The sequence below is a fragment of the Schistocerca americana genome, chromosome 4 (assembly GCF_021461395.2).
Source record: "Schistocerca americana isolate TAMUIC-IGC-003095 chromosome 4, iqSchAmer2.1, whole genome shotgun sequence".
Classification (NCBI taxonomy): domain Eukaryota; kingdom Metazoa; phylum Arthropoda; class Insecta; order Orthoptera; family Acrididae; genus Schistocerca; species Schistocerca americana.
This window is the reverse complement of record NC_060122.1, coordinates 552,768,549-553,786,165: the sequence shown is the minus strand read 5'-3', so window position 1 is coordinate 553,786,165 and position 1,017,617 is coordinate 552,768,549. Positions and strand designations below refer to the sequence as shown.

General features: G+C 42.3%; 2 protein-coding genes and 1 non-coding gene across 3 annotated transcripts; all 3 read right to left on the bottom strand.

The window, feature by feature from the left end:
• Positions 1-19,669: 19,669 nt before the first annotated feature.
• On the bottom strand, positions 19,670-144,342 carry LOC124613849 (UDP-glycosyltransferase UGT5-like). Its single transcript, XM_047142573.1, has 5 exons — positions 144,270-144,342; positions 88,268-89,086; positions 72,641-72,863; positions 34,095-34,314; positions 19,670-24,223 (listed from the first exon to the last, which is right to left on the bottom strand). The coding sequence occupies exons 2-5, from the start codon at positions 89,084-89,086 to the stop codon at positions 23,911-23,913; spliced, it is 1,575 nt and encodes a 524-aa protein (XP_046998529.1). The 5' UTR covers positions 144,270-144,342; the 3' UTR covers positions 19,670-23,910.
• Positions 144,343-302,318: 157,976 nt separating this feature from the next.
• LOC124612927 (UDP-glucosyltransferase 2-like) lies at positions 302,319-994,868 on the bottom strand. The gene is made up of 7 exons (XM_047141425.1): positions 994,809-994,868; positions 926,786-926,906; positions 755,907-756,006; positions 372,211-373,035; positions 339,721-339,943; positions 332,641-332,860; positions 302,319-304,413 (listed from the first exon to the last, which is right to left on the bottom strand). The coding sequence occupies exons 3-7, from the start codon at positions 755,910-755,912 to the stop codon at positions 304,134-304,136; spliced, it is 1,554 nt and encodes a 517-aa protein (XP_046997381.1). The 5' UTR covers positions 755,913-756,006; positions 926,786-926,906; positions 994,809-994,868; the 3' UTR covers positions 302,319-304,133.
• On the bottom strand, positions 677,531-677,605 carry Trnap-ugg. The gene has a single exon. It is a non-coding gene; the product is annotated as a tRNA-Pro (tRNA).
• Positions 994,869-1,017,617: the final 22,749 nt, after the last annotated feature.

Below are 1,017,617 nucleotides of genomic sequence, written 5' to 3'. Positions count from 1 at the left end.
GGCTCAAATGGAAGGAGGAAAAATAGCTCGGCATAGATAAGTTCCACGTGTTCTAGTTGCAGTTAGCTTACTGAAAATAAGTGCTTTATGTGTCGAAAAATATCGAGGCATAAAGTAACATGTAACTTCATGGCCGTACGGTTATGACGCAACAGTTGATAGATTCGGTGGTGTGGGAGTCAATCCGTTGAATATATACACGTTTCGAGCAGTTTTTACCCTCAGGCTTCTTCATGAAGGGTATGTAGGAGGAAGCACTATAGCGGCCGACTCTTGTAGTAACATGCGCTCTCGGAGCTTTTAACAGTAAACCATACCGTGGTACAGAACGCCTCTCTTGCAGCGTTCGCCAGTGGAGTTGGCTGAGCATCTGCGTGATGCTTTCGTGCTTACTAAATGAACCTGCAACGAAATGCTCTGTTCTGGATTTTCTCTATTTTCTCTGTCAATTCTACATAGTACGGATCCCATACTGACGAGCAATATTCAAGTATCTGTCGACAAAGAGTTTTGTACGATGCCTCCTTTTTTGACGGAGTGCATTTTCTGAGGATTCTTCCAATGAAAATCTATCACCTGTCTTACTTGCAATTAATTTAATTGCCGTGCCACTTGTTAAATCATTCCGTGCGCAACTCCTAGATACTTTATGGATGTGACTGCTTCCAGTGATCGTTGTGCTATCGTGTAATCATACAATAATAGATCTTTTTGTCTACGTGTGCGCTGTACGCTACCTTTGTTTATGTAGAGGGTCAATTGCCACTCCCTGCACCTGGCGTAGATTCTCTGCAGGTCTTCCTGCATTTCGCAAGCGTTGCAGCTTCTCTGTACAGAACAGCATCACCCACGATACTTCCGAAGTTGTCTGTTAGGTCATTTATATATACTGTGAAAAGTAAGGGTCTTATTACACTCCCTTGGGGTACGCCCAAAGTTACTCTTACGTCTGAAGATCTCTCCCCTCTGGGAATGACATGGTGTGTTCGGTTTTCTAGAAACTCCTAAATAGAATCACACAGCCGATGTGATATTCCGTAAGCTCCTATTTGGTTCATTGTGTGGCAGTGTGATTCTTTAAGCGTGTAAGACAAGGAAAACTACATTACTCTGAGAGGTGCTATCTGTTAGTTTTTTGGATCTTGTGGACGAACAGAGCGAGATGGGTTTCAAACGTTGTATCTGGAACTCATATTGAGTCTCACAGAGGAGATTTCACAATACACGAGCATGAAACACGTTCCAAAATTCGAGATCGGCCCGGAGTCAGTGACATATACTGATGAGCCAAAACATCATAACTACCTGCTCAATAGCTTGTACGTCCGTCTTTTGAACGAAATACATTTCTGAGTCTGCGTATCAGGGATCTGACAGTTAGTTGGTAGGTTTGTGGAGGTATGTGGCATTAGATGTTTACGCATAGGTCATGTAATTCGCTTAAACAACGCGCCGGTGATTTGCGTTCATGGTAATGGCGCCCAGTAGCAATCTAGATGGGTTCCATAGGATTTACCTAAGGTGAATTTGTTTGCCGAGACATCAACGTGAGTTCTCCATGATGCTCCTCAATGCTAGTCACTGTTATGGCTCCGAGACGCCGACAACCTTATACTGCTGAAACATGACATTGCCATCGGGGAAGACATAAAGCAGGAAGGTGGTTCGCAGCTGTCAGCGTGTCTTCGATTACTACCACAGGTTCCAAACAAGCGCAGGAGAATGTCTCCCATAGCGTAATACTGCTCCCACCAGCCTGCGGCCGTGGCCCGTTGCACGTTTCGAGCCGCCGTTCACCTCGATGACGGCGTTTATGGAGACGACCATCGACCTAGAGTAGCAAAGATGTGATTCACCCGATGAGCCGACACGTTTCCATTGACCAACAGTCGAACCCCAATGGCCCACTGCTAACTGCACTCGTAACTTACAATGTCGTTGGGTCAACAATTGAAAGCGCAGGGATGGTCTGCTGCGGCGCTCCATGTTCAACAATGTATGATGAACGGTGTGCTCCGAAACGCTTGTGCGAGCACCGGCATTGTGCTCTTTCCTCAAAGATGCCACAGATCACCATCTATCCCACTTTGCAAAGCAGACTAGCCTCAGGACTCCACGTCCTGTGACGACTCGTGCATGTCCAACCATTTAGCGCCTGGTGGTAGTTTCATTGTCCCTATAACTCTTTCCGCAGACTCTCACGACAGTAGCACGTGAAAGTTCGACCACCTTCGCCGTTCCCGAGTTACTCGTTCGCGGGTTCTGTGTAACAATAATCTGCCCTTTGTCAAAGTCGTTTATCTCAATCGATTTCCCCAGCTGCAGCCCATAATCTTCCCTAGTGTGGTTCCCCATCCGTGTCTGCTCCGCTTACATACTTTTCTTACAGTGTCATGTGCCCGCAACGCCACAAGATGGCATCCACCGTCGGTGTGGGCAGTGGTCATAATGTTTTGGCAGATCAGTGTAGATCTGCAGTTTTGCGCGACTGTTCTTGCAAACGAGAATGGCGTGCACTTTTTACCAAACAATAGGAGCGCTTAGCTCCTCCAGAGACCTACAGTAGACTGCTACTAGAAGAGCACCACGTACTTTTGTGTAATCTATCCAGAATCGTAATGGTATCCCGTCATGCCCAGTGACACTTCCTAAGTTTAGCAATTGCAGTTGCTTATCTATCCAATGGTCACTTACTTCGTCCATAAAAGTATTTCAGTGAGTGGTAAATCGCTACGTTGCTGCGTGTCATAAATCCAACTTTGTTGTCTTTCGCTTTGGTGCACTAGCTGCCCATTCCACGACGCCTCCGCAGAAAAATGTATTAAAACAGGGACACGGCAATGCTGTTAAGTGCACTACTAAAACTTAAAAATTCGCGGTCTACACCTCTTCCTTTTCTATAACCAAGAAAAGCCACATGTGAATTGTGGCACCGCTCCTCAAAGAAAAAAAGTCTTTATTGCTCAAAAACGTGGTGTAAGAATGTGTGATGGTCACCGGCGATAATCTTGTAGAGATCTGATTAAGGGGTTAGACGATTTAACTGCTGCTTTGCAGTATATTTATTCCTTCATGAAGTTTGTTGTGAGTACTCCACTGTAGTTCAAAAGGAACAACGGTGTACATAATTGAATTGCTTATTTCAGAACAGCACTAAGTCCACTTTTGTGACATTTTGTGCTATGTACACTTTTGTGTTCTTTAGGGGTCGATTCATGGTTGAGTGTGGAAAGCAACCCCGCGTTTTATCAGATAGCCCAAATATACAGCGGTGAAATTCTCGTCTATTTCAGAAGAGCCCAATGTCCAAACCAGAAGAAAAAAATTACATGCATTACGCTACACTGAGATTGTATTACCACAAAAAGCGCTGCACAATGCTGGAGCCAAAATTTTTGACCACTTACCCAGTGATATTAAACGCATGGCAGGCAGCAATATAAAATTGTAAACTTTCACCAAGTAGGCATACTTACAAAATAAGTGTTGATGTGAATACCAAATATAAAATGACTTTGTAAGAGGTCCATGACCAAGGAATTTGTTGCTAGCGCACTCGAGCAGATGTAATTTCGATGGACTACTCACGCGCTGCCTGCGATATGTAAGCTATAAGAGAACCTCAGTCCAAAGAGCAGTGTTGTCAGCAGTACGAACTGTGTAGCAGTAGGAGTAAGTAGTAGCTAGTAGTCTGGTGTATCGAGTTGGCTGGGCCGTTCATGGGGAGAGATGGCGGTGCCTGAGCGATGTAGTATAAGGTAAAAGCAGCCTCGCGCATATGTGCTGTTGTTATATCAAGTCCCATGTAAACGTTTTTAAAAAATCTCTTAATAATAACCTTTCTTATGAAAAATTAACTTTTGACAATCATTCATCTCAATTTAAAGAATTTACTAATTTCTCCAATCCATGGTCATCCCGATTATTGTAGAGAAACATCAGGTGTTTCTTTCATACATGACAAATCTATTGGCCAGCATTGCAGTGGGCTGTGCCAGAAAAATTTCTTATAGGAGCAGATATATATGCGTTATCCGGCGACCTTATTGAGGTAAGAATTTTCAATTTATTCAGTATGATCTTTCAGGGCCATGACGCAGCACTGCTGACGCCCAAAATTTACCAATTTAAGTTCACGGTCAATTATTGAAAGGTTATAAGTGAGCCACAATTTTATTGAGAGATTAGTCACACGTTATTATTGCGAGGTTACGGAATAACAAACTGTTGGGAAGTTAACATTGAATGTGAATGCCATATACATTTTTTTGTTGGGTAGTTACACTGAATGTGAATTATATAAGTATATTTTTTACTGATGGGAGCAATATTGGGGTTAATCTGTTTTTCATTGCTACAGTACTTCCTTAAACATTCTCATAGCCGCGCTCATTAGTACGCAGCTTCCGGGATTCGAGGAGGGGCGCCAGGCCCGGATAGAATCTACCCAATTGATTAACGATGAGCGCAGGTGTGCCTGCCAGCCTAGCTGTAGTTTTTAGGCCGTTTCTCTCGTCCGACTAGGCGAATGCCGGGCTGGTGCCCACGTCCCTCCTTAGGTACACGATTCGCAAACATTTAGAACATGTTCTCACAGTTTCACAGGTGATACCACGAAACTGAAGCAAATGGGGCAACACGGATTGAGTAGCGAGGGAGAAGGGATGGCGACAGGAAGAGCATCCGGGAATTCTCTACCACTAACGCTGTCAAACACAGAAAAACATCTAACACTTTGAAGACACGGGATAAACCAATGAAAAGAAGAACATTCATAGTATCTGCTAAGTACAGCGACTCCAGTCAACGAAGGAAAATCAAGAAAAATATTCGTGTAGTCGCATATTATTCTATAGTGCTAGCCAGGAGTACGAGGCACAACATACTAAAAGTCCTGATTTGCGGGCTGTGAACGTGTGTGTGTGTGAGGAGGGGGGGGGGGGGGAGGGAAGGGGGGAAGGGTCGGGAGCGTTTAAAGGTTATTTTTTATGTTCTTCTTAAATAACTCGAAAACTGCAGCCTCAAGCGAAAACGATTCCCAGCAAAAAAATTAACTTACATTAACTTACATACAAAAAAGGCCCTAGAACGAGGTACTGGCGGAATTAAAGCTGTGAGCTTGGCCCTAGAACGAGGTACTGGTGGAATTAAACCTGTGAGCTTGGGTAGCTCAGTTGGTAGAGCACTTGCCGGCGAAAGGCAAAGGTCCCGAGTTCGAGTCTCGGTCCGACACATAGCTTTAACCTGCCAGGAAGTTTCATAAAAAATGCCCTATTAATATTTTCTCTAGCAGTTCTGGTTTCGGCATTTCAGGAGATCGAAAAGTCACAGGTTATCAAAAATAATGTTTTAATCGTATAAAGTTAATGTTTATTAGTTAACAAAGAGGGTTAAGAACAAGTATTAAATGTCTGTAGCACATGTAAGTGCAGTAGAACAGTGTTAAGGGATAAATTGAGTTCTAGGGAGACTATGTGTATTAAATACACAATAGGTTCCGGTGTACTCAACATGAAGCACTTGTATGTGGTGTACTCGTAAGCTAGCAGATAGCTAATGGAAAAGCTGTGTGCTGTTGTAAGTAGGCTGTTTAGGTTTTTTTATTGGTAACGCCACCTCTGTATGAAAATCACTGGCTGTGCTGTGTGCAGTTTGTGGCTGCTTTGCATTGTTGTAATACTCGCCATTGTAGTGTTAGGCAGCTGGCTGTGAACAGCGCGTAGCGTTGCGCAGTTGGAGGTGAGCCGCCAGCAGTGGTGGATGTGGGGAGAGAGATGGCGGAGTTTTGAAATTTGTCATGAACTGCTATATTTATATATGATGATATCAAGGTAAATACATTGTTTGTTCTCTATTAATATCTTTCATTTGCTAACTATCCCTATCAGTAGTTAGTGCCTTCCATAGTTTGAATCTTTTATTTAGCTGGCAGTAGTGGCGCTCGCTGTATTGCAGTAACTTGAGTAGCGAAGATTTTTGTGAGGTAAGTGATTTGTGAAAGGTATAGTTTAATGTTAGTCAGGGCCCATTCTTTTGTAGGGACTATTGAAAGTCAGATTGCGTTGCGCTAACAAAATATTGTGTGTCAGTTTAAGCACAGTCACTTGTATAAATTTTTCTAAAGGGGACGTTTCACTGTGTTGTGTTTAACACTGCCCTGAAACCTGTCTACTGGAACGATAAGATACCACATGGTTGATTGATGGACAAGGAAACCTTCCAGACAACCAAGACCAAGAAACGATTATGAACTATGTTCTCTCTGCCTATAGGTTTAGTTGTGTACCTGTAAACTATAAAGAAATTGTTAACACTGACTCCAACAAAGACGACGTAAGTATTACATACGTTATATTAAAATTGGAGAAATATGTTTCTCTCACCCCAAGTCATTATTTTCCGTAAGTCTTTGCCAGAAGAAATGCTTCCAAATGTCGCGGTTTTTCTAACACCACCACGCATATGCTAACCCAAGACCTTTTCACCAGGAGACTGGGGAATTCGGCAAAAACAGTTGACACAAAGAAAGAGTATAAACTGTTGTTCTAAAAAGAGCAAACCATTGTAGATGTGCAAGCAAGACTTACAGATTACTTTAAACACATTACATGAAAAAATCTGGAATTGACTTCGCTTACAGAATGCAAGTGATTTTGGGATCGAATGAAAATGAAATTTTATTGATGATCGATGAAGTCATTTTCATTTAAACGGGACCGTCAATAAGCAAAACCTACGTTACTGGGCTCCAGAGCATCCACACCTTATCTACCAGTCTGGTGTGCTCTTGGCTCTGTTGGCATTATTGGACCTTATTTTTTTTAAGAGAACGGGGCCACAGTTACTGTTAATTCGGTTCGTTACATTCGCATGCTTGAAACTAAGAAGAACTAAGAAGACGACGAATCCCTTTAAAACGCGTTTGGTTCCAGCAGGATGGGGTAACATCGCACACCGCAAACACTTCAATGACAATTCTTAGACGCATGCTTCCTGGCCACATTATCTCACGTTTTGGCAATGTTCCCTGGCCTCCCAGGTTTCCCGACTTGTCAGTATGTGACTTTTTTCTGTGGGAGTACCTTAAGAACTGTGTCTATAACCATAAACCACGAAATTTGGACGAGTTGAAGAATGCAGTCATTCAAGAAATTGCTGCCATCCCTGCAGAAATTTTAGTCCATGTGGTGGAGGATTTTGAGAAGAGACTTGAGTCCTGCATTCTAAATGATGGATATCACCTTCACGACATTATTTTTCACAAATAACTTTGTTAACTAAAATGGCAAATAATGAGCTTTGATTTTGTGTAAATAAACATGCATTAATTTTAAAGTTGGCTGAGTATTATTTCGTTAAAAATCGTCCGTCTCCCGTGTGTCACACTGTACAACGAGAGTTACGGGACATGCGAAGTAATATGTGTTACTATATGAAGACAAGACCTTGTTTAACATGCCGCGCCGGCTTAGCCGAGCGCTCTGAGGCGCTGCAGTCACAGACTGTGCGGCTGGTCCCGGCAGAGATTCGAGTCCTGCCTCGGGCATGGGTGTGTGTGTTTGTCCTTAGGATAATTTAGGTTAAGTAGTGTGTAAGCTTAGGGACTGATGACCTTAGCAGTTAAGTCCCATAAGATTTTACACACATTCTGTTGTTTAACATGATTATCAAAATTCTCGTAAACTTCTTGACCGATTTCTTTTAAAATTTTACATATATACGATAAAAGTGGTAATGAATATTAATTTGGGTTTAGTAAAAGTAAACCTTGTTGCGATTAGAGCGCTTAATCGACGCGGTACGATGAACAATCAGACGTTCTGACTTCAAACAGTGTGTGCTCAATTTCCTGATAACTCTGCTGGAACACATGAAATGATCAGAATAAAATTAATATCGTAATGATTGCAGGTTTCTATAAGAATGCAGACACTAGCATTTATGAATAAAACGATTATTATCCAATAAATCAGCTATTAAACACATACATCCAAATGCCTCTGAGTCCGAAACAGGAGTAAGTAGCCAGAAAATGAAGTTCTCGCTTCCTAAGCCAAAGTTTGTTTAAAAAATATATAGAGGTTGCTTATTATGTCGTATCCATATTGTCATGAGTTCTAATTGATGTCCATTACTGAATCATAAATGTAACTTAGAGGATGATGTTTTGTTCGTAAAAATAACAGGCAAAGCTGATACCAGACAGAAATTTGTAAAAAGAATCTTAAGGAAATCTAATTCATCCACTAAAGCAGTGACTTACAAGGCGATTTTTCGACAAATACTTGAGTATTATTGAACAGTCTGGGACTCTTACCAGGTAGGACTGAGAGAAGAGATAGAGAAGATCCAACGAAGAGTGGCGCGTTTCGTCAGGGATAGTTTAGTCGGCGCGGTATCATCGCAAAGATGGCAACACACAAGCGGCAGACGCTATTAGAGAGGCGTTGTGCATCAGTGAGAGGTTTACTACTGAAATTTCGAGAGAGTAAGTTCTGGGAAGAGCCGGACAACATATTACGTCCTCCCATCTATACCTCGTGAAATGACCGCAACAAGAAAATTCGAGAAATTAGAGCCAATACAAAGGCTTACCGGCAATTCATTCTTTCCAGGAGACATTTGCGAATGAAACAAGGAAAAGGACATCAGTTAATGTTGACATAAGTATCCTCCGCCACACACCGTTGGATGGCTTGCGGAGTATTGATGCAGATGTATTGATCAGCCTTATCAATTTTCGGAAGAATTCCTTTTACAGTGCATTTGAAATCGTGTTTCAAATTTGTGGATGAGGTCTGAACACAGGATCAGTTCGGAAGGTAACGTTTAGAAAGCTTTTCGCTCACCTAAACTGCAAGTATCCTTTTACGATGTATTCGAAACCGTGTTTCGATTTTCTGGATGATGTATGTACTCTTCATCAGTTCGTATGCTAACGCTTAGGAAGCAGTTCGCTTAAACTGTACGCATCCTGAAAACTCTATTTCTCTTTTCCTTGCTAACTTTTTCTTCGAGGAATGCGAATCCAGCAGAGCCGCATTCACATTCAGTTGCTCGTTTTTGCCATTTTAGCGGCCATATTGTGGCCCACGTAAACTCTTCTGGCCCGAAAATTTATGGCTATAAACGTCGTTGGGGAACAGCGCCCGACATTTTGCTTAATAGGTGCTTGCAGGTCGTGTGGCTGGCAATGTTGCAGTGCTATATTATCGGCAATATGCAGTTTCTGTGCCCATGTAAACATACCTTAAGACTCACTATTCATGTAACTACTTTTTTCAACGGTCTACTCACCATTACTTCGTACTTACATCAAGAAAGCAGCTCAGCCATCAACCAGAAAATTGATTACAAACTTAGTGTTTCAGGCAAAGGCACATCGAAGGTCAAAGTCATCATCTCCCTTTCGCATGTCAACTAGCTCTGCTATAGAGGTCTGTCGCAGTTGTTAAGATCCTGGACTTCCATTCGAGAAGATTCAGGTTCAAATTCCCGTCGGACAGTCACGCTGTAGCATTCCGTAGTTTCGCTAAATTGCTTAAGGCAAAAGGCCTCGATGTTTCCTTTGAAAAGTACACTGTCGATCTGGCTCACAAAGCCGCGCATGTGCTCCGTCTATAATAGCTTCGCCCTCGCCGGGAAGCTGATCCCTAATTTACCTTTCTTCCTGGTTTTCATTTGATGTTTGACGTGGAAGCCATGTTTGGTGCTAGATAGTGGGAGTGCTAGATTACCTCAGCCGCCCTTATCGGGCACGTTGCTTGCCTAAACGCACGATATACTGGCGCTGCTAAGCTGTTATCGAACGTGGTACATTGGTGACCGCATGTCTGCAGCGATACCGCGCTGTTTGGAAAGTGTTCGCACTGCTGAACAATTCACGTGGCTGGTGATACAGCACCTCGTCTATCTAAACTTCAACCTCTTGGCAGTAAAGGTGATTTGTCAAAAGTGCGTACGCCATTAGTCTCAGTTTGGCTATGCGCGTGTGCGTTTGGAGATTAAGGGCGTTCAACGGCGTGGGTTGTCAGTGCCCTTACAAATATTAGAAGAAACGAATGTAAACCATATCACTTGTTTTCTACTTTTCACAAATGAATTCTTATTTAATGAAACATGTTCCTCTTGATAACAGAAATGGAGAACTGAATGAGACATTACGCTGTCATATAGAACTTTTTTTCTTTATTATGGATTTATTTCATTTTTTATTTTTATATTTCTCTTAGTTATAACATGATGAACAGTGATAACGCAATGAATTATGCACCTTCTTTTTAAACAATTTGATTTTCTTTTACGTCCTTGCTTCGGCAGAGTTAATTACACCAGTAAGATATTAGGAAATTTTACATGTTGTGTCAATGTAAACTGTAATATCTTTAGTACTATATAATTACCTTCGAGTTTACTTTAAATAGCCTCCCCAATACAATCACAGCAGCAGCTGTCACTGGTGCATCATTATCGCAAAGTTGTTTGAGAAACATAATGTTGGTTAATGTTCATCAGCAAAATCTTATCCATTCTGTCGATATTCCGTCTCTTTTCAGGGGCAGTAAACGCGAGGACAGGAGAACAAAATGGTCAGGTGCGAGTAGAACACGCGTTCTGAGGTGTTTCGTGAAAACCTAAGTAAGTACATATTTACAAATCATCCACCCTGGGAATCGACAATTTCAACGATTTTTGCCTGTTTTCCATAGATACTGGCAAGACATGGGTCCCGGGAATTCCAAGACCGTATCAAATCTCAACAGTACTACAGTAGTTCCGCGGACTAGCCCGGTCGTAAAAAAAAGGGGGGAGGGTCAGGGGACTCCAGCTTATATATGTAGGTATATAATATTTAAATAAACTATTTTTATTTACTTACTAAAACATGACTGCAACTTACACTTTATGTTTGCACTCTATAATCATTCTCTGTTATGCTTATGACGGAAAAGATATTTCATATGGGATATAATTACAATTTAACAATTTTGAGAGTTTTTTATTTTACTTGTACTGTGAAATTTTGCTTCTTGCCAAATTTCACGATACTACGTCAACGGAATGTGCACTTTACTCCGGTCAAATGGTGATCAAAAAGGCCAAATAGCGGAAACTTTTGCAGTAATTTTCTGAGAAGCTTGTTGTATGTTTTCGAGGGTTCTGAAGCCGAATTTTCAAAGTCCCACCAAAATTTCGGCTCGGTAATGGGTCAAAAATGGAAAAGATCTCGAAAAACTGGACGTCATTTGATTTCTCACATTTCTGAAACGACACAATTTTCGGCAAAGGTGACTATTTATGAAAATAGAGAGGATCAAATTTCCCATAAAATATACGTCGGTACTTTTTTTGTCTGACCTACATCATGGTGTGTAGCGCATGTTGAAGATGGCGTGATTTCAAAGCTGAGAAGACGGGCCATCTAATACCTCACACGCCCCCTCCCCACCCCCTTTTCACACGCAACCCCATGCTCTACCGTTATTTGTTGCACACTCACTGCCGATTTCCGTCCTCCAGTAATATGACGATGTTACTGGAGTAGTTGGTAGTTGGTACTTGCCTCGGTGGACGCGTAAGATGTTTGCGAGGTGCCAATGACCTACCCCTCTTGACAGGGGGATGACTGGTCCTTGTGCGCCGGCAGTTGTTCAGGAGCTCGTCCTCTAGCAGCTCGCCTCTGAATTGCTTCAATGACTTCTTTCAGTTCGACCTGGTGCGGATCCCAAATACTCGAGTAGTACTCAAGAGTAGGTGGCACTAGCGTCCTATATGCGGTCTCCTTTACAGTTAATCACACTTTCCTAAAACTTTCCCAATAAACCGAAGTCGACCAATCGCCTACCCTACTACAATCCTCACACGCTCATTCCATTTCATAACGCACCACAGCGTTACCCCAAATGTTTAAACGACGTGACTGTGTCAAGCAGGACACTGCTAACGCTGTAGCCGAACATTACGGGTTTGTTTTCCCTACTCATCAGCATTAACTTATATTTTTCTATATTGAGAGACAACTGCCATTCGTCACACTAACTACAAACTTTGTTTTGGGGCACTTTGTATCAACCTACAGTCACTTATCTTCGACACCTTCCTGTACATCACAGCGTCATCAGCGATCAACCGCAGATTACTGCATACCAAGCCTGCCAGATCATTTATGTATATGTAAAATAGCAACGGTCCTGTCACACTTCCCTGGGGCTCTCCTGATGTTACCCCTGTCTGCGACGAACACTGGCCGTCGAGGACAACATCCTGGGTTCTGTTACTTAAGAACTCTTCATACCAGTCACATATCTGGGAGCGTATTCCCTATGCACGTACCATCGTTAACAGTCTGCAGTGTGGTACCGTGTCGAAAGTTTTTCGGAAATAAGGAATCGGCCTGGTGCCCTTCACCCATTGTTCGCAGCATATAATATGAGAAAACAACAAATTTTTGGACAACGTAGTTGTGTGGAGAAAATAGCGATTAATTCAGTTATAATCATTTATTCTAAATGACAGACACAATACGCACTGATTATTTTGCCGCCAACCGGTTTCAACCCGCGATGGGGTCATCTTCAGGGCAGTTTACACCATTTGGTCGCTCGCTGGAGTCGTCACCCTGCCTGTGCACAGTCATCTATAATCATGCAGTGTTAGTCACTTACGTATTTTACCTAGACAAATGTATTTCCTGAATCATCCACCGGGTCTTCGATCATACCTGCGGCATCCTGTTCTGCTTTAATTATTTCCTTCCATGTCTTCTGAAATGCTCTCTACGCTTTCACTTACATCTCTCCGTCAGAGAACTTCAACTTAGTCTCGTTTTGTCCCACGTTTTCGTATACCATTTCTTCGTACACTCTTTATTCTCTTCAATCTCAGCCTCTTGTTCATCACTACTGGGTTATGGTTTGAGTCTATTCCCGCAGCCAGGTATACTTTTTAGTCCATCGTTGGATTTCTAGATCTATGTCCGACCATGATACTCTAGTATCTCGTAGACTTTATCAAATACAACTTCTTGTCTTATGATTCTGAAAGAGGGTGTTCGCTACAAAGCCCAGATTCTTCAGTATCTCTACCTTCACTTCCCTCTCCAGTAGTAGCGTTCCGGTTTCCTAAGACCGTTAAATTTTCATATCCCTTCAAGTATTGTATCACTTTTTCTATTTCCTCATACATTCTCTCTAGTTAATCATCATCAACCTCTGAAATGGGCATGTAAACCAATACAATGGTGGTTTATACTGACCTTTACTCATGGTCAGAAGAATAATTGCGTTACTGTTTTATAACGCACCCTGTTAGCCACCTTTCTGTTTCATAATGATGCCAACGTCTGTTACGTCATTCACTGATGTTGTTCTTATTACCCTCTAACCATCTGGCCAGCAATGTGTCATATCCATTTCAATTTACATATCCCCACCAATTTTATCTTTATCATGCTTATCTCTCTTTCTCATTCTCCTGTTTCCGTAAAAAGTTCCGATACTAGCCTCATTCATTCTCCTCCTGATAACAATCTTCACGGCAGCCTCCGTCTTTACAGAAGGAATGATCATCATGAGATTATTTGTGGAAGACAGCATGTCATGCGGATACACTTTATGTGTCTTTATTACTGTGCCTTCCGTTGCCTTCTGCATGCTTATCCGTTTATCACAGCTGATTCTTCCACCTACAGATGTAATTTCTCACTCAAATGGCAAAAAAGGCGTCATGAAGTAACATTTCTACGCTCCCTTAAGACAAGGCCTTTAGCACAATAAAGAGTCTCCTTATGGCGGAATGCTTCGAACGCAACGATAGTAATGTCTTCGACAAATTTTATTATCGAAACCCTTTACTCCGAATGTTAATCTCACTTCCCATACCTTTCTTTTATTTCTTTCACTGGTTCTTCAATATGCAGTTTGAAAGCAGAGGAGAAAGACTACATCCCTGCCTTACACGCATTTCAATCCGAGCACATCCCTCTTCGCCTTTCGGTCTTACTGTTTTCTCTTTGTTTCCCCATAGCACTTACACATGTTCCTGGGGTTTGTTGAACAATTTACTAAATCCTTCTGTCGTCGATGGGTTGAAATATTTTATCACTTATCTACGCTTACCTCTATGTTACCAACTATTGTCTGTCCAGAGTCTGTGATTATCCATGGTAGGTATGTCCATTCCTGCTCTAGTAAACTACCTATTGTAATATTCATCACCGCAGCATCTACAACGCCAGAGAACTTCAAACACACATCATCATTCCCCAGTGCTGAAGCACTGTTCCTTTGTCTTCCCTTAAATTTCAACCTACTCTCTAACATTACTGAATCACGTTCTGAGTTTTTATCTGCGTCAAGTTACACCGTGCAATCCAATAAGTACTTTCTGAATTTCTGTTTCATCGTGGTGTAAACCAGGAGGTATCTTCTTAGAGAAAACATCTGTGATTGACAGAAAATTTGAAAGTGTTTATTTACTTGGCACAATCATGCTTTCTGGAAGCTCCTTCCACGCCTTTATCTTGTTCCTACAACAAAAATCCACTGCGTAAAATATTGGCTCTGTCAAAGAACAGCAAGGAGACCCACAACGACCATGCAGTTCTGATGTTTTTGTCCAGAAGATCGTTTATTTTATACTGTTTTATCACGTATTTTATAAACAATAGCTTGCAGACACTGGTAGTGGAAACTGATATGAGGTTTTATTAATTTAACTAACTTGTGATCTTTATTTACAGTAGCTTAGGAGTTAATAGTGCTAAGTTAACATGAAAAATTCCAAATATCCTCCATACGAATTTTGTTAAGCGGTTTTCATAAATATTGTTAGATAAACACATATGATTATGCAGGTAGTACGAAGGGAATTCAGAGATACGCATTTCCTAGACTTAAAAACTGCATAATCTTCTTTCGGTAATTTATTAAAAATGAAGAACACATTTTAAGTTCCTCCTGTAGGCGTTTCCTGTCAAGAAATTAGAGCCACATTACCCTCAAACGAGAAAGCCTTAAACTTTTTCTTCACCATTTTAATAGTCGTAAAGCGTACAACAAAGGAAAGAACAGGATTAATATTTTTTTAAAAAAAAACGGCATTTTTTGGTAAATTCGCAGTAATTTGTGCTAGAAGAACTGACAACGGCTTTGATAATTCATTCCAGCTCTACAGTGACTGGAAAAGTTTACAGAACTATTTCATTAAAATTACAAAGTATACACACGATTTTATGGAAATTATGGACTATGTCTTTGATATAACTCGTGAAGATGCTTTGAAACTGTGAACAGAGATAAAGATAAGAATATTAATGATTCAATGCCAAAAAGAATGACCGATCTCCATGTTTGGTGTAACACAAAGTGGAACAACGATTTGCCACTCGTCAGCTGGGTGCATCAAAAACAAGTGATTCTACATCAACCACCGAAAGTAGTGTAGCTTGGGTTACCAGAAACATACGTCTGTCATCTTTCACCAAAGATCATCAACGACAATAACTGTAGCAACAGAATGAAGGCCTTTGTGACTGGATGAAGCTGTTACTAGTAAACCTCTCGGGGTATAAGGTCGCGGTTCACGAAACTCTTCTGTTCCTAGCGTTTCGTCTAGAACTACGGTGGACATCTTCAGAGGCGTTGCTCCATTGAGTCTTGGCGACTTTTGGCAAGCGTCAACGGAGGAGCAGCGCCTCTGAAGATGTCCAGCGCAGCTCTGGACGAAACGTCAGGAATAGAAGAGTTTCGTTGACTACGGGCTTGTACCCGAAAAGGTTTACCAGCAGCAAGTGCAGCAACAGTTTACGCAAGTCACTGTATTTGCACAACTGTCTCTTTCAGATTGACGGGTGCATGATCTGTGATAGAAATGGGGTTTAAATATTCGTGACCACTGTAGTTGCTATCAACAAAAGTTGTGCGTAAAAAGGTGTTTGTTCCTATAAGTTTCGAATGCATTATAAAAAAAAAAATAGTTTTCTTAATTTTTTTAATTTTCAAGAAATTTTAGATAGTACCTTATGGCACATTTGATTCAGAATGCCTTATAAGTGCTGCTGTGGCTTTAAAGTACACTGTAAATTCTTTTCAGATTAATAAAAGAAGTGTTGGAGTAGATCAACAATACCTCTTTTGTCCGGAATTAATGGATGTGTGTACTACTTTGCAACTTAACGGTCTTTAATTGTCATTTAACAGTTGTTTGACTGTATAGAAATTTTACACAGGCATTTTTTGTTGTTGATTGGAAGAGCATTAGCGGTGAAGGGAAAGCAAAATTTTACCCGTCGTAAAATTACCAGTGATTATGCCAGTAAACAAACTTTTCCACACTCCTCGAGTGGTTTTTATTTTTTATTTTTTTTCAATTTTACTCGGCGGGCATTTTCTAGAAAGACCTGTACGAAACACTGACCTATCTTTTCATCGTTGAACTGGTAGTCAAGTTTCATCATAAGTTGTGGTAATAAATACTGATGAGCTGTCAGGATAGAAGTTTTCTAGCTGTTACTGGCAGCGTTTAACATGGAAAACGTTTTGCCTGGGAACTTGAAGGCTCCAGCTATTTTTAAGCAAATATTGCCACGTATAAACCGTTGCCGATCCGTTCGCAAGTGTACATCTGAATCATTGATAGACGTACTGGGCATCAACTAACATCTTCTTCTGGACTCTAATCTTGTTTCCTCTCCATCATCTACGGACGCCTTTCCTCTTCAAAAAGTTTCGCTCGCACCTGAATCAATTAGTGTACTGACCATATTTAACCAAAATATTGGTGGATTAACGAAAAAAGTAGATTCTCAGAAAAGTAAAGTAAAAAACAATGTTACCATTTTCCACCAAAATATTCCGGGATTGAAGAATAAAGTAGATGAATTCCTGGTTTGTTTAGATGACATTGAATCTAATAATGTAATAGATATACTATGCCTGTCTGAGCATCACATTGTGTGTGATATGGAAAAGGTAAATATCAGTGGTTATAAACTAGCTGCACATATGAGTAGAGAGAATAAGGTGGGAGGAGGAGTTGCCACATATGTCGAAAGTTATCACTGTGTAGAAAGCTTAGATACAAAAAAGTTTTGTCTAGAGAAACCTATAGAAGCATGTGCCTGCCAACTTAAACTGAAGGAGGGCTCTTTTATAATTATAACAGTATATAGGTCCCCTTCAGGAAATTTTCATTTATTCCTGGAAAACTTGGATGCCTTGTTGTGCTATCTGTCAGATAGGGGAAAGCAATTATTATTTGTGGGGACTTCAATGATGATTCATTGAAATAGTGTAATAGGAAGAATGACCTGGAAGTCTTGCTCGGTTCTTTCAATTTCACCTCTGTCATTAATTTTCCTACTTGGGTAGTAAAGGACAGCAGCACATTGATAGATAACACTTTTATAGACCAAGATAGGTTTAAAAACATAAATTCTTGTCCTGTTGAGAATGGGCATTCTGATCATGATGCTCAGCTAGTTACAGTATATGACATAGCTCCATTCAGTAATTCAAAACTACCCTCCGAAAACTACCTCCCAAAGTTGTGTGTCCAATTAATGACTCAATAATTAGAAATTTCAGAGAAAATCTTCAGCAGTTAGATTGGGATGAGGTGTACAAGAAATCCGATGCTAATTTAAAATATAACTTATTTCATGATACACTTGTAAGAGAATTTGAAAACTGTTTCCCCAAGAAAGTAGTTAAATCTAATTATAAGAAACTATGCAAAAAACCTTGGCTTACTAAAGGAATAAAAATATCTTGTAACCACAAAAGCGAACTGTATCTAACAACAAGAAAGAGTAATGACCCAGAAACAGCCAAATATTATAAAAACTACTGTTCTACATTAAGAAAGGTTACTAAAAAGTCCAGAAGCATGTGCATCATGTCTGAGATTAATACCTCTGATTAAAAAAATCAAAACAATTTGGAATATTATTACACGGGAGACAGGACAACCAAGAGTACAGGATGACGGCATCACCATCAAAGCAAATGGACACTTGATAAACAACAAGCCGGAAGTCGAAAACATTTTGAATAATCATTTTTTAAATGTAGAGAAAACAGGATCTACATGTTCATTGGAAGAAGCAAGGCAGTTAATGGAAGAGGCCTTACCCACATCATTTGATACAATTGAAATTTCACCCACCTCTCCATCTGAAATTAGGAAGATAATAAACTCTCTCAAGAATAAAAGCTCACATGGGATTCATGGCATTTCCAGCAGAATAATAAAAGCTTGTTCCCAAGAAATAAGTGGGATTCTTAGCCACATATGTAATAGCTCTCTGAAGCAGGGTATTTTTCCAGATAGACTGAAGTATTCCATTGTTATACCACTGCATAAAAAAGGGGATACGTCTGATGGCAACAACTACCGCCCAATCTCTCTTCTGACTGCCTTATCCAAAATTCTTGAAAAAGTAATGTATTGTAGAGTAGCTTCACACCTTTGTAAAAATAAAGTTTTCACAAAATGTCAGTTTGGTTTCGAGAAGGGTTTTTCAATGGAAAATGCTCTATGTACTTTCACTAATGAAGTATTAAATGCTCTGAGTAACCAGAAGTCACCCGTTGGGATTTTTTGTGATCTATCAAAGGCTTTTGATTGTGTAAATCATGGAATACTTCTAGATAAGCTAAAGTACTGTGGTATGAATGGGACAGTGCATTTTTAAATTCTGGTGTGCATTGCGCTCTCAAAACGTTCTGAATATATTCCCAACTGAGGTACAGTAAAGTTGTTCACCTCTGTTCTTCCAGCTTATTTCCATCAATACGCGTCACATTAGCACACGTAATGTTATATGGGAAAATTACGCTACCGGAAGATTCACTGTACAAATAGAGCCTTATATACTAAATTCAAGTATGAAACATTATGTTGCTTTAATAATGAAAAATACTTTTAAGAAAATAGATGAAATTAAAATCATTGCTTGCTAATATATGAAGAAATCAACACATACATTCAAGAAAATTTCAGACGTACCTTGAATGTTTCTGACAGGCTACTTATTGAAAGTATAGCCTGTAATTAATTTATTATTTACCTTTACAGCAATTTTTTTATTCGTCTGACCTGTTTAACCAATTTCATGTTTAACTATGTTCCTGTAATTGCAAGTCGTGTTAGATAAACTTGTTCTCTCTTCTTTTTTTTAAAAAAAAAAAAAAAAAAGAACTATACACTTCCATGTTTTCTGATGAGTTGACTCACAGCTCCACAATAGGGTTGTGACAGTCAGTGATCCTTGCTGTAAGATACAATACTCCCTTCGTTTAGCACAAAAAATACGGTATTTCTGGAGTTTGTCGAGAACAAGTGTGCTTTAATGTGTGTGTGTCTTTTGTGCTAAAGGTGCATTTTTATGTATTTCAAATATGCAGTAATTGTGTTGAGTACGTACAGATATGAAAAACATAGCTTCTGGATTCTGTAAATCCAGATAATTAGTGCACTCAGTAAGTCACAAAGTGCTGAAGAACGATGAGATCCCCAGGTTAACATTTCACAAAGTCAACAACTGTCAAGCATGAGGAATAGGAAGTAGGCACAAACAGTAGCTGTCGGTACACATCATTGTTATACAAATACGTAATCACTTTGAGATACTGATAAATTTTAATTGTTTATAAATACAACACTTGACAACAATAATTCAGTCACTCTAATAAAAGTTACAGAGAGATGGGATACACACCACACAAATACTGATAATGTTTTTGAAGTAATTGCTTAACATTAGAAATATCTGTGTCTAATCTACCATTCTTTTGAACGATATACTTTTTTATAAGTTACTTACTGTTTTCCAACATGTAATAAACGGAACTCTGCATTTGTTCGAGAGTATAATAGGTTTACTTTGTTTCTCGAAATGTTACATCATTTTCATATGAATTGCAAAGTGTAAAATGTACTATGCACTTCAGTGTGTGCAGACTAGGGCTATTGATATTTTTAAAAATATTGGGAATCCGATACATCGATATTCGAATATCTCATCTGCTTCGAGGTCTCGATATACACGTCGGAAAAGATATCGTTATATAGAAGGAAAAGGTATCGATGTACTTGCCTAAAAAATAGGGCTGTATATTTAAGTATTGATTTACTATTGTATAAGCTGTACATCAATATGCTAGCAGCCTACCTTGCCCAATTAGAGGAAGAACTGAAAGTAAAACGATGCACGTTCAAACTTGATGATAACCTCTTTGCTAACAATGGTAACTGCATGTCAGTGGCACAATAAAAGGTGTCCGATTGATCCGTCGTTCGGTTTCGTCTCATATCGGATTTGGTCGGAACACTTCATGTCGACTTCCCTTTTTTTTCACTTCTGCCAAAGCTAGCGACCTAGCAGTTGTAGTATCAAAATTGCGTGGTAAAGCTAAACGTTGCTGTTTCTGCTGGTAACGTCGAGCGCCGATTACATCAGCACCATCACACGTCTCCGCCCACCGTAAAGACCAATCTTGTCACTTAGATTTTTGTTCGTCATTTCCAGTAACTGTTTTTCAAGAATGCCGATGTGAAGAAACAACACACTAGTAGCGTTAAAAATTGTTTTTTTAACGCAACTGGTGTGCTGTTTCTTCATATCGGAAACCACCATCCCCTATGCAACTGGACTTCTCCTTTTGTGGCACACATACTTGCTTCATACAGTCGGGGGGAAAGTTTCGACGTGATGAATACTCAAAAAGTAGAAAGACCCCTTCACACAGTGAAGTAAAATTATGTTCTGCTACAATTTCAAAAGAACAACTTCAAATATTTACCTAAAATTGTGAAAAAAACATAATATAAAATAAAAATGTCGACACTCGACATTGCCATTTTGATGTCTATATATTGAGCTATCAGCGGAAAGTGCTGCCGATGTATATCGATATTTGTTGGAAATATATCGAAATTATCAACAGCAATAGTACTTATATGCCATTTGGTTTGCATGATGTCTTTGAAATACGTGTGGACTTTGCGAGTGAGCATTCGATTGTACTTTGTTTCCTTGATCGACAATATATCTTCCAGTACAGCAACTGTACATGTCCAAAAGCAGTATGTCAAGTGCAGGCAGAAGGGCATTTTGCTATTCAGATTTAATTTGTTTTCCACCTATTCAAGAGTGCATAAAATCCTCAGATGGCAGTATTATTATTATTATTGTGTGGGTGCTATCAGATACTCAAATACAGGCTAGTCGTATTGTAATTAGTGACAAAGCTATATCCACTATGAAATAGAGAGTATTATATGTGCGTTGCCGAAAGCAGTAACTTCCAGTACCTCTCAACTTTGTGACATGTAAGGTAGCTTAATTACTGATGTCGCGCCATCTTACGTATTTTATTCATACTTTATGCTCTAATTAGTACAACAAGGTCTGATCACTTAATGAATGAGTAACAAAGATGTTTTCGTCGTAATTCATACGGAATCCACAATGTCAAGCAAGGAAATGGATTTAGCCGTTCGCTTCAGATTGTGAGATGCAGTATATTTCTGTTTCGGCTCATCAGACTAGCAGAGAGCTTGAAGACGGATGGCCACAAGCCCACAGCCTTAGGCACGGTCATAAATCTGTTGCATTAAGTGTGCGGGACTGAGGACACCCCACCCCCACATTCTTCCCCATGCCTGGCTTGCCATATAATATACCAGCCGATAACGCGACAGGGAGCTTAAGAGCACTTGTGCCAAGGCGAGATGCCCTGGAGGATTCTTCAAGAAATCGGCAGTTAGAAATGCTCCATGGCAACTGCAGAGCACAGCGCCTTAAAAGTTGCTCAGGAATACAGTGTGAAAGTCAGTTTCGCTTCTGCCCATGTGTCCGCCCACAAAATAAATAAAAAGTCTCACTTGTGCTGATGCTCTGCCGAAATATGAAAATTTCATTGGAGCATTAGTCGAGATCTGGGGTAAACTTGGCCAGAGATTGGACAGCGCTCAGAATATTTACTAGCATTGTTGGATGACTTGGAGCAATTCCAAAACTTGTGAGAAGAGCTAAGGGAGTAGGAAAAGGGGACTCTGCCTTCTGGCTCCTTGAGCAACAGTCTTGCTGCGCTTCTCAGCCGCACACATGCAGGTGGGGCCAGTACATTGTTAACAGTCACTTTCAGCCGGCGCGCACAATGCCGAGGAAGGAGGAGATCAGTGTTTAAAGTCCCGTCGACAACGAAGACATCAGAGCTGGAGCACAACCTCGGGTTAAGAAAGGATGGGGAAAGAAACCGGCCGTGCCCTTTCAAAGGAACCATAGCGGCATTTGCCTGAAGCTATTTAGGGAAATCATTGAAAACTTAAATCAGGATGGCCGTATGCGTGCCTGAAACGTCATCCTCGCGAATGCGAGCCAGTGTGTTAATCACTGCGCCACCTTACTCGGTCACACTGCCAAGTTCTGGAAGTTTATTTGGCGAGCCTCGGCCAGCAATGCTTCTACGTGAAGTGGTTCAATGGGCGCCAGACTTTCCTCAATTAACGACAACAGCTAGCTGATTTATTCGCTAGATGCATTTTGCATTTTTAAGGTGTTTGTCCTTCTCAGTTATATTTTCAGCAGCACTTTCCGATGTACTGTTCGCTTGACCATTAGCAACTTTCCTAAGGCGATCCCAAACTGGTATCAGAATCACAATTAGACATAATTGTCTCTTACCTTGCATTCAGTGTTAGCCTATTAGAGTTTTGCTAAGTAAATCGCGTTAAGGGAAATAAACAGCATCTTGTATATGCTTGAATTTTCATTTAATAGTTAAGTGTCTAAAATGCTGTGTCATGGATGGCCTTTATTAATTTCAGCATAAATACGATGTTATCCATTGCGAAAGTAGTTTCATTATCCCTTCAAAGTAAATTCATATCATTGCATAGGGGGCTTCGGTCCGCTTTCCGACTATGAGGACTCTAATCTTGCATTCAGGGGTATGCACATTCAGAACCGCAACCACCTCACCTCACAACACCCATTTGGAGTATTACAGGATTCTGCAACCTAACCTAACGCCACTTGCCTCTAGAGAGACCTCGTAGTATTCCATTCATGACACTGATTAAAGACATAATTATTTGATGGAGACAGCAACGACAATCGTGACAGTCCTAGTAGAAAAGTGTCACAGTGAAGTTATAACATAATAGACATCACTGAATCCGAGGCTGCGTCTGTTCTCGATTAAGTGGCTTCCCATCACAGATCTGAGAAGTTATCGAATATAGGAACACGATGCTGATGATTCGGCACAGTCCACCTGTTTGGACACTATAATGTAGGATACGATGTAATCTTGTCACTCTAGTTCTGACATTATACAAGCGTTTTGCTATCCATCCCAGTTAGGCATGATGTTACATCCGTCTCCTACTAACGTTATAGATGACATTTATTTTCCTTCTCCCAGATTACGGTACAGTTCTTATTTCGGAATATGGTTAGTCCGTTGCAGGAGGTTCAGCATAAAACACTGAATGTATTTCATCCAGTGTCCTGTGATTTTTGATAATTTTGACGACTCGTGCTATTGTGTTTACGAAAGTAACTTGTGCATATTTAAAAAAAATGTTCAGATGTGTGTGAAATCTTATAGGACTTAACTGCTAAGGTCATCAGTCCCTAAGCTTACATACTACTTAACCTAAATTATCGTAAGGACAAACACACACACCCATGCCCGAGGGAGGATTCGAACCTCCGCCGGCACCAGCGCACATTTTATTTACTTGACTATTGTTAAAGATAACAGTTCTGGCTTTTGACGTACTGCGTTGTCATTTTCTGTGTCAACAAGTCGCTTTCAGTTACTGAATTCCAAAAGCATGGCAGAGCAGCCAGTTTTCCAACGCAGAGCATCCTTTTCGTAGTAACAACTATTAGCGTCGCTACTGCTCCTTTTTCTTGGTCTTCAGAGATGGCTGTTCCGCTGGTGACGCCTTTCTCAGCAGACCAATCTTTAGCAAGAATAGCCGCAGAAGAACAACCACCATGGCAACGACTGCAGCGATGCCAACGAGTACGACGGCCAGGACGTCCAGTAGCAGCAGTTGGTACCACTGCAGATCGACGGCGGCAGAGCGCAGGTGCCTGGCTCCCTTGTGCCTGATGACGTATTCCGACCAGTAGACGACGGCTTCCTGGGGACTCATGGGCCTGTCCTTGAACGCCTCTGACACCTCCACAATCCTCTGCTTGTACCTGTCAATGTTAAACACATTTCCGTTGTAAGTTATTTAGTCAAGATCGTTACTGTTTGGGGCCTCAAAAGAAGCAGCAGATTTCAAAATTACATTGTAACGCTTTTAATACTTGAGATAGGCATAAACTGAGTATGAAATGTCGAAAAATTACTTCATTTTTTTTACTAATATGTGGGCTCAATGTAAATGCATGACTACACCGTCGAAACTCCGCATCAGATGACAGCACTGGTAAGTGACAGGCACTGGATTATTCGACAAGCCTTAGCAATGAACGGTTGTGCTTTTACAATGTTGGTCTAAATGGAACGCTGTGCAGATTATCGGTCAATGCCATTTAAGCAAGGTGCTGTCACTGAACGCTTGGCAGCAGAAGGTGTCAACCCAAAGGAATCTCATCAGCGAATGCACCCCGATTACGGTGATTGCGTTGATGTGAGCATTTTCTGTCGTTAGTCAAGTACATTTAAAGATAGTGAGTCCAGAACATCTGACTTGAGCGACAAGACAAGAATTAGCCGTCCTGTGAGAGGATCTGCTGAGCTGAAATGCAAAACGGCGACAAACTGATCAGGTTGATCGTCATGTCACTCAGAGAGAAACTGCGGCGTCATCAATATGACGACCCCAAGTTCCGAAGGTGGAGGTATTACTTTTCATTCTACCTTTGTAAGCTCTACACGAGCACCAAGAGTAACGCGATTTGATAGTCAGATCTCTATTTCGTTACACCAGGCTTAACATACAGATCCTGTACAACTGTGTTTCCGTGAATATTGGCCTGATGATGTAGGAAATGAAAAACAATTGGCGTGATCTTGACATTCACAGTATCGGAATGGAAGACAGGAAGGAAAGAAATTTGGAGTATAGACTTTCGTCTATGTCGAATCAACAGTGACAGAGCACAAGCGTTATCAGAGAAAGAAATATTAGTGGTCTCCTTAAAGTACCAACATAGTATTAGCCTAAAGTTATTAAGGGAATGAATGGAAAATGTGATTTCTGAGAGCTCAATGAAGATACTAACTTCACTCCCCTCTGTTCCATCAAAATAGCCCCAAGCTACTAGATGGAAATATAGCGCAGCGCATTCGTTTATTAAAATTAAGTTAAAGTTAAATTATAGGCTGAAATACATTTCACAACCCAAAAGCACTAGAATTGATGCGTTTCGAAGCAGCAAGCCTTCATGATCAGAAATAAGCTTATAAAAGCAATAAAATATAAATAAAAATATTAAAAATTCGCGGTCACTTCCCTTGTAGCCGTTGCTTCCTTTGACATAATTCAACATCATTCTGACAGAAGGTAAAATAAAATAACTCTGCGTATGTAGTCCGCGAACATAGGCACTTTCATAGCGATACCTATTCGGGTGCACGGTCCTCATCTTTCAGAAGAAACGCAGACGAACACAAACATGAAGTATGAGTACTTCGACTGCGTACTTTGTGTGCACAATCAAGCAACCAGACACACTCTCCTCAATGATCAAAGATAATACATATCCCTACAGAGATGCACAGGAGATCAAATCTTGTCACGCACTGAATGGCAATAATATGACTATAAATTATATTGGTAATGCTCGATCCTTCGAAACGCGCCAGTTCCAATGATTCTGCATTGTGGAAAGGGTTGAGTCTAGATTTTTAACATCGAATTTAACATATTTGACTTTGTATCCATTGTTGATAAATTCAAGCTACTATACAATAGTCATACTGTAGACATATCTTCAATGCTTGACAAGATTTGAGCCCTCCGGCGTCTCCATAAGGGTGTTGTTGTTTCTGATCATTGGTGAGAGTATCTTTGACTTTGTGTTTACGCACACAAAGTAGGTTGTTTCTCATTAAAGTGCAGCTACTCACGGAGGTCCAGTGTGGCATGTAATTACTTCAAGGCAGTGAATCTTGGTGGGTATGGTGGTGCATTAATGTAGAACCGATTTATGATGGAAAAAAGTTAACTCCAATTTTGGCCACCAGGTGCAAGTCTGGCGCAATGAATAAAAGAAATCTGTATAATATTATTTCCATATATAATGGATTACGAACGTGACGTGAGCAGACAAGGCCAAATAAAGGAGAAAGGCATAGTGTTGATTTCATTGTTAATCATCCCTTGCACAATTTGTTCAATATGGGCACTGGGAAGATCAGCGAGATGCTGTATCCGCAAAACGACGTGATCAACAGTTGCTCGCAGAAGTTCTGGCGGAAATGAAATGAGCTTATGGCATCGTTGGGCGGGAGTCCCCGTCTGGGGAAGTTCGGCCGCAAAGTGCAAGAGTTATTTCAGTCGACGCCACATTGGGCGACTTGCGCGCCGATGAAGAGGATGAAATGATGATGAGGACAACACAATACCCAGTCCACGAGCGGAGAAAATCTCCAACCCGACCGGGAATCTAACCCAGGCCCGCTGCACGGGAAACAATCACATTACCGCCCAGCTAAGCAGGCGGACAGTTCTGGTGGAATCTGAGCAAAATGTTCAGATCAGGTAGAGACCGAATATATCCCTAGTGAACGGAGTTATCTTAAATATCTCCAGAGCCAAAAGTCACATGGATTGAGATCAGGTGATCTGACAGTCCAATCATCTGGAAACCCTTTGGAGGTAAGATGTTCGTGGAAGTTTGCATTAAGCAGATCTTTTACTTTGTGAGAGACATGAGATGTTGCCCCATCTTACATGAAAATAATGGTTTCTACACAACGCCACTCTTCGAAAGCAGGACTTAACATACTGTACAAGTAGGTCTCGATAACGTACAGAGGTCACATTATGCCTGACAGGCCTTCTGCATCCATTCTCTTCAGAGAAGAACAGACAGAGAATAAAGGTGAACATCACATAGTCACACATGGCAGGTGCAATGGCTCTTAGAGCACAACAAGCAACCTAACAGTACCACAAAAATTCGGCAGTTGTATGTATTCTCCGCACCCTATAGCGTAAAACGTGCCTCGTCACTCCACAGAACATTGCCTGGTCACATGTCAATTTCGATCCGTACCAGAAACCGAACAGCAAATTCAGGACGTTGCTGCGGATCATGAGGTTTCAGTTGCTGCACCGTCCGAATCTAGTACGGGTATCAGCGTAAAATAAAATTTTCCCTGCTGTTGACCTTACGACGGATAATTCTCGTAACCCTGTAGGAACACTAGTACTGAATGGGCAAGTGTTGCGTGGTCAGTTACAGCAACAGAAATCTCGTCAATAACTTCGTTGATGTCGTTAATTTCATTAATTTCATTATGATTTTCTTTAAACCATTTAATTACATCGGGCCTGTCCTCCAATCTTTCAGCCAGCGAAACTCTCTCAATGCAGCACTGCAATTGCTGCTTTTCACTTTCACTAATAGCATACGGTCGCACTTCTCGACAGCCACATTGATCTCTGAAGTTATAGCTCGTCAAATCACAGCCTGGAGAACATAACCACCCGGCACTTAGACAGGCTACGCATTTGTTTGTATTCGTATGTCTTTCCTGGAGGAATACTGACTGCGGAAGCAAATAGCTGTTGCCGTGGTCTTCCCATGTTTATGGACTGGTCACGCCGATTTAATTTTTTTATTTTTTTCTAGTTGGACGAATGACCTTAAAGCACATTTTAGAAGATACGGTTACAAGAAAAGTGACTACGAATTTTTAATACTCTTATTTATACAGTATTTATATTTTTATCAATTTTATTAGATTCTTGTGGGGTAATTCTGATGATGGAAGCTTGTTCCTTTGATGTAGGTGGTTGTTCCTACATTTTAACATTGAGTTTAACAACCACAACCTCGCATTCATTATGGGTAAATTCAAAATAAAATTATATTGTCTTATATGAAAAAATAACCAGATAGGGCGCTAGTCATAGATTGTCACTCTTGTCGCAGACTGCTCCATGAAGCAGAAAAGGCTCTGAACACTGCTAACTTTGCTAGCACCAATGCCACAATACACTGATGACACAAAATAGGTGCAGTTATGGTTTTTACTTCTCTTGCTTGATATATGTTACTCGATATATGTTAGGGTGCTTCATACAAGCGACTGTAAAAACATTGATCGTCTGGTTGTGAATGAATTGCAGAACTGAAGTCCTGCTGTGCATTATAGTCTCCAGGAAGGAGCATTTGCAGCAGCTGCAGTTTGTGGCGTTTCACACGTAGTCGCAGCAGAACGCGTCATTACGTTTTCTTGAGAAATTCACTCTAGGCTTCTGCGTACAGTGGATTTATGATGGCTTTATGAGCAAAAAATTTCTGCATTCCTTGGACGTTGACATGAAACGTTAAATGGCAATCAGTGTTCGTGTAGTTACAAATAAAACTTTCAAGAGAGTTGTGGGACTCATAAATTTTTTTGCGACGAGCAAGTTCGTCCTTGAAGTGGCGATGGAAAATTACATTCATTTTTTTGCAAATTTCAGCAAACAAATCTATTTCCTTGGTATAAACGGGAGTGGTAGTTATTGGAACTTCGAATTTACAATTGACAAACATCAAATATATTTGTACGCCACACAAACTTTCTTCAAAATATTCCAATCTACTGTTTTTTCTCATTCTTCACTATCTCATTATTTACCTACATATTTAATAGTTTAAAAATGTGCAGCGCAGCATGTTGATGAAGAGAATCTGAAATTGTTGCATTATTATTATACTAAAGTATTTTAACTGATCAGATATTTTTAAATAAATCGAATGGCTGACTGCACCCTTACGTTCCGAAAATAAAGTGCTGTTGTTTTTCAGTTTTATATTACATAAGTGGTTCAAGAAGAAGGTATCCGATAGATTATATAATGATAAGACAGAGATTTAGGAACCGGGTTTTAAATTGTAAGACATTTGCAGGGGCAGATGTGGACTCTGACCACAATCTATTGGTTATGAACTGTAGATTGAAACTGAAGAAACTGCAAAAAAGGTGGGAATTTCAGGAGATGGGACCTGGATAAACTGACTAAACCAGAGGTTGTACAGAGTTTCAGGGAGAGCATACGAGAACAATTGACAGGAACGGGGGAAACAAATGCAGTAGAAGAAGAATGGGTAGCTCTGAGGGATGAAGTAGTGAAGGCAGCAGAGGATCAAGTAGGTAAACAGACGAGGGCTAGTAGAAATCCTTGGGTAACATAAGAGATATTGAATATAATTAATGAAAGGAGAAAATATAAAAATGCAGTAAATGAAGCAGGCAAAAAGGAATACAAACGTCTCAAAAATGAGATCGACAGGAAGTGCAAAATGGCTAAGCAGGGAAGGCTAGAGGACAAATGTAAGGATGTAGAGGTTTATCTCACTAGGGGCGAGATAGATACTGCCTAAAGGAAAATTAAAGAGACCTTTGGAGAAAAGAGAGCCACTTGTATGAATATCAAGAGCTCAGATGGAAACCCAGTTCTAAGCAAAGAAGGGAAAGCAGAAAGGTGGAAGGAGTATATAGAGGGTCTATACAAGGGCGATTTACTTGAGGACAATATTATGGAGATGGAAGAGGATGTAGATGAAGATGAAATGGGAGATACGATACTGCGTGAAGAGTGTGACAGAGCACTGAAAGACCTGAGTCGAAACAAGGCCCCGGGAGTAGACAACATTCCATTAGAACTACTGACGGCCTTGGGAGAGTCAGTCCTGACAAAACTCTACCGTCTGGTGAGCAAGATGTATGAGACAGGCGAAATACCCTCAGACTTCAAGAAGAATATAATAATTCCAATCCCAAAGGAAGCAGGTGTAGACAGATGTGAAAATTACCGAACTATCAGTTTAATAAGTCACAGCTGCAAAATACTAACGCGAATTCTTTACAGACGAATGGAAAAACTGGTAGAAGCCGACCTCAGGGGAGATCAGTTTGGATTCCGTAGAAATGTTGGAAGATGTGAGGCAATACTGACCTTACGACTTATCTTAGAAGAAAGATTAAGGAAAGGCAAACCTACGTTTCTAGCACTTGTAGACTTAGAGAAAAAGCTTTTGAAAATGGTGACTGGAATACTCTCTTTCAAGTTCTAAAGGTGTCAGGGGTAAAATACAGGAAGCGAAAGGCTACTTACGATTTGTACAGAAACCAGATGGCAGTTATAAGAGTTGAGGGACACGAAAGGGAAGCAGTGGTTGGGAAGAGAGTGACACGGGATTGTAGCCTCTCCCCGATGTTATTCAATCTGTATATTGAGGAAGCAGTAAAGGAAACGAAAGAAAAATTTGGAGTAGGAATTAAAATCCACGGAGAAGAAATAAAAACGTTGAGGTTCACCGATGACATTGTAATTCTGTCAGAGACAGCAAAGAACTTAGAAAAGCAGTTGAACGGAATGGATAGTGTCTTGAAAGGAGGATATAAGATGAACATCAACAAAAGCAAAACAAGGATAATGGAATGTAGTCGAATTAAATCGGGTGATGCCGAGGGAATCAGATTAGGAAATGAGATGCTTAAAGTAGTAAAGGAGTTTTGCTATTTGGGGAGCAGAATAATTGATGATGGTCGAAGTAGACAGGATATAAAATGTAGACTGGCAATGGCAAGGAAAGCGTGTCTGAAGAAGAGAAATTTGTTAACATCGAGTATAGATTTAAGTGTCAGGAAGTCGTTCCTGAAAGTATTTGTATGGAGTGTAGCCATGTATGGAAGTGAAATATGGACGATAAATAGTTTGGACAAGAAGAGAATAGAAGCTTTCGAAATGTGGTGCTACAGAAGAAGGCTGAAGATTAGATGGGTAGATCACATAACTAATGGAGGTATTGAAAAGGATTGGGGAGAAGAACAGTTTGTGGCACAACTTGACAAGAAGAACGGACCGGTTGGTAGGACATGTTCTGAGGCATCAGGGGATCACAAATTGAGCATTGGAGGGCGGCGTGGAGGGTAAAAATCGTAGAGGGAGACCAAGAGATGAATACACTAAGCAGATTCAGAAGGATGTAGGTTGCAGTAAGTACTAGGACATGAAGAAGCTTGCACAGGATAGAGTAGCATGGAGAGCTGCATCAAACCAGTCTCAGGACTGAAGACCACAACAAGTGGTTCAACCAATCATATTCAGAACAAACCATTTTCAGCAGTTTTTAGCTAACAGTTGTGACATAAATAGTATCAAAATGTTCATAGCCTTAAGCTTTCATTGCCAAGAGTCTTAGTTCCGCATTTAAAAACAGTTCCATCTGATGCAACTGTAGAAATTTCTATTTCTGAAACACAAGCTGTAGTGAAACAGTCAGAGTTTGGATGTTTACACTCGGAAATTTTGTGGTTCTCTACCTATAATATGTTTATCGACAACTCTACTGTTTTTACTTTCTTAATTCTGTGTTCTCAGTACCATCGTTGCCACATTCATATGTCGCAAGATGAATTCACACGTGATAGTCGACTCACCGTTCTTTACGAAAAAAGGCTTCAAAAATTGTTGTGTGCCGTCAGTTTATTTACGAGAAAAACTTGTGTCTTACATAGCTTGTCGTCATCTGTAAGCATGCCAGTTCAACCGATAATACCACGTGCTACCATTATTATAAAGTCGAATTTGGTTTGAGAATGCTTCTCACAAGACATACTGTTTCTGGCAATCAGTGACATAATTATAATGTGCAATAGTGTAATGTCAATCAACAGCTCCGCCATTACACCAGTGATGCGAGTGAAGCAACAAGATTACGAAAATGCTGTGATATACATAGTCAACCACAAAGAAGAAAACCAGCAGAAGACATCACTGATTTCGATTTCTAGCCATACACTGCCCCCCTCCTTCCACCCAAATGCGACACCAGCAGCTACAGTAAAAAACAATGGACAAAGTGTTCTAGATTATTCTAATTTAAGACTGTTTATTTTAAGTAACATTTCTCTATGTATGTATGTATGTATAAACGCCTGAAGATGAACAAAACATGTTCGAAACGCATTGCATCATTTTAGATTAAGCATAATATAAAAAGTGACTTGTAACGGAAACTTGAAATAAATAGTAATACTGTTTCTGGTTTGTACCGCTACCCTCTACTTCGCTGTCTAAAGCTTCCTGTGGCTCAACCAAATTTTGCTTTTAATTATTTCTCCTTTCATTCGTAAGCAAAAACCAGAAATATTTCTCAAGTACCTGTCTTTCTAAGTCCAACTGCTCACCCACCTTACCTATTTAATAATCAGAGTACATAGAAAATGATTCTTATCAGATCAAACAAAGACGAAAATAATGAGAAGTAGCAGAAATGAGAATAGAGAGAAAATTATCATCAGGACTGGGGATCACGAAATAGATGAAGTTAAGCAATTCTGCTACCTACGTAGCAAAATAACCCACGACGGACGGAACAAGGAGGACATCAAAAGATGACTAGTACTGCAAAAAGGGCGTTCCTGGCTAAGAGAAGTCTGCTAATATCAAACATAGGCCGTAATTTGAGGAAAAAGTTTCTGAGAATGTACATTTTGAGTATAGCATTGTACGGTAGTGTAACATGAACTGTGGAAAAAATGAACAGAAGAGAATCGAAGAATTTGGGATGTGGTGCTGCAGAACTTCTGTAGTACCACATGTGAAATGCTTCGATTCTCTTCTGTTCCGGTTTTAACAGAAGAATGTTGCTATAGAAGAATGTTGAAAATTATATGGACTAATAAGATATGCAGTGAGGAGGTTCTCCGCAGAATCGACGAGGAGAGAGAAATTTAGAAAGCACTGATAGGACATCTGTCAAGACATCAGGGAATAACTTCAAGGGTGCTAGAGGTAGCTGTAGAAGGTAAGTACTGTAGACGAAGACAGAGGATGGATACATCCAGCAAATAATTGAGAATGCACGGCTGCACGGAGATAATGAAGCGGTTGGCACAGGAGAGGAATGCGTAGCGGACCGCATCGAACCAGTCAGAAGACTGATGATCAAGGAAAAAAAGAACAGTAATTTATTAGCCTCAGATGTAAGACTAATCGATCTACGATTACCCACAATTATCCAGTAGTCCATCCTCGGGAAGTATGATTTCTTTGTGGAAATCTTACTACATGTCATCTCCCTCAGAGTTTTTGGACACCATTTCTGTTAACATTGTATTACTGATACATCTGTCTTTGACTTAGGTAGCTCTGACGGTATCTCATTCGCTTCCTGCAAATGTTTTTATACCTCTGTTCACTTGATACGCTATTCAACTTTGAGTGCACTACTGGATTACCAATTTGTTTTAAATAAAATGTCTTACTTTTTTCGTCAAAGTGCATGAAAACTATTTATTGTAGTAGAGCCTCTCATTCTAGCTGCTTGACTACCCCTACTTCAGAGATCCGACCTCTTAAGCTTCAAGAATGAAGAGAAATGCTTAAAGAAGGTGTCTTTACCAACTGTCTTACTACGAAGAAGATAAGTAACAACGTTTCACTTAGGTAGCAGAAAGCTCTTTAATCTGTTCGCTTTTGCGCAGTTAATACTGTATTTCCTCAGTGCTATTGACCTAAAAGGTGATTCAAAAAGATCACAGGGATTAAAAGCATAAAAAATAAGCTATCGTACTGTAGTTTAATAAAATTAGAGATACTCCAAAAGAGCTGAAATCCGCGTCTTAATTACCTTAGGTAGTTCTTGACTCCATTTTAACTGATTATCAAGCTGTACCTCCAGGAACAACGTATTTTATCTTGAACGTGACGGTTAATGTCTGAATATAATCATGTATGACTGAATTGTGGTGGCATAGAGCACATCCTGAATGGGAAATTAAACGTTTATTTTATTTTGTTTTATTTATTTATTTTTTGATTCGGTGGTTGTTCACTCGGTGCAATAATAAATGTTGAAGTTTACAGAGATACACCATGTGGATGTTACTTACCCGGAGTCGTTTATCATCTCTCGTATGTTCTGCAACAGTAGTTCCTTAGATATTTCCGGAAAGGGGAGCATTCGTGCGATGCCCCTTCTTACACACATCATTACGTTACTAGGCTGATCCCCAAACAGTGGGATGGCTAACATAGGTACACCGCTGTAAACAGCTTCCATTGTTCCCAGCAAACCTCCGTGAGTGATAAACAACCGCGTTTTGGGGTGACCTGTTAAAGGAGAAAAATTCGATATTAATTGTCAAAGTTTGCAATCCTCATTCCTTCATAGACGAACCAAGAAAAATATACTAATAATAGCTGACAAGTGTTGTATCTGTGAGGACTTTGGCCCACTTTGCTAACGTTTGTGACGTTACCCTTATCTGTGACGTCATCATGATGGTGTCACAGGACACGCATCTGTTTTCAGTGACATCGCATTTACGGTAATTTTTTAAAAAAAGAAAAAAATGCAATATAAGGTCGGCAGGAAAATTTTTAATTAAATTAGAATTATATATTAATACCTTCAGCTGCTGACGAGATTTAATATATATCAACGGGGAGTATATATATACATACACAGGGTGTTACAAAAAGGTACGGCCAAACTTTCAGGAAACATTCCTCACACACAAATAAAGAAAAGATGTTATGTGGACATGTGTCCGGAAACGCTTAATTTCCATGTTAGAGCACATTTTAGTTTGTTCTTCCACCTACGCTCAATGGAGCACGTTATCATGATTTCATACGGGATACTCTACCTGTGCTGCTAGAACATGTGCCTTTACAAGTACGACACAACATGTGGTTCATGCACGATGGAGCTCCTGCACATTTCAGTCGATGTGTTCGTACGCTTCTCAACAACAGATTCGGTGACCGATGGATTGGTAGAGGCGGACCAATTCCATGGCCTTCACGCTCTCCTGACCTCAACCCTCTTGACTTTCATTTATGAGGGCATTTGAAAGCTCTTGTCTACGCAACCCAGGTACCAAATGTAGAGACTCTTCGTGCTCGTATTGAGGACGGCTGTGATACAATACGCCATTCTCTAGGGCTGCATCAGCGCATCAGGGATTCCATGCGACGGAGGGTGGATGCATGTATCCTCGCTAACGGAGGACATTTTGAACATTTCCTGTAACAAAGTGTTTGAAGTCACGCTGGTACGTTCTGTTGCTGTGTGTTTCCATTCCATGATTAATGTGATTTGAAGAGAAGTAATAAAATGAGCTCTAACATGGAAAGTAAGCGTTTCCGGACACATGTCCACATAACATATTTTCTCTCTTTGTGTGTGAGGAATGTTTCCTGAAAGTTTGGCCGTACCTTTTTGTAACACCGTGTATATAAATTTTTAACTAACTTGAAACAGCCAGTGACAGCAGAGTGTACGTGGCCAGAGCCGCCATTTTCAAAAGTATAGAATTATAATCAGTATTTTCATAATCTTCTCCACCTGTATTTGGCGCCATGTTCGATGGTATTAGAATATCTACAAAACGAATTCGAAAAACACACACATATACACACGAGTTTTGTGAAATGTGCAAAAGTATATTCATTAGTAAATGGCTATCCAGGTTCATAGCTCATAGTTCTCACACAGTTACTGGTTGCAGCCGGCTGAGGTGGCCGAGCGGTTCTAGGCGCTATAGTCTGGAACCGCGCGACCGCTACGGTCGCATGTTCGAATCCTGCCTCGGGCATGGATGTGTGTGATGTCCTTAGGTTAGTTAGGTTTAAGTAGTTCTAAGTTCTAGGGGACTGATGACCCTAGAAGTTAAGTCCCATAGTGCTCAGAGCCATTTGAACCATTTGAACAGGTTGCCTATCCAGCTGCTTTCAGGAGCTACAAAAATTTGATTTTCAATATTTGGTATAATTATAATATGAATTTAAACGTTTAAAACGCTGTCATAAGCCCTTCATCAAGAGGTATAATCTTATGTTAAAGGTTTAACACAATAAGACAAGTATTGCAGTTACGGACAGTGTGTATATATTGGGACAGTGTAATCACTGGGCACAAATACCGAGAGTAGATTCAGCCAGAGAACGAGAACACTTCATGACTTTTTCTCGTGACATCTACCACAAAATGGTGAAAGGAAAATAATTATCGTTTACTGCATTTTCGCTGCTTATGCAGAGAAGCTGCCGACCCAGGCATGACGTTGTCATTTATTACTGCTTTACTACTAACTTTGTTCACAACACAGTTTGGAAACAGAATCCACATATACCACCGAATGTTCCTCGAAACCGACACATGGTTCAGGAGATATGACGTTATAAACACTAAGAAGCGAGAAAAACTAGCTTCCGCTTAAAACGAAACGTAAATTATCCAGACTATACTCACCAAGATTTTGATAGTGAGAGTACTTAACGACTTTTAACAAATTTTAAACGTGATTTCAGACGTTTACAGAACTCTATCTCGCACACATGCTTAACACAAAAAATGTAACACATTAACTCATTTGTAAAGTAATCAGAAGTTTGAAGCTATTATAACATGAGAGTTCGATTCTTTAGAGAATCAGGGTTTACTGGTTCTCTCTAACAGTATTTCCAAAGAGAAAATACGTAAGCACCCAACATTCTGCCCCACCGCTAAATTTCATCTCTCTCTCTCTCTCTCTCTCTCTCTCTCTCTCTCTCTCTGTTTCATACAGCACTAAAAGAACGCTTTTGTCAAATACTACACCAGTCAGTTATTTATTCTCTCTCACACACAGCTGTATTTTTTTTTTAGCAAAAACTACGTTTGTACATAAAGTTCAGCCTCATCAGTGTGTATCGTCACACTCAGTAAAAGCAAAAAAGGTCACATTGCGGTGTAATTTACAGTACATTAATCATCAAAAATACGTAAGCACCAAAAATTTTGCTTCATCAGTTGTTTCATCACTGTATTATATTTTATTTCTCTTTCTGTAATGGTGGCTTGAAAGAGTCATCTGCATTATAATATACAGAGGGATGGGAAGAAAAATACAAAGAAATATAATCTAGATACCAATTCCCTTGTAACAATTTTTTTAGTAAAAGACAGCTTCTATACACCATGAGCTGCACTAGAAACATTTTATTTGCCAAAACCAGTTTTCGGGTTTATAGTCCATCTTCAGTGGCATCTCATGCAGAGCGGGGCTCTGCCAAGTGGACTTTAATTTCCCTAGGTACTCGTGGGACGAGCATGGATCCATAGAAATCTTCTCTTCCTCCTCCCAGTGGATAGGGTGGGCGGCTGGTAGCTATCAACGCCCAATCAAACAATAGGGCTCGTGTAGCCAATCCTCACCTGGGATTTACACAGACTCTGTCAGTATTGAGTAACAGAACACATGATGGTGGCCAGAATATTTTTCTTACAATTAAATGGAAAGAAGGGAGCTCTGAAATAGTTTCACCTTTTTACACACAAAACGGGTTAGAGAGAATCGCTGGAAGCTTAAAATCTGTCAAGCAATTGCGAAACGAGACCCTGTTGGTAGAAACATCCATTCCCAACAAGTGGTGAACATCCAGAAAGCTCAGGGACTATGCAATAGAAAATGAACTGCACAACACCTTAAACTGTAGCAAAGGTGTTGTGACATGCAGAGATCTGAATGACATTCTCGGAGAAGAACTGAAAGCTGAGTGGTCCCAGGAAGCCATCGTTGATGTACAGAACATAATGAAACGGCTTGATGGTGATGTCGTGACATCTGCCTCATTTATACTGACTTTCAGCAGCCAAAAGCTTCCAGAGCGCGTTAAGGCTGGTTTCCTCCTCCTCAGCAAGCGGCCTTACTTTCCTAACCCGCTGCGCTTTGGGCACATTACCTCGTGTTGCCGCCCATGAAGTTGTTGGTTGTGCATCTCCTCCAAAGTGTGTTAACTGCTCTAGTAATCACTCTGTCTGGAGTAGGAATTGCCGTGTCTCCCTTGAAGAAAGGAAGATACAGGAGTCCGCAGCTCGTGGTCGTGCGGTAGCGTTCTCGCTTCCCGCGCCCGGGTTCGATTGCCGGCGGGGTCAGGATTTTCTCTGCCTCGTGATGACTGGGTGTTGTGTGATGTCCTTAGGTTAGTTAGGTTTAAGTAGTTGTAGGGGACTGATGACCATAGATGTTAAGTCCCATAGTGCTCAGAGCCATTTTTGAAGATACAGGAAATCAAAACAACTACACGTATTTCATATGGAGAGACCAGAAAGATCTATAAAGCCATGCAGAACCCCACGTTTGCTACCTCCTTCGCGTCTGCTCTTAAACAACCAGTTCAGAAGATCGATGCTGCTACCCAAACACAGGCTGCTAGTGTCAGCAATACCACCTGTATTTGCCGGTACACTTTTGGTGCTGCAATTCCTTCTAAGCCTACTCCCAAAACATCAGACAAGTCTGTTGTCGTTAACGTTGCGAAACTCCCTGCGTCTGGTCCACCGACCAGCGATGGCACAACGACTGCCGCGACTTTCGCTCCGAAACCTACTCAGAGAAAAACATTAAACGCCAAGCGTTTAACTGGAAGTGAACAGTCCGACGATATCGACGTCCTGCTAGCTGACTCTTTTCGTAGAGCTAATGGAGCTTGATGTCGGACTGGGGCAATCATCTCTGTCGTGAATCACAGTAGAGCAGCGATTAGCAGTCTAGCAACACTTTATTTCATAGTCACAGAACATACAATACAACATGTCAAAGATACATTGTCCTAAGAGTAAACAAACAGTCTCTCACTTGCCCGAAGTACATCACTCTGTGAAAATCTCGCCTCAAGAGTGAGCCTTCGCCCATGACAGGCTCCCCTCCCCAGCGTAAAGACAGAATGGAAGTGCACCAACTGACAGACGGCTCCCTTATTACAGCGGAACAAAAAATGGTTCAAATGGCTCTGAGCACTATGGGACTTAACATCTGTGGTCATCAGTCCCCTAGAACTTAGAACTATTTAAACCTAACTAACCTAAGGAGATCACACACATCCATGCCCGAGGCAGGATTCGAACCTGCGACCGTAACGGTCACGCAGTTCCAGACTGAAGCGCCTAGAACCGCACGGCCACACAGACCGGCCACAGAAGTTATACAGCGGAACATTAATGGGTTCATGACACATGTGAAGGAACTGAAACTGCTAGAAGAGGAATGCCGTCTGTGCCTGTGTTTACGAGAAACACATTTTAAAGCCACTGACGCCCATGTGCTATGTGGCTATACCCTTCACCGAAAGGATGACCTGACTGGGGACAGAGCCAAGGGCGAGTGTTTCTGTGTTTGTCAATAATATCCATTGCTCCTCTGCTCTCCCCCTGGCTACTGACCTACAAGCAGTTCCTGTCGAAATTCATGGGTGTCGGAGCATCGCTGTTTGTTTGATGTATCTCCCTCTACAAGATGTGATCGACTCTGAAGCTCCCATTGATTGTGAAACAGCTCCTTCGACCCTTTTTCCTACTGGGAGACTTGAACGTCCATCATGTTTTGTCAGGCTCAACCTCTACGAGCCCTCGTGGTCAGGTTTTGGAGAGACTCATGACCTCTCACAATCTGTGCATCCTAAACACAGGTACTCCCACGCATTTCTATACTGCTACCGGTTCATTCTCAGCCATCAAGCTCTCTTCCTGTTCTCCAGCAGTCGTAGGCTCTGTTCACTGGGAGGTCATTGACCGCCTCCTTTCTAGTGACCACATCCGACTCCACATTCACTGACCTCATGGAGCACTACATGAAGAGAAGCCACCAGCTAGCTGTGTTTTAACATTGCAACAGCGTCCAAGTGATACGTCATGCCGCTGACTTATCCATCCCAAAGTCCTCAGGTCATCTTCGGAGACTACCCGTGGACGTCTGAGTGCCGTTCAGCCATCGGACTCGGCGCGCGGCTCTTCGAGGATTTAAAAGCCACCCGACGGCAGAAAACCTCTTAGCCTTTCGAGTCGCAAGAGCAAAACCGGACGTGTGATTAAGGAGAGCAGGAAAGGGTCATGGCAAGCGTTCCTGGACTCCACCAACCGTTCCACTCGTTCTACCAAAGTACGGGATGCCACCAGGAAGATTTCTGGTATACGCAGTCGTTCACAATAGCGATGTCTCCAGACAAAATTATGAACAAACTACTGCAAATGCCATCCAGGATATGGCGTTTCCTCGTTACTGTGCGTCTGTAGAGAGAGCAAAAAATCAAAAACTGGCTCTAAGCACTTTGGGACGTAACATCTGAGGTCATCAGTCCCCCTAGACTTAGAACCACTTAGACCTAACTAACCAAAGCACATCACACCCATCCATGCCCGAGGCAGGATTCGAACCTGCGAACGTAGTAGCCGCGTGGTTCCGGACTGAAGCGCCTAGAACCGCTATGCCAGTAGAGAAGACAAAATCGGACTTTAGATCCAACGATTCCGAAACTTAAAACTACCCTTTCTCCATGTGGAAGCCTTAACAGTCCTGTCTCATACTGGTGATACTGCACCTGGTCACGACCAGATCCGGTACTGCATGCTTAGACATATACCAGCAGCGTCGAAAGGCATCCTCCTTGAATGTTTTAATCTTATATGGCAGCTAGTTAACTTGCCCAACTCATGGAGAGACCTCAATCCAGGAAAGGACCATAAGTTATCAGAGTATCGCCTTAACGAGATGTGTAGGAAAGACCTTGGAGCGAATGGTTAACCGTCTGGTTTGACTGTTAGAGAGCAGGCCTCTCTTAAGCTCTCAGTATGTGAGGCGCCTTTCCTACGTAGACGGCACTGTATTGATATGTTCTTCGATATCAGTGAGGCACACGATACTTATTGGCGACACTGTATTCTCGTTCAACTGCATCAATGGGGGTTTCTCGGCTACCTCCCTATCTTCATCCGATCTTGCCTGTCTCAGCGGTATTTTAGGACCAGAGTTGGTGACTCGCTGTCAGATTGTTTCGAACAGGAGAATGGTGTCCCTCAGGGCAGTGTTCTAAGTGTTAGCCTCTTTGCCATGGCCATCTACAGTATCGTATCTACGGTAAGGAGAACTGTACAGTGATCCTTATTTGTGGACGGTTTTCCTTCTCCAGCGTTGCAACAACGAGCCGTCAGTTGAAACTTACAGTGTGGAGGATAGAGGAGTGGACTGCAAGGACGGGTTTTCTGTTTTCTGCTGAGAAGTGTGTGTGTGTTCATTTTAATCATTGTCGTCGTATTTTTAATTTACCTACCTTACATATGAAGGACAACACACTAAATTTTAGAGACTCAGTACGTTTCCTGGTCTCATTTTTGACTACAAATTGTCGTGGTTGCCACACCTGAGAGACCTGAAAGCCGAAACCCTAAGGGCACTGAATATCCTAAAGTGCCTCAGCATAGGTCTTGGGGAGTGGACAGGGCGCGTCTCCTTCAGTTTTATAGTGCTTTCGTGCGTTCATGGCTGGATTACGGCTGGACGGTATATGGATCGCCGAGGCCTTATTTGAAGATCATTGTTGCTGTCTACCATGAGGGCTCCGGTTGGCCCAGGTGCTTACAGGACCAGCCCATACACAGCCTCTGTGCCAAGGCCGGGGAACCGCCACATACCATAGGGCGGCATCTCCTCGTACTTTAGGTGTATTAAGTTACCTGCAGCTCTGACTTCACCCGCACATCATGCTGTTGCTCTCCCGCCTCTGGAATGCTTTTTTTTTTAAACCGTCCACGAGCCACAATGCCATTCGGGATCGGAATGCAACGTGTGCTGGAGTCCCTGGGTGTAGAGTCAGTGCGATCCAAATCCTGGGTTTTAACCGTCTGTTGCCCTGGTTACTGGAGATTTTAGATTTGGTGTGGTAGAAGAAAAATTGCACTACTGCTTCCGTTTTTAGTGCGGTATTTTCTGATATATTATCTGAGCGCCACAACTATGTAGCTGTTTTCAAGGATGTGCCCAACAGGGTGATTCTGTTGGTTGCTCTGTTGTTTTCCCGGATTATGTGCTCAATGCCAGACTGCCTCAACTGTCTTTGATGCAGAATTGTATGGATCTTGCGGGCATCCGAGCACATGAGACGTTCTTCCAGTGCTAAATTTCTTGTCTGTTCCGATTCTCTAAGAGCCCTTCACTGGTTGAAACGTTTGTACCCAGCAGATAAAGAAGTCCAGATTATCCAGGATGCCCTCCTCCAACTACAACGACTGAGGAAGGCAGTGTATCTCTGCTGGGTACCAGGGCACATGGGAATTGCGGGGAACGAAAGGGCAGATCTAACAGCCAAGGAGGCGTGTCTCTGTCCTTACGTATTTTAGTGTGCCATCCCCCGGCATGCCTCGCTGTTGAGCTCAAAAGTCTTGCGTCAGTGAGGGGATGAGTGGCTGAAAGTTACCAACAATAAGCTCTGTTTAGTAAAGCTCAAAACGCGGCTGTGGTGTACTTTCTTCCAGCCACGTAGATGTGACGAGGTTCTCTTCACTCGTCTTCGCACAGTCCACAGCCCTACGACGCATGGCTTCTTGCTCTGGCCAGAGGACCCTCCAATGTGTGGTGACTGGCTCGCCCATATTTTACGTAAGTGGCCAGCCAGAGATATTTTCCCGTGGCTTCCTTTCAGTTCCTGTCTCGCTTTACTTATGTTTTAGTTTCTTGTATAGTATCTTTGATCCTTCTCCGTTGTCTTAGCTTGTATGCTATTTTACTATTTTTTCCACACTCGTTTCTTTTAATGTATGTAAGGGCGCAGATAACGTCGTCATTGAGCGCCCGCAAGCACCGAACACACACACACACACACACACACACACACACACACACACACACACACATACACAGATTATCATCCCTTAGTAAGCAAAGCCGTAATAAAGATTATTATCTTGCTCATCATCGTGAAAGGCGTCTACTGGGGCACACTTGTATGTTGCGCCAGAATAAGATAAGAATATTAATGAACGGGGCTTAAAAGTTTTGCGCGGCATCGTAAATCACATACAGGGTGCAAATCCACAGACAAAATTTCAACACTAAGCTCAATGAAAAAAAAAGGCGGAGCATAAGAATGCCGATGAACTGTGGAAAAATTTTATACAAGTCACTAAACTGCGTTGCGCCAAAAAAAAAAAAAAAAAAAAACTACTATTACTGCTACAGAGTGGTGGCGAGAACAGAATATATTTATCTATTTTAATATCAAAGAATTCACAAAACGAACGACTGGCAAAGCTGTCGCCAAGTGTAACGTTTCTTAAAAAATATTTTAAAAAACTTTACGATTATGTTGAATGATGTCTATGACCTTTGGAATGGATACTAAGCTGGAATTATCGTGTAGCGTGTTGTAACTGCAAGTGGTGTGCTTAGTATGTGTTATTGTTATCAAAACTTTACAGGAATCGATTGGGCAATGCAACTCTCAATACCAACAAATAAATACAGTCACCGCAGAATACATTCAGCCCCTTAGGCACTGAATCATCTGGCCCTGTTCAAAACTGATAACTTTGGTCCCTGTGCACATAACAAATACATTAATTGTCTTACCACTAAATTGTGGTAAGATCTTACGGGACCAAACTGCTTAGGTCATCGGTCCCAAAGCTTACACACTACTTAATCTGACTTAAACTAACTTACCCATGCCCGAAGGAGGACTCGAACCTGAGACGGGAGGAGCAGCGCGGACCGTGACAAGACGCCCAAGACCGCGCGGCTACCCCACGCGGCTTACCTCTAAAGCAGCAATGGTGGAACGCGATGTATTCTGGTCTCTCACAAAAAATATGAATGCTAGTTACAGGCTCCGCAGCGTCCAATGCTGGCCATAATACTTGAAATGGCACATGAAGTTCTTTTGGCTGATGAACGAGGATATTTAAGAAAATTAAACTTGTTTAAAAAATATAGAACCTGGACTGGGAGGCGGTACTGATTATGGCGAGTTACTAACACTCAGTTTTTAGCAAAATTAAATTTCAAGTTAAGTTTGGATTTCAAAAACATCAGACAATTGAAGCTACATTACTCACAACTAATTCACAAACAATGAGACTTAAACAGCAAGTATTATCCAACTTCGTAACTCCAATATAAATGCAAATCATCAAATTACACACAGCTGTGTTAACAAATTTTAAAAGCATTACAAAAACGAAATATCTTACTAGTATTTTTCTCAAAACAGTTCACGTACATTCTGGGGCTACTCAAAAATTACAAATTATTAGCCAACTCATATAAACTAACGCGATGGCAAAAACAGAAATCACAATTATTGAATATCTTTACCTTATTTGTCTGAAGATTTCTGCTTCCATGTCCAACAATATTGACATACCTACATTAATCTAACTCTTGGTGGCTTCACACAGCACACCCCAACAACTGCCTACTCCATCGTCTTTCCCTCACAGACAGCTCTCTCTTCTACTCCAACAAAGCAGTATCTTTGGCTCTGCGGTCGCGCGCAGTCAGCGACGCACATTATAGACGCTATCAGAGACATTCATAGTTTATAGTATACTAGTTTCATTTTAATTTGTTAATATTCTTATCTTACTCTGGTGCCACATACAAGTGTGCCCCTGTAGACGCCTTTCAATCGAAACAAAAACTGTCAAGCTGGCTGGCACTAAGCCTCTTCAATTTAGAAGGCTGCTGGGCTCAACTTAACCATCGCGAAAGGTGGTTGGTGGCTACCATTACCCTCCGTGCCCTTGGATGGGACAATCACGTTCAGTTAACAAGGTGACAGTTATTACCTCTATCATGGTGACTAACATTACCCTAAAGGCATGGTGGATGCTGTTGGGGTAAAGAGAGTCAGTTGAAACGGTGACTGCCATTACGATCATAGTGATTCTGATACTAGTTGGTGAGGCACTGGTGGTCAATCAACAAGGTGATGCAATGACGCGTCGTATCTGAAAGACAGTAGATCGTACTGGTCATTCTGTATATATGACATACATTTAGAAGTAGAAGCGTTTTTCGCCCCTGTGTCGTAGTGAATCCTCCATTGAGTATCCTAAAGTAACAAATTCAATCACTACCCGGTCACTGTTGTATTAAAACTGTTTTGTGCTTGAAAATGTGAGCCGGCCGTTGTGGCCGAACGGTTCTCGGCGCTTCAGTCTGGAACCGAGCGACCGCTACGGTCGCAGGTTCGAATCCTGCCTCGGGCATGGATGTGTGTGATGTCCTTAGGTTAGTTAGGTTTAAGTAGTTCTAAGTTCTAGGGGACTGATGACCTCAGATGTTAAGTCCCATAATGCTCAGAGCCATTTTTTTGAAAATCTGAATCAGAGGTGAATATGCACAGCTTAACGTATGCGTCTGTGCATTCAAATAATTGCAGGACAAAGGCTGTCTAAATAATTTGGAAGCCAATTTGAATGCATACACATTTTCAGTAGTAGGTAAGATTTATACATGAGATTCCGACTCATCCCTTCTGAGTAGTTCGGCTGCTTAACTGAGTGGTAACATGCTTGCCTACTATGCAGCGGGCCCAGGTTCGATTCCCGGCCGTGTTGGTGATGTTCTCCGAACGTGGATTGCGTGTTGTGTTGTCGCCATCATCTCACCATCAGCGACGTGCAAGTCACCCACTTTGCGTCACCTGAAATAAGACTTGCAACTCAGCGGCCGAACTTCCCCGGATGGAGCTTCCAGGCCAACTCTGCCACACGATCGTTTCTTTTTTTTTTTTTTTTTTTTTTTCGTTTGAGCATACAAATCTCTAAGAACGTGTTTAAAACTAGTTACAGTTGGAAACTGTACTACTAGTACATACGAATGGAGAGCGACTACGTGCAAATAGTATTTTATTTAGCAGATGAACGAAGATTAAAAAGATTGTGTCAGAAAGTAAAAAGTGAAATATTTCATCCCTGAAAAAATAATTCACAGCGTGATTTATCACAAATTTTATGAATGTCATTGTTCCAAATTTACTTTCGAGGACACTTTCATTTTGGCGTGCTAGGAAGCCTTTTCACAATGCCACTGGATAAAAATTTATTGATGTAGACACTCGGCAGTGCGGTAAAGTGCAGCACAACAACCAAAACATTCTCTTTTTCTTATGCTATACAATAAAACATATGTTACATTTACTTACGTTCGGGGTCCAATGCATTAATTTTCGCTACAATTTTGTGTTCTCCCTACCTTCTTACAGATAATAGTTGCAGAACGTGGAGAAAGACATCATCAAAAGATTAATGTATCTCACTTGAGATACGTCATCTTGATATCACAGACAGAATCGTCAGTGTGCATACTATGTGGTGTGAGGAAATGTAAGGCCTCCGTATCTTTTATGTGAAAACACTAAAAGTATTTTAGACAAAACGAATATTACTAACACGCTAGAACTTTATTCTTCATGCCTACGTACTTGCAGCCCTCTGCCGCTAGAGGGCTCCGAATTGTAGAGTGTAACAAGTTGGCAATGGGAAGGAAAGCGTTTCTGAAGAAGAGAAATCTTTTAACATCGAGTATAGATTTAAATGTCAGGAAGTCGTTTCTGAAAGTATTTGTATGGAGTGTAGCCATGTATGGAAGTGAAACATGGACGATAAATAGTTTAGACAAGAAGAGAATAGAAGCTTTCGAAATGTGGTGCTACAGAAGAATGCTGAAGATTAGATGGGTAGATCACATAACTAATGAGGAGGTACTGAATAGGATTGAGAAGGAGTTTGTGGCACAACTTGACTAGAAGAAGGGATCGGTTGGTAGGACATGTTATGAGGCATCAAGGGATCACCAATTTAGCATTAGAGGGCAGTGTGGAGGGTAAAAATTGTAGAGGGAGACCAAGAGATGAATACATCAAGCAGATTCAGAAGGATGTAGGTTGCAGTAGGTACTGGGAGATGAAGAAGCTTGCACAGGATAGAGTAGCATGGAGGGCTGCATCAAACCTGTCTCAGAACTGAAGACCACAACAACAACAACAACAGGTTGGTGTACTAAGTAACTATGAGGGGTGTTCAGTAAGTAATGCAACGCATCTATTTCTGAAAACAGGTTGGTTTTATTCAGAATTCCAATACACCATATTATTTCCCAGTCGTTTGGCTGCAAAACCCCGTTTTTCAACGTAATCTCCGTTCAATGCGACGGCTTTACATCATCTTACTGGGAGGGCCTGGTGATTCATGGCTCTGAGTACTAAGAGACTTAACATCTGAGGTCATCAGTCCCCTAGAACTCAGAACTACTTAAACTTAACAAACCTAAGGACATCACACACTTCCATGCTCGAGGCAGGATTCGAACCTGCGACTGTAGCGGTCGCGCGGTTCCAGACTGAAGCGCCTAGAACCGCTCGGCCACAGCGGCCGGCGAGAGGGCCTGTATCCCCGCATGTTACCACTGTACTGGTTGATGTCGGAGACATCATCTTGCTGCATCAATAACCTCCCCATCATCCACATACTGCTTCCCATGGAGTGCATCCTTCTTTGCTGTTTGTGGTCTTCTGTTAGGCGGCGAGGAACCCCGTGGGCACAGATCCATTGAGTACCTCAACAGGTGGACGAGTTTGTTGGCAGAGACATCTAACTGTACAGCGAGGTATTTGATTGTTATCTGTCGCCCACCTCTAATGAGAGTGTCCGCACGTTCCATCACTGCAGGATTCACAGCTGTGTGAGGCTGGCGGGCATTCGTGTGATCGGACAGCTTTACGCGACTTTGGTGCAATGATGACAGACGACACGCTCAACGAATCCCGTGCTTTTATTCACTGCCAGGTTTCCGTAGACATTCCGCAAGTGAATATGAACATGTGTGATGCTTTGGTTTTCTGCCAAAAGAAACTCAATGACAATTCTCTGCTTGGAATGCACTTCCGTTACAGGCGGCATTCTGAAGCTTACATATTGCGTCGCCACGTATTGGACCGTCATGAAACTACAGGAGCCGAAACGAGACATGACGTCCCACAACAAATTCCGCATTTTTAAAGTGAAATTGACCGGAAAAAAGTGTTACGTTACTTACTGAGCGAGCCTCGTATGTCGGTGCTTGAGAAACAGAGTGCTGTAATCCAGTTTCGAATTGAAACAGTTCGTCTACACGTGGAGCAACCTCTCCTCCAGCGTCACAATGCAAGCTAACAGCCGCGCCGAGTAGCCGCGCGGTCTCAGGAGCCTTGCCATAATTCGCGCGGTTCCCCCCATCAGAGGTTCGAGTCCTCCCTCGGGCATGTGTGTGTGTGTGTGTGTGTGTGTGTGTGTGTGTGTGTGTGTGTGTGTGTGTGTGTGTGTTGTCCTTATGTCCTTAGCGTAAATTAGTTTAAGTTAGATTAAGTAGTGCGTAAGCTTAGGGACCGATGACCTCAGCAGTTTGGTAGCATAGGAACTTACCACACAAATTTCCAAGCTAACACACGAGCACTGCGACATTGCAACAATCGGGTGCCTCGTGTTCAATGTCATCGATCATCCTCTTTACTGTCCCGACCTGGCTCGATCTGATTTCAACCTGTTTTCTAAAGTTAAAGAACACCTTCGAAGACTTCACTTTGAGAATGATGAAACGGTGCTGGCAGAGATGAGGTGTGACTATGTCAATAAAGTCAAGCTTTCTACAGTGACAATATCAACAAACTGGTCTCTCATTGTAACAAACACTTTCGTTGCCAGGCGACCATGTTGAGAAATAAACATATAGACATGAACAATAAACTTGTAGAATGTTAATAAACTGTGTTTCATTTAGAAAGCTTTAAGAGTTTTCACATAAACAATTTGGAGGCATTGCTTTTCAGCGAGTCCTCGTCCAGTTTTTTATGTAACCACGTTTTGTAAACAGTGTTTAGAGTTCACATTTAAATAGTGAGTGTCATAACCAATAAACAAAAAAAATGGCTCTGAGCACTATGGGACCTAGCTGCTAAGCTCATCAGTCATCTAGAACTTAGAACTACTTAAACCTAATAACCTAAGGACATTACACACATCCATGCCCCAGGCAGGATTCAAACCTGCGACCGTAGTGGTCGCGCGGTTGCAGACTGTAGCGCTCAGAACCGCTGGGTCACCCCGACCGGCAATTAATAAACAAAAATCGTTTCCAGTAACATCGATCTGTAAAACAAGCAATTTGCAAGAAGACTGTGAATGCGTGGTTAGGAGCCGACGCCAACTTAAGACTGTACAACACACGCGCCGGTGGCAGTTTTCTTTCCAAATTGGATCTCAACAGACAGACACACCTCAGATTAGGTGTGGTAACACACTGCGAGATGCAGCTGACTGCCACTGTGCCACCGCACACGAGCTGGAAAGCAATAGCGCAGCCTCCTATGTTCAAAGGTTTCTGAATTTTGTGTAAATTGGTGCTGTATTCAAACCTGTTCATACGATTTGTTGATGTTTTAATAATGTTTCATTATTTTTCATACTACCTGTGCTACGTATGCAGATTAATGATATATCTGAGTCTTGACGATATAATTGTTGCAGCTTCTATAAACCAATCTGGAATATACTGAAAATTCTATTTCATGGCCCATTATTTTCACCAACGCATTTGACTCTCAGCTTTGCGTGATACGGCGCACATGTCAATTTCTTGGCTGGCAGGCAGACATTGACAAGTGTGAAGTCATTGAGTGAGGATTTTGTTTGTTCTGACAAGACTTGTGTTGGTGACATCGGCAACTCTGAGAAAGCACACGTACATTTTTATCGAGTTTGCAAAATATGATATGCTTGCAAACTGTGAAAGTATTGACTCGCTTACTAAGCAAAAAGACGGATAATAAAGCAAGGTAGTGACTTGGAGGAAACTACTGATGTTGAACTGTCTTAACAGTTGTTTAGTGCTTTCTTCGGACACACACATAACTCTCCAAAAAAATGTTCATCTGACACAGATTATTGTTAAGTGTTATACACTTCACCTGTTCATTACTTGCTGTAACTGAGAGTTGGCTTTTCCTCATTCAGTGTTACAGAATCTTAAGCAACTTGAGCATGACGTATATGCAGCGCCAGCCGCCTCCGAAAAACACGTGATGAAATTTAGAATTGTGGTGGTCATCATTGTCGTCTGTCTGAAGCAGTGCAATGGCCTGAGACCGACTTGAGTTTTTGGACAAGTCGTGATAGTCCGATAGAAATGATCACTGAGAATATTCGAGATCTATCTCTAAAATGTAAACTATGTCAGAATCATCTCGTACAATTTTTTACATTACCACCTCTGATGCCTCGCTCAACAAAATACATTTGCTCTGTGTCCATAATAATTTGCAATTTTACATTAGTAGTTTTCATCGATGCATCCCATGCCAAGCTATATGAGATCACATAGTGCGCTGGATCTAGTTCATGTGTATTAAGACAGAGTATGTAGAAATTTTCAAGCACATTGGCCAAAAACAAGACATCGGTCTTCAGATACAAGTCAGTGTAAGCTCCTATTGCCATGCATTCAAATAAACTCCACACTTTCCATGCTATTTCGTAATGCATATGTGTTGTTTCTAGTTGTTCTGGAGATCCAGTTGTTTCAGTGGACAGAAAGCTTTTGAACGCCTCAGCTGACGGGAACGGTTTTTACAACAAAATGGAGCCGTTAGTTACATGATCATGTTTCTTTTTGTCAAATTAAATTGCTCGCTGACGAAGGAAATACTTTCTTGTTGTTTTAAACTCATCAGGTTTTAAATATGAGACCCATTATTCTAGAGAGCATGCCAGAAAGTTTTAAACAAACTATAGACCGAAATTTTATGTCGCTATGATAGCCCACTGCAATACCTTTAGTGAATGTTCCATATTTTTCAATCAAAAAAACATGTCTTCGATTTATTTTAGTCGTTTCTTAACCGTGGAGCTGTTCTTAATCGTAAAATGTGCATCTTAATTCGTTAGACTGTGAAACAAAACAGTCATCGCAGAATTAGGTGTTTAATTTAAATTACTCCTGTCACGAATAGCTCCACAAAATGTGCCTGTAAAATGGCAGCAATCTCTGTGTTGCACACCAGTACACTTGAAGCGGTCCTTAGAGATACGGCCAGCTTCTTCCTTTTCGGACAAATAATCATTTGCTTGTTCCGCAACAAGTAATTTTTTGTGCACTATGTCATAACATACGGCTGCTTACTGCATCTCTGTGCAGTTGAAACTGTGAATATTCGCCACCGTAACTACAGTGCATATATAAGCAATAGTGCCCATAAATTGCGTTAGTACCTGGTAGCAGCAAGCAGTCGAAGTGTGCGTGAATGAAAAGTGGTAGCTTTAATTGTTTGTTATACAAGTCGAACTTTATACGTTGTTTCTCTAACAGATACAGCATTCCATTTGTAAATACACTCCTGGAAATGGAAAAAAGAACACATTGACACCGGTGTGTCAGACCCACCATACTTGCTCCGGACACTGCGAGAGGGCTGTACAAGCAATGATCACACGCACGGCACAACGGACACACCAGGAACCGCGGTGTTGGCCGTCGAATGGCGCTAGCTGCGCAGCATTTGTGCACCGCCGCCGTCAGTGTCAGCCAGTTTGCCGTGGCATACGGAGCTCCATCGCAGTCTTTAACACTGGTAGCATGCCGCGACAGCGTGGACGTGAACCGTATGTGCAGTTGACGGACTTTGAGCGAGGGCGTATAGTGGGCATGCGGGAGGCCGGGTGGACGTACCGCCGAATTGCTCAACACGTGGGGCGTGAGGTCTCCACAGTACATCGATGTTGTCGCCAGTGGTCGGCGGAAGGTGCACGTGCCCGTCGACCAGGGACCGGACCGCAGCGACGCACGGATGCACGCCAAGACCGTAGGATCCTACGCAGTGCCGTAGGGGACCGCACCGCCACTTCCCAGCAAATTAGGGACACTGTTGCTCCTGGGGTATCGGCGAGGACCATTCGCAACCGTCTCCATGAAGCTGGGCTACGGTCCCGCACACCGTTAGGCCGTCTTCCGCTCACGCCCCAACATCGTGCAGCCCGCCTCCAGTGGTGTCGCGACAGGCGTGAATGGAGGGACGAATGGAGACGTGTCGTCTTCGGCGATGAGAGTCGCTTCTTCCTTGGTGCCAATGATGGTCATATGCGTGTTTGGCGCCGTGCAGGTGAGCGCCACAATCAGGACTGCATACGACCGAAGCACACAGGGCCAACACCCGGCATCATGGTGTGGGGAGCGATCTCCTACACTGGCCGTACACCACTGGTGATCGTCGAGGGGACACTGAATAGTGCACGGTACATCCAAACCGTCATCGAACCCATCGTTCTACCATTCTAGACCGGCAAGGGAACTTGCTGTTCCAACAGGACAATGCACGTCCGCATGTATCCCGTGCCACCCAACGTGCTCTAGAAGGTGTAAGTCAACTACCCTGGTCAGCAAGATCTCCGGATCTGTCCCCCATTGAGCATGTTTGGGACTGGATGAAGCGTCGTCTCACGCGGTCTGCACGTCCAGCACGAACGCTGGTCCAACTGAGGCGCCAGATGGAAATGGCATGGCAAGCCGTTCCACAGGACTACATCCAGCATCTCTACGATCGTCTCCATGGGAGAATAGCAGCCTGCATTGCTGCGAAAGGTGGATATACACTGTACTAGTGCCGACATTGTGCATGCTCTGTTGCCTGTGTCTATGTGCCTGTGGTTCTGTCAGTGTGATCATGTGATGTATCTGATCCCAGGAATGTGTCAATAAAGTTTCCCCTTCCTGGGACAATGAATTCACGGTGTTCTTATTTCAATTTCCAGGAGTGTAGAAACATAGCTCGCTCTCTTCATGTACGAGACGTACGAGCCTTAGAACTTAAATAGAGGCAACTATTTAGTCACAACCGATACGAAAGAGTCACAGGTTTTCACCTGTTACTGTCCTTCAAAGTATTCACCAGCGTTGTGTAGAACCCGTTGCCAGCGATGTGGAAGGCGTAGTATACCGTTAGCAAGCCTGTTCTGTTGATGGTGCGAATGGAGCGGTCTATTGCCTGTCGAATCTATGTAACAGTTCTGAAGGGAATGCCACCGTCAATGCACAGTATTACTGTTCGTTTTTGGAGCATCGCCTGCAACCAGCGTTGCGAAAGAAGCGGCGACACTTTCTGCGCAACCCACCCATCATTTGTACGACAGTTCGCGGGAGCTTACAGCGCAAGCTGTGGCTGCTCTGTTCGGTCGATGGGGCTGGCAAGTACTGTACCATCCACGATACTCCCCGGACTTGTTCTTGTGACTTTGGTTTGATTCCGAAGATGAAGGAACTACTTCGTGGCATTCGCTTCAGAACTGTTCCAGAGATTCGACAGGCAATTGACCGTTACATTCGCACCATCAACAGAACAGGCTCTGCTAACGGTATACTACGCCTTCCACATCGCTTCCAACGGTTTCTACTCAACGCTGGTGACTACTTAGAAGAACAGTAACAGGTGCAAACATGTAACTCTTTTGTATCGGTTGTGAATAAATAGTTGTCACTATTGGAGTTCCAACCCTCGTATATGCAAGATGAAGACGGGCTTTTGACGGAAATGACAACGATAGTTGACTTCTCACCTTGATTCTAAAACCTGCAGTGGAATCACGAGGTGTGCGAGTGTGGGTAAATGAATTAACAATCTACGATAAGAAGTAGATAGTAGTGTTACATACGGAAGTCTGAGTCAGTTTGGGGGGCGTGCTTGGATAGCCTATGCGTGAGGTGACTCTTCTCTATAAGCGGTAAATCAGAGTTGGAGTCCTGGTCTGTCGCTTTAAGTAATACATCTATATCATTTCAGTTAAGCTGGGATGCAGGAATAAATTTTATTAAAAAACGTACATTCTCGGTAAAACAGAAATACCCCGATCGTGCAATATTAGTTGGAGGGGACAATAACCACCAGACATCTGGGACATCTATGGATTAATTGCAGTTGGTACGGAAAGACAGGCTTGTGAAGCATGAGTTCCAAAAACTATCTCTGGCAATTAGTTTGCCGGCCGGAGTGGCCGTGCGGTTCTAGGCGCTACAGTCTGGAGCTGAGCGACCACTACGGTCGCAGGTTCGAATCCTACCTCGGGCATGGATGTGTGTGATGTCCTTAGGTTAGTTAGGTTTCATTAGTTCTAAGTTCTAGGCGACTGATGACCTCAGAAGTTAAGTCGCATAGTGCTCAGAGCCATTTGCACCCATTTTTTTGCAATTAGTTTGACAACCTACACGCAATGGAAATGTTTTAGACCTTGGACATAAAATCTGGCCTGACCTTATCAACAGAGTCAGTACAGGGACAGGAATTAGTGATCATGTTGTCACCGTAGCACTGATGATTATTAAAGTTAATAAATACATCAAGGAGGGTAGGAGAGTATTTATGCCGAAAAGATGAGATAAAAAGCACTATACTCTGGCACATTCAATCTTGATCCAGCTCCGTTGACCCTGTTTCGAGAACATACTGATACCGTTACATTAGACGGCTCGCTCACAAGTGACTGTGTTTCCCTCGATTGTGCGCGCGCCAGTGACGTGGGACAGGCGAGTCCATTTACTCGGAGGTAAGGTAGGTATGTCAACAACGTGTACTATCGGCGACAATAGTAGATTCCATTGCATAGTATCTCCACAGCAGTGTCGCAACTATTTAAGTTCCAACCTACGTACATTTATATTTGATGAAAACTACAGTTCCAAATATTGAAATCTATTCTTGAAATTCAAATTATCTGTAACGGTTTTACATGTGGTCACTTAACGATTCTACAACTGCTTCGTAGGAATCGGGAGGACGGTAAAAACATCCGATAATTAACTTCGGTTCACCTAGATCTGTTACACGCGTCCAGATAACTTCACATTCAGGCACAATTTCGACCTTGATAGAGACAATATTTTTGTCGACTGCAACGAAGACTCTCCTCCAATGTCGTCAGAGTTGTCTTTTAGGTATTCGTTCCATACATCGTTAAATATTTTGGAGTATTGTATTTCGGGTATCATTTAGATCTCGGTTCCGAGAAAAATTTGAGTTCGGCAGCTTTTCTGGAGGGCAGTAAATTTAGAACTTTGCTACGAATGCTTTGGCAGTTTACTGTTAAAATTTTGACAGTTGAAGTGTCTTTATTCTGTACATGATCTGATTTCATTACTTGCGTAATGACTCGCAAGGGTTCATCAGAGGACGTAAAATTATCATCTAGCCAAAAAAAAAATCATTTGCACTGCGCAAGTACTCTGCTATCGAGTAGCTGCTTCCTATGTAGTGCCCCCGCGACCTATCAAAGTGAGTCCTACAGTTTTCCACCCAATTACACAGGTCTGGACCGTCAGAGAATCGATTAAAACTTCGGCTGAAAACCTCTACTCGGCTGCAAAGCAAAGGACTCCGATCACTTCTGGGTATGATACTGCAAATGGTCATACCTGCTTGCACCCTGCGAGCGAGACCAGCAACATCCATCACTTCTATGAGCCGCCTTTACAAACCGAAGTAGGCTTCAAAATCCAAGCGACTGGCGACATTGGTGCCAACATGAGCGTCAACTCATAGATAACTGCACCTTACACCCTTGACAGTCACAGACGGGGCCTGCACCATCTCGAATGAGGGCCTCCAGTACATACACCAGGCAGAGACTGGATTTCTATCCAGCCATAGTCGCTATTTTTCCAAGGAGCTGCATAACGCGACTAACACCGAAGCCTCAGATATCTAGAAAACTCCTCTCCCTGTGTGCCTGCTTGGACCCTACTGAAGGAATGGCCATTCTCCCTCATGCTGTGGATGGATGAGGCCAGACAGCCAGTCCTCTCACTTACTCTGCCTTGAACGATGGTGAACGTTGATTTCCTGTGTTGGGTACACTGTAAGGTGCCTCGGTAGGAGAACCCATGGGCGAAACAAGCGGGAAATACCGGATTCTTCGTAGCCGCTGTACTGGTAGGCAGTAACCTGTTGGAGACTGACCATGGCCAACAGTTCACGAACTGCTACTCCTGCGCACAAACCCTATCCTTATCTGTGGTGTCACCGCCAGACACCACACTTGCTAGGTGGTAGCCTTTAATTTGGCCGCGGTCCGTTAGTATACGTCGGACCCGCGTGTCGCCACTATCAGTGATTGCTGACCGAGCGCCGCCACATGGCAGGTCTAGAGAGACTCCCTAGCACTCGCCCCAATTGTACAACCGACTTTGCTAGCGATGGTTCACTGACAAAATACGCTCCCATTTGCCGAGACGATAGTCTAGCATAGCCTTCAGCTACGTCATTTGCTATGACCTAGCAAGGCGCCAGATTCAGTTACTATTGATATTGTGAATCATGTACCGTCAAGAGCGACGTTCATCATTAATGGATTAAAGTTAAGTATTCCACCAGCTACGTCCGTTTTTCTAAATTCTAATTTCCTTGTCCTGTTCCAGACCTCACGCCAGCCTTTTGGCCTCCTCTAGTAACACGGTGTTGGCTCTCCTGCCAACCACAACATTGGCGACGAGGCAAAACCACGTTCTTCTCTAAACTACACTGATTTACTTGTGTAATGGCTTGGCCACAATCTCCAGACGTACTGTCCGAATTTTATCGCTTACAGAATCAGCAGACGCAGGCCTTACTGGATGCCCTTGGACAGCTTGTCCAGGGTCAACGTGCGATGCAAAACGATGCGGCAGCAGCCGCTCCACCGCTAACGCAGCCACAACACGAAGTTGCACAAACTTTTCGACCTTTTGATGCTGCACTGGAAAGCTGGACGGAGTGGTCACGCCAATTTGGATTCCATTTCGTCGCCTGCAGAATTCAAGTTAACGAGCGGCAGCCTTATCTCTTATCATCGGTCGGCGTACAAACGTACCGTGTGATAGTCAAATTCTTTCCCCGACGTGACGTAGCAACTCTGTCCTACGAAGAAATATTGTCTGCATTAGATGCATATTTCAAAGAATCAGTCAATGTAGTTGCGAAAAGGTATACCTTCTTTCGTACAAAACGTACGGCAGGTCAGACTAATCGGGAGTGGGTTGCAACCTTGCAAGGCGTTACTAGGGATTGTGCTTTTGAGTGTCAATGTGGACTCCCTTATTTAGATACTATGGTACGTGATGCAATTGCACAGAACGTTTCTGATGTTCGTATAAGGGAACAGATTTTCAAACTAGTCAATCCCTCCCTTCAACAAGTGATGGACATATTGGATTGGCAGGACACATTTGACTTTGCTCAGGAATCATTTGAAACTTCACCAGCCGTGTGTCAGGTTAACCGGCCCACCAGGCGAGCTGCACGGAGCAGTATACAGCCCTCGCACCTGGCTGTGCCGCTGCCGTCAGACTCTCAGCCACATATGCCGCTCCGGCAAGCAAATGCAGTGCTCAAATCCTGCCCGCGGTGCGCTACCAGACATTTGCGTGAGAATTGCCCGTCATGCCAAACTATTTGCTTTTTCTGTAATAAAAAAGGACATGTTCAGAGTGTTTGCCAGAAAAAGCTCAGATCAGAAACTCACAACCATTCCAGGCCCTTTGCTTCGCGCCGGATTCGAACCAAGGATACTCAGGCTCGTGAAACTTCGCTCATGGAAATTCATGTAATTCATTCCACTTCACTCAGTGTCACTCTCTCTAACAGTGACTGTATTTGTCCCACAAATAGTGTGCATTGACATCACCGGAAATCCCGTCAAGTCACAAGTGATTATGTACCAGTGTCAGTTCACGTTGCACGAGACAGTCGCTCTTGTCGTCAGCAGGACAATAAACTTTTTGTAGACTTGGACATTAACGGCAAAGTGATACCATTCCAGCTCGATACCGGAGCTGCAGTTTCACTGATCAATCAAGACACGTACAGACAGCTGGGCACACCTCCGTTGCGTGCCGCAAATGTTAAGTTAACTAGTTATTCAGGTCAAGATATCCCTGTGTTAGGACAGTGCAGCCTTCTTGCAACATACAAAGGACAAACAAAACTTGTGTCATTTTACGTCCTTCATTCTTCTTCTGCAGTGAACTTGTTTGGTTTCGATTTATTTCAGTTGTTTAACTTGTCTATAGTAAATCAGGTCCTATCAGTGAACCAGACTGTGCCTTCCGACAGTGTTTCTCATCTATGTGAAGAATTTGCAGACATTTTTGCACCGGGCCTCGGTTGTGCTAAGAACTATAAAGCACATTTGGAACTGAAGGTAAACGCACAGCCGAAATTTTTCAGAGCGCGCAATGTTCCCCACACATTGCGCGATGAGGTCGCAAGAACATTACACGATTTGGAATCGCAAAGTGTAATTGAACGTTTGCAGGCTTCTCTCTGGGTATCACCCTTAGTAATTTTGCCAAAACCTTCGGGAAAATTGAGACTTTGTGTGGACTTCAAGGCAACAGTGAATCCACAACTAGTGATTGCAACTTTTCCTTTACCCCGCCTGGAAGATCTTTTTGACAAACTGTGCCCAGGTAAATATTTTTTGAAGTTGGACCTAGCAGATGCGTACTTGCAAATACAGGTGGACGAAGAATCCCAGCGCGTTTTGGTGGTTAACACGCATCTTGGTTTGTATCAATTCAAACGACTGCCATTCGGGTGTGCATCCGCCCTGCATTGTTTCAGCAATATCTACAAACTGTTTGTGCGTCAGTCCCTACTGCAGCAAACTATCTGGACGATATTGTGATCTCTGGAAAGACGGAAGAAGAACATTTAGCCAATCTCAGAACATTTTTTCAGGTCTTGCGACAAAATGGTCTTCGCTTGCGGAAGGACGAATGTGTGTTTTTTGCTCGTGATTTGGCATACCTGGGACTTGTACTCAATGCCCAAGGCATACATCCCAGTCCCACGCACCTTCGTGCCATACAAGACTTGCCTTCGCCGCAGAATTTGAAGCAGCTACAGAGTGTGCTGGGAAAAATAAATTACTATAACAGATATGTGCCACATGCCTCTTCCATTTCAGCTCCGCTTCATCGCTTGCGCCGTAAAGGTGTTCCGTTCGTCTGGACGACAGAATGCGAACGCGCCTTTCGCCAGTTGAAATTGGCGTTGCTTTCGAATAATTGCCTTACGCTATTCGATCCCCAGAAGCCCCTTTTGTTGATGGTGGATGCATCGGATTTCGGGATCGGTGCTGTGCTTGCGCACAAAGATGGATCGCACGATCGCCCTATTGCCTTTGCGTCCAAATTGCTTTCGTCTGCGCAAAGAAATTATTCACAGATCGAGAAAGACTCATTGGCTCTTGTATTTGGTGTTACAAAGTTTCATGATTTCTTGTATGGTCGTCACTGTACCATCATCACAGACCACAAACCTTTGACATCGCTTTTTCATCCGAACAAGCCTGTACCTCCACGTACAGCGCAGAAATTCATTCGGTGGTCTATTTTCCTCTCGCAGTACCGCTACGATATCGTGTATCAGTCCACTGCTAAGCACGAAAACGCCGATGCGTTGTCCCGTTTGCCTGTTGCTGAGGACAGAGCATTCGATTCCTCTGAACTTGCTTGCATGTTCATTGATTCGGAAACCGATGACGTGGTCGAATCGTTTCCGATTGATTTTCGTCGTGTAGCTACAGCCACAGCTGCCGACCCTGTCCTTGCTACCATTCTGCGTTTTGTTGCTACGCAATGGCCCTTGTCAAAGTCATGGATCGGGGACCCGTTTGTTAGCCGATTTTTTGCTCACAAGGAGAGACTTTTTGTTCGACATGGTGTTTTGCTGTTGCGTTCTGATACTGATCAATCCAGGGTCGTGGTACCACGTTCGTTACAGTCCTTTGTCTTACAGCTTCTCTACCAAGGACATTGGGGTATAGTGAGAACGAAACAACTTGCTCGTCAGCACTGTACTTGGTTCGGAATCGATGCCGCGATTACGAATATGTGCTCTTCTTGCATGGCGTGTGCCGAACAACAATCTGCACCACCGCGGAAATTCTTTGCATGGCCAAAAGTCACTTCCCCTTGGCAACGCTTACACATCGATTTTGCTGGTCCATTCTGGAATGCTCGATGGTTGGTTGTGGTAGATTCATTCAGTAACTTTCCTTTTGTTGTCCGGATGTCTTCCACGACGTCTCTGCCACCATCCAAGCGTTATCTGCTATCTTTTGCATTGAAGGTCTTCCACAGACTATTGTTTCCGACAATGGCCCACAATTCATGTCCGCAGAATTTCAGTCATTCTGCAAGGCCAATGGTATTCAACATCTGACGTCCGCACCGTTTTCGCCACAGTCAAACGGTGCCGCTGAACGATTGGTCAGGACTTTCAAGTCACAGATGTTGAAGTTAAAAGAGTCGCATTCTCTGGAGGACGCGTTATTGCTCTTTTTGTCCTCGTATCGCTCTCAGCCCCGAGATGGTCGCTCGCTGACTGAGTTGCTCCACGGTCGCCCTCATCGAACCTTGATGTCTTTGCTACATCCGCCGCATCGGGTTCCTGTGCAGCGGCAGACACCTGCTTTTGCCCCAGGCGACGCTGTCTACTACCGCCACTACCGAGGTTCAAGGCGTTGGCACGAAGGGCGCATTCTTCGCTGCCTCAGACGCGCTATGTATCTGGTTTTGGGGACCTCTGGTGAGGTGCGCCGGCATCTCAACCAGCTGCGCCTCTGTCGTCGCTCGCGATCTGCCGCTCGCCGCCTGCTTTCAGCGACGGTGCCGTCCGGTCAGCGCCCTGGGGACCCATCTACTGGCTCGCCTCAGCCCCAGGTGTTACCGACGCTGCTTTCCATTTTGCCCCATGGCGACGCGCCGCCGCCACCGCCGCCGCCGCCTGTTCTCCCGCCGGCGACGCCCGCAGTGGACGCGTCGCTGCAACCGCCGGGCGCCTCCCTGGTTCACGCGCCGCCGATCGTTTCCCGTGACCAGTTGTCCTCCGACATGGAACTCTTGCCCGCTCCGGACCATATGTCGTCTTCGCCCGTCGGGTGCCCCGGCCCGATGGAGGTCGACCCTTCGGCTCCTCCTGTCTCTCTGCGGGCGCATACACCGCATGTTGGCGTGCACCCTGGAGCAGGTTTTCAGGCGTTTCCAAGCTCCCCGCGGTCCGAATGGCAGGGTGTGGGTGGCACAGCCTCGCCTTTTGTTAGGCTCCCCACCTCGTTGCATACGTCAACATGGGGTCCTCCCCACGGCGGGCGGAAGCCTTATGGCACAACCGTACGCCGATTTGCGGGGGAGGAATGTGGTGTCACCGCCAGACACCACACTTGCTAGGTGGTAGCCTTTAAATCGGCCGCGGTCCGTTAGTATACGTCGGACCCGCGTGTCGCCACTATCAGTGAGAGACTTCCTAGCACTCGCCCCAGTTGTACAACCGACTTTGCTAGCGATGGTTCACTGACAAAATACGCTCTCATTTGCCGAGACGATAGTTTAGCATAGCCTTCAGCTACGTCATTTGCTACGACCTAGCAAGGCGCCATATTCAGTTACTACTGATATTGTGAATCATGTACCGTCAAGAGCGACGTTCATCATTAATGGATTAAAGTTAAGTATTCCACCAGCCACGTCCATTTTTCTAAATTCTAATTTCCTTGTCCTGTTCCAGACCTCACGCCAGCCTGCGTGAGCTAAAACGCGCGCCTTTCAGCCTCCTCTAGTAACACGGTGTTGGCTCTCCTGCCAACCACAACATTATCACTACTACTGTATTAATTTAAGAATTAAACTATAAGAGCATACAGAAAAAGCTGAATACAGTACTCTCCTGGTGCGCCGCAAACGGAGGCTAGCACCTGATCGATTATTTGTCCCACATCACTCTTGTTCTGTTCTCTCATAAGGTTGGATGACGATGTGATCTGAGACTAGCGCATCTGAAGACTCAACTTTGCTCAGTGTACTTGTCGCTGGAGACAGTCTTTTCTGTAGACCTGAGAGCCTTGCCTTTGGCAGCACTAACTTTCCTAGACTATGCTATCGCTTTTTGGTTCGGATATCATTGCATCTAATTTCCTATTTCAGAGTTACACTAACTTCATATAAATCTCACCTCAAATGTTAATATTCTTCCCATCTCTTGTTATCGAAATAACCAAGTATCTGCCTCTTTCTTAGGTTTTCTGATTCTGTAAGGATTCCACTGTTTTCAAGGTTTGGCAAATTTGTTTTATTTTAGCTCTTTGGGCAGTTGCCATTGCTGGCATCACAGTCATCAACCAATGTAAGGGAGTGAGGTGATATGTGCTATCTGACATGAATGGCATAAACTTTGTCCCGCGCTTTATCATTGTTTTGCTGTTTGATCATCGTATTTTCTGCGTTGGAGACTGGGAACCAGTTCAGCATTAACCTAAACGAGCATGCAAAACGGCCTACAAATTACATTCAGTCTATCTGGAATACCAGATCAATGGTAACAAATCTGCCACACATATATGATCCAGGTCTTGCCCACATCCCTGTCGCACGAGTTATTACCTTCGTGTTAATCTACATGAGCTGGTCTGCGTACCTTCTTTTTAGAAGATGATATGCATTCAGATTTTTAGTTTATGTTTCCACAAATATTCCTTCAGCATTAATGAAGTTTGCTGTATTTCTGATTTTTATGTTGTACATCAGCATTAAACCTGATTACAGTTGTAGTCCAACATACATATTTCAAGAATTCATCTGCTTTGTTAAATCAGAATACTATAACTGAAATGTTTCAGTGTGGTGTAATAACATTGCACACGCTCAAGTTGATAATCAAACGAATTAAACACTTAAGCATAATAATTAAGAAGAGTAATTAGCTGGAAAATGTGCTAATTGATGCAGTATTTTATTACAATAGGAATGGTGAAAACAGAGTAACGATCTGAGTATATTTAGGTGAGATATTTTAGTTATAATTTTGCGAGTCTATCAGAATTTACGTGGCGGCGGATGAAGTGCGAGGGGGTAAAATAGCGCGTTCGGGGTTTGGTGCGGCAGACGGCACTGGATATTGCCATGTCAGCGTGGTGAGCTAGGTCAGTGTGGCCTGGAAAGTGGAGCAGCAGTTGCAGGGATACTGAAGAAGGATGTGAAGTGATAGTTAAGATGACGCACCTAGGGGTATTTTGATCAAAAAGCTGACCAAAAGTCCACGTTTCAGAAGCAAGTAATTCCAAAATGCATAAATCCTTGTGATAGCCTGATACATGGGGCATTACTGCAGCAGTGCGTTATTGGCTTACTGCGCACCTACATGCGGTAGAGCTAGTCTATACTTACATCTCGCTTACATTACCTCTGAAACCTCTCTACTGGCTTAAAATCACTTTGCGTTTGTGAATGTGTTGAAGTGTGTTTTAATTTGAAGTGTAGCGAAAAGCAATATGGACTCCGAAAATCCGGATATCTACCATTATATATAATTATTTTCATTCATATTATTTACTAATTTTATTAGTATTCATTCTTTTTTATAATTCATGGTGTGTCCTTGGGTATTTGTTAACAGAGTGTGATAGAAAAATCATTCCTCTACTGGAAATTTTGAAAAGTAGCCTCTGAGTACTGCAGTTTGATTTTGTACAGTTGGTTTACATTAATGAATACTCAGCTATGAAAAATGTCATCTCCAAAAATAAAACTGAAAGCTGTTTGTTTTTATCCTAGGACCTTCGAAGGTCAACATTATGATAAGAAAAGATCTCTATGAGCTTATGAAGGGATGTTCTGAATAATAGTTTGTAATAAGATTGGCCTTTATGGAAAATTATATCTTATCAAATTGTGCCTTCCCTGATAAAGGATGGAAAGGTTTTAGACATAAACAGTCTTATATAAAGTCACAATTAAAGGAATGATGGACTGCTTCACACGAAGTTGAAAGTACCTTCTTAGAACTAACCATAACTGGCTGCAAAGTACCATTAAAATTCTATGTGGCAAAATGCGAGTTGGCAGGCCATCAAAGTCGTTCGTAGAGTTAAACAAACGTAGTGAAAGGCGTACGACACAGCTATTGAGAAACAATTAGCCACAGAATGAAAAAAATGCCAGTCAATGAAGTTCCGAGAATCTGGAAAAGTAGAGCGCTCTAAAGTGGTTAACGATATTAATTCATTTCGCACACGAGGATCTAAATACAGACAAGGAAACAAAAATGAATCATCCAAACATCTGATAAGAATGTCTATCCCCGTTTCAGCATCCTTCAAGAGCCTAAAAAGCAGTGTTACCCTGTGACTGAATCCTGTCAGGTGACTGCCACAAGTACGGAGATCCAACTTCAAGCCTTGCTTAATTACACAAGTGACCGATTAAAATTTATTTGGGAGCGATTTTAAATGATCCTCCAAATGATGACATAAATGCATTGGAACTTATATATAAATGGGATTGTGATGCTTCACAAAATTTTAAACAAAATTGGAAAACAACAATTATTCCGATGCGAAAAGATTTCTCATCTTTAGCACCTCTCCAACTTATTAGTCGCACGAATAGACCTAATTGTTTGGAAAAATCCTACGCCATCATAATCTCGCTATTACAGACTAATCAGAACTATATTTACCCACGAAACACGTAATCTTACTAATGAGGAAATTGTTTATATTAACAGGTAAACTGAACTAGAAGATTAGTATTTTAAACATAGCTGCACAACAGCAACGGTTCCACGTAATAAAATTATAAACAGCCGACCAGTTGCAATGGATAAAGAATTCTTTACCTAGGTTTCAACAAATATAAATTTATCTTCTTCAGAAGGTGGCCTAAGGACAATGAAGATCATAGCTTACATTAGAAAAGTATGAAACTTAAGTCAAGAATAAATTTTAACACAAATTAGAGAGCTCTTGCATTACAGAAATATGAGAACGACGACTGGTACTTACAATTTTACATTAGTAAGGACTAATGTACCATCGCCGGTTTTACAAATGTCGGTTTGTCACGTAAATATAAATTAGTACATGGATCTTGCAGAGCTCACAACCGACTGAGTGTAATCGGCGAGCGTAGTTACTCTGATACCAGGGCAGGTGGCGCTCATGGCGAGAACCACGTGCCAATTGGCGTACAAAGGCAACATGTAAATTATCAGTATTAATAACGTCCTTAGATAAAGTAACAATAAAAAAGAAGGAAGGCGTTTAACACTCCCGTTATAACAATATGGGAGCATTGGTACAAATAATGTAGTTATACATAAAAAAAGCAGGTGGCGCTTGCGCCGAGAGTATTACGCCCAGTGGCATATACAGCCAAAATATAAAAATTACATTACTGTATTAGTGAGGCCCACAAACGGTATATATGTCAGAACTTTAAAATTAACAATAATGGCTCTTGTCAAGACAGAGTTACGTACACTGGTAAGTTTCATACTTTTCTAATGTAAGCTATGATGTTCATTGTCCTTACGCCACCTTCTTAAGAAGACAAATTTACATTTGTCGAAACCTAGGTAAAGAATTCTTTATCCATTGCAACTGGTCGGCTGTTTATAATTTTATTATATGAACTAGAAGAAACAAAAGTTGCTAGAGCAGACAATGCTGATGACTATGGCAGATGCAAAGGTCTGCAATGCAGCGACAGAGGTAGCCTCGACAGTGAGATGCTGCATGTGAAAAAGACTTCAAAAACAAAAGAGTAAATACTGAATCTCTTCAGTTCAGTCCATCTGTACTCCATTCCCGATTTTTTTTGAGCACTTGTGGCCTTTGTCCTGTAAAATAAACGTAAAAAGGTGGCAAATTCGTTCAAAAGAAAAAAAGAAAATTGTTCAAGAGAGTAAAAAATACACAAAAGAAATGTTTGGAAATCGATTGGTATTAATTGTAGATGTTCCCAAAAAGGCTGTGGAAATAGCAATGATGGAAATACTAGTCGCAGATTTTTTGCAGACCCTGAAACGCTGGCAGAAATAACAGGTGCAAATCTGCAAATCATCTAGCGATTCAGGGCTATTCTAGAAGCTATTTCCAGTGGATATAAGTTAGACACAGACAAATTTTCTGCTTATACTGTGAAAACAGCAAGATTGTATGTTGTTTTATATTAATGGCATTCTATGTCTGCGACTGATTTTTTTGATAGTTTTAATGCATGGACCAACTGTCATTGCACATGCCCTCTTATCCACAGCCAGTTTGCCAGAAGAAGAGCCCAAGGCCCGTAAGATGCGTTTTCGTCTGTACAGACACCCATTTGCCAGGAAGTTCTCGGGACAAGAATGCAGTCTGGATATAACAAACAGGCTGCTAACCATTAATAAACGGTATGAGACCGAAGCGAAAGAAAACCAGCAAATATTTCTTAAAAGAAACATTACATTTACTGGTCTCAAGCGATGGATGGATTAGGCAGGTCCATCAGCCTGAAAATTTTGATGAAGAAGAGTCAGCAACTGAAACGGACTGCTCACAAGAGAAACTGCCATCGCCGCCCCCCCCCCCCCCACCCCACCCTCCGGATTTAGTGGTAAGAGGGCTCAGTTTGGACAGCACGTCAAAACCTGAACCAGATCAGTCATGAAAACAGGATGAACATATACTGAACTGTGAAAAAAAGCAAAATGGTAACAGTGTGCGGTCCACGTACAAGAAGTGCAACATAGAGTTGTGTGGAAAAGCCACGTCATCGTGGTTTAGCCAGCACGATATTTCAGCGTATTCGGTCAGAGGATTATTAGCCATCAGTAAGCAAAAAACTGAGTAAATGGATGAGGGTGTCATGGGATGTCCGCCCCGAAAACCGAAAATATAAAGAACAAAATGAGATTTAAAAAAAAAAAAAAAAAAAAAAAAAGAAAAGTGGTCATAGTGTTAGACTACAAGGTGGGAGAGCAGAGTTCAAAGCCCCTCGTGCCTTTTTTCTCCGCTGTTCGCTGTATTCAAATTTGTGTCTGATTGGTGGTGTAACGTCCGTTTGCAACAGCGGGGTGTAAGGAAGGGACCTATAATGACAGTTAATTCTGCACAACTACTCTATTGGCAGCCGAAAGGAAGTGGCTTTCGAACGGGAACCGCAAAAGTTTGATGACAAGGCGACAAGCCAACCAAATATTTCACCTTAGAACACGTCCGGTGTGTCATACACGGCATTAGTGACTGTACGTGTGTCATATGATAGGAATCTCTTACCGACACACCTAATTTGTACGCCTGGTAAGTGAATGAGATATGCATCCTTGCCCGATTTAGGTGTTCGTGTCAATGTGAATGTGATCACTCCCAGGGAAATGATGAACACTTAATAGTTTGTCACATAAACTGGCCGGCCGGTGTCGCCGAGCGGTTCTAGGCGCTTCAATCTGGAACCGCGCGGCCGCTACGGTCGGAGGTTCGAATCCTGTCACGGGCATGGATGTGTGTGATGTCCTTAGGTTAGTTAGGTTTAAGTAGTTTTAAGTTCTAGGGGACTGATGACCTCAGATGTTAAATCCCATAGTGCTCAGAGCCATCACATAAGCTGCAACAAATGAACGCAACAGTTTTACTATCACATAGATTCTCTGTACTCTGTCGAAACATGTTTTTACTGTTTTTGAAGTTGCGTTCCGTTTTGGAAGTTTTGAGTCTTGAATTCCTTTGTTGTAACGCAGTTCACACCCGTTTTCATTTCTGTGAGACATCTATGTGGTATCTCGCCTGCTGTCATTAATCAGCACATTTACTTGCGAGGGCAACGTATTCTTACTATATGGCTCATATTCTTCTGTAACCAGTGGACAGTATGACAACCGCCAAGACTACAGAAAGAGAATAACCATTTCAATGACAGGACGTACAGTTTATAATGCCGTGGAAAACAGAAAAAAAACTGACACAAGGGAGTTCTGAACATATCTCGTCCGCTTTGCAGCCCATCACCGGGCCCATTTTTTTTTTTTTTAATATCATTTTGTTCGTAGTTGTTCCCTGCATTTGTTCGGGGCGGACCGAACACGCTGAGCTCCGTGCCAGCTAAGCCACGACACCGTGTCTGCAACATTCCTGTATACAGCACTTCTTGTTCTTGAACCGTTTGCTGTTTCTATTTTGCTTTATTTTCACAGTTCAGTACACTTTCTTCCCGTTTTCATGCTTGATCTGTGTTCAGGTTTCGACGGGCTATCCACTGGGCTATCTCACCACTAAATCTGAGAGGGGTGCGATGGGCAGTTCCCCTTGTCGGATGAAGGATACTGGGAGGCACCATTTGAATAACACAGTACCGTAGCTAAAAAATAAAGAACCTCATAAAAATTCCACAATTTTCTTTTCTTTCATGTCATAAAGTATGTAAAGTCATTAGGCAGTCTCACAGTATAGAAAATACCAAACACTACTTTTTGTCAACTTGTAGCAAGAAATACTACCCCCCCCCCCCCCCCCCCCGCCCTTCCCTTATGTACAACGTTTCCAGGAGCACAAATCCCTTTGTTTTCGATCTTGGGGACGAGTCCATTAGCGGACGCAGCTCAAAGGAAAAATTTGCAGTATTTATTTAACTAACGCTTAGAGTTTGTCTTCTTGTCAATCAAATACAGAGAATGATATAATTACAAGCAGAGTTAATATTTGGTAAAGTGTACTGTGTGACGTCACAGCTACCAAGAATTGTCAGTAATTGAGCGACACGCCATTGCGAAGGGAGTCGCGACACGAAGGTTAAACTGTTAAGATGTGCGCCGAGGGTCGCTCCGTCTTGATTGCACAGTAGGCTTTGCTAATGCTCAAACTGGACTAATAACGCTGTCTAAGTAAAGTTGCGCATGCAATGGACTTTATGAATGTGTGTCAAGAGTATTTTGACTGGTGATAAAATGCTGACACTTGTAGATAGTGAAGCTTATGTCGCGTGTGGCGCATAACTCCCGAGTATGAAGGTGGGCTGGGGACGGCATACCATCAAGCTGTTACAAATTCAGGTGTTGTAATATTGTCGCCGCTCATGCCTTTTGAAGCGATTTGCAATTTAATTGAATTTAGTCGTCTAGGAGAATATCTAATTAGTTATTTCTGGCTTTTCCAAACTACCATGGTGAGAGTTACACATGGCAGAGAGCACTAATTGAATCTTCCCAACATAGTTTAGCTGTGTTGTAGCATTTATACCACATACACTCTTGAGGGACTGAAGTTTTCGTGTTTGGCTTTTGAGCCATTGGTATCAGCACACTCGCATTTGTGCAAGCTCTGTGAATTCTGATAAGCGCCAGCTTTCATTCGGTTTCGATGTAATTAGGAAGGTACATCAAGATATTTTTGAGACAGCGCACCTTCACAATACAAATAACTTTTACCAGAATTAATTTCTATTTATTTGTTGACGTACTAAAATTTGTCAAGTGTGGTTGTGTTGGAAACTTAGTTAGGCTGAACTCACGAGAAGGGTTAGGGCAAAAAGACCAGGTAAGTCACTTTGTTTCGAAGTTGAATTATGCTACGGCTCGATTCAGACGGATCATATGCGTCTGTTGAGAAAAAAAAACCTAAACAAAACTAAAAAAAACCAAGCGAATCCAGATATATTAGTACTCAAGGTTTGCTGTAAGGGGAAAGAACCTTGTAAGTCAATTTTCCAGGGAAAAAAAGTGAATCCAGATATCGAATTCAGATATATTAGCACTCAAGGTTTGCTGTAAGGGGGAAGGGCAAGGTAAGTCAATTTTTCACGGGAAAGAAGCAGGCAAGTCAGTGGTAGCTCATCCGGCCCCGAGAGGACAGAGCCAACGTAATTATTGCGCAGTCTCTCATCTCACCAAATAGGTGGTAATGAAAAACAAGAAGAAGGTGCCTATCTGCATAGACTTTGCCAAAAATATATGCCTCCTGAATATAACAACCAGTGACATTTGCTTTAAACGGCAAGTTTCGATGTATTCATTTAAATCCCATGTTCTTGCAACAGGCGAATCCTTTTCTTATGTTTATCATGAGTGCACTGCGATAAAGGGCACAAATGAAGTGACGTCATTCCATTTTCACTTCATCACTCATGCCCTGGTTGACGACACTGAAGAGCTCTAAGCGGGGTGTCCTAAAAGGAATGGTCAGCATTTAGGAATATGGCAAGAATGACGATTCATAGCAAAAAGTCCAGTACACATGGGCTCTAAATAATCATCTTGAAGTTGAAGCTCTTCTGCCAGTCTTTGCTTACGAAGCACGTTGAAGGTTTCATTTGGAGCACCATAAGAATCATACAATAGAAATAAAAAAAAAGATAAAATTGTGTTTTGCTCAAGGCGGACCCACTCGAAAACAAATCTATGGGCTTTAAAATGCATACCTTATGAACTATAAGCACTTCTTCATCTTCAGTATTGTGAAGCAACTTTCTTCTACTTCAAGCCCATTGCTTTCCATGTTTTGGGAAGAAATTATATGAACCAAAACAAGGAAAAATTGTCTAGTAAACATGGGTTCTAAAATATCTGCCGGTAGCGTGTGAGCTGTGAGTACTTGTTCAGTAGAAGAGATGTGTTTCACAGTAGCGAAGATGAACAAGTGCTTATAGTGCTTAAAAATGCATTTTAGAGCCCATGTTTGCTAGACGTTTTCTTACTTCGGGTGACCGTTTCTATCATAGCCCTCAATACTGACAATTCCTCCTGGGACACCATGCACATTTTGTGATTCTGCTGGTGCTCCAAATAAAAACTTCACCGCCTAGCCCTTCAATCGTGATGTAACTCTTAATCAAATTAGTGAACTGAAGAAGATAAAAACTATATTCCCTCTGGGTGCCTATAGAAACACGTGAAGATTTCAAGGAAATGACAGAAGGATCCAGATGTAAGCTTCTCCGTTGACTTTGGTCATTGTTAATCAAGAAATAGAAAACCCAGCTAGACTCAAAGTACGCTGCAAATTGGCCTATCAAAACTCTCATCTGAATCTAGCTACTGCCGTATGCTAAAACAGCAAACGATTTATAGCGGAGGAACGCAAACTGGCGTCATAAGAAAACCATGACTTTGTCAACCAATGGGTGCACTTTCCGAACTGCCCACAGCTGCTTCTAGCAGTATGTTTAACTTCAGAATTCCTTACTTTTCTAGTGAACAGTAGCGTTGTTCTAAGCCGCTGCAGTCATGGAATGTGCGACTGGCCGCGTGACTGCTACGGTCGCAGGTTCGAATCCTGCCTCGGGCATGGATGTGTGTGATGTCCTTAGGTTAGTTAGGTTTAAATAGTTCTTAGTTCTAGGGGACTGATGACCACAGATGTTAAGTCCCATAGTGCTCAGAGCCATTTTTTTGTGCGACTGGTCCCGGCGGAGGTTCGAGTCCTCCTTCGGGCATGGGTGTGTGTGTTTGTCCTTAGGATAATTTAGGTTAAGTAGTGTGTAAGCTTATGGACTGGTGACCTTAGCAGTTAAGTACCATAAGATTTCACACACATTTTAACATTTGAGTATCGTTGTAGTTACGGTATCTCCTGTTTGCTGTAATCTAACTCGAACAATTCCGTTCTTTATTCAAGATCTCCTTCCAATTTCCATGCTAAAATATAACAATTTGCAAAGCCTCATTAGTCTTTCCCATCCTGGTGCTGTGATGTTCTTCAGCCAGCAGCACCACAACTAAATAAATGTGATATGAATACTGTCGCTATATTATAACAAGACACCTTCGTTTCCCCTTATAGAGTGACGTGTGACTGCGTTTTGGGAAATTACTTCACTATTAGGACATTCTGCTTGCCAGTAACACTGTTTCCACATTCGATGCATCCAAGATATTTAATTTATGAAATAAAACGTGTTGTATGTTCTTATATATTAATGTACTAATAGTTAAAAAATTAAAATTTGCCTTTTCTGAAGTTTCATAATAATTGACTTACCTGGTTCTTTGCCTGTCCCTTCATGTTGGAGTGAAGCGTATTGATAACTGAACTGGTGGTAAGGTCCCGTCAGTTTGACAGGTGAAGGAAGTACGCTTAGCCTTCAAGCACGTAGCACTGGCAGCTAGGCCAGTGTCAATATACAGAATGACGTACCACTGTAAACTATCGCTTACGGCAACAGCCTGTTATGTCCAACAATACGTTGCCGATTAGGGTTTCACGTTCTAGTTTCTCTCATAGTCGGCCGATGTTTGTTTTGTTTTTTCTGTAGCACTATTGTTAAATTCGGACTGAGTGTTAATCTAACACAAGAGGATGTTAGAAATTTTTCATACTGCTCCCAATGACACTACTCTGGAAAATAAGTTTTTAACTGTGGAACTGTCATTGTCAGAACGCAGACGGAGATCTGCAGGTGTTTACTCTTATGCATTGTCTACATGCTACTTTTTCATATACAATATGTAGTCCTTGGAGGTGACCTGTGCACTCAGTTGAATCAGATCTGTTCAAGAGACAACCGAACGAGACGCTGCAGTCGTAAGACACTAAACTCGCTACTGGAGGAGGAGGGAGGAGATTATTGTTTAACGTTCGCAACTGAAAACACGACGGATCAAATTCCCGGCATATGAATTTCCTAAATTTTTTAAAGAAAATGCCGGAGTCGTTCATTTGAAACGACACACCCATTTCCGTTCCCTCTCCTTGCGCTTCCTCGTTAATGACCACGGCGTCGTCGGGAGGTTATCCACCATTTTCATTCATCTTCGTTTATTTCATGACTTCAAAAATGCCCCCCTCAGTTTGAGGACTATGTGTGCGCTGTTTACTTACTCAGAACGTCAAACTGGGGCAGCCACTTGCGCGCCATCACGTTGGGTGGTTTTCCTGGCAGTTCGTCAGTCTCCCACTTCCACAGCACTCGTTGGGGCAGTTCTGCAAAGGCTTCCAGTATGGCCTTCCGCTTATTTTCACTCAAATCCTTTGCAGTGACTGTCGAACCAAATGTGAAGAAAATCACTCCATGTTCTGCCCCGTCTATGAACTCCTGGATGTCCTGCGAAAAACGAACGTTTCAGTAAACAACACAGTTACAACTGATAAGCGAAAACTTATCGAATGCTAAAAATGATTTAAGATTTTAATAGCACTTCTGTCTTTGGCACCGTTCTTCATCCAAGGAATTTCGTCAAAAACAGTTCATCCTTTCTTTTAATTCTATACCCAGGTTATCTGTCCTAACAAGCATCAGGCGCATTTTCTATGGTGTTTGGAGATATTTGCAAACATCGTTTTTGCAATGTGTAGCTGGACTCAGGCCAAACAATTACTACTCATCAGGTCTTTCATGCGACGCCCAATGTCGACGGAAAGCGTGGGTTTGTTTCCCGTTACAAACAAAATGATTTTTGAAGGGGAGTTTTACGTGCCCATTAGATAGAGCGGTCCCAAATTAGTCTAATGTGAGAATCATTTTGTCGACATATATTGAAGGGGGGCCGGCCGGAGTGGCCGTGCGGTTCTAGGCGCTACAGTCTGGAGCCGCGAGACCGTTACAGTCGCAGGTTCGAATCCTGCCTCGGGCATGGATGTGTGTGATGTCCCTAGGTTAATTAGGTTTAAGTAGTTGTAAGTTCTAGGGGACTAATGACCTCAGAAGTTGAGTCGCATAGTGCTCAGAGCCATTTATTGAAGAGGGGAATCGAGGGGCAGTAAAACACGAAGAATAACCAGTACTCCAACAGCCACAGAGCAGCGCGTTGACTAAGGCTTCTATTAATTCTTCCCTTCTTTTGATGGAATAATGGTTGTCTCATACAGGATGCTGGTGATCTTTCTGAAGTACCCAGAAACAGACCTATTGTCCTTCTTGGAGCTAGTGACCAGAGACAAGCTTGATATTTGTTTTAATGAAACATACATGTCGCTATCTTAGCGACAAACCGGGTTACTATACAATGATCAGCCAGAACATTACGACCACTAATCCACTATCGCTATAAACACTCCAGGCGATAGCAGCGTTACATGGCGAGGAATGACTACTAGTCAGACACACCCACGGTGCATGTAGTATTAGTGAGCATGCTGTAGAATGGGGAAGGGGCTCGATCTATCTGGCGGATTGTGATGACCTGAAGGCGCAGCACGAGCATTTCGGAAACTGCACGATTTGTCGGGTGTTCGAGTAGTGCTTTGGTGAGTGGCATCAACACGTGGCGAAACCAAGGTGAAGCCACGTCCCGACGTCGTGGGGTTGGGCGCCCACCTCTCATTACAGATGTCGTACGTCGTAGACTGGGAAGACTGGAAAAACAGGACAGCGGCGAACTGTGGCGGAACTAACATCAGGCTTCAATGCCGATGGGAGGGCGCGCATCCGTCGTCTTCCAGGGGGCTCCATTATGCTCCGGGGAACATACACTTAGGCATCCATGGGTCCAGAAGCGCTCGTGCAAGGCACCATGACGACCACGGAGAATCGTACACAGGTTGCAGAGCACGTACACCTCTTCATGACGATCATGTTTCCCGACGGCAGTGGAATTTTTCAACAAGATAATGCGCCATGTCACAAGGCCAGGAATTTGACGGGATGGTTCGAGGAACACAGTTTCGAGTTCCAATTGATATGCTGGCTTCCTAAATCGCCAGATCTCAACCTGATGGAACACAACTGGGATGTGATTGAACGTGGCGTCAGAGCTCCAGGAATTTATGGGAATTAGGTGACTTCAGTGCTGCTGTGATGTCCATTGACGGGTTGTTGCTACATAAGATTCGGAACGAAATTGAGTCCCACTTTGACGTGTGTTGTGTGACCCGAGGAGCACTAATATAATACTTATAGAGTGGAAAATGCAAACTTGGTCTGTTTGCGGTTCTATTCATGCATCCTTCATAGTTGTACACGTAAAAGTTAGGAAAAATAAATCTTTGAAAACGTCTGATTCATTTAGACTGATCAGCCAGAATACTATGACCACCTACCCTTAACCAGTATGTCCACCTTTGGCACAGATAAAGGTGGCGATGCGTCACGCCATGGAGGAAATGAGTCGTGGTTAGTCGCTGGAGGGAGTTGGCACTACATCTGCACACACAGGACACCTAATTCCCATAATTCCGGAGAGAGGAACATTGAGCTCTGACGCCACATTCAATCACATCCCTGATGAGTTCGATCGTGAACGGATCTGGCGAGTTAGGGAGGCGAACACATCAATTGGAACTCGTCACTGTGTTTCTCGAACTACTCCGTCACAAGGCATTAGGCTAGGTGACCTCTGGGGGGGGGGGGGGGGGGGCAAGAGAACAGAGCCACATCATCTTCACCTCTATGCCCGTAGTCAGCAACTAAGCAAGGTTCGGTTTACCTGGAAAGTTTAATCGCCACAATTTGAGAGTGTGTGGCACTGAAAATCTTCATGAAATTTAATAATTTTTTTGAGCGATGTCACAGACGAGTCTGTGTGGGCCTTTTATCTTCTGTGCGAAGTCTGTGACGGGTACGTGTAAACTTAATATGTTGCAGCATCGATGTTTGTTCCTACTTACACGACCAATTTCCGCATCACTAGATTGGGGGTAGCAATGAAGATGATATGGTCCTGTTCCTTTGGCCTCCCTGGTCACCTGACTTTTTCCTTTGGACGTACATTAAGGGCTGTGTTTATTATCCCCATTGCCAGTAATACTGGAACAGCTCAGGGAATCCATCAATGCTGCTGTGATGGCCGTTGACAGAATGTTGCTACATAAGGAAAGGTACAAACTTGAATGTCGACTGGATGTGTGTAGCGTGACCGGAGGGGTACTAATAGAACATCTGTAGAGTGCAAAATCTAAACTTATTTAATGCATCAGTCACAACTATACACGTAATACCTCGGAAATAATAGAGCTTTCAAAACAAAACAAAAATATTATTCGAAGGCCAGTTACATTAATGTGACCACCACCTGTGCTCGATGTCAAATGCAAGAACCACTGAGAGACTGCAGGTAGCAACACTAGCAGTGGGGGGCGGGGGGAGGAGGATGTACACTCTTTGACATAAAACTCGACCGGCGGCCGGCCGCTTCAGAGGCTGGGTAAGTCCGCGCCGATCGCGACATGGGACAATAAAACTGGCCAACTCGCTAATTCTCTAAGTCCGGTTATCTGCACAATCTGGCAACACTGCAGACTGCGGCACTTCCTGGAGGAAAACTTGTCCCATGATAGAGAAGCACTAGGCTGATTACGCCTGTGGTCTAGCGGTAGCGTGCGTTGTTCCTGTTCGTAATGTCAGTGGATCGAGAGCAGCTGGCATAAAATATTTTTATAGCCTCTTCTGTCTGAATGCTGAAGACGTGAATGTAATGGTAGCGCAGATTCAATCTATTTCGCTTTCTGACACACCGATATCAAAATTTTATCCAGTAACGATTTTGCGGCAGATTTTGCTGGCTACCGGCAGCGGCCGTGGCGACAGCAGCGGCGCTGCACTCCCCCGTTGTTTATCGAAAGCGCCTGCTCCCGCTCATCGCTTTTGATGATTTAAAACGCTTTATTATTAAATGTTGCTCCACAGAAAATTTCTACGATTTCCATTCACGCCCAAAAGCAACGGAGACAAACGCCCTGATTAGTAGGCGGGTATTATATTACATTAATCGGCAAGAGCTGAGTATGGCCCGAAATTAATTTTATAGACTGGGACGAAATTAAACCACCTCGCTACATTCGATGAATTTATAAATGCTTCATACCTCGTTTCTTTTCCTTTCAAACTCAATTATTTGTGCAACTTTTGGTCAATGTTCGGATGTTTTCGTCAAGCCGGGGTGGGCGTCTGTGGTGTAAAGTATATTACAGTTCTTGTTTCATTCCTTATGGTAACTCTATGCGATAAACTGTGTGAATACCTTGCAATGCATGCTCTGTAGCAGTGCAGGAACACTGCACATTTGGAGTTCCATGTATGGGTTCATGAAGTATTTAATGTTGATCGGAAGTGATAGTTAAGGTCATCAGATTTAGACCAGAAAAATTTGTCGTTTTGGAGGTTTCAGAGAACGGAAAGGAATTGCTAACGCCGGTGTTAGAAAACGTCTACAGTTAAATGCTATTGCAAAAATTTAGAAGAGGGGAACTATATTAATCAACATGTGCACTTCAAAAACAACCTTCTGACATGTTAGACTTATTTGACGAACAAAACTCAAATTTATATCGTTGACAGTCGCTTTGAATCTTTTCAGGATCTATTTTACAGTGAAGCACCTTGGCATTTGCAAAGCACACATCCATGCTTTTTTTCTTTTGCTTGTTTTGACGATTACCCCTTTTTTCTCTCTCATTTTAAAGCCCCTTAGGAAAATGGCAATAAAAAAAGAAACTAAGTGCCACCGCCACTTTTCATTCTATAACAAAAAAAAAAAAAAAATCTGGTCCACTTCCGGCGTTGGCTCCTGACTAAACCTACCCCAAGAGCTGCCTATATACCAGGGGAAATATGGGAATTCAAGGTTAGGGCTATCATTATAAACAAAACAAAAACTTCCTTTTTCTGAATTTTATATTTATTTTGATTTTTGTTTTGTTTATTTTTGTTGTGTAATTGATCAGACGCCTTCTGCGCCCCGCTGGTAATATGTTGAGTCACGTCTTCTCGAAATTGGTGTGTTCCGTTCAGTAGTTCAGAAATGTTCATTGGTTCAAACTGGAAACCTTCTTCACTCTTGGCTTAACACATTCCAGCTGCGAGGCGGGTCGTGGAAAGCACTCCCAAGGAAGTTCGAGAAAAATTGTCTGTATTTTGGGTGGCGGACAACGACATAATGACGGTCGTTGAGGTATGTCCAAAAATCGAGTACAGAGTCTACAGTTTGTCCAACTAGGTAGTGAATGGCATGTCCGCGAATCCAATTGTCCGAGGAAAATAGTCACGTCCCGGAACTAATAATGAAAGGGGAGTATTCCGATTCAGAATGTCCCGCGTTAGAAAAGCCACAATATGACGAATAACCTCTGAGCTAACGACACACTGGCGACCACAGACGGACTATAGTCACTGCGATGTTGCCTGAGCCTCAAAACGCAACCTTAAAACACACAAACAGGTGTTACTTATGTGAAGAACGCTGTTCTTGGAGTCCAGAAATTAATTATACTTTCTAAGTGTCTCATCTTACAGTGGATTCTATCGTACGAGTCTTCGATGTGGAAAACGAATGTCAAGTGAATTTAGCGAGGTAACGCCGGCCTACACCCGGAAGTAAATGCACTATCAGAGTGTTGACAAATACTTGCTACGACGCTGCCATTTCTCGGTTCTCTTACGAGGCAGCTCTTCAGCGAAATGCTTGCCGTGATTCTCCGATACGGTCCTTCAGAGTGGAGACGCGCGCGCACGTTTTGTTTTTATGCGGCGTTCTCCCCTGATGGTTTCTGACGTCACCTTGTGGGCTATGTCTACATTTGAGACATTCAATTATCATTAATCCAGAATGATACAAGTTTCAGCTTCCGGCGTGGAAGAAGGCTGTTGACGCCGACATTATATCATTTCAACGTAGGGAAAGCGAAACGGGTCATTCAATGTTTCTCATTCAACATAAAGCATGTGAGATAATTTTCCGTAACGTTCATAATCATCTAAAAATACAAACGAAGTAAAAATACATCTGAAGCTTATTCGAATTGAATATAATATAAGATACCAAACGCTTTGCACCTCGATGTCGAATTTATCCGCGTGCAATCTTTTGCAGCATACAAAAAGAATGAAGAAATATGTTGGTACGGATGGAAGCAAGGAGAGACGTAGTCAACAAATATTCGATTCCTCATGGCATTCATTTCATTTGAGACGTAAGAAGAGTTAAAGCGGGATATTATTTTCGTTAACACGAAAGATATGCCACACATATTGATAACGAGGAAGTCTACGTCTTCATACGTTTCCTCCTTGAAATCTGTATGCTCTCTATTATACTAAGTAGCCTGATCATTGTTTCAGTAATGTTACCCTCTTGTTTGACCCCGTAACAATGAACAGATTCCAAATGCATGTCTCTGCATGAAAGTAGCTGTTCGAACCCTTCCTGGGTTGCTTTTTGTGTTTTATTGCTTGGAATTCCTGAAGCAGACCACTGTGCCTTCTCCCCTTGTGGGTTAGGTCTCAAAACTAAACCGCTTTTTATCCAATGGCATAATTTATTCAGACAGCATCAGCACAAGACTGTCAAACAAAGCCTTCCATTTACAGTTGCAACACTCTAACCAGCACTGACTGAAGTGTAATCCACGGTCATGGTCCGAAATTAGCAGCTGTCTGCTACTGTGGCAAAGTCCGTAATACACTTTCGATTCCGCAGCACCATTTTGGTTCAAATGGCTCTGAGCACTATGGGACTCAACTGCTGGGGTCATAAGTCCCCTAGAACTTAGAGCTACTTAAACCTAACTAACCTAAGGACAGCACACAACACCCAGCCATCACGAGGCAGAGAAAATCCCTGACCCCGCCGGGAATCGAACCCGGGAACCCGGGCGTGGGAAGCGAGAACGCTACCGCACGACCACGAGATGCGGGCAGCACCATTTTATCTGGTAACACTGTGTAGTTGCAGAGTTGTGCCAGCATGTCTGTCCTCACACTGTCAACTTTATGTATCTCACTTCTCCTGCAGCGTTGATCACGAGGAGCAGAAGTAAATGAGTGTATTCTGCATGACGTAACATTCAGTATTCCCTTCTTTCATAGTCACTCTTCATGTGCATCGATACCAAATTGGAATGTGAAAACTCTTGCGAGTGAGAGAATGACAATAACAATCGTAACAAGAACACTCAAATAATGAATGATGTTTATTCCAACGCAGAACGAGAATGGCTTTAAATATAAAAATTTATATCTATATCCATATCTATTGATCTTTGAGTTGGCACAATGCAAATATATTTTAGCATTTAGTTACTGAATTTAGTTCGGGATGTTTGCAGAGAAAAGGAAAAGTCGGTACTTCTCGCTAGTGTAATATAATGTGAACCAGCAACTACCCTTTCCTTAGAACACGACTCAAGCAGGTCCCCAAGTAGATACCAAGGCACTGCTGCATTCTGTTCCCTGACGTTGCTCTGATGACGGTTAATGCAGATAGTTCCGATTATGAAATACAAAACGTATTGCAGGTTAGTTCCTAGGATAGTAACATTAAATTTGCGTTGTAGACGGCACATGAACGTGACGACTATCCATATTACTCATCAATATAAAAAGACAATATTATGGGAATTTAGCAGGATTACTCAACATGAATTCTGAAATTGGTTGACTGACCGCTCAGGTGCTAAACGTCGTCAAGTGTATACGATGTCCTAATCGCATTAGGAATATGAAGATCGTCTTCGACAGCTCGCAACTTTCACATTGCTATATCCACCCTACTCCAGACAGCCCTCGGTGGAGTTGCACTAAGTTGTCGATGCAATGTAAGGCCTTCAAACCGACAACAGACCACGTATTGAAAATTACAAGCGAGTTCTCTTGCAGCGTAAGCTTATTGTAACTAATCTAAAAATTATTGGACAGGAACATTATCCTATTCAAAAAAAGCTGTCCAGCAGGTCCTCTAATCGCTCCTTGGTACAGTCGTTTGACTATTGAAAATGGTTCCAACAAGTCACCACTAGAAAACACTGCTCTGTACCGCAATAACTCAAGATGTAAAGTAATACCACGACACTACAAATATCAGGGAACACCTTATCACAGATAAGACTGTCCTTAAGGCTTGTAAGCTCACATTTATTACAATAAATGACATACCTGAAATGTTACCACTCTCATTATTACGTCTGATTGGTAATGTACGTAGTAAGTTCGTCGTATCCATGATTTCCTCTTCAAAGTAACATACCGTACTTATTATTTAACACAAATTGACATTAAAAATTTAAGTTATTCACGAGCAGCTAGTTGAGAATATGTATGAACTTCAAATGACACGACGAACCGTCTTGTTCCGCATATGGATTCAAACCCAGCTCATGAAGACTAAGCAAAGATTTCGTTACTGACGGAAACTAACAGTCATTCCTGATTAAGCATACAGAGAGTGATATACCTCGATTTTAGACAGTATCAGTTAGCAAATATCAACTTTAAATTGCATAACGCAAACATGTTTAACAGACGCGAATTCCTACCCATCATCTATTGTCCCTGTTAACGAACTACGAGAGATGTTAAATATTGCTTCTTCACAAGTAACTTACTTGAAATGCCGTGAGGTAAAGCTTTGTGTTGGACAGGGATTCGAACCCAGAACCTAATCGGATTGCTATCGAAGCACTGTCAAATGTGACATATCGGATTTTCGCGGCAGTAGCTAGATGTTTTAACTGAAATGACAAGACGAAACATTAATTTTTTCCTTCCCAGGACTCCTACCCGGCACCTATCGCTGTTATATTCTAGAGAAAACGAACGTTAAATATGGGTTTGTTGCGCCAGCAGTGATATGTGAGCATGTTTGAACTAGAAATAATATGACGAAGAGTTCAGCGCTCACTGGGAATAGAGCCCCACATATATCGTTGTTGACTACACACAAAGAGACGTCAGCTACCGAATTTTTCTCCACCAGCTGCTCAGAATAACATCTTGAACTTACAGTCATCTCGCAAATAGTTCTGTGTCTCACTGGGAGTTAAAAACGTCAGATATCGTTAGTGTTGACAACGAATGAAAATACATTAAAAATCAAAATTCTTATCCACCAGCAGATAGGTGTTCTCATGCTAGAGCTTGATAATACATAATTAAATCTTTAGTGCCGGGCCAGGATTCGATCCCATTCACGCGTAATATGTGGAGATGTTGAGGAATCGGCAGTTTTGAACAAACAACAAATTTCGAAAATTTTGTACTTGGTCAGCTTAGAACGAAAATACTTCTGTTTATTTCAAAGGGAAATTATAGATTTTCTAAAACATTGTCTGTCATACACAACTTGAAACAGGTCATGTCGACCAAATCATGTGGAAGAACTGACAGCGACGTATATCGGAAGGCATTTGGAATCTGTTCATTGTTACGGGGTCAAACAAGAGGGTAACATTACTGAAACAATGATCAGGCTACTTAGTATAATAGAGAGCATACAGATTTCAAGGAGGAAACGTATGAAGACGTAGACTTCCTCGTTATCAATATGTGTGGCATATCTTTCGTGTTAACGAAAGTAATATCCCGCTTTAACTCTTCTTACGTCTCAAATGAAATGAATGCCATGAGGAATCGAATATTTGTTGACTACGTCTCTCCTTGCTTCCATCCGTACCAACATATTTCTTCATTCTTTTTGTATGCTGCAAAAGATTGCACGCGGATAAATTCGACATCGAGGTGCAAAGCGTTTGGTATCTTATATTATATTCAATTCGAATAAGCTTCAGATGTATTTTTACTTCGTTTGTATTTTTAGATGATTATGAACGTTACGGAAAATTATCTCACATGCTTTATGTTGAATGAGAAACATTGAATGACCCGTTTCGCTTTCCCTACGTTGAAATGATATAATGTCGGCGTCAACAGCCTTCTTCCACGCCGGAAGCTGAAACTTGTATCATTCTGGATTAATGATAATTGAATGTCTCAAATGTAGACATAGCCCACAAGGTGACGTCAGAAACCATCAGGGGAGAACGCCGCATAAAAACAAAACGTGCGCGCGCTTCTCCACTCTGAAGGACCGTATCGGAGAATCACAGCAAGCATTTCGCTGAAGAGCTGCCTCGTAAGAGAACCGAGAAATGGCAGCGTCGTAGCAAGTATTTGTCAACACTCTGATAGTGCATTTACTTCTGGGTGTAGGCCGGCGTTACCTCGCTAAATTCACTTGACAGTCGTTTTCCACATCGAAGACTCGTACGATAGAATCCACTGTAAGATGAGACACTTAGAAAGTATAATTAATTTCTGGACTCCAAGAACAGCGTTCTTCACATAAGTAACACCTGTTTGTGTGTTTTAAGGTTGCGTTTTGAGGCTCAGGCAACATCGCAGTGACTATAGTCCGTCTGTGGTCGCCAGTGTGTCGTTAGCTCAGAGGTTATTCGTCACATTGTGGCTTTTCTAACGCGGGACATTCTGAATCGGAATACTCCCGTTTCATTATTAGTTCCGGGACGTGACTATTTTCCTCGGACAATTGGATTCGCGGACATGCCATTCACTACCTAGTTGGACAAACTGTAGACTCTGTACTCGATTTTTGGACATACCTCAACGACCGTCATTATGTCGTTGTCCGCCACCCAAAATACAGACAATTTTTCTCGAACTTCCTTGGGAGTGCTTTCCACGACCCGCCTCGCAGCTGGAATGTGCTAAGCCAAGAGTGAAGAAGGTTTCCAGTTTGAACCAATGAACATTTCTGAACTACTGAACGGAACACACCAATTTCGAGAAGACGTGACTCAACATATTACCAGCGGGGCGCAGAAGGCGTCTGATCAATTACACAACAAAAATAAACAAAACAAAAATCAAAATAAATATAAAATTCAGAAAAAGGAAGTTTTTGTTTTGTTTATAATGATAGCCCTAACCTTGAATTCCCATATTTCCCCTGGTATATAGGCAGCTCTTGGGGTAGGTTTAGTCAGGAGCCAACGCCGGAAGTGGACCAGATTTTTTTTTTTTTTTGTTATAGAATGAAAAGTGGCGGTGGCACTTAGTTTCTTTTTTTATTGCCATTTTCCTAAGGGGCTTTAAAATGAGAGAGAAAAAAGGGGTAATCGTCAAAACAAGCAAAAGAAAAAAAGCATGGATGTGTGCTTTGCAAATGCCAAGGTGCTTCACTGTAAAATAGATCCTGAAAAGATTCAAAGCGACTGTCAACGATATAAATTTGAGTTTTGTTCGTCAAATAAGTCTAACATGTCAGAAGGTTGTTTTTGAAGTGCACATGTTGATTAATATAGTTCCCCTCTTCTAAATTTTTGCAATAGCATTTAACTGTAGACGTTTTCTAACACCGGCGTTAACTATTCCTTTCCGTTCTCTGAAACCTCCAAAACGACAAATTTTTCTGGTCTGAATCTGATGACCTTAACTATCACTTCCGATCAACATTAAATACTTCATGAACCCATACATGGAACTCCAAATGTGCAGTGTTCCTGCACTGCTACAGAGCATGCATTGCAAGGTATTCACACAGTTTATCGCATAGAGTTACCATAAGGAATGAAACAAGAACTGTAATATACTTTACACCACAGACGCTCACCCCGGCTTGACGAAAACATCCGAACATTGACCAAAAGTTGCACAAATAATTGAGTTTGAAAGGAAAAGAAACGAGGTATGAAGCATTTATAAATTCATCGAATGTAGCGAGGTGGTTTAATTTCGTCCCAGTCTATAAAATTAATTTCGGGCCATACTCAGCTCTTGCCGATTAATGTAATATAATACCCGCCTGCTAATCAGGGCGTCTGTCTCCGTTGCTTTTGAGGGTGAATGGAAATCGTAGAAATTTTCTGTGGAGCAACATTTAATAATAAAGCGTTTTAAATCATCAAAAGCGATGAGCGGGAGCAGGCGCTTTCGATAAACAACGGGGGAGTGCAGCGCCGCTGCTGTCGCCACGGCCGCTGCCGGTAGCCAGCAAAATCTGCCGCAAAATCGTTACTGGATAAAATTTTGATATCGGTGTGTCAGAAAGCGAAATAGATTGAATCTGCGCTACCATTACATTCACGTCTTCAGCATTCAGACAGAAGAGGCTATAAAAATATTTTATGCCAGCTGCTCTCGATCCACTGACATTACGAACAGGAACAACGCACGCTACCGCTAGACCACAGGCGTAATCAGCCTAGTGTTTCTCTATCATGGGACAAGTTTTCCTCCAGGAAGTGCCGCAGTCTGCAGTGTTGCCAGATTGTGCAGATAACCGGACTTAGAGAATTAGCGAGTTGGCCAGTTTTATTGTCCCATGTCGCGATCGGCGCGGACTTACCCAGCCTCTGAAGCGGCCGGCGCCGGTCGAGTTTTATGTCTAAGAGTGTACATAGACCATTTCGGAGGGGCCCGGAAAACAGCGCAGTCATTGCCGAAATGCGGAAACGGGACAACTTATCTGACGTCCGGTCATTAGCTTTCGGGCCCTGAAACAGTTGTTTGTAAGCTGTGTCGTGCCGCAATGGTTAAAGTATACCATGCATGGCAAAACGGTGCTAACTTGAGGACACCATGCGCCATAGATGACATGGGTGAACGACGCTGCAGATATATGTTCGGTCTAATAGACATGCAACTATTGAACAACTCACTGGCCAGATGAACCAAGAGGCTACCTACAGTCCCTCCTCAACGGCTGTTTAGCGAACGCTGCTGCTTACTGGCCTCTGCAGCAGGCACCTCGTTCATGCACCTACGCTGACTGTTGTTCTTCAGCGACGAAAGTCTCGAATTTGCATACCAAAAAAGCAACTGGACGTTCACTGACTGACGACAGGTGGCCTTTCAGATGAAACTCGTTTTATGCTACATCGGAGATATGGCCGGTCGCGAATAGGGTGTAAAACGTCAGTTAGTGTCACGCACAAACTGACTAGCAAGTCACAAATGGCACAAACGACAGTCAGTGTGGGAAATTTTCAAAATGCAATATCTCGTAAACGAATCGCACTATAATCATGCAATAAACACCACTGATATTTTAATTTACTCTACTTTTAATCTGTTAATGATAGTAGGCATTGTTCCATTTAAAAAATTGCATAGAAATGCACTTTTTAGGTGTTATTGCAATCTGTTTGTTGGCTAACAATACAAGCCCTGAATACCAACCCATTGTGTGAAAACTGCACATCAACAGCACTTTCCATTTCTGCAATATTTGCGGTGTAAGTTTTAGGTGATTCACAATGAATATTATAAAAATGTACCAAGTATATCATCTCCTCCTAACCACTGGATCGAATTCTCTCAAACTCGGAACAGAAACCGCCTACTGTCGAGAAAGAATGCTGTGGAGTTAAGAGCAGCCTCCCAGGGAATGTGGGTGGGAGTTGCAATTGGGTGATGTAAGAGATGGACAAAGGCAGGGGGAGAAGGAGATTGACAGAGAGATGGAAGGAGGAGGAGATGGAAGGAGAGAGGGGAGTAGAGGAGATAGACAAAAATAGAGGGACGAAGAGACAGAGAAAGGGTGAAGGAGGGAATGGGGAGCAAGGCAGAGAGAGGTTGAAGGAGAGGAGAATGAGGCGATAGACTGAGAGGAGCAAAGGAGGAGATGGACAGAGAGAGGAGGGACAAGATAGATAGAGAGGAAGGGGGAGGAGATGTTGGATAGAGAATAGGGGAATCAGATGGTCAGAGGGAAACAGGAGATGGAAAAGGAGAGGCAGGTTGATGATGTGGACAGAGATACAAGAAGTAACTGGACAGAGCGAGTAGAGGAGAAGATGGACCGAGAGAGGGAGAGGGGGAACAGGTTACAAAGTGGGGGACAGGGGGGATGGAGCTTGAGTAGGAGATGGACACAGAGAGTGGTGACAACGAGATTGACAGAGAGAGGCCTGAGGAGGATATACACAGAGGTATTGAGGAGCTGCCGATGCACAGAGAGAATGGGGAAGAGAAGATCGACAGATTGGGGAGAAAGTGATGGAGAGAGTTTGGGATGGGAAAATGGAAAGAGCGAGGGGAAAATATGGACACGGAGAGAAAAAAAAAGATGGACAGAGAGAGAGGGAAGAACAAATAGAAAGAGAGAGGGAGAGGAGGAGATAGACACTGAGGGTTGATGAGGAGATGCACAGGTAGAGGAAGAGAAGGTGGACGGAGAGAGGCGGCGGCAGTGGTGGTAAATTCCTATGGGACCAAACTGCTGTCATCGGTCCCTAGGTTTATACACTGCTTAATCTAACTTACTCACTTAAAATAACTTACGCTAAGGACAACTCACACACCCATGCCCGAGGGGGGACTTGAACCTCTGATGGGGGTAGCTGCGCGAACTGTGGCAAGGTGTCTCAGAGTGTGTGGCTACACCATATGGCTCAGTGAGAGGTGGATGAGGAGTTCCACAGAGGGAGAATAGGAGATTCTGAGAGAGAGTGGGAGCAGGAGATGGACAGGTAGGGGTAAGAGGACATGGTCAGAAGGAGGTGGAACTGGTGGTCAATTGAGAAAGGGGGAAAGAGAAAGTGGACAGAGAGGGGGAGGTGGAGATGAACGGAGAGGGAGATGAAGAGGTGGGTAGATGGAGGGGAGGAGTAGATGAACATATAGGGAGGAAGAGATGGACAGAAGAGAGCAGGAGACTGGCAAGGAGGGGAGATGGAGAGACTGGCAGGGGAAGGTGGAGTTGGTCAGAGACAGAGAGAAAGAGAGAGAGATGGAGGAAGAGATCGACAGAGGGAGAGGAAGGAGGTGATGGACAGGAAGATGAGCAGGAGCAGATGGTCAGAGATAGGGGAGGGGAGATGGTCATAGGGAGAAGGGAGAAGGAGATGTGAGAGAGAGGTGCGAGGAGTTGATGGACACAGAAAGACTGGAGAGGAGAGAAGAGACAGGGGGAGAGGGAGGAACTGATGGGCAGATGATAAGATAGATAGAAAGAGCGTGAGGAGGATATAGACGGCAGGAGCAGATGGGGTGACGACATGGAGAGAGAGGGGGAGAGGAGTTCAACAGAGAGAGAGTGGAGGAGGAGATGGACAGAAAGAGGAGGAGATGGACAGACACAAGGAGTGGCAGAGATGGACTAACAGACGAGGAGGGTAAGGCAGACTGAGAGAGAGAAGAGGAGGAGATGGAAAGAAAGATGGGAAGAGGGTCATCAACAGAGAGAGAGAGAGAGAGAGGCAGACGGGCAGAGAGAGGGGCAATGGTAGATGTGCAGAGGGGAGAGGGGAGGAGGAGATGTGTGCAGTATTCGTGACATGCACATAAACAGGCGAAGCCACATATAAGTAGTACATATTTTACCGTCTATTTCGGTCACAAGCTGTACTTACTAGCTAATCAACGGTGAAAAACCGTCACTTTTGCTTGCAAGTGTAAGTAATTCAAGGGTTGGCGAAAATCTGCAACAGTTTTTAACTTACCCTTCCACTAGTGAAAACATAAATTAAAGCATTCTGGCCCCTTGGTCAATTTGACTCTATAGACACCCGAACTAGTTAGTGGTTCTAAAGTTTTATTCCACAATGGACATATATAATTCCTAAGGCATATTAGCTCTTAAATTAGTTAAATAAAATTTGATTAGTTGTTGCCTCCCCATTTTAAGCGGGAATCAGACAAAACGTTTAAAAAAATATGAGTACATAATGGTGAAGTGTTAGATAGTTCATCAAATGTATCGGTAGTGTCAGACTTTTTCAAAATACGTGAAACAGTTTTTTCTTGTTCTGTTTGCGTTACTAGCAAATTCTAGTGCTTACCTTTGGAAGCTTCTTCGCTGGTTTGATATGAATCCCTCCTACCTCCACAACAGCAGGTACAAGTGGTCGCGGAGGATTCAGTGCTGGATGCGTATTGATGAAAAGCATACTAGTATTTTTAGCGATTTCTTGTAGAGGAGGGAGTGAATCACCGAAGTATTTCTTGACTACCGTATTCGCTGGTTTGTCCATGTATTCAATAAAAAACCATTTGCTGTAAATCGTATACCACAAATTTCTGAGACGCTCAAAGAAGCTCATGTGGTCACTAACCCGTAAAAACTGAATTGGTATATAGGATGGATTATCTGGTAAACCAAAGCGATCTGGAGTCCAAGGCATAACTACAGACGACAGAAGTGCAATGTTGGGCGCCTGAAACTTGTACACAAATGGTAACAGGCAGTCAGTGGTAAAGGGTTCAGTAAAGATGAGATCGTATTTTTCATGTGTTTTCATAAGCTTCTGCATTGCGGGAAACTGAAGTAGTTTTTCACATGCCTGTTCAGACAAACCTCTGAGTAATCCAAATGTGACTGAGGGATCGTCTCTACCAAACACTTCGTCCATAGGAATTGCATTCACTACAGGAGGCAGGGAACCGACTAGGCTCACGTCTGTGTAGTTTGGCAAGGGCTTAGCTTGAGGGAAGTGGCTGTAGACAAACACCTCGTGGCCCCTGGCAGCGAGCGCCTTCATCACCTCCTCGAACATTAGAAAGTGACTCTTTCCTGGATAATTGAACAGACCCAGAATGCGGGCTGCATCTGATTCTCCAGCCAGCACTGCCACTGTAACCATCAGGAAAATATACCGCATCTGCAAAAGAAGAAAGAAATGAATTACTATTTTAAAATTTAATGTTAAACTGAACAATCAAATGTTTGAAATTCTCTTCTAAAATTAACATAATGAAACCTCGATTATATGAAGATCCAGACAAAACAAATTAGATGAATCGATTATAAAAATTTCAACGTAGTCTGCTATTTGGGGGCACTGGGACTCTGGGAAAATGTCATCACGTGAGGAATCCTTCACTCTGGTTAGGTGGTGCCCGTGGAGAGAGCCGTCGTTCTCAGTAGGTGACATGGTGGCGGACTTTAGGCGTCATTGTGACCAAAGTTATCAGGCAGTAGCCACGAGACACTGGCAATCTCTTCAGACAGACAGCATTATATTGTCAAGTTAATCGAAGAACTTTCCCTCCTTTGCCACCCTATGTGAGGAAAGCATACGTAACAGACTTGCGCGCCCGCATCTCGTGGTCGTGCGGTAGCGTTCTCGCTTCCCACGCCCGGGTTCCCGGGTTCGATTCCCGGCGGGGTCAGGGATTTTCTCTGCCTCGTGATGGCTGGGTGTTGTGTGCTGTCCTTAGGTTAGTTAGGTTTAAGTAGTTCTAAGTTCTAGGGGACTTATGACCACAGCAGTTGAGTCCCATAGTGCTCAGAGCCAAGACACTTGCGGAGAGTCATTCGGCTCAGTTCCTGGTTTGTACCCGAACAGACATAGGCTCCTTGGTCTCAACAAAACCAAAGTTTTTTGTGGAAAATGTTGAGGATGTATTTGGCGAACTCTCTTCCCTTAGCAAACGGCGAAGGGTTTCAGCAAATGCATCCAAACCTGGACGTTAGTGACTTGTAAGCAACTTGATGATATTCCTGTTACCATCAGGATTTTTGTGACTGTGACAATTTCCCAGTGATACTGTCATTTTCTTGCCACTGGCCGACGAAACAATTACCATGTTGGGTACTTTGAAAGGCCTACTGGTAGTTGTCTCCCTCAGCTGTCACCTTCGCCCTCTCACTGTCGGAGTGCATCGACGAGGCTGTGCAAGACGCCTCCGACTTGATCATCTGAGCTGCAAGAACCGCCATTGCCCTTTCTAAAGGCGCAAGGCACCTTCCATTGCCGTCCAGTGCCATCGTAGGCTATACACAATGCAACAGCTGTTCATTATCGCCGCAAAGACTTGCAACGTATCAAGTGACATCCTTTACGGACCATCCTTCTAACTTTTAAGCGACTTTGTGTTAAGGCCAACTATCCAATTGAACACCGAATGAAGGAGGGTGGGTACGTTACGTTTCCTCCAATGAAACGTATCGCTTTTTATCTCAGGTGTGGTCCAACCTGCTTGGCCAATTGGACCACCAAAGATCAACAATAGTACAGCGTCTTTCCCTTCATGGTGCCCCTAATCCTGACTCATCATCTGTTTCTGACTCACTTTGCGACAGCGTCGGCATTCTCTTGTTATGCGGCTCCCTTCGAGAGCTTAGGCGACATACGGAACACATCTCAGTCTCCTTCACCTCTCGTCATTCCGATTTATATAATGAAACATTCACTGACTGGGAACTGCTTCAGGCTCTTGTCTCACGATACAATGCCTGGCCCTGATTTCATTCACAATCACATGATCCAACATCTGACTACCACCAAAGGCTCCATCTCTTCGCAACCCTCAATTATATTTTGCCCAACAGTACCTGCCTTTAGCAAAGATTAAATAGTATCATCATGCCAATCATTAAGCCAGGCAACAGCCCACCAACCATCGACAGTTACCAGCCGATTTGTGTCACCAACGTGTTCTGCAAACTGACTGAAAGGATGGTTTGTCCAACCATTATGCTGGGTTCTCGAATATCAGGTCTTTTGTCCCTCCCTTTTGTGAGGTTCTGGAAGGGACGATCCACAATCTACCATTTGATTAGTTTGGAAACGGAAATCCGACGGCTTTTTCAACACGTCCTCACCTCATAGCAGTTTTTTTTAGACCACTTGGCGACATCATATGACTGAAGATTGCGAGGCCTCCTAACAATTTTTATCCGCCCCCCCCAGTTGTTTTAGTTAGAGTTGGTACTTCACTCATCTCACCACTGGTCCACGAGAATGGCGTTCTGCAGGGCTCCATACAAGGTATCATACCCTTTATCATTGCCACTAATGGGCTACTGACATCTATCGAGCCGCTGGTCACCCCTGCACTGTATGTCAACAACTTTTGCGTTTGATACAACTCTGTAGCCCTGACTGAATGCCAGTTCCAAGGCGCCATATAAAAGTCTCAGCTTGGACCCTTTCCTATGGTTTCCAGTTCTCTTTTGACAAAACAGGGATCGTGTATTTACGTCGTTGTATCAAGAATCATCCTGACCCACAACTCTACTTGGGTAACAGCGCTTTGACCTTGTACCACAGTTTAGATTTCTGGTATTGCTCTTTGACAAAAGAGCAATACCCATATTCGGTAACTAAGGACTAGATCCATGTGGAAGCTTAACACACTCTGCTTCCTTGCCCACACATCTTGGAGTGTGGAGTGTGCTACTGTTATCTATAGCTGCCATGCCCTGGTCTCATTCCACTGAGCTACAGTTTCCTGGTTTATGGCACAGTGGCACCTTCAGCTTCGAAATCGTTAGACCCAGTCAATTACAGTTAATTTCGACTGACCGTGCCACCTTTTCGACTAGTCCTGCAGACAGTTTCTTTGCCTAAGTCGTGATCTTCCCTTTTAAGTTCCAACAGTACCAACTGTTACTCGTCTGTGCTATCACCAATCGACAGTTTCCTAATCGTTCAGATAATCCTATTATTTTAGCATGTGAGGGATGTAAAACCACTGATAAAGGCCCTTGGGTAGGATTGCCAGTTAGAATGCACCTCACACTCCTGCCAGGACCTCTTTAGACTGTACTCCCCATGTTTTGCCACACAACGTGCCTTGTTTGGTACCCACGCCAGTCTATTTCAGGGTCCTAAAATTTCAATCACCACATGACCTTTTGGCATCTGTTTTCTGTTTTTTTAAGTTCTTCAAGAGTATCAGAGTACTACTATCTTTCACACTAATGGCTCTAAAACCATGTATAGGGCAGGATATGCTTTTATATCTCGGGAACACCAGTCGTTGCTGGAGATACGTAGATTTTTTATGGTGGAGCTGGTAGCCTTTAGCGGAGCCCTTCATTTTATAAGGGCCTTCCTTAACACCGTCTTAATATGTAGTTACACAATAAGCAGTCTTTAAGCCACTGACTGATGTTCTCTTGACACACATACCTGCTGTTCAGAAACTTAGTCATGCTGCCTATTCGATTGTCTTAGTCTGGATCCCCAGTGATGTGGTTGTCTCAGGGAATGAACTGGACGACTGTTTGGCTTTAGAAGTGATTATTCACCTCCCATTCACTCTGAAGATCGTAGATGCGGATTTGTGGGTGTAAATAAGGCCTCTGCTCGCTAAGATATGGAACTACATCTGACAGGCTATTTTTTTTTAGTCGTAAGTCTTGTGACTGGCTTGATGTGGCCCACTGCGAATTCCTCTCCTTTATCAGCCTCGTCATCTCAGAGTAGCACTTGCAACCTAAGTCCTCAATTATTTGCTGAATGTATTCCAATACCTGTCATCGTCTGCAGTTTTTACTCTCTACAACGCCCTCTAGCATTTTTATACTCGGCAACTCCCTCTAGTACCATGAAAGTCGTTCAGTGATATCTTAATAGATGTCCTACCAGTCTGTCCCTCCTTCTTGTCCTTTTTTTCCACCTCGTATTCCTTTCCTCGCCGATTCTCTGGAGAACCTCCTCATTCCTTGCCTTATCACTCCACCTAATTTTCAACTTTCTTCTGTAGCACCACTTGTCAAATTCTTCTTTTCTTCCAAAAAAGAAATGATTGTCTGATGGACTGATTCACCATATAGTAAAGTCAATTAAAGCTTCTATGAAGGGGAAGGCTTGTCAGATAACGTGACGAGAAAGGAACAGGAGTCGGTGCAGGGAAGTTAGGGGATCCATTACTATTAGATCAGAATTTGAAAGAGCTTTCGAAAACTTAGGAACAAATAAGTCAGGAGGGATTGATAACATTCCATCAGAACTTCTAAAATCATTGGTTGATGTGGCAGCAAAACGAATATCACATTGGTGTGTAGATGCAACAACGTATGGTGTACAATAAGGTGCTGATGTATAGGAAAAATTATTGATAATAGCGTGATTTTACATTTACCCTATGTGGGAAGTTATTCAATAATTCTCGGGTCTTTAGCTGGGTGCCATCGTCCAGATGTGGCAATGTTTCAGCAATCCGAGTTGTTGCCATCTTCAGGCGTTCCTGGCTACAGTTAACAAATTAACTTCTGACTTATGTGTAGCAAGGCACACACACATTTGCAGTTTAAGTATACACTGCTACTGTTCGTCTCTGTTTGAGTCTGAATTATAATTTACACCACCGCTGCATGCAAGTAATTTGTACAGAGCAAGACGAGCACATTGTAAAAAAAAACCGTTGTTGTTGGCATTTAGACAAACATAGTTAGTTAGATTGCAGCAATCGAAATAGACGATCTTGCCTATATCTCCTGCATAGCATTAAACACACACGAGCTGAATTTGTGGGATATAGGATAGAATGTAATTTTCTTTTCCAACGCTTTGATGGGTGGTGTTGTGGAGGGGGAGGGGGAGGGGGGGGGGAATACATCCCACCAGTTTTAAACCAACAGGGAGGAAGCGGTGTATTTGGTCTGCTGCTGCATAAGGTATAGTTGTAGCCAGTTATCCGACCATAAATTACATCAGTCTTCGTCTGAGTGCCGATTGCAGTATCAGTGTTCAACTGTCAAAAGTAGAGTCATGTAGAACGTGTTCTTTCATTGCCACTGATTTTGTCCGACAGCCTCGAATTCCCGCAAAGGAGCTAGCATTTCAGATGCTGGATGGTACTCGATGTAGTGTGACTGCTTCTCTTGGTTTTATTCAGGGGATGGGAGCGCCCCGCTATGAGTTGAATGAAAGTTATGCGAAATGGCTAATTATGGATCACCACTGGCACAATATGGACTCACTTGGTAGGCCATGGGAGATGATTTTGAGTTGTATATGCTCAGGTCCAGCCGAGTCTTATGTCTTCATGAAGGGCTGGGAGGAAGTGAAGTGGGTTACTGAAATACACTAAAGAGCCAAAGAAATTGGTACACCTGTCTAATATCGCGTAGGGCCAACGCGAGCACTCTGAAGTACCGCAACACAACATGTCATGGAATCGACTAATGTCTGAAGTAGTGCTGGAGGGAATTGACACCATGAATCCTGCAGAGCTGTCCATAAATACGTAAGAGTACGAGGGGTTTGAGATCTCTTCTGAACAGCACGTTGCAAGGCATCCCAGATGTCATCGATAATGTTCATACCTGGGGCATTTGGTGGCCAGCGAAAGTGTTAAACTCAGAAGAGTGTTCCTGGAGCTAACCTGTAGCATTTCTGGTCGTGTGGGGTGTCGCATTGTCCTAATAGAATTTCCACAGTCCGTTGGAATGCCCAGTGGACATGAATGGACGCAGTTGATCAGATAGGATGCTTACCTACGTGTCACCTGTCAGAGACGTATCTCGACGTATCAGGGGTCCCATATCACTTCAACGGCATACGCCCCACACCATTACGCCGGCCGAAGTGGCCGTGCGGTTACAGGCGCTGCAGTCTGGAACCGCAAGACCGCTACGGTCGCAGGTCCGAATCCTGCCTCGGGCATGGATGTTTGTGATGTCCTTAGGTTAGTTAGGTTTCACTAGTTCTAAGTTCTAGGGGACTAATGACCTCAGCAGTTGAGTCCCATAGTGCTCAGAGCCATTTGAACCACACCATTACAGAGGCTCCACTAGCTTGAACAATCCATAGATTCATGAGGCTGTCTCCATACCCGTACACGTCCATCCATTCGATAAAATTTGAAACGAGACTCGACCGTCCAGGCAGCATGTTTCCAGTCATCAAAAGTCCAATGTCGATGTTGACGGGCCCAGACGAGGCGTGAAGCTTTGTGTCGTGCGGTCATCAAGAGTACACGAGTGAGCCTTCGGCTCCGAAAGCCCATATCAATGGTGTTTCATTGAATGGTTCACACGCTGACACTTGTGGATGTTCCAGCATTGAAATATGCAGCAATTTGCGGTCTATAACACCGCGTTAAAACTCATTTAAATGTTGATAATCTGCCACTGTAGGAGCAGTAACCGATCTAACAACTGCGCCAGACACTTGTCTTATACAGGCGTTGCCGACCGCAGCGCCGTATTCTGCCTGTTTACATATATCTGTATTTGAATACACATGTCCATATGAGTTCTTTTGGCACTTGAGTGTATGATGTCTATAATATTGAGGGCGAGGGGTGTCTGTCACTCCCTGTGGTCCGACTGAAGATGTGTGGTGACAAAAATGAACCAGTGATTGCTGAGTTAAATGTGAAATAGTTGTAACATTGGTGGTGTGAGAGTCGTTAGTGAGATTTCTCATGTGATAGACATGTAATCTATCTTTATGTTAAAAATAAATCTTTTTGTCGAATAGTAAAATGCTATGTTTCATTTTTATGTGAAAATTACATCTGTTATGAGTATTACTGTGGAACACTGCAACAAGCACAGACACACTAATGAAAATAATCTACGGAAAGTCCTACCAGAGCTCTGCCTGTTAGCTTCTAGTGGTTAAAACCCCAAAGAGGTGGAATTGTTGCAGCATGTTCCAATAACAACTACTTTTAAAACAACGTGGGGTGACCTCTGCATGAGCCTGGTTGGCACTGCTACTCAGCATGTCTCCGTGCTTTAGCTTCCTGGCTCAGTATGTACACATACACTCACAGATGTCGCAACCGCCGCTAAACAGTCGACCATCTATCCACAATTTAGCAATATGCAAGGCACTCCACCGCCTAAAATTTCGCTAATGTCAAGTTATTTTACATGGATATAATTATTTTCAGTTACTGTGTGAAAGGCAGTGTCCATATGAAGTAACTGTGTACAATCCCGAGGAATGCGATATGTCTGGATATGCGGCATATAATCTTTACGGCATAACACCTGAGAACAAGAAGGTTATTGGCCTGGTGAAAGATGAGACAAATGGCTTGTAGCTGGGTAGTTTGTAGGGCTCATATCGAAGATGTATGCATATCAAATAGTTGTTACCCAGAGATAGGACAGGTGTGTGCATCATACAACCTCATAGACTCTCGCTATCAAAGATTATAAAGAGTGTCTGTTACGTGATGATAAAACTACTCATATGGCGCAGCAAGTAGTCTTTCCGCCGTAGGAAGCTTATAGCTGGGAGCAGGATGGATAATGTTTCTCGACCCTGTGTAATACTAGATTCGTGAAGTGTATTAATCATCATCAAACAGTATTTACGATGTACTCCGCTCTGCTTAGTGTTAGTTGCTTCCATGAGGTGTTCTTTAACGATAATTTAAGGAACATCCGCTGTGTGATGTTTAACAATGTTTCTGCTGTTTGTTTACTGGCGTACAGGACGACGATCAACTGTATCCTATTTGCATACAGCTTTAATAAGCAACTCTGATTCCAACATATACGACATAGGTGCTACATTAAAACAATGAGGAACATTGTTCTCCAAAACACCGCCAGCGGAATAGTCTTTTCTTCGGGATTTGACGCTATGTCACACACAGATCGCCGAATTTACCATTAAATTATTTCATTACGTTACTATTCGCAGCCATTTTGCGGAATAAGCTATGACGTTATTAATTTATACACACCACAACTGTGTTTACACCCTTTATGCCTCACGAAACTTGTAAGTAGGCTGTTTAGGTTTTTATGTTGGCAACACCACGTAGCGCTCTGTATGAAAATCACTGACTGTGCTGTGTGCAGTCTGTGGCTGGTTGGCATTGTTGTAATATTCTTTATTGTAGTGTTGGGTAGTTGGATGTTAACTGCGCGTAGCGTTGCGCAGTTGGAGGTGAGCCGCCAGCAGTGGTGGATGTGGGGAGAGAGATGGCAGAATTTTAAGAGCGGACGATCTGGGCGTGTGTCCGCTAGAAAGAGTAAATTTGTAATACTGGATATCATGAACTGATATATATATAATGATTTTTGAACACTATTAAGGTAAATACATTGTTTGTTCTGTATCAAAATCTTTCATTTGCTTAGTATGCCTATCAGTAGTTAGTGCCTTCAGTAGTTAGAATCTTTCATTTAGCTGGCAGTACTGGCGCTCGCTGTTTTGCAGTAGTTCGAGTAACGAAGATTTTTGTGAGGTAAGTGATTCATGAAAGGTATAGGCTATTATTAGTCAGGGCCATTCATTTGTAGGGATTTTTGAAAGTCAGATTGCGTTGCGCTCAAAATATTGTGTGTCAGTTTAGTGTTGATCAGAATAAGTAAAGAGCGACATGTCTGAGTACGTTCAGTTCTGCTCAGCTGTTTAAAAATCAAATAACGTAAGGGGTTCATCAGCACAGTAATTTATAAACTTTTCTAAGGTGGCGTTTCAAACTGTACTGTGGATCTGCATCAACGAATCTGAGATGCTACGGTACTTCACTGCCACACAGCAGTCGTAGAAACCACCCTGCTTCATTATTCTGTAAAGTTTCATTGGTTGGACGTAAAAAACAACACCTATGATTAAGCTGGGTGGCTATAATTAAAGTGCACCTAGTCACAGAGGTAAAATGCGAGCTGACATTAACGTGTGGCAGCGACACTTGGTAGTTATGCTAATGCGTTAATGCAGAACTCATTTACACCAAAAAAATATTAGTTCCATTTGGGGCTACCAAGAACAAATCTGGCGCTCTGAAAACAAAGAAGAAATATAGAAATGTTTCCATATGCAATGGACTAGAGGCGGGAAGTGGGCAGGTAAGGTCAAACGAGTGGGGAAGGCGTAATATTGATTTCATTATTAACTGCTTCTTACACAGTTTTTTCAGTATGAGCACCGAAGACGTCGACGAGATGTTGTACAGCGCCAGATTTTCAGCTGGTGGCCAAAACTGAAACTGATTTTTTCTATTGTAAATCTGTTCCACACTAATTCATTAGCACATCTACTAAGTTTCGCTGCCGTACGATAATTAAAGCCCACACTAGGTATCCTTGAGTAGCTGCACTTTAATTATAACCGCCCAGTACTATACGGCAGGCCAACTGGCGTGGACTGTTTAACGTGGATGATCTCCAATTGCAGAGTAAAACTTATGTAATATATTTACGTGTCAAATCACAATCCCAGGAGTGAGCAACGTTATTGATAACCACACATTTTTAAAAATATCCACACATGTGACGTCTTCTCTGGAAACATAACATGGTATTACAGGCTGGAGACTACTACAGAATGGATTGTATGTTTGATCCCTCTGCAAGACTGTTTACGCACGAACACGATGACTTGCATCTTTCTTTTCAACTATTCTATTATGGAATATAATTCGTTAATTTGATAATTCTGGTATTTCTCGACCACTATCGCTGCTGTAATCACATTATTTCATCTCTGTTTTCTGTGTATTATGACGCCGACACCATCTGTGCAAGCTGGCCATGTCATGCTGTAACACTGCCATTTTGAAGTGTCATACCTCATAATATTTATAATCATTTTGTTTATGCTTTACTTATTGAAGGTCCGAAAGTGAACAGTGTGGTTGAGGGCTTGATACTAAGCATATTTTTCAGCTGTAGCAGCATTAAAGGTTGGTAGAATCTCTCACTTCGTTTCCAGTTGCAACCCCCTAAGTTTTGGCATACAACTAATTCCACATCTATATCTACATGTCTGTTCGTTATAAACAATAATGTCACTTTAATATGTGTTGCGGCATTTGTTTAGCACATGTACAAATGGAGGGTGGTCATACAATAGAGTGCTTACAGCGAATGCCTTGCATTAGGAGTTAGGTGTATTTGGTGCCTCGTTGTGTTTGCAAGATTTACAGAATATTGTGTATAATAAAAATTTATTACTGCTCGAATTTTCGTAGAGTTCTTCCTTATTTTACGATAGTCACGCATTTTAATGGTTTATATAGAGAATTTAGATGGGGCAGCATTTAATTTTTACAACGTTTCATTGTCTTTGCAAGGTATGAGATGTCTCCTAATAAATGGTAAGTAATGTTATTTACTTCTGAGATGTGTACTCTGGCATTGTCTTTGGAAATATCACGTCTCTCACTGTTATCATCGTTGGTTGACTGTGTTGTGTGTATGTCTTTATAAACAGCCCCTGTCTCCTGGTGGAGGAAAAAATGTTCGCTGCCAGTATTTGGCCAACAAGGGGAGGAGAGGTGGTGGCGTGAAGTTCTTGATGGTCAGACATTGCACCAACGTTCTAGTTTCAATGCCAAATGTCTCCGCAGTGTCTCGTGAAGTGAGGGCATGTGTCACTGTTGATGGCGATCCGTCTGTCGGTTGGGGACGTTAAGCTTGGTGGTCGCATCTACATCTACATGGATACTCTGCAAATCACATTTAAGTGCCTGGCAGAGGCACCTTGGTGCTATTTGCGAGAAGTGGGCTATGTGCTGCCACATGGTTTCACCCTCTCCCTTCAGTTATCATTCTCGTCATACTGCACAAACATTACACTACACACGCACAAAATACATACATGTAGTTGTAAACAAACAGCCCTTGTTGTTCTGCAGTTTAAGTGATCTATCACAATAAAGCACCATGTTCCTTCCTGTCCTAATAAGAGAATTGTGTGTGTGTGTGTGTTTGGGGGAGGGGTACTTTAATTAGTCGTTGGTGTAGTTGGTTAAAGGTTTTATTTGTTTGATGAAGCATAGTTTCCCAAAATGCAGCTGTGCAAGGTGACTACACGGTTTATGTATTTAGATATTGCTGCAACAAAAGCATTACGTTTTCCGATGCATTTTTAGAATATTGTGACATCATAGATGAGGTAAGGTAGTTAGTTTGCGTCTTAGAGCATTTTTCCTTGTGCTTAATCTCAATTCGGTCCTCGATAATCGATGTAAACATCACACATTTCACATTTCCGATGTATTTTCCACACATTTCTGAATATTGTGACATACAGTCTACAAAGCTTTTAAGGAGACTTGACCTCATAGTTCTGACTGCAAACTTTGTCGGAAGTTGTTACTGCATATAGCTTCAAGTAGGCCTGTGTCATTTATCATAAAAGTAATAAGGGGCAATCAGCATCATCGACTACTTTCTTTTAGGAAATATCACGATGAATTACCTTTGACCCTCCGGAAATGATATTTGAGAACAATTTACATGTGTAAATGTAATATGAGAGTTAATTGTGACACATCAAGAGTAGGCCTAATACTTACATTCACACTGTCAGTTAGCTTGCTTGATTGTCTACTTAGCACAGTATTTTAGCTAGGACAACTTTTGCTGCAGTTACATGTCTTGTCAGATTACTTTTATTACGTCAGTTACGTTTGCCTAATTTCTAAAATGTCAACTCTTGTTAGGCATGGAAAACTAGCATTGTAGTACATACTTGAAAAGTTGGGCACTAATCTGGCCACTACGTGTGCGTGTGGAAATTAACATTATGACACTTGCGCCTTCTTTATATTGCAGAAGCAGTTTTGCAGACGTTTTAGAATACTGTGAAACTTGAGAAGCATCATTGACGTGAAGAATGGTTGAAAAGAATACAGTGGTATTTCAGAAGCATCAGGATGTGGAATTTTCGACCCTGCTGCATCTTAAATCAAGCATTGTACTTAGAAAGGAACAATTATCATTTTTACCAGTACAGACATTGTTTCCTGCAGTGCAGTCATTTCTTGGCAACAATATCAACTCTTTGTGCAACAAATGAACAAACTATATTTTCTACAGTGAAAACATCTTTTGGTGACAGTAAGAAATTGTCGTACAAATATGGAACTAGTCTCGTTTTCTAGAGTGCAGCTATCTGCTAGAGGCAGTAAGATAATGGATTGTGAAACACGATTTGATTTTATTTCATATTTTCAGGGTTTGCAGGAGAACGTTAAAGGTAAATCTCATGTTCAGCAAGTAGGAATTCCTAATTTGTTACATATATTTGTAAAGAACTGTTGGCTTTTAATTATTTATAGAGAAATATGCGGCCTACTCATTCCAGTATTCTGTGGCGAATGAAATATAGCTTCAAATGAGTGTTTCCAATGTGGCTTGCTGGTCAGTCCTTAAATGAACTTTTGGAAGGCAATAATGCAATTATAGTTGACCAAATTTTCAGTATTTTAGGCAGTTCGGGTACTTCATCGTATTTGACGCTAACGTTGTTGTGTCATCAGATCATAACTACTGTATTGCACTGCATGCATTTTGCTGCCTAGCAGTGTCGTGGGAGAGCTGAGTACTTCTCTTCGTCCCCCTCCCCGTCCCTTCCCCCACCACACCACCCTGCATGATTTTGGCATATGGCTGGATGCAGTGATGCTGATGTCATGATTTCTGGAATGGCCTTGAAAATAAGAATGTGCTGACATTGATTTTAGTGAAATATAATGAGCACCTTCCTGCGAACTGCCGTTGATGTTAGAGAAATATAACAAGCACCTCAAGGTTATCTAGCATGCCCAGTGATCCACTACTCACGTCGATTTGTTTCTCCTTGAACATAACTGGAATTTTAATTGCACATTTGATAAATAAGCTGAAATTAATATAGCACAATATTCGGTTTAACAATATGTTTCCGACTTGCACCGCTGCCATTTATTTGGTTGTATTACTGAATAAATGATTTTTTATTAGAACGGAACAAATACTTCTCTCAATGAGAACATTTTCACATTTTGCTTATAATTTGTTTTATTATGCCCGTTATTGCAAATTGGGCTTTTCAAGTACAACAGATCATCCCTCTTTACATTTCACACAGAAATCTGCATTTACCTGTCCTCATCAAACATACTCCATTTGATATGTTTCCATGATGTCCGTTCTATTGCTGCAGTATGCACCAACATGTCAGTGTGCTCCGCCTAGAGCATTCAAAGTCAATAAGTAAGTGGAACTTAAACCAACTCGAAGGGTAGTTTGACACCACAGTGCTTTACTACTCATGGTCCTGTTGGATGTAGAATGCCATTGACTCCTTCCGACCCTTGAGCTGACTCATGGGTGGACCTACAGTTAAATGTGGACTTAGGCCACAGTGCAGTATGGCATTTTTGAAATTAGCCAAACTTTCCAGAGATGAAAGGAAAAAGTAACATATAAAAATCCTGAGACTGACCAGGTATCGAACGTGACACCTTTAGGTCCATAGTCTGGAAGCTAAACACATCGTTTTTACTTTTCTTTCTTTACACCACAGTTCCACGCCAAATCAGTTAGTAAAGAAAAGATATTGATACTGCGGGTATTAATGTGACTGTATCGTCACGAGTGTGTTGGCCATTAAAGAGATAGCACTTAAGTGCCTTCAGATCTTAATTAATTTTACATGTCCATTGTGTAAAGTACGAACTAAGGAAAAAATAATTAGTACAAAATGTTCAAAATTATTAAGCGACCAATACGTCGGTATGCAATGATTCTTACAGTGTCGTTACCTGCTGCAACACAAGGTTCAAATACCGAGTGTAGCATTGGCAGAAGACACATCTCTTTAGCGCTTTACCTGCAGTCTGTTTGCATAGGCCTTTTAGCTCTGTTGGCGAAGTGTGTCCTCAAAGAGTTACCGTCGGCCTGTCTGTTTCATCGGCGCTTCACTTCCAGCACGCAAGGCGCTTAGCGCCTGTTTCTTTCTTAACGCTGCTGCTATTCAAACGTAGATTGGCATTAGTTTTTTTTTTTTTTTGTTTTTGCATGCTACGTCCTCAATTATTTGCTGGAAGTATCCCAATTTCTGTCTTTCTCTACAGTTTTTACCATCTACAACTTCCTCTAGTAATATAGAAGTTATTCCTTGATGTCTTAACAGATGTAGTATCATCCTGTCCATTCTTCTTGTCAGTATTTTCCTGTTTTCCTTACATCACTCAGGAGAGGAACTCGTGGCTGGCTGCATCAGACCAGTCAGAAGACTGTTGACTTAAAAAAATTACTGGATGTCATCTGAGTAACAAATCCATCATAGGCATTTCAACCGTTCCAATGCTACCCAAGTCGACTAATGGTGAAGTGACTGTGAAGTGAAATCACGAAGGAACAATCATGGCTAAAGTAAGGCGAGACAGAACTCATCCACTGTCTGACAGGGACAGTCGAGCACTGGGCAGGATGGTAGTGAAAATTGCTTGAAATCACTGGAAGAAATCACTCGTGATTTCCAAAGTGCTACAAGTCCAGCAAGCAGTCCAGCTAGCACAATGACTGCAAGTACCATTAAAATGGCTCTAATCACTATGGGACTTAACATCTGTGGTCATCAGTCCCCTAGAACTTAGAACAACATAAACCTAACTAACCTAAGAACATCACACACATCCATGCCCGAGGCAGGATTCGAACCTGCGACCGTAGCGGTCACGCGGTTCCAGACTGAAGCGCCTAGAACCGCACGGCCACACCCGCCGGCGACTGTAAGTACCGTACGTGTGGAGCTCAAAAGTACAAGCTACAGTGGTCGAGCAGCTCCTCATAAGCCTCTCTCGCTCTTTTTTTTAGTGCTAAACGAAGCTTGAGGTGGTATGAAGAGTGAATGATTGGAAACGAGTGATTTGGGTTTATCAATCCCGCTAAACCCTGTACCTGCAGAATGTCACCCGTTGTCATGTAGAGTGCCAACAGTGAAGGACGGCGGAGGTGGTGTTACGGTGTGAGGGTGTTTTTCATGGTTAGAATATGGTTCCATTATTACGCTTAAGAAAATGCAAAATGCGGAAGTATATGAAAACATTTTACGGTGTTATGTACTGCGTACATAACACAATTCGGAGGTGATGATTGTATCAGCAATACAATGCACCCTGTCATATATCAGCAGTTGTGAGGCACTGGTTCATGAACAAAAGCATTCCTGCAATGTACTGGACCACCCAGAGTCCCCAATCTGAGCCCAATGGAGCACTTTAGGATGATTTAGGAAGTCAGCTTCGCTTCCCCCCCGCCCCCCCCCCTCCCCCAGCGTATGACCCTTTTTCTCGTTTTACCAACCAGCGCCAAATTAAAATATGAGTACAGGCATTAATTACCGGTGACTGAACTTTATCTCTCTGACAATAAAATAATATGAACAACCTTTAGTTTTATTTTGTACCTCGTTTCCTCCGTACCTCATTCTTCAACGAAACTAGTTCAAGCCCTAGTCCCCTTCTACTCCCTCTCTCCCCCTCCCCCTCCCCCTCCCCCTTTCTTAGCTCGCACCCTGGATACACTCTTTGTAGACACACTCCAGGGAATACCTGTGGCCGGCCGCTGTGGAAGATCGGTTCTGGGCGCTTCAGTCCGGAACCGCGTTGCTGCTACAGTCGCAGGTTCGAATCCTGCCCCAGGGATGGATGTGTGTGATGTCCTTAGGTTACTTAGGTTTAAGTAGTTCTAAGTCTAGGGGACTGATGACCTCAGATGTTAAGTCCCATAGTGATTAGAGCCATTTGAACCATTTCAATACCTGTGCTATTTCATTAAGAAATGTGTAGCAGGCAAGTTGATTAGCGTCAGCATTCTTCCTCTAAATCGTTCAGATTATGAGAAAAGTGGACGTAGGAATACGGGCAACACTGCAGCCACACACCATGGTCAAACGGGAGACTCCCCGAAGATTCATGTGTTTTGCTCCGTATACCGAAGAAAGATTTATGTCCCATCCCTTTTTTGTGGAAAGGATAGTTACAGAATTCACCTACCTGAATACTTGTCGAGCTTGCTTTTTCCATCTTTGTGAGAGTATGCTGAAATTCCATTATTCATCAGAATGGAGTGCAGCCTATCTGCCACCTTCATGTAAAGGCATTTCCTCACAACGAGCTGCCTCAGAGAATGATCAGCCGTGAGTTGTGTACGGATATCGAAGTATACCATTGGCCTCCAAGGTCGCCTACCCCACAGTATATGTAATTTTTTACGGGGTTTGAGAAAGACTCCTTTTATGTGCCTCCCCTCCCACCACCTATGGGAGTTCTGTGACGCCACATAGCAGCAGCAGTGAATGCGGGGACTTCGGCCATGCTCGCAGAAGTATGGGGCTAGTTTCTCGATCACCTGGATCTCTGTCGCGCATCCGGTAGAGGGCACAACGAACTTTTGTGAAGAATATACGAAAACTTTGATCCTGAATGTAAGTGTAAGAAGTACCATAAGGTTGTATGTACATGCATGTAACAGTTATACCCTCGTCAAACAAACGGTTCTGTTGAAAATAAAATCTTGGCAGACCTAAGCTAAAATTTACCCAAATTTTCCGTCTTTGTTCATGAACTAGATCTACTCTTGTGAAATGAGCTGCATCTTTTGGAAACGCCCTGTATTCCGGTGAATTACATTCATTTCAATTATGGAAACGTCGCAAAAACTTATTTATAAGACTATACAGAGAATCAATGACTATACAGAGAAACAACGTTCGCCTTCACTTCACGTATACATAGATGAGTCCAAATTAAAGGATGTAAATAACTTGTAACATCTATTTTCGGCCTATTTTGTATCTATATCGATATTTGTACGTCAATTTATAGTGTTGCTTATGTAGAGTGTTGTATCTATCATGAAAATTCTTTGACTGTGTATACAGGTTTCAACTACATGAAACTTTTGAACGATGTTGTTCAAACTGTGCTTGTAAATTTTAATAACTACTGGAATAATTGTTATGTAATGTTATGTAATGTACTCTAAATGACTTTGTACATAGTTAGGGAAGATAGGGTTCAATGTGAAAGGTGTGGGAAGCACCGCGGCTACGGAAGTAGCCTGGCGGAGTGGAAAAGGTGTCGTTGGCGCTCAAGTGGCAACTCGTCCTTTGTGACCGGTAAGGAGTGTGAGCTGAGCAGTGCTGTGGTTAACATCTCGTTAGCATTATCGGATAATTGTGGCTCATGTTCCTGGAGTTTTGAGGCCAGAAGGGCTTAAAGGCAGTATTTCTGGGCCTCGGATGCTGCATTTGATGATACCATTATCATGGCATGGTTTTGAGCCCTATAAAAACATAATTCCGACGCCAAGAAGATATGTAACAGGGCAAGGTCAACAGTATTCCTATGACTCCATCGCCGCCAGGTTAATAGCCACTGAAAATTATGCCACCAGTACCACCAGCCTTCCACTAAATTGCTTATATTTGGCTCTCTGTAAATGGACCAAGTATTTGTTAAGTTTGGTTGATTTTATGATAATAATTGTGGTGTTGCTAAGAACTCTATCTTTCACCCTTGATTATCCCAAATCACAAACCTGCACAGGAATCCTATTCTAGTGAATTTAATTCCGAGTGTCCTCATTTATTATGAGACAGTGGTTAAACTTGAATTTAATGTTGTGTTGTCCTTTGCACAGCCAATTATACTTCTGAGTAGGTCAAAATACTGCTTATGAAAGCAGATATGTTATTTAAAGAGTTCTAGTTTGTTGTGCTTAATTAATAATTAATGATAAGGATAATTACCATTTCTCATGCATAGTGGAGTAGTTTTGCTAGTGAGCATGGTTCTTCATATCATGGAAGTTTAAGGGTCCTCATGTACCATACTACATCTACATCTACATGATTACTCTGCAATTCACATTTGAGTGCTTGGCAGAGGGTTCATCTAACCACAATCATACTATCTCCCTACCATTCCAATCCCGAACAGCGCGCGGGAAAAACGAACACCTAAACCTTTCTGTTCGAGCTCTGATTTCTCTTATTTTATTTTGATGAGCATTCCTACCTATGTAGGTTGGGCTCAACAAAATATTTTCGCATTCGGAAGAGAAAGTTGGTGACTGAAATTTCGTAAATAGATCTCGCCGCGACGAAAAACGTCTTTGCTTTAATGACTTCCACCCCAATTCGCGTATCATATCTGTCACACTCTCTCCTCTATTACGTGATAATACAAAACGAGCTGCCCTTTTTTTTGCACCCTTTCGATGTCCTCCGTCAATCCCACCTGTTAAGGATCCCACACCGCGCAGCAATGTTCTAACAGAGGACGAACGAGTTTAGTGTAAACTGTCTCTTTAGTGGACTAGTTAGTTAACGAAGGAACGCAAAGGCTCCTTCAGAGCCAGTGTAGTTAGATTTGTAGTTGCGTCAAACAGAGTTTAAGAAAGAGCTATTTACTGTGTTATCTATTCTCATGCAAGCTGGTTAAGGCACTGGTATAGACCCCCTGTGCTAACCAATGAAGTAACAGAGTATGATCATTAGCACACCCCCTGATTTAAATTCGGAATCATTTCAAGCTTTCCCCTATCCAGTATTGCTACTAGTTTTATGAGTGTCGGTAGCTGGTTTTATAAACTACTGTACCTAGTTCATTTAAGATACGTGTTGCTGAGAGTCATATGATACTGTTCACTATCTCACTAGCCTTTTGTTTGTTAGTAGCACATTTATCTGCAAGGTCAGGTCAGTGTGTTGTAACAGAAACAGATGTAAGGACAGAGTTTAGTGTGTGTGTGTGCGTGTGACAAAGAAGGTTAGCCTTAGCATTGCCTTCTGCCTTATCGTCTAGCTTGACACAAGAATACGTCTTTAGGCTGGCGACCGATTTTAATATGTAATGTTACAACTTGCTTTTGTGCTGGGAGAACGTCACTTCCTGACCCACTTGTTTACTATTAGTTATTCTCTGCTGGGGTGTTTCAGAAACGAACGCCAGTTTTATGTTCTTTTCCTGTTAGGTTATCTCACGGTGACAACTTTCAAAAATGCCTCGCAGAGGTACAACAATTGCTGTTTAAGGTGGTCGGTGGTACCGTTACAAACTCAGGACGCGCCAATTTCTGCCCAGAGTTGCGGACTAATCGATTATTCCGTCTGCGAGTAAGAGCATATGATTACCTTGTTATCTAGGAGGCCATTAATTACTGAACCAGTTTTGCCACTGGTTCGGTTGGGAAGGGTCATAAAATCGTTGTATCCTCTCCTGAGGCAAGCTTCCCCACGACTGTTGTTACTGGTCTTTGATATCCTGGGTACTGCCAGCACGACGGAATTAATGTCCGAATGGGTCCCTTACACGTTCCGCTGGTGACAAATCTGGAGATTTACTGGCCACAGGAGTACTTCAGCAACACGTAGACTGCTCATAAAGACATACCTCGTGCGAAGGAGCACTGTCACATGAGAGCTAACACATGAAGACACAGGATGCCCGTGATGCACCGTTGTGCCCTCAGAGTTCCCTCAATCATTGCCAGACGTGACCCGAAACTACACCAGATGGCTTCCCACACCACGATACCAGGAGGAACATCGCTGCGCCTCTCCAAAGTATTCTAAAAATAGGATCTCTCCCCGGGTCGCCACCATACAAATGTCACTTGGGCTACTGCAGTACCGCGGTTCATCGCTGAATACAATTCGACGCGATTCACCAGCAGTCCATAATTCCTGGTCACGGCACCAGCCAAACCCAGCCGTTTCTTGCTGTGCTGTTAATGGCAGCCTACACATTGGACGGTGATTCCCTAGTCCGGTTACCGCTATTCTCCCACCAATGGTGCAGAATGGAGCAGAATGTTGCTGAGAGCCCATTACTTGTTCTCAGACGCCTGGCTTAGATATGAAGTCATTACGATGTGCTTGGTGCACGTAACGGCGATCTTCTCTTGCGGTGGTCAGACATTGCCAACCAGGACCTTCAAGACGAGTATGCTGTCTAACATCGGGCCACTGCCGCATCTGAATGCTCCACAAATCTGGCTATTGCACCATTCGAGCATATGGTCAAACGGAGACGCACAAAAAGGCCCATTTCAAACTCTGTTGGGTGCTGATAACGCTGTCTCACACGTGTACTCGGCATTTACATGTCCTTCGCAGTGATCATTCAACATCTGACGTTGTTCATGCCTCCTATATAGCCTACTAGCTCTGGTAACAACTCTAGCAACGAGCGAGGTGGCGCAGTGGATAGCACACTGGAGTCGCATTCGGGAGGACGACGGTTCAATCTCGCGTCTGGCCATACTGATTTAGGTTTTCCGTGATTTCCCTAAATCACTCCAGGAAAATGCCAGGATGGTTCCTTTGAAAGGGCACGTCCGATTTCCTTCCCTGTCATTCCCTAATCGATTGAGACCGATAACCCCAGTGTCCAGTCTATTCCCCCAAAGAACCCAACCCAACAATTCTAAACACGAGCAGCACTAAAGCACTCCTGTGGCTTTTCTACCTGTTATTCTAATAATTTACGCATCCGCCGATGATACGAAGTTACACTGACATCCGACTTCACTAAAAGTGAACCATTTCTGGGTGCTTCACTTTTTTTGGCAGACAATGTATTTTTTGTGCACTTTCACGTGACTATACTTCCCCACTTTTTCTGCAGCTGCTGTTTTTCGTGACGCTGATCGAATGGTATTGTTAACTGAAAGCTGATTTCATTAAGGGAAGGTGGGGTAAAGTGACTAGGACAGTAAAAGTGGCCATTGTATATTTTTTGACCATGAGTAGTGCTGCTGCCTTCCGAGGAGTTGTCAAACCAGTTCTAGTATGCACCATCACTATTACCAGTGAGTTTGACACGGGTAGCTTCTATCGATAACCATAGTTTGGTGAAAATTCAATTTCTCATATAGTGTCTACTTTATCCCACTTTCCTCTAACACCTCGTTAATATCGTATGTCATAAGAAGTCTGTGTTACTTAACTAGTTCCGCTGAATCCCTGAGTAATCTTACATTTTTTACTTTGAAAACCTCATCAAACGAGGACAGAAGTGACGGAGTTTCTTGAACCTCAGGGCTTAGCAGCTTATCGCCCTCTTCAGCATGATTGGTTTGATTATCAACGAACAGATAAGATATTTAAGTGACATTTCAGTGTCACGATTGACTTATGCAGTTAAAACATCAAAGCATGGCGGAAACAGGGGAATTCCATACCCCCCACCAAGATAGTCAGTAAAATATTTTAAGAATCAGTTGCCTTTTTTTATAATTCCACTGCTGTTGCGGAAAGTAATTTTGCGCTATGACTCCTGCTTGATTTTAAGTTAACGTAATAATCGCAAAAACTGTTGTAGCTCATGTTCCAGGTGATTTTTCTCAGCCTATGCAACTATATCATTAGCTCTTATTTAATTAGTTTCTAAGGACCTCATTTCTTTTCGGTATGTTGAATCTGCTCTGTCAGATCCATTTCAGGTCTAGGCAGGACAGAAGGGATGTAAAGTTGGGTTAGCTGTGGGGAATGGTCCCTGTCTGTGCAGTTGCCCTCTCCCCAGTTTTAAGCGAGTGCTCTAGACACAGCACGTTGACCATCTTTCTATCAAGAGGACTAAGTAAGAAAAGCTACTTTTGGTAGGCGCTCAGTAACGTTACGGCGAAAGGTGTGAGTTATCATTCCGTTTAACAATTTCATTTTCAGTGTGCGTGAATAATTGGAATTTCTGTGGGAATCACTTTGTGTGCAGATTGAATTGCTACCACGTGCAGTTGTAGTACAAATACGGCATGTCTTTGGGTAATGATTCATAAGATAATTTCACTGCCAGTGCATCGAGTAACTCAAGAAAAGTATTTGCATTTAATCCGGTATTGAATTTCACAATGTTTCGCGCTTTGTGGCAACTTGAAGTCTGAATCTTCGTTCAGTCTCATGCGCACATGGGCAGCACTTGACACCATGCTTTGTATTCTTAGATCAGTAATAAATACTTGTGTCTTTCACGCCTGATCATTAAACGAGTGTATTTCCGATTTGAAGTAACTTTGTGGTGAAACAAAAGGGTCTTTCTAGTCAATGTTATCACATGTCCAACACATGCTTCTCAGGTTGTATATAGATTCATGTCCCACTGATAAATGAGCAGTACACAATTCCCGATTCCGAATGAGTACATTTACGTTTGGACAATTTTTATTCATTCTTGCAGTTCTCATTTCAATGTATTCTGAACGGTCTGCCACCTTCCCACAGTATATACTTGCAAGGCTTCATGTCTCACTGGTAAAGAAACGCTATTTAATCAAAATATCCACGGGTGTGCTGCCGGTCTATAGTGTCCAACGGGCACAATATTTCGGCGATCATACATGTCGCCATCATCAGGTGAACTGACGGACTGAGCTCCTGTGAACGTGCCGGCACGGAGATCCGTACGCTATGGCTGCTCAGAGGGAACTGGGTTCGGTCGCGGCGGCGGCCGATTTAAATACCCTCCGCCCGCGGCGCTCTCCCTCCGCCGTCCGCGCCCCGCACCACGGTCGCGTGGTGGAACAGATTGCGACGGCGTCTGAGATGACGTCGGTGTGATGGCTCTGTCCGCCGTGGTCGTCACAACTATACGTTTGCTCGAGGGAGCGCGCCGCGGGCGGAGGGTATTTAAATCGGCCGCCGCCGCGACCGAACCCAGTTCCCTCTGAGCAGCCTTAGCGTACGGATCTCCGTGCCGGCACGTTCATAGGAGCTCAGTCCGTCAGTTCACCTGATGATGGCGACATGTATGATCGCCGAAATATTGTGCCCGTTGGACACTATAGACCGGCAACACACCCGTGGATATTTTGATTATCAAATACGCCGGGAGAAACTCAAGAATCACAAACGTTATTTAGTTCTTTTTGCCGAACTAGTATCTACGCATGTGGGCAATTTTTATTCGTTTTCATGATTTTAAAACTAGTGTATTTTTCGTGGTTTGCCACTTGTCCACAATGGAGGTTCCACCTCTCTGCTGCGTACACAGTAGTTTTTCATAGATCTTACCTCTGGTAGAGTATACCATTCGTTATCTTCGTTTATCGAGTGAACGTACGAGTGATTGTTGCTCTTCATATGCCGATCCATGTTACCACGCGTCTACCCTGAGCCTTTTTAATACAATACGGTACTAAGAAAAGTCATACACACCGAGAAGTGATCAACTTCCCTGTATTAATATAATATTGAAGAGTGTAATGAAAACACAATCCAAGCCTTCATTTTAATATTTTGCATTAATTTAATTTGAAGTTTAAAAATGCAGCTCATTAAGTTCATTAGACACACGGAAAACGTTTTTAATCCACAAGAATTTTCAAAGTTTTTCTGACAGACCTTTCTTTTGAAATTAGTGTCATGTGTTATAGCGTCCTGTTTACTAATAAGAAACAGTTAAGCTTACAATAATAAACAATCACAGTTCATTTAATTTACGAAATATTTTATGTTATGCATAAGTGTTTGCCATAGAAAAATGTAATGAACATTTGTGGAATGTTATTTAGTAATAACGGTAAGTGACCAACGAAATTTATGTAGTCTCTACACGAAATTACTTACTGTTGACTACTGGAAATCTGGAACAAGACAGCCGTCGTCCACTTACTTTATGGAATTTTTTATATATACATAACTGTAAGCGTTAGAAAATGTAAACAAATAATTTCTATAAAACACCAAAGCTATTATTTAATCTCTACACCTAATTCCTCATTGTTGACTGAGGGTAATCTTGAAAAATAGAGCTATGCATTTTCAGAACAGAAGTTCTTCAGGCATTGTAGGAAGTCGTATTTTGCGTTGGAGAGAGAAACTAAACTTGAATACGAAGGTTTTGGCTACTTTTCAGTCTATGCTTGGCACTTTTTGTCAGCAGTAACACCGGATTCCCAGGAACCGTTGTAGTGGTGCCACTGTTAATAGTTCTAGGAGTTTCGTCGACTGCCGTTCTTCGTATTTCTCTTTCTAGGAGTTCTGTCAGCTGCCATTTCTCGTATTTGTCTTACCTTAATATGATATTTATTTCTGTCATTTTTACTGAAGACTACGATTTGCACTCCTCTTGAGAACACTCTATGACATTGAAGGGACTTGGTTTCACTCGGCATCGTTTGATGAGCTCATTACGATCGCTGGTTATTTCAATGTGGGATTTTTGATTTATTAAACCCATATCTTTGTTGCATTCCACGTTACTGTGCCCTCTAAAGGTTACTATGTTTGACCCAAATCAGTTGGATTTATGACCCATCGCATGGGTGCAGCGAACAGTGACATAATTTCTATTCTGACCATAGCAAGGATCGCAAAAAATGTGCAGATGCTGAACTGAACTGTTTAGACGCTAAAACCAAAAAATCAATATTGATGCAACTTCATCAGCTTCATTTTTGTCTATGGTCTCATAATAAGTATAAAAGTATACTTCTCCGAAAGCGAGTACTTGCACATTAAATATGTTAAGAGACGATTGTCGCTTGTAGTATACATAATTAGTGCTAACATTCGGCACTGAACGATTGTCCATGAAATCTGTGCATGTTACCCCATGTTCATGAATTTGCCTAGCTTTAATGTGATCTCCACATTTTCGTTGATAGAAGACTTCAGCCTCCCTCTTAGGTAATAAATTCATTGTTTCTAGTTGCTTAGTTTTCTTTATCTGCTTCTTCTGTATTGCTGCTGTCACAAAGTTTTCTTGCAAGAAGAGATTGCTTTTTCGCTTTGATTTCGTCGCATACAGGTATCTGATTTGGAATGCCCAATAGCAATATTACATGTCGTCATAAGAAACAGGGAACTCTTGAAATGTCTGTGTGTACATCTGACGCAATATTTTAATGCTTAATACTTCAGGTAAGCAAATTTTAGATGTATCATGAGGGAGTAACAATGACGGTAGGCATTGAAGAGAGCTGACATGTTTCATTACATTTTCAACGGCCTCAGCTGTCTTTTTCATGGATTTAGTGGAACGAGTACCTCGCCGGTTCGAAGGAGCATGACCAGTAGCAGAAAGAGATTTCTTGTTTGTTAACATATTTCGTTTTTTATACCTTACAGACTCATAAAGGTTTTTTAACGAACTGGATTTCTTTTCCGTTTCAATGGAAAAACTAAAATATGTTTTGATTTCCATGTAAATTGAATTCCTGGAATAATACATAATGTTCATGTTTTGGAATTTTCGTGAAACTCTGTTTTCTGCGCTTGTAATCTTCACGAGGACGTGAATCATCGATTTTATACGTTTACTCCCACATTGAAATACGCTATTGGCAGAGGATGACACGGCGGTCGGATGGTAACGATGGGCCCGCCAGGATTGGTAGAGAGGGTTTTGGGTAATTACATTCTAAATTTCAGTATATGAAGATGAGAGAGTAATTTGTTTTACTAACAGGTTTTTATGTTCGTAGAATCGTGAAGACGATAACCAGCGAGTTTGCCCTAAAAGTGGAATTGCGAAATCGGAGCTGAAAAGTAGCAGGAGTTAGTTTTAATTATCTACAGATGAAGGAAACATTATTTTGATGCTCAATATTGATGTAAATTGCACAATAACAGCAACGCCTAACGAGAAACTAAAACTTTCTGCGCTACCTCAAGACTGCGGCAAAGTTTTTCTCTTCATTTGGTTAAATTAATCAGAAATCGCTGTGGAGCAGTGAAACGCACTCCTTCGGCTTTTTGTTCAAGTTTTCCTTGAAGATTACTTGCAAGATCGTGCAGGCTCTACTGCTTTTACTTTGGAGAAGAATATGTTTCAAAACGATAAGTTTCCTTTAATTTACGTCTATGGTCACAAACTTTTTGTTAACGTTACCGGTTTCAGTCTATAATGACCATCATCAGATCTGTTTTATAAAAACAAATTCCTAATGTACTGCAGCCATGGTGACATCGTCAAATGTTAAATGCAAAATCAACACCAGCATCGCCAAATATATATAAATAACATCATATGAACGAGTCATGTTGTCAGTAGCAGTTTTATAAAACAGATCTGATGGTGGTCGTTATAGACCGAAACCGGTAATCTGGTAACAAAAAGTTTGTGACCGTAGACGTAAATTAAGGAAACTTATTGTATATACGAGTCACTGTTTTATTCGCGACAATGTCGCGTCTTGTGTTTCAGAATTAATCAGTAAACTCCTGCAAGTATCTTGAATGCATACTATGCACGTTAGTTAAGAGTGAGTGAACCGTTTCTAATCCCACATATGACACATTTTAGAAAAGATTGAGCAGATCGAATGAATTTGTACACCACTTGATAAATGGCGACAGCGAAAACATGAACTAAAAGAGGGATAGAAAAGGTCGTCAACCAGAATTGCTTCTTACCCCAAAAATTTTCAATGGCAGGGAAAATATGTGGATATAGGTTATAGCAGGAGATATGCCCAGCATTCAAGGATGTGAAAATAACAGGGTGACCATATATTTTCCAGCTGGAAAAGAGCATATATCAATGGAATTGTCCAAAAATGTAAAATTTATTTATTCTTTTAGAATTACATCACTTAACATTGCCGTCTCTGATTATGGCATATGAACACTTAAGATTGTTGTGCGCTGCAGCTTGGTCTCTCCTTATCATATTTTTCTGAGGTTCCCACTTTTTCGAGAAGGGAGTTCTCTTTCCTCGTGGCAACCCAAAACTGTTAGCAGCTGTAGTCAGTTTAATTTTCATCACACTTTCCATTGTCTCTGCTGAGAGCCTACTTTTTTCAGACGACCAGTAGTTTGAGACAACACTGAACCCTTCATTTAAATCACAACTAGCCTTCATACAGCATTGTAGGACAATCTCCCATTTGTCCTGAAGACACACAATATTTATTCTCCAGGATTCCACTTATTCTCCAGCTACTCGCTTTAGGGCGCAGTAAATATCAAAAATGTTTTCGTCACCATGGTATTCAGTTATATTTTCGTACAGTTCAAAGCATGATTTAAATTCTTCGTATGTTGTAACAGAATTTAACAGCAACTTCCTTTGTTCAAGCACAACTTTAACAAATCGCTTAGACCAATTTTTTGGGTATAGTATACACTCGCAGTAAACTGTCCTGACAGTCCCTGACCCTGTGAATTACATGGAACACCATTATCTGCTAATGTGTTCTGAAGTGTCATTACTGTAAGTGGAATAAATGTATTCACTAGCTTGTCTTCTAACTTCTGAAGTAGATTGTTATATTCTGCTGCTACTTCAATTGCAGTAATATCTTCCCTCTGAATTCTTGTATGAAAATTACTGAATAAATTAAGTTGTGCATGAATAAACGGAAACCACAGTTCACTATCTTACTGTTCAGAGAACTTTTTTAAAGTTATTGGGGAGTCCGTTATGCTTAGAAAATAGCTCTTCAATGGTTCAAACAATTTTAGGATCCGCTCCACCACTGGAATGAGAGAGAGACCCACCGAGTCTTCCCGTGCTGCAGCACTTGCTGATATTGCATTCCAATGGAGGAATGGAATTCTTTCAGCTTATTGACACGTACTGTGTAAATGTGAAAGTCATGATATATCTTGTAACAAATATTGTTTATCTCAACAGGTATCGTCTTTGCCATTGCAGATTCCAGTGCATTGTGAGTGTAGTGTTGGCAGAAAAGCCAACACTGTTTTTCTAGAGGAGGCCGAAATGCACGCGTTTAATTACACACTGACTGGCGTGAGGTCTGGAACAGGACAATATCTTGAGAATTGCAAATAAAGTACGTAGTTGATATAATACTTAACTTTAATCCACAATTGTAGAACATCTCTCGTTACGGTACATGCTTCATAATATTAATTATCAATTGAATACGGCGCCTTGCTAGGTCGTAGCAAATGTAGCTGAAGGCTATGCTAACTATCGTCTTGGCAAATGAGAGCGTATTTGTCAGTGAACCATTGCTATGAACGTCGGCTGTACAACTGGGGCGAGTGCCAGTACGTCTCTCTAGACCTGCCGTGTGGTGGCGCTCGGTCTGCTATCACTGACAGTGGCGACACGCGGGTCCGGCGTATACTAATGGACCGCGGCCGATTTAAAGGCTACCACCTAGCAAGTGTGGTGTCTGGTGGTGACACCACAGTGAGTAATATATGCAGCACACCCTACTGTCAGTATCTTCTTAAATATCTTTTCCAATGTAAAGTTACGTCGTTACCTTGATCTGTATTTGCCAGAGAGCCAAAACTGACAGATACATTATCTGCAACATAACCAATAATTCTTTCTTCCAGCATGTAGCACCGTAACACAGATAGAACATGTTCTGCAGCGGTCTCAGCAGTCTCGTCTGGAAGAATGCAAACTCGCAGAAGACTCACTTTTACTTTTATATTCGTGCTGTGAGGCACGCTGAAAAATTTGCACAACCTAATCAGAACAGGAATCATCTTCTTGTCTTTACTGTTTGATGCATCACTCGCCCCTATGATGAAATTTGTTGACTTAATTTCTTCTTTCAATATTTCTTCAAACCAGCTATATAGAAAATTCTTGCAACAGAAATTCACTTCTTTGAGAAGAGTGCTTGTACAGCCCATACGATTGATGGTGTTCAACATTATATGACCAAACTAGTTCCATGTGACGTAGTTTCAGCTCCTCTTAACACAGTTGCTTTGGTTGAAAGAACTTTTCTAACCTAGTTTTGGAAGCCAAACTTTGTTAAGTTGTGCAGTGCCATATTTAAATGCTGTTCAGTAACGTGCTTACCTTTGTTTCTAACTCACAAAATTACATTGCAGGTGACACATTTAGCCTTGCAGTCGTCGTCTTTAACTTTCTTTATGCCAGGTAATCACTCTCAAAACGACCTTGAAAATTACATTTCCGACGTGCCATTTCAGTTTTTTCCACTGATCTTGTTGAGCAGCTGTTCACTAGTTGATCATACACCGTCCACAGAGAGGTAGCAAACGCAAACTAATTCAACAATAACTCACACTGATTTGCGCATGTACAACAATGTGTGTTAAATAACTCCGCAGGTAAGTGCTCTGACGACTAGACAGTGGTGGGGCTGCGTTGCAAGTTGGCGTCTGCTCAATAAAGGCATCTCCATTCTAACATATACAGCATCTCCCTGCAATTAACGGAATGGTCTCATCCTGGGTACACGAAGAGAATTGGTGTACCACACATTTGCCACACTGTTCCGCGATACGTCATAAACCGACATTATGTGTTGCCAGATTTGAACCCAAAGCATATTAGATTATGCGAGACACTAGTTCAAAAAGAGTACAGCATTTGTAAATAAAGGGAAAGTGTAGAGTATATAGAGAAGAAAATGAAAAAGAGTACTTGTACTCTATTTAGAGTACGTCTGGTCACCCTGGACAAGAACGATCATTCGAAGCAAAAAACATGGCCTCTAAAATGCATATTTTAAGACTTACCAGTATTTATCATCGCTATTGTGAAACAACTCTCTTCTACTGAGCGAAGGCTGATAGCTCTTGAGGTATGCATTTTAGAGCCCGTGTTTACTATACTTTTTTGCTTCGAATGGTCGTTTCTGTCATATCCCTGAATACTGAGGATTCCTCCTAGGACACCCTGTATGGTTGATTGCCGGTAGTTAATAGTGAATTCTTCATAACAATTTTTATTTACTCACTTACATACTTAACGACCCGTAAGTGAGAGTTTCGGAATGAAATTATTCACATTTTGTGCAAGGTGGAGGCAGGATTATTCAGTGATTTACACAGATAATTCAGTTCACTCGTCGACAGGCGTATGTCAAGGGAAATATCACTGAATGTGAGGCATACGAGTTATCATTTCAACACCTCACTTACAAAAAGAAACGAGCCGGAGGCATAATTACAGAAACCAGTACCTGTGCGTTAGAAGTATTGCCCCTGGCTGTTGAGACCCTTGTTCCACTGTGACACAATGCGGTGAATGGCTGTCTCATAAAACTCTCGGGGCTATGATAACCAGTTCCGCGTGTACAGCTAGACGTCGCCGTCCACACGAGTGCAGGAAAGGTTATGCTGACGTTCTTCTTTGACCAAGATGGCACCTTTCTGATTCACTTTCTCCAGCACGGAACAACAGTGAATGCCCAGCGTTACTCGCAAACCTTGACCACCGTTCGCCAAACGATCAAATCGAAACGGCCAGGCGGTCTCACCCGTGGGGTCATTCTGCTCTACCACAATGCAAAGCTTCATACGGCCAACACAGTCGCGGCACTCCTGCAGAAATTGAAGTGGGAGGTTCTCGGTCATCCTCCATACAGTCCGGATCTCTCTTCCTGTGATTAAGCCATTTCTGGTCCCTTTAAAAAGGCTCTGAGGGGCAAACGATTCACCTCGGACGACGACGTCCAGCCGTATGTGCGTAACTGGTTAACATCGCAGCCCCGGTAATTTTATGAGACAGCTATTCACCGCCCTGCCACAGTGGAACAGCCAGGGTCAATACTTCTAACAAACAGGTACTGATTTCTGTAATTATGCCTCCGGCTTGTTTCTTTTTGAACGCCCCTTATACTAGCTAAACAAGCTATATTAATTCCTTCGGTATCAGAACCGACGAAATGACGCCATTTAACATTGATTATTGCGCCTCTTCTTATTTAAGATCGGACATGGGCGGGATTTCTTTTCTTTCAATCTGAAGTCAATTTTGCAAATGATGCACAACGAATTTATCTGCAGTACAGATCGCAGCACATTAGAACATATTCATAAACTCCGTTATCGACGTATCACGAACCATCGCCATTCCATTCCATATTGAACGCTGTCACTTTCACCAATAGACTCTTGTTGTGCTGTGCTGCAATGCGCGACGCTACTGCTCTGCTGTGGCCAGGCGCTCGCGACATAGTTAGGCAGGACCTGCCAGATACCGCACACTAATAACCAGCGATGCAAATAGCCGACATGTGAGAAACTGAAACCTCACACACTTTGTAAGTACCAGTTTACATTTGTGAATTCACTACAAAAAATGTCCAGTTTATTTCTATTTTCCTAATCTATATGCAGCATGTTTGTTCTAAGATGAGACAACCAATTATCTGAAAAACGATGCATCGTAAAAAAAAGTGTTCTAGGTGAAAAGTTAACATTAGTAAAGGGGACATCTGTCTGTGCTATAAATGATCACCTCTTAACCACCTCTCCTGTGTGGGTGGTGTAACTTTGTATTTTCAAGTGGGAGCCCCCCATTTTTATTACCTATTCGTATTCTACGCTAAAAAATACGCACAGTTTACTCGAACCATTGATTCTTATTCGTGGCAGACGGCGTTGCAATCAAGAAATATCAAGTGAATATGTTTTGCAGTTACGAACCGAAGCCTTTGACTCTACATTTCATTGACGATGTAAACATAAACCTTCGTGTTCTAACGGCTGGTATTTATGTTCGAAATTTACTTTAGTGCTAAGAATTTGGTTGTACAGTACAATCTGGTTAACCGTTTCAATGTCTGATCAGAAACTAGGTTTAGTCAGATCCAGGAACAGCGACGTGGATATAATAGTTTTCTATTCCCAACGGGATGCTTGATATCGGTGAGTCCCCTTGCCTCTCACCATAATTGCAATTCTTAATGTTAAAACGTGTGTACATGCATTCCGCGCACGAATTAATAAATGTATCGAAACGTAAGATCGACAGTTTGAGCATGTATTGTGAATTACAACGGTGGTGAGAGACAAGGTGACTCGCAGAAATTAAGCAGCCCAATGGTGAGAGGCAAGAGCACACACCGATATAAAAAAAAAATGGTTCAAATGGCTCTGAGCACTATGGGACTCAACTTCTGAGGTCATTAGTCCCCTAGAACTTAGAACTAGTTAAACCTAAGGACATCACAAACATCCATGCCCGAGGCAGGATTCGAACCTGCGACCGTAGCGGTCTTGCGGTTCCAGACTGCAGCGCCTTTAACCGCACGGCCACTTCGGCCGGCTCACACACCGATATCGAGCATCCCGATGGGTCCTGCGCCACACTAAAAGTAGTTCTAACCTGGTATTGAAACTGCTAACCACATTGTACTGTACACTCGAATTTGCAACGCTAGAGTAAATTTCGAACATAAATGTAATATAAAATGCGTCGGTTCTTAACTGCAAAAACAGGCATATTTGATACTTTTCGACTACAGCGCCATCTGCCACGAATGTAAAACAATGGTTTAAGTACATCATACGTATTTTTTCCGTAGAAACCGTATATGCAATAAAAATGGGTGGGGGAGGAGTGGGGTTGCCATTTGAAAATACAAAGTTCATGCCACCCATTCAGAAGAGGTTGTTAGGAGGTGGCCAGTTGTAGCATAGACAGTTGTCCCCTTCACTACAATAATTTTTTTCGTACGACGCATCGTTTTCGATATATTTAGTTGTGTCATCTTAGAAGAAACATCCTGTACACCGAGTGTCTCTCCTAAAAGGCGCCAGGTGAATGTTCTCTGGTGTTTCGTCAGAAATTCTCAATGCAAAACGTCGGATTGTTTCCGATAACAAACAAAATGTTTTGAAAAGTAGAATTATATGAGCCCGTTCAATAGAAAGCTCTCAAATTAGCCTAGGCGATATTGAGAATAAAGACGTGCGTTGACAGGGGGATAAAACGAAAGTGCAGCAGTAACAGACGTTGAGTGCCTCTGCTGCTCAGCTTTAGCATTCAGACAACGCGGCAAGGGGCGCTTCGAGAAAATGAATCGGAAAGGGAAAACATGGGCAACAAATACTTACCCATGTGATAAGTGCCACGGGACACTAATGCTACCAGTTTTTTAAATCCTAAAATACAGTGTTCAATAAAATTGACGAATATTTTCAGACGTGGTTGTACTCATCCAAACAAAAAACAAAATAAGTCCAATGAACATGGGTTCGGAAATACACACTTTCTGAGACATGTCCAGTAAACATGGGTCCAGAAATAAGTACTTTCTGCGATAAACATGTATTTACAGGAGTTGTTTAACGTGGCGTCCATCTATGACAATGCAGCCCTCTGCCCTACAGCGTAAAGAATGACGCGCCCTTTAAAAGTATATCCGGTTGTTGTTGTACCTGCTGGCACGCATTGAAAGCGTGACCGTTTCCTCACATCTTTGATTGGCGTAGCGTAGATCAATCCCTTCAAGTATCCCGATATTTCAAAAGTCTAGGGGATTGAGGTTTGAGGAACGTGCAGACCAAGCTGTGGAGCCCCTCCGACCAATCCAGCAGTCCTGAAACGTTTTCGTCGAATGTTCGCGCACATTGTGACTAAAGTGTGCTGGTACGCCATCATGCGTGCGCCACATCTGTATTCGCTGCTGCAATGGCACAGCCACGAGCGAGAAAGGCAATACAATATGTAAGTATGTAACGCCGGAAATGCATATACTCCTATTTCCATCTATTGTACTATTATTTTTTTTCTTGTTTTGTTACCTCAAGATATGACATTTCTGTCTCTTTATATATTGTAATTGCTTTACTGTTTGGATATATATATATTTATGCACTTATGTCGATGTATAATTGGTTTGTTTCGTAAATATTATTTGTATTTTTACGCTGGGTCTTGCCTAGGGAAAACTGCTATCGAACGATTACGTCGATAGGTCGTGTGAAGAATCAAAGTGTGTAGGATCTTTGGTAGTGTTAACTCTGCCGCGTGGAGCGCGGGCTGGAGGGTGAGAGGCTGGCGGGAGTAGCGAGTGGAGCAGGTGGTGTGTGACGCTCCCGCGAGTTGCCGCGCTTTCGGGGTTTGGCAGCATGTAATTGCGCTCGACTCGCGATGATAGTTTCTGACATGGTGTCGCGGACGGGAAGCATTAGCTGGCGCACATCAAGAGCCCGTTTCGCCTGGTGACCGTGTCGAGAAGAAGGCGCGCCAACATCCAGCTTCTGCAACAGCGACGGCCGACAATGAGTGACTGTCGCCACCTCCTCGATCGACGGCTTCAAACCTTCAATCAACCAACAAGGAAGACTAAAAGCACGTAAAGTTTCAGAACTGTATGGCAGACCTCAGCTTTTCAAATTGTTCCATTTGCCTCGCAAAATTACAGCAACTTAGCATGAACCTTTGTTGCTCATTGTCCCAATTGCATTGCCAAGCAGGGTCCCTTCCTTTTCCGAAATGAACCCGAGTGTCGTTGAAATTCAAACGCCAGCATTAAAATAATATGATTAGATTTCACTGCTTTAATTTCAAAGTTCAGTAGCTGGCTACAATATTTAGGTTACACGAGCACGAATTTAGAGTGCGAGTTTTGTTAGCATATTTTAGCTTACCTGTGACTGCAGCTCAGCTTGGTACGTACTAAATTTTACTATTTTTAATAGTTCAGAATCATTTAATTCAAGTTCAAAGTTAAATCTCTTGTTTCTAAATTGCGTAGAGTCAAGTTGCTTTTGAAATGATTGTTGAGGTAGTCCAAGGCTAACCGTATTTTACTGGATTTCGATGTGCTTCAGAAAGAAAGCTCACTATTAACTTCAGTCACTAAATTAACTTTCGATTTTCCGGTTTTATTAATTCTTTTTCTAAATTAAGTCAGAGTGTAGCGAAATTTATTACTTCTGACAAACTTTCAGTTTTCACACTACACGTGTCAACCTTCAGTTGCCACGCTTAATTATATGTGTAATAACCTTTCTTTTTCAGTTACTATAGTAATTGTCCTTAGGACTGGCGACCGTGATTTCCCCCAAATCTCAAATATCTAATTACCGCTAGTTAATTGTTAACGTAACGGCCGCACATTTACTTTCTTTATTAACTTTACCCCTTTTCAAAATTAATTTCCACCAGTTTCATTTGCATTTTTCCTTTCATTTAGATGTAACCCTTTCCTCCCTCTTTACCGATAGATTAACTTCGGTGACGATTGCTTTTCCCAAATTTCCATTAGGTACACGCGGTTTAATTTTTCACTGTCATTAAGGTCGATAAGTGAGGGGGGAGGTTACACGTGGCGACCGTGATTTACCCAAAATCTCAAACATCTAATTACCGCTAGTTAATTGTTAACGTAACGGCCGCACATTTACTTTCTTCATTAACTTTACCCCTTTTCAAAATTAATTTCCACCAGTTTCATTTGCATTTTTCCTTTCATTTAGATGTAACCCTTCCCTCCCTCTTTACCGATAGATTAACTTCGGTGACGATTGCTTTTCCCAAATTTCCATTAGGTACACGCGGTTTAATTTTTCACTGTCATTAAGGTCGTTAAGTGAGGGGGGAGGTTACACGTGTGGGGGCTCGTCCGGGTAACCTCCCCCCTCACTTATCGACCTTAATGACAGTGAAAAATTAAACCGCGTGTACCTAATGGAAATTTGGGAAAAGCAATCGTCACCGAAGTTAATCTATCGGTAAAGAGGGAGGAAAGGGTTACATCTAAATGAAAGGAAAAATGCAAATGAAACTGGTGGAAATTAATTTTGAAAAGGGGTAAAGTTAATAAAGAAAGTAAATGTGCGGCCGTTACGTTAACAATTAACTAGCGGTAATTAGATATTTGAGATTTGGGGGAAATCACGGTCGCCAGTCCTAAGGACAATTACTATAGTAACTGAAAAAGAAAGGTTATTACACATATAATTAAGCGTGGCAACTGAAGGTTGACACGTGTAGTGTGAAAACTGAAAGTTTGTCAGAAGTAATAAATTTCGCTACACTCTGACTTAATTTAGAAAAAGAATTAATAAAACCGGAAAATCGAAAGTTAATTTAGTGACTGAAGTTAATAGTGAGCTTTCTTTCTGAAGCACATCGAAATCCAGTAAAATACGGTTAGCCTTGGACTACCTCAACAATCATTTCAAAAGCAACTTGACTCTACGCAATTTAGAAACAAGAGATTTAACTTTGAACTTGAATTAAATGATTCTGAACTATTAAAAATAGTAAAATTTAGTACGTACCAAGCTGAGCTGCAGTCACAGGTAAGCTAAAATATGCTAACAAAACTCGCACTCTAAATTCGTGCTCGTGTAACCTAAATATTGTAGCCAGCTACTGAACTTTGAAATTAAAGCAGTGAAATCTAATCATATTATTTTAATGCTGGCGTTTGAATTTCAACGACACTCGGGTTCATTTCGGAAAAGGAAGGGACCCTGCTTGGCAATGCAATTGGGACAATGAGCAACAAAGGTTCATGCTAAGTTGCTGTAATTTTGCGAGGCAAATGGAACAATTTGAAAAGCTGAGGTCTGCCATACAGTTCTGAAACTTTACGTGCTTTTAGTCTTCCTTGTTGGTTGATTGAAGGTTTGAAGCCGTCGATCGAGGAGGTGGCGACAGTCACTCATTGTCGGCCGTCGCTGTTGCAGAAGCTGGATGTTGGCGCGCCTTCTTCTCGACACGGTCACCAGGCGAAACGGGCTCTTGATGTGCGCCAGCTAATGCTTCCCGTCCGCGACACCATGTCAGAAACTATCATCGCGAGTCGAGCGCAATTACATGCTGCCAAACCCCGAAAGCGCGGCAACTCGCGGGAGCGTCACACACCACCTGCTCCACTCGCTACTCCCGCCAGCCTCTCACCCTCCAGCCCGCGCTCCACGCGGCAGAGTTAACACTACCAAAGATCCTACACACTTTGATTCTTCACACGACCTATCGACGTAATCGTTCGATAGCAGTTTTCCCTAGGCAAGACCCAGCGTAAAAATACAAATAATATTTACGAAACAAACCAATTATACATCGACATAAGTGCATAAATATATATATATCCAAACAGTAAAGCAATTACAATATATAAAGAGACAGAAATGTCATATCTTGAGGTAACAAAACAAGAAAAAAAATAATAGTACAATAGATGGAAATAGGAGTATATGCATTTCCGGCGTTACAAGTAGGCTGATTCTGTGTTGGCAGCGCTGTGTAGCGCTTTGCATTGCATCTCTGACTGCGCTTTCTTTGTGAGAGACTCTGTGGCTGGTTGGACTCGATGTTGGAAGTTAATTGCCAGTAGTTTTGGGCTGTCGGAAGTTAGTCGCCGGCAGTGATGGAAGTACTGTTGGGCAGTTGGAGGTGAACAGCCAGCAGTGATGGACGTTAAATGTGAAAAGTTACCATTGATGGAGGGTAGAGATCTGAAGTATTAGCGTAGGCTAACGATCTGGAAATATCCGACTTGGAGGTGGAAAATTATTCATGATTATACATCTTTGTACTGGATGCCAATGACGATTTATATTCGTGTTTGAACTGGATGACACATTATTAAGGTAAAAAATACATTATTTGGTTTGTAACAAAAACTTTCCTAAGCTAACCACATGTCTAATAGTATTTAGTGGCTTTAGTAGTTAGAATCTTTTATTTAGCTGGCCGTATTGACGCTCGCTATATTGCAGTAGTTCACGTAATGAAGATTTTTGTGAGGTAAGTGCTTAATGAAATGTATTGGTTATTGTAAAGATTTCTTTTTAGTCGGGGCCATTCTTTTGAATTAATCATATGAAGTCAGGTTGTAATTTTTATGAGTAGTCAGATTGCGTTGCGCTAGGATATTGTGGGTCAGTGTTGACATGATAAGAAAAAGTAAAGAGAAAGTAGGCTCAGTACGTTCAATTTTACTCAGCTGTTTCAGAATCAAATAACGTAGAAGTTTCAATTGTAAGTAGGCTGCTTACGTTTTTATATTGGTAACGCCAAGTAGCGCTCTGTGTGAAAATCACTGGCTGTGCTGTGTGCAGTCTGTGGCTGGTGTGCATTGTTGTTGGCTATTGTAGCGTTGGGCACTTGGCTGTTAACAGCGAGTAGCGTTGCGCAGTTGGAGGTGAGCCGCCAGCAGTGGTGGATGTGTGGAGAGAGATGGCGGAGTTTTGAGAGTGGATGATCTGGACGTGTGTCCATCAGAGACAGTAAATTTGTAAGACTGGATGTCATGAACTGATATATATATTATGACTTTTGAACACTGTTAAGGTAAATACATCGTTTGTTCTCTACCAAAATCTTTCATTTCCTAACTCTGCCTATCAGTAGTTAGTGCCTTCAGTAGTTTGAATCTTTTATTTAGCTGGCAGTAGTGGCGCTCGCTGTATTGCAGTAGTTAGAGTAACGAAGATTTTTGTGAGGTTAGTGATTTGTGAAAGGTATAGGTTAATGTTAGTCATGGGCCATTCTTTTGTAGGGATTATTGAAAGTCAGATTGCGTTGCGCTAAAAAATTGTCAGTTTAGTGTTGATCAGAATAAGTAAAGAGAGTAATGTCTGAGTATGTTCAGTTTTGCTCAGCTGTTTGAAAAGCAAATAATGTAAGAGGTTTATCAGCACAGTCATTCATAAATTTTTCTAAGGGGACGTTCCATATGGCGACCCTGCCAGCATACCTCACTGGAATCTTCTGATTTTTTCTTGTAGTTTGTTTAATTAGTGTAGCTATTGTTTATTGCTAGTGCATAATTATAGATAGAATTTCCTTTGTAGTTGTAGTTTTTCATTGTTGTACAGTAAAACAGTTGTGGCATGCATGTAGATTTGCACCAAATATTTCGCAGCTGCGCTTGCAATTAACTAGATATTATTTTCAGTGCTATGTTAATGTGTTTTCTTATTTTAGCTCTTCAAATTGTGTTTTTCTTGTTATCGTGTGAAATATGTGATGATTATGGCGTGTAAAAAACGTAACACTAGGCTCCAAAGTAAACTGAGAAATGACAGTGAAGCCGAAAGCAGTGTGTTAGCGCCACCGTGTAATGAATTAACTAATGTTCAAAGAAGTAATTTGGTAATTGTGAGGGTTGCAAATAATGGTGTGGACAGTGAAACAGTTAGTGAACAGGGAAGCATTATCGATCGATCGGCCGGCAACAGCTCGCCTCAGGAATCCGAAATGACAGGACACGATCTTGCAAATACTGTAGATTCATGTTGTGCATCCTCACCGTTTTCTCAAATAATTAAAGACACATTTTCTGCTTTTCAAAATGCGAATATTGGCAGTTCAAATGCACTGCCGAATAGCACTGAGGAACATGTTTCAGACAACAGTGCATTGTTATTACAATTAATGCAACAAATGGGACAAAATCTTCAAAAGTTAGACACAATGGCACAAAATCTTCAAAAGTTAGACACAATGGAACAAAATCTTCAAAAGTTAGACACAGTGGAACAAAATATTCAAAAGTTAGACACAATGTAACAAAATCAGAGACAAACACAGCAACAGCTTCAAAAGTTAGACTCAATGGAACAAAGTCAGAGACAAACACAGCAACAGCTTCAAAAGTTAGACTCAATGGAACAAACGCTTGAACAAACACGCGAAGGTTTAACTGCTGAGTTACTTAAAATCGAATCGAAATGTCAAAAAGTCTGTAATGACGCAAAAACGCAAATTTGTGAGCATTTCCAACCTATTTTTTCGCGTCATGAAAATGCATTACAGAATCACAAAGCAGCCATAAAAGAACTGCAAACTATTGTTCATGAAAATCACGACACCTTGCAAGCTAAAATTGACTCCGTTGCACCTACCGATTCGGTTACGCAACTTGCAAAAACTCAGGAAAACTTAAAGGACACAGTAGATACGATTTCAACACAAATAGACACTCTGAAACTTGGTTCAGAAAAACACACTGAGGAAATAAGTTCACTATCGGAGAAAGTAGCCTTACTTTCGGATCAGTTCACTAACTTATCTACAAAGGTAGATGGTGATCTGAATGACACAAGACCCGTAGCCTTCACTGACACAGAAGAGTATGAACAAATTAGAAAATTAAAAAAAAATCAAATCAATACACAGCACAAAAGAGAAATCCGGGAAGTACACGAACAGTTGACACAGGTAATACAAGAACTACATATTTCAGAGGACACTCGCGCTCCAGTACGGGAAGAGGGACATAGAAATACGGCACAGCCACAAAATAATAACACAGGGCACTTCGGAAATTATGAAAGAAATTGGCAAGGTACACCGAATTTTGAGATCGAACCGCCGAAACGAAGTAACAATGAGCGATGTGCGACTCGCCGACACGATGATTTTGACTATAAGCTGTTCATTACTACACGTAAATTCAAAACATTTAAGAATTCTGGCAACAACATTCATCCACAAGCATGGCTCCATCAATTCTCTCATTGTTTTCCTCCCACCTGGTCATTGGAGCACAGGTTAGAATTTATGTGTGGGTACTTAGAGAATGAACCAGCTGTAAAAATGCGATCGGTCATTCACGATTGTCACAGTGAAGGAGAATTTTATCATGCCTTCCTCTCAGCTTATTGGTCTCAAGCTACACAAGACCGAGTAAAACATAGCATCATAATGATGAAACATTTTGAACAATCTGAATTTTCCAGTCCTGTGAAATATTTTGGAGACATGTTGCACAAGAATCTGTACCTGTCAAACCTATACAGCCCCTTAGAACTCATCCGCATTTGCTTAATCAAATTGCCTGAACATTTACGACATATTATTTTGGCTGGACGTTGCAAAGACGACACTGAAGCCTTTCAGGGACTGTTACAAGAATTGGAAATTGACACTGACAATCGCGGGACGCGAAAACAGGAACACAACAATTACAGGTCACATCCATCACAATTCCGCGATGACAGAAATAATAACTGGACACGACAAGGCTATTCTTACAACGTAAATCGTGGCCAAAACAGACACCACCAGGATGACAACCGTTGGCAGAGTAGTAATAATTACAGGGAAAGATCACCTCTCCGCGGTAATGACTATCACAGAGACAATCAGAGAAACAGACAATATGGTAACCAAAATAATTATTATCAAGGGAGACAGAATAACGTCAGACGCAAAGGTCCAGCGCGCAGTTACGATTCAGGGGGAAATTCTCCACCTCGTGATCGACAAGAAAGAAACTATGGAATCCACCGACATGACGACAGACGATATGATCGTAACAACAGACCTGAATTGCATCAGAACTGGCGGGATTCAAACAGGGCAGGACCCTCTCGACAAGGTGAATTTGTAGAAGATAGATCTCCAGATCCCAATAACGAAGCGCGCCAACAAAGAGACAATAGGCAATGACTCACACCGCTGGCAGTCACAAAACGTACTTATGAAGCTGACGACGTAGCTGCCGTGGCTAGTAATTACGTAAAAATGGGAGACATTAGGTACATCTTACTCCAGGAACACGACGTAAAACATAGCAACATTGCACATCCTGTGATTCACATTGCAGTAAATGACGTAAAATTTACGGCAGTACTTGTTTCTGGCAGTCCCATTTCAGTAATTAGTGGAACAGCCTTTAGCAAATGCAACAAATCGAACGATTGCCGCACACTTCCGTTACGTAAGATTAAATTACAAGGTGCAGTCGTTGGAAAAAGTGTAGATGTACGCCAACAAACCAACTTAGAATTCTTTTGTCAAAGCCACAGCTTCTCTATGAACTTTCTTATTGTTCCATTATTGTCAACGGAAATTATATTGGGAGTAGACTTTTTGAATGAATACAAAGCAATCATAAACTTTCACGATGCTGAAATAAGATTAGAGAAAGAAGGTAAGTCAATAGCTTTGAAATTTGAAGATTGGCTCTCAAACCATGACGAGGAAATTAATCGGCTTTACCTCCTGTTAGACAACAGTTCGGAATTTTCGCCGCAACTTGACACTAACAATCACTCTGCAAGTACTGACAGGGATGATATCGACGGCATATTTGATACTAATGAGTTAATTCAGAATAAAATTCAAACAATTGAGAATTGTAATGACACTGATAGGCAGGACCTTTTTGAGATTTTACATGCACATTCCACAGTTTTTACTCACAAAGGAACAATCAAGGGATTTCAATACCAATTTCGTGTTCATGAGCATACTAAATTTTGTGTTAGACCATACGTAAATTCGGCACATTATAGGGACCGTGTTAGAACAGAAATACAATCTACGCTTGACGAGGGCATTATTGAGCCTGCAGTAAGCTCATACAACAATCCACTACATGTAGTTGAGAAGAAAAAGGGATCGATCAGGCTTGTCTTAGATTCGAGACAAATCAATACTATCATCATTCCTGAAACAGACAGGCCGAAAACGATGGAAGAACTTCTTCAAAACTTTAATGGTGTAAAAGTGTTGTCTTCTATTGACCTCAGATCCAGCTTTTATGAGATCAAACTTGATCCATAATGTAGAAAATACACAGCTTTTCTTTGTTTCGGCGTTTGTTATCAATTTCGGAAACTTCCTTTTGGTTTGAACGTTTCTTCGGCAGCATTCATTCGTGGGCTAAATTCCATATTACCTGAGTTCTTAAAACGTCACATCACCTTATATGTGGACGATATTCTAATAGCAGAAGCCTCATGGGAACAACATAATCGCATCCTCAACAGTATGTTACGTATTTTTGCAGAATCTGGAATTACAGTTAACTTGGAAAAGTCTGAATTCGGTAGGTCAAAGGTGAGGTTTTTGGGACGTTATTTCTTCTGAAGGCATTCAGCCCGATCCTGCAAAGTTAGAAGCAATCAGAGCCATTCCAGTTCCATCCACAACAAAAACAAGTCCGCAGTTTTCTAGGTCTCGTGAATTTTTACCGTCGTTTTCTGAATATGCAAATTCTAGTTACACCAAAACTTTGTTCTCTCACTGGAAAAAATACTATTTGGAAATGGGACGAACAGGCAAAATTGGAATTCAATTCTTTGAAAGAAGCGCTACTTAACGCGCCAATACTAGCTCATCCAGATCTGTCACAAGAATTCTGCCTTAGCACAGATTCTTCTAAAGTTGTTCTTGGTGCCCATTTATTTCAAGAAGCCATAGAAAATGACACTACCGTTCAGAAAACCATTGCTTTTGCTAGCCGAGTGCTAACAAAATCTAAAAAAAAGTATTCCGTTACTGAATTAGAAGCTTTAGCTTTCGTTTGGGCATTTAACAAATCCGTTTCTTTCTTTCTGGTAAGCACGTAAAAGTATACAGTGGTCATCGTGCATTACAATTTCTTGTGTCTTCAAATTTAAATCATGACAGGTTAAAACGTTGGGCATTGTTTCTGCAAGAATTCCACTTCGCAATAGTCCACATTCATACATAAGACTTATGTTGTAGAATTTTTCTAATACTAAGCTACATTCACTATGATAAGGAATACTGTTATCCTCAAATATAATTTGCATTTATAATTTGTTACTTACTTTGTAAAGATGTTTAGACATTATTTATTCTGTTTTGTTTTAATGCTCACGTGTGAAGTTGATGTTTCGAAAGTTATTCTGACTTTTTATATATTTACTTATGTCATAATTCCTGTAACACAGATGTATGTGCTTATTTCTATTCTGTTGTAAAGCACGTATTACTACAAATGTTATCTGTATTATTATGTTTTTAATTATGTTTTCTGTACCTTTGTAATTCTATTCTCATGTTGTAAATTTATAATTGTATAGACACCAGTTCTTCAAATTAAGTTACATTTCACTGCACACGTTTCTGTTGGTCATAATATATGCACAGTATGTGAGTAGTTGGGTCTGTTAGTGCTTGCACGTGTGTTAATAATTCAGCAAGGGACTTGTTAACAGCATTGCTGGTTCTAAGGACATACCAAAAAGTTTGTGAGTGCACAAGTGGTGGTTTATGGACTAGCTATATTGTCTGCAAGACTCTTCGATGGTGAATGGGCACCTGCAAAGTCGGAACAGATGGCTGCTGGCCATCTCTACAAGGACTGCAGTGGGTCTGCACCTCTGGTGGCCCACCAATACCGTAATCTCTACCAGGACTACAGTGGGTCTGCTCTGTGATGACCTACCTACCAATGTTCTTCAAAACTTCGACTGACTCTGCTGTGGGTTTGCTCTGTTGTGGACCATTACCTGTCTGCATGTCAAGAGTCAGCATTATCTTTCTGTTGGAAGGACAACACCGCTTCTTCAAAGCAGCATGGAAATCCATTACTTCCGTGTGCATTTTCTTTCACTGCAATTTTACTAGGATGAACGATCAGGACTGTCTTATGGACTGTGAGAAAATTTTAGCTTTTGACCAACAGTATATCAATAAGTGTGTGCATTTGATATCTTTGTTATTGTAATTATGAAAAAGTTCTTCAAATCTGTATTGGCCACTGCCTAAGTAGCGTTCTGTATGAAAATCACTGGCTGTGCTGTGTGCAGTCTGTGGCTGGTTTGCATTGTTGTTGGCTATTGTAGAGTTGGGCAGTTGGCTGTTAAGAGCGCGTAGCGTTGCACAGTTGGAGGTAGAGTTGTGCAACATGATTCTTTTTCCCGATTCGATTCCTACGATTCAATCTCACATTTTGAATCGAATCCTACGATTCGTTCACGATTCTTTCACGATTCATTCTAGTCTGCGATGGCACGATTCTGACTGAATGCAAAAAGTTCTACATCTTACTCACAGTTGGCAGGACATGTCTGAAATTGTCAATGGGGTTAGAATCGAAATGTGTCATGATAAGATATGCTAGAAATAGTTTATTTATGAGTAAACATGCATATGACGTTACAAGTGTAATTCTCGATTTATACGTGTAATACCTTAATTGATGAAAGGTCACGTTAGATTTGATTGCATCTATTGTTTTATTTCAGTATGCCAGGAAAGAGGAGTCGATTTGTGCGAAAATTGGTGCAAAATTACGTGGTATGCCGGTTTGGTTGTGTGGCTTGAACGTATATAACTACAGACGAATGGAACTATGTAGGATATATACATATTGTAAAACTGGCTTTTCACGAAAGAATGGAACTATGTAGGTGAACTCAAAAAGCAAAAACCAGTCTAAATACAAAATTTTATCCAAACCGTTAGGGCCGTTTTCGAGATACGCGAAATGTAATACATAATCCGAGTGCTATTGCTCGTGTGTAAAGAAGGTATGTGTGTTTTGCATTGCATCTGCAACAAATAAGAGGTAGGTATTTATCCATCATACTTGGATTTCTTGATTTTAATTGTGTGTATTTGGACCTGTGTACTCGCTGTATATCGTTTCTGCCATCACTATAGTTCAATTCTTTTATCTTGGCGGCTCGCGCATGCCCGCCCAGACGCTGGAGATTGCTGCGTTGCCAGTTGCACACGACGCACGCGCCAATACAAGCAGCGCCATAGTATAGCATAGTTCGTAAGCTTACGTGTAGAGGGGAGCGCGCAGTTCATGAAGTAAAGCCACCACGACCGCATTAACCCTTTCGCTGCTACAAAGACGTGCTCCCTGCATTCCGCGCTTGATGGCTGGGTGTTGTGTGATGTCCTTAGGTTAGTTAGGTTTAAGTAGTTCTAAGTTCTAGGGGACTGATGACCATAGATGTTAAGTCCCATAATGCTCAGAGCCATTTGAACCATTCCGCACTGTGCGCGATTTTGTCACTGCACTGCTCGCCTGTGTAGACACATTGTGTTCCGACTGCTTTGACACTCTTTATCATTCGATTCCACAAAAACTATTTGGCTCAAAAATTAGATTTTTACCTATCTTCTTGACTGATACCTTCCCCCCCATAAATGACTTAATTTTGTTTCGATGTTCAACGCAGTTATTATGCAGCATTAAATATAGTAAACCTTTCACGAAATTTTGAAGAGTTTGCAGAGGTAAAAGTCCATAGAGTATACTTTCCGTATGGTCGATTTTAGTTGCCACAATGTTGAGAATGAAATGTGGACGAGATACCTATATATTTCATTTAATTTAAGTACCACATAAGTGTCGTATGTAATATTGAGAAATGTTCCACCTTTCGCGACTGTAACAAAAGTTTTACTTACACTGGGCACGTTTGGCTTTATTTTAAAGCCCTTCAATCAATCAAAAGGAAGTAGACAAAATACATTAAACAAAACTGTGGATTACAAAAACATTAGGACTTGAATATACCGTACGTCAGTGAAGTGCTCAGAGCTATGTCAAATATAATTTTGTTTGTGGCACACACAAACAGCATTTATTTGCTAAAACACTGATGAGCCAACACAAACGTTGAATATTGTGCTACCGCAGCACAAAACTATGAAAGGTGACTTGGCAATGGAGGACACAAAATACAGTCCTCTTATGATGCTTCAAAAGAGAGAAACGCGTCTGGTCTAAATAAGTTGCTTATTACAGTTGCAGAAGAGGGATATATTTCAATACCATTGGTAAAACTGCGACTGTGGAACAAAAACAAGAAATAGAACATGAATACCATTGTATATGTGCCATACCTTTCACCGATGGAAGTGCTTTAAAATAAAGCCAAACGCGCCGTGTGTATATAAAACTTTTATTACAGTCGCGAAAGACGGAATATTTCTCAATATTACATACGACACCTATGTGGTACTTAAATTAAGTGAGATATTGTTATACAGTAAATATTATATGAAATTTAGGTATCTTGTCCACATTTCATTCTCAACATTGTGGCAACTAAAATCGACCATACGGAAAGTATACGCTATGGACTTTTACCTCTGCAAACTCTTCAAAATTTCGTGCAATGGTTTACTACATTTAATGCTGCACATCAAAACAAAATTAAGTCATTTATGGGGGGAAGGTATCAGGCAAGAAGACGTGTAAAAATCAAATTTCTGGGCCAAATAGTTTTTGTGAAATCGAATGATAAGTGTGTCAAAGCAGTGGGAACACCATGTGTCTGCACAGGCGAGAAGTGCAGTGATGAGAAAATCGCGCACAGCGCGGAATGCGGGGAGCATGTGTCTGCAGCAGCGAAAAAGTTAATGAAGAGGCAAAGCACTAGAAATTTCATTCAAACGAATAAAATTCGTGAAGTAAGGCACTCCAATATCGTTTTTAAATAAAGAAAATATTAAGCACCGCACAAGGTTTGAACTCATAACTATACACTTGGCACCCCTACACCTTAACCGTTCCGCTACCTCGGCTCATCGAACAGTGTAACTCCATAAGGACTCTAAAACCTCACGCAACTACTTATAAACACTGTTGGTATGACTATGAATTATTCACGCTTCGTCGAAGTACAATAGGAAATAAACAATTACCGCTGTTCTTTATTGCGAAAAAGCAGTTCGTGAGATTGAAACAAGCACCTTTCCTTGCTATCGCCTGAATTAGGAGTCTTATTGCTTGTTTGGTTTAATTAATTAATAGAATATGAAGCAACTGGTATAAAGAATGCTTGTTCCAAACTTTCTGTAAAAGAAAGTCTGCTATCAAGACATTGCTTTTGTTCTATTACTTTATTTATGACTGAACGTTTCTAAAACTGAAGACACTCATCCATGCTCTGCACTGCAGTTGAGCTCTGGCAACGTCATTCTCTGTTCATTGGCTGACTGTGTTAGGTGACGTCAGATGCGCAGAACGAACCTAAACTCGGCCGCCACGATATATGACGCGCACTTTAGTTCGTGTATTACTCGCGCAAACTAAGCTGACGGCGCGGTGGCTGATGGTAGCGATAGTAAACGGGAAACGCCTTTACGCTCGTTCGCGTCAGCCACCGCCAAGTGTCAGCTTGGTTTTCACGTCGAGTAATATTACGGCCCACGAACTTGGTTTGCTCGTCCCGAGGTTCCTTTGTTCACACGCATCCTCCACTTGACTGCCATCTGGCGGTCGTAATCATTCAGCGCGACTCGGCATGATTCGGAAGTTGCCTTCGAAGCATAGAGTACTAAGAATCGATGAATCGTTGGAACTTGGAATCGTCACGACTCGGAAACATGCAATCGCCCTTACGATTCTTTTGAACGACGATTCGTCCGTATCACGATTTGATTCTTACGATTCTTTATTTAGAGTCGTTAAAATGAACGACTCATTCAGGATTGAAACAAATCTTCAGTTTGGGAAAGAAATTAAACAGCACAATTCTAGCACATTGGATCACCAATCACAGCTCTCAATTATAAATTTTCACCAGTCACCAGAAATTTTATCTCCACCAAGTTGTATCTCAGTCCTAGGTAATTGCATTGATGAATTAAAGTCACCCAACCCACTTGACATAATCTGCCTCTCTGAACACCATGTGACCACTGGTATAGGAACTAGGCCTAAGCACAATGAGAAACTCAGACAGGAGAGTACTGCAAATGTTAGAATAAGGAAAGGTTCTCATAAAAGTATAATTAAAAATAATGTAAGTATATTTCATCAAAACATTGGGAGTTTAAACAATAAAATAGATGAGCTTCTGGTTTGTTTAGAAGATTTAGAAGCTAAGGATGAAATAGATATACTACGCCTGTCTGAGCATCACATTGTTACAGATATGGATAAGGTAAATGTAAGTTGATATAAGCTCTCTGCACATGTAATGAGAGAAAATATGGAGAAAGGAGGAGTTACCATATATGTCAAAAGTTATCATTGTGCAAAAAGTATAGAAACAAAAAAGTTTTGTGTAGAGAAACATATAGAAGCATGTGCCTGTGAGCTTAAATTAAATAAAGGCACATTTATAATTGTAATTGTATATAGGTCCCCATCAGGAAATTTTCATCTATTTCTGAAAAATTTGGACTCCTTGTTGTGCTATCTGTCAGACAGGGGGAAGCAAATTATTATTTGTGTGGACTTCAATGTAGATTCTCTGAAAGAAGTTAATAGGAAAAATGACCTTGAATCATTTCTTGGTTCTTTTAATTTGACACCCATTATTGATTTTCCTACTCGGGTGGTAAAGGATAGCAGCTCACTGATAGATAACTTCTTTATAGACCAAGATAAGTTTAACCAGATAAATGCTCAGCCTGTTAAGAATGGTCTTTCTGATCATGGTGCACAGCTAGTTACAATATATGACATAGCTCCATTCAGCAATACTAAACAGTCCTCCAAAGTAGTACGTTTAGTCAACGATTTAACAATTGCAAATTTCAGGGAAAGCCAACAGCACTTAGACTGGGATGAGGTGTACCGTGAACCTGATGCCAATTTAAAATATAATTTATTTCATGTCATTTTTGTAAATGCATTTGAAAACTGCTTCCCCAAGAAAATAGTTAAATATACTCGTAAGAAACCTTGTAACAAACCATGGCTTACTAAGGGTATAGAAATATCTTGTAACCGGAAAAGGGAAACGTATCTGACAGCAAGAAAGAGTAGTGACCCAGAAACTATCAAACATTATAAAAACTACTGTGTTATATTAAGAAAAGTTATTTAAAAATCCAGAAGTATGTGTATCATGTCTGAAATCAGCAACTCTGATAATAAAATTAAAACAATTTGGAATATTATTAAAAGAGAAACAGGTCAACCAAGAGCACAGGAAGAAAGTATTACCATCAAACTGAATGAAAACTTTACGAACAAAAAGTCAGAAGTTGAAAATATTTTTAATAATCATTTTCTAAATGTTCTGGATATAGTAGGATCCAGGTGTTCATTAGAAGATGCTAGGCTGTTAATGGAAGAGGCCATACCTATGCAATTTGATATAATTGAAATCTCACCCACTTCTCCCTCTGAAATTAGGAAAATAATAAACTTGCTTAAAACCAAAAACTCACATGGAATTGATGGCATTTCCGGCAAAATACTAAAAGCTTGTTCTCAACAGATAAGTAAGATTCTCAGCCACCTGTGTAACAGCTCTCTGGAACAGGTCATTTTCCCTGATAGACTGAAATATGCTATTGTTATACCTTTGCATAAAAAGGGGATAGATCTGATGTCAACAATTACCGTCCAATCTCCCTTCTAACAGCTTTATCCAAAATTTTTGAGAAAGTAATGTATTCAAGAGTAGCTTCACATATCTGTAAAAATGAAGTACTAACAAAATGTCAGTTTGGTTTCCAGAAAGGTTTTTCAACAGAAAATGCCATATATGCTTTCACCAATCAAATTTTGAATGATCTGAATAACCGAACACCACCCATTGGGATTTTTTGTGATCTCTCAAAGGCTTTTGATTGTGTAAATCATGAAATTCTGCTAGACAAGCTCAAATATTGTGGCATGAGTGGGACAGTGCACAAATTGTTCAATTCGTACCTAACTAGACGAGTGCAGAAAGTTGAAATAAGCAATTCTCATAGTATGCGAAGATCAGCACATTCCTCAAACTGGGGAACTATCAAGAATGGGGTTCCACAAGGGTCAGTCTTAATATATATTAATGACTTGCCATTCTATATTCATGAAGAGACAAAGTTAGTTCTCTTTGCTGATGATACAAATATAGTAATCACACCTGACAAACAAGAATTAACTGATGACATTGTCAATAATGTCCTTCATAAAATTACTAAGTGGTTCCTTGTAAACAGACTCTCACTGAAATTTGATAAGACACAGTACATACAGTTCCGTACAGTAAATGGTATGACACCATTAATAAATGTAGACCTTAACCAGAAACATATAGCTAAGGTAGAATATTCCACATTTTTAGGTGTGTCCATTGATGAGAGATTAAATTGGAAGAAACACATTGATGATCTGCTGAAACGTTTGAGTTCAGCTACTTATGCAATAAGGGTCATTGCAGATTTTGGTGATAAACATCTTAGTAAATTAGCTTACTACGCCTGTTTTCACTCATTGCTTTCATATGGTATCATATTTTGGGGTAATTCGTCACTGAGGAATAAAGTATTTATTGCACAAAATCGTGTAATCAGAATAATAGCTGGAGTCCACCCAAGATCATCCTGCAGACATTTATTAAAGGATCTAGGGATATTCACAGTAGCTTCTCAGTATATATACTCTCTTATGAAATTTGTTATTAACAACCAAACCCAATTCAAAAGTAATAGCAGTGTGCATAACTACAATACTAGGAGAACGGATGATCTTCACTATTCAAGATTAAATCTAACTTTGGCACAGAAAGGGGTGAATTATACTGCCACTAAAGTCTTTGGTCACTTACCAAATAGTATCAAAAGTCTGGCAGATAACCAACAAGTATTTCAGAAGAAATTAAAAGAATTTCTGAATGACAACTCCTTCTACTCCATAGAGGAATTTTTAGATATAAATTAAGGAAAAAAAACCAAAATAATTAATAAAAAATTAAATAAATAAAAAACACAAAAAATAAAAAAGTTGTTATATTAACTTAAGTATGTTGTTAAATTAACTTAATTATGTCATGTATTGGAAAATTTGACTTGTTCCACATCATTACGAAATATCGTATTCATGATCCATGGAACTAGTATTAATCTAATCTAATCTAATCACGAATCGCCACAACTCTAGTTGGAGGTGAGCTGTCAGCAGTGGTGGATGTGGGTGGAGAGATGGCGGAGTTTTGAGAGCAGATGATCTGGACGTGTGTCCATCAGAGACAGTAAATTTGTAAGACTGGATGTCATGAGCTGATATATATATATTATGACTTTTGAACACTATTAAGGTAAATACACTGTTTGTTCTCTATCAAAATCTTTCATTTGCCAACTATGCCTATCAGTAGTTAGTGCCTTCAGTAGTTGGAATCTTTTATTGAGCTGGCAGTAGTGGCGCTCGCTGTATTGCAGTAGTTAGAGTCACGAAGATTTTTGTGAGGTGATTTGTGAAAGGTATAGGTTAATGTTAGTCATGGCCATTCTTTTGTTGGGATTATTGAAAGTTAGATTGCGTTGCGCTAAAAATATTGTGTCAGTTTAGTGTTGATCAGAATAAGTAAAGACAGTAATGTCTGAGTACGTTCAGTTTTGGTCAGCTGTTTGAAAAGCAAATAATGTAAGAGGTTTATCAGCACAGTCATTCATAAATTTTTCTAAGGGGACGTTCCACAATTAATGAGAAAGTCCAGATTATGCGCCCCACTTAACCTTTGTGATTGCACGTATGGCCCTGTTAATCTGTCACGAAGTACACCTGCCCATACGTTGCTTGGGAATCCGTGTTGATGCCCTCGTTCCTGACTTGCTTGAGGATTTACCGCTGCCAATGCACACTGGTTATGGAAATTCACAAAACCCTCTCTTGTGAACTGTGCCTCATCAGTAAATAAAATCTTGGATGTGCAACAGCCTTTGACAGAACCGCCATCTGCCATGGTAATCCTGTGGCCTCAGGGCCTGTAGGTGCTGTAGATGATATGGGTACAGGAATTTCTAATGAAGTATCCCCAGATAAGAGAGTGAGACACGCCTTCTGCTGCTGCTAATCGTCGTACACTTGTCCCAGGGGTTTCTTCCACCAAACGTAGCAGATGCTCCACCATGTCAGACGTGTGCACTGTGTGGGACCTTCCACTGTCGGTCTTCCGAAGCGCAATGGTACCTGTGTTCGTCAGATGCCGGAAAAGACTGCCGAGAAGCTTATAAGAGGGTGTGTGCGTGTATGTGTGTATTGAAGTGGGGACCTAGAAACGACGGAGAGGCTTCGTCCCGCCGTAGGCATCAGTAGTTCACAACACCATAATAGGCTACAGCAGTCCATCCACCTCACTGCCACCCCACACCGAACCCAGGGTTATTGTGCGGTTCGGCCCCTAGTTGACCACCCCTCCTCTCCTTAGAGGAGAAGCTAAGGAAATAGCTGCACTAGCGGCAGTGTGCCACAAACCACCGATAAGCGCTCGGCAATTACAGCGCGATTCCCGTATGTACGTAGGTAGTATTGTCACAATACTGCATCGTCATAAGTGTCACCCATACCACTTGTCATTGCATGAAGAACTTCATGGTGCTGATTTCCATAACCGGGCAGAGTTTTGTGAATGGACACATCAACAAATACAAACTGAAACATCTTTATTAAAAATTTTACTTAAACTGCTGAGCGAAACTGAATGCAAGTAAACCTACTTTCTCTTTACATATTCTTATCATGTCAACACTGACCCACGATATTCTAGCGCAGCGCAATCTGACTGCTCAGAAGAAGGATAACCTGACTTCAAATAATTAATTCAAAAGAATGGCCCTAACTAAAAAGAAATCTTAACAATAACCTACACATTTCATTAAGAACATACCTCACAACAATCTTCATTACACGAGCTACTGCAATAAAGCGAGCGTCAATACTGCCAGCTAAATAAAAGATTCTAACCACTAAAGCCACTAAATACTAATAGGCATGTGGTTAGCAAAGGAAAGATTTTGTTGCAAACCAAATAATGTATTTTTTACCTTAATAATGTGTCATCCAGTTCAAACACGAATATAAATCGTCATTGACATCCAGTACAAAGATGTATAATCATGAATAATTTTCGATCTTCAAGTCGGATACTTCCAGATCGTTAGCCTACGCTAACACTTCAGACCTCTAACCTCCATCAATGCTAACTTCTAACATCCATCACTGCTGGCCGTTCACCTCCAACTGCCCAACAGTACTCCCATCACTGCTAGTGACTAATTTCCAACTGCCCAACTCTCCTGGCGATTAACTTCCAACAACGAGTCCAACCAGCCACAGAGTCTCTTACTAAGAAAGCGTAGTCAGAGATCCAATGCAAAGCGCTACACGGCGCTGCCAACACAGAAGAAGCCCACTTATAAAACGACAGCCATGTTCTTTGCCGAGGTAGCATTTCACGATGAGTCTATATTCACAAACCATGGTAGCGTTAACCGACACAACATGCATGGTTTAATTGTGTACAATCCCCACTGGTTACGGCAAGTTGACCATCAACGTCCTTAGTAACGTATGGTGTGATATCATGGGAAACAAACCCATTGGACCGTATTTTATGGATGGTACTTTGAATGGAAGCAAATGCATGTGTTTCTGTGGGGATATTTAAAAGATAATTTGTACCAACAAGTGCCAACAAGCAATGAAGACATGGTCGACCGCATCAGAAACGCCTGTGCTACCATTCGCGCAGATATGCTTCTGTCCTGTGTACGGCCATTTGAAAAGCGAAACAGTAAGTGTGCTAAGTCCGTGCTACTAAGTTTGAACAGTTACGCTAACTGGAAAAGTACAGTAGCATTCGCCTCGTGCCACGGCCACGGTGGCGGGTCGAGTAGTCATATGTTCGATATGTAGGAGGAATACAAGGCATGACAATCATCTCCGGTTCCTGTAGATTAGGATCTTTTTACGGCCACCGTCCTTACATCATGAAACGTGGCTGCGAGTGGCACTCCGTCACTTGTAGACACGTTGCACAGCCCGTTATCGAGTAGGCATTTGAACAAACAGCGAACGAATTCAGAGACGCGCTGATAGCTTCTTAATAGGACGGTGTAGACTATGCGAAAGTGTAATGGAAATGCTCGGGGAACTTAAATGGGAATCCTTGGAAGACAGACGACGCAGATCTCACGTTAAATTTTGTTGGGTGATATAATTACCTGACATTGTTACAGGGAGAGCTACCTCTGTATAAATGTAAAAAAGCTTCCAAAATAGAAGTTTCATTGTCCAAATCGCAGTTGATACATATCCTGATTAGTAGTTTCAACAAAGTTGTAGTCACCTTCTGATCATCTGATCAGTGAATTTTATAATTTATTTTAGTTCGAGTACGGAGCCGGTTATCAACATGCACACATCTGACAGCAGTGTATGCCCTTTATCTAATGTATTTGAACTTCTGTGCCTTGCTTGTACAGTTAGCTCTTTTATTTTAGTGGACTTAATATTGCATGTGGGCGATTCTTTCTGTGAGTTTATCTTCATGTATTGAATGGCCAGAAGGCAATGTGCGAGATATAGGGGCTTTATAAGTCACGGATCAGATGATCTGAAGACGACTATAACTTTGCTGAAACTAGCAATTAGGATGTCTATCAACTGCAATCTGGACAATAAAACTTTTAGTTTGGAAGTTTTTTTGTTTAGTTTTTGGGGTGAATTAAGAGAACCTGAATCATCGGGCAACCATCATCGTATATCTCGCACAGCGATCATGAGAGATTAGTGCACATACAGAGGCATACAGAAAGTCATTTTTCTCTCGTTCAATACACGAATGGAACAGGAAGGAGAATTGATAGTGTTGGTAAAATGTACTCTGTATACTGGCTTGCGAAATATGAGCAGAAAATTATCTCGTTTGATCAGGTTAGTTGCGACTCCTTAACCACACACACACACACACACATGCACGCACATACGAAGTGAAATATTTATTGATTGTATACTCACTCATCAGTTAGAGCTGATGATTTTACATTCACAAATATATTTCATACAGTCAAAGAATCTCCATGCAGGGAACCACGTAACACCCCTTTCTGGATTGAAACTGTTCACTTGCAAGTACAAAACGCGTTCATATGACACAGGTATTCCCACGTAAGGCACCATTCCGCTCTAACGGCGTAATCCTATACTAGTGAATAAATGGGACAAAGTTCCACTTGTTAGCTAGGAAGAGAGTTAAACTGGCGGCCAGCAGATATGCGGCGCAGAGTATCTGCCCGTCGCGTGCTTACCTTGCACACTGCTGCCGCTCCTCCTCGTGCGTCTCCTGCTGTTGTGACACGTTGCCTGGGGAGCCGAGGATACCTTATGCTCAGTCACCGCGTCTCGTAACTCATATCTCGTTGAAGGTTGGTGACGTCACCGCTGAAGATGCTGCGTCAGCGTCGTTGCGATGACTCGCTAGTATTTCGACAGCCCTACGCCTTCTGCCGCGGGGATCACTGTTCCACACGCGCGGCGTTATTATCGAAGCTAGATGGCACTGCTTTTCGGGCATGTTTGCTGTTATCTTTAGCGGCAAGGTGTGATAAAAAGATCCTGCCAGTCATCCACTCAACTCATCGTCCCAGGTTCGGTTGTGTCACGAACTGGTGATGTCATAACAAGATCGAGTTGCACCCTTGTGGCCGGCCTGTGTGGCCGCGCGGTTCTAGGCGCTTCAGTCCGGAACCGCGCGACCGCTACGGTCGCAGGTTCGAATCCTGCCTCGAGCATGGATGTGTGTGATGTCCTTAGTTCAGTTAGGTTTAAGTAGTTCTAAGTTCTAGGCGACTGATGACTTCAGAAGTTAAGTCCCATAGTGCTCAGAGCCATTTGAACCATTTGTAACCTTGCGTCCTTCGAAGTACGGCATGATATAGCTCATTTGAAGCGCTGAGTGGAGAAGGCCAGTAAATCCCAGGCTTTGTCTCCCAGCGGCCAGTGCCCATGCGAAACCACCCGGAAGTGGTGTCGGCCCGGCGTTTACTAATTGGACAACCACAGCATCCGCTCAGTGAAGTCATCCTGTAACACGAAATCCAACCTGCGTTAGACATGCAGTGAGAGACTGCAGGCCCCAATAGCTTTCGGCGGTTGTGGGACAACCCAGACTGCCACTTCTTAGATTTTTCCCATAGTTTTAAGAACCCCCTATATGGACCATGGGTTCACTAAATATCAGAGAGTATCTGTAGAGTAGGAGAAGGGAAAGTATTAGTGAAAGAGCCTCTTCACCCCCACCACCCACCTCCAATCCACCAGTAGACAAGACAATTAAAATCCTATTGATCAGCTGCCGAGTCATACGCATCGAAGGGCCAGAGTTTGAAGTACTCCAAACAGTGGAGCTCACATAATACCAGGTAGAGAAAGGTGTCTAAAATTTGAAATTGATAGCAGAGAAATTTTTGGGATAAATGAAAACGCATATCTACATCTACATCTACATCCACACTCCGCAAGGCGGAGGGTACTTTGAGTACCTCTATCGGTTCTCCCTTCTATTCCAGTCTCGTATTGTTCGTGGAAAGAAAGATTGTCGGTACGCCTCTGTGTTGGCTCTAATCTCTCTGATTTTATTCTCATGGTCTCTTCGCGAGATATACGTATGAGGGAGCAATATACTGCTTGACTCCTCGGTAAAGGTGTGTTCTCGAAACTTCAACAAAAGCCCGTACCAAGCCACTGAGCGTCTCTCCTGCGGAGTCTTCCACTGGAGTTTATCTATCATCTCCGTAACGCTTTCGCGATTACTAAATGATACTGTAACAAAGGGCGCTGCTCTCCGTTGGATCTTCTCTATCTCTTCTATTAACCCTATCTGGTACGGATCCCACACTGGCAAGCAATATTCATGCAGTCGGCGGACAAGTGTACTGTAACCTACTTCCTTTGTATATAAGAAGACAGTAACTGTTCTCGAAAGAACAGATTACTGTTGCTGACCGTGCAGCTTTTCCCTGGAATAAATGATGACTAACTGAAACCCTCAGCTGCCGACAGGTGTTGCTGATATACCTCGATGTTGACAGCTGAAAATGTGTGCCCCAACCGGAACTCGAACCCGGGATCTCCTGCTTACATGGCAGACGCTCTATCCATCTGACCCAGTTACAGGTTGCCCAGACATTGACTTTCGTCTGTGCGAATGCGCACAGGTTGCCCAAACTCTTACGGGAATCGCCAAAGCGTGCGCGAGTAATGAGTGAATGGGCAAATGTCTATAAGGTAAATTACATATGTAGAATTGTGAACAGCTGGGAATGTGAGTCTCACGGGAAGCGTGCAAGGGATAAGTCCCTGCAGTCGCGCTATTCATCTGTGTCCTCGTCGGCTCAGATGGATAGAGCGTCTGCCATGTAAGCAGGAGATCCCGCGTTCGAGTCCCGGTCGGCGCACACATTTTCAGCTGTCCACATCGAGGTATATCAACAACACCTGTCGGCAGCTGAGGATTTCAGTTAGTCATCATTTACTTCCTTTGTTTTCTGATTGCGTTTCCTTAGGATTCTTCCAATGAATCTCAGTCTGGCATCTGCGTTACCGACGATCAACTTTATATGATCATTCCATTTTAAATCACTCCTAATGCTTACTCCCAGATAATTTATGGAATTAACTGCTTTCAGTTGCTGACCTGCTATATTGTAGCTAAGTGATAAATTATTAGCCGGCCAAAGTGGTCGTGCGGTTCAAGGCGCTGCAGTCTGGAACCGCGAGACCGCTACGGTCGCAGGTTCGAATCCTGCCTCGGGCATGGATGTGTGTGATGTTCTTAGGTTAGTTAGGTTTAACTAGTTCTAAGTTATAGGGGACTCATGACCTGAGAAGTTGAGTCCCATAGTGCTCAGAGCCATTTGAACCATTTGATAAATTATCTTTCTTTATATGTATTCGCAGCACATTATACTTGTCTACATTGAGATTCAATTGCCATTCCCTGCACCAGGCGTCAATTCGTTGCAGATCCTGCTGCATATCGAAAGGAGATGCTGTTGAGAAATGGACGTTGCATGTTTGTCGCAGTAGACTAAAAATTCAAATCGAGCAAGACACAAACTGTATCTCCATGACAGACCATTCATCCCAGGTGAATTATCAAGGGTAGGTATAAAATTATAATTAGTTTTTAAATCGACTACCAAACCTTGCCCAGGAGTTATTAAAACCATAACTCGCTAGTACACATGTTCCCCAATTACACTGACGTAATTGGAGGAGACTACATTGACTGAAAAAAGAATCGCAGAACTGTAGAGCAAACAAATTTCTGGTATACGTTTGTATGGGTAACGTGTGTAACTGATTAATCTTGCAAAATGACAGCCTCGCGGGGTAGCCGCGCGATCTTGGGCGTCTTGTCACGGACCGGGCGGCTCCCCCCCGTCGGAGATTCGAGTCCTCCCTCGGGGTGTGTTGTCCTTATATTAAGTTCCTTTAAGTTGCATTAAGTAGTGCGTAAGCTTAGGGATCGATAACCTCAGCAGTTTGGTCCCATAAGACCTTACCACAAATTTCCAATTTTTTTTCAGGATCACACGTAGATGCAAGCGAGAGATACACTGCAAATGTGAAATGCTGGTAAATTAATAACCTGAGTAAGCGCCAGAATGTTGAATGCAAGATTGCAAATCGTGCATGCATTGTGTAAGTGTCGGATGTCAGTTTGTGGGCTGTAGTTCCATGCCAGTTGCACGTGGTCGGTCAATACAGGCACGTTTATTGCTGGTTGTGGATGACGCTGGAGTTGTCATCTGATGATGTCCCATATCCGCTAGATTGGAGAGGGATCTGGTGATCGAGCATGCCAAGGCAACAAGTCGACACTCTGTAGAGCATGTTGGGTTACGACATCGATGTGTGGGTGAGCTTTATCCTTTTAGAAAACAGCCCCTGGAATGCTAGTCATGAATGGCAGTCCAACAGGACGAATCAACAAACTGTCGTACAAATTTGCAGGGAGGGTGTGCGTGGGATAGCCACGAAAGTGCTCCTGTTGTCATATAAAATTGCACAGTAGACCATAACTTCTGGTGTAGGTCCAGTGTGCCTAGCACCCAGAGAGGTTGGTTGCAGGCCTTCAACTGGCCTCCTTCTAACCAATACCGCCTTCGTTGGCACAGAGGGAGAACCAGCTTTTATCGGCTGAACCGACCCCGTGAGAATCCCAGCAAAAATGCAATACGACTTTAACTTTGAATGTAATGCACAAACGTTATCCGATCTCAGCCGAATAAAGCAAATCTTTTCGATCGTCACAATTAGTATACGAGTATACCGTGTAATGGATCCGCTGCTTCCTAGAACATACTTCAACAGGGAGAGTGTTTTGGATATTATACTCGCCTACATACGAACACATTAATGGTCATATTACAAGTGAATAAAAGCTGCTCTTCCTTTTTCTATAGAAACAAAAAAAATTGAAAGTTTGCATTTAGTCTAAAATTTAAAAGAAATAGTCTTCACAAACCGAAAACTCATCTGATATAAGTTCATAGGCTACCATGACCAATGTCAATTGGAATAAAATCATTTCTGTCATCTTCTTTCTTACTCGCCCCGAAGGGTACAGGGGACCACTGCAAAGACAATCGAAAGGGTATTTTAGTTGTTTCAGTATTTCACAGTGACGCGGCCTAATACCCAAAATTACTTTATGCGAAAACGTACGCTTTCCGCGTCACACAGCCCAACGCATCTATTCAGTATCAATTTGAAAACACTGCCTAGTACCAAGTGAACCCAGAGCATTTTGACGTGAAATCTCAAAACTATTGCGCCGTTGGTCTTCCCCCTCAACTCACCATACTAGACAGATTTCGGTTTCGGTTCTAAGACCTACAGGTAGCGCTGTTGTTTTCGCGAAGGTTTCTTTGTCATATTACTAACCAATCGCAAAGACTTGTAAAATTTGAATGTAGACAGTATCTGCAGGCATCATCTGCCTGACAGAAAAATAATGTTGCTAAATCTCGTATAATTTGTCTTTTGGCAGTTAAGTACATTATAACCAGTAGAAGCACCCGAAATGTGGTTCTAAGAAGAATGTTGACAGTTAAGTGGACTGGTAAGGTAAGGAATGAGGAGGTTCTGCCCAGAATCGGAGAGGAAAGGAATTTATCGAAAACACTGACAAGAAGAAGGGATAGGATCTTAGGACATCTGTTAAGACACCACGGAATAGCTTTCATGATGCTAGAAGGAGCTGCAGAAGGTAAAACTGTAGAGAAAAGCAGATATTGGAAAACACCCTGCAAATAATTGACTCTAAGATGAAAGGGTTAGCACATGAGAGGAAATTGCGGCAGGCCGCATCGAACAAGTAAGAAGACTGATGATCAAAAGAAAAAAAAAAAGTTAGTTGACTCCTAAGGCATTATAAAAAAAGGCGATACATGAAAAGTTAAAATACAATCACACACAGAATAAAGTTTACACGATTCATAGACAGCTGTGGCACACAACTCCCCTCCCTTAGGTTGAGAGACGACGTTGATAGCAGGAAGAGCATATGACGTGAAGTTAAATAAAATAAAAAACAAAGACCAACACTTGAGTACAGCGGAATCCGCAATTGGACGGAGAAACGCTAAAGAAAAGAAGAAAAAAGAAGCAACATTAGTACGTTCGGTGACTAACGAATCTTGTTCATCAATAACACTGACTTTTATTTTACTTTCTAAGAAGCTAAAGTAAGTTTTTCCCTCCGCCATTCCTCCCTTACTTCAGCACCTCAGATCCGGCATACTGTTTATCTCTTAGTAGATGCACCCAAGAAATTATGTGTGCTATTTCGTCAAGAAACATGTAGCATAAAATTTTAAGTAGCGCTTGCATTCCTGCCGTAATTCATTCTCAAGATCGTCATTAGTTGCATGGAAAGATAATAGATCACGTCTCAAAAGGCACTCTTGTCTGTCCTCGTACGAGGGTCATTTCGAAAGTTCTGCACACTGTAAGATCGAAGTGAAGAAATTAATTTATTTTAAAAAATACCTTTACAGGCCTTGAATATAATATTCATTCTTGTTTGTGATAGCTTCCCCACGTTTAAACTACTCCTGTATTCTCGATAGGGCGTCTTCATTATTGAGCTTCTAGGATTACTCGAGCCACTTCTTGGAAGCTTCATCACTTACAGCTGAACTTTCGTTTAACGACATCGGTGACAATGACAACTCGGCTATAACGTCGTGATTTCTGTGGTATGGCCATATTCCTCATAAGGAATATACTTACCATCCTTGCTTAACACGGCAAACGTACTATATATGCATGTACCTCGCATATAGCGTCATTTTCAGGTCGAATTAGCGAAAAGATTTTCCACGAATCAATGTACTGTTGAAGGAAATCTGAAGTGTTATAGACTCGTTGCTGTTCCTTATCTTTGTAAACGATTTGGGAGACAATCTGAGAAGCCGTCTTAGGCTGTTTGCAGATGACGCTGTCGTTTATCGATTAATAAAGTCACCAGCAGATCAAAACAAATTGCAAAACGATTTAGAAAAGATATCTGAATGGTGCGAGAATTGGCAGTAGACCTTAAATAACGAAAATTGTGAGGGCATCCACGTGAGTGCTGAAAGGAATCCGTTAAACTTCGGTTACACGATAAAGCAGTCAAATGAAAAGGCTGTAAATTCAACTAAATACCTAGGAATTCCAATTACGAACAACTTAAATTGGAAGTAACACACAGAAAATGTTGTGGGGAAGGCTAACCGAAAACTGCGTTTTATTGGCAGTACACTTAGAAAATTTAACAGATCTACTAAGGAAACTGCCTACACTACGCTTGTCAGTCCTCTTTTAGAATACTGCTGCTCGGTGTGGGATCCTTACCAGATGGGACTGACGGAGTAAATCGAAAAAGTTAAAAGAAAGGCAGCACGTTTTGTATTATCTTAAAATATGGGAGAGAGTGTCTGAAATGATACAGGATTTGGCCTGGACATCATTAAAAGAAAGGCGCTTTTCGTTGCGATGGAATCTTCTCACGAAATTCCATTCACCAACTTAATCCTCAGAATGCGAAAATATTTTGTTGACACCGACCTACATAGGGAGAAACGATCATCACGATAAAATGAGTGAAATCAGAGCTCCTACGGAAAGATATAGGTGTTCGCTCTTTCCGCGCTCTATTCGAGATTGGAATAATAGAGAATTGTGAAGGTGGTGCGATGAACCCTCTGCCAGGCACTCAAATGTGATTTACAGAGTATCCATGTATATGTAGATGTTCTAATATGGCAGCCTGGCATATTCTTCTCTCTGCCCTTCCGTCAACAATAGATGTAGTATAGACTCCTCACCTTCCTAGCGGTTTCATACTACAGTAGTGGCGACAATCAGAGAACTTGTCAACAGTGCACAAGATGTCGGTTTCCATAACAATCTGTTACGAAGTGCCCACTTTTTAGAACAGTATGGCCAGTAAAAGAAAAGTTTTAAATGTGGAAGAAGAAATGAAAGTGATTCATGAAATCGAGCGTGGAACTAAAAAGGTTGACGTGTCTTCGTCAGTTCTACAGTCCAAACGTTCGGAAGGACAAGGATAAAACTCTTACTGCGTTCGAACAATGAATCTAAAATAAAACGGTTACGAAAAACTGAATGGAGTGACGCGGATGAAGCGGTGCTGAAGTGGTTTAAGCAAGAGAGAAACATCAGAATATATATTAGTGGACCTCTCCTAACGGAGAAAGCAGAAGAATTTGCCAGGAAATTAAAAGATGAGGAATTTGAGTGCAGCAGTGGCTGGATTGATAGATTCCAGCATTGTCACGGCATCACTTGTAGCGAAGTGAGCGGTGAAGCCAACAGTGTGAATACTGAAACAATCCAACAATGGCCGACTACCGTGTGACCTACAATTCGTGAAGGATCTGCAGACAGTGATATCTTTAATACAGACAAGACTTGCATTTTCTTTAAATTGACTCCTGGCAAAACTCTGACATTCAAGTGTGAAAAATGTGTTGGTGATGATTTTTCTAAAGAACGGATACACAGTTCTGGTTTTTGCTAACACAATTGGAACAGAAAAACAAATGCTCGTGATAGGTAAATCCAAATCCTAGGTGTTTTAAGCATATATAAATCTGACAGTGCACTACAATGCTAATAAAAAGTCCTGGATGACCCCCATATTCTTCGAAGCTGAAATAAGGAGTTGGGATCGGGAGCTTAGAAGTCAGAAAAGGAAGATACTGGTTCATGTTAACAATTGTCCAGAACATCCTGCACTCTCTGGTTTGGAGAATATTAAGCTTGTTTTTCTTCCTGGGTATATGACAAGCGTATTGCAGCCCGTGGATCAAGAATTAGTCAGGAGTCTGAAATGCCAATGTCGTAAACTCATATTACTGAAAATGATACAATGCACTGAGAAGAAGCAAGATTATTCTACTTCACTGCTGAGTGCGATCAGATACATTACCAAAACTTGGAGCCGAGTCAAGGCCCAAACCTTCAAGAAGGGTTTCCGTCATGGGAAAGGCACAACTGAAGGAGTAAATGCCGCCAAAATTGAAGACACCTTCGATGACACTGATGATCTGCCACTATCTGATTTGTTGCCTGAAATCAGTTGTGATATTCTCAGTCGGTGCGACTTTGAAATGTATGCAACAATAGATGATTACCTTGTTACCTTCAAGAAGGGTTTCCGTCATGCGGAAGGCACAACTGAAGGAGTAAATGCCGCCAAAATTGAAGACACCTTCGATGACACTGATGATCTGCCACTATCTGATTTGTTGCCTGAAATCAGTTGTGATATTCTCAGTCGGTGCGACTTTGAAATGTATGCAACAATAGATGATTACCTTGTTACCTTCAAGAAGGGTTTCCATCATGCGGAAGGCACAACTGAAGGAGTAAATGCCGCCAAAATTGAAGACACCTTCGATGACACTGATGATCTGCCACTATCTGATTTGTTGCCTGAAATCAGTTGTGATAATCTCAGTCGGCGCGTCTTTGAAATGTATGCAACAATAGACGATTACCTTGTTACAACCGAAGTACAAACTGAAGAAATTGCAAATGAAGTGAAAAATCAGGGCCACAGTGACCATGACGTGAGCGAGGGGGATGCAGTAGTAGATGAAGAAGAATGGAATTAAGTGCATATCCCTACTATGAGTGAGGTTTTAGAAGCTATTAGTATTGCGATCGTTTTCTATGAAGCAAGGGGAGGGCGCAGTGAAACTGCAAATAAATTAATGAACATTGAACGCAATGTAGGAGTGTATGGGGCAAATATACCACAGAGAAAAATGACTACTCCAGTCCCAAGTAAAGAAGTTTGGTGAGTACTCGACATACTGCTGTATACACTGTATTCACGTAAGGTTAGGAGAGAATACTGTATGTAAAATAAAACAAGGCTAAATCATTTTTTCTTCTCCGTTTTCCACCACAACAGACTGAAAATACGACTCTCGGTTACAACTACACTTTTTTATAACAATATAATTTTCAAGGCTCATGAATGTTGTTACAGTGAGGTTCCACTGTATATCAGAACGTTTTCCACAAAGTTGTTCCTTCAATGTGGGAGACAAATCGAAGTCTGGAGCGCTCATATAAGGACTGTTTAGTTGATGGATATGTATTTCTCATACATATTTGTCACTGGTAGGTCAGTATGAAGTATGTATTATCGTGCAAAATGAGAACACCAACTCCAAACATGTCAGGCCATCTCTGACGACTGTTCGAGCGCAAAAAGATTTGCATGAACAGCGTATAGTACGCATCTTTTACAGACTTCTCCTGGAGCACCCTGTTTGTAACTATGACTCCATTTACGTCATACGCAAAGATCATCATCAGTTTCACATTTGATTGTAGACGGCGGGATTTTTTGCGGGCGTGGAGAGTCGGAATTTTTCCACTGTGACGACTGAGACTTCAGTTCTGGCTCAAAATTCCGTACGCAGGTTACATTATGTGCAACAATCGTTTCCAGAAACAATTTTCCCACTGTTCGATAACTTTGAAACAATTCTCCTGAGGCTGTTTTGCGATCTGCTTTCTACTCTTCATTCAGAACGTGCGTAACCCACCTGGCAGCAATTTTTCTCATCTTTAACTTTTCAGTTATGATTCTGTAAACTGAAGTGACATACATTCTGGCCTCATATGCAATTTCTTCACATGTTTCTCGTCGGTCTTGTCTCAAAATGTCATTAACAATAACCTTACAGGTGTAGACTGCTGCAGTTCCACTTCTTGGGTTGTCCTCAAGTGGTCACCCGGCCTTCACGAAAACGAGCAGACCAACGGGATGCTGTGCTACGATCCACTACACTATTCACACACACCTCTCTCAAAGCGTCGTAAATTTCCTTCAAGATCTTTTCACGTACGGATTCGATTGTGATGTAGGAACGCTGGTCACTACCTGTAATCCAACCTTACTCAGTTTCAGCTTCCAAACGCAGCCACACCAACCGGCGAACACATAGATGATCGTCACTCCTAATGTTTCGCTCACAACTAACATGAATTTCAGCTTGATCACGCCAACGTAACGCTCGTGCACGCGCAGTGTGTACAGGACTTTTGAAATGACTCTCGTACAATACGCAGCTACACTGCCGACCTACAGAGGGTATTATCTTCACCAGTAAATATCCCTCAGCTTGCAAATGACAAGATTCTACGTCCCAAGCAAATAAATGACTGATAATATTTCTAGTTTGACTACCAGTATAAAAAATTCTGAAACAGTATTTACTCTAAAATACTTTGGTTATAGCAAAAATCAGTTTCAGTTATCTTTTCCAACAGAATGACAAATCTCTACACAAGAACTACGTCATAAGGTGGCAGATAAATGACGCTGTAATCACACGCCCGCTTCTTGCACAGGATCCTTGGTAACAGAGTCGGCTGGACGTTGCAAATCAACGTTGTAATAGCTTCGTGTGAACAGGTACGAAACGCCTGCATCTACGTCTAAATCTGCATCTACCTCCACATCTACAAACCACTATGAAGTGCATGGGAGGATACGACCCATTGTGCTAGATATTATGGCTTTCTTCAGCTCCATTCACGCAGATCTAAGATATTTCCGAACCTGGGCTAAAACTTGATAGAGCCCCCCCTCCCCTTTCGAGCGGTTGAGATAGGACGTCAAATATTCAAAAATTTAAAAAAAATCTATTTTTCAAGAATATATTCATTCTACAGGGCACATCTCTCTGGAGAGTTTTATATATAAAACATATATGCTCGAGGAGATGTAAGAGATGTGGAGTGCCACGTCTCTTCACACAGCATTCTTCCATCGCACATCACTGTATTTCGCTCTGTTGAACTCAAACGTGTATATTTTGTAATGGAAGCCATCAAGCTTATATTCAGGACATGTCCTGTGGTGCCTTCCTGCTCCCAATCGGCTGGTTTGACATCCTATTCCCTTAAAAAAAAATACACTCCTGGAAATGGAAAAAAGAACACATTGACACCGGTGTGTCAGACCCACCATACTTGCTCCGGACACTGCGAGAGGGCTGTACAAGCAATGATCACACGCACGGCACAGCGGACACACCAGGAACCGCGGTGTTGGCCGTCGAATGGCGCTAGCTGCGCAGCATTTGTGCACCGCCGCCGTCAGTGTCAGCCAGTTTGCCGTGGCATACGGAGCTCCATCGCAGTCTTTAACACTGGTAGCATGCCGCGACAGCGTGGACGTGAACCGTATGTGCAGTTGACGGACTTTGAGCGAGGGCATATAGTGGGCATGCGGGAGGCCGGGTGGACGTACCGCCGAATTGCTCAACACGTGGGGCGTGAGGTCTCCACAGTACATCGATGTTGTCGCCAGTGGTCGGCGGAAGGTGCACGTGCCCGTCGACCTGGGACCGGACCGCAGCGACGCACGGATGCACGCCAAGACCGTAGGATCCTACGCAGTGCCGTAGGGGACCGCACCGCCACTTCCCAGCAAATTAGGGACACTGTTGCTCCTGGAGTATCGGCGAGGACCATTCGCAACCGTCTCCATGAAGCTGGGCTACGGTCCCGCACACCGTTAGGCCGTCTTCCGCTCACGCCCCAACATCGTGCAGCCCGCCTCCAGTGGTGTCGCGACAGGCGTGAATGGAGGGACGAATGGAGACGTGTCGTCTTCAGCGATGAGAGTCGCTTCTGCCTTGGTGCCAATGATGGTCGTATGCGTGTTTGGCGCCGTGCAGGTGAGCGCCACAATCAGGACTGCATACGACCGAGGCACACAGGGCCAACACCTGGCATCATGGTGTGGGGAGCGATCTCCTACACTGGCCGTACACCACTGGTGATCGTCGAGGGGACACTGAATAGTGCACGGTACATCCAAACCGTCATCGAACCCATCGTTCTACCATTCCTAGACCGGCAAGGGAACTTGCTGTTCCAACAGGACAATGCACGTCCGCATGTATCCCGTGCCACCCAACGTGCTCTAGAAGGTGTAAGTCAACTACCCTGGCCAGCAAGATCTCCGGATCTGTCCCCCATTGAGCATGTTTGGGACTGGATGAAGCGTCGTCTCATGCGGTCTGCACGTCCAGCACGAACGCTGGTCCAACTGAGGCGCCAGGTGGAAATGGCATGGCAAGCAGTTCCACAGGACTACATCCAGCATCTCTACGATCGTCTCCATGGGAGAATAGCAGCCTGCATTGCTGCGAAAGGTGGATATACACTGTACTAGTGCCGACATTGTGCATGCTCTGTTGCCTGTGTCTATGTGCCTGTGGTTCTGTCAGTGTGATCATGTGATGTATCTGACCCCAGGAATGTGTCAATAAAGTTTCCCCTTCCTGGGACAATGAATTCACGGTGTTCTTATTTCAATTTCCAGGAGTGTACTTCGTGGATTTATTAGTGGCAGGTAGAATAAGAACTCTTCAGAAAATTTGAACTCTATATTGCCTATTAACTAGTAACTTTCTTTTCTACGTGACATAAAAGTAAATATAGAAAACATAAAACCAATAAAGACAAGAGACAAGCAAGACAGTACACATTTCTTCAATCCTTAGGTCCCAGCATTGTTTTTCTCTAGTCTTGCTACAGTTTTGCATGGCGTGCCTTTTTTTCTGCGAAAGAAATTATTACGTCATCTGAGTCCGTCAAACGTTTTGCTGCATGAAAAATCAAAATGTCGTTGTCTAATACTGAAAAAGCTGTTAATACGAATAGTACCCAAGACGCGTGGTTTCTCAATTTGATTACGTTTATTTTGTTGCTTTCTGCTAGATAACACAAAACATGCCTTTTTAATATTGCAGCAGTTGTAACACACACAAAATAAGCGATAGTTTTTTGAGCACAAATGGTTATTTTATGTACCCTATTTACATAAATAACAAGACAGCATATAATTCACGAAGAACCAATATCATATGCCTATAAGGACTACAACAAGCAAAAGTTTGTATGTTAGGAAATAGTTTTACATTTCATTCATACGCTTCAGTTTCTCAAGCATGAAATCAAACAGCAGTAATACGAAATTTTTATATAAAGTTGTAATCGTCATGTTTTTCCAGCATGTTTTTTTCTCTAGTCTTGCTACAGTTTGGCATGGCGTGCCTTTTTTTCTGCGAAAGAAACTATTAACGTCATCTGAGTCCGTCAAACGTTTTGCTGCATGAAAAATCAAAATGTCGCTGTCTAATACTGAAAAAGCTGTTAATACGAATAGTACCCAAGACTGGCGTGGTTTCTCAATTTGATTACGTCTATTTTGTTGCTTTCTGCTAGATAAAACGAAATACGCCTTTTTAATATTGCAGGAGTTGTAACACACACAAAATAAGCGAGACTTTTTTGAGCACAAATGGTCATTTTATGTACCTCATTTACATAAATAACAAGACAACATATAATTGACGAAGAACCAATATCATATGCCTATTAGAACTACAACAAGCAAAAATTTTAATTTTAGTAAATAGTTTTACATTTCATTCATACGCTTCAGTTTCTCAAGCATGAGATCAAAAAGCAGTAATAGGAAATTTTTATATAAAGTTGTAATCGTCATGTTCTTCCATATAATTTGTGTGATGTTCCCGTTTCTCCTCTTTCCTCGTTCTAGCAAACTATCTTGTCATCACTAATTCTGTAACTATTCCTGCCGTTGTCAAAATTTATTCTCCAATTAACTTCAAAAATCCTGCCAGAATCACCAATTAAGTTATCCCGCTTTTATTCTCCAGTTACGTCTTATTACGTGTTCGTACAACGCCTTTTCTGCGCTATTCTGAGTACAGAACCTAAGCGGCTGCTAATTAGGGACTGTACAATTCAGCGATCTGGCAAAAATTTTATGTCAAAACTTCATTGTCTTGGATACACCGAAAAGATTCACATGTAATCTTCCTTACCGGTTATTCCCGTTAGTCGTTTACTTCCACTCTGATAGTCTGAATCTATGGATTTCGCTAACAATTATAGCAACGCTGATCACTCGCACACCCAGTCAACCACACAAAACAAACAGCGATTGGAGTTCACCCGTTCGGGTTATTCGGCTCAGCCCTGTCCCCTTTTGTCTGTGGGAAAGATTTTTTATTTCTATATCGGACGGGGATTCCCCTGGCAGAGACATCATGTACGCTCTGCACGCATTCAAAAATTAACTTATGATTCCTTCAGAAATCAACTTAGAATGTGTTCAAAAATGTTTAAAAACCAACTGAAATGCTTTTCAAAATAACATGAATAATCGATAGACCGACATGCGCTGGATGCCAAGCGCTTTGTGAAGCAAGGTTTTTTCCTTCAAGAATATGGATCTGGCGCTACCTGAAAATGCCGGCCGAGGCACATAACCCGGTTTACCCTCTCCCCCGCCCCCCGTACATCTGGGACTGCATTGAAGTACGGAGCGTACGAAGAATGATTACTTAATTTCTTCTGTGCGTCTTTCATTAAGTCTAATGTAGTCTTCGTGATCCCTACGCGCGATATGTAGGGGCTTGTAACAGTGGGTAATTCTAAAAGAACTTTAGATCTTAACTTGCATTACAGGGTGACAATAATTCAACTGTACGAAAAAAAGTAAATTAGTTACAAACTACGGCGTGCACACACTTTATTCAGCACGTAAACACCACTACAGATATTCGGATTTAGGTTATGACGCGTTCAATATTCTTGCCATCATGGACGATGATCTGGGGCAGATGAATAACGAAATTCTGCATGGCCCGCTGAAGAGTCGGAAAATCGATGCTATCGATGACCTCCTGAATGGCTGTTTTCAGCTCAGCAGTGGTTTTGGGGTTATTGTTGTACACCTTGTCTTTAACGTAGCCCCCTCCCCCCCAAAAAAAAAATTTGTTGATGTCTTCAGATCCGGAGAATATGGCGGCCAATCGAGGCTCTTGCCAGTAGCCTCTGGGTACGACAGAGCCAGGATGTGGTCCCCAAAACTCTCCTCCAGGACACCAAACACTCTCCTACTTCGATGGCGTCAATCTCCGTCTTGCATGAACCACATCCTGTCGAAATCAGGGTCACTTTGGATAATAGGGATGAAATCATCTTTCAAAACCTTCAGGTACCGTTCGGTAGTCACCTTGCCACTACGGAATATCCACTGATTATTCCTTGACCGGACACTGCACATCACACGGTCAACCACTGAGGGCGAAATGCGGATTCTAAGTCCTTGAAATGCGACAATTTTGCTTACTGATGAACCTATCCAAATGTAAGTGGGGTTCGTCGCTAAATAAAACCATACTAATTGCCATCATGCCCCGCGGGCAACCACGCAGTTTGGTCGTGCGAACGCAAACCGTTCAGGAGGTATGACAATTTTTTTTTTTCATACAGTTCAATAATTGTCACCCTGTGGAATTTTATTGATACGACTTAGACGTGTAATTAACGTACCATCTTGTAACAAAAACTTCAGTCAGTTACTGTTGTAGTACCAAATTCCATCACTAGGAACAAAAATTGAAAATGAAGTGGCAAACTTCACAGGAATATGCTATATGAAGTGTAGCAAGAAATTAACCCCCTCCCACCCCCACCCCTCAGCATTTCATAATTATGTAAGCGGTGCAAAGACAGTCACAGAGAATGTCATGGTTGTCATCTCACTGATAGTCACGGATATCATAGCGACGATATCGAACCCAGATTTTTGGAGAACCCATCTCTCAAGATTACTTGTTCCCCACAAATCTCTAGTTAGATCGGGGCTGTAATGTGGTTGCTTTTTGTAACGTAACGCCAACGTCAGAGAGCTTTACAAGATAGATCGACTACAGTACCGCAGTGTCAAGATATGCTTGCGTACAATGGAAACGACGCCCACCAATGCAATCTTCACTGAAGCTCTCTGGGAATGGTCTTGCATATGAGAAGCTGTATGTTTACAGCCCGTTATGTGATAGAACCTCTAGTATACACAAACCACTCACTTCACTAACTCTTTCATGAACTCTATACGCCAGATAGAAGACGATCGATGAGAGTACCAGTCATCATTTGCCAGTATGAAGAATGTCCTCGGCTATGCAGCAATGCGTCATAGTCAACACTCATCTCAGTATTCGAGTGCCACTATTTCTTGCTAATAGGAAATATTCCTGTGCATTCTGTTTACTTTGTACATGGAAATGTCGTATAAACAACACCTCAGAGCCTGCTTAGGGGTACTATGGCAGGTTTCAGTTCACTTTTATTTAGTTGGACCCAAACTAAAGGATGTAGATAACTCGGGATACACGTACTTTCCCCACAGTTACGTACTAATAGGTTATTCCATCCGCCAAAAGAAGCGTGTGTTTTCCTTATGGAAGTCGTTGCTATCTTGGAGCCTATTAAATACTGCGAAAGCAGGAGTTGTTAAACTACAGATTACAGTAGGCTATCATAGACTATCGTAAGTAAGCGTATTCTGCAGTAAGTTTCCTAGTAGCCTTGGTCAGCTAAGATATTGACAGCGTTAGCTGTTCGTCAGGTGTTATCAGGCGTCACCTCATTTGAATCCCTTTGTCTGAGTACGCAATTAGTGTCTTACTACATTCCCCTCGAAACTGGAAGCGGTGAACCATCTAGTAACTAAGTGAGGATGTACAAAGGGCCACATAACCTATATAATATGTGTGCTCTACACACCTATCCTCCTGTCTCTTACTTAAAAATAAACAGTATTTACAGTAAAATTGAAATCCTCAATACAGATGTATCATATAGCGCTAGAAAATGTAATTTCCTCAAAAAAGGAGAAATTAAAAAAACGCTAAACAAAAACATATCCAACATTGCTTCAGTACTTCATTGAGCATATGTAAAAATGTTCCATAATTATCAATGGCTTTGATCATGATGAAGAACGTTCTGTTGCGTACAAAATAATAATAATTACATATGTAGTTTTCTATGTTTGCTTATTTAAACTGTACTTGTAACAAAAGTAATTGTTTTGGTGACATAAAAAAGCAGACGTTAAGCGACCAACTAATTATTCTTACTTATAAAATGCAATTTATATTTTGTAAGGATATAGAATGCACAGTGGACTAGCATAGAATGAAGTGTGATTCTAGTCATGTGCAAAACAAACCAACAAACAAATAAAAAACAAACAGCACTCGTCGGCACCCACTTTATCTCCCTCACATCTTTGATTGTTTCTTTCCCTACCAATGTTACCAATACTAGCGATAATCCTATTATTTGCTAAGTCATTTATGCAATGTACCAAAACTACCGAACTGTAGTTTTTGCGGAGCACAACTTTGGTCAAAATCCATCTTCTAAGCCTTCATTTATACTCGGGGGGGGGGGGGGGGTCTAGAAGTGCTCTATAACCTGCATCTACCTCCCAATAGAGCAAGAGAACAAATAAACACACCTTGCATATCCATTTGGGTGCAGGTACACTCTGGTATTTAAAGCAATGAACGACGTGGTGAACACGGTGTGGTCGCTACGTGCATTGGGTTATTACTGAATAGTGAACTGCCATTTATAGAATTAAACCGTTTTATCAGAGAGACGACTGGCTCTGAGCAGCAATAAGAATGGAAACTTACATCTTGCTTCAAAGGATTACATCGAAAAAGTACAAAGAAGGGCGGCTCGTTTTGTACTATCGCGAAATAGGGGAGATAGTGTCACAGACATGATACGCAAACTGGAGTGGCAATCATTAAAACAAAGGCGTTTTTCGTTGCGATGGGATCTTCTCATGAAATTTCAATCACCAGTTTTCTCCTCGGATTCCGAAAACATTCTGTTGGCACCCACCTACATAGGCAGAAATGATCATCACGATAAAATAAGAGAAATCAGGGCTCGTACAGAAAAATTTAAGTGCTCTTTTCTCCCGCGTGCCGTTTGAGAGTGGAACGGTAGAGAGATAGCATGAAAGTGGTTCATTGAACCCTCTGCCAGGCACTTTATTGTGAATAGCAGAGTAATCACGTAGATGTAGAAAGGAAAGCATTAAACATATCTTCACTACAGTACCACAATAGCCATGGGTCGTTTAGGTTAATAGCTATAGAGAGGGAATATCCCATATCGTTAGAACGAAACTTATCCATGCCAGTTCCCGAACTCATCAAATCTCTCCTATGAAACAACGATTGACAAGGTACTGGCAGAAGTAAAGCTGTGAGGACGGGGCGTGAGTCGTGCTTGGGTAGCTCAGTTGGTAGAGCACTTGCCCGCGAAAGGCCAAGGTCCTGAGTTCGAGTCTCGGTCTGGCACACAGTTTTAATCTGCCAGAAAGTTTCAACGATTGACAAATATTTGCTGATAGTTTGGGATATAATTTTGGAGCGCAAATTCAGTTGTAATTATACAGGGTTTCGAAAATTCGCGTTACAAACTTCTAGGACTTGTAGAGGGGAGTGAGTAAATAATACATCGGGAAGAGTACCGTTTCTGTGCGACAATCATTTGAAAACTTGTTGGTAACGCGACCAGTTTTACAAGTAATTAATTAAACGTGACCTAGTACGCCACTTGTTTTACTCTTCCATTCTTTAGTCGCCGAAGAAATTGCTCGAGTGCTCGTTGTCGGGTTCTCTTCAACGTTATGCAGTACGGCCTCTTCCAGTTAGGGTGTGCGGCGTCTCCCTGGACCATGACAGTCACGCCTGCTGGCGCCAAAGGTACTCTTTCTCGAAGCCGTTGCGTAGTTGTGCCTATAAGGTTATGCGATGGAGTCGGACGTTGCGCAAACGGTCTTGATAAAGGCGACGGGCAGCCCACTCATTACCGTGAGCCTTGCCATTCAGAAGAATCATGTCGGTGTATTCTGGAAACATGTTTTCAGTGTTGCTCTTACACTCACAGACACGTGAATGAGGCTCGAACCAGTTGAGAAAGGTAGGACAGACGTCAAATGGCATCAGCGGACCCGACATAACCACTCCCCCCCCCCCGTCTCCCGCCCCCCCCCCCATGACTACCATGTTGTATACTTACCTAACAAACGGACATGGGTTTCTATTAAAAATGTTATGTACTCACTCCCCTGAACAAGTCCCATAAGTTTGTAACGTGAAATTTCCGAACACCCCGTCTAATGCCTATTGCGCTATTTTCGTTTCTTTGCTATGGAATGTCAACATTAAATTTAAATATATCATGTTAATGTGTACCAACAGCATGTATTTTATGTTTTAAGTAAAATTTCACCTCATCTTTATGTTACAATTTACGTACATCGTTTGTGATTCTGCATTACGTTGCCCAAGGCTAAATAATTTATATAACTTGGTAAGACGCTATTCTTAATACGATGGTTAACTGAATTTTTTGGACACATTAATTGTTTTACTGACAAGTGAGACAGCTGTAGGCGAAGAACTTGCAGAGCACGCGGGAGGGAGTGTAGACTAAGGTCCATACCAAGATATGCTGCTGTATATGGTTAAGCCGAACGTAAGAGACAGACCTGCTTGTTAATCAGAGAATTCGATAAACGAAATAATTATAGGCAACAATAATTATGTACTGAAAAGATGTATGATGGTGATCAAATGTCAATAAAAAGAAATACGCAATTATCAATGTTTTGTAGCGCTGCAGGAATGGTGCAGTTAGTTTAAAGATGATCTCATTAATATCGAGCTAATATCGTGTCTGATAAAAAGATTGTGATACTTAACTGGTTTGACAATGTGTCTGCGTCACCTTACGTCGCGTAACTTAGTTGCTTATCTCCTAGTTCAGTCTGAATGTCATTGAACAGATAAGATATTTAAGAGCATTTCAATGCCAAGATTGATTTATGGAGATTAAAGCGCCAAAGAACACCGGGAACTGGAGAATTCTATAGCATCCACCAGGACAAACACATAAATATGTTAATAACCAATATTGACTTTTTTTGTAATCCAGTGTTGCCGCGGAAATGAAATTCACGGTGAAAATCCTACTTGACTGTATGTAAATCTAATAACGACAACAGCTGTTGTAGTTCGTTGTTCAGGTGACTTTTCTGAACCCAGCCGCACTGCTTTACCATTACACATTTAATATTTCTAATATCCTCACTTCTTTCCAGTATTTTAAACAACCTACATTTTTTTGTTTGATTCTCCCCGGTGAAATTTTTGCCCAAACTTGAAAAACAGTCGCCGTAGGCATTGTGTATTTAAAAAAACAGAGCGCTCCTATTGGTTTCATATAATTTAGGAGAGCATACTGTACGTCTCTTAGAAAGGAAGTAAAAACGCACATACACTGAAGAGCCAATGAAATTGGTACACCTGCCTAATATCGTCTAAGGCCCCCGCGAGCATCCAGAAATACCGCAACAAGACGTCAGATGGACTCGACAAATGTCTGAAATAGTGCTGGAGGGAATTGACACCATGAATCCTGCCGGGCAGTCCAAGAACCCGTAAGAATACGAGGGGATGGATATCTCTTCCGAAGAGGCTCCATAATGATCATGTCCCGGGAGTTTGATGACCAGCGGAAGTGTTTAAACTGAGACGAGTGCTCCTGAAGCCACTCTGTAGCAATTTTGGACGTGTGGGGTGTTGCATCGTCCTTCTGAAATTGCCACAGTCCGTTGGAACGCTCAATGGACATGAATTGATGCAGGTGGTCAGACAAGGTGCTTACGTACGTGTCACCTGTCAGAGTCATATCTAGATGTATCAGGGGTCCTATATAACTCCAACTGCACATGCTCCACACCATCACAGAGCCTCTACCAGCTTGAACAGTCTCTTGGAGACGTGCAGGGTTCATCGATTCGTGAGGTTATCTCCACACCCGTACACGTCTATCCGCTCGAAACAATTTGAAACTAGTCTCGCCCGACCAGGCAACATGTTTCCAGTCATCAACAGTCGAATGTCGGTGTTGATGGGCAAAGGCGAGACGTAAAGCTTTGTGTCATGCAGTCATCAATGGTACACGAGTGGGCCTTGGGCTTCGAAAGCCGATATCAATGAAGATTAGTTGAATGGCTCGCTCACTGACACTTGTTGATGGCCCAGCATTGAAATCTGCAGCAATTTGCGGAAGGACTGCACTTCTGTCACGTTGAACGACTCTCTTCAATCGTCGTTGGTCCCGTTCTTGTGGGATCTTTTTCGGCAGCAGCGATGTTGGTGATTTCATGTTTTACCGGATTCCTGATATTCACGGTACACTCGTGAAATGGTCGTACGGGAAAATAAGCACTTCATTGCCACCACGGAGATGCTGCGTCCCATCTCTCGTGCGCCGACTGTAAGTACCTGCTCAAACTCGCTTAAATCTTGGTAATCTGCAATTGTAACAGCAATAACCGACCCTTCAAATGTGCCAAACACATGTTGTCATATATAGGCGCTGCCGACCACAGCACCGTATTCTGCGTGCTTACATATCTCTGTATTTGAATACGCTTGCCTATACCAGTTTCTTTGACGTTTCAGGGTAGAAGAAAACAGAGTTGGTGTCTTATGATAGAGGTGAGACACTTGTTGTGTTATATAGGCGCTGCCGACCACAGCACCGTATTTGAATTCGCTTGCCTATACCAGTTTCTATAACGCATCAGTGTAGAAGAAAATGGAGTTGGAGTCTTATGACAGAGGTGAGCTTATTGTACGTATTCCAGAGAAGAAATGAAGACATACGTAGAATAAGGAAAAATATTTACGTAAGGAACTATATGAAGGCCTGAGGAAAGGGCAGAGCAGTAGAAGTCGGCAAAAAATTTGCCTTCCTTGCCCCAGGATGATTTTCAAAAATTAAAACTATACATTGACATTCAGAATATGAAAGTGAGAGAGTTATTTATTTCACCAAGTTTGACTCGTGCTCCTAGAATCGCGTAGCGATAGCCAGTGCGTTTCTCGTGAAAGGTGATCTGAAAAATAGGAACTGTAGAGTAGCAAGCGCCTGTCTATCATCTACAGATGCGGAATACAGTACTTTGATGTTCAGTCTTGGATAGCTGAACAGAAATGCGCAGTAACAGCAGCACTGAATGAGAATTCTATTTTGCACTACTTGGTCGTTGCGGCAACATTTTGTTTTCTTGTGATAGCGAATAAGAATATATCCTGCGTAGGAAATGTAAGAATAAAATAGAAGGTTTACACATGTGTTGTCTGAAGGGCAGATACCTAGTTCATGACCCCACAGCCGTATATACATTCTTGATGAAACTGAAATTCCGACAGTAGCCGCAAATCAGACATCGAAATAAATTCAGTGGTGACACGTGAAAATTGGTGGCGGAGCGAGACTCGAACCCGGATTTCCTGTTTTATGCGAGTGGACGCCTTAACTGTTCGGCTATCCAAGCACGCTTCCCGTGCAATCCAAATTCCCAACTAGTCGCATACTGCAGACATAGTGCCCCCTGCCCATTACCGTCGTTGCTCGCAGCCTCGTACTTATTCCCACAAGAGTTCGGACGAAAAGTGCATCTGCATTGAATGATCGTTAATTGCCATCGAGGCGCATATATTTATATGAGTGGTGTTTCATGATTCGATAGCCAAAGCTGTTAAGGTGACCACTCGCGTAAAGCGAGAAAACAAAGTTTGGTCCCGGTCCGGTACAAATTTTCACTTGTCACCGAATTCATTTTAATGTACGGTTGCGGCTAAGGTCGGAATTTCAATGTCGTATTAGACAGCCAGTTTTCTCTGGTGCATTAGATAACTAATTTTCTCTGGTATTTCAGCAGATATGTATAGTTTTCTTATTTCGATGTAGAGGTACAGATACTGTTAATTAAGTATTTCGAACGACGCACAGCTTTAAGGAAAAACTTTTGTTTCTTTCTCATTACAGGGAAAAAAAAGAGTTTTGAAAAGTACAATTTTATATGCTCATTCGGGAGAATAGCATTAAATAGCTCTAGTGAGATATTATGTTTAACAATATGTATTAACATGGACAGCAAAACACAAAATACAATCAGTTCCCAGCCGCGCTGGGTAGCCGCGTGGTCTAAGGAGGCCTTGCCACGGTTCGCGCGTCTCGCCCTGTCGGAGGTTCGAGTCCTCCCTCGGCCATGGGTGCGTGTGCTGTCCTTAGCGTAAGTTAGTTTAAATTATATTAAGGGGACCACACCCTGCCTATCTAACCCATGTTAACTTAGGCAAGTGTTTGACGCATTTCTGAAAAAACAATGTGATGCAGGGCCTTAATATTTTTACTGTATGTTACATGATTCTAATATAGTCAACTGTACTAGAATCTACTTTATCCATTTTATAGTTTTAAAGAAATACATTTTTAAATTAATTAACAAAAAATATTAAGATTTTTCTGTAGAAAATATTTTTTGTGAACTTCCTGATGGGGGAATATTAATGAATGTAGTACCAGAGTGACTTTTTATGTTATGCAGAGTCTCTGAAAATTTCATTCATTTATCTATGATAGTTTCTGGTATAATGGGGCATATGTACTGAAAATTTTAGTTTGCGGGATATTGACTTTAAGGAAAAAACTTTTGAAATTTGTTACTTACAGTTAATTAAAACTGTCCTGCTGCATACGATGGACCTTCTTTGGCCTCTAGCAGGTCTTCCAGCTTCTTTTTCACCTTCCTGGATGTTTGTCTTGCTTTCTTGGCCATATTAGATGCAGGCCTGTCTGCATCGGCTATCCTCATTTTATCGCAATGTTGCATCCCAGTGATCATATTTTCACCGGGATTAATTCCCAGTTTTTTCAGTACCCAACACTTTCCAATATTACCACAATTGAATGTAATAACAGCATCATGAACTCCTAGTTTCATTGTATGCATGCCTACAAATACATTTTTAAGAAGATGGTTCTAAATTATGCTGTTGAAACACTCATTTAGGTTCTGTGTTTGCCCATGCAGACATTTCCTTAGAAGATCAGGATGAGCCAAGTCTCTGAAAATAGGTTTAATTGCTGTAATAATAGCAGCAGATTCTCCAGTTCCTGACCCCTATTGTATTTGCAGAACGAATTTTCTCCTGATGGACACAATCCATGACATGGCTTATCATCAGTAGAGGACTTATGGAAGAATATGGCCCAAACATCTCTCTTAATTGCCTCCAGATTTTCTTTATTTCTCCTAATTGCTTGCCCATAGTATACCTGCAAGTTTTCTATAACAACTACTCGCAATCACACAGTCACACTCGAACAAAACTAACCAAGTGTTTGAAAGCGTGTTGTTTACAAACAGCACAAAACAAAAAAAAAAAAAAAAAAAAAAACCGACCGTTGCATTCCAAGGATAGCCAACACACTAGGGAGTGTGTTATGTTACTAAGCTGTTGTATCCGAAGCTTCATGTTTATCTTGCCTTTAATCAATGAGATACAAAAAGCCGAAGATAAATCTTTATGTGCAGTGCCTTTTTTCGGCTTGTTTGCCTCAATTTATGTAGCATTTACCTCTTGCTGAAAACTTTACCCTCAGTTCTGGACGGAGGGAGGGGGGGGGGGGTGGGGTTTAAAACACATTGTTTTGAGTGAGACTGGTTTTGAAACGTTAGTAGAAAATGGTATTTGTAAAAGAAATGTCGAATATACAGTATTTTTACCTTTTCGCAAAAATCGTCATCTTTTCGGCGAATTTGCTGAATATTGAAAAACAGGAGGTCAACGAAATTTTGTATTCCACATAGTTATGCCACAGAGCTATTGCGTATTGAGTTTTATTTTGAGCATGACTTTACGAGATATAAGAATCCAAAGCCTACATTTTTTTCACACTGCAATTTTCGCGCCCAACTTTGATTCAAGTTATTCAGCATTGTTAATGCGCGTTGGATAATTAAATACAATTTTTTCGGTTAAAATAATGGTATTTCTAATGAGGGCTGTTTTAAAAGACACAAAGATTTTTGCAAAATCAAGTCGAAAATACCGTATTTTTGACCCTTTTACGATATATTCAATTTTGCACTTAATTTATTCAGTACTGGTAAGTGGTACATAGATGGAGCTTCATATTTGAGAAACTTGTGTTGTTAGGTTACCACATGCCAATTTCACGTTCGCCACACCTTTAGTGTCTGAGATATAAGAAGCAAACTGAGATTCTTACGGACAACGGTTTTTTTCGGGCGAGCTTGTCTAAAATTTGTTGGTTTAATATGGCTCGTAAAATTCTTTCCATTATTATGCTTAAGATAAAGCATACAGTTGCACAAGGTGGCCAAATTTCATTTCTTTTGCAAGGTATTGCCCGAGATATAGCAGCCGAAACTCGCCAGAAATTCACGCTCGCACTGTGCAAAGTCCTGCATGGAGTCAAACGAGTGATTATATTTCGGCCACTATTACTTCTACGAACATTAAATTTTATCAATGTTCATTAGGGACATCTGCCAACATTCACAGAAGACATCGTCGAAATCCGTGAATCCTAGGTGAGTGGGCATGGAATTACCTATTGAAAAGTTTTCTGTATCGACTCAATGAATGCATGTTGGTACAAAGTACAACAGCGAAATAGTACATTACGTGGCTCATGTTAGGTATGACATAGCATAACGTACACCTATTAAAGATAGGGTTGATTTAATTGCCTCAATCAGTGGAGAATAGTGGCTCCATTTCGTACAGAACGTGATTACGCTCCAAAACTATCACATTATGTGAAGTTAAGTGAATAAATCAATAAATAAAAAGTAAATATTAGAAGGGTTCAGTTACAGTAGTCTGCATCCACCTACATGTATACATTTTAGTTTTGTTGTGACTCCATTTTTTGTCCTTTTATTCCATGTGCCGCTATCGGCATGCCTCATTTGGTCTATAGACTGCTAGGAAAATATGCAGTCAGTGTAAAGAATATTTTAGTCTGTATCAACACCCCGGGTTTGGAACGTTTCACGTATCTCTCTAACTTATGTGCATTCAGGATATTTGTTTATCTTTGCTGATTAATTCTAAAACATTCCTCACCAAGGCAAAAGTATTATTGCCTGCACGATCATGGAAGTAAACGTCGAAGAAAACTGAAACCGAAAAATAAGTGAATCACAGCATCACACAACGAACTATATTTTTCCCAGTTAGTAGCGCCGTCTTTAATCAGATAAAGTTTGATGCGTTACTGAAACAGAACCATGGAACAAAAACAACTGTGCACAAAAAATGTCGCAGATCTGGAAATCTCACTTTAGTCAGGGGAAAAACTGAAAGCATTTCTAATCACGTTTCGGAGGGTAAGATTTACAGATGGGAGTCAGTTTCAATGAATAAAAGTTATCAATATGCGACAATCATTAAAAAAACTGGGTTTGCCATGAAAATGTAAGAGCTTTCATTAATCTCTTCCAGTCGATGTCTGCACGTCTCATTCAACAAGGCGTCTCGATGAATCAGCATCACTAAAGGATGGTTCATATAGTGATAATCTTGCTCATGCAGTTTGCACGTGTCTCAATTCTTGTCAGTCCTACTTACCAAATTACTCACTCTTAAGTACTGTAAGTGCTGCGTAGAATAAAGTTCTATTGGTATAGCACAATTGGACAAATTCGAATAGAAATACATAGGTTGTCTATGAAACTGATCAGAATGTTTATACACTCCTGGAAATGGAAAAAAGAACACATTGACACCGGTGTGTCAGACCCACCATACTTGCTCCGGACACTGCGAGAGGGCTGTACAAGCAATGATCACACGCAAGGCACAGCGGACACACCAGGAACCGCGGTGTTGGCCGTCGAATGGCGCTAGCTGCGCAGCATTTGTGCACCGCCGCCGTCAGTGTCAGCCAGTTTGCCGTGGCATACGGAGCTCCATCGCAGTCTTTAACACTGGTAGCATGCCGCGACAGCGTGGACGTGACCGTATGTGCAGTTGACGGACTTTGAGCGAGGGCGTATAGTGGGCATGCGGGAGGCCGGGTGGACGTACCGCCGAATTGCTCAACACGTGGGGCGTGAGGTCTCCACAGTACATCGATGTTGTCGCCAGTGGTCGGCGGAAGGTGCACGTGCCCGTCGACCTGGGACCGGACCGCAGCGACGCACGGATGCACGCCAAGACCGTAGGATCCTACGCAGTGCCGTAGGGGACCGCACCGCCACTTCCCAGCAAATTAGGGACACTGTTGCTCCTGGGGTATCGGCGAGGACCATTCGCAACCGTCTCCATGAAGCTGGGCTACGGTCCCGCACACCGTTAGGCCGTCTACCACTCACGCCCCAACATCGTGCAGCCGGCCTCCAGTGGTGTCGCGAATGGAGGGACGAATGGAGACGTGTCGTCTTCAGTGATGAGAGTCGCTTCTGCCTTGGTGCCAATGATGGTCGTATGCGTGTTTGGCGCCGTGCAGGTGAGCGCCACAATCAGGACTGCATACGACAGCGGCACACAGGGCCAACACCCGGCATCATAGTGTGGGGAGCGATCTCCTACACTGGCCGTACACCACTGGTGATCGTCGAGGGGACACTGAATAGTGCACGGTACATCCAAACCGTCATCGAACCCATCGTTCTACCATTCCTAGACCGGCAAGGGAACTTGCTGTTCCAACAGGACAATGCACGTCCGCATGTATCCCGTGCCACCCAACGTGCTCTAGAAGGTGTAAGTCAACTACCCTGGCCAGCAAGATCTCCGGATCTGTCCCCCATTGAGCATGTTTGGGACTGGATGAAGCGTCGTCTCATGCGGTCTGCACGTCCAGCACGAACGCTGGTCCAACTGAGGCGCCAGGTGGAAATGGCATGGCAAGCCGTTCCACAGGACTACATCCAGCATCTCTACGATCGTCTCCATGGGAGAATAGCAGCCTGCATTGCTGCGAAAGGTGGTTCAAAATGGTTCAAATGGCTCTGAGCACTATGGGACTCAACTGCTGAGGTCATTAGTCCCCTAGAACTTAGAACTAGTTAAACCTAACTAACCTAAGGACATCACAAACATCCATGCCCGAGGCAGGATTCGAACCTGCGACCGTAGCGGTCTTGCGGTTCCAGACTGCAGCGCCTTTAACCGCACGGCCACTTCGGCCGGCTGCGAAAGGTGGATATACACTGTACTAGTGCCGACATTGTGCATGCTCTGTTGCCTGTGTCTATGTGCCTGTGGTTCTGTCAGTGTGATCATGTGATGTATCTGACCCCAGGAATGTGTCAATAAAGTTTCCCCTTCCTGGGACAATGAATTCACGGTGTTCTTATTTCAATTTCCAGGAGTGTAGATCAACAAAATTACTGTAAAATTCTATCAAACGAAGGAAGAGAAATACAGATAAATTGGCTTAATATTTCAACGAAATCGTTTCATCATTTGAAAACTACATAGCGTGTTCTGTTAGCTCATATTTAACTAGGTAATGCCTTTAGTCAACTCACTTGGAAATCTACATCTATGCTCTGCAAATCACTGTGAAGTGCATACCAGGGGTACATCCCATTGTACGAGTTATTATAGTCTGGGAGACGAGTCTTTGGTATCGACAGCTCGGTAGCGTCTTTCCGTTGCCTAGCGACCGCAGGCAGGCAGCCAATGACGGCCTGACTTTGAGCGGGTAGCAAGGGCCACGTTGCCGCTCTGAAACCCGGTCGCGCGCGCTTATGAAACTTACCAGTGTCTCGCGTGCAGGCGGTGCGGTCGTTCGTCGTTTGTCTGAAGTTGAATTCGCAGTTTATTTCGTTTTTGTTGTTTTTAGTGTTTCTTTGTTTATGTTTCGTTGTAAACAATGTCTAGTGCGGCGGGTAGTACCAGCCCAACACAAGAAGTGAAACGGAGGAAGAAAAGTGTGCTACACACCCAGGCCCGTGAATTCGTGTGCTCTGTGAGGGGTTACTTTGAGAAATAAAAGGACAAAGGTGGGCCCTTAATTGCTGTTGTTCAGGTTGTGAAGAGAACTGCAGCAGCATTGAAAATAAGTAAGAACACTGTTGTAAAGATAGTGTAGATTGTGACGAGAGTGGCACAACAAAGCTGCACACACCAGGAAAGAAGCGACCGAGAAATAAGCAGGTGACAGCTTTGGACGATTTTCAGAAAGACGCTATTCGTCGTCATATATACAGCTATTATAAGAGAAGGGAACATCCCACTCTATCTAAATTACAGGTGTCGCTTCAGAAAGACGATCTTTTTAAAGGGAGAAAATTTTCATTGCGTACAGTGTTGAAAGACATAGGCTTCAGCTATTCACTGTTTAACGGACGCAAAATATTAATGGAAAGGACAGATGTAGTTGCATGGCGGTGCAGATTTCTGCGCAGGATCATGGGCTTGGAATTCGAAAGTATAGTGTGGTTAGATGAAACTTGGGTCAATGCCAGCCATTCTTTACGTGGAAGCTGGAATGATGGAACGCCCGAGGGGCGTTTGCCTGTTGCCAAAGGAGGGCGTATTATTGTTTTACATGCAGGAACATCGAAAGGTTGTGCCAAACTGCTTGGAAATGTTTCGGTCAAAAAAGACGGGAGATTACCATGAAGAAATGAACAGTGTAGTATTTCAAGAATGGTTCGAGACATCGCTTATGACGAATTTGACAAGTACATCAGTGATTGTTATGGACAATGCGCCTTATCATTCCGTTGTTGACGATAAGGCACCAACCTTGGCAACAAAAAAAGACGATATCATTCAGTGGTTGAAACGGCGAAAAGTAGATTTCAGAGAAGATTTAAGGAAGGCGGAACTGCTCGAAATTGTGGCACAAAAGAAACCCCAATTTACAACACATGTGATTGACGAGATTGCTAAAAGGCACGGGCATGAAATCGTTCGGCTTCCTCCATACCACTGTCACTTCAATGCAATTGAAGGAGTGTGAGCGCAGATAAAAAATTACATTGCTGCAAACATTAAAAAATTCACGATCTCTGAAGTGGAAACTCTCCTTCCAGCAGCTATCAATAAAGTGACAAACGAGACGTGGGCTAAAATTGTAAACAGCACTGCAAGTGCCATCAGAGAGGCGGCCAAAACCGAAGGGGTTGTGAAAGAATGCATCGAAAATTTAATTATACATCTGGCAGAGAGCAGTGATAGTTCGAGTAGTGCTGAGGACGACAATGTCAAATCAATTCTGACAGTGATGTGAGTGGTGTTTTTCCATTACAGTAACTACAACGTATTCACGAATGTAAGGAGGGAGTTTGCTATCGATCTACAACCAGATCATCATATTGTGAGTACTTTCTTCAGATTATAACTCTTAATACATTGACCAATTATTCTGTAGCTTGTAGTAGAACAAATTAATAATGCTAATACTTAACAATGGAAACCAAAACTGCTAATGTTCAACAACTTGCGAAAATAGTTTTCATTTCAGTTGTGAAGTTTAACAAATAACTTTATTATGGTTCAAATGGCTCTGAGCACTATGGGACTTAACTACTGTGGTCATCAGTCCCCTAGAACTTAGAACAACTTAAACCTAACTAACCTAAGGACATCACACACATCCATGCCCGAGGCAGGATTCGAACCTGCGACGTAGCAGTCGCGCGGTTCCGGACTGCGCGCCTAGAACCGCTAGACCACCGCGGCCGGCACTTTATTATGTTTCAGCATCTTAGATACTTGTACTAAATAGCTCTTATCAGTTTTCGAGTTAATATATTTCAAGCATCAACTTTAAATAAATTCACGCGTACCAATACGACTTGTATTTTGTCTCGCTTTTATTTCTGCTGCTAGAGAATGCGTGTAGCAGACAGGGCGCCGCGTGCTGTGAGCCACGTTCGGCAACAGCGCCGTCTGCCCGCCGGAACTGTCAGTACCAATCACTCGTCTTACGGACTATAAGGTTTCTTATCGTTCCATTCACGTATAAAGCGCGGGAAGAATGATTGTTTAAATGCCTCTGTACGTGATGTAATTAATCTAATCTTGTGCTCATGAACACTATGTAAGTGATACTTAGGGGGTTGTAATACATTCCTAGAGTCATCATATAAAGTGGATTCTCGGAACTTTGTAAGTGAGCTTTCATATCCCTGCGAAGGTTTTCACACGGGTACGTTATGAATTGACAGATTCCAACTGTGACTCATTGATATTACATTCGTAGGCTACAACTTTTTTCGTTTTGTGAAGTGCACAATTTTACATTTCTGCAAATTTAAACAGTTTGCCAGTCTATGCACTAGTTTGAAATCTGATCAAGATCTGACTGAATATTTATGCAGCTTTTTTCAGACAGTACGTCGTTCTAGATAGCTGCATCATCTGCGAAAAGTCCGAGATTTCTATTAAAACTGTCCGTAAGCTCATTAACATACAACATGAGCAGAAAGAGTTCCAGCATACTTCTCTTAGGTACACCCGAAGTTTCTTCTACATCTAACAATGACTCTTCATCCAAGATAACACGCTGCATCCTCCCTACCAAAAAATCCTCAGTCCAGCCACAAATTTTGCTTGATACTCCGTATGACTGTACTTTTGGCAATAAGCGTAGATACTGTTCTGAGTCAAATTCTTTTCTGAAATTGCTGCGCGTGGTAGCCGCGTGGTTTGGGTCGCCTTGTCACGGTCCGTGCGGTTCCCCCCGTCGGAGGTTCGAGTCCTCCCTCGGGCTTGGGTGTGTGTGTCGTCCATAACGTAAGTTACTTTAAGTTACATTAAGCAGTGTGTAGTTTTAGCGACCGATGACCTAAGAAGTAGTTTGGTCCGATAAGACCTTACCACAAACAAACTTTTCTGAAATTTTTTAAGCAATACTGCATCTGCCTGACTACTTTGATTCAAAGCTTTAAGAATGTCATGTGAGAAAAGTGTGAGTTGGGTTGCAAATGACCGATGTTTTCATAATTCTAGCTGTTTTGGCTTGGAGGGGGTTGTTATCAAATCCACAATTATTAAATTCAAACACAGATCACATTAGTGCAATCCGAACCATTCAAATATTGACATGAACGCTAAATTTATTACATAATACGTTAATGTATTTTTTCCTTTATTGTTGTTTCATGCCATCTGCAACATATGGACCGGTTGGAGAGGGGAGATGGGCTGTCAGCAGTACAGTCAACCCGCTCTTCAGTCAATTGACAAGAAAATGTATATGAGATGAAATAATAATAATAATAATAAACAGAAAGGACAGATATTAAGAACAAATATAAAAGAAGCAAAAGGTGAAAATAAAATGAAAATTTTTATACATAAGAGACACGATTTCATTCGCTTTTAGTAAAAATGTTTGTAATGATTTTAAAAAACAGTACACAATAAGCTTACATTTAAAAACAGTTTTACAAACCTTGATGCAAAACACTTATGTTAAAAAGGCGCACTCCACTGGCACTAAGGGGGGAAGGACCTGCCCTGGCTTAGGTAGTCTGCTGTTCAAGGGGAAAGGTGATAGTTCAGGAGGGTAGAATGGAGGTGTTATATGGATGGAGGACTGATGCAGATGTATCAGTGGGGTAACAATGGCTGTTGGAATACAAGAGAGGTGGGATTAGAGGGGTATTAGTGAGGATAAAATTCAGTGGGGAAAAGAGGTCTGGGGAAATAAGGGTGGAAAGGGAAAAAAGGGGGATGTGGAAAATATTGGGAAGGGTAAAGAGGGAGCTGTGACAAGGTGGATTGAGTGGGGTGTGTTTATGTGGATAGGAGAGGTAAATGTTGGCACAGAGATCATGAGCTGGAAGGGGGAGATGTGGAAGTTGGGAGACTGTGTGGAGGGTGTGTAGGTGTAGAGAAAGTGGGATTTAGTTGGGAGAGGTGCAGCAGCGTACTGGGGTTAGAAAGTGGAGGGGAAACTGTAGCATTATTAGAGTCCATCTGTGGATAATTAAGGTTGTTCAGAGGTGTTCAGTGTGTATGAGAAGAGGAGGGAATTTGATGAGTTTGTAGAGGATCCACATGGAGGAAAGTAGTCAGTTACAGAAGGCGAAGTGGAGTACATGGCGCTTAAGTATCTGGAGGGACTTATAATACTAAGGGGGAGGGGCAGGTATCCATGCAACATTTGCATAGCAGAGGATGGGTTGGACCAAGGTATGGTGGGTGCGAGGAAAATGGAGGGGTACAGTCCCCAGCTTTGGCCAGTTAGTAGTCTTAGTATATTGCAGGCTTTCTCTTGGATGGTTAGCAGATCAGGTTTACATGTTAGCTGCCAGTCAATGGCTGGGCCAGAATATTTTAGTGTGTTATTTGACTGGATAGGACGTTCGTAAATGGTAAGGTTGAAGTCATGGAGACAGAAAGTGCACGTAGTGTCTCCTACAATTATTGCCTGGGTTTTCGAAGCACTGATCTTCAGGAGCCATTGGTTACACCAGGAGACAAATGGGTTGAGGTGGGTTTAGAGGGACTTCAAATGGCTCCAAGCACTATGGGACTTAACATCTGAGGTCATCAATCCCCTAGACTTAGAACTACTTAAACCTAACTAACCTATGGAAATCACACACATCCAAGCCTGAGGCAGGATTCTAACCTGATCGTAGCAGCAGCATGGTTCCAGACTGAAGCTCCTAGAACTGCTCGGCCACAGCGGCTGGCTAAGAGGGACTGTTGAGATTTCTGAAGTGTAGGATAAAGGGCGAAGAAAGAAGTGTCATCAGCATATTGAAGTTGATGGTTTGGGTACATCAGCAGTGTAAAGGAGATAAAGGAGATGGAGCCATGGCGGCACACCTACAGTGGAATGGAAGGTATGAGAATTGATGTTGTTAATGGCGAAAAAGGATGGGCGGTTAGAGAGGAAGGATGCAACAAGGTGGACATAATTAATTGGAAAGGCATAGGTCCTGAGTCTGAAGGGGAGACCAGAATGCCATACGTAGTCGTAAGCTTTCTCCATATCAAGGGAGATGAAGACAGCAGATTTATGGGTGAAACTTCCTGGCAGATTAAAACTGTGTGCCCGACCGAGACTCGAACTCGGGACCTTTGCCTTTCGCGGGCAAGTGCTCTACCATCTGAGCTACCGAAGCACGACTCACTCCCGGCACTCACAGCTTTACTTCTGCCAGTATCTCGTCTCCTACCTTCCAAACTTTACAGAAGCTCTCCTGCGAATCTGGAGAACTAGCACTCCTGAAAGAAAGGATACTGCGGAGACATGGCTTAGCCACAGCCTGGGGGATGTTTCCAGAATGAGATTTTCACTCTGCAGCGGAGTGTGCGCTGATATGAAACTTCCTGGCAGATTAAAACTGTGTGCCCGACCGAGACTCGAACTCGGGACCTTTGCCTTTCGCGGGCAAGTGCTCTACCATCTGGGCTACCGAAGCACGACTCACGCCCGGTACACACAGCTTTACTTCTGCCAGTATCTCGTCTCCTACCTTCCAAACTTTACAGAAGCTCTCCTGCGATTCTGGAAACATCCCCCAGGCTGTGGCTAAACCATGTCTCCGCAGTATCCTCTCTTTCAGGAGTGCTAGTTCTCCAGATTCGCAGGAGAGCTTCTGTAAAGTTTGGAAGGTAGAAGACGAGATACTGGCAGAAGTAAAGCTGTGAGTGCCGGGCGTGAGTCGTGCTTCGGTTGCTCAGATGGTAGGGCACTTGCCCGCGAAAGGCAAAGGTCCCAAGTTCGAGTCTCGGTCGGGCACACAGTTTTAATCTGCCGGGAAGTTTCATATCAGCGCACACTCCGCTGCAGAGTGAAAATCTCATTCTAGATTCATGGGTATTAACTGATGAAATAAGAGATGGATGAGGTGCAGGAGATGGTCATCAGAGGAGAAGGTGGAATGGAAGCTACACTGATTAATGGTAAGGCGATGGTGTTGGTTCAGGTATTGATGGATATGTCAGGAGAGGACAGATTCTAAGACCTTGCTGAATAGTGAGGTGAGGTAGATGGGGTGGTAGAACGAGTTATCAGTAGGGGGTTTGTGCAGTTTGAGGAAAAGTGGGACAGTGGAGGTTTTCCACAGATCAGGATAGTATCCTGAAGAGAGGACAGTGCTATAAAGGGTTGCAAGAGGACTAGAAAGGAGGGAGGGCTTTTTAAAGTGCCATTAAGTAATGGGGTAGTGACCAGGAGATGTGTTACATTTTATGTGAAGAACTGTGATTGGCTTGTTTAATTCGTTCTTGGTATGCTATTCAAGTACTGAAATACTGGGAGCTGGAACATTGGTACTTGTGCGTTCGTGGATGGTAGAGAAAAGGTTTGCGTTGATGTATTTTTTCCTTTATTATTGTATCATCCCCCGTGCCCATTTGTAGGTTTGGGGGATTGTCAGTGGTACAGTTAACTATTCTTCAGCCAAGCTAATTTTAAACAATTACAGTGAGAAATACAAATGGAAACATGTACATTTTAAAGACACATCACAAGAAGGTAAAAATTCTTAAACACTGCACCTTCACTTAAAATCTGAGAGCCTGCTCTAGGATCTACTAGAGAGGTATTGCTGTACAACAGAGTATGTTCCATATGTGGGTAGAAAGATATGTGTCTGTTAGATAGGAAAACTATGGACATGAGAGGTAGGAGTTGAGATCGATAGTGGGAAACACAATCAGTGGGAGGACAGAGGGTGAGGAATAGTTCGTTGTGTGAATAGAGCAGTGGTTGCGAGAGGAAAGGGATAGATGGAGAGGTAAAGGAGAGAGGAGCCTGATGTGGAGTGGGAGAAGAATTATATCTGGTAGGAGGGATAAATATCTAGGCGGTGCTCATTGTCTGGGAGAGGGAGTTGGTTGAAGTTGCACTGGGATAGTATATGGAATGTTTGTGGGTTTAAGGATGATGGAGTGTGTTTGTGAAGGCACAGCAGCACATCAAAGTTGGTGATCAGAGGAGATACAATGAGGTGATTGGAATCTAGTTTGCAGATAGTATAGGAAATGAGGTGTTCATGTTGGTCAGGACGAGTAGTCATTTGATGAGATGGTAGGGGATCTGGGTGGGGGAAGGCAACCAGGTGCGACAAACAAGATGGAAGGTTGAGTTACAGCTTCACCAGTGGATCTCAGTCTTACTGTCTTGGTGTAAAGGTAAAACTGTTCTATTCTACAATGGTATCATTCTAATGACGTCAGTGCAATGCACGTTGAGGATGTGGTGGTGGGACTGGAAGTCTGCGCAATAGATAACGCAACTACAGATACCACACTATCCTCCGACACTGGTAGTGCAGGATAAAAGGCAATTGATAACTCAACTACAGTTGTACTGCTACTGTTTTTTTTTCTTTATTGAATTTCGATTCCCCCCAAAGGGTGCAGGGTAGCAGCAGCTTAGTATGTTGCTCTTCAGCCTACAGAATTTTTAAAATGTAAGAAGATAAGAAACAATAAAAGCAGGTGATAAAATGGTGACTTAAATTGAAAAACAGCGGAAAAGCGTGGAAAGTTAAAAATACAAAAACAAAGGATGGGCGATATTAATAAAATACACAGGAAGCAACAGGTAAAATAGTAGACAGACAATTAAAAAAACACGGCGACAGTCTGGTTTCTGTTCGCAAGAGATATAAAAATCACACCCAGCGACAATATGATGTCCGTTCGCAACAATTCAGAAATGATGCACAACACTTAACAATCACTGGAAACCTGAACTAAAAAGTTGGCACAAAGATGATAAACCACAGCCAAGGGCTGACGGGGGGGGGGGGGGGGGGGGGGAGGGAGGGGGGACCTGGATAGATGAGGGAAATAAGCGGGGAGGAGAGGAAGAACGAAAGGGGGGGGGAACCGATGGAGGGAGAGGACTCAAAAGGGGAGGGACAGGGCAGATGCGAGAGGGAATGAAGAAAGGCAGAGGAGGGAAATTCAAAAGAACTCGGGGGAGAGAAGGGAGGCAGAGAGAGAGTATGCAGGGAGAAAACATGATGGAATGGGGGGAAGAGGGAGCCCAGGAAAAGGAGAGAGGAAGGGAGGGGGAGGTGAGGATCAGAGTTGATAGTAGGGATAAATGGAGGGAGAGAGGGCACCATCCAGGAGGGGGAGTTGACGGAAGCCACCTTGGGAAAGGAGATGAAGGGTGTAAAGACGGAGGGTAGGGGGGACACAACAGTGAAGGTGCGGCAGAGGGCGAGGGTTAGAGAGGAGGGGAGCAATCAGAGGATGAGGGGATCAAGGCAGTGGGAGGGGTAGAGTATGCAGATATGTTTGAGAAATAGGAGCAGATGGAGGAAAGGAATCTGGTTGTTGAGGATTCGCGTGGGGGATGGGAGGTGTACACAGAAGGTGAGGCAGACTGCATGGCACTCGAGGATCTGGAGAGACTTATAGAATTTGGGGGGGGGGCATATCCAGGTGGGACTGGCATAACAGAGGATGGGATGGATTAAGGATTTGTAGGTGTGGAGGGTCGTAAAGGGGTTCAACCCCCTGTCTGGCCAGAGAGGAGTTTGAGGAGTTGGAGGCAGTTGTGGGCTTTGGATTGGATAGAGTGGAGATGAGGGATCCAGGTGAGGTGATGGTCCATGGTGAGGCCAAGATAGGTGAGGGTGGGGGAGAGGTGGACAGGACGGGCACAGGTGGTAAGGGAGAAATCAAGGAGCAGGAAGGAGCGAGTGGTATGACCTACAATGATTGCCTGGGTCTTGGAGGGATTGATTTTCAGGAGCCACTGGTTACACCATGTGGCAAAAAGATCAAGGTGATTCTGGAGAAGGTGTTGGGACCATTGGAGGGTAGGAGCAAGGGCAAGGAAGGCAGTGTCATCAGCATACTGCAGGGGGTGTACTGGAGGGGGGGTTGGGGCATATCTGCTGTGCACAGGAGGGAGAGGAGAGGGGAGAGGACAGAGCCCTGGGGCACACCCGCAGAGGGGTAGAAAGTGCGAGAATCGGCGTTATGGATGGTAACATAGGAGGGGCGGCGGGAGAGGAAGGAGGCAATCAGACAGACGTAGTTGACAGGAAGGGTGTAGGTCTGGAGTTTAAACAGGAGACCAGGATGGCAGACACAGTTGTAGGCTTTTCCGAGGTCGAGGAGACAAAAATCGCCAAGTGACGGGAGTTAAGCTGGAGGGAGAGGAGATGAGTGAGGCGTAGGAGTTGGGCATCAGCAGAGAAGAAAGGTCTAAAGCCACATTGGGTGTTGGGGAGGAGGTGGTGTCAATGGAGGTGGTGATGGATGCGCCGGCTAATGATGGCTTCCAAGAGCTTGCTGAACACTGAGGTGAGACTATAGGGCGATAGGAAGAAGCATCAGATGGAGGCTTGTTAGGTTTGGAGAACATCAGGATATGGGAGGTTTCCCACAGGTTGGAGTAGGAGCTGGTGGCAAGGATTACGTTGTAGAGGGTGGCAAGGACTGTAAGGAAGGAGGAAGGGCAGTGTTTAAGGTGGTGGTAGGTAACGCGGTCATGGCCTGGAGCAGTGTTGCGCTTAGTGTGGAGTGTGAGGCTGATGTCCTGTGTAGTGATGGGAGTGTTCAGTTCAGATGGCAGTGTGTGGCCCAAGTACTGGAAACTAGGAGCAAGGGGAGGAACATAGGTATCTGTACGGTCGATGACGTCAGGGAAGAGGGAATAATCAAACTGGGGATCATCTGGGATGGAAAAAACATCAGATAGGCGAGAGACAAAGTGGTTTGCCTTACTGAGGTTGTCAGGAAAGGGACGGTCATCAAGGAGGAGAGGGTACTGTGGGGTGGGGCAGTTCCCAGTAAGGCGGTGGGAAGCAGACCAATACTTGGAAGAGTTTATGGGGAGCGTGGTGTTGAGTTGTGTACATGACTGTCACCATGAACTGCGTTTCTTCACAGTAAGCAGGTTGCGGATGTGTCGTCGTAATTGTCGGTGGTGGGTGAGTGTGTCCCAGGCACGAGTGAGGAGAAAAGAGTGGTAGAGGCGGTGGGATTCACGAAGGAGAAGGACAGCCTGTGGGGGCAGGGCTGGGCAGTGAGGGTGAATGGCTTTGGTAGGGAAATGGGTGGCGATGGCGTCAGACAAGGTCTGGGTCAGGAAGGCTGCAGTGCAGGAGGTGTCATCAGGAGATTGGAGGGTAGGGTCGTGGCCTTCGACCTGAATGTGAATGGAGTCCTGGTAGGCATTCCAGTTGGCATGGGAGTAATCATGGACAAGTTTAGCAGGAATGTCAGGGCGAGGAGCGAGTGGGGATGGCGACCATTAGAGATAGTGAGGAGAACGGGAGCATGGCCACTACCAATGAGGTCAAAGACATCTGCGGTGATGCACCAAAGTAGGTTGGGAGAGGCAAGGATCACATCGGGAGTGGTGTTGGATTCGGGTCAGGTGTGCTGGGGGAGGGGAACCAGGTCTCCCTGGAGGGTGGTGATAAACAGATGCTACTGCTCGAAGTCAGCAGGAGCACGGATGTGAATATTGAGGTTGGCAGCAATTGCGTAGGTGGAGAAAGTGTGGTCAATGTGGGCCAGGAAATCATATGGTATGGGGGTTCGAGGGCAGACATAAATGGTGGCACAGGTGACAGTAAGGGTGGGAAAGAACAGGCTGAGGGTGAGATGCTTGGCAGGATTGTTGAGGAGAGGTTGGGGCCAAACAGGGAGGTGCTCGAGGAGGCCTATAGCAAACCCACCACGCGCCAGAGGGTACGGGTTATTGGTGTGGTGAAGGGTGTAAGGAGCTGTGGAGCTGGAGATATGGGGTTGAAGGAAGGTTTCATTTAAGATGAAGGCATCCACGTGGTGCTGATGGAGGGTGTGGAGGAAGAGGAGTTTGTGGGGGGGCAGGGAGCGGATATTATGATACAGGATACTGTAGTGTTGTCACACCATGGGAGGGGAGAGTTATATGAGGGTGGTGAGGGGGGTGAAGGTGAAGTGGGCCTGGTAGGTGGCATAGGTGGTAAGATGGAATGGGCAGCGAGGGCGATTTGGATAGGGTATGGGAGCGTTGGAAGGGGTGGATGTTTTGGAGCACAATGGTGGTGAAATGGATGATGTCCTCTGCAGTAGGGGGAGGGCGGAGCGAGTTGTTGGGGTGGATGGGCTCATCAACGGGACGCACAGGGACAGTGAGCGCAGTGGTGACTGGAGGAGGTTTCGCTTTACACTGCGAGGAGTAGGTAGAGCTGATATTAGTGGTCACATGGTGTTAATGTATATACTGTGCAAAATAAATAGCAAAAATTATAGGGAGATTATGCTGAGTAAGAAACATTCTCGCCACAAATGGTTAAAGTTCACGCTCGCTACTAATATCTCTGTTAACATACCAGAAACCAGTTTTTCCTCTATCTTTGGTGAAGACTATCTCTTTTTACAGTTTTCCGTTAAACTAGACATAATAAGCTTTTGTAACGTACTTCTCCTTAGTGACTAGATGTACTATTAAGACGTTTACGCATGGTGCTGACAACAGATGGCAGTATAAGAGGTTAGTTTAAGCTTACTAAAGGTCTGCATCTGACATTTACGCTCCGTCGAATTACTCGGTACATGTAGTTCCGTCAGATGTCAGTACAGTTGATTCGGAATGAGGGGGCAACCGCACTAGACTTCACGACGCTCTTTCGAGCGTCACACGCTTGAATTGCTCGGTCGTTTGCTGTAGTTATCCGAGCGCCACTCGGTCGCACGCTGTAGAATCACGGCAAATGAACGCGATATGAATGCGAGCGCGAAATAATATATCCTGAGTGAGAAAGACGGTTGCTGGAACACTGTTTGGGAGAGATTTTCACCTGTGAATGGTAAGGATATCGGCTGCAAGTACTGTAGCAAGCGCTCTTCTTGCTCTCATGTCTTGGAGGTGCGTCACCGCATATCTGAAGGCACATGTCTGCAAATTACGACAGAGTGTAATTTCTGGAGTATTAGCAGTTTCAGTGAAATGTGCGTAGAAATGTGTGGCAGAGACTTTTGTCCATATAAGTGAACATTAGGTGAAGCATTTTGCGTTTTATATTAGGAGCTTCTAAATATCTGTTCAGAATCTGGACATGTACATGTTTCCAACATTTTGCCTCATCCTTTGATAGTAGACAATCCGATGAAATAGGAGCAAATATGATGCCCGGCATTAGCCAGGCCATAGGGGTGAATGCATGTCGATTTATAGCGGATATATTGATCGAGAAATATCGGAAAATTGTGTACCTATCTAGTACTGTGCACTTTACTTATCGAGAGTAGGCGCTGCGAAATATGGCATTGGTGAAAAATCAGTTTTCTGAGAAGAAAAAAAAAAGCGTAGGGAAGTTATTAAGAACTACTTCGAGGAAACGTTATTCAAACTGTTAGGAGTAAGTCCCCAGGATTTTAATAGAATTTCAGTTCCCACTTAAGAAGGCGCTAATATACGCAAGGTACTGCAATCCTCTGGGCATTATTCATGCATTACACATGTTTTGAACACAGCCCTGAAACACTTGCTAGACGACGATTATTTGATAGATGGACTTGCAGTGATTTATTCCACAACTTACGCTCCTATAGATAGAGACCGTTTCATGAAGAAAACTGGTGACGTGAATGCGATACAGACAAGCTTTAAGTAAGAAATGTAAGGTGTAACACCTTGTTTAGAATGCTACAGCAGTACGGCAAAATCCTGGAACTGCTTCCGGAGAGGAGTCTATCAAAAACTTACTGATCACGACCAAAACACTGCGAAAGAACTCATGACATTTAAGAGCCATTCAAAGGCGCAGGAATGCTGGAAGGCGAGGAGTCACCAACAGTTCAGTTTGTTATGTTACGCTAGCACAAACTGAAAAGTCGTTGTAATATAGGAGAAGATGCAAAGGTGCTTGCGTTTAAATTACTGTAGACACGCTGCGTGTCCAACCAATGAAAATTGCGCTTAATTCCTAAACGCCAAATTCAGTGTCATCGGTATTTTGGCAGTACAGAACAACGGTCGTATTGTCATCTATTAACTGTAAGTACTACACGTGCTGAATCATATCTGTCTCCGTCTCACAGATGAGAAAGTCAAAATTCTGGCGTTGCACAGAATACAATTCTGTGGTCGCACTTCTGGTTATTGGAAATCATATCTGTTTGTGATAGAGATGAGACTTTAAGTACCGTGTGCCAAATGTGTGATGAAGTTTCAGGTTCTAATAAAAAAATAAAATAATTCAGCGCGGTATGGAACATTATTTCTCACTGACGAAGTAAACTTGATCCCAGACAAGTCGATTCATTGTAATTACGCCAACAGGAAACAATTTGGAGACAATTTTGTTCTTGTTAGACTTTAATTTATTAGGTGCTCAAGTTCAAATATGTACATTTCAATCAATACACCAGATGATGTTACAAAAAACAGCAATGTGATTTTTCATTACGAGACCGACAAAAGTTGGTAGTTACTTAGTTTTCCTGTGAAATTCCAAATTGTTTCCAAAATTTCGTTACTGCATAACGCAAGCTATTTTCTCTTATGGATCACAATGATGTCACGATTAGAAACTGCGCCCCGGAGTATACGTCTACAGCGTAATGACATATATTCAATCACTTGCAAATGGCATAAAAGGCCGAAACATGGGTCGTAATTAAATAAAGAACAATACAGTCAAATAGAGGTGTATTAATTTAAAAATAAAAAAAAGTGAGCTGAGTGTAGTTCCGTCAACTAGCGAGGAGTATGTCAGGAGCGAGACCAGCCTGCAGACACACGGAGCTGCTACTGAGATGGTCGCAGCAAAAGCGAGGCGAGCGCGCCATCCCTGACCGACCCACGGCGTCTCGTTCTCCACAGCCTGCCAGCTTCGATAGTTCGTACTCGGGGACGCCGTGCCTGGGCGCGGTAAGCTGGAGCGAGTGTGAGCGAGCGAAGTGTCCTCTTCCCAGGCCTGTGATGCCTGCAGTCCTAGCCCTTCGTAAACGCCACGTGCTGTCTTACGCCAAAAGTGCGAGCACCCGCCCTGCATTTTCTGCCGCGCGACTTAACCGTCCTGTTATTCCTCGGTATATCTAAAATTTTAGCGAAATATTTATCGTCATCGTTGAATTTTCTCTTCATCAGTACTAATATCACGAGTAAAATTCTGTACTGGACAATTCTTCATCACATTTCGGAACTTCCGTTCACAGTCAATCGTCGGCGTCTTGAGGCCGTGGCAGACGCTTAGTGTGGCATTAGAAGTTACTTCAGCGTCAACATCAGGAGCTTCTGTTTGAGTCAGCGTAGCTTCAGACGCCTTCATCAGTTGCTAAGTGGTGTGTTTCACAGTGAATGGCTTGCTTGTTGTACAGCGCCTTTCCTTCGATGGTGCTAAGATCAGGATGTCGGCAAATCTTACGTACAGTGGAACAGGGGCGTCCGCAAAAATTTATCTAGATGAGTGTGGGGCATAACGCTAAAATTGTAATTTTTAATGTAAATGAGTTGGTCGGTTTCGAGACGTCTAATACGACAAGAACTAAATTCAATATGTGCTGCAATTGGTTACAAAAAGCGTTTAGCAGAATCCTGTAAGGAATAGAAACGCTGTACTCCAGATGTCAGGTTAGTGGGCAGGGGGGGGGGGGGGGGGGGGGAACACGAACACAAGTGTGTCGTCTTGCCCCTTCCCCTCCTCGCGCACGTCTATGTGTGCAGCTAATAAGATTCACCTGCCTATTGCGCATCTAGCATAGTAACGCTGATCGTATCTGAATTCGTTTTGCCCGGTGGTTGACCTCCAGCACTGATTTCTCACAGTCTGCGTCATAAGCCAACACCTAGCCATGACATTTTCTAATGTTGATGATCAGAGACCAGTTTACTTGCACCATAAAAACCTTAAAATATGCATGAAAATATTCATGAAAATGCTTAAAAATGCATGAAAAGTGTCGAAATAAGCAAGATAAAATTATAAAAAGACATGGTAGTTACTGACTGCATTATACCTCAAGTCGAACCTACGCATATCAATTATGAGGGGGAGCACCGGCACGCGAAAAATCGGTGCATTTAGAACGCTGAAATCATTTTCTGAATACTTACTGGTAGAGGTTTGGAAGGGGGCCTTTCTGGGATTATTTTTTAAAAATTTGCAAAGTGGAGAAGCATACCGTGTTCGAGAATTGTTCCGTCTTTGCCATTATTGTCGGTAACAAGCGGATGGGCTGCGAGTGAGTCGCAGCGAAACAATCGATATGTACAGGGCCAACTTCGAGAGATATCGCACGCACAGGGGCACGCTCAAAAACTCCGTAATATTTAATTTAAAAAACAACATATAACCATGAATTTTTTTGATCAGCATTAACTTTTAATTAATAGTATTGGACAAAATCATTATTTACAATTTATTTTACATGTTTCTACTATTGTAAACATAAACGACCAAGTACTGTTCCAAAAGTTCGGTAGTAAGATTGTCTTCGCTTTTATAATCAGAAAAGAACCATTCTACATTAGCTGAGGTAACTGGGCAGGATTTGAATATGTGTGCTACGTTGGCATTTATTGTTTCTTGTAAACGTTCACCCGTCCTATTAACAAAACTATCAGTTTGGCACAAGGGTTCACAACCTGAGTAATTGTTTAAAATGTTTTCAAATTTTTCTTTAAGTTTTCTTGGTAACACCTCCGACAATGACGAGTTCAGTAGAATAATTTTATTCATTAAGTGAATAGATTTATTCATCGCCAAACCTCGAGTTTCAAGCTTTTAATACATCCAGGTATATGGGAAAAATAAGTGCTAATCACGGCAACGTCTTTTTCAATATCGGAATCATTAAAAGTTTCCTTGCACCGGCAAACTGTCAAAGACTCTGCGCTGTCGGAGTCGTTACTACCGCTCTAATGGCCTCGAAATGTTCACTGTAAAACAACACAACTTCGGCCTGAGTGGCCGTGCGGTTCTAGGCGCTGCAGTCTGGAACCGCGAGACCGCTACGGTCGCAGCTTCGAATCCTGCCTCGGGCATGGATGTGTGTGATGTTCTTAGATCAGTTAGGATTACGTAGTTCTAAGTTCTAGGGGACTGATGACCTCAGAAGTTCAGTCCCATAGTGCTCTGAGCCAACCAACACAACTTCGACACACGTACCCCAACGACTTACCACCGGTTTGGGAGGTAAAGGCACATTTGGTAGATTTTCTTTGTTTGTCTTGATGGGAGCAGGAGGCTTTAGAAACACTTTCTTTGTGGATAAAATCAGTTTATTTACATTCACAAACGTGGAACGTACTTCTTCAGCAAGGCAATGTACTCCATGAGCAAAGCACATCACATGAATCAAATTGGGATAAAATACTCGGAGGGCTTTTCCTATTTTGATCATATAGGAAGCAGCATCTGAAATAAACACAAACACCCTTTCATCTACAGAAGATTCTGGAAATATTTTTCTTACACCCTCAGTCACAAATCTGGCAATCGTAGAATGATTAACTTTTTCAAGTTCTTTTAAGACCTCGAAATAGGAAGGAGGTTCTTCTTATAAAGTACCAACAATTAAATCTGCAATGTAACGGTCACAAGTGTCTGTAGTTTCGTCAACTGAAATACAGATAATGCAGTCTTAAAGTTTATTGCGTATTTCTTGCAGAACATTTACGTAAATTGTCGGAATGTAATTTTTACGCAATGCTGATTCATCTGGTATATTTTGACTTAAGCAATATTTCAGCAGGAAGCCGTTGAGGATAGGTTTGTAAATTTGTGAAGAGAAATACTGCTCGCAATGAATGCTTCACATAAACCCATGTGAAACCAACGTTTTTGGTTACCTTTGGACCAATGCCTGCTACTGCAACTTGCTGTTGTCAGATGTTATTGTCGAGGTCCTTTCTTTTGCATCCCTGCGGTATGTCTTGACATACTGGTCTATTTGAAACCTTTTTTTGTGCGAACGTTTTTCTCGCAAACTCGACAATATAAAACAATTCTGTCATATGTAAATGTTCCAGGATGGTCAGCTATCCACGAAACGACGTTTCTTTTTTCGGGGGGAATGGCGCACAACACGTTACACACCACACGCCGTAAAGCGTATGGTATGACAACGAGGAGGATTAACCGGGGGCGCGGCCACAGGAGCATTCACTCTTGTCTGCCTGTTCCTGTTCCTCATATGTGATGATTTCGATTGGCAGTGGCCTCTCGGTTAGCGATTGAACACAGCTCCAGGTAGCGATCAATCTGTGAGAAATCAAAACTAGATCGAGCTAGAGACCGCCCGTCAAAATTTTTAAAATATGTAAACATAAAGCGAAAATATGTATCGCCACTAGTTTTTAGTTAAAATATGCAATAACTGGTGAAAGGAGCCAAATATGCAAATGCATTTACAACATGAAAATGCATATAATCCGGTCTCTGTTGATAATACAACCTTAGGACTCAGTTGCCATGTTTTTATCTCTATTTTTGAGAACCAAGTGGGCTATCAATTTTGTCATCAGCTCTCGTGTGGTGTTGTAAGTGTCATGAAATTATGGCTTCTCTTCCCCGTAGGACGTAGTGCTTGCATAATCACGCGATACCCAGATGTTCGCTAAGCTGTTATCGAGCGTGTTTTATTTGCGACCATTATCATACACTTGGCCGAATATGTACCGCAACAGGTGTGCGACGATACTGCCGTTCGTTATTCACTGTGCTCGTCGGTTTTGGTTTGCTAAATAATTTACATCGCTGCTGCATCAGCATATTTCCTCTCACTGTCAGTTGTGCAGCTAGTTAGTCATAAATACAATTAACTAAATGCTCGTGCGTAGACTATTCGAGTGGCCCCTCTTATGTACATAGAATATCTACGCTCTGCTTTACACAAATGGATTCCCGCCGTTAAAATAGAGCATGTGCTTCCCGGCTTGACGTTTCTGCAGCTTGCGCGTAAAATTTGAAGGACATTTTGTTGGCGTGGCACCTCCTTCGGCGTCAAAAGCTTTAGTTTTACGCTTTTCCACCAAAGGCAAATCTGAAGAGGTATCCGACAATCGAACTTGGGACTTCCGCAATCTTAGCCACTGATGTTGACCGATCGTTATGAAGGAATGAAATTTACTGATGAATTTTAGACTAGCGAATTGCCTCCTGGTAACTGGTTGGGAACCGTTTTATCAAATATTAGAACTACTAGGTAAAAAGTGTTTTAGTCTACAGTCGCACTTTACCTTTATTTTGCCGTAGAACGTAGGGGAAGATTGGGACTGTACACTAAAGGAAATACTTTTTTCTAAGTATACTGGTCGCTTTTCCAACCGGCAGTAAGTCAGTAATAAGTAAAACATTACTACATTAACTTAAGCTCCCACAGCTTATTTTCGATTTAGGTCTACGTATTTTGATTAAATAATCAAATGTAAGTCCATAATTTGTGTTGTGGGTTAATATTATCGTGCATGTAGTCTTCGTTTGCTTTTAGTTTCAGTTACGATACTCACAGGTTCATTTCACTCAAGAAGGGACGTCGAGCAGATGTGCAGAACTATAGACTTATATCTCTAACGTCGATCAGTTGTAGAATTTTGGAACACGTATTGTGTTCGAGTATAATGACTTTTCTGGAAACAAGAAATCTACTCTGTAGGAATCAGCATGGGTTTCGAAAAAGACGGTCATGTGAAACCCAGCTCGCGCTATTCGTCCACGAGACTCAGAGGGCCATAGACATGGGTTCACAGGTAGATGCCGTGTTTCTTGAGTTCCGCAAGGCGTTCGATACAGTTCCCCACAGTCGTTTAATGAACAAAGTAAGAGCATATGGACTATCAGATCAATTGTGTGATTGGATTGAGGAGTTCCTAGATAACAGGACGCAGCATGTCATTCTCGATGGAGAGAAGTCTTCCGAAGTAAGAGTGATTTCAGGTGTGCCGCAGGGGAGTGTCATAGGACCGTTGCTATTCACAATATACATAAATGACCTTGTGGATGACATCCGAAGTTCACTGAGGCTTTTTGCGGATGATGCTGTGGTGTATCGAGAGGTTGTAACAATGGAAAATTGTACTGAAATGCAGGAGGATCTGCAGCGAATTGACGCATGGTGCAGGGAATGGCAATTGAATCTCAATGTAGACAAGTGTAATGTGCTGCGAATACACAGAAAGATAGATCCTTTATCATTTAGCTACAAAATAGCAAGTCAGCAACTGGAAGCAGTTAATACCATAAATTATCTGGGAGTACGCATTAGGAGTGATTTAAAATGGAATGATCATATAATGTTGATCGTCGGCAAAGCAGATGCCAGACTGAGATTCATTGGAAGAATCCTAAGGAAATGCAATCCGAAAACAAAGGAAGTAGGTTACAGTACGCTTGTTCGCCCACTGCTCGAATACTGCTCAGCAGTGTGGGATCCGTACCAGATAGGGTTGATAGAAGATATAGAGAAGATCCAACGGAGAGCAGCGCGCTTTGTTACAGGATCATTTAGTAATCGCGAAAGCGTTACGGAGATGATAGATAAACTCCAGTGGAAGACTCTGCAGGAGAGACGCTCAGTAGCTCGGTACGGGCTTTTGTCAAAGTTTCGAGAACATACCTTCACCGAAGAGTCAAGCAGTATATTGCTCCCTCCTACGTATATCTCGCGAAGAGACCATGAGGATAAAATCAGAGAGATTAGAGCCCACACAGAGGCATACCGACAATCCTTCTTTCCACGAACAATACGAGACTGGAATAGAAGGGAGAACCGATAGAGGTACTCAAGGTACCCTCCGCCACACACCGTCAGGTGGTTTGCGGAGTATGGATGTAGATGTAGATGTAGATGTAGAAATGTAGCTAATGACTAGAAATGGAATCTTCTGGAAACTGCTTCAATAATTTATCCTTGATCAGGAGCCACAAAAGAGATGCTGAAAACTGGACAGGACAAAAAAAAATGGAATTTGTTGCACTAATGTGTTTGGCACATCCACTACCACTGTTGATCCCATTGTCTTGTAGACTTCTAGACTTCGGTGGCCGGCAGAATTTAACATTACCCTCCAAATATCTCCGTCCACCTGCTAGCACATTCATCGGCACAAACGATCTGCAGAAATAGAAAAAGCTATACATTCGTAAATACTCATAATATCCACGGTATCCTTCTGTGCTTGTATATGTTTTCTGTTCAGGACGTAGATGTCTGCAAGGGGCAGACAGATGACAGTACGGAAGTTCCATCTTCTGACATCAATGTAGGCTTACGCAGTGCTCTGTCAAAAGCTTGACGCATTATGAGAGAGAGAGAGAGAGAGAGAGAGAGAGTATGAGAGAGAGAGAGAGAGCAAACCGCAGTCTCAGAAAGAATTTTTACAAATCTTCAAATGTCTATGAGCACTATGGGACTTAACATCTGAGGTCATCAGTCCCCTAGAACTTAGAACTACTTAAACCTCACTAACCTAAGGACATCACACACATCCATGTCAGAGGCAGGATTCGAACCTGCCACCGTAACCGTGGCGCGATTCCGGACTGAAGCGCCTAGAGCCGCTCGGCCACATCGGTCGGCTACAAATCTTCATACCATGGGAGTCGATGAGGAGGATCAACGGGAAGGTAATGCTTATACATGACATTTGTGCCGTAATCAATACATCAGAAATTGTAGCTCGGATAATGGCGAATGCCAGTGCAATCCCACACTCAAGCTCAGACGAGAATTAGCTGAAAAGACTTGGCTGGACTTTAGAACCAGAAACAATAAAGAGTAAGGATAGATAGAGAAAGTAAAATTTATGGCTCTGTCGTGGTCTACAACGACAGCTGCCAGTGTTAAGGTAGGAGAAAGCGAGCCCCGAAATAAGAAGCGCTAGCTGGTTAAGTGTACATACAGTCTAAACGCAGGTGCTGCTCCTCTGCATAGGCGCCGACTCCATGGAGTCTGAGGGGGCCCTATCCCCCTCAAAAATTCGTTTCCCAGAGTGGAGCCCCCCCCCCCCTCTCCCAGTAACTCAAGAAAATTATTAGTTATATTATGCTTTGTAAAATCACAAAATTATGTTGGAACTTTTTATTTTCCTTGTTTGACGATAGTTACCTTTTTAAGTACATTCAGTAATGAGTTAAGACAAATAATTAATACGGTAGTAAGCAAGTTAATTGAAAACGAGTGGTGTGAATCATGAGAGTGTTACGGTTTTGCGGGCTCTATTAGAATTTGAGCCGGTGCGCGAACCTCCGGGTAAAGTCTGACGCCGGCGGGCCAGCGCTGCGGCCGCGGCGACATCTTAAGGACTGGAGCAGAAGCGCCTGGAACCCTTCGTCTCGCGTCGCCTTGACGCTTCGAGACATCACGACGCCGCGGCTATATAAAGCCCCCCCTGCTGTCGCAGTCATTCATTGTGGATAGTTCGTTCAGTGCATGCTGCGGATGTGTTTAGTATTCCGACTTTAGTGTCTAGTGGACAATTTTATATGACTATATTTTATTCGTTTACTTTAGTCTCTTAGTGTATTGTGAATTAGGTTTGCAACTGATAAATTTGCTACCAAAAAGGCGTTTTCCCCCTCCTCGGTCCGGGTCCTCCCCCCACTCGTCTGCCGCGTGTCGCCTCTGTAGTGCTGTTTTAAGTGAGTGTTCAGTGTTGTGCGTCCCCTGTCAGTGTTTGCGAACAGCCACCATACTGTCACTAGTTGTGTTTTTATTTCGTGCTAACAGAAACCAGACTGTCGTCGTGTTTTTTTTAATTGTGCCTGTCTATTTACTATGTGTTTTAATCAGCATCACCGACCGTTTGTTTTTATATTTTCTTCTCATCTTTCTCTCCATGTTTCAGTTTTTAACAGACGCCGTTTTATCGCCTGCATTTATTGTATCTCATATCTCCTCATTCTGTTAGGCTGCAGAGCGGTATATTGTGCTGCTGCCAGCCCGACCCCCTTCTGGAGGGGAATCGTAATAATAATAAAAAAAAAGGCGCGCTTGGAAGTTGATGATACTGCAAGTCAACCTCCATCAATTATTGTGTCGTCAAGTGTGTCGTCGTCTTCAGGCGAGAACCGTTTCACAGCCGAAACCTGGACAGTCCGGTAAGAGAAGATCATTCCAGAACTCTTGGTTGATCAAATATACATGGCAAGAATATAATGCATCTACTGAAAAAGTTTTTTGCAAAACCTGCAAACAGGCAGATGCTAAAAATCTATTACAATTTTCTTCAAAAAAAAAATGCATTTACTTCCGTGTTTTCTAACTGGAGAAAGGCTTTGGAAAAACTCCGTCTTCATGAAAATACGTTTATGCATGAAGAAGGTGTTCCGAAACCAAATTCTATCACTAACCGAAGTGTGGCCTCCATGGGCGTACCCGGCGAGGGGCAGGGGGAGGGGCAGTTTCCCCCCTCCCCCCCATAGAAGATATTTGCAGTTTTTCACTAGTTTCCTGTTTTATTTAATAAGAAATGCTGCATGTTTTCTCGGATTGTACAAGTGCATTCTTGTATTTAAAATGTTTATTAAAAGCAGTTTTTCACTGGTTTACTGTTTTATTTAATAAGAAGTGCTGTATGTTGTCTCGAGTCCTATGACCTGCCCCCTCCCCCTAGTTCAGATCCTGGGTACGTCCCTGGTAGCCTCCCAATTGAATGAACAGTTAGACAGTGATATGAAGAAAGGCCGTTTAGCTCTTGAGACAATGTTTACTACCGTGCAATTTCTATGCCGACAAGGACTAGCAATTAGAGGGCACAGAGATGTAAATTCAAATTTTTTTCAGTTGTTGGAACTCCGAGAAAATGACATACCTGAGTTTAAAGATTGGTTAGGGCGTTCGGGGTATAAGTGCTCATCCCACGATATTCAAAACCAGATCATTGATCTACTAGGAAAGTCTGTGTTGAGAAATGTATTGGCTTCAATCAAGAAGACTGAACATTTTTCTATTATGGTTGAGGAAACAAGTGATTCATCTATTAACGAACAAGTGTCATTTTGTATTCGTACTGTCGACGATTCCTTAATCATCAACGAAGACTTTATTGGCTACCCCAAACACGGCATCACAAACTCTGTTTAATATTTTAAAAAGACGTTCTTGCTCGTCTTGATTTGTCATTGGGTAACTTAAGAGGACTGTGCTATGATGGTGCCTCGAATATGAGAGGTAAGTTCAAAGGGCTAAAAAAGTTAGTTGTGGACATACAACCAAAAGCATATTATGTGCACTGCACTGCTCACAGTTTAGACTTGGCAGTTGTAGACAGTCTCCGCCATCTTACGTCTATGAGCGTTATTATGGCTTCAGCAAAGGACATAATAAACACCGTAAGGGAATCTAACAAAAGGACGGGACTTTTCAGAAGCATACGCTTGAGAGCGCCAACGACCAAGCTGGTCTACGACCCCTTAGCCCGACTCGATGACAATGCGAGCTTCTAGTATCTTGAGAATATTGAAAAACTTTGAAGAACTTCTAGAGTTTTTTGAGACATTTTCTGCAGAGGACAAAACAGAAGCAAGTTACAAATGTGCAGGCTACGTTGAGTCAATGTTACAATTCAAGACATTTATTTTTACGTCTTTATTGCCATGCCATGAACCCAGTAGAGGATGTCAATGAAAAAATTCAATGCCTCCATCAGGCGTTCCACAAGGAAGTGTTACAGGCCCTCTATTGTTCCTGATCTATATTAACGACAGAGGAGACAATCTGAGTAGCCGTCTTAGATTGTTTGCAGATGATGCTGTCATTTACCGTCTTGTAAAGTCATGAGGTGATCAAAACGACTTGCAAAATGATTTAGATAAGATATCTGTATGGTGCGAAAAGTGACAATTGACCCTGAATAAAGAAAAGTGCGAAGTTATTCACATGATGTGGCGTTCGCTGTGTTATTCAGTGGTTTGGTATTTAACTAATTTGTAAATGGAAATCATAATCTGATTTTATTACATTGAGTAAATACTAAATAATTTTTCTCCCGGCTAAAGGTTTGATCAAGTTGCTAAAGAACTCCAAGTTAACGTCGTGTTAAAGTGTTGTCTATAAGCTGTGTAAGTGTCACTAAATCATAGTTCATACAAGGGATTCTATACAACTATGGATTATGATGGAAACAGTTATCTTCAGCAAAATGGTCATTAAAACCACAGAATATCAGCCGCGCACAACACTGACGTATGTTACCTGAACCAATATTCTTCGCAGCTCGTGCGTAACTAATTTCGGCTCCATACATCAGCTAGAAAAGTTTGTTATAACGATCGTGCTGTGAGCACTGTTTTTAAAGAACCAATCTGATTCTAATCACTTTCATTAAAATGAGTTCGGAACCACCGGTGTACATTTATTTTTAGACATTTGTATTACGTTCGGCATCTATGTCTGCAAAGTTGCGTAATTTGAATTTGCCACTGTGATAATTGTTAAGATGGCGGCAGACAATTGATAGAGTCTATTGTTAGAGCAAATAAGTATTTTAATTGCTTATTGAGCTTTACAGAAACTCTACTTTCGTATTGTGCACTATTTAGACTTCATCAAGCAAACCTTTGATTTGTTTCTAAGGAAAACAGACAAAAACGCGATACAAATCGCTATCATCAATGGCTGCGCTCCTTGCAGCGGAAAGAAATAATTAACACAGATAATGCTTACTGAGAGAGGAATTAAAGTTACAAATAATTATTCACTCATATTTATAACAATAATGAACTCTATTTTCAAGTAAAAATTAACAAATAATTACAATTTCTTAACAGACCTCAGTTTGATATGCGTCTTGAGTGCTGAACCTACAAAAGCCATCCAACAAAAGGTAAAAACAAAGGAAGGCAAACGCAGATCATAAAAGAACTTTGCAATTATCATTGCCTTTGTATGATACACATCGATATGTCCAATTATATCATAGAATATTATATAAATAATTAATTCACTATAAGTTTTCATTGTTTTTTCATACGTCGAATACATAATGTTTATAACTGTTAGAGGCATAATTTCCTCTCGTCGCACTGTAGCCAAAAATTTATCTCGTGGATGTTACAATGCCCCTTGGACTGAGAAAAAAATTAGTTTGTCTATTGTATATTTTTTTATCAGTCCACGCAATCAGCGTAAATTTGCTACTCTCAAGATGCAAATGTTTAGTTTCAATGTTGTTTTAGACATGATAAAATTATAGTTGAATCGAGTACTTTAAATGACTTCAGTGACTGTATTATCTCGGAAATTGCTGCGGATACTTCCCGGATTAACTTATCCCCCCCCATTTGGGTTCACTGGACTCGGAAAACCGGGAATAAAACCGTCCAAGGGGCTTTAAGAAAGTACAGACACCTACTTTTAACAGTTAGGCTTGACATGAATGTAATAAAATATGCTGGAAAATGCAAATTTATGACTCTCCTGTAAGCATCTGAGATAATGAATATTTTCTCATGGTGGGGTATCATAAAATTTCCAAAGTCACTCATTTATCGAATGTCATAACAATTAGCTGCTGACGTCGTAAGACCGCCCTTGTGTCGAGCCGCTGGACCGCAGACCGGTAGCGGCTGCTGCTGGACCGCTCCCGGCCGAGTCGGTGGGGCGTCGGCTGCCGTCGGCTGCATCGTGGTTTGGATCTGCTGCTGGCTGGAAGTCGCGCTGCACCAGGTCTTGTTTCTCCTTTCCCACGTCCCTCAGTTTAAGACGGGTACATGAAATGTCAAAATACAAGCATCAGTGACAAGATAATTAATATTCTCATCCTGTGGAAAAGTTTATTAGTGTCCGTTTCACTCGCATTCACACGGATGGAATTAGACTGTTTTTGGAGTATGTTCTGTATTTTGACACTGTTCAACACAGTGTAGTGATTCACACTTAAGTTTATCACAATATGCGCATTTTGAACTCTGCACCGTTAATCATACAAATGTCCGTAGTGTACTTCGTTTACTTAAGCAGAATGTAAATATTTTCGCGACGCGCTGCGTAGCCAACGTTGCATTATTGTTTTGCCGCGCGGCTGGCTGTACAGTCCGTCACATTAAATTTGGCACGCAGAGACGCTTCATATCAAACTACTAAAGGTCATCAGTTCAAGTTAATTATTAATTCAGTCAACAGTACTCAACGTTCATAGTGTTGCTGCTGACTTTGACACTCCAAGAGCGTTCATAAGGTTGCGTGATCACAGTTTTTATCACTGTTCATCATTATTCACAATATATATCACAGTTCTTCACGCGTCCACAAGTTCCTGCGAAACACGTTTCACTGTTATGATTGCTGTCAGTAGTTTTCCACAGTACTTAACAGACAATCTATATGCAAATGACACTTTTCAAGTAATGAGGTCTGGTACACTTGCACATAAGTTCATATTACCATGACTGAATAACAAAAATTAAAATTTTACACTGACACATAAACATGAGACAACATAAAACTTTCAGAATCTGCTACATTATCTTGACCATGAGATCATTACTGAACTGTCCAGATAACAGTACATTTCCATTTTTATTACAAACACATATATTTATATATTTATATTTTTTTAATTTTTATTCGGATTGTTATTTACCATGTTTTTGGGACAGATGTCCATGTTCGGTTTATCTAACCGGAATGTTGCTCATAAAAGCATTTTAAATGACTTCGTGATGAAACCGTGTACGTAAATCAGTACACATTCAGATTTCGCTTCACTAGTGGTGAACGCAGTTTATTTTTTTTTTTTTTTTCTCAGTCACACAGCTCACACACCACCAACACTCGCTACGTGTGTGGGACTACATGACTTAATGTTATGAAAATATTTTTTTTATATATATCCATTCTTACACACGAACAAATATATTATTTAAGCATTTTAATCGTTTCTATGCTACGTATACAAAGGTAAAAATTCCTCATATTTAATGCAACGACACTCAAGTGTTTATCAAGTTATTTATACCTTTTAGAGTAAAAATACATTTATTATGGGGATTCTCTACTCCTTGTTCAAATAATTCAACAACATTACAGTGTAATACTTGACATAAAAGCTTATAAACTAATACATACATAATATTATCAAATTATTACTGCTAATTATTTTAGCATAAACATTATATTTACAGTTATGGGGTAGTGCACTTGCACTTCTGATTGGTCCTTTGTATTACTTCGTTTTTCTTAGTCCAGGGGACCGAGTAAGATGTTCTGCAATAGGTCTTGTGCGGATATATTTTCATATTATACTGGTAATCTTTTATGATTCCAGGGCGTTCAGTGACTACTTCGAGGTATCCAGATAATAATTCTGTTAATTGTCTAGCCTCTGAAGCATTAATGCAAGTTGCCTCCTGTACTTTCTCTTCTATTGTTGTGACGATGTCACTCACGTTGCTGGGTACATCGTTATTTCGATTTTTGTGACACATCTGTGGGTGCTTATGATCCAACACTTAACAACTTCTGTTTGCTGACAGAAAGATTCATTTTTCTCAACGGAAGGTTCGCACCGAACTCCCGATTCAGCATTAATGTTACGGGTCGCTGGTGGTACTTAAATGCACATGTCCCACGGGCGAGATCAATTACAGCTTCCCTTTCCCGAAGGAACTCAAGACCCAGAAGCACCGGTACTGACAAGTTATCCATTAGTAGGAACGTGCATAATACGCGATCATTTCCCAAGGAAACTTCCACCTGTGTCTGGTATTTTATACTCTGTGCCTTTTTTCCCAATGCCCCTATAACCTTACAATTTGCAACCGGCAAAATCGGCAATCTCCGTATCTTCGATACCTTCTTGAAAAACTGCGTGTTCATAACTGATACATTCGCACCTGTGTCAAGCAGAATAGTAGTTGCCACACCATTTACAGCTCCGGTGACACTTGCTTGAATATTTTCCCTTTGTGGCTTATCAGAGACAGCAGGTTCCTGATACAGCTCATCTTCAATCCTGTTGCCATCCTGATACCGTATCTTGTTTATTTTTTGTTCCGTCTAACTATTGCCTTCATTGTTGGCCTCGATCACCTGGCGAAGGCCTACAGGGACCGAAATTAGTTTGTTGGCTTCTGAGTGTTTTGTTTTGTTTCCGAAGGTACCTCCACTATTCTAACATTTTGTGAGTTTTCAGTCGGAGGAGGCCTGCTTGGACCCCACCACGGTGGATATTGATTGCTTGGTGTAGGTATAGCCTGTACATAATTTATTGGCTGACCTGAATTGATAGAATTTTGCTGCGGCTGCCAATGACTTGGCCCTGGCTGTCGCCGATATTCACTGTCACCCCGCATATTTTTAGGCTTGTCTTTATATGGACTGTCTGACCTGTTGTCATTTCGTCTCTTTCGGTTGCTATTGTTATTGTTTGGGTTTTCATTGTGGTACGGCCTCTGATTACCATTGGGTTGTTGGTGTTCTTCGGCCTTTTGATAATTATTGTTGTTATTATTAGGATAACCAAAATTTTGCTTGTAGGGATTCCTACTACTATTATTATTATTGTATTTTCCGTTACTATAAGCTTTACTTTTTTTTTTTTTTTTTTTTTTTTTTGGACTACCTTCGCCCCTATTTCCATTATTTCCATTCCATGATTTTTTTCTATTAGGACTATTATTATTGCTGATCACGTCAGAATTTTTTCTGACGTCTTCTTGCACTAGATCCAGAGAATCAATTACAGACAGAAATTCTTTCAGATCGGTGTCTGTAACATTAAATAATTTTTCTCTAATATTTATGGGTAATCTATCTTTTAACACTCGCAATAAGTCTCTGGTGGTTACTGGCTCATCCCAGTACCGGGTCATGTTAATATATTTTTCAAAGTATTTTCTTAAGGAACCTGACTTCGGATTGTACATTTCTGCATTGTAAACAATTTTACGGAGTCGCTCTTGAGTAGACGCTGACCAGAATTGATCAAGGAACGCCTTCTCAAAGTCGTGGAAAGTCTTGCAAGTTTCTGCTGCATTTAATGCCCAGAGCGACGCATCACCAGAAATATGTGAAACCACAAACTGTATTTTCTGTTCTTCCGACCATGATTTTGGAAGAACACTTTTGAAGTTTCGAATGAAAACTACTGGATGTATGTTTTTCTTGCTTTCTTCGTTAAATATTTGAAACTGTATACGCTTAATCAGGCTTTCTTCATGCATCAAAGTAGCGAAGTGCATAGAATTGCTATCATTCGCAGGTGGTGTGGTTACTTTATCACAAGTACATTCTATTCCACTATTATTGTCCCTTGGTGTCACATATTGCTCTGGTAATATCGGTTGATTACCAAAATTTGGTCTTCCTTGTGGTGCTTTAATAGTCGCCGTCAGATTATCTGCGATCTTTTGCCTGTCAGTACCAGTGTTGTCATTACTGCATACTGTCAGATTTTCAAAGTTTTGATTTTCAGAGCTCAGCACCCTGGCTACTTCTATTCGGACTTGCTTTCGGATTTCCGAGGGAATGTCCTCCTGTATTGTTTCCACAGCGGTAGCCAAGGCTTTGAATTGGTTCTCTAGTCTATCTACTTCAGCTTGAAGACTATTGACCTGAACTGGAATGTTTGTTAACGGTTCAATAGTGGTTTTTACTGCATCGATATCCTGCTTAAAATGGGTAATAATAGCATTATCACGATCGACCAACACTTGATTTATCCTACGGACAATTTCTTTACCTCTTTCCAGAAAAATATTGTTTATATTTTTCATAAATTTCTTTTCCTTTTCTTGGTCCCTCAGCTCCTGTTGCTGTTTTTCTATAAGCTTTTCCTGTCTACGTTTTTCCTTTTCCTGCTGACGTTGTCTTTCACGCTCCTGCTCTTTAAGCTTGCGTTGTTTTTCACGCTCCTGCTCTTTAATAGTAAAATTTTCAAATAATGCTGTTAGCATATCCTGTATGGACATAGCTTGAGCATTGCTAACTTCTGCCCCTTGCTCAGAACAAATATTGTCATTAATTCCTAACTGGTTGAATGCAAGAGTGTCAGTTTGTTTTGGCAACTCCTCTGTTTTAATATGACTCGTGACATCAGTTTCCAAATTATCACTCATAATCAAATTTTCTAATAATTCGACAAAAATATGGGTAGATTGTTCTACCTGAGACTCTGATGTCATCTCTGCATCAGTATGCTCACTCGGTTTATTTTTCTTTTGTTTAACCATTCTATCACGAATATAGCACAACAAATATATAAATCACTGACAAGCACCAACTGACACAAAATGATCCTATAACTAACACATATACACAACTAACACTCAAAAATATTATTCTCGCAGCCAGACTATTCAATTATTACTACTTATGGCTGCAGGTTGTTGGTGTAAATGTTGTTGGTGTACTGCTGTAAATTTTGTGAACATGCACATCTGTTCCTACCTGTGTGAGGGTGTAGGACTGCACTGCTTATATGAAGTTACTTGTGTGCCTCGCACCAGCGCAGATACACGTTCGTACATCAGTTCGGTAGGAAGGTGCAATGCGCATGAAACAAGTAACTAAACAATGATTAAAAGTTTGTTTTGGTGCTCCGTACCTGTAATATATCACAGTTTCAATTATTAAAATGAATAAATGTGCTTTGGTGGCCCCACGTTGGGCGCCAGTGAGGCGTTCGCTGTGTTATTCAGTGGTTTGGTATTTAACTACTTTGTAAATGGAAATCATAATCTTATTTTATTACATTGAGTAATTACTAAATAGTTTTTCTCCCGGCTAAAGGTTTGATCAAGTTGCTAAAGAACTCCAAGTTAACGTCGTGTTAAAGTGTTGTCTGTAAGTTGTGTAAGTGTCACTAAATCACAGTTCATACGACGGATTCTAAACAACTATGGATTATGATGGAAACAGTTATCTTCAGCAAAATGATCATTAAAACCACAGAATATCAGCCGCGCACAACACTGACGTATGTTACCTGAACCAATATTGTTCTCAACTCGTGCGTAATTAATTTCGGCTCCATACATCAGCTAGAAAAGTTTGTTATAACGATCGTGCTGTGAGCACTGTTTTTAAAGAACCAATCTGATTCTAATCATTTTCATTAAAATGAGTTCGGAACCACCGGTGCACATTTATTTTTAGACATTTGTATTACGTTCGGCATCTATGTCTGCAGAGTTGCGTAATTTGAATTTGCCACTGTGATAATTGTTAAGATGGCGGCAGACAATTGATAGAGACTTTCTATTGTTAGAGCAAATAGTATTTTAAATGCTTATTGAACTTTACAGAAACTCTACTTTCGTATTGTGCACTATTTAGACTTCATCAAGCAAACATTTGATTTGTTTCTGAGGAAAACACAGACAAAAACGCGATACAAATCGCTATCATCAATGGCTGCGCTCCTTGCAGCGGTAAGAAATAATTAACACAGATAATGCTTACTGAGAGAGGAATTAAAGTTACAAATAATTATTCACTCACATTTATAATAATAATGAACTCTATTTTCAAGTAATAATTAACAAATAATTACAATTTCTTAACAGACCTCAGTTTGATATGCATCTTGCGTGCGGAACCTACAAAAGCCATCCAACAAAAGGTAAAAACAAAGGAAGACAAACGCAGATCATAAAAGCACTTTACAATTATCATTGTCTTTGTAAGATACACATCGATAAGTCCAATTATATCATAGAATATTATATAAATAATTAATTCACTATAAATAAGTTTTCATTGTCTTTTCATACGTCGAATACATAATGTTTATAACTGTTAGAGGCATAATTTCCTCTCGTCGCACTGTAGCCAAAAATTTATCTTGTGGATGTTACATTGAGTACTAAAAGAAATCAGCTAAATTTCTAATACGCGATAAGTCACACAAATCTGAAGTCTGTAAATTCAGCTAAATACTTAGGGATTACAATTACAAATAACCTAAATTGGAACGAAGAGACTGCTTACACCACGCTTGTCCGCCCTATTCTGGAGTAGGCCTATTGCTGTGCGGTGTGGGATCCACATCATGTGGGACTGCGGATGACATCGAAAAAGTACAAAGAAGGGCAGCTCGTTTTGTATTATCGCGAAATAGAGGAGATAGTGTCACAGACATGATACGTGAATTGGAGTGGCAATCATTAAAACAAAGGTGTTTTTCGTTGCGACGGGATTTTCTCATGAAATTTCAATTACCAGTTTTTTCCTCCGTTTGCGAAAACATTCTGTTGCCATCCACCTACATAGGGAGAAAAGATCATCACGATAAAATAAGAGAAATCACGGCTCACAGAAAGATTTAAGTGCTCGTTTCTCCCGCTTGCCGTTCGAGAGTGGAACGGTAGAGACACAGCTTGACGGTGGTTCATTGAACCCTCTGCCAGGCACTTTATTGTGAATAGCAGAGTAATCACGTAGATGTAGATGTAGATGTAAGTGTTGCTGATCTGTAAAAAAATATATGAGGGCTTGATTAGTATATTGAATGGTCGCTTCCTCGGAATCGAAGTATACCAAAGAAATATGAAAACAACGAAGCCAGCTCACGGCACACTTTTAAAACCCCAAAGGAATACTACAAAGCTATTTAATTGAAGTTTGTGAAACGGTGCAATCTTGCATTAGTGACCGGTTTCCTACAACTGGACTCGCACAGGTCATTGCAGTTGAACAAGAGTGCTTGCTTTTAGTAAACAGAGGTGAAACAAATTTGGAAAAATCAACTGAGTTTTTCAAAAGTGACCAGGACATTGAGAGATTACGCTCACACTTGAATATGTTAGCCGATATCGCTAATTAAAAAAAAAACTGGTCTTAAAAACATGTGTGACTAAGGAAATACGTTACACAAGAGCCTGCAGTTGGAGAAATGTTATGTGAAGTAGTGAAGTGCATTAAGCTTCATTTAGCGCCGTTAGACATCTGAAGTCATATCTCCGATCAACAATGGGACAGAAGCGATTGAACAACTTGGTTGTTCTTCATGCCCACAGAGATGTTTTGGATGAATTGGATATCCGACCAGTCATCAACGACTTCATATTCAGTAATCCTGTCAGACGGTCGATATTTGCACCTTTCTAAAGACACTCTAGCCCTAATAATAGCATTTAGAGCAATAATAGTCCTCAGCCATATCTGTAACTTTTCCCATAGGAGTAGTCGGTTTCCTGACCGATTAAAGTACTCGGTAGTGAAGCCACTTTATAAAAAGGGAGACATTGATAATGTTGACAATTTTAGACCTATTTCTATGCCATCGGTGTTTGCTGAAGTTATCGAGAAGGTTGTATATACAAGGTTACTGGAGCATTTAAATTCACATAATTTGCTGTCAAATGTTCAGTTTGGTTTTAGAAATGGTTTAACAACTGAAAATGCTATATTCTCTTTTCTCTGTGAGGTTTTGGACGAATTAAATAAAAGGTTGCAAACGCTAGGTGTTTTCTTTGATTTAACGAAGGCTTTTGACTGTGTTGACCACAAAATATTACTGCAGAAGTTGGACCATTATGGATTAAGGGGAGTAGCTTACAATTGGTTCGCCTCTTACTTTAGGAACAGAAAGCAGAGGGTAATTCTCCGCAATATTGAGAGTGGTAGTGATGTTCAGTCCCAATGGGGCACTGTTAAGTGGGGCATTCTCCAAGGGTCGGTGCTGGGGCCACTGCTGTTTCTTATTTATATAAATGATATGCCTTCTAGTATTACAGGCGATTCAAAAATATTTCTGTTTGCTGATGACACCAGCTTGATAGTGAAGGATCTTGTGTGTAATATTGAAACAGTAACAAATAATGTAGTTCATGAAATAAGTTCGTGGCTTGTGGAAAATAATTTGATGCTAAATCACAGTAAGACTCAGTTTTTACAGTTTCTAACTCACAATTCAACAAGAACCGATATTTTGATAAGACAGAATAGGCATATTATAAGCGAGACGGAACAGTTCAAGTTCTTAGGCGTTCGGATAGATAGTAAGCTGTTGTGGAAAGCCCATGACCAGGATCTTGTTCAGAAGCTAAATGCTGCTTTATTTACCATTAGAACAGTATCTGAAATAAGTGACACTTCAACACGAAAAGTAGTCTACTTCGCATATTTTCATACGCTTATGTCGTATGGTATTATTTTTTGGGGTATTTCTTCTGATTCAAAAAGGGTATTTTTGGCTCAAAAACGGGCTGTTCGTGCTATATGTGGTATAAGTTCGAGAACCTCTTGTCGACCCCTATTCAAAAATCTGGGAATTCTGACATTGCCCTCACAGTATATATTTTCTTTAATGTCGTTTGTTGTTAGCAATATTAGCCTATTTCCAAGAGTTAACAGCTTTCACTCAGTTAATACTAGGCATAAATCAAATCTGCATGTAGAATGCACTTCCTTGACTCTTGTGCAGAAAGGAGTGCAGTATTCTGCTGCATCCATTTTCAATAAGCTACCAGAAGAACTCAAAAATCTTAACAGTAGCCCAAACTCTTTTAAGTCTAAACTGAAGAGTTTCCTCATGGCTCACTCCCTCTATTCTGCCGAGGAGCTCCTGGAAGAGCTAAAAAATTAAGCAAATTCCAGTGCTACATTGTTGATTTTCTTCATTTAAACTTATGACTTGTCACCTGAATATGTTTTTTTATATTTCATTTTATCTGTTTCTAATATCGTGTTATAATTTCATGTATTGACTCGTTCCATGACCATGGAGACTTCTCCTTAATTTGGTCCCACGGAACAATAAATAAATAAATTAAAAATCTTTATAAAATAGAGAATTAAATACATACATAATGTTAAATTTTCAGTTTCAAAATATTCTTACTAGTTTAGTGCTGTATTACCATAATATTGAATCAGTTCTTTCCAAATACTTAAATATTTTTAGAGTTGTTGTTGTTGTGGTCTTCAGTCCTGAGACTGGTTTGATGCAGCTCTCCATGCTACTCTATTCTGTGCAAGCTTCTTCATCTCCCAGTACGTACTGCAGCCTACATCCTTCTGAATCTGTTTGGTATATTCATCTCTTGGTCTCCCTCTGCGATTTTTACTCCCCACGCTCCCCTCCAATACTAAACTGGTGATCCCTTGATGCCTCAGAGTATGTCCTACCAACCGATCCCTTCTTCTAGTCAAGATGCACCACAAATTTCTCTTCTCTACACTTCTATTCAGAACCGCCTCATTAGTTATGTGATCTACCCATCTAATCTTCAGCATTCTTCTGTAGCACCACATTTCGAAAACATCAATTTCTTTTTTGTCTAAACTATTTATCGTCCACATTTCACTTCCATACATGGCTACACTCCATACAAATACTTTCAGAAACGACTTCCTAACACTTAAATCTATACTCGATGTTAACAAATTTCTCTTCTTCAGAAACGCTTTCCTTGCCATTGCCAGTCTACATTTTATATCCTCTCTACTTCGACCATCATCAGTTATTTTGCTTCCCAAATAGCAAAACTCCTTTACTACTTTAAGTGTCTCATTTTCTAATCTAATTCCCTCAGCATCACCCGACTTCATTAGACTACATTCCATTATCCTTGTTTTGCTTTTGTTGATGTTCATCTTATACCCTCCTCTCAAGACACTTTCCATTCCGTTCAACTGCTCTTCCAAGTCCTTTGCTGTTTCTGACAGAATTACAATGTCATCGGCGAACCTCAGAGTTTTTATTTCTTCTTCATGGATTTTAATACCTACTCTGAACTTTTCTTTTGTTTCCTTTACTGCTTGCTCAATATACAGATTGAATAGCATCGGGGAGAGCCTACAACCCTGTCTCACTCCCTTCCCAGCCACTGTTTCCCTTTCATGTCCCTCAACTCTAATAACTGCCCTCTGCTTACTGTACAAATTGTAAATAGCCTTTCGTTCCCTGTATTTTACCCCTGCCACCTTCAGAATTTGAAAGAGGGTATTCCAGTCAACATTGTCAAAAGCTTTCTCTAAGTCTACAAATGCTAGAAACGTAGGTTTGCCTTTTCTTAATCTTTCTTCTAAGATAAGTAGTAGGATCAGTATAGCCTCACGGGATCCAACATTTCTACGGAATCAAAACTGATCTTCCCCAAGACCGGCTTCTACCAGTTTTTCCATTCGTCTGTAAAGAATTCGCGTTAGTATTTTGCAGCGGTGAGTTATTAAACTGATAGTTTGGTAATTTTCGCATCTTTCAACACCTGCTTTCTTTGGGATTGGAATTTTTATATTCTTCTTGAAGTCTGGGGTAATTTCGCCTGTCTCATACATCTTGCTCACCAGATGGTAGAGTTTTGTCTGCACTGGCTCCCCCAAGGCTGTTAGTAGTTCTAATGGAATGTTGTCTACTCCTGGGGCCTTGTTTCGACTTAGGTCTTTCAGTGTTCTGTCAAACTCTTCACACAGTGTCATATATCCCATTTCATCTTCATCTACATCCTCTTCCATTTCCATGATATTATCCTCAAGAACATCGCCCCTGTATAGACCCTCTATATACTCCTTCCACCTTTCTGCTTTCCCTTCTTTGCTTAGAACTGGGTTTCCATCTGAGCTCTTGATATTGATGCAAGTGGTTCTCTTTCCTCCAGAAGTCTCTTTAATTTTCCGGTAGGCAGTATCTATCTTACCCCTAGTGAGATAAGCCGCTACATCCTTACATTTGGCCTCTAGCCATCCCTGCTTAGCCATTTTGCACTTCCTGTTGATCTCATTTTTGAGACGTTTGTATTCCTTTTTGCCTGCTTCACTTACTGCATTTTTGTATTTTCTCCTTTCATCAATGAAAGTCAGTATCTCTTCTGTTACCCAAGGATTTCTACTAGCTCTCGTCTTTTTGCCTACTTGATCCTCTGCTGCCTTCACTATTTCATTCCTCAAAGCTACCCATTCTTCTTCTACTGTATTTCTTTCCCCTGCTGCTGTCAATTGTTCCCTTATGCTCTCCCTGAAACTCTCTACAACCTCTGGTTTAGCAGTTTATCCAGGTCCCATCTCCTTAAATTCCCACCTTTTTGCAGTTTCTTCAATTTTAATCTGCAGTTCATAACCAATAGTTTGTGGTCAGAGCGCACATCTGCCCCTGGAAATGTCTTACAATTTAAAACCTGGTTCCTAAATCTCTGCCTTACCATTATATAATCTATCTGAAACCTTTTAGTATCTCCAGGGTTCTTCCATGTATACAACCTTCTTTCATGATTCTTGAACCAAGGGTTAGCTATGATTATTAAGTTATGCTCTGTGCAAAATTCTACCAGGCGGCTTCCTCTTTCATTTCTTAGCCCCAATCCCAATTCACCTACTATGTTTCCTGTGGTGTCTCCGCCAGACACCACACTTGCTACAGAACTACGTACTTTATTTGCTACTATTAATCCCTTTAACTGTTCCAGACCTCACGCCAGTCTGCGTGAGCTTAACGCGTGCCTTTCGGCTACCTCCGAGTGGCTTGGCTGTCTTGCTACGCCACTACATTTCCTTCTCTTCTTTTTCCTACTGTCGAATTCCAGTCACCCATGACTATTAAATTTTCGTCTCCCTTCACTACCTGAATAATTTCTTTTATCTCATCATACATTTAATTAATTTCTTCATCTGCAGAGCTAGTTGGCGTATAAACTTGTACTACTGTGGTAGGCCTGGGCTTCGTGTCTATCTTGGATTATGGCTGAAAGCAAGGGGAAACTACAGCCGTAATTTTTCCCGAGGGCATGCAGCTTTACTGTATGATTAAATGATGATGGCATCCTCTTGGGTAAAATATTCCAGAGGTAAAATAGTCCCCCATTTGGATCTCCAGGCGGGGACTACTCAGGAGGACGTAGTTATCAGGAGAAAGAAAACTGGCATTGTATGGATCGGAGCGTGAATGTCAGATCCGTTATTCGGGCAGGTAGTTTAGAAAATTTAAAAAGGGAAATGGATAGGTTAAAGTTAGATATAGTGGGAGTTAGTGAAGTTTGGTGGCAGGAGGAGCAAGACTTTCGGTCAGGTGAACACAGGGTTATAAATACAAACTCAAATAGGGGTAATGCAGGAGTAGGTTTAATAATGAATAAAAAAATAGGAGTGCGGGTAAGCTACTACAAATAGCATTTTTAGAGTGTAAGACCCAATTAAGAGCCTCTATGTACGTACTTTTTGACCGAAAGTATTAGGCGTACTGTATTAACTTTATTAACTGTATTAAAACATTATCTTTGCGATATTGTTTTTATTTAATGAACCCTGAGTCTTATTCAAAGTAAGCTATTTCACTTATTAATGAAAGTGCTATTACTGGGCGACAGCAATATTTTACGTTTTATTCTTTTAATGATAGTTTAGGATATGTTTAAATATAATTTCAGTCTTTTCAGAGCTATATATTTATTGCTCTGTAATAGTCAATAAGCATGATTATTACTGTAAATTAAATTCGCTTTTTACGAATATACCATGCGTATTTATGTTTTGTTTCTTTTTTCAAAGCCAAAATTTTTGTCAGGTTTGTCGAGTTTCCCGGAGTGTCGAGTTATCGAGGGTCCAGTTTTTAGTGTTTTAATGTTGATCATATGACTCTAAAATACTTAAAAAAACTTTAAAACTCACTATTTTTCAGCTAAAATTTAGAAAATTTCCCGATGCAAGACCCCCAGTATGCCCCCCCCCCCCCCCCCCCCCCCCGCCCACCCAATATTTTTTAAAAGTCGGCGCTCCTGCACCGCTGAAGAAAGCATTTATGCTACCGGAGAATCACTGATGATCACGCTTGGTTTTACGGTAACATATTTGTATCAGGCTTGCTGTTAGTAAGAGGTTGGTAACGCGTCGTCATGCGACTTCATGACTCAGTCCTATGTGCCCTAATGTCTGCAGTTATGTGTTCCGATGCTCTCTTTTTGTGGACAGTTTTTCAATCTTTTGTTCGTTTTCCAGTCAAGATGACTGCTTGACGACTGCAACTTACATTAAGAAGACTCAAATTGTGGGCTAAAACAGCAAAACTTAATTTTCCTCCTTATAAATGTGTGTGCATGTGTAAGCGTGTGTGCATTTTAATCATTCACAGCAGGTCATATTCTGAATTAACCTGAGCAGCAAGGAACCAGTGAAATTCTTTAGTGATAAACTCATCTGATTGCTATTACAGATTGAAGGTAGTTGGCATACTATTTGGTAGAGTAACTTCAAATCAAGCATAACTACAGTTGAGACAGTAAAATGGCAATGGAAGATTGGCTATCACAATTTTTAAATAGAAATCCATAAATTTCTTTGTGCAAACCATCTGCAACAAGTATTAACGGAGTGACTGGGTTCAATAAAAAGTCCGGTCAATAAAAAGAAGGTTGAATTATTTTTCAAAAATCTAAATTCATTTGTGGATAAATATAAATTTGAACCATCCAGGATATTCAACAAGGACAAGATTGGCATTCCTTCAGTGTAGAAACTGGGTCACATTTTAGAGCATACAGATCAAAACAAGTTGGAGGTGTGACCTTCTTGGAGGTAATACTACAGTTGTGTGCTCTATGAGGGATTTTGGAAAGTATGCCCCCCCCCCCCCCCCGATGTTCATTTTCCTTAGAAAAAGGATGATTCTCCGACTCAGGAGAGGGGGATCAGCAAGCAACCTATACAAACACTCACACAATGAATGGTCTGATGAAGACCTTTTCCTTGGTTTGCTGAAACACTACAATAAATTCACTAAGCCATCAAAAGAAGAGTCAGTTCTGCTCATACACGATAATCATGGAAGTCACTTATGACTGGAGTAGTACGAGTTTTGTCAGCATCGTGTGTCATCAGTTCCTCCGCATACATCCCAGAAAATGCAGTCACTTGATGTCACATGTTTTGGTCCACTGAAAAATGTTTCAATAAGGAATGTTACAAATTCATGAGATCAAATTTATACAGAAAAATAACACCTTATGACATTGCTAACTTATTCAGTGTTGCATACATGAATGTGGTAACAACTGAGAAAGACAGTTTTTGGTTTTAAAGTACTGGAATCTATCCAGTAAAAGCAAATAAGTTTAAAGATGAGGACTTTGCACCATCTCAGGTTGTATACCCTTTCATGATAGATGTCTAGGAAGATGAAGAGATGAATCATTCCAACACTAATCATGGATCTGCAGAGCTTCATCCAAACATAAGTAGGCCTATACTGCAACAGAGAACCTACCCTCAAAAGACACAGAACACCCCTTTGGAAGCTAAAGGGCCTGTGTGTACACAGTAGATAGTTTGCTTGGAGTTCATGGATGCTCTGGAACATCATGAGGAAGTAAAGTTGGAAAAATGTTTTCACAACTGTTCTGTTGGATAAGCTGTCACCAGGTCCCAAAGTGCCAGTGATCAATGTTAAGGGAAATACAAAGCAAGAAAGTCACCCTGCTATTCGAACATTCACTCCTATTAAATATTTATTTATTTTTTTAAAGATTGCGAATGTAAAACAAGAGAAAAAAGTATCAAGAGAGAATAAGCTGTCAAGAAAGCTGCAACAAGTGGTTTGGAAGGAAATACAAAAACTATGAAAAAGATGAATGCTTTGTTCAAGAAAAACAAACCACTATCTTCCTGCCATACAATTGAATTTGAGGGTGTCAAATGAAGACAGCATAGATTTAGACAAAAAAGCCATATGCAATCACGATGAAGACGATGTTATTGACACAAGACAGATTAGCTTGAGCTTGCCTTGTTTGTGAAGAGTACAGCTTCAGTGAACTTTGGTTCAAATGTAAACAGCATGGACAATGGGCACACTCCGAATGTTATCTTTTTAATGTGTATTAATGGTTGTAAACATTAACTGTATAGATATATATCATTATAGAACACATTTTTCATTAAATTATTTGATTTCTTTTTATTTTCTTTCTCAGATGGTATGATCACCCCATGGGTATGGCCGAATTGCTCAAGTACCTGCGGAAATCTCACCACTGTGCAGACATTTAATTTAAGAAAATTCAATGCACTTAGAGTGAAAGTAGAAGAAACAAAAAATTTGAGGAGAACTAAAAAACTTGGAAGGAATTCAAAAACCATGAAAAAGAGGTATTCTTAAAAAAAGAAGAATGTTTCATTCAAGAAAAACAAACCATTATCTTCCTGCCAACACTAATAAGTGCAGAGAAAATGTAAATTACTAGAATTACAAATTGCAAGTTTACATCTATAAAGTCACACCTTCAAAATCATCAAAAGAGCAGGAAAAAAAAAATTCAGAGCCTACGTGTATGACGAGTGAGCCAACTCGAAAAACTCACAATGACTGGTACAGATCAGAAGAATATACTCAGTCATGAGTAGGAGTATAGCACAAAATCAGTCAGCCACATAAACCAGATTAGGTAATGATATGTAGACACTTGAAAGGAGAAAATAATGGAAAAAATATTAGGGCCTATGCTTACGATGTGGAGACTGACCCATGAATCCAAACCACACTGGTACACACCAGCAGAAATGTTTTGACACAACAAAATGAATAAAGTTCATAACCATATATCGATAAGTTCAATCATATGTAAAGAATAATTAGAGGAAGCATCTAGCCTAAGTCCATAGTTGCACACTCTCCATGAGTATACACACAGTCTTGATGACCAGGTGTATCCAAAACAGAATTAAGCATGAGTCTGCACACATCTCAAGTTCCATGTGATACAATAACGCAGTACTCAGGATAACTACAGGTAATCAGTCATAAATAGCTTTGAATGATGACATCATCAAGTAGCTTGAGGACCAAAATCAGTGTGTGAAATCAGAAATGTATACATCTTGTTATACAGTCTATACTCAATTTATGATCACAGTCGTAAATGTCTTCCACACTATTTGCTAACTGTTCATGTAAGCTAACCTACACACATAGAAGCCTAGAAGATTCATTTTCAATTGATAAAAAAAATATATACTGAGTGCTGAGATAAGAAAATTTATCATAATGTACGACTACTAACCTAACAATGCCTAATTTTATCAGATTCTGACAATTATTTACAACATGATTCATAGAATGCACTAGTGAACAAGTTTTCACATTTCTGTGTTGAACATAAGATTCGTAGAACATCAACCTTCCACTGGATTATTTATAGTTACATAATGTATTGGGAAGTTAATCTTCCCACTTGAAAAAATATATGTTTATATGGAATAACCATGTCCCTAGCAGTGACTACTTTTCTAAACAAATAGTTCCACGAATCCTTCATACAAGATAAGTTCTTGGTGAACAATTTACAAATTTGAGTCACACGACTGATGTAGTTGACGGATGCTTGAGTACATTACCCAGCACCTATGATGTCTTGTAAGTCGACTTGACCAGCAAGAGTGCAGCCATACAGGAGCATAGGAGTGGATCCACACACGTCTTTCAGTTTTCTCCCTAGATTTCTCATCACACTCTTCAGTGGATAAGTACCTTCCCATCTAGCTTTCACATCAAATCCTGAAACATTGTTTTGTGTACTAAGTGTGATGTTCAATACCTTCCTCACATCACACGACATACGTTTTGCCTATCTATACTGAAAAAAAAAGTATACTGGGTTTACGTCAGAATGGATTAAAAAGTGTTCACATATACAGTACATTTATAAACAGAGCTAAATACAATGAAAAAACAAACTAGTGTGGTAATATACACAGAGATATTTGCACATGTGAAACTTTCAGATATTATTCCTAATATAAAATATATAATATAAAACGAGTCTTCACTCAATTTACCTTAACACCCATGACTTTACCCAAAAGAGCTCATGACAAATTTAATTATTTTCTGCAGAGCACACAGGCATCATAATAATATTTAACACTGATGGGATTCTAAGATAAGAAATTTATTACTAGACATTTAATGGCATTGTCCCTTTTCAAAACTGTAAAAGGATCTACTCATTTAGTCACATGGCATATATGTATCAAATTCTAAAGCACGAATCTATTACAAAACAGAATTATATGATTGTATAAAGCTGCAAATATGGTGTGGCATAAATTTAAACTCAGTCGATAGATAAGACAGAACTTTAGAAATCACATCATCATCTTACACACGACATTCTTGACAAGTGAGAATATATATATAGACACACACAGTATTGGCCATTAAAATTGCTACACCAATAAGAAATGTAGATGATAAACAGGTATTCATTGGACAAATATATTATACTAGAACTGACATGTGATTACATTTTCACGCAATTTGGGTGCATAGATCCTGAGAAATCAGTACCCGAAACAACCACCTCTGGCCGTAATAACACCCTTGATACCCCTGGGCATTGAGTCAAACAGAGTTTGGATGGTGTGTACAGGTACAGCTGCCCATGCAGCTTCAACACCATACCACAGTTCGTCAAGAGTAGCGGCTGGCGTATTGTGATGAGCCAGTTGCTTGGCCACCATTGACCAGATGTCAGTTGGTGAGAGATCTGGAGAATAAGCTGGCTAGGGCAGCAGCCGAACATTTTCTGTATCCAGAAATGCCCGTACAGGACCTGCAACATGCGGTCGTGCATTATTCTGCTGAAATGTAGGGTTTCGCAGGGATCGAATGAAGGGTAGAGCCACATGTCGTAACACATCTGAAATGCAATTTCCACTGTTCAAAGCTCTGTCAATGCGAACGAGAGGTGACCGAGACGTGTAACCAATGGCACCCCATACCATCACTCTGGGTGATATGCCAGTATTGTGATGACAAATACACGCTTCCAATATGCTTTCACCGCGATGTCGCCAAACATGGATGCAACCGTCATGATGCTGTAAACAGAACCTGGGTTTATCCAAAAAAATTATGTTTTGCCATTCGTGCATCCAGGTTCATCGTTGAGTACACCATCGCAGGCGCTCCTGTCTGTGATGCAGCGTGAAGGGTAACTGCAGCCATGGCCTCTGAGCTGGTAGTCCATGCTGCTGCAAACGTCGTCAAACTTTTCATCCAGACGGTTGCTGTCTTGCAAACATCCCCATCTGTCGACTCAGGGATTGAGAAGTGGCTGCATGATCCATTACAGCCATACAGATAAGACACCTGTCATCTCGACTGCTAGTGATACGAGGCTGTTGGGATCCAGCACGGCATTCCGTATTACCCTCCTGAACCCACCGATTCCATATTCTCCTAACACTCATTGGATCTCAACCAACTCGAGCAGCAATGTCGCGATACGATAAACCGCAATCGCAATAGTCTACAATCTGACCTTTATCAAAGTCGGAAACATGATGGTACGCATTTCTCCTCCTTACACGAGACACCACAACAACGTTTCACCAGCCAACACTGGTCAACTGCTGTTTGTGTATGAGAAATCCATTGGAAACTTTCCTCGTGTCAGCACGTTGTAGGTGTCGCCACTGGCACCAACCTTGTGTGTTGTTTCTGTAGCACGTCATCACGTCATCTTTGTGGTGTAGCAGTTTTAATGGCCAGTAGTGTAGATACTTATGGATCATGTCTATAATCTTTCAGTTAAGTGATACTGTGTAATCGAAACAACTTCTTAGATTCAGGATACACAAGTCCGTGTGCATTAGGATGCAGATTTTCAAAAATTTTGAATGGTCCTATATAAATATCGAAAAATTTCTTTATCTCAGATGTCAACACTTTAGATTTCTGTTTGGTTTTTGCCAATACAAGATATGCTACCTCAAACGTAGAAAATCTGACTTTACCATCATGTCTCTGATTTCTCTTATCCTCCTGCTTTTTCATCATCTCCCTGACAATTCTTCACTCTCTTGTGGTGACAGAATTTTACATGGAGGAAACTCAACATTCTCAGAAATAAAGTTAGCTGGTCAGCGACTAAACATGATTTCAAATGGTGAAAAACCTCTTGAAGAATGTTGCAAGCTGCTCAGAATATCCTCAAAATCACTGACATTATCTATCCAACTGGTATGAATCTTAATACGTTCTAGACAGTCTTTCAATTTCTCTCATATATCTTTCCGTAGGATTATTCAACAGATAGTACACAGAGGTTAGAATATGCCTTACTTTTGCATGATCAACAAAATCTTCCCATGCTTGTGATGTAAACTGAGAACTATTGTCAGATAAAATTGTTGTAGGAATACCCATCTGATGAAAATGTGTGTTTTCAAACTTAGAAATGATTTGCTTACTTGTACTTTCTTAAGAGGAATTAGATTTATGAACTTTGTAAATATATCAACCACCACAAAAACATAACAAAGTCCATTCGTAGACTTAGGCAAAGGTCCATAAACGTCCACAGACATGAGATCTATGTTACTATTGGGCAGTATGTTTTGCATTTGGCCTTTACTTGTTTGGTTATTTACCTTCACTCTTTGACATCTTTCACAGCTGCCAATATTCTTCCTATGTTATAAAAATAGATGTTTCCCTGAATCTTTTGTGTACATTTTGTTGATCCACAGTGATCAAAACTGTCATGCGTATATGTAATTAAAGTATCAATACACTGTTCCGGCCAACATAGTTTCCAATCATTTGAGTCTGCCTTATGTCTCCTGAATAAAATGCTCTTGTGTACCTTATAATACTGTTCTGTCTTTTCTCCTCCTTTCTTACCCAAAATTCTTTTAACAAATTTCCAAATTTGATCATGATTTTGATACCTGTGGATGTCTTTGCAAATTTTCAAGATCTCTTTTTCCTCTTTCACACCTCTCAAGTACATAATTTTAAACTCTTTCTCTCCTTCTCCAAAGTTGTTAGATGATTCAGTCCCTACAGGTGGCCTTGTCTGTGCTCTTAATATATCTGATTTCATAATTGAACTGCTGTAAAAACAAGACCCAAAGAGTAATTCTTTTAAGGTATAGCTTACTTACCTGGAGACAACATAATGCTTTGTGATCAGTATAGATGATGACTTTTGAACTAGCAAATAATTTTTGAAGTTGTCCAATCCCAATGTACAGCCAAAATTACTTCCTCAATTACTGTGTATGTCCTTTAATGCTTCTGCAATACTCTGCTAGCAAATGCAAAAGATCTGTGTTCAATAACACCTTCAACTTCAACCTCCTGAAATAAATGAGCACCCAACAAACATTGCTTCTGTCTGTCATAATAAAAAAAGGAAGAGACAAAGCCAGTCTGAACAATATCTAACTTTGACATACTGTCCTTTGATCTGATCAAAAGCATCCTGACATTCCTTATTCCAATCCCAAATAGTATTCTTCTTCATAAGTTCACACTGGCATGAAACATTCAATGCTTGGCTGCCACAAAATTTTCTATAGAATACAGTTAACACAAAAAATTATTTAAGCTGTTTTTGTTGCGAGGAGTAGAAAAATTAGCAATAGCATCAAGTTTCTTTTTATCAGGTGCAATTTCTTTCTCAGATATGTGGCGCCTAGAAGCCAAAGGGTCCAAGTACAGTAAACATTATTTCGAGATAAATGAAGTTAAAGTTCAAAAAAATTCCAGTAGGTCATGTTTGGAGTTAGGTAGTTTTGTTTACATTACCATGTACCTCAAGGATATAGTTCATCATAAAAGCATATTACATCATTATTTTAATTATATGTAAACATATTTTTACATACTGAAAGTTCACCATGTTTTGCACACTGCACTTGGATCTCTTGTATACGTGCACTTGGACCCCTTGGCTTCTAAATGTAGGTCAATAATGAAATTATTTTGAAAGTAGAAAAGTACTCCTCTTTATTTTTAAGACCTAAACATTGGTTTTACAAAAAATAGAGATAAATAAAAAACATACAATTCAAAAGACGGGACAAAATACAAATTTTCATTTTCATTCATCCTTGTCAGTTCCATAAACATCATCCAGAGCTTCATCTTCTTCATCTGCATCACTTAGTTTTGCCTCTTCATCATGCCGGCTTTCTGCTTGGGCTTGAGGCCAAGCGGCTGCATTTTTTATTCCAGGGCGCCTCTGCCTATTTTCGTGACTCATCCCGCATTGTCCCAACTTATTTTGACTTTCTAGGTGGGGGGGGGGGGGGGGGGGGGATGTAGTGATTCGTGAATTTCCACATAAATTCTGGAACCACTTGAACTTCTGTCACATGATGTTTTAAAGATAAGTGTGAGAGAGATCCTATTTACTTTGCAACACATGCCTGTGTGTGCAGGATGGATGTTGGTCATGGGAGGACAGGAGCTGCGTCAGACAAGCGACGCCGACAAGTGTTTGCCACTCACAAAAATATGCCCTTGCAAAATACTATATTTTGAAAACTATAATTTCAATATTAAAACATAATAAACAACTGTGAAACATCTAAGGATATTTATGAGGCACTTACTGAACATATGTCAGAAGTATGCAGACCAACAAGACTCAATTACTTGGAAAGTTCTACAACTTTGATATGACAATGTCGAGAAATGATGTCCAGTGTTGCTAAAGTGAAAGCCCTAGCTTTCACATCGAACTGTTTGAGGCAGAACGTTGATGACATAGCATTCATCACACTAATAATAATCAAGTTGCCTGATGAATATAAAAAATTTGCACGTGCTTGAGACTCTACAACTAAGGAAGAGAAAATGTTGGAAACCCTAAAACCAAGACTTCAATCTGAAGAACATATAGAGAAAGAAAAGAAGAAATAAATGTTTCATTGAATACTGCAGTCTACAAGAAGAAAGATTGGGATAAAAACAACCAGAAATAAGTGATGTGCTTTGGATATGGATCATTAGGTCACTAAGTAAATGAATATTAAAAGAAACTTAGTGATAACAATAACAAAACACCTTTCAGGAGTGCTAGTTCTGCAAGGTTCGCAGGAGAGCTTCTGTAAAGTTTGGAAGGTAGGAGGCGAGGTACTGGCAGAAGTGAAGCTGTGAGGATGGGGCGTGAGTCGTGCTTGGGTAGTTTAGATGGTAGAGCACTTGCCCGCGAAAGGCAAAGGTCCTGAGTTCGAGTCTCGGTCCGGCACACAGTTTTAATCTGCCAGGAAGTTTCATTTCAGTGCACACTCCACTGCAGAGTGAAAATCTCATTCTGGAAACCTATGGTAATCATCAGGGAGAGTGTTGGGCAACAAAGGGACTGCCTCCATGGAAGTACCACATAAACACAAATAATGGAAAAATGTTAACTACAAAGAGAAACATGAGAAGATGAAAAATTCCCAGAGGTACTTGTGACAGAAAAGCAAGAAAAGAAGATTGATAAAATAGATGCCAAGTTTGTTGTAGACAGTGGTAGTAATGAGCACATGCCACACAAGATGAAAGATAGGTCAAATGTGAAGAGGTGTGAAAGTACAAAAATTAAGATTGCAAATTGAAATGTCTTGTGTTCTAAACTTGGGGAGGTTTAATGATAATAGGCGTAGCTGATAAATGTGCAACACTGGTTTAGGCCCAAGTGACACAAGTGACCACTTGGGGTGCCAAGTGAGAGTGACACCAGAGGTGTCCTTAGTGCAAAATTTGTGCACAGCATGTATGTAAAGAAGTGAAAAAACCAGTTCCACACTCACCAGATTTAGATTTAATTTTAAAAGTCTTATCAAGAATCTGAGGAATGGTAATTAATATACATGGGGGGAAAGGGTGCCAAATGATGTATCATTTGTGTTGAAGAATGGTGGTGTGGGGTATAACGAGTCACCCTTCTGTAACATTACCTTTTTTTATATAGAAATAACTGATACCACATATACTATTGATTCTTGCATAAATTAAAATTATCTCAGCTGTTTTACAAAAAGAATTCATATGATTTTGTATATGGTACAGTATATTTCAGTCAAAAATGTATTAAAAGAAATTAATGTGTTGCAATCGATGCATACTAACAGTTAAAATTACTCTTCTTTCAAGAATAATTGAAATTACAAAATTTCTGGCATACTTAAAATTCATATTGTCAATTGCACAATCAAATGCTAATTTTTAAATATGTTTCTGGATTTATTTATGAAATAATGATATAATGTGGTAAAAATACTTCTCCTGTTGAGAAAGTTTGTAAACTCTTTTACTTTGTAAACTCTTTGAAATAATGTGAGTACCACAGAATGTAAGTAGAGGCAGGCATGACTCAGATGGAAATGCATGTATTTTGCTAATCTTGTCTCTAATAACGTAATTAGTGAGTGACAAAAATGGTAATTCTGAAGTCAGTGTGGTATAGAAGAATGCGATTAAATGAAAAGATATTTGTAGCAACAGGCAAATCTTCATCAGTTATCGAGTGCAATAAGAACCCAAAACATTAAATCAAAATTTTCAGCAGCAAGAATGTACTCTTAGACACAAAAAGACTTTGAGCCAGCATTGACAACAACAAGATACTCAAGATAAGTAAAAAAGTTCTTTTGTAATCTTACTCCTCTCAAAGTTTTCAAAATTTGTGCAAAGAATGAGAACTTTAATGGTGATGTGTTGGAGGGTAAGATTACTAGTGGGGGCATCAGCCATGATCTGTTGACTGATAGCGAAGTTTTGTCTGTTGCTGAAGAAGAAAGGACAATTATATGTCATTTACAGTTTTTATACACATACAGAAACTCCAATTACTTTAAGAAAGAAGACAACAAAGTTGTATCAACAGAGAATTTCATATGATATCAACAATGATGGACCAGATGAATTGAACGAGGACTTTACAACTACAATGAAGGACATCAGAAAAGATAAGTCCAAACTATTTGTGAAATTAGTTCTTCTTTGTGGACTTGTGTAATTGCTAGCAAAACGAACGGAGATGAGGGTAGTGGTGATGAAGTGAAAGCTGTAGGACATAGGCTACACATGTTTGAATGAAGTGAAAGTGTAGAAAGCAAAGAAACAGTGAAAACCAATATTAAGCAGTTGATTTTGGCAAAATTAGAAATAAAAACAGATAAGAAAAGCAAATTTAGTGCAGTTAATGATCAGTTAATGGAAATACAATCTGAAAACAATAGTAAAATGGACAGGGTACAATACCGAATAGACCAACTAAGTAATCAAGTTTTGGAGATAAAAAACTGGTTGTCAGATGGATTAAAAAGTGTGAATGAAAAAGTCAATATATTAAAAAAGAAATTTATTGTTTTAGAAAATGAGTTAGTTGCACAATCTTCACAACAGGAGAAGAATTCAACAGAAGGTTGTAAAGGAAAAAATGGAACAGAACTTCAGTAGTTTAGATAAAAAAAAATTTAAATGTTGGAAACAGTATATAAATGTTCTGGATCAAAAAATTTCAGTAATTCAGGCAAATTTCATTCACAATAATTTGCATTCAAACAATGGTATTGCATGGTCCAACATTCCAATCAAAAGTTTTCCATCAGACACATTACATCCAGTGGACTTTCTACACCACTGTAGAGATAGTTTTGTGTCAGGCATGAGTGATGACCAAAAGATTAAATTTTTTAAAAGATGTCTTGAAGGTGAAGTTCTGCCATGGGTAAATCTGAATTTAAGTCAATGGGAGACATACCAATGTGTTGAAAAAGGTTTTTTAAATAAATTTTGGTCAGAAGCTGAACAAAAGAGAATTAAAAGTGAATTTCTGAATGGTCCAAATTCTAGGAATAGGGACGGTACACTGAAAGAGTTTTGTAAGAATCAAGTTAAGAAATTAGCACACCTTGACAGTTAATGAAATGACATGAACTGATGCACTAAAAAGGAGATTACCAGAAAGGTTGCAGTGGGATTTAAGACAGACCTGAAGATTGTCTAGAACAATTTTTACAACATGTAGACAGGCTGGATAGGGCAATAAAAAGAAATATGTACCATAATAATCGAAATGATAGAGATCACAGTGGTAACAAGTGTAGACCAGATGTGGCTTGAATGCAGAGAAATAGTATTAGCAGTAATTGAGAGATTTATACCAAGTAAATTAAGAAATGATGGAGCTGATCCTCCTTGATACACAAAACAGGTCATAACACTGTTGCAGAAATAACAAAACGAACATGCCAAATTTAAACAGACACAAAATCCCCAAGATTGGCGATCTTTTACAGAAGCTCAAAATTTAGTGCGGACTTCAATGTGAGATGCTTATAACAGTTTCCACAATGAAACTTTGTCTCGAAACCTGGCAGTAAATCCAAAGAGATTCTGGTAGTATGTGAAGTATGTTAGCAGCAAGAAACAATCGATGCCTTCTCTGCGTGATAACAATGGAGATACTATCGAAGACAGTGCTGCCAAAGCAGAGTTACTGAATACAGCCTTCCAAAATGCCTTCACAAAAGAAGATGAAGTAAATATTACAGAATTCAAATCAAGAACAGCTCCCAACATGAATAATGCAGAAGTAAATATCCTTAGAGTAGTGAAGCAACTTAAATTACTTAGTAAAAGCAAGTCTTCCGGTCCAGACTGTATACCAATTGTGTTCCTTTCAGAGTATGCTGATGCATTAGCTCCATACTTGATCATATACAACCATTCACTCAACAAAAGATCCGTACCCAAAGACTGGAAAGCTGCACAGGTCACACCAATATTCAAGAAAGGTAGTAGGAGTAATCCACTTAATTACAAGCCCATGTCATCAACATCGATATGCAGCAGGATTCTGGAACATATATTGTGTTCCAACATTATGAATTACCTCAAAGAAAAAGATCTATTACACACAGTCAACATGGGTTTAGAAAACACCATTCTTGTGAAACACAAATAGCTCTTTATTTGCATGAAATGTTGAGTGCTATTGACAAGGTATTTCAGATCAATTCCACATTTCTGGATTTCCAGAAGGCTTTTGACACTGTATCACACAAGTGGCTTATAGTGAAATTGTGTGCTTATGGAATATCATCTCAGTTATGTGACTGGATTTGTGACTTCCTGTCAGCGAGGTCACAGTTCGCAGTAATTGATGGAAAGTCATTGAGTAAAACAGAAGTGATATCTGGTGTTCCCCGAGGTAGTGTTATAGGCTCTTTGCTGTTCCTTATCTATATAAATGATTTGGGAGACAATATGAGCAGCCGTCTTAGGTTGTTTGCAGATGTCACAGTCATTTATCAACTAATAAAGTCATCATAAGATCAAAAGAAATTGGAAAACGATTTAGAAAAGGTATCTGAGTGGTGCAAAAATTGGCGTTTACCCTAAATAACAAAATTTGTAAGGTCATCCACATGAGTGCTAAAAGGAATCTGTTAAATTTTGGTTACATGATAAATCAGTCCAATATAAAGGCTCTAAATTCACCTAAATACCTAGGAATTACAATTACGAACAACTTAAATTGGAAGGAACACACAGAAAATGTTGTGGGGAAGGCTAACCAAAGATTGCGTTTTATTGGCAGGACACTTAGAAAATGTAACAGATCTATGAAGGAGGCTGCCTATTCTACGCTTGTCCGTCCTCTTTTAGAATACTGCTGCATGGTGTGGGATCCTTACCAGACAGGACTGCTGTAGTACATTGAAAAAGTTCAAAGAATGGCAGCACATTTTGTATTATCGTGAAATATGGGAGAGAGTGTCATTGAAATGATACACAATTTGGGTTGGACATCATTAAAAGAAAGGCATTTTTCGTTGCGAATGAATCTTCTCACGAAATTCCAATCACCAACTTTCTCCTCCGAATGCAAAAATATTTTTTTGACACCAACCTACATATGGAGAAACCACCACCACAATAAAATAAGAGAAATCAGAGCTCGTACAGAAAGACATAGGTGTTCATTCTTTCTGCTCACTATACGAGATTGGAAAAATAGAGAATTGTGAAGGTGGTTCAGTGAAACCTCTGCCAGGCACTTAAATGTGATTTACAGAGTATCCATGTAGACGCAGGTGTAGATGTACAGCAACAGAGATGCTGGTAACTTTCATCAGTGTCAACATTGTAAAAAGTGACAGAAATTTTGAACCTCAGCAGAACAGGAATAATGGTGATAACCATGGGCAGTATAATGGAGAAACAGTCATAGAGGCAACTATTCAGGAAATGGTGGTCCACCTCAGTGAAGGTTCGCAGTTTTGGGGCGAGAAAACTGATCAAGTACAGAGATTCTTCTCCTGTCAAGATAGCTTGTAAACTCTTTTGCTTTGTAAACTCTTTGGAATAAGAGAGTACTGCAGAATGTAAGTAATGGTGGGCATGCCTCAGATGGAATAAAATAAAAAGATGTTTCTAGCAACTGGCAAATCTTCATCAGTTATTTATTGCAACAAGAACCCGAAACACTAAATAAAAATTTTTAGCAGTGAGAATGTACTCCTAGACATAACAAGACTTTGAGCCAGCATTGACAACAATGAGGTAATTAAGATAAAGCAAAAAAATTCTTCTTTTGAAATCTTACTCCTCTCAAAGTTTTCAAAATTTTGTGGAAAGAATGAGAACATTAAAGGTGATGTGTGGAAGGGTAAATTTACAGGGGGACACAAAATAATATGTCACTTATGTGGAAAAACGTTCTCTAAGTGGCCCTGATAATATGTCACTGTGCAAGCTGCCTCTGAACTATCAAGAAATTTATTGTCACTAAATGCCATTACTTAAAAAGGGGGCAGGGGCACCAGTATAAGACAAAAAATTTGTGAAGATTGTGAAAATGGAGATTTTAATTTGGACACCAACAAATCAGAAAATGGACTCTACATCCTTGATATCAGAAGTGACTAACAAGGAAGTACCAAGGACACAGGAGAAGAAAAAAACACTCAGTGGCACAAAAAACTAAGACATCTGAATCTTAATAAACTGAAGAAACTACCAGAACTACGTGGGTGAAGCTGTGTCAAAAGAGAATGTACCTTATTGTGAAGGATTTGTTGTGGCAAAAAATAAGGAAACTATTCAGTGTTGTGTGGCACAGGACAACAAGGCCTCTTAAGATTATGTGCACTTACATATGTGATGAGGTAATCCCATTAACTTATCTCAATTAATATTTTTAATGTCTTGATGACTGTGCATATTTCTTGAAAGTGTGTGCTTTAGATACAAATGGTGAAATGGGAGACTACATCTGGGAATTTGTAAGTGAAAGTGAAGCTCATTTAAATTTGCAGACAGAAAAAATAGATTTAATAGAAAAGGAGAGTACAGATCAACAGACTTTAAGGAATGCTTAAAAAAACAGTGTAGTGATGGATTACACAATTAAAGGGTCTTTTTAGTTGAATGGTAAGGCAGAAAGAATAAATCTTAATACCATGAACAAAGGAAGGGCTTGTTGATTGATTCAAAAGTTGGAAAGAAAATGTGAGACTTGTAATCCACCCCTCCCTCACATCATTTATTGACTGTCAGTGACTTTATAATTAACTCTTTTAATAAAATTATAGGGGAGTAAGATTTACATTAAACTTTTTACTTATCCTCTTTTCTCATAGTTTGCTCCAGTTCTCCACATCTAGGAGCTGATTCTTGAAGTTGAAATTTTTGACATTGTAGGTCTTCATGGCTCCAACTGATGTAAATAATGCTGAAGTAATGCCTGAGCAGTTAATTTTATTCTCTCACATTTTTCTATATCACATTGTCTTTACAATTTCCACTCCAAAACCGAAAATTACATTTTTAATGCAAAAATTAAAATACGCCCGATTACATCAGAGGCATGCCCATTACTCATCCTTTCTGCGGTTTTAATATTTTCTTGACAAATGAATCTCCACCAACTTATATAATTATTTTATAAATGAATCCAGAAGTAAACATAATAAATATCATCAGGTTTCACAATTAATAATAAGAATTTAAGTGTGACAGATATTATGTAATTTCAAATATTTGAAAAAAAAAAAAAAAAAAAAATGGAAATTTAACTGTGCATACATGGTACATATCGATAGTAACAACGAAAATAAAGTAATTTTTTAAATTGATTGTAGACTGAAATATACTACATTGTGTACAAAATCAAATGAAATTTTTTTAGAAAAACAGCTGAGATAATATTAACCTGTTTAAAAAGGTTGTTATTATTTTTGGTATCACCTACTTCTGTTGAGGAAAAGTAATACTAGAGGAGGGTGTCCCTTTACAGACTGCAGCTTAGCTCATGGACAGAAGTCTTATTACAACAGATGATGTGATTCTAGCTCAAATTGGGTATGGAAGAAGAACAAATTTGTCAAGTCTGGGTATTTTTGGATCTGTGATGCGTACAAAACAACTTGGGTATTAAAAAAAGCTGAGTGTAAGAGGGGAAATAAGTGTTTCTGTAGGATGTGCAGACAATGGCTATCATATGACTATTAATATAAGGACATAATTGGTATCAGTGCATTGTTTCTCTAAGAAACTGGGAACATGACTTGGTTGTTATTTGAATAAAAATAAAGCCAGTCATTATTTGTTGCTATCTGCTTCAGTGTATTCTATAATGGAGAAATCCATATATTGTCTCAAGCAATAAAAAACACTCCCCTGATTTTACAACAAAATATCTTGACAGAAAGATGGTTCAGTATCCTGTTGTTTCCTACTTTCTCAAAATTTTGAGAACATGGGAAGGAGTGAGACTGGTCTATAATTAGAGGTCAGCTGCTTACCTCCACTTTTCTATATTGATGTTACTACTACATATAGTACATCAGTCTTCCAGGGGATATGCCTTGACACATAGAACAATTACAAAAGTAACTCAAGGGCTGCATTACCAAGTCAGTGCAATATTTTAGTATTTGACCAGGATACCATCATATCTAGAAGGGTCATTAGCTCTTAGTGATTTCTGTGGTCTATCTAACAAATGTATTGGAAAAACTGTTACCTGATAGTAGAGTATGCATTTCCTCTCTAAGCAAGTTTAATGGCTCTGCTTTCAGTGGGTGATTTTTTCCCTGCTTTTTCCACTGTTAGGAACAATGCAGTCAATTTAGAAACAATGGTTTAAATTTTTTATCACCTGTGTCAGTGCTACTGCCACCTAAAAGTTCAATATCATTTGCCTTGTCAAGTTTATTTGTTTTGTGCCTAATAATGCCTGATATTTTTCATGTCTTGTTCATGGAATTTTGAATTTTTTGTCTGCAATACATTGTTTTTACTCTTTTGATGATATGGTGAAAAATATTGCTTATAGTATACTTTTAAGTCTCAATAGAGCTAGTTCTTTGCATTAGATAAAGTTCTCCTTACCAAGCACAAAGTATTTTAAGCCCAGATATAAGCTACCCTTTTTCTCAGCTTCCATACTGTGTGTCCTTGGTAAGCTTCTTCCCATTTTTTAATCCTATAAATTCTCTCTGAATAGTGTAACTGAGTCACCATGTACAACTCTGTTAAATTTTCCCCTTCTTTCCTCAGTTACAAGTAATTGATGGGGATGGGTTATTACTGCCATTTGAACATCATGACAAGATAAACCATTTATTATGGTGCTCACATCAATTCCATTCAAGACAGATGCATTTAGTAAAACTTTATGTAGATGAATACTTCACAAGATACAGATATCCAACCCTTTTTTACAGTCAAACATATACATAGGCATCCAAAAGGAGGAACAAGATGGGGCACTGATCTACCCTCCCCTTTCGCTGAAATCTGGAGCAAAGAGTTTTTATTCATCACAGAATTCTCACACATTTCAGTTCTGTGGGTAAAATACGGTAAGTTTTTTGTATCACCTATAAAATTTATTTCTTGTGGCATCACACATCTCAAAACAGATCAACACAGTTGTTTAAAAAAATTGCAATTTTAGAGTCTCTATTTTTTCAAGTTATTTAATTATTCAGACTTTTAATACTTAAGGCCTACTGAATGAAAATCTCCATTCCTCATGCATGTCTCTAACAATTGACGGCATACACAGAATATCACTTCTATTTTGGGATTAGCCAGCATAGGGATCTTTCTAGTGTGCTGAGTGCTGAATTAGGGCAATATATTGCAGTTAAATTAAGTTGTTTATCATAGTTTATAATTGGGATACCAAATACATATCTGTGCTTGCTATTCAGTGTGAAATTACTTTGTGACCACTTTAGCTTGCAGACAGCTACTAATTGTGATACTGTATACTTCTGCTAAGGAGAGTGCCTTTTCAGTAATCTGTACTTCCACTCTTGATGGTGTATCTGTTACTCCTTTCTGCTGCATGTTTCATACTGAACCAAGTTTTTAGTGGTGGGGAGTGGATGGCTGGGATTTTAGTAACTGACAAAGTTGATATGAATAGCATTTATTGAAAAATTTAATTGTGGCTGGTACATTAATCTCAGAGGCTACAGTAAAGATTATGTTATGGTTGCCAGATACTCTCCTGTAACTGAGATTAGTATAAGAACCATGGCACACTTACATTGTCAATACACTTAAATATGACAAATAACACAAGATTTTGGGTGAATATCAGAAGATTAGATAACTTTATATTGAATGTATTATGAAAATATTTTTCCTTTTAAAGTTCATAAATCAACATCAAGAAACTATACAGTCTTTAAAAAACTCTCTAAAACCCACAGATTCTCATTTAATACTGAAAATTTTTAAACTGACTGCCACTTATGCTGTTACTCAAAAGGCTAACTTCAATTGTGTGATAATACACATTCAAATTTGATGACTAATATCCGTGCTTTAGTTTGCCTTTTGACGGACTTGCACTTTAAAACATAGTAAGTCGATTCATCACGTATACAATTTTTTCCCATCAACAAGAATTACTCCACACTACGATTTACACCTCATGTAACAACTAATGAACCACGGTTACCCATTGCCGCAGGACACAACATATAACAAGGGTCTACAGCACACAACAGCACACAACAGCACACAATGTGTCACCTTAACAGTAAGGCATTAGAAGCTGTGCTCTCTACATGTCAAAGCATCAGCAACTCAGACTATCCATAACACTTGCAGCAGAATTTAGATAGCTTAGCAGACCTTAAGAGAGCTTTATTCTAAATCAGGCCAGCATAGCAGCACTAGATGTCCATAGATACCACTTACGCTAGATAACTAACTAGTATACTAGCCTAAGAGAGTGAGGTGCACCACATCCAACTTAGAATTACGGGGCAGCCCTTTTGGATGCAAGAATATGTCTTATACTAGTACCCGTAATTTAATTAAGTACAACACTGACAACCAATATGAGATGGCAACACTGAATGTTCTTTACCACAAATTACAAAGTCACCAGTTCTTTACTCACAATAAATTTTCCAAACTGCAAATAAACTTCCTGACGTATATTTCATATTACATAAGATGTGTAATATTTAGATTACATAAGATGTGTAATACTTTCACAGCCACTGTCACTAATGGTGCAACCCTCCACTTTTATCACATGTGTGGTGCCAGAAAATCAGGCTGAACAAGAATCTCAATTACAACCATACAAACCAGGACACGTGTATAAAACTGTAATCACGTTTCACCACATGAAGCCTGCAGTTAATCTGTAACGTCTACTGTCCAGGTGCTTCCACAGAGTTGCACTCTTGGTCACTGAATGTTCAATAGTACCTCTCTTCACTGTAAGATATTTTCTCTAAACCAATAGTGAATGCCTGTCAAAACAGTAAAACCAAGGGGCTCACATTAACAACAGTTATGGAGCAAAATCCTTCAACTGCATACCAGTCACAATTTCTCTGACTCTGGTGTGCCTACACAAGATGACCACCACCAATGGCAATGATGTTAAATCAATCCTAAAATTCAATGCAAACCATTCAAACTCGACATAAATGAATGGTATCCATTCATTAACCAGATACTCTGGTTTTTGCATCTTTGACCCTTCACACTATTGTAATACAATCTTATCAAACTGATAACTCAGACAAGACATGTGAACTCACAGTGCAAAAACTACAGATCAACACTGTGTCCACAGACATTATCCATTAACACTTTGTCCTATTATGCACAAGCTGCACAATGCTACTTCCGCAATTAACAGGAATGTCTCATTCTCAGTAAGTCATAGGGCTGACAGACAGCTCCCCACCTCAGCTATGCACCATGAGCCCAGCACAGAGAGCACTCATTCAACAGCCTAGAAGCTAGTTTCCCACCAGCACCTTCAAGTGCAGTGCCCATCAAGCAGACATACAAATTCAAATGCCTATAATGATGGACATCCAGGACAACATGATACAAGAGTAGATCTTAAACATCCAAGCATAATATAATTTTGAAACCTTATTGTACTATTGTATCAGTGGTGTGTTTAGCTTGAGGACGGGCAGGTTCCATCACAGAGCTTTATGAAGGAGAATGAAGTGCACAATATAATAGGAACTTATGAACAGTGAATACCAAGTGTGATTGCACTGTTGGTGCAAAGTCAATATGTTAGATCTTGGGCAAACTGTAATCCCTCCTTGATAATAGTTTATAGTTTCACGTCACAGGGCATTCAGATTTTAATTTGTATATTTTACAAGCAAGATACTTTTCATGAATGAGGTTTAATACATTTGAAAACATGATAATTCATTGTGTCTTAAACATATTAGTTCCTGGTTGGTTTTAGTAACCCTCTTATGTGGGTACTGGGTGAACAACACACTTAGTTTTAACTTAAGACCACCAACAGAACCAGTTTTTACCTGTCACAGATGGAATATCCTATGAATACAGTGTCCCTATGTGGCATAATACGAGGGTTATTCCAAAAGTAAGGTCCGATTGATTGCCAAATTGAAACCACAGTGAACATCAGAAATGTTTTACTTGTAACAATTAGCTACACCTTTCAGCTACTTCTCTACGTAGTCGCCGTTCTGACTTAGACTTTTGTCATAGCGTTGTACCAACTTTTCAATAGCCTCATCATAGAAGGCAGCCGCCAGTGCTTTCCGCCAATTCTCCACGCTGGCCTACACCTCGTTGTCTGTGTCAAAATGTTGTCGTCAAAGACAGCGGTTCATGTGACCAGAGATGAAACTCAGGGGGAGACAATTGCGGACTGTATTGTGGGTAATCTAACATTTCCATTTGAAAACGATGCAGGAGCATCTTCATTGCCCCTGCAGAATGCGGCTGAGAATTGTCGTGAAGACGAAACAGCACGACAGTTATGTAATGTTGGCTGCATAGCTTCAGGCGAAATTTCTCACCAGGCCCTCGTACTTGGCGGCAGACACTATTTTCTAGACATCTTTACGCACTCACTGCGAGCTCAGAAATGAGAAGAGCGACGTGATGCTAACTGGGGTTATACTAGAGACACTACCCAACACATCTGTGCAAAGCTTTATTGGATTTTCATAGTCGTTTCCATTTCGCGACCGATCGGACCTTACTTTTGGAATAACCCTCGTACACTGTTGTACCGCACAACCGCTAAGGTCGCAAGTTCGAATCCTGCCTCAGGCATGGATATTTGTGATGTCCTTAGGTTAGTTAGGTTTAAGTAGTTCTAAGTTCTAGGGGACTGATGACCTCAGATGTTAAGTCCCATAGTGCTCGGAGCCATTTTTTGAACACTGTTGTAAATAGGTTGCTTCCAGCATTCAACATGGAGCTGTTTGATAGATTTCCACAACACTTTAATAGTATGAATCCACAATGGTATTTTAGAAACTGAATTGATATGATTTTTACATTTATATGTCTTTTAGAATGTTACCCTGTTTAATCATGAAGTTTCAATTTAGTTCCTGATACAAAAATACATGGGGACACTTGAGCATGAAACATGCACTGTCATTGTGAATATTTGTTATCTGACAACATAAACTAATTGCCAGGGCCATCAAATGACTCTCAACAAACAAAAGTTTGGACAATATCATTGTATAAATATTGTCGACTATGAGAGTATGAAACTAAACATTGGTAAGATGAGGATGGAACAACAACAGTATTTTAAAATGATAGCCTGCTACTCACCACATTGAGGAGATTTTGAGTCACTGACAGACAAAATGAAAAGACTGCTAAACATTCAAGCTTGCAGACCAAAAAGACCTGCTTCAGAAACAGAAAACACACGCACAATCACACAAGCACAGCTCATACACTTATGGCCACTGTGTGCAGCTACTGTGGCTGAAGACAGTGGTCATGTGTGTGTGTGTGTGTGTGTGTGTGTGTGTGTGTGTCTGTTCATGCTTTCTGTTTCCACAGGAGGACTTCTTGTCTGAAACCTTAAATGTTTAGCAATCTTTTCATTGTGTGAGTCTGTGACTCAACATCTCGTCTAACGGTGAGTAGCAGTCTACCTTTTACAGTACATTTAACTTTAATTTTATATAAACTTTTCTTGAATATAAGGGCATTAATTAATCTCTCAACCAGAAGATGCCAAGGAAGTTTATATCACATGATCAATAAGTAATTCAATTGTATTATGTATGCACTGGATTATTGCAATTCTTTAATGTGAACAGTTGCATCTGACGATGAGGTAGATGTCTTAAAGTTAGTCATATTGAAATAGAAATTGAAGATCACTTAATTGCAGCCTGAGGCAAATTCATTTATATTTTCAATAGAAAGAATGCATTATGTAATTTTACAATGGCCTAGCCAGAACTGAGAGGATGAAGTGTGCATATGGAGACAGGTTCACATCTTGTGGAAATGCTTCTCATATGCTGATAAAGCAATCCATTACTTCTGGCAGCTGCAGCAACAACTGATGTGGTCCGAGAGTGGCCAAGCAGTTGATCATTTGGTTATGAAATGCTGGTAGCTTTATAGCTTTGATGTCCACAACTCTCTGTTGAGTAGCTCTCACACCATTTCGCCCAGACTACCAAAGCAAATGTAGGTGACCTGATGAAACCACAGGCCAAGGACAAGAACCTCCCACTGTTACTATTACACAGTCACATAGTCCTGAAAGCAGCATACACAGTTCATCTAGTGTATCTTAGGTGACAGGCAGCTGGGGAACTTGGTATCCCTACACTTAATGGCCACAACTGGCACAAACTTTCTCACTGTCAAACCTTTGAAGTAATTTTCCTGTATATGTTTGCAACATTACTGTTAAATGAGATGTGCCATGAATGTCACACTTAACAGCATGAAGGTTGATATGGGGGACAATTTAGTGGTGTGACTAGCTGTCTGGGCAGTTTACAATTCTTGCAGTTAATTGGCCAATTAAACTTTGTTATCCATAATATGTTGTTGTTGTTGTTGTGGTCTTCAGTCCTGAGACTGTTTTGATGCAGCTCTCCATGCTACCCTATCCTGTGCAAGTTTCTTCATCTCCCAGTACATACTGCAACCTACATCCTTCTGAATCTGCTTAGTGTATTCATCTCTTGGTCTCCCTCTACGATTTTTATGCTCCACGCTGCCCTCCAATGCTAAATTTGTGATCCCTTGATGCCTCAGAACATGTCCTACCAACCGGTCCCTACTTCTCGTCAAGTTGTGCCACAATCTCCTCTTCTCCCCAATTCTATTCAATACCTCCTCATTAGTTATGTGATCTACCCATGTAATCTTCCGCATTCTTCTGTAGCACCACATTTTGAAAGCTTCTATTCTCTTCCTGTCCAAACTATTTATTGTCAATGTTTCACTTTCATACATGGCTACACTCCATACAAATACTTTCAGAAACGACTTCCTAACAACTCCTTTACTACTTTAAGTGTCTCATTTCCTAATTTAATTCCCTCAGCATCACCTGACTTAATTCGACTACATTCCATTATCCTCGTTTTGCTTTTGTTGATGTTCATCTTATATCCTCCTTTCAAGACAATGTCCATTCCGTTCAGCTGCTCTTCCAAGTCCTTTGCTGTCCCTGACAGAATTACAATGTCATCAGCGAACCTCAAAGTTTTCATTACTTCTCCATGGATTTTAATACCTACTCCGAATTTTTCTTTTGTTTCCTTTACTGCTTGCTCAATATACAGATTGAATAACATTGGGGAGAGGCTCCAAACCTGTCTCACTCCCTTCCCAACCACTGCTTCCCTTTCATGTCCCTCGACTCTTATAACTGCCATCTGGTTTCTGTACAAATTGTAAATAGCCTTTCGCTCCCTGTATTTTACCCCTGCCACCTTTAGAATTTGGAAGAGAGTATTCCAGTCAACATTGTCAAAAGCTTTCTCTAAGTCTACAAATGCTAGAAATGTAGGTTTGCCTTTCCTTAATCTTTCTTCTAAGATAAGTCGTGTTCCAATATTTCTACGGAATCCAAACTGATCTTCCCCGATGTCGGCTTCTACCATTTTTTCCATTCGTCTGTAAAGAATTCATGTTAGTATTTTGCAGCTGTAACTTATTAAACTGATACTTTGGTAATTTTCACATCTGTCAACACCTGCTTTCTTTGGGATTGGAATTATTATATTCTTCTTGAAGTCTGAGTGTATTTCACCTGTCTCCTACATCTTCCTCAGCAGATGGTAGAGTTTTGTCAGAACTGGCTCTCCCAAGGCCGTCAGTAGTTCTAATGGAATGTTGTCTACCCCGGGGGCCTTGTTTCGGCTCAGGTCTTTCAGTGCTCTGTCACGCTCTTCACGCAGTATCGTATCTCCCATTTCATCTTCATCTACATTCTCTTCCATTTCTATAAAATTGTCCTCAAGTACATCACCCTTGTACAGACCCTCTATATACTCCTTCCATCTTTCTGCTTTCCCTTCTTTGCTTAGAACTGGGTTTCCATCTGAGCTCTTGATATTCATACAAGTGGCTCTCTTTTCTCCAAAGGTCTCTTTAATTTTCCTGTAGGCAGTATCGATCTTACCCCTAGTGAGATAAGCCTCTACATCCTTACATTTGTCCTCTAGCCATCCCTGCTTAGCCATTTTGCACTTCCTATCAATCTCATTTTTGAGACGTTTGTATTCCTTTTTGCCTGCTTCATTTACTGCACTATTATATTTTCTCCCTTCATCAATTAAATTCAATATTTCTTCTGTTACCCAAGGATTTCTACTACCGGTAGCCCTCATCTTTTTACCTACTTGGTCCTCTGCTGCCTTCACTACTTCATCCCTCAGAGCTACCCATTCTTCTTCTACTGTACTTCTTTCCCCTGCTGCTGTCAATTGTTCCGTTATGCTCTCCCTGAAACTCTCTACAACCTCTGGTTTAGTCAGTTTATCCAGGTCCCATCTCCTTAAATTCCCACCTTTTTGCAGTTTCTTCAATTTTAATCTGCAGTTCATAACCAATAGTTTGTGGTCAGAGTCCACATCTGCCCCTGGAAATGTCTTACAATTTAAAACCTGGTTCCTAAATCTCTGTCTTACCATTATATAATCTATCTGATACCTTTTAGTATCTCCAGGATTCTTCCATGTATACAAGCATCTTTTATGATTCTTGAACCAAGTGTTAGTTATGATTAAGTTATGCTCTGTGCAAAATTCTACCAGACGGCTTCCTCTTTCATTCCTTCCTCCCATTCCATATTCACCTACTACATTCCCTTCTCTTCCTTTTCGTACTATCGAGTTCCAGTCACCCATGACTATTGAATTTTCATCTCCCTTCACTATCTGAATAATTTCTTTTATCTCATCATACATTTCACCAATCTCTTTGTCATCTGCTGAGCTAGTTGGCATATAAACTTGTACTACTGTAGTAGGCATGGGCTTCGTGTCTATCTTGGCCACAATAATGCGTTCACTATGCTGTTTGTAGTAGCTTACTCGCATGCCAATTTTTTTATTCATTATTAAACCTACTCCTGCATTACCTCTATTTGATTTTGTATTTATAACCCTGTATTCACCTGACCAAAAGTCTTGTTCCTCCTGCCACCGAACTTCACTAATTCCCACTAAATCTAACTAAAACCTATCCATTTCCCTTTTTAAATTTTCTAACCTACCTGTTCTATTAAGGGATCTGACATTCCACGCTCCGATCCGTAGAATGCCAGTTTTCTTTCTCCTGATGACAACGTCCTCTTGAGTAGTCCCCGCCCGGAGATCCAAATGGGGGACTATTTTACCTCCGGAACATTTTACCCAAGAGACCGCCATCATCATTTAACCATACAGTAAAGCTGCATGCCCTCGGGAAAAATTACGGATGTAGTTTCCCCTTGCTTTCAGCTGTTCGCAGTACCAGCACAGCAAGGCTGTTTTGGTTATTGTTACAAGGCCAGATCAGTCAATCATCCAGACTGTTGCCCCTGCAACTACTGAAAAGGCTGCTGCCCCTCTTCAGGAACCACACGTTTGTCTGGCCTCTCAACAGATACCCCTCCATTGTGGTTGCACCTAAGGTACGGCCATCTGTATCGCTGAGGCACGCAAGCCTCCCCACCAACGGCAAGGTCCATGGTTGATGGGTTGGAAGTATTCATAATAATGCATGTGTAAATCTCCTATTCAATTGAATACTCAAGCTACATTCTCACAAATGACAATTCTATAATTTTCTGAACAGTAGCACTCTGCCTCAGTAGTTGTTTATTTTGCATATACTATTGTACAGATTTATCTGTGTAGCCATTTTCAAGTGACTGCATAGTGTAACTCATCAAATGGACATACTTAGGCTTCAATCAAAGCATTCTTCAAATTACATAGTAGTAAAAAACTAGAGTATTGGGAGGGTTGTGGGGGGGTGGGGGGGTGGGGGGGGGGGGGGGGGTAGAGGGTGGCACTCAACAGTTAAAGAAAAGACACTACATGTTTCTTGAACATCAGTGACATCGCACAACAGGTAGGTTCATAACATTGTACACTGACATCTTACTCCCTGGTAACTTTGGCGTTCAGTGGGTGAGACTTTTAAATGCAAAATATGTTGAAGTGACTTTTGTGATTAGGCTATCTATCCACTGATTGCATTTCAACTTTTAGGGACATTTGCACATAATGCTACATTTACTGAATGGTCATTAATGAAAGAGAAATACCAACATCGGCCACCTGAGGGCAGTGAAATAATTCGGTGGTGACAACTGCAAGTTAGTTCTGGAACAGGACTCGAACCTGCATTTCCCACTTTATGCAAGCAATCACCTTAACTGCTTTGGCTATTTGAGCGCATTTCCTGTTGAACCCATATTTCCAACCTGTGACACATTGCTTCCATAGCACCACCTTTTCCACCACCCTTGTTGCTCACAGTATTTAGTGTGGCTCCAACAAGAGGTCAGGGGTACATTCACACTAATGATATCATGAAATGATGCCTGAAAGAACAGATACTACACATCTAAGAGTAACATTTAATCTGTTTGCTGTGAACCAATTATAGGCTTGTACAGATTTTATAACTATTATTTTTTGAGCAGTCAATTAATATCACTGGAAGATTACTTTTGTGTGTTAGGAGCAAGAGTGGAGATTATAAAGAAACTTTTGTGCCTCCCTTCTGAGTCTGGTTTTGTTTATGTAATTGCAGTTACAGACCTTCTGCTTACTGTTATGCCCTTGATACCATCAGACTTTTCTCACTCAAGTAGAATGTTAAGACAATCAAAGGCTGATCAATGTAACACTATGTTGTTGTTGTGGTCTCCAGTCCAGAGACTGGTTTGATGCAGCTTTCTATGCTACTCTAACCTGTGCAAGCTTCTTTATCTCCCAATACTTACTGCAACCCACATCCTTCTGAATCTGTTTAGTATATTCATCTCTTGGTCTCCTTCTACGATTTTTACTCTCCACGCTCCCCTCCAATACTAAACTGGTGATCCCTTAATGCCTCAGAGTATGTCCTACCAACCGATCCCTTCTTCTAGTCAAGATGCACCACAAATTTCTCTTCTCTCCAATTCTATTCAGTACCGCCTCATTAGTTATGTGATCTACCCATCTAATCTTCAGCATTCTTCTGTAGCACCACATTTCAAAAGCTTCTATTCTCTTCTTGTCTAAACTATCGATCGTCCACGTTTTACTTCCATACATGGCTACACTCCATACAAATACTTTCAGAAACGACTTCCTGACACTTAATGTATACTCAATGTTAACAAATTTCTCTTCTTCAGAAACGCTTTCCTTGCCATTGCCAGTCTTCATTTTATATCCTCTCTACTTCGACCATCATCAGTTATTTTGCTCCCCAAAAAACTCCTTTACTACTTTAAGTGCCTCATTTCCTAATCTAATTCCCGCAGCATCACCCGATTTAATTCGAGTACAGTCCATTATCCTCGTTTTGCTTTCATTGATGTTCATCTTATATCCTCCTTTTAAGACACTGTCCATTCCATTCAGCTGCTCTTCCAGGTCCTTTGCTGTCTCTGGCAGAATTACAATGTCATCGGCGAACCTCAAAGTTTTTATTTCTTCTCCATGGATTTTAATACCTACTCTGAATTTTTCTTTTGTTTCCTATACTGCTTGCTCAATATACAGATTGACAACATCGGGGGCAGGCTACAACCCTGTCTCACTCCCTTCCCAACCACTGCTTCCCTTTCATGCCCCTCGACTCTTATAACTCCCATCTGCTTTCTGTACAAATTGTAAATAGCCTTTCGCTCCCTGTATTTTACCCCCGTCACCTTCAGAATTTGAGAGAGAGTATTCCAGTCAGCATAGTCAAAAGCTTTCTCTAAGTCTACAAATGCGAGAAATGTAGGTTTGCCTTTCCTTAATCTATTTTCTAAGATAAGTCGTAGGGTCAGTATTGCCTCACGTGTTCCAACATTTCTATGGAATCCAAACTGATCTTCCCCCGAGGTCAGCTTCTACCAGTACTTCCATTAGTCTGTAAAGAATTCATGTTAGTATTTTGCAGCTGTAGCTTATTAAACTGATAGTTCTGCAATTTTCACATCTGACAACACCTGCTTTCTTTGGGACTGGAATTATTATATTCTTCTTGTAGTCTGAGGGTATTTCACCTGTCTCATACACCTTGCTTACCAGATAGTAGAGTTTTGTTAGGCCAGGCTCTCCCAAGGCTGTCAGTAGTTCTAATGGAATGTTGTCTACTCCCGGGGCCTTGTTTCGACTTAGGTCTTTCAGTGTTCTCTCAAACTCCTCACGCAGTATCATATCTCCTATTTCATCTTCACCTACATTCTCTTCCATTTCTATAATATTGTCCTCAAGTACATCACCCTTGTATAGACCCTCTATATACCCCTTCCACATTTCTGCTTTCCCTTCTTTGCTTAGAACTGGGTTTCCATCTGAGCTCTTGATATTCATGCAAGTTGTTCTCTTTTCTCCAAAGGTCTCTTTAATTTTCCTGTAGGCAGTACCTACCTTACCTCTAGTGATATGCGCCTGTACATCCTTACATTTGTCCTCTAGCCATCCCTGCGTAGCCATTTTGCACTTCCTGTTGATCTCATTTTTGAGACGTTTGTATTCCTTTTTGGCCGCTTCATGTAATGCATTTTTATATTTTCTCCCTTCATCAATTAAATTCAATATTTCTTCTGTTACCCAAGGATTTCTACTACCGGTAGCCCTCATCTTTTTACCTACTTGGTCCTCTGCTGCCTTCACTACTTCATCCCTCAGAGCTACCCATTCTTCTTCTACTGTACTTCTTTCCCCTGCTGCTGTCAATTGTTCCCTTATGCTCTCCCTGAAACTCTCTACAACCTCTGGTTTAGTCAGTTTATCCAGGTCCCATCTCCTTAAATTCCCACCTTTTTGCAGTTTCTTCAATTTTAATCTGCAGTTCATAACCAATAGTTTGTGGTCAGAGTCCACATCTGCCCCTGGAAATGTCTTACAATTTAAAACCTGGTTCCTAAATCTCTGTCTTACCATTATATAATCTATCTGATACCTTTTAGTATCTCCAGGATTCTTCCATGTATACAAGCATCTTTTATGATTCTTGAACCAAGTGTTAGTTATGATTAAGTTATGCTCTGTGCAAAATTCTACCAGACGGCTTCCTCTTTCATTCCTTCCTCCCATTCCATATTCACCTACTACATTCCCTTCTCTTCCTTTTCGTACTATCGAGTTCCAGTCACCCATGACTATTGAATTTTCATCTCCCTTCACTATCTGAATAATTTCTTTTATCTCATCATACATTTCACCAATCTCTTTGTCATCTGCTGAGCTAGTTGGCATATAAACTTGTACTACTGTAGTAGGCATGGGCTTCGTGTCTATCTTGGCCACAATAATGCGTTCACTATGCTGTTTGTAGTAGCTTACTCGCATGCCAATTTTTTTATTCATTATTAAACCTACTCCTGCATTACCTCTATTTGATTTTGTATTTATAACCCTGTATTCACCTGACCAAAAGTCTTGTTCCTCCTGCCACCGAACTTCACTAATTCCCACTAAATCTAACTAAAACCTATCCATTTCCCTTTTTAAATTTTCTAACCTACCTGTTCTATTAAGGGATCTGACATTCCACGCTCCGATCCGTAGAATGCCAGTTTTCTTTCTCCTGATGACAACGTCCTCTTGAGTAGTCCCCGCCCGGAGATCCAAATGGGGGACTATTTTACCTCCGGAACATTTTACCCAAGAGACCGCCATCATCATTTAACCATACAGTAAAGCTGCATGCCCTCGGGAAAAATTACGGATGTAGTTTCCCCTTGCTTTCAGCTGTTCGCAGTACCAGCACAGCAAGGCTGTTTTGGTTATTGTTACAAGGCCAGATCAGTCAATCATCCAGACAGTTGCCCCTGCAACTACTGAAAAGGCTGCTGCCCCTCTTCAGGAACCACACGTTTGTCTGGCCTCTCAACAGATACCCCTCCATTGTGGTTGCACCTAAGGTACGGCCATCTGTATCGCTGAGGCACGCAAGCCTCCCCACCAACGGCAAGGTCCATGGTTGATGGGTTGGAAGTATTCATAATAATGCATGTGTAAATCTCCTATTCAATTGAATACTCAAGCTACATTCTCACAAATGACAATTCTATAATTTTCTGAACAGTAGCACTCTGCCTCAGTAGTTGTTTATTTTGCATATACTATTGTACAGATTTATCTGTGTAGCCATTTTCAAGTGACTGCATAGTGTAACTCATCAAATGGACATACTTAGGCTTCAATCAAAGCATTCTTCAAATTACATAGTAGTAAAAAACTAGAGTATTGGGAGGGTTGTGGGGGGGTGGGGGGTGGGGGGGGGGGGGTAGAGGGTGGCACTCAACAGTTAAAGAAAAGACACTACATGTTTCTTGAACATCAGTGACATCGCACAACAGGTAGGTTCATAACATTGTACACTGACATCTTACTCCCTGGTAACTTTGGCGTTCAGTGGGTGAGACTTTTAAATGCAAAATATGTTGAAGTGACTTTTGTGATTAGGCTATCTATCCACTGATTGCATTTCAACTTTTAGGGACATTTGCACATAATGCTACATTTACTGAATGGTCATTAATGAAAGAGAAATACCAACATCGGCCACCTGAGGGCAGTGAAATAATTCGGTGGTGACAACTGCAAGTTAGTTCTGGAACAGGACTCGAACCTGCATTTCCCACTTTATGCAAGCAATCACCTTAACTGCTTTGGCTATTTGAGCGCATTTCCTGTTGAACCCATATTTCCAACCTGTGACACATTGCTTCCATAGCACCACCTTTTCCACCACCCTTGTTGCTCACAGTATTTAGTGTGGCTCCAACAAGAGGTCAGGGGTACATTCACACTAATGATATCATGAAATGATGCCTGAAAGAACAGATACTACACATCTAAGAGTAACATTTAATCTGTTTGCTGTGAACCAATTATAGGCTTGTACAGATTTTATAACTATTATTTTTTGAGCAGTCAATTAATATCACTGGAAGATTACTTTTGTGTGTTAGGAGCAAGAGTGGAGATTATAAAGAAACTTTTGTGCCTCCCTTCTGAGTCTGGTTTTGTTTATGTAATTGCAGTTACAGACCTTCTGCTTACTGTTATGCCCTTGATACCATCAGACTTTTCTCACTCAAGTAGAATGTTAAGACAATCAAAGGCTGATCAATGTAACACTATGTTGTTGTTGTGGTCTCCAGTCCAGAGACTGGTTTGATGCAGCTTTCTATGCTACTCTAACCTGTGCAAGCTTCTTTATCTCCCAATACTTACTGCAACCCACATCCTTCTGAATCTGTTTAGTATATTCATCTCTTGGTCTCCTTCTACGATTTTTACTCTCCACGCTCCCCTCCAATACTAAACTGGTGATCCCTTAATGCCTCAGAGTATGTCCTACCAACCGATCCCTTCTTCTAGTCAAGATGCACCACAAATTTCTCTTCTCTCCAATTCTATTCAGTACCGCCTCATTAGTTATGTGATCTACCCATCTAATCTTCAGCATTCTTCTGTAGCACCACATTTCAAAAGCTTCTATTCTCTTCTTGTCTAAACTATCGATCGTCCACGTTTTACTTCCATACATGGCTACACTCCATACAAATACTTTCAGAAACGACTTCCTGACACTTAATGTATACTCAATGTTAACAAATTTCTCTTCTTCAGAAACGCTTTCCTTGCCATTGCCAGTCTTCATTTTATATCCTCTCTACTTCGACCATCATCAGTTATTTTGCTCCCCAAAAAACTCCTTTACTACTTTAAGTGCCTCATTTCCTAATCTAATTCCCGCAGCATCACCCGATTTAATTCGAGTACAGTCCATTATCCTCGTTTTGCTTTCATTGATGTTCATCTTATATCCTCCTTTTAAGACACTGTCCATTCCATTCAGCTGCTCTTCCAGGTCCTTTGCTGTCTCTGGCAGAATTACAATGTCATCGGCGAACCTCAAAGTTTTTATTTCTTCTCCATGGATTTTAATACCTACTCTGAATTTTTCTTTTGTTTCCTATACTGCTTGCTCAATATACAGATTGACAACATCGGGGGCAGGCTACAACCCTGTCTCACTCCCTTCCCAACCACTGCTTCCCTTTCATGCCCCTCGACTCTTATAACTCCCATCTGCTTTCTGTACAAATTGTAAATAGCCTTTCGCTCCCTGTATTTTACCCCCGTCACCTTCAGAATTTGAGAGAGAGTATTCCAGTCAGCATAGTCAAAAGCTTTCTCTAAGTCTACAAATGCGAGAAATGTAGGTTTGCCTTTCCTTAATCTATTTTCTAAGATAAGTCGTAGGGTCAGTATTGCCTCACGTGTTCCAACATTTCTATGGAATCCAAACTGATCTTCCCCCGAGGTCAGCTTCTACCAGTACTTCCATTAGTCTGTAAAGAATTCATGTTAGTATTTTGCAGCTGTAGCTTATTAAACTGATAGTTCTGCAATTTTCACATCTGTCAACACCTGCTTTCTTTGGGACTGGAATTATTATATTCTTCTTGTAGTCTGAGGGTATTTCACCTGTCTCATACATCTTGCTTACCAGATAGTAGAGTTTTGTTAGGCCAGGCTCTCTCAAGGCTGTCAGTAGTTCTAATGGAATGTTGTCTACTCCCGGGGCCTTGTTTCGACTTAGGTCTTTCAGTGTTCTCTCAAACTCTTCACCCAGTATCATATCTCCTATTTCATCTTCACCTACATTCTCTTCCATTTCTATAATATTGTCCTCAAGTACATCACCCTTGTATAGACCCTCTATATACCCCTTCCACATTTCTGCTTTCCCTTCTTTGCTTAGAACTGGGTTTCCATCTGAGCTCTTGATATTCATGCAAGTTGTTCTCTTTTCTCCAAAGGTCTCTTTAATTTTCCTGTAGGCAGTACCTACCTTACCTCTAGTGATATGCGCCTGTACATCCTTACATTTGTCCTCTAGCCATCCCTGCGTAGCCATTTTGCACTTCCTGTTGATCTCATTTTTGAGACGTTTGTATTCCTTTTTGGCCGCTTCATGTAATGCATTTTTATATTTTCTCCTTTCATCAAGTAAATTCAATATCTCTTCTGTTACCCAAGGATTTCTACTAGCCTTCGTCTTTTTATCTACTTGGTCCTCTGCTGCCTTCACTACTTCATCCCTCAGAGCTACCCATTCTTCTTCTACTGTACTTCTTTCCCCTGCTGCTGTCAGTTGTTCCCTTATGCTCTCTCTGAAACTCTCTACAACCTCTGGTTTAGTCAGTTTATCCAGGTCCCATCTCCTTAAATTCCCACCTTTTTGCAGTTTCTTCAATTTTAATCTGCAGTTCATAACCAATAGTTTGTGGTCAGAGTCCACATCTGCCCCTGGAAATGTCTTACAATTTAAAACCTGGTCCCTAAATCTCTGTCTTACCATTATATAATCTATCTGATACCTTTTAGTATCTCCAGGATTCTTCCATGTATACAAGCATCTTTTATGATTCTTGAACCAAGTGTTAGTTATGATTAAGTTATGCTCTGTGCAAAATTCTACCAGACGGCTTCCTCTTTCATTCCTTCCTCCCATTCCATATTCACCTACTACATTCCCTTCTCTTCCTTTTCGTACTCTCGAGTTCCAGTCACCCATGACTATTGAATTTTCATCTCCCTTCACTATCTGAATAATTTCTTTTATCTTATCATACATTTCATCAATCTCTTTGTCATCTGCTGAGCTAGTTGGCATATAAACTTGTACTACTGTAGTAGACGTGGGCTTCGTGTCTATCTTGGCCACAATAATGCGTTCACTATGCTGTTTGTAGTAGCTTACCCGCACGCCTATTTTTTTTATTCATTATTAAACCTACTCCTGCATTACCTCTATTTGATTTTGTATTTATAACCCTGTATTCACCTGACCAGAAGTGTTGTTCCTCCGGCCAATGAACTTCACTTATTCCTACTATATCTAACTTTAACCTATCCATTTCCCTTTTTAAATTTTCTGTCCTACCTGCCCGATTAAGGGATCTGACATTCCACACTCCGATCAATAGAACGCCAGTTTTCTTTCTCCTCATAACAACGTCCTCTTGAGTAGTCCCCACCCGGAGATCCGAATGGGGGGACTATTTTACCTCCGGAATATTTTACCCAAGAGAACGCCATCATCATTTAACCATACAGTAAAGCTGCATTCCGTCGGGAAAAGTTACAGCTGTAGTTTCCCCTTGCTTTCAGCTGTTCGCAGTACCAGCACAGCAAGGCTGTTTTGGTTAGTGTTATAAGGCCAGATCAGTCAATCATCCAGACTTGCCCCTGCAACTACTGAAAAGGCTGCTGCCCCTTATCAGGAACCACACATTTGTCTGGCCTCTCAACAAATACCCCTCCATTGTGGTTGCACCTAAGGTACAGCTATCTGTATCACTGAGGCACGCAAGCCTCCCCACCAATGGCAAGGTTCATGGTTCATGTAACACTATATCTAGCCTAGTATTCTGCTGTTGTCTAGCTCTTTCAAATTTTTGTATGAGAGTTGACAAATGGCTTTCTCTTTAGCTAATCATTATGAAAACTAAAATGAAAGACAGCTAGCAATTTACATTTCAAAATATTATTATGGGCCATTTTGTCATGTTTTTCCTTAAAGGCTGGAGGAGTGACATTGGACTGTGGTTAGAGAAGTCATTTAGTAATACAATGCTTCCTGAAGCCTCCTTTGGTGTTCTGTTGTTGAAAGTAATGTCTATTGTTAGAGTAAAGAGTGTATACAGAGTAAATCTAATGTCTACGAATTTGCTTGTTTATTTATAGGCATCATGTTGGATGCCAAAGTGGGAAGTAGTCATTTAAACGAGTGGCCATTGATTGCAATATGTCATGATTTCAGCCATTAATAGCTATTCTTGTTTGTTGTAGAGAAACAAGATTCAAAGTGCTGAAGAACAATGTTTAAGAAAGAGGCCAACTTTTCATCAATACTGTCTCTTTGGAAATCTCTTCACACAGTTCTTCCTGTAAGTTTTATCTAAATCCCAGGACCACCTCACTAGTTTTGTTTCTGTTACAAACTATTTTGTCATGATTTGAATCTAATTCCTTTACGTGTTTTATTGTCAAAATTTCACTGCCATGGTCATTTTATTGCTTTTACTTGTAAATAACTGAAGGTGTCCAAGTGTAATAACAAGTTGCCAGTAAATGTTGTACTATGACATTCAATCATTGATGGAAATTTTACTGTCAGACATAATTAAAAGGTGGACAAGGTCATCAATATATTCTGGATTAGTACTATCATACAGAAAATCGTTACAAATGTCACCACAAATAATGAGTCTTCTGTTACACCTTCACAATATTATTAACTATATCACCTACTGTTTGTTGGAACTTACGACATTTACTGCTGTAGGGCTGTAATTTGTCACTATAACTAATCTAAGTGTTTGAAGATCCACTATTGTTGCACAACATTTAAATATCTATTTGATACAATATTCAGTCATCTGTAGAGCCCATGATTTCCATGTGGCATTCAGATAAACATAACAGTTCTGCTGATATCGCAACTGTATTGATTTTTCTTTATGACAAGCCTTATGTTTTGATGAAAGACACTAAGCGAATGGTCATTCAGAATGATGGAGTTGTGCTTTCCTGGTGTCTGTTTTCATCGTAACTGTATTTACTCTGCAGCTCTGTCTTTTGGAAGAATTTATCCTGGAAAAAACTCTGTTCAAACACTGGAAACTGCGGGGAATAGATGGATATTGTTTTGTTTTGCTCACACTGAATGATGATTGTGATGATAATGATTATTATTATTATTATTATTATTATTATTATTATTATTATTATCATGGCAATTACATGTGATAGTAGCCTCTTACCAGAAGCACTCTGATGCAGATCCCACAGCATATATTGCCTCTAATTGAGGGTCAATGCAACCATCATACCCATGTGCAAACACTCTCTTCTCATGAGTTGCTAACAAAGCTTTGCATTATGCTATATATGCTATGGGTCATCCAAGTGTTGCTGCTTTGCTCAAAGAGTGACATAATCTCCACACTAGTAAGAGGAACATTCCTTGCAGTGTGCATAATGGCATCCACCATTGTATTATTATGACTGCAGTTCAAAGCATTTACTGCAAATCCAAGTATAATTACATGATCATCTTTGGCTACCAAGATCCTTTAAAGAATCTAATTCACAGGTGACATTGCTGAATTTTGCATTTGATTTAAAAAGTATAAGTTACTTTAAGAGCTGAATAGTTAAACAACCATTTCATAGTAAAAAACAAGTCTTAATGCCAAAAGACTATACTTATGGTGCTGGAATTTTATTTCTCAGTTGTGGCTACTTTTACACATTATGAAGGATTCCACTGCCATCCAAAATGGAAATAACTGCATATATAAACAAGTTTGTGCATCTTAAACAAGTATACGATGAACACCTAATGTTCTAATCATATCACACATCTAGTTGCAACTGTGATCTCTCTCTCTCTCTATCTCTATCTCTCTATCTGTGCATTCTGTCCACAGCCTTACACTTGCACCATCACTATTCTTATTTTTTTCTTTTTGTTCCTGTAGGTTCACTCCAATAGGCTGGTGTATACCTGGTTGTACTGAAACAATCAAAATATGAAATCAGCAGTAGAAACATTCTTTAGTGAAACAGCATAGTAAACACAGCACACATAGTGGAAGACCATTATCAGAGTTAGTATGATATATTCCTCATTGTTATAGAAACTAGTACAGATTTATATCTTCCACTTACCTTCATCTACTGTTTTTAGATGAATTATGTTATGCATGTGCGTTTTATAGGTGCACCTGATAACCTCAGTGTCAGCAGTATTTCTTTTGAAAAGACATGTATTAGACCTCTTGCTTACCAAACTACCAGAAATCGTGAAATTTAACACATCTGTACATATCCATGATGGATGGAGCGAGGAGGACATAAAAAGCTGACTAGCACTGGCAAAAAGGGCATTCCTAGCAAAGCAAAGTCTATTAGTATCAAGCGTAGACCTTAATTTTAGGAAGAAATTTCTTGGAATGTATGTTTGGAGCACAGGTTCCTATGGCAGTGAAACATGGACCATGGGAAAACCAGAAAAGAAGAGAGTTTAAGCATTTGTTCTCTGGAGAATCAGTGAGGAAAGGAATCTATGGGAAACACTGATAAAAAGAAGGGACAGGATGGTAAGATGTCCATTAAGACATAAGGGAATGACTTCCGTGCTACTAGAGGGAGCTGTAGAGGATAAAATCTGTAGAGGAAAACATAGATTGGAATACATCCAGCAAATAAGTGCAACATTGGTTGCAAGTGCTACTCAGAAGTGAAGAGGCAGAAACACTGTGGATATAAATTGTTACTGTTATCCTAGAAAAGTTGTCCAACCATAGAATACTTAATGTTACCTGTGCAGATCTGGGATGGGTCACTAGTATAATACAAATCTGCCAACACATGTGAGGCACTAATATTATCCAACATGTTTTACAATTAAACATATCATTATTCTAATGCAATGAATTCATTATTTGTCTGTCCTATTGCAGCACCGAACAGAATTGCAAATAAGGCTGTATAATGGTACATATGGCCCCCATGAAGATGAGCTCACGGGTCATATAGTGATCAAGTACAACTTATCAGCAGATCTGGAATACAATGCAAATTAGCAGACAAACATACCAACTCACTGCAGTTGTCAAGGAATGGAAGACGATGAAACATAAACATGAGGAATGTGTCACATCATAACAGGATGCAGGGCCTGTCTAGCACATTTTTAATAATAAGGTGCATAATAGGTGTTACTACAGTGCAGAAAGCATGCCAGTGACAAATGGGTCATTAAGAAAGATTCTGTACATTGCAAAATGAGTGAGAAAAATTTTTACAGTCAAAAACTGTACCACAAAAAATATGATGCAGCACTAATCTGCAAACATACCCTAAAGATTGCACACGAGAATGCAGAGTTATTAACAAACATAGATGATGGAATAAACACTTTTTTAGCAGTGAATGGAGGGATGCTTCACTTTTATGTTTTTTGTGAACATTGATTTCAGATTGATTATTGCCAACACTTGAAAATAATATATTTGAACCTTGTAAACTGTTTCTGTAGAACAAAATAAAAATATGAAGGGATCTATATCTATGTACAACAAAATTCATGCACATAAATTGTGTTGTGAAGGAGATTTTGAAGTGCCACAACTCTTGAGTGGCAGAAAAAATTATTGTTTTATGTGTATACAGATGACCTGATAACAATGTAGTCTTTCTTTCTTTTTTCAACCAGTGTGCAAACTGTTACCGACAGAAGGGGTTAGAGTCAGAAAAATATCGAACATTTCCTATCCCTAATTAGTGAACAATCTTTGTCAAAAGTATATGATATCTCTATTACCAACAAAAAGATGGAGAGTTGTTTACCATTTTCAAGTATAACTTTCATGTAGCTTGTCCAAAATTGAAAGTAATCTCCATGTGTAAAAGTAAACAAGAACTTTTTTCTCTAAAATAAACAGCGACCTGGCATTTCTAAGTTATTTTAAAAAATAGTTCTGAGATGTGTCATAAAAGTGGGTCAAATAAAAGAAAACAACAAATTTTTCATGGCTCATCCAATGAAAATAAGTCCATGTGGAAAACTGTGCAAGATGATATAGGGAAGAAGAAAATTCAACAAAATATTGTCTTAGCACAAGGTGGAGAAAAACGTCACTGATTCCAAGTCAGTTATAACAATTTTAATTCTTATTAGGAACAGTTGCTGACGAATTAGTGAAGGAAAAGTTTTGAAATCCAGCCACTACATCAGAGAACTTTCATGTATTGAAATAAACATTATGTCTACAGAAAAATCTTGTATTTTATTGTATTTGTTTTCATTTCATAACATACATTTTACAGATTATCTGATTGTATTGTACAGGAAACATGTTAATTTTTGGCTTATGGGATGTGTATAGCTACATACACACACAATTTTTTAAGAGTAATTTTATCAGCACAGGTTTATGTTGAACAAATTAATAAATTGTTTTTACCATGATGTACAATACTTAGTGTCTAAATTTTCAGTCATTTTTTATACATACAATATTATACATTACACTATGATGCTAATTACTCACACTGTTCAAATGATCATCTCATTGTTCACAAATTCTCCAACTGAATAGTAGCATTTTTCAACCTATAGACCCACGTTCAGTATATCCCTACCCTAGAGTTTGCTGTAGACTTTAATTCCCATGTAGTTGGGTGTTTGTTGGTAGGGTCTTAAGTGATCTGTTGGAAACAGGACATTTTCTTTGTGTCTAGTGTTGTACACATGTTTGAAACAGTTTTCTTGTGTTACCTCAGGATTTGTGTGTACAAGGACAATAATCTCAGATATGCACAATGCAGGCAAAGGTTCTTGAAGACTGGGCAGTAGGACATTCTTGGAGAGGCAGCAAACATTTTTCTAACAATTCTTTTCTGAAGTAGTAGGATTTGTGACATGTGACTTGAATTCTGCCCCCCCCCCCCCCCCCCCCCCCCCAAAAAAAAAAAAAAAAAAAAAAAAATTACCATATCTAAGTACGAATTCAAGGTAACTGTGGTACTTGAGCTTCCTGCTGTTTATGTCTGCTACACCAGATAGCAGGTCCATTGTAAAAGCAAGGCTATTTAATTTAGTTTTGATTTTTGATTGTTTGGTTTTATACTGAGGAAAAAGTATCCTTGAAAATTTAAGTTTAAGACAGCATCCAGAATTTCCCTCACATTTTCTCTTTCAATAAGTACTGAAGTACCATCTGTAAACATGACTGGTTGGGAACTGTTATGGAGAGGTAAACTATTTATGTAAAGGAGAAATAAGCCTTTAGGGCTCCTTGTACAATTGTATCTCACTGAGATGCATAATTTATGGTATTAGATTTTATGATTGCCCTTTGCTTCCTGTTTGTCACATAAGGCTTAAGTCACTACAGAGCATTTTATCTGATCCCATACCTGCATAATTTATGAAGCAGCAGGGAGTGATTCACTGAATCGAATGTCTTTGTAAGGTCACAGAAGATAACTGCCAATTGATTGCTTTTGTCTAATGATGAGCTGATTTTTTCAATGAATTCAGTGATTGCATTCATGGTGTTTTTTCCTTTTTCAAACCAACACACCTTGGTTTTTGGGAATAACATTATGTTTTGTGATAAAATGTATATCTGGACTGTAGCTAGTTTTTCAAATGCTGTGGATAACCCTGAGAGGATAGAGATGTTGTTGTTGGTGTGGTCTACAACCCAGAGACAGGTTTGATGCAGCTCTCCATGCTACTCTATTCTGTGCAAACTTCTTCATCTCTGAGTAACCACTGCAACCTACATCCTTCTGAATCTGCTTAGCATATTCATCTCTTAGTCTACCTCTACTATTTTTCCCCTCCATGTTTCCTTCCAATACTAAATTGGTGATCCCTTGATGCCTCAGAACATGTCCTACCAATTGGTCCCTTCTTTTTGTCAGGTTGTGCCACAAATTCCTCTTCTCCCCAATTCTGTTCAGTACCTGTTCATTACTTACATGATCTACACATCTAATCTTCAGCATTCTCCTGTAAGACCACATATCAATAGCTTCTGTTCTCTTCTTGTCAAAAAATACTTTCAGAAAAGACTTCCTGACACTTAAATCTATACTTGATGATAACAAATTTATCTTCTTCAGAAACACTTTCCTTACCATCGCCAGTCTACATTTTATATCCTCTCTACTTTGACCATCATCAGTTATTTTGCTCCCCAAATAGCAAAACTCCTTTACTACTTTAAGTGTCTCATTTCCTAATCTAATTCCCTCAGCATCACTTGACTTAATTTGGCTACATTCCATTATCCTCGTTTTGCTTTTGTTGATGTTCATCTTACATCCTCCTTTCAAGACACTATCCATTCCGTTCAACTGCTCTTCCAGGTCCTTTGCTGTCTCTGACAGAACTACAATGTGATTGTCAAACATCAAAGTTTTAATTTCATCTCGATGGATTTTAATTTCTGCTCAAAATTTTTCTTTTGTTTCCTTTATTGCTTGCTCAATGTACAGATTAAATAACATCAGGGGTAGGCTACAACCCTGTCTCACTCCCTTCCTAGCCATTGCTTCCCTTTCATGCTCCTCTACTCTTACAGATGCCATGTGGTTTCTGTACAAATTGTAAATAGCCTTTTGCTCCCTGTATTTTATCCCTGCACCTTCAGAATTTGAAAGAGAGTATTCCAGTCAACATGGTCAAAAGCTTTCTCTAAGTCTACAAATGCTAGGAACGTAGGTTTGCCTTTCCTTAATCTAAGATAAGTCTTAACGTCAGTATTGCCTTGCGTGTTCCAACATTTCTATGGAATCCAAACTGATCGTCCCCGAGTTCAGCTTCTACCAGAATAGAGATAGGATGGTAATTTTCCATACGCTCCCTTGACCCTTTTTTATTTAGTGGTTTAACCTCTGCATACTTAAGTACTTCAGGAAAGTTGACTTGCTCAAATGACTAAATCATGATTAAAGATAGAGGGCATCATAGACAAATTAAATTACTTTAGTAGGTACTTGATCCCACCCTGCAGAGTTTTTGTTTTTGAAGGACAAAATAGCGTTTTTACATCTTCAGTAGAGACTTTATTAAAGACCACAGCAGGGTCACTATCCTGGTCCAGGCCAGATATACACTGTTTTAATAAGTAATCACATCAACATTATATTTTTCTACATTCATGAAAAATTTATTAAAGCATTGAGACATTTGAACAGGATAGAAAATAGTGTTGTTGTTTTGTTTAATTTTTGAAATTCTGTGTTGGTTGATTGCTGTACCTAATTCATATTTAACAGGCCATACTGCCTTAGACATTATGTCATAAAATAAACTTGTCATTTGACGTTCTTTTGGCAGTTTTGGCAAAACTTTTAAGTACAACTTTATAACATTTCACATAGTTAATAAAGTCAGGATTCTAATTGTATTTCATCTCTTTATGTAGATCTTGTTTTGTAGCACTAGATATTTTTAATCTTGTAATAATTCAGTTTAGTTTACTTTTGGCTATTTGGTGCCAGATCCTTCGTATGAATGATTCACTGAACATCTCTAGAAAACTGCTTAGAAATTTATCAAAGTTCTCAGTACTTGATACATTATTATCTATGTGCCATTTTACTGCATCTATCTTTCATAAAAGTTTATTCTCATAAAACCTTTCGTAACATTTGGTTTAGTTATTCCTTACAGCTGAATAAACAATGTAGAATGTCAGAAATTAGTTGAATGAGTGTTTTCTCGCCCGCATCTCGTGGTCATGCGGTAGCGTTCTCGCTTCCCACGCTCGGGTTCCCGGGTTCGATTCCCGGCGGGGTCAGGGATTTTCTCTGCCTCGTGATGGCTGGGTGTTGTGTGCTGTCCTTAGGTTAGTTAGGTTTAAGTAGTTCTAAGTTCTAGGGGACTGATGACCATAGATGTTAAGTCCCATAGTGCTCAGAGCCATTTGAACCATTTTTTTTTTAGTGTTTTCTCTACTGAATTCACAAAAATTTAGTTCAAAACAAGGGTTCTGCATTAAGTCACTAAACAGTTTTGAGTTATAGTCATGACGTCTCACATTTACATTAAAAACAGCTGCAATGATAATATTTTTCTTCCTTTTTTCCTTAAAGGGTGATGTAACGGAAAATTTAAACACTTATTTAAAAAAATCATTACAGCCATATTTATTAATGTACAAATCTAAAATTTGCATGTGTAAAGCAAAAGAGCTGTGCTTTAATGGTGAAATACAATAAAATATGCAGGATCAATATTTTGCCAGAAATTTGAATTTTTAATAAAAAGCCATAACTCAAATTCTATTCATACAATTAATCTGAAAATTTTATTGTAGTGTCCTGAGAAGGTTATAAGACCACTGAACTAGTTATTAATTTATGGTACAAATCGTATCATTAACAGAGTTTCTAACTTTGTACATCCACAATTAACTTTTTTTCTACATACAATCATCTAAAAATCAGAAAGTAATTGCAGGATCTCATACTTTTTAGTTCCAGGGAGACAGCAACACACTGCAAACAGTTCCTGAAAATTTCATACCATTAGCTCATATACTTTTTGAAAAAGGCTTCTAATAACATAAAAAAAGAGAAAATGTAAAACAGAGAAAAGGAGGTTCAAAGATTTTCTTCTCATACTTCTACATGTAATAAGCTTACCTCTGATACTCCTCATCCTCCAGGTTTTTCTTCTCTCCTCTTCGAATCTGGCTGGCCTGTATTTGGAGATAAAACACAGATTTGTTAGCTTTCTTGACCCTGCTCTCATCAATGGTGTAAAATGTTTTTGTTTTAAACACACCAGGATCTACACCAACTTTCTTCAGCACTTCAATTCTGCGATCATTTCTGTTATTGTAACATAAAACTGCAACATAGACACCTATTTTGAGTACTTCAAGTCCGCAGAATATCCTTTTTGAGCATCTATTCCAAATGAAATTATTGTGGCTTTGATTTGCATTTTGTGCCTTCCCATGAAGATACTTCCTCAATAAATGACCGTGGGCTTAACTGCATTCATAACATGTCCTGGTAATGAGTTTTTATGTGAATACATCTCATTTCTGTTGTTGAACTTACATCAATCGTCTTTCAGACACAGATTGAGCATTGTGTTTGGTCAGTGGATAGTTTGTGGAAAAAAATGCCCACACAGCACGACTCGTTGCCTCTAAATTATGTGTGCTTTTCCTGATAGCTCTCCTATAAAATAGCTGAAGAGAATCAATTTCTTTCAGAGTAAGCCTACCTTTTCCTCCTAGTGGTTTTTCAGCCTCAAGTACTTCACCTTTCTTCTTTTTCACCAAGGACAAGGAATGAAGCCTCCCACCAATCCTATGGCCAACACATTCAAACTTTTCTATTGTTTTATTTTACAGATTTTTACCTGTTACAGCTTTGAATGAAGAAGAGTCCCCATCACCAAGGTAATTAGTATATCTAACACCATACTGGTCCTCAGATCTGGAGAACATCCTCACAACTGCAGTAGCCTCCATGCCCCCATTTGAGCCACTATAATTTTTAGAGCATCCTACTGCTGCATGCTTTTCTTGCCATCGTTTCTGCATTGTCTTCATTGTTGGACATTTTCCTTGTTGCTCGCTGGTGGCAATATTTAGACATAATTTCTACATCTAAAACTTTATCTGAGTCAATACCAATAATAGATGCAACTCCATACAGAGAGGTGTGACCCCTTTTCATCCAGGTCCCACCTACAGACACACACAGTTCAATAACATTTATAGGAGATTCAGATTCAGTCATGAATATCTACCCCAGGATCTATTCCTCCACTGCTTTCTTCATAGAAACTTTGGCAGTATCACATACAGCATCAAACATTTCTTTATTTATTTTTTCAAACCTTGAACAAGATGGAGGCATGTTCAGAAAACCACAAAATAAATTACCTCTTTCCCTGACCAGTCCAAGGCATCTTAGAGCATATGACAACCTAAAATTGCTTTCATAGGTATCAGTGTCAGACTTTTTGGCTATGAAAATTCATAGCCACAAGAGTTACAAATTAATTTAAAATCACAAGCTATTACCACTCTTCTTTCTTCAACAACACTCATGCATTCCGTATTTTTACGGCTAGCAGATGAACATGAAAACTTTATAGCCTGGCAGAGAAGCTCTAAATCAATAAGTCTGAATCCAGTGGAATCAATATCAACATCATTCATGCAACTGTATAGTTCTCCTGTCCCAAGTTTCGATGCTGAAGGTGAGAGCTTATGTTTTTCATTTCGAGCTGCTTTCTTTTTTTTGTTGGTAAATCAATTTCCATGAAACCTCCATTCCCTAAACACAGTTTTTCCACCAGCCATTATGTATAAATCTTGATTTCCAAGTAAAGCTTTGGAAATTAAACCTTCCACATACTAATATGTGTTTGTATTGTCAAAACGTAAATAACCCACATGCATGAAAGTTTTCAGGCAAAGATATAGATGTCAGCCAGAGATATAGATGCCAGCCAGAGATGATGTTGTTGTGGTCTTCCCTCTACAAATTTTACCCTCCACACTGCTCTCCAATACTAAACTGTTGATCCCTTGATGCCTCAGAACATGTCCCACCAACTGATCCCTCCTTCTAGACAAGTTGTGCCACAAATTCCTCTTCTCCCAATTCCGTTCAGTACCTGCACATTAGTTACGTGATGTATCCATCTAATCTTCAGCATTCTTCTGTAGCACCACATTTCGAGAGCCTTTATTCCCTTCTTGTTTAAACTATTTATCATCCATGTTTCACTTCCATACGTGGCTACACTCCATACAAATACTTTCAGAAAAGACTTCCTGACACTTGAATCTATACTCGATGTTAACAAATTTCTCTTCTTCAGAAACACTTTCCTTGCCATTGCCAGTCTACACTTTATATCCTCCCTACTTCAACCATCATCAGTTACTTTGCTCCCAAGAAAGCAAAAATCATGTACTACTTTAAGTGTCTCAATTCCTAATCTAATTCCCTCAGCAACACCTGATTTAATTTGACTATATTCCAGTATCCTCATTTTGCTTTTGTTGATGTTCATATTACATCCTCCTTTCAATACACTCTCTATTCCATTCAAATGCTCTTCCAGGTCCTTTGCTGTCTTTAACAGAATTACAATGTCATTGGGAAACCCCAAAGTTTTAATTTCTCCTCCATGGATTTTAATTCTCACCCCAGATTTTTCTTTTGTTTCCTTTACTGCTTGCTCAATATACAGATTGAATAACACTGGGGATAGGCTATAACCCTGTCTCGCTCCCTTCCCAGCCACTGCTTTCCTTTCGTGCCCCTCTACTCTTATAACTGCCATCTGGTTTGTGTACAAATTGCAAACAGCCTTTAGTTCCCTGTATATGACCCCTACCAGCTTCAGAATTTGAAAGAGAATATTCCAGTCAACATTGTCAAATGCTTTCTGTAAGTCTACAAATGCTAGAAACATAGGTTTGCCTTTTCTTAATATATCTTCTAAGATAAGTTGTAGGGTCAGTATTGCCTCATCTGTTCCACCATTTCTATGGAAACCAAACTGATCTTCCCCAAGGCCGACTCCTACCAGTTTTTCCATTCATCTGTAAGGAATTCATGTTAGAATTTTGCAACTGTGACTGATGAAACTGATAATTTGGTAATTTTCACATCTGTCAACACCTGCTATCTTTGGGACTGGAATTATTATATTCTTCTTGAAGTCTGAGGATATTTCACCTGTCTCATACATCTTCCCCAGCAGATGGTAGAGTTTTGTCAGGACTGGCTCTCCCATGGCTATCAGTAGTTCTAACGGAATGTTGTCTAGTGCCGGGGCCTTGTTTCAACTCAGATCTTTCAGTGCTCTGTCCAACTTGCCACACAGTGTCATATCTCCCATTTCATCTTCATTTACGTACTCTTCCATTTCCACAACATTGCCCCCCAGTACATCGCCCCTGTATAGACCTTCATTGTACTCCCTCCACGTTTCTGCTTTCCCTTCTGTGCTTAGAACTGGTTTTCCATCTCAGCTCTTGATTTTCATACAAGTGATTCTCTTTTTGCCGAAGGTCTCTTTAATTTTCCTGTAGGCAGTATCTATCTTACCCCTACTGATATACACCTCCACATCCTTACATTTGTCCTCCAGCCATCCCTGCTTAGCCATTTTGCACTTCCTGTCAGTCTCATTTTTGAGACATTTGCATTCCTTTTTGCCTGCTTCATTTACTGCATTTTTATATTTTCTCCTTTCATCAATTAAATTCAATATCTCTTCTGTTAGCCAATGATTTCTACTAGCCCTCATCTTTTTACCTACTTGATCTTCTGCTGCCTTCACTATTTCATCTCTCAAAGCTACCCATTCTTCTTCTACTGTATTTCTTTCCCCCGTTCTTGTCAATCATTCCTTAAGCTCTCTCTGAAACACCCTACAACCTCTGATTCTTTTAGTTTAGCCAGGTCCCATCTCCTTAAATTACTAACTTGTTGAAGCCAAAGATATCAAAAGAAAATAGCCTTCACACTGACAAAAATTCCACTGAAGCAAGCAGTTTCCCAAGTTTCAGAAAAGGTGGGAGTGGCCCCCAGTGCAGAGTTAATTAGTTTAACAATTTAAAGGCATTACTAAAGCTGCTATCATGATAAAATTCACACACATCATAGAATAAACTGTGTAGATCAAGAAAATAATATTTTTGAAAGATCAATTTTTTTGGACCAAAATACATTACATCCCCCCTTAAGTTTACATTGGATTTCTGTTCAGGTGGCTGCATTGAAATAATGTAAGTTTTGATGAGTGTTACTCACATCACATTCTATCAAAGTATTGAGTTGTATCAAAGTCATGGTCACCTATCTCAATCCCTTTGTCCTTTAGTGGGGATCAGCCCAATGATGTGGGGTGGACTGCCATTCAACACTTAGTGCATTTATTCTTTCTCAAAGCTGCAAAGCATTAATTGTTGGGCACATGCTTTGTGTACAGCTGCTAATGCAGGGTTCCATACCTCACACAGCTGGTAGCCCATTCACTGTTGAGATTGTCTTGGAGCCTTACAGTGCTCCCCCAAAAGCCACTTGCTAGCAGAACATTTTCGTTTTCTCAATCATATCTCCTTCATTTGCACTGTGTTCTTTCACTGCTTACTTGTCTTTATTCCCAAGACTTATGCAATTAATGTGTTCCATGCAGCATTATGATGTACAGCACTGTGTTCTTCTGATGTACTGGAGTCCACAATCACGAAGGATGCTATATATAGTTGATATCTGCAGTTGCAAATTGTCACTTATCAAGCCAAGCACATCTTTTATTTTTTTCAGTGGTGAAAAGAAAGCTTTAATGTTTTTTCTGAGGGCTGTCTCAATTTTGGCTGAAGGAGGCCCAGTAGAGAGTATAAGGCAAGTTTATCTTTCTCTAACTCTTCCTTGCACATGCCTGTATCATTTGTTTTCTTCAATGCAAGTATAATCTGCACTTTTCTGTAGGAATTTTAGCGAGACATATCTTTAAGGTGCTACATGTCAGCTGAGAGACTGTCTTTTGCACAAATGACATATGTCCTTGTACTGTAACATAACTAAACCTGTTGTGGTATAAGCCTCCAGTAGCAGCACAGTTTCACTGAATGACCATATAAAAAGGCTGATGTACAATCTATCCTTAAAACAAATAGCCAGAAGCTTCTTTTTAAGTTCAAAAGAGGAAGTTCATCAGTTTTTAATCATGTCCTTAAGATCCTACTGGTGATGGTGAGGTCTCTTACAGTCTCTAATAACATTTACACACAGGTAGGTAGTACAAACATATACAGAGCTTAATCATTCTTATTTCATCAAAAGATAAAATAGTGCACAATACAGATGAAGTGATTATACAAGTAGGAAAAGTCACAGAACTATTACTGTAGTGATAAATATTATTCAAATTAACCACAACATATATAAATTTCGATGTCTGCTTATCATAGCTATTAAATATGTTCTCACAATCTGAATTTTTAAAAATGGAAAGGCACCACAAATGGTTCCCAAGCTTGGGATAGAATACAGACTTGCTAACCTGAATCTATGCCAGAAGACAAAGACTAAGAGCAAAGTGACCAGAATCATTGAAATGGTGTGAGCATTGTTCAACTTCTATAATTTATAACAGTTTAACTTATAAATTTTATAGGTGAGAATGTTTTCTTTTAAGTGCCTGAGTAGATTATTATTGCATTTTGTTTATATATTATTTGGTAAGAACAGCAGCTAATAAAGTACACAATTCTAATTTATGCCTATGCAGTGGAAATCTCAGGTTTACGGCCACAGGATCCACCTTGTATGTTAAAATGTTTTTATTGAAAATTAAATGATTTTTAATGAGGGACTCTTGCTCATTAATATTGGTGTCAACTTACTCAGAAAATTCATGTGATTAAAAGTATATCAGCAGATACTGGAAATTTATAGTGGTTTCACTCTAGTTGCCACTAAAAGTTTGGACAAGGCGAAATCATTAGTAATATCTTTTAAATTAATTAATTTTGGGATAGTGGGAATATATTACTGAAAAATGGAAAAATGTCTGTTTATACTAAAGGTTGTATTTCCTTCTGAATTTACCTACTAGCTCATAACATTTTCTCTAGGGCTATATGTAGAAAATTTTGTAATTGCGGTGATTAATGACCTTCAATTCTGATGAAATTAATTACCTCAATTATAGTGAGGCCAACAACCTGAATGATTTGAATGATACAGTTTTGTGACGGGAATTTGTTTCTACAATTTTTTTGAAAATTCGTGTAACATCAGCTTAACGTAGGAACTTTAACATTGAAATTTTGGAAAGAAAATAAGTGAAAATTTTATATAGATCGTAATTCATGAAATAGGAGTGCACATGAAGTAGGATGTGGGTGTCAACCACCTCTGTCACATCCTATGAAATAGAGCTGTTAGAACAGTGTACCAATGTGCCTGATGATGACAGCTCATTGCATGCAGATACATATCTGTGTGGGCCTTCTTTGTGTGGACTGCATATTCTGGAACACCATTTGCTTTTCTTTTTATTAGAATGTATGCAGATGGAAGACATCCAGTTTTTTATAACTCCTTTGTGAACTTGTGAACTGTATGTTTTAATGGACACTCTTCATGTGGCAAAGGAACTCCTTCAGGGTTTCTCTGACATGTTCCCACACAACAATGGTGTCATCCACTTAGTAGGACAAGTGTTTGGGTTTGAGCAGCAGGGTTTAATATCATCTCTTTAAAGTGTTCCTTCAGGGATTGGCAATCCCAGGGGTCACTTTGTAATACGAGTATGTCATTGATAAAAATGTAATCATTTTATGTAACTATGGTATGCACATTACATAAACATTGGAAAAAAGAAAAAAATGTATTTAAGGAGTTGAATAGTGGCATATGGAGCCACCTCATCTTGCCATGTCTCATTATCCCCACCCTCAATGGACTGTATGGTTATATATTGCCAATAGCTATCTGGATAGTATAATGTACTTATAAAACAAAAGCACCCTTAAAACATTCAATACTGTAAGAGTAGATGGACATTTTCAAAATTATCAGAATGATGCTATTTGAAACTTATACCTATGAAAATTACATGACAAATATGCATTGTAGAATTTATATTTTGTGTGAGAGATGCAATTTTAAAATGTGGTCGGTAATCATTCTTTACATTACCCTTTAATATATTAACTGAAAACTCCGCTGAACAGGCCATAAGGCCCCATGGTACCAACTGGCCGCCATGTCATCCTCAGCCCACAGGCATCACCAGATGTGGATATGAAGGGGTATGTGGTCAGCACACCGCTCTCCTGACCGCATGTGTTTCCGAGACCAGACTCGCTACTTCTCGATCAAGTAGCTCCCCAGTTTGCCCCACAAGTGCTGAGAGCACCCTGCTTGGCAACAGTGCTCAGCAGACTGGATGGTCACCCATCCAAGTGCTAGTCCAGCCTGACAGTGCTCAACTTTGATGATCTGACAGGAACCGGTGTTACCACTGCAGCAAGGGTATTGGCACAGTAAATAAAACCAAGCTGATAATTGTCATACAAAGTAGCTTTTACAAACTAAAAAAAAAACATCAATTACGTATTTTATAAATTAACAGAAAATTTTAAATAAAAGGAAATAGTAATTTGATAGATTCTCATCCAACATTAAAAATGTTTTTCATAAAAAAAATTAGAAAAAAATGTTGTAGCTGTTTTTCCTTTTCACTTTACATTCATTATGTTTCACTCACTTCATTTATTTGAGTACATCTTGAAATGAATCTGCTACACAAAAAACAAAAATTATCAGTTAATTAATTGGCTCTTTGACTTTTGTCTTTGACAAAGATAAGACAGGTACTGCCTTAAAAAACTCTCTTTTGAACTTTTTTTGTCTAGATGCATACATTATAAAATTTTTAGCTGTCTAAAGCAAACAATCTGTGAAAAAATTTGACTATAGATGAATATGTTTCCTTCACAGCTGCTGTAAAGAGAGAACAGGTTAGGTACAGGATAAGTTGGTGGTCAGAGGTTTCTGCTTCTCCAGTTCTCAGAGAACACCAGGCGAAGTCGGAGAAAACTGCTACAACTCGTGATGAAGATATCACAATATTCACAGTCACCGTAAGGTTTTCTTTTCTGGAAACACTTTCAGAATGATAAGGTTGAACAACAGTCGAAGTATGATATCTTCTGACTAATAAACTGGTCACTTAGGAAACACCTTGAACATACAAGATGACGGCGAAATACTGCACGTTGTTCTGACCATGATAGTAGCAGATTCACCCTTGTTAATTCAAGAAAAAAACAATATGCACTGTACTGCTAAACACACTAATAGTTTTTATGAAGGTATGAGGATCCAACATTGAATAAAGGTTCATAAAGGTATTTACCTTCCTTTTTTCCACAAACTGAATTTTTATTCTTGATAATCTTGATTACATCTTGACCTCTGCACTTCAGATTACTTCTGTATGCAAACTTATCTGACACCAAAAAGGCACAATGTTCAATCAGCATTTCTTATCTCCAACAATTACAAGAAAACCTAGATGCACCTCCTTTTTTTTCAGCAAAAAGCATTGTCAGAGCAAAAAGTGTTGTCATATCAAATTACGGTAGCGCATAATTGCTGGTACTCGCATCCGGAATATTACAATCATATTACATTACATTGAGACATTACAAACTTTTCATGAGGTTTTCCTCATTTCAACAACCATCATTTGCAAGTTCTGGTATCAGCTCCCACTACTCAGTGTTTATTACAGTTATCATCCAGAGTCCAGCACCTCAAAGATTCACATACGACAAAGAAACAACAAAACTTACATTAGTATGCATACACAGAGTGATTCCATGACGATGTTACAAACTTTGAGGCACGATGGAGAAGGGTTAATGTATCAGTTTGAGGTAAGGAATCCTGGTATGGAAATGAAAGAGTTGAAAATTATAAAAAAACAATCATTCTGATGCCTGTGACAGTGGACATCTTCTATTCCAAGCACTTTGCTTCCCATATTTTGGGAGGAGGTAGTATGGACCAAAACAAGAAAAAAATGTCCAGTAGACAACATCTCCAAAGTGCATACATGAAGAGCTATGAGTGTTTGTTTATTTTTGCTACTATAAAACATCTTTTTTACTAAACAATTGCTCATAGGTCTTGAGGTAGACATCTTAGAGACCACATTTACTACACAATTGTTTCTTGTTAATACAGAAAGCAAACAGGTTGCAGTAGAAGAGGTCCACTATCAGAAATATCAGAATGATTTTTGTTTGTAACTTTTGACTTGGTCATTTCAGATCCCATGTCCTTTACCTCATATTGATACAAAACCCTTCTCTAGCATGCCTGATAGTTTGTAACATTATCACATAGTTTCTCTGTACATATCTCAGCTTTCATTCTACTCGTTTTCTATTGTGAGATAGTTGTCTATGTTACATCAAAACTTAGCAAACATTTACACAAAGTACACCAACACAGATGCATCCATTGCGTAAACATCTGGAAGTCACATTTCTCTAGAAATTATTATCCAAAGTGCTATTCATTACTCTTTTCTTTACACCAAATGCTTGTATTCAGAATAAAGAATTAATTCTTGTCTGAGCAGTCCACGGTCTTTTAGTGTAATTACTCAGATGATTCTTAAACCAACAGGTCTCCAACATATTTCAAGACAAACACACACAATGTATTAACACAAAAATTGTGAGGTCAGCTATGATACCATTATTCTGAAGGCAGAAAAGTGTTATCAATGACCATGAAAGAAACCTAGTCTCATATCCACAACATTTACAAAACAAAACATTCTGAAAAGAAATCTTAATATTACAGGGTGCTGCAGACATACAATGCTATACAAACCATTTCTGTTCTTTAAAACATTTATTTCTCCCCCATCATAAACATTTCATTTTATTGGTTTACCTATTGTTTAATTTTTTTGACACGTTGTTTTCTTCAGTCAGTGCTACTTAGGGTATATTTATCCAGTTCTCTTTAATGGATTCCACAGTTTTTAGGTTAAACAGCTATTAAAATATATATATATATATACATGTGTGTGTGTGTGTGTGTGTGTGTGTGTGTGTGTGTGTGTGTGTGTGTGTGTGTGTGTGTGTGGTATACAGTATATGTATTCAGCACTTTCTTTTATCATAGTGTTCTACTCTGATCACGAGGTCTGTTTGAAAAACTTCGTAATTTTGCCTGCAAAATTTTTCCTCATTTACATTTTACTTATTGTGCATGGTTTTCTTCAAAATACACTTGCCCACAATTGAAACACCATTCCCAATGCCATTTCCACTTCCAGAAGCAGTCTTGGTATGCCTCTTGATGGATCACATAAAGTGCCGTCTGTGAATTTTCTTTTATCTCTTCTATCACTGCAAATTTTGGTCCTTTCCACTCTGGAAATAAAAAAAAAGATGTCCATAGGGGACAGGTCGGGAGAGTATGGAGGATGAGTCAGCACAGTGATTTGGTTTTTTGTGGAGTAGTCATGCACTAATAGGGATGAATGGGTGGGTGCATTATCATGATGCGAGGGCCTGAATTGTCTCGTCACATTTCAGACTGTTTCCTTCTCACATTTTTGTTGCAGGTGTCACAACATGTCCTGATAGAACCACCAATTAACAGTTTACCCCTGCAGCATGAATTCATGATGAACTAATCCTTAAAAGTTAAAGCTTTGAAATTTGATCTGACATGATGAGCTTTTCTTGGTCCTGCAGAACCTTTCACGACCTGTTGTGGAGATTAGACCTTGGTGGTGACATCATAACTGTAGACTCACGTCTCATCACCAGCTACAATTCACTTAAGGAACATCTTGTTTTCATTTGTGTGTTCCAAAAATTCTTCACAAATTGCGAGGTGAAGGTCTTTCTGGTCTTGACTCATGAGCCATGGGACAAACTTGGTGGCAACAATATGCATTCCAAGATCCTGTGTCAGTATTTCATCACATGATCCAGCTGACATGTTACATTAGTCTGCAATCTCTTGGAGAGTCAGTCTTTGACTGGCATGTATAGTTTTGTTGACATTCCTGACATGAGCCTTATTGAGATGTCGGAGGGCATGCTGAATGACTGTCATCGTAAGTTTTCATCTGGCTATTTTTTAAACCATGTGAACCACTTGTAACACCAAGTATGGCTTAAGCACTCATCACCATAGGCTTCCTGCATCATTTTATGTGTCTTTGTAAAGGTTTTCTTGAGTTTCACACAAAATTTAATGCAGATGCTTTGCTCCTCTAACTCTGCCATCTCAAAATTCACAAACTGTGCTACACAGTGTTCTCCTCAATAGAGCACTGAACAATAACTAATAGACATACAAGAATGAAACTTCTGGTAGTTACACAATAAAGCCGAGTGGTTCTTGGCGCTACAGTCTGGAACTGTGCGACCACTATGGTCGCAGGTTCAAATCCTGCCTTTGGCATGGATGTGTGTGATGTCCTTAGGTTAGTTAGGTTTTAGTAGTTCTAAGTTCTAGGGGACTGATGACCTCAGAAGTTAAGTCCCATAGTGCTCAGAGCCATTTGAACCATACACAATAAACACAGGCATGTGCAGGGATGCCAACTGCATTTTGATCCAACACACCATTAGTACGAAATTACAAATGTTCTGGAAATTATTGAACATACCTCATATTTGGCAAGTGTCTTGTTACCATAACTTACCCATGTGATGACTTATTCAAAGCTATTGTTTTGGTTACTCAGTTTTATCAGTTCCTGTGATGCATGTTATTAACTGTTACTTTATGTATAACTTCTGCTGAGTTACCATTCTTATATTATTATACTTTTACATTAACACAGATACTGACTATTCACTGGCAAGATCCCCAACAAAAACACCAACATTGAAAACTGTCATATTATTTCTTCTTGTTCTTCATTTATTATTTCATTAACTCTCATTTATACCTCTCACATAAATGAGCAATTCTTTTGCCATTGTTTGTCAAGTTCATCGTGTCTTTTCAATAATTATAAATCAACTATTATACCTTTCAACTACAACAAAACATACTATCATAAACTTTCATTCTTTCTTACTAAAACTCTGCATTTGAAGTTACCTTCTTTCAACAATGATTTTGCTGTATACTGGCCACATAATACTGCAATATTACATGATATTCTTTACAGTTTTTATTTACTTCAGTCATCAAAAATGTAAAACATGCAATAACACAAACTCTCTACATCTACTTATCCAGATGGAAGCATTATACAGATTAAGCTATTTATTTTAGTACACATATATTTTAGTTGAATCTTAGATCCTACTTCTAGATTTATGTTGTAATCAGGTCATATGCTTAGTTTCATTTGCGTTATATGTTCATAATCCATTTATATAATCATCGAAGAATATTCGCAATAAAGATTAATAAAAGTAAACTGTTATTCAGGAAAGGAAGAAAGTCACAACAGTCTGAGACTCCATGTTCACCATATCATTTAGTCACAAAGACTGGCGGTTGTTAAACACTTTTTCATCCAGAATTTTTTCCTAAGTTGTGAACAAATGACATTTTCCCTAAATTCTGCAATACTAGAATTTCGTCCTCGTTGGGTCTGAGTTACTTCAGACTGTTTTCTAGCAAACCGTAAGGCTGAATTTATATTATTCCTCAAACCACATAATCTTTTGGATTTAGAATAAATGAGCATTTTCATAGGCAGCTTGTGAAACTTTGAATGTTCCATGGTAAATGTATAACAATTTTCCTATTTGTGAATCCACTTTGCTGGATGTTTATTTGGTTTTCAGCAAAACGATATCTCCTATTCTAAAATTTAGAGGTGCTCCTTTACAATCATATCACCTTCTTCTTTCATTTGCTTCCTTTTTCATCATTTCTTTGGCCAGGCCTATTTTGTCTTACTTGGTTATTACACTTAGGGGGACCACACCATGGTTCAGGTCGAAATAAATTGATTTTCGGTTTTCACCATATTTTGACAGATTAAGGTTTTATTTATTAGCAAAATAGAATGTGTAGGTCACGTTCAAAAACGTTTGGGAACAAGGCAGAGGAAACTAACTGTTGATATGACAGGGAAAAAAAAATTAGAAGATGGAAAATTGTTGACCAGACAGGATCGGCTAACTAAAACTGAAATAGAAAACTTGCTGGCATACTATGGGCAGGCAATTAGGAGAAATAAAGAAAATCTTGAGGCAATGAAGAGAGATGTGTGGGCCATATTCTTCCTTAACTCCTCTACTGATGATAAGCCATGTCATGGATTGTGTCCATCAGGAGAAAATTCGTGGTGCAAATACAATTGGGCTCAGGAAACCAGAGAATCTTATTCTCACCAGCATTCTCTTCCTGCTGCTGTTATTACAGCAATTAAACCTATTTTCAGAGACTTGGCTCATCCTGACCTTCTAAGGAAATGTCTGCATGGGCACACTCAGAACCCAAATGAATGTTTCAACAGCATAATTTGGAACCGACTTCCTAAAACTGTATTTGAAGGCATGCATACAATGAAACTAGGAGTTCATTATGCTGTTATTACATTCAGTTGTGGTAATATTGGAAAGTGTTGGGTACTGAAAAAGCAGGGAATTAATCCTGGTGAAAATATGATCACTGGGCTGCAACATTGTGATAAAATGAGGATAGCCGATGCAGACAGACCTGCATCTAATATGGCCAAGAAACCAAGACAAACATCCAGGAAGGTGAAAAAGAAGTTGGAAGATCTGCCAGGAGCCAAAGAAGGGCCATGATATGCAGAAGGGCAGTTTTAATTAACTGTAAGTAACAAATTTCAAAAGTTTTTTCTTTAAAGTCAATTTCCCGCAAACTAAAATTTTCAGTACATATGCCCCATTATATTAGAAACTATCATAGATAAATGAATGAAATTTTCAGAGACTCTGCATAACATAAAAAGCCACCTCTGGTATCACATTAATTGATATTCCCCCATTAGGAAGTTCACAAAAAAATTTTCTTCAGCAAAAACTTAATATGTTTTGTTAATAAATTTAAAAAATGTATTTCTTAAACACTATAAAATGGATAAAGTAAATTTAAGTACAGTTGACTCTATTAGCATCATGTAACATACAGTAAAAATATTAAAGTCCTGCATCAAAAAGTTTTTTTCAGAAATGGGTCAGATACTTGCCTAAATTAACATGGGTTAGATGGGCAGAGTGTGGTCCCCTTAGAGTAGGAAATTCTTTATCTTTGCTGATTGTATTAGAAGGTTTCCTACCAAAGGGCAGCCTACATGGACTAAACTGTGTAACTATATTCAATAAGTTATTAATAATTTCTTCAAAATTTACAGTATTCTTGGGCAACGGAGTCTGACTTTTGCTACAGCAAGTTCTACACAACATACTGATCTCCTTCATTACTCCATCACTCACATTGGCCTGTGGAGAGTAGTTTGATATCCTTATGTGTTTACTCTTGTGCATTCCCATGCATTTTATTAATCATTCAGAAACAACTTGAGATACATTGTTAGACAACAGTGCTTTCTTAACCCCCACTTCGAGAAAGCCACTTCATTCTACTTTTTTTCTACTTTTTTCTCTGGCTGTTTTAATAAGATAAAATTTTGCAACCTTGGAAAAGATATCAAGAGCTGCAAAAACCATGAGTGGCCTCCTTTCAAAGTCGGTAATTGGTCTAATAAATCTCCTGCTACCGAATCTTCAGGAGCATTTCGTGGTACTGAGAGCACCAAACCTTTCATCATAACTGTGGATGCTATAACCCTTCGGCATATGTCATGGGTAGTCAACCTTTCTCTTGCTCTTCTCCACATATTCTCAAACGTTACTCATTCTGGCAATTTGGAAAAATTTTCCTAGCCCCATAGGGACTACAGCACTGGTGTAAATAATTAATCATTTTATCTAGATACTGCTGGAGAAAACAGTTTCTGTTCCTGGTTACCCAGAATTTCCTTCTAAATTGTACCCTTTTATAAATATCAGAACATTGATTTACATTTGGATGACTTCTTGAGTTACAGTAATGTTTATCTTTCCATTAGTTTTCATCTCCATTCTGTTCTCTTTCCATATATTTACATACTTTTCTAATTATCTTCTCCTGCTTTATTCCAGCCTTGATACTGATATTGTTTACATAGTAATACTGTGAATCCTCATCAACTTTCCCAATAGGCATTCTAAATGAAGTATCACATATTGTGTTTTCCTTCCCTTTTATGTATTTCATTTTAACATCAAAGCAAGCAAGAAAGCAAAGCTCTGTGATCTGGCCCACATGGGCTAATTGGTACCAACTGACCAGCAGGACATTCAATGCCAGTGGTGCCATTCAGAGGTGATACAGAAGGGTATGGGGTCAGCATATCACTCTCCCAGCCACTGTTAGTGTTTTTGAGCTTGGAGCTGCTGCGTTTCACTCAAGTAGCTCCTCAATTGGCATCACAAGGCCATGCTCCAAGCTTTGTACCTCCCACCAAGTAAAAATCCTCAGCAGTACTGAGACTCAAATTTGTGTCCTCCACATAGCAACCAGACACACTGACCACTGAGCTATGGACCACTGAACTTCCATATCAGGCTGTTGGAGAATTAAGAGCTCATCTTATCAGTTTTGGATGTTTTAATGTACCATTTGTAAGAAGCTCAAAGCTTGACGATCTGTAAGCACTATTGTTTTCTATTCCTAAAAGTCTTCTTCAATTTTTTTAAATTTGTATACTGTAGTTGATGCTTCAGGTTCTGCAATATAGTGCCTTTCATGTTGTCAGAGGGTTCTACCAGGAAAGGCTATAGTTTTATGTATTCTTCCACCTTCAATGTCTGCAAAAGCACAGTTGGCATACAAAATGGTAATGGAAATTCTAGATGGTATAAAATTTTACTGTTAAGTGATTCTTTATTTTCACTTCCTGAAAACATTTTCGCAGTCCTCATTATAAAACCATATCACATTTTCTTTAATAATTTACTCAAATATGGTGCACTAAATGATTTTTCATTTACAATTTTTGCTAAAACTCAAATAATCCTTATTTCTTAGAACAGATAAATCATGTGACTTTACTGTAGTCTGGCATTATAACCTTTTTATTTAATGGAAAGGTTACAATATGGCCCAAAAGTGAAATCTCTTTTTTCACAAATTGTGACTGTAACATCTTGTAGGACAAAAAGACACAATGTGTGAATTCAGTCTGGATATTGCGTTGCTGGTTTCAGTCAAAGCCCTGAGCGTGCATATTGTTACCACTGCTGCCCTTCAGCTATTCCAAAACTTCTTTTCAAAATGATTAATTTTAGAACAACACTTTAACCTTTTAGTGGGTGGAGTAAGGAAGCACTGTTAAAGAAGAGCCGATATTAGATTAATTGATTCAAAGATTTTGTAATCATGATCATACTGGTAGACTTGGCTACTTATTCCATTGTTTTGTGAATGGCAATAAACCACATGATAATGGTGAGAACTGGCAATCAAATATTTATTATTTTAGATAAAAATGTTAATCATGCTTCTTATTATTAGTATCACATGTATTGATGAATATATATGGTATGGCTATTATTCAGTGAGTTAATGCAAAAGCAAAATTACAGCCTGCAATCTTTAGAGAAAATTATTCACTTCCAACTTAAAAAAATAAAAATCTTGTTGTTAACTGTTAGCCTGTCAAGCAAGGAAACTTGTTGAGTCATTGTGATACACTGCCAGCCATGGAGGCAGAAATGAAATATGTGTGTAAAGATGTTACAGTACAATTGTTTCCATAACCCCAAAAATAAGAATCTATTATATCATGAGACATCCACAAAACAAGACTCCGTAAGTTGCAATATCATGAATATCCTTTGAATACTGTTGTTCTACAAATAATGAGTTTTCTTCTGTTTTATGCACTGGATAAACTAGTGGAGGAAAGAAATCAAAGTTAAGATGTGGAGAATTTTTCTGAATCGAGAACTTTCTCAGAGGAGCAAGTTAGAAAAATATATATTACTTATCTCTGTGAGCTATCTGGCTTGAAACAAGTTCTATTATGCAAAGTTCAGATTTCGCTTATATTTGTAGGCAATTGCATTGTTATAGCAGAACTATATTCTTTTTCTGATTTTGTGGAAAAACTGCACACCATGTAAGTATAATGGCCAGGTACTCTTAGATTGTTTTCAAGGTAATTGAAAATTTGAAGGTAATATTAGAGCTCAATTGTTGTAATAACAAACGAATACATATAAGTTTGGGTTGGTTATTTATTGTTATTGTTTTAATAGTTGGTGGTTTTGGAGCTTTAGGTGATACTTTCAGCTATGATGGTAAAATTTTCCAAACAAATGAAGACAGGCATAACATATAAAAGCACTGTCCAGCCAGTTAACAAAATTATTGCTGAATGCATCAACATATAGACTCAATAATGGAATTATTTAAAAAACTGTGAATGTCATCTGGTACAATGTCTGTAGTACTTAACCAAGTAGCTGTCATGTTTAAAAAGCAGGAAAAATTGCTGCAGGGAAATTCTGTTATCCAATCCGCTTTGGTGAAGGAACTTCCCAAGCTGAAAGCCACAATGGCAAAAGCAATTTTTGAGAGACAAAATCAGACTTCTAATGAGATGACCAAACTGATAACGGCTCAAAATGGTGTACCTGAAGATATAATTAAATTAACTGATGAGGTAGGAGAGATAAAGCAGGCTCAGGAATCACTATATGAAACCATTTGTCAGTTGGCAGAATGAGTTATCAACCTTTCTCTTGAACAAGAAAAGAAAAAAAAATGAACAATTTGAGTTGCAATGAGAGCAATTTGCAGCCAGATTTGTAAATCAGACATCCATAAATGATGAACAGATTGCCAAGGAAATAGACAATAAAGTTGAGACCACAACTAATCTCATCTCAAAGGAACATAGTGGTTCAGCAGACACAGTAGATAATGAGCTGCCTCAGAAAAAATGTGAATCAATTGACCTAGTAAACAGAGAATCAGCTCATGTTAGAGAGGTTGTGCATGATACTCAGTCAACTATGCACAAAGCCAAGAAGATACAAGCTTCTGCACCACTGACAGATCAAACACAAAGAGAGCACTATGAGGTTTCATCAAATTTGTGATGTAGGCTGCAACAAACTGTACATTGGTACCCATGAAAGCGAATTTAATTGAGCACATGGCGTTTCTGACCTTTTCACCAGATAAGATGAGTGTACATCCCCTTGTATTCATTTGTGCATTACATTGTATGTTGCCATGCTCTTGGAATGATGTAAAAAAAATAGGCTTTGTTATTGGATGTATTCACAAGATGCTGCACTGTGGGATACCGAGGCAGCAGAGTACTCTCACACCAATGATGAGCTGGGAAGAGCATTTGCAGTCAAATACAGGTCAAATGGTATTCATGAATGCCTCTGGAGAGAAGTGTTCAATCTGGAGCCTTTCAAATTCTTGCAAGGGAGTCTCAGACATTATTTCAAGAAAGGCATGATACCCGGATGAGCTGATGTCACATTGTGAAATTCTGCAAACCTTAAAGAAAAAATTAGCAGCTGATGAGTGACAGAATCTGATTCATGCATCAGAGTTGATCTCAGAGAAATTTACGTCAGTACTCAACTCAGTAGATCTGATACACAGAGATGCTAAAGTGAGAACATGTCAAGCAACAAGTCAAGTGATTGTTGGTGGCACTAGCAATGGTCACAGATATAGTGCATCCAGTGCCTGCCATGAGCATCAACCAAATTCTCAGCATCATCAGTAAGACAACAGCTATAGTAAGGACCACAGCAATAACTGCAATAAACAATAGACAAGCATTCGGGTTGTATGCCAAATGGTTATATACAAACAAAAATAATCAACAGTGGCACAACAGCCAGCAAGAAAGGCATAACAATCACAAGAGGAATTAACTGCCAGTAAACACAAAAGTTACTTATGGTAACAATCATTTGACGTACTCTAGACAGTAAAACTGACATGACTGCTTCTAGCCCCAAAATATCAGTCACAGAATGTGCTAGTGACTGAGACAGAAATGTAAGTATATTATCTTACAATGATGATGCAGACATTAGGTGGTAAATGTGCTCTGATATAAATAACTGCAAAACAAACATGTCAAAATTTGTATGAGGTGAAATTTCTTAACAGAATTATGCAAAATTTATAATTAAATTGATACGTTTATTCAGTAGTTATAGAAAATATTTCTCATCTTTGCAGTTGAGTAGTTTAAATATATTCAAATGATACTCAAAGAACTGCAAGTGAACACAAAACCTATATATAGGAAAATACACATATATTTTCTATAACTCTGATCTCCAAATACCTTTTCATCTATTTTCCTCAGTATATAATATAGAGATAATATTGGGTTGGTCCATAAGTTCATAGGTTTTCCCATAAATTTAATAAGTACAACAGATACACACAACAGAGACTTAAGTCATCAATAATATATTCTCCTTACAAAAGTATATTCTTGTTTACAGTCTGTCAATGCTGTGGCATCTTTCCAATTGTGTGAATGCAGAAATTATGTGGTTTTGAGGTTAAGATCTTGTTGAGCATGTTTGGAGTGCATTTTCACCCGGAAAGGAAGTTTCTTGAAAGTTTTTGAATAGAGAGCAGAAAAGGTGAAAATCTGAGGGTGTGGTGCTAAGGTGAATAACATGGGTGTGGAATGACTTCCCAACCCAACACGTCTCAGTTGTTGTCAATAAATGTGAGCAGTGATGATTACACCTGAGGGAAGCAATTCATAGCACACCACACTATAGCTGCTTCACCAGGTACATAAGATTGTCTTTTGTCATTGTCTGCAGGTCTTTCTACTGGGAGTTTCTGCTTTGTTAGGACTCAACCATTCCTTTCCTCCCTTGTGTTAGTATAAGGATGCCATTTCTCATCACCAGTAAAGATGCAGGATAGAAATGTTTGGTGTCGTTCATGAGCCAATTCATGATAAACAAGCAGTGATGCACATATGGCCACCCACTGATTTTTGTGATTTTGACTTAAAGCATGTGGTACCCATTGCACCTGAGTTTTTAACCTTCTCCAGTTCATGCAGGTGTTGCATAAAGGTGGAATGATCACAGTTCATTACATTTGCCTGTTCTTGAGTACAATGATGTGGATCATTGTGAATTAATGTGTATAACCAGTCTTCATCAAACCCTGAAGGTCTTCATGAATATTGGGCCACTAAGGTCCAAACAATCTTCCCTAGAATGACAAAGTCATTTTCTTGCCATGCTCTGTCTGCCAGTATTATCCTCACACACAGTACAAATGTTTCTGGCTGCCTCCACTGCTGTCACCCCTCTAATAAAGTCAAACAGAAGAATATGTCGGAAATGTTGTGATTTCTGCTTTTTGAACTCCATTTTCTAGCATCCACAGACTTGCAGAATGTATTTTTTTGCGCCAAGCTGATGTTTCAAGAGGATGTTCCAGAGGAACTTAGGGATGCAGTTATGCAGAGCAAATTTTTCCTATAATGGAAACACAAATATACTGATGACTGGCTGTGAATATGGTGGACTAAGAGATCAGAGAGGTATTGGTTTGATGAAAGAATGTTTTGAAAAGGAGCAGAAAACCATGCTTACCTACATTTTGCTTTCATGCAATCTTTCAGCAGCCTCACTCTTTTTTTGTGAAAGTATGAGATAGAACTGGGTTAGCACAACAGGAGTTAAATCTGAAATTTGACCAAAGATAATAAAACTGTATTAATAAGGGAAATGAATCAAAGAGGTAGAATAGTTGGGCACATTCAGTGAATTGTGTCATTGTTGGAAACTATTTTAAGGATGAGTGGGAAGAACTGCTGCATAGAGCACCTCTCTTGGTGCAAACGTCAGAACGAAGAGCCACTAGTTATGTGACGTGGTAATCGTTATTTTGGATTGCTGACAGATACAACTTATCTCTTTCTGCTGAGGCACATAGGGGCACAATCGGCCCAACTTGAGGCTAGCTCCAACATAGTGGAAAGGGTGCTACTTCGGTGAGGGCAAGGCAGTGGTGGGACAGATGAGGCATCTGTGGGCCAGCTCAAAGGTGCTGATGAATTCAGTCTGTGCTGTACTGTCTCTGCCATGAAGAGACAGTGTCTGTGGGCTTTGGTGGCCATTGGCGGTGCCCACACTGGATGCTAGTCAAAGGTTTGCATCTATACTGTGGCGTCCATGCAGAAACTATGGTGTATGACTCCTGCTTATGCTACTGGGTTGGAGGGGTATGGGAAAGGTTCACAGGTGTCTGCCATACAGCCATACAGGAGCTCCACTGAATCATTCCAGTAATCACTGTTGCAAAAAAAAAAAAAAAAAAAAAAAAACCACTCACACAATGTTAGGGCACATTCTGTGGATATCAGCTGGATCACTGCCTTCATTTTCTCCATAAAGGTGAAGACCAACTGCTACGCCTCCCCGTTGAATTGTGGGAGGTAAGGAGTAGTAAGGAATCGAATGCCCCATTGTTCGAAAAACTCTGTAGAGATGCCAGACATGAACTGGGAACCATTGTTACTGACTGCTGTCCTTGGCAGTCCTTTGATGGTAAAGACTTGAGTTAATACCTTAACTATTGTCTTCACTAGTATTTGGTCCACATACTGATTTCTTGAAAACAAGTCCGCCACTATAAACCACACCACAATGAAATCAACAAGCAGTTGGTCCTAAGGATCAGACAGTTGAAGTCATTGAGGAGGAATGTTTGAGGGAGATCTTTGCTGAGGTGCTTAACCCTTCCAATACCGAGTATTTTTTGTTACACTGAGTACCATTGGGGTCTTTAGTGAACCCAGCGGAATTTATTTCTTATTAAGGATAGTTTTAATAATGGTTGAATAAAATCACATTCCTTATTTTTTCCACAATCTAAAACATGATGTCAGTGACATTACATTAAATTAAAATGCATTTTTTTTAAATTATTTATTTCTGTAAAATTTACAAACGATTCTCATGAAACAACAAATATTTTTGGTTAAATTCCGAATTGACATTTATGACTCATTACACTTACAGAAATAAATTGCAGAGTGGTTTTTACATACAGAACATCCACATTTTGAACACTTATCGGTGAATTTTCTATCCTCAGACCTTTTGCAAAACGGACACCTTCCTCTTTTTTTGTCTGTACTGTTAATGGAAATAAGTTTGTCTGGCTTTCTTCCGCTGAGCTGGTTTCTGAATTCTATGAGAAATGCCTGTCTCTTGTAGTTGATCCCTTCTGCCCAGTCTGGGGTAAGAAGTAGCACTGATCTCAATCATGTTGTAAAATAATAGCATTGGCCACCATCTGCTCATCCTCTTTGTAGTGTACGTTCTAAACAGCTTGTCCATGGTACCTACTCCTGATTTTGTTTCATCATAATCCAGAATCATTACTGGCTTGAATTCTTCACGATCTTCCACTTCCTTCCTTGAATGAATTATACTGAGCAAAGTTACAACTTTTCCCTTTTTCGGACAATATGAAATAATTGAAGCATGCTCTTGGAATCCAAAAATAGATGAATATTTGACTCGACCTTTGGTCTGAGTGAAAGCTTGTGGTAATTCTCCTTTATTTTTCCTAATTGTTCCTAAGAGTGTGAGATTGATTTTCAGAAGTTCTCTTGCCAAACTAAGGCTAGTGAAAAATTGTCAGTTGTTACATTTCTGCCACTGTTTTCTAAGCCTTTCACCATATCTAAAGCAACTCTCTTGCCATGACCAACTTCATGAGATTCATTTTCTTGTCGATCAGTGTAAACTTGGAGATTGAGAATGAAAGACGTTGAACTATCACATACAGCCCATAATTTCAAAACATATTTTCCTGGTTTTGAAGGAATATATTACCGAAATGGACATCTACCTCGAAATACCACAAGTTGTTCATCAATTGTTACGTTGCTGTGAGGAACATATGCTTCTTGAAATGTGTGTACCCACATTCCAAATATTTCTCTAATGGGAGCCAGCTTGTCAGGAGCACAGTTGTGACGTCTCACATCTGCATCATCAAATCGGATGCACCTTGAAATTTGCGTAAAGCGATTTCTAGCCATTGCTTCACTAAAAATGGGTCTACTATCCTCTTTGTTCCACAGATGTGTAACTGCTTCATTATGGGCCTTGTAAGCACCTGCTGGGATCAAGACACTGATAAAGCACTTCAGTTCAATGGCATCTACTGGTTTCCATTTACTACCGTAAACAAGACTACCCTCTTTGTTAGTCCACTTTAGAATTACATCAACAATGTTTCTCCTAAGAAACAACTGAAAAGCTGATTTTATGGAGTCTACATTTTTCACTGCGAATTTTGATGGACCTGGCTTTACTTGCATTAAGTTCCATCTCTCTTCGCTTCCACAAGCTCTTCTCAACTTATGTTTGTGCCACAATTCTTCTTTGTTTTTAGATCTACACAAAATAAAAAAAAATACAAAGGGTATATCTTGGCACTAGACCTAACGCACATTTACAAAAATACAATGTGTACTTACATACAACAGTGAGAAATATGTGTAACTTTCTGTTCAGGCTGGATGTCTGCGCTGTCCAAATCTTCTTCTGAACTTCCATCTGATTGAGAAATATTCTCTTCTAAGATGTCAATTTCTCCACCACTGCATCAGACATCAGAAACTTTTGTTGTTGTTGTTGTGGTCTTCAGTCTTGAGATTGGTTTGATGCAGCTCTCCATGCTACTCTATCCTGTGCAAGCTTCTTCATCTCCCAGTACCTACTGCAACCTACATCCTTTTCAATCTGCTTAGTGTATTCATCTCTTGGTCTCCCTCTACGATTTTTACCCTCCACGCTGCCCTCCAATACTAAAGTGGTGATCCCTTGATGCCTCAGAACATGTCCTACTAAACAATACCTTCTTCTAGTCAAGTTGGGCCACAAACGTCTCTTCTCCCCAATCCTATTCAATACCTCCTCCTTAGTTATGTGATCTACCCATCTAATCTTCAGCATTCTTCTGTAGCACCACATTTCGAAAGCTTCTATTCTCTTCTTGTCCAAACTATTTATCGTCCATGTTTCACTTCCATATCAGAAACTATATTGCTGATATCACTATTTGATTCTCCAGATAGAGGATTATCCCGCAGTAATATTTCAAGCACTTCGTCTTCGGAAAGGTGACGAGACATTTCCCACTAGATGCAACACACACAATAGTAGTCTCCACTTGTATGGAACAAATAACTGTCGGCTTATAAAGTATTGGCAACAATCATACGTTACAACAATATTTACAAGAATAAAACAGCAACAGCAACAGTTATGGATTCAGTGTGGCATTATTAGGTAATAATACCGCAAGAGAGAAGTGGGGTCGCATTTAACCCCAATGGTATTCAGTGGTTCTGTCTTGAATTTCTGCAAAACTGAATATTTTCAAAAAGTTGTATTAATATATTATGAGCCCATTTCTTAATTCAGGAATAGTCTGAATTTTTCATAATTTTTAGAAATAGGAAATAAGTTATATTTTACATAAAATTATAGACCCCATGGTATTAGGAGGGTTAATTAAAACATGGATGGATGTTCAGTTTCCTTATTTACAGCAAACCAGAAGATATGGTGGCAGGCTAGGGACTTAACGTGGGCAATGGTTCAGTGTTCTACTTATAGCAGTGAAATAATTTTAGCACAGAGGCCGAGGCAGGGCTTAATTTCTTTGCCAGTTAGTAGTATACAATCTTGAGTAGTTAAGTGACGCCTCAAAGCATAGTAGCTTTTCAGCATCATATAGATCCATGCTGGTAGACAATGAGGCTAGTCTAACTTCACCTGTTGCACAAGTTGTCAAAGTATGGTATCCTTCATCGACTACGCTGTAATTGTTCATCCCGCAACATGAAATTCTTGTAATGTGTGGCATGGTTCTATGTTTAATTTTAAAACATAGAACTCTTATCAGTCAAAATCAGTGTCTGAACCACATGGAAGCCTAGATAATGTTCCTTCATTGGTCTGCCAACTGATAGGATTGTTCCCAATGTGACAGTCATATGCTGATGAGAACAGAGCTCCTTGAATATGAATTGGGCTGGTTTATCCATTAGGACAAAAGAATGGCATTTATGAGTTGTGGTCCATCATGAGGAGGAATTTGTATCTATCATATATAATTTAATATTTGTGCATAATTCTGCAGGACTGAGTTCAATACCTTTGAATTACACACAGATTGTAACTATCTCCTTCACAGAGAACAAGGCTGTCTCAATTTCATAGTGAGAGGTATCAGTGCTAATATCAGCAGAGTCCTGGAGAGTGCAGTGTTAGACAGTGTGCTGATGCTATCTCTTTTTGAGGATGTGAAACTTTTTATCACTCCTTGATGATCGTGTGAACTAGGGTACGCTGGCCGGACTAGCCATGCGGTTCTAGGCACTACAGTCTGGAACCGAGCGACCGCTACTGTCGCAGGTTCGAATCCTGCCTCGGGCATGGATGTGGGTGATGTCCTTAGGTTCGTTAGGTTTAATTAGTTCTAAGTTCTAGGTGACTGATGACCTCAGAAGTTAAGTCACATAGTGCTCAGAGCCATTTGAACCATTTTTGAACTAGGTTCCCTTCTTCCAAAGTTCATTGAGAGGATTCATGATATGTGCTTCATTGGCAATGAACCAAGTGTAATAGTACACTTGTACCACAAAGGATTGCAGCTGATTCAGACTGGGAGGAGGGTTGGCTAGTCAATGACCTGTACATGCTGTTAAATAGAAAGAATATCATTTGAGTGATTATGAAACATAGATACTTCACAAACTGTCTGAAAAATTGTAGTTTCTGTAGACCATATTTCAGGCCTGCATTCTATGTTGTAATGATTAGTATGTGGAGGTTCTGCAGAAGTTTGCTTGTATTGCCTCCTATGACAATTACGTCATCAAGAAAACTGCTTTATGCAGGAATATTGCTGATCATCTTGTCTAAATAGCGCTGAAACATTGCTGAGCGTTAGCTATTCCAAAGGGAAATCATTGATACTGACATAAAATTAATGACTGTATAAAACTGAAAGTTGTTGGGAACCTGGACGCAATGGAAGTTGTAAATATGTAGTGGACAGGTGATATAGCATTTCCCAACTTTTAGTTTGAAAAATAAATCTTTGGAGTACAATAAACTGAGAATTTTCTGTCTTCAAGGCCCCACAAAATATGATGTAGCCATTTGCCTTTTGTACAATTGCTAACAGACACTCCTAAGAGGTAGATGAGATGTGTGGAAAATTCTGCCTTGATTACATCTTGGACAAAATGGGGAACTGTGGTTTATTTGATGTTAATATTGGATCCTCTTTTATATATTTGTGCCTCGTCTTGCTTGCTCATTTGCCACAGCTCCTTCCATACCACTTTCTCAGTTACGGGGTCAGCAGCTGCACCGTTTGACACAGGACATCACTTACATGAGTTGGCTGTGTTTGAGGAAAATGACCACACATGCTGCAGATGGGAACACACAGCTACTGCATTAACCATGGCACTTCCTGCACACCTCTAAGCTGCTTTGATGGTGCCTCACACATCCTGACGCTCCCACCACCCAAGACTCAGCTAGTATGCACTCACTCCCTCTGGCATTTGGCAACACTAGAATGCCTCCTTCATATTTCTGCACTTTCCAAAGTTTCTTTCCCTGCTGCCTCCAGCCTGTTCGCCTCTGGCCCATCTGCCTCTAGCAGACTTGCCACCAGTGTTGCCTGCTCTGTCCCTGCCCCAGTGCCCCACTCCCTGCTGCCCCTGTCCCACATGCCCCATACAACAGCAGCCCAAGCTCCAGGGCCCACTGCGCCCACACTCCCTACCTTGGCATCCATTACGTTGGCACCTCTGCACCTGCACCACCAGCTCCTGCACCAACAGCTCCTGTACCTTGGGCTCCACCAGTTCCTGGGCTTCAGGCTGTACCAGTTCCTTCACCATATCCCTGCAAGTTCCTGCTCTGCAGGCCTTAATGGCTTCTGCCCCACTGGTGCTGCTAGTTCCTGTGCCCTGGTCCCCATTGGTTCCTGTGCCTCATGCTCTGCTGGCTCCTGCATCACGAGACCTGCTGACTTTGGCAACATCAGCTTTGGCACTCTTGTTCTGGTGCTACTGATACTGACACTGCCCACTCTGGTGCTGCTCGGTATGATGCCACTCACTCCAAGAGAACCTGCTCCGGTGCCACTCATTTCAGAGCCTCCCCATCTGGCACCTCCCACTTCGGTGTCTCTTGCTCCAGCCTTCAGCTACAGCACCTCCAATTCTGATGCATCCCACTCTAGCACCTCCTGCTCTGGTGCTTCCCACTCCAGCACCTCTCACTCCGGTACCTCCAGCTTCAGTCCATCCTACTACAGCACCTCAAGCTCCTGCACCTCTTACTCCTGGGCCTCTTGCTCTGGCACCTCCTGGTCTGACACCTCCCAGTCTGGCACCACCCAATCCAGTGCCTCCCATTCTGGAGACTCCCAATCCAATACCTCCTGACATGGTGCCTTCTAACCAAGCACCTACTGATCTGATGCCTCCCAATCCAGCACCTCCACTGCAGTACCTCCTGCTGCAGTGTTGCTAGCTCTTGCATTACCTACACCAGCACTGCTGCTACTCTCACTGTCACATCCAGTGCACATTCGAGTTCCAGAGTGGATGGTGCCCTAGCTGCCAGCCTCAGCTCCTCTTCACGTCCCAGTACCATTGTCACCCTCTCTGCCACTGACCAGCATGTCACTCGCCTGGTTCCATTGGCCAACAAATTGTCAGCCCACATGCCACAGGCATGCATGGCACTGGCCCACTCAACACACTCCTCCATTGGCCATGCCCTTGACCTTGCTGTCCCTTTGCTTCCTTTCATATCTGTGACCTCACCTGCTCGGTCTGAGGGTGATGTCACTCTGTTCTCTGTGTCTTCACAGTCCACACATTATTCCCTCTAGGCACACTGCCCTCGGTTTAGCCCTCATCCTTCGAGCCATGTTCTGGGCTTCGTCCCTTTGGAGTATAGGTCACACTCGCCTCATGCATTTGGTTCCTCCTCCAACAGGTGCCTCCTGGCACACAACATACCTACTCTGAGATTGTGCTCCACGTTGGTCCATCCTGGTCACTGGTCTCAGATGTCTCCAGTCATGGTGATCTCTTGTGTCCTCCAGGATTTCTCCTTTTCACAGAGCGCCTGTCTCTTCTCCTTGGGGCAGCTTCCATGAGTCTTGAGCTGCTCCAGTTTACAAGCTGTGAAAGTCCACTGCAAGCCTGGTCTCGCCACGTCCCACCACCTTCAGTGGTCTGGCCACCCCTTGTTTGATGATGACTCTGCATGTCTCTTATTGTCCAGGTCCACCCCTCCCATTTTTCCACCAAGTGGGTATATCTCTTTGTGGCAATCTTCCCACTGCCAGCCATCAGTCCTGCTTCTAGTTGAGGGCTCCACTGCTGCAGATACCTGTTCCAGTATCTGCTGTCCCATACCAAGACATTTCCCTCATCCAGGAGGCGCTTGTTCTCCATGATGGCTTCACCATCTCTCCACTGGAGAAGTAGGGACGCCACATCTGAGGACGTCATCTACGTCACAGCTGCTGACTCCAGTGAGACGGCTCTGCCATCTCCTCCATAGGGAAAGGGATGCAGCATCCTTGGTTGTTGCTATGTCATAGCTGCCAGCTACACCTGGAGATGGCTTTCCTCCAATGGAAGGAGGGATGCAGTAGCCAAGGCTGGCATTTTACAATCGAGGCAACAACCATACAGCAGAGAGCTGTGGGTTGTCGTGCTGTCGAGGCACTCGCAACTCAGCAGATACGGACTTAGCCTATGGCAGTTTTTCCTTGCTGTGACAGACCGTGTACTTAAACTATACCTTCAAGAACTATTGTCGAGTAGTTCAGTTTTTCATCAGATCAGGGCAGTCTCTCAGTTCCATTAATTCAGAAGCTGTTCAGTTGTTATTCAGATCCTAACGTTATGATGTATTTTTTGTACTAGTAATAAATTTCTATTGTTCTTGATTATCTGGGCACACTTCTCTTCTTATAGCGTGCGTCATACGACAGGATATATACCAAAGTCTAACGCGACGAATCACGTGCAGGCACACTCATCTGCAAATGAGAATCCACCCAATACAACAAACTGTAGCTACAGCTTACTGTAGCAGTAGTTGTCGAAGGAATGGCCAGCTTGCAGTTGATGAAAATTAAGTGCAAAACACACTAATCTCTTGGAGCTCGCTGGACTGGCTAATGTGGCGCCCAAGGGTGAATCTGCTGCATAGAGTGTTGCTTTCAGTACAATATTGTGAATACCACTGGTGGATGCGTGACATGACAAATGTTGCCGATGGAATCTCTGTCAGAGTCACTGATAGATGCAGAAATAAGTACATTATTTCATTTAGAACCATTAACTCTAAAGGGAATTCCGTAACACAAAAGGACTTACAGGTTGTAAAAAGCTGGCTCGAACCCTACTCTGCATATCAATACAATACGAGACGCTTCAAGGTAAAAACTTACGCAAGAGAGCTTCCTGATTAATGTATCTATACGTTTATTCAGTTGCTGACTACACTACTGGAAATTGGAATAAGAACACCGTGAATTCACTGTCCCAGGAAGGGGGTCAGATACATCACATGATCACACTGACAGAATCACAGGCACATAGACACAGGCAACAGAGCATGCACAATGTCGGCACTAGTACAGTGTATATCCACCTTTCGCAGCAATGCAGGCTGCTATTCTCCCATGGAGACGATCGTAGAGATGCTGGATGTAGTCCTGTGGAACGGCTTGCCATTCCATTTCCACCTGGCGCCTCAGTTGGACCAGCGTTCGTGCTGGACGTGCAGACCGCGTGAGACGACGCTTCATCCAGTCCCAAACATGCTCAATGGGGGACAGATCCGGAGATCTTGCTGGCCAGGGTAGTTGACTTACACCTTCTAGAGCACGTTGGGTGGCACGGGATACATGCGGACGTGCATTGTCCTGTTGGAACAGCAAGTTCCCTTGCCGGTCTAGGAATGGTAGAACGATGGGTTCGATGACGGTTTGGATGTACCGTGCACTATTCAGTGTCCCCTCGACGATCACCAGTGGTGTACGGCCAGTGTAGGAGATCGCTCCCCACACCATGATGCCGGGTGTTGGCCCTGTGTGCCTCGGTCGTATGCAGTCCTGATTGTGGTGCTCACCTGCACGGCGCCAAACACGCATACGACCATCATTGGCACCAAGGCAGAAGCGACTCTCATCGCTGAAGACGACACGTCTCCATTCGTCCCTCCATTCACGCCTGTCGCGACACCACTGGAGGCGGGCTGCACGATGTTGGGGCGTGAGCGGAAGACGGCCTAACGGTGTGCGGGACCGTAGCCCAGCTTCATGGAGACGGTTGCGAATGGTCCTCGCCGATACCCCAGGAGCAACAGTGTCCCTAATTTGCTGGGAAGTGGCGGTGCGGTCCCCTACGGCACTGCGTAGGATCCTACGGTCTTGGCGTGCGTCGCTGCGGTCCGGTCCCAGGTCGACGGGCACGTGCACCTTCCGCCGACCACTGGCGACAACATCGATGTACTGTAGAGACCTCACGCCCCACGTGTTGAGCAATTCGGCGGTACGTCCACCCGGCCTCCCGCATGCCCACTATACGCCCTCGCTCAAAGTCCGTCAACTGCACATACGGTTCACGTCCACGCTGTCGCGGCATGCTACCAGTGTTAAAGACTGCGATGGAGCTCCGTATGCCACGGCAAACTGGCTGACACTGACGGCGGCGGTGCACAAATGCTGCGCAGCTAGCGCCATTCGACGGCCAACACCGCGGTTCCTGGTGTGTCCGCTGTGCCGTGCGTGTGATCATTGCTTGTACAGCCCTCTCGCAGTGTCCGGAGCAAGTATGGTGGGTCTGATACACCGGTGTCAATGTGTTCTTTTTTCCATTTCCAGGAGTGTATAATCCACCTGGGTACTAAGGACTTTAACTTACAATGGTTTCAGTTAATGCATAACCATTAATATATGTTTCTTATACAAATATTACATAAAATGGTTGTTGATTGCATTCATCATTATCATAGAGGAAGAAAAATAACTCAGTTGTGAAATAGAAGTGTTCGCGTTAAACTTATAGAAATATAAAGTGGTATGGTTCTACAACTATGGTAACGCAAAACGTTTGTTTACACGCATAATATACCTCGATAAGCGTATCGTTAGTGGCCCGATAGTCATCCAATCTGTATTCCGCTACTCTCCAAATATTTTGCAATACTGTAGGTATTATGTTGGCAATGTCTGGACAAATGCGATGTCACCGATCTGGTAGATCACAAACTGGTGCTTGGTACACTTGATTACTGATAAACCCCAACAAACGTTGTAGTAATATAACATACTTCAGCTCCGAGAGACAAAGCACACAGAATACCTTCTGCTACGGAGACCGCATGGCTGCTTACTCGAGTTTAAGTGAACAAAGTAGTTTCGGGCACGAACATGTGGTACCACCTGCCGCCAGGAAGTTACCAGACTTGTAGAAACAAACCGACAATAAATATCTCAATTACGCTTCAAGTTATTACATTTTATATTATTATGTGTTTAACCCTGATACCCTGTAAGTTGCCAAAAAAGTCTTTACATGTAACCTTGACAGGTAATAAATATTCTGTCGAAACAAAGACTGATTCTGGGGTTCTCCTAAAAGGTCTTCAAAATATGCGCAGTATATTAATTTACAAGTTATATAAGTTTCCAAGACGGTTTACTTAACTTTCTGCTGAAAAGAAACAGCCCTAAACTTTTAGTGAAGACTTTAGTAAAATGGTGTTAAATAGAGTTACTGATATCTGCTTATCTCTCGATATTTATCACTACTTCTGGAGTAGAAAGAACACTTATTTCTGTGCAGAACAAATGATTTGTTGAAATGTTAACGTATAAGCTACTGCAAATAGTTTGAACTATTAAAATTGCTCAGAAGACAAAAGCTCTCAAACAAAATTTCGATCTTCTGATTATTATATGCGAGTAATTGAATTTGTACATCATCTCTCGGTGCGTTTTGCGACGTAAGTTTTTCTAAATCTGGTTTTGTTTATGTAAACTTGTGATGCCGGGTTAAAGTGAAGTGAAAAAGATATGAAAAACCATGCATGGTAACACGTGGATCAATATTACGTCTTAAGACGACCGTTAAGGAATGTTTTATACTTGCTTACAACTTTTGCTGGAAACCACGCGGTTAGATCTAGTCTGTGGAAATGTTTAAATTCTAAACTCTTAAGGATTCCTTTGTCCTGCTGTGAAGAGAAGCGATGTGACTGTTGGATAAGTCTCTAATCGCGTACGATAATTTGGTCGAATTGGACTACATCTCTGTACAATGCTGCAGTTAAAATGATCATGGTAGGTGCGCAGACTGGCCGACGATTAGTCTTGCTGTAAATATGCACGTTGACTGTGTGACTTTTTCAAGAGAATATTGTCGAGAAGAGCTTCTGTTATTGCCCTTATTATAAAGCGAAGGAGCAAAAAAAAAAAAACATTGAGAAATTACTAAGTCACGGCCATTGAGTACCCCTAGTATTCGGTGCTATGTTAGTGCGAAGAACGCTTTACACACTGCATTGTAAACTACTACACCAGTGGTCGTCAAACTGTGGGAGCGGATGGCATGCGGCCTGGATCAGGTATTCGCGCGCCCGTGGTTCTCAGCCGCGTCGAGAACAACGAAATCCAAAAACGTGAAATATCGTTACGAGCTTCTTAACTGCGGAATTTTCCTACTTGGTAACAAGTAAGAAATGCTTACAGAGGCAACATTACTTAATTTTTATTAACGTTGGTGAATTCGGCCGCGGTCCAATGAAAGTTAGCCGCTTGCCTGACGAGCAGACAGGCAACTATTGCGGATACTTAAGTGTTAAGAAGATGTGACTGGGGGAATGTTTTATTGTTTATGTTCCAATACTGATTACCAGGAGCGTGCGTGACTCGTAGACTACTGGTCAAATGCTGTGGTATAAATATCAAACGGAAGTAACATAGATACATGAATGCGCATTATAGACACGTTTATCTTCAAGTGCGTTACTTATCTGTAGCGAGAACTAAATTAAGGATGTTGTTATAATACAATGCAATGAGTAGAAGAAAAATGACATTCAAAACATTTAGTAAATATTTGTCTTGTGTCTCAATTGCATAATGCATTTAGATGTAAGTACAATTACTGTTATTAATCGATCAATCATATTCTCATACAGACAACAGAAGAATCTTTCGTCATACTGTATTGTTTCTCCTGGGTGGACATGAATGTGAAATGTATGGATTACATGTTTTTACGATAAGTGTTCTAGGAGTAACTTGCGAGTTTTACCAGGGAACAATATATTATGCTACAACGTATGCCTATTCCATGGAATTGAGATTGTGTTTGAATTCTGACCTCTTTTGTTATTACTACTCTTCCTTCTATCTTATGATCTGGACGCGAACCGTAAGGAGCGTTTAATGAAGGTTCATCTTGCTGTATCAGCCAATGTAAGTTATTAACAAAACTGAAAATAGAGTTGTTTGTGACTTAAAATTGTGTCTGTGTTGCTTGTCTAGAGTAGACATGGGCCTTTACAGAAATTCTTCATTGTTAGGTGCCACCTTAAAAAATAATTAAGAACTTTCTTTTAGCTCATCGTCGAGACGTGCCGCCGGTTAGAAAACTGAACTTTTCTTTCAGATTCTACGAGCCTGGCGGCCGCTGCAAATAATTTAATAAGATTCACTTTCAGATTTTCTCAAAGTTGCGAGATAACATCCCAGGCAGGAAGGCCTGGTCACAGGATTCTAGTTCTGGTATAAGATTTTATTTGCAAAAGCTACGCTTGTTATATTGGGAATCAAGACGAAACGATGATTTTGAGTTACGGAATTTATTGTTGTACTGTGAACAGACTGATGAAATATTGTCTGGTGCTATAAGCGCACGACTTTCAACTTGACGTCGACTAGGCAAATATTGAGGAATATCTGTGGTGTTTTAATAGTTAAATAAATGAATATTTACAATTCCGTAACCCCTGAGAACTGAGCTAGTTTACTGAGTGCTTATACGCGTCGGGCTAAATTAAACAACATAGTACACTGTTAATAATATTCCTACATTACTTATTTCTCTTTTATGCTGAGCCATTGCATTAATGTATGTTTCTTTTTTATATAAGTCACGGCTCAAATTCAATTACATTACACTGATAGTAAAGAAAAAGAGTCACAACTATTTTTATTACATTACAATACAGTTACAATGTCATAACTTTGGGGCTTGCTGAGAATGGGAGCAATGTAAAACAGATAACAGCCGACAAGAAGTGTTGGGAATGGCGCCGACTTCTGACGATCTGTATTTGGGTGCCAGCGGCCAAATTATCGAGCCCTCATTATAGCTAGTCTGTTCGGGGCTCATAATATACTAATTTATGTAAGTTACCAACTAATATTATTGTAAACATGCGGCCTCACAATCAGTACTGGCTCTTAAGCAAAAAAGCTTGACGATCACAGTCCTACACTACCAGAAAATAAATTTCGCTTTTTGTAAAATGAGCAATTCAAGTTTCAGTGAGCTTGGTAAATTGATGAGACTACATAAGGAAAAAAAGAGGATACAATTTTACGACGTCATAATGTCTGTAGAAGAGAGAGTGAGTGTAACGTTAAGGCAAGTAAAACATATATTTTCTGTTTATAGATATATTTATTATTTAATTAAGATACATGTTTCTTAGAAATCATTTAATTCAGAAGCATCAGTAAAATTGGAGTAATGTGACTGTACAGAGTCACTGGGTCATTCGGACGATGTGAAGTTTTAAGTGTCCCATGTTCTGTTAGCAAATTCGGTGATGAATAGTTACCACTAATATGCGAAAAATCATTTGTTTGATTTATCACCAATTGCGCTGGAAAATTGGTCGGTCCGTGGGCGATGAACCAGAGAAGAGGGCGAAGTTGGTTGGCGTCTGTTGTAGCCACCTGTACGTTGTCTTCATTCATCTGTTTGAAAATTCTTAGGATATTAATCTTAGCGTCCGGTTTCTCATCTGGGGCAAGAGACAGGTGAAAGGGTACAATAGATAATGCGACGCTTGTATCTTCATTTTTTGCTTCGTTTAATGCTTGCAATAGTGCTTTGTCACCATCATCAAGAAAAATACGATTCTGTCAGAGACATTTTTTTCGTCGAGGGTGTGCGACTGGTGCACAAGTAGGAAGTCCACATTCACTGTCAGGTTCAAGATCATAGTCATTCAGAGAATGTGCCTGTCCTATGTTACCTTCTGTCGAACGACTGCCGATACATGAAAGTAAAAATAACATTTTGTCAAAGTAGACATATTTTCATCTTTTGCTCGAGGCCTGACCCGGCGTCGTATTCTTTTATGCATTCAATTCTCTAGGAAAATAAGGTCGCAGGTGTACCACTTTTTCTGTTCTTCGTGGCGTGCAGCTATAATAATACAATTTAGCTGAGAATAATAGAGAGACTTCCTAATTGTTGCCATTATTATTATTAATTACTATTAAAAACAGTCTTGATCACGATTTATTTTACAAGGTGACCGGTTTCGACCACTACTGTGGTCATCTTCAGACCATTGAGTAGGAACCCCTTTCTGTTGTGATTCTCCAACAGAAAGGGGTTCCTACTCAATGGTCTGAAGATGACCACAGTAGTGGTCGAAACCGGTCACCTTGTAAAATAAATCGTGATCAAGACTGTTTTTAATAGTAATTATTTACAAGACATTGATCACTGCTGTTCCCATAATGCATTAAAAAAAAAAAAATTATTATTATTGTTATATCATTTTTCAGGTATCCGGCTACCGAGTCTAATTTCAACATGCTGTTAATCGAATACCTGATTGGGGTGTCTGCAATACGAGACAGTGTAAAAACAACGTGCAAGCAAACATGGAACATAGGCCTATTTAAACTCTGTGGATGTCAAATAAAGATGATGACTGGTTATAAATTTCTAGCGAATTTTGTTGTCGTATTAATTTTCAAAACGTAACTGGAGTGGTCGACGGCAAGCATACACGAGTGGTGCAGCCACAACATTCCGGATCTTCACATTATATCTATAACAAGTTCTTATCGTGTTCTGATGGCTTGGGTCGACGCACATTATAAATTTGTTTACATAGAGGTCGGTTCTTACGGAACAACTAGTAATTCAGAGGTACTTAGAATATCTAACATGGGTGAACGGCTCTCACGAAACCAATTGAATGTTCCTCCACCCCACCTCCCACAAGAAAATTGCACGGTGATGGACGGAGAAGCTATACTATTTTTTGTTACAGGCATTTGGGCTAGAAAATGGAAAAAAATTACACCAACATGATTTTTAATACCAAAGCTCACCGCCTGGTCGAATCTACTTTCGGTTTGATAGTAAGAAAGTGGCGTATTTTTCACTGTCAGTTAAACGACAATATAAATTTTTAAGTCCGCATTACAAAAGCTTGCTATACCCTACACATGTATAAGGGAGTGCTGTTAAGTCCTAATTTTTGCTGCCTGATGTCTGCCTTCTCAGGACAAGCACCGTCTTTCAGAAACAAGATTCCTTTTATCAGCTTCCACCGACGTTTCTAGATCAGTTTTTGCTTCATTTTGTCGAGAAGTTCAATATAGTGCTTTGCCGCGATGATTTTACGATTTTGTAAATGGCCAATAAGAAGGATTTCTTCTTTATTCCGAAAGACGGTTGCGAGCAACTTGATTGCTTATCTTTGTGTTTTGAACTTCTTTGGACGTGGAGAACCATCACGTCTCCGTTCTTTGGACTTTTCTTTGGTCTTCTATGGTGACTAGTCGATCTAAAAATCCCACAGCACCCCGGCGAAACTACATCAAAATGGATTGTGAAGCAAGCACTCATTTGCGCATTTGGCCCGCATCAAGACATCTAGGAACCCATTTGAAAGATACCTTTCTCATATCCGAAATCTCATGAATAATGTGACCCATGCGTTCCCGGGATAAACCCAGGGCCTCTGGTTTCTTTTTACCAGTTATCCTCTGATTATCCAGGTTCATGGAATGAACGGCATCCGCGGTTTCCAGAATTGTAACTTGAGTTGGCCTTCCAAGATTCTCTCCGACTTCAATGCTGAAATGCCCGGTTTTAAATGCACTAACCCAGTTCAGGGCAGTGGAGTTGGAAGGACAGCTACCACCCAGTGTACCATACAGATCATCATAAATTTATTTGGCTGTGTCCCCTTTCAAAAAAAAGATACTTCATCACAGCACGATTCTCTTTCACTATGAATTATCTATATTCTTGCCCCATGCTCACATCACACCAGAAAAGAAAAATAATAACCAATGTTACTGCTACGCACTTACTATGACGCATAATGCAATGAACAAAGTTTACTGCAAAAAAAACCAGTATTAGTCTACACTCATTTTAACTAGGGAAAGCCAGACAACCGGCCGGAGTGTCGAGCGGTTCTAGGCGCAACAGTCTGGAACCGCGCGACCGCAACGGTCGCAGGTTCGAATCCTGCTTCGGGCATGGATGTGTGTGATGTCCTTAGGTTAGTTAGGTTTAAGTAGTTCTAAGTTCTAGTGGACTGATGACCACAGCAGTTAAGTCCCATAGTGCTCACAGCCATTTGAACTATTTTTGAAAGCCAGACTTATCGCCAGGCTCTTTTACGTACGTATAAAAGATGGAGTGAAATTCTTAGATACGCTCTACAATTGCCCTATGGATAATTTCATAGTTATGGAAACAAACGAGGAAAGAATAATGGGACTGACACACGACAATACTTGTCGTATTTTACTTCATCACAAGGCTCTGTTTCATTTCAATATGGTAGTGTTATGCTGTTAAGAGATGTATAAAATACAAAAAACACAAACTAAAATAAATGAACGCCATTTCGCTGCCTCAGAGTACGTACAGAAAAGAGTATCAGGCTAATAACTTACCTTTTCAACTAGTCTGCGCAGTCGTACAGTGCGGCTTGTTGTTTAAGCAGTCGGCCGATTGTTGGCAAACAATGAAGCTTGAAGGGAATCGCAAGGTCCATTAAACTTTGATGTTGACCGATTTTAAATCTTTTGAGTGTGCATCCTTGCATTTGTCTTCGTGGTAATTAAAAGACCCCTGATACCGGTCTGTCTCTAAAGGGGCCTACAGGTGCTCACTTCTAGTGATTCCTCTGAAAATCTTACAAAAGCGTATTTCAGGGCTTCAGTCTACTGGGATGATCTGCCTTATTCATGTGAGAGTGTATATCAATTTTCTTTTTCCCTTGCTTTATGCACTTTTATTTGATGACTATTATTGCGAAAGTTCTGGATGTCACTTCTTCTTTAGGTGTAGCCACATTTTGTCACACTTTCAATGATAAATACTGATTACGAACTGATTGAGATGCACCAGCCCATAATTAATTCTTAGGAATCATAGAACCCAGAGCCTTCTGATCCTGAGTTAGATAATCAACTGACAGCGAAACATCCTGACATGAAGGTTCATATCAAAGACGGCGATTCAATCACTGTCTTGCACTGAATAGATTGGCAGGTGTAGTGGGTGCTCTTTTCAATAATTCTTCGAAAGTGAAATTTGTTTTGTTTGTTAGCGCTTGTTCCTGAGGTCAATGAGCAATTTTAATATTCGTAAACATTTCATTTGTGTCTTATTTCGTTGATTTTGATTACGTATGGAAAACTATCCCCAAAATAATGGCTGACAACACTGATTCACTCTCAAAAACTATTTCGCAACTCTTAACAGTCAGTGCATGAGCATATTCCAGCTCTGCCTCGACGATCAGTAGTGACTAAATTCCAAGCAACGCACAATGGAAGTTCTTTCACTGCTTCTAATAGCAATTCATTATCAGAACCTTTCAGAATAAATCAGACCACATGTTGGCGTATGTTTAATTCCTTGTAGTGCAAGCAAAACCAGTCGGTCTACAAAATTTCAGCGTATCCGTCCCAAATCGTACGTACCTAATTAAATAAAATATGTTACATTTTACTTGTTTGATTTTTCTCAGTTAGCTTTTTCTATGAACCTTGTTCGTGTATATCACTTAGTAATTTTATTCGGTTTAGATAAGTTTAATTATGCAGACAAGTTCATATGCAATGAATCTAGTTTTATTACCAATTAAAGGAGAAGACTTACGATATGGATTTGAAAAAACGTCCCATAAAGCTGCTTATTCGTCAAAAATCTGAACTTGTATTTGTCCGTTACTCACTATATAATTATGATATCGATGCGGCTGTTGAAAAACATTGTAGCCTACACAAAGTTTCCTGCTGTTGAGTGTACTGTGTGTATTCTGGGTTGCTACAGTCATTGCGCAGACATAACACTTAGCGCACTAATAAATCTTCCGTTTTTAGAATCTAATTTTTGAAGTGAGTTGTGTATTTTAAGCGAACGCAAGACGGTAGGTACGATTTCCTACTTCCGTTGAGTTATGTGAAGTGAGTTTACTGGTTTGAACGATATACTATCTCAGCTAACAGTATAAGTCAAATGTACACTTTCAAACTGAGAAGATTGTCTCAAGAATAAAGTTACATATGGTGCACGTTGCGCAGTGTAAGAACTACTATTATGCAGTGTAAGTACTATTATTATGCCATCTTGCAGTAATAACGCATAGGTTATGTCTTTTGTTTGATGATAGGATGGATCTCCCACAAATCCAGGTAGTTAAAGAGATGAATGAAGGCTAAAGCCGTCCAGGTATTGGAAAAGGATTGGGACGCAGCATGCCTGCAAAAGACTTTTGCTGTTCTTCAACGGACATGGAACTGAGTGAATAAGTACTTGCAAAGTGGATTAGAAGCTAGAATCTGGCTTCCATACTGAACTAAGAGAACATTCTTTTCCGAAAACAAAGCTGAAATACAAAAATTAGCGCTCGAATATTAAGCTCTAGTACTTGGCACGACTTCACCTCTCTTGAAAAGATACAAAACGACAAAAAAGTCCACTGTTGTCCGGACTTCATATTTGATTTGAATGCCTTCATAACTATGTGAGTCAAGCAACATAGCTGAGGGTGGCAAAAGCATTTTATCTGCAGCTAGGACCAGACTTGCAATGCACTGTGGTGTTTAAACTAATCTTCGTGTTGCTGCCCGCTTTACTGATTTCGGGATGCTGCAGTAACGCTATTAAATAAACGAAGTCTGCGTAATGCGAACTTGTGAAGAATGAGGGCGCAAAGTGCAGGTGAAAAGTACAATTTATCTAAACACATCCAAACGATGCATGGTGTATTGCCGGTTAAAATATCCTGAGATACAAGTAGCTGTGACACAAGCCCTCACACTTTATTGTTCTCAATGAAATAAGATAAAATAAAATAAACATACCGTTATGGTAGTTATTTCGAAAACCAGAGTTGAAGATCGTTTCCTGGACACATAATCACATTTCATGTGGGAGAACAAAAAGTTAAGAAATAGCGTCACATAATAATAGTGGTCAAGGGTAATATATAAGGAAGTCTTAATTAGACCATTCAATAGAAAAATAAATGTGCTCTATCCTGTAACTAAGAAAGTCATCAGTAGTCACTTAGTCCGCAGCTCGTGGTCGTGCGGTAGTGTTGTTGCTTCCCACGCCCGGGTTCCCGGGTTCGATTCCCGGCGGGGTCAGGGATTTTCTCTGCCTCATGATGACTGGGTGTTGTGTGATGTCCTTAGGTTAGTTAGGTGTAAGTAGTTCTAAGTTCTAGGGGACTGATGACCATAGATGTTAAGTCCCATAGTGCTTAGAGCCATTTGAACCAGTAGTCACTTAAGCCAGACATCTGACTAAGGAGCTAATCAATGGAAAGACATAATTGAAAAGATTTTATTAAGTTTAAAAGCTTTTTAAATGTTTTCAATTATGCTTTTCCATTGACTTGCTCCTTAGTTAAATGTCTGACTTAAATGACTACTGATGACTTTTTTAGTTGCAGGGTAGAGCTTTTTTTCTATTGAATGGTGTAATGAAAAAGTCAAAGGAAAGGTAGGAGGAGACCTAGGAGTGTTTGTAGAGGCTTATAAGGTCGAGATATTGCAGAAGGATTCGTTATTAGTGTATTTCGTGCTTATATCGACTAACATGAACCACGTACATACGGGAAAAGAATAGAAAACCTAGAAAGACCACAGGTATAAAGAGCAGGTATCGAGTTTCTAACCCCCCTCACATTTAGTGGTAAGATGGCCCAGTGGATAGCCCATCAAAAACTGAGCACATATCAGGAGTGAACACAGGGGAAAGGTGTACCGAACTGTGAAAAAAAGCAAAATAGGAACATTGGACGGTCCTATCCAAGAACAAGTGCAATAAAGAGCAGCTTCAAACAGCAACGACGTGCGACGTGTGGGTAAGTAGTCAAGGTGAAAAAAATAGATTAGACTGCCAAGCGGACGAGCGATGTTCAAATCTCCCTCGTGCCGTTTATTTATAATTTTTTTTTTTTCACAACGTTATGAATCTATCCTTCCGGTTATTGAAATGTTTGTTCTCGTTCTGTAGTCTTGGCAGTTGTCCTTGCTTATAGAATATGAGCCATGTGGGTAAGAATGCCTTACTGTCGCAAGCAAATGTGATGAGTATCGAGAGTAGGCCTCACCACATAGACGTTTAACAGAAATGGAAACAACAAATAAACGCGTGTGAACTTTGTTTCAACAAAGGAATTCAATAGTCAAGACTTCCAAAATGGAACGCAACTTCAATTTTTTTTTGACAGAGCACAGAGAAACTATGTGCTTGTGAAATCGGTGCATTCATTTGTTGCAGCTTATGCGAAAAACTATTATAAAACTATTATGTTTCTATCAATTCCTTGGGAGCGATTACAATCACATTAGTACGAATAGCTATATCAGGCAAGGAGGCATATCTCAATCACTTCCCGGCCGTACAAATTAGGTGTGTCGATAAGAGATTCCTAACAAATGACACACGTACTGTCGCTAATGCCGTGTATGATATAGCAGACGCGTTTTCCGGCGGAGGATTCGGTTGACTTGTCGCCTTGTCATCAAACGTTTGCGGTTCCCATTCGAAAGCCGCTTCCTTTCGGCTGCTAAAATGTTCAAACGTGTGTGAATTCCTAAGGGACCAAACTGCTGAGGTCATCGCTCCATAGACTTAACATACTAACTTAAACTAACTTGTGCTAAGAACAACACACACACACACACACACACACACACACATGCCAGAGGGAGGACTCAACCTCCGGTGGGAGGGGCCGCACAATCCGTGACATGGCTCGGCTGCTAATACAGTAGTTGTGCAGTCAACTGTCATTTTACGACCCTGCCTTACACCTCGCTGTTGAAAACGGATGTTATACCACAACACAGACACAAATCCGAATAAAGCGAACAGCGGAAAAAAAGCCGGCACGAAGGAGGTTTGACCACGGCTCGGCCGCTTCGCAGTCCTGTACCGTAACCCCATAACTTCAATACCAGCTTCTTCACGGCTGTTCTATATTAGACTTGGTTGTTCTTGGATCATTCACTAGATTTTCTTCTTTTTTCACAGTTCAGTACAACTTCTTCTTGTTTTCATGCTTGATGTGTGTTCAGTTTTTGACGATTTGCCCACTGGGATCTCTTACCAATAAATCTGAAGGGGTTGCGATGGGGAGTTTCCCTTGTAAGAAGTTTTGGAATGAAGTCTCGATAAGCATGGAGAAAATTTTTTACGATCAAGAGTGCATTGCCGGCCGCGGTGGCCATGCGGTTCTAGGCGCTCAGTCCGGAATCGCGCGACTGCTACGGTCGCAGGTTCGAATCCTGCCTCGGGCATGGATGTGTGTGATGTCCTTAGGTTAGTTAGGTTTCAGTAGTTCTAAGTTCTAGGGGACTGATGACCACAGATGTTAAGTCCCATAGTGCTCAGAGCCATTTTGAACCATTTTTTTTGAAAAGTGCATTAAGTGAACTAATAACGAAATTAGTAAATACTTCGAGGAAGTTTTTAGAGTTGGTGTAGAAAGACAGATAACCTTGACTGTGGAACTATAGGCGCATCGAGGAAAATGAAGGCACTACACACACTACAAAAGATGAAAGAAAATAAACAGTTGATGACGGTTCTTAAAATCGTATTTATCGTACGCAGTATTGCCAACACAGAAAAATTTATTCCGCTAAACTGAAGTTAAAATTCCGCTAAATGATTATTATTGTTATGTACCCTCCTAAAAACGAAATTTCAATGCACTGATAACTTACAAAGAAATTATTATTATTATTATTATTATCATCACTTCTACTACTGAAAGGAACTTTACTAAGTTCAGGTTCCACTCACCACGTTAATGTAGTTCAAGCCACAGTATTTCATTTTCCTCCTCATCCTGCAGTATGTTGTCTGCTGAAGTACTGGGATCGAGTGAAGATCTCTCTGGGACATATGCTCTCATGGTGCCAATTTCTAGGAGAACATTCGTGACAGCACTTATCAACACGATTAAGACCAGCTCTTATTGTAATTATGGCGTTCACCATAATAGTAGTTAGTCTGTTCCGGAGGGACATTTTTATCAAATTTAGTTGGCTAAAGGCCCTTCCCAACTCTGCATTGGACCGTGGTAAAACCAAAAGCATAATAGACAGATATGAGAGTTCTTGGAAAGGATTTAAGCCCCTGGCATCTCTGTGTGACCTACTTTTATTCCAGAACGCCGCAGTATTGTTGAATTGTTTTCTCTGGACAGCAGTGAGCCTGGAGCAATGAAATTCAATTTCTGTTACTGCACTGCCTGACAAGCCCATTTCCTTAGCCAGCGATACTATCGGTTCTTTTATCACTCTCAAGCATTCTCTTGGAACAATTAAGGATACTTTTTGCAACACTTTTACATTTTGGGGCAAGCGGCGTTGCAACTCAGAAGCAAGGGAAACAAGGAAATGTTCACATATTTTCCTTACAGCATTCTCAAACTCAGATGAAATTTTGTTGGAAGTATTCTTATCCTGCAGTAAGACTTTTACTTCATGACCTAAGTATATTCTTGCCAACGTACTGTATATTTGCGAACATCTGCTGTTAAAAGATCGCCTCTATACCCTGGCACAACAGTTCTCCTTACGAGCCCACTGATTAGTAAAACAACATTGTTTAGGAGCCGTGATTGGTCTGCAGAATTTGGCTGAAATTCCTTATTTACCAGCTGGCATTCTTCCAAATAAGGTATCACAAAAGTAAGATAAATTTTGTTCACGACATCATTGCACATATTATGGAGGATTTGGGCAGTGTAGCACTTCTCATGAAGCGCTGCCATAGCAAAGTGTGTTTTTAGATCAAGCCACTGAGACAAAGCACGAGAATCAGCCTCTAAAATACACATCCATTGTGTATTGCACTTCTGAACTATTTTCAATGGATTAGCTACGTCATTTATTGCACTGAATAACGAGATGAAGACTTGAAAAACCAAGAATATGTTCCTGACAACAAAAATTCCAAATTCCGGTGCAAAGTTTCAGCTGCGGCAGAAGATACCGCCAGCTCCAAGAAATGGCAGACGCGAGGAATTAAGACAAGATGAGGAACTTCTCCTTTCAAATTCTGGTACACACCATTATTGATGCCTACCATAAATGCTGCATTGTTAGTGTCCAAACCCCGCATTAAATGAATGTTCAAGCCGTACTCGTTAAACAATGGTTTCAAACCATTGGTTACTGCCCCTGCGTTGCCTTCCTCTAACTCTATCATTCCCAAGAATGTGGAAACAATGCGACCTTGGGCCTCAGAAAAGTATATCACACACGCAGTTAACAATTTAGTGGTACTAATGTCTGTAGATTCATCCAAAAGTACACTGAATTATCCGTCTCCTATGTCCTTTTTCAGACTGACCTTGAGATGTGGGTAAATAATGTTTTTAACCACACCACTGCACTTGCTTATATGCAAACGCATCCGCGACATGGCCAGCACCTATAAACCACCTTTTTGAAAGGTATCAGAGGTGAACCACAGATCTTATTGCGGAATGGTTAAATGCAGCTTCTGCAACAGAAACTTCATTGGACTGCGTAACTGCATGTGCATCTAGTTTCAACTGCCCCTGTGAAGAGACGGATGCTGCAGCTAACACGCTTTTTGGTTTTTGAATGATTCAATAAATCCGACAGACGCGAATTTAAATTGCACTGGAAAAATCGAATTCGCACACTTGAAGGATCAGCGGGGATCTCAAGAAGCCAGTCTTTCAATTGTTTGTTGCTGAGCCACTCTTTTCTAAGCTTTTGGGTGTATTTTTTGTCCTTTTGCTTCGACATTTCATGAGACAACTAATAGAAAAAGTAAAGAAAATCGCTAACGCGATTAGCTGCACCATAAACATTAACAATTCAACACTATGTACTGCATCGACTTCGGTGCACGGTAACTTGTAACTGCAATGCTAAAAGCAAAGAAGTAAGACTGGAATGGATTGTTCTGTTGTGTTGAGGCAGGGAAAACACGACATCGATATCGGATTATTAAGAGTTAGCTGGAGCCATATTGTTGTCAGTTTAGGATTTTTCATGCTAAATATAATTTCAAATTGTATAATGAAAAGACTGAATTAAACGGAAAAAACATTGTTACCGACATCAATCCACAAATCCGTTAAAAAATCCGTTGACCGCTAAATGCAAAATTTCCTCCACTGACAGTGTGTAAAATCCGTCAAATTTAGCGGAAGTTCCGCTAATTTGGCAACCCTGATCATACTTCCTCACTGTCAATAAATAATCAGGCTGAATTATAACAAACATATATTGCAAAGGCTGGAGTGACTTGTAAAGGAATGTTTGACCAATAGTGTGGACTGTAATCCTTCAGTGCACTATTTGAGCATGCCTCACGAAGCGTTTCAAATTTCCATTTTAGCACTCATTCTTCTTCACACGTACACACTGCTCTTTTACCATCATGATTTTCTGTAAAGAGATTTTTAAATTTGAAAGAACAAATCAATGTATTTACTTAATTAAGATGTTCTTCACAAAAGTTGTCGCTTCAAACTAACCAAAACGTAAGTATTTTTTAAACTGAAATTAGATTTTAGGGGTTCAGTAGTTTGGGGAGTACGTCGGAAGATAGATAAATAAAACAACAAAAAAGATACAATAAGCTTTATTTACAACTCTAGTAGCAATAACAAGTTTTCTGATACAGATTAATGTAATACATTACGTCATGATTAGCTTGGTTCCTTTAACCATCTGAAAATTATCCCAGACACGTCGCATTGTCGCATTTTTCTGTATGAGCTACTGTTGTCAGCTGCTTGTGTATAATGTTGTTTCTAAGTTACAGACTTGCAACACTTCCCTTATGGAACACAAGTTTGCTGTTATGCACATGGGTAAATGATTAAACATGTTGAGCATCTTCTCTGTTTAGCCGATATGACTGTTGCGGCGCTTTTGTGGCGCTGACACTGAGGTAAGTTGCTCTAATCTGAGTGACAGGTAAAATTTTCATCTATGGTTCTTGACGCGTGTGCAGTTCTTGAGCAACAAAGTGTTGGGCAACATTGTGCTTTGTAAACTGAGGGCATCTGAACATATGTACGGTGAAACGTCCGTGCGCTGGAAGGCCTCAAACTTGGTGGCCATTTTCGTGCAATTTGAGAGGAGTAGGCTATGATCTAGCACCAGATTTCAACATCCTCCTTACTTTAATTCCCATAACCAATCATAAAAAAGAAAGAAATACAACAGAGCAATAGTAGACAGTACAAAAACTCATGAGGACACCCACACGACACAAATACACTTGAACACTGCATTGGTGGGAAATAGAGGGTCATACATTATTACTTTGTAATTTTCACGAATTTTCTTCGTTCACGGTTTCAATTAATGACTGAGCAGAGGCGGAGAATACCTGATGGAAGGTGGTTATTCTCTTTACGAAACGATATTTCTGATGCAAAAATAAATACGTATAGACAGAAAAACAAAAAGAGAAAAAATGCTCACAAGTAGGTCTATAACAGTTAGTGAGCCGTACAAAGTTAGAACCGGAGTTCCTCACAGCAATGGTCTTTCGACAGTGCTTTTTCAAAGTTGCATAAAATCTTAAGATACTGGGGAGAAGCAATACGAGGGAAAAAGAGCCACAAATAGTACTACAGAAATTCTCAATGGAGTTACGGCGAAAACGAGACTATAAATTAAATATGTGGAATTTATGCACCGTGGACAAGAGCACAATGCGGAAAGAAAGAGAGAAATGACAAATTTAAATTCGTAGATGAGCGGATCCAGTCCATCGGACTAGAGGTCATCATCAATAACGAAAGGTTAAGAAAGTACTGCACAAACTAACATAAAACGGTTACGGCCAAATTTATTGAAGCAGTAATTAAGCCAGAGATACTGTGTGGACGGGAGTACATTAAGTTGAAAATGTGAAAAAAAATAGGAAAGGAAAATTAAGCGGCCGAAGAAGAATAACGAAAACACCTGAAACAAGAGAAAGAACAAAGTTTAGCTCACAAAGACAGATTAAAAAACACAAGGCTAAAACCTTACGGACGCCTGCACACACTGAACAATAGGTTAACATAATAATTTGTAACTTCATTTTTAGTTTAAGACAGCTACAGCCTGGCTGGAATAGACAGGACGGCATTTCAGAAGCCTTAAAATCACACATCGTCGGGAATGTATCTGAATCTGCGTAAATTCAGCAAAATTTCGGCTGAGTTATGAAATTAATCCCTTAAGAGGATAATGATTGACTATGAGAGTGCATAAAGAACTCTGGTGATGGAAAGAAGAGAAACGCAGTTCTAAGACGACTACAAATGGTAAAAATCGTAAATTTATGAAAGAGGGACTTATGTCAACGTTTTCCTGCGGTATATCTAAAGTGAGTGAGAAAAAAGGATGAATGACTGCCAACAGGAATGTCCAGGAAGCGACACACTCTCGTCCAACAAAATCTCCTTGCGGTTCACACGAACACTGGTTGGTGTGGTGGTGCTAGTGCGCCTTCGGCTTGCCGGGGGAGCCCCAGCACAGTGTGGTAACTCTCCTGGTGAGGAGGCGGCAGCACAGCAGGACGGAGGCGACTGCTACCGCGAGTGCAGCCAGCACGTCGAGCAGCAGGTACTGGGGGAGCGGCGCATCCACCGCGGCCGAGCGCAGGTGGGGGGCGCCGCCGTGGCGCAGCACGTACTCCGACCAGAAGACGGCCGTCTCCAGGGGCGGCGTCCGCCAGTCTCTGAAGGCGCGCGACAGCTCCACGGCGCGCTCCTTGTACCTGTCCGATAGTCACACGCTCAAGTCTCGCACTCGGGACGGCAGTACGTCGTATACCAATCGTCAAAGCACCAAGAGAATTATATCGACTGACTTACGCCGATTTACGACGGGCCTTCAACAATTAATGCAACACATCTTTTCTGAAAACAGGTTGCTTTTATTCAGGATTCCAGTACACCATATTAGTCTACATCTAAATCTACATCCATACTCCGCACGCCACCTGACGGTGTGTGGCGGAGGGTACCTTGAGTACCTCTATCGGTTTTCCCTTCTATTCCAGACTCGTATTGTTCGAGGAAAGAAAGATTGTCGGTATGCCTCTGTGTGGGCTCTAATCACTCTGGTTTTATCCTTATGGTCTCTTCGCGAGATATACGTAGGAGGGAGCAATATACTGCTTGACTCCTCGGTGAAGGTATGTTCTCGAAACTTCAACAAAAGCCCGTACCGAGCTACTGAGCGCCTCTCCTGCAGAGTCCTCCGCTGGAGTTTATCTATCATCTCCGTAACGCTTTAGCGATTGCTAAATGATCCTGTAACGAAGCGCTCTGCTCTCCGTTGGATTTTCTCTATCTCTTCTATCAGCCATATCTGGTACGGATCCCACACTGCTGAGCAGTATTCAAGCAGTGAGCGAACAAGTGTACCGTAACCCTCTTCCTTTCTTTTCGGATTGTATTTCCTTAGGACTCTTCCAATGAATCTCAGTCTGGCATCTGCCTTACCGACGATCAACTTTATATGATCATTCCATTTTAAATCACTCCTAATGCGTACTCCCAGATAATTTATGGAATTAACTGCTTCCAGTTGCTGACCTGCTATATTGTAGCTAAATGATAAGGGATCTTTCTTTCTATGTATTCGCAGCACATTACACTTGTCTACATTGAGATTCAATTGCCATTCCCTGCGCCATGCGCGCTGCAGATTCTCCTGCATTTAATTTCAGTACAATTTTCCATTGTTACAACCTCTCGATACACCACAGCATCATCCGCAAAAAGCCTCAGTGAACTTCCGATGTTATCCACACGGTCATATATGTTTATTGTGAGTAGCAACGGTCCTACGACACTCCCGTGCGGCTCACCTGAAATCACTCTTACTTCAGAAGACTTCTCTCCATTGAGAATGACATGCTGCGTTCTGCTATCTAGGAACTCTTCAATCCAGTCACATAATTGGTCTGATAGTCCATATGCTCTTACTTTGTGCATTAAACGACTGTGGGGAACTGTATCGAACGCCTTGCGGATATTCAAGAAACACGGCATCTACCTGGGAACCCGTGTCTATGGCCCTCTGAGTCTCGTGGACGAATCATTCTTGGCTACAAAAGATTATTTTTCAACCTTTTATCCGTTCAATGCGACGGCCTAACGTTTCCCTTCTGGGAGGTCCTGTGTGCCCTCATGTCACCACTCTACCGGTCGACATCGGAGTCAACGTCTTGTTAATCAATAACCTCCCCACCAACCACATTCTGCTTCTCGCATTGGGGCAAACAGATGTGCAGTGGTTGGCACACTGGACTCTCACTCGGGAGGACTACCGTTAAAACCCGTGTCTGGCCATCCTGAATGAGGTTTTCCGCGATTTCCCTAAATCTCTTCACGCAAATGCCAGGACTGTTCCTTTGAAAGGGCAAGGCATATTTCGTTCCCATCCTTCCTTAATACGAGCTTGTGCTCAGTCTCTAATAACCACGCTGTCGGCGGGACGCTAAACACTTCTCTCTTCCTTGGTTCAAATGGCTCTGAGCACTATGGGACTTACCATCTATGGCCATCAGTCCCCTAGAACTTGGAACTACTTAAACCTAACTAACCTAAGGACATCACACAACACCCAGTCATCACGAGGCAGAGAAAATCCCTGACCCCGCGCCGGGAATCGAACCCTGGAACCCGGGCGTGGGAAGCGAGAACGCTACCGCACGACCATGAGCTGCGGACATATCTCTTCCTTCTCCTCCGTAAACAGATGGAAGTCGGAAGCGGGCATGCACCTCTGATAACCCAACAGCTACGTTTAGTTATTCAGGGAGGTGTTTGATTGTGAACTTTGATCACCTCGAATGAGCGTTCAAACAGGAAGCTGTGTGCAGTCGGTCGGCACGCGGGTGATCGGACAGGTCTGCAAGACCTTGTTGCGATGATGACAGACGCCTTCCCCAATGACTCAAAGTTCTTTTGTTCACATCCAGGTCTCAGTAGATATTCTGCAAGCGCCTACGAGTATCTACGATGCTTTGGTTTTCCGCCAAAAGAAACACAGCGACAGCTCTCTCCTCGGAACGTGTCTCCGTTATGGTCGCCATTTTGAAGGTTACGTATAGCCCCACCACCTATGACAACTTCATGAAACTATAGGGGATGAAGCGGGAATATTCTACAATGTCTCACAATAAATTCTGCATTTTTTTAAAACCGAAATTGGCCGAGAAAAGGAAATGTGTTACATTACTTATTGAACGCCCATCGTCGTAGTATTAGCGGTTCTATTCATCCATGCATCACTTTTACAAGTTGCTGGTGGCGTCATGGTACCAGAGGTCAAGAACAATAACCGTGGTTCACACATCGCAAACTCCCGATTATCCAGGTGCGGATTATCTCGTTTGCAATCTGCTTTGCAAGTTAGTCGAGCACAGTTCAGCTATACTTGTCAAAATTGTAAATTAGGTATGTGGTATTATATTGTTGTTATTAGAAGGAATGTTAACGTCTAGAATACACTATTATGCATGTGACTGATGTTACAGCGTCGGAAGACGACTTGGGTCCCAATCCCACTGCCAGACACCAAGAAATATTTTTCCGTTGTTTCCCATTTCATCTTCCGGTACATTCGGGCACTCCGTCCTTGCTACATGTTCGCGGTCGATTTTCTGTGTATATATTGGTCAGGACGTTTCCCTAGGAGCTAAAGGTCGCTAATTTCCAATCTGTCGTTTCCAGCGTGTAGCACATACACTATCTCATCAATAGTATCTGGATACCTATATGTAATGCGGAACACTTCGAATGTGGACTAGGCGCTGGATGTCACCTGAGTAACAATACCATCACGGATATTTCAACCATTCTAAAGCTGCCCAAGTAGACAACTGGAGATGTGACTGAGGAATGGAAACGCAAAGGAACAACCTGAGGTAAACCAAGAACAGGCAGACCTCACGCCCTGACCGACAGCGGTCGTGGAGCATTGCAGAGGGTAGATGTAAAAATTATATGAAATCCGTGAAAATATTACTCGGGAGCTCCAAAGTGCTACCAACAGTCCGTGGCGTAAGGAGTTAAAAAAAAATAAAGGACAGTGATCCAGATATTCAAATAACGTTTCTGTGGTCAGTGCTAAGCGATGATTCAGGTGGTGTAAAGAGAGAGGCCACTGGATGTGTATGACTGGAAACGAGTGACTTGGAATAATGAATCACGCTATACCTTGCGGCAATCTGATGGAAGGTTTTGCGTTTGGCAAATGCCTGAAGAACGGTACCTGTCGTCGTGCATAGCGCCAACAGCGAAGTACGGAGGAGGTGGTGTTAAGGTATGTGTTTCTTTCATTCTTAGGGTGAGGTTAGCCTGTTACCCTTAAGAAAATGATAAACGCGGAACGATATGAACACATTTAACAGCACTTTATACTGCATACAGTACAGGAACAGTTCAGAGACCATGACTGTATCAGCATGACAATGTAAGATATCATGAAGCATTTGTGAGGCCGTGGTTTGTGGACAGTAACGTTTCTGAAATATACTGACCTAACCAGAGTCCCGACTTGAACCCAATGATGAATAAGTCAACCTCGCTGCATAATCCAAGTTCAACATTCACTACCTTCTCTGGATTCGGCTCTTGAGGAGGAATGGGCGGTTACCGTCCTCCAGACATTCAGACATCTCACTGAAGGTGTCCCCAGCAGATTTCAAGCCGTCATAAAGGCGAGGGATGGTCATAAGACAGATTAATGCCCAGTAATATGTGTCTGGATCTTTCTACTGAAGAAGTGTAAATAAGGTAGTGGACTTTCAAAAGAAGTCTGCAGTATGTTTTGTAAACGTAGGTCATCCGGATCATCGAAAATCCGTATAATCCGGTAATTCAGAACATATTAGAATGACTTGCGTTAAATGCCAAAAAAACACACATTGTATTTATTTTAATGTAAATAAACGTTATACATTATTTTCACATAAATTATGACGAAATACTGAAAAAGTAAAACGAGTTTCACAAGGGTCATTTGATAAGTCTGGTAAATTTCCATGAATGAATGGAATATTTTTGTTACGCCTTCCATGATTGGTAAGCTTGATTATTCCAAAGATCTTTTAAGGAATTTCAGCAATGTACAGCGTACAGTTTACCGCTGACAGCCGTTTGAATTGGTCAGTGTGTCGACTGCGATTCAAAATTGTGAAAACCGAGTTTCTTGCTGTTATTAAAATTTTCATTTGGAGGGTTAGACTGCCGCACAGATTAAAACAGAACTGGATGAAGTTCACACGGGCGGAATCATGAGACCACTTACTTTTGGATCAATGAATTTAAACGTAACCTGACAATCACCAAAGACGAGGAGCGCTCCGGTCGTCCAAATAACGTCACCACTAAGGAAAACAATTAACAGAATCTGAAGGCTGGTGAAAGTGCGCCGAAGGAAGCTAAGGCCATTTTGTCAGCTGGTAAGGTGGTGGCAACTGTTTTTTGGCATTCCCAAGGAACAATCGTCATAAATTATTTCGAAAAAGGGAGAACCATAACTGTACCCTAGTTTGCTTCGTTGTGGGATCGTTTATAACTTGTGTTGAGAAAAGAAAATCAAGGCTGGCACGCAAAATACGCTCTTTCATTAAAACAATGCGCCATCCTACACATCTGCGATAACAACAGCGAAAGTGCGTGATCTGACCTTTGAATTGGTTCCCCATCCATCCTATTCACCAGACTTAGCTCTAAGGGACTTCTTCCTGTTCTCTAACTTGAAACTTAGACTTGCTGGGAAGGAATTTTCATAAAACGATGAAGTGATGGTTGCAGTCAACGAATAATTTGCAGAGTTTGACAGAATCTATTTTTCCGGTGAAGTAAGAAGGTAGGAGGATCATTGGACCAAGTGCGTTTCCCTCAAAGGAGACTATGTCGAGAAGTAAGGGGATATGTTTACGAGACAAACATTTCTTCTTGCATTTTTAGCTGACTTATCAGACCACCTACACAATCAAATAACGAGTGAGTTTCATGTCAGCCCGATTAGTATGTTGTTTATTGGGTGCAGCAGGATCACACAGTCGTTTCACCAGCAAAATTTCGGACGAAGTATTTTCCACCAAGTGTTTCAAATAAATAATTATTTTTTCCACCTGCGTTGTGGCATGTGTTTGTATCACAGTGTCCTCAGATTGAACACCAACATCACTATCATCATTATCGTCAAGCAATCAAATGGCGATAATTTCATAATGAGAAATCATTTCCTATAGCAACCTGTCATCTACGTCATTAACAGAAACGTGTGAGCCTGCTGGAAACCACACAAATGCTTCAACGATATAGTTTCTGAACAGTTCTCCATTATCAGCCTGTGCAGAGCCGCTAACTTTTTGTCCTTACACGGTACCATATACTTTATCTTTGATGCAATTTTACATTTCCAACAAATGGAGGTAGTACAGTTCTCTATAACTCAGCGTTAACTGGCACTGTGTCAAGATCCGCGAAATGGCAGTTGGTTGAATTTAAACTGAATAACTGACGTCGTCGAGTGTTGCCGCTGTTACTGTACTAAATAAAATTCGGATTCAGGGTTGGATAAACGAGGCTATTATCGAAAATCAGTTTTCTGATAAAAACTGATTTCTGATAAAAACATGTGCATTTTGTATTATTCGTGTTTTACGTTTAATCGTACAGTCTCGGGTCCGCATTAACCAGACGAACTAGTATAAAGGTAGGAGGCGAGCTCAGTAATTTTTAAGGGAGAGCCAGATAGTAACAGCAAGCAAAATAAGCCACCAGTTATGGAAGACATAAATCACACAATGATAATACAAGAAATTACATATTTTGATCAGGGAAGTTCGGAACGGCCAGTCCCAAATTACCTAGATAATACTCAGAGATCAAAATGAAGCAGATCCAGCATCGAATGAGATATGCCATTATGACGCAATAATTCAAATGTTTCAAATGGTAAATGGTATATTAGTATATGCTTTAACCCATCAAATGCACAAAGTGATGAACAGCAAGATAGATTCTTCAAATAAAGCAATAAAATGTGAATTAAAAAGGGAAATACTGCCACTGTAAAGTAGGATGAACTAATTATACCTTGGAACAGATTCTTTGAATGAATTAGTGGACAATAAAGTTAAAGAAATTACCGACAAGCTGGAGTTGTATGCTAATGCTCAAGCAACATTTTGTTATAACCTTGCGGAGAAAATTAATCATGAAATTAGGATCGTCAGCGGAAAGCAAGGAACCATGAGCAAGGATATTCTTATTGAACCGAATCAATCTGTAGACATTATGAAGGGACGAGTTCAAGCAAACAGAAAGTGCTGTCACAAAGTTTCCAGACAGCAGTTGACAACCAATTGTCCGATATTGTAATTACAATTAATACAGACTTTCATGGTCTAAGCCAAATCTGAGAGAGTAACATAGATCATCAAACCACTGACCTTAAAAACGAAGATACAGAGAGTTTGAAATCCGATACATCATAAATAAATAAGAACGTTGAAGGTCTAGAGAATATCAAAAGCTCGATCTGACAGGAAAAATCTACCCAGTCATTTAAGGACGTGCGTAGGAAATTGATTCCTTGAACATTCCCTGAAAAGAATTACATATTAATTGCACAAACAAAACTCAACAGATACAAGCGTAATTGGATATGTGGTGCAGTGGAAGATTACGAAAGCTTAGAAGAATTTTGTAGTATATTTGAGGCTGAGTTCTGGTCACACAGTGAGAAAAGCGAAGTACACTGCCGGAAAAAAAACAATATACTCTTTTAGAGGTTTCTAGTTCACTCAAGATTTATTGTTGCAATAGTGCGTGTGGCGTACATGAAATGATTGCGTTTACAAAAAAACGATCAAATGTGTGTGAAATCTTATGGGACTTAACTGCTAAGGTCATCAGTCCCTAAGCTTATACATTACTTAACCTAAATGGTCATAAGAACAAACACACACAACCATGCCCGTGGGAGGACTGGAACCTCCGCCGGGACCAGCCGCACAGTTCATGACTACAGCGCCTCAGACCGCTAGGCTAATCCCGCGCGGCGATTACGTTTACAGATCAATAGCATAAGCGGTTCAGAGGTACCAGGTATCGACCCATGCTGAAATAACCATATTAGTGCGAGGTGTAGCCTCTACGGGCGTCAATACAGCTGGCATCCAGTCGATCGTACAGATTGCGAAAACTGTTCTTGGATACGTTATTCCACGCCTGCCTGACCTGTTCACGCAGTTCTGCAAGAGCTCTTGGTTGACGTGTCGCACGACCCAGTTTTCGTCCCATCATATCCCACACATTTTCGATTTGAGGCAAGTGCAGAGCTCGTACTGGCTAAGAAAGTTGCTGCACGTCTTGCCGAGTAAGTTGGGTTTCAAGGGCAGTGTGTGGGTGAGCATTATCCTGTTGGAACAACTGATCACGGGTATGCCAAAATTCTGCACATACCGAGAATTAGCTAGCATCCCCTCCAAAACCATCAGTGGTGAATGAGAGTTGTAGGTTTTCGCACGCCAGACCATAAGGCCTGGGATGGCACCAGTGTGCCTTGGACGAACCGAATCTACAAGACAGCGTTCACTAGATCTACGTACTACACGCAAACGACCATCACTTTCATGCAGGCACAACGTACTTCTATCGCTGAAGACCACGACGCACTATTCCATCTTCCAAATGATCCACTGACGGCACCAGTGTGCGGAAGACGGGCTAGAGGTGTGCATGCCCGTAGTCCCACATCCAGTAACCGGTTCCCAATAGTTCGTATTGACACGTCTGGGCTCACGTCCTCTCGTCCGTGCTGTGGTAGCTGTACGATCTGCCACTGCTGCCCTCACAGTACGACGATCCTGGCGGGCGTCTGTGCTCTCATCTACGGCGCGAGAACGCTCACGTGACCACTGATACCAGTATTGTTGCAAAATTGACGCAGCATGTACAACTTGTGTGGTAATTCCCCAAAAGGACCATCAAACCACTCGGAAGGCCTCAGTATGTCCCGTTTCAAACGCGCTCAAGGGTGTAGGAAGCACTTATGTATTTCTGTGGCGTGCTTGCCTGTTTGCTTCACGCGATTGCACCAAACTGAGCCTTCTGGCTGTAAGCACTCCTATTAAAGAGTAAACACAAGTGGCGCTCCGGTAGCTATGCCTCTATGCTTTCCGTTGCCGGACGACTTGAAACCATTGTCATCATTATCGGTATCAGTGCATCTACTAACTTCCAAGGTAGCATATGCCTTCACTGGATCAAAATCGATGTCCTCTTTCCAGGTGTACTAGTTTTTTCCGGCTGTGTATCAGGAATTCCTGAATGCTCCTCCATATCGAACAGACAGAGAAAATAATACAAAATCTTGATGTGGACAACTATCAGAAGGGTTGAGAATCTAAAAGATCTTTTAATAGCAGAACATCTGTTGCACATACTGCATATAAAATTCCCTAAGAATATTCAAGGTAACTCTGGTTCTGGCAGACAGTGGAAGTCAAACCAATGTTGTATCTCAGTCGTTTTACGAACATCTTAAAACAAAACCTGATGTAGCTGAAATGCCTGTTATAGCCGTGAAATTAATAGCTATCTATATAGTTATCCCATGAAGTCACAAAATTTCGCGCGTTGTTTCGACCAAGGTGTTACTTTTGAACACAGATTTTTAGTAATACTTCAACTGAGTATGGAAGAATGGATCGATTGAAACACAAGTGATCGTTGACTATAATAACAATTGAAGTCAATTTTGATGCAGTAAATGAAATAGCTGACAACGAGTAAAAACAACTGTGACTAGTTATGTTGCCTGCATGTAATGGGTTAGGTAATAGAGCAGAGTACTATCATGTTCAGAACTTCAATGGGATTTCCTGTTTAAAGGATGAATTACAGACATACTAGACCAAGTTTTGGAATCATCACAAAACTGGGAAGTTTTGCACAATATTCCGATTCAGTATAAACAGCTATTTACAGATTAACTAGACACACACTGCAATTATGAGTATAAAGCAGAAACTGTATCGCACGAGCCATTTCCCGTGGATTGGTATCATATACAGTTATCTAAAAAAGAGACAGTGCAAAACGAAACAGACGATGTGGAAGAGTGACAGAATGACGAAGGATGTAAGAGCCAGTAAAATAATCCAATCATTGTAGCAACTAAAGAGGATGGTAGAGTTACAGTGATGACAGACACATGTACTCTGAAGAAAGCTGTTAAACGTGAGACAGACTGTCCAGAATCTTCAGATGAGATGTTGCAGAAATTTCATAATTTACAGTATGTGTTAAGTGTAGATCTGACAGCGGGCTGCTGGCAAATTCCTTTGGAACAGGAATCGAGAAAATTTATGGCTTTTCTCTTAGCCGGGAAATGCTATCAGTATAACGTTATTTTTCTTGGACTGGACATATCAGAGTGGTCTTAACAGCGTATTGGTAAATGAACTGACTGCTGGAATTACAATCTATGACGATGATTTACTGATAGCAACTTGTTTGTGGGAAGAACATTGCGATTAATGAACAAAGTTTTCCTTGAATTTAGAAGTGGTGCAGTGACATTAAAAATAAAGAAATTCAAGTTTGTGAAATGAGAATTAAAATATTTAGCCCTTCTTATAAAGACATCAGATAACTAAACACCCTCATAAGGCAGAAGCAACAACAATGTGCTCGCCTCCAAAAACGAGAAAACAATGAAAAGTGTTTCTAGGATTATGCAAATTTTATCGCAAATTCATGGAGGGGCAAGTTTCCAATGATTCAGATTTTTGTCATTTGCTAAAGGAGATAGTATTTGTTGGGGGCAGCCAAATGCCGAAGTTTAAGGAAGTTCTCATGAAAGATCAAGTTTTACATCACTCTTATTTGATTTTACCATTCAATGTGAGAACAGATTCTTGCAAATAAGGCATCGCAGTTCATGTATTCCAAGAAGCACAGGAATAAGAAAACGGAAAGCATCGTTCAATAGCTTCAGCGAATAGAACACTAAGTACATGTAAAATTACACATTTTCTAAGAAGAAAGCCTTAGCGACTCTTTAGGGTTTTGAAAGAACGAAACGATTTTTGTGGAGACACAAAGTTCTGGTTCATACTGATCATAAGACCTTTATGTTTTTAAAAGAAATATTGTCTGCTCCGCAGCAAGATGGTTGTTATTTACACGAAAATTTGCCTGTGATATATATTACGTAAGACAATCGCGTCACTGACACATTGTCTTCATTACTATGGGATTCTAGTAATTCAGTCAGCAAAAGTAATATAGAGAAAAATTTTAAAATAAAGCATTTGGAAGATGTCAAAGAGGGAATGAAAATAAAGAATGTATGTAAAGGCATGTGACACCATCAGAATGTGGATGAGTGTTTGAAGTTAGTTAAGATGAAGTCTTACGTCACAGATAGTGACTGTGTGAAGTTAAGAGAATACTACATGACATATACTACCTTTGCGAAAGAATTAGAGTAGAGAAGAGTGGCGTGTATGTCGGCCAGTCAAGTAAGAGTCTGATATGATCGACTATTGTCATATACGTTTTGGCCATTGTGGACTGAAAAGTCGAGTACATACGACAACAGCAGAGTCCGTGACTTTCAACACGTAATGAGAAAGGTAACTGAGAGGATATGAACGTATCATAGGCGTCAAAAAGTAAAAGTGACCAATATGAGTGACTGTGATCCAATGCAAAGTTTTCAACATGGATGTATTACGAATATTGGCTACCAATTTGTGTGGACTGTTACCCATGACCTCTGGCTGCTTCACATACATATTTCCAAATTCGTTGAGCTAAGTACTTTACGTGTAGCTACGGCTAAAACAGTGTTCCATAAAATTGTAGAAGATTATTGGGAAGCTGAAATCAGTATTATCTCATAATGGACCTCAATTTATTTTTAAAATTTGGAATAATGTTATAAAGAGGGAATCACTAATCACGTATCTTCCTGCCACGTAACGAGCGATTTAGGCAGATAATTTAAATGTAGAATCGAAAAGTGTGATGGAAGAATTAATTAACTTACCACCATGACACGACCTGGATATTCCCTCCCCCCTCCAAAAAAAAGTGAAAGCTTGCTGAAGTGAGGATTAAAAGACGTGAAAAGGATCTCAACCAGCAGACTTCTAATTAGGAGACATGCAATTTGTTAACACATGAGAAATTGAGAGAAATAGACAATGTGTCTGTGGTATCCAAATTCCTATGGAATACTAAATGTGTGTGACAATGTAGAGCTGAAACGTTGTCATAGCAGAAATTATTGGCTGAGTGTACTAAGTAATTTTATGCACAAACGACTGAAGTGTTTAACATATAATACAGTATGTAGAAATAAATCAATTTTATCAAGTTTTCGACCAACATTATTCATAAAAAGATTTTAGTAAAGAGCAAACAGCTCCTTGCTGTAATGGCTGTTATATTAGCTAAGAAGCCAAAACATTTTCAAGTTTTCTTACTAAATTATCAAAAGAAACTTGATTAGAACAGTAATCCACCACGATAATTGTTAGCTGTAAACGAGTTAATAACGTATGTGAAGTGTAGATTCAGAAGTACTGATACATTTTGCATCAATTTCGGATTAAACAAAATGTTGCCAATGTAAAAGATCGCTAAATAAGTTAGTACGTGATGACTGAACACATTAAGTGAAAAATGTTCAACAAATGTCGATACATTAGAGGAAGTGCATGATATGATGCTGAAATAATTACTTTTGCTTTCAAGAAAAGTAGTTGTTGTTGTTGTGGTCTTCAGTCCTGAGACTGATTTGATGCAGCTCTCCATGCTACTCTATCCTGTGCCAGCTTCTTCATCTCCCAGTACCTACTGCAACCTACATCCTTCTGAATCTGCTTAGTGTATTCATCCCTTGGTCTCCCTCTACGATTTTTACCCTCCACGTTGCCCTCCACCACTAAATTGGGGATCCCTTGATGCCTCAACACATGTCCTACCAACCGATCCCTTCTTCTAGTCAAGTTGTGCCACAAACTTCTCTTCTCCCCAATCCTATTCAATACTTCCTCATTAGTTATGTGATCTACCCATCTAATCTTCAGCATTCCTCTGTAGCACCACATTTCGAAAGCTTCTATTCTCTTCTTGTCCAAACTATTTATCGTCCATGTTTCACTTCCATACATGGCTACACTCCATACAAATACTTTCAGAAATGACTTCCTGACACTTAAATCTATACTCGATGTTAACAAATTTCTCTTCTTCAGAAACGCTTTCCTTGCCATTGCCAGTCTACATTTTATATCCTCTCTACTTCGACCATCATCAGTTATTTTGCTCCCCAAATAGCAAAACTCCTTTACTACTTTAAGTGTCTCATTTCCTAATGTAATACCCTCAGCATCACCCGACTTAATTCGACTACATTCCATTATCCTCGTTTTGCTTTTGTTGATGTTCATCTTATATCCTCCTTTCAAGACGCTATCCATTCCATTCAACTGCTCTTCCAAGTTCTTTGCTGTCTCTGACAGAATTACAATGTCATCGGTGAACCTCAAAGTTTTTATTTCTTCTCCATGGATTATAATACCTACCCCGAATTTTTCTTTTGTTTCCTTTACTGCTTACTCATTATACAGATTGAATAACATCGGGGAGAAGCTACAACCCTGTCTTACTACCACCCCAACAACTGCTGCCCTTTCATGTCCCTCGACTCTTATAACTGCCATCTGGTTTCTGTACAAATTGTAAATAGCCTTTCGCTCCCTGTATTTTACCCCTGCCACCTATAGAATTTGAAAGAGAGTATTCCAGTCAACATTGTCAAAAGCTTTCTCTAAGTCTACAAATGCTAGAAACGTGGGTTTGCATTTCCTTAATCTTTCTTCTAAGATAAGTCGTGAGGTCAGTATTGCCTCACGTGTTCCAGTATTTCTACGGAATCCAAACTGATCTTCCCCGAGGTCGGCTTCTACTAGTTTTTCCATTCGTCTGTAAAGCATTCGTGTTAGTATTTTGCAGCTGTGGCTTATTAAACTGATAGTTCGGTAATTTTCACATCTGTCAAGACCTGCTTTCTTTGGGATTGGAATTAATATATTCTTCTTGAAGTCTGAGGGTATTTCGTCTGTTTCATACATCTTGCTCACCAGATGGTAGAGTTTTGTCAGGACTGGCTCTCCCAAGGCCCTCAGTAGTTCTGGTGGAATGTCGTCTAGTCCGGGGGCCTTGTTTCGACTCAGGTCTTTCAGTGCTCTGTCAAACTCTTCACGCAGTATCGTATCTCCCATTTCATCTTCATCTACATCCTCTTCCATTTCCATAATATTGTCCTCAATTACATCGCCCTTGTATAGACCCTCTATTTACTCCTTCCACCTTTCTGCTTTCCTTTCTTTGCTTAGAACTGAGCTCTTGATATTCATACAAGTGGTTCTCTTATCTCCAAAGGTCTCTTTATTTTTCCTGTAGGCAGTATCTATCTTACCCCTAGTGAGATAAGCCTTTACATCCTTACATTTGTCCTCTAGCCATCCCTGCTTAGCCATTTTGCACTTCCTGTCGATCTCATTTTTGAGAAGTTTGTATTCCTTTTTGCCTGCTCCATTTACTGCATTTTTATATTTTCTCCTTTCATCAATTAAATTCAATATTTCTTCTGTTACCCAAGGATTTCTACTAGCCCTCGTCTTTTTACCTACTTGATCCTCTGCTCCCTTCACTACTTCATCCCTCAAAGCTACCCATTCTTCCTCTACTGTATTTCTTTCCCTCATTCCTGTCAATTGTTCCCTTATGCTCTCCCTGAAACTCTGTACAACCTCTGGTTCTTTCAGTTTATCCAGGTCCCATCTCCTTAAGTTCCCACCTTTTTGCAGTTTCTTCAGTTTTAATCTACAGCTCATAACCAATAGATTGTGGTCAGAGTCCACATCTGCCCCTGGAAATGTCTTACAATTTAAAACCTAGTCCCTAAATCCCTGTCTTACCATTATATAATCTATCTGATACCTTTTAGTATCTCCAGGGTTCTTCCATGTATACAACCTTCTTTCATGATTCATAAACCAAGTGTTAGCTATGATTAAGTTGTGCTCTGTGCAGAATTCTACCAGTAGGCTTCCTCTTTCATTTCTTAGCCCCAATCCATATTCACCTACTAAGTTTCCTTCTCTCCCTTTTCCTACTACCGAATTCCAGTCACACATGACTATTAAATTTTCGTCACCCTTCACTATCTGAATAATTTATTTTATTTCATCATACATTTTTCAATTTCTTCGTCATCTGCAGAGCTAGTTGGCATATAAACTTGTACTACTGTAGTAGGTGTGGGCTTCGTATCTATCGTGGCCTCAATAATGCGTTCACTATGCTGTTTGTAGTAGCTTACTCGCATTCCTATTTTCCTATTCATTATTAAACCTACTTTTGCATTACCCCTATTTGATCTTGTGTTTATAACCCTGTAGTCACCTGACCAGAAGTCTTGTTCCTCCTGCCACCGAACTTCCCTATTTCCCCCTATATCTAACTTTAACCTATCCATTTCCCTTTTTAAATTTTCTAGCCTACCTGCCTGATTAAGTGATCTGACATTCCACGCTCCGATCCGTAGAACGCCAGTTTTCTTTCTCCTGATAATGACATCCAGGAAAAGTTAACTATTTGAAATATTATGCATAACAGAGTAAACTACTTATATGATCAAAAGACTGATTAACTCTTTTTCAAAGACAAATATTCTCTTGGGCACACTCGTCAACACCGAATTCCATTATCGTGTAAACAGGTTGCTGTGATGGACACTAATAACTTTTAGCTCATTGAGCAATTAACTAATAAAAAATTTAATATGGTAATTAAAAATAAGAACAATATTAAGTATCTGCTTAAGTTAAATTAGCGTCACAGTGTGTCTAACAAAACGTTACACATGTTAATATAATTTGAGGCAGTACAAATCCGAAACCTAAAAATACAGAAGACAGACACCTTCACGTACCTCGGTGTCAACATCAACCAACAAAACCTTATAAAACAAGGGATAGCAACAAGAATTCAAGCTGAGGGAAGATGTCAAGGAGATATGCACAACATCACGAGATCGAAGTTACTATCTAGGCAGCCAAAAACAATAATATGCCAGACCATCATCAAGCCAGTAGTGGACTATGCAAGTGAGACATGGACCCTGACAAAGAAAACAGAGAAAAACTCATCACTATTGAAAATGAAGTACTGAGAAAAATATATGAACCAGTGAAAGAAAATGAACAGTGGAGAATAAGGAAAAACAGAGAACTCAGAAAATTATACACACTGCAGAAGCGAGTGTGAAACTTAACAGACTAAGATGGTATGGACATGTGAGGAGGAGATGGGAGAACACAGTAATAAAGGCTGTAATGGATGGAGAAGTTGAAGGAAAGGTACCACTGGAACGGCCGAGAATGAGATGGGAGACATTCAGGTACTGGGTCTGGGAGATGAAGATGCAGATGACAGAAAAGTGTGGAAGCTGGACTGAGTGAGGCCAAGGACTGGCTGCAGTTTGTGTGGCCAGTAGAAGAGTAAGAGTAACAATTAGGATTTTTGGCGGTATGATTTTATGCCTTACGTATATATCAATGTTTTTTTACTTATCTAACAGAATCTTACAATGTATGCTGTTTGTGGCAAGCAACAATCTTTATGCCATTACTTCATAACGTATTTACTTAGCAAGTAATGTATTCTTTCTTTGTAAAATTATCACGGAGTGCATGTGTATTTTCAGAATTATTACAAGTACAGACAACACATGTAACATACAGACAACTGTGGTGCAATTTCTGGCATTTCTTTGATCTCTTCCTGTCATTACAGATCAATGAAATGTGGGACACATATAACACAACAACACAGTACTTCATAATTATCACATTAATTCTTTTTGCTTTTTCTATATTTTTTCATATTATAATTGTGTATAATTTATCATTTTCTTGTCTATATTAAATTTTTAAGGGTTTGTAAAGTAAATTAATTACAAACTATTTAAAAACAATGTTGGAAGCAATGTAGTTGACACACAGGCATAGTCACGATCTCTGCTACATAAACAACAAGCACTAACCAAAGATACTATCAGGATGGCACTAACATCTTTGGTATGTGAGAGTGTGCACAGCAAAGGGAGACACAAGTTAACAATAAGTGAGGTGAGATGTGAATAACTGTGAAAGTTTGAACAAAATTTAGTGTGTGACCTTCATGCTGGGAAAATGTTTGACAAAAGTCTTTGTGAGGAGAATGATTTACCAGAGGTATGGGCCACAGTAAAATATTTATTTGAGACTAGTTTCCAGAGTATTAATGGAATAAAAGTACTGGGTGCTCAAATATATTTAATTCTGCTCGTAAATGGAACAAGAGACTTGGCTAAAGCTGTTGTCATCAACTTATTACATGGTGCCTAAAGCAGCTCCACCTCAAAGTAAGCCGGCCGGAGTGGCCGAGCGGTTCTAGGCGCTACAGTCTGGAATCGCGTGACCGCTACGGTCGCAGGTTCGAATCCTGCCTCGGGCATGGATGTGTGTGGTGTCCTTAGGTTAGTTAGGTTTAAGTAGTTCTAAGTTCTAGGGGACTGATGACCACAGAAGTTAACTCCCATAGTGCTCAGAGCCATTTGAACCTCAAAGTAAGACTGCAATTTCAGAAGTTTAGAAATGTAAAATACTTTCAAGCATAGCAGAATCATTTACTGAACATCACAGTTTTTATTAACTTTAATTCTTATCATTTTCCAGTCATTATAATAGCTGAGTGGCAGGTGATTTAAGCAACGTCTAATATGAAAATATTCATTATACCAGAAGTAAATTTTTCATTATGCTTCTTATGTGAAAGAGAAACTTTACATTCTAACTAAAAGCATTCATCAAATTTTGCAAGCTTAACTACGTTTATTATCTTTGCGATAAGAAGACTTATTAAGCATCAAAATTAATTTGTCTGCCAGATAACAGCAGGGTCAGGTGGTACAATTGCGATCATTTCGGACAAATGTCATTGTGGCTGGAGATATATCGAGAAAAGAAATAATTTGAACTGTGGCACTTGTTCTTGGATGTTTAATGAATGTTGTTGTTGTGGTCTTCAGTCCTGAGACTGGTTTGATGCAGCTCTCCATGCTACTCTATCCTGTGCAAGCCTCGTCATCTCCCAGTAGTTACTGCAACGTACATTCTTCTGAATCTGCATAGTGTATTCATCTCTTGATCTCCCTCTACGATTTTTACCCTCCACGCTGCCCTCCAGTACTAAATTGGTGATCCCTTGATGCCTCAGAACATGTCCTACCAACCGAACCCTTCTTCTGGTCAAGTTGTGCCACAAACTTCTCTTCTCCCCAATCCTATTCAATACTTCCTCATTAGTTATGTGGTCTACCCATCTAATCTTCAGCATTCTTCTGTAGCACCACATTTCGAAAGCTTCTATTCTCTTCTTGTCCAAACTATTTATCGTCCATGTTTCACTTCCATACGTGGCTACACAATATGTAACACAAATATTAGACAGTTACAAATGTTGGTATAACCACAAAAAGGGTTACAGAATTGAGAAAAATTGATCGAAAATGTACCACAATAGGTACAATTGTGATCACTTCCTAGTACAATTTTGATCACTGACTACTTCCACATAAAAAGAACTTTTTCCTTCGGGCACCAACACATACTTCGTGGAACCAAACATTGCATTTTTGGCAGCGAATCCAGTCACCATTAACTACTGATTCTGCTCTATAATAATTCAATAAACAAAATCCAAAATTATTCACGTTGTTTGCTGGCGATTTGAAGCTTAGTACACTTCTTTCATTATAACTCACAGACGTACATTGTTTATTGCTCTTGTTGCATTTGTTCTTTGCTTTCCTTGTGCCCTGTTGAAAAAGTATTGCTGCGGAGGTTTTCCAGGTTTTCATCTGAAGTGAGTCTAGCTGATGTCTGTGTTTTCCTCTTCCGAGACGATAATTTTTTTTCTGGACTTTCCAAAATGTCCTTGACAGCATCGTACTGAGAAATGGTACTGGACCTTGGCGTTACGGATTTGCCGTGTTCTTCAGTTACATCTTTTGAAGGTAAGGGTTCTTCTCCCATAATGCTGTTAGTACCTTGAGTGGTGGAGATTGAAGGAGCAGAAGCCTCGAATATCGTTGATGGTGCAAATTTCTCCTCGGGAACAATGTCTTTGCAAGAGTGCATTATTCCTGACCAAGCGAGGTGGCGCAGTGGTTAGCACACTGGAGTCGCATTCGGGAGGACGACGGTTCAATCCCGTCTCCAGCCATCCTGATTTAGGTTTTCCGTGATTTTCCTAAATCGTTTCAGGCAAATGCCGGGATGGTTCCTTTGAAAGGGCACGGCCGATTTCCTTCCCAATCCTTCCCTAACCCGAGCTTGCGCTCCGTCTCTAATGACCTCGTTGTCGACGGGACGTTAAACACTAACGACCACCACCACCATTATTCCTGTACATTGGAACCCTTTGACTGCGCACCCAACGAACGCAGTTTTTCTCGAGGCCTCACAGAAAATATTATAGAATCGTTGTTTTGTAATGCTTTCGCTGGGATTGCGACGAATCCAGTCAGTTGCATTTCTGTGATACTGAGCCTTTAGGGGCTCGAAGGAAGTTCTGTCTAATGGTTGCAGTATATGTGTACTGTGCGGAGGCAACCCCAGAAGTTCTGTTCCATTTTCCCGACAATATTCTACAGCATCTAAGCTGGTATGGCTGCCATGGTAGTCAATAATAAGAAGTGTAATAGGGCTACCCATTGTTTTGTATTTCTTGAAGTGTCGAAACCAGACCATGAACAATTCTTCATTAATGTATCCCGATTCACTCATCTCTGTAATGGAACAAGGAGTAAGCCATCTTGAAATTCATGGCGTTTCCTCACACCTTTAAAAATTACCATTGGTGGTAAATATGTATCACTTGCATTCATGCATGCAGCAAGTCACATTTTGTCCTCTTTCCACGTTTGGTAGTGAAACAACTTCTTGCTTTCCTTTACGACTTACTATTTTTGTGGGTCTGTTGTTAAGAGGAAACCCGAATTCATCCATATTATAAATACGCTCTGGTTTATCAAAAAAATCATATTCCTTTAAGATTTCTTCTCAATTCTGAAAATATTTACTTACTTCTGCTTTATTTAAGCCCTCAACTCTGGCTCGTGAAAGACCCTAGGGTTTTCGCAGGCTAGGGTGAGTGTGTCTGTTAACAAATGCTCTAAACCAATCAGTTCCAGCAACCTTGCTTTCTTAAGTTCCATGGATGTTTCAAAATATTTTTCTCAGCTAACCGAAATGCAGCTTTTCGTAACTGGAGTGGCGACAGAACCAATCCTCGCTGTTATAGAAATAAAGCTCTCTGGACCGAAGCATCTTCCATTTCAGAAGGGAGTACCGTTGGATGACCAATTCTGTTTTCTATAGGACTAGTTGGAGTTAATCCAGCTGGCATTTTCATTTTAGTTTGCAGTTCACCATGTAAAGTGCTGAAAGGAATGTCATATAATTCTGAAGCAGCTCGAAGATTCAAATGTCAACTCATTACACTCTTTATTGCCTCAGCTAATGCAGGTGGACTCCATTTATTGTAGATTTTCTTTTCTGCTCGTTTTCGTGGTATCTAGAAAATAAGAGGTGGCTTTAAAATCGTCTAGGAAAATGTTTAAATATACAGAATTTATTTGCAATGATTGTGTGTAATATGTCTGTGGTAACCAATCGTGACGGATTAAACTAAAAATGTGCACTGATCGAAACTGTACTAAGGTATCGAAATTGTACCAATTTTCAGATCGAAAATAGTAGTGAATTGTGCCAAGAGATGCCAACACATATCACAGAGGCTTTCTCTGTAGGTGCCTCAGAACACGCCCGAACGGAAAACAAGTTTATAACCTCACTAATATAAAATTTACAAGCGCGTGGAAACTAGAACATCTGTAAGAGAGCATTAGAATAAGTAGCTTCACTTACCTCTTAACACAAAAAATTTATATCTCCTTAGCACAAAGTGGTGTACTCTTGGAAAAACAGGAGGAGCTATAGAAACCTGCTACACTACAACGCCACACGAAGTCAAGTGCTACCAACACTACGAGACTGACAAATGGCGCGAAACCTTATGTTGATCGGAATTGTACTTACATTGAAATTGTACCACCTTACCCTACATTTCAACAGTATTATGTAACTATGTACTTATTTATGTGTTGTGGAAACATGGCTTTCGTGCCTAATTGCCGATAACTGTGATGGAATCAATGTTCAGCTATTTTTTTCCAGTAACGAGCTTATTTATTAGAAGGAAGTGGTTAGTGAAATTTGAAGACATTGAACATTATACGGCAATATCGTTCCTCTACTATTACTGCATTACTTGTTGCAGTTAGCAGATTACTTCTGACTTTGACTTACTGCAGATTGTTCACTGTCATGATAATTAACTCTGAAACATTTTGTAGCGTATTGTTTTTCCTGTTTAGTTCCTGCTTACAGAAATTTCTATGATTGTTAGATAAATTCAGTTTCAACACAACGTAATCAGTTTCATAACTTTTGCCCGTAAAGGAACTGCTGACCGTATTACGTCGTCAAAAACTACAGTTTTGGTAAATTTCAGGTTCATAAATGATAGAATTCACGTTAACTAATTGAAATTAGTTAACCATTTTACATATTTTTGTTTATGACATTCTTAGTACAACTTATTTGGACGGAATTACAAACTTTCAGTAGAACACTATCCGCATTCCGTCGGTACAAAATTCTCCACAATAGACGGTTATTCTGAAAATTACAGAAAATCTGGTTATACGTGTCATCAATGAAGCAGAGATTGTGGTTATGTTAGAAATCGAGCCATAAATTCTGTACATTGCCAAAAAAAATTTCATAGATCATAAAAGATAAATTTAAACGATAGTAACGATCTACGTGTAGACCACTGTTCAGACGTCTGGGAATTGCAGTACCCGTACGTCTATGCCATCTCTTGGTGTCTGTATTATCTCTCCTCTTACTGCTCCATGTGTGACTAATGACTGTTCCACAATAACGTGGATAATGAAGGTTCAGATATAAGAACACCTACATTAATGGTCACCAACTTTAGTTTACTAATTCTTTTATCATGCAGCCCCCCACAAAGATTCGCAATAAACGCTATTAGACTAAGCGCCACAGGGCATCACTAAATTTTTCACACCGTATTTTTAGATGGCATTACGACTCCTGGCACGGATACAAAACTTCAGTTTACAATGTATCTCTTGTGCAGTATGCTCATTACTTCTTGTTGAAAAGTTAATCGCGTTATTCAGTCTGTAAGATAGCAAAACTCGTTGAACTGCTGCATGTTATCGTATGAAATAGCCAGACTGGACAAACAGTTGGCCACTCCCAGGGGTCATCACGCTAATACCGCGTTAAAATGCCACTATTATTGATAATGGGTTCATTTCAGTAAAATGTAAATGTCGTGTGACTACGTCACTACGGCCTCCCGCCGGGTGCAAGTCTTTCGATTTGACGACACTTCGGCGACTTGCACGTCGAAGAAGAGTGTCCACAAGTTTCTTCAGGTATGCCATATTCAGCACAACCCACGCAACTATGATTAGATCCTGGAGAGCTGTCAGATTGCGGGGATGTTGATTGCTACATTTCACCTGCTGTTCCACATGGTGCCACACATTTTCTACGGGATTAAGACTGGGTGACCGACAGGGTGCGTAAGTATTCACCAAAGCAGGAACTTAGCGAGCCCTATGAATGCAACTGATGTATGCTTGGAAGACGAGAGTGTCCGCAGGATAGCCGGCCGAAGTGGCCGTGTGGTTAAAGGCGCTGCAGTCTGGAACCGCGAGACCGCTACGGTCGCAGGTTCGAATCCTGCCTCGAGCATGGATGTTTGTGATGTCCTTAGGTTAGTTAGGTTTAACTAGTTCTAAGTTCTAGGGGACTAATGACCTCAGCAGTTGAGTCCCATAGTGCTCATAGCCATTTGAGCCATTTTTTGTCCGCAGGATACTCATCGTTAAGGTGTAGATGGAAGGTCAACATTTGCTTACCGAAAATGTTCTAAATATTTTCACGGTACAGTCTCTAATGACTTCGATGTCGACGGAACGTTATACTCTAATCTTTCTTTCTTCATTTTCATGATAACCCGAATGTGTGGCCTCAAGTCATAGAACGAAAAACACCTCCCCCTCCCCCCCCCCCCCCCCAAAAAAAAAGAAAGAAAGAGAAGAAAGCCACACAGAACCATGTAATTCGGAACTATTCCGGATCTTTTGCGAGGTACCCAACTCCTGATGTACATTTCATGGCGTTCCTTTCTAAATGTTCTCTTAGGAATCTGATGAGATGGACCTGCACTCACTGATGCCAGCCATTCCTGTCCGGTTTGAAACTTTTAGTAATTGACAAGGCACGGCATTTGTTCCAGTCCCTGCCAGTTGGGATTTTCCAAGACCACAGTTCTTACGCTATGTTAAGTGGTTTGAGTGGTCATTCCTTGTAGACATGTTGAAGATGCCGGCAACGGTGTAAATGGCTTTTTAGCGCTAGACAGACAAAGCTGCTGTCAGTACTGCTTGAAAGCCACACTTGCCGTGTGACCGCTTAGGCACTGCGCAAGCAAAATTTCGTTACGTGACTGGTCGTGTTAGGCGTGCGAAACAGCTGCTCAGAACCCAATTTAACTGACAGCGATCTTCTTTCGCCTTAGGGAGCGTATTGGCTCACACTTTCTAGTGTTAAAAACCCTTCGTTTCAAAATACTACGAAGGGTGTTCTATAAGTAATATAACGCATATTTATTGTGAAAGCAGGTTGCTTTTGTTCAGGATTTCAACACACCATATTATTCTACACTCTTGTGATTAAAACCACCGGTTTTTTTTAACAGGATCTCCATTCAATGAGGCGACATCACGCCACCTTACAGTAAGGACCTGTACACCCGCATTGTACCTGTCTACTGGTCAACATCTGAAACAACGTCTTGCTGGATCAATAACCTCCCCATCATCCACATAATGCTTCGCGCAGTGTACATCCTTCATTGGGGCAGACAGGTAGAAGTTGGAAGGTGCGAGATCCGGACTGTAGGGTGGATGAGGAAGAACAGTCCAATGCGGTTTTGTGAGCTCCTCTCAGGTGTGCAGACCTGTGTGAGGCATTGTGGAGAAGGAGAAGTTAGTTTGCATTTTTGTGGCGACGAACACGCTGAAGTCGTTTCCCCAGTTACCTGAGGTTAGTACGATACACTTCAGAGCTGGTCGTTGCACCGTGGTTGGGGACATCAAACAGAATAACCTCTTCAGAAACTCAGAAGAACGTCGCCATGGCTTTACCTGCTACGGGTGAGGCTTTGAACCTTTTCTTCTGGGTAGAGGTGGTGCAAAGACACTACATAGATTGCTGTTTTATTTCCGGTTCAAAGTGATGAGCCCATGTTTCATCACCCATGACGACGTTCGACCAAAAGTTGTCTTGATCAGCCCAAGCAATTGCCAATTCCGCATATATGGTCCTTCGTTGCATTTACGATCTTCAGGTAGGCTGCTAGGAACCCAGTGAGCACACACTTCTAAGTACCCCAAATCTTGAACGAATGTGTCAGCACTACCAACAGAGACGTCTAGTTGTGTGCCAAGGTGTTAGATTGTGAGCCTTCGATCACCTCGAATGAGAGTGTCCGTACCTTTCAACATTGCAGGAGTCACAGCTGTGTGAGGCCGGCCGGCATGTGGGAGGTCGGACAGGTATGTGGGACCTTGTTGCGATGATGATCGGTGGCTAGCCCAACGACTCAGCGTGCTTTTGTTCACTGCCAGGTGTTAGTAGATATTCTGTAAGCACCTAGGAATATCTGCGATGCTCTGGTTTTCCGCGAAAAAAAAAAAAAGCTCAATGACAGCTCTCCGCTTGGAATAGATCTCCGTTTACAGAGGTCGTTTTGAAGGCTACGTATAGTGCAGCCACCTATGAGAACTTCATGAAACCATAGTGGCTGAAGCAGGCATATTCCTTGATCTTCCAAAACAAATTCCACATTTTCCGACAGAAAACGCTCCTTATAGTACTGGTCTTTGCAATGTCCTACAGAGCGACAGCAGCGGAACATACAAGATCAAGGTGACAAGTGCCAATCGTCCAGCAGATATGGAGGAATATCCCACCAGACGCACCCTTCGCAGATGAATGGGATCATAAATTCCCTCAAAGGTATCAACTACGTCATGCTAGTGTTCGAAGTCATCAAAATCGCATTGGGCCTTGCTTGTGCTACATCACTGTTTGCGTCTCTCTAAGAAATTACTCTAAATTCCACTGGCTCGTTGTCTATCTGTCCTCAGAATCGTTTCTACTCTGATTTCTTGTTGTTCTCTTACTATGCAGAAGGGTGATTTTGCTAAATGGGGAAAAAAGACGATAAGGAGCCAAAATGGTCGTAGGGAGATATGACCGGAAATGCTTTACTAGGAAGGTACATAGACTTGAAGGTGGAGATAATGAAGTTTGAGAAATCCCCCAGTAGCAGCATCAGGCAGAGGATCCACCAGCGTGGGGTCAGCCAGACGACTGTGTGTAACATTCTCCATGTCAACTGCCACCATCCATACGACTTATAATGCGTGCAGGACTTGCCTCCTTGGCGACGATTTTGTCGCTGGTTTGTCGCACATGCCATCACGGAGCTGGGATTACTGTCATCCTTCCTATTCACATATGAGTCATCCGTTACGAAGGGCGGTTTTGACGACCTTCACAACACTCACTCACCTGTGAGCTACAGTGACTACCCATGGTATTGTGGCCGCAAACTATCAACTCCGTTTCTGCCTCTTTATGTGATTGGTGACTACTGGCGACCATCGCGTAGCACCACTCGTCCTTCCGCAACACCACTTCCTGCACGTCACCCTAAACCCCTCCTCCCCCCTGGAAGACGTGCCCTTGGTGATACGAAGGGCAATGTGGCTGTTACATGCAAATGCTCCAACTCACTGTCCTCTTAAATATGGAGCTAAACACATGTCCAGACAGAACATCATGTGTGCTTTCAGTCATTGAAACCTACATTGTCAAATGCCTTTTATCTCCACCTTCAAGACAATGTACCTCGCTTGGAACCTATTTCCGGCCATATGTCCATATGGGTAGAGTTATACTTGACAACCACAAAGAATTAATAATTGGTTCCTTTTATCGATCCACACGACCCAAATGATTCACTTGCTAAACAGTTCAAAGAAAACTTGAGTATCATCTCAAATAGGAACCCCACTCATACAATGATAGTTGGTACTGATTTCAATCTACCCTCGATATGTTGGTCAAAACGCATGTTCAAAGCCGTTGGCAGGCAAAAAACGTCTTTAGAAATTGTACTAAACGCTTTCTCCAAAAAATTATTTTGAGCAATTAGTTGAGGAGCCTACTCGAAGTGTAAATGGTTGCGAAAAGATACTTGATCCCTTAGAAACAAATCGGTAGCATCATGACGGATACAGGTGTAATAAACCACAAGGTCATTGTAGCGATACTGGCCACCGCAACATCCAAACCCAACGCAAAACACATCCATGTAAAAAACCAGACAAAAATTTCCATGATGCCTTCGTTAGAGATGGTCTCCACCCCTTCCCAAGTAGATATATGTGTGTACACCAGATGCAGCTTAAATTCAAGGTCATAGTATCGGTTGCAAATCGAATGATTTAATCAAAATAATTTAATAAAAGATGGCACTGATTCCCCATTGAGCACAAAATCTGTCAAAACACTGTTGTAGACGCAAAGAAAAATCCAGCCAAATTTAAAATTACACGAAATGTTCAACATTGGCGATGGTTTACTGAAGCTCAGTGCGAGATGCTTTTAACAGCTTCTATAAAAAAATTCTATCTCGAAATCTAACAGAAAATCCAAAGAGATTTTGGTCATATGTTAAGTACACCAGTGAATCAAGAACAGCTGCCAATGTAACATAGAAGTAGACACCCTAGGCGTAGCGAAGCAGCTTATGTCACCAAATAAGGGCATGTCTTCCAATCCAGATAGTATTCCAACTAGGTTTCTTTCAGAGTATGCTGACACAACAGCCCCTTGCTTATCAATCATGTACAACCGCTCGCTCGATGAAAGATCCGTACTTAACGACTGGAAAGGTGCACGAGTCACACCAATACTCAAGAAAGGAAGTAGGACTAATCCGATGAATTACAAGCCAATATCACTGACGTCTATTTGCAGTAGGATTGTGGAACATATACTGAACATTATGAATTACCTTGAAGAAAGTCAGCACGGATTCAGGAAATACTGTAAATTCCTGTGAAACACAACTAGCTCTTTATTCGGACGAAGTAGTAAGTGCTATCGACAAGGGATCCTAAATGTATACTATATTTCTAGATTTTCAGAAGACGTTTAACACCGTTCCTCACAAGATACTTCTAATCATATCGCATGCTTAAGGACTGTCGGTTCACTCAAGCAGCTGGATTCGTGATTTCCTGCTATTTCTGTCAGAAGCAATTCAAAGTATGCTGATACAACAGCCCCGTATCAATCAATTATGTACAAATGTGGTAATCGGTGTAAAATAATCGAGTGGAACCGAAGTGATACCCGGCGTTCTTAAGGAAAGTATTTTACGTCCTCTACTGTTCCTAATTTGTATAAGCGATTTAGGAGACAATGTGACCAGCTCTCTTAGCATGTTTGCTGATGATACTGCCGTTGATCATATAGCGAATAGAGGCAGTTGTGTCTGAATAAGGAACAGTGTGAGCACGTCCACATGAGTACGAGAATATATTCGATATATTTCGGTTACACGATAAATCATACAAATTTAAAAGGTATCAATTCAAATAAATACCTAGAAATTACAGTTACGAACAACTTAAATAGGAACGATCACATAGAAAATACTGTAGCGAACGCAAACCAAACACTGCGTTTTATTGGTAGAACATTAGACTGTCTATACTATGCTTGCCCGTTCTCTGCTATTGCTGTGCGGTATGAGATGTTTAGTAAATATAAACGGTGTCACTGACATGATAAGTGAGCTGGGGTGGCAATCGTTAAAACAAAGGCGTTTGCGACTGCGACGAGATGTCGTCACGAAATTTCAATGAGCAGCTTTCTCCTTAGAATGTGAAAGTATTTTCTCCAATCTACATAGGGAGAAATGATCATCGTAACAAACCCAGAGGAATCGGAGCTCGTACAGACATACTTAAGTCTTTGTTTTTCCCACGCGCTGTTACAAGTGGAACGGTAGAGAAATGGTCAGAAGTAGTTCAAAGATCCCTGTGCAAGGCACTTATGTGTAATTGCACAGTAATCATGTAGATGTTGATTTTTGTTGCTCCTTATCTTTTCAGTGTTCGTTTCTTGCACTTTGTACCCAGTTAGCAAAATCATCCTGTACAAACACATTCCTTATCTTCTTTTAACACATAAGACTTGGTTACTCACAAATTGTGCTGGATTTTCATGAAACACTGTACGTGACATATTGGGAAAATATTACGATGAAGTTGTTTGGAAACGACTTGCTTCACGAAGGTGGTTAGTGAAAGCTGTTCGGCTACCAAAAGCTTTAACGCGTTTAACAATGAGAACAGCCCTCGTCTTCTTTCATGACAGTGCATTCCATTAGCGTCAACAGCATCAAAGAAAATTCATTTTAATGAATTCCTTTACCGGCAACTGGTCTCAGTATGTGATGAGCAAAGCAACACTAGACTCATACGGAGAGATTCACCTTGCGTATGAAGTTTACAGTGTGGATACTGAAATGTTTTTCATTGTAGTGATATGAATAAAGCAAATATCTTCATGAATGCAGGTTTCTGGCCTTACCCAGGGTCGTTCAATACTTGTCGCAACGCGGACAAGATGCGTTCCTTTGTGGTTTCGGGGAGGGGTAACAGCACCGCGACGCCCTTGTCGACCAAGGCTATGCTGTTCCTGTGCTGGTCGGCGAAGAGCGGAATAGTTACCATGGGAACGGCGTTGTACACCGCCTCTATGACTCCCAGCTGGCCGCCATGCGTCATGAAGACTCGAATCCCGGGGTGACCTAAGAAAGCAACAAAAAGTTTACGTGTTTACGTTCTGTAGCCTGTTCGCCTAATGGAAACTTGCGCCCCTATGCATTTGTAAGCGTATCAAAATCTACCTTTGGACCCAAAGTGCTTTGACAATGCATTAAATTTCTAATGCTTAATGAGTAAATGACGAGTGTCACGCACCTTCGTAATATGAACTGAAAGCTCATTGTTACTTTTTTATCTAGTACTAATAAATGATTGAGTGGCCATGTGCACTGTGCGTGTGTACATTCTGATCTGCGCTGACTGTAATGTGAGGTGTGGCTATAAAAGAACGGATCTGTAGGTGTCAAACATATTATTTCAAACACATGCATATTTAGTTATTGTCACGCTCAGTATATTCCCCTCTTCCATCGCTACAATAGTAGATGCGAATTTTCTATTGATAGAAACAGTGCTGGAATTCTTCCTCTGAGAACTTCTTGATGACGCTTGCCACCTTTCCTTTCACTGCATCAGCGGACTGAAACCGTGTTCCTTTTAATGCAGATTTCACCTTGGGGAATAGAAAAAAGGCACGTGACGCTACATCATGGGAATGAGGTGGGTGCTCTAGCAACGGGTGCTGCAGTATGCTAGAAACCTCTTTGACAGATGATGCGGTATGAGCCGGTGCGTTGTGTTGATGCAGAACCCATGAATTGTTCTTCCACAATTCCGGTGTTATTTTCTTATTTTCTCAACGAGTTGACCCATAACCTCAAAGTATTAGTATAGGTCAATAATTTGACTTTATAAACCCAGTGAAGATACACAATTCCATGAATATCGGAAAAAAGTAATCATAATCGCTCATGCGAGCTCATGCTCATGCGAGCTTCTTTCGCTCTCGGCGAAGTTGGTCTTCCAGTGCATGGATTGACGGTTAGTTTCTGGAACATAAGTGAAAGAAATTAGGATCATTTACATTGGGGCACAGTGTCAGTAAAGAAAAAGTTTTCACGAGCTGCTTCTTGTTCGATCGTGAGAATTTTCGGTGTAACTTTGGCACACACTTTTCTCACGTTAAATTGGTTACATAAAATTTGTCTTGCGCGTTCTTTGTCCATTTCTACAGTTTCAACAATCGATCAAATACTCAAACAATGGCCATATCGAAACATCTTACCTTCTTTTTCGAGATTTTCATCCGTTTTTGATGTTGAATGGCGTCCCCGGCGTGAGTCATCTTCGACGTCAACTCCACAATCTTGGAAACTCTTGAATCACTCAAAAACTCGCGTACGTGATAAACAGCTCTAGTCATAGACATCTCTTGCTAAACGATAGGTTTCAGTAGCAGTTTTTCCAAGTTCCATGTGAAACTAAATGACAGTTCATTGCTCTATTATTACACTTATCATTTATCCGGCAAAATAAAGTAACAGGTCTTACAAAAAAGAAGGCCACACTGGTTTCTCTACAAACACCAGAGACGCCGCATTCCACTGAGAAGGCTTGACGCTTCACAGCTATTGGCTGTTTACCTTTTACGCATGAGTAATTACTCTGTGGTAACACCAGTCTGGTTATTTTACAGCCACACGTGGCATAATATTGAAAAAAATTCGAATATCTAATCGCCAATCCTTCCTAATATGTCATCTACTCTCCATATTTCGTTTCTATTCTCTGTTTCAACATTTAACTTAATTATCACCGTCATTCAGGTCATATTTTAAATAATATAGGCAACTTCAAATTTTTTATCAAGTCACCAAATACAGTACAAGCACCCTTCTGGCTTGCGTTCACCCTCTACGACAGCTACCAGAATAAGCAGGATAACTACACTACTGGCCATAAAAAATGCTACACCACAAAGATGACGTGGTACAGATGCGAAATTTAGCCGACGGGAAGAAGATGCTGTGATATGCAAATGATTAGCTTTTCAGTGCATTTACACAAGGTTGGCGCCGGTGGCGACACCTACAACGTGCTGACATGAGGAATGTTTCCAACCGATTTCTCATACACAAACAGCAGTTGACCGGCGCTGCCTGGTGAAACGTTGTTGTGATGCCTCGTGTAAGGAGGAGAAATGCGTACCATCACGTTTCCGACTTTGATAAAGGTCGGATTGTAGCCTATTGCGATTGCGGTTTATCGTATCGCGACATTGCTGCTCGCGTTGGTCGAGATCCGACTGTTGGCAGAATATGGAATCGGTGGATTCAGAAGGGTAATACGGAAAGCCGTGCTGGATCCCAACGGCCTCGTATCACTAGCAGTCGAGATGACAGTCATCTTGTCCGCATGGCTGTAACGGATCGTGCAGCCACGTCTGGATCCTTGAGTCAACAGATGGGGACGTTTGCGAGACAACAACCATCTGCACGAAGAGTTCGACGACGTTTGCAGCAGCAAGGACTATCAGCTCGGAGACCATGGCTGTGGTTACCCTTGACGCTGCATCACAGACAGGAGCGCCTGCGATGGTGTATTCAACGACGAACCTGGGTGCACGAATGACAAAACGTCATTTTTCCGGATGAATCCAGGTTCTGTTTATAGCATCATGATGGTCGTATCCATGTTTGTCGACATAGCGGTGAATGCACATTGGAAGCGTGTATTCGTCATCGCCATACTGGCGTATCACCCGGCGTGATGGTATGGTGTGCCATTGGTTACACGTCTCGGTCCCCTCTTGGTCGCATTGACGGTACTTTGAACAGTGGACGTTACATTTCAGATGTGTTGCGACCCGTGGCTCTACCCTTCATTCGATCCCCGCGAAACCATACATCTCAGCAGGATAATGCACGACAGCATGTTGCAGGTCCTGTACGGGGCTTTCTGGACGCAGAAAATGTTCGACTGCTGCCCTGGCCAGCACATTCACCAGATCTCTCACCAATTGTGGCCGAGCAACTGGCTCGTCACTATACGCCAGTCACTACTATTGATGAACTGTGGTATCGTGTTGAAGCTGCATAGCCAGCTGTACCTGTACACGCCATCCAAGCTCTGTTTGACTCAATGCCCAGGCGAATCAAGGCCGTTATTACGGCCAGAGGATGTTGTTATGGGTACTGATTTCTCAGGATCTATTCACCCAAACTGCGTGAAAATATAATCACATGTCAGTTCTACTATAATATTTTTGTCCAATGAATACCCGTTTATCATCTACATTTCTTCTTAGTGTAGCAATTTCAATGGCCAGTAGTGTAATTTTTTTTCTTCTTCCGCCGATGACAAATGAAAATGAGCAGCACCTTTCAGGTATTCTGTCACGCTTCCACGTTGACCCATATTACAGCGCTGATTACATGCAACCGACTGGCAAATGCTTTCCACTTCAGTTTCTTGACTTCGTCACAGTTAGACGGTCACGTCACGGGCTGGCACCACATCAACTACAGCGTTCCAAAGCGAGCAGTGTGATTTTTTATGGATGTAACCGCTTTTTTGATGGATGGGCTTGCCTGTGGTTGTGGTAATGCGGATGGTTTACGAAGACGCAGTGGATCACGCTTGGGAAGTATTAAGGACGCTGGATCCCAAAGCAGCACTGAGGAGTGAGTCGACCAGGCGCCAGGGTCCAGTTTACAAGACAGTCGGGCGCAAGCACCATGCTGGCCACCCTGCCCGTCATTTCGTTGATATGCAACGGAGGCAGCTCCGCTTCTGTCACTGAAGGAAACATTGTTCAGTGCTGTTCAGCTCATTAATCCAAGTGATTACAAGAAGGTGGTCTCAGAGCTGGTACACTGAAATGTATAAACGATTGCTACAGTAGACCCCTGCTGACGTGTCATCATACGCCCAGGGATTCTGGTAGGCACTGACTGTTTAGTGGGGCAGTTTCAAGATAGGTACAGTCGTAGAAAACAGCATTAAATAGTTCGGACGTAATACATAGGCAAGAGAAAGGCCGACGTCTTAAGCAGGGATGCGAGAGCGTGTGCTGCTACTATGTTCCAAAAACCTCGCATTAATGAAATAAAGTGTCATGGTTATGAAAGTATGTGCTGAGGGCAAACTAGAAAAGAACTTTAAAGTAGTGTCTAAAGAGCACAATAATAAAGAGAATGGTACGTTGGCGGTGGTGAAGCACTTCAAGAGCAAGGAGCATTCGTTGGGTAAGTTCACAGACAGCATGAAGGCATTGCACTTTGGAGATAAAGGGCGGTTGTTTCCCAATTTAGAGGAAGTGGGGAATTTTTGGTCTTTGAGAAATGAATGCGTCCGCGTCTTAAATGAGAAAACAGAAATGCGCAAGAGGCATTTCTGGGCCCGATTTAGCGATGTTCCCGTTGGGAAGCAGTCAGCAACTTCCAATTAGCGGCGTTAATTTTATGTTTCCTATTGCCCATTTTATCTAAATGAACGCGATGCAATAAAGCTCTAGTATTGGTTTTTAGAACTTGTTGGGACTTGACGTATAATGTTCATAGATTTTGCGATAGACAGTAGCATCAACGGGGATCGTGACATATGCGCTGCGGGAAAGTACGTTCTTTAGTACGAGGGTTGCCCAGAGAGTAATGCACCACATTTTCTTTTCTCAGCCGAAAACAATGCTACGAATGCGAAACGTTCCATATGTATTACTCGAAGTCTTTTGAGTGAGTGCGCCAAGTTTCCGTCACTTCCGACAAATAGCGTAGCTGCAGGACAGTATCAAAATGGTGTCTGTAGGTGATGTACGTTAGGGTACGTTGCAAGTAACTTGCCGTCATTGCATTTCTCACTGCAGAGAAAGGAACTGTAGGGAATTTTCACGAACGCTTGTGCAAAGTCTATGGAGCATCTGCTGTCGAGAGAAGTAGTTAGTCGCTGGGCACGGAGGGTGAGGTCATCAGAATACCGTTCGGTGGAGCTCCATGACTTTCAGCGGTCGGGGAGACCATCCACGACTGTCACATCCGCATGTTGCAGCGAGCTGATGTTGTCATTCGCGAGGACAGACGCATTACGACTCGGCACTTGGCGCTACATCTGTCAATCAGCAAATGAGGTGTGGATGAAATTATCCGCACCCTTGAATATTCAAAAGTGTGTGCAAGATGGGCCACTCGGGATCTAACGCTGGATCACAAATCGCACAGAAAAAAACATTTTCCTTGCTTTGTTGCAACGTTTTGAAGCTGAGGGGGCGGCCTTCTTGTCCCGGATTGTGTCAAGTGATGAGATCTGGGTTCACCATTTTGAGCCCAAAATAAAACGACAGTCGATGGAATGGCACCTTCCAACTCGCCGCAGAACGAAAAATTCAAAGCAGCTGCTTCCGTCGGTAAGGCGATGATCACCGTGTTCTGGGGCTCAAAAATGTTCAAATGTGTGTGAAACCTTATAGGACTTAACACACTACTTAACATAAATTATCCTAAGGACAAACACATATACCCATGTCCGAGGGAGGACTCGAACCTCCACCGGGGCCAGCCGCACAGTCCAGGACTGCAGCGCCTTGGACCGCTTGGCTAACCCCGCGCGGCTGTTCTGGGACTGTGGAGGTGTGAGTCTCATTCATGTGATGCCAAGAGGCGGTACCATTAATTCAGAAGCATATGTCCACACATTAACAAAACTCAAGACGCGCTTCCGGCGACTTCGGCGCCACAGCAACCCAGGAGTTGTTTTGTGCATCACGATAAAGCTCGGCCCTACAGAAGTCTGAGATCTGCTGAACACATCGCAAAACAGGGTAGGACAGTGTTACTCCATTCACCCTACAGCCCTGACCTAGCCCCCTCAGAGTTCCACTTGTTTGGGCCATTAAAGGATGTCATTCGTGGAAGACATTTTGAGGACGATGAGGAGGTGATTCACAAAGTGAAGCACTGGTTCCGACATCACGACAAGGATTGGTGCCGACGGGGCATACACACCCTTGCTTCGCGCTGTAGGAAGTCAGTATAACGGGATTACGTGGAAAAATAGGGTGTGTAGGTAAAACACCATTCTTTTGTGTGTGTAATTCTCATTATGTTCAGTACAGAAGTTCTGAAGGAAAAAAATGCGGTGCATTACTTTCTGGGCAACCATCGTAGGTGAAAACGGCTACCTTCAGTTTAGAGCTGTGCTTTGAGAGTATAACAAGTATAATAGGCCGCTTTCCGGGCGGGAAGGAGCGCCGGTCCCCGGCACGAATCCTCCCGGCGGATCTGCGTCGAGGTCCGGTGAGCCGGCCAGTCTGTGGATGGTTTTTAGGCGGTTTTCCATCTGCCTTGGCGAATGCGGGCTCGTTCCCCTTATTCCGCCTCAGCGACACTATGTCGGCGATTGATGCGCAAACAAGTTCTCCACGTACGAGTACACCACCGTTACTCTACCACGCAAACATAGGGGCTACACTCGTCTGGTGTGAGACGTTCCCTGGGGGGGGGGGGGGGGGGGGGGTGTCCACCGGGGACCGAACCGCACAATAACCCTGGGTTCGGTGTGGGGCGGCAGAGGGGTGAAGTGGACTGCGATAGTCGTCGTGGGGTTGTGGACCACTACGGCTGCGGCGGGGACGGAGTCTCTCCGTCGTTTCTATGTCCCCGGTTAACGTAACATAACATAACACAATAGGCTAACATGAAATGCATATTTGCTGCTGGACTTTTACTTTTTCTCGTGCCTGATGACAAAGAAGCTTTGAGTTATGTTATAGTCAGGATGATATAAATATTTTTATATGGTGGTTAGTACGTATCGTACTGTGATTTATTGATTAGTTTCCACGTTTTGTAGCATTTGGGAATGGGTTAACATAGTACCGAAACATGCTGTACTAAAAATATCACATATTTGACAACCGGTAGCGTAACATTCTCTGTACTGAATCTTGAGACAGTTGTATGATGGCTTCACAACAGATATTATTTGCGTTTGGTATTTGTGTACTTACGAAGGACGTCGGTCTGTGGCAGCCATCTGCGCACCATGACGTTGGGGCTAAGGTTGGGGACGCCATCCGGGTTCCCCTTCCAAAGCACACGCTGCGGCAGCTCGGCGAAGGCCGCCGCCATTGCCGCCGTCACCTCCTGCGGCACGGCTTCTGGCCGGATTGTTGAGCCAAACGTGAAGAGGATCACTCCATGCTCGGCCTCGTCCATGAACGTCTGTATGTCCTGCGGGTTTAAGTGGGTTATGGCTGATCAAGCATGTAATTCTGTCGCATAAGTCGATCTACATTAAATGTTTGATTGGATACTAAACTAAGCTGAATAATTCCATGTACCGCACGACAGCAACAGTGTATAATTACGAGGTGCGTTCAATAAGTAATGCAACACTCTTTTTTCTGAAAGCAGGTTCGTTTTATTCAGGATTCCAATACACCATACTGTTCCTCACTCTTTTGGCTTCAATACCCACTTTTTCACCACAATCTCCATTCAATCCGACGGCCTTAAGCAATCTTACTTGGAGGGCCTACATGCCGGCATGGTACCACTCTCCTGCTCAATGTCGGAGCCAACGTCTTGCTGCACCAATAACACCCCCCCCCCCCCCCTTCCCGACCCCGTCATCTACGTACTGCTTCCTGCGGAGTGCATCCTTCGTTGGGTCAAAGAGATATAGTTGGAAGGTGCCACTTCCGGCTGTCGGGCGGATGACGAAGACCAGTCCCATGAGGCTTTATGAGGCCATTTCGGGTGCGTATACTTACGTGAAGCCTTGGTTGTCCTGGAAAAGGAAAAGTTCATTTGCATTTTTGTGCCGATGAACACACTGAAGTTGTTTCTTAAATTTCAGGACGGTAGCACAATACACTTCAGAGTTGATCGTAGCACCGCGGAGGAGGCCATCAAACAAATAACTCCTTTAGAGTCCCAGAAGACGGGCTCCATGACTACTGGCTGAGGGTGCAGCTTTGAACTTTTTCGTCGGAGGGTAGACGGTACAGTGTCACTCCATGGGTTGCTGTTTCGTTTCCGGTTCGAAGTGATGAAACGGTGTCTCATCGGTTGTGAAAATGTTCGACAAGGAAATTCTCACAATCAGCCTCGCACTGACGGTCCTTCGTTGCTCTTTGTGGTCTTCAGTTAGGGGGCCAGGAACTCAGCGGGTACCTGCTTTACAGTGCCATAACCGGTGGACGAGTGTGTCAGCACTACCGACAGAGAAGTCCAATTATGCAGCGAGCTGTTCGATTGTGAACCGTCGATCGCCTCGAATGACAGTGTCTGTACATTCCAAAATTGCAGGAGTGACAGCTGTGAGCTGCCTGCTGGCACGATGGAGATGGGACAGGTTTGTGTGACCTTGTTGCGAACGACTCACCGTGCTTTTGTTCACTGCCAAGTATCCGTAGACAATCTGCAAGCGACAGTGAACATCTGCGATGCTCTGCTTTTCTGCCAAAAGACACCCAGTGACAGCTGTCTGCTTAGAACTCACCTCTGTTACAGACACCATTTTGTAGGCTTCGTATAGCGCCGTCACCTGTCGGAACTTCTATAGGGGCTGAAGCGGGAATATTCCACTATGTTCCTCACCAAATTCCACATTTTTTCAACTGAAACTAGGTGAGAAAAAATGTGTTGCTTTACTTACTGAATGCCTCTAGTATGTGTTGAGTGTACGGCTCCGACGTGTACTTGGCAGGAGGAGAGCATACACTGATCAGCCAGAACATTTTCACTACCTACGCAACAGCCTGTATTCCCACCTCTGGCACGGATAACGGTGGCGATTCGTCGTGTCATGGAAGCAATGAGGCCTTGGTAGATCGCTGGAGGGAGTTGGCATCACATCTGCACAGAAAATTCACCTAATTCTAATTATTTCCGGAGAGGGGGCGACAGTGCTGACTCCACTTTCAATCACATCCCAGATATGCTCGATCGGGTTCAGATTTGGTGAGTTGGGAGGCCAACGCATCAGCTAGATCTCGCCACTGTGTTCCGTGAACCACTCCAGCACACTCCTGGCCTTGTGAAATCGCGCATTATCGTGCTGAAATATGCCATTGCCTGAAATATGCCATTGCCGTCGGGAAACATTATGGTCATGAAGGGGTGTACGTTGTCTGCAACCAGTAAATGATTCTCCTTGGCCATCATGATGCGTTGTACGAGCTCCACTGAACCCTTGGATGGCGACGTTAATGTTCCCCGGAGCGTAATGGAACCGCTGACAGCCTGTCTCCGTCCTGCAGTACAGGTGTCAAGGAGCTAATCAACTGAAAGACGACGGATTCGCGCCTTCCCATCAACACAATGAAGAAGGTATCACGATTCATTAGACCATGCAATGCTCTGGCATTGCGCCAGCGTCCAGTGCCTATGATCACGTGATCGTGGTGTTAACATTCGGACATGCATGGGTTGTCGGCTGCGGAGGCCCATTGTTAGGAGTGTTCGGTGCCGTGAGCGCTCAGACACACTTGTGCTCTTCCCACCATTAAAGTCTGATTTTAGTCCCGCCACAGTTCGCTTGTCCTGTTCTACCAGCCTGCCGAGGCTACGACGTCCGACATCCCTAACGAGGGGTGGCCCCCAATCCCACGACTTCTGGTTGTCTCTGTCGGACCATTATGGTCAGGGGACATCTACTGGTACGTACTTTTCAATACAATAAAATTTACCAACAGCAGCACGCTTTAAGATATTTTATTTTATTTCAAACACAACCATTTTCAGCAATTCATTTTGCCATCTTCAGGCCCCATACGCTTTTTTCGAATCAATGAGCTTATTGTAATGCGCATAAAACTGGATATCGTGAATCCCAATCGTTGTGCAGATGATTCATACTAGAGCGTGGCAGTTACGCAGCGAGCTGTTCGATCGTGACAATTGCTGTCGCGCTCTCTTATGAATCAGCTGGACAAGCGCATGGAGCCTGAAGATGGCAAAATGAATTGTACCGAAACTAGTTGTGTTCGAAATAAAATATCTTAAAGTGTACGGCTGTTGGTAAAGTTTATTGTATTGAAAACTTGTCGATGTGGTTTAACCATGGTTTCGTCGCATGTTGAAGACAATCGCCACAGCACTCCTCGAACACTCGAGAAGTACTGAAGTTTCAGAAATGTTCGTTCCGAGCCTCTGGGCCATCACAGTCCTCCCGCGGTCAAACTCAAATAGATCGCGCTCCTTCACCATTCTACACACGGACGGCACTTTCTTTGATACTACACTGAAGAGCCAAAGAAACTGGTACACCTGCCTATTACCGTGCAGGGCCCCAGCGAGCATGCAGAAGTGCCCCAACACGACGTGATATGGGCTCGACCTAATGTCTGAAGTTGTGCTGGAGGGAACTGACACCATCTTTCCTGCAGGACTGTCCATAAGTCCGTAAGAGTAGGAGGGGTTGGCGACCTCTTCTGAAGAGCACGTTGCAAGGCATCCCTGATATGCTCGATAACGTTCATATCTGGGGAGCTTGGTGGCCATCGGAAATTTCTGGAGCCACTCTGTAGCAATTCTGGAGGTGTGGGGTGGCGCAATGTTCTTCTGGAATTGTTCAAATTCGTCTGAATGCACAATGGACATGAATGGATGCAGGTGATCAGACAGGATGCTTACGTACGAGTCACCTGTCAGAGTCCTATCTAGACGTATCTGTGCCCCATATCACTCCAACAGCACACGCCGCACACCATTACAGAGCCTCCATCAGCTTGAATTGTCCCCTGCTGAAATTCAGGGCCCATGGATTCATAAGGTTGTCTCTACACCCGTACACGTCCATCCGCTGGATACAATTTGAAATTAGACCAGGCAACAGGTTTCCAGTCATAAGCAGTCCAATGTCTGTGTTGACGGGCTCAGGCGATGCGTAAAGCTTCGTGTAGTGCTGTAATCAAGGGTACACGAGTGGGACTTCGACTCTGATAGCCCATATCAATGATATTTTGTTGAATGATTCGCACACTGACACTTGTGATGGCCTAGCATTGAAATCTGCAGAAATTTTCGGAAGGACTGCACTTCTGTTACGTTGAACGATTCTGTTCAGTCGTCGTTGGTTCTGTCGTTGCAGGATCTTTTCGGCCGCAGCGATGTCCGAGATTTGATGTTTTACCGGATTCCTGATATTCACGGTACACTCGTGAAGTGTTCGTACGGGAAAATACGCACTTCATCGCTACCTCGGAGATACTGTGTCCCATCGCTCGTGCGCCAACTATTACATAACGTTCAAACTCGTAGTCATTGTAGCAGCAGTAACCGATCTATCAACTATGCCAATCGCTTGTTGTCTTACATAGGCGTTGCCGACCGCAGCGTCGTATTCTGCCTGTATTTCTGTATTCGAATACACATGCCTACACCAGTTTCTTTGGCGCTTCAGTGTACATGCACCGTGCGTGTGTCTGACGGGCACTCACTCCTTGCAGGTAACGCTGTTATTGCCCGGATTTATATTGACAGTGAGTCGGTGGACATAATGTTTTGGCAGTTGGCGTGCGCGAAATAAGCCTACATTTTCTTTTAAGGACATTTAAATTTAAATCATCACAATACATGTACATATAAGATCGGGATGAGACAGAAAGAATGATAAAACCAAAGTTTTATTTAACAAAAAATTTTACCATGGCAACACGACTGTTTATAGAGAGCCGGCCGAAGTAGCCGTGCGGTTCTAGGCGCTGCAGCCTGGAACCGCGAGACCGCTACGGTCGCCGGTTCGAATCCTGCCTCGGGCAGTTAGGTTTAACTAGTTCTAAGTTCTAGGGGACTAATGACCTCAGAAGTTGAGTCCCATAGTGCTCAGAGCCGTTTGAACCATTTGTTTATAGAGAATCTTGTGGGTGCTTGGACTGGCGTGGAAAAAGTAATATTTCTTGAGTGAGATGAATGTTTGGTGGATATAAACAGGTGTACAGTATATGAATAGCGCACTTGAGTTACTTAATGATACATGCGCCTCCATTGTCGATGACTCTCTTTCAGCGCTGGAGCGAGGCCATATTGCAAATCTGAAGAAATGTATCGGTTCAGTCAAAAAGCTTTCAAGTCTAATTTTAAACTATATTTTCTTTATATAACGGCTTTCCTGTGCCATAGAGAAAAGGAAGGGTGGGAATCGGATGACACAAACACGGAAAAGTATGGAGAATATGTAATTTACGTCCAATGGAAATGGAAATGAGCGTTCGACGCCATTGGCCGGGAGGCCACTTACAGGCAGGTCCGGCCGCCTTGGTGCAGGTCTTATTACATTCGACGCCACACTGGGCGACCTGCGCGCCGGATGGGGATGAAATGACGATGAAGACAACAGAACACCTGGTCCCGGAGTGGAGAAAATCCCCAACCCAGCCGGGAATCGAACCTGGGCCCCTTAGGACAGCAGTCCGTCTCGCTCAGCATTTAGCTATCGGGGCGGACATTAACGTCCAATAAAACCGAGCGAGATGGCGCAGTGGTTACACACTGGAATCGCATTTGGGAGAAAGACGGTTCAGACACGTGTCCGGCCATCCTGATTTAGGTTTTCCGTGATTTCCCTGCATCTGCATCTACATCGTACTCCGCAAGCCACCTAATGGTGTGTGGCGGAGGGTACTTTCGGTACCACTATCTGATCCCTCCAACCCTGTTCCACTCACAAATTATGCGTGGGAAAAATGATTGTCGGTAAGCCTCCGTATTGGCTCTAATTTCTCGAATTCTCTCCTCGTGGTCTATACGCGAGATGTACGTCGGGGGAAGTAATATGTTGTCTGACTCCTCCTGAAAAGTGCTGTCCCGAAATTTCAATAGTAAAGCTCTCCGTGATGCACAACGTATCTCTTGTAACGTCTGCCAGTGGAGTTTGTTTAGCATCTCCGTAACGCTTTCTCGTCAGCTAAACGATACCATGACGAAACGCGCTGCTCTTCTTTGGATCTTCTCTATCTCCTCTATCAGTCCTACCTGATAGGGATCCCAGATAGATGAACAATACTCAAGATTCGGGCGAACGAGCGCCTTATACGCCACTTTTTTCGTCGATAAGCTACATTTCCTTAAGATTCTTCCCTTGAATCTGAGTCTTGTGTCTGCTTTTCCTTCTATCTGTTTTATCTGGCCATTCCACTTAAGGTCGCTGTGGATAGTTACGCCTAGATATTTTACGGCAGACGCTGTCTCCAGCGGTTTGTCATCAATAGTGTAGCTATACAGTAGTGGATTTCTTTCCTTATGTACGCGTAATATGTTACCTTTATTTACGTTTAAGGTCAACTGCCAGGGTCTGCACCATTCATCAATTCTCTGCAGGTCGTTCTGCAGATTCTTACGATCTTCTGATGTTGCTACTTTGGCATAAACAACTACATCATCTGCGAATAGCCTTAAAGAGCATCCGACGCTTTCTACTAGATCATTTACATATATTGTGAACAGCAACGGTCCTATCACACTTCCCTGTGGTATTCCGGATATTACCTTTACCTCTGTCATTTCGGTGCCGGTGTGGTAGCTGAGAGAATGAATAGATGATTTTGACCCACTACTGATTTTACATACGACCAAAATCTCTTAGGGTTTTTATTCAGGTCGGTTGACAACATCTTGCTTTCGAGATCATTGAATGCTTCTCTCATTGCTCTCCTTACGCTCATTTTCGCTTCGTTCAGCTTTTGATATCGGTATAAATGGTTAAATAGGTTTTGATATAGGTCTAAATCGCTTCAAGCAAATGCCGGGATGGTTCCTTTGAAAGACCACGTCCGACTTCCTCCATCCATCCTTCCATAATCCGATGGGATCAATGACCTCGCTTTTTGGTCCTTTCCCCCAAATCAATCAACCAACCAGCCAACTTCGAATAAGCTCTTTAATGTCTTTTGTCTTTGTATTAGCGTCATGTGGGTGTATTTAACTGTGTTGTAGCGACTCTTAATGCAACGTTCAGAGAGATTTGTCCGTCTTCTGTTTGTGGAGGTACACTTTTGTATAGGTTGTTGCTATTTTTTTTATAGAGCTGAACCATTCCTGTGTGTTGACGTGAAGAGCCATTGCTGGTCACTGGTAAGGACGTCCGCAGCACGTCGTCTAGTAGCTAGCGTTGTTGCCTCTGGATCACGGGTTCCTGGATTCGATTCCCGGCCGGGTTGGAGATTTTCTCTGCCTGGGGACTGGGTGTTTGTGTTGTCATCATTTCATCATCATCGTCATCATTTGTGACAGTGGCTAGCTTGGATTGTATCAAACTTTGACCGTACAAATTGGGGATTTGTACGGGGGCTGATGACAGCGTGGCTGAGCGCCCCACAAACCAACATCATCTTCATCACTAGTAAGGACTATTTCGGCTTTGACTGATGTAACTTATTCGCAAATTATCTCGCGCGGACTTTTCTGAATTGACCTAAAGCAAGCAGTATCCATACACGGAATCTTTGCAGACGAATTGTAGAAGCGGCGTACTGCATCAATGGCCTAAACCCTCCTCTGAATGACAGTGATTTTCATGGTTATGGTCTTTATCAAAGCCTGACGGTCTGCCGAACGTCAAGGCGGTCTTCTTTAAACTGCGAGGTTCAGTTTCTTGCAATGCGTACGCCCTGAAGTTCTTTGCGTAACGCTGCCTGTAAGCATCTGCTTAAAAGAATAATGTTCTAAAATGTAACTATCTACCTGAATTTACATCTTCCGTACCTCACTAATAGTACATTAATTTTTTTCTCAGGAAAATTCAAGACTCTGTTGCAAGTGCAACGTGGGTAAATGACATAATTCAAGGGCAAACAATGTCCTTTCAACATACAATTTTGGGACCGAATAAAAAGTCTACACACTTGATCGCTAGCCCAAACTTTTAATCATCATCAAGAACGAAGTAATAGTGTTCGCATCAGCATTGCAGAACGGAAGTACAACTGGGTAGTAAGTGCTGAGCGACAATCTACACACAATGTGGATAATAGATTACGACTACTTGACCAATTTTTTTAATCCCAGCGCAACGTAACAGAGGTGGCGCTGAACTTAAAGAAAACCTCAGGATTATAAACTGTAGATCCTACAGTAACAGTACGACACATAGGAACTAAGCTGAATGAGGTTCTTGAGGACATGCAAACACTGATGAAATGTGGGCATTGGAACGGTGTTGTCCTTCCTAGCTGAAGAAATACGAGACTGGTACCATAACCTGTTTTCAGTATAGACGTTCGACTATGCAATATGTTTACTATAACTGACGACTAGAGAACGCTGTTCTCTACGGCAATAAATCTAGATGTAGATTAGCACCAAAATATTACAAATTTCAAGAAACTGCATTAACAGATATGAGACATTCCTTATCGCCGGTACACTCGAATTTATTACAACAGGTGACATTTCAAAAACGTTACTCTCTATTTAGTGCCTGAGACTCTTAACTATACCACAAAATATCATTCAGTAATACCTAGTCAAAACTAGTTTACGCAAGAATATATGGACTTCCAAGTTTATATCATAACTCGCAGTATTCTCCTCTGTAAAAGGTTTTCCAACACGTTGTTCATTTACGAGTGGTTTTTGCATGAATTAGTTAATGAACTAACCACCTAAAAAAAGCGATTAACGGCGTCAAGCACTCTATAGATAGTTCAATATTATCAATAACGTACCACTCGTAATTTCGTCGTATTCATGATGACACGTCAGGCAATATGCAGTTCGAAAGCCGCTTACCACCCTTTGTTATCTAGCACAAACTATTAAAAGTACAAGGTGGTCATGAACAACTGAGAGGGCTGTTGAATAAAGAATGATTATAATTTTTTTAACAACATACCTTTACTCATCGTCATAATTTCCATGGTCCTTCTCAACATAGTTTCCCATGAATGCGATACACTTGTCCCAGCATTTTCATTTTTTTAGAGGTCCTTTAAAATCGCCTCCTTAGCCTTCAGCACTGCTTCTGATGATTGATAACGCCTCCCACGAAGGTGTTTCTTCGTATTAGGGAATAGAAAAAAGTCCCATGGGGGTAAACCGGACTATAAGGGGGTGGTGGTGGTGGTGGTGTGGGGTGCACTTCACGCTTATTTTTGTAAGATACTTGGCAACAACATTGGTAATACGTGGCGGCGCGTTATACTGGTGCAGCATCCAGCCTGCTTCACGAAATGTGGTATTTTGCGCCTGATTCGGAGTTGCAATGTTTTCAGGACATCCCTGTAGTATTGTCCAGTTACTGATGTGTGTGCAGGTACAACATGCTGATAAACCATTCCATGAATACCAAAGAGTGAGATGACCATAACCTTCCCAACAGAAGCAACAACTTTTTCTTTTTGAGGGGTTGGTGATGAAGGGGATCTCCACACTGAGCTTTGCTGTTTGCTCTCGGGATCAAAATGACGTAACCAAGTTTCATCAGCAGTGATTACATTTGAAATAAACTCCGGATCTTTCTCTAACATCAACTTTAACTGCATGCAGACCTGCACAGGAATGTCCTATTGTTGGGGAATCAACAGTCTTGGAACCCATCGCGCACAAACAAGTGTCAAGTGTAATTTTCTGTCACCAACGTGTGGGTGGCAACCAATGAAATGTTCAATATTTCGGAAAGTGATCTTAAGGTAATTCGTCTATTCTCTCTCACAATGACAGCAGCAGTGTTGAGGTTTTATTCCGTAAGAGCAGTAACTGGAGCACCGTGTCCACCTTCCTTTGAAATTGATTGTCTCCTGTCTTTAAGCATTTTAAACCACATTCGAGCTGTGTTGTAAGGAAGAATAGACTCCCCATAGGCCTCCAGTAACATTATATAGGCCTCAGCTGCAGATTTTTCGAGACGAAAGCACAATTTCAAAGCCACATATTGTCTGTCGCGTGTTACCTCCATTGCAGCGGTAGGCGATACTGAACATATCTGACCTTGACTGCCTCTCAGAGGCGGGAACCAGGGGTCCTAACAATGAATCTACTAGGCCGTGATTGTTGCACATTAAGCTAACAGAATATAATAAGATTAGATTTTAGCGCGAGAAATTATGACCATAAAAATTATGATCATTCTTTACTGAACAGCCCTCTTAGTTGTTTGAATTGTTTTATTCTGGATACGATTCAAACCTAGCGTTTATAGCCAATGCAAAACAAGCAAAGTTTTCGTGTCTGATGGAGATTCGAACGCAGCACTGATCGTTATTGCTAACTGAGCATGAAGAGTGGTGGAACATAAATTTTTTTTCAGATGACAGTTAACAGCATAAATATATCCGATGAAACGTATAATAAGCATACAAGACTTACAAGACAGCACTGTGTTACACAGTACATTACTCCAAATAAAATTTTTTCCCTCTATCAGCAAGACTCACCTTGAAATTACATGACGAAAATTTGGTGCTGGGTTGGGACTCCTGTCCAGCAACTGTCGTCCCTGGAAACTAGCTACGAAATATGTTAAATATGGTTTCATTCAAAGTAACAAACTTGCAATGGCGTGACCTAATGTTTTGTGTTGAGAATCCGAACGCACCGCCTAACAGAATTATTACGCAAGTGCAATCAAATGTTGGCTATCGAGTTTTTTCACAAGTAGCGAGATGTTTGTAACTGAAATGATGAGACACAAAAGCCGGCCGCTTGGCCGAGCGGTTCTAGGGGCTTCAGCCCGAAACCGGGCTGCTGCTACGGTCGCAGATTCGAATCCTGCTTCGGGCATGGATGTGTGTGATGTCCTAAGGTTAGTTAGGTTTAAGTAGTTCTAAGTTAGGGGACCGATGACCTCAGATGTTAAGTCCCATAGTGCTTACAAGGGAACCTACTCATCGCACTCCCCTCAGATTTAGTTATAAGTTGGCACAGTGGATAGACCTTGAAAAACTGAACACAGATCAATCGAGAAAACAGGAAGAAGTTGTGTGGAACTATGAAAAAATAAGCAAAATATACAAACTGAGTAGTCCATGCGCAAGATAGGCAACATCAAGTACCGACATAGCACAGGAGCGCCGTGATCCCGTGGTTAGCGTGAGCAGCTGCGGAATTAGAGGTCCTTGGTTCAAGTCCACCTTCGAGCAGAACTTTTACTTTTTATTTTGAGACAATTATCAAAGTTCAGGCACTCACACATAATCAACTTCGCTCTCCAAAATTGCAGGACATGTTCAGATTTGCTTGAACATATGCAGGATTTGACGGTCTACACACGAAAATTTGAAAACGTAAGAAACATATGTTTTGACAGAGCACAGGGAAAAGTGTGCGAGTGTGAGACTTTTGGATTCATTTGTTGCAGTTTATGTGACAAACTCTTATGTTTTCATCACTTTTTTGGGAGTAATTATCATATCCACAAGAAAACCTATATCGGGCAACGTAGAAGAATCTTTTTACCCATTCGCCAAGTGTACAAGTTAGGTGAGTCGACAACATATTCCTGTCATGTGACGCACATGCCGTTACCAGTGTCGTATAGAATATACGAGACGTGTTTTCCTGTGGAGGAATCGGTTGACCTATGACCTTGCGATCAAAAGTTTTCTGTTCCCATTGGAGAGGCACGTCCTTTCGTCTACTAATCGCACGGTTTTGCGGTGCGGCCGCAAAACGCAGACACATTACAGTGAACAGAGACGTCAATAAACGAATGGATAGATCATAACTTTGCTAAAATAAAGAAAAAATTTTCGCTTGACGGGAGACTTGAACCGAGGACCTCTTGTTCCTCAGCTGCTCACGCTAACCACGGGACCACGGCACTCCTCGTCTCGAAGTGTCCATGATGTTGCCTATCTTCGGGTGGACTACTCAGTTTGTATATTTTGTTTATTTTTTAATAGTTCCACACAACTTCTTCCTGTTTTCTCGATTGATCTGTGTTCGGTTTTTCAAGGCCTACCCACTGTGCGAACTTATAACTAAATCTGAGGGGGGTGCGATGGGGAGGTTCCCTTGTTAGAGCCATTTGAACCATTTTTGATGAGACATGCCTTTCCAGCGTTAGGCTGCGTTCACACTGCCGGCCGGGCCGAGCCGAGCCTGGCCGGGCCGCCGCCCGCTTCGATATCAAACACATGGTTTTGAATTGCGGTGTTCACACTGGCGGCCGGGCCGCGCCGACACGGCGTGAGCCTCCCGGAGCCGAGCCGACGACATTCCGAGTGTTTAATATTGCCGGCGCGAGCCGACCGCAGGCGCGAGCCTGTGGAGCAGCACTACAGCTTCTGCAGTACACGCATCACACGTCTCCCTTCTGCTTTCATCACAAGTGTGACTGCACACGTCTTTTATTTTAAGATGTTACCTCACATTTCACAATAAGTGAGGAAAAATTACGTTTATTATAATGATACATGCGAAATTACTTTTATTTCATTTATTTAATCTACATGCATTTACAACAATAGCTTGCCAGCGATCGCGGCATTGCTGCCACTGAATAGTTCGCATTTACTTGTAAACGGAGGCAGATATGAGTGTCACTGAGGGACGGAAATGTGTCCCTACCAGATGACAATGCATTGTAAAGTCATGTTGTGGCACGTTACTATAAGCTGATGTCTGTGACATCTTTTTGCGATGTTCTTACTTTAATGGATGCAGAATAACATATACATGACATTAACTTGTGTCTATCAATTTGGTATCAGAATTTCGGCTAGTATGACAGTAATGATGCAGTTTCCAGATTATGGAACGAAGTAACCAAGGAGTGTGTTTCAGATAGTACGCACAAATATAAATTATTTTCCTTTATAATTTTATTTGTTTTATTTACAGTGAAATGAGATACAAAAAAATACAGTAAATAGCAAAGTACTTTCAATTCCAAAATTTATTTGAGAGGTTTTTTAATTATTTTAAGTTGCATTTTTAACGAAATATTCAACAAAAGTGTTCCTGACAGTTTTCGAACGTAATGTGGAATTTCTGTTGAATGTGGCACCAGCTGTCTGCATATCAGCATTGTTACAAAACTTTTCAGCTTCAACATTGCATCCTTCTCTGTCAATGACAATATTATGGAGTAGACAAATGCACTTGACTATGTGATCAGCTGCGTCAACGGATGTTTCAATTTCCTTCCTCAGTAGTCTCCATTTATTGGTCATTATACCAAATGCACATTCAACAACTTTTCTTGCTCTGGAATGCATATCATTGTATAGAATCTTCTCGTTGTCCAAATTTTTGCGAGGAAAAGGTCTCATCAAATTCTCTAATAAGGGGTAAGCTTCATCTCCCAAAATGACGTACGGTAGTTCCTGACACATTCCTTCAAGTCTTGTTGGTGGCGGTAATAACAGCTCCCCATTTGTAAGTTTCTTATATAACATACTTTCTTTAAAAACGCCTGCATCAGACTGTTTACCGTAGGCACCAACATCCACAGCTATAAATTTGTAATTTGCATCAGCAACTGCTTGGAGTACAATCGAATAATACTGTTTGTAATTGTAAAACATGCTGCCAGAAAGTTTAGGACATTGGACACGTATGTGCTTCCCGTCTATACATCCAACACAGTTTGGAAATCCCCATCTCGTATGCATTTCACTGGCAATTTCTTTAAATCGAGAAACAGTTGGCGTTGGTAAATGAATGGGAGCAAGTGACTCCCATATGGCCATACAAACGTCTTTCACCAACACTGATACGGTGGACACTCCTAATCGGAATGACGATGCTAGTGCATGAAAGGAGATGCCAGTGGACAGATACCTGAGAAAAAAAATCGTAAAATGTGTTACTCAAGTGTGGTGTTGGGCGAAGTTTTTACAGTTTTGTTTGCACAGTAGATATTTACTTAGTCCATGTCATTTCATAGTTATACAACAATAAATAATTAAAGAGACATTTTCTTGCATCCTTCTATATTCTTTCAATTAAAATAATGAAATCGAAATGCAAAGACCTGAGAGACAGTTGCAGAGAATAACTTGTATAACTTGGCAAAATAAGGTCATGTGATCCAGGGAATAGTATATTAAAATGCAATTCCACTCGGGCTTTGTTCTGTCATATGATTTTCCTAAGTTCCAAGAGCTATGCACAGTTCCTTACCAGTGGAAATAGAACCACTGAGTCAAAGGGCATATCAGTCTGTCTATCTTACAAGGAAATGAAAAGAATTCTGTGAGGTCATCAGTGGCTCCACATGATGAACTATCACCACTGCCAAGCGCTGCATCATGAAGAAAAACGAAGAAAAAGTTGGAAAATTCTGAAGGAGTGTATCTGCGATTCTTCGTTGAAGGCACAGCAAGACATTACCCAAAATGACGAAGCTAATTACTTACTGATGATTCTCAGGAGTCCCATAAACTCTCTTCCCCTCAGAGGTAAGCGTTTGTGAAATTTAAAATACAAAAGCATGACTACAATTAATTGGAGGTAGTGAATGCTGCACAAAGTTCTACTGCAAACCAAAAAGTGTGTACTAACGAATCTTACCTTATCGTTATACACAATTTTTCTTCTGCTGTTATACTTCTGCGAAAATTTGTGTTCTGTTTCGAAATTTTGTCTTGAATGTTCTGCAGCACATACTGAAATGTATTATGATTCATTCTGTAATATGAATAAAATTTTTCAGGATAGTTTTTAAGTTCTTCATGTAAAGAAAAAAACTCTCCTAAATGTCTGTCGCTATTTATTGGATGAATCCATAACCTCCTAGTTCTTCTGTACTTCAAAACTCGACGAGTAACTGCAGAGTCAAAACAATACCAATAAAAGAGTGAAGACATTGTTCTACACGACAGCACACACTAGCCAAAGGCGAGCAACTGTTGACTGCAGCTGCGTTTTCTAGTGACTTGCTTGTCAGCTGTCGAAGGGTGGGGATTTTTTTTAACTTATTTATTTGGCCTTCGGCAACTAGCAGCCATTTAGCCAAAGAGTAGGGATTACCTTGACGGTGCAGCGCAGCCCGCCAAGGAAGGAAAAAAATAATGAAGAACAATGAAACGGACATCTGTGTCGATCTACAGTAGTTTCATTAACTCTCCATTATTTTTTTTTCTGTCAAAGTAGACAACGAGACTACAGAATTGCGCTTCAGTTTCTGCAGTAAACGTATCACAAATCTCCAGTTTGTTTTTGTGATTAGTTTTACACCACTGATCACTAGTAATTAGTTTTTTTCTGTCCTGCATTATATGACTACATTAAACCAAGCTGTAACCGCTCGAACTCCGTGGCTTGCGGACGCGGCACTGACGCCACTGAATATCTCGCATTACTTGTGACCAGAGACAGATATCAGTGTCATTATCATTTCAAAAACTTTTTGGTACTTTTAGCTACATTTCATTCGCAACAATGTATGGTCTAAAACGGATCTAACAGTAAGCTACCCGCTACATAACTTTTTCACTACAAGATTTGTGAATCAAGTGCAGAACGTTGACAAATAGCATCATTTCACAATGACTGTTAAGAAACATGGAAAGATAAATGATTCAATACGAAGCTAAGATGTTGCACTACCACATGTACAAAAATCAGATTCTTTAGCCGCATACTTTCTTCAAAATCGGTTGGGAAGCGTTACGAAACTAAGAAATCACGCGAAACGAAAAGTAGACTTTTTCTTTTTTCACGACGTAAGTAACGCTTTTAAGGAAAAAATAAGTTCATAAAACGATGTGGCGAAGTCTTATGTACCGCTAAGAATTTTTAAAACATGAAAATCGGAGAAGTGGATTTTCCCCCATTGCGCCGTCCCGGCTCGGCGCGGCGCTCAATGTGAATGCACTACTCGTCGGCCTGAGCTGGCTAGGCACGAGCCGAGCCAGTACGCGTCAGCCCGGCCCGGCCCGGCCGGCAGTGTGAACGCAGCCTTAGAATCAGGCGCTTATTGCAGTTGTTTTCTATCCATGACATTGATTTGGTGGGGTGGGGGGGGGTGAGAGGAGGGGGGGAGGGTGGGCGAGAAACATTCTCACGGACATAGTTGGCTACATACGAAGAGAAGTTAACTATAAAATTCATTTTCACCAGTAGCTAGGAGTGGTACGCTTCAACCTGAAAAGATGTGATTGAAGTTTTATGTCTGACTGGGAGTCAGAATCGGCACCTACGCTGTTGTTGACAACACATGAAGAGAGATAAAATAAGCACTGATTTGTATATGCAGACTGAAGCGATGTGGCTGATGCTTCGATGGGAATTTGGACTAAGGAGGGAGGGGTGCTAGCGTAGTGCATGCAGTGGTGCAAAGCTAGTGTGACGGGATGGCGTAGTGGTTAGTGTATCTGCCTCGTCAGCAAGACCTCGGTTCGCGTCCTGGCCTTGGCACAAATTTTCATTCGGCGCATACATAGATACATCATACATTTTTGTGTCTTCATAAGGTCTGTGGAACCATACTGTTTCATCTGATTAAAATCAGAATTATTTTTCACCAATAGTAATCTGTGCAAATGCTGGAACTCTAAATGACTTTACGAAGAAAGGTATAGCTTTGGACTGATTCTCTGTAGTGGAAATAGATTTAGTGCGGTGGTACAAAGAAAGGCTATTGGCTGCTTAGCAGATTTTTCAGTTTTATTCCCTCATGCGGTGCAGAAAGAAATCATTAGCATAGAATAAAAGAACAGGATGGTAAGGATAACAGGAATAGAAATAACACAAACCGTATCTCTGGACCTGCCGATTGATACAACTTTTGATAATAAAAGTACTCAGCCAACTGACATCCACTAAAAGCCTGAAGCCCTCCTCTAGACATTTGCATCCATGTTGCTTCTCCGTGTTATCTAATGTCGTCTCTATCTTCTTTTCTGTCTCCAAAAGCAGCAGAATACTTCAGAAGATGAACGAACATTAGAGTTTGACATGCAATCGTGAACAAGTACGAGTACATTGCAAAGGACAGAGAGACGAAAACAAAACACGCGCATTTCATGAAGACCTTGAGGAATTTGGGAACTTTGGGAAGCAACGAAATGTTGGAACTGTGTTGTCCTGATTGGGTCAAATCGCTCACCAATATTATCAACGACTCAGGCTCAGCTACAACTAGAAATAAGTGCCGTATGACCTTAAATTATGATTGGTGTATTAAATGAAATAAACTTTCCAACGGCCATATCTTTCTGGCGAGCATGCACCGAAAAGTCGGCCATGTTGGTCTCATTGTTTTCGTATCCTCCTCTGGTACTTCAAGGTCATGATAGCTCATGAAGCTACTTACATACAAATAAAATATATATTGGCTACCATTTGAATGTCTGTTTATAAGTTACATACGGAACTGTTTGTATTTTATTTATCATTGCGCTTTAAGAGTCATGTGCTATAAATCTAGTGTAAGACAGCTTGCTGGTGACAGAGATTTATATATCTGTAGAGTGAAGCTACGAACGAAAATTTGTTCCAAAGTCTGGATTCGAACCCAGATCTCCAGCTCACTGGTAGATGGGCTAAAACTTCGCCACACTGACACAGTGGCTTTGCACAACTACATGGACTAGAACTTGATATTTTTAGAAATATTGGGAATCCGATACATCAACACTTTAAAATATATTTTCATCACATCTCGATGTATCGAAAGAAGTATTGGTGTATCGTTATGTCGGCGGAAAGAATATCGACGTACGAGCCTATAAAAAAATCGACTGCCAATTGTAAATGTACTGCCAGTTTTAGAGCTGTATGTTGAAGTATTATTATAAGACATTCTCTACATCAACAAGCTAGCAGCCTGACAATCCGCCTTAGAGCAAGAACTTAAAAGGAAAACGATGCACGTTCACGCTTGGCGATAACCACTTTGCTGACAGTAGTAACTGCGTAAGTGTCACAGTGAAAGGTGTCTTATGAGTCCGTATTCGGTTTCGTCACGTATCGGTATGTTCAGAACACGTTACATCGACTTCTCCTTTTTTTCATTTCTGCCAACGCCAGCGACCTAGCAGGCGTAGTGCCAAAATTGCGTGTTGAAGCTAAACGTTGCAGTTTCTTTTGGAAGCGCCGATTACGTCAGCATTTTCTGTCACACTTCACCACCCACAGCAAAGACCAATATTTTCATTCAGATTTTTGTTCATAATTTTGAGTATCTATTTCTGAAGAACGCCGATGTGAAGAAATAGCATACTAGTTGCGCTAAAAATTGTTTTTAACGCGACTGGTGTGCTATTTCTTCACATCAGATATCTCGTTATTCCATTCACATCGCCACTCCCCAGTGCAATCTGACTTCTGCTTTTGTGCCACCTATACTTGCATCACACATTCAAAGAGCAAGGTTGGACGTGATGAAAGCACCAAAAGTAATAAGACTCCTTCACATAGTGAAAGTAAAGTTACGTTCTACTACAATTTGGAAAGAGCAACCTCAAATATTTACCGACAATTGAGGGAAAGGTATACTATGAAACAAGAACATTGGCACTCAATATTGCCATTTTGATATCGTTATATTGAAGAAAATAATTTCACCGTTATATGTCGATAATCTTTAGAAAGCATACCAATATGTCGGTACCTTATCAACAGAACTTGCGCGGACTACCCCAGCACACCTCGCACCTCAATCCAATTTCCTATTCATACCTGAGCCCGTTTGACGTTCCCTCTACATTGGGACACAACTGTAGAGGCTCTCCAACGATACTGGAACAGCAAATCAACATCAAGCGAAACTTGTCGTTGCTTCTACCTCTGTCATGGCCAAACCGACGCAGACTGACCTCCAGTCAGTAGCGAAGGGGCATCATGTTTGATGTGGATTTGGAACCACGTCTAGCATGGCACCGAGATGGGGTCCGCACTCCATTCTGCCCCATCTACCTTGATTATTGACTAAAGGATTTCAAGCGCCAATGTGGGTTTGGTTTATTAAAATTCAAAAAAGACAATGTGGTTGATTTGAGTGTAACTAATTTCATGAATTAACCTGAGCCCGAATAATGCACCAGAGGAGGATGCGAAAATTTTCAGAACCAACATGGCTGCCACTGCGGCGCATGCTCGCCGGAAAGGTGGTATATGGCCGTTGGAAGACTTCCAGGCACGTTTGCAGATTACCACTTTCTAGAGTTCCTTAGCTTGAAAACCCTTTCTTGCAAGACGGGAACTGCCCCTTTTTCTCGAGCAAGGAAAGACGCAAGGTAGTTTGTAGCTTTTTTACTTCTTACAAGCGCTCTTCTTAGTGTTGCATGAAAGGACGTGAGGCAACGTGCACGAATTAACTTTATTTACCTAGCTATTTACAGAGGGCGACGTAGACAGAATATTAGTTGTTCCTCGATGAACAGGAGCTTCTGGTATTCAAGGAGAAAGCGTTGTTACTGGGCACTCCACAGAAATCTCTGTGAATGCTCGATGAAGACAGCGACGTAGCCGAGATAAATGTTCTGGAGGCGCTCACTACAAGAGTTACAGTGATTCTACCAGACTCGTCTGTGTTCCACCAGACTGAAATACGCCGAGGGAAGCTTCCGCGTCGGCAAGTCATTCCAGCAGCAGCTGCACCGCCATCCCTAGGAGTGAATGATGGCAATACTGCCCTGCAGTTTGCTTGACGTCTCACGTAAGTCTCCGGCTCGCTAACGTCAGTGTATGCATTTTCTCGACAGTAACTAAAATCACTGAGGGCCGCTGGGTCGCTATAAATAGCGTTAGGTGCTCTAACATTTGGAGAGATCCTCGAGTAGAGAAATAACATGAAAGTCCAGTATGGTAGGACTAAAATATGGGTCTCTGTGCTTTGCTGCCAGGCACAGATGTAACTGGCGAAGTGCTTTGCGCTTTTTCTCGTTTTAAGAAGCCACTGTGCTTCAAAGAAAATGATTTCCTGTGAAACGTTAAATTTGTTCCGATTGACTCATGGTTCCAAATCCTTTCCTAATGAAGGATAGTGTTATTCCGTTCTGTAACTGTGTCATGTACGAATGTATTACTACTGAGCGATACGTAATTTTTTTCTTTTCCCTGGATTTACTTTATTCTCTGTTTTACCTGCATGAAAATTTGAAAAAGTTATTTCATGATGAGTTTTGCAAAATTTCTTTCTTTCTACAACTATGTGTCTGTTTACGTCATTCACTTGTTGTGAATGTAATTGCTACTTTCATTTGTACTGATGTATGTTCTCACTTTTTTTAACATGTTGTTTAAATTTTTTTTTCATGAACAGAATAATATGAACTCGTAATTACGCACGAAACTGTAAATCCGTGTACTCAGATTTTTTGAAAGTGTAATGTGAAGCGAGACATCTCGAACAGTGTAGACAGGTCGACAGAGAACAGCATCAACAAAGGGTCGGGACCAGGGAGAACATGGTGACTATCGCGACACGTGAGTGCTGGTGTGTATTGTGCCGGTGACCGATGTAAATTAACTGTTTGAAAAGTGATACAATTTTGTGGTTTCGGTGTGTACCATGTATACATAATCAAATAACCACACGTGTTGCGTTGCTTGTTAGTCGGAACTGCTTATCACAAAAAGTATGATGTGCTGATCTCAAGCTGTATGAATGTTGTGAGGCCACTGTTTTGATTGTAGACAGCATGGACTGTTTAGTGTATACCGTGTATGGTAAAATTAAACAGAAATATGATAATGTACTTCCTTATCACGAAGTGATATTAAGAACCCTAATCTTTAATGTATACCAATGAGCCAAAACATTATATTCTGCAGGTCAGGGATCCGACAGCTTGTTGGTAGGTTTGTGGAGGTGTGTAGCATTAGATGTCTATGCGCAGATCATATAATTCGTGTAAATAATGGGCCACAGATTTGCGCACGCGGTGATGGCGCCCGATAGCGGCACACACGGTTCCATAGGATTTACATCAGGCGAATTCAGTATAATGCTCCTCAAACCACTGTAGTACGGAGATAAAAATACTACAGTTTCTGTGGCTAACGAGAAGACAAACTGTTGCTACCCAGCCTTGTGATCGTTTCTTTCAGAGCTTTATAGTCTTCACAATGTAAACGATGTATATAGTTCTAAAATGAAAATTCCACTTTCTTACTATTAACGCAATTATATTTCTTCTAACGCACTAAACAGTGATTGTTTAGCGCTTAAAGAAATGAGAATTTGCTTCTGGTCAAAATTACTTTTTTCGTATTTAACTCAAATCAGCAGATAAAGGTGTTGATGCTAGCTGATGAAGTTGAATTTAAGGTCTTTTTAGAAAGATATCAACTGCAACATAATGTTTAATTGTTATAACGGACGGACTCATTTTTTTAGACAGCCCAAGAATTGCAAACTAGTACTCTGCTGCTTTTGAACAATGATGGGGATTGATTGCTAGGACTTTCTTGACAGAAACTGGAAATAACAGAACCTGTTTAAGGCCTAAGCGACGCAAGCTACCTCTTAGGGTGCGAAGCTGAGAAGGGTGCCAGAGGCACTAGAACAGATTTCTCTACAGGACGAATCACAATTAGCAATCGGCATTTTGGATGCCAAGTTGAGAGACGCAAGATTTTTATATAATGCGTATCACAATTAGTAGCGAAAGCTGCCGTAGGTGAAAGTACAAGAGGAAAAAAAAGGTAGGGGGCGCCAAATGATATGTCGCTTGTGTGGAGAAATATTGATCAAAACAAAATTGAAGTTTAGGAACAGTACGATTAGGATATACTGGAAAAGATCGGAAATATAATGCTGAGAAAAGCAGACGTGTTGTCATTGTTGTGGTTTTCAGTCGGAAGACTGGTTTAATGGTAGCTCTTCTCTCTAGTGTGTCCTATGCAAGCGTCTTAATCGCTGCCTAACTATAAGAGGCAGTCATATGGAAACGAGACAGACGGGAAAAAGAAAGTGAGCTGATTATAATTTTAAAAGTAATCGCCGTAACTGTTAATACATTTATCCCATTGTGAACAAGACGATCAATGTCCCTTCATGGAAATATGTTTCTGGTTGCTTACAGAAGCATGATTGTACCCAGGCACACATCTCTTCGTCTGAAACTAATCGACGGCCACGAATACCTTTCTTCGGGGCTCCAAAAATGGAAATCGCGTGGGAGAAATCGGGAGGATGTGTAAGAGCTTCCCAACGAAACTTCTACAGCATATTCGAAACAGCTTTGGCAAAACTGTGGGCGGGTCGCGGTTGCTTCGAGTACGCTGCAGAGGTTTCGTCGGGAAGCACTTAAACATCATTAATTCCCACTCGATATTTTTGGAGTCCCGAAGAAAAATTCGTAGCCGTCGATTTGTTACGGACGAAACGGTGCATGCGTGGGTACAATGATGGTTCCTTAGGCAAACACATCTTTTTTCATAAAGGCACTGACCGGCTTGTCTCACAGTAATTACAGTAATAGTTATGGGGATTACTTTTGAAATAACAAACATTTTACTTACTTTTTTCTGTAGGTTGTAATGACACATCCCGACGCAGAGACATAAGATACCTTAAAGGCTGCGCCAAAGATTAAATTGAGAGGGATGTAGAATATAATCTCTGTAATGTTCATATTGGATTCTCTTTTGTTTCATACTTCAAGGAGTTAAGAGACACTTTCGATTGTTACCTTGTAGGGGATGGACGTAATTTTTGGTGTGTGAGGAAAGGCAGCCATCTTGTTAGTATTTATGGTTTGTGCGACGAGCAGAGCAAGTCTTATTGTGTTGTGAATAAAAAATAGTGAGAAGTATCTAAGTTTTATGAGAGTTATTTAAAGCGACGTAGCATTGTATTCCTTGGTTTCCACCGTCTTCGTGAAGTGAACCTATGCCGACTCAGGAAGACACACACGGTCGACAAAGAGAAGAACATCGATGGCGACCAATGAATTAATATTGTGGCAGAAGGACGAATTATGCGTCTAAGGTGAGAACTCTGAGTAAATCAACAACGACGTAGAATTCAAAAATGCAATTAATCGGAATTGTAAATTATATTACAAGCAAATTTCACGCAGCACTTAATTTGTCCGTGTTCAAGCCGGTCAATACAGTCCGTAAAAAAGCCTTTCAAAAACTCTAAGGTTTCAGTTCCATATCCATAATTTTTTCTCTTTTCAAAAAATCTATAATTTTTTTTATTTATTTCGCCAGAAAGTCTCGTTTTTATTTGGCTGCAGCCGGCCGGAGTGGCCGTGCGGTTCTAGGCGCTATAGTCTGGAGCCGAGCGTCCGCTACGGTCGCAGGTTCGAATCCTGCCTCGGGCATGGATATGTGTGATGTCCTTAGGTTAGTTAGGTTTAATACGTTCTAAGTTCTAGGCGACTGATGACCTCAGAAGTTAAGTCGCATAGTGCTCAGAGGCATTTGACATTTGACATATTTGGTTGCCCCTTATACTGCAAATTTCTGTTCTCTCCGTTTTTGTTTAGCACCTCCTCATTAGTTCAAATGGCTCTGAGCACTATGGGACTTAACTACTGTGGTCATCAGTCCCCTAGAACTTAGAACTAATTAAACCTAACCAACCTAAGGACATCACACACATCCATGCCCGAGGCAGGATTCGAACCTGCGACCGAAGCAGTCGCGCGGTTCCGGACTGCGCGCCTAGAACCGCTAGACCACCGCGGCCGCTCGTCATTAGTTACTCGATCTACAGAACTAATATTAAACATTATACTCTAGCACCACGTTTCAAGGGCTGTTATTCTCTTCTTGTCTGAATTTTTGTCGTCTACGTTTCACTTCTCTATAAAGTTACACTCCAGACAAATACCTTCAGAATAGACTTTTAAGTATTTTTTCGATGTTAGCAAATTTCTCTTCTTCAGAAACACTTTTCATGAAGTAGACAAAACGTGTTTTATAGCCTCTCTACATCGGCCATCGTTACTTATTTTACTGTCCAAACACCAAAACACAGCGATCAGTTTCTAATATCTCATTTCCTAATCTATTGGGTTGCTTCGTAGTGCTCTTCCATAAGTTTAATAAACACAACAGAAAGACGTAACATGGACTTTTGTCATCAGTAATATATTCTTCACGATTTAGAACAGTTTGCAACGGTGGGACAACATTCAGATTCCGCGACTGTAGAAATCACGTGGTTTTGAAGCGAAGAAGTCGTCGAGTGCATTTTCATCCGGAAAGGAAGTTCCTTGAAGGAGAGCAGAAGTGGTAAAACTATGAGATCGTAAGGTCAGGCAAATAAGGTGGGTGCGAATGACTTTCCAATCCAACTGTTGTGAAGTGGCCGGCCGCGGTGGCCGTGCGGTTCTAGGCGCTCCAGTCCGGAGCCGCGCTGCTGCTACGGTCGCAGGTTCGAATCCTGCCTCGGGCATGGGTGTGTGTGATGTCCTTAGGTTAGTTAGGTTTAAGTAGTTCTAAGTTCTAGGGGACTAATGACCACAGCAGTTGAGTCCCATAGTGCTCAGAGCCATTTGAACCATTTTGTTGTGAAGTGTTTTTTTGTCAGCGGGCGAGTGTTCTCGTGGAATAGCTTCACTTCACACAGTCCCCCTGGTCGTTCTTGCATTGATTCTGAAAGACCTCTCAGTTGTTGGCAATGAATGTCAGCAGTGATACGATATTGCAGTCTCTGTGTTATTCTGATTACGATGCAAAATTCCTTTGGACATGTGTGCATCCCTAAAGGAACAGGCACTGCGGCGACTACAGCCGTTACGAAATATATTAAATGAATTCCCAATTGCGAATAAGGACAAACCATCAGCATGTGGTACCCCTACACTCAATTTCTGAATCTTTCCCATTGCATGCAAATGTCGCATGATTCTCGAATGACCACAGTTCATCACATTTGCCAGTTCTCTGCTAACCTGCCGCGGGTCATTGTGGATTATTGCATTTAAATGATCTTCATCAAACCCCGTAGGTCTTCCTGAATATGAAGAGTCACTAATGGCGAAACGATCCTCCTTAAAACAATAAAACTATGTTCTTTCCGTGCTCTATCCAATTACATTATCCTAATAATCGGCGCAAATGTTTCTGCTTGCCTGGATTGCTTTCACCCCTCTATTGAACTCAAAAAGAAGAATATGTTGGAAATGTTCCCATTTCTTCACTTAGCACTCCGTTTTGTAGCGTCCACAGCTCCACTCATATCACTAAATGACTAAAGGAAATTGTGTAAACGGAAATAGCAACAGTGAACTTCAAACAAAAAATGATAATCGATAACATACTAACAGCAAATCAAAAATGCTACGAACTTATACATCAATGTACTAATTCTGTCGGCATCCCCTTATTTAATTGTATTACATTCCATTGCCTTTTTTACTTTCGTTGGTTTCCATTTTATAACATCTTTTCAATAAGCGATCGATTCAGTTAAACTATTCTTCGAAGCTCTTTGACGTCTCTGACAGAATTACTAAGCCACCGGAAAACCTCTAGGCTTTTATTACTTCTCCTTGTACCTAGATTCCCTTTCCGAATTTCTCTATGTTACCTTTACCGTTTGCTAAAGGTACAGACTGAATAACACTGGGGACAGTCCCTTGTGCTTTATCCCTGTTACTTTCAGAGTATGTCAGACAACATTATCATATGCTTCCTCTAAATCTAGAAATGTGACAAACGTAGGTTCGCCCTTCTTGGGCCTATCTTCTGACATAAATTGTAGAGTCTGTATTAGCTCTCGTATTCTTACATTTCTTTAGAACCCAAACCCGTTTCAGTACTTTACAATATTCACATTTGTCCGCAGAGGAGAGTGTGGCACCTTGGAACACTTTTTCGTCTATAGGCCACTCAAAAATACAAGTTTAACGTATTTTCTTTTTCCATTTTTCAGTGGTAGCATTCACTTTTTGAGAGCTGCAGTCCTCTTCCTAAATTGCAAAAATTACTTTGAAAAAGTACGGTTTCTCCAAATCTGGAAAACTGTTCCAAGGTACAACATGGTCACGTGCCTAGGGACAAATATTCTATTGAAATTTAAAAGTGCTGCAACAAAGGAAATCTTGACAATACTGTATTAAATTATGTTTGTTACATTTCTGCTCCACTGCTTAGTAATGATCAGTAAATGAAGTTAAATTTAGCTGAATTATTACCAAAGCCAGTTACAAGTTAAATATATTTAGAAATACAGGCTGTTGCAAACCAACGTAAATTTCCACTTTCAACACTGGTAGGATTGCTTACATACTAAAGAGGTTCAGTTTATTTGGAAATACCGCATTTTGGAGCACGGCTTAACCGTTGACACGTTATGTAACGAGTTTTAAAAATTTATAGAATTTTACTCGTCATAAAACTCTGCAGTCGAAGAATTAACAATAACATTCAAGTAGCTTCAATATATTAAAAGACACTTAAATGTGGAGAACAAATATTTTCGAACGCCACTCGAAAACCAACCTCATATCTCACAACAACACAAACAATAGACTGGCAGCTGTTTAAGGTGGTCTTTAGTGCATATTCTTTCATGTGATTCTAAAAACAGTCACTAGATGTAAACACCGATCAGTAAGGATCATGTACACTATCAGCATAGGGTACACTATATTCAAAGTACAACAGTCTCCCTATCTACTGTGAAGACATTTGCTGATTGTGAGTGGTATATTTTTCTTTGGTTTATTATCTTTGCTGATTCAGATGTCTTGTTTTGTAAAGAGTAACTATGCATTACTTTTATCGTGTTATGATTCATTAACTATTAAAATGATTTTGTTAATTCTTTTGGATACACAACTGCTCGACTAAATTGTTTGCTGTGACATGTGCGGATTAAAACACTAGCAGCCGCTATAAAAGTAATAAAGCAGTTCCCTACGTTTGAAAGTCATTCGCCAGGCTGAATTCGCGAATGTGATACGTGCGGCAAAACTGATGAACTGCAGCTTCGCGACCTGGCAGTTGTAGTGGATACCGTACGCTTTCAAACACTGTGCACTTGGCGTTATTAACTGCATCATGTGTTCAAAATGTTATCGTCGTACGCATATGAACTATACAGTACCAGCTGTTTCCGACCAGCCTATACCAGAAGGAAGACGACTGAACAATAGTATTACCGTCTAGTGGATCATGCTCTAGGTAACAGTATGAAACAGCTGCAGACTGCCACTGACGGACCTGTTATGATTACGTTACAGCCAACGCACAGCTGCTGACGTCATTAAACGTCACCCGCAAAGCACAGATAAGCTCTCTCTCTCTCTCTCTCTGTCTCTCTCTCTCTCTCTCTCTCCCTCCCTCTCTGTCTCTCACTCTCTATATCAGTTTGCGAATACGTATTGACGTCAGATGTCTGTGATATACTGAAATTTGTGTCATACCAGGACTCGAACCCGGATTACCCACCTAACGCGAGCAGTCACCTTAACGACTTGGGCTATCTGTATACGCCTCGAGGACCGACCCAGACCTCTATACGGCACGTTGTCCACAGCTCTTATGCTCACACAATTCGTAATGCATACATGTCTGAAGGACATTGTAGTGTAATGATACGGACACTACATGAACACAGACGTTGTTATTATCAGATCACTGACGGGCTACAACGACGAAAATAAAATATTTGTCTCTACCTCTGTGGGAATCACGAAATGTGCCAACATAAGAGTCGTGGACAACGTGGCACATGAAGGTTCGCGTCAGTGCTAGGGGCGAGCGCAGATAGCCGAAGTCGTTAAGGTGGCAGCTCGCATTCAGCGGGAAATCCGGGTTCGAGTCGGCACAGAGTTTCATGTGTCACAGGCAGGTGACGTCAAAACGTATCCGCAAACTGCGAATCCACTTCGTAATATTTACAACAGCTGCAATCGTCAGAACGGTGTTTGTTCCTTGAGAAACGCATGCAATGTAGAGATAAAAATGGTTCAAATGGCTCTAGCACTATGGGACTTAACATCTGAGGTCATCAGTCCCCTAGACTTAGAACTACTTAAGCCTGACTAACCTAAGGACATCACTCACATCCATGCCCGAGGCACGATTCGAACCTGCGACCGTAGCAGCAGCACGGTTCCGGACTGAAGCGCCTAGAACCACTCGGTCACAGCGGCCGGCCAGTGTAGAGATACAGATAGTATATAAACATATATGTTGTAATCATAAATGCTGTATTTATGGTGACTGGAATAAAAATTTCTTTTTGTCATTGTTTGTCATAGTATTATTTTTCAACCATTACTGTTCGCTAACTCCAGCTCTTTTTTTTTTTTTTAATTTTTGTTAGCCACTGCTTATATATTGCGTATCTTTTGGGGGATGTGCTTTGATATGTCTGTGGGCAGTGATTATGTTAGGTACTTTTACGTATTTAAATGTTGTATTTGTTGAAATGGATTTTCTGCGGCGTCCATCGTTTAGTTTCCGGACTGCAACCCATCATAACAACGCAGGTCATTGCTCATTGGTGCAAGAATAAAACTCAGTGGGAATTTTAAATTTGACAGCTTTTCGATTACAGGAAATTATGTGTACATTCCGGAACCTGTCATGTCGTAGCATTCTCAAAACCATGACTGAGTTAATTTGCTTCTGTAGATATTAATGAGTGAACTTTCAGCATTGCAGCGTGTCAGCAATCTTAAGTATCAAAATAATTATGAAAAATCCGCCTCGATTGCACAAACTACCTGGTGTTTACCTAGGTTTCAGTGTGGGTAACCACGCCTTCTTCAGAACAAATATAAAACAGCTTGCCTAAATAGGCATAGTCAAAAGCTAAAATCAACACCTACAATACATGGTACATATGCACCAAGTCAATAATAGTACTTATCTTAACCCTGTGTGTGCTGCCTCGCCCTAGCCAACGTACGATGGTCACGGGCTCTCCACCGAACTAAGGCACCGCAGGCTGCTCACATGCGCGGCTATCGAAATCACTGCGCATGCGCGCGGACAGGAAACGCTCTTCTTATGCATGGGAGCGGGATTACAAAGTTAACACGGATCGGGACCTAACAGATTGCCAAACGTTGTCACACAAATAGCAAATTGAGCAAATGATAAAAGCGATGATGCGGGAATTAAGACATATTTAATAGCAACGCACGACAAACTTTGTGCATGCATTTTAAATCAGCCACAAGCTAATAATGGAGGCCCTAGAATTAGGCAGAAATTACAACTAAACTAAATAGATAGCTATGCTAAGGACGTTACAGTTAACGGATAAAACTGCACTAATAATATCTGCAGCAGAAACAACCATAGTCGCTACATCGCCATAATACTAAGCAGCCGACCAGGCAGTAATCAGAAGTTAAAAGATTTATAACATACCTTGACTCCATGAACTTATAATTACATAGAAGCCAACGAAGATATATAAAATACCTCCTAAAAGCGCGCAGCAATAAGAAAATACAAATGGTGTTCTTCTTGGCTAACCAAACCCTCAACACGGTAGGAGGGAAAACGTACCAAAATGGGGGGGGGGGGGGGGGAGGGGGGCTCGTGTTACCATCCGTGAACAATCAACATCGTGCGCGTGTGTCAACCAACTTCCACGTCATGTAACTTAATGTGAAGAATTAAGTAAGGGAACCAAACCTTCAAAGAAATTTCTGTTTTCTTATTGGAGCTGATCGTTAAGGACATCGTCTTTGGCATACTGCAGGTGTTTAAAAATCTGCATTTGCTCTAAGATGTCCAATTTTAAACCCTTAACTTCAGCATGAAGCAACTCGGCCGCTTAGTATTATGGCGATGTAGCGACTATGGTTGTTCTGCTGCAGATATCATTAGTGCGGTTTTATCCGTTAACAATAACGTCTTTAGCATAGCTATCTGTTTAGTTTAGTTGTAATTTCTACCTAATTCTAGGGCCTCCATATTAACTTGTGGCTGATTTAACTTCCGCTACACGAGAGGGCCCCCATGAAAAACGAGTGATCTCAGGACAATGTAACTTCGTCGAAACATTTGTTAAGGACATTCAGAAGAGAAATAACAAATAAATAATTTAAAGAAACACCTTCTAGTTTGCACGCGACAGAGTAATATCTGTTAATTGCGTAGCATTTTTAAATTCCGGGTTACAGACGTTGCGCAATGTGACGGTCATCTGCATTCACGACACCTTGGAACTGCACTAGAGTTAACATTTCACAATTTTTATAGCACTTTTTGAATGGTATACCGTGGAATTTTCAGCTGTGGTGACACAGTAAGTGCACTGACTGAAGACCACACATTACGTCCAGAATTCTCAGCCATGGCGACAGTTACTTCTTGAGCAATTTGTGGCGCAAATGGCTGTCGTCCTCTCCCAGGAGCAATGCCCAAATCACCAGTTAATTCGAATGTTCGAATCATGTTCTTCAACCTGCCCTGCTCACCTTGCTCAGATCTATGTTGACTGTCAGCAACTGTAATGCACGCGGATGCCCGTGTTTCATCCCTCCGCAGCCGTACCAGCACCGGCACCTAACGGCAATCGTGAAGCTAACACTGCTAACAAAGCAAATCATGCAGCGCAAAGTCCGAACAGCATTCCTGTAAATTTGGGTTCCCACACGGTAAATAGTTTCCCGTCTACAATAGCGCAAGTAGTGAAAGCTTAATTACAGCCGCCCAGCACTAGGCACATTCAACGTCAAAATTCAACATTTAAATCTCTCCACAGCCAGCTTCGTTATGCTGCCTGTTTTGGAACTGGAATAATTACATTCTTCTAGGATAGAGTTACCATTACAGATTATAATTGTAACGAACGGATAAAGGAAATTGAAGAAATTAAATAATTAGAGAAAATACGCAAATTAACGGAAAAATAATGTGGTGTGATGTTCCCCATGCAGTGTACACAAAAATATTCACAAACTGAAAGAACCGGAGGAAGATCTTTAGGACGTCCAAAGAAACGACGGGCAGTTTCACTTTATCATTACATCACGGCAAGAAAAAAGAGCTGTATCATATTGACCATTGTAAGGGGTCCACCATCCCCTGCTCAGAGATAAACACGTTTTGCCTCACACGGGTCGACGGTAGGCAGAATCGATTGCCAAGTGCCACGAGCGCTAAGTGAGTGAGTATAATAATAATCAGGGCGTAGCCTTCGGTCAGTGGGCATATCGTGGTCGGAATGGCGGGAGAAAGTAGCTCGTCCTATCGGCTGAGTGTGTTCTCACCGCTGCTTGTTGACCCCTAGTACAACGCTACAGAAACATTATACAGAATCGCGACAAGTGACATTACCGAAGAGTCTTAAGGACATTTACGGAGTGACGAAAATACGCATTCGCGTCAACCGAACCAGCCGCTCAATAGACTGCAGTGAGGACTGTGTACCCTAACTATGAAAATGGCTCTGAGCACTATGGGACTTAACATCTAAGGTCATCAGTCCCCTTGAACTTAGAACTAATTAAACCTAACTAACTAAGGACATCACACACATCCATGCCCGAGGCAGGATTCGAACCTGCGACCGTAGCAGTGGCGCGGTTCCGGACTGAGCGCCTAGAACCGCGAGACCACCTCGGCCGGCGCTAACTATCGTTACAGCGTGTGACGATATACCAAAGTATATAATCGTGTTGAAATTAACAGTAATTGGAAGTCTAAGACGAAAGTAATGTCTGTCTCACTTGGTGTCTAACTAGAATACATCGCTCAAACAGTGTAAATTATCTTGACAGTGATTATGCAAGAGCCCCTCTACATAGTGTTTGATATTGTTGTGCAGCAGCTTTCTGATTAGATACGACTCCCAATTAGCGCTTATCTATTGAGTCACGCTCACATAAAAATTAGAAAATGGCTCTGAGCACTATGGGACTTACCATCTATGATCATCAGTCCCCTAGAACTTAAAACTACTTAGATCTAACTAACCTAAGGACATCACACAACACCGAGTCATCACGAGGCAGAGAAAATCCCTGACGCCGCCGGGAATCGAACCCGGGAACCCGTACGTGGGAAGCGAGAACGCTATCGCACGACCACGAGCTGCGGCCTAAAAATCAGAACCCAGGCTGCTATTCAATTGCCGGCCGGAGTAGCCGAGCGGTTCTAGGCGCTACAGTCTGGTGCCGCGCGACCGCTACGGTCACAGGTTCGAATCCTGCCTCGGGCATGGATATGTGTGTTGCTCTTAGGTTAGTTAGGTTTAAGTAGTTGTAAGTTCTAGGGGACTGATGACCTCAGCAGTTAAGTCCCATAGTGCTCAGAGCCATTTGCTATTCAATTATTAACAATCGACGGAATTTAATAGGGAGTACATGGGAACGGAGGCTTTCTCGGCGAATCTCGATGAAGAATTTTTCCCGAGTTATTAGTCGAATAAATCCGTCGTTGGCGATAACGTTTTCACAGGTTTGCACTCGTCATCTTCAGGTGAAGTGTCGGGTTCATTTTCATTGTGTGTCTTTATAGCCGCTGGACCACAGACTGCTCTGTCTCGACTGCAGACATGCAATAAACGTGAATCCGACACTTCTCCTGAAGTTGACCAGTAGGAAACTTATGGACACATTGCCGTACAACGCCGCCTTGGCTCGGATGATAGCCCGAGAAAAATTCATCGTCTTTTATCAGGAGTATTGCAACACGAAGCCGGAAGAAGCGCCAGCAGCTATGATACCGACCTGCGGAAGCTTCTTAAGTTGCGGCAAGTGGATTCCAGCCACCTCCACTATCGCGGGCACCATGGCCCGAGGAAGGTTCAGCACGGGACTCGTGTTCAGCAACAAGAGGCTGGTGTTCTTCGCAATCTCGTCCATTGGTGGTAGCGACTCGCCGAAGTATTTCGCTGCCATAGCGTTGATGGCAGGCTCCACATACCAGTCGTAGTACCAGTTTAGGTACACGGAGAAGAACGTGTTCTTCAGGCGCTGGAGGAAGTTCATCCTATAGATTCCTGGAGAGAACTGGGTAGGGATGTAGGAAGGGTTAGTCGGATTGCCGAACCGGTAATCGGTCCACGTCATGTGGACGGACGAGAACATGGCGATGTGGGGTGCCTGGAACTTGTGCACAAAAGGCAGCATACAATCGGAGTGGAACATTTCAGTAAAGACGAGATCGAACGACTCGTTGGATTTCATAAGTTCCTGCATAGCGCGAGACTCAAGTGTAGCCTCGCACGTGTTCAGAGCTGTCGCCTCGATACCGCACACGTCTGTGAAAATGTTGTTGGTTCCGATCCCTGGGAAGAAAGGGACGTTCTCTACCACTAGGGGCATGGAGCCCACCAAGCTGACGTCCGTGTAGTTGGGCGACGGCTGGCGCTGCGGGAAGTGGCTGTAGACGGTCACTCGGTGCCCTCGAGCAGCCAGGGCCTTCATGAGGGGCTCGTACACCACGAAGTGGCTGGCGCCCGGATACGGAAACAGGCCCAGCACGTTTGCCGCACCAGCTGGATCCAGGGGCGCGGCGCAGAGCAGGGCTGCCACCAGCACCCACGTATTCATCTAAACAGAAAGCAAACAACCGAAAATCCAGAATGGAACAACGACTATATTATGAAAAGGACAGATTGGTACTAAACATCTCCTCTGAGGAGACAGAGGAGATAGAGAAGATCCAAAGAAGAGCGGCACGTTTCTTCACAGGGTTATTTGGTAAGCGTGATAGCGTTACGGAGATGTTTAGCAAACTCAAGTGGCAGACTCTGCAAGAGAGGCGCTCTGCATCGCGGTGTAGCTTGCTGTCCAGGGTTCGAGAGGGTGCGTTTCTGGATGAGGTATCGAATACATTGCTTCCCCCTACTTACACCTACCGAGGAGATCACGAATGTAAAATTAGAGAGATTCGAGTGCGCACGGAGGCTTTCCGGCAGTCGTTCTTCCCGCGAACCATACGCGACTGGAACACGAGAGGGAGGTAATGACAGTGGCACGTTAAGTGCCCTCCGCCACACACCATTGGATGGCTTGCGTAGTATAAATGTTGATGTAGATATAGGTGTAGGAGTAGACAGGCACAACAAAAAGACTGCTAAACATGTGAGCTTTCGACCAAAAGGCCTTCTTCTAACGTAGAAAACACACATACACTTCCACGTAAGCACAACTCACACACATGACAACTGATCCAGAATGACATTTTCACTCTGCAGCGGAGTGTGCGCTGATATGAAACTTCCTGGCAGATTGAAACTGTGTGCCGGACCGAGAATCGATCTCGGGACCTTTGCCTTTCGCGGTGAAGTGCTCTACAATCTGAGCTACCCAAGTCCTCACAGCTTACGTCTGCCAGTACCTCGTCTCCTACCTTCCAGAGCACTTGCCCGCGAAAGGCAAAGGTCCCGAGTTCGAATCTCGGTCCACCACACAGTTTTAACTGCCAGGAAGTTTCATGGCAACTGATCCTGGTCACTGAGAACCGGCTTCGGCGACCAGGGACAATTGTGAATGTGTGTGTGTATTCTGCATTTACGTAAAACCATGAGGATTTTCTCACAACTTGGACGTAAATTTCGCTGCTTATTTATCCTAGGAGCTTTTATTTCCTATTAAAGGTGGAGTAGACCCAATTCCTGAGGTTATCATCCCGTAAAAGTCGAAAGGGAAAGGTGGATGTCAGGGAACACATTGTCCTGACATACTATGTGATTTTTCTTTCAGCAGACGCATTGTTAACTTTCGAGTGAAATTAGGGAATAATTTACGAATGTACGTCCTCAAGCATTGTGAATGTAAAACGTAGGATTTCAAAACGAATTTGTACAAAATAACAGGAGAGAGTCGCTGAAACATGCTACTACCGACCGATGAAAGCGCTAACCATTGACATCGTAAATAAACCAGTGAGACAAACGTAATTACTGCTCATTTTTGTCAGCGATTTACTAAAATTCTGAAGCTACATCTCTTTGACAATAAAAATGGGATATTGTACTGACGACTATGTGCGCAGAGAACAGCATTATTGTGTGCTGTGGACGGTTGTTTGCAAGAATTTATCTATTACTGAAATAGCAATTTTATTAAGTTCCGTTTTAAGGTTGGTCTGGGAAGCTGCTGGTGGAGATAGATGTATGAAAATGTGTAAAATATTACTTACATGGACAAAAGGAGGGACACTGCAAAAAGATAACTGACAACAACAAAAATTCTGTAAGTCAAGAGCACTATCTTGTATTTAATAATGTTTTTCTGTATATGCGATTTGTGTGAGCGTGTAGTTTTTATAACGAGATTAAAATAACTGAGTGAGTTTATCTTACGAAATTTTAATAAATACGGAATAATATATACATGTTTCTTTCATAACAGTAAAATAATTGACATTTATTATTTAAGTGAAAAAAAGGAAACAAAGAAACGCATGTTCTCTCTCTCTCTCTCTCTCTCTCTCTCTGTCTCACACACACACACACACACACACACACACACACACACACACACACAGAGGGAGAGAGAGAGAGAGAGAGGGTGAGAGAGAGAGAGAGAGAGAGAGAGAGAGAGAGAGAGAGAGAGAGAAAGTATTTATGCGTTTTCAAATGCATTTACAATTCAAGTCCGATGGTGAAAATAAGTAAGTAGATGTAAAAAAAACAAGACAGAATGTCATCGAAATTCCTTTCTGTGTCGTATGAGTTCGACACAGAGATGTTTGGCTTTGTGGAAGAAGTTACAATACTGTTTTCGTAACATTCCACATTCGTGATCGGACATTCCTTTGACTGGGACACGCGTCCTGCATTCCACTGTAGCACTGTAAGATGACCTTGCTTGAAATCCTTTCTTCACATTCTCTCCAAACAGAAATCTAAATATGGGAAGTTCGATCAAGAACTCATTTGAAACAAATTCGCGTTAACTGGGCTGTATCACGTAGAGGTATCCAAATGCGTAAGTATTCCATTGCGCAGAAGTTGTGCACGGACAAATAGGCTTCTGAAAGCAGTGCAACTGAGTGATTCACTATCGACCCTTCAACGTATGTATTCAATTGGAAGTTCAAAAATGTTAACAATCGCCAGAAGTTTATCTAGTGTAAATTCGTTATTAAAGGAAGAGTAATAAGCAATCTGTCAACGGGTATCATCCCACGTTGGGATTCATGATAATGAAGATTCAGAACAACTAGCCAAGAAAAATACTTCAGTACAACAAACTAATGTTCAAAACGACCAGTCTAACGTATAATAAAAGTCCTGTGTGAAAATGTTCGAGAAGATTGCTTAGGATGTCTTACGGCTCTGAGTGAAAATGAGAAACGTAAAAAACTTTTACGCAATTGAGAAGTTATTCAAAAATGTACACTGAACGAAATAATGGCATCACAACAAATAAATGCAGATTACCTTTCCCTTTGCTAATCATTGCACCGAAATGCTGCGTTTGCGTAGCCTACATGTGTGAAGAAGACACCGTTATGAACTGGCGTCAGCTGCTGAGCTATGAGACATTACAACGATGTCAAATACCACCAACTGGAACATTGTGCTGGGTTGTAAGCAAATGTTTACGTAATACTCTCAAGAGTATACCTTCAGCGCCAGTATGAACATTTTGCCATTACAACGTAGCTTCCGACGTACTAGTACCCATCTATCGGACTGTGCTAATGAGTACCGTGACTCGTACGTACCACTCAATAATATCATTGTACGGATTACAAATGTTTTGTTAATTTAATGGTGCATTTAGTCCACTCTAAAGGACTGTACAAGAAAGACAAGCCCTCATCTCGTGGTCGTGCGGTAGCGTTCTCGCTTCCCACGCCCGGGTTCCCGGGTTCGATTCCCGGCGGGGTCAGGGATTTTCTCTGCCTCGTGATGGCTGGGTGTTGTGTGCTGTCCTTAGGTTAGTTAGGTTTAGGTAGCTCTAAGTTCTAGGGGACTTATGACCACAGTAGTTGAGTCCCATAGTGCTCAGAGCCAAGAAAGACAAAATATCAGAAAAATAGTTTTGTATTTAAATACACTACTGGCCATTAAAATTGCTACACCACGAGGATGACGTGCTATAGACGCAAAATTTAACCGACAGGAAGAAGATGCTGTGATATACAAATGATTAGCTTTTCAGAGCATTCACACAAGGTTGGCGTCGGTGGCAACACCTACAACGTGCTGACATGAGGAAAGTTTCCAACCGATTTCTCATACACAAACAGCAGTTGACCGGCGCTGCCTGGTGAAACGTTGTTGTCATGCCTCGTGTAAGGAGGAGAAATCGTACCATCACGTTTCCGACTTCGATAAAGGTCGGATTTTAGCCCATCGCGATTGCGGTTTATCGTATCGCGATATTGCTGCTCGCGTTGGTCGAGATCCAATGACTGTTAGCAGACTCGGTGGGTTCAGGAGAGTAATACGGAACGCCGTTCTGGATCCCAACGGCCTCGTATCACTAGCAGTCGAGATGACAGGCATCTTATCCGCATGGCTGTAATGGATCGTGCAGCCACGTCTCGATCCCTGAGTCAACAGATGGGGACGTTTGCAAGACAACAATCATCTGCACGAACAGTTCGACGACGTTTGCAGTAGCATGGACTATTAGCTCGGAGACCATGGCTGCGGTTACCCTTGACGCTGCATCACAGACAGGAGTGCCGGCGATGGTGTACTCAACGACGAACCTGGGTGTACGAATGGCAAAACGTCATTTTTTCGGATGAATCCAGGTTCTGTTTACAGCATCATGATGATCGCATCCGTGTTTGGCGACATCGCGGTGAACGCACATTGGGAATGTGTATTCGTCATCATCATCATCATACTGGCGTATCACCCGGCGTGATGGTATGGGGTGCCATTGGTTACACGTCGCGGTCACCTCTTGTTCGCATTGACGGCACTTTGAACAGTGGACGTTACATTTCAGATGTGTTACAACCCGTGGCTCTACCCTTCATTCGATCCCCGCAAAACCCTACATTTCAGCAGGATCATGCACGACTGCATGTTACAGGTCCTGTACGGGCCTTTCTGGATGCAGAAAATGTTCGACTGCTGCCATGGCCAGCACATTCTCCAGATCTCTCATCTGTTGAAAACGTCTGGTCAATGGTGGCCGAGCAACTGGTTCGTCACAACGCGCCAGTCACTATTCTTGATTAACTGTGGTATCGTGTTGAAACTGCATGGTCAGCTGTACCTGTACACGCCATACAAGCTCTGTTTGACTCAATGCCCAGGCGTATGAAGGCCGTTATTACGGCCAGAGGTGGTTGTTCTGGGTACTGATTTCTCAGGATCTATGCACCCAAATTGCGTGAAAATGTAATCACACGTCAGGTCTAGTATAATATATTTGTCCAATGAATACCCGTTTATCATGTTACATTTCTTCTTGGTGTAGCAGTTTTAATGACCAGTAGTGTATATTAGCAATCATTAGTTTCAAACTGTCATGGACAGAATGGACACAATGTAACATGTCACAGTTTCTAACAAAACTGAAGTGTAAACTGAAAGATATGGGAGAATCGGCCATAGACCATCTTCACAGCACTGTATGAACTGGAATAAAGTATGAGAAAAGCAATTACATAAATAACATTAACAATTGCTAGTTTAGACTCCGTGAAATAGAAGATGAAAAGTATCTCCTGGATGTTGGCGTTACAAACCATGGGTACAACTGACAGGACTGGGTAAGCAGAGTCCCATAAGAAAACAAGTAGGACACCATTTGTCTCTGTAGATTACAGGACATTAAATAATATGATATTAACTATAGGACAATTGTTTAGAACACTTTTGATATACTCGATGTGCTATACTTTTCCATCGGTTACCTCGCATGTTACAATCAGTAGGTAATAAGAACTACATTACTATACTTTGACGAAGACAAATATGAAATCACTAATGCAACAACAGTAATACTGTTCCAATATAAAGCCTATAGTTCCCATGTATTGGAATAATTTCCAAGTTTTGTGAATAGCCAGACACACAATCTCATGTCGATCCTATCACAATCAGGTGACATGTGTGGATTCTCCTCGTAATTATAAATGTGATAATATACAAGAGAGGCAGTACAAAATACAACATTGTTTAACCAGTGTGTACAACAGAAAACTATTTGCTAATTATGCAGGCTCTGACTGATTATACAATAATTAACAAAGGGGAGATCATATAAATCTTACAGTTTTCTTCGTACGCTTCATGGAAGTCATATAATATCCATTCCATTTATGTAAACGACATCACGTAGGCATCAATACCTTTACAGTGATGTTGCTAATATGAATGGCATCATACGTACATACAAGAAACATATGAAAAATATTAAAATCCAGGCGACCTTTTTACCCTTGCTTCGAACATCCAAAGACGTTGCTCCTACGCTTATGCTAATGAAAGTGCATCGTGGCCGTCAGTGACTAAAGGTGCACGTGTAGAACGCTGATTTCTGCGTCCTACAGGAAAGATACGGTTGTTGATAGTATGGTTGATCACAGGTGGTTATTACCGAGCACTGAAGTGGCGTGGTGGGTAATATGCTATATTGTGACCTATCTACTACACAGTAGATTTAGTGGCCCACAGCAGTCGGCTTTGTCTGTGGTAGTTTCAGCCGAACTGTAAGTAAACCTGAACTTCTAAAACAATAAATATAACATACGGAGTTCAAGTTACGTTACATAATAGTTGACAGAGGAGTGGTTCTAATTCTCATTCTTTACGGGCGCAGGCAGAATAGAGTCGAATTATCCGTTGCAAGATAAGAACAAATTGTAGGTCCTAAATTAACCTTTTCCGAGAAAATTAGAAACAGTATGCATTAGCAAAATTCAGGAGATGCGTTTTATAAAAGGGCTCATCTGTGTAACAAACATTGTGTATGACTGTTTCATAACAACGTCATTCTTGATAACCACTCTTTATGTTCAGTGTCATTTACATATAGTCAGATGCAGTTTAGTTTAACTAGTATCATATACATCATGTAGCTCCAAATGTAGTAAAGTGTAAATTAATGCTGATGAGTAGGAAAAACAAACCCGTAATGTTCGGATACAGCTTTAATATTGTCCTGTTTGGTACAGTCACGTCCTTCAAATATCTGGGCGATATGAAATGGAACGAGAAAGTGAGAATTGTAGTAGAGAAGGCGAATGGTCGACTTTGGTTTACTCGGAGAATTTTGGGAAAGTGTCGTTCATCTGTAAAGGAGACTGCAAAAATGGTTCAAATGGTTCTATGGGACTTAACTTCTCAGGTCATCAGTCCCCTAGAGCTTAGAACTACTTAAACCTAACTAACCTAAGGACATCACACACATCCATGCCCGAGGCAGGATTCGAACCTGCGACTGTAGCGTTCACGCGGTTCCAGACTGAAGCGCCTAGAACCGCACGGTCACACCGGCCGACAAAGGAGACTGCATATAGGACGCTAGGGCGACCTACTCTCGAGTACTGCTAGAGTAATTTGGGATCCGTACCAGGTAGGATTAGAGGAAGACACCGAAGCAACTCACAAGCGGGCTACTAGATTTGTTACTGGTGGGTTCGAACAACACGCAGGTGTCACAGACATGCTTCAGGAACTCAAATGGTAATCCTTGGTCGGAATGCGGTAATGTTTTCGAGGAACAATATTGAGAAAATTTTATAGAACCAGCACTTGAAGCCGACAACAGAACGAATCTACCGCCTCCAATATACACTACGCGTAAGGAGCACCAAGATACGAGAGAGTCTTATTTCCCTCGAGCTAATTGCAAGAGGAACAGGAAAGGAAATGACTAGTAGTGGTACAGGGTACCCTCCGAAAAGCGCCGTATGGTGGATTGTGGAATATTTGTGTAGCTATAGGGAAGTAATTTGCACAGTTGTGTTCATGTATAAAAGTAGGACAGCAATACTGATTCTAGATCAGACACTGTAATCGTAATTGAAAAGTACTTGCTTTCACATTACTGGCGAGAGTTTTTGACACATAGTTCCCGGTTAACAATTTCAGTAGTTAATTAGTTTCACGGTTTGTGTCGGAGGTTACTTTTGTACCACTCGCGAATGGCATTGTTACTTTCGTATAGTCAACCCCATCATCTGCAAACGGTCTTAAACAGCTTCCGACGCATCATTCATTGTAAACACTAATGTTCCTATCATATTTCCTTGGGATACTCCCGAAATTACCATTACGTCTGCCATATTTGCTCCGTTAAGAGCGACGTGTTGAGTTCTTTCTGCACGGAACTGTTGAACCCAATGCCAAATCTGGTCCGATACTCTGTAAGCGCGTATTTTTTCGCTAAACTTGAGTGTGCGACGGTGTCAAACGTAAAGGAACGCGGCGTCCATCTGAGCGCCGTTATCTACAGAGCTATGGATCTCAAGAAGAACATAGCGAGCTGAGTATCTCAAGATCTCTGTTATTTGGAATCCATCTTCATTTTTGTAGAGCAGATTTTCGTTCTCCAAAATCGTCATAATTCTTGACGATAAAGACATGTCCCATAATTTCACAACAAATTGACTTCAACGATGAGACCCATAATTCTGTTCATCTGTCCTACAACCCTTCTTGGAAAGGAGAATGACCTGTGATTTTCTCTTGTCGTTTGCTCCAGCGATCTAAAACTTCTGCTAGAAGGGGAGCAAGTTCTTCTGCATGATGTTTATAGAATCTTATAGTTATCTCGTCTGATCCTAATGCCTTTCCACTACTAAGAGATTTTGTCTGCTTTTCTATTCCGCGATCGGTTATCTCAATAGGTGTCATTTCGGCGTTTGTACCATGATTGAGAAGAGGGACCGTGTTACGATCCTCTCCGGTGAAACAGTTTCTGCCTTCTCTCTGCCATTTTCCGTTTCGGACGTGCAGAAACATCGATCGCTCACACAGATGCCACGTTACTATAGGAGGAGAAGGCGTACCCGCCCAACAGTCTATAAAGCACTAGACAATATTTCTATCAAGATCGAGAACTATGTAGGCACACAAGTCGTCTTGCTGGTCCATCAGTTTTCTGTGGTGCAGTTCTGAACTTTACCCTGAGCAACAATGATGCCAATCAGTAAGGTAATGGCTGGGTCATCAATGCTTTAGTACGTGGACCTAAAGTCGATAAAGTGGCAGGTGAACATCTTATTGATTTATCAGAACCTTTTAGGATTTTCACTCAGATCGGTTGGCAAAACTTTACTTTCAAAGTCAATGAACGCTTCTCTCACTGCTCTCCTTACGCTCATTTTCACTTCGTTCAGCTTTTGTGTGTCAGCTAGGTTTTGACTATCCTTGAATCTGTGATGAAACTCGTTGTTTTCTAACACGGCTATCAGATCCCTTAAAACCTTGCTCGGAACATACTTGTCTAAAGCATACGATGCTTTTGAATTTTTTCAATTTGTGCTCTACTTCTTCATCCTCATTTGACTACTCATGTATACTGCAATTTATATCCTGTCACTATTATTAAGGAAAAATATTTCCCTATCTTTCTGAACAATCCTTATAATAACGATAATCGTAGTTGCTATCACAGCTTTATGATCACTGATACCGTCCTTTGCGATAACTGTTGCGGTAGGTTCAGGTCTGTTTGTTGCTAGGTGGTCTAAGACACCCTCAAGAGTTGGTTCTCTACTTATCCGTCCTAAGCAATTTTCGGACATGACATTCAGGATAATGCCACACGATTCCGTGTCTCTGGCACCAGTTTTGATAGCATGACTCTCTTAATCTATACCTGGCAAGTTGACGTTGCCGTCGATTACAACAGCATGATCAGGAAAATTATTAACGGTATTTCCTGTAGCTCCTGAGCCAGGCGGTCTATAAAAGCATCCGATATCATTCTTAACCCACATTAATTTAATCCACGACAACATCGCTAAATATTATCGAGTTCTTTACTGAAATAATTACGCCGCCACCGTTGGCGATTAACCTATCCTTACGATAAATGTTACAATTTGACCTTGGATTCAGTTGCTATTCACTTTCGGTTTCAACCAACTTTCTGTTCCTAATACTATCTGGGAACTATAAACTTCGATAAGCGATACTAATTCTAAGATCTTTCCTTAGATGTTCCTGCAGCTACTAATATCATATTAACCTATTCTATATCCAATCTGCGTGGACGAACATTGTGACTGATATAACTGATTTTGGCGGGTAGTTCGTCTCTAATCCCAACGGAGGTGTTCTAACCTAATAAACCTCCATGTGCATGCCACACGTATTTCGCTGTCCTAGTAGTTACTTCCTGCGTGTAGTGCACGCTTGATCTATTAAGTGGAACCCTACACTCCACCCGACAGCGGAGGTCGAGAGATTCGCATCCGACACCGTCTGTGATTCGTCTGAGTCTCTGGTTCAGATCTACCACTCTGCTCGAAACCAGAGGAGCAAGATCAACCCTGGGTATGATGCTACAAATAGTCAGCTTCGCCTACACCCCAGCTTTCACCATATCATCCATCCGCAGAAAGTAGGCGAGGATGGTCTCAGAACTCAAGCGGCTGGCGTCATTCATGCCGATTTGCATATGCATCTACTTCTACGTGATTACTCTGCTATTCACGATAAAGTGCCTGGCAGAGGGTTCAACTAACCACCTTCAGGCTGTCTCTCTATCGTTCCACCCTCGAACGGCACGCGGGAAAAACGCGCACTTAAATTTTTCTGTACGAGCCCTGATTTCTCTTTTTTTTATCGTGATGATCAATTCTCCCTATGTAGGTGGGTGCCAACAGAATGTTTTCACAATCGGAGGAGAAAACTGGTGGTCGAAATTTCATGAGAAGATCCCGTCGCAACGGAAAACGCCTTTGTTTTGTAAGTAGGCTGTTTAGGTTTTCTTATTGGTAACGCCACGTAGCGCTCTGTATGAAAATCACTGGCTGTGCTGTGTGCAGTCTGTGGCTAGTTTGCATTGTTGTCTGCCATTGTAGTGTTGGGCAGTTGGATGTTAACAGCGCGTAGCGTTGCGCAGTTGGAGGTAAGCCGCCAGCAGTGGTGGTTGTGGGGAGAGAGAAGGCGGAATTTTGAGAGCGGATGATCTGGACGTGTGCCCATCAGAAACAGTACATTTGTAAGACTGGATGTCACGAACTGATATATATGTTATGACTTTTGAACACTATTAAGGTACATACATTATTTGTTCTCTATCAAAATCTTTCATTTGCTAACTATGCCTATCAGTAGTTAGTGCCTTCAGTAGTTAGAATCTTTTATTTAGATGGCAGTAGTGGTGCTCGCTGTATTGCAGTAGTTCGAGTAACGAAGATATTTGTGAGGTAAGTGATTTGTGAAACGTATAGGTTAATGTTAGTCATGGCCATTCTTTTGTAGGGATTTTTGAAAGTCAGATTGCGTTGCGCTAAAAATATTGTGTGTCAGTTTAAGCACAGTCATGTATAATTGTTCAAAGGGGACGTTTCATATGTCGACCCTTAGCCGAGGATACCTCACTGGAATCTTCTGATTTTTTCTTGTAGTTTGTGTAATTAGTGTAGCTTTTGTTTATTGCTAGTGCGTAATTCTAGAGAGAATCTCCTTTGTAGTTGCAGTCTTTCATTGTTGTACAGTAAAACAGTTGTGGCATGCATATAGATTTGCACCAAGTATTTCGCAGCTGCGCTTGCGATTAACTAGATATTATTTTCAGTGCTATGTTAATGGGTTTTCTTATTTTTGCTCTTCAAATTGTGCTTTTCTGTGTTATCGTGTGAAATATTGTGACAATTATGGCGTGTGAAAAAAGTAATACTAGGCTCCAAAGTAAACTGAGAAATGACAGTGAAGACGAAAGCAGTGTGTTAGCGCCACCGTGTAATGAATTAACTAATGTTCAACATAGTAATTTGGTAATTGTGCACAGGGAAATGGAGCGGGCGGCAAACAATGATGTAGACAGTGAAACAATTAGTGAACAGGGAAGCATTATCAATCGATCGGTCGGCAACAGCCCACCTCAGGAATCGGGAATGACAGGACACAATCTTGCAAATACTGCAGATTCATGTTTCGGGTCCTCACCGTTTTCTCAAATAAGTCAAGACACATTTTCTGCTTGTCAAAATGTGAATGTTGCCGGTGCAACTTCACTGCCGAAAAGCACTGAGGAACATGTTTCAGACACCAGTGCATTGTTATTACAGTTAATGCAACAAATGGGACAAAGGCTACAAAAGTTAGACACAATGGAACAAAATCTTCAAAAGTTAGAAATAATGGAACAAAATCTTCAAAAGTTAGACACAATGGAGCAACACCAGAGACAAACACAGCAACAGTTGGACGCAATGGAACAAAAGCTTCAAAAGTTAGACTCAGTGGAACATACGCTTGAACAAACACGTGAAGATTTAACTACTGAGTTACATAAACTCGAATCGAAATGTCAAAAAGTCTGTAAAGACGTAAAAAACACAAATTTGTGAGCATTTCCAACCTATTTTTTCGCGGCATGAAAATACATTACAGAATCACGAAGCAGCCATAAAAGAACTGCAAACTATTGTTCAAGAAAATCATGAGACCTTCCAAGCTAAAATTGACTCAGTTACATCTACCGATTCGGTTACGTAACTTGCAAAAACTCAGGAAAACTTAAAGGACACAGTAGATACGATTTCAACACAAATGGACACACCGAAACTTGGTTCAGAAAAACACACTGAGGAAATAAGTACACTATCGGAGAAAGTAGCCGAACTTTCGGATCAGTTGACTAATTTATCTACAAAGGTAGATTATGATCTGAATGGCACAAGACCTGTAGCCATCACTGACACAGAAGAGTATAAACTAATTAAGAAATTCAAACAAAATCAGAATCAAATTAATACGCAACACAAAAGAGAAATCCGGGAACTACAAGATCAGTTGGCACAAGTAATACAAAAATTACATATTTCAGAGGACACTCGCGCTCCAACACGGGAAGAGGGACTTAGAAATACGGAAAAGCCACAAAATAATAAAACAGGGCATTTCGGAAATTATGAAAGAAATTGGCAAGGTGAACCGAATTTTAAGATGGAACCGCCGACACGACGTAAGAATGACCGATATGCTACTCGCCGACACGATGATTTTGACTATAAGCTGTTCATTACTACACGTAAATTCAAAACATTTAAGAATTCTGGCAATGACATTCATCCACAAGCGTGTCTCCATCAATTCTCTCATTGTTTTCCTCCCAACTGGTCATTAGAGCACAGATTAGAATTTATGTATGGCTACTTAGAGAATGAACCAGCCGAAAGAATGCGATCGGTCATTCACGATTGTCACAGAGAAGGAGAATTTTATCATGCCTTCCTCTCAGCATATTGGTCTCAAGCTACACAAGACCGCGTAAAACATAGCATCATAATAATGAAACATTTCGAACAGTCTGAATTTTCCAGTCTTGTGAAATATTTTGAAGATGTGTTGCACAAGAATCAGTACCTGTCAAACCCATACAGCCCCTCAGAACTCATCCGCATATGCTTAATCGAATTACCTGAACATTTGCGACATATTATTTTGGCAGGACGTTGCAAAGACGACATTGAAGCTTTTCAGGGACTCTTACAAGAATTAGAAATTGACACTGACAATCGCGGAACGCGAAAACAGGAACACAATAATTACAGGTCACATCCGTCGCAATTCCGCGATGACAGAAATAATAACTGTACACGACAAGGCTATTCTCACAACACAAATCGTGACCAAGACAGACACCACCCGTATGACAACCATTGGCAGAGTAGTAATAATTACAGGGAAACATCACCTCTCCGTGGTAATGACTATCACAGAGGCAATCAGAGAAACAGACAATATGGGAACCAAAATAATTATTATTACGGGAGACAGAATAACTTTAGACGCAACGGTCCAGCGCGCAGTTACGATTCAGGGAGAAATTCTCCACCACTTAACCGACAAGAAAGAAACTACAGGAACTACCGACATGACGACAGACGGTATAACCGTAACGACAGACTTGAATTGCATCAGAACTGGCGGGATTCAAACAGAGCAGCAGAGACAAGGTGAACATGTAGAAGTTAGGTCTCCTAATCCCAATAACGAAGCGCGCCAACAAAGAGACAGACAATGACTCGCACCGCAGGCAGCCACGTGCGCCGGCTGGCTCAGCGAAAAATAACATAGACGCTAACCTTGAGAAAAATTGTAGCATTCCTTACCGACGTATACAACATGATAATTACTTTGAAGTTGAAACTCTGCGCACTAGAAAGAGTAAAGGATTGCACCACATTTCACATGTAAAACTGTTTATTGAAAGATAATCTGCAGTGTTTGAAGTTAAATATCCAGTCAAGAACCCAGAGAACTTATTTAAACAGAAATTAAGAATACATTGTTATAGTGAACAGACGACACAGTGTTGTTATTTGTACATTCCTGCTTGTTAGTTGCACGATCACATAACGACTATCAGGCTTACATACTTAGAACATATACTGGTACTGCTAATGAGATTTTAATGCAACATTTTGGTTTACTTGACAATACATTCTGGATTTAAAGTACTTTCTGTGAGATACCAGATGACACAGTGGTTAGTTTATGTGACAGTTACACGATTTTATCACGACGCTACTAATGAGTGATAATTTACAATGTTGCTTTTGCGGTGTTTCTGTTTTATATCTGCACAGTTTTCTGAATTCTTCTGGAAAGGAAAATATGTTTTAGTAGTAACTTTTGTGGTAGAGCTACAATGAGACAGCCTTTTCCGTAGCACAGCAATACATTACAGCACACTTCTTTCTTCATCATGGCAATAAGCATAATAAGTAAGATATCTATACGCAAAGCATTTCACTTTTGTTTATCATGAGGTAAGTACATTGACTTCTGCAGAACTTAGCTTTTGGAGGACGATGACTACGACACTTCCACAGAGATTATCTTACAACAAGACGCACAGTTTAGCGCTACAGTACACGTATTCGAGTGATTAATTTTGTACTTAAAATATATATTTTTAAATATTTTTGAATTACAATGATACAAAGGTTTTCCATGATACATTTCATTCCATTGCTGTAATCTGTAACACCTGAGGGTATAATTACATTAATCCTCAGGGGGTACACGCCTACATTGTGTACCATGTGTTTGGCAAGCACAAGGAGCCGTAGCTAATATGATATTTGCTTATACAACTTTACACATCGGTACCATATTCCTCTAACACAGAATTACACAGCAATCTGATTATTTAACAGAGAAACAAACATTTTTGTACTATGTCAGTGACAAATGTTTACGTAATTCCACAGTTGGATAACTTCACACTTATGAAATTGTATTTTGTCTGCACTGTGTCAACTGTTCATATTTTTTGGGAACCATTGTGATAATATGAGAGCTTTGAATGATGTATTTGGTAAGGGATCATGATTTTTGAAGTACTTTTGAAGTAGATGACTTTATTGAAGGTCTTGAAATTATTGAAAGAAGCTACGACGATTCTGAGATGTGATTGATCTGTTATGATGTTATTACTACGATGAAGATGTGTATTATGCTGTTGAGGTATGTTTATGATCAATAGGCTGAGAATCGTACTTAAAGAGTTATGAAATGTGTGTAAATGCGTGAATGTATCACATTGCAGGTGACAATTTTTTGCACACTGTTATATTCATAGGATTTTGTTTCTACACATTTGCAACGCAAATTCTCGACCTGTGAAATTTTTTATATGAGACTGTCACTGTAGTGCAAACTGGTGTCGTAAATATTTCGGTAAGAAAGTTAAGTGACCTTCACGTAATGCATCGTGGGCACCCAGCTGCGTGACAGTTGCCTGGAAAAAAGTCGTTAGTGTGTGCCTCTCAGAGGCACAGGTGGGGAAAAAAGGAGGCCATTATCCTCGCTATTGACATTTCTTTGTAGAAAGCATTACAAATACGACATGCTCAAACTTGAAAACATATGATTATACTGTGGATCTCTTAATTTATGATATTTACTAAAATGCCTAATGAAATGATGAGAAACATTTTACATCTATTGTCTTTCTAGTTGAGAGTTTGATCATTTTGTTTAATATCTAGTTTCTAGCTGCACTGCAGCATTGGTTAAAATAAAATTTTATAGATGTACTAATATAAATATTTTTTGCCTACAGATCCAGTAAATAAAAACTTTATGATCTACTTAAAAAAAACGGAGGAGCACGAAAAGACGTTTCCCTTCACAGGACTTGCATACATGATTTTCTTTTCAACTACTTGGTAATATTTCTCGTAGAATAAGTTGTGGTGCATCACTTTCATTACATAGACATCAAGATGTGAATAGACATTTCCCTTATATGCATTGTTGTCTTTAGCGTCATATTTAGGTATAAGTTATTGCATTTGCTGCTGCTGTTTGCCAGGCATAGTGCTACTGAATTTCACTTTGTATTACTCTGTTAAGCTAGTTTTACTACTGATTTATTTTTTTTGTTGCTCAACATTAGCTCATATTAGTTATAATGTTGCATTTGCTTTGTTAATTTAATTTTACTGCTGCTTGCTTTGCCACTTTGCATTTTTTTGTCATTGCTCCATGTGTTAATTGTTTTGTGCTGCTGCATTGCCTCATCTCTTAGTTTAGCATCTGAGCTCAGTAGATTTAAGTTAGCTTAAGAGGGGGTAACTATATAAGAGAATTAGTTGCGATGAATTGAAAGAAATTCATTGAGAAGTCACACAAAAAAGTACAGAAAGCAGGTATAGGTAGGATTTTCTTGGAAATAAATGATGAGGTAAGATAATGGAAAATAAATAATGAGGTAAGAAATATGTGAACATATAAATATAGAAAGTATGCTTGGATAGGATTTTTTTGGTGGAAACAAATGTTGAAATAAGACAAATATCTATGGAATGAAGTTTTGGGTTGGACTGCAGTACCAAATGTTACACTGAAAACAAACCCTGTCCTTTCCTCCTGTGTTATTCTGCTGTGTGTTTGTGTACTCTTGTGTATTTGTGTTTTTTCTGTCATTATGTGTTTAGCTACTAAGATTTATGTTGTAGAATTTTTCTAGTACTAAGCTACATTCACTATGATGAGGAATACTGTTATCCTCAAATATAATTTGCAATAATAATATGTTATTTACTTTGTAAAGATGTTTAGACATTATTAATTCTGTTCTGTTTCAATGCTCATTTGTGAAATTAATATTTCGAAAACTATTCTCATTATTTTATATATTTAACTATGTCATAATTCCTGTAACACTAATGTATATGTTTATTTCTATTCTTTTGTAAAGCCTGTATTGTTATAAAATTGTAATTGACACCAGTTTTTCAAATTAAGTAACTTGTAAGCATTCATTTCACTGCACACATTTCTGTTGGTCGTAGTATATGCACAGTATGTGAAAAAAGGAGGACTGTTAGTGTTTGCACGTGTGTTAATAATTCAGCAACGGACTGGATAACAGCATTGCTGGTTCTAAGGACATTTCAAAAAAAATTTTTGTGAGTACACAAGTGGTGGTTCATGGACTTGCTATATTCTCCGCAAGACTCTTCAATGGTGATTGTGCACCTGCACAGTCACAGCAGATGGCTGCTAGCCATCTCTACAAGGACTACAGTGGGTCTACACCTTTGATGACTCACCAATATCATTATTTCTACAAGGACTGCGCTGGGTCTGCACCTCTGGTGGCCCACCAATACCGTAATCTCTACCAGGACTACAGTTGGTCTGCTCTGTGATGACCTACCTACCAATATTCTTCAAAACTTCGAATGACTATGCTGTGGGTTTGCTCTGTTGTGGCCCATTACCTGTCTGCATGTCAAGAGTCAGCACTGTCTTTCCATTGGAAGGACAACACTACTTCTTCAGGACTGCATGGAAATCCACTACTTCCGTGTGCATTTCCTTTTACTGCTCAGACTTTGAGAAAAACACTGCTATTTTACTATGATGAACGGTCAGGTCTGTCTTTATGGACTGTGAGAAAATTTTAGCTTTTGGCCAACATTGTATCAATAAGTGTGTGCATTTGATATCTTTGTTATTGTAATTGTGAAAAAATTTTTAACAAATATGTATTGGCCAGTGCCCAAAACAATTTGTAAAATTTTTTGTGGGGAGCATGGGGGCTATGTAAGTAGGCTGTTTAGGTTTTCTTATTGGTAACGCCACGTAGCGCTCTGTATGAAAATCACTGGCTGTGCTGTGTGCAGTCTGTGGCTAGTTTGCATTGTTGTCTGGCATTGTAGTGTTGGGCAGTTGGATGTCAACAGCGCATAGCGTTGCGCAGTTGGAGGTGAGCTGCCAGCAGTGGTGGATGTGGGGAGAGAGATGGCGGAATTTTGAGAGCGGATGATCTGGACGTGTGTCCATCAGAAACAGTACATTTGTAGGACTGGGCGTCACGAACTGATATATATATATATATATATATATATATATATATATATATATATATATATATATATATATATATATTATGACCTTTGAACACTATTAAGGTAAATACATTGTTTGTTCTCTATCAAAATCTTTCATTTGCTAACTATGCCTATCAGTAGTTAGTGCGTTCAGTAGTTAGAATGTTTTATTTAGCTGGCTGTAGTGGTGCTCGCTGTATCACAGTAGTTAGAGTAACGAAGATTTTTGTGAGGTAAGTTATTTGTGAAACGTATAGGTTAATGTTAATCAGGGATTTTTGAAAGTCAGATTGCGTTGCGCTAAAAATATTGTGTGTCAGTTTAGTGATGATCAGAATAGGTAAAGAGCGAAATGTCTGAGTACGTTCAGTTCTGCTCAGCTGTTTGAAAATCAATGTAAGAGGTTTATCAGCACAGTAATTCATTAATTTTTCAAAGGGGACGTTTCAGTTTTAATGATTACCATTCCAATCCACGTATCATGTCTGTGACACTATCTCCCCTATTTCGCGATAATACAAAACGAGCTGCCCTTCTTTGTACTTTTTCGATATCATCTGTCAGTCCCACCTGATGCGGATCCCACACCACACAGCAATACTCCAGAATAATGCGGACAAGCGTGGTGTAAGCAGTCTCTTTAGTAGACCTGTTGCACCTTCCAAGTGTTCTGCCAATGAATCGCAGTCTTTGGTTTGCTCTGCCCACAATATTATCTGTGTGACAATTCCAATTTTGGTTACTTGTAATTGTAATCCCTAAGTATTTAGCTGAATTTACAGTCTTCAGATTTGTGTGACCTATCGCGTAATCGAAATTTAGCTGATTTCTTTTAGTACTCATGTGAATAACTTCACACTTTTCCTTATTCAGGGTCAATTGCCACTTTTCGCGCCATACAGATATCTTATCTAAATCATTTTGTAAGTCGTTTTGATCATCTGATGACCTTACAAGACGGTAAATCACAGCATCATCTGCAAACAATCTAAGATGGCTACTCAGATTGTCTCCTATGGGCCGGCCGGTGTGGCCAAGCGGTTCTAGGCGCTACAGTCTGGAACCGCGCGACCGCTACGGTCGCAGGTTCGAATCCTGCCTCGGGCATGGACGTGTGTGATGTCCTTAGATTAGTTAGGTTTAAGTAGTTCTAAGTTCTAGGGGACTGATGACCTCAGCAGTTAAGGCCCATAGTGCTCAGAGCCATTTGAACCATTTTTTGTCTCCGATGTCGTTAATGTAAATCAGGAACAATAGAGGGCCTATAACACGTCCTTGGGGAACGCCGGACATTACTTCTGTTTTACTCGATGACTTTCCGGCTATTACTACGAATTGTGACCTTCCTGAGAGGAAATCACGAATCCAGTCGCACAACTGAGGCGATACTCCGTAAGCATGCAGTTTGGTTAGAAGACGCTTGTGAGGAACGGTGTCGAAAGCCTTCTGGAAATCTAAAAATATGGAATGAATTTGACATCCCCTGTCGATAGCACTTATTACTTCATGAGTATAAAGAGCTAATTGTGTTTCACAAGAACTACATTTTCTGAAACCGTGCTGACTATGTGTCAATAAATCGTTTTCTTCGAGGTACTTCATAATGTTAGAATACAGGATATGTTCCAAAACCCTACTACAAATCGACGTTAGTGATACAGGCCTGCAATTCAGCGGATTACTCCTACTTTCCTTTTTGGGTACTGGTGTGACTTGAGCAATTTTCCTGTCTTTAGGTACGGATCTTTCTGTGAGCGAGTGGTTGTACATAATTGCTAAATATGGATCTATTTTATCAACATACTCTGAGAGGAACCTGACTGGTATACAATCTGGACCGGAGGCCTTGCCTTTATTAATTGATTTAAGCTGCTTCGTTACTCCTAGGATATCTACTTCCATGTTTCTCACCTTGGCAGCAGTTCTTCATTGGAATTCAGGAATATTTACTTCATTTTCTTTTGTGAACGAGTTTCAGAAAACCATGTCTAATAACTCTGCTTTAGTGGCACTGTAATCAGTGACTTCACCGTTGTTATCGCGCAGTGAAGGTATTGATTGTGTCTTGCCACTGGTGTGCTTTACGTATGACCAGAATCTCTTTGCCTTTTCTGCCAGATTTCGAGACAGAATTTCGTTGTGGAAATTATTAAAAGCATCTCGCATTGAAGTACGCGCCATATTTTGAACTGCTGTAAAACTTCGCCAATCTTGGGGATTTTGGGTTCTTTTAAATTTGGCATGCTTTTTTCGTTGCTTGCGCAACAACGATCTGACCTGTTTAGTGTACCATGGGGGATCAGTACCATCACTTATTAATTTATGTGGTATATATCTCTCAATTGCTGTCGATACTATCTCTTTGAAGACATTCCACAACTTTTCTACGCTGACATGATCAGATCGGAAGTAGTGGAGACTGTCTCTTAAAAAGGCGTTAAGAGCATTTTTGTCAGCTTTTTTTAAATAGATATACTTTGCGTTTCTTTTTGATGGTTGTAGGTGTTACGGTATTCAGCCTAGCAGCAACTGCCTTGTGGTCGCTAATCCCTGTATTCGTCACAATACTCACTATTTGTCCAGGATTATTTGTTGCTAAAGGTCAACTATGCTTTCGCAATTCAGTACAATTTAGGATGACGTTTTATGCCACCCTTTGCAGCCTGTCGCACCCAGTGTGCTCGTTAGCCACCGGCAGAGCCTCCTTCACTTCGTGGACCAGATCCCGCGGCAGATGTACCTGCATGCAATTTCCTGAGGGGCTCAATTACCCGACCAATCTTGGAGTTCCCACGGTCTAGCATATACGCCCTCTGCACTTTTTCGGACTGGACACGAAAACTGGCCGCTGGAGAGGCATACCGTGCCGGCTAAGAAGGATTATCGGTACTGTGTAGCACCTCGTACCTGTTTGCAAAGGTGTAGGGAGCCAGCAGTGCGCCTGTTCCCTCTTCCACCTTCCGCACAGTGACACACGAACCCACCACTGTATGTCTTTCACTTTCGTTCGTTCCCGCTTGATCTCCCGCATATAGGTATAGGGTAACGGTGTTAACTGTTAGTAAATTTTGCTATTTCAGCTAGCATACTTATTGACGAGTCAGAATAGTTACACAGAGTGTAACTTAACGATGACATTTACGAAATCTTCACGTCACACGTCACGATAAGCAGGCCGAGAGACTGTTCAAAGTGGGAAGAGTAAAAACCTAGTACTTAATTTACATGAGCAACATTCGGATCCAGTAAGTATGCAGACTGAAACCAAGTCTGAGTGGAAGTAATTGGGCACCGCCTGATGACTTGTAAGCACAGTAGGATCCTCACACAGACTGAAGTCTCGTTTCCCAGAATGGCGTTGTATACAATCTCAGCAGACGGATTCTGCCAATGTGATGTGTAGCTACAGCGCGTGTGGCCACGACGCACTTATTTATTTACTTGGCCTTATGCATTAGCCATTTTTCCAGCGAAATTGAATATTTACAAATTGATTTCTTTACCAAACGTTGAAAATAGGCGTTTCAGATTAAACTAATACCATTTAAACATCATGCTGGTTTTGAATTGAAGTGGGAGAAGTCAAACCACTATTATGTTTCACTGTTCACAGAATCACAATAGCAGTGAGAAGTAATTGCTGATTCAAATGGCTCTGAGCACTATGGGACTTAACATCTATGGTCATCAGTCCCCTAGAATTTAGAACTACTTAAACCTAACTAACCTAAGGACATCACACAACACCCAGTCATCACGAGGCAGAGAAAATCCCTGACCCCGCCGGGAATCGAACCCGGGAACCCGGTCGTGGGATCGAGAACGCTACCGCACGGCCACGAGCTGCGGACTGAAGTAATTGCTCTCCGGCGCTGTAGACACTTCTCCATTTACATCGTGTATGAATATGTTCTTCATACGAAATCCTATAGAGACTGTACGAGCTGACAGCTGCCCATTTTTCAATTTCAAGAGTGCACCTCGACAGCATCCTTCTTACTCACCACTGATTGCTCAACGCCGTCCACGTGTCATAACATATCACGCTGGAGTGAATTATCATATAGTCTTACGTCTGCTTTATGTATGTATATCCACTACTTTCATTTAACCGGCAATACTGAGGCTCTGAAGCAAATCTGTCTGAAATAGTCACGCGCGGAATCGCGGGGGAGGGGACGACGACGAAAAATTGGGTAGGAAACTTTTGGTTTAGCCCTGACTAGCGGCCATTTTTATAGCCATAGCTATGATACAGCATATTAAGAAATGTTCGAACGACGAACCAGAGCTGGCGCCCAGACAAATTGTGCGAATCGATTAATTCTTTCTACAAAATATTTTAATTGGGCTGAAATTAATGCTCAGCTAATGACACCACCTGCATGTGCACCGTTCGGGTTTTAAGTGTAGAAACTGTCACACTTAAATAACTCCGAACTGGAGCGAGACTGATGGTTCATATTGGAATCACCGGTGTGTCGGATCTTGGCCTGAGACAAATCTTAACAGCTTGATTTGAATTTTAAGTGCAGACACATGTTTTTCTTTAAGTTTTTTGAAGTGCGCCACTTCAACACTTGAAACTTGAATGTAAAGTCAAAACGAAATTTTTTTATCCATTAATCTTTATCCATTGTCGAGATACGACGCCTTGAAGTCGAGCTTAATGTTGCATGTAAAATCCGTTCTTACTTGAACTGAATGCGCAGCAACTGTTTAAAGTGAATCAAATAAACAAGAAATGTATTCTTACTACAAAATTGAAATTTGCAAGAAGGTAGACAAATACATGTACTTAATGGTCGTCCTGTTGTTTTGTGAAAGCATTATCCGTATCCACGATGTAAGTAACAGGATTCTAAAGACAATTAAAAATCCCATTCCAGATCAATCTTCGCTCAAGTAAACAAAAATGCATATAGGTTGTCAACCTACAGCGACCTAATTTCAAAATTATGGCAGGGTAAAAGTTGGGAACCAGAATGAAAAACGGTCCTATAAAAGCGCAAAAAGGCAAGTATGTAAAGAGTCAGCGCTTTTTTACGTTTTGTAGTTTAAAGACACTGATCCTGTGCCTAAAATCCAGAAGATTCGCCAGCCTTAGTAACCAACATGTTACGAGTGCTGTCCAGAAAGTAAGTTCCGGTTGGTCGTGAAATGGACACCGCGGTGAACACCCGATGAAACTTTGCACAGATGTGTTGGGTAGTGTCTCTAGTATGACCGCCGATCGCATCAAGACGCTCTGTGCAGTTGTGAGCGCACTGTGAGCGACTAAAGGTGCCTAGATCAACGATGTCTCACTTCAAGTAGGAGGGCCCGCCGAGAGGCTTCGCCTTAATGAATGCAGCCCACCTAACACAACTGCCACGCACTTCCTTCTTCATGGGAATTCTCAGTTGCACTCTGCAGGGGCAGTGAAGACGCTCCTGCAGCCTTTCCGATGGGAAGTGTTCGATCACCCACAACGCAGCCCTAATTGGCTCGTCCTGAGTACCATCTCTGTTCACATGAAACGCTGGATACTAAGACAACACTTGGGCGCAGGCTACGCGCTATAGACCAGCGCAGAGAATGATCAGAAAGCACAGGCGGCTGCCTTCTATGACGATCATGTTGGAAATTTGGTATAACGGTCCGACAAATGTCTAAGTCGGAGCGGCGACTATACAGATAAGTATCTTGAAAGTGTAGCTAACTCTTGCAAATAAAATGTTTCTGATTTTCACCGTGGTTTCCATTTAGCAACCGATCGGAACTTACTTTCTGGACAACCCTCGTATATCATATGGCTGCATACATGACACGATGCATTACTGTACATTAGGTGACGTGGGTATTATAACAAGTGAAAAATCGCGGATATATCAAAATATTTGATTTAAATGTCTTTGAAGTTGCCAGATGCGTCGAAAAGCTTCTTTTACAAGCCTAACTCTGCCCAGGACATATTAACCATTTTTATGCTGTACCACATGGCAGAGGTCTGTGAACTCATTTGGAAATTCGTCGCAGTACAGAGTTGCTAGAATTTTCATCCTTTTTAGGTGCAAAGGATAACAGTCATGATCCAACGTGACGCTCGTTACAGTTGTGGTGTCTCGTCTAAACAGTTTTGACAATGAAAACCAAGTTTCCGACGGAATGATGGGTTGTATTGATGCTTAATATTTTCCTTTCGATTGTTGAAAGATCTGACACATCGGTGTATATTCCGGAAGGTTTATATTTTTAACCCACGAATGAAACCCGTACAGACGAGTAGATTAAAGTTAGCCATAAATCATACCAATTTTCGCCAGATGATCCACCATTTTGTTACTTGATCCCATTTCCATAGTAATAGGATATGGCATTCACACTGGTAGACCAATTTAAGTATGTCAAGGACATGGCCGTTAGTTTTCGAGCACATTCCAGTTTTTCTATGACTTCCAAGGTCCTCTGTGAATCCGTGACAATAAGGATGTCGTCTAACATATTTTCTGTATATACACTGAAGCGCCAAAGAATCTGGTGTAGGCATAGGTATTCAAATACAGAGATATGTAAGCAGGAAGGATACGGTGCTTTGGTCCGCAGCGCCTATATAAGACAACAAGTGTCTGGCGCATTTGTTAGATCGATTATTCCTGTTACAATTGCAGATTATCAAGATTTAAGTGAGATCGAACGTGGTGTTATAGTCGGCGCACGAGCATCTCCGAGGGAGCGATGACGTGGGGATTTTCGCGTACGATAATTTCACGAGTGTACTGTGAATATTGGGAATCAGGTAAAACATCAAATTGCCGACATCGCTCCGGACGGAAAAAAATTCTTCAAGAACGGGACGAACGACGACTGAAGAGAATCGTTCAACGTGACAGAAGTGCGACCCTTCGGAAAATTGCTGCAGATTTCAATGCTGGGCCATCAACAAGTGTCAGCGTGCGAACCATTCAACGAAACATCATCGATATGGGCATTAGGGGTCGAAGGTTCTCACGTGTATCCTTGATGACTGCACTACGCAAAAGCTTTATGCCTCCTCTGGGCCCGTCAACACCGAGGTTGGACTGTAGATGACTGGAAAGATGTTGTCTGGATGGGCGAGTCTCGTTTCAAATTGCATCGAGTGGATGGGCGTGTACGGGTATGGAGATAACCTCATGGACTGTTAAAGCTGGTGGAGGCACTGTAATATTGTGGGGCGTGTGAAGTTGGAGTGGTATGGGACCCTGATACCTCTTGATACATCTCTGAGAGGTGACACGTACGTCAGAATCTGTCTAATCACCTACATCCACTCATGTCCATTGTACATTCCGACGGACTTGGACAATTCCAGCAGCACAATGCGACATCCCACACGTCCAGAATTGCTACAGAGTGGCTCCAGGTACACTCTCCTGAGTTTAGACACTTCCGCTGGCCACCAAACTCCCAGAAATGAATATTATTGAGCTTATATGGGATGCCTTGCAACGTACTGTTCAGAAGAGATCTCCAGCCCCTCGTACTCTTACGGATTTGGCTCGAAGACTTCGTAAGTAATAAGACCCAGTACGTTGTCCTCGGTGGTGAGTGTTCATCGGAGGTGTGGGTATTATCTGGAGTGCCCCAGGGAAGTGTGGTAGGTCCGCTGTTGTTTTCTATCTACATAAATGATCTTTTGGATAGGTTGGATAGCAATGTGCAGCTGTTTACTGATGATGCTGTGGTGTACGGGAAGGTTTCGTCGTTGAGTGACTGTAGGAGGATACAAGATGACTTGGACAGGATTTGTGATTGGTGTAAACAATGGCAGCTAACTCTAAATATAGATAAATGTAAACTAATGCAGATGAATAGGAAAAAGAATCCCGTAATGTTTGAATACTCCATTAGTAGTGTAGAGCTTGACAAAGTCAAGTCTATTAAATATTTGGGCGTAACATTGCAGAGCGATATGAAGTGGGACAAGCATGTAATGGCAGTTGTGGGGAAGGCGGATAGTCGTCTTAGGTTCATTGGTAGAATTTTGGGAAGATGTGGTTCATCTGTAATGGAGACCGCTTATAAAACACTAATACAACCTATTCTTGAGTACAGCGCGAGCGTTTGGGATCCCTGTCAGGTCGGATTGAGGGAGGACATAGAAGCAATTCAGAGGCGGGCTGCTAGATTTGCTACTGGTAGGTTTGATTATGACGCGAGTTTCACGGAAATGCTTCAGAAACTCGGGTGGGAGTCTCTAGAGGAAAGGGGGCGTTCTTTTCGTGAATCGCTACTGAGGAAATTTAGAAAACCAGCATTTGAGGCTGACTGCAGTACAATTTTACTGCTGCCAACTTATATTTCGCGAAAAGACCACAAAGATAAGATAAGAGAGATTAGGGCTCGTACAGAGGCATATAGGCAGTTATTTTTCCCTCGTTCGGTTTGGGAGTGGAACAGGGAGAGAAGATGCTAGTTGTGGTACGAGGTACCCTCCGCTACGCACCGTATGGTGGATTGCGGAGTATGTATGTAGATGTAGATGTAGATTTATGGACAACCCTGCAGGATTAATGGTGTCAATTCCTCCCAGTACTACTTCAGACATTAGTCGAGTCCACGCCACGTCTTGTTGCGGCACTTCTGCGTCCTCGCGAGGGCCCTGCAAGATATTAGACAAGTGTACCAGTTTCTTGGGCTCTTCAGTGTATAAGGGCTCTCTTGATAGCGAGAGCTTCGGCAGTGAAGAGCTGGCTTTCGGTGGGAGCTCAAACATAGCCCAAAATAGTGTATCCTTCCAGAAGTCAGCAAAGCAAGTGAACTGTCATCCACGACAGTTCTTCGCCCTAGCTGCTGTTGTCTCCCAGCTGTGATAGCAACTCCACGTTGACATTTTATTACAGACCAAATATGACGTTCGTAGTAGGAATTGATCTAGTATGCAACTTAAAAGAGAAGGCTGCAAACAAGTAAAACGTTCTAGAGCATCATGACCCCAGGAGTGAGGATTCTTTATATAAACAGAGTAACTTGGTGGAATGGTGCGTGTGGAGTTTGTATGCTGTTCAAACATGAATTTTTCGTGGTTTTGGGAGAAGAGTAGTTTCACTAACAGAGCAGTAAACACACAAGTGAACAACACGAACACTAAAGGAGAGTGGACAAAAATATGGAAATAGCAAAAAACCCACCGCATCACCATGCCTAATACGGTGCAGAATACTATTAGCATTCAAAACAGCTTTCAGTCATCTCGGAATAGATAAATATAGGTCCTGCGGGCTTTCAAGAGAATCTTATACTCTTCTTCCTACAAAATAGTGGCATGTTCTGGTAACAATGGTGGAGGTGGAGAGTGATCATGCAGCACTCTCTCCAAAGTAGTGCACTAAGGCTCAATTGTACTGAGATTTGGCGGCAGTGGTAGCCAGGCGAGATACAACAGTTCATCCTCGTGCTCACAAAACCAGTCCTGGACGATGCGAGCTGTGTGAAGAAACGCCCTGTAATCTCGTAACACAGGTTCACCGCTGAGGAACAAACGTTGTACCATGAGATAGATCTGATCAGCCAATATAGATATATTTATACCTTGGCATGAATCCGACTTTGCAGTGTAGCAACGGGGCACAACATTCGAACGCTGGCTTGGTGTCTCGGTTATTGTTCGTCACCGACACAGCGCTTGGTTGGTTTGAGGAATCGCGTTATCAAATCAGTACTCGGGATTTTGAAATTATTCAGAATTTTCCTCTTGATTTTCGATGTATTGCTAAAGCAAATACTTCCGACCCAACTCTTTAGATAGTTTTGCTGTACGTAAGCTATGAGTGGCCAAGTAATTTGAAACAAATTCACCACCCAGTGGGGCGTCGCTACTTTTTCGCACTGTCACGCTCTATCCATGTGGTCAGGTGTTCTAATACTCCACATGGAGAATGTCGATGCTCGGATTGTGATTCATCGCTCGCTCCAGAGGAAAGTTTTGTTACTGTTGCATCAATAGTCACTGGGGCGTGGTGTAAACAAAGCAATACGTCCGACATCATTCTATTCGGCAGGGCATGGAATCCCAAATTCAGAAAATGACCTCTCGTTGTAATGCCTGTGCAGAGCATCGACCCTCTGCAACGTAGCGCATCTTTTAGTCTCCATAGCTACTCATACATCCTGATTTCAGACCACAGCTACATATACAAATTGATTTCGTGGGTCCGTTCTGCGTTGATGAGTGTTGTAGACGGATACAGTAAATTTTCTTTTGTTGTCCCCATGAATCCACCTTTACTGCAAGCTCTGTATCGGCTTTGTCCTCTAGTTTTTGTCTTGACGGTCCTTGTCTCGGACAATGGAGCACAGTTAACGTCTGCCGATTTTCAACCAACAGTTTTGTGCCGAGAACGGCATACAGGTTGCAACTACTGCTCCTTTTCACCCTCTGCCTAATGGTGAAGCTGAATGTTCAAAAGCCACTTGGATAAACTCTGTTTCTACCATACACAGTTGCAAGGCTTAAAAATTTTTATTTCCTCCTACTGCCCATTGCTACATGATGGGGAGTCGTCGGCAGAATTATGACATGCTCGTCATCATCGTAGCCAGTTACATCTTCTGCGACTGCTGCGGGAACGGTTCATTCCGCCGGGTCAGACGAAGTTTCAATAGCGGTGTGAAGTTGTCTTTAAAGTTTTTGGCAAGAAACAGCGTTGGGAGCACGGTGTCATCACACAGGTCTTGGGTCGTTTCTCTTACGTTGGTGAGAGGTCCTCCGGGCTGCATCGGCATCACCAGAGCCAGCTGCAGAGCTCTTATGTCTGTGATTCTGCCGCAGCATTTTTGTCCACAGATTCAGCTCGCCGCTGAGGTCCGCAGCAACAGTCGGCTCCGCCTATCCGCCCGTTTCGGTAGGTGCAATACAGGGCGGTGCCGATGAAGATCGACGTCGCGCCGTCGCCTCCGCCGTCGCTGACGGTCCAGCTGCATGAGCCGATGTCCGTGGAAGCGCCGCTCCCGGACAGCCATCTCGGGGCCCTGGAGTCCCGCATGCAGTCAACTCGACAACATGGTTGCGCCACTGGATGCTAGCGTGCATCCTGACGCTGGTCTTTCGCCTGACGTTCCTGGTCACTGGATACCAGACTGCGGACAGGGAGCTACCATCGGTCGTCATTACACTCCCTGTCTCCTCAACTAGGTCCGCATTCAGGTCTTGCCCCACGACGACGGTTCGGAGGTTTGAGGATGAGGTAAGGGGGTTGGGACGGTGGTGGTGGTAGTGGTGGTGGTGGTGGTGGGGGGGGGGGTGTGGACATGAGGAACACGGTGTCGTCCGAAGAACGAGGTCCCATGTCAAAGTTGGAACCACAAGTAGGGACTGTCGCTGTCACACACAGCAACGAGTGAGAGATGTTGGCGTAGCCACACCCTCAAGATGTTCCATGCGCCGCGCGGGATTAGCCGAGCGGTCAGGGGCGCTGCAGTCATGGACTGTGCGGCTGGTCCCGGCGGAGGTTCGAGTCCTCCCTCTGGCATGGGTGTGTGTGTTTGTCCTTAGGATAATTTAGGTTAAGTACTGTGTAAGCTTAGGGACTGATGACCTTAGCAGTTAAGTCCCATAAGATTTAACATACATTTGAACATTTTTGAACATGTTCCATGCGTCGCCGCCGCTGGATGAGTTCCTACGTCAGAGCTCAGTGCCGCTCAACCCACTCAGCGATCATTGTTTACGATGACAGCACAGTTTTACTTCAGATCCAGCAGCACGAAGGCTACCCAGATTATAATGACGTCTTGTTCTATCGCTGCGGTGGGCGGGGACACTATAACATTCCTACATTCAGTACTAATACGGCAGTGGTAGGGAATTATGTTTGCCTGTGTCTCTGATACTTTGCTTTGTGTAAAGTGTCAAAAGATGCGCTGCAATAAAAAAAATACCATCAATTGTGAGGTGCGTTCTACCTTCGTTGGCAAACCAATTGAAATTTATCGCTGCCTCTGTGATCTCTGTGATCTGCATGGAAAAGTGATAACGAGTGAAAACCAGGTAAGGAAATGATGCTTTGATTTTAAAAAATGACCGTACCAATGTTCACCATGAGGACCGCAGTGGTAGGCTTAGCCTAGTGACTGGCGAACTGGTAATGAAACTCGTCGTTTTACGATTACGTAACTTTCGCAACATTTTCCTTAAATTTCAAGGAGTTTGATGCACAAATCTGTGCCGGAAATGTTTGGTCACTACAAAGTTTGTGCTAGTTGGCTACAGCACTAACCTTTCTCAAGGATCAAATCCTTAACTTCTACACAAATATGGCAGTAAAAGAAACAGTCTCAGTAATTAAAAATAATTTGCTTGAATGTAAAAGATCAGTCTACCTAAAATTTATGCAGTTGTGAACTTCTAACTTCAGTGCTATGACATACTTACTTCCGCTTTGATAACAATTTTAAGAACAGGAAGATGGCCCCGCAATACGCAGTTGCCTAGCTAGCCCGCTAGCCAACTTTTACATAAATCGTTTAGAAACATCCTTTCCGAACGCTCATTTGACAACAAAGATAAAAATAATGTTTTACAAATGCTATGTGGATGACGCACTTACGTTATTTGATGGAACAGTGGAAGAAATTTATCAGTTTGGAAAACAGCTTAACAAACTCAATCAGAACATAAAATCTTCTCTTGAAAATGGAACCGATAATGGCATAAACTTCTTGGCTGTGAAAATTAGTAAATACAATGGTAAACGTAAATGAAAAATATGCCGAACCGACTACAACAGAGACCACAATCAACAGCTCATCATGTCACCTCAAAGAACATGAAATGACATATTATAGGACAATTGTCAACAGAATGGTAAAAACCCCTTTCAACACTGAACATAGACTAAAAGCAATGAAACCAATAGCCTACAATAATGGTTACTCACCTGACACCACCATAAACTTCACAATAGAATTAAAAACAAATTCAGTAACAAAGATAGTTCTATGTCCAAAACAAACAGTACTTTAGCACAAATAGCTCCTCAAAACTCTGTGAACTATTTCCACATACCACTCCCTGACCAAGTGTCACATGAAACTGCGAATTTTTGTTGTGCCAGAAATATCAAAATAATTTTTGGCACAAACAATAAAGTGAAACACAAAATTGTTCACAGCTTAAAAACTGAAGTGCAAGCACACCATGGGTGTGGCATTGATAAACTAAACTGTTCTGTGTGTCCCAAATTTTACATTGGCCAAACTGGTAGGAGTTTAACGTGTGATTCCAGGAACACAGGGATGCTGTCAGGCTCAACAATTTAAATTCGCTACTCACTTTTTCCAATATGGAAACACTGACATAAGTATAAAAGAAGACATAGAAATATTTCATTTCGCCAAAAAAGAACTGCAGATGAATTTCTTAGAGAAATTAGTAATATAAAGCCACATTCACAATAAAACTGGCTGCATACGGAATGATCAACTAGAATAAGAAAACCAAATGTACATCCAAAATTTCAAACAACTCTTATAATTTGAAACGATAGAAACAGTTACTCTACCGATCGAAAGTTCTTCATTGGCTATTTCCAGCGCCTTCAAACCCAAATTATAAAATGTTAAACTGTGTAAAATATCTGTACTATGTAGAAATGTCTTTGAAGTAACTCCAGAAGGTATATTTTGATGTATACTCTTTTGAATATTCTCTTTGTTAGACTTAGGAAAACAAATTCTTATGACAGTATATGTATGTGCTTTGTTGAAAGAAATATTCTATCATTAACTTACTTATTACTACACATGTTTCTATAATCAAATTTTCTCCTTATGTCAAGTCCAAATGACTTAACGACGTAGCAAAATTTTAAGGAAACCCAGTGGAAGGTTATGTAAGACGTGTATATTTCTATTGTTTATTGTCAAATCACAATTTATGAACGATGTTTATATTTTATTAATAGGATTAAATAGGAATAATTAATATTTGTCATGTTGGAAATAATTGTGGTAGCAGGGAATGTCTTCACCGAAGTATTGTTGACAAGAGAGACCGCAAATTGATATAATTTTAAAAAGGGCGGGAGAGACCGCGTATGGGTACATTTTAAGAAAAGAGCGGGAAAGACAGTGCATTGATACATTTTGTAATGGTAGCAGGGATTGTCTGCACCAGAAAGCATTGTTGGCAGGAGAGACCGCACTTTAGCGTTCGTAGGAAGTCAGTAGTTTGGTGCAGACATTCCCTGCTACCACAATTATTTCCGACATGACAAATATTAACTATTCCTACTTAATCCTATTAATAATATATAAACATCGTTCATAAATTGTGATTTGACAATAAACTATAGAAATATACACGTCTTACAAGTGTAACATATCCGTACACATATTACATTCTTTGTCACATATCAGCAACCTATGTATATAAACGCATCAGCCATCTTGTTTTTAGTTCAGTTCAGGGGTCAGTATGGCGTGTAAAAGAAAACATAACGTCTATCTTATAATACTTAAAGGTTGGCTTCTCAGAAAGTAAGGGTAATGAATAGAACACATGGTACAGTAACACTATGTAATCACAAAAACAATGAATAGAACACATGGTACAGTAACACTATGTAATCACAAAAACTTTGTTAATTTTAGGACGCAAATGTAAAATGAGAAACCTTTCGTAAACTATGGATCCCAAAAACTGCGTTATACTTTAGGACACAAAATTAAAACCTGTCTGCTGTTTGATTCTTATGATGAATCTAATATATATTTGCTGTGAAACAGCCATGTTGTTTCAAACTGTACAAACGTAAAACTTGCAAGAAGTCAACGCTACTATCTGACGATAGGCTCAGGCCTGAAACTGGTAACTGTATAATAAAACCATTCTAAGAAAACTTGTGTCTAGTTGCAGTATTTCCTACAGTGTAATTTACGAAAACATCTGCAGTGTTCTCCAACCAAAATGGTGAAAATAATTGTTCAAAGTTACGACCGCCAGTCTCAATGTATGCATGGTAACGGCGCACGAAGTTCTGCCACATTCTCTCAAAGATCCGAGGTATCTCTTGTACCAGGAGACAAATAGCTTAGACTCCAGCAAGCAGGTCTTCATCCATTTCTGCAGAGGTTTCGTACACGAACTTTTGAGGTAACCTCGGAGGAAAAAATTCAGAGTTATGAGATTCGGCTGTCGCACTGTCCGTGAGATAGGACATCCGCTTCCAGTCTAATGATGAGGGTACGTGTTGTTCAGGTGCTCGTAGACTTTAACATCGAAGTGGGCTGATGCACCATCGTGTTGCAACGACATCCTTTTACGGACTGGATTCAGTCTCCAAGAATTGTGGCAGTACATCTCACAGGAACAGCAGATAATGTGAACCAGTCAAATGGGGAAACAGCAAATTATGTCCTGTTAGGTGATCTTGGACAATGCGCACCCATACCTTGACAGAGTTTATTTGCTGGTTTCCACTGATGTATGAGGCGTTTGGACTGACCTCTCTCCAGTTATGGCTGTCGCGGCAGGTGAAAGCACTATCACGGCTGAATGAGGCCTCATCTGTACGAACAGCACTGCTGTGGCTAATCGACTGAGAGAAGTGGACGTGAGGCTCAAAATCCGTTGATCCCAGTATTTGCAAATATTCTTATGATAAGGGTGTAATACATGTTTCACTAGTACTCTCCACACTGTATCCTTCAGATTGCGTGTTTCACACACAAGTTGATGGATGCATATTGCTGAGTAGTCGGCCATCTCTTCAAAGCCTGATGATTGGATATGTCACTGGCGGGAACCTTTGCCAGCTCTCTGTGGCGTGAATGACCCCATCTCTAGTAAGCTAGTATCCACAGAAATAAACTTCTTCCAATTGGATGTCGCCTATTGGGAAAGCATTCTCTATGCATTCGTACTGCCTTACGGGCAATACATCCTGCCACATGTAGTGGGACTTTGAATTTCGCCGCGCTACACTCGTTCCCTCAGATATAAATTATACCGTCGCAGCTGTATGAGTGCTCGACAGCAGAGAAAATATATAAGAAAATGAAGGTACAAAAATTGTAACCTCTTTTTGTTTTCTACCCGCTCTTGTCTCTTGAGAGCGGAAGCTTAACTTACTTATTGGCTAGTCTTCGTCGGATTAACACGGAAAAACTTATTGATGTGCAGACGTATTGTGGAAGTTTGTATGAAATTTGGAGAATGGAAACAGCAACGTAAAACACATTGCATTCAATATCAAGATGGTTTTAATTTGTATACATTAGTAATTGCTGGACAATGAAATTTATTGCTAGATTTCAGAGTAGCTACGACTTTTCACGCAGAAATGAAGCAGGAGATTTTTGGAGACAAGACCTGGACACCGCACGAGAGAAGACATGTTAACATGGTAAAGAATGAACTCTTATCTACGCCATTTCCCCATGTTAATCACATTTTGTTATCCTCTGTTCTCTTTCAAATAATTTTTGTAGCGGAAATTGGTTTGACTTTTGCTCAGAAACGCCACAAGGACCACCCGAACAACAGCTTTTCCGAATCATAAAGTCCGATAACTTTTCTGTAATACGAAGTCCGATTTGCATTTCATTCTTTCCCTTTTTCAAGGTAATTAACGATTTTAAAACCCCCTTATTATTCAAAATTTCTTCCCACGTTTTCACCCTTTTCTTTTCTTTTCTTCCCTTTTTCTTTTTTATTAACCACTACAACTGGTCATAGTGAGACGACAGATTGTCTGAAATAAACTTCTTCCAATTGGATGTCGCCTATTGGGAAAGCATTCTCCATCCGTTCGTACTGCCTTACGGACAATACATCCTGCCACACCTTACATTAAATGCATGTCTGTCAACTCTTGTGACGAGTAACGTACTATCTTTGACTATACGTCATGCACCGTAAACAGAAACACCCCTCACCAAGGACAGATCACAAGCTGTCCGATGAATGGGCAAATGACGCCGGAGACAGTGGGATGCATGTGGTCATCACATGAAACACGGGCTATGAGCTAACTGAGTACAGTATGTCTCTTTCGTTGTCAAGAGCGTACGCTCTTTATCACCCGTTGCCTGTTCCAGTGTACATCAGACATCCAGAATTTCTGTGAAGGTGCCGCAGAACTGCATGCGCCATTGCCATGCATGCACTGAGATTGGCGGTCGTCGCTTTGAACAACACTATGAGGCACGTTGTTGTTACGTACACAATAAATATTCATTTCCGACCACTGGTTTCCTATCTCAACATAATCGGTTGCGAACCCACTGTCACCAGTATCAGTCCGATGCAAAAGATTTGAGAGACCCTGTGTATCACTAAATCACTATCCCAGAACCAAACACTATCGCACGTTGCCCGTGTAACAAATTCCAGAAGTAACAAGAATTTCCTTTTTAATATTTCGCGTAATTATTGACCGAATTTAAAAATTTTAAATGCTTTCATAATCTGCTCATTAAGAGATATAATCTTATGTTAGAAGTTTACAATAAGATAAATATTACAGTCAGAAACTGTGTGTTTAACTTGTATGTAACTGACGGCGCGCGAACACGCGGACTTTATTTATGCAGTGGTTGAGAATACGAGCACTTAGCGACTTCCAACAAACTTCACACATAATTTCGAACTGTTGCAAAACTTTTTCTTGCTGACACCCACCACAAAATGATGGAAGACAAATAAGGCTTATCGCTTACTATATTTTCTCTGTTGATGAAGTCAGACTTCAGCATCAGACATAACGTTTTGATTTAATTCTTCTTTACTTTTGACTCTATTTCCTATACAGTTAGCACACTGTGTTCACACACTACTCAACGTATCTCCAAAAAAATTTATTGTACGGCGCATAATTCCGGAGCTATGAATATTTACATGAGCTTTTGCTTAAGATTTCGTGCAGTAACACTTCAACATCAGACATGACGTTTTGATCTTTACTTCATAACTATTCGATCCATTCGCAACGTACTTTGCAGACAGTATCTACATACATCATTGAATGTATCTACAGCATTACATCATTGTACGACTCGAAGTTCAGGAGCTATAAAGTCATAAACATTGAAATGCGCTAAGAATAGCTGTTGATGAGCGCAAATTATATAGACTATACTCATCCAATAATATTTGAGAACATTTCTCATGGGGAACAGCGGCCTGGCAAAAGTATTTTAAAAATGAACACCAACAGTGGTAGGCAGTGGCGGGTTCGTACAGTTATAACACACACTCTATTCACCGCCACCGCCTACCATCATGGTATGAGGGTCTGAAGATAGCCAAAAACTGACTGAAACCGGTTATCGCAAAATAAAGGTTTTTCCGGTCAAGACTCTTTGGTTCCTTTTTAAAGTATATTCATCGAATGTTTTATAATAAGAACACTTTGCGTTCAGGTGCTAACTTAAAGCACAATTTCAAACCTTTCCTACACTTTTTGTCACTTACACGCTGAAAATCAAATACTAATGTTCAAAACATTATCTCATTTGTAACGTAATCAGACGTTTGAAGCAGTTTTATTTGTGGGTGATCAATTCTGCACAGAATCTGGGATTTACTGGTGTATGAGAAGCTCAAACTCTTTCGCAAGTCACTAAATCGCAGTTCATGTGTGCTACCAATAAAGTGAGTGGGTATACCACGTTTGGAAGAAAGATGGAAGTAATATGTTAATGCAAAAAATTAAGATAGTATTACGTTTCCTATACGGAAGAGCATCGTGCGATCTCACCAATAAAAGTAGCAGACGACTCTGTCTTGATCTGCGTCCGTTCAGGTCAGAAACCCATCACGAGTGCTAAAGCAAAAAATCGCCTTTCAAATTTCTGCCGTCCGAAATTGTAGTAAATCACGATTATCGTCACTTTTGTCTTCAGTCGTTCGTAAGTTGCTTCTGAATTATATTTATTATTATTAAAATTATTATCATCATCTTGTTAGGGACTGTGGCCCGTCCAAGCAACTAAGTAAAAAACTGTTTGTTTTCACTGAATATGTGGTTTGTTTCCTTTTATTTAAGAAGATCCTCAGTGGCCTGTCACACATGTTTATTGCATGTCTGTAATAAATCTGTTACAAAATATTTCCAAATACCATAACGCACCCGGATGATCAACCCAAATTCAAATAGAGTGAATGACTGTGTAATCGATTGTTCACCCAAGCATACAGAAATCAGGATCAAGAAAACTAAATACACATCATTCTCGACATCAACTATACACTGCCTGACAAAAAAAGTGAAACATGCAGAATGGGCTAAGGAAACGAAATGAAACAGCACGGCTTGAGAGGGTGCGTGATGTTATTTTAGTGATTACTAAATGAAGTCAGTTTTATAAAGAACTTGGCAGTAAGAGTTCATTTATTAGTACGACTCTGAAAACCTCCTCTGGCCTGAAAGCATGCAGTGATTGTTGGAAAGGCTGTCAAAACCGTTGTATCCTCAGCTGAGGCAAGCTGGCCCACAAATACTGCAATTGGTCCTTCACATCCTCGATACCTACAGTGGGTCGAGGTTAATATCTGAGCTGGTCCCACACATGTTCTGTTAGGGACAAATATGGCATCTTGCTGGCCAAGGGAGTACGGCTACATCACGCAGGTAGTTGGTAGTGACACGTGTCATGTGTGATCCAGCATTGTCCTGTTGAAATATGACACTACGATTCTGTCGCATGAGAGGTAACACATGAGGGCGCTGAATGTCCTTGAGGTACCGTTGTGCTGTCAGAGTTGCTTCAATCACTAGCAGCCGTGAAGTGATGTAATACCCAATGGTCCCCCCCCCCCCCCCCACACACACACTGACGATAGGATAAACACCGCTGTGCCTCTGAAAAACGTTGGAAGAATTGGAGTTCTTCCCACGTCACCACCATGACAATAGTCATAAGGGGCAGTGTAGAACCATGATCTACCGCTGAATGCATTGCGACCTCATTCATCAGCAGACCATGCTTCCCAGTCACAGCAGCATTCCAAATGCAGCCCTATGTGTTGTGACGACAACGCCATCCTACGTCGGGACGGCAGGTGTGTAGTGCGGCTGGTGCTAGTTTCCAACTAATGGTTGCAGGACGACACAGAACGTTGCTGGGTGTTCACTACATGTTCTCAGTCGGTAGGTGGAGATGTGAATGAGTTGCAATGTGATTGGCGCACACTACGGTGATCCTCCTCTGTAATGATCAGAAGTGGTCCAACGGAACCTTGACAACGGGTATACCGGCCCTCTCTTTCCCCTGAAGTCAGTCACCGGTCCATTGTCACTACTGAATGTCCAACAAATCTGGATATTGCGCGATTAGACCAGACAGCTAAATGGACACATAGAATGAGATCACTTTCAAAAACTGTGAGATGGTGAAGCCAGGGTCTCACATGAGTACGAGGCCTCTCTCTGTCCTTCAAAGTGATCACTCACCGTCTGACACTGTTTCACGTCCCTTACATGTCGTGCGAGGCTTGGTGACAACACTAAACCCAAACAACACAAATACACTCTGGCGGTTATTATATCCGTCACAGAGAACTACAACTCTAGTGATTTATATAGCCGACAATGGTGTGGAGATGTATGATGTTGTATTGATATATATGTCTTCTGGGCGCTTCACTCTTTCTGTCAGGTAGTGTGGTTGCCACACGTACGTAGTACAAATGCAGCTGAATAATAAGTATGCTTGCATTCAGAAATGCACTTTGTCACTTTAAATGTATTGTCGTGCCAGAAGCATGCAACTCACACAACATTGTAAACAAACCAGCCTGAAACACATGTGCACCAGCCGTTATATGTGAACCCCGCGCGGGCTGTGGTTCTCGGCCAAAAGGAACAAAAATTTATGATTTGCTCTCGTGCATTCCGTACAATGGTAGTCGGCACATTTGTTCACTTCAGGAAAATATTTGTTTACTGTTTGAGAAATCACAGTCTATGAAACATGGTTAATGTACTAAATAAGCGGGATAAATAGAAATACTGTAGGGAGGAATGTGGGACAAACTCTACATTTATATTTGGTACCGTTGCAAAAACGACAGTGCTGTCGATCTAAGGCAAGAACAGGAACAGAATTTTATTTTAAAGAGAAAGCAAACAACTTTTGTAACTCATACCTACCTTCTATTCACAAGTTATAAGAGTCTCTGGTTTGGCTGCACCTCATTTCGTTGCAGGATTTCAAGATAGTGTGGCGATGATTGAGCTCGATACTTGCGGTGAAGATAATTTGAAGAGAAACTCGCGCACTCGGACTTCGCAGAGCGGTACCTCACATGCTAGCCATACAAAAATGTCTGTCACAAAATTTCGTCCTGCGCATATTTCCGGTAGTAAATGGATGTTAAAGATTGGCAATCTGGCAACACAGTAATCATAAGATAGTAACTATCTCTGTCAGGATAGACCAGCAGTGCTGTGCAGCTGGTGCAGCGGATAGCGCTAAGGATTTGCTTGCAGGAGATCAAAGGGTCGATTCTGTGTCGAGGTATATTTATTTTTATTTGCCAGTTTCATTCTTCCTTACAATATTGTAGTATACACTGCGTCTTAAACCACACGTATCCGACATATTCGTAGTACAGGTGTGAACATAACAAAAACGTGGTCAGACTAATCAGAAACAGACAGCTAAAATCAATAACCTGTCATAGGAAAGAATAACTACATAAAAAATATCATTTACGAAACGCTAAAGATGATTGCGCGGTTAAATACCAGTCGTTTATACTAAATGCAGTACGTCCGCTCAGGTGTAACACATTAGCAAACAGTGACAACAGTAGTTTCCGTATTAATGACCGAATGACGTTTGCAAAAGAATATGTTGTCCTCGCAACAGACCCTCAAAGCGACCCCCCCCCCCCCCCCCTGCACGTCCAAACATTGCTCTGGACTCTTCGCAACATGGCTGCATTCACAGATACAAGAGCAGCATGAATAAGTGCAATCTTTTATTCCACATGTGTCGGTGGAGTAACATGCACGTGCTCCTTCAAGTGTCCCATCAGGAAGAAATCCAGAGGACTCAGATCAGGTGAATGCGGGGGCCATATAACTGGACCTCCCAGTCCTAGCAATTTCCCTGAAAATGTTCTGTTTAAATACCGTCTCACATTAATTCCAAAGTGTGGAGGTGCACCATCACGTTGGAACCATAAAATCTGCCGAACATGAAGTGGAACATCTTCCACTGCGTCAAGCAAATAATTTGGGAGGAATATATGATACCTCCTTGCAGTCAACCGGTCGGGCAACAAGTAGAAACAGAAACTCCTGTCTTCCAATATTCCGGCCCAGCCATTGATGCCAAAGCGAACTTGATATCCACGGTCGCGGGTGACGTGCGGTTTAACGTCATACCAAAGGTGGGAATTGTGCATATTTAATACACCCTCGCGAGTGAACGCTGTTTCATCAGACCACATTACAATGTCTATGAAGTCGCAGTTGGCTTCCTGTTGTAGTTGAAACCATTGACAGAATTGCTTCCGCAGACAGCGGACTACAAGACGCAGGTGTTGCGTTAAAGAATAATGATAGAGGTGCAGCCAATGACCGTGCAGCACATCAACGACCGTGCGATGCGAGACACGTAGACTTTGCTACGCTGCGTGTACTTCGCTGCGGTTCTTGGTGTATGCCCCCAGAATAGCTTCCTCTGTAGCTGGAGTACGAACTCTGTCACGCGATGGCGGAAGGAGAGAATTTGTCTTCTGAAAGCGAAGTTCCACACGAGGGATCACTTTTTTTTCTGGATGACGTCGACCAGAATATCTAGCAGCATATTTATAAGCCACGACAGCAGCCCGATTATCAGATGCACCTACGACCAGAACCATATCCGCATATTCATCATTTCCGTATGCTACACATCTGCCACGATGTTTTTGGAATAACACAAGAAGAAAATTCGATATGTGTACAAATGTACATGGAGTTTGTCACGGTAGGATTAATCCGCTAGCAATTAGTCCCTTTGGTGAACAGCGCATTCAGTATAAACACGTCATTAGTCGCAGTGGGCTGTTCAGCCTAAGGCGCATTACCTCTCTTACACCTTTTTTTCTGCGTGTTCCGTCCTGATACTGCTAAGTGTAAAATGTTTTCCAATTACCCTGACGGTAACGGGCGTGATGTTTCCACATTTCCATCCATTATAATAACAACGACAGTAACGATATTAAATATATCTTATAAAAGTAAGTGTTCAATGTGCGTGCCGCTGAAACTCAGAAATGGTACGATAAGGGGGGGGGGGGGCTGGTATAGTGTGGTAGCCCTCCCATATGAACTGTTTCGATATCTTCCTTTAATTCAATCTCGTGAGGATCCCAAACACTCGAGCATTATTCAAGAACGGGTGGCACTAGTGTTGTATATGCGGAGTCCTTTACAGATGAACCACACTTTCCTAAAACTCTCCCAATACAATCCTTACGTGCTTGTTCCAGTTCATATCGCTTTATAATGTTGCGCCTAGTGTTTAATCGACCTGACTATGTTAAGTAGCACACTACAAATGCGGTATTCGAACATTACGGGATTGTTTTCCTACTCATTCGCATTAACCTATCTTTTTCTACATTTAGAGCTAGCTGCCATTCATCACACAAATTAGAAATTTTGTCTAAGTTATCTCGGATCCTGCAGTCACTGAACGACGACACTATGCCCTACACCATATCACCATGAGCAAAAAAGCTGTAGATTGCTGTTCACCCTGTGCGTCAGACATTTGTCTGTATAGAGAATAATAGTGGTGCTCTGACACTAAACTGGGTTCATTTCCGACGATACCCTCATCTCTGATGAACTCTCGCCGTCGAGGTCAACATACTGGGTCCTATTACGAACGAAGTCTTCGAGCCACTCATATATATGGGGACCTATTCCGTATGCTCGTACCTTCGTTAACAATCTGCAGTTGGGCACCCTGTGAATCGCTTTTGGAAAATCTGCCCGTTGCCATTCATACATAATTCCTACGGCAAGCTGAGTTTCGCACGAGCGACAAGCGATGCTTTCTAAAACCGTGCTGATTTACGGACAGATGCTTCTCCGTCTCAAGGAGCTTTATTGTACTCGTTCAAGAATTCTGCAGCAATCCGACGTTAAGAATGCTGGTCTGTAATTCTGCAGGTCACTTTTTTTACTGTTCTTATGTACAGGAGTCACCTAAGCTTTATTCCTGTTGCCTGGGAATTGGCGCTGGACGAGAGATTCGCGATAAAAATCAGCTAAGTAAGGGACCATTGCCGTAGAGTAATTCTGTAAAACGGTAAAAGGGATTACGATTTCGTCCGCACCTGACGACTCACTTGTTTTTTTAACTCCTTCAGTTTTATCTACGCCAGGGATGCCTACTACTCTGTCTTCCGTAAGGGAGTCTGGAGTCTGTGCGATGGTCAAATGACGGTATGTTTGTACGATTCTCCTGCGTGAATGATTTTCTTAACTTGGAATTTAAAACTTAAGATTTCCTTTTGCTGTCTTGTATTGCCACCCCAGAATGGTCAACGAGTGACTGGATAGAAGTCTTCGACCTGCTTAGCGTTTTTATTTAGGAAGAAGGAAGGAAGGTTAAAGTTTAACGTCCCGTTGACAATGTGGTCGTTAAGACACTTACCCCTCGTAATGCGAAGGGCGGGGGCGGAGGGGGGTCGGAGGCGGGTGGGGGGCGTGGTGGGCCTAGGTGGGAGTACTTTATGTCCATCATTCGAAAATATTGTAATGTTGTTGTTGTGGTCTTCAGTCCTGAGACTGGTTTGATGCAGCTCTCCATGCTACTCTATCCTGTGCAAGCTTCTTCATCTCCCAGTACTTACTGCAACCTACATCCTTCTTAGTGTATTCATCTCTTGGTCTCCCTCTACGATTTTTACCCTCCACACTGCCATCCAATCCTAAATTTGTGATCCCCTGATGCTTCAGAACATGTCCTACCAAACTGTCCCTTCTTCTTATCTAGTTGTGCCACAAACTCCTCTTCTCCCCAATTCTATTCAATACCTCCTCATTAGTTATGTGACCTACCCATCTAATCTTCAGCATTCTTCTGTAGCACCACATTTCGAAAGCTTCTATTCTCTTCTTTTCCAAACTACTTATCGTCCATGTTTCACTTCCATACATGGCTACACTCCATATAAATACTTTCAGAAACGACTTCCTGACACTTAAATCTATACTCGATGTTAACAAATTTCTCTTCTTCAGAAACGCTTTTGTTGCCATTGCCAGTCTACATTTTATACCCTCTCTACTTCGACCATCATCGGTTAATTTGCTCCCCAAATAGCAAAACTCCTTTACTACTTTAAGTGTCTCATTTCCTAATCTAATTCCCTCAGCATCATCAGACTTAATTTGACTACATTCCATTATCCTCGTTTTGTTTTTGTTGATGTTCATATTATATCCTTCTTTCAAGACACTGTCCATTCCGTTCAACTGCTCTTCCAAGTCCTTTGCTATATCTGACAGAATTATAATGTCATCGGCGAACCTCAAAGTTTTATTTCTTCTCCATGGATTTTAATGCCTACACCGAACTTTTCTTTTGTTTTTTTGTTTCCTTTACTGCTTGCTCAATATACAGATTGAATGGCATCGGGGAGAGGCTACAACCCTGTCTCACTGCTTTCCTTTCATGTCCCTCGAATCTTATAACTGCCATCTGCTTTCTATACAAATTGTAAATAGCCTTTCCCTCCCTGTATTTTACCCCTGCCACCTTCAGAATTTGAAAGAGAGTATTCCAGTCAACATTGTCAAACGCTGTCTCTAAGTCTACAAATGCTAGAGACGTAGGTTTGCCTTTCCTTAATCTTTCTTCTAAGATAAGTCGTAGGGTCAGTATTGCCTTACGTGTTCCAACATTTCTACGGAATCCAAACTGCTCTTCCCCGAAGTCGGCTTCTACCAGTTTTTCCATTCGTCTGTAAAGAATTAGCATTAGTGTTTTGGAGCTGTGACTTATTAAACTGATAGTTCGGAAATTTTCACATCTGTCAACACCTGCTTTCTTTGGGATTGGAACTATTATATTCTTCTTGAAGTCTGAGGGTATTTCGCCTGTCTCATACATCTTCCTCACCAGATGGTAGAGTTTTGTCAGGACTGGTTCTCCCAAGGCCGTCAGTAGTTCTAATGGAATGTTGTCTACTCCCGGGGCCTTGTTTCGATTCTGGTCTTTCAGTGCTCTGTCAAACTCTTCACGCAGTATCGTATCTTCCATTTCATCTTCATCTACATCCTCTTCCATTTCTATAATATTGTCCTCAAGCACATCGCCCTTGTATAGACCCTCTATATACTCCTTCCACCTTTCTGCTTTCCCTTCTTTGCTTAGAACTGTGTTTCCATCTGAGCTCTTGATATTCATACAAGTGGCTCTCTTTTCTCCAAAGGTCTCTTTAATTTTCCTGTAGGCAGTATCTATCTTGCCCCTAGTGAGATAAGCCTTTACATCCTTTCATTTGTCCTCTAGCCATCTCTGCTTAGCCAATTTGCTCTTCCTGACGATCTCATTTTTGAGACGTTTGTATTCCTTTTTGCCTGTTTCATTTACTGCATTTTTATATTTTCTCCTTTCATCAATTAATTTCAATATTTCTTCTGTTACCCAATGATTTCTACAAGCCCTCTTCTTTTTACCTACTTGATCCTATGAATATTGTAATATAATCAATTATTCCATACTCAAAAATTTTTAAAAGAGTACTTCTTGTCTTTAATGAATTCCCCTACCAGATTCCATATATCTTTAAAATTTTCAGTTAGACTTAAACTAAACACGTAAGTCTCAGTAGTATGAGCCACTTTCCCTGATGTACGTCGTATTCAATGTTTCCAGGTTCAGGGCCTTCGTTATGTATTAGAAGCTCTTTGAAAAATTTGTTAAATATAAAGGTCAACAACATTGAATGAAGCTTGCATTTTTAAATTTTTTATGATGCTCACGAAGCTGATAACACACGTTGTTGAAAGTGAGCTGATGTTTCTAACAGTATGCTGAAGGTATTTTTAGGTTCTGGACCCTAGTTACACATCAGTACTTCTTTAAGAGTGAGTTATTAATATATTTCAAGAATAATTAATCAGTTCTGTTGTTTTCTTTTTTCGGGTTAGTATAAAATCCTCCCCCCCCCCCCCCTCCTTCCACCTCCCTAATAATGCGCGTTACGGGAAAAGCGTTGCTATTGCTAGAGTTAAAATCTGAATAAATATCTTCATGGGAGAAAAAAATAAGAAATGACTTCTCTCTAGAAGTACCCGAAACAGTCAGTTGATGGTAGCAAATGTCAGCAACCATTGTAGCTTCCTGCATGCTTCTACCATCTCTGGTAGTCAAATATAGTTCACCTTCCATTTATAGGCGTCGCAGTTGTATGCCGCGAGTTTTCAGCGTTCGGTAGAAAGGGGTTAAAGAACACATGCTTCAAATGAGGAAGGATGGGGAGGAAAATCGGCCGTGCCCTTTCAAACGAACCGTCCCGATATTTGCCTCGGGCGATTTAACGAAATCACGGAAAACGTAAATCTGAGTGCCGACACAGGGATTTGAACCGTCATCCTCCCGAATGCGAGTCCACTGTGTTGACGACAGCACTACATCGTTCGGCGAATGTACTGATATTTATCACTAAACGTGATGAACGAAACAAAACCGTAAAGGAAGAAATATTTACGTGGTCTCCCTAGAACTATATTTTTGCCGTATGTTCCTGTATGAGATTTTTTTTTGTTATTCTCCTATTGTTAGGAAAGAAAGAGCTTTTTAAGGTTAACTTAACTGTTTGATTCTGCTTACATACATAAATCAACACACAGGAAACCAAATACAGTAAATAAACAACGATTACATATAGCCGATTACGTATAGCATACAGAACAAGAAATACACTCCAGTCACATTTACGCACAACAATGCAAAAACTAGACAAATACAAATGAGCCGGTACATACTAGTCAGAATGTCAAAATTAAAAATCTGTGTACCTGAGACGACAGCCAGAAATTTCAGAACTAGATACAAAGAATAGCCGGCCGCGGTGGTCTAGCGGTTCTGGCGCTGCAGTCCGGAACCGCGGGACTGCTACGGTCGCAGGTTCGAATCCTGCCTCGGGCATGGGTGTGTGTGATGTCCTTAGGTTAGTTAGGTTTAAGTAGTTCTACGTTCTAGGGGACTTATGACCTAAGATGTTGAGTCCCATAGTGCTCAGAGCCATTTCACAAAGAATGCACAACGAGCTAGAAGTAAAGAGTAGCCATTCTATCTTTGATGAACGCCTAATAAAGCATGAGCAGGAACTGTTAACAAGGAACAAGACACGAAGATTATTAGAATCGAAAATCGAAACAGAAAACTCCGAATATCCCAGGAAAATTTTCACATACGGTATATTTTCTTGCAATGAAAAAGAAAGTAAAAAGTGACCAGATCAATGTAAGAAACGATTCTCTGATCATATTAGTTACTGAAACAAGAACAAACCGAAATGATAAACATAACCGATCTGACAGCAACCATTTCAATCGCCTTAGCACGAACACTTTAATTAAAAACAAACTACACATACTAATACAGACCTACATAAGAAAAGGGTATCAGACAGCATACAAGCACGACAGCGCAAACAAGACGACTGAAAAACACACAAAAACACTATAAACAGTAAGCATACACAGCTAACGCATTTTAAAAAGAAACACGTAGTGCAAGTGTAGTGTTCAAGTGAATTGTGTTCACAAACGCCGAAAACTGGACACACTGGTGTAGGCGGGACAACGAGGCACTATCACAGGGCGACACAAATGGGGCAATAAGATCTCAGAAATTGTAAGTAGAGCCAAATAGAAATGTAACATTACGAACGCTCCAGAAAGTTATTTCTTACCTGACAAAAAGAGAATGGCAAAAAATTGTTATTTAGCAATACATTTATCATATAGGTATAAGAAACGTATTACAGGTCACTAAGGAAGCTTCGTTAATAAAAGCAAGTAAAACGTGCAAGGCATAAAAGCAACTAGCATTTTATTTATTAGCTCAGACGGACCACATCTCCTAGAAGACAACAGTAAGAATAAAATAATGATGAGATCGTGTGGTAAGATGTACAGTTGCTGATAAATATGTAAACATACAATGATTCCATCAGATGAAGGGAGATAAACTAATGAAATCCCGTTGCTCTAAAATACTTGGGTCATTTTAGATGAGAAAGACCAGACTCCAAGTCAATCTAAACTGCGTCATAAAACTGTCGGCAAACATGAAAAGAGTAATCAGATTTTAATTACTCAAATTGCAGTTGCTCCTTAACCTACCTCTGTTCAAGTTCCTGTGACTTCGAAAAGCAATGGTATACTGGATATGCGGATGAAGTTAGTTTATTGTTACTGGAGAGAACGTGGACTCCGCAGAGGGACGCGGTCTAGAGTTGAAGCTGCAAATGAATCTCGAGATGGGAAACGCATAATGCTAATGACGGAAGCCTAAACGATAGGGCAGTAGAAGGTTTCAGTTCGTTACTCTAAGACAAAGGGTCAAGGCTGGGTCATCAACTCGTTAACATCGCCGCCGGACGCAAATAAAAGCACTCATTATCCAGCGAGGACTCTGTTAAGTGTTTATTGTTTATCCCTTCGGTGTTTCAACGACCACACTATAACCGGATGTACTTTATGCATTATTCAGAATAAACGCGGAAGATTATAGCGCGTCTAATGTAGTTATTCATCGCTTGTGTTATCGAGCGGCAGTCCGTTGTTAAGCTTCGTCGGCAAAGATGTAGGTTTTACGTAGCTCAAAGGGGTGCGCTCTTGCTAAATTTGCAAACTGTTGAATTGTAAATCATCGGTTTAGCATAAAATCAATAGCTCTCTTTTCTGCGAGCAAAGGAATACGAATTCAATAGGAGACGAGCCATTACGTAGCAAGAAATTGAAAAGAAATACACTTCGGGACGCCGGGACGGACAGAAAATTGAAGGAAAATAAGAGCCTGGCACTTTCTCAATAAACTGTGTCTGCACGACTTCACTGAAAATGTAATCGGTTAGCATACATACATTTTATTACTTCTGAAAACCTTTCACCGTTCTGGTACTGGGATGAGTAATGAAAGATGAACAGTACCGGAACCTGCAGCAGTTCAGTTTCAGAAACTGCGTCCTGATTCACAGCGAACAGAAAAATTCAGCAGGCCTGGTTGTATGGCTACTCCTCTACCAGTAAATGTACCGTTTGTGACAACAGCTGCCGCTACATGACAGCTACAGAGCCAGTAATCGGCTTGCCTCGCAGAATGAGCTATTTGATAGTTTAAGGTTTGAGATTTTCAAAATTAAAACGTCTGTGGGCGATGTGAAGTTTTCACTTTTGTGGATGTCAAGTTGTCGTTTAAAATACCATCTGCTGTCACAATAGAAAATCGGTTCATAATCTGAAAACAAAAACTATGTCTTTAATATAATCTCAGTACTATGTTTCAATACTACAACTACAATTTTTCAGTATAAACTTGTAAGACACATATCTAAATGATCTATTTTTAAACTGAATGTCTTGGTACGTATTCAGGTACACAAATAAAATATTTCCACTAAATACTGCAGATAACTATCATCATTATAAAATGAACAGTCCTCGGTCGACATTTTTTGTAGCCTGACAACAATTGTTACAACAGATAAATTAAATCTATTATTCGTGCCAGTCACTTTTATTTTATCCCATGACGCGTTTCGAGGGCTTATACCTTTGTGCGTTATTTTACATTTTTATTTGATGGATGTAGCCATTTGTCGCTACTGAGTTTCATTTTGCTGCAAGTAAGTTGTGACTAGTACTTGTTAATGTAATATGACACTAGAATTACAAATTTTAAATAAAGCTACTTACCAGATGTGTCAGAGAAAAGAACCCTGAGAGTCATCATAAAAAAAAACATTGAAACATGGCACACGAAACAACATAAACAGTCCAGAGATAGCACAGATGTAGAAATACAGTGCCTTGTTAGTCAAGCAGCATGTATATAGAACTTATAAGTCTATATCTCAGCATGTTTAGTTGATAATGTATACAGTGGTTGATTTGGATTTGTTGCCATGATTTAGGTCACTAAAAGTATATGGTAGGAAAAGTTGCTGTGCATGGTCTACTGAGCATGAGAAACTTCTAAAAAGTTCATTACCACGATCAGCTTTGTCAGTGCGTATGTTTTGCCCGTGATTTCTGTGGTAAATAAAAATTTCGAGTTATTCATAAAGGTTCAAGTTGCGCCATTTGTCTGATTTGTGACATATTATTGAATTATTATCAGTATTGTTAAAAACAGGCCATGTGTCGTTAATTGAGAACCTATAGCAGATTTATTGGTAGTATTGTACGTAGATGCGTGTATGTGTTTTTTAATTTTAGTTCGAAAGCTTCGTCCAGTCTGACCCACACACCATACTAGGCACATATGCATTTCACGTTGTAGACGCTTGAGCTGTCTTTGTTGGATGTTAGGTTGTGTGGCAGTCTATTACAAAATTTATTGCATCTCTTACGTTGCATAGTCTCATATATTAGCGATTTTCTACGATATGACATCAAACGAGGAGTCTACGCACATGCTTTGTCACATTTAGCAGCAGAAACTGATACAGTTCCTCTGGAAAACCAAAGATGATACCAATGTCTTTATAACTAGTGCAGTTTAGAGGAGAGACTACACGACGTTTAGTGAGGGCTCTTATTACAATTTGTCTGAGTGAAAACAGAATTACGGTGTCTTAAACGGTTTCGGGAATACTTGAAGTGAACAGCTAGTATGTTTCACCACGTATCTGAGTAGAAAAGCTCTTTGATTCTTGTATTCTTTCGCAAATATAAGAAAATCGGTTCTGCGAGGCAGAAACTTGTGTGAATCAGGCAGGGACAAAATGATGGTGGCTGTGCGTACTATGATGCTTGATTAGAAAAATATGTAACTGATGTTTGTTAAAGGTGATACGTTCAGGGAGCTTACATTCAAAAGCAACGTTACAGACTGCAATTTCTTTGCGCAGGGCTCATGCAATGTACCTTAAATAATCCAAGTAACATCAAACGGTTTGCACCTGTTAAGTAACACACTGCCGGCAGGCGGTAAAAGCACTAAAAGGAGAAAAGCAAAGGGAGGTATAATTGTTAAACACAAGAGGGTTGACGCTGTAAAGGTGCGATTGCATTCACTTTGAGAGTTGCAACCTTTTAGCTGCTTGTGAATGACAGCATTTCGTTCATCCTCCGTGCGCGCGAAATGTGAATTGCAGTGCGAGTTGCTTCCCGCTGTGGCAAAATTCAGCGCCTTACAGCTGCCACGCTGCACTGACTACGTTCTATAGCTTAAGAGGCAGTTGCTTTTGATGCAGCCAGGTTTCTGATATCAATGCCTTTTAGCAGACAAATCCAACGGAACTCCCACACGTGTTATACAAAGTTATAAAGTTTATTTTACAAACAATAAATAGAACTTCGACATGGCCTCCTTTAGTTTTGCAGAGGATGTCAAATCCTCCACCCACGTCCACTCCGAAGTATAGTACGTACAGCGTCAACGATTTGTGTCCAAAGATCTTTTAAGTTACGTAGTGTAATGTCATAAATGTCGTCGAAGAAGAAGGGGAAAAGAGGTGGTCTCTAGCAAGCTTCAGTTTCCCTCACCCCTCTACCCCTAATTCCCTCCCATCTTCCGTCTTGCTAAAGTTTCACGCAGCACACCTGAATGTAAAACAAGAAGTATATGCAAGGAGGTACAAACTTTCCAAAATTATGTGAACGTCGTGGAGTACAGCATCAAAAACTTTTAAAACTACAGAATCTCTAAAATCATTGGGGTAAGTGGCAACAAAACGAGTATTCACGTTGGTGTGTAGCATATATGAGTCTGGCGATATACCACCTGGTATTCAGAACAACAACATTCAAACAATTCCGAAGATTGCAAGAGCCAAGAAGTGCAAGAATTATCGCATAATCAGCTTAACAGCTCATGCATATGCATTACCGACAAGAATAATGTACAGAGGAATGAAAAAGAAAATTGAGAATTTCTCAGATGACGATCAGTTTAGCTTTAGAAAGGGCACCGGAGACGCAGTTGCGATGTTGTGGTTGATAATGGAAACAGGACTACGGAAAAATCAAGGTACGTTTATAGGATTTGTCGACCTGGAAAAAACGTTCGACAATGACAATTGGTGCAAGATGTTCGAAATTCTGAGAAAAAAAGGGGTGAGCTATAGAGAAAGACTGGTAATATACAATATGTACATGAGCCTAGAGCGAACAATAAGAGTGGAAGACCAAGATCGAAGTGCTCGGGTTAAAAAATATATAAAATAGGGATGTAGTCTTTCCCTGCCGCTGTTCAACCTACACGTCGGAGAAACAATGACGGAAATAAAAGAAAGATTCAAGAGTGGAATTAAAAAATCAAGGTGAAAGGACGTCAGAAATTCAAGATGAAAGGATACCAGCGTTAAGATTCGCTGATGATTCTGCTGCCCTCTGTGAAAGAGAAGAATTAAAAGATCTGTAGAATGGAATGAACAGTCTAATGAGTACAGATTATGGATTAAGACTAAATCGAAGAAATAAGAAAGTAATGAGAAGTAGTAGAAACGAGGACAGTGAAAAACTTAACATCAGGATTGGTAATCACGAAGTAGATGAAGTTACGGAATTCCGCTATCCAGGCAGCAGAATAGTCCATGACAGACGGAGCAAGGAGGACATCAAAGAGGCAAGGAGGACATGAAAGACTAACACTGACGAAAAGGGCATTCCTGGCCAAGAGAAATATGCTAGTATCCAACGTAGACAGTAATCTGTGGAATAAATCTCTGACAACGCACGTTTGGAGCACGGCACTGTATGTTAGTGAAACATGGATTGTGGGACAACGGGAGCAGACGATAATCGAAGCATTTGAGATGTGGTGTTACTGAAGAATGTTGAAAATTAGGTGGACGGGTAAGGTAAGGAAAGATGTTCTCCGGAGAATACGAGAGGAAAGGAATATATGGAAAACACAGCAAGAAGAAGGGACGAGATGTAGGACATATTTTAACGTATTAAGGAATAACTTCCGTGGTAATGAAGGGAGCTGTAGAGGGCAAAAACTGTAGAGGAAGACAGAGGACCGGATTACATCTAGCAAATAATTGAGGACGTAGGCTGTAAGTGCTACTCTGCGCCAATTTGAGAGGTTTGCACAGGAACCAGTCAGAAGACTGATGACTAAAAAAAAGAAGTCATTCTTTTCTCTTTTTCCTTGTAATCATATAGGACGAGAAGCCTGAAGTCATTGAAATCACCGTAGCGCGTGAATATGCTAGCAATGTTTGGTACAATTTTGCCCACGCTACGCAAATGGACATCGCGATTATTGAGTCGTGTATGCTCATTACTGGATTTCTGAAACCTACACCGCAGGGAACTCCACTATGTGGCTGGAATTGCCCCTCCACACACCAGGTACGGTATAGCTGCATGTAGAGAAGATATAAGGTCTCTATCCCCAGTGAGCATTCATTATATGGCCACTATATTATTCCCTTAAGAGTACCGTCCAAGAAACGTTTCATGACGACAACAACAACGGCCAACAGATGCGTTCCCGAGTATCTACATGAAAGATGAGGTCTGAACATGGGTGGATGCCACCATCGGAAAATGCAGCAGCTGATTTCTGTGAAGAATGGCCCAGATGAAAAACTGTAAATAACCTCAGAACAGGGATTTCTCGGACAAAAGATAATTTGCGGAAATTGGGCTATTCAACATTATCAATGCTTAATGGCTGTTGAGTTCAACACAGATGACTTTATCAATGCAGAATATGTCCTATAATCTGTACCACTGTATTTTAATTTTAGAGTAACTGTTAGCTGATAAATGTATGTGTGTATATATATGTATCTCGTATTCTGAAGTTGATTACTTTTCTCACAAATAAATAATAATAATAATAATGTAGTAGAACCCTGTTCTTCAGCACTCAGGGGAGTGGAACACCGCTCTGATGCCATTAGTAAAACTACAATTCTGCATTGCTGTGGAAGCCATATTCGGTTTGCATCTCTCGGTAGGTTAGTACAGTGATCGTCTTCTCCTAGCTGAAAATTGCTGTACTGATCAAGTTACACATCAGAACCTTCAGTCTAATCGTGTATTCTTGGGTATTAGGTGGATGTTGTGAACTGTATTTTCGGGAGCTATTATCCTTTTTGCTGGTCGCACCTGCTTCCCAACTGGCATTTTGTGCGCGAACAGTCTACGTTCTGCAGAGACCATGCATAGTCTGCATGCGTCTGAAGTTCCGAGTATGTGTGTGTGTGTGTGTGTGTGAAGCTGACTAGTTATATTCCGGTTGATGATAGTCTGTTGATTTTAATTTTTTGTAGTTGTAATGGTACTAAAGAAATCCAAGACTGATACCGTATTTTTTTAACTTTCTCTGCCTTAACATTTTTTTTAGTTAGAAAAATAGTGCAGTGGTTGAGACACTAGATTATTAACCGGGAAAGAAAGAGATTCTACATCAACGTCTTCATCTATACTCCGCAAGTCACCTTATAGTGTGTAGTGGAAAGTACTTTACGTACCACTGTCTCTTCCCTCCATTTCCCGTTCAATCGCAAATGGGTCAGCGAGAAAAACGATTTCCGGTAAGCTTTTGTGTGAGCTCGAATCTCTCTGAGTTTACTTTCGTGATTCCTTCAACAAATATACATGGGAGGGAGCAACATATTGGTTGACCCTTCCAGGAACGTACGCTCCAGGAACTTTTAACAGCAAAACACACCTTGATGTACAACTCCTCTTTTGTAGCGTCTGCTCTAGACTTTCCTGAGCATTTCCGCGAGGTTTCCGCACTTACTAAATAAACCTCTAACGAAACTTGCTGCTAATCTTTGAAACTTTTGTGTGTCCTGTGTCAATCCTATCTGGAGCGTATCACAGACTGACGAGCAGTAGTCAAATATTAGTCCAACTATAGTTTTGCAAGCTACGTCCTTTGTATATGGCTACGCTTTCTAAGGTTTCTTCCGATGAATCTCAGTCTGGCATCTGCCCTACTGCGATTAGGTTTTTGTAGTCGTTCTACTTTAAGTCGCTCAATATAAATAGTTCTAGATATTTAATGGATGTGGCTGCTACCAGTGATTGTTCTGCAGAATGGGTCTTTCTATCGACGTGCAGTAAGTTATATTTGTTTACATTGGGAATCAACTGCCAATAATCACTACATGAATCGTCGATCCTCTACAGGCCTCTATGCAGCTTTCTACAATTCTTAGCGTTGCGACTTCTCGGTATAAAACGGCACCATCCGCGTAAAGCCTGCTGGGACATACGACGTTATCCGCCAGGTCACTTATATGTGGTCACTTAAGCGAAAAGTTACATCGGTTGCACAATTTTCTTCTGTCAGTTGTCCATGGCTTCGATTGACCTAGTGCAATCAAAACCATGGCCAACTGACAAAAAAAATTATGCAACCGATGTGGCTGTATATACATCCTGTAATTAAATAGCGTACGGCTGCTGGATCACAGCCAATCAAAACGTTTAAAATTGTGAAAAGTAATGACCCTATAACACTCCCTTGAGGTACGTCCGAATTTATTTTTACGTCTGAACATTTCTCTCTCTTGTAGATACGACGGGTTTTCCAATAACTACTTCGAATAATTCAGGTATCATACTGGCAAAACGCTATGAGTACAAAAACATTTGGCGAGTAAAAGATTAGTTTCCTCTTACAGTACTATACTCTGTGCAACTGTTTATCATCTATTGGATTAGAAGCGTTTCTTAGTAATCAGCAGTGATTGCTGAGAATGAACTCGCAAACTGCGATTACGGCTCTGCATCATTTGCAGAACATTTCAAACCCCGATTTCCCGATTGTCGCAAGTGGTCGCTTTATCCATTTCGGCTATCTGTGCATGCTTCCAGGATCGACAGCTGATGCAGAACCATAATCACAATTTGAGCGTTCATTCTTAGGGCAACGCAGCTGTTGATCGTGAACGCAGTGTCTCAGATACTGCACTACGGCTGTTATTGGAAATAAATTAGTTTTATTATTATTTTACCCTTTGTAAGATAGTCAATAAGATGAAACGCTTTTGCTTCCCAGAAAACACTGAGCTATTGCGCTTGAAATCAGTCTCGCCTACTCATTGAGTCGTTGGATTCAATTCATCCCTTCAACTGCAACTTCGGTTTTGAAACTAATTTGCTGACTGACGTCTCACCAACACTACCTATTCAGCGAATAACGTGAGCTGGATTCATTTTGAAAGAATTTTATTTAAAACTCATGGTTACAGCTATTTCGTATTCATTTCATTATTGATATCCCAATACCATATGGTGCGCTTTGTTATCTTTTTCATATACGGTTGCAGTTATGAGACGTCCATCACGTTGATCATCTTCGAAGGAACTGGTTTCAAATGGCTCTGAGCACTATGGGACTTAACATCTTAGGTCATCAGTCCCCTAGAACTTAGAACTACTTAAACCTAACCAGCCTAAGGACATCACACACATCCATGCCCGAGGCAGGATTCGAACCTGCGACCGTAGTAGTCCCGCGGTTCCGGACTGTAGCGCCTAGAACCGCACGGCCACCGCGGCCGGCTCCGAAGGAACTACGGTACGTTTGAGTCTAGGTCCCCCTTTTCCTGAAAGTTAAAAAGAAGACTCTTTATAAACCCACATTTACTTTAGGTCAATTTATTCTACTAGTAAATCGTCTGGAAGAAATAGTTTAAGGTTGTCACGGTATTATAAATTATATATTTGAGTGAAAAGATGATTTTGTGACTCCTTTCAAAGGCCCCATAAAAAACAAAAGAGAAATATTCCGCACATATCTAACACTCGACTTGTCTTGTTACAAAACCTCAATGATATTTATGAGGCCGACAACGTTTCACATTGCCCTCGCATACAGCTCGCTGTTATTATTACTGGGCACAAAATTTGCATCACCGAAACAACAGAAGGAAAAGCATGAAGAAACACGTTTGTTTAAAAAAAATACATTCTCACGATGAAATTAATGGAACTGTTTTTGATGACTAATATACCCCCAAAAGAAACAGACTTGGAAACTAATTCAGAATCAGGCAAGACAACTTGAAAGAGCATGTGCGGTGTGTCACCAGTCGTCCTAGAGTAGGCGGTTGCAGTTCAGTGGAGATTCACTTAAGCGATTATTGCTTGTACGATATAAACTGTGCCAGGGCACTCTGGTTGAGCGGGTCCCATATCTCGTCGAGGCTTTGAGTGATGGCAGTTTAACGCTCGCCTCGGTGATTAAGGCCCCGCCATTAACACGGCCTCTCACCCTGCGTGATGTGCGGCTTGTGCGCTGCACATCTCTGCCATCTAGCCAGGGTTTCATTCCAGGCTAGCCTTAATGGAGGGGGTACTTGTTGGAATCTCAGGTGACATTAAGCGTGGTTCCGCATTTAATGATGCAAAACTACCTTCTTAGCCTTACCGTTAAAAGCAGTCACATTATATGTTCTTTACCTGCCTTCTCCTTACTGCACAATACAGGTTTTCTATTCTCTCCGGTAGTGTGAAACAACAAAAACTAAAGATATTTTATTCGATCATGGACTTAATGCATATCAAGTGTCTTCCACCTTGATACGCCATAGAGCCTAAACTTTGATGCTATGGTGTATGCTCGAAGTTGTTTAAAGGCGTATCTTTCTTGCGAGTAACTCCTTGAGTTTTTGTTTTTAGTTAGATTTATTACTAAAGATCGCATCACAAAAATGCAGAGAAAAAAGAGGAATTGACTAAAAGCATTGGTGAAGATACACAGAAAGTTCAGAGAAAGATAAAACAGGACCAGGTTTACAAGAAAAACATAGCTCTTCAGAACAACTCTACAACGAAATCTCTAGCAGTAAAATATAATGGGGTAATATCACTGTTGGATAAAGGTGAGATATGTGTATGTTGGAAAGAACACACACAAGAATTGTACGATTATAAAGACTTCAGGTACGAAAATAATCCAGTTGAAAACAGCAATGAGTGTGAAAGAGAAATGCAAGGTCCCCCAATCGTGTGACGTGAATTTTAACAGGGTGCCAGATTAAAAACCTTTCAGTCGTCTAGTTTCCAAAATTATTTTCTTTTATTTGGCTACCAGTTTCGGTGATTTACTACGCCATCTTCAGGCCCCTGACTGATGTGTAGGAAAATTCCACCTCGGTTCTGGTCAAAACAGGAGCCACCATTCGAATACTGGTATCTGTAGATTTCTCCTTGCTAAAGCGATCACTTCAACCATTATCCCCCCTTTAGCAAGAGGAATCGCGCCAAAAGACTTCACACAATACAGAATCATAACCATACGTAAAATACGAAAGGCCGTTGACTGCAGCAGTACAGAACATTTCAATATGCCAAACAGACAAAGTTGCAAAATATCTCTTCTAATTATTTGATAATGACTAGTTTCGGGTTTTTATTCATAACCCATTCTCAAATCATCCGTCCAAAAAATCTGAAATTAGTCATCATCAACTATGTTGTTGTTGTTGTGGTCTTCAGTCCTGAGACTGGTTTGATGCAGCTCTCCATGCTACTCTGTTCTGCGCAAGCCTCGTCATCTCCCAGTACCTACTGCAGCCTACATCCTTCTGAATCTGCTTAGTGCATTCATCTCTTGGTCTCCCTCTACGATTTTTACCCTCCACGCTACCCTCCAGTACTAAATTGGTGATCCCTTGATGCCTCAGAACATGTCCTACCAACCGATCTCTTCTTCTAGTAAAGTTGTGCCACAAACTCCTCTTCTCCCCAATTCTATTCAATACGTCCTCATTAGTTATGTGATCTACCCATCTAATCTTCAGCATTCTTCTGTAGCACCACATTTCGAAAGCTTCTATTCTCTTCCTGTCCAAACTATTTATCGTCCATGTTTCACTTCCATACATGGCTACACTCCATACAAATATTTTCAGAAACAACTTCCTGACACTTAAATCTATACTCGATGTTAACAAATTTGTCTCCTTCAGAAACGCTTTCCTTACCATTGCCAGTCTACATTTTATATCCTCTCTACTTCGACCATCATCAGTTATTTTGCTCCCGAAATAGCAAAACTCCTTTACTACTTTAAGTGTCTCATTTCCTAATCCAATTCCCTCAGCATCACCCGACTTAATTCGACTACATTCCATTATCTTCGTTTTGCTTTTGTTGATGTTCATCTTACACCCTCCTTTCAAGACACTGTCCATTCCGTTCAACTGCTCTTCCAAGTCCTTTGCTGTCTCTGACAGAATTACAATGTCATCGGCAAACCTCAAACCTTTAATTCCTACTCCGAACTTTTCTTTCGTTTCCTTTACTGCTTGCTCAATCTGTCTCACTCCCTTCCCAACCACTGCTTCCCTTTCATGTCCCTCGACTCTTATAACTGCCATCTGCTTTCTGTACAAATTGTAAATAGCCTTTCGCTCCCTGTATTTTACCTCTGCCACCTTCAGAATTTGAAAGAGAGTATTCCAGTTAACATTGTCAAAAGCTTTCTCTAAGTCTACAAACGTTGGAAACGTAGGTTTGCCTTTCCTTAATCTTTCTTCTAAGATAAGTCGTAGGGCCAGTATTGCCTCACGTGTTCCAACATTTCTACGGAATCCAAACTGATCTTCCCCGCGGTTCTACCAGTTTTTTCATTCGTCTGTAAAGAATTCGCGTTAGTACTTTGCAGCTGTGACTTGTTAAACTGATAGTTCGGTAATTTTCACATCTGTCAACACCTGCTATCTTTGGGATTGGAATTAATATATTCTTCTTGAAGTCTGAGGGTATTTCGTCCGTTTCATACATCTTGCTCACCAGATGGTAGAGTTTTGTCAGGACTGGCTCTCCCAAGGCCGTCAGTAGTTCTAATGGAATGTTGTCTCCTCCCGGGGCCTTGTTTCGACTTAGGTCTTTCAGTGCTCTGTCAAACTCTTCACGCAGTATCATATCTCCCATTTCATCTTCATATACCTCCTCTTCCATTTCGATAATATTGTCCTCAAGAACACCGCCCCTGTATAGACCCTCTATATACTCCTTCCACCTCTCTGCTTTCCCTTCTTTGCTTAGAACTGGGTTTCCATCTGAGCTCTTGACATTCATACAAGTGGCTCTCTTTTCTCCAAAGGTCTCTTTAATTTTCCTGTAGGCAGTATCTATCTTACCCCTCATGAGATAAGCCTTTACATCCTTACATTTGTCCTCTGGCCATCCCTGCGTAGCCATTTTGCACTTCCTGTCGATCTCACTTTCCTTTTTGCCTGCTTCACTTGCTGCATTTTTGTATTTTGTCCTATCATCAATTAAATTCAGTATCTCTACTGTTATCCAAGGATTTCTACTAGCCCTCGTCTTTTTACCTACTTGATCCTCTGCTGCCTTCACTATTTCATTCCTCAAAGCTACCCACTCTTCTTCTACTGTATTTCTGTCCCCCATTCCTGTCAATTGTTCCCTTATGCTCTCCCAGAAACTCTGTACAACCTCTGGTTCTTTCAGTTTATCCGGGTCCCATCTCCTTAAATTCCCACCTTTTTGCAGTTTCTTCAGTTTTAATCTACAGTTCATAACCAATAGATTGTGATCAGAGTCCACATCTGCCCCTGGAAATGTCTTACAATTTAAAACCTGGTTCCTAAATCTCTGTCTTACCATTATATAATCAATCTGAAACAGTTTAGTATCTCCAGGGTTCTTCCGTGTATACAACCTTCTTTCATGGTTCTTGAACCAAGTGTTAGCTATGATCAAGTTATGCTCTGTGCAAAATTCTACCAGGCAGCTTCCTCTTTCATTTCTTAGCCCCAATCCATATTAACCTACTACGTTTCCTTCTCTTCCTTTTCCTACTGTCGAATTCCAGTCACCCATGACTATTAAATTTTCATCTCCCTACAGTACCTGAATAATTTCTTTTATCTCATTATACAGCTCATCAACTTCTTCATCATCTGCAGAGCTAGTTGGCATATAAACTTGAACTACTGTAGTAGGCGTGGGCTTCGTGTCTATCTTGGCCACAATAATGCGTTCACTATGCTGTTTGTAGTAGCTTACCCGCACTCCTATATTTTTATTCATTATTAAAGCTACTCCTGCCTTACCCCTATTTAATTTTGTATTTATAACCCTGTATTCACTTGACCAAAAGTCTTGTTTCTCCTGCCACCGAACTTCACTAATTCCCACTATATCTAACTTTAACCTTTCCATTTCCCTTTTTAAATTTTCTAACCTACCTGCCAGATTAAGGGATCTGACCTTCCACGCTCCGGTCCGTAGAATGCCACTTTTCTTTCTCCTGATAACAACGTCCTCTTGAGTAGTCCCCGCCCGGAGATCCGAATGGGGGACTATTTTACCTCCGGAATATTTTACCCAAGAGGACGCCATCATCATTTAACCATACAGTAAAGCTGCATGTCCTCGGGAAAAATTGCGGCTGTAGTTTCCCCTTGCTTTCAGTCGTTCGCAGTACCAGCACAGCAAGGCGATTTTGGATAGTGTTACAAGGCCAGATCACTCAATCATCCAGACTGTTGCCCCTACAACTACTGAAAAGGCTGCTGCCCCTCTTAAGGAACCACACGTTTGTCTGGCCTCTCAACCGATACCCCTACGTTGTGGTTGCACCTACGGTACGGCTATCTGCATCGTTGAGGCACGCAAGCCTCCCCACCAACGGCAAGGTCCATGGTTCATGGGTGGGATCATCACCCAATAAAAAGATATAATTTGCATCTTTGACTGTTTGTCACATTGAAATAGTAACACAAGTTTCTGACTCTTCAACTTCCCGGCGTTACGGAAATCCTTAAATTATAGAACAAGGAAAACCTACTCAAATTGAAATTACTTTAATTTTTATAGAAGGAGATTGTTAGTAAAAATATATATACAGGCATCGTTTGTGTACGTGTACCTCTATTAGTGTGAATAAAAATAGAAAATCCGAAGAACTGCGGGACATTTTCTCTAATGAGCCATCGATGTCGAAACAATTTTGGCATTACGTCGGTTAAATTTCTCTTTTTCGTTTAGTAGCAACTCTTTCATAGCAAGACAAACTTTTACTATTGCGTTTTGTGCTTTGAAGAGCTTTGTATGTGTCTGCTTGACACAGAGTGACTGAAATTGATCGGGATGGTGTTGGAGACAAATATAGTATAATGATACTGACATAAAGTCATCACGTAATTTTAAGCGGTTCTCTTCCGTGTGATGAATCCTTTGCAGAGTTGCGAGTCTGCCAAGTTCGTTTTATAAAGCGCGCCAAAATGACACCTCCATTGAGTTCCGTAATGTCGTACAGCTTGTAACACCTATTTTCGACCTATTTTGTATCCGTATCGATATTTCTATGTCAATTTGTAGTGTTGTTTTTGTAGAGTGTTGTATCTATCGTGCAAATTCTTTGACTATGTATACTTGTTTTCGTTACGTGAACTTTTGAATGATGTTGTTTAAAGTATGCTTGTGGATTTAAATAACTATTGGAATGATTGTTATATAATGTGCTACGAATGACTTGGTCCATAGTTAGGGAACGTAGTATTGAATGTAAAAGATATAGGGAAGCCCCGTAGCTACGGAAGTAGCATGGCCGAGTGGAAAAGGTGTGGTTGGCGCGCAAGTGGCAATTCGTTCTTAGTGACGGTAAGGAGTCTGGGCTGAGCAGTGCTGTGGTTAACATCTCGCTAGCAGTAGCGGAACATTGTGGCTCATATTCTTGGAGTTTAGAGGGCAGAAGAGCTTAAGAACAGCAATTATGGGCTTCGGATATTGAATTTTGTGATAATGTTATCATGGCACGGTTTTTTGGCCCTGTAAAGATATAATTCCGACGCCAAGAAGATTAGTAATAGGGCTAGGTCAGCAGTACTGCCATGACTGCATCGCCACCATGTTAACAGCTACTGGAGATTAAGTCTCCAGTACCACCAGCTTTCCACTAAATTGTTTATATTTGGCACTCTGTAAATGGACCAAGTACTTGTGAAATTTGGTTGATTTTAATAATGATCGTGGTCTTAGTAAAAACTCTGCTTTACACCCGTGATTATCTCAACTCATAAACCTGGGCAGCAATCCTGTCCTAGTGAATTTAATTCCGAGTGTCCTATATTATTATGGAAATACTTATTTGACAGCTGTAAAAATAGTTATGACTGCTTTCTAATGTGTGGTGTTTTGTGTTTAAAGTTCAGTTTTATAGTTTGAGAAGTACTCCATTTGCAGTACACTTTGAGACCAATTTACTGTCATTTCCTTAAACAATTTGCCTTACTTGAAAAGCTGCCTAAAAATAGCGAAGTTAACCATAAATGAAAAAGATTATTAAATGCGGCATTTATGTGCACTTTGATCAGAATTACGAAGTTGTATCAGTGTTCATTTCATGAGAAAGTGGTTGAACTTGTATTTAATTTTGTGTTGACATTTGCACAGCCAATTATATTTTGAGTAGGTTAAAATACTGCTTATCAAGGCACATTTTTTATTTAAAGAGTTATAGTTTGTTGTGCTTTACTTAATTAATAATGATTTATGAGAATACCTCCCATTTCTCTTACATACTGGTGTAGTTTTGTTAATGAGCATGGTTCTTCAAAACACAAAAGTTTAAGGAGTCTCATGTAGTAGACTAGTTAGTTAATGAAGCAATGCAAAGACTCCCTCAGAGTCAGTGTAACTTAGATTTGAGAAAGAAATATTTACTGTGTTAGTTATTCTAATGAAGGTAGTTAGTACAAAGGCATACAGACCCTATACTAAGCAATGATGTATAGAATATGATCATTAACAGATACCTTGTGACGGCCAGTGTGGCCGAGCGGTTCTAGGCGCTTCAGTCTAGAATCGCGCGACCGCTACGATCCCAGGTTCGAATCCTGCCTCCGGCATGGATGTTTGTGCTATCCTTAGGTTAGTTAGGTTTAAGTAGTTCTAAGTTCTAGGCGACTGATGACCTCAGATGTTAAGTCCCATATTGCTCAGAGCCATTTGAACCATTTTTTAAGATACCTTGTCTTAAGTTAAAATCATTTCATGCCTTTCCCTGTTCAGTATTGCTACTAGTTTCAAGTGTGTTGGTGACTGGTTCTATAAACTGCTGCATCTAGTTCATTTAAGGTACGTGTTGTTGAGAGGCATATGTTACTGTTTGCTATCTCACTGGCCATTTGTTGGTCTGACTTCCAAGTTGGCATTACACTTATCTGCAACGTTACATTACTGTGTTTTAGTGTGAACAGATATAAAGAAAGTGTTTAGTGTCTGTGTCAAGGAAGGTTAGGTTATCCTTAGCACCTCCTTCTGCTTTATTAAGTTGCTTGATATTTGAATGCCCGATTAGGGTGGCGACCGATTTCAGTATGTAATGTTACAACTTGCTTTTGCACTGGGAGTACGTCTGTCCCTAGTCATGTTACTGTTTACTGTTAGGTATACTCTCCTGGAGTGTTTCCGGAACGAATCGCAGTTTGATTGTTATGTTTCCATTAGGTTATCTCACCGTCACAACTCATCAAAAATTCCTCGCTGAGGTATAACGTTAGCATCGATTACCTTTAAAGGTATGCGGCAATACCGTTACAAGCTGTTACGTACGAATGAACATCGAGTTGCACAGCTCCACGAAATAACCGACCTGCTACAAATAGGTTGTATGAAGGGCCTCAAAAGGAATATATCCAGTTGCTTGTGTTTCGTGTGAAACTTCCTCTGATTCACCATCATAATCCGAGCTCTTCGTTCTTGGTATTCCACTTTCATTGTTTCCTCTTGGCCCTTGTAAATAATGTACATTAGGCGTTTTTCCCTTTAATGTATCCCTATTTTGCTCAGAATTTCGAACATCTTGCACCATTTGACATTTACGAAAACTTTTTCCAGCACAAATTCTATTAACGTATCTTGATTTTTTGTTAGTCTTGCTTACATTATCAACTGTGACGTGAGAACTGCCTCTCTGGTGCTTCTACATATCCTAAAGCCAAACTATTTGTCATATAACAGACCCTCAATTTTCTTTTCCGTTCTTCTGTATGTTATCCTTGTCAAAAAATTCGTTGCATGAGATGTTAAGCTGATTGTGCGATAACTCTCGCACTTGTCAGCTCTTGCAATCTTAGGAACTGTATGGATGATGTTTATCCGAAAGTCAGATGGTATGTCGCCTGACATATAATCTACACACACCAACGGTAATAGTCGTTTTCGTACCACTTCCCCTAATGATTACCTAGCGAGGAGGAGCAGTGTTTAGCACTCGGGACTCGTATTCGGAGTGTGGGCCGACTTTTCAAACCTGCATCCGACCATCCGGATTTCGGTTTTCCGTGATTTCCCCAAATCACTTGAGGCAAATGCCGGAATCGTTCCTCTGACAGGGCACGGCCGTCTTTGTTGCGTAATCCGACGGGACCGAGGACCTCGCTGTTTGGCCCCTCCCACGAATCAACCAACCAACCAAACAATCCCCTAATGATCTTAGAAATTCTGACAGAATATTATCTATCCCTTCTGTCTTATTTGATCTTAACGCTTCCAAAGCTCTTTTAAATTCTGACTCTTAAATTCTGTCTCTTCTATACTGACTCCTGTTTCTTCTTCTATGTTGTCATCACACAAGTCTTCCCGCCCCCACTACCACAGAGTACTTCAATGTACTCATCATTCCATCTATCAGTTTACTGCTCTGCATTTAAAAGTGGAGTTCCCATTGCACTCTTAATGTTGCCAGCATTGCTTTTCATTTCATCGAAGACTGTTTGTTCTACATGCTGAGTCAGTGCTTCAGACAACCAGTTCTTTTTCGATTCCTTCACATTTTTCATGTAGCGAGTTCGCCCTAGCTTCCCTGCACTTCCATTATATTTCATACCTAAGTGACTTGCATTTCTATATTCCTGAATTTTCCTGAATATTTTTCTACTTTCTTCTTTCATCTATCAACTGAAGTATTTCTTCTGTTAACCATGGTTTCTTGGCAGTTATCTTCTTTGTACCTATGTTTTTCTTCCAACTTCTGTGATCGCCCTTTTCAGAGATGTCCATTCCTCATCAACTTTACTGCCTACTGAACTATTCCGACTCCTTTTGACTGTACTTCCTGAATTTTGAGGGCAGTTTTTATATTAAATTGGACATATATAATCTAAATAAAAAGCTTGATTCGGTGATTACGTTTTTGGCGGAGTCTTGTGGTTATTTAGGAGCTAAAAGTTGTCTGGACTGTTGACTCTCACCCCGCTGTTATCAATGGTTCGGTCAGCGCCGCCCCGTCTGCGGAATCCGTCGACTCGCATTCTACCTGCGTATTACAAAGCGCTATTGCGCTATAGAAACCGTAGGTCAGCCTATGTCTGTCCGACTTTCCGCTGCTACATCCATCCCCGCACCTTTTTTTGGGACAACCACAGCAACTGACATTAAACTTTTTGTCTCCTTTGATATGTGCTGTTACAACAGAACAGTGGATTACGCAGTACGAATGTCGATGTAGATGCAGATGTAGGTGACACTGTCTTCACCGATACACCGAAAGACATATACACGGTCCAGTGACATTAATGTGACCACCGACTCAGTATATCAACAAGCACAGACGTCAGGTGGCAGCACTAGCAGTGGAGGGTATATAAAGCGTGTCGGTGGTCGCGGGCTACAGAACTTGCGAATGTAGGCCAAGCCTTATCACAGTATTGTCACAAATACAATGTGCCTCGAGCCATTATTGCACCCCCACAGAACCATCAAAGATGATGCAATCTTCAGTTATTCGTGGTAGTTACTGTCCATCAGTCGTACGACTACCTAACCAACATCCTCAAAGGCCTCAAGGACACACAGAGAGACCAAATCCCTTTGCAAGCGAATACACAATAAAGTGAAACCAATTATCCCACCTTGCCACTCCAGAAGAAAAAATCGCCAAAGGCGATCACTCTTTGGACACAACATGAAAAAAAAAATCACGAGTAACAGTGAAGTCGTCGTATGTGCAAACGGAGCGATTTATCTGACGTCGAAAAGCACTTGATCACTGACTTTCGGGCCAAGAGTGCATTTGCGGAACGGCTAAATTTGTAAACTCTTCGCCTACCGTCGTGATTAAAGTATACGGTGCATATGAAAATGGCTTTATCGTAAACCGGAGCCGGGCAACCGTAGTGTACCAAGGGCCGTAGATGACAGGAGTGAACGTCGGCTGAGGAGAAGCGTAAAGGCGAACAAACGTGCCAACTGTTGAGCAACTGACCACCCAGATCAAGGTGCTTCCAACAGTGCCTCATCAACGACCGTTTAGAGAATGTTGCTGTGTATGGACCTCTACAGCAGGCGCCTGGTTCATGTGCCCATGCTAACCGCTGGAATTAGCACGTCAGTACCGCAGCTGGACGTTCACTGACATGTGAGTGGCGACAGGTGGCCTTTTCGGATGAATCACGTTTTATGCTCCATCGGACAGACGGCCATTGGCGCCTAAGGCGTGAAACGCCTGAAAGCAAATACCCACGCCGGAGGAAGGATCTGTGGAATGGTTTCGTTGCATTCCCTAGATGATATCGTCGTTTTGGAAGGTAAAATGAATCAACACAAGTATTCATCTATCCTTGTGGACTATACTGACTCGTACAAGCAGTTTTACTTTTCTTTGGAACGACGGCCTCTACCAGCAGGATAATGCAACTTGGTACACAGCTCGCAGTATGCGTGCGTAGTCCGAAGAGCATCAGGATGAGTTTACCGTGCTCATCTGGTATCAAACTCCCCGCCGGATTTAAACCCCGAGAACCCGTGGGACTCCCTCCAAAGGGCTGCTCTTGCCGTGTATGCACAACCGAGAAACCTAGCACAGCTAGCCACGCTGCTGGAGCCGGCATGGCTCCATAATCCCTGTCGCTACCTTTAAGAACCTAACTAACTCTTCGTGCACGTCTCGTAGCTCTCCGCGATGTAAAAGATGGTTGACACTACAAAACACAAACCACAACACATACTTAGAAGTACAAAAACAAACAGAATACAGTGATGTGCATAAAAGTGTGTTGTGAAAAACCTAAGAAATGCATACTGCTGCAGAACAACTAAAAATTAAACAAAAATTATTAGTGTCTCAGTGTCTAATGCAGAAAAACGACGATGTGCTAGCAGACTGCATTTCCCGATGTAAGCGAGAAATCAACCGAAAATCACCGTAAGTACTAATCAACTTACTTTTAACGAACCGTTTTTCGATTTAAAAGGAAATCAAAGGGTAAATAACTTAATTACAGACCACTGATTATGCTCTAATTCAATAAAGCGTGTGGTGGAAAAAATCACACATTTTTGTAGTTGCAACGACAGAACAAAATACTCTCAAGAATTATCAAGCAACTACGAACACTACGGCCATACAAATGAAGAATACGCTTAAGACTACATAAGAGCGCCGTTTAAGCTGCAAGCCTTGCACAACAGAAATATCTGAAGCTCTGAAGCTAAAGGTTAGTTCAGCAGAGAACACTGACTAGCTCGAAAAAACTGCAGCATGTTTTGTCACCCGTAGAGGGGAATCACATCATTGACCATCTTCCTGCCACGCAGTGCTCAGAGTCAACATCACTAATGCCGACTGAAGGCCATTAGTTGCAGGATGACCTGTTGACATACAACGAAGTATAGCCAGGTGATTCCCGTTTGGAATCTACTTCTACGAGGCCACAGCCATCCGGCGGCGGATGGGAAGCCTGATAGCTGTCAGTCCTCCCGGTCAAAATGGTCGCTGACTGAAGATGAGGGCCGGAAAGATCTTCCATGGATGAAGCCTAAGTGCAGCAGCCTCATTAGAGCACTGAGGCTTCACAAGCACACCAGACTGTGGGGACACACTGATCGCTGGCCCGCTCCCCACGAGGCCACGTACGCAGCCGCGGCCAACACTATGGGCCTCGATCACAGAGTCCATGACTTCCATTGACGTGCCATGGAGACGCAGCACGGCCACTACCAGCCCACGCCGAGGAGTAGCCTGATTCACTGTAAGACTCTCAGAAATAAACGCACATTAGTTTAACGCTGTCCCATTGAATGAAGCTCTCACCACCGCTTCCCCGCTCGATCGTCCTGAGCTGTAGAGGGGTCACAGGCAGTGAATCCCTCTAGTGAGATTGTAAGCAAGACCTTTTCGGCAAGTGTGCAGTATCAGAATACGATCTCCAACCTATTTTCCAGCTTACAGCCAACATTTCGGCGGTGGGTTCATTGTTTAACATGATAGTGTACGAACGCACCACGACTCACTCGTGGACATCTTCTTTCGGGAGGAGGCATTTAGTAACATGCAACAGATTTAGCATGATTGCAACTTGCAGTATATCATTCCAGGATTCTTTGTTACATACTGAATGGTGTCGGGATATCTGTAGTCTAACAGTGGGGCAGAATGGAACAACAAAATCCCGACAGCCTTCTGCACAGGACGCCAATGAGGGTCGGCACGCGGTACATTGCACAAGGGGGGGGGGGGGCATCACGGTATAGTGTGTTAAGCAATAGCAGGTTTTGATTTCATAAAAGTGCAGAGGATTTTGTTTTCGATCAGACTGCCATTGTTTTGTTTACCATTTTCATGCACTTCATAAATGGCCGGCGTTAGCGTGAAAATGAAAAGAAAAATTATAAAAAGACGCCCTTGCGCTTGCCCGCACACACACACAGAAACACACACACACACACACACACACACACACACACACACACACACACACACTGACCTGTAGCAAGAGCAATCAAGTTATAAGTCCCTGACTTCAGCGATTTTCGGTCACACGTATTTATATACTTCGATCGATATGTTACTACAGTAATCACGTTTGCGCTCTTTCAGCGCAGTGGTAGTATCGTCAGTGAGTAAGTTCGGAGGGGGAGGGGGTTGATTACGGTTAGGAAAATTTGAGGCCGAATTCGTTTTCATGCATGATGTAAACTTCTGATTCTAAAGCGTTTTCCTTTTTAACGAATTCAAATGGCTCCAAGTGCTATGGGACTTAACATCTGAGGTCATCAGTCCCCTAGACTTTGAACTACTTAAACCTAACTAACCGAAGGACACCACACACATCCATGCCCGAGGCAGGATTCGAACCTGCGACCGTAGCAGCAGCGCGGTTCCGGACTGAAGCGCCTAGAACCGCTCCCTGTTTAACGGGTTGCGTATAGGGAATGAAAACTGAATATTGGAAGGGTTTCTGCAAAGAGTGACTTGTTTTCCGTTGTGCTTACACATTTGAGATTTAGTCATGTGCAGTATTCAGTCTTAGTACGATATAGTATTAAAATGATAAACAGATGCAATTTAATGCACATAAATGACCAGTAATGCACACAAATGACCAGTATCAGCAAAATGTGCCTGAATATTCAATGATAGTCGAACGCAAATTTACAACGCACAACGCAGAGGTAACTACTTTTAGCACATGTTTGTATAATAATTATTCTACCAGTTGATTAAATGGAAATTGAATGAAGTGCGATAAGGTAGTGTAGACTCCCGTAAATAATCACAGTGTAACAACCACATCACTTCCGGGGACCTATATGTGCCAGCCCTATTTGCTACTATAGTCACCTCAGCCACTTTCCAGCTGCAGGGGGAACAGAGCTTTTGCTCGACCAGAAGATGATGGGCCAGACTTCCCTAATCCTCCTAAGTGGGCTGTGACTGGAGCCTACGTGGCTGTCTTACAGGGAGATTAATTTCTCCACAATGGCTGAGGGTGTAGAAAAAGCTCTTAAAGTCGTGCAGGAGAAACACTGTTGGCAGTGAGAATCCATACATACTGCTCATGATTCTGGTTAGCTGAAAGTCCTATACGTCAGAACAGGGGTAATCAATCTCTTTTACCTAATGCTCACTTTTGTATATCTGCCCATTGGTTCCACTGTAATGGTTATTTACAAAATGAGGAAGTAATTTTACTTTACAAAATTTATAACGTAGAGCTACAGCCAGTCACAGCATATAATAATAGTTACTTACCACATAATTTTTGTCAAAATTTTATGAAAACATTAATGAAAATGTTTTTAAAACCCCTTAAGGCCTATCGCCCACCATGAAAGTTAGAACGCCCACTAGTTGGTGGTAGGAACCACGTTGACTACTACTCGTTAGATAGTTTCATGAAGCGGTTTAGAGTTTGGAGCTCTCGAAATCAAGGAATCGGCTGGCAACTGTCGTGACAAGTTGTGGACTCCTGGGGTGGTGTTTATGAAAGTGATAATCGTTTCAGAAGTCTGTGGCCCTTCGTGATCGACGAGGTTATTAATCCGGAACGTAAAGCTCACAAAGGATTCAAAAGTGTTCAAAAATGGCTCTGAGCACTATGGGACTTAACATCTACGGTCATCAGTCCCCTAGAACTTAGAACTACTTAAACCTAACTAACCTAAGGACAGCACACAACACTCAGCCATCACGAGGCAGAGAAAATCCCTGACCTCGCCGGGAATCGAACCCGGGAACCCGGGCGTGGGAAGCGAGAACGCTACCGCACGACCACGAGATGCGGGCAATTCAAAAGTGTCTTCGCATACACAGGCATCAAATTCGGCTTGGGCACTTTCCAACTTTTCCCGGCTAGTGTTGCCGATTTTTGAATGGCGATTTGTTCGGTAAAAGTAGGCCTCAGAGAAGAGCGCGGTGTGATTAGCTAGCTGGAGATGGTACTGAAAGTGGCCGCTTGAATAGAGTTGATAAACACCAATAAATTTCATTTGTTACTATGAATATTGGAGTGTGGTGTTTTCATGAGACTTTATCCGATATTGGGAGACTGAACTCTATTGCCGTTTTGTTGTGTGAAGATTATCGGCAAGAGTTGCCAGTAGCCGGTTGGAGGCGGTGTGCAGATCTATTATCAGTGAACACACTCCATTAATGTTTGCTCAAGACTTTTAACGTAGCCCTCGTAGATTCTGTCCGAGGCCACGAGTGTGATTTCGTACGATGCCAGTGAACATTCTAGTGCAGTGAAATCGGGAGCTGCAAGTTGTTGGTCAGTCCGAGTCCGGCTAGAGAACTCCTGCAGAACGTTCGACGTGTCTTCAAGTCTTTAAGTCGTCGAGTGAGGTAGAAACAGTAGTAGGCAGCGGTTAGTTAGTCTTCAATAAAAATGGAACAGTGAATAGAATTATCTTGTATGGACAGCGACCGCCTGCCTAGTATTTAACTGAGTACTGTTAGTTTGGAGCTGTTCTTGGAGTAGTGCATCAAGACAGGAGACTAGTTTACTTCCACCATTACTTAGTTGTGTTCATGGATCTGTAATCAACGTGGGGTAGATAAGCTAAATCTTCTTTCTATAATTGCTGTAACCAGGGTACCAAACTTGAGTAACATATTTTACTATTCGCTTAAGTGTTACTTTCACTGTGTGTGCGCTGTCCTAGAACCCACGCATCCGTCTGTTTCAGCAGCAGCTTGATTTTCATGGAGGTGGACGCCCCCAGTCCACAACACAATGTGCCATCAATGGATAATAAGGGCCAGGACGAATTCTGTTTGTGATTTTTCTTGTCCTTTCTTGGACTCCTGTACCCAGTTGAAAACAGATTTCCCTGAAAGACAGTTTAAACTATATGCGTGACGAATTTCACTTTGGACGTGCTCTGTGGATAGTCCCTTGCTTAACAGAAATTGCGTTGTTGTAGTCAGGCACACACTCCTAACACACCTGCCATCTTGGTCTAATTGTAGATCATTAACTATTGGGCGCAGAATATTGTGCATCGGCTGCTTTCCACGCGAAACGCGCTGCCACCTTCTAGATGAGTATAGGCGCCAAATTTAAAACGCTTTGCGGTATTTTGGTGTTGATGGCTTATTTATTGACTCACTCCTGTAAAATTATTGCAGCCAGGTCAAGATAGCGCTGTGTCATGAGTGTATACCCTACTTCAACAGCGCGATTTTTTTTAGCCGAGGGACTATCCGCAGAGTATGTTCACAATGAAACTCGTCCCGTAGATGGTTTAACTGCGTTTGATGTGCTTATATATATATATATATATATATATATATATATATATATATATATATGGACCACCCTGGTCCATTGATCGTGACCGGGCCAAATATCTCACGAAATAAGAATCAAACGAAAAAACTACAAAGAACGAAAGTCGTCTAGCTTAAAGGGGGAAACCAGATGGCGCTTTGGTTGGCCCGCTAGATGGCGCTGCCATAGGTCAAACGGATATCAACTGCGTTTTTTAAAAATAGGAACCCCCATTTTTTATTACATATTCGTGTAGTACGTAAAAGAAATATGAATGTTTTAGTTGGACAACTTTTTTCGCTTTGTGATAGATGGACCTGTAATAGTCACAAACATATGGCTCACAATTTTAGACGAACAGTTGATAACAGGTAGGTTTTTTAAATTAAAATACAAAACGCAGGTACGTTTGAACATTTTATTTCGGTTGTTCTAATGTGATACATGTACCTTTGTGAACTTATCATTTCTGAGAACGCGTGCTGTTACAGCGTGATTACCTGTAAATACCACATTAATGCAATAAATGCTCAAAATGATGTCCGTCAACCTCAATGCATTTGGCAATACGTGTAACGACACTCCTCTTAACAGCGAGTAGTTCGCCTTCCGTTATGTTCTCACTTGCATTGACAATGCGCTGATGCATGTTGTCAAGCGTGGTCGGTGCATCACGATAGCAAATATCCTTCAACTTTCCCCACAGAAAGAAATCCGGGGACGTCAGATCCGGTGAACGTGCGGGCCATGGTATGGTGCTTCGACGACCAATCCACCTGTCATGAAATATGCAATTCAATACCGCTTCAAACGCACGCGAGCTATGTGCCGGACATCCATCATGTTGGAAGTACATCGCCATTCTGTCATACAGTGAAACATCTTGTAGTAACATCGGTAGAACATTACGTAGGAAATCAGCATACATTGCACCATTTAGATTGCCATCGATAAAATGTGGGCCAATTATCTTTCCTCCCATAATGCCGCAACATAGATTAACGCGCGAAGGTCGCTGATGTTCCACTTGTCGCAGCCATCGTGGATTTTCCGTTGCCCAATAGTGCATATTATGCCGGTTTACGTTACCGCTGTTGGTGAATGACGCTTCGTCGCAAAATAGAACGCGTCCCGTAGTTTCTCTTGTGCCCAGTGGCAGAACTCTACACGACGTTCAGAGTCGTCGCCATGCAATTACTGGTGCTTAGAAATATGGTAGGGGTGCAATCGATGTTGATGTAGCATTCTCAACACCGACGTTTTTGAGATTCCCGATTCTGGCGCAGTTTGTCTGCTACTGATGCGCGGATTAGCCAGCTAAAACACCTACTTGGGCATCATCATCTGTTGCAGGTCGTGGTTGACGTTTCACATGTGGCTGAACACTTCCTGTTTCGTTAAATAACGTAACTATCCGGCAAACGGCCCGGGCATTTGGATGATGTCGTCCAGGACACCGAACAGCATGCATAGCACACGCCAGTCGGGCATTTTGATCACAATAGCCATACATCAATAGGATATCGACCTTTTCCGCAATTGGTAAATGGTCCATTTTAATACGGGTAATGTATCACGAAGCAAATACCGTCCGCACTGGCGGAATGTTACGTGATACCACGTACTTCCACGTTTGTGACTATTACAGCGCCATCTGTCACAAAGCGAAAAAAGTGGTCCAATTAAAACATTCATATTTCTTTATGTACTACACGAATATGCAACAAAAAATGGGGGTTCCTATTTAAAAAAGACGCAGTTGACATCCGTTTGACCTATGGCAGCGCCATCTAGCGGGCCAACCATAGCGCCATCTGGTTTCCCCCTTCAAGCCAGACGAGTTTGTTCTTTGTAGTTTTTTCGTTTGATCCTTATTTCATGAGATATTTGGCCCAGTCACTATCAATGGACCACCCTGTATATGTGTGTGTGTATGTGTGTGAACATTAAAGTTATAAGTGAAGACACTGTGAGAGTGGAATGAATAGTATAAATCTGGCGTTTCATGTGTTTATATATATGCAGGGTGTTACAAAAAGGTACGGCCAGACTTTCAGGAAACATTCCTCACACACAAATAGAGAAAAGATGTTATGTGGACATGTGTCCGGAAACGCTTAATTTCCATGTTAGAGCTCATTTTAGTTTCGTCAGTATGTGCTGTACTTCCTCGATTCACCGCCAGTTGGCCCAATTGAAGGAAGGTAATGTTGACTTCGGTGCTTGTGTTGACATGCGACTCATTGCTCTACAGTACTAGCATCAAGCACATCAATACGTAGCATCAACAGGTTAGTGTTCATCACGAACGTGGTTTTGCAGTCAGTGCAATGTTTACAAATGCAGACTTGGCAGATGCCCGTTTGATGTATGGATTAGCACGGGGGAATAGCCGTGGCGCGGTACGTTTGTATCGAAACAGATTTCCAGAACGAAGATGTCCCGACAGGAAGACGTTCGAAGCAATTGATCGGCGTCTTGGGGAGCACGGAACATTTCAGCCTATGATTCGCGACTGAGGAAGACCTAGAACGACAAGGACTCCTGTAATGGACGAGGCAATTCTTCGTGCAGTTGACGATAACCCTAATGTCACCGTCAGGGAAGTTGCTGCTGTACGAGGTAACGTTGACCACGTCACTGTATGGAGAGTGCTACGGGAGAACCAGTTGTTTCCGTACCATGTACAGCGTGTGCAGCCACTATCAGCAGCTGATTGGCCTCCACGGGTACGCTTCTGCGAATGGTTCATCTAACAATGTGTCAATCCTTATTTCAGTGCATTTCTTTACGGATGAGGCTTCATTCCAACGTGATCAAATTGTAAATTTTCACAATCAACATGTGTGGGCTGACGAGAATCCGCACGCAATTGTGCAATCACGTCATCAACACAGATTTTCTGTAAACGTTTGGGCAGGCATTGTTGGTGATGTCTTGATTGGGCCCCATGTTCTTCCACCTACGCTCAATGGAGCACGTTATCATGATTTCATACGAGATGCTCTACCTGTGCTGCTAGAACATGTGCCTTTACAAGTACGACACAACATGTGGTTCATGCACGATGGAGCTCCTGCACATTTCAGTCGAAGTGTTCGTATGCTTCTCAACAACAGATTCGGTGACCAATGGATTGGTAGAGGCGGACCAATTCCATGGCCTCCACGCTCTCCTGACCTCAACCCTCTTGACTTTCATTTATGGGGGCATTTGAAAGCTCTTGTCTACGCAACTCCGGTGCCAAATGTAGAGACTCTACGTGCTCGTATTGTGGACGGCTGTGATACAATACGCCATTCTCCAGGGCTGCATCAGCGCATCAGGGATTCCATGCGACGGTGGGTGGATGCATGTATCCTCGCTAACTGAGGACATTTTGAACATTTCCTGTAACAAATTATTTGAAGTCACGCTGGTACGTTCTGTTGCTCTGTGTTTCCATTCCATGATTAATGTGATTTGAAGAGATGTAATAAAATGAGCTCTAACATGGAAAGTAAGCGTTTCCAGACACATGTCCACATAACATATTTTCTTTCTTTGTGTGTGGGGAATGTTTCCTGAAAGTTTGGCCGTACCTTTTTGTAACACCCTGTGTGTGTGTGTGTGTGTGTGTGTGTGTGTGTGTGAACATTCAAGTTACAAGTAAAGACACTGTGAGAGTGGGATGAATAGTATGAATCTGGCTGTCTGGTCGGAAACCACAGAGACGTGCGCCCGAAGACACTCCAGGCGCCTGCGCTCGGCAGAGAAAGTGTCGCAGGCGGTGGGAAGATGCTTTCTCAACCGACGTTTAATTTTGCGCGTGGCGCTCTCGCCCTCTCAGACAGGCTTAACGCTGTTAGCCGTCGGCACCTCTAACCAAGTTTGCAGCAGAGCAGAGCAGAGCAGAGCTAGCGGGGCAGGGCAGACACGGGCGGTGACTGGCCGCGCGGCGCTGCTCTGCGCCCGCTCACCTCGCTGGCGTGCCGCCCCGCCGCCGCGGCCCAGCTTTTAACGCGACACCAGCACTAGCAGACCTCAACCGGCGCGCCGTCATAACCGAGTTAAGCGAAGAAACGGCCCGGTACGTGCCCCGGCGACGGCTGCAGCAGGGGACCGGCGGAACAATAGTCCGCTTCGCAGCGAATTGGGCACAAAATTCTACCCGGACGCCGCGCTCGGTCCCTGTGGCGCCGTGGCCAACCTCGTTCTGACGTTGTTGTTCACTGTTGATTTCCATTTCACTGCAAGTCCCCGCAGAAAATACGCGACTCTGTCAGCCGAGTCTTGCGGGGGAGAAAATACCCTGAGTGGCTTGTGTACAGCTGGCACCACTACAGCAGGAAGTCTGAAATCAAATTGGGCTTTCAATGCGTACTCAATGTTAACAGATAACATAAATCAGTGGAGAAGACACTATAGTGAGAAATATTTTCTAATTATCTATATAACGCGTTGTTTTGATAAGAGGTTTCTGCCAGTATACACTGTGTGATCAAAAGTGTCCGGACACTCCCAAAACATACGTCTGTCATATTAGGTACATTGAGCAGCCACCTACTACCAGGTACTCTGTATCAGGGACCTCAGTAGTCATTACGCAGGAATTCCAAACTGCTTCAGGATCCACTGTAAGTACTATGACAGTTAGGCGGGAGGTGAGAGAACTTGGATTTCATGGTCGAGCGCCTGTTCATGAGCCACACATCACGCCGATAAATGCCTAACGACGCCTCGCTTGGTGAAACGAGCGTAAAAATTGGACCGTTGAACAGTGTAAAAACGATATGTGGAGTCACGGATCACGGTACACAATGTGGCGATCCGATGGCAGGGTGTGGGTATGGCAAACGCCCGGTGAACGGCATCTGCCATAATGTGTAGTGCCAAGAGTAAAATTCGGAGGCGTTGGTGTTATGGTGTGGTAATGTATTTCATTGGGGGGGGGGCGGCTTGCATCTGGGCTGTGGCGGAGTGGTTACACGAGAATAACGTCCCTGTAATGGACTGGCATGCACAGAGTCCTAACATGAACCCTATAGAACACCTTTGGGATGTTTTAGATCGCCGACTTCGTCCCAGGCCTCACAGACCGACATCGATACATCTCGTCAGTGCAGCACTCCGTGAAGAATGGGCTGCCATTCCCAAGAAACCTTCCAGCACCTGATTGAACGTATGCCTGAGAGAGTGAAAGCTGTCATCAAGGCTAAGGGTGGGCCAGCACCATACTGAATTCCAGCATTACCGATGGAGGGCGCCACGAACTTGTGTCATTTCCAGCCAGGTGTCCGGATACTTTTGATCACATAGTGTATAATGCCCAGTCACGTTAATGTGATCACCTGTCAAAAGCATCAGTAAGCACCTTTTCCAGCACGAATCCAACAGGAAGACAGTCAGTGAGAATGTTGAAGGTACTGACAGGAATGTGGAGCTATGCTGACCCCAGTGCGGTAGCCAGATGCGCTACGTTTCTTGGTTGAGGGGCAGTTGGGCGAACAGCTCGATCGCGGAGGTCCCACAGATTCTCGATTGTATTTAAATCCGGGGCGTTTAATGGCCATGAGAGTACGGTAAATTCATTCAGGTGATCTTAGAACTTAGCACGCACTCTTCTATTAGATGCCATAGTGCTGAGGAAAAACAAACCGCATGTAACGGTGGACATGGTCCCCAAGGATAGATGCATACGTGTCTTGATCGAGTGTGCCTTCTGGAATGACGATATCACCGAGGGAATACCACGAAAGCATTTGCCAAACCATAACGCTACCTACTCCGGCCTAGACCCTTCCGACTATTGTTGCAAGATGTTTGCCTTTACACGTCACACCGATGGAGCATTAAAAAGGTGGTTTATCTGTAAAGTTAACTCGTGGGGTGCAAATTCCAGCCTTTGTCGCCGATGAACAGCAGTCAGCATGGGTGCATGAACCAGGCCCTGCTGCGGAGGTCCACATGCAACAACGTTCGCCGAGTTGTCGTTGAAAAGACACTGGTGGTAGCCCCCAGGTTCATATGTGTGGTCAGTAATCAGCACTAGCACGTCTGTTTGCCCGTACACATCTCCACAGCCATCGTTCACCCCATTTACCATGCACGGAATACTTTAACCACGGCGGCACGCAACATGTTTACAAACAGCCTATTCAGAAATGCTTACACCCGTGCCCCAAGACCGAGTCATGATGCCCTTCAGGACGTCAGATAAATCACACCGTTTCCACACTACGACAACGACTGTTCTGTTTCCTGCCCTCCATTGCTAGGTTGCCACCTGCCGTCTGTGTGTCGTTATTGGAACAGTGATCGGATGAAATGGTTCAAATGGCTTTAAGCTCTGGCGTGCGCCTCGTCTCCATGGGCGCCGAGCGGGGGGCCTCGGGAGCTCACGTCAAACGAAGTAGGACTAGATAACGCCTCCATGGAGACGAGGCGCACACCAGAGCTTAAGTCTTAGAGTTGACTTATTACTTATGGTTCAAATGGCTCTCAGCACTATGGGACTTAACTTCTGAGGTCATCAGTCCCCTAGAACTTAGAACTACTTAAACCTAACTAACCTAAGAACATCACACACATCCATACCCGAGGCAGGATTCGAACCTGCGACCGTAGCGATCGCTCGGTTCCAGACTGTAGCGCCTAGAACCGCACGGCCTCTCCGGCCGGCTAGTACTTACGTACCGCATTTTTAAAATGTGACTACGCCTATACAGGCTGTTTTATTTCTAGACCATGCCCTCTTAGAGAAATTAAAGATTCAGGTACATCTTCTGAAGAAGGCTCAATTATTTGGGCTGAAATCTAGGTAAAGGTTGGTTTAATTACCACAATCGAGGCTGATAGTTTCTTATATATTAGATTATCACGATTGCTGACTGTGCTGCAATGTTGAAAGTACAAAAACGTTTGTATTTGTGTGAACAGTTAGTTACAGTGGATAAACACATTAGTTAGATGGCAGCTTCCGTTCCTGCAACGACGTATTCGTTTGTGAATTTTGTACACCTAACTAGAAGCGACATATTTTGATTTACCTGTGCGGTTTGCAGTTTAATTTTAAGTATATTGTGTGTTTGTGTATTTGCTGCGATCAATCTTGCGTTTCAAAAACTGTGTAGTATGTAGTTCTGACGTCACTAGTGTGGATATGGACTACAATTTCTGTGACCCGGAGCGAGCTCTTTTGGTGTCACTTCGCTCACAGCCTCAGGCGGTGCTGGCTTTACTCATGCAGCATAAAGGTTTTGTCAATCAGCGTCACTGTGAGGCCAGACTTGTGGATCCAAAGCACGTCCAACGCGTCCCAAGTGCCCCCGATCAGTCCACTAACGTAATTGGCCACCCTGGTTATTGCCAGCAAGGAGGTTGAGCCTTACCCATGGCCGAGTGGGAGGTCACTTCAAGCTGTAACAAGCAACAAGCAGCAAGCTTTCTGGGGCCGACAGCAAAACGCTTCCTGGAGGACAATCGAAAGGCCTCCCCAGTTTTTCCGACAAACAAGTTTCAAATATTTACTATTAAAAAAAGTCTTGATCACGATTTATTTATCAAGGTGACCGATTTCGACCACTACTATGGTCATCTTCAGACCTACAAGTTGTATACAAAGCTTTAATTAGAGGGCTACATACATTAAAGAAAATACATAAAGTTATAAAGCTATAAAACGATGAATTACCATTGAGTAAGAACCTCTTTCTGTTGGAGAATCTCTACTGGAGATACCAGTGCACGTCTTACTATATATAATGGAGGCTCCACCCACTTCTGACGGCATGATGTCATTACTAACAAATGAGTTATAAGTCGTATTACAATTTAAAATTTCTTAGTTAAAAGAACATTGTCAAGAATTAAAAATAAATACAGACTAAACTTAGCTTATTAAACAGCTATTGTCAATTAAGAAGTGCTAAAAATATTTAAATATGTAGGATAAATGAACTTCGGTTTGGCAGTACAAGGGTTGCCCTCTCAAGGTCTGTTAGTGAACCATTTGGAACCACTGGTTGCCATGTTGAAGTTGGACGCCGTTCCAAAGATGAGGCAGAAGTCGTCTTTCCACTGAAGTTGTTGTAAAGTCGATAGGCGAACTAATGGTTGCCATGGTGAGGACAAACGCCAGTGCAAAGATGTGGCAGCAGGCTTCTTTCCAACGAAGTTGTTGCGAAAGTGAAATGGCGAAGACTGTCACGTCAGACGATGTATTATTGAGCAGCAACATGTCTTTCTTGAAACGATTTTCAATGAGTAGGCTGCAATAATCTTTAGCTGACATGTATACTACATGCTGCACAAATACGATACGAAGTAGTTGTCCATATATATGAAATATTGTCTATGAAGTTGGTATGTAAATTAATGTGACAATTTTTAAAAGGCATCGCTATTCCTTAAGTTATATGCCAGTCCTATAAACAAATAAAAATAATGAAAATGGAAGGAATTTAAAATTATAATATTATGAGCCATAGTGTCAAAAATAAAAGGATGTGAATTAGCAATATGCAGTCTAAAAGCATATAAGCAAAAATTCTATAACAGATAGTCAGTCATAAAATAATATTTGGTGAAATAAAATTACAATGTAAAATTATAAGACTGGCATATAACTTAAGGAATAGCGATGCCTTTTAAAAATTGTCACATGTAATTTACATACCAATTTCATAGACCATATTTCATATATATGGACAACTACTTCGTATCGTATTTGTGCTGCATGTAGTATGCATGTCAGCTAAAGATTATTGCAGCCTACACATTGAAAATCGTTTCAATTGTAAGTAGGCTGTTTATGTTTTCTTATTGGCAACGTTACGTAGCGCTCTGGATGTGCTGTGTGCAGTCTGTGGCTAGTTTGCATTGTTGTTTGCCATTGTAGTGTTGGGCAGCGGCAGCTGGATGTGAACAGCGCGGAGCGTTGCGCAGTTGGAGGTGAGCCGCCAGCAGTGGTGGATGTGGGGAGAGAAATGGCGGAGTTTTGTAATTTGTCATGAACTGCTATACATATTATGACTATTAAGGTAAATATATTGTTTGTTCTCTATTAATATCTTTCATTTGCTAACCATCCCTATCAGTAGTTAGTGCCTTCCGTAGTTTGAATCTTTTATTTAGCTGGCAGTAGTGGCGCTCGCTGTATTGCAGTAGTTCGAGTAATGAAGATTTTTGTGAGGTAAGTGATTTCTGAAAGGTATAGTTTAATGTTACTCAGGGCCATTCTTTTGCAGGGATCTTTGATAGTCAGATTGCGTTGCGCTAAAAATATTGTGTGTCAGTTTAAGCACAGTCGTGTATAAATTGTTCGAAGGGGACGTTTCATATGTCGACCCTTAGCCGAGGATACCTCACTGGAATCTTCTGATTTTTTTTCTTGTAGTTTGTGTAATTAGTGTAGCTATTGTTTATTGATAGCGCGTAATCATAGAGAGAGTTTCCTTTGTAGTTGTAGTTTTTCATTGTTGTACAGTAAAACAGTTGTGGCATGCATGTAGATTTGCACCAAGTATTTCGCAGCTGCAATTAACTAGATATTATTTTCAGTGCTATGTTAATGTGTTCTCTTATTTTTGCTCTTCAAATTGTGTTTTTCTGTGTTATCGTGTGAAATATTGTGACAATAATGGCGTGTGAAAAACGTAACACTAGGCTCCAAAGTAAACTGAGAAATAATAGTGACGACGAGCGTAGCTTGCCAGCACCACTGTGTAATGAATTAACAGACATTCAAAGTAGTAATTTGGTAACTGTGCATAGGGAAATGGAGCGGGCTGCAAACAATGGTGTAGACAGTGAAACAATTAGTGAACAGGGTAGCATTATCGATCGATCGGTCGGCAACAGCTTGCCTCAGGAATCCGAAATGACAGGACACAATCTTGCAAATACTGTAGATTCAGGTTTTGCGTCCTCACCCTTTTCTCAAATAAGTCAAGACACATTTTCTGCTTTTCAAACTGCGAATATTGCCGGTACAAATGCATTGCCGAATAGCACTGAGGAACATGTTTCAGACACCAGTGCATTGTTATTACAATTAATGCAAAAAATGGGACAAAAGCTTCAAAAGTTAGACACAATGGAACAAAATCTTCAAAAGTTAGACACAATGGAACAACACCAGAGACAAACACAGCAACAGTTGGACGCAATGGAACAAAATCTTCACACCATGCTTGAACAAACACGTGAAGATTTAACTACTGAGTTACATAACATTGAATCGAAATGTCAAAAAGTCTGTAGTGACGTAAATACACAAATTTGTGAGCATTTTCAACCTATTTTTTCGCGGCATGAAAATGCATTACAGAATCACGAAGCAGCCATAAAAGAACTGCAAACTATTGTTCATCAAAATCATGAGACCCTGCAAGCTAAAATTGACTCAGTTGCATCTATCGATTCGGTTACGCAACTTGCAAAAACTCAAGAAAACTTGAAGTACACAGTAGATACTCTGAAAATTTGTTCAGAAAGACACATGGAGGAAATTAGTTCATTATCGGAGAAAGTAGCCGAACTTTCGGATCAGTTCACTAACTTATCTGCAAAGGTAGATGATGATCTGAATGACACAAGACCTGTAGCCATCACTGATACAGAAGAGAGCGAACAAATTAGGAAACTGAAACAAAATCTGAATCAAACTAATACGCAACACCAAAGAGATATCCGGGAAGTACAAGATCAGCTGACATAGGTAATACAAGAATTACGTATTTCAGAGGACACTCGCGCCCCAATACAGGAAGAGGGACATAGAAATGCGGAACAGCCACAAAATAATAACACAGCGCATTTCGGAAATTATGAAAGAAATTGGCAATGTGCACCGAATTTTGAGATGGAACCGCCGACACGACGTAACAATGACCGATATGCTACTCGCCGACACGATGATTTTGACTATAAGCTGTTCATTACTACACGTAAATTCAAAACGTTTAAGAATTCTGGCAACGACATTCATCCACAAGAATGGCTCCATCAATTCTCTCACTGTTTTCCTCCCAACTGGTCGTTAGAACACAGATTAGAATTTATGTGTGGCTACTTAGAGAATGAACCAGCTGTAAGAATGCGATCGGTCATTCACGATTGCCACAGTGAAGGAGAATTTTACCATGCCATCCTCTCAGCATATTGGTCTCAAGCCACACAAGACCGAGTAAAACATGGCATTATAATGACGAAACGTTTCGAACAATCTGAATTTTCCAGTCTTGTGAAATATTTTGAAGACATGTTGCATAAGAATCAGTATCTTTCAAACCCATACAGCCCCTCAGAACTCATCCGCATTTGCTTAATCAAATTACCTGAACATTTACGGCATATTATTTTAGCAGGACGTTGCAAAGAAGACATTGAAGCTTTTCAGGGACTGTTACAAGAACTGGAAATTGACACTGACAATCGGGGAACGCGGAAACAGGAGCACAACAATTACAGGTCACATCTGTCACAATTCCGCAATGAAAGAAATAATAACTGGACACGACAAGGCTATTCTCACAATACATATTGTGACCAAAACAGACACCACCCGTATGACAACCGTTGGCAGAGTAGTAATAATTACAGGGAAAGATCACCTCTCCGCGGTAATGACTATCACAGAGACAATCAGAGAAACAGACAATATGGGAACCAAAATAATTATTATCAAGGGAGACAGAATAACTTCAGATGCAACGGTCCAGCGCGCAGTTACGATTCAGGGAGAAATTCTCCACCAGTGACCGACGAGAAAGATACTATGGAATCTACCGACATGACGACAGACGATATGATCGTAACGACAGACCTGAATTGCATCAGATCTGACGGGATTCAAACAGAGCAGGGCCCTCTCGAGGAGGTGAATTTGTAGGTCTCCAAATCCCAATAACGACGCGCGCCAACAAAGGAACAGACAATGACTCGCAGCACAGGCAGCCGCGTGCGCCGGCTGGCTCAGGGAAAAATAACATAGACGCTAACCTTGAGAAAAATTCCAGTTTTCTTTACCGACGAATACCACATGATAATTGCGTTAAAGTTGAAACTCTGCGTACTAGGAAGAATAAAGGTTTACACCACATTTCACATGTAAAACCGTTTATTGAAAGATAATCTGCTTTTTAACTTTGTCTTTGCCATATAACTTTTCACTTTACATTGCTAGTATGCTTTGTCAGACTTAAGAAACTGTTAACATGCAACAATGTTTGAAGTTAAATGTCCAGTCAAGAACCAAGGGAACATTTTTAAACAGAAATTACGAATGCATTGTTATAGTGAACAGACGTCACAGTGTTATTGTGTGTGTACATTCTTGCTTGTTAGTTGCACGATTACGTAACGACTATAAGGCTCACATACTTAGAACATTTACCAGTACTGCTAATGAGATTTTAATGCAACATTTTGGTTTACTTGAAATTTGGTGTATCATGAGGTAAGTACATTGACTTCTGCAGAACTTAGCTTTCGAAGGGCAACACTACTTCTTCAAGACTGCATGGAAATCCACTACTTCCGTGTGCATTGTCTTTTACTGCTCAGACTTTGAGAAAAGAAACGGCAGTTTCACTGTGATGAATGATCAGGACTGTCTTTAAGGACTGTGAGAAAATTTTAGCTTTTGACCAACATTGTTTTAATAAGTGTGTGCATTTGATGTTTTTCTTACTGTAATTACGAAAAAATTTTCAAATCTGTATTGGCCAGTGCCCAAAACAATTTGTAAAATTTTTTGTGGGGAGCATGGGGGCTATGTAAGTAGGCTGTTTATGTTTTCTTATTGGCAACGTTACGTAGCGCTCTGGCTGTGCTGTGTGCAGTCTGTGGCTAGTTTGCATTGTTGTTTGCCATTGTAGTGTTGGGCAGCGGCAGCTGGATGTGAACAGCGCGGAGCGTTGCGCAGTTGGAGGTGAGCCGCCAGCAGTGGTGGATGTGGGGAGAGAAATGGCGGAGTTTTGTAATTTGTCATGAACTGCTATACATATTATGACTATTAAGGTAAATATATTGTTTGTTCTCTATTAATATCTTTCATTTGCTAACCATCCCTATCAGTAGTTAGTGCCTTCCGTAGTTTGAATCTTTTATTTAGCTGGCAGTAGTGGCGCTCGCTGTATTGCAGTAGTTCGAGTAATGAAGATTTTTGTGAGGTAAGTGATTTCTGAAAGGTATAGTTTAATGTTACTCAGGGCCATTCTTTTGCAGGGATCTTTGATAGTCAGATTGCGTTGCGCTAAAAATATTGTGTGTCAGTTTAAGCACAGTCGTGTATAAATTGTTCAAAGGGGACGTTTCACAATAAAGACATGTTGCTGCTCAATAATACATCGTCTGACGTGACAGTCTTCGCCATTCCACTTTCGCAACGACTTCCTTGGAAAGAAGCCTGCTGCCACATCTTTGCACTGGCGTTTGTCCTCACCATGGCAACCACTAGTTCACCTATCGACTTTACAACAACTTCAGTGGAAAGAAGCCTTCTGTCTCATCTTTGGAACGGCGTCCAACTTCAACATGGCAACCAGTGGTTCCAAATGGTTCACTAACAGACCTTGAGAGGGCAACCCTTGTACTGCCAAACCGAAGTTCATTTATCCTACATATTTAAATATTTTAAACGCTTCTTAATTGACAATAGCTGTTTAATAAGCTAAGTTTAGTGTGTATTTATTTTTAATTCTTGACAATGTTCTTTTAACTAAGAAATTTTAAATTGTAATTCGACTTATAACTCATTGGTTAGTAATGACATCATGCCGTCAGAAGTGGGTGGAGCCTCCATTATATATAGTAAGACGTGCACTGGTTTCTGCAGTAGTGATTCTCCAACAGAAAGAGGTTCCTACTGTAACCTCCCCACAAAAATGAATGAAATTTATTTATTAAATATAAATGGGAGCCAAGTGTAACCTCCCTGTAAAAATATGAAAATGAAAAGAATTGAATAGAATTGCGAATAGTGCCAAATGTTAGCTTCCCACAGTAATAAAACTCAATGATAATAAAAATGTGCAAAAATGTTAAGTCCCAACAAAATTAACGTTAAGATCACCCTGATAAATTTTATAAGGGCAGCATCGCTGACCTTAGGCCCTGTGCAATAATTAACCTGATAAATTGAAGGGCAGCATCGCTGACCTTAGGCCTTGTGCAATAATTAATCTGATAAATTGATTGTGGGAGGAAAAGCATAGGAAATATTGTTTCAATTGGAATGATTCTTTTCTAAAAAAAAGATTGCTTTGAAAACAAAATTATTATTGGGGCATTTCTTGAACAAATTATTTACAATTAACAGATGTTATTGGCTGAGCGCAATGCTGCTTCATTACCTTATTTAACAATATACCTCGTCCCGAACCGTGACCAGAGACCCATGTCGACGCCCGCCGTCTCCTCACACACGACTTCCGACTCGCAACTGAACTACATGCTCTCGCGACTCGCTACGTACAACTACTGCAATCACGCGCGATCAAGCGCAGACTGGCAACGATAAATAACTCTCTGGTCAGAGATTCTGTCATGCCTCGCCATCGCTGCTACTGAATACATACGTGTTTCACTACTCAATGGTAATTCATCCCTTTATAGCTTTATAACTTTATGTGTTTTCTTTAATGTATGTAGCCCTCTAATTAAAGCTTTGTATACAACTTGTAGGTCTGAAGATGACCATAGTAGTGGTCGAAATCGGTCACCTTGATAAATAAATTGCGATCAAGACTGTTTTAATAGTAAATATTTGTAAGACATTGATCACTGCCTCTCCCATAATGTATTCAAAAGTAAACAAGCTTCAGGCTGGACAATGAAGGTCTTGAGCCAGAGACAGTATGCCTTGTTATAGAGGACGCCTCTCAGCCTGAATCATCCAGCCATTCAAAGAAGGTGGAATTGCTGACAGTTGGGAGCTCCATCTGTTAGGAATATTGCTTCCAAGAAAGGGAAGAAATCCAGTGTGCTCACTACGTGCATACCGAGGGAGTCGTCCAAGAGGTGGGATAGGTCCCTCCGGATGCTATGAAGGGAATATGGTGTAGCCAACTGCTGGGGGTGGTTCGTATTGGTATTAATGATGTGTATCACTTTAGATTTGAAAAGATTCTCTCTGGTCTCAGGTGGCTATCTGAATTGCTAAAGACTACCAGTCTTGCTTACGAGATGGAGGCAGAGCTTAACTTTTCTAGCATCGTCGACAGGACCTGTTGCAGACCTTAGGAACAGAGCCGAGCGGCCGGTCTAAATCAGAAGCACAGTTGATAACGCGTCCGTTTAGGCTGCAGTTTCCTTAACTTGCACCTTATGGTTGTTAACTATCGGGTTCCACTGCACACAGGAGGCAGCTACACGGGTAGGAGAGGCTGTGTGAAACTGAGTGGGTGGCATTTTAGGTTAGAGCATTGTGGGAAAGAACAAAAAAGGGCGTCAGTATCAAAGGGTGCAGGTCAAATACAGGAGGAGGGTAGATCTACTAAGCATAGCTGTTATTGTTGTAAACTGTCATAGCTGTGTTGGGAAAGAACCAAAGTTCCAAGTGCTGCCAGAAAATACTGAAGCTCAAATCATTACAGATACGGAAAGCTAGCCAAACCCGAGTTAACTTCAGTTGAAATTTGTGCAAAGGACATAAAGCGGTTCAGAACGGACAGAAAACAAACTGTTGCTGGTTGCTTATTCGTTGTTGTTGGGCGTAATTTGTAGTGTAACTGAAGTAGATAGTTCCTACGAGTTTGTATGGGTAGAGGCTATACTTGACAACAGGAATAAATTGGGACATTGTCCTGCTGAAAAATGGCACTACGTTTCTGTCGTAGTGGGGTAAAAGACGAGGTCGCAGGATGTCAGGTGAAGTCCCATTCGCTGTCAGATTTCCCTCATTCATGACCAGCCGAGAAGTAATACCCAACTGTCCCATAGTAATACCGCTGTTCCTCTCCAAAACCTTGGAAGAATGGGACCTCTCCCCAGGTCATTGGGGGTAGTGATGGTCATTGGGGGTAGTGGAGAACTACAATTCAATACTGAACAAAGTGCGACGCCATTCATCAGAAGTCCATTCTTCCCCATTGCAGTATCACTTCCAATGCAGCCGTCGGCATTGTAATGTTAACGGCAACCTACGCAGGGGACGGTAATTTCACAATCCGTAGCTGCTAGTCTTCGACCATTGATATAGGATGAGACAAAGTCTTGCAGGGAGATCATTGCTCGTTTCGGATGTCTGGCGAAGACGTGAAGTGGTTGCGATGTGTTTGGTATACAATGCGGCTATCCTCCCTAGCGACGTGGTGGACCGGAATCTTCACGATGAATATGACTGCCCTCAGGTTCCCATGCAGCGGAGCACTGGGCCATTATCACGTCCGAATTCCGATACCGCTCGATAGACCAGTAGTTTTGACCCACCAAACAAAGCTACAAGTGCGCAAACGAATTTTGGTTCTTGGAGGGCGAAAGGGAACAACGTACACAAACCCAGAGGACATTATATTCGTATGTTATCTATGTTACTTGCCAACGCTCCAAGATGTCTCATTTTATGAGTAAATGAAAGGATGTGAGCAGTACTTCGACAGCAGGAGAAAGCGAATCCGAGTCTGAAGTCAAATCGCTTTGCTGTGAAGTTTCAAGAGTGTGATTAAAAGTGGGATTCCTGTGTAGCGAGTAGTTCTATCTCCAAAACGATATCATCGTTTCGAATTCTTCTGCAATAACAACATAAGGTTACGTGGAAACTGAATAAGAAATATTTCGCAGCACTTTTGAAATGATAGCGGAGAAACAACTCGCTCTACAAGGAGCACTAATATCGAAGGAGAAGGTCTATTTGAAGAAGCCAAAGAAGTTGAAACTTCCTGGCAGATTAAAACTGTGTGCCCGACCGAGACTCGAACTCGGGACCTTTGCCTTTCGCGGGCAAGTGCTCTACCATCTGAAGTACCGAAGCATGACTCACGCCCGGTCCTCACAGCTTTACTTCTACCAGTATCTCGTCTCATTCTGGAACCAAAGATGTTGTTTCATCTTCTTCAGACGAGATTAGGTTCCACCTGATTACAGGATTAGAGTACTCAGTTTCACTACGGCGTAAAGTCAACCGCCGGCACGTCAGTCGAGAACGACAGGGAAGAGAAAGCTGTGAGAAGTGAGCGAATCGCACACTGACCGGACTCCGTCCAGGACGACAACGCAACAGCACCGACCCCTATGTGAAGAGGACATGAGCGCCGCGATCGATTGGTGATGGTCCTGTTCAATAGGTGCTTCAAGACTAGCGACGTGTATAGAAGCATCAACACTAGTTTGCTTGTACTATCTATGCAGCACAATCTTGGAATTGTTATACTAAAGAAGCTTGGTTATTTTGTATGTCATCTTTTGCAAGCGACATTTCTGTGTAATTGTCAAAGTTAAGTACTGTATTTTACTTTTTGTGATAAAACTCATTAATAAGATTTGTTTGAATGCTTGTCTAGCGAACCGAGAAAGCAGTCTTCCTAGACACCATATATTTGACGACGAGCATGAAGACATAATAAGTTTAGCGAGAGAGCATCCAGGAAGGAGTTTGATAATTTCCACAGCCATAATAACTCTGATATTAGAATTATGTGTGAATGGAAAAAAATTACTAGCTGTGAGATTCGATCCAGAAACCTCGTGTTTATGAAACTAAAAATGGCTCTGAGCACTATGGGACTTAACTTCTAAGGTCATCAGTCCCCTAGAACTTAGAACTAATTAAACCTATCTAACCTAAGGACATCACACACATCCATGCCCGAGGCAGGATTCGAACCTGCGACCGGAGCGGTCGCGCGGTTCCAGACTGTAGTGCCTAGAACCGCTTTTTTTTCATTTTGTTCATTATTGATCGCTGTGTTTGGTCGTTGCGGACGTCGCAAGACACCCTGTTCAAGTTCGGTGGTTGATCGTTCCACTCAGTTTTTTATTACAGAGGCCAACCGGCTCTCTGACCGAACACGCTGAGCTACCGTGCCGGCATCCGCTCGGCCACCCTGGCCGGCTATGAAACTAAACGTTTACTCGTTGCGGTCTCGTTGAATGTTAGCCACGATACAAAGTATATGAGCACGCCAAAAATTTTGAATTCGATTTCCACGAAAATGGTTGAGAGATGTGTCTTCCTATTTCCATATCTTGAGATCCTAATAGAGTCCTAGAGACCGTGTGAAAACGAATCAGTTCGCTAAGGTGCAGTTTGTACGGTCTCCTTCTATACGCAGAGGGATTACGAAGGGAGTAGCCCCGATCAACCTCGTATTTACACTGCTACTCCACTTTCAAGCTGGAAAAGTACACGCAGATGGTTAACAGTCGAACGTCATGCACTTCAGGTCTCTTTCTACACACTCCAACCTACGTGGTGCTTACTCCACACAACGATGACATTTCCTACACGGTTGGCTTACTTCTTAAAGATGGATTTTCCTAGTAGTGGGAATTTTACGCCACCCGAACAGGGAATGGCGTTTTGCATCGGCAGGGACGCAGGACATAAATACGTTGCCGATTTGTGTTTACTCAAATAATGAAACCGCAAGCGCATTAACTATTCATTCCACAAGTGATATCCAGGAAGAGTTTTCAAACAGTATAATATTTTAACCAAAGTACTAACATACTGTTCTGCACTGATGGATCGCATGCAAGAAATGAAAAGAAAACTCCTAGGTTTGCTGATGTAGATTGCGCAAAATGCCGTGGCCGCTAGTTGCGCAGTCGGCTGGGGGAGCATGGGGAGAGTGGCAGTGGTGGGGGCTCGCTCAGAGCGGTGGAGGGGAAGTGCCGTTATAAACTGAAGCCTATATTCACATTTTTGGTAAATATTAACCGGGGCACCTCAGCCTAAACACTTGCATGGTGACTGTTCAGGAAGATCTGTCACCTCTTCTTTGTTTAGTATCTAAAAACAATTCCGCCGAAAATCCAGCGATTCATTTGCGTCTCATTTGTTAACTTACAGAGAACAGTCATGAGTAGGACACTTTGAGTAAAATCTACACATTTCTCTTTCTGTCATGTTAAAATTTGCTTCTTTTACCAAAGCTGAGCAGAGTTTACTCAGTCCCATCTCACTAACAAGTTGTGCAGATGGAATTGTGAGAGTAAACAGTAGTTTATTAAGTGAGGAACTGAGGAAAAGTAACATCAGCATCTTATGAAAAAGCATATCCTCGGTATGGAATAAACGTGTAATAACTTCATTTACGTTGTTCCAAAAACCATAGCATTTCTTGTTTCAAAAATTCTTTCATCGGAAAAGTTTGTAGTTAATGGAATAACACATTAGATAATGAAGGTTTGCATAATAACCGTATGGGGAAATACTCTCCTCTTTGTGTGCTATCATTTGCCAAAATATCATTTCGATATCTCAAACCGTTTATGAAATATTGCAAATGAGTGCGCTATGTCAGATCAATTTTCTCGAGACTGGTGACAGATACATACCCCCAACGAAGTTTAAAGAAAAATTCAGTATCTTAGCTAAATTCACGTAATATATAACACATTATGTAATATGCACCAGTCGCACCTATTTTTCAGTTCAAACTTTTTCGAATTGCTCGCAGTGTCTTACTTCTACGTAAATATCCCAATAACTATGATCATTAACGAAATGATGGGCACATCATAAAAAACCTGACATATAAAGCTACAAGTAGACCAAAATTGAAATGTGTTTACCAAATAGTTTCTGTAAAATCGTTTGAGAAAGATAGCAGGGCATGTGCATCGATTCTATACTCGCCGACCGGCCGCAAAGTGGCAAACGCTTGTTGGCCTCCCCTTGTGAACAAACGAATGAACTCGCCTAGCTCTTTGGACGAAAACTGGTCACTGCGCACCGGTCACCGTATGTTACGAGACCTGTAGCTAAATATATAATGGCCGATGAGGACATTTTATCTTCCTCAGCACAGAAACGCACTTCTAGCTTTTGACCTCGCTTTTTAGCCATTTTGCACACAAACATTATCTGACTTGCAGAAGTCTGCTTGCCTAGAACACAGTGTACAAGGCATTACATTCGTCGATAACCAGTTGGCCTGTGACGCCTGATGTAAAGTACGCATTGCGCACTGTTGGAAAACACCTTCACTGTTTTATCACTGTCGAGGGGACGACGCTCTGTGTTAGGTGCATCACGTACTACAAGGCGCAAAATTCTTGCCGTTACGAAACCCCGGCTTAAAGTTGCACATAAGCCATGCGCTAATGACTCGAATTTATATTACAGAAGGGCATTGAAAATCAATTCATATTACTTAAAATTCTTCAACTTTTGTAGTCCTGTCGTCCTCAGTTGTGTGTAATTTTACGATATGTTGATAATTTTTATTTTTGGACCATATAATTACAACTAAATCAAACACAATTTTCGTGTCATACGTGCTTCGCCTTTATTCTTTGTAAGGCGTCTTCAATGGTCTGGAGTATGTACATATTTTTATTTTACATTTTAGGACGATGTATATATAGGTTATAAACAGTTCTGGTGGTTGGCTTTTCTATGATGAAGTAACAATTTAAAATTCTGCTTACAGTTTCCGTGGATGTTGTTCTACATATTGTGTTTTTGTTCCACTTTTGGCGCTTTTCTTCTTCTTCTTATAATTCCCATTTGAAATTTTGTTTTTCGGCCTTCACAGCACTAGGAACTGAACACTTGTTTTGAGGCTATGTTCTGGTTGGTGTCGCTGACTGTCGAATGTTACTGCCAAAGATCGTACGTTATTACCAACTATTGAGTGTAATTTTGTGATAACTGTGATATATATTGGTATTTGCTTTGCTATGATCGGATGATGATAAGTGAAATGTTTTTAGCGTGTGAATGCGTGTATGTATGTATGTGTACGTGTGTGTGTGTGTGTGTGTGTGTGTGTGTGTGTGTGTGTGTGTGTGTGTGTGATCAGAAGGGGAGAGAGAGAGAGAGAGAGAGAGAGAGAGAGAGAGAGAGGATATGTATTTGTTTTAATGTGGCGGCAAGTGGAAGTGAAATGATTTTAATCTTATCATTTGTATTATTAAGTGTAGTAGTGAGTCTGTATTGCTGTATGTTTGGTTATTTATTACAAGTTTGTTCTCAGCAATGGGTTTCTGATTTTCTTACGTTTGTATCAGGTATTTGTCATGGTAGTTTATTCTGATTATTTTCATACCTTGTTCCGTGTTTGCAGGATAGAGGCTGTAATTTTGTAAGTGCTCTACAAGTGGTATTTTTCAACTTTCTGCACCTGGTGTAATCCTTGTACCGTGTTTCACAATTCCTGCATGTCTTGCTTATATGTATTGCATCACAGCTTTGACGTTGTATACGGCATCACAACTTTGACGTTCAAGTCCGTATATTCCAGATCCCTGGAATTTGGGCCGGTCGTTGTGGCCGAGCGGTTCTAGGCGTTTCAGTCTGGAACCGCGTGACCGCTACGGTCGCAGGTTCGAATCCTGCCTCGGGCATGGATGTGTGTGATGTCCTTAGGTTAGTTAGGTTTAAGTAGTTCTAAGTTCTAGGGGACTGATGACCTCAGATGTTAAGTCCCATAGTGCTCAGAGCCATTTGAACCAACCTGGAATTTGTCTTTCTTGAATGTTGATTGGCTTAAATTTCATTGGAGGGTTCGGACAGTACTACATGCTATTTGAAAGCCCTATTCCTTTAGTACGTTTGCCACTCTGTGTGTTAATTTATATATGCGAGTCATAGTGTACCATTTGATTTTTTTCTGTGTGATGTCATTGTGCACGTGTATTGGGTGTTCTTGAATTTGCAGCTTGTGGGTTTTCTTGCATTCTGGAAATTTTGAATGTGTTGTGTTTGTTTTGTATTTATGTTTTTATTTTTTTAATGAGTCTGTGAACCACCTGTGTGTCATACCCTTTGTTCCTAGCTTTTTGTATGACTGTACTCCTTTATTTTTCATAGTTTCTTCTGTGTAATCCATATATGCCTTAGTGCAGTCTGTGGCCATTGGTATTCTGAAAATGTTAAATGTGTGTCTGCCATTTTCTTTTATCATAGTTTCCTCAAGAAAATTTGTTTGACCTTCTTTTTCTTTTTCAGAGTTGTAATGAAATATACATAGGCATGCCATACAGGAACTTTAAGACACCGTACAAAGAACGCATTAGGTATTGGAAGTGTGAAACAAACCATTCCACATTAGCAGAGCACTTAAAACACCGCAACCACCATCCCACAAACGTGGAACACGATAAGAAAATAATCAGAATAAACAAAAATGACATGTCTGAAAGAACAAACACCATGCAGAATCTACAGCTGTTATATATACATTATGTGTAAACTGAAGGTGGAGAGGGGAAGAAAGGAAAGGAAAGGGAGGGTATCACTCTGTCAGCTGCATCAGGGCATTACTGATGATCTGATAGGCCTAGATGGGCAATGAATCCACCTTCTTCAGGACGGATACCCAGATATGTCCGACCTCCTGTGGGACTCTCAGAGAGCGAATATGGAGGAAATGGAAGGAACTGCGGATAGGTGGGCCTCGATGGGAGTGTACCTCAGCTGCGAGGGATGGCCAGATAGTCCGCTCAATGTTGATAACGCTGTGTCCCAGATGGCGCAATGGTTAGCGTACTGTCTAGTAAGCAGGGGATCCCTGGTTCGAATCCTACTCCAGCACAGATTTTTCACTCTTCACCGCAGTTTCTGCGTAACGTCGCGATGCAGCTGACAGCAGTGATTCCCTCCCTTTCCTTCCTTTTTTTGCCTCTCTCCACCTGCACTTTACATATAAAGAATAACAGCTGCGGACAGTGCATGGTGTCTGTTCTTTCGGGTATGTCCAAACGAACAGACACCACGCATTCGTATTGGTTGCAGAAAAGACGTGCGTACTTGGACGAACAAATTTAATGATCATGAACGTTCATGTCCACTGCAAGGTACAGTGGCTGTCGGAATGTATTTGTGAAAATATCAGACCAGTTCAGAGGTTTCATATCAGTAAAAGTTTTCAGAAAAGTGCTATATACTAAGTTTTCAAGCAGTTTATCAGGAAGTCAGATGCGATAATTTATATGTTCATTAGCTGTGTAATTACATCAACAGTTCTGATGCAATGAATTTTAGCAAGATTAAAAAACATCTGTCTCGTTTTCATTTGCAGTCAGTCAGAGTATGTAAATTTCATTGAAAACCGAATGTATTTTCGCAGGCCAGTTGTTTGATGTACAGGCTAGTCTGGATTTCGCATCGTGTAGCACGTGTTTTTCATACTTCCGGTCAAAATTTAATTTTAACACAGTTCTGTTGCCCTCCTCTGAGGCTTACGAATTTTGATATCAGAATAAGTTTTCCTAAATTCTCAAATACCAACCAGACTCTTACAAACACGAGTTTAGAAGTTTAACATTAGACTTTCAATTACTTTCGTTTTTCTTCATATTCTGTACTCAGTCGACTGTTTATTCCATTCAGCACATCCTGTAGTTCTTCTTCGTTTTCACTCACTATAGCAATGTCATCAACGAGTCTTATTCCACTTTTGAAACTTTCTTCTGTTTCCGTCTTTCTCCTACGATATATAGGCTGGACAGTAGGGACGAAAGACGCCATCCCTATCTTACATCCTGTTTAATTCGAGGAATTCATTGTTGGTCCTCCACTCTTATTGTACCGTCTTGGCTCTTGTACACATTGCGTATTAGCTGTCTTTCCCTATAGCTTACCCCTATTTTTCTCAGCATTTCGGAACACCTTACACCATTTGACAATTTCGAACGCTTTCTCCAGATCGATAAATCCTGTGAACATGTCTTGTTTTTTCTTTAGTCTTGCTTCCATTTTCAATCGAAACGTCAGAACGGCTTCTCTGATGCCATTACCTATCCCAAAACGAACTGATCGTTATCTAACAGATCCTCAGTTTTCTTTTCCATTCTACAGAATGTTATTCTTGTCAGCACCTTGGATGGATGAGCTGTTAAGCTGATTGTGCAATAATTCTCGCACTTATCGGCTCTTGCAGTCTTAGGAATCGTGTTGATGATGTTTTACCGAAAGTCAGATTATTTATCGCCAGACTCGTACATTCTAGACACCAAAGTTAATAGTGGTTTTGTTGCCACTTCCTCCCAATGATTTTAAAAATTCTGATGGAATGTTATGTGTCCTTTCTACCTTATTCGATCTTAAGTCTTTCAAAGTTCTTTGAAATTCTGGTTCTGATACTGGATTCCCTATCTCTTCTAATAACGATCCACCGCACGGAGTGGCCGCGCGGTTAGATGTGCCATGTCCCGAATTGCGCGGCCCCTCCCGCCCGAGGTTCGAGTCCTCCCTCGGGCATGTGTGTGTGTGTGTGTGTGTGTGTGTGTGTGTGTGTGAGTGTTGTTCTTAGCATAATTTAAGTAGTGTGTAAGTCTAGGGACCGATGTCCTCAACAGTTTGGTCCCTTAGGAATTCACACACATTTGAACAATACCGAGTCCTGCTTCTTCTTTTATCACATCGTGAGACAAGTCTTTTCCCTCATAGGCCTTCAATGTACTCTTTCCACCTATCCACTCTCTCCTCTACCTTTAACAGTGGGATTACCACTGCGCTCTTAATGTTACCATCCTTGCTTTTAATTTCAGTGAAGATTGCTTTGGCTTTTCTATGTGCTGAGTCAGTCATTTCAAGAATCATTTTGTTTACGATTTCATCACATTTTTCATGCAACCACTTCCTTTGCTTCCCTTTACTTCCTATTTATTTTACTTAAATTATATTTGAACATTCTAAGTAATTAGCCTACATTCGTTACTAAAATTCTATCGTAAGTTTTTGAATGCTCAATACTCTTTCCACCTTAAAACTTTACGACAAAACCCTTTTTCTTATCCTTAAACTCTCAGACACAGCACACTGCATTTCTACATCAAAGAACATTCTTAAGAATAAGAAATTATTACGTCATATCAATGAGTAATTTTATTTATAGTTGCGTCTATGCCGCTGATTTTAATAAAAACTCGGTGCCGCTGCTTAGGTTTTCTCACTCGCTCACAGATGTCAGTCTCGTCTACAGTGCACGCCTTCTCTATCGAGTCCTACTTAATCCCAACAGATGGCAATACTCTCCTCTTTCACGGATCATCTCTCTCGCTCTCTCCGTAGTTTATGACATGAGAAACGAAATTTAGGCACTACTTCCTCTTTGCCTATCTAATTCAAAACATTTTACTTAAATTATATTCCGTTTGTGTATTGCGAGAAATTGTCTGCATTCATGGGATACAAAAAACACTGCTTCTGAACGAAATTCGAGTTGAAGTATATAGCCTACGCGTAAAATTGTTACTTTACAATTTCTGGTTCGAACAGCCGGTAATTTAGACAGCAACAGTTATATTTCTGAAGTGTTAAGGCTGGTAGCTTTGTCCTTATTTATGGTCTCTGTGACGTTTCCTTCAACACGAAAATGAAACCCACATGTTGTACATACTGTCCTGATCTATCTCCCTACTGACTGTCCTGGACTGTTGATGTGGTCTGCGCGTTCTCCAGATCACTTACTCGTTGAAAACATACGTCGCCGAGTGACAGGTACCCCACTTGACATTAGCCGCTATGATTGGTAAACCCTGACGTAAATGATGTATCCGTCATTGAAGTTTAGCTCGATTCGATGGCCAGCGGTGTTTCAGTTCTGTGTACTAAATTTAGCGCCTAGTATACCAGCAAATCTCATACAAACTTAATCATGTATTCTTCCTGCTATAGTGTATACGGACAATATTGCACAATATTTGCTGTACTGATTGATTTTGCGGCTTTTGATGGTGAACACTATAGATTTTGCATCAGTCTTCAGACTGTCCTATATAATGTTACTTCTAGCAGCGCTATTACGTAACATGACTTTGCGTACTATACTAAACCAGTAACTGGTAAAACACAACACAGTTTCACAGCACTTCCTGCAGACTGACATACGCTAAATCCTTTAGCTTCGTCACAGCCTTCCTTCCTTGTTCTTCCTGATCTGTTTGCGTGTCTATAAATTATCCGCAGTTGTTGCATAGTAGTAACAAATGGCTCTGAGCACTATGGGACTCAACTGCTGAGGTCATAAGTCCCCTAGAACTTAGAACTAGTTAAACCTAACTAACCTAAGGACATCACAAACATCCATGCCCGAGGCAGGATTCGAACCTGCGACCGTAGCGGTCTTGCGGTTCCAGACTGCAGCGCCTTTAACCGCACGGCTACTTCGGCCGGCATAGTAGTAACATTTAAAGCTGTTGCTTGTCCCTGTGATGTTAAGTATCCTTCTGCGACGATACTTATGTCTTACAGCGTTGACCATCTTCATTATACTAGTCTACAATTTGGCACATTCGCGGGAAAATTGTAGAACCAGAAGTCAGTTGGTCTGCAGAGAATGACAATGAGATATACAAAAGATCTGAAAGCTTATTAAAATGTTCCCACATACATGACAGTAGGATAGGTAATGTGTCGCAAACAGATATCAATACGAACCAATCAACAGTGATTAAAATTTTGTATCGTTTCATATATCTGCGAATTTCAAAATATTCTAGTAAAAAAATTAAATTTAGAAACTACCATTCTGTGTTATATAACGTAAGAGAAACATGGTATCATTTAATGGTAATGATAAATATCGAACATGAAGCACAATGTGGTTTGTGAAGCACTACGATCTATCACATAGGTAGGGTCAACTAAGCTGAGCCTTCTAAATTAGGTAGCTTAATCTGGAAAGAAATAGCAGACAGCAAAAACATCATTTAGCTTTTGTTGATTCTGATCTAATGCACAACTACCCATTCGATTTTGAAGGAGTCGTTATCGGTGAAGCTAAGTAAGGTAAACAGAGATGGCACTATTGGAAATATTAGGAATCAGTAACCAAGTGACTCGAAATTTAAGCTATGTTTTAAAAGAAAAGAGTACACAGCTTCCACTCATTACCCTGCTAAATTTTCGTTTGTCTGTTCGTTTGTGAAAATACAAGAAAACTAGGAAATTAAAACACAAATATAGTCTTCAGGTATTGAAATATAACATAGAGTTTTGGTGTGATGTCCGTACCTCATCAAGTTTACATTTCTAAATCTCGAAAACTCTGTTATCTATCTGCGAAACCTAAGACCAGTTCCTGGTACATAAAAAATGTAGCTTTAAATTAAGAAACACTTCTTTGGCAGCAGTCAAATCGTATGTTAGCTGCAAACAATCATTTTATCAAATAATTTACAGGAATGGAGCAGGGTGATGTCTTCGATAATCACCGATGTCTGGACGACTGCACACCCTGTGTGCACGAATGCAGAAAGGTAACACTGTGCTAGGAAATTCAAAACCACGGCATGCTGAGCATTTCGGGAAAGATAAAAACAAACACAAACACACACACACACACACACACACAACCACACACACACTCTGCAAACACTAGCGCCACCGCACAACCGTCTTGAAGACTGAAGGGGTACTTCGTTCCTCTGTTCACTGGGCCCACGTCATCTCATACCGTAAGAGTAAGCTGAAGTTGCCCATCCTGTGTCACCTTTCCTCAGAATTGTTATATTGGAAGACAGATCAGATGCGCATTACGCTGACGACCAACCGTCCACTGAGTGAGTGATGATAATGGCGAGATGGCACCGAAGTCTATGGTCTCTTTGCCTTATGCGGGAAGCACTTCCAGTGGGACAGCTCGTATTTCGCGGAAACGTAATATGAAATATGTGTCTCAACCACCGTCTGAAACTAGGGTGTTTTTAGTGTCCGGAAGGAATGGTCTTGGTTCGCGTCAGGCGCGTATCTGTAGTGTATATTAGTCAGATAATCTGGACCTTGGAGGTCCCGTGCAATGAGCATAAGAGTCACACGCTCACAACACCCGTCATCCTATTGAGTATACCGACACGGAGATTCTGACATGCACTTGCAGCTACTGGGATAGAATTATTAAGAAAGCAGCTGAAATTAAATGATTTGAAGTGACCTTATACATAAATGAGGGAGTTGTTGTTTAAATTCTGCCGTGGAATCCTTCTCTCTCTCTCTCTCTCTCTTTTGAAGAAACATAAGGCCATGATTAAATCTACCTCACCCGTTGGTTAATAATTTCACTATCGATAGCTTCTGACGTCGGTCATCTTGATTATGTGGTGGTGCTAGTGTGAACAGTGTATGTGTGTATCGAAATATCGATGGTTGTCGCGTAAGTCATTTGAACATTTTGTACGCCGGGTGAAACTCAGGTTTCACAGTAATTTTACCAGGTTATTGAAGTGATATATCATCCCAGTTTTTGAGTCTCTTTAAGTTCAGCATCGGATTGTAAAGAACTACAGCAGCTGTTTTTATAGAGCAAATGTGTTTATCGTAGAAAACCGGTTTCAGTTGTTGAACAACCATCGCCAGACCACAGCTTTTAATGCAACTGGTACGTTAAGGTACGTTCTACGGCGTAACCAATAAGGGTGCACTGCTAACATCAAATTGTCAGAGGGCTGAGAATGTTTCAAATGATCTATCAGCATTCCAGACAGCTAGCATCAAACTAACCTCTGCGGCCTTAAAAAGAAAGGGTACTGATAAAAACAGAGCAAGCGAGGCCTACAACACAGTCAGACACAGTTTACAGTTGGATTCGATACCTATGGAGGAGATACCGAAACCACTTACCTTCCATATACCGGAGCCATTTCCGGAAACATCGGGAGGATATTTTGTAAATGTCTATCCTCCAAGGAAATTAAAATGTCCTTATGTTGACTGAAAATTCATATAAGCGAAAGCCGATTGTATACCGCATATCGTGCAAATGAGGCATACGGTATGCTGGAAATACCTTAAGAAATGTTGGACAAATATGTATAGAACACAAGCGCAACACCAAACTTAAGCAGCTACTAAATCAGCTGTCGCTGTACACTGCCTCGCCCGTGAGTATGGAAAGATATACGAAGATACAGTACAAGCATCGTGGTGCAGCCAACCAATTCCTGGAAGAGTGTAGTAAAGGTAGGAACAGAAATTGCAGTGGCAGATAATGCAAGAAACAAGTTCAGATGCCTTAGCTTAAGTAAAGTGTCGTCTCCGTAAACCACGCCAGAAAGGATAACTACGTTCTGTTTCTACCTCATAGCTAAGGTCTTACTAAATCGTTTTTTGGGGAGGATGCTGTCTTGTGATTTTCCCCTTACTTATAACTTCTTTTTATTATGTGGGATTGCCTGTTAATACGACGTAAATATCCGTGCTTGCTTTATTCTTTTACAGCGGTGGGAAACAATCTCTTGGCCCGTGCAACTTGTGTCCCGTTCACAATTTGGTTGTAGCTCGAACATCACGCAACACCTGAGGAAGAGAAGTAGAAAAGTTATCGAAAAATTGTGCAAAAAAAATAATAAATCGGCTGCAAACACCCCACACCGCCCTCTCCTTCCCCAAACCACCTCACCGCGCAATAAAACCTTAAATTATCTTTTTCCCAGGCGTAGCCGAAGAACTCGCATTAAATTTTTGTTTACTCAAATTAATAAAAATTGATAGTTTTATGATTGCACTCATGGACGGACTTAGGCATGACATTTGAGTAGCCTTGAGATGGTGTTTTATGTTTAAGTTGCGAAGATGTGAGCGGATACAGTCGATCATTCACACGCGAAACGATGGGTAGAGAGAGAACAGTTCATATAAAAGGACAGGCGTCTTTCACAAGTTCACATTAGCAAAAGACGAAAATAATGTACACTAAAATTAACTCAGGTCAATGACTTCAATGTAATAAATTATAGCTGATTGCACTTCCTCTTCAAATTAAACACTATTATGCAACATTCAATGTTCAGCGTGGATAATACATATCTTCTTTCATTATTACCGTTGTTGCGCAAGGCACAAACGGGAAATACTGCTAAACTCATAACAGATTTAAAATTAAGACACAAAGAAATTACAGATATTGGCTGCGAACCGGCAATGATTGAAATCAATGAAGAAAATTGAAAATTAATGCCCGACCGGGATTCGAAGCCGAGTCTCCTGCTTACGAGGCACACACTCTGACCACTACGCCATCTGGACGCAGTGCTCATTGCAATTGCACGGACTACCACAGCGCGCATCCTGTTAGATCCAAATTCTCAACTTATCGACACACTACTTATGTGGCGTTCCGTGCCCATGATACAAATTACCTGCGGGATTTCGCCGGTTTCCATAAGAGTTAGAGCATCTACACTGAAGAGATCATTAGCTGTCTCGCCTTAATTGTACATACATCTACATCTACATTTATACTTCGCAAGTCACCCAACGGTGTGTGGCGGAGGGTACTTTCGTGCCACTGTCATTAGCTCCCTTTCCTGTTCCAGTCGCGTATGGTTCGCCGGAAGAACGACTGCCGGAAAGACTCCGTGCGCGCTCGAATCTCTCTAATTTTACATTCGTCATTTCCTCGGGAGGTATAAGTAGGGGGAAGCAATATATTCGATACCTCATACAGAAACGCACCCTCTCGAAACCTGGACAGCAAGCTACACCGCGATGCAGAGCGCCTCTCTTGCAGAGTCTGCCACTTGAGTTTGCTAAACATCTCCGTAACGCTATCAGGCTTACCAAATAACCCTGTGACGATACGCGCCGCTCTTCTTTGGATCTTCTGTATCTCCTCCATCAACCCGATCTGGTACGGATCCCACACTGATGAGAAATACTGAAGTATAGGTCGAACGAGTGTTTTGTAAGCTACCTCCTTTGTTGATGGACTACATTTTCAAAGGACTCTCCCAATGAATCTCAACCTGGTAAACGCCTTACCAACTATTAATTTTGTTTGATCATTTGATCATTCCACCGTACGCATGTTCCCAGATATTTTACAGAAGTAACTGCTACCAGTGTTTGCTCCGCTATCATATAAGCATACAATAAAGGATCCTTCTTTCTATGTATTCACAATACATTATATTTGTCTATGTTAAGGGTCAGTTGCCACTCCCCGCACCAAGTGCCAATCCACTGCAGATCTTCCTGCATTTCACTACAGTTTTCTAATGCTGCAACTTCTCTGTATACTACAGAAAGCCGTATGGAACTTCCGACACTATCTATTAGGTCATTTATATATATTGTGAAAATCAATGGATCCATAACACTTCCCTGTGGCACGCCAGAGGTTACTTTAACGCCTGTAGACGTCTCTCCATTGAGAACAACATGCTGTGTTCTGTTTGCTAAAAACTCTTCAATCCAGCCACACAGCTGGTCTGATATTCCGTAGGCTCTTACTTTGTTTATCAGGCGACAGTGCGGAACGACATACATGTGTGAAAGAACAGACACCACATGTCTGTACGACTTAAAATTGTACCCACATCCGCCCTGGGTAGACTTTGCAAGTAAACTGACGATCACCCATTTCTTAATGGAAAACTGCCGGAATTTTTGCCTGCAGTATGTGTATCATGTGTTATTTAATTTTTACAAAATGGTTCAAATGGCTCTGAGCACTATGGGACTTAACATCTGAGGTCGACATCACACACATCCATGCCCGAGGCAGGATTCGAGCCAGCGACCGTAGCGGACGCACGGTTCCAGACTGAAGCGCCTTTAACCGCGTGGCCACACTGGCCGGCAATTTTTACAATTAATACGATTGTGTACCAGTAGGAGTAGAAATTGGGAGCTGTCAAGAAAAACAAATAAAGCTGGCTGTTTTATTTTATTGTCATGGTACAGGGCGGTGGGATCAGACGGCGATCCGGGGACTAAGAGGGCGTTCCGATGCAGGTCGCACGGGGACAGAGGACGTGGTTACCCACTGGGGATAGGCGCTCCCTCTGAAGGTGAATGGGATATGAAGTTGAGGCTAAGACATATCGGCTGGGCCGCCGGCCCTCCGTCTGCATGCCTCGGCCAAGCGCCGCCGATAGATATTGGTTTATTTATTGCGGTCCGGGAGCCTCCGCGGTCCCCCGGGAGATCGTCCAGGAGGGATGGCTGGCAGAGTGCGCGCGCGCCGCTCACAGCAGAGGGCCTGCCGCCCACGGGTCACTGACAAACTACCCCACGTTTCTCACGAGGAACGGTATCACAGGCGATATCGAGAATTCGATGCCGTGACGCAGGTACTCAAAAAATGTTCAAATGTGTGTGAAATCTTATGGGACCTAACTGCTAAGGTCATCAGTCTCTAAGCTTACACACTACTTAACCTAAGTTATCCTAAGGACAAACACACACACACCCATGCCCGAGGGAGGACTCGAACCTCCGCCGGGACCAGCCGCACAGTCCATGACTGCAACGCCCTAGACCGTTCGGCTAATCCCGTGCGGCGCAGGTACCCTGGACAGTCAAGATGTACTCACTCTCCCAGCCAGCATGTTGTTATCAATGGAGAGACGTCTACAGACGTTAAAGTAACCTCTGGCGTGCCACAGGGGAGTGTTATGGGACCATTGATTTTCACAGTATATATAAATGACCTAGTAGCTAGTGTCTGAAGTTCCATGCGGCTTTTCGCGGATGATGCTGTAGTATACAGAGACGTTGCAGCATTAGAAAATTGCAGTGAAATGCAGGAAGATTTGCAGCGGATAGGCACTTGGTGCAGGGAGTGGCAACTGACCCTTAACATAGACAAATGTAATGTATTGCGAATACATAGAAAGAAGGACCCTTTATTGTATGATTATATGATAGCGGAACAAACACTGGTAGCAGTTACTTCTGTAAAATATCTGGGAGTATGCGTGCGGAACGATTTGAAGTGGAATGATTATATAAAATTAATTGTTGGTAAGGCGGGTGCCAGGTTGAGATTCATTGGGAGAGAACTTAGAAAATGTTGTCCATCAGCAAAGGAGGTGGCTTACAAAACATTCGTTCGACCTATACTTGAGTATTGCTCATCAGTGTGGGATCCGTACCAGGTCGGGTTGATTGAGGAGATAGAGAAGATCCAAAGAAGAGCGGCGCGTTTCGTCACAGGGTTGTTTGGTGAGCGTGATAGCGTTACGGAGATGTTTAGCAAACTCAAGTGGCAGACTCTGCAAGAGAGGCGCTCTGCATCGCGGTGTAGCTTGCTGTCCAGGTTTCGAGAGGGTGCGTTTCTGTATGAGGTAACGAATATATTGCTTCCCCTTACTTATACCTCCCGAGGAGATCACGAATGTAAAATTAGAGAGATTCGAGTGCGCACGTTCTTCCCGCGAACCATACGCGACTGGAACAGGAAAGGGAGATAATGACAGTGGCACGTAAAGTGCCCTCCACCACACAGCGTTGGGTGGCTTGTGGAGTATAAATGTAGATGTAGATGTACTACTCCTTCCCTCCTGTAAACTCTCACCTCACTATTTAAACACACAAAAACACGCACGCGCACGCACACACACAAAACTACAGATCAGAAATGAGCTCTGTACACTCACTTTAAACTTGTCAGTGAGTCTCCGTGTGCCCGGAGATACTACTGTTTAGTCTCCGCCGCAGCTGAGTCTTTTGTCGGGTGGAAGTGGACTCGCCTCGCTCAGAAGGGAGAGCGAGTACACGAGTTCGTAAGTATAACCGCGGACACGCCGCATATCTGCTACATAATGCAACCGTTTTGAAAGAAAATCCACCATTAAATTGTAAATTACTGGTCATTTATTTCAGGCAATAATTATTTCGGTTTGATAGCCATTCTCAACTGCAAGTTGCAATGTCAAAAAATGTACGATCTGCCTAAATGACAGAAGCAAGTTGTATACCAATATAACGACTAAACTCTTAACAGCGAATATTATTCTGTTTTTACAAACAATTATATACAAAAAAAAACGTTTTCGAAGACTGCTGTAGACTTATTTTAATATTTAATATCTATGCAGAGAATGTCCGACAACTACGATGAAATATACGCACTTTCGAGGCGTTATCGAGTCTCTAATGACGGTACTAGAAAACATGACATGAAGATCAAGTCAGTCTCTCCAGAGGGAGCGATTATTAAAGTAACTTTCAGAAATTAATGATGAACTACGCAACTCGCTATTAGCCCATAAACGCGAGTTGCCGTGAGTAAATGAACACAATTTGATTGAATTTTCTCAATTTGAAAGTACCGAAGGGCGATCTGTTGTAATTGCTAAAAACCATTCAACAATCAAGATCGCATAAAACATTTCTTTATTTAAGACAACCGGTATCAACAGATTTTGCTGTCTCTTCAGGTCTTAAAAATCTTTTAGCTGTAAACGTCTTACCACACTACAAACAACAAACCAATAACACCTAACGAAAACGCCAAACACATAAACAAAAAAACTTAATAATTCATTGCAAAGGTTCCAAATCTTACGTTTGGAATTACAAACACCGTGCCCTAATGACACACACACACACACACACACACACACACACACACACACACACACACACACACACACACACCACAACACCTTTACGTCAAAGCAGACAGGTGGTATCGAACGCTTCCATTGACCCCTCCTCCTACTCTGTAGAAAATTCTCTCTACAGAGACTGTTAGACCCGCTTAAGTAAAAATTCTACTATATTTCAGTTTCGAAAGCACTTGGTCACAACAGTCAAGATCAGGTATTTCTTGTATGATAAATTTTTTTAAAAGTGCATAACTATGTTTTATTCTGACAGTGTATCAATTCTGTAAATATTAGCAGTTACTGTAATACATTTACATATTTTGACAATCTACTGACAAATGATGAGGATAATAATTATTATATTCAAATATTTTATGTTATACTTTCTGACATTTATTTGTATTCGCGATGGCCAGCGGCTATTTCCGAAACAGTACGAAAATGCTTGTTCTCTCCAGTAACTACCCTCTCTAGAAATATCTCCGTGGTCTACGACCTTTAACTGTTTTTTTCGATTTATTGGCTTCTAGCATAGAGGCTTTTTAGCCATCCCAAAGACCTTTAACTGAAGTCGCCGAGTCAGGAACAGAGACACACAGTTATACCTTTACTTACTTCCAGGTTAGCTGTACTGTGAGCCAATAACGATAACTGCCAGAGAAAAAATAGCGATCTCTGACAGTTATTTCCATAGTCGCTCGAATTCCTTATGGTAACTCTCTTTGTACTATCCGTTCAAGCTAAATTGACATATAATGGCTGTACTGCAGCTCCTATCAGCCACCGCTCTGACATTATCTTTATTTAACTGTTTGTACTAAAAGTAACGAAGGCGCACGAAATAGTACACAGTTGTTATCAACAGATGGCGCGCAGTCTCACAGTTATTCACATGACCTATAGAACGCCTTCCAAATGGTCTATCCCTCTCCTTCGTAGCCAGATCTCCGATGAGTTGACGCGAAAGCGCAGTACGATATTTGGCCAACAGATCCTCACGTCAAGATGTCAAGTGGCTAAAAATCAGTACATTATAAAAGGTTTGTCGTAGCTAAAATATTTAAAAACATAAAGCAACTTGTGCAAAAGGCCTTTTGACAAACTTTCATGTGCTGATTTTTATGCGCTTGACATCAAGACATAAGGTTCAGTGTAAAATAAACACGTTTTGCAACAAGATTTTTAAGACATGAAGGTGATAGCAATGTCTGTTGAAACCGGTTGTCTTAAAGAAATATTTTATGCGATTTCAGCTGTTGAATGGATTTAGTAAATGAATCCAGAAATAGCGCGGTTTTTGCTGCGGGGATATAATATTGACGGTGCTCTGTGCCCAGTTTTCGTTTGACGCAGCACACATGTTTTTTCATGAGGGCGATGGAATGAACAAGAATACAACCATTTGTGTTTGCATTGGACTAGATTTTTATGTTCCTCGTCTATAGCGTGGACTATGTTTTGAAGCTTATTCAAGATAACACTGTTCCTCAAATGAAACACATTTGCAAAGCGTCCTCCACGCTGTATCACAAAACACAGCTTCGTTAAAAGCCATCTGATTCCGACAATCAGCCTTTTTACTTTTTCAGTGATACCTTCAGCAGCAAGATCGTGTTCCCACCCTTCGTACTTACAATAAGTCTCAACGATGCTCGCACTCCTGAGTATGAGAGAACGAGTTCCCGACACTGCGCCACAGTAGTCCGACTCGTCATACTCGTGGAACTACAGCGTGAACGAAGGAAGTCCGTTAGCCCTGTTGTAACAGCGGCTCCTTGATTTGTGAAGTATGCAATCCCAACTTCAACCTCGTACTAACTCCGTTTTTGATTTCTAACACACACACACACACACACACACACACACACACACACACACACACACACACACACACACATGAAGCGGTCAAGGGGATCCAGGACTTGCAGCAAGAGGCCGTGTGATCCACCGTCTTGGCTAAGATGCTGTATTTATGTGCCAGTCCATTGTATAGAATCAGCACAATAAGATACGTCGACTTGGAGAGGCGGCAGAATTGCATATAGGTGCTTTCGTTCTTGGATTACATCGTGAATGAAGCTATTCGATTTGCTGTAGTCTGTACACCTTGTGTACAAGGAATGGTGTACTATTCGAAGCATGAACTTGACATACAAGCAATGGTCGTACAAGGATACTAAAGCCATTATTAAACGACGCACTTGATATGTACAAGTCCGCTGTAGACGGCTTGCCAGTAGTGATACATACGTGAGAGAGTCAATGTACGTATTTAGGGGTCTGTAACGGGCACAAAACGTCCGATTGGCGGAAACGCGCTACGAAGGAGAAAAGAGCAATTTAATGGTAGGGACCTTGCGATTGGTAGAGAGAGTTTCCACAAATTAAGAGGAACGCTCCTATTAGTCGAAAAAAGACGTGACTTGAAGAACGAAAGAACCCAGGTGGGGAGACAGTTGGGCTATGAGTAAGACAAGACGGAAATTTTCGAGGACTCTTCTCTGAATTGGCGTCAAGTGCAGAACGGAGTGCATAACGCTCTGTACGACGCAGAGGAGTAGTTTGTGTGAACACTGCGTTCACAGCGGTTGATATCCAGTTAGAAATCAGCTGTAGCATCGTTTAGCTCCAGCTGTGGAGAAACGAACCAGCCAATCAGTTAAAGTTCTTGCGAGAACTGAGAGGGCATTATAATATGCACGCTGCTCCAACCATGTGCGTGCATATCGCCACATTCTAAGACTAGGGATGAGTACATGTTTTCTTCCATAACGAGAAACATAGGGAAAGTTTCTGCTGGAAAATTCAGCAAAAGTGTAATTAGTTTTATAGTAATTTCAACACAAGAGAGTGGCCTAGCAGACGACAGCTCATCGCAGCTTAAGGTCAATACCGTGTGCAGCTTGCGTCCTCTGTAAGCTCGAGCGGCCTTGGGTAATCTTTCGCTGAATTTGTCACATAACTAGCCATCCACCGTAGACTTGACTGTCATCCTAAAAACAGCACCGAACTTTGAACCGGAATCGGACGATTTTCGTAGCGCTGACCAACATCATAACATAAGTGTAGGAACAATTTTGTAAAGAAACTTCTACTTAAACTTTAATATTGTCGTGTTTAGAATAATTTAACCATCTGAGAGTTAATATTTAACATTGTTGTGTTTAGGATTATTTCACTTTTGGTGTTGACGAGATGTGTTATCCTGACAACTGTTTTTTGTTGCCACATTGAAAATTGTGTAAAAGCGTGCAATTTTGTGCTAATATTGCGACATTAAACATGTCATTTCAACTTACACAGTTGTCTTCAATCCTAGAGTAAGTAAACCACAAGTATTGCACCTTACAACTTGAGCTGTTGAGCACTATTTTGTCTGCTGTTTGACACGTTTTTCACCGGGAATTTTTTTTTGTAAATACAGTAATAAACGTTCTCCTCTTCGTATAGCCGCCAGGAAAAACTGCATATCTAATGTTAACTTCTTATTGTAGAAATGGAATAATACAAAGAAAATATAAGCCTGCTTACTGAGGCATATGGCAAGGGAGTGTGTCTATATGATCCTCTACATACGTTGTATCACAGTAAAATTCGTCTACAAAATTATGACTGTCCGTTTACGTGTGTTACTTAAATATACCTATAATTTTACCTTCGATATGTGTACCTTTCGCGTTAATTAATGAAACTACCCCACGTGTTTGCTTTGATTGCATCTTTTGTATTATTCCAGCTTGTCAGGAATGACAGTATTGACAGAATAGCCACGAGAGTCAGCTGTTGCGCGGCCACAACCAGTGAGGACTGTAAAAGGCATTTTGCATCTCAGCGGTCGCACTATCGTGAAAGGGCTCCCCTCATTACTGTGTCACTTGCGTCAGTCCCGTCATGTACGATCGATAGCAGCTTGTCGAAACAAGGCACATCCATTCTGACGAAGCTCCAAAACTCTTGTCGATCTTCGGGCCTCAGCCGGCCGAAGTGGCCGTGCGGTTAAAGGCGCTGCAGTCTGGAACCGCAAGACCGCTACGGTCGCAGGTTCGAATCCTGCCTCGGGCATGGATGTTTGTGATGTCCTTAGGTTAGTTAGGTTTAACTAGTTCTAAGTTCTAGGGGACTAATGACCTCAGCAGTTGAGTCCCATAGTGCTCAGAGCCATTTGAACCATCTTCGGGCCTCAACTCCTACATTAACATGGAGTGTGTTCCAGTGTCTTCACCCCTTCTTCCCACCGAGCGAGGTGGCACAGTGATTAGCACACTGTACTCGCATTCGGGAGGACGATGGTTCAAACCCGTATCTGTCCATCCAGATTTAGGTTTTCCGTGATTTCCTTAAATGAATCCTGGCAAAGGCCGGCAGGTATCCTTTGAAAGGGCACGAACGATTTCCTTTCCCATCGTTGACATAATCCGAGCTTGTGCTCCGTCTCTAATGATCTCGACGTCGACGGAACGTTAAACCCAATCTTCCTTGCTTCCCTTCTTCCCAGCCTTCCTCCTAACACCTAAGACGGACTCTGTCGCGACCATTGCTGCGTAGATAAGTGCGTCCTCCATGTCTAAAATACGGTGAAACTTAAATATAATTAAACATTTGCTTGTACCAGCATGACATGTAATTTCATTCTAGGTGCGCAATATAAAAATAATGCTTATAAATACCAACCTAGACTTCTTATAAGCAGCAGCTCAACGTGAGTAAGCAGCAACTTTACAAAAATATCAACTTCCACGCTCAATGACGTAAGCAAGCCTGCAGTTCCGAATCTGTACCCCAGGGGCGCTGGTGCAAACTTGTACACAATAGGTGTATCGTGTAATACCAGCTTAACTATTTCACAACAATAATCGGTTTCAAACATGACACGAATTTCTTCGGCCAGCGAATACAAGTCCATCTTAACCAGTTTCCGAGGGAACGTTGCGAAAGAAACTGCATACAATTGATATTTGGAGTCGGGTACCTTGCAAAAGTAAAAGCTAGGGCGCCAACGGAAATTCCATTGCTAAACGTGGAGGACTTGCGTCAAGCACTGCTTGTGTCTGTTAAACATCCTGAGCCAGATGCAGGCGCTTGTCCTGTTTCAGGGGAAGCCTCTCGGCCTGCAAGATTTGGGCAGTTACAGAGGGTGGGATTGCTAGTAGCTGGGAGCTCCAATGCTAGGTGCGTAATGAAGACGCTTAGGGATCCGGCTACCGAGGAAAGGAAGAGATCCAGTGTGCACTCTGTGTGCGTACCAGGAGGAGTCATCCCAGATGTGGAACGGATGCTTCTTCAGCCATAAAGAGCACAGGGTACAGCCAACTGCGGGTGGTGGCTCATGTAGGTGCCAACGATGAGTGTCGCTTTGGATCGGAAGAGATTCTCTCAGGTTTCGGGCAGCTGGCTGAAATGGTAAAGGTTACCAGTGTTGTTTGTGAGACTAAGGTAGATCTCATCATCTGTACCATCGTGAACAGGACCAACTGTAGACCTTTCGTACAGGGCCGAGTGGTGGGTTTGGATCAGAGATACGAACGGTTTTACGACCCTGTAGGCGGCAGATTCCTCGAAGAGGAGAAGATGAGGTGACATCTGATCCCGCCGGTCGGTTCTCAGAGTATTTAAAAATGTACTACAAAACCTTGTTGTGTATGTGTTGCACTGACACCACGATCTGTGCACCAATCATCAGAAAATACTGCCCTGGAAAGGATTGTGCTTCGTCAAGATGGAAAAATAAGAAATACGAGGGTTGGAACTTAAATAGTTGCAACTATTTGTTCACAACCGATACAAAAGAGTTACATGTTTGCACTTGTTACTGTCCTTCAAAGAGGTCACCAGCGTTGTGTAGAACCCGTTGCCAGCGATGTGGAAGCCGTAGCATACCGTTAGCAGACCCTATTCTGTTGATAGTGCGAATGGAGCGGTCTACTGCCTGTCGAATCCCTGGAACAATTCTGAAGCGAATGCCACCGTCAGTGCACAGTATTACTGTTCGTTTTTGGAGCATCACCTGCGACCAGCTTTGTGAAAGAAGCGGGGACACTTTCTGCTCAACAACCCACTCATCATTTTGCACGACAATGCGCGGGCGCATACAGCGCAAGCTGTGGCTGCTCTGTTACGGTCGATGGGACTGGGAAGTACTGTACCATCCACCATACTCCCCAGACGTAAGTCCTTGTGACTTTGATTTGATTCCGAAGATGAAGGAACCACTTCGTGGCATTCGCTTCAGATCTGTTCCAGAGATTCAACAGGCAGTAGATCGCTCCATTCGAACCATCAACAGAACGGGTTATGCTAACGGTATCTACGCCTTCCACATCGCTGGCAACGGGTTCTACACAACCCTGGTGACTACTTTGAAGGACCGTAACAGGTGCAAACATGTAACTCCTCTGTTGTTGTGAATAAGTAGTTTTCACTATTCAAGTTCCAACCCTCGTATCATGGTATCTGTTGAATTATGTAGGAACTGATTTCCAGTAAATATATTAAAATGTTATTGAGGTAATTTGATACAACGTTCCCTTAGATTTTATCGATATGCCACTGTTGATAATACACTAGATATCATCGTTCGAGCCGGCCGCGGTGGTCTAGCGGTTCTGGCGCTGCAGTCCGGAACCGCGGGACTGCTACGGTCGCAGGTTCGAATCCTGCCTCGGGCATGGGTGTGTGTGATGTCCTTAGGTTAGTTAGGTTTAAGTAGTTCTAAGTTCTAGGGGAATTATGACCTAAGATGTTGAGTCCCATAGTGCTCAGAGCCATTTGAACCATTTGAATCATCGTTCGAGTCAAAACCTGTTATTTAGGAACGTGTAATGATAAAGATTGACATATACAAAAACACGAAAAGCAGTTAATTTATTGTAAAGTGTTATTCGTGGGACATCCACAACTGTTCTGCAATAGGTTCGTGGTAAACAAATCCGCCACAGTTGTAAAATAATTTATTGATCGAAGTCTTTCATAATCCATTGTTGCCTGTACAGATAATATAGGCTTATACATGGTGTGCCGTCCTGATATAATGGACTATAAGTGAGTAGCATCGATAATATGAACGTATGTAGAGAGGCAAGTATAGCAAGTGCTGATGGCACTGAACATCTCTTTAACGTTTGATAGCATCTTGTTATAGTATAGTAGAGTAGGCTGTTTCAGATCTGTGATGGTGTTTGCGGGGGTGAGCTATTGAACAATAAAACAAGGAAATTACATATACTATGTCCATACAAAGGTTCAGCTTAGTAATGTGAATACTCTTCATCATTATCATTTCATTTATAAATTATCCTCTATGTTGCGAAAGCGTAAGAAAAATCTCAATAATTGTTCACCACTTAACATTGCACATTCTGAGGTTAACTTTCACGCTCCTTTGTCGTCAACTGGTAGACCTCGGGCCATTAAAAACCACAACTACATATATTCCATTTTCATTCCACTCAATGTGGAACACGTCACGGTAATGCCATGGCAACTCTCTTCGAGCTTCTTCCTTTCAGCTGACTTACTCCATGCTTTCTCTTCTCCCTCTGTTTTACAGATACGTAGTAATATCTGTGCACTTATCATTCTACAGTAAATGTTAGTTACAATATTTCATTCATTTCTTCCTCTTCTTCCGTTTCTTATTCTTCTTACGGATTATCTGCGACTGGCTCCGGTTCTCCGACCATAGTCCTGATCATTTTCTTCAGTATTCATATTCCGTGCTTCCATTGCCTCTTTCACATCATTTTGCTAGTTGCGTCGTGGGCGACTCCTTTCTTCAGCTAGGATGGTTCCATCGTAGTATCCTATGTGGTATCCTGTCTTTATTCATCCTACTCAATTGGCCAAACCACATCAGCTATTTTTGTTGGATGTCGTCACAAATATCCATTTTCATCTCTTGTCGAATTGCGTCATTTCTTATTCTAGTATAGCTTGAGCTTCGTCTTAAGTAATCCATCTCATACATATGTCATCTGCTCCGTACAAAACTACCCTCTAAACTACAGTCCTAAACATTCTCTTCTTCGTTCTTCTTCTTGTCTTTTTGTTCCGCAGAACAAGAAAAGAGTTCATAGCCCTTGTCACAGCTCGTCCTTCATTAATCCTACTAATGATTTCATCAACACTTGTGCTCTGATTATTAAATAATACTCCAAGATATACTTTTTCACACCTAAAATTACTTCTTCATTTACCTCCAAATCGTTAACTTTTTCCATTCAACGACCACGTACTCACACTTTTTATGTTCATCTTCAGGCCATCCTTATCATATCCCTCTTCGAGCTTTCTTACCATATAGCTCAGATCATCTTCATCTTCTCCTAGTAAACTCTGGTCATCTGCAAAATACAGGCTTAATATCTTGTTGTCCTCTACTTTCACTCCGATAACTTGGCATTTTCTGTGCCAAATCTATAGCATTACTTCTAGATGCAGCTTAAAGAGTGTTGGTAACAGCCCACACCCCTGTCATAGACCGTAACGTAAACTCTGCCAGAAGTCGGAAACAGTGCGAAACAAGACTTATCCCATCTAATAACGTTCTTCCATTGCTCGAAAGTCCAAGTTTTATGGCTTCGGTACCATACATTTTCCTATTACTGGAATTTGCATCATCGATGAGTGGTTTTGGAAATGCAGCTCGCCGTGCAATTTCCATCTTATGGAGTATCTTTCAGCTTGATTTTGGTGCTAACAGGATTCGCAAGTGCGACATTCAGTTCTACAGTACTTTTTGCAGGTGTCTTCCTCTTATTTCTTGCAACAATCCTCTTTAACTGCCACGATCACGCAACTCAAAGTTAGCGGATGATGTTTTTCCCCTTTCCCTGCATGCGGTATGAATCTTCGGTAGGGAGCCTCAGAAAACATCAAACACTATGGCTGCCGTGATCACGGAAGCACCCACCGTACCAGTACCAACAATTTGTCCACGTGAAAATTCACTTAGCTCCAAAATAATGAACTCATAACCTCACAGGACACTGTGCTAAACGCAGATGACACTTGCAACGTATTGAAGGCATTGCAGAGGAGCAGTTCGTGGTGAAAAACAACAGCCAACCAGCTGGACTAGCATCTGCGTATGTGTTAAACCCAATGTAATGATTCTGAAACAGTTCTTGAAGACATGCTGTAGTACTTCGTGCACTATGGGGTGGACAGCAATCATGTTGGTACCAAAGGTTCCTCCTAGTCTGCAGATGAACGTCTTTTAGCATCCATAGTAGATGGTCTGTTAAGATGTTGCGATACTTCCGCACGTTTAGTGTTCCGTCTGTGAAAAACGGGCCTACGAGCTGATGGTTGAGCATCCCACACCACACGTTTGCATTCCATGGATGCTGATGTTCCATCTGACAAAGGCAGTGAGGATAGTCAAGAGACCAATAGTGCGTGTTTCGACGGTTTACCTGGCCCTGATTGGTAAATGTGGCTTCATCACTAAACAAGATACACGATACATCTGGAGTATCCTGTCTTAACGCACATACACAGAAGCTGACACGATTCTCATAATCGTTTCCATGCAGCTCGTGATGGAGAGAAATGTGATAGGGATGGAACCTAAGTCGATGGAGAAAGCGTGGGACACTTGCCTGACTCATGCCTCTCCCTCGTGCTATTGCACAGGAGCTAATGTGTGGATCAACTGTAACGGCAACAAGAACATTAATTTCCCCTTCTTCCGTCGTCACTTGTTTCCTTCTGTTACGTTGTTCAGGTGTTACACTACCAACTTCACGTAACTGGTTGAAGTGCTTGGTAAATAATTGCCGAGATGGTATTGGTATATTTTGGCGCATACACCGTACAAGAACGAACAGCATTCTTACTACACTCTCCATACACCATGAGAATGTCGGCCATTTTCTGCATTGGCAAATTCCATAATCCATCCACGACGTGCTGCATGGACTGTTACACACTAACAGACTAGCAAGTCACAATGCACGTAAGGAATACAAGCGCACTGTAACCAAACATAACGACATCGCATCCAGCAACTATGCTCCTTAAATGACACAAGACTCGGCATGAAAACCTTTCAAAACACGGAAATGACTCGCACTACAATCCTGCATCAAACGCCACTGAGATTCTTTTGTATCTTACTTTTACTTTTTTAATGTCAGTAGGCATTATTCCATTTAAAAAAGTGTATGCTTGTTCAAATAATACTTTTTCTAAGTATTACTATAATTTGTTTATTGCCTAATAATACGATCCCCTGACTAACAATCCATTCGGTTAAATGCACCTCAATAGAACTTTCCATTTCCGCAATATTTGCAGCGCAAGGTTTAGGTGATTCACACTGTATACAACTACAGTTGCTGCAAAATGGATAAAATAGATAGAAGATAGACAGATAAAATAGATAGAAGATCGATCTCACCAGATAACTTCCCGCCAGTTACTACGAACTGTGGCTTTCTGACAGGAAATCAAGAATCCAGTCGCACAGATGAAACTATAATCCACAAGCAAGCAATTTGATTAGAAGCTGCTTATGGGAAACGGTGTCAAAAGTCTTTTGGAATTCTTGGAGTATGGAATCAATTTGAGAATCCTTGCCGGTAGCGCTCATTACTTGGTGCGAATGAAGAGCCAGCTCGGTTTCACAGGAACTGTATTGTCAAAATCCATGCTAGTTGTGTGGCACTTTATCGTGTTCTTTATCGTATTCTTCGAGGTACCGGTACTTTCATAATCTTACTATCGTTGTCAATGATGTGGATCTATAATACATCAGACTGCTTCTATTTTCTTTCTTGTTTATTGGTGTGACCTGCTCAGCTTTCGAGTCTTTATACAGAAATCTTTCGTCCAGTGAGCGGTTGTTTATCCTAAAAAAGATATACTGTAAAATTTAAAGACTAAATGGAACCTAATTGGTATACAATCAGGACCTGAAGAAGATCCCTTGTTACCGGAGTTAAAATGCTTCGCCACGAATGGTATCTACTCATGTTGGGAGCCGTTTTTAATTCGAATACCATGTCGGCACCGATTTTGGTGGAGGATTACGGAAAATCGTGTTTAGTAATCCGCCTTGAGTGACGCTGTCGTCAGCGACGTTACCATTGCTGTCACTTAGTGAAGGTATTGATTGTATGTTACTGCTGGTATAATCTTCTGCCAGAGTTTCGTTGCGGAAAATGTTAAAACCATTTTGCACTGAAGTCTGCTCTATGTCTCGAACATCTGTAGAACGTCAGCAATTTTGGGGATCAGTCCTTTCTATTACCAGTTTGGGGAGAGGGTGGGGAGGAGGGAGAGATATCTTCGAAAGCGGGTAACAGTATTTTGTGTAATTATTGTTCTTCAGGATAAAATATTAGAAAATGCAACCAATGTTTATAAACAGAGATATGTTATGAGAACAATCTTGTTAACAAAGATGTCATCGAATTATTTCTGGGGTTACGCTACCGTTTAAAGGGATAGTACGGTTAGAGCAAAACTAACGAAGGAACAAGGATATTGAACGAAAAGCGAAGTGTACTATTGCTTAATTGGATAAATGAGTTGTAAAAGGTGAGAGGGAGTATTGACAAAGTGTTAACCAAGTCTGTACACACTATAACTACCTGAGCATCAGTATCATAAGTCAACAATAGCTTCATATCGAAGCTTCTTAGTGTATTTATCTGGTCAGTGTTGCTATTTTAACTTTTTCTTTCTATTGAATCACTTAAGCTGTAAAAGACTTTAATGACGCAACTCTTAGTGGACGCGGATTATTGATGTTACTCGTCCCTCTTACTTTAATAACCTGTAAAGCCGTCGTGTCGAGCAGTTAGTAGTTTCAAGTGCTTGTACGATAAATTTTACGGGACGACGTGTCCGCGTGTATACACCGCCATCGCATGCGTAGTGGATTAAACACACAGTGGATTCCGCACTCGTGTACTGCATCGTAACAAAGGCCGGCGTGCAGTTCCGGGACAATGAAGCGGCGATGCGCTAATACAGTCGCTTTGCTAGAACGCAGCGCTGCGGCTGCATAGTTCGCTACTAGCTCTCAACGGTCGGAGCTATGACTACATAATGACGAGGCTTGCAGCCCTATGAACTATGAGGGACATTCAGTAATTAAAGAGACAAACTGATGTAGAAATGAAACCGTTCGTAAGAGGAGTTTCGTATATCCATGACGTTAGGTTGGTATCACTGTGATGAAATGTGAACAGCTGACTACTTAAAATTGTTTTGTTTATAATCTCGATATCCCATTTAATGATGGCGTGTCTGCTTGAAGTTTCTACATTACTAGAACAACTCCCAGCGATGAGTCTTTTTTCTTTTTGATTTCTAAAGGTGAAAAACTGGCTAAAATCTTTTCTCTAATGATTTTGCAGTGTGACCAAGGCTGTAAGAACAGCGGAAATTTTTATAAGCATGCAGACCAATCCAAAAACGGTCGAACCTCAATGACTGACGGGCAACTTCCTGGCCGGTCAGTTGAAGTGCCTTCGCTTGAAACTCGCACTGACGACATTATTCGTTAAGACCGACGCATTATAAATGAACATATAGTATTGCAGTAGGTGTTAGCACTTTTAATAAGTACATCAATACATGTGCAAGGTGCGTCCCGAAAGAGTTTCCGCGACAACACAAGGAAACAACACCCAAAGTGTGTAGAGATCTGAGAAGGCTATAAATTTGTCCTCCATATAGTACAGATTTGGTTCTTTAAGGTTTTAATTTTTTGGTCTACTGAAGGGAAAAAAAAGTTCATTAACCACTAGGAGGTCAACGAATTAATGGAGAAACGGCTCAAGAACAAGATAAATACTTCTTTTCATCATGCACAAAAAAGTTAGTTCATCCTTGGAACAAGTGTGTTAATATTAGTGCGAATTCATGCCATCAGTACCTATCACAACTACCTCATTAAAAATTCTTTGATTTGAGAACTATTCGTTTACATTTAATACTAATATTACAACATGCCAGATAAAAGTTGTTATTGTCCCATGTTGCAATAAATTACTTACTCTTCGTGTATTTAAATATATCAGTGATTTTCATTACGTGCGGGTCCCTGAGTATGCTAAGTGATTGGTTTTACGTCCAACGGCCTGCCTAACTGCCCTAACGGCAGTAGCATATCCATAAAGCGTTGCTATACGACGTATGTTGTTTACACCAATAAAAACATTAATTTCGGAGCATTGGTTCCTTATCTAAAAATACTCACTGTTGGATTCTCTGTACTAACGGCTTTAGTCGGCCTGCAACATTTTTCTGGTGAGCTTAGACATTGAGATCAACTGCTACCGTGAGAGCCACTATTGTTAAACTTTGGATTATTTCGTAGTACAAGTAGTGTGGAATTTGTACTTTTTAATTCAGTACTTTTCTGATGTACTGCTTTGTATCAGCATCGCTCCACAAAGTAAATTAGCTTTCCAGTGTTGGGAGCTGTAAGAATATTAGGCAACTCGTCGATCAATTCAGCGTTGCGACTTAGAAATTGTCAGAAACAAACTATATTACGATGGACATTCAATAATTAAGGAGACAAATTGATGTCGAAAAAAATTGTGTACTTTATACATAATTAGACTTTTTTACTGCTTCCCAACATAATGACCACGAACAATAACACACTTCCCCAAGGATGAACTAAGTTGTTTGCACCTGATACACAGAAATCTTGATTTTGTCGTTTGAGCCGTTTTTCCCTAAATTATTTGACTTCCTAGTGGTTGCTCTACTGTTTTTCCATGATCAGACCAAAAAAAAGAAACTAAAATGTGAAGAAGCCTAATGTGGACCTTACGGAGGAGGATTTCATAGCATTCTTTCAAGCCTGTACACACATATCGAATATTGTCTGCTCGGATAGTTACACATTGACATACCATATCGCCACCGCGAATGCTGACGATATGTTTAACTGCAGTAATAATGCATATCCAACGTCACTCAATCCTGGGGCTCTCCTCTTTTGTAACATAAGCCTTAAAATCAATATAAATAACTGCGAGAGTAATCTTTTTTCTCGCTTCTCAGTTCGCAAATTTTGTAGAACCTGTGTTTCACTGCTGTCACAGAAACGCAGTTTAACTAATTAATTTTGTCCATTGTGGTACGGATGATCAAACTGTTTTACACAGCACCACCGCAGAGTTGGAATATCTTCAGAGTGAGCATTATGCATTGTGCATGGGGCTAACAGCAAGTAATGACGTCACGTTACATATGACGTTGCCGTTAACGTTTTGCTCTAAGATCTAAACTTAAATTTTGCACGTAGTCGCCATTTTTCATATATTTGTTTATTAGTAACGCCAGTGGTGTTGAATTGTTGCTGCTACAGATGAAAATAGAGATTAGTTGAAGGAGGAAAAGTTATTTTTCGCAAATAAGTATCATAAACATCAGATTATAGTTATCACAGTCAATTAATGAGAATCCTTTGGGAAGGTTAATATTATTATATAATGAGTCGCACTGAGACCCAGTGCAATGAGAATGTCGAGTCGTAAGGCTAATCTGAGTGACTGGATGGCCACGCTCACTGTCTAATGAAATTTATCCGGACACCTTTTAGTAGACGTTAACACGACACTTGTATACTCTTCGCTTTTATAGCGTGAACTCTCCTGCGATCACTTTTAATGACGTTTCTAAAAGTCTGTGGAGGAGTAGTAGCTCATTCTCCCTCAACAACCGATTTTAGAGAGGGTTGGACGCTGGGGTCTTCAGCGAAGTCGACATTCTGAATCATCCCCAATGTATTACGTTGGGTTAAGGTTGGGACTATAGGTAGGCTAGTCCATTTCAGGAATGTAGTTGTCTCACAGATGGGGTTTATGACAGGGTGCACTGTCAAGCAACCTATTACCGATTCCAGCATTTTTGCCAGTCCCGATAATACTTTGTCTCAGCACACTCAAAATACCACATCTGATCTCCAAAATTCCGCTCAGTCTAATGGTTTGCAAAATTCTCCTCAGTCTAATAATAATGTCACGAACAATACGCATATTTTACCACACAACACAGTCTGTAATGCAGACAAAAATAAACAATCAGTTTCGGAACCAGAAATTTCTTGTACTAATAGAAATATTAAACTCACATTTCAACAAATTATGCAGCAAAACATCCAACAGTCCGAACAACGCAACCAACAACTATAACAAATTTTGCTGCAAAACATCCAACGATCCGAAGAAAACATAAACCGACTTGAACAATTGATGGAGCAAAACAACCAACAAACCCTCCAACTCAGACAGGAAGTTTGCTTCGTCTAACTTTCCCTAAAACCAGTCTCCAAAATTTTTTGAACATGAACACGCCAAACCGTATTATCAACAATTGGGCCCACTCAGACGTGAGAGGAACTTTTCTTTTGACGATGGATTCTCTCATCCCGATTTTAACAGACAAAAATTTGGTAAATCGCCGAGACATGAGGATTTCGACTTCAAACACTTCCTCTAATTTTTTTAAGTTCAAAGTTTTTCGAAATACTGCAAATTATTTACATCCATACTATTGGATCATCAATTTACTTATTCTATACCACCTCAGTGGGGGGTAACTCAACAACTGGAATTAATATGCAGCCATTTAGACGGTGAACCAGCTACGAGAATGCGGCCAATTGCGCGTCAGTGCTACTCGCTGCAAGAATTTCAAAACCCTTTTCTAGACGAATATTGGTCAGAAATAACAAAACGTGGCACGAAACATGAACTTCTTAGTTTACCATATTTCCATGAGTCACAATTTGCAACCATCACACCGTTTTTTGAATACATGACACAGCAAAACCAATACTTAACAGATTCGTACAGTCCATCCGTGCTTATACAACTTTTTATTTCAAAACTATTCAAATATTTACGCATTCCTTTATAGGCTTATCATCAAAAGGATAACACAGATGTATTTTGCTACGTCTTTCAACTTCTAGATCTTGATGATTGGCAAGATTCACGGCGAAACAATTTTTCTTCACGTAATAACCGAAACACATATGATATCCGTTATTGGAGAAAACACTATTCTTTCTACAGTTCTGATCAGCGCTGTGCTAATAACCGGCCGAAATACAATAATCATAATCACTATTCCAACAACTAGTTTACAAGCGATAGAGGCCCAAAACGGAATCATCAAAACTATGTGCAGCAACAGCCACCCCCGCAATCCTTTTCACGGCAGAATAATTTTAGCAGCAATTTTGGGCACAGAAATGACAACTGGTGAAATAACACACAGCAACCGTACCTTCATAATCAGTACAACAAGAAATAGCAAAATCTTAATCACTACAACAACGGTTAGTTTAACGGAAGCAAAAATGTTGACGAACGACGTAATAATCATGATAATCAGCAAAATTTCACCCCAAATCAACTGGATACTCACTTCCATCCAGAACAATCTTCCAGCTATTCCAAACCGCAAATATCAGTGCAAATAATTCAATCGGCAACAAACAACTCGCAAAAACGACGAGGTAGTGGAAATCAACAATGACTAGCCGACCAATATCCGAGTCATGACCAATCTGTGATTACACAAGACCCCACAGCTTCACAGGATATTACCGAAAATTTTATTTCCTTTCAAGACGTTAGGGACTCTCGGTTACCGAAAAAAGAAGAACCTCAAAGCCACATTTTTCATCCAGTTGTTAACATTCAGATAGGCAACAATACGATAAATGCAGTTCTTGATTCCGGCTCTTCCGTGTCAGTGATCAGTGACTCCGCTTCCAATAAAAGTAAGTCTGATGACAATTGTCCAGCACTACCATTACATAAAACAAAGATTAGAGGTGCAGTTTCTGGCAGAAGTGGGGATATCAAACTACAAACTCACTTGGAATTTTCTGTTCAGGGACATTCATTTTTTGCCAACTTCCTAATCGTCCCTCTTCTTACTACCAAAATAACCTTAGACACCAATTTCTTACATTTCCATAAAGTAATCTGAGATTTAACTATTCCTGCTTTCCTTTCAGAAAGTTGACATTCCGATTACTTTGCATTTTGATCATAATGTGTCTATGGAAAACCACGATATCAATCGATTACATTTCTTAAGGTTAAGCAAAAATACAAACTGGTTCACATCCCACTTTACTTCAGCAGATCTCCCTTTTTATTCTTCAGACGACCAGTTGCACTCTGATATCGTAAAAATAGCACAAGCCAAATTTGACACCAGTGAGGAAGCATCTGTCGATGACAAATCCCAACTACAACAAATTTTAACCAAACACTCTCACGTTTTTGACAACGTTGCTGGTACCATTCGTGGATTCCTGTACGAATTTCATGTTGAACCCTATGATACTTTTGTCGCCCGTCATTATATTATTCCTTTCTGTCATAGAGACCAAGTACACCAAAAAATTGAGTCTGTGTTACGGAAGGCATTATTGAAAAAGACACCAGTCCTTATACCAGCCTACTTCATGTTATAAACAAAAAGATGGATATCTTGGACTTGTGATTGACTCACGACTCATTAACGACGTCATTGTTCCAGAAACAAACATCAGATGAATTGCTACAGAAGTTTCATGGCATTTCTTTTTTTTTCTACACTAGACTTGAAATACGGTTTTTGGCAGGTTGAGTTGCATCCCAGTTGCCACAAATACACCGCATTCCTTTGTTCTGCAAATTACCATTCGGCTTAAAGATCTCTTCACCAGCCTTACTTAGAGGCTTACATCCGCTTCTACTAGACGACATAAACAGCAGAATTACAACATATGTTGGTGACATCCTTATTGCAGAGAAAACTTGGCAACACATAACAGCATTTTGCACGTCCTTTTACAGTCTTTTGCAAAAAATGGATTGTCATCAACCTGCAGATATCAAATGTTTAGGCCACGTTATTTCCGCTTTTGGTAGCCAACCGGATCCAGACAAATTCCAAGCCATTCTCGACATTACAGACCAACAAATAAACGTTAGGTTAAGAGTTTTCTCTGACTCATTAATTTACTTGCCGTTTTATTCACTACAAGGCCTTGGACACTCCAAAATTAATTGCATTAACTGGTTAAAATACAAACTGGAGTTGGGGTGGGCACACACAAAAAGAATTCGTCACATTTAAACAAGCCTTGTTAGACGCACATTTGCTTTCCCACCCTGACCTTTCTCATGCCTTGCACTGTCACAGACAGTTTAAAGATAGCTATTGGTGTACATATTTTCCAGGAAACTGAAAAAAACGATATTGAAGTCATTAAAAACATTGCATTCGCCGGACTTGTTCTTTCACCAACAGGATGTAAGTATTCCATCACAGAACTGGAGCACTGGTAGCCGCATTGCCTTCAACAAATTTCCGCACTTTTTACCACGGAGACATAACATAGTTTATAAAGGCCACTGCGCATTACAGCTCATGATGTCTGCTAGTTATCACATGATCAGTTGGTCAGATGGGCTTTGTTTCTGCAAGAATTCAGTATCACAGTTATACACATTCCTGGTACAAACAGTGTTGTAGCCAACGCTTTCTCACAGTCACTGGGAGGCTCTCAAAACGAGACATCTGCAGATTTATGTCAGTAAAACTTCAGTTTAGTATATATTCAGCAGATAGTTCTGGAAACAATGTATCTTCAGCCTTACTTGCCACTGCCAGAGGGCAAGACAAAGATGAGATTGATCTTTTTTTTAATAGTGATTATTCAACAAGCAACACATTTTTTTTCTCTTTCTTGCGACGTTTAGCGTTACGACTTTCAGCTCTTGTTCAGATTCAGCACCTTTTTTTAGCAGAATGTTTTGTGCCATTTTCCATTCTTTTCTCTAACATGCCAGTCTTGATGTATTGGTGATAAGTTTATAATACAATGTCTTATTTTTAAAAGTATCCTTTCAATAACAAGACCAACCATATTTCTTTTATACTCTCACTCTCATGTGATACCACTTTACTTTTGCAGATTAACATACATTTTTAATAAGCCACTGAACTTAATTTTTCCTATGCAGGTCTATAATACAGAATTAATAGGAAACAGTCTTGTACAAGGTTATAAGAAAAAGAATGATTTGCACCACCTTTATGCACCAAAAAGAAGAAAGGGTTAACTGCAGGTCGGTTTTTGACTAGGTTGATGATGAGTTACAGTGGACTTTAGCCCATTTTTTTGTTGAAGTATAAAGAAATCGATGTAAAAGTGTCTTTACTTTCAGGTAATTAATTGAACTAGGATGATGACATTTTACGATTTTTTTCAGATGGTCACAAGCCTTTCTTTTCTTTTGGATATTCAGTACATAAGAGATAAGTGAATGATTATAGAGGTTTTTGAGATGATGATTATGCTTATAATGATGATACTATGAATAGTTTGAGATGATTATTGGGTTTATGAGGATTATAGTATGAGGTTGACGTCATGTTGTTTATGAAGATTTTTATGGATTATTTTGGAGGAGTTCTGATAAAGCGAGTGAAATGATAGAGAATTCGCAGGGACTTGTGGTTCTTTTGCTTATAAGGCTGCGACCCAGCAAAACAAATGAAATTCACCTCTAACGAGACGGCGATTGGCTGAAGCCATACTGGCTGACGCAGGTGCGACATTGTGGGGAGAAATAAAATTTCCAGACATCTCTCTTGTCTTGTGGCGGACTGCACAAGTGTGTGGAAAATAGTGAGGGTGTTAAGTGCTTTGATTTCTGCGAAGTATGGACGATACGCTTCACGTATCGTGGCGACGGCTAGCAAAGAGGTAGTTAATTATTCCTGGGGGAATTTTTGTGGGCGAGGAAATTGTGCACGTCACTCCAACTCTTAGCGAGTGTGCAATAGCCATTCTTTTGACTAGGGAAAAATTAATGTTCTATGAAACACAGGAAAGTTGAGACTGAATGGATTCAATCAAGGCCAGAGTGGGGAATTAGCGTTACAGATCCAGCATGGAGACAATGCTGTTGCAGATGCCAGTTGTTAAAGTACCATCATGCAATAGGCCACAGTAAATCTAAAGGTTTTGCTCACTCCAACTTGCATATGCTTTGACCATTGAATATCAAAATTTAGTATACTAACCTAACCGCACATTGAGTATGTGAGAGTTTTTTCATTGGTTCATAAAGGAAATTTATCCCCCACCAACTCAGTGCATTGACCAGGTACAACATCATAGATGTAAATGAGCTAATGAAGATTGTAATCACTCTTTCCTGTGATTTTTGTCATTTGCTGGCTGTTGCGTTGGCAATGGTATAGATTAAGCCCCTCTACTTATGATTTTTTTTGTTAGGGAGGACGAGTTGCAAACGACGATTCAAGAGGAACGAATGCTGATCTAGAGAGACGGATGCCGCTGGCCAACTGTGGCTGCAAGCAGCGTTCCACTGTCTTGGACCAGATGTAAGTTTTCGCAGTCGCGGTATCGCGATCTGTAATATGGGCAGTTCACTTTCGATATGTTTGAACGTGCAGCCTGAGTCACTGACTCAACTCCAGTTTGAAACCAGGTTTTGTAATATTGCATCATCGCGCTGCACATATATCGATATATTTGTGTTGTTGCTTCCATACAGTGTTCCTTCCATAGGTGTCCTCCCACATCTGTTTCTTTCATTTTCAAAGTTTGCTTAACACTTGCTCAGTTTAAGGGGAAAATCAGATTCTGAGAAAGGCAGATTAATTGTATCTTTCGTTGTATACGTTTAACATTTGCTCAATTTAAGAGCGAAATCAGTTTCTCCTGAGAGCAGAGTTGTTGTAGTAGAAGCCTCTGTTTCACAAAATCTAAAACTAAAAGTACCGTTAAAGGCAAATAACTGTTTCATTCATGTTGTTCAACTTTAGGGTAAATAAAAATTTGTTTAAAAGCAGTTCTGACTACCATTAAAAGACCCTTAGCTTGTCTCACACCATTAGTGGTAGGGTAGGTTAAAGTTAACCTATTGTCCTACCACGTTGTGCTTTTTTTATCGGTGTTGTCCTTTGTGTACAGTGGCAAGATTTAACGCCAGGGCGTTGTTGTTTCACTACCAGCAGCTGAAACAGCTTGAGCACATATGTTCTGCCACGCATTTAGAGTTTAATTGAAGACGACTCCCCTTCAATCCTATTTTCAAGAAACTCTACATTCTGATCAACTGCTCTTCCAAGTACTTAGCTGTCTGTCACTGCCAACTCCAAAATTAGAAGTAATTTAGTCCACTCAACATTGTCGCAAGGTTTTTCTAGATCCACAAATGCTATAAATGTAGTTTACCTTTCTTTAACCTATCTTCTAAGATGAGTCGTAAGAGAACTTTTACATCGCGTGTTCCTACATTTCTCCAGGAAATTAACTGATCTTTCTCAAGGTGAGGCTCTGCCAGGTTTCCCATGCTTCTGTAAATAATTCGTGTCAATATTTTGCTACCATGACTCATTAAACTGGTAATTCTGTAGTATACACGCCTGTCAGCACCTGCCTTCCTTGCAACTGGAATTATTAACTCTCTCAAAGTCTGAGTTCTACCAGGCAGAATAATTTTGTCATGGCTGACTCCCCATTGAGCCTAATAATTCGAAGGTAATGTTTTCTACGCCAGGGACTTTCTTTCATCAGTTCTTTCAGTGCGCTGTCATGATTTTCTCGCAGTATCACACGTCCTAACTCATCTTCATCTACTTGTTCTTCTCTTTAAATAATACTGTCCTCAAGTTCTTTCCCTTTTATGGAGACCCTCTATGTAGTCCTTCCACCACCCAGCTTTTCCCTCTTTTCTTCGTAATGGGTTGCCATCTGAGCTCTTGACATTCATACAACTGATTCTTTTTCTCCTGAGGTCTTCTTAATTTTTCTATATACGGCGTATGTCTTTCTCCTAGTTGTGCTCGCTTCTACAGCCTTAAACTTGTCGTATAGATATTTCTGCGTAACGATTTTGCACTCTCTGGAAGTTCCTCATCATTTAGGCTTCTCTGTTCCCTTTCGCCACCTTCATTTTCTACTTTTTATATTATCTCTGAGTTATCCAGATACTTCTACAGCTCCTCGTCTTTTCACCCGCGTGATCCTCTTCGGTGTTCCCTATCTCTCGCAGCTACTCATTCGCCTTCTGTTTTATTCCTTTCCCCTGTATCTGTCCAAAGTTGCCTAATTGCACCATCAGAAACTCTCAACAACCTTTGGTGCCTTGAATTTATCCAGGTCCCATCTCTGCAATTTTCTTCCTTTCTGCAATTTTTTTTTCAGTTTTAATTCTCAGATTGCAATCAATAAAGTATTACAATTTTAGTAAACATTTTTGAAATACAGTGATCAATGGAATATTATATTTTAAATAATGTTCAGTCTTGATCACAACACTTATGTCTCAATAACATAGGTGACCGGTTTCGGTTATATTTACATAACCAGCTTGAGACCTATGGGTTCCTTGGAGGATGCTAGGCGGAGCTCTCCTCAGCTGCTTCCTCCAAGGAAGCCATGGGTCTGAAGATGGTTATATAAATATAACCTAAACCGGTCACCTATGTTATTGAGACATAAGTGTTGTGATTAAGACTGAACTTTAGTTAAAATGTAATAAAGTAGGATCAGAATCCACGTCTGCCCCTGGTAAAGTTTTACAGTTTAAAATATAGTTTTCGACATGTCTGTCTTGCCATTGTGTAATCAGCCTCAAACGTTGTAGTGCCCTCGAGTCTGTCTCATGTGCACAACCTTGTTACATATTCTCCAGCCAAGGTGTCAAAACTCTACCAGGCGGCTTACTCTATAATTTCTTTCCCCCACTCAATGTTGTCCTGCTATTTTTTCTTCTCCAGTCACCCATCACAATTAAATTTTTGTCTCCTTTAACTCGCAGAATAATTTCCTTCAACATACACTCTTTCAATCTTTCCATTATCTGCCGAAATGTATGGCATACAAAGTTGTACTTGGCTGCGATCATGCATTTACTATTCTTTTCGTAGTAATTTACTGGAATTGCTGTTTTCTTGTATATTATCAGGCGTCCTCCTACATTACCTCTGTCTGATTTTATGTTTATAACCCTGTATTCGCCTGACTTGAAGCCTTGTTCTTGTCATCGCACTTTTTAATTCCCACAATATCGAGCTTCAACCTATCGATTTCCCTTCTTAAAATCTCTAACGTACCTACTCGATTAAGAGATCTAATATTCCACGACCCACCCTCAGAATACCCTACTCATTTCACATCCCTACAAACTCTTACACCCAGGTATTTGTATTAGTTGGCTAATTACAGTTGAGAGTAATGTTGTAGTCGAACGAATCTTCTTTTCTGTTTTACAAAGTGTGCAATTATACATTAGTTCAAATTTAAAGGCAAATTATCTACCTTTGTAAGATTTGGAAAAGTTGTCAAGATTTGACTGGATACTTATGCAATTTTTCTTCAGATAGTAGTTCATTAAAGATGACTCATCAGCTGTAAAAGTCTGTAGTTACTGTGTTGTTGCTGTTGTTGTTGTTGTTGTTGTGGTCTTCAGTCCCGAGACTGGTTTGATGCAGCCCTCAATGCTACTCTATCGTGTACAAGCCTCTTCATCTCCCAGTACTTACTGCAACCTACGTCCTTCTGAATCTGCTTAGTGTATTCATCTCTTGGTCTCCCTCTATGATTTTTACCCTCCACACTGCCTTCCAATGCTAAATTTGTGACCCCTTGATGCCTCAGAATATGTCCTACCAACCGGTCCCTTCTTCTTGTCAAGTTGTGCCACAAACTCCTCTTCTCCCCAATTCCATTCAGTACCTCTTCATTAGTTATGTGATCTACCCATCTAATCTTCAGCATTCTTCTGTAGCACCACATTTCGAAAGCTTCTATTCTCTTCTTGTCCAAACTATTTATCGTCCATGTTTCACTTCCATACATGGCTAAACTCCATACAAATACTTTCAGAAACGACTTCCTGACACTTAAATCTATACTCGATGTTAACAAATTTCTCTTCTACAGAAATGCTTTTCTTGCCATTGCCAGTCTACATTTCATATCCTCTCTCCTTCGACCATCGTCAGTTATTTTGCTCCCCAAAATTCCATTCAACTGCTCTTCCAAGTCCTTTGCTGTCTCTGACAGAATTACAATGTCATCGGCGAACCTCAAAATTTTTATTTCTTTTCCATGGGTTTTAATACCTACTCCGAATCTTTTCTTTTGTTTCCTTTACTGCTTGCTCAGTATACAGATTGAATAACATAGGGGAGAGGCTACAACCCTGCCTCACTCCCTTCCCAACCATTGCTTCCCTTTCATGTCCCTCGACTATTATAACTGCCATCTGGTTTCTGTACAAATTGTAAATAGCCTTTCGCTTCCTGTGTTTTACCCCTGCCACCTCTAGAATTTGAAGGAGAGTATTCCAGTCAACATTGTCAAAAGCTTAATCTAAATCTACAAATGCTAGAAACGAAGGTTTGCCTTTCCTTAAACTATTTTCTAAGATAAGTCGTAGGGTCAGTATTGCCTCACGTGTTCCAATATTTCTACGGAATCCAAACTGATCTTCCCCAAGGTTGGCTTCTACTAGTTTTTCCATTCGTCTGTAAAGAATTCGCGTTTGTATTTTGCATCTGTGACTTATTAAACTGATTGTTCGGTAATTTTGACATCTGTCAACACCTGCTTTCTTTGGGATTGGAATTATTATATTCTTCTTGAAGTCTGAGGGTATTTCGCCTGTCTCATACATCTTGCTCACCAGATGGTAGAGTTTTGTCAGGACTGGCTCTCCCAAGGCCGTCAGTAGTTCTAATGGAATGTTGCCTAGTCCCGGGGCCTTGTTTTGACGTAGGTCTTTCAGTGCTCTGTCAAACTCTTCACGCAGTATTGTATGTCCCATTTCGTCTTCATCTACATTCTCTTCTATTTCCAGAATATTGTCCTCAAGGGCGTCGCCCTTGTATAGACCCTCTATAGACTCCTTCCACCTTTCTGCTTTCCCTTCTTTGCTTAGAACTGTGTTTTCATCTGAGCTCTTGATATTCATACAAGTGGATGTCTTTTCTCCAAAGGTCTCCTTAATTTTCCTGTAGGCAGTATCTATTTTACCCCTAGTGAGATAAGCCTCTACATCCTTACATTTGTCCTCTAGCCATCCCTGCTTAGCCATTTTGCACTTCCTGTCGATCTCATTTTTGAGACGTTTGTATTCCCTTTTGCCTGCTTCATTTACTGCATTTTTATATTTTCTCCTTTCATCAAATAAATTCAATATTTCTTCTGTTACCCAAGGATTTCTACTAGCCCTCGTCTTTTTTACCTACTTGATCCTCTGCTGCCTTCACTACTTCATCCCTCAGAGCTACCCATTCTTGTTCTACTGTATTTCTTTCCCCCATTTGTGACAATTGTTCCCTTATGCTCTCGCTGAAACTCTGTACAACCTCTGGTTTAATCAGTTTGTCCAGATCCCATTTCCTTAAATTCCCACATTTTTGCAGTTTCTTCAGTTTTAATCTACAGCTCATAACCAGTAGATTGTGATCAGAGTCCACATCTGCACCTGGAAATGTCTTACAATTTAACACCTGGTTCCTAGATCTCTGTCTTACCATTATATAATCTATCTGATACCTTCTAGTATTTCCAGGAGTCTTCCATGTGTACAACCTTCTTTTATGATTCTTGAACCAAGTGTTAGCTATGATTAAGTTATGCTCTGTGCAAAATTCTACCAGACGGCTTCCTCTTTCATTTCTTTCCCCCAATCCCAATTCACCTACTATGTTTCCTTCTCTCCCTTTTCCTACTCTCGAATTCCAGTCACCCATGACTATTAAATTTTCGTCTCCCTTCACTACCTGAATAATTTCTTTTATCTCATCATACATTTCATCAATTTCTTCATCATCTGCAGAGCTAGTTGGCATATAAACTTGTACTATTGTAGTAGGTGTGGGCTTCGTGTCTATCTTGGCCACAATAATGCGTTCACTATGCTGTTTGTTGTAGCTTACCCGCACTCGTATTTTTTTATTCCTTTATTAACCTAATCCTGCATTACCCCTATTTGATTTTGTGTTTATAACCCTGTATTCACCTGATGAAAAGTCTTGTTCCTCCTGCCACCGAACTTCACTAATTCCCACTATATCTAACTTTAACCTATCCATTTCCCTTTTTAAGTTTTCTAACCTACCTGTCGGTTAAGGGATCTGACATTCCACGCTCCGATCCACAGAACGCCAGTTTTCTCTCTCCTGATAACGACGTCCTCTTGAGTAGTCCCCGCCCGGAGATCCGAATGAGGGACTATTTTACCTCCGGAATATTTTACCCAAGAGGACGCCATCATCATTTAACCATACAGTAAAGCTGCATGCCCTTGGAAAAAATTACGGCTGCCGTTCGCAGTACCAGCACAGCAAGGCCGTTTTGGTTAGGGTTACAAGGCCAGATCAGTCAATCATCCAGACTGTTGCCCCTACAACTACTGAAAAGGATGCTGCCCCTCTTCAGAAACCACACGTTTGTCTGGCCTCTCAACAGATACCCCAACGTTGTAGTTACTACACACATCAAAAAAAAGTTTTGCGTCACCCAGGTTCTCAGAACTCCTGAAGATAGACGTTGACTGTGGATATTGTATCACAGACACTGTCCCTTTGACTATTCAGAGATCTCACTAACTCCGCCCAAAGATGTAAGGAACCATGCATGAGCAGCGCCTATTAGACGGAGGGGTCCGACAGCCTATCATTTCCAGTCTTTCTACGAGGAAGGAGATACACGTCTTGTGTTGTCTGTAGTTCAGCCATGCCTAGATGGGCAATACCGCGGTTCTATCGCGTCCATGTCATTACTTTGTGCCAGGAAGGGCTCTCAACAAAGGAAGTGCCCAGGTGTGTCGGAGTGAACCAAAGTGATGTTGTTCGGACATGGACGAGATACAGAGGGACAGAAACTGTTGATGCCACGCCTCGCTCAGGCCACGCAAGGGCTACTACTGCAATGGATGGCCGCTACCTATGGCTCGGATGAACCCTGATAGATTGAAAAATGCTGTTTATGAACGACGTGACCCACAAACCACTCTGAGGGATCTATGCCGAATCGCCGTTGAGGAGTGGGACAATCTGGAGCAACAGTGCCTTGATGAACTTGTGGATAGTATTTTTTTTTTATTAAAAATGAAATTCCTCCAGCTGTACTTAAGATTTTTTATTTACTTCGCTACTAGTTTTGACGTTGTGTCAACGCTATCTTCAGGCCCGTACACTTTGATGAAATCAGTTGTGTGTGGCTCACTCTAGAAATCTGCGGTGAGATCAACACGTCATGTGGAGCACGTGTTGATCTCACCGCGGACTTCTAGACTGAGCCACATACAGCTCATTTCATCAATGTGTACGAGCCTGAAGATGGCGTTGACACAACGTCGAAACTAGTAGCGGACTAAATAAAAAATCTTAAGTACAGCTGGAGGAATTTTATTTTTAATAAAAATTATACCAGCTGTGTCCCACGTTCATCCAGTTTCAATATGGATGTTCGAAGATTGTGGATAGTATGCCACAACGATTACAGGTATGCATCAATGCAAGAGGACGAGCTACCGGGTATTAGAGGTACCTGTGTGTACAGCAATCTGGACCACCACGTCTGAAGGTCTCGCTGTATGGTTGTATATACCGAGCGACATGGCGCAGAGGTTAGCACACTGGACTCGCATTCGGGAGGACGACGGTTCAATCCCGTCTCCGGCCGTCCTGATTTAGGTTTTCCGTGATTTCCCTAAATCGCTTCAGGCAAATGCCGGGATGGTTCCTTTGAAAGGGCACGGCCGATTTCCTTCCCCATCCTTCTCCCACCCGAGCTTGCGCTCCGTCTCTAATGACCTCGTTGTCGACGGGACGTTAAACACTAATCTCCTCCTCCTCCTCCCTCCTATGGTGGTATAACATGCAGTGTGTGGTTTTCATGAGCAATTATCGGAACCGAGGTGATGCAAAACTTTTTTTGATGTGTGTATTATAACCAGGTCATTATATACAACGTGAACAACAAAAATCCCAGTACACTTCCCTGGGATACCTCCGAAGTCACTTCTGCTCCTGTCGGTGACTCTCCATCCTAGATATCATACTATTCTGCCCTATCAAGAAATCCCTACTCCAGCCATAAATGATGTTTGATTCCATATATGGGGTTGCTTTTGTTAATAAAAGTGATTGTTACTGCTGTCAAACGCGTCTTGGAAATCAAGATATACTGAAACCACCTAACTGCCTTATCTCAAGGCTTGCAGGATATCGTGCGAGAAAAACACGAACTGCTTTTTACATGGCCGATATCTTGGAATCCAGCCTTTTTGAGATGCAAGACGGCATTCTTTTCCAGATATCTCATTATGTGTGGCTCTGAATACGTTCTACAACGGATCATAGTTCTCAATGGAACATCATATTATCACCTGTCAGTATTATAAGCATAGACAACATGGGAGTTACTAATATGGAACTTGTCTTGAAAAATGTAAGTGATACGCCCCAAATGTCTTACATTGTATTAGATTATCATTCGTTGGGAGTCTGAATTTCAGTTAGCTCCCCCCTTGCCCCCGTCTCCCAAACTTTCACATTCAGATTGAGTAACTGTTTTATGAATTACTTCAGTTCGCTGATAGCCCTAGAGCGAGAATCTCAGCAACGCGGTGATTCTGTAAAACAAACATGGTGTTAACAACAAGGTACTCAAAACTAACAGAAAACATGAAAAAACTGTCACAAATCTACAGTAATATGGAATACCATTACGTTTCATGGCCCGCAGGTCTCTGTAAATTAACTGGCGCAAGTTCTAAAATGTGGCTGGAAAACGCATATGTACTTTGGTTCCTTATTTATTTATATTTGCTGCTAACACTCACTTTTATTTGTTTTATTTTTAATTTAAGATAATGCATCGCATTTCTATCATTTTCTGCCCGTCTTCAGGGGTTTATGCACATACAAAATGGTTACCTTCGGTATGAATAAATGCCTGAAAATGGGCAGAACATGCTGGAAACGCCCTGCGTTTCGTTAAGTTAATCGTAAAGCAAGTAAAGGTGACTGGTGGCAGAAAATACAAATAAGTAATTATTCCACAGAGTCGCGGTTTCCATCGTAGTCAATATATTCACGGTTAAATTTGTTCATACTACGATGAACTCGTGCGATATAAGGCGAAATGTACGGGTGCGTATGACGACAGTAACTGGGTATTGCTAACTATAGAGTCAGCGATTTGATTACAGTATGAAGCTGCTCCCAATAGCAAATCGAAAACGTTACCTCTTATCGTTGTGCTGGGCTTTAGATTCTTGATTGGACGGTTGGACATTGGACCATTGGACATTTGCTTTTCGTATTGTGTCTGGCTGATTCGACGCTGGAGCAGATAATTGCTGTTGGCTCTGTAATCAAATCGAAGCCCAACGCGATTAAACGTCTGGAAATGTGTTTTCGAGGGGGACAGGTTCAGCTAGGTGCCAATATAATTTTCACACCTTGACAGCGACAAAGCACTGGCTACAACATCTTTGTAGCGAACTGCCCGGCAATCTCAATTTGAACTGTTACTGAGCTCATTAATAGTAGCTGAAATTCAGAGCAGCAAATAATGTTCCCAGATTTGGTCTAACACACACATCTTTCAATGACGAATATTTCAATGGCCGACCAAAAAAAAAAAAAAAAAAAAAAAAAAAAAAAAAAAAAAAAAACAAAAAAAACTGTGTGTTATAAGGAAGGTAACGCATCTCGAACCGCTAAAAGTGAATAAAAATTATTTTAAAATTCGGAAATGCGTTCGTTCTGCCACTTATCAAGATCTTTATCTGTAAATGCGCACATTCGACGTTTGAAGGTTAGCAAATCTAAAGATCTAAAGAGTGCATGTAGGTAACTCACTAAAGAAACAGTACCACCTAAAAGACAATAGTAGATAGTAGATAGTAGATCCACCAGACTGAGGCGAGGTATTACGTGACGAAAAGCTAGACATTTGCTCGAATCAGTAAATGTTAACAACAGCAGAACATACAAAATCACATTTCTCAAAATAGAAATTACTGCGTTGTACGTTCTTCCCTTATTCATTGTCTTACAATGGGCCCACGCCTACCACGGATTTCGTCCAAATTTGTGATAATGCACCTAGTCAGGAATGTCAGAAATGGGAACTCCAGATGGCCAAGCGTTTAGAAAAAAACATTTTTTTGGTGAGTGTTGGGCCATGCCTGTGCCATTTATGTTAGATTACTTGCGAGGCAGCGCTTGGCGTAGTGGAACTACCACAGAATAGTGATCCGAGGGTGGTGGGGTCGAGTCCGAGAGCACAGCCTTTCCTGTTTGTTTTTTCGTCTTCAGTTCTTACGTTACCTACGCTGCAACCATACCTAAAAAATGATCAGTATATCGTATTTATTAATATTTTCGTAAAAAGAATAAAATGAGAGGCAATGCAAAATTTGGAATTGCAAATAAATTCACACGAAGGGATTGTAAGGCGTACACGAGAACTTCGTACACAAGTTGATACTTTTGCTATTTTAAGTTGATGATTTAAAAATACTGTTCTGACATTGATTGTAAAAACAGGGCCGGCCGGTGTGGCCGTGCGGTTAAAGGCGCTTCAGTCTGGAACCGCGTGACCGCTACGGTCGCAGGTTCGAATCCTGCCTCGAGCATGGATGTGTGTGATGTCCTTAGGTTAGTTAGGTTTAATTAGTTCTAAGTTCTAGGCGACTGATGACCTCAGAAGTTAAGTCGCATAGTGCTCAGAGCCATTTGAACCATTTTGTAAAAACAGGGGAAACAGCAGTTATCTCGGCATCTTGCACACGTTACAAACGACAAATTTTTACTATTACCTGGATGTTTTAAAGTTTCTGTACAAAAACAAAATTTTTACATTCATAAAAGGTTCTCTCTAATCGCACACTTTGGCTGCAACTAAACCATAATGCATCATTTCTCCAAATACTGGTGAAGTTATAACGCCATTTGTTTATGATTCATGTATATTTTTTATATATATATATTTTAATTTTCACATATTGGTACTATAATTTCTGTATATGTAATGTAAAGTGTGCTATACTGGAGACTGAAGTTCTATGCATGGTATGTGAGCAGTATATGTAAAATACTTTGTAAATTGTTTATTACGTTAAATAATTTGCTGATGGCATTTGTATTTAAAAATATTTGTGTGTATAAACTATGCATATTAATGTAAATTTGACAATTGTAAGAAATGATCACACTTAGGAGCAATGTAAAGAATAGGTGTTACGTAAAAGCCAGTGTGCTTTTGTTTGAAACGAAAGTGGCTCTGGGTCATGGAAAACGTGTCAAGGACGAATTGGGGCGCTACCTTGAGCAAGCGCGGGAAGTGAGTCACACAGTCTGTAGGTAGCAGTGATTGAGGCAACACCTTTGTGGAGCAGGAGAAACTTTCCTGCAAATTTGCACAAAATTGCCTCGGATGAAGACTGCAAACGGCCTACGGCATACCTTCGAGTTGTTGGGCTACTCTATGTAAAGCTGAACGACACCAAGAAGAGAAATGGAGCCCATACAGCGAGATATTTGCAGGCTGTACTGTGGGTAGTGTAACCTTCATAATTTTCGCCACACACAAGCCTACAGCCACCAGATAAAATTTTTTTAATATTTTACTTTTGTAGAGCGTGAACCAATAATTTATACTGTGATTTTAATATCATTCTTGAACTTTAAAGAAAGTGGTTAACCCTGTGATTACGAAGGCTTTCCCGGCGTAATAATTGATAATATTTTTCTCGGGTGTGGCAGCCGGATCATAACTTCATCTTGACACTATTTCAGCGGTCCAACTGGCCACCATCTTCAGGCGAGAATGCTGGTACACGATCTCGCTGGAACTGACTTCTCAATGCAAGCTAGGCCGCAGAAGGCCCACAACGTGTGCGTGAGAAGGTGCGGTAACTCCCCTCTAGCGCAAGTAAACATACCGCGCCGCCAGTGGTGGATTCAGGTGAAATCGAGATATCGCTATCAAAAATTAAAAATTATTCCGACGATCGAAACACAGACAGTTGTTTTTTAATGTCTGATAACACCGGGTTCCAAGTTTTACTTAAAAGGGTGCCCTTGTCTCTATTAATAAGATTATCAGATAAACGAATCTCTATGGATTCTTTTAAAACACAATCCCAATAGCGAGATGCAGGGGCAACCATTTGTGTCTCGTCATACAGCATTCTATGTTCCTCGGTGAGAAAGTGCTCCGCCATTGGCAGATTTCTCAGGTTAAAGCAACCGTGTGTGCTCAACACACCGGTCCTGAATGGTCCTTATTGTCTGACCAATATAAGCCTTCCCACAGTGAGAAGGGATCTTGTATACACCGGGCTTCCTCAAACCCAAGTCATCCTTAACAGAGCCAAGAAGCGCTCTAATCTTGGTTGGCGGACGGAAAATACTTTTGATACGATATCTTTTTAGAATTCTTCCTATTTTCGAGGAAATGCTCCCAGCAAAAGGTAGAAAAGCCACCGATTTGCAGACATCTTCTGGTGGTTCAGGTGAAGGTCCAAACTGGAAAGCACGACGGATCTGTTTACCTATATAGCCGTTCTGCTAGAACACAACCTTGAGATGGTCCAATTCTTGTGTCAAGCTTTCTCCATCTGAAATGGCGTAAGCTCTTCTCGCCAACGGAACGATGGATGGCAGCTAGAAGCATGCAGGTAACGGTCCGTGTGTAGGCTTTCGATAAACACTGTGTCGCAGTGTCCCATCATCCTTTCTGTACACCAGAACATCCAGAAACGGAAGCTTTCCATCACTTTCCACCTCCATGGTAAACGTGATGCTAAGATGCAGGGAATTAAAATGATCTAGGGGGCGGTCAAGAGCTTCTTTCCCATGAGGCCACACCATAAAGGTATCGTCGACGTACCTTCAGCGCCGTGTCCTCAGAATCCTACCCTGTTATTTCATCCTAATCATACACCTATATAGAGTTCCTTCCTGGTTTTTGATTAAACCGAGTATCCCGTTTTACAGATTTATGAAGTGTCAAGTTAATATGAAGAGCCACCACTTACATTGTTTTTGTGTAAATAATGTGAAATTTTTCCTAACTATTGCTAAGTGTTATAGTAAAAGTTTGCTTGCATAAAATTCGATCAGAGTGAAGCCAAGTTAACAGAATCTGTTAAATGACTATGCAGGCTTAGTTTAAAAAATAGTAGCTTTTGATAGTAAATTCCTTTAAGAAAGCGGTTTCCTTGAAGTGAAATGTTCAGTATAGAAACTGAGTGCTTTAGTATCTAAGTATTTTAGTTTTTGAGTTTGTTGATTACGGAAAGTTCTTTACTATAGGTACCCCTTGGTCAAAAGTTTTTAACTTCTTTGAAGTTATCTACTGGGCTTTTTCTCTTTTAAAAACGTAATGTGTAGGGGTGTAGTCGAACATTGTTTAAGCGGAGTAATATTTATTTGAGTAAGCAACTTAAACAGTAGCAAGAAAGTGGTCAACATTCATACTTCTACTTTTCCAATACTTCGCTGTCTCATTGCCTGGGTAGGCTGGCGACTGTTAGTACATATTTTAAACCACTAAATGAACTTGGAACTGAGTCTGCCTAGCTTCAATATATTACTAGGTTTCTTTCTAGACGCTGCGTAAAATCTTAGGAAAAGATCTGAATAGTCTGATTAACTTATCCATTAGACACAACACACGGTAACTCTGTTGATTAGCTTTTCCTATTAGCAGGACTATCCTTGTTTTTATTTGGAAACTAAACTAAATTTAGTGCGAGGGTTATATATGGCAACACAGAGACAGGGTTTTCTGTTATTTAAGTAAAAGCATACTAAATTACGAATACAATAGTTGTGGTAGGTTTATAGTTAGCTGGCGATGTACAGTGTTGTGTGTTTTGATGCAGTCTTCTCGGAAAGCGATGTATTTTGCTCTCTCGATGACATAAGAGCAGTTTTGAAACTTTTTGATCAAATCCTTTACCTGATGGCGAAAATAGACATCGCAGGGCTGCTCTAGCGGAGTACATTTGACGGAATCACTTTACCTCTGCACGATGGCATCCTCCTTTACCATGAAGAATCTGGTCGTATAATTGTGGATTCTCTCCCACACCTCCACGAATCAGTTGTCCTTCTGCTCGAAGGGCTTCATTTTTATGCTCTTAACGTTTCTTTCCATTTCATGTTTTTTTTGTGGAAATATTGATAAATACAATACATTGAGCATTATTTCGGTTTATTTGCATTGTACGTAATGTAAAGCTAAAAATAAAAAAGTGCCGCATAGGGTTTCGGACACACGACCTTCGGGTTATCAATCTGTACCCTTTCCACTACGCCAACCGCTGTCTGGAAATAGCATATGTGGTCATTCCTCGCCCGACACCCGAAAAAAAGTTATTCTTTTTTTAAAAGCTTGGGCATCTGGAGATCCCTCTTCTGTCATTTTTATTTCTAGGCAAGATCTGCAAATGCCATAAATCTGGAGGAAATCAGTTGTGGCGTGTAGACACGCTCCCCTTGTAATGCAAATTTATTGTCAACGAAGCGACTAAACGCAGCAGAATGGACGGTATGCACATTTGACGAGGACATGTGAACGTGCTACATAATTTTCGATGCACTAGTACTACAGCAGTCCAGATCGGAAGCCGCAGTCGTAAGCGTATTGTCATATCGCTGGCTTTGTCACGGAGTATCTTTTCGAGCGGCTGCATTTGCAGAGTCGAACACGGGACACGGAGCTGCTATGCTGTGTTGTGGGTAGCTCTGCATGGGAAACGCATTATTATGGAAGTGAGGTTGCAAGTACTATTATTGTGAAGTAAGTATGGAAGTGGATTCAGTGAAAAGCGCGTAAAGAAGTAATTAAGAATTAGCAGGGCCACCGATAACGTATTTGAGTATCTACCCGTTTGAGTGTCGAACCGTGCAACGTCAGTCATCTGCGTCGTGTTCGGCCCCCAAGAATGAAACTAATGTGGATCAGTATAATAGTTTACCACAAACGAGAGCAATCAAGTGCCAGCGTCTTGTAGCGAGCAACATGCGTTCGGTCATCGGGTTTCCGCATCGTCAACGATCAGCCGCGTCGCAGCGCTCGTACTATTGAGAACAGTGACCTATAAATTAACTTTTATGAACAGTGTTACAGTGTTATATTATTTCAAGTGTCAAGAAGGACTGGTACCAGATATCTGTCTTTACGTGACGAGCGTAAGAACTTTCGTTCGACCATTTGGCTTCCGCATCATCAACAATCACGAGCGTCATGTCGGTTACGTGTATGCTCTTCCAAGTGATTACTGCGGCAGATGGTCATCATACTTGCCTGTGTATCTATCACCGAAGGTTCGGCCAGAGTAAGACTGTGAAATACGTGTGACGGTTTGAAGTACAATAGTGACAGACATTAACATCGTCAAGAATACTATACAATAATAAGGGAATGATAATTATGACCTCTCATCAAATTAGCAAGAATGTTAATTGGCATCAACATTTACGACTCAGTGTGTAAACAGTGCAACCTGCAGTTTTATTATCGTCTCAGAATATAAGTTTTCATACAAGACGTAGGACAGTGTTGTATTTAGTGTTGAGTGGCTCCCCTAAACTCGCTTGCACATTTATATACATAATTTCAGGCAAGCCAGCAGCAGGGTGGTGCAGGAATAATACGACCACCGTGGGAGTATCAGGTTCGTGGCGTGGACAGGGCGCGCGGTTAAAGTGAGAACAGTTTAAGGGTCCTCCACCAGTGGTACCCCCGAGCGTGTTACATAGTGATCATCTTATTAACGTGTTAGTCGTGAGCTGTTCCGTTTATCTTTGTTGTGAGGTACGGTTTCAGCAGTGACGTGATTCTCCAAGTTTTTAGATTCGTTAACTTTCAAATACAGATTGTGCACACGAATAGTGTTTTGCCGAAAAGTGACCTTGATGGGTTATAGCACAGCCACATCTCTGTATTTTAAAACCTTTCTAGTTGAAGTACGTCCGTTTTTAGAGACAGCGTACGTGTTAAGCTTAATCTAAAATCGGGAGTGTGTTCAACAATTTCGTTGTAGTGCTGCTAGTAAACGTTACAATGAAATACACTTATGTTCAGATAAAACCGAACACCTTGAACGACTAGAGATAGAACGTTCATATTCACAGGACGTATATATTAGTATGTTCTGCAGAAATGATTAGCATTTCCGTCAACTCGGTTCAGAGTGTCCCGTTGCCTAGCAGGCACAAGGTCTGCCATGGGCTCTGATAACTTGTTCCATGCGTGAGGGCATCGTCGCGTATAAGGCGCAAATGGCGTCCTGTGGTACAGCCATCCATGCTGCATTCACCTGGTTGCAAAGTTCATCTGTGCTGGTGGCATTGGGTCATAGCGCTACACCTGTCGTTTCACCATATCCCAGGCTTTTCGACTGGCGGGCAAGTCTGGTAATCTGGAGAGTCAGGACGCAGTCTGATATCTTGTGACACCAAGAAAGCACGTGTTCGTACAGCAACATGTGGTCGTGCATTGTCTTGCTGAAAATGGCGTCTGGGGTGTTGTGCAGAAAGGTTATTGCTAGGAGTTGCAGGATGTAATTCACGTAGGTCATACTAGTCACAGTGCTCTGGACACGCACCAACTATGATCTGTGGTAGTACCGAATAGCACTGCACACCGCAAGGCCTTGAGTTGGCAATGTACGTCTTATGTGGATGCAGTCACTATGATGCCGCTCCCCCTGTCTGCGGCGAACCAAAATGGGGTCATCATTTCAAACAAATAGAAGCTTCATTCGACCGAAAACACTATCTAATGCCATTCCTCTTCTCAGTGACGTCGTTCCATACACCATTGACGCCTTACATGTTTTTGCACGTTCGTCAAAGGTGGGCGGAGAAGTGGATGACGCGCACGTCACCAATGCCGCAATTAACTGTTAACTCTTATAGTATACAATGTGTTACACTGTTCCAGTGTTGCGCCAGAGCCAAGGAGGATGCAGATATGTCCTGCAATGGCATTCGGATGAGGGGTCGATGTGCTCAGGGATGATCTGGTTGTTGCGACTTGACTCATCTTGTCATGTTCTACGATCTTCGTGAACCGTCCTGCAAACACCCGTTGAACTGTCTAAACACTTCGTCCCACACGAGCAGCAATTTTCCGGATGAGTGCATCACATTCTCTCGTACCGATCATGAGCCCTCTTTCAAACTGACCGATTAAACAGTGTGGTTCGCGCATATATCTGTGAAGCATCCTGGATGTCTGCTCAAATCGCACTGATGCATTACCTTCAGTTTATAGCGACAACGAGACCCGCAGGCACCTTTAACCGGTAGGTGGTGTTACGCCGCGATATCGATGCTGTCCTTGAACCCGCGAGCTGACTTAGTTCAAATGGTAATCATTTTTGCAGTACATTCTAATGTACATGTCCTGTGAATATGAACGTCCTAGCTTTAGTGGTTCAAGGTGTTCTATTTTTTTCTGAACTTTTGTGGTACGTAGAAGCGTTAATTTTGAAAAAACTGGAAGGTTTCACGGTAAGTAAGTAGCCTGCACGTTAATCTTGTAGTTTTGCCTGAGCTTTAAGTTTATCTAGTATCTCCATTTTACTCCCCCCCCCCCACCCCACCCCTCCCACCTTGCTCGCTCCGTTACGAGAAATACATAATATTATGCATCCATCATTCTGATGACTTGTACTATGTCTGTAAAATGAACAACTTGTAGCAGTATTTGTGTCCTGCTTACATTAAATAAACTGCATATGCACCTTTTGTTACAGCTTAAACATTGTTCTCATTTAATAGGAAACCTCAGACAATCACTTCCAATTTAAATACTTCAATACTTCCGCTGCAGCTAGGTGAGAGCTTACAGTACCGGCCACTACTGTCATTTCCCTTTGCTCCTTCGAATAGCAGAAGTGTGCAGTAAGCAGAAGCACGCTTATGTATCCTTGTGCACTGGAGTCAGATAACTTCTTCCACTCTTCAGTGCTTTGCCTGCTCTGACTGACTGAAGAGATTGCTGTAGCTCTTATTGCACGGACGTTGTTTTGAGGTGTGTTCTAGACGTTTTTAAGGTAAGTAATTAATTTCGTTGCTATATTTTAGTTAGCTATGTCAAGGGAAGGGTATCTCATGTGAGACCAGACAGACGTGTGGTTCCTGAAGAGGGGCGGCAGCCTTTTCAGTAGTTACAAGGGCAACAGTCTGGATAATAGTCTGATTTGGCCTTGTAACATCAACCAAAATGGCTTTGCTGTGTTGCTACTGCAAATAGTTCAAAGCAAGGGGAAACTGCAGGTGTAATTTTTCCCGAATGCTTGCAGCTCTACTGTGTGGTTAAATGATGATGGCATCCTCTTGGGTAAAATACTCAGGAGGGAAAATAGTGCCCCATTCCGTTCTGCGGGCAGGGGCTACTCAGGAGAACGTCTTTATCAGGAGAAAAAAACTGACTTTCTGCAGATAGGAGCAAGGAATGACAGATCGCTTAATCAGGCAGGTTGGTTAGAAAATTTAAAAAAAGGAAATGGATAAGTTAAAGTTAGATATAATGAGAATTAGTGAAGTTCGGTGGCAGAAGGAACCGGACATCTGGTCAGGTGAACACAGGGTTGTAAATACAAAATCAAATAGGGATAATGCAGGAGTACGTTTAATAACGAGGGGACATGAAGCACCCACCCACCACAGTAGCAGAGGTTTATATGGCAACTAGCTCTGCAGATGAGGAGTGGATTGCGGAAATGCCTGATGATATAAAATAAATTATTGAGATAGTTAAGGGACCTCAAAAATTTAACAGCCCGGGGGGAGTGTAATTTGATAGTAGAAAAAGGAAGAGAAGGAAAAGTAGCACGTGAATATGGAGTGGGGGGGAAAGAATGAAGGAGGAAGCCGCCTGGTAGAATTTTGCACAGAACGTGGTTTAATCATCGCTAACACTTGGTTTAAGAATCATGAGAGAATGCTGTGTAGGTGGAAGAGTCTTGGAGATATCGGAAGGTTTCAATAATGATTAGACAGAGATTTAGGAACGATGTTTTAAACTGTAAGACATTTCCAGCAGCAGATGTGGACTTTGACTACAGTTTATTGGTTATGAACTGCAGATTAAAACAGAAGAAACTGCAAAAAGGCTAGAATTTAAGGAGATGAGACTTGGATAAACTGAAAGAACCATAGGTAGTGGAGGGTTTCAGTGCGAACGTTAGGGAACGATTGGCAAGAATAGAGGAAATGAATACAGTAGAAGAAGAATAGGTAGCTTTGAGAGAAGAAATAGTGAAGGGAGCAGTGGATCAAGTAGGTAAACAGACGAGGGCTAGTAGGAATCCTTGGGTAACACAACAGATATTAAATTTCATCCATGAAAGAAGAAAATATAAAGATGCTATAAATGAAGGAGGCGAAAGGGAATGAAAACGTCTAAAAATGATATATACAGGAAATACAAAATGTCTAAGCAGGATGGATAGAGAATAAATACAAGGATGTAGAAGCATACATCACAAGGGACAAGATAGATACTGCCTACAGAAAAATTAAAGAGACCTTTGGTGAAAAGAGAATCACCTATATGAATATGAAGAGCTCAGATGGAAAACCAGTCCTAAACAAAGAAGAGAAAGCAGGAAGGCAGAAGGAGTATATTGAGGGTCTATACAAGGGAGATGTACTTGAGGGCAGTATTGTAGAATTGGAAGAAGACGAAGGGGAAGAAGAGAAGGGAGATACGACAATACGTAAAGAATTTAGCAAAGCACTAAAATACTTAAGTAGAAACAAGGCCCTGGTAGTGGACAACATTCCGTTACATTTATTTATAGCCTTGGGAGAACCAACCAGACAAAACTCTTCCATCTGATAAACAAGATGTATGAGACAGGCGAAGTACCCTCAGACTTCAAAGAAAATAAAAACTGAAACGTTAAAGAAACTGGTATAGATATGTGTATTCAACATAGACAAGTAAACAGGCAGAATACGGCGCTGCGGTCGACAAAGCCGATATAAGACAACAAGTGTCTGGCACAGTTGTTAGATCCGTTACTGCTGCTACAATGGTAGCGTGTCAAGACCTAAGTGAGTCTGAACGCAGTGGTACAGTTGGCGCACGAGCAATGGGATACATCATCTCTTAGGCAGCGATGAAGCGGGGATTTTCCCCTTTCGATCGTTTCATGAGTAAACCATGAATATCAGGGTCCCAGTAAAACATCAAATCTCTGACATCACTGCGGCCGGTAAAAAATCCTGCAAGAACGGGACAACGACGACTGAAGAGTATCTTTCAACTTGATGAAGTGCAGCCCTTAAGCAAATTGCTACAATGCTGGGCCGTCAACAAGTGCCAGCATGCCAACCATTCAACGAAACATCATCGATACGGCTTTCAGAGCCGAAGGCTCTCTCTCGTACCGTCGATGACTGCACGACACAAAGCTTCAAGCCTCGCCTGGGCCCGTCAGCACCGACTTTGGATTGTTGATGACGGGAAACATGTTGCCTATTGAGATGAGTCTCGTTTCAAATTGAATCGAGCGGATACCTCATGAATCCATGGACCCTGCATGTCGGCAGGGAACTGTTCAAGCTGGTGGAGGCTCTGTAATGGTGTGAGACGTATGCAGTTGGAATGATAAGCGACCCCTGTACTTCTAGATATGACTCTGACAGGTGACACGTACGTAAGCATCCTGTCTGAATAGCTGCATTCATTTGCATTCATTCACGTTCATCGTGAATTTCGACGGACTTTGACAATGAGATACCCCATACGTCTAGAATTGCTACAGTGTGGCTCCAGGAACACTCTTCTGAGTTTAAACACTTCCTCTGTCCATCAAACTCCCGAGACATGAACATTATTGAGAATATCGGAGATGCCTTGCAAAGTGCTGTTCAGAAGAGATCTCTAACCCCTCGTACTCTTACGGTTTCATCGACAGCTCTACCGGATTCTTGGTGTCAATTCCCTCTAGCACTACTTCAGACGTTAGTCGAGACCATGCCACGTCGTCTTGCGGCACTCCTGCGTGCTCGCGGGAACCCTACACGATAGTAGGCAGGTGTACCAGTTCCTTTGGCTCTTCACAATACCAATTCTATAGAAAGCAGGTGCTGACCGGTGGGAAAGTTTCCGAACTATCAGTTCAATAAGTCACGGTTGCAAAATACTAACACGAATCCTTTACAGAAGAATGGGAAAACTGGTAGAAGACGACCTCGGGGAAGATCAGTTTGGATTCCGGAAAAATGTATTAACACGCGAGGCAATACTAGCCCTACGACTTATCTCAGAAGACAGGTTAAGGAAAGGCAAACCTTCGCTTATAGCATTTGTAGACTTGGAGGAAGCTTTTGACAATGTTGAGTGAAGTATTCGTTTCAAATTCTGATAGTTGGAGTGGGGGGGGGGGAGTAGAATACAGGGAACCTAAGGCTGTTTACTATTTGTACACAAACCAAATGGCAGTTAAAAGACTCGAGGGGCACGAAAAGGAAGCAGTGTTTGAGAAGGGAGTGAGACGCTGTTGTTGCCCATCTCGGATGTTGTTCAATTTGTATATTGAGCAAGCAGTAAAGGAAAGAAAAGATAAATCTGTGTTGGGAATTAAAGTCCAGGGAGAAGAAATAAAGACTTTGAGGTGCGCCGATGACATTACAATTCTGTCAACGACCGAAAAGGACTTGGAAGAGCAGTTGAACGGAATGGACAGTATCTTGAAAGCTGGATATAAGATGAATATCAGCAAAAGCAAAACGAGAATAACAAAATGTACGCGAATTAAATCAGGTATTTTTTAGGGAATTAGATTAGGGAAGGACAGTTAAAGTAATTGAGTTTTGATTTTGGAAGCAAAATAACTGATGATTGTCGAAGTAAGGAGGATATTAAACGTAGACCGGCAACGGTTAGAAAAGTGTTTCTGCAGAAGAGAAATTTGTTAACATTGAGAATAGATTTACGTGTCAGGAAGTCCTTTCAGAAAGTATTTGTATGGAACGTAGCCATGTATGGAAGTGAAACATGGGCGATAAACAGTTCAGACAAGAAGAGATTAGAAGCTTTTGAAATGTGGTGCTACAGGAGAATATTGAAGACTAGATGGGATGATCACTTAACTAATGGGTAGGTATGGAATAGAGTAGGCGAGAACAGAAATTTGTGGTAGAACCTGACGAAAAGAAGAGATCGGTTGGTAGGACACATTCTCAGGCGTCAAGGAATCATCAGTTTAATACTGGAATGAAGCGTGGGGGGTAAAAATCCTAGAGGGAGACCAAGAGATAAATACAGTAAGCAGATTCAGAGGGAAGTAAGTTGCAGTAGTTACTCGGAGATGAAGAGGCTAGCCCAGGATAGAATAGCCTGGGGAGCTGTATCAAGCCAGCGTTTGGACTGAAGACGATATCAACAAAAACAACATATTATGTAAGAAAAGATATTTAACAAGCGTTTCATGATAATTTCTATAAAAGAACGTTTAATATGACTAAATCACACGGCGTGTCTATTATTCAGTACCGGCTACGCGATTATATTTCACTGTCGGCCAGAAGCAATTTCAGTTTCTAATTTATGTTTGGTTTTTCTTACTTCTTTTCGGACTGAAATGGCAGGAAATGAGAAAAAAAGGTGGAATGAAGAGAGTCCGAATATAGCTGTTAGCATGAAACTTCCTTGCAGATCAAAACTATGACCCGGACCGAGACTCGAAATCGGGACCTTTGCCTTTTTTTTCTTCGCGGGCAAGTGCTCTACCAACTGGGTGTTTATCCGTTACTTTATGCCTTCAAGATGTTTCCAGAAAGATGCGCTCTGTTAGAATTTAATCACTTTTTTGTTTACATTGATGATGACTGACAGCTGTTCGAAATTAAATCCAAATAAATTCCGTGAATGCCAATAGTTTGGTGTCAGCTGTTTTAGGTGCACGGATAGCCTAATGGTAAAGCGACCGCTTCCGATAAGTGGAAAATTCGGGTTCTACTCCCGGTCCAGCATCAAATTTTCACATTTCACCAACACGCAGAAGGTCTGCACCTAACACAGTTGACGCGCAAGTTATTCGCATTCACCGAATTTATTTCGGTCTTGAGAAAAGTCTGGAATTCTCGGTGTATCGTCTCTCGAAGGTTAGTAACGAATTATTGAAACATGACTATTAGAAAAAATAAGAAATTAAAAGAATGCAAGTGCTGATTTAGGAAACTAGGTGAAAGAAAAAATGTTGAAACGGTTCTTGTAAAAAAAGCTATTATTTTACTTGTGAAAGATGTATTATTTTTCAAATTCTTTAAACTCTTACGATGAAACAATCACTCAGTTCTAATCTTGTTTGTAATTCACAGAAATTGTATAGGAGAAATCTTAAAGATAATCTCTACATTTCTTTCAACTTTTTTCTTAAAACAAAAGTTTGGAAACGGACGACTTGTACTTCTTGGATTTAATTCCAGTTGTTAACTACGAGACGATAGGAGATATGTGGGACTGGGTTGTGTGTGCTTTGCTACTTATTCAGCAACAATTATTACTTTTCTGGTAAATGTGTCAGCATTCATTGTAGGACTCTTCTAGCGAGAACTATTAATTTTGTTATGTGAGTTTTTATGTTACAGATCAAAGTGTCTCGAATGTCCACACATTAAGAGCCGACTGACATATAGCTTATCGCCTTGTGTCGTTGCATTATTATGTTCATACGAAGTTAAGCCTGTCGCCCTGTGTCGTTGAATTATCATGTTCATACGAAGTTAACCCTGTATGTTCTTTTCTACGAAGTCCGAATTAACTTGTACCACTTTTTACGTGGAAATCAGTATAGTATTTTCATGATTAAAATGCTTTCAAACAATGACGATGTAAAGTAGCCACCAGAATCTGATACATTAAAGGAAAATAAAAAGCGGTGGTCTACGAATGTGTATGAATGCAATAAAATGTAATACGACAACTGATTACGATTTTATTTATGTTATAACAGTAACCACATCGTGCCGTAGCATTTGTGTTGTATCTTTCCCGAGGCAAACCGCTGTTAATGCAATGCATATTTTTTACATTTAATTTTGTTTTCACATTTTGTTCTGCCACTAAGGCAAGATACATTACAGTGCGCAAAAAATGTTTTTCAGAAGAGGAGGGAAGTTTTTTAAATATGTCTTATGTGAAGGCATTTCTCAAAAATACAGTGATGTTGCCAGATTGAATGGTTCGTCTGGCGTACAATCGTGTTAAATTACGATACACTCCGGTATCTCTAAACTGTTCTTTATGTCTAGGTAACAAAATATGCAGAATTTTTGTGTTCAGTAATGAATGGTCAGTAACAGACAGGGTCACACACGTTTAATTAATATTTAATTTAAATGTTATAATTTTTTCATGTACAGTGCAATTGTTTGAGTTCTTTGAAGCATTATCAGAATACATGCAAGTGTTTTCTAGCTGTCTGGAACTCCCCCACCTTCCCACATTGTTAGCACTTTCAGCTACGAGGTGTTGCATTATGGTTGGTTATGACAGCCTGTGTACAGTCGAAATGTGAAATACTGACAATGTTTTGCGGATAGGAAATAACGAAATACTACCTGCGTAAGGGAAAGAAGCTGTAGACTTCACCTCTTCGCCCTCTTCGCGTCCAGCGATTGCAGAAAATTACCTAACATCCGGTCATCTTATGGACTGTAAGGCTGCAGAGTGCCTGACGTGCATCTGCAGTCAATGGGGTAGTGATATTAAAGGAAGTTCTTGAGATTAAACTAGTAAGTGAACCTGTAACCAGAGACGGAAGTTGGATTCCCGCTATCTGCATGATTAAATACTGGAGGAACGGAGTCAGCGGTATTTGCTCACGTGTTCTTAGTTAATGTTTCACTGTCGATTACTCCTGACGTTGGTCACATTTGCTATTAGTTTACTGCGTATGTCGTCTTTTGGTTTCAGGGTCGGCGCAGCTTCATCCATCGAAGATTTCAAATAGCCATGCACGGCGATCTCTTGTTGCATTTGTGCCTCGTAGATGTCGGGGTGTTCAGCTGTCGAAATATCGGCGGTTGTCGAGGACTTTAACCGGCTGCATGACCATGAATTATTTCGACTAAGATTAACAACAGTTAACGCAGACTTCTGAGCATAGAAAGGACGCAGAGTTAAGAGTAGGAAGAAATTGAGTGGGAGACCAGGAAGTTGCAGGGTTTGTGACTTAAGCAAGGCTGCCCTTAAGCACCTTTAGAAATTAGACTTCTTGTCTCAAACGACTGCTTGTGTAAAGTGAGTTTACTGCAGCGCCCCTGGTATATTGCTCCTGTAATGCGATACCCTTGTCAGGAGTGGTTATTTTCGTTTAAACGACAGCACGAAAATTGCATGTATTATTTGCTCTGCCTGAGACGTATTTGGACATCTGAGTGATAAGATATCTCTTAGAGACCTTATGTAATCCATATTGCTGCTACAGTAGTATAATGATGTATATTTCGATATATAGCACAGCAAAACGGTTTCAACCCAGACAATACAGATACACAAAAGGAAAACTACACCTTCGCAACGAGAAATTCACAAGGTCATACAATTTTCCAGAGAATGACCAAAAAAGACCATACGATCAGGAATACAACATATTTAGATACAGTGACACACAAATTAAAATCACTAATGAAGAACACAATTATCGAATTCGCGTATAGAACCAATAACAATATTAGGCATAGATTGCCCTCAGGAAAAACAATATACATCAACATATACAATATACAAAAATCCTGGCGTATACGAAATAGAATGTCAGGCATGCAATAATTTTACATATGGAGAGAACACGAGAATTAGTGGAAATAACCCATCTACGTTCTTTAGTCATTTGAAGAACGATGTCCACAAAGCAGAACGAATGGAGTTAGCAATGAAAATTTTACACGTATTACCTAACCGCTTAACAGTGAACGTATTTGAAGAGACAGAAATCTACATACATACAAACGAAACCCTGCTGATATTTCAAATGAAGAAATGGATTTTAAATATAAATATTTCATACAAAATTCTATTGAATTCCTAACCAAAGATAATGGATGGACACAAACAACTACCCACAGGCACGTATATTATGAAGATCATTCATAAAGCCCAAAATGACAACATCAATACACCATAGCTACTGTAAGCATATAGCTTCTTTGGTCAACAGCCACAGCTGTCAATTGTCAAATCTGACGATAAAATGAAAAAAACAATTACAAAAAGTACCATTAACAATAGGAGAAAACGACGTAACATCTTATAGCGTAAGACTACTCAACCTACAACACATTGTGAAACAACACAGTGACAGCGACCAGAGATATAAGAACGTAAATACCAAATTTCTAAATGCGAAGATATGATTAACCAACGCTATAATAAAATAAAAATGTTATTTAAGTTTCGCAGATGGTCTGAAGATGGAAATCTAGCCGAAATGGAACCTTCACAGTAAATACATCTTTAAAATATTTGGATTTTATTACATAATGTTTATGTTTTTAAGATGAGACTGCAGTTTTGAGCCAATATGCATATTACAAAAAGTTGACATATAGTAACAGAATTAAGGAACTAGTAATGATAATGGAGTTTAATTATGACAAAAGCAAAATTTATAATGGACGTTCTTGACAAAGGTATTACGGTACATGCTCCACACTGCTGAGGACTGAAAGAATAGAAAAAAGATCATCTAAACATTTCTGAACATCAGCTTTCATTTCTTAGACAAAATATACACTCCTGGAAATTGAAATAAGAACACCGTGAATTCATTGTCCCAGGAAGGGGAAACTTTATTGACACATTCCTGGGGTCAGATACATCACATGATTACACTGACAGAACCACAGGCACATAGACACAGGCAACAGAGCATGCACAATGTCGGCACTAGTACAGTGTATATCCACCTTTCGCAGCAATGCAGGCTGCTATTCTCCCATGGAGACGATCGTAGAGATGCTGGATGTAGTCCTGTGGAACGGCTTGCCATGCCATTTCCACCTGGCGCCTCAGTTGGACCAGCGTTCGTGCTGGACGTGCAGACCGCGTGAGACGACGCTTCATCCAGTCCCAAACATGCTCAATGGGGGACAGATCCGGAGATCTTGCTGGCCAGGGTAGTTGACTTACACCTTCTAGAGCACGTTGGGTGGCACGGGATACATGCGGACGTGCATTGTCCTGTTGGAACAGCAAGTTCCCTTGCCGGTATAGGAATGGTAGAACGATGGGTTCGATGACGGTTTGGATGTACCGTGCACTATTCAGTGTCGCCTCGACGATCACCAGTGGTGTACGGCCAGTGTAGGAGATCGCTCCCCACACCATGATGCCGGGTGTTGGCCCTGTGTGCCTCGGTCGTATGCAGTCCTGATTGTGGCGCTCACCTGCACGGCGCCAAACACGCATACGACCATCATTGGCACCAAGGCAGAAGCGACTCTCATCGCTGAAAACGACACGTCTCCATTCGCCCCTCCATTCACGCCTGTCGCGACACCACTGGAGGCGGGCTGCACGATGTTGGGGCGTGAGCGGAAGACGGCCTAACGGTGTGCGGGACCATAGCCCAGCTTCATGGAGACGGTTGCGAATGGTCCTCGCCGATACCCCAGGAGCAACAGTGTCCCTAATTTGCTGGGAAGTGGCGGTGCGGTCCCCTACGGCACTGCGTAGGATCCTACGGTCTTGGCGTGCATCCGTGGTTCGCTGCGGTCCGGTCCCAGGTCGACGGGCACGTGCACCTTCCGCCGACCACTGGCGACAACATCGATGTACTGTGGAGACCTCACGCCCCACGTGTTGAGCAATTCGGCGGTACGTCCACCCGGCCTCCCGCATGCCCACTATACGCCCTCGCTCAAAGTCCGTCAACTGCACATACGGTTCACGTCCACGCTGTCGCGGCATGCTACCAGTGTTAAAGACTGCGATGGAGCTCCGTATGCCACGGCAAACTGGCTGACACTGACGGCGGCGGTGCACAAATGCTGCGCAGCTAGCGCCATTCGACGGCCAACACCGCGGTTCCTGGTGTGTCCGCTGTGCCGTGCGTGTGATCATTACTTGTACAGCCCTCTCGCAGTGTCCGGAGCAAGTATGGTGGGTCTGACACACCGGTGTCAATGTGTTCTTTTTTCCATTTCCAGGAGTGTATTATACATACACAGACATCAAGCAATATTTAGAACGTAGTATACAGAGCCCTTTAATTTTATCGTTTCTCTCCTGTTTTCTTTCGAGGTGCCAGTAAACATCAAAAACTATTTTTTCCTTTCAGTAAACTTGACGTGTTCACTGTTGAAACACTTTTCATGAAAAACATTTTTTGATTTGTTTTTAATTTACTGACTGTGTAGCCTTATCTTTTCCTTCTCCAGGTTTGCATTTGCTGGGAGTTGATGTAGTCAAAGACACTTATGTCCTTAATTTTGTGTAGTGCTGATATCTGTGAAATTACTGAGTGTTAGCTTCTTGTAGCATTAATTCCGTGACTGAAAATAATGAGTTGTTTTCTACTGAAATCACTACTTACTACTGACATCACGACAACAAAACTACACAAACTTTTTGCTTTCAGATATTTGACTTCTCTTGTGGGAGAATGATCGAAGGATATACTGTATGTCAAGTCGTGGTGCAATCTTCACAGTTTGACAGAAAACAAGCAGTAAACTAAAGACTGTTGTCGTGGTCTTCAGTCGGAAGGCTGGGGAGAAAGGTCCCACGCAACTCTCCACGCTAATCTACCTTGTGCAGGGCTCTTCACTTCCGAATAACAGTTGCAACCTACATCCTTTTGAATCTGCCGACTGCGTTCGTGCTCACTTCTCCCTCTGCAGTTCCCCTCACCCCAGCCTGTCCCACGCACTCCCCTGCATTATCAAGCTGATAGTTCCATGATGCTTCAGAATATGTCCTATCAACAGATCCCTTCTTTTAGTCGCGTCATTATCTTCTCATTGGTTGTTCGATCTACCAGTGTAATCCTCAGCATTCTTGTTATAGCACCTCACCATATCAAGCTTCTGTTTTCATCTGAACTGCTTATCGTTCACGTTTCACTTCCATACGAGGCTACACTCCAGCCACGTAGCTGTATAAGAGATCTGCTAACCTCTAAAATTATTAATAAAATAAATATAAGGCAACTATAACGTCTAATTTTTAAGTCTAGTGAAAAATGATTTGACAATTACAACATGTATTACATTACCACATGTATTACACTACCACACCAGTATTACACATGTGCTTGAAAATGACAAGTCGTTGAAGTTAGCTAATCGCGCGATTTAAATAAAGATCGTCTACATTACAGCCTACCATGGATCTTGTTTCTGTTATTTTATTACAAACAAAAGAAACATTAAAATTATGGTAAATGTTAACGAAATATTTTTTTCACATTTTTTTCTGCTGCCTGCCCGCATTGTATATCCTCTCAGTGTAAGCCATTATCATTTATTCCGCTGTCCAAATAGCAAAACCCGTCTACCACTTTTAACGCCTAATTTTCTAATGTAACTCCCTCAGCATCACCCGATGTAACTCGTCAACATTACATTACCCTTTTGCTGATGTGCTTCTTGTAAGACACTTTATGATCAGAATTATCCGGACACCCCCAAAAATATACCTTTTTCATATTAGGTGTATTGTGCGACCACCTGCTGCCAGGTACTCCAAATCAGTGACCTCAGTAGTCATTAGATATCGTGAGAGAGCAGAATGAGGCACTCTGAGGAACACACTGACTTCGAACGTGCTCAGGTGATTGGGTATCACTTGTGTCATACGTCTGTACGTGAGATTTCCACAGTCCGAAACATCTCTAGGTCCATTGTTTCTGATATGATAGTGAAGTGGAAACGTGAAGGGACACGTGCAGCACAAAAGTGTACAGGCAGACCTCGTCTGTTGACTGACAGAGATCGCCGACAGTAGAAGAGGGTCGTAATGTGTAATAGGCACACGTCCAGACCATCACACAGGAATTCCAAACTTCATCAGGATCCACTGCAAGTACTATGACAAGTGGGAGACAAGAAAACTTGGACTGCATGGTCGAGCGGTTGCTCATAAGCCACACACCACCCAGTAAATGCCAAACGACGTCTCGCTTTGTGTAAGGAGCAGTAATATTAGATGACTGAAAAGTGTAAAAACGTTATGTTGAGTGAAGAATCACGGTGCACAAAGTGGCGATCCGATGGCAGGGTGTGGGTATGGTGAATGCCCGCTGAACGTCATTGGTCATCGTGTGTAGTGCCAACAGTAAAATTCGGAGGCAGTGGTGTTACGGTGTGGTCATGTTTTTCGTTGGGGGCGGGGGAGGCTTGCACCCCTCGTCCTGTGTAGCACTATCACAGCACAGGCCTACATTGATGTTGTAAGCACGTTCTTGCTTCCCACTGTTGAAGAGCAATTCGGGGTTGGCGATTGCATCTTTCAACACGATTGAGCAACTGTTCATAATGCACGACCTGTGGAGGAGTGGTTACACGACAATAACTTCCGTCTAATGGATTTGCCTGCACAGAGTCCTGACCTGAATCCTATGGAACATCTCTGGGATATTTTGGAACGCCAACTTTGTGCCAGGCCTCATGCACCGACATCGATACCCCTCCTCAGAGCAGCACTCCGTGAAGAATGGGCTGCCATTCCCGAAGAAACCTTCCAGCACCTGATTGAATGTATGCCTGCAAGAGTGGAAGCTTTCATCAAGGCTTGGGGTGGGCCAACACCACATTGAATTCCAGCATTACCGATGGAGGGCGCCACGAACTTGTAAGTCATTTTCAGCCAGGTGTTCGGATACTTTTGATCACATAGTATATCTTTTCAAGACACTGTCTATTCCATTCAATGGAACTTCTGACCCTCTGCCAACTCTGACAGTGTTACAGTCTCATAAGAAAATCGGAAATTTTTTATTTCTTCTCCCTGAAATTTAAATATGTTTGAAATTTCTCCTTGGTTTATTTCACTGCTTGCTAAGTGGGCAGATTTAAGATAGGTTAAGATGAAACAAAAAAACAGAATGACTGCAATGGGATAGAGCAAAGCGAGTAACTATCGGTTAACATCCAATGTTAGGAGATGATGCTGCCACCTATGTTGCATTCACAGTGTTCACTATACTGAGGGTTTTAGGTCTCTACTCTCAGCTCTATCAAATCATTGCTGACATCATCGATGTGATTTCCGACTTGTCCACATGATCGTGTGTGATACTGAGAGATTGCAGGGCACTCTCACTTCTGATTCGGTGTAGGGAATACAATCTATGGCGATTTGACTTCATACATTGTGATGAAATGGTGGGCAGCGGTTTATGGTATTATTTGCATGCTCTGCGGAAAGAAATATGGTAAGCTTTACCTGCGTTCAAAGGAACAGGATGCGACTTAAACGACTGCAGTAAAAGCACCGTGTTGGTGGGCCGACAAAGAGCGTTTTTTCTGGGGAACGATGAGGAGATATTTCCAGATGGCCGGGTGCAGTGACTGCATTGTGCAAAACACATTAGATTGGGACCAGAGAGGGGGCAGACGTCCAGGTATATGGCCTAGCGCCGAAAAGTCGCCGACATCGCATTGTAGGCCTTGTTAGCGAGCAAGCCGCCATAAGAAATGTAAACGTTCTGCAAATGTCTGTGGGACAGGGAAACTGGCGCCCAGAGTCTATTTGAAAACATGCTTTGTCAATGTACGGAGCTGTTTGCGTGTTTATGGCTGTTCTTTGCAAACTCTGAAACGGACGCAACAGGGGAGACAACAAGCTGTTCATGGATGGCTGTGCTTCCACCCTGTATTGTGTTAGTAAAAGACACGGCAAACGTGTGGGAAGGAGGCCGTGAAGCTGAATTTTTTCCGTTTTCTGCCAATTAACTACAAAATCTCTGATTGGTCAAATCTGTTTGCAATGCAAAGACCATTATTGGAGCTTAGAATGCCAGACTCCAGCTCGTGATTGGCTTGTGCGAAAGCGGAGGAAGTAAAAAAAGAGAAATGTGCTTTTGGAACCGAGCTGAGGAGGAAACACAGAGAAAGGAAGATTGTCACTCTTGTACAAGTCTCTTGTACTGGCGCTTCGCTAGTAAGAAACTGCAGGTCTCTACCTAAACGGTGAGACTTGTGTCCTTTGCTAGTGTGCGACTTAGAGCCTGTGCCAGTCACCTTCTGAACCGTCAGGGGGTTTCAGAGGCTCTTGGGGAAGTACCTGCGTTCTGAAATTAACCGAACGCAAGACCACGTACTTGCAGTTTTCGGGACCGCGCATTTAATAACAGATTGCCGCCGTTCATGACTTCAGTCGCCGAACACATCGTGGTGTGCCGCCTTGACCAGTAGGATGGTAAAGTATTCACTCCTGCGACGTAGGTCTATAATATCTATTTCTCAGCACCCTGTTCTTTCGAACCATATTTTTCCTTTTATTGTGTGGTTGAATATAGATGCTTGGTGGTGGCGTAGTTTGATGCCATAACCTGGATTCAGGTGTATGAAGTGAGATAGAGTGAGTAGTGTTCTGGTTAGTGTCGTGTAACGATCCCCAGCAGATCACTTTGTCCACCATAGATCCCATTTTAGTAAGGCCTTTGTTAAATAAATATTTTTTGTGTGATGTTTCTTTAATAATTTTGTTGTCTTGTCATGTTTAAGATCAATAAATCGATTGTGAATTAGACTACAACTTCTCCCTGAGTTCTGATTAACAGTTCCTTCGCATTTTGGTGGCAGTCTAGATCAGAAACATAAGGAGTAGCTTTTTCACTTGGTGTCCACTTCGTGGACCTTTACTTCATTTACAATAATCATCTTTCAATGCGTACTTACCAGAGCAGTCGGTTTTAACCGGAAAATCGTTCGTGTGAAACAGGTTTTAGACTGTAAAAGTCTCTACAGCTTTGAAAGTGCTACGAGACGTAGCTGAAAACTCCTGAAATGCGAGTCAGAGACCGAGTGGGGCTTCCGGTTTCTCTTTCAAAGGAGGGGGGGGGGGAGGGAGGGGAAGTGGACGTGATGGAGATCGCGGGCTCACAGAGAGCAGGCCAGATGTGACGCCTGCAGAGGGCGGACGCCGGTTCGGCAGTCGGCGTGGCGCAGCGCGGGCGCCGTTTATCGCTGGCGTCGCGCCGCTGGTCGCACGCGGCTGTCGCGATTGATCGCAGGAGCTGGCCTTTGTGTTAGGTGTGTGTCCGTGCTCAATCTCGGCGGGGGTCCGCCGATAAGGGGGGGAGCGAGCTGTCAAGGGGGGGTGGGGGAGTGGGAGGGCGGCAGGAGTCTGTTGCCTCCGGAGCCCGTCTGCGTCTCGGGGTCTCTCGTTCTTCCTGGGGCAATCCGATATCAGCATCCTCATGACTCATTTCCATCCTAGTGCAATAATGTGTAAATTGTCAGAAGACGGCAGGACCAGATGGGATGCATTCTGAATTCCTTGTCTGACGAAGTACAAATACAATGACTGCCAAATCTGTTCAATAAAATTCGTAATTCCGGTATCATTCCTCAAAAATTGGTTCAGTCAGAGTTCGTAATCTTACCAGAAATTTCAGAAATAAGTTTCATCAGCGATCTCCTGAAAATACACTACTGGCCATTAAAATTGCTACACCACGAAGATGATGTGCTACAGACGCGAAATTTAACCGACAGGAAAAAGAGCTGTGCTGTTCAAATGATTAGCTTTTCACAGCATTCACACAAGGTTGGCGCCGGTGGCGACACCTACAACGTACTGAAATAAGGAAAGTTTCCAACCGATTTCTCACACACAAACAGCAATTGACCGGCGTTGCCTGGTGAAAAGTTGTTTTGATGCCTCGTGTAAGGAGCAGAAATGCGTACCATCACATTTCCGACATTGATAAAGGTCGGATTGTAGCCTATCGCGATTGCGGTTTATGCTATCGCGACATTGCTACTCGCGTTGGTCGAGATCCAATGACTGTTAGCAGAATATGGAATTGGTGGGTTCAGGAGGGTAATACGGAACGCCGTGCTGGATCCCAGCGGCCTCGTATCACTAGCAGTCGAGATGACAAGCATCTTATCCGCATGACTGTAACGTATCGTGCAGCCACGTCTCGATCCCTGAGTCAACAGATAGGGGCGTTTGCAAGACAGCAACCATCTGCACGAACAGTTCGACGATGTTTGAAGTAGCAAGGACTATCAGCTCGGAGACCATGGCTGCGGTTACCCTTGACGCTGCATCACAGACAGGAGTGCCTGCGATGGTGTACTCAACGACGAATCTGGGTACACGAATGACAAAACGTCATTTTTTTAGGATGAATTCAGGTTCTGTTCACAGCATCGTGATGGTCGCATCCGTGTTTGGCGAGATCGCGATGAGCGCACATTGGAAGCGTCTATTCGTCATCGCCATACTGGCGTATCACCCGGTGTGATGCTATGGGGTGCCATTGGTTACACGTCTCGGTCACTTCTTGTTCGCATTGACGGCACTTTGAACAGTGGACGTTACATTTCGGATGTGTTACGACCCGTGGCTCTACCCTTCATTCGATCCCTGTGAAACCCTACATTTCAGCAGGATAATGCACGACCTCATGTTGCAGGTCCTGTACGGACCTTTCTGGATACAGAAAATGTTGGACGCTCGATACACGGAATTTGTCACGTTTGTGTTATTGTCTGGGATCCTCTTCTTATGAAATCTTCGGAGTTCATTGTCTTGTTCTTGTGTGTTAATATGTACGTGTTCTTGGTTTTATTCCGCTGGATTTCCATATGGGCGTTTCTGAGTTCATAGTCCTGTAAGTTTATTTTATGCATGTGTGGCTACTCGTTTTACAGTTTGACTTCTACTAGGTTACTTTGTAGGCCACTGTTACACATAAATAGAAGATTTTCAACACGAGATGTTCTTCAGCACAGGTTCTTCGTCATGTATCATGTATGTTACTTTTAACTCTGTGGGTACATGTTGGCGGCGGATGTTGCTAATGTTGGCAACATTGTTTTAGGTCCAGCATATTTCACAAAATTAATAGAAACATTCGCGTTTTGTTTCGTTGTTACTGTGGAGATACCGCATTTAGGATCTTTTATTTAAACATGTTATACATTTGCTATGCTAGTGTAGTCGTGGACCTTAGGGATATGACTGGGTGTGTAGTAATATTAATGAAGCTTGTGTGTATAGTTTTTGTAATTTCAACGCTATTTGTAAACAAGGTTTTAAACTATTTTTGACATTGTTTATGTCATTAGATTTTATGATCTTATTTCGGTGGATTTGCATTATCCAATTAACGTTTGTTCTTTTGGTTTTTGTTGGATTTGTTCACTCCAGTCGTTTGGTGTTACGTTATCTTGTTTCGATTTCTTTTATTATTGGTACATCCCATAGTCGTTGGTGTTCCAGTTGGGTATCTATGTGACTTAGACTGCTTTTCTGGCGCAACTCGTTGTACGTTTGCGTTCCCCTCGGGTACATTACGTCACTGGGATATGGGATTATTATATTAAAATGAACTATTAAAATATAAGTTAGATACTGAATTTCGTTTTGTATGGATAACGATAGCATATTTTTATGTAATTTTATGATGTGATTTTTTGATGTCTGTACCCTCATGCCTTACCGTCATGTACTGTATGTTTCCATATACTGGGACCCATAGGTTATGTTTTTGACTTCGAAACCGATGGCAGGTTTTGAGTAAACAACGTAGAATTTCAATACAGCTGTTGGTTTCAGTTTTAATTATTCAAGTCTAGTGGCGAGTTGTGCGATGGTTGAACGATTGTAAGAAAGCCTCCGTATGACCTCGAATCTCTCTAAGCTTACCTTAATCTGATACTGAAACTTCTGGGAACATACGATGTCCTTTTTTTTAACAGTTGGACGAATAATACTTATCCCTGTGAAAAAGCTAACTAAACATGCTGCCTGTCTTTGCATCTTCTTTGTTTTCTCTGTCTGTCCAACCTGGTAAGAGTCCCACACTAACGAGGGTATTGTAAGCTGAGTGCATTCTTCCGATGAAGATCAGTGTGCCATCTTCATTTCCTACGAGTAGTTTCATATGTCACTCTACTTTAAATCATCCACCCTCCAATACGCCCAGATATTTAAGTGATGTTACTGCTTCCAGTAACAGTTCAGCAATCTTGTAATCATGCAGTAACGGATCTTTCCAGTTACTTACTTGCAATGCATTACTTCCCTTTTATATGCCGAGGGTCAATCTCCAGCACCTGCACCAAGTGTCGATCTTCTGCGAGTCTTCCGGCATTTCGCTACAGTTTTAGAGCGCTGCGACTTTTCTATACAAAACAACGTCATCCGCGAGCAGCCCCATCGGGTTTCCGACGTTAACCACTAGGTCTTTTTATGTGCTGCACATACTGCATTCTGTATCGGAAGTCTAAGTGTAAAGTATTTACGTGGAAATTTCCCATAAAAGGTGAAAGAATCAAGAATGATAAACGGTGTGAGACTGCAGAGGCCTATAGAAATCTGCCTTAAAGACAGTCAATGCGTATCTGCAGGACATTTTGTCTGTAACTGAAAAAAGCATAGCCATGATCAGTCCGTTGCCAAAATATTCTGGATTAGTCCTCCATTCTGATCTCCGGCAGGGAACTGTGAAGCGGGAGGTAAGCAAGGCAAAAATATTGAATAATCAACGAAATTTAATATACCTCGAGTCGAGGCATGGAATATCAGAAGTTTGAACGTAGTAGAAGAGCTAGGAAATCTGAAAAGGAAAATGCTCGATCTCGCAAGTACGCAACGATTGGGGTCAGTAAAGTGAAATGAAAAGATGTTGATTTCTTATGAGACTAATATAGGGTGGTATTAACAGCGGTGGAAAATGCTATAACGTGTGTATGATTGATTGTGAGTAAGAAGGAAGAGCAGAGAATGAGATTCCCTGAGCAATTCAGTGATAACATTATTTCCATCAGAATCGACAGAACCAACGTCAACGACAATATCTGATATAGCAACGTCACAATCAGAAAATGAGGAGATATACAGAGTACGGCATTGAAAGGATAAGTCAACATGTAAAAGGAGATGATAATCCAAAACTCGTGGGGTATTCGAATGCAACAGTATGGGTACGTATAGAAGACAGAGTTATGGGAGAATACGGTCTTGGTAGTAGGAATGAAAACAGAGAAAGACTAACTGAGTTCTGCACTAAATTTCATTTATTAATAATTGTTCTCCACAGCTCGTGATCGTGCGGTAGCGTCCTCGCTTCCCGCGCCCGGGTTCGTTTCCCGGCGGGATCAGGGATTTTCCCTGCCTCGTGATGACTGGGTGTTGTGTGATGTCCTTAGGTTAGTTAGGTTTAAGTAGTTCTAAGTTCTAGGGGACTGATGACCATAGATGTTAAGTCCCATAGTGCTAAGAGCCATTTGAACCAATAATTGTTGTCAAAATCTAAGAGGAGCAGGAGGTATTCCATCTGGAATACAGCGTGGTCAAACAGAAATTCCGAAATCAGATATTTCTCGTAAGGTGGACTCAGGAGAAGATGTAGACTCGATCATAACTTAGCAACGACGAAAAGTTGAATGAAATTTAAAGGAATCGTCCTTGTGGAAAGAAATGAGATACAGAAGTAGTGAGGAAGTAATAGACGTGTTACAAGTTACTTAAGTTTGTAGATAATGGCTAGTAAATACAGTAGACATTTCAGTAGAATATGTCTCTAAAAGGGGAAATCACAGAAATTGTACAGACAAACCTGCGGGGAAACATTGCGTAACAGAAGAAATTAAGTATTTATTTATCGACGAATGAAGAAGTACAAACTGTTCAGCGAAAGACAAGAATACAGAAATATAAGCCACAGATAAATGAAGTAAAAAGGAAGTTGAGAGAAGCCCTGGAGAAATGGCTGCAGGAGGAATGTGTACAAATCAAAAAAGAAATGCGTGTGGGAAGGATAGATTCAGCATACAGAAAATTCAAAACAGCCTTCACTGAAAAAAGTAAGGGTGGTAACATTGAGAGTGCAATGGAAACCCCACTATTAAACGCAAACGAGAGAGTGAGTAGGTGGAAAGAATACATTGAAAGCCTTTATGAGGAGGAGGAATAATCGGATGACTTAACAGAAGAGAAAATCAGAGTCGACGTGGAAGAAAAATGGGATCCAGTATTAGAGTCACAGTTTAACAGAGCTTTGCAAGACTTGCAACTAAATAAAATAATGCGGAAGGAATGGATAACGTTGCTTTGGAATTTGTAAAATCAGTGAGAGAAATGGCAACCAACGACTATCCAAGATGACTTGTAGAGTCCATGAAACTAGAGACATACTATCAGACTTTCCGAAATATCATCCATAAAATCACGATGAAAGAAACGTTAAGGAAGTGCGAGAATTATCAGAGAATCATTTTAACGTCTCACGTACCCCAGCTTATGGCAAGTATAATATTCAGAAGAATAAAAAAGAAAATCGAGGCGCTGTTAGATGACGATCAGTTTGGCCTTCGGGAAGGTAAAGTCAGTGGAGGGGGAATTCTGACGTTGCGCTTGATAATGGATTTCTCGACCTAGCGTTCGACAGTGAGGAATGGTGCAAGTCGTTCAGTGTTCTAAGAGAAGCAGGATTAAGCCTTGATGAAAAACTGGTAGTGTACAAAGTGTACAAGGACCAAGAGCTAACAATAAGAATGGAAAGCCAAGAACAAAGTGCACGAATTAAACGTACTATAACATAGAGAGGCTGTATTTCGCCTCTATTGCGAAAATGACAGAAATAAGAGAAAGTTTCAAGAATAGGATTAAAAATCAGTTTTAAAATATAGCAATGATAACAATCGTTGACGGTTTTTGTATCCTCAGTGAAAGTGCAGAACAGGACCTGTTGAATGAACGCCAACTTAGATCAAACTAAGTATTTTGAGTAAATTAAAGAAAGGCTAAAATAATGACGAGAATCACAAACTGGCGATCACGAAGTGGATGAATAAAAGGAATTATGATGCCCTGGAAACAAACAACCCATGACGGACGAATCAAGAAGGACACAAAAAGCAGACTAGCTCAGACGGAGAGGGCCTTCCTAACCAAGAGTTTTGCTATCAAGCAAGGGTCTTTATCTGAGGGAGAAATGTCGGAGTGCGCGTTCGGAGCACAGCATTTTGTGGAACATGGTCTATGGGGATACCGAAGAACAAGAAAACTGAAGCGTTTCAGATGTGTTGCTGTTGACAGATACTCAAAATCAGGCTGACCGATAAAATTAGGAATATGGAGGTTTTATGCAGAATCAGTGATGAAAGGAACATACGGATAACACTAAGAAGAACAAGGGAAAGGATAGGTGGACATGTATTAAGACGTCAGGGAATAACTTGCACGGTACTAGAGGGAGCTGTAGAGAATAAAAGATGTAGGGGATCATAGAGATTGGAATATATCCAACAAACAACTGAGAACGTTAGACGCAAGTGCTACTCTGAGAAGTAGAGGTTGGCACAAAAGAAGAAGCTTACTGTCAGGAAGGAATCGCTATGGAGATAAGAATCTCCTCCTAAATATCTGGATCGATTTCAACCGAATTTGGGATACATATTGTCTGGAAAGGAATACTGTGGGGTAAGAACTGGCAATCTTCTATTGCGGTGGAGGTGAAAATGTGGAGAGAGAAGGCGGAGCTGGACGCAGAGGCGACGCAAGAGATGGACACAGATAGCGGAGAGGACGAGATAGACAAAGAGGGAAGAGGAGGAGATGGTCAGAGGGAGGGGAGAGCAGGAGATGGACAGAGAGAGGGGAGAGGAGTTGGACAGAGAGAGGGTCAGGTGAAGAAGGTGGACAGATGGGGGAGGAGGTGATGGACACAGGGAGCGGGAAGAAGGAGGTGGAGTAATAGAGTACTTGAGTCAGCTGGAATATATATACACGTTTCAGTCGCATTAATGTGAACAACGGCTTATGTTCGATGCCAACGTGCAATGACCACTCATAGACGGCAAGTGGCAGTACTAGAAGTGGAGGGTGTATAAAGAATGTTGGACGGGGTGGGAGAGACGCGACAACAGCGCAGTCATTGTCGTAATGCGGGAAAGAACATCCAAAACGGCATGATTATTAGCTTTCATGCCAAAGGTGGGCGAATTATGAAACGGCTAAGTTTGTAAACTCTTTGCATCGTGCAGTTGTTAAAGTGCAGTATACCTCACATGGCGAAATGGCGCCATCCAAAACTAGCCTCGAGGCCATAGATGAAAGGAATGAAGGTTGCGGCGAGGTGTGCAGGCGAACAGACGTGCAACTGTTGAGCAGCTGACCACCCGGATGAACCGAGGAGCTACCAACAGTGTCCCCTCAATTAACGTTCTGTGAACATAGCTGCGTGTAGCCCTCCGCAGTCGGCACCTGACTACTGTTCATTGGCTGAAATTTGCACGTCAGTGCCACACCTAGGGGATCAATCAGCGACGACAGGTGTCATTTGATATTTTATGAGACAGATGGCCGTTGGATCATCGGGAGGGTTCAGGCTGCAGAAAGGAATATTTTAGTGGCATTCCCTGGTGATCTTGTCATTCTGGAAGGCTCGGTGTATCAACAGAAGCGTGCATCTATCCTTGGGAATGACTTTCGTCGGTGCGATGCCGTCTACTAACAGGACAATGCAGCGTGTCACACAGCTCACAGTGTACGTGCGTGGTTCGAAGAGCGCCAGGATGAGTTTACTCTACTACCCTGGTCACCAAATTCCGCGGATTTTAACCTAATCGAAAATTTGTGGGACAGTCTCGATAGGGCTGTTCGCGCCACAGATCCTCAACCGTGAAACCCAGCGCAGCTCGCCACAGCACTGAAGTCGGCATGGCTCCGTGTAGTTGTAGGTACCTTCCAGAACGTCAGTGACTCACTTCCTACACGACACGTACCGGGAAGAGCAGCAAAATGTGGTTATTCACGCTTCTGACATTTGGTCACATTAATGTGACTGCACAGTGTATGAATATATACATCCGAGACGCAGAGTCTCATGCACACGCAGTGTCTAAACTATTTAACAGGCATCATCGTTTTACTACCGGTATTAAGACGTATAAAATTATTGGTGTTTAATTAAGGTAGTTTTCTTAATATACAGTATCTTCTAGTGGACCAAACATCTAACACTTGCGTGCCAGATCGCAGTGAGGTTTTCAATAGTGGTAGACGCAGGCGCTGAGACGCCATCTGCAGACTGGCGCCTCATTTCCGCCAGGAGGAGAACTCTTTCTGACGTGTGTGCAGCCGAGCGTGCGCCACCTCCAGCAGCTCCTCGCCTGAATAAAATATCCTGCCTCCAAAATCGAACTGGGTAGTGCAAAATGTGGACCCTACCGCCGGCGCATAGCTCCCAGGAACAAATCGTTTGCGTGACTGGTGCTGATAGGGGAACATTTATCTCGACAGGCCACTGTGTAATAGCTGCAAACTGTCAATGGCTTTGTTTTCATTATAGCTTTGTGTATAAAAACCAGAAGTGGCATGTTTTCCTTCAATCTACATTTTTGAATATGTGTGTCTGACTGATTGATTCTCTAGAAACTTCCAGTTTACTGAGCAGAAAAAAAGAGCAAGTAAACGTTGTTAGTGCAAGAAACTCACGTTACATCCTTTCAAACATCCTTGGCTGATCATTTTCTCTAGGGAGTTTCCAGTTTTTCTTTTTATTGGAAAAATATGTTACGTTAAACTTTGCAAAATACTATTCAGTGATAACGACCAGTACTTCATTCGACAGTAATATTTTCCGATAAAGACAAGCTTTCTTGTAAGGACAGAAAAACGAGCCACTCGGAGTTAAAGAGGAAAAAATGGCTGAAGAACCCGTCTGTAAACCAGTTCACACACTTTTATCATTATCGTTGGTGTAGTGGTCGAAGGTACAGTATTTGTAGAATACATAACTTTTGCATGCTAATTTTGGTCGTTTTTTATGTTCAAGTTTCAGATTGTTGAACAGGAGAGTATGATAAGATCCATACTTGGTTTTGTCCTTTTCCAAGTTAATTGTAATTGTTGTGCTGGGTATTACAACAGACATTGGTTTTCAGGCCTATCAGCTGACAAAATAAGTTTAGCAATCCCCACAGAAACCCTTTTTTGTCTTCATCCAGCGTTTTGACTCACATGTGTCAGGTGCTTTTGTTTAGCTGTGGTATTTTAAGCACTTCGGAATAACGTATTAAATAGCACTGCAATGGGTAACTACTCTTCACTGTAGGCCATATTTGTTAATTCATGTAGAACTAGTTATTAATGATGTCACTGCACATGGAACACTTCGTCTTTAATTTTTTTGATTAAAAATATGGATATCAAGTGGATTACTACAATTAATTTGCCCGATTGCAACGTGTTACACTTAAATTCATGAATTATAATCAAGTATAGTGTAAGTTATCCCCCTAAGCCAGCTAAGGTTATAACCCCATCAACATAAAAGTGAAGTCCCTGGAGTGCGGTTAAAAAAGTACAGCTGTTACATTAAGTTCCCAATGAGAGTCTGACAAATTTTGAACTGCATAAAACTTTACTTACAACATAGGGCTACCCGCATATTGTTACATTCGTTTTTCCGTATTCCCTAATTTTATTTGAAAATAAGTTCTTCTTCAAATAATAAAGGAGCGGAAGAAGAAATCGCAGTGGCAAGTAGTTCTCAGTAATCTTATAGACAGAAAACGTGAACGAATTTTGTGTGTTAACTTAGCTGTGCATGTGTTGTAAAGACGGTTTCAGTTGCAACTTTTTGCGTATATCATTCTATGGCATTTGGCTTTCTGATTGCAGTTTAATTTGCTGGAAAAGATTGTAGACGTAAATATTTTTTTGTGTCAACGACAGAAACGAACAAGAGCTCAGACGAAGCAAAGGCCGGAAGAAAATCGACAGTGAGGAAGCCAGAGCCTGCGTGGCCCGACGTGGTGCAAGAGAATACAATGAGATTCGTAATCCAAGGAGGCACTAATCAAAACAGCGTTCTCTCCCTTCCACCACATGTTTCTAGTACACTGCAGAACTTTCGCTGTGAAGCCCTTACACATGCTCCATTAAATCCCAATCCCTCCCCACGCGACTTCCATATCTTTGGAGCCCTGCACAAAGACATACCTGGCCGTCCGTAGGCGTCGGAGGAGAAGTGCACGCCTGGGTACAATCATATTTCCGTATGCAACTGCAAACATTATTCCATTAAAGCATTGACCGTTCTGTCTCACAGTCGGATAAATGTGCTTTGCGGCGATTACACAGGAAATAATAAACAGTTTACTTCCTTTTTCCAATCATTTGCGTTCCCATCCGACTGCCTCTTATAGAATTGAAGTACTGCTAAAAAAAAGAAAAAAAAAACTAGCTACAATTCCATTAAAATATTTGATCTGTTGTAAAACGTTAAGAAGTTCGTTGAATAATGTACACTCTTTGACATAAAACTCGACCGGCGGCCGGCCGCTTCAGAGGCTAAGTCCGCGCCGATCGCGACATGGGACAAAAAAACTGGCCAACTCGCTAATCCTCAAAGTCCGGTTATCTGCACAATCTGGCAACACTGTAGACTGCGACACTTCCTGGAGGAAAACGTGTCCCATGATAGAGAAACACAAGGTTGATTACGCCTTTGGTCTAGCGACAGTCCGGCTTTCGCCGCCGTGCAGTGCGGACGTGTTGTTATTTGCGCCTGCGGAGCGCGCGCGCTCGCTGTTGTTTACATTTCAGCGGCCGTCACTTACGTGTCGCTTACGTGCACTAGAATCATGGCCAACCGTTTTCGAAAATCAACTTTACGTTTCAACTTCTGCAACGACTACGCACGACCAAAGGCCTTGGAAGTGGAACGCTTCCTACGCGACGTTGCTAAGATCCCAGCTTCTGACATCTTGGGCATCCATTTGTCCATATTAAGCAGTACTGTGTACGTCAAAGTCGTCAATGACGCGGTATGTGAAAGAATACTTCGTGACACCAACCATGGATTACGCTTTTGCCACGCCGACGGCAATGTCGGAGCGGTCACTGTCGACCATGCCGGCTTAGGAATGCGCACCATACGTGTTTTCGAACTCCCGTTCGAGCTTCCAGCGGAAGACGTTATCGCGGCTTTTCGCCCCTATGGCACTGTACATGGCCACACTGCCGAACGCTGGGCGCAATTCCAAACGTACCCTGTTCTTAACGGTGTACGGCAGATCACCATCGATCTCCATCGCCACGTGCCATCTTACCTGCAAATTAGCGGGTGCCGCGCGGTTGTCATTACGACGGCCAACCCAAGACCTGTTCCGGGTGCGGCAAAGAAGGCCACCTCAGATCTGAGTGTCTTCAGCGACGAATCACCCAATTGCCAGCCGCTACTGTGGCACCTCCGGCTCCGACGACGGTTTTACCGATCACCTACGCATCGGCGCTCTGTTCTCCTCCCACCGGCCGCCGCCCATCGGACCATGCACCGGTGACCCTTCCAGCTGCTACGGATACCGCTGGGGCCGACGCGTCGCGCTCAAAGCCTGACGCTACTCCGGCGCCACTACCAACAGCGACGACTTCCGACACCCATCCGCCTGAACATATGGACGCCCCTTCATTTGACGTTCCCGCGACGGCCTTCCTCTCAGAGCGACGCGACTCCCTCCCGTCTTCCGACACGGAGGGACGAACCCGCAAACAACGTTCACCTAAGAGGCGCAAGAGGAGGCGCCGTACGGTCTCGGAACGAGACGGATCACCATCCCCCGATGCTCCAGAAGCCGTCCGACCCGACGAGACCTCGGAGAACCTACACGACGATATGAATGACGACAACATGACGCCGACTGCGGATACGTCGATGCCTACTCTACTGGCTCGTTCAGGTGCTCCTGAACCAATGGACTCCACAGATGCGACTGCCGCCGAGACGTCCTCAGCCCCTACGACCGAATTGGAACGTACGACCATCACAACGACAACGCCTTCAATGGTGTGGAGTGAGGACGTCGATGAGGAGCCGGACCACACGCTGGGGACAGAGTTACCCCAGACGGAAGCATCGTTACGCCGCTGACAATGCCGTCAGGTGGCGTACGGCACGGCTCACCGTTGCCTCGTCCCTCTTCATCCTCCGCCGGTGGAGTTCCCCTCCACGGCGGGTTACGGCTCCAAACCTACCGAATAGCGACGATCAACACTAACACCATTAGCTCACCCGTGAAACTTCAACTGCTGCGAGAGATGATATGGGCGTCGGACGTCGATATCGCACTACTACAGGAAGTACACCTGGCCACACTACCAGACGTCGCGGGATATAACACTTATCCTTCTCCTGGTGACCACCTGGGACGCGGCGTAGCCATCTACGCCAGAGAAGGCATTCCAGTGGCCGATATCACATACCTTCCATCTGCCAGAGGCATGGCCGTCACCGTCATGGGGACGCGTATCATCAACATTTACGCTCCGTCAGGCTCCACCCGCAGACGCGACAGGGCCCTCTTCTATTCAGAAGAAATCGCTCCTTTGTTTCTTGGACGCTGCGACCATTACTTGCTTGGGGGTGATTTTAATTGTGTTTTGCACCCTAAAGATCAAGTGCCCCACTACAACACCTGTCAAGAACTGCGTCTTGTCGTCCGAGATCTGTTGCTCCGCGACACTTGGGAAGTTCGGCACGGCGACGCGCCTGGACGTACTTACCAGACGAGTCACTCCGCGAGCCGCCTTGATAGAATTTACGTCTCTCGGGAACTCACACCTGCAGTCCAAGGTGCAGAACTTTGGCCCCTGGCCTTTTCGGACCACTGTGCCTACATCTGCAACATTCTCTTCCCCAAGCAAGTGGTCTGGCGTAGTCGTGCACCGTGGAAGCTAAACACCTCCCATCTTCATGATCCCGAATGTCTTCAACGTGTTACCGAGACATGGGCCACCTGTGAACGTCGCTTACCTAAATACTGCACGACCTTGACCTGGTGGCTAGAATGTGCCAAACCTGCCATTCGACGTACTTTGATTCAGTATGGAAAGGAAGTTGCTATGTGGCGCCGGCACACTACCGACTATTTCTACGCCGTTCTCCGCGACCTGGACGCCCAACCGCCCACCCCCGACACCCAGAGGGAACGCAGCAGGATTAAGGCGCAAATTGTAACTTTGACACGCCGTAGACTGCAGGGGGCTATGGTGCGAACCCGACGTCAAGATTCGGCGGAACAAGAACATCCGACCATGCATCATATCGCCTCCGATAGGAAACATCGACGACGACAACTCATCACCGAGATCACCACCTGTCGCGGCCAGCACGTCACTTGCCAGGCCGAAATCGTCAGTGCCTTTGTCGTCCACTACCGCACAATGTACCAGGAGGAGACTACCAACAACCACGCTGAGGAGTCTGTGTTACCACACGTAACTCGCACCCTCACCAGCGACGAAGCGGACGAGCTGCTGGAGCCCATTACGCGTGACGAAATCCACGATGCAATCAAAAAAGGTGCTCTGAATAAGTCACCTGGTGTCGACGGATTGCCGATAGAATTTTATCGCGCTTTCTTCACACTAATGGCATCACGGTGGACAACGATGTTTAATGAACTGCTGACGATAGGGAACGCCGTACCGCCGTCCTTCGTCACGGGAATTATTATACCCATCCACAAACCGACACCAGGTGTGACGACAGCACATTACCGTCCCCTGACTCTGCTTAACGCAGACTGTAAAATTTTTACACGCCTACTGGCAACGCGATGCCGCAAGATCCTGCCTAGCATTCTATCCCCGGAACAGACAACTCCGGGCGGCTCAGTTAATATACAAACGGCCACAGGAGAATGTCGCGATTTAATTGCACTGGCAGCGGCGTGCAGACTCCGCGCCGCAGTGGTTGCCATTGATTTTGACAGCGCATTCGACAAATTGCGGCATCTTTTTCTGTTCTCAGTGATGAACCGCATGGGTTTTCCACCAGCCTTCATCGACGTGATCCGGCGCCTGTACGGCACCGCCGAATCTCTGATTCAGGTTAACGGCCGTGTGGCGGGACCAGTGGCGATCCGGCGTTCCGTACGGCAAGGCTGCCCACTTTCGACCCTACTGTATGCCATAAGCCTGGAGCCACTCATCGGGAGTCTGACGAGCCACCTTTCTGGTCTCACTTTGCGACAGCACAGTTTTCGATGTCGTGCGTATGCGGACGACCTCCTCCTCTTGATCCGCTCACGGAGTGAAACACACACGGTACTTGATTTGATATCAACGTACGGCACTGCAGCGGGCAGTAACATGAATGTGGCTAAATCCGCGGCGATGCCCATTGGACGCGGCCTCTCACACGAAGACTTAGCACCTCTCCCGTGTGTACAACAACTACGATACCTTGGTATCATTTTCACCTCCACCGTGCGCCGCTCCGCTGCCATCAATTTTCGGCGTGCACTCCAAACTATCCGCACGACGGTGCGACAAAATCTTCTCCGACGACTCGATTCTTTACAACGTGTCCAATACCTCAATCAACATGTGGCGGCCAGAATGGTCCACATCGCACAGGTCCTCCCGCTGCCATCAACTATTGGACGCAGCCTCCAGGCTGCCCTTGGATACTTCCTTACGGCCGGTACGATCTTTAAGGTCCGCTGCGACACGCTCACCCTTCCCCCGCGAGCAGGAGGCCTCGGCCTTGTCAATGTGCGACTCCGAGCGGCGTCCTTGTACATGTCCACCATCCACAAGCAGTGGCACGGGGGCACCTCCCTTACGCGCAGCTTGCTGGAAATTCTTGTGCCCGCGACCATAACACCTCCAGTACCAGTCGGACACATCAAGCACCATTTGACGCACATTTCTGATTTCATCGTCGACTTCAGTTATGCTCACACACACTTACCGACCACGCGTTCTCCTCGACCTAAAGATTTTTACACCCCTCTCCTTCGTTCCATATCCAGCAACAATATCGAACTGAGACATCCGTCCACGCGGTGGCCAACGGTTTGGCGTCACATCCACCAGCCTTTTCTTCCCTCCAACGTCCGGGCAACATGGTACCAAGTCGCAAATGAAAAATTCGCCACAAATCATCGCCTTCACGCCATCGGACTACAGGACTCTCCACTTTGTTCCATTTGCCACCTCGTGGATGACGATGTCCATCAACTGACTTGTACTGCCACCAGTGACGTCTGGAAACTTGCCCGACAGTTCGTTGCCTGTTACCTCCGCGTTCCGCCGGACTCGATTGACCCACGGACTTTTATCCATCCTGAGAATACTTATTTCCCCGCCTCCAAAAATCATGCGATTGTATGGGTCAAGGGATGGACGATCACCTACATGTATAATGGTGGCGACAAATCACGCCTTGATTTCTGGCAGTACTTACAAACCGCCCACAGTGAAGTCGAACAGCGACCACGCTACCGCGCCTTCTTCGCCAATTACCTACACGCGATCTTTACTTCACCCCCGCTCAGTTGGATGGTGCCACACGCCGACAGCACTCCCGCCCCCCCTGCTGACATCTGAGACTCCCCGCGCTACAATATGACTTAAAAAAAAAAAAAAAAAAAAAAAAAGCGGTAGCGTGCGTTGTTTCTGTTCGTAATGTCAGTGGATCGAGAGCAGCTGGCATAAAATATTTTTATAGCCTCTTCTGTCTGAATTCTGAAGACGTGAATGTAATGGTAGCGCAGATTCAATCTATTTCGCTTTCTGACACACCGATATCAAAATTTTATCCAGTAACGATTTTGCGGCAGATTTCCTGCAGACTGTCCTCCTCTGGACGCCGTATGCGGCAAAGCTCCGGGATCCATTTGCTGGCTACCGGCAGCGGCCGTGGCGACAGCAGCGGCGCTGCACTCCCCCGTTCTTTATCGAAAGCGCCTACTCCCGCTCATCGCTTTTGATGATTTAAAACGCTTTATTATTAAATGTTGCTCCACAGAAAATTTCTACGATTTCCATTCACGCTCAAAAGCAACGGAGACAGACGCCCTGATTAGTAGGCGGGTATTATATTACATTAATCGGCAAGAGCTGAGTATGGCCCGAAATTAATTTTATAGACTGGGACGAAATTAAACCACCTCGCTACATTCGATGAATTTATAAATGCTTCATACCTCGTCTCTTTTCCTTTCAAACTCAATTATTTGTGCAACTTTTGGTCAATGTTCGGATGTTTTCGTCAAGCCGGGGTGAGCGTCTGTGGTGTAAAGTGTATTACAGTTCTTGTTTCATTCCTTATGGTAACTCTATGCGATAAACTGTGTGAATACCTTGCAATGCATGCTCTGTAGCAGTGCAGGAACACTGCACATTTGGAGTTCCATTTATGGGTTTATGAAGTATTTAATGTTGATCGGAAGTGATAGTTAAGGTCATCAGATTTAGACCAGAAAAATTTGTCGTTTTGGAGGTTTCAGAGAACGGAAAGGAACTGCTAACGCCGGTATTAGAAAACGTCTACAGTTAAATGCTATTGCAAAAATTTAGAAGAGGGGAACTATATTAATCAACATGTGCACTTCATAAACAACCTTCTGACATGTTAGACCTATATGACGAACAAAACTCAAATTTATATCGTTGACAGTCGCTTTGAATCTTTTCAGGATCTATTTTACAGTGAAGCACCTTGGCATTTGCAAAGCAGACATCCATGATATTAACTTAATTTACTAAGTCGAATCGGACGAAGATTGATGTTTAAAGGCATTCTTCAGATTTCGTATAAAGAATTTTTACCAGCCGTTTGCAACTCCATTAATTAAAATGGAAAATAAAAGGTTGTAGTCAGTGCGGCTCTCGCAGCCGAGCGAAGCAGACGTGCGGTGTGTGCTTTCCGCTGTCAGAGAGAGCCCGCGCGCCTTGTTTACTTTCTTCGGCCGACACTAACGTGACGCCGTAGCGCTACAAGACCTTGGCAAACCAATACAGAAGATCAACCTTGAAATTCACATTTCGGAACGACTTTACCCGACCAAAGGCGCTCGAAGTTGAACGCTTTTTAAAAGAGGAAGCCAAGATCCCGGCTGCCGACATTGTCGGCATTCACTTTTCGATCGTCAGTAGCACGGTCTATGTAAAGCTCATAAACGAAACTACATGCGACAAGGTGCTTCGTGAGATGAAAAAAGAACTCCGCTTCTGCCACGCAGATGGCAATGTTGGCAACGTCGAGGTTGACCATGCCGCAATGGGACTGCGGACTATCCGCATATTCGAACTTCCATTTGAACTCCCGGCGGCAGAAGTTGTAGCGGCGCTCCGCCCCTACAGCACGGTACACGAACACGTGGCTGAAAAATGGACCCAGTTTAAGACGTATCCCGTACTCAATGGAGTACGCCAAGTGCGCATAGATCTCCAACGACACGTGCCATCCTATCTACAGATAGGAGGATGCCGGGCCATAGTTATTTATGACGGCCAGCCGAAGACGTGTTCCGGATGCGGCAAAGAAGGACATCTTCGTTCCGAGTGCCTCCAGCGTCGGATCACACAACTCCCACCGAAGGATGTTGCACCACCAGCGGCGAAGACTGTTCTACCCGTGACTTACGCGGCGGCGCTCACGACGTTCTCCACACAACAGACACGGCCGACCGCTTCAGCGGTACAAGAATCACTTTCCACGGACAAAAACCTGGATGATCCGCCGACCTGGCCAGTGGTGGAAAACAGTACTACGACTCTGGAGCTACCGAACGCGACAGACATTGACGCCGGCAAGATGGCAATTGATTCCCTTATTGTACCGACCGAAGCGTTTGTTCCGGCGGAGCGTGAGTCAGTGCCGTCTTCTGACAATGAAGGCCATGTACGGAAACAGCGATCACCGAAACGCCGAAAGCGCCGTCGTCGGACCGTGTCGGAACACAGCGGTTCGCATTCGGCCGGGGAAGAACAACTGATCCCTCAAGAAGCCAGCCGCGAAGCTGGGGCTGTTTCCACTGACTCCAACCTTGCAGAACAGACAGAAAAACATGCAGCTTTCGAACATCAGCCCATTGACAGAAACAGTGAGTAGCGGGAAGGTACCAGTGCAGGCAGCGAAGTCGCCCGGTCCCTTACTACCAAACATCCCGAGGCTATGGAACATGAACAGACATCCGCCCCCGCTTCGTGGGCCGAGGACGTCGAGACACAAGATCCCGACCCGCGGCCAGCTGAGGCGCCGCCGGATCATGCAGCATAAGCAGCACAGGGAGGACCGCGTTTGGCGGGGGGTGACATTACTTCCGATGTTCGCTTCTCTCCAACTTCAACATGGATAACCTCGCCCAAATAACGCGTTGCCAGGCTTACCGCCTGGCGACAATGAATATCAACATGATCAGTTCTGTCAAGATCCAACTTTTGAAAGAAACCATACGAGCCATGGGAGTTGACTTTGCTTTCCTACAAGAAGTGAAAACGACTGCACTCCCGCACTTTTACGGTTACGCCACACATGTGAAGCCCGGTAGCCCTGCAGACACCGGAGTGGCGATATTAGTGCGTGAAGGTATTGAAGTTACCGACGTCACGTTTCTTCCCTCCGCGCGAGGAATAGCATTTACGGCACTCAACACCCGATTCATTAATGTTTACGCGCCGTCGGGTACCACAAGACGTCACGACCGCGCCAGATTCTACTCCACAGATGTCGCTCCCCTTTTCCTTGGACGATACGACCACAGCGTCTTCGCCGGCGATTTTAATTGCGTACTTCACCCCAAGGACCAAATCCCACATTACATGCCTTGTCCGGAACTGGGTGCGATGACCCAAGAACTTCACTTGTGCGACACGTGGGAAAAAGTCCACGGTAACCGCTCTGGCCACACTCATCTTACCAGTCATTCGCCCAGCCGACTTGACCGCGTATATGTGTCACAAGATCTCACACAAGGTGTGGTGGACGCCGAATTATGGCCTCAAGCCTATTCCGATCACAGTGCCTATATCTGCACTATACACCTACGCCCCCAACAAGTCTGGCGCAGCAATGGCTTTTGGAAGCTCAACATAACTCATCTCCAGGACCTGGATTGCCGTCGGCAAGTTGCAGCAACGTGGACTGACTGTGAACGCCGCCACTCACGATACACCTCGACCCTGGAGTGGTGGCTCTTCTGTGCCAAACCAGCAATCCGTAGGACACTTATGCGATATGGCAAGGACGTGACTGCGTGCCATCGACAGACCCTCGATTTTTACTACGCGGCACTCAGGGACCTCGACGCCTTACCCCCTTCCCCGGAGAGACAACATGACCAAAGCAGAATCAAGGCTCACATACTATCATTGACGAAGCGTCGATTAGAAGATGCAGTAGTCCGCTCGCGACGGCACGACCGAACGGTTGCAGAGGAACCCACTATGCACCACGTTGTGGCGGATAAGCGCCGACAACGTCAACATTTAATCACACAACTCAGGACACACGACGGTCGCTTATGTACGACCCAAGCAACCATAGTAAAGGCGGTGGAGGATCATTTTCGTCATCTTTACAAGGAAAGAACCGTCATTGACGAGGCCACTACTGAAGTGTTACAGTAGATAACACGTACTATCGACGAGGCTACCGTGAATGCACTAACAGAGGAAATCTCACTCGAAGAAGTCGAAGACGCCGTGGACAAAGGTGCGGCCAATAAATCTCCTGGACCTGATGGATTGCCCATCGAATTCTACCGGACTTTCCGTGACATCATGATGCCTCGCTGGGTTCTAATGTTCCGCGAACTTATGTCTCCAGACTGTGTTGTGCCGCCAGCGTTTGTAGAAGGTCTCCTCATACCAGTACACAAGCCAGGTGGAGGGCTATCGATTAACGACTATCGGCCGCTTACAATGTTGAACGCCGATTACAAGATTTTCACCAGGATTATGGCGAGCCGTATTAAGACGACTTTGCCGATGATCCTCGCTCCAGAACAGACGTCGCAGGGGGGAGAAGCCAACATACACATGGCCACCGGTGACTGCAGGGACTTAATAGCGATCGCTTTTGCATGCCGTCTGAGAGCGGCGATCGTCTCCGTCGATTTCAACCGCGCCTTTGATAGAGTGCACCAAAACTTCCTCCTACGAGTGATGGACTGTATGGGATTCCCCCCGGGCCTCATCGACACCCTACGGCGTCTTTGGACCGCAGCCAGCTCACACGTCCAGGTCAATGGAAGGACGGTAGGACCAGTACCCATTAAGAGGTCTCTACGACAGGGTTGTCCCCTTTCTACCTACCTTTATGCAATCGTACTCGAGCCACTCCTAGGGGGCCTTAACCACCGCCTATCTGGTATCACGCTGCGGGACGTCACCTTTCGCTATAGGACATACGCTGACGACCTGCTACTGCTGGTTCGTTCCAATGACGAAGTTCAAATCTTACTAACCTGGATTGAGCGATACGGACAGGCCGCAGGGAGTCTTCTGAACATCAACAAGTCGGCGGCGTTGGACATTGGGCGTGGTCTCGTACCGGAAGCCCTCGCTCCCCTCCCACCAGTTTCTGATCTGCGATATTTGGGCATCACGTTCAAGAAAGATGTACTTAAAACAGCTGCAGCAAACTACCGACGGTTATTACAGATCATACGCGCAATGGTGCGACAGAACCTGCTCCGGGGCTTGAATCAGCTACAACGTGTTGAATACTTGAACCTCCACGTAGCATCCAAACTCAACCACGTGGCACAGGTCCTCCCACTACCGCTGCAGATAGGTCGCCGGCTTCAGGCGGCCTTCAGTTACTACGTTTCCGCAGGTCATATCTTTAAAGTACGATACGACACTCTTACCCTCCCAGTGCACAAAGGAGGGCTGGGATTGGTCAACGTCAGGGCGAGAGCAGCTGCCCTTTACATGAGCAACATGAGGAAACGATGGAAAAGTCAATGTACCTCTCTCACGGGTCGTTTACTACAGGTTCTGATGCCAGCGCTGGCCGAAGTGGCCGTGCGGTTAAAGGGGCTGCAGTCTGGAACCGCAGGACCGCTACGGTCGCAGGTTCGAATCCTGCCTCGGGCATGGATGTTTGTGATGTCCTTAGGTTAGTTAGGTTTAACTAGTTCTAAGTTCTAGGGGACTAATGGCCTCAGCAGTTGAGTCCCATAGTGCTCAGAGCCATTTGAACCATTTTCTGATGCCAGCCTCTAACGTTCCGCCGGTGTCGGTTGCGCACGTCGCACCACAGCTCTCCCATGTGTTGACCTTCATTCTTGATTACAGCTATGTCAGCTTGAACCTCTCCGCCACACGTCCACCGAAGGCGAAAGATTTTTATACCAACCTTCTGCGGGCTGTTCACCATAACGTGGTGGAAGACAAGTACCCTACGGTTCACTGGCCAAGAGTGTGGAAAACGGTACACCACCACTTTCTGTCATCCACGGTGCGTTCGAAGTGGTATCAGATCGCCAACAAAAAATATGCCACACGCCAGCGACTTCACACTATTGGACTGGCAGACTCCCCTTATTGCCCAGATTGTCACCTTTTGGATACCGATGAACATCGTTTTACTTGCGCATCATCGTCCGGAGTTTGGCGACTAACACACCTGATATGATTGACCCGCAGACCTTACTCCGTCCCGATGAAACTTACTTTCCGGCTGCAAAATATCATGCGCATACATGGTTCAAGAGACTTACCGTCGCCTACATCTTTAGCGACGGAGAGAAAGAGCAGCTTGATTACTGGTGGTTCCTACAAAATGCTCACAATGCCCTCGAACGCACACCGAAATACCGTACGCTCTTCGCAAATTATTTACGCAGCGTTTTCGTTAACCCCCCACTCAGCTGGGGAGTGCCAGACTGTGGTTAATGTGCTGTGCCGCATCACACTAACGGCTCAACGTTCTGCCTTGTCAGCCATTACCAAAGGAAGAGACAAGCTGCTGCAAGGATACTGTTTTCCTTGAGGTACTAGCGAAGCAGAATGCCTCCGTTGCAAATGCCCTTCAAAGGCGCTATTGGAGATTTCAGATAACGATGGCAAGGCTCCAAGTGGAACCAGTTACATTATTGAAGAACCTTTTAGTTAGAATTACATCAGTGGTTTATATTTTTATTTTTTTGATTACTTTTTTATGCCACCTTTGTTGTTGTAACACTTACTTGTAACACTTAGTTACTAGAATTCTCACTTGTACACGCTCCCTAAATGTGATCATATAAAAAAATAAGAAAAAGTGGCAACGAATAGCCCTAACCTTGATTCCCATACTTCCCCTGGTCTATAGGCAGCTCTCTGGGGTGGGTTTACTCAGGAGCCAACGCCTGAAGTGGATCAGATTTTTTTTTGTTATAGGATGACAAGTGGCGGTGGCACTTAGGTTTTTTTTATTTTTTTAGTTCCATTTTCCTAAGGGGCTTTTTAAGGGAAAAAAGTGGTCCAAAAAGGGGGTAGCGTCTAAAAAAAAAACAAAAAAAAGTGGCAACCGTCGTGCGTTCTAAACTTATGGTCGCCTGTTCGCGTCCAACTGTGTGTGTATATATATATATATATATATATATATATATATATATATATATATATATATATATTTACCACAGTCGGTCTAAAGTTACGAGTCTGACTGAATATCAAAGATAATTCGCTTAACCTTCTACCCACCAGCAATAACAAGTATTCCAGCAACAATTCCGCAGGATAGCTCGTGGCTGCGCCGCGATCAAAACAGCTTACGCTCGAGCGTTTCCTCGCGCTGCAGCGGCTACCGGCCACCGGCCCACAAAAGGAAAAAAAACAACAAAAAAAAAGCGGTAGCGTGCGTTGTTTCTGTTCGTAATGTCAGTGGATCGAGAGCAGCTGGCATAAAATATTTTTATAGCCTCTTCTGTCTGAATTCTGAAGACGTGAATGTAATGGTAGCGCAGATTCAATCTATTTCGCTTTCTGACACACCGATATCAAAATTTTATCCAGTAACGATTTTGCGGCAGATTTCCTGCAGACTGTCCTCCTCTGGACGCCGTATGCGGCAAAGCTCCGGGATCCATTTGCTGGCTACCGGCAGCGGCCGTGGCGACAGCAGCGGCGCTGCACTCCCCCGTTCTTTATCGAAAGCGCCTGCTACCGCTCATCGCTTTTGATGATTTAAAACGCTTTATTATTAAATGTTGCTCCACAGAAAATTTCTACGATTTCCATTCACGCTCAAAAGCAACGGAGACAGACGCCCTGATTAGTAGGCGGGTATTATATTACATTAATCGGCAAGAGCTGAGTATGGCCCGAAATTAATTTTATAGACTGGGACGAAATTAAACCACCTCGCTACATTCGATGAATTTATAAATGTTTCATACCTCGTCTCTTTTCCTTTCAAACTCAATTATTTGTGCAACTTTTGGTCAATGTTCGGATGTTTTCGTCAAGCCGGGGTGAGCGTCTGTGGTGTAAAGTGTATTACAGTTCTTGTTTCATTCCTTATGGTAACTCTATGCGATAAACTGTGTGAATACCTTGCAATGCATGCTCTGTAGCAGTGCAGGAACACTGCACATTTGGAGTTCCATGTATGGGTTCATGAAGTATTTAATGTTGATCGGAAGCGATGGTTAAGGTCATCAGATTTATACCAGAAAAATTCGTCGTTTTGGAGGTTTCAGAGAACGGAAAGGAATTGCTAACGCCGGTGTTAGAAAACGTCTACAGTTAAATGCTATTGCAAAAATTTAGAAGAGGGGAACTATATTAATCAACATGTGCACTTCATAAACAACCTTCTGACATGTTAGACCTATATGACGAACAAAACTCAAATTTATATCGTTGACAGTCGCTTTGAATCTTTTCAGGATCTATTTACCTTGGCATTTGCAAAGCACACATCCATGATATTAACTTAATTTACTAAGTCGAATCGGACCAAGATTGATGTTTAAAGGCATTCTTCAGATTTCGTATAAATCGTGGTTAGTTTTATTTCATTTCTTATAATACAGTGCACAATTTTCGTAAGGTTTCCTTTAGTGTTGTTAAAACAATAGTAAACATGATAGAGGAATTAATCATCAAAGATATATGCGAATTCTCTGATGTTATCAATGACAGTATGACAATGCACGTGCAGTTTATTGATTACATGCATGTAGAAAACTTTTTCTGAGTTAAAGCTGTCAAACAAAGATTGAAGAAGAATAAAATCTCACTACCACACGACAGCTAATGTATAAAATATTTTTCTGACATATTATGGCACGATGCGCTCTCCCTACACATCTTCGAGATGCATCTGCTGCCTGCTGTCTATTAAACCTGAACAGAACAAAATGTCACAGTAGTTAGCCCTTTTTCCACATGCGACTAGTTTGGGTTGAGAAGTGAAGGGAAGTATGTTCAAAGTTCCATTAGATTGACAACTTCAGCAGACAGTAGAATTGCGTTTTAAAAAATGTAGCACTGAATGTATTCGAACTCGCGACATCTTATCTACGCTACTAGCTGACACGTAGCTACAACAGCTCCAGAGCTCGACAACTATTCCTCCAGAACTTTTGGATTCCACAGCACTGTGAGATTATGCATATGGCCAGGTCTTGACTTCTGAGAGACAAACAGTTACAGCTTTTCTTTTTTTTTTACTGAAAGACGTTTTCTACAAACAGATAGCGCAATATAATAGCTCAAGTGGAAAGGAACACTTCCTATTTAAACTTCTGCATCCTACACTGTTGGCAGTGCTGTGTAGGTGGCAGTTACGTGATTTTATTTCGGTGATTACAAAATATAGAGTGGAATGTATGCACTAGGTATCCGAGGCAGCTAGTTCATGGTGATTCGGTCAACCAAGTAAATGAATTTACTGAACATGGTGCAAATTGCTACAGGACGCCTGTGTGTCAGAATTCTCATCCAGTGTGGCGAAACGGCGTTACGAGAGAAAAATGAGAGAAGAGGGTTTCGTGGTCTGTTGGACGGATGGTAGGTTGTTATACCTATGGTCTGGGTTTGATTCCCACTTCTGTCAATGATTTTAGATAGGGAGACACAGAGTCCATTCTCTCTTGGCTACACCAAGTGAAGAAGGTGTAATGGCAGTGTGGTCTGAAAATTCACATTAAAGATGATTTTCCTTCTCTACCAAGTAGACGGTAGGTTGAACCACAATAAAGTCTGGAGTGGCGACATGTAGAAACTCTATCACCAGTAACCTTTCTTATGCTAGTTATTTATTTCAAGTGACGAAACAAACGCTATGTATGGTCACAGGACACTTATTCCATCTTTTATCTGAGCTTCTGTATGTCGATAGGATTGGTTCTGAACTGGGAATGCAAATCAGACCGCCCTTAACGCGGAATTTGATCCCTTCGTGACAGTACAGCTCGGCTACAATTTGTTGTTTGTTCAAAACTGCAGATTCCTTAACATCTCCACATATTACGCGTGAATGGGATCGAATCCTGGCCCGGCACTAAAGATTTAATTATGTATTATCAAGCTCTAGCATGAGAACACCTATCTGCTGGTGGATAAGAATTTTGATTTTTAATGTATTTTCATTCGTTGTCAACACTAACGATATCTGACGTTTTTAACTCCCAGTGAGACACAGAACTATTTGCGAGATGACTGTAAGTTCAAGATGTTATTCTGAGCAGCTGGTGGAGAAAAATTCGGTAGCTGACGTCTCTTTGTGTGTAGTCAACAACGATATGTGTGGGGCTCTATTCCCAGTGAGCGCTGAACTCTTCGTCATATTGTTTCTAGTTCAAACATGCTCACATATCACTGCTGGCGCAACAAACCCATATTTAACGTTCGTTTTCTCTAGAATATAACAGCGGTAGGTGCCGGGTAGGAGTCCTGGGAAGGAAAAAATTAATGTTTCGTCTCGTTATTTCAGTTAAAACATCTAGCTACTGCCGCGAAAATCCGATATGTCACATTTGACTGTGCTTTGATAGCAATCCGATTAGGTTCTGGGTTCGAATCCGTGTCCAACACAAAGCTTTACCTCACGGCATTTCAAGTAAGTTACTTGTGAAGAAGCAATATTTAACATCTCTCGTAGTTCGTTAACAGGGACAATAGATGATGGGTAGGAATTCGCGTCTGTTAAACATGTTTGCGTTATGCAATTTAAAGTTGATATTTGCTAACTGATACTGTCTAAAATCGAGGTATATCACTCTCTGTATGCTTAATCAGGAATGACTGTTAATTTCCGTCAGTAACGAAATCTTTGCTTAGTTTGCATGAGCTGGGTTTGAATCCATACGCGGAACAAGACGGTTCGTCGTGTCATTTGAAGTTCATACATATTCTCAACTAGGTGCTCGTGAATAACTTAAATTTTTAATGTCATTTTGTGTTAAATAATAAGTACGGTATGTTACTTTGAAGAGGAAATCATGAATACGACGAACTTACTACGTGCATTACCAATCTGACATAATAATGAGAGTGGTAACATTTCAGGTATGTCATTTATTGTAATAAATGTGAGCTTACAAGCCTTAAGGACAGTCTTATCTGTGATAAGGTGTTCCCTGATATTTGTAGTATCGTGGTATTACTTTACATCTTGAGTTATTGCGGTACAGAGCAGTGTTTTCTAGTGGTGACTTATTGGAACCATTTTCAATAGTCAAACGACTGTACCAAGGAGCGATTAGAGGACCTGTTGGACAGCTTTTTTTGAATAGGACAATGTTCCTGTCCAATAATTTTTAGATTAGTTACAATAAGCTTACGCTGCAAGAGAACTCGCTTGTATTTTTCAATATGTGGTCTGTTGTCGGTTTGAAGGCCTTACATTGCATCGGCAACTTAGTGCAACTCCACCGAGGGCTGTCTGGAGTAGGGTGGAGATAGCAATGTGAAAGTTGCGAACTGTCGAAGACGATCTTCATATTCCTAATGCGATTAGGACATCGTATACTCTTGACGACGTTTAGCACCTGTGCGGTCAGTCAACCAATTTCAGAATTCATGTTGAGTAATCCTGCTAAATTCCCATAATATTGTCTTTTTATATTGATGAGTAATATGGATAGTCGTCACGTTCATGTGCCGTCTACAACGCAAATTTAATGTTACTATCCTAGGAACTAACCTGCAATACGTTTTGTATTTCATAATCGGAACTATCTGCATTAACCGTCATCAGAGCAATGTCAGGGAACAGAATGCAGCAGTGCCTTGGTACCTACTTGGGGACCTGCTTGAGTCGTGTTCTAAGGAAAGGGTAGTTGCTGGTTCACATTATATTACACTAGCGAGAAGTACTGACTTTTCCTTTTCTCTGCAAACATCCCGAACTAAATTCAGTAACTAAATGCTAAGAATATATTTGCATTGTGCCAACTCAAAGATCGATAGATATGGATATAGATATAGATTTTTATATTTAAAGCCATTCTCGTTCTGCGTTGGAATAAACATCATTCATTATTTGATTGTTCTTGTTACGATTGTTATTGTCATTCTCTCACTCGCAAGAGTTTTCACATTCCTATTTGGTATCGATGCACATGAAGTGTGGCTATGAAAGAAGGGAATACTGAATGTTACGTCATGCAGAATACACTCATTTACTTCTGCTCCTCGTTATCAACGCTGCAGGAGAAGTGAGCTACATAAAGTTGACAGTGTGAGGACAGACATGCTGGCACAACTCTGCAACTACACAGTGTTACTAGATAAAATGGTGCTGCGGAATCGAAAGTGTAGTACGTGGATTACACTTCGGTCAGTGCTGGTTAGAGTGTTGCAACTGTAAATGGAAGGCTTTGTTTGACAGTCTTGTGCTGATGCTGTCTGAATAAATTATGCCATTGGACAAAAAGGGGTTTAGTTTTGAGACCTAACCCACAAGGGGAGAAGGCACAGTGGTCTGCTTCAGGAATTCCAAGCAATAAAACACAAAAAGCAATCCAGGAAGGGTTCGAACAGCTACTTTCATGCAGAGACATGCATTTGGAATCTGTTCATCGTTACGGGGTCAAACAAGAGGGTAACATTACTGAAACAATGATCAGGCTACTTAGTATATAAGAGAGCATACAGATTTCAAGGAGGAAACGTATGAAGACGCAGACTTCCTCGTTATCAATATGTGTGGCATATCTTTCGTGTTAACGAAAGTAATATCCCGCTTTAACTCTTCTTACGTCTCAAATGAAACGAATATCATGAGGAATCGAATATTTGTTGACTGCATCTCTCCTTGCTTCCATCCGTACCAACATATTTCTTCATTCTCGTGGTAATCATGACATTCTTTTTGTATGCTGCAAAAGATTTCACGTGGACAAATTCGACATCGAGGTGCAAAGCGTTTGGTATCCTACATTATATTCAATTCGAATAAGCTTCAGATGTATTTTTACTTCGTTTGTATTTTTAGATGATTATGAACGTTACGGAAAATTATCTCACATGCTTTATGTTGAATGAGAAACATTGAATGAACCGTTTTGCTTTCCCTACGTTGAAATGATATAATGTCGGCGTCAACAGCCTTCTTCCATGCCGGAAGCTGAAACTTGTATCATTCTGGATTAATGATAATTGAATGTCTCAAATGTAGACATAGCCCACAAGGCGACGTCAGAAACCATCAGGGGAGAACGCCGCATAAAAACCAAACGTGCGCGCGCGTCTCCACTCTGAAGGACCGTATCGGAGAATCACGGCAAGCATTTCGCTGAAGAGCTGCCTCGTAAGAGAACCGAGAAATGGCAGCGTCGTAGCAAGTATTTGTCAACACTCTCATAGTGCATTTACTTCCGGGTGTAGGCCGGCGTTACCTCGCTAAATTCACTTGACATTCGTTTTCCACATCGAAGACTCGTACGATAGAATCCACTGTAAGATGAGACACTTAGAAAGTATAATTAATTTCTGGACTCTAAGAACGGCGTTCTTCACGTAAGTAACAAAAAAAATGGTTCAAATGGCTCTGAGCACTATGGGACTCAACTGCTGTGGTCATAACTCCCCTAGAACTTAGAACTACTTAAACCTAACTGACCTAAGGACAACACACAACACCCAGCCATCACGAGGCAGAGAAAATTCCTGACCCCGCCGGGAATCGAACCCGGGAACCCGGGCGTGGGAAGCGAGAACGCTGCCGCACGACCACGAGATGCTGACACACGTAAGTAACACCTGTTTGTGTGTTTTAAGGTTGCGTTTTGAGGCTCAGGCAACATCGCAGTGACTATAGTCCGTCTGTGGTCGCCAGTGTGTCGTTAGCTCAGAGGTTATTCGTCATATTGTGGCTTTTCTAAGGCGGGACATTCTGAATCGGAATACTCCCCTTTCATTATTAGTTCCGGGACGTGACTATTTTCCTCGGACAAAGACCAATGCTATGACCCTCAACACCCGTCATTATGTCGTTGTCCGCCACCCAAAATACAGACAATTTTTCTCGAACTTCCTTGGGAGTGCTTTCCACGACCCGCCTCGCAGCTGGAATGTGTTAAGCCAAGAATGAAGAAGGTTTCCTGTTTGAACCAATGAACATTTCTGAACTACTGAACGGAACACACCAATTTCGAGAAGATGTGACTCAACATATTACCAGCGGGGTGCAGAAGGCGTCTGATCAATTACACAACAAAAATAAACAAAACAAAAATCAAAATAAAAATAAAATTCAGAAAAAGGAAGTTTTTGTTTTGTTTGTAATGATAGCCCTAACCTTGAATTCCCATATTTCCCCTGGTATATAGGAAGCTCTGGGGGTAGGTTTAGTCAGGAGCCAACGCCTGAAGTGGACCAGATATATTTTTTTTTTTTTGATATAGGATGAAAAGTGGCGGTGGCACTTAGTTTCTTTTTTTTTTTTTGCCATTTTCCTAAGGGGCTTTAAAATAAGAGAGAAAAAAAGGGGTAATCGTCAAAAAAAGTAAAAGAAAAGAAGCAAAATAAAAAAAAGAGGTTCCCTTGTGTGTTGCGGTGGTCGTACTGTATGACATAGCAGTTCCAATCTCGGTGGAAGCCGCTGACTACAACCTTTTATTTTCCAACAACAACACGACAACACTTTGTTAAGCTGAGGAAAGTTAGCCCACATGTGTTAGTAACAAGGACTCCGTAAAAAATGCGCTAAGGAAATCTAATACTCTTTTGGCCTGAAGATGGCAATAATGTGCCGCCGAAACTAGTCGTATGAGACAATAAAGACATTCTCAGGATGCAGCTATAGTGATATTTCATCTCGTAAATAACATTACATTTGTCATTTTGTCACCAGATGCTTGTGTGTGAGGAACATTTATAGCAAATTTATGTGGCCCATTTTATACTGTACAAACTTAGTGCCTGCTGCTTCCGTGCTGTGCTGGTACATTTTCTCATATACACTACTGGCCATTAAAATTGCTCCACCAAGAAGAAATGCAGATGATAAATGGGTATTCATTGGACAAATATATTATACTAGAACTGTCATGTGATTACATTTTCACGCAATTTGGGTGCATAGATCCTGAGAAATCAGTACCAGAACAACCACCTCTGGCCGTAATAACGGCCTTGGTACGCCTGCGTATTGAGTCAAACAGAGCTTGGATGGCGTGTACAGGTACAGCTGCCCATGCAGCTTCAACACGATATCACAGTTCATCAAGAGTAGTGACTGGCGTATTGTGACCAGCCAGTTGCAAGGCCACCATTGACCAGACGTTTTCTATTGGTGAGAGATCTGGAGAATGTGCTGACCAGGGCAGCAGTCGAACATTTTCTGTATCCAGAACGGCCCGTACAGGACCGGCAATATGCGGTCGTGCATTATCCTGCAGAAATTAAGGGTTCGCAGGGATCGAATGAAGAGTAGAGCGACGGGTCAGAACACATCTGAAATGTCCACTGTACAAAGTGCCGTCAATGCGAACAAGAGGTGACCGAGACGTGTAACCAATGGCACCTCATACCATCGCGCCAGTATGGCGATGACGAATACACGCTTCCAATGTGCGTTCACCGCGATGTTGCCAAAAAAGGATGCGACCATCATGTTGCTGTAAACAGAACCTGAATTCATCCGAAAAAATAAGGTTTGCCATTCGTGTACCCAGGTTCGTCGTTGAGTACACCATCGCAGGCGCTCCTGTCTGTGATGCAGCGTCAAGGGTAACCGCAGCCATGGTCTCCGAGCTGATAGCCCATGCTGCTGCAAACGTCGTCGAACTGTTCGTGCAGATGGTCGTTGTCTTGCAAACGTCCCCATCTGTTGACTCAGGGATCGAGACGTGGCTGCACGATCCGTTACAGCCATGCGGATAAGATGCCTGTCATCTAGACTGCTTGTGATAGGAGGCCGTTGGGATCCAGCACGGCGTTCCGTATTACCCTCCTGAACCCACCGATTCCATATTCTGCTAACAGTCATTGGATTTCGACCAAAGCGAGCAGCAATGTCGCGATACGATAAACCGCAATCGCGATAGGCTACAATCCGACCTTTATCAAAGTCGGAAACGTGATGGTGTGCATTTCTCCTCCTTACACGAGGCATCACAACAACGTTTCACCAGGCAACGCCGGTCAACTGCTGTTTGTGTATAAGAAATCGGCTGGAAACTTTCCTCATGTCAGCACGTTGTAGGTGTCGCCACCGGCGCCAACCTTGTGTGAATGCTCTGAAAAGCTAATCATTTGCATAACAAAGCATCTTCTTCCTGTCGGTTAAATTTCGCATCTGTAGGACGTCATATTAGTGGGGTAGCAATTTTAATGGCCGGTAGCGTACATCATCAGCTGAAGTCCCACATCGGTGCAATACGCTTATTTAGTTGACAATCTATCAACAGGGCCTGAATAAACTACGCTATATTGACAATCTCTGTATAACTTTAGCATTAGATTATCAGAAGTATAGAAGTAACAAAAAAAGAATCCATTCTTCAAGTTATTCCTCCTACTCGAACCACCGAACGAGGTAGGCAGCAACGTGAGCACAGTAGAATGGCGCAGTGGTGCGGAGACAGCAACACCGTCTCACGTGCCCACCATAAACACTAGCGAAGATCAAGTGTTGTCGCTGGCGGTACCGTCACGACGCAGCCGCCCCCCCCCCCCTCTCACACACACACACACACACACACACACACACACACACACAGGCTGGCTGAGAGGAGCGCCGCTAATCTCGGCGAGCAATCGCGCGCCGTGGCGAGGTCCGGCCGCTGGGATATTGGCTGCTCCTGGCGGGAGGAAACTTTAATCTGGCCGGTCGCCTTTCTTCGGCCCGCAGCCATTCCTCTTCCGACGGAGGCAGCGCCGCCACGCCACGCGGTTTTCTCGTGGCCCAATCTCCGCGGGGACCGATCTCCCAGAATGTCGCGCGCGGCCGCAGCGGGCCGCAGGTCAGCACAACAAACTCGCGAAATTATTTCCCACCTCTGCGGGTCCCGTCGACAGCTCGTTAACACGAGGAGGGATCTGCAGCAAGCGAAATGTGGGAAAACGATTTCTTCTCAAAAATTGTGAGACTAGAAAAAAATTAGTTTACGATGTGCTAATTATGTCACATACATATAAGTACAATAAACGAAGGCTATACCACATGACTGTATCCACAAAGAGAATTGTAACAATGCCTTTTACGAGACCTCATGTGAATAAAAATAGTGACGACTAATGTGGTAATACAACAGGTCAGCCACTTTAATTATCTGGGATGATACCACGTAAGACTACGATAAAGACGTAGACGAGAAAGTAGCAAACTCTGTGAAACAGTAAAAATGTACCTTAGAAACAAGACACAAATATAACACGAATGAAGTGGTCTATGGAAGTCAGCCGTCGATCATTTACAAATGACAGGAAAGTATGATGGAGGCAGCTGAAATGAGGTTTTTTTTATGGCTCCCAAAGATTGTACATAGTAAAAGAAATCCACTACTGTGCAACTACACTATTGATGGTAAATTGCTGGAAATAGTATCTAACGGAAAATATCTAGGAGCAATTATCCAGTGCGACATCAAGTGCAAGGACTAAGAAAAACAAATAGTAGGGAAATGGATGCCAAACTGAGATGAAGAGGACGAATCTTACGGAAATGTAACACATCCACAAAGGAAGTGGTTTACAAGTCGCTTTTCGACTGATTCTTGTGTATTGTCCATCAATCTGCGGTCCTTAGCAAGTAGGACCGACAGAAGAGATAGAGAAGCTCAACGAAGAGGGTACCTTTCGTCACGGGATCATTCAGTCGGAGCAAAGCCTGAACAAACTCCAGTGGCAGACATCACAAAAGAGGCGTTGTGCATCACCGTGAGGCTTACCACTGAAACATATTACTTCCTCCCACATACATCTCATGAAAAAAACACGAAGAGGAAATGCGAGAAATTAGAGCTAGTATAGAGGGGTACCGATAATAATTCTTCCCACGTTCCGTTCGCGAGTGGGAACGGGATGCGGGTAATTGTCAGTGTTACCAGAAGCATCCTCCACCACACACCCACACACCATCAGGGAGCTTGTGGAGTACAGATGAAGATGTACCGGAGTACATAGACTACGAAACAATGACATTATGAAGGATTTAGACATATTTAAAGTAAGGAATAAAATTGAAGACATAAAAAATGGAGTGGACATCTTGACAGAATGAACAGTGGTAGATTACCTTACAAAGATGAGATTATAATGCGGTAGGCTGAAGAGGTCTCGAAGGGCCAAAGTAGGGGATGGTCATCGTAAGAGGTGCAGATGGTTCAATTGGCTCTGGATGGGACTTAACATCAGAGGCCATCAGTCCCCTAGAACTTGGAACTACTTAAACCTAACTAATCTAAGAACAGTACACACATCCATGCCCGAGGCAGGATTCCAACCTGCGACTGTAGCAACCATGCAGTGGGTCGCCCACCATAGAGACCCGAACAGAACGTCGCTAAAAAAATTATTACAAAAACGTAACTGATTCTTATTCTCTTTTTTGTTTTCACGTGGACTCGTGTTAATGGTATAAGTGCAAGGCCGGATGCTATTACCGAAATAGAGTGAGGTTAATAATCACTGAAGGCTAGTCAGAGAAGAACTGCGCTTGGGTGTATTAAATACGAAATACCGCAGATATGTTACAGTAAATAATGGTTTTTGTCACTGGTGATTCGAAGCGATTGAAGTGTTTGATTTGTGTATCTATTTGATTTCAATTTATGTTAAAGTGTTTTACTTAAGTGATACTGAAGAAAGTTTTTAGTACGATCTACATGTCTTTCTACTTCGATTTGATATACACTCCTTGGAGTCGGTTAATTTTGGTCTTTAGAAGTCTCAGTGGGATCAGGAACTTCTCTCTAGCTGAAAGAAATAAGATTATGACAATAATTTACGATCTAATTCGCTAATAAATTGTCTTCTTTCTTAGGTTGGTTGGTTTGGGGAAGGAGACCAGACAGCGTGGTCATCGGTCTCATCAGATTAGGGAAGGATTGGGAAGGGAGTCGGCCGTGCCCCTTCAGAGGAACCATCCCGGCATTTGCCTGGAGTGATTTAGGGAAATCACGGAAAACCTAAATCAGGATGGCCGGACGCGGGATTGAACCGTCGTCCTCCCGAATGCGAGTCCAGTGTCTAACCACTGCGCCACCCCGCTCGGTCTCTTCTTTCTTAGGGGATTTACAATGAAGCACCAAGAAACTGGTAAAGGCATACATATTCAAGTACAGAGATATGTTAACAGGCAGAATACGGCGCTGCTGTGGGCAAAGCCTATATAAGCAAGTGCCTGGCGCAGTTTTTACATCGGTTACTGCTGCCACAATGCCCGGTTCTCAACCCTTAGGGGAGTATGAACGTGGTGTTATAGTCTGCACACGAGCGATGGGACACATCATCTTCGAGATAGCGATGAAGAGGGGATTTTCTCGTACCATCATTTCACGAGTGTACCGTGAATATTAGGAATCCGTTAAAACATCAAATCTCCGATAACGCTGCGGCCGGAAAGAGATCTTGCAAGAACGGGACCGACGACGACTGAAGAGAATAGTTCAGCGTGACTGTAGTGCAACCCTTCCGCAAATTTCTGCAGATTTCAGTGCTGGGCATCAACAAGTGTCAGCGTGCGAACCAGTCAACAAAACATCATCGATATGGGCTTTCGGAGCCTGAGGTCTACTCATGTACCCTTGATGACTGCACGTCACAAAGCTTTACGCCTCGCCTTGGCCGTTAACACCGACATTGGACTGTTGATGACAAGAATCATGTTGCCTTGTCACATGAGCCTAGTTTCAAATTGTATCGAGTGGATGGACGTTACGTTTATGGAGACAACCTCATGAATTCGTAGATCCTGCATGTCAGCAGGGGGCGGTTCAAGCTGGTGGAGGCTCTGTAACGGTGTGGGACGTGTGCAGTTGGAGTAAGTGGGACTCCTGATACGTCTAAATACTACTCTGACAGGTGACACGTACGTAAGCATCCTGTCTCATCACGTGCATCCCTTCATGTCCATTGCGCATTTTGGCGGACTTTGGCAATTCCAGCAGGCAACCACACCACGGACGGCGTCAGAACACCTATGAAACGAGGTAGCTATTGCTGGCTAGCCCCAAATCCACAGTCGCTGTGTACACAGTCACAGACGGTGCAGTATAGCACAGAGAAGATGTCTACCAGACTCTCTGCTGTGGAAGACCATGGAAAGAAAGGAAGCAGGACAGTCGGAAACTGATGTGACTCGATGGCTTAATGTGAATCGTTCTGTTGTTTCTCGGATGTGGCGACATTTTATAGAGACCGAAACTGTATCCCGAAGACCAGGGCAGGGCCGGTCACGTGTGACTTTAGAAGAGAGGACCATTATTTGGCTGTAAGGGTACGACAGTACCGTACCAGTACTGCACAGCAACTGGCATGTTAGCTCGCCGCATCCACTGGACGTGTTGTATCGAGGCAGACGGTGCAGAAGGCTTCGGCAGAGTGTCCTTTATTGTAAGAGACCTACTTTATGTCTACCTCTGACGCATCTTCACAAAAGGGAACGCCTAGTGTGGAGTCATCAACATGCCACCTGTATGGTCGAACAGCGGGCCAACGTTGTTTTCACAGATGAGTCCCGATTTAGTCTGGAGAGTAATTCTCGATGGATTCGCCTCTGGAAGGAACGTGGTACACGATTTCGGGACCCAAATATTGTGGGAAGAGACCGATATCGAGGAGGATCCCTAACGGTGTGGGCAAGGATTATGTTTACCACTCGGACTCCACTTCATGAAATTGAATGAGTCAGTCGGCTAGGTTTAGCTGCTATCAGGTATCGTGACGGGATCTTGGGACTTCATTTGCGGTTGCTGTGAGGTGCTCTGTGCCCAGACTTCGTACTGATGGACGATAATGTTCGACCTCATAGAGCACAGGTGGTTGACCTTTTCTTGGAAATGAGGTATTGCATGTATGGCGTGGCCTTCTCGCCCTCCTGATTTGAATTCCATAGCGCATGTCTGGGATGCACTTCGGAGACGGGTTGCTTCACGACAGCTTCCACCAACCTCTCTCCAAGACTGCGAGCAGCTCGCAGGAAGAATGGGGGTTATAAACTCACCATGACACTGATGTCATAATTCACACCATGTCCCGTTGTTGTCAGGCCCGTATTGCTGCCAGGAGTGGTCACATCCCATACTGAACACATTAAACAGTTGTCGGAATGTGTGCGCAAATCCGGCAAGTTGGAAAAAATGAAGAACATGGAGGACATGGACTGAGACTGTAGATGGGTTGAAATGTAGATCGGCAGAGAGGCGTGCCGAGGTAGTCCACGCAGTTGCGATAAACAATATGTCCAGGTGGCACCGTGGTTAGCGAAACTGTCTGGTAAGCAGGAGATTCCGGATTCCAATTCTGGTCCGGCAAACATTTTCGCTGGTCACTGCTGATTCTGCGTGAAAAAGTCCTGATGCAGTTGATATCAACAGTTCCTTTCCCTCCTTCCTGCCCCTTCCACCTTCAGTTTACATATGTGTCATAGCCACGGATTCCGTCTGAAAGAACAGACAATATTCATTCATATAAATAAACCTCTGGATTTAAGTACTGAGGGAAACAAAGGTCGCTAACTCTTAATGTGGATAGTTATATAAAATATGGAAGGAGTAACATTGGTGTGAATGAAAGCAGATGAGGAAGACTCTACGATCATATTCCTGGGAATTCAAGGGAGCTACTCTTTCGGCCGAGCTGAAAGGCGTGTCATACTGGCACTCTTATATTCTAATCGATTCCTTCCAGTCAGGATGTAAATAATACTATGCGAAAATGTAGACCATTTTTGTTGATATTCAAGAAACATCACACCCTCCATCATAATATTATCTTTGCCTGACTAACTACTGTTTTATTAACGTTTCTGTCAGGTTCATATTTTTTTCTCACATGCCGTTGCTTGGAGGAGTATTTTCTGCTGGGAATGTGTATTTCTTATTCATGAAGTCCGTGAATAGTTTTGCATTAATTCTTTCTCTGAGATCATAAGACGTGACTACGTGGGCATAATATTAATTCATTTTGTTCTAGATACAGAGATGAGCAAATGTGTGATTTTTCTTAACATGGTGTCGGGTGCCATGTGGTCACAGGCCACTTAAACCATTCTGTATGCAGCAAGTGCTGCTTAGGTTTACTTTATTATAACTTCAGTGGATGGAGTGAACTCAGGCCCACGAGTGCAACGTCTGCCTATAGCCTACTCATTGTATTAAGACAACAACTTTCTTTCAGTCTGGTGTTAAGTTTTGTAATAAATAACCAGACTTCTGAATGCAAGTTAACTGATACTCAAGAATGTTCCACTTCAAAAATGGTTCAAATGGCTCTGAGCACTATGGGACTTAACTGCTGAGGTCTTCAGTGCCCTAGAACTTAGAACTACTTAAACCTAACTAACCTAAGAACATCACACACATCCATGCCCGAGGCAGGATTCGAACCTGCGACCGTAGCGGTCGCGCAGTTTCAGACTGTAGCGCCTAGAACCGCTCGGCCACTGCGGCTGGCTTGTTCCCCTTCCATTTCTTTCAGAGACTATGTAAGATGTCACTAATCTGCCAAATAAAATGCACACTGAGTGAAAGTAGAGAGATCCATTACCGCACTGTCGTGCTCTTTTTTGTTGTTCCTTTGCCAGATCAGTCAGAAAGTGTAGGGTTTATATATTTTTCCGTGACATGTCAGGATCCAGTAGAAGCCTTGCAAGTGCAGTGAACAGTTTAGCCAAGGCGAACTACGACGATTGAAATCTTGTCCTGTGTGCTGGCCCAAATAATATTCCCACCAATTTATGTGACAACAAAGCACACGATTGACCTGATAATTCAAGCAAGTGGTACAGTTAGGATAGACCCCTTCGCATACAGTGACTGCTGCTTGCGCTTGCTTTATTATATGTATTAAATGGTAGCTAAGGACAAAATTAAGATATCCTCCTTTCATATGACGGCCCTCCTTAGCATGGTTTTATATAATATAAAGGCGCACAACAGATCAAATTTAGATACCCCCTCATTTCACTACCATAACTTTTATTTGGCCATTCAATTTTATGCCGCTCCGTACGGATACTCATAGATATTTTAAGACGGTTTCTGTTGATTTTTTACCTATCGTGTAGTCAAGCAATAACGGGTCTTCCGTCTTCTCACTCATTTATGTGCAAGAAGTTACATTTATTTTTGTAGATAGTCCACTGTCTCTGATAGCGATAAGCATGGATCTACTAAACATCTTCCTGCATTTAGCCATCCTCTTTTTTACATCGAGACTGTCCTGTATCATACGCGATCAGACTAACAGAGTTCCGACGTTATGTAACAGAAAATCTGTTGTTAATTTAAACAGTAGTGATCCTTATCACTTTTTTGTAAAATAATTGTGCAGAAATAACTTCACGTTATGTGTGCGATTTATCTCCTTATGTACTGGGTAACTGGCGTCCATACTCCAGGTAACGCAATTCGTTGTTTCTGTTCTGCTCACTCGGAGTGACCGCTCTCGCCTATGTTCTTGTGTTGCCGGTGTCATTGTCTGCCAAATAGTGCACAAGATCGGATACTAACTGTGCAGTAAGTGGTAACAATCTATTATTATTAAAATAGTGATGTAAAACTACAAAGAGCTACTGCTACTCTATAGTAGAGCCACCGCTATTCAGATTGTAGCTGCCGCACTTTTATACTGTACGAAGTGTCCGGAAATTTGTCGGCAGAGTTAGTTTCCATCCCGTTAGCAAACTTTCCCGTCAAATTTCCAGACATTATTCAGCGACCTCTGCGTTGTATGATACTACGATGGGGGGTGTCGTGAGTCTCGTTACATCACAAGCCGACCGGAGATTCTGTACGCCTCACCTGGAACACATCTTTTCACATTATTTGCATGTACCTCCTATAGTTAAAGTTATTTTGTATTAATATTTTGTGTAGTGGTATCGGGATTTTCGCAAAACTTATGATATCCCCAAATATACAGTTTTCTTAGAAATGGGTTACGCCAGACGTTCCTGTTCCGCAACTGTCTCTATAGCCTGGAATAAATTCCGTGGACCTAATCTTTTGTCACCGTGGAAGTGTGTAGAGTGCACGACCCCTCCAGCAGACACACCAGTGGATGTGAATTTTAAAATTCGATGGCTCACCTGAAGATGACTGCCCAATCGAAATGGCGTGCGATGAATTAAACGACAACCGGTTGCAAACCCGAAGTTTGTCTGAACCTCAGTGGATTTCGGTGCTGCAGTTGAAGAGCTGATACTGACGTTAAAAATGTATCTAAGTTTTCTGGAACGTGAAATTCATTGCACTGTCCCTCATGTCTTCAGCATGGTATTTAGTATGTATTTTAAAAGCTATGAATTATTGAATTTCATAAATATACTTTACGAGAGCTCGCCACTTAGTCCTTGGTTCAGACCTCCAGTTCCTGGCTTCGTGACCGGGTGAGGGAAATGTTGCTATCATAAATTGATTGATTGATGAGGTCACCTACAATCGAGAGAACAAAGGAGTTAATAGCATCAAAGAATCTTCTATAGAAATCGATTGTTGTCGGAAACAATCGCAAAAAACCGGATAGGCACATACGAAAGAGTCAGTTTCGAGAAGTTAATTGCCGTTGGCGATGGATGGCGTTTCGGATTGTGATGTCATGGGAAACAATTACGCGACATTTAAGGAGCCAATAGCAGATGTCCTTTGTATCTCTACAAGCCAAACAAAGTGTTTCCTCAATGCGAAATCATAATAATTTCCAGTTATACAGCTTGGAGGCGTGTGATCACGCCTCAAACGTAGTTGTGGTAGCATACTCGAGAAACGCGAAGTTAACGTCGGCATGCTTCTCGTGCGTGAGCACTGGGAAACGACTGAAGCATTGCCAGTATGTTGACAGCTAGTCCCGATACAAGTGAAAAAAAAAATTATATTTACCTATTAGGAAGGCTACAATGGTTGCAGACCTGGGAAGCGGTGAGAAGCAACATGAACATCAACAGTTGACATGGCCTCGGCTTTTTCGTATTCACTACGCTGTTTCTTCGTTTTTGGTGCGAACAAGACAACTAGTTGTCCGTATTGACCCAATAATCGCTTAAAATAAGAAAAGATTTCTGGGAGAACACACACACGCACATTTCACGGGTGATTGTCTGATCGAAGAAATCACCCAATTTGTTTAATTTATAGACTAACGACCTAGTTGTGAAGTGGAAAGATAAAATACAGTCAAGAATCAAAATAAGATTCACAATACCATTAAATACTCAGTTATATGCCAATAACCAGATAATTATACAGGAAGTAGAGACTAATTGACAAGGAGCAGTATATAAATTAAGCCGAAATACGATGTATTACAAGTTGACTATATCTGCAAAGAAGACATAGACAATGGCTTTCAATGGAAAGAATCCAGTCAGATCGAAAATCATAGTAAACAAGAAAAGTTTAGAACAAGTATTACACCAGTTACCTAGAACGTGATATACTTTTAACTATGACAAAGGCATTGAGAAAAAGGTTAATAAATATTAACCTGTCTGAGGAACAGTTGCAGACTCTAGGAAGAAGAACAATAAAAGAAACAAAAACGAAATTTTATAAAATTGTAGCTGTGCCTACTCTTGTATAAGGTTCCGAATCATAGATAGTAAGGAGAAAATAATCACGTATATAAGCAACGGAGATGAAGTTCGAGAAATATGTAAGAGCCTGTAACAAAATTGATAAAATGAGGGATGAAACAATAAGATCTGATTTAAAAATCTTTTTACTTAATGACTAGCTAGAATAGAACAGAATGAAGTGGAAGGATCATGTTGATAGAATGGGTGAAAACATATTGCTAAAAAAGATAATGAATTATCCGCTGACTGGAAAGAGAGAACTGGGTAGACCTCTTAAAAGATGGATGGATGGATGATGGAGACCGGAACAGGTGGCTACAAAACCTAATTGTTGGAAGGAGATGGTAGTGATTATCTGATCGACTGAGAATGTAATAATTCCATTGAAATTTCTATCCATTTCGTAAATCGAAAATCGTTTGCGAACTCTAATTGCTTACCAAATCGAGCGTTTCAACAGAGACCATTTTTGTTCATCATGACAAAATTTCGATTGTTAGAAGTTGATTCTTATGCACCATATGAAACATTTTCAGCTACTACATAAAACTAGCTGAAATTATCTGTCTTTATCTGCTTTCTTCGTATGTATCAAGCTTTCGTGTATGGTTTCCCTCTTAGAAATTTTCCCCAGCAATCATCAATATTTATGCGAAGTTAGAATCACATAGTACCATTGTGGAAACGTTAAAGAAGAGAAGACTGAACTGGGCTGGTCATGTAGCAAGGATGCCGGAGAACAGACTACCCAAAATAGCATCCACTAAGAAATTAGAAGGAAAGAGAAGAAGAGGAAGACCTCGAATTAGGTGGATGGAGAATATCCGGGAAGATGTAGCTAGGATGGGCATCAACTCTGATTGGACAACAATTTCCCTGGATAGAAATAATTGGAAGAGGCTCGTAGAGCAGGTTTATGGTCGATAAGGCCTTAGCCACGTGTAAAGTAAGTAAGAATCACATCTTACTCGCAGTGACGTAATGCGTTTTGTGGGGCATAGCCTTCATCATGAATCAATGCCGAAAAACTTGCTAAGAGTGCACTGCTTATTAACTTTTTCATACTTCCTTTGGAAAGCGTTCTGAAGCAATTGAAGTATCGCAGTCGATGCAGAAGTCTAAGTACGTCAATATACGTCACTTACAAGGACGATGTTTTAATTAATTAAAATATCGATAATTTAGGAAGTAATTTTGTGATGTATGAATCAAATCCACAGTTTTGGGATAAACTACAATTTTATTTTGATATTTTTGTAGAGGCATTCGTCTTTTTAGGGTTACGTTCCCCAATAGATAAAAACAGAACGTGTATAGGTTCACGTCGGTGTCCGTCCGTCTCTCTGTGTGTCTGCAGGGCTATTAAATACCCTTATTTCAGGAACAGTTGGACGAATGAAGTTGAAATTTATGTCACATAGTTAGGCCTATGGTCCCTTATCGGTGTAATAAACGTTAGCTTCGAAGTCAGTGCAATAAAAAGTTACGGACATTTATGTCACATATTTTGATACTCGCAAACTCACACTTCAAAACCTAGAGGGTACTTCCCGTTGGTGTAGAATGAGGAAATTTGGCAAGAAGTAAGGTTTCCCTGGATAAGGAAAGAATAAAATCCGGAAATTATGAATTTGTAATTATATTACACAAAATATTTATTTCGCTTTAAAGGAGTATACTGGGGCGAACTTGTATTTGGCACCAGAATAAGATAAGAATATTAGTAAATTAAAATGAAACTAGTATACTATAAACGATGAATGTCTCTGATGGCCGGCCGCGGTGGCCGAGCGGTTCTAGGCGCTTCAGTCCGGAATCGCGCGACTGCTACGGTCGCATGTTCGAATCCTGCCTCGGGCATGGATGTGTGTGTCGTCCTTAGGTTTGTTGGGTTTAAGTAGTTCTAAGTTCTAGAGCACTGATGACCTCAGATATTAAGTCCTATAGTGCTCAGAGCCATTTGAACCATTCTTTTTAATGTCTCTCTGATAGGCTCGATAATGCGGATCGCAGGCTGTGCTCGACCGAAGAGCCAAAAGATACTGTACTGCTAGTATTGGAGTAAGAGAGAGCTTGGCGCACCGTTGTAGGTAGCTGTCTGTGAGGGAAAGACGATGGTGGCCGAGCGGTCCTAGACGCTACAGTCTGGCACCACGTGACAGCTGCGGTCGCAGGTTCGAATCCTGCCTCGAGCATGGATGTGTGTGATGTCCTTAGGTTAGTTAGTTTTAAATAGTTCTACGTTCTAGGGGACTGATGACCTCAGCAGTTAAGTCCCATAGTACCACCAAGAGTTAGATTAATGTGGGTATCTCAGTATTGTTGGACGTGGAAGCAGACGTAAGGTAAAGATGTTCAATAAGTACGATTTCTGTTTTTGCCAACGCGTTAGTATAGATCAGTTGGCTGATAATTTGTAGTTTTTGAGTAATCCCAGAATGTACGTTAACTGTTTTGAGAAAAAGACTAGTTAGATATTTCATGTTTGTAATGATTTTAAGATTTGTTAACGGAGCTGTATGTAATTTGAAGATGTGCATTAATGTTGGATTAAGGAAGTTAGATTATACTTGCTGTTTAAATCTCATTGTTTGTGGATCAATTGTAAGTAATGTAACTTCAATTGTCAAACGGTTTTTAAAAGGCAAACTTAATTTGCAAAATAATTTTGCTAAAAAAAACCGAGCGTTAGTAATTCAACATAATTAGTGCCTTCTCCCACTCCAGGTCATATATGTTTTTAAAGAAGTTGAATTTTCTTAAATGTTCTCATTTTTTAGCCAAATGAATTTCATGTGCATTTCAAGTATTATGGCCAGCATTGCACACTGCTGAGCCTGTAGTTAACATGGTAGTATTTTTTATGAGAGACCAGAATATATTGCGTTACTCAGTTGCTGCTTTAGAGGTAAGACAAGGGCCTTCGGATTCCGTGTTCAACGGGCTGGGTGTATTTTGTAGTGACTGTATTTCTTTATTGGTACATATTGGGAATTGCATTGCCCAATCGATTCGTAAAGTTTGCTAACAATAACACAGAGTAAGCACACCACTTGCAGTTACAACACGCCACACGACAATTAGAGTTTTGTATCCATACCACAGTTCAGACTTCATTCAACGTAATCGTTAAGTTTATTATTTCATTATTTTAAGGAAAGTTTCGTTTGGCGACAGGTCTGCCAGTCGTTCACTTTGTGAGTAGTTTGATATTAAAAGTCAGATAAATATATTCTGTTTTCTCAATCACTGTGTAGCGATAATACTTATTAGATTTTTTGGCGCAACGCAGTTTTCTGACTTGTACAAAATTTTTCCAAAGTTCATCGGCAATTGTATGCTACGCCTTGTTTTTTTTTCTGTTGAGTTGAGTGTTGAAATTTTGTCTTTGTGTTTGTGCTCTGTAATTGATTTACGATGCCGTGGAAAAGTTTCAAGGTTACGGCTCGTAATCTTACTATTAGAGATACCGCAATAGATGATTTTCCGATTTCTGACAATAATGTTGACAATGACTGTGATCACTCTGCTGGTCAGCAGTTACAAAGCACCACAGAAAACGTGAGTTCCGTTTCCAAAAGTAATGTACAGTTTCCTGACACCGTAATTTCACCCACTAATTTGACTAGTAATCAGACGGTAGATTCCGGTATTGCGGACGCAGCTGATCTGCACATGGCTGATGTGCACAATTGAAAACTGGATTGTTTACCGAGTGAGGTCGGTGATTTGCCTGCTTTTCACACAATTGGTCTGATCGCCAATAGTATGTCAGAGGAAAAAACAGTGCAAGGTGCTCAGTCTGTTCTTGGAAATCCATCAGATATTGTTAACGGTAATTGTGCAAATAATGCAACAAACGAGACGTCCATGGTTGTAGATGAAGTCTCCACACCAAAACAGAACATAGGCGACACCTGACGCATCAGTTGAAAAGAATACGGAAGTGACGCGTCAGACCCTCATGCAAATGATCGATAACCTGAATACTCAGTTCAATGAACAATTTTCGAGCATACGAGAAATGCGAGAAATACAACTTGACACCACGAATCAGTTACGACAAGAAATACAAGAAATACAAGTCATGTATATATAATAAATATATTCTGAAGCAGTTATAAGTATGTGTATTATGTTTCTCACGTTTTTTCCTTGTTTTCCAGGTTAGAAACAACTATTCCAGGACAAGTTTCGTAAGGTTAAATTATCGTTTGCTGTTACTTACCATTTAGAATGTTGCTAGTTCCCGTGTTCATTGTGTGTTGAACTTGTGTGCGTGTTTACAGTGTGTAGTGTTGCCAACAGTCGCTTTATCTTTATCTTCTGAATTTTGTTTGTGTTGTGTGTGTGGTTTGATATTCGTTAATGTGTGCGCGTGTGTGCTTTGTTTCGTGTGAATATGTTGTTCTTTATGTGAGTGGATTTTGTGTGTAGGCAAGAGGGCAGCTATAAAGAAACAAGGATTACACATTGCTTACAGAAAAAACACACACACACACCAGTCAAATTTCCAAACAACAGATAAACCAGATAAATATCAAGGAGCAGGTATATACTACAGTGTCAAGAATACGTATTAGTATGTCTGGGAATGAGGGCACGAATATCAAAATTTTGTATAAAGAACATGTAAGAAGCTGGAAGTATGAAAAGAGCAAATTTACCTTTGCTGAACACCTGATAAAACATTGGCCTGTCCCATCCAACACGGAAAGTTATTAGAGTGAACAATTACAACAGATAACTCCTTAATATTATGAGATAACGTTTATATACGAAGAGCCCTTGTGATGAAAAAGAAAGTGGTTAATACAAGCAGTAACTCACTGATCACGTTAGGCACTAAAACAATAACAGAAATATGAAACAAAAACACATAGCCGGGCGGGATTAGCCGAGCAGTCGAAGGGGCTGCAGTCATGGACTGTGCGTCTGGTCCCAGCAGAGGTTCGAGTCCTCCCTCGGGCATGGGAGTGTGTGTTTGTCCTTAGGATAATTTAGGTTAAGTAGTGTGTAAGCTTAGGGACTGATGACCTTCGCAGTTAAGTCCCATAAGATTTCACACACATCTGAACATCATCATCATAACCACATATATAATATAAATGAATCCCCCCATCCTCTCTCTCTCTCTCTCTCTCTCTCTCTCTCTCTCTCTCTCACACACACACACACACACACACACACACAGAGAGAGAGAGAGAGAGAGAGAGAGATAGAGAGAGAGAGGGAGAAAGACCAAATGCAGAAATGTCAAACCGCGCACACAACACAAATAAAAGACGAAAGACAAACACACAGCGACAGATGGCAACTCTACGCACCGTTAACATTCACCGTTCAACATACAATGATACGTGCAAGTGAAGTGCTGTAACAAATGACGGTGAAAAAACGAAAACGTCAGAGATTGGCCCTCTACAATGTCGGGATAAGGTAAACTCATCTCCAGGAGGACACACATGGACTAGCAACATTCAAAATCGTAACACAAAACGATAATTTAACCTAACGAAACTACGAGATTTGTTTCTAACCAGAAAAACAAGAGAAAATGTAACCTAATAATATACTTGTAACTACTAAATACTGCATTTATTTATATAGAAACGTATATATATTACAGGCCACTGAAGATGCTTCCCAAACAAAAGAAGCGAAACCCATGTGGCAAAAAAGAAATAGCCTTTCGTTTAGTTACAAAGATGGAACGTTCGCCAAATAAGTAAGGTATTTTGATTAAATTTAAGATGAGTGTTACATAAAACTGAATATGAAATGTAACACAAGGAAAAGGATAAAGCATTAATAAAAGAAGAGAAATATTGTGTAAACCAAATAACTGCAAAATGCAACCAAGACGCTGTCAAACAATCCGATCTCCGCCCTCAGAGGAAAAGAAAAAAAAAAAAAAAATGAAATAAGAACCAAAAATTCATGCAAATGACATGAGACTGTAAGTCAGTGGATTACTTCTGCTTCCTTACTTGTGTGGGACCTCCCAAGTCCTTTAGTCTTTAGGTACGGATTTACGTCTAGTGAGCGTTTGTATTTGGCTGCTTAGACTGTGGCTATTTCATCAGGATATACCTGCAGGAATCTGATTGCTATAGAGTCCGAAGTGTATTAAAATGGTCTTGGACTTGGTCAGATGTGTGAGCGAAGGGATTGCATATACCAAGACGGCGTCGACGACTTTCCGCTCTGTGCCAGGAGGACATTTCGAGCTGAGGATCCTACTTTGCAAGTACGCTGGAAGAAACAGCGGGCAGTAACACCGCTAGACCTGGCTGGGTAGGGGTGCGGTGGTGTTCCAGATGAGAAGAGACAGATATGAAGGGCTGGGACATTACGCCGGCCGCACCGCCGGCAGCAGATAGGGCAGCCGCTCGTATTACGGAGACTCGAGTGGCCCGCAGCTTTTGTCCTCGCCGCACGACAATGACTGCCGCTATTTGCATAAGCACCGCTCGTCGGCTAAAGGCGCTCGCCGATGCCTGCGCACCGCCGCGGGACACGGAAACTGCGGAGGAAACTTCGTGCGCAGGCAACTGCAAGGAAGAAACAGAGCCCTTCAAAGGAAGACGTTGCAGGGTCGTCTCTTTGCACTACCGCCAACAGTACCGCAAAGGCGAATTGGCTTTTAATGCTGGCAACCTCTGCAGCGCTGTACTCAGCATATTCGAGCAGACGGGCGTGCAGTTAGCAGATCTGGGTGACTACAGTCTAATCTGAAATATTATGCAGTAGGGAGCACACGAATAACGGCATGTGTTCTTTATCTTGTAATTCATAAACTCGTACCCTTAGTAGCGAATTCAAAACTCGTGGGTGAAGCGATGTTAACGTCGCTCATATTCATCATAAGAGAAGTAATTTCCAATACTAGGCGTCGTTGACTACATAGGTTCTACGCAGCGATCGAAAATGTGGCATTCTCACCCTCCGTATCCGCCTCCCGACATGCACTGTAATTGTGGTCCTCAGTCTGAAGACTGGTTTAATGCACCCTTGCACACTGCTCAGCCCTGTAAAAGAATCTATCTATCTATCTATATCCGAATCCCCCTACAGCTACTGCCGGGTCTGGGTGCTGACGAGTCCTCTCCATTTGGCTCGGTCCTCCCACCACTTTTCTTCCTCCACTTGCTGCCAGGTCACACCTCTCCTTTCTACTGATATTCTCACTCCCATTTTCCACCGTGTTCTTGGGCGCCCCCTAGATCTTTTCCCATCCATCTTTAGTTGTTCCATAAGTTTGGGGAGTCTTTGCCCATGCATCCTTTTAACATGCCCATACCATCTTAATCTCTTTTTTTTTCAATTTCTTCTCTCATACTTTCTTGTTTAAGGTCCTTTCTAATCTCTGCATTCCTTACTCTGTCCATTCTTGTTCTTCCCTTAACTGCTCTGAGAAATTTCATTTCCCCTGCTTGCAGTCTGCTCCAGTGCCTTTCTGTCATTGTCCATGTTTCACCACCACAGGTGACAACAGGGAAGTAATAATTCTTATACATAAGGAGTTTTGCTTTTTCTGAAACTTCCGTATTCCAAATCAGGTGTTTCATTGTTCGGTAGAAATTGCCTTCCTTCTGTAACCTCCTATTGATTTCGTTAGTTATTCTTCCATCCAAAGATATTTCACTCCCTAAATAAGTGAAACTTTCTACCACTTTGAGGAGTTCTCCATTCAACTTAATATTTCCGTTAATCCCTTTCTCTCTTCCAAATACCATTACTTCACTCTTACCTTTATTTATTTTTAATCCATTCCTTTTCATTATTGCCTTCCACGCATCAAGCTGTAACTGTACATCTACCCCTTTATCACCCCATATTACCATATCATCTGCAAACATCATCTTTTTGTCTTTTTCTTTTACTATATCTTTAACTGCCCTGTTCATTCCCTCCATCACAACATTAAAAAGTGGCACCATACACAATCATTAACCCGGCTCGAGGGAGGTAGGGTCCCATTCCCTATTCCTCCACTGGGGTAATTCCTGTCTGGCGCGTCCACGTCGCGGGGGTGGGCATCCTACACTTCAGTAGGCCGGAGTGCTAGGATGGCTGAGTTCAGGCAGGGACCCATTCCCGTAGGCTATAACACGGAACTCATGCCCAGGGTTACGGGTGAAGACCTTAATGGCAGCGACGGCGGAGATGGAAGACTTCAAAACGGCGTAGCTGGCAGATGAGGCAACCCTCCTTTCTGGGGATAAAATGAGAAGGGAACCACTGCCTTGTGGTGGAGGAGAAACTCCAAAGGCTAATGGAGACAACCCCAACAGAAAATCCTTTCCTGCGTTAGGCCTAGCAAGCCAGTAGGAAAGTCTTCATGTATTGCTTTCAAAACACAGACGAGCCTCGGAACGAACCACTCAGGAAAAGGATCTTTACCCCTGTTTAATTAACGCAACATACGTACACCCCAACCTGTTTACTGTAGAAAAATCTAGATCTCCACGATTTTCGCTCTCTCCACAATTTTCTCCTCTTGCGCATTTTCTTCCACAACCTAGTAAATTAAATATCGATGCCTTTGGAGTTACCTATCAACAAATCCACTATTTTGCTCAAATTATCCTATAACTTTTCTTTTCTTCCAAATTAGATTATTCATTAATTATCCACTCAAACCGTCTAACTTTCAGTTTTCTTCTGTGGCATCACATTTCAAAAGCTTCTGTTCTCATCTCTACTGTTTATCATCCACGTTTCACCTCTATGTCGAGATACGTTCCATATAAAGTTACAAGTGTTCCTAACACTTAAATTTATGTTAAATGTTAAACTATTTCACTTTTTCAGAATCAGCAGTTTATTTCCACTTTATTTCTCCGATTGTCATATTCTTTATCATGTGACATACGATTTACATTCTTTGACGTATTTTAGACTTCATGATGTTCGTAGTGCGTAACAGAAATTGTTTGCATATTGACGATGCTTTTTAGTGGATTAATTACATCTGGATACGGCAACTTGGTACTGATGCCGGAAAATGAATATTCTTATTCGGAAGTGAGGTAATAAATAATTGTAGTGACTGTACGTATGGCGGAAAGGTATGTCCAATTCTTCACGGATATCTAAAAAGTGAGGAAGTGAACCTCTGCTTGCTCTGGGCGCTGCTTAAAGCTTTAGCGCTCAAAGAAACAATCGATAGACAAATGTAGCTCTGCTTTTTATGACCAATCTGTGTCTCTTACGCCAGTTCTGGAAGGACCTGTCTTCGGCATTAAGTTGCTAGCAACTGCCGTCTCTGAACTGGAAACTTAACTTTGCAGGTGTATCCCTGCTGTCCAAAGCCTTCACGTTCCCGCAGGAAATGGAAATCACCATCTTGGTCTTAATAATTAGTTAGATACCGACTCTTAAGGATAGGAGATACTACACATACAATCCACTGTTACAGTGGAGATCGCTGCATATGTCGCTGTAATCTGCAGAAAGTTCCTCCAGCATGCGTGGCTTACGTCGATAGACGTTATCTTTCACAGTTCCCCACAAGTAAAAGTCCATACGTGTTACAACTGGCGACCGTGGAGGGAACTCAATGGGCCCTCTTCGTCCAATCCAAGGCCCCGGAAAATTGTCATCCAAGAAAGCTCATTTGGCTAGGTGGTTGTGTGGTGGCGCCCCGTCCTCTCGGTAGAAGACCACTTCACCAGCTCCATAAAGTGCACGTATACCTGGCAAAATTGATGTGCCTAACATTTCCAGGTACACTTGTCCAGTGACAGTAGCATGAAAGAAAAAGGGTGTTACTAAGCACCCAGATGATAGTCCTCACCACGCGTGAACCCCTGGTAGATTGACCGCTTTATCCACATAAACATGCGGATTTTCCGGTGCTCAGTACACGCAGTTGTGCCGATTCATGGTTCCATTAAGTTTAAATTGTGCCTCGTCACTCCACACCACCTTCGTCACAAATTGTTCGTCATCAGTTGCCATCTGCTGATACCATTCGCAAAATCGCATTCGGCGATCAGTATCATCGTCATCAATCGCGTGCAGTAATCGTGGAATGTAAACTTTCCACTTTGCGGCTTTTGGGATTTTTCGTATACTTGTACTGCTAACTCCCACTTCGCGTGCACATTGCGTAGCAGACTTCTGTGGAGAATTAACAATAGTTTCCAACACGAGAGCCGACGAAGCAGGACTTTTAGCTCTACGCAGCCTTCCTGATCTTCCTGTGTATCACAAATCGTCTCATTCACTTCAATGATGCATTTAATTGATAGGGGGGTTGGCGGTTCTGTTTCAAACTCCCGCCTCCACTGACATTGCACCTCAACGGCATTATCAAACTTGAAAAACCACTTCATAATACATTTTCGTTGCTCGAATATCAAGCATGCTCCAGCCGTCTTGTTTTCTCAATCCCAAGATGAAAATACTAATATCTGTTGAGCCAAAGTCTATACTACAAAACACTCGTAACTCAAATCGAACGACAATATCGATATCACGATAGAGCCTGACAAAGAGTGTATACATTTTTCTGGCGCGCTGTGAGTGTGTACCATTACTACCTGGACTACTCCACACATTGCTGTGGCTCAGTGTGAAGCGAAACCACAGGTGTCTAATACGTATGCGAACTGGATATACGGTCTGATCTTCTTTCGTCCCATGTCCCTGCCCATCTCCTTCTGACCCCTCCCTTTGTCTATCTCTTTCTTCCTCGTCTCTCTGCCCATCACCTCCTTCCCACTATCTCAGTCTTTCCCTACCCCTCTCTTTCCATCTTCGCTTGCCCCACCTATCTGTCCGTGCGCTCTCTTCCGCTATCTATGACCACTTCCAACCACCTCTCTGTCCATCTGTTCTTCCCTCCTCTTTGACCTTGAGGGTTGTTTATTGTTATTGCAAATTCAGATTCTGTACTAGTATTCATAAGCCTATAACCAAGAAAAACATCTTTCTTGTTTTCTGTGAAAACCATCTGCGTGGAAGAAAATAAAAGAGTACAATGTTGTGTATACAATTTATGTTTAAAATATATACAACGAGAAAGAATATTATATATCGGAGGAATAATTTGCCAAAGATCTGAAATGCCCCGCTATCGTAGTTAAACTTGGCTGCGACAAAAACTGCAGAGGGCAGCACTTTCTTTCTGACAGTCGCTTTTAACAGAAGATCTGTACATTGTTGTTTCAAACAATATATAGCCTGTGTGTCTGAATGTTTAACAATGCATCAAGTTAGCAATAACATTCGCTCTTTGGCAATAACATCCGACAGTCAATAACACAAACCAAAACATTGTATCAACAGAGGTATTCAGATCCTATAGCTGTGAAATTTGGGAAACAAAAACGGGAAGTGGTAATTATAAGAAGAGGAACAGCACCAAAAAAGAAACGAAAGATAACATGTAGAAAATCGTCCACGCAACCTGTAAGTAGAATGTAAAATATTACTACCTCATAGAAAAAAACCAACCACCAAGCTGTTTATTAGCCTGTAGGTATATTGTCCCAAAACGTATAATAAATAGTTAAAATATGTACATTTCCAGGCCACTGAAAATGCCTTGCAGGGAATAAAGGCGAAACGCTTATGGTACGGAAATTGTGTTTCATTCAGCTGTAGTTAGATGGCCCAAAAGTTAAAGTTATCAACATACCGTAATATTTCACGCAACTGAGGAAGACAGAACTGCAAAAGTTGAACACGCAGACACATATCTCAACTGCCGGGATGGTATTTCATGGCTACATTATAATAGCCTGTAATATGACGAATATCTAAAAAAAATAATTTCAAAAGTTTCAAATGTAACTATTAACTTTACAGAAGTAAAGTTCTTTTTTTTTTAAAAAAAAATTATCTTACAAACCATGACTTTCTTTAAAGTTCGACCACAATTGCGACAAGTTTTTTGAACGACTTCATGATACTTGTAACTATTCATATTACTTTTATTTTCGTTCTGTTTCGACCTTTGGCTGTTTTCAAACATCTGGAGACATTTTTTAGCATTTTGGTCATAAAATGCAATGGCAAATGGTAAACAATTACCTAATGGAGCTGGCTTTACAAAAAACATACGGAAGTGCAACACTGTGTGTTTAATTACGTTAAATATTAAATTCGAAGTGTAGCATTGGCGTAAGTTCTTTGTAATTGAATTAAGAATATTTACCAACTGAGATCTTCTATTCTCAAAGAGCTAGCAAACATCCTTAAATACCTAGAAGTGGACCGAGCGAGGTGGCGCAGTGGTTAGCACACTGGACTCGCATTCGGGAGGACGACGGTTCAATCCCGTCTCCGGCCATCCTGATTTAGGTTTTCCGTGATTTCCCTAAATCGTTTCAGGCAAATGCCAGGATGGTTCCTTTGAAAGGGCACGGCCGACTTCCTTCCCAATCCTTCCCTAACCAGAGCTTGCGCTCCGTCTCTAATGACCTCGTTGTCGACGGGACGTTAAACACTAACCACCACCACCACCACCTAGAAGTGGCCTGAGATCGAAGTAAGTATTAACAATTGTAAACACCATAGCCCTCAAGTCCACTTTCTTAATTAGTTTTTCTCCACAGTTTTCACAATTTCATTCGCTTTTTCGTATTGTTGTAGAAAAGCCACGTATTTGTATTTGGGCAGCAGAGAAATTATTCAGAAGTGTGAACTGAAACGGGGTTGCGACTAAGTATATTATGAGACTCATTGCGTGTTCTAGTGCTGCCGTCATTAATACCTATCAAATGTCGAAAATTGAGAGAGTTCGATGAAATGGGAACACTGTGGTTAGTACATCCATCGCGAATTCTTCTAACAAGAGAAGGACATCATAAGTGTGTCAGTGTTGAATCCACGACATCTTCAGTTTCGGTTTTAAGGGATCGGGAATACATTAATTTTATCATTAAATAGTGTAAACGAGTTGCTTGTTCACCTGTTGAACGATCATATAGAAAAGGTGTATACACTTGAACCATGGACCGCAGGACTTGCATACACATTCCATTAGTAGCACTGTTATGCAACGTTTGATATTCAGCTGGATTCCCTCGAAGCAGATGATTCTTACAGTAACCCTCGTGATGTCAATATTATTGTTGAAAATTTGCATAGGTGAGTTTATACTCTACGTAATATTCGTTAGCGCTATTTCTTCTCATGTTCCGAAGAAGCACGTTAGCCAAATAAACTTGATCATAGAAAGAGTAACACAGAACTCACAAAATGATGTGAAAATTTAAAGGAATGAAAAGTCATTTTTTCAATGCTATACAGAAAAAACATACACACATAAAAAAAATTGTTGTGCACCATCTCGGTTCCGAGAGTTCCTGAACCTGTACAGAAAATTGGAATAGAGATCAACATAAACCTCATTTCCGCCTTTTTTATTGCTCATAAAAACCACCCATTGCATGTTGTACCACCATACAGCGAGACCTTCAGAGATGGTGGTCCCGACTGCTGTATACACTGGGACCTCTAATACCCAGTAGCTCGTCCTCTGGATGCATGCCTGTATTCGTCGTGGCATACTATCCACAAGTTCATCAAGGCACTGTTGGTCCAGATTGTCCCACTCCTCAACGGCGATTCGGCATAGATCCCTCAGATTGGTTTGCGGGTCACGTCGCTCATAAACAGCATTTTTCAATCTATCACAGGCATGTTCGATAGGGTTCTTGTCTGGAGAACATACTGGCCACGCTATTCGAGCGATGTCGTTATCCTGAAGGAAGTCATTCACAAGACGTGCACCATGGGGGCGCGAATTGCAGTCCATGAAGACGTATGCCTCGCCAATATGCTGCCGATATGGTTGCACTATCGGTCGGAGGATGGTATTCACGTATCGTACAGCTGTTACGGCGCCTTCCATGACCACCAGCGGCGTATGTCGGCCCCACATAAAGCCACCCCAAAACAGCAGGGAACCTCCACCTTGCTGCTCTCGCTGGACAGTGTGTCTAAGGCGTTCAGCCTGACCAGGTTGCCTCCAAACACGTCCCCGACGATTGTCTGGTTGAAGGCATATGCGACACTCATCGGTGAAGAGAACGTGGTGCCAATCCTGAGCGGTCCACTCGGCATGTTATTGGGCCCAATGCCGCTGCATGGTGTGGTTGCAACGCTGGACCTCGCCTTGGACGTCGGGAATGAAGTTGCTCATCATGCAGAGTATTGCTCACTGTTTGAGTCGTATCACGACGTCCTGTGGCTGCACGAAAAACATTATTCAACACGATGGCCTTGTTGTCAGGGTTCCTCCGAACCATAATCCATAGGTAGCGTTCATCCACTGCAGTAGTAGCCCTTGGGCGGCCAAAGGAAGGCATGTCATCGACAGTTCCTGTCTTTCTGTATCTCCTCCATGTCCGGACAACGACGCTTTGGTTCACTCCGTGACGCTTGGACACTTCCCTTGTTCAGAGACCTTCCTGGCACAAAGTAACAATGCGGACGCAATGGAACCGCGGTATTGACCGTCTAGGCATGGTTGAACTTCAGACAACGCGAGCCGTGTACCTCCTTCCTGGTGGAAAGACTGGTGCTGATCTGCTGTCGGACCCCCTCCGTCTAATACGCGCTGCTCACACGTGGTTGTTTACATCTTTGGGCGTGTTTAGCGACATCTCTGAACCGTTAAAGGGACTGTGTCTATGATACAATATCCAGTCAACGTCTACCTTCAGGATTTCTTGGAACCAGGGTGATGCAAAACTTTTTTTGATGTGTGTAGTATTTTTCAGCGAAGGGCTTTAACTTTACGAAACACCAGCACAACTGAAAAGAACGTGCTACAAAAAATTACTTTCAACTTAGATACGACAATCTCTCTATTTTCATTCACATTATTCATTTTTGAAGGAAACATATTAAAAAAATTGCAAAGGGAACCTGTAGAATATCACACACGTTTACAGCGATCATATAAAAATTTGGGAACACCGCGACAAATGTTGCTTGCAAATACATGCAGATGCTAGCCAAGCCTGAAGGTTGCGCAGTTGTGTTTGACAACGACAGCATCTGTGCAATGGTCGCAGTGTGTTGGAAGTGTGTGTCTGCATTATGTCAGAGATACGTGAATTTGAACGTGGGCTGATTTGTTTTGCTCGTAGGACGGGTTCTTCTGTAGCCAATGCAACCGAAGTTTTTGATGCTTCAAGGGGGACCGCATTGATGATTTATTCTGCATTACGGGAAGCGGAAAAACATGACACACTAACTCACAAAGAGGACGACTGTGTGTGGCTAGCGACCATGACAGATGGTTACTGAAACGGATTATAAGGAAAAATAAGAGGATGACAGCTGCGAAAGTCACCGCAGGACTGAATGTCGCGCTCCCGTAACCTCAGCACCAAAACAATCCGAAGGGTACTCCATAAGCAGGGAACTATCAGTGACGCAAAAGCCCGTGACAGGAAAATGTGGAGCCAAAGCCACAAATCTATACTATGGAAAAATGGAAGAAAGTAATTTGGTCGGATGGGTCTCGTTTCACACGAACCAACTTCTGAACGAATGAAGTACCAAGAGTGGCGCAGATTGAGTCATAATTTGGGCAGGCATATTGTGATATTCCATGGGCCCATGGTTATTCTGTTCGCATTACTGCCAAGGATTTTGTGACCATTTTGGGTCATCAGGTCCATTCCATGGTACAATGTTTGTTTGCCAATAGTGATACTCGGCTCAAAAACGACGGGGCGTCTGTTCACAATGATCATTTCGTCCATGAACGATGTTGTTGTGGTCCTCAGTCCCGAGACTGTTTTGATGCAGCTCTCCATGCTACTCTATCTTGTGAAAGTTCCTTCATCTCTGAGTAACTGCTGCAACCTACATCCTTCTGAATCTGCTTAGTGTATTCATCTCTTGCTCTCCTTCCTCGATTTTTACCTTCCACGCTGCCCGCCAATAGTAAATTGGTGATCCCTTGATGCCTGAGAACAGGTCCTACCAACCGATCCCTTCTTCTTGTCAAGTTGTGCCACAAACTCCTCTTCTCCCCAATTCTATTCAATACCCCCTCATTAGCTATGTGATCTACCCATCTAATCTTCAGCATTCTTCTGTAGCACCACATTTCGAAAGCTTCTATTCTCTTCTTGTCCAAACTATTTATCGTCCATGTTTCACTCCCCATACATGGCTACACTCCATACAAATACTTTCAGAAACGACTTCCTGACACTTAAATCTATACCCGATGTTAACAAATTCCTCTTCTTCCGAAACGCTTTCCTAGCCATTGCCGGCCTACATTTTATATCCTGTCTGACTATCATCAGTTATTTTGCTCCCCAAATAGCAAAACTCCTTTACTACTTTAAGTGTCTCATTTCCTAATCTAATTCCCTCAGCATCACCCGAGTTAACTCGACTACGTTCCATTATCCTCGTTTTGCATTTGCTCATGTTCATCTTATATCCTCCTTTCAAGACACTGACCATTCCGTTCAACTGCTCTTCCAAGTCCTTTGCTGACTGTGACAGAATTTCAATGTCATCGGCGAGCCTTAAAGTTTTTATTTCTTCTCCATGGATTTTAATACCTACTCCGAATTTTTCTTTTGTTTCCTTTACTGCTTGCTCAATATACAGATTGAAGTATATCGGGGAGAGCCCACAACCCTGTCTCACTCCCTTCCCAACCACTGCTTCCCTTTCGTGCCCCTCGACTCTTATAACTGCCATCTGGTTTCTGTACAAATTGTAAATAGCCTTTCGCTCCCTGTATTTTACCCCTGCCAACTTTAGAATTTGAAAGAGAGTATGATTTTCTGAACGATAGGATGAACTGTCGCGTATCTCCTTACAACAAGTCACCAGATCTCAACATTATTGAGCCGTTGTGGGCTACTTCGGAGAGAAGGATGCGTGATCGTCAATCGCCTGCATCACCGTGAACTGAAGTTGCCACTATTTTAAAGGTAGAATGATATAAGAATCCCTTGAAAACAATATAGGACGTGTATATTTACCCATTCCGAGACAACTGGAAGTTGATTTTAATGTCGACGAGTTTCTTACGCCATATTGTGCATGGTAATATGTTGTCAGACACATTTTCTCTGTCGTTTCAACAGATTTTTAGTTTCTATTAATTCAGCCATGAACGTTCTTTGACATCTAGTGCCGCTTACAGGCCTCTTTCAGAGTTCTCCATGCATTACAGTCTTGAAACCGATAAGACTCCACCCTACTCATCCATGTTTCCTAATGCCATCTACTACCTTTCAGTAGGTTGTTGCCCATTCTCTTACTACGCTTTGCAATCCAAAAAACTATTCCCTGGTCTGTATTCCAACCATTCACCGGGATACGTGTCCTACCCACCACCACATCATTTTTATACGTCAAATGTTTTCTCATCTGCGAATATGGATTACCATCAGCTATATAGTAGTATAACGACGATGAAAATTTGTAACGGACCGCGATTGGAACTCCGATTTCCCGCTTATCGCTAGCCGTCGCTTTCCCATTTCGCTATCCCAGCACAACTCACGGCCAGATCCAATTTGTCATATATCGTCATGCATTTATGCATGCATGCCCGAAGTAACTATGCATCATAATTCGGAATAACACTAGCACTACGTAAACGTATTTATTCGCCGACATCGAACAAGCGACTTACAAGTAAAATGTCTCCCCTGTACGGGAATATACATAATGGATGTACGAGGACAGGTTGTAGACACTCGGTTGACGACGAAGTTTGGGTCTGTTCGTGAGTTGTGCTCGGAAAGCCTAATTGTAAGGCGACCACTCATGATAGGCGGGAAATCTGGGTTCGAGTACTGATTTGGCACAAATTTTCATTGTGATTCAATACTACAACTGATAGTAGTTCATTTTCGCAACTGCGAATACATTTCATGTATTTCATGACGGCTGTAGTCGCAGCAGTACCTGTTCCTTCGGACATTCAGGCATGTCCGAACTAACTTTGCATCGTAATTGGGAATAACTCAGGAACTGCAATAACGTATTTCATTTTTATTATAGTTATAATTATGAATTGCACTTCAGTATGTTCCCTGATATATTTGTCAGTTTTCCTGCTTCTTTTAGTAACAATCAGCGTGATGTTCGTTGAGATAACCCCAATTTTAGATAGTTTTCAGATTTATAATCTTATTCTGCAATAAAGTCGTAGCAGCACTGGCAACTGCAACACTGTAAACAACCAGTAATAATAATACTTCCGTAGTATTTAAGGAACTTATTACGAAGTTCAGTGAGGAATATTTCATGGTATAAAAAATGACAGACGTTATAAAGAGTTCTCTTACTTTATTCAGTATCATTATACTTAGTGAGTTAGTAAAGATATTACATCAGAAATAGTGTAAATGAAGGAAACGAAAAACGAGAAAAGCTAAAATGAAGCATTAGAGACTATTGGGTTACGTGGCTCACATTGGAGTAATCATTTGCATCGCACTAATAGGCTAGAGCTGGGTGGTTTATGAACACTATCAAGATCAGAGAAGCTGATCTTCGAAGATAACTGAGAAAAGACCGAAATACTGAATTCGTTCTACAGAAATTGTTTCACCGCGGAAGATCGTAACACGGTCTCTCCTTTCAATCATCGTACGAACATCGAAATGGGAAGATATTAAGATAACCAATGACGGAATGGAAAAGCAACAACAGTTGCTTAGTAGTGGAAAGGCGTCAGGACCAAATGAGATACCTGTACGCTTCCACAAAGATTGCTTAAGATTTGCCCCTTTCTAACAGTAGCTTATCATAGGATTCTTTATTTATTTATTTTATTTTTGTGGAGTTATCACTCTACTTGCCGCTGCCCGCCGCAAATTCCTCTTTTGTGCCAATCTTTTCATCTCAGAGTAGCTCTTGCGACCTAGGTCCTGAATTATTTGCTCCATGTATTCCATTCTATATCTTCCTTTACATCTTTTACCCTTTAGAATTATTCCATTCTTGCCGAAGGTTTTCATATATTCCTTTCCTCGCCGATTCTGCGGAGAACCTCATCCCTTATCTTATCAGTCCACAAGATTTTAAACAGTCGTCTTTAACGCCACATCTAAAGTGCTTCGATTCCCTTCTGTAGTTTTCCCACAGTCCACGTCTCACTACCGTACAATGCTGTGCTGCAAACGTACTAACTGGCTCCTCAAATTGAGGCCTACTTTCGATACTAGTAGATTTATCTCGCACAGTAAAGTTTCTGCTTCAGCCACTTCCTTACAAATTTTGACAACGTAGACTATGGAGAGGAGTGACCTCTGATGCTATGTACAAGCCATTTTCAGAATTTTTGGATCCCTATAGCGCGTGCTAGCGGCTCCTCGGATTTCTCGTGATACCACGATCGTACATTCACGGTCGTGGTGTCACGAAAAATCCGAGGAGCCGCTAGCACGCGCAATAGGGAGCCAAAAATTCTGAAAATGGCTCGTACATAAGCCGAAACCGGTTAATCAAGAAATATTATTGCGATCTCGACTGCTCATTTTAATGAAAGGCACTTGTTTGTTTTTCCATTACGCGTTTCGATGGTTCAGCCCATATATTTAGGTGGAGATGTGTTTATTTACATACCGGATGTTGGTAAAGAGTAGAAACGTCTATTAACAGTAGCAAAACAACGACAGTGTAGCTTACGTTGCGTCTTTTAATAAAAATCTCAAAAGTGTCTTTTCTAAGTAAAGAATTTTTATCATTAGCAAATGATGCAACATAACCTACACGGCCCTGGGTCTGCTACTGTGAAAAGACGCCTGTACAATTCACCAACAGCAGCTATGTAAACAAGCAAGTTTTTACCTGAAGATAACGGTGCGAACCTTCGAAACGTGTAGTGGCAAAATGAATAAGTGACTGACGCAGAATCTGTTTTATTTGCATTTATCAACAGTTGCAGCCCTCATAATGCCGCCAGGTATGGACGAAATATTTATACAGATTTCTCTTGACTAAGAATGTCTTTTTTTGCCAGTGATAGTCTGAATTTTATGTCCTCGTTTCTCAGTTCGTCATTGGTTATTTTTCTGTGTACGTAAGAGACTTCCTTAACTTCATATACCTTGTGATTTTCAACTCTGATGTTAAACTTCTCGCCATTCTCATTTCCTCTACTTCTCATTACTTTCGTCTTTTGTCGAATTATTCTCAATCCATTTTTCGTAGACCGAATTATGGTGCAAACTGTTCATTGCATCCAACGAACCCAGTAATTCTTCTTCACTTTCACTTACGATATTCTTTCACCTTGAATTTTAACTCACTATTTGAACCTTCCGTTTATTCCCGTCATTGCTTCTTCAGTGTACAGGCAGCAGGGCGAAAGACTACATTCGTGTCTTACGACCTTATTAATCCGAGCACTTCGTTCTTGGTCTCCCAGTGATATTGTTCTCCCTTGGTTCTTGAACATATTATGCATCATACGACTCTCACTAAAGCTTAGGCTTACCTTTCTCAGAATTTGGAACATGATTGTTAAGGCTTTCGTGGCTACTTGTTGACAAACTGCCTGTTGGCTTCTGTTTTGGGTTCTTCGGCGGACGTTCGTCCGGTGATTTTTCTTACGTTTCGCCAGCACGAGCTGCTGGCATTGTCAAAGTTTCACCCTCCACCACCAGCAATGGATGGTGAAACTTTGACAATGCCAGCCACTCGTGCTGGCGAAACGTAAGAAAAATCACCGGACGAACGTCCGTCGAAGAACCCGAAACAGAAGCAAATAGACAGTTTGTCAGTTTGGAACATCTTGCTCCATTTTCCGCTGCCGAACGTTTTTTCGAGGCCCACAAATCGTAAGGACCTAAACTTATCCATTACGGATGTTTTAGAACCCATGAGTGTTTATTCAATGTAAACACTTTAAACAGGAACCAGTCACTTTTTTAAAAATTAGTTATTTATTCATTCCATGAATCGGTTTTGGAACATTTTCAGGCTCATCCTCAGATGGGTTCCCAGAAGTTACTTAGCTATTTCAGGCATAATTCTGGGTGCCGGCTAGCGACAGTAAGGGCGGCTTTTGTTGCTAGTATCCATATTGTGATGGCCATTTGGTACCACATTACCCATTTTTCCACAATATGTAGGTATAAACACTGTGATAACGAAACGTTACCAGGATCCAATATGTGCTATGCAACTTTAACAGTTGTAAGCAAATGCCGATGCTGCATAGAAAAAGAAATCCACTAATGTACAGCTGCACTATTGATGACAAACGGCGGGAAACAGTGTCTACCGTAAAATATGTACCAGTAACTATCCAGAGCGACGTTAAGTGGAGTGGCCACATAAAACAAACCGTAGGAAAGAAGATGGCAGATTGAGATTCATAGGAAGAGTCTTCAAGGCTGGCTGCCTGATTTGGAGGAGGGAGCCAAAGAACAAGGTCGTCGGCCCCATCGGACTAGCGAAGGACGGGCAAGGAAATGGGTCGTGCCCCTTCAAAGGCACCATCACGGCATTCGCCTTAAGCGATTTAGGGAAATAACGAAAACCTAAACCAGGATGGCCGGACGCGGGTTTGAACCGTTTTCCTCCCGAACGCGTGTCCAGTGTGCTAACCACTGCGCCACCTCTCTCGGTGAAGAATCTCAAGGAAATGTAGCTCATCCACGAAGGAAGTCGCTTACAAGGCGCTTGTTCGACCGACTCTCGAGCATTGTTCGTCAGTCTGTGATCCTTACAAAGCAGGACTAACAAAAGAGAGAAGAATGGCGCGTTTCGTCAACGGATCGTTTAGTCGGCGTGATAGTGTTACAGAGAGGTTCAACAAACTCCAGTGGCACACGTTACAACAAAGGTGTTGTGCATCACGGTGAGGTTTACTATTTAGATCTCGAGAGACACTTTCCGGGAAGAGTAGCACAGCATATTATTTCTTTCCAAATACATCTCGCCAATGACCAAGACGAGAAAATTCGAGAAGTTAGAGCTGACACAGAGGCTTACCGACTATCATTCTTCTCAAGCGCTATTCGTGAGTGGAGCAGGGAAGGGGTGAAAAATTAGTGGTACCAGAAGTACCCTCTGCCACACACGATTTGGTAGCTTGCAGAGTGTGATGTAGATGTAGATACAGAAGTATATCAAACGTTATGATAATTCATCCATTGCGGCGGGTAAGCGAGCTTTATCGTGGCAACGGCTACGCAACTGATACTTTTAAGCAAAGTAGTAGGCTACTGCTCGGAGTGAAAGAGAACACTTGAGGAACCGATAGGACAGATATAACTCAAAAAAGACGGACGGAATTTGACTGCCGCAGCGCGCAGTAACTCGTTCGGCACGAGCCCTTCGGAAGGCTCAGCAGACAGGCAGACGCGCGTTAGACTTGTATGAGGCCCAGACAGAAGACCGAAATTTAATTCCGAGAGGCGCACGCGGGATGCGATGCGGCCCACTCGTTTATTCGGCTCGCCCACCATCACTCATCCCATTGTTGTGGCCTCAGAGCCCACGACGCGACGTCAGCTTCTATATTGGTCCACCGGATCCGAGGTCCAGCGCGGCCTGTCTACCGGGATCTTGGTGCCTTCCATCCGCTTTCAGGCTACCCTGGGCGACAACAGAATGAATACATTCTTTTCTTCAGACTGCTTCCGAATTCATGACCAGTCATCATCATATTTATGCCTACGGGAGTAATTGTGTAGCTTCAGCCAGTTGTAACGGATATTAGTTCTGCTTGTCTATGTTTCACAATTTCTTTTATTCGTCTCCGTACTATAACTCATACTTTTTCTGATGGTAACTGGGGTGAAGATAGCAGTTTCATATCCCGGTGGTGACAGAAATTTTCATACCATAATACTGCACGCAAAAGAAACACGGTTAGTATGGTAAACTTACAAATCATTTCATGTTTTGCAAACATTTTGAATATTACATACGTCATATCTGAGTGTTTCTCGTGGCAGTTTATGTGCACAGCCGTCGAATGAATATTCTAATATATTCGACTGCTTGCTCCTATTCGAGATGGGTAGACGATGTACCAGCTAAAATTTTACTCAAAGACACAACCCTAGTACCCGCGATCACTGACAGAGTACTAGCAAACATCGACATTCTGCAACATACAGACGTAAACTATACATCCATATAATTATATGCATCTATTCTACGACCCAATGAGGAAACGGTAATGACCTAACCTTTCTTCCAGTCGCTAGGTACCTACGCTAGGTACCTTAACTGATTTTCTGCAATAAATTTCATCTTGCAATAGTGAATACTCTGGTCAAGCATACTTAGAAAATGCCGGCAGATACGGGAAGATTTCAGATAGATTACATCATGGTCAGGCAGAGACTTCGAAACCAGATATTGGATGGTAAGACGCGCTATGGAGCAGATATAGACTCAGGTCACAATTTAGTACTGATGAAGAGTAGGCAAAAGTTTAAGAGACTAGTCAGGAAGAATCAACGCGAAATAAAGTGGGATTCGAAAACGCTGATGAATGAAAGGCTCGCTTGATGTTCTCTGAGACTATAAACGCTGTGATAATTAATAACTCAGCAGGCAGTTCAGTTAAAGAGAAATAGCTATCTCTAAGAAGGACAACCGCAGAAATTGGAAAGGAAAACAAAGGAGAAAGGAAGGTAACGGCGAGAAGACCAAGGGTAACAGAAGAAGTACTTCAGTTGATCGATGAAAGAAAGAAGCACAAAAATGTTCAGAGAAATTCAGGAATGCATGTCGCTTAGGACTAAAATTAAAGGGAATAGCAGGGAAGCTACGGCGAAATGGCTGCGTGAAAAATGAGAAGAAATCGAAAAAGAAATGATTGTCGGAAGGACCGACACAGGATACAGAAGTCAACCTTCGTTAGAATCAAAAGCATGGATGGTAACATTAAGAGTCCAATGGGAATTCCACTGTGAAACGCAGAGGGCAGAGTGGACAAGTGGAAGGAACACACTAAAGGCCTCCTTATGCGAAGAGGAAACCCTACATTTAAAACAGAATTTAAAAGCCTTTGGAAGACTTAAGATTAAAAAATGCAGAATAGGTGGATAATATGCCATTGGAATATCTAAAATCATGCTGGAAAGTGGTAACAAAACGACTATTCCCGTTGGTGAGTAGAATGAGTGAGACTGGCGATACAGCATCGGACTATCGGAAAAACATCATTCACACAATTCCGAAGCCTGCAAGAGCAGACGAGTATGATGATTATCGCATAATCAGCTTCACAGCTCATGCATCTACGGTAAGGATAATCTCATCCGCCAGTTTTATTAGTGTATTTAAACACATATTCACTAAAAATCCATAAAGACGCCATGTTTATCCATATAGCGATTTAAGTGTATAGGTAGTACGACCTTTTAGGAGAGGAAATATTGTTCACCCTTTTAAGATGTCACAACAAAATAAATGACGTACGGAATTTATACGTAATTAATACGACCAATTTGATGATGTGAATGAAGTCGATGAAAGTTGATCTACAGCCCTTAAAATTTTAGATAAATTTTGTCATTATTTTACTTAATCCTCTGACTATTAATTTCATTTCAAAAACATTGACATATGGTTATTTTAATTAATGCTGTAGCCAGAAGTAACGAATATGAAAGGAATATTTCCCGCAGTTTCGTTTTGTAGGAGGGGGAAGGGGTAGAACATGAAGGATTATTGATAAGCACTACCAGGGATCCAGAAGATGACTGCGCGGTACCTGCATGACATACTGAAAACAGAGACACATTAGTGAACAGAGCAACTCTCGAAGTTTGTAACTCACACTACAGGTACTTAATATGGGCTTGGTTTGTGATGTGGCAAGCGTCAATTTGTGGATGCAAGTCGTTAATGCCATGTGTGCGGGAAGCGGCGAAGGCAGCCCGCCTTGCGAATCTGGAAACTGTGTTGCCTACCTACAGATGCAAACCAAAGCAATTCGATGTGACAATACGGAGGCGAGAACAACACAACCTATAGGTGCAGTCTGTAATTATAATGATTCTGTTAACCATCAGTAGGCTTCCTTTTACCAGTGGGACACTAATACATAGAAATAACATGCAACAAATTTCAATTGCTCCTCTAATAACCTATCGTAGGACGCATACACCCCATTGGTATCCTAAGGATCAAGGAAAAAAGAAGAAATTAATCGAAAAAAGTATGAAGAACAGGGCTACCAGCAGATGAAATTTCAGGTTGAGTAACCATTCAAAAAATGGTTCAAATGGCTCTGAGCACAATGGGACTTAACTCATGAGGTCATCAGTCCCCTAGAACTTAGAACTACTTAAACCCAACTAACCTAAGGACATCACACACATCCCTGCCCGAGGCAGGATTCGAACCTGCGGTCGTAGCGGCCGCGCGGTTCCAGACTCAAGCGCCTAGAACCGCTCGGCCACCACGGCCGGCGGAGTAACCATTAATTATGGAATTACATGATAATTTCCTATCAATATATACATCTACATCTACATGGATACTCTGCAAATCACACTTAATTGCCTAGCAGAGCGTTCATCAAATCACCTACACAATGATTCTCTATTATTCCACTCTCGAACAGCGCGTGGAAGAAACGAACATATGTATAATTTCTTGCGAAATCTGATTTCCCATATTTTATTAAGATGACGGTTTCTCTCTGTGTACATCGACGTTAGCAAAATTTTTTCACATTTGCAGGAGAAAGTTGGTGATTGAAATTCCGTAAGAAGATTCCGCCGCAGCGAAAAACGCCTTTGCTTTAATGATGTAGACCCCAAAACCTGTATTATATCCGTGACACTCTCCCCTGTTTCTCGATAATACAAAACGTGCTGCTCTTGTTCGAACTTTCCTGATGTACTCCATTAATTATTTCTGGTAAGTATTTCACACCCCGCAGCAGTGCTCCAAAAGAGGATGGACGAGAGTGGTATAGACAGCATCATTAGTAGATCGCTCGCATCTTATAAGTGTTCTGCCAATAAATCGAGGTCTTTGGTTCCCCTTCTCCACAACATTTTGTGTGTGTTCTTTCCAGTTTACGTTTTTCGTAGTTGTAATTCAGAGGTCCATAATTGAATTTACATGTAATAAATGTAAGGATGGCTTGCTCGTGCGTGCCGCTATAATTCCACAGTCCACCCTTCCAGCCCCATAAGTGTTTTACGGTATGGTAGCCTTCCATTCCTCATCCATGAAGAAGGTTTCAATTTGGAACTACAGGTTTTGGAATCAAAGATATGGTTGTAGCACCAATGGACTTCTTATGGACCACCTGCACCCCTTCACGCTTGATGTATTTCCCAGCAGCTATGGCATCTTCCAGCATGATAACTGTTACTGTCACGAGAACAGGAGCATGAAGAAAACTCACACCAATGTTTTACCATCTGATACAAAACCGGATGCAACACAGTTTTTATGTAATCGGGGCACCAGGTACAAGCACACAAACCAACAGGCTTTAATTTATAGGAACTGTGTGACCCATCTTCCACCTCTGGTACAACATGCTTCCGGAACCGTTCCAAGGACTTGTTGAATCTATACCACGCATAATCACTGCGGTTTGCGCTCAGAGCTGAGCCAACACGCTATTAAGCTAGTTGTGGTGAAGTATTAGGCCATCAGTGTTTATGCCGGAGCACAAAGTCCCCATTATTGAGATCACAAGAAGCAGAGATGGGGAGATGGTCTGCTCGGCGGTGACTCAAGTAAATTTACTATCGGCATGCAAATGTAATATATTTCTATTAAAAACATCATACTCAGAAAAACATTCCCCAAAAATAAAACAGTGAAAATAAATTTATTCAAAACGATTAAACAGTATTCACTGCGTTAGTCATAACTTATCTGCATACATGGTCGCGCATCTTATTTACAAGATGACCAAATTAATATCTAAACAGATATTTAAAAAAAATACAGATACCCAGTATCAACTTATTAACCGTTGTCAGTGTTAAGTAACTTCAGTCATCAGAAGGTGATCGATACAGTAGCAGTACGATACTGCTTGATTGTAATCAGACGTCTCTGCCATGATTTACCACTTATACTGGCATATGCTAGAGGGGAAGAGGATGAGGAGGAGGTAGTCGAAGGAGGATGAGGAGGACGTAGTCGAAGGAGGATGAGTGACAATTACGCTTTTGGTGGTTGTGTATGTACAGTTTATTTTAATTTTCTTATAGGTCAGAAGATGGTCGTCTAGACCGCAACCACTCATTTTGTGAGTGACGTATGCTACTATGACTCAAGTATGTAAACAGCAATTAACAAAAAGAATAATCAGAAAAGGAAGTTAAACGAAAAAGAATAAAGTTTTCTATTTTTAGCAGAAGAAATACTTAATGGTGAGTGCTTCTTAGGTACATCCAATCTGTCCCGGAAAATCGTACGAGGAAAGAAGTTGTTATAGGATATTGCAATGCTTGTGTTAATCCGAACTACGATGCAAACTACCTTCGGATATGCAGCCTCCGTTTTCAAGTTGTGGATACGGAAAGCGGCAGAAGAAGAATGGGCACAGGAATGGCGCTTCTCAGTCTGCTATAAAGATCAACAGTACACTGCAATCCAGCCAATAATTAGAAGGTTACGGCGGTTTCGGAAACTACAAGAAAATTATTTAATTTTTACAAAATGGTTCAAATGGCTCTGAGCACTATGGGACTTAACATCTGAGGTCATCAATCCCCTAGAACTTAGAACTACTTAAACCTAACTAACCTAAGGACATCACACACATCCATGCCCGAGGCAGGATTAGAACCTGCGACAGTAGTGGTAGCGCGGTTCGAGACTGAAGCGCCTAGAACCGCTCGGCCACACCGGCCGGCTCGGAAACTGCAGATGAGGATGTAGGTGATAACTGTCTTGGTAAGAAAGCGAGCCATCCATGGTTCCACTACTTCCGTCTGGCATCAGATAGTCTTCAGGGATACTCTTTTCTGCGACTTTCGAAGAGAGAAACGTAAACAACATGCTGTATATGAAGACAACAAAATCTAGGAGCTTCACAAAAGTTCTATCACGGCTGAAATTTATGTATTGGAAGTTCAACAAACATCTCTATAGGCTAAAACTGTCACCCTTCTTTGTGTTCACAGGGTGGAAGAAGAACTAAATCATATACGCCTGCAACGTTCTCGGAACACGGTTCGCAAATAATCTTCGGGCTCCTTGTCATTAGTTCCCAAGCAGCCTCCAGACTTTACAACAATCGAGTGCTATTGGCAACTAGAATGCCAGAGGACGATCAAACCACAATGAACTGATTGCATTCCTAGGCGCTCCTCATCAGGCTATGGAACGTTCAGGCTATAAATCTACCTCCTATGTGTCTGAATACTGGTGTCCGTATAAGTATGGATGTTATACCCAAAGATGGTTCTTGTATGCTATTCTCATCTCCTGTCTAGATGATACTTGCAGACTTGCACAAATAATCAATTCTCTACCAGCAGTTTTTGAAATAGTCCTGATAGATGATACAAAAGAACATTTTATTGTTAATTTAGAAACATAGTTAGTAACATGGCTTGAATTTGGAGTATACCGGATGTGTACCAACGGCGATTTATCACTTTTTATTGTATTAACAGTAGGAATTTTGTGTATAGTACAACTGAAACTAATGTATACTCTGAATGGTCAACAACAGATGTTACTATAGCATTTCGTGTTGAGATGGCTCTATGGATACTTCCCGGAAAGCAATAAATTTAGAAAAAGTTGCTGTTTTCCTGCAGTTTCTTCGATGCACAGAAAAACATCCGGGTGCAAAATATGGTGAAACTGAAGGTTCTGCTTCCAACAAGTGTTCCTGTTTTACTGTGTCATGAAAATACTCAAATATACAAAACACTTTTCCGTTTCATACGAGTCAGTAACATGTGGATATAAAATTTGGTGTAGTATTTGTGGATACATAAACATTGTCATCTTCAGATGTAAGCCCTCCAATATCTGTTGAGTTCTTCTTCATATTCTATTATCTGCAGTTGGTCAAGATCCTTTTGCTACAAGTATTGTGCTTATGCGGATAGCGTGAAACAATCATGCGCCATTGTTCAAACTATTTATTATGTGATTTTATATTCCCACGAAGCTATTGACAGTATGGTTCAATAAACCGAAGCCAGACTAAAGAACAAACAAATAAAGGTAACCAGACATGGAAAAGAATTTACCGGATCCAATTAGTTTAGATATACACGCTTCTACCCAATGGCGACTGACTGGCTGCCTGATTATGGACGTAGCTCCCATACAGTGCATTTCCGCCTTAACGGTTATTAGCAAAATTTTACTCTACAAGTTGTCCCTTACCCTCCTCTGACCTCGCAGTTTGCTTTCCTCCATCCCGTACAGTACCATGGTTTTGCATAGAATATTGTCAGTAAAACAAGAAACAGTTTTCAGCAGCTTCCAACCACATTCAGTCGTCATAAGTTCCACAGTTCTGTCGGACTGACGTACTACAATTATCCTCGCGATGGTTGCAGGTGATCTTATTTTCTTTCTCGCAGCGTCTTTCCCATCGAATATGTGGTCTGCTTTCTTCTGGATTTGGCAGTTTTATCTTATTGATAACTTAGCAACCGAATGCCTTTCTTGATGCCACAGTCGTCAAGATAACCTAATGGAGGGAAGCGGTGTACATCCTCTGTATTTGTCCAGTGTTGTTCCGTGTAGAAGTCTGAGAACGTTTTAAAAATGTTTGCAAACTTTTTAGCTGAGGCAGGACGTGGGTACCTGCCCGGTATTCACTAAATCGGATGTGGTAAATCGCCTAAAACCACATTCAGGATGGTCGGCACACCAGCCCTCGTCCTTAATCTGCCGGGCGGGGGCGAGTGACCCCGAATCCTGGAAGCGACTAGCTAACGCTCGCGGCTGTCTGGGCGGGTATACTGATACTCCATCTTGTTAAAAAATATCACAAATTGCTTAGGGCAAATTATTCAATTTTCATAAACAAATTTAAAATTTCTTTTTTCTCTGATTGGAAATTCATAATCTTTTCCATTCTATACTGAGCTTTGGTGATGCCAGATTGCAGTAATACTTCCCGAATTATGCGATCACGAAGGCATACGAACAAAATTTCTCTCTAATCTTTCATGATGTGGTATTTTTATTTTCTTAAACTACAAATTTCCTGATTCAGGATTTGTAAGTTAGGCCATCATTGCATTTATATTAATAGATTTTTTATTTAAACGTAGTTGGTATTTGTGACCATAGTCCTTCACTTTGGATTTCCATCTTAGTTATGCCTTCCCCACATGTTGATGATAACTCTCAGGTTATACACACACACACACACACACACACACACACACACACACACACACACACACACACACACACAAATCACCGTTTGTTTATAATTTTTCTGCTTGGGTATTTGCCTATCCATTGTTAATCAGTGGTTTTTGTAATTTTTGTAACATTTATTCTTTTTATGCCCTCTGATCTTTGATGTGTGTGACACTCCCGTTTAAAAGGAGCATGTAGTTGGTACCAGTATAGCTTATTATAATACTCGATGGTTAAGTCGACTAGAATTTTGTGTTTTGTGCTCACTTGGCAGTCGTATTATTTTATTTTTATTTTCATTTCACTTGGAGACAACATGTTTTAGTAATAGGTCTTCCTTGATAATTACTGCCGTGTATTACGCCCGAGTTGTAAGTATGTGTTATGCTGTGGGCTGGGCATCTCTGCACACCTCCTGTCACTGCTGGTTCTGTAAACACTATGTTTTTAAATATAGGTTCACAACTTCCTTGAATAATGTTTATTTATCGCTGGAATTCTTTTAAAGTTTGGTTGTGTTCTTAGTTTCCCTGTTTGTTCTAGGTGACATCTCATCTGTAGTCCACTGTCATGTTGTTGGGGACCGCGTTTTTACGCCATGATCAGCATGATGACAAAGGACATCCATGTTTTATTGATGGACAGCTTCCATGTCCAAAAAAAGAAAAGGTCTGTAGTCTTTCTCTTCTTATTTACAATATAATTAAATTTTTGTCATATAATTAGCCTATGTAGGTTAACAAAAGGTTTCTTGCATCTTCTTTAGACCACGTGCTTACCACCTGGGGATGTGACTTTACTGTCACGAAACTTCTTGTGAAACCATGGGAGATCAATAATAATTCTCACGGTAGCTGTCGCTGCTATTTATTGTTCAAATGCAATAATACTGACTTGCGCATGAGAATCATCTCTTCCGTAGAGCTCTAAAAGCCTGTGACTATTGTTCTTAATTATTTTACTCTCAAATATATTGCGTTTTTAAAAAACATTCTAAATATTTCTTGTAGTGAATTACTGCATATTTTTCCTTTTAAGCTGACGTTTAACGACGTTATTAGCAAAAGAAATGTGGGTTGAATTTTAAGAAATTCCTTAATCTACATCTTTAAAACACTTCGCTGGCTGTTAAAATTGCAATACCATGAAAGCGGTGTCGTAGCGGCCCCTTATTGTTAGAGGGCCCGCAGAACCGACTCGTAAGATGGGTTGCCGACCCCTTTTCAGGAGCGCGGAGAGAAACATCGTCAGCGGACAGGAGCAAAACATACTTTCCAAATAAACACGGAACTACTTCGCTAGACCACATGTGACAGTGTTCCACCATCGGAACCCATATGACTGATGTAGTACTCCGCATACCTGGCTTTATAAGCACGCCTAGACGGTCAGACCGGCAATTTTAGCCAACCACTAGGAACAGCTCCGGCCAGTACTTACGCCAGCTCTAGCCTTGTAGTCACTTGCCGTAGTCTTTTAGTAGCACGTTGTATTTTGTAGAATAGTTTTGGTCAGTATTCTCTTCCATTATCTTATTTTCTTATCTGTTTTGCTGCCACAGAGTTGTGGGGATATTTTTCTGTTTGTTCTGCGTTTAAAACTGTGTGTATTCCAAGAAGGCATCTTTTCTTTAATTGTAGTAAAGTATTTTCAGATTGACTGTTAGTTCTTTCCTGCCGACCGCAGGACACTACAAGCGGCTTGGTGCAAGCGTCTAAGATTCTGCGTACAAGGAAAGGTTACACGACAGATTTTTAATTCGAACCCACGTTTCAATGTTGTTTGTTTGTGAGAAGATCGTGTTGTGCTCCTCATAAGAAGAGAAAACGTATATCAGCACGTGGCGGTATTCAATAGCTGCGGGATCAAGGCACTGCTGGCTGCACTCGGCATCCCACGACAGTCTTGCGATTATGAAATAGACGAAGGGTCGTTGTCACGGTCCAGTACGACCAGCACCCAAGAGAACAGAAATATTTTTCACCTAGTCGTACGGGAACTAAAAGCTCTTCAAGAAAATTGTGTCAGGAAAAGACCTCCTTTGCAGCAAGGCAAGACGGCGCGACTACGTCACGAACGTCACTTTCAGAACGGCGAACTTCGTTGCAGCTTCCCTCGACGTAGCACCAGTAGTGTGACCAAACACAGTTACTGTGGGGTTGCACTAAGTCTTCTTATCAGACGAGTAACAGTTCTGCATTCGATGGAAGTATCCGTGTGTGGAGGCTCTAAAGAGAACGAACAGTCTCAGATTTAATTCATCATCTTCATGTTGGCATGGTCGTACGAGTGTACGTGGATTGTGTTGTATCGTATTAAACTGGGGACCCAGAAACGACGGAGAGGCTCTCAGTGGTTCACAACCCCACAACAGGCCACATCAGGCCACCTACCCCACCACCACCCCACACAGAAACCAGGGTTATTGTGCGGTTAGGCCCCCAGTGGACCCCACTCCCCCTCCCCTACCCCCTCGGAAACGTCTCATACCAGACGACTGTAATCCCAAATTTTTGTGTGGTAGAGAAATTATGATGTACGCGTACGTGGAAACGGTGTTTTTGCTGCAATCGCCGACATAGTGTGGCTGAGTCGGAATAAGGGGAACCAGCCCGCATTCGCTGAGATAGGTGGAAAACAGCCTTATAAACCATCCACAGGCTGACCGGCACATCGCACCTCGACATAAATCCGCCGGGCGGATTCGTGCCGGGGACCGGCAAGCCTTCGCGGTCGGGGAACAGCGCTTTAGACCGCTCGGCCATCCGGGAGGGCCTTAAGTGGATAGTAGGTGTTACACATGTTTAGCAGCTCTTCCATATATTCAGGGTCTCCTCGATACAATTTTTCAGCAAGATAACACAAAACTGCATGGTGCCCGTGGTGTTCCGATCTATTCGATACAGATAGTATTAGACAGTGTGGTCATGGGTTGCCGAGAGATTGTCGTGCTATCACTCGCTAACCACTAAGATAGATCTACTCTGGCATTCAGTTGGAGACATATGGATTGCCGCATCCTTATTTGTCATCCAAGCTCAGTTCGGTTCGATGACCGGCTGAGTTAGAGCTACTGTTGCTAAAAACTCTGTATATTAAATTTTACACCATGTGTTATCTCCAAACTACGTAGTAATACTCTTCAGCCAGCTTTCACAATCATGGTAGCTTTCCTCTTTCAGATGTCCCTTCCTCATCATTCCAATTACTCCAGCTCTCCATGTGAATCTCAGCGGTCCACGCTTCCACCTTCCTGGCGGCGACCCTTCCATGACAGCTTTTGGCCATCATCCTTGCTCCATTCGCCGTACATTGCCATACCATTGAAGAGCTCTATTGTAAATTCTTTGCACGATTGGTCGTTCCATATCCATCATCTCCCTAATTTTCTCAATTGCTCTCCGATCTGTTCTGGGTATCCCGGCTGTCCTCCTTACTTCCTCTATCTCTATGCCTGTACTATTGTTTCCTGCCGCTCCCCCAGGGTCCGCCCTTCTCCACTGTGCGTTGGTACAGTTTCCAACTACCGTCTGCAGAATCGTCGTCTTTATTTGCCCGACTTCACAGAACTCCATTTAGCATTTTAATTGCTCCTTTGGCCTGCTGGATCCTGCATCCCACATCAGCTTCACAGCTTCATGAGGAATGAATAATCGGTCCTAACCATTTAAACTGCATTACAGTTTTAATAATTCCTTGCGTCAGTACTATGTCCCTTCCATTTCCTCCCATTATTAGATATTCCGTTTTTTTCACATTTAATCTGACCCACTTCTTTTCCATCAAATTCTTCGTCATGAATTTGAAATCCTCTCTATTTTGTACGAGCAGTAACTGATCTTCGCCAAATAATGAGTAGATAATACCATGCTGGAATGAAAATTCCCTACCTTCGTAAGACTGGTTCCATCGTTCCGATATACACTGAAGCGCCAAAGAAAAAGCTATATGCATGCGTATTCAAATACAGAAATTTGTAAACAAGGAGAACACGGCGATGCTGTTGGCAACGCTGCACAAGTGTGCAACTGCTGCTACAATGACAAGTTATCAAGATTTAAGTGAGCTTGAAAGTAGTGTTGTAGTCGTCGCATGAGCGATGGGACACAGTATCTCCGAGGTATCGATGAAGTGGGATATTCCCGATTTCACGAGTGCACCGTGAATCTCATGAATCAGATAAAACATCAAATCTCCGACATCGCTGCGGCTGGAAACAAATCCTGCAAGAACCGGACCAGCGCCGACTGAAGAACCGTTTAACGTGAAAATTGCTACAGATTTCCATGCTGGGCCATCAACAAGTGTCAGCGTGTGGACCATTCAACGAAACATCATCGATATGGGCTGTCGGAGACGAAGGCCCACTCTTGTACCCTTGATGACTGCATGACACAAAGATTTACGCCTCGCCTGGACCCGTCAACACCGATGTTGGACTGTTGATGACTGTAAGTATGTTGCCTGGTCGGACGAATCTCGTTTCAAATTCTATCCAGCGGATGGACTTGTATGGGTATGGAGACAACCTCAGGAATCCACGGACCCTACATGTCAGCAAGGGACTGTTCAAGCCGGTGGACGCTCTGTAATGGTGTTGGACTTGTGCAATTGGAGTGATACTGGGCCCCTGATACGTCTAGATACGGACTTGGGCAGTTCCAGTAGGACAATGCGACGCCACACACAGAATTACTACAGAGTGGCTCCAGAAACAGTCTTCTGAGTTTAAACGCATCCGATGGCCACCAAACTCCCCAGACATGAACATTATTGAGCTTATCTGGGATGCCTTGCAACTTGCTGTTCAGCTGTTCAGAAGAGATCTCCACCCACTAGTCTCTTACGGATTTATGGACAGCCCGGCAGGATACGTGGTGTCAGTTACCTCCTGTCCTTCAGACATTAGTCGAGTCCATGCCACGTCGTGTTGCAGCACTTCTGCGTGCTCGCGGTGGCGCTACACGATATTAGGCATTTAGGGCTCGTACAGTTTCTTCGACTCTTCAGTGTATATTGCTTAAAATATATATATAAATGGTGCAATGCCCGAGGCAGGATTCGAACTTGCGACCGCAGCAGCAGCGCGGTTCGGACTGAAGCGCTTAGAACCGCTCGGCCCCAGCGGAAGGCTATATAAAGCAGGGTGGGTGACGCACTGCACCCCTGTCTAAGTCCTGTCGATGTTTGAGATATCTTATTCAGCTTTCTCCCTACTTTAACTCCTGCGTGCGACTGGTGGTATATTCTTTGAATTAGGGTTTTCTGTTACGTTTATATCTCTGTATATTCGATCGCTTCCCATATTCCTTTGATGGGTACAGAATCATACGTTTTTTCTAAATCCACAAATATTAGGTGTAAGTACTGAGTCTTAGGATACACCTTCTGACTTATTTGTCTAAGGCTAAAAATATGATCCATACAAGATCGTCCAATTGCAAAATCTGTCTATCCTTCTCGCATCTTGCCTCAGTCTCATTCTCCAACCTGTTTTTCAGTACAGCACTAAAAGGTCTGCTGGCAGAAGCCACAACACCTTCTATAACTATTTGGGTGTTTCTTGTTTAATTTTTTGTAGATAGCAAATGTTAATGATACACACCACTCTCTTGGTATTTATTTTCCCTCCACAGTCTGACTGAAGAATTTAAATATACGTCTCACGACTGAGGGGGACCCATATTTCCAGAATTCCATCACAACTCCTCCCAGTCCACTCGTCTTGCAATATCTTGCCTTTTTTCAACATCTCTCTTACATCATCCTGTAGTATAGGTTCTATATTACGTAATGTAGTGCTTTTGTGATTTACTAAGCTTCTTAGTGTTGTAATTTTAATGGTTAGTTGCATATTAACCAAAACCACATGCTTTCAACAAGATGCTCAGGTTTTAAGACTGCGGCTTGAGATAACAAAAAAAGGTGTCGATGTTGATGTGGTGTTATTACATATGTGATTTTTCAAATAGTGATTTCCCCCTGCAAAAATTTGTATGAAGATCAGTCGTCCATTTGCACATGTACCACTAACTTCAGCAAAGGCATAACGTACTTCTGGGTCTTACACTAATATATGTATTTTTGACAGCCAGTTGCCAACTTCCGTTCTTCATAAACATTTCATGCATATTTCGCAAGCCACTGATTGGTGCGTGGGAAGGGTTCCTTATACAACAACTATTCATTTTCTTTCCTGTGCTACTCGTAAATAGATCGAGGAAATGTGTTCCTGTACGAGCCCTAAATAGCTTTATCTTCTCGTCTAGTCCTATCGCAAAACTTACATTGGCGACAGTAGAATCGTCCTGCAGTTAACACCAAATGGCGGTTCTCTAAGTTTTCTCGATAGCATCCGCCCCCGATTGCTGAGAGGTCAGCGCGACAGACTGTCAATTCTAAGGGCCCGGGTTCGATTCTCGGCTGGGTCGGAGATTTTCTCCGCTCAGGGACTGGGTGTTGTGTTGTCCTAATCATCATCATTTCATCCCCATCGACGCGCAAGTAGCCGAAGTGGCGTCAAATCGAAAGACTTGGCGAGCGGTCTACCCGACGGGAGGCCCTCGTCGCACGCCATTATTATTCTTGATAGCGTTTCGCGAATAGAACATCTTCCCTCCAGGAATGGCCAACGAGTTCGCGAAGCTTCTCCATAATAATTGCGCGCTCATCGAACCTACCGGTAACAAATTAAGCAGTCCGCTTATGAACTGCTTTGTTTTCATCAGTCCGACCTGGTGCGTTGAAAACTCAAGCAGTAGCCAAAAATGGGTCGCACTGGTGTTCTATATGCGGTCTCCTTTCCTAATATTCTCCCAATAAAGCGAAGTCAATCACTCGCCTTCCCTACTACCATCCACACTTGCTCGTTCCATTTCGTATTGTCTTGCATCGTTACACCTAAATACTTCAAATGTGTGTGAAATCTTATGGGACTTAACTGCTAAAGTCGTCAGTCCCTAAGCTTACACACTACCTAACCTAATCTATCCTAAGGACAAACACACACACACATGCCCGAGGGAGGACTCGAAACTACGCCGGGACCAGCCGCACAGTCCATGACTGCAGCGCCTTAGACTGCTCGGCTAATCCCTCGCGACTCACCTAAATACTTAACAGAAGTGACTGTGTCAGTCAGTACACTGGTAATGATGTCTTCGAACATTACAGGTTTTTTCTGCATTAACTTAAGTTTATTTACATTTAGAGCAAGGTGACAAACATCATGCCAACTAGAAATCTTGCACCTTCCTACAGTTACTCAACCACGACACATTCCTAAACCACAGCGTCATCATCAAACAACCCCAGATTGCTACTCACCCTGTCCGCCCGATCATTTATATATGTACAAAATAACAGCAGTCTTCTCTCGCATGACTGGGACACTACTGGAGATACCCTTGTATCTGGGGAACACGCCGCTGAGGGACAGGATGCTTGGTTCTGTTACTTAACAAGTCTTCGAGCCACTCACCTAATCAGGATAATCGTACCTTCGCTAACAGTCTGCAGTGTGGCACCGTCTTAAAAGCTTTTAGAAAATCGAGGAACATGGAATCTGCCTGTTGCCCTTCATCCATGGTTGGCAGAATTACCATACGAAAAAAGGATAAGCTGGGTTTCACACGAGCGATGCTTTCTAAATCCGTGGTGACTTGTGGGCAAAAGCTTTTTCGTTTCACGGAAATTTATTACGTTCGAACTGTGAATATTTTCAAGAATACTACAGCAAACCGTTGTTAAGGATATTAGTCTGTAATACTGCAGGTCAGTTCGTTTATCCTTCTTTCGTGCAGGAGTCATCTGCGCTTTCTTTCTTTCATTCGCTTGGGACTCTGCGCTGGACCAGTAATTCGTGATAGAAGCAACTAAATGAACGGCTAATGCAGTAGACCACTCTCTGCAGAACTGAATTGGGGCTCCATTCGGACCTTGCGACTTACTTGTTTTCAAATCTTTCAGTTAACCAGGGATGCTTGTTACTACGTCCTTGCCGGCCGCGGTGGTCTCGCGGTTCTAGGCGCTCAGTCCGGAGCTGCGCGACTGCTACGGTCGCAGGCTCGAATCCTGCCTCGGACATAGATGTGTGTGATGTCCTTCGGTTAGTTAGGTTTAAGTAGTTCTAAGTTCTAGGGGACTGATGACCACTGATGTTAAGTCCCATAGTGCTCAGAGCCACTACTACGTCCTTAATACGGGAGTCTGTTCGACTGTTTAACGACGGTATGTTTGCACAATCCCCCTACGCGAATGATTTCTCAAACGTGAAATTTAAAACTTCCTAAGAAGCAAAATATCATTTCGTTACCAAACGAAAATTTCGATAAAATTTTGCTACCTCTGATCTACATCTAGTTTTAATATGGACCACAATTTTGGCCGGTTTTGCATGGGGATTCATCCCAGAAGCCCTGATGAGGGCTGTTTGTAGGAGTTTCTGAATCACATAGCTGAAGGATTTTACGCGGAATGACAACATACGTGGCCGCGCGGGATTAGCGGAGCTGTCTAAGGCGCTGCAGTCATGGACTGTGAGGCTGGTCCCGGCGGAGGTTCGAGTCCTCCCTCGGGCATGGGTGTGTTTGTTTGTCCTTAGGGTAATTTAGGTTAAGTAGTGTGTAAGCTTAGGGACTGCTAACCTTAGCAGTTAAGTCCCATAAGATTTCACACACATTTGAACATTTTTTTTTACAACATACGCAGTAACACACTGTTGCATAAAATCAGTGAATAATACGATAAATTCTAAAGATTTTTGAGCCATACAACACCAAATACCGTGTCCGATCAAAAGTATCCGGACACCTATTACTGATCCACCATTCGCCTTTTTGACGGATTGAACTCTGCTGGCGACAGTTTCAGTGAGGTGTCTGTATGTTGGGAGGAATGGCAGGTCCATTCTTCTTAAAGAGCCAAGACTAACGAAGGTAACGATATCGGAAGCTAGAGTCTGGAGCGAAGCGGATGTTCTAAATTATCTCAAAGGTGTTCCACTGGGTTCAGATCGGAACTCTGGGCAGGCCAGTCCATATCAGGAATTTTACTGTCCACAAACCATTACACCACATATACTGCTTTATAACAGAGCCCACTGGCAGGCTGATGCAAACAATCATTGCCTCCGAATAGTTCCTCTACTATACGCACGACACAAGGCTATAAATGTTGTTCATATGCTTCAACATTACCTTCTTCTTAAGCGCAATAAAGGGACCACAGTATAACCACAGAAAACGTCTCCATACTACAGTACTACCGCCCCTGTAGCTCACTGTTAGCATTACGCGATTTGCGGACGTTCGCGAAACCGAAACCCTGCCATTAGATTGGCACAAGATATGGCATGATTCATCGCTTGAAATATTTAGTTTCTAGTCATCCTCTGTCCAGTTGCGTTGGGCTTTACACCAACTCAAGCGTCGCTTAGTATTCACTACAGAAGCATGTGGCCTATGAGGAGGTCCTCGGCCATTGTTCCTACTGACAGTCATTGTGCTACGAGGACTGCTGGTAGGACTTTGCAACCCATGAGTTATTACTTTCACTCATTTCATGAGATTTTTTTCCCAACCAACTGCCGCAATAGTCCGTGGTCCTTGTCTGTCTGTATATGAGATTCTCGGTTTAGCTATGGTTGTTCCTTCGCATTTCCATTTCGTAGTCAAATTAGCAACAGTCGACTCGAGCAACTTCAGCAGAATTTTGTGGGAGCTTGCAACCAGTTACTCGAATGAATGCATACCAATTTCGAGTGAATTTTCACTTGCCAATAAGAGTTATACTTGCTGTAATGGAGCCGGCCAGTGTGGTCGAGTGGTTCCAGGCGCTTCAATCTGGAACCGCGCGACCGCTACGGTCGCAGGTTCGAATCCTGCCTCTGGCATGGGTGTGTGTGATGTCCTTAGGTTAGTTAGGTTTAAGTAGTTCTAAAATGTAGAGGACTGATGACATCAGATGATGAGTCCCGTAGTGCTCAGAGCCATTTGAACCATTTGCTGTAATGGGTATAAGTACAGATGTTTCTGTTGGCGACTGAGGGCAGTGCACTAAACAACGTTACATCAGTATTTATGTTATTTCCAGACTAATAATTATAGCTGCTAGGAGCAGCATATTCTTACATTGGTTAGTACATCCAGACAAATGCGGAAAGAGCCAAGCTATTAATGCCTGTTTTTTCTCTGGGTGGTAGGTCAGGTGATCAGGTATGGCCACATGGACGCTAAACGGTTAGTCTAAGCGGTTAGGTGTAGTCAACTTAATGGTCAGTTACAATTGTGCAGAAAACATCGAGTTGGAAAGCTTGAGACATTTGTTGTGGGAAGACTGTTTGTTGCAGAGGAGAAAACAGCTCACACGGTGATGTGTGTATATCTCAGGTACATCTACATCTACATTTATACTCCGGAAGCCACTCAACGGTGTGTGGCGGAGGGCACTTTACGTGCCCCTGTCATTACCTCCCTTTCCTGTTCCAGTCGCGAATGGTCCGCGGGAAGAACGACTGCCAGAAAGCCTCCGTGCGCGCTCGAATCTCTCTGTTTTTACGTTCGTGATCTCCTCGGGAGGTATAAGTAGGGAGAAGCAATATATTCGATACCTCATCCGGAAACGCAGCCTCTCGAAACCTGGACAACAAGCTACACCGCGCTCCAGGTACCACGTATAATAGTTTTTGAACTTTTACCCGTTACACTTTGTATATCGCAGTTTGTCATTACCCACAGATTATGTGTATAAATATTCCTTAATTAGGGGCCTCCTTCAAATACGAAGGGTATGGAATTATAGTTCCTAGTTGTAGGAATTTTTATCCTTTGTGAAAACGTATGGATGGCAGTTTTAGTCTTTCAGCTTTTATAGTGAAATTCTGCTCCTTGTCATGCGCTTTAATCACCTAATCTATTTCCCATTTCAGCGCAACAGTGGAAAGCTCGCCATCTGTCCCATTTATTTGCCAATACCTTGATTCTACAGCAGCGTCCCTGTGCATTTCGGCGCGAAATTGGAATCGAATACGTCATATGTGAGTGACTGACGGCAATCTTCTCACCTTGATAAATTAGCAAGAGCGCAGTATCACGTTTAGCGTGATGGTGACCGCGTGGGGAGGGGTGAGAAGGGGAGAGAGGAGGCAACGTTTGTAGGCGAACCAAAATGATTAGCGGGGTAACCGGCAGCCGACCCAAATTGAATCGTACGGCCGGTAATCAAAATTGGTTTATGCGTCTACTACATCAAACAGATATGCAAACTACAGGTGCGCCGCGGACACCGGCCCGGCGTCCCCTTGGAACCGGCGGGCGTCTGATTAGCGCTGCTATCGCGAAATACGGTTAGGCAAATTCCATCGTTTCTGTCGCGAGTTACGAGCGGCCCAATTAACGGTTCGATAGCGCGCACCTGCTATCGACAAGGACGCGTTGTCCTACGTAACGCGACCGGCCTGTCAGAATGCAGGTTCGTCCGCTCCGATTGCGTGCACGCGTTATCGCTGCCGTGGCCAATGAGTTGCCTGCGGGCGCTCTAGCTGCCGATGTGCGGGCCCTACAGTACGTCACGCCAGTGGAAGGCGGCTGTCAGGAATCTGGCGCTTATCAATCCTACGGCACACACTGCATGTCAGCTTTGCTCACAATTGAAATAATGGTTCACTGGGAGACCGCAGAATAATTTTCTCGATATTCAGTTATATTGTAGACAATTTTAAAGCAGGGCAGCCACAGCAAGTAATTATACATAACTGACTGATCATTCATACAGTATAACACAAGTGTTCACAAAATGGTGTTATACTTTTAAAAGAGAAAACTCAGTGTAACGTCTACTAGTCCACAACAGGTGTATTTACTGAAATCGATTAGAAATTCACACACCCAGTGTGTCCGGATTGGTTAAAATATGTTGCTTGATACAGACCCACAGGAATCGGTCAGTTACACAGTTCATAGCGATCCTAACATAGATTGGACATTCATCAGTGGATGACTGTTTGACCAGTGGAAGAAAACTGAGAACTTTACCTGCGGCACTTTGTAATAGCCCCGCATACCACAAGATATAGCATTCTATGCGCTTCTAAACCAGAAGATGCAACTTAAAAGTTGAGAAACCGGTTGTGTGATGCTCTAATCGGCTTCAATAAATTCAACTATTGTGGGCTATCGGTCTTCTCCTTTAGTTTTTCATTCTAGTAGTTTTAACATCTGCCGGCCGGAGTGGCCGAGCGGTTCTCGGCACTACAGTCTGGAACCGCGCGACCGCTACGGTCGCAGGTTCGAATCCTGCCTCGGGCATGGATGTGTGTGGTGTCCTTAGGTTAGTTAGGTTTAAGTAGTTCTAAGTTCTAGGGGACTGATGACCTCAGCAGTTAAGTCCCACAGTGCTCAGAGCCATTTGAACCATTTGTAACATCTGAATGTAAACACCTGTGCTATACTGTATGAATGGTCATTCAATTACGTATCATTTATAGTATCCAAATAATAAAGTTCTGCCATTAGCTGCATGAGCACTCTTAAGGTAAATAATTTTTTTCTGTCATTTACATTTACACACAGTGGTCACTTTGCCGCTCTTCATCTTTCAATTTTAATACGATTTTAGAAGTGTACTCAAAAGTCTGATAGAGACTAAAAAGTTGATTATGAGACGAATGTCAGCAGATTGGCGATGTGACTTAATCTGTATCATGTGGAAATGATGATGATGTGGGCTCCTGGTAATGTACCGTCGCTTGGAAAAGTTCGGTTAAAACTGTGTCCCATGAACAGAGTGTAGGAACGAAAGAGAAATAAAAACAGCATATTAATCTAAAAACGCCGATTAACTACAGGTGTAAATAAATTTGAAACCGCAGAAAGTGAAAACGCTGAGCCCAGAGAGGCCATATCCTATAAAATCGGTGACAATGAACAATGTTTGGTCTTAATTCTTCTGTTCTGGAACCGAAAGTTTACGGAATTGTTTTTTTGTAGAAGTCGGTGTATGTAAGTGTCTTTTTACAATATATGCATAGAACATAAGTGTGTGTTTCTTGATCTCCCTCTAAGTGACGTAATTAAGAAGGTAATAATATAAGAAACCTGATATGGAGATTCTTTTGGCCATCTGCCTTTCGTATGTCGTAATGGCTCACAGGCAACCATTACATTAAAGTTGGAAAAAGTGATTATTTACGGGCTTCAATCGACAAGATAAGTAGAGGGAACAACTTTAAATAGTTTTGCTTAATATTTTAAAGTCATTAATTAAGCCAGATTGATTGCAATTTGAATTAAAGTAAGAACAAATTTCAAAGCTCTAACCTGTGTGAGCATTAGTATCTCAACAATATTGAGACAACAGCTTTCATTAAATAAGTAAAATTAATTTTCATTAAGTTACTGAAAAACATTTCACTGTTAAACTAGGTCAGGAAAGAACATTGCTATTATCATTACAACAATACACCTACGTAGGCGGTTATGTCGTCTCCCTCCGTAGTATTGTTTTGTAGTGGGCAATATTTATAGATATTTTTTAGACAATACATCTGTATGTTGGGAGCATATTTGTATTAAGAAACGAACTTCAGCAAATCAGTATTTCAATCTGTTCTCGCCCACGTAGCACATTTCATTGTTGACAGCATATAAAACTATCCGTTCATTCGAACGGGTGAAAGCTCATAAGAAAAAGTATCGACACACTTAAATGAAGGAGAGAGGGATGTTACAGTAAGGAGGTTAGGTGAATAACGAGATAGATTTTAGAGGTTACGTAAAATTCATTCTTGCTCAGAAAGGGGTGTTGGTTTTGGACTAAAGAGGGAGTTAGCTTTGTGGGCTGTATAAATTTCAGGGATGATTTCATGACCTGAAAGAGGGAAGGGGAAACCCTCATTTTTACTTTCTGTGCAAGTTTACTAAAGGCGAATATTTTCTGTCCATCTTCAGAAGACACGGCTTTGAGCAAGCACTGTTACTGCAGACTGCCACATCTGCGTGCTCGGATGACTCTGAGCGCCATATTGAGGGTAGTGTAGCGTAAATGTTTCACAGTAGTGCCTTCTAAGCCGGATGGGTCTCCGACAATGAACCGGAAGAAGAGAGTCTCACAACACTATTATCCCAGTGCCTATCCTTCATTCTCTCGTATTGAAAAGTGTGGATAAGTCTTTCTCTTTAGGGGAGGCTTCAGGATGGGGAATAAAGTTATGCACCCCATTATTTGTGAAAGTACTTTTGCAAAAAAAGTTAGTAGCCTCAGAGAAAGATGGATTAACAGCGACAACGGTAGAGCAAAGGACTATGAGTTTAGGGTATAGCATCATATAAGTCTGATTATAAAATATCGTAAGGTCCTCAATAATTCAAAATGGAATATTGTAGGTTTGAATGAAACAAAGAAAAATGTGGGATCAGTGAGGATAATTAATTGAAATCTGGGTGGGACATATTGCTACAAGCCAACTACTTGAGACACATTTACGGTTGTGAGGCTGATGGGCTGTGGAGCCATAAACTTTTGGTAACTGACATATATGCACCAACTGACGATACAGTATTTGCAGGAAGAGACAGGGCTTCTGATAAATTGATATCCCGCTTGATAAAGAGAAGAGGAAGGAGAATGTGGTACGCATCCGCTATTTCGATGGTCGTGTTGATAGCAAAAGTGTATAAAGAGTTGTTAGACTTTTGGAGAAAGCATTTTGAATGAGATCAGAGCGTTATTAATAGAGGTGTGTGACCAATTTCACTTAAGAATCTTTTTTTTTTCTTGTTATGTACACGAGTACATGCCAGGCTCCTCACTCTTATCTTTCCTATCTGGCCACCCTCGGCCAGCTCTTGTTCTTTTCCGACCCTGACGCTATTAGGTTTCGAGGGCTAGGGGTCTTTCATTTTCCAACCTATACTTCTCATGCAGGGTCTGACCCGGAGCGGGCGGCTGCAAAAGGCGTCTGTATCCCATGTTAGGGGCGGCCTCCAGAACTGTGGAAGGCAACGGAATACCACCGCAGATTATCTTCCCTGCATAATGCAGTCTCCATTTTATGCACAAAAAATGGCTTCCTCTCATGTTAAATCAGTGTCCGGAGGTAAAATAGTCCCCCATTCTGATCTCCGGGGGGGACAACTTGAAAGGAGGCAAAAAATCAAAACGAGAATTGGTACCTGGAATGTCAGAACTCTGCTACAAGCAGGAAAACTAGAAAACCTTAAAAGAGAGATGGAAAAGAATCATATGGACCTCGTAGAAGTTGCTGAAGTAAGATGGAATGGACATGGAGAGTTGCAGTCAGATGAATATGTATTCTACTACTCAGGAGGAGAAGTAAAAGGAATTAATGGAGTAGGAATGATTATGACAAAGGAATTGGCTAATTGTGTGGAATATGTAGACTATGCAAATGACCGGGTTATTGGTGTAAGGCTGAAAGGAGCACAAAAAGATTTGCTGATTGTCCAGGTGTATATGCCAACTTCAGAACATGATGACCAAATTGTAGAGGAAACGTACAATGTAATAGAGAGAATAATGGACGAAAATAAAAAATGCTGCAAAATAGTAATGGGAGACTGGAACGCCATTGTGGGAGAAGGGAAAGAGGGAAACATATTAGGCAGTCATGGTCTTGGAAAGAGAAATGACAGAGGTGAATGGTTAATTGACTTCTGCAGGGAAAGGCAGCTGATAGTGGCAAACACATGGTTCAAGAACCATAAGAGGAGGCTCTACACTTGGAAATCACCAGGGGATAAATATAGAAACCAAATCGATTTTATACTGGTAGAAGAAAGATACAGGAATGGAATCAAGAAGGTGCACACATTACCAGGTGCAGATAATAATAGTGACCACAACTTACTTATGGCAGAAATAGAAATAAGAATGAAAAAACTGAAAAAGGCGACAATGGTGAAGAAATGGGATCTAGAGAAGATAAGGTCCAACAAAGAACAAATTACAGAAATGCTGTCTCGGGACTTTCTAAACACATTACGAGACAAAGAAGCACCTGATAATGCCAACGAGTTTTGGAATATGCTGAAAGAAGAAATCATTAAAGCAGGACAGCAAAATATAGGATATGTAAAAGGGAAAAGGTCAAAACAACCATGGGTCACACAAGAAATGATTTCCAAGATGGAGGAGAGAAGAAAATTGAAAAACAAGAACACTGAAGATGCAAGAAAGATATACCGAAGGTTAAATAACGAACTGCGAAGAGAAACAGAGCAGGCTAGGAAAAAGTGGCTAAAAGAGGAATGTGATGAAATTGAAGAACTGGACAGGAAAGGAAGATACGACTTACTATACAACAGAGTAAAGACTATGACATGGGAACAAAACAGAGCAGGAAGTGCTACTATGGAAATTTTGAGTAAAGACGAAGAGGTAGTGTATAAAGATCGTGACGATGTCCTCCAGAGATGGGAAGAACATATAAAAGAGCTATATGACACAAATAGCAAACCAGAAACTCTGGAACTTGAATCACACAACAGTGTAAGTGATGAAGAGAAAGGACCGACCATCATAATGGAAGAAGTAAAGTCTGCTATTGCTGCAATGAAAAATGGCAAAGCAGTAGGTACAGATACAATACCGGGAGAAATACTAAAATGCTTGAACCACAGTGGAATAAGAGAAATATTGAGATTATGTAATAAAATATATGACAGTGGTGAATGGCCTGAGGACTTTTTGACAACAGTAATGATTCCATTGCCGAAGAAACAAGGAACCAAGAAATGCAGCGAGCACAGGACAATCAGCCTCATTTCACATGCAGCCAAAGTGATGTTAAGAATAATTAATAAAAGACTTGAAAAAGTAATAGAGGAGAATCTCGGCGAGGAGCAGTTTGGCTTTAGACGGAATACGGGCACCAGAGATGCAATAGGGCTCCTACGAATCTTAGGAGAAAGGTTTATTGAAAAAGGAAGAGACCTATATATGTGCTTCATCGATTTAGAAAAGGCATTTGACAATGTGGTTTGGGACAAGCTGGCGACTATTATGAGGGAAAAGAGAGTGGACTGGAAAACCAGAAGACTTATAAACTCATTGTACCTTAATCAAAAAGTTTCAGTTAAAGTGAGAGGAGAAAGTACGAACTGGACCAGACTAGGGAAAGGAGTAAGACAAGGATGCTGTTTATCACCTACTCTTTTCAACCTGTACTTGGAAAATATGATTGACCAATGCTCATTAGATGACAAAGGAGTAGAAATTGGAGGAAGAAGAGTAGGCTGCTTGAGATTTGCTGATGACATGGTCCTTCTAGCCACAGGGGAAAAAGAATTACAGGATTTGGTGGACACCATTGCAACTAACGGAAAAAAATATGGAATGAAAATTAACACAAATAAAACAAAAGTATTGGCAATAGGAGGAAATAAGGAACTAAAAATTGTGCTGAATGGAGGAAAACTAGAACAGGTGCAAAATTTTAAGTATCTTGGAAGCAGGATAGACACCGACTGGAAGTGCACCACAGAAATTAAAACAAGGATAGCAATAGCAAAAGAGGCGTTTTATAAGAAAAGGAGAATCTTCTGCAGCGGTATGGACAGAGAACTCGGAAAGAGACTCATAAAATGTCTTGTATGGAGTGTTCTTCTATATGGCGCTGAAACATGGACTATGAGGAAAAAAGACAGAGAAAGGCTGGAGGCTTTTGAGATCTGGACATGGCGGAAGATGGAAGGAATAAGTTGGATGGACAGAGTAAAAAATGAAGAGGTACTGAGAAGAGTGCGAGAGAAAAGGCAGTTACTAGATGTAATAAAGAGAAGAAAAAGAAATTGGATTGGGCATATATTAAGAAAGAATGACGGACTGATAAAAACAGTTTTAGAAGGTTATGTAGAAGGGAAAAGAAAGCGAGGAAGGAAGAGATTCCAGATACTGGATGACATGATGGACGGTACAACATACAGCAGCCTTAAGAAGGAAGCAATGGATCGCAGAAAATGGAGAGGCAAAGGACCTGCTAATATAGCAGATAACTGATGATGATGACACGAGTATCCTGGGACTCAGGACTAGAGAAACCTGCCGTCAGTAATTGACTACATAATTATAAAGTAACCTGCTCGCGTTTCATAGCTGAATGTTCAGAGTCCAAAGAAAAGGAAGATGGATCACGCCACCTCTTTGTGAAAAAATGTTTATTTTTTATTTAGAGCACATTAACAACAAAAGAGGAAATGAACTGAGAATGAGTACCAGTGAGGTATATAAAACGTAGAAAGGTTATACAATGGCTCTACAGTCTTCTTGCTCAAGCTGAGATTTGTAAGAAAATGGCAAAATAAGCTTGCGAAGAATTCGTATGAAAACATAAGGGGCGTTCTAAAACAAACGAGCCGGATGCATAATTACGGGAGCCAGTACTGTATGTTATAAGTATTGACCCTGGCTCGGCAAAAATTATGATGTTCTGTTAAACTAGGGACCAATTCAAGGGAACTAACTACGAAAATACACTCCTGGAAATTGAAATAAGAACACCGTGAATTCATTGTCCCAGGAAGGGGAAACTTTATTGACACATTCCTGGGGTCAGATACATCACATGATCACACTGACAGAACCACAGGCACATAGACACAGGCAACAGAGCATGCACAATGTCGGCACTAGTACAGTGTGCGGGACCGTAGCCCAGCTTCATGGAGACGGTTGCGAATGGTCCTCGCCGATACCCCAGGAGCAACAGTGTCCCTAATTTGCTGGGAAGTGGCGGTGCGGTCCCCTACGGCACTGCGTAGGATCCTACGGTCTTGGCGTGCATCCGTGCGTCGCTGCGGTCCGGTCCCAGGTCGACGGGCACGTGCACCTTCCGCCGACCACTGGCGACAACATCGATGTACTGTGGAGACCTCACGCCCCACGTGTTGAGCAATTCGGCGGTACGTCCACCCGGCCTCCCGCATGCCCACTATACGCCCTCGCTCAAAGTCCGTCAACTGCACATACGGTTCACGTCCACGCTGTCGCGGCATGCTACCAGTGTTAAAGACTGCGATGGAGCTCCGTATGCCACGGCAAACTGGCTGACACTGACGGCGGCGGTGCACAAATGCTGCGCAGCTAGCGCCATTCGACGGCCAACACCGCGGTTCCTGGTGTGTCCGCTGTGCCGTGCGTGTGATCATTGCTTGTACAGCCCTCTCGCAGTGTCCGGAGCAAGTATGGTGGGTCTGACACACCGGTGTCAATGTGTTCTTTTTTCCATTTCCAGGAGTGTATGAATACGTGGTGTCTGTAGTTTTGGACATGTCCGAATGGACAGACTACGCAGAATTCGCAGCAGATGAGAGTGTGGATCAACCTTGAGGCGTGCCGAGATAGTCCCTGCAGTTGTGATGACTCTGTGTCCCGGATGGCGCATTGATTAATGCACCTGCCTAATAGGCAGGTGATCCTGGTTTCGAATGCCCTTTCGGTATACATTTTCACTCGTCACCGCTGATTACAGGTAACGTCCCACTGCGGCTGACAGCAGTGATCCCCTTCGATTCACATATAACTACGAACTAGTAAAAACTAAGAAACAAGAAAATAGTGTAATAAAGAAAAAAGTGACCAGAGAATTTAAAAATATGAAGAATAATAGATCACCGGAGCTTGGGGAGTATTCACTGAGCTGACGAGGAATTCCCCTTTAGTGCCATTTGAATACCTTGCAAGGGTGTTCTGAATGGAGAGGAAATACGCGAGCAATGGGAATTAGCTTGTGTTAGTTCAGTGTAAGAGGAAATAAAAGGGACTGGAATACGAATAGGGGATTAAGTTTTGTATCCTTTGTGGGAAGCCTCTACAGATGAGTAATAAAAATGAACAGAACAACAGGATTTGGAAGAGAAAAGTGGATTTAAGGACATGAAAAGTGCCTTAGATAGCTAGCAGAAAAAGTAGTAGGAGACGGAAGAGAAATCTATATTATCCATTAATTATAAGAAGACAAAAGTAGGACATGGAAGAGAAATATGCTATCTGTTGATTTTGAGAAAGCTTATGACAGCACACAAACAATACTTACTGGAAGTACTGGAAGACCTAAAATTTTCCGCAATTGATATCAGTGCTGTAAGACTGCATTATCAGGATCATAAAAGCAGAGTTAAAATGGGTGACACAATGTCGTAAGAGCTGACAGTGAACAAAGCATGACACAAAATGATATCCCTCTTATGGTGATCGAATATCATAACGCTCTTAAAACAATGAGGAGGTAAAGTGAAAGTACAGGACTGTTAGCAAGAGATGAGAGTACATATAATCTAGCGTTTGGGGAGGAAAATGATTGTAGAATAGAACAAAGAAGACGTTTGGGTCCGGTACATATTGATAAAATTGGTGGTGGGATACGAGGAGTTTAATGTTAAGATAAATGTCGAGAAAATGCATTCTATTTTGCGGGAGAGCTTGGCGTAAAAATCGAGAAGGGAATTATTGACAGTACCTGATAGAAGTTTGTGTGTGTCACATTGACAGCTGATGCATAAGGTGATGAATACAAGCAAAATAAATGATAATAAGGGAAGGAGATAATGAAACAGCTATATCAAGTATTATGGGCTGACAGGTATCTCCAAAGTTGCAAAAAAGTTGCAGCACGGGACGTTTGTGAATTGCAATGGAGAAAGCTGTATGAGAGAAGCAGCGTAGAGCTGGTCAAATGTCAGGCATTGGTACTGAGAATAATCCAGCAACATTATGAATAAGATAGTGACACTGAAACCAAGCCAGTCAATTCAAATTATTTTACATACCAACGATATTAGTACTTTTCTATCATAGGAGAGACATTGAACGGACTGGAATGAAAATTATGTCAGCTTGGAGTTGTTAAAGGATGTGCAAGGACTGGTGAATCGGAAGAGTCTCACAGTGAATGTGAGCAACTGTATCTGGGTAGGCGTTACCTGCCATTATTGTTCAACACAGCGATACGTCCACTAGCAGTAATCAAATTTGTTCCTTAACATTAGTCTCATCATAATGTAACCTTGATGATACTTGTTTGCATATCCTGGAAATGGCTTACCTCTTGTATTTTTTGGATTGGATGCCTCTCATTTGTCTCTCTCAGAACATAATCTATATTGTTAACATTATATTATTGGAAATGTGGTTCATCTAAAAGTGAAAAGGCTCTTTACCATCTTTGATATCATAAGGAACCGTTGAGCAAAGCAACCATAAATTAATTTATTATTCTTGCCATCTTCATCGCTAAAATAAAAAAATTACAGCATCAGAATTGATTTACATGAAAAATAAGTAAAACGCCACGTTATCAAACAGCAATGATCCATTCTAATCAACATACTATATGAGTGAGTTACCATCCAACAAACTTGCAGCAATACGGGCCACCATACGACTTTACTGGTGTACAGGCAGAAGGAAACTGAGGCTGTTGTTTACAACAAGTTCAACAGCTTCAGTTTGCGTCATGTGGTATAACTTATTATTATCAGTTAATCGTTTTGTCTTCCATTCTGTTGGTACTGTCCTATGTTACATCGGTTTTACCATCAAACATATAAAACACGATTCAGCTATTAGCTTTAGGGGCAAGATGTAAGGTAATTAGCTATATCGTTCTTTACAGGCAGCGTACCGCAAGTTGGAGCTACACCATGTGTTACGGAAGAAGTTTTCTTCAGTAGAGGCCGTTTGTATGTTTTTATTGAATGTTGCCCGTTAAAGTAGCCATGTCTTGATACTCTTAAGTATTTCACTCATATGTTTACAGATCTTAATAAAAATGATTTGTATGAGCTTCTTCATGTTTCTTTTATATTAATTATTTAGGGGATCTCTTAACAACTATGATGCATAAAACGACGGTAGATTTCAGGTTTTGACGAATTTAAAATTGTCATGGAACTATGTTTTATCAAAAATATCTTGAATTTTTTTTTAATTTTTAATTTTTTATTTCTTTGTGATGTTCAATTCTGTGCAGAAGAGTTGTAGGAACCTATTAATGATCTTTGGCATAAAATTTAGTGGATCGTTTCATCACTAGCATATGCACAAACACATTGTAAACGGTATTTCTTGCTGCACTTTGAAGGTGATACGCTAATATACTTGCTGAATTGTATTGATTAAAAAAGGGTTTTCAATTACTATAATGGAATGGAATGAAACTGGATTTTGTAATATAGAGGGCGTTGCTCATACTGCATGACGCAAACTGAGATTGCTATGCTTGTTGCAAACAACAGCCTCAGCTTCCTTCTGCCTGTACACCACTAAGGTCGTATGGTGACATGCACTGCTGCGAATCTGTTGGATGGTGACCCACTCAAGTGGTATGTTGATCAGAATGGAACATTGCTGTTGGGTAAATGGCCTTGCACTAATTTATCATGTAAAACTACTCATTCTGTAGTTTCCTTTTATTTTGGCAATGAAGATGGCAATTTGTAGCTGAAATCTGTATCTGCAAGACTAATACAAAACCAATGGGATTACACTGATTGCTGAGTTCCTATCCTTTCTTAACGGGGTTTGTTTATGTGTGATAGCATTCTCCTTCCTGTTATTTACGAGACATCCTCAATGGACTGTGATACGCGTTTGTTGTATTCATATAATAAATTATGTTTACAAATATGTTAAGATATTACATCTTTTTTGATATTCTACAGTGACATAAAAAACCGCAGCACAAAAAAAAGTAAAATTTCGAATACACACTTGTCTAGGTGATTAACATTGCAAGATCACAGATCAATGTAGGCCCGACATAAGCCACTGAAAATGTGAAATGCTGGTACATTAATAACCGGTGTAATCGCCTGAACGTTGAATGCAATCATTCAAATGTATATGCATTGCGTTGTACAGGTCGCAGATGTCAGTTTGTGAGATGGAGTTTCATGCCTGTTGAATCTGATCGGTCAATGCAGGGACGGTTAATCCTGTTTGTGGATGATACTGTAGTTGTTGTCCGATGATGTTCCATATGTGCTCCACTGGAGACAGGTCTGGAGATCGAGCAGGCCAAGGCAACATGTCGACACTCTGCAGAGCATGGTGGGTTATAACGCGGTATGTGGGTGAAAGTTATCATGTTGGAAAACACCCCCTGCAGTGTTGTTCATAAACGGCAGCACAACAGGTCGAATCACGAGACTGACTTAGAAATTTGCAGTTAAGGTGCGTGGGGTAAACATGAGAGGGCTCCTGCTGCTATACGAAATCGCACCCCAGACCGTAACTCCAGGTGCAGTGTGTCTAGCACGCAGACAGGTTGGTTGCAGGTCCTCAGCTGGCCTACTCACCAACTCACGGCCGTCACTGGCACCGAGGCAGAACCAGCTTCCATCAGAAAACACGACTTCCAACCTGTTCTCCACTGAGATCTCTCTTGACCCTACTGAAGTGACAAATGGCGGTGGTTTAATGTGAGACGCCCTGCTAAACCCGCAAGACAGGACAAGTAGAATGAAATGTGGAAGGGGGCCAGAATGAGCGGCTGTCACTTACATTCCAAGCATAACACTTTATTTAGTTGTCCAATCATTACAGCGCAACTTCTAAGCTTGACTATCGACAGAAAAGTCTTTAATTCTAAACCGGCTGAAGGCCCATGAATTAAATACAGATGCTATAATAATAATTACTTTCTTTTTTTGAGACAGAAGGCTCTAGGCTCTAACCTTAAATAGTATTTAAGGCCAAGCGATGTGAGACTTGAGTAGTCAGATAGAGTAAGTTCTCTTAAAAGCGGCTGAAGTACGATAAATTTAAAACAATATAACTACAATAAACTTTCAACAGGCAGAAGGCCCAAGCTTTATGACCAATAAGAAAGCTTACTCAAAACGGCTGAAGGCCTATGTTAAAGAAAAACTGCAACCTATTTACGAAGGCAGAAGGCCCAAAGCGTTTAAACTTAAATAGTATTTAACCCCAAGTGATGTAAAACTTGATAAGTAAGAACCCAAAATTTTAAAGCGGCTGAAGGCCCATTATTTTAAGAACAATACAAATACGATAAATTTTCAACAGGCAGAAGGCCCAAGCTTTATCTTCAGAAAATGTAAGACTTGCCCAATTTAGAAAAACTTACTTTTAAAACGGCTGAAGACATTGATTTTAAAAAACACAGTTACAAGCATACAAATTCCAACCATCGGCTACGAGCCATTAAAAATACACAATTAAACACCAATAAGAAAGGCAGTATAGGCAACGGCGCTCAGAAGTTTCCAGGGGGCTCGGTCTGCCCTTGAAATCTTAACGTTCGCTTAGGTGAGACAAGAAGTCAGCCCAACTATACCCGATCCGCCGGCAGCACAACCAAGAGACAGGCAGGGACCCACCGTCAAGGTGACTTGCTAACCACTGACAAGTATACCAGAATTCCAAAGCCGATACGTTACATACATTAAGCTGTCAAAAGCTACACACCATGTTGGACAGCGACAAGAGGTGAGGAAAGGACACTGCCTGAATTTACGTCAGCGACCAGGGCAGGAAAGGACACTGCCTGAATTTACGTCAGCGACCAGGGCAGGTAACCAGAACACTAACGGCTACAAGGCAGAACATTCCGCTGGTACACTTTAATTTCAAACCGACAAATATCGTTAATTCCACCACACGGCGGCTAAATCTTCACCAACTCGAACACTCGATGTTGCTCCCAGGAAAACCACCAACAGCGTACCACCAACCAAGGGGACCACGTGAACAGATGTGGCTTCAGTAATGAGATCACCACTCAGCTTTCATGTCCTGGGTCGGTGAGCCACGAACCCTGTAGCACTCGGGACAGCCCCCACACACTCCGGCACTGCGTAGAGACCGCCAGCGGCCCAACCGACTGCGCCACGCGGAGACTTGCTTGCTGATCCGCTCAAACCGACCGACTGACTGCCAGTACGCTGACAGCATTTAAAACAAGTTTTCAGTGGAAATGACACTAACTACACGGACAGTTTGACAAACACTTGCACGAAGACTTGAACGACACTCAGCAGTGGCTGTGCAATCACAAAGACAAATCGGGAGTCGATACACACACACCAGCCAACCCATAACCGATGGGCGGGCCAATTCACATCGTCCAGTAGGACGACTGACGGACGATACATGAAGACCGTCCGCGGCTCAAGTGATGCGTGAGGGCAACGGTCGGGCGAGCCATGGACATCCAGGCCTCACTGCTGCTCCAACCCGACTCAACTAGTGCCGTGTTCCAACTCCACGACTGGCAGGTCCGAACTGCCCTCCTGGCACATTCCAACTGACTCCGCAACAGATGACAACCGAGAAGTAATAGCAGGGCAGCAAAGATAGCGCGTGAGGGCTATACTGATAGGCGCTGCTGCTGCAGCTGATGGGCAGACAAAGCAGCAACTCAGTGTCAACAGAAATTGATAGTAACATTAAGAGGTGGCAACACGAAAAAAAAACAGGATGTAAAATAAGAGATGACACGAGCGCGAGCCACGCACGGCTCATAGGGTCAATGGAATGCACGCTACAGGACGTGTGGCTCGGAGCTGTCCATGATGTAACCGATTTATAACAGTTCGTTGTGTCACAGTTATGCCAACTGCTGCTAAAATTGCTGCTGCAGATGCGACAGTGCCATACCTCGAATACGATGGTCTTTCCTCTCGGAAGTGCCACGTGGCCATTCGGAGCTCGGCCTTCTTGGGAGCGAACATTCTCGTGACCACCACTTCCAGTAATCATGTACAGTCGCTAAATTCCTGCCGAGTCTTTGTGTAGTATCGCAGAAGGAACATCCAGCATCTCGTAGCTCTAAGACACGACAACTTTCAAACTCACTGATGTGTTAATAATGGCGCCTTTGTCAGCTTATAGGCATTCATAGCTAATATCATCTCACCATGTTTAATCTCAAACTAACGCTCACAACCCCTCTACTTAACGAAAACCTGATTTGAATCCTCACCGTGGTACTACTAGCGTCTCTCTTATGCGACTGGCGTGAAATCTGCATAGACATCGTCTTTCAGCTGTAAATACACGGCTGCCAAGTTTCGTTTATGTCGCACAATTCATTCTTGGTCTTGTAATTTTTTCTTCGTCAGTGTGTTATTGTTAGGTAAGAAACGGACTACATATCCAAGTAGATATTAGTGTTAATAATACAGAAGCAACTAGGAACGACAGAAAATATAAAAATAACAATTTTGTCTATTGGTTTAGGATAGTGTTTCCTCTCTGAGAATATTATTTTGAGGTTATTAGTTCTGTAATATCTGACTCTCTCCGGTTTACTCATGAATTCCATCTAGTTTTGGATTATAAACTGGAATGTAAACTTATTGGCATGTATAGGTTTTAGCTGCTGGTTAACGCCTACATTTCGTTGCTCTATTATTTGTACATGTAGAGTGGCGTGAGCTTCACTCGCTGCCGTAGCGCACGTTACTGCCTTCCATTTACTCTAGAAACACGTTTGCAATGATAAGCAGCTGACACTCGGGTTTTCTTGTGATAGCTTGTCAGCCATCTGGGGATTCATTGTGTGCAGAATTTCAACAGCAGATCAGTCCATGCGCGTTTCGTTACTAGACCTGACACTGCTGAACATTCTTTGCATAGCTCATCGATCGGAACTAGAAACTGCTACGCTCACTATGAGCCGACTCTGGAGAAATAGCAACACTAGTAATGAGAGCAGCTACGGTGGGACATGCCGCACAAGTAGTAGCAGAGCTGCGATCAAACTTTTTTATCGCAGCTTTTAAGAATCATTACCGCTGCAGTTCACTGTCATTTAAATACCTTTATCGTTGTTTAAATATCATAAGCTGTATTATAGGCATAACACACAACGTTTAGGATTCTATTGTTTTTTACCTGTGAAAATTTTCTGGCATATTTCAACTGTTTACCGGTACAAGTTTTTTTCATGTTAAAAGAAAATTAAGAAATATTTTTAGATACACCTAGCTATTAACATACAACTAACTGAACATTGAATTGTTTTTATAACTCAAAAAACGTACTATTTTCCTATGTTTCACCTCACAGTCTTTTGTTTCATACGACCTAGGTGTCAGATTGCGAACACAAGTGTTACTGTTTCAGCGATGTATACTTTATACGCCCGATTTAATCTACTTCATTTACTTCTTTGTATATCTCCGTTATCAGAGAATCTCTTTAGAGCTATAATTCTCAGCATTTCTAATTATAAAATATTTCAGGTCAAGGTAGTGTATTGTGAATCGAAGGCTCTATATCCACAGCAGAAATTAGTTAGTAAATCGAAGTATATATAAATGCTGCAACAGAAAGAAGAAATTATGAAGTGAGACAACGACAGTGTAATATCCGACAAACTTTACACTTAAAAATATGCTGTTTACAACGATATTGTGTAGATCTATTTGTTGAGCACCTCACAGGGAAGCCCTAGTATGCAGTCGAAAGTTTCTTAAGCCCACGCTGGGCCGCTTATTTAAGTGTTGTGCAATTTGTTTGGATATTCAGCTGGGGAAGCTAATTTTGTCAATTACATTTATCAGTTATAAAAATATCACTCGAATGCCATATTTTCAAACAATTTGAAATAATAGAAATAGATATGCCAGCTGTACGAATACAATTACGATTCATTTAACTTTTATTTTCGCGAAAGTTGGTCTCAACTAGAGATAAATTTTTGTCAGTTATCTTTTACAGAGCATATTCTGAAGCAATCAGCATCACACACTGAGCTTAAAAAGAAAACGACAATATGCTCTTCTGCATCTAAATGTATACCTATACTTTGAAAGCCACCTTACGGTGTGTCGCGGTGGGTACTTTGCGTATCGTTGTCAGTTCCCCATTTTCCAGTTCCAGTCGCGATTGAATCGCGGTTCAAATGGTTCAAATGGCTCTGAGCACCATGGGACTTAACATCTATGGTCATCAGTCCCCTAGAACTCAGAACTACTTAAACCTAACTAACCTAAGGACATCACACAATACCCAGTCATCACGAGGCAGAGAAAATCCCTGACCCCGCCGGGAATCGAACCCGGGAACCCGGGCGCGGGAAGCGAGAACGCTACCGCACGACCACGAGCTGCGGACTGGTTCGCGGGAAGAACGGTTTCTGGTAAGTCTCAGTATGACACAGAATCTCTCTGATTTTACCTACATGGTCTTTCACCAGATACACGTAGGTGGAAGCAATAAGTCGGCTGATTGTTCTAGGAACGTACGGTTTCGGAATTTTAGCAGTGAATCACGTCATGAAGCAGAATGTCTCTCTTGCGCAGTCTGCCAATGTAGCATTTCCGTGACGCTTTGGCGCTTACTAAATGAGCCTGTAAAGAAGCACCCTGCTCTTCTTTGCACCTCTATTTCTTCTGCTTGCTGCTGTGTAGCCTATACTGACAAGCAATATTGAAATACTGAACGAGCGTTTTGTAAGCTATGTCATTTGTGAGTGGCTACATTTCCTGAAAAGTCTGTCAAAGAATCGCATTCTGTCATCTGCCTCAGGGTATTAAGATGTCGGGGTCACTTTGCTCGGTGATATTATTACTTTGAGACACATGTAATGTTGTCAGATGAACATGGATTTTATTTCGATGCGGGATGTCAACAAAGTGGGAAGCTACAAATCCTTTCAAAAGCTGATGCTTTGAATAGATGTGGAACATTAGTGGGACAAGTACCCTCCCTTGCAGTAGGCGTTGCTGTCTACGACACCTGCTTCGCTGCCTATAGAGTTCAACAAAAAAACTGTCGTACGCCACGTTTCTGCTGATCATTATTTCCAGAAAGTGTCAGTAATGTACTGCATCATAATCTGCTGAGAGTCAGTAACCAGGGGTCAAGATCTACTGCTGTCACCTAGGTGCTGAATTCCTCTCAGTCACTGTTGAGGCCGACTGGCTTGAAGTTGTCAGTTGTGTACTTCACGAATAAGTTCATAGATAGATCTTTAAACACACGGCGTTCTAGGATAAAACACTTTGAGTTTATTATTCTACTTCTACATCTACATTTGCATGGATACTCTGCAAATCACATTTAAGTGCCTGGCTGAGGGTTCATCGAACCATCTTTTTAATTCTCTATTATTCCAATCTTGTATAGCACGCGGAAAGAACAAACACCTATGTGTTTCCGAACGAGCTCTGATTTCCCTTATTTTATCGTGGTGATCGTTTCTTCATATGTAGGTCGGTTTCAGCAAAATATTTTCGCATTCGGAGGAGAAATTTCATGAGAAGATTCCGTAGCAAATCCTGTATTATTAGAATGACACTCTCTCCCATATTTCGCGATAATACAAACGTGCTGCCCTTCTTTTAAGAGCCGGCCGCGATGGCCGAGCGGTTCTAGGCGCTTCAGTCCGGAACCGCGTGACTGCTACGGTCGAAGGTTCGAATTCTGCCTCAGGCATGGATGTGTGTGATGTCCTTAGGCTAGTTAGATTTAAGTAGTTCTAAGTTCTAGGGGACTGATGACCTCAGATGTTAAGTCCCAGAGTGCTCAGAGCTATTTGAACCTTCTTTGAACTTTTCCGATGTACTCCGTCAGTCTTATACGGAAAGGTTCCCACACCGCGCAGCAGCATTGTATATGAGGACGGACAAGCGTAGTGTAGGCAGTCTTCTTAACAGATCTGTTACATTTTCTAAGTGTCCTGCCAATAAAACGCAGTCTTTGGTTAGCCTTCCCCACAACATTTTCTATGTGTTCCAATTCAAGTAGTTCGTAATTGTAATTCCTAGGTATTTAGTTGAATTTACGGCCTTCAGATTTGACTGATTTGTCGTGTAACCAAAGTTTAACGAATTCCTTTTAACACTGATGTGGATGACCTCACACTCCTTGTTATTTAAGGTAAACTGCCAATTTTCACACCATTCAGGTATCTTTTACAAATCGTTTTGCAATTTGTTTTGATCTTCTGATGACTTTATTAGTCGTTAAATGGTTAAACTACAGCGTCATCTGCAAAAAAACCGATGACAGCTGCTCAGATTGTCTCCAAATCGTTTATATAGATAAAGAACAGCAAAGGGCCTATAACACTACATTGGGGAACACCAGAAATCACTTCTGTTTTACTCGAAGACTTTCCGTCAATTACTACGAACTGTGACCTCTCTGACAGGAAGTCACAAATCCAGAAACATAACTGGATGATATTACATAAGCATGCAATTTCACTATGAGCTGCCTGTGTGGTACTGTGTCGAAAGCCTTCCGGAAATCCAGAAATACGGAATCGATCTGAAATCCCTTGTCAATGGCACTCATCACTTCACGCGAGTAAAGAGCTAGTTTTGTTTCACAGGAACGATGTTTTTTAAACCTAGGTTGACTGTGTCAATAGATTGTTTTCATCGAAGTAATTCCTAAAGTTCGAACACAATATATGTTCCAGAACCCTGCGGCATATCGACATTAATGGTATGGGCCTGTAATTAAGTGGATTACTCCTACTACCTTTCTTGAATATTGGTGTGACCTATGCAACTTTCGAATCTTTGGGTACGGATCTTTTGTCGAGCGAACGGCTGTATATGATTGTTACGTATGGAGTTAATGCATCAGCATATTCTGAAAGGAACCTAATTGATATACAGTCTGGAACAGAAGACCAGCTGTTATTAAGTGATTTAAGTTGGTTCACTACTCCGAGGTTATTTACTTCTACGTTACTCATGTTGGCAGCTGTTCTTGATTCGAATTATGGAATATTTACTTCATCTTATTTGGTGAAGTCATATCAGAAGGCTGTGTTTAGTAACTCTCCTTGAGCACCACTATCATCAACAGTATCTCCATTGCTATCGCGCAGAGAAGGCTTTGATTGTTTCTTGCCGCCGGCCGAAGTGGCCGTGCGGTTAAAGGCGCTGCAGTCTGGAACCGCAAGACCGCTACGGTCGCAGGTTCGAATCCTGCCTCGGGCATGGATGTTTGTAATGTCCTTAGGTTAGTTAGGTTTAACTAGTTCTAAGTTCTAGGGGACTAATGACCTTAGCAGTTGAGTCCCATAGTGCTCAGAGCCATTTGAACAATTTTTTGTTTCTTGCCGCTGACATACTTCACATACGACCAGAATCTCTTTGCATTTTCTGCCAGGTTTCGAGACAAAGTTTCGTTGTGAAAACTGTTATGAGAATCTCGCATTGAAGTCTGCTCTAAATTTCGAGCTTCTGTAAAAGGTCGCCAATATTGGGGATTTTGCGTCTGTTTAAATTTGCCATGACATACGGTTATTCAGCATCATATTGATGTGAGAGGTTCAAAGTCAAAGTAGTCCTACGTCCAGGGAATAAGCATAGGGCGACTGATGCAAGATTCTTGCATCGCCATTCAAGGTAATATTCTAGTGCAGGTGGTAGCAATAGCCTTCCTCCATTATGAACTGCCACGGTGTATGTCTGTGTAGTGTGGCTGAGTGTCATGAGCACTTGTACAGTGTGGTGTTGGATTTGTGCTGTTATGGATCGGAGCAAGGGAGCGTGTGAAACCAGGTGCCAGCGCATAGTCTTTTCCTCATGAATAGCAATAAGGGGGCATCGGGCTTAACATCAACATGTCACATGTCCTCACTTTACGAAACACTACGGAAAGGTGAAGGAACATTCTGTAGCATTAAAAAATTCCAGAAGTTTTATCTTTGGTTTTCTCAGGGCCTTCTATACAATACTACGGCCGAGACATACGGTTTCAAACTCTTCTTCCAAGTCAGTATGTAACTGCAATTGAGCTCTTTTGATGAAGAGTATGTAACAGCAGAAGAAACATTTCTTTTCCTGTGACGACCTGCTCTGGTATCTTTCTGTGACATCACTTCACTTTTCTTCTGCATATTTCCTAATTGCAAGCTTGCAAATCATTGTCTTCATTTTACTACTCCTTAGCACCTCAGCATTTGTTTTTCATACCCTTAACCGAAACAATAACCGAAGCAGACTGGTTTCATTAACAGTTCAACATCTCATGTAGCTGGAGCCAGAAGGACGTCTTTTACGAAGCTATGACTTATAGAAATTCGTATTGAAGGGTTCGTAATCAACAGAAACGAAAGTGACCGGGTATACCCAGAAGAAGTATACTAGAACCATTAAGTCATTAAACGTAAGTAATTTATACGGCAGGCTGAGCTGAGCTCCTTAAACTGTATATCGACTAGACGCGGAGAGTGATGCTTCACTTCGTCTGATGATGGGCATTATAAGAGGAATTTTACGAAACTATCTGATAGCAAGAAAACCTCCAAGCATGTTACATCGTCTAAATACGTGGGAGCGATACGAAATGAAAACTATCGCGTATGACAGTAGTAAGAAAGATAGTCAGAAGGCTCGTCCAGGAGATTCTAGAAAAGTACAAAATATCTGTTAGCTAAATTGCATGCTCCAGTCTAGTGCGAACTATTTTGAAATACATAAGCAGTGTTTGGCGCTCGTATCAAGTAGGCCTGTTAGAAAACGTCGAAGCAATTGAGATTCCTTATGCTAGAATTTTAGTAGTTTTGTAGAGAGAAAGTTCAACAGTGCTAGGAGGACTGAAATGGAATTTTCGGAAGGAGGGTGAGAGTGTTATTATTGTTGAGAAAATTTAGAGAACTAGTGTTGGTCGTAGAGTCTGCAACAGTTCTAAGTCGTCCACTACATATCTCGCATAGGAATCATTAAGATAAGTAAGAGAGATTACGAGACGAATGAAGGTGTTTAGAATGGAACACACGAATGGAACAGATTCGAACGAATGGGTGCCACTGCATTACACAGTCGCTTGTAGAATATTTATGTCTCACAATCTGTCCAGAGATGAAACCGATGTTACCATCTCTACAAAGTTATAACAATAGTTATAGAGAAAGAGATGGAAGTAGCGTTCCTATATGTACGCCGTTGGACTTTCAAGCGCAGTCTGCAAGTTTGTCTCACTAGTTTCTTGATGTTTTCGTACACGAGTTAGGCAGCTTTGGCTGTTAGGTCAAACCTGCTCCTGACGTACATAACAGTTCCTTCCCTCTATTTTCCCCCTATTGATAGAGCCTCTGCTGGGGTGGGCCTTCGCATTGCTTTCTGACTGTCCAGGAAATCTCCAGTTAGGAACCATTTCGTTCTGGTCCTACTGACGTACCGTGTCCGCTCTCTGTAATGTGGAAATGTCGCTTTTCGTGACGGGCACTGATCGACACGAACGCGCTATCCAGCCGCGACCAGTGAGCGGGACATCGATCTGGACTGGTCGGCGGCGCCAGGTCGTTGCGAATTCGGCGCACCTTTGGCGGTGAGCCGACGGGATCAGCCGGCCAATCCCGGGGGCGGCGTGCAAACAACAAACACGTCGTTACGGCACCTCGCCGGCCGCCGCGCGCCATTAGGAAGGCCGCCCCTCTGAGGCCGAGGACCGCCACCGCCACCAGTAATTGGATTGCGAGGTGGAGGCGGCGGGGGGTGGCGGGGGCGGCGGCAACTCGCGCTCTGGCGGCGGTGCCGCGGCCTCCGCCACCGGCCCGATACGCCATTAACATCTTTGTAATGGGCTCCGTGAGCCGCCCTCCTAAGGACACGACGCTGCAGGACCATCCCGCTCCGAATTGTCAGACTTATCAGGGCAACTACCGGGGACGAAACAAGCTGCCGAGAACTTCCGCAGCCAACCCAGCTGCATTGAAGCACTGTTTCAAACCATTAGTGATCTCAAGAGCTGCGTTATAACAGGTTGCAAATGTTGCTTCGCGCAGTAAAAGTAATTCGCACGCGAAACTGTGTTCCATTATACTAAGCATGCTAGGTAGTGCTCACGTACTACTGCATAAACTCAGCTCCCTATCTCTCCAGAGAGGAAAACAATGTTGCCATTGTTTAAAAGTTGTATTAAAAGATACAAATCAAGAAAGAAAGTTACGCGTTACAGACGGTTTAATTAACGTTGCCAATGTAGAAAAAGCAACTGATGCTGAGTATGTGTCAAAATAATGTCCTGATTTTTGGAGAGAAATAGATCACAAGCAATACTCAACGCATTGCTATACCCCAGGCCAGTATCCCCAGCGGACACTAAAAGTTCGTCTCCAGTCCTACCTTGTTAGTCATACCACCTGTGTCAATGACCACCAGACAGCTGGGGGCAAATTCTGAGTGAGTTGCGGCAAAGAAGGAAGCTATCGCAGCAAGGGGGGAACGGCCAAGCGCCCAAGATAGTAAGAAAAGCAAAATAATGCCACAGAAGCGCAGATATACCGTCATACTAGGGACAAATCAGTGTCGTAAGGTAGGCCAGGTACAAAGCAACAATAAATTGCCGAATCAGCAGTAAAGAGCCACTAAAGGGGTTGGGGAAGCCTAAAGTCACTAGGGGAGCTGACATAAGAGGGACAACTAGGACACACGATGTCATCACCATACCCACCACTGCAGAGTGCACAGAAAGAGCCAACATAAATATCTCACCCTCCTTAATAAATGCCTGACTACTAAGTGCTGATTGACGACTGCCCAGTGTGTAGTCTCAGCCCTTGTGTTAGTTGCAGCTATCCAGTCAGAGGGAAGGATATGGAGATCGACCCTCAATATGCCTAGCTGTCTTCGATTATCTATGGGACCATGAGTCTGGCTGGAAGGACACTGCTGCTGCCTGGTGAACTGCCAACTTCTGAGGCAAAACTGATGGGGCACAGAGGCCGCCATCACCCTATAGATTTGACCTGCGTGACCTGGATGCTGCCCATCATCCAACTATGGGAGAGGAGAGCCACACCTGCTGCTCATCCCATACCTGTCGCAGACACAGATGCTGTCAGCTCCTCTCTCCTAAAAGGCGGGTAAGAGGTGACCCCTGGCAGCCATCGAATACTTCAGGTGAATCTGGGGCGACTTCTGAGGGCAAATCTTCGCCGTCAACGAGAGCACTTTGGAGACTGTTACGTAGAACTGGAGGCCGCCAGAGTCCATGGGTCGACGACCACCCCATGACGCAACAGCTTCTGTGCAAGTCGAGCCGGCACCAGCCTTCCACTGTTGACGAGGCACTGTTCCGCTGGCCCAGCCGAGGCGCTGAGCTTTTGGAGACAGTCCTGCATTACTGCCTAATAAATACGTTTCAGTGATATTTTCTTGGCTCTCTAGAGCACAGCTAGGTCCTCACATCTTCATCCCTCCCGGCTTTCTCCTCATAACTATAGTAGTGTCAGACTAGACACCTATAGTATCTTCAACAGGCACTTAGGCACTTCCAGAAGTAGAAACGGGACATGGAAACTGTCGATAACTTCGTCTGCATCTGTCCGTATTTGTTTGATGATATCAGAACATTTGAGAGTTTAGAATGCCGTATTCACAGAGGCCAGAAACAAGCGCTATTAATTCTGTCAAATATTTGGCCAGCCAATAAGCTGAAAACTCAGTTACACTAACTAGTGCGTATTTAGGACCACCAAATAATGTTGGTGGCCTTGGAGCCAGTTGTCTAAAATTTAAAACGTCACTAGCAAACCTGACTAACTGTCCTGCCTTTCTAGTAGTAATTGCCGTAGTGACTAAGATTGGAGAATAATAACGTCCAGCAATAAACTTTCTTGGCCGGCATGAGTGGCCAAGCGGTTCTAGGCGCTACAGTCTGGAACCGTGCGGCCGCTACAGTCGCAGGTTGGAATCCTGCCTCGGGTATGGATGTGTGCGATGTCCTTAGGTTAGTTAGGTTTAAGTAGTTCTAAGTTCTAGGGAACTGATGACCTCTGCAGTTAAGTCCCATAGTGCTCAGAGCCATTTGAACCATTTGAACAAACAAAGTAGTAAAAGGGCAAACAAACAACACAGTCACACACCTTAAAAACAGGGATCATCCAGACAAAAAGGCCCACTGGTAAACTTGCTAAATACCCAGTAACTACAAACTACAAATGACCCTAGTAGACCTTGAAGTAAACTTTCTTCTGGAAGCAGAAAGATATATTCTAAGACTAGTCTTTGGAGAGACGTCAAACGAAATTGAAATGTGATGGAAACTCTCGGTGTGCCTTTCATTATACATACTTTAAGCAATGAATGATACTGGACATAGCACATTATGATGGTTTATGTGTTTGATGACTTTGTAGAGCAAAAAGGACAGAGGCAGAAATAGCCTTTGAGGCTTTATGGATATGGCACATGGTTTCAGTTGTAGTATTTCATCTGTGGCATGTCACAACATGAGACTGGGGGGAAAGAAATGAATGAAGAAGCCACCTGGTAGAATTTTGCACACAGTATAATATCATCGCTTGGTTTAAAAATCATGAAAGAGAGAGACCTGTAGTAGCATTAAGGTTCCAAATAAATTACATAATGCTAACACAGAGTCCGGAACCAGGCGGTAAATCGCGAGACTTTTCCAAGAACGTACGTGGATTCTGCCAGTAATTTATTAGTGATACACTGACTATTAAAAACGAAGAAATTGCAGAAAAGTAAAAAAATTAAGGTGGGACCTGGATAAGTTGATAGATACAGAGGTTTCTGAGAATGTGAAACAACATTAGGCAACTACTGACTGAAACAGAGGTGAGGAATTTGACATAAGACGAATGGGTACCGTTGAGAAATGAAACAGTGAAGGCAGCAGATGATCAAAAAGGGAAAACGACAAAGGACTGTAAAGATTCATCCACTGGCAGTAATCACTGGAGAGACTGGCGACATATTGATCACGTAGCCTACAATCATAGATTGTACCCTCCTCATAGGCCTGTGGTCTAATTCGTGAGTGGCATTTACTTTAGTTATCTCCAGATATTTGGCCATGTGGGAATATTTTATTCTATACTGTTGGCATTAAAACTGTAACAGACATTAAACTGGCATGATGTGCGCTACATGTTTCGGTATGGATATGATCAGCTTTTCAGCGCAACAGTGCAAATTAGGTAGAAATAATGCTTTCTATATTCTGTACATAAGGGAGGTTTCCGCAGCGCGTTTCTCATTCAGAAATGGCATCTGAATATTGACTGATTGTGAAAATATCGTGTTATACTTCGTGTAAGAAGGAGAATTCGACATCAACAGGGACCTGGGCTGGGCTCTCGACACTGTTCTCGTCGATCAGAATCCCAGGACTGCCACATGAATATGGAATCAGTGGCTTCAGGAGCGTCATACTCAACACCATGCTGTATCTCAACAGCTCCACGCGGCTAACGCTCGAGAGGACCGACTTACTGGTCATTGGACTTTGCAGCAACGTACAGCAATGTGGCGTTCCTTGATTCAGGAAACGAGCTTGATGGCGGCAAGATAAATATCCGCGCGGACAGTGCGACAACATCTGCAGCAGCATGACCTGTAACTACGGCGACCGTTGTTGCGGCTTCCCTCGAAGCGGTAGCAGGACAGGTGCGCTGAACATGGTGTGACCAACGACAGCACTGGACGGAGAAGTTGGACCACATCGTTTTTCGGAATAGTCATGGGTCTTTAAAGCATCTTGATTGTCGTACAGCCATATGAAGGCACCAGGAGAACGAATGCTGCCAGATCGCATTCGTCACTATCATATTACCGTGGTTGTTGGGTGCCATTTTGTAGTCAACGGAGTCGCCCCAGGTACTCATAGCCGACAGCAGGCGTTACATTTGTGATCCGTTACGGCCTCTGGCTATATTCTATCTATGAGGTATCCGTCGCATCATCTTTCAATAAGATAATGCAAGACCACATATTGCTCGTTCTGGCCTAAGTTGATACGAAAGGTATCCGCCTGTTGCCCTGCACGTTTTCCAAGTGTCTCAGACACTGAAAATATCTGGCTATGGGTTGCCGAGAGATTGCCATGCCATGACACGCAAGCCACTACAACGTATTCGGGTACAGGATGACTCAGGAGGAAAGATATATGCTTTAAGGGGTGACAGTATTATTGATTCTGAACAAAAAACTTCAAGCAAACCTATGCTGTTCTCGAACCATACACGAACGTTGGTTGGTTGGTTGGTTGGTTTGGGGAAGGAGACCAGACAGCGAGGTCATCGGTCTCATCGGATTAGGGAAGGACGGGGAAGGAAGTCGGCCGTGCCCTTTGAAAGGAACCATCCCGGCATTTGCCTGGAGCGATTTCGGGAAATCACGGAAAACCTAAATCAGGATGGCCGGACGCGGGATTGAACCGTCGTCCTCCCGAATGCGAGTCCAGTGTCTAACCACTGCGCCACCTCGCTCGGTTACACGAACGTAAGTCGCATATCCGTCATCAGCAGTCACATGGGAATACAACCAAAGGGACATTAGGCTACCAAGTGTTGTCTTTACTGAATATTTCAAAGCGCACTTCACTTGCGCATTGTGGGGTGATGAGTCCTGGACGTGTAAATTGAGTTTACCTCGCTATTCGATACTAGAGTGGTTGCACCAGTGTACTACAATGTTGTTACGTGTACAGTCAAAACAGTATGTGTCAATGTAGTAAAAATGTGATGGGTCTTCACACATCCGTAGTATGGTACGTGACCTTTGTCTACGGGTTTTTCAAAGGACATTCCAGAGCTGCTGTTCGCGAATACGGACGATGATTTCTTAACCGCAGAGTTCCAGATAGCAGGGTATTTAGCAGTGTGTTTGACAGACTGCTTGAGCGTGCTGTGCTTCCTAACGTTCCATCCAATAAGATCAATGCGCGCAGTACCTGAGCAGTGTCTGCATCCGGATTACTGGCAGTGTGTGTAACGTCTGCATGCGGGAGATGATGCCATACGAAAGGCATTCTGTCAGTGTATCATTGAAAATGAAACCGTATTCCATTTACTCGAAAATGCATCGATAACATGCGCAACTTTCATGTCTGGGCACGTCAACATCTTCACGCTCCCGTGGTAACAAATTTTCAACGATATTTCTCACAGAACATGTGGTGTATTATTGATGAACAGCTCATGGATCCAGTTGTTTTAGATAACAGTCTTAATGGATTACGGTATCTTTATTTCCTTCAAACTGTGTTACCAGAATACTTGGAGGATATTCCTTTGGCAACACGACGTCGTATGTACTTTCAGCAATCCTGCTCATTCCGTACGGTCAGTGACTCAGTACTCCACTGAAGCGTATTCTGCGCGTTGGATGGGTCATCGTAGAGCTTGTTCTTTATTATTAATCTATTAGATTACTGTTTGTGGAGCCGGCTTAACAACGAAGTCTACAAGTGCAGAGTGGACACAAAGGAGGAACGTCTCGCTCGTATTTTACATGCGTGCGCTTAAGTAAAGGACCCTACAAATGAACTCAGATCAGCACCACTGTAGCTGTCTACAAGAGCTTAAAAATACATTCCTGTTGACGGTGGACTTAATGAACGTGAGTGGGAGGAAACGTACATAAAGAAAACATCAGATCACAATGCATCATTAACTATCGCTTACATTTGTCCTGTTCCCCATTTTTTCATTAGTTTCCTCGGAAACTGATAAGAACAGAACATATGATCATATGATGCATTTTGTTCCGAATCACTGTACTAACATCCCTCGAAGCATGTACTTTTCTGACTCACATTGTATGTCCCACTCTTCGTTTGATGTGATGTCCATCAGTGTTAGTCATCATTGATGCCAGAGGTGGCAGCCATGTGTACTAAAATTTCACATCCTGTATACCCAAAACTCACCTACAATTTAATCACATATATTCCTACTGTTCTGTATACTGACAGTAAGTAAGATTTTGTTATTTGCTGTCCCTCCTGGTGGTTCGGTTTTAATGACTAGCAATATATGATTGTGGTAACGCTTCGGCCGGAGATACTAAGTATCTACTGATTCCGTGCCAAACATACAGGGGCTGGAGAACATATGGAGACATCGTGAGAAATGCATGCTTGCATGTAAATACAGATGTTGGCCAACTCAGTAGGTTGCGAGGTTTTATTTGGTCACGAACGGTAACTGCACAATGTCCCCACCACGTGCCAAGAGTCAGTCATGGTCAGAACAACGCTCTGTGTAACTGCGAGTGCATTATGTCAGAACTAACTGAATTCGAACGTTTGCAAACTGCTGATGTTGATATGATGGGTGCTTCCGAAACAAAGGTAGCGGAAGTGTTCGGCGTTTGAAGAGACACCGCATCCAAGATTTATACCGAGTACAGGGAAGGCGGAGGAACATCATCTGTTAAGTCACAGCGCTGGCGGAACTGTGCGTTGAGTGCTGGTAGTGGGCGGTCATTGAAGAGGACTGTGAAAAAAATAAGAGGACGACAGATGCAAAAGTCAAGGTGCACCAGAATGTCACACTCGCGAACCCTGTCAGCACTAAAACAGCACGGGGTTCCATAAGCAGCGAATTGCAGGGTGAATTGGAATTTCAAATTCACTCATTAGTGATGATAATGCACGAAAACTGGAAACCTGATGCCGAAGCCGTATATGCTCTGCTGCGGAGGAATCGAGGAAAGTCATTTGGTCGGATGAGTCTTGCTTCATACTGTTTCAAAGAGTGGAACATTGCTGGGGTTCGATGATGATCTGAGCAACCACATCATGGTATTCCATGGGCCCCACGGTTAGCTTGCAGTGTCCTTGCCAAGGGTTACGTGACCCGTTTACCTTTTCAGGTTAGTTGGCGCGATGGTTCGTAAGCCAGTGCATTCCAAGCTGTACACTGATGTCACTAACAGCAGCTCATACGGTTGCAGATGACATGATGTTCGCTAAGTAAAAAAAACCGAACCAGAAAGAAAAGAGGACAGAATATATGTCACAAACAGCGCCAATAATTGCTTAAAACATGCTGTAACATACAATAAATAAGGTAGTATGAAAGAATCAATATAAAACTATATTTCAAAAGACGATTTGTGAAAATGTAGTAATGTTTCACTGTGTTTGTACAACCATACCATTTTCTGCATGGTTTAGATTAAAAGCCCCACTGATGATGGTGATATTTGTCGCCGAATCTAGTTTGGGATAATAAATCAATAAACGAATAACAAGGTGTTTTGCATCAAGGTGGACTCAGTTTCTGATATTACTGCTTTTTTACGCAAACGCGGACCAAATGGAAGAGTACAAGATGATATTACGTACGTAAGCGTTAGCCCGTGATGAGAGCGCTACGCTTGTCACTCGACATCGGGATCTGAAAATTTGGAGTCCCGCGCATTTACAGAAATTAAATTCCTTGTTTAATATGTTATTTGTTTGCACTAGAGTTAAATTTGTCAGATATATCCGATTAATGGCATAATTAATTACGCAATGTAATTTTGTGCTGTGGGTGCTAGTTTTGCTCTTCTTTTTGTCAAAAAAGTTCGAACTTCGATAACTCAAAGTTGTACATGCCTACAAATGAAACTGCAGCGCTCCGTATGACGCTAACTTGTTAGTTGGCGCGATGGTTCGTAAGCCAGTGCATTCCAAGCTGTACACTGATGTTACTATGGAAATGTTCTTTTGTTTTAATTTATTGGCTTTCGGGACGTGACCATGTAGCCATCTCAGTCGCATAATGTCAGTTCCGACAGTACGAACTGAGGACAAAACCCAATCCCCGGCCGGGAATCAAACCCGGTCACTTTTGTTAGAAATCCAAAGCGTTAACCGCGCAGCTAACGATGCAGACGAATCTGGAAAATGAACTCCTAGGGTAAGTGTAGCTGCAGTTCGAGCCAATGTACTCTGCAAACAGCAGACGCCAGACATTTTGGGGAATTATTAAGTAACATTTTACTTAGTCTCTGTTGCCCGGTAAAGTGTTTTATGTATCGTATGTACTTAGAAGTAATTTTGTTACTTTACGTGAAGTTATCAGAACCTGAAAGTTTGAAAGGGGCGTTACTGGCAGTCTCCATTCGGCTAGCTGGTTGTACTAGCATTTCTGGAGCTAGGCAGACGCGCGTATACGAAGCTCTCGCTAACTTAAGTGATTAATATTGAAATAAGAACTAATTTAGTTAATATTACATTTTATACTAGTGTATATACTTCTCCTCTAGGCTGTCTACGGATAGATCCGCTTTTTTGACCGTATTTCGATCGAAAGGGAAGTATTTCCTAAAAAGCCGGTAGTCACTAGTTTTGTTTACGTTTTTTAGGCGTAAATTTCGCGCGAGTGTAGATTTTCGATTTTGACTAGTTATCGCTTCAAAGTCAAACTAATTCGTGTCCGTCATACTGAGTTCAGGTAGTAAAAACTTTCGGAAGTAAGTTTAAAAGTTTGTTTGCGTTAGTGTTTACTTACGGATTAGTAGGTTACAGGTTACGAAACTACTGTGGTCTTGTGCCAACTTATGCTTTGCTTTTGTGTTAAGTTTGTCTATCAAACCATGTGTGACAAATGTGGTGGTTGCCGTAGAAATTTGAAAGAAGAGTGCTCTGTGTAGACTGTACGTTATGGTTTCATTGGGGCGAATGTGGCGGCGAGGAAACGAGAGTAGAAAATGAGTTTCTTCCATGGCTGTGTAGATTATGTAGAAAGGACAGAAAAATAGCTGAACGGGAGGAAAAAATGTTTGCCCTTAAGGCTGAATTAGAAAACGTGAACTTGGAATTATGTAGGTTAAGGGAGGAAAAAGAGACTGGGAACTGAGAAAAGGTAGCAAGCAAAGGGCAAAAAAGAGAAACACTTGAAAAAAATCCAGAAATTCAGTTAGTAAATCAGTTGGGCTTGCTATCTGAAGTGGAGGTAGGGCCTCAACCAGATGTAATTGAAAGTAGGTTGAAGCAGAATATTACCTTAAAGAAAAAAGACAGGTCGTGATCAAACCAGAATAGGAAAAGAAAAATCCTGCTTATAGGCAGCAATCATGGGAGGCGTGTGGGCCAGCAGGTTCAGGAGAAATTAGGTGCAGGGTACCAGGTCACAGGTTTTGTGAAACCAAGTGCTAGCCTTTGCCAGGTGACAGAAAACTTAAGTCAGCTGTGCCGGGACTGAGAAGGAAGATCAGGTAATTATAGTTGGGGGAGCAGGAAACAGCCTGGCTATGAATCCAAGATAGAGTATCAGGAGTGACCTGGATGAAATAGGAGCAGAAACTGAGCACACAAACGTGGGATTTGTGGAGGTCTTTCAGCGCCATGATCAGACCTGGATAAACACTGCTGTAAAGCATGTTAACACTGAGCTGAACAGGATGCTCCAGACACCGGCAAGAGTTGGTAGGTTGGTAGGTGGGGATACATTACACATGGGCTGCACCTGAATAGGAAGGGGAAAAATGAGTTAGCTTCTCTATTAACGGAAACTGTAAGGGGGTCCACAGTCACACAAGGGGTGATCCCTGTGGTTAATGGGTCCAGGCAGAGAGGTTTTGTAGGTTAAAGCCAAAGTCCAGACAGATGCCAATCAAGATAAATAGAATAAAAGAAATTTCATGTACAGTAAATAGGGGTGAAGCTAAGAGCAGTATCAACTTACTTCATCAAAATATTGGGGGAATAAAAAAAACTAAATGAGCTGTTAGTGTGTTTAGATGATCTCAAAAATAAGAATGACATTGATGCACTTTGTCTGTCTGAACACGAGGTAACTGTGGGCATGGACAGTGTCAGTATAAGTGGCTAGTCTATAATTTAACATTTTACACTTGTAGATCTAGGATGGATAAATGAGGATTATCTATTTTCATAAAACAAGGGTATAAATGCAAAACTGTAGAAGTAAGCAAATTTTGTGTTGATCAGCACTTTGAGGTTTGTGCATGTGAACTTCAGCTAGATAATGTAGTCTTGATATTAACAACAGTGTACAGGTCCCCATTAGGAGACTGGGAGATATTCATAAAAAAGTTTGACGCCCTATTATGCTGCCTGTCAGCCAAAAGAAGAAATTATTAATCTGTGGTGACGCCCTGACAAAATCAGTATTATTAAATCACATAGGCTGCGATGGGTGGGTCATGTAGCTCGAATGGATGAGGGCAGGGCAGTGCGCAGAATACTGGTAGGGTACCTAGAGGGAAAAGGTCCTGTGGGGAGACCGAGGCGTAGATGGGAGGACAATGTGAAGGCTGACTTAAGGAGCCTAGGTATTGAAGGTAAATGGAAGGAAATAGCCCAAGACAGGGACAGGTGCCAAAAATAAGTTGCTGCGGTGATGGACTCTCGAGTACGGTATGACCAGTGAGTAAGCATGAATGACTTCAATGTAAATTTTCTATGTAATTCGGATAGGAAAAGTGAATCAGAAGTGTTATTAACAACATATAACTTAGGATCAGCGGTCAATTTCCATACATGTATAGCTCAAAATAGTAGCACGCTAATAGACAATGCATTTGTACAGACAGAGAATTTAACACAAACACATGCCTTCCCTGAGGTAAATGGATTGTCAGACCATGATGCACAACTGATTAACTTACAAAACCTAACAGGGTGTACAGTTCGGAAACCATTAAGTAAAAGAGTGAGGTCGCTCTACACAGTATCTATAGAGCACTTCAGAGAAAGCTTAAGAAATGTTAATTGGAGAGATGTATATAATGAGCCAAACGCTAATGATAAATGCAACATGTTTCTTCATAAATTTATATCCCTTTTTGAACACTGTTTCCCAAAGAAAATTACTAAATGTAACCCCACATACTTTTCTAAGAAACCTTGGATTACTACAGGTGTTAAAGTGTCTTCACAAAGAAAAAGAAAACTGTATGAGACAGCAAGAACTAGTAAAGATCCATAAGTAGTTTTAAGCTATAAAAATTATTGTAACATACTGAGAAAAGTTGTAAGGAAATCAAGAAATATGTACGTTAGAGAAAAAATTAACAACTTTGGCAATAATATCAAACCAATATGGAACGTTGTTAGAAGGGGGACAGGAAAAGTAACCATGGGGGTAGGTAGTATTACTATTAAAGAGAACGAGACCGTCATAGCCAACAGTACACAAGTAGCTAATGTATTTAACAACCATTTCTTAAGTGTAGGAGAAAAAATTGATGAGAACAGTTAAAAAGAAAAAGCCAGGCAGTACATGGAAGAGTTTGTTTGTAGTCAGATTAAGTTTCACCTAACAACCTCTTGCGAAATAAGTTAAATTATTAAATCTTTGAAAAATATATATTCTGCTTGAGTAAATGACATCTCTCATAAGATATTAAAACAATGTGGAGCAATTACAGCTGATGTTCTGAGTCACATACGTAATGCATCACTAACTCAAGGTATTTTCCCAGACAGGTTAAAATATGCCATTTTGAGGCCTCTCTGCAAAGAGGGGGACACCACAGATGTCAATAATTATCAACCAGTATCCTTACTTACAGCATTTTCAAAAATCTTCGAGAAAGTAATGTACTCAAGAGTGGTTAGCCATCTTAACAGTAATGGGATACTTAATAAACCACAGTTGAGATTTCAAAAATGCTGTTCCACTGAGACAGGAATACCCAATTTCACTGTCCACGTAATAGAGTCTTTAAATAGTAAAATGTCACCAACAGGAATTTCCTGTGACTTGTCCAAAGTATTTAATTGTGTGAACCATGACATTGTGTTACAAAAATTACAATTCTATGGTATAAATGGAATAGTATATCAGTGGTTTAAGTCATACCTACAGAACAGGAAGCAAAAAGTTTCCTTATATTGGTCAAGTGATTTAAATAAGTTTGCCACTTCATGTAAATGGGGTGAAATTACTTTAACTGTTCCACAGGGATTTGTCATGGGTCCCCTTCTGTTCTTGATATATGTGAACCACCTCCCTTCCTATTTGAAACAGGAAGCTGAACTGACACTGTTTGCTGATGATGCAAGCATCATTATTAAGCCAGTAAAAGAAACTCCAATTGAAAATGATACAAATAAGGTCTTTGGAAAAGTCATTAATTGGTTTTATGTAAATGGGCTTACTCTGAACTTTGAAAAAACACAGTACATCCAATTTTCTGCTGCAAAAAGCAACAGATCCTTCAATAAATATAACACATCAACAGAAGTCAGTAGACAGTGTAGAGCGTACTAAGTTTCTGGGTGTACATACAGAATCTTAATTGGAAAATTCATATTTTTGATTTTCTAAAGCGACTAGGTTCAGCAACTTTTGCAAACATATTAATTGCCAATTTTGATGATATAGAAACTAGTAAGCTAACATACTTTGCATACTTTCACACTGTGATGTCATATGGAATAATATTTTGGGGCAACTCAACATTTATACAAAAAGTATTCACTGCTCAAAGAAAAGTGGTTAGAATAATGTGTGGGGTTCATAGCCTGACATCTTGTACGCATCTTTTTAAAAGATTGGAATTTCTTACAACAGCCTCTCAGTACATCTACTCACTAATGAAATTTGTTCTCGACAACATAGACCAGTTTAAAAACAACACTGACATTCATGATTATAATACCAGAAAAAAGAAAGACTTACATTAGCCTTTACTCATCCTATCTTTGGCACAGAAAGGGGTAAAATATGCCGCTATAAAAATTTTCGACAAATTACCAGATGAAATAAAATGTCTGACAGACAGCAGTAATAGCTTCAAAAATAAATTGAAATCATGTCTCCTTGACAAGTCCTTCTATACCCTAGACTAATTCTTGAACAGGAATAAATAAATCTGTAAATACAGTATATGCATTTTATGCCATTTACAGGAATGGGGTACATAACAGAATATTAACCTTTAATTCTGTACTGTAATATATATGCATTAAAAAATTTTGTTTCATATGTGCATTTCTTGTGCACTTGACACGTTCCACATCATAACAGCTACCGTACTGTGCGATTGATCAATGGAACACGCAACCAACCAACTAACTAACTAAGTAACCAAGGGTGCAACGTTCAGATTTCTGAGGTGATCGGACGTGACATTGGCCCGATGTTGGACTGCGTGGTAACATGAGGGCAGCTGGTTTAGGGAATTACCGTCCCATGATTAGGTTGCTGTTGCACCACAAGACAAACGGCCGCGTTTGGGGTGGTGTCGGGAGATGCTGATTAATGGCGTCGCCTTGGATTCAACGATGACTCGCGGCTATGCTTTACTCCAGTTGTAAAATGGCAAGAACTCAGTACATTAAGTGTTAGACGTTTCCTCCGGAGTCTGAAGCATGTTGCCTGCCAGAGCTAATGTCCCTGTTGGCTTCAGGACACTGAATGTCGAGGAATATAGTGATGTGTCCAAATGTTTTTAAGTATTGATACCAAGGACACTCGACTAAATCAGGTACAATGGATCAGATATGAGCCTATTGTGGCGTAGCAGGGCACCTGAAGAATATCTGTCCAAAAAGGAACGAAAAACGTGTGTGTGTATTCCATGCTCATACAGGTACAGGCCTTGTAACGGAGTAGGAAGAGAATGTGCAACGTTTGCATCACTGCTTGAACGAGAAATTGGTAGACTATTAATTTTTTGGGTGCAACACTACGTGATGTGCAATACTAATTTACAGGTGGCAGTACCTGGCAAGAAGATTAAAAATAAGAATCCCTGTTAGTAATTACGTAGAAGACTATTAATATCAGATGATGGAGCACTGCAAGATGAGATGAAAACTTGCCAAAGTGTAAGAGGCAAAAAACTCCGTCAAGGAGAAAGCGAAATGCGGAGAGAGTACGGAGACCCTGGCAGAAAACGAGAAACAAAGCTTATGCCAGAGACGCAGCTAGTCAGAGCTACTCTGTCGGAGAAGAATCATTCGCTACAGCACCATATAAACGACTGAAATCTGTGTAAAATTTAGCAACCTTGAAGCGTACGTTGCTCATTGAGAAACGGTACAATAATGCACCAACATAAGAAGGTAGGAAAATTGTGTTCAATAAGGTGTCGAAAACAACTAGCAAAGGCGGAAAGCACCGCAAAGCACAATCCCATTGCAGCCAAGTACCGGCAAGGGAACAGAATCACAAACAAAGAGAAATATCAAATTCAACAGATGAGAAGTCAATGCACCTTAAAGTCGTGAGTCAGCATAATCAAGAGTTCGTGACACAGTCATTGACATAGGATAGACAGCGATGCACAACTTTAACGGAGAGTAAGACGGGCATAAACCCACATCATATCTATGAAGGATTTGACGATAGACTCTGCCTTGGCAGGCTGGAAGAACCTTCACATCTGCTAACAGCGCTAAGAGAACATTAAGACCCAACACTCAATAGGAAAATCCATACCATTTCCTATATCCGATGCTGTGGTACGTATTCAGCTGGGATCGAAGATCCTACCTACTGACCCTGAGCTTCTGGAGAACTCAGTGCGTAAAGTTTTTGGTACAAGAAATACAGAATTCGATACTGAGGAACTGTCTAACATATTTGAATATCGCATGGTAGGCTGGGATCTGACTTTCAAAAAGGATGGGAACACTGCCGTTGTCATATATATTATCCCTAGCCGGACACAAGTTGTCTAAAAATAGCGCAGCTAAACTGTATGAGAAGTCAGGACGTCACACTTGAAATTCAGGAAGTAGTTGAGGAAATGAATACAAGAGAAGTGGAAAAATCCCTGGAACTCTGGTCGCAGTCAGATCATCACACACGGTTAAAAACCGATGACATCTACGGTGTTATTCAAATAAGAAAATGTCAGGCGTAAAATAGCGTAATACTGTAATGAAGACGAGAGTCGTGTAGAGATTCTTACAGCCAATGGAAGTCTGATTCTGTCTCAATGTATTTCCGGTTCAGTGATACCCTAGATGTGTATATTGAGCAACTAAAAGACATCAGTCACCTTGGTGAAAGGACACCACTGGTCTACACCTTGGGATACGAAAGCTGTGTCACCATTATGCTTCAACTCATTGCAGGATAAAAGAGGGATTATACTGCAAGAAGGCATAATAGAATCAAATATGGAAATGGCCATTGGAAGCGGAAATCCATCCACTTATGAATGGATGGCGGGTGTAAAGACCAAAATAGACGTCGCAATAGTTAACGAACATGTGGTCAGAAAAATCAGGGCATGGAAAGCTGAAAGACGCCTCACCACGAGTGATCACAACGTCATAATTTTCACAGCTGATTCCTGCAAAAGTGAACTCAGCAATGACGACAAATGAAACACGATAAAAACGCGTTACAACAGAACGAAAGCCAACTGGAGCTGTCTAAGGAATATTTTCCGCTGTCTGGACCCGGTAGATGCTGAAGTCCAAGAACTCCTCACTGCTGCTCAGAGGCCATGAAAGGTGCAATACTAGCCATAGGACAAAAGGGCTGGAGTTTACAGGTACCATGGAACGAGGGTGCCCAAATACTGAGAACAGAAGTCAGAAGGGCAAGAAGATTCTACCAGAAAGGTCGAACTGACTGCGGAAGAAAGTGTTCGCAGACTGGGCAGATACGGACATTGATCAGCAATATAAAAGCCACCTGCGGCAGGCAAGCAAAGAGAGATGGAACCGATTCGTGACACAGAACTTACATCTTGATCTATGGGGAACGCTGTATAAAATTGTCTGTCAGGGGTTAAAATCTTCAACGATATTATCAACGCTAAAGCGAAAAGACGGCAGCATCACAGAAAACTGGTGGCAATCCACACGGTTATTGATGAACACTCTCTTTCCAGACGATGTTGCGTAGGACAAATTTGACGAACATAGAGAACTGCGGAAAAAAAGTAAGGAAAGATGCTTAGGAGATGGGACAGTTCTTCCATTTTCGAAACATGTGGTGAGAAAAGAAGTACTGAAACTGAAAATTAATAAATCACCTTTCCCTGACGACATCCCTGCTCAAATTCTAAATGCCCTTCATTTGCACATTACTGTGTGTTTACGCCAACTATAAAACACGTGTTTCTTGCCGGAAAGCAGGTAGCGCAGCGTAGCCGAACGGCCTGAGGCGCTTTGCCACGGTTCGAGTCCTCCCTCAGGAATGGTTGTGTGTGTTGTCCTTAGCGTAAGTTAGTTTAAGTTACATAAAGTAGTTTGTAAACCTAGGAACCTTAGCAGGCCACCACCACCAGGAAAGCATACCAGATACATGGAAGAAAGAAAATTTGATAATCTTGAAAAAGGATGAGGACAAAGATCCCCTAGTCCCAAAATACAGATAGACTTGCTCTCTCGGTGGCTTAGGGATGATTTTAGAGAAGCAGCTATGCGGTAGACTGCAGGAGAAAAGGATTACTCATGGAATGTATTCGCAACATTATGGTTTCAGAAACGGGAAGTCAACAGAAGACGTTGTAAATGAGGTGACAAGACTTGTGAAAAACGATCCACATAAACGTGTAGTAGGCATAATGGTGGACATCGCCGTAGCGTTCGCTCACTTACGGTAGCCAGCACTTCTTGACCGCCTGTAGAACTCGGACCGTGTTAAGCACCTGGCTTAACAAATGTTGAGAAAACGGAGAAGCAACGCTGTCGAACCCAGAAGAGACCCTAATAAAAGAAATTTAAAAAGTCTGGCAGCAGGGCTCCGTAAGCGGCCCTGCTTTGTGGGGTCTTGCACTCGACTCAATTTCAGGAAGCCGCAGTGTGATGAATAGATCGTCATAGTAGCAGCATACGCATACGATCTGATGGGCCTTGTATAGGTAAGCTTCGTTTGTTGGACGTAACGTAGTCTTTCAACAATTACATCGGTGGTGCCAAAGAGTCAAATAGTCTGTTGCATCTGAAAAGACCTGGTGCTAGCATACCCAAATTTATCTGAACGACCTGAATTGCGTTTCATCTGATCTGCAAGGTGCCCACATAAAGTAGCTCTCTTGCAGCTCCTCTAACCTCTTTGACCATACAAAACGGATACCACAATAAATCATAAGAGAACGCTGTTTTTTTGAGGTAATCACTCTGTATGTGAGTCATCGCCGCGACAAAATAAATACTAGGGAACGCGTCGTTAAACTGACACCGTCTTTAACGCTTGTAAACTCAATTTCATTACGGTAAGTGAATTTCAAAATCACTACCACACTCTATAGAATTTGAGTTAACTAATTGCGTTACATAAGTCATTCCAGCAACTTTTAGGCAAAATTAAATATTTTTATGAACTAGAGATTTTAAGACAATATGTGAAGTTCTATGACAATTCGAAGTATTTTTGATATTTTTAAGGTTTTCCCACATATATGGAACGTCGTTCCAGATACTAGTGATTTGCCGTAAACTGGAGGCGCTGCAGTCGTGGACTGTGCGGCTGGTCCTGGCGGAGGTTCGAGTCCTCCCTCGGGCACGGGTGTGTGTGTTTGTCCTTAAGATAATTTAGGTTAAGTAGTGTGTAAGCTTAGGGACTGATGCCCTTAGCAGTTAAGTCCCGTAAGATTTCACACCCATTTTTTTTTCGTAAACTGGACGTTGAACTAACCAGTTAAAAGCAACGCGAGTAACAGCGACAAGCGCTCTGTTGATGCCTTAAAATTAGCATAACATTACCACCAACTTCTCTGTCCTCATAATTGAGCTATTATTTGCGCATAAGTCTGAACTTTAAACGACACGAGGAACTTTTTTTGTTCTGGGTCTGAATTGAAACTTATAGGGCACTGTAACTAAGCAAAGCTTTAGAGCCTGAACGATAGTCGATCATAGCAACGATCATCATTGGTGATTACGCATAAAGAATCGAGAAATATTGAAGCTTTCACCTTTATCAGTTACCTACTCTGAACCTGAAAATTTCTGTGCTCTGCCTGTGCTCTCCCTATTAACTAAACACGAAAAACGTTTAATATAATTTCAAGCGATAAAGTTTACACGTATTTAAAACGTAGTGCCACCATATAAAATTTTGTGACGAGGACTCGAAACCAGCACGTAATCAGATTGTTAACTAAGACAAATAAAATGCTAGATATCGAATTTTTCACCAGCAACGAGATGTTTGAATTTGAAATGAGGATACAATTTCTTTGTCTTGTTCTATCCACGAACTAATTGTTCACCAGTAGCGAGATATGTGCATGTATGAATATAGATAACGGCACGTATCATTATTGTTGACAACGCATGAAGAGACATAAAAAGTAAAAATTATTTATCACTAGTATTTCGGTGTAAAAATCATAGGTCTTAAAATGAAACCATAGATATTTTTGCGTTGGACTAGGAGTGAACGTCAATACGTGCCTTTCGTGGAGACTTAGAGAAGATCGCCATCTTAGAGGAAACAACGAAATGATCTTCAGTATACCGTTCCATGTTGGGAAGATACCACGAAATAGGAGATCTGAATCCCAATCCCAGGCCAGTTCCAAATTTTTCAGCATCTCAATTTCAAATAAAATAAGAGTCCTATGACCTTAAATGACCACTGGCTCGTTAAATAAAATAAAAAAAGAGTAAGGAAGCTCACTGGTGTCAGAGCTTCTGTTTGTCGCGACTTCCGCCTCTGCTATGGTCCAACCTAAATCGTTTCTGCCCCACTTGAGAACGAAGGGACGTGGTGTTTATAATGCGGATTCTGAACAACGGTGCAGCCTGACTTTCTTCATTTGGCATTACTAGACGAGGAAGAGATCTGTTCGTGTGAGTTTAAAATACTTGCCGGAAGTCGAACCCATACCCCGCAACCAAGAAACTAGGATCATGCCACGAGACCACTGATGCCAACATTTCTTACATTCATGATTGTGTCGTAACGTATGATGCGCTTAGCTTTCAATTTTGACCGGTGAAAAAATTCAGTTCTCTATCAACTAGTTAATTACCAATTAGCTGATTTCTGAGACGGAAATTATGCTAGTCTCGTATCAGCAGAACGTAAAGATGCTTTTAGCCATCATAGCCTCGATTGGAAACCGTTTTGAAATTTTAACTGTTTCAAGAAATTTCTCAGGTCGAGAAGTACTATTCCAGATTGTGAAGTTACCAAATACTTCGACTATTACTGCCATTATCGCTATTAACTTCTTATTCTGCTGCTGCTGCTACATGTGTGCTTGAAGGAAATATTTAATGCTTTTGGTCATTTTTAGAAGCAGTTGCCCAAGTAAAGGGAATATTTAGTCTGCAGCTAATGGTTCCGGAGTTATGTGGCAACTGGACAGTGCTTGTCCTAGTCATTAGTACTCCAAAATACTAGAGAATTTAATGCTTCCTTTTGTTCGTCAAAGATTTAGGGAGGCAGAATAATCTTTCGATATGACCGTTCTCCTGTCCATACAGCGAACTGTGTAAAAGATTAGTTTCAAATGAACGGAGACGCTGAGCTGTAGGATTAGCCTCCCAAAGGTGCTGACATCAGTCGCTTAGGGCACGTATGGACAGAGATGGAGAAAATTATTAGGTACGGAAGTCTAGAACCGACAACCAAGACAGTGCTGTCCGAAGCAGTTGATGGGAAGTTTTTCACAGAATGACAGTTTCCTCGGGAAATTTGGAGTCTCTGTTCGCCAGCGGCTAAATGCAGTAGTAGAGTTGGACGGGAACTGGAATTATTATTTTGTTAGGGAGAAATCGTCTCTAACAATTGAATGTTTTGTTCTTCGTCGAAGAGGAGGTAAATTTATTGGTCTTCTCTCTCTCTTTTTTATGAGGAGTAGAATTTCCTTAAAATAAGGCTGTCTATTTCATGCTATTTCATTCTTTTTAGTCGGTCAATTGACACTTGATTATTATTTTAGGACATTTGATCAAAAAGACTGAGACAGAAATGAAACTAATTTTTTTTTTCACATGGCACATGACGTCAGCGCCGCTGAAGGCATCAAAGAGTAAGTATAAGTTCTTTTACGTTGACAAAAAGCATCATAATAATTTGTGTTCTCTTTATTCACATGCAGCTAGTACGCCAAAACCACCGAAAACACAAAAGAGATATTGTTTTCTTTTGATACCAAGCAGAAATCATAGTGCATAAAGAGAAAATATGATGCAGTATCGACTGTGTAGACATAATACTTTAAAATTACACCTACACAATAATTCTCGTTGTTCTTCTAAACTAATAACGCTTATCACTAATTAAAATGAATGGAAGTGATAGGATTCAAAATCCCTGCCTGCAGTTTACAAACTGACTGCCTTAACCACTACGCAGTTCTACAGATAGCGTCCGCTGGGCTTTTCAGACAGTATTATATGTTCTGTAATGTCACAAGTTTTGCATGAATGGAATAGAAGGGAGAACAGATCGAGGTACTCAAAGTACCCTCCGCCACGCACCGTCAGGTGGCTTGCAGAGTATGGATGTAGATAGATGTAGAGGTAGAAAAAGAAGTGATATAACGAGTGAAAGTGGAAAGTGACGCAGTGCGACCATAGAGCATGAGTGAAAGTGACGCAGTGCGACCATAGAGCATGAGTGAAAGTGACGCAGTGCGACCATAGAGCATTTTGCAGCGAAGAACTGTCAGATATTGCGATTGTGTCGCGGTTATGGTGAAGGTTAGCGGTGTTGATGCTATTCACGCACTGTTACGCAATTCTTTCACAAGTAGAAATTAAGTGTGGCCTATAGTCTGATGTAGTGGTAGTTTCGCGTTATGGTTCAGCAGCATATGGATAGTCTCTGCAAATTCTAGAACCGTCTGCCCATCTGTGCTGCCACAATGAAACTGGATAATTCTCATACAGCATCGTTAACATTAAAAACTTCAGGGCTAAATTAATAACACTCTCAGAAGCGATGCATAGAATCCCACCACCACGCACAGCTTGGTGAACCAATCGTTATTTTGGGTTCTCTCTGTCTTAAGCACATTGCACGTTGAAAAGCTCCTCAACATACAAGCCCTTCGCTCTTATTGAGAAAGCATCAGCAGGCGATACATTTTAATTATAACGAATATATGGTATGTATCTTTCTTTTAGTATTTTTGCACAGAATGTCAATTTTACTCGAGGTTGACTTATTCTAGATATTACTGTCAGCGTTTTGGATTCCTTGTTCCACTTTCTGATGACAATTGCTTTTCCTTTCAGATCAGCAAAAGCTGAAATCGAAGTTGCGCTCCATACAATTTCCTATGGTTTCATGCATAACAGTTTTTCTTGATTTCGAACTTCATGTTATTCACATCTTAAGAAGTCTCGCTGAATAAGTTACAATTTGCAATCGACGCTGTGCTGTAGTCTCATCGTTTGTGCTCTTGTCTTTCATGGATAGTGGCGCTGACATCGGTCGTAAGAAAATTGTCTTCCAAGTCTATTATTATAAAAAAATATGTTCCCTGCTCATAATATTTACAGTATAGCTACTTCAGATGATCTAAAAATACGAAATATGTGTGGTGGTGACCGTTTTGGTTTCAGTACGCTTAAGACAGAAAAACGTAAGTAAGTGTGGCAGTTAATGATTTGTGTTGTTTGGTTTGCAGATAGCACATCTGAGTATTATTAGTGTCTATGCTGTAGTCACTAAACGCATTTACCGAAGGGTAAATAAGGCTCATTGACTTTAGATATTTCGGCACATGCCCGCTAAGCCTTTGAGACACGAACTGCAGTCACTTCCTAGACCTCTCAAGGCTGTTATTTCTGCTAGAAGTAGAACTGAATCTTGGGAGTAACGCAGAGTGTGTTTGGCAAACATGTGACTGAAGAGTTACTTCCTGAATGACACAGAATTAGCCTTCAGAATTCGCTTGATATATCATTTCCATTAAATAACCTGAGTGATTTTCACATAGGGTGTGAAATAACATTATCAATTTATGGTTTTCAGTGCAGAAAAGTCATTCGATGTGGAACTCGTCGTTTACGTTGCAACCTTACCTGTCATCGACAGAACTGAAGCAACAAGGGAGAGCACTACGCTGCAGTGCTCCGCAAGCTGTGAGGTAACGTCGTGTGCCTATAAAGTGGTGGCTGCTCCCGTCTCACTGGAGGATTCATTTTTAGCAATTTCGTGACAGAGCTACAAGCAGTCAGATGGAAAATCAATAAGGAAATTTTATTTATTTTATTTATGAACTGTCGCCTTTCCATACTACTTCATTGTGACACAGGACAGCACGTAAACACAGACTATTTAGGAATCCCGTATGAGTAATATCTTACTAATTCGTACTGGTGTAGGCACACATCTGTTACAGGTACTTTATAATTCTTTGAAATAGGCTTTCGTCATAAGGACATCGTGGTAATCTATATTTCATTTCAATTTTCACAGTGCATATTTTAATGGTGCAGTCCATTATTTTATTGCCGGCCGGTGTGGCCGAGCGGTTCTAGGCGCTTCAGTATGGAACCGCGCGACCGCTACGGTCGCAGGTTCGAATCCTGCGTCGGGCATGGATGTGTGTGATGTCCTTATGTTAGTTCGGTTTAAGTAGTTCTAAGTTCTAGGGGCCTAATGACCTCAGATCTTAAGTCCCATAGTTCTCAGAGCCATTTGCACCAAGCCATTTTTATTGAACAAAACAGTAAACATCAGAAAGAAATTAGTCATCAACAGTATATTCTCTCTCATTACCTGAAACAGTCTGACAATGCTCAGGTAGTTTGTTGATTCCATGCCTACCTACTGGAAATGTGTTAAAGATGTTGTCAACCAAGTCTGAAGCGCATTTTTGTCTAGAGATAAATTTTCTTGAGTGTTTTTCGATAAGGAAATTGAAGGTAAGCATTTGAGTGCGTAAATGCATGACATCATCCTGTCTCTCCCATTACCTACGCCACATCTTTCTAAACGACGGCCCTCCAGCGTCCCCCTTCACGCCCCTCCCCATCTCCACCTCCTTCCCCTCCCAACTCCTTTCCCTTCCATCGCTGTCCCATCTCCCTTCTCCCTTTCTTAAACGTCACCAATTTTTGGAATGTGAGCAAACCAGAGAGCTTCCTATGAGAAGGGTGGGTGGTACAGAACATAATTTCAGTCCAGTGGTGTTAGCAACTGCGTATTGTCTACACTGTGTCGGAAATATTTCTTCGTTCCAAGGGTCTCAAACATTGAAACATTATAATGGGTTGATGCATTAAGTTCGCAGCGTTTTCCCACCAGTTTAATAAACATAAGAGGACTTTAGTTATCACTAACATATTCTTCTGCAATATCTAAACGATCTTACAATAGTCTGCCAAAGCGGGGTAACTTCATGATTCTGCGACTGTGGAAATAACTTGGTTTTAAGGCGAAGAACTCGTCCAGCCATGTTGGGAGCCCTTTTTCATCCGGAAAGGAAGTTCCTCCAATGCTGTTCGATACAGCGAAAAAGTAAAAATGTGAGGGCGCAAGATCAGATGAAAAAGTCACTGTCGAATGACTTCCACACCCAGTTCCCGTATAGTGTCTTGTCAGTCTAACAGAAAGCAGGCGGGCATTATTGTGGGGTAACATCGCTTCACGCAGTCTTCCTGGTCGTTGTTCTTGGACTACGTCTGCAAGACCTCTCAGTTGTTGACAACAGATGTGAGCAGTGATGGTTACATCTCGGGAAAACAGTCCGTAGTACACAACACTGTCGCTGTTTCACGAGATGCATAGCATTATCTTTTGTGGATGCGCGCAGGTCTTTGTATGTGGAGTTTCCACTTTTTTTGGCTCAGGCATTCCTTTTTTTCCCTATGATAGTATAAAGACACCATTCCTCGTCGCCAATAACGATAGAGGATAGGGAGGGTCAGTGTTGTTCACGAGCTAACTAATGACGAGCAAGCAGAGCTACACATATAGCCATCTGCTGATTTTTTGTGATTTTTGCTTAGAACATGCGCATTCGGTAGTCAGACAACCGATTTTTGAACCTTTCCAGTGCATGCAAATGTTGCGCGATAGAGGAACGATCACAGTTCATCATATTTTCAGCTCTCGTGTGTACTGAGGTGGTTCATTATGGATTAAAGGGTTTAAACGATCTTCAACGAACCCCGAAAGTCTTCCTGAACGTGGAGAGTCACTAAAGTCAAAACGATCCGTCTTGAAACGCGAAAACTATTTTCTTGCAATCTCTGTTCAACAGCATTACCCCGTACATGGCGCAAATGTTTCTGGCTGCCTCCACTGCTGTCACCCCACTACGGAACCCAAACAGATGAATACGTCGGAAATATTACGATTTCTCCGCTTGGCACTCCAGTTTCTAGCGTCCACAGCTCCACTGTCTGTCACCAAAAGACAAAATGACAATGTGATAACTCAGATACTAACAGTGAACTACAAATAAAAAATGACAATCCATAAAGAATCTCATAACAAGAGGAATATCAACGTGCAAAACAAAAACGCTGCGAATTCATGCACGAACCTAATACTAAGAGCAGTTTCAATAGGAAATTATTGACTTATTGTGCTAGATTTCTGTTTCTGTTGTAGCTATTGTACGTAGAATGTGCCTACACATACGTGTTTAAGAAATTTAAGTTCTACTACCGGAGGTCGCTAAATGTCTTGAGCCATCACTTTAGATGAAATGGGGAGTGGTTTTAAAAACGTTCTTGTCTTTTTATTGTTTGATTGCAAGGGGTGATTGCTCCGGTTACAATACCATACACATGGATTTTGATAATTAATGGTTAAACAAATTTTATTTGATTTGGTCACTGATGTCATTAGCATCGAATTTATGCGCAACAGGAACTTTCATTGTCTTACGTGCACAAGAATGCGAGATGGTGCAGGGAGGAAATTTTATTACAGATCTCAGTGATAGACTTCGTTTACCTTTGTAGCAGTTGTTACATCGAGGTAACAGGATGGTATACAGAGAGTGGAGTAATCCGGATCTTTCAGGTTCATTTACAAAAGAAATGTTCAATAACAACGATAATGGGCGTTTACTTTTTAAACAAAAACTATAGGAATTGATGTTTGTCAAATAGGCCAATAAAAGTGGCTTCAGGCAGTGAATGATGAACTATAAGGAAAACGTTAAAAATTATATAGACCCCTGAAAGCACTGGTAAATCAGACTCGGTAACATAGGGATTCTACTGCAGACATAGTTTGTTTTGTATGCACTATGCGTAGGGATAGTGGTGTGCCAAAATGGCAACGGAAACAACTGATTCAAACTCATGAAAATTGCCGTACTAGGATTCAGAAATCGAAACAAGTAAGAAGCTGCAGATATTCAGTTACAAAACTGACTAGGGTGAAAATAGGACGAGCACAGGCATTTCATTCGTCACCGACAAAAAAAACATGTTAGATTCTAAAGGAGGAGAAATTCATTATTCTTTTCGTTCCATAATTTTATGTGAAATGTAGTATTGCTTTCTGGGCCCACTAAGGGGCACACGCCAGATTTTGCTTATGGTTACTATGTTGCAGGAGAATGAAAATCCCTTACCTCGAACACAAATATGCCTAGAGCGACGGCCGTGAAACGACTAAATGCAATCGCTTGAGGCGGCGATACATTACTTTAAACACTTCAAGATGAGCTTTGATCGACTACTGTGCCGCGTGGTGAGGTCACCAACACGGGATCATGGCTAAGACGTGCGAATACTCATGAGAACCACACGAATTTCGATAGAAATCATTTCAGCACTTTCCGGTAAAGATAAAAATATCAATTTAAGTAAAACATGGAACACGGATTTTGCTGGCCTTTAAGTGCACGTGCTAAGATACCTCTAAAGACAAAGGCTCTCCGACACGTAACCCTATGAGAGCGAGACCGCAAAAGGGCCTAAGGTGTTTATGGCATTCGACACCCTACATATCGTCTACCATGCAACCACAATATTGGCTGCTTTGGCAAGAGGGGACGGTACTGGACGTATCCAATGCTGGCCACAACATGAAGCCACGAAGAACTGCTGAACGGGTTGGTCGACGACTACTTCACAACAACGTACAGTGCTAGTGGTGTTCATACGACGCAGAGCGACGGCAACGATAAACAAAGCAAACATTGCATTGTATCTACAACAGCTGCCGAAACTGACATTTCGTCGGAAAGAAACCCGAGGAATTTCGCAGAATGAGAAGGAAGTGGCAGATAAAATATTAGTGTTTCTGCAAAATCAGTCAGTGGAATGTGTAGTGTCATATATACTTGACTGCACGTTAGGACTACAATGACGACGATACGTGCTTAACAAATGAAGGTGGGTGAAACAGGTGTCAAGTCATGTAGTTCATTGGACAGGGAGCCACAAATCCCATCTCCGTAAAACGTAGTAAAGGATAATCGTTGTCCGCGGAGCGGGTACTAAACATAATTACGTACGTGGAAGATCATCAGCAGGATAGTAAAAAAAATTAATAACAGATTTCGAATAAATTCGAAGCAATATGGCCGTATACTGCCTAAGAAAAACTGCGGATATTCAAGGAAGGACGAGGCACAAATACCAGTGTTTTGATGGTGCTCGATACAATTTTCAGGATGTGCAAGATAGTGACCTACTACGTTACGTATTTCAAAATGGAAGACGTAAGATAAGGAAACTTCAAACAAAGCATCAGCTTGACGATGCCCAGCAAAATGCGGAATAGGCCCGGCAATTTGTAGACGAGGTAAAGAAACTTATGATAATGTTCAGTAAGGCATTTGTTTTCAACTTCGACCAATTGGGATTTGAAGATGAAATGCTTGTAAAAGGAACTCTGGAAATTGGAGGTTCCAAGAGAGTTGTATGAAGATCAAAAAAATTTTATTTCTTAACGCAATCGTAAACAATTACGCCGACTGTTAGTCTGGATGCTAAATCGGCTAGAAAGTTACTTATTGTGTTGCGAGAAGTTGGAGGTGCTCTGCCCCGTACGATTCTTTCCAGTTTGCGTGATCTTGCAGGGGCAGTACGGAATATTTACGTCATAGCAAGCAAGAGTGGGAAAATAGGCGTAAGAGAAGCAACTATGGTATGAGCACTGCTTTTGGTCAATAGCTGGTCAAAATAACTTTCTTTTGCTTGATTCCTGGTCTGCGTACAAAAGTTACACTCCTTTAGAACAAACCACCCCTCCTGAAACGTATGTGACATTACAATTTGTACCCCCTGGAACTACTGGAAAAATTCAACCGCCGGTTTTTTTTCCCATACCTAAAAAACATATTATCGCACTGCCTGCGGCTACTTCTTAAACGACAGCCAGTTTCACCATAAGGTCCACGACAGACTTTTTGCATTCTGTTGCATGCCATCAAATTGCATCAGTTCTCATCCCACCTTTACACCAATACGACTCTATAGGCATTCTTTAAAAGTGGACAATGTCCATTTCGTTGAATCTAATACACACATACGGCAGAAAGTTGATCTGTGAACGTCTCGGACTCACATTTTCTGTCGCCTTCTTGATGGACATGGTGAGCCGTCAGCAGATAATGTTTAACCTTTCATAATAGTGAACACAGTAGTTTCAAATGAGCCTCACTAAAGATTGAACTTGCGACCTTGCACTCAAGGGTTTCATTGTTAGTAAGATACCTTCTACACGTGGAATTTAATTAAATATAACCGAAAGTGTAGCAACGAAAGTAATTACTAAAACAAAGCACTAAAATGAAAACCGACTGAAAGTATTACATTACGAAATAATGACTCGAAATCCAACTCCAAACTACACGGGGTGGACAAAAATTTGCAAATACCAAAACACAACAAATAAGCGTACTGAATACCGCATAGGAAAGCTGTGGGCATTGAATATAGCTTCCACACGTCTCGGAATGGTTCAAATAGCTCTAAGAACTATGGGATTTAACATCTGAGGTCATCAGTCCGCTAGACTTAGAACCACTTAAACCTAACTAACCTAAGGACATCACACGCATCCATGCCCGAGGCAGGATTCGAACCTGCAACCGTAACAGCAGCGTGGTTCCGGACTGAAGCGCCTAGAACCACTCAGCCACAGCGGCCGGCTGTCTCAGAATGGATAAACACAGGCCTCGAATGGTTTTCAAGGGAATTTTGTACCATTCTTGCTTCCAACTACGAGGGGAAGTTCCGGTAACGACGATGTAGCTTGATCGAAGTCATGTACCCTTCTCTCCAAAGTAGACCAGAAACGTTCAATAAATTTCAGATCTGGTGACTGTGGTGGTCAGGGGAGGCGACACAATTAATCCCCGCGCTCACAAAACCATTCCTGGACAATGTGAGCTGTATGAACAGAGACCCCGTCCAGAATGAGATTTTCACTCTGCAGCGGAGTGTGCGCTGATATCAAACTTCCTAGCAGATTAAAACTGTGTGCCCGACCGAGACTCGAACTCGGGACCTTTACCTTTCGCGGGCAAGTGCTCTACCAACTGAGCTACCGAAGCACGACTCACGCCCGGTACTCACAGCTTTACTTCTGCCAGTACCTCGTCTCCTACCTTCCAAACTTTACAGAAGCTCTCCTGCAGGAGAGTACCGGGCGTGAGTCGTGCTTCGGTAGCTCAGTTGGTAGAGCACTTGCCCGCGAAAGGCAAAGGTCCCGAGTTCGAGTCTCGGTCGGGCACACAGTTTTAATCTGCCAGGAAGTTTCAGAGACCCCGTCGTTTTCGTACACAGCATCGCCATTGGGGTCTAACACTGTATGACCACAAATTCCTTGGCAGTAATGCGACCTTATAGAGTAACATTGGGGAACATGGAATAACACTGTATGGCTACCTGAATCATTCCCGAACCCCTGCCATTTTTCACTCTTGAAATTGAAACTCGGCCAAATGTTGAAACCAGTGTGCCTCGAGACCCATCCTACCGACGACATTCTTCCATTATCCCATAGTCCAGGTTTTATGGCTTCGGCAATGCGTTCTCCTGTTACGGGTACTTGCATCAGTGACATGTGGTTTTGGAATATCACCTTGCTATGCAGTTCCTAGCTTGTGGATCTCCCTTCACGTTGTTTTGATGCTGACAGAATCGGCGAGTGCGACATTCAGTTCTGCAGCAACTTTTGGAGCTGCCAACCTCTTACTTTTTTGTCACAGTCGTCTCCAATGACTGTTTGGCACGATCGATCACCACATACATTCATCCGCATTGTAACTTGTTTGCGATACAAATTTTCGATACGGTGCCTCCTGAAACGCCAACGCTTCGACTGCCTTGGCTACGGAAGCATGTACCATGCGAGCATCAACAATTTGTTCACTTCGAAATCACTTAGCTCCGACATAATGCACTCGCAACAACATTGATCAATGTTCTGACCACGAATGACACAAAGTATTGCAGGCATTGTACCAGTGCTTGTCACATACAACAGCGCACTCTGCAGGCTTCGCTAGCATCTGTATTTTGATTCAAGCGTGCATTTCTCGCTATGTTTCCATATTTTTGTCCAACACCTATGTAACAGTAAGCTCAACTCAAAAGCCATTCTATATTTGCAGTCTGCTAATTTCTTGTGGGGATTCGTAAAAGACATTGTTTATAAAGACGTTCCAACTACACCTGAAGATATGCGAGAGAGAACTGTCAAAACATGTGCTTCGATAAGCGCCGAAGTGATAAGGAATACCACTAAATCCACGATAAGAATACTGCAGTATTGCATTGATACCAATGGTCATCACTTCTGTAAATGGATGTTCATGCAACCTTTGCGACCTTCGTTGACCTTCAAAGACCTTACTCTTACACATCATTGGATTCGTCTCTATAAATGCTGTCAGAAAATAAGCACCAAACTACAGCATCCCATTAAAAAAAAACAAAAAAAAACAAGGTTGACCTTCATATCTCTTACGCGACACCACCTAGCAACAAAAAAACCGTCATCTTGTGGCTCCCCTTGTCCCATGCAACATTTGTTCCAAAAACGTTTCAGCTACTATCATACTCTAGGCGTTATTCTAGGTGGCAATAGTTAATGACTCACCCTGTATATGGCGCCAAAAGACACGAACAACTTCTGTACAGCAAAGTATGCAGTGGGCAATAAGTACCTTCATTGCTCTTAGCCTATGAGTCTGTTGCAATTGATTGACACAGAAAAACTGACAAATATTATCTATCGTAGACAACAAGACACCTTCGTAGGTGTTGCCCTCACACGTAATTAATTACGAGCGTGCGCATATGGCTGCCTATTAGTTTTCTATGGTGCTGCTGCAACCATTGTAATTTATTGATAAGAACTTTAAAAAGTAAGGGAATATCAAATTGAAATAATTATTTTTATACAAAATAACATAGCGTCCATAGGGAACATGCAAAGCCAGGAGGCTACGACATAGAGCTCCCTCCTGTATACAATCGCCGGCCGCTGTGCTCGAGCGGTTATAGGCGCTTCGGACCGGAACCAAGCGGCTTCTACGGTCGCAGGTTCGAATCCTGCCTCGGGCATGGATGTGTGTGGTGTCCTTAGGTTAGTTAGGTTTAAGTAGTTCTAAGTCTAGCGGACTGATGACCTCAGATGATAAGTGCCATAGTGCTTAGAGCCTGTATACAATCCTCTATTTCTGTAGCAGGGTATAGTAGCTAGCATTCCTACCTTGCGTAGAGGGAGTCAGTGTTAAACCTAAAATATGCTGTTCATTATTGTATGTTAGCCACATACTGTCTAGAAATGAAATAAGAAGAAAGACATAAAACAGCTACAGCTTTACAAATTACATTACAAGTGTAATCTTTGGTATCAAACATACAGTAGTGCATTAAATAAACATTAAACAGAACCCATACTGAGCATCATTCGACACAGTCATCATTCATGGCGTGAAGGCCGCATTAAAAGCCAAACACTATTTGTGCACTGATCATTTACACGTAGTAATCTGGGGTAAACATATTATATGAAATGCCTGTAATATATCAGTATATAGGATTTAATTACAAAAGAGCATGTTACAAATAATATGCAGCATCAAGAAGTGTGCAGATTTTGATGATACGCATATGAACAAGTGTACCAAACGGTTACGTATGAGCACACCGTAAGCGTGCTACTAATGTAATAACATATGCTTTTCGCTCAGAAAGGGAATAACCATAAATACCGCAGACACATACAGCACAGCACATATTTTTGTAACCAGCGCGTACTATACCATACAGTGCCTGAGTTGTGGAATTGAACCCCTTAACACTATTCGTATCATGCGTTAAAAATTTTCTTATTAAAACCAGATTTCCCGCTTCTTACAAGCTTTCATGAATAAGATATTAACGTATTATAACAATGTAGTGCTTGCAGATATGCAATTACACCAACAATGTTATCACACATGATATCTTCCTTTATTTCAATACATAAACAGTTATTGTATGCTAATCTGTATGGTCAGTACTTGTGACATGGTGCCATACATTAGAGCACCTAGAAATGCAATAGCCTAGTTATTCCTAGTATAATACAGTCTACTGCATGGCGGTCCTGTGCCCTGAAACCCATCACAGGTTTCTGGACTCAAACCCCCTACCCACTTATATATCTGGTGTTAGCTACTATGAACCAGGAATATTACAAATAACTTATTGCTTACACATCAATGCCAATGCATTTTCAATTATAAGTGGCTACCTATGGCGATATTACATGTCATTAACAACCAAACCTACGTAACAAATCATATCTGATCCAGGCATATAAGAATATATGCAATGTAGACGGTGGTACATATCTGTAAGGTCATGCTGACAGTTGAAGTTCTAATGAAGTGCCAAAGCATGGATCATGTCTACAGGTTAGTCATGACCATGAACCACCATATTTATCTGCTCCAATCATATGAAAACATGCAAATAGCATAGTACTGACTGCCTCGCAGTCTGCTATGGCCATTTTCGTTACTGTATTATTCAGAATTTCTGACAAGAGTTTGATCATCAACTGCTAAACGCATAATAATAATGTTACATATACATAAAACATTTACAAATACTCTTTATCTATGTACTATACATCTTTATTCTAATCCATATCTACAGTCAAGTGCATGTACTAGGCGCAAACCCTGTACCACCTATAAAGATACTAATACCTTGCAACGTCAAAGTCACAACATACCGATGAGCAGTAACCATCATTTTACACTACTGGCCATTAAAATTGCTACACCACGAAGATGACGTGCTACAGACGCGAAATTTAACCCACAGGAAGAAGATGCTGTGATAGGCAAATGATTAGCTTTTCAAAGCATTCACACAAGGTTTGCACCGGTGGCGACACATACAACGTGCTGACATGACGAAAGTTTCCAACCGATTTCTCATATACAAACAGCAGTTGACCGGTGTTGCCTGCTGAAACGTTGTTGTGATGCCTCGTGTAAGGAGGAGTGCGTACCATCACGTTTACGACTTTGATAAAGATGTGATTGTAGCCTATCGCGATTGCGGTTTATCGTATCGCGACATTGCTGCTCGCGTTGGTCGAGACCCGATGACAGTTAGCAGAATATGGAATCGGTGGGTCAACAGTTGGGACGTTTGGAAGACAACAACCATCTGCACGAACAGATCAACGACGTTTGCAGCAGCATGGGCTATCAGTTCGGAGACAATGGCTTCGGTTACCCTTGACGCTGCATCACAGACGGGAGCGCCTGCGACGAACCTGGGTGCACGAATGGCAAAACGTTATTTTTTCGGATGAATCCAGGTTCTGTTTAAAGCATCGTGTTAGTCGCATCCGTGTTTGGCGACATCGCGGTGAACGCACATTGGAAGCGTGTATTCGTGATCGCCATACTGGCGTATCACCTGGCGTGATGGTACGGGGTGCCATTGGTTACACGTCTCGCTAACCTCTTGTTTTCATTGAGGGCACTTTTAACAGTGGACGCTACATTTCAGATGTGTTACGATCCGTGGCTCTACCCTTCATTCGATCCCGCGAAACCCTACTTTTCAGCTGGATAATGCGCGACCGCATGTTGCAGGTCCTGTACGGGCCTATCTGGATACAGAAAATGTTCGACTGCGGCCTCTCACCAATTGAAAACGTCTGGTCACTGGTAGCCGAGCAACTGGCTCGTCACAATAACGCCAGTCACTACTCTTGATGAACTGTGGTATCGTGTTGAAGCTTCTTGGGCAGCTGTACTTGTACACGCCATCCAAGGTCTGTTTGACTCAATGCCCAGGCGTATCAAAGCCGTTATTACGGCCAGACGCAGTTGTTCTTCTCAGGATCTATGCACCCAAATTGCGTGAAACTGTAATCACATGTCAGTTCTAGTATAATATATTTGTCCAATGAATACCCGTTTATCATCTGCATTTGTTCTTGGTGCAGCAAATTTTAATGGCCTGTAGTGTACATAATATAACATTCCCTTACTACAGTACGCTTCATACGCTGTAACATATTTTAAAAAATTGAAAAGTCTACTATACTTAAAGTCTGTCTGCTCATTTAGCAGCTTGTCAGGCTTTTGGACCCTCGCCCTATCTATTTCCACCTCTTCACGCATATCTAATTTGGCCACTTTTTTGCTTTATGTAAAATGCTTATCGTATTCTCTAAGATATCTGGAGCATGCCTCTCAGTTCTTACATGCTGTCTGTAACCCGGTCTGTTCGAAGGACTGCTGTGCTCTTTATTTCGTATCTCGAAACTTCTGCCCGTCTGCCCCCACGTAGTGTGTATCGCTGGTACTATATTGTAATTTGCAGACACCTGCATTTTCGAACTTACTGTACCTTTTGCCCTCGGCTGGTTTACCTATTGTATGTCTGTGCCAATTCGTTAATAGATACGTCGTCCTGAATACAATTTTGCATCGCTTCGGGTATGCAGGAACCAATTTGTTGGTGACGTCCACACGACATTGTATATTAACACACTTAGTCCTTTTTTTTATGAAGCACCCGTTTCTTTTGTTTACGCTTATGATATGAATTGCTTACAATTTCATCCCTGTAACAGTTGGTAACAGCTAGCTACCCGAGCGTACTGGGTTCGTTGCCTATTCCGTCTCATCCAAGGAAGTTTGTATACGAGTGCCGCCATTGCGATAAAGAATGCCATCTTATGGCGTCTAGAATGGTTAGAGATATTATGGACAGTCGTGTCGGCATGAGTCTGTTTCCTGTAAGTCACAAACTCTGAACGATTCTCTTTTCTGGACACCCTAAAGTCTAAAAAATTAATTTTCCTTGTACTTCATGCTGCAGCGTGTATACGATGTTCCTGTGATGTGAATTAAATACCGTCTTCAAATTATCCAGTGTTTCTACTGTGCCCTTTACGATGATGAACGTATCATCAACGTACCGACTATAACAGATGACCCTGTTACACATTTCTGAATTGTGTCTGAAAACCATATTTTCCACTGCATTTGTATAAATGTAAATTCATAAACTCAGTTGCTTCCCACACACTCATTGTCCCGTGGCGGACCAGACTGTCTCGTATTACGCACTGTGTACCATTAATAGGAACATTAGTACATAAATTTACGATGTCGTATGATGCCATTAACAAAAAAAATGGCTCTGAGCACTATGGGACTCAACTGCTGAGGTCATTAGTCCCCTAGAACTTAGAACTAGTTAAACCTAACTAACCTAAGGACATCACAAACATCCATGCCCGAGGCAGGATTCGAACCCGCGACCGTAGCGGTCTTGCGGTTCCAGACTGCAGCGCCTTTAACCGCACGGCCACTTCGGCCGGCTGCCATTAACATATCTTCTGTAATTTGTAGCCCCTTTGCCTCATTCGCAAAGGGTACGCTGCTAGCACGCTATAATCCATCTCATACTTACAGATTTCCTCTAATTTCCTGTTCAATAATTTATTCAAACTCGCTAAGGATGGACATCTGCCATTAATTATTACCCTCGTACATTCATCGTCCATATGCGGTTTTATTTGTATAGTTCATAACAATTCTGTCTCCGTTTCTCCCACGGCTGCAACATAACTGCGCCGCCTCCACCTTCTTCTTAAGTGTCACTTGAAAAATTTTGTCTGGGCTTTCGCTACCGACTTTATATTGTTTTCTTTCAAAAACTGGTTAACTTTGCACTCGTCTTCTGTGTATTATCACGGCTTCTTTCGTACGTAACTTTTTATTGATGCTATTAACAAGTTTCACATCTTGGTCCCTCTCGTCCCCACTGCGACCACAAGTCACTTCCATGTTCAGTAGTCCTTAAGCTCTAACCGCTATTTCTGCTTCCTCTATCTCAATGAACTTACCGTAAGCAGAAATTAACTTAATTTCCGCAATAACATCCACAATATCACCATCAGAAATCCTAACAGTACGAGCAAACAGCATTCCTTTTCTCAGCAGCATCATTTTCCTTTAACTGAATACAATATCTGTCCTTTTCACTACCGTGTCATAAAAACGATGAGTAATTAAGTTACCGTGAGTATTGTTATTTCGATTATATTCAACATTATCAGTCGTCCAGTTTTACGATCTTGTCTTAGCTTAATTGTTCTACGTAGAGATGTTAACTTCTCATATACTTTATCACAAACAGTGCCAAACTGTCTGAAACAAAACATGTTAGACAGTTCCCAGTGTAATTTATAAATATCCTTATTCAACCTATCCTTTAGGTCATACGATTCGAATATCTCTAGCTTTATCTACATGAACTTTGCCCTACTTCTCACAAATTTAGCATTCTTCGACTTTTTACGAATACACACTTTTCAATACTGTACTTTGGTACCACGTTGTATGACAAACATTTACGGTTAAAATCAATTTTAGCACTGACTCGTGATACGCAGTGTCGTGTATTCCAACGGAACTGACAATACAGATTCACTGTCACCAACAGAATCGCACCTTAGTGCTCCGGTTGGCTTTATTTCGTATTTTCACGTTGTGCCAGAAAAAATCTTTTAAGTTAAAGTAACTTACTGTTCATTTTCTTGTATTTGAAATGAAGTCTTAGGTATGTGTGAGCCAAAAGCACTGCTCTGTTTACGCATGTTATTAGTCTGTTTGCCTCTAAACGTCCTGTATGTTATACTGGAATCCATGGCATGCTCTGCATGTGAGACGTGGCCATTATTTAAGTAATGACAGATGTGATGTTGCGGCCTAAACTGTTTTACGTCTGTAAGTTTCCACGAATATATTTTTGACTTCCTTGGAAAATATTTTGTAACGTGTCCTGTACACTACAAGAATATTTAGTATCTTTGGATCGAATGCATGAGGATGATCTGTGACTGAAACCGGTTGATATTTCGGTTTTAAATAAAAAAGCAGCTGATGATATATATATATATATATATATATATATATATATATATATATATATATATATACAGGGTGCTCCATTGATCGTGACCAGGCCAAATATCTCACGAAATAAGCGTCAAACGAAAAAACTACAAAGAACGAAACTTGTCTAGCTTGAAGGAGGAAACCAGATGGCGCTATGGTTGGCCCACTAGATGGCGCTGCCATAGGTCAAACGGATGTCAACTGCGTTTTTTTTAAATAGGAACCCCCATTTTTTATTACATATTCGTGTAGTCCGTAAAGAAATATGAATGTTTTAGTTGGACCACTTTTTTCGCTTTGTGACAGATGGCGCTGTAATAGTCACAAACATATGGCTCACACTTTTAGACGAATATATATATATATATATATATATATATATATATATATATATATATAACATGCAAGTTTGACCATCAGCTGCTTTTTTATTTAAAACCTAAATATCGACCGGTTTCAGTCACAGATCATCCTCATGGATTCTGTCCAAAGATACTAAAAATAATTGTAGTGTACAGGAAACGTTACAAATTTTATATATATATATATAGGTACAGGCTTGTTCCGTAGCCTCTCCTCTACAGCTCCAGTTGGCGGGAAGCCTTAGCATTGAACGCTTGTGTTGTTACAGTGTTAAGTATGGAACAGTGTGCAGACGGTCGGTCAATGCGATTTAAGCAACGTGCAGTCATTGAATTCTTGACAGCAGAAGGTGTCGCCCCAAAGGAGATTCATCAGAGAATGAAAGCAGTTCATGGTGACTGTGCTGATGTGAGTGCTGTGTGTCGTTGGGCGAGTAAGTTTAGAGATGTTGAGGCGGGAACATCTGACCTGCGTGACGTCCTGTGACAGCAATCACCGAGTTTCAGGAGAAAAATGTTGAGAAATTGTGCAGGATTATCGTCGTATCACTCAAAGAGAAACTGCAAGCACAATCGGTATTTCACAAGAACGTGTGGATCACATTATTGCTTTGCTTGGTTATCAGAATATCTGTGCACAATGGGTACCCCGGATGCTGACCCCTGAAATGAAAGCGTACAGATTTGAAATGTACCAGGAACTCCTCTCGCTTCACGAGATTGAAGGTCACGCCTTTCTCCATTCAGTTGTGACAGGAGACGAAACATGGGTATACCATTACGAACCGGAGACGAAAAGTCAGTCTATGGAATATCGACACAAAGACTCGGCCCAGAAAAAGAAATTCTAGATGCATCCCTTAGCTGGAAAAATCATGACCATAAATGTTCTGAGACACAGATGGTGTTATCCGTGTTGATTTCCTTGATCGTGGAACAACAATAAATTCAGGGAGTTACATCACAACGCTGCGAAATCTGGAACGACGGCTAACAAGGGTCCAAAAGGAAAAGGGAAATGTTTTCCTGCAGCATGACAATGCCAAACCACACACTTTACGTGCCACCACGGGAGAACTTCAGACACCTAATCTCACTACCGTACGGCATCCTCCATACAGTACGGATTTAGCACCGTCTGACTTCCATCTGCTCCTGATAATGAAAAGCGATCTGCGGGGACTCAAGCAGACGTTAAGGAAATTGTGAGACTGTGGTTGCGGAAACAGAGTGTCGACTTCTTCCCAGACGGCTTTAGAAAACTTGTTCATCGTTGGCAGAAATGTATCCAATTGGCTGGTGATTATGTGGAAAAGTGAATATTGGTAATAAAGACCACATTATAAGGGTTATTTCTGCTTCTCATTTATAAAATATTCCCATCCAAACCAAATTAACGACGATGGAGGCATTACTTTTCATTCAATCCTCGTAAGTCATTGTATTCCAACTAAACGCGGTGAGTTATGATGATAGGATCGTCTGTGAGCAGCGGAGTAGGTGATAGTTTTGTGGACTGGCAAGACAGCCAATCCACGAGGACGGGAGGCCGAAGGGCACGCGTTTAAGCTCACGCAGGATGGCGTGAGGTCTGGAAAATGACAAGGTCTTTATAGTAGCAAAAATAGTACGTAGCTTCTGGAATACTTAACTTTAATCCAAAATTGGTGAACATCGGTCTGACGGTACATGCATCACAAGATAAATAGCAGTTGATAATGGCGCCTTGCTAGGTCGTAGCAAATGACGTAGCTGAAGGCTATGGTTACTATCGTCTCGGCAAATGAGAGCGTAATTTGTCAGTGAACCATCGCTAGCAAAGTCGGCTGTACAACTGGGGCGAGTGCTAGGAAGTCTCTCTAGACCTGCCGTGTGGCGGCGCTCGGTCTGCAATCACTGATAGTGGTGACACGCGGGTCCGACGTATATTACCGGACCGCGGCCGATTTAAAGGCTACCACCTAGCAAGTGTGGTGTCTGGTGGTGACACCACAGATAGTGCAACATGTTCTACACTACAAAAAATATAGGAGATGATGTTGTCTGGCTAGTATAGCTCTCCATTAGATTCAATTTTAAGCCTAGGTCCAGACGTGCTGCGCAAATTCAACTGTAATTACCTGACGCTTTCTAGATGTGGCCGCTTCTCGTTACTTTAGCTAAGATCCTGACGAAGGAAATACCTTTGCTGTGTTCATATGCAGTTCATTCTCCATCATTACTCGGGTTGGGTGAAAAACAGAAGACCCCTCTACATGTTTCTGTGTAATAGGCAAGTCGCTTAAAATCTACGCTTACATCGACAACATAGCGTTTCATCGAATCAAACTTTCAGTATAGTGTATAAAATTTGGAAGTTGTCAAAATGAATATTCGAAGAAAATAATTCTTCAAATTATTTTCAACTTTTTTGCAGTCGGACAGCTACAGTAGTGATTAATTCGCTCTCATGTCAAGTAACAGAGCCAGTTGCTCCCTATACTCTTCATACGGATTCTCGTACAGCATAACTCTCCATAGTCATTAATAATGGGCATTACTGCGAATAATAGTGTCGTACGTTTCTCTGCAGTATAAGAAACGTCGCCGGTGAGGAGATTTTCTGCTGCGCGCTTCCACGGCAACCATTCGGCAGAGTGCAAGATGAATGCTCCGGCCGCTGTCTAATTCGGGCAGAATCATACCCCGCAGGTGATACATTGCCTCCGCTAAGCTACGTCCATAAGCCGTCCCTCTAGCGTTGTTAATCGCTGCTCGTTGATCAAACACTGTTGTTCCTAATGCCCGGACAATCGCGAATGTCACAGCAGCAACGAGGGGAGAAATCATTCCGACAGGAAATTTCCGTTATAAACGCATTGTAACTCGACTTTTTAGCAATGGAAATCGCTTGACAGGAATTGGCTGAGTATGCAATATAGATTTTGATGTGAAACCAGCTGGTTATGAAAGTGCCACGACGTTCTGCAGTGTACACTTAAACATTGTTTTTGTGATAAATTAGCGACCGAATTGCAAAACGATGGAAAACATTCACACAAAATTTATTTTTCAGCGATCACTAATTTGTGTTCCTTGATTTTCTTAACACTTTTTACACAATGTAAATTTCTTTACCTCAGATGTAGAATTTTACCTGTCAGGGGAAGGTGGCAACAAGTAAGTAAGTTATGAAACTTCCTGGCAGATTAAAACTGTGTGCCGGACCGAGACTCGAACTCGGGACCTTTGCCTTCCACGGGCAAGTGCTCTACCAACTGAGCTACCCAACCACGACTCACGCCCCGTCCTCATAGCTTTACTTCTGCCAGTACCTCGTCTCCTACCTTCCAAACATTACAGAAGCTCTCCTGCGAACCTGCACTCTACAGCGGAGTGTACGCTGTGAGGACGGGGCGTGAGTCGTGCTTGGGTAGCTCAGTCGTTAGAGCACTTGCCCGCGAAAGGCAAAGGTCCCGAGTTCGAGTCTCGGTCCGGCACACAGTCTTAATCTGCCAGGAAGTTTCATGGAGTGCTAGTTCTGCAGATTCGCAGGAGAGCTTCTGTAAAGTTTGGAAGGTAGGACACGAGGTACTGGCAGAAGTAAAGCTGTGAGGACAGGGCGTGAGTTGTGCTTGGGTAGCTCATTTAGTAGAGCACTTGCCCGCGAAAGGTAAAGGTCCCGAGTTCGAGTCTCGGTCCGGCACAGAGTTTTAATCTGCCAGGAAGTTTCATATCAGCGCACACTCCGCTGTAGAGTGAAAATTTCATTCTAGTAAGTAAGTAATTTATTATTATTAACAAGGGAAATTAGTGGTAAGTTGGCCCATTGGATAGTCCATCAGAAATTGAACACAGATCGAGTACGAAAACAGGAAGAAGCTGTACTGAACCGTGAAAAACAGTGAACGGTTGAAGCTCAAGACGTGCAACATCGAGAGAGTTGGACTAGCCACGGCGTCACGGTTATGTGGTCACAGTGTTGGAGTGCGAATAGAGAGATCCATGTCTTTTTTACAAAATTATGAATCCTTTACTGAAAACTTTCAACCACACTAGATCTCGCCTGGTCGTGTATACTGGTTGGAAACCCAGTTCTTAAATCTAAGCTACATAGCTATAAAGCCAACGAACCTCCCTTAAAAAGTTGTGCGTGATACGAGAAATTCACAATATTCCAAAAATTGTTCCTTGCACCTAGCCGTAAGGATACCGGGTGTATTATTACTTTATTTTGATTTATCCTGTCTTTACTGGTAGGGCTTGCATTGGCTGGTGAGGAGTAGTTTTCGTAGACTCTATATGTTACGAGCTGCGTTTGTCAATCAACCTTCCTCTAACATAATGTGTTTGTTTGGATGAAAATCTTCCGTAGCACGCTCTGAAGACGGAGAAAACAAGTAATAGGTGATTTTATGACATGTAACAGATTGCAAGAGTGTGATGCTGTTGCTATTGTATTGTCGCTATTTTCAGAGCGACAGTGGATGTAAATATGACAGGAATTTTATATGTGCACTCTAGGCCTTTCTGGTTGATTTGTTTACTTGCGGTGAAGGGAAGTATTGTTTGAAATGAGAAAATTAATTTGTTATATTGACATGCCGACTGAGAGTAGAGAATCAGGAATTCATATGAAAGAAAAGGGAAGAAAAATATACACTCTCATAATTTCTCCTGGTTCCCGTCACTACACATCATTCCATGAGGCAGAAAATGGTCACTCTGACAACGACGGCGACGCGTCATAATACTGACTTCACGAGCCACTGACAACATTGGTGAGCTATCGTGATCCATCTATGTGCCACCGCCACACGTGACTTAAGCAAATTGGTCGGAAGAGATTCCAGGCCGAACCTATCTATTGCTCGATGGCGACTTAAATATTTTGTAACTTGAAGTCTGGTGTCTTTGGGAGCTTGGCAGGCGTCACGTTTTGAACTTCATGAGAAACCATTGTGACACAATTACGGAATGATGATTGCTGAATTTACCTGCTGAAGTTCCGTGTCGCCTATCAGGGTACTGTAGGTGAATAAAAGTAAGCACATCACTAAATAGTAGATTTCTGCATAGTTCATCAGAATGACGAAACCGTATGAGGAACTCGTTGCAGCATTAGTAAATATGTATATATTTTCTGCATGTGCCAAAAAGGTTTCTTGTTTGTACGCATCAAGTATTCCAATTTTCATTGTACTTGTGTCCAGCGCCAAGAGCTTAGCAATGTGTAAAATAGTAGAGGAATAAAGAAAAAACGGTGCATTGTTGCCAGATTACAGCTGTCACCCACCTCCTCTCCGGAGGGGGGGTTAGAAATGGCAACGTAGTGCTCATGACATCACCACCATCACCCTTCCCCCCTCCACTACATCCCCACTTTCCTCCACCCCCACCCCCTCGACAATGCCACTTCACCTCCCCTACGCCGCTTGTGAATTGGCAGGAAAAAGACTGAGTCTGCGATGAGGACTGCAGAGGAAGGACATCACGTAATGTCTTTATTTACAGTATTTATATGTAGAGTGTCCTACAGCTGTCTCCAACCCCTCCCCCCCCCCCCCCCCCCACCTCATTTGTAAAACTGCTGGGGAAAGCTCAGTCTGGGTTGAGCTGCCTCACTTGGAGGATCTCATGGCATGAAATGGGCAACAAATTCTAGCAATATTTTCTTTACTTCTTTATGCATTAATTAAATTAATTAATTAAACTGGTGGAAAAAGCTGGGCTCTGGTTCTCTTTATTTGGATGGGAAAAACAGCCCACTCTTATGATGTCACAGGGCAGAGGGGGATCTGGCACAACTGCGATATCAGAAATGGCGGGAAATAGTCTATTTCCACTACCTTAATCAAATTAATTGTTTAAGAATTTACCGGAGGCAATATAGGGGAAAAACTGTGGAAGGTGTAAGTCAAATAGATTGCTGAGGCCACTCACCACCACCTTACGATGATTCTACTTTGTAATAAAACATGTACGAGGTCTTTGACACTTGAGAATCAGATACATTCATTTTGCAAACCGAGTAATTTAATTTAGGCCATAAATAAATCACAGCACTAAATACCTTTGAGGTATTGTATTCACCGGCATTTGAGAACTCAGGCACCCTACGCCCCGATCTATGGGAGCCTCACACAACACCTTGTCCTTTCGCTAGTTTTCCCAGAGGGCTCACTTTGGTGTTAGGGCTCAGCTGAGTTTAATTATAGACGGTGTTCGAAGTCGGCGGGTATGCAGCATTCCTCCACCTGTGCCAGTCAGTGGGTAAGTAAGTGGTTTCTTTACTTATTTGCGAGGGCAGTATCTTATAGCGGTCACCTCCAACGTCTGACATAAATTCAGCCTGTAAGTTTCTCTCTGGCACACTATGGTGACAACCTTTAAGGTGCTTAAAAAACTACCTTGTGCACCAAACAAAATATCGATTCATTGTAACAGAGCCAGGTGCTCCTTGCTGTATGCCATACACCACAATACCACTCGACAAACACACTGCTTTCGACGATGTTATCATACAGCTGCCTCCACGCTTCACTACTTCCAGCTGCCCTCGTTGCCGTCATCTTGTACACGTCTGCTGTGGTGTCACCGCCAGACACCACACTTGCTAGGTGGTAGCTTTAAATCGGCCGCGGTCCATTAGTACATGTCGGACCCGCGTGTCGCCACTGTGTGATCGCAGACCAAGCGCCACCACAAGGCAGGTCTCGAGATACGGGATAGCACTCGCCCCAGTTGTACGGACGACGAAGCTAGCGATGCACACTGACGAAGCCTCGCTCATTTGCAGAGCAGATAGTTAGAATAGCCTTCAGCTAAGTCAATGGCTACGACCTAGCAAGGCGCCATTAGTAACATTGCATGTATCTAAAGAGTCTCACTTGTATCAACACAATCTCCATATGTACCAAAAGGATGGATTAAAGTTAAGTATTCCAGAAGCTACGTACTTTTCTTTATAGCATTCATTACATATCCTGTTTCAGACCTCACGCCCATCTGCTAGCTTAGCGCGTGCCTTTCGGCTTCCTCTCATGGTGTCTAGGCTGTCTTGTCTAGACACAACATCTGCCATGTGTAAAATCGATGAGACATCCTATATGAATCGAAAACTTCCACGATTTGGGAATGAAAACCACCGATTACCGCAGAATGTCCTTGTTGTCTTGAAATATCCACTTGAGTAAAAGTGAGACTTTGTGGAACTCGACTCGCTGTGTTTCATCACAAGATGTATACAGAGACGGATTGCGCTTTGATGGGCTTCTTAACTGGTAAAGAATGTAAAATTTAGTCGATACCGGTGCACATATATCTGTGATTAGACCTTGTTGGTGGGAGAATACTAAGACATAAAAGGTATAAGAAATAAAAAGGTATAAATTACGTGGAATGGTAAATAATGATTCGGTATCATCGGGGACAACACAGCTAATTTTTTTGTTTGGAACTATAGTTTCGTGAACATATGGAAGTGTTGCCAACTGTCCGAAGGACAACACAGGTAATTTTTAGGTTTGGTACTACAGAGTTTCGTGAACATATGGAAGTGTTGCCAACTGTGCAACATGGGTACTCCACCATTCTCGGACTGGAGTTCGTCAGTGCGCAGTTTGACTTAGCGGGATCCTGTTTCGGATGAGTTTCCCTTCATCTTCTTCCGGATTATCTACGGCTGGCGCAGCTTCTCCTCCACAGACGCCATATTTTTATGTCTTGACTTTCCTCAACGTTCATATTCCTTGCTTCCATTGCCTCCTAAACATCATTTTGCCAGTTGTGGCGTGGACGACCCCTTTTCTCCCGATGGGATAGTATCCATCACAGTATCCTATTTGGTATCCTTTCTTCATTCATCCTAGTAATGTGGCCAAACAACATCACCTATTTTTGTAGAAAGTCGTCACAGATATCTCCATCAATTTTCATCCATTACGTCCATATAGGTACAGTAAGTACAGCTTGAGATTCATCTCTTCCTTTTCTTTTTGTTCAGGGGGGATATGGGGGGGGGGGGGGGGAGTTGACTGAAGACACCGGAAGAGTAACAAGAGTTTTGCTCCGTACCCTTAGCCAATGGGCTCGACTAAGGGGCAGCTCGTTTCGAAATAGAGGGCAGACAGCTGTTAATGCAGTTCATAGTTTTACTCCTCTTTTCTGACATGTATGAAAGTATCTGTTCTGTATTGATATTTCATCTGTCTTAAATGTATGTATCACCTACATGCTTGACAGTTTATTTACAATACTTACACAGACACTAATTTTGAAAGTGAGGATCACTCTCGAACTATACCAATTTGTCCATTAAACTGAAAGAAATCATTTGTATCTGTTGTCATGGAACCATGACTGCTTTACTATCGTTGCAATTGTGTTTTTTAGTGGCTGCTGGCTTATAAGAGGTAGGGTTGACGTTAGACAAGACTGTTTCACTGAAAGTTTAGTAAAACAGCAGCTTATAACATACATACTTCATAGCTTAAAGTTTGACCCAAAATAGTTCTCACTTTAACGCAGCTTGATGTTCTGGAATAACAAGGACATTCTGCGGTGATCGGTAGTTTTCACTCCAAAATAGTGGAAGTTTTCGATTAATTTAGGATGTGTTATCGATTTTACACACAGCAGACATGTACAAGAGATGTGTAATAGGGTAGTACATGTATGGCGCAGATGTCGAGTGGGAGGCTGGAGGCAATGAAGTTTGGGGACAGCTGTAGGACAACAACCTCCAAACGAGGGTGTTCGTCGAGTGGTATTGTGGTGCAGAGGATATAGCAAATGCGTGTTCCTGTTTTTTTTTCACACTACAGTTTCTCACTTTAATGCATCAGAGAGAAACATGCAGCTTGAATGTGCGTCAGATGCTGGAGGCGGTATCTGCAGGATAATACCCTTGAAAATGAATATAGACTCCACCTCACCTACCCACAGACTGGTATAGGTGGATGAGGGCAGAATTCTGCGTTCCCACCAATTTCGAACGCCCTCTGTAAACCAGCTCAGTTGAGCCCCAAGCACCAGGGTGAGTCCTCTGGAGCAAGCAGCAGAAGGACCAGCAGGTGTTGTGTGAGCGTCACATAGATTTTTACTGTCGATAACGAGTCAGCAGTAGACCATCCACATTGTGAGTCTCTTCCTGAAGGCACAGACCAGTCCAAAAACAACCACAACTGCAAGCTTGGTCATTGGACAAAGTGGGGCAGCTGCAGGACAATTTCTCGCCAATTTTGAGTGGTATTGTGGACCAGGGCATACAGCAAACTTAACATGTGCTCACATATGGAAGGCTGGAAAATGTGAGTGTGGAGCAGATGTAGGACAATGCAGCAGGATAACACGCTCAAAATCAATAAATAAATATCTTACATTCTTCCTCTACAGTGACTCAGCATAGGCTAAGTCTTTTTCCTGCCAATTCACAAGAGGGGAAGTGAGGGAAGTGGGGTAGGGTAGGGGTGCAGAACGCCTTGGTCTATGGGCTTGAGGGGCAATTGTTACATCAGGAAGTTACCACTTGAGAGAGAGAGAGAGAGAGCCGAGGTGGTTTGGTGGGAATTTCTTGGGTATCAAATATCAAAAGACGCCACAGTCGCTGGACTGTGAGATCAAATGAAGCCACTGCACTGTATCCACCAGCTGAGCAGGTGGCCACACACCGTCGTGTGGACAAGTGGCGGCGCTCATGATGGCCTCTGGGTGGCTCAATAGTGACCTAACCAGTATGCTCCTTGAGTGGCAGCAGAAGCAGTTGCGTGTGTTGGTGTATTCTCCGATCTTCACGTGGAAATTTGAGAAGTGACTAATTGATTGCTGGCCACTCATGGTGACAGTCCCTTTGGACAATGAGCATTTGGTATGGACAGCATGTGTATACTGGGAGAAGGGCTCGCAGCTTCCAGTGTGGGTCAGGGTGGCTGAGAGTCCCCAGCAGTCCTGCAGTTGGTAGACAGGGCACAGTTTGTAATCGCAAGTGTGTGCAGTTGGAAGGTTCTTTTTTCGCCAGAAATGTTAAGTGGGAATGTTGTTGTGGTGGAGGATGCTCGTGTTCTCAAATGTAGGTGCAAACAAGATCCAGATATATTTAGCGCTACGATCCATTTGCGGCGGAAATTTAATTACTTGATTTGCAAAATGTATGTGTATGATGCTCAAATGTTGACAACCTCAGATATGTTGTACTACAAAAAGAGTCTTTGTAAGGTAGTGGTTAGTGTTTTATGCTATGTGTTTGACTTACACCTTCCAGTGCTTTTTTCCCTATCTTCTCTTGTGTGAAATGTGAAACAGTTACTTTGGTAAGGTAGTGCAAATGGGCTATTTTGATAACCCAGTTCTGCCAGCTTTCTCTTTGTCCTGGGACACCATAAGAGTGGGCTATTTTCCCAGCATGTGTAAAGAAAACTCCAGATCAGCATATCCCACCAGATTTATCAATTAATTTGATTAGTGTGTAAATCAATAAACAATATATTGCTCGAATTTACTGCCCATTTTGTGTCTTGAAATCCCCCCAGTAAGGGAGCTCAACACAGAGCTTCTCCCACCAGTTCACAAGTGATACAGGGCAGGTGGCTAAAGGACAATCCATATATAAATATTGTAAATAAAGATAGAATCTTACACCCCTCCTGTGCAACAGCTCAGAAGAGACTGTCTTCTACCCGCAAATTCACAAGTGGGGAGGTGAAGGGAAGTGGGGTCTGGGAGGACATGAGGGAGGGGAGGGAAAACTGGGAGGGGGGAGGAGTGAAGATGGTGACATCATCAGTGTGACATTGCCACATGTACTCATCATAGAGAGCAGATGGGGACAGTCGCTTTCGTGAATAAATTTGGCAATGACAATTGGTGTCATTCTCTTTTTATTCCACTACTTACTTTGTCTCAATAGTCAAGAGGAACTTTGTACATGTTTCGACTATTCAATGGCGGACTTCTTGCATAGGTTCTGATCTCAGTGCCTTGTGATACGCAGTGAACAGAGATGCACATATGACAGAACTATTTGTTACGCCTACAGAGCCGAGTTCTCGATGGTGTAATGTGGCTTGGCTATCCACGGTTACAATGTCCGATAACGACAGCGACTCCAACTGTCAACACTTCGTTGCCCACAGTAGTTGTATTGGCGGTGGTTGAGTTTCTCCTTATCAAGATTCACCCTTTAATGAATAAATGTTTTTTGTGTTGGACTTTGTCATTATGAAACAATAAAAACTAAAAAAATCTAAAGAAACATTACAGCTGGCGACTATCCTGCTGTTAACTTTACGGCCTAATTTTATAGCTTTCTGTGTCTCATAATGACGTAGATTAACACCCAAAACCATATAATTCCGACTGACGCTGGCCACAGTAGCCTACACATACACTACTGGCCATTAAAGTTGCTACACCAAGAAGAAATGTAGATGATAAACGGGTATTCATTGGACAAATATATTATACTAGAACTTACATCTCATTACATTTTCACGCAATTTGGGCGCATAGATCCTGAGAAATCTTTACCCAGAACAACCACCTCTGGCCGTAATAACGGTCTTGATACGCCTGGGCATTGAGTCAAACAGAGCTTGGATGGCGTGGACAGGTACAACTGCCTATGCAGCTTCAACACGATACCACAGTTCATCAAGAGTAGTGACTGGCGTGTTGTGACGAGCAAGCTGCTCTGCCAGTATTGACCAAAGGTTTCAATTGGTGAGAGATCTGGAGAATGTGCTGGCCAGGGCAGCAGTCGAATATTTTCTGTATCCAGAAAGGCCCGTACAGGACCTGGGACATACGATCGTGCATTATCCTGCTGAAATGTAGGGTTTCGCAGGGATCGAATGAAGGATAGAGCCACGGGCCGTAACACGTCTGAAATGTAACGTCCACTGTTCAAAATGCCGTCAATGCGCACAGGAGGTGACCTAGACGTGTAACCTATGGCACCCCATACCATCACGCTGGGTGATACGCCAGTATGTCGATGGCGAATACACGCTTCCAATATGCGTTCACCGCGATGTCGCCAAACACGGATGCGATCATCATGATGCTGTAAACAGAACATGGATTCATCCGAAAAAATGACGTTTTGCCATTCGTGCACCCCGATTCGTCGTTGAGTACACCATCGCAGGCGCTCCCGTCTGTGATGCAATGTCAAGGTTAGCCGCAGCCATGGTCTCCGAGCTGACAGTTCATGCTACTACAATCGTCGTCGAACTGTTCGTGCAGATGGTTGTTGTCTCGCAAACGTCCCCATCTGTTGACTCAGGGATCGAGACGTGGCTGCACGATCCATTACAACCATGCGGATAAGATGCCTGTTATCTCGACTGTTGATGATACGAGGCCGTTGGGATCCAGCACGGCGTTCCGTATTACCCTCCCGAACCCACCGATTCCATATTCTGCTAACAGTCATTGGATCTCGACCAACGCGAGCAGCAATGTCGCGATGCGATAAACAGCAATCGTGATAGGTTACAACCGGAGCTGTTTAAAAGTCGGAAACGTGATGGTACGCATTTCTCCTCCTTACACGAGGCACCACAACAACGTTTCACCAGGCAACGCCGGTCATCTGCTGTTTGTGTACGAAAAATCGGTTGGAAACGTTCCTCATGTCAGCACGTTGTAGGTGTCGCCACCGGCGCCAGCCTTATGTGAATGCTCTGAAAATATAATAATTTGCATATCGTAGCGTCTTATTGCTGTGGGTTACACTTCGGGTCTGTAGCACGTCATCTTCGTGGTGTAGCAATTTTAATGGCCAGTAGCGTATACCTCAAAGTGCACCCCTGTTTCAATCAAATGAATTGTGGAGAACCCAGTGTCTACATGGTGACGGTGTGTCTCACCACCAGATATTCACTTTCTGGCCAGGACCAAATACACTGATTCAGGGCCTCTTCTTTATCCTGTACACAGCTGTGAGTTCGACGTCCAGCACAAGCTCTGACTACTCACCTCTCACTTGATAGGCCAAACTAATCGTCGTAGCGCTGAGAACATTCTTAATAAATCTGTAATTCAGTTGCTCATGAGTGTGAATCGCGTTTTTGTTGCTGAAGTCTGTCTCATCCTCACGAAACTGACAGACAAGTCTTGGAATGGATCAGAATATATTATTTAGTGTTTCAAACGTCTCAAACAGTCTAGGCACACAAAAGAAATAAAAGTGGAATCATGACAGCAAATAGAATTTTAAAATAGATAGCAGTGTCCAGCGCGATGGTTAATTAAGAGACAGTAACAAACTGTCAGTGCAGAGGATATAATGCAGAATGAAAGCAGACATCACTGGAGTGTAAAAGATAAATGCGATGTGTACACAATTTCGGCAGAAACCGTGCAACGTGGTTTGTCATACAGAAGCTGCAGAACTCGGCATCAAGAAAATACTAGAAGTAAATTGGAAAATAGCGAAAACACTAACAAACTATATCTATTGGTAGTACTGGACTGTAATTTGCATAGCACACGTGAATTATGAATATGTAAATAATCAGCTCAAAGCAAGCTGATTTGCGAAGCTTTTTAGTTGGAAACTTGTTTCTCAATAGTGTTCTAACCGCAACAGATCGCTAAACACAGCAGTTCGTGTAATGGAAGTAAAAGCATATCTAAATGCTTACTGCAACTAAGTTGCGCGCGCTGTTTATCTAATCGTGATCGTGATAATGTTGCTTGCGTATAATTGTTTACATCTTTTTTAAATGACAGTCACTGTCTATAGTTATCAACCCCTTGTTTTATTTAAAGTACAGTTCTACAATTTTAGCCTGAGCAATTTAAAGTTGGACAAGATATCAACTGTGTCGGGGAATCATTGAATCTATGATGGCAAATATTACCTTGTTGGTCTCTTGCACGGGCGTCAATTTAGGTCTTGAGTATTATCCCGATGTGTGTAGTTTATATATCACCTAGCACCATTAGTTATTAAAACAAGTCAAAAGATTGGATTGATTCTTACATGTAAGTAACACGTGTTTACACTCGCTGAACTGGCTACGAGTGTTCAGTCCGTAAACATCCCCCGAAGGGCTCTTTTGAGCGTACAAGGGTACCAGCAGAGGGACCTGTTCTGAGTTCCTCTCTATTGCCTTCTCATGCGACGCCCCCTTGTTTAACAGAAAAGAGCGAAATTTGAAAGTGATCAGATCCTCAAACCGGTTCTACATCCTAACGTGACACTCCCGGACATCGGTTCCATTTCAAAACTTCTACTACTTATTCCCCTCTATAGCCTCTACAAGGCTGTAATAGGAATTCGGAATCACTTTGTAGAAAGATTTCCCTCGGTTTGTACGCGAATGGAATCAGATGGAAAATCGTTCATCATGCACTGTACAGTGGCTTGCTGAGTGTGCATCTGGATGAAGGTGTAAAAGGTCTCACGATGCGAGACAGCAACTTATCAGGATAACTTGAATGAAATTTTCACCCTACATTCGCCAACAAATGAGTAAATTTGTGCATTGTCCTTTAAGCTGTGTTTTTTTTCATACCTTCTTAAACGTTTAAACTAACTCTAAGTTTTTACCTAACCTTGCTAAACACATAAGGAATTTTATTTGGTGGCTGCATGTGGATGTATATAATGAATTGAAAAAAGTCTGCATCACACCGTTTTTTAACTATAGAATGGACTGCGCAAGAAAGATTGTAGGATGGAATTCCTTCGTGATAACTTTTATTTTACTACCAGGTAAACTGGAGTGCGAAACTTGACGAAGAAAGTGATTATTGCAAGACGTGTCACTACGAAGTAATATAGCTGGATGAAACTTGGACCACATATAGAAGGAACTGCTACAGTAAGGTACAGTACAGTACAGAAGGTAACTGAAAGGAATACACAGTGAGACGAACAGAACCGACACTGAGCCGTGGAAAAATTGCTGTTTCGAAGAGCGCGCCGCAACTCGTAGTGTAAAGCAGCCGCCCTCCGTTTCTGGCGGTGGCACCGCTGTGGCAATCGCAGCTTTGGTGTCTCCCTCTGGTGGGAAAGGGGAATAGTTGCCTGTTCACGTGCATTTAAGGGGCGCTAAGAGCTCGGCAAGGAGGCAGTCTGTCAGTCTCGGCGAGTCTGGTCAGTTGGTCAGGCGGAGTGAGTCTGGGTCAGTCACTCGTCACCGGTTGCTGGTCTGTCTCTTGTTCGCATTTGTGCGGCAGTCAGTGTCTGTTTGTTGTCCGGAGTGCTTGTACGTGTTAGGCCACCAGTCTGCTCGAGTTTGTTCAGGCAATGGACACTGGTAGTTGGATTGATCGGTAGGTCGGTCTCTTCCCGGGGCAGGGAGGTCGGGTAGCCTGAGGGCATGTTTCCTCTGCAGGGGTGGGTCCGACCGAGTGTATTGCTTAGTCAGTGTCTGTCTGTCGTCCGGAGTGCTAGTACGTGTTAGGCCGCCAGTCTGCTCGAGTTTGCTCAGGCAATGGGCATTGGCGGTTGCATGGATCGGTTGGTCGGTCGCGCACTGGGACACAAGATGACTTGTCCGCTTGGAGCGTCAGTGGCCGCGCCGTATAGCGAGGCGCAGTGGCTTCGTGGCCGACACGAGGGCAACAGGAGTCAACCCACGACATCTACATCTACATCTACATTGATACTCCGCAAGCCACCCAATGGTGTGTGGCGGAGGGCACTTTACGTGCCACTGTCATTACCTCCCTTTCCTTTTCCAGTCGCGTATGGTTCGCGGGAAGAACGACTGTCTGAAAGCCTCCGTGCGCGCTCTAATCTCTCTAATTTTACATTCGTGATCTCCTCGGGAGGTATAAGTAGGGGGAAGCAATATATTCGATACCTCATCCAGAAACGCACCCTCTCGAATCCGGGCGAGCAAGCTACACCGCGATGCAGAGCGCCTCTCTTGCAGAGTCTGCCACTTGAGTTTATTAAACATCTCCGTAACGCTATCACGGTTACCAAATAACCCTGTGACGAAACGCGCCGCTCTTCTTTGGATCTTCTCTATCTCCTCCGTAAGACCGATCTGGAACGGATCCCACACTGATGAGCAATACTCAAGTATAGGTCGAATGAGTGTTTTGTAAGCCACCTCCTTTGTTGATGGACTACATTTTCTAAGCACTCTCCCAATGAATCTCAACCTGGTACCCGCCTTACCAACAATTAATTTTATATGATCATTCCACTTCAAATCGTTCCGCACGCATACTCCCAGATATTTTACAGAAGTAACTGCTACCAGTGTTTGTTCCGCTATCATATAATCATAGAATAAAGGATCCTTCTTTCTATGTATTCGCAATACATTACATTTGTCTATGTTAAGGGTCAGTTGCCACTCCCTGCACCAAGTGCCTATCCACTGCAGATCTTCCTGCATTTCGCTACAATTTTCTAACGCTGCAACTTCTCTGTATACTACAGCATCATCCGCGAAAAGCCGCATGGAACTTCCGACACTATCTACTAGGTCATTTATATATATTGTGAAAAGCAATGGTCCCATAACACTCCCCTGTGGCACGCCAGAGGTTACTTTAACGTCTGTAGACGTCTCTCCATTGATAACAACATGCTGTGTTCTGTTTGCTAAAAACTCTTCAATCCAGCCACACAGCTGGTGTGATATTCCGTAGGCTCTTACTTTGTTTATCAGGCGACAGTGCGGAACTGTATCGAACGCCTTCTGGAAGTCAAGAAAAATAGCATCTACCTGGGAGCCCGTATCTAATATTTTCTGGGTCTGATGGACAAATAAAGCGAGTTGGGTCTCACACGATCGCTGTTTCCGGAATCCATGTTGATTCCTACATAGTAGATTCTGGGTTTCCAGAGATGACATGATACTCGAGCAAAAAACATATTCTAAAATTCTACAAGAGATCGACGTCAGAGATATAGGTCTATAGTTTTGCGCATCTGCTCGACGACCCTTCTTGAAGACTGGGACTATCTGTGCTCTTTTCCAATCATTTGGAACCCTCCGTTCCTCTAGAGACTTGCGGTACACGGCTGTTAGAAGGGGGGCAAGTTCTTTCGCGTACATCGGTCTGGCCGGGGCGAGCTGCGACGGGAGATCGACGCGCCTTCTGCTTCCGTTGAAGCGGCTGGCAGCGGACGGTTCGGGAGAGCGTTTGGGGGTGCTGCGCCAGCTCTTCGCCAGAAATCGCAGTTTATTAGAAGTTAAGTGATTGGAGATATGTTGTTTCATTTACTTGTTAAATGCTACTTGGTCTCTTGGTCAGTCTCTCGTACCCAGCTTGCTCGTCTGTCTCCCGTCCGCATTTGTTAGGCAGTTAGTGTCTGCCTGTCTGTCTCTCGGTTTGCCATACGTTAAGAGCTGCCTCTGTCATGTTTGTCGGATTCGGTGTTAACGACTTTATTGCTTAAGGTGTAATGGCCGAATTCCTGAAATATGTTTTTATCTTGCCTATCATCTTGAGAGGTGGTATATGTGTAATGTAGAGCATGTTTTTTACATTTTATGTAAGACTGCATTTCATGGGTTTTTATTTAAATGATCATTTTAGTATGTAAAGTTGCCACCCTTCCATCGTAAGAGTTCTTTTAAAAAGAAGTTGCACTTTCGGTGGCAAATAGTTTTTTTATGTGAGTGTTTTGTACCTTCTCCATCCCTCCTACGGGGTGCATAGTTTATGTGTTTGTGTGAGTTGTTAAAATTTTTAGTGTAAAGTAATTTGGTGTGTTGCAGATTGGCACCACTGTAGTCTTTCAGAGGTTGTTGTGAGTGGTCGTGGCTACGTCCGTGTTAAAAGGGAGCGGCAAGGTTCTCAGCCCGAAAGCTCAAGTTGTAAAAAAAAAATTGTTATTTTTGCCTCTGAATAAATTGTAACTTGATATTTACAGAGTGCTTTCTGATTATAATTTTAAATCTGTTTTTTTTTTTTTAAAGGGAGCTTTTAGGAATAAAATTTCCATTTATTAAAAAAAATTCAATTTGTGTTCATCAGTTGCCCATTGGCAACTACTTCCACGCTCACATAGTGTGATTAAATATGTTAATGTTCTTGATGAATCGTTAGTAAATCAAGTAAATTCTTTAAAAAAAGATTTTGAAAGTTAAACTCGCGGTTCAGACACTTTTATTCAAACACAATAATTACAGTGAAGCCATAATAGTCCTCTGGACGTTACAAAAGACGGCCATGATTCGTAATGGGGTTTGTGACCACCACGGACGGCGATATACGCTCTGCAACGTACTACCCTACAGGTGACTAGGCTGATACGGGTTCTTGTGGTAGGGCGTTACATTCCTCCACCAGCGCAATTTACAACTGCTAGACATGTGGACGTCTCCCTAACGCGACCCACACGTGCTAGATGGGATGTAAATGGAGTGAAATGGGCAGTCCAGTCCATTCACCAAATATCCTCTCGTTCCAGGAGCTCCTCACTTGCGCAGTTCGATGCGGTCACGAACGGTCATCCATAAAAATCGACTCAGGACCTAATAGAAAAGCAACTGCTATCACTCAATAGAGGAGAGTCCACTGGACCTGACGGGATACCAATTAGACTCTACACAGAGTACGCGAAAGAACTTGCCCCCCTTCTAACAGCCGTGTACCGCAAGTCTCTAGAGGAACGGAAGGTTCCAAATTATTGGAAAAGAGCACAGGGTCGTCGAGCAGATGCGCAAAACTATATCTCTGACGTCGATCTGTTGTAGAATTTTAGAGCATGTTTTTGGCTAGCGTATAATGTCGTTTCTGGAAACCCAGAATCTACTCTGTAGGAATCAAGATGGATTCCGGAAACAGCGATCGTGTAAGATCCAACTCGCTTTATTTGTTCATCAGACCCAGAAAATATTAGATACAGGCTCCCAGGTAGATGCCATTTTCCTTGACTTCCGGAAGGCGTTCGATACAGTTCCGCACTGTCGCCTGATAAACAAAGTAAGAGCCTACGGAATATCACACCAGCTGTGTGGCTGGATTGAAGAGTTTTTAGCAAACAGAACACAGCATGTTGTTATCAATGGAGAGACGTCTATAGACGTTAAAATAACCTTTGGCGTGCCACAGGGGAGTGTTATGGGACCATTGCTTTTCACAATATATATAAATGACCTAGTAGATAGTGTCGGAAGCTCCATGCGGCTTTTCGCGGATGATGCTGTAGTATACAGAGACGTTGCAGCATTAGAAAATTGCAGCGAAATGCAGGAAGATCTGCAGCGGATAGGCACTTGGTGTAGGGAGTGGCAACTGACCTTTAACACAGACAAATGTAATGTATTGCGAATACATAGAAAGAAGGATCCTTTATTCTATGATTATATGCTAGCGGAACAAACACTGGTAGCAGTTACTTCTGTAAAATATCTGGGAGTATGCGTGCGGGACTATTTGAAGTGGAATGATCATATAAAATTAATTGTTGGTAAGGCGGGTACCAGGTTGAGATTCATTGCGAGAGTCCTTAGAAAACGTAGTCCATCAACAAAGCGGGTGGCTTACAAAACACTCGTTCGACCTATACTTGAGTATTGCTCATCAGTGTGGGATTCGTACCGGGTCGGGTTGACAGAGGAGATAGAGAAGATCCAAAGAAGAGCGGCACGTTTCGTCACAGGGTTATTTGCTAACCGTGATAGCGTCACGGAGATGTTTTGCAACCTCAAGTGGCAGACTCAGCAAGAGAGGCGCTGTGCATCGCGGTGTAGCTTGCTGTCCAGGTTTCGAGAGGGTGCGTTTCTGGATGAGGTGTCGAATATATTGCTTCTCCCTACTCATACCTACCGAGGAGATCACTAATGTAAAATTAGAGAGATTCGAGTGCGCACGGAGGCTTTCCGGCAATCGTTCTTCCCGCGGACCATACGCGACTGGAAAAGGAAAGGGAGGTAATGACAGTGGCACGTAAAGTGCCCTCCGCCACAACCGATGGGTGGCTTGCGGAGTATAAATGTAGATGTAGATGTAGAATGGAACCGTGAAAAGACGCACATTGAGGAGTACAGTGTCACAGTTACGTTCGCCAGTGACTGTACCGCGCTGCAACAATCACCATTATGCCTACCCCCATCATAAGGCCTAACGACTAAAACGATCAAGTTCGACAACGTTTCTGAGAGCAATACGTATTCCTACCCCTCACCATATGAGCGTACGTCCAGAATCAGTATCCACGCTGAATCTGCTCTCATCTGAGAAGAGTACGCTACGACGCTTCGCGCTGATCTGCAAAGGGTGCCCCCGATGCGTGGGGTGTCAACGGAACGCAACGTACTGGTCGTCAGGCAAAGAAACCACGCCCATGCAGTTGCCTTGCAGTTCTGTTAAATATGGTTGTGGTTGTAATTGCACCCGCTGATTTACGTGTGTCTCTTCTCGTCTGTTGCACAATGCAGTGTTCATCTGCTGCTGTAGCTGACCATCGATCGAACACCTCCGCTCATTCGGGCAGCGGTGCCTGTGGTTCGGGACGCTCCCGATGCACGTGAAACAACGCTGTGAGCAATACCAAACTCCTGGGCTGCACTCGCCAAACTTGGACCTTCTTTCAGTGACCCAACGATTCTTCCCCATTTGAAGTCACCCATATGTTTTCTCCCAGCGATGTTGTAATGAAGAACACTACTACAGTGCAGCGTAACAATGCTCGCTGATTGACACACACACACACACACACACACACACACACACACACACAGCCACACGCACTCACTCTGTCTTTTACGGTTATTTCAGTTGCCTAGTGTTGCAGGGCCAGCCCCATTTAGCGTTATAGTCACGTTGACCTCACGCCATGTGAGCGCGGCTCTCTGTGCACGATGGAAAGAGCTCTGGCAACATGCTCCAGTACTTCCATTTATCTCCAGTTTCTTCTTTTTTAAGTTCTACAGACCAGTGTATTTAGTTCATCCGCACTTAGGTTACATCTTCCCGGAATGCTTTAGCAGTCTGAGGAGAATTTGATAAATTTTTATTTTATCCCTCTCAGTTGCATGGAAATAAAATTCACTGCTGCAGTGGTTACCGGCTTCTGGCTGACTCTCCCATTCTCAAACGACTCGTCTTGTTATCAACGATAACTAGTTGCACAACATGGTGTCAAAAGGCACGAGCAGCTTTGTACAAAGAACTCAAACAGTGAGCAACAAAAACTCTTATTGATAAGACAGCTTATGTGTCAACTGTTACACCTGAATGACACAAGCAAACTGTTGTTTGATTGTGTCGTTCTGGTGTAGCAGTCAACTCATAGCCTGCTTTATCAATGAGAGAATTGGTTGCTGACAGTTTGAATTGCTTGTGCAAAGTGATATGTGCCTTTTGGCACCATGTTGCACAGGGTATTTCAGAAAGAATGACCTGATTTCAGAACTACATATTTATTGATGAAAACATACTACAAACAATGGATAAATTTCAAAATGCAAAAATCTTTAAGTTTTTGTCTGTGTGTCCACCAGCAGAAGCACAAACACCGTCTAGACGGTAGCTAAATCCGTCATAAACTTTACCCAATGTACCTGCTTTTCCAGACGCTATGGCGGCTGTTATTGTGTTCTTCTTTTATGTGACGAGGTAAAGGGGAGATGAACACACTTTCGTTCACATATCCTCACGAGAAGAATCGCACGGGATCATGTCTGGCTATCTTGGAGGTCAAGAAAGCAGAGCAGTATCTCGGGGTTATCGAGCTTTGCGAGAGAGTGTCATTGAGAAACTGACATACGTTGTTGCGCCAGCGTGGTGGAGCTCCATGCTGTTGGATCATGAAGTTACTGGAGTCAAAAGGTTCAAATGGCTCTGAGCACACTGGGACTTAACGCCTGAGGTCATCAGTCCCCTAGAACTTAGAACTACTTACACAAAACTAACCAAACTAATCTAAGGACATCAGACACATCCACGCCCGAGGCAGAATTCGAACCTGCGACGTAGCGGTCACGCGGTTCCAGACTGAAGCGCCTAGAATCGCTTTGCCACACCGGCCGACTTACTGGAGTCCTCCCGAACTTTTGGAAAAAGCCGATTCTCTAGCATTTGAAGGTAGCTAATTCCAATCACTGCGTTTTCTTCAAAAAAGGAGGGACCGTATAATTTTTCATGAGAAATTGCACAAAAAACGTTCACATTAGGTGAGTCTCTTTCGCGCTCAGTAATGTCACGAGGATTCTGGACGTCCCATATGTGCACGTTATGTCGGTTTACTTTACTGCTAATATGAAACGTTGCTTCATCAGTGTATTATCAACGCCGGATAGGGTAGGGGGTCCGAGATACTACGTCCCATCTTTCTAGTATGTTTTATCAATAAAAATTGAGTTTTTAAAAAGCTTCTGTAAAAGCAGATACATTGTGTAAAGTTTATGACGACTTAAGCTGTCGTATAGATGTTGTTCGTACTGCAGCTGGTGGACATATAGAACATTTGTAAATGCATACGTAAAACTTTAAGATTTTGTGAGTATTTTGCAATTCATCCCATCTTTCTAGTATGTTTTTATCGATAAAAATGGAGTTCAAAAATGGCTCTGAGCACTATGGGACTCAACTGCTGAGGTCATTAGTCCCCTAGAACTTAGAACTAGTTAAACCTAACTAACCTAAGGACATCACAAACATCCATGCCCGAGGCAGGATTCGAACCTGCGACCGTAGCGGTCTTGCGGTTCCAGACTGCAGCGCCTTTAACCGCACGGCCACTTCGGCCGGCAAAAATGGAGTTTTTAAACAGGTCGTTCCTTTTTGGAACAACTTGTATAGCTAGTTACAGTTAACAACGAGGGCGTGTGGTTCGAGAATGGACGAGTCAAGCGAAAACCAGTAACCACTGCAACAATTAGCTGGCTATTCATGCAACTAAGACGGACAAAATAAAAATTTATGAAATTTTCCTCAGTACTATACAGTTGCCGACCTATTTTCCCGAAGCAGCGGGCCTAGAATCAGCAACTTCAACTGTTTGCACTACACACTGTAGCTGTTCCGTAGGGGCAGCGCGCGTGGGGCGCCAGAGATGCGGCAGGCGTGGAGTGGAGTGGCGCTGACACGGGCTGCCGGCTAATAATGCATCCGGCCTGCCGTCGGCCGCGGCCACTTACAGTTAACTGCGCAGCCTGCGTTGGGGCTGACAGCCCGCAGGCCGCGTGACGTCAGCGTTCGCGCTCCGACAGACTTGCGGGGAAGAACCTCGTTCACGTCAGCGCCAGCTCGCGGGCTATCGACTGCGGCGCCCCCGTATCGATATCTGCCTGCGGGACGTCAGGCGCAGAGGACGGTGGGCCTCCGCCACTGTGCCCGCGGAACCACTCCCTCCCTCCCGGCAGACCACCCGGCGAGCCGCTAATGCAGTCGACGGGGCGTTGCGTTGCTGCGTTTAGCCCGGTCCGCGGCTCCTTTGTGTGCAGAATCGAACCTGTGCGTCGAAGCAAACTTCCTCGACAGCGTATTTCATCGTTCTACGGTACCGTAATATAATGGACGAAGGGGAGGCTGTTGTATATCTCACTCGGTAGATTGATTGTGGGAGTGAAGTTCTGTTGGCTTTTTAGCAGTCAGGGCGTTGTCTCATTATACAGTAGCCTACATCTGAATAGCACACTCAAAATTTCGTGAACAATTACGTAATTAAGGACGTCACGACAAGATTTACAGCAAGAGATAATGGGTAAAAGAACGTGTGGTTTTCTCTATACATGGTGAAAAGTATTTAAACCGACAAACTCTGGGAGGTTGTAGGAGATATCAAAACAAATATTTTTCCCTAATGTCATTTTTTCCTATGAGGAGTATTTAAACCGGTAGAGGAAGATTTCTCTGGCGGCAAATTAATTAAACCAACAAACACTTTTCCATTTTTTTATGACCAAGAGACAACACATTAACACAACCCAATTTCAATTACAGTAGATTTTCAAAAATGCTTCCATTGACACGTAAACAAAGGTTACACCGTCGGATCATCTTCTGTCTAACACGGGCAAAAACCCCAGGACTATCCTGAATTGCTCCTGCTGCTGCTACTATCCGGGCAACCAGATCCTCTTCCGATGTAACAGGGGTTGCGTAAACAAGGTTGCGCGTCTCTCCCCACACAAAAAAGCAGAGAGGGGACATATCTGGGGATCGAGCAGGCCATGGTACAGGACCACCTCTACCAATCCACGTTTCTGGGAACCGTCGTCCAGGAATCGACGCACACGACGACTGAAATGTGCCGGCGCCCCGTCATGTTGGAACCACATGCGTTGTCTTGTAGGGAGCGGGACGTCTTTCAGCAATTCTGGCAATGCTCTGGCGAGAAAATTGTAATAGTGCCTGCCATTTAATGGCCTAGATATCAGATACGGCCCAATTAAACAGTCCCCAACAACACCCACCCACACATTAACGAAGAACCGCACTTGATGAGCACTAGTAACTTTGGCATGTGGGTTATCCTCACTCCAAACATTCGAATTGTGCATGTTGAAGACTCAATCACGCCCGAACGTTGCTTCGTCGGCAAACAACATAGAGGATGGAAATATAGGATGTATTTCACACTCTTCCAGGTACCACTGCGAAAACTGTGCTCTGGGTGGATAATCAACTGGTTCCAGGTTGTGGACACGCTGTAAGTGAAGTGGAAGTAACAACTGCTCTCGAAGGACTGTTGTTACATTCGTCTGATTCGTCCCCATGTTACGTGTAATTGCACGAGTGCTGATTGAAGGATCCCGCTCCACATGCTGCAAGACAGCTTCCTCAAATTGCAGCGTTCTTACCGTGCGAAGGCGTCCCTGTCCAGGTAATCTCCTAAATGACTCGGTCTCACGCAGACGTTGGTACACAGCAACAAAGATCATATGATGCGGGATACGGCGATTAGGATATTGTTGTCGAAAAACCCGCTGTGCAGCTCGTCCGTTGTGGTGCGCTACGTAGTACGCACCAACTATATCAGTGTACTCGCTCCAGGTGTATCGCTCCATTAGTAAACAGAGACAATGTACTACTACATTGGTGGACAGCAGTTGCCTACAACTGAAGAGCGTAATACGCCCTCTAACAACTGAAGATCGTAATACGGCCTCCACCGGTTTAAATAACTCCCATAGGGAAAAATGACAATAGGAAAAAATATTTGTTATGATGTCCCTTACAACCTCCCAGAGTTTATCGTTTTAAATACTTTTCACCCTGTATTCATACTCGTAACTTCTATACTCTCTGAGAAACAAACTTTATTTCCAGAACGATCTATTATTAACATAATTCATTAACCACAGAAAAATGAACAATGTAGTGTTATGGCATTTGTGAATACTTTTAGCAAATGCAGGTACGAAATGCAAAGAATACGAAGTACAAAGCCGTCAACACATTCCCAGTTTCATCTTCTTTTGCCACTAAAAACCGGCTAACGACGCAAAACGTATGGTAAACAGCAGGTACTTGCTTTCAGATTTTGCGCTTTCTTTTACCGAAAACTTAATAAACGTCTTATTCATTTGCAATAACCCAACGTGACCTCAGTATATCGTGACAAACAGACCGCTGGTTGAGAAACTGTTGTCGTTCCCTTATGCTGTTTACGAAATATTAGGCGTGGCCACACTATAATGCCCATGTTGCCCTCTTCGTAGTTACGCACTTTCGTAGACGCCCCTAACACAAATGGATAAAATGGCTCTGAGCACTATGGGACTTAACTTCTGAGGTCATCAGTCCCCTAGAACTTAGAACTACTTAAACCTAACTAACCTAAGGACATCACACACATCCATGCCCGAGGCATGATTCGAAACTCCGACCGTAGCGGTCGCGCGGTTCCAGACTGTAGTGTCTAGAACCGCTCGGCCACTCCGGCCGGCACCTAACACAAATACTTTCCTCTCTGGTTATGTAATAATTATCACAGAGGAAACAGCGTCGATGAAACGCTAACAACTTCCTGTCCATACCCAATCTTGCGACAATACTAGACCATGTGGCCTATTGAACGTCGGTACTTTGCCGTTAGTAACTCAATTAACTTAACCGAATCTATCTTTTTCATGTCACAGACACCCATGTATTTCTTTTGCCTTGTGAATATTTGAAACAAGAAGTAGAGAAGATCCCTCTTGGATCTGTCAGTTGGATAGAGGCCTACGTGAAATAAAGACCGTGCTTATTAAACCCTGAACTGTGGGTATAGATCAAGAAAGGTTACTTGCCTTAATTCATCGATCTCTGTAGGGGCTTCTCTGATTTAAATTTGTAACATTCGAAAGGACACGATTTTTTGAATTGTGTTTCTATGTAATCTTTCGAATCTTTCAATATTGTAATGTTAGCAACAGTTATACATTAGTCAAACTTTGGCATCTGACTATGTGTAACACTGTAGTGTATAGCAACAAGCTAAAGTCGTATAGTGTTCCACCATTCGAATTCTTGCATGTGAAATGCTGTACAGTTGGTGGAATGCCACAATACAACGTCAGCGCCACCTCATTTGGTCCACACTAATAGTAACGATTTGATCTGTCGCCTCGCCGAGCTGGAAATAATTACCCACGTTAACGTTTTATGCCATAAGAAAATTACCATTAATGTTTCCTATTGAGGGTTGCAAAGTGAAAGACAGGGACTGACGTGAAGTCATATTGTAGATAAAAAAAAAAATGGTTCGAATGGCTCTGAGCACTATGGAACTTAACATCTGAGGTCATCAGTACCCTAGAACTTAGAACTACTTAAACCTAACTAACCTAAATACATCACACACATCCATGCCAGATGTAGGATTTGAACCTGCTACCGTAGCGATCGGGCAGTTCCAGACTGAAGCGCCTAGAACCGCTCGGCCACAACGGCCGGCCTGTAGACAAAAGAACATGCCATTACATTGTAGTTTTCTCTGAGACACCCAATATGTACAAAACTTACGCATGTAACACTGGTGCTTTACTGACATGATACCCTATGTGAGCCATGCGCGCTCGGCAATCTCACCATTTCGCCCCTCGTTACCTTTCTTTGTCTCATTAACTTTGGAGGTTCGCTGGTAGCGCCATAGGTGAAAAAAAAGCCGTTAAGCAGAAAGGTTTTCGCGAGTGAATGTGTGGTGTGCGGAGCGAGCCAGCTGGGGGCGCTAGAGGCTTGGAGTTCTGGATGGTACACGAGAGAAAAAATTGGCTCTTGTGAAGGCCCCGAGCCTGGTTTTGAGTGTCGGTTATCGCCTGCTCTGCAGAGCGGTTTCTGTGAGTGGACATGATATTCCAGAAAACACACCAGCGACTTGGAGGTTATTTAGCTGGTTCGATACTGCTGAAAGCAGTCCGAGCTCTTGCAGGCTTAAAGAGTGGAAGGACGGTGGCCATCCTGCCCAAGTTATGTAACTAAAGTGCATGTCCTTATCTCTCGCTCTCCCTGTCTGAAAGTCGCTTGGTTAAAAATTGATTTATGAATATTTTGGCTAACCGTAGATGCCCATTCAGTGGCTGTTAATCATTTTTTAAATTCTGTATTTTGCTGTCTACTGAACGGCAGGGTTTCATAATTAATAGTACCTGTTTGATAATCATGTGCCTAAAATCTGAACACTGAATTGTGGTTAACGATAGGTGTCTATTCAGTGACTGTTAATTGTTTTAGAGTTCTGTATCCTGTGTATGTTCAAGTGTTCAAATGTGTGTGAAATCTTATGGGACTTAACTGCTAAGGTCATCAGTCCCTAAACTTACACACTACTTAACCTAAATTATCTTAAGGGCAAACACACACACCCATGCCCGAGGGAGGACTCGAACCTCCGGTGGGACCAGCTCCACAGTCCATTATTGCATCGCCTCAGACCGCTCGGCTAATCCCACGCGGCACCCTGTGTATGTCATGAACCTGTCCATACAGTGACTTTTAAATCTTTTTAAAATTCTGTACCTTGTGTGTGTTCTAAATAACAATAGGTTCTAAATGACAATAGGTTCATAATTAATGGCAGCTGATTATAAGTCATTTGCTTAAAATCTGATCATCGAATTTTGGCTAAGTGTAGCTGCCTATTTAGTACTGATATAGTTTTTAAAAATTCTGCATTTTGATTTGTAGAGTTGGTTCATAATTAATAACATCTGTTTAAACTGGAACAGGAAAGGGAGGAAATGACAGTGGCACGTAAAGTGCCCTCCGCCACACACCGTTGGGTGGCTTGCGGAGTATCAATGTAGATGTAGATGTAGAAAATTAATTACCTTAAAACCTGGTTAGAGAATCTTGGTTAACTCTAGGTAACTGCTCAGTGACTATTAATTTTGTTTTCTTAATTTCTGTACCTCTTCCGTCTACTGAGTGACTGTGGGTTCACAATTAATGCAGCAGTTTAAAAGTCATTTAGTTAAAAAAAGCTGCTCATGAATTTTGCTGACTATAGATAATTTTTTAAAAAGTTCTGTACTTTTGGTGTATAGTTAATTGTTGATGACACATAATTGGTGGCTGTTTTTTAAAAGTAATTTTTCTAAAGTTTGCACAGTCAGTTTTACTGTTGATTGTTTTTAAAACTCATTTGGCTCTACTAAAGTCTGGTTATGCATTAAAGATTATGAACGCTGAAGCAATTATGTGGGGCTCCAGTCCTTCCATTTGGGTGACCAGGTCACAAATCTTCCCTCCCGAATTCTTAGTTATTACTATTTCGCTAGGACTAGCAGCACTATAGTACGATGCTGTATATCATGTAGTCCGATTTGGTGTCTAGCAAAAACTGACGTCACAACAACAGTAAAATAGTCATGCATCCTTTCTACGTTAGTTGGCTACTGTGCCGAAAGACTGCTTTACGTTAACTGATTCTTTCATCGCTTCTTAGTAGAACATCAAATAGTAAATCAAAGGCACTATTTTGTTCAACTGAATCCATGAATAAATTTAGCCTGTAGAACATAAGCATGTAGTATTTTTCATTTATTACGATTTATTCTTATGCCTTTACATTTTTTGAGAAACTAGTCTGCAGCACTTCCTCAGATTACGGAACGAAAGCCGTATTTGCTTAATATGCCGTACTAATGTGCCTCAAGGCATTTACAGGAGTAGTACATAAACTGACTGAAGTGCAGAGTCAACTGAAGATGAGCAGTTGGAGCAGATGAGCAAAAGTGGAGGATGTAAGCCGAATATATGCGAATTTTGCAAACAAGCCTTCACAGTTTCGTAGTATATACTGCGGAAGAACGAGGAAGATTATGATGTATGGTACCGACGACACGATATCACTAGAGGCAGGGCCGAAGCCCGAACAGAGCAGAGACTGGAAGAAAATCTGTTGGGTCCTGTCGAAAGGACATACCCCAGAATTTATCTTAAAGATGTGGGAAAACGAGGGAAAATCACGCTATTCATGGCATATGAGTAACTGAGCCTAACTACATCTTTAAAGATAGTTGTATGTTCGCAGACGTATGCTGATGAGCCAAAACATTGTGACTACCTCCTTAATTGCCTTTTAGTCCACGATGCGAACGCAATACAGAAGCAATTCTTCGTGAAAAGGATTCAACAACTCCGCGATAGTTTCCCGGCGGTGTGCGTCCCCAGATGTCTGCTCACAGGTCACACAATTCCCGCAAATTTACGGGCCGATAGTATGTGAGCGCGGGGATGGTGACCGATTCATTCCAGATATGTTCCATCGGATTCAGGTCAGGCGAATTTGTTGGCCAAGACGTCAACTTGAGTTCACCAGCATGCTCTTGTGACATGGTGTGTTATCCTGCTGAAAGACGCCATTGCCGCCTGGGAAGACGTCTAACATGAAGAGGTGTAGAGAATTCGCAATAATTTTCACGTTTTATTATTTTATTTGTAACTGTTGTTTTTTCAGCAACTATAGTGTATATTTCAGAATAAATTTCAACAAATTTGTTTCTCATCTTCAGAAACCTATAAAATTATGTGTATTATAAAGCGTTAGGTATTGGCTGTACATTTATGCAAAGTATAAGAAGTGTGTTATACAAATTTTCTTAACACTGGATCAGCAGATGTCAATACCTTCCTCACAGAAGCGTTATGTTCTGACATACCCCATACTATGCATATTGTATGTGATTGTCGTTAACACTGATGGGACGTTTATAAAGGCATATAAAAAAATGTAGTTAAGGTATACAGGGCGGTCAGAGACCCTCTGAAACTATAGTAGGGGTGTTGCAGGGTAAGTAATGCTGAGGAATAATCTTTAAGAAAAGAGTTCGATACGTTGCACCATATCTGAGTTAATTAGCACTGAAGACATCCAATCAGGCCGTTGCGAGCGCAAATTCAAGCGGTCCGCGAGATACAATTAGTATCGCTTGTTCTCAGAGCGTAGCTGGTAGCACACCAGTCTGCCCAGCCTTTGTCTCGCGTTCGATCCTTGCCATCGTCCCATGTCCAAGTTTTTTATCGCTTTATTGTTCGGTTTTCGGGAAACCAAATGAAGAACACGTTCGGCGACACCGTCTATGGCGGTCGCTTGATTTCGAGAGCGTAATGACCTGATTGGCTAAATTCAATGCCAATTACCTAGGAAACGACACAACGTACAGAATTTTTTCTTAGCAGTACCTTCCCAGCACAACATACCCTGCAACACCCTTACAAGCTTTTCGGGCTGTTCCTGACCACTTTGTATAAGGAAGTAAAATCTAATACATCTGAAAAACAGGGCACATAGTTCCAATATCTAAAAGGAATGGTTGAAATTAGATCGGAGAGACACGTTTATTGCAGTGCAAAGCAACCAGTTTCGATCATCACCTGCTCATCTCCAGACCTTCAAAACCATGTTGACGGACATTGGCCTTGTGCGTAGCAGGAACCGCTGAATGAAAGCAGTCAAGCGACTCTCGTCATTCAGCGATTCCTGCTTTGCATACAGCCACAGTCTGTCAATATGGTTTTGAAGGTCTGAAGATGATCGTGTGATGATCGAAACCGGTTACGCTGTATTAAACGAACCTTTGCGACCTACACTCTTTTATAATTAATTTCCAATATTTTTGAAATTTTGTAAGAGATGGTATACAACCAAAATAGCGTCAACTTTTCAATGAAAGCTGATCATCATCATTTTGATTTAAGGTAGGAATGTTTATATATTCCAAATTATACTAAAAGGTTCATTTTGTAGCCCTTACCAGCTGTATGCAATATTTCCGTGTTAATCAAGGATGGAGAAAGAAGAGTGTGTTTCTCGATTTTGAGATGTTCTGAAAAAACTGACTTATACGAATTCTCACCGTCTTTATTAAGTAAGTGCTCACGAAAGACTGTCTTAAATACGAGGTTTTATACAACCCAGATTTGAGAAATTTGTCAGTAAGAGGCGTCTCATTACGTATAACGAACAGCTTGGTAACATTGTTGGTAGTTAAGGACACAGTGGTATCATGTTTTTAAACAAATTAGTTATACGATACAAAACGTCACCCACAAATCGGATTTTAGTGTATTTCTTAAGAGTAAGACATTTTGTATTGAGTGTAGCGGAATTTATACTCTTGTTGATTTAATTTTAATCAAGTTTTTGTACAAGGTTTGCCTGATGTCCGTTTCTAACCGCTATATACTTTAAATTATTAAGTCCGCTAACAATAGCAGAGCCGGCCGGGGTGGCCGAGCGGTTCTAGGCGCTCCAGTCTGGAACCGATCGACCGCTACGGTCGCAGGTTCGAATCCTGCCTCGGGCATGGATGTGTGTGATGTCCTTAGGTTAGTTAGGTTTAAGTAGTTCTAAGTTCTAGGGGACTGATGACCTGAGCTGTTAAGTCCCATAGTGCTCAGAGCCATTTGAACCATTTTGAACAATAGCAGAAAAGATTAGGAGCATCTCAATAACACGACCGATCATAGTGCGAAAGAATGCCAAGTTGTGCCTCAAAGAGTAAGAAGAAGAGGCATGAATGATGATATCTCTTATGGTGGTTTTCTTGTAAATGTCAAAGTTAATTTTATCGTCTGTTAAGCTTCAGAGAGCTAAGCTCGTTACTTTGATTTAAGATTTCATAGGTAAATTTAATATTAGTTTGGAAGCAGTTTAGAGACTCACTAAATAATCAGACGTTATTCGTATCTCCTTTTATACCATGATGGTATCGTCAAAATATCGTCTGCAGAAAGAAACTGTATTCGCTGGAGTGGGAAGAGAATTTAAAGAAAATGCATTTCAAAACTATTAATGAAGATGTCAGCTAGAGCTCTATCGATGGGGTACCCCAAGGAAGACCTTCACCTCGTTGATGTAGCTGATCATTGAAACTGTAGTAGTTGTACTTTAGAATGATTCTCTGGCCATTAAAATTGCTACACCAAGAAGAAATGCACATGATAAACGGGTATTCATTGGACCAATATATTATACTAGAAATGGTATGTGATTACATTTTTACGCAATTTGGATGCATAGATCCTGAGGAATCAGTACCCAGAACAACCACCTCTGGCCGTAATAACGCCTTTGATACACCTGGGCATTGAGTCAAACAGAGCTTGGATGGCGTGTACAGGTACAGCTGCCCATGCAGCTTCAACACGATACCACGGTTCATCAAGAGTAGTGACTGGCATATTGTGACGAACCAGTTGCTCGGCCACCATTGACCAGACATTTTCAATTGGAGAATGTGCTGGCCAGGGCAGCAACGAACATTTTCTGTATCCAGAGAGGCCCGTACAGGACCTGCAACATGCTGTCGTGCATTATCCTGCTGAAATGTAAGGTTTTGCAGAGATCGAACGAAGGGTAGAGCCACGGGTCGTAACACATCTGAAATGTAACGTCCACTGTTCAATGTGCCGTCAATGCGAACAAGAGGTGACTAGACGAGTAGCCAATGGCACCCCATACCATCACGCCGGGTGATACGCCAGTATGGCGATGACGAATACACGCTTCCAACGTGCGTTCACAGCGATGTCGCCAAACACGGATGCGACCATCATGATGCTGTAAACAGAACCTGGATTCATCCGAAAAAATGATGTTTTGCCATTTGTGCACCCAGGTTCGTCGTCTAGTACACCATCGCAGGCGCTCCTGTCTGTGATGCAGCGTCAAGGGTAACCGCAGCCATGATCTCCGAGCTGATATTCCATGCTGCTGCAAACGTCGTCGAACTGTTCGTGCAGATGGTTGTTGTCTTACAAACGTCCCGATCTGTTGACTCAGGGATCGAGACGGGGCTGCACGATCCGTTACAGCCATGCTGATAAGATGCCTGTCATCTCGACTGCTAGTGATACGAGGCCATTGGGATCCAGCACGGCGTTCCGTATTACCCTCCTGAACCCACCGATTCCATATTCTGCTAACAGTCATTGGATCTCGACCAACGCGAGCAGCAATGTCGCGATACGACAAACCGCAATCGCGATAGGCTACAATCGGAACTTTATCAAAGTCGGAAACGTGATGGCACGCATTTCTCCCCCCTACACGAGGCATCACAACAACGTTTCACCAGGCAACGCCGGTCAACTGCTGTTTGTGTATGAGAAATCGGTTGGAAACTTTCCTCATGTCAGCACGTTGTAGGTGTCGGCACCGGCACTAACCTTGTGTGAATGCTCTGAAAAGCTAATCATTTGCATATCACAGCATCTTCCTCGTGTAGGTTATATTTCGTGTCTGTAGCACGTCGTCTTCGTGGTGTAGCAATTTTAATGGCCAGTAGTGTAAATTCGTTAATTTCATTTCAATGTAATTTATTATGCTTTGTGAAAAGAGTAATGTGGATCGTTTAGTGTATTGGAATGTTACAGCAGATATTTGTAATATCAAAAGACGCGAATATATGGCCAGGAAAATGTCGCTCACAGCATAATAGTGTCCTTAGCGGCTTACATCCGTAGCGCGGTGCATGTTTCGAGTGGCCGTTCGCCTGGATGACGACGTACGCGGACATGATCTGGTGTAGCAAGAAACGTGAGATGTTATTCAGTCCTCTAGTATAATGTGTGAAGTCATAATGCAGAAGGTCATTAGCCCACTACCTAACTAATAAGGTTGTTGCCTCTCCAAAATGTAGTCCAGGATTGGATGGCGAGCCAGCTTCAGTGTTTCGCACCTGCCTGCACACGGCGCGTCTGTGAGTACTCGGTTTACTGGGCAAATGATTGACAAAGTTACATGAAACACTAAGTAAAATGTGAGCTCGGTGTTAGTGAAACTATAGTTAGGTAGCTGTCAGTGTGGATAATGTCGTCAGTATAGTTGTAGGCGTGTATAGACATTTAAATAGTGCCGCCAAGCCTTGGAGTGTGTACCACCACTCTCTCTTTACGCTCCAGTACGACACGCCTCCTACTCGCACCTTTGTTCCCTCGCTTATTGACTATGTGTCGTTTTGTGGGACGGAAAATGTTAGCGATCTTAAATTAGTTGCTTGTTGGCTTACAGAAACATGATGAAATATGATAAAATATGGGACAATATGAGGCATAAATGTGACAAGGCCAACGGAGATCGCTGAAGAAGTCATTTGAATTGACATGCCAGTGATGCAAAATATCCGCTGTTGCCGAAAACGAATTACCACATGACACTCCAAATGGAAGAGGACGTAGATGAAGATAGCGTGGGTGATACGATACTGCGAGAAGAATCTGACAGAGCCCTGAAAGAGCCGAGTCGAAACTAGTGGCATGCGGTGAATTCAGATAAGTGAAGCACTAAATATTATAATTATACTATTATACTTTAATTATGTATTATTATATGTTAATCATATCAGTTAATTTATTAATTAATTATGTTAATATTATTATATTAAATAAACGGTGGTAAATCAATATTTCAAAATAATTAAAGACTAAATATTAAAGACTGCCGTCACAACTGGTAACAGTTTAAATGGAAATAACTGGATCTAATATTACTGTTTATATTACTACAACCAAACTTTTATAGAGAATAACTAGTATCTGGCTTCATTCTTTAGACTGACAGTTTCGTAGAAGACCCCCTCTGCAATATGAACGGGATTGAAATTCTGTTCTTCTCTCCTGCGAAGCAAATTTGCGAACCATCGCTTCAAAGAAATGTCCCTTCTTTCTTAGTTCTTCCAGCAGGCGAGCTTCAGTTGAAAGATGAGACAGTCTCTCTTTACCATTTTAATTAAGAGAGTAGCTTTTGATTCTCGTCACAGCTGAAAACTACCTTTTCACTGAAAATCTATTCACAGGAATGGTGCAGACATCATATTAAACTGCTGAAAGTTTTCGTTTTGAATTGATTTAGTGTTGAGTAGTTTTGTAAGTTCATTCGTGGTTATATTCTTAAACCCTTAATGCTGTACACTTCTGAATCGAATGACGTTGGAGAACTTTACATATGCATCTAACGGACTTTGGAAACTGCTTTCGGGAAATTAGAGTACTGTCCATAGTTTTCATGTCACAATAAATTTAATAACTTCACTTTTGCATAATCTTGAAATCTTAAGTCAAAGTGGGTATGAATGTTATCAAACATTTTGCAGTACATGCGTTTATAGTTGATCTTTTTCCTCTTCGTAAGATCTCCTACATGAGACATGGTTTCTTGGAAAACTTGTCACAGTCATCACACAGCACGACTACGGAGCTGCAAGATCCTTGGGTTTTTTGCTCACAGAACAAAATATAACTTACTTGACTCTCCAATATGTAGAACAACGCATCGTTGAAGATTAATATTTTGACGAATGTGTTCAAGAGAGAACAAATTTAAAGTATTTTCTTTTTTTTGATTAATAATCAGTCTTCTGACTGGTTTTATGCGTCCCGCCAAGAATTCTTCTCCTGTGCTAACCTCTTCATCTCAGACTACCACTTCCAACCTTCGTCCTCACTTTTTTGCTGAATATTCCGACCTCTGTCTTCCTCTACAATTTTTACCCTCTACAGGTCCCTCAAGTAACATTGAAGTTATTGCTTATGTTTCCTTGTTCCTGTCAGTGTTTTCCACATATTCCTTTCCTCCCCGATTCTTCGCAGAACGTCCTCATTCCTTACCTTATCAGTCCACTTAATTTTCAACATTCTTCTGCAGCACCACATCTTAAATGCTTCGATCCTCTTCTGCTCCTGTTTTCCCACAGTCCATGTTTCACTAACATGCAATGCTGAGCTTCAAATGTACATAGTTAGAATTTTTTTCCTCAAAGTAAGGCCCATCTTCTCTTGGCCAGGAATACCCTCTTTTCCAGTAATCTGCTTTTGATGTTCTTGTTCCGTCAGTCATTGGTTATTTTGCTACCTAGGTAGTAGAATTCCTTAACTTCGTCCACTTTTTGACCATCAATCCTCATGTTAAGTTTCTCGCTGTTCTCGTTTCTGCTACTTCTCATTACTTCCGTATTTCTTCGATATACACCCAAACCATATTCTGTGCTCATTCCACCCATCCGCTCTCTCCTCTGCATTTAACTGTGGACTTCCCGTTGCACTCTTAATCCTACCGCCATTGCTTTTGATTTCACCGAAGCTTGTTTTGACTTCTCCATATGCTGAGTCAGTTCTTCCAGCATTATTTATTCTTCGATTTCTGTACTTCTTCATACAGCTATTTCACATCAGCTTCCCTGCACTTCCTGTTTATTTCATTCATCAGCGACTTGTATTTCCTTATTTTTGAATTTCCCTAAACATTTCTGTACTTGCTTCTTTGATCGATAAACTGAAGTACTTCTGCTGTTACTCACGGTTTCTTCGCAGTTAGCTTTTTTTTACCTGTGTTTTTGTTTCGAACTTCTCCCACTGTCCTTTTCAGAGAAGTCTATTTCTCCTCAACTGAACTGCCTACTTAATCATTCCTTATTTGCAGTATCTATAGGCTTAGAGAACTTGAAGCCTATCTCTTCATTCATTAGTACTTCCGTATCCCACTTCTTTGCGTGTAGATCCTTCTTGACTTAAACTTCATGCTACTCTTCATCACTACTGTATTGTGATCTGAATCTGTATCTGCTCCTGGGTACACCTTACAATCCAGCATCTGTTTATGGAAACTCTGTCTGATAGTGATGTAATCTGAGTGAAACCTTCCCTGTCTCCCGGCCTTTTCTAAGTATACCTCCTCTTCTTGTTATTCTTGGACAGAGTATTCTTTATTACTAACTGAAATTTATTACAGAACTCAATTGGTCTTTCTCCTCTGTCATTCCTAGTACCAAGCCCATATTCTATGTAACCCTTTCTTCTCTTCTTTCCCCTAGAACTGCATTCTAGTCCCTCAGGAGTGTTAGATTTTCATCCCTCTTTACTTACTGCATTACCCGTTCAGTATCCTAATATACTTTCTCTATTTCTTCATCTTCGGTTTGGGGCGTCGGTATGTATACCTCAACTATCGTTGTCAGTGCTGATTTGCTGTCGATTCTGATGAGAATAACGCTGTCACTGAACCGTTAACAGTAACACACTCTCTGCCTACTCTCGTTATACCATTTTCTGCTGCTGTGAATATTGCCCCTACTCAACCGACCAGAAATCCTTGTCTTCCTTTTATTTCACTTCGCCTACCCCAAGTGTATCTAGATCGAGCCTTTGCATTTTCCTTTTCGGATTTTTCTAACCTCCCTAACAAGTTCACACTTCTGACATTCCACGCCTCGACTCGTAGTCTTCTCAAGTGCCAAAAAAACAGCATTGCTAGGTGGTAAAATATGTTACTCAGTTTCTTTTAGCACGGCACTAAATACATTACTAGTTTAATTCTGTTCCTGCACAAACTGTTCACCAATCTTAATGAGTAATGCCACCGCATTGGACAGATGTGTACAAGATAGCGCTGCAACAATATATCCAAAAATTTAATAGATTTAGATCTTGAAAAAAACTGCAATTCTGACAAGCGAATTCAGAAACTATTTTAGACTCCGGTATTTGGCTAGTGATTTGAGACAAAACGAGATGTAGTACATACACATAACAGTGAAAAAATGTGGCTACATGATTTGTGACACTCTTTGATGATAGAGTCCCATTCAGACTTCCCGTCACAATCGTAGTGCCGTCAGACTTTGTACAACAAATTTTTCATTATATTCCAATTCTGGCAGGAAGTGCTGAATAAGTTCTTCAATAGCCTGGACACGTGTGTCACTACTTATACCACAGAACCCCAAGGATCTTTCCTTATCCCTCATTCATATATCTATAGCGCAGGGCAGTAGAAAGCTGCGCTTTTTTTTAGCCACGTCGAGGTTTCGTCAGCAAAGATGCCTAAAAAGGGCCATCGACAATTTCCCACATTATAGCTGAAGAAACGGCAGAACCTACGGCTTGTATTAGAATATTTTGAATTAGAATAAAAATTCCTTTAAAAACAGTAGAGCTTCTATTTGCACCGCTAAAAGAGGCTCATAATCTGCAAAGTACTTCAACAATTCCACATAATTTCCCTAATTTATATAATTTGTTGTTTCATCGTGCTATTGAAAGGTCAACTCCTATTTTCCCGGAAAATGCAGTACATCAATAAGCCTTTAAATGATATCCCTGGCCGGCCGTTGTGGCCGAGTGGTTGTAGGCGTTTCAGTCCGGAACCGCGCTGCTGCTACGGTAGCAGGTTCGAATCCTGGCTCGGGCATGGATGTGTGTGATGTCCGTAGGTTAGTTAGGATTAAGTGGTTCTAAGTCTAGGGGACTGATGACCTCAGATTTTTAGTCTCATAGTGCTCAGAGCCATTTGAACCATTTGAAATCCCTGTCCTGCCTCACCTTTTGAATGTGTAGAGACTTTTTTCCTTTAAGCTGACCATCAAACGCAGTTCCTATTCTGTTTTCCCCAAAAGCTGACGACCTCCTGCTCTACCTCAGCGTCAGACCTGAAGATATAAGCACTGCAATCTTCAGTAGTGGCATGGGCGAAAAACCTGGGGCTTAAACTAAATGCAAAAAAGTCACAAGTAATCTTAATAGGCCATCAGAAATAAATAAATTCAGATTTCCGCGAACGGCTGCCAATACCATATCAGAAAACAGTTAAGAACCTGGGTGTAACTTTGGATGAGCATCTCAACTGGGCGGAGAATACAGTCGCAGTGTGCCGGAAGACGTCCGCTTGTCTCTATGCTCTCAAAAAGTTTCGGAACGTAGTTCCACTGAACTTGAAACGCCAGCTCGTGAAAGCACTCGTTCTACCGAACCTCCACTATTGTGATGTAATTCAACAAGGCATGAGTAGTGAAAACAAAAGACGGCTTGAACTAACCATGAATTCCTGTGTGCGTTACACCTGCAACATTGGCCGATATCATCATGTTAGTGCTACATACTCCCAGCTAGGGTGGCTGCGGCCGGACAAATTACCTGACGATCACACTCTATGTCTACTTCACTGACTCCTCGTGGCGCAAGCACCCCAGTACCTTGCTTCCGAGATTAAACACCTTTCATGCCATCATAATCGTAACACGAGGTAACTGTTATTTGGTATGCTAACTGTGCCCACTCACAAAACAAAAACTTTTGCAAACTCCTTCTCAGTTGCCACTCTCCGCCTCTGGAGCAAACTGCCCCTTATCTTGCTCAAAATTCTATCCCATGCTGTTTTTAAGAAGTAGCTGAAGCATTTCCTACTATCATCCTGATAAGGTTTTCCACAAAATTAATGTACAAGGCCAATCCTATCCTCTGTCAAACAGCAAAGCTAGTGTCTCCTATTTTGCTCCTTTCTCTTCTTCCTCTTCGTCTATCTCTATTAGCCACGCAATCTTCTTTTCATTTATATTTCCTTAAATATGTTTCATCATGTCTCTCTTCTTCTCCTCACTTTACCATCAGTCTCCCCCATACTCCCTGCTGCTAGCGCTCCTATCTAAAATCTGTCTCCTTTCATAATGTCTAATTATAACAGTACTTATCATCTACGGATATAAGCTCTATACGTATTTAGTTTTCCAAGTGTGCCTTTGTAATTGTTTATATCACTTTTACTTGTACTAGATGTAGTTTAACATGCCTACTAAAACATATGAATGTAAAATAAGTAGAATGCCTGGTTAGACGTAAGAGAGGGCCTGATGGCCCTAACCTTGCCAGGTTAAATAAATCAATAAATAAAAATAAATAAAGGCGGCTGTAACTACAGACGCCCGTAGATCGTCAACAGACAGTCCGTTCTTGTTATCGATTCACGAAATTTCCCAAATGCGTGTACTTAGTTTTGGTCCAATCAGTATTTCTATCCGTTAAAATAATAGACAATTCGAGAAAACCATCGCATTTAGGTCACCACTACCGACTAGCCCGTCACATTTGGTATAAATATTATATAGAGAACGTCTAACGAACTTATTGGTCGTTTGAACCAAGTTCGGTATTTGTAATGTCGGCCGTTAATTTATACTTATACCTTAAATGTATTAGCAATTGCGAATAAGGGCAACCATCAGCTGCAGATCGGAATGACAATGAATATTTGTGCCGGACCGGGACACGGAGCCGAATTCCCCGCTTATCGCTAGCGGTCGTCTTGCCATTTGGCTATCCGTGCACGACTCACGGCTTTACCCAAACTCCCATATGTCGTCATCCACGCGTCTACGACCTGTACTCGTGTGTCAATTATGTATATTCCTGCACAGGTCAGACGTAGTACATGTAAGTCACTTTCCTGGTATCGGCAGATATTGGCCGTGTGTTATTTCGATTACGAAGCAAAGTTCCTTTGGACATGCATGTACGTCCGAAGGCACTGCGGTGACTACAGCCGTTATGAAATACATTAAATAAGGACAGCCGTCAGCTCTAGAACGGAATGACGGCCCGGCGCAATTTTTTTTTTGTCATCAGTCCATTCTACAACAGTGCCTGTTCCTTCGGACATGCATGCATGACCAAAGGAACTTAGCGTCGTAATCAGAATAACACAGGCACTGCAATACCTTATTTATTCCTAACTCCTTCATTTCTCAAAAAGAATAGGCACAAAACGGCTTGGGCGAAATCTCTTTTGCAACCCATGTAGACAGTATTACTGATTTGACAAAAGTTACGGGAGAACGATAGGCACATATGCACAGGGTAGAGAAGGACAGTGCATGGCGGACCTTTCTTTTGTACCCAGCTGTTTCATGTGAAAAACTTTCCGACGTGATTATGGCCGCACACGAGAATTAACAGACTTTGAACGCGGAATGGTAGTTGTTGTATTCTCCAACAGTTTATTGAACGTAACTTCTTCTACAATACAATAGCTGGTTGTACAATAGATGTAGACGTCCGTCGATCTAGCCGGATATGTGCTTCCCTTCGGTCGGCTGGTACTTTGATCGGCGGTGCAGTACAGTGGCTTCGGTAATATCTTCTCGGAGACTCTGCTATAGCGGTTGCCATTAGCAGCGGACGAAGACTGGTCTGCCTTCGACCGGCCGAGCCTATATAGTGAGCTGGAGCCAACAGAAACCCGGCGTAGGAATCCGTGGCCGGATATGTCGCGGCGACCTCTGCAAGGAAAGATTCCTATTAATCAACTGGAATCTTCGGCGTGTTTACCTGATGTCTTCGCCTGTTTGGCTGTTGGTTTGTTTCCCTCATAGCGTGGCTGTTATGCGGTGCTGCCTGCCATTTAGGGTAACCCGATGACACACAGTACAGTAGTTAGAACTGGAAGCATGGGGCATTCCATTTCGAAAATCGTTAGGGAATTCGGTATTCTGTGATCCACAGTGTCAAGAGTATTTCGAGAATACCAAATTCAGACAGTACTTCTCACCACGGAAACGCAGTGGCCGACCGCCTTTTCTTAACGACCCAAAGCAGCGGCATTTGCGTAGAGTTGTCAGTGCTAACAGACAATCAACACTGCGTGGAATAACAGCAGAAATCATTTGGGACATACGACGAACGTATCCGTTAAGACAACGTCGTGAAATTTGGCGTTAATGCGCTATGGCAGCAAACCACCGCGTGAGCACATTTGCCAACAGCACGCCACCACTTTTGCCGCCTCTCCTGGACTCGTGGCCATGTCGGTTGAACCCAAGATGACTGGAAAACCGTGGCCTGGTCAGACGAGTCCAGATTTCAGTTGTTAAGAGCTGATGGTATGATTCGGGTGAGGCGCAGACCCCACGAAGCCATGGACCCAAGTTGTCAACAAGGCACTGTGCAAGTTGGTGGTAGCTCCATGATGGTGTGGGCTGTGTTTGCATAGAATCGCCGTGTCATACGGTCCATCTGAACCTATCATTGATTGTAAATGGTTATGTTCGACTGCTTGGAGATCATTTGAAGCCATTCACGAACGTCATGATCCCATGACATTGCGCCACGTCACTGGGCAACAGTTGTTTGCGACTGGTTTGAAGAACATTCTGGACTATTCCAGCGAGTGATTTAACCATCCACATCACTTGATATGAATTCCATTGAACACTTATGAAGCGTAATGGAGGGGTCAGTTCGTGCACAAAATTCTGCACTGGCAACGTTCTGCAGTTATGTATGGCTTTAGAGGCAGCGTGGTTCAATAGTTCTTCGGGGGTCTTCCAACAGCTTGTTCAGTCTGTGCCATGACTAGTTGCCGCACCAGCACGATATTAACAGTTATCCCATGATTTTTGTCACCTTAGTGTATATTACTACACTCCTGGAAATTGAAATAAGAACACCGTGAATTCATTGTCCCAGGAAGGGGAAACTTTATTGACACATTCCTGGGGTCAGATACATCACATGATCACACTGACAGAACCACAGGCACATAGACACAGGCAACAGAGCATGCACAATGTCGGCACTAGTACAGTGTATATCCACCTTTCGCAGCAATGCAGGCTCCTATTCTCCCATGGAGACGATCGTAGAGATGCTGGATGTAGTCCTGTGGAACGGCTTGCCATGCCATTTCCACCTGGCGCCTCAGTTGGACCAGCGTTCGTGCTGGACGTGCAGACCGCGTGAGACGACGCTTCATCCAGTCCCAAACATGCTCAATAGGGGACAGATCCGGAGATCTTGCTGGCCAGGGTAGTTGACTTACACCTTCTAGAGCACGTTGGGTGGCACGGGATACATGCGGACGTGCATTGTCCTGTTGGAACAGCAAGTTCCCTTGCCGGTCTAGGAATGGTAGAACGATGGGTTCGATGACGGTTTGGATGTACCGTGCACTATTCAGTGTCCCCTCGACGATCACCAGTGGTGTACGGCCAGTGTAGGAGATCGCTCCCCACACCATGATGCCGGGTGTTGGCCCTGTGTGCCTCGGTCGTATGCAGTCCTGATTGTGGCGCTCACCTGCACGGCGCCAAACACGCATACGACCATCATTGGCACCAAGGCAGAAGCGACTCTCATCGCTGAAGACGACACGTCTCCATTCGTCCCTCCATTCACGCCTGTCGCGACACCACTGGAGGCGGGCTGCACGATGTTGGGGCGTGAGCGGAAGACGTCCTAACGGTGTGCGGGACCGTAGCCCAGCTTCATGGAGACGGTTGCGAATGGTCCTCGCCGATACCCCAGGAGCAACAGTGTCCCTAATTTGCTGGGAAGTGGCGGTGCGGTCCCCTACGGCACTGCGTAGGATCCTACGGTCTTGGCGTGCATCCGTGCGTCGCTGCGGTCCGGTCCCAGGTCGACGGGCACGTGCACCTTCCGCTGACCACTGGCGACCACATCGATGTACTGTGGAGACCTCACGCCCCACGTGTTGAGCAATTCGGCGGTACGTCCACCCGGCCTCCCGCATGCCCACTATACGCCCTCGCTCAAAGTCCGTCAACTGCACATACGGTTCACGTCCACGCTGTCGCTGCATGCTACCAGTGTTAAAGACTGCGATGGAGCTCCGTATGCCACGGCAAACTGGCTGACACTGACGGCGGCGGTGCACAAATGCTGCGCAGCTAGCGCCATTCGACGGCCAACACCGCGGTTCCTGGTGTGTCCGCTGTGCCGTGCGTGTGATCATTGCTTGTACAGCCCTCTCGCAGTGTCCGGAGCAAGTATGGTGGGTCTGACACACCGGTGTCAATGTGTTCTTTTTTCCATTTCCAGGAGTGTACATACTACGTGGCATCCTGAAACCTGGACACTCTTTTATACACATTCGGCAAACACGCAAACTGATCATTACAATATCACTATTTATACAATCCCTTACTCTGTATTATATGCCCATCTAAAGCTGGCATCGCTGGTAGCCTATAGGCAGGCACACGGCCTGAGGATCAGCAGAGGTCCGCGTCTCTCGCTGCCCGAAGCTAGCGTCCATTGTAGCAGGAAAACGCGGGCACTGCGGATGACCGATGATAGCGTTTGGGAGAGCCATATCAGACAAAAGTGGTGTGCAAAATGTATGAGACAAGTGAAATACCGTGACACTTCATAAAGAATGTAATAATTCCATTCTCAAAGAAAGCAGGTGCTGACAAGTGTAAATATTATGGAAATATCAGTTCACGCCTGTACAGTACTAACATGAATTCTTTATGGAAGAATGGAAAAACTCGTAAAAACCAGTATCGGAGAAGATCACTTAGGATTCAGGAGAAATATAGGAACATTTGAGGCAATACTGACGATACGACTCATCTTACAAAATAGATTAACGAAATGCAAACCTCACTCGAATAGTCTTTGAAACAAAGGGAGCGAATGGGTATTTACAGCTTATGTGGAAACCAGACGTCAGTTATAAAAGTCGAGAAGCGTGAAAGGGAAGTTGTGGTTGAGAATGGAGTTAGACAGTGTTGTAACCTATCTAAGATGTAACACTATACGTACACTGAACAAGCAATAAATGAAACCAAGGGAAAAATTGAAATAGGATTCAAATGGTTCAAATGGCTCTGAGCACTATGGGACTCAACTGCTGAGGTCATTAGTCCCCTAGAACTTAGAACAACTCAAACCTAACTAACCTAAGGACGACACACACATCTATGCCCGAGGCAGGATTCGAACCTGCGACCGTAGCGGTCGCGCGGTTCCAGACTGAAGCGCCTAGAACCGCTCGGCCACTCCGGCCGGCAAAATTGAATACAGATTTAAGTGTTAGGAAGTATTTTCTGAAAATATTTGTAATGAGTGTGGCCATGTATGGAAGTGAAACATGATTGACAGACAGTTTAGACAAGATCAGAATTGAAGTTTTCAAATGTGGTGCTGCAGATGAATGCTTAAGTTCGGATGGGTAGACCACGTAACTAATGAGGAAGTATTGGACAGAATTCGGGAGAGAGAAATTTGTGGCACAAACTGTCTAGAAGAAGTGATCGGTTGATTAAATTCTGAGACATCAAGGGATCAGAAATTTAGTATAGGAGGGATGTGTTGGAGGTAAAAATTGTAGACCAAGAGAATGAATACAGAAGGATGTAAGTTGCAGTAATTATTCGGAGATGAAGAGGCTTGAACTGGATAGACTAGGATAGAGAGCTGCGTCAACCAGTCTTCGGACTGAAGACCACAACAATAACAACAACAACAACTAGGGCGGTGACCTGCGCAATTTTGCTTAGGCACAGCACTGTGGCGTAGGGATTTCAAAATTTTCCAGGACTGCTGGCATGTAACTGCAAATAAATAGGAAACTAATTTCCTAACTGCTCCTCGTAGTTATAACGTTTATATCTACAGTGCAGCGCCAATATCAAACTCGTCACGACTAAAATCATTTCTTGACACAGCGTTCGTAGGCAGTAGCGTATTGTGCACTGATTGTAGAAAGAGCTGCCTTTTGGGCTTGAAACCACGTCCATCGTTTCCACGAGGGTTGTTGAACGCCACCTCTCTTCTGTGCAACGGCTCTTGTACTCCTACATGGCGCTGACGTGTGCAGGAAAAAAGAGGAGAGAATGTAATCGTCCTTGATGTCACCAGCAATCGCGGAAGAATCAATGGAGTGCAACGAAATGTTTGGAAAAAAAAGTAGAAAAAAGTCCCCCGAGTTCTCGAAGCATCTGCGTAACTTTAAATATTGGTGTTAGCGTCTACAAAAGCGGACGCGTCCATTCATTTGCGCTCTGGGTGAGCGGCGGAACGTGCCTGCTCGTGGGTCCGGCGGCCTAATGAATGGATGGGCGTGGCCGGCGGCTCGGAATACGGCGCAGCGGTACGGTCGACCTAGTCAGCGCCGCGGGCCTGCGGGGGTGAGGGGTGGGGCGCGCTCCGGGGGTAGCGGAGCACTGGGCCGCGGGGCGTAACTCACTCGCGCTCCGCTGCGCCACCTCGCCGCCCCCGCAGTTTAACATTCACGCTTCATAAAGCCTATACGCTATACTTTCACCCCTCCTACCTTCCGATGCCGGTCATTGTAGCAGCGGGCATCCCGTCCACCCCAGGTCTGCACCACCTGCAATATACTTCATTCCTTTTGCTCTCGGCAGTTCTTTAATTATAGGTCAAATACAAAGGGAATGTTGTCGACACTTACAATCTAAGGTCGGAAAAAAACCTTACGTTTTTTATTACGCTCAACCTGTGTCTGATGTGGACACAACTGGTTTATGAGGCGATATGCCGAGGCAGTTCTCATTCTGCCATTCATTGTGCTGCTGACACTCAGTAAAAATTTCGCTATGAATATATGTTACTAACCAAGTGGGTCGTCATAGTCGTCATTGAAGCAGGCTGCTTATGTAACGGGTTCTAGGTTCATCAAAAGTTAGATTTTCAATATTTCATATAATTACTGACCAAATTTAAAAATTTAAAATGCTGACTAAAGGGTGTACTATTATGCTAAAAGTTTAACACAATAAAGAAAGTATTACAGTTAGACACCGTGTGCAACTCTTGAGGCAGCATAAGTGACGGCCCGCAAATGCCTGGAATGTATTTATCCAGTATTTGAGAGTAACCGCATTTACCGGCTTCCAACAATCTTTACACATAATTTCAAACGTTTTAGAAACTTTTCCGCTGATAACCCTGCCTTCCCCACTCACAAAGGGATGAAATGAAGAACGTTTATTGTTTCCTATACAGGGTGTTACGAAAAGGTACGGCCAAACTTTCAGGAAACATTCCTCACACACAAATAAAGAAAAGATGTTATGTGGACATGTGTCCAGAAACGCTTAATTTCCATGTTAGAGCTCATTTTAGTTTCGTCAGTATGTACTGTACTTCCTCGATTCACCGCCATGATTTCATACGGGATACTCTACCTGTGCTGCTAGAACATGTGCCTTTACAAGTACGACACAACATGTGGTTCATGCACGATTGAGCTCCTGCACATTTCAGTCGAAGTGTTCGTACGCTCCTCAACAACAGATTCGGTGACCGATGGATTGGTAGAGGCGGACCAATTCCATGGCCTCCACGCTCTCCTGACCTCAACCCTCTTGACTTTCATTTAAGAGGGCATTTGAAAGCTCTTGTCTACGCAACCCCGGTACCAAATGTAGAGACTCTTCGTGCTCGTATTGTGGACGACTGTGATACAATACGCCATTTTCCAGGGCTACATCAGCGCATCAGGGATTCCATGCGACGGAAGGTGGATGCATGTATCCTCGCTAACGGAGGATATTTTGAACATTTCCTGTAACAAAGTGTTTGAAGTCACGCTGGTATGTTCTGTTGCTGTGTTTCCATTCCATGATTAATTTGATTTGAAGAGAAGTAATAAAATGAGCTCTAACATGGAAAGTAAGCGTTTCCGGACACATGTCCACATAACATATTTTCTTTCTTTGTGTGTGAGGAATGTTTCCTGAAAGTATGGCCGTAACTTTTTGTAACACCCTGTATTTTCGCCGTTCATGCGTAAAACTTCGCTACCAGACATGACATTTTAATTAATTACTTATTCATTCCTAACCTTTTCGCATCAAATTTTTCACACTATATCCACATACATCACTGAACTGACGGTACCTGCAAAACTACGTCATTGTCTGACACGTAGTTCAGGACATACGATGTCAACATTAAGACGAATGAAATGCTAGCTTTCGCTTAAAGCGGAGCGCAAATTACCCACTCATCCAGTGTTCTATAATGAGAATAGTCGGCCATTTCGAACTAGTTTTAAACATAATTTCAAACCGTTTCTTAATTTTTTTCGGTTACATCGTTAAATCAAACATTTAACACATTAAGTCACTTGTAAAATTATGATTAGTTTGAAGCTGTCTTACACATGCGATTTCTATTCTTTAAACCATTTCGGGTTTACTCGCAAATACGTAAATCATCTGCATTAAATTACATTTAATACTTTTTCCATAGATCATGAATAAGACATTTCGTAATGATGTGGAACGTGTCAGTTTTACATAAGTTTTCTTTGCACGATATATACATATATTAATTTTATTTGTTTTACAGTTACTACTTCACATCCAATGCTTTAACACTCGTATTAAAAATTGAATGTAGGTCTAATGTACACATATTGAACAGCAGTGGTGACAACTACGAGCCTTTTGTAACCCTCTACCCGTTCTCCTTGATCCAACTGTTTCTTGCAATGATCAGGCTTCTCTCGATCAACAAGAGGCTCATTTTATCAGATTCGCGCTCAGCACTGATGCTATTAAAATATTACAACGTCTGCAGTAAGGGAATTTACATAATTTACTGCATTATAAAAGTAGTTCAGGGGCATTGCCGCCTAAATAAGACTACCATCATGTTTTGTGTGAGGGTGCACAGTGCAATAACGGGAAATGAAGAAATAGGTACTCTGACCAAGAAGGCTGTGTACACTGGGCCAATGAATGCAGTGTTATCAAATCTCCCCTCACATCCTTGATACTAAAATTGCAGGTACAGCAGAAACTTTATAGAGGCAATGAATGACAAGACTTAGATTTAAGCTCAGGAAATTCCGGCAAAATCTCTACCTCTTACACTTGATCACATCTTATTCATCTGATCATGGCAACGAGGATTATGTTAATCGCTTTTCTGCGCCGACAGAAGACTTCAAGAAACTACGAAGCTAGTTCATCATCTGATACCCACAGGCAATGTTTTTAACAAACACTGATACTGTTTTATCGACAGAGGACATAAAATGTCTAAATGCCTATATGATTTTGTAACAGAAGGACAAATAAGAACATAGGAAAAGTGTTATTTCAATTTTTGCCATGATATTATAGTAAATGAACTGACATGATTAGTATTGTCAGCCCTCCTTTCATATTAATGAATATGTTTATTCCAGGATAAATGAAAATCATGATCGTCGTTTCCACGATTTCATATTCTTATTTGATAGGACCTATATCGTTGTGAACGGTATAGCCTATCGGTCGCATACGCTAAACAAGCCTTTGTGACATTTGTCACTGAGTTATAGCGATGTTTACGATGTTGCTTTCTGAAACTACAACAGACAAAGAACGTATAATTCGCTGCGCCGAGTTGTGAGCGTACCATACTCACAATGGAATTTATCTCTTATTTCGTTTATTTCTCTACTAGTGTATTGTACGTCTGTTAATGCTGTGCAGGCATGATATTACAGCACACCAACGCATTAGCGAAATCGGTATCTGCTGATAGCAAAAGCTTGTATTTTTAGAGTGCAACGCTACTGGTAGCGGAGGATAAGCGCTTGCGTAAGTAAACAGATAGATAAATAGATAGGTAGATAGATAGATAGATAGAGAGAGAGAGAGAGAGAGAGAGAGAGAGAGAGAGAGAGAGACAGAGAGAGAGACGAAGGGTCTCTGTCGCATTTACGAACATAATGAAAGTTCGTACAGCTTTTTAATTAATCTAAGTGTGGCAAGCAGTATTGTAATTTATGCAGTTTTGGAAAATGATAATGTTATTGAGTTCGTCGCGTATTAAATCGATGTGGTGAAGACAAATTCGTGTTGGCTGTTGAAGGAGAAAGCTTTATTAATCATCCAGGTCCTTAAGCTACAATAAACACTGATTAGTATGGCCACATATACCTAATTATATAATAACAGTGCCGCTAGTATCAGTTTTGCACACCAGAAAAATTATCAGATGCCGATATAGAAAGTTACACAGTGCAACAATTATATCAAATATCCCGATAAAGTATACCAGGAGATTTATCTAAAACCATCTCCGCGCTTATTTCCAAAACAAGACATGCTGTCGGTGTACTCAAAGCCTTTCTCGCTGGAGTCCAAAAGGGAAACTTTCGCAGTGATTTTGAGAACGCTGGAAAATACATCATCTGTACACGAAGAGTATACTTCTTCAACAGGATAACACCTGTGATTTTTTTTGTACAAATCTGATAGTTAACGTGAGCTGAACGACAACAGCATATAATTCAAATTGCAAAAAACTCTTACGAATGACGTCTTTGAGCTAACACTAACGCAGTCTGCTAGGATCCTAGCAGCGCGTTTCTGAATTTTTTCTACTTGTTTGTCCCTTGTCACTGTTACTTAACAGGGACTCCGTTGGAAGAATCCTCTAGAATTCGTAGCATTAGCATTATATATGCTCTGCACTTTTCCCGCCTTCCCAAAAACTTACTCTTCCACATTGCTGATTTCACCAATTTTGCCTCATTTCCTTATCTCTTCCCAGTATTATTCCATTTATACGATTTGATATACTCAAGATGTTCAACACTAACCTTGTAAACATATGTTGTTGGTGTCGTTCTCTTTAATATGTAAAAAATCTGCCTCAGATGCGAAATGTTACTGGTCTTTCTTCAGATGCATAAAATAAACTAATACATGCCAGAATAAGCACCGTCAAACATAAAAAGCTAAAGTACCGTGCTACCATGTCAAACTACGTTACTTAGCTGAGGAACAGCCCCGGCCCCACTTCGCGGAAAGCGGTCGGCTAGCCGCGGACGCTACGTCGAAACTGCCTTATTCTGGCATGTATTAATTTATCTTATGCTTCTGGAGAAGGCTAGATTACTCTAGGTGAAACCTGGTAAAGACCAGTAACATTTCGCAACTGAGGCGGATTTTTGACATATTAGTTTTTCACAGTTGCTGAGAGGGCTGCAACATATTAAAAATTCTTAGATTTCGTTTTCTTTGTTACACACTTTTCCTTGCATATTTTCAGATTTACGGACAACTGCTACTCATTGCACCAGTGGAAATTTTGTCCACGTTCTCCTGAATGTCCTTAATTACAATTTCTTTTCTATAGGTAATAACATAGTGCTGCTGGTTTATTGTTTATGTGTATTGATTACATTGGATATCCTTTTACGATTCCTTAGGGCACACACAACGTTACTTTCAGTTCTGCATAAAATGAGCCGTCCAGTAAAACTTGCTGGGTACTATTAGACATTCATTGAGCCAACCGCATACCTGCGATGAAACTCCGTGTGATCTCGTCTCGGTTAGCGATTGACGATTTAGTATAATGGCCAGCGTTTTTCAGAAATCTGGGAAGACGGAATCTACGTATTCACCTGCATCTGCACGATGCCATGTATGAATTCAGATTGCTTTGTTGATGCATAACATTATAAAGTAAATATTACATGCTTTTAGAACATAATCTCCTGCTATTTTCTCTTTCTCAAAAAGAAAAAACCAAATGGGGATCCGGTTTTGGGCACTTTCGTATATACCGGGTGATCAAAAAGTCAGTATAAATTTGAAAACTTAATAAACCACGGAATAATATAGGTAGAGAGGTAAAAATTGACACACATCCTTGGAACGACATGGGGTTTTATTAGAACCAAAAAACAAACAAAGTATTGCTAGACGCGTGAAAGTTCTCTTGCGCGCGTCATTTGGTGATGATCGTGTGCTCAGCCGCCACTTTCGTCATTCTTGGCCTCCGAGGTCCCCAGACCTCAGTCCGTGAGATTATTGGCTTTGGGATTACCTGAAGTCGCAAGTGTATCGTAATCGACCGACATCTCTAGGGATGCTGAAAGACAGCATCCGACGCCAATGCCTCACCATAACTCCGGACATGCTTTACAGTGCTGTTCACAACATTATTCCTCGACTACAGCTATTGTTGAGGAATGATGGTGGACATATTGAGCATTTCCTGTAAAGAACATCATCTTTGCTTTGTCTTACTTTGTTATGCTAATTATTGCTAGTCCGCAGCTCGTGGTCATGCGGTAGCGTTCTCGCTTCCCGCGCCCGGGTTCCCGGGTTCGATTCCCGGCGGGGTCAGGGATTTTCTCTGCCTCGTGATGACTGGGTGTTGTGTGATGTCCTTAGGTTAGTTAGGTTTAAGTAGTTCTAAGTTCTAGGGGACTGATGACCGTAGATGTTAAGTCCCATAGTGCTCAGAGCCATAATTATTGCTATTCTGATCAGATGAAGCGCCATCTGTCGGACATTTTTTGAACGTTTGTATTTTTTTCGTTCTAATAAAACCCCATGTCATTCCAAGCATGTGTGTCAATTTGTACCTCTCTATCTATATTATTCAGTGATTTATTCAGTTTTCAAATTTATACTGACTTTTTGATCACCCAGTGTATCGGGAACGTGATAACTTTCGGGCTTATTAATAAATAGAACAAATTTCCTTTATGAATCCGCGATCTTCATGAATATTTTATGAATAAAACCGTCTACATCACTAAATGAAATGTCTTTATTTTTTGCGACGTTTCGGTAACTGCCGTCATCACATACTGAAAAATTCTGAACTCGCGAAAGAGGGGTCAGTGCCAATATCAAAACCTATACTTACCTTGATTAGGTATAAATTTTAACAATGACACTGAACCTCGTTTTGTACGTTCGCAGTTTTTCGATATCTGATGATGTCAGTTGCCGAAACGTCGTAATAAATAAAGACATTTTATCTAGCGATCCAAACGGTTTGTTGATAAAAAAAGTCTCAGCTTACGATATGCTAAAGGGTTTTGCATCAGACGGAGGTCGGCGACATTGGTCTTTAATTCTGTGCGTTCGATATCTTACCCTTTTCTTAAACAGGTGCGAGCTCTGCTACTTTCCAGAGCTTTAGGAAATGAGAAAGAAGTGAAAGTGAAACCCAGTTCGTCAATAAGAAAATAAGTGAAATACAATGAAGCCAATGATTTGGTCATGTCAGAAATCCTCCTTGGAATGATAATGATTTGGACTCGTCCGGAGCTCATCTTTTTGAGGATTTACTCCTGTGTATAAAACTGGAGGAGGATTTCATAAGCTGACTGGCGTCTCGCTGTCAAGCCCACGTGGTTTCATAGCCGCTTACTTCTCCTCGGTGTCACCTCCCTCGCCCTCGTTCGAGAAAGAGCCTTCCGCCCTGATGGCGGCACGGAACAGCGTGGCCGCGACAGCGCCCGCCGACAGAGTGGCAGGGCGACGGTGATAGCGCTATCTCCCGGCAAGCCTCGTTAAACTTAATGAGGGACAGGTGAACAGAACATGGAGGGGCCAAGGCGGCGGGCAGGAGAGAGCGGTTAATTAAGGTTTTAATAACGGCCGGATATAAAGCGGCCGCTGGCCCGGGCTTAACAAGAAACGCCGCGCCGTGCCCCGGCCCGGCTCGGCTATCGGGTGATAACGCCGTGCGGCGCCGCCTCCTTCCCGTCGGCCTTGCCAGGCGGGCTGCGTTAAGCCGGAGCGCAGGGGCAGCCGCGTCTCGCAGCATCCGGCGATATTGCCGCTGCCCAGAAAACGTCCTCAGCCCCGCCTCTGGCTTCTTCACCGACGTGCTAACTGCAGAGCGAGGGGAACCTAATGGAGACCACGGAGAGACGCTACTACCGCACTCGCTGTACACAACTGCGCCAATGTTACGGGCGGCCTTCCGGTTGTAGGAGCCGCTTACGGTTATTTCCGCGCCTCCCTGTGAAAATTTAAGCTATATGAGTACGAGATATTTAAAGCGTTCATCTAGCTATTTATTCAAAAATTAAAATAATTGTCCATAAATGTAAAACGACAAAACTGGACAAACAGAATAAAGCAGAGGAAATGTATCAGGAATCCAAATTTGACAGAGATAATGAAAGGAAATTAGTAAGTGTGGCATGAAAAATACTAATATCGCGTCAGTCCAAAAAATATCGAGACCGGGTTAGTAAAGAATAGGGAAGAATCAAGATAGTAATTTTAATGCTACAGGTGTTCTACATACGCTCAACTCTCTTGTGTACAATGCACGGATCCTACTTTGAAATGTTGTCCAACTTACATGTCACATTGGCTTGAGTGTCGGCTGTGTCGTACAGGCGTTCAACCGTCATGTGCATTTCTGCACCTTGTCGTTTTGTGACACGTTAATAATGATAACACCAAGTCTCGTCACCCGTGACGATTCTTTTTTTCCATAAATAACTGTCCATGTGTCATATTTCAGTTAAGTCACAGAAGGCGACCACGCGTCGTTGTTTGTTGTTGTGTGAAATCTTATGGGACTCATCTGCTAAGGTCATCAGTCCCTAAGCTTACACATCACTTAACCTAAATTATCCTAAGGACAAACACACACACTCATGCCCGAAGGAGGACTCGAGCCTCCGCCGGGACCAGCTGCATCGTTGTTTGTATTTGGAAGTCATAGTGTATGGGACGAGCTTTGCACACACTTTTCTCTTCTTCGAAACTTTCTGGAGAAGGTACCGAACACTTGATTTAGGTATGGCCCTCCACTTCGGTTTGTAACACAACAACGTTGACACAACACGGCCGCCCTTCCACTACTTAACAACTGACTGGTCGAACGAACGTCTGTTGTTTACAGTGAGTACAAGGAGCCACGCAGTCTCCGCGCTGATGTCACTTGTACGCCATACATATTATCGGTCTCGACAGAACAGACAGACTTAACTACATATTTGTTGAACGGAAGGAAAACGTCTGTAGACTCTGTGTAAGGGTACGAATACCATTACTGCTATGAGGTATGAACACTTATCCTTACTCATCTGTCTTGCACCAAAGATCATAGACGGCAGCGGATTGTCCCGTCAGACAGGGAGTGGTGTGAGGTTTGGGCGCCAGCAGAAAAGACACAAAAGCAGCTGGTCTGCCGGGTCAGCCCTTGGAGTACACAAACATGAGTATGGACGTGAAAACTCTCACGCGATTACAGGTACAAAGCCATTACACTATTATAAGCGTTTCTTCCTCCCTCGCGTATTTCGTCAGTTTACATCTGTTCTTTTACTAAGACAGGATGACATGAAAAGAGTGCAATGATTTTGATACGACGATCACATGAAAGGTTTGGTGATTGGATACTAGTTATCGAAATATCCTCAAAGTATCACCCTACAAGTCGTACATTTAAATATGTGTGTGAGAAATTGAGAACAATATCTTTAACGCATCGTCAACATATCCGGAAAACGAAAGTTACTAACGAGGAAACGGAAATTGATGCTCCTGCAACTGTGGTTCGAGATCCTTGTATCAGTTCGGGTCAAATCGCAAGGGAATCTGACATGAGCCAGAGAAGTGTTGTTCGTGTTCTGCATCGCCATCAATGTCATCCTTACCATATGAATCTCCCCAAGAATTAACTGATACGGATTGTACGCGTCGCATTGAAATCTGCCGATGGGCTTAACTGCAGATTCAGGGGGATGACACATTTATTAATTTGATTTTATTTACTGAGGGGGCTACATGTTAATTTGTATAACATGCATGACTGGGCTACTGAAATCCATGTTGGCTGCCGCAAGTTGCACACCAAAAACCGTGGTTGGTGAATGTATGATGTGGGATTCTGGAGGACAAAATTATAGGCCCCTATTTAACCGAAGGAAATCTTAATGGTAGGAAGTAAACCACATTACTGCAAGAAACATTAGGTCTGTTACTGGTAGAAATACCTTTAGGAACAAGGAACAGAATGTGGTATAAACATGATGTTTGATGTACATGTACCCAAAGGAAATGATTACAATTTCAGAACATTGGATGAGTTATTCAAGAGAAAGAGTTTCACAAATTGAACATGACTGGTCCACCACTGGTCCTCTTGCAACAGGTTACTTGACTTGGCACTGACAGAATCGTTGGATGGCCTCCTGAGGGATACCGTGCCAAAATCTGTCCAACAGACACTTTAGATCGTCAAAATACCGAGATGGTTGGAGTGCCATGCCCATAATGTTCCAATTGGGGAGAAATACCGCGAACTTACTGATCAAGCTAGGGTTTGGCAATCACGGAAGACAAGCAGTAAAAACCCTCTCCGTGTGCGGGCGGAAATTATCTTGTGGAAATGAAAGTCCAGGTTTGATTGCCGTGAAGGACCCCAAAACAGGACGTAGAATATCACCGACTTACCTTTGCGCTGTTAGGATGCCGCGGATGACGACCAAAGGGGTCCTGCTATAAAAAGAAATTTTAGCTCAGATCATCACTCCTGGCTGTTGGGCCGAATGGCAAGCGTGGCACTCGTGGTCTAAGTGAACTAGTTCTGTCCACTGTTCGAACCCCGCCAGCGCCTAAATGTTAACCAAAAATCGTCAACAATGGCGGCCAAAGACTTTCGGCATAAGAATTCACCCTCACCAAGCCAGCGGCCTTGTCGAAGAGGATCAGACAGAGATTCGGGCTACACTCTTGTATTTTGGGGTGGGAACTGCCCCTAAAGGAGGAAGAATTAGCAATGATAAACGGTATTAGGTTGCAGAAGGCAATGGAAACCACTGCATTAAAGGCACATAATGTAGGTCCACAGGACATGTGGCCTGTAGTTGAAAAAGTGTCACAATGCTCTCTTCGTCGGTAAAAGACTCTGGACTAATTCTCCATTCGGATCTCAAGGAGGGGACTGCTAAAGGGGAGCTGACATGAGAAAGAGATTGAATAATGAGAGAAAGCATACAGTTCTACGTGTCGGGGCCTTGGAATATCAGAATTTTGAATCTGGCAGGGAAGTTAGAAAACGAGAGATGGGAAATGCCAAAGCTCAATCTAGTTATTGTGGGGATAAGTGAAGTGAAACGGAAAGAAGACAATGATTTATGGTAGGATGAGTATAAGATAATATCAACAGCAGCAGAAAATGGTATAAGAGAGGCAGAATTTGTTATAAACAGTGAGCAAGGGTGGAGAGTGAGTTCCTGTTATCAGTTCTGTGATATGGTTATTCTCATCAGAATCAACAACAAACCAGCACCGACAACTACAGTACAAGAATACATGCCGACGCCGTAAGCTGAAGATGAAGAAAAAGAGAAAGTATATGAGGATACTTAACGAGTAATTCAGTACGTAAATCGAGATGAAAATCTAATCGTCATGCCGGAAAGGAATGTGGTTGTAGGGGAACGAGTAGAAGAAAGGGTTACGAGAGAATATGGGCTTGGCACTAGAAATGAGAGAGGAGAAAGACTAATTGAGTTCTGCAATAAATTTCAGCTGATGATATCGAATATTCTATCAAGAACGATAAGAGAAGGAGGAGTACATGGAAAAGGCCGCGAGACGGGAAGATTCAAGTTAGGTTACATCAAGTTACGGCAGAGATTCCGAAATCAGACACTGGATTGTAAGGCATGCTCAGGAGCAGATGTAGCTTCAGATCACAATGTAGTCGTAATGAAAGGCAGGTTGATGTTTAAGAGACTAGGCAGGAAGAATGAGTGCGCAAAGAAGTGGGATACGGAAGTACTAAGGAATGAAGACATACTCCTGATATTCTCTGAGGCTGTAGATAGTGCGATAAGAAAGAGCTCAGTAAGCAGTCAGTTGAAGAGGAATAGCCTTCTCTTAAAATGGCAATCACAGAAGTTTGAAATAAAAACATACCTACAAAGAGGTAACTGCGAATAAACCAAGCGGAACAAAAGATATTTCAGCTGATCGATGAAAGAAGGAAGTACAAAAATGTCCAGGTAAATTCATTAACACAGAAATGCTTAGAAATGAAACAAATCGCAACTCCAGGGAAGCTAAGACGAAATGGCTGCATGAAAAATGTTAAGAAATCGAAAAAGAGATAATTATCTCAAGGACTGACTCACATATAGAAAATCCCAAACAACCTGCGGCAAAATTAAAAGCAAGGGTGGTAAGATTAAGAGTGCAATGGGAATTCCACTGTTAAATGCAGAGGAGAGAGCGGATAGGTTGAAAGAATATATTGAAGTCCTCTGTGAGGGTTAAGACTTGCCTGACGTGACAAGTAGAAACAGGAGCCAGTATAGAAGAGATAAGGAATCCAATATTAGAATCAGAATTTAAAAGAGCTTATGCAGACTCAAGATCGAATAAGGCTGTAGGGATAGAAGACATTCCTTCAGAATTTATAAAATCATTGGGGGAAATAGCAACTAAACGACTATTTCCGTTGTTGTGTAAAATGTATGAGACTGGCGATATACTATCTGACTTTCGGGAAAATATTATTCACACAATACCGAAGACTACAAGAGCTGGCAAGTGCGAGAAGCACCGCACAATCGGCCTAACAGCTCATACACCCCTGTTGCTTACAAGAATAATATACAGAAGAATGGAAAATAAAACTGAGGATGTATTACAGGAAGATCAGGTTGGCTCTAGGAAAGGCAAAGGCACCAAAGAGGCAAATCAGGCGTTGCGGTTGGTAATGGAAGCAAGGCTAAAGAAAAATCAAGACATGTTCATAGGATTAGACGACCTGGAAAAAGCGTTTGACAGTGTCAAATGGTGCAAGATGTTCGAAATTCTGAGAAAAATAGAGGTAGGTTATTGGGAGAAACGGGCAATGTGCAATATGTACAAGAGCCAAAACGGAACAATACGAATGAAAGACCAGGAACGAAGTGCTCGGATTTAGATGGGTCTAAGACTGAGCTGTTGTATTTCGCCCGTACTGTTCAATCTGTACATCGAAGAAGAAATCACGGAAATAAAAAAAAGGTTCAAGACTGGGATGAAAATTGTAGGTGAAAGGTTATCAATTATAAGATTCGCTAATGACCTTGCTGTCCGCAGTGAAAGCAAATAAGGATTAAAGGATCTGTTGAACAGTCTAATGAGTGGGGCATATGGATTGATAGTAAACTAAACGAAGACGAAAGTAAAGAGAACTAACAGAAACGAGAACAGCAAGTAACTTAACATGGTTGGTGATCAAGAAGTTAAGGAATTCTGCCACCTAAGCAACAAAATAACGGAGCAAGGAGAACATCAAAAGCAGACTAGCGCTGGTAAAAAGGGCATTCCTGGCCAAGCGAAGTCTACTCTAGTACCAAACATAAGCCATAACGTGAAAAATAAATTTCTGAAAATGTAAGTTTGGAGCGTAGCATTGTATGTTAGTGAAACACAGACTGTGGGAAAACCGAAAAAGAGAGACTCGAAGCATATGAGGTGTAGCGCTAAAAACGATTGTTGAAAATTAGATGGACTGACGAGATAAGGAATGAGGTCGATCTCTAAAGAATGAGGAGGAAAGGAACATATCGAAAACACGTACAAGAAGAAGGGGCAGGATGGTAGGACATCTGCTGAGATGTTAAGGAACAACTTCCATGGTAGTAGAGGGTGCCGTGGAGGGTAAAAACTGTAGAGGAAAACAGAGTGGAATACATTCAGTAAACAATTGAGAACGTAAGTTGCAAGTGCCAGTCTGAGATGAAGAGGTTGACACAGGAGAAAAATTCGTGCCGTGTCGCATCTAATCAATCAGAACGCGAATGACTAAAACAAAAAAATGGCGGGCGACAATCAGTTTCGTATCCCACTGTTGTCCGAGGCGAGGCGACTCCAGTCCCTTCCTCGCTTGTCATAGGGGCTGAATCCGAAGTGAGACTCATCACCGAAGACAGTTCTACTCCAATCAATGAGATTCCAAACCGAAGACGTGCCTTGAAACGCCCTCGACGGTTTTGGAATACCAACCTTATTGTTTCTCACCATACGGTCCAACAACGCTGAATGATGATTTTGGGTGCCATTTCTATTCGTGGTAGAAACCATCTGGTTCTCATCAGTGACACCATTACAGCACAGAGGTACGTCTACGTTACTCTATGCCCCATTTTGTTGCCCTTCAAGTCACTCTGGGATTACATTTCAGCAAGATAATGCCGGCTCGCACACGGCGAGGGTTTCTACTGGTTGTCACGGTGCTTCAACACCCTACATTGGCCAGAAAGATCGACATATCTCTCCCCAATAGATAACGTTCGTAGGATTATGAGCATGGCTGTCCGTCTCGGAGTTTTGATGGTCTAAAGCAACAGCTGGACTGGATTTGGCACGATATGCCTTAGGAGGGCACCCAACAGCTATATCAGCCAATGCGAAGCCGAATAAACTTTTCTGACCTACTCGATCTCTGAAGGCCTTTCTCTTCAGCAAATGTCCATTTTTACTGAAATCGTAATAATTTGTTTTTGTTTGTCTGTACTTATACCTCACTTCTCCCACTTTCCATCCCATTCGGTTAATTCATTCGTTCTGTGTAATTTTATTTATTTATTTTTTTAGTTTAGAGTGTATTTGGAAAGTTTTGAAGCCTGACGTTGCTGTCGCGAAGAGTGGAGAAAATTAAATAATAAAAAAGGATGAAGAAGTATACAAAAGTGTAAAATGGGCAATGAGAAGAGATGAGAACCAAAGCTAAGAGACATTACTGCATGCTGACACACTTGGAATGGAGGAATATCATATGAAGAAGTAGTGGTTAATTTAAGGAACAATTCAAGTGGAGGCTGTTTTTTAGCAGATTTATATAGGATGATGACGTTAAAACTATGTGATAGTGTAAGCTCTAGCAGGCATTTGAGTCTTTCGTGAAGTATCTGTGAAAAATTTGGAGCTTTAAACGGCAAATATTCAATGACAGGAATACAGGTAAGTGTGTAAATTCGTAGTCACAATTACTTTTACTCAAAATTTGATCTGTCTCACGAAACTCACACCTGTCTCGTTTTGATTAATGCTAGATGCAAAACTAAAGTAAATATCAAGTGAAAAAGCAAACTGTGTCCTCCTAAAGTTTGTTTGGTCATGGCAGAAGCAAACCGAGCAACGCGACACAATTGTTCACCCTGAAATTCCATTTGGGAGGGGTCACACCCAGATTTAGGCTATCTGTGGTTTTCCTAAATGTTCCAAAGAAAGTATCAGAATGTTTCCTTTGAAAGAAAATGGACATAAAAAGGACAGACTGATTTGCTTCCACATCCTTGTCCAACTCCTTCAAGTGCCCCGTCTTCAATGTGATTGTCGTCGAAAGGGTGTGAAACTAGCATCTTCCTGTAGAAGACAAGCAGTGATTGGAGACTATTTGTTAGTATCAAATTTCCTAAACTAGATCCAGCGTCTATTGTTCCACTCATAATCTACTATTAACACTCGTAGGTCACCTTCTTGTGGGGGAACGATCATACAAAAAGGGAAATGGTGTAGTGCTGGTGCCTTATAGATCGAAGGAGAACTGTGTGTTCCATGAGATCAGACGAGAGAGTTGACACAGTGGTTAATATTTTTTCTCTCTGAACTGGTACCCAATGTCAAAAACTAATACACTTTCGACAATGCTCACCTGTCTTAGGTTGGTGGCAAACATTCGTTAACTTATGTCTTATACATAAAAACATAAAAAATACCAAAACGCTGACAGTGCATTCAGACTTTTTGACAAAAATCTATGGCGTGGACAGATTCAGTTTTTGAAGGAATTAATATAAACAGTTTTCACTGAAATTCTGGTGCGTTTCTCTGCTGAAGTGGCTGGACGTAGGTTAACATAGTATCCATCCTATGCTGCTGCTCATTCTAAGATCATACACGATAATGTGCAAGATTTTGCGTGACGTATAAACAAATGAAATGAGAAGGAATTAATATGACAGAAACCGTCAGATTATGACTTGAATCCGAAAAGAGCATGCTTGAAATTGCCACCCAACAGTTCTAATTAGCGATTATTGATGTGTTTCTGCAAACGGTCTTTCTGTCTCAACGTACGCGTACACCATAATTATTCCGCCACGCAAACATTTGGGGTTACACTCATGTGGTATGAGACGTTCCCGGTGAGGGGGGGGGGGGGGGGGGAGGGGGTCCACTGGGGGGCTGAAAGACACAATGTGTGGGGCGGCGCTGGGGTGGGTGGACTGCTGTGACCACTGAGGGCTCTCCGTCGTTTCTCGGTCCCCGGTTCAATACACACACTATACACAATACACAAACGGTCTTTTCTCGTATTTGTCCTATACAGACCTGTGTTTATAACACTGAAATTTCTGGGACATTAAACTTTAATGTTTCTCCGTTCACCCAATCCACAAGTGCTTTTGTCCTCAAATGTGTAGGGTGTCACACTGATTGCTAGAGGTGGTATTTTGGTGCTCTTGTGTGAAAAGAGTACAGTCAAGTGGCGTAGGTAATTAAATTTTGCAAAAAAGCCTAATGGCCGAAAATATATACTACAAGTGATTACCATCATCAGAACTTCATTGGCAAATATAAATTTTGACTTACCTGTTATTTGTATTTTTTTTAATCTCACCAACAAAGATGAACACCATACGACAATATAGATAAGTTTGATAAATTAAACACAGTAACCCACATGAAGGAAAAAACTGATTGTGTATCAACGTATCTGACAAGGGTATCCATCCTGCTAGAAACAGAAGAGACTTTTTATGTTTTACAGCTCAGTTACAGCGGTACGCCAGCTTTCATTATTGACGCTTGGGTAAAAGGAGGTACATGGTCCCTTAATATGAAGCACTAGGCATCATACTATTTTCGCGGAGCAGACAGCTGACAAATCGCGTTGAAGTTTTCACACGTCCTTGTACGGCAGCTGTAAGAAATTAGTAATCACGTTTTTATTTTTAACAAAATTTATCTTAAAACATCGGCTGTAGAACGTTCTTCCAACTTACACTGATAAAAAAAAAAAAGGCAACGTCAAGGAGGAGTTGTACAACATAAATGGAATTTGGCGGGCCTGTTCCTACATCTGAAAGATTCACATTTCGCGCCAGTGACGTGAGAGTGGCGCTAGTAGCGCCACTATGAGGATCGAAATCAGGTTTTCTTTAAATACGTGATGAGTTGATGTCAGTTAAGAATGGCATTAAGGCGACATAGACGCCTTTATCAGCCCGTTAGTGAGTTTGAAAGAGACCGTGCAATAGGGCTACGAGGAGCTGGATGTTCCTTCTGTGGTAGTGCAGAAGACTTGGCTGGGAAACAGCCACTGTACATGATATCTGGCAGCGTTGGTCAAGAGAATATACGGTCGCAAGAAGACCAGGCTCTGGAGGACCACGTGGCACTACCAAGAGAGAAGACCACCATTGTGTTCGGCGTATGGCTGTGGCGCATCGTACTCCATCTGCAGCAGTAATTTGAGCAGTAGTTGGAGCCACGGAGACACAGCGAACTGTTACAAATCGGTTACGTCAGGGGCAATTCCGAACCAGATTCCCTGTAGCGCGCATTCCGCAGAGCCCAAACCACCTCCATTTGCGACTTCAGTGGTTGTCAAGAGAGAGCTCATTCGAGGGGAGAGTGGAGGTCTCTTGTGTTTTCCGACAAGAGTTGGTTCTGCCTCGGCGCCAGTGACGGCCGTGCGTTGGTTATAAGGAGATCTGTTAAGGGGCTGCAACCACCCTACCTGCGTGCTAGACACACTGGACCTAAACCTGGAGTTATGATCTGGAGAGCGAATTCGCATGACAGAGCAAATCTTTCGTGATTATCCCACGCACCTTGACTGCAAATTTGTACGTCAATCTGCCATTCATGAATATGGTTCCAGAGGGTGTTTCCCAACAGGATAACGCTCACCCGCAAACAGCTATTGTAACCCAACAAGCTCTACAGAGTGCCAACATGTTGCCTTGGTCTGGTCGATCACCAGATCTGTCTCCAAGCGAGCACATATGGGATATCATTGGACAACAACTCGAACGTTGTCAACAACCAGGGATAACCCCTCTGTATCGGGCACCAAGCGCAACAGCCATGGAGATCCATCCCACAAACTGACATCGCTCACCCGTACAACACAACGCACGCACATGTGCATGCATGCATTCAACAATCTGGCGGTTACACCGGCTGCCAAGGTACCAGAATTTCACATTCGCAATCGCTGTCTTGCGGTTACATTAACCTGTGATCTTGGCTAGTCTCTGAGCACTATGGGACTTAACTTCTTAGGTCATCAGTCCCCTAGAACTTAGAACTACTTAAACCTACCTAACCTAAGGACATCACACACATCCATGCCCGAGGCAGGATTCGAACGTGCGACCGTAGCGGTCGCTCGGTTCCAGACTGTAGCGCCTAGAACCGCTCGGCCACACCGGCCGGCTCCTGTGATCTTGCAATGTTAATCACTTAAGCATGTTTCTTAGACAAATGCATTCCCAAAAGTTTATTACTCTACATTAATCGGTTTTTGGTTTTGCGTTTTTTTCCATAAATGTATTTGGGTTCACATAATGTATGTTCTTTTGAGGCAACGTGCAGGGAAACCTTGCATTTTGTGCGGAACGATGTAAACATCATGTTTTGCATTCTGGTCCCAGACCAAATCGACCTAATGACTTCTCTGGAGATGTCAAGATGTGGTTCTTCTTGCTGTAGATAATTTCCATTGATCGTTATTTAAAATCACCTATATATTTGTCTATAACTAGATCTAAGCTCAAGATCTATTTGACGGAAGTCTGACGCCAAACTTTCTTTGTCATAATAGCTGGTTCTCTTGCCTCTGTAACTGGTCCAAAGCACCAGCCTCGTTTCAGCGGATAACTCTCTATTTTTCTGCTGTCCTACGTTCGCCGACGTGCGATATTCGTGTTCTAAACAACCTGAGACCTGTGACCGGAAAAGTGACAGAAGGCACGTTGGTCTGGTGCTATGTCTGCTTGTCGATGGATATCTCCAGCAATAGGGAGGCGTCTCATTACTCGTCATTCACGCTGGTATATGTCATCGATAATAAAATTGCTAATGAAGTTAGTGATTTGTTGGCGACTGGAACATTTCCAGCAAAACTGCAGCTTCCATATAATTAAGTCGTTGCCTATGGTTTCTTTTTAACAATAAGGAAAAAGTCCATAAATTGCTGGGATACGCTTTAAGGTTACGAGCCACTGCTATAATAGACGTAAGTTTTTATTAGGTAATGTGATATCTGGAAACTGTAAATTTAATAGCTATAGAACTTTAGAAAGCTACTAAACTGTTACGCCTACGAATCTCGCTAGCACGTAACACCTGAAATAGTGTGAAGCAATTTAGCAAGTGAGGTTGTTCAGCTCGGTCCCACATTTTTAGCTACAATAATTTTGGGGTTCAACGAGTGCCCAACAGCTGCGGTCGTAATTCTACACTAAAAACAGTTGTCAATCTGTAGTTTATCACTTGCCTACAGCGCCAAGAGAAGTTCTCACTTTAACGTAACGTGCTTCAGAAACATACTGACCAGCTTTTTGTTGTTACTGTGTATACACATGTAGCCGAACAGAGACTTTATTATTCAGCAACATCTCTGCTGCGCTTACAGGAAGACAACCTAGTACAAAAACGGGGAACAGTTTTCGCATAGACAGAGGTGTTTCACTACTCGTGACTCGTCATAATACTGATCACTGACTATCTGTTTGCGCTAACCAGATCGAGCCATTTCCTTTGTGGTGGAAAAGATTTCCGGAAAAAAAGGAAGTGGATCGAAACAGATAGTGCAGCAGTATTGCTGTCGGTTAATTTCTACCTCTCTTCCCAGCCTCAAGCGGATGTGAACATAAGCCACTGTTAATTGAGATCCGTCCATCAGCTTCAGACATGAAGCCTGTCGGTCCCCTGCGTATCTATTCCGTGAATCGATTACGCACCCCTGGTTTTCATCCTCTCCTCTGCTCATTCATCGTGAAAACAGCAGGAGCCTTTGTCCTCATCAAAGAAATGAAGCTAATATGTGCATTTCATCAAATGAGACTCCATTTGCTTGTGACAACGCTGTTCCCTCAGTGAACGCTAATATTTAAAGGCTTCTGATAAGGGCCTCGTTTGAGGTACTTGGACTGCAAATCAGTATGTGACAGAGTGGTGTGATATAATCGCATTAGGTGTAAGTACTGCGTAGTGTAGTAATGCTTTGTTGACCAGTTTACGACATGTAAACTGTCATCGGATGGGCAGATATGATATTCGGGTTACACTACTACAGAACAGTTTTCAGGCTGTTAAATTTTTCAGCACTCTCTGTGGCGAAATATATCGATTCGCCTCACGCTTTCCTTTACGTCAGTGTGTTCACACTTTCCGCCCGAGCACTACATGAGGTTGCTACAATCTGCCCTTATTGTAGCTTCCAAATCTTGATTTCATTTTCATTGGCCACTGTTAAATATTGTTCCTGACGGTGTTGTTTATCGCAATTGCTAATCAATGGCACATACGATCACGTGTCGTACCTTCAATTCACCGTTACTTTATTGGTAAAAACAGACTTGGTTGCAATTTTAGTTTTTTTATTTTTCAACTGCGCGTTTCGCCTCATTTAGGCATCTTCAGGTTAATCTACATAGAAAACAGAACAAATACATCTATTTAAGAATTGCGATCGCGTTGTGCAGAATTGGATAACCTAAAAGCAAGTATAAAGAGATCAAATACTGAAAGAGCAAATACCTTAAGTTGGTATTTCTTAGAACTATCCTTTAGACAGTGTAGCCAAAGGGCATCGTCGAATACATCAGGCCAACATCGCCTTCGTTAAACTCAGTAAAAACTAGAAATATAAAATAGTAAAAACATATAAGAAAATTCACCAGTGATGAGACACTCAGAAATGTTATCATATTGCGAAAGCTTTATGATAAGGCCTTACCTTTTCTAGATGGACGCAAGTGACTCCAAGACCAGCATAACACGTTCGCGTTCACAGGAGCGAGTTACAGAATAAGATGGGGCTCAGGTAGTAAGCATAATGCACCACAGCGTCGTGTGCTAGTACTGACGCCTAATACAGAATCACCTAAATAGGTGGCGCTGCCACGCAGCTGCTGGTAAGTAAGAGAGATCGTAAACTGGATATACATACCCACTAATGCTTTATAAATGTAATGCACATAAAACTGTTACTTCTCTTATTTAGATCATTCTGTTTTTTCTGTGGTTTAAAGTGCATATTTGTTCACTGCCGGACTGAAGTATACTGTCGAATGACAAACTGATTCTGCAACGTATTTCTGAAATCATTTTCCAAAATGCTAGTCGATTTACTTAAAACAATTGTTATGAATATTTCCGGAACAAGGGATCCAAGCCGTCCGCTTTTCCTCTCTGTTTCTACACAAGAATGTAATTGTGTACAGGAGCTAACAATGTTAATCCATGCTGATACGCGAAAAACAATAAAAATATTTTAAAATGGAATAAACTGATAATTCAGAAATGTTGCTACGCTTAGTTTACTGCAATACTTGTACTAGACAAATCGTTTGCTGATTGCTCTGAAAATGTGTAGTTACCAATATACGATAGTTCGTTGTTGAAATTTTTCAGCTGCAGATGGACAACTATTTAATAGGAGCATTCATATTGACTTTCGTGGACTTCATGAACTAGTGGAGGTAAGGCTTGTGTGTTTCTGCAACGCAACTTTTAAGGAATATTCAGGAAAACAATATACAACAGATTTATAAGTGTCCACAACCTGTACTCGTGCGTCCATTATGTATCCATGTCCTAAGGAGCTATGCATCGTGATTCGGAATAATCCAGGCACTGCAATAATGTATTTATCCACCGACACCGGGCAAGCAACTTTCAAGTAAAATGTCTCCCCTACACGGGAATATACAAAATGGATGTACGAGTACGGGTTGTGGACACATGGTTGATGAAATGCGGAAGTTTGCGTCTGACCGTGAGTCGTACTCTGAGAGGCTAATGGTAAGGCCTCCGCTCACGATAAGTAGTAAATTCGAATTCGAGTCCCGATCCGGCACAAATTCTTATTGTCGTCTTTCCATTGTATAGCTGATGGTAGTCCACGTTCACAGTTGCGAATACATTTCATATCTACGATAAATGTAGTGTCTTCCCACGAACCAGAACTGCACACAAAACAAAATCACGAGAATATTGTAGGCATTTCAGTGCAGACAGAAAGAAATTTGTAATTAGTAATTACGAAAAAAGAACTAAATGCAATATAATGCTAACCAACTGGTAGGTCAATTATCTGGCCAATTTGTTTCATGACATGTTATCTTCCGACGTATTTAAATGACAGAAAAAATTGCACGGGATCGATGAATAAAAGATTACAACATCCCATTTACTGTGTAATTTAGATGCCTCTCTGTGAAGGAAAGGCTGAGCAATTGTAATCGTTCGCAGGCCGGAGTGGCCGTGCGGTTCTAGGCGCTACGGTCTGGAGCCGAACGACCGCTACGGTCGCAGGTTCGAATCCTGTCTCGGGCATGGATGTGTGTGATGTCCTTGGGTTAGTTAGGTTTAATTAGTTCTAAGTTCTAGGCGACTGATGACCACTGAAGTTAAGTCGCATAGTGCTCAGAGCCATTTGAACCATATTGTAATCGTTCACGAAGTAAATAGATTTTCCCTTTGTGTGTTGGATTTTCGTATGGGCGCATACCGACTGCATGGAGACGCTTTCTTTCTTTTCAGTCGCGCCGAAAACAGCGGAGGGCCCCTTATCGTCACCTGTTGAACAAAGGCTGCAAGCCTGGACTGGCGGACAGTTTAGAAATCCAGCGACTCTTCGCGATATAGGTCGCGAGTCGGTGCCAATGCGGCACGAGATGCTATGGTAAGACACACCATCCAGTACTGCCTGCCTGCGAACAAGTCAGTTACAAATCTAGGAGCTGTTTTCTAATACACCTGGGTAACTTACTGGTGTCAATGCTTTACTTGCTGTAGAGGTGTCTACTGTTTGGGGAGATGTTTGCCTCTTCACTTGCTGATCTATGGAGAAGGATGGAGGCTCTTGTTCACGAACTATTTCTCCAAGTGTAATCTAGTGCTATCTACTCTACAGACATACGTACCCTCAAAACGGTTCTACTGTAACAAAGAGATACCACACACTTCAGTAAACAACTAACTTTTCCAGTCATGTGCGGTACAATCCTATTAATCACTACCTAAACATGTAGATGGGGACAGCAACTTTGTGTTTGTCTCGTCAGTTTGGTGGACGGGTGCTTGTATGATTTTGGTCGGATAAAGCAAGCTATGTGTTTTTCTTGTGAGAGGCTAAGTGAAACTGAGATGCGAAGTATGGAGGGGGATTCTGGTGCGAGTCTCTGAGGGCGTCAGAAGTAGGTTCTCATGCCAATTCCTGAGAGAAGTAGTCTTCGAGAACCAGGCGCTGGTGGACTTCAATCCTGGCGGTCCATCCTTAGTGGCGCAGATTGTCAGACTTTGGGAGCAGAGTCCATTGTGTACGGACACTGTCTCCACACAACAATGGTGAGCGTTAATTCTGGTAAGCGCGGCGTCACTAAATAAGACACTACGCTCAATCCAGATTTGTCGAGCTTCACGGAATTTATCATGCGTGGAAGACAGATCAGTGAGAAGCGCTTGTTTCACTTCGCTTCGTTACGTTAAATCAACCAGCCACTTCTCTTTAACAGATAAGTGGAAGACAGATTTGTGCTTGCTTATCCACTGCCCAGCACATAATTTCACCTCATGCATTCTTAGCAAACATTTCTACAGTACAAAATGGCCAAAGCAGCTGCTTTTGCGCCCCATACTGTGAAGATTTTGCGCGAACTCATTTCCAATGACGTCTTTCGTTCAGCTTTACCAGTGTTCCTTGAGGCCAAAAATTTTTTATGTTTATTCAGATGCCTCTTTGAGATGTAAAGAACCTTTAGACCCTTACTGCAATAGTGATAATTATGGGAAATACTAAACAACCTAATGTATTCTGGACTTACAGTTTCCCTTACGTAGTTAGGCTCACCAATCACCTCGTTCCACAGTATTCAAAGGAGGGTCCTGCGGTAGTAGAAATAAAGGGCATAATTAAGATTCTATGCCGCCATTAAAGGTATCATAAACTTTTCGTGCGACAAGTCTGCGAACCTGTAAAATTTCTGCTTGAATTCGTGTCTTAGAATATTCCTCCGCAATAATTTTACGTGGATTTTATCTCGGAACTACAGCGTGATGTTAAGAACTTGCCGAATTTCTATATGAGCCCGTGGGTCAATCCATTGGTGCACGCATAGCATTTAAACAAGAGTGAAAAACATTGTAATTACTATAAACAGTAATCGCTGTGTATTAAGCCAGTTTCCATTTCGCCAGCCATATCTTCCTGCAATTCGGTCAGTTATCAGGAACTTAGTGGAACAGTAATTAGGCGATATGAAGGTTGTTTGTTTGCCCCCAGACACCAAAGTAGCCAAGGGGAATTAAAATCGGTCTACACTTTTACGCAACTGTTTCACCATCTATCTGTAAAAGTGTACATTTGGTGTTGGCGCGTTGAACAGCTTTCACTAAAGGTTGGGAACTGCATCATGGGACACACAGCTGATCTTACATGTAATTTTACTTCGAGTTGAGTCAAAATCTGACCATTTTAGATCCATAAAAGACGAATTTCACTGTGCATTTAGCTTGTGCAACAACTAATCATTCTGGAGATGCTCTGTTTTGGTATAATGTGTGGCTTCACAAACACATTCACTCGACAGCACTGAACTCCAGTGTGTAGGCTGCTCCTGACTGTATGCAACGGACAGGGCTATGCTGTGCTGGTCCTCTAAATACTCTGCAGTACAGTCGTTTGAGAGTACACAGTAGGAACACTGTCCATTATGGCAGGCAGCTCAAATATTAACCAATACCGTCATATAACAAATATTAGAAAACACGTTATTAGAGATGAGACAGTCCTTAACGCTTGTAAACTAAACTTCATTACAAAAAGTGACAATTCAGAAGTCTTATCACACCCATTAACTGATATAACGAGTTCTTGTTGGTGATCTGAATTTGAACCCACTGTTAACCAAACAAAACATGCGTGTCTGATCGAGACCCGGCGTAAGAAGACGTTAAATAGTGAAGTTTCTACCATTATCAGTTTATAAGGCCAAATGTCCAAATCTGGAAATAAATGACGATACGTTCAGCACTGCACTGGGAACCCCATCTTGTGGACATGTACAGTCCGTCGTTAGAGATGTTTGTTATGGCTTACCCACTATTTTCTCCTTATGAAGTTACTATATGCTACCTAACATCGCCATAAATCCGCACTTATTTAGGTTTACAATGAGCTCCCTAAATGTGTTGCAGAAAAAGCCAGGATCAATTCATTCAAAGGGCACGGACGACTTCCTTCCCCATCTTTCCTAGTTCGATATTCTGCTTCACTTCTGATCTCTTCCAGAACATGCTGATTAATGTTTCTCAGAACGATCATACTTGAAACGAGACAACTTGATTTTCTGGATAACACTCACTCTATACAGGACACAGGTGTACCGAATTGTTCTCACTACGTTCACCCCTTTTTTAAACACAGAGAGAACACAGTGTGACAAATATTAGACTCTACTCCGCTTTAGACTCCATTTTCTAATCCATAAACGACGCTTCTCATAATATCGAAACTAGGAAATATTCAAGTTGTCATGGGACGAGCTATACTTGAAGAAAATAAGACAATAGTTAAATAGAGTTATAACATCATCCCATACAAAATTGCCACAGAGCATGCTGAAACAAAGTATTGTATCATACGCAACGTTACATAATAATATATTTGCTACTTCGAGCGCAGAAACGTTCGCTGGAGATCATAGGATAGGCTCTATGCCAGAAGCATCGCGATCGCTTTTGCGGACGCCGGTGGGTATCAAGTGGCCGCTGGCTCATGGCGCTGAAATTGGTCATACCACGACAGACAGCCAGAATCCCATTCACAAACATGTTTGTACAGGATTTTTGTATTAACGGCTTAGTAGAAAATGAACGAAACTCTCTCTAACCTTCTTTCAGACTGATGCTCCTAGCAGACAGATGGAACAGCCGTAAAAAGAAAGAAAAAGGATGAGTTTGATATGGCTGTTTTGCGTTCGCGCTACATGACGTTGACCACTAGACCGCGAGTAGGATATTCAACGCAACACCTTTAGTGGAAGTCAACACTTCTCGTACCATGTGCTACGTACCCCATTGTGACAGACACATGATGCTAACATATATGAAATTCGCTGGTTGGTTTGACTGAGGCTGGCCTGTAATGACTCGGGTGACGTTTCGACTGCCGCTGGGGGTACGAGATTTTAACAGCCACAAATATACATTCTTCACCTAAAGTAACGCCAAGTAAAGAAGGCAGGACTGTGCCGCGTTGCCAGATCAACATTAAACATGTCCATTCACTACTGACTGGATCAGAGTTGGATTAGTTTTCGATGTGAGAGGCGGAAGTCGCTGCTTGCAGGAACTCTGTCTCTACTAAGCTGTATTTAAAAAATTGGAAATTTTTGGTAAGGACTATGGGACCAAACTGCAGAGGTCATCGTTCCCCAGGAAAACGCACTACTTAATCTAACATAAACTAAATTACGCTAAGGACAACACACACACACACCCGTGCTCGAGGGAGGACTCGAGCCTTCGACGGGGGGAGCCGCACGAACCGTGACAAGACGCCTCAGGCCGCACGGCTACACCCCGCGGCCAGCTTTCTTACACTGGTATTGTTATTTTAGTTCACTAACTAATCGTCATGTAAAGTCATAGGACCTTCATTTCTTATTTAAGGTGTCCCTGAAATATTAAAAATATTGGCACTGGACCGGTATTCGAGCTCCAATTCCAAATGTTCTCTGGATTTGAACCCTTAGTGATGACTGTCTCCCTTAATTTCGTTGTTTCGTAACAATGGCAAGCTCATACAGTTCTCTACGAACAGCGTGATTGTAACTACTGTGGAAAGAGAGTCTGATAACTGACACCCCTTAACGTGAGGTCAGCATCGACGATACCGTGGAGTTGCACACCCAGACAGCACAGAACTATTCATTGCATTACCTTGCTCCGAACATGTGCACATCAGTGGTGAAGAAACAATTAATGTTTCAGTTCTATTAGTAGCTATAAGGCAACAGGGAAAGGTGTTGGGTTTGAATCCATGCCAGACAAAAATAATCTGTATCGTAGTTTCAGGTATCCGTATCATGCTGTTGGTGAACATATTTAATATCTGACATCTGATTGTGCTTAGTTTATAACTCATATAAGTACTGGGTTCTGTTTCCAGACCATCACCACAACATTACTTCATGGCGTTTCACACTTGTGCGTTGCACTTTATTGCATACCTCTCGTGGATACTTTTTAGTGGCAATATAAGATTCATGGGGCTCCCGGTGCAGTGCTAAACGTTCGGTCATTCGGCCTTGTAAACTGATGCTGGTAAGAACTTCGATATTTAACCTCTCTTTATGCCTTGAAGAGTCTCTAACAGACTCACAGGCGTTGTTTGGTTAATAGTGGGTTCAAATTCAGATCACTAACAAAAACTCGTCATGTCAGTTATGGTTGTGGTAAGACTTCTAAAGTTTCCTTTATTCTAATGAAGTTTAATTGACAAGCGTTAAGGACTGTATCAACTCTAATAACGCATTTTCTAATATTTGTTGTATGATGGTATTAGTTTACATCTGGACTGACTGCCATAGAGAGCAGTGCTCTCTAGTGGTTTGTTGTAACGACTATTGTGTACAGTAAAACTACTGTATCTCACAGGGTTCTAGCGTTCAGAGGTCATGGCTAAACTATGGTTGTTCCTTCGCTTTTCCACATCACGATCACATCATCGACAGGCGTCTTGGGGGGATTTGGAGTAGCTGCAATCCCCTGGTAGATTTGTTACTCATGTGTTTTTCAATGACTAGTCCATTTTCAAAGTCGTAGAAGTGCGAAGTGACAAACCTTAGGGTGGTTCCCTTACACAAAACAAGGGAAATACGTCAGTGATACATATGGAGGAAAGTATTTGTAATTGAAAGCAAGCAAGCAAAGCGCCTTGTTCTGACCCTATGAGCTAATCGGTACAGACTGACACCCGTTTCACTGGTGTCATTCGATCCAGTTGGGAGGAGCATGGGGTCGGCACACTGCTGCCCCGGACGCTGTCGGTTCTCTTGACGCTGAAGATGCTGTTCCTTAAAAAATAGCTCCTCAGTTGGCGTCACAAGGCTAAGTGCATCCCATTTCAGTCTTCCCACCAAGAAAAAATCCCTGGCAGCATCAGTAATCGAACTCGGGCCGTCCGCAGAGCAGCCAAGTACGCTGACCACTGAGCTACGGAGGCGGATGGACAATTGAAAGAGCTTTTCAAAATGGTACATTGTCATTTCAACCCAAAATAATTGTTTGCAGTAACAAATAGATGTCATAATTAAGAACAACGTTCCCACCTTGCCTCGGGACGAGCATGGATATGTAGGACGTTAGGATGTTGACTCTGTCAGAGATCCTCAAACACTCTAGACAGATTTCGCGATTTTTGAAGCCTCGTAGATATGTAATAGATAATTATTTTACTTGTTCCAACAGATAAAACTCAAATAACTGCTCTAGTGAACTCCAGACCTGTGTTTCCATCTGACATATATTGCTGCCAGTGTACCTGTGACTCTCTGATTAAAATGCACTGAGAAATTGTAAACCTTTAGGCCACGCACAGATTGTTTTCAACGTTGCACGGCGTACATTTAATGTGCATGAGCCTTGGGAACTTGAGACCCTCGGCACTACTGCTGAAGGATCGTTGTGGGAGAGCTAAGACTATTTCAAATCCACATATATATCTTGATATATGGCTATTTTCGGTACAAGTCGTTACCTAAGTACCTTGCATAAATTGCACTTTCTTCGTATCTTATTTGATGTTCCGCCACCGGTGCCTGTCTATGCCTATAAAATTATTTACATGTATCTGTTTTCTATCCAAAACCACTAAAATAAACTGAACGACCGGCAGAAATGTAGTTAGGGGACTATCAGAAAGAAACTATGACGGAATAATAGTATTTATATAGGATGAACCAGAACTTCACCGACAAATTTTCAGAGGTTGCTCAGAGATATTTTCCGAGTACTTTACTGTAAGAGGCCGACAGTCTGTGATGGGTCGTTACAGAGCTAATCTGTTTCGTTTGGTTTCTTGCCTCATTTGTCTGTGCATCAGTATTGTACTGAAAAAAGTGCACAACAGCGCAGATGTTGCCGGCAGGTACTGTGGGTCGTGTTTGCATTCGGTCATGGTACTTGCTGTCGACGACAATAATGTCCATTTAACCCGTTGACTTCAAGTATGCCTACAGACTGCTCGATTTTGTCTGGGGTTTTGTTGTCCGGTCAATGTTAATGGTTCGATACACGGAAGTAGCTTGGGTAGGTTTACTAATGAAGAATTGACCGATATACAGTTCGTGTACGGGTTCACCGAACGCAGTGGAAGAGCGGCACAACGACACTACGCAGAGCTGTTCCCTCATTGATGGCAACCGCATCACATTACGTTTCGTAGGGTGACTAAATCTACCGTATTTCCCGGGATCTCCCGTATAGTAGCAATATGTTTTAAATCCTCCCATCTCCCTTCTTGACAACCTGTTTCTCCAGTATATTTCGTCAGTGATAACTGCCATAAATATTAATCCTGCGAAGTCCTATCGACAGTTCAAGATTCGTGAATGACACCTATCCAAAACTTTTCGTATAATAGTCGCTACTACTGTCGACAGCCTACTTTGTGTTCTCGCTTCTACGGAAAGAACACTGTTTTGATCAAAATAATGTGAGGAACGTGGAAGGAATGACGTACCTTAAATGTCTCGAGGGACCCTGAGAAGTGGTTGTTTACTTGTTTCTCGGCCAGGACTGCAAACTCACGGGAGCGCTTGCCTCGTACCAGTCAGCAGCTGTGGTACAAATAACACACAGAAGCACCAAGGATTCACGAAAAAGGATTACACACAGGGACGTTCATGTTTAAACATGATCGTTACGTTGTTTCTCAATGGACTCCCACAACACAGCAATATTTCGCAACTCTTCGAAAGAGGTATTTTCCTTTACAATCAAAAGTTGACTGTTCAGAGAAATAGTAGCAGCAGCCTCGAACTGATTAATTCAGAGTTTATGACTGAAATCAATTTTGATAATAACTGCAAAGACTTTTTTAAAGAAGATTAATAGGAAGAAATAAAATTGCAGAGTTCGGCAACTTCTCCTTTAACCTTCCTTAAATTTGTTTTCAGTTATTAGTAATTTCCCTTAAAACCATGTTCAAATGTTGGTCGTCCTAGTCTGAGAGTTCATGCATTGCTCTGGTCTATGCTTTGTAAGTTTCGGTTATTGCATATTACAGGCTTCTTCACTATTCTGAAGGTATTTTCAGAGAAACAGATGTGACTGCGTTAAGAAACCCAAACAATCATAATCAAATTATTACTCTGAAATGAGTCACCGGAGACAGTGAGTCCCTTATACGAAAACACTCAGACGGTAGCCTGAAAAACATTTGAAAGTCTGTCCTTGAGGTCTGGATCACCAGGAATATCAAGTGTAACAATCTACACATCACATTTCTTGTGATCAAGTGCTACAACGCACACAAATGTATTTCGTAAAAAAAATGAAAAGCTAGAAAAAAATGTAATAAAGCGCCCCTTTATAATCAAGCCTGCCTCTAACACTTCACATTACCTCCAAAACAATGCATGGCCCAACAACGAAAAAAAGGAGAGGAATGATCGCTGACATTGTCTCACGCACGTCTGCATTCACCCAGTCTGGGTTTCCGGTAAATAGTATCTGAACAATGTGCATTCTGGGGATCTTTCTCACGTTGGTGCGAAGATACAAACATTGGTTTCCGGCTCAGCGATCACTTCGAACTCTCCTCTTCATGTTACTGAATTGACTGATTCCATGGCCAGGCGGTCAAGGTGACATAATCACTTCACATAAATAAAAATAGTGCGTCAAGCGCCCACATGGACACCCGTCAATTTACGTCTGCATCTATATACATGTGTATTCTTTGTAAACTATCGCACAATGCATAGTATAGGGTCCACAGTATGAATATAATCCTTTATCTGCCCTGTTCCATTTATGTAAGGTATGTGGTAAACAGACTGTATACTTGCTTCCGAAAACACTCTAATGTATATTACATTCCCCTGATCCCTACACGAGGCTTACAGTAAAAGCCGTAGAATTATAGCACTATCTCTGTAGAATACAGTTCCTCTAAATTTACTCATCGGATCGGCCGGAGAACATCGTCGCTATTCTTCCAATGATCGCCATTTAAGTTCTCCAATCACGTCTGCCACGCATTTACAAGAAATGCGCGTAGGATCACAGCTATGCGTCTCTGTGTTTCTTCGACGTCTGATGTCATAGCCATTCGATTAGGGCACTTAATACTGGAGTATACTTACTAGTATCCCTTTCTATGTGTGCTTCTCAACAGTTACATTGGATTTTGCCTCAAACCTCCGAACAAATCCGTCTTCCATTATAATTCTCCACTGATGATTTAACATCTTTTTTCACTTCATAAAGCTTCGTAATATTACCCCTATGTATGTATACGATGTACGAGTTTCCAGGCATTTGCCAGTGACGCTGCAATATCGGATACTATTGGCAGCTTTCCTTTTTGAATAATATCTTGAATTTTTTAGTATTTAACGAAACCTGCCAGTCATAATATTCGGTATCATATGAGCGACATGCTAACTAACGCCTTTCGTGATGGTCTGCCCCATGATGAGAGTCTCAACAATGATGAGTACATCTGGGAACTTGTACTACACTACACTAATGCTCCAAAACTGCGTTTAATCGAACAAATAACATGTAAACACACTAGATGCTGCCTGTGTACAGGTAGTATTGAAGCTGCCACAAAATAATATCTTTGGCTGTCGCAGCTATAACGATTTCCGGAAACGTTCCTCGTTAAATACTACAAGAATATCCTAGAGTAATCTGTAAGATCGATATCTGGCATTCACTGAAGGGCGATTGTAGTAGGGTCCTGGCGTGGTGGAACATAACATATTCAAAGGTGTCGGAGATTTGTGGGCTACAGTTAACGTCTAGAAGTCGGAGCTGAAGTAATAAGTATAGTTAAGCTGTTGACTTTCCAGAGGTAAAGAATTTCAAATGGCTCTGAGCACTATGGGACTCAACTGCTGTGGTCATCAGTCCCCTAGAACTTAGAACTACTTAAACCTAACTAATCTAAGGACATCACACACATCCATGCCCGAGGCAGGATTCGAACCTGCGACCGTAGCAATCGCACGGTTCCGGACTGCGCGCCTAGAACCGCGAGACCACCGCGGCCGGCAAAGAATTTCCATACTTTTTTTTGCGTGGGCAATAATGTCTGTCATATTGTGAAATGATTTGAATAGAAGGATTTTCTGAAGTGGAGTTTGTTGGCGGAAGCTTACGATTTTATAACACTTCCACCTGCGTGTCTGGCATTGATGAAGCCCGCCTACGATATCGATAACTCTGTCACATATGGCATAAACCCAAAAGAGTTTTATTGAAATCAAAGCACATTAACTACCTGATAAGTATTTGCCTCGATCATCAAATAATTATCGTAATCCTAGTCTTGACAGAACACTTTTCACAAAAATTAAGAGCTTTTCTGTGGATTTAAGTTCATGTTATTGAAAGAAGTGAACTACGGTCTACAGTAGCTTCTGCAACGATTTTATGGTAATGAATTATTTGTGTGTCATGTTCTATGGAGTACTGCCGACAGATTCGATAGTCTGCAAAGAAAATTCGATAATGATATGGCAAAATGTTCCTCGAGCAATGAGTCACCTCGTTTTCCAAATACAGCTCATTCCTGAGTACTTCTATCAAAATGCCCTTATTATCAAAAGAAACTGCAGAGAGTCGCAGATAACTGAATTTAATTCTGAAGTTAAAAAATGATAATGTAGACGACTAGCCATATGACAGGGACCAATCATGTCGAATAACATATTATGGGAACTAGTTGGTAACTAGAATGACATTTTCACTCTGCAGCGGAGTGTGCGCCGATATGAAACTTCCTGGCAGATTAAAACTGTGTGCCGGACCGAGACTCGAACTCGGAAACTTTGCCTTTCGCGGGCAAGTGCTCTACCATCTGAGCTACCCAAGCACGACTCACGCCCTGTCCTCACAGCTTTACTTCTGCCAGTACCTCGTCTCCTACCTTCCAAACTTTACAGAAGCTCTCCTGCGAATCTTGGAGAACTAGCACTCCTGAAAGAAAGGATATTGCGAAGACATGGCTTAGCAACAGCCTGGGGGATGTTTCCAGAACGAGATTTTCACTTGGGTATCTCAGTTGGTAGAGCACTTGCCCGCGAAAGGCAAAGGTCCCGAGTTCGAGTCTCGATCTGGCACACAGTTTTTAATCTGCCAGGAAGTTTCAGTTGGTAACCAATTCAGTGTAATAAGTTGTATAAAGTAATTTTTCATAAATGTTTGTACAGAATAAACAATAGAATGCACATGCTGTTGACTCTGATATTACTGGACGGTCGCTGGCTATGATAGTGGCTCTAAGAGGACCAATAGGTTAAGGTTTACGGAACATAGAGGATGTTAAAACAATTGTTTATGTGAGAGTGTTAAGAAAAGTATATTGATATGTATACGTAAAATAATAATCTCTTGGTATTACTTAAGTACAAAAATACACTCCTGGAAATGGAAAAAAGAACACATTGACACCGGTGTGTCAGACCCACCATACTTGCTCCGGACACTGCGAGAGGGCTGTACAAGCAATGATCACACGCACGGCACAGAGGACACACCAGGAACCGCGGTGTTGGCCGTCGAATGGCGCTAGCTGCGCAGCATTTGTGCACCGCCGCCGTCAGTGTCAGCCAGTTTGCCGTGGCATACGGAGCTCCATCACAGTCTTTAACACTGGTAGCATGCCGCGACAGCGTGGACGTGAACCGTATGTGCAGTTGACGGACTTTGAGCGAGGGCGTATAGTGGGCATGCGGGAGGCCGGGTGGACGTACCGCCGAATTGCTCAACACGTGGGGCGTGAGGTCTCCACAGTACATCGATGTTGTCGCCAGTGGTCGGCGGAAGGTGCACGTGCCCGTCGACCTGGGACCGGACCGCAGCGACGCACGGATGCACGCCAAGACCGTAGGATCCTACGCAATGCCGTAGGGGACCGCACCGCCACTTCCCAGCAAATTAGGGACACTGTTGCTCCTGGGGTATCGGCGAGGACCATTCGCAACCGTCTCCATGAAGCTGGGCTACGGTCCCGCACACCGTTAGGCCGTCTTCCGCTCACGCCCCAACATCGTGCAGCCAGCCTCCAGTGGTGTCGCGACAGGTGTGAATGGAGGGACGAATGGAGATGTGTCGTCTTCAGCGATGAGAGTCGCTTCTGCCTTGGTGCCAATGATGGTCGTATGCGTGTTTGACGCCGTGCAGGTGAGCGCCACAATCAGGACTGCATACGACCGAGGCACACAGGGCCAACACCCGGCATCATGGTGTGGGGAGCGATCTCCTACACTGGCCGTACACCACTGGTGATCGTCGAGGGGACACTGAATAGTGCACGGTACATCCAAACCGTCATCGAACCCATCGTTCTACCATTCCTAGACCGGCAAGGGAACTTGCTGTTCCAACAGGACAATGCACGTCCGCGTGTATCCCGTGCCACCCAACGTGCTCTAGATGGTGTAGGTCAACTACCCTGGCCAGCAAGATCACCGGATCTGTCCCCCATTGAGCATGTTTGGGACTGGGTGAAGCGTCGTCTCACGCGGTCTGCACGTCCAGCACGAACGCTGGTCCAACTGAGGCGCCAGGTGGAAATGGCATGGCAAGCCGTTCCACAGGACTACATCCAGCATCTCTACGATCGTCTCCATGGGAGAATAGCAGCCTGCATTGCTGCGAAAGGTGGATATACACTGTACTAGTGCCGACATTGTGCATGCTCTGTTGCCTGTGTCTATGTGCCTGTGGTTCTGTCAGTGTGATCATGTGATGTATCTGACCCCAGGAATGTGTCAATAAAGTTTCCCCTTCCTGGGACAATGAATTCACGGTGTTCTTATTTCAATTTCCAGGAGTGTATTTTTTGAATGATTAAGAGAAGCTTAACTCTTTACAAGAAGTCTGCAGCATTGCGAACACTACTTCCTTAATGACGCTCTTTAAAGGGTAACAAGAAACTCAAATTCTAACTACATTTCTGTTTGATTAATTAGATATTGTTTATTAGTATTTACGTGTGGAGTCATTCTGTTTGGAGCCATTAATTACTCAATAAATACATGTATTTCACTTAAGTGTATAAGGTTTATTAGTTGATTAGGAATAGTGTGCACAGAGAGTAAAATTAACATCGTCTTCAGGCAGATCTAATATTTCAAAAAGACGCTACGATCCAAAAATCATGCAGCGATAAAAAGGGAGGAATCAAACAAATTTACCGTCGGAATAATTCGTATCCTTCAGAACACGGTAACAACAAGACATTACAGGTCTCATACGTGAAATATTTTATACTGCCATGGGCCATATACGATTTCATTGCCTTTCTTCAGTTTGTGAATGGTTTCGAAACTGATGGCCTACCTGCATGAAACCGATATTGAGATAAGTTTGCATCCGACGAGTTACGGTTGTGAAAGAGATAGTAGTTTGTTTTGCGGCCATTATGTATCCTTACTTATGGACTTACCTTCATAAACCACCAGTAACGCTGATGAATCCTTCAAATTTTTGTCGTGCTTCAGTATCTGCAGTCGTAGAAGCAGAACCTGTCTCTCGTCGTCAACGATCTGTAATAGACAGACAGTCTTTGAAGAGATGTCGCAAAATGGAAGTGCGAAAGACAATGGTGGAGTATGAGTAGTTTCTATTTGCAATTTCATTAATATTACAAAAATATGTGCTTTCCCTCGACGAATTTTTATTATTGTGGTACAATTGATGTTTAAATGGATGAGAGCAGTATTCCTACCAATAAGGATATTTCAAGTGCTGAAGATTTCCCTCTAAAAAGATGTTGCTGAGTGTCTGGTAGCAGTTTGTTATCCTACAGTCATTTAGTCGATTACAGCAACATCGATTTTAACCTCCATAGAAAAAGGGACAAATAGAAACATATTGTTGAAGCTTTCCCTTCTAGGATTAAATTCAAAACGCCCTCCCACTTACGGCGTCATCAGCCACTCGGTTGCAATACTGAAACAACATTGAGTGAAGCAACATATTTTATCCTTTTTTATGCATGAACATTTCCGACAAGAGGGGGAGAGTGCTTATTTCTGATCAGCAGAGTAAATGAAACACTCTTGAGTGGCCAAAAATCTCTTGTTCCTCCCCGGCCGATGTGGCTGAGCGGTTCTAGGTGCTTCAGTCTGGAGTCGCGCTGCTGCTGCGGTCGAAGGTTAGAATCCTGAATCGGGCATGGATGTATGTGATGTACTTAGGTTAGTTAGGTTTGGATAGTTTTAAGTTCTAGGGGACTGATGACCACAGATGTTAATTCCCATAGTGCTCAGAGCCATTTGAACCATTTTTTTTCCTCATCTCATTTTCATCGGTATACATTAACAAATGTTATTGCGTGAAGTTGGATGAGAGGTTTAGCAATATACGTTCTCTAACCATTCAATGCTGTGGGATAAATTTAAGTCATTTCCGCAGTGTCTCATTGGGGCGATATTTTTGGCCACGAGCCTTCGTTTTCCAGTCTAACTAGCAGTCATAAAAGACTCCTATCCTCCACGGATTTGTCCATGAACACGCATACTGCAGTTTTTATGCTCATTTGCCGTCATTCTCTTGTACGATATAAACAACCATCTCATAGCTGTTTTGCTTAGCGTCACATTTGGTATTTTCAGCAGACAAGTCTGCACGTTAAGGACTATTATGCATGCATGCATGCTAGCGGAACTAGACGCAACGCAAGACCAATCACAATCTGGGCAAACCAGTAAGTGACCGCCACCCTTCCGATCACTACTTCCAGCCTACAAGCACTCAGGTGACAAAAGTCATGGGATAGCGATATGCACATATATAGATGGCGTTAGTATCGCGTACACAAGGTATAAAAGGTCAGTGCACTGGCGGAGTTTTGTACACAGGCGATTCGTATGAAAAGGTGTCCGACGTGCTTGTGGCCGCAAGATGGGAATTAACAGACTTTGAACTAGGAATAGTAGTTGGAGCTAGACGCACGGAACATTCCATTTCGGAAATCGGTAGGGAATTCAATATTCTGAGATCCACAGTGTCAGGCATTACCTTTCACCACGGACAACGCAGTGGCCGACAGCCTATACTTAATGAATGAGAGCTGTGATTTTGCACAGAGTTTGTCTGTGCTGACAGACAAGCAACACTGCGTGACATAGCCGCAGAAATCAATGTGGAACGTACGACGATCGTATCCGTTTGCAAAGGCGGCGAAATTGGGCGGGCGTTAATGGGCTATGGCAGTGGACGACTGAACCGAGTGCCTTTGCTAATAGCACGACGTCACCAGCAGAGCCTCTCCTATAGTCGTGGTCATATCGGTTGCACCCAAGAAGCTAGAAAACCGTGGCCTGGTCATACGAGTCCCGATTTCTGATGGTAGGATTCGAACGTGGCACTGAACCCATGAAGCCATGGACCCAAGTTGACAACAAGGCACAGTTCAAGCTGATGGTGGCTACGCAATGATGTGGGCAGTTTTTACATAGAATGGACTGCGTCCTAAGGTCCAGCTGAACCTACCATTGACTGGAAATGGTTGTGTTCGGCTACTTGGAGAGGATTTGCAGCCATTCGCGGATTTTATGGCCCAATTTGTATGGATGACAATACACCGCATCACCGGGCTACAGTTGTTGGCGATTGGTTTGATGAACATTCTGGACAAATAGAACGAATGATTTGGCAGCCCTGATCGCTCGACATGACTCCCATAGAATATTTATCGGATGTAATGAGGAAGTTAATTCGTGCACAAAATCCTGCACCGGCAACACTTTCGCAGTTATGGACGGCTGCAGATGCAGCATGGTTCAATATTTCTGCAGGGGATTTCCAACGACTTGTTGAGTCCACGCCATGTCGAACTGCTGCACTATGCCGGGCGAAATGACGCCCGAGACGATATTAGCAGGTATCTCATGAGTCTTATCACTTCACTGTATAAAACGTTATTGAGGTGGGCCAGTAATAATACACTGGACTTGCTGCGGGAAGGATCGGGTTTCAGTTCTCCGACCAGCCATTCAACTTCACGTGACTTCCCAAAACCGAGAAGGCGAATATTCGGTCATTCGTCAGAAAAAGAACATAGCCGATTTACTTCTCTTGTCCATTCCGAGCAAGTGCTTCGTCTCTAATGACATTGTTCAAATGGCTCTGAGCACTATGGGACTTAACATCTGAGGTCATCAGTCCCGTAGAACTTAGAACTACTTAAACCTAACTAACCTAAGGACATCACACACATCCATGCCCGAAGCAGGATTCGAACCTGCGACCGTAGCAGTCGCGCGGTTCCGGACTGAAGCGCCAAGAACCGCTCGGTCACCGCGGCCGGCTCTAATGACATTGTCATGGACCTAAAATTAAATCATAATGTTCCTTTTTACTGTATGTTTCTTTGAGGTTAGTGCTCAACCAGCAGGCTATCAAGATGTCTATAGTGATATGTCGCGTGGTGTTGATCTTTCTTTAATATCCAAGAATATTGTCATATGAACATACAGGTAAGAGGCTGTAATAATCACAATCTCGCTACTATGCATGCCTGACTTCAAAGCCAGAAAATAATGGGAATCATGTGACTGAAACAGTTCTTGTAGAGTGATGATGATGATTGGTTTGTGCGGCGCTCAACTGCGCGGTCATCAGGTCCCGTACGAAGTCCCAATTTTGACACAGTCCAATTTGTACACAATCCAATCTAGTCACTGCCACGATTGATGATGATGAAAAGACGAGGACAACACAAGCACCCAGTCCCCGGGCAGAGAAAATCCACAACGCTGTCGGGAATCGAACGCGGGACCTCGTGATCTAAAGGCCGCAACGCTAGCCACTAGACTACGAGCTGCGGACGTTTTATATAGAGTGGCAACACGAACAGTACACCGTCGTTTCAGCTATAAACCAATTCGACGTCTTATGATGGGACCTGAGAAGCATACGAATTGTAAGGGATACATCTTAAAGAAAGTGTGAAAGGACGTTTACAATGAAAGTTTCAGAGATTCCTCCATTCAGTTCCTCAGAAAGTGTAATTTCTCACTAAGAGACAACTGGAGACAGGTGGTTTCTTATATCACCAACTCCTAATTGATTAGTATTTATCCACAGTGGTTTATCCATTACCACATGCACATCTATTCCCTGCAAGCAACCGAGTGGTGTGTGTTGGAAGACACATAGTGCACCGCTGCCTATTTCATCAAATTCCTTTTACAGATGGTAAACGGAACGGCTGCTGCGAATCAAGTTAGTATTATCTGCTTTTGTCGGCATAATTACTACGCAAGAAGATGTGCGACGAAGCAATATGTCTCTTGTCTCGTCTTGTAATGGAACCGCTTAGTTTTTCCAGAGCGAACTAAATCTAATATGGGAGTTTGTTGGGCATTTCCTTAAAGGTCTGACGGACACTAGATGTTTTTATGGAGACTCACGTATGTTTTAAAAATGCATTCAGTTTCAGCCCTTACATCCATTTTTATATACACTGGCTAACGAATAATAAGAGTAGGCTACATGAGAGTTGTTTTAAGAGAAAAATTGCATACGTGAATAGTTGCTTATTTTAAAGAATCTCAGTCTGGTACCTTACTTCCCCGCTGTTATGTATATGTGGTCATCTCACTTAAGACATTCCTGTGTGAAGCCCTTAATTCGTTACCTGATGATTTTTTTGCCTAGTGTGGTGTGTTTAGGTATAGAAAAATGGCTCTGAGCACTATGGGACTTAACATCTATGGTCATCAGTCCCCTAGAACTTAGAACTACTTAAACCTAACTAACCTAAGGACAGCACACAACACCCAGCCATCACGAGGCAGAGAAAATCCCTGACCCCGCCGGGAATCGAACCCGGGAACCCGAGCGTGGGAAGCGAGAACGCTACCGCACGACCACTAGATGCGGGCTTAGGTATAGAATGTTGTTGTTTTATGAGCATTGTTCGAATCTCCGAATCTCTCGACATTTCGTACAGGCTGTTAATGCAACTATTTCTTGAGCCGAAGTTGAACATTTCTGTTCTTGTTATAAGTTCTTACTCAGTTAACAAAGCCTGTTACATGAATGAGAACACTCAAATTTTTGGATCCTTATGACCTCTTATTCTTGCCTATATAGATCCTTTCTGGCGTTCTTTTTTTCCATTTACGGATGGCACCTTAATATACATATATTTAAAAAATAGACGTTAAATTATAAATTTTTTGTTTCGTAAACTTTGATAAGAGGGTAATAACCGCTGACTAATAACTAAGAAGCGACAAAAGTCAATTTCCTGCAGTAACAGTTAGTTGTAATCAGTTTTCAGAATGTGAAGGTGACGTCTACTGTTAGCGAATGAAATTTACTTTTGTCTCCTCTTCACTTAGCTATTAATCAGTGGTGTTAGTCGCTTACTGAAAGTACAAGGTGTATCAAGTATGAAGTGTGTAGTTTAATGCCTATTTTTTAAAATATGTACACTGACATTGCCTTCCGAAAATGGAAGAAAAACCACCAGAAATGATCTATGTAGACAAGAATAACTATATGCAATATTGCAATAGACTGATGACATTGTATTCATGGCAAGTGCCGGAGAGCATCTAAACAAACGATACGTCTTTTATACTTAACTAGAGACGATAGCGCTTTTAAAACAGAAGTAAATAAAACGAAGATAATGCCATTCTTTGGGTTACACCCAGAGGGAAGGTCAGATTTTGGATCAAGTTCAGCACTTTAGTCACGTACGCAGCTACATTACTTTTAGCGAAGCTAAGGATATATATGGACTGACAAGCAGGACATTAAAAAATACAAAAAGAGAAACTGATTTTTAATTTATTGACTCTCGGAACGCGCCGATACAACCATCTCAACACTGTAAATGTTACAATACAATTTGGTTTCATAACTCAGGGCATAGATTAGTTTAATTCGTACCCTTGTATAAAGTTACATAGGCTCAACAGAGAACAGATTACCACATAAAACAAATTTTACACTCACAGTACACTGAAACAAGTAAACAAGACGAAAATCTAACACAAGATACATGGAGGTAATATACAATAAAAATCCTACTGTTAACACAATAAGTAATTACAAATCGCCGTTGATACACATTCGGGATCTTCACATTTGAATCAATATTAATGACTATGTATCTAAACTAGCAGTAAATAGTCTTTTGTATGTCCTGTAACAATTGTTTCAGGCTGCGGGTAGGTAAATGGATATTTTTGCATGTTTATAAGTACCATCGGGACAGAACATGAGAACAATATACAAGCACCCGATTTGGGTTTTACAGTCATACGTATGGATACACCAGTGTGAAATAAAAATGAAATTTTGTAAGATTTAGCCTGCACCTGTTCTGATATACGGCAGTGAATCCGGTGTTGTGAAGAAAGTTTCCAGGCGTGTTCAGTAGCCTGAAATGAGATTATTATAGGTAGTCAAAGGCTGAAGTTAGCTGGAAGGGACTGCTGATGAAAACATTAAACAAGAACTGAACGTTTTGCAGTGAACCACGAAGTAGAAGAACGTTAATAAAAGTGGAAGGAACATCTGGAACGAATGGAAGAAACTAGAAATCCAAAGACAAACTCAAGAGAAAGTGAGACACAGGACGGCAAGTTACAACATGGAAATGAGGCCACAACAGATCGACATGCCTTGTGTGTTAGAGGCAGAAGGGGAAACTAAAGTAACTTTTACACGCTTTCTACTACTTACGCAAGTAGCAGAACATTATTACAGCTGCCATTGTTAGTAAAGGGATTAAGACCTTACTGTGGCTGGTCTCGTCTTGCAAAAACATCTTCATCAATGAGACCTGCATTTCTGCTGGCTTATACAATGTTCAAATAACGTACTGGAATGCAACCGAGTGACAGCGTCGAAAACCGCCGGTATTTCGACAAGTGAACCCTGTCATTTTCAAGGCTGGAAAATGACAGTGTGTGCACCTGTCGAAATACCGGCGGTTGTCGACGACGTCACCTGGTTGCATTCCTGGCAGTTATTTGGACTCTCATGAATCTTTCTCAGTGTCCGTTGACTAGCAAAACTAATGTTTGATCTTACGGAATTCATCTCATGACGAGTTAACTCCTGATCATCTAAAATATCATTCCCATTTTGTATAAACATAACGTCCCACACCAGCTGTCATACCGACACACATACGGCACAACGACAAAGTGTTTCCATTCGATAGGGAAGGAATCAGACTATAATCAGGCAAGGCACGAAATCGGCGCCTCTGGTTTTAAAGAAATCATTCCATATTCACTTGGAATACGCTAGACAACACAATAACACGAGCACTGAGGTGATTATATGCTGTGCAGTGACGTAAATAAGACCACCTGTCAAAAGCCTGGATAAGCACTGCGTTGCAAGACATGCAGGAAGACATTCAGTGACGATGAGGAAACTGGGATGTGGAGCCATGCGAACTCCTGTGACGTGACCGCTGCGCTACATTTCTCGGTAGAGGATTCATGTCGCTAACAGCCCGATCGCAGTGGACACACAGAGTCTCGACTTGATTTAGATCGGATGTGTCTGATGGCCAGGGGAGTGTGGTAAACTCATCCTGGTGCTCTTCGAACCACGCACCCACAGCGAGAGCTGTGTGATGCATTTCAGTGTCCTGTTGGTAGATACCATCGTCTAGCGACGAAACGTGTTGGGGTGGACATCAACCCCATGCCTTCCTTAATGACGAGATCACAGAAGGAATGCCACGAAACATGTCCTACGGACCTTAACGCTCCCTCCTCCGGCCTGTACCCTACCGACGATTGTTGCAGGGTATTTTCTTTCAGACGTTTCACAGCTCTGGAGCATAAAACGTGATTCATCTGAAAAGGTCACCTGTCACCACTCAGTGGATATACATTTGCGGTACTGGTCTTTGTCGGTGATGAACAGCAGTCAGAATGGGTGCATGAAGCTGTAACAACGGGTACAGTTGAAAATGTATGCCCGGACCGGGACTCGAACCTGGGATCTCCTGTTTACATGCCAGACTCTCTATTCGTCTGAGCCGCCGAGGACACACAGGATAGAGCGACTGCAGGGACTTATCTCTGGCACGCTCCCTGTGAGACCTACATCTCCAAGTTATTGTCTAGATACTGCGTTTGTAGCGCCGCTGTCCACTATACTCGTTACTCGTGGCAGTCAATCTACCGATTCCCGTAACAATTCGGGCAATGTGAGTGCATCTGCACTGAAGATCCTTTGTCGGTATGTCTAATCTACGAGGGCTGTCCAGAGAGTAAGTTACGATTGATCGCGAAATGAAAATCACAGTGAAAATCAGAAATGTTTCATTTGTAACAGTTAGCTACACCTTTCAGCTACTTCTCTACGTAGTCGCCGTTCTGACTCAGACATTCGTCGTAGCGTTGTACCAACTTTCCAATACCCTCATCATAGAAGGCAGCCGCCAGTGCTTTCCGCCAATTCTCTACGCTGGCCTAAAGCTCGTTGTCTGTGCCAAAATGTTGTCTTCATAGCCAGCGGTTCGTTTGAGCAGAGATGAAACTCAGTGGGAGACAATTACGGGCTGTATTGTGGGTAACCAAACATTTCCAATTGAAACGATGCAGGAACATATTCATTGCCCCTGCAGAATGAGGCTGAGAATTGTCTTGAAGAAGAAACCGCACGACAGTTATGTAATGTTGGTTGCATAGCTTCAGGGTAAAATTTTCACCAGGCCCCCGTACTTGGCGGGAGACACTATTTTCTATAACATCTTTACGCGCTCACTAAGAGCTCAGGAATGAAAAGAGCGACATAATTATACCTAGAGTCATACTAGAGACACTGCCCAACACATCTTTGCAAAGCTTTATCGGATTTTCATAGTCGTTTCCATTTCGCGATCAATCGTAACTTACTTTCTGGACTGCCCTCGTATATGAAGATGGTGTCTGTTCTTTCGGACGTGTCTAAAAGAAAAGATACCATTGCTGATCTTGCAGCTCTCGAAGAATGAATTCACAATGAAATCCAGACTTCTAGCTGCTTACAGGCGTTGATAAATATCAACAGGGGCAGTTGAAAATGTGTTCCCTGACCAGGACTCGAACTCAGGATCGCCTGCTTACGTGGCAGACGCTCTATCCGTCTGAGCCACCGACGACACAGAGGATAATGCGATTACAGGGACTTATTTGTGGCACGCTCCCCGTGAGACCCACGTTCCCAACTTACTGTACACACACTACATTTGTAGTTGCCCTGCCCACTATACTCAACTTTCCCCCGTTGATATTTATCAACGCCCGTAAGCAGCTAAAAGTCTGGATTTCGTTGTAATTTTAGTTTACATTCTTAGTCGTTTCGAAGATGCTTCCACCCTCGACCCGAATACCAATGGTCAAATGAGATAAATCGCTCCATTTCCGCGTTTTCCACCTACCCCTGATACAATTTATATATCCTAGATGCTAGTACTGCTATTTGCTGTCTGTGAGTGGTTATAGCACTCTGACGTCAGACTTACGCGGTAGTCGCATTAATGTGACTGGATCGTGTATAAAATATGACACGTGAGGGGGGGGGGGGGGGGGGGGCAGAGATATGACAACAGTAAATGGTGGAATGCCTGCGGATATTTCATAAATATTAGTCGTTGCCGAAAAGACTCGTTTTACCAATTCACTGCTCCTCTTTACATAATAGGTGTAATCTGACTTTCATAAGATCATTCTAAATGGAAGGAGCTGGTTTGCTTAACTTCATGCTGATCACGCTAAAGAAACAAGACATCCCGGGAGGGACGGCCAGTATTCAGGGATATAATAGGAACGATCATTGGAAGCACAGAAGTATAATAAAGATGTGCTCCAAAATGCATACCTTATGAACTATGAAGTACTTGTTCATCTTCGATTCTGTGGAATAAATCTCCTACTGCCAGGACTTTGTTCTTCATATTTTGGGAGTACATAGTATGATCTGAAACAAACAAAAATCGTCTAGTAAACGTGGGCTCCATAATGCATTCCTCATACGCTTGAGGACTTCTTGAGGGAAGTGTTTCACAGTAATGAAAATGAACAAATGATCGTAGGTCTTAAAATATGGATTTTAGAGCCCATGTTTACTAGACTTTTTGCCTCGAACAGTCGTTCCTGCCTCATCCTTGAATAGTGACCATTCCTCTTGGGACACCCTGTTTAAAGCTAGAATGGAACTCTTGGATGGGAAGACAATGCACGTTTGGCGTGTTCATAAATTCATGCAGTTGATGGTGATCAATAGCTCTGAGCATTTAATTACTCTACGAGCTTTGCTGTGCATCGCCAGGCATGAACCGTAAACTGGTTACCGAACTGTGCCTGAGAAAGTAAGTTGCTTTCAGTTGTGTTGCTTGGTACCTAACATGTACTTAAATACGGGCTGCTTGACACAAGAAGTGTGTCCTGGCTTTGAGAGGAACCAACGCCGCGACACCAGGGAGCATGGTCCCAACGTCGCTTACGCCAATACTTGGGACTCGGGTTTGTGTTATATCCGTTTTAACCGAAAGGGCATGACAAAAAAAAAAAAAAAATCGGATGTCAATGTTTCTTCGTACACGTATACACGATCGAATAGAATGGACACCAGAGTGCATGAGTGTTTTCGTGTTTAGTTTCGTTACCACACTCAGTAGGGAGTATATGGGGTTTGAACAGTGTTATATGCTGACTGATCACTGTGATCGAATCGTCTATCATCCAGAGCTGTGGAGCATTCAAACGTGATAATGGATCGATTTAGGACTTAATGGGAACGTTAGGGTAGGCATAGCCCTTGTAAAGGTTCTGACCGGCCACTTCTGACCACCAACAGGGAGGATCGCCACACGGTGCACCAAGCACACTGTAATCCATTAACATGTATGACTGCCATCCGAGAACAAGTACTGAACTCCCTGCAATACACTCTGTTATTCCTAACCACTGATTGGAGACTAGTGGCGATGGAACTAGGGAATTATTTGCCCCAAGCGTAGGCTGTTGGTAGTATCACAAAACAAATGGCTGTGTTTAAAGTAGTGCTGTGACCAGGACTTCTTATTAATGACGCGGCATTGTATTTTCAGCTACGAATCTCAGTTCTTCACTACCCCAGATGCCCATCATTAACGAGAATGACGGCAGTTTGGGGAGGGCTCCCAATTTTCCAATAGTTTGGAAAGACACAATGGTGGTACTCCTGGCGCTGTGGGGTGGTAAACCATCGCGTATAGCTTCAGGTCACGTTTGGTGGTGATTGAGGGAACTCTGACGGCACAACGGTACTTCATGGATATCTCGCCCCAATGTATGTTACCTCTCAAGCGACAGTAGCGTGGTACAATTTTTCATTGGGACAGTGCTCTTTCACACATGGCACGAGTCTCTGCCAACTGTCTACGTGATGCTGAGCTACTGCTGTGGCCAGCAATATCCGCAGCTCTGTCCTCTATAAAACATGTGTGGGATCAGTTCGGATGTCGTCCGCATCTCGTACTCTAGTTACTGCCTCTGGCTCACAGCGTCCCACGTTCGATTTTCGGACGGGTTGGGAATTTTCTATGCCTGGGGACTGGATGTTTGTGTTGTCCTCATCATTTCAACATCATCATCATGTTTCGTGATAGTGGATAGATTGGACCGTGTAAAAAATTGGACTGTGTAAAAACTGGGACTTTGTGCGGGCGCTGATGATCGCACAGTTGAGCTCCCCACAAACCATACATCGTCCTCACAGCTCGGCTCTGACCACCGTCCCAGTGCCAGTATCCCGAATATCAATGACCAATTAGAATAGGTCGGTGTCAGGTAGGCCAGGACTGAGTTCTACGGCTTCTTTATGACACCCTTCCCAACCGAATCAGTGCATAGTGCATGAAACCAGCCGGAGAGGAACGGTGGGGGGGGGGGGGGGGGGGGTGAGGTAGGGGGAGAGGGCAACTCCTACTGATAAGTGAGCTGGGATTGATGATTGATCTCTTTTACCAGAAAACACTGACCTACTAAAGTTGTATAGGTGTTATGAATCATTTTTTGGTAAATATTTGACTGATGAGAATTTGTTTCATAAAAATTCGCCCTTAAAAATGGCTTGGTCATTATTCAGTTATAGAAGGCTCATTTGTGTGTGTAATTTACGGATATGCGTGAGACTAAATTAGCGTATGTTAAATATGAACGTCACTGTGACGACAAACAATAATACTAGGCAATTAAGACACGCTGAACACAGAAAAGGGGGAAACGGTAACAAAGAAAACAAAGAAGCGGCTGTAAAGGCATCGCCATTGTGGGAGAGCTCCGGTGGGGGACAGTGAAGGGGTGAGTGGAAGAAAGTGAGAACATCTGGCGGCGCTAGTCTGCGGTAACGGCGGAGGCGGCGCAGCCAGCAGGGAAGGGGGGCAGTGTGGTCGGTGTGGGTGGTGTGGGGTGGGACGCCAGAGAGCCAGCAGCCTGCCCAGGCGGCGCAGGGCAGACCAGGCGCTGCGGAAGCTTTTAGCCGCGGTCCGTTTTAAGGCGCGCCGCTCTCCGCTCTTACTACACGGCCGTTGCGGTTCCGCCGGGCGGCGTCCGGACCGCTCACTGCACCATTTCCTTTGCTACCCCTACTGCCGCGCTTCCCTAAGGGTAAGGCGCTTTCGGGTCAGCCAGTAAAAACAGGCGGGTCAAAATCCATTAAAAATAGAGGAGTAGCAAGATGGTAGTCTTTTTCTTGGAGTTCAGTTTCATCGTGTTCGTGGAGCAATAAATTAGACGGTCCGGTCACGTTAATGAGACGACCTCCTATGTACGACGTCAACATACAAAAACCACTCACCGAGGGCAGGTGGTAAAACCAGCAGTGGAGGGTATATGATGCGTGTAGAGGGAGGGGGGACGCGGAAAACAGAACTGACTGTAATGATGCGTAAACGGAATGATATATGTGTGACGTCCAAACGGGGGCTTTCGAACCAAAGCGGAAGCATTTTCAAAACGGCTAACCTTCTAAATTGTTCACGTGCCACCTTGATCGCAGTATACAAAGCATGGCAAAGTAGCGATGTCTTAAACCGGCGACGAGGTTGCTATGGTGTACCATGTACCGCAGTGAATGGGGGCGAAAGTTGGCTGCGGATACGTGTTCTGGCGTACAGATGTGCAACTGTTGGGCAGATGGGCACCCGGATGAACCAAGGGGCTACCAACAGTGTGTGCTCTATGACTGTTCAGCGAACGTTGCTGTGTACGGGCCTTCAGAGCAGACTCCTGGTTCATGCACCCGCACTGACTGATGTTTCTGGCGACTAAGACTGGAATTTGCACGCCAGCACCTCAACTGGATGGCCATTGAGTGGCAACAGCTAGCTTTTAGAGACAAATCATATTTTGCTCTATTTTGAACGTATGGCCGTTGGCGTGTACGGCGTGAAACGTCTGGAAGCAAACAAGAAGGGGGTGTTATGGAATGCGGAAAGCTTTTGTAGCATTCCCTGTGTGATCTCGTCATTCTGGACGGCACAGTGGATCAAAACAAGTATTAATCTATCCTTGGCAACCACGTCGACCCCTACATGCAGTTTTGTTTTCCTCGGCACGATGACATCTACCAGCAGGAAAATGAAACGTATCACAGGTCAGAGTGTACGTGCGTGGTTCGAAGAGCACCAGGGTGAGTTTTCCACACACCCCTTGCCGCCAGACTCCCCCAGATTTAAGCCCAATAGACAATCTATGGCTCCACATTGATCGGACTGTTAGTACCGGGGGTCCTCAACCAAGAAATCTAGCGCAGCGGACCAGGGCACTGGAGTCGGCGTGGCTCCACGTTGCTGTCGGTACCTTCCAGAAAGTCACCTTCTCCCTATCTTAATGTTTCTCGCTGCAAAAGTGCTAATTCAGGCTTTTGACAGGTTGTTACATTAGTGTGAGTTTATAGTGTATTAGTAAGTAGAAGAAATTTTAATTTATTTCGTTAGTGGAGGGGATCGGTTGGTAGGATAAGTCCTGAGGCATCAAGGGATCACCAATTTAGTACTGGACGGCAGCGTGTAGGGTAAAAATCGTAGAGGGAGGCCAAGAGATGAATACACTAAGCAGATTCAGAACGATGCAGGTTGCAGTAGGTACTGGCAGATGAAGAAGCTTGCACAGGATAGAGCAGCATGAAGAGCTGCATCAAACCAGTTGGTGAAATAATGGGTGTGCACGGCATCATATTTGTACAAACTGAAGACTGTACTTTGGTAGGGATAGGTTTTGAAACTCGTAGTGTCGTTCAATGAACAAACTATTTTACGAGGGCCATGGAGACCACAACAACAACAGTGGACCATGTTACTGCCACGATGACTTTATAACCTTTACGACAGCTTTCCTCAGTTTCTCTTTTTTCGCTTAAACCGAAGGATTTTCGTCAGAGGGCTTCATCTGACCATTAGGTCTCAGTTGATCGTTTCTCATCTCAGAAAGAAACAAACGTCACTAAAGCTTTTCGAAAGACGGAAATCTTGTTTGGTGTTTCGGGTCAAAGATGTTAAAGGTGTTTTTCGCCCATTTGCGGTCATTCATTATCTTGCGGGGCCATAAAACTGGACTCTGTGTTTGCGCATTGTACCTGTAATCTAACAAATACCCAATACGAACTAAAACCGTATTTCATGGTCAGATTTTTGAACAAGTTCATCACTTCAGTTATCTAAGGAGCTTTGTTAGTTTCACAGGGCAGTGGATGTGTAGATCAAAATACTTGGTCAAAATCGCTAAATTTCCTTTATAGCGCACTAATTTATCAGCCAGCAGGCACTCTTAACTAGAAAGTAAATCTGTAGATAGTAAATCTGTAGACGGCTCGTCGTTGAGCTGAAATTAGTAGCTGCGCGGGATTAGCCGAGCGGTCTCGGGCGCTGCAGTTATGGACTGTGCGGCTGGTCCCGACAGAGGTTCGAGTCCTCCCTCGGCATGGGTGTGTGTGTTTGTCCATAGGATAATGTAGGTTAAGTAGTGTGTAAGCTTAGGGACTGATGACCTTAGCAGTTAAGTCCCATAAGATTTCACACACATTTGAACATTTTGAAATTCGTAATCAATAAAGAAATTTTAGCGATCTTGACTTAGGATTCTTAGTCACATATTTTAACGTCACAGATCTCCTTTCTCCCGATTTGACAATGTGAAATAACAACCGAAACATGAATGAACCGTACATATCAAATTATAGAAATACCAGGACAGGTGTGCAACAGAAGATAATCGTAGCGTTTGAGATGTGATGCTACAGAAGGATGCTGAAAACAAGGTACAAAGTAAGATAAGAAGTGATGAAGTTTTTTGCAGGTCAGCAAGGAAAACACCGATTAGAAGAAAAGACAATATCGCAGCAGCGCCTACCGATGCAAACAAGCTGCCCTACCGAGGTGATTGCAGACAGCAGCTGACACAGCATCTTGCGACCACGCCTGCCTCGGTGCGTTGGTACGACGATCCGGTTGCGAACAGTGATGTTAAGGAAATCGAGGACGTTGCGACGGCGGAGCTACGCGTTGTGTGTGGCACCTCCGTGTCAACATGCCTAACACTTGCACGGTTATGTGCTTGCCGCTAAGCGGCAAAAGGCGTCGAATCGGCGACTGCTGTGTGACAAGCTAAAGCAGTGTTCTGCGGAGAAGCATCTTCGCTCTTCCGTTGTCCGCTGGTCGGAACATCAGACTAGCCATTCTCGTCCATCATGCTAGGAGATCGACCACGATATGTCCCAGGATCAGCTTCGCTTGGACCTTTACAACCACCGACTCAGCTAGCATTTACTGTCCTAAGGCGCATCCAGCCAGATGTCGAGAGCTAGCATTCACTTCCCAGGTACCACCATTCCCGTTATCAGCCGTCGCTGAAACAGTTCGCTGGTACGTTCTGCATGCCACGCCAGCAACTGATGCAGTTCCGCAATCGGGGGAATGATTACCTCGCAGGCTCGCTTCTCCCTTGAACGAGCTGAGCCCTGCTAGCTGCAGGCGAGGTTACTTCATCACATTGGCGCCGAGGACCATGGGTTCGACTCCAGCATCCCACCTGCTGCGCATGGGCAGTGACTCTAGTATGTCTATCGCACCAAATAAATAAATCAACTAGTTCCAGATTGGGTTACTGGATTTTTATCCTGCTCCTACTGAGGAACCTACATATCCGGGGTTTACTGACCGCTCTGAAAAGTCTACTTCTGACATTTCCAGCCCCAGCGAGGAGCCGCCACTCAACCCTGTAGACACCTTACATTATGCTACAAATGGTGTTAAGATATCAGAGCGTAACTTCCACAATATTAAAGGAAGCCGTAGCGGGGAAAATCCATAAAGGGAAACAGAGACTGGAAGATACGTAACTAATCTGAGATAAGGAAGTTTTCGCAGGATGCATAGCTCTGGCAGGTCGAATCAGACCAGTTAGTAGATTGACGGAAACAAAATGTGAGCAGAAGCTTTCAAGATTCTGTTTCGTGCAACTCTGATTCAAGTGTCCATTCGTGTATTTCGATTGGAAGCAGTAAAGTGTCTGTGACCATGTTCTGCAGAAATTCCTGCTTCCTAGAAAGCGGTTTTCATCCTTAATTAGAGATACACATTGATGCGCGACGTACACCTTGCTGTTAATTCTTGTATCAATTATTTATAGAACACGTAGTTCACAACTGGAATCAGCCGATAATAAGGTAACTGGCAATACAACTACTATTGTTCCATTTTATTACTTTATACACCTGGAACTTACTTTTCCACTCAGTCACTCTCTTGTATCATGCGAATCACTTTATAGAAGACGTCACTCCATATTCAAGAGAACTGTAAACCTTAATCAATATTCCCCAACGACTGTGCTTCTCCTCCTCTCATTCTCTTAATCTATATCACTGGATGTTATCCAAAGCAGTGGCTCCCATACGTTCTGAGACCATTATCCATGAATGAGATAGCGTATCAGCCAAGACTCGCTACAGAGTTCGACATTTAACGAAATTTTACTTTTAAAAATTTATATCCATATTTTTAAAGTTACGGATGCCCACTGATATTTAACGTTCAAACAAATAAAGAAGAATACTGATGGGGAAATATTAACGTCCCAACGACGATGAGTTTATTAGACACAGAAAGTACCATAATAGCGACTGGGGTCCTAGCATTTCCTTTAAGCGTGTTCAGAAAACCATGAAAACCCTAAATCTGTAGGAGGTTACATTAAAAAAAGGAAAAAAATATCTTGTTCCAGAACGGATTAAAATAAGAATCCAGAGATTGTAACGAGCAGCTAGCAATAGACAGTCGAAAGGAGAAAAACTGTAACTAATAAAAAGAGACTTGAAGAACCTGAGAAACAATTGCAGGAGATTTTGAGACTACACAACGATCCGTTACACTTGAGTTAGGGGAAGTAATGTGTAAATCTACTTATGTACGAAGCAAGAAAAAAGAGAAAACTGATGTAAAAATTTCAAACAGATTGAACACCAGAAGAATAATTAAAGCGACAGTGTTTTAGTACTTGATCCTAATGCATAACTCTGTTTAATCCGTTGCTAACCCCGTATACAGCAGTTGTTATAAAAACCATTAGCGCACTGCTCCCGAACCAAGAGCTTGAAATCTATATTTCCCGAAGAGCAACAGACTGTTATTTATGTCACCATATTTCATGAATATTAAATTTTATAAAACGATTATTTAATTTTGTTGGTATCGCGGTGATTAAAACTAAAAAAAAGGGGAATTGACGATATTTTTGTAACTGCTTAATCTATATAATAGCTCTGCGGCAGTTAATTTTGATGTAGGACTGGGAGCTTTGAACATGGAGATTTTGAAATAACAAGTTTCTTTCTGAAAGAGTTATTGGTGCAATGGACAATAAATCGTGGTGTCCCTGGCTGGCGATGTGCCGATCTCTTTCCTTGCCAGACATGGTATCACGTTGTGTCCCACTCGCCAAAGTTAGTGGAGTACGAGGCGGAAGTTTGCGTATTACTTCTCAAATACTTAAATGGAAATTTATCGCACTGCAGAACTGTTTGTAGTGCGTTCCGAAAAGAAAGCCCTGAAAATTGGACAGGATGCCTTTTATTTCGAGTCGCATGTTTGCTGGCAGTATACTAGAAAAGATTTTCGGGTTTGAATGTAGATACTCGGCTACAAGAAGGCTTGCTGAACCATACTTTCAAAAATGAAATACATCTCTGTTTTCTTACAGGTAATGCAATACTGTTGCAAATGGTTTACATCTACATCTACATTCGTATATCCCAAGCCACTGTGCGGTGTACGGTAGAAGGCATTTAGCGCCATTGCTGCTCACTAACTACCGGTTCCCCTCGCAAAAGAAACGAGTGCATATTGCCCGTCCCTATGGACTTATCGAACAGATCATCTGTTTCTTTTTTTTATTTTTTACTTATATATTCATTTTGTTGTTGTTGTAGAAAGCCACTGAAGGAGTCCCTTGAATGTATGAAGTGTCTGTTCTGCCACTTTGTGACATTGTAATGTATTGTGTTGTATGTTAACCGGAGACCTAGAAACGACGGGGAGGCTCCGTCCCCGCCGCAGCCGCAGTGGTCCACAACCCCACGACGACTACGGTAGTCGACTTCACCCCTCTGCCGCCGCACACCGAACCCAGGGTTATTGTGCGGTTCGGCCCCCTGTGGACCCCCCAGGGAACGTCTCACACCAGACTAGTGTAACCCCTATGTTTGCGTGGTAGAATAATGGTGGTGTACGCGTACGTGGAGAACTTGTTTGCGCAGCAATCGCCGAAATAGTGTAACTGAGGCGGAATAAGGGGAACCAGCCCGCATTCGCCGAGGCAGATGGAAAACCGCCTAAAAACCATCTACAGACTGGCCGGGTCACCGGACCTCGACACAAATCCGTGCTTTGTGACATAACTACCTGGTAAGTGGACAGTTTACGAACAATCTGAAGATGTAGCAATGGACAGTCCCTTTTCGCCAGTAGAGGTAAATAGACAGATGAAGTGCTTAGTATTTTTAGTTATATGGAAACGTACCAGCTTCTTCTGCTACAATGATGCAGGTTTGCTTTTAGGGTACACAAAATGGAGAGACTGATCGAGTTTCTAGGAATCCGCTATATAAAGTTCACGATTAATCTACAGAACAATGGTCAAAAAACATATTTGCATAGCTTGGTCAAATGGAGAACCGTTGCCTGTCTCCTAGGAGGTTGTGTGACAAGCGAAAACTGGTAGGCGTGCTTCTATATCTGAAGGATGAACTCTGCTGCACAAGTTACATACGAATGGCGCTACTAGCGCCACAATGAGGATGCGGATCAAGTTTCTTTAAGTACACTCTGTAACGGTTGTGTGTATTAGCTTCTTCCGCAGGACTGTAGCCACTGACCATGCCTGCTGGCAGTGGTAGTCACGAGAATGTACGGTCGCAAGAAGACCGAGCTCTGGACGGTGGCTCTACCGAGAGGGAAGACCATCGTGTTCTGTGTATGGCTCAGGCGCATCCTACTGCATCTGCAGCAACAATTTGAGCAGTAGTTGGCACCACTGTGACACAAAGAACTGTTACAGATCGTTACTTCAAGGACAGTTCCGAGGCAGATGCGCTACAGAGTGCATTCCACTGGCCCAAAACTATTACCATTTGGGGCCAGCGGTGTCAAGCGAATGCTCATTAGAGGGCATGGTGGATGGCGTTCTGTTGTATTTTGCGATGAAAGCTGGTTCAGCCTCGGTGCCAATGATGGCAGCATGTTGGTTAGGAAGCCAGTTGAGGGCATGCAACCAACCTGCCCGCGTGCAAGACATTCTGGACCTATACCTGGAGTTACGGTCTGGGGTTTGATTTCCTATAACAGTATCAGCATTTATCCCATGCACCCTGACTGCAAATTTGTACATCTATCGACCTGTTGTGCTGCCATTCATTAACAGCATTACAGGGAGTGTTATTCAACGGGATAACGCTCACCCACATAGCGCTGTTGTAGCCCAACATCCTCCATAGCGTGCCGACATGTTGCCGACATGTGTCCAGTGAAGCCCATATCGCATGACATCGGACGACAAATCCAGCGTCATCCAGAAACAGCATTAAGCGTCCCTGTACTAACCAACCAAATGCAAGAGGCATATAGGTCCATCCCACTAACACCATGTGCCATACGGCACCTGCACAGCAGAATGCATGCATGTTTTCATGCATGCATTCAAATTCTGGCTATTATTATTTTACCAGCATTTTACGTTTGCAATGACTTATCTCGCGCGTACATTACGCTCTGATCTTGGAATGTTAGTCATTTAAATACACTACTGGCCATTAAAATTGCTAGAACAAGAAGAAATGCAGATGATAAACGGGTATTTATTGGGCAACTATATTATACTAGAACTGACATTTGATTACATTTTCACGCAATTTGGGTGCCAAGATCCTGAGAAATCATTACCCAGAACAACCACCTCTGGCAGTAATAACGGCCTTGATACGCCTGGGCATTGAGTCAAACAGAGCTTGGATGGCGTGTACAGGTACAGCTGCCCATGCAGCTTCAACACGATACCACAGTTCATCAAGAGTAGTGACTGGCGTGTTGCTCGGCCACCATTCACCAGACGTTTTGAATTCGTGAGAGATCTGGAGAATGTGCTGGCCAGGGCAGCAGTCGAACATTTTCTGTACCCATAAAAGCCCGTACAGGACCTGCAACATGCGGTCGTGCATTGTCCTGCTGAAATGTAGGGTTTCGCAGGGATCGAATGAAGGGTAGAGCCACGGGTCATAACACATCTGAAATGTAACGTCCACTGTTCAGAGTGGTGTCAATGCGAACAAGAGGTGACCGAGACGTGTAACCAATGGCACCCCATACCATCACGCCGGGTGATACGCCAGTATGGCAATGACAAATACACGCTTCGAATGTGCGTTCACCGCGATGTCGCCAAACACGGATGCGACCATCATGATGCTGTAAACAGAACCTGAATTCATCCGAAAAAAATGACGCTTTGCCATTCGTGAACCCAGGTTCGTCGTTGAGTACACCATCGCAGGCGCTCCTGTTACCATTGACGCTACATCACAGACAGTGTGATGTAGCGTCAATGGTAACCGCAGCCATGGTCTCCGAGCTGACAGTCCATGCTGCTGCAAACGTCGTCGAACTGTTCGTGCAGATGGTTGTTGTCTTGCAAACGGCCCCGTCTGTTGACTCAGAGAACGAGACGTGGCTATACGATCAGTTACAGCCATGCCGATAAGATGCCTGTCATCTCGACTGCTAGTGATACGAGGCCGTTGGGACCCAGCACAGCGTTCCGTATTACCCTCCTGAACCCACCGATTCCATATTCTGCTAACAGTCATTGGATCTCGACTAAAGCGAGCAGCAATGTCGCGATACAATAAACCGCAATCGCGATAGGCTACAATCGGACCTTTAACAAAGTCGGAAACGTGATGGTGCGCATTTCTCCTCCTTACACGAGGCATCACAACAACGTGTCACCAGACAACGTCGGTCAACTGCTGTTTGTGTATGAGAAATCTGTTGGAATCTTTCCTCATGTCAGCACGTTGTAGGTGTCGCCACCGGCGCCAACATTGTGACAATGCTCTGAAAAGATAATCATTTACATATCACAGCATCTTCTTCCTGTCGGTTAAATTTCGCGTCTGCACGTCATCTTCGTGGTGCAGCAATTTTAATGGCCAGTAGTGTATGTTACATAGACAAATTTATTTCCGAAATTTCAGTACTGTTCGTTAGTTATTGTCTGGCGTTGCGTTTTTTTCCATCAGTGTGTATCGAAGACGACTTGAGCTTACAAAGCCTGAATATTATCGCTTTTTCTATGAAAATACGGACAAGGAAATTACTCGTAAAAATGTCTAGATGCTCAACGGTGCATATTTAGGTTCAGATAAGTGTTTTTCAAATTCTAAAGAATAAATTTATTTCAAAATTGTCCCAAAATCCCCGGGGACTATGCGTATTGCCAGAACTGTTAAGCTAGATACAGAGAAACTTAGAACCTGTAAATATTTTAAAATGCATTTGAATCATAAAATGTATCAAGAACAGGAATTGTTAAAAGATGCACTGATATACAGTACGAGGCAAACGGTCAGCCTGGAGAAAATGTGGTGATACGATAGGGCCGTGCAGAAGATCAGAAGGGAACCAAAGAGGCAGCGAAGCTCGGGCCACTTGGTGTTCTCCAAATCACCAGAATAAAGGGCTGCCAAGGGATGAGTAGAACTCCGGTGAAAGTATGAGAAATTTCAAGAGAAAATATGAGAAGGAACGCTTAACTCAAGTAGAAGTAGTTTTCCGGAAGAACCCTTCGCGAGGCTTTTACGAAAACTCGAGACTGATACAGATACAAACAGTCGCCCAAACCTCATTTTTATGAACAACGAAGGAAACATAGTTTAAATTGACACGGAAGACAGTCACATCTTGGCCGACTATACTGAAGAGCTCCCAAGTAGTAAAGAACATCATCGAGCTGACCGTTATTACGAGCAACATTTAGGAAGAAGAGTAGCTTCTAGAAGGGTGGAATATGTCACTGGTACATCCCATACACAGTAAACGCAATACGTCAGAGCCTATTAATGACAGAGGTATGTTATGAATACTAGTGACCTACAGATATTCAAAGTCATTGCTGAACAGTCTGGAATAGCAACGAAATTCTCAAATCGGTGTCAAGGAGACGTCAGAAAGAGCGTATCATGCGAAGAAGAAACTGGAATCTGAAACAGATAAGCGCGTGTCAGATACAGACAAACGAGAATTTCTTGCTCGCATTCGCAAACTTCTAGGAATTCTGTGATTCAGTAGGTAGAACAACACCTTTCCATATTTCGGGAAATACCAGTTTGTATAGGAGATCCAGTGATGAAGGAATGACGGTACTGAGAGAGAGCTATCGTACTAAACTAAATTGTTATGTGTGGTTTCAGTCTGTAACCATTGGTAAGTAGGGGACATATGATTGCCTGATCTTGGCAGTGGTATTGTTAATCTGCGTAGTACTGATCTCACCAGTGGCATGCTATAAGGGGCGATCAAAAAGTTTCCTTTCGAAGATGGTACAGTCCAGAACCGTTATGCCAATCGGCAAAAACCGCCGTGACCACTGAGGCAATCGTCCCAAGGACGCGCCAGGTTGAAGATACCGGTTTGGTGAAACACCGTGTCCTGTTCCAGGAGGAAGTCCGTAACTGCCTCCTGCACATCCTCGTCCGATCGTAATCGTCGACCCTTCACGGCGTTTTATAAGGGACCGAATTATGTGCCGCCCATCCTAATCGCATCATCAACCATCCACTTGTCTGTAATGGATGAGGCTGCACTCCCTGCTTGCCGCGCCATTCCACGAAGGTTGTTTTCGACAGACAATCTGTTCATAAACTTTCTTCATTGTCCGATGGATGTCTATCGGTGAATGTCCTTCGACAGCCAAGAAAATAATAACATCACGTTGGTCTTGTTTGGAAGCATCTGGAAATAGCGTCGCCGTAGCTCACTTTTTCGTATTTACCGCAAGCACATCGAAAAGACTCGAATACCACACTCATCCCTTGCCTATATGTCGGTGGTTAAATACTCGCATGAGAGTAGCGCTAGAACGCATATATGCTACAGCAAACCCTCGAAATTTTTTGATCGTGGCTTATATTTGCGCTAATGAACGAGTTACAAAGTGATTGAAGGTCAGTAACCTCCTGCAGTGCCTAAAAAAATGGAAAGATTGTCACCGCTGAATTTAACATTTACTTGATGTGAATGTAGTCAACGCAAGCATAATGTTCAGTGAAATTAATGCAGAAGGTGCAATGAGTTTAGAGGTATTTAGATTTACTGTCACTACAGGGCTTGTGGGGACATCAGCGTGTTCTCTAAAAACAAGGGAAAATAAATCAATACGTATCAGCTGTTACAATCCACACGGTTGACAGGCTGAAACGAGGGTTTGAGCTACGTATATGCCTGCACAGATAACATAAAGAAGGTGTGCATGATTTGGCACAGTGACACAACTCAGTCGTACAACGTGGCTGAGCCAGACATGTTGTGTTAGTTCTCTGCTTGAGTAACAGAACTGTCTTGCAGAGAATCACAAAAAGCTAAAAATTCGCGTTTCCTACTGCTTTCGCTGTGAAACCACGTACGACAAAAATACCGTACTTTTTCAATAAAATGTGTTCTTATAATATTCTGTCTTGTACATACATCAAGAAAATAGTAATTCTAGGAAAGATTTTATCGTTGGTGAACAAATGTCTAATGGTCGCTCGCCTGCCAATAGATAAAGGTTCGCTGATTTCCCCTACTCCTGCGATAGGAAGTGCTCAATCATGCCTCATGCCCTATGTGACACTGCCCAGCAAGTTCCTGGTACCTTGGCACTATATTCTAGTCATCGTAATCTTAACGTGGAAGTAAACGTTCCTTTATGTATTCCTTCTCGATTTCTAATACGTTATTGGATATCTCTTCCCGCGAAACGCAAGTCACGCCCTCTCGAATGCAATGGGTACCACCGTTATTACGGTAAGAATTTTGCTGCAGCCTCGTTGCACTTGTAAGTAGGCTGTTTAGGTTTTTCTGTTGGTAACGCCATGTAGGGCCCTGTATGAAACTCACTGACTGTGCTGTGTTCAGTCTGTGGCTGGTTGGACTCATTGTTGGAATATTCGCTTGTGTAGTGTTGGGCAGTTAGATGTGAACAGCGAGTGGCGTTGGGCAGTTGGAGGTGAGCCGCCAGCGGTGATGGATGTGGGGAGAGAGATGTCAGAGTTTTGAGAACGGACAATCTGGACTTGTGTCCGTCAGAAAAACGAAATTTGTTTAATTGGATGTCATAAAATTATATATATATATATATATATATATATATACACTCCTGGAAATTGAAATAAGAACACCGTGAATTCATTGTCCCAGGAAGGGGAAACTTTATTGACACATTCCTGGGGTCAGATACGTCACATGATCACACTGACAGAACCACAGGCACATAGACACAGGCAACAGAGCATGCACAATGTCGGCACTAGTACAGTGCATATCCACCTTTCGCAGCAATGCAGGCTGCTATTCTCCCATGGAGACGATCGTAGTGATGCTGGATGTAGTCCTGTGGAACGGCTTGCCATGCCATTTCCACCTGGCGCCTCAGTTGGACCAGCGTTCGTGCTGGACGTGCAGACCGCGTGAGACGACGCTTCATCCAGTCCCAAACATGCTCAATGGGGGACAGATCCGGAGATCTTGCTGGCCAGGGTAGTTGACTTACGCCTTCTAGAGCACGTTGGGTGGCACGGGATACATGCGGACGTGCATTGTCCTGTTGGAACAGCAAGTTCCCTTGCCGGTCTAGGAATGGTAGAACGATGGGTTCGATGACGGTTTGGATGTACCGTGCACTATTCAGTGTCCCCTCGACGATCACCAGTGGTGTACGGCCAGTGTAGGAGATCGCTCCCCACACCATGATGCCGGGTGTTGGCCCTGTGTGCCTCGGTCGTATGCAGTCCTGATTGTGGCGCTCACCTGCACGGCGCCAAACACGCATACGACCATCATTGGCACCAAGGCAGAAGCGACTCTCATCGCTGAAGACGACACGTCTCCATTCGTCCCTCCATTCACGCCTGTCGCGACACCACTGGAGGCGGGCTGCACGATGTTGGGGCGTGAGCGGAAGACGGCCTAACGGTGTGCGGGACCATAGCCCAGCTACATGGAGACGGTTTCGAATGGTCCTCGCCGATACCCCAGGAGCAACAGTGTCCCTAATTTGCTGGGATGTGGCGGTGCGATCCCCTACGGCACTGCGTAGGATCCTACGGTCTTGGCGTGCATCCGTGCGTCGCTGCGGTCCGGTCCCAGGTCGACGGCCACGTGCACCTTCCGCCGACCACTGGCGACAACATCGATGTACTGTGGAGACCTCACGCCCCACGTGTTGAGCAATTCGGCGGTACGTCCACCCGGCCTCCCGCATGCCCACTATACGCCCTCGCTCAAAGTCCGTCAGCTGCACATGCGGTTCACGTCCACGCTGTCGCGGCATGCTACCAGTGTTAAAGACTGCGATGGAGCTCCGTATGCCACGGCAAACTGGCTGACACTGACGGCGGCGGTGCACAAATGCTGCGCAGCTAGCGCCATTCGACGGCCAACACCGCGGTTCCTGGTGTGTCCGCTGTGCCGTGCGTGTGATCATTGCTTGTACAGCCCTCTCGCAGTGTCCGGAGCAAGTATGGTGGGTCTGACACACCGGTGTCAATGTGTTCTTTTTTCCATTTCCAGGAGTGTATATACGCTATTAAGGTAAATACATTGTTTGTTCTCTATCAAAATCTTTCATTTGCTAACTATGCCTATCAGTTGTTAGTGCCTTCAGTAGTTAGAATCTTTTATTTAGCGGGCAGTATTGGCGCACGCTGTACTGCAGCAGTTCGAGTAACGAAGATTTTTGTGAGGTAAGTGATTCATGAAAGGATGTCAGGGCCATTCTTTTGTAGGGATTATTGGAAGTCAGATACTAAAAATATTGTGCGTCAGTTTAGTGGTGATCAGAATAAGTAAAGAGAAAACTGTTCGAATACGTTGAGTTTTTCTCAGCTGTTTGAAAATCAAATGACGTAGAAGTTTACCAACACAGTCATTCATGATTTTTCAAAGGGGACATTTCATACTTTTCGCAATGACTTATTTTTCTAGAACACATAGAGTACCTATGTTCCGCTTTTCTTTCCACGTGCTTTCCACAGTCGATTTAGAAAATCCGGCAGATTCAGACCACTTCATACATTTTCACAGAGCAACTGAGAAAGAGCAAATGAGCACAACTAACTACTAATATTTGAAACAAGAACTACATGAGTTAGATATTTAACACAGTGACTGGCAAAAACAGTGAATATCTTCAATGTTTTAGCCTTTCTCGTTGTATCATTTACGCTAGAATAACAACGAATTAAGTGGTACATAAGTAGGGCGTATTCGCAGTGGCGTAACAACGTCTGGTATTGGTGCACTGCAACCAGTCACTAGTATCTCAGGGTTGGAAATATGACGTACGAAGTACAGTTGTAACTGTGCAGTACCTAAGTACCGAGCGGAAATACTACAGGCATAGTGTCATATAGTCTGCATTGATTGTAACAAAGTTGTAGTAAAATGTTGTTTGTTCTCTGGCGGCATACCGAATTACAAGAGCTGCAGCGGGAGTGGAAATGACTGTGATTAACTTTAAGCTGAAAGAAGTTGTGAATAAAATACCCAGTGTAGCTTACTCTGCCCGCGTTACCGAAAGTCAGGCGCAGAGATTGCTGTTGGAGAGTGGTAAGTTGGCTGCTGCGTGAAGTTGTGTAAATGATGTGAGAATGTTCACTTGACAACAGAACTTATGCTTTACTGCAGAAATAAATAGCTGAAACATATAATGCACCTATACAGAGTCGAACGAAAACATGTGGCTGATATTGGTAAATCGAGATCAGAGAAGTTCTTTAGTAAAACGGAATTGAATCTTTGAAAGTTCATATTCTACATTAGGTGTGAAAACTGCACAGACGGGTACTATCTAGGGCCTTCAAGTGTAGAGCTTGTTACAAGACAGAGGACATGCGGTCGCAACAGCCTTATATGAACCCTCAGAAGCTCTGGAGTGGACCAAATAGTGAACGCAAGCACAGCCGCTGTAGATTACGTAGGAGACACTCGCACGTTGCTGCGAGTCGGCTGAATATATAGGGTGTGAAAAAACTTCGTATATAAATCTGCAGAGTTATTAGAGGAGATTATCTGTAGGGTACTGGAAGGACTTGAAACAGCAGTTTCCTTAGACCAACGTTCACAGTCGTTTTGACTACTTTGTATGCAACACATAGGCACTGAAGTCTAATATGAAACGCAAGTACGTCTTACAGCTAGGAAGGATAAGTTTTCATTATTGCAATCCGTGTCCATATCCATAGATAAAAAATTCCATTGTAGTTATTATTATTATTATTATATGAGATACACTATGTTTACATGACAATTTCTACTGATGTTGCAACATGTCTCTCTGGTTCATAGGCATGTAGATACCTTTAATGAACTTCTGCTTATCAGTATCTCTAAGACACAGAACCAGCGCCTCAGGGACACTGCTATAAGAACGATTTAAACATGAATGACTACAAAATGCGACCAACCTGTGTAGTGAAAATAAAGACGATGACATTGGTTTGTTTACTCCAAGATTACTCCTATTATTTCCCACATAAGTAAATTATTAAAGGTGATGGTTCAAATGGCTCTGGGCACGATGGGACTTAACTTCTGAGGTCATCAGTCCCCTAGAACTTAGAACTACTTAAAACTACCTAACCTAAGGACATAACACACATCCATGCCCGAGGCAGGATTCGAACCTGCGACCGTAGCGGTCGCGCGGTTCCAGACTGTAGCACCTAGAACCGCTCGGCCACTCCGGCAGCCAATATTGAAGGTAATCAAGGGATCTGGTCCAGTTGTATAACGGATAGAATTCAATATCATCACAAATTTATTCATAAAATCTTGAATTAACCGGAACACAGCTTAACATAAAACATCAATTATATTGTACGCCGTGTTTGTATGATGAAGTGTTCGGATAGGTAGTTGACAAAATTGAACGAAGTGTGGTGACTTGACTTTAATAGCGATTTTCAAAAAATTAGTTAACGCGATATGCCAGGGATCAATACGATTGACGATGACTGAGACCTGGACCCTGAAACGAACTACCATAGCGCGCTTAAACTGGAAGACAAATGCTGCTGCAGTGGGTGCGCAGTAAAGTTAGAGAAATTTACTATGAAGATTTCTAGTGCCAATGCTGCAAAATGCTCACAATCCACACGTAGAAAATTCGAGATACAGTGTCTATTGCTCTTCAGCGTCGGATTGGATGGTGGACCAACGTCTCCTCCTCTCAATGGGATCCATCTTCACAGCCACGTTCCAATTCCTAAACCCGATTCCGTGCTCGGTTCATGACTCAAATTAAACCACGCTCCTCGAGTTGGCAACCGAATTTCTACCTTACTGATCTCTCGTTTGCTACCGGAAATCTGTGTTGCTCACACTATACGCAACCCCACGGAAATCTCCATATGGAGCTTGCGCTAAAAAGCTAAAACCACCGGTTGGGAAAAAAGGAAAGAACTCTCACGCCAACTGCCCGTCACTTCGTGTACTATACAGCCTCGTTCCATAAGAAGGGAAAAACTGTTCTTCCAATCTAAACACCTCTTGCGGCGTCGCACAGGCATCTGCTGTAACGATCTCTGACGTCATGGAGCGCATTAGAAGCAACAGACTGTTATTTCGTGCTCGAGGGAAACCAAACGGTGCTGTGCATCTGAAAAATCCCACAGCATTCTCGGTCACCCAATGTCCCGCCTCCAGCAGCACTTTGAGAATTGTTTCCGCTGGCCTATCTGATACCGATCTTACATGAAACTTCCCAGGAAAAAAAAAAAAAAAAAAAAAAAAATGAAAGCCCCTGCAGAATAGGCGGAATCCGCTTTGCCTAGGCCGAGACAATGGCCGCTGCCTCCTGACAAGGAAAGAAGTCGTAAAAACTGTTTTTCTGTAGACTACTGGGACAAAGCCAACGGCCTTGCCTTATTAGTAACACCGGTTCCCATCAGATCACCGGAGTGAAGCGCTGTCGGCCTGGGCTGGTACTTGGATGGGTGACTGTCCGGTCTGCCTTTCGTTGTTGACAAACGGGGTTCACTCAGCCCTCGTGAGGCAAACTGAGGAGCTACTTGACTGAGAATTAGCGGCTCAGGTCTCGGAAACCGACATGAGACCGAAGAGAGCGGTATGTTGACCACATGCCCCTCCATATTCGCATCCAGTTACGCCTGTGGGGTGAGGGTGACACGGCGGACGGTCGGTACCGATTTCTCCACCAGGGCCTGTGGATGGAGTTTACGTTTTACAGGGACAACGTGCCGTGGCCCTGCTTTGGTATCTCTGAGCTCTCTACGGTGGTTTCTGCTGTGCTGGAGCACTGGCACAGATCCCCTACGCTCTCTCTACATCTACAGCCCACCTATTCTCCGAGAAGGCACCATTAAGCTCGCCTACCACAGCCGTGGCTGTCCGACAAAACAAGAACTTGTGTTCTCCACTTCAAATAACTTTATGCATGTGGCTGTCATCGAATTCAGTGTTACAACAACTGACAACCCTCTCTAATGGTCTGTAATTATCAGTTCAGGTGAGTAAATAAAGTGGAAGAATGGCGCAGTAAAATGACCTGCTTCCTTTTCACTGTTTACATGTTCCTGATGCCTGATTACACTCTGAGTTAGCTGGGCGTCAAAAAACATACAGGCAATATTTTTCCCAATTACTGGAATTGGGGATGTGGCCTGTCAGCAGTGTGGCCACAACTTTCTCGCAGTCTCACTCCTCCCTTGTTATATGGGTATACAAGATACCGATAGACACTCGTGAAGAACTGGTAGACCATTTGGTTATATCTGCAGCCGTTTTTCGCGAAACATTGGTTGTTTTAAGAATGTTAGACGTTCGTTAGGACGCAGACAATTTTGTCCTGATCTCTAAAACAATATTCATGACACAGTTTGAACTCCTATCGCGAAAACGGTGTATGTGTGCCACAATTGTCACACAAAAATGTATTTCTTTTTATTTCCTCTGATTTTGTATGCAGCGAAGGCCGTGACCTAGCCACAGAATATCATATCGGTAGTCAACGTTCACCTATACAAGAAGAATGTACGACAATGTGGCTTTTTCAGTGCTTATAGCCGTTTAGTCCACTTAGAAAGTAGGACGGGTGATAACAAATATTAGATTATCATCTCGTACAAATCAAGTTAAGTAATTAAGTTTTTGTTTGTTCGCAGGAATGACTGGTGTCCTGATATACGTACAAATCCCTGCGTCCACACCAGCGTAGAATATCACTAGAGGAGCATGAATAGTGTTGGCGCAGTCCATTGATCAAGTGGAGAGTCGCGCGGTTATCAGTGTTCTACGTTTAAAGGGAAACAACACTGCAACAATCCATGCCGCGTTGGTGCAAATGTACGGCAACAACGCACCATCACAGTACAGAAGTTGTAAGTAGGCTGTTTAGGTTTTCTTATTGATAACGCCACGTAGCGCTCTGTATGAAAATCACTGGCTGTGCTGTGTGCAGTCTGTGGCTAGTTTGCATTGTTGTCTGCCATTGTAGTCTTGGGCAGTGGGTTGTTAACAGCGCGTAGCGTTGCGCAGTTGGAGGTGAGCCGCCAGCAGTGGTGGGTGTGGGGAAGTCAGATGGCGGATTTTTGACAATGGATAATCTGGAGGTGTGTCCATCAGAAACAGTACATTTGTAAGAATGGATGCCATGAACTGCTATATATATTATGACTATTAAGGTAAATACATTGTTTTTTTCTCTATCAAAATCTTTCATTTGCTAACTACGCCTATCAGTAGTTAGTGCCTTCAGTAGTTTGAATCTTTTATTTAGCTGGCAGTAGTGGCGCTCGCTGTATTGCAGTATTTCGAGTAACGAAGTTTATTGTGAGGTAAGTGATTTGTGAAAGGTATAGGTTAATGTTAGTCAGGGCCATTCTTTTGTAGGGATTATTGAAAGTCAGATCCCGTTGCGCTAAAAATATTGTGTCAGTTAAGCACAGTCATGTACAATTTTTCTAAGGGGACGTTTCAAAGTCAACTCGCGCCGACGCTTCCAATGTGATCAGACAAGTCTTATTGACAAAGAACGATATAGCAGACCATCTCTCTGTGAACGACCGGAAGTCGCAAGAGAAATGGAGGTCCTGACGCTCATTAGGGGCAAAGCGTCAGAGGAGCATATAAGCGATATCGCCGTGAGGTCATGGATAGCTGTCAGGCCGAGGCATCGTGGGAAGCTGTCCAAAGGTTGTTTTTGCTCCATGACACAGCCACAGCTCATCCTGCAGAGGACGCAGTGGAACAAACTGACTATTTGGGCTATCAAATTATGCCTCACCTGCCCTTACCCTCCTGACATTGCACCAAGTTAGTCTTCCTCTTTGCTGTTATATGAATGCAATTACAGAAACCACGCATTCATATAATTGATTCACCCCTATGGGCAACGAATCCACCTTCTTTAGTGCGGATGCAAAGTTACGTCTGACCTGCTGCGGGAATCTCACAGCAGCGAGCGTGGAGGACATGGGCAGAAATTGCGGATAGGTGGCGCTGGATCGGAGTGTAGGCCGGGCGAGAGGCGTGCGGTAACCGCTGCGTCCAGGTGGTGCAGTGGTTAACGCAACAGCCTATTAGGCAGGAGATCTGGGTTCTAATCCCGCTGCGGCACACATTTCCACTCTCTGCAGCTGATTCCGCCTAAAGTCCTGATGCGGCTGACGTCAATAGCCACTACTTCCCTTTCCTTTCTCCTCCATCCACCTTCGGTTTACATACAATTCCTCTTTCCGCGATGAAGAAACTCGTTCACGGCAGACGAGAACGTAATTTTACAGGTAGATCGTTTCCTGAACAGCCACAAATCCAGACAACATTGACGATCTGTGCCAAATCATTCATAATTGGGAAAAGTGTGTCTCCATTGAAGAGTGCATGAAACAGTCTGAATGCTTTTTAAGATTGTTGTAGTATAGGTTGCGCTGAGAAATTGTTGTTTACGAAAAATTCGACACATCCGTTTCATTGAAGTTGATTCAACAGACCGCAAGCGTTCTTTGTTTGATTTCCTAGAATCGAACAAGACTAAATTAGACATGAGGCTGCATTAAAGATATAACAGGACCAAAAGCCGAGCAGTATCCTGCGCTGTCATCTAGGCTATGGGGACAAATGACACTAATTGTATCTGGTGGACAGCTTGAATTTTCGCGCCCCATAGCCTGATTGGCTAATTTCATCGCTAATTTAACCGTAACGTGTCGATTTTTTTTCTTAACAATTAACCTACGCTTCAACACCGTTACAAGCTTTTCACACTGTTTCTGACCACCCTGTATAGAGGGCCAACACCAAGTTTCAGCGACACACACTGATTTCTAGAAGATTATTAAAATGTTACGACTGCCTGTCTTAAAAGTGGTTTAAAGCGTGCGATATTCAATATGAGATTTGATGCAATATACCGGTGACAGTAGACGTAGTTCGTGCTATCAACGGATGTAGTCACGAAAATCTGTAGATTAACTTCTTCTTTTGTTTTCTATCCATATACTATTTCCTTTCGTGTTAAAATGTTTCGTTTTGTTTGTCCTTAGTATTTCAAGCTTCTTAAAGTACTCCTAACTCTAAATTGATTGAAATATTGAAACAATTTTTGCTATGTAATTTTAGGCAATAAAGTAACGGTTGTAATAAATGCAACAACAAGTAGGTAAATATCACATCACCGAGCTGTTGCGCTAGGAATTCTCATGCTTGCAGCTGTGAATATGTCCCTAACGCAATATTTTTGTGAAGTAAACATTAATGTCAACATCCTGGCAGTTTTATTTACATTAAACTACAGAGAAATTCATCGTTCAAGTAATTTTGATTCGAATTTACGTCGAGAGTAAAAGTTACATTTGTAACGCAGATCGTAAAAGGTAAACAACAGCTCGAGCATAATTAGAAACCCACACTGGAAAATTTTCTTGACCTTTTAAGTACGAGCAAATGCTAACTAATTTAATCCCGAGCAGCATTAGTTTTTAATGAGCATCGAGTTTTCCCTCTTGAAGAATGGAAGTTTCCTTTCAATACACCATTCTTCATGGGAATATCCGCGTTAAAACAACTGAACACGCATAACTTGCTGCAAAAGGCGGAGGTACGTTCGCACTGATGATAAAACTGGTTGGAAACGAATTACTCGGAAATCCTGCAATAAATGGAATTGGAGTCCTCTTCTGCTTCGCAAATCCACAAAATACTTGACTATGTAAAAAAGCGCAAGGAATGTTAATGTTGGAACGAAGTTATTCATAGAATCCCAAGTGCTAGAACGGAGTGCATGTGGTAATAAGCAGCAGCGTATACGAATCTGAATTAATATCAGCGTTGAGAAGAAATTATTAGGCTCTAAGGACGCTTCAAGGTTTGCACAGTAAACACGCTGAAAGCTAAAGTTAAAATGCATCCAGATTCATACTGCAGTAATTTCTTTGAGCTCGCCGTATTAAAACAGTAAGAAATCTGCTAAAAGTGTAAAGTCATTACCTTATTATAATATGACGGACAAACTATTAGAGCTCTGCGATAGTCACGTCTTACTGTAAGTACGTATATACATTACTATTAAAGTGTTCTAAGTTATTAATTCAATACCGAACGTTGCTTCATGACGAAGACTGTCTTTCTGTCTGAAAACGTACGTGTCAGTCCTCATTCTTATGCATCCGTGTGGCTCCTCCGTGTTTTATAGCAGCATCCACTCACCTTCCGTTAGGGCACAGTCTTTCCTAGCCATTGTGTCACAGCAGGGGGCTACTCAATCCACTCAAGTCTGCTTCCTGACACTTATAAACGTTTTTATGCCACTCGTGACAATTCCCATCACGCATCTTTCCATTTATCACTGAGGAACCGTCAGTTTTTGAATTTTTTTCACTTAAAAACTCTACTACTCATTAACACAACTCAGTCCGTTTAATTGGTTGAGAATGATACTTTCCAGTCTCTTCAGAATTAAATCTCTTGTTTAGTTTACCTAATGTACTGTAGGACTTGTTAACTGTTTTTTTTTTTTTTTACTGCCTATCCAGCTGTACTGTTCAACTTGTTCAAATAACAAAACCATAAAATAATTATGTGACTTTATATTTACTTGTACCTTTGTTTTTTCGGTAAATAGCTTCATTTCAGGTCTACTTTAATTTGTTCTATTACATTCTTCCATTTGTTATTCAGACTTTACAGCACTAATGGTAAATAGTACCCGTTACCATCATAACGAAGACGGTTCACATATGTGGCTATTCCATGATGTTTCAAGCTTCTACCCACGATATTTTGAGTGACAATCATTCATCCATATTCAAGAAGCAGTGCAAAACTATATTTTAATAAAAACATTATAAATTTGAAGGTCCGTCTATTCCGACGTGCAACCGGTAGTGACGAATGAAGCACCTTCACACATCTATGAGGCTTATGGAAACAACTCGTCATCCTTGACTTTTTAAAGTGTTATAATATTTATGATAATATCAAGATTATTGGGTGCTGAGTGTTTTTTAGTGTTATTCACAATGTCTCTAAGATGTGGTGGCCTTCCCCTGAAACTTGTTTTTATAAATAGTGTTTCCTTGATTTCATCGAAAACTTAAATTTTCTTTTATTTACTGAAGGAATTGCCCGCCAAGTTTCAGCTCGGTACCATTACGGGAATAATCGTAACAATATTTTCTTAAGCCATTCATTGTTTGTCTTCTAGCTTCGAAAAAAATTACCTCATTATTTTAAAATGGTAAGGGAAAGACGTAGGATTTGTATTCGAACGAATGAACATTAAAAATGCTATTTTTATTTACGATAATGGTTGAAATGAGTACTTTTGGTTTTGCGCCGTATTTTTAGCCTCAGAGTCACATCTTATACTCACTGGAATCATGAACCAACCTTATAAATTAAGTATGAATATAGAGAACAAACATTTTCCTCACAGGGACAAGATCAACGAATGATGACTGTGACTATTTTCCGATACGATAATACTATTACGTTTCTAAACAGGTTAGTGAGGAAATGCAAAATGAAAACATTATGATCGTTAAACAATAAATTCGCTGAATGCGTACTTTCACATTGCACTCTTGGCCGATTTCCCTTCAGCTACAGGTATGACCCCACCCCCATGAACCATGGACCTTGCCGTTGGTGGGGAGGCTTGCGTGCTTCAGCGATACAGATGGCCGTACCGTAGGTGCAGCCACAACGGAGGGGTATCTGTTGAGAGGCCAGACAAACGTGTGGTTCCTGAAGAGGGGCAGCAGCCTTTTCAATAGTTGCAGGGGCAACAGTCTGGATGATTGACTGATCTGGCCTTGTAACACTAACCAAAACGGCCTTGCTGTGCTGGTACTGCGAACGGCTGAAAGCAAGGGGAAACTACAGCCGTAATTTTTCCCGAGGGCATGCAGCTTTACTGTGTGGTTAAATGATGATGGCGTCCTCTTGGGTAAAATATTCCGGAGGTAAAATAGTCCCCCATTCTGATCTCCGGGCGGGGACTTCTCAAGAGGACGTCGTTATCAGGAGAAAGAAAACTGGCGTTCTACGGATCGGAGCGTGGAATGTCAGATCCCTTAATCGGGCAGGTAGGTTAGAAAATTTAAAAAGGGAAATGGATAGGTTAAAGTTAGATATAGTAGGAAATAGTGAAGTTCGGTGGCAGCAGGAACGAGACTTCTGGTCAGGTGAATACAGGGGTTATAAATACAAAATCAAATAGGGGTAATGCAGGAGTAGGTTTAATAATGAATAAAAAAATAAGAGTGCGGGTAAGGTACCACAAACAGCATAGTGAACAAATTATTGTGGGCAAGATAGACACGAAGCCCATGCCTACTACAGTAGTACAAGTTTATACGCCAACTGGGTCTGCAGATGATGAAGAAATTGATGAAATGTATGATGAGATAAAATAACTTATTCAGGTAGTGAAGGGAGACGAAAATTTAATAGTCATGGGTGACTGGAATTCGAGAGTAGGAAAAGGCAGAGAAGGAAACATAGTGGGTGAACATGGATTGGGGGAGAGAAATGAAAGAGGAAGCCGTCTGGTAGAATGTTCCACAGAGCATAACTTAATCATAGCTAACACTTGGTTCAAGAATCATAAAAGAAGGTTGTATACATGGAAGAATCCTGGAGATACTAGAAGGTATCAGATAGATTATATAATGGTAAGACAGAGATTTAGGAACCTGGTTTTAAATTGTAAGACATTTCCAAGGGCAGATGTGGACTCTGACCACAATCTATTGGTTATGAACTGTAGATTAAAACTGAGGAAACTGCAAAAAGGTGTGAATTTAAGGAGATGGGACATGGATAAACTGACTAAACCAGACGTTGTACAGAGTTTCAGGGAGAGCATAAGGGAACAATTGACAGGAATGGGGGAAATAAATACAGTAGAAGAAGAATGGGTAGCTCTGAGGGATGAAGTAGTGAAGGCGGCAGGGCATAAAGTAGGTAAAAAGACAAGGCCTAGTAGAAATCCTTGGGTAACAGAAGAAATATTGAATTTAATTGATGAAAGGAGAAAATATAAAACCGCAGTAAATGAAGCAAGCAAAAAGGAATACAAACGTCTCAAAAATGAGATTGTCAGGAAGTGCAAAATGGCTAAGCAGGGATAGCTAGGGGACAAATGTAAGGATGTAGCGGCGTATCTCACTAGGGGTAAGATAGATACCGCCTACAGGAAAATTAAAGAGACCTTTGGAGAAAAGAGAGCCACTTGTATGAATATCAAGAGCTCAGATGGAAGCCCAGTTCCAAGCAAAGAAGGGAAATCAGAAAGGTGGAAGGAGTATATAGAGGGTCTATACAAGGGCGATGTACTTGAGGACAATATTATGGAAATGGAAGAGGATGTAGATGAAGATGAAATGGGAGACACGATACTGCGTGAAGAGTTTGACAGAGCAATGAAAGACCTGAGTCGAAACAAGGCCCCAGGAGTAGACAGCATTCCATTAGAACTACTGACAGCCTTGGGAGAGCCAGTCCTGACAAAACTTTACCATCTGGTGAACAAGATGTATGAGACAGGTGAAATACCCTCAGACTTCAAGAAGAATATAATAATTCCAGTCCCAAAGAAAGCAGGTGTTGACGGATGTGAAAATTACCGAACTATCAGTTTAATAAGTCACTGCTGCAAAATACTAACGCGAATTCTTTACAGACGAATCGAAAAACTGGTAGAAGCCGACCTCGGGGAAGATCAGTTTGGATTGCGCAGAAATGTTGGAACACGTGAGGCAATGCTGACCCTACGACTTATCTTAGAAGAAAGATTAAGGAAAGGCAAACCTACGTTTCTAGCATTTGTAGACTTAGAGAAAGTGTAAGTAGGCTGTTTATGTTTTCTCTATGTAAGTAGGCTGTTTATGTTTTCTCTATGTAAGTAGGCTGTTTATGTTTTCTCTATGTAAGTAGGCTGTTTATGTTTTCTTATTGGCAACGTTACGTAGCGCTCAATATGAAAATCACTGGCTGTGCTGTGGGCAGTCTGTGTCTGCTTTGCATTGTTGAAATACTCGCCATTGTAGTGTTAGGCAGCTGGCTGTGAACAGCGCGTAGCGTTGCGCAGTTGGAGGTGAGCCGCCAGCAGTGGTGGATGTGGGGAGAGAGATGGCGAAGATTTGTAATTTGTCATGAACTGATATATATATTATGACTTGTGATGATATTAAGGTAAATACATTGTTTGCTCTCTATTAATATCTTTCATTTGCTAACTACCCCTATCAGTAGTTAGTGCCTTCAGTAGTTTGAATCTTTTATTTAGCTGGCAGTAGTGGCGCTCGCTGTATTGCAGTAGCTTGAGCAGCGAAGATTTTTGTGAGGTAAGTGATTTGTGAAAGGTATAGTTTAATGTTTGTCAGGGCCATTCTTTAGTAGGGAATTTTGAAAGTCAGATTGCGTTGCGCTAACAAAGTATTGTGTGTCAGGTTAAGGACAGTCGTGTATAATTGTTCAAAGGGGACGTTTCATATGTCGACCCTTAGCCTAGGATACCTCACTGGAATCTTCTGATTTTTTGTTGTAGTTTGTGTAATTAGTGTAGATTTTGTTTATTGCTAGCGCGTAGTTGTAGAGAGAATCTCCTTTGTAGTTGCAGTCTTTCATTGTTGTACAGTAAAACAGTTGTGGCATGCATATAGATTTGCACCAAGTATTTCGCAGCTGCAATTAACTAGACATTATTTTCAGTGCTATGTTAATGTGTTCTCTTATTTTTGATCTTCAAATTGTGTTTTTCTGTGTTATCGTGTGAAATATTGTGACAATTATGGCGTGTGAAAAACGTAACACTAGGCTCCAAACTAAACTGAGAAATAATAGTGACGACGAGCGTAGCTTATCAGCGCCGCCGAGTAATGAATTTACTAATGTTCAAAGTAGTAATTTGGTAACTGTGCACAGGGAAATGGAGCGGGCGTCAAACAATGGCGTGGACAGTGAAACAATTAGTGAAGAGGGAAGCATTATCGATCGACCGGTCGGCAATAGCTCGCCTCAGGAATCCGAAATGACAGGACACAATTTCGCAAATACTGTAGATTCAGGTTTTGGGTCATCACCGTTTTCTCAAATAAGTCAAGACACATTTTCTGCTTGTCAAAATGTGAATGTTGCCGGTGCAAATGCACTGCCGAAAAGCGTAGAGAAACAGATTCCAGACACTAATACATTATTATTGCAATTAATGCAACAAATGGAACAAAATCAGAGACAAACACAGCAAAAGCTTGAAAAGTTAGACACAATGGAACAAAATCAAAGACAAACACAGCAACAGCTTCAAAAGTTAGACTCATTGGAACAAACTCTTGAACAAACGCGTGAAGATTTAACTACTGAGTTACATCACATTGAATCGAAATGTCAAAAAGTCTGTAATGACGTAAAAACACAAATTTGTGAGCATTTCCAACCTATTTTTTTGCGTCATGAAAATGTATTAGAGAATCACGAAGCAGCCATAAAAGAACTGCAAATTATTGTTCATGAAAATCATGAGACCTTGCAAGCTAAAATTGACTCAGTTGCATCTACCGATTCGGTTACGCAACTTGCAAGAACTCAGGAAAACTTAAAGAACACAGTAGATACCCTGAAAATTGGTTCAGAAAGACACATGGAGGAAATAAGTACACTATCGGAGAAAGTAGCCGAACTTTCGGATCAGGTCACTAACTTATCTACAAAGGTAGATGATGATCTGAATGACACAAGACCCGTAGCCTTCACTGACACAGAAGAGTATGAACAAATCAGAAAATTCAAACAAAATCAGAATCAAATTAATACACAACACCAAAGAGAAATCCGGGAAGTACAAGATCAGCTGACACAGGTAATACAAGAATTACGTATTTCAGAAGACACTCGCGCTCCAACTTTTGGTTTACTTGAAAATACATTCTGGGTTTAAAGTACTTTCTGTGAGATACCAGAGGACACAGTGGTTAGTTTATGTGACAGCTACACGATGTTATCACGACGCTACTAATGAGTGACAATTCACAATGTTGCTTTTGCAGTGTATCTGTTTTATATCTGCACAGTTTTCTGAATTCTTCTAGGAAGAAAAACATGTTTTAGTAGTAACTTTTGTGGTATAGCAACAATGAGACAGCCTTTTTCGTGGCATAACAATACGTTACTGTACAGTACTTTCTTCATTACAACAATAAGCGTAATAACTACGATATCTATACGCAAAGCATTTCACTTTTGTGTATTATGAGGTAAGTACACTGACTTATGCAGAACTTAGCTTTCGGAGGACGATAACTACGACACTTCCACACAGATTATGTTGCAACAAGACGCACATTTAGCGCTACAGTACACGTATTTGAGTGATTAATTTTGTACTTAAAACATTTATTTTTAAAGATTTTTGAATTACAAAGAAAGTTTTCCGTGATACATTTCATTGCATTGCTGTAATCTGTAACACCTGAGGGTATAATTACATTAATCCTCAGGGGGGTACACGCTTACTTTGTGTACCATGTGTGTGGCAACCACAAGGAACCCTAGCTAATATGGTATTTGCTTATAAAACTTTACACATCGGTACCATATTTCTCTAACACACAAATTACACAGCTATCTGATCATTTAACTGAGAGATAAACATTTTTTACTACATCAGTGACACATGTTTACGCAATTACACAGTTGGGTAACTTCACACTTATGAAACTGTATTTTGTCTGTACTTTGTAAACTGTTCATATTTTTTCGGACCCATTGTGATACTATGAGAGCTTTGAATGATGTATTTGGTATGAGATCATGATTTTTAAAGTACATTTGAGGTAGATGACACTATTGAAATGAGCAGAGAATATTTTTTTAGGGTTTGAAATTATTGCAGAAAGCTACGACGATTTTGAGATTTGACTGAGGTGTTATGATGTTATTTTTACGACGACGATGTGTATTATGCTGCTGAGGTATGTTTATGATTAATAGGCTGATGCTATATGAGTTATTTGATTATGATACTTATCTGTTATGATGCAATACTGAAGAAGTGTCGACGAATAAGGTAAGGAATAATGAGTAGTGTTTAGTGACTCTGATTTGTGGAAAAGGTTGTTGGAAACCAAGAATCGTACTTTAAGAGTTATGAAATGTGTGAGTCATGTGTGAATGTATCACAATGCCACTGAAAATTTTTTTTGGACACTGTTATATTCATAGGATTTTCTTTCTACAGATTTGCAACGCTAATTCTTGACCTGTGAAATATTTTTATATGAGACTACCACGGTAGTGCTGTCGTAAATATTTCCGTACGAAAGTTAAGTGACCACCTGCACGTAATGCGTCGCGGGCACCCAGCTGTGTCAGACGCCTGGAGAAAAAGCCATTATTGTGAGCCCTTTTCAGCGGCACAGGTAGAAAAAAAAGGGGACGCCATTAACCACATATGATTTTTGTAATGCGTTGTGGGCACACAGCTGTGTCAAACACCTGGAGAACAAGCCATTAGGGTGTGCCTTTCATCGCTAATGCGACACCCTCGTTACTTGAAAACATATGATTACTCGCACTTTGTGCTAATTACTGAAATGCTTATGAATTGATGGGAAATATTCGTACATCTGCACACCTGATTACGACAAGCGTCTTTCTACGAGAGTTGAGAGAATTTCTACTAACTTATGAAATGTCACATGACTATTGAATGATATTTTTATGCTTTGGTTTGCGTAATTGCTTATTTCATTTGATACCTGTTTTTCAGCTGTGTTGCAGCATTGCTTTTATAAAATGAAATGCATTTGCTAATGTGAACACTTTCTGTCAACAGATCTATTAAATAATTATTTTATGATCCACATTCTTTAAAAAAAGGAGCACTTGGAAAGGAAAGAACAATAAGAAGGAACTAATAACAGTAACACATAATTTTCTTTTCAAGTACTTGGTAATTTCTTTTGTAGAATAAATTGTGATGCATCACTCTAATGTTAAGATGTGACATAGGTATTAGACATGGCCATTTTAGTGTAATATTTTTTCTGCTTGCGCTATGTCATGTTTAGGTATAAGTTGCTGCTGTTTGCCAGGCATAGTGTTATTGAATTTGACTTTTGCTAATTTATTTCCATTTTTTTCATTGCTGTTTATAATAATTGTTTTATGTGCTGCTGCATTGCCTCGTCCCTTAGTTTAGCATCTGAGCTCAGTAGATTTAAGTTAGCTTAAGAGGGGGTAGACTATATGAGAAACTGACTATGGAGAATAGGTAAAGAATGCATTGCGAAGTTATATAAAAAGGATTTGGGCCCAAATGAGTATTGTACAATCAGAAATAATTATTTTGAAAGAAATATGAACAGAATACAGAAAGCATGCTTGGATAAGATTTTTTTGGTGGAAGTAAAGGTTGAAATAAGACGAAAGATCTATAGTATGAAGTTTTGGGATGGACTGCAGTACCAAATGTTACACTGAAAACGAACCCTGTCCTTTCCTTTTGTGTTATCCCAGTACGTGTTTGTGTACCCTTGTGTATTTGTTTTCTTCCTGTCTCTGTGTAGTTTCATAGAATTTTTTCTTCTTTTAATATTAAGCTACATTCACTATGATGAGGAATACTGTTATCCTCAAATATAATTGGCATTAATAATATGTTATTTACTTTGTAAAGATGTTAGACATTATTCTGTTCTGTTTAATGCTCATGTGTGAAGTTGATGTTTCGAAAGTTACTCTGATCTTTTATGTATGTACTTATGTCATAATTCCTGTAACACTGACGTATATGTTATTTCTATTCTTTTGTAAAGCCCCTATTACTACAAATGTTATGTATATTGTTATGTTTTTAATGATGTATTGTGTACCTTTGTAATTGTATTCTCATGTTATAAAATTGTAATTGTCACCAGTTCATGATATTATTAACTTGTTAGTTACATTTCACTGCACACGTTTCTGTTGCTCATAGTATGTGGACAATATGTGAGAAGTAGGGACTGTTAGTGTTTGCACGAGTGTAACTAATTCAGCAAGGGACTGGATAACAGCATTGCTGGTTCTAAGGACAATTCCAAAAACTTTGTGAGTGCACAAGTGGTGGTTTATGGACTTGCTATATTCTCCGCAAGACTCTTTGATGGTGAATGTGCACCTGCACAATCGCAACAGATGGCTGCTGGCCATCTCTACAAGGACTACAGTGGGTCTGTACCTCTAGTGGCCCACCAATACCATTATCTCTACAAGGACTACAGTGGGTCTGCATCTATGATGACCCAACAACGCCATTATTTCTACAAGGACTGCAGTGGGTCTGCACCTCTGGTGGCCCACCAATACCGTAATCTCTACCAGGACTACAGTGGGTCTGCTCTGTGATGACCTACCCACCAATATTCTTCAAAACTTCGACTGACTCTGCTGTGGGTTTGCTCTGTTGTGGCGCATTATCTGTCTGCGTGTCGAGAGTCAGCACTGTCTTTCCGTTGGAAGGACAACACTACTTCTTCAAGACTGCATGGAAATCCACTACTTCCGTGTGCAATTTCTTTTACTAATGAGACTTTGTGAAAAAAAACCTGTAATTACTGTTATGATGAATGATCAGGACTATCTTTATGGACTGTGAGAAAATTTTAGCTTTTGACCAACATTGTATCAATAAGTGTGTGCATTTGATTTCTTTGTTATTGTAATTATGAAAAATTTTATCAAATCATTATTGGCCACTGCCCAAAAAAAAATTTGTAAAATTTTTGTGGGGAGCATGGGGGCTATGTAAGTAGGCTGTTTATGTTTTCTCTATGTAAGTAGGCTGTTTATGTTTTCTCTATGTAAGTAGGCTGTTTATGTTTTCTCTATGTAAGTAGGCTGTTTATGTTTTCTTATTGGCAACGTTACGTAGCGCTCAATATGAAAATCACTGGCTGTGCTGTGGGCAGTCTGTGTCTGCTTTGCATTGTTGAAATACTCGCCATTGTAGTGTTAGGCAGCTGGCTGTGAACAGCGCGTAGCGTTGCGCAGTTGGAGGTGAGCCGCCAGCAGTGGTGGATGTGGGGAGAGAGATGGCGAAGATTTGTAATTTGTCATGAACTGATATATATATTATGACTTGTGATGATATTAAGGTAAATACATTGTTTGCTCTCTGTTAATATCTTTCATTTGCTAACTACCCCTATCAGTAGTTAGTGCCTTCAGTAGTTTGAATCTTTTATTTAGCTGGCAGTAGTGGCGCTCGCTGTATTGCAGTAGCTTGAGCAGCGAAGATTTTTGTGAGGTAAGTGATTTGTGAAAGGTATAGTTTAATGTTTGTCAGGGCCATTCTTTAGTAGGGAATTTTGAAAGTCAGATTGCGTTGCGCTAACAAAGTATTGTGTGTCAGGTTAAGGACAGTCGTGTATAATTGTTCAAAGGGGACGTTTCATAAGACTTAGAGAAAGCTTTTGACAATGTTGACTGGAATACTCTCTTTCAAATTCTAAAGATGGCAGGGGTAAAATACAGGGAGCGAAAGGCGATTTACAATTTGTACAGAAACCAGTAGGCAGTTATAAAAGTCGAGGGGCATGAATGGGAAGCAGTGGTTGGGAAGGGAGTGAGACAGGGTTGTAGCGTCTCCCCGGAGTTATTCAATCTGTATATTGAACAAGCATAAAGGAAACAAAAGAAAAATTCGGAGTAGGTATTAAAATCCATGGAGAACAAATAAAAATGTTGAGGTTCTCCGATCACATTGTAATTCTGTCAGAGACAGGAAAGGACTTGGAAGAGCAATTGACCGGAATGGACAGTGTCTTGAAAGGAGGATATAAGATGAACATCAACAAAAGCAAAACGAGGATAATGGAATGTAGTCGAATTAAGTCACGTGATGCTGAGGGAATTAGATTAGGAAGTGAGACACTTAAAGTAGTAAAGGAGTTTTGCTATTTGGGGAGCAAAATAACTGATGATGGTCGAAGTAGAGAGGATATAAAATGTAGACTGGCAATGGCAAGGAAAGCGTTTCTGAAGAAGAGAAATTTGTTAACATGGAGTATTGATTTAAGAGTCAGGAAGTCGTTTCTGAAAGTATTCGTATGGAGTGTAGCCATGTATGGAAGTGAAACATGGACCATAAATAGTTTGGATGAGAAGAGAATAGAAGCTTTTGAAATGTGGTGCTACAGAAGAATGCTGAAGATTAGATGGGTAGGTCACGTAACTAATGAGGCGGTATTGAACTGAATTGGGGAGGAGTTTGTGACACAACTTGACAAGAAGAAGGGATCGGTTGGTAGGACATGTTCTGAGGCATCAAGGGATCACAAGTTTAGCATTGGAGGGCAGCGTGGAGTGTAAAAATCGTAGAGGGAGACCGAAAGATGAATACACTAAGCAGATTCAGAAGGATGTAGGTTGCAGTAGGTACTGGGAGATGAAGAAGCTTGCACAGGATAGGGTAGCTTGGAGAGCTGCATCAAACCAGTCTCAAGACTGAAGACAACAACAACAACAACAACAAGTATGACCGAGTCGCCTTTTTTTCCAAAGAATATTATCTTCCAGGCGCCCTAAGGGAGCAGTGGGACAAAGTGACCCGTGAATGAACTCCTCACTGCAGTAACACCGCAACTCTGAGGTGAGTTAAGAAAGACATTACAAAGGAAACCGGACAAAAATTGTCTGTATTTGGGACTGCGGGACACAATGGCATTAACTGAAGACGTGCCAAAAATTAAGGATATTCTTCTCGCCATCAGCAAACAAATATCCACAAATTCACTTCACAGATTTCGTCTTCGCTTGCGGGGAGTACTCGCGTCCAGAAAGAGTTGCAGGTGAGTAGGTATCTGATGAGACGTACCGATGATGAGGGCCAGCTTCTGAAGCAGACACTTCCCGCCGAACCGCTTACGACGCATATCTTGTCCGTGTCCAAAGTATCACAGACGACACACAGCGAGGTGAATCCTGTGAAGGCATGATCGGCGTACATCATTCCCATTGTCAGAGAGGTGCCATGCAGACGGGACGTCAATATCAGGATAAGGAGCGCACACCGATAGCTGAACGGCTCGCCAGTCGACGTGGGGACGCTTCTCCTCAACCAGATTCTGTTAGCTGTGTTGCCGAAGAAAGTCATACACCACTGGTCATTAAAATTGCTACAACAAGAAGAAATGCAGATGATAAACGGGTATTCGTGGGACAAATATATTATACTAGAACTGAGATGTGATTACATTTTCACGCCATTTGGGTGCATAGATCCTGAGAAATCAGTACCCAGAACAACCACCTCTGGCCTTGATACGCCTCGCCATTGAGTCAAACAGAGCTTCGATGGCGTGTGCAGGTACAGCTGTCCTTGCAGCTCCAACACGATACCACAGTTCATCAAGAGTAGTGACTGGTGTATTGTGACGAGCCAGTTGCTCGGCCACCATTGACCAGACGTTTTCAATTGGTGAGAGATCTGGAGAATGTGCTGTCCGAGGCAGCAGTCAAACATTTTCTGTATCCAGAAAGGTCGGTACAGGAACTGCAACAAGCGGTCGTGCATTATCCTGCTGAAATGTAGGGTTTCGCGGGGATCGAATGAAGGATAGAGCCACGGGTCGTAACACATCTGAAATGTAACGTCCACTGTTCAAAGCGCCGTCAATGCGAACAAGAGGTGACCGAGACGTGTAAACAATGGTACCCCATACCATCACGTCGGGTGATACGCCAGTATGGCGTTTACGAATACACGCTTCAAATGTGCGTTCACCGCGATGTCGCCAAACATGGATGCGATCATCATGATGCTGTAAAAAGAACCTGGATTCATCCGAAAAAATGACGTTTTGCCATTCGTGTACCCAGGTTCGTCGTTGAGTACACCATCGCTGGTTCACCTGTCTGTGATGCAGTGTTAAAGGTAACCGCAGCGATGGTCTCCGAGCTGATAGTCCATGCTGCTACAAACGTCGTCGAACTGATCGTGTGATACGCTAGTGATACGAGGCTGTTGGGATCCAGCACGGCGTTCCGTATTACCTTCCTGAACCCACCGATTCCATATTCTGCTAACAGTCATTGGATCTCGACGGGGACTCATGACCACAGCAGTTAAGTCCCATAGTGTTCAGAGCCATTTGAACCATTTGATCTCGACCGACGCGAGCAGCAATGTCGCGATATGATAAACCGCAATCGCGACAGGCTACAACCCGACCTTTATAAAAGTCGGAAACGTGATGGTACGCATTTCTCCTCGTTACACGAGGCATTACAACAACGTTTCACCAGGCAATGCCGGTAAACTGGTGTTTGTGCATGAGAAATCGGTTGGAAACTTTCCTCATGTCAGCACGTTGTAGGTGTCGCCACCGGCTCCAACCTTGCGTGAATGCTCTGAAAAGCTAATCATTTACATATCACAGCATCTTCTTCCTGTCGGTTAAATTTGGCGTCTGTAGCACGTCATCTTCGTGGTGTAGCAATTTTAATGGACAGTAGTGTATATCACCTTTGTGAATTTCAATTGCGTTTGCAGTATCCCAGTACAGATGTAGCACAGTACGAGGGAAAAGTGCCGGCAGTAAAGGAAGGGCGGCGGGTCGTCCGATAGCTGGACAGCTACTGTGGTGCAAGGGCTGGGAAGGTTCAAGAGTGATTTAAATGGCTCTGAGCACTATGGGTCTTAACGTCTGTGGTCATCAGTCCCCTAGAACTTAGAACTACTTAAACCTAACTAATCTAAAGGTATCACACACATCCATGCCCGAGGCAGGATTCGAACCTGTGACCGTAGCGGTCGCAGGGTTCCAGACTGTAGCGCCTAGAAGAGCTCGGTCACCCCGGCCAGAGGCTGGTAAGAGAAGTAGGACAACGCGCCACAGCGCCATGTGAGAACTGACGAAAAGGGCTATCACTGTGTCAGGCACATGATATAGACTTAACCCGGCCCTGCATTACGGGAGGGTGAGGGTCTCATACTTTACCTTGAAAACCAACCCTTGGCAAACATATGAACCTGTGAGGGATACGTAACGGCAAATACACATTTACATATGGTGTCCGCAACTGGCACCCGTGGTCTGGGGGAAGCGTTTTCGCATTAATAATCGAAATGTCCTCGGTCCCGGGGTCGAAACCAGTCGCCTTTCGGCATGCTAGCGGCACGGACGTCTTATTTACGTCCTCACCTCGCAGCTTGCTCGCGGAGTTGTTTACGTGACTCTGCCGTCTTAGGCGCTATATTTCCTTCGAAAGTGAATAGGTTATGCCCACAGAAAATCGGCGCTGAAAATTAGCTTCTTACCTGAATATGCCCGACTAAAAGCACTTGAAATCTAACAGTTTATCAGAGATGAAGTCAAGATTGATTGTAACGATTTTGTTGGCATCCACCTGTCTATGGTGAGCAGTGTGTTATACGTGCAATTGGTTAACGAAGACGTAAGTGACAAAATTATAAGTGCAACTCGAAGTGGCCTTAAGATCTGTCACTCTGATGGAAACATCGGTGTCGTAACTGTGGAACATGCGGGACTTGTTCTGCGGACGATCCGTGTATTTGAACTTCCTTTCGAGGGTACCTTCAGAGGTAGTGGTATCTGGAAGATGGTTAGCCACGCAGCTGAAAAGCGGGTTCAGTTCACTACATACCCGGTTCTCAATGGAGTACGACAAATCCGCATAGAGCTAACCAAACAGGTCCCGTTCTACTTATACAGGGTGTTACAAAAAGGTACGGCCACACTTTCAGGAAACATTCCTCACACACAAATAAAGAAAAGATGTTATGTGGACATGTGTCCGGAAACGCTTAATTTCCATGTTAGAGCTCATTTTAGTTTCGTCACCTAAGCTTCCACCTACGCTCAATGGAGCACGTTATCATGATTTCATACGGGCTACTCTACCTGTGCTGCTAGAACATGTGCATTTACAAGTACGACACAACATGTGATTCATGCACGATTGAGCTCCTGCACATTTCAGTCGAAGTGTTTGCACGCTTCTCAACAACAGATTCGGTGACCGATGGATTGGTAGAGGCGGACCAATTCCATGGCCTCCACGCTCTCCTGACCTCAACCCTCTTGACTTTCATTTATGGGGGCATTTGAAAGCTCTTGTCTACGCAACCCCGGTACCAAATGTAGAGACTCTTCGTGCTCGTATTGTGGACGGCTGTGATACAATACGCCATTCTCCAGGGCTGCATCAGCGCATCAGCGATTCCATGCGACGGAGGGTGGATGCATGTATCCTCGCTAACGGAGGACATTTTGAACATTTCCTGTAACGAAGTATTCTAAGTCACGCTGGTACGTTCTGTTGATGTGTGTTTCCATTCCATGATTTGAAGAGAAGTAATAAAATGAGTTCTAACATGGAAAGTAAGCGTTTCCGGACACATGTCCACATAACATATTTTCTTTCTTTGTGTGTGCGGAATGTTTCCTGAAAGTTTGGCCGTACCTTTTTGTAACACCCTGTATATTGGTGGCTGCCGTGCAATTGTATTTATGATGGCCAGCCGAAGACATGCTCGGCATGTGGGAAAGACGGACACCTCCGTTCCAGCTGTCTGCAACGCAGAATCACACAGCTACCGCCTGGGGACTTGCAGGCCACGACCACTCCGACGACGTTAGCTCTGACGTTAGTTTAAGTTCTCCATAACGGCCTCCGACCACGATGACCAGTGGCTCCTACTACTGACACATCGTCGTCTCCGGTAATGCCTCAGACTGTTGCGGACCGACCGACGCCATTGCCTCCTTCTCCCGTCATGTGCAGTGGTGAGAAATCTCTAGTGCAGGGGATGGCCCTTGATTCCATGGTTATGCCTACCGATGATTTTTTTCCCAGGCTTTGTGGATCCCTAGGCGTCTTTAGACACTGAAGATTACGTGCGCAAGCAACGGTCGCCGAAGAGACGTCGGAAACGGTGGATCGCTCCGTCTGACACCTGCAGGACGCAGTCTCAAGGCGATGAGGATCACAACTATCATGATCTTCCCCCGATGGACGATTCCGTGATGGAAGCATCAGATTGCTCCCCGTCGGAGGTTCAACCATCTTCGCAAGCACCAGGCGCTGTACTTATGGACGCTGGACAGCAGCTGAGTCAGCACCACTCTTCCACCGCCGACGTGACGCCGTCTTCGGACTCAACAGGTACCCCACTGGACGCACACCATCCACGCGCCTTTGCATGGTCTGACGATGTAGACGACGAAACACCCACCATTGTGACAGAAGCTGTTCCAAGCAACGACTGGCAATCGACAGGGTCCCTGGATGGGTATGTGCAGCCTGCTGGGACAACGTTCCTGTTCGCTGCTGCTGTTCGGCCTCCATGAGCGTCCCAGTAGTCCCATTTCCCAATTCTGCGACAACATTACAGGATTGGATCCATTAATGTCAACACTATTGACACCCCTTGAGTTGTGCTGCGACTCGCGTTGGTGCCGTTGCTAGGTTGGCATCATTTAGTTGGTGTAGTTAGGGTTGCCGTCTTCTTCTCGTGTTCATTGGCGCCACTCAGTTTGCAAGCGTTATCTGTCCGCTACTGGAAGCAGTGGCGGTTATCGGTATCTAGTAACGGTGGTACTATCTTTGGGGTGACGTTTTGGTATTTCCGTGTCGTGTGAGTCGGCAGTTCGGTCCGCACAGCATGAGAACACGCCTGAACCACTGGCGGCACGCATGAAATGCCGGATGGAAGGGCTGTAGTCGCGAGGGCTATAACCACGTTGTCAACCGGATCCAGGAAGTTTAGTTGAGTGGACCTTAATTCAAGTAGCGAAACCTCAACCATTGTGAGATCTCGCCAGTTGCTTGCGTGTTGCTGCTAGCAGTGTCGCCGAGACGATGAGCACCAAGTGGAGCGTTTGGGGAAGGCGAACGCAATTGGTCTTCCTCCACTTCTTGCTGTTAATTGTTGCATTCGATTTGTTATTATTTGTGAAGTTCAACCAGTGGTATTTTTCCTGCCTAGTAGCCGCTAACGCCCCAGTATTGTGCCCTGGACCTTTGTGTATGTTACGGCAGTGTACTTTTCCTCGCCTTACCGCTGCTGTCCGGTAAGGCGTGCAGTTCGACAGCTTCCTTGATTTGTGGGCCGGGCATTGTTTTTTTTCCATACTCTGCTAGTAGTGGTTCCTTTCTGCTTCCGGATGCTCTAAAAATCGGAGTCTGAAGACGTAGTGCTGACCGCCGGTTCCGGCTTGGGTGTGTTATTCCATCGTTGTATTGGTCATCGCACGCTAGGTAGATTCGGCAAATGATTATTGGTCATGCGTTTAAACTGCCATTAGTCTGAGTTACCACCTCATGAAGTGAATGCAACTCTTGGCTGACTGTCTCATGAGGGACTTTCCCAGGTCGATCCTTGGAGCAACGTCTGCGCCCCCACCCTTCCCATGGGTTTGATCAGATTTGATGTCTTTTTTTTTTTTTTAATTTAAATAACCGTAATTTCAAGTTTGAAGATGTTTAACTAGTTCTTTAAAGATTGCTCTTCAGGTGTTCAGCCCTGAAACAGTTTTTAAGTTATTACTATTGGGGCCTTGAATCGAGAAATAATTGAATTGGTTGTCATTAATGACTTCAGCCGTGAGTGTTACTTGTCTTAAAATTTTAATTAGACAGTTGTATTCTAGCAGTATGTCTTTGATGATTGTTCTCTTAAGAATACTTTAATAACTATAATTGCAAGTTGAAGTTAACTGGTTTTTAAAAGATTGCTATTCAGGCCTTCAGTCGGGAAACAGTTTTTAAATTATCACTATTGGGGCCTTCAGCCGAGAAATAGTTTTGAATTTGTTGTCATTAAGCCCTTCAGCCTTGGAACACTTCTTAATTTATTGTCACCTTTTATTTGTTGTTGTTTCCAAATAAAGTGTACGTGATTGCAAAGTAAACTAACCAACAGTAATTGATTACGGCGCCGTCCACAATCGCAACCCACTACTGACTTCTTGGTACCAGGTCACAACTGGTAGCAGAGCGTGGTTGCGTTTGTAAAATTGCCATTTCAGTTACTGTTTGTTTGAAGTGTAAATCAGCTAGTGTTATACTAAATTTGTCTTTGGTACTGTTTTAGGTGACCAGTTCTAATGGCGGTCAGACAGTGTCCCGGGATTGGCCTGTTGAGGAAGGACCACCTTATTTATGAGATGACGATAAGACTTCAGGTTATTGAGGGTAGTGTTCCGGACTTAGCAGCCCGATTACGCGCTACCTTGCTTCAGCTGGTTGACGTCACGCCGAAGGTTGTGGGTGAGACAAAGGCAGCCATTGACTTCTTGTTTAAGGTCGTTAGTAGTCTAGAGTATAACATCGGTTTCTTAGGCGGCACTCAACCGAGTGGCAGTCAGACAGGGTGCAGGCGCAGTTGATACATTTGACCAACAGGCCGCTTTTGAGCACATTAAGGCAGCTATAGCCAGTCCTCCGGTTCTCGGAGTGCCTGATTTTAATAAGAAATTTATTGTCCAAACCGATGCATCTAAGGCGGGAATTTCGGCAGTCCTCCTCCAGGAGTTAGAGGGTCAAAGGCAGCTATTAGCATACGAGTCTCGTCGTTTAACCAGCGCCGAACTCAAATATTTTGTTTACGAATGTGAGGAATTGGCCGTCTTGTTCGCACTGGAGAAGTACCGGTTTTATTTCGAACATAGAGTATTTCAGATAGAGATTGACAATCAAGCCTTAAGCTGGGTGATAGCCAGACCGTGTAAAACCGGCCGTATCGCGAGGTGGGCGGTACGCATTTCGGCGTTTTAGTTCGAGGTTAAACACATTAGGGGCACTGAGAATGTGCTCGCGGACGTCCTCAGCCGTATGTTCGCTGAACATCCATCTAGTGAGGGCGCCCAAGAAACTGAGGAAGGCAATTTTAGTTGTGTCGTGTTAGGCGGTATTCCTCATTTGTTTAGTGACATCGCCGACCATCAGGATAAGGACCCCATTTGGGGATCCGTTAAGAAACGGCTTTCGGAGGGAGAACGTTTGGATGAATACGTTATCAGCAAAGGAATTTTGTGTAAAAGGGTGGGAGATTAAGATCTGTCTACCAGCCACCCTAGTAAGCCCGTTTTTCCATTACTTTCACAACTCTTTGATTGGCGGGCATTCAGGAACCTATAAGATCTTGCAGAAGATTGAGGAGCATCTGACTTGGCCTTCAGCCGTGAAACAGTTTTCAAATTATCACTATTGGTCCTTCAGCCAAGAAATAGTTTTGAATTTGTTGTCATTAAGGCCTCCAGCCTTGGAACACTTCTCAATTTATTGTCACCATTTTTTTGTTGTTGTTTCGAAATAAAGTGTACGTGATTGAAAAATAAACTAACCGACAGTAATTGATTACGGCCCTGTCCACAATCGCAACCCAATCCAACCTTCCTTGGTACCAGTCACACCCCTGTCAAACTACAATTGCTCCGTGAAATGTTGAGGGGGTCGGACCTCGAAGTACGCATTCTGCAGGAAGTTCGCTTAGCGACGTTTCCTAATATCTATGGCTATGTTTCCTGCCTCATGCCGTGTGCTGGCGGTGGAAGTAGGACGCCTATTCTTTTAAAGGAAGGCATTGAGGTACACGACGTGATTTACCTACCACTGGCTAGGGGTCTTGCTGTGACTTTCCATGGTGTCAGAATCATAGATGTTTACGCAACCTCGGGCATGGCCAAGCGACGGAAACGGTCGAGATTCTATTCAGAACAGAACAGGTCGCTCCTTTGCTTGTAGGCCGCTACGACAATATTATTCTTTACGGCAACTTCAATTGTGTTTTACCCCAGGAGGACCAACATCTCCATTTCACCATGCGCCAGGAACTCAAGCTGCTCGTGCATGAACTGAACCTCACCGGTACTTGGGACCACGTACATGGTGGTAGACCTGGATATAAGTACGTCACCAGCCATTCAGCAAGTCGTCTTGACCATGTCTACGTTTACGAAGGAATGGTAACTGCCACGCTTGACGCTGAGTTATGACCTACCATCTTCTTCGACCATATCGCCTACATTTGCACTGTTTCGCTCCAGAGGCAGAAGGTGTGGTGCGGTCGAGACCTGTGGAAGCTCAATGTCGCCCATCTCAAGGATCCGGAATGCAGGCAGGTCGTAGAGACTACGTGGAACAACGGTGTGAGACGCCTTCCAGCGTATCCTTCAACACTGTGGTGGTGGATCTACAGCACCAAGCCTGCTTTACGTCGTTCGATGATGAATTACGGTTGCGACAAAATGCTGTGGCAATGATATACCATGGAATACTATTTCTCAATTCTCCGAGAACTCTCAAACCATGCTCCCTCTGTTCCACGACAGGTTGAAATTCAAAGGAGTAAGGCGAAGATAATTTCTCTTATGCGTCACCGGCTTGGAGGCACAATGGTACACGCAAGATGTCACGATTGTGAGCTAGGAGAACGACCATCCACGCATCGTATTATCCGGGAGAAGCAGCGGTGTCGGAGAAAGCTGGTCAACGCCTTCGACATGCCAGATGGTCGTCAATTGACGTCCCAGAATGACATCGTAAACGCCTTTGTGGATCACTGCGAACAGTTCAATCCAGCAGAGGGCCAGAACATGGCGCTAACGACTGATGTCCTTCCTTCCTTGACAGGTACCCTTGACGGGGCTGCTCACAGCGACAGTTACAGCTGGTGACGTCGCTGATGCTCTTCACAAAGGTGCGGTGAACAAAGCCCCAGGTCCCGACGGGTTTCCGCTAGAGTTATACCACACATTCCAAGACCTCATGGGCTCACGCTGGACTGCGATGTATGAAGAACTGATGAATCCTGACCTTCCGCTCTCACCCGAATTCGTAAAAGGCTTGCGTATCCCGGTCCCCAAGCCATCGGGAGGAAGCGGAGTTGGACATTATAGGCCGTTCACTATGTTAAATTGTGACTTCAAGATTTTTACCCTGATTCTAGCCGCTCGCCTTCGGCGCGTCATCCCTAAAGTCATCTCTCTGGATCAAGGTGCTTTAGTGCTAACAGTAACAATCAGGCGGCACTCAGCGATTACCGTGACTTCATAGCCCTGGCCACGACCTTCCGCAGTCGTGGTGACTTAGTGGACTTCGACCACGCCTTCGATAGATTGAGTCATGACTTTCTAGAAAACGTCCACCGACGGATGGCATTCCCCCACAGGTTTATATACATCGTCTTGCGGCTCCTCCGAGGTGCCACGTCGCGATTGCTGGTCAATGGCCATGTGGCGGGCTCTATTAATGTCATGTGGTCGGTCCGTCAAGGATGTCCGCTGTCGATGCTCCTTTTCGCCATCGCCCTTGAGCCACTGTTACACGGTTTGAGGAGCCGGCTGACAGGGATAACAATGAGGGGGCATACTTTCATCTGCCGCGCCTCTGCAGATGACGCTGTGTTCTTGGTTCTATCGGAGGATGAAGAGCGAGAGGCACTTGCATGGATCAACCAGTACGGATCTGCTGCGGGCAGCCGTGTGGACCTCACGAAATCTAGCGCTATGTTCGTCGGTAGAGGTCTTGCAGCAGAGAGTTTGGCTCTATTGCCATTAGTGGACAAGCCCAAATGTTTGGGGATCACCTTCACGTGTGATACACAGCGCACGATCTCATTTAACTATAAATTCTTGGTTTAAGCTATTCTCACGAATATTCGTGGCAACCTCGTGAGAGCATTGGACATGTTACAAGGGTGGGTTTTGTTAACACTCATCTAGTCTCGCGACTACCCCATTTAGCCCGGATTTTACCGATGCCAAAGGCAATGGCACACATTTCAGGCGGCGTTCAGATACTTTGTAAGCGCGTGTCTTATCTTCAAAGTCCGTTACAACACGCTGACACTTCCTCCTCGAGATGGCGGCCTCGGACTTGTCAACGTCCAAGCGAGAGCAGCTGCCCTTTATGGAAGTACGATTGTTAAATCGTGGACCCGCCACCGAACCGAATTATCGGGAAGCCTGATTGACGAACTGGCCCCTTCCTCTCGAGTGGCACTCGTTGCAGTAGCTCATATTTCTTCCTCTCTTTCAAGTGTCAGTACCTTTTTTCATCGAATACAGTTGTGTCTATGCCGGCATGCCTAGTACCAGGAACATGACGTTTTCCGCCTAATGATGAGAAATCATACTCGGAATGTTGTGGAAAGCCGATATCCTACCATCGCCTGGCCCGTGGTTTGGCGTTCTGTGCACCATGTCCTCCTCGACACGAGGTATCTGGTCGTTAATGGAAAATACATGACAAAACTTCGTCTACATGCCGTAAAAATGGCAGAATTGCCGCTGTGTTCTCGTTGTCACACGCTTGATACGGACGAACATCGACTGATGGGTGGATCTTCTGCAGAGGTTAGGCAGCTGATTCAGAAGGTGCTTGCCTTTCTTCTACGTACGGATCCCCATACCATTACACCGAAATCACATCTGTTCCCAGGTGAGACATATTTCCCACGTACGAAGACCAACGCTGTGATCTGGATAAAAGGCCTCTAGATCTCTTATTTGTTCCATGAACATGAGAAAAGTGCCCTTGATTTTTGGACGTTCCTGCGAGATCGCTTTACTTTTCTCGTGCACCATCCGCGATACCGTCAGTACTTTTTGGTTAGTGCCTTCTTCGATCGGCCCCTGCAGCTGGGGTGTCCCAGGTATGAGAAGGTGATTATGTGCGATTGTATGATACCAGGACCCGGTCCAATGTACCGGCAAAATGCAATGCCTAGAACATGCCTGACTGCCTTGGGATTCAGAGTGCGTCTACCCACAAGTTGGCGTTTTCTTTAATTACTTCAATTCCCTTTATGTTTTGTTTGTTATTGATGGTAATTACACATCATTATTTTTCGCCTGGAGGGCGTCCTATGTGATCTCAACAAATATGATACATGACCTAAAAAAACTGATATTGAAAAAGTATACTTATTTACGTTTTCAAGAGATATGTGTTTATTTTATGAAGAAGACCGTCGTTTATTTATATTTGCTTTGTCATTACCTAAAAAAAAGAAAAAGCGTTTAAGGAGACTGCTCGCGTAAAGCAGGATATCCGGGTTCGAGTCCCGGTCCGGCATAAAAAAATATCCGCCACCGCTTATATTTTGATTAATAATCAGCATTGATGGTCGAAGACTTCCGGCAGAAGAAGTCACTCTCATTCTGCCAACGGTCTTGTGACAGAGGGCGGAAGAGCGGATAGAGGTTCATGGCACTCTCTTATGCTAGGGGTGGAAAATTGCCCCCAAAGGTTGAAGAATCACCAGTGATCAACGGCATGAGGATGCAGAAGGCAATGGAAACCACTGCATTAAAGACAGGTTAAGTGTTTCCACAAACATGTAGCCTGCAATTGAAAAAGTGCAATGATGTTCTCCCCACGGGCAAAAGATTCCGGAATAGTCCTCCATTCGGATCTCCGGGAGTGGGCTGCCAAGCGGGAGGTGACCATTAGAAAAAAGATTCAATAATAAACTATAGTATAACGTTCTACAAGTCGGGGAGTGGAATGTCAGAAGCTTGCACGTGGTAGGGAAACCAGAAAATTAGAAAAGGGAAATGCAAAGGCTCAATCTAGATATAGTAGGGGTCAGTGAAGTGAAATGGAAAGAAGACGATGATTTTTGGTCAGATGAGTATAGGGTAATATCAACAGCGGCAGAAAATGGTACAACTGGAGTAGGATTAGTTATGAATAGGAAGGTAGGGGCGAATAGTGTGTTACTGTCAACAGTTCAGTGATAGGGTTGTGCTCATCAGAATCGACAGCAAACCAACACCGACAACGATTGTTCATGTATACATGCCGACGCCGCAAGCTGAAGATGAACAGATGGAGAAGGTATATGATGATACTGAAAGGATAATGCAGTACGTAAACATCCCTACCTTACACGCTTTTTAATCCGAGCACTTCGTTCTTGGCCGTTCACTCTTACTATTCCCTCTTGACTCTTACTCATTTTGTATATTACCCGTCTCTCTCTATAGCTTACCCCTATTTTTCTCAGAATTTCGAACATTTTGTACCATTTGACATTGTTGAATGCTTTTTCCGGGCCAACGAATACTATGAACATGTCTTGATTTTTCTTTAATCTGCCGGCCGCGGTGGTCTAGCGGTTCTGGGCGCGCAGTCCAGGACCGCGTGACTGCTACGGTCGCAGGTTCGAATCCTGCCTCGGGCATGGATGTGTGTGATGTCCTTAGGTTAGTTAGGTTTAAGTAGTTCTAAGTTCTAGGGGACTGATGACCACAGTAGTTAAGTCCCATAGTGCTCAGAGCCATTTGAACCATTTTTTTCTTTAATCTTGTTTCCATTATCAACTGCAACGTAAGAATTGCTTCTTTGGTGCTTTTACCTTTTCTAAAGCCAAAATGATCCTCATCTAACTCATCCTCAATTTTCTTTTCCATTCTTCTGTATACTATTCTTGTCAGCAACTTGGATTCATGACCTGTTAAGCTTATTGTGGGATAATTCTCGCACTTGTCAGCTCCTGCAGTCTTCGGAATTGTGTGGATGACTCTTTTCCGAAAGACAGATGGTATGTCGCCAGACTCACACATTCTACACAGTCGTTTTGTTGCCACTTCCCTCAATGATTTTAGAAATTATTTTACCTGCTCCTTCTGCCTTATTTGATTTTAAGTTCTCCAAAGATATTTTAAATTATTCTGATACTGGATCCCCTTGCCCTTCTAATTCGACTCCTATTTCTATTTCTATCACATCACACAAATCTTCCCCCTCATAGAGGTTTTCAATGTATTCTTTCCATCTATCTGCTCTCTCCTCTGCATTTAACAGCGGAATTCCCGTTGCACTATTAATGTTGCCACCCTTGCTTCTTTCGCCCCCAACTGTTCAATCTGTACATCGAAGAAGCAGTGATGGAAAGAAAAGAAAGGTTCGGGAGTGGAATTAAAATTCAAGGTGAAAGGATATCAATGTTACGATTCGCTGATGACATTGCTATCCTGAGTGAAAGTGAACAAGAATTACATAATCTGCTGAATAGAGTGAACAATCCAATGAGCACCGAATATGGATTGAGAGTAAATTGAAGAAAGACGAAGGTAACGAGAAGTAGCAGAAATGAGAACAGCGAGAAACTAGGCAGCAAAATAAACAATGACGGATGGAGCAAGGAGGACATCAAAAGCAGACTGGCACCGGCAAAAAAGGCATTCCTAGCCAAGAGAAGTATACCAGTATCAAACATATGCCTTAATTTGAGGAATAAATTTCTGAGAATATAGTCTGGAGTACAGCACTGAATGGTAGTGAAACATGGACTGTGGGAAAACCAGAATAGAAGAGAATAGAAGCATTTCAGGTGTGGTGCTACAGGACAATGTTGAAAATTATGTACACTGATAAGGTAAGTAATGAGGAGGTCCTGCGCAGAATAGGAGAGGAAGGGGATAAGTGGAAAACACTGATAAGGAGAAGGGACTTTTCGATAGGACATCTGTTGAGACATCAGGGAATGACTCATGGTAATAGAGGGAGCTTTTTTTTTGGTCATCAGTCTACTGACTGGTTTGATGCAACCCGCCACGAATTCCTTTCCTGTGCTAACCTCTTCATCTCAGAGTAGCACTTGCAACCTACGTCCTCAATTATTTGCTTGACGTATTCCAATCTCTGCCTTCCTCTACAGTTTTTGCCCTCTACAACTCCCTCTGGTACCATGGAAGTCATTCCCTCATGTCTTAGCAGATGTCCTATCATCCTGTCCCTTCTCCTTATCAGTGTTTTCCACATATTCCTTTCCTCTCCGACTCTGCGTAGAACCTCCTCATTCCTTACCTTATCAGTCCACCTAATTTTCAACATTCGTCTATAGCACCACATCTCAAATGCTTCGATTCTCTTCTGTTCCGGTTTTCCCACAGTCCATGTTTCACTACCATACAATGCTGTACTCCAGACGTACATCCTCAGAAATTTCCCACTCAAATTAAGGCCGGTATTTGATATTAGTAGACTTCTCTTGGCCAGAAATGCCTTTTTTGCCATAGCGAGTCTGCTTTTGATGTCCTCCTTGCTCCGTGCGTCATTGGTTATTTTACTGCCTAGGTAGCAGAATTCCTTAACTTCATTGACTTCGTGACCATCAAGCCTGATGTTAAGTTTCTCGCTATTCTCATTTCTACTACTTCTCATTACCACCGTCTTTCTCCAATTTACTCTCAAACCATACTGTGTACTCATTAGACTGTTCATTCAGTTCAGCAGATCATTTAATTCTTCTTCACTTTCACTCAGGATAGCAATGTCATCAGCGAATCGTATTATTGATATCCTTTCACCTTGTATTTTGATTCCACTCCTGAACCTTTCTTTTATTTCCATCATTGCTTCCTCGACGTACAGATTGAAGAGTAGGGGCGAAAGGCTACAGCCTTGTCTTACACCCTTCTTAATACGAGCACTTCGTTCTTGATCGTCCACTCTTATTATTCCCTCTTGGTTGTTGTACATATTGTATATGACCCATCTCTCCCTATAGCTTACCCCTACTTTTTTCAGAATCTCGAACAGCTTGCACCATTTTATATTGTCGAACGCTTTTTCCAAGTCGACAAATCCCATGCAAGTGTCTTGATTTTTCTTTAGCCTTGCTTCCATTATTAGCCGTAACGTCAGAATTGCCTCTCTCGTCCCTTTACTTTTCCTAAAGCCAAACTGATCGTCACCTAGCGCATTCTCAATTTTCTTTTCCATTCTTCTGTATATTATTCTTGCAAGCAGCTTCGATGCATGAGCTGTTAAGCTGATTGTGCGATAATTCTCGCACTTGTCAGCTCTTGCCGTCTTCGGAATTGTGTGGATGATGCTTTTCCGAATGTCAGATGGTATATCGCCAGACACATATATTCTACACACCAACGTGAATAGTCGTTTTGTTGCCACTTCCCCCAATGATTTTAGAAATTCTGATGGAATGTTATCTATCCCTTCTGCCTTATTTGACCGTAAGTCCTCCAAAGCTCTTTTAAATTCCGATTCTAATACTGGATCACCTATCTCTTCTAAATCGACTCCTGTTTCTTCTTCTATCACATCAGACAAATCTTCACCCTCATAGAGGCTTTCAGTATATTCTTTCCACGTATCTGCTCTCTCCTCTGCATTTAACAGTGGAATTCCCGTTGCACTCTTAATGTTACCACCGTTGCTTTTAATGTCACCAAAGGTTGTTTTGACTTTCCTGTATGCTGAAACTGTCCTTCCGACAATCATGTCTTTTTCGATGTCTTCACATTTTTCCTGCAGCCATTTCGTCTTAGCTTCCCTGCACTTCCTGTTTATTTCATTCCTCAGCGACTTTTATTTCTGTATTCCTGATTTTCCCGGAACATGTTTATACTTCCTCCTTTCATCAATCAACTGAAGTATTTCTTCTGTTATCCATGGTTTCTTCGCAGCTACCTTCTTGGTACCTATGTTTTCCTTCCCAACTTCTGTGAGGCCCTTTTTAGAGATGTCCGTTCCTCTTCAACTGTACTGCCTACTGCGCTATTCGTTACTGCTGTATCTGTAGCGTTAGAGAACTTCAAACGTATCTCGTCATTCCTTAGTACTCCCGTATCCCACTTCTTTGCGCATTGATTCTTTCTGACTAATGTCTTGAACTTCAGCCTATTCTTCATCACTACTATATTGTGATCTGAGTCTATATCTGCTCCTGGGTACGCCTTATAATCCAGTATCTGATTTCGGAATCTCTGTCTGACCATGATGTAATCTAATTGAAATCTTCCCGTATCTCCCGGCCTTTTCCAAGTATACCTCCTCCTCTTGTGATTCTTGAACAGGGTATTCGCTATTACTAGCTGAAACTTGTTACAGAACTCAATTAGTCTTTCTCCTCTTTCATTCCTTGTCCCAAGCCCATATTCTCCTGTAACCTTTTCTTCTACTCCTTCCCCTACAACTGCATTCCAGTCGCCCATGACTATTAGATTTTCGTCCCCCTTTACATACTGCATTACCCTTTCAATATCCTCATACACTTCCTCTATCTGTTTATCTTCAGCTTGCGACGTCGGCATGTATACCTGAACTATCGTTGTCGGTGTTGGTCTGCTGTCGATTCTGATTAGAAGAACCCGGTCACTGAACTGCTCACAGTAACACACCCTCTGCCCTACCTTCCCATTCATAACGAATCCTACACCTGTTATACCATTTTCTGCTGCTGTTGATATTACCCGATACTCATCTGACCAGAAATCCTTGTCTTCCTTCCACTTCACTTCACTGACCCCTACTATATCTAGATTGAGCCTTTGCATTTCCCTTTTCAGATTTTCTAGTTTCCCTACCACGTTCAAGCTTCTGACATTCCACGCCCCGACTCGTAGAACGTTATCCTTTCGTTGATTATTCAATCTTTTTCTCATGGTAACCTCCCCCTTGGCAGTCCCCTCCCGGAGATCCGAATCGGGGACTATTCCGGAATCTTTTGCCAATGGAGAGATCATCATGACACTTCTTCAATTACATGCCACATGTCCTGTGGATACACGTTACGTGTCTTTAATGCAGTGGTTTCCATTGCCTTCTGCATCCTCATGTCGTTGATCATTGCTGATTCTTCCGCCTTTAGGGGCAATTTCCCACCCCTAGGACAAGACAGTGCTCTGACCCTCTATCCGCTCCTCCGCCCTCTTTGACAAGGCCGTTGGCAGAATGAGGCTGACTTCTTGTGCCGGAAGTCTTCGGCCGCCAGTGCTGATTATTTATCAAAAATTTAGGCAGTGGCGGGGTTCGAACCCGGGACCGAATACGTTTTCGATTACGAATCAAAGACGCTACCCCTAGACCACGGGTACACCGTAGAGGGAGCTATAGGAGGCAAGAACTGTAGAGGAAAACAGAGATTGGAATACATGCAGCAATTAATGGAGGACTTAGTTCCCAAGTGGTACCCTGAGATTAAGAGGTTGGCACAGGAGAGAAATTCTTACTGGACAGCATCAAACCAGTCAGAAGATTGATGACTCAAAAAAAAATTACTATTTAAAAATGAATTCCGAGAACATCTTGTGGCAGACGCAGTTCGTCCCCTATAAACCATTTAACTTCATACAATTTTGCAATTTTGCAATTTTGCAATTTAATAATCCAAGCGCAATGTTAATTGAATCGTTGCTTGGCTACAATACTATGACGTTTCTAAAAAGGTTAGCGAGAAAATGCCAAAATGAAAATATTGTGATCATTGAACAATGAATTCATTGAATACATAGTCTCCAGGCATGCAGTTTTTATTGCAGTCTGGGCCGATTTCACTGTGTTCGAGCCGCAAGTTACTCTCTGCCCCATTCCCGGCCAGATGCCGACGTCACGAGTAATGAGGCCCGGCTCACGGGATATTCGCCCCCCGCCCCCCCCCCCCCCGGGTCTCACCCCAGAAAGAACTTGTGACGTCAAACACTGCCTTGCTCATCATACATCACGAACGCTCGGCTACTTTCGGGGTCAAGTGGAAATAAGTATTTCAATGAAAACATACTTCTTAGCTCTGTCACAGTTTGCCTAAAGCGTGAGTTTGTTTAAATGCACATCCCAGAAGTATTACAGTACTGTCAAATAGAAACTCTTTTCTCGCTACAGACGGTCACTGCAACTCGTAAGACCTACAGTGTCACGTGCCCTGACGTACGCCACGCTATGTCTCGTTGGCCCCATAATTAGCGAGTCTGATGCAACTACTGACTCCCACTAGTGTGAATTCTGAACTAGGGAACTAATGGTTGCAACAACACATGCCTCAGTTTGGTTAGGAATGCGTTCGGGAGGAGTGGGATTCAAATCCCCATATGTCAATGCTGACGAAAGTGTGCCGTGGCTTCGCTAAACCATATCATAAGGCGAAAACCTGAATGATTCCTTCGAAACGGCTATGGTTTATGTTTTATCATGTCTTTGCCTAATCCATGCTTGCGCTCTGTTTGTAATGTTTTCATAATAGATGAGGGGCTGAACCATATTCTTCTTTCCTTCTGCCGATTGCTTGTAAAGACTGATGTTGACTAGTGAAGACAGACCTGTCCTTTAGAGTTGCCTGGTGCAGCTACTACTAATTCATTGATGTATAATGAGAAACAACATAGTGTTAGTATAGAGTCCTGAGGAACGCTTAGAGCTGCAGTGCTCCAATCTAGTTATTTCCTGTTATGTGAAACTGGAAAGCCACTTACTAAAATGGTTCAAATGGCTCTAAGCACTATGGGACTTAACATCTGAGGTAATCAGTCCCCTAGACTTAAAACCTTTTCGCAGGTTCAAATCCTGCCTCGGGCATGGATGTGTGTGTTGTCCTTAGGTTAGTTAGGTTTAAGTAGTTCTAAGTTCTAGGGGACTGATGACCTCAGAAGTTAAGTCCCATAGTGCTCAGAGCCATTTGAATTTGAACGATGCCCGAGGCAGGATTCGAACCTGCGATCGTAGCAGCAGCGCGGTTCCAGACTGAAGCGCCTAGAACCGCTCGGCCACATGTTCGGCGAAAGCAGCTTACTGTTTCGTACAACATTTACTAAGAGAGAATCTAATTCTGTAATATTCACTTTAATGCAAAATTGTGCAATGTTTAACAGTGCTCTAAGATGTGCTATATTCAAATGTTGTTTTTAACACTACAAAATTTTAGTTTTTACTGTTATTTTCTTAAAATTCAGCCCAAATAATTTTATTAAATCAATATACATCACCTATTTCTACTTGCTTTAATAATAAAAGGTATTACGCATATGATTTGACTAATTAGATCTACTTGCATCGATTTATTCCATATATTGAGAGTTTTCCAATGCACTCGTCTGTTATCAACTGAAAGAGATAACCAACTCTCACCTCTCAGTTTCACAGCACGCCAAGAGCACTGAAGTGTACCCAACCATCTTGGAGTTACATACTTGGTCCTGTATCCCATTATTACATATAATGTATCTGATAGCGACTGGGTACCACACGTTAGTGGCCTCTAAGGCCGTAACTAGTCACGTATCAATAAATTCTTAAGTTTCTATTAAATATGACAGCTCTAATGGAAACGTAGTTTTAATTTCTACAAAATACTTTAGACCGCTCCAACTTTTCAAAAAAATGTTATTGGTCTAATAATGGAGAATTAAAGTACCTTTTCAGCTAGTAATAGATGAGATTCGTTGGCTGAGTGGATATATCTCAGCTTATTAATGTAAATGTTCCGTTTTCCGTGCTCAGAATGTCCTAGGATGTAACACTTGCCATTTCCATCCGTATCAATAATTTGCTAACGTGAAAAACGTGAAATTGTATCGCTATTCACAATCCTTCTACTGTTGTTTGGGTAAGTCAGTTGAAAGATCGGGGAAAGAGAGGAGTATATGACCTCCAGTAGGACGAGGGTCATCAGAGAACAGTTGTGTTCAAATCAAAATTTAGGTTCTGTGCAGCTACACATTTAAGCTAACTAGGAAACCAAACTGCAAGACCAATGATAAGTCATGGCTCGTGAAGTGATAGCTACTCTACTATACAGTGTGTTCAAGAAGTCGCCTTTCCCCTAGGGCAAAGCAGTATATTAGGATTCTTATACGTGAAAGCTACGTATCCAGATGACTTGTTCATGCACATATATGATTTACACATAGGTCTATGTGGCTCCATATCGTTCTTGATATCTTGCGGACCGTACCTGGAGGTGTGCTTCGAAATGCTTGTTCGTTTTGTGCAGTCCTTCGTTGCTTTTGCATCGACCTTGAGTCACGTGGTACATGGTTATTAATCGTAACGAGCTGTCTCAGTTGGGCTGGAGATGTTTCTGAACCACGCCCCATCCCAGTGGCCTTGAAACTGTTTATCAGACAAATAACGCACTTGAATAGAAAAGTGCGCTAGAGCTCTTTTCTGTTGTAACTACACACGGTCACGTTTCCGTTGTATTCGAACTAAAGCTGTAACTCCTCTTTCAAACATGACCAAATAAGAATTCCATTTCACTTAGACTTCACAAATTTTTGGTCTGAACAGGCAGTGTGATGACATCCCGGCCCATAAAACAACAGAAGGCGGAGTAGTTTCCGTCTCTTAAACCATATTCCCCCTCTGTGAAATGTCATATAGCACATTCATCAGGAAGCAACATCGTATTAGGAACTTGTGCCAACAAAGCACAGCAGGCTACGACTCGTTTCTCTCTGTCATCTTCAGACAATTCATTCGCAGTCACCGATTTAAATTCTATCCTTTTCAAGTCATTCTTAATTATGTCATAAATTGTCGTTACGGTGCCTTATCAGGCACTCTGTATATGGCTTTTCAGAACACACGAAAGAATGATAATACACCGTCCGTTCAAAAAGGTTCGAGAGTGATTTTATGCCTGGAGTATAAGTGACGTCAGAACAGTAACTACGGTAACAGCTTGAACTAACAACTCTAAACAACAGAGATGCATTCGACTAGTCAGTTGTGGGCAGGCAGTGTCAGGTAGTGCAGATGCGGCAGTAGTGTGTCAACGTTGTTTTGTCTCAAATCACAGTTGTACTTCAACCAACGGAGGAAAAATAGAGGAAAACATTCATATAGTTGCGAATTTTTATACATTGGTAGAACGGATTGCCATCAGCAACACACGAAAGATCCTGACCGATAGTGTGTATTAGCGTTTGTACTCATTTCTTGAATAACTCGAAAACCGCGACTTCTAACGAAGAAAAGTTTCCTGCACGTAATAAAATATTTCCTCCAAAAGTGATCATATTAATTTTTCTTTAGTCCTAATAGTTCAAAAAATGCAAGCTGTGGAAAACGACAGATTATTAAAAATAGTGTTTTAATAATATGAAACAAATGTTTGTTATTACAAGGAGTGGGTTAAGAGCAAGTATCAAAAGTGTGAACCACATCTAAGTGCAGTAGAGCCGTATAAGGGATGTAACAGGATGGAGCGAGGGAGGTGTGACAGGTTAGAAGTACGAGGGAAACTAGGTCGCCGAATTTCGGTGACGCACTTCTCTCCTACATAGATCCGCAAACTGAAGTGCAAGCAGGCGGTTCCCTCCCACCGCCTCTACCCGACTGCGTCACAGGAGGTGACTTCACTGTGTTTCATGAACTATACAGGCCCTCTGCAGCTCGCCTTACAATCACTGATGGGACAGTGGGCTAGGGAGTGCGGTAACACTACATAGGAGGTACTAACAATACTAACGTGTGTGGACAGATTCTACACAATCCCCGCACACTATTCTGCACTGCTAAGGGGAAATTGATTCCTATTCATCTTCTACGGCAGCTGTAGTGTTCTTCCGGGAAAGTGACTCCCACCGCCATGAGCCCTCCTCGCTTTTCGGGTTACAGACAGATTGCGCCTACTCGGAATTTCCCGTCCTGCTCTCTTCTGTGAATTCACAAAAAGCTTCACTGGGTTCACTTTTATAAAGTGGAATTATTTTTAGTTCATTAAATGAGTGCTTTTAGATAAGACTGAAACCAGATGTAAACAGAAATGAAATTCTAAACTCAGATTGGAATGTATAATGCAGAGACTGGCTGGACAGTGAAGAGGGAGGCGTGTTTATAGCGATAAGAAGTGCAATAGTATCGAAGGAAATTGACGGAGATTCGAAATGTGAAATAACTTGGGTGAAGGTCACGGTTAAAGCAGGCTCAGACATGGTAATTGTCTCTATAGGCTCCCTGGCTCAGCAGCTGTTGTGGCTGAGCACATGAAGGATAATTTGGAAAATATTTCGAGTAGATTTCCCCACCATATTATAGTTCTGGGTGGAGATTTTAATTTGCCAGATATAGACTGGGAGACTAAAACGTTTATAACGGGTGGCATGGGCAAAGAATCCAGTGCAATTTTTATAAGTGCTTTATCTGAAAACTACCTTGAGCAGTTAAACAGAGAACCGACTCGTGGCGATAACATATTAGACCTTCTGGTGACAAACAGACCCGAACTATTTGAAACAGTTAACGCAGAACAGGGAATCAGCGATCATAATGCGGTTACTGTATCGATGATTTCAGCCGTAAATAGAAATACACACCTGGAAATGGAAAAAAGAACACATTGACACCGGTGTGTCAGACCCACCATACTTGCTCCGGACACTGCGAGAGGGCTGTACAAGCAATGATCACACGCACGGCACAGCGGACACACCAGGAACCGCGGTGTTGGCCGTCGAATGGCGCTAGCTGCGCAGCATTTGTGCACCGCCGCCGTCAGTGTCAGCCAGTTTGCCGTGGCATACGGAGCTCCATCGCAGTCTTTAACACTGGTAGCATGCCGCGACAGCGTGGACGTGAACCGTATGTGCAGTTGACGGACTTTGAGCGAGGGCGTATAGTGGGCATGCGGGAAGCCGGGTGGACGTACCGCCGAATTGTTCAACACGTGAGGCGTGAGGTCTCCACAGTACATCGATGTTGTCGCCAGTGGTCGGCGGAAGGTGCACGTGCCCGTCGACCTGGGACCGGACCGCAGCGACGCACGGATGCACGCCAAGACCGTAGGATCCTACGCAGTGCCGTAGGGGACCGCACCGCCACTTCCCAGCAAATTAGGGACACTGTTGCTCCTGGGGTATGAGCGAGGACCATTCGCAACCGTCTCCATGAAGCTGGGCTACGGTCCCGCACACCGTTAGGCCGTCTTCCGCTCACGCCCCAACATCGTGCAGCCCGCCTCCAGTGGTGTCGCGACAGGCGGGGATGGAGGGACGAATGGAGACGTGTCGTCTTCAGCGATGAGAGTCGCTTCTGCCTTGGTGCCAATGATGGTCGTATGCGTGTTTGGCGCCGTGCAGGTGAGCGCCACAGTCAGGACTGCATACGACCGAGGCACACAGGGCCAACACCCGGCATCATGGTGTGGGGAGCGATCTCCTACACTGGCCGTACACCACTGGTGATCGTCGAGGGGACACTGAATAGTGCACGGTACATCCAAACCGTCATCGAACCCATCGTTCTACCATTCCTAGACCGGCAAGGGAACTTGCTGTTCCAACAGGACTATGCACGTCCGCATGTATCCCGTGCTCTATTCAGCAACGTGCTCTAGAAAGTGTAAGTCAACTACCCTGGCCAGCAAGATCTCCGGATCTGTCCCCCATTGAGCATGTTTGGGACTGGATGAAGCGTCGTCTCACGCGGTCTGCACGTCCAGCACGAACGCTGGTCCAACTGAGGCGCCAGGTGGAAATGGCATGGCAAGCCGTTCCACAGGACTACATCCAGCATCTCTACGATCGTCTCCATGGGAGAATAGCAGCCTGCATTGCTGCGAAAGGTGGATATACACTGTACTAATGCCGACATTGTGCATGCTCTGTTGCCTGTGTCTATGTGCCTGTGGTTCTGTCAGTGTGATCATGTGATGTATCTGACCCCAGGAATGTGTCAATAAAGTTTCCCCTTCCTGGGACAATGAATTCACGGTGTTCTTATTTCAATTTCCAGGAGTGTATTAAGAAAGGTAGGAAGATTTTTCTGTTTAGCAAAAGTGACAAAAAGCAAATTTCAGAGTACCTGACGGCTCAACACGAAAGTTTTGCCTCAAGTACAGATAGTGTTGAGGATCAGTGGACGAAGTTCAAAACCATCGTACAATATGCGTTAGATGAGTATGTGCCGAGCAAGATCGTAAGAGATGGAAAAGAGCCACCGTGGTACAACAACCGAGTTAGAAAACTGCTGCGTAAGCAAAGGGAACTTCACAGCAAACAGAAACATAGCCAAAGCCTTGCAGACAAACAAAAATTAAGCGAAGTGAAATGTAGTGTGAGGAGCTCTACGCGAGAGGCGTTCAATGAATTCGAAAGTAAAGCTCTATGTACTGACATGGCAGGAAATCCTAAGAAATTTTGGTCTTATGTCAAAGCGGTAGATCAAAACAAAATGTCCAGAAACTCTGACCAAAATGGTACTGCAACAGAGGATGACAGACTAAAGGCCGAAATACTAAATGCCTTTTTCGAAAGCTGTTTCACAGAGGAAGACTGCACTGTAGTTCCTTCTCTAGATAGTCGCACAGATGACAAAATAGTAGATATCGAAATAGACGACAGAGGGATAGAGAAACAATTAAAATCGCTCAAAAGAGGAAAGGCCGCTGGAGCTGATGGGATACCAGTTCGATTTTACACAGAGTACGCGAAGGAACTTGTCCCCCTTCTTGCAGCGGTGTACCGTAGGTCTCTAGAAGAGCGTAGCGTTCCAAAGGATTGGAAAAGAGCAGAGGTCATTCCCGTTTTCAAGAAAGGACGTCGAAGAGATGTGCAGAACTATAGACCTATATCTCTAACGTCGATCAGTTGTAGAATTGTGGAAGACGTATTATGTTCGAGTATAATGACTTTTCTGGAGACTAGAAATCTACTCTGTAGGAATCAGCGTTGGTTTCGAAAAAGACGATCGTGTGAAACCCAGCTCACGCTATTCGTCCACGAGACTCAGAGGGCCATACACACAGGTTCCGAGGTAGATGTCGTGTTGCTTGACTTCCGCAAGGCGTTCGATACAGTTCCCCACAGTCGTTTAATGAACAAAATAAGAGCATATGGACTATCAGACCAATTGTGTGATTGGATTGAAGAGTTCCTAGATATCAGAACGCAGCATGTCATTCTCAATGGAGAGAAGTCTTCCGAAGTAAGAGTGATTTCAGGTATGGCGCAGGGGAGTGTCGTAGGACCGTTGCTATTCACAATATACATAAATGACCTTGTGGATAACATCGTAAGTTCACTGAGGCTCTTTGCGTGTGATGCTGTGGTATATTGAGAGGTTGTAACAATGGAAAATTGTACTGAAATGCAGGAGGATCTGCAGTGAATTGACGCATGGTGCAGGGAATGGCAATTGAATCTCAATGTAGACATGTGTAAAGTGCTGCGAATACATAGAATGAAAGATCCCTTATCATTTAGCTACAATAGAGCAGGTCAGCAACTGGAAGCAGTTAATTCCATAAATTATCTGGGAGTACGCATTAGGAGTGATTTAAAATGGAATGATCATATAAAGTTGATCGTCGGTAAAGCAGATGCCAGACTGAGATTCATTGAAAGAATCCTAAGGAAATGCAATCCGAAAACAAAGGAAGTAGGTTACAGTACGCTTGTTCGCCCACTGCTTGAATACTGCTCTGCAGTGTGGGATGCGTACCAGATAGGGTTGATAGAAGGGATAGAGAAGATCCAGCGGAGAGCAGCGCGCTTCGTTACAGGATCATTTAGTGATCGCAAAAGCGTTACGGAGATGAAAGATAAAGTCCAGTGGAAGACTCTGCAGGAGAGACGCTCAGTAGCTCGGTACGGGCTTTTGTTGAAGTTTCGAGAACATACCTTCACCGAGAAGTTAGGCAGTATATTGCTCCCTTCTACGTATATCTCGCGAAGAGACCATGAGGATAAAATCAGAGAGATTAGAGCTCACACAGAGGCATACCGACAACCCTTCTTTCCACAATACGAGACTGGAATAGAAGGGAGAACCGATAGAGGTACTCAAGATACCCTCCGCCACAGACCGTCAGGTGGCTTGCGGAGTATGGATGTATGTAGATGTAGATGGTATTAAGTAAAAATGCTCAACAGCTGGAGCTGTTAACTGTCTACCACACTGAAGAGCCTGCCGCAAGTGTAACATGCTGTCACTAAGTATTCGTCAATGTCAATCTGATTCTATCCACTATCGATGGCTGGTATACCCTTCAGAGCACGAGTGGTACCAAATGCATCACCCCAGCCTCAGCTCTCGCAAGCTCTGAAGAGGCCAAATGCTTGAACTATCTTCTCAAACACCTACATAATGAGGAAATGCAGATATTCCTACATAAGTCAAGCAATGTATTACAGCGGATTACTGTGCTGAACATGCTCAGTCCCATTCTATCAGGCACATCCAGACCGACCTTAAAAGATGTACAGCGGATGTGTGCTAAGTGGCTGTACTCAGTGCAGCCCACTCTATAAGTGAACGCAATTCCAGAGTGGAACAGATTATACAATCTACCAGTAACACAACTAATTATAAGAGAAGTTCAGGAACTAATTCACCATCAAGTCACTGCAACACAGTTACACAGCCTTACAAAAACCTCTCAATGACAGACAGCATCAAGGTGCACATTTACTAATCTACTCCCTTTCCCAACAACACTACATAGGTTACTGACAAAGTCAAATTTACTAATTAAATACTTTTCTGCCGTTGTTTATAGGAAACATTTCACAGCTCCGGCTTTTGAGGCTTTTACGTAATAGCTCACTTAACAGCTGCAAATAAGTACTCATTTCATAAACTGAAAAAAAAAATGTCCACTATATAAACACGAGCTGAGTGAAGTTTTCTGTACGCTCACGCAAGAGAACAGGACTGAAAATTCTCAGTAGGCATAGTCTATAAACTGAAAGTCAAGCGGGGCTCATGAGGGCGGGGGGAGAGAGGAAATCGCCCTTCCCCGAAGAACATTACAGCCGTCGTACAGAATGACCAGGAATGCATTGCCCTCCTACCGGTGTAGAATAGTTTGCAGGGATTAATGTAGAATCTGTCCACATGCATTAGGTTTGTTAGTATCTCCTACATACTGATAACGGACTCCTCGAGCTGTCTCACTAGTAAATCATAAGGAAAGCTGCGGAAGGCCTGTATAACTTTATGAAATCCCCTGAAATTGCCTCTTGCGACGTAGTGCGCTAGTGAGAATGTGGAATCGCCTACAGGCTCTTCAGTTTTCAGGCCTATGAAGGAGAGAAGAGCATGACCACAGTCCGGCAACTGACTTCCCTGTCGCTTGTAACCTCCATTTCCTTCTCTCCCCTCTACCCTGTTACATCCCCACTACAAATTTATCCCCTATGAGGCTGTAATGCACTTATAAGGGGATTGTCCAATCTGACCTATCGAAACCTACCCCGAAATTTTTCACACATGAAGAATACACCGAAAGAAATGCAATGTCAAAATTTTAACTGCAAGGGTGCATTGCAGGTATTAAAATGTTCAAAGTTACTCAGTTTTGCCGCACAAAGAATCGGTTATAATATCGGTTTGTACAGCACTTCCTACCGAGCGCTCGATACGCCGAATAAGCATACACAGCCGTGACAAGAGGAGGTAGCGCCGCATAACGCGAAGTCCCAAGTGCACACACACGAATTTTAAGCAATTAAACCATACCAACAATATCTCAAATCGTAAATTTTTTTGAATAACATGCAGTTCGTATTGAGAGCTAAGCTGTTGCAGACATAATTGCTACAGAATTTATTAGCAGTTCAAAGTTACTGTATTATGTTACATTACAGATGACCTCCCTTAATCGGGACTTTAATTTGTTGCCACGAAATATTTTACAAAAATTCATTTTGCACAATTCATATGATAATTTTTGAATAACAGTTGCTAACAATGGAGTAGTTCCTGCGTAAGAGTCACAAAAATGTGTTGGATGACGAAAACAATAATTTTCCTTATGCGAGGCATACCTGATAAAAAAATTAATGCATTGAGGCACTTCACAGCAATTACTAGTTTCATTTAGGCACAACTGGGATGGAGTAAGGAATGGTCGTGGTCTCTATTCTGTACGGGGTGGATCATAATTAATGGCGTAAACGTATACAGTTGAAAGTACACGATACTAGAAGCAAAAAAGTCTCAGTAAACATAGGGCCGAAAGTGCATACTTAAAGAGCTACGAGTAATTTTTCATCTTCCATACTGTGAACCGAATCTCTTCTACTGCAAGCTCTTTGCTTTCCACATTTTGGGAAGTGGTAGTATGGACCAAAACAAGAAAAGAAGTCCAGCAAACATGTACTCTCAAATACATAGCTTAAGAGCTATGAGCACGCGCTCATCTTCGATACTTGAAAACACAACTCTTCTAAAGAACAATTGCTCATAAATTTTAAGGTATGCATTTTAGAGCAAATGTTTGCTGGACACTTTTTTATTGTTTTGGTCCATGATAGTACTTCCCAAAATGTGGAAAGCAAAGAGCTTGCAGTAGAAGAGATTTGCTTCACGGTATCGAAGATGAAAAGTTGCTCGTAGCTCTTAAGGTATGCATTTTCGACCCCATGTTTACTGAGACTTTTTTGCTTCTAGTATCGTGTACTTTTAACTGTATGCATTTACGACATTAATTATGATACACCCTGAATACTGCGCCGCGTACCAGACATACTTCATCAAATTTGCAAAATGTGATGGTGCAAACTAACAATGCACAATTGACTAATATTTAACAGTACTGTTACGCTGATAAACCTGAAATGACGAACATCTATAGGGTGTTTCCGTAAGAGTGTGCAAAAATGTAACAGGACGTAGAGGATTCTCCACTGAACAATTTGAGGTACGGAACCTGGGGTCGGAGAAGCCACCTTTAGGAGGTAATAGGAATAAAATCATATTACTGTGTACTTTCTTATTTACATTAGTTACAGTCAACTGCAAATAGCACCATTGACACAATGAACGTACCATTTGTACTGTATCTTACAAAATGTGCTGAAACTGACGGCCATCAGCCTCAGTGTAAGCATGACATTAGCGAGGAAGGTTCTGACGCACCCTGACAAATATCCCTGGCCTGTTTCGAATCTCATTACGGGCAGCTACAATCATGGCAATTAATTCCACCTCCATATCCATGGGGGTCTCGTACACAAATGACACATGTGACTTTAGATATCCCAGTAGGAACAATCAAGGGGATTCATGTTAGGTGACCTCGCAGGCCACGGAATAGGATCTTCCAATCCAGCGACCAGGAAATACAGCACCGAGATGGTTGTGGATATCCGCAATGAAGTGTTGTGGTGCACCGTCTGTCGTTGACCCACAGCGTGTTCTGCCATGGGACAGTGTAAATACGATAGAACAGAGCCAGCTCATGGACAAGTAAAGCCGCGCGGGATTAGCCGAGCGGTCTAGGGCGCTGAAGTCATGGACTGTGCGGCTGGTCCCGGCGGAGGTTGGAGTCCTCCCTCGGGCATGGGTGTGTGTGTTTGTCGTTAGGATAATTTAGGTTAAGTAAGCTTTGGGACTGATGACCTTAGCAGTTAAGTCCCACAAGATTTCACACACATTTGAACATTTTGACAAGTAAAGTAAACAAATCTTGTACCATGACATCCTATAATCAAGGTCGTCCTCCTTGTTTCCTCCCAGGAAATAAAGAATGTACAAGTAAATAAACCGGTCTGTGGATACTATTAAAAGAAATGACAGCGACTTTTTCTGCACTGGAGTGGGAGATATTTTTTTGTAGAAGGCGTCGTTTTCGAGTTCTTCAGGCAAAACTTGCGATCTCTCAAACTCCTGTGGTCCAGATTTTTATTATGTCGTTACTTGCACTTCACCCTACCACGGGACAAAAGATTGCGACTACACAGATTTTTTCTGCCATTCGAACTATTTTGATCTTCGTTGACTGGGCTATGGAGCAACATTCCTAAATCAAGTGATCAAGACGTTTTCCAGAACGTTTTCAGGAGGAGAAAGGTGTGTGCGAAGTTTGACTCACACATCTTTACTCCCGAATAAAAGCTGCGTCGCGTAGACGCCTACTGAGACTTGACAAAATACGAACGATTCTTTCCTGGAAAAAATGATCACCGGTGGTGAGACTTGATGCTGCAGATACGAACCTACTACAAAAGGACATAGTGTAGAAAGTTTGACGGTATAACAGCCATTGAAGCCAATGTGATTTATGAACTGAACAACATCGCTAAGGAGGAATTTACTGACACTTTTACATGCTTGTATCGACGTTCTATGCGTTGTTCGCAAATTGGGGAAACCATGCACGAGTAGAATTCCTGTAGCGCTGAAACCACCATTTTGACTTTTCTCTACTTTGTATTAATCCGAAAGTTTCAGGACTGACGGGGTAGTTTATAGCTCTGAGCTTCGTCGGCTTTCATGTCTTTATTAAGTACGACTCCGTTCAATTTGGTTTCCTTGTGGCTACGAATCTGCCCTCCGTTTGAAAGGAATTTTTGTCGGACTGTCTCCACTGAGGAGTGTGTGCAGAATCTGAAGGAAAGGCGGTGCTATCAAATGCCCCTCTCACGCTCGGAGCGCTCCCTCTTGAAGGACCGCTAAGCGTGGAGATGGCCAGATATGCATCTGCTTGCGGCGGAGGGTGCCTCCCCCAGGGCACAAAGCGCTCGCTGCCCCGCGACAAGGCCGGTATCGACACGGCAGACGGATCGCGGAACGCGCTCACCGCTAATCTCGTCAATAGTTCACCGGGGAATCCGCCCAATGTATTGCCTCCTGCAGCTGGCAGAAGAAAGCTGGGATAAACGCACCGGAAATATACGGCGAGCCCCGCGCAGCGCCGTTCTCAGCGGCGGTGCTCTTATACGGGGCCGCGGCGGGAGCGAGACTCGGATTTCCGCTCATTGTGTTTCTCTGCTCCCTACACCGGGCAGAGGTAAACCGAGGCCGGGACCCAGTGGCCGTATCCTCCAGCAGGGGAAGAAACGCCTCCTCCATTGGTTTTATTTCGTCTCTAGATGCGCAGTGTATTGTGCCACGTTTCTGATACTTCCGCCGATCTAAAATCGACATCAATCACTCGTTCCACAACCAATCGACTCAAGATAACACAAATTTTAACGTAAGAGAAGTTGGTTCTCCTGCAAAGTACTACAAAATAAATTTGCCTGAAATTGTACAGCCTTCTTTCATAGTTTCTGTATCATCTCTCAAAGAGTGATTCAAGTTTTCACTTTCGGTGGCTCCTTTTTAGAAACTGGGCCCAAAATTAATAACGTTTATTGAATGGCAGAACCGCTCTTATTCACAGTGGCAGAGTTGGTTTTGTGGTAGACAGCGTCCAAGAACTAAGGCCACCAAGCCATACGACAGGATGGCTCAATTTACTTTTGACATTTTCTATAAAAAGCATTTCGATGCAATTGAGGTATCTCATTCGAAACATGAGGTCAAATTACTTCGATGCAGATTGGAAGGTTCATATACACCACTGGCCATTAAAATTGCTACACCAAGAAGAAATGCAGATGATAAACGAGTATTCGTTGGACAAATATATTATACTAGAACTGACATGTCATTACATTTTCACGCAATTTGGGTGCATAGATACTGAGAAATCAGTACCCAGAACAACCACCTTTGGCCGTAATAACGGTCTTGATACCCCTGGGCATTGAGTCAAACAGAGCTTGCATGGCGTGTACAGGTACAGCTGCCCACGCAGCTTCATCACGATACCACAGTTTATCAACAGTAGTGACTGGCGTATTGTGACGAGCCAGTTGCTCGGCCACCATTGACCAGACGTTTTCAATTGGTGAGATATCTGGAGAATGTGCTGGCCAGGGCAGCAGTCGAACATTATCTGTATACAGAAAGGCCCGTACAGGATCTGCAACATCCGGTCGTGCATTATCCTGCTGAAATGTAGGGTTTCGCACGGATCGAATGAAGGGTAGAGCCACGGATCATAGCACATCTGAAATGTAACGTCCACTGTTCAAAGTGCCATAAATGCGAACAAGAAGTGACCGAGACGTGTAACCAATGGCACCCCATACCAACACACCGGCTGATACGCCAGTATGTCGATGACGAATACACGCTTCCAATGTGCGTTCACCGCGATGTCGCCAAACACGTATGAGACCATCATGATGCTGTGAACAGAAGCTGGATTCATCCGAAAAAATGACGTTTTGTCATTCGTGCACCCAGGTTCGTCGTTGAGTACACCATCGCAAGCGCTGCTGTCTGTGATGCAGCGTCAAACGTAACCGTGGCCATGGTCTCCGAGCTGATAGTCCATGCTGCTGCAAACGTCGTCGAACCGTTCGTGCAGATGGTTGTCTTGCAAACGTCTCCATCTGTTGACTCAGGGATCGAGACGTGGCTGCACGATCTGTTACAGCCACGCGGATAAGATGCCTGTCATCTCGACTGGTACTGATACGAGGCCGTTGGGATCCAGCACGGTGTTCCGTATTACCTTTCTGAACCCACCGATTCCATATTCTGCTAACAGTCATTGGATCTCGAGCAACGTGAGCAGCAATGTCGCGATACGATAAACCGCAATCGCGACAGGCTACAATCCGACCGTTATCAAAGTCGGAAACGTGATGGTACGCATTTCTCCTCCTCACACGAGGCATAACAACAACGTTTCACCAGGCAACGCCGGTCAACTGCTGTTTGTGTATGAGAAATCGGTTGGAAACTTTCCTCATGTCAGCACGTTGTAGGTGTCGCCACCGGCGCCAACCTTGTGTGAATGCCCTATTGTTGCATTTAAAAAATTGTGTCTTTTTGCTATAACTCTTTGGATAATAACACAATGAACTATGTTCATAGCTCCGCAGACAGAGGAACGTTTCTTAAGGTGACCTACGGCAATAAATATTTCCGTCGCCTATTACTTATGCTTACAGAGCCAAACACATTTACTGAAACACCCTATATAAGGGACTCTAGTTTTTAGTTTGTTGCACTCGATCTTCCTCAAGCGTATCCTTCAGTGTAATTTGAAGTTATATGAAAAAGATTTTGCAGTTATGACATATAGCTTCCTTGACGACATAGCAGTAACGTTACACGTTGTAATTACAAAAGAATGTGAGGGACAGGTTGTGGCCGGTAGAGGTTGGTCTTACAGCAGCACGGGTAATTGATACCTGCTGTTCGTTGCTTCGCATTCTACTGCCTTTTCGTTTTTGAATGACGGTGTTGAGGCAACACTAATGGCAACCATACTGGAGTGGATGCCATTGGATGTTGATTATAAAGAAATATCTATAAAGTTATTGTTGGTTATGCAAACCTGACTATCCGGACTGATGACCCTACATGAAACTACATCACATACCACCTACCATATTCCTGGAAATTACTTTGTTGCGTACCTATTAATATTGGCACGATTAAATATTAAAATGAAGATAAGTGGATATCTTCGCCTTGCTAGTGCTAGGAGACGACGACAGTGTTTTGACTGCTTTAAAAAGTGAAAAGAATTACAGTAGTGTACTGGATATTTTTTAACTTTGAATTAATCTAGTAGTACATAACACAGCTTCGCAGAGGCTCAAGTCATAGCGCCACATTAAAAATTTTACTTCAACACTCAGTAATGTTACAGTCTACATGTAACTTGTAGGGATATTCTGATTGTGTTAAATGGAGTAGATTGTGGAGTGTCACGTAAGATCGACTTACCACGCTCGATGTCTTCAGTTTGATGAAAGAAATACATTGAAGCACCAGAGGAACTGGTATAAGCATGCGTTTTCTAATACAGAGATATGTAAACAGCAAGAATACGGGACTGCGGTCAGCAACACCTATTTAAGACCACAAGTGTCTGGCGCAGTTGGTGGATAGGGTACTGCTGCTACAATGGCAGGTTATCAAGTTTTAAGTGAGTTATAGTGGTGTTATAGTTGGCGCACGAGCGATAGGACACAGAATCTCCGAGGTTGTGATGAAGTGGAGATTTTCCCGTACGACCATCACACGAGTGTACCGTGAATATCAGTAATCTGGTAAAATATCAAATCTCCGACATCGCTGCGGTGGATGCGGCATGGTACACAACCTGCCTCTATGATCATGTTGAAGGTTGCGCTAACTCACCTAAATTAGCTGCCACAATTTTCGTATCCCATGTGGCCATAATGAAAAGAGCTTGGCCCATTTAGTGGGCGAGATAAATATTGATAGACCATCGAGATCTACCTGGTGTCAAACCGTGGTAGTGCATAGACTATGATCTTACTTGCAGGAAGCCAATGATTTGAATCTATACTGGGAGAAAGGTGGTAGAAATGGCAATACAACTAGAAGATTTAGAAACAAACACAGGAGATGTATTCTGAAATTAAGGGAGAAAAACGTACTTTTAACCAAGAACAGCCTTCACTGACACACTCACATTTATAACATGACATATGGAAATAACATTCACGTAAAACTACACAAGTTTAACTGAGAAGACTTCGGAGAGGGAACTAAATCCCGGCAACAGAAAGGGTTTTGGTAGTCTACCGTGAACCTTACCCCAAGGATGCTGCTCTTCCGTAATGACGGCTCCCGTAGTAACGGAGATCGGATACGGGCATCGTTACTAGACAGTGCCCGAAGTAAAGAGCCGTTAAACTTTATTGTAGAATGGCGGAGCGTAACTATAGACAAGAGGCAGTTGCGGGCGAGACGGTAGCTGGTGGAACTTCCAGGAAGTCGTTGCAGAACGGGTTGGAGTGGAGATGCTCAGGAGTTTTGTTAGCTGCCCGGCATCTCACACAGTGTGCCTACGGCTGGAAAAAATTGTTCTGATGCCGACTTTCTTGGTGATCAAGAGACTAGCTGTCACCTGTTGGGCCATAGGAGTCACCGCTTCCATTTGCAACAGGAGTTTCGTAGGTGCGTGCCTTAAAACAAAAAAGACGTTCAGTTTGAAACTGAACCTTTTTAAGGGCCGCTGCCATACTGCACAATACATTAATTTCTCTCAAAACTGCAGCATCTGAAATCTTTTTACAGATTTCAGTTCCTCTGTACGTAAGGAATTATCATTACAAGGTTTGTTTTGATTCTGTAATTATTTATGTGCTTTAATTTGCGGTAGAATCTTTAGATACTGTGAAATAAAATCGATGTGCAAATTACGGATAGAGCAACTATTTGTTTCTGATCAAAAGGTCCTGATCTCTCACCTGATTTCATATTCATTAAAGACTCTTCGACTCATACTTTGGCTCCGGCCTTGCACGGCAGATTAAGCTCTCGTCGCTGCATTTGGGATTCTTGGGAGGGTTAGTAACAACATGTGCCATCAGGTGAGATACCGTAAGTGCTTAAACCGTGACGCCCGTATTTCTGACGTCAGAATTGAAGACGCATTTCGATAATTCAGATATAATTTTTCCAGAGTTTTTCCAAGTCACTTCATGTGAAAATGGAATGGATCCTACAATAGAGCAACAACCAATATTTTCTCCCATCCTTTCCCAATCGACGTATGTACCCCATGTATCAATGTTTAATGATCACGATGTCGACGCCACGCTACATTATACATCCCTTCCTTTCCAGTAACATGCAGTTCTATCTTAGCAAGGGGCTACGATGTCGTACTGGAAGAATATAGACGGCATTATCATGTACGGTTCTCCCGTTTTCAATATTATACTAATAAATGAGTGAAGGTGCTTTGAATTAAGTAAGAAAACTATTATCAGAATGGAGCTGTTCGGTTGCCTAACAACGATATGAAACGTGAATTTGCTTGCGGGGAGTTTCGGTCGCAAGCGTGATTGTCGAGGACCTACAGAAAATTTCCACATTAAGGAATACATCACCGTAACGGTAGAGAGAAGTTACAGAGAATCAAAAAGTATGTTATCTTTAACGGTTAGGGCTATACTCACCCCTGTTGCTCCAGAGACGTGATATTCGGCTGACTCTTAGTGCATACTCGAGGTCTGAATTTTATGGATTTTGTTTGCGTTTTATGCATTGTTGAAGCCGTAGTTAATGATTCAAAACTCTTATATGAAACCTTTACACATAGATCAAACATTTTTTTCAGGCCACTGTCAACAACAAGGATATACTTGGAGCAATGCATGGTACACAAAGTGGTGTCTTACAATACATTTTGCACAACCGGTTTCAGTAATTGATCATCTTCACAATGGAAAAATATTGTATCAACTTCACATGTCATACATGCTATTCAACCAAAAAGTACGCTACAGGTGACTTGCGAACCTCATAAAAAGGTACTTCACGCCATAATACCGGCTTAAGCCAACAGGAAACATTGAAAACATGAAACTACGTAGCAGCAGCTGTGCACTTACTGCTGTTACATGGTTACATGTTTTCCATTTTTTCTACTGGCTCACGCCGGCATTGTGGGGTGAAGTACCTTTTTCTGACGTTTTCAAGTCAGATATGGTGTATTATCTGGTTAAAAAGTATGTATGACATGTGAAATTGTCACAATATTTTTCCAGTGTGACAATGAACAGTGCTTGGAACCGGTTGTGAAGAAATATATTGTAAGACAGCACGTTGTGTAACGTACATTTCTCCTAGTAACTTTACATGTATACTTCGTCGATTTCAATGTTTGTTATAACAAAGATTAAGGTTATTCATTAATACTAAAATGTAGACTTTCACGGCCGGAAATATCATGTGCATTATAATTATCCGGGCTGTTATGCCGTGGTCGGTTGATGAATTCCGTGTCAATTCCCAAAACGTTTCGTCTCCGACTGCGGGAGACATCTTCAAGGGGATCCGTCGCTCGATTGAAGGTCCAACACATCCACTGGCTCGCTACTGACTGCCGCTAAATTCCGTATCCGCGCGCTCCCACGCCGCGGCGTGACGTCACGTGTTTTGAAAACGTCAGTGCAATTGGCCGCTGTCCGTCGCCGTCGATCGCCGTTGCCATCACCCAGTAGTGGACGGGTGGTACACATCTTCTTTAACACAGGCATCCATATACCGTTTAATTTCTCGCCCTCCTCCTTTCGGTTGAAATTATTTGGGTGTTTAGCGATTTCGATTGCCTCCCTGTACAGCCTTTCGTAATATCCGCTTGTGGCCGCTAGTACTTGCGTCTCCTCGAAACGAATATTGTGGTTCCCTGGCTGGAAAGCATGCTCCGCAACAGCTGATCATTCCGTTTCTCCTCTTCTACAAAATCTCTTGTGCTCTTCCAAACGTTTAGAAACAGTTCTTTTAATGGTACCCACATAAACATCCCCACAGCTGCATGGGATCCTATACACTCCAGCTTTCTCCAGTGGTTTGCGAGCGTCCTTGGCAGGCTTAAGGTATTCCTGTATCTTCCTGGTGAGCTTGTAAATTACGGGAATATTCCGCTTCGTCAAGATCCTCCCTATTCTTTCCGTTACATTTTTAACAAACGGCAGGAAAACCTTAGATTTTGCAGTAGCCTGTACGTCAGTATGATTTCTGTGTGGCTGCCTCAACGCACGTTTTATTTCGGCGGACGAATATCCGTTCATCATTAGTGCCTTGTGGAGATGTTCCATCTCAGCGTCGAGCAACTCAGGTTCACAAATATTTCTAGCTCTGTCCGCTAACGTCTTGATAACACCCCGCTTCTGTTGTGGGTGGCGGTTCGAATCCCGGTGCAAATAACGGTCCGTGTGCGTGGGTTTGCGGTATACTGAGTGGCCCAAACTACCATTTTCGTTTCTAAAAACAAGCACATCGAGGAAATGTAATTTGCCGTCTACCTCCTCCTCCATTGTAAACTGAATTCTCGGGTTTATACTGTTCAGATGTTCGTGGAACCGGCTTAGTTCCTCCCTACCAAGTCTCCACAGCACAAACGTGTCATCCACGTATCGGAACCATATATTTGGTATTTTGCTGGCCGTACCTAAGGCCTGTTCTTCGAATTTCTCCATAAAGAAGTTCGCAATTACGGGACTTAGGGGGCTTCCCATAGCCACGCCATTCGTTTGCTCATAAAACTGTTCATTACACTTGAAGTATGTGGTCGTCAAACAACACTTAAACAGTTCTGAAATATCGGCAGGAAAAATTCGATCCAGCTGTTCCAATACATCATTAAGTGGAACCATGGTAAACAGCGATACCACATCGAAGCTGACCAATATGTCCTCCGGCTGGACCACTATGCCATTCAATCTGCCGATGAAATGTGTCGAATTCTTTATATAAGAGTCCGAACGACCCACATGTGGTTTTAACAGCGTAGTCAAAAACTTGGCTAACTAGTAGGTGGGCGAACCAATGGCACTTAGTATCGGTCTTAACGGCACATTTTCTGTATGAATTTTGGGCAATCCATAAAGCCTCGGTGGTAGCGCAACCGAATTGCAGAGACCTTTCTGTACACTTTCTTCCATGGAGGACGATTTTATTAACCGCGACACAGTTCTGAGAACGTTGTTCGTGGGGTCCTTATTCAGCTTCCTATATGCTTGCGGATCCAGTAGATCAGTAATTTTACTCTGATAGTCGGCCACATCCATAACCACCGTTGCGCTTCCTCTGTCAGCTGGGAGAATCAAAATACTGTCGTCGTCATTCAGGAGTTTTAAAGCTCTTCTCTCACCCACAGTTATATTACTCTTCGGCGGGTTTGCATTGGCTAATATTCTCACTGCTTCTATAAGGATTTCTTCAGCTGTTACAGAATCCACACTGCGAATTCCTGCTTCTACAATGGCTATAATTTCTTCCCCGGGCACAAAACGCGGACTAACAGCAAAATTTCCTCCCTTGGCTAGCACAGATGTCTCATCGTCAGATAACGAACGTTTCTACAAATTGATAACGGTCCGGGAAACGTCTGAATGCCGAACAGTCTGATTAGATAGCAAATTATCAAACTTCTTCTTCTGCCTACTAGACGTTGTCAACATACGCTTCCCCATGGTATCATGCGATAGTCTATCAATTTTATCCCAGTCACCGCTGCACAGTTTATTACTGATCGTAATATGGAGAGACATTAACTTACAGTTTGTGCTTGCCAAGTCCCGTCGGGTCTGCTGAATGCGCTCTCGTGTAAGGCCTCCTCAGTCCGTTTGAAAATGCGTTGTGCCTTTCCCGAATAGAACAGTCGCTTTATCTTCAGAAACTTCGGTATAACGCCGACGGCTCTGCAACGAGACAGGAATGTGAGGGAACACAAAAGCTCCACACTCTTCTTCTGGAGTCCTTCCAGGCGTCGCACTTCTCTTGACATTTCCTCCCCGTATCAGACGCCTCAGGATGTAGATGAAGATGAAATGGGAGATATGACACTGCGTGAAGAGTTTGACAGAGCACTGAAAGACCTGAGTCGAAACAAGGCCCCGGGAGTAGACAGCATTCCATTAGAACTACTGACAGCCTTGGGAGAGCCAGTCTTGACAAAACTCTACCATTTGGTGAGCAAGATGTATGAGACAGGCGAAATACCTTCAGACTTCAAGAAGAATATAATAATTCCAATCCCAAAGAAAGCAGGTGTCGACAGATGCGAAAATTGCCAAACTATCAGTTTAATAAGTCACGGCTGCAAAACACTAACGCAAATTCTTTACAGACGAATGGAAAAGCTAGTAGAAGCCGACCTCGAGGAAGATCAGTTTGGATTCCGTAGAAATATTGGAACACGTGAGGCAATACTGACCCTATGACTTACCTTAGAAGCTAGATTAAGGGAAGGCAAACCTACGTTTCTAGCATTTGTAGACTTAGAGAAAGCTTTTGACAATGTTGACTGGAATGCTCTCTTTCAAATTCTTAAGGTGGTAGGGGTAAAATACAGGGAGCGAAAGGCTATTTACAATTTGTACAGAAACCAGATGGCAGTTATAAGAATCGAGGGACACGAAAGGGAAGCAGTGGTTGGGAAGGGAGTGAGACAACGACCCACATGTGGTTTTAACAGCGTAGTCAAAAACTTGGCTAACGAGTAGGTGGGCCAACCAATGGCACTTAGTATCGGTCTTAGCGGCACATTACTCCAATAACAAGAAGATAGCCTTAATATTTAGAGGCCGCATACTAATTAAGGAAAAATTGGGAGGAACCTATATTACAGGAGAAAGAGTGCGTGAATGCTCCCTCGTGATATTGCAGATATCAGGTTGGCCTCTCCCCGATGTTATTCAACCTGTATATTGAGCAAGCAGTGAAGGAAACAAAAGAAAAATTCGGAGTAGGTATTAAAAACCATGGAGAAGAAATAAAAACTTTGCGGTTTGCCGATGACATCGTAATTCTGTCAGAGACAGCAAAGCACTTGGAAGAGCAGTTAAACGGAATGGATAGTGTCTTGAAAGGAGGATATAAGATGAACACCAACAAAAGCAAAACGAGGATAATGAAATGTAGTCGAATTAAGTCGGGTGATGCTGAGGGAATTAGATGAGGAAATGAGACACTGAAAGTAGTAAAGGAGTTTTGCTATTTGGGGAGCAAAATAACTGATGATGGTCGAAGTAAAGAGGATATAAAATGTAGACTGGCAATGGCAAGGAAAGCGTTTCTGAAGAAGAGAAATTTGTTAACATCGAGTATAGATTTAAGTGTCGGATGTCGTTTCTGAAAGTATTTGTGTGGAGTGTAGCCATGTATGGAAGTGAAACATGGACGATAAATAGTTTGGACAAGAAGAGAATAGAAGCTTTTGTTATGTGGTGCTACAGAAGACTGCTGAAGATTAAATGGGTAGATCACATAACTAATGAGGAGGTATTGAATAGGATTGGCGAGAAGAGAAATTTGTGGCACAACTTGACTAGAAGAAGGGATCGGTTGGTAGGACATGTTCTGAGGCATCAAGGGATCACCAATTTAGTATTGGAGGGCAGCGTGGGGAGTAAAAACCGTAGAGGGAGACCAAGAGATGAATACACTAAGCAGGTTCAGAAGCGTGTAGGTTGCAGTAGTTACTGGGAGATGAAGAAGCTTGCGCAGGGTATAGTAGCATGGACAGCTGCATCAAATCAGTCTCAGGACTGAAGACCACAACATCAACATGTGCTTGAAACTGCATGTATGAATGCAATTTTGGAAGTTCAGTGAGTTTCTAGATGAGTATGTTCCTCTACGACATTACTCCAATAACAAGAAGATAGCCTTAATATTTAGAGGCCGCATACTAATTAAGGAAAAATTGGGAGGAATCTATATTACAGGAGAAAGAGTGCGTGAATGCTCCCTCGTGATATTGCAGATATCAGGTTGGCAAATCAGCTGGCAATTTTAGGCAGAAACGTTAAGAATGAGGAAGATAATACTGAGGTGCTGGTTTTGGATTCTGTTAAAACCGGTGGGCAGGCTTCCGCCTAATATAGCTCTATAGAGCATGGCTTTTCTGAGAATTTTGTAGCCATTGCCGACTCTACTTAAAGTATGCGAAACCTACAACTTGCTCCTCTTGCCGGAGGAACTTACCGTAAACTGCTGCAGCAAACAAAATTTTCAAGTCATTGGAAAAAGGTTCAAACTATTAATACATTTCTGGAAACATCCCTCTGACAGCTCAGCATATGTTCACACAGTACTGCTGACGTCAGTGTGTCGTACTAGCATGGAATATTTTTTATGCAGTCATACTGTTACTTTTCTGACGAATGGAAAATTTCTTCTTTAGAAACCAACATAGGTTCAGCGAACATTGCTCTTCTGAGGAACAGATTGCTCTGTTGGCCTATGAAAAAGTAAATAGGAGTCCTTAGGAGCCGTGTTCCTTGATATCGAGAAGGCTGTCTGTGTAGTTTTGCACTGGTGCCTACGAGACAAAATTCTATGTTTACGGGATTTTGGACATACGTTGTGAGAAATCTGAAGACTTCCTAGCTAACAAAACTGCACATGTTATTTTTAATGGACTGAAAAAGGGCGTGATATAAGACGAATACTGCTTTACGGTCGGCAGCGCCTATATAAGACAACAATGGTCTGGGAGACTTGTTAGATCGGTTACTGCTGTTACAACAAAATAACTTGCACGCACCGTGAAAACAAGGTCAGTTATAAAAGAGGATACAAAAAATATAAAATACTTTTTATAAAAAATAGCTACTAGAGAATGTAGCACGAAGCGAATAAAATGGTTAATAACAAAAATGGACTGAAAATAATAATAATGCACTATAGCAGAACTTTAACAAGCGATACCGATAGGCAAAAGGGGAAACCTATTTTTTAATTAAAATCTGCACAAAAACAAGGCGTACTGTCAGTAAGGTAGTACTGAGTCTTTAAGTACAGGATGAAACAGCGTTTCCGAAAAGAAAGTGAAAAGAAACACGAGCCATAATACCATGTATATGCGAGCAACAGCTTGAAAGTGTTGAAGATGCTTCTTTTTTCAACTGCAGTTGTTGATTTAAAATAAGGTCAACTTTACTAATCATGTGCCTAAAGATCTCAAGTTCTTCCAAGACATCGAGCTCCCACCCGTCCTTCTCTCTATGCAGGATCGTCATTTCGTCTACTTTTTTTATATTGTGGCCCGATATTAGTACATGCTCTCCGAACGTAGAATTATGAACATTGGTACCCTACTTTCATCACAGGTGTTCCATACATCTATGCAGCAGGCCCACCTGTCTGTCCGATGTATAATATATCTTCTATTGCTTTTGCATCCCCTTTTATAATGACCTTGCTTGTACACTACGTACAGTTTATTCTGTTCAAAAATCTAAATGTATATTATACTCTGTAATACTGCCTTATTTACATATTTTATGTTGATTTTCACGTCGCTAGCGCCCAGGAAGTGGCGCGCTCTACGTTTCGTTAACTTGGTATCCTAACTAGTTGCCACACATTTAGTTCAGTGTGTATCTTTATAACAAACTGTACCTGTGGAATAATTTTTGCCTTTTTCCATGGAGAGCTTTATCCATGATTTCTGCTGTTTGACTTGAGGGCTTTATCTCGTTTTGTATGCTTACGGTTTTAATGTGATGTAAGTTGCATAAGTGTCATTTTTATTGCTCATACTTCTTTTCAGTGTTGTAAGGGACTGGGTATTTTATTTGTTTATTTGGCAATGTCTTCAGAAAAATTTAGATAATTTTATTTCTTCTGAAGAAGATTCCCCAGAATGTTACTGAAACCTGATTTAGGATTATTACAATAAACTTCGCGCAACGGGTTGGCTGTACACATCATGTAATGGAAATGTTATGAAACTTTGAAACCATAATCCTGATCATGTTATAAGCTCAAACATTGTTTTTATCTGTTTACAAAACTGATTAAACGCAATAGACAGATGACGGCTAACGATTGATCAAAGCTTATAGTCCACACTGAACCTCCGTTTTAATCTGTAACATAATGAAATCCCATTTACGTTCCTTTACTGTAGTCGATGTTTTCTCTATTACGTTTTTATTCACCGAATTCTAGTAAACTGTTTTAGCCACTAGAGTGTCTCAGCAAAATATCTGGTGATGCTATAGTCGTCTTCAAATGGAGTCCCTATACATTAGACATTTAGGAGATAATTTCGAGTATGTAGTTACGACCCGCCACTGACTTTAGTTAGAAATACTGCCACACTTCGTATTTAGTCGAAATATATACTTTTCGTTTAAGTTACCAACTAACTGAGCTCAAATTTTATCCACAGTGTCCTTTAACAAGCAATACCGAACTGCTGCAGCACGTTACATGTCATTACTTAGTATACACTCGAACCCTTTAAAGGAGGTGTTCCTTGTGTAGTACTCGCATTTGGGTGCGGTAGTGTAGTCGTCTTCGAAATGATTAATGAATTATTTCATCAAACACCCCATGATCATCTAGTAAATATTCTTCAATTATTTCAATGGGAGTGCTGTTCACTTCAATTTTGAGACGACCCCAGAAAAAAAAAAAAAAAAAAAAAAAATTACAGGTCCTGTTCGACCTATTCGTTTTGGACAATACTGGAGCTTTAAACGCCGTCCCACATCGAAGCTAAATGTGCCGGTGCTCCATCATGTGTCTATGTGTCTACCTCACTGCATAAAAAATGCAACACTCTCAAGGACAAGGTCGTTTTCTTGGCAGATGAAATGACAGGTAGTTCATCACTGTAGATTGATTATAGGATAATAAATCCAGACCAGTTGAAACACACACGTCACAGAAAAATGTGGTAAGGCAATCGTGTATTCTCGCATGCAAACAATAACTTGGCGAATGGTATCCCAAGTATTCTTGCAAGCAAACAATTTTAAAGGTGCCTAAACGGCGTACTGCGATGGATTGTCCAGGGCATCATGCGCCTTTAGTTCCCATCCGGCGGAGGTTGTCGCAGGACTAAGTGCCCACTGTAGCATGCCGATAACAAGAGAAAAATTATGTGTATAATGAAACGACTAAATATCTTTGCTTTATTATTTTTTATGTAGTAGTTAATTAAATATATACCACACGCGTTCAGTTGGCGAGAGATTTGTTGTACATCAGGAACAGCCCATTGCGTCACAGGAGTCGTATGTGGACCTGCACTGTCCTCCTGAAAAAGCAGATCAGCTTCCTGTCGGGGATAACAGCCTGTGTAACGTAGCGGGCAGCGATTTCTTTACCCTGTGCAAACCCCAAACGTGACCACCAGTTGTAACTGTTGACTGCCCTCCTCCCAACCGCTCAGACTTTGAAGCCTGAGATGGGACCTCTGATTCGTTGGCGAATGCACTCTGGAATAGGAAGCTCACAAGGTCTGTGCTATACACTTGTACGTCCATTACTAACATACAGAAAGAACGCAGAGTGACGTTCCAGTCTGCAATCCACTCTTTCACCACACCAGAGTAGTCATTCTTGGCGACGTGGTAGTGTCAATGGTAACATGGCCAGAGACAAACATACTTTTAATCCTCGTACAAGTAGACGGTTGCAGCGGTCTCTAATGACACAGCCGGTGCAACATGTGCCCGGATCTTATCCCTGGATGATTTTCGGTCGGCCACAGCTGCTCGCACAATGCATTTGTACTACACGGACGTCCAGAGCTTCATTTACACTTGTGGGAATATTCCACAGACGCTGTTGAAAGCAGCGAAATCCGCCAATACGTCCATCCACTTTCCAGCACGCCCAATTCAAATGCCTGAAGCCTGTCAACAGGAGTACGTACTCGTCGATGGGGCATGGTGATACCATAGAATGAATGTTGCAGACAGTGTTTACCTCTCAGCTCAGCGCAGTCTCTACCTGCAGGACCAAAACAGATGGTGAAAAGACAGGCCTCCTGAGAGTCGTCTAGTAACCGATAGCCGTGGCGAATTAAGTGAAACTAGATCTCCACAGTGTGCTCATATTATACCACAGACTGGTGCCACTGATCACAGACATTGAGGCTCTTACATTTTTTTCCGGCAGCGCAAATTCTTAAATGCTGTGGATGACACCATCCTAATTATGCAAGAACTTAAACGAAAAGTTTAAAATTCAAATACATTGGTTCTAAATAGGACAATATTTCATACTGAAGTCAGTGGTAGCTCGTAGCCATACAAGTGTCTCAAAAACGTTTCGCGTGCATGACCTAGTTTACTGGTACTCTCTTGCTACTACTATCGTATTCTTTTACCCGTATCAGATTTCTCTATAAAAGTAGAGAACGTTTGATGAAGCCATCAGACCTTTCCGTATCTTATTTAGTAGTAATGGTGAGAGTCACTGTTGGCGGAGGTACTTTAGCACGACTGAGTTGCATTAGTCACTGCTAAAACTTTGTCCAAGAAACATACCGTAGAGTTATATACCAGCAATATGTCTCCAAACATCGCAAAAGGAAAAGAAAATGCAGAGATAATGATGAAAAACCGCTACAGTTCAGCTGTGAGACTCAGACACAGTAGGAAACAAGGGACACAGGACTATAATGCCTCAAATGCCACCTCGCAAATTAAGTACACTACTGGCCATTAAAACCGCTATACCACGTAGATGACGTCCTACAGACGCGAAATTTAACCGACAGGAAGAAGATGCTGTGATATGCAAATGATTAGCTTTTCAGAGCATTCACACAAGGTTGGCGCCGGTGGCGACACCTACAACGTGCTGACCTGATCAAAGTTTACAACCGATTTCTCATACAGAAACAGCAGTTGACCGGCGTTGCCTGGTGAAACGTTGTTGTGATGCTTCATGTAAGGAGCAGAAATGCGTACCATCACGTTTCCGACTTTCATAATGGTAGGATTGTAGCCTATCGCGATTGCGGTTTATCGTATCGCGACATTGCTGCTCGCGTTGATCGAGATCCAATGACTGTTAGCAGAATATGGAATCGGTGGGTTCAGAGAGTAATACGGAACGCCGTGCTGGATCCCAACGGCCTCGTATCAGTAGCAGTCGAGATGACAGGCATCTTATCCGCATGGCTGTAACGGATCGTGCAGCCACGTCTCGATCCCTGAGTCAACAGATGGGGACGTTTGCAAGACAACAAACATATGCACGAACAGTTCGACGACGCTTGCAGCAGCATGGACTATCAGCTCGGAGACTACGGCTGCGGTTACCTTGACGCTGAATCACAGACAGGGGCGCCTGCCATGGTGTACTCAACGACGAACCTGGGTGCACGAATGGCAAAACGTCATTTTTTTGGGTGAATCTAGGTTCTGTTTACAGCATCATGATGGTCGCATCCGTGTTTGGCGACATCGCGGTGAACGCACATTGGAAGCGTGTATTCGTCATCGCCATACTGGCGTATCACCCGGCGTGATGGTATGGGGTGCCATTGGTTACACGTCTCGGTCACCTCTTGTTCGCATTGACGGCTCTTTGAACAGTGGACGTTACATTTCAAATATGTTACGACCCGTGGCTCTTCCGTTCAATTGATCCCTGCGAAAGCCTACATTTCAGCAGGATAATGCATGACCCTATTTTGCACGTCCTGTACGGGCATTTCTGGATACAGAAAATGCTCGACTGCTGCCCTGGCCAGCACATTCTCCAGACCTCTCACCAATTGAAAACGTCTGGTCGATGGTGGCCGAGCAAATGGCTCGTCACAATACGCCAGTCACTACTCTTGATGAACTGTGGTATCGTGTTGAAGCTGCATGAGCAGTCGTACCTGTACACCCCATTCAAGCTCTTTTTTACTCAATGCCCAGGCGTATGAAGGCCGATTTTACGGCCAGAGGTGGTTGTTCTGGGTACTGATTTCTCAATATCTACGCACCCAAATTGCGTGAAAATGAAATGGCATGTCAGTTCTCGTATAATATATTTGTCCAATGAATACCCGTTTTTCATCAACATTTCTTCTTGGTGTAGCAATTTTAATGGCCAGTAGTGTATATTTCTAAGCGCTCTCTCTTGATCTTCGTTCACAGCGGCATAAGCTGTTACGGCAGAAGGAGATATTTCCTTCGGGGAAGTTATTGGTAAAAGAGCAGAACCGTATTGCTATTACGGTATACAAATCATTTTTGTTAGATATACAGGGTGTTACAAAAAGGTACGGCCACACTTTCAGGAAACATTCCTCACACACAAATAAAGAAAAGATGTTATGTGGACATGTGTCCGGAAACGCTTAATTTCCATGTTAGAGCTCATTTTAGTTTCGTCACCTAAGCTGCCACCTACGCTCAATGGAGCACGTAATCATGATTTCATACGGGATACTCTACCTGTGCTGCTAGAAAATGTGCCTTTACAAGTACGACACAACATGTCGTTCATGTACGATTGAGCTCCTACACATTTCAGTCGAAGTGTTCGTAAGCTTCTCAACAACAGATTCGATGACCGATGGATTGGTAGAGGCGGACCAATTCCATGGCCTCCACGCTCTCCTGACCTCAACCCTCTTGACTTTAATTTATGGGGGCATTTGAAAGCTCTTGTCTACACAACCCCGGTACCAAATGTAGAGACCCTTCGTGCTCGTATTGTGGACGGCTGTGATACAATACGCCATTCTCCAGGGCTGCATCAGCGCATCAGGGATTCCATGCGATGGAGGGTGGATGCATGTATCCTCGCTAACGGAGGCCATTTTGAACATTTCCTGTAACAAAGTGTTTGAAGTCATGCTGGTACGTTCTGTTGCTGTGTGTTTCCATTCCATGATTAATGTGATTTGAAGAGAAGTAATAAAATGAGCTCTAACATGGAAAGTAAGCGTTTCCAGACGCATGTCCACATAACATATTTTCTTTCTTTTTGTGTGAGGAATGTTTCCTGAAAGTTTGGCCGTACCTTTTTGTAACACCCTGTATAATCTTAATCATGATATGTTCACTATGTTTGGAGCCAGTGCAGTAGTGAGGCATTTTATTAGTCAATAGGACATCAGGTATTTAACACTCTGAACGTGTAACTGAGAAACCATTGTGTCAGGTCACTGTACCATAGACCTGTTTTAGCTTTCCATGGTTGCTCTAATTAGTGTTGTCAACTACCGGTACGATTTCTTTGATTAGGCCACGACCCATTCCTCTCCCACTCCTTGACCAATCCGAGTGATCTAATGTAGTCGAAAACAAAGCGATGCTTAACGCTCAAAGCTTAATTCCTTCTAGATATTTATTTAGGGCACGTCTTCACCTTTATTTGATTCATTTATGCTTTGACAGACTGTCGTAGTTCTGTAATGGAAATGTTTAGAGAGATTAGTGAGAAAAGTCAGTTTCTGTAAGACGAGTCCTCGATTCGATTCGGTCAGGTCATCATTCCATAGGCCTAATGTAGCTTTCCATGGTTCTCGATTCGTTCTCCAGCTATGGAAATTTATAGACTGAGACAGAGGTTATATGTTCAATTATCCTGACTCTATTTGACGTTAAGAAAAGTAAATCTTTAAATTCCAAACTCTGGAACTATAATGTTAATCCAGCATATTATGGCCAAAACAAGGCAATACATTGCTCAGAACCTAGCCTCGATCTTTCCTTTCCGTTTCATTTTCTAGGAAGGAAGAAGAAGAAGGCAGGACCGTTCTGATACTCTTTACATTAGATACTCAGTTTTTCTCTTTATTTTCGGCAGAGAACATTACTGCTGATCTATATTAATATTATCATAAATTCTACGAAAATGAGCCATAATTTAGATACATAACAGTCAAAATCCAACTCTTTAAAACTCCCATGTGTAAAACAGATTCAAACAACTTGTTACGAACGAGTTACTGCGTTAAATATTTGACGTTAAGTACTCAAGTGAGAAAAAGTTTAGGAAAGGTTTGAAATTAGGCCTATGTTGCAAAGTTTGTTACAAGTCGCTAAAATGTCTCATTCTCAAGTGCTGGACGAATAATGTCCGGATATTTGCCTGCCCTCAAAACAAACTCACATTTTGTAACCGTAAAATTTGTCTCATTGTGTTACGCTTGTAACATACGATTATATCTCTTAATGAGTGTATTATAACAGCATTTAAAATTTTTAAATGCGGCCGATAAGTATGCGATACACTGAAGATCACATTTTTGTTGTCCCTGGAAGCCGTTAGATAGCCAATCTCTAATCAGTGTAACGTGTTCCAGGTTTCGGCATAGTCGCTCAGTAACATAAGCCTAAATATTTGCATCCAAACTAGATATGACGGAGGATTTTTTAATACCTTATTCAACGGAACGTGTTAATCTTGTTCTTAATATTAAGTGTTCCATTATTGAAACTAAACAAATTCAATTGGACCACCTAAATCATGCAGAACTGGTAGTAGAAAATTGTTTGAAGCAGTTGATCTTCCTACTTTTGGTGGCCAATTCGTCCATTCTGTTCTAGAAGAAAAGTTTAATAGCCTTTCAAAAAATTCAGCCCCTTGCGGTCATTGCCTACTTATTTTTAACTACGCTCGTAATCAAATGATTTACAAACGCGTACTTAGTAGCGTGTACAATCGTCTAAGTAATAAATACGAATATCAGCAATAATTTGTTACCTGTTTATTTGACCTTGCTCAATAAACATAAATGATCCAGCTACGCCTTTCTGAAGCTTTTACAATGTTTGAAAATTAATACTGATAATGCACCGTGCGTGTCATTAATATGATTAATTTTGTATCTTGATGGAAGATGAGAGTACAGCCTGCACGTTGCAGGATCTGCATACGGGTCGTATCTTATTCAGTAACCGTGTTAACAGTATCCACTGTAATGAACCTCCGTGACAGATTAAACGTTTACGCCGGATGGCGGCTGATTCCGCGACAGGCTCCACAGTAGGCGGGGAGGTTTCATTGCTTTATTCATGGCATATTGCCTTACTCTTCTGAATGTGCGATTTATATTTGAAATATGACATTAAATAATAAATTTTATTTTATCGTTGCTGGATCTCGTGAACTCCGCAATCAGTAAGAGTTTTTGGTGAATAACGAAACCGGCCACGACAATTTTAAAAATGTTTTGTTTCAGTGCCATAATTGGTTTCAGTCTACCATGCTCATCATCAGATCGCTAACGTTTCCCGTTACATTGATGTTTTGGCTAACCGCATGCCGCCCGCTTCTGTAGTGCACAAGAATATTTGAATAATTAGCACTAATCTGTAAGCATTTTCATAGCAAAAGGAAGCTAATATGTCTGCATTTATTTAGGTATAAGGTGAAACAATTGTACGTTCCAGTGGATGGTGCTTTGTTTTGCTTTGGTCATTAAGCAGTGCAAACAGCACTCATATTCTAAATAAATCACTGTGACACACAAACACTTCATAATATTTTTCGTACCAGTTTTAGCCCAAGACATGTGCTTTAAAATCGACGTTTTAGTTTACAATGCAAAGAGTATCAGTTAAGAAAAGACATGATTTATTTCCGACTAAGCAAAGATGCAAAGTAAGCGAAGAAAAAGAATGGGAGGTGAAGCGTGTTAATAACAGAAAAATGCTTTCACACTGGGGAAAAAAAAACACGAAATAATTATCCGAATGGGACGGAAATCGGTACATGTAATGTGCATGTACGGACCTAAAAATGATTTCAGTTTCAGAAAAAGTGTCTGATTTATTCAAGAGTTTGAGTTGGATTTTGATACCTACTCCGAATTTTTCTTCTGTTTCCTTCACTGCTTGCTCAATATACAGATTGAATAACATCGGGGAGAGGCTACAACCCTGTCTCACTCCCTTCCCAACCACTGCTTCCCTTTCATGCCCCTCGACTCTTATAACTGCCATCTGGTTTCTGTACAAATTGTAAATAGCCTTTCTCTCCCTGTGTTTTACCCCTGCCACCTTCAGAATCTGAAAGAGAGTATTCCAGTCAACATTGTCAAAAGCTTTCTCTAAGTCTACAAATGCTAGAAACGTAGGTTTGCCTATCCTTAATCTAGCTTCCAAGATAAGTCGTAGGGTCAGTATTGCCTCACGTGTTCCAATATTTCTACGGAATCCAAATCTAGTCATATACACGCACATTATCACCTTTTGGCTATCGAAGTAACTTATACTGTGAAGCTAAATATTAAGTTATCCTTGTGCTGTACAGGGGTGGACGGGATGCTGTTGACGAAAACATTAATGTAAGCGGAAAATCAGCCATCAGAAGGTGAGTATCATAGCCCGAATCCGGTTACGGCATTGAAATAAAGCGCCTCTAAAAGTATTTACGGCTGGTAGCGTTATTCACCAACAATTAAAGAAAAGAAAGTGTGCGACTAAAGCTTTCCTCTTGACTTGGTGCAAATATACATCAGCCATTTTTACAGTCAGATCGTCTATATAATATGATGTCATTAACAGAAAACTTTCAATTCTGGACAGTTAAACTCCTGTAACGGCTTCACAGAATCGTATTAGAGTGAAATGAACGTCGGTGATGCAGGAACAGCGTAAGTTTCAAATATAAAAATGCAAGACTTCAAGTGATAATTCTCTTAGTGTGATAAACTACACAAGACGGAAAAAGTTGTGACTCCGTTCTTTAATTTTCTGCTGTATACAGTCACGTGACAGCGTGAGCCGTTCCGCTGCAGTGCTCGTTTTCATCAACACAGAAGCGTCCTCTAATTCGGTTTGTTATTAGCGTATGGCCTCACATTCTCATACAAAGCGATGGCGAAAGCTATGTGTTAATATCCCAAAAGTTAATCTGAAAGTTAGAATTGTTTTTGTTGTGGTCTTCAGTCCTGAGACTGATTTGATGCAGCTCTCCATGCTACCCTATCCTGTGCAAGCTTCTTCATCTCCCAATACTTACTGCAACCCACATCCTTCTGAATGTGCTTAGTATATTCATCTCTTGGTCTCCCTCTATGTTTTTACCCCCCACACTGCCCTCCAATGTTAAATTTGTGATCCCTTGATGCCTCAGAACATGTCCTACTAACCGGTCCCTTCTTTTTGTCAAGTTGTGCCTCATACTCCTCTTCTCCCCATTTCTATTCAATACTTCATCAATAGTTATGTGCTCTACCCATCTAATCTTCAGCATTCTTCTGTAGCACAACATTTCGAAAGCTTCTATTCTCTTCTTGTCCAAACTATTTATCGTCCATGTTTCACTTCCATACATGGCTACACTCCATACAAATACTTTCAGAAATGACTTCCTGACACTTAAATCTATACTAAGTTAGAATTACAATACGGAAAGTTTTTTCGGTATAATGAACTGTAAAACCACATCTGTCCATCTGTTGTTCAAGATGACCATTGCTAAGTGTTGCAGCGAAGTTCTCACTTCCGTAAGCCAGACTGTACATCGCTTTTGTTCTGATGAGGGAGAAAATTGTCATTAGGAACACGTGACCAGTAAGTACAGAGTAGTGGTGGCATACAGCTCCTTCTCTCCAGAATTTACACCAGAATTTATCAGTTAAGTCCGAAACCTCTCTGCTCAGCTTCATAGGATGAGGGCATGAAATCGTCCGCTGTACGTGAGCATTATGCTTGCTCTCTTCCTTCCTTATTGCTGCTGAATAGAAATGGATTATGTATTTGACTATGCCATAAAATTAACCACAAAGATTTCTCTGTTAGTGCATGTGAATAACAAAATATTCCTTGGGGTATGGGGTTTAGTTTTGTTGCTTTTTCTGTTCTGGTTTTATATATGTATTGTTAAGAGGATGCCAAGATTCCTGCAGTTTCCATTGTTATAATGTTGTCGAGTATGCCACGAGTCATCCTAAGAAGCAAGAGACATAATAAAAGGTTACTGTTATTTAGTTCCCTCTTATTACTAAATCCCCTCTCAGGTGTCGCCAATGAAAATTTACTGCTTTGGCGGTGGATATATGAAAAGATGTATCCTTACGGGGTAGTTACCTAACCAATTTGCCATATATCATGGACTTACGATGCTACGGTACTTCTTTTGGAAAGCAGCCAGAGTTTTTCTAATTCCTGTCGCCACTGACGTGCAATGCCGCGTGAAATCGAAAAAAAAACACGCCTCACTGAGTGATATCATAAATAATAACAAGTGATGATTTTACACGATGGGTCGGCAAATGGAGAGCATCCAGTTTCTCTATTCATTTGTCAGGTAGCCTTTATCATTACTAGGAAAATAGTGGAGGATTTGGGAAGGCTGCGGAACGCACATGACAGGGGCAACGAAATCTGAAGTACCTTCTGTGAGTTTTGGCATTTACTATGTCTCAAAATAATCTTTCATAAGTCACTCAACATGAATCAAATGAGAATACCGGTATATCGTTATGGTTCCATAAAGTGGGACGGATGTCTAACAAACATTAACATCGGAAGTATTTTGGTATACATTGTGCTGTAGGCACTCGCATTTTTCCAACATTCATCCTAGTTTGACAACAGAATTACTAGGAGAAGGAACGTGCGTAATAGATAACCCAATCACCTCAGAACAGAAGGATATCAGAATCTAAGCTCACCATGCTGAAAAAAAATTCTAATTATGCCGACAGGTTTCCAGATCACTAATGCCCTTATCCATGACGGTCGAGGAAAACCATGGAAAGTTACGGTATACCAAAATTACTATCGAAACCGACACTTCGGAATATATCCACGAAAACAGAGAAAATTCAATAAGTATCACATGCCAGTTGAACTGTTAGTCTGGTTATTCATTCTACTCAATTTTAACGCTCTCATTCGACACTAAAGTGAAGATTTGACGTATGACGTTGGACTCGCACCTTGCTAACGAAACAACTGCTGGTATCTCGAGGATTACGCTCTGCACACGTTAATAGTAGTGTTAAGACTCTTGGGGATTGAGTTTCATCAATCCAGAAGGCACCTACATTAAATTACGTAATCGCTGAGTCGATCCTTATCGAAAATGATCTCACACTACAGCGTTCGCGAATTCACGTAATACTCACCTCGCAGACAAAGCCAGAGTCTCCTGTTGCAACCTTTTAGAAAGCAGAGCCGTCTTTATCGGGTGTGAAGGTTTTAGCTGGCCCATCACAAAAAACGCCGCAAACGCTCATCCAATCCGATGGACGCCTGGAGCCGGAAAAGGACTCAATGCCTTGTTCTCATCGAAGCCCGCCGGAGTATATCGACAGAAAAGTCAGTGGAACTTCCCATAGCTTCGCACGCACTTTTCAACTCGGCCAATCACAGCTCATACTTTTCAAGAAGGCGGGTCGATTCGTGGCCTACGTGCAGTCCAGACCGTACGCCATGTGTGAAGAGAGAGTCCAACCGAAAATTACTGAAACTGTACAAAGAAAGAATAAGAGAAGTTAACTTGATTCTAGAGCTACCAATCAATGTCTAATGGCTCATTCACCCGTACAGCATAGACCTTATTGTAGAGAGGGGAGGGGACGACGACGACGACGGCGACGACGACGACGACACCGTAAGAGGATAATAAAGGATGACGATGTAAAATATACTGAAATTAAATAAAAATGCAATGATTTCCCAGGCAGTCTTTCTCACAGCGCTTACTTATGCGAAACAAACAATAGCAGTCTAGATTATGAGATTAATCGAATGTAAATTAAATATAAGTATTGTATGAAAGGGGACCTAATACAGAATCCTTTCAGTACATTTTCCCTTATAGTGAGGAAAGAGTCTTCACCTGAACCACCCATAAATGTTGATAGTTGTCGGGAGAGAGCATCTGAAGTTTGTTATGTGGGACTAAGTTAAGAGCAATAGACACGGAGAGTAAACTGACGATATGGAACACGATTGTCTCTCTCTCTCTCTCTTTCTCTTTCTCTGCTTAAATCGTATGGAGTACACGCCTTCGTTTGCGCAAACAACTGTAAACGTAGCACAACCTCGCGCATTCGTCGTAGAATATTCAAAAAGTGAGAATATGTCTGATATTATTTACTGGAGACAGGAAAGACTTTTCTTTTCGACCAAGAGCCCTCGATAGAATCTAGATAACTGTAACGGGGAAAAACGGCGATGCTGTTGCAGCTAGTTGGAGCTAGTTGGAATAGTTACCGTATGACTAACTTTGTTATGCAGATCACGTTAACAGAAGGAAGGGGATACTGTGTGTATTAATGTGCATCCTGAGAGGAAATGTTCGTCGGACGAAAGAATAACCCATGATCGACAGAGAAGGAGGGAATGAATATGCCCTACATAAGTTCGAAACGGTCCTTTATTCCCACTGAGCTCTCGTTAAAGTAATAAATACAGCTTCACGTGTGAGATCTCGACTGAGCTGTCAGCCTCGGCATCATTCTCAGACGCGGTTGGCATCCTTTGATGTGTTTGGTGTCGTGTCCAACCCAGATGGCTCGTTGGTTTTGTACATCAGTTGCGAACTAGATCTAGCCATTCATAGGGATGAGTATGTGTAGATTGGACATGGGAACTTCCCTATTTTAGTTGGAGTTACTAAATACGTACCACTAGATACATACACTGCAACACTGGGCTGAGTGTGGAACAAATCTAACTGCAACTCTGTGTCTAAAGGGAGATGAAGTGAAAAAAAGCTAATGTACTGTAAGAAAAAGTGCTTCCAATACAGGCAAAAAATTTTCAAGCGTGAATGTAAGACCAAGTTTACTTCAACCTGAGACTCGGGTTACAACAAAAGGAAAAAAGTAGTTAGCAGAATATGTGAAAAAGAGGCAAAAACACCAATTGTCAGAGAAGATGCCTTCTAAATAAACGCGAAACGCGTTCGGTGTAAAATTTTCCTTCATTAATTACAGTAAGCTTAAGACGGAGAGAAAAAAATAATTGAGAAATAATTTATATTGAATGTGACACGCGTAGAGGTATTTTAATACATCTTCTTCAAATAATTAAGTAAGCAAACAAACTAAACAGAAAATCCAACTGGGTTTAGCAGTATAATTCGGGAAACGCCGATGTAATGACTGTTGTCCTGTTAGTTTAGAGCAAAATATTTTTCACGTTCCAAAGCTCCAAAACAATCAGCCGTTGATTAATTTGATACTGAAACAGAAGGCACAAAAAGCTATCAGCTTTTAATTTACACGTTAAAAAAACACAGAAGAAACCGGATCTGCTGCCACCGCTTGACCAGTGTGTTAACTTCCAAATGCGTAATATTGAAATACATACTGCTAGATTTAAAATGTCAGTTAACAAGTAGAGTACCTGACCCTGACAGTTTTCCTGTTAGCGTTGGAATTCGTTGATTACAAAGTTAGCCGAATTTTTGCTTGCGTTCACAGCGAATCTCTTTAGACACTTGAGTTTACGATTTATAGAAAAACAGGATTGGACTCATTTGTTTTAGAGAACTGCGCAACGTTTTTAGGAGGCATTTAAGTAGGGCAGATACCTTCAAACATGCATGATATTTTGTAAATCGTGATTGCAACAGTGTAAATAGTTTTAGTTGTCCTAAACTCCTGAAAGGTCGAGAATAAAAGTGGAAGACAGATTACGACAAGACTAAGCAAGCTGTTGTACGGTGAAGATGCTTCAAAAGAAAAATCAATGCCGGTATGGCCCAAGAAAGCATTGTAAGATTGCTAACATTCGACATGGTTGCAGGGTGCCCTTAAGCTTTACAGACAGAATTATACAGTTGGTAAGGGATATTAGACTCAGTACATTGAAACAAGGAAGTGATGGTCAAAAATGAATATTTAGATGTTCATTGGCGTAAACAGTTAACAGGTTATAGAAACAACTTCATCTCTCAGAATCTGTCAAAAGTAAAGGCCAGAAACTCATTGCAATCACGACACAGACGCAATAAGATTTCGCACACTGTCTCAAATAACACTGTTGTCCGCCGTACAACGATTAAGGCAAATGCCAACTTCTTCCTCTACGGTTACTACTGCAAGTTGCGCTGTATGTACACTACTGGCCATTAAAATTACTACACCAAGAAGAAATGCAGATGATAAACTGGTATTCATTGGACAAATATATTATAGTAGAACTGACATGTGATTACATTTTCACGCAGTTTGGGTACATAGATCCTGAGAAATCATTACACAGAACAGCCACCTCTGGCCGTAATAACGGCCTTGATACGCCTGGGCATTGAGTCAAACAGAGCTTGGATGGCGTGTACAGGTACAGCTGCCCATGCAGCTTCAACACGATACCACAGTTCATCAAGAGTAGTGACTGGTGTATTGAGACGAGCCAGTTGTTCGGCCACCGTTGACCAGACGTTTTCAATTGATGAGAGATCTGGAGAATGTGCTGGCCAGGGCAGCAGTCGAACATTTTCTGTATCCAGAAAGGCCTGTACAGGACCTGCAACATACGGTCGTCCATTATGCTGCTGAAATGTAGGGTTTCGCAGGGGTAGAATGAAGGGTACAGCCACGGGTCGTAACACATCTAAAATGTAACGTCCACTGTTCAAAGTGCCGTCAATGCGAAAAAGAGGTGACCGAGACGTGTAACCAATGGCACCCAATACCATCACGCCGGGTGATAGGCCAGTATGGCGATGACGAATACACGCATCCAATGTGCGTTCACCGCCATGTCGCCAAACACGGATGCGACCATCACGATGCTGTAAACAGAACCTGGATTCATCCGAAAAAATGACGTTTTGCCATTCGTGCACCCAGGTTCGTCGTTGAGTACACCATCGCAGGCGCTCCTGTCTGTGATGGAGCGTCAAGGGGATCCGCAGCCATGGTCTCCGAGCTGATAGTCGATGCTGCTGCAAACGTCGTCGAACTGTTCGTGCAGATGGTTGTTGTCTTGCAAACGTCCCCATCTGTTGACTCAGGGATCGAGACGTGTCTGCACGAGCCGTTACAGCCATGCGGATAAGATGCCTGTCATCTCGAGTGCGAGTGATACGAGGCCGCTGGGATCCAACACGGCGTTCCATATTATATCTGCTGACATTCCCACCGTAATTCTTTTCATCAGTGAAGCTATTGCGAACAAAGTCTCCGGAATAAATTTATCACTCCCTTTTCTTTATCGAAGCACACTGTACCTTCTATCCTAGCGTAAGATCTATTAGCTTATTCCTGTTATCCCCAAACTACGTCTTAGTCAGTATAATTCTCAGTGGAATGCGGATATACACATCACGAACTCGCCTGGGGTCTCTGCTGTCTTTATGGTTCTCGTTCTAAAGACACATAGCGTAGTAGAACATTACTTTGTCCTTTGCAAGGTGGCGTACTTTACACATAATGCTATCGCCCAACATTTCACTTCAGTATATTGGCTCTATGTTTAGGCGCGTGTAATACGTTGTTTGTAATGTTACAGGAGGTAGAAAAAAATATGAAAACACCAAACATGCAGCACATTATCATGCCCAATAGGGTATTGGGCAGGCTGTTCCAGCTCGTGGGCTCCGTTGTGAGCCGCGGAGCGCTCCCTGCTCCAGGGAGCAGTGTCGCTCGCTGCGACCAGTCAAGTGGGCCGGCACGCCGGCACGTGACACGGCTGGCTGAGGCAGGCGGCAAGGCAAGCGTTTTGATGTGCCAGCTGCGTCTTACAAGATCGACAACCTCACACTCTTAGCTGCTAAGACGTGGTGACGTGCTACACCAGGAAATACGATCTTCAGGAAATAAATAAGAAACAAATGTTTTACAAGAAATTGCATACTAAATTTATTGGGCCTCTGTAGTTTGAAATTTTCTTTTCATTGCAAGATCGGAAATGTCAGTCGTCAAAGTGTTCGCAGCGTTAATGCGGAGGATGGCCTTCATTGTTGCACCCTGAAGAAGCGATCGTTCCTTACTTTATAACTGTTTTCATTGCTGAGAAAAGCTGCTCACATCAAAACGTAGATCCAAACATGCACATGATCTGAGCGGCATTGTTGTGAAGTTTGGGAAATGTTTTTTCTGTAATGAACACTACCATCGTGACAAATACAACGTGTTGTAGTACCTCTCTTTCAGCAAAGTTGAATTTTGCAAATCAATAATCTCCAATTGAAGTGACGATGACAAGTCATCGGTGGAAACTGAAAAAGAAGTGCTGAACACTTTAAGTTCCATTTCCAAACTAGTGAGGTCTCGGAATCGTGTTTCAAACGATGCGATGAGCTGCTTTAAGTTTGCTTAGTAATCGCCGAAAGTAGTACCTTCAGGTAGTTTTAAAGAAGCAAGATGATTGAAGAACGTTAGATGTCCATTACTCATCTGCCTCTCAAATAAACGCAACTTTTCCATGAACACTTTGATCTGGTCGTGCATGTCAACGATTAGCTGCCCTTTGCCCTGCAATGACAGATTTAAATTATTCAGATGCATAGTTATGTCAGTTAGGAACGCCAGGTCTGATATCCATTTTATATCTTTCAGACAACGCATTTCTTCCCCTTTCATTTCGAGAAAAGGGGTATTTCCTCACTAACGGCAAAGAAAACATCAAGAGCTTTTCCCCCATACTCCGCTTCCACATCTTTCAGGAATCCTTTGACGACGCACAAAATTCACACACTTCACGACATCTTTCATTACGCCACCTAGCTCTACTGTTTCAGCACACAGTGCCTCTTGGTGCATTACAGAACACGAACTATGTTGCATGTTTTGATACTCTCCGTATTACTAATCCGTTTTTAAACAGACGTCTACTGGTATGTCGTTCTTAAGCCTGGATACCAGTTCTCTGCGTGCAACGCCTTCTACCTGACTGTATTTAATTCTGTATATTGTACCTCTTCGCAGAATTAAATACTTTATGACATACAAAACACAGCGGTCGACCATCCCTCTCAATGAATAGAAGGGTATCCTCCAATAGAGGTACAGAGCTCCCGCGGCTAGTCATAGCTGTCATTGAGCACGGATTATTACGGCTGCATACGGCCAGGGGGCAGTGAGTTCCCTTTCCCCTCCACGCGGGCTCCGAGCTGCCGCAGTGAGCGCTCCGGAGCGCTCCGGCTCCCTGGAGCTCGGTTGGAACAGCCTGGTATAGGGGAAACGTCGATATTCAAAACAGCGTCGACTTGTCTCATAATGGATAAACGCAGGTTCTGTGTGGTTTTCCAGCAAATTTTATATCATTCTTCCTGCAAAATAGTGGAAATTTAAGTTAATGATGATGAGGGTCACTTTTTTCCACAGTACAGATAAAAAACTAAACAGTAATGAAAATTGGTCACTGAGGTAGCCAAGGGAGATGTGACGCTTCATCCTCGTGCTCACAAAACCAGACCTGGACGATGCGAGCTGTGTGAACAGCGACCTGTTGTCTTGGAACACAGCACAACCACTGGGAAACTAATGTTGTACCATGATATGGATGTGATCAGCCAAAATGGCCACGTAATCCTTGGCAGTAACGTGACGTTTTAGACTACACATGGGGCCCATTGAATACCGCGATGTGGCTGCCCAAACTGGCTGAAAAGATTGATGAATAAATGCCGAGATGGTTGACGTCTATTGGGATATCTTGCCGCAAGCACCGTACAAAAACGAAATGCATTCATCCTACACTCTCCATACATCATGGTAATGTATCTGCATTGGTAAATCCTATCGTCCGCTCACTACCTACTGTTTGGACTGTCACACACTGACCAGCAGGTCGCAATGTACTCGACAGACACAAAAGCACCCTCTAAGCAAACATGGCAACATCGTACCTAGTGACGACGCAAGTTGAATGGGCAAACAAGTGTCGATGCGGAGACTTGACAATACAACATCTCGTAAATGAATCGCACTTGAATCCTGCAAAAATCACCATTGACATTCTTACTTACCTTTCTTTTAGTTTCTTAATGTCAATAGGCAATGTCCCATCTAAAAAAGATTGTTTGCACAACAATACACTTTCTAAGTACGAGGGTTTGAACTTAAATAGCAGCAACTATTTATTCACAACCGATACGAAAGAGTTACATGTTTTCACCTGTTACTGTCCTTCAGAGTAGTCACCAGCGTTGTGTAAACCCGTTCCCAGCAATTTCTAAGGCATAGTATACCCTTAGCAGAGCCTATTGCGTTGATGGTTCGAATGGAGCGGTCTAAAGTTATGGTGATTTTCGTGCACAACTGTGATGGTGTTATTCTAACGCATTACGCTTCTCCACGGAAAAGGCGACAATGGACAGCATTACTGTTCGTTTTTGGAGCATCACCTGCGACCAGCTTTGCGAAAGAAGCGGCGACACTTTCTGCGCAACCCATCCATCATTTTGCACGTCAATGCGTGGGCGCATACAGCGCAAGCTATGGCTGCTCTGTTCAGTCGATGGGACTGGAAGTACTGTACCATCCACCATATTCCCAGGACTTAAGTCCTTGTGACTTTGATTTGATTCAGAAGATAAAGGAACCACTTCGTGGCATTCACTTCAGAACTGTTCCAGAGATTTGACAGGTAGCAGACCGCTCCATTCGCACCATGAAGAGAACATTCTCTGCTAACGGCATACTACGCCTTCCACATCGCTGGAAAAAGGTTCTACACAGCGCTGGTGACTACTTTGAAGGACATGTATCGGTTGTGAATAAATAGTTGCCACTATTTAACTTCCAACCCACGCACTATTGTAATCTGTTTACTGGTTAACAACATGAGCCCATGATTACCAATGCATTATGCGAAAAGCGTAGATCAAAAGCACTTTCCAATTTCGCGATGTTTGCGGTGCCCAGAGAGAGAGAGAGAGAGAAAAGACAGACAGACAGACAGGGGGCAGAGAGCACAACCTTAGTAATTTTAATGTGAAATATGAAAGGAATAAAATCACCTTTCAGGCTACAAAAAATTAATACAAATGTCTATTGTATGCATGTAAGCCCTTTGCACGCTATCTATCACGGAAGGTATGAGCCTCTAGACAGCGTCTGAGCAGTAGATCAGCGTATCGGTTTCTTTTGCAGTCTCAGCATCGGGCCCGCCATCAAGTAAAGGGTGGCGCGGGAGGAAACGTTTCGGCAGCAGGCAAGGCCGCTCGCTGGTTCTTCAGCACTAAAGGTAGGCCACCCTCCCACCTCCCCCTTTCGCCCGCCGTGGATACGGGATCGCAACGTGAGCTGCAACGTTATGGCCCGGCTGTCGTAATCCCCCCCGGCTCCGTAGCCCTGTCCTTTGCTCTGAGAAGCGGCGGCTCGCAACATGCTGCGGTGTGTGCCAACCAACCCGTGAAAAGGTGGCCCCCAGCAATGTTCTGGCTTAAGGATATTTAGGTATTTTAACATGTGCAGTGACACCTACAACGTAAAAATTAGTGTTGCAATGACATAATGTTGGCATCCATATTGTATCAGATGTGACTGACGAGTACAAAACGTATGCAGTTCTTAACGGTCAGATAAACATATTTCACTCTTTACCTCAAAGTATGAGGGTCACTCCAAAAGAAATGCACACTATTTTTGTAAAAATACAGTTTTCATCCTGCATGTGTGTAAGTTTTACAGTGTGTGGATACATACTTCCCGCTTGTTTTCAAACTTAGTTCAATCTGTTCCCGTGAGTGGCACCGTCACAACATGTCTTTCAGATGGCTGCTACACTTGACGTTCGTCAGAAGCAACGTGCTGTCATAGAATTCCTGTGCTGTGCAAGGGAAACATCCACAAGAGGTTGAAAAAGATGTATGGAGATGCTGCGGTCAGTGGGCAAGCAAGTTACGTGATGAAAGCGGGCACGGCAATATTGAGGATTGTTCTCGCAGCGGCAGGCCACGTACTGCACGCACTCCAGACAATGTGCAGAGTGTTAACGAATTGGTGACTGCTGACAGACGCATCACAGTGAATGAATTGTCACGCTACGTTGGGGTAGGGGAAAGATGTGTTGGCGTTAAAAAAAGTTTGTGCCAGTTGGGTTTCCAGGATGTTGACAGTAGCTCACAAAGAAACAAGAGAAACTGTATGCAACGAACTTTTGGAACAGTACGAGAATGGTGGAGATGAATTTCTTGGAAGAATTGTGACAAGTGATGAAACATGGCTCCATCATTTTTCATAAGAGACGAAGATGCAGTCAATGGAATGGCATCACGCAAATTCGTGGGGTCGTGGCCATATCGCTTGAAACCTTGATGGGTGAAAAGCCGTGACCTGGTGAGATCGGTCTCGAATTCAGTTGCTAAGAACTCATGGTAGGTTTCGAGTGTGGTGCAGACCCCACGAAGCCACGGACCTCAGTTGTCAACAAGGCACTGTGCAAGCAGGTGGTTGCGCCATAATGGTATGGGCTGTGTTTACATGGAATGGGCTAGATCCTCCCGTCCAGCTGAACCGATAATTGTCTGGAAATGGTTATGTTCGGCTACCTGGAGACGACTGGCAGACATTCATGGACTTCATGTTTCCTAACAGCCATGTAATTTTTATGAATGAAAATTCGCCATGTCACCGGGTCACAATTGTTCGCGACTAGTTTGAAGAACATTCTGGGCTATCCGACCGAATTATTCATCCAGCCAGATCCCCCGACATGCATCCCATCGAACATTTATAGGACTTAATCGGGAGGTCCATTTGTGCAAAAAATTCCTGCACCGGTTACACTTTCGCAATTATGGACGGCTGTCAAGTGAGATGTTTATCTCACTAGGGGTAAGATAGATACTGCCTACAGGAAAACTAAAGAGACCTTTGGATAAAAGAGAACCACTTGTATGAATATCAAGAGATCAGATGGAAACCTAGTTCTAAGCAAAGAAGGGAAAGCAGAAAAATGGAAGGAGTATATAGAGGGTCTATATAAAGGCGATGTACTTGAGGACAACATTATGGAAATGGCAGAGGATGTAGATGAAGATGAAATGGGAGATATGATACTGCTTGTAGAGTTTGACAGAGCACTGAAAGACCTGAGTAGAAACAAAACCCCGGGAGTAGACAACATTCCATTAGAACTACTGATGGCCTTGGGAGAGCCAGTCCTGACAAAACTCTACCATCTGGTGAGCAAGATGTATGAGACAGGCTAAATACCCTAGGACTTCAAGAAGAATATAATAATTCCAATCCCAAAGAAAGCAGGTGTTGACAGATGTGAAAATTACCAAACTATCAGTTTAATAAGTCACGGCTGCAAAATACTAACGCAAATTCTTTACAGACGAATGGAAAAACTAGTAGAAGCCGACCTCGGGGAAGATCAGTTTGGATTCCGTAGAAATATTGGAACACGTGAGGCAATATTGACCCTAAGACTTATCTTAGAATCTAGCTTAAGGAAAGGCAAACCTACGTTTCTAGCATTTGTAGACTTAGAGAAAGCTTTTGACAATGTGGACTGTAATACTCTCTTTCAAATTCTGAAGGTGGCAGAGGTAAAATACAGGGAGCGAAAGGCTATTTACAATTTGTACAGGCAGTTATAAGAGTCGAGGGGTTCAATGCTTCAAATGGCTCTGAGCACTATGGGACTTAACAGCTGTGGTCATCAGTCCCCTAGAACTTAGAACTACTTAAACCTAACTAACCTAAGGACAGCACACACATCCATGCCCGAGGCAGGATTCGCCCCTGCGACCGTAGCAGTCGCACGGTTCCGGACTGCGCACCTAGAACCGCGAGACCACCGCGGCCGGCGAGTCGAGGGGCATGAAAGGGAAGCAGTGGTTGGGAAGGGAGTGAGACAGGGTTGTAGCTTCTCCCCGATGTTATTCAATCTGTATATTGAGCAAGCAGTGAAGGAAACAAAAGAAAAATTCTGAGTAGGTATTAAAATCCATGGAGTAGAAATAAAAACTTTTGTGGTTCGCCGATGACATTGTAATTCAGTCAGGACAGTGAAGGACTTGGAAGAGCAGCTGAACGGATAGATAGTGTCTTGAAAGGAGGATATAAGATGAACATCAACAAAAGCAAAACGCGGATAATGGAATGTAGTAGAATTAAGTCGGGTGATGCTGAGGGAATTAGATTAGGATATGAGGCACTTGAAGTAGTAAAGGAGTTTTGCTATTTGGGGAGCAAAATTACTGATGATGGTCGAAGTAGAGAGGATATAAAATGTAGGCTGGCAATGACAAGGAAAGCGTTTCTGAAGAAGAGAAATTTGTTAACATCCAGTTTTGATTTAAGTGTCAGGAAGTCATTTCTGAAAGTATTCGTATGGAGTGTAGCCATGTATGGAAGTGAAACATGGACGATAAATAGTTTAGACAAGAAGAGAATAGAAGCTTTCGAAATGTGGTGCTACAGAAGAATGCTGAAGATTAGATGGGTAGATCACATAACTAATGAGGAGGTATTGTAGGATTGGCGAGAAGAGAAATTTGTGGCACAACTTGACTAGAAGAAGGGATCGGTTGGCAGGACATGTTCTGAGGCATCAAGGGATCACCAATTTAGTATTGGAGAGCAGCGAGGATGGTAACAATCGTAGAGGGATACCACGAGATGAATACACCAAGCAGATTCAGAAAGATGTAGGTTGTAGTAGGTACTGGGAGATGAAGAAGCTTGCACAGGATAGAGTGGCATGGAGAGTTGTATCAAACCAGTCTCAGGACTGAAGACCACAACAACAACAACAACATCAAGTCAGAAACGTTAAGTATTTCCTCAGGAGAATCCAACGAATTGTTTCCATGCCACGTCGAGCCGCTGCCCTACTCCGGGCAAAAGGAAGTCCGATACGATATTTGGAGGTATCCCATGATTTGTGTCATCTCATTGTAATAGATTTCGCATCATATTGTAAAAATACCGCTGCAAAATAAGCGAACAAACTCCTTTGCCTTTCGAAAATTTTGTGTACTTTCTAATGTGACCTCCACAATTCGGAACCCAATAATTATAATCGATGTTTGTTTTTAATGAATTAATGGTTAACACAAATGTGTATCTATTGAAGCTATTTTAAAGAATATTTATATGTCATAGTTTTGTTAACAGTTTATTGGTACACGCATTTGTTTATATGTTTTGCATTTCACGAAGTCGAACACGAACTGATATGATGTATTAAATACGCCTGATATCCACCTATGTGCCGGACAGGGCTCTTTTAACTCGGGTACCTCCATTTTGCGGTCAATGCGCTACTAGTTCCCCTATCTGAGTATGCCGCAGACATTTAACTTCTTGTAGGTTTCGATTTGATTGTTTCAAACTTCGCACGGCTTCTGTCAGAGGCTTAAGGAAATTGGAAAAAAATGTAGGTCATAGGTTTCTGGGGCGCGAACTCGTTAAACCGACACAGAGAGACATAGATATATAGTTAGAGAGAGATATATATTTTAGCGAGAGATAGGAGTGGTTCCCGGGACGGTGGGGCCCTGAGCTGAGTTTGAATCCATTTACTGGTATGAAGGTCCTTCTGTTTTCTCTTCTTACTTTTACGACCACGACGATATTAAGTTTCGAGACCGGAGGGGATCTCTCACCTTCCACTCAGACAAAAACCGGCCGCAATCTACGGAAATTGTGTGACATGTGCTTAGACATAAAATGCAACTCACCTCCGGAAACCCACCAATGACTTTCTGAATGCATTTAAACGAAACAGGTACTGTAATCCATGAATCAACGCATTATATAACAGGTGGCTATAATATTTTTGTTCATCAGTGCAGTTTAAGCGTTGTGGAGCGTCACAGCTTTTTCGGGCTGTGTTTGTTATCCCTTTAATTTATCCAAGTCATTAATCGTCAGTGTAATCTGAAGGCACGGTCTGGACCTAATAAATAACGTGTTGAAATTTACGCTTTGTACTCCGTTGTGGGGAAATGACAAGTTGTTGGCGTTGGTTTACTGTCGATTCCGATGAGAGCAATTCTGCTCACCCTCTGCTGTACCTTCCTGCTCATGACAAATATTATTTCGTTGCAAAATTTGCTGTTAGTTTTGATATTATCCTATATTCATCCGACCAGAAATCTTCTTATAATGGTACCCCTAAATTACTACAGGAAACTATCATGTTGGGTACTTCAACAAGGAAACTGTGAATTCCCTACAAATCCAAGTTTTTCTTTGCTACTACTCCGTGTTGACTGATAATGTAACTCTGTCATCGACAGGGTGCTAAATCTTTAAGCTGCTTTTCCTCGAGTGTCCTTGAGATATACACGAGTTTAGTTTTACTATGGCTGAACGACCGTGCCTCTCTTGCAGTCCAGTTATATGGAAAGCCTCAGCACTCAGAATGTTGGTCTTATGAAGTAAATCTTGTCGCTTCATTTTCAAAGAAATAAAATTTGTTTATCGATATAAAACGAGGGTGTATAGAAGAATACGTTTATTTATTTATCCAAACAAATGTGATTAGGGTCATCAGGCCCTCTCTTTATCTGACCTGGATTTCACCGATACCGTACAGTTTTACATTATCGGAAATTTTAATATGACAAATAGTACTAAAATGGTTAACGTGTCTACAGTGACAACTTAAGTAAATAATACCAACTGTCAACCAATGAAATTAATGATGGCAGTACTACAAGAATAACAACAATGATAGTGGCAGATGTAAAAGGAATTTACAGGAGTACAAAATATATGTTTTCTCATATATCGAGTTCTGGGGAAAGGAAATTTATGGAAATCGCACCAGCTAAGAACAGTTTATTGATTGTGTGAAGAGGCTACTAAGACATCTGGAAACGAGAGTGACTTTTGTCTCCACTAGACACTACAAGGTTATCACTGCGTCGTTTCCAGAGTGCTTTTATCACGTCCTTCAAAATAAAAGAAACTATTAAAATGTATGAATAATCCCAGCATCCCGACTGCTGCCCTATCTCCTGCTTATCTACGTACATCCTTAGAATTAGAGCGTTTGAGCTGTTTTTCAAGACTTATTGCTTATTTTTTCTCTCAGTTCTGATTTCAATTTCCATATTCCGGAGGGTTCAAAGTACCACCGAGTTACGCAAATGCTTTCTCACAGAAGTGGAAGGAAGAATATCTTGCATTTAAAATGAGACCCGTTTTAAATTTAATCTTAAACTACTTTAGCACTGGTCTAGTTATTTTTATCTGTATAAATCATCACGAGATGAATTTCCATACTCGTTTTGGAGGCAACTTACTTTACTTCAGGTTTGATACGTTTCTTCTTGAAGCTAACGGTCACCAGACCCTAATAAGTGATATTTTCATTCAACACATGTGTTAAACCTAAAATAACTTTTTACAAGATGTTAAGATATAGTTACGTTTCGGACTTTGCGACTGTAGTTCCGTTTTATTGATAAAACATTATTACTTACAGTGACTAAGAAAACTAGTAGTTTTAATATCAAACTATATTCCTACACTTGTCATATCTCCAGATCAATTAAGAGCAGCTATGAACTATCGGAAGTAATTTTGTGAAGGTTTCTAAAAGGGAACCGCTGAGCAATCGTTGCCGTGGACAACAGCTGAAACGTATATAAGGGTAATTTTGCTACTCAATGCGATCTGGGCTACAATAATTTCACATTTAATATCGTGCCATTACAGGTACGAAATGCATGCGATGGTGGAACAGTGATAAGTATTGGGATGTTCGATTAATCTTTGCAGTAACTAATTCCGAGATTTACTAGATCTGCTTTGTAGGAGGAGAGCTTAATTGTTGCCCTTGTGTGAGAAATCACAAAATAACAGGATAAAAAATAAGGTACATTCAAAGTATTGAAGAATTTATGTCGTTGAGTGCAGATAAAATTCGGAGGCTTTCACAGTAGCAACAACCGTTAGTTAGGAGAAGGGGTGAAGCCTCCGTTTGTTTTCATATTTTCAACAGTACCGTCACTAAGGTACTGCTTGGTGGCACCAAGCCGATCACCTAGACACGGGAGGCTTGGATGCCATTGACTTGAGGTGACTGAGATGGCTATAAAACTATGATCAAATGTTCGTCGTGAATAATTACATAGATTGCACATGGACGAAGAAAGGATAACGCAGTTTTCACATACTGAAATCGAAAATTACCCTTAATGTAACTTTTAATCACCGAAACCTACACCACAGGCCATTAAAATTGCTGCACCACGAAGATGACGTGCTACAGACGCGAAATTTAACCGACAGGAAGAAGATGCTGTCATATGCAAATGATTAGCTTTTCAGAGCATTCACACAAGGTTGGCGCCGGTGGCGATACCTACAACGTGCTGACATGAGGAAAGTTTCCAACCGGTTTCTCAAACACAAACCGCAGTTGACCGACGTTGCCTGGTGAAACGTTGTTGTGATGCCTCTGTGAAAGGAGGAGAAATGCATACCATCACGTTTCCGACTTTGTTAAAGGCCGGATTGTAGCCTATCGCGATTGCGGTTTATCGTATCGCGACATTGCTGCTCGCGTTGGTAGACATCCAATGACTGCTAGCAGAATATGGAATCGGTGGGTTCAGGAAGGTAATACGGAACGCCGTGCTGGATTCCAACGGCCTCGTATCACTAGCAGTCGAGATGACAGGCGTCTTATCCGCATGCCTCTAACGGATCGTGCAGCCACGTCTCGATCCCGGAGTCAACAGATGGGGACGTTTGCAAGACAACAACCGTCTGCACGAACAGTTCGACGACGTTTGCAGCAGCATGGACTATCAGCTCGGAGGCCATGGCTGCTGTTACCCTTGACGCTGCATCACAGACAGGAGCGCCTGCGATGGTGTACTCACCGACGAACCTGGCTGCATGAATGGCAAAGCGTCAATTTTTTCGGATGAATTCAGGTTCTGTTTACAGCATCATGATGGTCGCATCCGTGTTTGGTGACATCGCGGTAAACGCACATTGGAAGCGTGTATTCGTCATCGCCATACTGGCGTATCACCCGGCGTGATGGTATGGGGTGCCATTGGTTACACGTCTCGGTCACTTCTTGTTCGCATTGACGGCACTTTGAACAGTGGACGTTACATTTCAGATGTGCTACGACCCGTGGCTCTACCCTTCATCCGATCCTACATTTCAGCAGGATAATGCACGACCGCATGATACAGATCCTGTACGGTCATTTCTGGATACAGAAAATGTTCGACTCATGCCCGGGCTCCAGATCTCTCAGCAACTGAAAACATCTGGTCAATGGTGGCCGAGCAACTGGCTCGTCACAATGCGCCAGTCACTACTCTTGATGAACTGTGGTATCGTATTGAAGCTGCATGGGGCGCTGTACCTGTACACGCCATCCAAGCTCTGTATGACTCAATGCCCAGGCATATAAAGGCCATTATTACGGCCAGATGTGGTTCTTCTGGGTACTGATTTCTCAGGATCTGTGCACCCAAATTGTGTGAAAATGTAATCACATGTCAGTTCTAGTACAATATATTTGTCCAATGAATAAGAGTTTATCATCTGAATTTCTTCTTGGTATAGCAATTTTAATGGCCAGTAGTGTATAATGATGATGCTGCATCCAGTGGAAACAATATTTCTTTGATTCATAACACAATACGCCATCCACTACTCTTGATGAACTGTGGTATCGTGTAGAAGCTGCATGTGCAGCTGTACCTGTACACGCTATTCAAGCTCTGTTTGACTCAATGCCCAGGCGTATCAAGGCCGTTATTACGGCCAGAGGTGTTCGCTCTGGGTACTGATTTCTCAGGTTCTATGCACCCAAATTGCGAAAAAATGTAATCACATGTCAGTTCTCGTATAATACATTTATCCAATGAATACCCGTTTATCATCTGCATTTCTTCTTGGTGTAGCAATTTTAATGGCCAGTAGTGTATTTCAGTTACCTTCTTCACAAATTATAGGCATTACTTGGAGTGGAAACCGTATTAATACTTTACAAAACCTAGTAATAGTACTGATATGCTTTGAACAACGTAACTGTAACGTTTCAAAATCTGCTCTTTTCTGTACTCTGATTATGGAATGTTTTGGGGATGAGTAAATAACTTTTAGTCCCATTGCTTAAGAAAACGACCAGCAACACGATCGCTGCCAAAGTTCAGTGAAATCATAGCACTAGAGGGAGGCAGCATTATACCACCTCTCAGAAACCGAAGAAATTGGCACAATGGACTCGCTTTTGGGAGGACGACGGTTCAAATCCGCGTCCGGCCATCCAGATTTAAGTTTTCCGTCTATTCCCTAAATCGCTCCAGGCTTCCGGGATGTTTTGTTTGAAAGGGCACCTCCGACTTCCTTCTCCATGCTTAAAACATTCCGCAGTGAGCTACGTCTCTAATGACCTTGATGTTCACTGGACATTGAGGACTAATCTTTCTTCCTTTCTTATTTCAATGACCGAATGTGCCTTGACATTCAACAGGAATTAGCTTAAGCCTCTACTTCCTGCGTTTATTCAAACGCGCCTTGCTGTGACCGGCCACCTGTGCACGTGGACTAACTTTAAGAAAAAACCTCTCGCCAGTCTATATTACGTTGCCTCCAATCGTAACATTCAGCCCCACCTCTGCACTAAGCTTCCCGCACCCCCTCCTCTAAAGCCACCCTCTAGCCATGCTTGCGCCTTACCTACACGAAGCCTTGCTTCATAGCGTTCCGGTTAGCATGTTCCGTGGATGATAGCAACAGTCAATACTTAATTTTCTCTTACAATTTTATAGTCAAAGTTTTCTTGGGTCGTATATCAACATACGTAAGTAAGTCGTGTCTCATTACCCGAAGTTTACGTGCGCATGGATTGATATAGTAAGGAATGAGAAGTTTCTCCTGTGAACCGACGAGGAAAGGAATGTATGGGAAACAATGACAATAAGAAAGGACAGGATGGGCGGATCGGACATCTGTTGAGACGTCATGGAATAATATCCGTGGTACTAGAGGGAGCTCCAGAGGGTAAAAACCGTAGAGGGAAACAGAGATTGAAATACATCCAGCAAATAAATGAGGACGTACGTAGCAACGGCTGCTCTTGAGACGAAGAGATTGGCACAAAACACGAATTCATGGCGGGCCGCATCAAACCAGTCAGAAGACTGATGACTCAAAAAAAAAAAAAAAAAAAAATAAATAAATAAAAATAAAAATAAGAAATAAAAAATAGAAATGTTAAACTGGATTGCGCCAGAAGTCTTGGCATTCATATTGCAAGACTTTCCACGGATCAGTTAGCGAAAAGTTTTCCGCAAACCATAGCAGGCGTGATATAGCTGTGCTGCGCCAAAAAATAGTTCCATCAGTTGTATCTTCACTTGTTGTCGTTGTCGTCGTTATTCGTCTCATAATCTGTTTTCAAAACGCTATCCATTCCCTTATGGATGAAATAATCATGGGTATTGGACCGCGTCATTGTAAACTACCTAAAACAACTAAACTGCTGTCGTTTCGACCGAGTTGCTGCGGTCCTCTTCAAGATGGTTCACTATTCTTTTCGTTCAGCTGCTCCGTCTCTGACAGAATTCCAATGTTAGCGGCAAACTTTAAGGTTTTTATTTCTACCGCCTGAAATTTAATTCCCGGTCCAGATATCTCCTTAGTTTACTTAACAGCTGTCTCAGTGTACAGACTAAATAACACCGGCGATGGGCTATAAATTTCACTCTCTCCTGGACGCTGGCTTCCCTCACATGTCCTTCGACTCTTACAAGTACAGCCTGGTTACTGTGCGTGTTACAGATAGCCTTCTAAATAACAAGGTCCAGGATGGGCATCAGGTGATTGTCCGGCGTTTTAGATTTGTAACGAGATTCTCTCTTTTCTTTTGTTTGCTTCTTTACCATGCATTATTGAATAATTTATAATTAATAAAAAAATTCATTTAGACTTCTCCGTGTTTTCTGTTCTGATGATGCTTCGTAAGAGTCGAAATCGGTAAACTGTTGTGAACCGATCTAATGCAATCGAGACATTTGTGAAAAAAACTTCGGGGATAGATTGCGTGTTGATATTCGACAATGTCAAACTTAGTTGTCCCTATTTTACCATATACGGCCACATTTCCTTATTTTACTTAAAAGGATCGTTGTTGCTGTTGTGGTCTTCAGTATGAAGACTGGTTTGATACAGCTTTCCATGCTAGTTCGTGTTTTGGAAATCTCTTCAACTCCGAATAGCTACTGCAGCTTGCATCCATTTGAACCCGTTTACCTTAAACATGCCAAGGGCTCTCACTACAAGTTTTGGACACCATCCCTCACTTTACACTTCCATCCATTAACAATCTGGCTATTAATTCATGCCTGAGAATGTGTCCTATCAATCGAACTCTAATTTTAGTCAATTATCGTCATACTCTGGTTTTTCACCACACTAGTTTCAGTATGTTCTCATCAGTTATTCGATCTATCAATTTAATTTTCAGAATTGTCCTGTACCTCTACATTTCAGATGCTTATGTTCTCTTCTTGGCTGAAATACTTATCTTCCACATTTCAGTACCGTGCAGGGCTACATTCTAGATAAATATCTTCAGGAAAGTGTAAACAAATTACTCTTTTTCAGAAATGCGTTTCTTACCATTATTAACCCGCGTTTCACGTTCTGTATGATTCGGATATTGTCAGTTATTTTGCTACTCGTCTACTATTTTTAGCGTCTCATTTTCTAATTGAATTTTCCCAGCATGGCCTGATTTAATCCAATCGCATTCCACTAACCTTATTTCACTTCTTGATGTTGATCTTATAATCTCTTTTCAAAACACTACACATTCCGTGGAGGTACTCTTCCAAATTCTTTATTGTATCTGACAGAGTTACAGTATCGTCGTCAAACCTCGAAGTTATTCTTTCTTCTCCCTAAATTTTAAGTCCTTTCCAAATTTCTCCTTCTTTCCTTTACTGGTTGTTCGGTATACAGCTTTAGTAACACCAGGTATAGGCTAAAACACTGTTTCACCTGCTTCTCAATCATTGCCTCTATTTCATGTCATTCAGCGAGTACACGAGCAACTGCACATACAGTCGATGTTTTGCCAGCACCGTCTGGTATGGTGAACATGACGAACAATTATACCCAAACCAGCTCCAAAACTCCATAGTGCCCCTAGCACTTACAGCACATGAATTAGGTTCGAACCAGGTGATAGAGATAGGATGGACGTCAAATGACATCAGCCAATCCGATTTAAGCACCCCTTACCTTGACTGGTTACGGACAGGGGCTCCTTTTCGAAATGAGATGTACTAACTCCCCTCTACAGGTCCCAGAAATCTTTAACTGGAATTTCTGAACACTCTATAAATTACCCTGTTACTTCAAGATTTTAAGTATTACGCTGTGTGAATGGGACAAAAGGTACGGTCTCGGAAATTCACATACGGCCGGGAGAGCGGTGTGCTGACCACATGCCCCTCCATATCCGAATCCAGTAACGCCTGTGGGCCGAGGATGACACGGCGGCCAGTCGATATCTGTGGGCTTCATGGCCTGTGCGGGAGGAGTTTAGTTAGTTTAATTTAATGAAATAAAAGGTAAAAATGAGATTATCACTCTGCAGCGAAGTGTGAGCTGATTTGAAACTTCCTGGCCAATTAAAACTGCGTGCCGGACCGAGACTCGAACTCGGGACCTTTGCCTTTCGCGGGCAAGTGCTCTACCAACTGAGCTACCCAAGCACGACTCACGGCCCGTCCTCACAGCCTCACTTCTACCAGTACGTCGTCTCCCAGCTTCCAAACTTTACAGAAGCTCTCCTGCGAACCTTGCAGAACTAGCACAGTTTTAATCTGCCAGGAAGTTTCATACCAGCGCACACTTCGCCGCAGAGTGGAAAATCTCATTCTGGAAACATACCTCAGGCTGTGGCTAAGCCATGTTTCCGCAATATCCTTTCTTTCAGGAGTACTAGTTCTGCAAGGTTCGCAGGAGAGCATCTGTAAAGTTTGGAAGGTAGGGGACGAGGTACTGGCAGAAGTAAAGCTGTGAGGACGGGGCGTGAGTCGTGCTTGGGTAGCTCAGTTGATAGAGCACTTGCTTGCCCGCGAAAGGCAAAGGTCCCGAGTTAGAGTCTCGGTCCGGCACACAGTTTTAATCTGCTAGGAAGTTTCAGATAAAAGGTAAGGTGTTTCTACATTTGTCTTGTCATTTACAATATCTGTGCCACAAGCCCATGACGAAGCTGCTGGACTAACTGCCTTTCTTCGGTGCAGCACTGTGAGTGGGAGGGTGGCCGGCCATCTCCCCAGTCACCTTTCATCCCCAGGAAAAGATGCCCAGTACTAACTTGATAGCAGCTCGAGTGGGGTGTGTGGAACCATCCCGGAAGGAAAAATTGTCGCTCTTGTCCGCAATTTAACCCGGAACCTCCAAAGGCAAAGTCTAATGTTCTACGCACTAGATTACCAGGTCGTTATATAAAGCTTTCTGAACTTCTTAAGAGAGAGAAGCTTTTATGTTGGTCCAGTGACAGCGAAGCACGAGTAAATAGTTCAGTCTCTTCAGGTTCTACTCCTGTAGTAGTGCAGAGTAAACAGTGGGATATACGTTTCTAGGAGTGTGATAGCATGAGAGACCGGTGGGAGGGGGGGGGGGTGTTGTTTTCTTGTTGTTGTAGTGCGGCGCGCACGTAGACGGCGAACCCCGGGGAGCTGCAGCAGGACGCTCTAAATTACAGCGCCGGACTGGTTTTTTCTTTCATTTTCGGCGCTTTGCCTTCCCCATCCCCTCACCTCCCTCAGCCAGCTCTCGCTCCGCGAGTAATTTGGCGCTCCAGTCGGCGGCTTCCTGCGGCGGCAAATTACCGGGGTAATCCCCGACGCACGTCCAGCGCTCGGACAAATGGTCAATTACTTTCGCTGAATTCGGTTCATTAGATCACGACCGGCGTATGCCTCCCACGGGCGCCAAAAATTAATATTCCCCGGCCGCCGCTGGCGCGTCCGGATTAACGTGCGTTAGCGGCAGGTTTAGTCTTTATCGCGCTGTGTCTATTTGGAGGAAACAGTGAAGGTGCTGGTGGTAGGATACAACTTGTTTAACATGCCAGATTGCTATGACTATAATATCGTAAAAGTGGAATGCTCGCTCTGGCATCTGTACGCAACAAAGAATGGCATCCATTATACAGTTTCTTTTATTAATTTCAGACGCAATCACAGAACATGTGGTTTAATCAAGTCACTGTAGGGCTGAAAGCAGTCGAGATTAAACAGTGTTGTATGACAGTTTCTAAAGAAAACTGCTGTCCGTTTAAATTACAGCACCAGAAAGGAAAGAAAATAGCTAAATATAATTCATTTGTCATAGTATAGGAGGAAGAATAGTATAAGAGGAAGAATTTGTAATTAATCTGGAGAATGAGGGGAGGGGAATTCAGTTTGCTACGTTTACTACACGCTGCTGCCGCTGTGGCAGTAGTTGTTGCTTTAACTCGGCTGAACGTAGAATTGAACTCAGTTTGGATAACAGGTACGGGTATATCATTCCGTGCTGCTCGGACCCAACGACTTATATGGGCCTTGTAGCCAACTTGTGACGTCACACTAGTCGCTTGTCCGCCACACTTTGCGAACGTTTCGATACCTCACGAGAAAGTTAACACATTTAGTGGGTATCTCCCAATTAAATACTGATTTCCCATGGGACTTGCACGGAGTCAAGCGTTGGCAGATTGTGGCCGACAAGGTGACTAGTGTAACATGAGAAGTTTTTGCGGGGAGCCAGTATTTCTCGTGGACCCCATGCTGCTACAGTTCCATGCAGTCATAATCAATCATAGTCGATAGCGAGTGGTGGCTCGCCAGTGTGCTGTGGAAGTTAGTCCCTGATGTTTTAACGGGTGTCTTATCATCAAAATGGTTCAAAGGGCTCTAACCACTATGGTATTTAATACCTCAGGTCATCAGTCCCCTAGACTAAGAACTACTTAAACCTAACTAACCTAGGGACATCACACACATCCATGGCCGAGGCAGGATTCGAACACACGACCGTAGCGGTCGCGCGGTTCCGGACTGAAGCGCGTAGAACCGCTCGGCCACAGCGGCCGGCTGTCTTTTCACCCTATCCCTTCTTGTTGTCATTCCTTTCCATATATTCCTTTCATGGCCGATTCTGTGGAGAACCTTACCTTAACTGACTACGTGATTTTCAACGTTGTTCTGTAGCACCACAACTCAAATGCATCGATTCTGTTCTGCTTCGGTTTTCCCACAGTCCATGTTTCACTACCATACAATACTGTACTCCAAACGTACATTTTCGGAGATTTTTTTCTCAATTTAAGGCCTTTGTTTGGTTGTAGAAGACTTCTCTTGGCCAGAAATGCTGTTTAGTCTTCGCTAGGCTACTATTTGTGTCCCCCTTGCTCCGTTCATCATGTCTGCCAAGGCAGCAGAATCCTTAACTTTGTGTACTTTGTAATTCTTTTTCACTTTCACTGCGGATGGCCATGTAATCAACAAATCTCATCGTTGATATTCTTCCACCTTAAATACTAATCCTACTCTTGAACGTTTGTTTTATTTCAGTCATTCATTCCTCGATGTATAGATTGAACAGTAGGGGCGAAAAACTACATACCTGTCCTAAAGCCTTCTTAATCCTAGCAATTCGTTCTTGGGATGTCAGTATTATTGTTCCTTCCTGATTCTTGTGCTTGTTGTATATTTCTCGTCTTGACCTATAGCTTACCTCTATTTTTCTCACAATTTCGAACCTCTTGCACCATTTGGCATTGTCAAACGATTTTGCCAGGTCTACAAATCCTATAAGATGTCTTGATTTTTCTTTAGTCTTGCCTCCATTATCAACTGCAACGTCAGAAGTGCCTCACTGCTGCTTTTGTCTTTCCCAACAGAGGCTAGGTTTTCTTATTAATTCTTCTGTTGACTGTGGACACTTGCTACCTTTGGAATCGTGTGGGTGATGTATTTCTGAAAGACTGATGTGTGTATCGCCAGTCTCATAGATTCTACACACCAGCGTGAATAGTTGTTTTGATGCCACTTCTTCAAAGGCAGACCACAGAAAGGAACAAAATGAACAGTGAGTTATCCTGATGAAAGTTAACGACACGCAGACCTTGAAGATGTTGCACAACTACCTGCTTTATCACGGGAGATACGATACGTAACGCTGCTGTCAAAGTTACCAGGAGTGTTAACCAGAGGTGATCGCATTGTGTACCTAGTGGTAAACAATACCATCATCACGCCACGTGCTGGCCTCATACGACGATTACCAATACAATCAGACAAAGTCCGTTCTCCTTGGCGCCTCCACAAAAGAAGGCTTTCTATCGGAAAAACTGGCCACTAGCGACAGCAAAAGTTAACTGAACTGTCCGATACTGAACTCAAACGCCAAGCCCCATGAAGAGAAATAAACTTTCTCTCCGTCTCTCTCGCTGTGAGCGGTAGTCGTTACTTAAATATGGAACATTGACCATTTCTAAGTGCATCTATTTTTCGCTTTCAGTGTATGGACTGTATTAATACACATACAAGTTTAAATTTCTCACACCAGGAAAAATTACTGTATGTTGCCATGTCTAAATTCGCCGAAAGTTGAAGGCTGGACAACTGTTTGTGTTTTACTAGCAATCATTGTTGATACGGGCACAATCGGTCTTTTGTTGTTGGTGGTTCCATTTCGCTAATAGTGGTGTCATTTCGTAAGCTTCATCATTACTTAGCTGAAAATTGAAATTGAAATAAGACGCTATTTAATAAACGCAAACTTATTTCAAATTTGCTTGGGAACGCCGCAAAAGTCAAATCGAAACTATAGTTTCGCACACTGAATTATATCACTCTTTTCGTAAATTGACAGGGATTCATAGTTGCAATTTATGTAAAAAAAATCGTGCACCATATGTTTACATCCCGTCGAATTATGCTTTAAAAAAACCGCTTAGCCTCATGGAGCCGTTTAGATCCTGCATGGTGTTGATTATGGCTCTTCTGAACCCATCAATTCCACATTTGTATGGCAGCAGTGCGAATCCGATCAATGCTATCAGTCATATCATTGTCGAAGGGTCAAGATCCTGTCGCTATCGAATTCCGACGTGTGCTGCGTGATATTTATCGCAATATTTACATTCAGCATGAAGCAATGTGGGAAACCAGAGTATATGCTTCGTTCTGAAATTATTAAACGCTACGAGTGCAACATAAACAACCAATTTTTTACAATGAGCATAATTAACACTTCACAAGAAAGCGTTTCTGTAAACCAAAATTACGAAAAACACTGTCCTAGCGAACGAACACAAGAATTTAATGCACTGATATACAGACGTAAGATTACAATTACACATAAAATGCAAATATCAAAATAATTTTAAATGCCAGAATTAATGCGAGGGGTGTCCAGTAGTAGATAGTGAAATTACTTATTCTTATACTTTCTGCTATAATGGGTAGGAACAACAAATAAACCTCACATGGCTCTCAATAGGCAAATTTTGCTATTGTGATCTACGTAATAACGTCTTCATTTAGGTTAGTAACATGTTCGGATCGTGGTTAAAGTTAAGATAAAAATGCTTTATTATCAACACAACGGAAACACTGTTTACGAGTTACAATGTACTGTGCTGTTAATACCGTGTGGTGATATGCCGTTGGAACTTCTCCATCGACTCAAGACTTATGACTGTCTGCGATAATTAATTTTGTTAAGCGTTTCCTATTCCATAATATCCATTGTATGTTCCTACATAAATAGCATGGTAACTGGTGGGGGCCTCAAGGTCGCTTACAGTGACGGCTCTCTGTACGTCCGGTGTGCTCTCACAAAATTAACAATATGGGAGCTGAGAAACGACCCAACTACTATTTATGCACTTATCCAACACGTTATAAAGAAAATTCATTGCGGAAATATAGATGTAACTTCACAAATGTAATCCTAACATGACTCATAGATGACCAGTTGAACAAATTCCTTGTCCTCAGATACAACGCTCAAAATAAGTTGTCTCACACTGTCCGCTCCAAGAGTTTAGAAATAACAAGGTTTTTGTCCCACACAGGGAAAGAAAATTTCTTTAAGATATTTTCTGACGTGGTCAGACGTTAGTTTACCAGATCCCGATGCTGTCACAAGATGATTTGGAACTTCAAAGCTGCGCGGAGTGGCACGCGGTTTGAGGTGCCATGTCATGGATTGCGCAGTCCCTTCCGTCGAAGGTTCGAGTCCTCCCTCGGGCATGGGTGTGTGTGTGTGTGTGTGTGTGTGTGTGTGTGTTGTTCCTAGCATAAGTTAGTTTAAGTAGTGTGTAAGTCTAGGGACCGATGACCTCAGCAGTTTGGTCCCTTAGGAATTCACACACATTTGAACATTTTGAACTTCAAAAAGAGTCTCGAATTCACGGTCCAACTTCTCCATTGGTTTCTTTTAAAACTATGGAAAGGGTGATAATCAATGGAAAGTTTCGGGCGAGAATTCTAGGATCTCTTTTCGAAGCCCCAAATGATCTTGTGCCGGCAACGAAATATGGTAAACTAACGTCTGACCACGTCGGAAGATTTTTGACAGGAGTTTTCTTTCCCAATGCGGAAGGAAAACTTGAAATTTTGCTGGATTTTTGGGGTATTCAGAGTGAAAGATCCGTTTTGAGCTTCGTATCTGGGACAAGAAATTGTCCGTCTGGTGATTTCAAAAGCCTTGAGTGGACAGATACAGCTGTTGGACGGATACGGCTTTCGAATTTGAAAGAACTTTGTGAGATGATCTTCAATTATAGTTCTGCTGAATGATTATGATGTTACTCTCCATTTGACAAACAATGTAATGAAGCTGCAGTCACTAGTACATAATCAGTTCTCTTCCCCGAGGTTTTCCAGTGCGCTCAAATACGCCTGATACAAATCAGGATATTTAGAGGATCGCCCACCATAACTTGAGAATCCTGTTCAGTTCTTTTTCATATTATACTGTCCGCCATCTGCATTATATAAAGAAATTTCGTTCATCTTAAACGCATGGTGTAAGAAAAGTTACGTTTTACGAATTTATTTGTAGATTATCATTATTGCAGTGATTTTGTTTCATAATAACGAATTACTTATTATTTTCAATCAACGGTAAAAGAAGAACAATTAAAAATGAATTTAATACATAAAATGACAGTTTAAAACATAAAACAAAGTTAAGTAAAACAATTAATTGGAATAATAATGGATGTTTAGATATTTTAATCAGGTGTGCTAAAAATACTCCGACAAAACACTGTGTACAATTTATTTTCCAAGTACGGTAGTTTAGCAACCAGCATTGTTACACATGGATGTACGAAAAGTTTTCACTCTGAAAAATTTATTAATAGTGGTGGGGTGGTTTGCAGAATTTCACATTATTACAAAAGTTGATTATATAGTTTTCAAGAACGTAATTACATAGGAGATTTTATATGATACATATGTTTTATATTTCATGGTTTCAAAGATATACTCTTTAAGCCTAATGTACCAAATCATCTTTCGCCACGCCTTTTATCCCTTAAAAGTTAAACTGGGCAAAAAGGAAAAAATACGTATTGTATTATTTCGGCCCTGTACACATATCCACCAAGCTTCATCAATGTCGTTTGTTTAGATCGAGAAATGAACCCTTGTAATTTCTAAGAATGTCATGTTAACTGTAACAGTGAGGCTGATGGTTATCATGTAATATGAAAGTGACGCAGTACAAAAACATTTAAACGGTATTTCAGTGTTTATTTTTTTATATACTTGAGAATATTAACACTATAAGGAGACATGTTGTACAGAAAAAATAAGTAAGTTGTGTATTACTTTTTGTAGTTCCCTTTGTGGCTACTGAATCTAGTCGGTAATGGGATATATCGTTATTCTCTGCTGCCCTCAACGTACGTTAGTTAGAGCACATCATCACAGAGATCTCGTATACCCCTTGTTGTGTGTAACTATAATGAACAAAAAGTGTAGTCTCCAAAATTGAGTCTACATTGTAAAGTCACACAGAGTTAGAAGTTTGTCCACAATAATGGACTACACTATTACACAGTGAAAGAAGGTTGTACACGTGGAAGAGGCCTCAAGACATGAGAAGGTTTCAGACAGATTATTTACTGGTGAGATACAGATTTCGAAACCTAATTAAACATTTGCAGAATACTTATGTGGGCAGATGTGGACTCCGACCACAATTTATTGGTTATTAGCCATGAAGTGCTGATTAAAACTAAGGATATCATACTAAGGTAAGAAATTAAGAAGGTAGGAGCGAGATAAATTGAATGAACCAGTAGTTTTTCAGAGTTTTTGCATTAGGCAACGACTGACTGAAGCAGCTAAAGAGAATACACTGGAAGACGAATGACTGACTCTGAGAGATGAAATATTGCATTAAGTAATGGATCAAACAGGCAGAAAGGTAACAGCTTATACAAACCAGCGAATAACAGAAAAGACATTAATTTAATTACAGAAATAAAAATTTGTTGCAATAAAATACAAGAGCATTCATAAATATATATGTTTCTTCACACAGAGCTGCTTGTTGCAAAAGTATCCTACTATCTGGTGTAGCAAACTTCGCAGTTCACAAGATTTAATGATGTCGTATAATGAATTTAACTGACGAAAGATGTAAATCAGACAATGCAGCAGGGAAAACGGAAAACAGACGTCTCAAAAATGTGAGTAAGAGAAAGTGTAAAATAGCACAACAGGAATGGCTAGAGGAAAAGTGCACGGCTATTGAAGCATGCATGTCTATGATAAAGGTAGAAACCACTTAAACGAAAATTAAGCAAACCTTAAGAGGAAAGAGAAGCAGCTGTTTCAATATTGAGAACTCAGGTGACAAGCCGGTACTAACTAAAGAAGGGAAAGGTATAGGGCGGAAAGTATATACTGAAGGGCTATACAAAGAAGGTTGTAACACATCAAAAATGTGAAATAATATTGGTAAAGGAAATAAGCATCAGTGGTAGTTCAAACTTCGTAAATGGATGCATTTATGGACCATCTGTCTTAGGAACTGTAGAGGCAGACCTCTACAGAAAAAACTTGGAGAGTATTTCCAGCAAGTTTTTCGATGACGCTATTCAAATACAGGGGACCTCAATTTGCCAGCTACAGCAAGGAAGAGGCATGCAATTAAAACTGTTGCTGATCTGGAAATTACTTCGAGCACATAGCTGGAGAACCCATATGTAACTGTAATGTCTTAGACCTCCAGGTCTAATCAGTTAATTTAGAGGAGGGAAAATGCGATCATCGTAAGGTTTTTACCGCTTCAATAACTTCATGTGTTACAAAGTATTTTGAGAAAGGCAAGAAAATATTTTGGCTTAAGAGTAGCAGGATACAAATTACAGAGTATCCGATTAGTTTATGTCAAATATTCAGCTCTCAGGACAAAGGGGTGGAGCAAACATGAATGAAACTCAGAAGTATTGTAAAATATACCTTGGACCAGTACATGCCGAGCAATGTTGTGATGGCTGGTAAAGACTCAATAGTCATGAAAATTACATATGAAATCAAAGAGAGCATCATCACCGATTTTAATAAAGTCAAACCCAAACAGACAAAAAAAAAATTTGAATGAATCCAAAATGAGCGAGGGGAAAGCCATGCAGAAGCATTCAATGAATTTCAAAGTGAAATTTTTCCCAAGGGCTCGCAACAAATCCTGAGAATATTGGTTTTAGGTAAAGTCAGTAAGCGAATCAAAATCATCTATTCAGTCTTTCATTGAGCACACTGGGATCGAAAGAGAAGATAACAGAAAAGGCAGAAATAATGAATTCAGTACTGCGACCTTTTTTTTCTTATATGCTCCGTAAGCCATCGTATGGCGGGTGTCAAAGCGTCTTCTATACTATTACTACTCATTTCCTTTACTGTTCCACTCGCAATTAGAGCGTTGGAAGACCGACTATGTGTATGCCTCCATACGAGCCCTGATCTTCGTAGCCCTTACGCAAAATGTAAGGCGGCGGTTGAATCGTTCTGCAGTGAGCCTCAAATTCCAGTTCTATAAATTCTCTCAATAGTGTTCCTGGAAAAGAATGCCGCCTTCCCTACAGAGATTCCCATTTGAGTTCCCTAGCGTCTCCATGATACCTGCATATTGTTCGAACCTACAGGTAACAAATCTAGCAGCCCGCCTCTGAATTGTTTCGAGTCTTTCTTTAATCCGACGTGGGACGGATCCCAAACAGTCGAACAGTACTCAGCAACTGGCCGCACTAGTGTCCTATATGTAATCTCCTGTACAGACGAACCACACTTTCCTAAAATTCTCACAACAGACAGAGGTCTACTATTCGCCTTACCTACTACAGTCCTTATATGCTTATTCCATTTCACATCACTTTGCAACGTTATGCCTACATATTTAATCGATGATACTGTGTCAAGAAACACATTACTAACACTGTACTTGAACGTTATGTGTTTGTTTTTCTCACCCATCTGCATTAACTTAAATTTTTGTACATTTAGAGATAGCTGACATTCATCACACCAATTCGAAATTTTATGTAAGTTATCTTGTATCCTCCTGCAGTCACTCAACGACGACACCTTCCCGTACATAACAGCTTCATCAGGAAACAGCTGCAGATTGATGCTTAACCTTCCACCGCGGAAGATCATAATGCACTTCCGTCATTCAAACATCGCAAAGATGGCGAAAAGGCAGATACTGAGATATGCGATTGTGGAATGGTGAATCAGTTGGAACTGGTCAGCAGTCTGGTAAAGGCACCTGGACCAGACAAGATAACCTGTGGGAGTCTACAGAGATTATGCCAAATAACTTGTTCCCCTTCTGTCAGTAGTTTACCGTTGTTCTCTGGTACAACGAATGGTACCAAACGATTGGAAAGAAAGTATAGATCATTACCGTTTTCATGAAGGCTCTTGGAACTGATGTCAGTACGTTGTAGAATTGTGAAACATATTGTGTGCTCAGGCACTATGACATCGGTGGAAAACGAAAATTTCCTCCATAAAAACCAACATGGGTTGTGTAAAGAGAGGTCCTTGAAACTAGAGCGCCAGAGACAAAGGCGTCCCGCTCGATGTCGTGTTGCCTGAGTTCCTGAAGGCATTCATGCAGATCCGCTCTGTAGTTCAAGTAACGAAATACGAGCTTACCAAATATCTCATATGACATCCTGCGAACAATGGATGAAGGACAACACGAAAATTACATACTCCTAGATATCCCGAAAGCGTTTGCCAAGGTGACTCACTATAGACTTTAACGAACCTACGAGTATACAGAATAGGTTACCGGATATGCGAGTTACTCTAAGGCTTCTTACATAATAGAACCAAGTACGTTATCGACGGCGTGTGTTCATCAGGGACAAGGGTATCGTCGGGTGTGCCCCAGGGAACTCTGACTTAACCACACTTGTTGTCCGTGTAAAGGAATGATCTGACGGACAGTGTGACCAGCAATCTGCTTTTTTTGCTGACGATGTTGTAGTATACTGAAAGGTATCGTCGTTGAGTGACTGTAAGAGGATACATGATGATTCAGACAAAATTTCTAACTGATGTGATGAGTGTCAACTTTCTCTATATACAGAAAAATTTAAGTTGATGCAGAAGAGAAGGAAAAACAACCCCTTAATATTCGAATACAGGAGTATCAGTGTACTGACTGATACAGCCACGTCGATTAAATACCTAGGCGTAAATCTGAAAAGCGATATGAAATTGAACTAGCACAGAAAGATGGTAGTAGGGCAGGCTAATTGTCCACTTCGGTTTTTTTTCGGTGAATCCTAGGAAACTGTGGTTTATCTGTAAGGAGACCGCGTAATAAAACACTTGTTGACCCATTATTGAGTACTGCTTGAGTGTTTGGAGTCAAGGAAGACATCGAATAAATTTGGAGGCATGCCGCTAGATAAGTTACAGATAGGTTCGATCAACACGCGAATGTTGCATATATACTTAGTGAACTTAAATGGAAACCCCTGGAGTGAAGACGACGTTTATTTCGCAGAACACTGTTGGGAAAATTTGGAGAACCGGCATTTGAAGCTGACTGCAAAACGAGTTTACTGCCACCGTCATACATATCGTACAAGGATGAAGTAGGTAAGATAAAAGAAATTAGGGATCGTACGGAAGCATATAGACAGTCATTTTCCCCTCACTCTGTTTGTGAGTGGAACAGGTGAAAGGGTCCTGTAATCCTTGTAACCTCTCCACAAAAATTTATGAATGACAATATTATTTATGAATGCTAACCTCCCTAGCAATTAAATTTAATGACAATAAAAATGAGAATCGCAATCTGACTCAAAGTATAAGCTGTCACGAAAATAATGAAAAACAATTCAGTGCTAATGAAACTTCAGTGACAATGAAAATTCAATTAAACCGAAATGTCGGTCTTTGGCCCTGTGTAAAAAAAAACAGAATTAAATTCTTACCTCAGTATAACTGCATGTCAAATTTCTGCTCTTATTGTTGGCCACGGCTTGGAGGAACTGCATTGCAAATAATATTTTTTTTTTTTTTTGAAATTTAACTGAAACTTTTCTTTAAGGGAAATGGAAGGAAATCGTTGGTTCAATTAAATGATTTTTTTTTGTTAAAAAATATTGCTTTGAAATGAGAATTATTATTGGTGCACTTGTTGAAAATTAATTACAATAAATAAACTTTACATTATCTGATGGTTACCTACGTTAACGATATACCTCATTCAGCATCTTGACCAGAATGCCATGTCGACGCTCGCCGCCTCCTCATACACAACTGCACTCGACTGCTACTACCGACATACTGCCCTGCTCACAGACTGCCCACTGACAGACTGCTCGCAACTGTACTGCACGACTACTACTAGCGTACTGCTCGCAACACTCGCGCGGTCAAGCGCAGACTAACCACGATAAATGGCTCTCTGGTCAAAGATTTTATCATGCTTCACCATCGCTGCTACGTTACATACGTGTTTCATCCTATTTCATTATCATTTTATTTGCTTTCCAATGATACAGAACTCTCGGGCATGCGTGAGTGAATGAATGCGGGTGTATTTCATTTTGCTATACGGTGGTTTAGTCTGCTGCAGGGAATCAGCGGTAGTCGTACAGAACGGCCAACCCTTGTAGTTTTCAAGTAGGCAGAGAGGTATGCTCCTCTTGTGTGAAAGTTACCGGTGTTCCGTTGTTGGCGGAAGCGTCATCTCTGGGTTTTCCTGGCCATGGGGTCGCGTGGGAGACGTTGAAGTTTGTGAGACGATCAGTCTGGCTCCAGCTCGCCGAGGGTCTGCAGCCGAGTTCTCTTCGAAGAAGGGTGAGTTGATTTAACGACGTGGCGCGTTGTCTCATAGCGAGACGGAAGCTTATAGCTTTTGGTCTTGCGTCTCGTCTTATAAAGATTGTTTTACTGGGTCGCAGCAAGGAATACAACGCCTTTGCTGACTTTCAGTTTGATTCCTAATGCAGACTTTGGTCCGTAAGAAGAACGTAACACAAAGGAATTGCATATGTTGAAGCGATCTGAAGTAGGAAGTGCGCCCTCGGTTCAATGTGAAGGTTTGTGTGCCTGCGGCTGCATGTGTGTACATTGTATTATTTTCCGAACCTTGCTAATTTTTGCCTCTTCATGAATCTTCTTTGTTTCATTAGTAAGTGTCCGTTGGAAACCATCCACGTGGGTAAATATTTGAGTTTGTTGGCTCTCTGCCATTACCCGTTGTCTATTCAAATGTGTCTACATCTAAATCTACATTTATACTCCGCAAGCCACCCAACGGTGTGTGGCGGAGGGCACTTTACGTGCCTCTGTCATTACCTCCCTTTCCTGTTCCAGTCGCGTATGGTTCGCGGGAAGAACGACTGTCTGAAAGGCTCCGTGCTCGCTCTAATCTATCTAATTTTACATTCGTGATCTCCTCGGGAGGTATAAGTAGGGGGAAGCAATACATTCGATACTTCATCCAGAAACGCACCCTCTCGAAACCTGGCGAGCAAGCTACACCGCGATGCAGAGCGCCTCTCTTGCAGAGTCTGCCACTTGAGTTTGTTAAACATCTCCGTGACGCTATCACGGTTACCAAATAACCCTGTGACGAAACGCGCCGCTCTTCTTTGGATCTTCTCTACCTCCTCCGTCAACTCGATCTGGTATGGATCCCACACTGATGAGCAATACTCAAGTATAGGTCGAACGAGTGTTTTGTAAGCCACCTCCTTTGTTGATGGACTACATTTTCTAAGCACTCTCCCAATGAATCTCAACCTGGTACCCGCCTTACCAACAATTAATTTTATATGATCATTCCACTTCAAATCGTTCCGCACGCATACTCCCAGATATTTTACAGAAGTAACTGCTACCAGTGTTTGTTCCGCTATCATATAATCATACAATAAATGATCCTTCTTTCTATGTATTCGCAATACATTACATTTGTCTATGTTAAGGGTCAGTTGCCACTCCCTGCACCAAGTGCCTATCCGCCGCAGATCTTCCTGCAATTCGCTACAGTTTTCTAATGCTGCAACTTCTCTGTATACTACAGCATCATCCGCGAAAAGCCGCATGGAACTTCCGACACTATCTACTAGGTCATTTATATATATTGTGAAAAGCAATGGTCCCATAACACTCCCCTGTGGCACGCCAGAGGTTACTTTAACGTCTGTAGACGTCTCTCCATTGATAACAACATGCTGTGTTCTGTTTGCTAAAAACTCTTCAATCCAGCCACACAGCTGGTGTAATATTCCGTAGGCTCTTACTTTGTTTATCAGGCGACAGTGCGGAACTGTATCGAACGCCTTCCGGAAGTCAAGAAAAATAGCATCTACCTGGGAGCCTGTATCTAATATTTTCTGGGTCTCATGAACAAATAAAGCGAGTTGGGTCTCACACGATCGCTGTTTCCGGAATCCATGTTGATTCCTGGATAGTAGATTCTGGGTTTCCAAAAACGACATGATACTCGAACAAAAAACATGTTCTAAAATTCTACAACAGATCGACGTCAGAGATATAGGTCTATAGTTTTGCGCATCTGCTCGACGACTCTTCTTGAAGACTGGGACTATCTGTGCTCTTTTCCAATCATTTGGAACCCTCCGTTCCTCAAGAGACTTGCGATACACGGCTGTTAGAAGGGGGGTAAGTTCTTTCGCGTACTCTGTGTAGAATCGAATTGGTATCCCGTCAGGTCCAGTGGACTTTCCTCTATTGAGTGATTCCAGTTGCTTTTCTATTCCTTGGACACTTATTTCGATGTCAGCCATTTTTTCGTTTGTGCGAGGATTTAGAGAAGGAACTGCAGTGCGGCCTTCCTCTGTGAAACAGCTTTGGAAAAAGGTGTTTAGTATTTCAGCTTTACGCGTGTCATCCTCTGTTTCAATGCCATCATCATCCCGTAGTGTCTGGATATGCTGTTTCGAGCCACTTACTGATTTAACGTAAGACCAGAACTTCCTAGGATTTTCTGTCAAGTCGGTACATAGAATTTTACTTTCGAATTCACTGAACGCTTCACGCATAGCCCTCCTTACGCTAACTTTGACATCGTTTAGCTTCTGTTTATCTGAGAGGTTTTGGCTGCGTTTAAACTTGGAGTGGAGCTCTCTTTGCTTTCGCAGTAGTTTCCAAACTTTGTTGTTGTACCACGGTGGGTTTTTCCCGTCCGTCACAGTTTTACTCGGCACGTACCCATCTAAAACGCATTTTACGATTGCCTTGAACTTTTTCCATAAACACTCAACATTGTCAGTGTCGGAACAGAAATTTTCGTTTTGATCTGTTAGGTAGTCTGAAATCTGCCTTCTATTACTCTTGCTAAACAGATAAACCTTCCTCCCTTTTTTTATATTCCTATTAACTTCCATATTCAGGGATGCTGCAACGGCCTTATGATCACTGATTCCCTGTTCTGTACATACAGAGTCGAAAAGTTCGGGTCTGTTTGTTATCAGTAGGTCCAAGATGTTATCTCCACGAGTCGGTTCTCTGTTTAATTGCTCGAGGTAATTTTCGGATAGTGCACTCAGTATAATGTCACTCGATGCTCTGTCCCTACCACCCGTCCTAAACATCTGAGTGTCCCAGTCTATATCTGGTAAATTGAAATCTCCACCTAAGACTATAACATGCTGAGAAAATTTATGTGAAATGTATTCCAAATTTTCTCTCAGTTGTTCTGCCACTAATGCTGCTGAGTCGGGAGGTCGGTAAAAGGAGCCAATTATTAACCTAGTTCGGTTGTTGAGTGTAACCTCCACCCATAATAATTCACAGGAACTATCCACTTCTACTTCACTACAGGATAAACTACTACTAACAGCGACGAACACTCCACCACCGGTTGCATGCAATCTATCCTTTCTAAACACCGTCTGTACCTTTGTAAAAATTTCGGCAGAATTTATCTCTGGCTTAAGCGAGCTTTCTGTACCTATAACGATTTCAGCTTCGGTGCTTTCTATCAGCGCTTGAAGTTCTGGTACTTTACCAACGCAGCTTCGACAGTTGACAATTACAATACCGAATGCTGCTTGGTCCCCGCATGTCCTGACTTTGCCCCGCACCCGTTGAGGCTGTTGCCCTTTCTGTACTTGCCCAAGGCCATCTAACCTAAAAAACCGCCCAGCCCACGCCACACAACCCCTGCTACCCGTGTAGCCGCTTGTTGCGTGTAGTGGACTCCTGACCTATCCAGCGGTACCCGAAACCCCACCACCCTATGGCGCAAGTCGAGGAATCTGCAGCCCACACGGTCGCAGAACCGTCTCAGCCTCTGATTCAGACCCTCCACTCGGCTCTGTACCAAAGGTCCGCAGTCAGTCCTGTCGACGATGCTGCAGATGGTGAGCTCTGCTTTCATCCCGCTAGCGAGACTGACAGTCTTGACCGAATCAGATAGCCGCCGGAAGCCAGAGAGGATTTCCTCCGATCCATAGCGACACACATCATTGATGCCGACATGAGCGACTACCTGCAGATGGGTGCACCCTGTACCCTTCATGGCATCCGGAAGGACCCTTTCCACATCTGGAATGACTCCCCCCGGTATGCACACGGAGTGTACATTGGTTTTCTTCCCCTCTCTTGCTGCCATTTCCCTAAGGGGCCCCATTACGCGCCTGACGTTGGAGCTCCCAACTACCAGTAAGCCCACCCTCTGCGACTGCCCGGATCTTGCAGACTGAGGGGCAACCTCTGGAACAGGACAAGCAGCCATGTCAGGCCGAAGATCAGTATCAGCCTGAGACAGAGCCTGAAACCGGTTCGTCAGACAAACTGGAGAGGCTTTCCGTTCAGCCCTCCGGAATGTCTTTCGCCCCCTGCCACACCTTGAGACGACCTCCCACTCTACCACAGGTGAGGGATCAGCCTCAATGCGCGCAGTATCCCGGGCAACCACAGTCGTAGTCCGATCAGGGGATGCGTGGGACGAGCTGGCCGTCCCCGACAAACCCCCATCCGGACCCTCACAGTGATGCCCATTGGCAACAGCCTCAAGCTGTGTGACCGAAGCCAACACTGCCTGAAGCTGGGAGCGAAGGGATGCCAACTCAGCCTGCATCCGAACACAGCAGTTGCAGTCCCTATCCATGCTAAAAACTGTTTTGCAAAGAACGTCTGAACTAATCTACAGAGAGCGCAAACAAATCAACAAAATTTAAACGGTTATTAAAATACAAGATTGCCTAGTAAATGCAGTAATGCTGCTACTTGCGCACTGCTGACACTGCTCGGCGGCGGAAGGAGACTACGCGAATTTACACTATTCAGGTACTAAAACGCGATGCTACACTCTCAAATACTATAATACGCCCGAAATTTATGAACTAAACAATGCAAGTACCAAAAACACGCAAAGAAATTAAGAATTAAACTATGTAACAAATGAGTGAGCTAGGAGTATACGACTTGCTGCTGCAGCTGCTTATCCAACGGCGGCAGGGAGCACACTGACTGTGACCAACCGACACTGGCCGTTCAAAACAAAAACAGAAGACAAACGACTACGCGAATTTACACTATTCAGGTTCTAAAACGCGATGCTACAACTCTCAAATACTATAATACGCCCGAAATTTATGAATTAAACAATGCAAGTACCAAAAACACGCAAAGAAATTAAGAATTAAACTATGTAACAAATGAGTGAGCTAGGAGTATACGACTTGCTGCTCAGCTGCTTATCCAACGGCGGCAGGGAGCACACTGACTGTGACCAAACGACACTGGCCGTTCAAAACAAAAACAGAAGACAAACGACTACGCGAATTTGCACTATTCAGGTACTAAAACGCGATGCTACAACTCTCAAATACTATAATACGCCCGAAATTTATGAATTAAACAATGCAAGTACGAAAAACACGCAAAGAAATTAAGAATTAAACTATGTAACAAATGAGCGAGCTAGGAGTATAGTTACCGGGCAACAGCAGATATGTTGATGCCTTAAATTAATGTTTTAAGAGATAAATAATTTTACCTCCAATCTTATCCAGTGTACCGATGTTACATCTCCTGCAGTTTCCCTTTTTAGCCCATCCACGGCGTTTCCATGCGCATAGGTCCAATAATAAGTGTTCAATTTTTATTTTAAGCAAATGCTTTAGAATAGATCTTGTTTTCAGGAATGTTGCTGCAAGCTGCTCTTATGCAAAATGTCCACGCACTCTTTGCTTTATTTTAATATTTGGTTCACGTGAACAATGCCGGGTTCATATTAATAATTACATCACATTCTTTATGAGTGATTTATAATGAATGTCCTTTTATGAGTTTTTCTTATGAATAAATTAAGTAATTTTCCGACTCAACCCAACCTCTTATTTGACGTGTGTCTAGAGTTGGTGGCGACCCAATGTTTTACGTTGACTTCAATCTCATATAGCATTTTCTTATTCAAAGTGCGCTTCACGCTACTTACACAGGGAAGGAAATGACAACTAGTGATTCAAGGCATTCTCCGCCACACGCCATACATCAGCTTTCGGAATATGGATGTAGATGTAGATGTGGATGTAACGGACCGTATTTCTGACTGAATTCACGTTTCTTGGCGATAAAGCTCACCATGTTTTCCTTTATGAGATGATGTCGACAGAGGTACAGACAATTTCTGGAATACCCCTAGTGGAGTGCTATAGGGCCAGAATTATTTACAGTACAAATAAATGAGCTACTGGATGATATTAGAAGTTCCTTGAGGCTTTTTATGTTGTTGTTTGTAAGAAGGCTGCAACGCCACAAGACTGCAGAAAAGCGCTAGAAGACGTGGTGAGGATCGAGGATTGGTGCACTGAGTGGCAGTTGATCGCGAACGCAAATAAACGTAACGTACTGCTAAGAGATCCATTATTGTTCGACTATGCTGTTGGTGGAGAATGATTGGAAACAGTACAACTGTGAAAGACCTAGGAGTGATCGCCAGGAGTGACGTAAAGTGGAATAATCACGTATAAATGACTGTAGGAATAGTAGCTGCCGGGTTGGGGTTAACTGGAAAATGTTAAACAAATTTAATTTATGCACGAAAGAAGTAGCTCAGAAAACATTTGAAGCTTCCTGGCAGATTAAAACTGTGTGCCGGCCCGAGACTCGAACTTGGGACCTTTGCCGTTTGTGAGCAAGTGCTCTACCAACTGAGCTACCCAAGCACGACTCACGCCCCCTCCACACAGCTTTATTTCTGCCAATACCTCGTCTCATACCTAGTTGGTAGAGCACTTGGCCGCGAAAGGCAATGGTCCCGAGTTCGAGTCTCGGTCCGGCACACATTTTTAATGTGCCAGGAAGTTTCATATCAGCGCACACTCCGCTGAAGAGGGAAAATCTCATTCTCAGAAAACACTTGTTCGATCGATACTTGAATATTGTTAATTACCTTGGGGCCCTTATCAAGTAGGAGTAACAGAAGGGTTGGAGAACAACGGATGAAGACCGGCACGTTTCGTCACGCGATCGTTTTGTAAGGTCGACAGCTTTGCGGAGTTGGTGAACAAACTCCAGTGGCAGTCACCAAAAGAGAAACGTCGTTTAGCACTCGGAGAGTTCCTGTTGAAAGCCCAAGAGTTAACCCATGGAAAAGAGTAGGATGACAATTACTTACCAACACATATGACCGTGACGATAAATAAAATAAATTAGGGCTAATATGGAAGTTTGTTGAGTGCGTAGATGAAGTTGAAATTGGAAATATGATACCAAAAAAAAATGTCGGAGCGCTGAAACACATAAGTCGAAATAAGCGTTTTGGAGTAGTCGCAAGTTGCCAAAGATGCATTTGTAGTTGTCATGTAAGTGACAGTATATGTGTTTTATTATCACTCTCTCTCACCTGCGTTCTTTAAGTGGCATTTGTATGTGCGAGTATAATGCACGCGACTCATGAATGCTTCTCAGATGTGGTACAGCGTTCGAGTTGTTACGGAAGTATGTGGAACTGAAAAGAACGTAGAAAAAGTGATAATCGATTGTAACTTGACTTTACTCCCATCGGAAAGTATGAGAAGGTTACTGAACTTTATGTTCTGCCAGGAATGTGCGGTGTCGTCTCTTGTCCCTTGACGACCGGATTCCGATATGGAATCGACCGCCACTTACCACGCCTGTTACAGCTCCTTTAATTAACTACACCAAATCTCCTTTCAGAGTCGCGAGTATTGCTTCACATTTCTTAGTCTAAGACAGACGGCGAATGATCCATCTACAATGTACTTATTTACCCGTACTGGTTCCGTATCTATTCGGAGCAAAATTCATTCCTGATTTCCTGCTGCCAAAACCATATGCACTTAAGCTCAAAAAGTCCTCTTGAAAATTTCATGAAGCTGCGATCCTTGAGTGCCGAATCAGTCACTGTCGATAGACATAGGATTTGCTAGTATTTCGGAGAATACATCCAAATCCGTTGATTCAAATAAGCGATGCTACAAGAATGTGTCAGGAGAGGGCGATCACATTTTGCCAGTTCTTATATGTCTTTGATCACTTCATGTGCGTTCAAACTTGTTCGGCTATGATTTCGAGAAGCCTTAAAAAAAAAAAACTGTTCGACCTAGGCCGACCTAGGCCGACAAGTGTTTCCCATATTTAATATCAACGAATACGAAAAGGGAACAAATAGAAATCGTGTTTTTTTTCGGTGTGATTTTTGTTTAATGAATTGTTTCCATCTCATTTACTAGTTTAACTTTTTTGTCTCACGTTAATTGGAGACATTTTTAATTGGGAACGTCATAGGACACACATACACTCGTGTGCAAAACTTAAGGAGGAAAGTGACCTGTCACTGGCAAGTAACATAGACGGATGAAACTTGCACCACAGATAGACAGCATGCCAGAAAAAGCAGCTGAAAGAAAAACGCTATGACACGAACAGGAATGACACTTTTATTCAAAGACAAGTGACCACGATGTATGATGGTTCCCTGGATATCACAAAAGGCGGGAAATGATTCTTAATAGCGTGTGTGTGATCAACACGGACGGCAGTGCTTTGCAACGTGCCGACATGCTGGTCACAAGGTTGGTAAAGAGTCTTCCCAACACATCCCGCCAGCCGCAGTGGCCGAGCGGTTCTAGGCACTTCAGCATGGAACCGCGCGACCGCTACGGCTGCAGGTTCGAATCCTGCCTCGGGCAGGGATGTGTGTAATGTCCTTAGGTTAGTTAGGTTTAAGTAGTTCTAAGTTATAGAGGACTGATGCCCTCAGATGTCCCATAGTGCTCAGAGCCAGTTTTTAACCAACACATCCCACACGTGCTCGATGGGATTTAAGTCGAGGTAACGAGCACGATAGTCCATTTGCCGAATATCCTCTCCTTCCAAAAGCTCTTCCACCTGCGCTGTTCGATGCGGTAGCGTTTTGTCAGCTATAAAAATTAAGTTAGGGCCAAAAAGACGGACATGGGAAGCAGTACACTGTCAACAACATTGGTCGGTGTGTGTGCCGTGTTCAAAGACGAGGAGGTCAGTACGTCCATGCAACATTATACCTCCCCACGTCATAAAACCTCTACCACCAACACGGGTACAAGTTGCAGTGCATTACCGCCCCTGATGATCACACCCCATTAAGAAGCGTGTCTCGCAATTTTTGATGTTCTAGGGATCATAATAAATCATGATGCCCTCAGTGTAATTATTGTCTTTCAATAAAAGTGTCATTTCTGTTCGTCTTTTTGCGTATTTCCTTCAGTTACCTTCCGTGCTATCTGTTGCTGTTCTTTATGTGTGTGTGGTCCAAGTTTCATGTTACGTGGTAGTCACTTATTGTGCGAAAGTTAGTTCCGTCCTTAAGTTCTGTGCACCAAAGTATATGTGTGCGCAGGGACCAGTGGTATGTAAAGGAGAACTATATTACAAAGTTAGTAAGAAGGCGCTAAACGACAAAAAAAGTGTGCACTGATTAGTCACTAAACAGTAAATTTACTCCACCCGTGTTGTTGAAGACTAGGATAATCTCCGCTTGTGGTACCGGCAATATTTCCAGATAAGCATCTACAAATCGATTTGAGACATAGCAGGAGTTACTCTAGGCAATCAACGAAGATCCGTCCAAATTACTGAAGAGGTAAGACCGTACAGCAGTGAGTGTTTCTGAAGTGAATAATTTTCGATGGATCCGGCGAAATTTAATCAATAACTAAAATCTTATCCCCTCAAGAAGAAAATGTGGCCTTGGAAATACGCCTTTCTGAATTTGACACCTTCTCTTTTTCTTATCCGAAATTATGCAGCACTATATGAGCCATGTCACACTTTTTTAGAACTTGTTCCTTACATGGCCTGCTTGCCACAACTCGCATTTTCTGTCGGTGTCGCTTCCGTAAAGCTATATTCCTGCTCTCCTGTTGCTTTAGTGTAATCTCTTTTCCCGTCGATTAACTTCGTCGGTGAACTTTTCTTCTGCTGCCCTACTTCACAATCTGCTCTTCATCATAACTGGATTGCAATTTACAGTCCTATATCTTGCTCCAGACAAGATAAAGTGTTGTACTATATGAGTAAAACGTACGAGTATATACGATTTGGACAGAAGATCATGCAATTATCTGCCACAAGCCACACATAGTCTCCCGACCATTCCCGAATCAATTGCTCTGTCGACATGAGAACTTATTCATACACGGTACGCCAGGGCTGTAACATTTTTAGGGCGTGAAAGTTTTGGTATCGTAAGTATTTAAGGCCTGTGGCTGCGAGTAAGCGCGTTTCACAGCGAACTTACAAGTGTAATTGTGCATGAAACACGTTTTATTCCCTTCTGTTCATATCCTGGTTAGTTAGCCAAAAAAAGACTCTCTATTATTGAAGTATAGAGATATGGCCACATACACTCCTGGAAATTGAAATAAGAACACCGTGAATTCATTGTCCCAGGAAGGGGAAACTTTATTGACACATTCCTGGGGTCAGATACATCACATGATCACACTGACAGAACCACAGGCACATAGACACAGGCAACAGAGCATGCACAATGTCGGCACTAGTACAGTGTATATCCACTTTTCGCAGCAATGCAGGCTGCTATTCTCCCATGGAGACGATCGTAGAGATGCTGGATGTAGTCCTGTGGAACGGCTTGCCATGCCATTTCCACCTGGCGCCTCAGTTGGACCAGCGTTCGTGCTGGACGTGCAGACAGCGTGAGACGACGCTTCATCCAGTCCCAAACATGCTCAATGGGGGACAGATCCGGAGATCTTGCTGGCCAGGGTAGTTGACTTACACCTTCTAGAGCACGTTGGGTGGCACAGGATACATGCGGACGTGCATTGTCCTGTTGGAACAGCAAGTTCCCTTGCCGGTCTAGGAATGGTAGAACGATGGGTTCGATGACGGTTTGGATGTACCGTGCACTATTCAGTGTCCCCTCGACGATCACCAGTGGTGTACGGCCAGTGTAGGAGATCGCTCCCCACACCATGATGCCGGGTGTTGGTCCTGTGTGCCTCGGTCGTGTGCAGTCCTGATTGTGGCGCTCACCTGCACGGCGCCAAACACGCATACGACCATCATTGGCACCAAGGCAGAAGCGACTCTCATCGCTGAAGACGACACGTCTCCATTCGTCCCTCCATTCACGCCTGTCGCGACACCACTGGGGGCGGGCTGCACGATGTTGGGGCGTGAGCGGAAGACGGCCTAACGGTGTGCGAGACCGTAGCCCAGCTTCATGGAGACGGTTGCGAATGGTCCTCGCCGATACCCCAGGAGCAACAGTGTCCCTAATTTGCTGGGAAGTGGCGGTGCGGTCCCCTACGGCACTGCGTAGGATCCTACGGTCTTGGCGTGCATCCGTGCGTCGCTGCGGTCCGGTCCCAGGTCGACGGGCACGTGCACCTTCCGCCGACCACTGGCGACAACATCGATGTACTGTGGAGACCTCACGCCTCACGTGTTGAGCAATTCGGCGGTACGTCCACCCGGCCTCCCGCATGCCCACTATGCGCCATCGCTCAAAGTCTGTCAACTGCACATACGGTTCACGTCCACGCTGTCGCGGCATGCTACCAGTGTTAAAGACTGCGATGGAGCTCCGTATGCCACGGCAAACTGGCTGACACTGACGGCGGCGGTGCACAAATGCTGCGCAGCTAGCGCCATTCGACGGCCAACACCGCGGTTCCTGGTGTGTCCGCTGTGCCGTGCGTGTGATCATTGCTTGTACAGCCCTCTCGCAGTGTCCGGAGCAAGTATGGTGGGTCTGACACACCGGTGTCAATGTGTTCTTTTTTCCATTTCCAGGAGTGTATATCTTCAAGGCACAACCGCTGCTGTTACCATTTAGAACAATACCACTGTGTCCTTCATAACTGTTCTGGACTCCCACAGATAATAGTTTTTGAGTGATGAAGGGAAGAGTATACGAGGGTGCCTCGAAATCGAAAGCTTTGTTGAATGTGTACCTCGTTCAGGCGACTTCGAGGTCATTAGAGCAATTACTGTTGCATTTGGGCAAAGCTTCTTGAAGTTGATAATGTGATGAACTTTGTAATGAAATCACGTCATGATGTATTCATAAACACGCTTTCAAATTAACGTTCACTTTGCTGACTTTTTGTTACCTTCTCTCTCGTTTTTATTACGGAAGAGATAGCTCATTAATACTTTCTGCCCAGTACTCAGAGTGGCGTTAGCCGACTCTGTATTCAAAACTTCATTGACTGTCTCATTCTGTTGCTCCGAATGCAGTTAGAACTTTGTAGCGATTATATCCTGGCATACCATCTAGCAAGGTAGAAATTGATACGTCAAAATTTAAGATATATCCAGATTTTTTTCATAAAAATAGATGTCATGTACTAGCATAGCGCAAGCTACTACGGTCGCGTAGTCTTTATAGTCTGCACACATATTTTCTTATGGTTTTCTTTACTCAAATTTTTATGTTCCGAAACTGCAACAGCTTCTAAATTTCCACGTTAATTAAGTCCATAGAAACATGGTCGTTTCCGAATGTGCTTCTGACCTAAAAGTGATTCTGCCTTTTGTTAATCATGTCCTTTTGCATTATTGTGGTGATATTTCTACAGAAACTTTGATCTCCTAACGCATATTTCTTTATATGTAATAGAGATTGAATTTCCACGTATGTAGCTTTAAAGATTTTTGAATCTAATGAAATATTTTCTTAAAAATATTCACCCCCTGCATTTCATCCCATAAAGGGTTGAATTTCCAAAAACAATGAAAAACATATTTTTTTCGATTCCAACCAAGAAGTTAAATAGCGATTTTCGTTTATTTAGTTTAAAAAACCCTTTCACAATGAAATATTTTCTTAAAACATTTCACCGCTGAAAATTAGGTGGACTGATAAGTTAAGAAATGAGAAGATAGTCAGCAGAATCGGCGAGGAAAGGAAGATATGGAAAACACTGACATGAATAAGGAAAAGGATGATAGGGCATCTGTTAAGACTTCAGAGAATAACTTGCGTGGTACTAGATGATGATGATGACTTTTGGTTTGTGGGGGGCTCAACTGCGCGGTCATCAGCGTCTGTACAAAGTTCCAATTTTTACACAGTCCAATTGTTTTTACAGTCCAGTCTAACCACTCTCACGAATGATGATGATGTTGGTGATTATAACAAAGCAAACACCCAGTCCCCGGGCGGAGAAAATCCTCAATCTGGTCGGGAATCGAATCCGGGACCCCGTGATCCAGAGGCAGCAACGATAGTCTCTGACTACCATCTACATCTACATCTACGTGATTACTCTGCTATTCACAATAAAGTGCCTGGCAGAGGGTTCAATGAACCACCTTAAAGCTGTCTCTCTACCGTTCCATTCTCGAACGGCACACGGGAAAAACAAGCACTTTTAATTTTTTTGTGCGAGCCCTCACTTCTCTTATTTTATCGTGATGATCATTTCTCCCTATGTAGGTGGGTGCCAACAGAATGTTATCGCAATCGGAGGAGAAAACTGGTAATTGAAACTTCATAATTGTTTTAATGATTGCCACTCCAATTCACGTCTGTGACACAGCAGTATTCCAGAATAGGGCGGACAAGCGTGGTGTAAGCAGAGTCTTTAGTAGACATGTTGCACTTTCTAAGTGTCCTGCCAATGAATCGCAGTCTTTGGTTTGCGCTACCCACAATATTATCTGTGGTACTAGAGGCAGCTACAGAGGATAAAAACTGCAGAGGAAAAGCGAGGTTCGAATACATCCAGCAGTTAACTGATGACGTAGGTTGCAATTGCTACTCTGATATGAAAAGTTTGTCACAGGACAGGAATTCGTGGCAGGCCGCATCAGGCCAGCCAGAAGACTAATGACTTTAAAAAGAAAGAAGGAAAAAACGGGGTTCTTCCTTTGATGTGTCACGACCGATTTAAGTTGCTATCCTTCCGCAACCAGAGCTCGTGCTCCATCTGTAATGACCTTGTCACTGACGGGACACTGTACCCTAAATTTTCTACCTCATATTTTGGGGCTGGAGTGAGAGAGGATCTCTTCCGTGTAACTCTACTCCAAGTGTCAATGGTCTGGAATGGTCCCAGTAGTCTTCGTTTACAAAACAATCAAAGGCAGCGAGCGTTGACATGCTGCTTGATACCGCTAAATATCTGTCACAGTCCCGGTGTGTCGTGTTGTGGCTGCAGTTATTAGGTGAATTACCTATGGGGCGACACCTGTACCACTGCTGGCAATCGCGTGGGCAGAACATAGCACGGCAACATCAAAATACGGGGTCTCTTCATAGGTTGAAGTGTTACTTGAATAGGACTATTAATATTGTTTTCTAATTCTTTATCTAGGCCTTCTGCACCTTATTATTTACAACAAACGACCCTCTCACTACTATGTCCAACTTATGTAGACACTAAGAAAATATGTTTATTCAAATGGTTCAAATGGCTCTGAGCACTATGGGGCTTAACATCTTAGGTCATCAGTCCCCTAGAACTTAGAACTACTTAAACCTAACTAACCTAAGGACATCACTCACATCCATGCCCGAGGCAGGATTCGAACCTGCGACGTAGCGGTCGCGCGGTTCCAGACTGAAGCGCCTAGAACCGCTCGGCCACACCGGCCGGCAAAATATGTTTGCATTCCAGTCAACCAGTAGTTGGTGCATTATCTATTTCCTATCAAGTGATCGGTGCTATGTTTTTCATCAATTGTCATTTTTGTGTAACACGTAGTACGGTGCTTCATGACATTCACTGTCTCACAAGGGAACCTTTCTTTTGAGTCATCAGTCTTCTGTACTGGTTTGATGCGGCCCTCCACGAATTCCTCCCATGTGCCAAACTTTTCACCTCATAGTTGCACGTGCAACATATGTCCTCAATTATTGCTGGATGTTGTCCAACCTGCGTCTTCCTCTACAGTTTTTACCCTCTATAGTTCCTTCTGTTACCATGGAAGTTATTCCCTGATGTCTTAGCAGACGCCCTATCGTCCTTTCCCTTAATCGTGCCAGTGTTCTCGAAGCATTCCTTTCCTGACCAGTTCTTCTGAGAACGTCCTCATTTCTTACCTTACCAGTCCACCTACTTTTCAACATTCTTCTGTAGCTCCACATGTCAAAAGTTTCAGTTCTCCTCTTTTCCGGTTTTCTGCATAGCCCATGTTTCACTATCATACAATTCTGTGTTCCAAACGTACATTCTCAGAAGTTTCTTCCTCAAATTAAGGCCTGTGTTCAATACGGGTGGACTTTTCTTGGCCAGGAATGCCCTTTTCGCCGGAGCTGTCCTCTTTGCTTCGTCTATCGTGGATTACTTTGCTACCTAGGTAGCAGTATTCCTTAACTTCGTCTACTTTTTCATTCCTAATTCTGGTGTAGAAGTTGCTCACAGTTTTCGTTTTTGCTACCTCTCATTAATGAGCCATCCTTCCTTTTGAGAAATTGCCCTCTTCGTCCAAACGAGTTCGCGGCCGAGGTATAGAGTGTGCTGTTCATCTAGGGGCTGGTGTTGTTGTTTTTGTTGTTGTCACAATCGAGGAAGCTAGGCGCTGCAGCGTGGAGTAGTGAGCTGGAAGTGGTGGTGCTTGGACTCCGACGTCTTCCTTCTCGGTGTCAAAGGCGGTCACCTGGTTCGAATGTGTGGCGAGGCATACTGGCTTTGATCATTGGGAAGTTTGTGTGGATAGAATGGTTTTGTGGGGTCAGGCACTTTCTTAGTGCGGAGTTCACTCAAGTCCTCCCGAATTGATTAATATGCTACGTGGTAATCTAGTAGCGCATGATAGCTGATCTGTGACCGTGGAATTAAGCTCCCTTGTTGCTTGTTCGACTAATGTGAATTTTGGGTCCCAGAAACCCACTTTTCGTCTGAAAGCGTAGAATGAACTTTTGCAAGTGAGCGTGATTGTTCTGGCCGTAAGAGAGTCTTATTGCCCGCCTGTCTCGTTGCCAGTTCCTTTGTAAACTGCAGAGAAGCCGAGTTGAGTTGCAAATTTCTGGTTGTTCAAGATTCTTAGTCGATGCTTGGCAGTACTTCTGGAAGTATTTTTCTGTTCTAAAATTTTGCTCTGTGATACCAACAGTGCTTGTGTAATACAGGGTGAGTCACCTAACATTACCACTGGAAACATCTCCCAAACCACAACAAACACTGAATAACCAATTCTACAGACCGAAACTGAGGGGAGGGGCTGTTGTAATCGGGTAATACAAACCATTGAGAAATGCGCGGAAATCTGATTTTCAACACGTATTTGTGTTTTTTTTTTTAAATTTGAAACCTGTTATTATTTTTAGCACAACTGAAAATAGAAACAAATACTTAATCAATGCTCTTTGTTACATTGTAAAATGTTAAATACATCCAGAGTAATTTGTAACGTAAAGTTGACGCTTGAAACGTCAGACGTTCAGTCGATTTTTGCAACAAACTAGATCTATAGGGGTATGTTTACGAATACTGATATGTTGACGAGTTTGGCTGTCTCCATGTCTGCATGTAGCGCTTTCTGAATTAGCCCTTGTACTCAGACTAACTGTAATAGACTGTGTTACCAGACACCTGTAATAGTGTACTGTACACAAATAAGAGCAGAGGTACGCACATTAGGAACGCGAGAAGGTCGCAAGTACAACAGTATGTAGTGTTGTAAGAAATGTGAAAATGGTTTATTCTAACTCGGAAAGGGCAGAGATGATACTCATCTATGACGAGTGTAGACAAAATGAAGCTGTAGCCTGCAGGCTGTACGCAGATAGGTATCCTGACAGAGATCATTCCACGTGCCGCACATTTGAAAACATCTACAAACAATTGTATGCAACAGGTATGGTCGTACTACGCAAACGGGTCCGTAACAAATCCATCACAGGAGACGCAGGTGCCGTTGGTATGTTAGCTGCTGTTGCCGTGAAACTACACATGAGTTCACGTGACTTCGCTAGAGGCAGTGCAAAGAGTCAAAGTAGTGTGATGCGCATACTTCATCGTCATAAATTTCACCCGTATCATGTGCCGCTGAATCAGCAATTACGTGACGATGACTTTAATAGTAGAGTGAATTTCTGTCAGTGGGCATTAACAGAGAATGCGTTGCAGTTCTACCTGTTTACCGATGAAGCAGGTTCCACAAACCACGGTGCAGTGAATTTACGAAACATGCGTTACTGATCCGTGGACAATCCTCGCTGTCAGCGACAGTGACCGTGGAATGTAAATGTATGGTGTAGAGTAAGTAGGGACTATCTCAGTGGCCTCACTTCATTGAAGGCACCCAAACAGCAGTAAAACGCATCGACTTTCTGCACAATAATCTGCCAACATTGCTATAAAATGTCGCGCTGGAAACGCTTAGACGTATGTAATATCAACATGATGCTGCTGCTGCACATTCTGCAATGAACACTAGGATGAGCCTTGACAGAATGTTCTACGGGCGTTTCGTAGGACGTGGCGGACGCATGAATTGGCCAGCCTATTCTCCTGATGTTACACCTTTAGACTTCTTTCTGTGGGGCACGTTAAAGGAGAACGTGTAGCGTGATGTGCCTACAACCCCAGAGGATATGAAACATCGTATTGAGGCTGCCTGTGGCAACGTTACACCAGATGTATTGCGTCGTGTAAGACGTTCCTTACACGGTAGATTGTAAATGTGTGCAGCAAATGATGGGCACCACTTTGAACATTTATTGGTCTGAGATGTCAAGACACATTCTTTTACATTCTGTAATTGAAAACAAAAAACAGATCTGTAAGTTGAATTGCACTCTCATGTTAATGTACATTTTCTTCTAACAAATCAGTACCGTGCAGTATTCTTCAGAGAAAAAGACTAATAAAAATGTTAGCATGTGGAAATAGCATGCTGTTCAAGTCTCTTCTGTACCTATGATATATCACTGTTCTTTTTGTATCTCTAATTAATTCGGTTGTCTCCGATACACACGACTGAATTGCTGGGGAGTTACTCAAGCGTCAACTTTACGTTAGAAATTACTCTAGATTTAATTAACATTTTACAATGTAAGAAACGGCATTGATTAAGTATTTTTTTCTATTTTTCAGTTATGCTAAAAATAATAACAGATTTCGCTTTAAAAAACACGTAAGTATGAGTTGAAAATCGTAGTTCCGTGCATTTATCAATGGTTTGTATTAACTAATAACACCAGCCCCTCTCCTCAGTTTTATTCTACAGAAATGGTTATTCGGCGTTTGTTGTGGTTTGGAAGGTGTTTCCATGGTAGTGTTATGTGACGCAACCTGTATAACATGTTTACTCAGCTTTAGCCATGTCGCTGAAGATTGTAACTGTGGCAGTGTTGAGCGCGCAATGGTGGCCAAGAGACAGACGCGCCTTTAGCCTGGGTTATTATTTTTAATCATCGCTGCTTTTTTATTGTGTTTATTGTGGTTTTCAGGTGTACTAACAAATATGCTTTGTGCCACTCTTCTGATATTTCCTCTCCTATGAAAGATCATTTGGCTTGTGAGGCCAGTACACGACAGCTCCCTTATGATGGAAGTGTCAGTGATTTAGTGGCTCGTCTGCATACAGCCTAGGACAGCCCACTGCTCCTGACAGTTGACACCACAGGGGAGGTAGGTGCCGCACTGGTTGATTGCGCCATTGCGTTATCAGACCTACGCCAAAAGATAAACTTCTTTGAAACTAGTCAACCCACCCGTAAACTAGTTTATAGGGTCCAAGCTCAACTAATTCACTAGGACATCCATCTGAGCGATGTTCAGCTGTTTAAACTCAGTTCTGAACGGGGTAAACTCACTCAAGATTTGCATGAATAGATACGGGATTTATAAGCTAGCGCAAGCCGTTTTCTTTTAGAGCACCTGGGAACAATGATTTGTGAGCGGAATCTTCGTCCGGACAAGTAATGCTCGAGAGCAATGGTCAGGTATCAGACAGCGTTCAGCAATCAGCTAGGTGTACCTTTGGCAATTGCGTCACCCTAAGGGCTTTTTGCGAAGCAACTCTTCGTGGAGCATCTGAGCGAGCTAACATCCGTTTTGTGGCTTACTGTTAAGCTTGTAGTCCATACTAACGCTTTGGGGATGTCACATGATATTGTACTTAAGTTATTGTATCCTTTAACATGTGGGGTGCAAAGCAGTATATTTTCCGAAATTTTGCAAGAGTAATGCGGCTGATGGGTCTGCGAAACCGTATTATTGAGCTTAAGCTTTCACCTCATATTATAAATTAAATTGAGCGGAAGCTGTTTTGACCGGTTCAGGCCTCCAATGACACTTTGGCTAGGTATATTGAGCAAATTCGAGCTGCAGTCTCAATCTTGAAGTTGCAGGTTACTGAAACTCAAGTAGTTGATAATATATTGGAGTATATGAGGCCGGTCAACCGCTCGCGTTTTACCTTCGTTTAAGACCTTCCACCTTCCTTTAATTGCGTGTCTTAGTTTCCGCTATTGAGTGGTTAGATTTCGCGGATACCAGCGTGGTGGTGTGAGGACGTTGGTCTAGATTCTAAAGAAGACCAAGATGCCAGAATGAGATTTTCACTCTGCAGCGGAGTGTGCGCTGATATGAAACTTCCTGGCAGATTAAAACTGTGTGCCCGACCGAGACTCGAACTCGGGACCGTTGCCTTTCGCGGGCAAGTGCTCTACCATCTGAGCTACCGAAGCACGACTCACGCCCGGTCCTCACAGCTAGGTAGGAGACGAGATACTGGCAGAAGTAAAGCTGTGAGGACCGGGCGTGAGTCGTGCGTCGGTAGTTCAGATGGTAGAGCACTTGCCCGCAAAAGACAAAGGTCCAGAGTTCGAGTCTCGGTCGGGTACACAGTTTTAATCTGCCAGGAAGTTTCAAGACCAAGATGATTTCTTGAAAAGTGATAGGGTTAGGACATGTTTTCAGCGCTATGAAATGGGGCATTTGGTACATGATTGTCCTATTCAACAGAGGACTAGTCCGAACATCTGACGCCATCGGAAGTAGAGTAGGGTAGCAAACCTACTCTCAAAATGCTATTCCCACATCACGGCTGTGGTAGGTGAGCCCTTACCTTATATTAACACCCAGCTTAACCAAGAGACTATTTGCTCATTTATTTATTTGGCAGTACAGTTTCCAATCTTGGCTAGCAGTCGTATTTGCAATACAGGGCTATCTGTAAATTACCTTGCTTGCGCTCTTCCTCCCAGATATGTCAGGCTATTAACCCGCAAGTGTTGTCTCTGGCTGGGGAATTGCGAGCCAAGTTAAGTATTGGTAAGTTTTCATGGCTGAGCAATTTGCTGGTGGTCAAGAACTTGTCAGTAAATTTAATTTTGCAGTGCGATTTTATCCATATCGCTGGATTAACAATGGATTGTCGGAATAGAGTAGTTTACTTCAAGTTTTGTCCCGTTGAGAGGTTTGCCTTGTGTTCCTACAGAGCTCTTTGGAAGTCTGTAATGTCTTGTGTCTATCTGGAACATTTGAGGGCAGTCACTTGAATCTGTATGAGGCCAATCAATTGTAGCAGCTTCTTTCTCATTCCCCACAGGTTTTAAATGACGAGATTGGGATAACGAATAAGATTCAGAATAAAATCATCCTTACTGACGAGGTGCCAGTTCGGCAAGCACCATGCAGGCTACCCATTCCGAAAATGAAGAACTAACTGTTTTTGATTGGTAGCATGTTACGTGATGGAGTGATCAGACCTTCTACGTTGTCGTATGCATTGCCAATATTTCTAGTACCTTAAGCCAAGAGTGGGGAGTGCCGTCCAGTATTTGACTAACTTAAATGTGTATGTAACTACAAGTCTCAGCTCACAATGTGGTAGTGATGAAGATAGGCTGAAATTTAAGATACTGATCAGAAAGAATCAGTACGGAAAAAAGTGGGATACGGAAGTACTAAGGAATGACGAGATACGCGTGAAGTTCTCTAAGGCTGTAGATACAGCAATAAAGAACAGCCCAGTAGGCAGTACAGTTGAAGAGGTAGGGACATCTCTAAAAATGGGCCATCACAGAAGTTGGAAGGAAAAACATAGGTACAAAGAAGTTAACTGCGAGGAAGCCATGGGAAACACAAGAAATACTTCAATTGGTCGATGAAAGAAGGAAGTACGAAAATGTTCAAGGAATTTCAGGAATATAGAAATACAAGTCGCTGAGGAACGAAATAAATTTGACGTGCAGGCAAACTAAGACGAAATGGCTGCATGAAAAATGAGAAGAAATAGAAAAATAAATTATTGTCTGAGGGACTGACTCATGATGTAGGAAATTCAAAACAACACTCGGTGAAATTAAAAGCGAAGGTAGTATCATTAAGAGTGCAACGGTATACCACTATTAAATGCAGAGGAGAGAGAGGATAGGTGGAAAGAGTACACTGAAGGTCTCCGTAAGGGACAAGATTTGTCTGATGTGATAGAAGAAGAAACAGGAATAAGTATAGAAGAGATGGAACCTTGTATTAGAACCAGAATTTAAGAGAAATTTAAAAAACTTAAAATGAAACAAGGCCGAAGGGATGGATAACATTCCACTACAATGTCTAAAATCATTGGGGATAGTGGCAACAAAACGAATATTCACGTTGATACGTAGAATGTATGAGTCTGGTGACGTACCATCTGGATTTAGGAAAAAAATCGTCCACACAATTACGAAGACTGCAAGAGTTGATAAGAGCGAGAATGATCACGCAATCAGCTTAATAGCTCATGTATTCAAGTTGCTTACAAGAATAGTATACAGAAGAATGGAAAAGAAAATTGAGGATATGTCAGATGAACGTCAGTTTGACTTTGGGAAAGGTAAAGGCAGCAGAGAGGCTATTCTGACGTTGCTGTTGATAATGGAAGCAAGACTAAAGAAAAATAAAGACACATTCATAGGATTTTTCGACCTAGAAAAAGCATTATACAATGTAAAACGGTGCAAGATGTTCGAAATTCTGAGAAAAGTAGGGATAAGTTATAGGGAGAGACGGGTAATATACAATATGGACAAGATCCAAAAGGGAATAATAAGAGTGGACGACCGAGAACGGGGTGCTTGGATTAAAAAAGGGTAAGACAGGGATGTAGTCTTTCACCCCTACTGTTCAGCCTGTACGTCAAAGAAGTAATGATGGAAATAACAGAAAGGTTCAGGAGTGGGAGTAAACTTCATGGTGAAAGAATATCAATAATACGAATTGCTGATGATATTGCTATGCTGAGTGCTGAGTTAAAGTGAAGAAGAATTACATGATCTACTGAATGGAATGAACAGTATAATGAGTACAGGTTACGGATTGAGAGTATCCAAGAGAGACGAAAGAAGTACGTAGCAGAAATGACAGCAGCGAGAAACTTAACATCAGGATTGATGGTTACGATGTAGGTGAAGTTAAGGAATTCTACTATCTAGGCAGCGAAATAACGCATGACGGACGGAGCAAGGAGGACATGACAAGTGGGCTAACGCTGACAAAAAGGACATTCATGGCTATGAGAAGTCTCCTAGAATGAAACATATGCCTTAATTTGAGGAAGAAATTTCTGAAAACGTACGTTTGGAGCACAGCATTGTATGGTAGTGAAACATTGACTGTGGGGAAACTGGAACTGAAGAGAATCGAAGCATTTGAGATGTGGTGCTATAGACGAATGTTGAAAATTAGATGGACTGATAAGGTGAGAAATGAGGGGGTTCAGCGCAGAATCGGGGAGGAAAGAAATATATGGAAAACACTGACAAGTAGAAGGGACAGGATGACAGGACATCTTTTAAGACTTCAGGGAGTAACTTCTATGGTACTAGAAGGAACTGTAGAGGGTAAAAACTGTAGAGGAAGACAGATTGGACTACATACATCAAATAATTGTGGACGTAGGTTGCAAGTGCTGCCCTGAGATGAAGAGGTTGGCACAGGAGAGGAATTCATGACGAGCGACATCAAATCAGTCAGCAGACTGACCAGACTGATGAAAAAAATGAAAAAAGCTATATCGGCGATATGGTGGCCTATAGCGCCACCTTCACTGGTCGTTTGAAACACCTGGAGGTGCTTCTTGAGCGTCTAAAGGAGGCAGGGTTGACCGCCTAACTATCCAAAATTACGTTGGGGCGTCGGCACGTATCATGTTTGGGGCATTTATTTTCTGCTGGCTGTATTAGGTTCGATCAAGGTCACACTAAGGCTTTGTGTAGATTCCTTGTGCCCAGGAATGAGAAGTCTGTGGCTAGGTTTATTGGCATGTCGAATTTCTTCAGTAAGTTTCTCCGAAATTTTGATCAATTACCTGGGCTTCTTAATTACCTTCGTAAGAAAGGGATTTTTCTCCATTGGGCTGGGAGTCATCAGACATCCTCTGAGTCAGTTAAAGAGGCCCTTAGTAATCCTCCTGTTTTGCTTTTCCCTGTTTTCAGCGCCCATTTGTTGTCCAAATGGATGGTTACTTAAGGAATAACAGCAATTCTGCAAGAACAAAACGGGCAGCGTCGTCCTATAGTTTACTCGTCTAGGAAGCAATTATCCACTGAAACTAAATATTTCGATTATGACTGGGAAACATTGGCAGTCCTTTCTGTCTTCGAGATACTGAAGTTTTATCTTGAACACAGGAAGTTTCTTGTAGAAATGCATAACAATGACCTTAGTTGGGTTCTGTCACGCCCTAGAAGACTGGGCGAATAGCGCGCTGGACGGTTCGGATTTTCGCCTTTCGTTTTAAGATCGGGTATATTAGGGGCCCCAACAATCTGAAGGGGTGCCTTAAGCTGTATGTTGGATGGCGAGGGCAGGATCACCACGAGCAGCTGGGGTCTTTCATGGATTCGGCATTAGGTGTGTCCCTGAACTCTGCTAATTTGAAGGGCAAACAAGATATTGACCCTAGAATTACCGGAATTAAACGGAGGTTATTACGAGGGAAACAGATCTCTAGGTATAGCCTGCGCTGCGGGCTCGAACCTAAGATCTGTTTGCCTGTGGTACTTCTTAGTCACATATTCCGTTACTTTCACGATACTGTGGTGGGGTGGGATGGTGGTAGTGGTGGGGGGGGGGGCATTTGGGTATTCATAAAACCATTGCTAAGGTTAAGGAACATGTTTCTTGGCCTACCTTTTATAAGGATATTCGGAGATTGGTGGGGAATGTGAAAGCTGCAAGAGCGTTAAGCCCAATTCCAACTCTAGTAATGGGCTTTAGCAGTCGACTAGGGAGGATTGTCCTATGCAAAACTTTTTATCGATTACCTAAGATCCTTTGCTCGTACTCTTGCTGGTAATTGTCCTGGGGATTGTTGATGCCGTTTCTCATTTCTGCAGGCTGAGGAGCGGTGTTGCGGCTGCTGTGCAATACCTTCTGAGTTTTTCGACCACCTAGGCCTCTTTTGGATGATAATACCCCTTTTGTTTTCTAGTTTTGATATTGGAGGTTGACCCGTGAGCATTCACTTCCAATGTGTTTAAAAGGTTTTTGAAAACGTCATTCACCACTTCACCACAACTAAATACTACCCATCAGCTGCCTTTTTGGAGCGAGTCAGTCCTAATTTGAAGGCGGCACTGATGTTTTTCATGGGTGTTCTCAAAGAAGTGGGATCTTTCGATACTCTGACTCAGTTTCACGTCCAGTAGGTCCCAATATGAGTCTCTCAAGGCCTCCCAGCCTCACTTACATATGCGTATCGGCTGAATTCCCCTATAGCTAACTTATGGCCTATTAATGACCTTATTCCAGAACAGGTTAAACCAGAAATTATTTAGCAGAGTTGCGGGAGGGTGAGACGCATCCTCCAGAAAGCCCATCAGAATTCAGCGAGGCGATGCAATGGGAGTTTTGTGAGGAACCCCAACGTCGCATTAAAAGGGAAGGCGATTTATGCTAGCAAATAGCAGATGTGTCACTTGTGTAAGCAAAAGACCCAAAATCATGTAGTTCCAAAGAAACGACGAAACAAGCCAACGGTGTTTCTACTAATGCCAGGAAATTTACTGGATGTAAGACATTGTTCCCAACATTAGTAACATCCACCGTCAATATGTACCCACAGGGTTATGATTAACAGACATGATACACGTTGACAAATAAATCGGAAGAACATCTCGTGTGCCAAATTCTTTATTTGTATGTAACAATATCCTAGAAAGTGGCGTAGTAGATGTCAATCAGTCGAACCAATAGCCACATATGTACTACACACACGTACAGGACTATGAACTTAGAAACGTCCATATGGAAATCCAGCAGAATAAAACTAAAAGCACATACGTATTGACATAGAGTAAGGCAATGAATTCAAAAGAGTCTGCAAGAAGGCGAACACATGCAATAATTTACACAAATATGACAAAGGCTTAGCCCCTCTTTATATGTCCTCTCCAAGCGAGGCAAATATGGCGCCATCAGTCCATACCCAACAGCAATCTATCTGAAGTCTATCAAAACTAGACATGATGGTCTTAATGGGAATTCCGCGATCGTTCATTAAATAAAAATAAGGCGTTTCAGTCTTTGATCGCTATTCTTTATTTTCAATTACCGGTTTCGATCAAAGACTGAAACGACGTATTTTTATCTACCTGAAGTCATTTTACACATAATGCATACTTCATCTATTAAAACTCCACGCATGTAAACTACACTGCGATAGTGAAAAATCCATGTACAACCAAATTGTGTGCCCAAATGGCTCATGATACACTGAAAATGAAGACTAAACCCACTTCCAGTTACTAATGAACCAGACTCAACCATACACTTAAAACAAAAATAAAAGTCGCAGTTGAAGACATTTGTTGTATAGTATAACATCAACCACAACAAAGTCACAACAGAACACAGCACAAGCACAGACAAAGTAGTAAAAGGGCAAACACCAGTCACATGGGGAACATCCAGACAAAAAGGTCCACTGGTGAACATTTAAAATATGCAGTAACCATAAACTACAAATGAACTTAGTAGCTACTTGTAAACAACATGTCAACCACCAAACTAAACATTTTTATCCAAGCACCACAGAAACAGTAAAAACATAAGAACTTTTAAAAATATCCAAAAACTAAATACATACACACACCAGGAACGACAAGTCATAGGAAACATCTGTAGGTCTTTAAAAACATAAAACGACGAAACATTTGAATACCTACAAAGCAAAGAGTGGCATACACATCATCAACTGAGGGCTTAAAAAATTTGCATACGGAAGGTAAAGTGACGCCACATGGATAGTTTAACTACCCACAACATGAAACTTCCGGACAGACAAATAGTAAGTACTATCACCATACCAGGAGCGTCGGACAGTAATGACTTAGTTCAGTGGAACAAATGAGGAGGCCGTACGTGCTACATATACCACCTACAATTCGGGAAACACCCATGTGCCACAACAACAACAAAAAACATAGTAATCACCGCTGTTGGGATTAATATACACTCCTGGAAATGGAAAAAAGAACACATTGACACCGGTGTGTCAGACCCACCATACTTGCTCCGGACACTGCGAGAGGGCTGTACAAGCAATGATCACACGCACGGCACAGCGGACACACCAGGAACCGCGGTGTTAGCCGTCGAATGGCGCTAGCTGCGCAGCATTTGTGCACCGCCGCCGTCAGTGTCAGCCAGTTTGCCGTGGCATACGGAGCTCCATCGCAGTCTTTAACACTGGTAGCATGCCGCGACAGCGTGGACGTGAACCGTATGTGCAGTTGACGGACTTTGAGCGAGGGCGTATAGTGGGCATGCGGGAGGCCGGGTGGACGTACCGCCGAATTGCTCAACACGTGGGGCGTGAGGTCTCCACAGTACATCGATGTTGTCGCCAGTGGTCGGCGGAAGGTGCACGTGCCCGTCGACCTGGGACCGGACCGCAGCGACGCACGAATGCACGCCAAGACCGTAGGATCCTACGCAGTGCCGTAGGGGACCGCACCGCCACTTCCCAGCAAATTAGGGACACTGTTGCTCCTGGGGTATCGGCGAGGACCATTCGCAACCGTCTCCATGAAGCTGGGCTACGGTCCCGCACACCGTTAGGCCGTCTTCCGCTCACGCCCCAACATCGTGCAGCCCGCCTCCAGTGGTGTCGCGACAGGCGTGAATGGAGGGACGAATGGAGACGTGTCGTCTTCAGCGATGAGAGTCGCTTCTGCCTTGGTGCCAATGATGGTCGTATGCGTGTTTGGCGCCGTGCAGGTGAGCGCCACAATCAGGACTGCATACGACCGAGGCACACAGGGCCAACACCCGGCATCATGGTGTGGGGAGCGATCTCCTACACTGGCCGTACACCACTGGTGATCGTCGAGGGGACACTGAATAGTGCACGGTACATCCAAACCGTCAACTAACCCATCGTTCTACCATTCCTAGACCGGCAAGGGAACTTGCTGTTCCAACAGGACAATGCACGTCCGCATGTATCCCGTGCCACCCAACGTGCTCTAGAAGGTGTAAGTCGACTACCCTGGCCAGCAAGATCTCCGGATCTGTCCCCCATTGAGCATGTTTGGGACTGGATGAAGCGTCGTCTCACGCGGTCTGCACGTCCAGCACGAACGCTGGTCCAACTGAGGCGCCAGGTGGAAATGGCATGGCAAGCCGTTCCACAGGACTACATCCAGCATCTCTACGATCGTCTCCATGGGAGAATAGCAGCCTGCATTGCTGCGAAAGGTGGATATACACTGTACTAGTGCCGACATTGTGGATGCTCTGTTGCCTGTGTCTATGTGCCTGTGGTTCTGTCAGTGTGATCGTGTGATGTATCTGACCCCAGGAATGTGTCAATAAAGTTTCCCCTTCCTGGGACAATGAATTCACGGTGTTCTTATTTCAATTTCCAGGAGTGTATATATAATAAAAAATGAGCAGTACAAATTAGATTCTGAATGTTGTTGTGTATGGACAATGATAGTATATTTTTGTTACGTAATTTTATGATCTGATTTAGCCCGATTTTAGTCACACACTGAGATTTTTGTTTTCAGTACTCTCATAATTTATTATCGTGCTGTGTTCATTGGAAGAATCCTAAGGAAATGCAATCCGAAAACAAAGGAAGTAGGTTACACTACGCTTGTTCGCCCACTGCTTGAATACTGCTCAGCAGTGTGGGATCGGTACCAGATAGGGTTGATGGAAGAGACAGAGAAAATCCAACGGAGAGCAGCGCGCTTCGTTACAGGATCATTTAGTAATCGCGAAAGTGTTACGGAGATGATAGATAACCTCCAGTGTAAGACTCTGCAGGAGAGACGCTCAGTAGCTCGGTATGGGCTTTTGTTGAAGTTTCGAGAAGATACCTTCACCGAAGAGTCAAGCAGTATATTGCTCCCTCCTACGTATATCTCGCGAAGAGACCATGAGGATAAAATCAGAGAGATTAGAGCCCACACAGAAGCATACCGACGATCCTTCTTTCCACGAACAATACGAGACTGGAATAGAAGGGAGAGCCGATAGAGGTACTCAAGGTACCCCCCAGCCACACATCGTCAGGTGGCTTGCGGAGTATGGATGTAGATGTAGATGTATGTTCCCATATGCAGGGGCCTGAGGATGACGCTTTTTGGCGTCGAAACTAGTAGTTAATGTGCAGCTGCTGTCCCACTGGCCTCGATTGATTAACAAAGGCGTAAAAAATTAAAAGGAGAATGAGATTTTCACTCTGCAGCGGAGTGTGCGCTGATATGAAACTTCCTGGCAGATTAAAACTGTGTGAAGGACCGAGACTCGAACTCGGGACCTTTGCCTTCCGCGGGCAAGTGCGCTACCAACTGAGCTACCCAAGCACGTTTCACGCCCTGTCCTCACCGCTTCACTTCTGCCAGTACCTCGTCTCCTACCTTCCAAACTTCACAGAAGTTCTCCTGCGAACCTTGCAGAACTAGCACTCCTGAAAGAAAGGATATTGCGGAGACATGGCTTAGCTACAGCCTGGGGGATGTTTCCAGAATGAGATTTTCACTCTGCAGTGGAGTGTGCGCTGATATGAAACTTCCTGGTAGATTAAAACTGTGTGCCGGACCGAGACTCGAACTGGGGACCTTTGCCTTCCGCGGGTCGTGAATCGTGCGTGGGTAGCTCAGTTGGTAGAGCACTTGCCCGCGGAAGGCAAAGGTCCCGAGTTCGAGTCTCGGTCCGGCACACAGTTTTAATCTGCCATGAAGTTTCAAATTAAAAGGATCTTCGGTCGAAATCGCTTCTAAGACGTTCGTAGCTCTACGTTGTGCGGTGCTACGCCACTCTTACAACTTCTATGGCACTGAAAGAGATGAAACCTTTAGGAACGTTTTGTAAATTTGAAAAGTGCTTTACTGCACAGTGGTTCACTTTCGATAACTTCAGTAGTTTGACGAAGAGAGTTGGAGATACAAGGAATCAAGGAAATGCAGCTTCGTCGAATTCTCTTCATAACGCTAAGATATAAAACAGTCAACGAGATTCCTTGGTATTACTGAACTATCTTTCATCTTGTACTTTTTCGAAATACAGCTCTCTTTCCTGGTAGTAAGGGACCTGTGGGATGTAGCATATTAATAAAGAACCGTGCCGCAGGAGTCCCGCAGTGAACCCGACCGCCGTGTTCTGGTCGGTTAATTTGGTAATCTCGGTAACTTTGCTTCCGGGGCAGGGAACGTCTCTCACTGCGCACAGCACGAGCCTCGCTCCAGGGTCCGCACGCCACCGCAGTGCCGGTCCCTCGCTCCCCGTACACTCGTTGTGCGAGTCCACAAACTTTTCTGCGAGATTTCCTCCGAGGAACGTAATATCCTATTCACCTGCAATATCACATTCGCGGGTGGCGTTGGAGATCGCATATATCCTTAACTTACATGGCCATTAGCCTAGTTTATTTTCTAAACCCACTTTGTGCTGTGAAATATGAGCAAAGTGGCATAATGTCTTCTTCGGAATAAGGCAGGAGTTTATACTACAATGTAACAGTCTTTATAGCGCCTTCGAGAGGTTAACTAAAGTCGGCGATCACAATGGTTTCTCGCCATTAACAGTGAAAACTGTAGGCGAATTATGAGATTTTTCCAAGAAAGCTCTTGTTGTCTAATTACCTGTATCAGAGAAAATAATACTGCAGGTTTAAACTATCCTATGATTATAGATGAATAAATCAGTAACTTCATCTGGACTCCTTTTATTTTGTTCTCTTCTGTAACAAATGTGTCCTTGACAGTGAGTTGCTAATAGTTTTGTATTGCCGTGGGCACTTCCTCCTTTACAAACTGCATATTGCAACATAATAGTGTCTCTCAGTAAGTCCAGGCTTGTAAATAAAAGCCGATTTCAGAAGCTTGTACAACTAATTGGCTTGGTTCGCAGCATGCGAAATATCGAGTGTCGGTTTGGAAGCTCCAAGTATAAGTTTTGTTCAAATGGCTCTGAGCACTATGCGACTTAACTTCTGAGGTCATCAGTCGCCTAGAACTTAGAAATAATTAAACCTAACTAACCTAAGGATCACATCCATGCCCGAGGCAGGATTCGAACCTGCGACCGTAGCGGTCGCTCGGTTCCAGACTGTAGCGCCTAGAACCTCACGGCCAATCCGGCCGGCACACCTAATTGTCATCGCCTTTAAATGCTGGTATGTGATATAGCAGTACAATATTCGTCGTTTCGGGAATTTGTGTCATACCATTGTTAGGGCAAACACGTGTGCACGCGATTCGAGCTGTTAACATAGTGGCGAGCACCGGAAGAGTAATCTGAGCTTGCACCTAGCGCAACAGTATCAGTTCGTTTGAAAGCTGAGATTAAAACGTAAATTTATTTGTTCTGTAGAAGTGGTTTGTCTGTGTACGGCTTCACAAACAAACTATGTTTATTTGTAAAGAAATAATTGCAATTATTAAGTGGGAAGGAATTAGGAAATGTGTAATACACGTATTTTTGGGGAAGTTGCTAATATTATAAGCTGCACAATGAAGTGTCTATGTGTACAGTCGGTTATCAGCCATAACAATACGCAGACGTGTCTGCTATTATCCCGGTGATGTAATCCAGCTATAAATGTGGTGGTGGTGGCGGTGGGTCCTACAGCTACGCACAACTACGGCGCGAGAACAGTTGTATTGCTGTAGATCGCACGAGCGAATAGTGAACCAACATCAAGAATATTTGGCCTAACAGGAGAAGGCATACTGTGGACTAGATACAGAAGTTTAACAGTGAAACAACTATAGCTTTTTTGTCAGAACTGTAGGTGAATCCTTCCTTTCATTCATAGTGATGTTTTGAAAACAATAAAGTCTTGCAGTTATTAATTCATTAGCTGTGTCGTCAATTGTTAATACCAATTAACTGTTTCATTCTCATTACCACAAAAGTAGCAGCCGTTGAAGTGTAAAATTTTGTGATCACTAGCAGTAACATTAATTGATAGTAGTGAATTAACTATCAGTGAGCGTGATACCCTGCATAATTAACTTAAGAACTGGCTTAGTATTGTATACAAATATGTGTCATGACACACTGCACTCTAACTCATACTAGGTTTTATTCAAAATGTTCAAAAATGGTTCAAATGGCTCTGAGCACTATGGGACTTAAGATCGGAGTTCATCAGTCCCCTAGAACTTAGAACTACTTAAACCTAACTAACCTAAGGACATCACACACATCTATGCCCGAGGCAGGATTCGAACCTGCGACCGTAGCGGTCGCGCTGTTCCAGACTGAAGCGCCTAGAACCGCTTGGCCACAACGGCCGGCTATTCAAAATGTATTTAATTATTTGGTATAGCAGTGAAGTGCTCTTGGTAGTGTGGCTGTGTTTCCATTTCTGTTTCATTTAGTATTGTTTCCATTCTTCTTTGCGATCGTTAAAACTCGCGCGAAGAACAGCGTTGCCTATTGTTTTGCTTGATTTGTTTTCATATTCAAGCCACAGTTGTCTGGAAATTGAGGAAAAACTGATTTATTTGTTACTACGGAAAAATGACGTGTAAATAGTTGCATGTCACATTTTATTGTTCATAACTGTTTAATAATTTTGATAATTACATTAATATTAATAATTACTTCTGCAACAGTTCTAAATTCGTGAATAAAGCTACTACATACCCCGCTTGAGCAAAGAGCGTAGCCTAGCTTTTCCAATCATGTGATTTAGCTGACAGCGTTCCGCGATTGTACGTCCCACATAATTTCATTTTAGCTACAAATGTCCTGAATATCATTACTGAAAATCATCAACCAGAACGCCTACGGCTACATCTACAGTGTCATTTTGCTAAATGAGAACAAACCGCAGGAAATGATTCCTGAGAGGATAAGATAAAACTTTGAAAAATTTATCTATTTTGTACAATTTCTAAATAAATAGTTCCACTGAGAGAGGATGAGCAAAAACACTAAACTACATTTTACTATGTGACATCAGAGCACTGTTTTTCATTTTTCTCAAAATATTACTTCGTTGTATCTGAAGAAGAAAATATCCTTTTAATTACAAAAAATACGCGCATTCGGTTTAATTATGCAATGATTTGACAGACTCTCACACACTACAGTTGATGTTTTACATTAACAATTTCCCGTCTTCTATTTGTTCCACGTACACGTACGTTTGTTGATTCCTCTTCACCCAGTACTGGAGGATTGTGGTCATCATCAATAGGTGCCTCAAAATCCTCATCCTCTTATAAGTTTTGCTGCGTTGTGCAAAACAAAACAGGCTATTATCACACTGGGGATTTTTGTTTGGGAAAGCCTTATTTTATTTTGCAGAAACGCCTCTTTACCTGTCCAAAGCACTGTTCGGTTATCACCCTTTCCTTAGAGAGAAGTCTGTTGTACGTCCTCTCATCAGGTATTTCGTGATTTTGAAACGGTGTCATTAACCATGGCGCAATGCCACATCCTTTGTGTTGTAAAATTAAGGTACTGAACTGGTTCTCTCGCAACATACAGTGCGCATCTGAGATTCTCCACACCCTAGCGTCATGTAGGGGAGACCGGGGCAAGTTGTTACACGGGGTAAGTTGTTACTTGACAATAAAAATTTCCTCGCTAGAGCAGTTTACTCGTTGCTCCGCCAGATGGCAGCACTAAGACCCCCCCCCCCCTTTCCCATCCTACCTATATCAGCCGTCAGTTGGTAATAAGGCGCTAGTGACAGAAAACGTGTTTTTCCTGTGCTGGAGTAATTTTTTTACTCTGTGTGAATTTTTTCATAGTTCACAGGGAATTGCTGATTTGCTGATTTCATTTTAAATTTTGCAACATATCAGTGTCCAACATTCAGGTACGTAGTAGTATACGTTAAACTTCCAAACAAAAATTTATGTTGTTGATTTCGACAATAAGAGAAAATGGCGTAGCATGGGGTCAGTTGTCACAAAGGCGCGGGGGCAAGTTGTTACGGTGTAACAACTTGCCCCAAAGAGTTTTTGTTTCCTTTAATGTAAGCAATTATGTCCATTTACAGGTATAATGCGTAATTATAAGAAGAAGACTGACAGAGGCACTATTCCCAAGGAAACATATGCTGAAGCGGCAAATGAAGTTCTAAGTGGCTTTTCTTCACTGCGGAAAGCTGCCCAAAAGTACAGCATAAATTTTATTTCGCTGCAGAGGTCTTGTAAGCGAATGGAATCGACAAAGGGAGGTAGGCAACTTATTTTTCATTGTCAGCGTCGCCAACTGTGGCGTTGTAGATTATTGGTGTTATATAACGTGCAAATACGTCAGTATATCTAAGCAAATTAATCTCTTCTGACATAACAGATACGTGCAGGAAAACGTAGCCTATAACAGCCTATTACAATTTTGCTTGTCTGCTTACTTTCAGAATCGGGAGAGATGATTGTGCCAAACGTTGGTTATAAGCGATCTCGGCAGGTTTTCTCAGACGAACAAGAAGCAGAGGTGGAAGAATACATTCAGAAAGCTGCTAAGCTCTACTATGGACTTTCTGCGAATGAAGTGAGGAGTCTAGCATTTCAATATGCCGTGAACAATAATGTCAAGTTTCCCGTTGGTTGGAGCAATGTAGAACTAGCTTCCATTGACTGGTTTGGAGGATTCCTCAAGCGAAAGAAAACGCTTTCCATCCGCACACGAGAAGCTACCAGCCTAAGCAGGGCTACAAGTTTCAATAAGCACAATGTAGGGAGATTTCTTACAAATCTAAGTGAAGTTTATGATCGATACAAATTTCAGTGTCAAGAAGTGTATAATGTGAACGAGACTGCCGTCACCACGGTACAAACGCCTGCCAAAATTTTAGCAAGGAAAGGAATTAAACAAGTCGGTGCTATAACGTCTGCTGAAAGAGGAACTCTAGTTACTGTTGCCTTGGCAGTAAATGCGTCTGGAAACTCAATCCCGCCTTTTTTTGCGTTTCCAAGAAAGAACGTCAGGGATTATTTCCTTCGAAATGGGCCAGAAGGTAGCGCAGGGTCTGCAAACAAGTCAGGGTGGATGAGAGGGCAAGATTTTCGCTCGTTCATGCGTCATTTCGTTCATCATTCCAGGGCTACAAGAGAGCGACCGGTTCTCCTTCTTTTGGACAACCATCAATCGCACCTTGATATTTCAGTGTTGGATGTAGCCAAAGAAAACGGGGTTGTCCTTCTCTGTTTTCCGCCACATATGTCTCATAAACTGCAATCTTTAGACAGAGCTGTGTTTGGCCCATTTAAAAAATATATTAACTCTGCATCAGATGCGTGGATGAAAAACAATGCTGGAGACACTATGACAATATATGACATTCTATTTATAGTTGAACAATCTTTGCTTAGCGCTGCTACGCCAAGGAACATCAAGGCTGGATTTTAAGTGACTGGAATATGGCCACTTAACAGTGACATTTTTACAGACGATGAATTTTTGCCCTCTGCCGTGACGGACCGCCCATACAGGGAAGATGAAACTCTGCTTTCTGTGTCTCTTACGAACTCAGCAGGGGATGGGGTTCCCAGCACATCAACAAGTGTGGAATCAAGTCCGAAGCCTTGCACCTCAACAGTTGGTTCTGCAAACTCCATACACACGCATGTGCCACCTGAAGAACTGAGGCCTTTCCCGAAAGCTCCTGCCCGCAAGGAATAAACGAGTGAGTGCTATCCTGACTGATTCACCAGTAAAAGCAGCATTGACAGTTGAGGCAAATAGACAAAAGAAACCTGCAAGACAACGACTGGTGTTGGCGCCGAAAAATAAAAACAAGAAAGCAAAAACGGGGAAACGAAAATGTGAGATCGTAGAATCACCTGATGAGGAAGACGACTGCGTGCGTATTGAGTGTATGGAACCATACTCTCTGTCAAGACCACCAACCACATGGCTACAGTGCACAAAATGTAAAAGGTGGGCACATGATAGGTGTGCGAAGCATGACAGTTTTTTTATTTGTACAAACTGTAGCTCTGATAATGAACTTGATATTTCTTCATCAGATTAATGATGACCGTATGTCAACATTAGTACTGTGTTTGAAGGTTTATGATTTGTTACCACCTCTTGCATTAAAACTAATGATTAAATAAATCTGTGTTATGGTACCAAAAATATGTTTTTTCTTAATTATTATGTAACAACTAACCCCATATAATGTAACAAGATGCCCCACAGTGGAGTAGGTTGTTACATCATACAAGTTAGCAAAAAAGTTGATATAGAGCTTAACAATCTGGGCTTACATTTATGACAAAAATTTCATTGTGAAGACTAAATAATGGGCTAACTTTTGGCATCCGTCCAATCGACATACGTGTTCTGTGTCGAGGTATACGAGATTCCAAAAAAATTTGTAACAACTAGCCCCGGTCTCCTTTGGAAATCAGATCCACAACAGTGCCTTTCTGTTAACCTGCTAAATGTTAGTCATACTGTTGTCTGGTGTATTAGTAAGTCTTAACCTACACCAGTCTGAAAGCCTCGATCCGCTAAATAGCGCAAAAATCTTTTCATTTTGCATTCGTTAGAAAGGGCGCCTCCTCTTCGTTCGTAATTTTTGGGAAGAAAGTGATTCGCCAGCAGCATAATGTTTTTACTGTTAAATCTACGTAAACGTGTACAGTTTATTTCTTCTGTGTTCCTTCGTGCTACGTATAATTTTTTTGCCTTTCGAGAACCACAAATTACGCCATTTTCAATAAAAACACTCGGTAACACTTAACCACAGCCCTACTTTCTCAGGTCGAAGTATGCTACGGAAGTTATAAAAAATGATGATGTTCTCCGCTTGTGAGAAACTTCTCTGGTTTTAATCATACGAAATCAGAGAAAATTCTTTGCTTTGAGCAACTTCAACTCAGCTGAGAACATACTCCGGTGAAGTATGCTCTCAGACTCGCTTTATTCATGCCTACCAGAGAACTTATTCCGAACTTCTGAGTATAAAGTATATTCATAAGACCCAGTATATCTGCTAAAATATTTAGATTTTGTTGCTTTTGTCATTCAAACACTCACAGCATTAGGGATATAAATGTCGATAAGGGAACATATTTTGCACAACATAATTCAGTTATGTCTCATGTGATAATATTCTGGGATAGCTCCGCACTTAGTAAACAGTATTTATTGCACAAAAAAGTTCTTATAGTTTAGTATACGAGTACACATATATCTTCCAGAGGTCTCCGTAAGCGGCTGAGAATTTTAAATACATTCTCACAATACTTTTATTCATCAAAGAAATTTGTTATTATCACTCGACCTGGGTTTGATAGTTGCATGGATGTTCACAAGCATAACTTCAGGAGAAAAATTAATGTGTATTACTCTTTAATTAAAATGTCTTTGGCACCGTTTTGTGACACATACCTATAGAAAATATTAGCAATCAAACCCATAGAAATAATATGTCTGACTGGCAGGAGAATATTGTTCCTGTCTGCAGCTGGTTTTCGGAGTTGCTTCTTCAGATATGCTTTCTGCTATAGAGAATGGAAAAATTGTGTGTTTTGGAACTGAATATTTTACGTTTGTCTATCAGACACGTTTCGCATATTCTTGTTAGACACCGCAAGTGGTTTTCATCTCTACGTTCTTCTCTCGTATCAGTGTTTTTTTCTGTGTGTATTAGATAAATATAGTACAGAATTGTAAGTAACATGTCTCATTAAACATTCCACACTACAGGACGTATCCTGTACCACACTACACGTTATGTTGTTTATATACTGCACACACTCTAGGATTGAGTGTAGAAGAATGTAGATCATAGATTTTTCACCTTCACAACTTCTTCTATACCACAGAGGAATTTCTGGATAGAAATATATATAGAGAGAAAAGCCCGTGAGTGTAGCCTTATACAGGGTGTATCATAATTAATGGCGTAAGCTCATACAACTGAAAGTACACAATACTAGAAGTAAAAATGTCTTTGAAAACATATATTCTAAAACGCATACTTTAAGAACTATGAGCACTTCTTCAACTTCGCTACCGCGAAACACATCTCTTGCTCTCAAGAAGTGCTCATAATATGTGTTTTAGAGCCTATGCTTCCTAATACTTTTTTGCTTCTGTTATTGTGCACTTTCAAGTGTACACTTGTACGATACCCTATCACCCTGCGCAGGGTGTTCGAAAAACTGTGTCGAATACTTTGAGTTGTAATGATACTCATCGGAACAAGAAACGAACGTCCAATAAACATGGGTCCGGAAATGCATACCTTCATAACTTCTGCGATAAACACGTGTTTATAGGAGGTGTTCAACGTGGTGCCTATTCATGATCTGCTCCCCTCTGCCCTCTGGCGTAAGGAATGACGCATCCTTTGAAGTATCCCTGGTTCTTGTTTTACCTGCTCGCACCCTTTGAAGAAGCGCCCCTTTAGTGTCCGCACATCGTTGATGGGCGTGACGCAGACCAATTCCTTCAAGTGCCCCATAACCAAACGTCTAGGGGATGCAGGTCTAGGAAGCTAGCAGGCAGTTCTGAAAAGTGTGCCTCGGATGTTCGTGCACATTGTGACGAAAATGTGCTGGTACGCCACCGTGCATGAACCACATTTGAATTCGTTGGTGTAGCGACACAGTCTCTAGCAAGGTAGGCAATACATTAATGAGAAAGTCGAGATAATACGCTCCAGTTAACCTTTGTGGTAGCACGTATGGCCTTACTAATCTATCGCCGAATACACCTGCCCATACGTTGATTGAGCGCCGCTATTGATGACCGCTTTTCTGAATTGCTTGGGGATTTACATCAGCCCATACATGTTGGTTATCAAAATCACAACACCATTCGTGTGAACCTCGCCTCAACGGTAAATAAAATCTTGGATGTGAACAGTGGATCTGTGGCACACTTTGCAACAGCCACTGACAGAACGGTCGTCTGCCATGATGATCCTGTGGCCTAAGGGCCTGAACGCGCTGTAAATGATACGGGTCGAACAATCGTTCATTAAGTACCATCCATATAAGTGGAACATACCTTCTGCTGTTGTTAAATGTCGCACGGTGATCTCAGGTGTTTCTTCCATCGAACGTGGCACATGCTCCCCCACGTCAGGCGTGCGGATTGTACGGCGCCTTCCACTGTCAGTCTTCCGATACTGTAGATACGATGTAAATGTACAGACAAGTAACTGATTACAATTTCAGGAAAAATGGATGATTTATTGAAGAGGAAAAGCTTGACAAACTGATCAGCTCTGGACCTCATTCAAGCAGTTACTCGGCTTGGCATTGGTTGAAAAAGTTGTTGCATGTCCTGCAGAGGGATATCACCCCAAATACTCTCCAACTGGCGCGTTATACAGTCAAAATTCTGAATTGGTCTAGAGGGCCCTGCTCATAATGCTACAAACTATTTCAATTAGGGAGAGATCCGGCAACCTTGATGGCCAAGGTAGATTTGGCAAGCACGAAGGAAAACAATAGAAACTCCCACCGTGTTCGAAAGGTAAGCCGAGAATGGCTTTCCATGAAGGGCAACAAAACGCTGCGCGACAATGTCGTCGACATACCCCTGTGCTGTAAGGGTGACTCGGATGACAACCAAAGGGGTCCGGCTATGGAAAGAAATGGCACCCCAGACCATCACTCCTGGCTGTTGGGTCGTATAGCGCACGACATTTAGACTGATATCCCACCGCAACCAAGGTCGTTCCCAATAGGACATTGGAGCTCAGTTTGAAGCAGGACTCACCGGCAGGTCTCACCGCTGAGGTCAACGAGATTCCAGGCAGGGCGAAGAAGAGTCTGGAGACGCCCTGGACGGCAGTGGGATACCGACATGACGGCCACCCGCCATATGTCCTGACAACCAGGAGTCTTGGTCTGAGGTCTTTTTTTTCATAGCAGGACCTCTCTGGTTGCCATCCGTGGCACCCTTGAAGCACAGCCGAAAGTCGACGACATTCTACGTCGCGTTCTTTTGTCCTTCCTGAGTTTACATTTCTGCAACATAAAGCCTGACTGCACATGGTGAGAGTTTCTACTGTTTCTCTTCGTGCTTGCCAAACTCTACCTCGACCAGCAAGGTCGCCGGATCTCTCTCCAATTAAGAACGTCTGGAACACTGTGGGCAGGGTTTTCTAGCCAGTTCGTAATTCTGACGATGTGAAGTGCTAATTGGACAGAACTTGGCGCTATATTCCTCGGGAGGATACTCAACAACTCTGTCAATCGATGCCATGACGAATTACTGCTTGCATAAGGGCCGTAGGTGGACCAACGTGTTGTCGTCTTCTTCAGTTCAAAGAAATGGTTCAAATGGCTCTGAGCACTATGGGATTTTAACTTCTGAGGTCATCAGTCACCTAGAACTTAGAACTACATAAACCAAACTAACCTAAGAACATCACACACATCCATGCCCGGGGCAGGATTCGAACCTGCGACCGCAGCGGTTGCGCGGTTCCAGACTGTAGCGCCTAGAACCGCTCGTCCACTCCGGCCGGCTCTTGTTTAGTTTATGAAGCTCATTCTCTTGAAGAGGTTCCGATACTGTGAGCTTTCACTGAGATTCATCCGAAATTTAGACTTCTTAAAACATTACTTTAACACTTTTTTGAGCATTTTAAAAGTGTGAATAAAACATTTGTTTTACATCTCTTCAACCACGTCTCAAAATCTATTTTTTTATCGTCAGAGGTAATGGTACGGCGTACAGGTGTGTATTGTCACAAGTATATACGAGTCTGCTGAACAACGACGTTATTATCACAGAGAAGCTGCATCACGCTGGCGAGTATTGGGGTCAATGGATGTCTGGCCCCATGAAACTGCGACTTGGTTGTCGTCGTCGATGGTTAAGGATCGGGTTAATATGGATCAGGATCGGGTTGACTCGTGTGTTGGATCAGGTGGTTATGGGTTTGCATGGGGATCAGGGATGTGGTACATGTAAAAAATATTTGTATGTGTATTTTTGTGCGTTCTATGTTCGTTAATAATCATACCATTTATCGTGAAAAAGTTATATGTAACACTTAACCAACTAATTTCCGTGGAGGGTAACATGGCAACTTAACACTTTTCTGTCCGCACGTCTCGTACGAATTTATCGGCTTGGTGCCGGCAGCGCATATTCGGATTACTTGGCTTGTCGCCTGCCGCTTGTCACCTTTCTGTTGATGACGAGCTTCAAACACATTGACTATTGCGCGGTTTAATTTTTACGGAAATCCTCTATTTTGCCGTATCGTTCCACAAACTGGAATTTTCAAGTAACTTCTCTGCAAGTTCTACACTGTGATAATAACCATCCATGTAGAGGTGATGCCACTTTCCATAAGAAGGTGTCAATAGTTCCATCACTGTTTTTGCTAAAGGTTGTCCAGCGCTGGAATATACCTTGACTGAGGAAATGTGTCCCGCACTCGAATCAAAGAGCATCCGAATGAGTTTGCCATATTTCGTAATTATCGACGGATTGTAAACTTTAAAATTTAACTATCCACACCACGGTATCATTCCTTGACTTAGATTAAACGTTTCTTTAAACTGTTTGAAAAAATAATCAATTACAAATTGCACTTTGAAAAGGTGGTCGACATTATCCAGTTTATTGTTGTTGTCGGAAAAATGTAAAAATGATAATACTTGTCTGAATCAGTTGCAGGACATCGTTTTGCGAAATATCGGTGTGTCTATCAACGGATTCGTTGACCAGTAATCATCGTTCCATGCTTTTCTACAATTCCCATCAAGGTAGTAAGCCCAAACTATTTTCTAAGTTCGGGTCCCGTAACGTCAATAGATTTGGCAATTTTTTTATCCAGTTCCCTTCTGTTGAAATTTTGACTGTAATACTTGTTGGTTTCGTTGCTAATATATTCAAATAGATCGTTCCCAATATATAATTCTATGATATCAACGACGCTCTGTGTATCTTTGGGATATATGTGTGGACCTGGAGATCCTTCAAATTTATTATTGGTGCTCAGTAAATCACAGTCTGTCTTCTTCGCCTGATTCATCCGAATCAGTTGGCAACCGTAGCGCTCGCCGGATTGTTCTTGGGTGCATTTCACTATCTTCCGACGATTCTGCTTCACTTTCATTTTTTTATATGTCCATTGTCTTCTTCCCAATCGGCCAAGTCGTCCGGAACGTCAGACAAGACGTCCGCGCGGTTATCGTAAATAATCGTATCGTCTCTTTCCTCTGCCATGATGAACGTACACAAGTACTTATAAAAACAAAAAACTTGTTGACGTGTAACTTATTCTTACCTAAATAAAACAGAATGAAAAAGATGCCAAAGTGCTGTCACCGGCCACTGCGCGATACTATGCACACGACACCACTGTGGTGTCGCTGGCTGTTGACTGTTATTTCGTGCATGACACCACTGTGGTGTCGTCGGTTGGCAAAGTGTTAATACCAGTTCTGGACCATACATGCCACTCACCTGAAACCAGTGTGATCGTTCAAAGGGGTGACCAATGCCTTGAACTGTGAGCCATTTTTTTTTCCTTTATTGTGATTTCATTCCCCTGCCCAATATGGGCAGGGGAGGGCTGTCAGCGGCACAATCCGCCGCTCTTCAGCCGAGTGACATGACAACTTAAAATAAGAAGAAAATGTTACATGCATAAGGTGATAAAAAGGGGGACTTAAAACAGAATAATGGGTGAAAATGGAAGTAAAAATAGACTGACATGGAGTCGTTCATGGAGGACAGTTAAAGTCACCAGAAAGTTAAAAAACACAGTTGGCGATTCTTAAAACACAGAGAAGACACTGAATGGACATGCACAGGTTAAAAGTCGGCGACAGTATTAAAAACTCTCCAGAACAACACACTTAAAACCCACTTAGAGCACACACGACGAAGAATAAAACTGCCACGTGGGACCTGCCGAGGTCAGAGAGGATGGAAAAGGAGGGGAGAGCATGGGGCAGCAGGGGAAGCGGCGGGATGAAGAGAGGAGGGGCATCAGCAGGTACACGAAGAGGCAGGAGACACGTGGGGTGGGAGATGAAGGGGGAAGACAGGGCAGGAGGGAGTGCAGAGACACTGAAAGGGGGGCACAAGAGAGGGAGGGGGATTAGGAGGGGGAAGCCGCTCAGGAGTAGGGAGGGGGAGGAGAGGGAGCCCTGAGGAGGAGGCAGGAAGATGGGGTTAGAATTGGTAGGAAGGGTAGATGTCAGGGCGAAGCTCGTCATCCGGTAAGGGTAGATGGTGGAAGTAGAGTTGGGAAAGGAGTTAGAGGGTGTGGAGATGGAGAGAGGGTGGGACACGACGGTAAAGGCGCGGCAACTGGTTTGGGGTGGAGAGGAGCGGAGACACCAGGGGGTGAGGGGGATCAAGGCGGTGGACAATATATAGTGTGCGGATGTGTTCAAGGAAAAGGAGAAGGTGGGGGAAGGGGATGAGATCGTAGAGAAATGTGAGCTAATGTTGTTAGCCTTTATATTTACACCTGCTATTGCATTCGAATGTTGCAGAACTAGCAGTGCTTGCCGTTCGAGGAGGGCGAGGCAACACCGGAACGGGGGTGGCAGTCCAGACGGCGAGAGCCGCGTGCCTGAGGCGGCGTCGGACGGCTGGCCGAGTTACTCAATATCGAGGCGGCGCGGCCGGCGTCCCGTGCCGCCAGCCTCGCGGTCGCCGCTCGACCCAATATCGCGGCCGGTCACATCAAAGGCGCCCCGCTGGGACCTGTTTGCCGCGCTGATTAAAGTGCCGGCGCCACGCCACGGGCCGGCGCCAGGCGCCGCGCAAATGCGAATGCGAACGCGAACGCTCGCTCACCCGCAAGAAGCGGCTGAGGCGATTACGTGCACTCCAGCTTCGTAAGCTAGCGTGCTTGTGTAGGGAAGGGGTCCAACAGTAAAGGAAGCAGGCGAGTCCTGCAAGGAATGTTAAGAAAGGTAGGAAGATATGTTTACTCAGCAGGGGCGACAGGATACAAATTTCAGAATATCTCAGCAGTCAGCATCATACAGGGTGTTACAAAAAGGTACGGCCAAACTTTCAGGAAACATTCATCACACACAAATAAAGAAAAGATGTTATATGGACATGCGTCCGGAAACGCTTAATTTCCATGTCAGAGCTCATTTTATCTTCGTCAGTATGTACTGTACTTCCTCGATTCACCGCCAGTTGGTCCAATTGAAGGAAGCTAATGTTGACTTCGGTGCTTGTGTTGACATGCGAATCATTGCTCTACAGTACTAGCATCAAGCACATCAGTACGTAGCATCAACAGGTTACTGTTCAACACGAACGTGGTTTTGCAGTCAGTGCAATGTTTACAAGTGCGGAGTTGGCAGATGCCCATTTGATCTATGGATTAGCACGGGGCAATAGCCTTGGCGCGGTACGTTTGTATCGAGACAGATTTCCAGAACGAAGGTGTCCCGACAGGAAGATGTTCTAAGCAATTGATCGGCGTCTTAGGGAGCACGGAACATTCCAGCCTATGACTCGCGACTGGGGAAGACCTAGAACGACGAGGACACCTGCAATGGACGGGCAATTCTTCGTGCAGTTGACGATAACCCTAATGTCAGTGTCAGAGAAGTTGCTGCTGTACAAGGTAACGTTGACCACGTCACTGAATGGAAAGTGCTACGGGAGAACCAGTTGTTTCCGTACCATGTACAGCGTGTGGAGGCACTATCAGCAGCTGATTGGCCTCCACGGGTACACTTCTGCGAATGGTTCATCCAACAATGTGTCAATCCTCATTTCAGTGCAAATGTTCTCTTTACGGATGAGACTTCATTCCAACGTGATCAAATTGTAAATTTTCACAATCAACATGTGTGGGCTGACGAGAATCAGCACGCAATTGTGCAATCACGTCATCAACACAGATTTTCTGTGACGTTGTTGGTGATGTCTTGATTGGGCCCCATGCTCTTCCACCTACGCTCAATGGAGCACGTTATCATGATTTCATACGGGGTACTCTACCTGTGCTGCTAGAACATGTGCCTTTACCAGTACGACACAACATGTGGTTCATGCACGATGGAGCTCCTGCACATTTCAGTCGAAGTGTTCGTGCGCTTCTCAACAACAGATTCGGTGACCGATGGATTGGTAGAGGCGGACCAATTCCATCGCCTCCACGCTCTCCTGACCTCAACCCTCTTGACTTTCATTTATGGGGGCATTTGAAAGCTCTTGTCTACGCAAACGCGGTACCAAATGTAGAGACTCTTCGTGCTCGTATTGTGGACGGCTGTGATACAATACGCCATTCTCCAGGGCTGCATCAGCGCATCAGGAATTCCATGCGACGGAGGGTGGATGCATGTATCCTTGCTAACGGAGGACATTTTGAACATTTCCTGTAACAAAGTGTTTGAAGTCACACTGGTACGTTCTGTTGCTGTGTGTTTCCATTCCATGATTAATGTGATTTGAAGAGAAGTAATAAAATGAGCTCTAACATGGAAAGTAAGCGTTTCCGGACACATGTCCCCGTAACATATTTTCTTTCTTTGTGTGTGAGGAATGTTTCCTGAAAGTTTGGCCGTACCTTTTTGTAACACCCTGTATATTCAGTGATGAGGACGAAGATGTGGGGACCAAATGGAAAGGTATTCAAAGGCATCGTTCAATATGCCCTAGACAAGTGCCAGGTGATCAAAAAGTCAGTATAAATTTGAAAACTGAATAAATCACAGAATAATGTAGATAGAGAGGTACAAATTGGCTCACATATTTGGAATGACATGGAGTTTTATTAGAACCAAAAAAATACAAAAGTTCAAAAAAGTCCGACAGATGGCGCTTCATCTGATCAGAATACCAATAATTAGCATAACAAAGTAAGACAAAGCAAAGATTATGTTCTTTACAGGAAATGCTCAATATGTCCACCATAATTCCTCAACAATAGCTGTAGTCTAGGAATAAAGTTGTGAACAGCACTGTAGAGCATGTCCGGAGTTATGGTGAGGCATTGGCATCGGATGGTGTCTTTCAGCATCCCTAGAGATGTCGGTCGACCACGATACACTTGCGACTTCAGGTAACCCCAAAGCCAATAATCGCACGGACCGAGATCTGGGGACCTGGGAGTACAAGCATGACAAAGTGGCGGCTGAGCACACAAACATCAACAAACGACGCGGGCAAGAGATCTTTCATGCCTCTAGCAATGTGGGATGGAGCGCCATCCTGCATAAACATCGTACGTTCCAGCAGATGTTTATCAGCCAGGCTGGGGATGATGCGATTTTGTAACATATCGGCGTACCTCTCACCCGTCACGGTAGCAGTTTTGCTGTCCAGCGCCTCTGTCGGACATTTTGTGAACTTTGTTTTTTTTTTTTGTTCTAATAAAACCCCATGTCATTCCTAGCACGTGTGGCAATTTTTATCTCTCTATCTACATTATTCCGTGGTTTATTAAGTTTTCAAATTTATACTGACTTTTTGATCACCCGGTATTTGCTCAGCAAGGGTGACAGGATACAAAATTCAGAATATCTCAGCAGTCAGCATTATATAATCGGTGATGAGGACGAAAATGTGGAGACCAAATGGAAAAAATTCAAAGGCATCGTTCAGTATGCCCTAGACCAGTATGTTCCGAGTAAGGTTTTAAGAGATGGGAAAGATCCACCATGCCCTGTTAGAAGCGCTACGTAAACAAAGAGCTCTACATCTCAGATTCAAGAGAAGTAAAACCCTAACTGACTAACAATAGCTGCAAGAAGCGAGAATGAGCATAAAGAGAACAATGAGAGAAGCGTTCAATGATTTTGAAAGTAAGACGTTGTCAACCGACCTGAGTAAAAACCTTAAGAGATTTTGGTCGTATGTAAAAACAGTAAGTGGGTCAAAATCATCTGTTCATCCTCTCAGCGACCGTATCGGCACCGAAACGGAAGATAAGAGGGAAGGCCGAAATTCTGAATTCGGTCTTCCGAAGTTGTTTCACCGAGGTAGATCTTAACACTGTCCCTCCTTTCAATCGTCGTGCGAACGTCGAAATGGCAGATACTGACATAACCGATCGTGGAACTGTAGAGTATCTAGAATCGCTTATTAGTAGAAAGGCGTCAGGACCAGATTGAGATACCTATAAGATTCTATAAAGATTGTGCAAAAGAACTTGCTCCCCTTTTACCAGTAATATATCGCAGATCGCTTGGGCAACGAACGGTATCTAACGACCGGAAAAAAGCGCAAGTCGTTCCCGTTTTTAAGAAAGGCCGTGAGACAAAATTGTAAATTTGTGGTAAGATCTTACGGACCCAAACTGCTTAGGTCATCGGTCCCTAAGCTTACACACTACTTAATCTAACTTAAACTAAATTACCCTATGGGCAACACAGACACCCATGTCCGAGGGAGGATTCGAACCTTCGACGGGGGGAGCCTCGTGGACCGTGACAAGACGCCCAAGACCGCGCATCTGCCCCGCGCGGCCCGTAAGACAGACCCACTCAATTATAGACCTATATTGTTGACGTCAATCTGTTGTAAGATTTTGGAATATGTATTATGCTGAAGAATTATGACGTTTTTTTTGGAAAAAATAAAAATCAACAGGGATTCCGTAAAACAGAGGTCCAGCGAAACTCAGCTCCATGAGATCCACAGCACAATGGACGGCTGCCCCCAAGTTGATGCCGCGTTCCTTGATTTCAGTAATACATTTGATACCGTCCCGCATTGCCGTTCAATGAAAAAAAAATACGAGCATACGGAGTATGGGAGCAGACTTGCGATTGGATTAGAGGCTTTCTTGCAGACACAACTCAACATGTCGCTCTTAACGGAACCAAATCCACAGACGTAAAGGTAATATCCGGAGTACCACAGGGAAATTTGATAGGACCGTTGTTGTTTACAGTATACAGTATATAAAAGATCTAGTAGAAAGCGTCGGATGTTCTTTAAGGTTATTCACAGATGATAAAGTTGTCTATACCAAAGTAGCAACGCCAGAAGATAGTAAGAATTTGCAGAACGACTTGCAGAGAATTGATGATTGGTGCAGGCTCTGGCAGTTGACCCTGAACGTAAATAAATGTATCATATTGGTCATACACAGGAAAAGAAATCCACTGTTGTACAGCTAGACTATGGACGACATACAGGTGGAGAGACAGCGTCTGCCGTTCAATATCTAAGCGTAACTATCCAGAGTGACCTTAAGTGGAATGACCACATAAAACAGATAGTGGGAAAAACGGATATCAGGCTCAGATTCATCGGAAGAATCTTAGGGAAATGTAACTTATCTGCGAAAGAAGTGGCTTATAAGGCGCTTGTTCGTCCGATTCTTGAGTATTGTTCATCGACATGGGATCCGGATCAGGTGGGACTAATAGAGGAGATAAAGGAGATCCAACGAAGAGCGGCGCGTTTTTTCTCGGAATCGCTTAGCTGGCGAGAGAGCGTTACTGAATTTCTAAACAAACTCTCCTGGCAGACGTTACAAGAGAGGCGTTGTAGGTACGGAGAGATCTCCTATTGAAATTTCGGGACAGTACTTTTCAGGAGGAGTCGGACAACATATTACTTCTCCCCACATACATCTCGCGTATTGACCACGAGGAGAAAATTCGAGAAATTAGAGCCAATACAGAGGCTTATTGACAGTCATTCTTCCCACGCACTATTCGCGCGTGGAACAGAGTTGGAGGGATCAGATAGTGGTACCGAAAGTACCCTCCGCCACTCACCATTAGATGGCTTGCGGTGTATGATGTAGATGTAGCTGACAGGTGTTAGGGTTACCGAACTATCAGTTTAATAACTCGCACGACTTATTAACAGAACAATGGAAAACTTGCAGAAACCGACCTCGGGGAAAGGGGGGAGGGGGGATCAGTTTGTATTCCGGACAAATGCTGGAACACCCCTCCTTCCGTTCAGCTGCACTTTTAGGTAGTTTTCTCTGTTAGTCAAAAATATAATGTCATCGGCAAACCTCAAAGCTACTTTTCTTTTACCACAACCTTCCTTCCTTTTCCAAACTATCCTATGGCTTTCTTTACTGCTTCCCCACTGTAGAGATTGAGTTATAGGCTGCAACCCTGTCTCACTCTCTTCTCAGTCACTGCTCTCCTTTCATGTCCTGCGACTGATGTAACAAACGTCTGGTTTCTGTACAGAGGAGGCGAGTCCAGTAAGTAATGCGATACATCGTTTTCTAGTTCGAATTCTGTTGAAGAAATGTGGAAGTTGTTGAGGGACACCGTGGAATATTCCCGCTTCAGCCCCTATAGTTTCATGAAGCTCCGATAGGTGGCAACGCCATACGTAGCCTTCAAAATAGCATCTGTAACGGAGGTGCGTTCCAAGCAGAGAGCTGTCATTGAGTTTCTTGTGGCGGAAAACGAGACCATAACAGATATTCATAGGTTTTTGCAGAATATCTAGCGAGACCTCGCAGTGAACAAAAGCACGATGAGCCGCTGGGTGAATCGTCTGTCATCACAGCACCCCGCTCGCGCAAGCTCTACGATCTCCCGCGTGCCGGCCGGCCGCTCACAGCTGATACTGCAACGACGTTGGAACGTGCGGACACTCTCATTCGACTTGATCGACGGATCACAATTAAGCATCTGGCTCCTCATCTGTACTTCTCTGCTGGTAGTGCCGACACACTCGTTCACCAGAAGGGATACTCAAACTTGTGTGCTCGCTGGGTTCCTCGCCACTTAACAGAAGAAGATAAAGAGCAGCGAAGGACCATCTGTGCCGAATTGCTTGTTCGTAACAACTCTGATCGTGACAATTTTTGTGGAATATCTTCCGAGGTGATGAAACATAGGTTCATCACTTCGAACTGGAAACAAAACGGCAGTCCATGGAGTGGCATCACACCACCTCTCCTCCGAAGAAAAAGCTCGAAGGCGCACGGTCAACCGGGAAAGTCGTGGCGACGGTCTTCTGAGACTATGAAGAGGTTTTGTTTGATGCCCTTCCTCATGGTGCAACGACAAAGTCTGAAGCGTACCGTGATACCATCAGGAAACTGGAGAAACGGCGTCAGCGTGTTCGTCGTCACAAAAATTCAAGCGAACTTCTCCATGACAACGGAAGACCTCACAAATGTCTACGCAGCCGAGAGGAGCTCATCAAACGTTACTGGATTGTTCCCCAGCCACTCTACATCCCGGATCTAGCACCTTCTCACTTCCATCTGTTTGGCTCTCCGCCTGAAACAAAACGTGGGTGATGGGGAGGTCAGTGATGCAGCAAGACTTTAGCAGCGACGTCGACCAGTAGAGTGGTGCTGTGTGGGCATACAGGCCCTCCCAGTAAGAAGGCGTGACTCCATCTCATTGAACGGAGATTATGTTGAAAACAGGGTTTGGTAGCCAAAAGAGTGGGTAATAGCATGGTGTACTGCAGTTCTTAATAAAAACAGAAAAAAATTGCATTACTTATTTGCATTGCTTATTGATTGACTCTCGTATATAACTTTTTACTCTAAATCTTTCATCTCTGCTACCTTCAGAATTTCAAAGAGTGTATCCCAGTCAGTGGCGTCAAATCTGTCTATAAGTTAAAAAAACCTATAAACGTAGATTTGCATTTCGGTAACCAATATTATAAAGTAATGATAGGTTTGGTACAAAGTAGCGTGTAGAGCTACATCAAACTAATCTTCAGACCAAAACCCACGAAGAACTGATTGGGAAAGCTAATATATAATTCCAAATTCGCCTTCTTCATTCTTCTATCGCATCGACTCGTCTCTGCTTGCTGAGAAACCACTGTTTGCACATGCATTTACTGGCGTGTGGCTTCTCCAAAGGTGAGTGAGACACAAGGACATAGCAAAAGGATGAGGGCGAGGGTGGGAGGGGAGAGTCCAGAGGGTACGGACACCCCTCCCCCCTCCCTTATCACGTAACTGAAATTACAGACGGCATATTTCCCGTCTGGGGAAACCGATAAATACAGTATTTTCGGTGTTCAACAAGGCGAAACAGATTTAAACTATCGCTATGTTGATAGCGCCACTGGCTATGCCCATACCCATTCCCTACTTTAGCCAGGACCAACTACTGGACACTGTTGACCTTTCTTACGCTCAGTTGTTGTTCTGTTATTCAGTTCGGTTCTTACTTGCGGTTGTATTTTATGTTAGTGTTACCGTTTCTTGTTTTTCTGCTGTGTTCTGTTGTGATACTTCCTAATTTTGGGTACGTTTGTAGCAAGAAGGAGAGGAACACTGATTTTGATTCGTCTACTAGCGTTACGTCATGTTACAAATATATACGCAATAATATAATAGCCTAATTATCTGCCTGTAGCCGTGTAATGTTACCATTGGAGTCGTTATTTGGAGGCTGGTAGAACGCTGGGGTTGCAATATTTCAGTATTTCACAAGGCAGTGCAGCGTTAAATATTATTACAAGTAATATTAAAATGAAATCAGCGCACAAAAATGCAGTTAGATTAGTCGTTGTCTCCCAAAATTCACAGTGATCAACAAAACATCTATCAGACAGCAATGGTTGCATTTCTATAAAAAATTTGCTCAATAGTCTATCATTAGTAGACCAAAAAGCATAAATTCGCTCAAACTGGTTACCTGGGCGGAATGCAGTTATGAAAACCAGTTCTGATACGAAGCAATTGTGAGGGGTTCGTGGAAAGAGAAAGGGGTATGTGCTGCCAGTACATTCTATAGTTCACATAGATTTCTTCTGCGGGCTACTTGAATTCGCCCGAGCCAACTGCGCCTGGCATCTGTCGGCTGCCCCACACCTCTCCTGCCTCCCCCACCCCTCCCCCCCCAACAGCACAGCCGCACTTTATACTATAGTAAGCGAATCCAGAAATTATATGCACAATTTTATCTTAAAATTTGCGTGCTTTCATGCTCAATCAAATGACCACACAAGCACAATTAAAGAAAAAACATGCAGTATCAGAATTCCATATTTTTATGATGCGATTTGTTTTATGAAACAATGTACGACAAGCATTTTTTCCAAATTCACCACCGACCGCGGTAGCTTTACGGGTTGATCCGATGAGCTAGCAGTCCCTGGATTCAGAACGTTAGGTGGTTCGAATCCATCTGCCGCCAGCCATGAAAATGGTTTTCTGTGGTCACCCATTTTAAATTTAAGGAAATACCCGGACTAATCCCTTACCATAGGTCACCGCCAATTCCTTCCAAATACCTTTCTTTCGTGACTGATTCCAGTTTCCGTAAAGATTCAGTCTTTTTGCTTCAAAGAAATGGGCTGCATCAAAGACGGGCCGAACATCTCTTCAGGGACTCCCGACACTAAAACTCATAAGATAAATAAACAATAATGCAAATTCTCCTCGTTTAGGTTCATGCATTTGTCTGCCGGGCCATTCTTTAATTCAGAAAATTATCCTTCGACATTGCAAGATGTGACAGCGCGAAAGTGTAATGTTGAATAGTTCCAGATACTTCCCATTTTCGCCACCAAAAATTGATCGGGCTTTTCTGTCGAACAGGAATCTCTATTCCAGCACCCCTGTCGGTAGTAATTATGACGCCCCAAAATATTTACGTTCGCCCATTCCTGATCACTTCCTCAGCTCAAATCCAGATTGAAGGAAGAAGAGTGTAAAATGACCTTCGAGGGTGAAGGGAGATTAGAACATGGCAGCTTCTTAATGGTTTGGCAAAATACTGCAATCCTAAGTGACGACATCATTTATCTGCTTGATGAAAACTTCGAGTTCATTGTCCAGTAAAATGCCATATCGTTCTTTATGGAAATTTTCAGAATAAATGAAAAATATGAGTCTTTTTAAGGTAATTTTCCTATCATTCCTAACTAGATTCTTCTTTTCAGTGGTTTTATGCGAGAATGATTAAATACCATTTATCGTAACGATTACAGTTTTTACATGGACTGAGGACTTAGTAAGTCTCTGAGTGGTTCTGCACAAGACGGCCACATAGATCAGTGTGTTAACACGACGTTTGCCCATCAGTATTTCCATTTGAAAAATGGAAATGAGAGTAAATTAGCATTTGCAGATGATATTTTGTTAGCATAATTTATAGACTTCTCCTCAGGGTTTCTCTGTACATCTTTTCTTAGATGTAGTTGGAAACCATGTGTATTCAAGATTAGTTTCACTCTGTATATCATGCACATGTTTGCTCGGGAGTAATCAAAAAATCATACCATGAAAGTAGATTTCCTTATTGTTTTTCTTTTTAAATTTTTCAGTGAGACGAAATCCTAAATGTTGTGAATTTAGATAGTTAGCAGACTTATGTGCAATTAATAATTTCCTGTGATGGTTGGCGAGCTCGATTCACTCTCGCATGTGTCACTATTTGTTGAATAAACAAAGTATAAAATTTAATTTTGGCTACATGAGTAGGTTTTATGTAATTGTATTAACATCTTCTTACTGTCCATTACTGGAGACCATCTTAAGTCTATATCAAGCTCTGATTATTCAAAGGAATTACTTTTTATTATCATTGAATTCTCTCCATATTGTAGTCTCTTGCAGCAGAACAGCTCTGTTTAAGGTTCCTATAATTTTCAGGTTCATTAAGTTCAGCTAGGTGTGACCAGGTACAGTTCAAATTATTTCTGTGAGGCCTGGTGTGGAACTGGGTTGAGGCCGGTGAAGGCAATTAAAATTTAATCAGTGCTTCAGCTCTCCTTTGAACTTGTAAACAAAGCAATGGAGACATTTTATCATCATCAGATGGGTAATTTCCATTTCCTCATTTACCAATGCTCTTAGTTTTCGGCTCGAAACCATTGCGACAGTCTGTAGTTTCACTGTTGTAAAAGCCGCGCGGGATTAGCCGAGCGGTCTAGGGCGTTGCAGTCATGGACTGTGCGGCTGGTCCCGGCGGAGGTTCGAGTCCTCCCTCGGGCATGGGTGTTTGTGTTTGTCCTTAGGATAATTTAGGTTAAGTAGTGTTTAAGGTTAGGGACTGATGACCTTAGCTGTCAAGCCCCATAATATTTCACACACATTTGAACGTTTTTTTTTTTTAACTGTTCTAAGATCTTCAGCAGATCATGTAATTCTTCTTCACTTTCACTCAGGACGGCAATGTCATCAGCGAATCGTATTGTTGATATCCTATCACCCTGAATTTTAATTCTATCACTGCTTCTTCCGGTAACAATTTGAACACTAAGGGGCGAAAGACTAAACTTCTGTCTTACACCCTTCTTAATCCGCGTGCTTCGATCGTGGTCGTCCACTCTTATTATTCCCTTTTATTTAGTGTACATATTGTATATTACCCTCCTCTCCCTATAGCTTACTCCTATTTCACTCACAATTTCGAACATCTTGCACCATTTTACATTATTGAAAGCTTTTTCCAGGTCGACAAATCCTATCAACGTGTCTTGAATTTTCTTGGATGCATCAGCTGTTAAACTGACTGGGCGGTAACACTCACACTTGTCAGCTTTTGCAGTCTTCGGAATTGGGTGGACGATATTTTTCCGAAAATCAGATGGTATGTCGCCAGACTCATATACTCTACACATCCACGTGAATAGCAGTTTTGTTGTCATATCCTCCAACGATTTTAGAAATTCTGGTGGAATGTTATCTATCCTCTCTGCGTCATTTGGTCTTAAGTCCTCCAAAGCTCTCTTAAACTCTGATTCTAATAATGGATCCCCTATCTCTTCTATATCGACTCCTGTTCCTTCTTCTATCACTTTTCATTTTTATGGATGACTAGTGGATATTCGGTGAATGGAGTGGCCTGACCGTCCCCCCACGCACACCACCACCCCCGCGACTTAAATGTCATCGAGCAGGTGTGGGATGCTTGGTGACACGCACTTCAGTATGTCCACACGCCCCAACGACCGTCCCACAGTCGTCAACCGCACTGCTGGAGGAATGGAACGCCGTACGACAAGAACTCGTTACTAACGTCGTGACCACTGGAGAAGCACGTTGCTGAACGTGTTAATGGCCGCGGTCAGCCGTCTTCAGGCTGCTGCCTCGGAGTATACCGGCAGTGGGGAGTCTGGTGCGTCGCGTGGTACACCCCAGGTGTTACATGTTTCACCCACTGTCCCTGCTGCCGAGACATCTTCGCGGGTACCGGGCGCGGTTGGGCCACCCTCTCCCCAAGAGGAGTGGCGGATTCAGCGGCGTTCGCGGCGCACGAGGCGGAGGGTCAATGTGGAAGCTGGCCGTGTGGCATCACCCGCTCTGCCTGTGAGTGGACATGTGGCCGCTCCTTCAGCAAGGTCCGAGCAGGCACACGGGGGATGGGGTTTATTAGTTATTGGGAGCTCCAACGTTAGGCGGGTGATGGAGCCCCTTAGGGAAATAGCGGGAAGGTCGGGGAAGAAGGCCAGTGTTCACTCCGTCTGCTTGCCGGGGGGTTTCATCCGAGATGTGGAGGAGACCCTGCCGGCGGCGACAGAGAGCATTATGTGCACCCGACTGCAAATTGTTGCTCATGTCGGCACCAATGACTCCTGCCATCTGGGTTCAGAGGTCATCCTCAGTTTGTACAGGCGGTTGGCGGAATTGGTGAAGGCGGAAAGCCTCGCTCGCGGGGTGGAATCAGAGCTAACTATTTGTAGTATCGTTCCCAGAACCGATCGCAGTCCTCTGGTTTGGAGCCAAGTAGAAGGCTTAAACCAGAGGCTCAGACGATTCTGCGGAGATCTGGGGTGCAAATTTCTCGACCTCCGCTATCGGGTGACGAAATGTAGGGTCCCCCTGAATAGGTCAGGAGTGCACTATACGCCGGAAGCGGCTACAACGGTTGCGGAGTACGTGTGGAGCCCACATGTGGGTTTTTTAGGTTAGAGAATTCCCTTCCTAGGCCCGACAAGACGCCTCCTGAGACGCGGCAAGGTAGGAGTAGGCGAAATGCAAAAGGGAATAATAATATTAACGTGCTAATGGGAAACTGCAGGAGCGTCAATAGAAAGGTCTCAGAACTGCTCTCATTAATAAACGGTCACAATGCCCATATAGTACTAGGGACAGAAAGTTGGCTGAAACCAGACGTAAACAGTAATGAAATCCTAAACTCAGAATGGAATGTATACCGCAGAGACAGGCTGGCAGTGAAGGGGGAGGCGTGTTTATAGCGATAAGAAGTGTAATAGTATCGAAGGAAATTGACGGAGATCCGAAATGTAAAATAATTTGGGTGAAGGTCACGGTTAAAGCAGGCTCAGACATGGTAATTGGATGTCTCTATAGGCCCCCTGGCTCAGCAGCTGTTGTGGCTGAGCACCTGAAGGATAATTTGGAAAATACACTCCTGGAAATTGAAATAAGAACACCGTGAATTCATTGTCCCAGGAAGGGGAAATTTTATTGACACATTCCTCGGGTCAGATACATCACATGATCACACTGACAGAACCACAGGCACATAGACACAGGCAACAGAGCATGCACAATGTCGGCACTAGTACAGTGTATATCCACCTTTCGCAGCAATGCAGGCTGCTATTCTCCCATGGAGACGATCGTAGAGATGCTGGATGTAGTCCTGTGGAACGGCTTGCCATGCCATTTCCACCTGGCGCCTCAGTTGGACCAGCGTTCGTGCTGGACGTGCAGACCGCGTGAGACGACGCTTCATCCAGTCCCAAACATGCTCAATGGGGGACAGATCCGGAGATCTTGCTGGCCAGGGTAGTTGACTTACACCTTCTAGAGCACGTTGGGTGGCACGGGGTACATGCGGACGTGCATTGTCCTGTTGGAACAGCAAGTTCCCTTGCCGGTCTAGGAATGGTAGAACGATGGGTTCGATGACGGTTTGGATGTACCATGCACTATTCAGTGTCCCCTCGACGATCACCAGTGGTGTACGGCCAGTGTAGGAGATCGCTCCCCACACCATGATGCCGGGTGTTGGCCCTGTGTGCCTCGGTCGTATGCAGTCCTGATTGTGGCGCTCACCTGCACGGCGCCAAACACGCATACGACCATCATTGGCACCAAGGCAGAAGCGACTCTCATCGCTGAAGACGACACGTCTCCATTCGTCCCTCCATTCACGCCTGTCGCGACACCACTGGAGGCGGGCTGCACGATGTTGGGGCGTGAGCGGAAGACGGCCTAACGGTGTGCGGGACCGTAGCCCAGCTTCATGGAGACGGTTGCGAATGGTCCTCGCCGATACCCCAGGAGCAACAGTGTCCCTAATTTGCTGGGAAGTGGCGGTGCGGTCCCCTACGGCACTGCGTAGGATCCTACGGTCTTGGCGTGCATCCGTGCGTCGCTGCGGTCCGGTCCCAGGTCGACGGGCACGTGCACCTTCCGCCGACCACTGGCGACAACATCGATGTACTGTGGAGACCTCACGCCCCACGTGTTGAGCAATTCGGTGGTACGTCCAACCGGCCTCCCGCATGCCCACTATACGCCCTCGCTCAAAGTCCGTCAACTGCACATACGGTTCACGTCCACGCTGTCGCGGCATGCTACCAGTGTTAAAGACTGCGATGGAGCTCCGTATGCCACGGCAAACTGGCTGACACTGGCGGCGGCGGTGCACAAATGCTGCGCAGCTAGCGCCATTCGACGGCCAACACCGCGGTTCCTGGTGTGTCCGCTGTGCCGTGCGTGTGATCATTGCTTGTACAGCCCTCTCGCAGTGTCCGGAGCAAGTATGGTGGGTCTGACACACCGGTGTCAATGTGTTCTTTTTTCCATTTCCAGGAGTGTATTTCGAGTAGATTTCCCCACCATGTTATAGTTCTGGGTGGAGATTTTAATTTGCCCGATATAGACTGGGAGACTCAAACGTTCATAACGGGTGGCAGGGACAAAGAATCCAGTGAAATTTTTTCAAGTGCTTTACCTGAAAACTACGTTGAGCAGTTAAACAGAGAACCGCCTCGTGGCGATAACATATTAGACCTTCTGGTGACAAACAGACCCGAACTATTTGAAACAGTTGACGCAGAACAGGGAATCAGTGATCATAAAGCGGTTACTGCATCGATGATTTCATACGTAAATAGAAACATTAAAAAAGGTAGGAAGATTTTCCCGTTTAGTGAAAGTGACAAAAAGCAGATTACAGAGTACCTGACGGCTAAACACGAAAGTTTTGTCTCAAGTACAGATAGTGTTGAGGATCAGTGGACAAAGTTCAAAACCATTGTACAATATACATTAGATGAGTATGTGCGAAGCAAGATCGTAATAGATGGAAAAGAGCCACCGTGGTACAACAACCGAGTTAGAAAACTGCTGCGGAAGAAAAGGGAACTTCACAGCAAACATAAACATAGCCAAAGCCTTACAGACAAACAAAAATTACGCGAAGCGAAATGTAGTGTGAGGACGGCTATGCGAGAGGCGTTCAATGAATTCGAAAGTAAAGTTCTATGTACTGACTTGGCAGAAAATCCTAAGAAATTTTGGTCTTATGTCAAAGTGGTAGGTGGATCGAAACAAAATGTCCAGACACTCTGTGACCAAAATGGTACTGAAACAAAGGATGACAGACTAAAGGCCGAAATACTAAATATCTTTTTCCAAAGCTGTTTCACAGAGGAAGACTGCGCTGTAGTTCCTTCTCTAGATTGTCGCACAGATGACAAAATGGTAGATATCGAAATAGACGACAGAGGTATAGAGAAACAATTAAAATCGCTCAAAAGAGGAAAGGCCGCTGGACCTGATGGGATACCAGTTCGATTTTACACAGAGTACGCGAAGGAACTTGCCCCCCCCCCCCCCCCCTTCTTGCAGCGGTGTACCGTAGATCTACCCTAGATCTCTAGAAGAGCGTAGCGTTCCAAAGGATTGGAAAAGGGCACAGGCCATCCCCGTTTTCAAGAAGGGACGTCGAACAGACGTGCAGAACTATAGATATATATCTCTAACGTCGATCAGTTGTAGAATTTTGGAACACGTATTATGTTCGAGTATAATGACTTTTCTGGAGACTAGAAGTCTACTCTGTAGGAATCAGCATGGGTTTCGAAAAATACGGTCGTGTTAATCCCACCTCGCGCTATTCGTCCACGAGACTCAGAGGGCCATAGACACGGGTTCCCAGGTAGATGCCGTGTTTCTTGGCTTCCGCAAAGCGTTCGATACAGTTCACCACAGTCGTTTAATGAACAAAGTAAGAGCATATGGACTATCAGACCAATTGTGTGATTGGATTGAAGAGTTCCTAGATAACAGAACGCAGCATGTCATTCTTAATGGAGAGAAGTCTTCCGAAGTAAGAGTGATTTCAGGTGTGTCGCAGGGGAGTGTCATAGGACCATTGCTATTTACAATATACATAAATGACCTTGTGGATGACACCGGAAGTTCACTGAGGCTTTTTGCGGATGATGCTGTGGTATATCGAGAGGTTGTAACAATGGAAAATTGTACTGAAATGCAGGAGGATCTGCAGCGAATTGACGCATGGTGCAGGGAATGGCAATTGAATCTCAATTTAGACAATTGTAGTGTGCTGCGAATACATAGAAAGATAGATTGCTTATCATTTAGCTACAAAATAGCAGGTCAGCAACTGAAAGCAGTTAATTCCATAAATTATCTGGGAATACGCATTAGGAGTGATTTAAAATGGAATGATCACATAAAGTTGATCGTTGGTAAAGCAGATGCCAGACTGAGATTCATTGGAAGAATCCTAAGGAAATGCAATCCGAAAACAAAGGAAGTAGGTTACAGAACTCTTGTTCATCCACTGCTTGAATACTGCTCAGCAGTGTGGGTTCCGTACCAGATACGGTTGATAGAAGAGATAGAGAAGATCCAACGGAGAGCAGCGCGCTTCATTACCGGATCATTTAGTAGTCACGAAAGCGTTACGGAAATGATAGATAAACTCCAGTGGAAGACTCTACAGGAGAGACGCTCAGCAGCTCGGTACGGGCTTTTGTTGAAGTTTCACCGAAGAGTCAATCAGTATATTGCTCCCTCCTACGTATATCTCGCGAAGAGACCATGAGGATAAAATCAGAGAGATTAGAGCCCACACAGAAGCATACCCACAATCCTTCTTTCCACGAACAATACGAGACTGGAATAGAATGGAGAACCGACAGAGGTACTCAAGATACCCTCCGCCACACACCGTCAGGTGGCTTGCGGAGTATGGATGTAGATGTAGATGTAGAGTATGCATTGCCCTTCGTAGTGATCACACACTCTATAAAGAACCAGGTTCAGTCTTTTTTACTGTACAAGAGAGTACCATGAATCGCGTTGTGTTCGGGTGATTATGGTCTTTGAATAAAAGTGTCATTTCTGTTAGTCTCATTGCGTGTTTCCTTCAATCACCTTCTTTTCTGTACTGCACTGTAGCAATTTATTCTTTGTGTGGTCCAAATATCGTCTTGCTATGTTGCTTGGCAGTCACACATAATGAAAAATTATCTTTGTTTTCGTTCGTCGACGTATTTACCGCATGTGCGATATTATTTGCCCTGATGTGATTAAAAAATCAGAAAATACGTAAAGTTAGTTCGTTCCTGTGTGTGAGCACAGGCGCGATGTCCGAATCATATAGTTGATTTTCGTTCTCAGTTATTGGTTCACGCAGTTTAACTTACATACGACCATTAAATAAATTGTTCGAAGAGATTTTGGGCTCACCTGAAGGTGACTGGCATGTGTTGTCGTCGTTAACTTCACTCCACGAAATTTCAACTAGACACCTGCCATCGGAAATATAGTGGGGTGACGTTTACGACGACCGGCTGCATTCCCGAAATCTCATCGAATACTTAATTCGCCTGGCAAATTTTAAATTTCACATTAAATAACTTGTTTTTCCTCTTTTTTCTAAATCACAAAACCTGTCTCGTGGAATGCTACCCTCGTTAGCATTTTGAGTGACACTGTTCAACGAGTTCATAATTATGATCTGTGGAATCTTGTATGATTTTTCAGAAGCACATTGCACTAACGTTCTCCCTTCGAACTTGTCTGTCATAAGTTGTTTTCCAGGTCGTAATATAGTCCTGATGCAATTACAGTTTTCTCCGAGGTCTTTAAGCAAGGATAACATACAACTTGCAAGCATTAGTATCATGTAAAGACAGTTTCGTAGTACGTGAAACAGTAATAAAAGACTACTATCGGGAGTACTGAGTATCAGTATCGATATTTACCGTTACACTTTGATATAATCGAAGTTAGAACGCACAGTTAATAATTCGTGTTTAACGTTCAGTAAGACTTCATTATTAAATGGTTTTCCTCCTTGTCTGTTGCGGTCTTGCGTAAGCTTGCTTTCCTGTCACTATTCTAATCTGATCGTGCTATCCTTTAAAATTGTTTCTCATGTTTTAATATATGGGAATGGACTGCAAGGCCTAAATGGTTACTCGTAATTCTTAATGTGTATGTATATGAAAGTGCTAGTTCAAACAATTGTGTGCTGCTTAAGTACTGTGTGACGTCTGTAGGTGAATGTTTTATTCGTGTGCTTCTTGTGCGTGTGTGTGTGTGCTTGTGTGTGTGCATGAGAGAGACAGAGATCCATTGTGGATTACGGTTTGGTCCACTTAATTTCAGAATATATATATTCCAACAAGAGTCCAGATACACCTCTCGAAATGAAAATGAATGTAGAACTAGAGACGTTCGTGGCCATACGAAGACTTCACACGCATCATTTGCGACATTAATAGGAGTGGGGGGAGAAAAAGTGGTGCCTGAAATGGACCACACTACTCACCGTAAGGCACCTTGTGAACTACATATGTAGATTTGTAACAATCGTTGAAAAAATGTTTCAGCGAATCTTTGTCATAGCGTTGGCAGGGGTTCTATGGTTTGAGTGTAGGCGTTGCTTTGATGGTGAGCTGTGGTGATCGACGTGAGTAGCTACAGGGGCGCGCCGGCCGTTTGCAGCTGCTGCAAGGCCATCGCCACAGCGGCCGGGATTAGCGCTGATCTCGGCACATCCATCACGGCGCTGCTGGCGCCAGCCTGACGAACAGCCCCCGCCTCAAGACGGACTGCTGTGTTTGCGCTATCCTGTTTGCCAGTGAGTCCGGTAGCTCGCCGTTAGCTGTAACGTGCCTAAGAGGGCGTATCGCACTTCTAGAGTCTTCTTTTTCCATTTCCTCCTTCCATATTAACGGGGTAGACTAGCTTTTTTTCAGTCTAGCTTTTTTACTGGCTGAAAATATTCCTTAGAGTGTCTGTTTTTAAGATTCATTCATACACTGACGGAAATAATCGCAACACCAAAAAATAATTAACGCAGAGTAATGAAATTTCGTGAACAGAAAAATCTAGATAAAAAATTTAAGTCATATCAATTGCAAGAACACAGTTTAACGTATCTGTGAGATAAGCCGTCGCAAATGTGACATTCTGGTACGTTAATAACTTGTTCAACCGCCAGAATGTTAAATGCAAGCATGCCAAAGTGCATACATTGTGTTGTACAAGTGCCGGATGTCAGTTTCTGGGATGGAAATTCATGCCTGTTGCATAGGGACAGTTAACTCTGTGGACGATACCGGAGTTCTCTTCCGGTGATGTACCGTATGTGCTCGATTGAACACAGATCTGGTGGTCGTGCAGGCCAGGGCTACAGTCGACACTCTGTAGAGCATGCTGGGGTACAACAGAGTTATGTGGGCAAACGTTATCCTGTTGGAAAGCTCCCCCTGCAATGCTGTTCATCAGTGGCGGCACAACAAGTGGAATCACCAAACGGACGTACAAATTTACAGAGAGTGCTCCGGCTGTCATAAGGAATAACACCCTGGCCATGACGACAGATTTAGGTCCAGTGTGTCTTCGCAAGGAAGGCAGGTTGCAGGCTCCTAACTGGCGTCTTACCAACCAACACACGGCCATCACTGGAACTGAGGCAGAACCAGCTCTCATCAGAAAACACAACGTCCACCTGTGCCTCCAATAAGCTCTTGCTTGACACCACTGAAGTCGTAAATAGCGATGGTTTGAGGTCAGTGGAATGCACGTTGAAGTGCATCTAGTTTGGAGGTGTTCTTGAAGTAACCTGTTTGTAACAGTTCTTTTTGTCACTGCGGCGCCAACTGCTGTTCAAATTTCTAGTGTGAATAAGATCACAGATATGTGAGTGTCTCGAAGAATTCTTAAGTAATAGAACCCAGTATGTTGTCCACGACGGCCGGTGTTTACTACAGACTAGGGTATCGTCAGGAGCGCCGCAGGGAAGTGCGATAGAACAGTAGGACCACTGTTGTTCTCTATACACATAAACGACGATTTGGCGGACTGAGTGGGCAGCAATCTTTGGTTGTTTGCTGATGATGCTGTGATTTTCGGTACGGTATAGAAGTTGAGTGACTCTAGGAAGGTACAAGACGACTTAGACAAAATTTCTAGTTGGTGTAATGAATGGCAGCTAGCTCTAAATGTGGAAAAATGTAATTTAATTCGGTTGAGTAGGAGAAACAAACCTGTAATTTTCGGATAAAGTATTACCAGCGTCTTGTTTGACACAGTCAGGTCGTTTAAATATCTGGGGGTAACGTTGCAAAGCTACGTGAAATGGAACGAGCATGTGAGAACTGTAGTAGGGAAGGTGAATTGTCGACTTCCAGAATTTTAGGAAAGCGTAGTTCATCTGGAAAGGAGACAGCATATAGGACACAAGTGCGGCCCATTGCTGAGTACTGTTCGAGGGTTTGGGATCAGCACCATGTCGGAGTAATGGAACACGTCGAAAGACTTAAGAGGTGGGCTGCTAGATTTGTACCGGCTAGCGGTAGTTCGAAAAACATGTAAGTGTTACGTAGATGCTTCGGGAACTCAAATGGGAATCCCTGAAAGGAAGGAGACGTTCTTTTCGAGAAAAACTACTGAAAAAATTTAGAGAACCAGCATTTGAAGAGGATCGCCGAATGATTGTACTGCCGCCAACAGACATTGCGCGTAAGGACCACGAAGGTAAGATTAGAGAAATGAGAGCTCACGCAGAGGCATACAGACAGTTTTTCCCTCGCTCTATTTGCTAGTGGAGCAGGAAAGGAAATGACTAGTAGTGGTACAGGGCTGCCACCGCCACGCACCATACGGTGGCTTGCTGAGTATCTACAATATTGGCCATTAAAATTGCTGCATCACGAAGATGACGTGCTACAGACGCAAAATTTAACCGACAGGAAGAAGATGCTGTGGTATGCAAATGATTAGCTTTTCAGAGCATTCACACAAGATTGGCGCCGGTGGCGACACCTACAACGTGCTGACATGAGGAAAGTTTCCAACCCATTTCTCATACACAAACAGCAGTTGGCCGGCGCTGCCTCGTGAAACGTTGATGTGATGCCTCGTGTAAAGGGGAGAAATGCGTACCATCACGTTTCCGAATTTGATAAAGGTCGGATCGTAGCCTATCGCGATTGCGGTTCATCGTATCGCGACATTGCTGCTCGCGTTGGTCGAGATCCAATGACTGTTAGCAGAATATGTAATCGGTGGGTTCAGGAGGGTAATACGGAACGCCGTGCCGGATCCCAGCGGCCTCGTATAACTAGAAGTCGAGATGACAGGCATCTTATCCGCATGGCTGTAACGGATCGTGCAGCCACGTCTCGATCCCTGGGTCAACAGATGGGGACGTTTGCAAGAACAGTTCGACGACGTTTGCAGCAGCATGGACTATCAGCGGTTACCCTTGACGCTGCATCACAGACAGGAGCGCCTGCGATGGTGTACTCAAAGACGAACCTGGGTGCACGAGCGGCTAAACGTTATTTCTTCGGATGAATCCAGGTTCTGTTTACAGCATCATGATGGTCGCATCAGTGTTTGGCGACATCGCGGTGAACGTACATCGGAAGCGTGTATTCGTCATCGCCATACTGGCGTATCACCCGGCGTGATGGTATGGGGTGCCATTGGTTACACGTCTCGGTCACCTCTTGTTCGCATTGACGGCACTTTGAACAGTGGACGTTACATTTCAGATGTGTTACGACCCGTGGCTCTACCCTTCATCCGATCCCTGCGAAACCCTACATTTCAGCAGCATAATGCAAGACCGTATGTTGCAGGTCCTGTACGGGCCTTTCTGGATACAAAAAATGTTCGACTGCTGCCCTGGCCAGCACATTCTCCAGATCTCTCACCAATTAAAATCGTCTGGTCAATGGTGGCCGAGCAACTGCCTCATCACAATACGCCAATCAGTACTCTTGATGAACTGTGGCATCGTGCTGAAGCTGCATGGGCAGCTGTACCTGTACACGCCATCCAAGCTCTGTTTGACTCAATGCCCAGGCGTATCAAGGCCGTTATTACGGCCAGAGGTGGTTGTTCTGGGTACTGATTTCTCAGGATCTATGCACCCAAATTGCGTGAAAATGTAATCACATGTCAGTTCTAGTATAATATATTTGTCCAATGAATACTCGTTTATCATCTGCTTTTCTTCTTGGTGTAGCAATTTTAATGGCCAGTAGTGTATGTAGATGTAGATGTAGTGCGATGATCCCGTCCTGTGCCCGGTCTTCTTGCGACTGTATATTCCAGTGACCACAGCTGCCAGCATTCTTTCTGCAATATCGCACAAGGAACATCCAGCTTCTCGTAGCCCTATTACACCACGTAGTAAAATTCAGTGGGATATTGATAATGGCCTCTTTGTAGCCTTAAAGATAGTCTTGACTCACCATGTCCGATCTCAAAAGTAACTCATACTCACGACCGTTGCAGCGTGTATCTATAGAAAATCTGATTTGTATCTTCGTAGTGGTGCTACTAGCGTCACTCTTACGCGACCGCTGCGAAATATGAACAGACATCATGTTTCAGATGTAGAAACACGTCTACCAACTTTCGTTTATGTCGTACAACTCCTTCGTGGCACTGCGATTTTTTTTCCTCCATTGTGTAAAGTGTACCGTAAATGTTAAAATACGATAAAACCACGGTTTACTGCATGGAAGTCTGGCGCATCCTAGCGTTAGAATGCAACCGATGTAATACTGTAACAGTAACTGCCGTAAAAGAAACCCTGTTAGTTTCGGACAGTATGGCAGAGGGCATTTGTATCAACTAAAATACTATTCTCAACAAGATGTATCTTCGTACTATGATTCGTTCATGGTAACCAGCCTAAAAGCTTGTGCTTATCTAGCGTCCGCTTAAATTATCATTTGCCGGCCGCGGTGGCCGAGCGGTTCTGGGCGCTGCAGTTCGGAACCGTGCGACTGCTACGGTCCCAGGTTCGAATCCTGCCTCGGGCATGGATGTGTGTGCCGTCCTTGGTTAGTTAGGTTTAAGTAGTTCTAAGTTCTAGGGGACTGATGACCTCAGATCATTTCCCTTGTTTTTTATACAAAACAAAACTTTCGTGCTTGAAAATGACAAACAAACGTATTTATGCGGGCGTAAAAGTTTCGAAAAGTAATCCCAGTCGTGCAAAAAACGATTTAGTTGGTTAGCGGAAGCCAAGTAATCGATTTGGTTTTGTCAAAATGAGAGTGTTTCGACATCGATGGGAAAAAGGCCAACAGTACGACGATGCTGGCATTCCTGATTAAACGTCTGTTCAGTTTCAATATTAAAAAAGCAGAAGCTGAAACTTTAAACGCTTTTTTCAAAACAACATTTTTCAAGTTGGCGGGAGCTATAGCTCATGAAATATACATCCAGTTGCATTATACCTCTTTGTTTTCCGTATGTTGGCGTAATTTCTACTGTAGAATTTAGGACTTTTGCGGTATATGTTGTAATTTCGATTTTTCATGCAAGATTTTATAGCGACTTGACTGTCGAAAAATTGACTTTTATTTCAGAGTGCCACCATATTGTTAAAAACAATTTCATTCAATATCTTTACGCACTACGTAAGGCTATGTCATCAATCTGAAAGCAGTTTTTGAAATTTTGTTCTAAGTTGATAATTGTGGCGCTCAGAACGTAGATTAACCGCCCTCGCACTCCACGAAGGCTTTCCAACGATGTTATGTAGTGAACTGGGTGCTAGTATTTTACTTAAAAAATACATCATACTATCAAAGGCGTACAATCGAGGCCTCAAGTCAGTTTTGTAATTTAGTTATTTTATTGAAGAAACTCATGAATATCGGGTCCAAAATCGAGCGTCGCCCTGGTTTACCCCTTGACATTAACATCAGTTATCCAACTACAGGTATTAGAAATGAATTCGTAAACTGCGAGTACGTATTGACGTCAGATGTACATTTTATTAATGACACATTATGCCAGACCAGCACTCGAACCAGGATTTCCCGCTTACCGCCAACGGTCAAGTCCCGGTCCGGCACAAATTTTCATGTGTCATTAATAAAACATACACCTGACGTTAATGCACATTCGCAATTTGCCAACCAAATTACGTATATTTATAGCAGTTGTGAACCGTCAAAACAGTTTCTGTTCCTTCAGACATTATAATGTAATGTACGGACACGCTATAATACAGACATTGCCTAAATCAATATTATATACGTCTCGACGGGTGAAAATAACGATAATAAAAATTATCTCTCACTGTGTGGGAATCACAAAGCGGATTTGGGAAATTTACTAAGGAGACAAAAGTCGTGGGGTACCTCCTAAAATCGAGTCGGACCTTCTTTTGCCCGGTGTAGCGCAGCAACCGGACGTGACATGAACTAAAAATGTCCCCTGAAGAAATAGTGGGCCATGCTGCCTCTATAGACGTCCGTAAATGCTGCTGCAGTATTTTGTGCACGGACTGACCTCTTGATTATGTACCATAAATGTTCGATGTGATGGATGCTGGGCGATCTTGGTGGGGAAATCATTCGCTCTAATTGTACAGAATGTTCTTCAGACCAATAACGAACAGTTGTGGCCCGAAGAAATGGTGCTGTGTCATCCACAAAAATTCCATCGTTTTTTGCGAACAGGAAGTCCATGAATGGTAGCAAATGGTCTCCAACTAGCCAAAGATAACAATTTCCCGCTACGGTCGCAGGTTCGAATCCTGCCTCGGGCATGGATGTGTGTGATGTCCTTAGGTTAGTTAGGTTTAAGTAGTTCTAATTCTAGGGTACTGATGACCTCAGATGTTAAGTCCCATAGTGCTCAGAGCCATTTGAACCATTTGAACAATTTCCCGTCAATGCTCAGTTTAATTGGGCCAGAGGACTCAGTCCTTCCCCTGGAAATACAGCCCCAACATTATGAAGCCACCATCAGCTTGCACAGTGCTTTGCTGACAACTTGGGTCCTGGCCCTCGCGGTGTCTACGCCACACTCTTACCAACTAAAATCGGGACTCATCCGACCAAGCCTTGAGTTTCCAGTCTTCTAGATTCCAACCGATGTGGTCAGGAACCCAGGAGAGATACAGCAGGTGATGTCGTGATGTTAGCATAGACGCTCGTGTCTGTCGTCTGCTGCCATACCTTATTTCGCCGCTCTGTCCAAACGGCTGCGTTCGCCGTGCATCCAACATTGATTTCTGCGGTTATTTCAATTTGAGTTGCTTGCCTATTAGCACCGACAAGTCTACTCAAACACTGCTCCTCTCGGTCGTTAAGTGAAGACAATCGGCCACTGCACTGCCCGTGGTGAGAGGTTATCCATGAAATTTTGTATTGCCGACACACTCTTGTCATTGTGGGTTTAGAACATTGAATTCCTTAACGATTTCCAAAAAGGAATGTCCTATGGATCTAGCTCCAACTTCAATTTTGCGATCAAAGTCAGTTAATTCTCATGTGCGGCCATAATCATGTCGGGCACTTTTTCACACGAATCATCTGAGTTCGAATGACAGGTCTGCCAGTGGACTGCCCTTTTATACCTTGAGTACGCGATATTGCCAGCATCTGTACATGTGAATAACGCTATCCAGTGAGTTCGGTAACAGTGTATATGGCATGTGTAAGTTTGGGTCGGTCTGTCAGTCGTGGACGGATAGTCGAAGTACGACAGTCCGGCTTTCTCCGCCGTGCAGTGCGGACGTGCTGTTGTATCCGCCTGTGGAGCGCGCTCACTCGCAGTTGTTTACTTTTCAGCGGCTGTCACTTACGTGTCGCTTATGTGCAGTAGAACCATGGCCAACCGTTTCAGAAAATCAACACTACGATTCAGCTTCTGCAACGACTACGCACGACCAAAGGCCTTGGAAGTGGACCGTTGCCTAGGCGATGTTGCTAAGATCCCAGCTTCCGACATCTTGGGCATCCATTTGTCCACATTAAGCAGTACGGTAGACGTCAAAGTCGTCAATGACGCGATGTGCGAAAGAATACTTCGTGACAACAAACACGGACTACGCTTTTGCCACGCCGACCGAAATGTCGGTGGGGTCGCTGTCGACCACGCAGGCTTGGGATTGCGCAGCATACGAGTTTTCGAACTCCCGTTCGAACTCCAAGTGGAAGACGTTATCGATGCTTTCCGCCCCTATAGCACTGTGCATGGCCACACTGTCGAAGGCTGGGCGTAACTGAAAACGTATCCCGTTCTTAGCAGTGTACGGCAGATCACCATCTATCTCCATCGCCACGTGCCATCTTACCTGCAAATCAATAGGTGCCGTGCGGTCCTCATATACGACGGCCAACCTAAGACTTTTTCCGGGTGCCGCAAGGAAGGCCACTTCAGTTCTGAGTGTCTTCAGCGACGAATCACCCAATTGCCAGCCGCTAACGTGGCGCCTCCGACTCCAACGACGGTTTTATCGATCACCTACTTCTCGGCTCTTCTCCTCCCACCGGCCACCGCCCGTCGGACCATGTACCACTGACCATTCCTGCTGCTACGGATACCGCGCTCAGAACCCGACGCTACTCCGGCGACTCTACCAACAGCGAGGACTTCCAATCCCCACGCGGCCGATGATATGGACGCCCCGTCACTTTCGTTCCCACGACGACCTTCCTCCAGGACGGCCGCGGCTCTCTTCCGACACAGAGGGTCAAACACGCAAACAAAGCTCACACAAAAGGCTCCAGAGGCCGTCCGGTCCGACGAGGCCTCGGAGAACTTGCACGACGACACGAACGACGTCAACATGACGCCGACTGTGGCTGTGCCGGTGCCTACCGTGCTGGCTCGCCCAGGTGCACCTGAACCAATGGACTCCACCGATGCGACTCCACCGGGACGTCCTTCGCTCCTACGAACGAAGGGGAACGTACGAACATCGCAACGACAGCGCCTTCAATGGCGTGGAGTGACGACGTCGACGTAGGTTTCAACCACATGCTGGATACTGTTACCCCAGACGGAAGCCGAGTTATGTCGCCGATAACGCCGTCAGGTGGCGTACGACATGACTCGCCGTTGCTTCGCCCCTCTTCACCCTCCGCTGGAGTTCGCCTCCAGGGCGGGGTACGGCTCCAAACCTAACGAGTAGCGACGATCAACACTAACACCATTAGCTCCCCTGTGAAACTTCCAACTGTTGCGAGAGATGATATGGGCATCGGACTTCGACATCGCACTTCTACAGGAAGTACACCTGGCCACGCATCCAGACGTCGCGGGATAGAACGCCTGGTAACCATCTGGGACGTGACGTAACCGTCTACGCCGAGAAGGCATTCCGGTGGATGATATCACATACCATCCATCCGCCAGAGGCATGGCCGTCACCGTCATGGAGACGCGTATTGCCAACATTTATGCTCCGTCAGGCTCCACCCGCAGACGCGACAGGACACACTGCTGTTCAGGAGAAATGGCCCCTTCGTTTCTTGGACGCTGTGACCATTACTTGCTTGGGGGTGATTTTAATTGTGTCTTGCACCCTAAGGATCAGATGCCCCACTGCAACACCTGTCAAGAAGTGCGCTTTGTAGTCCGTGATCTGTTGCTCCGCAGCACTTGAGAAGATCGGCACGGCGACGTACCTGGACATACTTAGCAGGCGAGTCACTCCACGAGCCGCCTTGAAAGGATTTACGTCTCTCGGGAACTCACACCTGCAGTCCAAGGTTCTGAACGTTGGCCCTTGTCATTTTCGGAACGACTACATCTGCAAAATTCTCCTCCCACAACAAGTGGTTTGGCGCAGTCATGGAAGCTAAACACTTCCCATCTTCATGATCCTGAATGTCTTCAACGTGTTACCGAGACATGGGTCACTTGTGAACGTCACTTACCTAAGTACTGCACAACCTTGACTTGGTGGCAGCATTGTGCCAAGCTTGCCATTCGACGAACCTTGATTCAGTATGGCAAGGAAGTAGCTGCGTGGCGCCGGCACACTACCGTCAATTTCTACGCTGTTCTCTGCGGCCTGGACGCCCAGCCGCCCACCCCTAAAGCCCAGAGGGAACGCAGCAGGATTAAGGCACAAATTGTAACGTTGACACGCCGTAGACTGCATGGGGCGATCGTGCGGACTCGGTGTCAAGATTCGGCGGAACAAGAACGTCCCACCATGTATAATATGACCTGAGACAGGAAACACCGACGACAACGACTCATCACCGAGATCTACACTTGTCGCGCCCATCAGGTCACTTGCCAGGCCGAAATCGTCAACGCCTTTGTAGACCACTACCGCACAATGTACCAGGAGGAGACTACCAACAACCGCGCTGAGGAGTTTGTGTTACCACACGTACCTCGCACCCTCGCCAGCGACGAAGAGGATGAGCTGCTGGAGCCACTAGCGCGCGACGAAGTCCACAATGCCATCACCAAAGGTGTTCTGGATAAGTCACCTGGTGTGTACGGCTTGCCGATAAAATTTTATCGCGCTTTTCTGGCGCTAATGGCGTTACGGTGGATGACGATGTTTCATAAACTGATGAAGATGGGGAACTCCGTAACGCCGTCCTTCGTCACGGGAATTATTATACACATCCACAAACCGACACCGGGAGTGATGACAGCACATCACCGTCCCCTGACTCTGCTTAACGCAGACTACAAAATTTTTTACGCGACTCCTGGCGACGCCATGTCGCAAGATGCTGCCTAGCATTCTATCCCCGGAACAGACAACTCCGGGTGGGTCAGTTAATATACAAGCGGCCACAGGAGAATGTCGTGATTTAGTTGCGCTGGCAGCGGCGTGCAGATTCCGCACCGCGGTGGTTGCCTTTGATTTTGACTGCGCATTCGACAAGGTGCGGCATCGTTCTCTGTTCTCAGTAACGATCCGAATGGGTTTTCCACCCGCCTTTATCGATGTCATCCGGTGCCTGCACGGCACCGCCGAATCGCTGATTCAGTTCAATGTCCGTGTGGCGGGAGCAGTGACGATCCGGCGTTCCATAAGGCAAGATTGTCCACATTCGACCCTACTCTATGCCATAAACCATGAGCCACTCATCGGGAGTCTGACGAGCCACCTTCCTAGTTTCACTTTGCGACAGCACAGTTTTCGGTGTCGTACGTATGCGGACGACCACCTCCTCTTGGTCCGCTCACGGAATGAAACACAAACTGTGCTTGATTTGATATCAACGTACGGAACTGCAGCGGGCAGTAACATGAATGTCGCTAAATCCATGGCGATGTCCATTGGACGCGGCCTCTCTCACGACGACTTAGCACCTCTCTCGTGTGTACAGAAACTACGATACCTTTGTATCATTTTCACATCCACCATGTCCCGTTCCGAAGCCATCAGTTCTCAGCGTGCGCTCCAAATTATCCGCACTGCGGTGCACCAAAATCTCCTCCGCCGACTCGATTCTTTACAACGTGTCCAATTCCTCAATCACCATGTGGCGTCCAAAATGGTCCACATCGCACAGGTACTCCCGCTGCCACCAGTTATTGGACGCAGCCTCCAGGCTGCTTTCGGATTCTTTCTCACGGCCGGTACGCTCTTTAAAGTCCGCTACGAAACGCTCACGCTGCCCCCGCGAGCGGGAGGCCTCGACCTTGTCAGTCTGCGACTGCGAGTGGCGTCCTTGTGCATGTCCACCATGCTGAAGCTGTGGAACGGGTGCCCCTCCCTTGCGGGCAGCTTGCTGGAAATTCTTATGCCAGCGACCAATACCAGTCGGATACATCAAGCACCATCTGTCACACGTTTCTGATTTAATCGTCGACCTCATTTATGTCACAAACACTTACCGAACACTCGTTCTCCTCAAGCAAAAATTTTTTAAACCCCCCGCTTCGTTACATATCCAGCAACAACACAGAACTCAGACATCCATCGACGCGGTGGCTCACGGTATGGCGTCATGTCCACCAGCTTTTCCTTCCCTCCAACGTCCGGGCAACATGGTACCACGTCGCATGTGGAATATTCGCCACAAATCAACGTCTTCACGCCATCGGACTAACGAACTCTCCGATTTGTTCCATTTGCCACTCACGGATGGCGGTGTCGAGCTACTGACTTGTGCTGCCACCAGTGACGTCTGAAAACTTGGCCGACAGTTCGTTGCCTGTTACCTCCGCGTTCCGCCGGATTTGATTGACCCATGGACTTTTATGCATCCTGAGGATAATTATTTCCTCGCTACCAAAAATCATGCGATTGTATGGGTCAAGGGGTGGACGATCACCTACATGTATAATGATGGCGAAAAGTCACGCCTTGACTTCTGGCAGTATTTACAAACCTCTCACAGTGAAGTCGAGCACCGACCGCGCTACCGCGCCTTCTTCGCCCAGCACCTACGCGTGGGGTAGCCCAGCGGTCTGAGGCGTCTTGTCACGGTCCGGGCGGCTCCCCCGTCGGAGGTGCGAGTCCTCCCTCGGGAATGGGAGTGTTCGTTGTCCTTAGTAAAGTTAGCCAAGTTAGATTAAGTAGTGCGTAAGCTTAGGGAACGATGACCTCAGCAGTTTGGTCCCAAAAGGCCTTACCACAAATTTCCAAAAACCTGCACGCGATCTTTGCTGCATCCCCCGCTCATGCGGATGGTGCCACACGAGGGCGACACCCCCCCCCCCCTGCCACCCCCCCCCCCCCTGCTGACATCTGAGACTCTCCGCACTACTTTCTATATCGTAACTCACAATGGAGTAGGCACATGGGCACGCGCCCCCTTTCTTTTATGCACTATACGAGAGCACACTGGTCATTCCCCAACACTGCTCTTCGGTTCTGCCCTGCTCTCGGGAGCTTCTTCACGGCAGTGGTGCCGGGGATACAATGGCCAGGCCTCGCATGTTGACCCCTGCCCATTCTGCCTCCGCACTCCATCTGACGGGCAGTTTACTTGCAAGTCTTATTATACCCCCGCACCTTGTTCCCGTTATGTCTATTCCCTCACAACTTTTAGCTTACTTCAATATTATTGTTCTTATTTTTTTCCGGCACCTTGTTAATAAAGACTTTTGCTCGCCTTGTACGAGTGTAATGTCTCGTGTTGATTCCGCTGGAAGGACGGCATTTCTGTTGTATTTATGCTTGTACAAATAAAGATATTTTGTTTACTTACCCTGTTCCCAGTAAAAAAAGCTAGAGGGGAATCATTCAGGAATGAGAAGGTGGAGGCATCGTGGCCAGGCCTCGGGTTTCGACCTCTGCCCACCCTGTCTTCACCAGCTCAGAACTGACCACACTACTATTTAAAAAAAATGAAAAATAACAAAGAAGGGGTTTTGTCTTTCACTCATAATCAGAACTTCTTTGGTCCCGGTTTCGAATCCCGTCGCTACTTAAAAAAATGTTAGGGGCCGCTAGCAATAAGCGGGAAATTCGGGCTCGAGTCTCGGTCTGTCACAAATTTTCACGTTTTATTAATTCGATGTAGAGCTGACGTCAATACTTGTTTCCAAGTTGCGAATGCATTTCGTAATATCTAAGACAGACGTCAGTCGTTCAAAACAGCGTCTAAATGGCATTGTAACGTACTATACAGACACTGTATGAATATAGACATTGTAAATGATTGGCAGCTACAGATAGGCATCCCATCAGCCGAGACCACAATGTACCTAATGCTTCTCTCACTGGGTGGGACTAGTAAGTGACGTAGAGCTTAGAGTGTAATGAAGAACACAGAATGAAGCACCTTTATTTTAAAGGGAATAGCTGCATCGCATACAAATACCAGAAAAATGTTTCCTAAATACAGGGCTTCTTTAAAAGATTCATCCGTTTTCAAAGCTCCTTATTTTCCAAAGTATTTCGTGTAAAAAACGATTGATACCTGAATAGAAAACTAAAGTCACCACGTTCGCATTTCACACTGTACAAATATTCTTTGAGTGTAAGTCTGGTCACACGACACACATCTAAGTGGTAGTGAAGTTCGTCCCATATCATAGATAGCAATTTTCTGTCAATGGTCAGCACAGCAGGATTGATGCACTCTCTGAGATGTCCCAGTGTTCATGGTAGATGGAGTACGTAAACAGCTCTTAATTCCCCAAAAGGAAAAAGTCTCTGAAATTTTCCATTGTTCTTAGTAGAAGGGGTACGTAAACAGGGCCCTTAATGTCCGAAAAGGAAAAAGTCACAAGGTATCAGGTCAAGCGACCTCCATGGCCATGGGAACAGAGCCCGTCATCGCCACAACTACACCCAGTATAGCGATGCAGAAGCTAGTAGCGGTTAGGTAGTGACGAACATTGATGCTTCGATGACAGAGTGCCCCATCTTATTGGAAGATAAAATTCTCGAAATCAGCAGTGAGTTGTGGAAACAATTGCTACTTAAGAAGGTAAGAGGTATACGTCGTTCCTTGTCAAAGAAGAAAAACGTTCAATACAGGTCTGTGACATTGCACACGAAACATAAATCTCTGGCGAATCTCGTCCATGCGCCATAATCTCATAAGGATGTTGACTCTCATTGTGGTGACTAACCTTTCCAGATAAATGGGTAGTTGCTTCGTCACTGAATATCAGCCTAGAGGCGATATCTTCATCCTAATGTGCTTCCTGCATTCTGATGCAAAATTGAAGCCACCAGCTATAATCTTCCGGTTTTAACTGTTGCACTAGCTGCGGATGGTACGGTCAGAAATGTAAGCGTGTCGCTAAATTTTCCACCAGTTTGCTGCGGTATTCCAGTTTTGTGGCTAGCGGGGAGCGTTGATGTGTTTGGGCTGTGCACGAATATTTCAACTGCTCTCTCTTCGGTGGCATCTGCCACAATTGGTCGGCCGGCACTTTTCTGTGTACAGAGACACCCAGTGGCCCTAAATTGTCGGTACCAATGCTCTGTTTACATGGCGATTCTTTTCCATAAGTCCTTCCGCTTATCGTAATGGAGAAACATCTCGCATGTTCCAACACACAAAAGTTCTGTTCTTACTTTGTCACCACTTCGTCAAGCCACTGCACTCGTAACGCCTATTCATGCATCAATCGTACTTGCACATTAATACGTCAGAAAATACAGAACTTTGAAAACGAATTAATCATTAATAGTAGCCACATACTTACCCTGTAGCTAATACTGCACTAGAAAATTAAAGTTTGCTTGAATCTAGACGCTTCACGGAATCATTATCAATAGTTCGTTCAAATGGTTCAAATGGCTCTGAGCACTATGGGACTTAACTTCCAAGGTCATCAGTCCCCTAGAACTTAGAACTACTTAAACCTAACTAACCTAAGGACATCACACACATCCATGTTATTAGGAACAAGGAACAGAATGTGGTATCAACACGATGCGTGTTCGGCACATTTTTCGCTGATGGCTGGAAATGAGTTGCAGAGACAATTCCCAAGTCGTTGGATTGGGCGCGGAGGAGATGGTCGTGGACGGCTCGTTAGCCAGACTTGACACCTCTGGTTTTCTTCGTATATCCATAATTGAAATGGTTTTCTTCTTGCGGGGATTCGTAAAAGGCATTGTTTATAAAGACGTTTCAACTACACCTGAAGAGATGAGCCAGCGAATTGTCAGAGGATGTGCTTCGATACTTGCTGGTGTGATAAGGAATACCACTCAATAAATGATAAGAATATTGCGGTTCTGCATCGATACCAATGGTCTTCACTTGGAACACCTTGTGTAAATGGGCGTTCATGCCATCTTTGTGACCTTAGTTGACCTTCAAAGACCTTACTGTTACACATCATTGGATTCGTATCGATAGCCGCTATCAGAAAATAAGTACCAAACTATAGCATACAATTAAAAAAAAACAAAGTTGGCCTTCATATCTCTGAAGCGACACCACCTAGCAACAAAAAACCAACGTCATATTATGGCCGTTGTCCCATGCAAGTTTTGTCCCACAATCTTTTCAGCTCCTATCATACTTCCCGAGTTATTCTTGGTGGCAATAGTTAGTGACCCACCCTGTAGTTCCAATGATTTGCATAGGGTGACTGAACTAAATAACACTATCTGGAAATGTCTTCGAAAGGATGTAAGAAGTTTGCAAAGAAAATGAATAATGAAACCTATTGGAAACATTTTTCTTTGTTAAAATTGCAGGTGGCATAGTAAGAAGGAAAAGAGAGAAAATTGTACAAGTGTATAAAAATATCTTTGAATGTTTGTACAGTTCGAGACATACATTAAAAACGTTAATAGTTAATAAAGAAAATATTGATCTTCCAGCAGTATTTTCCATATGGGGTTTATACCAATAAACTATTTGCAGCAAGGAAAGTTGGCATAATATTATGATATTTCAGTACAACTGGTTAAAACCCGAGGTTACAAAATGAAGGTAAAGAATTCATTAGGAAATGTCGTCCATGGAAGACAGTTTGCAAGACTGTAAAACGCTGTACCTATTCTTCTGCTTCATTATGAAGGAGACAGACGACACACAAAAACCGTAAAGTCTTGTTAATGTACAAAATTACAATCATCATTTAGTAGTCGTTATAAATCAGTGTGCTATTTGCAAACCTCAAATGATATTATAAAAAAGATCAATGAACATGCATTATTAATTTGACTGGAAATCTTAAATTCTACATCTACATCTACATTGATACTCCGCAAGCCACCCAACGGTGTGTGGCGGAGGGCACTTTACGTGCCACTGTCATTACCTCCCTTTCCTGTTCCAGTCGCGTATGGTTCGCGGGAAGAACGACTGTCTGAAAGCCTCCGTGCGCGCTCTAATCTCTCTAATTTTACATTCGTGATCTCCTCGGGAAGTATAAGTAGGGGGAAGCAATATATTCGATACCTCATCCAGAAACGCACCCTCTCGAAACCTGGCGAGCAAGCTACACCGCGATGCAGAGCGCCTACTTTGCAGAGTCTGCCACTTGAGTTTATTAAACATCTCCGTAACGCTATCACGGTTACCAAATAACCCAGTGACGAAACGCGCCGCTCTTCTTTGGATCTTCTCTATCTCCTCCGTCAACCCGACCTGGTACGGATCCCACACTGATGAGCAATACTCAAGTATAGGTCGAACGAGTGTTTTGTAAGCCACCTCCTTTGTTGATGGACTACATTTTCTAAGCACTCTCCCAATGAATCTCAACCTGGTACCCGCCTTACCAACAATTAGTTTTATATGATCATTCCACTTCAAATCGTTCCGTACGCATACTCCCAGATATTTTACAGAAGTAACTGCTACCAGTGTTTGTTCCGCTATCATATAATCATACAATAAAGGATCCTTCTTTCTATGTATTCGCAATACATTACATTTGTCTATGTTAAGGGTCAGTTGCCACTCCCTGCACCAAGTGGCTATCCGCTGCAGATCTTCCTGTATTTCGCTACAATTTTCTAATGCAGCAACTTCTCTGTATACTACAGTATCATCCGCGAAAAGCCGCATGGAACTTCCGACACTATCTACTAAGTCATTTATATATATTGTGAAAAGCAATGGTCCCATAACACTCCCCTGTGGCACGCCAGAGGTTACTTTAACGTCTGTAGACGTCTCTCCATTGATAACAACATGCTGTGTTCTGTTTGCTAAAAACTCTTCAATCCAGCCACACAGCTGGTGTGATATTCCGTAGGCTCTTACTTTGTTTATCAGGCGACAGTGCGGAACTGTATCGAACGCCTTCCGGAAGTCAAGAAAAATAGCATCTACCTGGGAGCCTGTATCTAATATTTTCTGGGTCTCATGAACAAATAAGGCGAGTTGGGTCTCACACGATCGCTGTTTCCGGAATCCATGTTGATTCCTACATAGTAGATTCTGGGTTTCCAGAAATGACATGATACGCGAGCAAAAAACATGTTCTAAAATTCTACAAGAGATCGACGTAAGAGATATAGGTCTATAGTTTTGCGCATCTGCTCGACGACCCTTCTTGAAGACTGGGACTATCTGTGCTCTTTTCCAATCATTTGGAACCCTCCGTTCCTCTAGAGACTTGCGGTACACGGCTGTTAGAAGGGGGGCAAGTTCTTTCGCGTACTCTGTGTAGAATCGAATTGGTATCCCGTCAGGTCCAGTGGACTTTCCTCTATTGAGTGATTCCAGTTGCTTTTCTATTCCTTGGACACTTATTTCGATGTCAGCCATTTTTTCGTTTGTGCGAGGATTTAGAGAAGGAACTGCAGTGCGGTCTTCCTCTGTGAAACAGCTTTGGAAAAAGGTGTTTAGTATTTCAGCTTTACGCGTGTCATCCTCTGTTTCAATGCCATCATCATCCCGTAGTGTCTGGATATGCTGTTTCGAGCCACTTACTGATTTAACGTAAGACCAGAACTTCCTAGGATTTTCTGTCAAGTCGGTACATAGAATTTTACTTTCGAATTCAATGAACGCTTCACGCATAGCCCTCCTTACGCCAACTTTGACATCGTTTAACTTCTGTTTGTCTGAGAGGTTTTGGCTGCGTTTAAACTTGGAGTGGAGCTCTCTTTGCTTTCGCAGCAGTTTCCCAACTTTGTTGTTGTACCACGGTGGGTTTTTCCCGTCCCTCACAGTTTTACTCGGCACGTACCTGTCTAAAACGCATTTTACGATTGCCTTGAACTTTTTCCATAAACACTCAACATTGTCAGTGTCGGAACAGAAATTTTCGTTTTGATCTGTTAGGTAGTCTGAAATCTGCCTTCTATCACTCTTGCCAAACAGATAAACCTTCCTCCCTTTTTTTATATTCCTATTAACTTCCATATTCAGGGATGCTGCAACGGCCTTATGATCACTGATTCCCTGTTCTGTACCTACAGATTCGAAAAGTTCGGGTCTGTTTGTTACCAGTAGGTCCAATATGTTATCTCCACGAGTCGGTTCTCTGTTTAATTGCTCGAGGTAATTTTCGGATAGTGCGCTCAGTATAATGTCACTCGATGCTCTGTCCCTACCACCCGTCCTAAACATCTGAGTGTCCCAGTCTATATCCGGCAAATTGAAATCTCCACCCAAGACTGTAACATGCTGAGAAAATTTATGTGAAATGTATTCCAAATTTTCTCTCAGTTGTTCTGCCACTAATGCTGCTGAGTCGGGAGGTCGGTAAAAGGAGCCAATTATTAACCTAGTTCGGTTGTTTAGTGTAACCTCCACCCATAATAATTCACAGGAACTATCCACTTCTACTTCACTACAGGATAAACTACTACTAACAGCGATGAACACTCCACCACCGGTTGCATGCAATCTATCCTTTCTAAACACCGTCTGTACCTTTGTAAAAATTTCGGCAGAATTTATCTCTGGCTTAAGCCAGCTTTCTGTACCTATAACGATTTCAGCTTCGGAGCTTTCTATCAGCGCTTGAAGTACCGGTACTTTACCAACGCAGCTTCGACAGTTGACAATTAGAATACCGATTGCTGCTTGTTCCCCGCATGTCCTGACTTTACCCCGCACCCGTTGAGGCTGTTGCCCTTTCTGTACTTGCCTAAGGCCATCTAACCTAAAAAACCGCCCAGCCCACGCCACACAACCCCTGCTACCCGTGTAGCCGCTTGTTGCGTGTAATGGACTCCTGACCTATCCAGCGGAACCCGAAACCCCACCACCCTATGGCGCAAGTCGAGGAATCTGCAGCCCACACGGTCGCAGAACCGTTTCAGCCTCTGATTCAGACCCTCCACTCGGCTCTGTACCAAAGGTCCGCAGTCAGTCCTGTCGACGATGCTGCAGATGGTGAGCTCTGCTTTCATCCCGCTAGCGAGACTGGCAGTCTTCACCAAATCAGATAGCCGCCGGAAGCCAGAGAGGATTTCCTCCGATCCATAGCGACACACATCATTGGTGCCGACATGAGCGACCACCTGCAGATGGGTGCACCCTGTACCCTTCATGGCATCCGGAAGGACCCTTTCCACATCTGGAATGACTCCCCCCGGTATGCACACGGAGTGCACATTGGTTTTCTTCCCCTCTCTTGCTGCCATTTCCCTAAGGGGCCCCATTACGCGCCTGACGTTGGAGCTCCCAACTACCAGTAAGCCCACCCTCTGCGACTGCGCGGATCTTGCAGACTGAGGGGCAACCTCTGGAACAGGACAAGCAGCCATGTCAGGCCGAAGATCAGTATCAGCCTGAGACAGAGCCTGAAACCGGTTCGTCAGACAAACTGGAGAGGCTTTCCGTTCAGCCCTCCGGAATGTCTTTCGCCCCCTGCCACACCTTGAAACGACCTCCCACTCTACCACAGGTGAGGGATCAGCCTCAATGCGGGCAGTATCCCGGGCAACCACAGTCGTAGTCCGATCAGGGGATGCGTGGGACGAGCTGGCCGTCCCCGACAAACCCCCATCCCGACCCCCACAGTGATGCCCATTGGCAACAGCCTCAAGCTGTGTGACCGAAGCCAACACTGCCTGAAGCTGGGAGCGAAGGGATGCCAACTCAGCCTGCATCCGAACACAGGCAGCTTTTAACTCAGCGACCGGAATAGGTCTCTTGCAATAACTGGATATGCCAACCTTTTCTTTTTGTGGACTAATTGGTCATTACCGATGACGTATGAAAGTTCTGATCTGTAGAAAGTTGAAAACACGTTTTAGCAGTTTCTGGTTTTGAATTTAATTCACATGAGGCAACATTCGCATAAGCTTGCAGAGGAGAATAAATGTTCTTAATTTAAATAGCAAAGAAACAGAAATAGAAACATGAAAGGAACTTGAACTGAATACAACAGTAGCCAAAGTGTGAGGCGTAAAATGGCAGATGATTTGGTGAAAATGGAAAGCCTTGGGAATTTCGGAGGGAGACATTCTGAGAGAGACTGGAGCAGAGGGTGCAGCCTACTTTCATAGAACATGTAGATTTGAATGGTGAGAGGTATGGGTGAGATATTGGCGGTTGTGGAGTGACGTCATTGGTGTAATACGAAGAAATGCTGGAACGTAAAACACAAATGATCCATCGTTGTGCCATTGTCTGATAAATTTCTGAGGGCGGCTTTGTACGGAGTGTTGATATGATCCGCATTATAGCGGGAGGTACCAGAGCCGTTACAAGAGAAATAATGAAGAAACATTTTAAAATTGTGGCTGCGAATCCGGAAAATCTGAGGATTCAGGAAAGGCAGTTTTGGTGGCAAATCAAATTAATAGTTATCTTAGTAGATTTTAATACTGAAAAAAGAAGAGGTGCGTAAGAATGTGAAATAAACTGTTGTTAAATATCAACAGCAACCAGAAACTATATTAAACCAATTAAAAATATGAAAAGTTTCACAAGGGATGTGGTACTCGTAACTACAAACGACATGAACGAGGAAATGAATGTCTACGTTTATTGTTGAATTTGGATAACACACTGCAAGAAAGTTAAGGACATTGGCGGAGAAATGATTCTGATATAGTAGATGAAACGTTATTAACGCAGATACTAGCGAGCCACGACGCTTCCCAGTTGCAGGCAATTTATTTGAAATTAAAGGGGTTTCAAACAAAGATGACGGAAGATTAGATGAACCTTAACGGGACAGATAAGAAAAAGAAAAATACAGGTAATACTGAGATCAAGCTGCGCAGTTACAATATGTCTCTAAGTCTGTAACTAAAACTGAGAGTCAAAAAGAGAAATAAGTTCCCTCTCATCATGACATGACGCCGTTATAAAAAGAATGGAAGGTGATACTTTGACTATAATGTCGCTGTAAAAGGGTATAAAGGAAGGACCTTGGGGATAACGAAGTTTCGGATAAGGAAGGTAAAGTAAATGTGAGATCGTTGAACTACAGCAGAAGAGGAGAACATCAGAAGACGCTAGAAAGACAGTGTAATGATTACCTGGGGGCGAAACTCACTAACAAAAGACTGTGTTTTAATTTAAGAAGAGTGTTGCCTTGTCTAAAAGGCGTTCATGACTCTAGAGTATTCTGTCCTTTGTGGAACTGATGCGCGGTTCCTTCATCAACTGAAGAAAGAGGTGGAATAATAAACCAGGTAGCTCGTAAATATAATATTCCTTAGAGCAGTAAGCGATGGAAGCTTTTATGAGGACGACGCTTTCATTTCAAGAAAGAGAAGCAGCAGATGATTACTCTGTTAACACCTTTTATATAAAGAATAACGTTAGTATTCAGCTATAGTAATTCAGTATCTCTGGACTGAAATTAAAACTGCTATATTTTGTAGCACGAACGTAATGTACTCCATTCAAGTAAATGCTATTTAATTTTAGGAAAGAGTTTGTCTTTCATTCCATAAGTTGCTTGCACGAGATTAAAATCGGACTAATTCAGTAGTGGAGTGGATACCAATGCTCTTAAAAAGTAAGTTCTAAGTAAGAAGTCGTAGCCCACAGTTTATAATGCCTCATTTATGCAGTTTATAATAAAACAATCTAACATAGTTACCAGATAAGAAAGGTAAAAAGTAAGAAAAAGTAAAAAAATAAGCATGATTTGATCTCAGACTGTAACTCTCACAGTCATTTAAAACGTTATTATGTATACAATGAAAAAATGAGCAATCCTTTTGCAATTTTAACGTCTATAAAAGGAAATCACGTGCCTTGAAATTGCAAGAAGGGAGAGATAATAAGGAAAGATAGAGAGGGGACGGAAAATAAGAAATGGAGAGAATAATGGAGGAAAAGAAGCAGGAAACTATATTGAATAGAAAAATTAAGACTGACTTATAAAAAGTATGTATTGTTATACACGGAAGTGCCAAAGAAACTGATATAGGCATGCATATTCAAATACATAGATATGTAAACAGGCAGAATACGGCGCTGCTGTTGACAATGCCTATGTAAGATAACAAGTATCTGGCGCTGTTATTACATCGGTTACTGCTGCTACAGTGGCAGATTGTTAAGTTTTAAGTGAGTTTGAACGTGGAGTCGGGGCACGACCAGTGGGATACAACATCTCCGAGGTGGCGAGGTAGCGATGACGATGATGATTGGTTTGTGGGGCGTTCAACTGCGCGGTCTTCAACGCCCGTACAAAGTCCCTACTTTTACACGGTCCAATTTTTTTACCATATCCAATCTAGCTACTGTCACGAATGATGATGATGATGATGATGATGAAATGATGAGGTCAACACCAACACTCTGTCCTCGGGAAGAGAAAATCCCCAATACGGCCGGGATTCGAACCCGGGATTCCGCGATGAAGAGGCAACGACACTTGCAACTAGACCACGAGCTGCGGACCCGAAGTACCGATGAATTGGGGATTTTCCCGTACGACCGTTTCACAAACGTACCGTGAATATCAGGAATCCGTTAAAACATCAGATCTCCGACATCGCTGCGGCCGGAAAAAGAACTTGCAAGAATGGAACCAACGACCACTGAAGAGAATCGTTCAACGGGCCAGAAGTTTAACCCTTCCTCAAATTTCTGCAAATTTCAATGCTGGGCCATCAGAGTGCGAACTATTCAACGTAACATAATCGATATGGGCTTTCAGAGCCAAAGGCCTATTCTTGAACCCTTGATGACTGCACGACTAAAAGCGTTACGCCTCGCCTCGGCCCTTCAACACCGACGTTCTACTGTTTATGACTCGAAACACGTTGCCTGGTAGTACGAGTCTCGTTTCAAATTGTATCGAGCGGATGGACGTATGTTGGTATGGAGAAAACCTCATGAATTCGTGGACACTACATTTCAGCAGGGGATTGTTCAAGCTGGTGGAGGCTCTGTAATGGTATGCGGTGTGAGCAGTTGGAGTAATATGGAACCCCCGATATGCCTAGATACCAATCTGACAGGTGACACGTTCGTAAGCATCCGGTCTGAATACCTACATCCATTCATGTGCATTGTGCATTTAGACGGACTTTGATAATTCCAGCAGGACAATGCGACACTCCACACCTCCAGAATTGCTACAGAGCGGCTCCAGGGACACTCTTCTGACTTAAAACACTTCCGTTGGTCATAATACTCCCGAGACATGAAAATTATTGAGGATATCTGAGAGGCCTTGCAACCTGCTGTTCAGATGAGATGTTCACCCCCTCGTACTGTTACAGATTTATGGACGGCCGTGCAGGATCCATTGTGTTAATTCGCGCCAGCACTACTTCAGACATTAGACGAGTCCATGCCACGTCGTGTTGCGGCATTTCTGCGTGCTAGCGGGGGGCCCTACACAATATTAGGCAGGTGTATCAGTTTCTTTGGCTCTTCAGCGTATACCTCATCATTTACAGATGATATGGAGGAATTGTACAAAAGCACGCAAGCAAGATAAAACTGATGTTCAATGTACAGTTACAGAATTACTTAGATTGAATGACAAAGAGAAGTAACTCTCAACGTGTGAATAAAATTATATCTGACAATAAGGGACAAAAGAGTATCATTTCAACAACGTAATCCCAGAATTTCAAATGGTAAAATGTTAAGTGGCAGTCAAATGAGAAACAAATACACGCCACAAGACTATGGAATGGTTACATTCAAAAGTAATCACCACACGCGTTTTTATTCCACTGCCGGACGAGACGATCAATTCTTGTTTTGTAGAATGCTATTGGCTGTTGACGGGTTAACAGCGGCGCACTTCGTCGTCCGACTGAAACAGACTCCAATGTTGTGTTCAGTACGCCAGAGGTGTGAAACTCGCAAGATGAAAGACCCGGGCTGTACGGAGGATGTTTCAGTGTTTCTCAAACAAACCACTGAAGCGTAGCCTCCGTTTGAATGGCAGTGTGGGGGTGGGTGTTATCGTGCAACAGGCTGAGGCCGTCCGACAGCATTCCGACAGCCGGATGGCAAACGGCAGAGCTAGCAGCACAAATATCCCACATCTCTCCCACAAAAGAAATCCAAAACTGTTCACACATGTCTCAGTAAAGTCATGATGACCTTCTCGACTCCAGTGGCTCTCTACGCGTTGAGTTCTTCGAGGGTGCAAGCATGATCAATGTGCAGCATTACGAAGACACTTTGCGGAAAGTGCGACACCCCATCAACTCAAAACGCCCAGGAATCTTCCTGTTGCACGATAGCCCGAGCACCCCACACTGCCAGTCGAACGAAGACTACGCTTCAGCAGTCTGATTGAGAAACATCCTCCGCACAGGCCGGATATTTCACCATGTGATTTAGACGTCTTTGGTAACTTATTCTTTTTTCATTTGACTGGTGGCTAGCTCTGAGCACTATGGGAGTTAACATCTGAGGTCAACAGTGCCCTAGAACTTAGAACTACTTAAACCTAACTAACCTAAGGACATCACACACATAAATGCCCGAGGGAGGATTGGAACCTGCGACCATAGCGGTCGCGCGGTTGCAGATTGCAGCGCCTAGATTTGACTGGTCCTCGTATTATAGGGCAAACAGTGAAAAATGATTGTGGGACTGAAATGAGCTGATTTCAATATGTAAGAATATAACACTATATGGTTAGTGTCAGAACAGAAGTACAGGAGCCATAGTGATAGGCCTCTGTGGTGCGTAGTGGGATAGGTGGAGGTCAGGATACTAATAGTCCACCGCTCTGGGCTTGGTAGTTTGGCGTCTGACGTATTGTTACAGAAACACGTTTGCTAGAACTTTTATTTATTGTACAGTATATCATCTATAACATCTGTGGTGGTGTTCAGAGAATTCAGTGCTCTGAGGACAAAAACTCAAAGTGGCGCAGCCAGTAGCGGAAGGCCTAACAGTTTGCAGTGTCAGGCGACTGCTGTTCGCGGCAGTAGCTGTGCAAGGACGCTGATACAGCAGAACTTGGCTGCTTGTAAGGCAAACTAGAGGCAGCCCAGAATCCCAGGACTTAAGTCACGTCGTGGACCCAGGCTGGATGAAAAAACTTCCAGCAGCAGTGGCTGCCGACAAGGACAGAGACAGGTAGCTTGGAGTTTGCCTGCATTGGTGACGGTAGCTGAAATCTGCAAGGTAGAAGGTCGGCAGCAGCTGAAATAGGTCGCGAGATGGCCCTCTGGTTGAAGGACGCTAAGTCCTCAGCATCGGACTTGGCACCAGCAGCAAATCCGCATCTACCAGTGGCAGACTCCAAGGAAGGTGACTGATTGAGACATGTAGACTCGGAGACTCATAGTCACGTAGATTTCTGGACCGACGTAGGTCTTTCCTCGGGACTAATGGCTTTGTTCTGTTAATCTAAATGTGCCAGGATTCGGCTTAAGTTATTCGCGTGGCTTCTCCCACTACCCCCCCCCCCCCACCTCCCTTGGAGGTTCGAGTCCTCCCTCGGGCATGGGTATGTAAGTTGTCCTTAGCGTAAGTTAGTTTCAGTTACATTAAGTAAGTGTGTAATCAAATGTTTCAAATGGCTCTGAACACTTCGGGACTTAACGTCTGAGGTCATTAGTCCCCCAGACTGTAGCGCCTAGAACCGCTCGGCCACACGGGCCGGTAAGTGTGTAATCCTAGGGACCGATGACCTCAGCAGATTGGTCCCATACGAAAGTACCACAAATTTCCCAATTTTGCAATAATTTTCTCGTCTCTGCAATGCGTTACAAATTTCTTCAGACACTAATGGATCATTTCGTAAATTTTGATAAGATTGTGCAACTGGCTGCTACAGTTCTGCGGCCATATGAACTAGGATGCTGTACATTTCATTTTTGAGCTATCCACAAGCTGAGAAATCGAGAGGATGAAGGTCATGTGATCTTGGAGGCTAGGGTACAGGTTCTGCTCGACCTTTTCTCTTTAGACCATGATGGCGCGTTTCACCGTATGTCATACATAACCAGCAAAAAGTGCCCCAATATGCATGCATCAAACTCACCTTCCATCCGCCGTGGCCAGACGTTAAACCAAATTAAATAGGAACTCAATCGAAACGTTTACATTTCAGATAGGTTTTTACCATGGAAGTAAACATCGTGCTCCACGTTCCTCGGGGTTTGGTGTTTCCTTATTGGAGTCTGATTCCCAAGGTGCTGTGGAGCAAAATCGCGTACAATTATTGCGGTATTTCTATGCTGCAATCTCGCGTGGCATGTACTGATAACTTACTGAATTCAGTCCTAACAGCAATCCTCGATTTTTCAGTTAATACCCGCCCCTTAAAATATGTTATTGGCCTTTTTTTTACCGAAGGTTATTATTTCAATAAATTAATGTTGCCTGTTATTGTTCGTACTTCATTAATTATAAAGTTCTTGTCTTTGTATTAACTAAAGAAGCGCTTATTTAGCCTTTATTATTCCTGTACAACTCACTTTTCTGGCTATAAGCCCATTTTACACAGCTGTTCCGATGAGCAGCACCAAGCAAAGATAGAAACGTCAACTTCTTAATCTATCGAGTCTCAACTCAAACTGTGAAGGTTATCTTCGTTGACAGTTTTCACTCAGCTAAGTTTGTATTCTGCAACATACAGTACGACAGCATTCACAATAACTATGAATACACGCAATGTAGTAGAACTACGAGCATAGGAAACTGTGTCATTATCTGCTTGCCAATGAGGGCATCCAGGTTTTTTCAGATGTATAAGTAATACCACCGTCTAACACAGGAGAAAAATTGAACTGATTTTGCTCATTCAATACCAAATGTGGGGATACACAAATTTGTTTTTTAACTGCTAATATTTATAATTGAGTCAGCTTTGCGCCCTTTCTCTCTGTGTGTAGAACGTCTAAACATATTTGTTCTTTTGGTTTAAGAAATGTTCAACAAAGGATTAATCTGCTTTCTTCCATCTCCAGGTTCCATGGTGTTCATCCTCACGCGAACTTCGCTTAAAACAAAAGCACAAGTAGGTGACAGATGTTGAAGTCCTAAACACGGGGGGAAAGGGTGCAAAGCACACATAATTAGAAATATTAGGAAATAAAAAAAAGATGTCTGTATCCCCACATTTGCTATTGAATGAGCAGACTCACTTCTATTATTCTCCCCTTTTAAACAATATTATTACCTGTACACAGGAGAAAATTTTGGGTGACTTCATTCGTAAATAGATAATGACACACTCTCCTGTGCTTATAGTTTCAGTCCAATGTACGTTATTCATAGTTACTGTAAATGTGTTCCTAAAGAGTGCTGTGAATACAAATTGTATCTGCGTCAGAACTATCATCAACGATACCGTTTACAGTTTACGTCAAGAACCGATTAAGAAGTTGACATATTTATCTTAATTGGTGCCCTCTGTCTGATCAGTTATATATTAGGAAATAGCCTTATAACACGACACCTTGGTCACACAGGAATAATAAAGTTTTGAAACAAGGCTACGTAAGTGTTTCGTTTAATTAATACAATGTGCAATGTCTCACCAGGTATCTACAGTCGGATTCATTCTAAAAAAAATCAAATTCATCAATAATATCATAAAAGTACTTATAGTTAGCGTCGCTGTCTCTAGATCGCGGGGTAACGGGTTCGATTCCTGGTGGGATCGGAGATTTTCTTCTCTCGTCGTCCTAATCATGCAATTTCATCTTCACCACAAAGACGGGCAAGTCGCCGAATGGGCGTGAAATAACAAGACTTGCAACTGGCGTGCGAACAATCGCAAGCGTAGTCTCTCGCCCAATAATGCCATACCATCATTTCATTCACAACGTAGGGAACTTTCATGTGCACATATCTCATTCCTTATTTTCAGCCGGCCGCGGTGGCCGTGCGGTTCTAGGCGCTCCAGTCCGGAGCCGCGCTGCTGCTGCGGTCGTAGGTTCGAATCCTGCCTCGGGCATGGGTGTGTGTGATGTCCTTAGGTTAGTTAGGTTTAAGTAGTTCTAAGTTCTTGGGGACTAATGACCACAGCAGTTGAGTCCCATAGTGCTCAGAGCCATTTGAACCATTTTTGAACCTTATTTTCGTAACTAAAAACTTAGAACTACTTAAACCTAACTAACCTGAGGACATCACACACATCCATGCCCGAGGCAGGAATCGAACCTGCGACCGTAGCGGTCGCGCGGTTCCAAACTGTAGCGTCTAGAACAGCTCGGCCACCCCGGCCGGCTTTCGTAACTAAACCTCATCCTAATAGTAATTATAATAATCTCAAAAAACAGGTTGACCAATATCGCTTGAAAATCCTGTTTTATTAACTACCGGTTTCGACACATCTGTGCTGTCATCATCGAATTTTGTAATACGTCGAAACCGGTAATCAACAAAAAGATTTACAAGCGGTCTTGGCGAGCCTAATTTTTAAGAATAATATAAAAATTCAGATCGCCCCCAACAGTTACAGCCGGCCACTGTGACCGAGCGGTTCTAGGCGCTTCAGTCTGGAACCGCGCTGCTGCTACGGTCGCAGGTTCGAATCCTGCCTCTGGCATGGATGTGTGTGTAATGTCGTTAGGTTAGTTAGGTTTAAGTAGGTCTAAGTCTAGGGGACAGATGACCTCAGGTGTTAAGCCCCATAGTGCTTAGAGCTATATGAACCAACCAACAGTTACACAATCTCAAACAGATTTCAGGCATTGCCTCTCACCACGGACTATGAGGTGGCCGACGGTCTTCTCTTGATTACCGGGAGCAGAGATGTTTGCGTGGAGTTGTCTTTACTAGTAATTCTGTTCTCAATACACTTTGCAGACAACATGCACATGTATCACTGAACATACTAGCAAAATAATAGCCGGACGTGGTGGCCGAGCGGTTCTAGGCGCTACAGTCTGGAACCGCGCGATCGCTACCGTCGCAGGTTCGAATCCTGCCTCAGGCATGGATGTGTTTGATGTCCTTAGGTTAGTTAGGTTTAAGTAGTTCTAAGTTCTAGGGGACTGATGACCTCAGCAGTTAAGTCCCATAGTACTCAGAGCCACTTGAATCATTTTGAATTTGCAAAATAACTGTGCGGCACATAGTCCAGGAGAAACGACACGATGAACATTGAAGAGCATGAAACACTTTCTTTTCCTCAAACTGGAGTGCAAATTACTCAGTTAATGTTCATCCAGTGTTTCGTAATAAGAGCACTTAGTGACTTTCTCTCGCTTACATGGTTAACTTGAAGTATTTAAAACGTTAGGCCATTTGAAAAGTCATGCGACGTCCGAATCTGTTTTATATAAGGGAGTTTAATTCTTTAATAAATCGGAAATTTCCTGGTATATATGTAAATAGAACTACGTATTAAACCTATGGAAAAGAGAGCCCCGCAGATGACACAGATGTTGGGGATCATTTCAGTGGCTTAAGAGTCACGGGTGAACGTGGGGGAATCGACGCTGGTTTCCAGTCGTCATCGTCGCACACAACGGATGCAGGAGAGCATGGAGACTAGACTAGGCATTGGGTAAAGGGTAGTGGCGTGGGTTGGTGTGCAGCGGCAGAGAGACTCGTAAACTCGCTTTTACACGGCGCGGGCTTTCGCCTACAGCGGGCTGTGCGTAGCAGACACCCCCCCTGGAACAGCGCAGCGCAGCGCTTTTCGCTTTTTCGCCGCCCGTGTTGTACGGCGCGTCTCCAGCCAACCGTGACCCACATTGCACAGATCAACGACACCGCCGCAGCAGCTGGGGCGAAGGGGGCGCTGGACCGTCGGCGCGAGGCTCGCACACGTGTGTACGGGTGTGGGTGTGTATTTCATATTCAGCTGAACGCGCGGCGGACGAGCAGGCAATTTAGCCGGTGCGGTGCGTAAACGCGCGCGGCCACGGATACGGCGAGGGGAGAGGTGGATGGGGCGCATGCCGCCTGCGGATCAGGCCGGCGAGGCGGTGAACGTGAACGTGAACGTGGGCGCAGGGGAGCGATGCAGAAGAACCCCAGAACCCCTGCTGCTGGGAGTTTCTGAGACGTAACCAGCAAGGCGCGTCGGCTGCGTCTTGCATGGCGAGTAACCTTGCGGGAAGCAGAACAGATAGCGGCACTGCCGTTTCCTACGCCAGCAGGTGTTGGTTTCGGTGACGGGGGTAGGGGTGAGGGGTCAATCAAGAACTCCTGTGCTGTCAGACCTGCGCACAGAGCACGGCTGCGCACAAATTCTTAAAATGAAAGAAACTTTGCACTAAGAGCATTACGATGCAGACATCCATTGTACTATCTTCAGACCTCTCACCGTTTAACATTCCAGACCAGCAAATATTCGTAATGAGGCCTAACCTCTCCTACGTCAATATCGCGCGGATATCTCCTTCCATGATTTTATCACTCCCTCCAAAATCTTTGGACACTACGCAGTCTCTTTGGCTTTTGACATCCGTTTACCTTGCTCCACGCTGATTCTTTTTCATTTCATGCAATTTTCATCTCTTATAACTCACATTGAGCACCTCTGCACATTTCCGTTATCCGCAATCTCGAATCCAAGAATCGTATTGCCTGTTTGTTGTAAATAGTAGATCTCTTTTTCCGACTAACTGCTTAGTACACAGTATCAATACTGGGAATAAGAACAATATACATAAAGATTTAAAATCACTTATTCTTGCCCAGAAAGGAGTCCAGTATTCAGCAACGCATACTTTCAGTAGGTTACCAGCAACCATTAAGAGTTTAGTATCAGACAAGGCACAATTCAAACATAGTTTAAAAGAATTTTTTGTGGCCAACTATATCTATTCCATCCATCAGTTTCTCAACAAGTACAGTAAACCATTTTAATGAAAATTTATTATACTTTAATTTTTGACAATACTTGGTTGTAACAGCCAAGTAACTACCTACTGTGTGAATGATGGATGTATGGAAAGCAGATGTAAGTCTTAAGCCTGTAAATAGTGGAAGTTTAATTTTAAATCTTGTACATAATCTGACTGTTATTAACTGAGGAACACTAGAATGAATAATTTACTTTAATTTTTGACAATACTTGGTTGTAATAGCCAAGAAACTAGCAAATGTCTGAATGATGGATTTAATGAAAGCAGGTGTAAGTATTAAACCTGTAAATATTAGAAGTATAAATTTAATTCATGTAAACAATTTCACTGTTTATTGACTGAGGATCATTAAAATTAATGAAACTCAAGTTTATCTAATTACATTTTTGTAATGTGTTTATCTGACATTTATATAGCCAGTAGAGACTTAGATGGTCTAACTACGCTTGAAGATGGAATTCAAAGTAAAATTCACAAGCGTAGCGCAAAAGCAATTGCAGGGTTAGGCCTCGTGGTTGTTAGTCTGAGTTTGCAATAATCCCATGTTTCGCTTGTCAGATAAAGAAGCCTCCTTATCCTCCAAATAATAATAATAATTCTCCACATCTCATTAATAAATAAATGCTGTGGTTATTAAATGTTAATGTAACTGTGAAATTTAAGTAATTTGTTAACCTGGCACTCAGCCATTACTGGCACTTATGTAATTGTCATTATGTATCATTGGTCATTAGAATTTCTACAGTTTTAAATAGACTTAATTTATGAAATCTCTTCTCACAAGTTATTTAGTAGTTAACAGGACTCATGCAAACTCATTTTTATGAAATTCAGTCTTAGTAACAATAAGCTTTAGCCGCTGCTGCATGCTGCTGCGAATTTCTGTAAATCACATGGAAAAAGGCAGTCATCTAAAGAGGTTAGTGCAAAACGTAGGGTCAAAACAGAGACACTGACACACCACAACATGTCACATACTGTAATCCAGTAAATTCCGTTGCACAAGCCAGATTCTATAGCACTTCTAAATTGTTACTCAAATACGCAGTCAGATAGCTTATCCAAATGTTAGTTTTAAGTTTTTCACGTAACGATCTGTTGAGGGCCTAAATGACAGTGAAACTGACACTCATACAAAACGCACACATTGCTATGCAGGTTAGATTCCGTTTACTGATAGCTCAAGTTGCTTATGGAGTAAACCTTCATTGACGAACATAGGTCCATTGGTTGTAGCTGCGCTATATATTAGTAGCATCTACGTTACATTTTATCAACCGAATTAAACATCTGTGTCTTGGGTAATCCGATATAACGGTAAGTTTTGATTCGGTCTCGCAATTTACGCGTGCGCCTATCAAAGACTGCATAAATCTTCTCTCCCACTTAGTCGATCGTAGAACTGTGGGACTCTTTAAGCACACATTGAAATCATCATATGTCTCATACGAGGCCAATATTTCGACCAGTTGGACGATGTGGGGATGGGAAGTCCGTTAGTGCTACCCATAGCCAACTATTTTACAGGGAAATTTGAAGACATCGCTTCGGACACGGGTCTAGATAAGAGAAGTTGCTTTTGTCGTTTCGTTGACGACACATTCATTATCTGGCCCCAAGAACATGAAAATCTGGGCGAATTTTTAGAACAACTGATCGGCATTTACGACCACATGAGGTTTACAATAGAAGCGGAGACAGACGTCGTTCGCCGGAAATCCAATAGACACTTCAGCCACAGTGTACAAAGGAAACCTGCACACATGGATCTGTACCTGCACATTCTTAGCCACCACCATCTGCCATAAATCGTGGTTATCTGAACACGTTTATCCACCGCGCAAAAGTTGTCTCAGACGCTGAAAATCTGCCACTAGAACTATGTCACCACCAAAAAACCTTCCGGGAAAACGCTACAATCACCGCCCGCCGGGTATCACAGGGTATTTCTGGCGAGACATGGGAGAAGGACACTACCGAAGAAGAGAACAAGAATCTTGCGTTTTTGCCTTTCTGTGACACGCTGTCGGGAAAGACAAGCCGGCTCCTGAAAGGACACTTCTCATCTGTGTTCAGGCCCCCAGCAAAAATAAGACAGCTCATGAGGCCTGCAAAGCACGATCTAGGGCTTAAAACGCCTGTAGTTTACAAGATACCACGTCAGTGTCGCTGCCACTTCGTCGGCCAAACACTAAGCACTGTGGAGCAAGCCGGACGGAACACGCGAATTGCTTACGCCTACACTACCCTGAAAAATCAGCCGTGTCAGAACACGCTTTAGAAAACTGACGTCGAATTCCAGTCGACGAAACATCTGTCATTATAAGGACGATGGGATTTTGCGATAGCGTCATAAAAGAAGAGGTAGAAATAAAAATATATGAAAACACCACCAACATATAATGACACTGATGATGTACGCAGCTCCCGTCTGGGGATACGCAGCTCCTACACGCTTGCACCACCTGCAGACATACAGAACAAAGTGCTATACATCATTAGCAACGCTCCACTACACACGAACCGTGGATCTTCACATTAAATACCACCTTGAAACCCCCAAGAAAATATTAAAAAAACACTCCACATGACTATACAGGAACTCTAGACACTCAAACTATCGTTTCATTCTTACTCTGGGAAACTATGATCACAACCACAGGTGGAAGCATAAGCAGCCAAAGACTCTACTAGCTAGGGCTTCCACCTATGGAAAGCTGACATACATCCACAAGCGGCAAAATTGGCAAGCCCCTGCATAACAGCAACTTTGACTGCATATGCCAGGTACTATTAAAGCTGAGCAACAGGCTACACCAGGGAAACCGATAAGCTCGCACACTGACTCACAAACAAACTGCCAAGATTACTCTACACTGTGAATCTGATACGTGACCTATCGAACACAAAACGATGATGAACCTAACTGTTACAGGTATGACGCCGACCAAGAAGTCAACATCGGCAACCAGCGCCAGTCGCCGAGTAACATCACAGCACAAAGACAAGGTATCGACCTGCATGATACCCACTACTAACAAAGCTTACCCTTGCATGACCTGTCGAAGGCAGCAAGAAAACCGCTACCGCTCTTACTAACCGACCCAACTATCGAAGAGGTTTTTTTTCCCTTGGCTCCTGCATTCGCAATTGTTTTCCTCTGCCCTTCAAACCGCTACCCTTCATTCACCTTTCGACCCAATCTATCTCCAGATGAGCGCGTGTTAATGGTTAAGCTTAACGAGTCTTACACAAACATCGCAGAACCCACATCCCACGAGACCTCACTTTAGTGAAAACTAACTCTTATGCAGAGATGGCAGTAGACCTATTGAGTTGGCCATCATGCCAGTGTGGGCGTGGAGGGGCTCGACCTCTGAAAAAAAAAAATAGCCAGCAAGGGCAGCGTTTTGCAGCTCAGTACAGTCTGTGACCTGGCCACCGTGCGGCAGAAGCGAGTTCACCAGACGCTGGACGAAAACATTACCACAGTTGGCGACGAAGAAGGCACCACTGACGTTACAGCCAGCAGCGCGGCTATACAACGGCGCTGCCACAGTGACGCGCCAGACATTTACCACTTGACAATGGCCGAGGAGTTTTCGATCGAAAGCTCGTGTGAATTTAAATCACTGACTCGTCTGGAAGCTTGAGAAGTTTTTATTAGACAACACTCCTTGTTCTCTCCCTGCGAAAATTTGACTGATCTCCTTTCTCAGACAATGAAATCCACCTAAACATTTATCCTTCCTGTCAACTATAACTCTTCCCCTACCTATCTCTCCACGTCAGGACTCCCCCTGCCCTCTCTATCTTTCCATATGCATCCTTCTCATGTTATGGACGTGCCGACACCTACAACCTTCCTGTATCTGCGTAGATACAATAAAACGGACCACTATGCATGTACATAAACCGTATGGCACGATGAAACATCTAACGTTCGCCTCTCCTAAATATTTTTCCCAGTCCAGGTCCTTTAACTATTTAGTGAAAGTTCAGTGTTTCTTTTCAAGATCGTCACCTTTCTGCTATACCCTTTCAGGATCTTTCTATTATTGTTTAATGTACTTATTTCGTAGAATTGTTGTACATGTCACTTTTCAGATCAGATATTTTCCTCTGTAGCTTACAAAATAATAAATGAAACGAAGTTTTATTCAGATAGGTAATCGTAAGAAAAATTACTTTTACTATATAGTTATGAACACAGTTTATTTATTTATTTTTCAGTCAGTTACAGTAATGTGTAATAATTTTTTTAATATAAAATTTTTGTGTTGTGTAGCTGATGTGTTCAATTCATATTATACAATGTACTTATAATCTATGCAATATATGACACACATATACAGGATGTTAACTAATATGTGAGAATGCTCTCCCGGGTAATGGATGGATGACTTAAAAAGAAGCCAAATAGTCACATTTTTTTCTGTCATTTTTTATTTTCTTAGTTACAGACTTTTTTGTCGTTACGTGTTTGCTTCGTATCTGCATTTTTCTTTTCAAATTTTAGGCCTGGTTCTAAAAGTATTTTTTTTCCAAGTATTGCCTTACGATGACTAAATGGAACGCTCAAAATGTCTACTATTAGCTCTAACACAAGCTTCTTAGTCGGAAACATGGTTTATCTCATTCGTTCCCATATACAAGTTTCTGCTGTAGTTGCTGAAATCCTTCTTGAACTGTTCGTCGCGGGCGCACACAAATGAGAGGCTGATATGTGATTTCACACGAGTATTTCTGTATGGTACTTGGCAGTCTACAGTACTGAAGTGGGTTCAATGAAACGATTGTTTTAAATGACATTATGCACTTTCCGTGAATCGCCAGCTTTTTCTTATTTCCCACCCGCAGAGCCTCTTTGCAGGCACCTTATCTGGTACAAGTCTAGTACAGTTAGCAGGGGGAATCAGATAGCAGACATGAGGTGACAGCTGACTAACGTTAGTGTGCAAATGACTAATGGTGCACCACGAGAAACCTTGTATTCTCGGCTCCCTTTAGAAAACAATTACGTTCTCAACTAAACACGAGTTACACGGCCAGTACACTTGTTTAGAACGTTGATGTTCAGCGGTGCATAGCTCGTTCGAGAATCCTTTCTGACTTTATTTCTTTCCATGCTGTTCTGACGTAAATGGCGTTCCTTCGAAGAGATTCTTCGAACTGCACTTATAACGACGCAGTCAATTCGAAGCATTGACACACAACTCATTTTGCTCTCTTCTTTCTCAATATATTATGTAATTTCCTTTGAACATCTCATTATATAGGTCATTGTATTATATAAGTAACAACCTGTTTTTATATTGGCTGCACAAAAATTTCAGTTATACATATTCATTTATTGTTGAATATTTATGTAATATGTAAATTGCAGAATGAGTATCATGAAAAAATCATAACCATTTCTGAGCTAGCTGCAATAGGTAGGGCAAATTCATTGTTTGTGACTTCGCTTGGGTATGAACATTCAGTCAGTAGCTGGTAGACTCTGTGGTCAATAGTGGTGCCCAGTGGAAGATATGTATCTTCCTGTAAATAAAGTGGCAGTGTGTTACGAGGATGAAGGAAACCATTTAATGTCATGGAGTATTAGTCACAAAATTTCATCGAAGCACTGTGGCAGAGAAGCAAATGCCAGTCTTCCACTACAATTACGAGTCCTACTTCGGCACAAATAAGCATAACAACTTCGTAAAATGCCGCTCTCGACGTTCCTCGAAATTTGGAATCAGTCTCAGATCATCTACGATAGAAGACGTTCCCAGAGCGAAAATGAAACACCATGTTCCTATGGACTTTAACCTGTAATGAGTTGGTAGGTACACTGTGAAAAATTTGTTGCCACTTATCCGTATCACTGATATCTTTTCATGGCAAAGTGGGCAGGAGTTGCAACCCGAGGTCTGGGCTCAATATCTCCTCCCTCCCATTCCTGGGGATGTGGTACAAGGGATGCAATGGTTTTATTGTTCTGAATGTTTATTTCCATTTATTTTTATTTGGCTGTTTTTTTCACAAAATATAAAAAAGGTATTGATAGGGTCCAACAATATTAATTCTGAACTTAAATTTTGGATCAGTAACCGAAGATCTATTGTCATTTTCGAAGTAGGTCTTTTTCTACAGATTTCTTAATTTACTTATTTACAGATACGGTGCGCGATGTGGAAGCACTTCCTGTTGTGGAGAATGAATCTACAGCTACAGCTACATCTACATGGATACTCAACAAATCACACTTAAGTGCCTGGCAGAGGGTTCATCGAACCACCTTTTCAATAATTCTGTTATTCCAATCGTTCACACGGTGCTATCAACACAAATTTTAAAATTTCCTGTTTCTCTGAATCACCCTGCTCAGCGTTAGACGACGACTTGTAGAGAGAGAGAGAGAGAGAAAAAAGCGAAAAAAGGTACGCTCCCCCCTTTTTTGAGGAGAACACAGTGACTGGGATAAGCTATCTTCAAATGCTGCAGAATTGACTTTTTACACAACCTGTTATTTTATTTATTGAATTACTTTTTTAAGCAATAAGTATCTGAAACTAATAAGGAGACTCGATGCGTCGAATTGGGAACGCACATAACTGAAAACGTACTGATAGGTGCAGCAAAGGGCAAAAGGAAAGAGAGCAAAGTGTGAGGCTAAGGAAGCGCTTAAATAGAACGTAAGGGTGGAATCCGTACCACCATCAATTGGTACTACATCTTGCACCGGATGGGAAACAAAAAAACTGAGAAGAATCTTTCGCACTGAGTACAAAAAAAGAAAAGGGGCCAAAGGCTGCTACACAGTGCGAGGGGTCACGACGAAACTCGCCATCTGCTTTATTATCCAGGTACGACTTCCCGCAATCAAAATGTTCGAATGTGTGTGAAATCTTATGGGACTTAACTGCTAAGGTCATTAGTCCCTAAGCTTACACATAACTTAAAGTAAATTATCCTAAGGACAAACACACACACCCATGCCCAAGGGAGGACTTGAAAGTCTGCAGGGGCCAGCCGCACAGTCCATGACTGTAGCGCCCTAGACCGCTCGACTAATTCCACGCGGCCTTCCCGCAATGGCTAAGGTAGATCCACGTTGTACCGTGTAGTGTTCTATCATCGTCTTGTAATTTTAGCTTCTCTTACCCGTGATGATCCAGCTGCGTGGAGGGTCGTGGAACGCACTCTACAAATAACTGGAAAAAATATTGTCGATACTTTGGGTTACAGTGTCGTTCTTGCAAATAGTTCCGAAAGTCCAAAGTGCCCTTAGTGCCGTCTTGAAACAAATAACTTGATGTGTGTCCACGACGCCACGTCAAGGCATTAGTTTACATACGTGGGTAATACGTCTCATCTGGGAATAATATAGTTTCCGGTTCGATGTGATTCAGTGTAACTCGAAGGAAGTACGCTGACATTTGCTCCACGAAGTGCCACATTGCCATAGACTCGCCTCAGCTAAGACGGTGTTCATCGTTGTCTTGACGCCATAGCTTGTGCACATGGGTGAGTGCACCATATGGATCGCATGTAGCCTTGATCTGGCCACCTGCTTACCGTCTACAATGATATACCACATCACCGTGACGGCAGTGTCCAGTGTTACGTGGTAAATCGTCCTCTACACCACTCGCCAGTTAACGTTTGGGTGTTGCATCTCCACGATATTATCGAGTCGTTCACGCTGCAGGACACTATAAACCGTCCATGCCGTCACCAGTCGAGTCGCTGGTAAGGGAAGTAGAACGTAACTGAGGTCGAGGTAAAAGACACCGATGAAGAAGAGTGACGAGGGGACGTGATGTATTGGCACAGGTGGTGAGATGGAGGGCGGCGCTAGTCCTTCTAATGACAAACTCGTCAGACTGTCGGTGCCATAGTCTGATTAACGTGCTCACAAATAGGGCGACCGCTCTGTCATGAACGTGATAAAGGCCAAGCCCTCCACGATCCGGGGGGTCAGAGTCTCATATTTGATCTTGAAAAGCGTTCCTGAACTCACGGAGAACCCAAAAGCAGATAGTATACGGCGAGCTAACATCACCGATATAGGTAATATCTGGGTGATGTGCGGAATTCGTGACTGTGTGCGGAATCGTCCGTTGGACGATGTCCAGTGCTCTTTGGCGGATACTGGCTGTCCCAGTCCGAACATTTCGTAAATGTCATCTAAAGTTGTGAGCAGCCGTTCGTCGTATATCGTCTGTGAAATCAATGCTGAGGCATTTCAAAGTATCTCTGAGTTGTAAGGGGGTGACACTGTCCTCAGGCAGTGCAACCCCGATGTTCATCGCCACTGATATTGCGACGTTGATACGACTACCAGTGGCCACGCTGTATGTAGCTATCCAATTAAGTGCGCTGGTGGTGTCATCGCCGTTGCAGATCACAATCACCGTTTCGTCAACGCACGCTTTACATCGGAAAGGGTGGCCTCGTAACGTCATACCCGTGAGTCGTCGGCGCAGGCCGCATAGGAGTGGTTGCATGCCCCCTGCATAAAGTGAAGTGGACAGCGGGCAGCCTTGGCGTATCGGTCGAGAAATGGTAAGGGGCTGCGTAGATCGGCCGTTGACAATCACCTTGGATGTCGCGCCACGGAGTAGTCGCTTGAGGACAGTGACAAATGGCTGTAGGATCGCGTAAGTTGGAGGACCGCTTCCAAATAGTCGTGGTCCACGCAATCGATTGCCGCCAGGGCACCCTAAAGATGACATGCCCTCGCCAGTGAGATCAAGTCACGATATTCACTGACTGCTGTTTGAATGTTATTGTCGCCTCCTAATGACATTTGATCGGGTGAGATGACGTGTTGTAAGATCTGGGGTATCCGCGCCGCCAACAGTCGATAAATCTTAAAGTCGCAATTCACTTCACTGGGCGGTATTCCTGCATCCTTGAGCCACCGCACGGTTTGTGAATAGGAATAATCATCCCTTCTACAAGGGGCGCAGAGAGTGGCACGTCTGGGGGTAGTACTTCGCGACAGACGTCTATCAATCGCGTGGCCAATAAATATTGAAAAATCCGTAAAATTCCAAGGGAAGGCCATCAGGACCCGGAAACTTGTTTACAGCTCCTTTTCTAATGGCGTCGATCACTTCTCCTTCCGTAATTTCTTCCTTCAAGGCCGTTTCCATTGCCGGGGTGACGGTGCCGTAAATCTTCTGAGAGACGTTCTCCAGTGCTGTCGGATCAGGGGTCTGAACTGAACAGAACTGGGAATAATGATCGTAGAACGCTGTGGTTGTGTCTTGTCGCGTTGTGAGGCGACAACCGTTCTCCGTACCGATGAAGCGTATCAGCGCTCATTGGCATCGTTTACGTTCACAAGTCCGTGGAACATAGACGGGCGTTCACTCGCTATCCTATCCTGCGTCCTCGAGCGGATGACCACCCCCTCTATGTGGCGTCGCATATTAGCGACGGTCTGAGCCTTAGAGCGGTGGACGGCCATTTTTTGTCGTTCCGGGGACGGCGCCATAGCATCGCAGTCTCGCAGTACCCTGAAGTAAAAATCACGTGTATGTCTACGGCAAGCAGCGTGGTCGCTACCGTAGGTTATCAACGTCCGCCTCAGTGCCGGGTTGGCACAGTCCAACCACCAGCGGATCGTTGTTAGATACCGCACGATGGCGATGTTCACACGAATGCCAAGTGTGCTCAATGGCTTGGCAGCAGTCCGGGTACGACAGGTGAGCGACGTTTAATTTCCATTGGTTGCGGTTTCTCCACACTTGTTGTCGCCGTAGGGCGATGGCACAGATGTAAGCTGAGTGGTCCGAGGATGTTCCAGGGAACAGTTCCTATTCTGTGTCCCAGTGGCAAGAGAGCGTGAGACATAAATTAGGTCGTTGCGACTTGAAGAGTGACTCGTGGAGTGTATGAATCCCGGTCGGTGGCCGTGAAGATGTTCCCAAGTGTCCACCATCTGCAGGTCTCGGATTAGCGTCTCGAGTTCCGGGCACGGATTATGTCGTGGGAGTTGGTCTCTGGATGCCAGTATGCGATTGTAGTCACCCCCAAACACCAGATGGTCGCGGCGGCCTTGGAAGGGCGCGGCGTCATGTTCCGCAAAGAATCGTGAACGTTCGCGACGTTTGTCCGTCCCGGAATGTGCGTAGATATTGATAAAGGGGACACCCAGTACTGTGAATGCCACTCCTCTTGCCATAGGCAGAAACAGGATATCGTCCGCCACTATCCCTTCCCGAAGAAGTACTGCGACGCTGGTGCCTGCGAGGGAAGTTGGAGAAACGCGTGCGTCATAACCGTACATGCCTGGGAAATCGTCGACGTACACCTCTTGGAGAAGGGCTATATCGATGGAAGCAGAATTCAACATATCCTGAAGCAAAGCTACATCTACTCATCTACATCTACATCCATACTCCGCAAGCCACCTGACGGTGTGTGGCGGAGGGTACCCTGAGTACCTTTAACGGTTCTCCCTCCTATTCCAGTCTCGTATTGTTCGTGGAAAGAAGGATTGACGGTATGCTTCCGTGTGGGCTCTAATCTCTCTGATTTTATCCTCATGGTCTCTTCGCGAGATATACGTAGAAGGGAGCAATATACTGCTTGACTCTTCGGTGAAGGTATGTTCTCGAAACTTTAACAAAAGCCCGTATTGATCTACTGAGCGTCTTTCCTGCAGAGTCTTCCACTGGAGTTTATCTTTCATCTCCGTAACGCTTTCGCGATTACTAAATGATCCTGTAACGAAGCGCGCTGCTCTCCGTTGGATTTTCTCTGTCTCTTCTATCAACCCTATTTGGTACTGATCCCACACTGCTGAGCAGTATTCAGGCAGTGGGCGAACAAGCGTACTGTAACCTACTTCCTTTGTTTTCGGATTGCATTTCCTTAGGATTCTTCCAATGAATCTCAGTCTGGCATCTGCTTTACCGACGATCAACTTTATATGATCATTCCATTTTAAATCACTCCTAATGCGTATTCCCAGATAATTTATGGAATTAACTGCTTCCAGTTGCTGACCTGCTATTTTGTAGCTAAATGATAAGGGATCTATCTTTCTATGTATTCGCAGCACATTACAATTGTCTACATTGAGATTCAATTGCCATTCCCTGCACCATGCGTCAATTCGCTGCAGATCCTCCTGTATTTCAGTACAATTTCCATTGAATTGATCAACTCGCACAAGTGTATCACTTCATAGGGATATGTAAGGGAACGATCACATGGGCTCAGTAGTATAAGTAAAGCAGGTGGCACACTTCAGTTAACTGATAAAATGTTACCTGAAACGCTATCTGTCTACAAAGGAGAATTGTTGCAATTCACTCGTGTGACCCATTCTAAAATATTACTCTAGAGTGTGGGACCCGTACCAAATATCACTAACAAGGGATATTGAAAGAATACAAAGAAAGGCAGAACGAATGGTCACAGGTTTGTTTGACCCGTGGGTGAGTGTCGCAGACAGGCTGAAGAAGCTGAACTGGCAAGCACTTGAAGCTACGCGCAAACTATACCGTGAAAGCCTTTCAAGAACCGGCTTTAATAGTTGTCTCTGGGCATATGCCACAACCACCTGCGTATCGCTCCCGTAGGGATAGCGAGGAAAAGATTAGGTTAAGTACAGCACGAACAGAGGCATTTGTATCGCACTTCCTTGACTCTTGCGCAGAAAGGTTTGGAGTTTACTGCTGCATCCATTTTCAATAAGCTACCACAAGAATTCAAAAATGTTAGTAGCAAGCCACACGCTTTCACATCGAAACTGAAGAGTTTTCTCACGGGTCACTCCTTCTATTCTGTCAAGGAGTACATTGAAAAATTAAGTTACATGTTATATTGTTGATAGCGTTTACATAAACTTATGACTTGTCCTTTTATGGGTTCATAAACATCTTATTTTATCTGTTATTAATTTTGTGCTGTAATTTCATGAACTTGGAGATATCCAAGAGAGGACCAAATTAAGGTCCTATGGAACTAGATGTCTAAAATAAAAACAAATAAAAACAATCTTCCTGCGCTCCATACACGAATGGAACGGTGCAATGGGACGCTACCACTGTCACTCACTTGTGTGTGGTTTTCGGAATACGGATGTAGATGTAGGTGTAACATACTATACGCGCTTTCTACTTGAGCCATGTTTCTCTCGAATTAACTGCTGTCACCACAAATATAATATAATGAAAATGTAAGTACACGGACGGTTTTATAACTCAAAATGCTTCGACATGTTATAAGTCTACCACACTCAAACCCTATAACTTCCCGCCTTCCGGGGTGGCCGAGCGGTTCTAGGCGCTTCAGTCTGGAACCGCGCGACCTCTAGGGTCGCAGGTTCGAATCCTGCCTCGGGCATGGATGTGTGTGATGTCCTTAGGTTAGTTAGGTTTAAGTAGTTCTAAGTTCTAGGGGACTGATGACCGCAGATGTTAAGTCCCATAGTGCTCAGAGCCAATTTTTATAACTTCCTTTCGCAGCTATGGAGAACATCTTCAGCAGAAGTACTAGACTCTTTGAGATGGACTGTTAAGTCATGCAACACGTCCAGTGATTTTGAATCGTGAAACACGTCCAGTGATTTTGAACTCAACTTCCAGGAGCAACTCCAATGTCATTCGAGCACGATGAGGAAGTTCCACAGAGAAATTTCATGTACGTAGTTGCAACTTTCGGATATTGTGCCTGCGGTGTACAACAAAAGTATTAATCATACGTTTCACCTGTTATACGTGGCACTACTTGACGCACAATACGCGGAAGTACTTAACGGTTACAGACTACCAGCCACAATCACATTATAAGCTTTTGAGTCCGTTAACGTAAGTTCATGTGATAGTTGTAACTCATATTGTTTAGTTTCCGAAAGAAATGTTAATTAATCGAATTAACTGAAGATAACAGATTTGCTTGTTGGCAACGATAACGCGTGCAAAGTGGTTTTTCAATTGTTTCCTCTAAGTGATTCAAGGTACCCCTCGAGATGATGCGACAGACATTGGAAAATTTTTCTAATTTCATTCAGTTATGAAAGAAGCTTAATGTTTTATTTTTAAGAAGAGGCGAATGCGTCGAAAAAAAAAAATGCACAATGAAACTGTGTGGGCGAAGTGAGAAGTGATTGCATGAAATTTTGACACTCATTCGGTGGTACTCGCCTGCTTCGGTTTTAATTTTTTGCGTGCTACAACATCAATTTAAAGATTTCATCATTGTCACGGTTAGTAATCATACTTTACTCTTAACCATTTCGGTCGCTTATTATGAGCTGTTTGGGAGAAAAGCGAGTCGTGGTCTGCACTTGCAGTCATTAACTCACGAAACAACATCTGTTTCACTATAAGAAAGTTGGATCAGGTTCATCACCAAGCGTTCTTCATTGCACTATAAAATAGTTCATTACTTTGTCCTATACAAATCTTCTGTCATTGGGTCACTGTCTCTCTCTCTCTCACTCACCTCTTGGAAGCGACTGTGCTAGCAGCTAGATACATATATTGCCTTCCAGGGACGTTGGACATAACTGTAATTTAAATCTTGTATCAAGATTTTGTCGTGGTGTAAATAATTTTATTTGTGGAGTCTGTACTGAGGAATTTCTGATTTTTAACAAATTTATTGCTGAAATAATCGTCGGTTTAATACCAGAACACAGTAAATATTTGTCATTACGATGTTTGCTTATGTAGCAAAATTATGACTCTTGCAGCACCAAACGGAATTTTTGCGGACTGCTTACTGCCTCTTACAGTTTTTGTAGACAATTTCGGCAGTACTATGTAAACAAAATCATACTCTGCGTGGCAAAGATATAAATAAAGAAACTCTTCGTTTCAATAGACGAAAACACACGCACTGGGTTTCAATTACTTTAAATTCACAGGCCTCAAAAATAATTGACTCTAAGATGAAGAATAGAACAGGATCTACCTTTTCATTTGAAAAAAAAATCTAATTAGCTCAAAGTTTCAAACAAACGTTTTCCGTTGTAATGAATTTTATAATAGTTCACGATTGATTACGTCCATCAGTACATCTAAGTATATGACCTAGTAACGTCGTCCTTAGTTCGTCATGCAGATACCTGCGGAAGCTTCCTCAACTTCGAAGGAGCTGTTTCAGTTTTCCTATAAGCTATATTGACTACTTGACATATATCAGAGCAAACAGATTGTTCCACAGCACATTAAGCTCAGTGATGCGTGACAATAACTTAATTTATTTCATAATGCTTAAGCCGAAACTCGCTTGAAGCCACAGTTTATCAGTGAGAAACTTTCTGTGATTTGATTTATGCATAAACGGACATGCAGTCACTCGAAGAATGAGATAATCTGTGTGACTTATGCGGACTGTTTTCCTACCTTTTCAGAATGTGATGTCTTTCTGTTGCACACAGCGAATGAACTCCATTTGCAACAACGAACACTGCACAACTAACCTACACTTCGCTTTCGTAGTACATCCAGTGCTTCAGGCTTATCAGTATTGCTTAAGCATTCGCTCAGCCAGTGCCGGTTCACTGATAAACTATAGCGAGCTCGAGCCAACGGCTTGTGACGACAACAAAGCGAAATTTTTGTATGAGAAACTATCGCTAACAAGTCAGTCTAATGGAAGAACCACAAATTTCTGAAGACTGGGAGGCTATTGAGCATTCGTCCTGCACTTTCTACCTCGCATACCCTACATAACACGACAGGACGCAGATACAAGCGATTTTCATAACATATCAGCTTGTAAGGACAAAAGCAAGTTTCGCTGTTTAGGAAGCAAAAAGAAGGGGAAGGGGTTTCCTGGATTTAATTAGGCACGCTCTCAGATACGCTAACGTAAAGAGAGGAAGAATAGAAAAGTCTGAAACACTCGTCGTTACCTTCTGGACAGAACATGCTCTGAACCAGACTCGGAGATTTTTCTCAGACCGTGTCCAGCGGTAACACTACTGTTGCTCGGGATAACACCGTCTGTCACTACAAAGAAATCGGCAGAGAGAATTTCATACTTAACGATGAAAAGGGCAGTTACTTGTGGAAGCTGGATTTCACTCAAAAAATGGCTCATATGGTTCTGTGCACTATGGGACTTAAGATCCGAGGTCATCAGTCCCCTAGAACTTAGAACTACTTAAACCTAACTAACCTAAGGACATCACACACATCCATGCCCAAGGCAGGATTCGAACCTGCGACCGTAGCGGTCACGCGGTTCCGGACTGAAGCGCCTAGAACCGCGTGGCCACCGCGGCCGGCAGGTTTTCACTCTTCTGATGCTACCCTAATAGCTCGTAAGCGTATTAGTCGAAGTATGTAGCGGATCTTAGACAATGTATCAAAGTAAACTTCGTTCTCGCTTTTCAATCGAATATTCGCAGTTGAAAAGCAATTTCTTTGAGAGGAAAGATTCTAGTTGCCATGATCAAACTAGGGGCAATTATGAAGATAGCAGCGGCTGTTGCAGAGTCTCGTGTACTAGCTGTGATAAATAAATGGCTTACCTAAGAGCTCAATAAATTATACAGTTGCTTCCATTATAAGGTTAGAATAATTTGATACCTTTGGGGATACACGGTGTTCTGTTTAGAAGTATGGTTAATGATCTATAATGCTTCCAACTGAAATACGATGTCATTCAGCTACTGAAACGACAAACCACATGAGCCGGCCGAAGTGGCCGTGCGGTTAAAGGCGCTGCAGTCTGGAACCGCAAGACCGCTACGGTCGCAGGTTCGAATCCTGCCTCGGGCATGGATGTTTGTTATGTCCTTAGGTTAGTTAGGTTTAACTAGTTCTAAGTTCTAGGGGACTAATGACCTCAGCAGTTGAGTCCCATAGTGCTCAGAGCCATTTTTGACAAACCACATGACATTGTCAATACTTCATCCGATTTTCCAAGCATATCGTGCTAGCTCCCTGCTACAGGTTGTTCGCATTTTTAATGCTGATGTACGTTACGGTTGGCCATCTATTGGTGAACGTAACAACGTGCTTAATTTGATTACACATGCTTTAAATGTTCTAATGAATATTTGTTGTATAAAGGTTGTGAGCGAGAAAAGTATTTAAACGAGAGGCAACTGTGGTATAATGTGAAACAGACATTGGTTACATGTAAGAATGCAAAGATGTTAATAGGGTCTTTGGTCGGAGTTCTTCACCGAAAATTCGGATGAATAGTCAAGTGGTAAAACCAGCGCACAGAATAGTGCGCCAGGCGTGAAAGTGTCGGCCTAGAGTGTTTACGATGGCCGAACGTCCCTGAGGTGCTATGCTGGAAGACACTTCGTAATTCTACCGAAAATAAATCTGCCTGACCGAATCATGCCTGTACCAGGAAAATGAGCATGTTGTGAGGATCCTAAAGCCTCACACTTGGGGGAATTTACTATATTTTTTTAAATTTTATTAGCCTATTTTTGGTTGAGCCACCTTTTTCAGTGGCTTCAGCTTTCGACAGCTGACAAAATTGTGTAAATTGTTTCTCTTGTGTCGCGGGCGCTCTGGGTGTAATATTGGAGCCGGCACAGTTGAATGGCAACATGTATACTTCGATACAATCCGGATAACATCACATCCATTTCGAGAATAAGTTCAGTCTAATTATTCGCGCCTCGTTTTCATTATGTTAGAAATTTCAGTATAAATGAGATTGTTGCGTATTGTGGAATACGAGTTTTTCTACTTCAAAGAGCAATTTAAACTAGCATTTGAAGAAAGAACAGATCGAATTAGAAATAATACGTTTTGTGATCCGTAATAATTTTTATCAATTCAAATCCTTTGTAGTTCCTTTCATAAGACCCTATAGAGAGATGTATCTGAGTGTCCGTCTTAAAAATCGAATGTGTAAAGGAGGAATGCCGCACTGTCGTTACTATCAGCGTCACAGTGTTACATATGGGGACTTTGGTCTAAAGGCGAGGATTATGTAAGAAATCTTTGAGGACGTGGTCCAATGGCTGACAGGAAGACACGGTAACCGTGAATTAAAATTTTAAGCAACATTTACAATGTTATATGTCACAACGCTGGACAGACTGAAAAATTACGAACTGTGGGCTTTGGTTGCATTAACTAAAAATTGTTTTAATATTTCTGCGATTACGTGCATTTTCGTGAGTGAAATAACCGCATAAAAATGGCACACGTATCTTTTAACAGTAACCTAATACTGAAATGACGATAATAACCAAGAATCTACAGTATGTAACTCCGATTGAGCTGCTATGGAGGCTGTAGATTCAAATTCTATTGTGCTGAATGCAAAGAGTATTATGATGTTATAAACGTTGGTAGTAATTACCTAATTCTTCAGCATTTGAAATAACTTAACAGTGAATCAGACGCAAACGTCTGCGAAACGACCAATAAATTACGCTCAAACTTCTGGAAACTGAACAACAAAACAGGCGCAAACGCTCGAAGATAAAGAAAGTGCAGTGCGAAATAAAGGAAGACATGTGAGAGTTATTCATGGATTTGGGCTGCCAGTACCGAGTATTATGATTACATTCAGGAAAATAAGCAATACAATCAAGAGAAGGAATAAAAGGTAGTGGGATTTCTGCTTTAATTAATCCTATAGCCATAAAATGTTCAATAATTCGAGATACCATCGTTATCATGTGAAAATCTCGAAACGAAAGTAGTGCTGACGTCTGACGTTTGACAGCATTCTTTTGACCTTGAAATAAGTGTTAATGAGATTGATCTATTTTTCAAACTCGTAATACCGGAACTGATAGAAGGTGAATAAAAGAGGTGGTTAACTCTGTAATGCAAGAGAACTTCAGTGATAACTATCACTCCACCATAATAATTTTCAGTGCTTAATTTTAACTGTCCTATAGCCACTATTGTTGGACGTACGAACTTACTATATCTGTTTCCTATTATTTAAGTTTTACCCAAACATTTTTGTGCTCAGAACTATCTCATTGTACTGTTGTGTCTCGTTAAACACCCATTCAAAGTAAGTCTATTGCGATAAAAAGTCTTATTGAAATATCTGTAATTAATTGTATCTGACGGTAATCCGTAATGATTTGGCTGGTACATACCGGGTACGAAGGAGTGAATGTCTCATTTTATTGTAGTATGGTTTTATTTACTGTTTAGCTCACATGATAAGATTAATTGTACTAAGTCTATTACTCTGTTTTAGTGACTGATGTGAATTATTTAGTGTTAAAATAATTATCAGGATATTAAAAATTTATAGAGCACATCTGAATTCGGAACAGAGTTCTTTCAGCATTCTTAGTATTATGGCTGAAGCATTTCCGTGTTGATCGCTTCCGAAGTTGCCTGATTCCTTCAGCATTAAGAGTTTCCTTCAGCATTAAGAGCTGGACTCAGTACGTGGAGTGACTGTACAATTTTTTTCACTTTTTTATCTGAACGGTACACTTATTTGTGCAGGCAGTCAGTTCGCAGCGTGATAAATAATTTTACAACGCTGGGTTATACATTCATTGCGTCTACTGTTACTTGGGTGCTTTGCTACATTTGCTTACCAGATGGTAGGCTGCTAGTGACTAACCACGAGTTGTTTCACAGTGCATACATGAGACGACTGTGTATGTGGTAGATAAATTAGACTCTTAAATGACCAAGGTAAGGAACCACCTCAGTTGCACTGCAGCAAAATTCTCAAGTGTACTTCAGTTGGATCGTCTTCTACAGTGATCCCAAACGACCCAGCGGTCCAAGGTAATTCATGAAAATGCACTAGAGTGTGGATGGAGGAAGTGGGGTCCTACATCCGTATATTATATTCCTGGCTCACCTTGATGGTCTGTTGGTCTCAAATTGATATATGAAATCCAGGAAAGTGCGATTATAATGAACATATCACTGTTGTATCAACAATCTTATATGTGTTGAAATCGTTTTCGTTGTTTAGGTTCAAAGATTTCACAGTAAGCTAGCATCTTTGTAAAAGGCAGCTATCATTAATTTAACAATGGACCAAAAAAGATAAATTATGTCGAAATAAAAGCTATTTTAATATACGTATATTTGTTATGTATGATCAGCTGTCGTACCACATCAGTTATCAAATTTATTCCAAATGGTCCACTTAAATGAGTTGATCAAATTTAATAAATAAAATTAATGGCAACTAATGGATAACATAATAACATAATGAATACTAATAGATAACATAATAAACACTCTATCATATAACTAACTTCGCAGTATGTGCTTTATAAAGTCCATCATCTAAAACATCTTTGCAACAAAGGAGGAAAAAAGTTCACTATATAAATTATCACCAACGTGGAGCTAACAAAAATAAGATAAAGTATCGTGGTTTTGAGTGCAATATCCCAAGAAGAGTGGGAAAGAGAGAGAATCCCAGTTGGCTTCCTTTGGGAGGAGATTTCTGTTTCCGGTATCGCCTGATGACCGAGGGAAACCTCCTGAATACATTCGTTGGGTTGGGACTACTTGACTCTATTTCTGGGAAATATCTAAATTTTGGGGTAGATGCCTCGGGTGGCAGGCAGTGTGGCAGAGGGAATTCCAATCTGGACTGTCTATACTTATTGCAGTAATAGGCAAATATTATGTACCCTGTATATAGTAAGGTACAATTTTGCAACATGGAACATTTTTCAGACCTTCGACTCTCTGTAATACGAGTTTAATATATTTTCTTATTCCAATTTTAAATTATTACATACAATTTTTATGCGCTGCACTCTTTATCTGAAATTAAAAAATTACTCTGGAAAATTAAGGTTTCTTTAAATGTGAAAACTCGTTCCAAGGTACATGTTCATGTACCGAGGAACAAATATTCTTTTGAAATTTAAAAGCTTTGCAGAGGAGAAAATTTTTTCAGTACTTTATTTCATCGCCTGTCCGTTACATTATTCTCTGCTACGGATCAGTAATCAGCAACTGAAGTTTAGTTAAATACATTTTGAAACTGAAGCTATTGGAAACCAACAGTACCTTCCGTTTTCAACGCAGACAAAATTTTTAAGACATTAACGAAATCCTGTTCATTTGCTAAAATAACATGTTCCATGCTAAATGACCTCTTCCTGTTTCGAAGTACAAGATGGTGCACTATCTACAAAGTGTTGGTATGCGTCCATACCTTATATAAATAGTTTTAAAGTATGTAGAATTTTACTTGCTATTAAATACTGTGTAGGAAGAATTAACAATACATGCCAATACACTCCAAATAGGTTTAATGTGCTATACAGCATTTAAATATGTAGAACTCTAAATATTTACAAATGCTGCACACGACACAACCTCATACCTAACAACAGAAACCGCGTAAAACGTATAGGAAACCGCTTACGGCGGCCTCTTGTTTGCATTCCTTTACGTGGTTCTAAAATCAGTCACTAGACTGAAGTATCGAGCAGTAAATTTCGTTTGTTTTTAGGTACACCGTCTTCTATGTACAACTCTCTCTCCTACCTCATGCTAGAACAAAATATGTTCAAAAGTCATGCTCTCATCTACAAGCAGTGTCAGACGTGGAATTGTGATCTGATGTTGATCCTACACACATCAGTAAACGAGCAGAATCCATAACGAGTCGAAAAGCAAACATACAATCATACACGTGAAGTAAGCTGGCACTGTGACTGAGGAACTTCTGAAAACGTGTCTAAACTGTGCCTAAAATAATAATACCGTACCTTACTGCATGGTATAATTATTTTACGCACAGTTCAGACACTTTCTCAGATGTTCCTCAGTCACGGTGCGAATGAGAGTTTAGCAGTTCCGCCTTACTCATAAAACTGATAGCTGTCGCTTGAAGGTTTTGTGTACGCTCGTGAGCTGCGTCGAGTTTTATCACAGTTTTCCTGTTATTATCGGTCACCTTGAGCCTTTTACAACCTGCTTCTCAGATACAAGCCATTTCCTTTCATTCCAGTTAAATTTCTCAATATCTTTGTGACTGCGTGAGTTAATTGTGGACACAAAAGTGCGACTGCTAAAACCAGCTGTTGGAGGTCGTCTCAGTTCTTTGGCTGTTTCAACGAAGTTATTTTCCAATCAAACATGACTCTGCGTTCAGCAATGGCCCCGATTCAATCAGAATGTTTTGCATTTATAATACTAGCAGAAATGACATACATTCGCAAAAAAAGAGAGAGATATAGAGAGATGAAAGAACCATACTTTTTATAAAGCAACGTTTTTGTAGTAACTGTCTAATCTCCTTTGTTCACAAAATTTAATATAGCCTAAAACGTATAAAATACGAATAAATTTGTATAATTATCGGTCTATGATAGGACTGATGAGCATAGATTTTACAGCTGCCGTTCTAAAGGTCTAAAGTAACAATTGCAACACGACGATATTCCTCTCTTTTGAATAATGTGATATATATATATATATATATATATATATATATATATATATATATATATATATATATATATATATATATATATATAACTCCGCCTAAGCCGGTCCCAAGCCCGGTTGTAAAAGGAGGAGGGGGAGGAGTAACACCTCGTAAAAAAACCTTGGTTCACCTGGCCCGGGTGATAGTACCTTGTGAGGGTCCCTTGCCAGGGATACGGCGAAGACCTCAACGGTAGTGAAGACGGAGATGAAGATCATCGGTACGGCGGAACTGGCGGAAGAGGCAAGCATTATCAACAAGATAAAGCATATTGAAAAGCCCAGACACGTCTGTGTGGCAACCACCGGTACTCTGGCCAGCGTCTGTTCACCATGTGAGGTGCGGCTGAACACCAAGCTCCAGGAACTAACAATCCCTGGTTCTAACTACCCAGCATTAGCTGGAACTTAATTACAAGCAGTATGATTCGTACAAGTAAAATTAATATTACCCCAGGTGGCCAATCCACTCGCCCTGTGGCGACAACCAAGCTATCGGATTCTGGGGAGCTTGGGCTCGTACGACAGAGAAAGTCGGAGTTCTCTAGTAAACGTCCACGAAAGTCCCATACATTTATTGGCACTTTTAACATTCAGACACTAATTCAGACAGGCAAACTTCATAATCTTACAACAGAACTCAACAAACAGAAAATTCAAATCCTTGCTCTCCAAGAGACCAGATTCACTGATTCAGAAACAATAGACTACAACAATTACCGTATCTTTAAAAGTAAAACAGACAAGAAAATTGGCAAAGGAGCTGCAATATTTGGCATGGCTTTTATTGTAAATAAGGACACCCTTGACTCTGTTATAGACATGAATCAAATCAGTAACAGACTAATGACCATGCGAATCAAGCACACCAACAAAATATATACATTTATTAATGTTCATGCACCTACCAACATTGCCAACAAAAAAGAACCGGAGAAGACAGAAAAATTTTGGGAAAAACTCGAAACTGAAATGTCCAAAATTCCAAAGGAGGATGTAAAAATTCTTCTAGGGGATTTCAACGCGCAAATTGGCAAAGAGAGGAAATATAAAAAAACAGTCGGTAATTACCCTGCACACAAATTCACAAACAAGAACGGCATGGGACTCATCGAGTTATGTCAGAAAAAAAAACCTAAAAATCGTGACAACATCACTTCGAAAAGACCCCAAGAAACAAAAAACATGGAGATCACCAAACCTTCAGCTTGGTGAATTTCAAATAGACCATGTTGCGATCTCCTATGACTTCCAGAAAGAAATACACGACGTTCAAGTCCGCAGAGGGGCAAATATAGATTCTGACCACTACCTTACCAGAGTTAAAATTAAATTCACTCCAAAAAGGAAACGCCAAAGGAAATCACCACTAATTCCCAAATTTGACTTGAAAAATATCAAGGAATCAGAAATTACAGAAGCATGGGATAAACAACCAACAAACAACTGGAAAGATTTCCGAACGAAAATTATACAGAAAGCAAGAGATTTGATTCCGTTAAAGAAAATATCCAAGCATCCATGGTGGAATTCGAATTGTGATAACGCATTAGAAGAGAGACAACAAGCCTTTTTAAATTACAATTGTGACAAATCAGAAACCACACAACAAACATTTTTCAAAGTGAGAAAACAAACAGCTAAAATACTTAGACAAACTAAAAGAAAATACCTTAATGAACAGCTAAACACAATTGAAGAAAACTTTAAGAACCACAACACTCAAGATTTTTATAAAATATTCGCAAATCAAATCAAAGGATACACTCCACAAAATCTCTGCTTCCGGAAACAGAATGGAAAATTGGCACTAACTAACAAAGAAAATTGCCAAGAACTAGCTAAATATTTCTCACAACTCCTAAATTGCCCACAACCAAGTACAAGATTCCCCAGATTACAACCAGAACACACGAATGAGACTTCACTACCACCATCTCAAGAAGAAATTTATAGTCACATTAGAAAACTCAAAAATAATAAATCATCGGGAGAAGATGGAATTGTAGCTGAACTACTGAAAAACCTTGGTCCAAATTCGTTAAAAGAGATCACTAGCATCATCAAAGAAATTTGGCAGACAGAAAATATCCCAGAGGAGTGGAAGTGTGCACTAATTCACACATTGCACAAAAAGGGAGAAAGATCAGACGTAAACAACTACAGAGGCATTTCACTTTTACCAGTTACCTACAAAATTCTATCTGCATGTCTCCTAAAGAGGGCACAAGAACAACTAGAACATACAATTTCAGACTACCAAGCAGGCTTTCGTCCTAATAGATCATGCCCGGAACAGATATTCAACCTTAAAACTATTTTAAAGATTAAAGCAATCAGGTCAAAACCAATAAACTGCACATTCGTTGATTTCAAAAAGGCATACGATTCCATAGACAGACAGTCCCTATGTCACATTCTCGAAGAACGAGGCCTAGACACTAAAACCCGAAAACTAATTGAACAAACACTAACAGAAACCAAATCAAAAATTAAATTCAGAGGGGAAATTTCGGAACCATTCTCAATTAAAACAGGAGTAAGACAAGGAGATGGGATCTCACCACTATTATTCAATATAGTTTTGGACAAAGTTATGAAAGAGTGGGAAGTAACACTAAGGAAACAAAGCTTTTGGAAGCCAATTGAACTAGGAAGAGGTAAAGGAAAATTGAACATCCCTTATTTAGCGTTTGCAGATGACTTGGCAATTATAACTGACAGTGAAGAAACAGCAGTAAAACAAATTGAGACACTTAAAGAATGTGCTGAGAAGGTTGGCCTGCAAATCTCCTTTGAGAAGACAGAATTCATCTGCTCAAAATTAGATATTTCGAAACTAAAAACAAAGTATGGTGAAATAACTAGAGTCAAGCACTTTAAGTATCTCGGTGAAGTTATTGAACCAACAGGACTTGAGAAAATAGCATAAAAAAACCGATTACAGAAAATCAAGAAAGTATTCGGACTTATTCAAAATATATATAACAAGAAATATCTATCAAAAGGCACTAAAATCAGACACTACAACACAGTCATCAAACCAACAGTCACATATGCAAGTGAAACACTCTCCCTGAATAGAAAATTAGATTTACACGAAATTAAGAAAGTAGAGAGAAAAATTATTAGAAAAATCCTAGGACCACGATACACACAAGATGGATACAGGCTGCAGACTACCGAGACAACCGAAAAAATATCAAACATCGAGGCAGATATCAGGAAGAGGCGGATGAAGTTTTATGGACATATAGACAGATTACCTGGAAACAGGTTAACTAAACGTCTATTGGACTATATGACATCACTTAAGGCAACAATACCCTGGGTAACTGAAGTTAAGAAGGATTTGAAAAAGGCAAAAATTGACATAACAAACACATCAGACCGGGATACATTCAGAAGAAAAATCGACAAGTGGAAGTTTACTCCAGAGACGGAATCTAAACCTTTCCGACCAAAGTGGACCGAAGAAAGGAAGAAGGCCTTTGGGGAGGCAATGAAGAAATACTGGGGAAATAAGAAGAACATTAAGAAATGTTAATCACCTGCTTATCGTTCTCCCATGGGGACATTCGCTAATAATAATAATAATAATATATATATATATATATTTTTAATGAATTACTTGATTTAGAATTAATCCGATTAATCAAGGGTGATCACAACGAGTTCTTTTTCCATGATGTAAGAAGATAATAACAGATGTAGGATTCAGGTAAAAGATTTAGGATTCAGGTTAGGCCCAGACAGCATTAAATCAGTACACATTCACAGCGCAGAAAAATAATTTTATGTGTAGTTGTGCATCAGGGAGGGATTAGGAGGCTGCGTTTGCAAGCATGATCGTGTTAATACATTGACAATCAAATCTGGTCTGCATTATAGCCGGCCGCGGTGGTCTAGTGGTTCTAGGCGCGCAGTCCGGAACCGCGGAACTGCTACGGTCGCAGGTTCGAATCCTGCCTCGGGCATGGATGTGTGTGATGTCCTTAGGTTAGTTAGGTTTAAGTAGTTCTAAGTTCTAGGGGACTGATGACCACAGAAGTTAAGTCCCATAGTTCTCAGAGCCATTTGAACCATTTTTTTTCTGCATTATACGTCAGTTTCAACAGGAAACAATGCAGGAAAACACACAAACAGAGCCAACTGAGAGACTTCGCATAGGGACCAAATCGGAAATGGAACCATGACGTCCAGTGTCATTAACAAACTGGACGCGTTGTCTATGGCAGTTAACCGCATAGGATACACACAGAATGTAGTAATGTGGACCTTGGGTTAGCAAGTCTTTATTATAAAAACACATAACATTTTGTTCTAAAATGAAAGCAGAAAGATCAACACAGTTACAAGAACGATTTCCACGAAAGGCAGAGGTATGAAACTGACTGTTATAGTTCATACAGTTAATAACAGAAAATTTCAGACGAGTACTAATTTTTTATCTCTATGTCGTACTGCTGTCATGATATAAACATAATATCCCGGAAATGAAAAAGCAATGATCCTACACTGTCACGTCGTTATCACAATCGAGTCAAAATCAGAAGCGTGCTCATCAGTGCAGTTAACATTTAACACTGAAAGCGCGTTTCTGTCGGACACCAGCATACAAAGAGAAAGGAACTGCTTCCTGGGCAGATGTGCAGAATACGCAAACATTACAAAAATAAGAAAGCTCCAAAACCTTCTACAAGTGATAAAAAGTAAATAGGAAACATTTCCTGGTAACCGAATTCGAACTGACGACCTACAGCACGCCAACCAGCGACGCTGCCTGCTATCCCACACGACGTGTAGCAGATCTCGCGGCAGTCTGAATATGAGTATTTGGAAACTTCTTATTACAAAATTCTTATCATTAGAAGGTAATATCTAATTGCTGTCAAAATACTATGGCCTGTGTTTGAGTCCTGGTCTAGCACACAATTTCAATGCGACAGGAACATTTACAGTACAGTCCAATACGGTGTAGAGTGAACGTTTTTTATGAGCGTCGTTGCCTTAAATTATCAGTGATTTCATTTGCACAGATATGAAATACTCTGCCTGAGTAACTGCCTCTGGAAAAAGAACACACACACTGATCTGCAAAAACATTATGACTGTGGCCCACTGCGACATCGGACGCGGCTTTCTGCCGTTGCGCGCGTCTGACGTGGTACGGAAACAATATACGAGGAGCAGAAAAGTATGGGGATTCATTCTATAGACGATGCAAGCCGCAAAAGGGGAAATCATCTGACGTAAGAGACTCTGACAAAGGGCAGGTTGATATGGTATCGGCGCGTGGTAACGAGCCTCTTAGAAACGTCGGAGCTGGTCGGTTGTTCGTGTGCTAATGTGTGAGCGTCTATGGAAAATGGTTGCAGGGTGGTGAAACTGCGAGTATGAGAGAAGGTCTACGTTCATGTCTCATCACAAGAGGGGGAGGTCAGAGGGTCGTAAAATAGGAAAGGCAACGATCTGTGGAGAAACTGACGAGAAAGTACGCTGCTGGCGGTGGAGTATCGCCTTAGTGTTTCGGATCACACCGCTCGGCGCACAGTGTTGAACATTAGGCTCCCCAGCAGACCACCTCCTAAAAGTTCCCGTATTGACCCCAAGACCTCGTCAGTTGCTATAAAAGCAAGGAAGGAAGATTGGGTTTAACGTCCCATCGACATCCAGGTCATTAGCGACGGAGTAAATGCTCAGATTGTGTCAAGAATGGTGAAGGAAATGGGCCGTGCCCCTTAAAAGGAACCATCCAGGCGATGTAGGGAAACTTCGAGAAACCTAAATCAGGAGAGCCTGACGCGGGTACGAACGTTCATCCTTACGAAAACAAGTCCATTGTGTTATCCACCGGGTGATCAAAAAGTCAATATAAATTTGAAAACTTAATAAATCACTGAATAATGTAGATAGACAGGTAAAAATTGACACACATGCTTGGAATGACATGGGGTTTTATTAGAACAAAAAAAAAGTTCACAAAATGTCCGACAGATGGCGCTGGACAGCAAAACGTCAGTGACTGCGCATGACAATCGTGTATAAAAGGAGCTGTGATGAGAGAGAGTATCAGATGCGCCAGCAGTCGCAGCATGTTGACGTTACCTGAAAAGGCACTTTTGGTGAAGCTGTATTATCAGAATGGGCAATGTGCTAGTTCAGCGTTACGATCCTATCGCCATAGGAAGGGGATTCGAACGAGTAAAGGTCCGTTGACAAATGCAGCTGTGGCGAGAATGATTTCGAAGTTCGAAGCCACGGGCTGTTCAGACGATAGGCCCCGTAGTGGCCGACCAAGCACAAGGCGTGATGCTGCTGAGAAAGTTCAGAAAGAAATAGAGACTGTAGCGGGTTCGTCTATGCACGGGGAAGTCAGCGCTCGTGCAGTCGCACGTCGCACCGGCATTCCATACACTACTGTTTGGTTGGCACTTAGGCGTACCCTCCGATGCTATCCGTACAAAATCCATCGGCATCATGAACTGTTACCTGGTGATTTAGTGAAGCGGAGGGCATCTGCGGTGTGGGTGTTCCAAAAGATGGTGGAAGATGACGATTGGTTGAGTAAGGTGTTGTGGACCGACGAAGCTCATTTCACGCCCCGAGGGTCTGTCAACGCTCACAAGTGCAGAATTTGAGCTACCGAAAAGCCTAGAACTGTCGTGGAAACTCCATTGCACGACGAGGAAGTCACGGTATGGGTTGGATTTACTTCATCTACCGTTATCGGGGCTTTTTTCTTCGAGGAAATGCGTGATTCTGGTTTTTTAGCTGCTATCGTGACGGGTGAGAGGTACGCCGATAAGTTACAGAATCGCATCATCTCTAGCCCGCCTGATAAACACCTGCTGGAACGTACGATGTTTATGCAGGATGGCGCTCCACCCCATAGATCTCTTGCGCGCGTCGTTTGGTGATGATCGTGTGCTCAGCTGCCACTTTCGTCATGCTTGGCCTCCCAGGTCCCCAGATCTCAGTCCTTGCGATTATTGGCTTTAGGGTTACCTGAAGTCGCAAGGGTATCGTGATCGACCGGCATCTCTAGGGATGCTGAAAGACAACATCCGACGCCAATGCCTCACCATAACTCCGAACATGCTTTGCAGTGCTGTTCACAACATTATTTCTCGACTACAGCTATTGCTGAGGAATGATGGTGGACATATTGAGCATTTTCTGTAAATAACATCATCTTTGCTTTGTGTTACTTTGTTATGCTAATTATTGCTATTCTGATCAGATGAAGCGCCATCTGTCGCACATTTTTTGAACTCTTGTATATTTTTGGTTCTAATAAAACACAATGTCATTCCAAGCATGTGTCAATTTGTACCTCTCTATCTACAGTATTCCATGATTTATTCAGTTTTAAAATTTATGCTGACTTTTTGATCACCCGGTATATCAACTGCATCGTGTCCAGATACACCGGTACACCGTCATACAGACAAACGTTGCTCGAAACATGTACCGCGGCATAAACTCAGTGCACTGGGGCTGCTATTGTGGTATTGGGGACACTACTCAGTGAGCCAGCGGACCTAATGTAGTAATTAAATGCACCAGACAGCTGTGTACTACATCAACATTATTATGGAATACTTGCATCCCTTCTTGCTTGATATCTTTCCCTACGGTGATGGCATCTTCCTGCAGGATAACCGTGCCACAAGAACAGAATCGCAGAACAGAATGCTGCTACGGTCGCAGTGGTTCGATGGGGATTACAGTAAACCCAATTTTTCCTTATTTGAACCCGATGAATCACATCCGCGACTCTCATTAGTGTATCTGCCTTCACGATAAAGCACATTTGGTTTCCTAAAAAGGGAATACAGGAATTAAACTTACCTGTATACAACGGTAAGGAGAGTAGTACAACATTTAGCCTAAATAAACACAGGAAAACGAACCTATATTAATTACAGTTTTACACTAAAGTGGTACAGCGTATGTCCCGTTCGGGAGACTGGATATATTACACTTATGTCTCAGTTCGACCTATTCGGTGTTCACAAAGGTGGCTCAAATTAGAAAGACGATCTTTTATGGTGTTGACTGATCCCGATAGTTTGTTGCCGTATTGGTGTGTTCAGTCACGTAGATAAAAATGTAAGTGGGTACTTTTCTGGAAGATTCCTAATCACTAGTTCAAAACCTGGTGGTGTGTACTAACCGACTACGTTCTGTGATCAAAAGTCGGTGCCGGCCGTTGTGGCCGAGCGGTTCTAGGCGCTTAAGTCCGGAACTGCGCTGCTGCTACGGTCGCAGGTTCGAATCCTGCCCCGGGCATGGATGTGTGTAATGTCCTTAGGTTAGTTAGGTTTAAGTCGTTCTAAGTATAGGGGACTGATGACCTCAGATGTTAAGTCCCATAGTGCACAGAGCCATCTCAACCAAAGTCGGTGTAGTTATTTGATAGTGGAACACTGTGAAAGATGATTGGATTTTGCAGTTTGTGTTGTGATTAATAGGAAGGAAATGGCGAAACGTGACGACATTATATAACGTTGAATGACGGAAGTACCACCATCACCAGCATCGCACCACCTATGGAAGGTTTGGGGATTTAACTCCCGACATCACCACACAGTCAGATGATCTGGAAGTGTATACTCCTTCTCTAGCTTTATTTGGGAGTCTAATAATCCTGAAGAAAAGTTCTTCCCTCGTCATATCGATCATGAGCTAGCTTCAAGTTATACACTGAAGCGCCAAAGAAACTGCTATAGGCATCTGTATTCAAATACAGACATATGTGAACAGGTAGAATACGGCGCTGCGGCCGACAACGTCTGTATAAGACAACATGTGTCTGGCACGGTTGTTAGATCAGTTACTGCTGCTTTAATGGCAGATTATCAAGATGTTAATGAGTTGGAACGTGGTTTTACAGTCGGTGCACAAGCTATGGGATACAGCATCTCCGATATAGCGATGAAGTGGGGATTTTCCCGTACGACCATAGCACGAGTGTACCGTGAATATTAGGAATACTGCAAAACATCAAACTTCCGACGTCACTGGGGCCGGAAGCAGATCCTGCAAGAACGGGACCAACGACGACTGTAGAGACTTATTCATCATGATAGAAGTGCAACCCATCCGCAAATTGCCGCAGATTTCGATGCTGAGCCATCAACAAGTGTCAGCGTGCTAACCATTCAGCGAAACATCATCAATATGGGCTTTCGAAGCCGAAGGGACACTTGTGTACCCTTCATGACTGCACACAAAGCTTTACCCCTCATTTGGGCCCGTCAACACCGATATTGGACTGTTGATGACTGGAAACATTTTGCCTGGCCGAACGAGTCTCGTTTCAAATTGTATCAAGCAGATGGACGTGTACGGGTTTGGAGACAACCTCATGAATCCATGGACCGTGCTGTCAACATGGTACTGTTCAAGCTGGTGGAGGCTCTGTGATGGTGTGGGGCGCATGCAGCTGGAGTGATATTGCACCCCTGATACATCTAGATATGACTGGCAGATGACACATACGTAAGTGTCCTATCTGATCACCTGCATCCATAGATATCTATTGTGCATTGTGACCGACTTGGAAAATTCCAGTAGGACAATGCGACACGCCATAAATCCAGGAACACTCTTCTGAGGTCCGCAGCTCGTGGTCGTGCGGTAGCGTTCTCGCTTCCCACGCCCGGGTTCCCGGGTTCGATTCCCGGCGGGGTCAGGGATTTTCTCTCTGCCTCGTGACGACTGGGTGTTGTGTGATGTCCTTAGGTTAGTTAGATTTAAGTAGTTCTAAGTTCTAGGGGACTGATGACCATAGATGTTAAGTCCCATAGTGCTCAGAGCCATTTGAGCCATTTTGAACTCTTCTGAGTGTAAACACTTCCGCTGGCCACCAAAGTCCCCTTACATGAACATTATTGAGCGTATCTGGGATTCCATGCAAAGTGCTATTCAGAAGTGATCACCACCCCATCGTACTATTACGGATTTATTGGCAGCCCAGCAGGATTCATGGTGTTCCCTCCAGCACTACTTCGGACACTAGTCGAGTCCATGCCACGACGTGTTGTGGCACTTCTGCGTTCTCACGGGGCCCCCTACACGATATTAAGCAGGTGTACCAGTTTCTTTAGCTCTTCGGTGTAAAATATTTACTTAAATTTGACACACTTGTTCCTCACAGGAGTACTGGATATTTTACAATTGGCATTTGCTAGCAAATCATCAGGTGATGCACTAACTAACAAACAGTACAACGTATCACATAAGAAACTTTGACAGTCACTGCTGTACTCGATGACGTTGATTGCTATGGCTGAGGTCTTGAAGTGGATGAGCTCTGGTATTCTCGACCCGCATCGACATTAATGTGAGGACGCTGCAGAGCAGATAGAGGAAGCATGGCCTTCAGGAGCGTCTCCCACACGTCACTACGGATTGCTGCCTGCCCTTGTTAATGTCTGTGGTTTCGACTCGAGTTGCCAAATTTGGTATGGCAAAGTGTCCTTTGTACGACACGATATTCTTCCCCTCGCGAACATCTAACCCGTCGTCGTGTAGGGAGGAAGCACGTGATGGCCGCAGGAGGGAGGACTGGATGAGGATACGGGTGAGTAGGCAGAGAGGAGAACTGTGGCTGGTGGCACTTCCCTACCAGCATCCCAGTATCCATCGGCAGGGAGTCAGGATCAGCAGCCGAATAACCAGTATCAGAGTGCAAGGCCGCATCCGGAGACGTAGACGCTGTAGGTGGCTGGACAGCAAGGGGCCGACCTTCTGGGGGCCACTCGTCCACGGATGGGTTCAGGCAGTTGAGTGGGTGCTGACGTCAGCGGCTGTGGCGGCGAGGTGTCGATCTCCATGGACACCACAGAGGAAAGTGCCGGCAGCGACTGGCGGAGAGATGACTGCGACTGCAACTGAGGACGCCATCGCTGCTCTGGATCAGTGGACAAACATTACGCTGCAGAATCATTGATGTACGCGCGGCCCTTGTGGTTTTGATGGATGACTTAAGACGAAGGTCCGAATGCTCTGGTAATGACTACACGCCTCCAAAGCCTTTGCTTGTCAATGACTCTATAAAAGGCCTCATCCTGCGGCTCACGCTTTGTCCGATCTCGCACAACGAGTTGTTTCCGAGGTGGCCGTAGAAGATGTAACAGTATACGGTGCCTTCGACCGTGTAACAGTTCTGCAGGCGACTTCCGATCGTGTGGTAAAAGGTGGTAACAGCAAAATTTTCAACTCATGCTTTCGTGTATGGGAGGAACGGAGTTTCTCAATGTGATTTCTGAACGTTCGTATGAACCGCTGAACTTCACCGTTACATTGTGGTTAAAAAGGTGCAGTCGTCACATGTGTATGACATTGGTGGCACAAGCTATTGGGAAACGGCCTACGTGAGTTGTGGAGCACTGTCCGAGACAGTGAGCTCAGAAATACCTTCAAGGTGAAAAACGAAGACAAAGCCGGTACCGTACTTGCAGTAGTGGTGGATGGCATGGAGACAACAAAAGGAAATTTACTGTAAGCTCCTACCACTAACAACCGGACGCACATGGTCACACAAAAAACGTTTCGGCAGAGGTGACTGACTTTCCTCACGAACTTTGAATGAGCCATCATTTGGTCAACCTGAGCTTCCATGTTCTGCCAAGTACAATGACGGCGGGCTATTTGATTCGTGCGAATTACACCACAGTGACCATAGTGCAGTAAATACAGAACTTCCGACTGTAGTGTTTGAAGAATCACAACCTGAACGTCGTCGTTCTCTGTATGTAACAGCAAAATACATGATAGCGAGGATAACGCGTGACGATGAGAAAAACAGTCACGTACCATTTGGTGGGGAATTTCTTTAATGATGATGTTTGGTTTGTGGGGCGCTCAACTGCTCGGTCATCAGCGGCCGTACAAAGATTTTTTCACAGTCCAAGTTTTTACTTAGTCCAATCTAGCCACTGCCACGAATGATGATGAGGGTGATGAAATGATGACGACAGCACAAACACCCTGTTCCTGGGCAGAGAAAACCCCCAACCCGGCCGGGAATCGATCCCGGGACCCCGTAATCCAGGCGCAGCAACGCTAGCCACTAGACCACGAGCTGCGGACGCGGGAATTTCTTTCAAACTACAATCCACCCATAGTGGACGTATTGTAAAACAACCTGAAGAGCTACATCAGAGGCAGTTAATGAGGCAACACGCCGAAAGTTGACACGAAATTTTTGAAGTCATTCAATGTTCTGAGAATCTATTTAAAAACATGATTACTCAGAGAAATCAGATGCTGTGTCGGTACCGACTGGTAGCCGAGACAACATGCCAGCGCTTGAGAATGTGCATCCACAGCTAACGCGACAGGCTTGGCTTGGGCAAAGTGAATCAAACGTCTGCGACGTAACAATGCCTCTTTCGAGTGCTGAAATGCATTCTGCCATTCTTTGGACCACACAAAGGGACATTTTCCCAGTGCAGCCCGTTAAGCAGAGCAGAAATTTGCACAGCGTTAGGAATAAATTTTGTATAACACCTGAACTTCCCCATGACATTGGAGTTGCTTAATGTTACGGTGCGCCTGCAGATCTCTGATCGCAGCCAATGCGATGTAGTCCATTTATTAAGTGTCCCACATAGTTTAATAAGGAGCACTTGTCCTTGTTGCACTTGAAGTCAGCTGCAGAAAGAACTTGGAACAAACAGTCTAAATTTACTAAATGTTCAGCAGGCGTGCGACCTACGACCACAATGTCGTCTACATAGTTTGTGGAAGATGGGACTTTCGCTGTTAACTGTTCAAGGAACCGTTGAAAAACTGTAGGAGCTGAAGCACTTCTAAATGGTAGTCTTTGAAACTGGAAAAATCATAAAACGTTGTTTATCACAAAGTATAGCTTGGATTGTACGTCCAGCGGTAACTGTACATATCCCTTTCGCAAAATCTATCTCTGAAGAGTATCTGCCCTGTCTCACTCTGTCCATCAGTTCCTTACGAATGGCCGCACGGGATTAGCCGAGCGGTCTATGGCGCTGCAGTCATGGACGGTGCGGCTGGTCCCGGCGGAGGTTCGAGTCCTCCCTCTGGCATGGGTGTGTCTGTTTGTCCTTAGGATAATTTAGGGTAAGTAGTGTGTAAGTTTAGGGACTGATGACCTTAGCAGTTAAGTCCCATAAGATTTCACACACATTTGACCATTTTGAGCCTTACGAATGTGGAAGAGGAAAAGAACTACTACAACTTGTGGGTTTGCTGTTGTCTTAAAGTCGGCACACAGATATAAACTACCTGCAAGCTTCTTCGGAATGACCAAGGATGATACCCACTGACTTGCAGAAACCGGTTGGATAACCCCTTTGTGTTGCCATCTTTGTAGCTCCCGAGCAACTTGCTCATGTAATGCATGGGGAACAGGTTGTGCGCGAAAAACTTGGCGGCTGTTCATTGTCTTTCACAGTTAAGTGAGCTTCCTATTCCTGGCTCTAAAAGTTTCTTCGTACTAAACAAGTCGGGAACGTTAGTGAGAGGCACAGGAACAGTGATTTGTATCACATTATTTTCAGTGAACAAACTGAACGAATCAAATAAATGTAACCCAGAATATTTGCACTGTTTTTGGAATTGGGTTCAAAAATGGCTCTGAGCACTATGGGACTCAACTGCTGAGGTCATTAGTCCCCTAGAACTTAGAACTAGTTAAACCTAACTAACCTAAGGACATCACAAACATCCATGCCCGAGACAGGATTCGAACCTGTGACCGTAGCGGTCTTGCGGTTCCAGACTGCAGCGCCTTTAACCGCACGGCCACTTCGGCCGGCTTGGAATTGGGTACATGAACACTTTGTCACTTCCTGAAAAGTAGTTGGCAACTTATATACCCCATGGACTAGCATTTCTTGTCCGATGTAGGAAGATAAAACAGAAGTGGATTGCTTTAGCCAATGTCGGCATGAGTGTCTTTATTTATTCATGGAAACCGAAACACCAGTGTCCAACTATAGCTCAGTTGGCTTTTGCTCCACTTTTAAACGAACAAAATGTATGTCCGCTTGCTGGCGTATCGCAGAGTAGGATTTCCTCAGTGCGGAAGTACACTCCTGGAAATGGAAAAAAGAACACATTGACACCGGTGTGTCAGACCCACCATACTTGCTCCGGACACTGCGAGAGGGCTGTACAAGCAATGATCACACGCACGGCACAGCGGACACACCAGGAACCGCGGTGTTGGCCGTCGAATGGCGCTAGCTGCGCAGCATTTGTGCACCGCCGCCGTCAGTGTCAGCCAGTTTGCTGTGGCATACGGAGCTCCATCGCAGTCTTTAACACTGGTAGCATGCCGCGACAGCGTGGACGTGAACCGTGTGTGCAGTTGACGGACTTTGAGCGAGGGCGTATAGTGGGCATGCGGGAGGCCGGGAGGACGTACCGCCGAATTGCTCAACACGTGGGACGTGAGGTCTCCACAGTACATCGATGTTGTCGCCAGTGGTCGGCGGAAGGTGCACGTGCCCGTCGACCTGTGACCGGACCGCAGCGACGCACGGATGCACGCCAAGACCGTAGGATCCTACGCAGTGCCGTAGGGGACCGCACCGCCACTTCCCAGCAAATTAGGGACACTGTTGCTCCTGGGGTATCGGCGAGGACCATTCGCAACCGTCTCCATGAAGCTGGGCTACGGTCCCGCACACCGTTAGGCCGTCTTCCGCTCACGCCTCAACATCGTGCAGCCCGCCTCCAGTGGTGTCGCGACAGGCGTGAATGGAGGGACGAATGGAGACGTGTCGTCTTCAGCGATGAGAGTCGCTTCTGCCTTGGTGCCAATGATGGTCATATGCGTGTTTGGCACCGTGGAGGTGAGCGTCACAATCAGGACTGCATACGACCGAGGCACACAGGGCAACACCCGGCATCATGGTGTGGGGAGCGATCTCCTACACTGGCCGTACACCACTGGTGATCGTCGAGGCGACACTGAATAGTGCACGGTACATCCAAACCGTCATCGAACCCATCGTTCTACCATTCCTAGACCGGCAAGGGAACTTGCTGTTCCAACAGGACAATGCACGTCCGCATGTATCCCGTGCTACCCAACGTGCTCTAGAAGGTGTAAGTCAACTACCCTGGCCAGCAAGATCTCCGGATCTGTCCCCCATTGAGCATGTTTGGGACTGGATGAAGCGTCGTCTCACGCGGTCTGCACGTCCAGCACGAACGCTGGTCCAACTGAGGCGCCAGGTGGAAATGGCATGGCAAGCCGTTCCACAGGACTACATCCAGCATCTCTACGATCGTCTCCATGGGAGAATAGCAGCCTGCATTGCTGCGAAAGGTGGATATACACTGTACTAGTGCCGACATTGTGCATGCTCTGTTGCCTGTGTCTATGTGCCTGTGGTCCTGTCAGTGTGATCATGTGATGTATCTGACCCCAGGAATGTGTCAATAAAGTTTCCCCTTCCTGGGACAATGAATTCACGGTGTTCTTATTTCAATTTCCAGGAGTGTATTTGGTTCAGCGAGCGCCTGAGTTAGTGGCATGTCCTGTACTGTGTACGCCTGTTGATAACACAGCTGCTGTCGCCGTGCCCTTGCAAGACGGCGGCTATCGCCATTGCCCTGCCTCACTCGTAAACAAATAATTTAAATGTGACCTTCACGTCCACACTGAAGGCAACTAGCATTACGGCACGGACAGTCCTTCCGATAATGCCTTGAAATACGCTGAGGACACGATTTTCTCCCAGAGTTTTGTAACGCACTCCGTGTACTGTGAGACAAAGTTCG

Coding starts and splice junctions, on each gene's coding strand:
- LOC124613849 (XM_047142573.1), bottom strand. CDS start 89,086: ATGCGGTATATTTTCCTGATGGTTACAGTGGCAGTGCTGGCTGGAGAA. Junction 72,864..88,267: donor CAGCGAAGAAGCTTCCAAAG/GTAAGCACTAGA, acceptor CGTTTTTCGCAG/GACATCCAGGAGTTCATAGA. Junction 34,315..72,640: donor GCCCCAGTTTGACGTTCTGA/GTAAGTAAACAG, acceptor CTCCTTTAACAG/GTCACCCCAAAACGCGGTTG.
- LOC124612927 (XM_047141425.1), bottom strand. Junction 339,944..372,210: donor AACTTAAGAAGCTTCCGCAG/GTCGGTATCATA, acceptor TTAAACCCGCAG/GACATACAGACGTTCATGGA. Junction 304,414..332,640: donor CAAGTATTGAACGACCCTGG/GTAAGGCCAGAA, acceptor ACTATCGGACAG/GTACAAGGAGCGCGCCGTGG.